Source organism: Balaenoptera physalus (assembly GCF_965194825.1).
Source record: "Balaenoptera physalus genome assembly, chromosome: 7".
Lineage (NCBI taxonomy): Eukaryota > Metazoa > Chordata > Mammalia > Artiodactyla > Balaenopteridae > Balaenoptera > Balaenoptera physalus.
Window position 1 is genome coordinate 111,177,261 of NC_138886.1, and position 1,140,540 is coordinate 112,317,800.

Consider the following 1,140,540-nt stretch of genomic DNA (forward strand, 5'->3'; position numbering starts at 1 on the left):
TATTGTCCAGAGAAATTAAGTAACTTGCCCAAGAATATGTGGTAGGTAAGTTGCGAATTCAAATCCAGTTCAGACTCCATAGCCCAAGCTTCCTACAATAGAAAAAGTGCTTAGTTCGTTTACTGTCAAGTTTCTCCTTACCAGTAATGCAGAATTGTTTTTTCCTCCTTCCATTGCATGTCCTAAACCCATCCCAACCCTACATAACCTGAATAAATTATAGAAATATTCTACTTAAACTGTAGGTTGACTAAGGGCTAGGGGAACTCATGCCAAGAAGCTGGAATCTTGAGAATGGTAAATATAAGCTACTAGCTCTCAGTAGCCACAGCGACTCCCCGTAAGTACATCATTCTTAGAAATAGCGATATAGTGGCTAAAAAGCAAGCTGGTGGCCAGTAGGGAGAAGATGGGGGTAGAGAGGAAGATGAAGAGGAAGGGTTTTTCGGTGTGGCCCAAAGCTGAGACGGTGGTCATGACTTCCCTGGCGGTCCAGTGGTTAAGACTGCATGCTTCCACTGCAAGGGGCACGGGTTCAATCCCTGGTTGGGGAACTAAGATCACACAAGCTGCTCAGCACAGCCAAAAACAAAAAACAAAGCTGAGATGGTGGTCAGCAACGCATTCGTCCACTGCTGCATAACTCACAATTCAGCTAACCAAATGGAGCATCTAACACCATAAATACAATAGAAATTAAGAAAAGGGAGTTCAGTATAAGACAGGATAACCACAAATGCCTTCAGCTGACCAAGCATTATGGCAGATGTTTTGATTCTTCATCCTGTCTGGAGTGAAGTGCCTTGTTATGTAGCTTTGCAGGAACTCCCAGCAAGAGATAGAATCTGTTTCCCCACCTCTTGAATCTGGACTAGTGTCATGACCTGATTTGACCAAAAGAACAAAATGGGAGTGACTGTGTACCAGTTCTGAGCCAAGGCTTCAAGAGACTCTCTCTCTCACAGACATAGAAGACAAATTTATGCTTACCAAAGGGGAAAGGTAGGGTGGAGGGATAGATTAGGAGTTGGGGGTTAACATATACACACTACTATATATTAAATAGTTAATAAACAAGGACCTACTCTGTAACACAGGGAACTCTACTCAGTATTCTGTAATAACCTATATGGGAAAAGAATCTGAAAAAGAATAGATATATGCATATGTATAACTGAATCACTTTGCTGTACACCTGAAACTAACACATTGTAAATCAGCTATACTTCAGTATAAAATTAAAATTTAAAAAAAAGAGAGAGAGACAGAGAGAGACTGACTCTCTTGGAACCCTCTTGCTGCCATGTGAATAAGCCTGTGCTAGCCTGCTGGGTGAGGAAAAGCACATTGCCCAGTTGCCCACATCAGCCCAGCCAATGGCCAGAATACCCTGCTGCTGACCAATAACAGAGTCCAAGTGAGGACCCCTGGAGCCTGGAGTCCCAGGTTCATCTGGGCCCAGCATAAACTGCTGATAAGAAAATTGGGAAGTAAATAACTTGGTGATTATTTTAAGCCTCTAGCTTTCGATGTGGTTCTTATGTAGATCTGAGCACTTCCGAGCTCAGTTTGAATTTTTCCTCGTCTGTAAAATTGGAATCATAATTTTTTCCCACAAGCATGTGGAGCCACTAAGCAGATAGGATGTCTTCAATACCTGTTGCATCAGAATAAACATAAAAACCTAGGGACTGCCCTGGCAGTCCAGTGGTTAAGACTCCCTGCTTCCACTGCAGGGGGTGCTGGTTCCATCCCTGGTCAGGGGACCAGGATCCCGCGAGCCATGCGGCCCAGCCAAAAAACAAAACAAAACAAAAAAAACCTAAAAGATGGTAATCTTAAAATAAGTAAATAAATAAAAATTAAAACCCCAAAACAAAAAAGATTCATCTATTCGAGGGTATCCCTCATCATCTATGCCTCCCATCTAGAGAAATGCAGCCCTCCTGCTTTCACGCCTGGCATGGCCTCAGACATTCTGCTGGGGTTGTATGTGAACCAAATTCAGCAACCCCAATTACTCGATCTAATCAGTTCAGCAGCAGGCGGATTCTGCGGGATTGAACCATTCAGTGTGCAAGCCCAAGTGAGTTTTAAGAATGACAGATTGATTTTTGCTTCCTGAAAACAAATTTAAATTGATGAGACCTTAATGAATTATTTTTCCCTTTCCTGGGGGGGTTCCCATAATGCTTTAATCACACTGTGAATAAGAACAGTTTGCCAAGCTCTCTAATACTGAGAAGGCACTGGATTTCCCTTGCTGAAGAGTTGTGCGCTTGTTCACTGAGAGCAGTTTCAGGGTCTAATGGAAACTGCCTGTTTCCACTTTAATTGTCAAGGACTCTCTCTCCAGCTTCTCAGAAGTCAACCAACCAACAGGCATTTATTTAGTCTGAGTTATCTGTATCATCCTAGGTGCTTGGCGGGGAGTGAGAGTGTAGAATCCACCTTCTCTCATTCATTCATTCATTCAACAAATATGTATTGAGGGCTTCCCTGGTGGCGCAGTGGTTGAGAATCTGCCTGCCAATGCAGGGGACACGGGTTTGAGCCCTGGTCTGGGAAGATCCCACATGCCGCAGAGCAACTAAGCCCGTGAGCCACAACTACTGAGCCTGCGCATCTGGAGCCTGTGCTCCGCAACAAGAGAGGCTGCGATAATGAGAGGCCCGCGCACCGCGATGAAGAGTGGCCCCCGCTCGCCGCAACTGGAGAAAGCCCTCGCACAGAAACGAAGACCCAACACAGCCATAAATAAATAAATAAATAATTTAAAAACATATATATATATGTATTGAGCACCACCTCTGTTCAAAGCACCATTCAAAGGATTTGGGGTACATTATTAAACAAAAGTGAAAAAAATCCCTACCCTCCCAGGGGCATTCTATTCGGAAGAGACAGAAAAGACAATAAATCTAATGAATGAGTAAATTATATAAAATATATAAGAAAGTTTTAAGTGTTATGGAAAAACTAGAGTGGAGTAAGGGAGTTCAGAATGTGGCACGAACTATGAATATCAGTTTCAAATAGGGTACTTGGGCACCTTGTCAAGCTCAGTTGATAAAACCATGCCGCCCACATCGGGTCAGTGGTAGCAGCTGAGATGGAGCAACCAGTTATGGGTCCAAGAGGTGAGGGAGGCCAAGAAAATCTGAAGAGGCACAAAATGTATCTCTAATACACCATTGATATGCTGGAGCCAACTGGTACCAGCTCACTAGAGCCAGTTATGCACATTTCTTCCCAATTTGGTGTTGTCATGTTGGTAGCTTGCAATCGGTCATGATGAGAGTATTTACACCTGGAAGCTGGCAAACCCTACAAATCAGGGCTTTAAAAAAAAAAAAATTAGAACTGGTTGTGAAGCATTTTTTAGCATACCACCAAGTAGGCATGCACCTCCAACCACATCCTAGGAGGAGTGCAGATGTTTGCCCTTTAACAATAAGCATAGAGGGCAATTAAGTATAACACTTACAGGGAGGGATCACTATGGCTGATTTTCAGGGAAAAGCCTTTTGGAAGAAGGTCTCTTGAAGGCGGAGCTAGGTAGAATTTGCATAATGGAGAGGAAAGAGAGGACAGCGTGGTTAAAAGAGGAAGATTGCCTGGAGAATTGGGCTGACATGCTGGAGAATTGGGCTGACAAGCAGACACCAAACTGACACTGAATTCAGCTTCTAACAAGGTGGGATGGGATGCTGTCCAAAATTGAACTAAAATTATCTCGTCTTTCACGCTCCCACCAAAATCATTCCTAGCTCTCTGAAAGCTTTGCAAACCTTGATGAACAGGGTCCACATGTATCTTTAGGAATAGAATGTGGGCTCAGCATCTGTTTGACTGGCGCTCTCTGAATTTTTCTCCATGGAAACACGAGCCGGTACATAGAAACTAGAAAGCTGAATGTCTGGGTCCTTTTCCCATCTCTCTAACTTCCTTGCTTGGTAACATCAGGCAAGTTAGCTCACTGCTCAATTTCCCCACTTTAAATTGATCAATTCACATTCTTCCCTCATTGGTAGATAAAGATGTACAACACTATCTTTGGGAAATAGTCTAAGCTCTTTTAAGAAAAACATAAAGAGTGACATGCTTATGAGATGTGAAATCATTTTCTTTTTATTCCAAATATGAATAGAAACATCCTCGAAAAGCTCAAAAGGGAGAAAAATCCCTATTAAATGCTTCCGTTGCTAGGAAAGCGTTTTTCTCTCAAAGTACTCCTCCTCCAGACCATAAATTTACAAAAGGAATTCCCACACTAGGCTGTGGTTAAACTGGCCTCCAATGGCTTGTTCAGAATATCAGGCTATGCAGTAGTAGCAATAATATGGTGTGAAGGGGGTGTCCTGCTCAGGTGCCTTGGTTCAGCATGACATTCACTCTCTCTTAAATTCTCTCATCAACTCAGCACCATTCTTCTTCTGTGACACCCAACCCTAGATGAGTCCAGCAATTTGCTTTCTTTCAACTTACACTGGAGAAAAGATGGTGGGGAAAAGATCACACCACTTGGCAGATTGATTGCCCTTTAAATCCTTTTTCTTCCTTCCTTTCTTTTTCTCTTTCTTTCTTTCTTTCTTTCTTTCTTTCTTTCTTCCTTCCTTCCTTCCTTCCTTCCTTTCTTTCTTTCATTTTTGGCTGCATTGGGTCTTCGTTGCTGCACGTGGGCTTTTCTCTAGTTGCGGCGAGCGGGGGCTACTCTTTGTTGTGGTGCGCAGGCTTCTCATTGTGGTGGCTTCTCTTGTTGCGGAGCACGGGCTCTAAATGCGCGGGCATCAGTAGTTGTGGCTCACAGGCTCTAGAGCACAGGCTCAGTAGTTGTGGCTCACAGGCTTAGTTGCTCCGTGGCATGTGGGATCTTCCCGGACCAGGGCTCGAACCCATGTCCCCTGCATTGGCAGGTGGATTCTTAACCACTGCGCGACTAGGGAAGCCCGTGCCCTTTAAATTCTTGATCAGCAACATGAAACGGGCATTCAAGACCCACTCGACCAGGTTACTATGTTTTTCTAATGTGATTTTGATCCTCCTCACCACAAAAACTACGTCTTCTCCACATCTCCCTTCACCCTCAGCTAATAACTGTCTTAGTCAATTTGGGCTGCTACAACAAAAATACCATAGACTGGGTGGCTTAAATAGCAAATACCTATTTCTCACAGTTCTGGAGGCTGAGAAGTCCACGATCAAGGTGTTGGCAGATTCCATGTCTGGTGAGGATCCTCTTCCTGGTTTGTAGATGGCTGGCTTCTGGCTGTGTCCTAACACAGAGGAAAGAGAGAGGAAGCAAGCTCTCTGCTGTCTCATCTTATAAGGGCACAAATCCTATCATGTGGGCTCCATCCTCATGACTTAATCACCTCCTCAAAGCCCCATTACCTAATACCATCACACTGGGGCTTAAACTTCAACCTATGAATTTGGAGGGGACACAAACATTCAGTAAATAGCACTAACCTTGCCTTACTCCTAAGTTATAACATAGAAGTCACCAGAGAAAACTTACCTCACTTTCCCACTGCTAAATCCCCAGACCTACCTGCCACTACATCCGTTTCTTTTCACTTTTCTTGCAAATAAGAGTCCGTTCTCCTAGAACCCAATTCCTCCAGGTAAGTCTATTCCATCTCCTCAAACCACTGGACTCCAGACCATTGTTTATCATCTCTTTCCTTAATCTTCAATCTCTTCTCTTGACTTAATTATTCCTGTGAAGATTCTAGGATGCACTAGTAACTGCTATGCTTCATTTTTTTAACTTTTTATTTTGAAAATAATGTGTGTGAGTGAACATGTATGCATGTGTGTGTATGGAGGGAGAAACAGAGGAGTAGAGAGAGAGAGAGAAAGCACGTGTGCAAAATGTTAAAAGTTGTTACATCTGTCAAGCAAAATGATCAAGTCATTTATAGGGGAGAGAAATCAGGCTGGTCTCAGAGTTCTCTACAGCAATATTCAGTGCCAGAAGATTGTGGTACAATACTTAAAGATCTCCAAGGGAAAAAAAGTGTTACCCAAGTATTTTATATCCAGCCAAATTATCTTACAACTATAAAGATTACAGATAGTCTTGAACATGAAAGAATTCAGGGAATATCCATTATATGAACCTTTCCTTGAGGAAACTACCAGAGGATAAATGTCAGCAAACCAAGAGATAATTGGGAAAATTATGAAAAAAAAAAAAAAATTGGCAGCAAGCTTTGAATACATTTACTGTAGACTAAAACTAATTCTACACATTAGAGTGATTTAAAAGGATGTAACAGTTATGTGTCCTGACAATATATAAATAAAGTAATTAACAACTACTGGAAAAGGAAGAGAGAAAGTAGAATATGAGAGGTAGAATATGTTTATTGATTGCTACATCTGTAATAACTGGAAGACAAAAAACATTCCTCCAAGTGGACAAACCAAGTAATAACTTAAGCATTTTTAAGATTTTTTTTTTTTAATTTTGAATCCAGGTAAAGCGTATATTGGAGTTCTGTGCCATTCTTACAACTTTTCTCAAAGTCTGAGATTATTTCAAATGCCACTTTCTCAGAGAGGGCTTCCAAACTACCAAATCTCGTGTAGTTACCTAATATTAATTTCTCTCCTAGTAACCTGTCCTTATAGAATTTACTATATCTTGGAATTCTGTATGTACAACAGCCATCTCAGCTGTGTTTAATCCATGACTCAGACATGATTAAATGTTTCTGAAGACTGATGGGAGTGGACCCAGGGCCAGAGCTAAGATGAGACAAGGGAGACACTCTCCTTGGGCACAGAATTTACAGGGGCACCAAAACCTCAGAAATCAAGATAAATAATGTTTTCATATAATATATTAAGAAGACAAAAAACAATGCAAAAAAAAGTGATGAACAAAAATCACAATTTTTTTTTCTTTGGCTGCACCACAAGGCATGTGAGATCTTAGTTCCCCCACCAGGAATCGAGCCTGTGCCCCCTGCAGTGGAAGTGTGGCGTCTTAACCACTGGACCACCAGGGAAGTCCCACAATTTTAAATAAAGATCCAAACCTTTACTTTCATGACACTGCCTCACTCACCTTACCCTAATCCTGATGTTTCCAATAAAACTTTATTTATAAAACCAGGCAGCTGACTTATGGGCCATAATTTGCTGTTATAGTTTTTTTTAATATGAATCTCAATTTCTGAAGACTTTGATGACCCCTTAAAATTTGCCTCACCCTAGTCCCAGCCCCGGGGGCACCCCTCTACCACGATCGTGAAGGTCTGCTAGGGAGCCTCCAGGATATGAGTGAGGGTGCACATTTGTTTGAAGGTGATGAGCTAGCCTTGGAGAGGAGGCTCAGTTCTGAGCTCAGCAGAGAGTCTGTCACTCGGATTGTTGCTTCACCTGGTTGATTGCACCCTTCCTTTGTGGTTCCTCAGCACCGAGGTACAATTTGCAAGCTGCATATGCATGTATTACATTTCAGTGAAACTATTTATAGGCTGTGCACTCCTTGAAGGCCAGACTGCCTCATGATCCTAAAGTCTAGTGCCTGAGGTATTGTCGATGCCTGGGGTGCCTGGGGATTCAGAACCTCACATTTTTATTCGTGTGATATGTGGTCAACCAGTGGGCTGAATGGACTCAGTTCCACTGACTACCCCTCAGTCTGCAGAGCTGTTTGGTGGTTGTTCTGGTTTGGAGGGGGGTAAGAGGAGATGAAATGAATGAATCTGCAAAGTGTTCAAAGGCCCTTCTGGAGCACTGGAGCAAGCAAATGGATTCAGACACCAATTCTTTTCTTTTCTTTTCAATTATTTATTTATTTATTTAACATTTTGGCTGTGCTGGGTCTTAGTTGCGGCACTTGGGATCTTTAGTTGCAGCATGCAGGCTTCTTAGTTGCAGCATGCATGCAGGGTCTAGTTCCCCGACCAGGGATCGAACCCAGGCCCCCTGCACGGGGAGCGCAGCGTCTTACCCACTGGACCACCAGGGAAGTCCCCCAATTCTTTTCTTTTTGAAGTTCAACATAATTTTTTGTTTATAAATTTATTTATTTATTTATTTTGGGCTGCACTGGGTCTTCGTTGCTGCACGTGGGCTTTCTCTAGTTGCGGCGAGCGGAGGCTACTCTTTGTTGTGGTTCGCGGGCTTCTCACTGCGGTGGCTTCTCTTGTTGTGGGGCATGGGCTCTAGGCATGCGGGCTTCAGTAGTTGTGGCTCGCAGGCTCTAGAGCGCAGGCTCAGTAGTTGTGGTGCACAGCCTTAGTTGCTCCGTGGCATGTGGGATCTTCCCGGAGCAGGGCTCAAACCCGTGCCCCCTGCATTGGCAGGCGGATTCTTAACCACTGTGCCACCAGGGAAGTCCTGAAGTTCAACATTATTAGAAACTCTCTGATGAAGTGGATGCTGGCAGGAAAATCCCCAGAGGTACACTGCCATAGGGAGAAGAATCTCAGCTAGTGGCCTGGACCTATGTTCCTGGGGAGAGCTGGTTCCTAGAAGGGTGGCGATGCTCTGAAATGCTTCCAGAACCAACCTCCTTGGCATCAGGGTTATAATGCCTGACCATGTAAGTGTGAGTTAAGAGAGCGCTAAACTTAGAGTCCAAAGTTGAAGCACCACTACCACTCATGAGGGGGTCTCAACAAGCAACACGTCATCAACATAATGGGCGAGCATCCATAGTTGTGAATGGGGCCAATTTTTAGAGCAATAGGGAGATTGTGGAAGAAGCAACATTAGCCATCTGCTGATTCAACTACTGTTCTCTGCCTGGCAGAACAAGGGCTAGCCTAGCATTTGGGGCTGAATGGGTGTCTGAGGCTCTTAGACAAATCAGAGATGCCTCAAGAGGGAGAAGCTGTATTTCCTGCTAAGTTGGGCATGTGGGATCTTGAATGATTAATCAGAAAAGTAGAAAAGATGTGATCACATTTGCACACCCAAGTTGCTGACCCAGGTCATAATAGCTTTAGTAGATATTCCATGAAAGTTTGACGAATGAATGCATGTTGTAGTCTCTTCTGCCCCATTGTCTGTGTCCACCTTTTACCCTAGAGGATACCAGTTATTCGAGGAGAAGGGGCTGGGTAAGGAGGAGGAGGAAGGAGAAGTTCTCTTGGAACCATGATGACTCAATCCACCAGCTACTAACATCCATTCGATGAAAAAATTTCCTCTTTTTCAGTAGGGCCTATGTATTTACATACCATCTTTCCTCAAATCAGCAAATATTTATTGTGCACTTATGCAAAGTGCACCTTTGCTCCAAAAAAAATTGCCTATTAAAGAGTTTGGAATTCATTCTCAGTCAAGCTTATTACTATGCAGGATGAATCATAGATCTGCATCTCTCTGTGGTATCAAGTAAAGAGGTTACAGTAGAATACAGCCCACACATTTGAATATCCAGATTTTCTTCTTTGTTTAGACACACAAAGCTTCTTTCACACCAATAATATTCCTGGGACCAAAAAGATGTAAGGATCTAAGAGGGGTAGATCCAGGTTTTATGGAGTCTCAAGCTTATACAATTTAGGGGATTCAGAACCTCACATTTTAATACATGTGATAGAGAAAAAGTATAGAAATAAAATTAGATATGAAAATAAATATTTAATCCAAATAAAATAAATCACAGCAAATAGCAGTTTTTTAAAACTGATACACCTAGGAAAGTGAACCAAAAAATCCACAAAAAGTAATACAATATTTTTATCAATTTGCTGCCTACTAGCCCTCTATAACACATTTTTCCTACATTTTTTACTGCATTATCTTTGATCACATCTTTACCTGACAATGATCTTGTAATATAGTTTACAGAGAAAATAGAAAGATAAATTCCTCTTTTTTCTTAGCATGGTTCTTTGAATGTTTTTATTATTGATAATTCTAATTTCTAGAGCTCTTATTAAATTTTAAAAGTCCTTTATGAAAAAAGTAAAAAAATAAAAATAAAATAAAAGTCCTTTATGAAATTTCTTTCATATAAGCAATAGAATTTGGAATAATTTTCCAGACTTAAATTTGACTCTGCCCTTCAAGGCTTGTTTCTCCTCCACCCTCCTTATGCTTTGGGCCTGGGTGTGGTGGGACGCACTTATATCATAAGCCCTCTGGCCCCAGACCTGCACGTCACCACACCTGGATGACCAGCAGTAACTTAAGTAGACATGAAAGTGGTTGTGAGCCAGAGAAATATATCCCACTCAACCCAGATTTAATCCCATTAAATCTGAACATCAATTTCCCTTTAACTGGATCCCAAAAATACCCATGGCCATTCCAACATCAACAACGTGAGGAAACATTGACAGAGGGCAAGACCAAAGGAATGGACAGCAGTCATAATCAACTATGGTGAAGATGTCTCAATTTTGAAAATTTTACTAAAGCATACGACCACATGAATGCATTGGGAGGGCGCACCACCCTGTCTTGGAAGGGAGCCGTGCAAGTAAGAGGCCCTGAAGCTTAAGCTCCTTTAGTTTGACCGTCAATCCTCCTCTGTGGTTCTGTACCATCAGCTCCTACTCTATCCCCAGGTCTAGGTGCTCTTTTGTGTTTTCATGACCTTAGAGACTCTTTTGCTGCCAAGTGGACCCATAGTCCATTTCCCCACCAACCTCATCTTTCCTATGTCCCTGGTCCACTTTCTGCAAAACTCCTGCTTTATCTCTGCTGTCTGCCTTACTCTTTTTTTTTTTAAATTAATTTATTAATTTATTAATTTACTTTTTGGCTGCTTTGCGTATTCGTTGCTGCGTGCGGGCTTTCTCTAGTTGTGGCGAGCAGGGGCTACTCTTCGTTGCAGTGCTCAGGGCTTCTAATTGCAGTGGCTTCTCTTGTTGCAGAGCAAGGGCTCTAGGCACATGGGCTTCAGTAGTTGTGGCACGCAGGCTCGGTAGTTGTGGCTCGCGGGCTCTAGAGTGCAGGTTCAGTAGTTGTGGCTCAAGGGCTTAGTCACTCCGAGGCATGTGGGATCTTCCTGGACCAAGGATGGAACCTGTGTCCCCTGCATTGACAGGTGGATGCTTAACCACTGCGCCACCAGGGAAGTCCCATCTGCCTTACTCTTGACAGTTCTTTCTTCCCTGTTCTCACCATTAACCCTAGAATTGTGGTAGATCCACTTTCTTACAAAAAGGTCTGTCTATCCAGGATGATCACAGCCCAACCACTGGACTCTGAAGACCAGTGCCCCCCCCCCCACTCTCCCCTCAGTTGTACTTAACGTGCTGGATTATGACCCAGTTGCCTCCTCTTAGAAATGCTTTGAACTATTGTTTATAGACCCATTATCTCAAAGGTTTCCTAATCACAACACTCAACATATTAATTAATGACACTCAACTCATATCTTCTCAAATTTTCTGCAATACACAAACTATTGACCATCCCTTCTTAAAACTCTTCCTTTGGTTTCCATACTGCCTGCATCCTCACCTACCTCCATATTTCCTTTCCCTAGTAATTCCTTAAATGTAGGCCTTCTTGGTCCTCTTCTTCCAAACAACCTCCCTTAGCTTTAACCACAACTCCTAAATCTACATTTGTGGCTCGGATATTTCTCCCAATCTCCTGACTGTACTTTCCAGCTGGTTTATAGGCATCTCACATGCATGTCTCACCTGGTTTCGAACTCCACATACCAAAGCTGAACTCCTGATCTTCACCCATCAAATGCTCTTCCTTGTGTGTGCCCCCCTGTTTCCATTGAGGGCCTAACCACTCACCCTGGTCTAGACAGCTCTAATTTTCCCCCTCCATCCTTTAGCAAATCTGTTAGATCCAATCATGTCAAGTCCAACAACATCTCTCAAACCTGTCCCTGTCCATCCAGTTTCCAAGGCCATCACCTCAGTCCAAGCCATCAGTTCCTTGCATGCAGACTTTCACAGTGGTCCCCTAATTGATTTCCTTTGCTCCCAGGGTTCCTCAGTCTAATTTTTCCTGCATACTGTTGATGTTCATTATTCTACAATATAGATTAGTTCATGTCATTTTTCTGTGCAAAAAAAACTTTTATACTTAACAAAGAAAGTATACTTAAAATCTCCATAATATGCCCCAACTTAACCTCCTGCCTTATGTCCCACGTAAACCCCCATGCACGTGAATATCCAGCCACCTGGGCTTCCCTGGTAATGCAGTGGTTAAGAATCCACCTGCCAATGCAGGGGACACGGGTTCGAGCCCTGGTCCGGGAAGATCCCACATGCCGTGGAGCAACTAAGCCCGTGCGCCACAACTACTGAGCCTGCACTCTAGAGCCCACGAGCCACAACTACTGACCCCACGTGCCACAACTACTGAAGCCTGTGCACCTAGAGCCTGTGCTCCACAACAAGAGAAGCCACCGCAATGAGAAGCCCGCGCACTGCAACGAAGAGTAGACCCTGCTCACCTCAACTAGAGAAAGCCCGCGCACAGCAATGAAGACCCAACACAGCCAAAAATAAAAATAAATAAAATTTAAAAAAAAAAGAAAAGATCCAGCCACCTAACCACGCTGGCCCTCCCCATGCCTTGCCCACCGTGTCCCATCAGCTCCAGGCTCCCCCTCCCCTCCCGAACTACCTTTTCATCCTTCAAACCAACCAATCTTCTTTTTTTCCTTCCAGTTTTACTGAGATATACTCGGCACATAACACTGTATAAGTTTAAAGAGTACGGCATAATGATTTGACTTACATACATCATGAAGTGATGACCACAATAAGATTAATGAAAATCTATCAACTCATACAGACCCAAAATAAAAGAAAAAATATATTTTTCTGTTGTGATGAGAACTCTGAGGGTCTACTCTCTTAACAACTTTTGTATATAACAGAGAGCAGTGTTAATGATATTCATCATGTTGTACGTTACATCACTAGTACTTCTTTATCTTATAACTGGAAGTTTGCACCTTTTGACCACCTTTTTCCAATTACCCCTCCCTCTATTGCCCTCAAACCAACCAATCTTCTTAACTCCAGAAATCCTCCTCTCCTCAAGGCTACAGCATTTTTCTGGAATAACGTGAATTTGGGTGACTGTCCTATGCATCATATACATTTAGATGGAGACCTCTCTTCCCCATGAAGCAGTGAGTTTTCCAAGACCAAGTCGTGGGTCCTCCTCCTACTTGTTTTTCTCCATCCCTGGCACTGCGCCTCTGCTCAGTAATCTCATGGTCATTGTGGAGGCTGCGGTTTAGAATCCCTGGGGACAGTGTGACCCACTGTGCCTTCGACAAACTGCTCAGGAGAAAGGGCCCTGAGTTTGCCATCAAAGAGACTCACATTCAAAACCAAACTACACCATTCTTTAATGGTACGACTTGGGGGCAAATTCCTTAACGTACTTCTGACCTCAGTTTCCTTATCAGCAAAATCAGAATAAGTGTAACTTTGCAAAGCTTAAATGACATGACAGGCACAGGAGTGTTTGGACCTGGAAGCTTCTCAAATATTGATTGGACTTCATCACGCTGTCACTGCCAGGCCCACCTCGACTTTTGTGTTTTCAGCTTTTTTAACCTGGGAAACGTATCACAGTCCAAAAAACTACTTCGGAATGAAAAAACACGTAAAAAGTCTTAAAAAATCACAGTGAGGGATTAAAACTAGTAGCTAACACAGTAAGGTAATAATAAGCGTTGTAAAACCCTTATTATAGTGCTTGCCACGTAACATCATAACAATTTATTGTCTGTCTCTCCCATGAGGTTCTCAAGGGAAAGGACTGAGACCTTTTGTCCCTAGCACCCAGCACAGTGCTTGGCATGGAGAAAGCTTTCAGTATATGTTTATTGTCTATCTGAAGAACAATTTCACAATCTTTTACAAATTAAATTACACATATCTTTGACCTGAATATTTCACTTCTAGGAATTTATCTTACAAATAGGCTTGCACAAGTACAAACAGAGAAGTCCAAGAAAATGTGGTTTGTGGTATTGTTCGTAGTAGCAAACCAAAAAAACAAACAAAAGATACCTCAAACATCCAAAATTAGAGGTCCAGTTAAATAAATAAATACATGCACACCAAGAAACACTATGTAACATTAAAAACTGTGAAGTAGACCTCTAGATACTGGTGTGAAAAGGTGTCTAATATACATTGTTAAATGAAAACAGTGATATACACACACACATATACATACACACGTAGGCCTGTATATGCAAGAACAACTTCTTGAAGGATATACAGGAAACTGTTTATAGTGGTAACCTCTGCAGAGTGGGACCAAAGAATCAGGAGGAAGAGGAAAAATTTCCATGCTCACCGTTTACCCTCCAATACAATTTGAACTTTTACCATGAGCAGGAACTAAGTTTAGATTTTTTTTTTTTTTTGGCCACACTGCACAGCTTGAGAGATCTTAGTTCCTGACCAGGGATTGAACCCGGGCCCCAGCAGTGAAAGTGCTGAGTCCTAACCACTGGACTGCCAGGAAATTCCGGAAATTTTTAAATAATAAAGTAAACAAATAAATATTTGTTGAACGATTCTGTGAGGTTGTCTGGGTAAAATTTGTCTGATCATTAATTTCCATCAGCCGGATAAAGAAAGTGATATGTGGAAGCTCCTTTCTTTTCCCTTGATGTGAGTTCAAAGACCATGGGAACAATTTCTGGAACATTCAGCTGCACAGCAGGCATCTCCAGTGGTTTATCAATGTCACTGAGAGCTCCAGATGCATTTATAATCCCACCCGTAAGAGTCAATTGTGGCTTGTTCTCCATGATCAATTACCAGCCCCATCTTCCTCCCTGTTAGCAAGAAAGCACATCCTCCCCAGGACAAAAGGGAAAATGGAGAAAAGCAGCTTTGCCAATTGCCTCTGCAGACTTCTTGCTCTTTCCCTGGAAGCCATGTGGCTGCCTTAACAGTTGTCCCAAAGCTGGCACTGCCTAAAGGAGAGGGATCTATAGCAGCAAGTGGTGGTGATTAATTTTAAGCTGTCATGGAAAATGTTTTTGCACTTTAATGTCAGAGAACTGTATTATTATTATAGGTCTGATGCTCCCTTGCCAAGGTGGCATGTTTGCTCTCAGGCTACAAAATGAACACAGAAAGCTTTCTGGTTGGCTCCCAGAAGCATCTTTTGGAGAAAGGACAAATGGGAAGCTGCCAAGCCAGTCAGGTCCCCCTGGAACCCTCCCCCACCTGCCTGCCTCCCTGCCCCAGCTGGAGCAGCCCTAGCTGCTCCCCTCTGCCCTTACGGTTATCCACAAGGGTCTCAGTTTGTCCTCTTGGGCCATTAGGAAATCCCAAATAGTGGTGGACACCCCAGATAAGAAAAGGATACAGGAGGTCAAGATTCACTCTAAAGAAACGAAGGTGCTGACAGTGTAGAAGCAGGTGGAGGAGAGCATGGGGGCCAAAATCAACCAGTACACAAACATCTAAAGGTCCCCCCGACCTGGGTCTGAGTCAGAGACAAAAACTGTTTCTCGGGACTTCCTTGGTGGCGCAGGGGTTAAGAATCCGCCTGCCAGTTCAGGGGACACGGGTTCTATCCCTGGTCCGGGAAGATCCCACATGCCGCAGAGCAACTAAGCCCGGTGCGCCACAACTACTGAGCCTGCGCTCTAGAGCCCACGAGCCACAACTACTGAGTCCATGCACCGCAACTACTGAAGCCCACGTGCCTAGAGCCCGTGCTCCGCAACAAGAGAAGCCACCGCAATGAGACGTCCGTGCACCGCAACGAAGAGTAGCCCCCGCTTGCTGCAACGAGGAAAAGCCCACACACAGCAACAAAGATCCAACGCCGCTAAAAATTAATGAATTAATTAATTTAAAAGAAAACCTGTTTCTCTCCCTTACCTATCTCCATGCCCACTATCACTCCTCACTCCCCAAATGCCCAGGGGAAAGGCGGGGGGAGAAGGGGGGCACAAAAGCTGACTAGCTTTTGCATTTCAATAAAATATTTATTTCTTGCATAATCTGCCAGCAAATTAGATCAAAGAGCTGTCAGTTTATAAAATCATGCCATTTATGAAGGGAACAAACTTAAAATATATTCAGTTTAAAATAACAGTCACCAAGAGGCAAGATTGATTTTGGTAGCTAGAACAGATCTAGGAACTAGAAGAGAGTACAAAAGACAGAGACTCAGAACATTTCCTTTATAGCACTGTATCAAACACCTTTTTCAAAACTTAAGTAAGAAAATCATAGTAAACTTCTATTTATTGAGATCGTACCCTGTGCCAGGCCAGACACTTTACAAAGTTTTTATTTATAATCCTACTGCATGGGAAATATAGTTATTCTCATTTTTCAGATGAGAAATCTGAGAATCAGGGAACTTGCTAAGAATACACTACAAGGAAGCAGTGAGGACCACCCGGTTCACCAGCCCGGACTACTTCCTCGGATGTGCTACCAAGAGAGATACACGCCACGGCTAAACAGCCTACCTTCTAAGTGAGTCTTGGATTCAAATGTTTCTTTTAATTGCACACTTATTCAAGGCATGGCAGAACCTAATTTGAGCTTAAAAAAAAATATGGTCCTCCACTGTATAGCACAGGGAACTCTGCTCAATATTATGTAACAACCTAATGGGAAAAGAATTTGAAAAAGAATGATACATGTATAACTGGATCACTTTGCTGTACACCTGAAACTAACACAACATTGTTAATCAACTATACTCCAATATAAAATAAAAAGTTTAAAAAAAAAAAAAGTTTTAAAAAATAAAAATAAATTAAAAAAAATATGTTCCTTGAAGCTATTCAAATACTGGCTACAATAAACCAACAGGAGAAGCTGAACTTGTGCCCTGAGTCAAAAGCATCGCTATGTTTCATGTTAGAGTTTGATGGAAAGGGACTGAGAGCCAACCTTGCATATATTACCTGCTACAGTATCCATAGCTCTTTTCTTGTCCAGGGGCTTAAGCTCCCTCACAAGGTGGTAAGAGAATAAGAAGATGCTTTGTGCACCACCTCTGGACCAGCTCTCTCCTCTGGGCTCCAGATCATCACCAATGCCATTTGGATGCCCCAATTCATCTTGTCCAGAACTGAACTCATCCTTTCCCCCCAAACTACCTCCTGGTTTCCTATCTGCATGAATAGCCTTTCCAGCCTCCCAAGGGTCCGAGACAGTAACTGGGGTGAGATCCCTGACTTCCCATCCCCCACTTCTGACACTCCCCAAGTCATGTCAGTTTTGTTCCTTAAAGTCTCAGACCTGTCCATTCCATTCTGTCTACTCTATGTCTCTCCCACTACTGCAACCGCCCGCTAACCAGACTCACACTTTTCACCTTGCCCTGTCCTAACCATCCACTGCATCTATTCCAGAGCAAAAGTTCTAGAGTAAATCTAGGGAGTTCCCTGGCGGTCCAGTGGTTCGGACTTGGTGCTTTCACTGCTGGGGCCCGGGTTCAACCCCTGGTCAGGGACCTAAGATCCTCAAAGCTGCATGGTGTGGCCTAAAAAAAAAAAAAGTAAATCTAATCGTGACACTTTTCTTCTTAAAACCAAATGACCTCCCTATTGCCCCTCTCCCAGATATTTTTTAACAGCTTCATTGAGATATAATTCGCATATCATACCCATGTAAAGCACACAGTTCCATGGTTTTACTACACTAGCGGAGTTGTACAGCCATCACCAGGATCCATTTTAGAACATTTTCATCACACAAAAAGAACCTCCAGACCCATTAGCAGTCAGTTCCCATTTTTCCTCAACCCCTGGCAATTAATAATCCACTTTCTGCCTCGTTGAATTTGTCTATTATTCTGACATTTTACATAAATGAAATCATACAAGATGTGGTCCTTTATGACTGCCTTCTTTCACTCAGCATAATGTTTTCAAGGTTCATCCATGTTGTAGCAGGTATCAGAACTTCTTTCCTCTTTTATGGCTGAATAATATTCCATCCTATGGATAGACCACGTTTTGTTTACCTGTTCATCAGCTGATAGGCATTTGGGTAGCTTCCACTTTGGGCTATTGTGAATAATGCTGCTATGAACATTCACATGCAGGTCTTTGTATGGATGTATGTTTTTGTTTCTCTTGGCTAGACATGAGTGGAACTGCTGGGTCATATGGTAAGTTTATGTTTAACTTCTTAAGAAACTGCCAAACCATTTTCCTGTTTTCTAAAGCAGCTGCACCACCCCCAGATACTGTAAAGCCAAGTTGTTTAACGCGGTTTATAAAGCCCTTCCTAACCTGGTTGCAGCCTACCTTTTCCCCTTCATCTCCATTGACACCCCAACTCAAACTGTACACTGTATACAGTTCAAACTGTATGCTCGACTTAGCCGTCCCTAAAAAATATATATCTTCTCTCTCCTTTGGTCTTCTGTAAGCACTGTTTCCCACGCTTGGACTACTCTCCAGGCCAATGCCCACGGGTCCTCGGGCCTCAGTTTCTGTGACCCTTCCTTCTAGGACCCGCAACAAGACTAGTGTTACTCCCTTGTGTGTGTGACTTGAATTGACTGCTCTGGCAGCACTTGTCACACTGCATTATCATTGCCTTTGCCATGAGCATTGCCATGCTGGTCTCGATCCTCTTTTTTTTTTTTTTTTTTTAGATTTCATATATATGTGTTAGCATACGGTATTTGTTTTTCTCTTTCTGATTTACTTCACTCTGTATGACAGACTCTAGGTCCATCCACCTCACAACAAATAATTCAATTTCATTTCTTTTTTATGGCTGAGTAATATTCCATTGTATATATGTGCCACATCTTAAAAATACGGAATGCTTCACGAATTTGCGTGTCATCCTTGTGCAGGGGCCATGCTAATCTTCTCTGTATCGTTCCAATTTTAGTATATGTGCTACTGAAGCGAGCACTCGATCCTCTTTTTTTGTTTTTTGTTTTTTTGGCCACGTGGCATGTGGGATCTTGGTTGCCCCACCAGGGATCGAACCAGTGCCCCCTGCATTGGCAGCACCGAGTCCTAATCATGGGACCGCCAGGGAAGTCCCACTGGTCTAGATCATTTACTAACAAGTAAGCTCACTGAGGGTAAGGATTATACTTTTCTTCCCCAGCCTGGAATTGGTGTCTTGGAGGTCAATAAATATTTGATAAACGTATAAAGTCCCTGGTCATCACTCTTCTTCCCTGGGAGATTAAAGCTGTGGTGCCAGGATCCAGAACTCCTTTCTCCCAAAGGAAATCATTCGCAAACCATCTTGGAAATGCACAATCTGAGTTTCAAAATAAAACATTTGTAGTTCCTTCCTAATTCTGTTTTGCTCAGGCTAATAATAAAATGAGTTGGCATTTCTTGGGTATATATCAACTGACAGTAGAGGGAGCCCAGCCAAGAATGTGTTAGGTGACGGGTAGGAGTCTGTATGCGATTAAAAATAGACCGTGTGTAATAATGAAGAATTGAAAATTACTCAAATGACCAACAATTAGGAAATAGTTAAATAAATTCTGAGATTAGACAGATAGATAATTAGATGAATAATACTGACATTAAAATTGTAAATAGGGAATGGTCTGTTCGAAACAATCCTAAAAATAAAACCAGAACCCCAACTAGAACCAACACATTGATTACAACTATGCAATATTGTGTAGGTACAATGACAATGACAAGAAATGTCACGTCATAGAACCAAATGAATAGTAGGTGTTTTATAATGAAACTCAGAATTTTGTTTTTTCGATGTTTTTTAGCTTTTGCTGCAAAAATCTATGACAAATAATTGTGATGCATTGTATCCTAAGTGTGTATCATAAATTGAAACTATTGAGCTTTTCTAAGGTACCTAAGGCACGGTTTATCATTTGTTGGATATGTATGGTGCATTGCATCCCCTAAGTAAAAAATATATGTGTGCACATGTATGTATGTGTATGTACAGATACCTATATTTGGCTTTCATATGCTCTCAGAGAAGGTAAAATGTTTTCACTTTGTCATTGCCCTTCGCCTCCATACTTCTGGGAGTCAGATACACAAGCACTACGGTATTATCTCCTCTTTATCAGGTTAACTTTAAACACAATATGAAACTGAGATTTATGAGGCCATTTGCTCAAAGTGACAAGCTAGCAAGGATCAGAAGCAAGACCAGAAGCCAGGTGCCTTGGCACAAACACAAATTCTTAACTCCGCACAAAAACCTGAGCCAGGATGACCAGGATGAGAGCAGCACGGGCTCACTTCACTTACTCAGGGTCTTCAGTGTTCTTCCCTGAAGGACCTTGCACAGCATCCTACACAAGGAGATGCTCAGATAGCAGTTGTTCAAGGGACTGATGTATCAGTGGATCCATCAATGGGCAGGAATTTAACAGGTAGACACTGATCAGCAAAAATTCTTCGGTACACTTGGTGGTATCAGTCTTCACCAGATCTTCATTACTATTTAATATCTTTCCTCTACACATATTCTATCCATTCATTTATTCGTTCAGCAATTGATTATTAGGCAACTACTATGTGTAGGAAACTGTGTCACTAGCTTACAGAATTATAGAAATAAGGTATTAGTCTTACCTTCAGTATACTTATCATCTACTAGGAGAATGAGATTTGCATTTTAAAAATCACTATAATTCTTGGCAGAATATGAGATGAAGGGAGGATAGACAGTGTTCAGAGAGTCCAGAGGAGAGAGAAAAGGTATTTAGCTGAAAGAATAAAGGCAAGGGCTTCCCTGGTGGCGCAGTGGTTGAGAATCCGCCTGCCAATGCAGGGGACACGGGTTCGAGCCCTGGTCTGGGAAGATCCCACATGCCACGGAGCAACTAGGCCCGTGAGCCACAACTACTGAGCCTGCGCGTCTGGAGCCTGTGCTCCGCAAGAAGAGAGGCCACGACAGTGAGAGGCCCGCGCACCGCGATGAAGAGTGGCCCCCGCTTGCCGCAACTAGAGAAAGCCCTCGCACAGAAACGAAGACCCAACACAGCCATAAATAATAAATAAATAAATTAAAAAAAAAAAAAAAAAAGAATAAAGGCAAGCTTCACGGAAATGAGGCATTTCGGCAGGGCCTTGAATGACAGGAACAATTTCACAAGAAGAGCGGGGGGAGGACATTTCAGGAGAAGCAAAGCATTTTAACAAAGGCACAAGGTGAAAATTTTCACAAAGGTGAGGATCTAAGAAACACTCAGTTTCCTTAGAGAAACACATTTTAGCTAAAACGTGTTCTTTTTTTTCTCCCACAGTCGCTTTTTCCAGTCTCTTTGCCTAAAGGGAGCTGGACGGTGCTTTAGCCAAAACTCTCCTCTGACTTGGGCAGGTGCTAGAACTCGGGCCCCAGTTCTGTAGAAATGTGCTGTGAGGGCTGGTTTGTGAATGTCCTCTCTTTTATGAACAAGGTAGAAGGTATTATTAGCCTTGTTTTAGAGCGAGTGTGAAACAAAGGTGCAGAGAGACTGGGAACTTTCTCAAGGTCACAGGATGAGTCAGCTGGAAAGAAACCCTAGAACAAGGGCTGCCCCTCTCCAAAGGAGCCCGCAGAGGCACGTCTGCACCAGGGGACAACGTGTTCCCACCCAGAACCCCCGGCATCTGCAGTGCCTTTCCTAGGAGTTCAGCACGCACGGCAGACATGATTTCGTTCTCTCAGCACCCACTGAAGTCGGGTGAAGGCGTCTTTATGTTCTTTTCTCAAGTAGACAAACTAAAAGTCCCCAGGGTATCCTAAGTAGTTCATCTGCGAGCAAGTAATATGTCAAAGTCACATTGATGATTGGCTCAAGAGCAGTGCGCTTTTTGACTCTTGTCTTGGGACCAAAGGCCAGCTAGAGAGGTGGTGGTTTGAAGGTTGAAACGTGGCATTTTAAGACCTGAGTTCTGATCCCAGCTCTGTCCCTCACCTGCTGTTTGATTTTGGGCAATCACTCAACCTCACTGAACCTCAGTTTCCTCATCCATAAAATGGAAACAATATATCTTTGCAGGGGCTTCCCTGGTGGTGCAGTGTTTAAGAATCTGCCTGCCAATGCAGGGGACACGGGTTCGAGCCCTGGTAAGGGAGGATCCCACATGCCGTAGAGCAACTAAGCCCGTGCGCCACAACTACTGAGCCCACATGCCACAACTACTGAAGCCCGTACCCCTAGAGCCCGTGTTTGGCAACAAGAGAAGCGACTGCAATGAGAAGCCCGCGCACCGCAACGAAGAGTAGCCCCCGCTCACCACAACTAGAGAAAGCCCGTGTGCAGCAGCGAAGACCCAATGCAGTCAAAAATAAATAAATAAATTTATTTTAAAAAAAAAAATATATATATATATATATATATCTTTGTTCTCAGCATGTATTTTTTTCTTTCATCTGATGGGGTTTGCATTCTAATGCCTCCACATGTATTTTTAAATGCTAAGAAAAACAGCTGAGAGAAAACCCACAAATCCATTAAAAATGGTTACTTTGCCGGGAGGAGAATGGAACTGATCAGCTTTTATTTGTATACCCAATGTACTTCTATTTCATTTGGAATTGCTTAAAATGACCCAGGCAAACAAATAAAGGATAAAAATAACAGCAACCTTATAAATTACTGTTTAAAAAGTACCTAGCACAGTGATTGCCAAAGACCTCCTTCTCGACAAAAGTTAGTTTTACATTTAAAAATTAATCATTATGTCATGTGGCAAAAAGGAGGCGGAATCAAGGCAGGAAATCAAGGAACAAAAAGAAAATAACACAAAGTTTCTAGTAAGAGCTAAATTCCTTGGAAGACAATGAATGGAGAAGACAGAGCACAGGCCCTGGCTTTGAAAAAGAGACCTGGTTTTGAATCCAGTCATGGCCACACATGCATTCTGAGCCATGGGAGAAGTCCCAGCCTCTCTGGGCCTCAGTTTTCTTATCTGTAAATGGAAATAAAAATTCTCACCTCATAGATTTACGGTGAGGATTACATGAGACAAACACGTGAGGTGCTTTAGAAGGCACAGAATGTTACATGCAGTGTGGGCCACTGAAATGAAAACACCGTACATACCCACAAACCTCCTGTTTTACCTGCTTCTGGCAGGTGGAGTATTCCTGTGGGTTATTATAGGACCATATCATGAGGGAACGTCTAAACTGTTTAAGCCGCAAATTATCCTTTTAAAAATATTTTGTGCTGTATCCTTGAAAGTTGCTGTAAGGGTAAAGATTTAATGTTCTCATCATAACAGCAACAAAATGGCAATCGTGTGAGGTAAAGGGTGTGTGAACTAGCCTGACTGTGGTAACCATTTCGCAATATATATGTGTATCAATATATGTGTATATTATACACCTTAAACTTACGCAATAGTATGTGTCAATTATATCTCAGTAAAGCTGGGGAAAAAAGTTTTAACAGAACTAAATTAAAGCCAAGAAAGCACCTTGAAAACCAGCCAAAGTGGTTTCCATCTTTCTGATCTAGACGGGCTTTTCAAGACCACATACTTGGCGGTCAAATGCTGACCTCGGTGATCCCCTGGTGCTTCCTGGACATACTGTGTTTAAGCTCCTGCAGCCTTTGGTAGCAGATGTGTTTAAAGAGCCGTAAACTCAGCAACGATAGACAGAAACATACTTGCTTTCCTCCTGGCTTCTGGCTCGGAGTCAAAGAATTTTTCCTGTGTAGGAATCTGCCCTGCGTGCCCTGTTCTGTGTATCTGAGGGCTGTTTCTAGAGGAAACTCAAAATCGGGATGATTTTTGTTCCCTTCGAATCAAAGCATTTGGCTTTCTGTTTCTTCGCCTGTGAAATGAAGCAGCCTCCTTGTCACAATGGCATAAAATCGTGGCTTGTTGTGAGAGGTCAATGAGACACTCTACATGACAGTGCTTTGCAAACTGGAAACACTAAACCATTCAGAAGAAAACACACGAGACAAGCTGAGGTCCCAAACACTACAAGCGCGGGATCAATTTTCTGGTCGAAGGAGAGACTTAAAGAAAACTTTCCTATAACTCCAAGGAAAAGAAGTATTTTTGCTTTTGAACTTTATGAATTTGTTTTGCCCCAAATCTCCCATTCCTTTTGTCCTTAATCTCAATTTTCGGCTTTCAGTTTTGGTTCAGTGCTTCCGCCTGTGTTTCTGTGGTTTAATTGTCTCTCCCACCTTCCTCCTCTTCTCTTTGCTTCCATGGGCATTTCCAGGCAGCACATGAGGTGGGAGAGCTGAATTTCTCAGAGAAAGCAGTAGTTGGTCCATCCAGCTCTCTTGTTAATTCCATCTCTTAATGATGCCACAAAGGACGACAACAATTTCCTAAGAACTCTTGTCTTCTCTGCTTCTTCTTCTTCTTTTTTAAAAATATTTATTTATTTATTTACTTATTTGTTTGCGCTGGGTCTTGGTTGTGGCGGGCGGGCTCCTTAGTTGTGGCACGCGAACTCTTAGTTGCGGCATGCCTGTGGGATCTAGTTCCCTGACCAGGGATCGAACCCGGGCTGCCTGCATTGGGAGCGCGGAGTCTTATCCACTGTGGCACCAGGGAGGTGCCTTGTCTTCTCTTCTTTACTGAGTGCTTCCGTGTGCCAGACATTGTGCCCAGTGCTGTAACCCCACCCCAGTCTCCCTTACAATCCTCACAACAGTCCACTAGAGAAGACTTTTACTTATTTCACAGATAAGGAAAGTAAGGGTCTAAGTAAGAAATTAAGTGACTTGTTCAAAGTCACACAGCTGATGAATGACAGAGGTAGGATTCAACTTCAGCTACATCTGACATCAAAGCCTTTCGCCACTGGACCACACCGCCTCCTAGCCTGCTAAAACTTTTGTATGACCTGGAGCACATCCGACCCCACCACTGCCCACCCCACATCCCCACAGTCAGCAGGGCTGTCGTCCATCAAGCCTGGGACATCCATGTGTCTCTTGAGAAGACCCTGGCTGACTCTTGCCTGCCCTTCAAGACTTACAGGAGATGCCTGTGCTGAGACAACCTCGCCAGCACCCCCAGGATGATTTTGAGACCCCCCGCTAGGTTCCCAGAGCCCTAACACTATGAATTTCTTTCTTTCTTTCTTTCTGGTCCCACTGCGGGGTACGTAGGATCTTAGTTCTCCGACCAGGGATGGAACCCATGCTCCCTGTGGTGGAAGTGTGGAGTCCTAACCTCTGGACCGCCAGGGAAGTCCCCAATGAATTTTTATATTTCAATTGTGGGTTTACTTGTGCTTCGCCCTCACAACTTGACCAGCAACCAGAGGGCAGCGTCTGAAACTTTTTGTGCATTCCCAGTGCTTAACCAGTGCCCAGCACTGGAATGTAGTTGGCCCTCTGTACTTGTCTGTTGAATAAATAAATGGATTAATATATAATGAATACATGAACAGCAACAAAAGCTACAACAAAGAACAAGCCAAAGCTGCTCCTTACTTCTTGTACCCTCATCCATATCGACGCGACCAACCAAGTAGCATGAAATCAATTCAACAGAGATTTATTGAGCCGTAGGGCGGTGTAGCTGAGTGCTGGCACTTTACATCAGAATATCTTAGAAGCGAGGACGCTGGGCATAGATTTCTTGTCTGTAAAAGAAGTATAATAATCATACTTTTATCACCAGATTGCCATGGGGCCAAATCGCAGAATGGATACGAAAGCACTTTGGAAACTGAGGCGTGATATGCAAATGTGGGTGGTCGTAATTTAATTGTTATTATTATGTACAAAGCACTGTGTCAGGTCCTGAAGGAGGACTTAAAGAAGAGGAAACTACTGCCCACAGGACACCCACACATAATGAAGCACTCAAGGGACTGTGAAACTAGGCAGAAAATAATGAAAGAAGTTCAAAGACCTAGAGGGGCTCAAAGGAGGGAGAAATCAGGAGTCAGGGGTCAGGGGTCCAGACAGGCCATCATCTAAGGCTGTGGGAGCTAAGGGAGGCTTAATGACAAGGTCCCCACTCTCAAGCCATTTATGGTCATACGCATTGTCTGGTGGGACTGAAATGCGTGGTGTTTGAACGCAGAGAGCTTTTCCACTGTGTGGTCAGTGGAGGACATGAGAGACCTGGATCTTGCAGAGCGGGTGGGATTCAAGTTAGACGAGAGGGGGGAAACGAGTTCCATACAGGGAGGAGGCTGGAAACAAAGCAGGACTGAGCTTGGAGGGTCTAGGAGAGCAGAGCAGAGACCTCTGTGCTCCATCGCGTCCTCATTCCCTGACCCCGGACACAGCATCAAAATCGTCTGAAGTGCCACACTGGGTTGGATCAATAGTCCATTCAGCACTCTGTATTGGGACCGTAGCTCGAGGGGATATCTTGGGAGAGCCTCTGGTTGTCCTAGTTGGGTAATCACTAATCTTTAGCGATTAGGAAGATAAATTATATGATAACCCATTATGGAATAATCATTCATGAATTTTTATTCACCCTGTCTGCAACTATAGGCAAAAATCCCCCCAAAAGGACCATCTCAAAGGAATGTTCTAGAATATAAAGCTGTTTCCACGGGCTCTCAGATGGCTGAAAGAAAAAAAAATTTTTTTTTTTTTTTTAATATAAGATGCAACCCTACAAAAAAAAATCCCCAAAACTTTAGAGACAGAAAGCAGATCAGTGGTTGCCTAGAGCTGGGGGTGGGAATGGGGAGTGTCTGCAAATTGGCACAAGGCGACCTTTTGGAGGATGGAAGTGTTTGAAATTTACATTACAATTTGTGGATTTCATGATATATATATATTACGTCTCATAAAATTTTTTTAAAAACCTATATAAGTGCTTCCTCCCGTCCATTCCCATAAAATATTATTCTTTATAAAGGAAGATATGGCAAGAACAGATATGAGAATAGGAGGAAACTCAAAATTGTGTCACAAGAAAAGCATTTCAAGGACTTGGGGATGTTCGGCCTGGGAAGGTGAGGGGAAAAGAGAAAATCTAGGGGCACCTGGTGGTACATGAGAGAGAATGAGAGGTGCTTCATGGAATCCCAAGGAGACTGAACCAGCTGAAACGGATGAAGGTTGCAGCTTGCTCTGAGAAGTAGGGACCACCCAATACTGGAAGGATTCAAGCCTAGGTCGAATGCCCCGTTGTTGGATGTTGCAGGTTTTTAAACAACGGATGAGGTCATGGAGTATCAGGGCTTTAAGGCCCTTTCTCACCCTCAGAGTCTCTGATTCTATAAACTGGGTGAAATGTGGGTTTTCCCCATTCATTAGGAGAACTGAATGAACATACCAGGCTTTTGCTCCTTTCCTTCCCAAAGAGCCTGACTACAAAATTGTGCAAAAAGATCCAGTAACTAAACTGGGGATCTAGACATCGGCAGCTAATATTACCTTCCTCTCCCGCAGTTTTTTATTTCTTTACAGTACCTAGAGCTTGAGGGTCAGTTCTGTTGTATCTTTGGGTCTTAAAGGCCTTGACGGGACACCCAGAAGCTTCTATCCATAGAATTCTGAGCTCCCTTTCCAGCCTTCCTTCAATGTTCCCCACAGCAAACCACCTGTTCCAGGCAAACCCACCAACACACAGCCCCCCAAACACCTTTCACATGTTCCATTCTGCATCTTTCTTCAGATCATCCCCCCTGCATACAAGCCCTCCTCTGATCCCCACATTCGCCTAAGTCCCAAGCTGCCCACAAGGCCTGGGTCCGGTTGCTTCCTGCCCCTGCCCCTGCCCCTGCCCCACAGGCGAGATGGTCGTGGAGGTGCGTCCTGGGAGGGCCTCACTGCCAGCCATCCACCAGCAAAGGCCGAAGCTGGTTATTGGAGGCTGAGGCTACGAGAGGCCTGGGATGAACTTGGAAGTGGAGACCAGGAATCCAAAATAGGTCAAAGCCAAGGGGATGATGTCTTTGGCACAGGATTAGGGGATCCAAACAGAACACTGATTCCGTTTTTTTATCTCCTTTCAAAGTTTTAATTTATATATACTTTATATGTAATATTAAGAAGTCAATCTTGAAACAGAATAAATTATATTATCACCATTTAAATAGTTTACTTACATAATTGTCATTTTTATTTAAGTTCTACGGTGAATTCTGCTTTCACTCTTAATTAAAATGATGCCCTTGGGACTTCTCTGGCAGTCCAGTGGTTAAGACTGCATGCTTCCACTGCAGGGGGCACGGGTTCAATCCTTGGTCGGGGAACTAAGATCCCACATGCCGTGTGGTGGCACGGCCAAAAAAAAAAAAAAATTAACTAATTAATAAAATAAAATAAAATGATGCCCTTGTTGAAAATGTAATGGTCATTGAAACATCATTTAGTGATTTTAGACAAACCAGAGAGGGGTAACTATAATTTCTCAGTCCAAGGATTTTAGAAACCAACTTATTGAGCATTCTCCAAAAGGTATCCTCTTGGCCTTCGAGGGTTTCTATGCTCAAACTTAACAAGAAAAATTGAAAATGAAGAACCTATTTGCTGGAGATTTTCAAAATTAGAAAATATTATAAAAATTCAGTTTATATTTTTCATAATCATTAATCTATGGTCTATATAAAATTTTTTCTTCTTACCTTAAGATACCACTAAATAAAGGCATATCAGGCACAAAGCCCACATGCAATAAATATATAATAAGTGAAGTAAATTGATAAATGCCATTAGTTACACCATTCCTAACAACCAAAACCACCATTGCTTCCCAGCCTTTGGTGACACAGATATATAGCTTGTCAGATTCAAGTTCATTACATCCTTCGAAGAAATAAATGAGTCTTTGGGAGTAGAAGACTGCATCAATTTTAGGTTCAATTCCTGGAAATTTCTCAGTAATCAATATGGGATAAACAAGATCCATAATGACCTTCTCTCATTTCCCCTCCAACATTGTTTATCCACAAAGAGGCTGGTCTTGTAGATGAGTGGATTAAACCAGCAACATCAATCTCGTCACAGAGTCAGGGAAACCCAGATAATGTGTGCTCTTGGTATAGTTGGGTTGTGGTTTTTAAATCACTGATTAACCAGTACTTGCAATCTTTAAAAAGAAAAACTTGACTCCTAGTTCCAGTTTCATATGAGGCTTAATAGCTCAGGAAGCTTCCATCAAAAGAACTCATCTTTAAAGAAACAAATTTTTCTTCCAATTGTAATGATAGTATCAACAGTCAAACTGGAGCCACAGGTGGCTGGTTCCATGATCTAAGGTTGTGACACTGCCTTTATGAGTCTCCATTGAGAGACCAAATGTCACAAATGACCTCAGCAGAGAGGCGAAATCTGTTGAGGTCAACATAATGCAGAGGGGGAACGTAGTAGCCTTTGGATGTTTGGAATGGCCAAACTCATGACCAGCAACAAGAAACAAATGTATGGTTTTGGTGTGTTTAAATCCAGATTTCAGCCCTATCAAAATGCAAGCCTCCTCCAATACCAGCTCCAGGCCCATAAGCACAGGTGATGGTTCCATCTCTGCCATCAAAAGAATTAGAGTCTCTATGAGCTCCTTGTGGGAAATATATGATAATATCAGCCTCATCAGGGCTCTTCTGTTTGAATTGCAGGGGGTCACATCTCTCCGTACTTGAGAAGCCTGTGGATGGCATGATCAACATCCTTCCACACCATGGAGGGTAATTCTTGATTCCGTAGGTGACATGATGTTTTGTCCATACTGGTTTCCCCATCACTGTGCCAAACTGGTGAACACTGGGCCTCCCACATCCTGGTGTGGACATCACTGTCAGAGGGGAGGCATCCAACTGCCCAGTCACATTTGGCCCCAAGAACAACTGCCACATTTCCTGGATTTTGCCCACCACGAAGTTGCTAACGATTCTCATTTGAGCATGGGAGTTCTTTCCACCAGGAGGCCATAAGAGGTGCCCAGGGACCTTTCTGCAAACAGCACATCATTTTCTTCTGGACTTGTACTATTAGACAGAGGGACAACTCCAGAAGCAGCAGCTCGAAGAACGAGAATTAAGAAAACCCGCGCGCAGCAACGAAGACCCAACGCAGCCAAAAATAAAAATATAAATAAATAAATAAATAAATTTATAAAAAAAAAAAAAGAAGAGAAACTTCATCCCAAACTTCTCTTGAATAGTTTAACCCGACGCACTTTGTTCCTTTTTAGTCTTCAGCTGGCTTTTGTTCCTGCCTCATACATATGCAGGTATTTCCACCCCCAGCATTCCTGAATGTCTCTGACACCAGATCTCAGCACTCCCTCCTCTAAATTCCTTATTATCTGTGCCTCCTATTTAATGATATCTTATATTATTACTCAACTTTTCATAAAAGTGGTCTGATTTACCAACTGTATTGTCAGACCCTTGAGGGAACACAAGCCAACCTGAGTGTCCAGATTTATTATTGTTGTTGTTGTTGTTTATTTGTTATTTTTTTCATTTTATAGGCTGACATCTCCCTTCCACTCTCTCCTTTTACCCTGAATCTTCAACTTTAGACCAAAAGTTTTCACAGGTGCATTCAGATGAAAATGAGGTGAGGAACAGAGAGCTACTGTTTTGCCAGAAGGAAGGAAGCCCCAGAACTTGGGACCAGTGTCCACAAATATGGCATCACAAGTATCTCAGATCAAACTTGAGTTCTAAAACTAGGACTCTATTTACAAAAGCATATTTAGAACTTCTAGGCTTTTCTGAGCTTTTTGTTGTTAAAGCAAAGAAATGCTATGATGAGGTGTCCAGCCTACGTGTAAAAGGTTCCTTCAGAATAAAAAGACTTAATTGAAAATATTTTACTGGAAGTAATTCCACACTCTGAGTAGTATAGCTGTTACTGGTCTTACCCGTTAAATGGGCAGCAGCCAAACTTTTCTCCTGCCCCTTTTGTTAATAGGAGGACCACAGACATGTTTAGAAACAGCCCCAGTACAAGTGGAGGTGACTAGGACCACCTAACACACACCGCCTGCCATGAAGTCCTAGAGAAGAGATTGCTTTATCTTTTATTCCGATTATTTGCTCTTGCTTGGGCATAGAATTGTGTTTAAAAGCTTATTGGGCTTGGGCTTCCCTGGTGGCGCAGTGGTTAAGAATCCGCCTACCAATGCAAGAGACACGGGTTCGAGCCCTGGTCCGGGAAGATCTCACATGCCGCGGAGCAGCTAAGCCCGTGCGCCACAACTACTGAGCCTGCGCTCTAGAGCCCGCGAGCCACAACTACTGAAGCCCACGCACCTAGAGCCCATGCTCCACAACAAGAGAAGCCACTGCAATGAGAAGCCCACGCACCGCAACGAAGAGTAGCCCCCGCTCGCCGCAACCAGAGAAAGCCCGCGCGCAGCAACGAAGACCCAATGCAGCCAAAACTAAACAAATAAAATAAATAAACTTAAAAAAAAAAAGTTATTGCGCTCAAACTCCCAATGAATTCTGGGATTCTCGTTTACATCTGGCCTCTGTCTGACCACTCGCAGTGTTGGCAGATGACTACCGGGTGAGGCCCTTCTGCCCGGTAACGCACAGCAGGGGTGGTCAGGAAACATCCCATGGGTGAGATAGATCTTCCCAATATTTGTCTGAAATTTCTGTCCCCCACACCAGTCTGCTTTCTTCATCGAGTGTAATGTCTTGAACTGCCAAGGCAGGTCCAACTCTACAAGGCACAGGACCCACGTGTGTGTTATATGACTGGATAACAAAACCCAGCAGAGACAGTGTTGGAATTTACGCTGTAGCGTATCCTCTTTTTATTTCCTTCTTCCATTATTCCAGATAAGTTAAACTTACAGAGTTATACAATTGGTAAACTTACAAGGGACTTCCATCTACATCATGAATTCTCAACACGGGCCAAAAAAATCTTACTCATTTTATATGTAAAGCACAAATGTACATACAGTTCATAAACAGATATACAGTATATCTGGTGGTATGAAAAGTTTATGGGAAAGGACAGTTAGCAAAAATATATCTTTAAAAGGGTTCCTTAGGGGTGAGATAGTGAAAAAAACGTTGAGAGACGCTGACAGACCAGTGTTTTCAGATCAAGTAAATCAGAATCTAGGCATGGGATCCAAACAACACTGTTTTTTTTTTTTTTCCTTTTGGCCGTGCTGCGTGGCTTGTGGGATCTTAGCCCGCCAACCAGGGATTGAACCTGGGGCTCCGGCAGTGAAAGTGCCAAGTACTAACCACTGGACCGCCAGGGAATCCCCAACACTATTTTTTAAACTATTTTTAAAATTTTAATGAATTAATTAATTTATTGAAGTATGGTTGATTTACAATGTTGTGTTAGTTTCACGTATACAGCAAATTGATTCAGTTATACATATACATATCTATTCCTTTCCAGATTCTTTTCCCTTATAGGTTATTAAAAAAATATTGAATGTAGTTCCCTGTGCTATCCAGTAGGACCTTGTTGTTTATCTGTTTTATATACAGTAGTGTGTATATGTTAATCCCAAACTCCTAATTTATCCCTCCCTCCTAAACTATTTTTCTAATTCGGTAGAAAAATCCACAGCCAGGATTGTGAACCACTGACCCAGATCAACCCCCTCTTATTCCCTGGGGCAACTGAGAACCAAAAAAGAGAAATAACCAAACCAGACAGCTGTAAGTCCCTCTTGACAGCTATGCCAACGTTGTTTTCAACATGCTATGGTGTCTTTTTCAACTTTGATTCTACAGTTTGATTATGCTTTATTACATATTAGCCTGTTGACAGTTTGGTCCATGTTTTTTACACCAAACTTTATCCTGGCAGTCTGAGTAGTGATTTATGGTTTTTTGTAAAAACTGAAAATATACTCCATGCATATGGTTTCAAAAAATTCAAATACAAAACGTACCTTATGAAACCTGAGTGTCTCTCTCTCAACCCCTACTTCAGTCTCCCAGTCAACGACTCCCTTCCCCAGACGCATGCTCCGTGCCAGGTCTCTTGAGTGTCTGTCCGACAGATTCCTGTGCCTCCTTCTATCCCCTTTAAGTAATGCCAGCGCTTGATAATTATACAGGAAAGAATAACGCTCAAATCAGAGCATCCAAGCATCTTTACTTCTAGCTCCATTGTATCTTTCTCAGGGTTTGATAATGACAAGTACACATCCTTCTCCAGGAGTGAAAATAACATCATTTTGAACAGCAGTACGATTATACTTTCATTTTATACCAAATTTGCCTACACCAGAAATGTCCCAGCTATAAAATAGGACCACAACAGGCTGTCTCATGGTCCTGCTATAAGGCAGCAGTCGTGGTAAGTTACCCAGCATTTCACAGAACAATCGACGTATCAAGAGAAAACAAACAAACAAACAAAAAACTTTGCCTATCACAGATTTCCTTTCCTTTCCTTTCTTTTTTGTTTTTTGTTCTAAAAGCAAATTGCTTTAAGCACAGACTAATCAAATCCTGTATAACAAATATATACAGTAAACTGTGAAAGGCATGGTGGTCTTTCAAATGCATACAAGCACATAGTATCCTTTCTGGATAATTTGGATTGTTTGACTATTGATTCCTTACTTTCGTAAAGAGATTTTTTTTTTTTTTAATAGAGCATTTTGTGTCTTCCTTACCAGGACATTCCTGTTGTCCCAAAAGTGACCCGAGGCAGTGACAGGCAATCATCTCTAGACTCATTCTAGGCTGATGACTAATCTCCAAAATTCTGCTTCTTTTCTCCACCCAACCTCCAACTCTGAAGTGTTACCCCAATGAGAAAAGCCATTTTATTTCTCTGGGAAGATAAATTTTAAAAACAGTTCTCTTGAAATTTATCCCTACCCAGAACATGCTGACATAGAAGTGATAACAGTTAAATTTAGATAGCTCTTTCTCAAATCAAAGAATACTCAAGTTGAGAGGAAAAACAGAGCTCATGCTAGCCCGTTATTTCATTTCACAGAGAAGGCAGTTGAAGATGAAGGAGGTTAGCTGGTTTGTCCAAGGTTATGTGGGAAAACTCACTTCTTTTTCTTAGTAAATAGTTACTAGATGCCTACCATGTGTCCAGCATGGCCCAAGCTCTGGGGCGCAGCAACGGGTGGGTTCCATCAGGGACATGTGAATGGCAGTGCCAAGGCTAGAATTCGGGTTCTGTCCTCCTCCTGCCTCCATCGCAGTCCCCTTGGCGGGGCCCTCTGGCCTTGCCTCCTCAGAGGATCAGCATTCAGCGTGATAAAAATAAGACAATTTCCAGGAAGATGGAGCCTCATTTTTCTCAGTCCCTTCTGGCAGGAATCGAAGGACATTTGGGAGGAAGCCAGGGACATGAATGTGTCCTTGTTTGTAGTGATAATGCCGTGTCCCAGAGGCCATAGGACACAGGCCTTGGGTGATTTTAGAGACAGCCCTCCCATGGTCACGCACCCCCTTTGTGAATCAAGAGGGGGGCAGGGCTAGAAGTGGCTATGTTGCCCACGGAACACACCAGGCTGACCTACTCAGGGATTGCAACCAAGACGCTGTCTCCCCTAGAGCAGCGCTGGAGACAATTCAGTCACAAACAGAACTGCCCTGCAATCTGACTTTCAACCAACGACTCACTTGTTTCTGAAATGTCTATTTATTTTAGCTTCATGACTTAACAGGAATAGTGTGAGGAAAGATGACATGAATCACTTAGAGCCTTTCAGATGGTGAAGTACCAGCCTTGACAAGAAAAATAAAACAAATCCTACAGACAGGCACAAGGCATGCATGTGAGTGCATGCATGCTCACACGTGCACGCACATAGGCACACATGCATACAGACGCACACACGCTCACCTAAAGTTCATCCTTACAAAAATTAAACCTGACAAGAGGAAACTTCACAGGGCACTGACTCTGGAATACCTCTGTGCATGAGTATTCATTTTGTTAAAAACATTTCAAATAAAGGAATAAACCTTAAGAACATTATGCTAAGAGAAATAAGCCAGTTACAAAAAGACAACTACTGTATGATTCATGTATATGAAGCAACTAGATTATTCAAATTCGTAGAAACAGAAAGTAGAACGGTGGTTGCCAGGGGCTGGGGGGACAGGGAAATGCGGAGCTGTTTGTTTTTTTGTTTTTGTTTTTGTTTTTATTATTTTGGCTGCATTGGGTCTTCGTTGCTGCGCACGGGCTTTCTCTAGCTGTGGTGAGCAGGGGCTATTCTTCCTTGCGGTGCGAGGGCTTCTCATTGCGTTGCGGAGCACGGGCTCTAGGCACGCGGGGGAGCTGCTTTTTTTTAATAGGTATAGAGTATCAGTTTTGCAAGGTGAAAAAGTCCTGGGGGTGTATCATACAACAATGTGAATACAGTAAGTCCCCTACATGAAGACCTTCAAGTTGCAAACTTTCAAAGATGCAAATGTGTGCTCGCATGTCCAATAACGTAAGTTAGTTCACGTGTCTGGTGTACATTGACACGTGCGTGCATCCTCTACAAGTGGTTGTGCTTTTGTGTACTTTACTGTACAGTACTGTATAGAGTATAGTAGTATAATAACTTTATTTCAAGCCCAGGATGTCCAGAAGCAAGCGTAAAAGCAGCGGTGGTGTAACTGGTACTACTGTACTTTTCAAGGTCCTGTACTGTACGATTAAAAATGTTTTCTTTATTTTTTGTGTTTGTTTTTTTTATGTATTATTTGTGTGGGAAGTATTATAAACCTATTACAGTACAGTACTATACAGCCAACTGTGTTCATTGGGTACCTAGGCTAACTTTGTTGGACCTATGAACACACTCTCAGAACAGAACTCGTTCGTATATCAGGGACTTAATAATACTGAACTGTACTCAGAAATGGTTACAGTGGTAATTTTTATGTTATGTGTATTGCACCACAATTAAAAAAATTTTTTTTCAAATGGAAAAGAAGTAATACTTCCTCTCCATGAAGAGTTTTCTACCAAATATGAGGTACTCTTAATAGGTGTCAGGGAGGTAAGTTAAGTTCTTGAGGGCCTGTGAATTAAATTGACAAAAGCCAGAATTTCAAGAGAAAAGACAATGTTTATTCACATAGGTACTCAGGAGCGCATACAGAAAGTAGCTCAGCTCAATACCTTAAGTTAGGGGTTTATTTAAATAATTTAATAGGGAAAAGGGAGGAGGGAGAAAAGGACTCTTTTGGAAAGAACAAATGAGTTTCTTTAGGAAAAACAAATAAGCTTTTAGGAGAACAAAATGGGAGATAAGATAGTTTGTAATAATGTTTGTTTATGCAACTATGAATGGTCCTCTTCATCTTCTTTGGGGGCATGAAACTCCCTCGGAGAAGGAATTTATGGGAGTTTCATTCTAGGTCTCCTTCCTGGAGAAGAGGGGAATCATGACAGCCTCACTCCCAGAATTTTCTTTTAGTCGGACAAGGTGATGGGAGAGGGGGAGGTTGGGGGGTGGTCAGACAAAGCCTCTTGTTGCATCTGTTCATCCTCCAATGTCTTCAGCTCAAAATAATTTTTGTGCCACTGTGGATTACTTCACAGATGTTCTTCCAAGCGTTAAAGGCAGTGCTCTCTGTAATAGTTCCCCGAACTTTAATCAATATATGTGCCAAATGAACCTCTTCCCTCCTGACAAGAAGTCCCCAATTTCATATTTATTTATAACATATATATATAATATATAAATTTGTCAGAACCTTATCTGTTTGTTCGACTTTAGCCCACCAAAAGCTGAAGCTAAAAGCTCAAAAGATCTTTTGAGGTCAGTTGTCATTTGAGAGGAGCAGTGAAGTGAAAAAATTAGGAGCTGTATGTTGGTAGAAGATGTGATTTTGCACCTGGGGGGCACCCGTTGGGTGGCACAGAGGATTTCATTTTTGCTGTAGAGTCTAGAGCCCAGAAGAAATGAAGTTATAAGAACCTGCCCTCCCTGAGTGGATGCTCACTGGTTCTCAGGACCAGAGCGCGTCTGAGGTGACTTTGCACGGGATGTTCATCTATTTCAGGGCGTTTTTCAGTATTGTTTTGATTCTTAGAATTCTATGGGCTTCACTACTTTACTGCAAGTATTTGGAATAAGCCTCCCTGCTCTAAGGAGTTCTCCAGGCAGAGTAAGAAATGTTCAAAGCCTTGCCATTCAGAGTGTGGTCCTGGACCAGCATCATGCGGGAGCTGGTTGGAAATGCAGACTCTCAGACCCCACCCCTGACCTACTGCGTCAGAATCTGCATTGCAACAAGGGGATTCCTGTGTCCCTGAAAGGCTGGTGAGAAATGTGCAGTTCTGGGTTCCACCTCAATGAATCTCTCCTAAAGTCTGAGAGCCCCCTGGCCTAGAAGTTTCAGGTTACTTTAAAAATTTCATGTGAAAATAAGAAATTTCATATCCATGGAATGACTATTATAACGGTGATTGCTTTCGGAGGAAAGTACTGGCAGAAACTTCCACATTATATCTTTGTTCGGCTTGAATTTTTTTTAGTATGTGCTCAGATTACCTTTACCATGTAAACATGGGTCTTTCCTAACTAATACATGCCTTAGACCACTGTAATTTACCAAGTACTTTCCTATACATGATTTCACAAATACTCTGAATAGCCTTACTAAGAAGGAATACATTGAGATATTCCTATATTAGATGAAGATGTTGAAGTATAGAAATAAAAGTCATGAAGAAGCACTGAAAATTAGAGCCAAAAGGTAGGATCCAAGTGTTTAAAATATTTTTATTATGAAAAATTTCAAACATTGCAAAATAAACAGAATATTATAATACAACCTCATGTACCCATCACTCCCCACCCCCTACTCCATTAGTATGTACGTAATTTTTTAAGGTAAAATGTACATACATTGAAATGCACAAATCTTATCAGGATCCTTTTTTTTCCCCTTAATTCCAGTCTCGTTTGCCAAAAAATCTGGCTCTATTGCCTCCCAGATGTAAATGCTATTGACGGATTTCCTGCTGTTTCCTACACTGTGTTGAATCATCCTTCCCTCGATTTAGGTTCGCTTGGAGAAGAGGAATGCCTTTGTTTTCAGTCGGAAAGCATATGGGGTACCAAGTCTGGCTGCTGCATTGTTACCCATTCACAAATGAAACCCAGGCATGCCTTCTTTAAATTGTCCTCTTGGCCAAGAGTCAAAAGCCTCCCTCCAAAATGGAAGCTCAAAGCCCCTTTGTGATGTTCCACCCCCAGCCAGCCTTGCACCCCTCCCTGAGCACTCACCACTCTCAGGGGGCTCTTGGGGCCACCATGAATCCATTCAACAACGCTCATTTATTCAGCCCTACTATGTGCCGGGTGCTGCCTATACTGGACCTCATCTCCAAGAGCCCCAAACTTGTAAGACTCCCATTGCCCTTTAACAGCTGGAAAAGAAAATATAAACGTGTCTTCCATCTCGTTGCAGGAGATGAGTCAGCAGAACAGGAAATTCTCCTTGCACAAGCCCTTCTGATCCCGTGGGCTGGGTGTGTGTGGTATCGAGCGAGGGCTGGGAAGGGAACCGGCTTCTCTCCTGGAAGCACTTTGAAAGGTGAACAATGCAAGCTGGCCGGTGAGTTTACATGTGTTGACACACACCTCGCCAATTAGAATGGTCCCAACATGTTTGGGGGAAAGCTCAGCGGCTTCCAAATAAGGAACAGGGCAAATAAGGAAGCTGGTTGTTGCCAAAGTCTAGGTGGCTTCAGAATGAAAGGTTGAAGGAGTTACCTCCTGTGAAACTCAAAAGGCACCTGAGCGGCAAGCCCAGCTTTCAGGATGTTTGAGGAGACAGCCATCTAAGGCGGGGTTCAAGGAAGGCCCTTTAATGCCACAAAAGCTCTAGTGGTGCAATTATGCACACGTAGAGAATTACAGAAGGAAGAAGAGCTGTGGGCATTGGAAATGCCCGCCTGTCGAAGCCCCCTCTGGCCTGATCTCTAACAACAGAGCAAAGTCCACCGTGGGGACCCAGGCTGCAGCCTGGCTTCCACCGCTCACCAGCTGTGAGCCTGGGAATAAGTCATTTAATCTCCGCGGGCCCCAGTTTTCTCCTCTGCAGAAAGAAAGTTAAACACGATAAGCTCTTCCATTTCCAAATTACTGGAGCTCCTCTGCAAACGCAAATTGATTTAGCATTAACCCTACTTTTTCCTTTCCTTTCACTACTTTTCCAATGAGATCACGAGCGAGAAATAGCTGAGTGGAGCTGTTAGCGAAACCAGGACTCTTTAAAATAGCTGTTCTGTGGGAACCAGGCACTGGGTGCCGTGTGTGTGTGTGTGTGTGTGTGTGTGTGTGTGTGTGTACACATTTCTATTGGGTGGGGCTGTGGAGAAGGGGGGATGCATTCAGCCAGCTCTAAATGTTTCGGCTTTGCAGAAAAATAAATGTAGCCAAGATTGAGGAGTGAGATTTGCATATGAGAAGGAGATGGGGGAGGAGTAAATGTGCTGAGATTCCAGCACTGAACTGAAAAAAGGATGAGGACGCAGTTAGAAGGGTAGGCTGCCGAGGGAGCCAAGAAGTAAAAATATGCCGGGGCTTTTAAATAGGGTGTAGCCAGAGCCGGTTAAGCCCTACTCTTCCACTCCGACTGGCCTTCCCCCTCACCCTACCCGGCCCCATTCTAAATTCTTTCAAGGCTTGGCTCCTTCCCCCTCCTCCCCCGCAGAGAAATGATATAGGAGCCAGGAGGAAGTGACACATTTTCCTGCTTGAATGGAGCAGGGCCCTGCAGCAGCCTCTCGGCAATCGTCAGCAGCCTTATCTCACCCCGGCCATCGCCGGCGCCTGGTTCCTCAAACAATGCTTTCCTCTGGCTGAACCCTGGGTGATGTCTCCAGTGCCTAGGAAAGCTGCATGCTTAGAGGTTCAGGGCACCCCGTGCATGGTTCACGTTCCTTTCCAATGCAACTTCCAAGTCAATAATCCAGCACAGAGGGTTGTGCCTAGGGCTTTGTTAGACCAGTGACGGGAACCTCGGGGAAATGCAGGACCCTTGGGAGGTGGAATGGGAGAGTCCCAAGGCTGGGAGTCCTGGAAAACCTGAATTTGCATGCCAGCTCTCTCGCTTAGGAGCTGTGTGACTTTGGGCAAGTTTCTCAGCCTCTCTGAACCTCTGTATCTTCCTCTGTCAGAGGAGGGACGATTGGTAATAATAACTGCCTTGAAGGTTCCATCCAATGAGGCTTTCATAAGGTAGCAGGTGTGATGTGCCCTGGGAGTATAATAGATACATAAAGAAGTCCATTGCCCTTCCCCTCGCATCTTGGATTCCCTCCACCTACCAGGCCCACTCACACTACTATCTGTCAACCCCTCCATGGCACTTTTTATTAGTACCTTACCAGCTTAGCGATTAATTTCACGCAGTTGTACTGCAGTTTAATCATACAGGCCTCAGTGACACCGAAAACTTAAATCAGCATTCCAGTCTTACATCTCATTAGTAGCTCCCAAATGACTAACTAAACGCCCTACTAACAGAATAATAAAACTGCATAAAAACAGAGAGTGACGTTAAAAATCATCATGGGCGTGAATGGTCTCTATTCCTCCCTGTTTCCACTTGTTTTTTGTCCTGCCTCATGTGTATCTCTACTATATAGAATTTATCTTATTGTGTTGTAATGATCTGTTTCCATACTTGTCTCTCACTAGACTAAAAGCTCCTCGAAGGCAGGGACAATGCCTCTTTTATCTTCGTATTTCCAGAACTTAGCTTAAAAAAATACATGATGGGTAGGTGATAATTTAATGAATTACTTTGAACAAACAATTGAGCTAGTAGATTTGTTCCTATTCTGTCTGCTGATGTAGCCTCTGCGCGTGGAACAGTTCCTGGCACAAAGCAAACCCTCCATAGGCACGTGCTGAATAAAGGCCTGGGACCTTCCCGAGCTGCACATTCGTCATCTGTATAGGGTTGGTTCATCGGGGTCCGTGGACTGAATTGGTGGTTCTCAAATCCTGGCTCTCCAATGGGTCCTAGAAGAAACGCAAAAAGATAGAGATTCCTAGACTCCGTTTCTGAATGATTCAGGAGGTCTCAGCTAGGACCCATAAATCTGTAGGTTAAAAAAAAAAGGAAAGCTTTCCACATGATTCTGGTACAGAACAAAATGTAGGCCTCACTATACCAGGTATTTCTAACATTTCTCAGGTAGTATGATTTGATATATCATTTTGACTGTTTTCAAAAGACTACAGATCATCAGAGTGGTTTACCAGGCTGATATAATGTGAATCTATAGAACTTGATGTAAACTAGTCGGCCTCAGGCAGACCAGTGATTATGCACCCTTTAAACCAATGTATTTTTTTTAATATCATCTATTTAGCAGGATTAAAGAGGAACTCATTTTCTTTTAAAGAAATAATACATAGTGCACACCTCTTTATGTTCAAAATAATAGATTTATGAGATTTTTTTTCCCTGAATTTCTGAACCAGGCAGCTCCTTAGAAGGCAGAGAACATAGTTTCCAATTTAAATAAAAATAAGTTGTTCCAGGTAAACAACACAGTGTCATCCATTATTCAGACCACTGTCAGCTGGCTGCCTTCAAGGCTGGGGATGGACCTGAATAAAGTTGTACCTGGACCTTACATGCGTGTGCCACAAAATGCTAAAGGTACAAGGGGGAAGGGCTTTGTTTTTCTTCCAGGGCACGCTCTTCTTTGGTGGTAGCAGGGCTGATTTATATTCCACCACTTAGGTGAAATAACTGGGTGCTCTAACTGGGTGGGATTGTTCAACTCTACTCCAATGATGGTTGAATACACCTTTTTTTTTTTTTTTTTTTGGCTGCACCATAAGGCATGCGGGATCTTAGTTCCCCGACCAGGGATCAAACCCATGCCCTCGGCAATGGAAGCACAGATTTTTAACCACTGGACCACCAGGGAAGTCCCCTGAATATACCTTTTAGATTGATGTCCTAGGTAGACATCTGGCTGGCGGGTCCATTAGTCCCCATCACATGTGCGACAGCCTCACCATATAACAAAAAGGTCCCTTCTACATCCCCACAAATATTTTTTCTCTCTCTCCCAGGTCAGTATTTTGGACTTCATCCATTATGTAATTGCAGGTAGGGGATGAGGAGTTCGGGGGCAGAGGAAGGAAGCAGGCTTATTTTGAACTGGATCAAATTCCCTCCCACTCTGTAGTCAGGGCATCCTCTAAGAAGCCAAGTAACTGGGGGAAAGAATCCAAGGAGACCTTCTGGAGATTCGGCATCTCTCAGCAGGTGGTCAAGAGGGAGAGTCAGAAACACGTGCACGTAGAAATGCAAAGCCTGGGGAATTCCCTGGTGGTCCAGTGGTTAGGACTCAGTGCTTTCACTGCTGGGGCTGGGTTTGATTTCTGGTGGGGGAACTAAGATCCCACAAGCCACGTGGTGCAGCCAAAAAAAAAAAAAAAATGCAAAGCCTGTAAGCAGATATATAAACAAACATGGCGGTGACATCCAAGTGGGGATGGGACAACACAGGTACTGTGATCATCTGTTGACTTATACCAGTGCGTTTATAGTTACTCTTCATTTTTCTTTTCCATTTGGATGAAAAATCTTGCAGTTTTTACATTGTCACTGAACAACAAAAAACCTGTGACATTTCACAACACATAAGCTATTCAGTCAACTTTTGACAGTTCTATTATGTTTCTGACACTTGCAGAAACATGTTCAACTCCTCTGGGAGGGTGAGGATGTCACATGTCTGCCTTTCCATTTCCCTGTGCTTTGTTTGTGTCACTATGTGACTTCTGGGGACAACACAGGCAGACAAGATCAGTAACATGGCTGCACAGTTTCCCCAGGATGTTCTGTTTGGTGACAGAGGAGAGCAAGTCCTCGGGGATACTGGCCTCCTAGAGGTCGTTGGTAAAGCAAGTGCATGCCATTGAGTTGCAGAAGAAGGTTCAGGATTTCACAGTGAAATTCCCAATTGCAGAGCTTTGGCTGACCAAAGAAAAGAACGCGACATGGATGAATATCATAGCATTTTCTATCAACGTTTAGGAGCTAGAGTGACATGATGGAGGTCACGGATAGTTTGCATTTGGCCCCAGAGTCGATTTCTCTGGAAGGACCTGAAGATCACCCTGAAGGACGTCCAAGTTCTTTCTCCTTCCAGGTCCAAAACTGTGAAGCACGTCTCCCAGCACGACCTGGAGGCGGTAGCTCCTTGGGTAATCAGGAGGACCTGTATTTAGCGTGGAATCATTTATGGAGCACCAGCGGATGGTGGTGGTATAAAATCACACGCTTATCATGGCTGTGCTCTCAGACTTTCTGCAGAGGAATTCAGTCTAGCGACAAAGAAGAGTGGGGATGACTGCCACGTCAAACCAAAGCAGCCTGTGTGTCATCTTCAAGGTTTGGAGTAATCGGTCTGCCTTTCTTCAAAGGCATGTCTCTCATGAGCTCTTAGGAGGAAGGTCATGTTCTCAGCAGCAACTGTTGAGTAGAAATTCTTGGTAAACAAATAGAAAAAGAGCGTATTTCACTGCCTTCATTTCCCTCAACTACGGTGTTGTCATGCTAGTTGTATGATTGTCACCCTAAATCTCTAGCCTGGTAATAATGGCGATGAGGATAAAGTGCATGACTTGCTTTGCAGTAGTGAAAGCTTTTCAAAACATTTGTTACTAGTTGTCCAATCGGTCATTTCATTTCTGCGACACTTAGTTAAAGGCGGACCCTGGAGTCAGACAGCCTACGTTTGAGTCTCAATTCTGACACTTATTTGCTGAGAAATCTTGTTCAGTTACTTACACTCTTTGCTTCCATTTTCTTACCTGTAAAAGGAGGATGGTGGGTCTTACCTCCTAGGGCTGTTGTGCAGCACAAATGAGTTAATGTATGTCAAGGGCTTAGATGGGTGTCTGGCACTGCTAGTAAGTGCAAGGTAAATATTTGCTGCTTCTGTTGCCATTGTTATTCCCTCCTGAAAGCAATTCATCCACTTAGCACCAACAGCAAAACTGGCCATGCTGCTGTGTCACGTGACACACCTGTGGGACAGAACAGGTGGCATTAACCCCATTTCATCAGAGTAGAGGACCTAGTAAAAATACACCACAGGATATTGAATATGGTTCCCTGTGCTCTACATTAGGACCTTTTTGTTTATGCATTCTATATGTAATAGTTTGCATCTACCAACCCCAAACTCCCATTCCGTCCCTCTCCCTCCCCACCTCCCCCATTCAATATCCTGTGATAAACCATATGGAAAAGAATATAAAGAAAGAATGTCTATATGTGTATAACTGAGTCACTTTGCTGTACAGCAGAAATTAATACAACATTGTAAATCAACTATACTTCAATAAAATTAAAAAAATTTTTAAATACATTACTTTATTGTGAGTGACACTTCTTTTAACCAGGACCACTGACCCCCCAGCGACGATCCTTAAAGGACCAGTATTCAACCAATATAAGGATATTTGCTATCCCAAAGTAATCATCTCATATAATCTTTTTCTTTCCAATAAATCAGAGGTTTTTAATATTTCAGGTCATGGTCTTCTTTAAAAATCTGATGAAAACTATGGGTCTTGTGCTCGGAACAATGCACATTCACATATGCAGAGAATATTTTGCATTCAGTATCATGGTGTTCACTGACCTCAAGTTAGGATTCTCCTATAGACATGGGAGGATTAGATAACGAAAGTTCTGGAATGGATCTTCTTTCCAAAATTCTTTGAGGCCCGTCTCTATGGTGACTGTTTCAAATGCCGAATTCCAAGGCCACACCTTTATAAGACGAATCTCTGGATCCAATTGTTTTTAGCATAATTTTCAACTTCTCTTCTTGCAATGGTTCTCAGTCTTGACTATATGTTAGAATCCCAAGGGGAGTTTTAAAAATCCCAAGGTGTGTCCAAATCCACGCCCCAGATCAATTAAATCAGAATTTCTGGAGGGTGGGAGCAAGGCATCAACAGTATTTAAAGCTCCCGGGTGATTTGGATGTTAAACCAAGGTTGAGAAATACTATTCTACCGCCTCCCCATAATTAAGAGCATAATTCAGTTAATCTGGGCATTCCAGCCCCTTACAAACCCCTGTGTCTTCTGTGTCTTCCTGTGTGACTTTGTGTCTTTTCTGTGTGGGGTATAACAACTTCCTCTTTAAGCTAATAATCGCCTTTCCCCTCATGTTACTTAGTATGTCACTAAAAAATGTATTCTTCAGCCACCACTTAAGAAAGACTTCATCTGACTCAGAGCTTATAATGGGGAGAAAAAGAAGCAAAAGAAAACCAAAGCTGCCCTGGACTATTAAACTCCATCCGATCTCATGAACATGCTTTACCGAAAGAGCAGAAGACAAAGAGGTGGCGGGGACCAAAAAAAAAGTTTTTTAAGCTGATTTTGAAGAGGTAGATGACTCAGTTAAATCTGCGCGAGTGAAGACGTCCAGAGACAAGGCAGAAACATCTAAGGAGCGATGTTCCTTTCATCGTAGGAGGTGAAGAGTAAGGTGAAGACTGAGTAGGTGGGGTTGAGTAGGCAAAAAACAAAAGGTTTTTTCCTATAGTCATAATTTTAGAACTCAAAGAGACCACTGAGAGACTCAAGTGCCATTTCTTTCATTTTATAGATGAGAAAGCAATCCAAGTGGGTGATGTCCTTGCCTGAGGTCTCAGCTGTTAGTGGCAGGGTCAGGCACAGGACCCAGGTCTTCTGAATTCAGTGTTTTCTCATCTTCCATGATGCCAGGCTGACTGGGGCTCCTATGGCTGAGAGAGACCAGGTGAGTAGAGAAAGCTAATGTAACTCATTAATGAGGTGGCCATACACCTTGTCAGCCAAACCTAGACACTTTTGAAAGAAAAAACAGCAACAAAAATAACAACCACAGGCAAATCTGGACTTACTTCCCTCTAAAACCCATTTACCATTATCTGTCATTTAACATTATCTGTCACCATACTGGTAATTCTACCATCAATTATGCTGTGTGGAGAGTGGCTATTAGTAGTTTTTCAATGCCCTTCAACTCATCTACCAGCTCTTCCCACTGAGAACACCAAATTGTCAATCAAAAGAAAAGTTGGCTGGTTCTAACTCTGGTTACTGCTCTTTTTCCATCTTTCATCTAGATCCTAGCATTCCAGTGGGGTGACACATGGACTCTTGAGAGAACGGTTTCACGAACACACTTTCAGTGGTAGTAAGGTCTCAGATGTGTGTCCTGTATCTTGTACTCCACTTCCTTCCTCGTGGAGTTTCCGGTTATGAAACTTTCACTCTGTAGGAAGCCTCTCTGGGTTGACTTCTCTCCTTCCCAGAGATGCAGTGTTGCTTCCCAGTTGAGCACACTGGTTCTCTTACCCACCATAGGTTTCCTTTTGGGGAAGACGAAGCTTTGATTTCTGCTGCTTTTTTTGCTTGTTAAAAGACAGACCTGGGACTTCCCTAGTAGCGCAGTGGTTAAGAATCCGCCTGCCAATGCAGGGGACACGGGTTTGAGCCCTGGTCCGGGAAGATCCCACATGTCGTGGAGCAACTAAGCCCGTGTGCCACAACTACTGAACCTGCGCTCTAGAGGCCACAAGCCACAACTACTGAACCCGTATGCCACAACTACTGAAGCCCACGTGCCTAGAACCCATTCTCTGCAACAAGAGAAGCCACCGCAATGAGAAGCCCGCGCACTGCAACGAAGAGTAGCCCCCGCTCACCGCAGCTAGAGAAAGCCCGCGTGCAGCAACGAAGACCCAACGCAGCCAAAAATAAATAAATAAAATAAATAAATTCATTTAAAAAAAAAAGACGGACCCGCCCTCTTTCCAAATTAGGCTCTGTGTGCTTAGGGCTGGATTTTTTTTTTTTGAATTTTATTTTATTTATTTTTTTATACAGCAGGTTCTTATTAGTTATCTATTTAATACATATTAGTGTATATATGTCAATCCCAATCTCCCAATTCATCCCACCACCCCCCTTTCCCCCCCACCAAGGGCTGGATTTTAATATCTGCCAAATCTTGGTCGGTGATATCAGTGGGACCTCCAGTCAGTTTTCCATAGGTGCGGCTCTTATGAGTTACCCTGTTACACTTTTACACTTTGGGGACCTTCCAGGAACAGAGCGCCGTCTCCTTATCTGAGAGGGATGCTGTTTCCAAATGGGCTAATTTATATCTCTCCTGCGCCACCTGGGTTTTTCCCCAAGGGGTTGAATGTAGTTACCAGACTCTGAGATGTTTGGTAAGCCCTTTATGATCTCCCTGCATTGACATGGAGTGAACTCCTAGTATAAAACTCTTGAGTTGCCTTTTGGGTGTCCATTTCTCATCAAGATTGGGACCAATTGGGAACAGGACTCAGTCAAGGCTACACAATCCCTTTAAAATATTTAGATCTCAGTTATCAATACTTCAACTTCCACCCAACTGTTGCTGCCTCGTCTTCAGATTTCCTAACATCGCATCTGGTTAATTCAATGATCTTAAATGAGTGGCTTACCAAGCACTGGGGCTCTTCAGTTAGTTTGCTGTTACTGTAGATCTTGCTAAATGGAAATAGCTTAAGCCCATTTATTCTTTAGCTGTGGCACTGTCTTCCAACTTTGTTGGAGCTATTCCTACCTTATCATGTTGTCTTGATTTTGATTAGCCTCCCTCTCCTGACACAAAGCAGCATTTCCCCCTGGATGAGTTGCTTGGGGCCATGAAACCTATAGTGATAAAAGAGGCTAAATTGTGGAGGCGGGTACTTGTGTTGGAGGTAAATCTTCTTAGGTTGGAAAGGACTCTGGCAGGAGACATAGGTGGGGCACTCGACAGCCTCCTCATGTGACCTTCCAAAGAACCACATACTTTTCCTTCTGCAACGTGGTGGGGATTGCGAACTTTGCAGTGGTGGAGGAGGTTAGGTTCTGGAGGCGGGTGCTTCAAATAGCATTTGCAGAGTGGTACCTCACCTAATTTCCCTTGCTGAAAGCAATTTTGAAGTTCATCTTTTGTCATAGCTTTATTGCCTTCCAAATTAAGAAGTTATTAAATTAACATTTTTATTGCAAAAAGCTACCAACACACCATGTCAGAGAGGTTTTTGCAGGTCTATTAAGTGTAAGCTGGATTTGATTCATTAAGCTTTCAATTTTCTCTAAAGCCATCTTCAAGTGTTGGTGGAAGCATTCATAAGCTTTTTGGAGGTGAGAGGAGAGTCTGCTCTAAAGATGAGGGGTACACTCATACCAGACTACTATTTTGGACCCTCATAAGTGAGTTTACATGTTTTCCCCCCCAGGGAATTTTTACTCAGCCAGTTCTAGTTAGATTGTTTTTAAAATGTGTGTGTTTGAGGATGTATCTTCTGTAAGTGCTCTGGGCCAAAGTATGGTACTGAGGAAAACACTAGAGAAACAAGCAGCTGGGTGGGATAACAGAATAAACATTAAATTGAGTGGACTGAGCCAAAAACTGGCTTCCAGCTCCCAGCCTCTCCACTAACCAGCTGGGTGACCTCAAGCAAGCTACCAGCATTTAATAACAAATGCCTTAATCTCTTAGAACCCTGATGTGTCCTCATTTATCTTATGAACATCTTTGAGATAATATACATGACAAAGCGAATGTACTATCCAGTTGCAGGATATTATTGTTGATTTTGTTGTCATGAATAATAATATGAGATTTGAAACCTGAATTGTGGTAAAAACTGAAATGAGCAGGGCTTTGGCTCACTCAAAAATGCACAAGGCGAACACAGGAAGACCTGCAAAGGCATCTCTTTCCCTGTACCCTTCGGGGGCTTTCAGCGCTTGAAGCAGACTCAGTGTTGGACCAGCGTTTGAATTCAGGAGTGCTATTGTTGAGGTAGGACATTGGGAAGTATGTATCAATATCAAAGGCTATTTTCTGGATGGTTAAGTGACAAACTACTTGTTGCTGAAGGGCCTAGAAGCAACTTGGACTGAACTTGGTTATGGTTGAATAGGATCCAGTAATCAATATTAGAGGACCCCCAGGTTCTTGAATGTATCAGACCCAATAGCTTATCTAAATAGTTAGTGTGAAACTGATGAATAGAAGGTCTATTCATCCTATATCAAAGATCTAGGATTGGGGGTTGAATGTTCCATGACTAAGAATGTGTGTAAGTAAGGAAATGTGTGTAAGTAAGAACTCAGAGAAGTGCTGTTTCATCAGTGTTGTCAATGAGTCCAGTGGAATAATGAAGGACAGTGCCAAATCTCCCACCAGGGGCTTAGAAGAACTATTAGCACTAGAGAATTTCTTGTGACTCAACTACAGAATGCACTGAGCTAGATATGAGTAGGGAGGGGATAATGGCAAGATACAATAAACCTAGTAAAATGGATGTCCAAACTGAGGTTGAAGCACAGAAACAATAACTTAAATAAGTCCTAAAGTACGTTATCAAACATTGGGGCAGAGTTGTGGACTGACTTCTGGGGGGAAATTATGGAAGCAATATTAACTGGCAGTAGGGTTAGAAATGAATAAGTAACAGCTTCTAGCATGTCCAAATCGATCTTTACTGCAACTCAAAACCAACATTTATGTGTAAGCATTGATTTCTTTTGATGTTGTTCAGTCAATCTTCATTCGTGACCACACGTGTTCCAACATCACTATTTTGCCATCTCAGTAGAAAAAAGGTTCACATCCAATGTACAAGCATGTTTTAGTAAACATCCTAAAATTGAATTTTTTTTCGGCTGCACCAAGTGGCTTGTGGGATCTTAGTTCCCCGACCAGGGATCGAACCTGGGGCCCAGCAGTGAGAGCACAGAGTCCTAACCACTGGACTGCCAGGAAACTCCCTTAAAACTGAAATTTTAAAATAAAAAGTTCAGACTTATCATGGAGATGAGGGTCATCATAACTGGAACATGTCAATGGGAGGAAACACTTTAGGGTAAAAATATGCTGATTAGGAAGGAAAGCAGAGTACAGCTGTAGGACAGAGATTTACTTATGGGGGAAAGTCACTACCCAATGCATGGGCAATGATGTGCTGGTAAATGTTTAACAACTTTTTCCAGCTTTCTGATGTGGGATGGGAGGGGCCCTGATTTCTAGCATTTGCTTATTTCTGAGGTACAAATATTCCCATCATGACCATTTCCCACCACACAGTTACAATAGATGTAAATAACCCCAAGAACCTAGTAAATAGTAAAATGTAGTAAAATAATTAAGTGATGAGATTTGAGTATTTATTACCTTTGTTTATAACATACACGATTTAATTGTATGTTTACATAATTTAATTTCTAATAATGTCTGCCTTTTGACAACCAGCTCACAAAATTCCTAAAAAATTTAACAATCAGCTCTTAAGAGCCAGTACAAGCTTGTTCCAGCAACCACAGTCTATGAGTGAAAGAACATCTTTAGGGAAAAAAAAAAAGAGCATCTTTAGGGAAAGATAAAAAAAAATAATAAAAAAAATAAAAAGGAAAGAAAAAAGAAAGAATAAATGGAATTGCAGTGAAATTTTTTTTATTTATAAGAAAATATGGAGAAATGTGGGTTTAGATTCTTCTTCATTTAAATTAATACTTCACTATCGAATGATTATACTCAAATAACGCTAGCTAATGGATCAGTCTCTTGTCCTCTACGTTTGGGGGAGTGCTTCATGTTAGATCTCATCTGCTGCAGATTCACAATGTACAGGTGACCCCTGAAAAACACAGGTTTGAACTGTGCAGCTCCACTTATAAGCAGGGTTTTTTCAATAGTAAATACTACAGTACAACACAATCTGTGATTTGTCGAATCTGTGACTGGGAATCTCGGATTGGAGGAGTTGCAAACGCGGAGGGCCAACTGCAAGTTACAAGCAGATTTTCAACTGTTCAGAGGGTGGGTGCCCCTAACCCCAGTGTTGTGCTAGGGTCAACTGTATATTTAAAAAATCACACAGTAAAGAACCCATTTACACCTCGTGTTCCCCAATATTTTTGACCATAGAATCCTTGGTGGGTGTGCTGTAAGTAGCCTGCCCCTTAACATTTCCTATTAATAATTTCCATCAGACACCTTATAGCATGTTGATCAAATGTATAGATATACTACGTCAGTGATTCTCAAATTTGACTGCACATCAGATTCATCTAGAAGATTGATTTATAAAAACTATGTATATATTTAAGGTGTACAACATGGCATTTTATACACATGGAGTGAAATGATTACTACAATCAAGCTAATTAAGGTATCCATCTCCTCACAGTTACTGGTGTGTGTGTGTGTGTGATGAGAGCATCTGAAATCTACTGTCTTAGCAAATTTTTTTTTTGACTGCACAACGCAGCATGTGGGATCTTAGTTCCCTGACCAGGAGTTGCACCCCTGCCCTCGGCAGTAGAAGCTCAGAGTCCTAACCACTGGACAGCCAGGGAAGCCTCAGCAAATTTTCAGTATATGATAAATGTGGTATTATTAATTATAGTCATCATGCTGTACATTAGATCTCCAGAAGTCATTCATCCTACATAACTACAACTTTGTACACTTTTGATTAACATCTCCCCATTCCTCCCTCCCTCCCAGCCCCTGGCAACCACCACTCTACTCTCTGCTTCTATGAGTTTGACTTTTTTAGATTTACATAAGTGAAATCATGAAGTATTTTCTTTCTGTGTCTTGCTTATTTCACTTAGTATAATGTCCTCCAGGTTCATCTATATTGCTTCAGATGGCAGGATCTCCCTTTTTAAGGCGGAATAATATCCCTACATATACGTCACATTTTTCAAATTCATTCTTCTGTTGACAGACTCTAAGATTTGTTTCATATCTTGGCTATTGTGAATAATGTTGCAACGAACATGAGAGCACAGATAATTCTTTGAGGTCTTACTTTCATTTCCTTTGGATATATACCCAGAAATGGGATTGGTGGATCATATGGTTGGAAGATTCTTAAGGGACATAGTAAATTAGTATCTTTGGAGTTGGAGCCTGAAAGCTCTCTCTTTATTTTTATTTATTTATTTATTTTTGGCCACGTGGCTTGTGGGATCTCAGTTCCACAACCAGGGATCAAACACGGGCCACGGCAGTGAAAGCCCAGAATCCTAACCACTAGGCCACCAGGAAACTCCCTGAAAACTCTCTCTCTCTCTCTCTTTTTTTTTTAAAGATTTCTTTTTTAATTTATTTTATTTTATTTTTGGCTGCTTTGGGTCTTCATTGCTGTGCGGGTTTTCTCTAGTTGCGGCAAGCGGCGGGGTGGGGCGCTACTCTTCCTTGCGGTGCGTGGGCGTCTCATCACGGTGGCTTCTCCTGTTGCAGAACATGGGCTCTAGGCACGTGGGCTTCAGTAGTTGTGGCTCACGGGCTCTAGAGCGCAGGCTCAGTAGTTGGGGTGCACGGGCTTAGTTGCTCCGCGGCATGTGGGATCTTCCCTGACCAGGGCTCGAACCCATGTCCCCTGCGTTGGCAGGCGGATTCTTAACCACTGAGCCACCAGGGAAGCCCAGATTTTTTTTTTTTTTTTTTTTTTTTTTTTGATGTGGACCATTTTTAGTCTTTATTGAATTTGTTACAATATTGCTTCTGTTTTATGTTTTGGATTTTTGGCCACGAGGCATGTGGGATCTTAGCTCCCCGACCAGGGATTGAACCCACACCCCCTGCATTGGAAGGGGAAGTCTTAACTACTGGATCACCAGGGAAGTCCTGAAAGCTCTCTTTTTAAGAGGCATCCCCTGGGAATTCCCTAGCGATCCAGTGGTTAGGACTCAGCACTTCCACTGCCGGGGGCCAGGGTTCAATCCCTGGTTGGGGAACTGAGATCCCACAAGCCATGTGGTGTAGCCAAAAAAGAGAGAGAGAAAAAAAAAGAGGCACCCCTGTCAAACATATGAGCTAGCAGTAATATCTCTGGGTGTGGTGGTCCACTTTTTCCTAATAATTTGTTAATGTGTAATTTATAAATTTTTGAGCATGTAGTATGACTGATAATCATGAAATCAGGGGGCTCCAGATGTAAGAATTTATCAATGCCTTAAGATAATATATTTGAAATCCTCGTTTAAAAAGCATTTTGCAGGCTTCCCTAGTGGCGCACTGGTTAAGAATCCGCCTGCCAATGCAGGGGACACGGGTTCGAGCCCTGGTCCAGGAAGATCCCACATGCCGCGGAGCAACGAAGCCCGTGCGCCACAACTACTGAAGCCCGCATGCCTAGAGCCTGTGCTCCACAACAAGAGAAGCCACTGCACTGAGAAGCCCGCACACCCCAACGAAGAGTAGCCCCGGCTGGCAGCAACTAGAGAAAGCCCACGCACAGCAACGAAGACCTAACGCAGCCAAAAATAAATAAGATGAAATAAATAAATTTAAAATATAATAAAAATAAAAAATATTTTGCTACCAAATTTTAAGCTGAAAAGTATTTGGAATAATTCTGTAGAAAGAATTACAACTACATGGCTTTTTAGGTTTTCTTACAAATTATTCATAATTTCTATGAACTGATCATCAAATTACTACCAATAAAATTTCAATTATGAAGGAAACAATTAATAGAGAATAAGATAAAACCTTCTATTTGTTTATCCAAATATTTATCAAGTTCCTACTATGTTCCAGAGATTATGTATCAATCCAAAAAATGAACCATTGGGAAAAAAGACTAAGGAGCTGTGTATGCGTTAACAGCTATGCATGGAAAAGGGCCCAGATCACAGTATGTGATTGTCAAATCCAATGGACTCTTGGCTAATGGAAATATGGTTTGCAGAAGAGGGCAGGTAACAGTTTCACTCAGATGGGTAATTGTCAGGCCTGCATCGTTATATTTAGTTCTGGGCATCATTATATGATGGTTTGGAACAGTTAGACTATATGCAGAGGATATTGACTGAGATAATACACTGATACATAGATCAAAGCTGGATCAAGGAAGGAAGCTTTGAAGAAGCTAAGTTAATTACTGTGGAGAAGAGAAAATTTGGAAGACATGATTATATTCCAATATCTAAACCACTTTTGTGTTCATGTTGAAGAGGTCCCAGATGGGAGAACCAGACTCTGCAGAATACAGCTGCAGTGAGGTACATTTCTGTACAATACAGGGAAGAATGACTTAGTGATTATAGCCATCTAAGAATAGAATAGATTTTAGTCCTTGGTTAGTTGGAAGTTTTTAAGCAAAGGCTGAATGAACACTGGAGGGCATCTTGAATAGGAAATTCAAGTATCCATTGTGAGAACTGGGCTAGTTAGTGTGAATTTCCTTTCACCTTTGAGCCTATACATTTCTGTTATTTAAGCGTAAAACATGTACTGGTGCCATAGCTAAACTCAAATGCCACCTTGAAGATCTACAGCATGGAAATAGACATACTTCAAACAAATAGGCCTTTTGAATAATACTTTATGTTACAGAGCATTTATGATCATTTAATAAGCAACACTGAAAGTAGATTTCAGAGATAATGTTTAATTTCATAAAGTTTGCATTTCACACCAAGGAGATTTCAGGTTGTATATTTATAGACCGTACCTCCCATGAAAGCATAAGACAAGATTTTTGGTTGCAATTTATAAACAGAAGGTAATGGGATGAATTTACTAATCTTTCCTTCATCTTTAAATATACATAATGTTAAAAGACCAAAACAGAAATGTCTCGGTTTTAGGGTAAAGCCATGGATTAAATCACATCTGTGTATACAGTTATAATGCACTACAACCTTTACTTTAATGTGGGAAATCTGGAACATAGACTTTATCATCATGCTCTACTACCAGCATTAGAATGGATCTTAAAATTAAGTTTATTCTTTTCCCTAATATATACAGATTATAGAATATTTGGAGAAATGCAAGTGTCAAAGGAGAAAAAATTACTCATTGTGCCACTGCCCAGAGACATTTCTGTGAGCACCTTGTGCATTTCCTTTGTATTTTCCACTCTACATATCTGGTGTATGTTTGTTGTACTACTTTGATCATATTGTATCAGTATTTTGTATCCTTTTCCTAAAGCACAAGCAATTTCCTCTGTTTTCCCAAACGTTTGACGACATAATAATCCTCCTGGTGGGTTCACTATTGTTTTTCTTGAACACCTGCTAGTGTAGGATATTTTTTTTTTTTTTTTTTTTTAATTTTTACGCTTTATTTATTTATTTTTGGCTGTGTTGGGTCTTCGTTTCTGTGCGTGGGCTTTCTCTGGTTGTGGCGAGTGGGGGCCGCTCTTCATCGCCGTGCGCGGGCCTTTCACCGTCGCGGCCTCTCTTGTTGCGGAGCACAGGCTCCAAACGCGCAGGCTCAGTACTTGTGGCTCACAGGCCTAGTTGCTCCGCGGCATGTGGGATCCTCCCAGACCAGGGCTCGAACCCGTGTCCCCTGCATTGGCAGGCAGATTCTCAACCACTGCGCCACCAGGGAAGCCCTAGTGTAGGATATTTTGGTGATTTCATAGTGAGTTCTACACCATGAACATTGTGGGGTGAATTGTCATGATAGTCTAGACTCTGCGGAGTCTTGGGAAACTGTCTTCCAGGCCGAATTTATAGATATTAAGAAATTATGTAAAAAGCTGACATCTGCTTATAATATTCCCTGTAAAGCCCTTGAAACTGTTCCATATCAGAAAGCATGGCTCTGATGGGTTTGCCAGAGTTTTAAACCATATCATTTTCTCTTTTTAAAATTTATTTTACTCAAATATAGTTGATTTATAATGTGCTAATTTCTGTTATACAGCAAAGTGATTCAGCTATGCATATATATGTATTCTTTTTCATATTCTTTTCCATTATGGTTTATCACAGGATATTGAATATAGTTCCTAAACGATATCATTTTCTAATCGGGGACCTCTCTCTTTTATTTTTATTTTTATTTTATTTATTTATTTTTTGGCCTCGCCACATGGCATGCAGGATATTAGTTCCCCGACCAGGGATTGAACCTGTGCCCACTGCAGAGGAAGTGCAGAGTCTTGGCCACTGGACCACCAGGGAAGTCCCAGGGACCTCGCCTTTTACGTTTGAGCTGATGGTTTTTCCTAGACACCCCAAGTTCTAACTGCCTAGAGGAGAGGAGCATCTAAGTGCCACTTCTACTTACTGTGGAGAAGGTTTGTGTTCATCTTAACTCCAAGGAAAAGAACAACTTTCAAGTGATTCTCCTCGCATCATATAACATTACTTAAAAAGCCTTCTTGCAAAAACCCACGGGTGAGTCCCGTTAGCTCCGTTCTGCTGGTGAGATTGTGGGTGTCCTTTAGTGCCTTTCAGCTCAGATTGGAAACAAAACACCTCCAGGCCTTACAGACTCTGAAGGATGTCATCAGGAAAACCCAGAGGGAGTTTTCCTCTTGGTGTGCCTAAGCTGAACCCAGCTCTGCTAGGAACTATTACTTTGTGCATCTGACATGTGGCCAGTTGTTGAAGTTCTGGCTCAGGCTCACATGGAAAAATGCTTGCATAATAGCATGTGGTTCATGTTGGTGAGGGAATGGTGTCCAATGGGATTCTCTTAGATAATATGTATTCGGGGACAGAGGACCAGTTGGAAGTAGTGGGGATGACTCTGCCTATAAGCAACTTAAATCTTTCACCAACTATTGCCTAACAAATGTACATCAGCATGACCAAGATAATTTGTAAAATGTCGCCTTCTTCCAGGATTAAGAAGGGTGAGGGAAAACACTTATGATACAGTAAATGATAAGGAGCCAACATGTCAGTGGTTTTCTTTCCAAGCCAGAGAGATTTGTTCACTCATCCATCAATCCAACAAATTATGTGGCTTATGATATGGAGGTGAATATGACATACTTCCTACCCTCACAGAACTCAGTCTAGTAACAGACACATATTTAGATAATTCTAACATGATCTAGTAAGAGTGAAGTGCCTTAGATTTTTTAAAATAAATTTATTATTTTTTAATTTATTTGGTTATTTTTGGCTGTATTGGGTCTTTGCTGCCGCACGCCGGCTTTCTCTAGTTGCGGCCAGCAGGGGCTACTCATCGTTGCGGAGCATGGGCTCTAGGTATGCGGGCTTCAGTAGTTGTGGCCCGCGGGCTCTAGAGCACAGGCTCAGTAGCTGTGGTGCAGGGGCTTAGTTGCTCCGCAGCATGTGGGATCTTCCCGGACCAGGGCTCGAACCCGTGTCCCCTGCACTGGCAGGCGGATTCCTAACCACTGCGCCACCAGGGAAGCCCCAGTGCATTAGATTTTATGAGAACATTTTGGAAGGGCATCTAACACAACTTAAGGTGGGTAGGAAATGGGGAAAATATCAGGGAAGCCTTCCTGGAGGTAGTTACATCTACATTTTTTTGTTTGTTTTTAATATTTATTTATTTATTTTGGCTGCACTGGGTCTTAGTTGCGGCACATGGGCTCTTTCATTGCGGCGTGCAGGCTTCTCTCTAGTTGCGGTCCACAGGCTTCTCTCTAGTTGTGGTACTCGGGCTCTCTAGTTGTGGCATGCAGGCTCAGTTGCCCCACGGCATGTGGGACCTTGTTCCCCGACCAGGGATCAAACCCACGTCCCCTGCATTGGAAGGTGGATTCTTAACCACTGGACCACCAGGGAAGTCCCTACACAGGATCATTTAGTTGCGGGCGTGTGGGATCTTTTTAGTTGTGGCGTGTGGCCTCTTAGTTGTGGCATGCGGGATCTAGTTCCCTGACCAGGGATTGAACCCAGGCCCCCAGCAGTGGGAGCGCAGAGTCTTAACCGCTGGACCACGAGGGAAGTCTCTACATTGGTTTTTAAATAACCTGAAAGCGTTTTGTTGGCTGAGGAAGGAAAGGGGGATGGGCATGTGGGTGGGGGTGGAGTGAGTGGATGGTGATGTTCCAGGAAAGAGACAGTGTCTGCCAAGGTATTGAGGGGACACGGAATTAAGACTTATATTCTGGCAGTGCTTGTTTGAAATTTTTTTTTAAAATAAATTAATTTATTTATTTATTCTGGCTGCGTTGGGTCTTTGTTGCTGTGCGCGGGCTTTCTCTAGTTGCAGCGAGCGGGGGCTACTCTTTGGTGCGGTGCACGGGCTTTTCATTGCGGTGGCTTCTCTTTGCTGCTGAGTACGGGCTCTAGGTGCGCGGGCTTCAGTAGTTGTGGCTCATGGTCTCTAGAGCACAGGCTCAGTTGTGGCACAGGGGCTTAGTTGCTCTGCAGCACATGGGATCCTCCCGGACCAGGGCTTGAACCCTAATCCCCTCCATTGGCAGGCAGATTCTCAACCACTGCGCCACCAGGGAGGCCCTTTAGTGCATCTTTGAAAGAAGTACACATCCCCTCTTGACTGATGACTGGTGTTTCCACTTTTTTTCTTTATACCCTTTAACTCCACTGAAGATGCTTTCAATACAAATCTAATAATAACTGCAGCTAACGTTTATCATGTACTCAAATTAAGTCATTTAATCTTTGAAACAATTCTATAAGGTAGGATTGTTACCCTCATCTCGTGCGTGGAGTCAGCATTTGGCATCCTGGCTTCAGAGCCCAGCTCTCAACTACTATTTCTACACTTTTGGCCGGACAGACCTGGGCCACCCTTTCGGGCATATTCTGCTGCTAGCAAACTGAGTTTTCTTTTTTGAAACTACTCTTAACTGCCTTCCTTTGCCAAGGGCTCTCGCCTCAGTTCCAGGGCCCATGAGAAGGTAATTTAATTCACCCAGATGGCACCAGCCCAGCTACGTCCTCCTCAGATCCGCGAACTTTCACCTTGGCTGAGCAACGAGTCAGCGCTACCGTCCCTGTATTTCACTGACCGCGGGGCTGCCCCGCAGTGTCATTATTTTAAGTAGCAATACAGTACGGGTATTCTCTGCAAAGACACAGGACCCCACCAATCTCTACGAGCGACCACGTTAACTGGACCACTGAGCCGACCCCAGAGTCCAGGCACTGGCGCGATGGTGTGGGCACCGATGCGCAGCAGGACCTCGGACTGGGACTGGCAGGGCGGGCAGAGGGGGGAACCGCCTGAGACAGGGAGCGCGCGGGCCAGGCCGGAGGGGACGCAGCAGGCGGGGCGAGGCGGGAAGGGGCGGGGCCAGGAGCCCGCCGGGCCGCTCCCCCGCCCCTCCCCCTCCGCTCCCCGCTCCAGCCCTCGCCCCGCCCCGCCCCTCCGGCCCAGGCCTGCGGCTCCGCCCTCCTGGTGACGTCACTGGCCAGGCCAGCCGGCGCCATTTTGAAAGTGGAGTCGCCTGCCCTGCCGCTGCCGCCGCCGCCGTCGCTGTCGTAGCCGCCGCCGCCGCCGCCGCTGGAGAAAGAGCAAGAGTGGGGAAGACCAAGAGTGAAATCCACCATCCCGCCGGCTGGTTTGCCAGCCCCTCCTTCCTTCTCCCCCGACCCCCGCCCCCTCCCCCCACAGGTGCCATCCGCCTCCATCCGCCCTCTCTACCCCCCCATCCCCAGGTGAGGGGGGTGAGTTCAGGAAGCGGAGACCCCGAGGAACCCAGCAGGGTCACCATTTGCAGCGCAACATGGCAGGTAAAGGAGAAATCACCCTCTCCACTGACAAGGCACCGCTTCCTTCCTCCTCCCTCCATCACCCCCTAGCGACTGCTTGCGCCTCTCGGAGAGCCACGGGGCACCCCTGGGATTTCAGGGAATTGGTGAAGTGGGCTGGGGTGGGGGTGGGGTGGGTTCTGGGGAGGCGAGTGGTCGCCGTGGTATCGAAATGGCTTTGAACAGGAGGGCTGGAGCCTGGGCATGGGTGGGGGTGGGGTGTGTGCCGGCGAGCCGAGGGGTAAGGCGTGGGTGGGGCGGGGTAGGGGCGAGTGCCGATTCGTCCCTGCGCTTGGGAGCCCGCTGGAACCTCCGCCCCCGCCCCCCTCTGGGGGCTTTTTTGCGGCTCTTCCTGCCTTTAATTCCTGTGTTTCTCCCTGCTGCAAGCCTTCTTGGGTGTTCCTACAAATAAACATATTTTGCACTGAGAAGGAAGAGTGCTTTATAAGTTAAAATACAATGGGGACATAACGTGTATTTCTTTCCACTGTGGGTACGTATATTTTTGAGACTGTAAGCCTGAATTTTTTTTTTTTTTTTGTCTGGAACCATCTCCCTTTCGTTTTTTTTTTACCCTTTAGGTCCAAAGAGTGCAAGGCCTCTAATACAGCGAGTTGCGTGAAAAATGTAATTTAAACTTTCCGTTTTGCATGTTAGCTTTTGTGCAGATGTCCTTTTCCCAAAAGGGTTTCATGGAGTTAGTTAAAATAGTTGTGGAGCTCAGAGATATAAATAGCCAAGAGAAGAGAGATTTAGGTAAAAGCTTGGGGCGGAGGGGGGGAGATGCAGAGAGAAAACCAGGTTGGAATATTTAGCAAGGAATGGAGGTGAAGGAAGAGAAAGGTAGTTGCTTCGAGGATTATTTTTGTACATTTTGGTGTTGCTGAATATCTTCCTTCATCTCGTAGAATCAGTCCTAGATCTAGATTCAGTTTCTTTCTCCATAGATCCAGGACATTTCCCCCTCCCTGCTTGGCAGTGAAATGGAAACATTCAGGGACTAAACCAGTTTTCCGTGCTTTTATCAATATTTAGATAGATAATTAAACCTGTAAAAAAGTTAACATATTGGATTGACTTAGGGTTTGCTATGCGTAAGTTGCTTTTTGGCCTTGTTGAATGATTAAGTGAAATTAAAATTGTTCTGCACAAGATGATGACAAATGAGCGAAATTAATTCTTTGCCAGGTCCTTTGGATTCTGAGGGATTAGGTGAAGGGAGGCAAACCAAGCTTCTTTTTGGCAATCTCTTCACCAGCATTCAATTCAGTTTCTTTTCCTCTCTGGAGCCCGTGATTTGCTGGTAATGAACTGCAAAGAAATGGGTGGTGAGGTTGTGTTTGCTGTATGTGCGCTGTGGTGATAGGGTTCATGTGAATCATCGCTCCTCACCCAGGCAGTAATGTTCCTGAAGTTTTCTCTTCGTTCCGTGTTTTATGGTAGCTTAACCTTATTAACTCTCCTGCAGCCTTTTGTAGCCTTAAAGGAAAACTCTTTAACTTTAGGTATTTACTTTTTTCTGGTAGGTCTTGCTTGAAGTAAGGCTTTTACTATGTTTGAGGGGAAGGGAAAATGGAAGGGAACTTTTGAACTGATGTACAATGGTAACGATAGTACATGGCCTTTAAATATTTCAGACCTGGAATCTCTCTCTCTTTTTTAATGCAATACCAACTACTGGGGACTAACCTTTTTCCAAATTAGTGCTGTGGGGTGGTGGTTGTATGTGTGGGCAGTACCAGGCTGTTAGTATCATGCCAACTATGGATGCCATCTCTGTGTTTATGAGAGTAAACATGAGTAGGACTCAGTTTTAATTGGTATGTTTTCTTTTTCCAGGAGCTGGAGGAGGGAATGATATTCAGTGGTGTTTTTCTCAGGTGAAAGGAGCAGTAGATGATGATGTAGCAGAAGGTAAGAAAGCATTTAATAATGCAGAATTTGGATATAGAATCTTTTCAAAATCTCTGTTGCTGAAGGATTTCCTTTCAGCTGAGTCTGTTCTAGTTTAAGACCGTTCTATGTTTGTTGTCCAAGCAGGGAAAGAACAGTTTTAAAAGTCAGCTTTCTGGAAGATAGTCTTAAATCTTTTATTACTGATGCCGTGTTTTTTTGTTATTTTTCCCTGAATAAAATAAGGAGCACTAGATGATGATATATATAAAACCGTCACAAGAAAAATCTGATGTCCATGCGGTAAAGGTGTCCTTGCTGTGTAAATTTCACGTACAAATAAATGGTGATGCATTTTCGTGGTTGTACACTGTTTTTAGAAAATTTAGTTGAAATAGGTGCCATCAGTATTTAGCTCAGAAATATTCTTGATAGCATCTTCCATTTTTAGGGGAGATTTTTAGTTTTTTTTGCACTTGCCTACTATGAGAGTGTGGTGTTGATGGGCATATTCTGTGAAGAAATGCTGGCTCAAATGATGCATTTAATTGTCTTGTAAAGATTAACTTAGGTGGCTAAGAAAATAACGGTGTTATAGATATATAGCATGTCTTCTGGAGAGCTTATTGTTGTGTATTTTGAAGCTCGATTTGATCAGTGGAAGGGCTTTAGTTTTCCACCAGATTTGTTTATTAGTGTATTTCAAAATTCTAAAGTTTTGAAACTTTAGGATTTTGCATTCATTTGAGATGGTCTTAGATGGAGGAAGTCTTGAGATGGAGGAGACATTATTTTCTATAAAGGAGTTTTATTATTTCATTGTTCAGAAATATTAAAGTTTGAATTTTAATAGTATTGTGTTTGAATTACAGTAGGAATTTTCTAATACTCAGATAAATTAAAATATGTACTTTTAATTTTCAAAAATTCGTCTAGTGAAAATTTATAAATTATCTGTCTCTACATTGTGTTGTCCTCATAATAAGATCCTATTTCTGACCTACTGTCAGTGTACTGTTTGTTTTGAGGGTTTTTCCAGGTGACGGTAGGATGATGGCCTTGTGTTGAGCCAGTTGAATGCTTGGATTTGCTTGTGTCAATGTTATTCGTTTTTGTTTTTTTTTTTTAATTTTTAAATTTATTTATATTTTTAAATTTTTGTCTGCGTTGGGTCTTCATTGCTGCGCACGGGTTTTCTCTAGTTGTGGCGAGTAGGGGCTACTCTTTGTTGCGGTGCGCGGGCTTCCCATTGCGGTGGCTTCTCTTGTTGCAGAGCATAGGCTCTAGGCACGTGGGCTCAGTAGTTGTGGCTCGCGGGCTCTAGAGCGCAGGCTCAGTAGTTGTGGCGCACGGGCTTAGTTGCACCGCAGCATGTGGGGTCTTGCCGGACCAGGGTTCGAGGACCAGGGCTCGAACCCGTGTCTCCTGCATTGGCAGGCGGATTCTTCACCACTGCGCCACCAGGGAAGTCCTCAATGTCATTCTTAATTAAGTACCTGATCAGTTTGCTGAGTTGCGTGGGGAGCCAACTAGCATACATTGTACTTCTGATACAGAGCACTCTGGCATTTCTTTCTATTGAATCCTCATCTGTTTTTCAGATGAGAAACTGGAAGCTTAAAGAAGTTGAGACTCACTGATGGTCATACAAATAATGTAAATCAGGGTCTTCTGATGAAGCCTGTGGTGTTTGGCTTGTTCAGAGAAATAAATCCTAAGTTCAAGGGAGGAGTCATGTGTTACTCATTTTGTAATTCCATTACCTATCGAACAGTAGGCACTCAGATATTGGATCATTAGTTCTGTGCTGTTGTGTAATACTCGCCAAGTTATGAAAGTGCTGTATACTTGAAAAACATTCCTTTGTTGATGTCCATTTATTCCCTTTATCAAAGATTTTCTAGGGGCCTCCTAAATGCTGAGCACTAGGGCTCCAAGGTGTCTAGAATACAAACCCTGCGCGTAGTTCACTGTTAAACGGGCAAAGACCACATGCATTTTATTTAATCAGAAGAAATTGATGATTCCAAACTTAACTAACTGAACCAAATGATAGTTTGTGACATGTATGATGGATCAGTGGTAGTTTTCTTCTGCTAATACTTAGTAACTGCATTTTGCTACTGATTCATTAAATAATTTTCATCTGTGGTTGTTAAATATTACTTATACAGTACATTCCTAGTATCTTATGCTGAAGCTTGGTATGTATATTTTAATAAAAACATGATTTATTCTAGTACCTATGTCTATACAAATGCAATAAGTATAAAAAGCACCCAATTTTCAAATTATGCAGCTTTAATTTGGGTTTTTTGCATACTGTAGTTTGCACATCATAGTCTATTATGTTTATTTTACTAAGAGAAGGTTTACTTTTCTGAAATAAAGTAAGATTAATACATTTCCCCCTTGGTTTATAGTCTCTAAATGGGTTACATCTGGCTCAACCTTTAGTTTAGCTTGCCTGTTTTCTGTTAACAGTACATCCTAAGTTCTTTTCCATCAAAGGCTCCAAATTGTCTTTCCCCTCCTACATGTATTCAGCTGTCATGGCATACTCTTTTTACTTCTGTAATGCTTTAATCTTCTTTCCATATCCACTTTTACCTTGGTTAAGGTTCTCAGTATCTCTCATCAGGATTGCCCTAACTTCCTAAATGATTCCCTGCTTCTTGTCATGTTTTGCTTCTAAGTTAATCTTAAGTGCCGTCCCAGTTTTATTTTCCTCAGAAATCTTTAGTGGTCACTGTATCCACAGGCTTATGAATTACGTTCAGATATTTTAGCCTAGAATGTGAGACTTCTCACTGGTATGGCCCCTACTTCTCTAAGTTTATTTGCTAGTGTGGTTTACGATCCAGCTAAATGGATACTGTTCTTCAAACAAGTGCTGTACACTCTTACTTTGGGGACTTCGTGGGGTTTTTTTTGTGTTTTTTTTTTGCTGTTCCTACCTTGGAATGCCTGATACTCCTGCCACAGTTCTCTTATCACAATCATATTTATCCTTCAGGTCACGCCTGTAACCCTTTTACTCATCTCCCTTTTTCGGAAGTATTTTAAGAATCTTCCTTTGTAGCACTTTGTATTTATAATATTAGTACCCCAAACCTCTGCTGTTGTACTGTGAGCTGTATGTGGGACATTGTATATATAAACTGCTATGCTTAGAAGAAAGCCTGGAACACAGTAGGTGTCCAGTATTTATTGAATGGAGGAAGAAAATTTACTATAATGAGGTTATGAAGGGGGACAAGTATGGGTGAAAGGTAGCATGACTGAGACACACTTGGCAATCATGAATTTATTTACCTAGCAGCTTTGTAAGTGGACTGATGGTATATAGCCGTGTAGTAGAAAGAAGCGAGGAGACCTTGGGTTTCTATCCTAGTGACAGACTAGTATATGTCACTTTGGGTAAGTACTCCTCTGAGTTCCAATATACTTAGCCTTAAGAAAACAGAACTGGATTAGGTGATTTCGGTTGTTCTTGTACTCTTAATCTTGTTAACTCTCAAAGATGTCTTAGAAAAGAGACAGCCCCACATTATTACCACTGGTAAGTTAAATTGTTTGAGATGTTAGACTCTCTGGGGGCCTTAATTTAAAAATAAGACAGTGGACTTAGTTACTCAAGGCTCAGAATTTTTCCTTAAATAACATTACAGAACTAAGACAGAATTTTGACATTTGATCAGATACTCTCATTGTTTTTTGGCCCAGGTAAGCCCTTCAGGACAGTTACAGCCTGTGTTGGGGTACTTATTCTACGCACAGGGCTCTTCAGGCACTTTAAGTAGTTTACCTTTGATGTAGCTAATTGTTTGGGAGAAGGATGAGGCACTAAAATCATTCTCATGTAGTTTTTATTTTAACCTTCATAGTAACAGTAATAACATTTTATCATATCCTGAACTTTTAGTTTTTCCTTTATTGATAGCTATTCTCCCATGAGAAGGTAGGTCAGAGCACAAAGTCCATGATTTGAATCCTGCCCAGTCACCTACTAGCTGTGTGATCTTGGGCAAGTTAACTCAACCTCTTTGTGCCTGTTTTCCACCTCTGTAAAATGAGGATGACAGTAAAACTTGTCTTAGGATGTTGTTTTGATGATTAAATGAGTTAATATTCCTAAAACAGAAACCCAGCACATAATTAGGGTTTAGCTATTGTTATTACTTGAATATTTATGATGAGTAAGGGAGAGTAGGAGAATGAGGAAACTGGGCAATTGTCTTTAAAGGCTACTAAAAACTTCTCATCAGCCAAAGTGAGGAAAATGGTATGTGTATGTTTTATACATATTCTTTGATTCCACAGATATAAAGTTCAAAAACATTTAGAATTAAACCACAGATTTAGAGACACATATGAAGCTGGTAAAACTCTATAAAGAATAGCTACAAAGTAATTAACTGTAAAAGCCAGGATAGTGGTTATCTTTAAGCAGTGATAGGCAGTTGTGATTGCCAGGGGTTCTGGGAAGGCTCATGGGATGGCAAATTGACCTGGATGGTGGTTGTACAGATGTTTGTAATAACTGGTTAACCTGAAGATTGTTGTTTTGATTTTGATTTTCTATATTTGTTAGACTTCACAATGAAAAAGGTTTTTAAAAAATCCCATACTGTACTAAAGGGTTTAGAATGAAAAATGGCAATCCCTTCCACACTCACTCCCTAATCCTCCGTAGCCCTTCTCCTAAAGGCAATTATATTGACCCCTTCTTCTAGCTGTATTTCCTTGGGCTTAATTACATTTTTTGTGAATAAAATGATATTTCTATTTCTTTCAATTTTAGACATTTTCAATTGACTTCCTTCCATGGTAGATGAAGATTAAGCTGTTGACGTTTTTGTCCCTTTGCCCCAGCGTTACATCATATGTTGTGGTTAAATTAGAAGTCAGTGCTTACATTGTTACGGGGATGCAGATGTTCCCTACTGAGCGGGTGCCGCACTGTAGCGTTGCTCATTTCTTGTGCATCCCTTCATTTTCCCTGAAGCTAATAATTGCCTGTTTTTTAATTTGCCTAGTTCTTTTGGAATTTTTTTTTAAAACTTCATTATGGAGATTTTGAACATTACAGGAAGAAGATGAAATAGTATAATGAATTCCCATCACCCAACATCAACATGTGGCCAGTGCTGTCCCATTTATAACTTGCATGACTTGACTCCTTCCCAGTTCTTTGTTATTTACTAATAGAGATATTATTGGTTTTGTTTTTAAAATCTAGATTCAACAAACTAGAAAACCAAGTTCATCATTTTAATGTGAAACAGTAAGGAATATTTCCTCATGATTTTTTGCAGTAGCAATTCTGATAATTTGTTAATTTGTTCAAATTTTACTTGTGAAAATAAAATTATTAAAAATTCAAATACACGTGGATAATCTGAAGTGTGTAATTTTGGGTGAAAGATAAGGAAAAATTAACCAATATGGTTATTTTAATTATTTTAATGCAAATTTTCACTATTTAATATTAAGTATTAAATAATAAATTTTTATTATTTTCATTAATAAATGTAAGTATAATTTTCTTCATCTCCATATTTGACATTCTTAAACTTTCTTTCATAGGATATTATTTTAGGGTATGATTTTATTACATGAAGTCAGTGAAACTTGGATCCAAATGTATTGCATCTTTTCAACACTGCTTCCTGTTTATTTTTGGACTTAGACTTGTGGACTGCTTCTTGGAAAAAAAAACTTTCATTGGGAGAGTCTAAATACTCCCCACATAAGGACATAAATAAAATTTGAGAGGCAAATAATCTTGGGGTATCACACAAAATTTGAGGGTTTTAAATCCATTCAGTATGTTTTATGCTACAATATAAATAGATTTTAAGATCATTTGTGTTCTGTGTTTCTTAGAGTAGTATGCATGTTAGATTTAGGCACTAGGGTCAATTAGTAGAAGAAAATAGTAGAACCCCATTTTTTGCAAATTTCAGAATATTGGCACATCAGCTGTATTCCAAAACGTAATGACTCATAGCAAAGGTCTTAGTTAACATTCTTACCTTGTTTCACATGTCACACTTCTTTCTCTCAGCACTAGCATTACTGCTGACAGAAGTCTGGTACTAATGCAGTACCATCACTTAAAGTAGTGTAACTTCACCCATTAAATAACATGAATGATCATATTTATCTAGTATTAGGCAGTATCCTTGTTTTCTTTTAAGATGCTAAAATTTTTTTCTTACCCCTTTATTGGTAAAAAAAAAAAAAAAAAAAAATTACAAGAGATAATGGCATTTTGTCTCAGGTTACTAAAATAAACCAAAAATTACACTTAGGTAGTTTTTAGTACTCTCTTTTAGTGAACTATATTTTAAAATTTTTGAAAATTGTGGAATAAGCAGAATGATGAGAGACTGAAGCAAAGAATTAATTTTATTAAATCAGTAAAAAGATTACCATATATTACATATTTATACATCTATATTTGCCTAGTTGAGTTGCAGGAAGAAAGGTAAATTTTATTTTAAGCTTCTTATGCTGTTAAATAGGAAAATTAAAGGGTTGGAGATAGATGTTTTAGCTAATATTCTCAATTACAATCTCTTTTCCCGTAGGTGATAGTGGAAATTAAAATTGAGTAATCAAAGGTCTGCAAGTTGCTTCCTTAGTAGAAGGAAAGAGAAGTAAAGTCTGGTAATATATAAATTAGATTTCTCAATTATGTGCCAGGTACTGTTTTAGGTGCTTTATCGATATTAATTTATTAATCTTTGAAATAAATAGATGCTGTTGTTTTTCCATAGAGACAGGAAACTCGGCTAGGAAGGCTAGTTTACTAACTGTATCCTTGAGCAGGTGGTAGAGCTGGGATTCTTAACTCAAACCTTTACATTTCCCTAATGTAATTTTATTTATTTAAAAACTTGAGCTACTTCTTTTAGTTTAGGTGAAGGTGTTTGAGGTTGTTGGAATGTGACTTGTTTAGAGTTTATTTGTAATGCCGAGTAGATTATTGTTTTGAAGTAATTAAATCCAACTTGGAAATTTACTGAATCTTCTGCTAATGGAATTCTTAAGCTAGGACATTCGATAAGGGATTTTTGAACCTTCTGAAGTTGTATGTAAAGTTGTAATGTGTGTGCTTGTACATAGGTGCATTTTTCTGGTCACAGGGGGTCTGTAACCACTGTCAAAACAGCGATCATTTATTCCATTTTGTCATGTGGTCTGGCAACCCCTCAACTGTATCAGAAGGTCTCTGAAGTTGAAACTGTTTTCATAATAATACTAAGATAATATTTGCCTTTTTCACTGTGTTGACATTTGCACCAATGGTACAAAAGCAAGGGTTGGTAAATCTGCTGGCATCTTAGCGTGTATCAAGGCCTTGGCACCAAATGGTACCAATAGTCATGGTAATCTTCATTGCCATGTACCAGCAGTTTTAAAATGCCAGTTTTATGTAGTGTCTTTGATGAAACAGTAAAAATTAATTTTGTCAAGTCTCTGCTATTGAAAGTCTTGACTCTTGAGTACATGTGTGTTGAACATTCTGTGTGACAGAATGGAAAGTACACTTAAAGCACTTATGTTATGGACTAGACAGAGTACAGTGGTTGAAGGAAAAGCATGGGTGCAATTACTTGTTTCAAGCTGAAGTAGTTGCTCTTTTCATGGAACATTATTTTTACTAGAAAGAGTTTCTGACAAACTACTCAGACTTGTATATTTGGCAGACATTTTCTCAAGTGAACGGTGAATCTGTTACCTCAGTGGACAGTATTTGTTGCCCATGATAAAATCTGAGCTTTCAAGCAAAACTCAAAGTTTTGGAAAACGTGTACCTCCTGAGCTTGATAACTTCTGAATACTTACAGATATTTTAGATGAGATCAGTAGTAATATTAATGATTGTGATTTTTAATACTGTGTAATGAAATGTATCAACATTTGGAAAATCTGCATAACTGAATGGCCAATGCTTGTGATGTTAAAAAGTTATGCATAAGTAAAAGTGCAAGATAGAGCATTGGATTCTAATATAACAGACAACTGATATGGTTTCAGACTCCACAAACCTTTAAGAAACTATCACGTGTTGAGTTTTGCTGTAGTATCAAAGAGATATCCGTAACTACCTGAAAAGCCTATTAAACTATTCCTCCCAGGACTTCCCTGGTGGTCCAGTGGTAAAGAATCTGCCTTATAATGCAGGGGACACAGGTTGATCCCTGGTCAGGGAACTAAGATCCCACATGCCTCAGGGCAACTAAGCCCTTGCGCCGGAACTACTGAGCTAGCGAGCCTCAACTAGAGCCTGTGTGCTACAAACTACAGAGCCCACGCACCCTGGTGCCTGTGCGCCACAACTAGAGAAGAGAAAACCCGCACGCCACAACTAGAGAGAAGGCCGTGTGCTGCAACGGAAGATCCCTCATGCTGCAACTAAGCCCCAACACAGCCAAAAATAAATAAAATTAAATAAGTAATAAATAAAGCTTAAAAAAAATAAAAGGCAACATCTATTTAAAACAAAAAAAAGGAAACTATTCCTCCCTTCCCAACTACATACCTGAGTAAGACTGGATTTCTTCATATATTTAACCTACACAACATAGTGTAGTATGTTGAATGCAGAAGCGATGAAGAGGATCTCAGCATTTTCTGTTAAGTCAGACATTAAAAAGATTTGCAGCAATGTAAAACAATGCCATTCTTCTCACTAATTCTTTTTGGGGGGGCAATAGTCTCTTTTTTTTCTTTTTATAACTTTTTTGTTAATGTGTAGGGCTGCTTATTACATTCTTGTTTTTTGGCTGCATTGGGTCTTCGTTGCTGCACGTGGGCTTTTCTCTAGTTGCGGCGAGCGGGGGCTACTCTTCGTTGTGGTGCATGGGCTTCTCACTGCAGTGGCTTCTCTTGTTGCGGAGCACGGGCTCTAGGCATGCAGGCTTCAGTAGTTGGCGGCACGCGGGCTCTAGGGCGCCCAGGCTTCAGTAGTTGTGGCGCACGGGCTTAGTTGCTCTGGGGCATGTGGGATCCTCCCGAACCAGGAATCGAACCCTTGTCCCCTGCATTGGCAGGCGGCTTCTCAACCACTGTGCCACCAGGGAAGTCCCCGCTTATTACATTTTTAAATAAGTAAGTATTTGAAAATTTAAAATATCTTTGGGGTCTTCAGATTTTAATAGTATAAGGAAATCCTGCCATCCAGAAATACCTCACAACTGTGGGCTTAGTCTGTTAATTTCATTGTTCTATTGCTTTAAAAGAATCTCATGAGCTATAAGTGATCAGAAAGAATCATAAAGTGCTGCTTTTGTGCATGTGTATTTAAAGCTTTCCTATGACTTCAGATTGTTTCAGCCTACTTACTCCCTTGCTGTTCTTTAGGTACCAAATTAAATCTGCCTTCAGTTTTTTAGGGTTTTTCTCACTGTCTCTGCTGAGGTCCAGCTATCATTAATACTTAATGTAGGATTACTAAATTCCTTAAAGCCTAGTCTAGTGCCATTTCTGGGTTGGCTGCGTTGTCATTAGAAATGAGTTGGTGCCCTTGACATTGGGTTTTATTTTGAACCCGACATGTAGTGGTTTGATGTGTTATTTTTTTCTTGTAAGAAAGGCACAGAATTGGCATGGTAACTATTTTCAACTCTTAACCACTAAAGGGAGGAAAGGAGAAGGAACAATGTTTTTCTTTAAATTCTACTTTAAAATGCAGCATAATTCTATATTTAAATAGTTGCTGAGTTTCCCATTCGAAGAATGCAGTATCAACTATTTATTGCTTAGTATTTTCAGTTTTTTTTTTGTGGCTACTTTTCTACCCTTTTAAAAAAATTGTCAAAGTATGTAGGACTTTTAAAACTAGCTTTACCAATTTTCCATTCATGTTTAAACATTTAAACATTAAAATAAACATTGAGTTTATTTTAAAAACAGCTAATTTTTTATTAATATGGACATTTTTAGTTAATGTTAGCTGTAGCTGATTAAAATGTCATCTAGATCTTTGCCTGTGGCATATGTGGAATTCCTGGCAATTCATTATTGAATGCTTCTGTGTGCCACTATACCAAGGGTCAGGCTCTTGTAATTTTAGTTTCTATAGGTTGACTTTCTCTCTGAATGTTCAGATATCAAGTGGAATTTTCTTTTCTGAAGTCCTTGAATGATCTCTTTTATCCAGTTCAAGGGGGTTCATGGACAGTGACCCTGTTTAAGAACCTCTGCTTTAATCTAAAAATTTGTCTATGATTATATGCCTATATGCTTAAGTTGGAGGAATCAAGGATATTTTATATGGTAACGATAGTTTTTAGGCTATTAAAAGGGTATTCTTTCTTAGGAATCTTCTTAGTACTTACTGTTACTGATATAATATTAGAGGGATGAATCTTCTAAGATACTGGACCTGACAGCTTTAGTGTATTCCCATCTTGATTTTTTTTTTTTTTTTAATTAAAAAACTGCTGTCTCTTTAACCATGGGTAAAAATATTACAGGAGTATATTGGATTTTTATCTAAGTGCTTGTTTATACTTCATTCAGAAGGAATCTAAATTCTTCTTCAGTGGTCTGTATTAAGAGAGAAACCGAAGTAGGTAAAAGGGATTGGTGGGAACATTTTTTAAATTATTTGAAAATCTGGAACAATGTTACTTTTTAGAAGTTGCCATTGTAGTTTCAGGTTTGCTGCCTATGAAAGTGGAAACAACCTTTTTGGTGTTTCCCCATGTCTTTTTTTTTTTTTCTTTCCCAGTTTACCACAAGGTGAGAGTCTTCTGGGCCTGGAGTAGATATGTTTTTAAGATAGCATAAGAGGAATTTTTAATATTTTCTGTTGGCTAATAGATTGGGAAGGCTGTATTTCAAGAAAACAAGCTGTTGTAGGCAATCAGTAACTCTTGTCAGATTCCTTATGTAGGGATGCAACATTAAAAATGGTTATAAGAATTGGTAGTGGGGAAAGGATTGCTCCTAGTCTTCTTATTTTTTTTCTAGCAGCAGAACCACATCTTTAAGTGAAGTACTTTTTAGCTCCCTAATGTTTTTATGTATTTTTCATTGTAAAAAAACACAAAAACATAAAGTTTACCATCTTGACCATTTTTAAGTGTACAGTTCAGTATTGCTAACTGTATTCACATTATTGTGAAACAGGTCTCCAGAAGAACTTCATCTTGCAAAACTGATACTGGACCCATTAAACAACAACTCCCCATTCTCTCCTCTGCCCTGATATCCACCACTGTGCTTTCTGTTTCTGTGAATTTGACTACTTCAAATACCTCATACACGTGGAATCATACAGTATTTGTCTTTTTGTGACTGGCTTATTTCATATCCTCAGGGTTCATCCATGTTGTAGCATGTGACAGGATTTCCTTCCTTTTTAAGGTTGATTTCATTTTATGTATATACCACATTTTGTTTTTCCATTCGTCTTTTGACAGACACTTAGTTTGTTTCCACCTCTTAGCTCTTGTGTACTTCCAGCCTTTTTATATATAGCTGGGGTTCTGTGGGGAGGAGCATCCTATAAGTACTTTCTGTCAGTGATTGGAGGTGGACAGGAGAGCCCTAAGCAGAACAGGAAAGTATCAGGTTAGAGGATCTTAAAGAATACAGATCGGTACTGCTGTGATACAGATCTGTTAGCCCAGATTAACAGTTGGAGGACAAGAACTGGGTTACTTTATTTTGTAGGCTATTTCAGGATAAGATTAGGCAAAATCTAAATTTTTGACCAAAGTTTCACCTCATTTGCAGTTTCTGGTTAAAAATAGAAAATCCCATAGATTTTGTAAGTCACGTTTCATTACTGTAAAACTAACAGTAAAGACAGTACGTTGTTTTGTGTGTACTTTAATTAGGCAAAGTCTTCACCATAATAGGAAAATTTGATAACTGCATTGCATTTCTTTATAATGAAATTGTAGATAAGGAATGACCAAGGTTGCGTTTCTTAACAATAGCCTTTGAGGTAGACATTATTGTCATTTTGTACACAAGGGCACTGAAGCTCCAAGAAGTTGAGCAATGTTAATCTAAGATTATGAGTTAGTAAAACTGTTCTGTCTACTTTTTAGGCTCCCACGTTGCTTCTATGTAGTTCAGCTTTAAAAAAATACTATTTGATTAAATCTAAATCTCGGGTTCTCATAGGGAATGGTGCTAAGGTGAGACCTTAGGTATTCATCTACAAGTCAACAAGTACTTGTTGAGTGCCCAGTATTTTGGAGAATGTGAGAGAAATAGAAGACATGAGTCCATCACTTTAGGTATATTAAGGAAGGTCAGTTTTATTACAATAAGCATTCTCCGTAACACGTTGTAGCCTTTGGTATTAACCAGTTCATGTCACCGGGAGATCCTTGACTAATCGTATGTAAAACTTTTATAGGTAATGCTGGGATATGAGTAGTAAATCATTTCCCCTTTTCCAAGTTGACTTGACTTTGCTTGATATTGAGATGGTGTTGTAGTACACATACTTGGTTGTTCAAAGAATCACATATATTTCAAGTCTTTTTTTTTTATGAGATGTCTATATTTATGCTTTAGAGAAACTAGTAGTATATAACATTAAGTAGTAGTGTTAATTCTGAGGTCTCATAACATGAGCATTTTCCACATTTTTGAAAGAGTTAACTGCAAATAAGCTGTTATCAGTTGGAGGGCCTTTATTCTGTGAAAGTAGATGACAGTTGTCATGGGTGTAGGTTGAAGGCATATGGAGATGTTTGTATATGTTATTTATAGCTATGATGGTAAGAATATCCAATACCAACTAGAAAGAAAACCCCACTATAACTTTGAAGTGTTGTATTTTATTTATGTAACTGATGCCTGAGGCCTCATGGAAATAAAGTGAGAGCTAATTGAAGTTATTTGGAAGTTCCTTTACTGTTAGAATTATAGTCCTTTAAGTCGGGAATGCTCAGTTCTACTCTGGGAGCATTCTGTTATTAACACATACTTGTTAAGCATGTCTCAAGTCTTTTTAAGACATAAATATGTCTTTCAGTGGTTTCAGATGGTCATGAGTTGAATTTACTAATGAATGTAACTGGAGATTTCTCCAGGCAAATGTTTGTGGTAGCTTACAAGCCCTTTTGTCCCTTTCCTTTGTATCCTGTGTTTCAAAACCTTCATTTGAAATTTGGCAGTTCCTTAAAAAGTTAAACACCGATTTGCCCTGTAACCCAGCAGTTCTACTCCTAGGTATATATCTAAGAGAATTGAAAACCTGTGTCCACAAAAACTTGAACATGAATGTTTATAGCAACATTATTCGTAATAGCCCAAAAGTAGAAACAAACCAAATGTCTGTCAACTGGTGATGCATAAAGAAAAGGTGATGTAGCCATACGGTAGAATATTCCACAGCCACAGAAAGTAATGAAGTACTGATACATGCTGCAACGTGGGTGAACTTTGAAAACATGCTAAGTGACACCAGTCACAGAATCCACATACTACATGATTCCATATATATGAAATGTCCAGAATAGGCAAATATATTGAGACAGGAAGTAAATTAGTGGTTGCTAGGACTCGTGAAGGGTGGGAGTAAGGGGAGTGGCTGCCAACAGGTACAGCGTTTCTCTAGGGGTTGATGAGAATCTTCTGGAACTAGATAGGGGTGATGGTCGCAAAATTCTGTGAATACAGTAAAAACTGCTGACTTGTACACTGAATTTGAAAAAATAATAATAGTAAATAAACTAAAAAGTAAACAGGAGAGACAAGGTAGGATTCTGTTTCTTAAAAAAATTTCTAGAGCCAATTAAAAACTCCCATTTACAAAAGAAAAAACTTTTCATTTTGTAGTACTTCTCATATACAGACCACATCTACATCTGACTTTCTCCACTGTAGTAAGCAAATCTAGTTTGCATATCTTTTTTACAAACCAAACGTAAGGCAATTATTTTTGTATTTTACTAACCAGAATTTAATATAAACACACACACACAGACATATACAATGGTAAAGCCAAACAGTACAAGAGGTATACATAGAAAGCATGTCTCCCTTTTACCCCATTCTCCCAGGTTCTGTGTCCCCGGAGATACTGTCACAAATTTCTTATATGTTATTCCAGAAATATTTCATATTTGCATATTTTTAACTTAATGGAGCCTGTTCATCATTTTAGATTTAAAAGTAGGAAAATACATTCCAGAAATCCATGATAGGAAAGGTCTGTAGGCCCCCTTAGCTACCAATTTCTTTTAACTGGTCTGTGATTTCTATATCTTCAGCCTGAAGAGTTGCTGAGAAGGTTGTATATGTTTGGGATGTGCATCTAGGTGTGCAATTAGTGTGCAATAAAGCTAAGTAAAATTTATAATTATTAATGTCTAAGATATCAAAGTCTTTAAAAATAACAGTTTGTGTTCATTGATACCTGGAGTCTGTGCCTTACCCCTTATTAAAGTAGATCTTGAGCTTTCTGGAATTGAATCTTACTGTTCCTGGTAGAGTCTGAAGTGACCTGGTCTTTTTGGTGATTATTTAATTAAGATTATAGTAATTATAGAGTAGGCTAGATCCCAAGGACCTAATTTTTTTTTCTACTGTGTCTTTCTGACTGTTCAGTAAATACATAGGTCCTTTTGTTCACATATCCACCATCTCTAATTCTCAGATGAATTTCTTGGGAATTTGGTTAACATTGTTTAAAATGCTAAAATGTCCTGATTTGTATACTGCTCAGTTGATGAGAATACAGCTTTATCAAATTCTTGCTATGTGGTAATTTGCTAATGTTATAAATTTTTATTTTTTAAGGAAAAATAACTTTCTGAATATAAACATAAAATGTTGATATATTTTAAAAAATAAGAGCTCACAAAACTTAGCTGATTGCCTATTAGTGTAAGCACTTTGTATGCATTATCTCATTTAATCTCTGAGGATAGGTCTTATCACTTTCATTTCATAGATGAGAAAATCAAGGATTAGATAAAGTAACTTGACCAAGGTCACACAGTTGGTAAGTGGGGGAGCCAGGGGATGAACCTTGGTTTCTTCTGACTTCAAAACCATCATAAGTAAGTGAAAAAAATAAAACCACATATAATCTCACCATTTTTAAATAACGTCTATTAACATTTTGGCATAGATCTTTCCAGTGTACAGTCCTTTTTCTGCTGTGAATGTATATTTTCAAAGCTGGCATTACACGTATAGTTTTGTATTATGCCTTCTTCCCAGTTAACATTTAAGAAGATAAATGGCTGTATGTTATTTAATTGGATGTCTGGTATATTTAATTTGGACATTTCATTTGTTTATGACTTTTGCTATTATAAATTATGATGAACATCCTTGTGAGAATTTTATCATTACTTTAGGGTATATTTCTAGCGGTAGAACGTAATAGTCAAAAGGTGTGATCTTTTTTTTTAAGGCTAATGGTATGTATTACCAAATTGCCGTAGAAAGGTGGTGTTGGGTTTCCCTTCCTCCACCAGTGAATGGGAGTGCCCATTTCCTGACCTGATGACAATGTCTGGCACAATACTACCATTCAGAAATATCTTTTCCACTTATTTGTTTGCGCGTGTTTAAGTGTGTAGATTCTGTCCCTGTCCTTTGTCTGTTGTTCTTTGGGGGTGCTTGTCTTTCTTATTCATATGTATTAGCACCAGCTCCCCCAGCCCCCACCCCACATCATATTATACCTGAGGGAGGTTGTATGGACGCACAAAGAAAAAATAGTTTGGGTCTAGAGTAGATGGGGAAAACTTTCTAAAAGAAGTGATTTTTGTGTGTTTTTGACAGGCAAAGGAAGGCCAAAGGGTAAGGAAACAAACGTTTGAGAACTACTATGTGTTTTCTTATCTGTAAATGGGGGTAATTAATAGACTTGCCTTGTTATTCAGAGGATTAAATGTATGTGCGTGCTTAGTTTTGACACATAATAAGTGCTCAGAAAATTTAGTAGGTGCAGTCATTTAGTTACGTAATGCTAGCAGATTAACAATTAACAGAAGAATAAAAGCCTATATGAGCCCGTAAATTTAAAAAAATCTAGTTGGTTTTGAGATTTGGGGCAGGTTACAGGCACTTTGAATAAGTGTATGTTGCATTAATGAATACAACTGTAGTTTGGTTGGGTTAGGAATTTGGGAAATCCAAAGACAGAAGTGGGAAGATTAATTTCATCAGGATTGGGGTCAGGCTGGGTTCTGGCACTTTGCCTATTCACTTGACTAATTTAAAATTAATGTGTGGCAAAATAAACTCAAAATGGATTAAAGACCTAAATGTAAGATCAGACACTATAAAACTCTTAGAGGAAAGCATAGGCAGAACACTCTATGACATACATCACAGCAAGATCCTTTTTGACCCACCTCCTAGAGAAGTGGAAATAAAAACAAAAATAAACAAATGGGACCTAATGAAACTTAAAAGCTTTTGCACAGCAAAGGAAACCATAAACAAGACAAAAAGACAACCCTCAGAATGGGAGAAAATATTTGCAAATGAAGCAACTGACAAAGGATTAATCTCCAAAATATACAAGCAGCTCATGGCAGCTCAATATCAAAAAAACAAACAACCCAATCCAAAAATGGGCAGAAGACCTAAATAGACATTTCTCCAAAGAAGATATACAGATGGCCAACAAACACATGAAAGGATGCTCAGCATCACTAATCATTAGAGAAATGCAAATCAAAACTACAATGAGGTATCACCTCACACCGGTCAGAATGGCCATCATCAAAAAATCTACAAACAATAAATGCCGGAGAGGGTGTGGAGAAAAGGGAACCCTCTTGCACTGTTGGTGGGAATGTAAATTGATACAGCCACTATGGAGAACAGTATGGAGGTTCCTCAAAAAACTAAAAATAGAACTACCATATGACCCAGCAATCCCACTACTGGGCATATACCCTGAGAAAACCATAATTCAAAAAGAGTCATGTACCACAATGTTCATTGCAGCACTATTTCCAATAGCGAGGACACAGAAGCAACCTAAGTGTCCATCGACAGATGAATGGATAAAGATGTGGCCCATATATACAATGGAATATTACTCAGCCATAAAAAGAAGTGAAATTGAGTTAGTTGTAGTGAGGTGGATGGACCTAGAGTCTGTCATACAGAGTGAAGTAAGTCAGAAAGAGAAAAACAAATACCATATGCTAAGACATATATATGGAATCTAAAAAAAAAAAAATTGTTCTGAAGAACCTAGGGGCAGGGCAGGAATAAAGACGCAGACGTAGAGAATGGACTTGAGGACACGGGGAGGGGGAAGGGTAAGCTGGGACGAAGTGAGAGAGTGGCATGGACATATATACTCTACCAAATGTAAAATAGATAGCTAGTGGGGAGCAGCTGCATAGCACAGGGAGATCAGCTGGGTGCTTTGTGACCACCTAGAGGGGTGGGATAGGGAGGGTGGGAGGGAGATGCAAGAGGGAGGGGATATAGGGATATATGTATACATATAGCTAATTCACTTTGTTATACAGCAGAAACTAACAATGTAAAGCAATTATACTCCAATAAAGATGTTTAAAAAAATATGTGGGTCAACAAAATTTCAAGCTTTTTTTTTTTTTTTTTAAATTTTTTGCCTCATCTTCCCATTTTTCTCAAGTTCCTCCAGTGTTGTGTTCTTCCCTGTGATTGTATACTCTGCATCTTCTCTCAAGAGTAATATAATTCGGGAGTGAGGGGGAACTTGGAACAGGCAGTAGAGCCCAAAGCATCCTTCACCATTAGTTTCATTTTCCCTGAGCAGGTAAGAGTGGAGCTTGGGACACCTGAAGATGTGCTATCAGGAAAATCCCATTACAGGTATTGACCCCTAATTGCTGAGGCTCTAAAAAAGCCCTATCGCGTACCCCCCGCCCCAATCTAAGGCAACATTATAAGTACATTATTCTTTTATATTATAAATATTTTCCCACTCTTCTTTCCTCCACTCCTCAGCTGTTTGTATGATGATCTGAATGCTTTACCAGACCTTGAGCAGGCTGACGAATATATGGCTAGCTCGTAAAAAATCCTGCAGGCGTCTGAAGAGAAGGCAGGTTTTATTGTAGCAGTGAGCACCTTGTTTGTCTCCCCGTTCCGTACTCAGAGGTGTGCTGCTTTGTTGTCAGAGGGACGGTGTTAGCCCACACAGGTACTTCTCGAGCTTTATGTGCTTACGAATTCCCTGGGGCTCTTGTTACAATGGAGATGATGATTCTGCATGTAGGTCTCGGGTGGAGCCTACGATTTTGCACTTCTAACCAGCTCCAGCGACCGCCATGTTGCTGCTGCTGCTCTGGTGGTCTGCGGTCCGCACTTTGAGCGACAAGGCAGTTGATAGCCTTCTTTAGGGGAAGGGGAACAGGTAGGGTAGTCTCTTAATTCTTTTACTCAGCATTTCTGACAGACTGAATAGATCCATTGTGCTCTTCTCACATCAGCTAACATTTGTTCAATAAATGAATAAACACCTCCTGGGAAGCTTTGTACTAGCTGTTAAAAGAACAGCTTGCATCATAGTACTACACTTTAGCCATCCCTAATTGTTAGGTTAAATCCATGTTTGCAAGTTCAGTTTAGCGCAGGCCAAGATCTTACTATACTTATAGGCTTGCTTTTGCTAATTTGCTTTTATAAGTAGATGGTCCCCCAGTGCTGTGAAAAGGATGAGTTTAAGAAGTGAAATCTTAACTCCTTAATCGGTTGTTTCATAATCTCTAACACAGGTTTCAATAAGTATAAATGACTAACCTTTTAATTTTTATGTTTGTGATTCTTCTGTTTGCTTCATTAGCCTTGAGTGACCTTTTCAGTCTACAATAAGGATTTCTCCCTCCCCGGCCACCTAATCTTAGTTTTGTTTTAGGCTGATTTTCATTTTATCCATGTAGCTCATGTACATAATTTAACAAGTCATTAGTTTCAAAATGCTTTTGAGGAAGATTAATAGTTTTCTGTCCCTCCTCACCTATCCTGACCTTGACTCCCCTTCTTCAAACTCTTCTAGCAGTTTCTTCTGGTATTTGTTTTCCTGTTTCTAAGGAGTATGCTCATAGAGCTTTTTATCAAGTTTAGACATCCTCAGGTGTAAATAGTAGCTATGAGTTGAGCTCTGTTCTGTCCCTCTTACTGCTCCTGCTCTGTTTCCTCAGGATTGTTGTGCCATTATTATTGTTTAAACCAATGTTAGAGTGAGTTTAGACAGGCTGAATAACGCCTCCCTCCCCCTCCCAAAAGAGGATACCGAATTTGTAACCCTGGGAATGAGTGAATATTATATGACAAAGGGATTTGAGATGTGATTAAATTAAGGATTTTTTTGAGACAGGGAGGTTATTTGGGCTTATCCTCCTGGGCCCTAAATGTAATCACAAGGGTACTTTGTAAGGAAAAGAGGAGGAGATAAGAAGATCTAAGGAGGAAGTAGTAGGTGTGACACCAGAAGCAAGAGGTTGAAGTGAAGCAAGGAAAGGATTACAAGCCAAGGAATGCAGGTGGCCTCCAGAAGCTTAAAAAAGGCAAGAAACCATATTCTTTCTTAGAGTCTCTAGAAGGAGCTAGCCTAGCCAATACCTTTAGTCCAGTGAAACTGATTTTGGTCTGCTGGCTTCCAGAACTGTAAGCAAATAAATTTGTGTTGTATTAAGCCACCAAATTTATGGTAATTTGTTACAGTGGTCATAGGAAACAAATACAAAAGTAAACATTATTATGTCCATATAAATACTGTTCACGCTGCCAGGTAATGAATTATGATTATATCCTTTCTGCTATAACATTGTTTTTTCTAGGGGTAATAATTACCGTGTTTTTCCATTTGTTTTTTTTTTTTAAATTTATTTATTTATTTTATTTATGGCTGTGTTGGGTCTTCGGTTCTCTGCGAGGGCTTTCCCTAGTTGTGGCAAGCGGGGGCGAGTCTTCATCGCGGTGCGCGGGCCTCTCACTGTCGCGGCCTCTCTTGTTGCGGATCACAAGCTCCAGACACGCAGGCTCAGTAATTGTGGCTCACGGGCCCAGTTGGTCCGTGGCATGTGGGATCTTCCCAGACCAGGGCTCGAACCCGTGTCCCCTGCATTGGCAGGCAGATTCTCAACCACTGCGCCACCAGGGAAGCCCTGTTTTTGTTTTTTTTTTGTTTTAATCTACCATCACTGTTTTCTTTCTACACCTTTCAGTAGCCTTTCAATATTGTTTTCTACATGGTCAAAAGAATCAGGTAATCAATTATTTTCTCTCCCCTCGACCCCTGGAGTTCTCCATCATGCTGTTTCAGGCTGAAGTGATTTGCTTCATTTTCTGTGAATCTATCACTGAATCACCCTCAAATCCTCTGACAGGGAGACTAGCTTTCCTGACAGTGTTTTGAAGCACATTGGATGTTCTACCAGTTTCACTTTTGCCTTGAGCTCTGTCCCTCTGATACTCTGGGCATTTTCTAAGTTTATTGCTTAGCCTTGGGATTTTCCTTTGTTCTTATCATTTTCACATCACCATCGTGGGAATTCCTTTTGCCTTTCCTGTGTTGGATCTCCTTGTTCCTGGATGCCATGTTTTTTTCTTTCTTGGTTTACTCCCTCATTTTAGTGGTGTACAGCATCTAGTATGTCATGAGAAAGATTTCGTGGGTGGTAGTTTTTGAGATCTTACCTGCTTGGAAAAGATGTCTTTATTCTGCCTTCACACTTTTGGGTTTGGCTGGTTATTGGAAATCATTTTTCCTTAGAATTTGGAAGGCATTTCGTCTGTCTGCTACTGTCCAGTGTTGCATTTGAGAAGCCTGTTGCTATTCTGTAGCACACTATTCTTTTTTCCTCTCTGGACGATGTGCTATGGTGTGAGTCTTTTTCATTGGTTGGGCTAATACTCGTTGGCCCCTTTAAACTTGCAGATTCATTTCCTTTAGTTTTTTTCTTCTGTGTTTGTTTCTGCAACCCCTAATATGTGAATCTTAGACTTTCTGCATTGATCCTCTAGTTTTTGTGGGGGGGTTTTCCCTTCTGTTTTCCATCATCTTTACATTTTGTTCTTTCTGGGAGAGTTCCTCAATTTTGTTTCCAACTCTTTCACTGATTTTTACAATTTCAGTTATTATATTTTTAAAAGCTTTTTGTGGAGTATTCCTTTTTCAGCAACCTCTGTTTTGTAGACGGGGTGTCTTTGAGACGATCCATCTAATCCTGGCATTCCACTTCCTTTGAGTTCCTTTGACGGAGCAAATCAGCTGGTGGGCGCAGTGACGGCCATGAGCCTGGGGTTCTCAGCGTCTCAACAGCAGGAACACTTTCAGGGGCAGGTGTGTGGGGGGTGTCATAGCTTAAGCCTGGCTGCTGACATCCTGAGAGCCAGGAAGGTCAGCTCATTGCTGAGTATGCATCCTTTCACTTGATCTCGTTTTCAGTTTGGTACTTCGCCTTCAGCTCCAACCGATATCTTCTCTGGCTCAGTTTCTTCAGAAACTAAATAGTTCTCTCCTTGAGAGTAGGACTTCTCTGCATCTTATGTAGATGTTTCAACCAGTAGCCTTGTTTTGAGCCCCATGTCTCACTGTTGTCCTGTGCTGGCCCCTTGCATGGTCTGCGGTCTGCGGGGTGAATCTGCTCGTCTCTCCTTGGCAGCCCCCTCCACGTGCTTTTAGTTTTCAGTTTCCTTTATTTTGCTAAGTTACCTGCTTTCCATTTTCCAGCACATTTGTTATTGTCCTCTGCTGTTTCCCTACATGTTCCTTTGTTCTTATTGTCTTAAACTGTTTTTATTCATTTATTGTCATTTTAGTGGGATCTAAAGGGGAGAGTTAAATGAAGTGTTTGGAATCTCCATGTTTAACAGGTAGATCAGTAAATATAGTTCTGTTTCCTTCATGTGGCAGGACACTTGGTAATCACTTTCTCTGCCATGGAACAGGAGAATTCACAGAATTCGTATTTCTAATTCTTTTAATGTAAAGGTAGACTTAATTGTTTTCTCATATTTAAATTCTAACGTTGTGTACTATTAGTCTCCATATACTATAAGCCTTGGAAAATTATGGAATCTTTCCCTCAATTAGGGCAAAAAATGAGAGAAATTAAAGTAAAAGACACTATTTTCAAACCAAATTTTAGACGTTAAGGAAACAGCCAAAAGGAGTGAGTTTTTTAAAAATTTACTATTATAATTTTTAAACTTTGAAGTGTATTTTGATACATTGAACTCTACAAGGACCAGGTCTTTATTTACTGCGATACCTTCAGCACCTGCAGCAGTGTCTGCATACGAATAGTAGACGCTCTTGAGATATTTGTTGACTGAATGCGTATGTGAAATTTGTTCACATCTTTAAAATGTCAAGAGAAAGCTTGAGCTTTATTAGATATTAATGACTTTTAAGGTTTTTTTTCTACTCCTAAAATCACTTGTAATTAGTTGGAATGTTTGTCCCAAAGTGAATAAAATAAGATTATAGTCAGTTACTGATTGCAGGGCAACTAAGTTCATAATTTTCTACTGGGAACATCACTTATTCCTGAAACCAAGACAGAATTAAGGGAGTAATAATTTTTCTCTCTTTTTATCAGGAGCTCTCATCCCCTGATGTTAGTACTATACCATTTGTATACTTAGTAACCAGGCTGCCTCTGCCTGCCTCTGAGGTCTTTTCTGTCATCTCCTCCATGTGTTCCATGAACATACACATACGTAGTCTTGTTCTTGTTGAAGGCTTTCAACTTGCCTTTTTAACCTGGAATGTACATTACCCAAATTTTTGCATGGCCTTAACTACCAGTGTAAGTTAACTCGAGTCCCCTCCCAACCCCAAAGTACACTCAGTGTTATCTGCTTTTTTTCCTCTTTTTCACCCGCATTATTATTTGAAATAATCTTATTTATTGTTTGCTTGCTTATTATAGGCCTTCTCTCAAGTTTAAAGTTTTCACGCATGAGGCAATGAACTCTATTTCTTTATTTCTACCACTTTATTCTTAGCATCTTGAATAATCTCAGGCACGTAACAGTATTTGGCGCACTCAGTGAGCATTTTGTAATTATTTGTTGAAAGGGTGTATAAATTGTGCAGCGTGTTTTCACATGTCATCCCATTTCTTTAAACATATATAAAACTTCAGTGTTTTATTTTACTAAATGTGTATACTAGTTTTTTAAAAACAAAATACAACCAGCTAAAGAAGTTAATAGCATTCATATCATTCTTCTCAGTTTTGTGAACCAGTAAAATGAGGCCCAGAAAAGTACCCTGAGTCACACAAGCTATTATAGACCAAGCTGCTGTAAAAGATCCAAATACCCAGTGGTTCCCCAAATTGGAAGCTTTTTTCTCTCATGTGAGCCACCAGTGGTAGAGAGGAGTCGGAAATGGATAAGCTGCTTTTTTCCAGGGATCATCCAGCACCCCAGATTTCTTAGGTCTTCGTCTTTACTCTTCCGTAGTGTATTGCTCTTATCTGCATGGCCAGATCTGGTTCACATCTGTGTTCAGCCCTTGGGAGGGAGACAGAGGAGGACAAGGAGCTTCTTTTTAAGGATGTGCCATGGAAATTTTACACTCATATCCCATTGTTCAGAACTTGGTCACATGGCCTTAGAAGAGCCCAAGAAATGTAACCTCTACTTTCCTGTTCAAACTTTGTGCGTGGTTTTGCTGGGGGTGCGGGTGGAGGGCCCCCGGTGGGGAGAATCAGGGTGTTTTGTTACTAAAAGGAGAAAGGCGGAAATGGCCACTTTGCAGGGTCTCTTAGGACTTTTTACTCAGGCCTGATGATTCCTTAGTTCAGTGTTCTTTCCTTCCTACCTCATCTGCACCTAACTAACATTAGATATCTTCTTCAAGAAATTAAAAAATTAAAAAATGCTACTGTAACTTTCATTGTCAGATAAAATGTTGGTTACTGCAGAATGGAATAGGTTCTAGAGTAGTAACAGTTAAAATCTTCAACTTTGATTGTGTCTCGTTTGAAGTGGGGTGGAGTAGGCCTGCATCTCCTTTTTAAGAGGCATGAATCCCTCTCCCCCAGTCATGGGTGCCCTATATAGATAGCTTGGTTAGAATAGGGGAGATTTTCTGGTTTAGTGATGATTTGGGAGAAACATGCCAGCTTAGATCTTGGTTTTCACACTGGTTAGATAGGAAAAGGCCAGTCTGGCTTTTTTTTTTTTTTTTTTCCATTATAGGTGGCTTCATAGTTTTAGGACTAAGCTAAATGTGAAATGAGGTCAGACAGATAATATTAGATCTATACAATGAAATATGAAGAGGTCTCTGCTGGGGGCAGGAACCAGAGGGGTGGTTCCCTGAAAGGCTTTGCAGCCCATTGAAAAGAAACCCAGAGAGGAGAGAGCTTCCTTTTTTGCTACCATTGTACGAGAATGTGTCTGGAGTTGCTATATTCCCTCTATCCCTTCCTTTTCCAACTTTTATTTTGAAAAACTTTAAGCCCATAAAGAAATTGAAAAATAAATATGATAACCATTCTTTATTTTACTTATATTCACCAGTTGTAAACATTTTGCCACATTTGCTTTATCTATACCTGCACTCCGGCCCCTAAATTTTTTGAAAGTAAATTGGAAACGGCATGATGCTTTACCCCTAAATAACTCAGCTTTTATCTCTTAAGAACAAGAATATTCTCTTACACAACCACAATACCATTATGCTATCCAAGTAATTTAGCATTAATTCAGAAATGTTCTCTATTACACAGTCCATTTTTAAACTTCCCCAACTGACACAAAAACTGTCCTTTAAAAAAAAAAATTTTATTTTTTTCAATTCAGGATCCAATCAAAGCATTCTGTTAATTTTGAAGAGTCAAAGCTTGTTATAAAATATCTCACTTTCTGGATTTCACCAATTGTTTCCTCATAATTAAATCCATGTTAAACATTTTTGACAAGACATATTACATAAGAGTACATAGAGTGTGCTTCCTGGTACATCAAATCATGTAATAAATTTGTCCTGTTATTGATGATTGATCTCTTGGTCATATAGTATATACTAGATCTCTCAAAAAAGGCCCTTTTCCCTCCTTTGTAATTAATAAGTGAATCACTGATGGTCCTTGCCTGAGGCAGTTATTACATTGGTGGATGCAGAATGGTGATCTTCTAATTTCCCAACTCTTTTCCTTTTTAGTATCAATGTGGACTTGTAGGTTCTTTTTTGTTCCATGTATTAACAATCTGTTAATGCCACCCAATCTGTTAATGCCACCATTTCTTTTGATGCTCAAATTGTCCTAAATTTGGCCAGTGAGAGACCCATCAAGTCTCTTCCCTTTACATGTCCCAGTCAGTCTTTTAATATTCCCTATTCTTTTGACACGAGATGTTTCCAGTTGTACTTTTTCCCCTGCCATACTGGGAATTATTTTTCTAAGAAATTTTGTGTTCTTTTAGTAGAGAATGGTATTTGGAAACCATCATATGTACTAAGTGTATTCTTTACTGCTGGAATGTCTTTATTCCTAGGCCCTGTCATTTTTTTGTAGGCAGAACTAGGAAATTAAAAGGCGTATTTGTTTTTGTTGTGGCCACACTGTGAGGCATGCGGGATCTTAGTTCCCCAACCAGGGATCGAACCCGTGCCCCCTGCGTTGGGAGTGCGGAGTCTTAACCACTGGACCTCCAGGGAAGTCCTGGGTTTTGTTTTTAAATCGTGAGTTCATATAGGATGAACTACAGTACATTGTTTTATAAAGAGATAAACTGCAAGAAAAAAAATAGAGGGGGAACCTATAGATTAAAAAAACTTAAAGGATGTATCAATCCATTGTAGTTTGAAAACCGCATTAGATCGTAATTCAGATAGTTAAACTTTTTTTTTTGACGCAAGACAATTGGAAATTTGAACATATACTGGATATTTGATATTTGTAATACTGATTTTTTTCAGGTGTGATAAAGTACGATTGATTTTTTTCAGGTACGATGTTTGACTATATTAAAAGTGGTGGTCTTATCTTTTAGAGATAACTTCTGAAATATTTAAGGGTGAAATAATTTGATATCTGGGATGTGCAAAAAATAATATGGGATGACTTTATGGATGAAACAAGATTGGCCATGAGTTTGTGATTGCTGAAGCTGGGTACGTGGGAATTTGTTATACTATGCTCCTCTACCTACTTTCGTATATGACTGAAATACTCTGTCATAAGATTTTTAAAATACCAGTTTATACTGATCGACCAATTTCAATTGACTACCACAGAGTTCTTGCTTACCTCTCCCATTCTGTATTTATATCTTTTTTCTCCCACACTAAGAACTCTGGATCCCAACCCTGTAGCTATCTTTTGTCAGAATATAAAGATGACAAGAACCTGGATCTTTAATTAAATAATCTGGTGAATTAACTAACATTGGATTTAATTGCCCTACCTTGGAATTTCTTATGGGAGATAACTAATTTTTTTATTGTGATAAAATATACGTAAGTTTACTGTTTTAACCATTTTTCTGTGTACAGTTCAGTGGCATTAAGTACATGACACATTATGGTGCAACCTTCGCCACCATCCATCTCCAGAACTTTTTTTCATCTTACCAGACTGAAACTCCATACCTATTAAATGGTAACTCCCCAGTTCTCTCCTTTCCCAGCCCCTGGTAACTCCCATTCTACTTTCTGTCTCTATGAATCTGACTACTCTAGGTACCTAATAAGAGTGGAATTATACAGTGTTTGTTCTTTTGTGACTGGCTTATTTAACTTAACATGCCCCTTGTCTTTGTCTATTCAGGCTGCCGTAACAAACTACCAGAGACTGGGTGGCTTAAATAACAATTTATTTCTCACAGTTCTTAGAAGTCCAAGATGAAGGCACCAGCAGATTCTGTGTCTGGTTCACAGATTGCTGTCTTCTCACTGTGTCCTCACATGGCACAAGGGGACAGAGAGCTCTTTGGGGCCTCTTTTATAAGGGCACACTAATCCCACTCATGAAGGCCCTACCCTTATGACCTAATCACCTCCCAGAGGTCCCACCTCCTAATGATCATCACACTGAGGGTTAGGATTTCAGCATATGAATTTTGGGGGCCGGGGGGACAGAAACGTTCCATCTATAACAGTCCTCAAAGTTGTGTGTTGTATGTAGCATGTGTCAGAATTTCTTCCTTTTTAAGGCTGAATAGTCCATTGTATGTATATACCATTTTGTTTATCCTATTCATCTGTCATGCACGTTTGGGTTGTTTCTACGTTTTGGCTATTGTAAATAACGCTCCTTTGAACACTGGTGTTCAAATAAATATCTGTTCAGGTCTGTGCTTTGAATTCATTCGAGTATATACCCAGAATTGCAATTGCTGGATCGTAAGATAATTCTGTGTTTAACTTTTGAGGAATTACCGTACTGTTTTCCATAGTGGCTGCACTATTTTAATTCCCACCAGCAATGTTGTACAGGGCTTCAATTTCTCCATATCCTTACCTACACTAGTTATTTTCTGTTTTTGTTTTTGATAATAGCCATCCTCATGGATGTCAAGTGGATTTGATTTACACTGTGGTTTTGATTTACATGTCCATGATGATTAGTTATACCGAGCAAATCTTCATGTGTTTATTGGCCACTTGTATATCTTTAGAGAAATGTCTTTTCAGGTCCTTTGCCTGTCTTAAAATTGGGGATTTTTTTGTTGTTTATCTGTAGGAATTCTTAATATATGCTGGATGTTAATCCCTTATATGATTATGATTTGCACGTTTTTCTCTCATTCCATGTGTTACCTTTTCACTCTGTTACTTGTGTCCTTTGCACCAAAGGTTTTAATTTTGGTGAAGTTCAGTTTATTTTTTCTTTTTTTGCCTGTTTTTCAGTGTCGTATTCAAGAAATCATTGCCAAATCCAGTGCCATGATGCTTTTCCCCTGTGTTTCTTCTAAGAGTTTTATAGTTTTAGGTCTTTTAAAAAAATATATTTATTTTATTTTATTTTATTTATGTATGTATGTATGGCTGCGTTGGGTATTCCTTGCTGCGCGCAGGCTTTTTCTAGTTGTGGCGAGGGGGGGCTACTCTTTGTGGCGGTGCGTGGGCTTCTCACTGTGGTGGCTTCTCTTGTTGCAGAGCACAGGCTCTAGGCCCGCAGGCTTCAGTAGTTGTGGCACGTGGGCTCAGTAGTTGTGCTTCACGGGCTCTAGAGCGCAGGCTCAGTAGTTGTGGTGCACGGGCTTCGTTGCTCCACGGCATGTGGGATTTTCCCGGACCAGGGCTCGAACCCTTGTCCCCTGCATTGGCAGGCGGATTCTTAACCACTGCGCCACCAGGGGAGTCCTAGTTTTAGGTCTTATGTTGAGGTCTTTGATCCATTTTAAGTCAGTTTTTGTAAATGGTATAAGGTACGAGTCCAACTTCATTCTTTTACACATGGATATCCAGTTTTTCCAACACCATGTGTTGAAAAGACCTTGTCAGAAAGCATTTGACCATGTGTGGAAGGGTCATGTGTGACCAGATTTGGAGTAGAATAGTGTTTATTTCTGGGCTTTCTATTCCATTGGGCTATATATGTCTGCATTTATGCCAGTCCCATACTGTTGATTTCTTAGCTTCATAGTAAGTTTTGAAATCAGGAAGTGTAAGACTTCCAACTTTGTTCTTTTTCAAGATTAGTCTGGCTTTTCAGGTCCCTTGAGATTCCACATGAATTTTAGGATGGATTTTTCTATTTCTGAAAAAAACATCATCAGGATATTGATAGGGATTACATCAAGTCTGTAGAACGCTTTGGGTAATATTGAACAATATTAACAATATTAAATCTCCCAATCCATGAACATGGGATGTCTTTCCATTTATGTTTTTAATTTCTTTCAGTAACGTTTTGTAGTTTTCCTTGTGTAAGTCTTTCACCTCATTTATTAAGTTTATTCTTAAATATTTTATTCTTTTTGACACTATTGTAAAAGGAATTTCCTTTTTGTATTGCTCATTTTTAATATATAGAAATGCCACCGATTTTTGTGCATTGATTTTGTATCCTACAACTTTGCTAAGATAACAAGTAATTTTATTCCTTAAGTGAAGTGCTAAAATGTTTGAAAATCCCGTTTGACTCAGAACATATCACCTAGAAATCTGATGAGATCAGATACAGGGTTAAGCCTCAGGCACTGTGCCTTTTGTGTCTGTACCAGACGGCTGCTTGTGTAGGTTAGATCCTGTGCAGCAGTATGTGGTGGCCTTGTGTCTACTTAAGGTATTTCTTAATTCTGTTTTCCACATATTCATCAGCAGAAGACAAAGAACCTGAATTCCGATTATCCAGTACCAGAGCATCACATCAGGAAATTTGTTGATATCTGATTTTTTGTTGATTCTCTTCCTACCCACTTTCCTAGTATGCTAAGGAAATAGGGTGAATAAATTATCTTCCTGGGAATGAGGGTGGGGTATAGGAATAATGTGGTATAGGAAAATATTTTTTTACTGTTAAACCAAAAATGGATATTTTCGTTTGTGAGTGAGAATGCTGTTGGTGTTTTTTACTTCAGATTTGTCTTTAAAGTGTTATGTCCATCCCATAGTGCTAGGTGCCCCCTGCTGGACACATAGTGGTAGATGCTTCTTTACAACGCTCTCTGATTAGTTCATCCTGCTGAGCAGCTGTGTGTGTGATTCCTCTAAAGATAATGTTAAAGCGTTTCTGTGCTAAGTTTTCTAATTAGTCACATCTTAAACTGAACTAAGTTTGGTGACACTACATTTTTTAGAAATCAGCAAAATTTAGTTATTTAAATTACCATAGAAGAATATATCTTGGGAACTGGTGTAGATTGAAACGTCTTTGTTTTATCCAACAACAGGATTGAATTATATGACTAAGAAAACCAACAAGTATTTCCTGTCATATTTATCAAAAAAGAGTCTTTGAAGGAATGTGTAAAGTGCTTTACTTAAACAAATAGCTGTGTTGACTTCCAGTGGAGGGTGGTGATCTAAGCCCATGTGTTAAAAAAGACAAACACACTGAAATGACCAAGAAGCATAATGGGGAGAGTTCAGTTTCCTTGGAAACCCTGGAAGAGTGCTGTAACAAAACTGAAAAGAATTTTGGCAAGAGACAGTACAGATGAGAAACATAGTGAGGGAAGTCCTCATTAGCTGACTTGGGTTCATTTATGTGGTTGAGAATCCCTCCTGGGGTGTGACTAAAGGAGCCTACCTTGAGCAGCCAGAGCTAGAATTGAAGGTGGTTCATGGGGCAGTTGGTTGGTGAGGTATTTTGTACTTTGAAGCAGGGTTAAACACTGAATGAATCAGCATGGTTCTTACCAAGGGGAATGTGACCAGTTGAGAGGGGCTGGCTACCCATGGTTGTAGGAGAGAGACTAACCATGAAGCACAATGTTAAAACTCCCTGCTCTAAAGCTTCCTTCTCTGGCCTTGTAATCCTGCTTTCTGACCACATATTGCTGAATTGATTAGCTGACTAAGGGTAATGTGTGGCAGACAGTCTCTAAGATGGCCCCCAGTGACCCCTGCCCCCCACTCATGTCCTTGTGTACTTATGTCCCTCCCCTTGAGTATGGTTGGACCTAGTGACTTGCTTCCACAAGTGTGGCAAAAGTGATGGGATGTCACTTTCAAGGTTAGGTTACAACAAAGCTTTGGCTTCCACCAAAGCCTTTTGGGCGGCCCTGTCATTTGCTCTGAGGGAAGCCATCTCCCACTTAGTGAGCTTCCCTGTGGAGCTCATGCGGCCAGCAGCCCTTGAAGACCCGAGGCCTGCCAGCAGCCGTGTGCACGAGCTTGGTTTGCAAGCAGACCCTCCCCCACTGGCCCTCATCAAGTTTGGAGGTGGCAGGTGCCCTGTCTGACACATTGCTGCCTTTTGAGAGATCCTGAGTGAGATGCACCCAGCTAAGCCACACTCAGATCCCTGATCCACGGGAACTGTGACATAATACTTGTTCACTGTCTTAAGCTGCTGAATTTGGGCTAATTTGTTAGGCAGCAGTTGAGAACTAATGCAGGAAGTAACAATGTAAACATCTCCCCATCCCCAAAGATTTGAACTTGGTTGTAAGTGTTTTTTGATTGAACCCAACACAGTTCCCAATATTGCATAAACATAGACCTCTCTCTTTAAAGTTGAATACACAAAAAGACACAGATGCAGTCTAAGAGAAGGTGACAGACTTACTGCAAGAAACAAGAGAGGACATTGAAATTTAAAGAAGAACTAATTAATATTCTCAAGACTCTTGAGCATTTGAAGAAAAAGTATCAGAGAGCAGAAAAAGGAATTCTTAAGTGAAATATGTGATTCTTAACTATTGACTCTTTGGAGGCAGGAAGCAGCAGGGCTGTAGAAATACTCCTGCAAGTCAGAGGAAAAAAATAAGATGAATATTACAGACAAAAATACAAGAAATACAAATAATAGATTCCATGTAGAATATAAGTTCAGAGTGAGAGGTCAGAGAGAACAGATCAGAAGGGCTCAGGGAATATATTTAACATTTATTGAGCACTTACTATGTGCCACGTGTTTGGCAAGTTGAAACTGATTTAAAAATCTCTACACAACTTCCATGTGGAAGGGTCTGTTAATACTATATTCTTTTACAGATAACTGAAGTGCATACCAAGCAAAATAAATGGGATCCACACCTAGAAATAGCCTAGTGGATTTCTAAATTTTAAGATGTGGAAATAAATAGTACAAGTATTGAGACAAGAAACAGGTTACTGGCAAAGGAAGGTATATCAAGTAGACATTGTGTTTGTCTTCTGTATGCTAGAGCTGTCCAGTTAGTGGTAGCCACTAGCCATGTGTAGCCATTAAACTTAATCAAAATAAATTTGTTCTCTCACCGCTGGCAGTTCAAGTGCTCAGTAAATAGCTACATGTGGCTAGTGGCTACCATGTTGAACAGTGCAGAATAGAACATTTCTGTGATCACAGAAGGTTTTGTTGAACCCTGCTGCGCTAAAAGACAGTGAGTGGAGTGCCATGTAGAAAACTTTGAGGAAAAAACTGTGTAAACTGAGAATCTTAAATTGGTGAAACTATCCTTCACATAGGGCAATAGAATAGCATTTTCCAGGCTTGGAACGACCCAGTGTATCACTCAAGTGCTTTTCTTGAAAAAATACTACACTCAGTATACCCAGCCCCCTGAGAAGTCAGCAGCTCTGGAGCATGATGAGTCAGCTTCAGTGTTTGCTTAACCCCCTGTTTCCCAGAATAATCCAAGACATATAAAAGTAAGGGAAAATCTTCATCAGTGTCAGACGTGAAGAGGATGCCCTTGATAAGCCAGATTTCAAACTGTCAGAGCAGTGATTTCAGCCTAGACAGCTCAGTGCCAGAGCTGCTTCTCGCCACAGACAATAACTTTTATTTCAAGGACACCAGCCCCCTGAAACCACTTTTGTCAAAATCACCCCCAAATTCTGCATGTCACCAAATCCAAGTTTACTTCTCAGCATTCCCTTGATTTCTATGCACTTTCGGACACAGTTCATCACTGCCTCCTTTTACTTATTCATTTATTTACTTATTTTATTTTTTTCTGGATGCGCCGCATGGCATGCGGGATCTTAGTTCCCCGACCAGGGATCGAACCCCTGCCCCCTGCAGTGGCAGCGCGGAGTCCTAACCACTGGACCACCAGGGAATTCCCCATCACTGCCTCTTTTCAGAAAGACTGTCTTTGCCTGGCTTCCAGAAAAGCTCTTCTTACCTCACCAGTAGTACTGGTGCATTCTCCTTTCCTAGCTGCTTTCTCCTTTTCAGCTAGTGGTGGGAGAGCCTGAAGGCTCAGTCCTCAGACCAGACCTTGTTTTCTTATCTGTACTTGCTCTCTAGGAAATCACACTTAGTCCTTAAATGCCTCTACTAATTGATGATACTCTAATTTATATCTCCTCTTCCTCCCATAAACTGTCAAATCTGTCTAGCTGCCTGGATGACGTTTCTACATGTGTGTCTGGTCGAAATCAACACCAAAGATGTGAAAATGGAATTTTTGGCTCCTTTCTTACCCCAAACCTGCTCGCTCTTGGTGTGTCTCTCCTCAGTAAATGGCACTGACTTTCCTCCATTGGACATGGTTCTAAAACCTTGGAATCATCCTGTGACACCTCTTTTGAAACCTCAGCAAGTTCTGCAGTACTGTCTTCATATTGTATTCTGAATTCATCCATTTCTCTGGCTGCCACCTGAGTTCAGACCATCATCATCTCTTACTCAGGCTACTGCAATAACTTATGAACCAGATGAGCACTTTAAAACATAAATTAAAAACTCTCCAATGGCTTCTTATCACTTACGACAAATCCACAGTACTACCATGGCTTACAAGGCTGAATATGGTTTGGTCTCTGTTAAATGCTCCATCTTTTCTACCACGTTATTCTGCATTCGTCTTATCAAGTTTGGCAAACTCATTTCTGCTTAGGTCCTCTGCTTGGAATGCTTTACTTTACAAGCTTGGATGACTAATTCCCTGTTCATTTTGGTTTCTGCCTAAGTCGTCTCCTCAGGGAGGCTTTCTTTGACTACCCTACTGTATTTGTATGGTACTTATTAGCACTACCCGGTACATTCTATATTTATCATTCATTTGTTTATCATATGCCCCCATCACTAGAATGTATGATCCATGAGGGCAGGGATTTTTTGGTCTGTCTTATGAACTCCCATATCCCTAGCACCTAGAAACGCTGGCATAACCTGGAGTGTCTTAACATGTATTAGATGCTCAGTAAAATATTTGTTAAAGGAATGACTCTCTTAAGAATTTGTTGAAGGAATGAGCAAAACAACAAAAATGTGCAGGATTTATAAAAAATAAGATCAGTTGTCAGAGGAGTGAACTTTTAGTTCAAGTAAGTGGAGAAAAACTTTAATTCTCTTTGAGTAAGATTCATGAAAGAAATTGCATCTTTGAAAATGGAATCGTGAAATTAATTTCAAATTATTTGAAAAATACGATTATAATTGTTTAAAAAGTATAGCGGAAACAATGAGTTGCAGTGTAAATACAATTGAAACAAGGTCAGAGAACTATCACCAAGAGCAAACTAACCTAGCAGAACTGAGAAGAAAAGGATAAAAAAGGGAAAGATGAGGAAAAAGAATGTTCTGAACGAAATTACTTTTTTGGTAGTAATGTATGATGTATTCCTTTTGGTTAAGAGTTTTGGTGAAATCATTCATGACATACTCTTTTGAACTTAGCCAATGGTGCTTAGCTTTTTTCTTTTACCTGAAGTTGGACCTGCCATTTAGATGCTATTAAAGAATACCTAAAGTAAGGTAAAATATCTGTCCATTGATGGTAATAAGTACATTCAGCCAGCATGAGAACCTGGACATTATTCTTGCTTTCATCTTCAGCTCTCCACAGCTTACTAATTATCAAGGCTTGCTTTATATACTTCATAAATGAATTTTAAAGTCTGTACACTTCTGTCCCCTCTTTTGCCTCCATGCTTTAGTTTCTTCATCTGTTAAATGGGTATATTAGTACCACCAGCTTCATAGATTTGTTATGAAGATTAAATACCTAACATACTGTAAGTGAATTTTAAATGTTGGCTACTTATAATATTGTTACTATACTAATACTGATTCCCTCAGGTCACCTTCATTGCTTACCAGGATTTCTGGAGTAACTCTCGATTTGTCTCCAGACTTCCCTCAACTTGCCCTTCTCCCAATTCCCAGTCCACTTCAGCCTGAGTTATCTAAGGTGCATGTCTAATTGGATTACTCATATTTAAAACTCCCCAGTGGGCTTCCTTTTGTCATCAGAATAAAGTCGATAACATTATTTGTATTGTATCTTAAAGTTCTCTAACCTCTTTTTCTAAATATTCTGCCTCTTTGTACCCAGTTTGTAGGTGAGCTGAAGGAATTCTATCAGAAAACAAATTTGCTCTGGGTGGTCAGTGAAGTGCTTTCAGGTTCTTATAGCGTGGCCATAATAATCCTAGTTTGTAAAGATTTTAGGCAGATATTAATAACCAGATACCCATCTGGTTATAAAAATATCTTAATAAGGCATGCGTAGATGCAGGAGCTTTGTGCAGTACTGCTTGTTTGTATAATCTCCACGAGAAACGATTTGCATTTTATTTTGATAATGCAACCTAATGAGATGATTTGTTTAGTGGACTTAATTATGAATCTGTTAAAAGTTGGTAAACATCTAATGAAGATGGTAACTAGGCTTAGAATGGTCAATTTAGAGCTCTTCTTTCTAACATTATATATAACATTAATACACCAAGCCTTGTTTGTTAAATCACCCCTGTAGACTAAATGTATTAGCAACTGTTTATCTTTCTGTTCTTTGTTGCAGGAGGGTATTGTTCCATTCCATTTTATCCAAACATGATATCAGATTATCCAGGAACAAGTAAAAAAGAAGGGAGGCTGGTTCCAGAACACATCTCTGGAAATCGCCTTACGGACCCTGACTCTCATGGCAGCATTACAATGTAGGTTCCGTATGAGCATCAGTAGCCAGCGGTCTTCGTTGAGCTTATCTCATAACGCGTTCCCGGTCACTGAGTCAGGGGTTGAGAAACGGTTATTATGAAGGCTGTTAGCACTCACTTTGTTCTTGGCAATCATGGTAAAATCGAGGTGATATTTTGACCAAGAGACAGAAGTACAGGATCGTATCCTCAACCAGTTGTGCTTCAACCTGAGGCCTCTTGAGTGTATCTACAAAGAAGCAGCAAGCCCGGCAGCTGCAATACTTTGTTCCTAGTTTGGGCTTTAGCCTCAGGCTCCTGGGAGCTCAGCTGGACCATTTGGGGAACTTTTTTTACCTAGGCTAGATTGATTGACTGGAATAGTCTAGAAACAAGGGAAACTGCTTGTTTCTGCTTTGTGCAACAGAGCCCAAACCCCAGCCCACATCTGCTTTTTACCAGTTTGCCTACTGTGTGCCTTATTCAGGGATCATTTCTTTGCATTTATGGCTTGTTTAGTCCTAAAAGCAACTCTGAGGTAGGTATTTACAGATGAGGAAATTAAGCGTTCAAGGGGCTGAGTTACTTCCTTAGGGTCATACAGACAGAAGAAATGGCAGTTTGACAGTGGGGAAATGACCAGTCTGACTTCTGGTCATTTCCTGCACAAGTTCCCTGCAGATGTGGCCCCAAGAATGTGGTAGAGGTGCGCTAAGGTAATGATCCCTCAGTCCTCGGAGCGGACGCGAGCAGCCTCCCCTCACCTCCACGCCAGCGTGCCCTGGCGGGAGGGAGGTGGAGGTGCACCGGCTGCTACCGGCAGCAGGAGTGCCGCCCTCCCTGCAGCCTTTCAGGCTACAGTGATCTGCCCTAGCCCATGCAAAGTAGGAGAGAGGAGTCGGGACGGGAGAGAGGCAGAAGTGGTTGGGGCCTGCTCACTGCAGGAGCCAGGTGAGCAGGGCACGTCTTACTCACTTCTGCGGGGCAAGACATTGCTAAAGGGATGGCATACACTTAACCTTCTTTTTTGGGGTGCCGAAATAAAATGTTCTTAAATTTTGACCACAGCAAACTTGTGGGAGGAGTGTCCTGACCTTTGGGAAAAAGTAACGAGAACTTTGAGCTCCCTCTAGAGGTCAACAGTGACAAAGGAACATCATAGCGGTCTGTAGGGAAATAACTATACCTTCAGCTTGCCTACCCTTTATCAAAAAACTAGCATTTTATAGCTGCATTATCCAGCAAAGTATTTTCTATGCTAGGGAGTAATTAGTTACCTTTGAGAAGAAATTTGGGTGAATCATATTCTGCTTAGCTGTGTGGGGCAATCCTGAAGTGCAGTGTTCTCCGCATAGGGTATATACTAAATGAAGAGAGGAGAAAAGACCGTGAAAATGATCGTGTGTCTGAACAAGGATAACATGCTTTTTTTTTTTTTTTTACATTTATTTTATTTTATTTTTTTAACATCTTTATTAGACGTTATTTGCTTTACAAGATAACAGGCTTCTTAATGAGAACTCTTATGTGTTGAAACAAACTGGATCAAAATGAGAATTAATTTCTGTGCCTTTATGTGCCAGGATGGTTTGACAGCAGGCCCTTGACTATAATGGAGAGTAGTTTGCCTGCTGTGTTCTCACCCCACTTCCCCAACATCTGAAAAGAAAAAAAAGCAGTGAGTACCGGAAGATTAGGATTATGAAATCCAAGTTGTAGGCATGTGCTAAAACTTCTAAGAAGGCTAACACACACCGTTTCTTAACTTTTAGAAAGAACCTCAGCTGACCAAATGAGAATCTATTCCAGGATAGAAATCTCAGTCATGGTCAGATAATCCAAGGATGAGAGTTAGTTACGGTGCTCTAGTTATTCCTTTTGTTCTCAGTATATTTATACTTCTCTTCAGAACTGAGAGAATTCAGTTCTTAAAACTTAGTATGTAACTATAGAATGAGTTAGAAGTCATCTTTAATTTGTGGTAATATTAAGAATATCTGAAAGTTACACATTAAAAAAAATATTCCAGAAGTGCTTAAAAAAACCAGAAGGATGGGAATATGTCAGAGGGACCCAGGAGCCAGTCTGAAAGAGTTCTCAGTGGCCAAATCAGGAACAGTTTGAGCAACACAATAATTACATATTATTAGATTATAACCCAAAGTATGACATTAATGCCTGTGAGTTCCTACTGATAAATGATTGATTGGATAAACAAATGAGGGAGAAGAGACAAATTTCCTATACAGAAGAATTCCAAATAATTTAACTAGCTACTCCCCCTCAAAGGGCTGGAGCTTAACACACACACACTCCCTCTCCCTCCCTCTCCCTCTCTCTCTCTGTCCCTTTAGTGGTTTCTTCAGGAGTACATTCTAGGGGCTTGGAGTGACTGGAGGAACTTGGCAGACAGTACCTTGGCCAGGTCATCCGGGTTGTCACCAATAAGTCATACTGGTAGGATGTACCCTTGATGTGATGTGATAAGAATGGCACCTCCTCTCTGTGATCTTCCTGCCAGTAACCCATAATTGTAGTCTGGCTGTGAGGAAAACACAGTCCCAAATGGAGAGACATGCTGCAAAGTACCTGACCAGTACTCTTCAAAGCTGTCAAAGTCATCAAAAACAAGAAAAGCCTGAGAAATCGTCACAGACCATAGGAAGCTAATGTGGTATCCTGGAACTGAAAAAGAACAGTAGGGAAAAACTAATGAAATCTGAACAAAACTGTGGAGTTTAGTTAGTAATCATATTCAAGTGTTAATCCCTTAGTTGTGACAAATGTACCATAGTAATGTAAGATGTAAACAGTAGGAGAAACTAGGTGAGTGTAGATGGGAACGCTCTGTACTGTCTTTGTAACTCTTCTGTAAGTCCAAAATTATGATAAAATAAACTTATAGAAGACGAAAAGATCCAGCTCAGTTAACTCTTGTGTTATGTAGATTTTGTTCCATGACGCTTGAAAAATGGGGAACTTTTCTGTTATGTGTACATGTATTAAGTAGTTTCTGACTTGTGTATGAAAGCAAGGAAGATACCATCTTGTGAAGGTGTGTGAGTTAACGACAGATGACACGAGGCTCTCTGGTGCTTTACTGCTGCAGCAGTGGCTGAAGTTGAGCAGAGCAACTTCATTGTCTGGGTTCCATTCCTATTTCATCATTGATTAGCTTAAAACTAACTGGAAGTAGCTTTCATTAAATCACTATTGTTGATGAGTTCCATGTTAAGAAATAAATCTGGGATCCATTTTTGTCAGAGTGAGATCTCTAGCAGAGATCCGTGGTCACGGGTAGAGTTACGCAACTGTTGCAGATGTGTTGTTCTTTTAGGTCTTCAATTTTTTGCATATTAGAAGTTTATGCATCCTAGTAAAAGCATGTTAATTTTCTCCAGCCAGTATTCTGTTTTCTTCCTCCCTTAGATGTGTTGAGTTTAAGTGTCTGAGTACATGTTGTGTACATGCTCTGTGAAAGACAAATCCTCTGAAGAGATCATCTATCAATGTTTCCTTGCAAATGAGGAATTTGAAGTTCATGAAGATTAATCGACTTACTCACTGTCAAATTATTACTTAATAGCAGAGCTGAGACTGTTTCCCCAGGGTTCTTGTTGCTCTTCCCTAATGGTTAATGAAGAGCCAGGGCTTGTAGGGAAAGGGTGAAAACAGAGGAGGATTTCAGGGAAAATTAGAGCAAAATGTGAAAGGATATTGGCAGAATAAGCACATTTGATGTTTTCTTATATTCTCTAACATTTTAGATACTTTAAAGACATTAGTATCTTTATACATCAAAAATTTTTTTGGATTATTTCAGTAGGATGACTTAGTGACATGAAGTTCCAAGGGAATGAATGCTTTGTGGCTTCTGATATAAATTATGAAGTAGTTTTCTACAGTAATAATATATACTTCTATCTACAGTGTAGGCAGATACCAGCCTTATGAACAATTAGTATTTTCCCTCTAGTTTAGGAGATGGAAAATGGTGTCTTGTTTAAAAATTTATTTAATTTGCTTTGACTGGCTCTTTCCTTATGTTTTACTAGTATTTCCCCTTCTGTGAATTGTTCTCCTATGTCATATGAACTGTTTCTAGAAATAGAAGTATTTTTCCTAGTCCACTTGTCTTCTATTTAGTTATTGTGTAAAAATCACATTTTTCTTTTATTACATCTATAGATTTTAATCTTCTGGTGTAGTTTTACCTCTCCAGAAATCTAATATGAATTAATTCTGTTTGTTTTTTTTCCCCTGATGGAGCACATACAGAAGGGCTGAAGGAAGGGGGAGAGGAAAGAAGGTATTTCAGGCAAGGTAGACAATATATCCAAGCTAAAGAAGGAGTAGTGAGGGTGGGCAAAAGTATGTATGTGGGAGGTGTAAAAACATCAGCTTCACTAGAGAATTTGGTGAGTGCTATGGTACTAGGAAGTAGGATGGTATACCTAAGGGAGGTCTTCATACTGTGGAGGAGATTGAATGCCAGGCAGTACTTCAAAAATCTTCTGGTAATCCTTAGAGGACCTTGAAGGTTTTAGAGCAGGAAAGCATCTCGTAACCAGTAAGTAAAACGTAAGAGACAGATTTTGGCATGTCTGAGATGAGATTCCAGTAGTTGGATTTTGTTCTTGTTTTCTTATGGTATAATTTACATACAGTGAAATTTCTCCTTTTATGTATAGTTCTTCAAGCTTTGATAAAAACCATACAGTCACTACCATAGCCAACATAAAAAGCAGGTCCGTCACTCCAAAAAGTTTCGTGTTCCCTAGTAGTCAACCTCTACCCCACACCTATCCCTGTAGTTATACCTTTTCCAGAATGTCAGATAAATGGAATCATATAGTGTGTAGCCTTTTGAATCTGGCTTCTATCGCTTAGCGTAATGCATTTTGGATTTTATCCATGTTACTGCTTCCATTGGTAGTTTGTTCCTTTTTTTTTTTTTGCTGAGTGGTGCTTCACTGCATGGATATATACCTCATTTTGTTTATTCATTCACCAGTTGAGGATCATTTGGTTTGTGTCCAGTTTTTGGTGATTACAAATAAAGCTGCTATAAACATTTGCATTCAGATTTTTGTGTGAATATAAGTTTTCATTTGACTTGGGTAAACATCTAGTAATGTGGTTGTTGGGTTGCATGGTGTTTGTTTTTAGCTTTATGAGAAACTGCCAAATTTTTCCCCCAAAGTGGGTTGCATTCCTACCAACTATATGTGAGGGCTCCAGTTGCTCAGTACCAGCACCAGCCATTGTCAATTTTTAAATAAAAGTTTAGTCATTTGAATGGTGTGTAGTGCAACCTCATTACTTTTTTTTAGTTTGTAGAGATTCGTCTGTCATTCGTGTATCTGTTACCTGGTCTCCCCGTCTAAGCTCTGGTCACCAATTCCATAATGCTCTGATCGTTTTGTTTATGTTATACCAGTAGGATCAAATATGATTTGTAACTTTTTTTTAACTCAGCGATATAATGTAGATAACATTCGTTCTCAGTACAGTAGATTTTTTTTTGTACTGAGCATGGAAAGTACATGTGGACAAACTATGGAAGGATATACTATACTGAAATTCTCTCAGAAGAGGGGTTAAGAGTAGATGACTATAGTTTTTTACAAAGTAGTTATTTGTGTGATCAAAAAAAAAGAGTAAACTTAGTTTTAATTATAATTCCATTACTGAAATTGGTCTTACAGAAGTCATAACATATATAAATTTCAATACATCTGATACATATTTTGCAATTTGCATGAGTTTGCTTAAAAGATTGTTCATTCATTACTTATGGTTATCCCTTGTGGTGGGATTTCAGGTTTTTTATTCTTTCAGTTTTTATAAGTTGGTTAGTTTTATAGTGATCATTGTATCTCTTTTTTTAAGAAAGAACAATACTATCTTAAATATTTATATACTTATGTTCCTGTAAATCTTTTAAAATATTTTTATTGCAGTACTGATTTTTATCTTTGCCCTTAGAGTTTTAAGGTTACTCAGTGGTTGATTAGAACCAGTGGTTATTAATCTTTAGCTAATTTTATTGTGATTGAGAATGTGGTCTTTATAAGTAGAATATTTTAAGGGGCTCTGTCGCTGCACCTGAGTTTTTTAAATTGCAAAGCTCTTTGGAAGAAATACGTATTTTTATATTGGTATAAAGTTCTGTGTGTGTGTGTGTGTGTGTGTGTGTGTATCAATTATATTTTTCAAGTGTCTGTCCTTTCTCCCTTCCCTGCCTCCCTACCTATTTTTAATCTGTCAGGCGTGGAAAAGGATTTGTCCAGCTTCTATAATTATTGTCAACTCTTCTATTCCTAATAACTCTGAAGTATATGAAGTATAAAGTAAAAATCTTTGAGTATAAAGATTTATGACCATTACATCTTCACCATACCTTTTATCAAATATATACATATTAATAAACTCTAGTCCTATTGAATTCTTTTTTTACCTAATTTTACCAATGATTAAAGGCATTATTGGCACTTACTAGGCATGGGCCGAGTATGCTAGCTATTCTGCAGTTTGCAGGACAGTCTTGAACAGGAAGAAGTTGTCCCATGGTCTGCATGATTTAGAATATTCTGCCAAATGTTCGTGGTGTTGAAAAAGACTTTATTTTCTAAGCCTAAAACCCAACTCTATTTGGTACTTTTAGTATGTGTTTAATGTGTATACTGAAGTTTACTTTGTAAGTAAGGGGACGATTATGCTTTGAAATGCTGGAATTCTTCATGATTTTGCAGTCACATCACTAACAAAAAACTAATGAAGTTTATTGAGTTGCCACTACTGTATACCTTTGTAAGTCTGCATTTATCCCTTGGTTTGATTATTCTACATATACTGTCATCATGCTTGAGCACTTACATACTGGTCTTTTTTCCAAATATTCCCCACCTTTTTTCCTGGGACTGCAGTGATACGTATGTTAGAACACTTGATATTATCCTACAAGTCAATTCTCTCCTTTTTTCACCCCCTCTGTATCATTTTGATTCTGTTACTAGGCCTTCAAGTTCTTGACCTTTTCTACTGCAGCATCTAATCTGTTACTCCCATCCGGTGTATCTTGCATTTCAAATTGTGTACTTTTCATTTTCAGATGTTCCTTCTTTGTCTTGAGCATATGGAGCATATTTACAACAGCTATTTTAAGGCCCTTCTAAAAATGATTCTTCCATCACTTTTGTCATTTCTGGTTCTGTTTCTATTGGTTTGTTTTTCTTCTGGTTATGGGTCATATTTTCCTGCTTCCTTACATTCCTGGTGATTTTAGTTGCCAGACGTGAATTTACGTTGTTGTCGGATTCCGTCCTTGCACGTAGTTAAGTTACTTGAGATCAGTTTTTCAATGTTTGCTTTTAAGCTTTGTCAAGACAAATTCAATATGGTGCTGATTTAGTCTCACCTAAGGTGATACCCTTCTGAGGACTCTACCTGATGCCTTATTAATTATGAGGTTTCTTTACTCTGACTGAGTGGGAGACCTCTTTATTCTGAGCCCTTGTAAGCTTTCTGATGATTCTTTTCTAGGCCTTGTGGAGCAGCACACCACATGTCTTCAGATCAGTATTAAACCAAAGATTTCAAGTGATCTCTGTAGATCCCTTGAACTTTCTCTCTGTACTCTATCCACAAAATCTAGCTGCTTTGGCTTTCCCTAACCCCCAGTTTCTGACTCCACAACCCGGTGAGATTGCTGGTCTGTGTTTGGATTTTTTCTGACTCACTGCACTGTCCAGGCGGTAAGTTACGGCAAATACAGGGCTCACTTACTCTTCTCTAAGAGTTCACAGTCCTAAACTCCATGTTGTCTGTTGTCTGAAAACAGTTTCATATATTTTGTTCCGTTTTCTAGTCATTCATAGCTAGAGGCTGAATCTAGATTGTCTTACTCCCCCATGGTCAGAAGCGGAAGACCAATTACAGATTTTTAATTTTGGCTTTTGTCTTTCACTTCAGCCTTTTGAAAGAGGAAGTGCTAAGTTACTTCACATTTTTATTGGTACTTTTTTGGGACGCCTTCGTTTATGCAGTTAGCTGTAGTGTTCTTTGTTAGCCTTTGTTTTTACTGAAATGTAACAAAAAGGAAAGGAGACTGATTACCTAGTAGAGTTTTGTGGGAAATTAAATATTATTTGCAAAAAGTCAAGATTCAGCATAGCCAACTTGCTAATAAGCTCATTTTCTTCCAGGCGTGAAAGTTTCATTTGATACCTAGAAGTCCACGCTGGCAGCTGCTCTTGCAGCAAGTCTTCACAGATACTTGCTTTTTTCGCCAGAGCGGTCCCTTTTGAGATAATATTAAAAATGTAGAATTATAAGAAATAGTGATTATTCATAGAATTTTTGTGAACCTCTTGTCATGAGATTTATGCTATCTTGTGATGCATAAAGTAGATAGGCCTGAATTTTTTAGGATTATTTGCTGCAGCAATGTTTATAGTATTTTATGAATTTTAACCTTTTAAATTTTCTTCTGTGTTAGTTAGCTTTAAAGACTAATCATATTGAGGGGTACTTAGCACAGTACCCAGCACTGTGTAAGTATGAGCTGCTCTTATGGGGGGGCTCTTAATACTGATGTCTCAGTGATAGCACAGTAAGTGCTCAGTAATGTTTTTGTGAGCAAGTGAATTTGCGACACGGGTTAAAGTATATGCATTGTTTTCTGGGTGGAATAAGAATAACAGGTTGGACCAGGTTAAGTTAAACTTAGGATTAAGTAAAAATGTTTGTGATCTGACATAATTTTATTGAAAAAATACTGCACATTCTTGTTTCATTAAAAAGTGTATCTATATTTAACATATATTTTATTTAATAAAAATTCTCTTAGGTCAGTAAAAAATAATTTTAAAAATAAAGACTAATCATATTGAGAAAAATAACAGAATCAGGTTTGTCAGCATTCAGTGGATGCTATGTTAACTGTTTCAAGTGAAACTTTTGGGAATCTATAATCCAGATGGGTAAAAATATGTAAGCAGCTTATTCTAGTTGATTCCTCCCCCTTTATTTTTAAAACGAAGGGAGCATCTTTATATATTTACTCAGTCTTTATGTCTTAGAATTCATTTTATAATTGTTTATTTTGCCTTACAATATTCCTTCTTTGGTTCTCTTAAACATTTACTAAATCTTTTCTTGGTTAACTGTTTATCTGTTGTGATTACATTCTGCTTATAAGCCCCTTTAGAGGGTAGAATTTAGACTGTGGATCACCCAGCCCCTTGAATATAGCAGGTGCTGAAAAAAATGCTCAGTTTTATGGTAGGGCTACAAGTAACTGTAATGTGGTCATTAGTAAATAGTATAAAGGTGATGTAGTTTGACTCTAAATGTTTTATTGAACACAGACATTTTGGCAATGAAAAAGCAGCAGTAAACTGAACAGATATATTATTTCTTTATTCATCATGCAGTGATTTATAGGATTCTGTGCTGCTACCTTACCCATATGATTGTTCACACCTGCTAAATTTGAATCTTGGCTCTGACACTTGACAGAGGTGTGATAGGCAAGTTACTTAATCTCTCCGTGCTTTCGTACACTCCTGTTAATTGAAAATGATGTCTATATCATAGTGGTATTATAAGGATTAAATGAGGATATATGTAAATGCTCACTTAGTATAGTGCTTGGCACATTATAGTTGTACCTGTCTGTAGACAGTGTGTGCTTTGACATTAGTTTGTTGTGTCTCTGTACCCACATAAGTCATATTTGTTCATTTAATGTTAATATCCAATTATATTAATATTCTAGAGCAGGGGTTGAGGAGCATTTTTTGTAAAGGGCCAGATAGTAAATATTTTCAGTCTGTCTCAACTGTTCAACCCTGCTGTTGTCAAGTGACAGCAGCCAAAGACAATATATAAACAAATGGGCATGGCTGGGTTCCAATAAAACGTTATTTACAAAAACAGCTGGTGGGCCATAATTTTCCAACCTGTGTACTAGAGGTTACTTTTATATTTCCTCATTATCGGATGTGTGAAATACGTTCAGCTTATTTCATAACAGGCACATCTCAGATATTGAGGGTTTGGCTCCAGATGACTGCAGTAAATAGAGTCACATGAATTTTTTTGGTTTCCCAACGCATATAAAAGTTGTTTGCACTATACCGTAGTCTGTTAAGTGTGCGATAGCATTTATGTCTAAAAAAACAATGTACATGCCTTAATGAAAAAACACTTTATTTTTTTAAAAATGCTAACTATTGTAATCTTTTTGCAATAGTAATATCAAAGATCACTGACCACAGATCACCGTTAAAAATAAAATAATAATAATAATGAAAAAGTTTGGCATATTGAGAGAATAACCAAAATGTGACACAGAGAAATGAAGTGAGCAAATGCTGTTGGAAAAATAGTGCTGATAGACTTCGTCCTCGCAGGGCTGCCACAAACCTCCAATTTGTAAAAAAACGCAGTACCTGTGAAGAATGGTAAAGGGAAGTGCAATAAAATGAAGTATGCCTGTATGTAAATAATTCACCTATAACCATGTTGGTACTAATTTTAATTGGTTTCTTTCAAATTATTTATTTGGACTGTAGTCCTGAAATGGAATTATAAAATCAATGAGTAACCCTATAAAGTGTCTTTCAGTGCAGGAGTTGAAGTATTTAGAGGATGTCAGAGCTAATAATAATTTGGTCACTTAATATTTAGTCATTACTGTTAATTACTACCATTTATAGATACTATCTATTAAATTTCCCTCATCTGATTTTTATGCTGAGCATGTTATACTTTTGAACCTTCGGTTGTCTGATTGTGTCCTATTCTGCTTATTAGAGTACATAAGAAATAGAGAAGGTAGGTAACAAGGGGACGGTGTGGTGTGCCTGATGAAGTGAAAACAGACCAGTAACACAGCTGTTGTCATTCCCACCACCACCAATTGCTGTTCCACCCCCAAAAGAAAGTGATTATTTCACCTTCTTAGGGTGAAACCTGGGCGCTGCCAGTCTAGAACGAAGAGGTTGGAAGAAATTAGAGTTCCATTTTGTATAACACATTATAAATTCCTTGGTTTTTATTAATAGTATATAGAATTTCATAACAAAGGTCAAAAACATTATGTTTTCTTACCAAAAATCAGATTGTGCCTTTTAAATCTTGCCTTTAGTGTGTGCCTAAAATGGCTGTGTGTTGACTTAAGGCACAGTAGGACCGTTGACTGATGTTCTGATAGAGTCCTTCCTTTTTATTAATTGTATTAGAATGTTCTTTAGATGATTAACGCAGGTGTTTTTTTCCATTGTGAAATAACATTTTTATTGTTCGTAGGAAAGATTCTTATTTTTCTCTTTAGAAGAGGAAGTTTTTTGTTCTTTGAAGTTTTTTGTTGCTTTATGAGAACAGACCTAGTTGATGTGTTATACCGGACCCTGCCTTGAGTCCAGTAATATGACTCTAACAGTGAGGTTAATGTCTTTGTCTTTTTAAAGTATATGATAGTGACTTTAATCTCAAGAGTAAAGTGTTCTCAAGTTTTTGAGGCTTTCATTAACAGTTTGTTTTAAAGATAGTATCCAGGAATCTAAATTTTCCTGGAATGCATTTATATTTTCAGACTGCTCCTTGAGGTAATAATCTGGGTGTGTGTGTGCACGGTAGTTTTATTTTACCCATAGTGCACTGTTTAAACGTTCAAAATTCTCCTAGTTCCAGCATTCTTGGCTTTGCAGTAGAAGTCAGTGTCTACTCTCTAATGTTTTAGACCTAGGCTGTCCAGTATGATAGCCCCTAGACACATGGCTAAAGTTAAAAATTCAGGAGCCACATGTGGCTAGTGATTACTGTATTGAACAGCGCAGCCATAGGACACCTCCATGGTAACAAGAGAGTTCTGTTGAACAGTGCTCTTGTAGACTTCCTGCAGTCATCTACTCTGTAATATTTTTCAGTGGCATAGCAATCAGAACATTAGAAGAATATTTTCTAGGAGCAGAGTTACTGTTACTTTCAAAAACATAGATAGCAGTATTTGACCAACCTCATTTGGGTATCGGTGCACGTGATGTGGGAGCACTGTTTTTAGAGCCATGCTTCCTCATCTTTTACACATCCTGGCACACTTGAAAACAGAAATGTTTGTATGGCATACTGAGGGAAAGAGCGTGCTCAAAACTGGAGGTTACAGGTTTGGGTGTTGCAGTATCCAGGCAAACCCATATCCCCTTCTTGGCACACCAGGGTGTAGAAGCACATACATACAGCTGAAAGCTCAGTTTCGTAGCATACTCCATAATGGATTCCTGGATATTTTTCTTGGTCTACAAAGCAGAATTTGATCTTATTCTCCCTTTTATTCATCATTTTTATATGTCATATTCCCAGTGAGACCTTGTGAGATCTAGGCATTTTACAGCTCAGAAAAACTCTAAAAGCAGTCATACACTTGGAGATTTAATAGGTGCTTGTGTATATGGTGGCTCTCTCACACATGTGCGATGGCCAAGCATCCAGAAATCGTGGTGTTTCTTTTCTCCCCTTGCTTTTATTGTGGGGAAGGAGGAGGGAACACCATGGCATGGTACCTATTTACTTTCATCATACAAGCCAGGAAAATAATTTACCTATCTGAAATATGGCTATATTAAATATATGCAGTATAAAAATCACAGCAAGGAGGCCATGAGTCTGCCTGCCCACCCCTCCCCCAAATAAAATTGCTCTACACTACTCACTAAGCATCAGTGGCTTGGTTAGCTATTTCTAAAATTTTCTGTTTGTTCATTGGCTTTTGGCAAGATAGTCACAAACAGTAGTGTCTTAAAAATATCTAAAATGAGAAAATTGTATGCCTTTCGCTCAATATTTCTCTCCCTAAAGGATTTAAAGTGCGTTGACGTTTATGGTGTAGATCTTTGTTTCTTGTCGTTTCCTGACGTTCAGCCTCTCACTGTGTAGGCCATTTGTTTCTAGGGTTCCTCAGCCTGTCTCAAGTGTACCTGTAAGAGTTTTGTACCCTTGCTGCAAAGCTGGTTTGGTACTAAACACGTATCATTTCACTTTACTCTGCAGCTCTTGTTGTAAAATAACCATTCTTAGGATAAGAAGTGACACATTGTAAGAGCAGATGTCTTACTATTCCTGTTGCGTCCTGCACTAAATTATTGGTCTTTTCCTCCTCTCCTTCCTCCCCTCCACACCCCATGCATGTGCTCCCACCATGCATGTGCACACACGTCTCCTTCCCTTCCCCATCCGATGTTCAGTGACCTCATCATAACCAGCTATGTGAGTCAGTAATGTCTTCAGTACTTGGGGGTATTGTGCCTGCTGTTTTATTCCTTGATTCTTGTTCTGTCTCTAAGAATAATACAGGTGTGGAATCCCTACTGCCACCACCCCCATCCCAGATCTCCTCAATCCTCTTATTATAATGATCTCCTTACTGACTTAATCACCTCTAGATTTCCCCCTGTCCAGTTCACCTAAGGAAGCTCGACATTTCTCCCCATTAGAAATGGAGCCCATCCTGCAGCATTCTGTCCTCCCTGCTTTTTACTACTGCCCAACAGAGAGTCCAGCCAGGCTGGTCATACCGCGATCACTGACATATGCCCTGTTAAGTCTTATCTGTAATAGTTCATCTACCTAACAAGGAATTAATTTAGGTGGCTGCAACAATTTGGACCTGGGGAAAGAGGAAATAATTTAAATACTGAGCCTACTCTTCCTGTTATTCCATTGAGTGAAAAGGAGAATGAATCTGGAGTTGGTATCAGGTGTGAGCATTTCACCAAGCCAAGAGCATACACTAGAGTCGAGAGATAAGGTGTTTTTGGTGAAGCATGACTTTATATTCAAATTAACTAGTTCATTTGATGAGTTAGCCAAAGAAATCACAAACTATCAATGCTGTAGGGAAAATTGGCTGAGTTGGACTTAAAAGAACAAGAGAAAGAGTTTGCATCTCCAAAGTGGTGCCTGTCTGAGGGATTTGAATTTAAAGATGATTTTTACTATGTATGGCTTTTACCTTATTCCCTGATTTTAGAATCTAACCTTCAAATAAGGTGTAACTATTTGTTCTGATATTGTTAGCTCCTACTTACTTTCTCTCTGTAACTATACTATAATGTGCTTTAAGTGCAGGGACTATGTATGTTTTTAATCCTTTATTATATTCACTACAGAAGTAAATACAGTACAGAGCACCTAATAGAATGGCTTTTAAGTATTTATTGATGTTGGGCTTTACAGAATAGTACAGTATATTCAGTTTTACACCGTGGTGTTACATATGCATGTATTGTAAACACTAGATTTATTCTTTCCTCCTGATACCACCGGCCACGGTGAGTTGTCTGGGCTAAAGGTTTTAACCTGGAGGTGGGATGGTGTCCAAACCTTTTGAAATTATATGCAAATTTTTGTGTGTACTTAAATATGTACAGTTTCTTGGGAGAGCATGTGAACTTTCAGTAGGTTCTCAGAGAGTTCCAAAAAGGTAAGGTGCCTTGGACCTAGACAATGGAGGAAGCAAAGAAAGCTTTCTAAAATCAAGCTGAACTTGGAAAAATCACTAAAATGAAAATGGTAAAATGCTGTGCTGGACAGGATATTGATATGATACAATACATTGGTCAGTAAGTTTTAAAATTTAAAGTATACAGTGTTCTTTACTATATAAAGTCACATTTTAAAATTCTTACAGTTAGCTAATGTAGGCAAGAAGATGACCCTTCTCCTGTAGTAAAAGTTTGATTGTTTATGTAACATGCGTATGATGGGGTCTTTCCTAATTTGGCATAATGCTTGTGAAAATGGTGAATTGTATAGTGTAATTGCTTTATCTTAATGCCCAATTCTGTAACTTAGATTTTTTTCTTTAGGAAAATGGCTCTGGTGTCAAAAAGCAAGGAAAAAACCCTGATAATTTTATTTGAACTTGACTGTGAAGTTAGCACCGACTTTGGGTGTAACATGACTGATTCTAGTAGCCCCTGCTGTGTTTGGGAGCCACAAGAAGAGCTGTGCATATTGAAGGTGCATAGCACAAAGCATTGCTGGTATAAGTGTGTTCTATTTGCAAACATTTGTTTAAGAGACCGTAATTTGAATTTATATATTTATGATTGTTAAATTTCCACCTGCAATTATTTTTACATTTTGAAAATTTCCCCATTTTATTTATATCTGTCTTAATTTTATAGACCATCTTTGGGTTTGCATAAAGAAGCTTATCAAAAGGATATCAGAAAGAAAATTAGCACAATAATTATCGATATTAATGTTTAATGGTGCTGTCATAGAATGTTTCACAAATTGTTGATTTCTTTACATTCATGAATTTAGTGAAATATTAATAAAGCACTAGTGTTTATTATTTGTTGTGTTCCTGTTTGTTAAAATAGTGTCACTGGTTTACTCTGGGGATTTTTTTTTTCTTCTGGGTGAACCAAAATATCCATGAAAGAACTTTAGATTTACTTTATTTCTGATGGCAGGTTGATATATAGACTTGGAATATATTAGGAGAAACATGCTAAGTTCTCATTAAGAAACTGTAGTGAGTTGGGAAAGAAGAACTAATGTCTTTTTTTTCATTTTTGTTTCAATTATACAGCAGATATAATTTCTACAGTAGAATTTAATCATTCTGGAGAATTACTAGCAACCGGAGATAAAGGTGGTAGAGTCGTCATCTTTCAACAGGAGCAGGAGGTAAGTATTTAAGGTTTAATATCTAAATTTCAGTTTGCTCTTGGGACTGGAGCTTATGCTGGAGAATCTCATCAGAGGATGTTGGCAGATTTTTAAAGAAGTGTGTTTATCGAGCAGAGTATCCAATGTATAGATGGCTCTGGTTTTCTTAGCTCTGTGTGTGTGTATGTGTACGTGTGTGTGTTGTTTTAATTGTGAGAAGATTTGGTTAGAGAAAGGGGTGGGAAGTGTGGAATAAAAGATTTTAACTGGTTTTAAAGCCTTGGCCCTCTTTTTTTTTCTTAAAATTCCATAAACTAAAATTGCTTTGACCTCTTTTCAGTGCATAGTTTGCTTTGTGTAATTGCGGGTGGGAGCGTAGTTTAAAGAAAAAGCTGCTCAATTATTTTGACATCAGTTTATACTAATACTGTTACTGGGATTTAAGTATAAAGGTTTTAAATGACAGTTGCATGTATACGCATGTAACGTAATTTATAAGCTCAGTACCCCTCTTAAAGTGGAGTCGATTTGAAAATTGTTTCCTTTTCTCTTTGAAGAAAGGAATTTCTCATTGCAGAATCTGTGATTAAAGTAGGGTTTGGTTTTGTTTTGGGTACAACTTAGGCACACTTCTAAATCTGATTGACAAGATTTCTCACTAAAATTTTATGCTGAACAGAATTTGTCACAATGGATTTTCCCTTAGTCTCTCCCTCCATTTGTAGATCAAAGTTAAACCTTTATCATTTGTTTCCAAACATTCTGCCCCTGTCTATCTATAAGATATTCAAGAAGAGTTAAAAGTAATGTGGATAAAATGCAGGGTTTTACAAATAGATGTCTAAATCATAACACAGAGTTAGCTTTTAAAGGATTGTGAAATTCCTTAAATAAGCAAGAATCTAGTAATAATACTACTACTTTGCACTTCTATAGCGCCTTTGACCTGAGGATCTCAAAGTGCTATACAAACACTAATGAATTAATCCTCACAACACCCAGTGAGGTAGGTAATTTAATTTTAAAAGATTAACAGTGTCTGATTCGAAGATGCACAAACACTAAATATGTCTCCTTTTATATATTATTATTTTTTTGGTTGGAAGAAAATATGAAAATAAGACTCAGGCTTTTCTTGACAGAGAATGATCTTGTGGGAAGGGGGGCAAAATCAGTTTTTGTTCCTGTTTTCAAGCAGCTAAAAATGTGACCATAAGAATTTTGAAATACTTAAGAGTCGAAATGGAACCTTACAGGTCATTACCGTTTCCCTTTATTTACAAGTGAGAAAGCCAGGCTATTAAGAGATCACTTGATTTCTTCATGGCAGAGCTAACAACCAGAACCCAGAACTTCCAACATGTTATCTCTCAGTGCGCTCTGATGTCTTTCCTGTTAGGTAACCAAAATGTGAGTGTTAATTTTGTTATTCAGAAATTAGAGCTGGCTTTCCCGTAGGCATTTTCTGCCCTTACGTGTATTTTTTTTTTTAACTGAAAATTAATGGCAGTCTACACTTTTGTTTTAAAGAAGGGTGTTTGGAGAAAAGCATTTAAAATTAAGTTTGCTTCCTAAGCACTTCCATCTTGAAGGGCTTTACATTGAAGGTTTCTGAGAGAGCCTACATTTCAAATGGGGGCTTTGTGTTATTTAAAAGTGTAAGTTGTCTGTCATTCTTAACTGCATTTAAGAGTTAAAGACAAAAATTAATTATCTAGAAACTCAGATTAGTAGCGTGTCTTTTGAAAATTACTTAGTGTAAATATCAGTGTATTTTTTAAGGGATAGATTAAATAACAAAGATGGTAAATTATCGGCTTTCCCTCTTGAAACTTGATCTTGTTAATATTAATCTGATGCATTTTACCTAATATATTTTCCACATTTTTAAGCCCTGTCTTATACTGGAGCTTCTAATATAATGCTGTCTTCAGGACATTAGTGTCTATGTCGTTGATTATAAATGTATGTACCTTACATTTATATCAATACCTAACATACTTAGGTTAGATTTTATGAGTTCACAGCTATACGTCTGTAAAATAGTGTTACAGTTTAAAAACTGGAAGAGAACTTAGAGATAGTCTTTTCCTAATGTTTAGGTAAATCCTAACAAAAGTTTACATAACAAAGTTATATTGCTTAGTTTAATAGCAAAGCTCTGGGATTAGAACTTGGATCTCTAAATTTTAATCCAGCTTTTTCTAACAACCACAGCTATTATACATACATTCCAAGGTACACTGGCGCTTAACAAGTGAGCATTTCTTAGACCCTGATGATGATGCTAGCTCTCTCTGCAAAACACAGTGATGTTTGAACTACAGTGTCTACAGTGTCAGGGTTCCTTGCTAAAACTCACTTGACTGGAGATTTACATATTTCCACTCACTTTTTTTATTGCCCTTAATTAAGAAGAAAAGATCATACTGTAGCAGCAGTGAACCTTGCACATCAAACTTTGACATCTTTAACCCACCTTTCTGTCTCACTTTTACCCTTCAGGTGTGGCAGGTCCCCTTCCTGTCATCCTGTCGGGCACACTTTGCAGCCTGTCCCTCTGTTTCCCAGGCAGAGAAACTGGGTGGTCAATAAACAGGGTCTTCATTCAGTTTATTTCAGCCTGAGTATATTCAGAGTATTTATTCAGAGTATTTATTCAGAGTATTTATTCAGAGTATATTTCAGCCTGGTGTTCCTGTAACATTTTCTGCTGTTATTTAATAGTATTTTTATAACTAACACGTTTGAATAGTTTTCTATTTGACAGAATCTCTGTGATGGAAGCAGGGCGTGTAGGGAAATTGAGGCACAAGGGCAAATCGATTTCCATGAGGCATCATATGCATCACATGGTCAGAGTCCAAAATTTTGAGTCTAATCCAGTGTTCTTTATAGCATGTCCTGAAATAACTGACCCATCTTACTAATTTTCACAGCTTGTATGTAATGGCTTTTGACAACAGAGTGGATGGTGGGCTACATTCCTTGTGATAATGATAATTTGGAGGGAGCGTCCATGCAGCTGTTACATTGTGGTGTTGCGTAGTTTTTAAGGGGTCTTTGTTTCTGTGGGTGCTCATGTTAAATGATCAGCAGTTGTTGAAGTAGTTGGTTTCCTGTTGGCTTTCGATTGCTCAGAACTTCTTCAGGTTTCTCTGAGGCTTTTTGATATACATGATAAGCTAAAGTGTTGGGGGAGGGTTGATATTTTTAACGGACAGTTAAGGAGAAAAGTGAGCAGAGAGGTGGTTCCTTTCTGGTTTCTTTCTAGATTGTTATGCAGCATTTGTTTTCTGTTTTCTATGACTGCTGGTTACTTTCTAGGATTTCTTTCTCATTTTTTCTTAATGTGGTATTCCCAAAACTCCTTAACAGAGTATAGAAGAAAGCGAAAGACTGGAATGGGACTCAAAATCAAGATGTGGTTTAACAGAATTCAATATCGTTTATACAAAGGGCTTGGTTTAGTCTGTTGTTTAAGTGAAGGGACAGATCCTACTGTTTTAGAGTGATGTGGCACCGTTCACTTAACATAGTACTTCCTGTGTGCCGAGCAGAATAGCAGATTTAGAAACATTGGAGAGGAATGGTTGAAGGGACTCAGGCTGTAAAGCCAGGAGAAGAAGAGACTACGAAGAGTCTTGTAACTTAGGGATTCATGTGGAGGAAGAGGTTAGTTTATTTTGTGTATGGAAATAAGTACACGAGAATTGGATGCCCATCTGTCAGGAATATTGTGGAAAGAATATGAGAAGTTCAAGAAAATACTACCACTGTGGTTTCTTCCAAATCAAAATATCTATAAAATAAGCTTCCTTTTCTAAGCTACCAGGCTTTAACTGTCTTCATTTTTCATTCAATTTTTAAATCTAAGGTTGTGCTTTCAGAGTACAAAATGTTAGAATCACCTAAAAATGCACCTAACCACCTAAAAATTTTAACCAGAATGTTAAAATGCAGATTCCTAGATTGCACTTCAAAACCACCAAATCAGAATTTCTGGAAGCCAGAGACACCATCACTTTTCATTCATTCATTCATTCATTTATTTATTTATTAATTATAAACTCCTTTGGGGACTTAACCTGATAGAAAATTAAAATTAAAATTGACTGCATTCCAATACCAGGATAATGATAAAAGCTCCAAAATACAGCTTCAAGTTTATCTTATCTAAAAATATGTTTAAACCGTTTTTCCAAGATAGATCATGCATATAGAAAAATGCATAGAATTATATGTGTACAGTTCTATGAATTTTCACAACAAATACATTTGTGTAACTATCATCTGGGTCAAGAAATGGGATATTACTGGCACTCCAGAAGCCTCTCTATCCTGTCACTACTACCCCCCTATCCCGAACTAACTGTGAACTTGTTTTGCCTGTTTTGAACTTTATATGTATATGGTGTGTTCATAGAAATTAAGAGCTAAAATTTATAGGGTTTGCAGGGCTTCTTAACCCTTTCTGTGATGTAGCTTCCTTCAGTAGCCTGGTAAAGTCTGTGGACTTTTCAAGAATGTTTTAATTGCATAAAATACATAGGATTGTGAAGGAAACTATTGAAATATATTTTTCAATTTATTAAAAACACTTATTTTTGAGCAGTATGTGTTTTTTTGTGACTAACAGCTGAAATGTGATTTTAAAACATGTCATTTCTATAGTGACAAAGTCATGGTATTGCTAATACTGTGGCCTGCTGCTACATCCATAATTGAAAGAAATGCTGAATTTCAGCTAGAGATTAGTAAAAATAACATGTAAATTTCTACCACATCCAAGTTTATAAAATCCCATGGACCCTTGGGAGTTGAGTAGTCTGTGGGCCCCAAATTTGTAACCTCTGGTAATGCAATCCCTTTTTACCAATAAAGAAACTGGGGGGCTCAGACAGCAGGTTTACTCGTGGAAAGTCATACAGTTAACAAAGAAGTGAACCCTTGCTCTAGAACCCTTATATCCCGATTCCCTGTCCATTGCTTTTCCCATTCTGACATGGGTATAGCAACAACAGTTTATATTGCAGACCCTCTGCCAAGCTCCCTAAATCTTATTAATCTTCACAGTAAAATAACGAAGATGTTATGCACACTTACTATGTCTCAATTTATTACAGATTTGTAAATGAATTGAGATTTAGCGAAGACAAATGTCTTCTCTAAGATCACACAGCTAGTCAAGTGGGTAAAAAAAAAAGCTAATCCTGTATAAATTGGGATGAATATCCACAATGAAAAAAAATCTTACTCCTCTAAGTAATGAGCTTAAGTGGTATAAATCACACAGGAAAGTCAGTTTCATTAACTTTATAGTAATGAGAAAAGTACTTGATCATCAGACTTTTTAATAGTAGCCATTAAGGTATGATGTTTTTCTCTGTAGAGGCTTAGAGAGGGAAAAGTTACCCCTCTTGTTCAGCCATCTATTATCCAGATTTCTAGTTTCAGTTTACCTCTTAATATTCCCAGTAATTAAAATTATTTGCTCTATACCCCGCTCTTATTCTGTGTCATGGTTTAGAAATAAATTATTCTGGGTAGTTAGATAATCTGAATAATAGCACATTAACTATTTTAGATTTTATAACATTTTAAAGCGTTACAGTTAACCCTTGAACTACATGGGGTTAATCCCTATATAATTTATGGTCAGCCCTCCACATCTGCTGATTTGTGGTACTGTCATATTTACTATTGAAAAATATCCATGTAAGAGTGGTCCTGCACAGTTCAAACCCGCGTTGTTCAAGGATCAACTGTATATTAATTGTAACTTAACACATTTTCTTTAAATTTTATTTGAATATCATAGGTAAAGAATAATACCACTTGATTTGATTTTCTAATTGATTCAACCAGGTATCCTTTTTATCTCTCCCACTATGTTGTAGTTTTGTAAACAGGAAATTATGACTGATATTCTTCTAGATTACATATTGATTAGCATAGTACATAATAAGAACTCAGTGAATGAGCATTAGCTTATTACTATTGGATATAATTTAATAGGATCCTGTAAAATCTTCAAGTATTTCAACTACCATCACTGTGATCAGCTTGGAAAAAGTTAGAAATTTTTTTGTTTGTTTTATGTTTACCCCATCTTGTATTTTGCTTTATTCTAGAAAATTCCCCTAGGTTGCTGAATGCATTGATAATGGTTTGTTATCTGATATGAATTGATTTTGTTTTGTACCATTTCTGTCACTGTCCCTGAATTGCTGTTTCACAAAAGTCAAAAACTCTTTAAACTAACTGTAGGTGACCCTCGAATAACACAGGTTCGAACTGTGTGGGCCCACTTACACATGGATTATTTTCAATAGTAAATACTGCAGTACTACAGGATTCATGGTTGGTTGAATCCACAGCTGTGGAGCCACAATACAGAGGGCCAAGTCCGAGCTATATGTGGACTTACCACTGCGCAGAGAGACTTGGCACCCATAACCCCCATGTTGTTCAAGGGTCAACTATATTTTGAAATATAAAACAAATGGTTGTCTCTAACAAGTAATAGGATTAAAGGAGCATTAAAAAACAGTAACTAAGTTTTCGTAGTGTTCTATTTGGAAACTTAAAAAATGTCCATTTTTTTTTCTCTCATTTTTATGTGATCAAAGGAAAATACAATTAATGTTTTCTAAAATTTTTTATGTTTTGGTCTAGGAGCAAAGTAAATATTTTCTGTGTTTTCACAGTTTCATTTAAGGCAGAGGAAGTTAGTAAAAACACAAGGCAGTTTTTTATATATTTAGAATTAATTAGCTGTTATAGAACATCAAGTGATGTTACTTCAAAGAAGTCATTTTTAACTCTTGATTATTCTTAATATGATTATCGTGGAAAATATGAAAACTGTGTATCATTTCCACAAAGAATAAGATAAAAATCCAAAAAAAAAAAATCCAAAATCATCCCATCACATGAATAAAGATCAATTTATGTATCTGTGTTTATTCTGGGGCTCTGTTTTGTTTTGTAGAAAAAGTATCATGTTGTATGTATCATTCTGTAACTTTTTTTTTTTTAATTTTACTTATTTATTTATTTATTTATTTATTTTTGGCTGTATTGGGTCTTTGTTTCTGTGCAAGGGCTTTTCTCTAGTTGTGGCAAGCGGGGGCCACTCTTCACCGCGGTGCGCGGGCCTCTCACTATCGCGGCCTCTCTTGTTGCGGAGCACAGGCTCCAGATGCGCAGGCTCAGTAATTGTGGCTCACGGGCCTAGTTGCTCCGCGGCATGTGGGATCTTCCCAGACCAGGGCTCAAACCCCTGTCCCCCGCATCAGCGGGCAGATTCTCAACCACTGCGCCACCAGGGAAGCCCCTGTAACTTCTGATGTTTTCTCCGATTAATCTCAGTCTCAGTCAGGGAAGTGAAGAGACTATTGCAAACCCTGAGTGGAAAGAAATGCATGTGTCATTTGGAAGAACATAGTCTGTCTTTATAACTTAAATGACACAGTTTAACAAACGTGTACCTTGTGGGATCTGCAGAATGTATTAGCAAGGAAGCATTGCACATAAATTAACATGGTTGAGAAACATTGATCTCCATATGAATTTAATTGGCTCTATAGCATTTCATAATTTACTTGACTTAGGCTGTTTATGCATTAAGTTGTTCATACATCTTTGCATACATTGTTTTTCATTAGGTTATACTTTGAAGTGGAATTGTTGAGTACCTTTTTAAGGCTTTCAATAAGTATGGACAAATTATCCTCCAGAAAAGCTGTGTAAATTTATACTTCTCCCAGTAGTGTATGACTTTATCCATATTCTCATCATTAAAACTGTGGTCATTATCATGTTTTTTTTATTCTTCATCAGTTTAAAGGCAAAACATTATTCCTTAATTTTGAATACTAATGATGATGAGTAGTTATACATATATTTGCTGATCATTTTTTAGGTAAATGACCTTTTCATCTTTCAGAGGAGGGTGTTAATATTTTTCCTAATTATTTTTAAGGACCTTTTACACATGAAAGATAGTAACTGCTGTCTTAAGATGCACTTTTCTCCCCAGTATACTGTTTTTTAACCTTTAAATATTCCTACCTAGTCAGACAGACGTCCACCTTTCTCTGCTCTTTGCTTTCATTTTTATACTTAGCTCTTTTTCACTTCAGAATTATATAGAAATTTGCCATTGTACTTTCTTTTGGCTGCCTTTATTTACTTTTAAATATTTAATTATTCCCTCTGGAATTTATTTTTGTGTAAGAAATGAAGTTCTAATTCTCTTTCCAAATGTTTGTTTGGCTCAAACATCATTGGATTTTACTGCTGTTTTATATTCTGTTTTGGTTTGTTTGAACCTCAGGGGCATACTTGAGTTCATGACACTACTATTATAGATCATGGCGAGGCCCTTTCTTTAAGTAAACAAACACGTGCACGCACGTGTGTAGTCACACGTACATTAACTTTTATTTGCATAATGTGCTGCCATTCTCCCATGCACCTCTCCCTTCATAGATAACCATTTGAATGTGTTCTTATAATTTGTATTTTGTTATTGTGTGCTGTTATTTAATTGTGGCAAAATATCATGTAACATTCAACCTCCCAACAATTTCCATGTGTACAATACAGTTTTAACCACATATACATTGTTATGCAACAGAACCCCCCAGTTCTGCATAACTGAAACTCTACCTACCGAACAGCAACTTCCTTCTTCCTCCCTCCACTCCCCGGCAGTCACCATTCTCCTTTCTGTTTCTATGAGGTTGACTACTTTAGATACCCCGTATAAGTGGAATTATGCAGTACTTGTCATTTTTGACTGGCTTATTTCACTTGGCATAATGTCCTTAAGGTTCATCCATGTTGTAGCCTATGACAGGAGTTCCTTTTTTTTAAAGGCTGAATAATATTCCATTAAATGTGTATTATACACACCCCCCCCCCCACATTTTCTTTATTCATTTAACAGTCGATGGACATTTAGGTTGTTTCCACTTCTTAGCTATTGTGAATAATCTCATTTGATATTCTGTTTTCAATTATTTTGGATATATACCAGATTGCTGGATCATATGGTAGTTCTTCCCCCCCCCACCCCCATCTGTGCCTCGTGGTATGCAGGATCTTAGTTCCCTGACAGGGGATCAAACCTGTGCCCCCTGCAGTGGAAGCATGGAGTCTTAACCACTGGAACGCTAGGGAAGTCCCCCTTTTTTTTTTAAATTAATTAATTTATTTTTGGCTGCATTGGGTCTTTGTTGCTGCGTGCGGGCTTTCTCTACTTACGGCGAGCGGGGGCTACTCTTTGTTGCGCTGCGCAGGCGTCTCATCGCAGTGGCTTCTCTTGTTGCGGAGCACGGGCTCTAGGCGCGCGGGCTTCAGTAGTTGTGGCACAAGGGCTCAGTAGTTGTGGCACATAGGCTCAGTAGTTGTGGTGCACGGGCTTTAGTTGCTCCGCAGCATGTGGGATCTTCCCGGACCAGCGCTCGAACCCATGTCCCCTGCATTGGCAGGCAGATTCTTAACCACTGCGTCACCAGAGAAACCCTATTTTTTATTTTTTTGAGGAACGCCCATACAGTTTTCAAAGTGGCTGCACAGTTTGTATGCTGCATTTTTTTAAAAGCTCTATTGAAAGATACACAGAAAAGTGCACAGAACACTAGTGGATTATCACACACAGAACTTCCCATCCTTCCTTTAACCCTTCTCATTCCCCTTCCCAGTCATTCCTTTCTCTTTCCTCCCCTTGTAAGCCTGTCTTCTAACACTTAGTTTGGCTTGTAGTTATAGAACTTTTTATAAATGGAATCTACAGTAAGTATTTTATGTCTGGCCTTTTTGCTCAGTTTATGTTTGTGTAATAATTTTCTCACTTTCATTGCTATATAATGTTCTTTTGTAAAACTGTACCACAATTTGTCCATTCTGTTATAAATAGATGCAGACATTTTGGTTGTTTCAGTTCATGGATTAATAATGCTGCTGTGAACATCTTGATCACATTTTCTGGTGCACATTGTCATGCTTGAAATTATCATGTCATGGGGGTAGGCATTTAGTTTTAGTAGTCAACACAGTAAAAAGTGGTTCTGCCAATCTTATTCTCATGAACAATATATGAAAATTCTGGCTGTTCCACATCTTTGCCAATGTTTTGTATTGTCAGTAATTTTAAAATTTAAATATTTGTAGGTTATGAGGGTATCTTATGGTGGTTTTTTTTTTTTTTTTAATGAGCAAGTGTTTTTCAGGTCATCTTTTTTTATTTTATTTTATTTATTTATTTATTTTTGGCTGTGTTGGGTCTTCGTTTCCCATGTCCCCTGCATTGCCAGGCAGATTCTCAACCACTGCGCCACGAGGGAAGCCCTTATGGTGGTTTTAATTTGTACTTTCTTGATTAACGCCAAGGTTCAGCATCTTTTTATGTGTTTATTGGCCATTGGATATCATCTTTTGTGAAGTGCCTACTAAAATCTCTTGCACTTGTTTTCTGCTGGGTTGTCTGTCATTTTTCTTATTGATTTGTGGGCTTTTTGCACTTTTTGAATATATGAACCCTTTGTCAGTTGTATTTGTTGGAAGTATCTATCTTCCATTCTGTGACTTACCATTTAGAAAAAATGAAAAGGTATCTTTTGACAAATAGAGGTTATTAATATTAATATAATTCAGTTTATCAATGTTTTCTCTAGACTTAACTGCTTTTTCTGTCCTGTATAAGAAATACTTCTCTACCCCAAGGTCCAGGAAGATACACATTTCTGTTATCTTTTAGATCTGTGCTCTCTAGTATGGTAGTTAGTAGATCCCTGTGGCTATTTAAATTTTAATTAATTAAAATTAAGTAAAATTTAAAGTTCACTTCCTTAGTCACAGTAGCTACATTTCAGGTGCTCAGTAACCACATGTGGCTGGTGGCTACCATATTGGACAGCACAGATACAGACTATTTGCAGAAAGCTCTCTTGGACAGTGTTGTACTAGACATATTCACATTTATATTTCAGATTCACCTGAAATCAGTTTACATGAGTGGCTTGAGGTGTAGTAGGGGTCAGGGTTTGTTTTATTATATATGAATAGCCAATTAACCAAAAACTATTTAGTGAGAAGACCATCCTGGCTCAGCAGTGCCACTTTTGTCCAAATTCAGGCCTGTTTCTGGGCCATCTGTTCTCTTCCATTGGTATATTTGTCAGTTCTCGTGTGAGTACCACACTGCCACACTGTCTTCATTGTGGCTTTAAAACTTGGTCATGATACAGCATCCTTTATGTATTTGTGGCTTCTGTTTGTGTCCATGTTGAAGTGTGTGATTTTGTTTTTGTGGACTGTGTTTTTTAATGTATGTGAAGAATACTATGTCTTGCACCTCATTCTGTGCCCTACTTTATCACTAAGAGCTGTGTTTTCCAGAACCTTCTGTCTTGCTGTGTGTGCATCTAACCCATTCTTCCTAATTTCTGCACCATACTCCATTTGCCAGGTTAATTCCAGCTTCCCTTTACCATACTAGTGCCACCTTTTATTCATTCTTTTTGCTTTTATTTTTGTTCATTTAGAAAATTTTTATTGAATGCCTGTTACATGCCAGATACTATTACAGGTGTTGGGATGAAGCGTTTCTAAATTCATTAAGAAGATTTCACATAAATAGATTGTGTGGTTAAGAAAATAGATTCTGGAAAGCTGTACAAGAAAAACCCAAATATGAGGCATTCTGGAATGTATCATGATTCTCTCTGATTGTAGGAGAGTTTTTAAAACAAAAATAAAATAGCCTTCTTTGACTTTGATGCGTTCTTGTTCGAGTGGCACAGTGTTGAGGACATGGGATTCTGTTCCTTTTTTTTGTTTGCTCAGTGTACTTAGTGCATGCAGAGAACAGTGCTGTCGTGACCATTATAATGTAAACATCCCTCCCCACGTTTTAGGGAAAATCCCACTGTCTGCTAGGGTTCGGCTCTCTGTGGTTCGTTAAGTCGGTCATTGTTTTATGGCTTCTGTTTTATGACATCTTTCATTTGTTACTGCTGCTGTCATCTCTGCTGTTATTTTTTTGTTCTTATCCATTGTCTTTAAAAATTTGCTGTAATTTTAGCAGTTTCAGGAGAGAGTGCACATGCCTCATGTATCTTTAACTTGTCAGCTGTAACTTTCTCCTTGTGTGGTGTGTGTGTGTGTGTGTGTGTGTGTGTGTGTACATATATATATATGTGTATATATATATATATATATTTTTTTTTTTTTTCCCCTGTCGGAAAGAAACAGTGCTTCTTGCAATCCATTGAGACGGCCAAACACCTCCAATGATTTTGTTTCTGAATCATGTAATAGATCATGTTTAGACCCATGTAGTTATTCTTGAGTCTTAAGGATGATGTTATTTTTCTGTTGTAGAAAATATTTTTATATGGTTGTGCTTTTCTTTTCCTTATCATCAAATACAGCGTGACCCTGATAGACCTAGTTTCTGCATATACCTTGGCCCTGCTTACCTTGGCTCTTTGTTTTGCTTATCTGAATTATATGGACCTTAATTTCTACTTTTGACTAAAGTTTCACACACACAAGTTACCGGAAGGCAGAGATTCTGTGTTATTAAATTTCTCTATACCTCTGGGACCTAGTGTACATAGTATTGTAGTCTCTTGCTTAAGTTAAAACACTTATTGTAGCTTTTTTTGGAGAGTAACATGACAAACGTTTAGAAACTGAGTAACTTTCAATGGAAGACTTACGGAATTTCTTCTGGTGAGATATTAGCGTGTACACATTACATGGGTTAGGTTATCAGATTTGGTGTAAGAGTATGGTAACGAGACCAAGGTTCTGAGTTTGACTTTTACCCTTTCCATATCCCCAGTGTGGATTATGTTCTATGGTATGCTTTGCATTCTCAGTATTGGCAAAGCCACTCAGTAATAATTGATACTACTGTCAGAGGACCCACACACAACTGTAACCATGAATGATCAATCCGGGTAATCAAGCTACTGGAAAAAAACAACCCAAAACATACACTTACAAGATGATTCAATAAAGTTTTCTTTTTATAAGGAGAAATAATAATAATGACTAACGGGTCATTCTTATTATCAAGTAATCTTAAACATTTCATTTGCTAATTCACTTTTACTTAAAACAGTTGATTATAAATAATACCTTTCTTTTAAACTATTTTTCCATTGGTTTTTTGAACTAGACATTTAATGTCTTTAGTGGAAAGGTTTTTGATTATGTGATGATGGATTAAAAGGTAAAATCCTGAACATGGTTGTAATTCTCATTTTTGCTAAGGTCGTGTTAACTAAAGAAGTTCACAGGTAGTCTCTTTATCCAATAGCTTAAATTATATTCACTCACACTGATACTAAGTGAAATAAATCGTTGGTGCGTGCTAGGCTCATAATATAAGAAAGACAATTCAAGGAGGGTACGCAGTTGTTGATGGGGTGAGGCCTGCTGGATATTGCTGAATGTGGGCTCGGTGGGTAATAGAGCCCTGTAACTGTGGTCTTGGGTGGGGGAGGTCGGGGTCAGATGTGCTGTTGCATTTATGAGAGCTCTTCTCTTAAAGAGTTTTTCAGCAGTGAAATGACCTAAAGGCAGGCATGAGAAAGGGAAAGGAAGAGGACAGTACATCATGTTCAGTAACGGATAGAGAACTGATCCTTAAGACAGTGGGCAGAGAACGAAGGTGTGCCTCAGCCAGCTGTTCCTGATGAGCTTTTCTTATTTAATCTTTACTTTTTGTTACGTATGCTTAGTAGTCCTCTGTACTATGTCATATATAATGGTAAAGTAATCAGCAGAATGATCCGTATTTTAATAACACTTTTCCTCATGAATTGGGCCTAATTATTAGGCTTTATTTAGCTTTTCCTTTTTTTTCTTTTAAGCATTTGTATTTATTCCTTGAAAGCCTTTAAATATAAAAAACAATAATAATTGTATATAAGATTCAGGATCTGTTGGAATTGACTATATGTTTGATTAATTTGAAATATTTCTCAACTGGTCCAAATATTTTTGTTTCCATTTTAGAACAAAATCCAGTCTCATAGCAGAGGAGAATATAATGTTTACAGCACCTTTCAGAGCCATGAACCAGAGTTTGACTACTTGAAAAGTTTAGAAATAGAAGAAAAGATCAACAAAATTAGGTGGTTACCCCAGAAAAATGCTGCTCAGTTTTTATTGTCTACCAATGGTAAGTGTAAATTTTTTCTTTTCATGTGCCCACTATGTACACATATCCTGTAGGATGCTTTCCCCTTTTCAAAGAGGAGTAGTTGTTAAGAGATCTCCGCAAATAGACATTTGGAAATATTTTTTCCCCATATAGAATGTAAACTCTTTTATTTTGTCTTCCCTTTTTTATTGTCTTTTAGTTTTTAAATTCTATGAAAGAGATCCTCAGGTGTCCACTTCTTTTAGTCCACACGGTTTGTAGTGAAAAGAATGAGCTTTACCACTGGGTTTGGGTCAGATCCTGTTTCTGCCACTTCTTGGCTTAGTCACCTTGGGCAGCTTACTAACACTGAATCAAGTTTCCCTCATCTGCAAACTGGAGATGGTAATATCTGTGTTACAGTACGGTTGTGAGGAGTAAATGTGATGACTCCTAGTGTACATAGTGAGTGCTCAGTAAATACTGATTTCCTTTCCTCTTCCTTTTTAAGTGTGCCTAACTCTCCAAAGAGTATTTCAAACTGTAAATACAAAACACTCTGTCAAAGGATGGCCCCCATTCCAGGATACTCTCTAGGAGAGCGCTCTTCCTACTTGATCCTCATCCAAGAAGGACACAAACCGGAGTTGACTCATTGCCTTCTTCCCAGCGAGCCTTATGGCTGTAAGAAGATGCTTCTTATACTGTTTTGTTTGTTCAGGAAACGTTATTAAGTGAGGTTTAGAATTGTATAATCACTCTACCAGAATTTAAAGTCCTTTATGACAGGTTAAGAAGTGGGTCATTTCCTTTGTTCTTCTAAATTTTTTTCACATGAGTTGTTGTGACCTGGTTTATCCCTGTGGATTTGAGTCTAAAGAGAAGCATTAGAGTGATTTAGGGGTACATCCAGGTGTTCTGGGTAGCCATAGTCTGTAAAAATTTAGATTAAAAGTTTTTTGAGGCTGGCACAAGGATTGGGGAAAACCTCTCATTTTCTCATCCCCTCGGTGTTAATAAAATCAGATTTTAGCACCTAGACCTCACCATTCTTTAGCACTTGCAGAATGTAAACTCAAGTGACTTCGGGGGTGACCCAGTAGACAGTATTAAGTGCTGCCCTCATCCACCTTAGGCCTTATCACCCATTGTATCCAGTTATTGGAAATGCATTCCCCAGAATGATGCCACTAGCTGACAACATAAATGTTTGCTTCCTCTTAGATGCCGATTTTTCTGATTGTCAAAGCTCTCCCTAACAAGTCCATTGAAATGTGTACCATCTACCCCCTCTCTTTTTACATAAACTGCATTCCCCTCTCTTCTTACTGAAAGAAAAATAAATAGAAATAATGATTTAAAGCTTGTAACTTAGAGCATCCTAGATGAAGGGTATATGTTTACTCATGTCACATGTTGGCTTCTAATCTTGGTTCAGTTTTAATTTACATAGGTAACTAAGTTATTTCAAATAGCACTTCAGATACTGCTCTTTGACACAAATAATATGTAATTATACCATTTACGTAGTTTCTACTTTGGAAGTAAATGTCCCAGGAAGTGTGTTTGCTCTTAGTAATTTTGGCGGTTCACTTTTTTAAATAATTAATTAATTCATTTATTTTTGGCTGCATTGGGTCTTCGTTGCTGTACATGGGCTTTCTCTAGTTGCGGCGAGCAGGGGCTACTCTTCATTGCAGTGTGCGGGCTTCTCATTGCGGTGGCTTCTCTTGTTGCAGAGCATGGGCTCTAGACACGCAGGCTCAGTAGTTGTGGCTCACGGACTCAGTAGTTGTGGCGCACGGGCTTAGTTGCTCCGTGGCATGTGGGATCTTCCTGGACCAGGGCTCGAACCCGTGTCCCCTGCACTGGCAGGCGGATTCTTCTTAACCTCTGCGCCACCAGGGAAGTCCCAGTTCACTTCTTATAGGCTAAATCATTTTACTTTTTATAGAGGGGAATTTTTAAAGTACAAGCTGAAGCAGAATAATGAAGCCCCATATACCCAACACCCAGCTTCAACAGTTCTCAGTTCATCACTAGTTGTGTTTCTCAGGTACTTCTCCTCCCCCTCCTTCTCAGTATTATTTGGAAGCAAATCCCATTTCAGTTCACTTATGGATTAAATCTTAAATCTCTTTCAGTTCTTATTTATATCCACACGTGTCTTCCATGCAGGTTTCCATGTGCTCCTCTGTGATTTGAGATAAGGCATCATTTAACCAGACGAGCCTTTCTAGACACTAAACTCTACAGAAGTTCAGTGGAAGGAGAAACCACTGGAAATTGCAGTGGTTGGGTCAGGGGTTATGTGAATCTATGTAATATTTTTCTGTGTACAGAATCAACAGTGTTTCCCAAATAGGATTACTGTGTAAATTTGAAAAATCATTGATTAATAATACAAATTATTTTAAAGGACACTGCACAATGCATTGTAGGTTTTTGTCTTTTTGTTGTTAATGAATACTAAGTAAAATACAGATTTTGGGGTGGGGGCTGTATTTTTTGTGCTAAAAATAGAGTCCATTGTGGAAGGCTAGAACAAGTATGGACATTTTACAAACTGCTCTACCTGGGTATGGTGAGATAGGAAAAAGGATGAGAGGAATAGGACTTAAAAATCTGTATCTGAAAAGCTTTATTCTTTCAAAAGAGAGAAAGCAAATATGGAAAAATGTCAACTTCTGTTAAATCTGAGCAGTATCTTTCTGTTATTTTGTATAGTTTTCTCTCTGAGATAGAGCATAATAGTACCTTTTCCCCCCCACACATAATGGGTCTTTATACTCACAAAAAGATTAGAAACTACTGGGGAGAGCGGTGGAAAAGAGGACCAAACGTTCCAGCTTTGAATAACCAAAATTAATCTTACTTTCATCTTTGTATTGGCTTTCCACGATCATCACAAACTGTTCAGTGTTTCCCAGATTGTTTATACTTAAATAACTTCATAGTCACCTTCTTATAACTTTATTCACTTAATGTTTCTTCAAGTGGTTTCATTCTCTTTCTCTTTAACCTTCTTTTGCCCTTCTCTGAATTCTCCTCAGTTTCTCTACATTGCAAAAACATCCGACTCTAATCTGCTGACCCTGGGTCTTTGAATATATGAATAATACAAAGTTCACTTGTAAACAGGTTGTGTTTTAACAGCTTATTACTAAGAAGCTTTTTGGATTTTATATAAAAGCTACATACCCACAAAGGAGAGTTGGTAGCATGGATTTCCCTGTTCTGACCCTCTGTGGTGAGGGGAGCACCGGGATTTGGACTTGGGGAACGCTTGTTTAGTTATCAGTGCTCACAGTGGAGGGAAACACTGGAGAGCAGTGGTTCTTAACTTTTTGGAAGCAACAGTTCTCTTTGAGGAATCTAATAATCCCCTTCACAGAAAACGAGTATATTCACATAATCTTGCATGCAGTTTTATGGAATTTGATTATTCTCATGTACCTCCAACTGTGGACCAAAAACTCCAGATAAAAAGGTCACTACTGTAGAGCATAAGAATTTTGATTTTTTAAAAATTCCTGACCTGCCTTGTTCCCAGGCACCACACTAAAATTGTGTAGTACTTCTGGATCCTTTGTTTATGCCATTAAAAGTTTTAAAAAGTCTCTTAAGTTACAAATTTTATCACTTTAAAATTTTTGTTTTGAAGTTTAATTTGTTTTAAAAATCTGTTTACCCAAGTTTTTTTCTTTCTTTTTTCTTTTTTTTTTTTTAGAATTTTATTCCTATAACACTACTAGGAACCACAAACACTGATTATGTCTTATTTGAAATGTTTGATAAGTATATCATGATTTCTTTATTTGGATCTTTAGTAAGGATGAAACATTTGAACAGGCCATAAGATAATCATGGGGGGGTGTGTATGTGCGGGGGGGGTGTTCATCCTTATCATATTTAGATGATAATTTCTCCCGAAATGTAGAATTCAGGCCTTGGCTCATTTATATTACAGATTTGGGGACAGGTTAAATATTCTAAAATATATCACTCTTTACCTAAATTATATAAATATATATAAACTAAATAGCACATAGAAAACACATATAACTTAACTGCAATATAACTGAAAAACAAGATTACAGAGGGTTCAGGTGAAATACTAGGTTACAAGTTAGTAAAGTGAGCAGTTTTTCTCTGTGTACACTTCATCTCTGCAAAGGGCACCCACAGGGGCAGCTTAGCATGCTCTTCTGCACCAGGCAGAGAGGGGTGGCCAGGCTGGAGGAGTCCCTGCTACCTCTCTATGACAGAGTTCTACAGTACCTTTATGCACTGCTTTTTCCAATTGTGTTATACCCATTTGCTTAGAAGGGCCATTAAGAATGTGATACTTTTATAAGTGTAGTTTCAGGATTGTAACACAAAGTATAATATTAAATAAATGTGCTTGAGTCCATAGTGATACAAATGGTTGACTGAATAAATAAAAAGTGGGGAGAAGGAACGCTTGTTACAAATAATATGTGGACGGATATTCCTCTGTGCAGGGACTGTAACTGCGTTGTCCTTTTTTTTTTTTTTAATTAATTAATTAATTTATTTATTTTTGGCTGTGTTGGGTCTTCGTTTCTGTGCGAGGGCTTTCTCTAGTTGTGGCAAGCGGGGGCCACTCTTCATCACGATGCGCGGGCCTCTCACTATCGCGGCCTCTCGTTGCGGAGCACAGGCTCCAGACGCGCAGGCTCAGTAGTTGTGGCTCACGGGCCCAGTTGCTCCGCGGCATGTGGGATCCTCCCAGACCAGGGCTCGAACCCGTGTCCCCTGCATTGGCAGGCAGATTCTCAACCACTGCACCACCAGGGAAGCCCCTGCGTTGTCCTTTTAAGTGTAGACTGGACTTAGTGACTCACTTCCAAAGAACAGAGTATGGCGGGGGGGGGAAGGAGAGAAACCTGGCAGTTACTGCCTTAACCAAGTGATCACATCTAACATCACCAGCGGAAAAGTCACGTTGGTACTATGTATACACTCGCTTCGTCTCTGGGCTCTTCCTAAAAACCCATGATCCCAGTCTGATCATGAGGAAAGAGCAGACATACCCAGTTCAGGGACATTCTACACAATACCTCGCCACTGCTTCTCAGAACTGTCAGGATGAAGAAAACTAAGGAAAGTCTGAGAAATTGGTAAAGTCAGAGAGACTAAGGAAGCTTGACAACTAATACGGTGTTATTTGGATCCTGGAACAGGAAAAAGGCATTAGTGGAAAACCTGGTGAAATCAGAGTCAAGTCTGGAGTTTAGTTAATGGTAATGTAGAATGTTAATTTCTTAGTTTTAACAAATGTACTGAGGTTGCATAAGATGCTGACATTAGAAAAAACTGGGTGAAGGGTATATGGAAACACTCTTTGCAACTTCTCTGTAACTCTAAACTTACTTCAAAATTAAAGCTTGTTTTTAAAAACACTATATATTCTCTTTTTTCTTTTAACATTCATTCATTCATTCATTCATTTACAGCTGCGTTGGGTCTTTGTTGCTGCACGTGGGCTTTTTCTCTAGTTGCGGTGCGAGGTCTTCTAATTGCAGCGGCTTCTCTTGTTGTGGAGCACGGGCTCTAGGTGCGCGGGCTTCAGTATTTGTGGCACACAGGCATAGTTGCTCCATAGCATGTGGGATCTTCCCAGACCAGGGATCGAAGGACTTGGGGACGTATGCTTTTAATTGGTAAATTATTTTCAGGCCCTGTTACTTACTTGAATTGAATCCCTAATGCAACAGAGGAAAAGAAAGATTTTAAAAACAGATCCTTCCAAACCCATGAAGAAATTTATGGAGTGTTTGATAGCATCTGCTAGGAAGTGTGGGACCAAGGGAGATAGATATTCTTTATGATATTTTTATTCTAAATAGTAGGCTATTTTAACGACTCTGTGTAAAAATTAAATATTAAGCATTATATATGTATATGTTTGTATATATGTATAGACATATATGTGTTTATATGTACATAAATATACAATTTTTCCCCTCTAGCTTTAATTACTTTTGAAGGATAAGGACCTGGCTCTGACTTGATTTTAATATCAAATGGAATTTTACGAGTGCCATTAACATAAATGTGCGATTTCTGTACTGTTTTTCTATGTATGGGTGTTTTTATTCATCTGGTGGTAGGAAATTTGTTTTCTATTAAGTCAGATCAGGGATTTTATTCTTGGGATACGAAATGGTGTGTTTAAATATATCTTAAAATGTTCTTCTTCTATCAGTTTTAATCTTTTTTTTGAGGACTTTCTTTATTTTCTCCCCAGATAAAACAATAAAATTATGGAAAATCAGTGAAAGGGACAAAAGACCAGAAGGGTATAACTTGAAAGAGGAAGATGGAAGGTATAGAGATCCTACTACAGTCACTACACTACGTGTAAGTACATTAAAAAAAAAAAAAAAAAGGTTCTAATTCTGATGAATAGTGTTTTGTATTCCTGTTATATATTATAGATACTCAGCAGAACATGAATAGGAATAATTACAGTCTGCTTCTTCCCAAGATTCGGTAACCAGATAGAACATTAATAACTCAAATTTTAAACAGACCCTGATCTACAGAGAGGTTTCACTGTGGTCAGGGGCTGAACCAGGACTCAGCACAAGCCTGTGTTTTATACTGTGCCGCCATACTCTCTTTTGCTCTCATGGTTTGTCAGCTGTTAGAAGGTTAAGTTTCAAGGTTAACTTTCTTTGGAGATCAAAAAAGTAGAAATGGACTAAATCTTCTAGTTGCAATTAAAAAAATACCAAGAATTAGATGCTTTGGGCTAATTTCCTTTTTAGCCACTTTAAATTATAAACATTTATTAGCTTTGCAAGTCTTTCAAGCAAAAGATTGAAACTGGGAAAAACTGCAAATTCTCATAGTACTGCTATCTGTAAAAGAAGGTAAATTTTCCAGATTTTTTATTTTTCTTCCCATTTTAACACTTTAAATAAGCAGTCAACATCAGTTGCTTTATAAAACTAAATCTGTGTAATATTATACTGTTTTATGTTCCCTCAAAAACTGGAGTAATGAAGTGTTCTGGACCTTCAGTGCTCTTGTAAACAATAAACATTTTGTAATCACGGTTTTTCATGTGTCTTATTGACAGGTGCCGGTCTTTAGGCCCATGGATCTAATGGTTGAGGCCAGTCCACGACGAATATTTGCCAACGCTCATACATATCACATCAACTCAATTTCTATTAATAGTGATTATGAAACGTATTTATCTGCAGATGATTTGCGGATTAATCTTTGGCACCTGGAAATTACAGACAGGAGTTTTAGTATCCATTTGGTTTCTTTTTTTCGGTGTTTGGTAAAGAATGCATGTTGTGCCCATACTGGATTTATTTTCATCTCTCCTTAGTGTGTTTTGATTCTTTTTATAGTAGCTTCTTACTTTATACCATTTTTTCTTTGTGTTTAAGTGATTAAACACTGGCTGAAGTTATTTGATAAAAAGCATAATGTATCAATTTAAAAATTGGATTCTTAGAATTTTAAGGAATTCATCTGTTTGTACCTATGAAAATAGAAAATTTTTTAAATAGCTGTTTCTTGTAACAGAAACAAATATGTGGAGTATTATCCTTAAAAAATGTTTTTAATTATAAAAATAAGATTGGAAAAAGAAATTCATACAAGTCATGGTGCATGACAGTATAAATACTTTCCTAATCCTCATTTTCATTGTTTGTTATCCTCCTGAAATTTTTCTGTGCATAATCAAGTGTGTGATATATGAGATATATACACACACATATACTATGTACATATAAATACAGAAATGTATATATGTTTGTTTTTAAGTATTTAAGTTCTTAATAAATGTTAGTTATTATAACTAGTATTAATGTATGTCTTTCCAAATAGGTATCATTTGAAAAATTAACACTCTACTATTATTCATACTCTACCAATACATGCATCCCTGTAGTGGTGGTTGCTGAAGGGTGGAGGAGCTGTGGCAACTTCTTTGAAATAAGACAACAGCGAAGTTTGCCACGTCAGTTTTGACTCTTCCTTTCATGAATGATTTCTCTGTAGTCTGCAGTGCTGTTTGACAGCATTTCACCCACAGTAGAACTTCCCTTCAGAACTGGAGTCAGTACCCTCAAACCTTGCTGCTGCTTTATCAACTAAGTTTATGTAATGTTCTAAGCCCTTGGTTGTCCTTTCAACAGTTGACTAAATTCACCATCTTGTGGGCACAGTTCATGGCAGCCCAAAACAATTACAGTAGTGACATCAAAGATCACTGATCACAGATCACCATAACGAATGTAATAATAATGTAAAAGTTTGAAGTATTGTGATAATAACCAAAATGTGACAGAGACACAAAGTGAACAAATGCTGTTGGAAGAATGGCGCTGATAGACTTGCTAGATGCAGGGTTGCTACAAAACTTCAATTTATAAAAAAATGCAGTATCTGTGACACTCAATAAAAGCGAAGCACAGTGAAACGAGGTATGCTTATAGTGTATAAAAGAGCCTGTTTTCCTATACCTTTAGCAGTCTAGTTAGTGAAAACTTCTCTTGTTGTTTTGATTCGCTTCTTTCATCCTGAGTAGATTTGAGCATGTTTTCATATTTTTCAACCATTTATATTTCTTTTTGTTCTTTCCCATATTTTTCGTTGGATTTACATATATTCTTATTGGAATTTCTTTGTTTTTAAAGCACCTTTTTGACATCAAGTAAATCAGCTCCATTGTTTGTGTGCAAACAGTTTCCCTTTTTTGCCACCTTTCAGATTTTTCCTTTTGTTTTGTTTGGAGTGTACACTAATATTTAGGAATATCTTCTTAATATTTAGGAAGATGGTGTATCAGTCTTTTTTTTATGGCTTCTGAGGTTTGTATCATACTCAGAAAAAAAAGACCTCTACATTCTAAGGTGATTTAAAATTCGCCCGTGTTTTTGTCTCAGACTTTTTTTTCAAGCATTAAGAGTTTTGATCCCTCTGGGATTTATACTCATGTAAGTAGTAATATGCAGTTTAGAATTAATAGTTGTGCTTAAGTCTATGAATTAATTTTAGATTTGAAAAATATAAAATTATGCTTGACCTTTTTTCTAAGTGGAAATTCCTTAATAAAATGCTGTCCAGATATTGTGGATATCAAGCCTGCCAATATGGAGGAGCTGACAGAGGTGATTACAGCAGCAGAATTCCATCCAAACAGTTGTAACACATTTGTATACAGCAGCAGTAAAGGAACTATTCGGTTATGTGACATGAGGGCATCCGCCCTCTGTGATAGGCATTCTAAACGTAAGTTAATTGCATTTTGTTTTCAAATGATAACATTTTCTGTTTGTCTTCAGACATGGTAACTACATTTACATAGGTTTGCAAGTCTTAAACCTCCTGTTCCCTTTGGTAAGCTGCCTGACTCAACATGAGGGATTATAGGTTATTCTACTGGAAGAGCACAGAAGGCTCTCTTGGGGGCATGTCTGTTGAGTCCCAGTGGATGTATTTTTAATGCAATGCTATTCTTTGGGAACTTGGGTTGGGTTCTCCAGTCCTGTATTCAAGTAGAGCAGTTCCTTTCTTCCCTGCCTCCCTTCTCTCTTTTGCTCCCTCCCGTCCTTTCTTCCTTTCTGTTTTGAGCTTCCTAGGCAGATTTCTTCTGAGATGAGGTTTCTTTGGCTTAAACAAGTTTGAAAAGTACCAGGTTAAAAAAGTTAAAGGATTGCAATTGCATTATTCTTATCTTCAAGTTGTTGAAGATTTTAAAAACTCATGAAGATAGGTACATGCTGCTTATCAAAATAATTTTACCAGGCCACTAAAAAAATAAAATGCGGGTATGAGTTGGAATGGTGAGGATGGTGTGTTTCTCATGGTGACAGTACAGGCAAAGTCAGTGAGGTATATGCAGGACCTCAGATTGGTGCACTGAAGTCAGACATCTTGAGTGAGTCTGGTTCTGCTGAATTAGCTAAATGACTCTGGAAGGTGCTGTGCTGCATACGTCCTTTTGCATCTTCAACTTCAGTACTAAGTCGCTCTGATTCTCTTAAACTCTCAGGGAGGGTATGTTCTTATAGCTAGAGAGATGTTTTTCGGTTCTTTATCACCCTGCCATTTTTAGCTCACTCTGAGGAAGTTGATGAATGGTGTTTTGAGTAAATGCTTTGTCCAAGCCAGAATATTTACAAATTGCCCTCAGCCCTCCTATTTTGCTTGTTTTTAGTGTTTGAAGAACCTGAAGATCCGAGTAACAGGTCCTTTTTTTCTGAAATCATCTCTTCAATTTCTGATGTAAAATTCAGCCATAGTGGTCGATATATGATGACTAGAGACTATTTGTCAGTCAAAATTTGGGACTTAAATATGGAAAACAGGCCTGTGGAAACATACCAGGTATTTGCAATTTTTTCTTTCAGTGAGTATATAACCTGTTTACTTACTTTTAAGTGTTTATAGAGAAGGATTTTGTACTATGTGTTAATCCCAGTACAGTGCAGTGTATGTTCACCATTAGGTTTTTTTCCTTCAGAGATCCATGAGTACACTGCCTTTCCTTATGTTAAATTTATATATACTTTTATAGGTTGTGTTGTCTATTCAGTTTTAAAGTGTAAAGCTACCAATTTGGTTCGGTAATAACTTTTTTTCCCTGTTATCTACATTTAAAGTGAGGATGGAATGACGGTCTCTATCAAGGTCTGGGGGAAGAGGACTGGGGAGAACGGTCAGTCCTAGTCGAGGTGTCCCGGATGGAGTCTGGGTCGTGCTAGTTGAACTAGAGCTTAGCTTTGGTGTGCCCAGTCAGGTGAACTGGCATTCTCCTTCTGGCTAGTAACTTGTCTTAACCTAAAGGAGAAGGGCTTGTGAGAACCCAGCAGACAGCTTTAGGAGCTGCCTTTCTGTTGTAGGATGTCAGCTCTGGATTCTCTTCTTGTCAGCCAAGCCGCTACCGTGGATCCCTTTCTTCTGGAGAAGAGAATGAAGATGTGCACAGCTGGGAGCAGGGTCGGGGGGCCAGTAGAAACCTGTGTTATGCCCTAAGCTGCAGTGTAGAAAACATTTAACACTGCTTTAGGAACACAGAATTTATAAATGGTACCTTCTTTACATTGTATGTTCTCAGTAAAATTAGAAGGATGCTTCTCAAACTTTTTAATCCTCTTTGACAAACATGAACCACTTAAGAGTCTCCTTAATGGTATTTGAAATTTCAAAATAAATGCTACATTGAAACAACAACAAAGGGATACAATATTGCTTTGTTTTTAAATTACATTTGTGTAACTGCCGAGATTCTGATCTATCTCCTAGTGATCCTCACCACCCTCACTATCACACCACCACCCCATTCCCATTGAGAATAATTGATCAGAACCTTACCTTCATTCTCTTACATTGTTTGGTGAGAAACCCTGTATGTGCACTCTAAAACTTGGCTGAATTATCATGATTTACCTAATTTTACCTGATTTGCAGTTTTTCTACCTATGCTGAACTAGATTAGTGATTGGGAGTAGAGTCACATCATTCTCAAATGTAGCATATGCAGATTCAGCTATTATTGAATATGTATAATTGAAATGGGCACTTAAAATGACTTTAGGTTGTTTCATAGAGAATTCTAAGCATTGAGAAGGTACCTACTCTTTTTATTTATTTATTTATTTATTTTTGGCTGCATTGGGTCTTCGTTGCTGCACGTGGGCTTTCTCCAGTTGAGGCGAGCGGGGGCTCCTCTTTGTTGCGGTGCGTGGGCTTCTCATTGCGGTGGCTTCTCTTGTTGCAGAGCATAGGCTCTAGGCATGCAGGCTTCAGTAGTTGTGGCACGTGGGCTCTAGAGTGCAGGCTCAGTAGTTGTGGCGCACGGGCTTAGTTGCTCCGCGGCATGTGGGATCTTCCCGGACCAGGGCTTGAACCCATGTCCCCTGCATTGGCAGGCGGATTCTTAACCACTGTGCCACCAGGGAAGTCCCAAGGTACCTACTCTTTTCTATCATTACTTCTTTCTAAGGTTCTCTTTAAGTAAAGAAGAATAGTGAGATACAAACTTGTTTTTTTCCCCTTATGATCACAACAAATACTTTGGAACTGTCCTTTGTAATTTAGTAATATTAATATAGAATTGTATCATTTCTCAGAATACTTTTTATGTAACTAATTTATTTTCTAGTTGATCCCTTTGTGAAATACTAGTGAGTAAACATAGAATTATACTTCAAAAAACAGAGCTACATTTTCATTAGCTTTGGATATTGTATAGGTAATAACAAGTATATCAAATATTTCCATAATACATACCTAGAATAACCATATAATTTATCACCAAACTAGGGCAGGGTCATGCAATGCATAACATATGCACTTAATAAGATACTGTAGGCTTCAGTTATTTATGCCCCAAAAATGGTAGTTAAAAAGGAAGTAAAGCCACAGTATTGCATGTTTTTTATCAACAATTAATGGGCTGAAAATCAAGTGTTAGCAAATTCAAATATTGCTATAATATTCTTTAATTAGTCTCTTATCTGTGCCAGTTTTAAATGTTTTCTGGCCTAAATATTTCAGTCGAGCTTGTAAAGAGTACATATGTGCTGTGCCCAGAAGGGTATTTTCTCTATTGTACGAGAGGAAAATGTGTGTTCATGGAAGGGGGACCAGATGTCCGTGAAAGGATAAAATACCTTTACTGTTTCTCAGAGAATTGAGTTTTTTGTTTTGAGAATTGAGTTTTAGTGAGATTAAAAGGTATGTATACGTGTTTGTATATGCCTTAAAAAAAATATAGACTTGTTAAACCATTTTCTAATTTCAAGAGCAGCAGATCTTAAGGTGTAAGCTAAGTATACATATATATTTGTTTTTTTCCCCAGGTGCATGAATACCTCAGAAGTAAACTTTGTTCACTATATGAAAATGACTGCATATTTGACAAATTTGAATGTTGTTGGAATGGATCTGACAGGTAAATTGATTTTAATTTGAACTGAACCTCTTATTCAAATTGAATTTCATTAGAGGAGAGAAATTTACTATTTCACTCCTAGTATGGTTGCTACATTTACTAACGGCCAGCATGTTTTTAAACTGACATAAATTACATTTCCCAACTTCATTTTCCCTAGGGTCTCCTTGAAATAAATTTAGTAATCTTACAGCAGTATTGGCGGATAAAAATTAAACATTATGTTTCACTAGTAAATGTGAAAGTATACCAAAAAATTGTAGATATAATAAATTATGATATAAATTTTAAACTTTTCCCTTTTATGAACCAGATCAATCACATTTTTGACATGCCAGTGGTTAATTTAAAATGGTGAAATTTCAGTTTGGTTGTTACTTTGCTATTAAATTGTTTTTAGAAATATTTAGGCAGTAGATACTTCATTTGCAGCGTTACACACTGGTTTTTCCAGGTACTACATTAATACCTCATAGAAGAGAAGAGGTAATTACCATGTATTATTTTAACCATATTACCATGAGTAATTAAGCTTTTTATAATCCACAACTTTGCCACAGTATGATTGCTTTTTACTATGTCATCAAAATGTGTACCATTATTTCGAAGGATAAATAAGTCTTAATCATTCCATTTTTAAATGTCAGTATTTATTTATCATTTATTATGTTCCAATAGAACAGACAATAGTAAAAGAAAACATAATTCTGAAATTATTAAACTTGCTTTCAAGGTACTCACTCATTAGAGTATTTTATTCAACAATAGTTTTATCGCTGAAGCTTGATATGAGTCAGGTTTCATGGTGCTGTTGAAGATAGCAGAACTTCGATAATTTATCTTTTGTGTGATTTTTAAAATTGTTTTTATCTGATTATAATATGAGGCCCTATAGGCTGGCCAGAGCACACCTGGAGTAGGAGCAAGCAGGCTTCGTCTTTGAACGCCACTGCTCACCCTGAGGCATCAAGGAGACAGGAAAGGGAAGGCGACACTGATGGAGTAGGATATGGCGCAGTGCTACGGCCAGCTCGTCCTCGTAGTGTTTAAGCGTCGTGTTCCATTGTCAGGAAAAATTATTTCCCTTAACATAAAAAATTTTTTTTGAAAGACTCTCTCCTATATAATGACAGTACTGGCATCTAAAGCAGAAAAATTCGCATTGATGCAGTACTGCCATCTAATCCACAGATCCCCAAAAATAACACAAGTTCTCTCAATGATGTCCTCTCTAGCAGAGAAAAACAATCTGGTATCCAATCCAAAAGTGTATGTTTCATTTGTCACATCTCATTAGTCTCCTTTAATCTGGAAAAATTCTTCATTCTTCCCTTGTCTTTCATGACCTTGGCTTTTTTGAAAACCACAGGCAATTTATTTTGTAGAATTTTCCTTAATTTGAGTGTTGTCTAATATTCTCTTGTGATTAGATTCCAGTTATACATTTTTGGCAAGAATACCACAGAAATGCTGCCTAACAACACCTTTTAAAATAGCATAGATTAGGTGCCCTAATCCATTAAAAACCTCACAAATTCAGCTAACATGGGGATGCCAGTCTAAACTACACAAATTATTTTAAAAGAAATACAGTTTTATTACTTTCAGGTATATGCACCGACCTGAGTTTGGTTAAAATGTTGTGAAGTGTCCTTTGGGAGAATTGACATTAATGAATAGGTCATAATCATTTGTATTTAATATGTGACCCTGTATAATGTATAATATTTGTAACTATTCAGAGATGTTTTCAAGCATTACTTTAAACAGTTCCTGGTGTCCTATATAATCTTATTTACAATAATTTAAACCATGTGGGAAGGATGTAAGTACTTTATTAATGGTTTCAAACATGTGAAGTTTTGCTCATTCGGCTGCTTAGCAGATGTTGAGCCGTGATGGATGGCGAGTAGGACTGACAGAGAAATTGTCGTAGGCAGGGCAAGAATGTGGTGCCCCTGCAAACTGATACTATTAAAAGTATTTGTCAAAAAATACTTGCTTAAAATATATTTAGTGTTATATAGGTTAAACGATTTTCTGTTAATAAAAGTTGTATATGCTACTTTCTTTCTATACTCTGAAGCAGATTTCTTGTAAGCATACGTAAGACGTTACTGTCTGAACCAGACAGTGTCCTGGGAACATAAATAGCTTATAACGTAAATCATAAAATAAAGCATTGGTTTCTTACAGAAAGCTGTATACCATAGTTTTGTTTTGTTTTTTGTTGTTGGTTGGTTGGTAGAAGCTGGCTGGTCTGGTTGGTTGCAGAGACTGAAGTTGCAAAAATATTCAACTAAGATAATTCAGTACTACTTATAAGCTTTACCTGAGGATGCCTTCAACTTTGGTGACAGTTCTGGTAGTCATGAAAAGGAGCCATTAACAGAAAATCAAGTTTACTAATACTATAGTCCTAGTTTATTCCAGTGATTGTTCCCTGGGTTGGTGTCAGCCGCCCCTCCCTAAATCCACATCTGCTTGAAGCAGCTCTTTCTTTGGAGTACTAGGCAAGGTTTCACCAATGAAAACTAATGTTCATTATTTGACTGAGTGCTCTGTCTACTTTTACAGTGTTGTCATGACTGGATCTTACAATAATTTCTTCAGAATGTTTGACCGGAACACAAAGCGAGACATAACCCTAGAAGCATCACGGGAAAACAATAAACCTCGCACAGTTCTGAAGCCACGCAAAGTGTGTGCAAGTGGCAAGCGAAAGAAAGATGAAATAAGCGTTGACAGCCTAGACTTCAACAAGAAAATACTTCATACAGCCTGGCACCCCAAGGAAAATATCATTGCTGTAGCTACTACAAACAATCTGTATATATTTCAAGACAAAGTGAATTAGGGTTGGCATTCCTAGCAGAAGAGCCCACTTCCTGCTTAGTTGAGATAGTTGAATCTAGCATTCATACTTAAAAAAGAGAGAGGTCCATTGTGGCGCCCCTTTTCCAGTGTTTGACAACGTGCCATTCGACAACACATCTTTAATAGCTACATGGAGAAAGCTCTGTGGATTCCTCACTGTGGTGTTCTCCATGTCTGCTAGCCATTTAGGTAAGGGTAGGGCACTTTTAATTTAAATGACTTCTTGCACCATCTTGCCTAATGGACTAGATTGGACTGTATCAACATTGATTTACTCCACTTTTTATGCCTTCCATTGTGATGACGTCAAACACAGTGAAAGCCTTCAGTCATGCTTATGGGATTTAATTGTGTATCCTCATTACTGTATCATTTGTGGGGTACACCCCTCCCCCCTTTTTTAAATTAAATACAGCTCATTCTTACTGTGGCTTGTAGCATTCCTCCTCTTCTGGCCTCCTGGACTTTTCCCCTTCATCTCTCTTACCCTTGCCCCTCCACCCAGTCTTGGTGGTGGTATAAAAAAGGAAAGAACGAAAGCACACAAAACGAGTCAGTTTGGGGTCAGTGGTAAAGGGGGTATATGTTGCGAACAAATGTTTTAATAACAGTTGGCTGTAATCACTCCTTGCCGTGTCTGGCACTGAAAATAAGGAAAAAAAAACTACTACTGAATAAAAGTGACAAAGAATGGAGAATCTGGTTTTCTTTTTCTTTTTAATCTACCTCTTTAAGAAAATACTTTGTGTCATAGCTTTGGGTGCAGTGAAATGAAATGAGGTTCCATTGTTTTATGGGTATTTTTGTTAATTATTTTTAATAAGTGTTCTTTTACATGGAGGAGGTGAGGTATTGGTTTTGTATGAACATGTTTTGACTATATATTGATATTACTAAGGATATCATGATCTATACATGCTACTAGAGATTTTTTTTTTTACAGTAGTTATAAGGGTATTGGATACATTGTATCTACACTTAGTTCATTATCTGTTAATGAAACTGTTGTAAATGGGAACCAAATTTGTAGAACTTCATTTTTAAAGACTTTACAGTGCTTAATTTCATTTTTGCATTACTAAATACTAAGTCAAAGTCTTAAACTTTTTAAACAAGTTAAAACTTTTTTTATCAGTCATAAACCGTTAACATAAAACTATCCTCAAGTGATTTACATAGATAAAATTGACACTGCACTAAATTTTTTTTTTTGTATTTTACTGCTATCAAATCTGAATGAAATGTACTTTGTCATAGATGTTTTTCTTTTATTTTTGGTTTTCCAAAGCTATTAATGTTAAAGACAAACTTTAAAGGCACAGTGTTCCAAAAGTGCTTAATGGATTCCAACAGCTGCCTCAAATAAAAATTTAGTAATATGTATATGACTACATTTTCCCTAAATGGTGATACCTTATCCAAAGATGAAGAGTACCCCTATTTTTAATAGGTAGAATGAACCTTTGTGTCAATCTTGCAGAAGCTTTAATGGAGAAAGAATGACCTTTATTTTTAAAAGATAAATGAGTAGGCATTTATATTAGAAAATGGTAGTATGTTTTGGTTGAGCAGTCATATACAGCCTTGAGTTTTAGAGGACTCTGAGTGCTTCTTATTTGTCCACTACCTTATTGTTCTCTTCTCACCAATGAAAAATGATTAAAGAATTCCACCGTTATTCCCTCTACACTTATACAGATATTATGTCTTGTAAGTTAACATTTTTAGCACACAGGAGAAATTATATGTAATAAAATTACTGTATCTTTTGGACTTAACAAATTTGAATTTGTATTTAAACACCTTGATTATATGTCTGATAATTCTTAAAATAATGGCACTTTTACTAATTTATTTGGGGATCTTGGGTACATTCATAATTTGTGTTTTTCTTCATGCTTGACTTGGAAGTGGGCTACTCCCCTGCCATGAGCAGACACTGATACTCTCTTTCTCTCTGATCAGGCAGTTTTCCAGAAGATCTTTTTGGGAGATTGTTTCCCTAAAGTTTGGGTGTAGGTATTGAAATAACACCATCGAACAGCTCTTGGAAATTGTTCTTTCATTTAGCAGTAGCTCTGATGATTCTCATCCATGACACTAAGGGTTAGTTTTATATATTTAAGAGAGAAGCATTGCTTCTATATAGGAATATAAAGGAATGCTATTATAAATTATTGTAACAATATTCTCAAGTATCAATTTTTAATTTCTTTGGTGTAGCAAACTATAAGTCCAGCCACTCATGGTCGTGGTTAATCTTTTATAGAATAAACTTAGTCTTGTCAAGTTGCTTGTGTTCTCCTATTCTCTTGACACCTACAAATATATACGTATTCTGTCCCTCTGTCTTAACCTGTTTGTTTGAAAAATTATGGTAGGAAAAAGAACTTTCATTCTGTTAATCTCTTGATCTTTATTTAGTGGCTGGGAAATAGTTATATAAATCTGTATCTGTATAAACTCATGTTTATATAACTTAACTCTTGGATATTAAGCTTTCTTCTGTGAAGCCCTGAGACTTTTTGGAAGAGAAAAGTACATTCACACAGTCTTTTTCCTTTCAAATTGAGGATTAAAAAAAAAAAAAAAAAAACCTTCAATGTGAGAATTATTCTGTTCACAGACATTCCTAAGGAAAACTAAAAATAATAAAACTGAGGTTCTTTTAGTTTGTAACAGTATTTATACAAGTAACGTGTTTATTCTTGGAAAATTATTTGTGAAAGCTAAACAGTTACTGATAAAAGTATTTTAGTGAAATTTAAACCATTACCTTGTTGGGGAACACTGCTTCAGCATCTTCTCTCTGCCACATAAAAATTCAAGGGGAGATAGTAATGTGCACTTCTGGAAGAACAAAGCCAAGCCCAACCACTACCCCCCAAAAAAGAAAGAAAAGACAGGTATATGCTAGGTAATCAAGAATCAAGTCAATTTTACTGTAGTATTTGAGAGCACTACTATTTTAGATATTTATCTGTTGAGATGGTTGATAATTAAAGCTTTGTGTGTGTGTGAGAGAGACCATGGTTAAAAGAGGTTTTCTATACACCCCTCCTCTCCAGAAAGCCTTGGAAACTCGTTCCGCTTCATCTTGTAACTGCGCATATAAGGTCAAGACATTATGTCTCATTCTTTGGTATTAATCAAAAGCTTAGAGAATTTGCAAAGTCTTGAGGTTCTCAGATGCTGGTTTTAAGTGTAATGGTAAATTGAGTTTTGTCTCCTTGACATGTTATTGCATAATGATATTGAACTTTGTGACCTACTGTGTAAGAAAGGAACGCCCACCTTGCAGGCTTAAAGTTAATACGTATGAAACGGCCCACCTTAGCACGTACCTATAAAAAGGAAGGCACTACAAAATTTAGTTTCCTGCAAAAGGAGGAATTTGGCAAACATAATTAAACTGGCCTAAAGGGAGAAAGCTAGTATTTATTTACCTTTTTAAAATGTTCTACACTTACATGAACAGCAGCCAGTTATTTGAGGACTTTCCCACTAGGGGACACCAGTTAAGCCTTGACCAACACAATTTTTGTATTTTTGAGAATGAATGCATAAATGAGATTCTGTTTCTATATTGAAAGAGCTTCATTATTAGAAACCAAATTGGGAACCAGATAAAGGGGAAGTCCGAAGTGTATTTATGCCCAAATAAAACCGCTATTCATGATCCTGGAGTGAGTGACGGAGGGGGAACCCAAATATCAACTATGCTGTCGTGGTCATACCTTATGGGAGAAGTAGCAAAAATGAAACTGGAAGAGAATTATGAACTGCCCTTTCAGTCATAGATTACTCAGTCTGCCCCCTTCCCCTTGCAAAATCAGATCCTTATGTACCATGTTAGCTTTCTCCTTTACAAGGAGACCAGGAATTTCATGTTGCACGTTTATGCTGATTAAACTCTTGGAATGTCTAAATTCCTTTTAAAAAAAGGTAACTTCTGCCTTCTGAATACATGTTCTTCAGATAGACCAAAAAAAGAAAAAATACCCCAGCAGTTAATCATGCAGAGAAAACTCCCATTCACATTTGTATGAATTTCTTTTGTTCTCTCTCTTCTGGGCATACTTTAAGCCAGATTTCCCCTCTGCATAGCCTCATAATCTGTGGCTGATCCTTTATTTATTTAACTAGTGCCTGTTATCAAGATTGGTTTTTATTTTCATTTTTGCAAGTGGAAGTATTGGAATAGCGACCACACATACCAGCCTTGGTGTGTAAGATTTTTAGGATACATTCCTAGAACTGTAATTACTGTATTTAAAGGATATGGGTGTATTTAAGATTTGGTACATATTGTCAAGTTTCTGTTCCAAAAATGGAAGTTCCATCACAAATACACCCCTATCTTCACACTCTGAATAATGAACAAAAACCTCGTGTTTTATCTTGGTCAATCAGAAAAAGTCAAAAATGGTAACCCAATTTGTGTTTACATATTTCTAGTCAGATATTATTTTCTATAATCTGGATACCAGACTTTATCACATGTGCTTTATAAATATTTTCTCCAGTATGAGGCTTGTCTTTTCACAGCTTTTTGAAGAGCAGAAATTCTTAATTTTCACAGAAGTCCACTTTTTCAACTTTTTCTTTAATGGGTTATGCTTTTGGTGTCATATCTAAGAAATCTGCCTAACTTAATGTGACAAAAATTTTTAATATTTTTAGAAGCTTAATAGTTTTCAGTTTTTATATTTACGTCTGATTTGAGTTGGTTTTTGTATTTGTTTACATATAAAAATTATATATGTACCATATATAGATTGAGGTTCATTTTTCTTTGCACCTTTGTTGAAAATCAGTTGACACAGCATTAGTCTATTTCTGAACTATTCCATTAGTTTATACGTCTGAGCTTTCACCCATACTACATTGCGTGATCACTGTAGCTTTGCATAAGTAATGCAACTATGTTCTTTTTGAAAACTGTTTTGCTAATTTTAGTTCCTTTGCCTTGCTATGTACATTTTAGGATCAGCCTGTTGATAAGAACAAAACCACCTGCTTGGATTTTGATAATGATTGCATTGAATCCATAGACCAGTTCAGGGAGAGTGGACGTCTTAATATTTGTCCTCCAATCCATGAATGCAGCATGTTGCTCCATTTATATAGGTCTTTATTTCTTTTATCAGTGTTTTTAGATTTTAGCATACAGATCTTGCACATATATTGTTAGTACTTTATGGGTTTTTTTGTGTGTGCTTTTGTAAATGGTACTTTAAAAATTTTCAATTTCCAAAATGTTCATTGCTAATATCTAGAAATACGATTGATTTTTGTATTTTGACCTTGTATCCTGACACCTTGCCAGATTCACTTATGTAGATTTTTTAAAAGTTTTCTACGTAGTCATGTCTGCAGATTATTATTATTTATAATAAATGTTTTATTTTTTTCCAGTCTTTCCAGTTTTCCTTTCCAACGCCTTTTATTTCTTTTTCTTGTCTTGCTGCACTGGTTAGACTTTCCAGTATGATGGTGAAAGGAGTGGTGATATCAGACACATCCTTGCCTTGTCACCAATATTAGGGGGCAAGCATGCAGTCTTTTACCATTAAGTGTATCAGTTGTAGATTTTTGTAGATGGTCTTTATCAGGTTGAGGAAATTCCCTTTTACTCCTAGTTTTCTGAGAGTTCTTAATCATGAATGTATGTTGGATTTTGTCAGATGTTTTTTCTGCATCTATTAAAATGATCATTCTTCATAATGTTGACATGGTGAATTACACTGATTTTTAATTGTGGAACCAGTATTTTTGCTTCAGGGTTCATGAGAGATATTGATCTATAGTTTCCTTACTTTTTAATGTCATTGGTCAGTGTGATACTGACCTCATAAAATGTTTCTCTCCTCACCTATATTATTGAAGATTGTAGGTAGAATTCATATAATTTCTTCCTTAAATGTTGGGTAGAATTCACCAGTGATGCCACTTGGGCCTCCTTATTGAAAGGTTGTTATCTGAATTCAATTGTTTTGAAGACATAAAATTACACAAATTATCTATCACTTCTTAAATGAGTTTTGGCAGTTTGCCCTTCAAGGAAACTGTCCATTTCACCTAAGCTGTCACATTTATGAGCACAGTTATTCATAACATTCTCTTATCCTTTGTCTTAGTCTGCTCAGACTACTTTAACAAAATACCATAAACTGGGTTTTCATTTATGATTTCATAGTCAAACCAAAGAGTTATTTATGGTTAGAAAGTCCTTGTCCAACTTAAAATGAGAAAAAGTTATTTTATGTTCATTATTATGTTTGATGGTTTTATTATGAATCATTTTATTCCTTCATTGTATTTTCATTTCTATTAGTGATGTTCTAATTCTGAACTCCATTAAGGTTATAAGAGGTAAACATTGTTATAGGTGAAGTATTCACTCCAAAATACCAAATAATGTGCCCCATTAGCATTAATTAATCTTGATCTATATACATCAATAAAGAATTACTTTATTGCTTAAAGGGACCTCAAATGTCATTAAACCAAACTCCTCATTTGAAAGATGACACAATATAAAATTGTTCTGTCAAGGGTCACATTAGCTGTGAGTCACTCTACAAAGAGAACTGTAATATATGTCCCTTTTGAGAATTGAAATGTATTATTATTTTATTATTCTCTGAATCTCTCAGCAGAGTCCGCGGAATGAAGCACCATAATTTGAAGTTTTGCAAGTGACATTTTGCTTCCTCACAGTATCTTTGAAAATGTTAATTTATTAGCCCCAAACTAGATCAAACTCTTGCTGCACACAGTTTACTTAGTAACGCCTGAAAGGATCCCCTGATCAGGTTATGTAGTTGTTACCTTAAGTGGCAAAGAACAAGGGGGTTAGGATGTGGGGTAACGCCACACCTGGAACCCTGCCAGTCTAAGAAAATACTATAAAGTTCTTTCCTCCTCTTAGCCTCCCTTCACTCTCAACTGGCAGCAAATGATGACCGATCCTGCAGAAAAGTTGATTTGCTCACTGGATGAGAAGGCCTCTCAACAGCTCATTCTTCAATTTATTCTACCATGTTTACTGACTTCTCTTCCTTCTGAAACCACTAAGTTTACACCTCTTCTGCTTTAGAATTAGGGCCAAAACAAGGCAAAATTATTTGTAATTGGGTATGACATGGAACTCGTACTCAATATAATTAATAATTACAAAATAGTTTGCAGAGTACATCATGGTTTATGTAGCGCTCTTAGAAACATCCCATTTGATCCCTACTACATCCCTGAGATAGTGAGAGAGGATTACTGTCCCTATTCGACCCTTGATCAGGCTCAGAGAGGACGTGACTCGCCCAGCATCTCACCACTGGTAAGCCTGGACACGGGACCCAGTTTTTCTTACTCCAGGTCCCATGGTTTTTTGTGCTACATTACACACAATGCCTCTCTGAGGTTAAAGACATCTGTATTTTTACTTAATTTCCACTTTATAATGGTAATGATGATGATGATAATTGCACTGTACTAAGGATTTTACATAATTTTCTCAGAGTAACCTGCCTAGAGCTACACAGCTAGTAAATACTACCCAGTTGGTCATCTCCAGAGCCCACAGTCTTACCACTACTTTAGACTGCCAGTAAAGAAAAAAAAAAGTCCATCCACAGTTCTACCTCTCAGAGATCATTTGTTTTGCTTTCATATATACAAAACATAGAGTGCTATTCATACTGTTCTGTAAACTATTTTCACATTATGGCCCACACTTTCCCATCACTGATAAACATTTTCATTTTTAATGACTGCATTACAAGGATATACCATTGTGTATTAAACTGACTTTATTGGCCACATCTAGATTTTTTTTCTAAATTTTTTGTTGCTAATAATGCTGCAATGACTATCCACGTACAGACTCTTTGATTATTTTGTTAGGCCAATTTCCTGAAAGTGAAAGTTCTAGATCAATAGACCACATTTAAAATTTGGATACACAGTACCCACCAGAAAGGGTGTAGACAAAGCTTTGTTAGTGTGATAAGCTTAAGATCCTAATTTATTTTTGTTTGTTTCTTTTGGCCCTGCACCGCGTGGCTTGTGGGATCTTAGTTCCCCCACCAGGGATTGAACCCAGGCCCTTAGCAGTGAAAGCTCGGATTCTTAACCACTGGACCTCCAGGGAATTCCCTTAAGATCCTAATTTAGATATCAATATTACAGGTGCCAAAGCAGTTCCCAAAATTGGGGATCAGTACGTCCATTTCCTGACTGATTTATATCATTTGGTCCTTATTTTCCCAAAAGCAATAACACTGCAGAGTTCTCGAACTCGATGAAACTTCAGGGATCAAGGCAAAATATTTTCTGCAGATACAACTGTGGCTCTTTCTCCTGACAGGAAAGTAAAACTATAATTTGAGAGAAATCATTTCCTGGATTAATGCACAGGCAGCCAGCATTTTTTTTTTTTTTTTGAGCATTTGAAAGGAAACCAATCCTTTCCTACAACTCAAATGCTAAATAATTACACCTCATAGACTAAACTTCGTATAGCCCCGTAACTAATAGGTAGGAACTCTGATTAGTAAAAAGTTCTGAAGGAAGGGTGCCTGGCAGTGCAGCTGGTGTGTCCAGGTGGGATCTCTGTAAATCCGGGTAAAGAAGAATCTGGCCCAACCAGAGCCATTTTTCTAGACAGGGCCTTGGAGGTCAAGAAACTAGATTACAATCGGAATACACTGGCCACTTCATTCACATGTGTGTGAAAATGAAAAGGGAGCATAGTAGCGGTGAGTCTGTACTTTGCAGTCAAGTGGTTCTGGGTTCGAGTACTAGCTCTATCACTGTCATCTTGTGTATGGTACTTTGCAAGTGTCTCAGTTTTCTTATTTGTAAAATAGTAATAATACCTAACTTGTAAGATTATTGAGAGAACTAAACAGGAAATGATCTATATGAGGTACCTATAAAGCCTGGCTCACATTAAGTACACAGTAACTTTCGCTGCTGTTGTAAATGTCTGACACCACCTTCTAGCTGATGTATTAGCTAACTGGGTGTGGATGAAGGCAACGTGTATACATCCACTACGTACAGTGTAGTATCTACAAACTCTTAGGCATCTGGACCCAGCGTGACTCCTACGTAATACACAAGTGTCCCCTCGTGGTAAATAACATGTCTGATGGTACAGACTCACCTTCAGGCCTCCCCCCAAAGTGGGGCCGGCTAGACCACATGTCCTGCCCCCCTAACTAGGAACTCACTTGCATGTGGCTTTTCTCACCATGATACATATGGGAGAGGGACATTTACCAGGGCAGTTGGGAGTAACTCAGGTTTTACTCAGTAATGCACTTTGCCGTAACTGAAACCTGCTTCCCTACATCAAGGAAACCCTAATGCAGTTTACGCAGTCCTGGAGAGCCGGCCGTTGTCTCTCGTGCCCTTCTCCTCCTCAAGTGCTCTTGTCTGTGCTCTCTGCTCCCGTTCTCAGGCCTCCTTCCTGTGCTCTGAGCGCGCCAAGTTTCTGATCATCACAAGGCTGCCCCGTTATGTCTCAGTTCAAATGTCTACTCCTCAGAGAGTTTTCTGCGGACTAAATCTAGTCCACATGCTTCAGTCAGTCTTCATCACCAACCCCTGACCTTCTATTTTCTTCTTGGTGCTTGTTACTATCTGAAGTTATTTCAATCACACACGTGATAATTACCTGTCTCACTACTGAGATAGGAAGCTACAATAAAGAGGCTTTCTTTCTTTTTTTTTTTTTTTAATATTTATTTATTTACTTATTTGGCCGGTCAGGGTCTTAGTTGAGGCCTGCAGGCATGTGGGATCTAGTTCCCTGATCAAGGATCGAACCCGGGCCCCCTGCACTGGGAGCACAGAGTCTAAACCACTGGACCACCAGGGAAGTCCCAAGAAGCTTTCTTAACTGCAGTGATCTGGATGCCAAAACATGCCTGGCACCTGATAGGTGCTCAAAGAATATTTTATTGAATGATTGAGTGAATACATCCTGGCTTTTTGATTAGTCCTCTATAACCTTGCTGAAGCTACTCAATGTATCTAAGCTTTAGATTCCTCACTGGTAAAATGATACTGATAATGATACTTAAACTCACAGGGTGTGATGAGGATCAACTGAAGTAATTTACGTGGCACACTTTCTGGCATTAAACAGTAGCTATTATGATGTTGGCATATTTAATGATGATGTGATATCTTGTAATGTATTTATTAAAGGAAATTTTCATTGGATATAGATTCTTGGTAGACTTTGTGCTTTCAGCACTTTTAAGAAATTCCAATACTTTCTGCCTTCCATAGTTCCCAATGAGGAGTTTGCTGTTTTCTTATCTTTGTCTGTCTGTAAGTCATGTGTCGTTTTTTAGCTATTGCTTTTAAGATTTTCTCTTTATCACTTTTTTTTTTGGCCACACAATTATGATGTGCCTTGGTATGATTTCCTTCATCATTTTCCCGTTTAGGGAAACTACAAAAGAACTGTAGGACAACTACAAAAGGTGTAACATACACAGCTTATAACAGAAGGAGAAAAAAGCAGAAAAAGGAAAAAAAGAAATATTTGAAAAAAATAATGACTAAGAGTTTTCCCCTAAATTAACATCAAATACCAAATCACTAATACAAAAAACGCAGAACACCAAGCAGGATAAAAGCAAAACAAAACAGGGACTTCCCTGGTAGTCTAGTGATAAGAATCCACCTTCCAATGCAGGGGCCGGGGGTTCAATCCCTGGTCAGGGAACTAAGATCCCACATGCCACGATGCAACTAAGCCCGCGTGCTGCAACTACAAACCCCACGCACTCTGGAACCTGCGTGCCACAACTAGAGAGAAGCTCGCAGGCCACAACAAAAGATCCCGCATGCCACAACAAAGACCCAATGCAGCCAAAAATAAATAAACTTGAATAAAATTTAAAAAGCAAAACAAAATAAAATGACACCAAAGCATATTGTTTTCAAAGTACAGAAAATCAAAGATAAAGAAAAAAATTCTTAAGAAGCTAAAGAAAAAAACACCTTATCTACAGAGGAACAAAGATAAGAATTACAAGTGACGTCTCCTCTGAAATCATGAAAGCAAGAAGAGAGTAAATTATTTAAAATGTTGAGAGAAAAAAAATCTAGAATTCTGTATACTGTGAAATTATTCTTCAAAAATGAAAGAAAAATAAAGATTTTCTCAAACAAAAATTGAGGAAATTTGTTCCAGTAGACCTGCCTTGCAAGAAATGTTTTTCTTGAGAAAGAAAATGATATAGGTCAGAAACTCGGATCTACAGAAAAACAGGAAAAGCATTGGAGAAGGAATAACTGAAGGTGAAATAAAAAGGTATTTTTCTTATTCTTAACTGACTTAACAGATAACAGTTTGTTCAAAATAATAATAATAGCAACGATGTATATATGCTCACATGTAAGTGAAATAAATGACAACAATAATACTAGAGAAGGGACTTCCCTGGTCGCACAGTGGTTAAGAATCCGCCTGCCGGGGCTTCCCTGGTGGCGCAGTGGTTGAGAGTCTGCCTGCCAATGCAGGGGACACGGGTTCGAGCCCTGGCCCAGGAAGATCCCACATGTCATGGAGCGACTGGGCCCGTGTGCCACAATTACTGAGACTGCGCGTCTGGAGCCTGTGCTCTGCAACAAGAGAGGCCACGATAGTGAGAGGCCCACGCACTGCGATGAAGAGTGGCCCCCGCTTGCCACAACTAGAGTAAGCCCTAGCACAGAAACGAAGACCCAACACAGCCATAAATAAATAAAAATAAATTAATTAAAAAAAAAAAAAAGAATCCGCCTGCCAATGCAGGGGACATGGGTTCGAGCCCTGGTCCGGGTAGATCTCACGTGCCATGGAGCAACTAAGCCCGTGTGCTACATCTACTGAGCCTGCGCTCTAGAGCCCGTGCTCTGCAACAAGAGAAGCCACCGCAATGAGAAGCTCATGCACTGCAACAAAGAGCAGCCCCTGCTCGCTGTAACTAGAGAAAGCCCATGTGCAGCAACGAAGACCCGACACAGCCCTAAATAAATAAATAAATAAATAAATAAATAAATACTAGAGAAGGGATGGAGGAATTAGGATTATTTTGTTATTATAAGTTGCTCACACTACCTGGGAAGCAGTACAGTGTTATTTGAAAGTAGATCTGAATTCGTTGTAAATGTATATTGTAAACTCTAGGGCAACCAGTGAAAAAAGAGGGAAAAAAGTATAAATGATATGCTAAGAAAGGAGAGAAAATGGAATCATATAAAATGTCCAATAAAATTACATAAGACAGGAAAAGAGTGGAAGACAAAAATAGGAAGAACCTGGGCAAAAAACAAAAAACAGTAACAAGCAACAGCAATAATAAAGAATGAAATCATGCCATTTGCCACAACATGGATGTATCTTGAAGGCATTATGCTAACTGAAATAAGTCAGACAGAGAAAGACAATTACCATATGATCTTTTATGTAGAATCAAATAAATAAATAAATAAATAAAACCAAGCTCATAGATACAGGGAAGAGATTGGTGGTCACCAGAGGCACAATACAGGGGTAGAAGAAATGGGTAAACTGTTTTTATTTAGTTAGTGTAAATAAACTGAATAAAAAGAAAAGAAAAAAAAAGAAAATGGTGATAAATGTGGTAAATATTAATCCAACTATGTCAATAATCACTTTGAACATAAACGGCCTAAATGTGCCAATTAAAAGACAGAGATTGTCAGAGTGAATCAAAAAACACCACCCACCTACATGTTACCTACAAAAAAGTTTATTTTAAACAGAAAAACAAACATAGATTAAAAGTAAAGGAATGAGGACTTCCCTGGTGGCGCAGAGGTTAAGAATCTGCCTGCCAACGCAGGGGACGTGTGTTCGAGCCCTGGTCCAGGAAGATCCCACATGCTGTGCAGCAACTAAGCCCGTGCGCCACAACTACTGAGCCTGTGCTCTAGAGCCCGTGAGCCACAACTACTGAGCCCACTCTCCTAGAGCCCGTGCTCCGCAACAAGAAAAGCCACCGCAATGAGAAACCCCTGCACTGCAATGAAGAGTAGCCCCCGCTTGTTGCAACTAAAGAAAGCCTGTGTGCAGCAACAAAGACCCAACACAGCCAAAAATAATTAATTAATTAATTTTAAAAAAAGCTTTTTATTTTACAGCTAGAACTGCAAGGAGAAATAGATGAATCCATTATTATGGTCAGAGACTTCAACACACCTCTGTAAGAAATGGACAGATTAGACTAGCAGAAAACCATTAAAGACATAGTGGGAATCAACAGCACCATTGTTCAACTGGATATAACGGACATCTATAAACTACTTCATGCAAAACCACAGAATACACATTTTTCTCAAATTCACATGAAACATTCACCAAGCTAAATTACATTCTGGCCCTAAAACATACCTTTACAAATTTAAAAGAATAGAAGTCATATAATAACTGCTCTCAGTCCACAGTGGAATTAAACTAGCATTCAATAACAGAAAGAAGCTGGAAAATCACAAAAGACTCAGAGATTAAACAACACACTTCTAAATAACACACAGGTCAACAAATAAATCTCAAGAGAAATATAAAAATATTTGACCTAAATGAAAATTAAAGCATAAGTAATCACAATCTGTGGAAGGCAGTGAAAGCAATGCTTTAGAGACATTTATACTATTGAATGCATGTATTAAAATAAGAAGAAAGATCTAAAATAAATAATCTAAGGTCCCATCTTAGGAAACTAGAAAAAGAAGAACAAATTAAGTCAAAACAACACAGAAGAAAATAAGTATTAAAAACTAAAAGAAAAATCAATGAAATAGAAAACAGAAAATTGATAGAAAAAAATAAAAGAAACAAAGAGCTGGTTCTTTTCAAAGATCAATAAAATCAATCAACCATTCAGTAGGCTAATTAAGAATAAAAGAGAATGGACACAAATTATTAATATAAGAAATGAACAGGGGGGCTTCCCTGGTGGCGCAGTGGTTGAGAGTCTGCCTGCCAATGCAGGGGACATGGGTTCGAGCCCTGGTCTGGGAGGATCCCACATGCCGCAGAGCAACTAGGCCCGTGAGCCACAACTACTGAGCCTGCGCGTCTGGAGCCTGTGCTCGGCAACAAGAGAGGCCGCGATAGTGAGAGGCCCGCGCACCGCAATGAAGAGTGGCCCCCGCACCGCGATGAAGAGTGGCCCCCGCTTGCCACAACTAGAGAAAGCCCTCGCACAGAAACGAAGACCCAACACAGCCAAAAATAAATAAATTTTTTTAAAAAATTAAAAAAAAAAAAAAAGAATGTAAGCTTTCCCCACTTGGATTCTTGAGGACAGAAATTTAAAAGAAAAAAAAAATGAACAGGAGAACATCAATACAGATCCCATGAACATTAAAAGGAAAATAAAGGAATGCTATGAATAACTTTCTACTTACAAATTTGACAATCTACACGAAATGGATGAATTTCTTGAAAGATAAGATGTGCAAAAACTCACACCAGAATCGACAGGCCATTTAAATAGGCCTATATCTATTAATGAAATTGAATTAATAATCAAAAATCTTCCAAAACATAAAGCACTAGGCCACGATGGGTTCACTGGTGAATTATAACAACCATTTAATGAAGAAATCATATTAATTCTCTAGAATCTGTTTCAGAGGATAGAAGCAGAGAGGATTCTTCTTAATGCACTCCATGAGACCAGCATACCCTAATACCAAATACCAAACTTGGGGTACCAAATACCAAAGTCAGACTAAGACATTATAAGAAAACTGTAAACCAATATCTCCCATGAACATAAACTTAAAAATCCTCAAAAGATATTAGCAAATCAAATCCAACAATGTATTAAAAAAAGTATATACCACAACTAAGTGGGACTTATCCCAGGTATGCAAGGCCGGTTCACATTAGAAAATCAATTAATGTAAACCATCACATCAATAGGCTAAAGAAGAAAAATGAATCTAGACACAGACTTTACATCCTTCACAAAAATTAGCTCAAAATAGATCACAGATCTAAATGTAAAACATAAAACTATAAAACTGGAAGATGACATAGGAAAAAAATCTAGAAGACCTTGCTTTTGGCAATGACTTTTTCATTGCAACACCAAGGGCACAATCTGTGAAAGAAATAATTGATAAGGTAAACTTCATTAAAATAAAAAACTTCAGCTCTTTGAAAGACACTGGCAAGAGAAAGAAAAGACAATTTACAGACTGGGAGAAGATATTTGTAAAAGACATATCTCATAAAGGACTGTTCTGCAAAATATACAAAGAAGAAAACAAATGATCTGATTTTTTTTAAATGGGCCAAAGACCTTAACAGACACCTTCCCAAAGAAAATACAGAAAGAAGTAAACTGTCACTATTTGCAGATGACAGACACTGCATGGAGAAAAACCTAAAATCTCCACCAAAAAGCTATTGGAGAACTAATAAATGAATTCACAAAGTTGCAGGATACAAGCTTAATATACAGAAATCTGTTGCTTTTCTGTACACTAATAACTATTAGAAAGAGAAAGCAAGAAAATAATCCTATTTAAATCTCATAAAAAATAAAATAAAATAACTAGGAATAAACTTAACTACTGAGGTGAAACAGCTATACTCTGAAAACCATAAAATACTGATGAAGGAAACTGAAGATGGTACAAAGATGGAAAGATATCCTGTGTTCTTGGATTAAAATAATTAATATTTTTTTAAATGTCCATACTACCCAAAGCAATCTGCAGATTTAATGCAATCCCTATCAAAATACCCATGACATTTTTCACAGACCTAGAACAACTAATCCTAAAATCTATATGGAACCACAAAAGACCCTAAATTGCCAAAACAGTCTTAAGAAAAAAAGAACAAAGCTGGAGGTATCATGCTCTCTGACTTCAGACTATACTACAAACCTACAGTAATCAAAACAGCATGGTACTGGCATAAAAACAGACAAATAGATAAAAGGAACAGAACAGAGAGCCCAGAAATAAACCCACATACTTATGCTCAATTAATCTATGACAAAGGAGGCAAGAATATAAAATTGAGAAAAGACAGTCTCTTCAATAAGTGGTGCCAGGAAAACAGGACAGCTACATGTAAAAGAATGAAATTAGCGCATTTCCTCACATCGTATATAAAAAACAAAAAAAATGGAGAGGATTGGTTCAAGATGGTGGAGTAGAAGGATGTGCTCTCATTCCCTCTTGCAAGAAGACCAGAATCACAACTAACTGCTGAACAATCATCGACAGGAAGAAACTGGAACTCATCAAAAAAGATACCCCACACCCAAAGACAAAGGAGAAGCCACAATGAGATGGTAGGAGGGGCGCAAACACAATAAAATCAAATCCCATAACTGCTGGGTGGGTGACACACAAACTGGAGAACACTTATACCACAGAAGTCCACCCACTGGAGTGAAGGTTCTGAGCCCCACATCAGGCTTCCCAATCTGGGTGTCCGGCAACGGGAGGACGAATTCCTAGAGAATCAGATTCTGAAGGCTAGCGGGATTTGATTGCAGGACTTTGACAGAACTGGGGGAAACAGAGACTCCACTCTTGCAGGGCACACACAAAGTAGTGTGCGCACTGGGACCCAGGGGAAGGAGCAGTGACACCATAGGAGACTGAACCAGACCTACCTGCTAGTGCTGGAGGGTCTCCTGCAGAGGCAGGGGGTGGCTGTGTCTCACTGTGAGGACAAGGACACTGGCAGCAGAAGTTCTGGGAAGTACTCCTTGGCGTGAGCCCTCTCAGAGACTGCCATGAGCCCCACCAAAGAGCCCAGGTAGGCTCCAATATTGGGTCGCCTCAGGTCAAACAATCAACAAGGAGGGAACCAAGCCCCACCCATCAGCAGACAAGTGGATTAAGGTTTTACTGAGCTCTGCCCACCAAAGCAACAGCAAGCTCTACCCACCACCAGTGCCTCCCATCAGGAAACTTGCAAAAGCCTCTTAGATAGCCTCATCCACCAGAGGGCAGAGAGCAGAAGCAGGAAGAACTACAATCCTGCAGCCTGTGGAACAAAAACCACATTCACAGAAAGATAGACAACATGAAAAGGCAAAGGGCTATGCACCAGATGAAGGAACACGATAAAACCCCAGAAAAACAACTAAATGAAGTGGAGATAGGAAACCTTCCAGAAAAAGAATTCAGAAGAATGATAGTGAAGATGATCCAGGACCTCAGAAACAGAATGGAGGCAAAGATCGAGAAGACGCAAGGAATGTTTAACGAAGATCTAGAAGAATTAAAGAACAAACAGAGATGAACAACACAATAACTGAAATGAAAAATACACTAGAAGGAATCAATAGCAGAATAACTGAGGCAGAAGAACGGATAAGTGACCTGGAAGACGGAATGGTGGAATTCACTGCTGCGGAACAGAATAAAGAAAAAAAGAATGAAAAGAAATGAAGACAGCCTAAGAGACCTCTGGGACAACATTAAACGCAACAACATTTGCATTACAGGGGTCCCAGAAGGAGAAGAGAGAGAGGAAGGACCCAAGAAAATATTTGAAGAGATTATAGTCGAAAACTTCCCTAACATGGGAAAGGAAAGAGTCACCCAAGTCCAGGAAGTGCAGAGAGTCCCATACAGGATAAACCCAAGGAAAAACACACCTAGACACATAGTAATCAAACTGGCAAAAATTAAAGACAAAGAAAAATTATTGAAAGCAGCAAGGGAAAAATGACAAATAACATACAAGGGAACTCCCATAAGGTTAACAGCTGATTTCTCAGCAGAAACTCTACAAGCCAGAGGGAGTGGCATGATATAATTAAAGTGATGAAAGGGAAGAACCTACAACCAAGATTACTCTACCCCACAAGGATCTCATTCAGATTCCATGGAGAAATCAAAAGCTTTACAGACAAGCAAAAGCTAAGAGAATTCAGCACCATCAAACCAGCTCTACAACAAATGCTAAAGGAACTCCTCTAAGTGGGAAACACAAGAGAAGAAAAGGACCTACAAAAACAAACCCAAAACAGTTAAAAAAATGGTAATAGGAACATACATATCGATAATTACCTTAAACATGAATGGATTAAATGCTCCAACCAAAAGACTCAGGCTCGCTGAATGGATACAAAAACAAAACCCATATATATGCTGTCTACAAGAGACCCACTTCAGACCTAGGGACACATTCAGACTGAAAGTGAGGGGATGGAAGAAGATATTCTATGCAAATGGAAATCAAAAGAAAGCTGGAGTAGTAATACTCATATCAGATAAAATAGACTTTAAAATAAAGAATGTTACAAGAGACAAAGAAGGACACTACATAATGATCAAGGGATCAATCCAAGAAGAAGATAGAGCAATTATAAATATATATGCACCCAACATAGAAGCACCTCAATACATAAGGCAACTGCTAACAGCTATAAAAGAGGAAATCGACAGTAACACAATAATAGTGGGGGACTTTAACACCTCACTTACACCAATGGACAGATCATCCAAACAGAAAATTAATAAGGAAACACAAGATTTAAATGACACAATAGACTAGATAGATTTAATTGATATTTATAGGACATTCCATCCAAAAAGAGCAGATTACACTTTCTTCTCAAGTGCACATGGAACATTCTCCAGAATAGATCATATCGTGGGTCACAAATCAAGCCTCAGTAAATTTAAGAAAATTGAAATCATATCAAGCATCTTCTCTGACCACAATGCTATGAGATTAGAAATGAATTACAGGGAAAAAAACGTAAAAAACACAAACACATGGAGGCTAAACAATACGTTACTAAATAACCAAGAGATCACTGAAGAAATCAAAGAGGAAATCAAAAAATACCTAGAGACAAATAATAATGAAAACACGACGATCCAAAACCTATGGGATGCAGAAAAAGCAGTTCTAAGAGGGAAGTTTATAGCTATACAAGCCTACCTCAAGAAACAAGAAAAATCTCAAATAAACAATCTAACCTTACACCTAAAGGAACTAGAGAAAGAAGAACAAACAAAACCCAAAGTTAGCAGAAGGAAAGAAATCATAAAGATCAGAGCAGAAATAAATGAAATAGAAACAAAGAAAACAATAGCAAAGATCAATAAAACTAAAAGCTGGTTCTTTGAGAAGATAAACAAAATTGATAAACCATTAGCCAGACTCATCAAGAAAAAGAAGAAGACTCAAATCAATAAAATTAGAAATGAAAAAGAAGTTACAACAGACACCACAGAAATACAAAGCATCCTAAGAGACTACTACAAGCAACTCTGTGCCAATAAAGTGGACAACCTGGAAGAAATGGACAAATTCGTAGAAGGTATAACCTTCCAAGACTGAACCAGGAAGAAATAGAAAATATGAACAGACCAATCACAAGTAATGAAATTGAAACTGTGATTAAAAATCTTCCCACAAACAAAAGTCCAGGACCAGATGGCTTCACAGGTGAATTCCATCAAACATTTAGAGAAGAGCTAACACCCATTCTTCTCAAACTCTTCCAAAAAATTGCACAGGAAGGAACACTCCCAAACTCATTCTATGAGGCCACCATCAACCTGATACCAAAACCAGACATAGATACTACAAAAAAAGAAAATTACAGACCAATATCACTGATGAATATAGATGCAAAAATCCTCAACAAAATACTAGCAAACAGAATCCAACAACACATTAAAAGGATCATACACCATGATCAAGTGGGATTTATCCCAGGGATGAAAGGATTCTTCAATATATGCAAATCAATCAATGTGATACACCATATTAACAAATTGAAGACTAAAAATCATATGATCATCTCAGTAGATGCAGAAAAAGCTTTTGACAAAATTCAACACCCATTTATGATAAAAACTCTCCAGAAAGCGGGCATAGAGGGAAACTACCTCAACATAATAAAGGCCATATATGACAAACCCACAGCCAACATCATTCTCAATGGTGAAAAACTGAAAGCATTTCCTCTAAGATCAGGAACAAGAGAAGGATGTCCACTCTTGCCACTATTATTCAACATAGTTTTGGAAGTCCTAGCCATGGCAGAGAAGAAAAATAAATAAAAGGAATAAAAATTGGAAAAGAAGAAGTAAAACTGTCACTGTTTGCAGATGACATGATACTATGCATAGAGAATCCTAAAGATGCCACCAGAAAAGTACTAGAACTAATCAATGAATTTGGTAAAGTTGCAGGACACAAAATTAACGCACAGAAATTTGTTGCATGCCTATACACTAATGATGAAAAATCTGAAAGAGAAATTAAGGAAACACTCCCATTTACTACTGCAACAAAAAGAATAAAATACCTAGGAATAAACCTACCTAAGCAGACAAAAGACCTGTATGCAGAAAATTATAAGACCTACCTATGCAGACAAAAGACCTGTATGCAGAAGACTATAAGACACTGTTGAAAGAAATTAAAGATGATATCAACAGATGTAGAGATATCCCATGTTCTTGGATTGGAAGAATCAATATTGTGAAAATGGCTGTACTACCCAAAGCAATCTACAGATTCAATGCAATCCCTATCAAATTACCAATGGCATTTTTTACAGAACTAAAACAAAAATCTTAAAATTTGTATGGAGACACAAAAGACCCCGAATAGCCAAAGCAGTCTTGAGGGAAAAAAAAGGAGCTGGAGGAATCAGATTCCCTAACTTCAGACTATACTACAAAGCTACAGTAATCAAGACAGTATGGTACTGGCACAAAAACAGAAATATAGATCAATGGAACAGGATAGAAAGCCCACAGATAAACCCACGCACCTATGGTCAACTAATCTATGACAAAGGAGGCAAGGATATACAATGCAGAAAAGACAGTCTCTTCAATAAGTGGTGCTGAGAAAACCGGACAGCTACATGTAAAAGAATGAAATTAGAATGCTCCCTAACACCATACACAAAAATAAACTCAAAATGGATTAAACACCTAAATGTAAGACCAGACACTATAAAACTCTTAAATGTAAGACCGGACACTATAAAACATAGGAAGAACACTCTTTGACATAAATCACAGCAAGATCTTTTTTGATCCACCTCCTAGAGTAATGGAAATAAAAACAAAAATAAACAAATGGGACCTAATGAAACTTAAAAGCTTTTGCAAAGCAAAGGAAACTACAAACAAGACGAAAAGACAACCCTCAGAATGGGAAAAAATATTCGCAAATGAATCAACGGACAAAGGATTAATCTCCAAAATATATAAACAGCTCATGCAGCTCAATATTAAAAAAACAAACACCCCAATCCAAAAATGGGCAGAAGACCTAAATAGACATTTCTCCAAAGAGGACATACAGATGGCAAAGAAGCACATGAAAAGCTGCTCAATGTCACTATTAGAGAAATGCAAATCAAAACTACAATGAGGTATCACCTCACACCAGTTAGAATGGGCATCATCAGAAAATCTACAAACAACAAATGCTGGAAAGGGTGTGGAGAAAAGGGAACCCTCCTGCACTGTTGGTAGGAATGTAAATTAATACAGCCACTATGGAGAACAGTATGGAGGTTCCTTAAAAAACTAAAAATAGAATTACCATATGACCCAGCAATCCCACTACTGGGCATATACCCAGAGAAAACCGTAATTCAAAAAGACACATGCACCCCAATGTTCATTGCAGCACTATTTACAATAGCCAAGTCATGGAAGCAACCTAAATGCCCATCGACAGACGAATGAATAAAGAAGAATTGGTACATATATACAATGGAATATTACTCAGTCATAAAAAGGAACGAAATTGGGTCATTTGTAGAAACGTGGATGAGTCTAGAGACTGTCATACAGAGTGAAGTAAGTCAGAAAGAGAAAACAAATATCGCATATTAACGCATATATGTGGAACCTAGAAAAATGGTACAGATGAACCGGTTTGCAGGGCAGAAATTGAGACACAGATGTAGAGAACAAATGTATGGACACCAAGGGGGGAAAGTGGCAGGGGGATGGGGGTCGTGTGATGAATTGGGAGATTGGGATTGACATGTATACACTGATGTGTATAAAACGGATGACTAATAAGAACCTGCTGTATAAAAAAATAAAAGAAAATTCAAAAAAAAACCCAAAAAATGGATTAAAGACCTAGATGTAAGACTAGAAATCATACAACTCCTAGAAGAAAACATAGGCAGAACACTATTTGACATAAATGGTAGCAATATTTTTTTGGACCTGTCTCCTAAGGCAAAAGAAACAAAGCAAATTAAACAAATGGTACCTAATTAAGCTTAAAAGTTTTTTCACAGCAAAGGAAATCATAGACAAAACAAAAAGACAACCTCCTGAATGGGAGAAAATATTTGCAAATGACATGACCAATAAGGGGTTAATATCCAAAATACATAAACAGCTCATACAACTTAGCATCAAAAAACAAACAAAAAACCAAACAACCTAATTAAAAAATGGGCAGAAGACCTGAATAGACATTTTTTCCAAAGAAGATATACAGATGGCCAACAGGCACGTGAAAAAGTGCTCAACATTGCTAATCATCAGAGAAGTGCAAATCAAAACCACAGTGAGATATCACCTCACACCTATCAAAATGGCTGTCATCAAAAAGTCTACAAAGAACAAATGTTGGCAAGGATGTAGAGAAAAGGGAACCCTAGTACACTGTCAGTGGGATTGTAAATTGGTGCAGCCACTACTGAAAACAATATGAAGTTTCCTCAAAAAACAGAAAATAGAACTACTGTATGATCCAGTAATTCTACTCCTGGGTATGTATCTGAAGAAAACGAAAACACTAATTTGCAAAGATACATGACCCCAATGTTCACAGTAGAATTACTTACAATAGCCAAGATATGGAAGCAGCCTAAGTGTTCATCAATAGATGAATGGATAAAGAATATGTAATATACACACATATATTACTCAGCCATAAAAAAGAATGAAATTCTGCCATTCGCAACAGTGTGGATGGACCTAGAGAGTATTTATGCTTAGTGAAATAAGTCAGACAGAGAAAGACAAATACTGTATGTTATATTACTGTATGTTATCACTTATATGTGGAATCTAAAAGATAAAACAAACGAATTTCTGAAGAGATGATTTCTCATCAGAAACTACAGAGGTGGGCTTCCCTGGTGGCGCAGTGGTTGAGAGTGTGCCTGCCGGTGCGGGGGACGCGGGTTCGAGCCCTGGTCTGGGAGGATCCCACGTGCCATGGAGCGGCTGGGCCTGTGGGCCACAATTGCTGAGCCTGCGCGTCTGGAGCCTGTGCTCCGCAACAAGAGAGGCCGTGATAGTGGGAGGCTCGCTCACCGCGATGAAGAGTGACCCCCGCTTGCCGCAACTAGAGAAAGCCCTCGCACAGAAACGAAGACCCAGCACAGCCAAAAATAAATAAATAAATAAATAAAATTAAAACAAGTTACTTTAGAATTTTTTTAAAAAAAAAAGATTGCTTTGGCTATTCAGGGTCTTTTGTGTTTCCATTTAGAAAAAAGAAAAAAAAAAAAAAGAAACTACAGAGGTAAGAAGATAGTAGGAAAATACATTTAAAGTGCTGAAAGAAAGAACTACCAACCAAGAATTCTATATCTGGCAAAACTATCCTTCAAAAATGAAGATGGAATCAAGACATTCCCAACTAAGGAATGAGGGAGTTCATCACTAGTAGACTTTCAGTACATGAAATGCTTAAAAAAAAAAAATCCTCAGGCTGAAACGAAAGGATACTAGACTGTAACTCAAAGACTTAAGAACCCCGGTAAAGGTAAGTACATAGGTAAACATAAAACCATTGTTACCGTGGTTTTGGTCTGTTAACTCCTCTTTTTGTTTCCTATATGATTTAAAAGAATAATGCATAAAATAATAATTATAAGTCTAGGTTAAAGGGCATACAACGTATCAAGACATAATTTGCAGCAATAACATCATAAAAGGGAGCGAAGCTATACAGGAACAGAGTTTTTCTATGTCAGTGAAGCTATGTCGGTATCAATTCCAACTTCACTTGACCCTTCAACAACATGGGGGTTATGGGCACGGTTGAAAATCCACGTATAACTTTACAATGGGCCCCCTGTATCTGAGGTTCCACCCCTGTGGATTCAACCAACCACGGATCATGTATTATTATAGTCGTGCTTATTGAAAAAAAAAAAAAAACACATACAAATAGACCCGTGTAGTTCAATCCCATGTTGTTCAAGGGTCAACTGTACATTGCTATAAACTTAGGATGCTAAATGTAACTTAACCTTCAGGGTAACCATTGAGAAATTATAATTTGTTGCCATATAATTCTTCACATTATTCTCTTACTCATAGTTCTGTCAAGTCGGTAGTAAGGTCCCCACTTTCACTTTTGATTCTAGCTATTTGCTTCTTCTCTTTTTCTTGTTAGTCTAGCTAAAGGCTGGTCAATTCTGTTGATATTTTCAAAAAGCCAACTTTTGGTTTTGTTGATTCTCTCTGTCATTTTACTATTTGCCTATTATGTTTATCTCTGCTATAATATTTATTATTTATTTCCTTCTGCTAGCCTTTGGTTTAGTTTGGTCTTTTTTCAGCTCCTTAACTCATAAAGTTAGGCTATGGACATGCAGGTAAATATTAAGACAGAACATGATCTTCTAAAAACGTGGGTAGGAGAGGGAAAGGAGGAAGAAGGGGCATTATACTAATTTCACTATTGTTCCTTTCTGAGCATTAAATGAAACCATCTAAAGAAATGGCCGAATTATATAAATATACAGTTATAAAGGTTACTAATTGAACAAAAATTAAAATTTCTAGGTTATACAATGAAATACATTGGAAAAAAAATAGGGCCATAGTGAAAGATATTTTAAGATATTAATTGGAAAGCACGATGTAAAATAACAATATTAAATCCAAATACATGTAAACTATCAATAAATGTAAATGTGTTAAACTGCCCTATTAAAAGAAAAAGAAATTCTGATTACATCCTAATGCAAAGACTACTTTTCTGCAGTTATCAGGTGATACACCTAATAGAAAGTGATTCAGAAAAGTAGGAAATTAAAAGAGTGGGTAGAAGTACATCAAAATGTTGCAACTGAACAAAAACAACAATAATAACAATAATAAAAACCAGAATCATGATTTCAATAACAGACAAGGTTGGCCTGAGGACAAAATTATGACCAATTCATAATGATAAAGACACAGTTATGAGCATCTATGCATCAAATAATGAAGCCTCAACGACAAAAGAGATAGAAGAAATAGAAACATATCAGGAGTGGGAAATGTTAATTGACCTCTTGAAATCCATAAGACATAGAGGGGGGGAAATATAAAAAGCTTAAATGACATTATTATTAAGGTAGTACAACAGATACATCAAACCTGCTGCCCTGAACACAGAAACCATACCTTCTTTTCAAATACTCATCGAACATTCCCCAAAAGGAACGATGTATTACACTTCAAAGAAAACCTAAGAAAAATCTCCAAACTAGAAATAGTACAGAAACATACTCTGACCAGGGAAAAATTCTTAAATACCCAAATAAAGAAAGAATGAATGAAATAAGCATCAAATGTAAGAAGTTAGGAAAAATGAGACATAACTAATGAGCATAGGGTTTCTTTTGGGGGTGACAAAAGTCCAAAATTAGACTGTGGTGATGGCTGCACAACTCTGTGAATATAACAAAAATAGTGAACTGTGAACTTTAAATGGATTAATTGTATAGTATGTGAATTATATCTCAATTAAGCTGATAAAAAAGGATTTAAGAATCATACAATTAGGAAGAAGGAACTGGGTTTAAAAGAGCCAATAAAATAGATTAACCGTTAGGTAATATAATCATAAGAAAATAAAGTCCAAATAACACAACATAAGAAATAAAGGTAACATCCTACAGAAACAGAGCTACCCGCTCCCGCAAAAAAAAAAAACCCCACTAGGTCTGGATGTTTCCTTAAGGGAAACAGAAAAGTAATTTCAATTTTACCTACTTAAGAACATAGAAAAGGAAACTTTCTATGTTTTTTTAAAAAATGAGTATAAGATTATACTAAAACTCAAAAAAAGTTTATGAAATGTTTAAGATCTTTTTAAAGAACACCTTTTAAAATTTTTAATAAAAATAGAATAAGGAGGGATATGTCTGAATGGAAGACAATTTTGTATGTCAGTTATCCCCCCAAAATTCATCTGAAGAGTAATTAAACAGTCAAAGAAAAATTTTAAACAAACTTTCTCTAATAGTTATCTAATAGAGCTACTGTAGAGAAACCTGAAATGAACTCCCATTTTTGTGGGAATTTAGAATGTGCTAAGGGTGCAATTTCAAATCAGGGTGGAAAGGACGACTTAAAAATTAATAAATACTGTTGGGTCAATTGGGAAGAATTGAAGTTAAGCAATTTACGCATACAAGAATAAGTTTCAGATGGATTAGGGGTATAAATATAAAAATTAAACCTATAAGAAAATTAGAAAAAAATTTTAGGGAGTAGATTCAAAATCAAGGTGTGAGGGTATTCCCAAGTCATATAAAAGTAATAGATCTCATTGCCTGAAAATTTTAACTTCAGCAAAGTGAAACAAGGTTAAAAGACAAATGAGAAAAATAGATGTCACACATAAATGAAACCAAGGAAACGACAAAAACATGGAGAGAGGAAGTAGGTGGAGCGTTTAGGAACATAGTTTACTGTCACCCACGTAAACGAAACATGGCTTGCCATGTCAAGTCCCAGAAATGGGTTAAGTGATGGGATGTGGGTGATTATTTTCTTCTCTATGTTTTCCTGAAATTTTCCTTTTTTTAAAGTAATGATTGCGTGTTGTTTGTAATTAATTTTTTTAAAAAATTGTTTAACAACGAAAAAGTCTGGCCTGCCTTACATTGTTCACTGGCGTGTCAGTGTTCCACCAGCTTTATTTTAGATTTATGACGGGGAGGCACGGGGACTTTTGCTTACTTTGTGTTACCACGATACCTATTACAGACTGAGTCCTTACAGATATTAAAAAAGAAATGCTCACGGATTGGATAAAATAACGTTGGTCCTGTAGGTGTGGGAGACCTGCGTGCCAGCACCTGAGGGCCTTGCACTTCCTCATTACACACGTCTCCCCATCCTCTACCCCACTTACAGCCGCATACCTCACTCCATCCGGCCGGTACAAATGACACGCAGGAATTCATTCCTGGCGCGCGCGTCAGCGTGACTCCCGCGTCTCCACGTCTGTCGCTCGCCTGGGAACGCCCCCGCCCCGCCCCGTCGCTTGTTGTGTTGTCATCACGTGTCCGGGGCGGGTCCTGACGTCATTGCCAGGGGAGGGACTGCGCAGGCGCAGAAAAGGGGGCGGGGGACTCGGCTTGTTGTGTTGCTGCCCAAGAACCAGAGACGGTCTTGCTGCGGTCGCAGCTCTTCCAGCCGCCCGACGATGTCGTCTCACTTAGTAGAGCAGCCGCCGCCCCCGCACAACAACAACAACAACAGTGAGGAAGGTGAACAGTCTCTGCCCCCACCAGCCGGCCTCAACAGTGAGTGCTGGGCCGGCGGGCTCGGTAAAGGGGATGGGGGAGGAGGAGCTGCTCGGGCCGCTGCCGCCAGCTCCGCGCGGGGAGCGGGAGGAGAAGGCAGCCCATTGGTCAAGGCCGAGGATGTGCGGATGACTGACAGCTCCCGTCACCTGTCAGGAGGAGTTGCTCCTGTCTTCCTCCAGACCTGGCTCAGCTCCCTCCTGGGGTCTTGGGTGGGGGGCTGCTTGGGTTCGCCGTTGGGAAGGGTAGTTGGGTGGGAAGACGAGGGGGTCGAGCGGATCCCACCTGTGGTGGGCCCCTGAGCGGAGCCAATCGGGGCGTGGAGGGGCGGGCCTTGAGGCGCGGGGAGGGAGGGTGGGCGGAGCGGGCCGCCAAGTGGACGTGGGCAGGGATGGGGACGTGCGGCGGGGACGCCAGGGGATGGACGCGGGCGGCGGACCGAGAGGAGGGGGCGGGCGAGGGACGGGCGGGAGGTCAAGTGTGCGGCAGGCCTTGGGCCAAGCCCGGCTGACCCCACCTCACTGGGTCGGCCTTCCCCCAGGGCTCAAAATGTGAGCCCTCTTGTTGCGTTCCTTTGTTAGCACAAGCTGGCCAGAATTATTTGGTAATTTAGTGGTTACTTGTATCACGTGACGGGGGGGGCGGTGAGGAGGCTATACTACTTTTTTTTAAAGATGTTTCAGAGTTGCTCAAGTAATTTTTTTTTTTTTTTTTTTAAACATTGGGGTTGTGTGTCCTGTAAACCTGCTTACGAACAGCTTCTTGAACCATCCAAGATTGCACAGATCACGGAGTCTGGGGCAATGAATTTTCAGAAACGGGATTAAAAATACATTGGTACATTGGGGCGGTTGAAAGTTAATGGCAGTATCGAATTACGACCAACTACGGTTGCTTTTGCTAACATTCTGGTGTTTAGACATCTTGTTCTAAGGTGATTCCCTGTTGCCTTTAAAGCTCGCTGGAAGTCTTGGAAAGGTTCTTGCCTTAACCTTCCTGTAATTTACCTTTTGAAAGAGGTGGTTGGGACAGTTAGCGTATGGCCAGATGAAGTCGTTTAAAAATCAGTTGGATGCTTAAATGACATTTAAAGGCACTGCAAGGTCTTTCATCAGAGGGAGGTGTTCCAGCGTGGCCTAACAATTATTTTAGGGAAGAGAGTTCCTGTCCTCAGAAGATGTTTTCATTGCTTATTTTTCTTGCTCCATCTTTTGATTAGGTGATTCTTTAAATGTTGACTTATTAAAACTTTTAAGTGTCTTAATGTTGTAGAATGTAAGATTTAGGTATTATTTCCCACAGTAAATTAAGATTAATGTCTGTGTGTTTTAATGTTCTTTGCTTCACATATTAATGTGCATTTTTAAATTAATTACCTATTTTTAGAACCATGTGATTTTAGAACGGGAAGAAACTTTAGCGATAACTGTCCACTTTTATTTACTGGTAGAGAAACAGGTCTATTTAGAATGGATAAAATACAAGGTCCTACTGTATATAGTACAGGGAACTATATCCAATCTCCTGGGATAAACCATAATGGAAAAGATACAGAAAAAAAGAATGGGTATATGTGTATAACTGAGTCACTTTGCTCTATAGCAGGAATTAGCACAACACTGTAAATTAACTCTACTTCAATAGAAAAAAGAAAAAACAAACAGGTATAGAGTAAAGTGTGTTGTCCAAGTTCACGGCAGGCTAGGTCCTAGAGCTGAGGTTTTACTTTCACCCGATCTAGTGTTGCTTTCAGGACACTTCTTTTCCTTGGCCCACAATCCCCTGATTATGTGTGTTTCTTATTCTCTCAGTGTTATGCCACCTAATGTATAGAGGTGACCTGCCTTTTGATCTCTTTTTAATGTACTGTTTCTTAATTGTACTCCAGTTTTCCTGTGATACTTAACAAGTTAGCTGTTTGGTTAGTACGTGTACCCGACTTCACAGAAAGCAAAGGAATTTTTCTTTTCCTTTGACCATGTAACAGAAAAATGGGGTTGAGCTCTGTGTGATGGTTTTCCTCTGTGTCCTGACAGACCTCTGAGGTCTTTGATGTCCTTGGCAATCAGGTACTGCTACGTTTGTATTAGCTCTTACAGAAGTGCAAGAATGCTCAGCCTGTGTGTGATATCAAAATGTTGCTTTGGGAAATCTGCTAGATAGAAAGTATTTTATTTGAGCTAGGGTGAGCTGCTTTTAAATGTTACTGAAAAGCTTTCAGGTAAGTGCCATGTTTCATTACGCTCCTCTCGCCTTTTGCTCTTTTTTAGCTCATTATACAGCACTGGACTGAACAAAACAAGAAGCCTTATTGATTCCTTCAAGTGATTTTTGGGCACTGAGCAAAACAACTTATTCAGGCATCTAATACTATCCAAATTGCTGATAAGTTGAAGTTGTTTGTTGCGTAAAGTTGCACAACTCTGAAAAACAGGAGATGAACTCATTGTACAGATTATCTCTGGCTTGGGATTTTATCTTTAGTTCAGGGGTCAAAGTTTTAATAGAAAATTATTGAAATATTTGGAATAATGAAACCTTTCTTTGATTTTTTTTTTTTTTAAGTTTATCCTTGTATGGGAACTGTTCGCTTTCATTACAAATTAGTGGACAAATATCTGAACTACCTACAAAGTTAAAAGGATATTTTCCAGTTGATAGTTTTATTCTAGAGAAAACTATCAAGTTACTTAAGAATATTGGACATTTATGTCTTAAAATTCAGTAGGTAATATGAGGAAAATTATGGTAGTAATAAAATTCTTGTTATTGTTTCACGTAGGAAGTGCAGCCTTTTTTTTTCTTTTTTTTTTTTTTTTTAGTACAGCCTTTTTTATCTTTTTAAATATCTACAGCTATGATGTACTTTCTTCCTCAGTATGGCAAGAAGACTTTTAAGGCTGACACGTGAAACTCCAATGCCTTATAATACTGGTTTTTTTAGAAAAATGTTAGTGAATGTTCTTAGTCTGGATTCCAGCATCAGGTACTTGAAATAAAGTACATGTTTTGAGGAAAGAAAATAAGACATAATGAAATGTGTTAGCCCCGGTTAGGATGAGTTACACATGGAATTGAAAAGTTGGGAAAAGAATGAGAAATACTCTTTTTCCTTTTCTCCCTTCCCCCATTCCCTCACTGTCCTTGCAAGAGGATTGAACTGGTGATTATAAAATTATAGAGAGTAAACACAGCATACAGTCATGAATGCAATCAATTATTGGACCAACCTTCACGAAGAACTGTATTACAGGATGTAGAAGCGTGCATCTCTGAATCCTCTTAGCAGTTCTCAGACTTAAACTAGAAAATAGCTCCTGTAGTGTGTATATGTACCACCTGGCGTAAGAGAACCATTGTTAGTTTGTAAGTAGTCTTTTAATATAGTAGAGCCTCCAGTTTTTAATTTTAAAGCTTAATTATTAGGAAGGGAATTCACTCTGAGATTTGTTTTCTTCATTGTATTGCTTGGACAGCACAGTCCTCACGTCTTGTTTCCTTTCTAAGTAAAAAGGGACTTTGTGAGGATTGGTAGTGTTAGAACGTCAAGAAATTCTGAGGCTATAAATCAGGAATGAACTAGGAGATGAGAAAAAGGTATGTGTAGTTCAACTATTGAGAAAGATAAGTTTGATTTTTTCCACTTTACGCAAAAGATAAAGCTAGTATGTAAACATTTTTTTTTCAGATCTAAAGTTTTTTTTAAAATTCTTTATTAGAGTATAATTGCTTTAAGTATGTAAACATTTAATGGATATCTATGTCCTGACTTTCTCTGCAGAACTGATTATTTCCATAGATGATATTACTGGAACAGAATTAAGAGTCAAAGGAAATCTACCATTTTAAGGCTTTTAATGGGTATTGCCAGATTACCCAGCAGAATGTTCATGGAAGTCCTGGTTGTAATAACAGAATATTAGAAACAGTCATTTGGGTGATGATTAACCATTGCCATTTGGATAATAGTTAAAGCATGGTATATCTTTATGATGGGATGCAGTGCAGTTCCAAAGAATAAAGTAAGGCAATATATATTGACATTGAAAGACATCAACAAGTTGTTAGGTAAGAAACACTATTTACAGAAAAATATATATAGTACAATTGCATTGTTTTTATTTGTAATAACAAAAGCAAAACACAAAAAACAAAAGTATTCTCTGGAAGTCTACATATGAAACTGTTAAAAGTAGTTTTCTTTAAGAGTAGGAATGAGAGGTTGGGAGGAGAGGTATCAATTTTTTTCCTTCATGTACTGATGTTTACATTTTCAAGGAATGCATTAATTTTGTAGTAAGAAATGTTTTTAAAAGATACTGAGTATAATTATAATAGTAACTAACACAGCACTTGTTACGTACTCGGAACTTTTCGTTGTGTTTTATTCCTGTCGTCCTCCCAACAACCCTATGAGGTAGATGTGGTGTTTGTTTCCTTTTTTTCCACTATGTGCAGGCAACCATTCGGTGTGTGTTTTTTTTTAATTGAGGTGTAAGTGACATATAACATTATATTAGTTTCAGGTGTACAAAATAATGATTTTATTTATTTATTCATTCATTTTGAAATGACCACCGGAGTAAGTCTAGTTAACATTCATCACCACACAGTTACGAAAAATTTTTTTTCTTATGATGAGAACTTTTAAGATCTACTCTCTTTTCTTTCAAATACACAATACAGTTATTAACTATAGTCACCATGTTGTACATTACATCCCCAGGACTTATTTCTCTCCTGACTGGAAGTTTGTACCTTTTGATCACCTTCAGGTAGACTCAGTTATTATCCCTATTTTACAGATGAGAAAACTGGAACAGAGAGGTTACTGGAACCCAGAGAGGTTAAATGACCTGTCTAGGCTGTGACGGTTTGATGTGATAGAAGGGGAGTCTGGGACAACTGGACGTGATAGAAGGTAGAAGGAGAGTCTGGCTTCAGTCTGTGCTCTGAGCCACTATGCTAATACATGCCCGATAGGTATTGTCTGCCTTGAGTAGAGATGCCTGCAGTTACGTTACAGGGTGTTAAGGCAATTACAGGTCCTTTTCACTAAGCTTTTCTGGGTGAGTCTCCTCAAGTTCCTACATTATGATTACTTACATATATTTAATGTAGAAGGTAGAATTTAGATATGGGTTTGGAAGTCCTTCAAAAAAGCAAGGTTTTGAAAACCTGATATTGTTAACAGCCGTTTTTCTCTCTGATCAGCTGCTTCAAGTGAACGTTAGTTGTATTTTAGAGAAGACTGGCTTCCACGGAGACCCATCTAGAACTCCTGGTTCCTTAGTCCTGCTTCTGCCAGAGCACCTCCAGCCTTTTATTTTTTTCACATTGGGCTTCTGTACAAGAACTGGTCCCACTGGTGTAGAATAAATTAGACAGTCCTAGAAAGAGTGGGAGTAGGAAAAAACCAGTTTGTTCATCATATACCTCTCTCTCTGTCGCTCTTTTCAGTTAAAGTATTTTGTAGAGCTCTAAATTTAGGGATGCTCGTGGTATATTTCTTATGCATTCCAGAGGCACTCCACAAGTATTTAGGTAAATGACCTTCAGTGTTAGATCTATCTTACTAGCTTTGCTAGTTGAATTTCTTCCTCCATTTTGAGTACTGCCTAGTCTGTGTCCATTTTTGTGTGTGGACAGAATGAGACCATGGAGATGTCATGGAGTTGTGTTGTTTGGCAGTGCAGTCCCAGAGAATCGGGGGTGATGATGGGACTCTGACAGCCACTGGGGCCGCCTTGGAGGGGAAGGAGGGAAAGGATGACTTCACTTCCATGGAGCAAACGCTGTTCTGAGTACATTACAAATATCAGCTCTTGTAACTAGTGTATTGATGAGCATCTCCTGTTTACTAGGCACTTTACCTGTGTTGCTCTATTTAATCCTCACAGCAACCCTGGGGGGAAGGTACTGTGTAATCATCTCTGTTTTACAAATGAGGAAACTGAAGCTCGGAAAGTCATAGTAAGTGGGAGAGTCAGATTTCCAACCAGGGCTACCTTTGAGCTTTTCTTGTAGACGGGTGATGTTGAGTTCACTTCTGGGTCTAGATTAGCGGTCATCTCATTTAGAGTGCATTTTAGGCTTTGAGCCTGTTATTCTGATTTACGGATGGAAGACTGTTCTGCCACAGAGCTCTCTCTAACACTTCTGCTTGGAGTTTAGAGAAATGGCTCCAACAACCTGCTTGGTTATGTTTTCTAAAACAAAATTTGTTGTAAGGAATGGAAATCAGAAAAAAAAATACACCATTCTCTTTGTTATGAAGTTGGTTTATTGGCTCCTGTTGTCAATGCTTATTAGAATTAAAGGACCTTCATGTAGTCAGCAAACTCATGGAGCCAGTATTTTCAAGACCAGTCCAAATTACCAGGGCCCCATCCTTTCCTGTGGCTCCACCCTCTTTGACTGTTTGCCTGAGGCAACGTCAGTGTTGCCCGTAGCAGATGCCTGGTTTTCTGCCCCAAACCAACAAGGCTTCATGAAAACCCTAGAAAGTGGGAACTTGTGGGAGAGAAGAGAGAAAAGACAAGCTTGCAAGGTATGTTTAGTGCATAGAGAAAGGAGAAGTAGAAAGAGTGAGGCATAAAGGAAGGGAAGAAGCTAATGTGTGGGAGAGGGATAAAGCTTTTTTTAAGGGTTTTTAAGCATTCTCGCCTGATTTAGTTAAGAGCCAGCTGCATTCATTTTATGCTCCAGACTTGCACACATATTGAAATGTTGATGATTGGATTTAAGTTCCCTCTCCAGGAACATCTCAATTGTTTGTGCTAATTAAGGCACAGTTGTTAACATACTTAGATGACCTTTATGAAGTTTCTAAATACAGGTGGAGAGGATACAATTAAACAGCTGAGGTAGATGGAGAGGCTACAACTAAATAGCTGAGGTAGACTGTGGAAAAAATATATATGTAATTAAAATATTAAACGTAAGTACCCTGTCTGGTAATAAAGTAGCTGTTTATTTTTTGAAAAGCAACCTAAAATTTTTCAGTAAAGTATTTATTGTATGCAAATTAAGTTTTAACCAGAGAGAAAACTGGCTGAAAGACACATCTTCTGAGATACTCATTTTAGAGGTCCAGCTTCTTCTAAATCAGTTGATTGCACGAGCTCTTTCAGGAACAGAACTATATAGATTTTCAGACTTTTATTGCTCCTTGTTTATTTTCTTCAGAACACTTTGGCATTTGGTTTGAGGCGAGCCAGAATTCTTATCTGAATTCACCATATTCACATGCTGTGTGCACACGAGGGACTCCTGTTCTGCGGTGGTTAACTGCAGTTATCTGACTTGTCCAACAGGTTCCTGGGTGGAGCTCCCCATGAATAGCAGCAATGGCAATGATAATGGCAATGGGAAAAATGGGGGGCTAGAACACGTACCCTCCTCATCCTCTATCCACAATGGAGACATGGAGAAGATTCTTCTGGATGCACAGCATGAATCCGGACAGAGCAGTTCAAGAGGCAGTTCTCACTGTGACAGGTACGTGAGATCCACGTTTTGGTGGAATTCTGGAAATGGATGGGTTGCGAGGTTACTTCCCACTAGAAAAAATAAATTGCTTACATCTTCATTTGACAAAATTTACAACTCCCGATTTCTTACAGCATGTGTATTTAAATCAGATAGCCAATTGACAAGGACATGAGTGCCCACTTTTTCCTCAGATTAAATCAGTTTCCTTAGTCAGATTGTGTCGTTTTCAGATGTTTACTAGTTTAAAAGTCAGCGGTATAGATGTTTACTTACAGAATTAATCTTTCTCCCATTTTCCTTTGTCCTTTCACAGCTCTTTTTCTGCCTCAAATACAGTTACCTCTGTAATCTCTGTCCTCCCTTCTAGATTGTGAGGCTTTAAAAGGCAGGGATCCTGTTTCATCTCCTCTGTACCCTTGACAGTCATGATGCTGGTATATAGTAGACATTCAGGAAATGTTTGAGTCGCAGGAACTACAAGTTGATTCAGCTTGTTGTATAGCCGTATTTGCACAGTGGAAGCACCAACCAAGATCTGTAAAGATAGTTAATTTTGAAGGTGGCCATTGTGTTTCCTTAGAGCTCAGAGGAAGTTTTGTTTCAGACCTCGTTTTTCTATATTTGGCTTGGGGAGACATTCTTCAATTAAGGACTGCATATGGTGAAAGAGTTAAGAATACAGACACGTATGAGGAGAGTGAAACTGAGTTGTTAGTTTATTTTTCAGTACAAGCTTCTCTTTTTTCCAGAGGGACTAGGTATTAAATGACATAGTGGTATATTGAACATTCTTAGACCAGCGACAGCCATAGTATTAGCATTCTGGGGTACTGGATGATCTTCTGGCTAATTAAGAGTTCACTGTTATTGGCCATGTAGAAAATGCAGATACACAGGAAAATAGATTAAGGGGACATCTAAAAATGTAAAACAGTGATTATCTCTAGGGGATGGAATGATGGCCATTTGTCTTCTTCCAAATTTTTATACTTGGTAAAAATAGTGTGTGTGGTACATATTATTTCTTATCAGAAAAAGTAGAAAAGGAGAATCAAGAGTTAAATCATGTTCGAAGCGCCTGCATGACTTACGATCCACTGATGTTACCAAGGCCGCAGAGGACTGGTCTGACGGCTCTCTGGCACACCCACCTCCCTGTCACATCACTCACGTGTCCCTGTGCTTCTGAAGAGCCGGGATGGCTCTTGTCATGAGCAGAAGCAGAGCAGATGCTCTTCTCTGAGCAGCTTGCCACCAATTCTGGGAGCTGCGACATTAGTCTGTTTTTGAGAAGCACGTTTATATTATGTTGCATTTATGTTGTGAGACTCACGGATGGGTTTCTGAAGTTTTCTGCTGCTTATGGGCTTGTTGATAAGCCTTTTATTATCTGTTCAAGTACTGGTGAGTCCCTTACCTGCTGTTCACTTGGTGCTGTCATTGAGCGGAGATAAGATCACCTGCCCGCCCTTCTGGTCATCTTATGTCATGTGTGGTTGCAGTTATACTTGTGATCGAACACGAATTCATCTTCCCGTGATCATGTTTCAGTTAGGTTTCTGAACATGTGAATCAAGATGTGGCAGATGCACTTGGACACTTTCCTGTTCTCTGCTTACACATCTTCAGGCTCTGGGTTGCTGGTCACGTCTCAGGGGAGGCCTAGAACTCTAGCTCAGTAATGCTCTCCTGGGATATCTAACACTTGAACATTTAAGAATGTCTTCACAGTTCATGTCATCTGAATCGCCAACATCTCTGGATTTGAGGTTGTTAAGCAGTGCTTGTTGTAGGCGGAAGTGTTTTAGGATTGTTGGCTATTCGTCCCCAAGCAAATTTATGTATATTTTCATACATATTTAAAAATTTAAAAATTATTCTGTCAGTATATTTTTGTCACTGTGGTGGTTGTTAGAAGAGACCCCCTATGTGTTTTGCTTTGTGCTCCAGCCTATTGTAGGAGTTTCCAACCTACACACTATATTCCCCCAGGGAGCTTTTAAAAATACCAGTGCACAGACCCCGTCCCTAGAGAATCTCGTTCTGTTGTCGAGACATGAGAAAATTTTAAAAGCTCCCCAGCTGATCCTAACATGAGCCAGGATAATAATGCATCCCAAATGGATCAGTCTACCAGTGAAATGTTGAGTATTTGTCTAAGTGGGCTTGGTGCCAGTGGTAAGAAGAGTGTAAAGTAGAGCTGTGCTTCTCTTGGATTTTTGACTTGGTCATTCTGCTGCCTTGACCTGGTCATGGCTCTGTAAGGCTGGTCCTTAACTTGATCTCTGGCTGTGAATCCAACAGTGTTATGAGCATAATAACAGTACACTGAGGACAACAAGAGTCCCTCGTTCTACTTGGTTCCTGTGCTATAGCCTGAGATTTCTCATTCAAGACAAAAATTTTCTAAATACAGTAATATGGTGGTTTGGTATGGAACCAGGTTTTCACTTTTCCTTCCCCCATTTAAGAATCTCCTACGTCAGTTATAATAGTCAAAGACTGGTGATCTTACTTACTTTCCAGTCAATCTCACCAGCATCTCTATATATTACCATTGTACACATGCTTTTGACAGCGTTGATAGTTAGTATCTATTCCTTTGAGCAAGTTAAGCCTGGAGCATCCTTCATGCCCACTTGAGTTTACATTTGGAGACGTGGGGTGTGTAGTGAAAGATCTGGTGACTCGCTGTGGTTACACAAGGAATCATTGATAAAGCTAAGAATAGCACTTAGCACATTGTATTCATCTCTTGTATCAAGTACAGCTTGTGACCATGTATCTTTGTCTAAAAATTTATCTGTAAATTTTTATAGTTCTGGGAAAATATCTTGTACTTGTTAAAGGTTATCACTTGCTGTAAGTTTATATAATTCACTCTGAAATATCTCAAAGTCAGTATTTCAAAAATAAGTAAAATAGTGGTTCTCAAACTGTTTGGTCTCAGTACTCCTTTACACTCGTAATAACTATTGGGGACCCCAAAGATCTTTTGTTTTTGTGGGTTATATATTTTGATATTTACTGTATGAGAAATTAAAACTGAGAACATTAAAAAAATATGTATTCATTCAACAATAAGCCTATTACATGTTAACATAAGTAACTTTTTTAAACAAAGATTACCTGTTTTCCATAACCAAAAAAATCAGTAAGAATAGTGGCATTGTCTTACATTTATGCAAATCTCTTTAATATCTGGCTTAATAGAAAACAGCTGGATTCTCACCTGCTTTTACATTCTTTCTGTTGTGCTATTACACATAATTTAGCCTTTGGAAATTTTCACTCTACACGCATGGCAAAATGAGAATGAAAAAGGCAAATAAATCCTGATAGTATTATGAAAACAATTTTAACCTCAAAGACCCTTCGAAAGAGTCGTTAAGAGCTGCTTTCACACTTTGAGAATAGCTGCTGAATTGTTTAACAATGAAAGAACTTTGAGAAAAAGAACCCCAAACTAGAGTTTCTGAATTTGAAGATCATTTTACATTTATTGGAAAAAGAGTAAAAATAAGAAAATGTGACAGTCTTGTATCTTTAGGTAGTATTTCCGTTGCAGATTTATCATTGCAAAGGAATTTATCACCACTGAAAAATTCTAGAACATTTGGGAGTAAGGGTGCTCAATTTCATTCTTTCTTGCATGGGGTTATGGTATACTTTCTGATTTGCTGCTTTTTCAAAGCCATGCCACTATAACTTTTAATTTTCTAATTTCCAGTAGAGGCTAATTTATTTGACAAAATGAGAATTAAAACTAATGGCTATAAATGTGTCTTTCTCTTCTAGCCCTTCCCCACAAGAAGATGGGCAGATCATGTTTGATGTGGAAATGCACACCAGCAGGGACCATAGCTCTCAGGTGTGTGTGTATGTTTATTTTTCTGATTTGCATTAGATAATTAGGAAAACTGCAAATCTCTAAGTCTGTTTTGCTGAAATATAGTAAAGAATATGAAGACTTTAAAAAATAGTTTGAACAGTGGAATATTCCTCAGCCATAAAAAAGAACGAAATAATGTCATTTGTAGCAACGTAGATGGACCTAGACATTGTCATACTGAGTGAGGTAAGTCAGAGAAGGACAAATATCATATGATATTGTTTATTTGTGGAATCTAAAAAAATGGTATAAATGAACTTATTTACAAAACAGAAATAGAGTCACAGATGTAGAAAACAAACTTATGGTTACCAGGGGGGGAAGGGAGGGAGGGATAAATTGGGAGATTGGGATTGACATATACACACGACTATATATAAAATAGATAACTAATAAGGACCTACTGTAGAGCACAGGGAACTCTACTCAGTACTCTACAATGACCTATATGGGAAAAGAATCTAAAAAAGAGTGGATACATGTTTATGTATAACTGATTCATTTTGCTGTACACCTGAAACTAACACAACATTCACAACATTTTAAATCAACTATACTCCAATAAAAATTTTAGAAAAATACTTTGAAGCCATTTTAAGTTATTCAGTTTCTGATGTTGGAATTTTTGCTGCTGTGGTCGTCATGCTCCTTTACAACTAAGAATTTGGGGTCCTAAAAGAATTGGGAAATTCTTGTCTATAATGTGTCATTCCAATATTCCAGGCTAGTTTCTTGAGTTTATAAATAGAAAACTGAGGCACATGTCTTATTTAAGCTCACAGAATAAATGAAACGGAAGGTTGTTGTAGAACCAGGTGTGAAAACTTTTTTGCGTCTGAAATCAAATCAAGCTAGAGACAAAATTCACCTAAATTATGCAGGATTCCTTAAGGTAAAGAAGTTAAATATAATTTCGCTAGGAGTTGACATTGTTGGAAATATAGATGGATATAGTATTGAAAGCTTACAAAGGTTTTTATTGTAAAACTTGGGATAAATAAATAATTGTCGTTAATGATTTAGAATGTTCATAGCCAGCCCTTGACTTTATTGATGTGTCAGATCACCTGCAAGTGTCAGAGTGCGAAATTTTTTTTTTTTAATAAATTTATTTTATTTATTTATTTTTGGCTGTGTTAGGTCTTTGTTGCTGCGCCCGGGCTTTCTCTAGTTGTGGCGAGCGGGGGCTACTCTTCGTTGCGGTGCGCGGGCTTCTCATTGCAGTGGCTTCTCTTGTTGTGGATCACGGGCTCTAGGCGTGTGGGCTTCAGTAGTTGTGGCACGTGGGCTCAGTAGTTGTGGCTCGCGGCCTCTAGAGCGCAGGCTCAGTAGTTGTGGCGCATGGGTTGCTCCACGGTGTGTGGGATCTTCCCGGACCAGGGCTCGAACCCGTGTCCTCTGCACTCGCAGGCAGATTCTTAACCACTGAGCCAACAGGAAAGCCCAAGAGTGCAAATTCTTGAGAACAGGAGGCATTGTTTTTTTCTCCCATGTTAAGGTACTTGAAGAATATATGTTGAGTGAATGTTTGGGTGAATGCTAACAGAAGCTTTGTTTTGTGGAGTTCTCACTGTGCAGTGTCCTGGCTCCTTTTGCACTGGAAATATTTTGCATGTTACGTTGGTTCCACCCAGTATTATTTCTGTTTAGGAAGCTGCACACTTTCTCCCTGTGTTGACTGTGCTTTATTTGTGCTGTTTTCTGAAACCTAGAAACTCTGTGGGACGGAATACTAATTTATTTTATGATGAACTTTATACTGTAGAGAAACTTGTAGTAGCAAGGCTGTCACGTAGGAAGTTGGCTGACTGGAATTGTGGAATTGCTCACTTATGTCTGTCAGTTTTGTCATGTGCAGTAAGCTGTAGCTAATAAAGAGGAGAATATAATATAAAGTTTCCATGGGAATAAAGTGTACTAAGGAATCCCAAGATGGAGAAATGAAATTAATTCTTTGCTGCAGTCTTTCGTGAGGAAGATGTCTGCATTGTATTGCCTTTTGTACAGACAAGTTGAAAATCCGGAGTAGCATTTCCCAAAATGTGTTTTGAGGAACATTTGCTGAATGGGAAGGTCCATAAAATAGTTCCGAAGTCAAATAAGCAGGAAAGACTGCAGCCTCTCGGCTCGCTCACCCTCCCACTCCAGTAGTCACAGTGCCTAGCAGCATATTAAAGGCTCTTGACAATTCCCGACGTAAAGAAATCTGTTGATTTAAACCAAGTACAGTCATTCCTCGGTATCCTCAGGCGATTGGTTCCAAGACCCGCCCCCCGCAATACCACAATCCGAGGCTGCTCAAGTCCATTATATAGACTGGAGTAGTGCAGTCAGCCCTCCATATTCACGATGTGTGACCCACAGATGCTGAGGGCCAGCTGTGCTTCCCAAGCCTGTTTGACCTTAGACCTCCCTATCCCTCCACACATGCCTTTCTCCCCTAATAATCTACCTAATAACTAATAACCACAGAGGAGAGCTGTCCTGGCTTATGGGATGGCACGTGTACAATTAGGCTCACCTGAGAATTGAATTTTAAGTGGAATTGTAGAGCGGACTGTATCCATCCTAGAATTCCCAAGGAATTTGTGAAATTCGGGAGAGAAAATGGAAGATTTTGCCCTCTGTGTCAGATCACGATAGGATTGCTAGTGTGATCCCTATTCAGAAATAAGTACCTAGGAGAGCACTGGCTATCATCAAGCCTTGGGTAAATGATACTAACAGTCAGATCAGTTTATTTATTTTTGGCTGCATGGGTCTTCATTGCTGCGAGCGGGCTTTCTCTAGTTGCGGCGAGCAGGGGCTACTCCTCGTTGTGGTGCACGGGCTTCTCATTGCGGTGGCTTCTCTTGTTGTGGAGCACGGGCTCTAGCCACGCGGGCTTCAGTAGTTGTGGCACGCGGGCTTCAGTAGTTGTGGTACACAGGCTTCAGTAGTTGTGGCTCGCGGGCTCTAGAACGCAGGCTCAGTAGTTGTGGCGCACGGGCTTAGTTGCTCCGCGTCATGTGGGATCTTCCCGGGCCAGGGCTCGAACCCGTGTCCCCTGCATTGGCAGGAAGATTCTTAACCACTGCACCACCAGGGAAGTCCAGATCAGTCAATTTAAACCAGGTTACGTTTTTGAAAAAGTAATCTAACTCCTATAAGAAAAACATTATATCCTTTAGAGTAAGACTTTTAGTAAGAGAGAAATCAATAGGAATAATATACTTGAACTTTCAAAAAGCCTTTTACATTGCTTGTTTTTAATTGAAGAAATGATAATTTAAAAATTAATTACTTTAGGGTTTGGGAAGGTGGATTTTTTTTTCATGAATTAGAAAGAAGCTTAGGGTTAGGAAACAGTTAAAAACAGTTAATAAAGGACTTAATGGTACTTGCTCTTACTGAATTTTTTAGATTGTTTACATGAGGAATATATGACATTTTTAGCTTTTTTAGGAGGAGGAAGGAAAGGAGCTAATATTTACTAGATATATTCCAGGTGCTAATTTTTTTTTTTTTAAATTTTTTCCCACTTTAATGTTCTCAGTCCAGTGAAAGAGGTGACATAATGCCCATGAATGAATTGGAAAAAATGAAGCTTTGTCTTAATTAAGTTACTTATCTAAGATCAAAAGCAAGTAAGTGATAGAGTCAGGACTGAAACCAGGGCTGTCTGGGCCTGTGGCCCCTGTTCTACTAAAATAAGTCGATGAATGGGATTGATTTCAGAAGAGCTCACAAGGTCGTGAGAATGAACTAAAACATGTCTGGTGAGTCATGGTACATTACACCTTAGGCTTAAGGTGTAATGCATTTAGGAAAAAGTTGTTCAAACTGGACTTTTAGGATGATGGTCCTCAAGAGTCAGTTTTGTAGCAGAAAATAGACGGTAGATTGTCTCTCAGAGGCGTTTTTCAGTGTGTTTCTGGGACCAAATAGGCCAGCACAGGGTCGGGTGTCATTGAAAGATGATACAAACTGAAAATGTCTTCCTTTTCCCTCCTGTAAAACTGTGGTTTATCTGTTCTGTGCTATGTAGTTTAATATCCACATTTAGAGACCTAAGAGAGCTTGAGGTGGGCCAGAGAAGGAAAATGTAAGTGATTAGAAGGTAAGGGACTGCCCATGATAATAGGCTGAAATGATCAGAATCTTCTATCGGAATAGATGTAGGTGTGGAGCGAGGGTTATTGATTTGGATAAAGGCATGAATATTACTTCATTAGACTAAGTGCATTTTTACCATATTCTGAAATTCCAAGAATCAGAAGGCAATTTAAAGCCTAAAGCTGGCAAATTTAAGATTAATAAAAGGAAGCACAGGGCAGTAGTGAATGAGGAGAGCTTACAATCCTTATTCTTAAGGTAAGCATTCTAAACTGATCTGGGAAGTTGTTTTTTTTTTTTTCTTTTAATAATAGCCCAAAGGTCATCATCTTTAAAAATTAGAATAAAATCTTATTATATTTTCATTCTTTTGGAAAGTGTGAAATACTAGCTTGTTCACACATTTAAACCTAAATCTTTGAGCTGTTTTAGAAGCGATATTTAAGACCAATGTTGGAAACTGAACAGAAGTGACCTGCAGTGTGTTGAATGAGGTATTGTGTGGCACAGGCTGATCTATAAGGAAATTGTAACAATTTATCATTTTTGATTTAGGGTGTTTTCAGATTTACTCCAGAGAGCCAACTCGTGATTCTGAGTAGTCTCAATACTCAGTGGAACAAGCTTAATCCTAAAGGCTACATTGTCATTCAGTGGTATTTGTCAAGTCCAGCAGAACTAAATAAGAATGATAGTACCAGAGTAGCAAAAATCCACAGGGATTTTACTTTCTGTTTGATAGCAAAAGGGACCGTCTATATCTGGAGGTTCTCTGAAGCTACCTTCCTGGAGCAGCTGTTTCATAGAGAATTTTCATAACTACCTACAAAGAAGAATGAAAGTTTCAATTCTATCCAAACAAAATAACAAATCAAAATAATTCTTAGCTTTGAGACCCTTTGGTTTGAGGTCATAGCATTATATTCCTTAAAACTGAATAAATAATGCTGTGTCATTTTTTAGGAATTTCTCATTCCTGTGGGGTCTGTGGAAAGAGAAGCTATTGGAAATTTTGATTGTTCTTAGCCTGAAACTTTAGGTTATTATCATTAGCAAGGAAAAGAACTTTTTTTATTTATTTGATGTAAAAGATGTCCAGTTCTTACTCTGTATTAAATAAATAACTCTTAAAACTTTTGGCTTAAGTAGTTTTGAAAAAACCTTGGAAAATGTTTGGATAGCAATTTGTCTAAAAATCTCCTTCTAGGGAGTAAAACCTAATGCCTAAGAGTGGGGGCTATAGAGACCATTTGCCTGGGTTTGAATACTGGCCCTGCTACTTACCGCTTATAGAAACTTGGGCACTTAATTTATGTCTCGGATTCCTCATCTGTGGAATGGAATAGTAATAGTTCCTTTTTTTACAGGATTGTTGTAAGGTAAAGGTTAATGCATGTAAAGTGCTTAGACTAATGCTTGTCTCTTGATAAATGCTTAATAAATACTAGTTTTTTAAAGTTATTATAAATTGTTTACTTCCTCAGCCCAACTCCCAGTGATTTATTTTCTCATTACTTTATATTTGTTAGCACATACTTTTTGATGTTCCCCTTTGTTTTTAATTATGAAAAATTTTGAATGCATACAAAAGTAAAGAGGATATTACAATGGCCCTTCATACACGTATCACCCAGATTCAACGATTATCAATGTTTTCCACACTTTAGTTACACTGTATCCCCAAATATACTTTTTTCAGATTCATATTCTTTTTTTTTAATTGAGGAATAATTCAAATCTCAGGTTCATATTCTATGTTTAGACATAACAGTGAAACTCAAGTTTTTTTTAAGATATTAAATACTCTGATCTTAGATGATTTTGTCAGCCTTTTTGGAAAAATGACATCTTTCTTACATAAAAATTATTGATGCACAAGCTTACGATTTTTGTATATTTTCTGTCTAGATTTGTCTTCTGTAGTAGGAAGGATCAGTCTTCCTTTTCTCCTTTTTTAAAATGTGAATTCTCCTTTACAGTCAGAAGAAGAAGTTGCAGAAGGAGAGAAAGAAGTGGATGCTTTGAAGAAAAGTGTAGACTGGGTGTCCGACTGGTCCAGTAGACCTGAGAACATTCCACCTAAGTAAGTCAGTACATGGTTCTTTCCAGTGGACACAGTGCATGTAGTGTGGACCTGCTAATTGCCGAGGTATTTTCAGCAAATGCATTTCTGACACCTGCCTCTGCATTTCTTCCCCCAGGGAGTTCCACTTCAGGCACCCTAAACGTTCCGTTTCCTTAAGCATGAGAAAAAGTGGAGCCATGAAGAAAGGGGGGATTTTCTCTGCAGAATTTCTTAAGGTGTTCATTCCATCTCTCTTCCTTTCCCATGTTTTGGCTTTGGGGCTAGGGTAAGTACTGGTCAGTGCCTGAAGTTTCTTCCATTCATTTTATTCACAGATTTTATTTCCAGCTGTAAGATATACATGAAAGCAGTTTGTGTTGTTGTCCTTTTAATGTTTCAGCGCAAGTGGGGTGAACTTAGAAGAATTATTGAAGTCGATTCATTATTGGTATATAGGGTTCCCCCGCTCTCTGAAAGTAGAGCATGTCTATGAAACCTTCCGTAAGCTGAAATGGTGTAAAGCGAAGAAGCAATTACCTTAGGACACATCTTGCCAACTGATGCACAACATACATCGCGATAAAGCACAGATGCTCACAGATGCAGTTCAAAGCTACGGCAGCTGGATGCTGAGTGTGGTTCCTGGGAGGGAGGCGCTCTCACTGCTCGGAGCGCGCTTCCTCTGTAACAGCTCGCTGCAAAACCAGCGCTGAACACTGTTCACTTTGCGCCTTTTTTTATACAAGTGAAAATCCTCTTCGAATTTCTTTCAGTTATCGAAAACAGGTACTAACATAGGTCTAACCTACCTAGCGAAGTAATGAAAAGCAAACTTTCGAAAAGCGGGGGATACCTATCCAATAAGCATTTTTAAGAGTAGAGTTTTTTCTTATTTGAAAATAAGTTGTTCATATGATTTACTACCCTAAATGTTCATTTTAAAGTGAGAGCTCTTGTATATTTGATTTTTCTTTTTGGGTTTTGTTGTTGTTGTTTATAAATTACTCAAGATAAGCTGAGTTTTAAAGTAAATTAATCTTTAGTGTATAAAGTTGGCATTGATGTGAGCATTTCTTTTTCCCAAATGGGAAAATACACCATTTTATCAAGTAGTCCTTGAGTGCAACTGGAAAGCTGGCTGGGGTCACTACTGTTTTCTCTTTGTATTGACAGCATTTTTCTTTCCTTCTAAAATTGACCCCACATTTACCTGCAATTCGTTAATTTTTCAGGGATGTCTTTTATTTTTTTAAATAGATCTTTATTGGAGTATAATTGCTTCACAATACTGTGTTCGTTTCTGTTGCACAAGAAAGCGCATCAGCCACGTGCATACACGTGTCCCCATATCCCCTCCCTCGTGAGCCTCCCTCCCACCCTCCCTATCCCACCCCTCTAGGTGGTCACAAAGCACCGATCCCGTCTCCCTGTACTGTGCTGCTGCTTCCCACCAGCCAGCTATTTTACATTCGGCAGTGTATATATGTCAACACTACTCTCACTTTGCCCCAGCTTCGCCCTCCCACCCCATGTCCTCAATTCCATTTTCTATGTCTACCTCCTTATTCCTGCCCTGTAACTAGGTTCATCAGTACCATTTTCTTTTTTTTTTAGATTCCATATATATGCGTTATAGCATACGGTATTTGTTTTTCTCTTTCTGATGTACTTCACTCTGTATGACAGACTCACAGGTCCATCCACCTCACTACAAATAACTCAATTTCGTTTCTTTCTATGGCTGAGTAATATTCCATTGTATATATGTGCTACATCTTCTTTATCCATTCATCTGTTGATGGACATTTACGTTGGTTCCATATCCTGGCTATTGTAAATAGAGCTGCAATGAACATTGTGGTACATGACTCTTTTTGAATTATGGTTTTCTCAGGGTATATGCCCAGGAGCGGTATTGCTGGGTCATATGGTAGTTCTATTTGTAGTTTTTTAAGGAACCTCCATACTGTTCTCCATAGTGGTTGTATCAGTTTACATTCCCACCAACAGTGCAGGAGGGTTCCCTTTTTACCACACCTTTTCCAGCATTTATTGTTTGTAAATTTTTTGATGATGGCCATTCTGACTGGCGTGAGGTGATACCTCATTGTAGTTTTGATTTGCATTTCTCTAATAATTAGTGATGTTGAGCATCTTTTCATGTGCCTCTTGGCTATCTGTATGTCTTCCTTGGTGAAATGTCTATTTAGGTCTTCCGCCCATTTTTTAACTGGATTGTTTGTTTTTTTGATATTGAGCTCCATGAGCTGTTTGTATATTTTGGAGATTAATCCTTTGTCTGTTGTTTCATTTGCAAATATTTTCTCCCATTTTGAGGGTTGTCTTTTTGTCTTGTTTATGGTTTCCTTTGCTGTGCAAAAGCTTTTAAGTTTAAGTAAGTCCCATTTGTTTATTTTTGTTTTTATTTCCGTTACTCTAGGAGGTGGGTCAAAAAAAATCTTGCTGTGGTTTATGTCAAAGAGTGTTTTTCCTATGTTTTCATCTAAGAGTTTTATATAGTGTCTGGTCTTACATTTAGGTCTTTAATCCATTTGGAGTTTATTTTTGTGTATGGTGTTAGGTAGTGTTCTAATTTCATTCTTTTGCACGTAGCTGTCCAGTTTTCCCAGCACTGAAGACGCTGTCTTTTCTCCATTGTATGTTCTTGCCTCCTTTGTTGTAAATTAGGTGCCCATACGTGCGTGGGTTCATCTCTGGGCATTTTATCCTGTACCATTGATCTATATTTCTGTTTTTGTGCCAGTACCATACTGTCTTGATTACTGTAGCTTTGTGGTATAGTTTGAAGTTGGGGAGCCTCATTCCTCCAACTCCATTTTTCTTTCTCAAGATTGCTTTGGCTATTTGGGGTCTTCTGTGTTTCCATACGAATAGTGAGATTTTTTTGTTCTAATTCTGTGAAGAATGCCATTGGTAGTTTGATAGGGATTGCATTGAATCTGTAGATTGCTTTGGGTAGTATAGTCATTTTCACAATATTGATTCTTCCAATCCAAAACATGGTATATTTCTCCGTCTGTTTATGTCATCTTTGATTTCTTTCATCAGTGTTTTATAGTTTTCTGAGTACAAGTCTTTCACCTCCTTAGGCAGGTTTATTCCTAGGTATTTTATTCTTTTTGTTGCAGTGGTAAATGGGAGTGTTTCCTTAATTTCTCTTTCTGATTTTTTGTTGTTGGTGTATAGGAAAGCCAGAGACTTCTGTGCATTAATTTTGTATTCTGCAACCTTACCAAATTCATTGATTAGTTCTAGTAGTTTTCTGGTGGCATCTTTAGGATCTTCTATGTATAGTATCATGTCATCAGCAAACAGTGACAGTTTTACTTCTTCTTTTCCAATTTTTATTCCTTTTATTTCTTTTTCTTCTTTGATTGCTGTGGCTAGGACTTCCAAAACTATGTTGAATAAGAGTGGCGAGAGGGATATCCTTCTCTTGTTCCTGATCTTAGTGGAAATGCTTTCAGTTTTTCACTACTGAGTATGATGATTGCTGTGGGTTTGTCATATATGGCCTTTATTATGTTGAGGTAGGTTCCCTCTATGCCCATTTTCTGGAGAGCTTTTATCATAAATGGGTGTTGAATTTTGTCAAAAGCTTTTTCTGCACCTATTGAGATGATCATATGGTTTTTGTTTTTTTTTTAAATATAAAGCAGTGGACTTATATTTGCATATTCATAGAATCTTGAGAGAGAAAGAATCTTTTTTTTTTTTTTAATTTTTATTTATTTATTTATTTTTGGCTGTGTTGGGTCTTCATTTCTGTGCGAGGGCTTTCTCTAGTTGCGGCAAGCAGGGGCCACTCTTCATCGCGGTGCGCGGGCCTCTCATTACCGTGGCCTCTCTTGTTGCGGAGCACAGGCTCCAGACGCGCAAGCTCAGCAATTGTGGCTCACGGGCCTAGTTGCTCCGCGGCATGTGGGATCTTCCCAGACCAGGGCTCAAACCCGTGTCCCCTGCATCGGCAGGCAGACTCTCAACCACTGCGCCACCAGGGAAGCCCAGATCATATGGTTTTTATTCCTTAATTTGTTAATGTGATATATCACATTGATTGATTTGCATATACTGAAGAATCCTTGCATTCCTGGGGTAAATCCCGCTTGATCATGGTGTATGATCCTTTTAATGTGCTGTTGGATTCTGTTTGCTAGTATTTTGTTGAGGATTTTTGCATCTGTGTTCATCAGTGATATTGGTCTATAATTTTCTTTTTTTATGATATCTTTTTATGGTTTTGGTATCAGGGTGATGGTGGCTTCGTAGAATGAATATGGGAGTGTTTCTCCCTCTGCAATGTTTTGGAAGAGTTTGAGAAGGATTGGTGTTAGCTCTTCTCTAAATGTTTGATAGAATTCGCCTGTGAAGCCATCTGGTCCTGGACTTTTGTTTGTTGGAAGATTTTTAATTATGGTTTCAATTTCATGACTTGTGATAGGTCTGTTTATATTTTCTAATTCTTCCTGGTTCAGTCTTGGAAAATTGTACCTTTCCAAGAATTTGTCCATTTCTTTATGGTTGTCCATTTTATTGGCATAGAGTTGTTTGTAGTAGTCTCTTATAATCCTTTGTATTTTTGCACTGTCAGTTGTGATTTCTCCTTTTTCATTTCTAATTTTATTGATTTGCGTCCTCTCCCTTTTTTTCTTGATGAGTCTGGCTAAGGGTTTATCAATTTTGTTCATCTTCTCAAAGAACCAGCTTTTAGTTTTATTGATCTTTGCTATTGTTTTCTTCATTTCTATTTCATTTATTTCTGCTCTGATCTTTATGATTTCTTTCCTTCTACAGACTTCAGGTTTTCTTTGTTCTTCTTTCTCTAGTTGTTGTATAGTGTTAGGTTGTTTATTTGAGATTTTTCTTGTTTCTTGAGGTGAGATTGTATTGCTATAAACTTCCCTCTTAGAACTGCTTTTGCTGCTTCCCATAGGTTTTGGGTCATTGTGTTTTCATTGTCATTTGTTTCTATGTATTTTTTTATTTCCTCTTTGATTTTTTCAGTGATTTCTTGGTTATTTACTAGCACACTGTTTAGCCTCCATGTATTTGTATTTTTTACAGTTTTTTTCCTGTAATTGATTTCCAGTCTCATAGTGTTGTGGTCAGAAAAGATGCTTGATATGATTTCAGTTTTCTTAAATTTTCTGAGGTTTGATTAGTGACCCAAGATGTGATCTATCCTGGAGAATGTTTCACGTGCACTTGAGAAGAAAGTGTATTCTGCCACTTTGGGGTGGAATGTTCTATAAATATCAATTAGATCTGTCTGGTTTATTGTGTCATTTAAAGCTTGTGTTTCCGTATTTATTTTCTGCTTGGATGATCTGTCCACTGGTACAAGTGGGGTGTTAAAGTCCCCTACTATTATTGTGTTACTGTCGATTTCTCCTTTCATGGTTGTTAGCATTTGCCTTATGTATTGAGGTGCTCCTATGTTGGGTGCATAAACATTTATAATTGTTATATCTTCTTCTTGGATTGATCCTTTGATCATTATGTAGTGTCCCTCCATATCTCTTGTAACAGTTTTTATTTTAAAGTCTTATTTTATCTGATACGAGTATTGCTACCCCAGCTTTCTTTTGATTTCCATTTGCATGGAATATCTTTTTCCATCCCTTCACTTTCAGTCTGTATGTGTCCCTAGGTGTGAAGTGGGTCTCTTGTAGACAGCATATATATGCATCTTGTTTTTGTATCCATTCAGCCAGTCTGTGTCTTTTGGTTGGGCCGTTTAATCCATTTACATTCAAGGTTATTATCGATATGTATGTTCCTATTACCATTTTCTTAATTGCTTTGGGTTTGTTTTTGTGGGTCTTTTTCTTTTTTTGTGTGTCCCACTTAGAGAAGTTTCTTTAGCATGTGTTGTAAAGCTGGTTTGGTGGTGCTGAATCATCTTAGCTTTTGCTTATCTGAAAAGCTTTTGACTTCTCCATCGAATCTGAATGAGATCCTTGCTGGGTAGAGTAATCTTGGTTGTAGGTTTTTCTCTTTCATCACTTTAAGTATATCCTGCCACTACCTTCTTGCTTGCAGAGTTTCTGCTGAAAAATAAGCTGATAACATTATGGAGATTCCTTTGTATGTTATTTTTTGTTTCTCCCTTGCTGCTTTTAATATTTTTTCTTTGGATTTAATTTTTGTTAATTTGATTACTATGTGTCTTGGTGTGTTTTTCCTAGGGTTTATCCTGTATGGGACTCTCTGTGCTTCCTGGACTTGGGTGACTATTTCCTTTCCCATGTTAGGGAAGTTTTCAACTATAATCTCTTCAAATATTTTTGCAGACCCTCTCTTTTTCTTTTCTTCTTCTGGGACCCCTATAATTCGAATGTTGGTGTGTTTAGGGTTGTCCCTGAGGTCTCTGAGATTGTTTTCAATTCTTTTCATTCTTTTTTCTTTATTCTGCTCCTCGACAGTTATTTCTACCATTTTGTCTTCTAGCTCACTTATTCGTTCTTCTGCCTCAGTTATTCTGTTATTGATTCCTTCTAGTGTATTTTTCTTTTCAGTTATTGTGTTGTTCATCTCTTTTTGTTTGTTCTTTTAGTTCTCCTAGATCTTTGTTAAACATTTCTTGAATTTTCTCAATCCCTGCCTCCATTCTATTTCTGAGATTCTGGATGATCTTTCCTATCATTACTCAGAATTCTTTTTCAGGTAGATTGCCTATTTCCTCTTCATTTATTTGGTCTTGTAGGTTTTTACCTTGCTCCTTCATCTGTGACATATTTTTTTCCATCTCATTTTTTTTTTTTTTTTTTTTAATGAGTAGGATTGTGTTCCTGTCTTACTGGTTGTTTGGCCTGAGGCTTCCAACACTGGAGTTTGTAGGCTATTGGGTAGAGCTGGTTCTTGGTGCTGAGATGAGGAGCTCCATGAGACCTCACTCTGATCAATATTCCCTGGGGTCCGAGGTTCTCTGTTAGTCCAGTGGTTCGGACTCGGCTCTCCCACCCCAGGAGCTTCGGCCTGACCCCAGGCTCGTGAACCAAGACCCCGCAAGCTGCTGGTTCACTTTGGGGTTCTCCCGCCTCCTTGGGCATCAGAGTCCCCCACCAGCAGCCGGCAGGCGCCCTAGTTGTGGGGAGACTCCAACTCCGTGTCTTCCCACACCGACATCTTGACTTCTCCAGGGATGTCTTTTAAATTCTTCTTTTTTTCTTGATTTGAACAATTGAGGAAATATAGTTTTGAAATATTTTAGGAGTTAAACACTTGTGGTTAAATATTTTTAAGACATATCTGCTATTCTCTTTGAGCATGCCCAGTGGGTCCTTTTCTGTATATAATGTGCAGAAGAAGTACAGCATCTCTTACCTTCCCTTTAAGGAGCTCAGCATATGGGAGAGATGTTCACAGTAATGAACTTGGAAACATATGTGACCTTCCCACACACACCTCCTGTCTTTCTGGGTGCCTGATCTGCTTTTGTGAGGGTGAGGACAGTGATGGCACACAGCGAAACAGGGAGTATGTGAGAATGCTGTATGGGGTAGGAGTTCACATTCCCCTGCAGCACTGACTGCACAGTAGCTCATTTGCCCCCAGGAGGTTGGTCGGCTTTTGTACCTTGGAGGATCTCTTCCTTTTATGAATTTTCAGACTGTTTCTATTGCTGGTGTAAGTGTAACTGTTGTTATAGATGAATGTAGGAAAAAAAAGGATTCTAAAAAGTAAAGTTGGTTTCATTACGTTGGGGTGTGGGGCTGGTTCCATCTTTTCCTTAACTTCCCTTCTGCTTCTGTTATATAAGGGTCAAACACTTGCTTGGCATGGGAAGGTAATATAAGACCCTAATCCTTAAGAGTTAAACTGTTAGTAAGGGCATTTTAAAGCACTGGCAGCTTTGTAATTTGGTATATTACTGTATTTTGTATCTGAAATATCAGTAGAATTTTTTGTCTACCACAGCGGACCGTCTCAAAGGAGGTTGGCTCTGCTCTACTCTTTGGAGGGATCTGTTCTCTCTGGCTTGGCTTTGTCTAATCACTGGCCCAGTGATGTCCAGTCCTGCCCAGTGAGTAAACATATAAAACCAGTTTAGCTGGCTGATGACTAGCTTTAAGTAAGTCAGTGATGATTTCAGGGTGTTAGGGAACTGTACACATGGACCTTTAGAGCCTTATACAATGGCTGAAAATTTTCATTTGTACGTACAGTTCAGCCTGTGGACAAGTTGGTAGAGAACTGTTGAAACAGATGAAACATGGTATACTGTGTTTCCTTTCAGCATCTACATTGGAAAACGACTCAGCACGCCTTCTGCCAGCACCTACTGAGGGAAAAGAAGAGCCCTTGGGAAAGCGTGTGACTTGTGAAGTGGTGTATTGTCACAGTAGTTTATTTGAACTTGAGACCATTGTAAGCATGACCCAACCTACACCCTATTTTTACATATCCAAGTTCCAGTAACTCTCAAATCCAGTATTTTATTCAAACTCTGTTGAGGCATTTTACTAACCTCATTCCCTTTTTGGCCTGTAAAACACTTCAGAATTTCCTAACAGAGTTTACTGTTGTTTAGAAATTTGCAAGGGCTTCTTTTCTGCAAATGCCACCAGCAGATTATAATTTTGTCAACAATGCTGTTGTCTCCTTTTAGTACCACCACACTTAGACCTGCATCATTCATGGTATAAATTTTACTCTTGCAAGATAACTCCCATCTTTCTCTTAAAGCAAGACCAGGTTAGCAAATGATATAAAAGCTTTGATGTTTTTTTTTTTCCAAGACAAAGGCAAGCTTCCCTAAGCTTGAATTTATAGTTATTAAAAAAAGAAAACAAAAACAAACAAAATAGGACACAAGAAAAAAAAATATCCTGGGCAATAAAAAATTATTTTAAACCAGCTTTGGAGCCACTTTTTGTCTAAGCCTCTTAATGGCGCCTTTTTATTTGTAGGAGGCAAGCTATATAAATGATAGGTATAAAATAGAAGAACTAGAATACATCAGCAGATTTTAATACTAGTATGTTATAATGGTGTCTTTTCTATGGTGTAGAATCTTTATTTCTGGTAAGGAATGTCTCAGGCCTAGAAATCTATGAAATTGCTTTGGGGACCTCTGTGTGTGTGTTTGGTATTTTTATGTTTATTAGCTGCATGTGAATTTTTCATGACTGAATTTTTTTCTTTCTTTTTTTATTTTTTTCCTAAGAGGCTTTGGAATGAGTTCCAGTTTGTGGTATAAATACAGGCTTCTTGTTTTAGGAAGCATCACTTACACTCTGAAGCCTTTAAACTCTGAAGATAATTGTTTCAGAGTTATTTCAAGCACTCGGGCAACTTTGAAAACCAGACTTGGGTTGTGGGAACAGTTGACAGAGTTCTGAAGAGATGCCATTGGTTTTCTTCTGCTCTCTCCCTTTCTCATGTTTACTGTACAACCTGCCCAAGGCGATTTCTGTGATTGTGCAGGCGCTAGCCATTTCCTTCTCCTGTAGCCATCTTTTCAGTTATGTTCAACTCCTGAAGTTCCAGAACACTCAACAACTTCCTCTTATGATATACTTTTTGGTTCATTTCTCAAATGTGAAGCTTTAGGACCAAATTGTTAGAAAGCAACAGACTTACCAGTCATTTCAAGTAGGTTTATTGGCTTTCCGAACACACAGCATGATTCTGAAGGATACTATTATATGTTTTATATATAAATAATTACTGTTTATGGTATAAGCATTGAATATTTAGAGAACCATTGTTAATTTGAAGGCTAGCAATCTATTCAGTAAATAAGGAGTATCAGGTTGACTTGAATAAAAGCACTCTGACCACCAGGTTTGCTAGTTTGCAGAAACTCTCTGAGTCTTTTCTCTCTCACATGAAGTTTTGTAAAGTTGATGTGTTATAGTGGAAAATAACATACATATTAAACAAAAAAATTAATTTCTGACTCTCTTTTTTCAAGAATGTAGCTGGCTGTCTTTAAGAAAGATGATATATCCAAATAGTCTTCTGAATTCTTTGACTATGTTTTTCTTTCTAGATTTTGGTGTCTAAATAATTTTGGACATTTTTTTATTATTCCTTGTTTCTATCTTATTCACAAATCTGACAACACTTGATTTGCCTTCTGTAACCTATTTATTTCAAGTCTTCATATTTCTTTGGGAAGAAAGTCAATCTGCTGGCCCGCTGACTTTGAAAAGCCTGAATAAAGTTGGAAAAGCCGGTAAAGTTAGGAGAACTAAAGAGCTAAACTGTTTTAATATACAATTTGTATTACAGTTGGTATCATGGGAGGGAAAAGTAAAATTATACTTAAAGAAAAGCAGCTTTTTACAGGCAACACATTACTCTCTTTTGAAATTCAGTAGTAATCCTGTCAGGTGTGTGGCTGAATTTGGGTATATTTGTGGTTTCTTTCCAACATTGAAAATAAATTTAGTCCTGCCCTTTTTCTTAAAATAGCTGTGAAATTTTGGACTATTCCTTAAAACATGAATACATGATGACAGTAGAACTTAATCATAGGATGAAATCATGCAGTATTTATTGATAACCCTAACATCTGGGATAAATGTTTATGTTCCTACCCAGATTTGTGTTGAATGGAAACAGATTGTGTGATTGGAAAGGAGAATTCGACAGTTAACAGTTGACATTTTTAAGATTAATGTTTAGAAAGCTTTACACCTGTTTACAATTTGAGGACGAAAAGGCAGTCTTCATTTTTCTTACGTTTGATGAAAACTGGCTTAAGATATTTGTAAATATAATCAAGAGCAAAACTGCACAAACTTGCACATGGAAAAGTGCAGCAAGTTACTTTGATTGCAGTAAAAACATCTACTATTCTAAAAAATGAAAACTGAAGACTTAGATGAATTTTCAAGTGAACCAGTTGTTGAAATTATCAGAATTAACTGAGCCAAAGTGATTATGCATTCTTCATCTATTTAGTTAGCACTTTGTATCATTATATACAGTTTACAATCCATGTATAACTTGTAGCTACCAACATTTTGTGCCATTAAAGCTCTCACAAAGCTCTTTCTGTCAGTACGTTATTTTACATCCCGTGTGTTGCCTGGGAGTTCAGGGGAAAGGAGGCCTTACCTGTCTACATACACGTTTTCCATAGTTGAGTTCCTCAAATCCTAGAGGACCTGCCAGTGTGCCAGTCACATAGGCGTGGACGATATTCCTGCCCTCCTGAGGCTGCCACACTCGGGGGACATCCACCACGCGATGTAATTATTTATCGTGTATGAGGTACAATGGGGCCATAACCATCAGAGCATTTGTTCTGCCAGAGGGCATCAGGGCTCACAGAGGAGGGGGTCTATTGAAGGATGAGTAAGTGTTCAACAAATGCAAAAAGGAATTACAAGCATGCCTGCAGCTGACACATGTGAAAATACATTCTGGAAATAACGAAGCTCACCGTGGCTGGAAAACAACGGTGGGTAGAGAGGACACTGAAAATGTAGTGAAGTGTTGAACCAAACTGAAGTTTACATGCCCTCGGGGGTTGAACTTATTTGGCTAGTCATTGGGTTACTTTTGAGGGGTTTATTTAAAGCAGGGAAATGCTTTAAGACTTAAGTTGTAGATGGTTATGAAAGAGTGAAGCAAAGAGAACCGGAGGCCAGGAGACCTGTGAGTTCTCTGAGGAAGGAATAGGAGCCTGCCCTCAGCCGTAACCCTAGGGATGGGAAAGGTGGGCCGGGGTAGATTTGGGAGACAAAGCCGAGTCAATGGTAAGGAGATGGTTGAGAAAGGAAGAAGGCATGTGACATTAATGTGACGATGCCATTAACTGAGAAAGTGAGAACCAGAGGAGGAATGGAGTGGTAGGGGGAGAGAAAGATGATTTCAACTTTGAATACATTTGACCTGGTTTGAACATAACCAGCAGACACTTCTTAAATAGAACTAGAACTCAGGAGAAAAGTCTGGAGTGGAAATGGAAACACTGAGACACGCATGTGTATTATATTTGAAGATTTGGCCATGAGGACAGATGAGAGAAGTCGGCAAAGTAGTGGGGAAGGGCAGCATTTGAAGACTGAGCAGAAGAGAAGCTGGAAAAGGTGAGTGATGTAAATAGTGTGGTAGGAGAACCACTCCTCCCCAAAAAGAGGTGGTAACCAATCCTGTCCAATTTAGTGGTTAAAGAGGGTGAATTGAAGGGTAGCTTTTGAAATGGGCAGTTGAATCACTGCTGATCTTTGCAAGAGCGTTTCTGTCGGAGCAAAAGAGGGGTCCCAGGTTAAACTGAATTGGGTCAATGAATGAATAGCAACTAAGAAGTGTTGACTTTTCTTGGTCAATTTGGAGATGAAGAAAGTGAAGGGGAAGATTTCCCAGAGGAGACCGGTTGGTAGGATTGTTTGCTTAGGTTGGGATATAGAGAGAGGAGGAATGAGTTTGTAGGCTAAGGAGGAAGTGCAAAGGGAAATATTGAAGATGCGGGGGAGCCGATAACAAAGTCCTGGAGGGAGTAGGCAGGATATATTAAGGACTCAGAGGGGAGATTTACCTTGGAAAGGGGGAGAGGGACTTTTGGAATCACTCAAAATTCACAAAACCCAAATACTTACAATAGGAAATAAAGAGGTAGGTGAGAAGAGGTGAAGAGAGATCTGTGAGGGGGTGAAGGAGCAGTAAATTGAGGAAATCCACATCTGACGGGCTCCGTTTTCTCCATGAACACTAGGTCTTTGAAGATGAGGATGGTGGTGGAGGCTGAAGGAGGTTGGAACTGTTTTCCATCAATATCTCCTGATCTAAAAGGAGCCAGAACTAAAGCTGAGACTCTTGGAGCCTTTTAATTGCTCTTGGCATCTTTCCCCAGTGTACCTTGATGTTGAGCAGCTTTGAAGCCCAGACCGGGCTCTGCCACCTTTCAGCCTCGTCAGTGCTTTTGCGATTTCAGCTGTCTTGGATTAAACTAAATGATCTCTTGGGACTTTTTAATCCTATAGTTGCTGTCAGTAAATTACAGTTCAGTCTAAAAAGCAGGATTGAGAATGGCTGAATGATGAACATCTTATAAGTATTACTTTATATTTGTTAGTGGAACAAGAAAGCGTGTTTTTCTGAGCGTCTCCTTTTTTTTTTTTTTAATTAATTTATTATTTATTTATGGCTGTGTTGGGTCTTCGTTTCTGTGTGAGGGCTTTCTTTAGTTGTGGCAAGCGGGGACCACTCTTCATCGCGGTGCGCGGGCCTCTCACTATCGTGGCCTCTCTTGTTGCGGAGCACAGGCTCCAGACGCGCAGGCTCAGTAATTGTGGCTCACGGGCCCAGTTGCTCCGCGGCATGTGGGATCTTCCCAGAGCAGGGCTCGAACCCGTGTCCTCTGCACTGGCAGGCAGATTTTCAACCACTGCGCCACCAGGGAAGCCCCTGAGCGTCTCCTTTATGTCTCTTGGTAAATGGACAAGATAACAAACCAGAATGCAGAGGAAAAGCTATAAATTTTGGGTGCTGATGAGCGAGGATTCCAAATCACAAATGATTTAAATTTTTAATCAGTTTGTAAGCCCCATTCCTGACATTTAAACTTTTACATGTTTTAGCCCTGGGATGATTTATTGTACCTCTGCTCTACGAGGGGTATGAAGTTCAAAGTCATAATCACTTTTCTAGATTAATTATAAAATTTAATGAAATCTTTGGAGTTGGGAGAAAAATTTGTAAAGATTACCATGTCATCTACTTCATTTATTATTATTTCTCACTTAGAAACACAAATATAAAGGTCATGAAATTAGCCAGTTTATAAATTCAAATCAAGGGAAAAATAGTTTCCGACAAAGGCCTCATTTCTCCAGCTAAGACAGAAAGCCCTCGGTCAGAAGTCAATGGACAGGGCTTCCCTGGTGGTGCAGTGATTAAGAATCCGCCTGCCAATGCAGGGGACACGGGTTCGAGCCCTGGTCCAGGAAGATCCGACATGCTGCGGAGCAACTAAGCCCGTACGCCACAACTACTGAGCCTGTGCTCTAGAGCCCGCGTGCCACAACTACTGAAGCCCGCACGCCTAGAGCCCGTGCTCCACGACAAGAGAAGCCACCTCAATGAGAAGCCCGTGCGCCGCAACAAAGAGTAGCCCCCGCTCGCCGCAACCAGAGAAAGCCTGCACACAGCAACGAAGATCCAACACAGCAAAAAAAAAATAAATTCAAGTCCTATAAATAACTGGAAAGAGCTTTTGAGCTGTTTCCAAGGGTTTTGAATAAGAGCTAATGGATGGTGAAGCTGCTGATCAATTCTTAGACTTCGAAATGCAAATTTGAAGTTTGCCTAAGTGAAGTGAGGCTGGAAACTTGGGGTGAGGGGAGAAGGGTTACAAATCACATCAGAAATCATTTGCTTACCACTTAGTAAAAGATACACCCCCTGCAGTTCGTAGCATTTTTTGAAATGCTCAACAAACAAAAACGTCTTTACTTCCTCAACCTCGATGAATTTGACTTCCACTTAATGTCCTGTCCTCTACTTTCACTACTAGCATGAATATGGAAAAACTGTGGATATATTGAATAAGGAAAGAAACCACAGATTTTTTTTAAAAGGAGCTCCAAAAGCGATTCTGCTGCATAGCCAAGATGTGGACTCACTGACCCACAGGTACATAGGAAGGATGCCCACAGCTACAATCAAGGCAGATCTCTACTGGACTTCGGGCCTATGTATCCAGCTACCACGGGCATTTTAAACTTCTTATGTCCTTAACTCATCTTGCCCATCTTTCCTGCTGTGTACCCATCTTCTTATGTTGTCTGGGAATTACACAAGTATCCCTTCAGTTGCCCAAACCAGAAACTTGCCAATTACTTCAGCCTCACGTCTCCCGTGGCTGTTTCTGCCAGGCCCTTCTTCATCAGGCTCTGCCCATCTCAGCCTCACGTCTCCCGTGGCTGTTCTCCACTCCCTCCCCCAACACAGGTCAGACGGAACAGATCTTCATGCTCTTCTAACTCCTGGCCTTTGTGAATACGGTTTCCTCTGCCAGGATAGCCCTTTCCCCACCCCTCCCTCTCACTCTTCATTTTTCAGGGCAGCTCAGCGTTCATTTCCTCTGAGAAATCTTCTTTGACGGCTGTCACACACACTCCACACACGAGTGGACTGAGTGCCTCTCCTGTAACCTCCCGGAACAGTTGGCATTTACCTCCATTGTGGCACAGTTCACCCTGAAATATGATGGTCTTTTTCCATGTCTTCCGCCCTCATAGACCTTGAGACGCTCTAAGTTAAGTCCTGTATCTGCTTTGTTTTCCACCATGTCCCAGAACTGACGGTGCTTGTCACCACATGCATGCTAAACATAGTGAAAATTACTGAATTTTGTTTTCAACACACACACACACACAGCTAGTTTCAGCCTAGTTTTATTGAATTTACCTGAAGTGGAATAGCAGGTATTTGGAGATAACTTAAGAATTCGGAAGGACTGAACTCTAGGGAAGTTGCATAGAATGGCAGCAGATTTTTGAAAAACTTCATTTTGGAGAGAGAAGAGGAAAATGTTTAAAAAACACTTAAGGGAAAGAACAGAGCTTGTGGAAACTTGAAATCTGAAGCAACATGGGTCAAACTGATTATTTAAACATCTGGTTAAACCTAGAATCTTCTCTTGTATCCTAGCTAGTGTGCCTTGTGAGTTCTGTGTTAGAACTGTCACATGCAAAAGCAGCTCTGTGTCATCACTGATTTTAAAAATGGGATTAGAGCTACCACAGGGGTTGGCTTGCATAATGTTAAACGTGGGACTGATTACTTTTCAACTTGTAACATTGTTTACGGCTTGGGATTGCATTAGATGGCTTGAATGAGATGGCTGGCCATTGGAGGTGTTCGGACTAAAATTCAGCCTACAGAAAACGGTGTGGCAAGTCTGAGACTTTCTTTTGTAAAGGTTGTACTCCATTTATAGTTATTATAAAATATTGTCTATATTCCCCGTGTTGTACAATATATCCTTGTAGCTTATTTTGTGCATAATAGTTTGTACCTCTTCCTCTCCTACCCCTATATTGCCCCTCCCCTGCCACTGGTACCCACTAGTTTGTTCTCTCTCTCTGTGAGTCTCTTTTCTGTTATATTCACTAGTTTGTTGTATTGTTTACATTCCACATATAAGTGATATCGTACAGTATTTACCTCTCTCTGTCTGACTTATTTCACTTAGCATAATGCCCTCCAAGTCCATCCATGTTGCTGCAGATGGCAAAATTTCGCAAGACTTTTAAAAATCAGTGTTTCAACAAGTTGTCTCCACTGCGTGTTGAGGAAAACTGCATCTGGTGAGGATATTCTTTGTGCTGAGCCTTGTGGTTGCTGTTACTTGATAGAGTCCTGTAACAGGTAATTTTATAGATGAAGGAACCAGGGCTCAGAGGTCTTAAATAATTCGCCCATATCACACCATTAATAAATTACAACGTTGAGATGCCAATTTAAAGCAAAATCACTTTCCAGGGCTCTTTTTATTTTTTTTATTTTTTATTTATTTATTTTTAAAATTTTATTTATTTATTTTTGTTGGCATCGGGTCTTAGTTGTGGCATGCGGGATCTTTCGTTGTGGCATGTGTGCTTCTCTCTAGTTGCGGCGCGTGGCCCTGCGGCATGTGGGATCTTAGTTCCCCGACCAGGGATCAAACCAGTGTCCCCCGCACTGGAAGGCAGATTCTTAGCCACTGGACCACCAGAGAAGTCCCTCCAGGGCTCTTTTTAAATCAAGCATCTGGGGTTTCTTAGTTTTTCTGAAATAATTCTGAAGTGTCCATTTATATCCTGAAAATCACAGCTTCTGACCAAAACATTAGACTTCTGCAATAATTAAATTTTCTTGAAAATACTTGTCAACTGTTCTAATGGTAGATCTAAGAAATAACAGAATCAGATCAAACCCTAGGCAGTATTGTCCGAGTGAGTGGCATATTTTGTTATATTTGGCAGCACTAACAATCCTTGTGCAAAGATAAATTTTAAGCTTCAAGCCATCCATTTGGGCATCACCAAGTTCTGCTTCATGAATAAATCTGAAAAAGGAAACCCATACCCATTTCAATCATTTCTGAAAGTTAATTTTCATATCATCTGTGCCTTTATCCATGTGATAATGTTCCTGCCAAAGAATCTATATTTTGGGTGGGTTGTGATTCAGGCTGAGAACAGTGTGAAGAAAGATGGGTGGGATGGGGGAGATGGGAGGGAGGTCCAAGAGGGAAGGGATATATGTACACATATAGCCGATTCACTTCGTTGTATAGCAGAAACTAACACAACATTGTAAAGCAGCTATACTCCAAAAAAAAAGAAAGAAAGAAACTGTCAGTATCACTGGCTTCTGAAACATTGCCGTGTTAGCTATGTGATTTCATACACAAATCACTGTTTGGGGTGAGGAGTAAGGGGCAAGGGAAGGATAGGAGGTTGGAAGGAAATATGAAAACTTTGGGGGAGCACTTAGCATGGGCCAGAAATGGAATCTTGAGCTCTTACATTCTTTAATCCTCACAACAGCTCATGTTGTTGCTCTTGTGATTTTACAGAAGAGAAAATCTAGGTTCAATAAATGACCCAGATCTCACCTATGTTTTTGCTCATAGAACAACTTCTGAATCCCTTTGGGTTTTAGTCTCTAGCTTGGTGACCCTTAGCTCCAGGTGAACTGTCCTTCCCGTAATGCACACTCCCCGGTTGCTGAGTCAACTTTTTATTCTTTGGTGGATGTGATTTTTTTTTTTTTTCTAGTGGGAAAATCAGCTATTAATGCAGTGAGCACAGTCTTAAAGGAATTTCCAATATCAACAAATGCAGTGTTTTCCAAACTTTGGTTTAACCTTGGTGATTTTTGCCATTTAAATGTAAGGTGAATGTGAATTTTAAAAATCATTCTCTGTAAGAATAAGGGCTCTTCAGTCCACAAAGGCACCTATGACCCTTTTGTTTCATGCATTCTTTTTAACCAGAGAATATTCATGGTGTACGTGCTCCGTGCCAGGGACTGTTCTGGGACGCCAGATTAATAGCTGCTGCATTCATTAGTCACCTCTGACTAGTGGATGCTGGTATAGTCTGATGCACATGGTGTCTATTAAAAAGTTCATTACAAGTGACAGAATCATTGAGAGTGCTGGAGAGCCACTCCTCTGAACTAATGAAACTGCTGAACCCCAGGCACTACATTTTTCTTCTTTTTTTCTTTTTAACTGATGGTCATTTATTTTATTTTTTTAAGATTTTTATTGGAGTATAGTTGATTTACAATGTTGTATTAGTTTCTGTTGTACAGCAGACACATTTTTTTCTTTTTTTTTTCCAGCCACGCCCCCATGGTAGGCAGGATCCTAGTTCCCCAGCCAGGGATTCAACCTGCACCCCGCGTAGTGGAAGCGCGGAGTCTTAAACACTGGACTGCCGGGGAAGTCCCAGCAGAGACAGTTTTCAGTCCTACTCCCAGGACCTCACTCGGCAGCCCCTGCCGCTGCCAGCACCAAAGCTTCTTCTGTCCCAGGCGCTCGCCCTTGGAGCCACCACCATTATCTCTGCCTGAAGGAGAGAAGTGACTCTCCCAACCCTTTCCTCTTGTGTGATCAGTTCTTGACTCTAAATCCTCTGTCGATGTGCCTGATGGGAGATGCTCATGTCCTATGTACAGGAGAGCCTGGTAAAGTGAGTGGAGCTGGGGATGGTCTTTCGCCTTCCTGCCCCTCTCACCAGGATTCACTAAATCGTTGATTCTTCCAACACAGAAAGTTGAGGTGCCGAGTCACTAAAAGGAAAGGCAAATGTCATCTATGACTCAACGAAACAGACGTGGAACTTTCCTTCTAGCAGGGAAATAAATAAATACAGTAAGTCTCCTACATACGAATCAGTTCCTCTCAGAGAGCACGTTCGTAAGTCCAATTTGTTCGTTAAGTCCAACAAAGTTAGCCCAGGTACCCAACTAACACAATGGGCTGTATAGTACTGTACTGTATAGGTATATGATACTTTTCACACAAAAATAAAGTACACGAAAGCACAGCCACTTGTAGAGGACGCACGCACGTGACAATGTACGCCAGACACATGAACTAACTTACGTGATTGGACATGCGAATGCACGTTCACATCTTTGAAAGTTTGCAACCTGAAGGTTCGTATGTAGGGGACTTACTGTAATTGTACAAGTCATTGCCGTAAGTGTTAAGAAGAAGAAAAGGAAACTTTGAGAGCCTATCATATGGAGATTTAAACAAATGTGAAGGAGCAGAGGAGGTGGCCTTAAACCTCGCCCTGGAAACTGAGAAGCAGCTGCAGGAAGAAAAGGGTGAAGGAGGCCATTCTAGACACAGGGAGCAGCACAAGCTCTGAAAGTCAAAGAAAACGTGCGAACAACTGAAAGAAGGTCGCAGTGATGTGATTTAGAGCACTGGGGAGAAACTGGAGAGGCAGACAACAAACAGAGTATGCAGAGTCTGGGAGGCCAGGATACTGACTGTGGACGTCATTCCAAGAGTTCGGGGATGTCATTGAAGGATTTTAAACAGAAAACCAACAGGCATAGATTTGCGTAATTAAAAGACCACGCTTTTAAACTTAGAGAATGAACTTGAGAAAGACATGAATGGATGTGGGATGAAGAGATTACAGTGGCTTTGTTTTTTTTTTTGGCCATGCCACACAGCATGTGGGATCTTAATTACCTGACGAGGGATCGAACCTGCCCACAGCCCCTCCTCACTGGAAGCGTGAAGTCCTAACCACTGGACCGCCAGGGAAGTCCCTATAGTGGCTTAAAACAAAATCTGTGGTTGTGGAGATGGGGGAAAAATGGATTTGAGGAATATCCAGGAAGTGAAATCAGTGGGATGGAATGAATGATGGGCTATGTCACCCAAAGATGAAAAGGGTTACTCTTAGGTTGCTACCAGGTGATGGTTCCATTTCCTTAGGGACAGCAAGTCTAGTGGTTCGGAATGAGATTGAGGGCTTGTCAGATAACCCAGCAGACGTGTGCACCAGGTCACTGGATAGATGAGTCTGGAACTCAGAGGAAAGAGCTGGGCTGCGGACACCGAGTTTGGTCTTAAACAGCAAAAGGATGGTAGATGAAGCCGTGGAGGAGGTGCTACGGTGTAGAGGGATAGAGTGAAAGGGAAGAAGGAAGGTCTAGAAAGAGCCCCAGAAAATGGCAACACTGAAAGATTTGGACAGAGGAGACGCTAAAAAAGAGGTTGAAAAGGAAGAGCCAGGCAGGAGGAGGAAAGCCAGGAGTGGGAACCGGGAGAGGAGCGTACTTACAGAGCCGCGATGCCAAACGCTGTTTCAAGATCAGTTTACAGGGCTTCCCTGGTGGCGCAGTGGTTGAGAATCCGCCTGCCAATGCAGGGGACACGGGTTCGAGCCCTGGTCCGGGAAGATCCCACATGCCGCGGAGCAACTAGGCCCGTGAACCACAACTACTGAGCCTGCACGTGTGGAGCCTGTGCTCCGCAACAAGAGAGGCCGCGATGGTGAGAGGCCCGCGCACCGCGATGAAGAGTGGCCCCACTTGCCGCAACTAGAGAAAGCCCTCGCACAGAAACGAAGACCCAACACAGCCATAAATAAATAAATAAATAAATAATAAAAATAAAGGAATTCCTTTAAAAAAAAAAAAGCATATGTCACTTTATTAAAAAAAAAAGATCAGTTTACATGAGGGACTGCAGAGCATTTGCTGGTTTCATCAACATGGAAACACTGATAGGATCCACAGCCCCACTGGAAGGTGGCTGGCACTGGGAGCTGGACTAAAGGACTTTGTGGAGGCAGAGGCGGAGGAATGGGGACAGCCCTTTCGGGAGCATGTGGCCACGGAGGAGAAGAAAGAGACAGGGTGATGACTGCAGGATAGGGACTTGAGGGAGGATTTTTTTTTTTAAGCTGAACAGGTTTGAGCATATTTAAATGGTAAGAGAAGGATGGAGTAGAAAAAGAAGTTGAAGGTGAAGGAGAGATACAGGTGGGCAGGGTTTTGCTCTAGTCTCTTTTTGCTCCATTAAGATCAATGGCCCTGAGAAGGAGGAAGCTGCCTCAGAAGGTCTCCCTGAGACCCTCTCCTCCAAGCCCCTATCGCATAAGGCCAACGTATTCCCCGCCTTGGAGGGTGGGGCACTTTTCCTGAGCGCAGTGATGCGCTTACCTTCAACACCATTAAACCAATAAATATTACTTGTAAAGCGATTTTGGGGGGGGAGGCCGCACCTCGCAGCACGTGGGCGTGGAGCCCTAACCACTGGACCGCCAGGGAAGTCCCTAAAGCGATTTTTTAAAGGCATGTGTGAAACTACATCCAACCTTGCAGTCACACCTGGTATGTAAGTTTGAGAGCACAAGTTAGAAAACTAAACTGGTCTTCATAATCCAGGCAGAGGAATTTGGGGTGAGTGTAGAGGTCAGATCCCTAGGGGATGGAGGAAAAGGAAAGAGGCCACAGATATTCTCTAGCTGAGAGGGACTTTGGAATGTAAATCTCTTTTTCCCAAACAAAATCTCCAGTGAAGTCTGCCCTGCTTGTTCCAGAGACTAAGTGGATTATTTGGGGGGCACTCAAAGAGATGTTGTATTTCACAACTGGGTCAAAATTGTAATTCAGAGAAAGCTGTACTTACCGGATAACTTGTTTTTCTCCATTGAAAAAATTAGGCTTCATTTACATAAAGTAAAACTTTTTAGTATACAGTTCTTCGAGTTTTGACAAATGCATAGAGTTATATAACTCCCAACATAACCAAGATACCCAGCAGTTCCATCACCCATCCCCCAAATTCCCACATCCTCATATTAAGAACAAATCCTGATTGGAAAACTGGAAACACCCTCAGTCAATGGTAGTTTTGATTGCTTATTCCAAAAATGATGGGAACAGGCAAAGAAAGTTAACATGGATTTAAAAGTTATACCGGGGTAATTGCAAGTGTTGAATGGAGTTGCAAACATGCCTTTAAAAATCATTTTACAAGCAATATTTATTGGCTTAAATGATGTTATAAGGAGCTCTTTCCAACCTGTTCTAAGCAAATCAAATAGATAATTTTTTTTTTTTTAAAGAAGGGAAAGCTATATCCACTCTCAAAACAGGATAACATATAGAGACCCATGCAGAGGTGGAAACTGCTGGGCCTTCTGGGCTCTATTTCAAAAGCAGGCAGTGGAGCTGGAGATGGGGAGTCGCAGCCCTCACAGGGGATGCGTGCAGGGCCAAGGTCAGCCAGCTCTGGAAAGCTGGTGTCTGCGGGGCAGAGGACGGCTCCTGCAGGCACTGCATCATAAACCCCCGCTGGTAGGAAGCTGAGGCCGAGGGAGGAGGAGCCAGCCTCACAGCCGAGCTGCAGCCGAGGGGCACCGCCAAGGTCACAGTGGAGGAGACTCCGCAAACTACACAGGCGCAGAGGCCCCTGTGCTGCGTGCCCAGCAAAGACCTCCGGCCTTGCGGGAGCCTCCAGACCGTGGATCACACACTTTCATCTCTCGGCTTCCAGGATCTTGCCTTCTTGTGTTTTTCCCTCCTACATCCCGGGAGCTGCTCCTCAGGCTTCCTTGCTGGACGCCCCTCCTCTCTTGCCTCCTAATTCCAGCACACCCCAGAGTGCTCCCTGGACGTGAGCGCCCAGCATCTCATGGCATCTAGTTACGGAAGACTCCCAAGTTATGTCTGTAGCTGCGATCTGGCCCCTGGACTCCAGGTTCATACAACCATCTGCTTCCCACCTCCACTTGGACAGCTATCAGGCATCTCAAATTTATTGTGTCCAAAATACATTCCCCCTCCACACACAGACACAGACCACTCATTTTTCCTGCATTTTCCTCCATCTGATTAAATGGCAACATGGTCCATTCAGTGGCTTAGGTCACCTCTTCCTCCCTCTCCGCCCGTGTCTCTGTAACACTCCAATATTCAACCTATCAGCAAATCTTAGCCTCTATGTTCAAAATACATCCCAAATCTAACTTCCACCACTACCACCTCAGTCCAAGGCTCAAACCAGCCATTGCTCTGCTCACTGCCCCCCCTCCCCCCAGCAGTGACTTCTTATTTCCTTCTAGATAATATTTAGAAGTCTTGACCATGACCTAGCAGGTCCTACCTTGCTACCTTGATGCAATGCTGACCTCCTTAATATGCGTCCTGCAAGCTGGCTCCCACCTCCAGACCGTCTCATCAGGGGTTCCTGGGACTGTGTTGGGAGTAAAATGACTCTTTTCACTGTTGCCTCTTCTTTCTCCACTGGACCACACATTCCTCACCATCTTGGGCAGGTTCCATAACTTCACACTTGCTTTGGCGATTAAAAGGCCAATCTGATCCACTTGAAAAACACCCATCTCGGGGAATTCCCTGGCAGTCCAGTGGTTTGGACTCCGCGCTTTCACTGCCAAGTGAAAACTGTGTTTTTATTGTTGTTGTTGTTTGACAGTAGCCGTCCTAAATGGGTGTAAGGTGATCATGACTTAAATTTTCAATTTTTATCTGGAAATGATTTACGTTAAGTTAGATAGACAACATAGTTAACAGTCACTTGTATGTGTGTGTGAGAGAGAGAGAGAGACTGCATAGGTATAAACTGCCTATGTTTGCTAATTAGCACTGAGAATACAATTGGAATTATTTGAGAAGGAAGGATTCAGGGTTATGTGGTAGCCAAAGCCCAGACAGTGGAGAGAGGAATTCTTATCTTTTTGCCATTGACTTGGGTTTCGTGAGTGATCATGTAAATTCTCTGGGTCTCAGTCTCTTCATAGTGAGGATTAAAAGAAATATACATGTAAAAGAACAGGGGCTGACATGTATCAAACAATAACAAGGCCATCTAGAATAAATAAAGGGAAACAACCAAAGGGAACTGGGCTAGATAACAGCCAAGTTCAGCCCATAGCTGAGTTCTTCACATTATAGATATTGCTGGAAATGGATGGTTTTCTCTATTTTGAAATACAGATAAAATTCACTTTATACATGGGACTTCCCTGGTGGTCCAGTGGTTAAGACTCTGTGCTCCCACTGCAGGGGGCAGGGGTTTGATCTCTGTTTGAGGAACTAAGTATCTTGCATGCCGCACGGCCAAAAAAAAAAAAACCCAATACTTCACTTTACACAGCAAACATGTTGAAGAGATACTGTGCCTATCGGGAATTGTTGTTTAATAAAGCAAATGAAAATGTAAATATTTTCAGAGAACTCTACATGAAGGAATCCCATGGTGAAGTTAAATGTAATTTGGTAATGTAAATAATTAGTGCCATTGCTAAGTACATGTTCTGGGAGAAATGTCTCTCTCTGTCTTCCATTTCTTTCTCTTCTTCATTCTTTTCTTTCCCACCTCCTTTCAAAAAGGACTCGATATACCATATCAAAGATAAGTATAAGATTAAAAGATGGGACTTCCCTGGTGCCGCAGTGATTAAGAATCCGCCTGCCAATGCAGGGGACACAGGTTCGAGCCCTGGTCCGGGAAGATCCCACATGCTGCGGAGCATCTAAGCCCGTGCGCCACAACTACTGAGCCCGTGTGCCACAACTACTGAAGCCTGCGCACCTAGAGCCTGTGCTCCGCAACAAGAGAAGCCACCGCAATGAGACGCCCACTCACTGCAACTAGAAAGCCCGCATGCAGCAACAAAGACCCAATGCAGCCAAAAATAAATAAATAAATAAATAAATTTTTTAAAATTAAAAGATAAATTGGAAGGAAGAGAAAGAAAAGAAAGGAGAAAAATTTAAAGTCAGAGCAAATATTAATTCCCCAAACACATGCTTTGTGAAGATATACTTTTTATTAAAGGAAGTGTGAAAAAAAAATTGGATCTGAGCATCCTAGCACCCAGTGTAAAGGGGGAAACATAATCCAATACAGCATGCACAGTCCAAAAAATTAAAACAAGCCCATTGTGTAATTCTGATCATGCCTGAAAGACCTTTCCCCCCTGAGAAATATTAAAAAAGGGCACGGTGTACTATCAATACCTGCATACTCAACAGTTATCTCCAGAATAAATACAATACTGAATTTTTAAAAAATCAATGAACCAGCAAACCATAGCCTGGCTTGTGTCGAAGAGCCCTTTCCTTAGATGTTGCTGATCTTGTCTTTGTGAGCTCTTAGTCTTTTTATAATCTTCAGAACTGACTCATAAAAAACAAAGGAAAAAGCCTCTGTCGAACCTTTGGAGCCCCAGTCTTAACCTCAAAAATCCTAAGGAAAATATTTGATGACTTAAAGTTGATTATTGAAAACTTGTGTAAACTTGTGTATTAAAAATACCATAAACAAAGTCAGCAGATAAATGATAAACCTGGAAAATGCTGTTCAACAAATATGACAATGAGAAAAATTGCCTCTTCTTCTAAGGCAGCCCCCCTCCCCTGTTCCCATTTACATGTAAGCGGATACAGTGCGGAGAAGGGAGGAACCAGGATTCGGGAAGGGCCATTAAGGAAGATGCTGTATGATAAAGTTTGTAGTTCATAAAATCTTTGTGAAACCCTTCTCTCAGAATCAGCCTTCTGCGGGGACAGCGCTCAACTTCCATGGTGTTTCTCCATCATACAACCTGTAACATCCCCCAGGTTCGGGCAGCCCCCTGACCCTGCCTGGCTTTCTTGCTTGAGGACCCTAGAGGTTGGGGATGGGTGGACAGGTCCTGGGTAGTCTTTTTTTTTAAATATTTATTTATTTATTTAGGCTGCGCTGGGTCTTAGTTGCAGCACGCGGGATCTTTGTTGCGGCATACGGGATCTTTTAGTTGTGGCATTCGGACTCTTAGTTGCGGCATGCACGCAAGATCTAGTTCGCTGACCAGGGATCGAACCCGGGCCCCCTGCATTGGCAGGCAGATTCTCAACCACTGCGCCACCAGGGAAGCCCCATACCACATCTTCTTTATCCATTCATCTGATGGACACTTATGTTGCTTCCGTATCTTGGCAATTGTACACAATGATACCATGAACATTGGGGTGGAGAAGTTGTTTTTGGACTGTTTGGAATTTGAAATGCCCATTGGACATCCAGTGGAGAAGTCAACAAGCGGTTAAAAACACAGGTCTGGAGATGTAAACCTGGGAGTCATCTATGATAGATGGTATGTACAGCTGTTGCTCTGGATGAGGTGCCCTCCCTAGAGAGCGTGGATTAAGAAGAGAAGGGGGCCCGGGTTTGGACCCTCAGATGTTCCAAAACTTAGCCAACAGCCAAAGAGATGGACCACTGTCATCAACACGCATCTATCCTGTTTGAGGGACTGCCCCGTAACGCTCATAATCACACAAGAACCAGTCAAAGCAAATAGTTTAACTTACACTCAGATACGGGTAGAGAAGAACCTGGAACGTCCAACCTCTGGAGGAGATTTTGTCATGTCAGTCTGGGATTCTGGAAGCCTATGGTAGGAGGGGTGTGGAGTCAGAGAATATGGGGGGCATGGGAGGCCCCAGGCATCCTTCCTCTGGTCAGTATAGCCAGGCTTTGTAACCTTCTAGGTGTGGTTGTATCAGAATGTAAGAGAGATGGGTGAGAGGCAGTGCAGTGTGGTGGCCAAGAGCTTGGATACCGGAGTCAGGCTGCTTGGGGAGAATCCTTGTTCTGACACTTAGCTGCTTAGATGTAGGCAAGGTAAGTAATCTTTCTGCACCCGATTTATTCTTCTTTAAAAGGGAATGATATCAATTGATTCCACTTTTGGTTATATGTCCTAAAGAATCGCAAGAAGGGACTCAAAGAATCGCAAGAAGGGACTCAAGAAGGGACCCGATTTATTCTTCTTTAAAAGGGAATAATATCAATTGATTCCACTTCTGGTTATATGTCCTAAAGAATCGCAAGAAGGGACTCAAAGAGATATTTGTACTTTCATGTTCACAGCAGCATTATTCCCTATAGCCAAAAAGCAGAAGCAACCCAAGCATTCATCAAAAGATGAATGAATTAAAAAATGTGATATATACATATAACAAAATATCGTTCAGGCTTGAAAAGAAAGGAAATTCTGACATGGGGTACAACATGGATGAACCTTGTAGACATTATGTTAAGTGGGATAAACCAGCCACGAAAGGACAAATACCGTATGATTCCACTGATATGAGGTCCTAGAGTAGTCAAACTCGTGGAGACAGAAAGTAGATGGTGGTTGCCAGGGGCTGCGGGCAGGAGAAAAGGGAATTTGTTGTTTAATGGGAACAGAATGTGTATACAATGTGAACGTCATGCCACATGGGTACACTCAAAAATGCTTATGTGTACACTTTAAAATGTACATTTAAAAATGGTTAAAATGGTAAAATTTGTTATGTCTATTTTACTGCAATGGAAAAACAAGGAAGGGGGATAATAATATGTGCCTGGTAGGTTTACTGGGAGGCCTAGCTGAGCTGACACACGTAAAGACCATGGAGCAGGGCCCAGTGAATGGCAGTTACTGTTACTTTGTGAATTCATTCACCTTAAAAAGATGCTCATTTTATGGACCGCTGTTCTCAAGAGTCCACCCTCTGGGCACGTCCCCTGCATGACCCGTATGTGGCCCTCCAATTGCCACCGTAAATACTGCTGAAGTGTCTCTCATTTTTCTCGGGAAAACGGACAGAATTGTTTAACTAGATCTCAGCAGTTTTTAACCTTAGTTATAAATCCATCCGTTTTGTTGACAAAACTTGAGCCAGGACACAGCTGACAATACTTAGAAGTGCCCCGGCCACTTGTTTATTGTATGGTCCAGGGAAGCTGGGTCGTCCAGGTCTCCCTGGATGTCAGGGGACACGTCCCAGCCGGCCTGGAGAGGGCGGGGCCTGGGAGGAACACTCCAGCTTCCAGGCCTGCTGGGTCTTTGTGGTACCCCCCTTCCTGGCTCTCAGACCCTCTTGTAAGGATCCCAGTGGTATTGTTTATCAGATCATCACAGACACACTCAGAGTCACGTTTAACCAAATATCCGGGCACCCCGTGGCCCGATCAAGTTGACGCACAAAATCATCCATCACGAATCTCACATGAATCAGCGAGAAGAATGTCCTGGTTACAAATACCGTTCAGGACCTGGAAAGGGAACCAGGCTGAGCTCAATTTTAGGTCCGGAAAGGACTTCAGAGGGCATCCTATAGAGCCTAGTGTTTAAGAGCTTGAAGTGCTTAAGTGTTTTGCTCAGATATGTAGAGCTACTTAGTGGTGGAGACCCAGGTGCCCTCAAATGAATGAGCCATTGCTTATTATGATAATAACAAGTTAACACATATTGAACCTCACGGTGGGCTGAACACCGTTTTCTGTTCATCTCCTGTATTAATGCATTTAATAACACATGAGCCCCGAATTTGACCAATGGAGATGCTAAGGTCAGGCCACCAAGGGGCAGAGCCAGGAATCAAACACATGCATTCTGGTTCCAGACCTTGTGCCCTTAGCCACCGTGCTAGAGGATCTGACTGATTTGCCTGAGAGCAGTGCATGGGTCCAGGAGAACTTTTTATTAGGCATGCTCTCAGTTGGAACTTGAGTGGCCACTGTGGGCTGTGTGAGTTTGGCCGGTTTTGGCCTCTCTGAACTTTTTGAATTGGATTCAACAGATCAGTCTGTTCTCTAAAAGGAAAAGTACGGCATTTGCTATTGGAGTTTCATTAAAAGGAGTTTCTGGCCCTTTTACTATACCTTCAAAAGAGGATATACTGGACTTCCCTGGTGGCGCAGTGGTTGAGAATCTGCCTGCCAATGCAGGGCACACGGGTTCAAGCCCTGGTCTGGGAAGATCCCACATGCCGCGGAGCAACTAGGCCCATGAGCCACAACTACTGAGCCTGCGCGTCTGGAGCCTGTGCTCCCAATAAGAGAGGCCGCGATGGTGAGAGGCCCGCGCACCGCGATGAAGAGTGGCCCCCGCTTGCCGCAACTAGAGAAAACCGTCGCACAGAAACGAAGACCCAACACAGCCAAAAAAAAAAAAGGGGACATACTTTCTTGCATGAGTCAACACTGCTGCTTTTCAAGAACATGGGACCGATCTTTATTTTGGAAGCTGTCAGCTGCCCTGTAGGAAATGAACCAGGCGAAATAGGGTTTCAATACCAGGGAAACTACTCAGTTTACTGCCCTCCAGGGACAAACAGGAAGCTCTGCTTCCTTCCCCTACAAACGGACTCACGTAACCTTTTCTTTTTCCCTTTTTAAAATTAATCTGGAGTTTCCTTCCCACATTCCCATATATGTTTTGCCCCCATTCATGTTTTACCCATCAATGGTATTTTACTTTTATTTATTAAAAGCACACTGTTTTAGATCAAGTCCCCAGAAGCAGGACCTGAGAGAGATATTCTTGTGAAAGTGATTTATTAAGAGAGCGCTCTCCAAAAAATATCCTAAGGGAGAGAGGGAAGCGGGATGGAGAGGGGGAAAGACTGGGGCCCAGCCAGGATGCAGCCTCAAGTCAAGTGTAGGTTTGGCTTAATCCACAGGGCGAAGGTTCTAGAACATAAACTGCACTGCAGAGCTGACCCACCTCGAGGCAAGGGGTCAGCTGTGTCCATAGTACCAATCAGTTCGTGGCCTTGGGAGACCCCCCTCCGTGTCAGCAAAGGGTCATTCTCCAGACCCGGGGGCCTCTGGCCGGCGGTGGTTCTGGCTCGGGCATCACAGCTTCTGCTTCACACATGTGGTTTGATTGCTCCGCATCCAACACCATTTCCCCGTAACTTCCCTCCTTCTCCTCTCCCTCCTGTGCATCACACAGCAGCTACCAAATCAGCACGGGTGGAAGCAGCGACGTGGAGGGGTTGGCAAGACAGGGGAGGCGGCGGCTGCTAGGGAACCAACTCCCCGTGGCCATTTGCTCTGTTCCTAACTCACCGTGCACCTGGCCTGGCGTTCAGTCCGCAGATGTGAAAAATCAGAGTGGGGGAGCAGGAAGGGAAGTTGGAAAACATCTGGTCTGCAGGTGGACAGACCTTGTGGGTGCCATGCTTGTGGTGTGCGTCGAATTCGTGACGAAATCAGGGCTGGGACTCAGGTCTCCTGACTTGAGGATGGGGCTCTTTTCCCAACAGCCTGCTGCCTGTGCTGCCTTCTCAGGCCAGCTCCTCATGCTGTCTGCCCCGCCCACCACCCCCCCCCCACCCCCCGGAGATACTATTTGCTGAGTGACAACCCTGGAGAGAGTACCTTAGTGCACACTTAGTGTCATCAAAGTATGGGGCACAGGGACTTCCCTGGCGGTCCAGTGGTTAAGACTCTGTGTTTCCAATGCAGGGGGTATGGGTTCGATCCCTGGTCGGGGAACTAAGATCCCACCTAACGAATGGTGTGGCCAAAAAACAAACAAACAGACAAAAAAAAAAAGAAAAAAAACACAAACAAATACATGCAGGTCATTTCATTAAAAAAACAAAGGGATGGGGCACATGGCAAGGGAATGAGAATAGACAGGACAGAGATAAGTTGAGATAAGATTCTTCAGATTCTCTGATCACATGTTACGGAGCTTTCTGTAGGGCCTGGGTAACCAATGGAGATTTTTAACAAGAGGAATGATGGAATCGGTTGGTTTGGGGGGAAAGTGGCAGTATGGAGGATGAACCAAGAGAGAAAAAATGGCAGACGATTTTTAGCAAGTTAGGCAAGATATGGTGAGGGCCTACACTAAGATGTCTTATAGCATAGGTGCTGGGGGGAGAGTTGAGCAGGAGAGCCAAAAAGCCAGGGATCTGATGCAAGCAACTCCCCAAAGTGCATCTTTAGGTAAAATAGGGGGTACCACCATGAGTGCTTCCTAAAAGTCTCTTGCATGTGTCTCTCAGAAGGAAGGGGTAGGTGATTCCATGGCCAACACCATCAGCGAAGGGTTGTATTAGGTTCCTAGGGCTGCTGTAACAAAGCACCACCAACCGGATGGCTCGAAACAACAGAAATTTATTCCCCCCGGGGTTCTGGAAACTAGAAGGTCAAAATTCAGGTGTCAGCGGGGTTGGCTTCTTCTGGAGTTTCTGAGAGAGAATCTGAGGGAATTTCCACGCCTCTCTCCGAGCTTCTGGTGGCTCCTGGCATGCCTTGGCTTGTAGGTGCGTCGCTCCAATCTCTACCTCCATCACTACACGGTGTTACCTCCTGTGTGTGTCTGTGTCCTCAGCCTCATCTAATGGGGCCTCATCTTAGCCTGATCACATCTGCAAAGACCCTAATTCCAAATAAGGTCACACTCACAGGTACCAGAGGTTGGGACTTGGACACGTCTTTTTGGGAGACACACTTCAATCCACACAGGTGTGTTAACGCCTACTCCAGTTGAAAGTTTCAGACAACCTCTGGCTTAAGGGGAAGAAAGGGACTTGACCTACTTGCGTAATTTGAAGCACGAGGGCACGGCTCTGCCGTCCTCAGTGTTGCTTCACTGCCCAGAAGGATCTCTCCTGTGGGTGGCTAAGATTACCCTCCACCCACCCTGATCACATCCAGATTTACAAAGGTAATCTCGGAAAAAAGATCTCCCCCCCAAATCCGTGGCCACCTTTCCACAGGAGTGATGGGTCACACGCCCATCCTTGGAGGCAACTTGCCCAAATCATAACAACATTCCATTATCATGGAATGTGTGTGTGTGAGGGGGAATTCCCCAAAGTGCTGCTGGGCAATGTTCTTTCTCTGCCTCTGCCCGAGTGAGGGCAAGGGGAGAGCCCCAGCTGTAAATACCAGCTGCTTCCTGGCCATCTTGATTTTGTGGGCAACCTACATGATGGGTAGACATTGCATCTGTTGACTTCTGTTCATGTGGTTCTGATGGACGCACCTCTGTCCAGCCTTTACTTTATTCTGATCAGGAATCTGGCATTTGTCCCCGTTTCCTCACCTGCCTACCAGAGATAAGAGCCAGCGGGAGAGGTTGCCTAATGAATGAGCTGAGCTCAGTACCTAGAGGCTGTCTGCTGTCAGTGCCTCTAGGGCCGTGACACTGGAGGTAGCTGGCCCCTGGGCGCTTTTCCTTGCATCACGTCCTTTGGGACTGCCCACCACCCATCAGCTTCTCCCTTCACAGGCCTCCCGGGGGTGCGGGGAACCTAGTCTGCTCCCACCTGGCCTGCTCCTACCTCTCTCAGCACAGGCAAGCAAGAAGCTAAAAACATCTTGAGGTCCATACCTGGGTCATGCCTCCATAAACATCCTGCTACCACCACCGCCATCGCACTCAGCATCTGAGCTGGAAAACTGCCCTACTTCCCTCCGGCTGGCTTTTCTTCTATGTTGCTCAGCCTAAGAGTTCCCTGACCATAGGCCAACAGAACCAGGAAAAGCCCCAGGGACAACTAATCCAGGTCCCTTCCGGTATGGACCGTGGTGAGATGTTCATTTTCACCCTCGTTCGCCTGTGGGGCGATGGAGGAAGGGAAGCCTTGTTGTGCCTTGACCAGCATGGGCCTCCTGGATCGGGATGACCCGCGGCCCCCCTGGATGCCTGTCTTCCCTTTGTCCCATGTGAACAGCCCTCCTCCCCACGCCCCCCAACTTGGCACTCGCTTTTCCACCGTGAAGATAAATAAAGGAGACCTCCTTTAAAATGGAATTGGGCAGCTCTGAAAGGGGAGCTCTCACACACTCAGCCTAGGTCACCAGCAGGGAGAACAAAAGATGAGAATTATTCTGACAAGGGAGGGCATTTTCCACCCGGGGATTTTATCTCCTGTTTTTAAGAAAAAGAAGGAAGATCCCTCCCTGCTCCAGCAACAGCGCTCCAGCTACCACTGGCAGCTGATGAGAAACTGCCACGACCTTGAACTCTCCTTCTCCTCCTCTGATAAACTTTTGCTTAAAACAACCCTCCCAGTTTCCTCCTATAACCTTAATAAAAGCTGACCTTCCCTTTGCCTTTTTTGACTTGCCCGTGGGTCACCATAGCTTCCTTGTCCTGGATGGCAATTCCCCTGTTCTTCTCGAATGAACTTCATTTTGCTTTTTCTAATTTGTCAATTTTTTTTTTTTTTTTTTTAAGGTTGATGCCACTCACGTTCTCCTCTTTAGGACCTCCCATAGGGTGAAACAAAATATGAATATTCTCATGAACAATATCATCATTAACAAAATAATAATAATATGCATCCCCATGTGCGAAGCCCTGTATTTAGTCCTGTAATATATCTCTACTATGCAGATGAACACACTGAAGTTCAGTGTGAGAGATTGGGTAATAGGTCCACGTGCACAAACCTAGGGTGTGAAAGGACTGTCAGACCTGAACTCTGAGGGGGCGGCCTCAGGCCACGCAGGCAGTGGGAAAGAGGTGAATATGACTATGGCTCCTTTTCTGTCTTCTCCTTGGCCTCACTTGCATTCGTCCCCTGTTCCTGGCCATCTCCTATAGGCATTTTTCTTAATTAGAAAAAAAAACACCTTTATTTTCTAATTTGTTCACTGCTTTTTAATTTTTGAAACATTAATTTTTCCCTTCTCGTCCTTAATTTCTTCCTTTTGATTCCCTTAAGTTTCTTTTTCAAATGTAAATGTTCTCAGTGTTATTTTCTAAAGAATCTATCATTGCAGCTTGAGGTTCTCTTTGACCCAAGAGTTAAAGAAAGGGCTCCTAAGATTTCCAAATGGTTAACCTTTCCTGACTAATGACTAGTTTTCTTTGTTTGTGTGTTTTGATGGTGGGATGGGGGTGGGCCGGAAGGCTATTTGTGTAAGTGTCTTTGTGTGTGTTTAGGAGAAACTTATTTGACCTGCATTAATTGACATCAGCTGTGTGAGGGCATCTGTTGAACTCCACAGGAAACACAGAGGCAGGTAAGGCAACTCTTATAATCAAGTCTCGATTACTTGCATCAGCTTCCAAGGCTTTTTGTTTTCTTTTTTTTAATTGAGATATAATTGACATATAACATCGTATTAGTTTTAGGTGTATAACGTGATTTGATATATGTATATATTGTGAAATGATCACTGCAGTACCTTTAGCTAACATTCTTCACCTCACATAGTTACAAATCATTTCTTGTGATGAGAACTTCTAAGATCTAGTCTCTGAGCAACTTTCAAATATACAATTACTAGTGTATTAACTACTAGTTTTTTTGTTTTTTTGTGTTTTTTTTTGGCTGTGCTGGGTCTTCGTTTCTGTGCGAGGGCTTTCTCTAGTTGCGGCGAGCAGGGGCCACTCTTCATCGCGGTGCGCGGGCCTCTCACTATCGCGGCCTCTCTTGTTGTGGAGCACAGGCTCCAGACACGCAGGCTCATAACTACTAGTTTTTATTGCATTGCTGTTAGATATTGTGACCTGTACAATTTCTACTTTTGGAATGCATAAAGCTTTTTAAAAAGAATATATATTCTCTGTAAAAGTAAATAGAAAGCTCTTAAAACTATTAAACTCGACATAGAAACAAACTATGGTACCAAAGGGGAAGGGGGGAGGGATAAATTTGGAATTTGGGATTAACAGACACACACTACTAAATATAAAATAGATAAACAACAAGGACCTACTGTACAGGACAGGGAACCGTATTCAATATGTTGTAATAACCTATAATGGAAAAGAATCTGAAAAGGAATAAATATATATGTATCTATAATTGAATCACTTTTCTATACACCTGAAACAGTGTAAATCAACTATACTTCAATAAAAATGTGGGTACAAAAAAATTTTAGATTAGAGCCTAAAAGTAATGAACTATAAAACTCTTGAGAAGAAAACATAGGGAAAAAGCTTCATGACATGGGATTTGCCAATGATTTCTTGGGTATGACACCAAAAGCACAGATAACAGAAGGAAAATTAGATAAATCGTACTTCATCAACATTACACACTTTTGTGCCTCAAAGGACAGTATCAACAAAATGAAAAGGCAACCTACAAAATGGGAGAAAATATTTGCAAATCATATATCTGATAAGGAATTAATATCTAGAACATGTAACAGACTCCTACAACTCAAAAACAAAAACACAAACAATACAATTCAAAAATGGGCAAAGGACTTGAATAGACATTTCTCCACAGAAGATATACAAATGGCCAATAAGCATGTGAAAAAATGCTCAGCATCACTAATCATTAGGAAAATGCAAATCAAAACCACAATGAGACACCACTTTACACCCAACAGTATGGCTATTATAAAAAAAAAAAAGAAAAGAAAGAAAGGAAATAACAAGTTTAGACAAGGATATAGACAAATTGGAATCCTTGTGCATTGCATGTGGGAAATGATACAGCTGCTGCGGGAAACAGTATGGTGGTTCCTCAAAAAATTAAACAAGGAATGGTCCATATGACTCAGCAATTCCACTTCTGGGTATACACCTAGAAGAACTGAAAGCAGGGACTTGAACAGATATTTGTACACCCGCGTTCATAGCATCATTATCATAGTAGCCAAAAGGTGGAAACAACCCAAGTGTCCATCCACAAATGAATAGATAAACAAATGTGTTATATACATAAAATGGAATATTATTCAGTTTTAACTAGGAAGGACATTCTGACACGTGCTACAACATGGATGAGCCTTGAGAACATTATGCTAAGTGAAATAAGCCAGACACAGAAGGACAAATATTGTAGATTCCACTTAAGTGAGGTAGGTAGAATAGTCAGATTCAGAGGCAGAAATTAAGTTATGGGTTGCTTGGGGCTGGGGGGAAGGGGGAAATGGGAGTTATAGTTTAGTGGGTACAGAGTTGCAGTTGGAGAAGATGAAAAATTTCTGTGGCTGGATCGTGGTGATGGTTGCACAGCAATGTGAACATACTTAATGTCATCGAACCATACATATAAAAATGGCTAAAATGCTAAATTTTATGTTATGTATATATATATATTTTTTTAATGAAAGCTTATTTATTTATTTATTTTTGGCTGTGTTGGGTCTTCGTTTCTGTGCAAGGGCTTTCTCCAGTTGCGGCGAGCGGGGGCCACTCTTCATCGTGGTGCGTGGGCCTCTCACTGTCGCGGCCTCTCCCGTTGCAGAGCACAGGCTCCAGACGCGCAGGCTCCAGACGCGCAGGCTCAGTAGCTGTGGCTCATGGGCCTAGCCGCTCCGCGGCATGTGGGATCTTCCCGGACCGGGGCACGAACCCGTGTCCCCTGCATTGGCAGGCGGATTCCTAACTACTGCGCCACCAGGGGAGCCCCTTTTTCAGTTCTTCTATGTCACCATTTTCCTATGAGATGTGACCAAGATAGAAGGAGTTAAAGTTTCTAAACTCAACGTGATATTTGCGATTTTCCTTGTTCTTTGGATGGTTTTTACTTTAAATAAGTATATCATACTACTCAAGACCTAAGGGTCTGTGACTGTTATTTCCTCCCATTTTTAAAATAAATACAAAAAATGTATTTTTCCCCCATTTCCTTTGTTCCGTTTACAGCTTTCACCTTGAATTCCACTTTGCGTGACATTGGATTTATCATCTTTGCTTTCTCTTTTGGCTTATATTTCATTCACTCCTTCCTTCCTTCCTTCAATAAATAACCATGTTCCGCCACTGTGTGTCAGGTTCTAGGTGTTGAGGTAGAGTAGGCAACAAAATAAGCCAAATCTTCACCCTCCTGGAACTTACATTCTAGTGCAGGGAGAAAAAGTAAAGCGAGATAAATATGAAAACTATGGTCTAGTGTTTTAGGTCCTTCCTATTTAAAGGGTCGCCCACAGATCCAGAGGCACAAGGTGGGAACGGGTTAGAAACGTGGGAACCCACGTTGGACCAACTGAATGTGCATCTGTGTTGTAACAAGTTTCCCAGGTGGACCCACCGGCACATTCCGGATGGAGAAGCACTGCTTACGCCCTGATAAATGCGAGGGAGAAAAAGTAGACAGTGAAAGGGGTCGCGAGGCCTCGCTGGGAGGGGGCCCTTGGAGTAGAGGACGTGAGCTCCGCAGATACCCGGAGGAAGAAGCTGCAGCAAACTGTAAGGCAGAGCGAGCAGGTGCAGGAGGCTTCCGAAGAAGCCGACTCATCCTCACTCGGCCTTGATCCCAGGCCTTTTGTTTTGGGTGTGCCCTGGCGGCGCAGTTTCTGAGCGCGGCGATTTGGGCGGCGCTGCAAGATCTCCCGGCGCTGGGATGCTAGGAGCGCCGGGCGCTGTGCTAACTCGGGGGCACTGGCGAGTAAAGCTTGCTTGCCTAGGGTTTCTGTCGCTCCGTCAGAGCTCCAAGACTTTCTCTTTAAAATACACCCCCGCCCCGCCCCTCCCCTTACGCTAGCCAGGCTAGTAACGGGAGAAATACCAAGGCAACCGTTCGAGTTTACCCTTTTCTCTCGGCTTCCTCCACCTAAACGTCCCGCCCTAATTTCCTCCTCTCATCCCTGCTATCTTCCCCTGTTTTTCCACGCCTGTACCATCGAAACTCTTAGAAGAGTCGTCCAGGCAAGTGGATCTCAGACGGGGCAGACCGAGAGCATCACCTGTGCCTCCAGTGGCCCTCAGTTTCTGAGCAGGAGGACGTGGAGTCCGGCCTGGATCCACGTGTGACCGAGCCGGGCTCCGCCGCCCAGCCTGGGACCTTGGCGCGGTTACTCGGTCTCGGCCCCCGTCCTTTCCTCCGCTGTGAGAAGGAGATAACCTCCGCCTCACCGGCCTGTTTTGAGGACCGAGAGAGAGCATTTGTAGGAAAGCATTTTGTAAGTGACAGAGTGCTAAACATACTGGACTAACTTAAGCTCGCGGATTGCGGCTAAATGATTGATGTCTGGACTCCCCCTCCCCCCCGCCGTCTTCCTGTTTCTTCTGCACTTGGAATTGCCCTCTCGCCAGGTTATTGCACACGACGTACTCGATTCTGCATCTCCGGCCACAGGTTTCCCCGGGGAGGGCAGGCCTGGTGCGGAGGAGAGGACTGATTGGCTGGGCGGGAGGTGGGACGAGCGGTGACGCGCGGAGCCCGGGAGGCTGCGCCGCGGGTGCGCGGGACGCCGGGGCCGCGGAGAGGGCGGGGCGGAAAGGGAGCGGACTGGTCGCGGGGCGGGGTGGGGGGAAGAGGGGGACAGGGCAGGATAGAGAGGAGGGGGAGAGGGGCGAGAGGAAGAGGGGAGAGGGTGGGGTGGGGCAGGGTGGAGGGGAGGAGGAGAGGAGGGGAGAGAGTGACGGGGTGGGAGGGAAGGAGGGGAGGGGCGGGGCGGGAAGAGGGCGGAGGGCCTGGATGGGGAGGGGAGTATGGGGGAGGGGAGTATGGGGGAGGGGGTGGAGACCTGGTCCCGGCCGGGTCGCCGCGTCCCGCTGAGGACAGTGTCCCTGGTGAATCATCACTGGTCCAGTAGGGAAAGAGACAGAGCCTGAGCTGCGGGAGGAGGGGGCGCGGGAGAGGGAAGGGCCCGCGGGGGCGCCAGGCCGGGATCGGCTTTGCAGCCGCCCGCAGAGCTTTGGCTCCTCGCGTCGCTGCGCCGGGAGGTTTCCGGTCACACCACGTCTCCGGGCATTTGGGTTCTTCCCGGGCCGGCTGTTCTCACAGCCGCCGCCCTTCCCTCCCTTGGCTGCTGCCCCGCGCGGGAGGCGAGGGACGTCGGGGTCGTGTCCCCGGCGCTGGTTGGCGGGGCGGAGAGGTGGGGTCTCTCAGTGACCCGCAGCGGGGCCTCCCGTGTGCGTGGTGCGGGTTCGTAGGCTGTGGAACTGGAGTACAAGGTCACCATGAGGACCCCGGGAGAGGGGCCGCTGCAGGGGCCCCTTGAAGGGGGTCTGACCTCGGGGTTTGCGAGGGTCAGGCGGAGAAGGCGTGAGCCTTGAAAGATGGGGGCGATCTGGCCAGTGGAGAGGTGGGTGCTCCAGGCCGAGGGAGAGCGATGATGGGGGCACGGGCCTGCTGGGGTCGAGGGCTGGAGGAGTGGGAGGCGAGCCGGAAAGGTCCCGGCCCGTCCAGTGCCTGCAGAGTGACCCGCTGAGGTGGCCCTTCCCTTCTGGGCCTTCAAGTCCTCATCTGTACGTGGGACAGTAGCTCACTGTTGGGAAGATTTATAATGTATGTGAAACTAGAGCAGTTCCCAGCATGGCTCTGCTTAATAAACTTAGTCCTTTTCCCTCCTGGAAGGAGAAGAAAGTGAACTTGTGAGGCTTCGCTGGACGTTTTACAAACACAGCTAAGAGCCAAATACAGTTCAACAGAATAGATGTCTTAAGAGTCAAAAGGAATAGGCGCCTGGCCTGACCCACCATCTGCTTCTGAGATGCACACCCCTTAGGACTATGGTCTCAACTTGTTTAGACTTCCTTGGGGATCCTTACCTAGCACAACAGAGGGAGTTTACTGGTACTGATTGCATTAGAATGGACAGGCACACACAGCTGGTGACTTTCTCTCTCTCATAGGGATATAGAACCATCCAGATTATCTTCAGCCAGAATTCCTTGATTTGCAAGTCTATGCTGGGTTCAGGATTCAACATAATAGGTCTGAGAGGCGGGTTCCCAGAGCTGTCACTGATGAGCCCTGGGCAAAACTTCTGGCACCAGCCAGGCCCCATGTCCAAGATAAAGCACAGGGCAGGGTGACTGGCCTGAAGTCACACAGCCTGTGCATTGGGCTTTGTGGAATTTTGACCTCGCTGAGTCACGGAGGAGTTGAGAAGGCCTTGGCAAGGAGTTTCCATGACTCAGTTTCTCCACCTGTATCCCGGGAGTGAGAATACCGGCTGTTTAGCTTCCTTTAGGTTAGGTGCAGTCTTAAATAGCTCCTCCCACGACAAGGCAGTGGTGGGTGGGACGGTCATTTTTGTGGCGTGGGAGTGGGTGCAGCCTCCCAGTGAGATCCGGCTGAAGCAACATGGAAGAGCCTGGTGGGAGGGTGGGAGAGCCCAAAGGGAGGGGAGGAGGAAGGTGCAGAGGTGTGGCGGACTTGGCAGGGAGAGATGTCATGACACTCCCATGACAGGGGCAGGGCGGGCTGTGTGAATGCCCTGGACAATGGCCAGGACAGGTGAAGCTTCCCCTTGTGGGACCGTGATTTAGGAAGTAGCTTGAGTAATGGGACAGTCAGGGCTGAGACACAGAATGTGGCCATAAATGCAAATAAGTGTGTACCTTCTTTCCTCTCTCCTACGAGCAGTAGTCAACCCAACCCTCCTGAACCTGGCTCCCGCCTTCGTTTCCTTCTCCAGGTGGGCTCTGCTTTGATGACAGGCTCACTCTTGGAGGTAAGGTCTTTCCGCAGAGATTTACATAATAGGACGCTGAGCAGGCCGCTCTTGATGTCATTGAAATACCCAGTGAGACCTAGCGGCAGCTCTGAGTGAGTGTAGTGGCTTGTGAGGCCCCTCTTCACTGTGGCCAGGCCATTGTCTCCTGCCCATCGTCCTTCTTAGCATTACCTCTGCCCCTCTCTTCAGCAAGCTCATTTATATCTTTATACCTGCTCTCAGGATACCCCCCTCCCCATGCACACACCTAGAATATTCTCTCCCACTGCAGTCAATCCTTCTCATCCTCAGGGTTTAGTGCAGCCCCACCTCCATCTCCAGTCCTTCCCTGACAAGTCCAGCCTTGTTCTGTGAACTCAAATAGCATTCAGAGTCATTTCACATGTTTATATATGATCATGAGTGCCTGCCACTGTTTTATGTTTCTGAATCTTAACTCCTTATCTGAAATGTGAGTTTCCTGGTGGCAGAGATGCTATCTGTATTTATGTCCTTTTGAAATGTTCCCATCAACCTTTAAGCATTTCCTTACTTAGTATAAGAATATTCTAGGCACATTTTGTACTCTGAGCCATTTGTCCTAGCAGCACCAGTTCTTTTTAGCAGAGAATGATTTAGAAACCAAGATTAGGGTGGTAGGTGTGCTTGTTACAGTTGGAGTGTTGCAACTCCCGTGCCTTCTCAGCGGACAGAGCTAGGGATATACACGAGGATACATTTGTATATTTGCATCTGTACATATGTATTTATTTCTATATTGAAATGTACTGGTGAAAAGAATGAGCTCACACCAATACTTACTGATCACCCCCTTTTTATGTAACTGGTTCCCACTGCCCCAGGTACCCCTTCCCTCTATGGATGCCACCCTCACCCCCTTGAACTCCAGCACCTCACTCACACACAGTTGCCTTCCTCACCCTTTTCAGGATCTGATACTCTGTGCCACACCTGCTCCTTCCTGCTTGGGCTCTGTCCTCCATATGCTTGGGTTTTGACATCCCACACTGGGGCACTCCTCAATACCCCCGTGGGTTCTCCTCACCCTGCTCAGTGTCTGAGAACTCACACTGTCACCACCTGAACCTGAAGCCGAATCCGGCCTCTGTACCCCAACACCAAATTGAATCTCGGAGTTTTGGGTGAAGTAGAAAAGAATAGCTTTATTGCTTTGTCAGGCAAAGGTGACCACAGTGGGCTAATGCCCTCAAAACCATGTGTCCTGACCTGGAGGGGGTAGTGAGGAGATTTACATAATGGTTCAAAGAGAGCGTGATCAGCTCATGGACATTCTTCTGATTGGCTGGTGGGGAGGTAAGTGGGAGTCGGCATCATCAACCTTCTGGTTCCAGCTGGTCTGGGGTCTACATGCTTGTGGGCAGCATACCATTGTCAACCGTTAACTTCTCCCACTTATTTGGGGTTTCAGTATCTGCAAAACAGCTCAAAGATATTGTTGTGTGTATCCCTTGATGGGGAACCAGGACCCTGCCCCGAGGCTGCAATATTGTTTCTCTTGACTGTTCCTTCCTTGTCTCCCAACCCCTCCCTTCCCTGATTAACAACTGTTTGAACCTGCCGATTGGAACTCAGGGAAGGTCATGGAGGCTGAGTGAAGCCTATTTCCTGTAATCAAAGAAATGGGGAACAAGAAAGGCTTTTGTGCCCAGGAGCGCCACAGGGTCTTGCTCGGTATCAAACTTAGCTGCCCTTCTACCCTCATGCAGACGTCCTTTCCACCTGCTTGGGGTGAAGTGGGGGCCCAACACCCCAGTCTAAACCCCTCCAACCTCCATGTGGACACCTGTTTTTCTAGGCTTCACCCAATGGCTTTAGGACCAAGTTATTCAGGAATGAAAAGGTAAGAGGAAGAGGCACATGCTAAATTTTTAGTCTCAGATTCCTCATCAGTAAAATGAGCTTAATAATGGTGCCCACCTAATACAGTTCTGTTACGGTGAGAACTACATGAGATAACGTACGGAAGTGCTTCCTCAGCACAGGGCTTGCCAGCACTCAGCGTCAAAGGCCGTCACTATTACTATAAATTAATGTTCCCATTTTTTTGCATCATTTGGCAGGAATACAATGGAGACCTACAGAAGAGAATTAAGCGGGAGGAATGGGTGCCAATGGCAGATGTATCAAGACGGGGGGACTGTTGCCTCTTTCTTAAGAGAATGAAGACACTCATTATATCAGCGAAGTTCAAGTATGTAAGTAAGGAGAAGAAACGGGGAGGAAACATCCAGTATGTTGAGTGGTTATCTTTTTGGTGGGATTATTTGACTTGACATTTTTTAATGTGTTTTCCAAAATGTATTCAATAAATATTATTCAGACTTTTAGACAAAAACATTTTAGAAGGACTCTGCTTAACTTCAACATAACTAAATGAAAACTGCTCTCAGCCTGAGTGGTTGGTTGTGCCTTTTTCTTCTGCCTGGTAGGTTCTGGAGTCAAGAGTGCCTGGATTCAAACTCTGGCTCTGCCATTTACTAGCTGGGTGACCATGGGCAAGTTAATGAACTTCTCTGTGCTTTTGCTTTTTGTTTTGTGAAGTGAGGAGTCTTGCAGTGCCTAATTCAGGGTTATTTAACAATTAAATGAGATAATGCTTCTAAAGCACCGACCCAGGGTAAGCACACAAAAATGTTAGCTTTTAATGTTATTATTCCATGGGACAGAATGTAGTGAGTGGTTCCTCAGATGTCTCAGAGGAAAGAATAGCCTCAGCTATGCCTCCCCCCGAGTGAGTATCTTGTGACTAACCCAGAGACCTCAGGCAGCTGGGCCTCCCGTCGGACATCAAGCAGAGGCAAGGGTGACAAATTAAAGCAGGGGAAGTGTTTTCCTCACTTCTTGGATGGGATCCAAAGAGATCAGTTTCTTAACTGACTCAGCATCCTGACATTAGGACACTGTGACTGACACCCACAGGACAAATGATACAGCTCTGTCTGAGTTGATGTCCAATTTGGGATTCACTCACGCATTCGCTCATCTAGCTGTCAATTTCATATGTATTTATTAAGTGCTTGCTATGTGTCAGGCACTGTTGTAGGCAATGTAGTATACAACCATTAAAATGCAATTAATTAAAATTATATTTAAAAATTAAAAATGCAATTAATAAGGGACTCAGATATCTGTATACCCCTGTTCATAGCAGCATTATTCACAATAGCCAAAAAGTGGAAGCAACCCAAGTGGTCACTGATGGGTGAATGGATAAACAAAATGTGGTATATACATACAAAAGAATATTATTCAGCCTTAAAACGGGGGAAATGCTGTCACATCTACAACATGGATGAACTTGAAGACATTATGCTAAGTGAAGTAAGTCAGTCACAAAAAGACAAGTGTTGTATGATTCATCTGAGGTGCCCAGGGTAGTCAAGTTCATAGAGACAGAAAGCAGAATGTTGGTTGCCAGGGGCTGGGAGGAGTGGGGAGAAACGAGGAGTTAGTTTTTAATGGGTAGGGAGTTTCAATTTGGGATGATGAAAAAAAGTTCTCGAGATGGATGGTGGTGATGGTTGCACAACAGTGTGAATGTATTTAATGCCACCGAACTATACACTTAAAAACAGTTAAAGTGGTAAATTTTATGTTGTGTATTTTTTACCACAATTTTTAAATGTGAAAAATTATAGATATTCCACTTTAGATAGTGGAGTAAAGAATAGAAAGTAAGTTCATGAAAAGATTTCCCTAACAGGTTTAGTTTTTACAATTTATTTTCTTTTAAAATTTCTTGGAGACTTCACCAAACAAGATGTGTGGATGGCAAATAAGCACGTGAAAAGATGCTCAGCATCATTAATCATTAGGAAAATGCAACTTAAAACCTCAATAAGATACCATCATACACCTATTACAGTGGCTAGAATTAAAAAGATTGACCATACCAAGTATTGACAAGAATGTAGAGCAATTGGAACTCTCATACTTTACTGGTGAGAATGTAAAATGGTACAACCCCTTTTGGAAAACAGTTTGACAGTTTGTTAAAAAAGTTGAACATATGCTGCCATATAATACAGCCATTGCACTTCTACATATTTACCCAGGAGAAATGAAAGCATACGCTCATACAGACAGGAAACAACACAAATGTCCATCAACAGATAAATGGATAAACAGACTGTATTATATGCATACAGTAGAATACTACTCAACAATAAAAAAAGGATGTACTACTGCTATTACATGGATGAATCTCAAAATAATTACACTGGGTAAAAAAAGCCAGGCAAAAGAGAGCATATACTGTATGATTACATTTATATAAAATTCTAGAAAATGCTAACTAATATATGGTGACAGAGCCAATCGGTGGTTGCCTGAAAATGAGAGAAGGGTTGGAGAGGGCTGGAGGAAGAGATTATCAGAGGACAACAAAGAAATTTGAGGGGCTGATAGATAAATTTATTATCATTTTTAAAAAGATTTATTTATTTATTTTTTGGCTGCATTGGGTCTTAGTTGCGGCACACGGGCTCTTCATTGAGGCATGCGGGCTCTTCATTGCTTCTCTCTAGCTGTGGCGTGCGAGTTTTCTCTTCTCTAGTTGTGGCGCACAGGCTCCAGGGCACGTAGGCTCTGTAGTTCGTGGCATGCAGACTCTCTAGTTGAGGCACGCGAGCTCAGTAGTTGTGGCGTGCAAGCTTAGTTGCCCCGTGGCATGTGGGATCTTAGTTCCCTGACCAGGGATTGAAACTGCGTCCCCTGCACTGTAAGGCGGATTCTTTACCACTGTACCACCAGGGAAGTCCCTAAATTTATTATCTTGAGTGTAGTGATTCTTTCATGGGTGTGTACATGTCAGAGCTAATCAAATTATATACTTAAGTGTGTGCAGTTTATGGTATGTCAATTATACATTAATAAAACTGGTAAAGCCAGTTTAAAAAAAATTGCAATGCACACAAAAAATGCAATAACGGGCAGGAAGATGAAAATCATAGAGTTCTATGGGGCTGTGCATGCAAGTGGTAGAGGTCAGGTGGGGCTTCACAGAAGTGACCTGAGGACAAGTAAGTGTTGTCAGGCAAAGCGTGGGATTGTGGATGGTGTTTCACATTGAGGAAGAAATGGGTGCGATGACCCACAGGCAGGAGAGAGCCTGAGCTGAAACTCCGTGTGGCTAGAACTCAGGCCGTAGTGGGCAGTGGAGAGACATGAGGCCAGAGAGCACAGCAGGGGACCAACTATGAGTGTAGAATTTACCCTGGAGTCAATGCAGAACGACTACAGGCAAGCAGAGGGTTATCACTTGTGCAGTTTAGAAAGGTGCTCTGGCTGCCGTCTGGGAGTTGAGCTGGGGAGGAGGCAGAGTGCAGGCAGGAATCAGGTATTAGGTAAGGAGGGCTGAGGACGTTTGACTGGCGGGGAATGACCCAAGACTAGAGCTGTTGGGATATGCCACTTCCCTTCAACTTTTCAACACCCCGGAGAGTTAGGAAATTTTATCTCAGCTTTACAGAAGAGGAAACAGACTTGAAGCAGTTAAGTAACTTGGTTACGGTCACACAACTCCTGAGAAGGAGATCTGGGGTTTCCGGTCTGGTGGGTTCTGAGTCCAAAGTCCATAATGCTCACAGGCTTCTCTCTAATTTTAATAAAAGGCGTCTGGGATGACTCTCCCTTCGCCTACTGCCTGCTTTTCTCATCCTCACTGGGGTTTGTTCCGTGAATGTCTTCCCCCGGGAGGAGGCAGGGTGCCACGGGAACATGTAGCAGAGGATGTAAGGTCATCCGGGCAGTCAGGACAGGAAGGCTTCCTGGAGGAAGGGGCATGGCAGCTGAGCCCTGAAGAATTGGAAGGAGAGGGAAGAGCTAGTAAAGGAACATGCTGGGGGAGCGGGGCATGAGAAGGACAAGGTGTTCTAGAATGGAGAGAAGAGCATGTGGGAGTAAACTCCAGCATGGCATGCTGGAATAACTGAGCTTCAGAGCACCTGAGTGATGGCCTGAGAGGCAGAGAGAGGCACATCGGACAGATTTTTAGCTCTCTGTGTAACAACTTAGAGAATGGAGCGGATGGGAGGGAGACCAGTAAGGTGAACCCTGTTGCTTTGATGGTGAAATCCTGCTCGCCAGGCATTTGCTTGTTGTGGTTACCATAGAAACATTAGACCGCAGACCCAGAAGCCTCTAGTCAGCCTTGCTTATTAAAGATGATGAGACTAAGTCCCTCAAGATGGAGAAGAGGTTTGTTTGCTGGCTTTCCTACTGGCAGCATGGAAACCTTTTTTTTATTTTTTATTTTATTTTTTAAAAATTTATTTTACTTATTTATTTTTGGCTGCGATGGGTCTACGTTGCTGAGCTCAGGCTTTCTCTGGTTGCAGCTAGTGGGGTCTACCCTTCGTTGCGGTGCATGGGCTTCTCATCATGGTGGTTTCTCTTGTTGTGGAACACGGGCTCTAGGCGCATGGGCTTCAGTAGTTGTGACACGCGGGCTTAGTTGCTCCGTGGCATGTGGGATCTTCCCGGACCAGGGCTCGAACCAGTGTCCCCTGCATTGGCAGGCGGATTCTTAACCACTGTGCCACCAGGGAAGCCTGAAACCTTTTTTAAAAAGTATGTATGTATAGTGATAAAATATACGTAACATAAAATGTATCATTTTAGTCATTTTAAGTATATAGTTCAGTGTAGTACATACGTTCACAGTATCCATCCCCACCATTTATCTCCAGAAATTTTCATCTTCCCCAACTGAAACTCTGTACCCATTCTTTTAACTCTCATTTTCCCTTCCCCCAGCTCCTGGTAACTAGTATTCTACTTTCTGTCTCTCTGAATGTGGCTCCTCTAAGTACCTCATGTAAGTGGAATCATGCAGTATTTGTCTTTTTGTGACAGGCTTATTTCACTTAGCATAATGTCTTCAAGGTTTATCCACATTGTAGCATGTGTCAGTACTTCCTTCCTTTTTAAGGCTCAGTAGCATTCCAATGTGCGTATATATCACATTTCGTTTATCCATTCACGTTGATGGATATTTGGATTGCTCCATCTTTTGACTATTGTCGATAATGCTGCTATGAACGTGGGTATGCTGGAAACCTCCTCTATAGACATGGATTATTGGTACTGAGTGAAGAAGACAGACTTTTGCTGATGAGTTTTGAGTAAAAGAAAAAGAGACTAGAGAGAAAAGAATAATGTTTTCCCTGAAAGTCAACCAGAAGTACCTTTTGTGCCTAAATATTTTAAGAGCTCATTCTAGGCAATGCCCTCCTTTGCTGTTGTCCTGAATATGGTCCGTTAAGTCTGCACGTGGTCCACCTTGAGTTAACATGACAGACTCGGCAGAGCAGCTTCCATTTTGGAGGCACAGATTTGCCTTGGAACACTTCTCCTGAGGAATTCTTTGGGCTTCTAGGAAAATTGTCAGAAGGCCAACACGTTTACTCTGTCATCTACAAGAATATAGGCTTCATGATGGGAGGATCATGTCTATTTGATTTTAATAACTAGTAAATCTCCAACACCTAGAACACTGCCAGTCACTTAAAGAACATTTGTCAAATGAATGAATGTGTCTTCCACTGATTGAGCCCTCCATGCTCCTGGACAAGTCTTATCTCAGGAAAAGCGGCCACGGGACCCGGACCAGACTCAGGCGCTTACCCAGGCTCTGGTTCTGTCTGATATGCCATGTGGTCTTGGCTTGTCGTTTATACTTTCTCATTTCTCATCGCTCAGCTGGTGGAAATGACACCTGCTTGGGCTCACCTCACCAAGTGTCATGAGCACGGAGGGGATCATATAAATAAAAGTGCCGTAGGAACGACATCGTGATCGTGTCTAGCCTTGAGCTGTCTTCAGGGCACCAGCCCTGCCTTGACCACTAACTTTGCACCTGCGGGCACCTGTCCGATCTCAGAACCTCCCCACAAGCAGCCCTCCATCCCAGCTTCCTATTTTTCTCATTGTACCACTATTTTCTCGGTCTTTTGTGCTTGAAACTTGAGTCCCATCTAGCTCTTCCCTCTCTCTTGCCTCCCCTTTCCTGCCCTAAGTCTAGCTGCTTCTTTCCTTTACCACCAGCCCTGGTCAGGAGTCCCTCCCTACACTCTGACCATTGCCAAAGCCTTGACCATCTCCTGCCTCTTGACTTTGCTGCTGCCAGAGACAACCTCCAACATGTAGCTCTGATTCCATCATGCCCCTACTCAAAAATGACTGAAGGATGCTCGCACACACTGGGATGGCGACTATCGAAAAACAAAAAATAACAAGTGTTGCCGAGGATGTAGATAAATTGGAACCCTTGTGCCCAGTTGGCAGGAATGTAAAATGGTGAAACCACTATGGAAAACAGTATGGCGCTTGCTCAAAAAATTAAAAATAGAACTACCATATCATCCAGCAATCCCACTTCTTGGTATATATCCAAAAGGATTGAAAGCAAAGACTCAAAGAGATATTTGTACACCCATATTCGTAGCAGCATTATTCTCAAGAGCCAAAAGGTGGAAGCAACCTGCCTTTATCCATTGACAGATGAGTGGATAAACAAATGTGGTATATACACACAATGGAATATTATTCAGCCTTGAGAAAGAAGAAAATCCTGTCACAGGTTATAACATGGATGAACCTTGAAGATACTGCTAAGTGAAATAAGCCTGTCACAAAAAGACAAATACTGTATAATTCCTCTTGTATAAGGTACCTAGAATAGTCAAATTCATAGAGGCAGAAAGTAGAATGGGAGTTACCTGCGATGGGAGTAGGGGAGAATAGGGGAGTTGTTTAATGGGTGCAGAGTTTCAGATTTGCAGGCTGAAAAAATTCTGGCGACCCATGTCATAACAATGTGAATATACTTAACGCTACTGAACTGTACCCTTAAAAATGGTTAAGATGATAAATTTTATGTGCTTTTCACCACAATTTTTAAAAAAATGACTGATGGATCAGTTGACTGAATCTATCCTCCGCACTCTGGTTTTCAAGGCCCTCCCATAGCTGCTCTTTCTGCTGAGCTCAGCTGGATGTACCCTGAACATCCTTGCCTCTTTGCCTCGGCATCCACTGCCCCCTCTGGCAAGAACACTGATGGTCTCTCTCCTCCCTGCGCTGTTGAAATCCTGCCTGTGTTTTAAAAACCCAGCTCAAGGGCTCCCCTGTGCTATTTCTGCGCACCGTATGTGCTGTAGGTACGGTACCTACCGCGTTGGCGGGGAAGTGTTTGGGTGCATGCCTTCCTTTGCTCCCCTGACTAGGCCGGATTCCTGAGGGTGGTGGTTTGTTCCAGCACAGTGTGGTCCAACCAGCTGGAGGTGGTTGCTGGTTTGGGGGTGGGTCTCCTTGCTCCCCCATGAGGTCTTTTCTGACTCTCTTTCTCTGTCTGTCCCAGCCTCAGGTGCTGACCTTATCTCCTTTCTGGTCCATGAGTTCTTGAAGGGCAGAGCCTGGAGTTTATTCTTTTTTTAAAAATTTTGGCCGTGCTACGTGGCTTGTGGGATCATAGTTCCCCGACCAGAGATTGAACCCGGGACGTTGGCAGTGAGGGTGTGGAGTCCCAACCACTGAACCTCCAGGGAATTCCCTGGATGTTTTGAAATACCTATGCATTGTGAAATAATCACCACAATCAAGCTAATTAACATATCCTGCACAGCATAAGAGATCTTAGTTCCCTGAGCAGAGGTCGAACCTGTGTCCCTTGCAGTGGCAGCGTGGAGTCTTAACCACTGGACCACCAGGGAAGCCCCTGGAGTTTATTCTTTGCATGGCCCACAGTGCCTTGCCCGGTGCCTGGCTCGGAGGGGCTGTACAAATGTTTGACGGTTATAAAAATAGGTGAGAATCCCTAGCCATGGGCTTTGTGGCCTCTCTCCCTGATGGGAAGCTGAGAAGGAATTGACCGAGCCCTGCTTTCTCCTGCCCTTTATGAATCGTAAACCCTGGGTCCTAGCTGTCCTGCTGCTTCAGCATTTCTTTGTTCTGGAACAAGTGCAGCAGCCAAGACTGCAGAAGAAGGGAATGAGGGAGTTTCTCAGCCATCGCAGATGATTGTACTTGTTGCATCTAGTGCCACCAGCCAAAGGCCTTTTCATTAGACCAGACGCGTTGGCTCTAGGCTGGCCGGGTTTCCTGTCACCGATGGACTCTGTGTAATGTCTCAGCTGGATTTGGCAGACTTGGCGATCCCAGGGGACGTAGCTGGTCCACTTCGGTGGATTTGCACATTGGTATCCTGTCTGTGTGCCCGTCTGCAGGCCTGGCAGCTTCCCGTCACTCCTGCCTTCTTCTCGCAAGCTCAGCAGCAGGGCAGGTGGCTCCATCCACTACCTAATGGAAACCGGACTGCCGTGCACACAGAGGAACAAGATGAGTTAGGTCTGGGTTTTTCTGGAGTAGTTGAGATTATCGTCATTTTATTCATTGGAATGGCGATGAAGTGCTAAATGTAACAGTTAAATGTAATGTAGATGTTTTATCCTTGTGAAGATTTTTTCCTGTAAATTCACTAATTAAGAAAAATCTTTTGGACAGTGACCTGCCCTTATTTTTGTGTGAGCCATGGGGAAACAGATGTAAGATATTCCAGCTGGGACACATTTTTCTGCTTCTGAACGTGAGGAATTGCCTTTAAAACATTAGACATCAGAGAGAAGGCTGGAGTTAGCCTATTAGCGGGCAACCTTTTGAAAGCATCCCTAAGGTCCTCTTTAGAGAACAGTGGGTCCCAGGCAACCATTTCTTATCTTCCAATTTGTCAGCACCTTGATCTTGTTGGTGATCCCTGATCCTCAATTCCCACTTTGAGCTGCGACTTTTGTATAAATCATGCCTTTTAATTTTTTGTATTGATATTTCCTGATGCATTGACATCTAGGGCTTGCTGATCCTGGAGAGACTGTCCCTTCCAGTCTGGGCAATTTCTAGAGCTAGTAAAGACATGCCTGCAAGTGCACCTTTCATAAGCAATCCAACCAATCCAGACCCCACACCTCCAGCCACCTCCTTTATCTACTCTCACCCTCTGAGCCAATGTCCGCCTGCCCTAATCATCCCAGGGCCAGGTGCTAGACAACTAGGGACAATGCCTGTGACCCAGAGCCTGCTGGAGTTATTCAAATTAGCCAATCCTAAGCCTGCTTCCCCTGCCTTGCCTTTCCTGCAAAAACCACAGTAAAGGCTCTTTCTTTCTCATTCCCTCTGCCCCCTGACTGACCCTGGTTTTTCCCCACGTGGCCCTGCATGGCATGTCATATAGCTTATTTTTAGGGGTGTCTGAGTATAAAGACTTCTTTCTTCATGACGGTCATTTTCATGCCTGCATGTTTACTATACCTGATTAAAATAATCAATACACAGCCTTTCTTTGGCTCCAATCTTGGTAATTCCTGGTGACTCTCAAAATGGGACTTGGCCCCTTGCCTCTGGCCTTGATTCTTTAGCCTGAGAGTAAGCCTGTCATCCAACTCTTCAGGCTCTGTGCTTTCATTTCCTTCTGGCCAATGTCAAACTAGACACAACGAGCAATGCTGAACTTATGCTTGGAAGAGAAGTTTAGCTTCACAGGGTAATTTGAGTTGTCCTAGAAAAGCTCCAAGCCCCCTAAACTGCACCCTGATGCCTACAATTTTCCCATCACTAACCCATCCCTTCTCCTTGAGCATTATCCTCTGCTTTCTTCTCAACTTTTTGTTTTGATATAATTTTCTCAGTTGCTTTTCCCCTTAAAATAAAAAGAAGAAAGATTGGATCAAAATGGCATATGGAGTGCATGCATCTACTTCTTCTCCTATCCCAAATCCCACGAAATGACAGTAAATATATCCTTAATAAGGGGGGCCTCCAAGCTTAGTCATTAGTTCCCCTCTACCCATACTGAGAGCATTTAGGGGAATGATGTACATTCTCATTAGCACTAGATTTTGATAGGAAAAAAATGAGTTTCAAGTTAAAGGATATCCATAGAAAAATAGAATAATAATGTAGAAATCATTAGAAGAAAAATGCAATCCAATAAAAGTCAGAAAAGAAATAGAGGACAAGAAAACATGGTAAGTATAAAACATAAAATCAGGAACAAATTTAAGTACATCAATAATTACAATAAATAAAAATGGGTTTAAATATTGTATTAAAAGTCAGATTGGGTTAAGAAAAAAAAATCAAGGAATATACAGTTTATAGGAGACTTTTCTAAAACAAAATGTCTTAGTGTTAAAAACAAAGCATGAAAAAAGATATTTTAAGTAAATGTTAGTAAAAAGAAAGTATCAGAGAAAAATAAAACTCAAAGTGAAAATTATAAGAGAAGGGTTTTGTTTTTTATTATAAAAGCTATAATTCACAAAAAGAGCTATAATAGTTATAAATCTTTATGCACCTAATAACACAGCTTTAAAACATACTAAGCATAAACTGATAGAAGTATAAAGAGAAATGAATGAATCCGTAATCATAGTGGGAGATTTAAAAATTCACCTCTTTCAGATATTGACAAACAAAGGAAACAAAAATTAAGTGAGGACACGGAGAATTTGAATAAATGAATACATTTTACAAATAACTATATGTAGAATTTTATACCCAACGAAGAGAAACTACATTATTTTTACACACTTATGGTACATTAATAAAAATTAGCTACCAAGTCTCACACACAAAAAAAATCTCTATTTGAAAAATGCAAATGGCTACAATAAAAAAATGATTGCAAAAGAAAATATACACAATGAAATCATTCATATGGTACTTAAGAAAGAATCAAAAGCTGTTGGTAGTGATTACCTCTGGGGAAGAGTTGGAGGTTGATCTGGGCATTTTTACATATAGCCTCATGTATGAAGTATTTGCTCGAATTTATTATTATTGTGTGTAATTTTGAAGTATCTAAAGTAACAAGTATATAAAATAACAAATGAATAAGATATATAATGAGCAAAATCTCCCTTCTTACAATAAAAAAACTGAAAAAATAAGTTATTTAGAAATATATATATTTCTAAATATACATAAAAAGATCATCATATATAAAATCCCATGGATGAATACAAAGCAGTAGCCAGATAAATGTATAGCCTCAAATGCACATGTTAGAAAATAATAAACAGAACGTAAGTGAACCAATTGTTTAACTAAAAAAGGCTTTTGTAAAGCCTTCCAAAACCCAAAGAAAGGCTAATCCAAATAAAAATTTCAAATATTGAAGAGACAAGACTATTATTGGCAGTTACTATAAACATCCTAGAAAATCAGCTGAAACCCCATAATCCAATAAATAAGAATAAAACAATGATACTTTTGCTCCTTATTTGGATAATATTTAGAATTTCCAGTGTTCGTAGGGGTGTGGGAAATAGACACTCTTATACAGTGCTGGTGGGGATGTAAGTCGGCCCATTTCGAGGGCAATTCAGCAGAATCCATCAGTTTTAAAAGCACTAATCCTTTGACAAACAATTGCACTTGTAACTATCCTAGAATAATATTTTTGCATGTGCTCAAAGAAACTCGTACAAGGAGTTCGCTGCAGCATTGTTTGAAATTGGGAAATTTAGGAGCAATCTAAGTGTTTATCAATGTGAAACAAAAAATGTCATCGATTTATACTATGCAATATAATACAGAATTTTTTAAAAACGGTGTAAAATTACTGACAGAATTTCTAAGACATACAATATTGTTAATTGAAAAACATATACAAATTTAAAAAGTAGCAGTTCCGTCAGACACAGCTGTTGATAGATCCAAAAGCAGCTGTCAAACTGCCTCCTTGGTGCCATCTCCTTGGATGGCTGGAACAGTTAAACATTTGCCTTTCTGCCTCCACTGCATCTAGAGGTGGCCATGGGACACATTTGGCAAGTGAAACATATGGAAGCCTATTGGTAGGTTTCTGGAAATCTTTGCTTTCCTGATAAAAAGATCAGATACAGCAGTTCTCGCCTCTTCTTCCCACCTAGAACACAGAGATGTAGCAGGTGGACCACTGGAAGGGTACAGGCATCTTGTAGCCACGAGGTCGCAAACAGGAGTAAAAGCTCCTGAGAATCATCAAGACAGTGGTGTCACCTAATGTCACTGAGCTTCTGGGCTAATTCTAGGACCAACTCATGTCCAGAATTCTTGGACTGTGAGTCAAATCAAACCCCCCTTTAAGTCACTTTAAAGAAAGTTTCTAGATGAACACATTTCCAAGTAAAACAACTGTGCATTGGTATATGTATATCCAGAGAAGATGCACAGAGACTACCCAGAAGGCGTCTCCCCAAATTATCTGTGGTTACCATTCCAGAATGGAATGGGATTGACTCTAAATCCTTCTGTAGTGTTTCACACATTTTCAAGAAGGAAGTATTTATGTATCAATCATGTAATTAACAATTTTAAAAATAAATAATGAAACCTTATGTTGAAATTATGGGATTACAGTCAAATGCAAAAGAAAATGATGTCACTTTTATCACACAGAAATAAACATTGTCCATTTGCTCTCTTTTTTTCAACTAATATGTTTTATGTTTTAGAAGTTTTAGATTTACAGAAAAATTGAGCAGCTAGTACAGAAAGTTCCCATATACTACCCCTCTCCCCTACAGTTGCTTCTGTTATTAACATCTTGCATTAGTATGGTGCATTTGTTACAATTAATGAAACAAAGCTGATACACTATGATTAACGAAAGTCCATAGTTTATATCATGTTTCACTCTTCGTGGTGTACAAAGAATTCTCTGGGTTTGGACAAATGTATAATGACATGTATCCACCTTCGAAGTATCATACAAATTAGTTTCACTGCCCTAAAAATTTCCTGTGCTTCACCTATTCATCACTCTTTTCTCTCCTCCCACCTCCCTCCATCCCCCACTGCCATCGGCCCAATCTCTGGCAAGCATTGACTTTTTATTGTCTTAATTTTGCCTTTTCTAGAATGTCATATAGTTGGAATCATATGGTATGAAGTGTTTTAGATTGGCTTCTTTCACTTAGTAATATGCATTAGAGTTTCCTCCAAGTCTTTGCATGGCTTGATAGCTCATGTCTTTTTAGCACCAAATAATATTCCATTGTCTGGATGTGCTACAGTTTATCCACTCACTCACTGCAGGACATCTAGGTTGTTCCCAAGATTTGGCAGTTCTGAATAAAGCTGCTATAAATATCCACATGCAGGTTTTTGTGTAGACATATGTTTTAAACTCATTTGGGTGTAAATACCAAGGAGCACAATTGCTGGATGGTATGGTAAGATTTTGTTTAGTTCTGTAAGAAACTCCCAAACTGTCTTCCAAAGTGGCTGTACCATTTTGCATTCCCATCAGCAATGAATGAGAGTTCCTGTTGCTCTGTCAACGTTTGGTATTGTTGGATTTTGGGATGTTAGCCATTCTAATAGGTGTGTTGTGGTTTGTCATTGTGGTTTTAACTTGCAATTGCCTAATGACATATGATGTTTGCATCTGCTCACATGCTGCTTTATTTTCTATCTGTTGCTCTCTTTTCATAAAATGTGTAACCCAGGTGACAGCTGGGGTCTGCTGATGCCTCGAAGTCAGATAAGATTTGTGTTTTTTTAATTAATTAATTAATTAATTTAATATTTGGCTGTGTTGGGTCTTCGTTGCTGCGCGTGGGCTTTTCTCTAGTTGCGGCGAGTGGGGGCTTCTCTTCGTTGCGGTGCGCGGGCTTTTCACTGCGGTGGCTTCTCTTGCTGCGGAGCACGGGCTCTAGGTGCATGGGTTTCAGTAGTTGCAGCATGCAGGCTCAGTAGTTGTGGCTCGTGGGCTCTAGAGCGCAGGCTCAGTAGTTGTGGAGCACGGGCTTAGTTGCTCCGTGGCATATGGGATCTTCCCAGACCAGGGATCGAACCCGTGTCCTCTGCATTGGCAGGTGGATTCTTAAGCACTGTGCCACCAGGGAAGTCCCCCAGATAAGATTTATTAACCTATTTATTCCAAGCTCTGTGAAAGTGCTGATCCCTCTTTGAGGTAAATCTAGACTAGATTAGACAAAGAAAGGCATATAGAAGTGGAGGAATCTATAATGCTTAACACCCAATCCTGGTCCTCTTCCAGCAGCCCCCATCTCTGTCTCATCCACTTGGGCAAGCCAGAGCCCTCAGGGTCACCCTCCATCACTCCACTGCCTCATGCCCTTATCCAGGCAGGTCCTGGCAATGGCAGCTCCAAAATATTTCTCAAATCCATTCACTTGTCTCCACTGCCACCACCAAATACAATAAGAACCTAGTTCAGGCTACCTTTTTTCTCGCCTAAAGGACTGCAAATGGGACGAGAGCTAGAGAGACCTCTTCAACAGGCATATCTCTTCATGTTACCCTCCTGCTTGCAGAATAGGTAAAACCCTGACAGGGTCCCTCTACCGCAACCCTCACTCCCCACTCCGCTCATCGGCACATGCACTTTTGTCCAGCCGCAGTCCTTTTCCTCGCCTCGATTCCTGGGAACACCTACTCAGTATTCACCACTCAGCTCCAGCATCACTCGGCAAAGAAGCCAGCTTCCTGAGCGGGACAGACCTCCTTCTTACAACACAGGTTCTCTCTCCCGCGGAACACCTGTCACAGGTGTGATTTGATTGTGCGGTTTTCACAGTGCCCGTTTCACCATTAGACTGTGAACTCCGTGCCATTGAGGATTTTGCCTGCTGTTGCCCACCATTTTATCCAGTGCTTAATACACTGTCACCCTCCTGACAGGCACTCGATAAGTATTTGTCAAATGAATGAGTGACTAAATGAATCACTTCCCTAGGGGATTCTCAGTACAGGACTAATTGATCCTCCTGGCTACCTTCTTCTGAGGCTGGCATAATAACACAGATAAAAAAATCGCCCCAAAACGTGAGCAACTCTAACCCAGGTGACAGATGAATCTTATTAAACTCAGCAAGGGAGAATGGCTTTTGACTTTCTGGGAAAAGATCCAGTATAATAAAATAATGTTTCTTTCTCCCAACATGCAACTAGGCTGGAAATATTTTACATCAACTTGTGTTTTACATCATCACCATTCATTAGAGCTCCAGGGAAGCTCTCAGTATTCCAGAGGCTAAAATCTGGACACATCTGTGAGATCTGAATTTCCACACCCTACATTAGGCTAGCAGGAAGGAGGTTCCTGAGTTCGGCTTTGTCTGACTCCTTTCACATATGGATGATGTGACCACGTGATGGGGGCACATGGGGCCCCTCTGTTTCTCCCAGGAGCTCGTAGCCTTTCTTATGCAGGACAGGGTATATATTAGGAGAAAGTCTGGACCACAGCCTCCTGCTGAGTCATCTGCCCAGAGATTTTGGGAGAATTCCACCGAGGAGGACTTTGAGGAACCAGAGGATACTTTGGGTGCCTGTTCGGTCTGTGCTCCCTTCTCTGAGATGCCTCACTGCGGAAGGGAGAGAGGTGACCCTAGGCTTTGTCTGGTCATACCTGATGGACCATAGGGGGGAACCCTGACTGAGCGTGGGTGAATGAGACAATTTTCCTGGAACCGGGGGCTGGCACAGAGACTCTTCTAGCTCATATTGAGCTTATGAGTCGGAAGGCTACGTGGAGTCGGGGCTGGCATGACCATTTCTTCCCTGCACACAGAGAGGCGGGGCGAGCTGATCAGCAAATAGAGGTGGAGAGACTAAAGCGCAAGAGACAAGAGACCGTTTAGTCCCAGTTCCTGGTTCCAGGCCCTTAAGGGGCCTGGGTCTATTCCCCTCCCGATGTCCTACAAGATATTCGTGCATGCTGCCAATAGATTCTAATTTATGCTCGAGCATGTGCCGTATAAACAGTTATAGAGATATGGTGAGGACCTCCCATCTATCACCTCCTTTGCAAGAATCTTACGCATCCGATCTCATTACCCTCATTTGACAGATAAGGGAGCAGAGGCTTAGAGAGGTCAGGCAGTGTCCCAAGGTCACACACCTAGCAGGTGGCATGGAAGCAGATAAGGAGCTGGCATTAGGAGCGAAGGTGGCAACTCCAGTGGCTCCTGCCTTAACGACTAACCGGTGGACCAGGAGTGGGGCGATGGCTGGGATGGACATCGTCTCCCTGTCCAGGGAAGCAGCAGCGTTTCCCTCTTGTCCTGGTTATACCTGATCACCATCAGACCACGTGGCAGAATGCATCGAATTCACTGCTCTGTGCAAAATTCCTTCTCTGCCCCTCAGCCCCGTCTCATTTCCTCCGCTGACATGACAGGGTGCAATTTACATTGTTGCCTTCCCTGGCAGATGCCTGTTTGTCCCATCACTCAGGCCAGGGGAGGTCTGTGCTTCATGTCATTAAGGGGCTGGCACATTTCCCATCGGGGTGCCTGGGAAAGTGGGGGTGAGAGGAGGGAAGAGGAAGATGTATGTTCTGGTTGTAGAGCAGCAATCTTTTTGCTTTTCCCTTCTCACAACGTGTCTGCTGGTTCCTACCTCAGGCACTACATTCTCTCAGGAGCCAGGGCTGATTGTGTTAGAAGTTGCCCTTGTGCAAGAATAGCCCAAGCATGGTTTCCATGGGAACATCTCAGAAGGAGGATGCTAGGATTCCAGGCTTTTTGTGGCCTTGGATAAGCAATGAACTGATTGCTTCTGAGAAGCCCAGAACTTTCCCTCGACCTTCTCTAACACTGTGTTCAGTGCCCATCCTCCCCCCCGCCACATACAAAAAGCAAGTGAAATGAAAAATTAAGTCAATTCAGCCTTAAATTTGTAGGAAAAAAATAAACCTTGTGTTTATTTAATAATCCAAGTGTGTGTGGGTTTAAAAAACTGAGTGGTCAAACCCACTCAGAAGTACAAAGAATCCTAGTAGAGAATTCTAACCAGGGATCGCTGAAGTTCCTGCGGCGGACTGGGGGACTCTAGCTTCCCCTTGATACCTTGTCTGCTCAGTCACTGCCTGATTAAGTAGTCTCTGCCATGCTGCCCCTCAGTTAAGGACGCATTCATCCATTCATTCATTCACACATCCCACTGTCATTTATGGAGCGCCTACCCCTGGTGGAGCCAGGTGCTGCACCACCAGCTGTGGACACAAAGGACACTTAAGGAACTCACAGCTTAGTAAGAAAGACAAATAGTGGGCAGGTTATAAATCATAGCTGAGTCCAGACCTGAGGCAGGAGGAATTCAAGCAGCTCCAGCCCCACGTTATAACTCAAACATTGAGATATTATTGTTAATGGTCAGCCCTTAGCTTTCTGCCCTGGTGACTCTTGAGTAGTTGGGTCCTGTAGTTAGAGGGGAATGGCCTTTCTCTTTCTAGACTGCCTTCTAAGGGTTGGTACCTGCCATGGAGCCCCTGTGGTACCCAGGACCCGCTTTAGCTGACTTCTCAGATGCTTTATTTTGTTTTGTTTTTTTAATAGTTTTTAAAAATTCTTTTTCAAATTCTTTTCTCATTTAGGTTATTAGAGTGTATTGAGCAGAGTTCCCTGTGCTATACAGTAGGTCCTTGCAGTTATGTGTTTTAAATACAACAGTGGATACGTGTCAATCCCAAACTCCCAATCTATCCCTCCCCCTCATATGCTTTAGTATTGTAGGGAAAGACCATGGGCTTTGAGGCCAGGATCTGGAATCAGATTCCATCCCTGTCATTTACCCACTGGGTGACTGCTGAATCTTGGTTTCCTCATTTTTATTTTTTAAAATGTTTAAAAATTTATTTTATTGAAGTATAGTTGATTTACAACGTTCTGTCAATTTCTGCTGTACAGCAAAGTGACTCAGTTATACATACATATATATATACATTCTTTTTCATATTCTTTTCCATTATGGTTTATTATAGGATATTGAATATAGCTCCCTGTGCTATACAGTAGGACCTTGCTGTTTATCCATCCTATATGTAATAGTTTGCGTCTGCTAATCCCAAACTCCTGATCCATCCCTCCCCCACCCCCTCTCCCCCTTGGCAACCACAAGTCTCTTCTCTATGTTTGTGAGTCTGTTTCTGTTTTGTAGATAAGTTCATTTGTATCATATTTTAGATTCCACATATAAGCAATATCATATGGTATTTGTCTTTCTCTTTCTGACTTACTTCACTTAGTATGATCATCTCTAGGTCCATCCGTGTTGCTGCAAATGGCATTATTTCATTCTTTTTTATGGCTATGTAATATTCCATTGTGTATATGTACCAACCACATCTTCTTTATCCATTCCTCTGTTGATGGATATTTAGGTTGCTTCCATGTCTTGGCTATTGTAAATAGTGCTGCAATGAACACTGAAGTGCATGTATCTTTTGGAATTATAGTTTTGTCTGGATATATGCCCAGGAGTGGGATTGCTGGATCATATGGCAACTCTATTTTTAGTTTTTTGAGGTTTCCTCATTTTTCAAATGGACTATCTGAGGGAATTCCCTGGTGGTCCAGTGGTTAAGTCTTCGCCTTCCAATGCAGAGGATGTGGGTTCAATTCCTGGCTGGGGAGCTAAGATCCCACGTGCCTCATGGCCAAAAAACCAAAACATAAAAGAGAAGCGATATTGTAACAAATTCAATAAAGACTTTAAAAATGGTCCACATCACAAAAAAAAAAATCTTAAAAAAAATGTACTATCTGGTAGAGATTGTCAAGAGGTTAAATGAAATAATATCTGCAAAGTGCCTGGCATAGCGTTTGGCATATGGAAAGAGTTAAATAAGTATCGGTCCCTTCCTTTCTACTTTTTAGAATTCCACCCCCTCCCACCCTGCTCCGCTTATTGCCACCTGTTTGCCTGGCCTGCCACTGGAAACAGCTGCCATTTGGGACCCAGCATGACTTGCCAAACTGTACTTTCCTTTTACTGGACCCCATAGCAGAGTGGTTTCGGCGAGTCCCCTGGCCGGCCCCATAGATAGACTGCTTTCTGCAGCTTAGAACTCACGCCCTTCCCCTCCGCCTCTGCCCCATTCCCCTCTTCTCTATTTCATTGTAAGAGGATAGGCAATGCATGGGGTTCCTGTGAAGGAACCTGAAGAAATGAAGAACGTAGGGAAAAGTATATTGAGAAGACAGGTCCTCCCAGCAGAAGTAAGTCGAAGTTCTCCTCTCTTGCAAGTTTCATTGCATTGGTCATTTATGTTCTTTCAATTCCCTGAAGACCTCCACTGCCCCACTTCTCTTTGTATTGAGTCTCATCTATTACAAGGCTTTCAACTCAACATTTACAAAGTCAGTATCTTGAGCGATAGCACAGGCTGCGTTGAGCGTCGCTCCCGGTCTCTGAAAGGGCGTGGTGATGGATGGGGCTGGCTGTCTGAGGAGGCTGAGCAGGCAGCCTCCTGGGAGGTGTGATTTGAGTTACGTCTTCTCCCCCCAAATATCTCCCCTCACCAGCTGTCGGAGCGCCTGAAGTTCCAAAATTAGACGATAGCTTTTTTTACTCCCCTTATTAAAATGTCCCAGTTCCTGGCAAATGCAAGTAGATGAAGTAGTCGTGGGATGGCCAGTGGGGCCAGCCTGGGGTTGCTGGGGACATGCGGGAGCCGGGACAGATTTGCGGACTTGACCTTTTCTTTGGTACCGTTCTACTAGCCCGAGACAGCCAGCCGAGAGCGTGGGCCTGAGGAGCCAGCAGACTCGGCAGGAGAGGAGGAGGAGGATGCGGATGCAGGACAGGATCGGTTCTGATGTGGAAACCGTTTAAAGAGATTGTGTTCATACTTGACCATTCAGGGGCAGAGGCCAGGGGAGGGGGCCCGAGCTCCACAGAGGTGGCTTATGAGTGTCTTGAGACCGGGAAGTCCAGTGTGAGAAAAAACAAAGTTAGTGTGAGAGCACCGAGCCAGGACGGAGGCGACAAACTCACGCGCTACACTGAGGGTCCCAAAGCCTAGGGGAGACTGCAGGTGGGAAGGCTGAGCAAAGCTGCAGGTTGGATGGGGACCAGCAGAGACCAGATTAGATTTGGGGGTTCCAGCAACACTCCACCTTGGGATTTGGGTTGTTGTGACCACTGCTGGGTGGGGTGGGCTTTAGGATGACTCCCACTGGGTACTGGGAGCACAGCTCAGGGGCTGCACTGTGGGACCCTGGGCTGGCTTGCCTTCATGGGTCCCTATGGGGTACTAAATAAAAAACAGCAAGAACAAACAGACAGAAAACCGTGGTCTTTGTCCCCAGTTCCTGGCACAGATCTTCAAACACACTTGGACTTTCCAGGAAACTCCCTGGCGGTCCAATGGTTAGGACTCGGTGCTTTCACTGCTGAGGGTGAGGGCCCGGGTTCAATCCCTGGTCAGGGAACTAAGATCCCACAAGCCTCGCTGTGCGGCCAGAAAAAAAAAAAGAAAAAAAAAACCCTTGGACTTTCCAGGTGATGGAAGCATCTTTTGTTATTTATAATGAGTGCCCCCCCCCTTTTTTTTGGCCGTACAGCCTGTGGGACCTTCGTTCCCCACCAGGGATTGAACCCGTGCCCCCTGCAGTGGAAGCTCGGAGTCCTAACCACTGGACCACCAAGGAAGTCCCTGTAATGAGCCCTTTTTAAACCTACCTGAGTTTATGTGGACGAGGTGACTCATGGTGGGGCCCCTAAATAGCTTCAGGATGGAGACTGGTACCAGAAAATCCCACCGCATGATCGGAGGGGTGGAACTGTCACCCAACCCCACCCCACCATGCACCTCCAGGGAAGGAAGAGGGGCTGGAGACTGAGTTTGATCACGTGGCCAATGGCTTCCTCAACCAGGCCCAAGTATTGAAATCTTGACAGAAGCTGAACAACAAAGCTCAGGGAGCTTCCTGGTTAGTGAACTTATCAATATACCAATATATCCCCCCAGTGGGACAGAAGTGCCTGCACCTCTACCTCCCTAGACCTTGCCCTAAGTGTTGCTTCTAGTTGGCTGTTCCTGAGTTGTCTCCATTATAATAAAATGGTAATCGTGTGTATAGTGCTTTCCTGGGTTCTGTGAGTTGTTCTAGTGAATTACCAAGTGGGGGAGGTGTTGTGGGAACCCCCGAATTTGCAGCTGGCTAGGCGGAAACATGGGTAGCTTGGGGATACCTGAGACCGTGGCTGGTGTTTGAAGTGAAGGTGGTCTTGTAGGACTGAGCCCTTAACTTGTGAGGTCTGTGCTAACATCAGTTAGTGTCAGAACTGAGCGGAATTGCAGAAAACCCAGTTGGTGTCAGGACATAGCCCCTTCCTCTGATGAAAGATGAAATTATGTATTACAGCTGTATTGGTATAAATGTGAATGTAATCCAAGCTGGATTCACTATTATAAATCCATTATTATGGCAGTCAGTTTTTCCCATCTGACTCTAAAAAAAATTAACATGAAAACCTTCCCATCAGCCCCAGGCGCTGAGCCTAGTGTGCTCAGGGCATGTCTCGGAGAAGCTGGGCTTCTGGAGCAGCTTGAGGATGGAGCATAACCAGGTGCCCAAAGGGACAGAGAAGGAGGTAGGGAGGAAAGACATCATCATTTTGTACTAGGGTGATTCCTTATCTCCCATATTCCTGTTACAACAACCTGGACCCATGCCCTAATCGTGGCAGCCTTTTTAGTCTTTGGGGACAACTTTTAGACACTCTTTGGTGCTGTCTTTGCTGGCACTCTGGCAAATGTCTAATCTACCAGGGGAGTGAAGCATTATCCTGGTTTAAGTCTAAGAAAGAGGTGTTCACAAAGATTTAAGACGTTTCCACCTCCCTCTTACAAATTCTACCTTCTTCCAAATACAACCATGTGGCTACGCACTAAATATAGAAGGGAAGTTGGAGCGAATGTCATCAGGATATGAATTAACTTGAAACCTGGAGTTTCCAATCCCAACTTGTCTGGCGGTCTAATTGATATTTCACATAGGTCATCACCAGGCGCTGGGCAATCCCTGCCCCAAACCAAAACTCTAAGTTACCTAAATGGGGGCATGCATTCTTCCCCCCTCCCACTGAATTTGTTTGCTTGGGCTACCATAATAAGGTACCGCAAACCGAGTGGCTTAAACAACAGACATCCATTGTCTTCTAGCTCTGCAGGCCAGAAGTCTGAGATCAGGGTGTCAGCAAGGATGGTTCCTTCTGAGGGATGTGAGGGAGAATCTGTCCCATGCCTCTCCTCCAGCTTCTGGTGTTTGACATTTTGGATTATAGATGCAGCACCCTGACCTCTGCATTCATCTTCACGTGACGATCTCCCTGTGTGCGCGTCTGTGTCCAAATTTCCCCTTTATATAAGGACACCAGTCATATTGAATGAGGGACCCACCCTACTCCAGTACGACCTCATCTTAACTAATTACATCTCCAGTGACCCTATTTCTAAATAAAGTCACTGCTTGAGGTCCAGGGGCGTTAAGACTTCAACATATGAATCTTGCCAGCGGGGGGCACAATTTAACCTGTGACACCTACCTTTACTCTTCCTTGTTCGCTGGAGGCTCTAACTGAAGCAGGAAGGTACCCAGCAGCCAGAAGGCAAGGTGGGTGAGGGCTTAGTGAGCTGGGGATGATGGGGCAGAGAACCGTATGCACATCTCTGGTCATCCACATGCATCTTTCCTCAAAGAAGCTCAGCAGGGATTGGCTTCAAACGTCTGAATTATTAGACTTCCTTATGAATAATGTTGCACTTTAGCCGTTGTCTTTGGGACCTGCCTCATCTCCAGCGACTTTTCAGATTCAATGTTTCCTCCGCTCTCATGAGGAAAGTCACTTCCTGTAATCCAATGTCCCCTCGCTCCTGAATTAGAGCAGGTTCTTAGTGATGAGCAGATGAAATTGTCTCTGGGTAATTTAAGAAGAAAAGTAATTGAGGAAAGGATGTTGGGCAGGTCATTGGCTCTCTAGAAAGGATGGCAAACCAGGCCAAGGCTGTGCTTCCGGAAACAAATCACACCACAGTCAGAAGGACCCAGCTTGCGCTCTGCCACTGGGCTCAGGCACCCAGGAGGCATGTCCATCCTGGATGCTAGCTGCCTCCACTGCTCCTGGAAACTCTATCTAGAGGCTTTTTTTCCAGATTCGGAGGCATCCCTTAGCCCCAAAGGATAGGCACATCTGCGCTAAAGCTTTCTAAGGCCACCTTTATGACCAACATTCTCTGATTAACTGTAGATTCCAGTAGTCACCTCCTGACCGGTGAAAATTTGTCTCTGCTGGGGTCCTGAGAGAAACAGACACTGAGATGAGTTAAGTGAAAAAATTTAACAGATGGCCAACAAACACATGAAAAGATGCTCAACATCACTAATCATTAGAGAAATGCAAATCAAAACGACAATGAGGTATCAACTCACACCGGTCAGAATGGCCATCATAAAATAATCTACAAACAATAAATGCTGGAGAGGGTGTGGAGAAAAGGGAACCCTCTTGCACTGTTGGTGGGAGTGTAAATTGATACAGCCACTGTGGAGAACAGTATGGAGGTTCCTTAAAAAACTAAAAATAGAGCTACCATATGATCGTGCAATCCCACTACTGGGCATACACCCTGAGAAAACCATAATTCAAAAAGACACCTGCACCCCAATGTTCATTGCAGCACTATTTACAATAGCCAGGACATGGAAGCAACCTAAATGTCCATTGACAGAGGAATGGATAAAGAAGATGTGGTACATATATACAATGGAATATTACTCAGCCATAAAAAAAATGAAACTGGGTCATTTGCAGAGACATGGATGGACCTAGAGACTGTCATATAGAGTGAAGTAAGTCAGAAAGAGAAAAACATATATCATACGTTAACGCATGTATGTGGAATCTAGAAAAATGCTATAGATGATCTTATTTGCAAAGCAGAAATAGAGACACAGATGTAGAGAACAAACGTGTGGATACCAATGGGGAAGAGGGATGAATTGGGAGATTGGGATTGACATATATTTGCCCCTGGGTATGAAATAGATATCTAGTGAGAACCTACTGTATAGGGAACTCTACTCAGTGCTCTGTGGTGACCTAAATGGAAGGAAATCCAAAAAAGAGGGGATATATGTATACGTATAACTGATTCACTTTGCTGTACAGTAGAAACTAACACAACATTGTAAAGCAACTATACCCCCCCCCCAAAAAAAAGAGTGAAAAAGTTTATCAGGAGTAACACCTGTGAGAGGAAAAAGCAGGAAGCGGGATGGGGCAGGGGTGGGTTCAGTCAGACCACGATACAGAACTGTCCCCTGCAGCCTGATGGGAGCTCTGAGCAAACGCCTGCAGAGGAGTGATGGGTGGGAACGGCTGGGGACTCGTGCCGCGTCATGCTCGGTCACTGTCCAAGCCACCCCAGGAAGAGGGTGGCTTTGACGCCGAAGCGGAGGTGGACTTAAAGGTGTCTGTCAGTTAACCACTTGTCTAGCGGCTGGGCCGGAGCTTTGGTCCCAAGCAAAGGGAAACAGCCATTCAAGGATGTGGGTCGTGCATAGCCATGCAACTCTCAGAGTCTGCATCCGCTCCAGGCAGAACTGCACGTGTAGATGGGGCATCTTTACAGAGGAAACACATGTCAATATCATACATTGGCTTCTGTCATTTCTCTTCTTCTGTGGGTCTTTGTTCCACTTCCCCAGTGAGATTGTGACTCTCCAAAACTACAGACTAATCTGACTTCCTCAGCATCCCCGACAGAACCTAGCCTGAGGCTGAACACAGAGTAAATGCTCTAGGAACATTTTCTTTGTTTTTCCTTTTTTTAATTTTTTGGTCGCGCTACGCGGCATGTGGTATATTAGACCAGGGATGGAACCGGTGCCCCCTGCATTGGAAGTGCAGAGTCTTAACCACTGGACCGCCAGGGAAGTCCCTCTAGGAACATTTTCTCATCCATCTAAGGTGGCTTTCTCACTGCTTCCTCATCCCGTCTCCACCACGGCCCCCACCCCGTCCCTAAGCACTGCAATTTGAAGGCTCCGTTAGAACAGGCCATACCTAAAGCCCCTGGCTCACTGTCTGGATGAATTTCTGACAGACAAGTGCTTTCCTGCCCATCGCCCTCTCCAATCATTCATTGTTCTTGTCACAAATTAAAAAGAAAAGCAGGCAGTGCTTAAGAAAATCTGTGGCCCTGCTCGACACCTCCCGCGCAGAAAAGCATTTGACGACCGGTTCCCATGGCAACTGGCTTTCTTTGAAATAATTTCTTGTTCGGTGCGCCAGACCCCCGCCTTTCTCTTCTTGGGAGTAATGGCCAGCGTTGAAAATGAGATCAGAGAAGGAGAGAACATCCAGATGAACGGAGCCCACAGGCTGGCAAGAGGGCTCTCGCAGCCCAGGAGGGAAGAACTCAACGCCTCTGTCCTCAGGGCCACGCTGGTGCTCACCAAAGGGTTAAAAGATGCCAAGGATGAGGTCTGAAAAGAGCTGACAGCAGCATCAACAGGCACTATTTAGAGCCACACAATTGAGCAGAGTTCTCTAATTTTGGAAAAGGGCCATGTTCGCACATTCTGTGCAACTGTGCCTGCCCCGGAAGCTGCTTGCTTCCTTTTTTTTTGGTTCTTTGGTGCCGTGGCGCATGGGCAGTGCTTTCGCCTCAGAGGAGAGCTGCCCCTGCCCTTGCCCCTCATCCCTATCCCCACTGTGCTAAGCAGTGAGACCCGGACCTGACTTCTGTTGTAAGTTGACTTGTGGTCCCCCCAAATTCCTATGTTGAAGTCCTAGCCTCCAGGACTTCAGAATGTGACTGTATACTTTGGAGATAGGGCCTTTAGAGAGTCGTGATTAAGTTAAAATGAGACCGCTGGTGTGGGCCCTAATCCAAGCTGACTGGTGCCTTTATAGGAAGAGGAGATTTGGACACAGCAGAGACACCAGAGACGCACCAGCACTGAGGAAAGGCCATGTGAGGACTTAGTGAGAAGGCAGCCGTCTGTGAGCCAAGGAGAGAGGGCTCGGGAGAAACCAACCCTGCCTGCGCAGTGATCTTGGACTTCCAGCCTCCAGTCTGCGTGTTTTGTTGTGGCAGCCCGAGCACTCAAATACGACTTGCCCCTGGGCTGCAGAGGCTCCATTTGTCAGACTGGGACTCAGGAAAGTCAGTCTAAAATTATCTGCTTTACATTCCCTTCAGAGGGGGATGGGCTCCACCAAGAGCTCCAGCAAGCTCACTGCCCTCACCACGCGACCTGTGATACACTTGTGTCTTGACGTGTCTGAAGGTCTCTTCTCTCACTGGATACCATACTCTGTGAAGTGACTGACGGAAGCCCAGTGTCCACCCTTAACAGCAAAGGAAGCCAGACGGGTCTAAGTGATTCAGTGTGGGAGGCTGGGCGACCTAAGTAGTTGTCTCCTTGCTTCTCCATCCATGCACATTTATAGTATTTTAATGTATATGAGATCCCGGAATGGGATGCTTTGAGGTTGGGATGCTATCTTCTTCCATTTGTATCCTGGCCACTGTGCTTAGCATGAAAGCACTTAATAAAGATCCCTGAATAAGTTAATGAATCTTATCCTGCCCAAGAGAAGGAAGCTTTAGGATTTAAATCAAAAGAGAAATCTCTGGTCTTTTGTTCCTTTTCTTTCTTTCTTTCTTCTTTTTTCTTTTAGACGAGGAGACAAAGGCTTAGAAAGTGAAGTGACACAGAAGGAGAACCAGGACCAAAACCAAGGTCTTCTGAATCCAAGTTCTGGGGTTTTCCACTCTGCCATTCGCTGAACTTAATACACAGCCAACTGTGTGTGCGCCCATGTCAGGAAAACAAAGACAATACCTATATTTTCAGGTAAGCACAGTCTCTCTTTTTTTTAAAAACATCTTTATTAGAGTATAATTGCTTTACAATGGAGCGTCAGTTTCTGCTTTATTACAAAGTGAATCAGTTATACATATACATATGTCCCCATATCTCTTCCCTCTTGAGTCTCCCTCCCTCCCACCCTCCCTATCCCACCCCTCTAGGTGGTCACAAAGCATGGAGCTGATCTCCCTGTGCTATGCGGTTGCTTCCCACTAGCTATCTATTTTACGTTTGGTAGTAAGCACAAGTCTCTTAGGCTCAGCATTCAAGTGTGAATTTACTTATTATGTTTCAAAGGACCTGGTATTAGTCCATGTACATCCTGGTATTTGCCTCTTTCATCTTTTCACTCCCTTCATTAAAATTCTCAATGGCTCTCAACTGAGTCCCAAGCAAAGAGACTGCACATAGTAAGCATTTGATACATTAAAAAAAAATAAATTAATGAATAAATGAAAGCAGAGATAATTCTTAATTCCTCCCCCTGGCGTTCAAAGCTCTCCATAATCTGGTACCCTAACTTTCAGCCTTCATAGACAAAATTCTTTGCTCTAGCTGGCTCAGTTTCCTCTCTGCTCCCAGAAGAATGCATCATTTGTAACTCTACTTTGGTTGTTCGCCCAGACTCCGATCATCCTTCTCTCCCTTATTTGTCCATCCTGAAGTAGCTCACATCTTCAAGCCTAACTGAAGTCACCCCTCCTTCTGGCTTGGTGCACAAATAAGAGCAATAAGGATTTGGAGTCTGGAAGATGTGGGTGGAGGAAAAGGAATCTACAAAGCATTCTGAAATAGAGCTGCAAGTTAGGAAGAAAACCTGGAAGAGACAGAAATAGAGGGGCTGCATTTGCTTTTGCCACTCAGAGAAACTATAACCTTGAGCAAGTCACAATCCCGGTAGCTGAAGTTTCTTCATTTGTACAATGGAGCTTTAGACTAGACAGTCCTTAAGACAATTCCAGCCTTAACACTCTGACTGCACATCAACCCAAACAGCTGCTGTCTCTCTTTGTAGGGTCCCCAACTCTCTTCTCTCCTCTTCCCCAAGGCCATGTATGCACAAAGCCCTGCTCTCCAGAGACCTTGACCATCAGTCACCCCCTCTTTTCTATCTTCAACGTCTTCCTCTCTAATGGTTCTTTCCTACCAGCATTGAATGCGCTGAAAGTGTTTTCCATCTTCCAGACAAGGAGGTGGGTTTCCACTTTTGTCCATGATGGAATATCTAGTACCAGACTTACCTTCCTGCCGTAAACACCAATTCATTAGACAAACTATATTAAAAAAATGTTTTCAGACATTAGGGAATGGGCAGTGCAGAATTGTGATTCCCAATAGAAAGGCAACAAATGAGATGAGCCCTAAGATTGCTTTGGCTTTCTGCCTGGAGACACTTTCCTGATGATGGCACAAGAGGTACCCAAGCAGAGCCAGTGGTCTCAGTGAGTTGAGGGGAGGCCAAAGTAGCTGGAATTTGCCAGACAGAGTATCAGAGAGGAGGGAGCCATGTAGAGAAAGCCCTCCAGAAGTCAGCACTGGGGTCCCCTTGAATCTTTGGCTGAGTACTTAGTTATGACCACATAGGAAAAAACTCCACATCACCAGGCAAAGAAAACTATAATTCCCCAAATGGAACAATTCCCAGAGCTCATGTAGGGCTTGGAGATGTTTGAGTTATGACTAGCCAAAGGAGAGAAACCCCTTTGAACACCTGGATCATTTAGTAAAGACTCCAGAAGGGTCATACATTAGTAGTAGGGCTAAATCAGCCCTATTTGACTTCCCCTAGCAAAGCTTAAAAACAAGCCAAATGATGCAATCAGAGGATGCAAGCTGTTTCAGAAATAACTGTCTGCTAGAGCTAACTTCTATACCCTTTAAAGGAAGAGAACAAAATCCAGACACTCAACAACCTAATATTCACGATGACCAGTGTAAGGGTTAAGTAGTCAGGGTTCAATCAGAGAAGCAGGATGAGTAGGGGTCATATATATAGGACATGAATTTATTAGAGGAACTGGCTTACACAATTGTAGGAATTGGCTAAGCAAGCCTGAAGTCCATAGGGCAGGCAGACAGCCAGGGAAGAACACAGTAGGCTGGAAGCACGGTGGGGAGAAGAAAGAAGAGAATTTCAGATCTAGTCATTGTTTGGAATCTCTGAGCTCAGCGGAGGCCCGAGGCCTCATTTTTTTTTTTTTTTTTTTTTTTGCAAGGTGATTCTCAAATTTATATGGAAATTCATAGATAGAATAACCAAGACACTGCTGAAGAAGATAGATGTGATAGAACTCACTCTCACTCTACTATAAGACTTTTAGACTGTATGGTATTGACATAAACATAGACAAATTGACTGATAGAATGGAAGTGGAGGGCTAAGAACAGGTGCATTTATATAATTTATGACAAAGGTGGCACTGTAGAGCAATAATAAAATAGTATTTTTGAGTTGACCCCTGCCTCACAGCATAATTAAAGCTATATATATATATATATATATATATATATATATATATATATATATATAATATAATAATTCCAAGGGGACTTTATATCTAAATGTACAGAGCCCTCTCTTAAAGGCTTCCAAATTATTAAGTTAGGCCCACTTAGAATACTCTCCATTTTATTAACTTACAGACAACTGATTATGGACTTGAATTACATCTGCAAAATTCCTTCAAAACGGCACCTGGATTTGTGTTTGATTGAAACTCTGGGAAAGGGTGTGTGTGTGTATTACAAAATAGCTGCAGTTTCCCTTCCATGCTCCAACTCCTATGAGAGAATATCCCTTGTACCCTACCATAACTGGAAACATACTAGAAAGGGAATTCTGGGGACTGTAGTTCAGCCTAGCCAAGGTGACATATCACAAAACCATCACATTCAGCATCCATTAAAAGTTAGACCTTCATTGAAGCATAACCAGGAGATGCCCGTAACCAGGAGAAAAATATAAACAGACACAGACATGACAGAGATGATGGAATTAATAGAAAAGAACTTTAAAAGAGCCATCAAAAACATGCTCAAAAATTTAAGGGAAAACCTGAAGACAATAAGGAGAGAAATTGAAGGTATTAAAAGAAATCAAACAGAACATCTAGGGCTGAAAAAATAAAATGTCTACAGTGAAAAATACACCAAATGGGCTTAGCTGTATATTAGACAACAAAGAAGAGAAAAATTAATGAACTTGGAGATGTAGTAATAGAAATTCTCTAAGCTGAAGCACAGAGAGAAAAAGATCTGAAGGAAAATGAAAAGGAAGAGAGCCTCAGTGACAGTATCATGTAGTCTAACATATGTGTCTCCCCAAAAGAGACAGGGATCAGAAAATAATTTGGAAAAATAGGAAAAAATTTTCCAAATTTGATGAAAAATATAAATCTCAATATTCAACAAGTTCAGTGAATACCAAGCAGAATAAATAGATAGCACATCAAAGCACATAACAATCTAACTGATGAAAACCAGTGAGAAAGAGGAAAATCTTAAAGAAACTAGAGAAAAAAAGACACATCATATTCAAGAGAACAAAAATGAGATTTACTACAGAATTTCTGTCAGAAGCAGTGTAAGCCAGAAGTTAAAGGAATGATACCCAATGTGCTGAAATTAAAAAAACAAACAAACTGCTAACCTAGAATTCTGTATGTAGTGAAAAGATTTTTTAAAAGTAGAGTAAAATAAAGACATTTTTGATAAAATAAGCTGAGATAATTCATTGCCAATAGACTAGCACTGCAAAAAATTGTAAAAGGAGTTTCCTCAGGCTGAAGGAAAATGACATGAAATAGAAACTCAAATGTACATAAAAAAATGAAGAGTACTAGAAATATTAAATGAGTGAGTAAATATAAAAGACTTTTTTTCCCCCTCATTTAAAAATCTTATAAAAGAACATTGAACACAGAAATCAGAATGCGCTGGACTTCTCCCTCTGCACAGGATCTCACATTTTGGTGTTGCCTGGGCTCTCACCTGGAGGCGTGGGGAAGAATCTATTTTTTAGCTCATTCAAGTTGCTGGCAGAACCTGGTTCTAGGTTGTAGGTTGAAGGTCTAAGGTCTATGTTTCCTTGCTGGCTGGTACCCAGGCTCTGCCCTCATCTCCCTGAGGCCCACATTTCTTCTCACATGGCCCCCTTCATATTCAAAGCAACAATGATGTGTCAAGTTCTTACACTTTGAATCTGCCTGACTTCCCTTTTTATTAATCAGAGAAAGGCCTCTAATTTTTTTTTTAGATTTTTTTTAGAGCGATTTTTTTTTTTCCACAGCACAACTGAGAGGAAGGTACAGAGATTTCCCATATTCCTCCTATCCCACCATGCATAGCCCCGCCCATTATCAACGTTCCTTACCAGAGTATCCCCTCTCAACAACTCCTACCATTATCAACATCCCCTATATTTGTTACAATTGATAAATCTACTTTGACACATCATCAACGTCCAAAGTCCATTGTTTACCTTACATTCATTCTTGGTATTGTACATTCTGTGGGTTTAGGCAAACGTATAATGAAAGGGATCTATTATTATAGTATCATACAGAGTCGTTTCGTATCCTAATAATCCTCTGTGCTCTGCCTATTCATCCCACCCCTCACCTCAACCCCTGGCAACTGCTGATCTTTTCACTGTCTCCATAGTTTTGCCTTCTCAAGGATGTCATATAGTTGGAATCATACAGTTAACTAGTCTTTTCAGATTGGTTTCTTTCACTTAGTTATATGCATATAAGGTTCCTCCTTGTCTTTTCACAGTTTGATAGCTCATTTCTTGTTAGTGCTGAATAACATTCCACTGTCTGGATGTACTACGATTACTTATCCACTCACCTATTGCAGGACAACTTGGTAGTTTCCAAGTTTTGTCAACTATGAATAAAGCTACTATAAACACCACATGCAGGTTTTGCTGTGGGCATAAGTTTTCAACTCCTTTGGGTAAATACCAAGGAACATGACTGCTGGATGGTAGGGTAAGAGTATATTTAGTTTTTTTTTTTTTTTTTGGCCGAGCTACTCAGCTTGTGGGATCCTAGTTCCTCAACCAGGGATTGAACCTGGGCCCTGGTTAGGACTCGGCAGTGAGAGCACTGAGTCCTAACCACTGGACTGCCCGGGAATTTCCAAGAGTATGTTTAGTTTTGCGAGAAACTGCCAAACTGTCTTCCAAAGTGGCTGCACCATTTTTATTCCCACCAGCAATGAATGACACTTCCTGTTGCTCCACATCCTTGTGAGATTTGGTTTGCTAGTGTTCTGGATTTTGGCCATTCCAATAAGTGTGTAGTGGTATCTTATTTTTGTTTTAATTTGCATTTCCCTGATTGACATATAATGTGGAGCATCTTTTCATATGCTTATTTGTTGGCTGTATATCTTCTTTGGTGAGGTGTCTGTTAAGGTCTTTGGCCCATAAAATTCTCTAATTTTAAGGGCTTATGTGATTAGATAAGGCCCACGCAGATAATTTCCCTCTTAATGTCAACTGTACCGTATAACATAACATAATCACAGGAGCGAGATCTCATCATGCTCGCAGATTCCAGGGCATGGGAATAAATGAAGATCACTGATATAAGAACAAAGGCAAGACACCATCACTTGCATTTAGCAGAGACTCAAAATCAGGCTGGGGAGTGGGAAAAGGGGAAGGCTTACCATATGCTCTTACTGAAGGCTTTTGGCATATGGAAGGTGGAGGTGGGCTATTTGTAAGCAGAACATCCCATGTGATTGTTAAGGGTAGCATATTTGGCCTTCTCTTTTTTTAAATTATTATTATTATTATTATTTATTTATTTATTTATTTATTTATGACTGTGTTGGGTCTCTTAGTTTTCGTGTGAGGGCTTTCTCTAGTTGCGGCAAGTGGGGGCCACTCTTCATCGCGGTGCGGGGGCCGCTCTTCATCGCGGTGCGCGGGCCTTTCACTATCGCGGCCCCTCCCGTTGCGGGGCACAGGCTCCAGACGCGCAGGCTCAGTAGTTGTGGCTCACGGGCCCAGTTGCTCCGCGGCATGTGGGATCTTCCCAGATCAGGGCTCGAACCCGTGTCCCCTGCATTAGCAGGCAGATTCTCAACCACTGCGCCACCAGGGAAGCCCTTAAATTATTTTTTAAAATTTATTTATTTGTTTTATTATTTTTTTATTTCTGGCTGTGTTGGGTCTTTGTTGCTGCGCACGGGCTTTTCTCTGGTTGCAGTGAGCAGGGACTACTCTTTGTTGTGGTGCGTGGGCTTCTCATTGCAGTGACTTCTCTTTTTGCGGAGCACGGGCTCTAGGCGAGCGGGCTTCAGTAGTTGTGGCACACGGGCTCGATAGTTGTGGCTCGCGGGCTTAGTTGCTCCATGGTATGTGGGATTTTCCCGGACCAGGGCTCGAACCCGTGTCCCCTGCATTGGCAGGCAGATTCTTAACCAGTGCGCCACTAGGGAAGCCCTGGCTTTCTCTTTTTGTTCCTAAGTTGGAAGTGGAGGCAAAAATTAGGGAAGCTAGCAGTTACTGACCAAGTGCTGACTCTTTGGGGCTGGTTGCTGCAGAAGTTGTGAGTCAGAGATCTAGGTTTTTTTATATGGTTTGCCCATTGTCATTTTGTATATTCAGTCTTTCAAGGAATTAGTGGGAAGATTTTGGGGGAGCATTTTAGAAATTCTACCTATTGCAGATATCTACAAAAAACGTATTTACAGCTAACACCAAACTTAATGGTAAGAGATTGAATGCTTTCCCTTTAAGATCAGGAACAAGACAATGATGTTTGTTCTCACCACTTCTATTCAATATGGTACTGTGGGTTCCATAAGTCAAGAAAAAAATAAATGGTTATCTAGATTGGAAAGAGAGAAGTAAAACTGTTTTAATCTCGGATGACATAATCATTTATGCAAAAAAATCCATGACATAAAAAAAAAGTTACTAGAACTGATAAGTGAGTTTAGCAAGGTTGCAGGACACATATCAATATATAAAAATTAATTGTAGCTCTATATGCTAGCAACAAACAAATTAAAAGACAAAATGACTTACAATAGCATTAAATATTAAATACTTAGGAATATAATTGACAAAAAGTGTGTAAGATCCCAATACTCAAAACTACAAAATTTTGCTATAAAAATTAAACATGACCTAATAAAATGGAGAGATATACCATGTTCATGGATCAGAAAATTGACTATTGTTAAAATTTTAGTTATCCCCAAATTGATCCATAGATTAAAGGCAATTCCAACAAAATTCCAGAAGGCTTTTTTGGTAGAGATTCAGAAGTTTGTTCTAAAATTCACATTGAAATGCAAAGGATCACAAACAGAATAACTCTGAGAAAGAAGAACAAAGTTGGAGGACTTACACTACCTGATGTCAAGACTTATTATAGTGTTAGAGTAAATAAGATGGTCAGTATTGGTGCCAAGATAGACAAATAGATCAACGGGGCAGAATAGAGTCCAGAAGCAGATGCCCACATATATGGTCAATTAATTCTTGACAAAGATTCAAAACCCATTCAGTAGAGAAATGATAGTGTTTTCAACAAATGGTGCTGGAACAGTTGGATATCCATATGCAAAAAAGAAGCAAAACTTGGAAGAACCAAAAGAGAGAAGCAGACAAATCCACAATTATGGTTGCATATTGTAACAGCCCTGTCTCAGTAATTCACAAAAGAAGTAGGCAGAAAATGAGCAAGGAAATAAAAAAAGTGTACAACTTTTTCAACCAACTTGACTTAATTAAAACTTTCAACCTACAACAGTAGAGTCCACATTATCCTCATGTGCACATTGACCATTCACCAAGATAGACCATATGTTAGAGCACAAGCCTTTGAAACCACGGGGTGTATTCTCTTACCACAAAAGAATTAAATTAGAAGTTAGTAACAAAAAGATGATTGAAAACCCACATATTGGAAACTGGACAACATAGTACTAAATAATTCAAGAATCAGAAAAGAGATTGTAAGAGAAATTAGGAAATGTTTTGAAATGGCTAACAATTAAAAAAAAATCAAAATTTGTGGTATGCAGGTAAAGGAGTTCACAAAGGAAATTTATAGCTTTCAAGGCTTATAGGTTGTTACCTATATTCCTGAACAACTGGCTATAAATCAGAAGTTCCCACATCCCCCTTTGGGTTCTATTAATTTGCTAGAGTGAATCACAGAATTCAGGAAACCTGTTTACTCACCAGATTACCAGTTTATTACAAAGGAAATTAAAGGATGTGAATCAGCAGCCAGATGAAGAGATGCATGGGGCAAGGTTCTGAATAAAGGAGCTTCTGTGGAGCCCTGGGGTCCAGCATGGTGGCACATGGAAGCATTCTGGTTCACCCACCTGGAGCTTTCTAGTACCCCTCCTTTTTGGTTGTCTTATGGAGGCCTCATTACAAAGGCATGATTGATTAAATTATTGACCATTGGTGATTGAGTCAACCTCTAGCCCTTCTTCCCTCCCCAGAAATCAGGGGGTGGGGCTGAAAGTTCCAACCCTCTGTTCATGATTGGTCCCCCTGGCAACCAGTGCCCCATCTTTAGGGGACTTCCAAAAGTCACCTCATTAACACAAACCCAGTTCTGGTGAAAATGGGCTTGTGAATAACAAGACACCTATTTCACCTTTATGGCTCTGAAGCCATTTCAGGAACTGAGAACAAAGGAACAAACATTATAACAAAAGATGCTCCCCTTGCTCTTATTTCTCAGGAAATTGCAAGAGTTTTGAGAGCTGTGAGCTAGGAACTATGGCTGGAAGACTGAAATACATATTTATTGTAAATCACAACATCTTTAACTACTTTGTACCCCTCAAAAAACTAATTCATGGTTTATGAAAAAAAAAAATGAAAATATTTAAAGTATTATATAACAAAATTATGGGATGTAATTAAAATGATACTTGGTTATAAATTTCTATGCTTAAATACATTTTTTTAAAAAAATCATGAAACAGAAAAGAAGAAACAATCCTCAAGTAGCTGGAAATGAAATGGTATATTAATTCTAAACATCATGAAAGAAATAATAAAAAAAAGAACAAAAATTACTAAAATAATGATGGAGAGGATGAACAAGTCCAAAAGCTGATTCTTTGAAAAACATAGATGGAATAGCTACACTTCTAGGAATATTAACCCAGAGATAAAGAGCAAAAACACAAACAATAGAATAAGGAGCCATAACTGTAGAAGCATTAATAATTAAAAACATCTGAATAGAACACCGACAAATTTATGCCAATACATTTTTTTAAAAACTAGATAAAATGGAAAAAAATCAGAAATCTGAGCTACTAAAATTGACTTCAGAAGACCGAAAACCCAAATAGTTCAATAACCTGCCAACCACTTCCAAATATTTCTAGGTTCAGATGATTTTAAAGACAAATTTGTACTAAATCTTGGCTGAACAAGGTTTATTTATCCAGTGGTTTAAATATGTTATTGCCCTTTTGGCCTTCATATTTTCTTAAGAGAAGTCAGCAGTACAGTTAGCCCTCCACATCCGCCTGTTCTGCATCCGTGGATTCAGCCAAAGGCGGATTGGAAATATTCAAAAAAAAAAAAAAATCCAGGTAGTTCCAAAAAGCAAAACTATTTACACAGCATTTATATTATATTAGGTTTTATAGGTAATTCAGAGAAGATTTAAAGTAGACGGGAGGATGTGTGTAGGTTATATGCAATTACTGTGCATATAAGGGACTTGAGCATCGTGGATTGGTCCTGGAACTAATGCCCCTAGGATACTGAGGAAAGACTGTAATTCCCATGATTACTTTTCTCTATGAAATATGCCATTTTCCTTTGGCCACTTTCAAGATTTTCTTGGTTTACAGCAGTTTATCTTTTGTTACAGCAGCTTGACTACGATGTGCCTATATGTGTTTTTCTTCATACTTGTCTGGGGTTGTCTGTTCCCTTACTTACATTTTGTTTCACTCCTTGTCTGTTTCTAGGTTTTAATTTCCATTGCTCTGTCGTTTGTTTCTGGTGTATGTAGGTTGGAAGTGTCAGGAGTTGGGGTCGGGGGAGGAGGCACGAATAGCCCTCTCGGCCTCTCTTCTTATCTCTCAATATGTATCAGGGCCCATCCCTGTGCCCTGAGGACTTTGTCTACTTCATAAACAGATTGCTCAGTTCAGGTTAACCTGCCCACTCCTGGCAAACACCACAGCCCACCTGGTAACAGAGGTGGCACGTGGGCCCAAACCCTATCCCTTGTAGTACAACTTTGATGGATTCCTAAGCCAAAACCATTCTCGTCACAGGTGGAATACATTTCAGGTCCATGCCACCGAGGGCTCTGAAGCATCAAAGAACCACCAGCCAGGCTCTGGTCAAGGAGGACTAGCTCCCCCCTAGTTCAGCTGCTGATAAAATCTAGGGTCCCGGGGAGGAATATGACCTAGGAATTCTATGGTCCTGCCAGGCTGCCCTCTTAGTCATCAACTAAAAGCCCATCCAAGGCCCTGAATATGGCCTGGGGAACCTCTGCAGGCTGGGTCCTCACCCCACATTGCCAACTGTAGCCATAAACCCAGGCCAGTGGCAGGGCTTGGGAGTCCAAAGGATTACTATCTTAGTTTTAGACCCATAAATCACCTTGAAATTGGAAACAGCCCTGGAAATTCTGGATTGGTTGATAGATGTCTTTCCCAAGATGGCAACACGCCCAGCCCTAGACATTTACAGTTGCCTCAGGCCTATATAACAGCTTTCTACTTAGAAACTTTAAAATGTTCATTAAAAAAAAAAAAAAAAAAAATGTTCATTAGCCACTAGTTGGGTAATTTTTTTTTAATTGAAGTATAGTTGATTTACAATGTTGTGTTAATTACTGCTATACAGCAAAGTGACTCAGTTATACACATATATATGTCCTTTTTCATATTCTTTTCCAGTATGGTTTACCAAAGGATATTGAATATAGTTCCCTGTGCTATACAGTAGGACCTTGTTGTTTATCCATTCTATATTTACCAGTTTGCATCTCACTAGCCACTATTTGGAATAGCAGGTCCCCAAGCTCAGGAAATGTCATTAAAGGCTAACACCCTTGTATGGGATATTACCAGGGAATGCATTATTTTGGCCAGTCAGCAGAACTCAGTGTCCCTTCTTTTTTTTTTTTTTTTTTTGGTGCTGTTGTTAATGTGTTTTTTATTTAAAACAGTTTTAGATTTACAGAATTATTGGATAGATAGTACACAGAGTTCCTGTATATCCCACACCCACTTTCCTCTATTATGAACAATATGTACAAATGAACCAGTATTGATACATTATTGTTAACTAAAGTCTACACAGCATTCAGATTTCCTCAGTTATTCTCTAAATTTTGTTTTCTGTCCCAGGATCCCATCCAGTATACCACATTACATTTAGTCATCATGTTTTCTTAATCAGTGTCCCTTTTTTATCAACCTAGTTTCCAATGTCTTACATATGTTCATTTACAATACAAAGTTTACTCTTGTAGAAGGAAATCCTGCCATTTGTGGCAACATAGATGCACCTTGAGGACATTATCCTAAATGAAATAAGCCAGACACAGAAAGACAAATACTGTATGATTTCACTTACATGTAGAATCTAAAAAAGTCAAACTCACAGAAGCAGAGAGTAGAATGGTGGTGACCAGGGGCTGGGAGGTGGGGGAAATGGGAACATGTTGGTCGAAGGGCACAAACTTTCACTTATGCAGATTGAATAAATTCTGGAGAGCTAATGTATAGCATGGTGACTATAGTTAGTAATACTGCAGTATGCACTTGAAATTTACTAAGAGAGTATATCTTAAGTGTTCTTACAACGCACACAATGGTAACTATGCAAGGTGATGGATGTGTGAATTAGCTTGATTGTGGAGATCATTTCACAATGTATACTTACATCAAAACATCACACTATACTTCTTAAATATATACAACTTTTGTCAATTATACCTCAGTGAAGCTGGAAAAACAAAGTTTCCTTTTGCGACAATTGCTTGTTATTTCAAGAAAGCTTCATTTTTAGTAATTGAGTTTGTTGGCAAAGCTGTTGAGCCAAGAAGCCAGGAGAGGCCCTCAGTGGGGCTGCCTTTAGGCCTGCAGAGCAGGGGCAGGTCTGAGACAGGATGGGATGGGGGTGAGCTTCCCAGCCCTTCCCTGGGGACATCCTGCAGTGGCTCCCAGCCTGAGCACCACGGTGCAGTCTGGGTAACTCCTCCCTCTGGGAACTTTTCCCTTCAAGGGGGCAGGGGCAGGGTGTGGGCAGATGGGGAAGTCTCAGCTGCCGCTTAAAGCAGCCCAGACAATTAATGGGCAGCTCCAGCTGGTGGCCTGAAAGAGACACTGAAATCCTACACTGGTTTTTTTTCTCTTATGATAGAATTGACTTTGGCATACACTTCTGGAGTTACTCTGGTTTTTAAGAAAATGTCCATTTGGGATGTCAAGGACCACTTTGGCACTGCAGAGAGTTGGGTAACGGAGGTCTGGACCAGGGACAACTCCAGGGCCTGCTAGAGTGAGAAGGCTAGCTTCGGAGAAGCCCATTGTTGGACACCATCTTCCACCCCAAGAGAGCTTCTGGATGAGTGTTAAGTCTTCCCTGGGCAAACTCAAGGAGATCCTGGTCCACCCAGACAGGTGGGGGATGGGAGAGATGTCTGCCCTGATCCTGGGCCTTTAGACCGTCCAAAGATTATGCTGGTCAGACAACTACGACAAAACACACCCCGAGTGAGTTTGACAATACTTGTCTCAGACCCTCTTACTGCACTTGTATGTTTCGTCTCCGGTTCCACTCCTTCAAAACTCTACCTTCCAACGCTCTAGCTTAAAAACTCTACCTTCCAACGCTCTAGCTTAAAAACTCTACCTTCCAACGCTCTAGCTTAAAAACTCTACCTTCCAACGCTCTAGCTTAAAAACTCTGCTTTTCCAGTCTTACTTGTAGGTCTCCCTTGGACACGGTTTGTATTCATTAGCTTTTTCTTCCTATTGCTTGTGATAACACCCAGCCAGATTCCATCCTAAATGCCGCATCCCCCCACCCCGAGAACATTAGCTTCTTTGCCAATGCTCTGTCCAGGCTTGTCAGGATCGAGCCCCAGTGGGTGGTGCAGCAGAGTGAGTGAGGACACGCCAGGAGGGAGCAAAGGTGTTTGCAAGTGGGGAAGTGATGGCGGTGAATGAAAGCGAGGCTGTCACCGCTCTCCAATCTCTCCTGAGGTGAGGGACACTGAGCAGCTTCCGCTCAAGGGACTTGAGGGCAACAGACCACCAGGAGGACCAGAGTTCAATTAAGGAATATGGTGACAGGGTATTCTGCAAGGACTTTGATGATATAGGCTAGTTTGTTTAGGACCTCGTGGAATATCCAGTAGGCATGTCGGAGGGTCTTAAAGATCAACAGTTGGGAGGAGGCATTAGTGTAGTATGGACATGAGAGTAAAGATGGGAACAGATGACCAGAGAGTCTTGGGTTTAGGATGAACAGCAGAAGGCAACGGAAGGAGAGGCTTGGCAGGGCTGCCTGGCACACGTGGAGATGTCAGGTGACACCTACGGCCTGAAGAGGTGGGTGGCCCCTGGTGAAAAGTTAACTTCAGCCATGGGTTATGTAATCTTGGAAGCCTCGGTCTCCAGGGTCAGGACCGGAGACAGATTAAGTACAAGGTGAGACTGATCTCCCGGAAGGTTTTGCTCAAGTGATTGGGAGAGACTGTTGGGTATTCCTGCAGACACCCGTCTTACAATGGGTCAATCTGCACTGTGTACAGCCTTTGAGGAATGCTCCCTCATCGCGCTGTAGAAAAGAGGAAGAGAAATTTCGAGGGCCAGAGGCAAGAGAAATTTTATCCCCTCTCTACATCTATATAGTGAAAAATGATTTCATCCAAGAAATGCAATATTTCACCTTTAGGTCATTTCACCCTTAGCAGAATAGGGGCTGGTGAACGTATCTGTACGGTTACTTGCCTAAGCAAATGAGTTGGAGGTCTCCAAGGGAACTGGCCTCCATCTGTCGTTTCTTGTATTTTAAAGGGGAAATCAATGACGGGTGGACTGAGCTCTCTCTCATCCTTGGAGACAAAGCCCAAGTATTCCCATTCCAGCATTTTGCTCTCAGGTTTTCTTTTCTAGAAGAGTTCAAGAGCTTTTGGTTTTAGCTTGATATTTTAATCTTACCTCTCAATTTTTTTTTTTTTTTTTTAGTAATGAAATCCCTTCTACAAGCATAGTTTATACAGAACCACAACACATGAAGCAGAAAAAACTCAGAATTTTGCCAGCATGTATTTATTTTATAACTTCACATTTATAACACTTTACTTTGCATACTGTGACTACATGAGAACAACAAGGCCATTTTCATGACTACAAAAAACACATGAAATCAGGGTGTATAGAATGACAGTTGTATCACTTTGGTTGAACAGTACTGAAAAATGTAACTTAGATAAATGATCACAAATGGTACCTCTTAAAAAAAATGTTTTTCTTACAATCTCAGGATATTCTTCAGTTAAAATTATTCACGATCGGAAAGAAGAAGTTATTTCTTATAATCACTAACAATAGTCAACAATGGCTGGAAAATTTATCACAAAGATAACAGACAACAAGCACTCAAACTTACCACAAGAGCCAAAATGGTGTCTAATGCAATGTTGTCACAACCTCACAGGCAGATTACATATTTACTTGTTACTGCAGGACTGTTAGAAAAGGAAGAGAGCATGCATTGACCGGACAATAAGCATTGTGAAAATAATAAAAAGAGTCTCAATGTATTGAGGGCTTTCTATGTTCCAGACATCACACTAAGTGCTTAAAAGGCATTATGTCATTTGATCTTAGCAACAACCCTATTCTATTGTCCTTCCATTTTTCTGATGAGGAAACTGATATTTCAAGAAGTTAAGCCACTTGTTTATTGTACATACAAAGCTACCATGATGCTATACATCAGTTGTGTTGGAGCCTTGCCTAGCATTTAACTGAATGATGCTCATTTATGCTTGAAGCACACTTGACGTCACAGGACATGCACGGGCCTGATTTAAACACCTCTGACGTGCTATGGCTTCCTTAATCTATGAAGAATTAAAATAAGCTTGCATGTGTGCTCACATATCTCAAGGGAACCTTTCTTCCAAGGTCTGTACAAAATGAGTCAATCTGAAAACAAAAGCGAGCCTGTTGGTAAATGCCAGTGTGTTAAAATTCGGATATCAACACGCTTGTGTCTATCTGTTATTTATTAGAGATTTAAAGAGTTTAACATACATTTTCAAGATGGAACTGCCGAAAAATCCCTGCAGAACTACAAAGCACAATCTGAAAACCACGATCACGGTGGAGAGAGGATTAGCCAGTGTCAGAGAGGTCTGGACTTCCGTCCGGGCTCTGCCACCTGTTAGCATTTTGATGTTGAGCAGACCATGTAACCCACCTGAGTTTTTTTTCCCTTCTCTTTTAAAATGAGCATAATTATACCACATTGGGGGTGCTGTACACATAAAATGACACACATATAAAGTGCCCGGAACAGAGCAGGTCCTCAGTAACTGTGAGCTCTCTTCCTCTCCTCTTTGCCCTTTGTTGCCACTAAAAATCCTTCTCTCTATCCAGGCTGGCCCGAATCCAACGTGGCCTGCACAGCCCCATGCTCCGTCAGGCCCTCCTGTGATGTCTACCCTTTCTTGAGGATGTCCCTCACACTGTGGACCTCTGTGTCCTCAGGGCCCAACACACTGCCTGGAACCATCTATCTGACACCCAGCAGAGAAGCGGGAAGTGCGTCCCAGGTAAGAAAAGAGAGAAACCTAAGATAGAGATGTCGTGCTCATTTGCCAACGACATTTCTCTTGGCTTCTATTGGAGTCATGAACTTGTTTACACGTAAGGTTATTTAGCTTTTCACACTCGGAGGCTATGTCCTCCCTGAGAGCAGGGCCAGGCCGGTGGGTTTATGACCGTTAGCTCTTTGAACACTGCCTCACATGGCTTGGTACTCAGAGATGTGTACTCGGTACTCTTGCTGATATGAGAAAGGAAAACACTTGATAATTCAAAGAGCTTGGATTTTTACATAGATGACAAAAGATTTTTTTTTTTTCTCACATCATTTCTTTCTTTTGGTCTATTGGGAGGTATTTAAAGGAAACCCGGTTCAGATTCCTTTAGGCGTACTATCTAGTATTTGGAATTTAATTTTTTGTTTATTAATAATCTATGTAGGGTCCAAAAAACTCTCAGATATTTTTTTTCTTAGAAAGAAGAATCAAGACCGGGCTTGAATGCCTTGATTTCAACTGTGTAAATTAGAGAAAAAAAAAAGACTGAAAAGGTCCTGGCCTGGTAAAACGGCTGTCTCTCCCCCTGCCGGCTGTGGGTCCCCCTGTGGGTTGGGTTTTAGTCATTGGCCTCGTTATCCCAGTGGCCATAGCCATCCCCATCTTCCGGCTCTTCAGTATTCTCATTTTCAAAAGAGGCCTCTTCCTCCTCTTCTTCGCGGATTACCTTCATTAAGTCCAGGAAGCTGGGAGGAGGCCCCTGGTCTCTCAGCTCCCTAAGCCTACACCAGAGGATCTCACTGAGGCTCGCCCCGGCCATGACCTGCTCCAAGCGGACCTGGTCCGCGATGTTCCTCGGGATGGCCCGCTTCTCCACAGCTCTCCGCAGCAGGGTTTCTAGCCGTAACACGTACGCCGAGACTTTCTCTCCTTCCTCCTGATAGGTCTTCAGGTATTTCACCTGGGAGGTCCTACGACTCTCCAGGCTTCTAAACACTTGCTTAAATGCTTCCAAACACTCTTCCACACTTATGGACGGATTGTCTGCCTGGAGTATGTGCATGAGGTCCAGGGCAGGGCCACGAAGGCTTTCCATCAACCATCTTTTCTTTTCTGCCTCTGCTACCGGCCACTCTTTGACTATCTCGGTGGCCTGTTCCAACCAGATTTCAAAGGGCTCTTCCTCTGGGGCGGGCACAGCGCTCCCTGAGAACACTCTCAGTTTCCGGTACCTCATGGGGAGCAAGGCTGAGGGGCGTGTGCTATTGCCTGTCCCAGCAGATGGGCCAGTAACTCTGGTGAGACACAGGGCACGGCCACTGGAGACACTCCCTCATGCCCAAGCGCTCGGAACATTCCCGAGACCGTCTGCCCCTCTTTCTCTAGAAAGAGGTTCAATCTTTCAAGAAATTCAGTGTCCTGGTTAGGGGTCTTAAAGATCACTTTCCAGATACCCCCCTTTCCCTGAACCTCGCTGGGGATCACGGAGATGTCGGCGTCCTCCAGAAGCTCTACCAACACAGCATTGGCATTCTCCTGCTTCCTGAATATTTTGCCAAGCACTCTATACCTGCCCAGAGACTTTAAAGTCTCCTGGAGGACCTCCTGAATCTCGGCTTCATTGCAGCCCACTGGTATCCCCATGACCATCAGTGATTTCTGATCATCCACACTCATGATCCTACACCACTCCTCCAACAGGGCCAGCGCCATTGCCCCAGATATTGACTCGCTTGAACTCTATGGCGACCGATTAGTTTGTGGGGTAGATGGGCGTTGCCTTAGGATTGAGAATATCCTGGATGAACTTCTAAACTTATAACCCACCAGTGAACGGGTCCTAGGTCCTAGTTTTCTGTACCAATAACCCTCACTGCTCAGTGGCAAGAGCTCGGCACTTTCCGTGAGGTCTCGGGACCTGACCCAAGGTGGGTGGTTAGTATCTCAGTTATGATAGGACCATGGCCCGTGGCTCTGCAGCCCAGCGGCTGCTGTTTCTCTCACGCAGCCACGTGGTGGGGCTGCCCCATCGGAAGCGTGTGCAAGAGCTGCTTTCACTGCCCTCGGGGTCTCTGCCGCCTCACCTCTCTCTAGCCAGTGGGGAGTCGCCTTCACTCCTGCGCCCAGAACTCCTGGAGGGAAGTCTCCCAGCAGAGTGGCTTGGGCTCCTAGGGAAACAAGGCTCAGTTTTAGCACACAGCCCTCTCCGTCCCGGGAAGCATCAGTACCTGGTTAGGGATGGAAGTGGGGGGTGGACCAGGGATTCTGCCTCACATGGTATTTGAGTCTTCTTTGCTTACAGTGACTTTTTCGTTCTCTTGGGGACCCTCCTGCAATCGGGCTTCCCCACCGTATGCTCATCAGGCGTGCCAATTAATGGAGCCCCAGTTGTGGACAGGACCACGATCTTTCCCGCGTGAAGAATGAAATCAGGAGACATGACTAGATACCTGTGTATGCATTCCAAAACGTTCCATGACAGCCACGGAGCTTATGTATTCTGCTTCTAGCACAGGAAGATGTCACCCAACGCTGCACAATGGCGTGTCTGGGTGTCTCTCAGCTCCAGCCAAGCCAAGCTGCCCTGTATAAATATAATAATAGTGTACTTTTAAGACTCGATAATATCCGATGTGAAGACTGTTAATGCACTTATTCAAAAACATGACAATCCTTTACAGTTTAATTAAATCTACTAAACAATATTGAGTTGATTCATTTCTTTGATTAAAAAATCCGATTAGGAAACACTCAAACTTTTAAAATCAATTTAATATAGGTTTAGCAATATAACTTATATAATATACTTTAATATAATAACATAGATACAACAATTTAATACAGGTTTAACAATTTAAAAAATCTCAGAGCCAAATAAACTTGGAGTTATGAATTAATTCTCTTTGGTTATGCCTGGCTATGCTTTGCAAATGCATAACTAGGGGTTTCTTTTGCTATAAATGTTAAGTTAGTAACATGATGCTTTCTTCATAGCATCTGAACTTGAATGGGTCATTTGAGGACAAAGAAAAAAAGAGGAGGCAAGTCTGTGTCGAGCCGGTGAAGACTGGGTAATGTAAAAAGGGAAGAGCGTCTATCTCCCGTTGCTGTCGTGGAGTGTGTGTTAAAGGGCTATGACCATTCTTCCCCTAAAAATCTCCATCAGTTCAAATGGGGTCCATATGCGACAGACACCAACCTGCAGCTACAGCGGTAGCTGCTGCAGGCACATTTCCCAAGTCCTTCTGGAAGGTTGAAAGGAGGGTGCGTGCCAGAGGGCGGGGAGGGCAAAATGCTGGATCGCGTCCTCGCCCAGCAGCTCCAGGGATCTGAGTCCAGTGACACCTCCCTCCATGCCTCACCGTCCTCTTCTAAGTTATGGGAGTGACCTTCCTCTCCGTTATAATATTTAGGGGAAACGTGAGATGTCATAAGGCATCAGATACCCAGGAAGAAACATCTCCAAGGTCTACATAACTGTCACGCTGAAGTTAGGCTACCTTTGGGTGGCTTCTTCCTCCAGGCAATCTCTACCTGCAATGCAACCTTCAAATAAAAAGACGGCAAGCGAAACGTCCCTGATACACAATAAGGCCAGGATTGGAAATATTTGGATATGGGGAAAAAAACGAGAAAATCTTGTCTTTTCTCACATAAAGATAGGATAAGTTGGAAAAGGAACCAGACTTTCAGGTGGAAGACCCCACTGGAATTGTTGGATCATTTAACTAGATAGTTACCTTGGACAAAGCATCTAAATCTGTTTCCTACCCTGGAACCCTTGAAAGTGGTTATAAGGAAGCACTCATGCCAGGGGGATGCTGGGAGTAGGAAATGATATAATTCGTGTGGGAGCCCTTTATTCAAATGTAAAGCACATCTGGTGCTAAGTCCCAGTGCCTGCCTTTGGTTCCCTCATCCCCCTGCATGCGGACATTCCTCTCTCCTTCGTATCCGTAGACTCCTGCCCACTTATCATGGTGGGCTTATCTTCAAGCTGGGATTGGTTGTCCTCCAAATTTAACTCCATTCGCCCAACTATCCCTCACAATTGTGGAGGAGGGCAGGGTATCCGCATTTAATCCTGCCAGGGGCAAGGGCGGACAATGGGACAGAATATTTGGTTGCTCTGCCCGGCGCGACGCTCCTGCGGTCAACAGTTTCCCAGCCCAAACCCGCCCTGGTTACTGAGCATGCCCAGAGCTCCTATTCGAGCCAGCCAAGGGATGCGCATCATTTCTGCAGGGTTTTGCCACTGTGGAGAGAGGGGCGGGGCTGTAATCCACCCAGGATAGGGACTGAGACGTGGACAAAACACGGGGATAAGAGTAAGCAATGGACCCTCAGCAATGGACCTTCAGAGGCCGTGTTACTGTCATACATCAAGATGCCTTCTGATGCCACCAACCCGGTGGCTGTGGCCGATCTACTCGCGCAGACACACCAAGTCCCCATACATCGTTCCCCTGCTCGGCCTCTCACAATTCAAGGCAATCATCACCCCATCTCCTTACCCAGCCCTGGACGCACGCGCACTAACGCCCCAGGCGCTTGGCTTATGGCAACGTAGGAAACCCCGCGGCTCTGGCGCAGTCCTCCACAACGGCGGTGGAACGAGGTGGGGCGCCCCGGGCGTCGAGAAGGGCTGGAGATTTGGGGAGTGGGCTTCAGTGTGTATCTTTCCCCCTTCTTTGGCGGGGGAGCGGGTCGGAAGATACCAAAGGAAGACATTCTGCTGGGCCCTGCTTGGCGCACTGGCACAATTACGGTACACAGCGCCCTCGGGCAATATAGCGGGCCTGCGTCCTACCTCACTATACACCTAAGGGGCCGTGCTGGGCTGGAATTTGCAGACTGCACGCTTTGCTACACTCGCACAGACCGCAGACCTAGGTGTCTCTCTCCATACCCACCCCTTCCGTATTTGCTACGTCCCTGTGTCTCTCCCCACCATGCTGCGCGCCCCCCTACTACAGTGGGTGCAGTTAAGTGAGGATCTTGTTTCAATCTCTGCTCCCAGCAGCCCACCAAGGCCCGTGGTTAGACTGAAGCTTTGGTGTCCGCGCCTCGTATGGTCCCCAGGTTTCCGCGCGGCCTGCGCCATCCCTTCCCCACCTTCAGCACCGCTCCTTCCTCTGCCCCCCACGCCGGTGTCCTGGCGCCTGCCACTGCGTGCCCCTTTCCCCATCCATCAGCTCACACCCCGGGTAAGAGGGAGGGAGCGCTCCCCACGGTGAGCCCTCATCGCTGGCCCACCTCCGCAGTGCGGTGGGGGAGAGGCGCCTGGGCCAGGCTGGTCTGGGAGCGGGGCGCGGGGGCCAGGCACTGCGCCCCACGATCTTCGCCCCCGCGTGCCCTGCCCCATACTCACCCTGGCGCCGAGAGCGGTCAGCGGGCCCTCAGTTCCGCATCCATTAGCCGGTGGTCTGGCAGCTTCACTTCCGGAGCGCGGGGCTCTGGGCTGCGCGGCCCTCCCCGCCTCCCCGCCTCTGCGCTCCCCTCCCCGGAGCCCCGCCCCGCCCCCGCGCCGCCCGCGCCTCCCTCCTCCCGCAGCTGCCGGGAGCTGGCAGCCTCTCCAGTCTCGCTGCCGCAGCGGCCACCCTCCCAGACCCAACTTTGCTGCTCGCCAGAGCTCGCGCGGCGGCGGCGGGGGGCGTGGGCAGGGAGGGGAGAAAGCGGGGTCAGGAGGAGGGACCGGGAGGGGTGGGTCGCTCGCTCGCCAGCCCTCCTTCCTTTCTGTACACCTTGCGGGAGGCAGAGAGCGGCAGCCGCGGCAGCAGCCGGGGGCTTGGTGCATAGAGACAGGCAGACTTAGGGACCGGCAGACGGACTGACGGACGGAGAGGACCCTCCCCAAGCCTCCCCACGCCATGGCCGAGAGGAAGCAATCCGGGAAGGCGGCAGAGGACGAAGAGGTCCCTGCCTTTTTTAAAAACCTGGGCTCAGGCAGCCCCAAGCCTCGGCAGAAATTCTGTGGCATGTTCTGCCCGGTGGAAGGGTCCTCGGAGAACAAGACCATCGACTTCGACTCGCTGTCGGTGGGCCGGGGCTCGGGGCAGGTGGTGGCTCAGCAGCGGGACGTCGCCCACTTGGGCCCGGACCCGCAGCCGCCGTACTCCCGGCAGGGCCGGCGCGCCGGCGGGGAGCCATCTGTTGAATCGGGCCGGAAGGTGGAGATCCGGCGGGCCTCGGGCAAGGAAGCCCTGCAGAACATCAATGACCAGGTTGGTACGGGTGGGAGGCGGTGTTTGAGACAGAGGATGGGGCGTGGGGATGGCCCCTCCCTCGCCCCCTTCCAGTTCGGTGGAGAACCGAGGATCCCAGCGTGCCCACCGTCCTGCCCCGCCTCGAGTATTGCTTCCCTGCATGTGCATACGCACCCCACCCTACCCGGCCCTGCGTGCAGGATGCCGAGGGGCTCGGGCTCGCTGGTGGGCGGCTGTGTGCCCACAAAGGCTGCCCGCGCCTCCCTGGGCCTGGGAAGGAGGGGGTGGGGGTAAAGGATGGGCCTATCTCCGGCTGGGGGTGGGGGGCGGTGGTGTCTCATGGTTGGGGGGGGAGGGGATGGGCCGCGGTTCCATTCTTCTTAAATCCTCCCGGGCGGCTTCCAATTGCAGCTGCGGCTGGCTGCCCCACCCTTTTTCGATGCAGCTCTGAGCGTGCAGTGGAGGGTTCGCGTACAGGCCGGCGGGCTCCCCGGGGGTCGGGAGGGGCGGGGGCCTCGACGGCTGCTCCCCGCCGCGCCCTGCGAGCTTTCTCGGCGCTTCTCCTCCTGCGCCCTCCGCGCTCGCGGCCCAAGCTCGTAGGCAAGGACCATGGTCAGCGCCTCCCCGGACCGCAAGGGAGAATCTATCTCAGCACCCTGACTCCTGTTCGCACGGCGAGAAGAACCCGAGAGGCAGTGGAATCACGCGAGGAAACCGCGACGCTCCTAAATAGCCCATGTGGAGAACAAAGTTCCGCTAAGTATCTCGGCAAGGGTTTCCCAGAGCGGTCCCCCCGGCCACTATTTGGGAGGGGCTTTGGGGATGGGGACTGCGTGGATTATATTCAAAGGGTAAAAAGAAAAGAAAAGGGAAAAACCCTCACATTTTGAATAGACTGTCACAGATGGATTAGACCCCCCCTAGACTGTGTTAATGAGGAAACAAAGAAGACCAATTTGGTAAACCTAATTTCAGAAGATGTTTATCTCTGGCAAATAGTACAGTGTGCATTTTAAGTCTTCTCATACCACGTGTTTTTTTCTTTATCAGGGTGACCTTCATACTTGTGCAATTTTTTTCCCCTCAGCCTTAATTTCTCAAGTGATAAATTACAGTGTGAAAGGTTTCAGCACTTGTTTGCTGTTTATCTCCCATGCCCGTTGGTGAAGACAAGAAATCAATGATTGATTATTTATTGAATACCTATTGTGTGCCTTGCTTTTCTGGGCAAGGTGAAGGTTAGCTATTAAAAGTTCAAGGTGATTTCTTCTTAAGGGTCTTCCAGAGTAGTTGGGAGTGGTCTATACCTATCCACCGAGTGATAATAAGTGCATTTAGGTTGTAGGCTTACAGTGAACTCATCAGAGAACAACTAAGGGTTTATGACAGTGGTCTGAACACATTACTGTTTCCTGATGTGGCACAGAGTTTTGCAGCTTTTGACTTTTATAGGATCAATTCTAGGAGAGACAAACCATTTGCTGTCACTTTCAAATGACAGCTAATTACTTGATTCCTCCTCCCCCAGCTCTGTCCTCTGATTTATGCACATGGGAAGGAGGTACCTGCTACCCATATTTCACTATGAGTCAACTGGAAGAACTTAATCCAAGAAGTCACTTTGTTCCAAGTGATCAGACAATCAAAGTAAAAGTTCCTAATAATGTGACTTACACTGAAAGCTGAGTGATATGAAATACACTGGGTGAGGGCCACGCCCAATGAGTGATTGTATAGCATCCTGGTTGTGTAATACCCTCATCTTCAACTAGTTGTGATGGTAATTCTAATGTCCTAAAGGAAGCAGAAAAATGCCTTGAGATAAGGAAGAAATCATCTAAAAAAAGGCAGATCAGAGGGCAGATGTTGAAAGTGACCGCCTTTATAATGATGACAGTGAATTAAAACTCAAGTTTGAAAGGCAAAGCTTCACTGGGTTGAATAACACATCTCTTGTCCTGCCCATTTAGAAGCTTGGATGTTTGATCATCAGAGCTGCTTGTTTGAACACTCTCTGAATTTAATAGAAATTCTAAATTGTAAACCTAGGGCACGTGGAGGGGGAGATTTGAAGACGAAATACTCAACCAATACCCCAGGCAGTTTTAGCCTCTGCAAACCCACATTTGCTTTAGGTATCCAATTACTAGTAACAGAGTGATTCTGGCTTGGTCTTTCGGCAGCCTTCCCTGAAATTTCATTTTCAATGTTGCCTTATCACATAACAGCTGTTCCTGTGGGATTTTTTTCATTCATGACTAAAAGCTTTTACCAGGATTGGTACATTTACCAGGATCAGTGTTTGAAGATTTCATGTCTATACAAGACAGAAAAGGAATTTGGGGTTGTGTATCTATCTATATCTATATCTATATCTATGTATATAGTAATGCTTATTTCCAAAAGCATGATTGAACCCACCACTTTGACTGAATTGAGTAGCCATTACTTAGTTTTCAGCTAACGAGCAGGGTAACTGCCAGCATTCCAGGGCCTGCCTATCTGAAGTCCTGGAACAGAGAGAGGTGGAGGAGAGCTAGAGTGAGTGGATCCTGGGTTCCCTGACTCATGTCTCCCTCCTCCCCTGATTCTGTACTTACATGTGTCGTTATTGTATGGTCAGAAGTGGCTTTGTCCACCCAGAGGACCTGTCGCTCTAGAGGTCCTGCTGTTCTTCTAGCAAGGCTTTGGGAAGGGAGGGTACAGGCTTCCTTAGCTCAGATGCCACATGGTTTGCGGGAGGTGAGGGGAGGTTGACCACCTGCATTTGCATTTGCAGGTGTGAGCAGGTTGGCACCAGAAAGCAATGGGTGTGGCTTGGGCTGGGTTGGTAGATTGTGGTGAAAGGAAAGAGCCGGTGTAGTGAATGTGAATGAGGACAGCTATCTCATTACTCTCTTTTTCCTTTGTGTCCTTGGGGATGTTCACCTTGGGCTGCAGTGAGATTAAGTTGATCACCACCCGTGAAGGACTCTGAGCCTCTTAGAATAGAGAGCAGCGTGGTTGGCCTAATTCTCCTTGCTAGTGCCCAGGGGTCCCTCAGCCTCCCCGCTGCTTCCTAGGAATTCCCTCCATTCCACCTCGGACACAGTTTAGCCAGAACCAGCTGTTCAGCCAGGGATACTGGATCATGAGCATCCCTTCCAAAGGGGCTCCCAGGCTCTTTTCCCAGCAGCAAACAACCTGCATAGACTAGAGTGTCAGGGGAGTGATTCTCTACTTTCCTAGGGCAGGTGCCAGTGAGTGAACTATACAAGAGGGCTGCGGAACGTGACAAAATCCCCAAGTCTGTGAAATGTTTTCTGATGGTCCCTTCCATTCCGTGCCCCCATCCCTTCTCCCCATGTTGATTATCTTCCCAGCCCTAGATGCCCAGTGACTCTGCTGCCCTCTTACTGTTCAATGCCACTCCTACACCATCCTAATGGTGATGCTTTTTCTAGATCTTTCTTTCTCCAAAACCAACGGGTTCTGAAATCACTCTTCTCCTTTCCTGCCCCCCCCCCCTTCTCCCATTCAAAAATCTCTTCTCGGGACTTCCCTGGTGGTCCAGTGGTTAAGACTTTGCTTTCCAATGCAGGGGGTGCGGGTTCGATCCCTGGGCAGGGAGCTAAGATCCCACATGCCTCGCGACCAAAATACCAAAACATAAAACAGAAGCAATATTGTAACAAATTCAATAAAGACTTTAAAAATGGTCCACATCAAAAAAAAAAAAAAACTCTTCCTCATATTAATCTTAGCTAGAGAGAAATCCCAGTGGTTGAAGGCATCCATCTCTTATGTGAGTAACTGATACACAAGTTGTCCCCAGAGATACTTGTTTGATAATAGACTAGCCTGTTCAACAAAATTGATGTCTAGTTAGCGGGATGTGTGGTAGAGATTTGGCTGGGAGCCTAGAACAAGGGCATTAATTTGATATCTTAGAGGCCACGTCGTCTCAAAAGGGGAGACACAAATATGAACATTCGTGTGTCCAGGATTCCAAAATACCTAGGACCCATCTGGGTTCGAAGGAGGAGGGGTGCTTGGGGAGGAGAAGGAGATCTTGTTGATCCATAATTATTGGTTACTCTTGATTTCCCAAATGATCATATAATTAGCTAAAATTTAAGAAGTAATTGTGGTGAAATACACATAGCATAAAATTTACCTTCTCAACCATTTTAAAGGGTACAGTTCAGTCATGTTAAATATATTCATACTGTCGTGCAACCAATCTCCAGAACTTTTGAATCTTGCAAAACTGAAACTCCGTGCCCATTAAACCATTAACTCCCTATTCCCATCCCCCCAGCCCCTGGCAACCAGCCTTCTACTTTCTGTCTCTATGAATTTGACTCTTCCAGGTACTTCACGTAAGTGGAATCATAGAGTTTGTCTTTTTGCGATTGGCTTATTTCACTTAGCATCATGTCCTCAGGGTTCACCCTGAGTAGTAGCCTGTAGTTCACCCGTAGTAGCCTGTGACAAGATTTCTTTCTTTCTCATGGCTGAATAATATTCCTAAAATCAGTTAAATTTTAACAAGTTCTTGATGACTGGAACATTTGTAACTCAATTAATTGATCAGCAATGATCTCATTGTGAGAGGAAGTGAGAAGAATTACAGTTGGGATGAGATAGACTCACCCAGCCTGGGGCCCAAGGCCTGAGTAGAAGAAAACTCCTACCAGCTAAACAGCCTCTTCCATTTTCCTTCCCTTGTAGCTTGAGGGTGGAGAGGAGAGTTGCTGTTATTGAACCTCCAGTGACAACATCTGGCCATGACCTCTTAAACATTGCATGGTTCACAAACTTGTGGACCATGGAAATCAGGCACGGGCGGGGCATTTTCCCAGCCTTGGTAAAGACAAGCTAAGTATTCTTATGGGTCCTTTGGTGACAGTGTTCCTCTCTACTTCTTTGAGAAAGAAGGGAGAGTCAAAATTGGTCATGGATTCACATGTGTACTACCATTGAATGTCTGGGCTTGAAAGAGACCTAATGATCACCTCACTTTAGAGGTGGAGAAATCGATGCCCAGAAAGACAGTGCTTCACCCTGTGGAACTCAGGTGACAGTCCCACAACTAGGACTGTCCCTCTCACTGCCCAGTCCCACTGCAGTCCTACACCAGTAAAACCTTGTTATTTATGTAGCACTGTATAACCCTAGAATGTATTTGTGGGAAGAGGTGAGCTTCACGTCCTACTACTCCACCATCTTGATTGCTCCCTAGAATGTACATTTACGTTCTAGATCCTGTATTTTAGAATGTGTAGAATATATTATTTTAAGACTTGTCCCCAAACCTTCTGATATAGGCATTATTCCCTTTCTGTAAATAAGGACACTGGGAGGTAGTGACATTGCCTGACCTATTCCAAGGTCTTGCTATTTAGTAAGTGCTGGAACTAGGATTTGAACCAAGGTTTCCTGACTCAGTCCCTTACTTCTTCTTGCAAGACACCATTCTATGACTCAGTTCCACTGCAGAAATAGTTAGTGAACTTAAAAGTACAATTTAGTTTTGTAGGCAAAATATTTCATATCCCATTAAACTTTATATATTCTATGGGGTATGCCCTGTGTTAAATGCTTTATATGCATTATCTTTTAAAGAAAATTTTTATTGCAGTATAGTTGATTTACAATGTTGTGTTAGTTTCAGGTGTACAGCAAAGTGAATCATTTATACATATACATATATCCTCTCTTTTTAAAAAAAATTTGTATTGGAGTGTAGGTGCTTTACAATGTTGTGTTAGTTTCTACTGTACAGCAAAGTGAATCAGCTATATGTATACATATATCCCCTCTTTTTTGGATTTCCTTCCCATTTAGGTCACCACAGAACATTGAGTAGAGTTACCTGTGCTATACAGTAGGTTCTCATTAGTTATCTATTTTATACATAGTATCAATAGTGTATATATGTCAATCCCAATCTCTCAATTCATCCCACCACCCCGCCTTTTCCCCCTTGGTATCTTATCTTATTTATGCTAAGACAACTCTATTAAGCAGGTACTACTGTTATCCATATTTTGTAAAAGGAATATCTGAAGGTAAAAGAAACTTGCAAAGCAACTTGCTAACTAAAAGCCAGAGGCAGAATCTGAACCCAGGTCTATGTGACTAAAGAGCATCGTAATCATTGTGATGTACTGAATTGCTTTCTGCATTAATTATTCTTTTCTCATTTTATCTCCGAAGAATTAACTATTGTAAAAATAGTTCTGAGTAGTTCTGAGAATCTACTTTTTTTGTTTCCATTTTGCAATGTATTCTTTGAAGCCATTTATGAAAGAGACCTTTGATCTGTCTTTATGGATGTGCCCTACACTGCTGATATTCTGTCCATCATTTTTTTAAACACAAGACATGGCTTCAAATATCGCTGGGACAGAGGCCAACCCTGACAGTATGAATGACATGCTTTCCTAAGATTAGAGCAATGTGATGACAATGTGATTTTCCCACTTGATGTAAATCATGAACTACAAGCAAATAATGAGGGAGTCAGTAAAAACATTGGCAGGTGTTTTGAGGGACACTTGAGTTGGGTTGGTTGCAGCCCATGGCCAAGGCTAGTAACTTAGGCCAAGAGCTGCAAACAAATAGTGCCTTGAAGGGAAAACACCTGGTCTTGAAGGTGGCTTGGGGTTTGCTTTTGAGACATACAGACAGCTTGCCTGGGCTCTGATTCCAAGGCAGCTCCCTTGTGGAAATAATTCTGGGCTAGGAGTCAGGAAGCCCAGCTTATAGTCCTGGCTTTGTCTTCACAAGCTGTGCTACCTGCACAGTCACCTACCTGGGGCTGTCACTGGGCCAGGCCTTAATCTCCTTCTCCCATTTCCACTAAAGGCTCTGAAAGAAAGCTGTGCTATCCCTGGTTGTTCTTTGTTTTTTGTTTTTTTTTATATAGAGGTAAAATTCATGTAATAAAATTCTCATTTTCACCATTTTAAAGTCTACAATTCAATAGCTTTTAGTACATTCACAATCTTATGCAATCATCATTACTAATTCCAGAACATTTTCATCACTCCAAAAAGAAATCCTGTATCTCTTAAGCTTTCACTTCCCAATCCTCCATCATCCCAGCCTGTGGCAACCAACCATCTACTTTCTGTCTCCATGGATTTACCTGTTCTGGACACTTCACATAAATGGAATCATACAATATGGCCTTTTGTGTCTGGCTTCTTGCACTTAGTGTAGTGTTTTCAAGGTTCATCCACATTGTAGCATGTATCAGCACTTCATTCTGAACAATATTCCATTGTTTGTATAGACCACATTTTATTTATCCATTCACAAGTTGATTGATACTTGGGTTGTTTCCACTTTTTGGCTATTATGAATAATACTGTTATTAATATTCTTTTAAGTTTGTGTTTGAACATATGTTGTTGGTTCTCTTGGGTGTATACCTAGGAGTGGGATAGTTAAGTCATATGCTAATTCTGTGTCTAACTTTTTGAGGAACTGCCAAACGGTTTTCCACAATGGCTGCGCCATTTTACATTCCCACCAAAAGCATGCAAGGGCTTCAATTTCTGCATGTCCTGCACAACACTTGTTATTTACTGATTATAGCCATCCTAGTGGGTATAAAATGGTGTGCCATTGTGGTTTTGATTTGCATTTCCCTAATGAATAATGACTTTGAACATCTTTTCATGTGCTTATTGGTTATTTGTATAGCTTTGGAGAAATGTCTATTCAAATCCTTTGCCCATTTTTAAACTGAGTTGTTTGTCTTTTTGTTATTGAGTTTTAGGAGTACTTTATATACTCTAGATACTAGCCTCTTATCAGATAAAAGGTTTGCAAATATTTTCTCTCATTCTGTGGGTGTCTATTCATTTTTGATAGTGTCCTTTGATGCACAGAAGCTTTTAATTTTAAGTCCAATTTATCTGTCTTTTCTTTTGTTGCTTGTGCTTTTGATGTTATATTATCCCTGGCTGTTCTCAAAACTGCTGGATCAAATGAAATCTGGCAAAGAAGTTCCAGGGCCTTGTTTCCTAGAATCGTATTCATGTAACTAAATTATGTTGTTTTATGGGAGCTTTGAAATTCATTTAGAATCGCACTTGCAACAGCACAGTATTCTTGAGTGCTTTGTGTACTGCCTAAGTCTGATCTTTCTGTCTAACAATCCTGTTCATGTAAAGAAAATGCTTTCGCGTGTGTGTATTCTCACATATGTGTGTTTATATGTATAAATATATTTATATTTTTTTTAGTGAAGTAGAAAATTTGTTTTCTAAACCAGTGATTTGGGAGTGGTAGGGATGGTATTAGGAGGGCAGTGACTAACAAGCTGAATTTAGGAAAAATAACTTTGAGAAACTAATTGAATTCAATTTTTATTTTGTTCTATTTTTTAGAAATAACATGACAAAGTACTATGTTTATTGTAGATTACTCTGATACGCAATTTAAAAGAAAAAGAAATCAGTGATAATCTTATTAGCTAGAAATAACCACTGATAGCATTTTGTGTATTATACAGCCTTTTATACTCCTACCAAAAGTGAACGAGAAATACTGTTTTTCTGCATCCCTGACATCACTGGGTATTATAGTTCCTATAGATATTTCTCAAATTTATAGGTGACAAGTGTTATCCTGCTTTTTGCAGATTTTCCTATTAATGTATTCATATTTTAAACACTGATATGTAAAAAATCATATATTAAAATGGATACATTTTAAAATCACTTGTTACACGTTTTTTCTTAGTTTGCACCTAATTTTTTTTACCTTTATTTTTTGACATCCAAATTTAAATTTTACGTAGTTCAGTCAGTTCGTCTTTTCTGACATTTTTTTTTAACTTTCAAGATTTATTTACTTGTATTTTCTTTTAAAACCTTTTTGGGTTTAGTGTTTATTTACATTTAAATCTGGCAATTAATTTTTGTCTATAACTTGAAGTAAGGTATAACTTAATTCTCCAAATAGTTAGCCAGTTTTCCTAATGGCATTTATTGAATAATTAATATTTCTTCACTAATTTTTTATATACTCAACTTTTTATATATGTCTGCATGGTTTTTGTCTTCCTGCTCTGTTTCATTGGTTTGCCTTACTAATTTCGTAGTGATTCAATACCACTTTAGTTACCGTAACTTTTTTTATAAAGTATTTTTTTTTTTTTTTTAAATATTTATTTATTTATTTATTTATTTTTGGCTGTGTTGGGTCTTCGTTTCTGTGCTAGGGCTTTCTCTAGTTGTGGCAAGCGGGGGCCACTCTTCATCGCAGTGCGCGGGCCTCTCACTATCGCGGCCTCTCTTGTTGCGGAGCACAGGCTCCAGACGCGCAGGCTCAGTAGTTGTGGCTCACGGGCCTAGTTGCTCCGTGGCATGTGGGATCTTCCCAGACCAGGGCTCGAACCCGTGTCCCCTGCATTGGCAGGCAGATTCTCAACCACTGCGCCACCAGGGAAGCCCAGTTACCGTAACTTTTTTTAAATTGAGGTGTAGTTGATTTACAATATTATATTAGTTTCAGGTGTACAACACAGTGATTAAAAATTTTTATAGATTATACTCCATTTATGATTATTATAAAATATTGGCTTTTTTCCCTGTGCTGTACTGTAACTTTTTAATATCTTAATTTTCTTCATTTTTTTCCACCATTCAACTGCATTTTCCATGAAAGATATTTTCAGTTGCAGAAACCTGATATGATTTTTACCACAATTATATTAAATTTATATATTGAATTATAAGAAATATTTATTTTTAAGATGGTAAGTCTTTCTACCTCAGTTAATAGTATGTCTTGCCATTTTTTCCTGATATTTTGCTTTATTCCTCTGAAATTTTTTGTTACATTTATTCCGAGAAGTTTTGTAGTTTACATTCTGGATGACTCTTGAGTTTTAAATTAATTTATAATAGATTGCTTTATTGAACTCAGTTTGCGTTCTAATAGTTTTCAATTAATGCTTTTGGGACAGTTTAATTATCTAATATTAATTTTATATCTTTTTTCTAGTGCCTTTGTTTATTATTTCTCTTCCTGGTCTGATTACATTGCTTGAACTCCTAGAACTATGTTGAATAATGGTGGTTTTTTTAGGGTTCCCTGTTTGATTTCTGACTTTAATGAGAATTGAATGAGTTGGGTTTATTACTTGCTGCAGTGAGAGAGACCACACACCATAGGGAACCAGGGGGCATCTGTAGGAGGGCATTAGAGAGAGATTTGGGCTTTGGTGTGGTGATTTTGGTGAGGACCCAAGGAAGCGAGCATTCCCTCTGGGCTGGGTGCTGTCATAAAGGGGTGACACTTCTGTGATTAGGTATCTCAATAACTCATCTCTAAGGGCAGATTAGACTGAAGCTAAAGCTGTGGTTGGTAAATAAGCAGTGGTTACTCATATTAATTCGGATGGGGGATTTTGTTTGGTATTTTGTGACTTGGACAACGTTCATATTTTATCAGATGTGATTTTCTGGAAGGGTCTCGTCTTTATTTTGATCCGTCATGGTCACCGAGTGGCCTTCTCTGATACTGATGCTCTGTGAAATTTACATTTGACAAGAGATCGCTCAGGCCTTGCTGTGAGTGCCAGGCCAGCTCTTGGCAAGTATTTTCTGTTTCTTAACATGCTGTTAACATCAGGGCTTGGTTTGATACAGTCTATTCTGTAGTGTTTTATGTCTGTTTATATTTGAGAGATATTTTCCTGTCCTCCACTGAAGATGCCAAATAGTTTCCTGAACTCTCCTTCCCTCCCCCCTGGAGGTAGTATCTCTTATTCTTTGTTCTGTAATAATTTTTCATAAGCTTGATATTTTTTCCTTTGTATTTATCTTCAATTCAGGTGAGGTCCCTTCAGAATTCATGATTTTAGCAGATGAGTGTGTGAACAGTCTTTGGCCTCATTCCCTGACTGTGTGTACCAGTTGAATCTTTATTAGGCTTAGAGTTTGAAGATTGATTCAAACACCAACTTCTTATCCAATTCCCGTTTTCTGGTGCCGAAGTTGCAGACTTTGGCTTTCACTCTTCAGTTAAATTTCAAAAACAATTTTGGGGAACAACTTAAGGGCTGCCAAATTTTTATGTTGCCAAAATAGGGACACCAAAAAAAAAAGAAGCCCAACATAACTCTGTAGTATCATCTTACAAAATGAAGAACATTTTTGCACTAAAACTAATAAAGAGAAAAATAACTCTAGAATTTAAACATATGTATAAATTGAGCTTTATGAAAAATTATATGTATTGTCCTTATTTTTCTCATTTTGACTTAGATTTGTGAACACCTTGCCCCAGGCAGCCTGGCATTGGATGCCAGGCCAGCATTTGTTGAGGTGGCATATCTCTTTTTAAAAATATATATTTATTTTATATTGGAATAGAGTTGATTAACAACATTGTGTTAGTTTCAGGTGTACAGCAAAGTGATTTAGTTATACATATACATGTATCTATTGTTTTCCAAATTCTTTTCTCATGTAGGTTATTATAGTATATTGAGCAGATCCCTGTGCTATACAGTAGGACCTTGTTGGTTATCTGTCTTAAATATAGCCGTGTGTACGTGTCACTCCCAAACTGTCAATCTATCCCTCCCTCCAACCCTCCCCCCCTTGGTAAGGTGGCACCCCTCTTACCTGTCTGGCCTTTCCTGCACAGTCTCTTTCCAGAAGTTTTCACCTCTGTGGGTTAAAAGAGACATGACCTCCCCCAGGCCAGCATCGGCAGTTGCTTTAAAATGCACCTGGGATTTGTTTCAATAACGTATGGGAAGACATGCGGACGTGCAAATGACTGCCATGAAGGAAGAAGTCTTTATTCTCACAGATTCTTAGAAGCAGGAGACAGAGCATGCATGCAGGGCTACATGGAGAAGCACCAGAGTCAGTCAGGAGGCAGTGGGAGTGAGGGGAGGACAGGGGTAAGAGCCATTATTCTGATTTCTGGGAAGGAACAGGCAAGGCAGGGTAAACAGGATTGGCTAGTTTGGATAATTTTAGTGGGCCCTGGGACGTAGGGGCTGTCTCTAGTTGTCTGATACCTGATTAGGAAAGGTGAAGTGGCCCTGAGATTAAGAGCTTCAAAAAGGTGGCAGGTGGGGTTATGCATTCTGGATTGATTGGTTTGCATATGAAAGGTGCACTCCCAGAAAAGTCTAGGAATCTAGGAACTGGCTAGCCCTGGGAGGGGCAGTCTCTCCAGGGTCAACTAGGCCCCAGATGTCCAAGGACTAGAAATACAGAACGTAAAAAGGCATGATTAATATACTAATACTAGCTGGCAATAGTAGACCTAAGATTATTACAAGATTCTGGCCTTAGGTATGTGTCTGTTGGTCTTAGATTTATAGGATTATTGGGTGCTTCTGTATTTGTATGATCTTCATTACTATTTTAGTGGGAATGTTCTATCCGGGGTTTCTGACCTAATGCCTTTTTTTTTTTTTTTTTCTTTTTTTGGCCTGCGTTGGGTCTTTGTTGCTGCGTGCAGCCTTCTCATTGCGGTGGTGTCTCTTGTTGCGGAGCACGGGCTCTAGGCGTGTGGGTTTCAGTAGTTGTGGCTCACGGACTCAGTAGTTGTGGCTCGTGGGCTCTAGAGTGCAGGCTCAGTAGTTGTGGCACACGGGCTTAGTTGCTCCTCGGCATGTGGGATCTTCCCAGACCAGGGATTGAACCCGTGTCACCTGCACTGGCAGGCAGATTCTCAACCACTGCACCACCAGGGAAGTCTCCTAATGCCTTTTTAAGTCTAGAAATCCATAATCTGACTTTTAGTTCTTTAAAAAAAATTTTTTTTATTGAAGTATAGTTGATTTACAATGTTGTGTTAGTTTCTCATGTACAGCAAAGTGATTCAATTATATGTGTATATATATACATTCTTTTTCATATTCCATAATCTGACTTTTAAAAACCTCATGCATGTTCAGAGTTCTAGACACCGTCACTAAAAGCAAAGGAGCCAAAACCTGTCCATCACATTGCTGGGCTTTTAATTTATTTATGTAAATGAACTACATTTCTTACAGGGCATATGATTATGCCAAAATTGGTAGTGAAGATGACTAGAAAAAAAATGAACTGCAAAAAGCTATTATCTACAGTTCTGTTCACTAAATACCCTCCAACTGCAGTGACAGAATTAGCAAAAACAGGATTTCTGGGAAGGATCAGCTTTACCTCCTGACCATAAATCATTCAGTGAGCATGCTAATCACTGCCCTGTGGTCCTTAACTTAACGATAATACACCAGCAGAAGTATATCTTTAAAATGTTAGGGAATTCCCAGGCTGTCCAGTGGTTCGGACTCCACGCGTCACTGCTGAGGGCCTGGGTTCGAGGAATTAAGATCCCGAAAGCCACGTGGCATGGCCAAAAAAAAAAGTTATTCTTGATATAACCTTTTACTGATCTGTGCCCTTTTTGGTCATATCCTAATTAGGTGAGGACTCTGAAATTATCACGTAGGATTCAGGAATTAAGTCCTGCATGGAATTATCTAAGTTTGGAGCCAGATAAAGCAATGCAGAGACATTTTACGAACTTCTTGGGCCCAGGAGGACTCTAGATTGCTTTTAGAACACTTAAGTATTTGACATTATCACCAGCTGGTTCTGTTTCTTTCCTTTTGGCCATTTCGTTAGGTAAGAAGATGTACTTCTGTGAGAAAACCAGTCTGGTGTTGTGTTTCACACTCAGTTCTTAAGGTTTCCTTGAATGTCACTGGAGAATGTAGTATGCAGAAGGTTAGGAGAGTTTTCCATGTTATGGAGAGTTTTTGATTATACCGGATGATGGCTTTGAGCAAATCACCTATTCCTTTAGACCTGCTTCCTCATTTGAAAAGTGGACATCAAAATAGTGACCCTATGGGTTTACTGGGATGACTGAGCGGAATATTGTATGTAAAATGCTTGGCCTGTGTAGGGGCTCTGCAATCTTACGTGTTATTGTAAAATGAGTCTGAGATGGATGTGTGTATAAATAATTAGAGCACCATTTGATGAGGTCCATAGCAAAAGTATGGAGGCATTACTTGGAGCACCAAGGTGGGAAGAGTTTATTTTCATTTAACTGATGGCCACAAACTGCAGATGGACATTCAACCCTTTTGAGTACAAAGACAAATGCTCTACATCTTCTTCTCTCCACTCCAACCTTACACACTCTTTCCTTCTGCCTTCTCTCAGTGGATGACTCCACTTTATTTACTGGGAGGTAGTGGGAGGAGCAGATCTTCAGGGAGGAACGCACTTATTTTCTCACCTTCCATCACTGGGACTGACTTCCCTTCCCCTCAGCTCACAGCAGAAGGAAGGTCCCTACTCTGCCCATGGCCACCTGCTCACGTACGCCCTGAATACCATCGCTTGCCCCCTCTGGAAACTGTCTACCCCTATTGCTGTCTACTGGATCATTTCCATCAGCACGCAAACATCCTTTAACACCTCCATTATAAAACAACAGAAATAAAACTCATGAAATCCTCTCTTGACCCCATAATCCTCTCCAGATCCTGCGATTTTTCTACTCTTTTCTTAGCAAACTTTTCTGAAGTCTAATTTATATTTGCTGTTTCTGTTTCTTCCTCTCCCATTCACTGTTTTTAAAAAATGAACTTTATATATACCAACAGGAATATATTATTAAGCATGGAGATAAGGCTAAAACCCACTTTGACCATTCTCCCCATCCTGGTCCCCTCCCCTGACCAGAAGTAACCAAGGTTTATCCATTCCTTTGTATCTTTCCAGCCCCTTTCCTACATATTTACATGTGCATGTATCCTTGGAGAAAATGTGTAGTATTATTTGTGTGCATGCGTGTGTGTGTTTGTTTTACATAAAAGATATCACTCTATATTGGCAGCCTGTTCCTTTTTTCTCTCTGTGTTTCAGAGGTCTTTGTTAATGTATGTAAATTACGTTATTTCCTAGAAACTCACGTTCTTTTAACTGCTGACGCCAATAATGATTGCTAATATGCATTGTGTGCTGACCATGTCCTAAGCACTATTCTAATTGTTTTACATGCGGTTACCTACTTAGGGCTTTCAATGACGCTGGGGGGTAGGTATTATTGTCTCCATTTTAATGAGGAAATTGAGGCAGAAAAACAACTAAGTAATTTGCTTAAGGTTATGCTTGCTCAGTAAGTGATGAAGTCAGGATATAAAATCAGGCATTTGGCTCCAGAGTCTGTGCTCCTAATCATGACATTGTTCTAGTGTATGCATATACCATGGCATATTTAGCCATTTTTCTGTTGTTTCCAGTTTTTATTGATAATAAGCAATGCTTCAGGGGGCATCCTGCACGTGCTTGTTTGTTTGTGGGGGATTGTGAGTGTTTCCCTGTGGTAAACCCTGGATAGTGAAACTTCTGGGTCCCAGGTAAGCACATCTAACATTATTATAGATACTGTCAAATCACCCTTGAAAGGGACTGTCCTTTTCACACTCCCATCTGCCATATAAGAGCATACCTGTTTCCCCATGATCTCACCGACCCCTGATACCAAATTTTAAAGATTTGCCAGTCACATAGGCTAAAAATGGTATCTCATAATTTTCACATGCCTTTGTCTGAGTGCTAGTGGATGGAGCACATTTTCATATAGTTACTGGTCATGTATAGAGTTTCTTTTGGGAACTGCCTTGTTTATAATCTTTACCCATTTTTCTGTGGGAATATGTGTCTTTTTCTTTTTGGTTTCTAAGAGTTGTTCATGTATTTGGGATACCACAACTCACTCTTCAACCCACTCCCATAGGACTTCTACACCTACTGAAACTCGTCGAGAGCATAACATTTTCCATGGAGTGGATTCAATGGACCCTTTCCTGTCATCATCTTACCCTATAACCCAGTGGTTTATGAGGGTGCCCAGTGTAGTGGGTTTGAGGACAATTCGGGCAGGTAAAGGGAAAAACGTGACCCGTAGATGGCAGTAGCACACAATGAGCTTTTTTGGGCGGAGCTTTGACAAGTTGCTAGAGAGGGGAAGTCCCTCCCAGCAGGAGACCTTCCCGGGACAGAGGTGTGGGCTGCCCCCAGAAGGGAAAAAGGGCAAGGGAACTCGTAGGGTGAGAGGGGCGTCATACACGGTGGGGGCAGGAGCTTATGATTCTAGGTAGTGTTGCTCAGTAGCACAGTGTGTGTCTGCATCAAAGCCTCAGAAGGGCAGCACCACTTTGGAGTCTTTTATAGACAAAAGGTTTTCAAAATCTATGGCTAGCAGATGTTGGGTGCAGATTTTCAGGATATGCAAAGCAGGCAGGCTTCAAATGGCTAAAAATAAGCTTACTGGGGCTATATTTAAAGCAATTGGATGTATAAGAATTTGAGTTTGGTGCTGGCGGGCTTTGAGCCAACCGTCCCAGTGTACTGTGTAGAAGTAAATAATATAGGGGCCAAGATATAGGGGCCACCTTGAACCCATTTATTTAATACTCTCTTTTTTGAAGCACTCTTCTGATTTCTGTGATGCTACACTCCCCTGGTTTTCCTCCTAATCACCAGCCTCCCTCTCAGTCCTCTTTGCTGACTCACAGTCTTCTATCTGTCCTCTAAGTCAGCCCTTCTCAAGCACTGATGCTTTCACATTCTTAAAAGGTGCGTTTAACATTCTTAAAAATTATTATTATTATTATTATTATTTTGGCTGTGTTGGGTCTTCATTGCTGTGTGTGGGCTTTCTCTAGTTGCGACGAGCAGGGGCTACTCTTCATTGGGTGTGTGGGCTTCTCATTGCGGTGGCTTCTCCTGTTGCAGAGCACGGGCTTCAGTAGTTGCAGCACGTGGGCTCAGTAGTTGTGGCGCACAGGCTTAGTTGCTCCATGGCATGTGGGATCTTCCCGGACCAGGGCTCGAACCCATGTCCCCTGCATTGGCAGGCGGATTGTTAACCACTGCACCACCAGAGAAGTCCCTCTCATGATGTTTTGTACCTATATGGTGTCAGTTGTAATGTTTCCTCGTTTATTCATGATTTTATTTGTTTGAATTCTCTCTCTTTTTCACTGAGTTTCCTGAGATAAGGGTTTGTCAGTTTTGTTTATCTTTTCAAAAAACCAGGTCTTAGTTTTGTTGATTTTTCTATTGGTTTTCTGGTCTCTATTTCATTTATTTCTGCACTGATATTTGTATTTCCTTCCTTCTGCTAACTTTGGGCTTAGTCTGTTCTTCTATTTTTACTTCCTGAAGGTATAAAGTTAGGTTGTTTATGATTTTTTTTTTAATGTAGGTGTTTATCACTATAAACTTCCCTTTAGAACTGCTTTTCTACATCCTGTAAGTTTTGGTATGCTGTGTTGCCATTTTCATTTGTTTCAAGATATTTTAAAATTTCCCTTTTAATTTCTTCTTGGAGCCATTGGTTGTTCAAGGAGTGTGTTGTTTAATTTCACATATTTATGAAGTTTACAGTTTTCCTCGGGTTATTGATTTCTAGTTTCATACCATTGTGGTTGGAGAAGATACTTGGCATGATTTCAGTCTTCTTAATTTGTTAAGACTTTTTTGTTACCTATCATATGAACTATCTTGGCGAATGTTCCAGATCTGCTTGAGAAAAATATGTATTCTTCTGCCATTGGATGGAATGTTCTATATGTGTCTGTTAGGTCTATTTGGTCTAAAGTGTAGTTCTAATCCAACATTTTCTTGTTGCTTTTGAGTGGATGATCTATCCACTGTTGAAAGTGAGATATTGAAGTCCCCTAATATTATTGTATTCTTGTCTATTTCTCCCTTCAGATTTGTTAGTATTGTATTTGCTTAATATATTTAGGTGCTCCAGTGTTGGCTGCACATATATTTACAGTTATATCATTTTGATGAATTGATCCCCTTATCATTATCTAATGACCTAGCAGGAGGGTGAAGAATTTATTAGAGGTGGGATAAGTCTGGTGGCAAAATGACTAAAAGAGATTAAGGAGCCGCAACCAGAGGAATAGGATGAATTGCAAGCAAGAGTGGTAGCATGGTAGATGGAGCACTGCTAGAGCCATCTAGAGCTGGAGGTGAGTCAATTATTTTATTCTGGGCCTCAGTATAATGAATCTGCTAGCTCTGGAGCCAATAAGAAAAATAGAGACAACCCTTATTCCATAGCACCACTCGGATTAACCAAGAGGATTGTAGACATACAGCGCCTGGTATTAGCAGGTGCTTAATCGATGGCCTATGATGTTAATTAATATCAAAAAAGTTAAGATAGAGAAGGGAGGGAAGGAAATTTCAGAAGGGGCAGGATGGTCAATAGTGTCTAATGCAGAATAAAATAAAGTAGGATGAAGCCTGAAAGGGCCCACTGGTTGTCTGTTAGGCTCTGGGTCTTTGTGGGAGCAGTCTTGATGGAGGGTGGGTGGCAGCTGCTGTGTGCTGTGAGGTTGGGGAGAGTGGGAGTGAGGTGGTGGAGGTAAGTGAGGGGATCACATTTGGGTATCCTTAAGAAAGACAGGAAATTTGCTAGGGAGGCAGGCACAGGGAGGATCCTTGTGTGTTTGTAAGTTCATCTGCTTTTTGTAAGATGGGGAATCCTGATTGTATGTATTTGCATAGTGAGAGGAAGGCCCCAGTAGGAGGGCAGGACTGTTAGAGAGTGGGGAGTGGTTCCCTGATAAGGAGGGAGGGATTGGCTTCAAGCAGAGGTAAATGTGGGGATGATCACATTGCTTGGGGATGATCAGCACTTTCTCTTGCAGCTGGGAAGAGACTATGTGAACCCAGGGATAAGGCTGAAGGTGAAGAGAGGCACTTGAGGGCATTTGTCCCTGGTGGGCTCAATTTTTAGGTAAAAGGGGAGGGGAAGATGTCTTCCAAGGGCAAATGGGGTCAGAGTGAACCTCAGGAGAGGAGTGAGTTTTGGAAAAAGCATTTTTTATTGAGATATAATTCACTTACCACAAAATTTTTACCCCTTTAAAGAATGCAATTCAGTGGTTTAAGTTTATTCACAAATTGTGCAACCATCTACCTTCAAAACATTTTTATCATGCCCCAGGGACACCCATTAAGTAGTTGCTCTCTATTTCTTCCACCCCCAGCCCCTGGAAACCATGAATTTGCTTTCTGTCTCTATTGACTTGCCTATTCTGGACCTTTCATATAAATGGACTCATACAATGTATGGCCCTTTGTGACTGGCTTCCTTCCCTTAGTTTTATGGGCTGCATGTTTGTGTCCACTCAAAGTTCATATGTTGAATTCCTAATCCCTACTGGATTGGTATTAGGAGGTGGAGCCTTTGAGAGGTAATTAGGTTATGAGGGTGGCGCTCCCATGATGGGATTAGTGCCCTTCTAAAAAGAGAAGGAGAGCTAGTCCTCTCTCTCTCTCTCTCTCTCTCTCTTTGCCATGTGAGGGTACAATGAGTAGATTGCTATCTGTAAACCAGGAAGAGAACTCTCACCGAAACCCGACCATGCTGACGTCCTGATCTTGGATTCCAGAACTGTGAGAAATGAATGTTGCTTAAGCCACCCAGTCTATGGCATTTTGGTATAGCAGCCGGAACTTGCATAATATTTTCAAAGTTCATCCACATGTAATATGTATTAGTACTTCACTCCCTTTTTTGGGGGCTGAATGATAGTTCATTATATGGATATACTATTTTTTCATCAGTTGACAGGAATTTGGATTGTTTTCATTTTTTGGCTGTTAGGAAAAATGCTGCTATGAATATTCATGTATAAGTTTTTGTATGGACATATGTTTTCAGTTCTCTTAAATATATATCTAGCAGTTGAATTCCTGGTTCATATGGTAACTCTATGTTTAACTTTTTAAGGACCTGCCAAACTGTTTTCCACAGTGGCTGCACCATTTTACAATCCCACCAGCAGTATATGAGGGGTTCCAATTTTTACATATCCTCGATAACACTTTTTTTTAGTGTTTTTGATTATAGCTATCCTGCTGGGTGTGAAGTGGTATCTCATCGTGCTTTTGATTTGCATTTCCCTAATGACTAATGATGTTGAGCATCTTTCCATGTGCTTATTGGCCATTGGTATATCTTCTTTGGAGAAACATCTATTCAAGTCCTTTGTCCATTTTTTAGCCAGGTTGTTTGTCTTTTTGTTGTTGAGTTTAGGAGTTTTTTATATATTCTGGATACTAGCCATTTATCAGATACATGATTTGCAAATATTTTCTCCCATTCTGTGGGTTGTCTTTTCACTTTCTGGATGGTGTCCTTTGATGCATAAAAGTTTTAAATTTTGATGAAGTCTGATTTATCTATCTTTTCTTTTGTTGCTTGAGCTTTTGGTGTCATGTCTAAGAAACCAATTTCCTAATCTGAGGGCACAAAGATCTACCCCTATGTTTTCTTCTTAGAGTTTTATAGTTTTATCTCTTCCATTTAGGTTTTTGATCTGTTTTGAGTTCATTTTTGTACACGTAAATATGCATGTGGACCTCAGCGTGATCCACCTAAGTATAATTGACAGGAGTTTACAATCTGCTGATCGCACTTACTTCTCACCAGAAAGGAAAGAAGTTCCATTAATTATAGGATGAGTTTTCATGGGGCCTCCAGGTCCAAAGAGGAATTTGAATTTGAACTAGGGTCTCACAGAGGAGAGGAGAGAGCAGTTGTCCGTGGTAATTAACACACCTTATATAATCCCATAGCTGTCGCATCAGTTATTTCACTCTCTGCCCGCCCACCGTAACCTTCAAAGAAGCAAGGCGGGCAAATGAGAAGAGAAAGGTCCATCCAGGAGTTTGTCACTGAGCGTGTCTGAGGTGACATGCCCGTAGGCTGTCAGGGTGGGGATATTCTGTCAACCTCTTGGCAGCCTTAATCCACCACTACCGCTTTCCTGAAGGGCTTTCCTCCTTGGTGCCCATTTCACCACATCCTTCTGATTATCTCTGGGCACTCCTTTTTCGTTCTCACCGCAGATTTTTTTTTTTAATTGAATTAGAAATAGCAGAACTGGCCTCTCTTCTTCCCATCATCCTCACCTTCTCCCCAGGTGGTCTCATGGTGTCCTCTGGCTTTAATTACTGTCTTGGTCCATTCAGGCTGCTATGACAGGATACCATAGACTGGGTGGCTTATAAACAACCGAAACTTATTTCTCACAGTCCTGGAGGCTGGGAAGTCCACGATCAAGATGCAGCAGATTCCATGTGGTGTCTGGTGAGAATCTGCTTCCTGGTTCATAGACAGCCGTCTTCTTGCTGTGTCCTCACATGGTAGAAGGGCGAGGGATCTCTCTGAGGCCTCTTTTATAAGGGCACTAATCCCATTCAGGAAGGCTCTCATGATGTAATAACCTCCCAAAGGCCTGACCTCCTAATATCATCACCTTAGGGATTAGGTTTCAATACATGAATTTTGAGAGGACAAAACATTCAAAATGTAGCAATTACCATCCATGACTAATGGCTCCTAAATTAAAATCCTAAGCCCTGACTTCTCACCTGAGAGCTTTATTTTCACTTGGATGTCTTAAACACATCTCAAATGACCATGCCTCAAATGGAAATCTTCCTCCCCCTCAAAAATAGAAATCTTGACCAGCTCCCACATTCTCACACTCACATGTCACCCTGATTCTCCCCTGGTCTTCCTGATATTAATCAATAGGACCACCATTCACCTAGAATCAGGCCTCAGATCTAGGGTTCACATTTGAGATATATATATATATATTTTTTTTTTTTTCCCCTTTTTTTGGCTGTGCAGCTTGTGGGATCTTATTTCCCTGACCAGGGATCAAACCTGGGCCCTCAGGAGTGAAAGCACAGAGTCTTAACCGCCGGACCACTAGGGAATTCCCACATGACATTTTCCTTGCCCTTAACTCCTATCCAATCTGTGCGTGATTCCTGCTGACAGTAGCAACAAGAGTGGGTAAGAGGAGGTAAGTGCTCAGACTCTGGCCAGACAACAGATGCTAGATTCCTGGCTCTGCCACTTACCAGTTTTGTGTCCTGGAGAAAGTTCCTTTATCTCTCTATGTTTCCACCCTACCTCACAGGGGTTTTGTGAGTATTAAATATAAGTATTATGAGGATTAACCTGAGCTAATACATGTAAAGTACTCAGAACAAAGCCTGGCTCAGTAATTACTGAAAAAGTGGTAACTGTTAATATTGCCTCCAAAGTCAATGACATATTTGTCCATTTCTCTCAATGCTACCTGCCCCACCCTCGTCTCAGCTAGATCAACTCTCCCCTTCTTATGGATTGCCTCCCAACAATCCTTTCATCTCTGAAGCTAGAATAATACAGAAAGTATGAATCAGATTTTGTTGCTCCCTAAGACCTTTCAATGGTTTCCTTATAAACATAGAATAAAATCCAAATTTATTTCTGTGGTCTAGAAAGTTCTCTATATGTGGCCCCTACCTATTGATTTAACATCAGTTGTACAAGGTAGATATTGCTGTGTAACAAACTACCCCAAAATGGAGTGGCAAAAACCAACAATAGCAATTGTTTTTGTTTTTGTTTTTTTGTTTTTTGTTTTTGTCTTCACTGCGCAGCTTGTGGGATCTTTGTACCCCGACCAGGGACTGAACTTGTGCCCTCGGCAGTGAAAGTGCAGAGTTCTAACCACTAGATTTCCAGGGAATTCCCCAACATTAGTTTTATTACGCTCATGGATTCTGTGGGTCAGAAATTTGGATACAATAGATCAGGAATATATTGTTTCTGCTCTACAATGTCTGGGGATTCGTTTGGGGAAACTTGAATGGCTTTGGGTGACTTGAACAAGGGGATAGCAGCATCTGGAGACTTCTAAATTCATGTGTCTGGCACCTTGGCAACGATGGCAGAAAAACCAGGCTCAGCAGGGACTGTCCATTGAAATTCCTGTGTTGGCCTCTCCATGGCTTGAGCTTCTTTACGTCATGGTGGCCGCAGGGTAGTGCGTTTCTTACTTGGTGGCTCAGAACCCAGGACATGGTATATGATGAGCTATATTTGGAAGGCAAATAGCATCTCTTCTCACATACTTGTTGGTCAAAGCAGTCACAATCCCACCCAGATTCAAGGGGAGGGCACACAGACACCACCCGTAAGAGGAGGATGTCGAAGAATTGTGGAAACGTTGGTTTTTATACTGCCACACTCATCTCTGTCTTTCTTGCTCACAGCTCTCCAGTCAAACCAGACTCCTTTCTGTTCTAAAAACATACTGCCTAATCCTAACCTCAGAGCTTTTCCAGCTTTTTGCTCTCTCTGATGTGAACTCTCTTCTTATCTTAGTCCAGAGATGGACTAAGTCTTCACTGTTGATTCACAGAATGAGTCTGAAGCTTTGCTGCCAGAGATGAAGCCCTCAATTCAGTTCCCAGGCACCACATTCTGACTTCTGCCTCTGGAGTCTGTTTTGACCTCTGCTGCCTGAGGCTAAGTCCAGAATTTTCCCTCCAGAGGCAAAGACCTGATTTTTGCTCTTGTGACTAAATCTCCACTCAGGTGTCAACTCCCCAGAAAGACCTTCCTAGACCACTGTATCTAAAGGGCCTCTCCATCTTTCTATCCTCTGTTTATTTCATTGATAGTGCTTACCACAATCTGTAGTTTTCTTGCGTATTTGTTTCTTTACCTGTTTATAGAATGTAACTTCCGTAAGTAGAGGAATAAGTTTTTTTCATTACTGTATCTTTCGGCACATAGGAGGCACTTAATATATCCTTGTTGAATGAATGAATGAAGGCTGGGAGGGGTCAGAAGTGAAGATTTGGAAGTCACAAACATTTAAGTGGTTACTGAAACCACGGCAGAGAAAGAGGCTCAGGAGATAACGTCAAGGATCATTGGTATTTAGGATGGCGTAAGAGGAACCCACAATGAACATTTAGAAAGAAAGGCCATAAAGAGAGCCAGAAGAAAGATGTCAAGGAAGGAAGGGAGGGGAATTTGAAGAAAAATGGTAGAGGCAATAATGTTAAGTACCACAGGGAGGCTAATTTAGATGAAGACTGCAAAATGTTCCTTAGGTTTGTCAAGGAGGGGGCTTGTTGCCAGAGCTCTTTCAATGGAATCAGGGGAAGAAGCCACATTATAGTGGCTGAGAAGCAAATGGGAGTTGAAGTTGAGGAAATGGTGACCATGCCACTTAACGGTGAGGGGAGATCAATGCCAAGGCAATAGCTGTTGAGGAACACAGAGCCAAGGGTGGGGGGGTGTCGCAAACGGATGAAAGATGTTTCCAAGCTGAAGGGAGTGAACAGTAGAGAGAAAGAGATTGAGATCCAGGAGGGAGGGACACAGCATGGATTCAGGAATAACCCTGGAACAGGCTGACCTCTTCCAGTGAGACCATGGGGAAGTGGAAGAGATGGGCGTGCACGATTCTCTCCTAGGAATACTCATTCCATTTGTAATTCTTTGTTCGGCATCTGCCTTGCCAGCTGGACTGTGAGTTCTACGAGGGCAGGTTTGAGTGTGGCCCGAGAAGATGGTAAAGGTCATGACAGCTGCTGAGACACGTGAGGGGGTGACCAAGGCAAGGACAAGTGCAAGTGAGAGGCTCTTCTGGGTTATCTGTCCCAATCTTTAAGGCAGTGGGAGTTTTCTCTGCCTTCCTTCCGCTGCATCGGTGCAGGAATAGTGACTTTTAGCATTGCTCCAGGACAGGAAATTTGCAGGGTAAGAGGAATAAAGGATGCTGCCGCCGAGAGCTGATCAGGTGATGGACCATGGAGTCCGGCTTGGAGGGAAGAAGGTGATTCAACTATTGATGTTGTGGTGGGGATGAGGGCTCATGTAGCCCTGAGAGGCAATGGCTGAAGATAAGGGCAAGCCAAGGTTGCTGGGATCAAGAAGGTGCATGAACTGAGAGGTGTGTGTGTGTGTGTGTGTGTGTGTGTGTGTGTGTGTTTCACACAGATTTTAAATCCAAATAGGATTATGATAGGAGTTGGGATAGAAAGAATATTGCTGCTATAACAAATAGACTCCAGTACGTATAATGGCTCAAGCACAAGAGGAGTTTATTTCTGCATCATGTAATAGTTCAAGGTGTGTGTTCTTGATCCGCAGGCCAGGATGGACACAGGGTTCCTGCTGCATGCAGTGAATTGGAGACTTGGGCTGCTGACGGCTCTACCACCTAGAACACATAGCTCCCAAGGTTGTGTGGGGGACCATCATCCCAGTCAGCTAGAAGGAGGAAAGAGCTAGCAGGAGCATAGAGGGAGTTCTCTGTATCTCAAGGTCCCCAAGAGACAACCATAGTTGTCACCCAACCACGTTCAGTTGGCTAGAAACTCTGTCATATCTAGTTGCTGAGGATGCTGGGAAATGTAGTCCAGGTGTGTGTCCTAGAACAGGGGTCCCCAACCCCCAGGCCATGGACCAGTACCGGGCCGTGGCCTGTTAGGAACCGGGCCGTACAGCAGGAGGTGAGCAGTGGGCGAGTGAGCGAAGCTTCATCTGTATTTACAGCCACTCCCCGTCGCTCGCATTACCGCCTGAGCTCCGCTTCCTAGCAGATCAGTGGCGGCATTAGATTCTCATAGGAGCGCGAACCCTACTGTGAACTGCGCATGCGAGGGATCTAGGTTGCACGCTCCTTATGAGACTTTAATGCCTGATGATCTGAGGTGGCGATGGGGCGGTGATGCTAGAGCTGGGGAGAGGCTGCAAATACAGATCATCATTAGCAGAGAGGTTTGCCTGCACAGAGACCTTAATAAATCAATTGCTTGCAGACTCATCTCAAAACCCTATCAGTGAGTGGCAAGTGAAAACAAGCTCAGGGCGCCCACTGATTCTGCATTATGGTGAGTTGTACAATGATTTTATTATATATTATAATGTAATAATAATAGAAATAAAGTGCACAATAAATGTAATGTGCTTGAATCATCCCGAAACCATCCCCCCCGCCACCCCTGTTCCGTGGAAAAATTGTCTTCCAGGAAACCGGTCCCTGGTGCCAAAAAGGTTGGGGACCACTGTCTTAGAAGGAGAAGGAACATGGATTTCCTCAACAGCTGGCAGCCTCTGACACATTGCAGTGCCACAGAGAGAAAGACCGATGCAGTGGCTTACATCCTGAATAAATGTGGAGAGAGGTCTGGAAACAGAGATGCACAGGACACTGGGTGCACTGGGGTGGGGCTTCTGCAACGTGATGGGGGAGTGATGGTCTGGAAATGACACTGTGGGGTGGGCAGATGGTGTTCAAAGGAGTCAGATTTATCTGCATTTGAATGCTGGGTATGTTACTTTCTAGCTGTCTGAACTTGACCCAGTTATTTAACATATATTTAACTTCTTCCAGCCTTGGTCTCTTCATCTGTAAAATGGGAGCAATAGCACTGATTTCACAGTGGTAAATGGATAACGTAGGTGACAATTTCTTGGTGGTGAATAGCTGTTTCATAAGTTATTTTTCTCCTTCTACTTAATTAAGGCTCATCAAAGTCACAGACAGAGGGAAAACTTTGTTCAAACAGTTGCCAGAGGTCTGTGGCTGGATAGAGCAAAACTTACCTGGATCCAGGTAGGTAGATGTGCAATGGTTATGAATGAGGAGGGTCTCGCGGTACATGAGGGACGGTAGCTGGAACTCAGCCTCAGTGTGAGGGAAGTGGAGGGGGTGTGGTGAATTGCACAGAACACAGGGCCCTCTCCAGGGCAGCCGCTACCCTGCTCCAGCCACCTGTGTCACCTGGGGACAGACACTAGAGTTGCCTAGAGCTTCTGAAGGTAGAAGTGTGGCTTTTTCATACAAAGTGTCCTAATTTTTAAATGTTGGCTACAAATTCAAAATCAATTAAAATCACTGCGTAGTCAAACAAGACGTGTCTCTGGGCTGATCTAGCCCTTGGGCCACCAATCTGCGACTTGTGGCGTATTCTGTGTCAATTAAGGCCAGTTATAAGCCCTGGTCTCCACATCTGTGCTGCCCAATGCAATAGCCATAAGCACAAGAGGCTATTTGAATTGAAATTAACTTAAATGAAGTAAAATTAAAAATTCAGTCTCTCAGTCGCACTAACCACGTTCCTACTGCTCCATTAGGCATGGGCGGCGGCTAGCGGTGACTGTGTTGGACAGAGCAGGTATAGAACATTCTCTCCTTACAGAAAGTTCTTTTACAAAGCACAGTGCTCTAGATGGAAGGGGCATGAAAGGCGATGTCGTGTCAGAAGTGGTTCCCTTTCTTAGACGTAGACATACGGCTATGTTTTATCTGCCCTGATTTGTTAGGTGTTGTCATATAACCAGGATGTGGGTCAGAGGAATGATTCGTGCAGTTTCGTATTGTCTCACGCTTCTCAGGGCTGTAACTTTGGTGAGTTATGGGGACTTGACAGTGTCAGATGGATGGAAAAATCCCACTTCTCCACCCCGTTTCTAGCCACTCCACCCTGAGTGTAAGAGATCCACCCCCTGCGTGAGGAGGAGTTTTATCTTAACACCCTTGAGGCAGAACTCTTGGTTCCTCCGGTGGGAAGGGGCTGTGGTCTGCACCAGGATGAATATGGAAGGTTGACTCTTTTTTTCTTTTTTAATTTATTTATTTATGGCTGTGTTGGGTCTTCGTTTCTCTGCGAGGGCTTTCTCTAGTTGTGGCAAGCGGGGGCCACTCTTCATCGCGGTGCGCGGGCCTCTCACTGTCGCGGCCTCTCTTGTTGCGGAGCACAGGCTCCAGACGCACAGGCTCAGTAGTTGTGGCTCACGGGCCTAGTTGCTCCGTGGCATGTGGGATCTTCCCAGACCAGGGCTCGAACCCGTGTCCCCTGCATTGGCAGGCAGATTCTCTACCACTGCGCCACCAGGGAAGTCCCGGAAGGTTGACTCTTAAACAGAGGTTGGCACTGGTGCTTAGTTGGGCAGGTACCATCCGTCAAACGATTAGGCTACCTGTAGTCACTTTTCAGGCAAAATGGGTGGCAGTGGTGGCATTTGTGGCGGGGCGGGGGGTGGATCTCTAGGATGCAAAGGCCAGTGGTTCACCAGTGAAGTAGAGCCCTGGGATGGGATCTGAGAGTAGGACTCTGAGGAATGCCAGCTGGTAGGTAGCGGGCAGCTATTCCAGGGGAGGCCCGCCGTTTTTCAGGAGATGCTCCCATCCGATCATCCCAGTGCCTGGACTTCACCAGGCTGGGGTGCAGCCTGTGATCACCTGGAGCCACTATATCTTCATGCTTTGATGTCGTGTTCCACATGGCAGCATCTCTCTCAGCCACGCATTCGCTGGTTGGACTCAGACTGGTGTGGGCAGACACAATTGCCACAGGAGAGCTACGTGACATTGCAGTTTAAACAGGCCTGGAGGAAGCTGTCAGAAGGACACTGCCATGGTCTGGGAAGGGAGAATCAGGCATTCAGTCAGGTGTTGCTGTCTGAGTTGTTGAAGGTCCGAAGGCGCAGAGAGGCTAAGTCACTTCCCTATTGTTCGTGGTGATGCAGAGGACGAGTGGGATCGTGGCCAGCTGTCCCGCTCTTCGCTGTCGTTCGGAGGACCAAATTAACCTGCACAAGTAAGCGCGGAACGCTTCCCGGGTTGTCCCAGTCGGAACCGCTGCTGAGCATTAACCTAGGTAGGCTGAAACAGAGATGTAAGCCAGCTGCACTTTGGCCAATCAGCTATGGATATGCGTAGGCGGAGAGGGTGGCTTAAGCTGGCAATGGCCACGTGTCCTGATACTGCGTGCTGTGTTTTTCATTATGACTTTGCAGCCTGACAACATATTTTGCTGCATCTTTGCTAGGAGAAATGACAATGGCCTTGATGTACTCTTCCCCACTGCTCTTCTCCATCGTTCTGCTTTTGAGGTCATCACATGAATGCCCAGCTCTGGCCTCCCCAGCAGAGGAGGACTCAGGGAATGGTCTGCACTGTGTCTCTCGGCTCTGGCTTTGACCCCAAAGGGGGGTGAAAGGGAAGGGCTCAAACCACTGGCTCCCCAGGGGTCATGAGTTCAGGATGCAGACCCCTGCAGTTCTGAGGATAACCTCGATCTCCCACCAGATCATGACCACTTGTGGTTCTGTAGGCAAAATGGCCAAATGACTTGATATAGAAAAAAAAAAAAAAAAAAAGAAAAAGAGGAAAGAAAAAAAAAGTGGGAGGAGGCAAGATAAAGAACATATATCCCAATACTGGAGTGAAGGAACATTTCACAAGGTGACCTTGATCGTCCTGCCTTTGCCTATCTGAACTTCCCACATGCCAACCAAGAAGGATATTTGTCACACTGGAGGATGCCAGTGCTATAAAGAAGTCCTTTGTTCAAGCTATTCTATCCCGTATCCATTAAGGAGAAGTGTCTGGAGATACATCCACAGATTCTAGACGTTTCTGCAACATGGAGAGTGTCTCCCAGAGAAGACCTAATCCATCTATGAATATAAGGTGGTACTGGTAGCAAGTTAGGGCACTCAGGCCTTAGTGACAGGTCCACAGGCTCTTCTACTAGGAGAGAACGGTTGTCCTGAGTGCCCGTCGGTCCTTCTGGGAGCTTTCACTAAATGGATGGGGCCTAGGACGGAGCCTAGTTGTGAATTTTGTGCCTTAGAAGGTCATTTTAGACTCAAGTTCCAGTGTAACTGTATTTTATAACTGGGACATTTGTTCAGGGAGCTTATTCATTTATTCATTTATCCACCCTTTACCCATCAGTCCATCCATCCATCATCCATCATCCATCCATCTACCCACCCATCCACTCTTTTGGAATTTGTTGTGTGCTTATTGTCTGCAAGGCACTACAGTGGGTGCTGCAAAAAAGAAAGTGTCATCTCTGCCCTCAAAAAGCTTATTGTCTAGGAGAGGGAGACAAGGTATAAAGAAATAGGTGCAGGAAACTGTTTCGGGTGCTTTGTGAGAAGTCTGCACAGGGCCCAGCAGTGCATAACAGAGAGAGTGGTCAGCTCTACTTGGGGGCTCAGGAATGGCTGCACAGAGGAGGTACAGGAGTCAGAGAGGGGATGGGGGTGTTGGGGGAGATAGAGATGTGGGTACAGACACAGAGGCTACAAATAGCCCAACACCTTCAGGGAAAGCAAAGAGTTTGGTGCGGTTAGAGCACGGGGTGTGAACTAGGGCAGCAGAGAGAGCTAAGGAAGGCAAGAGAAGTAGGCAGAGGTTGGATTATTCACAAAGCCTGGATACGATGCCAAGGATTTTGGACTTTAACACACAGGTATTGTGGAGCCATTCTAGCATTATAAGCAGAAGAGTAACATGGCCAGATGTGCGCCTTTGAAAAAGTACTCTGACTTCAGGACAGGATAAGACCCAGCAGCAGGGTCCTAGTTAATTAGGCCTATGAGAGATGGTGACACCTCAGACGAAGACAGTGGCCTGGGATGGAGAGGAGAGAGAAGGGGAGAGGAAGGGCACCGCCTCCCCCTTAGCCTCTTAGGCCTCCAGGATTACTTTCTTCCTCTTTCAGCCCAGTCACTTTAAAGTGGCCATTTTACTAATTTAACTCCATTTCTCAGTTCCCGAGGAACAGAGGGGAACTCCTGAGCCGGTGGCCCAGTGCAGGCACTCCAGCTCCTCCCACGGTTGGACTGCAGCGCCCACACGAAGTCAGTGTTGCCCGTGGGTGTAGAACCTGGTCTAAAGGCCCACGTCCTCAATGGAGAGTCTGCTCACGGCACAGCTTCCATTGGCTGTTCATCTTTCTCTGACTTCCTTATCTGCTTGTGTCTAGTGAGGTCTCGTTCTGTTTCTGGAGGGAGGCCGGCTGTGCTCAGTCTTTGGATGGGTGACACTCTGGGGGCACAGAGCCCGCAGCCCAGGCCTAGGGCAGAGGGGCACACTTTTCTGGAGCTGGTCAAGCACCCGTGCGTTGCCCGATGGCCTCGCCGTGCGCGGCACTTCGTCGTAATGCAAGGAGGGGCCGTGCGTAGGGAGCTGGTGAGCTCACCTCCCAATTTCCCTTCGGTCTTGGGCTGGTCCACAGTGGATAATAATCTCTGGCTAACTTGAAAACAAACATTGGGTGGGCTGGAGAGAAAGGAAGGAGGAGGGGGGGAAGGCAGACCAATCTGATTAAGGGGAAATTCCGCGTTTCTTGAAACCTTTACAATATCCAACTGGACTACTTCCAAGAATTCACAGACTAAGCTAATAAATCGCCCCAAAGAGGTCTCTAGGGAACCTGTTTAAAAAAATAGTCAAGAGGCATGGAGTGTTTTTGAATCAGTGAGTAGTTCTCAGTATTGGAACACGGCTGGATTCTTTTAAGAGACTTAAACTCCTGAAATATTATTTACATTCCCTGGGAACAGAGTTCATCCTTTTTCTCGGCCCGTTTTGGAACTGACACAGCTTCTGAATCAAGGAGGGCCCAGACTGATGACGAGGATCCGCTGTCTTTTCTGGGTGTGGGTGAGTCGGAGCCTGAGGTGTGGGCTTGGAAAAAGGAACCTGTCTGCAGTGCCCAAGGCTGGCCTGCAGGTGGCGCTGAGCGTTAGGATGCTTTTGGAGGAGAGATCCTAGTGGGAAGGGCATCTGCTCGTTCTGCCATGGATAACTGGAACCCAGCCCACAGGACTCAACCCAATGAGGCGAATTCTTGATATCTGGCATTTTAAAAACCTGGGGTTTACATCAGGGAGGCAGAGGTGCTCACCTAGGCTGCGGGCTGGCTCAGCGGGGCCGGGTGGCAGGAGGATGCCGGCATGGGGTCGTTAGGAAGGCCGTGCCATCGGTTTGCTCATTCACCTTGTGTTTATTGAGTGTTGTGAGGTCTGTCCTGGGTGGGGTGGAGGGCAAGGTCACTTAGGGAGTTTGCAGTTGAGAGGGAGAAGCGAAATTCCCCAAGTAAACGAATACACAAAAATACTTCCAACTTGTGATCATTGCTGCTGAGGTGCTGCTGAGACAGGGAAGAGTGGCGACTATGTGGGCTGACTTCAGACAGGCTGGGCGGGGAGGAGCACGCTGAAGAGGGTATTGAAGGGTGAGGAGGAGCCGGCCCTGCCACGAATAGGAGAAGAGGAAACAGAAGGAAACCAGGGGGCTGCAGAGTGGGGGAGGGTAGGGAGCCCAGGAAGAGTCTGGGGAGGAGAAGGTGGAAATGTGAGTTTGCATTTTATTTATGGAAGCAGCCAATCAAGCTCTTCCCCTGTCAGTCACATGTTAATCTATCATGTTTCCAATGAGAGGAAAGTTGGGCCACTGAGAGAAACTGAATCCCGTTGAATGATGAGGAAAGAAAGAGATGGAGAATTAATTTGGGGACCGGGGGAGTGTCTAAGTAATGCACACGGGTCCTGATTGACTGATGGAAGTTCTCGGCGCCTCGAGTGGCAGCAAACGGGGTGAAGAAAGAGACCACAGGGACTTCCCTGGTGGTCCAGTGGTAAAGAATCCGCCTTCCAATGCAGGGGACGCGAGTTCAAGCCCTGGTCGGGGAATTAGGACCCCATGTGCCACAGGGCAACTAAGCCCACGCGCCACAATTACTGAGCCTGTGTCCCTCAACTAGAGAGCCCGCGTGCCGCAAACTACAGAGCCCACGTGCCCTGGAGCCTGCACACCACTGGAGAGAGAAAACCCGCATGCCACAACTAGAGAGAAGCCCTGGCGCCACAACTAGAGAGAAGCCCGTGTGCCACAACGAAGAGCCTGTGCCTCAAAGGAAGATCCCGCAATGCCTCAATGAAGATCCTGTAACTAAGACCTGATGCATCCAAAAAAAAGAGAAAGAAAATAAATAAATAAAATTAATTAATAATAATAAAAAAAAAGAATGACACTGCAGACCACCTACACCCACCTCTTTCATGGCGGGTCCTGGTTTCTGCTAAACAAGTATTTTAATCATTCAAAGAACTAGCGCCTTGGGCTTGGGGTCACCACACAAACCTGGATTAGAATCCCGCTCTTGCACTTGAAAGAGAGGTTTCTTTGAGCTTCACTCTCCTGCCTAGAAAATAAGGATATGGAGACTTATACCTAGTAAGATTTTGGGGAGGATTGAATAAGATGTATTTAAAGCACCCAGTGCTGTACCTAGACTATGGTAGGTGCTCAGTGAATGTCAATTCCCTCCTTGCTGACTACGTAACAGTGAGGACAGATAAGTAGAAAGATAGGGATGATGATATTAATCACTCTTTCATAAGATGCTCGCACTGGGGAAAGAGCAGGACCGTCGATGTACTTTGAGGAGGGGGAAGTCCCGGGCAGGGAGTGAGACCTGCATTTTAGTTCATATTCTCCCAGCTTCCTCTTCTGTAAAAGGAGGGTAGGGGTGGTCTACAGGCCAGAGTTAGACTAGTTTAAAAACATTCTTGGGCCTTATCTCTGGAGATTCTAATCAGCAGGTCTGAGCTGGGGTCCTGGATGATTCTGACACAGAGGCAAAATCACTCCAGGTGATGATTAAGACCCAGGAACACTGGAAAAAGTGTCTCCAAGACCCTTTCCTAGTCCTGAGTCATCATCCATCACACCAGACAAGGACCAAGAGGACCAGAACCACTCTCCTCATTTGCCACCAGAGGGCGAGCTTGAGGCACGATGGCCAGAGCGAGATGCTATCTGTCTCGGCTCTGACTGAAAGAGCCCAGGGAAAGTCTGTAGTCCCACAGAGGGTGCTGTGCGAGACAGATAAGGCAGGGGTCATTTGGGAGGATTGTGTGCCAACTGGAGCTAAGAGGAGAAAGCCAACATCTACTAGATTCTGTGAAGTGTACGCTTTCTTCTGTGCCCTGATGTCGGACAAGATTTGGACGATGAAACTTGCTTCTTCGTGCAGTAAGGACTTCGTCAGGATGCTTCAGAGCCCCGACTTCCAGTTCCAGCAAAATCAGCATCTGGCTCAGAGGGCCAGTCACTCCCGACCCTCATCTGCCCCCACTCTGTCCCCCCCGGTAAAGGATGCACCCACTGGAAAAGGCAGTGGGCAGGCTTGAATCTGTTGGTCCTTGGCTGTTCTTCTGCAGACTCTGCCCCTTCAGAGTTACATGCACAAAACAAAGGACCGTCATGGCCTGATTCCAGCTGCAGAGAAGCAAGCATCACTTCCCGTTCGGTGTCCTAGTCGATGCCCTTAGTTTTTGGCAAGGCAGAATTCCAGTCCTTTCTCTTTACCACCTCATTAATTTTGCCTTCTGCGGCAGGCTGCATTTGAGGCCACAGCCCTTGGCGTCTGTACTGCAGCAAAGTGGGGACTTGAAATCTTCTCTTCTTTGCCAGCAATTTATATTTGGACTTTCCCTGCTCGGTGACATCCTCTAGGTTCCACTTCCACAGAGGCCCAGGGGGCCACAGAAGCAGAAATGGTTACCCCTGCTCCCCAAAGGGGGAAGAAGAAACCGAGGGCAGTGGCAGGGCTGGTCCAGGACTGCTGCTGAGGGTGCCGAGGAACCGAAAGCAGCCCAGCCACCCCGGAGTGCCTGAGTGACAGTACCTCACCTCCCGCCCGCAGTTCCTGAAAGGTTGTAGCATGGGAACACCTCAAAAATCCTGATTGGACGTCATCACTCCATGCACCCCATCCTTCTTGAGCCCCTGCGCTGTCGGGCCCCATATTAGCGTAAGAGATGAGTAAGACTTTTGAGAGTTCCTGGACTCCATGAACTCAAACTTTACATGGAAGGAAAACCGTGCTCACCTGGTTATAGGTGAGGGTAGTAGTGTGTTGATGGAGTAATACGATAAATGGCATAACATGGGCACATGCAAGGAATAATGGGAGGGTGGAGAAAAGAACGATTGAAGAAATTGATGCTGAGAAAAAATGACTAGAGACGCCTCATCTGATGCTGGAGTTGTTTTAGGATTCGATGCTCTCTCCCCGTGTTTTCTCAGTCTTGGTGGTATGTGGCAGTTTTTTTTTAGGGGAGGCGTAGCTTAAGATTCAGGCAGCTACACCTGTGCGAGGAATAATAAGCTGCATTCTAACAAGGTCCTCATGCAGTTTCAGAGGACAGGAGTGGGCTGGCCAGGAAGGAAGCCCCAGCAAGGTGGCAGGGCTAAAAGAAAGGCCTGAGCTGGGGATGTTGCTGACAACCAAACTCACCTCCGTAGGGATGTGAGTCTTTTTTCTTGTAATAGCAATGACAGCATTTGTTTATGTGCCAAACGTTGAGGGTCCCGCCACGGATCAGGCAGTGTGCTGGTCACTGGAAAAAGAGGAATACAAGGCTCTTAGCTTCTGGGAGCCATGCTCTGATAGAAGAAATGGACAAGTAATTACGATGCAACAGGATGTGTGTTACAGCAGAGGTGAATAGAGGAGGCTGTGCTCAATGCTTTGGGGGGTGGATGGGTGCAGATGCACCCGGTGAGGAGGTGACATTTAAGCTTACTCTTTTTTTTTGTTTGTTTGTTTCTTTTTAAATTTATTTATTTTTGGCTGTGTTGGGTCTTCGTTTCTGTGCAAGGGCTTTCTCCAGTTGCGGCAAGCGGGGGCCACTCTTCATCATGGTGCGCGGGCCTCTCACTATCGTGGCCTCTCTTGTTGTGGCGCACAGGCTCCAGACGCGCAGGCTCAGTAGTTGTGGCTCACGGGCCTAGTTGCTCCACGGCATGTGGGATCTTCCCAGACCAGGGCTCGAACCCGTGTCCCCTGCATTAACAGGCAGATTCTCAACCACTGCGCCACCAGGGAAGCCTAAGCTCAGTCTTATCTATTTTATTTATTGTTTTGGCGGCGCCGTGCAGCCTGTGGGATCTTAGTTCCCCGACCAGGAATTGAACCCGTGCCTCCTGCAACGGAAGCACAGAGTCTTAACCACCGGACCAACAGGGAAGTCCCTCAGCTCGCACTTAGAGGAAGTGTTGAGGGAGCAGGAAAAGGGACCAGCATCCGCAGGCCTGGATTTGAGAAGGCACGTGGCCCGGAGGGCAGTGCGTGTGTTGGTGTGTGTCTGCATGCGCCCCCCCTGAGCCTGGGTGTGGGGTCGTGGGTGCTGAGAGATGGGAGATGAGGCTCCAGAGAGACTGTGGTCGGTCTGGTACAGCACCGGAGTAGAACTCACTCCTGCCGCTCATGGATCACGAGGCAAGTTCGCCCTTCCTCCAGATCACCAGGATGCCCGGGATAGAACCATCTCATTAACCCACTGTTCATCACTTCTTGCTCTTTCTGGATGCTGGGGGAGGAGTATGGGAAGTGGGGAGGCAGGGGCTCTGGGAAGGGGTCATGAATGTGGACTAGGCCAGCTTATAATGCTTTAATGTTTTAAAAATTCAGAAAAATCAATGCCTGAGAATCGGTTCATATATATGGTTCAGGGACAATGATTTTTAACTTTACAGGCAATTGTCATTGAGTGTCTAAAGACAGTGTAAAAATACTGTATATTAACAAGTCAATCAATGCAGAGTGGGTGGAAAAGTCTCCCCCACGTCCTTTACTTTTCTGCATTGCATTGAGTGGTAAGTATGCTAAAAAATGCAGATTACTGACAGTTCTTTTCCTTGGTCAGCTAAAACTATTTGGAATCTTCTATGTGCCAAATACTCTTAGGCTCTACTCAGAACAGACAAATCAACTTACACCTTACATCTTTAGATATTTATGAGTGGTAATATCAGTTATCACGGACTAGGAACCTCATATGAATGGGTATAGAAATAAGACTGATACAAATAAGACGGACATAAAAGCTCCTGGGAGCAAAATATTCAAGGGCAAACTGATCAATAACAAGGTATAGTTAAAGCTGTTATGATCAAGCAATTCAGGAGCAGGAAGATAGAACAAGAATATAAACAAATAATGTAATTAGAGGTTATTTTGTTTTAAATTAATTTGACTCATTGTTTGCCAAGTAGTATTTTCCTTATGATTTAATAGGACACTCGTCCCCCTGCTGCCCTCTCCCCCCCCCTACCCCCACTGCTAGTTGGAGCCTACAGTGGGTTTTCTCGGGTAGGAGGGTACATTCTATGCTTTCTCAGACTTGTGACTTTGACCCTTTTAGGGTGACACCAATACTTGCTGACTTCAACTCACTTGGCTCTTAGCACATCACGTAGTTGGAGGGGGAAATGCTCCCTTTTAATTTTTAAGATGCACAGCTAATTGGAACTGGAATGAAATAACCAGCTGGGAAGCTTGCTGCATGCCTCACAGCCCCTTTCTGGGACTTCAGAATTTACAGCAATAGGAATGAAAGGGTGCATTTTACACCTTCTGGACAGACAAATAACCATCCAAAGTGGCCAGAGGCAGAAAGACTTTGAAACATGGGCCCATAGTAGCCTCAGGATTATTTTGCATTTATCTGGCTAATCTTTGCTGATCAGGTGTGAGCCAATTAGATTCTTTTTTTTTTTTTTTTTCATGGTTGCCTGAAGGCCTCGATTATGTAGGGATTCTATCTATTGTTTGATCTCAAGCAGAGAAGCCCAAAGCTGTGGGCCAGCCCAGATGTTTTAGTCATTGTACCTGGCTGGGCAGCTTTCCAAAGAGATGACCTTTGGTAGATTGCTTGGGATCAACTGGTCCAGCTTTTTCCTTCTACAGGGATTCTGAAGTAAGAGCATCAGAGCAGGACTTGGACAGAGCCAAGGGGTCCCAGCCTGCTCAGCTGCTAGCCCAAGAAGAGAGGCCTTAAAAGCTGCTGTAAGTGTGATAGGATCTCTGGCTGGGGAGTCAAGTCTCCTCCCGTGTTTTAAACTCAGATTCTGGGAGGTTCTCTCCATGACTCAGGATCCCTTGCTTTTTAGGATATAAGCTCGCCTTTTTTTCATTCCTCCTGCTTCTCCAGTTCATCTCCCGGCTTCTGGCCTCATTATGTTAAGTAGGGGCCCGCCTACAGCAATGCAAATCCTTTGGGCTCCTAGGGCGCTGCAATCCCAACAGTTTCTCTTCAACAAAATTGCAGGCAGCAGCGAAATGCACTCTCTCCACCATACCCCCAAATGGGTGCAGGTGAGCGTGACTGTTAAAGAGGAGACCCGGGCCCTAGATTGGGCCTTTTTTGGCCTCAACAGGCGGCTGCTGCTTCCCCCCCTGCCCCCAAGTTCCCTGCGACCCCAAGGCACAAAAGGACGTTTCAGGGCGGGGTTTCCATCCCCAGCAGCGGGCTACAGTCTTCCCCGGCTGCCTTCCTTCCCTACTCAGAGCAGTGAGGGCTTCGGACTTTCCTTTCCAGCTAGCTGCCAGGCCACTGATGCCCGAAGCCCGGTCTCCGGCTCCACTTCCTGTTTGCTGCCTCACCTCGGGCCCGCGCTCCTCCACCCCGGGGGAGCCCAGCCCGGCGCCGGCCGCCCGCAGGCCCGCGGCCAGCTACCCTTCTCCGGGGCTGGGCGTGGCCGGCGCGGCGCCGCGCGGAGACTTCCCGCCCCGCTCCCCTTCCCTCCGCTCGCGGCCATCTGAATTCCCCCTTCGACTCCTGGGCGGAGGCCGAGCGAGCCTTCGCGAAAGGCGACGGCGGCGGGAGGAGTACTTGGGCGCCCCTCCCGGGCGGCGCGGCGCCGGCCGGCCGTGCAGTCGCGCGCTCGCCGCCAGCAAAGCTATTGGCTCGGCACAGTCACCCCACGCGGGCTGCAGCGGCGGCCTCCGCGGATTGGCGCGCGGGCGAGCATCCACCGGGGCGCGCGCGAGCGGGTGCGTGCCGCCTGGGCCGCACCGAAGCCCACCGTCGCGGGGCGCGGTTCTCCCTGCTCGTAATGACCACCCCTCCGCTGTCCCTGCGTTGCTGATGCTGCATTTGGGGCCGCTGCCAGCCCGGGTGGCCGATGCACCAATGCAAAGAAAGGGCGCGAAAGGCGCGCTCCCCGCTCGGGCGCACGCACCGACCGCCGCCCTCGGCCGCACACTGCAGCAATTCGCGCTCTCGCGCCGCACCCCTCCCCGCCTGCACTCATTTGCATATCCCACGATTGTGGCCAATCAGGACTCGTCTATCTCGAAGCGGACGGCTTTGGCCTGAGAGGAAAGGGAGTGGCTGGCGGCGCATGCGCCGCGGTGGCCGACTTGAACCGAGGCTTTTATTGCTGTAGTTTATTTCCACCCCCTTCCCTACTGCTCTGTCTCTCTCTCTCTTTCTGTCTCTCTGTCTCTCTCTCTCTCTCTCTTTCTTTTTTTCCACCCTAGCTGAGGCAGTGTTGGAGGAGAGGAAGAAAGGGAGACAGAGGATTGCATATATCTCTTAACATTCCTGAAAATTTCTATCAGCAAGACCAGCTAAGCGGCTGCACATTTTTCAATCCTGCAAAAAATACCAAGTCTCTTTCCGGGCAATTTTTGTTTTAAAGCTGCCCTCTTGAAATTAATTTTTTCCCAGGAGAGAGATGTCTTATCAGGGGAAGAAAAATATTCCACGCATCACGGTGAGTTTGGTACTTGTGAAATCTGCAATCGGCCAGCAACCTTTTGTGGCTCAGAACATATAAGGATTTTTTTTAAAGGAGGGGGAGGAAGAGAGACCCAACTTTTTTTTTTTTCCTTTTTTTCCCTTGTTGCTAAAGAAGGCGATCGTGATGGGAGACGCAATCCTATAGAATTGTAAGCCATATAGTTTCTAAGGCATTAAAATAGGAGCGTGAGTGCATTAAGGTCGTTTTAGGTAGCGCGCCAGATCCGCTGTATCCTTTTATTGTCAGAGCGAGATGCTGTAGTGCTGGCCTGCGGGGTGTAAGCAAATGGATGCCAGATTGAATATGCATGGTTGAAGCTCGGATATTGTTCTCCCGGCTGCGTGCTGCGATGCTGGACTCCAGGAGCTGGACTCCAGGAGCTGGATGGGGAGATGGGGAAATGGATTCTCCCTGTATCTCCCGCCCCCCACCATAAAGGGCTTTCTGGAGGCTTCCTCCGGTTCCTCAGAAAAAGGAGCGGGTTTTAGCCCGGAGGCGTAATGACAGCAGAGGGATGCTGAAAAGGGCTGGGTGGACCGGGATCCTGTGGAAACGGGAAGGAAAAATAGGGACGCGGTGATGAGCAGAGGAGGGGGGGAGGTAGGCTTGGGCTTTTTGTTGACCGGGACCGGTTTTTGGTGGCCCTCTCGGCTTCCTCGCCCAGTGGTTTGGGGCTGGGACCCTGGCGGCTCTGGGCTCGCTTTCTTGTGTCTTTCTGCCCCTTCTGCAGCCGGGGAGGCGTCCGTGTTGGCGCATACAAAGCGGGCTGGGAGGGTGGGCGTTGGGGACAGCGCCGAGCCGGGCTCCGGGAGGTAATGGCGCTGCGCGACGCGCGGAGCAGATGGCTCGGCCTCGGCCAGACAATGATCGCAGAGGCCGGAGACGCCGGCGCAGCTCTGGGGCCTGGGGTTGTTAGTTTGTAAATCGCGAGAAGCTCCAAGCGATGACTTTGCGATGCTTCGGCGATGAACACAGGTTCTTGTTCCCGCTGCTCCCCCGCCCCCATCTTCTCCCCATCTTTTCCCGGAAAAGTCTCGCCAGTCCTATTTCTCTACATCCCCGAGTGAAATTCCGGGGAGGGAGGAACGCGAGGGAAATTCATTGTTATGTAATGATGTGCAATTGCAATGGGCCGGCTGATTGCTGGGTAGAAACCAGGGCTGAGGCGGTGACCGAAAGAATCTTTGAAAAGTCCAGATGTGTTTAGGGCTGGGTTTGAGGGCGTGATTTCGCTCTGGTTTCCTCCTTAGCCACGGGTACCCCGACTTCCACTGGATGTACAAGGGCACACCCATCCGCAGGAGAGAGATGTGGGAGCACATGCACAGGGGAAGGGGCGTGTGCTCGGGAGAATTTACAGGATGAGGGGTTCTACAGCGGGGGGTGGGTACTAGGTTTTTCTTGAGGGCCAAGGACCCAAGATCCCAAAGGGCAGAGGGCCGGGGAACCCAGCGTTATGTGTTCCTTGCACTGCAGGAAGGAATCTGGGGAGTGGGGTGGAGAGCAGATTTGCTGCAAGCCTCAAGTACTCTGCTGTCTTCGTGAATGAAAAAGGCAGTTTCGTTTTGACAGTGTGGGGAGAAAAAAATTTAAAAAGCAAACAATCAACAAGACTGATTTTTAGAAGAGCGCCCCCTCTGCCCTTTAACAAAATCTGGTGGCATTATCATAGGACCTATAGCATGGTTTCCCTTCCTCCGTCAGCACGGCCAGCCTGTTATGTAAGATGCCACTCGAGTGAGCGGGGCTGTGATGTTTCATTTTTTTTCTCAACATGATATTGGCTCGGGGATTCGCATGATGGCTGGAACAGGTACTGCAGTGACTAAGGGGAACAGGTGGTGAAGGGCAGGGCTTCTCTTTGCCTCCCAGGCGATGTTTATCCCATCAGAGCTGGATTCTGGGGAAGAGGGGGAGATCACTGTAGACAGATAAGTGCACTGGATCAGGTGACCTTGGGCCAGTGGCTTAACCTCTCTGAGCCTCAGTTTCTTTATGTGTCCTTGGGACAAGAATCTAGCTCCCATCACCTCACAGATTTGATTTGAGGCTTGGGTGACGTGGTTTACAGGACAGGATTTTGTAAAGGTCTTAACCTTTACCTTATATAAATGCAGGAATCGTTTCTGACTGTTTATTCCCATTTGACTTTCCAAAGTCTACAGCAGGATGAAGGCCCCTACAGTGTAACAATTAAAATAATCTTAGTGTTTCTCATGATGTTAGAAAAACAATAAATACTTTCTAAACCCAGGTGTGTGTGCATTTCTGTGTAAAAGTATCTTTTTTCCTAGGTCTCTAGTAGCTTATATATATTTTTAAAAAGTTGCTGTAATTTCTTCTTGGTAGGTGCTAAATATAAAGCACTTGCTGAGAATATTATTCTTAACTGAATTTTGAGTTAACCGTTGTCAAAATGAACGCCGTTCTTTGAAGTGCTCTGTATATTAAAAAAGCAGTCATTTAAACCCAGCAGGGACTAATACAGGTGCGTGTCCATTGAACACAGAATTTTAGCATAACATTCCATCAACAGCATTTGGGATAGAGATGAATCATAAGATAACATTTCTGTTACATTCTTGGCCCTTATATGCTGCTTGTCATATATTTTTTGTACCAATTAAAGTATCAGTATGTTTACAGTCAATAATGGTGTTAGATTTTAGAACTTGCCATCTCACCTACTTTATTCTAAAACTACCTTTTTCTTAACAGCTTCATAGTTAAAATGGTGCATGTTTGAAGTGTTTTTTCCCCCTCTTTGCTACAATTGCTGTGATTTACCTCGAAGATAAATGCAAATATAAAGAACATACTGAATTGAAACCTTGCTATGGATGAACCAAGTGTGTTTGTGTATAGTATCCCATGACAACAGACTTTTGGTTAAATTTTCCCGGCACAAATCTCACCAAGAATCTACTTCCGCTACATGTGGGTGTATTTTTTTTTTTTTTAAATGAAGTTTAGCCTAAAGCCATTTAAAGCGATTGCCTTCTTTATCTGAAATCGTTTTACTGATCTTTAAAGGAAGATTGTTAGGCTTTTTTTTTCATTCTTTCTCTTTTGCGCTTGTAGGTCTAATGGAAATAGATAGTTGTTGTCTCTGTTGTGTTTTTTTTCTTTTTCTTTTTCTTTTTTTTCTCTAGGATAAGCTTTGAGCTTTGCCAGTATGTTCTGACTCATCAAGTGATGAGTAGATTGCCAAATACAGATTCACCTTTGTCACTGAGTCTTTCCAAAATTGGCTCATTTTGAGCAGTGAAAATGTGGTCTTAGCTCATTTATCTTACTACCAACTGCTTCTCATGGATCAGGTACGAATTGTGACCTTACTACTTCTTTGTTTCAGAGTGATCGGCTTCTGATCAAAGGAGGTAAAATCGTTAATGATGACCAGTCATTCTATGCAGACATATACATGGAAGATGGGTTGATCAAGTAAGTGTAACTCATTATTGCCACAAATTTGGGTACCTTGCAGTGTTCCTAAGCATTAGCTACAATTCATACCCGTAGTATCAAGCTGTAGTGATTTAGAGACTAACTCAGTATCTGTTTAAGCCTAGTTTGATTGGTGGTAATGAGTGAGTTTGAAAACTCAGATTTAGGGAATTCAAAGCCACAATTAAATGCACACCCATTTCCTTACGTGTTATGTAATTGACTATTTTTAACCGAGGTGACACAACATCTTCTTGTTGCCACATACTCAGGTTATGATCCATTGACTATATTAAAGGTTTTACTAGAATGTACTTGTGTGGGGTGGATAGGACAATCAAAGGACACAAACGTGAAGTACAGCCTTTTCTATCATAATAGCACATCTGCCTTCTTAATCAAGAATCTAAGTTGTTGGGGGCAGTGGACACCAAATTAATTACTTAAGTCACAGAGACAAATTACTGCCTCATTCCGAGGGAATTTTAGGTTTCATTTTTTAAGTGGCAACTAACACAAATAGGACTGCCCTTTTGTTTATTGTGTATTGTGTTTCAAAGGAGAAAACAACAAAGCAGTTACTGAATTAGGGTATTTTTGGGTCCTAGAGGGTTAAGTGAGCTGAGAACATCTCAATATCCTCGTGCCCTTCCGACTGGGACAGCTCAGAGGGCTCTGAAGAAATAGCACATCTGTTTAAAGACAAACACTGCCGCAAATGACATCTTTTAAATAAGCAGCATTTATCAAGGGCTAGCAGCAAACCAGTCCAGAGGAGTAGAAAATTGTAGTGGACGTGTCTGTTGCCTGGAAACTCACACCCTGATTTATGATCCTAAAAGAGGTTTTAACATTTCCACATTTAATGTTTTCTCCATGTGTGTTTGCTTGTGACAGTCTCAGCTCCAGGCTCTAAAATACCACGACTTTCATGTTCCATTTTCCCCCAAGTGGAAAGCAGCATGATCTGGTCTGTAACACTCTGGCCTAGAAGTGAACAAGCCTGTGTGCTATTTTTAGTCATCACTAATTTGTTTTAGAACTTTACCAACTCCCCCTTGATTACTTTTTCCTTTTCAAAAAACTGGCATAAAGATGTAGCAGAGATATTTTTTAAAAATTGGAGATGAACCCTTGTTACCCAACTTAATGAATATTAATTTTGCCGCCTTTGTTATCTGAGTTGCTGATCACACGCTTCCATATTTTTAAATAGTTGCAATCATAGTGTTTACTTATTATTATTATCTTTGCTTTGTTTTGTTCTGTTCCCTTCCCTTCTACTCCTCATTTCTCTTAGCTGGAAAGGATATGGTGAAAATAAATGTTTGTAAAGTGCAACCAGGTCTGGAGAAAATTGTTATAGGATAATTAACTCAACTGAGTGTGTTGTAAGGAAAGTATAGTGATATTTTATGTAAATATCTCAGGGCTTTGTTATCATTTGATCCTATGGGTTTTCTGGTAACTAAGCCTCTTTGATTGGCCTCTGATGCCTTATTTAGATTTTGTTTTCTAGTATGCTCTGCATTGCCTCTTGAGGGTAGGGAGTGAGGGGTGCACAGATTATGAATGATAACAATAATCTGAAGAGTCCTTAGAACATAGGGAGGGGTTGTTTATGGCTTGGTGAAAATGTCTGTCAGATCCCATTTGATTTAGGACATTTCTTTACAATCATTATCACCCACCCTGTTTATTTAGGCAAATAGGAGAAAACCTGATTGTGCCAGGAGGGGTGAAGACCATTGAAGCCCATTCCAGAATGGTCATCCCTGGAGGGATCGATGTCCATACCCGCTTCCAGATGCCCGATCAGGGGATGACCTCTGCTGATGACTTCTTTCAAGGCACCAAGGCGGCCCTGGCTGGGGGAACCACCATGATCAGTAAGACAGCTTACAAAGAATAATCTTAGGGCTTGGGAACCATTATCGTTTGAAAATGAGTCTGTGTTGTTTGAGTCTTTCCTTTTAAAGGTTGCGGAGCTAAGCAGTGGATGGATCTACCACGTAAGGGGGTGAGGGTGGGCCAGCCTTACTTAGTCTCATTTTCTGTCCAGCTCTGAGGTTCTCCAGTTGAACTTGAGAATACGCTTCTAGAGAATTTTGGTAGGATAAAAGAGTGGCTTCTTGCTTTCTCTGCTTGAGAACTTTTGTCTTCCTTAACCTGAAAATGTGATTTGATTGTGGTCACTTTGAAAACACAGCATTTGGAGTAATCGTCAAAGCTATTAGTTTTGAGCCTTTGCTCCTAACTATTTGATTTTGACTTTTAAAGAATTTCTGAGTGTGTATCTTCTTGGAATGAGGCTGGGGTACAGCAAATGAACTGTTGAACCAGGAACGTCAATTCCACTGATAGGAAAATCAAATGGAGGGATTACTTCCTGGCCTGGGTTTGACATAAATGGAATTGGGCAGTCCTGCTTGGAGAAGCACCCACAGATATCAGTTGTTTAGATATGAAAATTGCTGCTGTGAACAGCTGGGTGCCCTGTAAATATCGCTCAGTTGGATTTATGCTTTTCATTCAGCTAAATCTAAAGTATATTTCCCAACAAATGTGAAGAGTTTGCTTGTGAATGGTCAGTTTCCAGCATGCCTGTCGATTGTCCCTTTTTGGCAAATATCATTCTGAGTTTGAGGAGGTAGGCAAGTTGCACAGTGGCCCACCAGACACATTTTTTTTTAAAATTTTTATTTTTTTATTGAAGTGTAGTCGATTTACAATGTTGTGTTAGTTTCAGGTGTACAGCAAAGTGATTCAGTTATATATCTATATGTATCCATTCTTTTTCATATCCTTTTCCATTATGGTTTATTACAGGATATTGAATATAGTTCCCCGTGCTATACAGTAGGACCTTGTTGTTTATCTATTTTATATATAGTAGTGCATATCTGTTAATCCCAAACTGCTAATTTATCCCTTCTCCCCTTTCCCCTTTGGTAACCATAAGTTTGTTTCTATGTCTGTGAGTCTGTTTCTGTTTTGCAAATAAGTTTATTTGTATCATTTTTTTTTTTTTTGGTTCCACATATAAGTGACATCATATGATATTTACCTTTCTCTGTCCGACTTCACTTAGCACGATAATCTCTAGGTCCATCCATGTTGCTGCAATTGGCACTATTTCATTTTTTTTTGAAAGATTTTATCCAAGAGTGAAAGTCAATATACAGTCTGTCTTAAAAGCTTATGGTTCAGTTCAGAAGAGGGTCCAAGTGGAAAGAACTTAGCTCTTTCTGCTTTAGAAAAAAACCTGTCTTGCTGGTTACTTTTCAGAATGATGCTCTCTTTACGTGTAACTTCAGGGTGTGTTTCTGAGCTTCCTCTTGTCTGCCCTACCACCCAGAAGAACATTCCTATCCCGTTCTAGTTCGAGCTCTTCGACTTTTTAAATCACACACTCACCTCCTTGTGTCCTTTCTGGTCTTCGGGGTGTCATCACTGATCAGAAAGGGCATCCAAGTTTAAGCCTCACTGTTGCTGCCTCTTTCTTGCCGCACGTATTACCTTCTAACCTAGAGGGCGCTGTTCTTGGTGGGGGCGGTGTTGGCATCTGCACACCCCTTGGGACTCTGGTCTAGTGTTGACGCCTGCTGTTTTGTCGGTGGCATCTGTCAGGACTCCCTGGCGCCAGTGGGCATTTCCGCCCCTCCTCCAGGGCCAGCCGTGGAGCCACACTGGAGCTTGGAGAAGCACAGATGGCCTGCGTGTCAGCCTAGAAGACCAAGTCAAGGTTATAATCGGCCTCAGTTTGGAGTCCCTGTGGCGGCCCTGTAGGCCTGTGCCTTGGTCACAGTGTGTTAATAAGTCACAAATAATATTTCCTAAGGGAGCGATCAGTGACATCTATCATTGGGCTGAGGGGCAGCCCTCCGAGGTGGAAATACCCCCAACCAGGGCACTAACTTGCTGTGTGACCTTGGGCGAGTCACCTCGCTTTTTTGGGCTGCTCATCTGCACAGTGAAGGATTTGCACTAGATGACCCTGGATGCCCTTTCCAGCGCCCACGTTTGGCGATTCACTGCGCTCAGAGACAGGGTTTGCCTCTAATCAGATGCACTTCGCGCCACAATGCATCAAAGCCCTGCTTTCTCTCCGACTTACTTGAAAGGCCCCATCCTGCATTCTCGAATGTGCGTTTTCACTCCTCAACACTTGACCGGTTCTTTGGCCCCTCTCCTGCTTCTTGTCCCTTTCTGCCTTCCCTCCCCCTCCCGCCACCACCGTCACATGTGGGCGCATCCCTTCCTGCTGACACCCTGACATTCCCTTTGGCCTTCTTTCTCAGCGGTTGTGGGTATCTTTCCCTTCCTGCCAGGTGGGTTCCTTGTGTGCAGGGACCAGGGATGTCTCCACAAGTCCTGCACCTGTACCGAGGGCCCAGAATAGGCAGCGGATGACCTTATGGCAGCTCGGAACGAAGGAGGAGGGAGAAATCAGACTGCCTGCCCCTCTCAGTTGAGCAGAACGCAAGCGTATTTTAACGCAGGGGTGGTGATGCAGTCAAAGAGGAGGACGATTTAAGGAGCAGATCTCAAAGGACGAAAGTAATCAGAGGTAGTGGCGATGTGGTCACAGTTGTCACACCCCAAACTCCACTGCTTGTGTATCCTGAGAAAAATATTTACTCCTGCAAATGCTCACCTGTGGTTACTGACCTCTATAGAATTCCCACTGCCTGCCCTTCCCTCAGGAGATCACGTGGCAATAATACAGATGAGGAAATCAGGGTTCTTTTTTCTGCTTGCCAGTCATGCGTTCTGCATTGCTTTAAGTGAGTCCGCGGCTGGAGCCTGCTTTAATAGTGGGAGCCTTCCAAGGAGGCATAGCTAGCTTAGTGGGTCGGGACCTGCGACCTGCTGCTTCAGTGAGATTGTAGCTTCTTTAATGAGCATTGAGGCCAGAACTAAGTATTTCGGGCACTCCGAAGGGATTCAAGTGAAAACTTACAGAAACAAAAGCCATTGAAGGAAATTGGCACCATACCCCCGGCAGCCCCTCCCTCCCAGCTTTCTGAGTTGCTCCAAGCCATGTCACCTGATGTGTCTTCACCTGCCGCTTGCTGTGTGTTTCCCAGGTCACGGGACCTGGAGGCTCCATTTCGATCTGAAATGGCCCAGCCTGTGGTGGAAAATGCAGCTGAATATTCCCAGTTTGGAAACGGAGGTGACACGTCAGCAGCAGAAAATAATATTATTGCCATCACACAGAGCCTCCCATTGAGAAATGTACAATGAGATCTTTGTAAGGGGCCGTCCGTGTGGGGCAGAGGGAATGTCCTTTGCCCTTCCCATCCAGTGACGCGTGGGCAGAGGCTCTAGACATGCTCCGTGTAGGCGGCATCCAGACCAGCTGAGGGGTCACGGAAGCGGCAGGGGTGCCGCTTGGAGAAAGCACTGCTGGCGTCCCGGGGACTTTATGATCATCAGAGTTGTTGAGACCCCAGCGTCTCCAGGAAGCAGGCGGGAACAGTTACTTCCATTTCACAGAGGGGAAGCCAGAGGGCAGGGCACTCACCCCGCGCATCAGCGCAGGTGGCAGGTATGGAGCGCACACCTGCAACTGTGACTCCACCACCTGCCAGCAGTGTGACCTTTGCTTTAAGCCTCGGTCGCCTCACCTGCAAAACGGGGAAAGTTGTTACAGAGATCGACAGTGGAGGCATCAGAATAGTACCTGGCCCGCAGTTATCACTCAGCCGTGGTGGTTATTATCGTTCCATCTCACATCAGGTACCAGCAACCGCCCATCTCCATAGAGGCCCCCTCTGGATCTCAACTCTCTCAACAGAGGCAGAGAAAAGAGGCTCCAGCTGTAGGGTCTGACCGGAACATTTGCTGGGAGCAGGGGTCCTCCAAGCACGGTCAGCAGACTGGGTACCCTGGTGTTACTCGGGGTAACGCCTCCTAAAACATTCAGCTTCCTGGGCCCACCCAGCCCCTTGAAGTGGAGAGTCTGCTGATGGCACCTGTGAATCTGTACTTGAATCTGGTGATTGTCAGGTGCACCTGGGGAGCTGTTGGAAAGTCTGAATCTCGGGGGTCCTTGCCAGATCTACAGACTCTAGATCGCTAAGGATCGGAAGCCACTGCTCAGCGAAGAGAGCCTGAATGTTTCTGCTAACCTGAACTCAGGGCTTTCCCTAGGGGTGTGGAGCCCCCGGCACAGCACACCCAAGGGGGCTTCTTCCCCGCCCCGAAGCTGCTGTAGAGCAGAGACCAGGACGGGACTTGAGCACAGACAAGGCGAGGACAGCCAGCTGCCTCAGGGCTGGAAGGGGCTGTCTCTCCTGAACTCTGGACTTGTCACTTACCTGCTGGATGTGGCTCCCAGAGGTACCCCGATTCCCGCACCCAGCCACCCCCAGTCAGACTCACCCTCTTCTCTCCATCTCCTGCTGCTACCCCAGCACCCAGCCCTGGAGAGGGCTGCCCTCAGGGTTATGCTGGCTCAAACCCACGGTCACCTTGTGCCGAATCAAGTTAATTCTGTCTCTGTGTTATCTCTTGGCGTGTTATCTCTTCCTTTGCCGATCCAGACCTTTTTCGTCTCTACTGGATTTTGGCCCCAGCTTCTGAGAGTCTCACTGCCCTGATCCCTACCTCTGCAGCCCATACATCACCTCGCCGCCTGGGCTCTTCTTGTGGACCGATCATGCTACCTCCATCCTCTGAAGCCCTCAGCGACCCCCTCTGGCTCTGAGAATGCAGCCCAAGTGGCAGAACCCAATCCTGCTGCCCCAGCCGAGACTTACATTGTCAGTTACCCCAGCCAGGGATGCCCTTCCCTTCTTTCCTTTGCCTCTGGAAATCTTCGTTACCCTTCAAGGGCTAGCTTAGGTGTTACCTCCGTCCTGAAGCCCCCATGCAGCCCCCTCTGCCGTAATCTACCACTTATTCTGTGCGCCTCGGCCAACAGTGGGTTTTCATGGCCTGGCCCTCGGGACATTCATCCTGTGTTACAGTTTGATCAAGGCTCCTCTGCCTCTTTCTGTTAATGTTCCCCGCCCAGCAGTGTCTCACTCCTGAGACACTTCACTCCATCGATGCCTGCGGTTGAATGAATGAATGAATGAATGATTGGATGAGTTTATATGCTCATGGGACTTGGTTTCCTGCTTCATCTGAGTGTGATGCCAGAGGACCGAAAATCCTGGGGCGGGAGGAGGGTTTACACGTCTGGTGTTAATTGCGTTCATTTGCACTGAAACAGCTGTCTCTTCAGCAGTGCCCTGTTTCTGCCGCTCCAGCCCCCTGGTCCCTGCGGTCCAGTCAGCTGTGGCAACAGTTGGAGGGGGAGAGAGGCAGGAGGGGAAAGCCCAGAGCTCGAGCATCGGCCTGAGGTCACGAATGGGTATTTCTCTCTCTGTCTTTTCGGCAGGAGGTGGGGATGCTGGTCCTCCCATGAGAGAGCTCGCTCTCCGAGTGCACGGGGTGGTCCCTGAGTGCCACGGTGGACTCAGCAGTCATCCCCGAAACCCCTTGGGCTTGTCCAGCTCTTCCTAGAGAGCCATGCCTGCAGAGGCAGGAGGCCTAGATCGAGGCTAGGTGACTTCCCACAGCCCCGTTGGCCGGGCCTTCCTGGGGAGACGTGTCCGCGGAGTGTCCCTGGGGCACATCCACTGCTTGTCGTTTCTTCGTCCAAGTGGCATTTGGGTTTGTTCCCCCCCTCTGACGGGTCCACGTGTGAACACACACACACTGTAATATGAATGTGTCTGTAATCGATACTTTGATTATTCCCTTTGCATCATTCATTTGACTCGGGTTAGAAAGTGTTTACAAAAAAACCTGACCACATCAGACGAAAGTCTCGAAGTCCAGGACCCAAGCTGTCGCCACTAAATCTGCCTGTGGGCTGGCGATTAGAAAGCGACGTCATCCGATGGGCTGTGGGAGTGGGCTCTTTCTGCCTGCTTCTCCTCGCGTCTCCCCAGTCCCCACTTGGGTGAGATCACACATTTTGCCTGCGGACACGAGGGCCTTCTGCAAGCGGACGCCACAGGACGGGGCCTGCTCAGGTGTCGCCGTGCAAGTCTTGGCCACGAATGGCTGGACTGGATGAATCCGGACACTCCCTGGGATATTTTGGGCCGATCACCTAATAGCTGGTACCGAGCAGAACAGAGGAAGAGAGTGAAAAAGATGAAGCATCCTGGGAAGTAGCACTGCTCTTCCGGAAGGGCCAGCACCCTCTTTACTAGACGCTCTTCTCAGGAGGGAGGCCATTGGGTTGTGCTCCAGCCAGCCTCATGGTCCAGCTGGGTTTAGGGTCTGCCCGGCCCTTCCGGAAGCAGGGACATTTCTGTTTGGGTCCCTGGCCCTATTTCATGGGCATTGTGGCAGTTATCCTAATCTACTCAGGGTGTCTTGCCTGGCTTCTGGCCCTGAGAGCTGGTGGTTACAGCTTTGGAAATCACCCCAGCCCACAGAAGGGTGGGCTTTATCTCTTAAGACGGCATCTGGGGACTTCCCTGGCGGTCTAGCAGTTAAGACTCCACTGCAGGAGGCACGGGTTCGATTCCTGGTCGGGGAGCTAAGATCCCACATGCTGTGCAGCGTGGCCAAACAGTAAAAAATAAAAAGAGGCATCTGCATCCTCCGTGATCTAGTTCTGACGTGGCCCGTGGGTGCTGTGTACAGAGCGTGGAGTGTCTCAGTAGTGGATGTTCCCAGAGCCTGTTCTCTGACTTTCTGTGGAGCGGGATATTCTGACAGTTGGGAATGTCTTGTCAATCCTGTTGCCCAGAGTTGCTCTTCTTCCTGAGAAGAGCGTCTAGTAAAGAGGGTGCTGGCCCTTCCGGAAGAGCGCTGCTGCCTCCCAGGATGCTTCACCTTTTTCAGTCTCTTCCTCTGTTCTGCTCGGTACCAGGTATTAGGTGATCGGCCCAAAATATCCCAGGGAGTGCCCGGATTCTTCCAGCCCAGCCATTCGTGGACGGGGGGATGTGGATGTGATGGGCTCCAGCAAGGTCCTCCTGGCCTTTGATGTGAGGGACGGACTTTCAGCTGTCAGCGTCGCGCAGGCTCAGGGTTCCGCATGGCTAGATAAGAGCCTGCATGACACACACATGTCCAAGGATACCCTTGTCCCCTGTCCCGGCTGAGTGAGCTGGGCAAAGACTTAACAGACCGCACAGATCTTGTCCTATCCATTGTTATGAGACCCCCAGCAAACGTGGAAGCTGCCCATGCTGGCTGCCTGATAAGCAGCTGAATGAGTCTGGACCAAAACCTGGACCCCATTGCTCTTCCTCTTGGGATCTTTGGCATTGTTGTCCTGGGGTCACCCCCTTCTCACGTGATGAAAATCTTACATGGGACCCCGTACCTGGCAGGTAAGACTAAGGAAAGCAGGGCAGCTCTGGCTGGAATGGTGGGCCATGGGAGAGCCCAGGTCCTCTCCCCCTTCTCCCCGTCCTCCCCCTGTTGGCAGCCTCTCTGCCTCTGGGGAATCCTAGGGCTTGGGGAAGCACAGCTGGAAAGCCCCCATTCCATCACTGCTTCCCCCCATTGCTTACCTTCCCTCCAGAGCCTGGCAATGTGACTGGTCCCTGCACAGCTTCTGTGCTGAGTTGTAGGGGAAAAGTAAGACGTGTTCAGGAAGAAGGGACATACCCACTTACTTAGTCACTTAGGAGAACTCCTAACCACACTGTACGTTTTCAGTGGTTTTGTTGAAGGTGATTTCTGTTCAAGACAGGAACTAGAACGCAGCACCCCATTTCATTTCCCTGCCCAGCTTGGTGTCCGTCTGCTGTGCTTCTCGTAAGAGTGCCTTTTCGTAAGAGGTGGACGTTCTGTCCTTTAAACAGTCAGTGATGTGCAGTGTTTTAAAGGGATAGATGACTATCTTAGGAAGGGGTTGGTCTAGGGATCTGTCCGTAGCTCTGGTCCCCATCACTCCATGGGGGGCCCTTTCCCCTGCTTTCCCCCTTTTTCCTCTTTGAAAAGACCTCCCTGTTGGTTCTCTGGAAATGATTATTTATCTCCCTGGGCTTTGAGGGCTTTGCCTTCAACTGTCTGCCGTTGTTGGATGAAGCCATTTACCCAGATCCCTTGCTTTTAGTCTTCTTAACTGCCAGGGGAATGACCCAGGGGAATGACAGTGAGTAGAAATTAGAGTTCTTTCTGGTTAACCCATATGGGATCCGGCTCTCTTTGAATGTGACTAAATGTGCCCCTAATGATAGGGAGGAGGCAGCGGGGTAGGGTCTCTGTGGCCGAGGCTGACTATCCTGTGAAAGGAATTTTGCAATGAGCCAGTTACAAACCTCGCCTGCACGCTGGAATCCCCTGGGGAGTTTTCACTAAACACAGAGACCAGAACTTCTGACTTGACTGTTCTAGGTGGGCCTGGGTATTGGTAGGTTTTTGTATTTTTGTTTTTTAATACTTATTTTATTTTTTTTTTGCCACACTGCGTGGCATGCGAGATCTTAGTTCCTCGACCGAGGATTGAACCCGTGGCCCCTGCAGTGGAAGTGCGGAGCCCTAACCATTAGACCGCCAGGGAAGTCCCCTGGGCGTTGGTAGTTTTAAAGCTTCCGTGGGTGGCCAGGGTTAGGAGCCGTGGATCTAGGTGCCTAGTCCAACAGTTGGACTTCTGTTGAAACTGAATGAACGTCTGCCAAGGTTTCCTAAAAGCCAGAGCTGCCTTCTGACCCCAGTTCCCTGCTGTATCCTGTCCTCTTTGCAAAGGGACGGGGATTCCACTGGTATGACCTGGGGTGGGTGAGTTCTGTAGCCAGGTGCCCTCCAGAAGCTTAGAAAACAGGGTGGGGCTGAGCTCAGGTCCCTGAAAAGGGCCTCCTCCTTCGGTTGCTGTCCTTGGTGTCCTGGAAGGTTTTACTTAGCTGATTGCCTAACAGGGCACTGGTTAGGACTTAGAGTGGGTGGGTGAGAGGTGATGAACAGGACAGGGCCGGATAGTGGGATGACAGGGGGTGCTGAAGGCAGAGTGGAGCTGGGATGTGGGCCCAGCCCTGTGGGCCACCTGCTGTGCTGGTTTCCCTGAGAAAACCCTACTGTCTTTAGGTTGAATCAATAGTGTTTATGACCTAATCTCCCTCTAATGATAGGTCAGAACTGGAATCCTTCCTTGTGGGGAGACTGTGAGGGAAAAATCAAAAGGGCCTGGTAATAACATAGAATCATAGACTTTTAAGGCAACCATTCATATCTTCTGTCCCAGCCTCTCTTTCCTTCTCTCAGCTGGGTGAAATTTACTGGAGCATGTTTCAGAGGGTGAGATTGCAAGGAACAGGGCAGGACAAGGATGGGAGAGCTCCAGCAATCAGAAGGTCTAAGTTTAATTTCCCTTTCTGATACTTTCTGTTTGAGTGTGATCATCTAATATATTTCTAGAGGCAATTTCCATGTCTATAAAATGGAGACAATAGATTCCTATTTCTTAGGGTTATATGCAAAGTAAGTGAGACTGTTTGTGCTATACTATTTATTTTTTAAGTTTTTTTATTTTAAAAAAATTTTTATTTATTTATTTACTTTGGCTGTGCCAGGTCTTAGTTGCAGCATGCGGGATCTTCGTTGCAGCATGTTTAGTTGCGGCATGCGGGATGATCTTTAGTTGCAGCATGTAGACTTCTTAGTTGCAGCATTCAGACTCTTAGTTGCGACATGCATGTGGGATCTATTAATAGTTTGGCAACCAGGGATCGAACCCGGGCCCCCTCCACTGGGAGCATGGAGTCTTACCCACTGGACCACCAAGGAAGTCCCTGTGCTATTTTATTTAAAAATGATTATTGTGACACTTTTGGCACATGTGTGAATCAGTTGATCAGTTGATCTGTCTACCTATCTAATCTATGATCTAGCCATCTACTCTCTCTATATCAATATCTCAATTACCTATCTAAGCTATCATCATCTATCATCTATCTTATATATCTAGTCTGTATATCTTGCTGTTTGTTATCTATGTAAATCAATATGATTTCTTTAATCCATCTATCTAATCTGATAGCTATCTAACTATCATCTATCTGTCTGTCTATCTATCTATCTATCTATCTATCTATCTATCTATCTATCTATCTATCTATCTACCTATCTGTTGTTCATCACTCCTGATCCAAGGATGCAGTCACATGCTAGCTGATTCCAGAAGGATATCTCCCTTTACTGCCACTTGGGGGGATCAGGAAGAAATTCGAGCTTCTTTCATCTTCAAGCCCATAATGGAGTTCATGTTTCCAACGCAGCAGGAAAAACAGTCATCTATAAAAAGCCCTTTAAAATGTCTTCTTATGCAAAAAAAAATTTTTTTTTTTTTTTTTACTTTTCACTTTTCTTCCCCTTCCAAATAATCGCTAGAGAATTTGGGGCTTAAATTTCTTGACAACACACTTGATGCCACAGATGCAAAGCAGTGTCATCAGCAAGTGGCTGATCTAGTCAATAACTCTTGCTAGATTTGAATTTTTAGCCAAAAAAGGAATTTAAACGGGGCCAACTTTATCATGGGTTATCACTGTGCTGTTGAACGCCTGGGCCCCTCGTTTCTCGTGGTGGATGCATTACAGTGTCTGCATGGAGGTTTGCATTCTCTGCACAAACATCTCCCTTCCCACAGCCCTGCGGCCTGCTGCGCTCCCAGTGCACGGCCTGGGGTTACCCCTCTGGCAGTGTTGGTGACAGATTCTTCCCCAGGGGCTGTTTTGGCTAAAAAAGCTTTCAGCCATAGAGGGCCTCACACTCAGAGACATGTGGCATGAGAGTCCTGTGGGACTCAGCTCACTCCTCTCTGGGCAGACGCTGCCAGGGACCGGTTCCTCTTTTGTGGCATCAAATGAAGGGACTGTGTCAGACCCCTCAGAGTGACAGCGCTGGTCCTGACCATTGGTGGCCAGTTCTGGTAGAGACAGACAGCTGCTTTTTACAAAAATTTATTTTATTTTATTGAGGTATAGTTGATTTTCAATGTCCTGTTAGTTTCAGGTGTACAGCACAGTGTCTCAGCTATACATATATATTCCTTTCCCTTATGGGACACTACAAAATATTGATTTTAGTTCCTTGTGCTATACAGTAGGTCCCTGTTGGCTATCCATTTTATATATAGTAGTATGTATATGTTAATCCCAACCTCCTAGTTTATCCCTCCCCCCCGCTTCCCCTTTGATAACCATAAATTTACTTTCTACGTCTGTGGGTCTATTTCTGTTTTGTAAGTAGGTTCATTGGTATCTTTTCTTTTTTTTTTTAATTTTTTTAAGATTCCACATATAAGTGATATCATACAATCCTTGTCTTTGTCTGGCCTACTTCACTTAGTGTGTTAATCTCTAGGTCCATCCATGTTGTTGCAGATAGACAGCTGCTTTTGCTTCCACATTCACATCTCATACTTCTTTCATCCAGCTGGGAGTCTTTATTATTGTTATTTATTTATTTTTTGCCTTTGTTCATTAGCTCCACAAATCATGGGGGTAGAAAAAGCGGGCAGAACAGATCCATAGTTAAGGCAAGGAGAGAGTTTAGTTAGAAAACTATGTCCTGAGGGGTTGACAGATAATTTGGGGGCCCCTCTGAGCCCAGTGGAGGCGGGTGGACTTAGTATTTTGGAGGAAATGCAATCCTTGCTTCAGGGTTTTAAAAGCAAACCCAACGGAGTGTCCCAGCAACAGGCTCGGAATTGGTGGTGTGTTTTACATGTCATTGTACACAATTAGATGGGGGCTTCAGCCCTACGTGTACGATGGGCATGTAAGTTATTGTCCAAATTGGATGCACCTTTGAGAGTGAAAGGGCTGCTGCTAATTGTTACCCCAGGACAACAGCATAAACCGGGCTGCCCAGGTAAACCCAGGTATATGTCACTCTTCTTCCAAGGGGCTCGCATTGAGTTCTCTTGTTCTCTGATGAGCTCGGAAGGGGAATGACCCAGTGGCTGCTCTCCGGACCCCTCCACTGACCTGCGGGGAATCATAGTGGGGAGCTGCCTGATTCCGTCCTTTGCACAAGAAACAGTAGAAGAAAGTGAGATGATTTGGAGGCAGCAGATAATGGATACCATTGATTGGAGTCTGTGCCCCAGTACAAGCCCTGTACACACCATTTCTAATCCTTACGTCAACCCTGAAGACAGCTGGGCTTGTCCTCATGCCATAAATGAAGAATGGGAAGCCCAGAGATGCCAGCTGACTTGCCTAAAGCTACAGAGCTTGCCTGTGTTAGGGCTGATCCACGCTCTGGGCTCGTGGCACTCTCAGACCACAGAATGAGGAGCACTGTTGGCTTTTGAATAATCAGAGAGCGTGCTCATGGGAATTCCCTGGCGGTGTAGTGGTTAGGACTCTGTGCTTTCACTGCCGAGGGCGCGGGTTCGATCCCTGGTCGGGGAGCTAAGATCCCACAAGCCTCGTGGCACGGCCAAAAAACAAACAAACAAACAAACAAGAGCGTGCTCACAAACGCTGCTCGGTGCCCAGCATCCAGGTGCTTACAAATATCCCAGATGCGGTCGCCCACCTGCAGTTTGCGATGGGGCGTTGGGGTAGCCAATCTCCAAGAAACAGAAAGATTTTGGTGTTCAAGCTTTATCATGTCCTTCAACCCAACTTTTATTTAAAAGCAATGTTTCTGCAACGTGAAGGGAGAAAGTGATCAGATAGTGACTGTCTGTCACCGAGCAGGAGGCCGCGTCCAGCGGGGGTAGATGCTGACTGAGGTGCTGGAGTGCCGAGTATCTCTGCTCTCCCAACAGAAGCGCTGGATTGATGACCTTGATGTCCCCCTGCATCCCAGGTGGGGGGGATTTGGAGAGCAATCAAGAGGAGTAACTCATGCCGTGCATTCATAAACTGAACTTAATCCCTCTTCTGGGAGGCCCAGGAGCCCCTTTCCGTGCATGGCCAGATTGTGCTACGCAAGCTGCTTCAAAGGTCTCCTTGCCCGGGTCTGGTTTTCTCCCATTTCCCTGAATCGCTTTGGCACGGCCTGCTATGAGGTTCATTAGGTTCAGCTCTTTACAAGTCTGGCTGGGAAACACCTCGGGCAGATGGCACTTTTTGAGGAGGAACAGGGACAGGGCAGATCAAACAGTTGCTCAGAGTCGGGGTTTCTGCTCTGTGCATTGTTTTTTCCTTTATGGAGATCATCCAAGGAGAAGCATGAGGTATAATGGAAAGAATTTGAGGCCTCAACTTCTCGACAACACATCTTCACGGAGCCGGGAATCAGGAGACCTTAATTCTGACCTTGACCCTCCTGCTTATTAGCTCAGGCAAGTTGCCCCACATCTCGGTCTTGGTTTTGTCAATTGTCAGAAGGGCCTGGATCGGCCTTTCTTGCCTAATAGGGTTGCTGGAAGGATTTGGTGAGATGGCAGGTATGACGTGGCTTGGGCAGGTTATACAGGAGGAGAGGTAGGCCCTGCAGCCCAGTTTTGGCTCCTGGTGTTCAAAACTTTTTACCATGACACCTGGATCCTGAGATGTTTGAAGGGCTAACTTTGTTTTGTGGGGATTGGTTTCAGCAATCATTTCTCATTTCATTACACACCTCTCTTTCTTCTTTCACTGGGAATCAATTAAAATGGTCAGCATAGCTCTGAAATGGCATTTTCTTTGACATTACAGAGGTACATCCTCACCAACGCCCGGATTTCTTTTCTGACCGAAACCATTCATCTCTGTTTATTGGAGAGTTCCGCCACCCCCCTCCCCTCCGGACTCCCCTCCAAGGAAAACATATTTTCCATCTTCCTTTGGAAAAGGAGGGTTCGCTTTGCTGAATTTTATATCCTGCTCAGTGGGATGTTCAAAACATCTGATCATGTTCTCTCTTTACAGTGTAGAAAACGGTGCTTTTAATGAATGGTTGGCTCAAAGGACAGGTAAAGGTTCAACACGCAAACCTTTGTCACCGGGGGATGGATGGGAGGCCGACACCTGATCCCAAGCTCCGGGTGCGGGCTCTGTCTGGGACATAGAGGTGTTTTACTGCAGTCTCCTCATTTTGCAGTGGGGAAACTGAGGCCCAGAGGTTTCTCCACGTCTGTGCCCTTTCTCCCTAGTGCATGCTTGTGTCTGTGACTAGTGCTGCTTATGTGCATTTTAGTTCGCTACCAACAGCGAGTGCTGGTGATGGCGAGAGAAGCTTTCCCACTGCACAAAAACTCAACTCTAAGAAAGAGCTTACTTTCCAGAGGATAACTGAAGATGGTCTTATCATCCCTCTTTGAAATGTGAATTTTCATTACATGGCAGGGCCTCCTAATGAAACACAAACTGGAAAAGCTGATCAATAAAAAAGAAATAGGTTCTGCTATGTCGGGGGTTGGAAAGTTCTCACTCTGTATTTTCTGGATCCTTCCGCTTTTGCAGACGGGCTTTTAAACTTTTCCATCTTAGTTGTGAGAGAGTCGGGGATCCGGAAGCCACGTGCTGTGTGATGTTTCTGTCCCTCTGACATAAATCCTCTCTTTCCACTGTCTCCTTGCCAGTTAAAAGTGGCCTCTAGCGACTGATGGCTTTTCCATCCATGATTGTGCCAGAAAAATGTTATTTTCCTGATTACTTTCCCTCTTCGTGGATTGGCTTGGCCCTTTCTTCTTCTTTCTCTTTGTCCTTAAGGCAATTTGCGAAAAAACCGTCTATTGTTCTTGCTTGTTCTTAGGAATTGCATCAAGAAAAGATGCCGAATAACAGAGTCTTAGCAGTTTAGGCTTCATTCATTTATTCTTTCATTATTTATTTATGTATGAATACACGTGTTGGCTTACACAAACTATATTGACTCTTTAAAAATTAAAAAAATTATATATAATTTATTTACCATAAAATTCACTCCTTTAAAGTGTACAATCTTTTTTTTTTTTAAGATATTCACAGAATTGTGCAACCATCACTCCTATCTAATTTCAGAACATTTTTACTACTCCCCAAAGAAACTCCGTATCAGCAGCTGCTTGCCATTTCCCAGCCTATGGCAAACAGTAAAACAGAAAGTTCTCTACGGATTTGCTACTCTGGACATTTCATATAAATGGAATCATACACTATGTGGCCTTTGGTGACTGGCTTCTTTCACTTAGCATGATGTCTTCAAGGCTCATGCATGTTGTAGCATGTATCAGTACTTTTTTCCTTTTTATGGCCAAATAATATTATGCTGTAGGATATACTATATTTTGCTTATCCACTGATCAGTTGATGACATTAGGGTTTGTTTCCACTTTTTTGACTTCTGTGAGTGAATAATATTCACTTGTGGACAAGTCTTTGTGTGGACATATGTTTTCATTTCCCTTGGGTATATATCCAGGAGTGGAATTGCTGGGTCATAGGGTAATTCTATCTTTAACTTTTTGAGGAACTGCCAAACTGTTTCCCATCAGCAGTGTCAGAGGGCCCGAGTTTCTCCACATTTTTGCCAACGCTTGTTACTTTCTGCATTAGGATTATAGCCATCTCTAGGGGTGTGAGTGGTATCTCATTGTGGTTCTGACTCTAGGCTTTATTTTAAGGCCAGTCCACTTGTTCACTGACACTTAGTCACCCTTCTCTTGATCCATGATGTGAGAACATGTTTTTGAGTATGCTTTCCTAACGCTGCATGGAGACATCTGATGTGAAAAGTACAAGGATGTTCACAGAGATGAGAAAGATTAATTGAAATTAGGGATGCCCCAGAAAAACAGGGCTCTCTGCCCTCCCACAGAGGGTACTCTGGGATTCACTGTCTCTGGGGTTCCCTGTCCCTGGCTGGCTGAAATGGCCACCTCCTTTCCCTTCAGGCCCCCCTCTGCTCCTCCAGATGCACTGCTGTCTCACGATGGGCCCCAGAGTGAATCCTGTTTTGCTGTTGTTTATGACCACCCTTCATTCTGCTTTATGGTGGGTGGGCAGGTAAATGGTCTTGTGCCATGGAGGGAAGTTGCTGGTGGCCTTGTAGGCTCTTTGCTCCAATGTCCTTCTTCTGACACCTTCTATAGCCTGCCAGGCTGGGGCACTCTCAGCCAAGGACCGGGGATCTCCCAGGCCCGTCTGTTCCTGCCTTAGATGGGCATCCCCCCTCTCCATAGGCCAGGGTAATAAAACTAATCACATCCTGCATTTATAGCTTGCAGAGGCTTTACTCACAGCTGCTGTCTCCTGGCACCCTCCCTCTCCCTCTGTGAGATCGATAGGGTGGGGAATATCCCCCACTCCCCATGAGGAAATTGCAGAATAGAGAAGTTAAGTGACTTGCCCAAGGCCACCCAACTCCTACAAGGCTGAATGAGGACTCAGACCCTGGTCGCCTGGCTCCCTGGACAGCATGTGTCCTGCTTGGTGTGTTGCTGGGGGCATCAGGTGTGATGCATGGTTTCAGTATGTGCACTGGATCTCAGGCGACTCCATCCTTGCTTTCCGGATGCTTCTGACATCATAGTGATGGACACCTAATAAAACTGCGAACTGAGAATGGTGCTGGGTGCCTGGGGCTGCACTGATGTGGGTGGGGGGAGGGAGATAACAACGGAAGGATGAGGTCCTGCCCAGTGCCATCACAGTATTGCTCTGTGTAATCTCTGTGGTTTCCACCACTACGAAACCCTGTTCATTCATCCATACAGTCATTGACTCATTCTGCTGGTCTTTAGTAGGCCACGTGGTAGGTCCTGGTCTAGCCATTAGAACTGCAGATATGGGCTCTATTCTTTTTTTTTTTTTTTTTTTTAAAGATTTATTTATTGATTTAGACTGCACCGGGTCTTAGTTGCAGCACGCGGGATCTTCTTTGCGACATGTGGACTTCTTAGTTGTGGCATGTGGACTTCTTAGTTGTGGCATGTAGACTTCTTAGCTGCGGCATGTGGACTCAGTTGTGGCATGTGGGCTTCTTAGTTGCGGCGTGTGGGTTTCTTAGTTGCGGTATGCATGTGGGATCTAGTTCCCTGACCAGGGCTCGAACCAAGCCCCCCTGTATTGGGAGTGTGGAGTCTTACCCACTCGATCACCAAGGAAGTCGCTGGGCTCTATTCTTAAAGAAGTTGCCATCTACTGGGGAGACCCACAAAGAAAGGATTATAATAAAATGTGATCATTTCTAGATGAAGGCTCAGGGGCAATAGAGAAGAAGAAATCTTGACAATCTGCCAGAGACGGTCAGGGGGAGACTTCCCTGAACAGGTCTGAGACTTGAGGGCCTTAAAGGCCCGTCATGATTTTGCCCTGGAGTCTGATTGTGGGGTGGGCAGCAGGAGGGGTTGTCCAGGCAAAAGAGAGGCATGGGTGAGTGGACTGAGGCATGTGGAATTTGGTAAATAAAAGTCTGGTATGCTTTAGAATGTACGAATACATTAGTTTTGCTGGGTATAAAAAAAAAAAGAGTTTCGGAGGGCAGGGTGTAGGGGGGAGTCTGGAGGGAAGGTGAGTGGGAAGGGTGAGGGTGGTGGTGAGGGCCTGATACCCGTGTGTGTCATCCTGGGGGTGGGGTGGGAGTGGTGCTCCCTGTTCCCTGAGGTTGAAGGTGAGCCCTAGTTACCTATTTTTTTTCAGCTCCTCTCCAGTCTCTAGCCCCTTCTGTTTACTGTCAAAATTCAGGGAGAACTCTCACAAATGGCGCCAAGAGACTCTGACTGTGAGAGTATGTGGCCCAGCATGCAAGGGGGGATTTAGGGCGGAGGAATCTCCTTTGCTAGAGAGCCTGGAAGGCTGGAGGAGGGTGTGACAGAGCCTTTGCTGTGCAAGGGCAGCTCTTACGGAGTGTGAGTCTTGGGGGCAGGGAAGTTCTAGTGAGGTACGTGGAGGGAAGGGGTCTTGGACTCTGAATTTGGCCTATGGTGGGTTTTTTAAAAAATAATTTTTAAATTTATTTAAATTTATTTATTTTATTTTTTGGCTGCATTGGGTCTTTGTTGCTGCGCTCGGGCTTTCTCTAGTTGTGACGAGCGGGGGCTACTCCGTTGTGGTGCGCGGGCTTCTCATTGCGGCTTCTCATTGTGGCGAGCAGGGGCTACTTTTGCTGCGGAGCACGGGCTCTAGGTGTGCGGGCTTCAGTAGTCGTGGCACATGGGCTTAGTCAGTAGTTGTGGCTCGCAGGCTCTAGAGCGCAGGCTCAGTAGTTGTGGCGCACGGGCTTAGTTGCTCCGCGGCATGTGGGGTCTTCCCGGACCAGGGCTCGAGCCTGTGTCCCTTGCATTGGCAGCTAGATTCTCAACCACTGCGCCACCAGGGAAGCCCCCTGGCCTATGGTGTTTGAGTTCTACCTTCACTGCTGGACAGTAGTTTCCATTTTCAGAGGAGTCACAGGTTTTTTTTTTTCCTTTTCTTCCTTCCTTTTTAAAAAATTGTGGTAACATATACATAACATAAAGTTTGCCCTTTTAACCATTTTTAAGTGTGCAGCTTAATGGCATTAAGTACATTCACACTGTTGTGCAGCCATCATCCCCATCCATTTCCAGAGGTTTTTCATCTTCTCAAACTGAAACTCTGTACCCATTAAACACGAACTCCCCCTACCTCATATAAGTGGAATCATACAGTATTTGTCCTTTTGTGACTGGCTTATTTCCCTTAGCATAATATCGTCAAGGTCCATCCATGTTGTAGCATGTGTCAGAATTTCATTCCTTTTGAATAATATTCCATTGTATGTGTATACCTACATTTTAAAATCTACTCAGTGGACATTTGGATTGATTCCACCTTTTGGCTATTGTGAATAATGCTGCTATGAACATGGGTATATAAACATCTATTTGAGTCCTTGCTTTCTATTCTTCTGCGCACGTACCCAGAAGTGGAATTGTTGAATCATATGGTAATTCTGAGCCGCAGTTTTCTGATCTGTAATACGATGTTTCAAGGTTACTGAGGTGGCTTAAATTTGATAGAGGGTACAAAGTCCTGAGCATGTGCCTGGCTCATAATAAATGTTAAGTCCCTTCCTTCCTGAAAGGCCCCTTCCATCCTCTCCTGAAAAGTTTCCCCTTTAAAACAAAAGCCTTTGAAACTATTTTGATGAAAAATTTCTTTCCAAAGCTAGTGCACAGTTCCTTCTAAGTGGAGGAAACAGAACGTAATTTAACCTTCCTCGTGGCCCAGGGTTATGATTTTGAGTCCATGTCTTAGCACTGTGCTCACCTTCAAAGTGGTGGGCCTTTGACAACTCCCACAAATGGTCTCTAGCTGTTGGAAACATTTGTCTCTGTTTCATCATTCTCCGCCTCCTCCCTTCCTGTCCTCTCTCACTTACTGGTGCTGTTAGTGTACCTGACTATGGTAGTCACCCTCCCTCATTTAAGTTCACATTTCAAGCCTTCCTTCTGCTTGGGGACCAGATGATTGAGATCCTCATAATTGTGTGACAGTAGGAAGATACAGACCCTGAATGAGAATTGATAACCACTCCTCCCAAGGGCAATTTATTTTGATTGCATGGAGGTCCCTTATGGACATTTGGTGGAGTTTGAGTGAGGGGGTCGATGGCCAGATTTAGATAGTGAGGTGTCATTGCCTCTGGGAAAGTCATGCCGGGGAGGAGGTGAAAGCCAGGTGAGTACTCTGCCAGATCTGAAGGGCAGGTGGCCAGCTTCCATCTGGATAGTCTCAGAAGGCTTCCTGGAGGAGGATGAAGTGGACCTAGTTGGGGAAGGAGGAGGTGAAGAAATGTGTGAGAGAACCTGCCTCCCTCCTATTGAGAATCAAGGGAAGCACAGAGCTAGGAAATGGGCCACTGGCTGCCCCTCAGGCTCCAGGGCCACCAGGCTTTGAACACTTCTTCACTGTAGGAATGACCATCTGACATCTGACCATCTCCATCCTAATCCCCTCACTTGTCAAGTCTGGCATTTACCATAGGAAATATTAGCGTTGTCTTCATTTGGTCTCTTTTGGTATCCGATATCTTATGTGTTTCCCAAAGGCATTTTGTTCAGTTGTGGAAAATGTTGAAACTGCTCTCTCTTTGCCTTGAACCTGCATCTTGCGTCAGGTCTCTGGGCTGTGGAATTTGAGCAGGAGCACTTGGGCTGGCCCAGCAAATACTTCAAAGTCTCCCTTTCTGATGAGTAAGGAGCCAGAATGCCAGTTATTATCACTGTTATTTAACATTGTTCTGGAAGTCTTAGCCGATGTAATATGACAAGAAAAATAAGAAGAAGTAAAACTGTTGGAAAGGAAAAACAAAATGACTGGTATTTGTTAGATGGTTTACCTTAAATATTCACAGGAATTAACTGAAGAAGATATTGGCTCTAAGAAAAAAGTTTATTAAGATGACCCAGTATAAAAATATGTATTCAAAATTAATAGCCTTCCCATATACCAGAAATAACCAATTGGAAAATATAACTTAAAAATCCCATTCACAATAGCAACACAAAATATAAAGTAACTAGGAATTACAAGAATACATTTTTATGTTTTGGACCTAAGAGAAGACTTTAATAAATTTAAAAAGTGCTATGTTAATGAATAGAAAGACCTAATACTTTAAAGAAGCAGATTCTTTAGAGATTAATTTATAAATTCAGTGTGATTCCAACCAAAACTTCAAATTGTGTTTTGTTTTGTTTTTGTTTTTTTTGGACACCTGACTGAATGATTCTGGAGCTCTGGTGGGAGAATTCATATGTAATGAGAACTGAGAAAAATTTTTAAAAAGCATAATGAAGAAGGGGAGGAGACCACTACTGGCTTGATATTAAAAAATTATAAAAATAGAATAATTTAGATGGTATGGTACTAGCTCCAGAAGAGACATATACATCAACAGGAAAAAAAAAAGAAAATCTGTAAGTGCCAACTGTATTTAAGTATTTAGTGTATGAAAAAGATAACGTTTCAAACTCATGGTGAAACTATAATATAGTTGCAGTATTATGGTGGAATAGTTAACTATTTGAAAAACAAAGCAAAGTAAGCTCCTCAAATCATATGCCAGAATACCTTCTAGATTTTGGGTTAGAGTTAAATATAAGCAACAAAGTCAAAAGAGAACCAGAAAAAAATACAGCCAAAGAGTCATAGGAGATATTTCATCAAAGGCAGAAATCAGAAAGGATGGAGACACTTGACTACATAGAAATTAAAACCATTATCAGAGTAAAATAGTTAAAAGAAAAACAAGAAGTAGGAAATTTTATTTGCAATATATATATGACATAGGGTTGATACATTTAAAATATGAAATCTTAACATTTTAATAAAAAGATGAATGCTTTAATAGCAAAAGTAAAGGGTATGAATGAGGTACTCACAAAAGAAGACATAATTCTACCACTAAATTTATGCAAAAATATTCAACTGAAATATTAATAAAAGAAATACAAGTTAAAATAGCAATAAGCTAAGTTTTTGTCTACTGAATTTTCAGATGTTAAAAAGAGTTCTGACATCCAGTGTTGTGGTGAAATGGGCACTCATAGACTGCTGGCAGGTGTTTACATTGGTATGGCCTTTCTGGAGGGCAGTAAGGCACTATCTAACAGGAGCTTTAAAAACTTATGAGCAAAAAATATTCATACCCCTTGACCCAGAATAATCTATGTGCAAGCATTTAGTTCTTTGTTTGTTTGTTTCTTTTTTTTAAAATAAATTTTATTTATTTATTTATTTATTTATTTATGGCTATGTTGGGTCTTTGTTGCTGCGCACAGGCTTTCTCTAGTTGCGGTGAGCGGGGGCTGCTCTTTGTTGTGGTGTGCGGGCTTCTCATTGCGGTGGCTTCTCTTGTTGTAGAGCACGGGTTCTAGGCGCACGGGCTTCAGTAGTTGTGGCATGCGGGCTCAGTAGTTGCGGCTCGCGGGCTCTAGAGCGCAGACTCAGTAGTTGTGGCACATGGGCTTAGTTGCTCCGCGGCATGTGGGATCTTCCTGGACCAGGGATCAAACCTGTGACCCCTGCATTGGCAGGCGGATTCTTAACCGCTGCACCACCAGGGAAGCCCAAGCATTTAGTTCTAAGGATGTTCACTGCAACATTATTTATGAGAAAAAATTAGAAACAACCTAAGTGACCAAAATACGTGATTGGTTAAATTATGGTCGCTTCTAGGACAAAATATTATGGAGTCATTAAAAACCAGTGTAGGAAATATTTATTAATATGGATATGTTCACAATATATTGATGGAAAAAAGCAGGCCTTGATCACTATGTCCAATTTGATTCTACTTTTTTTTTTTAAAAGAGTTTAATGAAGTACAATTTATACTATAAAATTATGATACTATTTTCATAAAGAATATATATGTGTGTGTATAAGTGGGTAGGAATAAAGATTTCATAGGTGCACATCAACATATTAATAGTGATTTTGGGTGATGGAATAATAAAATTTTTTTTCCTCAATTTTTTCTGGTTTTCCAAGTTTTTGGCATTTAAGTGCTTTCACACTTAAAGGAGTTTTATAAAAAGAAAATTCCCTTGGAGCTGTCCTTTTCATCTGGGTTGCTGTCTCTTACCCCTGTCGTTCCTGGGAAGGAAGAGAACATAATGTGAGGAAGTGTTTGAATTTATGTACAGCCGTGCGGGTGGTCTTTGTGTAGGACCCGAAGTCTCCACCATCGACACAGTTGTAAAGTGTAATTAAGGCTCCCTGAACAACTGGGTCCCTTATCAAGCTTAAACCTTGCTGTCCAGATACACTGGCTGTTAGTCAGAGTCTTATTAATCGGGGGAAAAAAGACCCATTGAATAGCCAGCCCTCAGCCCAAAACGGGGAGCACATCATGGTACAAGGGCCATGGTTCAGACTCCAGAGATGTTATGTTATGTTTTTGAATTCAGTCCAGGTTCCTAGGAGGAAAACACCCATCAATTATGTTGGCTCTAGATAGATCCCAGTCAACATATGACATCACCAGCTCTTATTTCCGTGCCCGCCTTTATTTGGAGGGGAGGCAAGGAGAATTGTGCAACGTTGGAATAAACAGAATAGAGCCCAAATTCCTTGTGCTTTTGTTTCTGGGTTGAACTCCAGTCTGATAGCTGCTGTTTTCTTCACCATAAACAGTGAGGCTGTGTCATAGCAGCTCTGTACAAGGGAGGAATCGTTGTTCAGTTGCTAACTAGAACCCAGTGTTTACGACAGTTCTTGTTTGAACTAGGTGCTCTCGCCTTTATTATGTTATTTGGTGTGTGTCCACACGTGACATCCTGCATTAGAGTAGGTGTGAACCTCACACTACTTCAGTCCATATTTTCACGGAAAGATTACTGTCATCAGATCATAGGGTTTGTTTGTTTATCTACTTCAATAAGAGTGTAAACATGACCCTGTTTGATGAAGTTGCTCGTTGTTCTTTCCTGTTTTTGACAACGACCTTGGGCCTTGGGCTGGAGCATTTTGACATAGTTCTTCACATTACGTATGTCAGTACGTGTGTTTCTGTCGGTCTCTAATTAGGAAGCTGCAAGTCCTTGAGTTTCTCGTCGGGTTCCCTTCCCAACAAGGAACCAGCAGGAACGAAAACAGACAGACCCAATCTTTGCACGTGAAAGCCTTGTGGTGTGACTTTTATTTTTTCATTATGTTCCGAACAGCCCTGTAATCTCTTATTTTTGGCAGGCCAGTTCAGAATCTGTGGTCTGGTAGTCCCAGGCAACCAAAAGCTGAGACAAACAGAGGAAGTGTCATTACTCACATGTTTCCCCAGCCACCTCATCGTGGTCTGACACAGCCAGCTGCCACCCCTCTTCGAGGTGGAGCTGTTCAGAGCTGAGTCTGCCCTATAGCCCCGGACGGAGTCCCTTTTGGTTGTCCCCCCACCCCCTAGGGTCCCCCCTCCCTCATTACTTTCCTGCATGCTTTCCGTAATTTGTTTCTATTCTGGAATTTATTTATGGCAGACTTTGTGGTGAAAACTGGGAAGTCTCTTCCATTTTTTCAAAGCAGCCTGGAGTGGGACTTCCCTGGTGGTTCAGCCGTTAAGAACCCATGCTTCCACTGCAGGGGACGCAGGTTCGATCCCTGGTCGGGGAACTAAGATCCCACATGCACGTGCAAAGATTGGGTCTGTTTTTTTGGCTGCACGCTGTGGCCAAAAGTCCACAGGAAGTAGGATAGGGAGCTCACCTCCTACCCCTCTGCCCCTATCATACGCATGCAGGCACATATGCATGCATGCACACGCATGCACACGCATGCACACGCATGCACACACACACAGGCGTGCACTTACCCTCTGGTCATTACCCTGATACCCAGGGCCTTGTGATTGGAATTACATGGACTTTGTTAATGATGATTAGTTGGTGTTTTCTGCTCTGCTTGGCCGTTTTTCTTGCGTTTGGTTCATAATGCAAATGGATACATTTCTTCATGCCTAAGACATTCCATTTGATAGGAAGATTGTTTCCATCATGCTGTCCCGGGGTTGGGAGCCGGGTGGGGAGGGTGATTCCCTGGGAGGTGAAAAGTCTATATTTATGTCTCTTGACAGAGGGTCTCTGTGATTCTTCCTGCTCTAGCATTTACTGTCTTTTATTTTACGACCCATGCCTACTTGCTGTATAAACAGGACAGATTTGTTTTGCTTGTTTTAGTCTTATTTAGTTTTATGCAGAAGACTGTTCAGCTAGATGCACACTTCAAAGTTCCAGTCCTTTCTTGTGGCACCGGGAACCCTGGACCTCCTTCTCTCAACAAGGTCTTTATCTGCTCCCTTCCCGCACTCTGTTACCCCTCATGGGTCCGCCACCTGACCCTGACCCCCCCTCGCTCCCCCCTGCCCTGTCCCTGCACCCTGGCGCACCAGCAGCCCTGAAGGGTGCCCTCAGCCTCCTAGATTCCATGCCCCAGCGACGCCCGAGCCCTGACCCCCCACTCACATTCTACCTCAAAACACAATCGACCACGTGGAGAAGACTGACTTTGTGCCAGGACTTAGGCCAAGCAGCCTTATATGCTCAAGATGATCCTATTTTACTTTAAATTTATTTAATGAATGTTTGTATAAGACCTACTCTGCCAGGCACTGGTATAAGCCTTTTGGAAACACCATTTCATAACAACCGTGTGAGGAGGTCCTGTTATCTCCGTCTCATAGGTAAGGAAACTGAGGCCCAGAGAGGGTGAAGGATACTGAGTTGTACAGCTAGTGAGTGGCAGAGCCGGGGTGCCAACTTAGGCAGTCTGACCCCAGAGTTCATGCTTTTGACCCCTATGCTATGAGGTAGCCATGGTTGCTATACTTATTTTGCAGATGGGGAAACTGAGGTAGGGGGGTGGGTGGTTTAAGTAACTCGCCTAAGGCCCTAGAGCTAGTTAGTGGCACAGCCAAGATTCAACTCCAGACAGGAGAGCTTGGAGCCAGGGCTCTGTGCACGCTCTGTGGGGTTTCCGGCACATTCAGCGTGGACAGTTACAGCCCTGGGGACCATTCCCACACAAAACTTACTGGTTCTAAAAACTTACTGGTGCTCTAACGTTTTTTTCATAAACACGAGTGTATTTAGCCAGTGGAGTTGAGGCCCAGTTGTCCGACCAGGGCATTTGAGAGCCAGCCAGCTCGAGGGCCTGTGAAATCCCCGTCCATGAGAATCCCCAGGACTTCAGACGGCTTAGAGGAATTCCAGGATCCAAACACGTGCCTGAAGCAAACTCTGTGTTTCTCCCACCGGTACACGGGTGTGAGGTGCCATAAAGTTGGCTTGTCTCCAGGCTGAGACTCAGAATGCCTGTCTAATTACAGGAAACAGAACCCTCTCCCGCAGTTAGCCAACGATTTCAACATCTCTTGGAGAAATTCTACATGAGCCTGGAGTTGGAAGCTTTGATTTCTAACGAGTTTGGCTGGAATTTTCACCTTTGGCTTTTCTTGCCTTCTCCCTGGGCCACGATTTCACCATCCAGCTTCGGAGCTGGCACTTCCTATTAAGTGTCTGTCTGTCTGTCTGTCTGTGAGCATACATGTTGCTGAGAGAAAGCACAGCTTCGGTCTGTGCACTTGGGGCCCAGGGGCCTGGGCGGCTGCCCTGCCTCGGTCTTGAAGGCCTAACAAGGCGCCCTTAGGGGACATCATTTTAGGGCTCAGATTGACAAAGCTAAGAGCAGAGATGAGGGGACAGGAGAACTAAGATGGTGGCCGTAGCCATTTCATCATATGCTGCTTAAATTGTCAGTAACCTCTTTGTACAGCTGGTTGATCTGCTCTCTTATGTATTACTTAGTCCCTTACTTGGGTCTTGGAAGGTGGCCATTTATCTGAAACAGAGACGGCCTAGAATAGTGAAAAGAGCTTTGTTTTTTACTCCCTTAAATAGCAAGCACATAAAAGGAAAATACCAGCACTGCCTGGGGTGACATTCTGATGCGTGGCTAGAGGCGGTATGAAGTGATGATACTTTGGAATGTGGTCACCTGTATTATTACTGTAGTAACTCTGACTCCAGGACCCTCTCCAGAGAAAACCATTTAACGTAAGGCGAAAGTTATTTGCGTGAATATGTCCGTAGAAACATTATGTATAATAGAGGAAAATTGGAAGCACTCTGTAAGTTCAGCATAGGAGAATGGTGAAGAAAGTTGTAATAGATTCTCCTTAGAATAGTTCTCATAAAAAAATGGAATTACAAAGACTCTGAGACAGCACGGTATTAAGAAAAAAGCCACAATTAAGAGTGAGTGGGCCTTTTGATTACACCCACATAAAACATATGTACATGACAGTTGTGGAAGATGATATAGAAAAGGATGAACAGTTATGATTAGGATGGTGGGATTATCGGTAATATTTTATCCTGTTATAAAAAAAGTAAAGGCAACAGTACAGATATTGGATTCAGACCTGGGATTAATTCTGGTACTGGTACATCACTTTATGTGTCTTTAGTGAGTCTTGAAACTTCCCTGGGACTCAGATTCCTCATCAGTAAAAAGATAGAACCATTTCTAAGGGTCTCTGGATCTGAACCTTATTGTAGCCATTAACAAACAGTCTCTTTAAGTGGAGTCTGCCGGACTTGCTTATATCAATAAGCAATTAGTAAAAAAACTTGTGGGCAATTAGTGCCATCATTGTGCACAAACCATGGAGTCCTTTAACCACTCCTGGTGGTCAAGCAGTGCTGCAGATTTGTTGTCACCTTTCGCAGCTTGATGATGCCTTGCCTGCAGGCGCTACTCCGCACATCCATTTCAAGTGAGCGGAGAGCAAACTATCAAGTCCACCGAGGCTGGTTTTGAAGTAAAGCCCTGTCTGGCAAAGTGACTCCACTCCCTTCCCTCCCCATGCCCACCGGTCGACTCTGGTGGGCCCCTTCCTGGAAGGTTGACCCACACGTTGCCTACAGATGGGCTCTCAGACTCTCCACGTCTGCTTTTGATGAGTCAAGGAGAGGATTTCTGCGTATCATTGGGTTCGTAAATCCTCTTAAAGGATTTACACATTATAAATGACCCTTCATTGCCACACGTAGATTTCATTAGCTCAGCCTTTGATCGTACATGCAAGGAGGCCGTGTGCAAGCTATACCAAGCCTCAAAGAAAAAGGTTTTACAAGGTGCTGACATTTTGACAAGCTCTTACCTGGCGCCCCAAATTGAATTTCAATGACCCACATTGGCTGTATCCCCTCTGCCCACCGGGTTCAGTTCATTAGCTGCCCACTTAAGTGAACCTGCATATGTTTTCGATGATAGAAAAGGGTTTAGGTTTGGAAAGTTGAGGTGCGTGCTATTCGTAGATATGCCAAGAAGGTGATGGTTAGTAAAGGCTGTCAGACAAGGCGGGTTGGGATTCGAGCTCTGCAGTCACATCCCATGGCCCCCATTTCCTCATCTGTGGTGCGAGCATTGTGAACCCACCCTGCCTGCCTAGTTTGAGCATCACACAAGACAAGGCACGTGAGAGCACTTTGTGAACCACTACAGAGCTGTACCAAGGTGCGGTTGATATTGTGGCTCTCAAATAAATACAAACAGTGGTATGAAATAATTAGAAAATGATTCAGCTGTCCCTTTCCTATTTAAAACAAATTTCTGGAGGCGTGGATATGTTCCCCTAAAGTGGGAAGCTTTGGTTATGCCCTGTGCTAAATTGTGAAAATGGAATGAAAAGCCAAGAGGCCTTTCCAAGATCATCGTTAGAATCAGAACTAACACTGGGTTTGGAATCTGGGTCTTCTCTCTGCCCTGCTCCCCACCTTTCCTTTCTCACCCTCTGTCTCCAGCTCTGATCCCTGGGCTCCCAGGGTTACCTTCCAGCAGCCTGGAAGCAAGGGACAACCTCATTCCACCAGACCCAGGCCACGGGAAGGGAAATCTGGTGGGCAGGGGGCATGGGCTGCAGGTGTGGGAAGCTCCAGGTACCCACTTGCAGCTTCTGGATGGGCAGCTCTCTTTGGGCAGCAGGAGCCACCCTTACAGGTGCTGCAGCATGGGGGTCCCACCTGCTTCTCCAGCTACTCATCACGGGGATTTGCCTGAGACCAAAGAGGGCCCGGGTCCCCAAATCCATCCACCAGTGAGTGCTGAGCCCAAGACACAGGAAGAGTCAAGACACAGGAAACTTGCAGCGTGCTGTCTGGAAGCAGGGTCCGTGGTGCTGTGGGTAGTCACGCCGAAGTGGTAGGGACGGGGTTGGGATGAATCTGGAGCGTGTTCAGGCAGGGGATAGATAGTGGTACAGTGGGTGTGAAGGGGAGGCTGGGACGTGGGGCGTTGACAGCGGTTCAGCCCTTTCCAGAGCTTGGTGGGAAGGACAGGGCAGGAAGAGAGCAGTAGCCCAAGGATGGAGCAGAGTCATCCTATATGTACCTTTTATTTTATTTTTTAATTTTTATTTAAAAAATTTAAAAAAAATTTTTTTAATTGACTTTCTTTTTATTTTTTATTTATCTATTTTTGGCCGCACTGCGTGGCATGTGGGATCTCAGTTCCCTGACCAGGGATCGGACCCATGCCCCCTCCAGTGGAAGCACGGAGTCTTAACCACTGGACCGCCAGGGAAGTCCCCCTATGTGTACCTTTTAATGTATTTTTTTCCCACATAGATTTTAAGTATTTCAGGAGCATGGTTTATTTCCTCCAAAGCTGGCTGATCATAGGATCACTTAAGAGGTTGTTTGTTTGTTTTATAAATACATTCTACTGGCTCCTGCCTCGGCCCTTATTCCCCCCAGATCTGGCTTAATGATTCTAGCAGCGATCACTGGATGCTGAACAGTTTCTTTTTTTTTTTTTTTTTTAAATTTAGGACCACATTTTCCTTTCCCCAAGGATTTTTATATATATATTTATTTATTTATTTTTGGCTGTGTTGGGTCTTCGTTACTGTGCGAGGGCTTTCTCTAGTTGCGGCAAGCGGGGGCCACTCTTCATCGCGGTGCGCGGGCCTCTCACTATCGCGGCCTCTCTTGTTGCGGAGCACAGGCTCCAGACGCGCAGGCTCAGTAGTTGTGGCTCACGGGCCCAGCTGCTCTGCGGCATGTGGGATCTTCCCAGACCAGGGCTCGAACCCGTGTCCCCTGCATTGGCAGGCAGACTCTCAACCACTGCGCCACCAGGGAAGCCCTGAACAGTTTCTTATGGCTCGACTTACTTCATGTGAATATACTCGTTTAGTTTTAAAAGCAGGATTACATTAAAGGAAGTTCGGGAAAGAGAGAAATAAGGGGATGACCCCAGTGCCTCAAGGTTCGAGCAGTTAGTATGCCTGCGATCGTTAGGCTAACGACACAGTTCTCTTCTCTGTTTATTGAATTATTGAACTACTTGCTGTCGTTATGAGAAGTAAAGGGATAAGGCGGCGCTTTACTTCTCAGTGAGCCCCCCTCCCGGCTCGCTTTTGCGCAGGGGTGGCTGAATAGGGGCTCTGGAGCCTCCCATCTGGGGCCACAGTTCACCTCTGCCAGCTAAGGCTACGTTATGGCCCACCTTCCAGAGTTCTGCCCAGGGCCTGGCAGGGCTGCAGCCCAGGTGCTGTGACGTTGCTCACCTCCTGCAGGCCAGGCCCTCCGCCCCGTGCGCCCTAAGTGACGTGAGCAGCTTACTCAACCTCACTGTCCTGTCCCTCAGCTCCTTTAACTGAAAACTCAGGCCACCACGGCTCCTACTGCAGGGGTCTGGTGTGAGGACTGAGCGGGATAATCCAAGGAAGATGCATAGATTAGTCCTGGACACGTAGGAAGTACCTGATGAATATTCATTATTTTTGCCATTCCTCCCATCGTCAGAGTCTGTGAATTACACTTGAGTTTGTTGTTCCTTTCTTTGGCCAGGGCTAGCCAAAGGCTGGGGGCCCCTTGCCGGCATTCATTCAGGAGGGCTGGGATGTACCAGTCGCCGTGGTGAGTCTATATGGGGGATGGATGGGATTGCTGTGTGTGACATGCTTAATTAATGCTTTGGGGGGCACAGAGAAGAGAATACGAATGGTAATTGGTCATATGTGACCAGCACCTGGTAGACTACATCGTATTGAACGCTCACAAAAATGCGGTGAGGTGCATTATTATCGCCGGTTTGTAGATGAGAAAACCAGGCACAAATGTTCTAGGGGCTTCCCTGGTGGCGCAGTGGTTAGGAGTCTGCCTGCCAATGCAGGAGACACAGGTTCGAGCCCTGGTCCGGGAAGATCCCACATGCCGCGGAGCAGCTAAGCCCGTGCACCACAACTGCTGAGCCCATGTGCTGCAACTACTGAAGCCCACGTGCCTAGAGCCTGTGCTCCACAACGAGAGAAGCCATGAGTAGCCCCCGCTTACCGCAACTAGATAAAGCCCGCGCGCAACAACGAAGGCCCAACGCAGCCAAAAGTAAATAATAAATAAATAAATTTATATAAGAAAAAATGTTCTAGATAGTTCCAGCTCTTAGGAAAATGCTTCCTTGCTTTGTGGGAGAAGCAGTATATTTGTGCAAGGCGAGTAGTTAGCCCTGGAAGCATGTGCTTTACAGGCATCTTAATACTTCACAAAGGGATTTATGTGGGAGTTTTCCTTATGAAGGAATGTAACTTTGTCTACCTGCTGGTCTTTTTCAGCGTGTTCGTGTAGCAGGCACTCTTCGGAGTAGGTCCCATATTGACTCATTTACACCTCACTAGAACTCTGTGGCTTAAGTACTAGTATTAACCCCATTTTACAGATGAGGAATCTCAAGTCCACGGAGGCTGAATACCTTGCCCACAGTCACACATGATGAGGAGGTGGCAGAACTGGTCAGGAGCTCAAGCACTACCTCTCCTATGTGTCCCTCTCATATTCCTAGGTGCTTTCTCTTCCCTTTCTGCCTTTTTTCAGAACAAAGCCATGTTATCCTGACTGTCAGGCTGGGCTCCCCAAAGGCTCTTATCTCTCTACCAACAAAAGCCATTCCCTGCTGACTAGGTCACCTGGCATTTCGCTGAGTAGACGCCAGCCCCGAAACTCCATAGATAAGCCAGTGGTGGTTTGTGTTGTTATCTCCCTGATGGTTTGCTTTTAATTCAAGTCCATTAATTTATCTAAGATGGAAATGGGCGAGGCCAACGCACACACAGTTAAGTGCAGGGCCTGGAGAATGAGGCAGTGCTGATTCTGGAAGGGGAGGCTGGTGATGGGCAGTTCTGATAGTTTCAAGGCCCCAGGGAGCGCCGGTGGTGTGTGTACCGACTGCAGGAGGTTCTAGACCTGCCCCTGCAGGGGTCTGTGTGTGAGGCTTCAGAGAGGCAGGGGGAGGGCCCAAGGGGGAACCCGGCAGGGCTGACCACCCCCCATCTTTCTCCTGCTTTACGGGCTTCTCCCCCCAGCAGACGTGGAACTTTGTTCTTGCTTAGCCACCTCATTTCCAGAACAGGGACTGCGGGGGTGATTTTCTAGCATCTCTATGTGTTCTAAATACGAAGGGCCCCATGCAAATTGATCAGAAACACTAACCGCTGGCTTTTTAAAAATCTGGGGTCTTGGATTATGTCAGGGCTGACTTCCTAAGTGTAATGTTGTACTCAGGTTAGCAAGACATCACCCCTGGCTGGGGGGCGCGGTTGGCAGGGGGTGTTACTGGGTGGAGGGTCTGAGCATCTGTCTGTATCGTTTTTTCTTTTTTTTTTTTTAACATCTTTATTGGAGTGTAATTGCTTTACAATGGTATGTTAGTTTCTGCTTTATAACAAAGTGAATCAGTTATACGTATACATATGTCCCCATATCTCTTCCCTCTTGCGTCTCCCTCCCTCCCACCCTCCTTATCCCACCCCTCTAGGTGGTCACAATGTATCGTTTCTTACAACTGCATGTGAATCTACAGTTACTATAAGAAGTTTAAAAAATAGGGTCTTTTGAATACTACAAACTCCAAAGAGGTCCTAGATTTGAATTTTCCAGGAGCAGCATATTTACGTGGTGTTAACGCTTTGCCGATATCCAATAAACATAACAACAGGGTACCAAAACCACTCAAGGCAATAAAAAGGAATGAAGGGCTGATACGTGCTACAGTGGATGAACCTTGAAAACACTATGCTAAGTGAAAGAAGCCAGACACAAAAGACCCCCTATTGTATGATTCTTTTTATATGAAATATCCAGAGTAGGCAAATCCGTAGAGACGGATAGCAAATTAGCGGTTGCTTCGGGCTGGGAGTAGCAGAGATGGGAGGGCGTGGGGAGGGGCAGTTGATGGCCGTGGGGTTTCTCTTTTGGGTGATGTTCTACAGTTAGATTGTGGTGATGGCTGCGTAACTCTGTGACGAGACTAAAAATTGAACAGTTTAAATGAGTGAACTGGCTGGTATGTGAATTATATCTCAATAAAGCTGTTAAAAAAAAGTAGGGTCCTTTGACAGTTTTAAGAGAAGTAATAACAGTCCTTTGGAAAGAGCTGGTGTCTTCTACATACAAGCGCTTCCGGACGCTGGTTGGAACTCCTCAGTTCAGGCCGCCGTCCTGGGGCATCTTCTTGGCTCTCTCATAAACCAGGTTCACAGGCCTCCTACTGAAACCACAGTGATGTTTCCGCTGGCTCATCCCGAGGGAATGAAGACTCAGCGTGTGCCAGATGTTTTGCCAGGTGCTTTCACACGCTTTCTTGAACTTCTTACAGCCCTGCACTCAACGGTAGTCGTTTCATGCCCGCGTTTTATATGTGAAGGGGGGGGGGGTCCCAAGGAATATACACAGCAGGGAGGGAGGCAGCAGGAGTCAGAATCAGAACTTGGGGTTCACCAACCCCAAAGGCCATCCTTTCCCGGTCCGATGCCAGGCTGGGTTGATGATCTGTCCCTCACGTCTTACAAGAGTGGAGAGAAGTCAACGGTCAGGCAGAAGCCAGGCTCTCGTAGGGACAGATGGCTTAGGAAAGTCACCAGGGAAAAGGCCTGTGAGTTCCATGCAAGTCATTTCCAGGCTCTGTCCTCAGAGGAGGATCTCTGCTCCCTCCGGAAATGAGTGTGACACTCTGCCCTGTTCCCTGGAGGAGCTCTTCCCGGGAGAGCTTCTATTTAAAGAGAACTGTGGGAAAACATGTGGAGGCTTTTCGTGGACACGTTTCTGAGTGTCCTTAGCTCTTGGAGGAAATGTGTTTATTTCCCTGAAGCCCTCAACTTTGCCTGTGTCCTGAGTTTTCGAGGGTTCATAACTCTAGGAGCTGCTTTTGGATATGGAGGGAACCAGGTATTTTTGGTCAGTGATAATGCTGTTGTGTAGTAAACAGGACCCTGGTGGTAAAGCGGGCATGAGTGAATGGCGGTTTCGCAGAAGAAATCAGTGGGAAAAGGCTTGCCCTCAGTTAGTGATGCTCAGAGTGGAGCTCCCAGGGAGCTTATTAAAAGCTCAGGTTCTCGGCTTCCCTGGTGGCGCAGTGGTTGAGAATCCGCCTGCCAAGGCAGGGGACACGGGTTCGAGCCCTGGTCTGGGAAGATCCCACGTGACACGGGTTCGAGCCCTGGTCTGGGAAGATCCCACGTGCTGCAGAGCAGCTGGGCCCGTGAGCCACAATTACTGAGCCTGCGCATCTGGAGCCTGTGCTCCGCAACAAGAGAGGCCGCGACAGTGAGAGGCCCGTGCACCGCGATGAAGAGTGGCCCCCACTTGCCTCAACTAGAGAAAGCCCTCGCACAGAAACGAAGACCTAACACAGCCAAAAAAAAAAAAAAAAATTTCAGATTCTCAGGTCCCACCCCAGACCTACAGAATCCGAAAGTCTGGGGGTGATGTCCAGGAACCTGGGTTTTAATAAGCTCTCAAGATAATTTTTATACACCCTGAACTTTGAGGAACATAGCACCCGATGATCTTACCTATGCTTGGAGTTGAGCAGGAAAATCTGATTGTGTTCCCAGGAGGGCATGTCCTGATCTTGCAGGGCGGCGTGGGAGCTGGAAGGGAGCATTCATTCATTTGTTGAAAATAGGTATTGAGCACTTCTTATGTCTAGGCACCTACCCCCTGCTCTGAGGGAGTTTACATCCCGGCGACAGGGCGTGGGAGGGGGAGAGTCAGAGAGTAAAGTACGGAAACGATGCAGAAACTACTGCACATGGGGGCGCGACCCTGGGATGGTGACATTTAACCCAATCAGAAGGAAGAGGGATGTGACCCTGGGATGGTGATATTTAACCGAATCAGAGGAGGAGGGATGAGACCCTGGATGGTGACATTTAACCCAATCAGAAGGAGAAAAACAAGATGCCCAAGGAAAGAGCAAGGTGAATGGATTTCCAAAGAAAGAGCACTGCTTGTGCAAAGACCTGGAGGTCGGGGAGTTGGGCAGGTCAAAGAGTGAAGCAAGGCCGGGGTGGCCTGAAGGTGGTGAGCAGGGGGTAGGTGGCAGAGATTATGTTGGAGAGATGAGCAGGGACTGGTCTTCAGGACCAAGAAAAGGAGTTAGAATTTCACTCTAGAGATGGTGGACAGCTACCGAAGGCTTTTTGGAGGAGGGCAGGTGATGAAGCCAGGGGCGTGACTAGGGAGATACTGCCCAAACTGTGATTGCTACAAAGTCAGGTTTTCGTCCTTTTTTTCTTTTTCTTTTTCTTTTTGCCAGGGGCAGGGGGACACAATTTAAGAAGAAAACTTGAAATCACTTTGTCAGAGTTTCTATGTTAGTATTTTACAGATGGAACAGACTTGTATTAGAAGTGTATATCCTCATTGCTTTTGTTAGGTAACATTATATGTTATATGTATTACAATACCAGCTATGTATTTACCCATTTAATTACATATACTACTACTTATAAAAAGTAAATTTTGTCAAAAGAAAATTTAGCTCAAATGTCCGTATTTTCAAGCATATGAAGCCAAGCTCAGTTGATTACAATTGAGCAGCGTCTGCAAGATTTGATCCACTTCAGAAATCTGAGCTCACTAGCATTGCCTGGGCTGGCATTTTCTTAGCTGAGAACTGCTTACCTGGGTATAGAAAATCTAATATTTAGAGGAATGATTCATTGCTTTAGGCGTCAAGAGTCCTGGGTTTTGTCTTCTTGGTTGTGTAAGTTTGATTCAACCTTGGACACGTCATTTCAGTTTGTATTTCAGTGTCTCTGTGCAGAAGATGAGTAATAATAATCATGGTAACTGGGCGAGAGCTCTTCAGGACCTAGGAGAGACAACATGTGCAAAGGCCCTGTGGCAGAAGGGAGGAGGCTGAAAGATGGCCTGTGTGTTTGGAGATAAGAGTGCAAGGGGTAGATGGTCCAGGGTGATTTGTAGAGGTAGGCAGGGGCCAAGCCAAGATCTTGAAGACCTTGTTGGGAACTTTAATTTTTATCTGAAGAGTCAGGGGAAGCCGTTGGAGGATTTAAATTGGGGAGTGACATAAGGTTGACATGCCGTCTCATTGAGTCCTCATAACAAATGTATGGGGTACGTAATATCCCTATTTTAAACCAGCACAGAAACTCAGGGTAGTGGAGATTAAGTAGCTCACCTTGCTGGTGGGGGTTGGAGCCAAGAAACAGAGTCAGGTGAGCCTGACTCCAGAGGCCTCTGTCCTCCGTATCAGCCTACCTCAATAATAATATAACAATAACCGCAGTTTTCAAATGCTTTGAACTCGTAGGATGAAAGATCTCCCTTAAATTACAAAGTGGTATTATGCCGCAGAAATCCGAGTGGTGATGAGAGAGTGGATATGCCGGGGAACTTCTAAAAGGCCCCGTCTGCATGGCTGTGGTCCAGCATCCTCAAGTTCCTTGCCGTCTGGTAGGGGGCGTCTCGCAAGCCAGCTATCAGCACAAGGAAGGGCTTGCCGGCTCTGGCCCGCCATTTGACACTGCCATTGTCCGTAAGGACTCATTGTCCTTGAAATGTGCCCGAGCTCTGTGCTTTCAGCGGTTTTGAGCTGGGGAATCAGATCAGGGCAGGTCGTGCGTGGTTTCACTGGAGGAGTCGTGCCAAGTTTCTGCTTTCTCCTTCTTGGGTAGTCGGCTGGCTTAAGTGAATTCTTAGAATCTGGTGGTAGAGATCACCATCTCAATTTTGAACCCAAGAAGCCCTTGTTCAGGGTCAAAATGGGGGAACAGCTGCTGGCCCGCAACCCTTGAAGCTCCTGTTGGTGACGACGCGTGTCTGTTCCTTTCTAGTTGACCATGTGGTTCCCGAGCCTGGGACCAGCCTGCTGGCTGCCTTCGACCAGTGGAGGGAATGGGCCGACAGCAAGTCCTGCTGCGACTACTCTCTGCACGTGGATATCACCGAGTGGCACAAGGGCATCCAAGAGGAGATGGAGGCCCTGGTGAAGGACCACGGTAGGTAGTGCTGCCCCAGCACCTTCTGGGGATATTTCCTTCTCAGCCCACGAGCTGGCTGAGCTCTGAAGGAGAGCTCTGAAGGAAAGAGTGCTGATTGGTGCCTTCTGCACCCCCGTGCCTGCCAGGAGGGAGGGCTTAGGCTGCAGCTTGTGCTGATTGCAGGGGGCCAGACAGCTAGTCACAGCTTACTGGTGTGAGCGAACTGTGTGCGCCAGCCAGGCTGGAGAGTTGAGGCTGTGAGAGTGATGTGCCCTCAAAGGATAGCATGGATATCCCAGGGAGGATTCTGGGCGGTCTTAAGAGAGAGCCCGGGACCCTGCGTACAGGACTTGAGCAGTCTCCTCCTGCAAACCCAGAAGAATCAGGGTAGGTCTGAGGGTGATGAGGCTTTGGGACCACCTGCGGGGTCTGTCTTTGTCCATAGGACTATTTTGGGGAACAAGATTCTAAGGATTGGGTTCTGAAAGATTCCCAGGGAGGCTGGGGGAAATCTTAACTACCTCAAGGTGCCTCTGGGACCCTCTTGTCCCCAGGAACCTTGGGGGTTTGGGTGGTGTTACCAGACCACATCATCTTTGGGCGTCTCCTTGACCTTGGCTATAGACTAGAGGTCACTTGGGGTCACATGTTGACCTCTTTGGATCCTAATCGTCGAGGAAGCATCTATGCTTTAGGGTTCTGGGACTGCTAGGCTCAGAAATGCCATGAGCTATGAGTAAAATCTAGGCATGGATCTAGTAGCTATCCATAGATTTGGTAGAAAAAGCCTAGAATAAAAATCTGGAGTCTTGGGTTTGTCTCTCTGCTCTTCCAGAAGCTAGCTGTATGACCTTGGGCAAATCACTTAAATTTTATGAGTCTCAGTTAGGAAAAAAAATCTCACATGAGGGTATTGGGTTAGCTACCTTAAGATTCATTGCAGCCTGAAGGTCCCATGTGAATGAAACTAGGTAATAACCCTTGACCTTTCTCACTTTTGAGAGTACCGAGACTCAAATGGATTCAATACTTATAATAAATTTACTCCACATCAGCCTGGAGGGTTCCCATAGCAACTGTTGCCTAGCAGGGGACAAGGGCAGGGATGTCCTGAGGCATTGAGCCCAGGCAGCTTCCAGCACCCCCGGCAACTTGAATTAAGCTCCAAGGCTAGCAGGTTGTCAGTACAGTTGTTTACCATTGGGATGAATGTTGAGCAGGGCTGTTTGGTCTGGTGCCTCTGGAAGCAAGAACTCTAAAATGCCGGGGTGGGAACTGTGACATCTGCTTGTCACACTCACGGCCCTTTTCTTGTTAAAAACGTTTCTTAAAAATCAGCCTGGAAGGCAATCGGTTTACCAGAGAAACGACATTTATTATAGATCTTCATCTGCAGGGTCTTCTAATTCATCTTCTTGTTAAAGTCACAACAGTTAGGAGCAACTTTTATGTTTAACTTTTCACTTTTAATTGTGGTAAAATACAATATAGTGTACACTTTACCATCTTAATCATCTTTAAGTGCGCAGCTCAGTGGCATTAAGGACATTCACATTGTTGTGCAGCCGTCACCACCATCCATCTGCAGACCTTTTTTCATCTTTCCAAAATGCAACTCTGTACCCATTAAACAATAACTTCCCCTTCTCCCTCCTCCCAGCCCCTGGCAACCCCCATTCTTACTTTCTGTGTCTATGAATTTGGCCTATAGGTGGAATCCTACAGGATTTGTCCTTTTGTGACTGGCGTATTCCCCTTAGCAGAATGTCCTCGAGGCTCATCCATATTGTAGCCTGTGTCAGAATTCCCTTCCTTTTTAAGGCTGGATAATATCCCATTGTATGGATGGACCCCATTTTGTTTATCCATTCATCCCCAGACACATTTTGCTTCCACCTTTTGGCTACTGTGAGTAATGCTGCTGTGAACGTGGGTGTACAAATACGGGCAATTTAAAATTTTGATATAGTTTTAACTTTAGAGAAAATTGTAAAAATACTAAAAAGAATCCTTATGCACCCTGTTGCCAGATTCGCCAGTTTATATTTTACCACATTCGCTTTATCATTCTCTGTCTCCATCTCTGTCTCTGTCTCTCCCTCTTTCTCTCTCTGACTTTCTGTCTCTCTGCATACATATGCATAATATTATTACTTCCTTATTCCCTTCCAGATTATTGGTTTATGTATTTGTCACATCTCCACCTCTCTGTTTTGTCTGTCCACTAGGGGTAAATTCCTTCCTCGTGTACATGGCTTTCAAAGATCGCTTCCAGCTAACGGATTCCCAGGTAAGAAAAGCCTGCTCGCTGGCATTCGGTATGTTCGGACCACTGCTGTTGTCTTGAAAGCTGCCTCCAGTGAATGCTCACAGGAAATGGCTGGTGGATGAAGCCCCTGATGTAACTCCCTTTAGGGAGGGTATGAACCCAGTGCCCTGGTCCCCCAGGACAGGTGTTCCACCAGACTCTGGAATCAGCCACCTGCGGTGGACCAGTGTGACCGAGAGGTGTTCCCCGACCCTCTTCAGCAAACCTGGTGCAGAGAAGGTGTCACCCAAGAGCTTCTCCTAATTCAACCTCTTTTAGGTTACGCTGCCTCTGTTAATTATCTATTACCGAGAGGTCCTGCTCTGCCACTTGTGGCCAGAAACACTGCCCTCGGGCGTGTCAGAAAAGCCGGCCTTAATAGAAGCAGCGAGGGGTCCCGGTGCTGGTCCCTGTGGCTGTCAGGGCGGTGGTTGTACTTGTGACCAGGAAGGCAGAGGTCCCTGTCTCCGATCCCACCCCCTCCCTCTCTCAGATCTATGAAGTCCTGAGCGTGATCCGGGACATTGGAGCGATTGCCCAAGTCCACGCGGAAAACGGCGACATCATCGCAGAGGTATGTGCTTTCTCTTCATCACCTCGACGTGACCCACAGGGTGAGAGGCAGGCTCGAGAGTGGAGCGGCTTCCATAGCTCAGCTCCAGTGGGGAACAGCGGAGTGACCCAGTGGGACCGTGCAAACAGCCTCGCTGACAGCCTCGCGAATGCTGGTGATGCACGTGCCCCTCGGCATCTTCTGGAGGACGTGTAGCCTTTCCACAGAGAAGTCCTTCCCCTCGGCGCTGTGACGCGGCTGCCTGTGGAAGTCCACGTATAGATATTTTACTCTGTAGCCCAGGGCTGGGGACACAGTGGCTTTCGGCATCCCAGGGGACAGCTGTACATACTTGTGAGGCTGTAACCGATCTGTCGTAGCTCGGGCAGCACTGAGAGCCGGGTACCGTGCCCTCTCTTCATGGGGTCTTGGGATGAGGGCTCAGTGGTCAGCGTGCCATTTTGCTGTCTTGCCCGAGTAATTTTTACCCACGTCTCAGCAGTCGGAGCCATCTGGGATCCAGCTCCCCCGAAAGCCTGCTTTTCTTTAAACATTGCAGGAACAACAGAGGATCCTGGATCTGGGCATCACGGGCCCCGAGGGACATGTGCTGAGCCGGCCCGAGGAGGTGAGCGCCTGTTGAACAGAATGCATGAATCCGTGTTCCGGGGCGGGCGCCACCAGAGCCACAGAGAGCCCACTTCCTGCCTGTTGAGAATGGGCCTTCTCGGGTGCTGATTTTGGTCCCTCTGAGAAAGTCACATCACCCACTGAGAAGTGTCTACACCGGCAAAGTGACGGGTTAGACTGTGCTGTGGGGTAAAGCAGTATGGCTTGTTTAGTCTAAAGACTCCCTCTTTCTGTCTCTAATTCTTCAAGCCCTTTCTTGGGTAGACAGACACAAACAGCTTTTTATTAGCGTCTAGCAGTTGGGGTTTTGTGGTTCATAAGCCAGGGCCTCCAAAATCTTACCATAAAAGCTCTTCTAAGTGTCTAGAAAGCAGAAGGGGGACTGTAAGGTTTTCCGTGATAAGTCTGCACAGGGTATAACATAATCAGCAGGGTGTGGGAGACAGAATCTTTCCAAATCGAGGAGGGAAGATTCAGAGCAGGCTTCTTGCTGGCCCCGACGTTGAAAGTCACGGTCCTGGGTGGCGAGGCTTGTGAGTGAGAAGGGGTTGCTCACATCTTATGTGGCAGAGAAGCTGTTTTTCTAAATTAGAATCTGTGGCCTCTGAATACTTTTCAGGAGTTGGCTCTTTAATGAAAGGCTCAAGGTCAGGCGTTGGAGGACTTGGCAGCTCTGAGCAGAGGATGCTGGGGGTCTCATGGAAATGAATAGATTTTGTCCTTCCCGGAAAAGAGACAGGCAGAGAGGGCAGATAAAATCATCACGGGAGTGGATGGTGACTTAAAATTAGGATTTTTCCTCCTGGAAACAGGTGGAGGGAGATGCTGGGTGAGAGGGGTACGGATGGGACCCGGCCCCCCAAATCGCAGAACTTTAGGGCCAGGACGTCCCCTCTGAGTCTGGGAAGGGGTCACGTTAGGCCCCGTGGGCTCTGCTCCCCCCAGAAGAAAATGGATTCTGAAGGTGTGGCATTGAAGGAGCCATCAATGGGCTGCCTGGGTCGGGTGAGGTGGCTCGTCTCCCCAGCCTTTTCCCTAGGCTTTGGGGGAGGGAGGGATGCGGCTGGAAGAGGAGAAAGAATGTAGGAAAGAGGCAGAAAAAAGCAAAGGTAGAAGCCACTTAGAATGTCTTGCACACACTGAGGGCTTACAGTTCTTTGTTCTGCCCTTTTACTGCGTGTGAGCACATAGACACACACACAGATACATACACAGAGTCACAGACACAGACATATGCACAGATACACACACAGATACACAGAGTCACAGACACACAGAGACACACACACAGAGACATGCATGTTACAGATACACACAGACGTACACACAGAGGCACACAGATACATACACAGAGCCACAGACACACAGTCACACACATGCACATGCACACCAGGGCACCTTCATTACCATCTGAGGCCCTGGGGTCATTTGTCTCAGATGAAAGGATGGAAGCTGTTACATTTTCACTGTTGTGTGGTCCCTCTCCAGGCCCTGGGATGCAGGTCCTTTCACAATCACCAGCCTTCCCGCGCGTGCGGAAGAGCTGAACTGGAGCTGGCGCGAGGGTGCAGGAGGCTGAAGTGACCCCTTTAGGCCCCTGTGTTGTTGGCTGCGGGGAGCCCCAGGCTGTGACCATGGCTGATGGGCAGTGATTTGGGGATGCAGGTCGCGGGAGAGGCACACAGTCCCAGTAGCCGACGCTAAAAATACCTGAGGCTGGTTTTATACACAAGGGTGCACACGCACAAGTGCACACATGTACACACACGTGCACACTCACGCACACGTGTACACACAAACACACAATGTGTGTGCACATTCACACACATGCACATACATGTACACGCACACGTGCAGACACCATCTCACTTGCACAGATACTCCGAAGATTCCTTTCTGTGCCTTTGTTTCCCCTTCAAGGCTGGCCTCGGTGATCATTTTAACCGCATCTCCCTGGATAAAGCTGTGGGAGTGGGAAGGGTGACGCAGGCATGACGGTCCCCAGACCCATCCTCCTTGGAGGTGGTTGGCCCTGCGTTCAGTCTTGAAACAGTTTTGGGATCAGGCCTTGGAGCTGCCAGGTCTCCAGGAGGGGCCGAGGGATGCCTCTCTCTTCCTTTCCTTGTAAGCCCCACCGGGAGCTAGCATTTCCTGAGTACCCAGAGGTGCCAGACACTGTGCGTAACAGCCCACATTTCAGCTTTAGAGCGTCCTGTGAGGGCAACGCAACACAGCCTCCTTCGCACAACTCCAGGGGGCGCCATTCAGTCCATTGCACGGCTGGATCCAGGGGACCCATTCCATTCTGCTGCCTGTGTGTGGTGCCGCCCAGAGGTGTCCTGCGGTGAAGTGTGTCTCTCGTGGAAAGAAATCACTGGGGTGTGAAGTTCAGCATCAGAGAGCTAGAAAGTGCAAGCAGTATCCTGCCTGCCCTCCCGACCCCCTCAGTGTGTACACACACACACACACACACACACACACACACACACACACACACACACACACACACACACACACACACACACACACACACACACACACACACACACACACACACACACCCCGGAGCCCAAGCTCAGTGGGAAGCCAGCGGGCCTGTGTAACCAGGTGGCGACACCTGGGGCTGGCCTGCATTGGAAAGTGGACTCTCGCCTCATCCGGGGGCTGGGCCGGATCAGCTGAGAAGAGGAAGAGGATATTGTCCTCTGAGAAAAGCAAACGCCCCTCTTCCTGATACCCGGGGCTCCTCGTGAGAGCCGCGCGCTTGTTTCCATTTCAGAGCCTTCCCGGGGGCTTGCTTCCGTCTCTCCCACCGTCTGCTTTGCATCCCCAGGTCCGTGCAAACCCCAAATAGAAAGCAAGCCCGCCCTGGGTTTACTGAACAGGCCAAAGCTATCAGAGGAGAGGGGTCCTGGTTGCTATTTTGACCACAAACATCATACCTGTTTTTCCACATTGAGGCCTGGGAGACTTCTCTTGTAGCCGCTGTTGCACTGCGAACCTCAGAATCCCCAGCTGTAGATTGGGAAGGCTCCTTTAGGGCTGGCAGAGCGGCAACGCTCCAACACGGGGAGCTTCTGGCTCCTTGGGAGGGTCCTGTGGTCTCACGAGAGGCTGCTTTGGGGACTGTCTCTTCTGTCTGCTTTCCATGGTCACCTGCCTCTCAGCTGATTCAGAGGCACTGACTCTAGGCCGGGCACAGCATGCGGTGCTTCCCCTGAGCAGGTGCACTTCTAGGTCAGCCCTGTGAGCGGCCAGGCACCAGCTGCCCCCTTCTCCCTTGGCTGCTGGGGGTGGTTTTTTAGTTCATCGCCAGGGATCTGTTAACAGTGTGTTAAACCCTCTGTAAGAGATAAAGAGGATAAAACATGGATGCATTCTGAGGGAACTGAGCTTTCGAGTCCGGTAAGGAGATATTGCCAATGCACAAGAAACAGTTAAGAACATCCAAAAATGTAATTCCTTCCTGGTTTTATGATCCATAGCGCCAGCATCATGACGGTTAACTTGTGCTTGAACCACACAAAACCCGTTCTTCTTTCTGCTGCCCTTTCCAACCCAACCGTGTGAGATTGCCAGTCGGATTTCCCCCAGTTTTCAGCTGAGAAGACTGAAAGGGAGACGATAGGGGATGTGGAAATCTAGAAACCTCCTGTCCGTCAGTGGTGCCCAAGCACGTGTTATGATGGAAGCCTGTGGGGGGCATCGAGGTGGATGAGAAAGTGAGCCCTTCTGAGAGGGATTCCAGACAAGCTGGGGAGGAAGGGGGAGATGCAAAGTTAAGTAGGGGCGTGGCATATGATGGGGTTCGGAGCCAGTTACAGCTGTAAGACAGGTGTCTGGGGAGTTCCCTGGTGGCCCAGTGGTTAGGATTCCTGGCTTTCACTGCTGTGGCCTGGGTTCGGTCCCTGGTCGGGGAACTGAGATCCCACAAGCCATGTGGTGTGGCACAAAACAAACAAACAGAACACACACACACACACACACACACACACACACACACACACACACACACACACACACACACACACACACACACGACTGGTGTCTGGGAGGAGAGTGGGCACCGGAGGTAAGGGTGACAGAATTCTCGATGGGGGAGGGAACCTCCTAGCTGGGCCTTGAGGTATGGGATGACTGGGGTGTGCAGACAGCTGGGGGCCTGGGCCGCAAGGGGAGTGTTGTGTACTGACACTTCTGTGCGTGCCTGTACAGGTTGCTTTGCTCCCCGGACCTTGGGGTGGCTCATCTTTAAAATCAGAAACCAGGGCTTAGGTGACCCCCTAAATCCCTGACAGCTCTGTAAGGAGACAATTACAAAATTTTATTTTTAAACTGTAATACTGTTGTCATAATATTGAAGCCAGAGTTCACTGTGTGTTTATTTTTTATTTTTTATTTTTTTTAATTTAATTTGTTTATTTTTGGCTGCACTGGGTCTTCGTTGCTGCGCGCAGGCTTTCTCTAGTTGCGGAGAGCGGGGGCTACTCTTCATTGTGGTGCGTGGGCTTCTCATTGCGGTGGCTTCTCTTGTTGCAGAGCACGGGCTCTAGGCGCACGGGCTTCAGTAGTTGCGGCACGCAGGCTCAGTAGTTGTGGTGCACAGGCTTAGTTGCTCCGCGGCATGTGGGATTTTCCCGGACCAGGGCTCGAACCCATGTCCCCTGCGTTGGCAGGCGGATTCTTAACCACTGTGCCACCAGGGAAGCCCTGTGTGTTTATGTTTAACATAAGACGGTTTATGTTTAATATCAGAGGCATACACGTACATGTACACCAGAATGGTACACGTGGATCCTTCCATGGTTCTGGGTGAAAGGTGGAGACGTGGGGATTACATGACCTTCTCTCTCCGCGAGGTGACCTTAGAGCCTCTGCCCTCACTGCAGGCCTGTTGTCCGACTAGGGGGTGGGGAGGGCTCAGAGCTCACCGTCCAGCGGATGAGCCAATCCAGACAGGGCCCTGGGACCCAGATTCTCCCACCAAACCAGTCTTCACAGAAGCCAGTGCCCCAGGGTAGGGCCCCCTAGAACGGGCACTTCTGCTCCATTTACTGCCTAATCAGCATGACTGTGCATTCTGGTTCACCCGGGGCAGTCCTGGTCCAAACCCGTCGCCCCGTGAAGTTATGAATAGCGCCTCTGTTCGCTTTCAGAAGAGTCTGGGTTGGGACAGTGAATTTGGGCAGTCGCCTGAACCCCTGGAACCCATGCAGCTTCTAGTGGCGTCCTGTTTGCATTTCACCCTGTGGACTTTTATGGTGACCGCGGAGATGCAAGACGTCCCTCCTCTGTGCTGCCTGGGCTAGAGGCCCTTGTGTTGCAACTGGAGCCCAGGAGAGGGGAGGCTGATTGTTCAGCTATGCCAGGAATTAAAAACACTTGGATGTTTAATGAGCTTTTTCAAGAGCTGTTTGGTTTGCCTTTGGGTCTCGAGACATCTCTCTTCACATAGCTGAAGCCCAAGAGACCAAATGTGAAACATGTCCTCGTATATTAAATTAGATCACCCCTTAGCGCAGTTGCAGAACTTCAGCTCTTGGCCGAGCTGCCGTAGAGACTGGTTAGCTAAGATGATTCAGTCCAGAGCTTTGGTCATTTTTTATGAAAAGTAGCAGCTCTTTATGGAACAGCCTAGCTTTAACCATTAACCCAAAATGAAGTCACTTATTTGCTCAGTAAACATTTTTGAGCACCTGCTGGGTACCAGGTGCTACCCCGGGAGAACTGCCTGGAGGATGCAAAAAACCAAGGAAGACCCAGTCCCTTGCCTGGAAGAGCTGAAGCCAGCCTTTTTGCCAGGATTCGGGAGGGAGCAAAAGGCTTTCTGAGGTCCTCTGTTACATCGTCTCACTTGCTCCTTCAGCTTCTCATGCTAAGCACACACTGCTGATTCCCCTGTGCGATATAACGGTCTAAGAACTAGTCTCACCTGATCAGGTATTTAGCAGTAATCCCTTGGGGTCTTTGGGACATCATTCACTGAAGCATCAGGTTTAAAGAATCAGGTTACTGGTTAGAGCAGCCCTCCCATCTTGTGCTGAAGGGTGTACCAGTCTGTGGCTGGTGATGATCGGTTTGCCTATACAGAGGGACCTTTGGTTTAAACAAATCTGCCTGCTCTGTTCCCAGAGCCCTGTGAGGTCGCATTGTTTCTTGGGTGATGCTGGCTTCATTTGTGGGCGTGGGACAGAAGCCCAGCTCAGAAATTCCATCGCTGAGTGTTTTGACTGGAGACCATGCCCCTGGAGTGAATGCACCAAACTGGGAGCCATTAGTTTCCAAGCATGGCGGTTCTCAAACATTAGCAAGTGTAAATATCACCTGGGGTCCATAAGAGCCACATTTCTGGGTCCCACCCCCAGAGTTACTGATCCTGTGGGTCTGGGGAAGGGCCCGAGGCACCTGAGAATCTGCATGTCTTACGGACCCCCGGCTGATGCTGACCACGCTTAGAACCATCCACAAGGGCCGGGAAGGAATTGCCCCGTCCTTTCAGCCAATCAGTATTGAGTGACACTGGGCAAGTCACGTCCCCCGCCTGCAGTGCCCCTCAGGGTAGAGCCCTGAGGACACAGTGGTCTCTGGTTCACCGTGGCCTCTCCCGGTGCGGGGAGGGTAGAGACGGGCTCAGGGAACAGACTGAGTGTGGGTACAGTTCTCACGCTTGGGTGCCCTACTGCAGGTTGAAGCTGAAGCCGTGAACCGCTCCATCACCATAGCCAACCAGACCAACTGCCCCCTGTATGTCACCAAGGTGATGAGCAAGAGCGCCGCGGAAGTCATCGCCCAGGCCCGGAAAAAGGGTAAGTGCCGCCTGCGGTCTGACTGCGTGCAGGTTCCAGAGGGGAGGGGGACGGGGCGAGGGGGGAGGGGGAGGGCTGCTTTTCCAACCCCTCCTGCCAAGTGGGTCGCCCTGCTGTCCTCACGTTCCAGCATTAACCTAATTACAGCTGGGCACGGCGGGGAGCTCCAGTTTCTTGCTTGTGTTCCGGGGCCGCGGCCGTGTTGGTATCTATTTAAAGCCGCGCACAGCACAGGGTGGGTGGACGGGCACACTTGCCTCCTGTCCCCACTTCTGTAGAGAAGTTGGAGTTAATTTGATGCAGTCTAGATGGACCAGACACATACACAGATGACGTCAGTCCATGTGCCACAGAATCCTGGGGAACGTTCTATTGCTAAATACCGTTCCCCTCCGTGACTGGTAGTGATTTCCGCTGGGGTGTGTGAGAGAGTCTCATGGGGGCGTAGGATGGGGATTTTGCCCTGGCCGCCCTCGTGTCCTGTTCTCCTTGTGCTGGAGTGGCTCTCTGTAGTTTATAGCGATATATTCTGGGCTGAGGCTGGTCCTCTGTTCCAGCGGGAAGCTTCTTGGAAACTAATTTACTAAGTGCTGCTTCCAGAAGATGTGCTGTGAGCCCCTTATCCATTATGAATGCAGCACAGCCCTACTGAACCTGCCTTTGACTGTGAGTACGGGTAATCACACCACGTGGTCTGTGCTTGGGCGTGTAGCTCCACTTACAGAAAGAAAGCCTGATCCTGTTTAGTGGACTTGGGGTGGATCTTGGCTGGATCAGAACATGAGTATCATAGAAGAGTACTCCCTCCCTCCCTCCCTCCTTTCTTCCTTCCTCCCTCTCTCCCCATTTTATTTCCCAACCCGATTGCCTCTTTGCATTTCTCCAGCTCGGTGTCTCCATTTCTCTCTTGACTTTCTTCTAGCTTTCTCCTGGTCTCTGTACCACTTTCTTGGTGTCTCTCTCCCTCCCCACGACCCCTCATTCTTTTTCGATTCCTTTATCTCTCTCCATGTGTCTTTCTTTCTCTGTCAGCAAGGGAGCAGTCTGACCTCTCTGGTTTGTTTCTGGTTCTCTGTGGGATGTGATCCACATGGATCCGGATTTTTTCACTGGTGGGTGAGCTGGTGCAAGACTTAAAACAAATTGCTCAATGACCACTGAGTCAGCCTCTCCCAGGAGCTGATAGCCTCTAGATGGACCCAACAATGAATTCCTAGCCCCTGTACTTTGCAGCTCCCCTGGGGTCTTTGTCCTTAGGCTGTTCGTGAAATGGTTGCTGCGTTACCAGTTTTTTGGAAACCTGCCCTCTCCTGGCATCTAGAAGGAACTGCCTTTCTGAAATGGAACGTTCACTTAGAATCAGCTCTGAGTTGTTTCTAGGAGACACGTGATGATTACTGCTGGTGACCCTCCCTCACCTGGGCCCTTTATCACCCAGACACACATTTGCAATACGGGAATCAGCCTCAGCACCCAGCGCTAATCACAGAATCGCTGCTTCCCTGTAGCGGGGTGGAGTGGACAGCTGGCTCGACGTGTGCAAAGGGGAAGTTGGGGGCAGCTTATTTTAGTAACCGTACCATACCCAGATGAAAATAAGAGACAGAAAGTTAAGCGAACATTTTAATATAGTTTTAATATAATTCAACATTCAATTTAGCAGAATTTAAACACCGAGGCCATGTTTTCCAATTCGGATTCTCACTTGTCTGAATTTCAAGATGGAGGTGTCTCGGTTCTGGGGCAGGTGGCACTGGCCCTGCTCGGGGGCTGCAGAGGGAGCTCTGGGCTCCAGGCCTCCCTGCCGGCGGTGCTGCGGCTCCTTCTCCTTTCTGTGTCTCAGTTTTCCCACCTGAAGATGCGGAGCTGGAGTCCAGGCCCTCTCAGATACCTGCGACTCAGCGCCCCAGGATGTCCCTCTGTTGTCTTTATGACTTAGACCCTGTGTGTGTACTGGGGGCTGAGCACCAAGAAGGGACCACTTCAGTCTATTCATTTAGAACCTTCAGGGTGTGAGTCCAACTGTGCCTGCTTTGTGGTTCCCAGGGCGGCTCTTGCATTCAGACAGTGGCCCTGTAGCCCTTGAAAGCCTTTGCTTTAGATGAACTTGAGCTGCCAGAAAGGAATTTCCAGTGCATCTGGGTGCTAATGAGCAAGAAGGAGAAATCCTCACCTGCTTGTAGGCGCTTAGGTTCTTTCCATCTTGTCTTGAACTTCATAACAACTTTGGGAGGTGGCCGGGGCAGGAATTTCTGCACTTTGTTTTACTTTGCAACTGAGTAAACTGAAGCTCAGTGCTGGTGAATGGTGGAATTGGGCTTTGATCGTCGGCATCTGACCTCGGGCCATGAAGGTCTGCATTAATGTTTGACTCACCTTCATGCTTTGAGATTATTTTAATATGGGAAATGCTGTGACCATCTCCTTCTCGGTATCTGCTGGGGTTTAGTTCCTCAACAAACTGGGTAGAAACTGGAGTCTGACACTCAACAGAGTCATGGATAATATTGAAGCAAGGATTTCCCCAGTGACCAAGAAGAAAAACAACATAAAGCTGTATTGAGCGTTAGGGCTCTGGGATCAGTATCCTGTCCTGGATCAAATCCCAGCTCCGCGAGGCACTAGCAAGTGATGGTGGGCAGGTGACTTACCACCTCTAGGTCTCATTTTCCATCTGCAGGGGAGGATAGTAGTGGTGACAAAGGCAAAAGGATGATGCTTAAATGAGATAATGCACGTAAGGGCTATGTAATAAAGGTACCTACTACTATGATGATTAAAGAGTGAAGGGCTGGTTTAACTTTGGGCTTGTTAGAAGAGCAGAGCAAGGGGCAAGGATTTTCTGCTGAGGATTGTTTTTCAGCTTCAGGTGGCTTCTTCTGGACCCTGGAGGCAGATATGGCAGGACACTGCCAACATGCTGTGGCTCCTTTTCTTCCTCTGTAAAATAGAGAGTTCCCTTATTTATTCCACGAACTTTTACTGTGTGATACTTAAGGCATTTGAGCTGGAGGTGAGAAATGGTCCCAGCCCTGTTAGCTCCTTTACTAGCAGTGGGAGGGTGCAGGAGCAGACGGTCACATGGGAAATAGTTCATCAAAGAGGCGCGAGCCAAGTATGGTTAGAGCACAGGGGAAGGCGCCACTGTTCACAGACACGCACTGCAGCCCCCTACGCGGTCTTAGAGGGGTCAGGCTGCGTAAAGCGACTCAACATCTCTCTGTGAATGTGAGCTGTTGAGAAACCAGAACCCCATCAATGGCTGGCGCAGTAGCATCTCCCCTCACTGGTCTCCGTGTGCCCCCCACCCAGAGACTTGCAGGTCCTAAATCCAAGACAGGAGGTGTTTAGGTAAGTGAAGGTGTGAGACAGAGCGTCAGTGAGGACTGTTCCCACGGGGCTGCCTTGCCCGTGCTGCTTCCTTCATTCTGTGTCCTTCCACAGGACAGCGTGTCACCAACCCCACTCTGCAGATAAGGAAATGAAGACACAGCCAGCACCACGATACCTTGGGCAGTTTTCACTCTTCAAAAGAACTTAGACACAGGTCGATGTAATCATAGGCTCATGTCACGGAAAGGAAACTGCAATGCGGAAATTGACTATCTTGCCCCAGGTCAACCAGCCCGTGGGAAATAGAACCCTTAGTTCCAGGCTCCGGGCCGGCTCTCTCTCCACTGAGGATCCAGTGTCGGGATTTCTCGCGAACAGGCACCCTCCGACTGCATTTTGTCCACGTGAGGGGTCGAGCATGGCGCTGATGCCTTCCGCCTGTGAGTGGTGGCGCGTAGGCAGTGCCCGATGACCTCATCCGGTGCACACCCCTCCCCCTCCTCCCCCCTCCCCACCCCCGGAACCCAGATGCAGAAACATTCACAACCCAAACATGAGACGAGACTTCCTATGCCCTGCGGGTCAGTAGGAATGGTGGCGGTGTAATGAGAAGCACGTGGTCACGGGCCCCGTGAGGACTGACCCAACCTGGGGACGATTCCTTTGTGTTAAGTTAATGCACAACCTAGTAATCTTGAACCCAGAGAGTGGCCCATGGGTTGGGCTGTGAATGTTATAAAATCTCACCAAGATCTGTGTTGGTCAGGGCTCTGGAGAAACACAACCAATCTCTCTCTCCCTCTCTCCCCCCCCCCACCTCGCTCTCACACACACACACACATTTTAAGGAACTGGCTCATGCGATATGGGCACTGGCACGTCTGGAGTCTGCAGGGTGGGCTGGCAGGCTGGAGACTCGGAAGCGTTGGCATTGCAGCGGAATGCCCTCACCTTAATGGCAGATGCTTGCAAGTTGGGAATTCAATTCAGCCACTTGCAGGGTGAGACTCTGGGTTCAGTTTTCAGCTGGTTTAGCTCTGAGGCTACTGGAGATGACGATCTCTTTTGGGGCAGATGTAGAAACTTTTGGGTCATTTATGGGACCTTTGAGCTGGGAATTTGAATCCCTGAGTCATCCTCGTCTTTTCTCACTTTGTCAGTGCAATTAGGAACAACCAGCTAATCTTGTTATACTCGGTTTGACAAAAATGTTCTAAGGTGTCAAATACACAGTTACCCAGAACTTTGCCTGTTTTAAGTACCTGATGTGGTGTTTTGTGCATTTCTTTTGCCCCATCACGCCATGTACTCTCAGTGCTCTCTTAACTACTGGGAGTGGAGTCGTTAGTGCTTTAAGTCGCATCAGATTAGAGAGCCAATTTCAGAAACCCCAGAGCCAATTCAGAAAACTTTAAGAGTCTGTTCCTTTAGAACCACTCTTGATACCAAAATCTGACAGGGTTCTCCATGGACAGGTGCCGGGGTGTTGAGTTCTGGCCTGGGGTCTCTGAGAGGAGAGGGAGAGTGGTGTGTGTGTGTGTGTATTTGTGTAGTTTTTTTTTTTTCCGGCTGTGCCAAGGGGCACGCGGGATCTTAGTTCCCTGACCAGGGATTGAACCCAGCGCCCCCTGCAGTGGAAGCGCAGAGTCTTAACCACTGGACCCGCCAGGGAAGTCCCAGTGTTTGTGTAGTTTTTCACTGTGCTTTTGTGGCTGTGTTTTGAAATACATACACGCGCGCGTGCGCACACACACACACACACACACACACACACACACGATTTTCCGTTGTTTCTGCTCTGGATTTGTCCTCTTGCTTCTCGTTCATGGGAAATGAGTAACCGTCCGGATGGAAGCTGTCAAACATATCTAACCCCCAGCCTTCCTTTATTCTTCATGAATGCACTCAGTCCCGTTGTAAATAAACACCACCCCCAGCCCTGCTGTTCCCAGCCATCCTAGGGAGCCTGCCAAAGGCTGGCCTGGGATCACAGCCTTCAGTTTAGACTTTCCCCGCAGAAGGAGAGCATGAAGGTCTAACTGCCACCAAGAAAACATCAGCATTGTGTTTGGAGGAGGGCAGAAAGGCCAGTGAAGCCTGTTTGGTGGTTTATTATTATTAGTGGTAATTATTTCCGGCATGCAGTGCAGTGGTGTCTGCGGCCTGACTGAGGTCCAGAAGCCCATTCATGGCTGTCTCAGGTACAGTGTTTATAAAACGGGCGGAGGTGGAGGCCTCCTCAGGACGATGTAACTCCTGCCCTGCCTTTGGGGGTTGAAGAGAAGAAAACCCAAAAGACAGCAAGGACCTCTGAATCCCTGAACAGGGCAAAGCAGGAATGAGCTGCAAAGATGGCTTTCTCCCTGACTTACTTCACTCTGTATGACAGACTCTAGTAAGTCAGAAAGAGAAAAACAAATATCGTATATTAACGCATATATGTGGAATCTAGAAAAATGGTACAGATGAACCTATTTGCAGGGCAGGAATAGAGACGCAGACGTAGAGAATGGACATGTGGACACAAGGGGGAAGGGGAGGGTGGGAAGAATTGGGAGATTGGGATTGACATATATACACTACCATGTGTAAAACAGATAGCTAGTGGGAACCTGCTGTATAGCACAGGGAGCTCAGCTCGGTGCTCTGTGATGACCTAGATGGGTGGGATGAGGCGAGGAGTGACAGGGAGGTCCAGGAGGGAGGGGATATAGGTATACATATAGCTGAGTCACTTCGTTGTACAGCAGAGAATAACAACGTTGTGAAGCAGCTATACTCCAATTTTTAAAAAAAGAAAGATGCCTTTCTCCTTCTCTAAGTGCCCACATCTTTGCTTGACCCTGGCCCAGGAGTCCTGGCTCAGCCTTGGTCTAAGAAGGCAGGTCTGGTCAGCAATGGCCTTGAATTCTGACCCATTTCTGGGTTTTGCATAGGCTGAAGGCCGAGTTCATTCCCTTGTGGCGAGGTGTGTGGGCCGGTGCACGGAGGGGATGGGCCCTGTCTCCTCTACCAGCTCCTCCACCCCAATCTGAGTTGTATTTTGCAGAGTGAGATGCAGGCCGAGGTCAAGGGCACTCACACTTGTAGGATTCAGGACACATTCCAGGAACCAGCCCCTCCTTGTACTCAAGTTTCCAAAGGCAGGACTGAAGTGCAGATCCAGGGAGAGGATGCGGAATATTGAGTTACCGGGAAGATCAGGAAACTTCTGATGCTCGTCCAAGGATTTCCAAAGACTGGCAGCCACTCTTTTTCTCCAGGCAGTTCTGTCTCTTGATTGGTTTCATGTCGACAAAGCCAGGAAACCTTTAGGGTTGCGGGTCCTTTGTTTTCCTAGTGACTCGCCCAGACCTCACCTTCATGCTCAGTCAATAGCCAGTGGGACCTCCAGACCTGGCTGGGTTGGAAGAGTTACCCTCAGTTCAGCCAATTCTGGCCGATGCTCCAGTCGAAAACTGTGGCCCTTGGGGGAGCTGGGGCCTGCTCAGCCATTTGCATTTCATAGACATGTACCTGACAGCAGCCAAGGCCTTCTTGTTGCAGGGTTTTACTACTTTGAGATGAGCTAGAGCGGGTTTTGCAGCTGCCCAGCAGCTCCTCGACCCAATCCTGCCTGGGAGGCTTTGAGTAGGTCAGGAACGCTGGGGACCTTCCAGGTGATTCTGAGCATTGCCCTTCTCTTCCTGGGGCTTCCTTCAGAGGGAGGCTTCCCCTGGGTTCTGGAGCCCTCCCTCCTGCTCGGGGGTTGTCACTGATTTCCTCAAGTGAGCTGCCTGCCGGGCCTCTAACACTCCCTGGCGGAACAGAGCATCCTTTGTGAGATTCCTGAGGCTGGGCTCAGGGTAGGGGGCCAGCTCCCGGAGCCAGCTCTCGGGGCAGTGGCTGTCCCAGAGTGGGTGTAGTGCTGTGTTACCAAGAGATAAAGTCTTGGAAAAGGCCGCGGAGAGGAAAGGAGACACATTCCAGACTGAGGAGTGTTTGGCCTCAGAGCCCACTTGGCAGGACCACAGTTGGGGGGTAGGGGAGCCCTTGGTGGGAGCAGGTAGAAGAGGTGAATTCCCGGTGGTGGTGAGGCTGGCCTGGGGTCAAACTCCAGCTCTGATGCCTTTACTTAATAAAACATCTCACCCTTCAATCAGTTCAACACACATTTATTGAGTCACTTTCCTAAGGGTATCTCCATCAAGTGGAAAAATCAAAAATTGATTATTATTTTTGTAAAAATTGTATTGGCATGTAGTTGATTTACAGTGTTGCGTTAGTTTCAGGTATGCAGCAAAGTGATTCAGTTATGCATATACATATATTCATTCTTTTTCAGATTCTTTCCCCATAAAGGTTCCTACAGAATACTGAGTAGAGTTCCCTGTGCTGTACAGTAGGTCCTTGTTGCCTATCTATTTTATATATAGTAGTGTGTATATGTTAATCCCAAACTCCTAATTTGTCCCTCCCCTCCACATTTCCCCTTTGGTAACCATAAGTTTGTTTTTGAAATCTGTGAGTCTGTTTCTGTTTTGTAAATAAGTTCATTTGTATCATTTTTTTAAAATTAGATTCCACCTATGAGTGATACCATATGATATTTGTCTTTCTCTGTCTGAAAAATCAAAAAATTTAAAACGGAATGATTATTGGGTTATTGGAGTGGAGGACAGGGTGGAGTTTTTGGATGATGGTAGAGAAGAGACCAGTTTTGATGTGAGGCCGGCTAATGAAAGGCATGAGATGCTTCAGTGAGAAGTTTGTTTCTATCCTTGAAGTCAGAAGGTCTCCTTGGGAGGATTTTATGCAAGAGAGTGACACGGGAAGATTATGTTTTAGGAAGATCACTCTGGAAGTGCCATGGAGAATGGATGAAGAGGTGGGGAAGGAGGTGAGCTGGGGAGAAATGATGAAGTCCTGATTTTAAGGGAAGGTATGCAGAGGGGAAAGGAAAGGATATATTTAAGGCATTCGATGGATATAAATGATTCCCAATTTTCTGGCTTGGACATGAGTGGATAGAGAAGAGGATGTGATTTAAGCATCAGGAAATCAACATTCTTTCTTGACAATATACTGTATTAGGCTAGGCTTCTGCAAACTCTGAAATCTCAGTAACGTAACTGTGCAAAGTTCTTTACTTTGCACTCTTACAAAGTCTGCTGTGAATCTGGGGACCCTCAGGGATCCAGGCTGTCTCTTGGGCAGATGTGGAGGGTTGTGTACTTGCTCTCAAATGCTTCATCCCACTGATGTCACATGTTGTTTCCTGTCTCGGCTCATTAACAAGAGCTGGACACTGGGAGAAGGACTGGGAGACATTGGGAGAGCAGGGGGCGTGTTTTGGTGAGCAGTGAGGTTAAGTGTGAGGTGCCCTGGATCACCCAAAATAAGAGTCTAGATGGCTCTCGAGATTGGGTGCTTGAATGCAGTCTGAGCTGGAGATTGTGAATAGATTTGCGAATCAACAGAATAGGAGGTGGAACTGTTTGGGATCCCCTAGGGGGAGAGGGTTGAGTTAGAAGAGCAGGGGTAAGGGGGAGGGATTATTAGGAGGTTGGGATTACCATACACACACTACTGTATAGAAAATAGATACTCAACAAGGACCTACTGTACAGCTCAGGGAACTCTACTCAATACTCTTTAATAACCTGCATGGGAAAAGAATCTGGAAAAGAATCGATATATGTATAACTGAATCACTTTGCTGTACACCTGAAGCTAACACAACATTGTTAATCAACTCTACTCCCATATAAAATAAAAATTGAAGAAAAAGAAGAGCAAGGGTCACAGATGAAGTCTTAGGGAGTACTCGTTGGATCGGTGACTGGCTGGCTGGGGTATTTGACTTCGCCGAACATGAGTTTCCTCAGCTGGGAGAGCAGGTGGTCCCCTTCTTTGAAGGGGTGCTGAGAGCTCTGGGCATGCTGCCAGGCAGGCAGTGGGTCCCAGCAGTGGTGGTTTCCTCCCCCCACCTTTGCACAGCGCTCAGCTCTGCCCTCTGTTTGTCAGGGACCGTGGTGTATGGCGAGCCCATCACCGCCAGCTTGGGGACTGACGGCTCCCAGTACTGGAGCAAGAACTGGGCCAAGGCTGCTGCTTTCGTCACCTCCCCGCCCCTGAGCCCCGACCCGACCACTCCGGACTTTCTGAACTCCTTGCTGTCCTGGTGAGTGTTGGCGACTTGTTCCCACCTTCCGTTCTTGGTCTTTCCTCGGACCAAGCTGACCGGTGGGTTCCCACGTGGTGGGCAGAAGCAAACTTGCAAATAAGAGACCTCGTTCTCCAAACTCGGATTGCCGGACGGCAGCAGGGCATTGTCACCCTGACGCTATTGGGGGCAATTCTGGGTAAAAACCAGGGCCATCTTGAAAGTCAACCAAAGGGGATGAATGAGATAGCAGACGGGTTCTACTGTGGTGCAGTGTCACTCGTAAGATACCTCACAAACTAGACGTAGATACACAGCATTAGAATGAAGCTTCCGCGTCAGGCCATAGCTTCCCAAGTTTCTTGTCTCCTGAGGGGGGATGACAGTTAAGTCAAAAACTTTTCAGTGGCCTGGCCCATTAAAAAGTACGTTCAAGGATGATCTGAGGTCAAAGGTTAGAGAAAAGCCAGTGGTATGTTTTCCTTCCAGTGGAGATCTCCAGGTCACTGGCAGTGCCCACTGTACTTTCAACACTGCCCAGAAGGCCGTAGGAAAGGACAACTTCACCCTGATCCCCGAAGGCACCAATGGCACGGAGGAGCGGTTGTCCGTCATCTGGGATAAGGCTGTGGTAAGGAGCGGTGGTCTCACGCAGGGGGAGGGCTCAGCTTTCTCCTGCCTCCTCATCCGAGGTCCCTGGGTCTCATGCGGGCCTGGAAATGGCAGTTGAGAGAATTCTAGAAACTGGAACTTGTGTGATAATATTTCTTAGGTTTGGAAGTCTAAGACCACTCCTCAGAGGTCATTTCCTCCTAAGTATCCCATATGTGTTTGTCACCATTATCATCTGTGGACCAGTAGAGACTGGAAAAAACCAGTCTTTACAATATGACTCTTTTGATCAGTCCAGAAAAAGCTTCCTTAGCAACCTGGTGACTTAGTTAATCCAGTCGTGGAAATGGACTCAGTTTCTTTAAAATGATCTTTTGGACTCTGTGGGCTCAGCCCGCTTTGAACATATACTGACCTTTAAGGGATCTTTGGGTTTTTTTATTTTTAATATTTTAAAACGTAATAACAATAGGTTTTCAGTTTCTTAATGAATTTTTTCAATTATGTAAACTGTGTATCGTTATTCCAAAAAGAAAATAAAAATCACTTATGACACCCTATTTCAGATACAACTGCAATGAACGTTTTAGCAAATGTCTTTCATTTTTTGCCAGTGAGAGAGTGCACGTGTGTGTGTGTGTGTGTGTGTGTGTGTGTGTGTGTGTGTGTGAGTGTGTGACTGGCATACTATTTTGTAGCCTATCTTTTAAAAAACCTATAGCATGAAAAAGTCTCTACATCCTTAAACATACTTGAACAACTTGGTTTTTAAGAGCAGACCATTCCTATCTTAATGCTGAACTGTAATTCATTTGTAATTCTTTGGTTGGTCCCTTATGTTGTTTCTGATTTTCTTACTGGGATGAACACCCTTATAGCTACATCCTTGGACACATCTTTAATGATGCTTGTAGGAGAAATTTCTAGAAGTGGTAGTGCTGGGTCAAGGGGTGTGCATATTTTTAAGGCTTTTGATATATATTGTCAAAATTCCTTCCAAAAAGATTGCACCAATTTGTATGCTGCCAGCAGTATGTGGCATTACCCAGTTAACTTCTACCAGGTCTGAACTGGTGTTACCAGCAAAAAACCCAAAGTATCACCGATTTGATTGGTGAATTTTGTGTCTCATTGTTTTTCAATCTCTTCAATGACTGACTAAAATGTATATTTCTTTTGTATGCTTTTGGCCATTTGTATTTTTCTCTCCCTCTTACTACCTGCTCATTTCCTTTGCCCATTTTTCTGTTGCATTTAGAGCAGTTTTCCTAACTCGGAGAAATGCATTCATCTCCTCAAATTCTGCATTTAAAGGGACATGAGGCACAAGTGGTAGAGATGAGAAGGTGGGGGGAAGGACGTGGGGAGTGTGCTTGGCGCCCAGGGTTTGCTGCCGGGACGGGCGGCTGAGACTCCCTTGTTGGCTGGACTTAGAGCCAAGGTCTGTGCCTGTATCTTTGAAGAGGACATAAGCCAAATGATGTTTCCTGAAGAGGCCCTGCAGCCCCTTCAAATTTCTTTTAAAACTTTTTACTTTGAAATGATTATAGATCCAGAGGAACTTGCAGAGATAGGACAGAGAGGTCCTGTGTACCCTTCACCCAGTTTCCCCCATGGTTACATCTTACATAATTAGAGTGTGATATCCAAACCCGGAGATCGACAGTGGTGTGATGTGTGTGTATAGTTCTGTGCCATTTTGTCATATGTAGATCCATGTAACCATCACCACAATCAAGATAGAGATGTCCTCCGTCACCACAGAGACCCCTCTCCTACTGCCCCTTTATAGTCACACCCACCCCTAACCCTTGGAAGAATCTCCGTCTCACCCCTGGTCTGTCCATCTCTATAACTTGGTTATTTTGCCCATGTTATATAAATGAAATCACACAGTACGTGACCTTTGGAGGTTGTTTTTTTCACTCAGCATAATGCCTTTAGTATCCAAGTTGTTGTGTGTATCAAAAGTGTGTTCCTTTTTAATGGCTAAGTAGTATTCCACCCTTCAACTTTTTAGTCTGCTTTTGTTGTGTGTGTGCGTGTTGTGCATGTGTGTGTTGTCCTCCTCAGGTCACTGGGAAGATGGATGAGAACCAGTTTGTGGCCGTGACCAGCACCAATGCAGCCAAAGTGTTCAACCTTTACCCCCGGAAAGGCCGCATTGCTGTGGGATCCGATGCTGACCTGGTCATCTGGGACCCTGACAGCGTGAAAACCATCTCTGCCAAGACCCACAACAGTGTAAGGCCGCGTGGACCCAGTCCAAACGAACTACAGTCACAGAAAGGGGCAGAGGCAGGGAGAGTCCTCAGGATTTATGAAAAGAACTCGCTGTGATAGGAAAGAACCTCTTCCCCAGGATATGTTATAACTTGCAATTTGCTGAGAAAAAATAGCTCTTTCCTTTTCGTTAGTGAGGTCAATAAGACTGTTAATCTTATCACTTTGGAGTACGATGGCCTCTCTCTGGATAGAAGTCTCTATCTATGGACCTTCAGAGCCTCCGGCGTCCTGCCTGGACATCAGAAGCTTCTAGAAGTCAGGCAGCATTCCATTTTAATAGTTTGGTTCAGCACCTCTCATGGCGTCCCTTGGTGCAAGGGATCCAAATAAAACATTCAAATGTCCACTCCCGAGATGCCCACTGGGCACTTTTATTCTTTGAAGCAACGGTTTTCTCATGTCAGTGTTGTCGTCCGAAAGCCTAAAGGGCAGATGCTCTTATGTCCTAAAGGAATGAATTGACTTTGAAGAAACAGAAGAAATACCTTGGCAGCCATTCTGATTAGGACTTTAGGATCTGCAGTTCTGGGGTGTCTCTTGCCTTTCCGTCTAGACTGCAGAGCTTGGGGATGCCCTGTCTTGTTAATGGGACCCTGGGCAGGTGACTTCATGTCATGTCTCAGGCTCATCAGCTGAGAATGAGCCGTTTAGACGAGGCCCCTGAGTGTCCTGCGATTCTGTGAGGTCAGTGGGCATTAGGTAGAGGTGTAGATACCATTGGTTCTTCATAGGAAAAATTGTGTGTGTGTGTTTCATATTGAGAGGCCAAGGACAAAGGGAGAGCTTTGGAAGAGAAATGGGCATAGGACAGAGTGTTTTATGTCAGCACCCCATATGACTCTTGAAGTGAATTCTTAGTGAATGAAGAGGCTCTTCAAGATCAAGGTCTAAACTGAAAGCTGGCTCAATGCGGAATCTGATTCTAGATTGCCCACCACAGGTGGCCTGGGCCAGCAAGTACCAACGCCCCCTCCAAGGGCCAGCTCAGGGGTGGGCTTCTGGCATTTCTCCAGGACAGCGCTGGACTCTTGGTCAAATCCCAGTCGTCTTTCTCCTTTGGGCAGAGGGGCTTGAGCTGCCCTGGCACCCGTGGGTGCCAGGATGGTGGGTGCCTTTAGGGAAGGCTGCTCAGCTCTCAGCATTAATAGTTGACTTTTCCCTTCTTCCCCACTGGCTGGCTTAACTATGCAGCAGAGCCTTACAGCCGTACCAACTTGTGACTTAGATCATAACCTCCCGGGGCTCCAGAATTGGCTTCTTTTTTTTTTTTTTTTTTTTTTTTTTTTTTTTTTTTTTTTTAACATCTTTATTGAAGTATAATTGCCTTACAATGGTGTGTTAGCTTCTGCTTTATAACAAAGTGAATCAGTTATACATATACAATATGTTCCCATTTCTCTTCCCTCTTGCCTCTCCCTCCCTCCCACCCTCCCCATCCCATCCCTCTAGATGGTCACAAAGCACCGAGCTGATCTCCCTGTGCTATGCGGCTGCTTCCCACTAGTTATCTATTTTACATTTGGTAGTGTATATATGTCCATGACACTCTCTTACCCTGTCACATCTCACCCCACCCCCTCCCCATATCCTCAAGTCCATTCTCTAGTAGGTCTGTGTCTTTATTCCCGTCTTGCCACTAGGTTCTTCATGGCCTTTTTTTTTTTTTTTTTTTTTTTTTTTCCCCTTAGATTCCATATATATGTGTTAGCATACTGTATTTGTTTTTCTCTTTCTGACTTACTTCACTCTGTATGACAGACTCTAACTCCATCCACCTCATTACAAATACCTCCATTTCATTTCTTTTTATGGCTGAGTAATATTCCATTGTATATATGTGCCACATCTTCTTTATCCATTCATCTGTCGATGGACATTTAGATTGCTTCCATGTCCTGGCTATTGTAAATAGAGCTGCAATGAACATTTTGGTACATGACTCTTTTTGACCTATGGTTTTCTCAGGGTATATGCCCAGTAGTGGGATTGCTGGGTCGTATGGTAGTTCTATTTGTAGTTTTTTAAGGAACCTCCATACTGTTCTCCATAGTGGCTGTATCAATTTACATTCCCACCAACAGTGCAAGAGTGTTCCCTTTCCTCCACACCCTCTCCAACATTTATTGTTTCTAGATTTTTTGATGATGGCCATTCTGACCGGTGTGAGATGATATCTCATTGTAGTTTTGATTTGCATTTCTCTAATGATTAATGATGTTGAGCATTCTTTCATGTGTCTGTAGGCCATCTGTATATCTTCTTTGGAGAAATGTCTATTTAGGTCTTCGGCCCATTTTTGGATTGGGTTGTTCGTTTTTTTGTTATTGAGCTGCATGAGCTGCTCAGAATTGGCTTCTTTATGGTCAGGGGTCCTAGGGTCCTGCCTGGTGAACCTATCTCTTCATATGCATTTAGCATCACAGCTCCATTTACCCTTTCATTTGGCCTTCTCAATAAAGGGATGGTATTATTATCCCAATCGGGAAGATAAATAAACCGAGACTTAGAGAGCTTAAGTGACCAGTCTAACATTACATAGCTATTTTGCGGTGGAGCCAGAATTAGAACCCAAAATTGTCCAGGGCTCTTCCCTGCCAGACTGTGTGTGCGGCCTCTTGGTCAGGGTTAGAGGGAGAACATGCTTCTCCTCCCTTCCAGGGTCCCCTCCCCAGAGGTGAGGGAAAGGGCAGACTGGACTCATCATGTAAACTGCAGATGACCTAGCTAGGGAGCCTGCGTTTGGAGTTCTTAACCCAGCGCAAGACAGGATGTAAAGGAGTGATGATTTGAGAAGACAGATTCTGCCCTCCGGGCATTCAGTAGCACTGCCCTGGCTTTACCTCCAGGCAACCCCGTATAGGAAATCATGACTTCCAGAAGTGCCTCTTGCCCGTCCTCACCTGTTTGAAAGAGCCCACACTAAGCATGCTTGTGCAGCTTTAATTATCTGGGAGAACGCGGGCAAGAGGCTTTCCCCGTGTAATACGGTGTTTCCTACCATGGGGCTAATTAACTTGAATTTGGAGTATTTTCGCTAACTCTTGTTGACAGCCCTGTTGCTAAGTCTCTGCTTGGATTTGCCAAGCATCCAGCCAGATGAGTCATTTTAGGAAACCTATGTGGATAGAGGTTAAAAATGTCTAGACCTGGTAAGCGACGAAGTCTCAGTGCCTCACAGTTTGACAGAGTAGGCTCTGAATGCCCCGAGCTGTGATCTGACCATCGAACTTGTTAATTTTAAGTCACTTAGAGTCATGGGACTGGTTCCTCCATCTTTGAAAATTGGGAGGTGGCCCAAAGCTCTTCTGGGCGCTGTGATCGGTCATCTATAGGCAACTAAACTCAATAGATGCGTCTTAGGATGTCTTCGACACTAAAGGGCTTGCAATCTTGTTGGGAAAGTGCGATAAAAAACCAGACAGTCCATCAGGGATTTTCTAAATGCCTACTTAGTGCTGAGTAGTGGGCTAGATGCTTTTGTTCCTTTTATCTCTTGTGATCCTAGCATCATTCCTGTAAGTTGGGCCATGTCCCTTATAGATGAGGATGCTGGATCTCAGATCAGTGCAAGGGATTTGTCCAAAGTCACTCAGCTGACAAATAGCAGACCTGGGATGTGGACCCCAGGCCGATGGCACCATGGCCAAAGTTGTCTCCATGACTCCAGGAGGTCACAAGAGGAGCTTGTATAGACAGCCGTGCAGGAACATGGAAGAGATGGGGCTCGATGCAGCCCTTAAAGGATGACCCTTTCAAAGGTCATTTCGGAGCGGACAGAATTCTCTGCTGGTAATCTACACCCATAGGATGCTTCTTGTGTTGTCATTTTCACATAAGCCTTGCGCGGGAGGCAAGTGAAAAAACTGAAGGTCTGAGGCAGGATTAAATTGATCTGCCTGGAGTCACACAGCTCCTGAATTTCACCAGATCTAAGATGCCACCGATTTTAAGATATTCCATTAGTTTAGGCACTGCTGTGAAAGAAAACATACCCAGGAGGAGGAGTCTAATGCAAGACTCCTTTAAAAATACGCTGTGCTGCCGAGGGCCAGCTCGTGCTGAGTTTGGGATAATGAGATGTGGATCTGCCAGATAGAAAGGGTGGCAAAGAATATTGCCTTCCTCGACCTTGGCATTGGGTGCAGAAAGGGCAAAAACGGCTCCTCTGAGAATCTGAACTGAGTCAGGCAAGTTGGTGGTCTGAGTCTTGCATCCAGCAATGGTCCAGAAAAACCAGAGGCTGAGACTTTCTCATAAAACGGCCTCGGTGTGGTCATTCCCCAGGCCGGTGGGAAAAGCTGACCCCGATTCCCTGGAAGGACTCGGTTCAGCCTAGGCTGACACTGACTGTGCAGCTCCATGTGCTGTGAGACACATTCTCATTTCAGGTGTGAGCGTCTTAGAACCGATGAAAGGCTTTGGGGGGGACACACTTTGGTCCCGGGAATCCACATGTAGAGTCCCCTTCCCTCCCCCAGGTGCCTCTTTCCCTCATTCCTTCAGTAGCTTCCACGTTACTCCTTTGAGTCTCAGCGTAGGGCTGCCAGCCCCTTGTTGCCCTTTTCTATCAACACCACTGGTCGAATGTGAGCTGTAGAGCCAACCTGGGGCTTCTCCACATTCACCAGCCTCTGCACTAGGCGGGGGTTGTTACCCTGAATGGCACGGCAACAGACGGACTCTTTAGTGCTGATAGCCTGGTCTGAATCTCCCCAGAAGCCCAGCTGCTTTCTGTGGATGGAGCTGCCTATTAATTCTCCAGGTCCGGCCATGTGTACCTGGGAGCAGGGCGGGCGTCTGGAATCTGGGGAAGGAGCAGTGGAGGAGCTGAGGTTATACCGTCGACGGTAGTGCCCCTATTTCCTGTTGTCACAGCAACAAACTCACTCAGAGACCCCACATTGTTTCCAAGAGGGCACGTGGATACGTCCCCCTTTCACCGTGAAAAGCTTGAAACTAAAAGGATGGCCGCCTTGTTGGGAAATTAAACCTCAAAGATTTTATCAAAGGCCTGTCTCTGGAGTTACCACAGTCCTTTCATTTAGGAACTTCAGCTTGACCACATCTCTAAGAGATTGGAAATCCAGGCAAACCAGTGGGAAAACCTCCTCGTGGATGGCTCATTTCAAGATTAAATTTAGAACTTGGTCAGAGAAGGCTTCTTGGGATTTTAACCTGATTGGAGCTTGAGTTAGTGAGAACAAAGTCACCGCTAATACGAGGAATCATTTTCTTACATTCATGTGGCATTTACAAACCCTCATGCTTTTCCATACGATTTTTCTGTTCAATTACTTTTACCCCCCCAAGTTTTTTTTTTGGTGCTGAAACCCAGGAATGAACAAACCCAAATTTTTGAGAGGTAGGAAAGATTATTCCATGTTCTAGACAGAATTAAGACATAGAGATTAAGTCCTGTTGGGTGGCCAGTCAGGAGAGGGACTTCATCTCTGGGCTTTTCTTTCGTCCGAGTGATGTTGGGCCGTGGGTGCTGCCAGATTGATGAGATCTCGCCAGGATGGAGGGTGGATTCTGAAGTTTACTGTGTTCCCTTCCTCTAGTCTCTTGAATACAACATCTTCGAAGGCATGGAGTGCCGTGGCTCTCCACTGGTGGTCATCAGCCAGGGGAAGATTGTTCTGGAAGACGGCACCCTTCATGTCACCGAAGGCTCTGGGCGCTACATCCCCCGGAAGCCTTTCCCTGACTTTGTTTATAAGCGTATCAAGGCAAGGAGCAGGGTGAGTACCTCTGATCTTATGAGTGGTTTCTATCGTGGATTAAGTTCAATTCCAAAATCACTAAGCACCTTGAGTCAGACTATCGAGGTATGTATATTCATGGATATACATGAAGATTCATGGATAAGGGAAACATAGTCTTTTTATTCTTGGAGTTCAGAACGCCAGCGGAGGAGTCAGGCATGTCGGCAACCAGCCAGACTGAAGTGAGACTGCTGTGATGAGGGGTGTGTGATGAGGCTCAGGGGAGGGACCCGCTGCTGCGGAGTCTTCAGGGAAAGTGTCATGGGGAGAGGGCATTTTGAGTTGGATCTTGAAGGTTAAGTAGAAGTTGGATAAGTCAAAGAAGGGAGACAAGGGAATTCAGTAGAGAGAATGTTACAAGCATGGAAAATGTAGAGAGTATTCAGGACGTGGTGAACAATCTCCAGCACTGGTGCTTGGGGACTGAGGCAGGGAATGGGTAGGGATGTAAAGGAATTAAAGGGACAGTAAGGTTGGAAAGTATGGGGCCAGATCTTGAACGTGAGACCAGATCCTCTTCACAGCATGTTTGGGAATTCCTGCAGGGTTTAAGGTGAAGTGTCTTGGGAGAAAATAGGAAGACCTGTTTATCAGTTTTTATGTGACCCATGTTGGGGTAGCTTTGCCCTGGAGCCAGGGGCCCTGCCTCATGCTGACATCCGTCCCTGCTGTACCCGACCATAGAAAGCCCTCCATCCCCAAATGTCACAGGCCCATCCTGGCACCTGTTCCTTCCCCATCAGGAGGGTTGCCAAGGAGGCGTCCTCTGTGAATGTGGCCTGAGTCGAGGGGCTCTTGTGTTTTTGCAGCTGGCAGAGCTGAGAGGGGTTCCTCGTGGCCTGTATGATGGACCTGTGTGTGAGGTGTCTGTGACACCCAAGACAGTCACTCCAGCCTCCTCGGCTAAGACGTCTCCGGCCAAGCAGCAGGCCCCACCTGTCCGGAACCTGCATCAGTCTGGATTCAGCTTGTCTGGTATGGTTATGGTTTGGTCAGGGCCCAGTTCTGCAGGGCTGTGCTCCGCGTTGCTGGTGGGTCTGGCATCACTTTTGAGAAGGAGAAGAAGTGGAGGTGAATGATAGACCTATTCTTCCCAAAGATGTAACTCACTAGAGATGTAATTCATAGCAGATGATGGGTTGGATTTCAGAATCTTGACACGAGTCTATATCACATATAATGTCATGATGTGTACACTATGTGTCACACCCAGGATATTAGAGGACATTTTTTCAGTGCATCATGTCCATTGTGAAAAAGGATATTGTGGTGTTTTAGGACTCTCTTCTCCCCCACGTATGCAATATACTATAGTGGTTCAGCTTGTGGAATCTAGAGTTTCAACAGCTTAACTTCGTAGCCCAGATTCGAACTGTGCCTCCGTCTCCTCATCTATAGGATGGGTATAATGGTAGTAGTTACCTCATGGGGTTGTTCTGAGGATTAAATGACTTAATATACATGTAAAATGCTTAGAATCAAGCCATTTGATAATTGTTAGCTATTTGCCTGGATAAACTATGTGATGTCAGGGGAGGTGAGAGGAAAGAGTCCAGATTTTAGAGCTTCCCTACTTGAACTTCAGTACTTCATTTTGCCTATGATTAGAAACCTACTTTTCTAGTTCCTTGAGTCACAGATATGTATCTAAATTTTTATGGAGGGTTAAAGAAACAGTAAAGCAGATACATATTTTTTTTCTTGTCAGATATACTGGTTTTTAGAAAGTTGCCATATACAGATTACCCATTTTCAAAAAGTTTAAAAATAATGAAAATTAGTTTTTCCGTAAAGTAACATGGGCGTGATACAGTCTGTGCTGTCTTTCACCAGGCCATTGAAATATAAAGACCATCATGACGCCTGTCTTTTTTTAAAAAATTTTATTGAAGTATAGTTGATTTACAATGTTCAGCTTAATTTCTGCTGTACAGCAAAGTGACTCAGTTATACATATATATTCTTTTTCATATTCTTTTCCATTATGGTTTATCACAGGATGTTGAATATAGTTCCCTGTGCAGTATCTACAAAACAAAAACAGACTCACAGACATAGAGAACAGACTTGTGGTTGCCAAGGCGGGCGGTGAGGGAGGGAAGGGTTGGGAGTTTGGGGTTAGCAGGTGCAAACTATCATATATAGGATGGATAAACAACAAGGTCCTACTGTAGAGTACAAGGAACTATGTTCTATATTCAATATCATGACTCCTATCTTTGATTACACAGAGGATGGATAGTGTTAGCGGAACAGAATGCACCTCTGGAAAAGCCACACTCGATTTGATCACTGAGAATAGGGACAGGATGTAGTCTGAGTTGCTCAAAAGCCTGAAATATAGTGTCCTTTTACATATAGTTTTACTTTTTAGGTATGGGATCCAACTAGCTTCTACAAGGATGGCTTTATTCAGTGTGTGATTCCTAGGCCACCTGAGACCCATCCTTTTTCTGTAGCTTATACTTTTGGTGAGGTTTTAGAAGGACAAAGAATGGGCCTGACACTTTTTCTCCCAAGCTATGTTATTTCGTTACAAAACAGAAATAGAGTCACAGATGTAGAAACCAAACTTATGGTTACCAAGGGGGAAAGGGAGGGGTGAGGGATAAATTGGGAGATGGGGATGGACATATACACACGACTATATGTAAAATAGATAATCCACAAGGACCTACTGTATAGGTCAATACTGTGTAATGACCTATACAGTAGGTCCTTGTGGATTATCTATTTTACATATAGTCGTGTGTATAGGTCAATACTCTGTAATGACCTAGATGGAAATAGAATCTAAAAAAGAGTGGATGTATGTATATGGATAACTGACTCACTATGCTGTACAGCAGACACTAACACACCAGTGTAAATCAACTAGACTCCAATAAAAATTAATTTAAAAAACCCAAGCTATGTTATTTCGGTTTAGAGCAGGGATCCGTGTAGCTGTCTCTGACCCTCATCCTCTCTCGTCTCCAGGCGCCCAGATTGATGACAACATTCCCCGCCGCACCACCCAGCGCATCGTGGCTCCCCCTGGTGGCCGTGCTAACATCACCAGCCTGGGCTAGAGTTCAGGGCCGCCGTCGGCTTAGGGATGGGGGATGGAACACCTGAGGACATTCGGAGACTTCCTTCCTTCCTTCCTTCCTTCTTTTTTTTTTTTAAAGAGCCTGTGATAGTTACTGTGGGGCAGCCAGTTCCTGGGGCTCCCTCTCGGGCCCCCCGCACTCCGTCCCTCACCCGGAGTCACCAGTTTTGCTCACCCACCTCCCTACATACACATCTACGAATATCACACCTGCGTCTCTCCACCAGGCCCGTACACAGAACTGCGTCCAACACTCAGACATGCGAAACAAAGCAAACCCCAGTGAGGGCGTCGCTCATGTCCAACCTCTGTTGTGCTTGCATCATCTTCCTTTTCATCGGGGGGAGGGGAAGATAAAGTGAATTGCCCAGAGCTGCCTTTTTCTTTTAAAATTTTTAGAAAAGTTTTCTTTGTGGGGCTGCAGGTGGGGTGGGCAGGGGAAGGGCGGGGAGAGGTTTGTTTTTTTTTTTTTAAATACTAAATTGGAAAGCCTAATGCAATATTAATACAAGGGGTTTGAACTGGACATCCTAATGATGCAATCGTGTCACCTTCAAGCTGATTCAGGGTGGCGGGCAGACTCGTCATGTCCCTCCTGAGAGGCTGTACAGCGTCCACACCGCCATTCCATCGTCAGGTTTTCTTTCTGGCCTAGATTTTGCTGCAGATGAAATCTTTTGAGGAGTCTCTTCTCCTCTCTTCACCTCTTTTCTGCTCGCACTCTCTCCCTCTTGCTTTTTCATTCATGGATATTTTCACGTGTCTGGCTCTTTCTTTGTGTTTCTTCCGGCCGTTGTCTCTGACGTGCTGTTTTTGCCTTCTTTCCCCCATGGTCTTTTCCAGTGACCAGGTCTGCCATTTTACTGTGGCCCTAAGCACCTGCCTGGAAAGATATGAGCTTTGTCATCACAACCGTCGTAATGTGCTATCCTAGCCCATATAAGACCAGTGCTACCCACCCACGTCGCCAGGATGTGCGTTTGAGTTTGAGATGCTTCCCAGGTGCAGAAAAGGGCCAACTTATCCCCACTGTCACATGCGGGCCCAGAATAGACCTCAAACAGTGCCGAGCTGTTGAAGAAGTCTGAGGCTCTAGGACCTGAGAGTTTTTCCTCTGTGCAATGCTAAGTGGCTAAAGACACAAACAAATCTGTAAATCAAGCCCAAGACCCAAGGGAGCCAATCAGCCTCAAGCCAACCACCAGCTCAGAGGTGCTAAGCTGATGGTGGTCTGGCCCTGAGGGCCTGCTGTTTACCAACTAGGTATTTTTTGGGGATGCCAGAGCACACTAGGCTTCTCACTTTGGAGGAAAAGAAATCTGTTTTCTTGTCCAATTATTTAGAAAGACATCACGCGACACAGGGAAGCCCGCTAAACTCGGAAAACCCATGGGAGATTTGACTTAAAGACCATTTTAGTTTGCAAGAGGAAAAATCTGTTTTGTGAGTCAGAGCTCTTGTGGGGAGAAAACCTTGTAAATTTGACGAGTGGCCCCTTAGAGACCGCAGGCGACCTTGTGTCCACACACCGCCCGCTCCTGGTCTCAGAGACCCTTTCCACTCGCTGCCTGTGCTCGTCCCTGTCTTTGCTGAGCTTTGTTGCATCTCCTTCCAAGCGTGTTTACAGGTCCTCCCAAGCCACGTTATGTCTGCAGGCTTTTATAAAACCAAATCTGCTTTTGTAAAGCGTAACATCAAGAAGTAGCGCATCCCATCATGACACTCCTCTCTCCACGTGTTTTGCCTTTGGGGTTATGGCTGGGGTTTCTTTTTTTGTTGTTGTTGTTGTTTGTTATTTTAAAAGTAAATTGCACTTTTAAAGAATAATTGGTTAACTTAATATATTTGCTTTTTTTTTTTCTCATCTGCACTTCGAGGGAATTTGAACCAGTCGGAAAAAAAATTTTGTTTCAATTCTGAGAAACACTCGCAGCTCTCTTCTATTCACTTGAGTCTTCCTGTTTTTCCATGATGGTCATTTTGGTTGTTTCAATTGTTTCCTTCAAACAACTTAAAACCTGAAGATTTCCGCAGGCTGTGTAAGCATGTTTACCTGTTGGCTTGCTTTGTGTGTCTGTTTAATGAATGTCATGTGTAAATGCTAAAATAAATTGACAGTGTCTCAGAACTGAATAACTGCAGTGACCTGATGCTCTAAACCAGTGTAGGATTTAATCATAGATGGTTTTTAATCCTTGGAATTGTGATTGTGACCCACGAGTGGAGGAACGTTCAGTGCTAAAGCTGATTATGTGTGTAGCCAGAAGAGTACCTTTTTTTTTTTGTTTTGTTACCACTGTCTTAATGGCAAAATAATTATGGTAAAAAAAACAAGTCTCGTGTTTATTATTCCTTAAGAACTCTGTGTTATATTACCATGGAACGCCTAATAAAGCAAAATGTGGTTGTTTCAGGGTGTGTCTGTGTTGAGATGTTCAAGGAGGTGGCTGCTTGGCCCGGGCCTCCATCAGAACTTCCCTTTCTGGAAAATTCTGGATGCCTTTGGCCTCGTTTTGACGACTGTGTCCGTTCAGGTGTTTTCACTGAGTGTTGTGGGTGGTTTTGTCCAGGCCACTAAGGTCTAATTCTAGGCAGAGCCCCGAGTCTCAGAAATTCATAGACTCAACCCCAAGACAGGCCAAGGGAGGCCCCCGAATCGAGCTGCAAACGTAAGTCGGGAAGTAGAAATCCGGTGGGACCACGTGGGTTAGTGTGGTGACCCCCGGGATCTGTGCGTCCTTAGAGCTTGTGCACTCTGGAAAATCCTCAAGCCACATGGGGGGCACGGAAGATAAGAGACTGGGATATATGAGCCTGCATCCAGAGTTCCGTTAAGGAGCTTGCAGGAGGGAATTCCCTGGTGGTCCAGTGGTTAAGACTCCGTGCTCTCACTGCTGGGGGCCTGGTTCAATCCCTGTCGCGGCCAAAGGAAAAAAAAAAAAAAAAGGAGCTTGCAGGAAACCAGGACGTAAAGCACACATTCCTCTACCCTCCAGGCAAGTGCCAAGGGTGCACGTCGCGGTGGGAGGGTGAGCCATGCCCACCCCTGCCTACCGGAGGCTTGGTTCCCATAGTTACCTTGTTAACTGGCATCGGTATTATTGGTTCACAAAACACTGCATGAAGAGGGTGTGTGCTTGGGGGCTCCCCTGGCCCATCATATGGTTGATGAAGTCTTTTTTCTCTTGTTTTCTATCCAGCCCTGTGCAAACAGGATAGGAGGTGATTTACAAAAATACACAACACTCTACCAAGCTTTGATGAGCAGGGTGTTTGAGTTAAGGGAAAATAAGAGCAGGAAAAATAAGATAAGGTCTGCGTTTGGTTGGGACAACACACTGCCATGAGGTGGTAAATTTCTGAGGGAACGCTGAGTGTTCTAGCAACAAATAGAAAAAAAGAGAAACATAGCCAGAAGACCGTATAACATCTATAGTGACTCGAAGAGGAATTAGTCCTTCCAAAAAATACAGAGATTCCTGGTCCTCAGCCCTGAGGACAGGTCCTGGTTCCCCCCAAGAATGACAGTATTTCGTGTCTAGGGCTGGAACTTGTCCTGCCTTCACTGTAGGCTGATGGTAGAGCACCGAGATCTAGGAAAATAGAGCCCGTCCAGGTGAGAAGGGCAAAGAGGCTCCCCCTGACATGGGACCCCTGATAAGAGTTGAGGTGGAAACCCCAGGCCCAGAGCCCAACCTCCCCCTAGTCCCCGCCTGGCTTCACCCCACTCCAAGACAGTCCCCGCGCTCAGGCCTGTGGACGCTCCGCCCATGTGTCCAAGTCTGGCCCAACCTCCAGCAAGCAGCCAGTCCAAGGGCCGTCCACACCTGCTGTGAGGCCCGCCCTCTGACGGAGAGGCCCGTGAAGATGCTGGGAAGAGGCTTGTGTCCATCTGAGGAGGGAATTGAAGGCAGGTGGCCAGCGGGCAGGTACTCTAAAGAGGGGAGTCCCATGGGTGCCAGATGGCTGAACAATGGGGCCAGGTATATAACTCTGGTGGTATAATTTAATCCAAAGACAGATGTTAGAGCATCTAGAATAAGTAAGTGGAGCGCATATCCTTCAGGAAGTGTTTTTGTGTTGAATTGATGGGAGTTGAAGGTTATACTGTCTGGCAAGTTTCTGCAGTACACGTCCTGTAAGAAAAGGCAGATCTAAAAAGAAAATGATCAAATTCAGTATTGAACAAACAAAAACAAAAAAAAAAAAGAAAGAAGGAAAGAAAAGGCAGATCTCCTTTCCCATGAACTGAGATGGGGTTAAGTTTTGATGGTGCTACTGATTAGGTATGTATGTTTGGGAAAGCTGTTTCACATCTATGGCCTGATTTCCCCTCTCTGTGAGACAGAGGTGATGTTATCTACCCAACCTAACTCCCATAATGGGCAAGCCATAAATCAGATACGGTGCAGAGTAGAGGAACAGGAAGCTGTTGGGAACGGTGTCCTAAGTGTCTCTCCTGAAAGAGAAATAGATTAGCTGATGAAGACTGATGACTGCAGAGGTCTTTAGTTGACTGCAGAGATCGCAGAACGATGAGACATCAGAGCTGGTGTCAGTCGTTAAATAAAAAAATCTGTTGGTTGAAGTCACGCTGATAATAGCAGAGGTTATTATGTGCCAGGCCCTGCTCTAAAGGGCGTTTCACACATTAACTCAGTCTTTGCAGCAACCCAGAAGAAGGTACTATGACTTATGCCATCACACAGATGAGGGTACGGAAGCACAGAGCGTTCGTGACTTGCTCAGAACCAGGCTTTGGCCCCCGTTCCGTCTGGGGCCAGTGGCCAGGTTTATACTCATGGTGATTCCACTCTCTCTTACGAGAAATCTCCTGCTTAGAAGGGGGTGGGAAAAGAGAGATGGAAAGTGCCAGAGAATATGACTGTGCAGGTAGTGAGGGAGACTCATGGAGGAGAATTGTGGACAAACAAGAGGCAGAAAAGAATGATGATCTCACGAAGCCCAACACAGATTTGGAGCTATGTGGCCTTTAGATAAGAAGAAATGAGAGGCCTAGAAAATACACAGAAAGCCAGGGAAGAAAGAGTTTAGAGAAGGGCAAAAAGGGTAAGGGAAAACAATAATTTGAGGCCATTATGTTTTATATACCAGATGTGGGGAAGTTGTGTTGATTTGGTGAAAAATTACAAATGTGTGTATATGCAGAGATGAACATATGTGTATAATTTGTATAAGGATCTCAAAAGAATGAATAAAATAGTGTCTATTGAAAATACTTTGGGGGCTTCCCTGGTGGTCCAGTGGGTGGGACTTGTGCTCCCAACGCAGGGGGCCTGGGTTCGATCCCCGGTTGGGGAACTAGATCCCACCTGCATGCCGCAACTAAAGATCCCATGTGCCTCAACTAAGACCCGACGTAGCCAAAATAAAAACAAATAAATAAATAAATCTTTTAAAAAAAAAAGAAAAAACAAATACTTGAAGAGGAGCAAAGGGACCTAGACGTGGGAGTGCATTGTCGTTTTCTGAAGATTGATGTCAGGAGAGGCATGTTGCAGTCGGATGGGGTAGGCAGGTACCACCCCCTCCCTTAGCAGCAAGGAGCGTAACCTCTGCTCAGGGCTTTGGGCCTTGCGGGGCTGGACATGACATGAGGGGCCCTTGGAAGGAACACTGGGAGGGTCGAAGGTCAAACAGTATGCCAGATAAAGTTGTATGGTTCAAATAATTTATTACACTGAGATTATTTATGGGATTCGTTTTGGCAGCTAAGCCTTGTCCGTGCTGCAGTTACACAAACGGTCCACATCCTAATAAACTTCATCCCGCAGCCCAGAACCTGGTGTGTGTGATGGGAACGGGGCTGGGGGGAGGGGGGGTGTCAGAGAGAAGTGTCCTGACCTCCTCCAGTGATGACCTTCAGCTTCACCTTGGGATCTGGGGACACCAGGAACCCTGGATAGCGCCCGAGGGTGGTCCCCTCAGGGGAGAAGGGGGCAGGAGGGGACAACTTCCTGTCTGACTGTTCACAGGTCTTCAGGGTCCATCCCGCCTCAGGAAAGACCGGATGTGCAGTGGACTTCACACTGAGCTTACACGTCTGATGGTTATTCCCCTTGCGTGTTCCTGTCACTCCAAAGACTTGCTGTTTCCATCCCTCAGCAATTCAGGGGGCCCCTGGGGACCTCCCGAATAAACCTAGTAGAAGAGATCAGCTTACTGTGGTGTTGCTTTCCCCCAGCTGGAGACACACATCTTTTGTCTTTTCCTACAGGTTTAAGTGTTAGGTGAGAAAGCACAGAATGTAGTCAGGGACCGCTTTGTCTCGCAAGGGAGCAAGGAGGAGACGGGCCGGCCACCTGCTGGGATACTCTGGGGGGCCAGCAGGGAAGTGGGCTCCCAGCTTGAACTTCCACTCTCTTTTTGACCACCCACTTTTTGATGTCATACACCTTCAGTCTTGTGACTTGGCTGTCCTCCAGCTGTTAGCCTACCCCTAGCACCTCACCAGTGCCCCGTGGTGGGTGTTTTCACTCTCCTCCTAGTTCCCGTGACGTCCTCCCACTGTTCCTGTTGAACAAACCCTGGCTCTGGATCCCCAACCATAGCAGCCCTGCCGGCCAGCAGCCCCTGCACTGCTATCTTGATCCAGAGCACCAACTCCAAAGGGCAGACACAGCCCCACCAAGATGAAGGGCTCCCTGCCTATTGCTTAATTCCTCCCTGGCAATGCACACCACGTGCCAGATCGTGAGGAATGTGAATTCGTGACCGATCCCCAACTGCCGGGCCTCCTTCCAGGCCACGGCTGAGTTCTGGGAGGCCCAAGTGCTACTGTGCAACACGGGACTGTTGACCTGAAACAGACTGCCAGATATTTCTCCAGCAAAGATGGGTTTATTCGGGATCTGCAGAGAATTGCCATTAACCGTCTGTGACCACGGTGAGCCACGTGCAAGTTCCCGTGGGGCAAGGGAAGGAGAACACTTCTTTTTAAATTTAAATAGGGGGAAATGAAGTTGGGAGGCTCTAGTAAAGAGTCCGTGGCTTTCACTGGCTGAACTCTTGCCAGGGAAGAAGAGTCTTTCTTCTTCCTGTTGGGCCCTGGGATCATCTCAGGATGTGAGAGCTCCCCCTTCTGGTGGCCCAGCTCTATTTAATTGAGATTTCCATTTGTTAATTTTTTACAGGTCTAGGGAAAGCCAGTTCATCGCACCTCATCTTCCTTTCTTTTCTCTGTTTTCACCTACATATTGTCCTTCTGGGCATCTGTTCTCTTCTGTGTGTCTTCCCCTTGACCAAGCCTCCCACTCCCAAACCCTCTCTCTCTATACGCTTCATGATCAACAAACTTACTGACATGATTCCATAAACACCCATCTTCACGGAACATTCTTCCCTATATCTTTGTCTTAAAAGAAGACAAGTCCCCCTTTCTGAGGACAAAGTTTTGTCCTTAGTCTTCTCAGGTGGAGCTTCCTCTGCGTCTAACTCCCCATATTCTTCAGGTGGTGGGGGGTTGACGACCTTGCTGCTCAAGCCTCAATACTTCTTCCACGCTCGGCCATCTGGCTGCTCTGCCCCCTCCCGTGCTTCCTGCTGTTGTCTCCCGATTTGGAGACATTTGGTGTCAAACCATGGCACAGTTTTGCTCCCACCAAACAGGAGGAGTTACTTCAACGTCCATGTAGATGACCCATCCGGTGTCCTAGACTTTCAATTTTGTGATCCATTCCCCGCTCTGCCTTAGCTACTATCTACTCCTCAGGCTGTTGCATTTTCCCGAATGCTCTACTTGCTGCAATTGCATCCCTTCTCTGACCAGTCCTCTGGTCCTTTTGGTTGACTTGTTCAAATACCACCACTGCTCCCGTTCTCTGGCGGCACCAGGCGCTCCCGTCCATCATTCCATCTGTCTTCTCCCTCCACCGGCTTCCTCCTGCCTTCCCTCCCTATCCTACTTAGATACATCGTTTCATTCATTCTCTGGCCAACAACCAAATCCCGTGACCTTTGTCCTCTCATTGCTTCTTCTTTGTCAAAATTCAAACCTAAATGAACCCAACCATTCTCCTCTCTAGCTTGGGCACGAACCCCAGAGTTACATTCGAGGAAATTGCACAACTAGGCAGGTTGTTATCCTGAGAACATCGTGGCACTAACCCCAGCTGTACACTGAGCACTGACTACTTCCCAGTAATCCTACCATCCTGCTGCCCTACATTCTGTATCTCAAATCTCTGTCCCTCTTTTCCCCATGTCCTCCCCAGGAGGTGTTCTTGCCTCTGACTTCACAAGGAAGGTGTAAACCAGCAAGCAGAAACTTCTTCGACATCTCTCTACCAGATGAATAAAGCTATCTGCAGCTACACCCACCCGCCCTATCCTGCTCCCTAATCCCACAGTTTATCCAAGTCAGTCCCTCTACCTTTGCCAGATGCTCCCACCATCTCAGAAAACTTTCTCACCTGTACCTTCAATCTCTCTCTCTCTCTACTGGCTAATATTGTCAACATCGAAACACGTTCAAATATCTTTTTAAAAAAAATCACTCCCCTAACTCTATATTTCCATTCAGATACCATTCGATTTTATCCCCTCTTCAGAGCCAGTTTTCTTGGATGAGGTATGTAGATTTGTTGCAGGAATGGGGATCCCTTCCAGGGCCCGAGAGTGGGCTCTTGTCTAACATTTGGAAATGAATTGTCCGAGGAGACACACGTGCTGACAAATTGACAAAGCAAAAGACTTTATTGGGAAAGGGTTTCCCGGGCGGAGAGCAGCAGGGTAAGGAAACCCAGGAGAACTGCTCTGCCACATGGCTCAGTCTCAGGTTTTACGGTAATGGGGTTAGTTTCCGGGTTGTCTCTGGCCAATCGTATTGCTTGGTCCACATTTGGTCTGACTTAGGGTCCTTCCTGGTGGTGCTCACATCTCTCAGCCAAGATGGATTGCAGCGAGAAGGACTCTGGGAGGTTGGTAGGACATATGCACTGGCATCTCCTCCCTCCTTTCGGCCTCTCCCGAATTCTCCTGGTTAGTTTTCGGCGGCAGTGCTGTGTTCCTTATGGGAACCTCTTGTTGTGAGACAGCTCATGCAAGTGATTATCATTGTGCTAATGGTTCCCTAACAGATTCACCAGGTCCATTTTTCAATGGATTTGAATATATTCAAATCCCGAATAGACCATAAATGACCTCCCTGTTACTAAATCCAAGGAAGATGTTTCCATGTTTATCTTTCCTGACCTCTTAGGGGCACTTAGTGTGGTTGACTTCTCCCCTTCTTCCTTTAATGCTCATGTCACTTGTTTTAGTTTCTTCCTATCTCTCTGGCCGTTGCTCAGTGTTCTCTGCCAGCCCTTTCTTCTCTAGCTGACTTGGTATTTAGAATCCTCCCAGGCTCTGTCATACCAGCCTTTTAATCTCAATTCACTCTGCATTCTCTCCTGGGGCAATCTTCTCTACTCTTTTTTTTTTTTTCTAAATATTTATTTACTTACTTGTCTGTGCCGGGTCTTAGTCGCAGCATGCAGGATCTTCGTTGCGGCATGTGGGATCTTTAGTTGCGGTGTGCGGGATATTTAGTTGCGGCATGTGGGATCTAGTTCCCTGACGAGGGATTGAACCCAGGCCCCCTGCACTGGGATCACGGAATCTTAACCGTTGGACCACCAGGGAAGTCCTTCCTCTACTCTTATAGTTCACTTTCTTTTTTTTTTCTTTTAAAGTTTTGTTTTTTAAATTTTTTAAAATTTATTTTATTTTTGGCTGTGTTGGGTCTTCATTGCTGCATGCGGGCTTTCTCTAGTTGCGGTGAGCAGGGGCTACTCTTTGTTGCGGTGCGCAGGCTTCTCATTGCAGTGGCTTCTCTTGTTGCAGAACATGGGCTCTAGACGTGCAGGCTTCAGTAGTTGTGGCTCGCGGGCTCTAGAGCGCATGGGCTCAGTAGTTGCGGCATGCAGGCTCTAGGGTGTGTGGGCTTCAGTAGTTGTGGCTCGTGGGCTCCAGATGCGCAGGCTCAGTAGTTGTGGCTCACGGGCCTAGTTGCTCCGCGGCATGTGGGATCTTCCGGGACCAGGGCTCGAACCCGTGTCTCCTGCATTGGCAGGCAGATTCTTAACCACTGGGCCACCAGGGAAGCCCCCTTATAGTTCACTTTCAATCTATGTGATAATGATTCCCAAGAGGTGATAGTAACTTGTCTTCCAGGTCAAACCCATATATCCAGCTATGACCCAAACCTTACTTGCATAGTTTATGGGCACTTCATACACATGTGAAATAGGTAACTCTCTGCTTCTTTCCCCCACAAATCTATTTTAACTTCAGTGTGTCATAAAAGTGAAACCAAAAACTATTTAGCTGTTTCAAACCAATAATCTAGTGATCATGTTCAATTTCTAGTTATCCTTCACCCGTTCTACATAAAGTATCTCCAAGGTCTGTTAATTCTACCTCTGTAGTAGCTCTCAAATCTACAGTTTCACCTCTGTTCCTACTATTATCCTCCCCTCTGCTCCTTTGCCTGTATCTCAACTACCATTATTACTCTCCTAGATAACTGAAGAATTTCTTTCTTTCTTTTTTTGGCTGCACCATGCGGCTTGCGGGGTCTCAGTTCCCTGATCAGGGATTGAACCCAGGCCACAGCAGTGAAAGTGCTGAGTCTAAACACGGGATCACCAGGGAATTCCTGATAACTGAAGAATTTCTTAAGTGGTTTTACTGCATCCGTTTTTTGTTTGTTTTGCTTAACTTTTCTTGATTGAGGTATAGAGACAAAAAATGGTGCAGGTTTTAAGTGTACAATTCCCTGAATTGTCTTGATGTGTACACCCAGGTAACCAGTGCCCCAGTTAACATACAGAACATTTCCATCACTCAGGAAATTCCCTTGTATGCCTCTGCTGTCAGTACCTGCCACAATAACCCCCGTCCCAGCCTGGGGCCATCAGTCTTCTGACTTCTAGCACCATAGTTTAATTTTGCCTGTTCTAGAATTTCATCTACACTGAATTATAAAGTATGTAATCTTTTACATCCAGCTTCTTTTGTTCAGTATAATGTTCATGAAATTCAGGAAATCTTTCTTATGTATTGGTGAAAAGCATTCCACTGAATGAATATATTGCCATTTGTCTGTCCATTAACCAGTGGATGGACGTTTAGGCTGTTTCCAATTTCTGGCTATTGTGAATAAAGCTGCTGTGCATTTTTGTACAGCCTTTGTGGATATATGTCTTCATGTATTTTTTACTATTGACTGTTACAAAAAGCAGAAAACATTTATTAAGGATTCACAAATTTGAACAATGCAATGATCAAGCTTGACCTAGTGGACATATATGGAACCTAGATTTGGTATCACATTTTAATAAATAAATTAATTAATTAATTTATTGAAGTGTAGCTGATTTACAATATTATATTCACTTCAGGTCTACAACAGAGTGATTCAATATTTTTATACTCTGTTTAAAGTTTTTACAAAACAATGGTTATATTTCCTTGTGCTGTACAATATTTCCTTATTGCTTATTTACTTTATACATAGTAGTTTGCATCTCTTGGCCCCCTACCCCTATCTTGCCCCTCCCCTCTTCCCTCTCTCTCGGTAACAACTAATTTGTTCTCTGTATCTGTGAGTCTGTTTCTGTTTTGTTATATCATTCATTTGTTTTATCTTTTAGGTTCCACATATAAGTGACAACATAGAGTATTTGTCTTTCTCTCTCTGACTTGCCCATCTATGTTGTTGCAAATGACAGAATTTCATTCTTTTTTATGGCTGTGTAGTATTCCATTGTGTGTGTGTGTGTGTGTGTGTGTGTGTGTGTGTATGTACACACACACACCACATCTTCTGTATCCATTCATCTGTGGTGAAAAATTAGGTTGTTTCCATGTCTTGACTGTTGTAAATAATGCTGCTATGAAATTGGGATGCATTATCTTTTTCAATTAATGTTTTCATTTTCTTTGGATATATACCCAGGAGTGGAATTGATGGATCCTATGGTAGTTCTATTTTTAGTTTTTTGAGGACCATCCATACTGGTTTCCATAATGAGTGTACCAATTTACAATCTCACCAACAGTATACTACAGTTCCCTTTTCTCCACATCCTTGCCAACATTTGTTATTTGTAGACTTTTCGATGATAGCCATTCTGACAAGTGTGAGGTGATACCTCCTTTTGGTTTTGATTTGCATTTCTCTGAAGATCAGCAATGTTGAGCATTTTTTCATGTTCCTCTGGCCATCTGTATATCTTTTTGGAAAAATGTCTGTTCAGGTCTTCTGCCCATTTTGTAGTCAGGTTTTTTTTTTGTTTGTTTGTTTTGATACTGAGTTGTATGAGGTGTTTATCTACATTGGATATTAACCCCTTATCAGTCGTATCATTTGCAAATATTTTCTCCAGTTCAGTAGGTTGTCTTTTTGTTTTGTTGATAGTTACATTTTAAGTTTATAATAGGTTCCATTTGTTTAATTTTGCTTTTGTTCTTTTTGCCTTAGGAGATAGAGCCAAAAAAATATTGGCATGATTTATGTCAAAGAGTGTTCTGCCTATGTTCTCTTCTGGGAGTTTTATGGTTTCAGGTCTTAAATACATTTTGAATTTATTTTTATATATGGTGTTAGAGAATGTTCTAATCTCATTGTTTTACATTTAGCTGTCCAGTTTTCTCAGCACTGCTTATTGAAGAGGCTGTCTTTTCTCCACTGTATCTTCTTGCCTCCCTTGTCATAGATTAATCGACTATAAATGTGTGGATTTATTTCTGGGCTCTCTATTCTTTTCTGTTGATCTATATGTTTGTTTTCATGCCAGTACCATGCCTTTTTGATTACTGTAACTTTGTAATATAGTCTGAGGTCAGGGGGGTGATATCGCCAACTTTGTTCCTTTTTCTCAAGATTTTTTGGCAATTTGGGGTCTTTTGTGGTTCTCTATAAATTTTAGGATTATTTGTCCTAGTTCTGTGAAAAATGTCATGGGTATTTTGATGGGGATGGCATTAAATTTGTAGATTGCTTTGGGTAGTATGGACATTTTAATAATATTAATTCTTCCAGTCCATGAACAAGGGATATATTCTTTGTATCATCTTCAATTTCCTTCATCAATATTTTATAGTTTTGAGGGTATAGGTATTTCACCTCCTTGGCTAAGCTTATTCCTAGGTATTTTATACTTTTTGATGCCATTTTAAATGGGATTGTATTCTTGCTTTCTCTTTCTGATAGTTCTTTATTAGTGTATACAAAAACAACAGATTTCTATGTATTAATCTTGTATCCTGCAACTTCACTGAATTCATTTATTAGTTCTAATAGTTTTTTTGGTCCATTTCCTCTAGGTTGTCCCATTTGTTTGAATATAACTGTTTGTACTATTCTCTTATAGTTTTTTTTGTATCTCTGTGGTACTTGTCATTATTTCTCCTCTTTCTTATTTTGCTTAGTTGAGTCTTTCTTTTTTTATTGAAGTGTAGTTGATTTACAATATTGTGTTAGTTTCAGGTATACAGCAAAGTGATTCAGTTATATGTGTGTATATATATACATATATATATGTATTTCAGATTATTTTCCATTATAGGTTATTACAAGATATTGAATATGATTCCCTGTGCTATACAATATATCCTCATTGATTATCTATTTTATGTATAGTAGTTTGTATCTGTTAATTCCATACTCTCAATTTCTCCTTCCCCGCCCCATCCCTTTCCCCTTTGGTAACCATAGCTGACTGTTTGTAGAGAGGTGGATCTCCACCAAACCCAGGTGTCTGTGGGCTCTTCCAATACAATAGAAAGTGGATCTAGTTAGGTCTCAGTCTAGAGGGGAAGGCAAATGTATAAGCAAATAATTGTGATTAGTGATGTGACAGAACTATAAACCACAGTATACACAAGTTGGGGGATGTAGCTAATGGGACAGAAGGGTTGGGAAAGATTTCGCATAGAATTAATAAGTCAAAAAATGAAAGTAGAATAATTTTTTAAAAACCTGGAGAAGTCTGCTACTGCAGAGCTGTGACCCATAGGCTCATTCTCTGTATATCTCAGGCCTAGTTCATCTCCAAAATTGCTAACCTGATCCTTGGATTTGAGCTTTTTATGTAAACTGTTTTAGTTTAGGACCAAGGTGACCAGAAGTCCTATTTCTCTGGTCCTGTTTTTTATTCCTCAAGAATTTTCTATCCGTTCTCAGTGACTCATTTGCAAATCTGATATTGGGCCACTTATTGAAATGCTGTAATGTTCATAAAGGGTTACTTCATTGGTATTATTATTGCTCTTTCTCTTTCTCATTCCCAGTTCTCCAGCTTCTCCTCCACACCCCACTTGGCCACTCAGCTTCTACCCATTCGAGTGGGCATCCTCTTCTTCAGGTTCTTACTTAGAATGGTCCTTCACCTGATGGCCTTTAAATGCTTAATTCCACTTTAATAAGGGTCCTGTCTGCTCTTGCTGTGTCCTTTCCCTCCTGGATGGCAGGCCTATGACAAGATGATAGGCTCGGTTGACAAAACGTTTGTTGAGAAATTTGGAAAGAAGCCTATTAAAAACTTAGCTCTGGGGCTTCTCTGGTGGCACAGTGGTTAAGAATCCATCTGCCAATGCAGGGGACATGGGTTCGAGCCCTGCTCTGGGAAGATCCCACATGCCGCAGAGCAACTAAGCCTGTGTGCCACAACTACTGAGCCTGCGCTCTAGAGCCTGCGAGCCACAGCTACTGAACCTGCTCGCCTAGAGCCCATGCTCTGCAACTAGAGAAGACACTGCAATGAGAAGCCTGTGCACCACAATGAAGAGCAGCCCCTGGTCGCCACAACTAGATAAAGCCTGCGCACAGCAACAAAGACCCAACGCAGCCAAAAATAAACAAATTTATAAAACAAATTAAAAAACTTAGCCCTGGCAGGTTGCGCAGGTTTTCCAGTAGATGGCAGCAGTGCACGAGCTGTGCAAACACCAGTTCCCCAACCCTTGAAACAGAGCATGAACAGAGAAAGTGAATGACCCATTCCTAAACAAGCACCCAGCGAGCTCCCTAATGCATGGGCTACGTTCTGTCCATGAAGAGACCAAGGGATGGCTCCGAGTTTGGAGAGTTTTATGTATTAATGCAAAGTGGGTGTGTAGATTTTACGAATCACTAAAACAGTTGACTACTAGGGGTCAAAGTCTCAAATTCCCTCATTAATAAGATGGTCTTCCTGTTAGAGGCGGCCTGTTTTCTAATAGTTTACAGCCGAGTTGTCAACTAACTAACCAGATACACTAGGATTGGGCTCTTCATTTCTTCTTGTAGGCTGTTTTGGTGTTTCATGTTGATGTCCTGTAGTCAGAGTCAGTTTCTCTCTTTCTCTATCTCTCTCTCCATACTTCATCTTATTCCTTCCCATCCCGGTTCCCACTCCCCATGCCCATGTTTGGCTGTCCTACTGCTTGATGTACTGGGGTATGAGGGTACACATTGCCATTTAGGATATCTTGGGAGACATGGGCTTTCCATTATAGAGTCATGTGTTGGAGAGGTGTTCTCTTTACATTTGTATTTTAAGTGAGTCAAGGTGTTAGGAAAACTGGAATAGGTAATATATTAGCTGCTTATATACCACTGATGCAAATTCATTTATCTGTACTAATTAAGGCTTAGCACCCTAAGTGAATGGAACATGACAAGTAAGCTTTTAAAAAACAATATAGTAATACATGTTAAATGTAAAAAAAGAACAAAAAGGAGGAAGTACATTTTGGTATGTATATTCATATATTCCCCCCCCCCCCCCCACTGTCAAACTGATATCATTCTGTGTATACTGTACAGACATAGTTTTTAGTAATATCATTTTAAATGACTGGCTAATTCTTGATTCTAAGGAAGTATAATATGTTTAATCCCCTATTCTTGGGTAGTTATGTTGGTTTTCATTTTTTCTATTATAATTAATTCTTTAATGAACATACTTGCAGATAAATATTTGTATTCATTCATGATTATAGCCTTAGTACAAATTGCTAGAAGCTGAATTCTTTAGTCAAAAGGTATGACCATTTTGAGACATTGATAAGCATCATCAAAGTGAACTTGAGAAAGTGTATATGAGCCCTCATGTCCTAACACTGAATATAATAACTTTTAAAATAGTATTGCCAATTTGATAGTTGAGAGTATTCTATTTTTTGTGTTATTTATGTTTCTTTGTTACTGTTTCTTATCCTTATTAACCATTTGTACTTATTCTTTGTGAACTGTATATTCATGTCATTTGTCCATTTAAAATTTATAGTGATTTTTTTCTCATTGATTTGTATAAACTCTTTGTATGTGAATTATATTTACCCTTTTCCTGTAATATATTTACAAATATTTTCTCCAGTTTGTACTTGCTTTTTTTTTTTTTTTCTGTTTTGGCGGCACCAAGTGGCACGTGGGATCCTAGTTCTCCAACCAGGGATCGAACCGGTGCCCCCTGCAGTGGAAGCGCGGAGTCTTAACCACTGGACCACCAGGGAGGTCCTGTCACTTGCTTTTTAAAAGTTAAAATAAGTGTTAATTTTTTAAAAATTTATTTATTTTATTTTTGGCTGCATTGGGTCTTCACTGCTGCGCACGGGCTTCCTCTAGTTGCGGTGAGCGGGGGCTACTCTTTGTTGCGGTGCGTGGGCTTCTCATTGTGGTGGCTTCTCTTGTTGCAGAGCATGGGCTCTAGGCACATGGGCTTCAGTAGTTGTGGTGAGCAGGCTTCAGTATTTGTGGCACATAGGCTCTAGAGCTCAGTCTCAGTAGTTGTGGCTCACGGGCTTAGTTGCTCCACAGCGGGTGGGATCTTCCCGGACCAGGGCTCGAACCCGTGTCGCCTGCATTGGCAGGCGGATTCTTAACCACTGTGCCACCAGGGAAGCCCAAAATAAGTGTTAATTTTAAAATAGCTTTATTGAAGTATAATTGACATATACTGATAAAGGTAATGACCAAAAAGATAATGAACATTTCAATTACCCTGAAAGTTTCACTGAACCCATGTAATTCCTCTCTCTCTCCCCTTCCTGCCTCCTATCCCTATCCCCAGGCAACCGTTAATCTGCTTTCTGTCACTATCAATTAATTTGGATTTTCTAGAATTTTTATGTAAATGGAATCATGTGGTATGGATGATTCATTTTACCTGGCTTCTTTCTTTGTCTGGCTTCATTCTCTCAGTATAATTCCCTTTATTTTCATCCATGTTGTTGCGTATCTCAAGAGTTCATTTCTTTTTCATCACTGGGTAGTATTACATCACAGAGACAGGTTGTTTATTCATTCGCTTGTTAATAGACATTTGGATTATTTCCAGTTCATGGCTATAACATAAAAACTGTTATGGACTTTCTTGTACAGTTGGACATATGTGTTCATAATTAGATACCTAGGCACGGAATGGCTAGGTCACATGGCACGTTTGACTTTTTAAAGGAAATTGCCCAGCTACTTCCAAGTGGTTGCACCACTTTACGTTTCCACCAGCAGATGAGATTTCCAGTTGCTTCCTCCCCTAACTAATACACAGTATGGTCTGTCTTTTTAATATTTAAATTGCGTTTCCTCAGTGATGCATATGCTTATTTGCTGTCTGTCTATCTTCTCTGGCACTTAATATTATTGATATTTAAGCATTTAAAAATATTCTGGATTCAAGTTCTTAGGTATTCTCTCCCAATTTATGGATTGCCTTTTCATTCTCCACTGAATTGCCTTTGTACTTATATTAAAAAACAGATGTCCATCTCTGTGTGGACCTATTTCTGAACTTTATAGTCTGTGGTGTTGACCTATTTTTCTGTCTTGACACCAGTGTCCCACTGTCTTGATAATCAGTCTTGAAATCAGTTAGTTTTAGTTCTCAAACTTAGTTCTCCTTTTTCAAAGTTGCTTGGGCTATTCCGGAACTTCTGTATGAATTTTAGAATCAGTTTGTCAGTTTTTACAGAAAAAGCCTGATTGGAATTGTGTTGACTGGATAGATCAATTTGGGGGAGAATTAACATCTTAACAATATTGAGTTTTCTGACCTGTAAACATGGTACATCTCTCCATTTATTAAGGTCTTTATAGAATTTCTATCAGCATATACATTTTTATTTTAATTATATATATATTTTCTTTATAATAGTTTTGGAGTTACAGAAAAATTGTGAAGGTAGTACAGAGATTTCCCATGTACTCCACACCCAGTTTCCCCTATTATTAACATCTTATGTAAGCGTGGCACATTTGTCAAATTTAGTGAACCAATATTGATATGCTATTAATAACTAAAGTCCATACTTTGCTCATGTATCCTTAGTTTCTACCTGATGTCCTCTTTCTGGTCCTGGATCCCGCCCAGGACACCACATTATTAGCCGTCATGTCTCCTTAGGCTCCTCTTGGCTGTGCAGTTTCTCAGATTTCCCTTGTGTTTGATGATCTTGATAGTTTTGAGGAGTACTGGTCAGGCGTTTTGAAGAATGTCCCTCAATAGGGATTCGTCTGATGTTTTTCTCATGATTAGACTGGGGTTATTGGTTTTTGGAGGATGACCACAAAGGTAAAGTGTCATATTGTCTCTCATCACATCATATCAAGGGTATATACTATCGACATAACTTATTACTATTGATGTAAATCTTGGTCTCCTGATTGAGGCAGTGTTTTTCACGTTTCTCTTCTGTGAAGTTACCCTTTTTTCCTTCATTACTTACTGTCCCCTTTGGAAGGCAGTCATTACAGTAAGTTCCCTACATACGAACCTTCAAGTTGCGAACTTTCAAAGATGCAAAACTGGATCATTTGAAAAAACTGGATTGTTTTTTCAAGAGGGTAGATAGAATTAAACCCAACAAGGAACCAGAACCTGTTCCATCAACATCAGGCGTGAGTGACATTGCAGCTTGCCCTCTGTCTCCTATTTTTGACGATCCTTCAGCTCCACCATCTCCCACCTGCTCTCGCTCCTCCAGTCAGTAACTCTTCTCTCCTGTTCATTCCATGCCAGGCCCTGTATGCCAGCTGTTGTACTGTACTACTGTACTTTCCAAGGTACTGCACTGTAAGATTAAAAATGTTTTCTTTATTTTTTCATTTCTTTTTATGTATTATTTGTGTGAAAAGTATTATAAAGCTATCACAGTACAGTACTATATAGCTGATGGTGTTAGTTGGGTACCTGTGCTAACTTTGTTGGACTTACGAACAAATTAGACTTACAAACACGCTCCTGGAACAGAACTCGTTAATATGGAAAGGACTTATTGGATGCACGTTTTGCACTTAAGGAGTGGAGAGTTATGCTTCACTTCTTTAAGGGCAGAGCGTGTAGATTTTTAGTGTACAGATCTTTCATGTTTGTCAGATTTATCCCTAAGTACTTTGTATTTTTGATGTTATTTTATATGGGATTGTTTCATAGATTCTAAGTTCCAATTTTTCGTTGTTAGTGTTTAGAAATACAATCATCTTTGTATATCAATCTTGCAATCTTGATAATCTTGCTTATATGTCCCAGTAGCTTTTTGTAGGTCCTATTTGATTTTCTACCTAGACAATCAGGTAGTCTGCAAATAAAAACAATTTTACTTCTTTCTTTCTAATCTTGGTGCCTTTATTTTTCGTGCCTTTTTTTTTTTTTATTTTTAAAAATTAATTAATTAATTTTAAATTAATTAATTTTGGGCTGTGCTGGGTCTTCGTTGCTGTGCGTGGGCTTTCTCTAGTTGTGGTGAGCGGGGGCTACTCTTCATTGCCGTGCACAGGCTTCTCATTGCGGTGGCTTCTCTTGTTGTGGAGCACAGGCTCTAGGCACTCGGGCTTCAGTAGTTGTGGCTCATGGGCTTAGTTGCTCTGCGCATGTGGGATCTTCCCGGACCAGGGGTCGAACCCATGTTCCCTGCATTGGCAGGCGGATTCTTAACCACTGCACCATGAGGGAAGTCCCATATAATTTCCTTTCTTTTATTTGCTTTGGGTTTAATTTGCCCTTCTTTTTCTAGTTTCCCACAGTGAATCTGAACTATTTCTTCTTTTCTAATATAGGCATTTAGTGCCATAAATCTTACCCTAGTTACTGTTTTACTTTCTTCTTTTATCTATGAGTTATTGTGAAGTATGTTAGTTTCTAAATATTTGGAGATTATCTAGAGATCTTTCTGTTATTTATTTCTATGTTAATTTAATTGTAGTTAAAGAACATATTTTATATGACTTAAATAACTTTAAATTTATTGAGAATTGTTTTATGGCCCTAAATGTGGTCCATCTTGGAAAATGTTCCAAGCACACTTGAGACGAATGGATTTTCTGCTGTTGGGGGATGAAGTGTTCTGTAAATGTCAGTAGGTCAAGTTGGCTGATAGAATCACTCAAATCTCCTAATGTCCACAGTGATTATCTGTCTACTTCTTACATTAACTCATCCCAGTATGTTAGCTGAGAACAATTTGATCTGAAACTGTAGAACAACATTAAAGTGGAGCCAGTAACATTCTTATTTTGTTTTCCACATTATTGAGAGATCATCACTACAACATTTTCCAAAGTGACTTCCTATAAATACTAATCTGATGAGATGCTCTGTGCAAACAATGTCCTATAGGGTCAAAGGAGTATGGAACATTTGGACAGTTAGAATACACATAAGCACATAAAAGCCTGTTTACTTTGGTTAGTCATTTCTCAAGTTTATTTGACCACAGCACGATGTCTACACTTACTGATAAAATCCCTCAGAACTAAAATTATTTAGAACACATTTTAAGAAATACCAAATACGGCTATTGTGTTCACATAGTTATTCTTTATCATGTTAGGAAAGTATTTTTTAAATCCTATTTTAGAAAGAATTCTCTTTTTTTTAAAGAACAGATGCCAAACTGTAACAAATACTATTGGGATGATTATGTGATTTTTCCTTTTTGATCTATTAAAGTGACAAATCAAATTAACTCAGGCATATTATTTTTTATCAGAAAACTGATATCGATTTGTTAGAATTTTATTTAGACTTTTTGGGTACATTTTTGTGATTGAGATTGGTCTATTTTTTATGTATATGCTAATTTGGTCAGATTTTGGCTTTAGGGCTGTGATATCTTCTTCAACTAATTGGGATTGTTTCCTTTTGTTTCTGTGCTACAGAATAGTTTACATAGCATAAGAATTATCTGTTTTTTGAAAGTTCAAAAAGACTTGCCCATAAAACTGTCTCAGAGCCATAACTAGGTTATAAATGTATGCAATTAAGGGAATGTGATTTGCTTTGTACGTAAAGACTGGGTGATTATTAAATGCTTGATGTATTGAAGAGGCCTCCTTAAAGTAATAGAGCGTCTTGACATCCATTCCAAGAAAAGATGGGCTCCCTCTGTGTTATTTGACTTAGGGTTTCCCTTTTTCAGGAAGCTAAGGCTTTACGTAAGAGGTGTAACCTGTATGTTGACTAGAACAGAGGCCCTTGGCTATATCTTTACCAGCAACAGAAGAAACGATGGTGTTAAACTCTTCTCAGTCAGGACTGGATCACTTGACACTGGCCCAAAGTGAGTGAACCTGAGAGAGGTTGATGGGAACACAGCATTCCACTAAGCAAGGGTCTCACTGTCTCAGAGACAGCAGGTACAGCACAGGACCAGGTGCCGATAGTTCCCAGTTATCAATGTCAAGGCAGTACCGTGTCATCACCCAACGTCAAAACGCTCTTCTTCGTGGGCAAATCAATTCCTGTTGCCTCTTTCTTAGGGTCCGCTCTGTGTGTTTGGTAATTGAACCATGAACCTGGAGGGAGGAGAAATTCACTAGCCCCGCACCCCAGGCCAGCAGCTACACTAGTCCTGGGAATCCCTCTCTCTAAGGAAGCCGAGTTTAAAGCTCTTATTCTCATGGAACTTTGAGGCGAGGAACTGAGCTCCCGCTGGGCTTCATGTGAACTTGGCCACCCTCCTGCTCTCAGCGATCACGCGTCTCTGTGTCTGCTGCTTTCGGCCCATGGAGACCAGTCTCCTCGCTGACTTCCCTGTACACTTTGCTTTGCAGGTGGCTTTGGCTTGACCCAGACCTAACCTTCATGATCTGACAGTTTGACTCCCTGCAGATCAAGGATCTGACTCTACGTGTCCTGGATTCCAAACACTGAAGTCAGGGCTTTCACTGGCCTAGCATGGTAAAGGTGCTCCAGGGCCCACCCTGGTCCTGTCCCCCATGATCAGCGATCATGTAGTGCATCGTATAGTACAGAGTGGCCACCTACAGAAAGAATAACACAGATCCCTGTAGAATGTTCTTTACATGGCCCCCACGTTGAGGGTGGGCAGAGGGCTTCCAATATCAAAACTTGAACAAGGAGAGAGAAGGAAAATGTGAAGGCCATCATGGTAGCAGAAGTACAGGGCAATTCCTCTTCCTTCCGCCTGCTTCGCCTGCTTGCTTAGCATCGTGCAGAGTCCGGGATGGAGGGAGCCCAGCACAGGAGGAAGGCAGACTGAGACCAGGGAGTCTGGATCGAGAGGCCTAGTTCAGGTTGAAGATGTTCCACGTGGAGGACCTCAGATGGGCAGACCCTCATCCCTCCAGCCCCCAGAGTGATCCAGTTGTATTTAGACAATTGGAATATGGAGGAAACTTGGTTTCCCTCTAAAATCTGTCAACTTAGTATAGGATCTTTTGTTTGCTATAAATTAAGCCTCTTCTTTATTCTGAAAGTACATGCATGTGGGGAGCGTTCAGATGTCCTGTACATTTGCCCAAATGCACTAAGAAAAAGAAATGCTTTCGCTAGACACAGGACGCTAGCTGTGTGCAGTCAGGCCAGCGTTTGCATGAGTCCAGACCAGCCTGCCTTGCTTCATACCTTTAAGTCACTTTGCAGAGTAACAGGCAGGCCTGTGCCTGGTGACCAGTTTCGCCTCTCCTGATGCTGTGCAGGTTTTTAGGCTGTTTTTTGCCTCTGATGACAGCTCCACTCGCCTCGTTGATCGCTCTGGTCTTTGAACCTCTGTAAGCTGAATTTCATACCTGCACTTCACCAGACTTGTGGTGTGAAAGTGGTCACTTTAAAACGGACACCAGACTTTTCTAACTTCATATCTCCCACGTGCTGGTCTGAGTGAAACTTAAGCTTCCTTAAATTCTCCCCCAGTTATTTCGGGGAGTCCCCTGTGTTTCCCCACATCCTCTCTGTCTCTGGTAGAGGTCCCATGCCTTTGTTTCTGGCACTGCCACACGAATGCAGTGTCACTGGCTGCCACTCTGAGTGCCACCTGGTGTCAAAGATGCCTGGTAGGGGGGACATGGTGCGGGTACAGGTGGAGGAATTGTCTTTTCCCCAATTCCATCACACTTTGGGTAGTGGGAATTCAACAACAGAAGAGGTTCTCCATCTTGGCTGGACCTTGGAATCGCCTGGGAAGCTACACAAATTCGGATGCCTGGGCCCTGGAAATCAGCATTCTGAGTTAATTGGTTTGAGGGTATAGCCTGGACCTTGGAAGTTTTAAAAGCTCCCCAGATTCTGACATGGTCAAGGTTGAGAATCACTACGTTGCCACCTAAAGTATGGTTTGCAGACCAGGAATCTGGGTAGGCCTTAGGAGTGTGCGGAAATGCAGACTCTCAGGCTACATTCCCCCATCCCCCAAACCTACTGAGTCAGAATCTGCATGTAAACGAGCTCCCAGGAGACTTGTGTGCATATGAACGTTTAAGAAACACTGGCTTGGACCCTGATTGTAGTTGTCCAATATTAGAAATTAGCTGACGGTGGGTCAGAAGCACCGTCACCTGTTGAAGAAGCAAATGTGTCCTTTAACTTTAATGTGCTTATATATGTCTTCTTATGTTGAGAAGTTGCACCAGGCCTGATAGGGAAGAGTGGTTGCTCAGAGCTGGAGAGATTACTGAGAAATCTTTGGCTCCTGATTCTGCAAACTTCTGGAATTGTTATAGGATGAAATGTGTATCTCCTACCCCCCATTCATAAGTTGAAGTTCTAACCCCCAGGACCTCTGATGTGACTGTATATTTGGAGAGGAGGTCTTCAAAGAGGTAATTAAGTTAAACGAGGTCATTAGGATGGACCTTACAACCCAGTAGGACTGCTGTTCTTATAAGAAGAGGAGATTAGGACACAGACACACACAGAGGGAAGACCATGTGAGGATGCAGGGAGAAGACAACCATCTACAAGCCAAGGAGAGAGGCCTCAGGGAAAACTAAGCCTGCCAACACCTTGATCTTGGGCTTCCAGCCTCCAGAGCTATGAGACAATATAGGTCTGTTGTTTAAGCTGCCCAGCCCGCGGTGCTTTGTTGTGGGAGCCCAGTCAGCTAGCACCGGGCTCTGCAGAGCTTCACAAACTCCCTCTGCCTGCAAAGTAGTGTTCCATCTTCCTTCCCACCCTCTTTGTACCTGAATCCTTACAGCTGAACAAGCTGTGTGCATGCTCGTCTCATGTTCCTAGGAATTTCAACACTTGTGTGCAATCCAGCAAACCCGATCCCTGCAGATTTGTCATGCTCTGTCCCTCGGACCCTCCCGCTTTCTTTCAAAAAAACAGCTCCTGAAGCTGCTGATGTCTCTGACTTTGCTCCAGGATGGGTCATAATTAGTCCAAGGGACTACGTGAAACAGACTTCGTGCCATCTCCTCTTGTCCACATTTCTCCCCAAGGCGGCGGTTCATAAAAATGTCTTCCCCATTCCTTGTAGCCAAATTGGAAAAAGAAAAGTGCTACATGCATATCAGATGCTGTTAGTACTCAGCTCCACAGCTGCCCCCAAACCGCCTTCCCCAGTCCCTGTTGCTAGCTGCTTCTCAGGTAAGGGCTGTCAGTGGAAGCCCTAGCGGGAAACTGGAAAACAAGAGCTTCCTGTTTCTGGCTCAGGAAGCAGCAAGTGCAGCTGCAGCTCTGGGAACAGCTTCCTGATCTCTGGGTAACCCCCAACCCCTCCTATTTTACGTCTCCAGTGATGCCAACACACTTGTAAGCAATACATTGCATTAAATTCCATTCTACTCTAACTATGCAGGGCGATTTCTGTTTCTCTGTCTGGGTGTTGACTGACACAACAGGCAAATGAGCTGATGCAAACACACCCTGATCAGGCGTGTGTCTGGGTGGGGTCCGGGGGGAAGGGGTCGCTGGCTTCTCAAGCCAATTTCTTCTCTGCTCTACTCAACCCCGAGCGCCTCAGCCACTGTGGCTTTTGTAGCACAGGTATGACGCTTGTCTGCCATCAACTATCATGGCTCTTACTAACGTGTTTTGCATGTGACTGACACTGGCTCCGTGCCTCAGCTCCTTCCTTCACCCATCAAAAGTGTGGTTGCGGCCTCTCTGGTACCTCAGTCACCTCTTGTTTCGGGCTTTTCCTGCCCCGCACATGCAGCGTGCAACATTGCTGCTCTAACTCTTCCAAGCCAGCCTCCAAGAGTCTGCCCCATTCCCATCCCTGGAAGGAGATAAAATTCATCTAAAAATCCCAAGTGTATTATTCTGGCTTCAATCAGAGAAGCAGAACCCTTAGGAAAAGGGATCTAAATATGCAACAGGATAAAGGGTCAAGGGATTGTTATAGAGACGGCCTCCACAATCGTGGGAGCTGGTTAGGCAGTCTCTCTGAGGCTGTGATCTCCACGCTTGATGCTGGAGCTTTAAGTTCACAAGACAGGGAGTCGGGAAGGGAAGATGAATGTCAGGGGCAGCCTGGAAGGTGCAAGCATGGCTGGAACCCCTGAGGATGGACTGAAACCGTGTCAGTTCTTGCTGCCTCTGCCCTTGTGGTATGAGTGTCCTGCAGAAGATGGAGACTTTGTTAATGCAGCTAAACACACACGCCTGGCCCAGGAGTCGGAGGGGTGGAGGGAGGCCCTCGGGGAAGGAAGAGCTGGTCCAGGTCCAGCAGCTGCTTCACGCCAGTGAGATGAGTCAGCAGATCCTCAGCAAAGTGTGCGAGCTGCACCATTGCTGTTTCCCCTCTGCCCTGGGACCACTCTAACCGGAAACACAAAAGAAAGGCAGTTCTGGGAAATGTGACTCAGCCCAGCCAAGGTGACACATGACCAAGACACCACCCCCAGATGAAATGGTCTTTGATTTCCTCTTCCTTTGGCAGCTTCAAGACGTCTTCTAGCCAACCTCCTCCTTGAGATTTTAAAACCATCAGAGCTTCTTGAGCTAATAGGCACAATGCCAAAGGGCTACCCATTTTTCCTGCAGAGTTAGAATAATTTGCAAAGGATAGAAAGTCAGTGTTACAAGAAAGCAGATCCTAATGCTCATGACTTAGATGTTTACTGTCTATCAGCGTGACTCTTAGTTGCACGTTTAGAGCACTCTTTGAAGGGGATTATAAACAACGTTATCTGTAAAAAATGCTGGGTGAGCTGCCTGAGACGAAGTATGACTATCTTTGTAAAAATAAAAAAACTACTTGTTTGACCCAGCTGAATCAATAGCTAAACCAATTATATTCAAAATTTAATTTTAATTCAAATAAAAGCAATTGAATTGAAAAAAAAATAAAAATAAAAATAAAACCATCAGAGCTCTTTCTCTGGGATTATTTAAAATAACCTCCCCCCAGAGCTATGAGACAGAACACACTGCCTGGCTCTGGTCCTTGCTTCTCAGGGTCCTTGTGTAGAGCGTGGTCCTCACAGGTCTTTGCTGGTCTAGTGGCATATTTGTGAGCGAGGAGAAGAGCAAGGTGCTATATCAGCTGATTTTGATTAACTAGCAAAATATATTATCCTCTTCACCAACAAGAAATACACTCTCACCTTTCTCAGACTCAGCCTTGGGACGTCCCTGGTGGTGCAGTAGTTCAGAATCCGTCTGCAATGCAGGGGACACGGGTTCGAGCCCTGGTGGGGGAAGATTCCACAGGCCACAGGGCAACAAAGCCCGCGAGTCACAACTACTGAGCCCACGAACCACAACTATTGAAGCCCGTGCGCCTAGAGCCCGTGTTCTGCAACAAGAGAAGCCACTGCAATGAGAAGCCCGTGTACAGCAATGAAGACCCAATGCAGCCAAAAACAAAAACAACAACAAAAAACTCAGCCTTGCATTCCGTGCCGGGAGGAGAGTCCTATGCAGCTCAGGCCTCTAGATTCCTATGCCTTTTAAAAAAATTTTAGTTTTTTCAGCTTTTATTGGTGTCAAGTTATGCATGCTGTTGTTTTGGACTTTAAAAGGTACCACATTCTACCAGGTTTGTTAGAAAAAGTAGCAGTAGCCCCTTGGTCCCTCTCCCAGAAGCAATTCTTTTTATTCCTTTTAGCTGATAATTTTGGGATTTATCTCAATAACTCTAAAGAACATGGCTTTATTGCTTTTTGCGTTTTCTTTTTAGTTTTAAGTTCCATGGAATATGAGGATAAAACTATGTTTTCCCAATGTAATGATGGTTTAAGCGGTATTATTTTTTTTTTCATGAGCTTACCACACATATAACCCCTAAGCCACAATTGTCTAAATCTTCTCTCATGATATTCAGACTTATCAGGTATTCTATCAATCTCATCTTCCTGAGGAATAGTCACCCTGACATTTCTGATCGTCTCCAGTTCGGAGTGATTTTCCTCTGTACCTGAGGCACAGCTATTATCCTGAGGTGTCCTTAAATCATATTTGGGGGGGGGGATTTCCTTATGTTTAACTTTTTGAGGAACTCCCAAACTCTTGGACCTCAGAATCACTCTATGCATCTCAAAGAAATGTTATGAAACAGAGACTCCGTTACCCAAGTGAGGAAAGAGCTGAGCAGATACACAGGATAGGGAAGCAACCTAGAGGCTAGTGACGGCAGACCCACGATTTGTTGGGAAAGAGAGTCTCATGCATTTGGTCTTTCAACCTCCACTCAGCTGTGGAAGGATGGGTGTTGGGCCTGGAACACTTCCTACCAAGAGGAAGCCCACATAGTCTGTGCAGGGCTTATGCCTTGTGTGGGAATGTCTTCTCCTGTTTCATGCTCAATGAATATTCCTTTGTTCTGCTTAAGTGTGTGCACCAATGGCCTTCAGGTAAGCCCCCAGCTTTCAGTCTTTCAAACTCCCTGGGGGAAGGGCTGTGGCATGAGAGGGGTGCACATAAGCTATCTGCCCTTTGTTGGCTGCTGGGGGGACCCACTAGTCATGAGGGACCATTGCTCATGATTGAAGCTGAACTTGCTCTGACTGTTCTCCATGTAAGTAAAGCATTGTTCCATTCAGTGCTTGAGTATGTTGTGTTTTTTGATACCAAGATGCAGTGGGAAGCAGTGTTTGGAGCCCTCCCCTTGGGGATGGATAACCAGTGCATGGTGTTCTGGTCAATGGCATTGACTTGTCCCCGGTGCTACTCCCATGGTCCCTTACTCCAGCCTCTGTGATGGTCTTCCTTTTCCATGATCTTCCTTGGTCACATAGGAAATGAGCTTTGGAGAATGTGCCCTTTTTGAGGGCTGACCAGCGTTTTTGGTCTTGTAGATAGGTGGGGCCCCTGTCTCAGCCTACGGGTCCCTAGCTGGTTACAACTTCACAAGAAAATGCGGGAGGTTGCTTGATCACATCAAAACTACTGTGTCTCAGAATCGTCCATCATGTGGAGGAAGAATGGGCGATTGTCTGCTGACCCTTCCAATCTTCTGTCCCTCACTAACCAGTGCCCACCTCTTGGGGCACTAACTCCCTCATGTTTCTGGGTTGTGTTATCTGATCCTACTGAGTGGCCACTGGGGAAGCCAGAGTTTCCCTGGCTCCAGCTGGCTGAACTGGGCGCTGGAGTTTTTGAATACTGCTGTGATAAAAACAACAAAGCTGTGATGAACCCCGGTCCTCACACCTGGGAAAGACTGTGATAATCAGTAGGGTTAGAAGACAAAGCAGAGGTGAGAATAGAATAAAATATTTGCAAATCATCTGTGATAAAAGACTAGTATCTAGAATATACAAAGAAATATTAAAATTCAATAATGAAAAGAAAACCCAGTTTAAAAATGGGCAACAGATTTGTTTTTTTCTTAATTTCTTTAAAAATATTTAAATTTTATACTGGAGTATAGTTGATTAAGAACGTTGTGTTAGTTTCAGGTGTACAGCAAAGTGGTGCATATACATATGTTATATGTATACATGTATCTATTCTTTTTCTAATTCTTTTCCCATTTAGATTGTTACAGTATATTGAGCAGAGTTCCCTGTGCTGTACAGTAGGTCCTTTTTGGTTATCTATTTTAAATACAGTAGTGTGTATATGTCAGTCCCAAACTCCCAATTTATCCCTCCCCCTATGTTTCCCCTTTGGTAACCGTAAGTTTGTTTTCTAAGTCTGTGAGTCTGTTTCTGTTTGTAAATAAATTCATCTGTATCATTTTTTTAAAGATTCTGCATATAAGCAATATCATATGATATTTGTCTTTCTCTCTCTGACTTACTTCACTTAGAATGATGATCTCCAGGTCCATCCATGTTGCTGCAAATGGCATTATTTCATTCTTTTTAGTGGCTGTGTAATATTCCCTTGTATATATGTACCACATCTTCTCTATCCATTCATCTGTTATGGACATTTAGGTTGTTTTCATGTCTTGGCTATTATAAACAGCACTGCAATGAACATTGGGGTGCATGTATCCTTTTGAACCATAGCTTCTCCAGATATGTATAAAAATGGGCAAAGGATTTGAATGGACATTTCTCCAAAAAATATTCACAAATGGTCAATAAACACATGACAAGAGGCTTGTTATCATTTGCCATTAGAAAAAGGCAAATGAAAAACACGAGATACCACTTCACGCCTGCTAGGATGACTATAAACAAAAAGTGTTGGTGAGGATGTAGAAAAACTGGACCCCTCATACGCTGCTGGTGGAAAGGTAAAATGTTGTAGCTGCCATGGAAAACAGCATGGGCATTCCTCAAAAAGTCAAACATAAAGCCACCATATGGCCCAGCAATTCTACTCCTAGGTGTTCTCCAAGGGAACCGAAAGCATAGGTCCACACAAAAATTCATATATGAATGAACATTATTCATTCATAATAGCCACAAAGTTGAAATAACCCAAATGCCCATCAATTGATGAATGGATAAGAAAATGTAGTATAGCCATACAATGGAATATTATTCAGACATAGAAAGAATAAAGTACTGAAACATGTTACAACATGGATGAACAATAAAAACATTACAGTAAGTGAAAGAAACCAGACAAAAGGGCCAGCTATTATGTTGTTTCATCTATATGACATGTCCAGGATAGGCAAACTCCTAGAGACAGAAAGTAGATTAGTACCATCGGGGACTTGGGGGTGGGGAGGAGGGGTGGGGAGTGACTCCTCCTGGGTTCAAGGTTTCTTTCTGGGGTGATGAAAATGTACTAGAATTAGTGGTGACAGTTGCCCAAGTTTTTGAATATACTAAAGACCACCGAGTGGTACACTTTAAATGGGTGAATTTTGTGGTATGTGAATTATATCCCAATAAATATTGTATGAGAAAAGAAGATGAAGTAATGGGGCAGCAGCCAGATTGTATGAGCAGAGGAGTGTTGTGAACCTTTGCTGGGGTCGCTCTGTGTAGGGAGAAAGGCAAGTGGCTGAGGCCCAGGGGGCAGTTGTCTGCGGAGGTGCATAGACTGGGTCTCAAATAGGGCCTGAAGTTATTGCAGTCCCTTTTAGTCTATACTGGTTGTTCATTTGGATGTATAACCCCTTGAAAAACTTAGTGGGCCTCTGATCTGTCTGATTCAAGAACGCCATTATGGGGCTTCCCTGGTGGCTCAGTGGTTAAGAATCTGCCTGCTAACGCAGGTGACACAGGTTCGAGTCCTGGTCCGGGAAGATCCCACGTGCTGCAGAGCAACTAAGTCCCTGCGCCACAACTACTGAGCCTGCGCTCTAGAGCCCGTGCTCCACAACAAGAGAAGCCACAGCAATGAGAAGCCCACGCACCGCAACGAAGAGTAGCCCCCGCTCGCCGCAACTAGAGAAAGCCTGCGTACAGCAACGAAGGCCCAACGCAGCCAAAAATAAATAAATAAATGAATAAATCTTAAAAAAAAAAAAAGAATGCCGTTCTGTGTCAATAGCCTTACCCATAATCCTTCTGTGGGCTCATTTTTTATTTTTATTATTTATTTATTTTTTCCATTGAGATAGGTTTCTATTTAAAAAAGACCTGATTATCTAGAAACAAACGTAAAATTTAGGAAAAATGAACACAGTATAATGCAAACAATATTTGATACTAATAGAGCGACATCGGTATCTCCATAGATGAAGTACTCAGAAAAACAGATAAGCAGAACACAAGACCCTACAGATAAATGAACAAAGGACATGCCCAGACATTTATTTAAAAAAAATTTCCCCAGGTTTATTGAGATGTAATTGACATGTAACATTGTGTAAGTTTAAGGTGTACATTTGATACATTTCTCTATTGCAAAATGATTACCATTTTGGTGCTACCATTAGCTCACACCTCCATCATGTCACATGATGACCATTTCTCTTTTGGGGTGAGAACATTTAAGATTTACTCTCTTAGCCCCTTGCAAGTATATAATAAAGTATTATTAGCTATAATCACCATGCGTACACAGGATCCCCAGAGCTTGTTAACCTTATAACTGAAAGTTTATACCCTTTGACCAACATGTCCCCATTTCCCCCACCCCTCCTGCTCCTGGGACCCGCCAATCTACTCTGTTTCTTTGCGTTTGGCTTTTTTAGATTCCACATATAAGTGACATCATACTGTATTTGTCACAATCATGGGATAGTGGTGTGACCCAGCTAGACTAGTCCCGATCAGAACAGGGGCTACAAGGCTGCAGTGAGGGCAGGAAACACCTGCTGAAGGGTAGATACAAAGATTGTGTCAGTTTCAGAGGTAGGAATCTTGATTATGGCACTGATCAAAGCAGGGCCCTTGGTTAATAAAAGATTTCTGTAGAAAAGGTAACTTTGAATTAGACACCTGATTTCTCAGCATCTTGTAAGACTAAAAATTAGCATTTATTTAGTGCTAGGCACTGTTCTAAGCACTTTGCACGTATTTACCCATTTAATTATTACAACACAGTGTGAGATATTTTGTGGAGTAGGAAATTGAAGCGTAAAGAGTTAAAATAATTTGCCAAAGTTTATACAGGTACAAAATAGCTTTGCTGGGAGTCAAACCCAAGCTGGCTTTTTTTAAAAAAAATTTTTATTAATTAATTTATTTTGGCTGCATTGGGTCTTCGTTGCTGTGCGCGGGCTTTCTCTAGTTGCAGCGAGGGGGGGCTACCCTTCGTTGCGGTGTGCGGGCTTCTTATTGCGGTGGCTTCTCCTGTTGCGGAGCATGGGCTCTAGACGTGTGGGCTTCAGTAGTTGTGGCACGTGGGCGCAGTAGTTGTGGCTCGCGGGCTGTAGAGTGCCGGCTCAGTAGTTACGGCACACGGGCTTAGTTGCTCCGCGGCATGTGGGATCTTCCCGGACCAGGGATCGAACCCGCGTCCCCTGCACTGGCAGGTGGATTCTTAACCACTGCACCACCAGGGAAGTCCCCCAAGCTGGCTATCTTTAAATCCTACACTCCTAGCCACTGTGCTACTTCAATAACATTAAATAAACTTACCAATTAATTTTGGAAAACAGGAAAATATGCTTGACTTTATTAAGTTTATCAGATGGATTTTACACAGTTTAATACAATTTTTTAGTAGTTTTGCGGAGACCAAGAGGCAGCATTCTCTTTGTCCACCAGAGGGCGCTGCCAGCACAATCCCCGAATTCACGATTCTCAGCCTCTTTCGTGGTTTTAACACATTGGGTCTGTGCCGTCATCTACTGATGACAGTAGCCAGCCTCACCCAGTTGTCCATCTTCGACAAAACTCAAAGGTGTTCAAAGCACAGACAAAGGAATTGTTACTTCCAAATACTAAAACAGATCGAGTTCTGCTCATTGTCGTGTCCTCTTTGTGGCTTTTCTCAAGGAGAGGAAACCAGTGGAGAAGGGCAGAGTTGTCCGAGTCATCGTGATGATTCTGGGGTCCTGTGAGGGGGATCCCAGGACCAGAGCCCAAGTTGGACGCCTCACAGGCACACACCAGGCCGGTGTGATGTGACGCTGGCAGACCAGGGAGTGGTCTCTCTTCAGGAGGAAAATGTTGGGACACATTTGGAGCCCAGAGTGGGTCCTTTGACTAAGACCCCTGAGTTGCCAATTAATAAAATCAGCTCTTAATGCCCATGCAGTGACTCAGGTGGGGAAGAAGTTTCCTTGATAAGCCAAACAGGGAGGGATTTGTTAGGGCTGCCCTGCCGTGTTGCACATAGTTGAAGAAGCCACAGATGAACTGTTCTGTTGGCTTTTTCCTCTCTGCGTGTGTGTACATGACTATATTGTCACCCGGCAGGTGGTCTGTGAAAAAGCTGCTACACTGATGTTCGAGAAGCATGAAAGCAGGAATTTTCAATACTACAAGCACACACACATATACACATGGCACATACCATGTACACACGCGCACACACGAAAGATGACAGATCAACAGGGGCACTTCTTCTGGTTATTTTTTATGGCATTTACCATCACTTTATAGGTTTGAGAATATATTACCCAGAGAAAGTGAATACTTAGGCAGCTTGCAGGGACTTTAAAATCCTAGTGCAAACTTTCCAAAACTCTTGGGATTGGAAAGGAGCTGAAAAGACACGTTCTCCAACCACTTTTTGATGCTTGAATTATCTCTGTGACAGCACTCCCCAAAGGGTCTCTGGCCTATGCCTGAGTTTCTTCATGGTGCCTGTCATACCTGCCAAGGCGTCCCCTTCCATGTTGGCTGCTCACCTTTCGTTTCTATCCACTGGTCTCAGATTTCTAATGATCACTGCCAGTATTTATTGAACACTGGGAGCTGGTTAGGTGTTCTTTTCTTTTATCCCCTAAAGCATCTCTACGGGTGTATTAGATAACTCGGCTGCCATAACAAAGTGTCATAGCCTGGGTGACTTAAAAACAGAAATTTATCTTCTCGCAGTTCAGGAGGCTATAAGTCCAAGGTCAAGATCTGCCTAGTTCGGTTTCTGGTGAGACTTCCCTTCCCGGCTTTTAGATGGCTGCCTTCTTGCTATGTCTTCACATGGCCCTTTCTCAGCGTGTGTGCACAGGGAGAGAGAGTGTTCTCCGGTGTCTCCTCTTACAAGGATGCTAATTCAGTGGATCGGGGCCCCACCTTAATTACTTCTTTAGTGGCCCCATCTCCAAATACAGCCACACTGGAAGTTATGGCTTCAACATATGAATTTGGAGTACACAAACATTCAGTCCATAACAATGGGGTAAAAATCTTTATCCTTATTCTACAGAGAAGGCATCTGTAAGGAATTGATTTGCTTTTTCATGCATGCAATGAGTGTCGTGATTGGGATTGAAACCAGATCTACCTGACTCTAGAGCTGGGGCCCTTCCCACTATGCCGCATGGCCTGATGTTCCTTATTCTTGGATAGAAGGCTGGTACACCTTGGCCTTGAGACAGTGATGAGCCCTTGCCATTCACTGTTCAGCCCAATTCACCAGTGAAGGAGACCTGATAAGGGTTTGGGACCACAGCCCTATCTAGAAACAAAATATGCATTTTTCTGGAGTGGGATCAAAGCAGAGGCACTGTGGCCAAGATAATCAAGGACTCAGTATACTCGTTTGAGGGCTGCCATAATAAAGCACACAGGTCGGTGACTTACACAACAGATGTTTATTTTCTCACAGTTCTGGAGACAGGAAATCCAAGGTCAAGGTGTCAAGGCTTCTCCCGATGACTCTCTCCTTGGCTTGTAGAGCCCTGTCTTCTCCCTGTGTCCTCACATGGTCTTCCCTCTGTATGTGTCTGTGTCCTAATCTCTTCTTATAAGGACGACGGTCAGGTTGGATGAGGGCCCACCCTAACAACCTCATTTAACCTTAATTACCTCTTTAAAGGCCCCATCTACACATAAAATCATATTCTGAGGTACTGGGGTTAGGACTTCAGCATGTGAATTTTGAGAGGGGCACAATTCGGTCCCTAACATGCGGGGTGCTGTCCACTCATCCCCAGAGACCCGTCCCTCAGAGGGTGCTAATGCTTGCAGTCTGGCTCGCAGGATAGGGCCGGCCAGATGGTCAGCCTCCCTTGAAGAATGCTTCCAGAAACACAGCTTGTTTCTCCTGGGAGTACCCCAGTTCACTTGTTACCTCATTTCCTTCCAAATGGCGGGGAAAGAAAAAGAGAGACAACTTTTAATGTAATAAAACAAAGTTCTCTTTTTGAACTCTGGGGTTGTTTTCCTGTTCCCAGAAAACATTTTTTCTCTGTTAGGTAGCATCTCTGTCAGTATTCTATTTGCTTTTTCTCCGAGCACTTGCCCTCTGTCCCCTCCCATCTGGCGATTACCAGTGAGTTACATAAATTGGTTTCCTTACCTATCATTACGCATAGGAGTAGCTTGCCGTGGTACATAGGATACAGGCTGTCCTCTGGAAAGGGCACAGTTACGAAACCAAATCACACCAGGAATTTAGAAATATTTGGAGAAAGATACAGAAGCACCCATGAGCTCAGCACATTGAAACAACTCTTTTCACCTTGCCTGTGGCTTGTGGTTTCTTAGCCTCATGCTTATGTATTTTGTTCAATATCTGTGAGGATCCAGGCAGGAAAGTAGGAACTAAATTGTTTTCACAGAGAAAATTTAATATAGAGAATTGGCTAAACAGGAGTTGGAGAATTGACAAAGCAAAAAGGGGAAACTGAGGCAACACAGAGCCAGTAGTTGTAGGGAACAGCTACCACTCCTTGGGGGAGTGGGGCGGGGAAGGGAAGGGGGTGAGATGATCAGAAAACAGGGTCATCTTGGAGGGGGGAGGTCTCTGGGGAGCTGGGACTCAGGTCCCCGAGGCTCTGAGGTGGCACAGGAGGCTGGTTCTAGAAACTCAGAGAGAGGCTGGAAACAAAGCATCTGCTGCTTCCACTGCTGGCGCTGGAAGGAACAGACAGCACACAGGAGGGAGTATGGCCCTTTTCCTCCTACAGCCTTCTCATCTCCCACTACTGCCCCCTGGTGGCAGAACCTAACAGGAAGTCTGCTGAGGCTAGAATTCAGTCCTAGCCTCACAGAGCAGAGCACAGAAGTATGAATTTGGAGCTGAGAGATCAGAGCATAATATTAGAGTTCACCTCTTTGGTACTCAGCTTTCATATACACAGCTTTCTACACACATCCCAACTGCTAAAGGACAGTAGTAACAATTTTATGCTTCCACCCAATCAGGTGCGACTATATTTCACATAAATGAAATATATGAGGCTCAGACTCTCCCCTCGAAAAGGAGACATAAAGCCTCAAAAGTAGCTCTCTCTAGGAGTCAGTCATGGCATTCATCTCTGGGTGATGTTTATTACTCCCCAAGTTCAGTTAAAGGCCCCCTGGAATATTCAGTCACCTTAGTGACAAACCAACAGTTAACCACTACCAACAATCCTTATATGAAATATAAAGGAGAAAGTAAGAGAGAAAGAAAAATCAGTCAATATATACCACACACACAAAGCACAAGAAAGGGAAAATGTGCATAAGCTCCTAGAATATTTGTGTTTTCATTTGTTTATAAAGCTGTAGTTAATGTTTATATCTTCTTTTTTTCCAAAGCTACAGACAAGCAAAGGGATAAAAGGCTAGAATAAATTCTGTTGTACTGGATTAGAATTGGAGACAGCAGTAAGAACTCAGGTTCACTAAATATTTGTAAACAGACATACGGATACTAAAACGATTATGATGTGTGTATACACATGGGTTAGTATACATACACATCACTAGGGTTTGTCCACTGAGAGTGCCTAGAAGCAGTGAAACCCCAGTAGCAAGTAGCACCCCAGTGCCCAGATCTTGATTTCTACATACTATTCTCCAATAAAGAGAACCAGAATTCTTTGAAAGAATGGCTGATTTTAGATCTAAGTCAGGGAAAATATAAGATAAGCCTGGAGCATCTTGTAGTGCCAGAAAGTAAGGAAGTGATCAAAACCCCAGAAGATGAGGGTATGTCAAAGGGACATAGGAGCCAATCTGAAAGGGTTCCCTACGGCCAGAATGGAGCAATTGGAGCTACAAAATATAAGGTAGTATTGAATTATAACCCAAAGTGTAAATGAGTCCATTTACACGGAAGGATCTGAATCCTCAGTGGTCTTGTCTTGGTTTAGTTGCCATAGTTTTCCATTAACTATTATTGTTGGGCAGGGAAATATGAAGAGAATCTTAGAGAATCCACTGGAACCACTGGGTTCCAGAAATGTCCTCTTTTCTCTGCTGTGTAGAAGTGACCCACTTACTTGGAAGCAACCCTAGCTGGTTTAGGAGTGCCCTTTTTACTGTTGGTTCAGAGGCAGGAGGACCCCAACATAGTCATAATGGGACCATTGTATTTGTCTCTGGGGGAAGTATGCCTTTCCTGAGAACCCATGCCTTCAACCCAGCAAAGCTTACAGTGGCAAGGATGGAAAACAGAAATTCTGCAAGGGTACTGTTGAGTGTAAGTAAAGAGAGTTACTCTCATTTTCACCCATAGATTCTGGGACTCAGGTATTCTGATTATGAGGGAAAAAAGCATCAGTATATGAGTTGCAGATTCAACATACATACTATTTCTTCTAAGGTAGAAGCCCAGTTTTTCAGGATGTTGTCTTTTAACTGACATCCAACGAGCCTTCAGGAGACCATTCCACTGGGCCACCACATTCTGCCAGGCCTGTCCATTCTAGGGATGTGGTACTTGTTAAGATAAGTAAATATCATGACCGTGAGCCCATTGTTTTACTCATTTTGCTGTAAAATAAGTTCCTTGGTCCGAGGCAATACTGTGTAAAATGAAGGTGAATATGGTGTTTTGTGAATCCACAGATAATTGTACCAGCAGAAGCATTTTTGTGCAGGAAGGCAAATGCATGTCCATTCAATGAGAATGAGTTTGTGCTTCCCCCTTGTGGGAGTGGTCAAGTATCTTCAACCACTACCAGCCAGCTGCTTCGCCTTCCCAGGGCAAGGATGCCATAATGCGGGCCCAGTGTTCGTCTTCATAATTGACAGATGAGGTGGTGGCAATACCTAGACTGGCCTTGGTGGAGAGAAGCCCATGTTAGTGGGTTCAGGCATAGTCCATATTATGGACTGAATGTTTGTGTTCTCCCCCAAATTCATATGTTTAAAATCTAATCCCCTCTCGGACTTCCCTGGCGGTCCAGTGGTTAAGACTCTGTGCTTCCAATGCAGGGGGCGAAGGTTCGATCCCTGGTCAGGGAACTAAGATCCCACATGCTGCGCAGCGCGGCCAAAAGATTAAAACAAACAAACAAAAATCTAATTCCCAATGTGACTGAATTGGGAGTTGAGGTCTTTGGGAGATAATCAGGTCATGAGGGTGGAGGCCTACTGAATGAGATTAGTGCATTTCTAAGAAGAGGCCACAGAGATAAGTCTCTCTGCCATGTGAGGTCACAGCAAGAAGGTGACCATCTGCAACTTGCAAGAGGTACCTCACCAGACACCAAATCTGCCAGCACCTTGATCTTGGAGTTTCCAGCCTCCAGAACTGTGAAAAATAAATGTCTGTTGTTTAAGCCACCCCGTGTATGGCATTTTCTTATAGCAGCCTGCACTAAGAAAGCTCCCAGTCTGAGCACCAGAAACCCTTGCACAGGTACATACAGAGAGAGAGCTGGGTCACTGGGAAAGAGGCTGGCTCACTCTCACCTAGTTATTAAGAGCCTCCACTGCAGTGACACCCTAGGCTTAGCATTCATACCAGGCACATAAATCTCCATACCCCATGCTTATTCTCAGAGATCCATCCATATACCTCTTTAGCACCAGACCACTCTAATCACCAGTTTTCCAATCCTGTTCTCTCTACGTCCCTGACCACCTGCCAAACCATCAGCCCCTCCCCAGGAATCAGTGTAGACCTGTGCCTCTGGTTCCCTCTCCAAAGAGAACAACAGAGTTCTTACTGGAGTTCTTCCTGCTGCCTTTCAGGGGCACTCCTGATTGGGTTGGTTAGCAGCAGGCCATTTCCGCTTCATGTCTCCTGCAGGACCATCTGAGACAAGGGTGGGGGCTTTTCTCTCCTCAGTCAGGGAGTCCTAAGCGACTCCCCACGAGACTGTACACGTGGACTGAGCGAGAAGAAACGTCAGGGAATCTGAGACACCTGCTTGTGCAGTTTACCTGTGCCTTCTGAACCTGCTTGAGCCTGATTGTACCATTTCTACCTGGAAATGTGCATCTACGATCTCGAGCATCCCTAATACTATGATGCAGGGTATCAGGTAACGCCGGTTTGTAATGGGACACTCAGGTCCCATGACCCTGTGATATCCCATAGCTAAGTATTCAGTGCCTATCAGGCCCAGTAGAAAGCCAGGAGTCATTTCTCAAAAGGAGAATAATTGTCTGTGGATGAGGGCAAGGCTTTGCTCCTAAACCTTAAGGTTCTGCTCTATGATTCCCCTACTGAAGCTTCTCATACCGCATTGTTCGTTTCCATAGAAACCTCATGCATCACGGATATTCTGGGTCATGAGGCCCAAATGACAGAGCAGCTACCTCTGGAGACTGGGCCTGCTACAGATACCCTTTTGGCCTCTGGGCCCCACTCAAAACCCGAAGCCTGATGCATCAGAGTAGCATATATAATGCAATATGTTCCCTCTAAAATAAAAAAAGACACACCAAGCATTATCACGTCTTTTTCCGTGGTAAGAGGTGAGAGGAGCCAGCATCTTGTTTTCACTTTGGAAGGGACATCCCAGCTCTGCTGAGACCACAGGGCTCATCTCTCAGCCTCTGGCTTGCGTCTGTTTTCTTACTAAGGCATCTTAGTTGCTATTTCTTGTGCATCAGGGCTGATCTGCATAATGTCAACATCGTAGACCAGTATGCTATTTGTGGGGCGTCAGGACCATCAATATTTCTACCCTCTGGCAACATCTGAAGGTGTGCTGTTGGCTCTGCCAATGAAAGCAGATTGCTTCCTATGGTCCGTGGTGTAGAGAAAACCAAACATCTGCCATGTAAGCTATGAATTGTTCGATTTGCTCCAGATTAAGTTTCTGCATCTAGAGCAGCAGCTGTGATAGAAGCCAGCACCTGCTTAAATTTACAATAATCAACATCCTCCAAGATCTCCTTCTCCCGACAGACCAAGCAGTTCTGTTAAACAAGAATGAGCATCACCCCTCCTCCTTCTTTCGAGTCTGATCGTGGCCTTGTTTCTGCACGTGCCTCTCAGGATGGAGTATAGCTTTAGATTTTGCATCCTAACAGAGAGGGGAGATTTCAGGGGCTCTTCTGACCACAGTAGCTCTCATCCCAGGGGTCAGGAGCCAAGATGGGGATTCTTGCAGTTGCTGAGTGAGCTGTTCTAATTATACATTCAAGAAATGGAGAAACAACTCTTAGGATGGTCCTTGGACCTACTGGGCCCACTGTGATGTAGATTGGAGCTAAGACTTCCCCTGTCTACTGACTTTTAATAAATAACCTCCCCGCACTTTGATTAGTGGATCCCAGAGAGGTTTTAGGTCCTTAGAAATAAGCACCTGTTCTGAACTCACGTCTTATAATCCCCGAAGTCCAGGGATCCTCCTTTCCCAGGGCACAGTCACCATTTATTAGGGTCACATGTCCTTTGGGAGGAGGCTTGGAGGAGTATATAACTGTGACCGTGTTGCAGGGTACTTCCTTAAGGTGCCCTAGTCTCCTCTTCAATCAAGGGTCTGTGAAGTTGTTTGAGTGTAGAAACTAAAGTAAAGGTTGTCCATTGCAGTGAATCAAGTCAGGTTTCTGATCACGGGATCTGGAGTTTTTCCTTTTATATGGACCAAGATCTCTGTTAGTAGGTTGCCCATTGATTCTGTCCCTAGGAACACTAATCAGTGAGACACATTGGATCAAAGACCTGTACAGATCAAAAGCTTCTGACTTGCCATGTCGCTTCTGCTGCCTGTCACTCTAATTGCGCCCACCTTGTCCCTGGCAGGTAAGTACTGCCATTGGCCTCTGCTGTTCTCAGATCGCGTGATTCGCCTGCAATCCGGGAGCCCATCTCTGCAGAGGCATCGTCCCCTGTCACTCTGGCATCCAGGAGACAGTCACCAGAGAGGCTTGTGAGGGCCCCGGTGCTTGCTCACTGCTGTAATTCTCAATGCCTTAGCGAGGAAGGGTCTCCTGAGCCCTCTTGGGGAGTGTTGAAGGGGTGCAGATGGGTGTGCAGGTTATGTATGATGTCCCACTGTAACATTTCTACCTCCACAACCCTTTAAATTCCTTCCTCTAAATCATGCCAGGAAAGTTCTAGAATCCCAATCGCGGTAGATTTAGGCTACTGCTGAGTCCAAGTTTCAGCCAAGCAGACTGTTAGAACCATTTCCAGTTGTAGTAGCGGACGTGTGAACCCCTGCATCTCTGGTGGTTTGACCCATATTAATACATTTCTCCCAGTCCTGTGCTATGCTCTGTCCTCTTGGTCTGACATCCTTACAATCCACTCCTACACACATTACCAGGTTTCTGCAGCTATAGATTAGCCCAATCTTGAACGTCGTTTGGAGCATAAGCTATTTCCTCCAAGGTGAGATTTTGTGTTTGAGCCTCTAGAATGTCCTGAGGAGAATTTAGCATTTTACTTTTTTTACTTAACAGTTTATCATCAGCTTTTCCTTTGTTGTCTGCTTAAAGGTTGCTTTTTTTTTTTTTAATGATTGAAATTTTTTTTTTTTAAACTTTGGGTTTATTTATTTATTTATTTATTTATTTATGGCTGTGTTGGGTCTTCGTTTCTGTGCGAGGGCTTTCTCTAGTTGCGGCAAGTGGGGGCCACTCTTCATCGTGGTGCGTGGGCCTCTCATTATCGCGGCCTCTCTTGTTGCGGAGCACAGGCTCCAGACGCGCAGGCTCAGTAATTGTGGCTCACGGGCCTAGTCGCTCCGTGGCATGTGGGATCTTCCCAGACCAGGGCTCGAACCCATGTCCGCTGCACTGGCAGGCAGATTCTCAACCACTGCGCCACCAGGGAAGCCCTATTTTTAGTTTTGTTGAGGAACCTCCATACTGTTTTGCATAACGGCTGCACCAATTTACGTTCCCACCAACAGTGTACCAGTGTTCCCCTTTCTTCACAACCTTGATAAAATTGTTATTTGTAGACTTTTGGCTGATAGTCATTTTAACCAATATGAGAGTGCTATCTCATTGGAGTTTTGATTTGCATTTCTCTGATTATTAGCACTGTTGAGCATTTTTTCATGTGCCTGTGGGCCATCTGTATATCTTTGGAAAAATGTCTACTTAGGTCTTCTGCCCATTTTTAATTGGGTTGTTTACTTTTCTGATACTGAGTTGTGTGAGGTGTTTATATAGTTTGGATATTCACCCCTTATCAGTCATATTATTTGCAAATATTTTCTCCCATTCAGTAGGTTGTCTTTTCGTTTTGTCAATGATTTCTTTTGCTGTGCAAAAACTTTTAAGTTTAATTAGATCCCACTTGTTTATTTTTGCTTTTATTTCTTTTGCCTTAGGAGACCAATCCGAAAAAATATCACTGATTTATGTCAAAGAGTGTTCTGCCTGGGTTCTCTTCTAGGAGTTCTGGGATGCGTTGGGGGCCGCTGCCTGGGATGTGAATTTTATCACGGGAGTGTGGTGGCTTAATCCTCCCTGAAACGTGAAGGAATACACACCAGCATCTCATGTCTATTTCCTGTGATTAAAATGGTAGCAGCATGTGAGCCTTAAAGCAAGGAAATGAAGGTTTGTCAGACAACAGCTCCTTTTCCAGTGAGAGCAAGCATCAACAAAGGTACATCCAAACCACTTTTGTTTCCTCCTGGGGAGTTCTGAATAATCGCATTTCGTTTTTTTCCAAACTTTGGAGCACGAGCAGCCACTAGCAACTGAACGTGAGTCCAGTTCTTGCAAACATTTTGCAAGTACCACCCTGACTCCATAGTGGATGAAATGAAGTGTTAAAGTATGTAGCACACTAACATGCTCTCCAGTTGTGCTAGTCACAGGTGTTAGTAGAAACCCCTAATTGGCTGACATTTTTTATCACCAGGCTCCACATACAGAAACTGTCAGTCTTGACCTCCTGTGTATCTTTAGAGAAGCAACACTGGCTGCTCATTTGGAATTTGCCAGCAAACTGTAGCTGTACTCCTAGTTCATAGCAGGTGAAGTAAAAGGAATCTAGTCACACAAAATCTTGCAATTAGTACGTTCATCTTGGTCTCTTTTTCGTGTTGTAGGTTTCCTTAAATGTCCAGTAACCACTGATTGCTTGCTTATGTCTAAACATGAGGCAATAAAATGATTGATTTGGAGGTGACCTGCTCACCAGGTGGAAGGGTAAGAGGTCAGTCGTTACATAAGTGCCCTTCAAATGGTGTCATTATCCTTAGTCGGCGGACAGCCAGGCAGATTGTTCATTTTAATTTAAAAAAAAAATTTTTTGGCCACGCCGAGACGCGGTGTGCAGGATGTTAGTTCCCCAACCAGGGATCGAAGCGCACCCCCTGCAGTGAAAGCGTGGAGTCTTAACGACTGGACCACCAGGGAAGTCCCTCATTTTTAAAAAGAGCATCCCTAGTTTATGTTTTGTTTTTTCTTCTGTCTTTTCTGGTAGTATGTTGGGAAGGAGCCTGTGGCCACCCACTTTCTCTGCTTGCTTTATGGTAGCTGTCAGAGCGGGTGGGTGGAGTACTTTCACGTACACAAATCTTCCATAAAGGCTCTGTTTCCAGTCACATCCTCCTTGTCTGCAGGGCAAGTCTGAGGCTTCCAGGGCTGAGTTCCAAGACATCCACGCTCAGCTCTGCTTCGCTGGCGACCCACTTCCATTTACTTCCCATCTTTCAAAGATGTATTGCAATCTCTCATCTACTGTTGAACTTCCATTCTCTTCATAAAACTTTAAGGATTTGGCAGTAAGCCTATTAGTAGCAGGATGGTGAGTTTCAAAGTAAGTAAATGGAAGATTTATCATTCTACTGCATTCTGAGTGATGGTTTTCAGACTTCAAGGAATCCAGGCCAGCTATTGACAGCAAACAAATCAATTAGCACAACCTCAGCATGGTACAGGGGATGAAAACGTCAGCATGTAGCAGTAGCCTTCCTGCTTTGGGGCATTTGCTTTGTTCTATTGTCTTCCTGTATATTGATTCTTTTCTACTAGATGTGCTGTATAACAAAATCTTATTTAAAAAATTTCCAGCTGGTGTCAAAAAGCTTTTTTGAAAAAAATTCCAATAGTAATTTTATTTGTTGATAGCTACAAATGCCTATACTTTCATTAGTCAACTGGTATTACTTTTGAGTTTATAGCCCAAACCTGCACCGTCAAACAGAAGTGTAATGTGAACCACAAATGTAGTTAAAATTTTTCTGGTAACCATGTTAAAATAGTAAAGAAATGGGAAATTAACCACTTCTAGTTAGTGGCCATATATATATATATATATATATACACACACACACATACACACACTAGATAGCACAGGTTTAAACCCATAGCTGGCGTTCTGAAGAGAAAATTCATTAAAATTATATAAAACATATTGCAATGTATTAAAATGTTCATGGGCATCACATAATAGAACAAACTGATTATTGCTCCTAGTCATTCCCACATTAGACAGACAAGTTTTACAGGTGCTATGCTTTTTTATCAGTAGATAGCTACTAACAGTATTGGAAATTATAAATCTAAAGTTTTTTTTAAAGAAAATTAATGACTATCACCTGTTTTTTTCTACTTAAAAACATTCTTTGAATTAATTGACATTATTAAATACGTAGGCCTATAGATTGAGAGATTTAGTTTTTTTTTTAATAAAACTGGGTCCCTGGCCAGCATTTCCTTTAATATGTTGACTGAAAGTACCTTTCTGTAAAATCATAAGGACTTCTAAATGGCCAAAAACGTATTAAAATATATTTACGCTCATTAGTAGTAAAATGCAAATTAAATGAATAATAATCAGGTATATTTTCCTCATTTACATTAATTGATTTTACATAACGATAATATGCAATCTGGCAAGAGAACAGACCAGTGGAAGTGAAAACTGTGACATTTTTGGAGAGAAATTTGGCAATCAATATTAAAAGCCTTAACTCTGTGTATGACTTTGTCAAACAATTTTGCTTTTAGGAGCTTATCCTAACCAAAGAATCACTCATGTTTGAAAGAACGTAACTGGAAGAATGTAATCACAGTGTTATTGTTTTACCAACAGCTGGGACCAATCTAAATATCTAAAATAGGAAATTGGTTAATCACTTTTTGTATATATAAACAAAAATCAATATAGCCAAAATAATGTTGTAGAATATTTAGCAGCTTGGAAAAATGCTCATAATAAACAGTTACAAAAAAGATAAAGTTTACAAAAGTACTGATAACATGAATCTTTGTTGTTCATTTAATTTTTTATTTATGCAAAAAAAAAAAAAAAAAAGACCCCTTTGGAAGGGTGTGCAGGCTCAGTTCATTGTCAGAAAGAAAACAAACTTAAAGATAATTTAATAGACAATTTTTAATTTTATTTAAAAAAATTTACTTACTTTTTTTTGCTGCGCTGCGTGGCTTGCAGGATCTTAATTCCCTCACCAGGGATTGAACCCAGGCCACAGCAGTGAAAGCGCCGAGTCTTAACCACTGGAGCTCCAGGGAATTCCCTAGACTACTTTTTAGAGTATTTTTAATTTGTAGAAAAATGGACAGAAAGCACAGAGAGGTCCCATAGGCCCACTCATCCCCATGCCCCAGTTTCCCCTATTAGTAACATTTTCCATTAGTGTGGTACATTTGTTACAACTGATTAGCCAATATTAATACTCTATTATTAAATAAAATCCCTAGTTTACATCAGGGTTCACTCTTCGAGCTTAGATTCTATGAGTTTTGACGAACGTATAATGTCACGCGTCCACCATTACGGCACTGCACAGAGTAGTTTCACTGTCCTCAAATCTCCTGTGCCCCACTTATTCCTCCCTCTCTCCTTCTCCCTGATCCCCTAGCGATTACTCATCTTTTTACTGTCTCAATAGTTTTGCCTTTTCCAGAATGCCATATACTTGGAATCATACAGTATGTAGCTGTTCAGACTGGTCCCTTTCACTTAGCAGTATGCATTTAAGGTTCCTCCATGTCTTTTTGTGGCTTGATAGCTCATTTCTTCTAATTGCTGAATAATAATCCATTGACTGGATGTATCACAGTTTGTTTATTCATTCATCTACTGGAGGGCATCTTGGTTGATTCCAAGTTTCGGCAGTTATGAACAAAACTGCTATAAACATCCATGTGCAGGTTTTTGTGTAGACGTATTTTCAGCTCATTTGGGTAAATACCAAGGAGTGTGATTACGAGATAGTATGGTAAAAGTATGTTTAGTTTTGCAAGAAGCCACCAAGCTGTCTTCCAAAGTGCTTGAACCATTTTGATTCCCACCAACAATGAATGAGATTTCCTACTGCTCCACATCTTTGCCAGCATTCGGTGTTTTAGTGTTTTGGATTTTGGCCACTCTAATAGCTATGTTAGTGGTATCTTACTGATCTACTTAATTTGCAATTCATTAATGACATATGATATTGCTTCATATGCTTATTTACCATCTGTATATTTTCTTTTTTTCTTTGGTGAGGTGTCTGTTGCCCATTTCTTAATTTGGTGCTTGGTTGTTTTTTTTTTTTTTTCTTTTTTAAGATTTCTTTGTATATTTTGGATACCATCCCTTATCAAATATGTGTTTTGCAAATATTTTCTCCCAGCCTGTGACTTATTTCATTCTCTGAACAATGTCTTTTGTGGAGCCAAAGTTTTAAATTTTAATGAAGTCAAATTATCAATTTTTTCTTTCCTGGGTTGCGCTCTTCATATTGTATCTAAAAAGTCATCACTGGGAATTTCCTGGTGGTCCAGTGTTTAGGACTCTGCACTGCCACTGTAGGGGGCACGGGTTTGATCCCTGGTTGGGGAACAAGGATCCCACATGCCGCGCTGCACAGCCAAAAAAAAAAAGAAAGTCATCATCAAACCCAAGATCCCCTAGACCTTGTCCTATGTTATTTTCTGGGAGTTTTACAGCTTTGTGTTTTACATTTAGCACTATGATCCATTTGAGCGAATTTTTGTGAAAGATGTGTCTGTCTAGATGTTGTTGTTTTTTCTTTTCTTCGCATCTGCAAGTCCAGTAGTTTCATCACCATTTGTTGAAAAGACCATCTTTTCTTCATTGAATTATCTTTGCTCTTTTGTCAAAGATCAGTTGACTATAATTATGTGGGTCTATTTCTGGGCTCTCTATTTTGTTCCACTGATCTGTTTGTTTATTCTTTCACCAGTACCACACAGTCTTGATTACAGTAGCTTTTAGTAAATCTTAAAGTCAAGTAGTGTCAGCCCTCTGACTTTGTTCTTCTTCTTCAATATTGTGTTGGCTATTTTGTGTCTGTTGCCTCTCCATATAAAATTGAGAATCAGTTCATCAATAGCCACAAAATAGTTTTCTGGGATTTTGATTGTGATTGCATTGAATCTATAGATAAAGTTGGAAAGAACTGACCTCTTGACAATAGTGAATCTTTCTATTCACCAACATGCAATATCTCTCCAATTACTTAGTTCCTCTTAGATTTCTTTCATCAGAGCTTTGTAGTTTCTTCCTATAGGTCTTGTATATATATATATTTTTAGAATTATACCTAAGATCTTGTATATATATTTTAGACTTATACCTAGGTATTGTACTTTTTTGGTGCTAATATAAATACTATTGTATTTTTAATTTCAAATTCCAATTATTCTTTGCTGTTAAACTTATTTCTAACAGATCACAAATGTACAAGAGGATGAGACCAGACACCTTATCTCTTACCTATCAAGTTGTTATCAAGTAAACATATTTTCTGGCAGCTTATTTAAGAACATGTGTCAGGGTTTTATTTTAATCTTGCTGCAAAGGAAAAGGCTAATTAATATATTCTAAGAGTTCATTTTGGGGGAGACATATTTAAAGGAAAAGAGAATGGTTAGTTAATCATTGTTAAACTATACACAAAAAGTTACACTATATAAAAAGAAAGGAATACTTGTCCAAAGTGTTTATTGTCCCAGCTGGCACAGTTTGAGAGAGCACAGGCACACGATTATTGATGACACTGAGATGAACCTGGGACTTTACCATGCACCCAGGGATGCAGGACCTCTACATTCTTGACTGACAGCACAAAGCATGGTTTCCCAGAACAAGTCTTAATTCCTTTAAAGTTTTTCAGAAAATTGCTCAAGCATTTGATCAGAAATTTCTTTTCAGAATGAGTTTGAATTATATCATACAAAAAAGTTCTGTTCCAGGCTGGGCTTAGGGCAACTTTTCTTTTACGTGGCTTTTTAGTCCTTACGGAGTCAGGTGGTTGCCTTGGAGTACCTTTCTCTCCCTGGTATCTCTTCTTCTTTTCTCTTCTGCCCATATTCTCCTCTAGCTCTCTGACCTCCTCCTCAAGTTTCAGCTTCATGCTCGTGGAACTCCATCCAGTAACTCCATTGTAGTAATAGGAATAATAGCTGTGAATTCTTACAGAGTGGTTACCATATAACAGACGTTCTAAGTACAATATATGTATTGACTAATTTAATCCTTACAAGAGCCCTTTGAAGTAGGTACAGTACACATCCTATTTTAGTTGAGGAAACTGAGGCACAGAGAGTTTAAGTAGCTTGTCTGGTATCGCAGAGCTAGTAAATGGTAGATTTGAACGCAAACAGACTAGAGACTTTGCTTTTAACCACTTTGCTATAGAGAAGAGTATCTATTAGACAAACCTTTCTCTTTTTATAGAGCATTTCACACCTGGGCAAAGTCAAAAAAGAAAGCTAGGAGTGAGAGGGATGGAAAACCTATGGCCCACATTACAAAATATATGCCTGTTTTAGTCTGCTCAGGAAGCCATAACAAAATACCATAGACTGGGTGGTTTAAACAACAGAAATTTATTTCTTACAGTTCTGGTGGCTGAAAGTCCAAGATCAAGGTGCTGGCTGATTAGGTTCTTGGTGAAACCTGGTTCCTGGCTTGTAGACAGCTGCCTTCTGGCTGCGTCCTTCCATAACCTCTTCTGTGTGCACACGGGGAGAGAGAGAAAGAGAGCTGTAGTCTCTCCCTCTTCTTGTGAGGACACTAATCCCATTATGGGGGCTCAGTCCTCATGACCTCATCTAACCCTAATCACCTCCCAAAGGCCCCACCTCCTGACACCCTCACATTGGGGATTAAGACTTCAACATATAAATTTTGGGGGAACACACATTCAGTGCATAACACCCTCACCTACAATGCATTGGAATAACACACGTGCACAAATTAACAGTGGTTATCTCCGTGTGGTAAGATAAGAGGGGGTGTGTTTTTACATAGTTATAATTTTTTTCATAAGATATTTAGCTTTTACATAAGGGGACACATGCTATTACAACACCCTAGCGTTGAATAATGACCTCCAAATGTGTTTCTCCCTTGGTTTTGCATTGAAGTATGAAACATTTTCTGTGAATTCCAGGACAAAGAATTTACAACAAACATCGTCCTTGAAAATAGGTGAAGTGACACGATGGCATTCAAATGCACACCGAGCATGGGCTCTGGGGTTTATGGGAATTACAAACCAAGTGAGCTAAGCTTTCAGGCCAGGCAAGAGACGTTTCCTTTGCACACACAGAGCATCGTTGTTGAATGCTCGTACCATCCATCATTTCAAGTTCACTCTGGGTCAAAGCATAGATCATTCCCTCTCTTATTAAAGAACAAGCAGAAGAAGCTCCTGGGAATTGGCAATTAAGAGCAGCATAAATCAAGCTGGAAAATTGCCCACAATTTCAACCATTTGTTCAGACGCTTTCCTTATTTCCCATCTTCTCTACTTTTTCTTAATTCCATTTTTTTGTTGTTAACACAGGACTCAATTATGGAGGGCTGCTTTATCTTTCTGTTCTGAATGTAATAAACTAAAAGAAAAAAGCTATAGAGTTAAGAAAGCTGCATTAGGAGTCCATGGATATCTAAAGAAAAAGAAAAGCAATGAAGAAGTTTTCAGAGAGAACAATGGCACAGAGATGACTGAAATTATGGGCCAACGTATTCCTCAAATGTTGGCATCTCTCTGTGGTGTTACCGACATTAGCATAAAGGTTATTAATTTTTCTAGACACTGAATGCATTAACTCAGGAGCACAGAAAGTGAAAACCTAAATTGTTAGTTGTTAAGTCTACTTGATGTCCAAATAACCATTTAAACAACTGAAAAATATTACTCAGCTCTGTGGACAAAACTCAATCTAACCAATTTTGAGGTCTTAACATTTGTGTCTTGTGTCCAATAATTTAATGTAAGAGCCTGGGTCCCAACCTTACATGACAAAAACTAAAAGCCATAATTCTAAGACAATCATTTCTCTGTTTTAAAGTACTCCATTAATGCCTTAGTAACAATTATATTTCTCCTTGGCTGAACCCTTCCCCTCCAAAAAGAGCAAATCTAAGTGTTTGAGGAGCTTTCATCAGTAGCTTTGGAACTGCATTAACATAGGATTTAGATCTTTTAGTAATGAAGAATCTCACCGCATGGAGAACTGGAGTTTGCAGGTTCCCCTTTCTGAAAGTAGGGGCTTCATGTAAAGTAAAAAGAATAAGAAAATAACAACTGGTTCTTGTTTCCTAGAGAATCAGGTCTCCCTGCCTGGCTTTGTGTGTTTGACCAGCTTTGTTCTACCTCTCAGTTCATATGTTCTGCCCCATTCCTGTAGGTATTCCCACTGTTCGGCAAGTATCCTGTGCTCAAAAGTGGATGCGAAAATGAAAGCGATATAAATCTTTTTCTTAAAGAGCTTACAGTCTAACGAGGAGACAGGAAAAGGTAGAAAGAGGTATAGATAAGGTATGGTGGGGATTCAAAAGAAGGACACTTGAGTTTTTAGAGAATGAGATGAGTCAAAGATAAATCCCTGGAAGAAAATATGACATGGAGATGTCTGGATATTTTATCATGACTCCCCAGCCATCCAGCTACAAAGCATGTCCTTTGATGCCAGACGCAGTATCTTGCATTTCTTTGTGAACCTCTCAATGCTAGCTAGGAAAGCAAGACTCTTAAAAATCCTTTTTTAAAATTGTAAAATATAATACATATACAGAATAGTACATAAAACATAAACGTACAGCTAAATGCATTATTGAGGAGGGAACATCTATGTAATTACCACCTAGGACAAGTCACAGAATATTCCTAACGATCCAAAGTCCCATTCTAGACAGTTGTATTAGAGTTCTCCAAAGAAACAGAATCAATAGGACACACACATACATCCATGTTTAGAGAGTGAGAGTGAGAGAGAAAGAAAGACTGAGAGAGATTTAAGATGCAGTCATGGGGACTGGCAAGTCCCAAAACGGCATGGCAGGACCGCAGGCTGAGATGCAGGGGAGAGCTGAGGTTGCAGCTTGAGTCTAGAGGCAGACTTCCTTCTTCCTTTGGGGACCTCAGTCTTTTCCCCTTAAGGTCTTCAATGGATTGGATGAAGCCCACCCACATTATGAAGAGCAGTCTGCTTTAGTCAAAGTCTACTGATTTAAATGTTAATCGCATCTAAGAAATGCCTTCACAGCAACGTCTAGACTGGTGTTTGATTAAATATCTGGGTACCGTATCCTAACCAGGTTGACACATAGGATTAACCAGCACATGGATCATGTTTTGCTTTATGATTTACCACCTATGTATACATCCCTAGGATTAATTTGGTTTTTCCTGATTTTGAACTGTGTAAATGGAATTGTACAGAATGAATATTTTTGTTTGTTTTGTTCAACATTATGTTTTTGAGATGCATCCATCCATGTCATCTTTGCTGTGTGTAGCTGTAGTTCCTTCCTTTTCATTGCTGTATAGTATTCCATTGGATTAACACGCCACAATTTAGCTATTCTTTTGTGGGCATTTCGTTTCCAGTTTGGGGCTATCACTAACTATGATGCTATTATGACCATATTCTGGAGCACATAAACATGAATTTTCATAATTACTTAGGAGTGGAATTTTGGGGTCATAGGGTGTATGTATCTTAAACTTATTAGATAATGACAAACTATCTTCCAAAGAGATTAAATCAGCTTCCTCTTTCACCAGCAGGATGTGAGAATTCTTTCCTCTCCTCTTCCTTCTCCTCTCCTCTCCCTTCTCCTGTTTGCTGTCCCATCTACCGTGAGTCAGGTGCTATACTCCCTTCCTTATGTGCATACTTCAGCTAGTTGAATAGTGATATTTTTATAATAAATAATCAGTCAGTACATCGCAAAACTGATTGAAAGACTGAATTAGTGACTGAAATAGTTTCCATATCCATTGGGGACTATCTTTAAAAATTTTTTATTATTTAGTTATTTATTTTTAAGATTTTTTTTTTTGATGTGGACCATTTTTTAAAAGTCTTCATTGAATTTGTTACAATATTTCTTCTATTTTATGTTTTGGTTTTTTGGCCGTGAGGCACGTGGGATCTTAGCTCCCCAACCAGGGTTTGAACCCACACCCACTGCACTGGAAAGCAAAGTCTTAACCACTGGACCGCCAGGAAAGTCCCCAATGGGGACTATCTTGAAGACATAAAATATCATTGTGCATTTTTCTAGTCTTGGGGAACATGAACTTTTGCAGACAGATTTTATTCTGCTTGGGGGTCGTCTAAGAGAGTTGCACTGTGTGTGACTGTGTGTGTGTGTGTGTGTGTGTGTGTGTGTGTGTGTGTTTCTGGGAGAGAGAGACAGTGTGCCAGTGGTCCACGTGCTGTGCCTGGGCCACCCCCATCCCATTTACAGAATGATAACCGAGGCCATTCTGTCTGCAGTGCCTTTTGGTCCACTTCCTTCCCTCTGCTGCAGGGGCTCACTCCTTCCTATTTCACAGTCCTCTTCTGCAGTAAAACCAGGCTTCTCACTTTTCCTCACAAGTGCTTGAATGTTTCCATTTTCTGAATCCCCCTTGGTTCCACCTGTATTCACTTACTCATCTTTCGTTCATCCTGTATCCTTCTCTTTCTGGGCCTGGACCTGCACCAATTGATCTGACAGGCTGTTTGAGTTGCTGTAGTTAATATACTTTGTTTGAATCTATTTAAAAAATTTTTTATTTATTTATTTTTGGCTGTATTGGGTTTTCGTTGCTGCAAGCGGTCTTTCTCTAGTTGTGGCGAGCGGGGGCTACTCTGTTGCCGTGCGTGGGCTTCTCATTGTGTTGGCTTCTCTTGTTGCGGGGCACGGGCTCTAGGCATATGGGTTTCAGTAGCTGTGGCACACGGGCTCAGTAGTTGTGGCTCACGGGCTTAGTTGCTCCGCAGCATGTGGGATCTTCCCAGACCAGGGCTCGAACCCGTGTCCCCTGCATTGGCAGGCGGATTCTTAACCACTGCGCCACCAGGGAAGTCCCTAAATATTCAACTTTAGAAGATCATGACAAACTGTTTCAATATATTTGCACAAATTTTTGTATCTATGAGTAATCTGTAAGAAATGTAATGGTTTCCTGTGCTTTCTAACATTTGGTATTGGCAGACTTTTACATTTTTTTCTTACCAAATTGGGGCAAAATGGCTTCTCACTGTAATCTTGATTTACATTTCCCTGAACAAGATGATGCTGAACATCTCCACATGTTTTTTGGCTATGTGTATTTCCTCTTATATGAAATGTCTCTTTATTCCCATTTTACAGATGAGAAAACTTAGGCTCAGAGACATTAGGTATCTTGCCTATGGTTACATAAGTACCTATCATGGGACAGACTTGGGCTCCAAGCTCAGGTGTGTCTGAACAGACGTTTGTTTTCCCCACCACTTGACACTATTTCTTTAAGCAATGGGACTGGTTTTTAATAAACATATCAGAGATCATTCATTCAAATAAGTGCTTTCTCTCAAAGGACTCACTTTAGAAGTCCACCTCTTTATTCCAACAGTGAGACCACGGTTTGAACAATTTGGAGATTTCTTTTCACAATTGCTACCATTTGAAACTGTCAGTTTATAAGCCTTGTAGGCAAAATAGTTTTATTAAATTAAAATTTTCTCACTTTTTTTTGAAATCGAAATGATATTCCCCAGGCTTTTCATTCACTTTAGGAATTAGGTCCATTCTGAGTGGCCATTGAGTGTTTAAAAATAAAAAATAACACTAAAATATTGAAAATGTGCCTCATGACTCATTTTAGTGGTTTTCCAGCTGTGTCCCTTGAAGCTCTAGGGTCTGTGGACATACCCTGGGGTCCCAGGAGGGGTCAAAAGGAAGCTGAGCGCTCCATTTTAACTAGATATTTTGTGTTTTCTATATTGGGATTCTTTTTTTAACCTCTTTATTGGAGTATAATTGCTTTACAATGGTGTGCTAGTTTCTGCTTCATAACAAAGTGAATCAGCTATACATATACATATATCCCCATATCTCCTCTCTCTTGCGTCTCCCTCCCGCCCTCCCTATCCCACCCCTCTAGGTGGTCACAAAGCACCGAGCTGATCGCCCTGTGCTATGCGGCTGCTTCCCACTAGCTATCTATTTTACGTTTGGTAGTGTATATATGTCAATGCCACTCTCTCACTTCGTCCCAGCTTACCCTTCCCCCTCCCCATGTCCTCAAGTCCATTCTCTACGTCTGCGTCTTTATTCCTGTCCTGCCCCTATATTGGGATTCTATATAATATTCATTCTGGAGGAAAAAGGGCCGACAACAATCAAGTTATGAAATGTCTCCCCTAAATCCTTACGTCCTTCATCATCTTCTACCCCCTCACCCTGCTAGTGCTCTTCATAGCACTTACTCACCTGATCAGTTTCTTGGGCTGGTCATCCACTCTGTACCCACTAGAATGTAATTTCCTTGAGGGAGAACCTTTGTTTTGCTATTGCATCCTCACCATCCGCAAGAGTGCCAGACCCAGAGTGGATGTTTATTATCTAGTCAAAGAAAGAAAAAATGAAAACTGTTATACTGAGTGGCTACTGTTTTCAGAGGCACCCTCATCCTAGCTTGACCTGTTTTTTTTTTTTACCTCCGCTAACCTTGTGCAAAGAAGAGGGAGGGAGATGGCAAGGTTGCATGGCATCGTGAGAAGTTTAAACTCCCTCTCTTGCTCCCCATAATTAAACACTCTATGTGGGCGTCAGAGACTAAGAGAACTTGATAGTAGTACAAGGGGATTGTAGTTTTATAAGCGTTTCATCTATTCACAGCATCAGAGAGTCAGGTACTGGAAGTAAAATTTGATAACATTTTAGCTTAACAACATTGTATCAGATAAAAGCTCCCTGGACATGAAAATTGATCCAGAAGCTGAATATATCAACTGTTCTCCAGCCATATATTTGAGAATAAAATTGTCATCACCCTAGTGGAGAGATTTCAGGGCAAGGACAGTCCACACACCTTGAATTTTGGTAAATATTGAGTCCAGATAGATATCTTGTCTTTATTGGTTAAGTCAACAGAAAACGTTTCATCATAGGGCTTATGAAATCCTCCCTCAAAAGAAAGGAGAGGGAACATCTTTTTTGAATATTCAGTGGGAGAGTAAAGTCTGAAACGACCTTTTGCAGAAGTAGAAGCACATTTTAGTGTATCATTTGCATAACAAGATGCAGGAAGACATGGCTTCAATGATGAAGGGATAGAAATTTATAAAAGAAGGTGCTGCCATGAAAATATAAGAGGATCAAACAAGAAGGCAGTTGGGTAAATTAAGGGACAATTGCAAGGCAATTAAAAATGCAACAGCTGAATTGCTATCCACATTGAAGCAGTAAACCGCAGGGTGGAGAGAAAACAATGGAAGCACTGAAGTGAGAAGAAATGTCATAATCTCTTCCAGAATGCAGAGGAAAAGTACAAGGACTTTTAACCAAGATGATGTGGGAGTGGATAATAGCAATTGAAGATAGAAAAGGGAGTGCCAGCTTCAGAATTTCAGATATTCCCAAGGAGGAAACAAAACAATGGAAATAGAAGCAATATTCAAAGATCTGAGTGAACTAACCTTCCTGAGTTTGTTCCAGGGAGGGTATGTTCACCATGTTCTAGGAAGAAGCTGTGAAAAGCCTTCCTTCCTCTCCTTGGTGGTCTCCTTTCCGGAGCAGTGGTCTGTAAGGCAGTACAAGGAATTGAGGTCCACATTCTGGGGATTGAAGGTGGAGCCTTGAAACAGAAGTGCATAATAGACAGGGAATATAAGTTTTCTGTAGTTTTCCTGGAAAGGTCCAGGTCAGTGGCTTCTTGTTACCATTAAACTGGTGCAGCTTAGGCCTGTCTGGCCAGTGGCTGTGAATTTTAAGAAATCTGTATGAGTCAGGGTTCTCCAGAGAAGCAGAACCAATAGAATAGGATATATACATATGTGCACATAGACATACGTACACATATACACATACACACATACTTATAGATAGACACACATATGCCTATGTTCATTTACATAAACACATATACATACATAGACATAATTGGCTCGTGCAATTATGGAGGCTGACAAGTCCCAAGATCTGCAGGGTGAGTCAACAGGTAGAGACCCAGGAGAGACAAGGGTATAATTCCAGTCCAAGTCTGAAGACCTGACAACCAGTAGAGCTATTGGTGTAGTGCTAGAATGGCAGGCCAGTAGGCTGAGAGGCTTGAGATCCAGGAAGAGCTGATGCTTCGTTTTGAGTGTGAAGGCAGGAAAAAGCCAATGTCCTACTTTGAAGACAGACAGGCAGGAGGAATTCTTACTCATGAGAGGATTGGCTTTTGTGTTCTAGTGAGACCTTCAACTGATCAGACTCACGTTACGGAGGGCAACCTGCTGTACTCAGGCTACTGATTTAAATGTTAATCTCATCCAAAGACACCCTGGCAGAGACACCCAGAGTAATATTTGGGCACCTTGTGGCCCAGTCAAGTTGACACATAAAATGCACCATCATGGAACCCTTGCCTCTTTCGGATCACTTATGCCAAATTTTTAATGTCTTTTATGTTCCGTGGTTGGGGGAGGGGCCAGAGTGAATTTGCAATAGTCCAGAAACCCTGGACCTCAGTCCCTTCTATGTCTCGTGGGACCACTTCTGGGCATTGGGATGGGTCCCCAGAGACAGAGATGCGCACTATCCACGAGGAAAAGCATCTCTTTGAGAATCAAATCATACAAACCTACCTCCCACCCAAACCTGAGGCAGGAGGGTCCTGACGGATGGAGTTTGCCTCTGGGAAGTGGGGAATCAGCTACTGACAAAGCAGCAACTTGCCGTGTCGATCAAACATGACTCACGTAGACTAGTGCTTCTCAACCTTGACTACACACAGGAAACCACGGAAGAGCTTTAAAAGATTTGGATGCCTGGATCCCACCCAGTAATTCTGAATTAATTAGTCTGGATATAGCCTGGGCATTGCGATTTAAGATAAAATATATACAGTGGTATTCACTTTTTTGGGAGGATGTACCTTTCTCCTTTCGAGTTTAAACACATGCCTAGACTCTTGTTACACCACCACAATCAGGATACAGAACAACTCTAACAACCCCCAAATTTCCCTAGTTCATTTTTTGAGGTCAGACCCTCAGCTCCACCCTCAACCCCAGACCCTGGCAACCACTGATCTGTCCCTGTAGCCTCCCCAGCCCCCTTTTAAGAATATCATTTAAATGTAATTACATGCATGTCATCTTTGGAGCTTTGGGAGTTTAAAAAGCTTTCCAGGCGATTCTAATGGGCTGCAAAGGTTGAGAACCACCGACATTCTTTGTAGCTTGTTCCTTCAGTAAGGATGAGGGCTGCTTCCTTCTTCTTCTTCTTTTTTTAAAAAATTTATTTATTTAGTTTTGGCTGCCTTGGGTCCTCGTTGCTGCGTGCAGGCTTTCTCTAGTTGCGGCGAGCGGGGGCTACTCTTTGTTGCGGTGCGCGGGTTTCTAGGCACGTGGGCTTCAGTAGTTGTGTCACGTGGGCTTCAGTAGCTGTGTCACGCAGGCTCAGTAGTTGTGGCACACGGGCTTAGTTGCTTCGCGGCATATGGGATCTTCTTGGACCAGGGCTTGAACCCGTGTCCCCTGCACTGACAGGCGGATTCTTAACCCCTGCACCACCAGGGAAGTCCAGGTTGCTTCCTTCTTAAGAACGAGCAGTAACATTTGATAGAGACCCAAGAACATTCCACCAGGAGATCCAGCAAGGTGACCAATGTGGAAAGAAGATAAATCATTTTTAAAGGAAAACAGGTGATGCAAATTACTGAAAATCTAGTCCAGATAAAAATATCCTAAAATGGGATTGTTCTTAGAGCTTAAAAATAGGGAACAAGACTTTCTTGGCATAGAGCAGCATCGGATGACATGCGAGAACTCAGCCTCCTCTAATGGCCATACTTGAGGATCTGCACATAGGGGAGGAAATAAGACACCATTCATTCAGTCCAAATGAGTAAGTTATGATTGCTGCCAGATGTCCCTAGGCAAAAACAAAATTTCAAGCAAACGATAAAGTCTGTCTCTTTTTGTGACACTTTGTCAGATCATCACTGAACCAGGACTATTACAACAGCTAGATTCTAATTAAGGCGCCATCTAACCATGGCACCAATTCACCGTGGGGGAAGTCTCAGAAAGCTTTGAGGATAAAACTTATGGGTCTTTACTGCATTCCTGTGGGTCAGGGGCTTAGGCACGAGTTCCCCTGGAAAAATGACAGCCTCCATCTCCTTCTTTTATGAGCTGGTTGTGAGGACAGGATTGTCTTCCTTCCTTGGCCCATGTTCCCTCCCTTCCGTCCCCTCTGTGGCTATTCCCCTCTTGCTATCAAGCCCCATCCTCAGGCAGCACAAGGAAGAGCACTGGAATAGAGACAAGAGTGGAGGGTAATTTTGAGGAAGCCCCTGGGACCCATCAGTGGCTACAGAGCCACATGCAAATGCATTTTGGGGCGAGATTTACAGTTGAGTATTCTCTAATGGAAGTAGAAGCCTCTCTGGGTAATGCTAGGAGGCCAGGAATAAGAAAACTAAGCTTCATAATTTAATTTAACTGCCTCTTTGGTTTTGTGGAATGCATCAGGGGAGTCAGTGATATTGCAGTGGTGCACCTAAAAATAGCCAGACTGCAGACTTGAGACTGTGAAAGGTATCCTTCTGGCAAGAGACACACTAGTCTATCGAGAATAGAATAAGTCGAGCACACAGTTTTATTAAAACTAGTCCTGGTTTTCACCAAGAGGTTTCAGGGTTGGGAGCCTATTCATTCAGTGCAGGTCCTGACTTCCTGTCCTGAGACTCTACATTTAAGGTCAAAGGATTGCTATTGTCTTATGGCTGCTCCATTAGGAAATAAAATTAGTTCTTTTCTGTGTGTGAGTCTCCCATTGGACTGAAGCTCAGGCTGAATGATTTTTAATTCATTTACTTTTAAATTATTATAACGGGCAAGCACTGGGTAATGAATTAACACTTGAAATGGTTGCATCAATTGGATTGCTTCAGCAAAACCAATCACATGCTGTAGGGATGCCAGCAGTCTTCTTGGCGGTGTAGCCATTCGCGCAGTCAATGGCAGGTCTGGGCAGATACGGATTTAGGTCAGCAAACTGGATCTTTAGTGGCTTTCCTGTCCTCTGAGATCTGGACACTTGCGTATCAAGGAGCAGGTGATGTTGCAGCCCTATATGTCCATGACTGATTATGGTAAAGGACCGATACCAAACGCCAGAGCAGGAAGAAATGGATCCGATGTTCTTAAACAGGATTTGGAGTTTGACAGCACAGGTCCTTTTGCAGTTTTGTGTAGAAATCTCTCGTTGGATTGCAAGATGCTATCATACCTACCCACGAAGAGCCAGTAGAAACCCCTCCCTCAAACCTGACAAGCCAAACAAACAATGATCCAACCAATCAACAAAGCAACCAGATGAATCCTGCTCTCACACATGTCCAAATGCCTCGATTGAGAAGTCTGAATAGCAGAGAATATTTCTGGGAAGAAAGATTTATAGGGAATGACTCAAAGTGATCGAAGGCTTTTATACCTTATCTTCTTTTAAAGAGGTTTTATTTATTATTAAAATTATGCACTCATTACAAAAATTTAAGCAATACAGGTATACTTAAAATAAAAAGAAAATACCCCTGATAAACACATTTTTAACAGTAGACAGTTAAAGACAGATCTATATTCGGACTCAGCAGTATCACTTCAAGGAATCTATTTTTTTAGAAATAATATCACTATTATGTAAAAGACATATGTACATAAGACAGTTTGTTGCAGCCTAGTTTATAATAGCAAAACAGTGGAAACCACCTAGTTGCCCATTTATGGAGGAGTTATTGAATAAATTATAGTGTGTGCCATTAAAAGTGGCCAAAGTACTACATGGGAAAAGAATCTAAAAATGAGTGGATATATGTTTTTGTATAACAGATTCAATTTGTACACCTGAAACTTACACAACATTGTTAATCAATTATACCCCAATAACAATTTTTTTAAAAAGTGGCCAAAGTAGATCTAGATATCCTGATTCATCTCAGATATATTATTCATTCCAGATATATTATTAAATAATATAAAAGTAAGATGCAATCATTTTGAATAGCAGGAGTCCTTTTTCTTTTTAAAAATGTGTGTAGCTATGTATATATATGTGTATCTGTATACACTTTGGAGTCAGGAAAGAGATGTAGTGAATGGAAATTTTGGGGGTTGAGATTGGTTGCGAGGAGGAAACACGGGGGAAAAAGGTGACGTCTGCCTTGACATTTTATGTATATATTAAATCGAGAGAGGGAAAGAGAGACAGACAGAGACAGGCAGAGACAGATAGAGAGAGAGAGAGAGAGAGAAAGATTTAATATGAAGAGTTGCCTCATGTGATTATGGAGGCTGAGAGGTTCCACAATCTGCTGTCTGTAAGCTGGAGGCCCAGGAGAGCTGGTGGTGTACTGCAGTCTGATTCTGATGGCCTGAGAACCAAGGGAGCCATTGGTGTAAGTCCCAGCCAGAGCACAGGAAGAGAGGGAGGTCCAGCTCAAGCAGTCCGGCTGTGAGAGTGAATTCCCCCTTCCTCTGCCTTTTTGTTCTATTCGGGCCCTCAATGGGTTGGATAAGGCCCACCCACACTGGGGAGGGCCATCTGCTTTACTCAGTCTACTGACTCACATGCCAATCTTTTCTGGAAACACCCTAACCCAAGCCCCCCCCCCGCTTCTGCCCACTGTCTCTCCGAGCCCTGCCTCCATGGGCTGTCAGTGTCTAAGGTGTTTCTCTTCAGTTAGGATGGCTTGTCCGAACTTCCCTCTCCGACTCACTGAACTGGAGTCCTTGCCCAAGTTTCTGTTCTGCAATCCATCTGACTTCGGTGTCCCTGGATCCTTCAAGGAGAGACCCATGCAATTAAGCATGGTGGTTAGGGGCATGGAGTTTGGTGGTAGACATGGCCGAGTTTGAGCCCTAGCTGTTTCCTCTGGCAGTTATGGGACCTTGGGACCTTGTGCAAGTTATCTGTCGTCTTTAAGCTTCCGTTTCCTCAGCTGCAAAATGAGAAGAGCTCTACTGGGTGTAGCACTGCCGTAAGGACCAGATGGGAGAGAGCAAATTAAATGCTCGGTACAGGGCCTCGCACTCACACCTGCCCAGTCTCAAAATCCTGAGCCTGCAGAATGGGATGATGTATATATATGGAATCTAAAAAAAAAAAATTGTTCTGAAGAACCTAGGGGCAGGACGGGAATAAAGACTCAGATGTAGAGAATGGACTTGAGGACAGAGGGAGTGGGAAGGGTAAGCTGGGACGAAGTGAGAGAGTGGCATGGACATATATACTCTACCAAATGCAAAATAGATAGCTAGTGGGAAGCAGCCGCATAGCACAGGGAGATCAGCTCGGTGCTTTGTGACCACCTAGAGGGGTGGGATAGGGAGGGTGGGAGGGAGACGCAAGAGAGAGGAGATATGGGGATATATGTATATGTATAGCTGATTCACTTTGTTATAAAGCAGAAACTAGCACACCATTGTAAAGCAATTATACTCCAATAAAGATGTTCAAAAATAAATAAATAAAAGTCAAAAAAGAAGTTAAAAAAAAATGGGATGATAGAAACTTTTCCTACACTGACTTACTTTCTGGAAACATTATCCCCTGAACATGTCAAGTCCCTCCTTCCTGAGCTACAATATTTCTGAGGGTTCCCCAGGGCGCCGACGGGGAAGGGTCTGGAATCAGGGCCTCAGCCCCCCTGGCTCCTCATCCTGCCTCCACACACCTGCCTTTTAGGCTCACCTTTTGCTGGGAAGCCCTGTCTCAGACTGTCACGGACACCCCACACTCTGGTTTTTGACAGCAGAAGTGCCTTTCCTATTTCCTTGCAGCACCACTGCAGCCAAGCTGTGACTTCACGGATGGCCTGATTCGGGGCTAATGCAATGGCTGAGAATAACCTACAGTAGTGAACAGAGACAGCTGCTGCTGGACACAACGGGCCCAACTGCCCTGCCTGATCCTGGAGGGCCTCCATCTGAGTCACCTCCCCCGGCCCAGAGCCCCCATAACTGCCCCAGGACAACTGGAGAGTGGAGACCCAGTCCCGCAGGAGGACACCTTGACCTCACCCTACTCTCAAGGCCATCATAATAGAGCTTTCTCAAAGTGTGGTGTATTTTCTTCTAAGTAATCACTTGTGCACGATACCCCCAGTCCAGTTCGGTGTGCTTTGCACCAACTTCCATGCAGGTCTTTTCATAATCTTTCCTCCTGGAGAGACCAAATCTACATTTTCCTCCTGCCATGTTCCAGGCTCTGGACCTTATTGTTGGTGAGCAAATGCTTAGACAAAAGGACACAACTAATTCACTCAAGTTTTCAATTTGTTTGAAGCATTGGGGTGGCCAAAAATTTCGTTTGGGATCTTCCGGAAAACCCAAATGAACTTTTTGGCCTACCCAATAGTTTCCTTCTAGAGTAGACAGCATGACTGGGAAGGTACAGACATATGCTGCACATGTGAGCCTTTGTACACATTCCCCTACAAGGGAACTGGGCCGTTGCCTCCCCACAGCATTGACTATAGGACTCTCAGCACAGTCAACCATGCTCAGTCAGCCGCTGGGCTCCCATGACCAAGAGTGGCACTAATAGTCACAACATCTATCAAGCAATCAGCACATGTAGATAGTTGTCATTGCTATGGCTGCTCATTGTGAAAAGAAGGACTGAGTATACAAAGGCAGGGCTTGAGATGAAAATGTAAAATCCTTTAAAAAATACCTTTTTAAAAAGTAAGCTTTTTGCCTTGCATTAGAAGTTTTTTTCTTAAAGATAAAGCTCTTCAAGAAACAAAACAAAACAAAAAGTTTTAAGGGTTTCTCTGTTCTTAATCGATATTGCATTTGCTCTAAAAACAAATATAATATAAAAAGAAAAACTCAAAGATGAGGAGAGCTACTGCATTTAGATTCATGAATTATAACTTTTAGGAGTGTTATGGTATGGGCATCTCCTCAGCGAAAATATACCTTTTACTCAGTAAAGTACGTGCTTAAATTCCTTAAGGCTAACAGCCTTTACAAATATTTTTGTCATTTTTGCTATTCATTATTTTGGGGGGTTTTAAATACAGACTTTTGATTGAATGTGATGTTATAATGTGTCACAAATAATCATTATATTTAGCTATAAAATAAAAATGTAGCCAAGAAATCCAGCTATCAAAAATAAAAATTTCATTACACAGTAAAAAAAAAAAAAAAGAGAGAGAGAGAATTGGGCCATTGGGAATGGGAGGGTGTTGATTACTTAGCTTCAGAAATTTATACTGCATCTTTGAATATGAAGCTCAGACTTGGAGAGCTGGAAGGCCCTAGGGTTACAGGCTCCCCTAGGTCAGGTCTGGGATTGGATTTTTACCCTCCTTCCAAGCTAAGAAGTTAGTCTGTTACTGTTTCATGGAATCTGGCAGAAGATACTAGTCTCCTGAGTCAGAGAAAAAGGACTTGATTACTCCGGCCACATACTGTTTTTATTTGTTGTTTATCTGACATGAAAGTTGAACTGGGCATCCAGTATTTTTATTTGTTAAATCTGGCAAGTCCAGACACGACACATTGCGTGGACGTCGCCATATTTGTTTTGGTCGGTGCTCATAGCCTTCCCTCCTTGGCATACCCAGCAAGGCACACAGGAACATGAGGGACCCCTGGGCACAGTGGCAGCAGCGCTGGCACGTGGCTAAGGGACTACAGGCATCTGGGGGTTCCCACGCAGAGGTGTTTTCAGCAGTCTCAGTGGGACCCTGACCTAAGTCATCAGCATTTTCCCCCAGCGGCAGTGAGCATGCCTCAAGTAGCCCAGCACCTAGTGTGGGCTTGGGATTTCCAGGCCAGCTCTCTGATATCTGGGTGACATTCTCTTTTTTCTCTTGTTCTCCTAGCCTCCCTTTCATACCCTTATTCCTTTCGCCCTTCCAGCCTTTAAAACACATTTAAAACCGATTCCCTGCATTATATTCCTTGTTGGATTATTTAGAGTGGTACTTATTCTCCTGGCGGGACGGTGACAGCTGAACAGATATGGCTACGGTGGCATATTCTTGATTAATAAGCCTCTGAGTGCAGCCCAGGGCTCAGCATGTAATGGATGAATAAGAAATGCTGACTTAAAATGAAATAGATTATTTCTGGAGGTTCATAGGTACAGACACAGGATACCATTATCCTAACATAGATGGAAATCAAAGGCACTAGGGGAGGGAATGAATAGGTGGAGCACACGGAATCTTTAGGGCAGTGAAACTACTCTGTATGATATTGTAATGGTAGATACGTGTCATTATACATTTTTCCAAACTCAGAGAATGTACAACACCGAGAGTGAACGCTTATGTAAATTATGGACTTTGCTTGATAGTGATGTGTCAATGAAGGTTCATCACCTGGAACAAGGATACCACTTTGGTGCTGGATGTTGATGGTGGGGAAGGTTATGTGTGGGGAGTTGAGGGGGTATGTGGGAATTCTACTGTCTTCTCAATTTTGCTGTGCATCTAAAACTACTCTAAAAAAATGTAGTCTATTAAGTATTAAAACATGCTTCTATATCACACACACAAAAAAGGCACTAGGGGCTGTCACAAGAAAACTTTTTCAAGCTAAGTATTAAAAAGTTAGTGTTAGATAAGGCATTATATACTACAGCTCAAAAGTGGAGGCGGTGGAAGACAGATTTTGAACAGAGTTTATTTTATTTTCAGTACATTTTCATTCACAGTATTAATCACAGTATCACACTGTAATTCTCTTCTATAAATCTCCCCAAATGATGAAATGACATACAATATCACATTCATAGGAGGAAAATATTTTAGCAGTGTGAGCATAAATGTAAAAATGAATATTCCGCAGTCATTGATTCAACAATATTTATTATCTGTTATGTGCAAAGTAGAGCTAAAGTGACCTTTCAGATATAGTACATCAGCGTAAATGTAATGATTCGCAAGGGAATCTTAAACCATTCCTCGTGGACCCCATGAACTTGATTTCTGTCTCTCTCAAGCATACATCGTCAGAACTGATGGCATGTGGGATATGGGTTGGGAAGATAGGAAGCCAACTGATATTTACATTGTTATTTGGTTTGCTAATAAACCTTGCTCTATTTCATTAATCCTGTTTCAGGAGCCACTAAAGGAAGAGCAACTGCCTCTAATTAAAAAGAGGAGGTTCTAGAAAAACATCTCACTCAACCTGGAATGAACCTGCGGTAAAATTTAGTGGTTCCAATTTGCTGAGTCTGATTCTAGAAATCAGTGGTGCATTATTCACTAGCAGAGCTGGGGCCAACTGCTACTCCTTTGTATCTCTCTGTGATGGTTAATTTTATGTGTCAGCCTGACTGGGCCATGGAATGCCCAGGTATTTGGCCAAACATTACTCTGGGTGTGTCTGTGAGAACGTTTCTGGATGAGATTAACATTTAAATCAGTAGACTGTGTAAAGCAAATTGCTCTCTTCAATGTGGGCCTCATCTAATCAGTTGAAGACCTGAATAGAAAGAACAAAAAGTCTGAGTAAGAAGAAACTCCTGCCTGAGGGCGTGAGCTGGGACATTGGTCTTTTCTGGCCTTTGGACTCAGACTGAAACGTTAGCTCTCCCGGGTCTTTGGCTTTCCTGATTCAGATCTTGGGACTTAGCCTGTATAATCATGTGAGCTAACTCCTTATAATAAATTATTTCTCTCTCTCTCTCTCTGTATATATATGTATGCACGTCCTACTGGTTCTGTTTCTCTGGAGAACTCTAAATCAAAGTAACAAAGGTTCCTTGTGAGGGAGGGATGCAAGGAATTTAAGGACAGGTTATCCTATCTCACAGAACCTAAAATATGGGAAGACAAAGCAGAAACATATGAGAAGCTAAATAAAAATATAATTTAAATAACTGCTCAAATACTAACAAAAAGATGTCAAAAGACAGTGCAAGAGTCCCTCAAATGGAAAGTGCAAGCAATAAATACTTATCTTTCATGAAGATATCATCAGAGGAGCCTTTCTGGAGAAGTTGAGGTTAAAAATGCATCACAAAGGATGAAGAAAACAAGAGAAGACTTAGTGTGGATGAGGGAGAGGAAAGTGTAGATTGGCAATGAGTAGAAAATTCTGGGAGAAGTGTTAACTTCACGTATGGAAAGAAGGAAAGATAAGGTTGAAACACAGGCTGAGGTAAGGTTGTGGAAGGCACCAAAGACCAGGCTAAATGATCTGCAATTAATTTTATAGCTCTATATAGCTACTGAACATTTGCCTTCCATATGATACTTGAGAAAATTTAGTTCGGTGGGTATAGTGGGTTCAATGGTATCCCCTGCAAAGGATAGATCCATCCAGAACTTCAGAATGTGACCACCTTATTTGGAATAAGGGTCTTTGCAGATGTTATTAAGGATCTCGAGATAAGATCATCCTGGATTAGGTTGGGCCCTAAATTCAATGCCAAGTGACCTTATAAGAGACAGGAAAGGAGAAGACACACAGAGATACTGGGAAGAAGGCCATGTGAAGATGAAGGCAGAGATTGGAGTGATGCAGCTATAAGCCAAGGACTACCAAGATTTTCCAGCAACTACTAGAATCTAGGAAAGAGGCATGAAACAATTTCTCTCTCAAAACCTCCACATGGGGGCTTCCCTGGTGGCACAGTGGTTGAGAATCCACCTGCCAATGCAGGGGAAACGGGTTCGAGCCCTGGTCTGGGAAGATCCCACATGCCGCGGAGCGACTGGGCCCGTGAGCCACAACTACTGAGCCTGCGCGTCTGGAGCCTGTGCTCTGCAACAAGAGAGGCCGCGATAGTGAGAGGCCCGCGCACCGCGATGAAGAGTGGCCCCCACTTGCCACAACTAGAGAAAGCCTTCACACAGAAGCGAAGACCCAACACAGCCAAAAATAAATAAATAAATAAATAAATAAATAAATAAATAAATGTACTTAAAAAAAAATTAAAAAAAAAAAAAAAACCTCCACACGGAACCAACCCTGCCCACACCTTAATTTCAGACTTTTGGCCTCCAGAACTATGAGAGAACAATTCCTATAGTTTTAAGTCACCAAGTTTATGGTAATTTGTTACAGCAGCCCTAGCATATTAATCCTGTGGGGATGTGTAGGTGAATTACAAAGGGCAGTGAGCCTAGAGATGGAGTAGCTAGCTAGTAGGAGGAGGTTTTGACAACCCAAGTCATTTCTATGTGTTCTACTTTATTAAGGACCATGCAGTGTCTCTGTGTTGATTTCTCATAAATTCTGTCTACATGATACAAAAACAATTGGTTGCAAAAAAATACTTGTCAGAAGTTTAGGTATCATAAAATCCAAATCCCAACAGAAAATTTAAAAAGTATAACCCTAAATTGGTAATTGTTGTTGTGATGGTTAATGTTATGTGTCAACTTGAGTGGGCCATGGGATACCCAGGTATCTGGTTAAACATGGTTTCTGGATGTGTCTGTGAGGGTGTTTCTTTAAGAGATTAGCATTTGAGTTGAATTGAGTAACTCAGGTGGTCCTCACCAAGGCAGGTAGGCATCCTCCAATCTGTTGACGGACTAAATAGAACAAAAAAACAGAGGAAGTTTGAGTTCATTCTCTTTGCTTAATTGCTTGAGCTGGGACGCAGGTCCTCTCATGCCCTCTGCTCTCCTAATTCTCAGGTCTTCAGACCTGCACTGGAATCTACACCATCTCTGGCTCTCAGGCCTTTGAACTTCATCACTGGTCTTCCTGGGTCTCTAGCTTGCAGACAGCTAATTGTGGGAATTCTCAGCCTGCACCACGGTGTGAACCAACACCTTATAATAAATCTCTTTATAACAAATATAATAAATCTTTATACATGTACGTCCTAATGTTCTGTTTCTCCGGAGAACCCTAATACAGTTGTGTTTTACTAAATTTAGTGAAATTTACTAAATATGTTGGTCGCATAATTACAAATGACTTATGTATATATATAATATAGTAAGTGCCACCAAGAAGTATGGGATGCTACAAGAATGTATATGAAGAGGATCTGAGCTAGTCTTGGGGGTCAGGGTAGGGGCTAGTGCTGCTCAGGCTGAGCTCTGAAGGGTGGGTAGGAAGAGGCTGAGTGGAGAGGGGTGGGCATTTCCTCATAGAGGCTGGAGGGAGTAGGCAAGTTCAAGGAGCTGCAAGGCAGAGTGTTGGAGAGCAGAGAGGAATGGAGAAGGAGGCCTGTGCAGCCAGGAACTTGTTAAGGATTTTGGATTTTATCCTAAGAGGAATGAGAAGTCCTCGGAGGATTTTAAGCAGGGAGTGAGTTGGTTGATTTGGCAGGAGACCAGACAGGGATTTGGGCCAAATCCGTATTAGTTATGATTAGCTGCCACTTGCCTGGCTTTGCCCTTTTTTACCTAAATGGCTTGGAAACCTGGCAGGAATAGCTGTAAATACAATAGGATGCAAGTTTTCTGGATTCTGACCGCTCTCTCATCAGACTCATAACCTCAACCCACACTGCTGGGTGACTGGAACATCTGCCCAGGGACCTGTGACGTGTTCAGTACTGTTTTCCAGGTCCTGCCGGGGTGGGACCAGACGCTCCTCTCTTTGGTGAGTTCCCATCCGTAGAGAACAGGCATTTGTGGTAGGGGAAGTTCTCAAAGGAGGAATGGGTGTTACTGGAGACAAGCAATCAATTCTAGGTCCGGAGAAGAGTCAGTCTGGACCATCACTTCCTACAGGACATTTCCCCAGTGAAGCAGGTGAGATCTCGCCCCAGGGAAATTAGAGATTAATTCAAAGGCCACAGCGGTAGACTCAGCTCAAATGATCTCGAGGGTGTAGGCTTTTCAGGTTGGAGTTGGCTCGGCGTTTATCATCCTCTTTTTTTTTTTCTTTTTTTCTTTTTAGAATCTAGATAAAGTTTATTTAAAAAATATATTTACAAGTTTACTAGAACATTATATATGAAATGATTGTGGAGTGGGGATTAATACAAAATTCTCTTGAATATGGAAATATCAAATTGATCAGTTATAACTTCTTCTTGGTACCCTTATTTTATTTATTTATTTTTAAAAATTTTCATTGGAGTCTAGTTGTTTACAGTGTTGTGCTACTTTCTGCTGTACAGCAAAGTGAATCAGTTATACATATATTAACTCTTTTTTAGATTCTTTCCCATATAGGTCATTACAGAGCATTGAGTAGGGTTCCCTGTGCTATAAAGTAGGTCCTTATTAGTATTCTATTTTATATAGAGTAGTGTGTATACGTCAGTCCCAATCTGGCATTTATCATCTTTGTCTCTTTATTCCTTCTTATCCGGTCCTTTAAACTGGCTGACAGTTCCTTAACCTGGCACTCCAGAAGGAAGAGATTTAGGTGTGTATTATTGTAGTAAGGAAGTTTAAAGAAATAGATGTTTATGTTTCCAGTAAGCTAATGATGTCTATCCTAGGACTCCAACTCAGAGAGCAGCATGGCTAACTAGATGATAGAGCCCGAGGCACGGGCTTGGTAGCAGCTGGGACAGAAGCAGGGTATAGCTTAGACAACCTTAGGATTTGTTGTCTACTTAGGGACATAACTGGAATGACAGCCTACCCTCATGTAGTGCTTCTTATGTGTCAGGTCACCTATGTGTCTAAGCCCTTCACATATATTAGCTCCTTTAATCCGTTTAACAACCTACTGAATAGATGCACGCCTCTTTTACTGTTGAGGAAACTAAGGCACAGAGTGGATACCTCACTGCTAGTCAGTGGCAGGGCTGGGATTTGAAATTTAATTTAAAAAGGCAGGCACCACAGTGGAAAAAGAGACAAAGGATATAAAAAGAAATGAAGGTATACAGATTCTCAATAAACTTACAAAGTAAGGTTTCACCTTCCCAGGAATCAAATATACTTACAAAGCAAGATGTCAGTTTGGTCTATCAGACTGAAAAAGAATACAATAGGATGATAATAGTAGAATGAGTGGTGTGAGAGTATGGGGGACATCTGTGCTTTTGAACACTGTTGGCAGAAAAGTAAATGGACACACTTTGTTGGAGAGCAATCCAATTTAAAAATGGGCAGAGGACCTGAATAGACATTTTCCCAAAGAAGAGACACAGATGGCCAACAGACACATGAAAAGATGCTCAACATTACTAATCATCAGGGAAATGCAAATCAAAACCACAATGAGATATCACTCCACATCTTTTAGAATGATGGTTATCAAAAGGAAAATAAATAACAATTGTTGGCAAGGATGTGGAAAAAGGGGACGCTTATGCACTGTTATTGGGAATGTAAATTGGTACAGCCACTATGGAAAACACTATGGAGGTTCCTGAAAAAATTAAGAATAGAATTACCATATGATACAGCAATCCCTCTTCTTGGTATATATCTGGAGGAAATGAAATCACTCTCACAAATAGATATCTGCATCCCCATGTTTATTGCAGCATTATTCACAATAGCCAATATGTGGAAACAACCTAAGTGTCTGCTGATAAATGAATAGATACATAAAATGTGATATATATATATAGATAGATAGATACATATAAACCAATTTATATATATATATATATATTTATGATGGAATACTTTTCAGCAGTAAAAAGGGAAATCCTGCCCTTTGCGACAGCATGGATGAAACTTGAAGGCATTATGCTAAGTAAAATAAGTCAGACAAAGACAAATACTATATAATATCACTTATATATGAAATAAAAAAATTTCAGTCTCACAGAAACAGAGTAGAATGATGGTTGTCAGGCGCTGGGGAGTGGGGGAAATTGGGAGATGGTGTTCAAAGTGTATAAACTTTCAGTTATGAGATGAATAAGTTCTAGGGATCTAAGGTACGGTATGATGACTGTACTTAACAATACAATTTCTCCCCCTTTTGTCATGTATCTAGATAGATGCTAACTAAACTTATTGTGGTAATCATTTTCCAATATATGTAAGTCAAGTCATTATGCTGTAGACCTTAAACGTATACAGTGGTATATGCCAGTTATATCTCAATAAAACTAAAAGAAAAAAATGCTGAATTGTATACTTGAAATTTGACAAAAATGTTCTTACTACAGAAAATAATGGTCACTATGTGAGATGGTGGACATGTTAACTAACCTTATTTTGGCAATAATTTCACAATATGTATTACATCCAATCATCACATTGTACACTTGAAACTTACACAGTAGTATTTGTCAATTACATCTCAATAAAGCTGAAAAAAGAAAAAAATACAGCAGCATACATCCTTGGTTGTTTTGGGGGCTGGGGATCCTGTTAGTGTCTCTTTAACCTCTAACATCACTCGTTCCCTCTCTCACTCCATCCCCAGCAGAATCACTGATGTGGGTCCTGCACTGTGTGTCATTAGGCTTGGGATGGGAGTTCCCCTGGGAGGGGTGAAGGGACTATAAATACAGCTGAGCTGGGCTGAGAGCTCCCTGGCTCTGGGCCCTGTCTCAGGTGTGGCTTTCTTTCCTTCCGAGAGACTGGTGAGGTTAAGCATTTGGAAGGATGTCACACCCCACTGAAAGAGATGCATCCCTTCTTGCCCAGTCCTGGCTCCCACCCTCAGCCCAGGCTGGGCTTAGGTCCCCCTGCCCAGGAGGAAAGACCCATAGTAAAGATATGTATGCCCCAGATTAATTTATGAATGTAATACCATTTTAATAAAAATCCCGTGACTATTTTCTTAGAACGTGGCAAACTAATTCTATGTTACTAAAATTTATCTGATGGACTGACTAAATGGTTAAGTCTAAGTTTTTGAAGTTTCAGAAGTTTTTGAAAAAGGAAAAAAATAATGTGGAGAACTTGTCCTAGCAGGTCATGAAACATACTATGAATTTCCTGAAACGTCCTTGCTTGTAAAATGGGGAACAAAAATGCTTCCCAGCAGGGTTTTTTTTGTAAAGATAATAAGGCATAACTGGTAAAGTTCTTAGCAATTGATAAATGGCAGTTGTTATTATTTTATTCCTGGGATAGCTTTGATAAATTTGTAGGTTTGGGGGTACAGTCAAAGAAGCACCTACCTTCTAACCTTTGTTGTTGAAATAGGAAGTGAGGACTTCTGTGTAGGAAGGGGGAAAGGGTCTTGGGACCCAAAATACGTCCAAGATTGCAGCAGCAGCTGAAGAGAGTGAGGTTGATCAAGGACAAGTATGGCTGAGGGACTAGATAATATTGGACCTCATCAATCAATATGTATTGTTTCACAGTGCTGATTCTCTAGCTGCTTGACCCTGGGCAAATTACTTAGCCTCTTTAAACCTCTGTTTTCTAATAGGTAAAACGTGGATTAATAATAACCATCTATCGTATTGCTGTGACCAATAAATGATTGCACATGTAAAGCATTTATCATATTACCTGACGTGTGGGGAGGACTCCATAAGTGGTAGTAATGATTAGTTTTGTAGCAGATGGTTGGTTTTGCTGGGCTACGCAGGGAAGAATGACTGAGCCAGGGGACTGAGGGCTCCAGGCATGGTGAGGAAAGACGTAGGATGAGTGGAGGGTCAGAGCATGGAGCCATCAAGGGAGATGGGCATGATTCTCTTGATATTGCCAAGCACATCAACTTGCCTAAGTCAAGATCAGACTTGTCTATGTATTGGCTGCTGTCCACCAGCCAATACTTCAGCCCCGGCCCCAGGAGTCCACTCCGCCCTTTCACTGATGGAAGTTCTGAAACTCAAACCGTCTATCATGTCATTTTTCTTTCTTTTTTGTTTTTCAAATTATTTTATTTTATTTATTTTATTTTTTCCACGCTGCGTGGCTTGCAGGATCTTAGTTCCCCGACCAGGGACTGAACCTAGGCTCCAGCAGTGAAAGCACTGAGTCCTAACCACTGGGCTGCCAGGGAATTCCGTGTCATGTCATTTTCCTTTGTAGCCACACCTTTTTCAAGTTGCACGAATGGACTGATGGTTTTCCTCTGGCCAGGCACTAGTTAGAATACAGTTCTGGAAGGATCTATTTTTTTTTGTCTACAGGATTACCCATAACATTTCTAGACCAAGACAAGAGTGTCAGTGGAGACCCAAATGCCATCATCTTAAATCAAATACAGTCATCTTCATTATTCCCAGATTTCGGATTTGCAAATTTGTCTACTTGCTAAGATTTATTTGTAACTCCCAAATCAATACTCGTGGCATTTTCACCATCATTCCTGCGTCCCCATTTGAGGTCGAACAAAGCAACAGTGTGCCTTCTTGTTTCAACTCAAACTGTAATCGAGGGTCCTTTTTGTAGTTTATTTAGTGTCATGTTTTTTGCATTTTCTGCTTTTTGTTGGGGATTTCACTGTTTAAAATGACTCCAAGTCTAATTCCGAAGCGCTGTCTGGGGTTCTCAAGTGCAAGAGGGCTGGGATGTGCCTTATGAAGAAAACACCTGTGTTAGATAAGCTCCGTTCAGACATCTGACAGCGCTGTTGGCCATGAGTTCAATGTTAATGAACCAACAATATATATTAAATAAGGTCTCTTCAAATAGAAGCACCCATAAAACAAGGGTATGTTTTGATCAGTTGACAGAAGTTGTAACCAGAGGCTTCCAGGAACCTAACCCTGTATTTCCCCTAAGAGCAAGGGTTCCGTATCTGCTAGTCAGGTTTGCAGCCGTGCTATGGACCATGACAAGAATGACTGTATGTTCTTCCTCCGACGATGACAAGCACACATTCAGAATGACCTGGAAGGCAGGTTCCGATGCCCAGACCTGTGCTGGAGAGCTGGCCCCTGGCCTGCAGCTCACTTCCTTGCCACCTTCAGCTCTGTGTGTGCCTGTGTCTGAACTCCCTGGGCTGCAGGTCCAAGCTCTGCCCACAGCCCTGTAAACAGCCCTCCTTGGCCACGGCTTAAGTGGACAGACGGGGGAAGAAGCCGGGCAAGCTTTGGAAACAATCTCAGGGCCAATTGGGCAGGGCATTTTGGGCATGCCAGGGTACCTGGGATGTGGTCTAGAAGGTTGGAAGGGTCACCCTGGCCTCGTGGATTTCTTGCCATATCCAAAATGAGGCCTCTCAAGGTCAAGGCTGAGGACTCTCCTGCCTGCCTAGACAGCTTTTAACCCTAAGCAGGTGGGAAAGTGACGTTTGCTGATCAGTGAAAGTTTTCTTCATTTCTATTGATTATTTCTCAGGTGACTGCGATCCAAAGCAGTGCACAGGGATCCTGTACCAGAGACATGAGAATCTTGTCTTTCCTGTTTTGTTCTAGTATTTTCTCTTCTAGGTATTCTAGTATCTAGTATTTCTCCTCCAGCTGGAGGCATAACTTGAAGATGTCTCTTCCAAGTATGAATGTGAATTCTTCTCACACCTCAGTATTCCCAAATTTCTGCAGAGTACTGAGCCTGGAGAAAAGAGTCTCTTTGTTCCCTTCCTAAATACTTATCCTAATGTGACAGGACCCCTCTCGCCCTTGATGTGGGTAGCAGGCAGTGATTAAGTCAGCAACTCTCCAATTACCACCTAACTGGGGGCGAGGGTATTAACTCTGCTGCTGTCTTTGCAAGTAATTAAAAAGAGTGTTACTGAGATGAATTCTAGGAGGAAATTTTTCTGGAAGCAATATTTACTATCTGGAGGATTTCAAGATCTGAGTCCTTAGGGAGGCTTCCAGTTGCAAGGCCGAATGTGGCTGCAAAAGGAATAATAATTTTTGGTGCCTCGATGCCGGTGTCCACGTTTTATTGGTGCCGGGCCTCTCATTGGCTTTCTCATCAGAAAGTCAGGAAGTCAGATTGTATCAGCTCACTCATGGGACTATGAAATTAGTTCAGGGGCTACTTAATGCAGTTGTGTGTAGGAGAGTGTTAAACTGACGAAGCTTGCTTGGGGAACTGGGGATTAGTGTATTTAAGCAACCATATGTCTAGGGATGCCCCACCTCTAAATATCTTGTCTGAATTTGAAAACCGCATGTCCTAACGTTGGAATGAGAGAATATTGTCAGCAGTGGGCAGTGAATATACTTTTGTAGCGAAGCCATAGTCAACATTTTATTAAAAGCTTGACTATATGCAGTGGAGAATTTTAAAGGCAATGTACTAATTTAGGGTAGCGTTTGAATATTCTGCATTGCAGCAAATTTCTCTTCCTTCTTTTCCAAAACGTGAGGTTTATTAGAGGCAGAGAGGAAACGTGACTCTGGCATGCAGCAGCTGGGAAACTGTGAGCTGTGCTGGACCTCGCTATGCTTCGGTTTCCTCATCTGTAAAAGGAGCTTACTACGTGCTCTAAAAGCTGGCTGTGAAGAGTAGCTTGGGCAGTGTGTCTTAAGTGCCTGTCATATAAGGGTGTTTGAAGCCATATAATGACTGTCATAGTTGGTGACTTTTTGCCCAGCCCATGGCTCTACCTTTGCCACCATTTGCAGGAAATCAGCCCCTCGGCTTTGCTTTGTCACTGGGTCTTCGTACTGCCCTGAATTTTCTTCTTACGGGAATTGGGGGCCCATTGCTTGCCTGACGTTTCCTGATTGGACAATTTGGAAAAAGCAGATAGGGCAGCCCCTCACAAAGCTCAGTTGCCCATGGGTATAAGCTATCTCCTGCAACTTGAAGCTCTATTAGCAATAAAACTGAAAGCCTAGCTTCCGGAGGCATCATGGCATATTGGTTAAGAGATTGGTCTCCAGAGTCAAATTGGCTGGCTTCGAATTTTAGCTCTGCCACTTACTGGTATGTAAATTTTCCAACCCCCTAAGCCCTATTGGGCCTCAGTTTCACTTCTATAAAAGGGAGGAAATAATAGAACCTACTTGATAGGTTTATTGGGAACTTTGGATGAGTTAGTAGTGTATGGAAAACATTTAGAACAGTACCTGGTAAACAAGTGTTAACTAATTGCTAGTCCCTGGTCACGGTCAGCAGTTTATTCAGAACTTGCTCAGGGAAGGCAGATGGTGGACCCTGGGCCCTGCAGAGACTCCCATCCCCGTTTCTGCTCTTCCATGGCTCCCCTGCCCCCTTGCCACTGTTCCTGAGCCCCAGCATCTCGTGGCCACCCCACCTGCCCTGGCTGTAATTCCTGCGAATCCTGCTTCAATACCAGTGTGCTACTTTTCCAGTTTTTAAATAGATTATTCTCTCTGCTGGAAATTGAGTGTCTGTCTTCTCTGTCATCAGTTATCATTACACCATCCACCCAGGCCGTGGATTCAAAGAGAGTCAGCGCCCTTTCCTCTGCAGTCCTCATAAACTTGTGCTGGCTCTGGATTTCAACCTTCAGCAAATCGTTCTTGCAGATATGGGCCCCTGCTGGGCAATTATCTTTGGTTATCGGCCCTCTGTTGATCTTTAGCAGGCTTCTTTAAAAACTAAGTTCTTTAGGGAGACACTTTGCCCCCCAAAAGCCTTTTACTACCTGATTCCCTCCCTCACTTGGGAAACCTTTATTGGCTGATTGCTTTGTGCCAAGTCTACGAGAAGGTGAGCCACCCCCTGGCCCAGAAGAATGTGTAGTTCAGTGGTGCTTAAACGCTGCTCCTGGGGGTCCTAAGGGTCCCACGGGGGCTCCTCAGGGGCCACCAGGGAGACAGCGTGTGTGCAGTGGGCGTGTCTGAGTGGTTGCGGTGTTACCCTGCCTCCCACATCGTTCCAGAACGGCTCTGCTTTGCTTTGTTCTGCATGTCGGCCTTCTGTGTACGATTTTATCCACAGAGAGGACTGAACTGTTTGTAAAAAAATTTGAACACCATCGACCTAATGTTTTCCACTGAATTTATTCAGAATAACTTTTTATAGTGATTCAACCCTTCTTCCAGCTTGTGTCTGGCCAACAAGATGACAGAGCAATCTGGCGGAGACATTGGCACCAGTCACACACAGAGTCAAACAGAGGGCACCGCGGAAGTTCCAGAAAGACCTAGCGGGTCAAGGCTAGGATATGCACAGTCATAAGTATATAACCCGGGAAGGAGGAGGAAGAGGTACCACATAGAAATTGATTCCAAAGGTACTCTCAAAAGAGTTCCCCAAATATTTTAAGCAGTGACAACGCTGTTGAAATAAGTTTATGGCCCCTAGAAATGCTAGAAGCTCTAAAATAAGCTCTTGAAGTCGTTTTAGACTTCAAGAATTCAAAATATTCAAAATATCAAACAGGAACTTTGCAAAGGGCAGGAGACTAGACTTTGCTCTCTTAACTTTGCCAGGTGTTTGTTAAGGCAAAACTTTACAGATCTAAGATAATCAAGGATCGACCAATTGCTCAATCCCTGAACTATAAAAATGCATCTACTGTAACCAATCAGAATATCTGGCTCATTCTCCTTTTATAAACATTTTTAAAGGATCCATATATTTGCATATGTGTAGAGCATTTCTGGAAGAGGCTCTAGAATGGAAACTTCATAGGGCAAATCTTTCTTCCCCTGCTTTGTTTATTAATGTATCCCGTGATGATGGCTGGCATATAACAGATGTTCAACAGATTATGTGTTGAGTGGTAAAGGTGGTTGCCTCTGGGGAGTAAGGCTGGGAGTTGGTGGAACTATTACTTTTCAGCTTATACCCACAACGGGATTTATTTGTATGGGGATGGTGGGAAGATCGTCTGCTTCTCTCCTTGTACCTTTGCCTACAGAAGACGAAGACATTTAGATTGGACATTTAGATTCCATTGGACATTTTAGATTCAGGCAAGTCAGCGTAGGAAAACTTGCTTGGGAACAGCGTTCTCTTGGGGATTAATGAGAGTTGTACTTTGTTTCCCACTTGGCTCTTACGTTTCTGTGGACAGTTCCTGGAGAAGAGACTACAGGGTGGTGTGTGGTAGCCTTCAGGGACCCAAAACTCATCCCAATCCTATGACACTGTAGTGCTTTTATTTACTTAGTCTATCATGTGCATATATTATCTTTGAAAAGAGTGTATGATAAGAAGATAATAACAAAGTGAGAAGGGATAACAGGTTTTTTGGTCCACCTACACAACAGAATACTTATTTTTCATAAACACTGTTGAAGGCAATTTGTATTTATAAACAGAAGAGATCATAATAATTGGTTGGCAGAATGATTCGGTATGAAGAGGCTCTTTGAGAAAACTGGCTCATAGAATCATTAAATACTTTGGTTAGGATAAAAATGCAAAGGAGTAGAATTACCACTGAAAAACTTTGGTGTCTGAAACAGACACTAACACATTCAATGTGAATGGGGGGTGAGGAACAAGTTGCTATATAGTGTCTAAAATGGGATTGTAATATTGTCACATATATTTTGGAAGAGTTGCTCCTCTAGGAATTGAGTAAGGATGAACACTTTTGTTATTCTGAGATGGCTTCTGCCTTGTGTCTATGTGAAGCAGTATTGTATTAACAATGACGATAGCAATAATAACTAACATCCACTGATTTCTTACTGTGAAATAAGCACAGAAATTCTTTACATGTATTAAATCCAGTGAGGAAGGAACTGTCATTATCCCGCTTTACAGCTGAGGAAATGAACACACAGGTAGGCTTAGGTCACATGCTACTAAGGGGGCAAGGTTGGGATCCCAGGTGTGCTAAAGTTGGCTCCTATGGCTCTAGAGAGACGATTATGCACATTTCTCCCCAGCACCATGTTCAATGACCTCATGTTGGCAGCTTGATATGGGTCACTGTGGGAGAATTTACACCCCAAGAACTGGCAAATGCTGTAAATCGTGGGGGTTTTTTTGTTTATTTTTTTTCCCTGAGACGTGGTTGCTAAACATTTACTGACACTTCACTGGATAGGATTCTAACCCAGGCAGTTTGATTTCAGGGCATTTTGGCAAAGATGAATGTTTTCATGCCAAGTTATTGATAATAGTATTACACATTTCCTATTGCGTGAGCCACTTTTATTTGGGTATTCTGTTACTTCCAGACAAATGCACGGTAATTGATTCCTAGCACTTCCTTATAGAGTTGTTATGAGGATTAAATGAGATGATGCATTTGAATTAGTTAGAATAGGGCTTCCCATAGTAAATATTAGCCATAGAAGAATGCCCAGCAGAGATATGTCCCTAACGTCACTGTGGTCATCAATTTCAAACTATTTCTCTACCTTCATAGGAACTAATGAATGGCAAAACTGACCATATCTCCATTTTCTCTCTCTTCCAGAGTCTATATCCTGGGGCAAAAAATAAATGAGTTAAGAATAGAAGTCATCAGGATAATCCGTGCTGTTAGTTTACAAACCCGTTTTGCCAGTTCCATGCTCCATGAAAACAAAGCCTGAACAACTGACCTCCCACCCTGCCTCTGCCCTGCACTCCACACCCTCTGTGGGACCCCAGGGAGTGAAGCTGGATCGTGACCAGCAGAGCATCCGTAAGACATGACATCATTTGGCAAAACCCAAATCCGCATGTATAGGAGATGTGGTACTGTCATTTGACTGAGATGCTAAGGACTTTGGGTAAAAAACATAATGATCTCTTATCACCAGGAAGGCAATGCTCGTCTTTGTGGGCAGCCAAAAACAATGGCCACAAGAAAAACATCATGATCAATGGGAAAAGGAACAACCTATAATTGCTGAGTGCTAACTAGATGTCAGGCATTTTTCTAAGCATTGTATATGCATTGTTTTATTATATTATCCCAGCAACCCTCTGAGTGATGTACAGTAAGTGTCCCCATTTTTTAGAAGAGGAAACTAAGATTTAGAGATGTTGAATAACTGGTTTCAGATCATATAGGTGGCAAGAGGTTGAGGGAATTTGGAGCCCGTGACAATTTGACTCCAGAATTCTTGTCCCCAATGATGACATCATGTTGCCAAGGAGTCCCATTGAGGGAATGGAGCTAAAGTGTTGTCTTGGGGCTTCCAGGTTCTGAGACCATGGTCAGACAAGAATCTCCATCAAAGAACTCTCCTTGAACTGTGCTTCGCAAGACCTTCTCTGACCACTAGCCCCCTTAACCTATTGCCTTGGCTTTGGGTTACTTAGCACATCTATCCTTGAACACATTCAACATTTTTGTGTGTCTGGCTTCAGTATCAACTTCCCCTTCCTCTAAACCTGATGATGCAGTTATATTTCAGCTTTTGTCTGTGCCTTGAATACTGCCAACTCGCATATCTTATGTAAAATCTACCCTAGATAGCTGACTGAAGGCATCAACTCTCCTTCTTAAGAGTTACCCACTCCAGTTCTCAACAGACATATTAACAATGCCTTATGATTGAAGAACTAGGGCACTGTGTGTATAAAGAAAGAGGTTTAAAATATTTTATTAGAGAACATACATAGATATTGAACCACACTTAATTTAAACATTATGGCATCCATATTTAGAAGGATAGTATAAATGCTTATAATTTGAACAGTCACTTTATTAAACAAATAAAATAAATTCCTTTTGAAGAGTGGGCTACATGATTCATAAAGTCCATTTTTTCAATAATTTATTCATCTGCTTTATATATACTTTTGTTTTCTTAAAAAAAAAAGTAACCAACATGATTGTTCACCATATCACATCAGAAACAAATGGATCTGTAAAAATGGCACGTAGAAAATGCAGAAACACTTAAACAGCACATTCTAAGGATATTGAATCCATTTAAAAGGAATTAAAGGCTTTAGAAGCGATTGTAGTCAGCCTGGGAGTCATATACATGCATCCACACAAAATGGTGCAGCGAATTCAAGTATAACAAGTCACACACATGAGCATGTTTATCTGACATCAGAGAGAATCCTCCCTCCTGTAGCACAGAGCACAGACCGAACTCCCAGCATGATTCAGACGCACTTTGTTACGTGGCGGGAAAGGGTGGTGAGATCAACTCAACCAACCAAATAGCAAACCTGGAGAAGACGGATGTGTACGCAAGCAGTGCGTAGTGGAACTCACACCTCGTGGGGATCTTATTTGTCACAGCAATAGTAGGGGTTATAGGAAAACCATAGCAGCTGAACTCAGCCCGTCAGCTCACATTTGCTTCCCTGGCAATGTGGAAATGCCGTGTTTGTGTTTTGAACAGATCTAATGAGGCGACAAGCCATAAAGCTGCAGTAAGCCGGGAATGTCCTGGGGTTCATGCTTAAATGGCATCAGCTTTATTGACTAAAACACAGATTTATTTTCATAGACAGAAGGAACCTCCAAATTTGTCTTCCTTAGTCCCAGAAAGTCAAGTCCCTCCTCACTGCTGCTTGATTGTAAAAGTGCAGCTCCAAGGCCTTCATTTCTGTTTCAGTTTCTCCCAACATCTCTGCTGCACTGGGTGTGGAATAAAACCCTAGGCCCCCTTCAATAATAATGTGCCCTGATACAGCGTTAGATACCCACCCTTCACTGATGGATGGTGGGAAAGGCAGCCTCTGGGGGTACTGTAGTGATCCAATTATTTTCTGCATGTTTTTGGTAGGAAAAACTCTTTCTTTGAAAACGTATTGCACGGTCATTTTCTTGCTAAAAACAATTCCTCCATTTTTAAAAACATTAATTGCATCATCTAAGATTTGCTCGTTAAGACTAACAAAGCGTTTGGTTATTCTAACGGATTAGCTACTTCATGTCCAAGCAAATGTTTATTTGCACGACAAGAACTAGACTTGTTTTCTTCTGTTTAGCCATCCCCCTGTAACGCTGTGCTAAGCCTTGAGACCTAAGATAATCAGAAGACTGAGAAAATAAGGCCCTTCAGCCAAGCCAAACGCAGGAGCTCTGATATGAAAGGCCCTGGACTCATGATTTACTGGCTCGTCCTTGGTTCTTCCTTGGCTTAAAAGAAGAGTGAGAAGAACAGCCAGCGTGGTTTGCCTGCAGAGGACGTGAGGGCTGGGGAGTTGGCCGCCATGATGAGCAAGGCTGCCTTCCACTTGCCCTGGCCCACCGGAGGAAGAGGCTGCCCAGCACATGCCCGGGGATCACAGCCCCTCCGCTTCTGCACGGGTGCATCCCTTCCTTGCTTGGAACAACTCCCGCTGTTCCCAATTCCACTTTGTCCTCCAGGATCCCACCAAGAGGTCACTATTTTTGAGAAGCCTTCTACTAAACTCCCATGGTACCACGTGAATGCTCGTGCTCTAGCGCTTACCACTGTCTGCTCTCATTGACTTGTCTGGACTCTCCACAGACCACCGGATATTGCAGAACAGATAAATGAGGGCAGGAGCTGCGTGTGCAAAGGCAGCTTCCTTTGCAGGAAGGTGATTTTGTTTGGCAGTATGACTTCTACTTCTATCGATGTGCTAGAGTTTGAGGGACACAGAAGGAACTTCAGTGTTTACCTTTTCAGAACAGAACAGGGGGAGTTGTACTAAGCTGACTCTCAAAACGTAGAGCTATTGTTCCTCAAATCTGTTTTCTTCATTCTCTTCCCATTCAAAATCATCTCCTAAATCACTGTTGTCCCAGCGCTGACAACAGTAATCTGCAAGGTTTGTGCCTTAGTCAGATGAATGCTGGATAAAGAAGGAAATCCACACGGCAGGGAAGACTTACAGGCTCCTGAGGTGGATTCAAAAGACAGTGGCTAGCAGGAAAGGGGGTTGGGATGGAGACCCACCCTCCCCTTCAACGGGCGGTAAGGACCACATTCATGAACATGAAGCTGGCTTCATGTAATGGATGTATGTCCCCTCCAAAAACAAGGCAGATCAACCTTTAATGAATTATATTAATACTCAATATACTAAACGTTATGCATCAAATTGATCAAAATTTTATCCTCCTGTAGAGTAAGAATTCTTACTCCAAACCCATGTCTTCATTTGCACAAGTTCAGACTTTGGTGAGCTGGTTCTTTGTAAATCGAAGCCCACGCTTACTTCCCTGTTTGCAGCCCCGTCGCATTCTGCTCCCTATGAGGTGATGCTCTGTTTTCCATCTCCCAGCACTGAAAGGGTGGAAAACTCTTCTTTTCAATTTGGGCCAACATCAATCCATTCACCCCTGCCACAAGTCAGCAGCTGCTTCAAAACCCCAGAACACCGAAATAGACATAGACTGTGTTTGTACGAAGCAGAGTTGGGCCAAGGACCTCATCCCTGAAAGTGACTTTTCCCCTCTGTTTAAAACAAGTTTGAGATTCTGAGTCACGAGAGGCCGTTTGGCAGGGAGAGGATGGCAGCTCCTCGGCCAAACACCGCCTTTTGAGTCCAGCTGACTGCCCTGGGCAGGCTGAGTCGTGGTGAGCTGAGCTTGCAGTGTGGACTTTCCTATCCAGCCACTTGCCCAGAAGGGTCCTGGAGATCATTTAAAGGGGTCCACAGAAATGCCGAGGCTGTCACGAGCAGAACTTGAAATTAGAGCTAAGACTATGAGTTGGTGCTCCCGTGATGTGGGTTTTAATTCCGGCTGAAATCTAAACTGCCCGCGGGTCATGACTGGAATTTGCTATTTTGTCTTGTAAACACTTACTTCTGACAGTTCCCCAGCCCAGGTGGTGTCCAGCCCTATTTCCTGAGATGATTTTAGACCCAAGCTTTGCTTCAATTGCTCTGCTGTCTTCCACAGGTCAAAATTACTTCTCTTTCTTGTAACATTGGTTATGTAGACACATACACATCTTTTATGTAATGACTGCATCCTATAGACTTTCACAGAGCAATGATGATAACAAAATACTTCCTATTTGCCAAGTAAGTCGTCAGGGTGAGAAGGATTACAAACACCAGCACTGCGAACTCTTGTTCTGGGTCGTCTATAATTTGAAAGTTGGGTGGAAAGCCTCAAAGTAGCACAGTGAGTCTGACTTTTAAAATTTAAAACAAAATGTTCTGGTGGGGATATTTCTAACCAGAAGAAAATAGCATCGTGGAAGGTGTCAGGGGTCGGGGTGTGGAGAAATAACTGAAACTTGGATTTTGGTGGCCGGCACTCTAAATTTAGGAATGACGGCACCCAGGCAATGGTAAAACACCCATTCTGTGACTTCCTTTCTAGTGAAAGAGTCACTAGTGTCTTGAACTGGTGATGACTAACTTCTAGAAAGGATCAACCTGAACTAGGATGAAGAACAAAGGAAATGGACTTATTCCGTCTTTTCCTGCACGTGGAGTTTTCAGTGCTTTAAGATACCATAAAGGTGATCTAATTTATAATAATGTTTTATTTATATAGCACTTGTGAGGGGAAATGACAGGGAAAGAGGGCTAGCATTTATCGGGGGCCTACTGTGATTTCACACGTTTTATCAGCACATGAGGTGTTTTCACCTCCACCATTTCATTTGCTTACCCATTTCACAGATGAGGAAGACCAAGGGGCCAAGAGAAGTCACATGACTTGTCCAGGGTCACTCAGTTAGGTGCAGAGTTGCGGCTTGAAATTAAGCCCAGGCCTTGTGGCTCCCAGGCCCCTGCTTACAGAATCCACCAGTTCCCCTCCTATGATGGGCTCTGGGGTAAAGTCAGGCCAAGGGTTCAACAAACTGGGTGCCTGCCCGCACAGGTGAACCCCAGAAAAAGGTTCACAGAGAGCTCAACTTTTTCCAGTCTTTTTTTTCCTGAACTCCCTTACGACTTTACTGTTTTTATTCTTCTCACACCCATATCACTGCGTTGGTTCTCTGTGAAAATATTTCTTTGGTAACAAGACTGTAAAAATGTATATTTTACCATGTCAAAAATGTGCAGAGGGCTTGGCACATAGCAGATGCTGGAAAAATGCAGTTTTTACTCTTCGGAATTTATCTCTACATATTCCATCACCGTGCCTTGTGTGCAGCAGACTCGTTTCGTTGTCTGCAATACTGGGTTAAGGAGGTGCGGTAATACTGGAAAATGGATTGCTTATGGCTTATTACACCCCAGAGACAAAAGTAGCTGTTTTCCTCCCTCCGCATCTGATGAAGAAAGCATGTGTTTTGACTCAGGCTTTACAAGCTGAAGCGAAGTTTCTGTTGCAGGATGGCAGCTCTCGTGTGCTGAAGTTTAGGCATCAAGGTTGTATGCGATGTTTGGAATAAAGAGGCAGAGGGTCAGCGGAGCTCTTAGGAATGGAGACAAAAGCAAGAAGGGGACCCCACTGTTTTCTTCAATGACTCCCTGATAAATGTTTAACTCCGTTATGAAAGTATATAGAAAACTAGCAATAACTTGTTATGTAAATGTTTGTAATCCTTGCTTGTTTTGCTCTTAAAAATACTTCATCAGCCTGCTTTTTAACAGCCTTTCTACTTATCAGATTGAATTGGAGCATCCTTATGTTTTATTAAATCTGCTCATTTATCTACCCAGTCAGCAATGCTCCCTCTTTCCCAGGTCTTTACAACCACTGTCTCCTCTGCTATGACACGGGGCCTGGGTGGGGAGGATGCTGGGACTAAGATGCGTTCATACTGATGCTCAGCTTTTGATTAATATGCCCAGTGCCTTCCCACCCTTGAGACTTCAATTAGCCAAGCTGGCAGAGCTAAAATCTTTTCACTATTAAGGTAAGGCTGGGTTTAGCAAAAGGCATGGGGACCAGAGTGGGGAAGAAAAACAGTTCTTTCTTTTTACTGGATAAATCAATAAGCCATCGCGACACACATTCAAACCTATTTTTGGATGGTTTTGACTTAAATACACTTAATGCTTTTGTAGGACCTGCCTTTTCATGTGATTTTTCCTCCTGTAATTTCTAGATTGGATTGAAGCTGGCAAACCACATCACTCTAGATAAAACTGTGTTCCCTTGTGATAGATATTGTGGAACCAGGAACACTTCCAATATGAGAGTCTCTGGGGAGGAGACAGGGGGGACAGGAACCGAAGTGGCATTGTTCTTCGTCCAGAAAGCATGACAACAGACGCTACGCTGATTCTTCCAAATGAGGATAAATGCTCGTGCTTCTCAGCAAAATCCAGGCAGAAGAGAAGGCATCTCTCTACGGCTGTCAGGGAAGCACCATGTAGGTAATAAATTTGTCTACAATGAGGGGCTTGGGGGGGTGTTGATGAAACAGAAATGGGACCAGGCCAAGGTACTGTAATGCCACACAGAATGGGCAGCGGGACCCAAGATGCAGGAGCTACAGCAGCTGAGATTGTACCACTACAGTCACTAAGGGTGTGGGCAGTGAGATTGGGAGGTGGTCTTCAGAAGGTCTGAATGAAAAGGCCTCTGAGCAGGGAATGGCTGTCTACATCCTCATATCCAGTCAAGTCAGTGGACTTTCCTTTCCTCTTAGGCTGTGAGACAAAGCAGAGTAAAAGCTAACTGGAGGGGCTGGTTGGCACCCATCTTCCAAGTTAATCCTGATGCAGGGCAGGCGTCATTGAAGTAGCACTCACCCACTGCTGGGATTGGGGCCCCGTGGTGATCACAGCCTCCCATGTGACCCAACTCCCAGAACTGGGTTCTGCCTTTGGTTGTTTTTTTTTGGCCACAAGGCATGTGGGGTCTTAATTCCCTGACCAGGGATCGAACCTGCGCCCTCGGCAGTGAAAGCACAGAGTCCTAACCACTGGATCACCAGCAAATTCCCTGGCTTTGGTTCTTGATCCCATCTTGCTCTGTCTCACCTTCTCTCAGGGTCTAGAGTCTGTCCCATTCACTGATGGCTCCGGGGAGGGATTCCGTGCCTGTGGGACTGGAGACAGTCACTAGCCTGGGATTCCCCACTGCTGGGTTCTGAACCCTGATTAGAACCAGAAGCCTCTTGTCATCAGCTATTACCCGAGCCTTCCTGGTGGAGCATCTGGTGCTCCCAAGAACCTGCGGTCCTGGTCTCCCAGCCCCTACCTGTAACTAGTGCCTGAATTAGTGGTCCCTTGCTTTCTCCTTGCCTGCTTATGAGGGGTCCCAGTGCTCCGAGATGACCACCCAGGCGCTGAGGACTGCTGTGAGCATATGAAGTCATGTGACACTCCCTGTCCTCCAAGAGTTTTCATCTAGTTGAGAAGACGAAACCTATGTAGGTAGAGTGTAAAGTACGTTTTAAAGTGAAAAAATAGTTATAGGTTTTAAAAAGCAACAGAAAGATCACAATAAAGTATGCAAGTAGTTAAATATATTTTATAGACAATCGCTGTAGGAACTTGGAGAGGGTGATCAGGAAGGGCTGCATTTGAACTTCTGATTTGGGAAAAGAATTGTGGAAAAATTTTTATGGGCAGAAAGAAGACAGTGGGAAGGGAAGTGTTATGGGCTGAATTGTGTCCCCCCCTAAATTTTGTATGTTAAAATCCTACTCCTAGTACTCCAGAATGTGACTGTATTTGGAGACAGGGTCTTTAAAGAGGTAATTGCAGTTAAATGAGGTCATTGGCGTGGGCTCTGATCCGACAGGAGGACTGGTGTCTTTCTAAGAAGAGGAGATTAGGGCACAGACACACAGAGGGAAGGCCGTGTGCAGACACAGGGAGAAGATGGCTGTCTGTAAGTCAAGGAGAGGGGCCTCAGAAGAACCAACCCTGCCGACACTTTGATCTTTGACTTCCAGCCTGTAGACTGTGAGAGGAGAGACTTCTGCTGTTTAAGCCACTCAGTGTGTGGTACTTTGTTATGATGGTCTGAGCAGACGGAGGGATTACAAATGCTAGGAGCTGTGTCAGCAAAAGCAGGAGCACGTTTGGTAGGAGAGGACCCTTTGCTTGCAGTGGAAAGTCTCCTGGTGCAAGGATACGATGAAAGAATAGGAGTCCAGGAGCAAATGGGCTGGTGGGATAGAGACGGGGCACAGCAGCACCAGAAAAGAAGGAACACCTTGCACGCAGTTGAGTTTTGCCTACAGTATTTCTTCTGGGGGAATAATCATTGCTTCATGCTAACATGAAACCAAGTTTACAAGATTAATCAAGGCCTCAGAGGCCCTAAGGCACACATGAGAGGGAAGTGAAAGGAAAAATAACAACGACAACAAAGGCAAGAGACAAAAGTTGAAGAAGAGAAAGAGAAGGGGACTTTGCAGGGTATGTAAAGACTTCCGAACTGTCTGAGAGTGAGAGGTGGCAGCTGGTAAAAGGAGAAACGCACATCCTGGGGGAGGGAATAGATACCACTCCTGACTCTTCTGAGATGTGACTGCACATGGTGTTTGTAGCTTTCATTTGGCACTAATAGTATAAGAAGACAAAGACAGCAATCCGGGCAGAGGGTAAGGGTCCTTGGGGAGGCCTCGCTTGTGCTCTCAACCGGCGGGGGGGTGGTGGAGGGGTGTCTCTTGCCCTGGACTCACTGGAGGGCATGGACCTGCCGCGGGAGGGGACAGAGCAGCTAAGGGAAGCCCCAAGTTGTTGGCACTGTACCCCGTGGGAACTGGTCCCCTCTGGAGCAAGGGCACCTACCCCAGCATCACCACTGCTTGTAAACTTGGCAAGAGAGGGAGGGCGGAAGGATGGAGAGAGAGGAAGGGATGAGAAAGGAGACGGGAAGGAAGGGAAGGAAATGGTGAAGACAGACAGGGCCGGGAGGAGGGAAGGGAAGCTGCCACACAGCGCCTGCCCCAAAGCCTTCCCTTCTGTGCCCACCACGGGCAGTGGTCTTATTACTGACTGGTCTCGATGCTCCCAGGTCCTTCCCGTTCAGGTCTGCCCCTCCACCCGTCCCATGCCCCACCCCAGCCGAGTCTCATCTCTCAGCCCCGTGCACACCGGGTCCTGGGCCAAGGGAACTGGCACACATTGTTCCCAGCTGGGACAGCCTTCCTCGCTTGACTGCCCATCAGAGCTGGGAGGGGACGGGAAGGAAGCCCCGCCCACAAAGCGCCCAGCTCAGAGAAATATGGCTCCGTCATCCCAGGGGAGGTCTAAATATGTTCCCCATAGTAACGCCATTTCGAGGCTAGTTAGGTCATTTCAGACCTAAACAAAAAGGAAGAGAAGAACAAGAGAAGGAGGCAGAGGAGAGCGCTGCTGGTAACTAGCACTGGTCTTGCGGCTGCTGTCCTCCTGTCCGGCACCTCCTCTGGACCCCAGGTCCCCACGAGCTCCAGGGCAGACCCTCAGGTGCCCGGGTGCCTGCGCCGTGGTGAGGAGGCCTTCCCAAGGAGCCAAGTGTGGCCCCTAAAGCCTCGGGGGACCTCCCTTCAGCAGGCTCCAGGGCGCTGGGAGGGATTTCACATCGACCTTGTCAAATGGCTCTGATCGGCTGTTGCTTCTCTCAGAGTTGGCCAGATGGTGCTGGGGCATTTTGCCAGTGAGGGGAAGGGCTGAAAGACCCCCGTGGATGCCCCTGGGCTTCTGCTGACCTGCTTGCTCTGCAGAATACAGCAGTGGGAGGGGGGATTGAAAATCACAATGACATACTAAAGTTATCTTTTCGGTGGGCAGGTCATATGGGGCAGGAGACAGCCCTGAATATGAACTTGTCACTTTACCTAACAACTCATACAGTTTGGGAATGTTAATGCAGTCAAGTGTAGATGTGGCAATGGAATATTAAAAAAAAAAAAAAAAAAAAAAAAGAAGCTTGTATGTTGAACACCTAAATCCACTGCTTAGCATTATTTGTACTACACTGTAAACTAGTAATAGAAGAGATCAAGGATGGTAAATTGTGGCCCATGGGCTCAATCTGGCCCATGGCCTATTTTCTGGTATAGCCTGTGAACTAAGAATGGTTTCTACATTTTTAGAGGGTTGTCCAAAAAAATAAAAGAATTCAAACAAAGAAGAGTGTGTAATAGACCGTATGGCCCACAATGCCTAAAATATCTACTGTTTAGCCATTTGCAGAAAAAGTTTGCCAATCCCTGGTGTACATTAAATAGATTTTTATTTTTTGGTTCATCTGGGAACATCCTTCCCCGTCCCCGTTTAAAACAATGCCTCTTGGAAAAATGCAACAGATGAGCTTGGAACACACCCAGATCACAAGCTGGGGACTGTCTGTGCCTTTCTGTATTTTTTTGTGCCAAGTGCAGTGCCTGGTGCAAGAGAAGAAGTGAACAGCTTGCTGATGGTGATGATTAGGGTGTATACAGTTCTCACTGGAAAACAAACATTCCCGAAACTCTCTCTCTGGGACCTTTCCTGAAGCCCTTAAGGTGTCAATCACTGCTGGCTTTGCCTTACACGTCACCCCGTTGAGCAACCCAAGAGCCCCCCGCCTTGCTTATTTCCTTAGCTCTTGCTGCCTATGTAAGGAGAAAGAACGGAATTACATCTTCTTGTCTTTTAGCCAGTGAGAGAACCCTAGACAAATATACACTCAGCCCCTAGAATAATCTTGATCGGCCCAGCCGCTGGCAGAGATACAGCAGGAGAGAAGGTACAAATAGAGCTGAAAATACAGTTCAAGAGGTGAGTGAGTGAAATGTAAATGTCAGAGTCTCGAGAAATGCAGTGGACCTTGGGGATATTGAAAGCATCATGGAAAAAGAAGTCAGAGGCTGGATTTGAAGATATTCAAAGAAATCCTTAAACCTCACGTCACCTTTCCCCTTGTTTTTTCATATGCTAGGTAAAGATAATAATTCCTTCCTTCTCTTTCTGCCTCACAGGGATAACTCGAGATAGACAAAAGTACTTTGGACCCGTATGAAATATTATATAAATAGAAGAAAATACTAAACTCATGTTGGGATTTTCTGTAGCGTCTTTTCTATCACATTGGAATGAAACTACTATATTCAGGTTTTTTAATAGGTCAGTGCCTTCATTATTTTCTTCCCTGCCAAATATAGTATTAATTTGCTCTTAGATTTTATTTTTTACCTAATTAAGTATGTATTTCTTATAGTTTTGCAATAATCATTTCCAGCTCATAACGTGCAACGTTGACTGTGATATGGAGGGAAAGTACTGTAGTAACTCCTGAGCCACAAGTGTAAGAAAGACAACTATGTTGTCTTTGGAAATGAATAAGCATCAGCTTTAGGGAAGTTCCTTGTTTATCAGTTGCTGCAACGCATTACCGAACAGCTCTGAGCAATGTCCACAGTCTTCTTCCTCCTCAACAGCCCCCTTCCAACGTCATGACCTTCCTTTTAGGTGGGAGACTCAGTAGTCCGTGTTGCAGTAGCAAAGAAGTGACATTTTCCTATACAGAACAGACAAGGTCCATCCTCAGCCCCCATGACATTTGGGTCTGGGGAAGTATGAAAGAGGTAATGCTGATGGGATCACTGGCAAGGGCTGGTGTCCTCTGCTCAAATCCCAGCTGGCTTTCACCAGCCCAAACCCACAACAGTCATCTTCACTCACTCATCTTGCAGGGACTTTGGAGGACCAGAGGCCATTGCTGCCATTGCCTTTTGAAGATGGCGGACCCCACAGCAGCCTGGGCTCAGCCCTGCTCCTCAGCACAGTTTGTAGACAAGGAGCATGGGGCCAACAGTGTTCCAACCGGGCTCGACCGGAGCTGTGTGCAGGTAGTTTCATGGTTAAAAGTCCTAGTAGTGTAAAAAGAAATCAGAGTGACAAGTGAGCATACCTCGGATGTCTCCATATTTACCACCGCTGTCTTCTTTTTAGTCTCCCTGGTTTTGCTTGAAGAATTTACTTTCCATGTGCTTGGGCTCCCTTCTCCCTTTGCTGACAAGCAGAGCTCTTAATTAAGTCAACAAGTTCTCAGACACAGAGGCAGTGTCTCTTTTGGCAAGAGGATCTGAGCAGAAACAGCCCCAGAAGCAAGTGAGAATGTTTGTCAAGCTGTGATTAAGCAGCTGTGATTAAAGAGAGAATAATCCCCTGCCCAAGCAAATAGTTCCTAACAAGTTATCACTCCCAGGCCATAACCGTGAAACCTATTGGGCCAGAAGGTCTGTGTGATGGTTCACTTTGAGGGATGGGAGTAGCTGAGACACTCAGGACTTAAAGCTTTCATTTGTGAAATCCAGGAACAAGAGGATGTCATCTGAGAAGCAGCCATAGCTGCCAACTGATTCTTCATTTTCAAAGATTGCCAAGGTCTCTGGCTACTTGAAGACCAGCATTCTGAACCATTTCCTCATGGTGACAGATAATGAAATTCACATATTTGACACACTCTCTGGGCTTTGTGTAATTCCTGGTGAAATATCTATAATTCCTTCTCTCTCTCCAACTCAAAAAAACCCACTTTTTTTGGAGTACAGGTGAATGTAAGTGATACTGTATTTGCTTTTTATTTATTTTAAATAGGGATATACTTCCTGAAAGTGTGCTGATGACCTGTGGCTGCTCGGCAGTAACTTCAACACACTGCACAATGCGTTTTGCATCCACAACTGTGTTTGCTGTTCTAAGCCAAGCCAGCCTCTTCTGCATTCTCTTATATGTCCGTCTTCACCCAGTTTGATATAATTTGTCCTTCATGCAAAGCCTGAAGAACATTCCAGGCCATTCTCCCCTCCAAAAGTGGTGCCATCTGATAGTTAGAATTACAGGCGCCGAACCCTTCCCATTACGACCTGCTCTTGGGTTTGGCTGGGATGGAGATTTGGCAGCATGTTTACTGAGATTGACTGGAAGCAAATCCCAAAGAAACAAAACATTAAAAAGTGTGGGTATGGTTTCGTATCCTCAGCATATCCAATCCCAACTGGGGGAGCTTTGCAATCCAAGTAGGTGGCAAGAGCGTTAGAAGCCTTAATATCTTGGGGAGCGTTAGCAGATCCCAAGTGATTACAGGCAGAAGCGGTCTTTAAATGAGACACAAGGGAGGTAAAAGGAAGAAAACTTGACACGTAAAATGCTTTTCTGAAATCCTTGCCAAAGGTCTGGGGAAATTCTTGAGTAAAGAGATTCAAGTTCTCTCTTAAGGCGTGCAATTTGAATTGCAGGAGAAACTCAAATTTCACCTATCCCATAATGTCAAGTTGATTTTTGGTGATGTTTAGACAATCCCAAAGCAACTGCTTTTTGTAACACATTAGAGAAGATATTTTGACCACTGTTACTCTGGGTATGTTCTTCAAACTCCAAATAGAAGCAGTAAACATGTGAGTATAAATATGACGATCATTTATTTAACTGTGACAATTTTAGAGAGCTTTTGGCATGCTCAAAGGTACAGAGATTTTTGTGGATGAGTAAAAAAATAACTCGTACATTGTTTATCCCGCTTTGGACTACGTCTTGGGTGACAGTATCAATTTCTTGTAAAATTGGCATGTTTATACCTAATATCATGTCATGGGAAAGGAAAAAAATGTTAAAGTTTGCCTCCCTGGAGGGAGTGGGGATGGAAAAGGGTGTATCAGACAATTATTTATGGATAGTTTTACATGAATACAATTGTCATGGCTTTTATCTGATGACCGAAAGATTGTTTATTTTGATTAGAAGTGGCATTAAGGCTAGCTTTCCGGTGATCTTAAGCTTTCTAGTATCTAAAATTTAAATTTGTCTGTAGAGGTGTTTAAAGAACATCTCAAACATGGAGCCATGTTCTGCTGAAGAAAAGCTATTACCCTTCTTTTCATGGGGACACACTTCCTGTAAGGGGGAGCCTGGTAAGATTTAAAAATTCAGATCCTAAAAGAAGTTCTTCTCAACAATGAAACTGAAGTGAGGTTTGCACAGTCAAGTCCTTCCCTGATGCCTACAGGCATAATATAGGACACCTACATCTGGAAGAGCTGTCAGGAGACATACAAACAGACCAGAAGAGTCTAAAAATCCAGCCAACATCTACTGCCAGAATCCAAGTTACAAGCACAAGGCACAGTGTCTATCTGGTCAACAAGGAGACACTTTCCAGAAAGGGCTGAGAAAGCAGTAACATTCTAGGTCAAAACACAACCAACAACCAAACTCAAATCCACACGCAAGCATACCTTCCAGCGCAGTATGCGAAGAAATTAGCCTTTTAGAAAGATTTCAGGAAATTATCATTTTGCTGCAAGAAAAGAAGGAAAGGATGCTGGGCACGCTACCTTTGCTGTGAAGGTTAAATAATGGCTACAATCTGCCTTGAAATTCTTAGAGGGAATTACCCCAAATAGGGGGAAGGAGGCCACAGAAATGGTCAGGAGTTTAAGAACAGTGATTCTAGTCAAGAATTATTTCCAAAACATAAATCTTCTTTTAAATTCTTACTGTGGAATGCGAAAATATTTTAATTTTTACATATAGTCACCATCTGTATCTTTGTAATATACGGAATTATTAAGGTTGACCAAAATTTGGTATACAGAAAGCAAAAAATAGTGTGTTCCCCAAGTTCTTGTAAAAAGTGGGGATAGATTAAATAAACGGACTATTGGATCTTTTATCAGCGTAAACAGGCTTCTGTCAAAAACCGTTTGCAAACTCCTGTTTCTGATGGGTTTTTGGTGACCAGAAAGCATCCTCCCAAGCTAAGCGTGCGTATCTTTCAAAGTTCTGGATCATCTCAACATGTCCCATTTGCCCCGGGGACTGTGGACTTCACTCATTATGCAATAGTGAAGCAGCTGACAAAAAATGGGAGTCGTGCTGTGCCTTTCAAAATATTATAAGCTCTGGTTTTTTCATAATGGAATTCTGGAAAAGGTAAGTGATTTGCCAAGAAAAGCCTTTCTAGGCCATGTTGAAAAGCCTGTGGAGTAATTTTGCCACCTCTATCTTAGCATGAAATTAGCATCCACCCCAACCCAACCTCTTGATCTTTAAATATGTTACACAAGAAGCCTTCTTCCAACTGATTTTTGAGCCACTTAATGGAATTCTGTCCGTAGAAGTTAAGTTGAAAAACTGACCCTCATCTTTACTGTCTTCCATTAGGAAAAGCCATCTTTCCCCGACTGGTTCTTTCAACTCTTTCTAGACCCAAGTGCAGATGATGTGCCTCCATTATATCAGAGACATAATGAGTGTCCCTCCCTCTCATCCTTAGGGAATCAGAAGCAGTCACATTATAGCCAAAGGTAAATCTCACTGTCAAGTTTCCCCCAAGCCGAGAAACTGGATGTGTCAGAAATGGTGGAGTTTAAAACTTGCTCTAAAAATAACGTGTCTGGATACCGGCCACCATCTTAAGGCTCTTCCCCTCCAGGCCTTCTCCCCGTAAAAATCCAAAGTGGTTCTCAGTAAGTTTAGCCTGGAAATAAAATCCCCTCACTCCATCAAGAAATAGCTCCAAACTTAGAGTGCATGCTCAAAATATTCATGATGAAATCATAATCCTATATTTATAGTCTTTTGGATTGTGTATGAAATTCTGTTTCCCATGGTGTTTCTCGTTGAAAGGGCCAGACACGGAAAGCGGGCTCAGAGGATGACCCAGAGAGCATCAGCCTCAAGGAAATGCTGTCTATCGTCATTGTGAACGGGACGGTTGTGTGACATCCTCCCTCTTCCCTAAGCCCTACCCACTGCCCAAGAGTCGGGTCTCCTCCCCAGCCCGTTCCCAGATGGTCCCTGGTTTAATGGTCCTGTCTCATCATGCACAAAATGTGAACTGGCCTTCCCAGTAGGAAGTGGAGTGGGTGCCTAAGATCATGCCCCTGCCCTTCTGACCTTCCCTGTCCTCTAGACTTCCTCCCCATTCTCACTGAGGGAGATGGTATGGATCTTAATGGTTGGAATTTGATGATTCTCTCCATGGCTGGGTGTCGACGGCCCCGTGCAGCAGCAGACCTGCAAAAAGCTTTTACTTCTCACCCGGGCAGTGGTGCAGGCCGATTGGTCTCTGGGCACTGTAATCCTGGCAGATCCACGGGGCAGGGAAGAGAAAAATTTCCATTCACAGACCCCATCCGTCTTGGAGATCTTATAGAAGGTCTCTCCGGATCCCACCGGAATGCGCACCAGGTCCTTGTGCTGTCCCTCCAGGGCATGGCTGGGTGGGTGCAGAGTATAGCCCAGGGCATGTTTGGAAGAGTGCTTTCGGCTCAGACACTGGATTCTCAAGACATTCTGAAAGGCCTTTTTAAACTCTTGACTGGAGCATGGGTATATAATGGGGTTGATGCAGCTGTTTAGGTATCCGAGCCAAAATGCTATTTTAAAAACTGTTTCTGAGGGCCTGAAATCAGGAAAGAAAGACCCTGGAAGAAAACACACAGATTCATACATGTTATTTGCAAGCCAACGGGCCAACTGGTTAGGAAAATAAAGCAAACCAACCAACAAACACCTTATTATATCTTTAAAAAGTTTCAAATGATTCCCAATGCATTTGAGTTTTCACATTTGACCGATTGTCCCCTAGGAACGTAACCCCTTGGTAATATCCTCAAAGGCCATTCTCACTTGGTCCACATATGCAATATTATTTAAGGGAAAAGACCCAAAGGGTAGGGCTGTGCTGGTTCTCAGTGATAAAACATTACTTGGTGTCCGCTATAAAGCTTTAAAAGATGAAAACATGAAATTTAGGCTGAGTCTGCATATGCAAATTGTTTTCCTGAATTTAAAAATAAGTTGCAATCCATTCAAAAATTCATAATAAAATAGGGTTACCTGAATGTTCCCTTTGTTCTTTGATGCAGGGTTATACAGGCACAGCCTAAATAATTATGAATTCTTTCTCTCCTGAATATTGGAGTTGTATATTTTAATGAGAATCCCAAATTTATAAAATATTGACTTGGCCAACTTTGGCCAGTGATTTTTGATTATTTTCCTTTGATGATGCCTTTTGACATTACAGTATACTTGTCTGCTCAAAATACTCCAGTAGCAACCACATGCTTGTCAATAGCTTGACATGCAGGGATCTCCACTAAACCTAAATGTAGTGCTAAACCTACTCTAGATTTCTAACATCAATACTTCCACTCTAACCAGACTCACTACAAACTTTTCTCCAGATCATTGCTCACTCTTTTTTGTTCTCTTAAGTTGGGTCCAGAGGTCTAAAACTCTCTTTCCTGTCCTCTTCACCTATTTAAGACATCCGCTAATTTACACGGCAGGGATCAAGTTTTGGGCGTCTTATGTGGTCACTATCTCATAGCTCTTGGAAGCAGAATGGCAAAAGCATGGAACCCTAAAGCAGGAACTGTCTTAGAGGTTATTTTCTTCAGTTATTCAATTTCCAAATTTAAAAAATGATATTAAAGTGGCTGTCACAATCTTAATAGCTACAGTAGTAACATAGTGATGGATAAAGAGATATAGAACTCCAAGCCCAGTTTTCTTTATTCTCCGCACAACTTTTTTCTTTTGCCTCAGCCGAATAAAGGTCTTGATTTTATGTCTTTCTTTTTGTCTCTGCTCTAGAGACCCATCAGAGTCATGACAAACTGATGGGTAGGCTTAAAAATCTACTCTGGCAAGCAACGCCCTGAAATTTTGCAGAGAATCTCATAAATATAAACAAAGAGTAAAGTTAAATATTGCAGAGCCAGAGAAGGCAAAATGGTACAGTGATTAATGAGAGCATTTTTTTTTCTCTCTGAAACACACTCCCTGATAAATTCAGTGTGTCTCAAAGAAATTAAAACACACACAAACACACACACACACACACAAAACCACGCACGCAGATGATGACGATGTTAAGTGAGAAAGTATTATTCTTTAGCTCCAAAGCTTTTAACATTTTCCTATAATTTTAAGTTACTCATATGGGATGTCTGGTTTGGAACAGACTGTGTGCTAAATACTTTACATACAATTTAATCATCATTAGTAACATCAAGAGTTACATGATTCCTACTGTAGAGCACAGGGAACTCTACTCAATACTCTGTAATGACCTATATGGGAAAAGAATCTAAAAAAAAGAGTGGATATATGTGTATGTATAACTGATGCACTTTGCTGTACAGCAGAAACTAACACAACATTGTAAATCAACTAGACTCCAATAAAAATGTTTAAAAAGTTATATGATTCGCATCAACATCCCCATTTTACAAATGAAGAAACTGGTTTAATGAGATTGAATAATTCAACTAAAGTCACTCAGCAGATGGTTACTGGTAGAGCTGGGATGTGAAATTGGGAAGTCTGACTTTGGGGCCTATGTTCCTTTATTGAGTCTCAAAATATATTAGAATAATACATCTCTAGGGAATGAGGATGGTGGGTGGAGAATGATGAGGTGCACAGTTGGGGGCGTTAAATTGGAAAGATGGTTTTTCAAACTTAAGCAGAGAGGTGAAGAAAGCAGCCAATAGCAACATGAATGGTGGTTCTGTGTGAATGTAGTCAGTTCCAGAAAAAATTCATCTTAATTATGATGCCTGTATGTTGTCCAATATTTCTTCCTGATAGTAACAGTGACAGGATTAAGGGAACTTACTTCACAAGGCAGGCCTTGGCTCAGGCTTAATAAGAATATATGAGCAGGGCATGCCCCGAATTACCTTGTCTTGGAATTTCACTATTCTGTAAATCAGCTAGAGAGGGAAGTGTATTTCCCTTATTTGAAGAGCTTAAATTAAAAGAAAAAGAAAAAAAAACCACATGAATTCTGAATGTGAATGCTAGCGAGGTGATTTGGGATCCTTGGAATTTCCCATAATTCCTTCAGGGACACTCTCTGTGCTCACAGACCCCCGTTCTGCATTCAGACATCTCAACAGTTCCTTTTAGTCCCTTTCCTCCCATTCCTCTTCTCTCTTTCGAGGCCCCCTTAATGCCAGGTCTGGCCGACCCGGCGCCAAGTCACTCTGGCCTTCCTGTTGTGTCCACTGCTTCAGAGGTAAATACCGGTCCTTTCCCTCATGTGCCCTGCTCAAAACACCCATTTCCTCACTGCAGCTGAGGTATAGGGTGAGGAAGGAGATGGTTAAAATGAATTTACACTAAGATTTGAAAATCAGAGAGTCCAGCTTTAACCCTGCAGGATTACTGTGTTGCTAATTCAAGCAAGTCTCTAGATTTTTGGCTTTTCAGACAGTGAATGGGAGAGTCTTCCGGCCAGAGGCTTTCCCATAAAGGAAACCACTTGGTTTATCCCATCAGGTGTGTGACAGCACCTAGGTGTGTCTAAACCTAGCATGATCTGTCCACTCCCAATCTGATGATCCCACAGGGGCGGATCATGGGACCCATTTCTCCTGCCCGCTGTGTCCATCCTCCCTTGGGGGTGATTCTCTCTCGTCAGCTCCCGGCTGGGGTTAAGAGAGAGATTCATAAACTGTGCTTCCTTCAGATGCTTTCCAAAAGTTAACAAAAGACAGCACAAGGCTGTTTCCATCCTTATTGATATTATTCACATCTTTAGATATCTTCCTTCCCTTCATTTTTCCTCTCCTAGGAAGAGAAGGTTGAGCTGGGATCAGGCTTGGAAAAGAGTTGTTGCTTCCTGGGATCGACCAGGCTGTGTTCCTCTCGGTACCCACTTCCCTGCCCAAATCTTTCCGCTCAGGCGCCATCTTCTCTGAACTCCCCACGATTTCTATTCCCAACCTCACTTTCTTCCCAGATCCCTCTCTTCCTGATGACGATGGTGTTTTTTAGACTAGGAAGGCAGCTGGACCATGCTTCTCTCTGTCGTCCCCCCATCATGGCGTGGAGCACCAGGGTTGAACCTGCCTGGCTTAGGGATGGGCACCTCAGACCCAGTCACTAGGTTGTAAACTCCCTCTGAGCCGGTACCATGTCAGTTTTGCTTGCTCATGGAGCTCCAGAACCCAGCACACTGCTGGCATGTCAAAGGCATCCTTCTAATTTTTGCTGAATGAAGAGCCGATTCCTTGAATAACCGACCGAATGAATGAATGATCCTCTCCATGACTCTGCTTCACAGCGCGGCCTGGTTTCTGCTCTGCCTGGGTCATAGCTCTTATTTCTCTTCCTGCCCCTGCCTTCCTTCTGTTGTCTCTCTCTTTTTTCTTCGGCCCAGTTTCTGCTCAAACCTCTGCTTTTCTCTGGGCTGTTATTACACTATTTTATTTTTCCATGCTGCATCACCTGGTGCCTAACACTCTAGTTTTTCTCACCATGCTTCATAGGAAGAGCCAGACTTTTGAGTTATCCACAGAAGCATAAGGTCTCCTATTTTTCTTGTCACCGTAGGTATGTTGTGCTCTTCAACAACTTCTGTCCAGACTCTGCTTCAAGAGGAGCAAATAGCTTCTGGCTTAATTCCCGGGAACCCCTCGCCCTGCGGGTCATCCTTTGCATATGAATTTGCCTCATTTAATTCTTGAGCTTTGGAAAATCCCCAAGGCCCTGGGGACTCTTCCCTTCACTGAGTTTTCCTCCACGATTTGATCCTGCTGCAGAATTTCTGACTCTTCTTTTCAGGACCCTCCAAACTCCCTGATCGACTAAAAGTTGGCCAGACTGAGATGGGCAGCGCATGAATTTATCCATGAACACCATCAACATCTTCACCCTTGGAGAGTCAAAATCTTGGTTTCCATTGTCAAGGTCCCTAGATTCCAATGAGAAAGTGAAACTGATGTGTTCGAAGGATGCCATTTAAGTCTCATCACTTGATGTCCCCTCCATTGGAAGCATTTGACTTTTTGTTTCTGATCTGGGGCTTATCTGTAGGCTTATGATGGTGGACACTGGGGACCATCTTAGTGAAGGCTGTGCCACTAAGTTACAGCAAAATTTGCTCTCAATGCCCCCAATACAAAGAAAACCATTTTCCGGCCAATGTTGGTCTCCTAAGTGAGTTTTCTCCACCAGTGTTCCAGTTCACTCTAAAACACAGTGAGGATAAAAATGGAGTCCTCAAATTCCAACCCAGCACTGGTAATAGAAGGTTCCTCTTCAGTTCAGCTCTTGCAGAATCGGTATACAAGCAGAAAACCATGAGTCAGTCTTCTGGGTTCTAACCTCCTAACTTCTAAGCTTCGTTTCACCTACCTGAAAACTTGACATCTTAATGACAACCTTGAGAGACATTGGGTTATGACAAACCCTAATTAGTTGGAGTCACAGAATGCTAGGGTGTGAAGAGTGGCAGAAACCTAGCAGGCACTGTCAACCTGTCCTATGCAGATGAAGATAGTATGGATGAGAAGGGAAAGTGGTTTCCACAAAATCATCTGCTCATCTGTGGTCCAGTCAGAACGAGACCCAGACTCTGCTCTGCTTCCCCCATTTCTGCTCCTGATCTTGTGCACCATGTGGCAACCCCAGAATGGCTGGGAAGTGTTAATGGCACTATGTCCAGCTGTTGTCATAGGATGACAACAGGTTCTGCAGAGATAATGAGAAAGAAGGGGGAGAAGAGTAGTGTCATCAATAACTACATCATTTTAAAAAGTTGTACTGTTCAAACACTGGAAAAAAAAACAGGGGGTGATGATCTTGGAAGGGCTTATCTGAAGGGTATCACATTCTGAAGACTGAAGTTTAAATGACTCCAATTAAAAAAAAAATATGGACTCCAAAGCAGAAGCTAATGCTATGTGACCATAGGAGACAATAAACCTTAATCGTTTCTCTTTGTCCAACCAGTAGTCTCTCCATATGTCTGGTACCAGTCCAATGTGGCTGGTATACATCTAATGAACAGGGGAAAGACACAAGCTGTTACACAAATAGGTGGCCAGTTCCCCAGAACAAGGAGCTCCAGTGCCAAGCAATATTCAGGCCAGATCAGTTGGCATCTTCTGGCCAGGAAAAAAGTTCTGTCCCATTGATGTAATCCCAGAGAAAAGCTGTTGGAATCAGAGTGTGAGCACAGACAGACCCAAGTTTATTGTCATCCTGGAGTCTACCAGACGCCTCCATGTTTGGCTGCTGGCTTCCCTGTGTCACAGTGACTTGCCTGAGCCCTCCTGAGGTTTATCCAGGGGCCACCCATGGGCAATTCTCAGCCAGACAAGAATATTTAGGTTAGCTACCTGGAATGGTGGTCAGAAATCTCTAAGAATGCTGACCGGATTAACTGCAGACTAGAACCCTAGGCTCTCAACGCAAGATTCATGGATAGACTTCCCATGAAATGAAATACAGTCTGTGTATGAACAGAGATTTTCCTGAGAACAGGAATTCAGCTTTTGTCAGCTGTGCACAGTGGTCTTGGAGACGCAAAAGATGGCTGAGCCTGCCGCCCAGCTACTGAGCAAAAGCTGAACCTCTGGCTGGTGCACGTCACTTAGCCCATATGTCCTGATAAGAGCATCCAGCTTACAAACATGGCAAGAGGATGCCAGTTTACACCTCTTTAGAAGGACCTGCTCTTTTCTTCTCCTAGTTAACTGGCACTTGAAATAGCACAGCTCTCATCTTGTGCCTCTGAGGGCAGGCATCTGATTGCTCCCTGGAGAGAGTTAATATGTTGGGTCTTTTCTGAACTTTCTGGAGGGAAACTTGAATAGTAGTCAAGGTGAGGAAGGATGGGTGGGAGGGTGTAGTGAGCAGGGAGAGGAGAGGCACATTGTTTGCTGGGTGTGTAGCGGTGAACAGAACAAATCTGGAGCACTGTGGGGACCCAGTGGAGGATGGAGGCGCTGCCCCTTTTCTCTTTTTCTGGGGACTGAGGTATATCAGCCTATGGTTACTGTTGTCAAAAATCACTGCTTCTTCCAACCATGGTGGGGAAAAACGTCGGTTGGGGAGACATTTTCTCATACCTCATACTTCTGCAAGTGGGAGACATTCTTCATGGGATCTTTCTGGCTGGTCAAGTGTAATTCTGCAGAATCAAGGATTTTATCCTGGAGGAGTCCAAGCTCCTCGAAGTAAAGCTCTTCAAAGAGTTCCTCTCTCCAGTTACCGAAGCCCCAAACAGTATTTCTCCTTTTAGCAAAGAGGACTGTGTCTCCCAGAACGTGCATGTGAGGCCCCCAAACCCACGATGACTCGGGAGAGAACGACTCTGACCCAGGTGCACTCGACTCACCATGTACATTTCCCTAGAAGAGCTCCTTGCATTGCCTGTTTCCTTTTGAAATAAATACATAATTCAAACGATTTCAACAGATTGCAAGATTTTTTTTCTCCTTTACTTAACAAAATATATTTTGATTCAGGAAAACGATAGTAACTAAGTCACGTGTTCTTTTGTAGGTTGTTTCCTCAAAAGCAATCTCGTTTCATAAACCAACTTATTTTCCAAACTTTGCCTTTTTTCATTAAGGTCACCATTGTTTCATGAGTCTCACATTAGAAGCATCTTCTTTTTTTAAAAAATTTATTTATTTATTTACTTATGGTTGTGTTGGGTCTTCGTTTCTGTGCGAGGGCTTCCTCTAGTTGCAGCAAGCGGGGGCTACTCTTCATCGCGGTGCGCGGGCCTCTCACCATCGCGGCCTCTCACGTTGAGGAGCACAGGCTCCAGACGCGCAGGCTCAGTACCTGTGGCTCACGGGCCCAGCTGCTCCGCGGCATGTGGGATCTTCCCAGACCAGGGCTCGAACCCGTGTCCCCTGCATTAGCAGACAGATTCGCAACCACTGCGTCACCAGGGAAGCCCTAGAAGCATCTTATCATCTCTACAAAAGCTTTCTCCTACCACCCAGTGTAAAGCAGAGGCATCCTCGAGCGTACACCTGTGAGCGTGGTTTCTTTCTTTCATGGCGTGTACGATTTCTTTTTTTTTTTCTTTCAAAAAAATTTTCTTTTTCCTTTTTCTTGTGATGAGGATGTTTAAGATCTACCCTCTTAGCAAATTGCAAATATGCTACTGTATTATTAACTATAGTTACCATGCTGTACGTTATATTCCCAGGACTTATCTGTTTTATAACTGGAAGTTTGTATCTTTTGATCCATTCACCCATTTCGTACCCTGTAAGTCGTCTTGTTTACTTGTTTTCTTTGACAGTCTCATTCTCCAGAGTGTCTAATAAGCACTACAGTGGTTTTCTTTTGGAAAACCAAAACTGTCAAAAATGATATCCATCTGTGCCAGGAGGGATGATTAAAGAAACTTGTGGGGAGATGGCCAGAAGGGAAGAGGGCATATTGAAAGGGGGGAACTCGAGGTCCTAGGTTAGGTTTTAGGGAAAACATCCTGATATCCATCCTAGAGATCTGTGTCTTCTGGAGGGAAAGAAGGACTGGGAGGAGAAATCCAAGGGCTGTTGTCATGAGACACACCTGTGTAGAGGCATGTGTGACACTCTGAGGCCCAATGACAGTGAGTCACACGGAGTGGGAATGGCATTTGCTCTTCTGTGGTCCAGGCTGCTGGCGGCTCCAGGGCACCCGTGCTCCTTGGCAACGTGGGGGCTTCACACATGCACATCTAGGGCCTAAGGTGCTATGGCAGACGTCATCTGGTCACATCCAAGGGGATGGGACAGAAAGCGGTGGAAGCCATGAGGGAAAATTCCCAGAAACAACCAAAGGAAGGGGAGGTTTTTCAAGGGGATAAGGGAACCTCATAATAGTGAGACCGGCCAAGATATGTGTTGTACATGATCTTTTTGTTGCTGATAAGATCAAGTTCAAGCTCATCACCTTGTCATTCAAGGCCCTTCATCATTTGGTTTCACCAGCCTTACATGACTTTCTCTCCCATTATTCATTCACTTAGCAAGTAATTTGCTTAGTGCTTTCTACGAGACAGACATTGTTGTAGACATTGGAGATAGAATGATCAGGAAAATGCACAAGGTTCCTGCCCTTGGAGTTTACATTTTATAAGTATTTCCAATAAATGCCTGTTGAATTGAATTGTGAATTTCCAACAGCAAGGCTATCTTCTTGCCATGGTTGACTTTTCACTGTAACTCTGTTAATCCACCAAGGTGACTATGGCCTCAGCTCACACGGTTGTCACCTTCATTCTCCTGCTCCTCTCTCAGTGACCTGCCCCTCTCCCCTAGTCAAACTTGGATTCATTCAAAATCTCTCTGTCTTCAAAATTGTGTTCAAAATCCAGCTCATCCATGAACCCTTCCTTCTTGATAGCGTAACTTGTTTTCTCACCTCCCCTAAGCATTCAACCTTAATTCCTTTTCTCTATATAGCACTCATCACCATCTTCTATGCTTATTTCTTCTTTGTCCCTTTCCTTGAATATGAACTCCTTGAAGGCAGAGGTTTTTGTCTTTTCATTTCACTGCTTCGTCCGCAATGCCAACAACAGTTTATAACATATAGTAGGCTCACAGCAAATACTGTTGGACGAATAACACAATCCTTATTTTTAATGTCTCTCTAAAGACACATACTACTCCTTATCCTTCATTTAAATTTCCTTCAGTGATGAACAAAATTCTCAATAAATGTGTATCAAATCAATGGACGACATTTGCTGATGGAAGAAAATGACATTTTGTATAAAACTCCCGCTTCAACTACTTAAAGCGGGAAATACACTCTTAAATGGAGAAAGAGAGCCTGTCTTAACTCCCATTCCAACACTTTATCTTCCCGATCCTCAAGACACTCATATTTACACAAAAATAAAACCATTCTACAAATAATTTTATATAGCTAAGTTGTAGGCACTTCATAAAATGATTACTTCCAGTACTTATAAAGACATTTTATAGGGTCCTGTAGGAAAGGTCAGAGCCCGTAATTAAGATGCGATAGTCATCAGCAGCCTTTCATATTTGTGGGATGTGAAGCCAAGGCCAAACACCACAAATCCGAAGCAGTGACAGAAACAACCAAAATCGGTCACCCAGGGAGGAAGCGTGGGAGGTCTTCACGATGCTGTGCCTTCATGTTCAGCTTAAAGGCTACTGCAGGCTCTGTTCCAGAGTCCGGCCACCAAGGACATGGGTGAGTTGGCTGGTGCTTATGTAGTAAGAGGTGAACGGGGGAGCCAGCAGGGGCTGTTGACTCTGGACTGATGGTAAAGATACGGAATCTGAGTTCTCTGGACAAGTCCCTACTTGGAAATGACAACCCAGGTCCTCTCACTGGCCACTGGGTCACCCAGAGGCATGTGCCCTGATGCTGTAGCCATCCTCCAGGAATATCGTCTAGTTCAGTTCAAGGTAGAATACGAAAAACACTTTGCTCTCCACTGGGAGCTCCTGCACATCCCCTTCCCCTGCCTGGGTTACGCCAGGGATGGAGGTTGTCTTTGGCCCCTGCTACTTCTCCCCAGCCCTAGACTCAAGCTGGACCAGACCAGCAGAATGCCTGACCTCCATCAAATCAGATGGTATTCAAACTGACATACACGCATAGGCATTTTACTAGCTTATTTTTCAAAATAAAAGGTGCTTTTGGGGAAGCTGTACTCTGACTTCTAAATATAGCTGGGCAAACTAATTTTAAAATGCAGAAAAGGGTTGGGAAAATTTACTTTTTAATTTTAAAAGGCAATAGAGTATGGCCCTGTTTTGATTATAGACACCTTTGGAAAAAAAGAAATGACTATGCCTCCATCTTTCATAATAAATGCAATGCCGAGACATCTCAGTTTCGCTTGCAGGAGACATTCTCATTCTTTTCAAACTTAACTAAGCCTTTTGCAGTCTCAACTGAGAACCGTCTGACACTCTAAGGGGGAAGATAGAGGTCAGGGAAGCTCATCCATTTCCATGGTTTCGATTTCTTTCTTTGCTTTGATGAATTCTCCGATCTCCATCCTGAGACCATATCTGGCTCCTAAGCTCCAGTTCTGTATACACAACTATTACCAGACATCTTTCCTGATGTTCCCAAACCATCTCATCCTTAACATAACCAAACTGAGTTCACTGTCTCTCACAAAACCTACTCTTTCTTCTCTGGTCCATCCTCAGTAGATGGCACCCCTTCCCCTAAGCTGTCCCAGCCAGAAGCCCACTGTCATCCTCAGCCCTTCCCTCTCCCAACTCTTCCACTCTCTCCAGCCACCCAGTGCAGACCACAGAACCTTCATTCTTCTTGTCGCCATCCATCCTAGCTCAGGCCACCATCACTTCTAGCTAGGATCCCGCATCAGCTTACTAACTAAGCTTCCTGATTCTCATCTCACTGCCTTCCAACCTACTTTCACATTGTAGCCAGGGAGAGTCTGAGAAAACAAAGCTGATTTTATCTTCCTTGATTAAATCATTTCAGTGACTCCTCGCTGAATTCAAGATCTAGCACAAATTCTGTACTAGGACTTATTAGGTTCACGGGTCTGGGAGAGTGAAAATCCACTTTGCTAGATAACTAGTTAGTAGACTATGGTGATCCCAGTGCCCCTTCAAAGACTCTAGTTAGTATTATAGAAGAGTAGAAAATTATAACCAACAGGAATAACGGTGTGTAACTGTTCCCTCAAGTGAGCGATAGAGCATTTTTGTTCGCTAGGATATGGTTTAGGGTTTCAGTGGTTGATGTATCATTAAGGAGTCCTTAATCCTAAGGAAACAAATATTTGGCTTCCAGACAGAATCATGCCCACTAAAAAGTCTTCTCAAGGTCAAGGAATAGAAACCACTTATGAATTTCCAGCCGTTCCAGTGGTAGTGATGACAATGGTTCAGAGAGTTTTGCAACATCTGGAAGGTCTGAGTTGGGAATAAAGACGCCTGGAGGATAAACATGGAAAATGGTGAAGAAAAAGCAAAGACACAGACAAATGCCTTCGAGGCTTCCCGAAAAGAACGAATCCCTGGTGCATGGTGTGATTTTCTGTCACCAAAAACAGTCATGTTTCTAAGGAAAGATTGTTCCCCACTGTGGTGGTTCCCCTCTGAAATGCCCACCCGATATCTGCTCATCAGGTGATTAATTCAGAACACACTAGATAATCACAAACAATATTTTTTGGATGCACTGTTAGGAAAAGTAGTTTCCCTCAGCAACTCCAGCCCAGCTGGGTTCAGTCCCCAGGCAAGCGTGGAAGCAGCAGAACTTTTACCTGCATTAGTTGTCAATTTGTCTCTCTCATTCACAGAAAAATTTCCATGGGAAGAGAAGAAAGCTACAGTTTGTCAACATGAAAATAATGATACTCATTGTTGTCTCTTATTCCAAGTTGATTCTGGTGAGTTAGAAGTTAGCTCCACTTTACGTCTCGAGATGGATATCAGTGTTAGCAAGCGGCTGGCTTAGGAACATGCTAGAACCTGGGGCTCTGGCAGGTTTCCATTTTCCTATTTTTTTGTTTTTTTTTTCAGAAAGCTTACATATCTAAGAATAACTAAAGAGGGGTGCTATTAGCAGCAGGGAGACCAGCTAGGAGACTAGTACATTCATCTGTCTTAGATTTCTGACCAATGGCTAAAAGCTGTAGGAAACCAGATTTGGGCTGCCCTGAAAATAAGTCTTAGCATCAGTGAAAGTATCCTAAGATAGGACGGATAACCACTCACTGAAGCATCATACTGGGGACCCAGGCATCATGAAGCATCCTATTAAAATACTCTTAAGGGAGCCTTCTAACCCTGAAGTTTAAGAACTCCCTAGGAAAGCAAACAGTACTGGGGGACAAAACACTGGTGGTTGTGAATGTCTTGCTTCCTTTTTAATATTGCAATAAAGAAATTGTGCATTGGAAGGATTTTAAGAGGCACATACATATAAGAATACGGACATGTTATTGGATCTGACAATTTATTCAGCTGATTTAACTTTTTCTGGGAGTGGGACTAGTCTGCATGTATTTCAATAGTGTGTAAATTTTCTTCGTAGTCTATTTGGGATCCAGCATACATATTTTGATCTAAATTGTTGTTGAAATTATTTATAACCACTTCCTATAAACTCTTGAGGCACCAAGAGCCAAGCAGACATCTGGGCTACAAATAGATAAGGATGTGAACATGCAGAAAGGGTAAGGCACGTGCTCAGGGTTACACAGCTGGTGAGAAGAAGGGCTAGATTAAAAATTCTTGTCTTCAGACTCCCGGTTCATAAACCTTTCTATTAATTAATACACTGAATTTTTCAATTGCAAGAGTGGAAATATCTCTGATTATTTGGGACTGCTCAGAGAATCTGCTCTAAGAAATATGGATGCCATCAAGATTATTATCTGTAGCTAGCATTTAGATATTAAGTATAGAGCTTGAGGCCTTGCTTATTTTTTGAGCTCATGACCTATACATGCATCTCCACTTAGATGTCTCACAGGAACCTCAATATTAATCTGTCCAAAATGACACCCTAATCTGTTTGCCTTCCAGTATTCCCCATCTCTATAAATCATATTTAACATTCACTCATTTGTTTGTGACAAAAACATGGCAGTCAATCCTGATACCTTCTTGATATCTCCAGTAGACTATACCTCCTAACATTGCCCAAGTCTTTGCACATCCCTCTGTCTCACTGTCATGGCCTAATCCAAGCCACCACCATCTATCATCTGCAAGAGAGTCTTCTCATTGGTCTCCTGCATGCATGCATCATTCTCCTTTTTCTCTAGGATGATCTTTATGAAATGCAACTAACTCCAATTCCGTGACATCTCTGCCTATATGTCTCAAGCGCTTTCCAGTGCTCTTAGATGAAATCCACAATCACTAACACGGCTCATCAGGCCATACGATCTGGTCTTGCCTCTCTCTCCGAATCTGCCTTGCATACCTTCCATGACTCCTCCAATCATCCTCACCTTCTCTCGGTTCTCTGCCCCAGGACCTTCACACCTGCTGTTCCCTTTACATGTAATGTTCTCTCCATCTCCATCCCCTTTGTGGTGCTTACTCTTCCTCATCCTTCAGGTCTAAGATTAAACTCCAGCTCTTCAGGAAAACTATCTCTGATCTCTCTCTACCCACCTACACACTCCGGATTCCACCTAGGAATTCTCTTGTTAAATGCAACCAAAACATCCTATACTCTTCATTCCTAACACTTGTCACAATTGTTCTTATATGATTACGTGTATGATGATTTGCTTAATGTCTTTCCCTATATAAATTTCACCAAGATGGGAATTGTGCCTGGCACAGCATAGGCATTTAGTAAATATTCATGAAAAATACTCACATTCACTGAGCACTCATATGCCAGACATCATGCAAGACATTTTGCAAACATTATCCCATTTAACTCCTCCCTACAGCCCTATGTGGACATATTCTCACCCCCATTTTACAGATGAAGAAACTGAGGCTTAAAGAGTTTAATTCACAACTAAAGAAATAGCTGAGCTCAGATTCAAACCTAGTCCTGTTTGACACCAAAGCTTATGCTTTTAACCTCCAGATTATGCTAAGAGTAGGTCTCTGCTTTGGGGGCTTTTTAATGAAAATAGTGTTCACTGTTACAATGCTCAAAGTTCAAAACAAAAACAATCATCCGAATGGCCAAGAAAATTCATCACACATCTTATGTACTATTTTTCAGAAAGCAGAGAAATGTATAATTCAAATCATTAAAACAATAAATTCCTCCAGGTTGATAATTTTGTTTGTTCAGGTTAGACATGATTGGCCACGTGAAAAACTGTGAACATTATATTCTGCCAAAAAACCTTTGACAAAACTCTATTAATAAAGAAGGCTTAGAAAACAATCAGGTTAGACTAGGTCAGAAGGTATTATTTGTCATTTATTTTAAAAAATTACAGTTCAGGCCTTAAAGGAGAACTGAAATCTGTAGTTCTTGAACATGGAGAGTGGGAAAAAGTGAAGGAGAGCAAAATGAAAATAGTTACCATCTATTGTGGTGCATAAAAATACCAATTCCTGCTACAGACTCTTTAGAGCTGCTCCTTGTTCCTGGGAAGGAAATCCTGAATGCTCACTTACTGGTCTACTGTTAAGGGCAGGTTTCCTACCTTCTCTGTGCCTCAGTTTCCTCCTACAGGTAAGCACAGTGCCTGGCTGTAAGCACTCATTACATTTGAGCGATTTCTTCTTGCTTATATGTCAGTTCTGCATCTAGTTTCAGGGTATCTCCCTCATTCATTAGTGCTGATCTTGTCTATTTTTAACCTTCAGGGATACTTTCCAAGGTCAGAAACCAGACCTTCTGGTTATCCATGAGTATATCTTCCTATCGAGATGCATCCGGGATTCTTGTTCTGACTTTAGGGCTCTGGTCTCCTGTGAGCCCTCCCTGACAACATTTCTACTTGATTATCTCCTTAAACAATGATCAGCCAGGTACCTCACCTGTCATTTTCTCAAAGCAGCTGCTCTGAGAATTCCCAGGTACTTCGAGAGAACTTTGACTCTTATTCACTGTATTGGGGGGAACCCACACTGACGTGGGTTCCCATTTCTTGAATAGCCTCCTGCCTGATAATACCTAATTTTGGCAACAAAAAGGAAAGGTATAATTTTGTCCATTTGAGAATTTTCTTGGACTGGGTTGAGTCTAATTACATAAATAGTAGGTGCTTTTCCAAGTTGTGCTGTGTCCAGACTAGGGCTAGAGCCACACGCTCATTCCATTGCATTTCTCTCTTGAATCCCCTCCTCACGAAGGGCCACCTGGCCTTTCTACCACCTGGCACTTTGTTTCTTATTTTTGTCTGTTTTAAATGAAAAGACTCTTAGGAATGAGGCATAGTTTTCTTGGTTTTGTCTTCCAAGTTTTTAAAGTTTCACGATCCCATAAAACCTGCAAGAATTCTTCAGAGACCATGGGAGTGACAATGGCGGTTCTCATAATAATAACACTAAAAATAGATGTTAATTATTGAGCACTTTCAAGTGTCCAGTATTGTGTTAAGTGCTTTTCATGAATCACCTCATTAACTCATCACAACCCTATAAGGTTATACTGTTTATCCCCATTTTGCAGATGAGGAAAATGGGACTTGGGGAGTTTAATAACTTGCCAAAGAACAATCAGCTAGTAAGAGTGAAGCTGTGATCAAATCCACCTCTGTTTGACTCCAGATCCTGCACTGCACCCCCTAATACTGAACTTGCCAAACAAACCAATCAAAAAATGAGAAAACCTAAATAGACATTTCTCCAAAGACGACATACAAATGGCCAACAGGCATATGAAAATATGCTCAACGTCGCTAATTATTAGAGAAATGCAAATCAAAACTACAATGAGGTATCACCTCACGCCGGTCAGAATGGCCAACATCAAAAAGTCTACAAATAATAAATGCTAGAGGGGATGTGGAGAAAAGGGAACCCTCTTGCACTGTTGGTGGGAATGTAAACTAGTAGAGCCACTATGGAGAACAGTATGGAGATTCCTTAAGAAACTAAAAATAGAGTTATAATATGATCCAGCAATCTCGTTCTTGGGCATAGGTCCCCAAGAGATAAAAACTGTAATTTGAAAAGATACATGCACCCCAATATTCACAGCAGCACTATTTACAAGGGCCAAGACATGGAAACAACCAATGTGCCCATCAACAGATGATTTATTTAAGACGATGTGGTATATTACACACACACAATGAAATATTACTCAGCCATTAAAAAACGAATGAAATATTGCCATTTGCAGCAACATGGATGGACCTAGAGAGTATCATACTAAGTCAAGTAAGTCAGACAGAGAAAGACATATAATATATGGAATCTAAAGTATGGAATTAACAGATGCAAACTACTTTACATAAAGTAGATAAGCAACAAGGATTTACTGCACAGCACAGGGAACTATATTCAATATCTTGAATAACTATATTCAATATCTTGTTATATATATATGTGTGTGTGTGTATATATATATAACTGAATCACTTTGCTGTACACTTGAAACTAACACAATGTTGTAAATCAACTATATTTCAATAATAAAACAAAAACAATGACTACGCACCTATTAGAATGGCCAAAATCTAAAACACTGACAACACCAAATGCTAGTGAGGAGGTGGAGCAACAGGAATTCTCATTCGTTACTGGTGGGAATGTGAAAATAGTACACCACTTTGGAAAAGAATTTGGTGGTTATTTTTTTTACAAAACTAAACATTCTCTTACCATGCAATCCAGTAACTTATGCTTCTTGATATTTACCCAAAGGAGTTGAAAACTTATCTCCACAGAAAAACCTGCACATGGATGTTTAGAGCAGCTTGATTCATAATTGCCAAAACTTGGAAACAACCAAGGTGTCCTTCAGTAGGTGAATGGATAAATAAACTGTGATACATCCAGACAATGGAATGTTATTCAGTGATAAAAAAGAAATGAGCTATCAAGTTGTGAAACGACATGGAGGAACCTGAAATGCATATTACTAAGTGAAAGAAGCCAATCTGAAAAGGTAAATACTGTATGATTCCAACTATATATGATATTCTGGAAAAGACAAAACTATGCAGACAGTAAGAAGATCCATGGTTGCCAGAGGTTAGAGGGGAGGGAGGGAGGGATGAATAAGTGGAGCACGGAGAATTTTTAGGGCAGTGAAACATTTATATGTTACTATAATGGTGGATACATGTCATTGTACATTTGTTCAAACCCATGGAATGTACAACGCTAAGAGTAAACCCTAATGTAAACTATGGACTTTGGGTGATTATGACATGTCAATCAATGTAGGTTCATCAATTGTAATGAATGTAGGACGCTGGTCGGGGATGTGGATAATGAGGGAGGCTGTGTGTGTGGGGGGAGTATATGGGGAATCTCTGTACTTTCCTCTCAATTTTGCTGTAAATCAAAAACTGTTTAAAACTTTTATATAAAAAAGACAGAGCCTTTCAGAGTTAAAAAAATTAAATATGTACTGTTTGTGAAAGAACCAAGATAAAAAACAAAATATCATTATATGGCTAAAGGAAAAACGTAGTTTGGAATTACACACACACACACGCACACACACACACGCACACACACACACACACACACACACACAAACCAACATGGGGTAGCAATATTAGTATCAAACAAAACAGAATTCAAAGAGCAAGGCATTTCATGGGATAAAGATGCTTATTTTATGTTGATAAAAGGCATACTTCCCAATAGAGTTATATTTGTTAAATTTTATGTACAAATGATATCAAATATACATGTATGTGTGTATATGTATAGATATTAAAGTGCTCTTAGAAAAAAATTGATAAAGCTGTACTCACAGTAGCATGACTAAAATATAAACTCAGCAAAATATCTATTGATAATTTTTCAGTTGAAGAGTAAATCAAAACTGCAATGACAGACAACTTAGAAAATACTGAAATCTGAATTTCATATAATTTTTATGTGTTATAAAATATATTCTTCTTTTGATTTTTTTCAATCATTTAAAAAATGTAAAAATCATTCTTAATTCACAGGCCTTCAAAAAAAGGAAGCAGCTTGTATTTGGCCCATGGGCCATAGCTTGCTAATACCTAAAGAAGGATTTATCCCTCACCTTAAGGGGAATTTATTTGAGATCAGAAATATTTGTTCTGTTCTTTCCTTGATTATTCAAAATGTTTTTTATGAACAAAGGTGTCTAAAATTATAATTAATGAACAATGTTCTAGAAGGCACAGTCAATGCAATGGCAGAAGAAAAGAAACAGGGGATATAATGGAAAAGACAACTTATTATTATTTGTATACTGCATACTAATGATTTGTTGCCTGGAAAACAAATGGTGTATTTTATCCTAAAAAATCATATTTCCTAGCTTTGACTACTAAAAAGACCTAGAAACAATGAACAATGCAGTGTAATAAGTCTCCTACTAGACTGTGGCCTCAAATACTGTTTCCCACTAAAAAGAACCAAGGATTCTTGGAGAAATCAGGTCTGGGCAGGAAACAGACAAAAACAGACACGAATATGGTAGTCATGAGAAACCATGGGATCATGTCAAAAGGACTCAAGAACTAACCTGAAGAAGTTGCCACTGGCCAAAGTTGGCACAGTTTGAGGCTTGATAAGGATTTTAAAAAAGTATTAATCATCACAGTAAGGATTAATAATGTGTTTCAATCTGTAAGTTTGAATCAAGCATTTATCCTGCCTCTCTTGTAAAATCTATACCTCAACTACTCAAATAGTTGATGAGTGGAAGTTGCTCCTTTTAGATGTTTTCCAGCTCATAATAAATGAAGATAGAATGACAGAGAATAGAATAGAATGTAACCATTTTGTGATCCTAATAAATAAAGCAAATTGATGAATCGAGGCAGAGGTCATCATTATTGATAGAGAGAACCAATAAACATTATGTACCTCCTGATGGAAGTACACCATCTAAGCATTAATTTTAAAATGAAATCAAACATCTGATAAAGGCTTTTGGTTCTAATGACCAATTTCCAGGAAATACAAGGAGAAAAGGAACATGACAACACAGGGATGAAGTCAGAGGAATCTAGACTATGGAAAACTGTGCATTCAAATAAAATAAAAATAAAATTTTTAAGGAAAAGGAAAATAAAGAGATGAAGGGGGAACTTGTAGGGTGAAAAAGACTTAAGACACATAAAACCAACCGTAATATATGAACCTTATTTGGATCTCAATTCAAACAAAAAGATTATAAAAGTACTATAAAAAAAATTGGAGAAATGTAAACACTGACTGGATATCTCATAATAAGTAATTATTGTTGACTTTCCTCTTAGAAATGATAATGATATTATGGTTATGCTTTTCAAAAATGAGTATTATATAGAGGTACATAGTGAAAAATTTGCAGATGAATCAATGTGCTGTCTAGAACTTGCTTTGAAAGCATCTGCATGGAGTAGGGAATTTGAATAAAACAAACGGTTTACATCTCTATTTATAATTGTTAAAATTGGGTGATAGATAGGGCAGCCTCATTACCCTATTCTCTCTACTTTTGTATTTGTATTTGATAATTTGATAATAAAAATTTTAAAAATTAAAAAAGAATGAAAGCATATAACTATCAAAACAGTTCACTTATTACCTGATTAGCTTCTAATATGGTAACATCAACAGATGTAATCCACATAAACAAAAGCTCTTTGAGGGTCTCAATAATTTTTACAATTGTAAAGGAGGCTTGAGACCAAAAAGTCTGAGAACTGCTGTACTTAAGTGTTTATTAAGGATACAGAGAAAAAAAAGGAAAAATGTCAAGGTAAAAGTGGTCAAGACGTAGTAATTACTTCAGTAAACAATCATTAAACACTCACTATGTCCAAAGTACTGAAATGAAGCTGGAGGGATAAAAGTTATCCTCAGGCTGTCAAGCTGGCTGTCTGTTTGATTCAAAGTCAGACACAAATTGTTATCTGCATTGACAAGTAAGTTAGCTTTCAATAATTCCTAGTGATGATCCAAATTATCTGCTCTTTTAGCTGAGTGGATGGGCAAAGCTTTGAACATCTCTCACTAAGAAAAGCATAGCTTTACTAACCCATGGAGAAAGAACGTGTTCTAAAAAGGACTCCTAATATATTCAGCAGATCCAAATACACTTATCCCTTTGCTTATACAAGTCATCAACACTAACAGTTCTCACCTACCTCCTGCTTATTCTCATTTACTTTTGTTCCAAGGACATTTTTCAGAGATAACAGTTCATTTTTCTTGACATATCATTTAATGCATGGGTAGGGAAAGCCAACTTCTTTGACTATCTGGAGTCTAATGAAAAATAGAGCTAGAAAGGTATATGCCTGCAAAAAAGACACAAAGCTGTAAAATATTCTAAACTTTACAAGAAGAGTATATTTTAGGAATTATGTAGGTTACCATTCTTCAAAACCCAAATGGAGGGTTACTTCTTTAAGAAACTTTTCCAAAACACTTCTCACCCACCACCAACCCCATGTCAAAATTAAGTACTCCCTTGTGTTCCTATGAGCACTTTTGATTTTCATCTTATGTCCTTTATTAATTTCTTGTATATGACAATTTATTACACTACTTTCTCCTTTGCTTCCCTGCCTAGGGAGGTCTTTTAGAGCAGGTACTTTACCTTATTCATATTTGATTCTCAACAATGTGGTACATGGTGCCAATTTTCAGTAATGGATGTTAAATTTAATTAGCTAAAAAATCCTAAGAGTTACCTATGTTGCATTTGTTTATTTAATGTGTGTAGTTCTGAACGTTACCAACCGCCTTGATCTATTGTCATTTATATAAAACATTACTTTCAAGGAGCGTGGGGTACATATTCTTTTTCAATTCATAGTGCACTCACCAAGATAGACCATAAGCTGCTTCATGAAACAAGTCTCATTTCATTTAAAAGTACTGAAATTATACAAAATCTGACCACATAAGAAATTAATAATGATAACATATGTAAGAAAACCCACACTATCTTATAATTATGCAACATATTTCTAAATAATTCATGAATTAAAGATGAAAACAGGAGGGATATTAGAAAATATCTTGAACCAATAGGTAATGAAAATAAAACACACCAAAATGAATGGGATGCAGCTAAGGCCCGCAAAGACACAGCTAAAGCTTAGAGGGAAACTTAGAGCTTTAAATGATTACATTAGAAAAGAAGAAAGATCTAAAATCGGTGACCTAAGCTTACACCGTTAGAAACTAAGGAAAAATAAAACCAGAATAGTAAATTAAAAATAAGTAGAAGGAAAAAATAATAAAAAGGAGAAATCAATGGAATAGAAAACTGACATATGGTGGAGAAAATTAACAAAGTCAAAAGCAGGTTCTTTGAAAAGATCAATAAAGTGGACAAATCTCTAGCTAGACTGATTCCCCTCCTCCCCTGCCAAAAAAAAAAAAAAAAAGAGAGAGAGAAAATAGGAGTCACCAATACCATGAATAAGAATGATGCTACCACTACATGTTATATAGACATTAAATGGATAATAAGAGAATATTAAGAGCCACTCTGTGTCAACGAATTTGACAACTTAGATGAATTGGGCAAATTTCCAACAATATATGAAAAGGATATGACCTTTCATGTTATGACCTATTATGACCAATTATAGATTATTCCAGTAATACAAGCCTGGTTTAACCTTCAAAAAATCAAATGATAAAATTCACCATATTAACAGAATGAAAGAGAAAAACTAAATGATCATTTCAATAGATACAGAAAAATCATCTGACGAAAGTAAATCATCATGATAAAAACTCTCAGTAAACTAGGAATAGTAATTGATAAATGACACCTATGAAAAACCTACAGCTAATGCTGAAATATTGAATTGTTTTCCCCTGATACCTGCTCAGGACATTAGGAACTAAAAGGCATAGAAGTGGAAAAGGTGAAGGAAAACTATCCTTATTTGCAGATGATAAGATTATGTATATAGAAAATCTCAAAGGCTGAGTCTACAAAATAACTACAGAAACTAGGAAATGCATTTAGCAAACTAATAGAATACATGGTTAATATGTAAAAATCAACTGTATTCTTATATGCTAGCGGGAAACGTTTGTAAAATATAAAGGTAATCCCATTTATAGTAGCACCTAAAACATAAAATACTTAGGAATACATGTAAAAATTTGTCAAAGACTTCTATACAGTTTTGTGTGTGATAACTGTACTTGAAATCACTCTCTTAGCAAATTTCCAGTGTTTAACACAGTATTAAGTGTAGTAATCATGTCTATACATTAGATCTCTAGACTTATTCATCCTACATAATTGCAGCTTTGTATCCTTTAACCAGCATCTCCTCACCCTCTCCTGCCCCATCCTTGCCCAGCCCCTGGTGACTACTCTTTTACCCTCTGCTTCTATGAGTTGGATTTTTTTTTTTTTTTTGTAGATTCCACATATAAGTGAGATCACGCTGTATTTATCTTTCTCTGTCTGGCTTGTTTTACTTAGCATAATGTTCTCCAGGTTCATCCATGGAGTCACAAAAGGCAGAATTTCCTTCTTTCTCAAGAAAGAATAATATTCCATGGTGTATATATACCACATCTTTATCCACTCATCTGTTAATGGACTTGGGTTTGTTTCTGTAACTTGGCTACTGTGAATCATGCTGCGATGAACATGGGAGTGTAGTTATCTCTTCATGACCTTGCTCTTATTTCCTTTGGTTAGATACCAAATGAGATTACTGGGTCATACAGTAGTTCTATTTTTAATTTTTTGAGGAATCTCCATACTGTTTTCCATAGTAGCTGTATCAATTTGCATTCCAACCCATAGTGCACAAGGGTTCCCTTTTCTCCACATCTTTGCCAACACTTATCTTTTTTCTTTTTGATAATAGCCCATTCTAACACGTGATATCTTATTGTGGTTTTGATTGGTATTCCCTCATGATTAATGATATTGAGCACCTTTCCATATATCTGTTGGCCATTTGTATGTCTTCTTTTGAGAAATGACTATTCACATCCTTTACCCATTTTTAAATCAGGTTATTTGTTTTCTTGCTATTGAGTTGAGTTTCTTACATATTTTGGATATTACCTGCTTATCATGAATGGTTTGCAAATATTTTCTCCCATTCTGTAGGTTATCACTTCACTCTCTTGATTGTTTCCTTTGCCATGCAGAAACTTCTTAGCTTGATACAATCCCATTTGTCTATTTTTGCTTTTGTTGCCTGTGCTTTTGGGGTCATATCCAAAAAATCATTGCCTAGATCAATGTCAAGACACTTTTCCTCTGTTTTCTTCTAATAGTTTTAGGGTTTCAGGTCTTACATTTAAGTCTTTAATCTATTCTGAGTTGATTTTTCTATATGGAGTGAGATAAGGGACAAGATTCATTCTTCTGTATGAGGAAAACCAGTTTTACCAACACCACTTTCTTTCTTTCTTTCTCTCTCTCTCTCTCTCTTTCTTTCTTTCTTTCTTTCTTTTCTTCCTCTCTTCTTCCTTCCTTCATTTCTTCCTTCCTTCCTTTCTTTTCTGTCCTTCTTCTTTTTTTTTCTTCCTAATTGTTCTGGCTTGGACTTTCAGTACTATATTGAATAGAAGTGGTGAGAATGGGCATCCTTGTTTTGCTCCTGTTCTTAGAATAAAAGCTTTCAGCTTTTCACCATTGATTATGATGCTAGCTGTGCGCTTGTCATAAATAGCCTTTATTATGTTGAGGTACATTCCTTCCATATCTAATTTGTAAAGAGATTTTATCATGAAAGGGTGCTGAATTTTGTCAGATGCTTTCCTACATCTATTGAAGTGATCATATGATTTTTATCCTTCACTCTATTAACGTGGAGCATCACAATTACTGATTTACATATGCTGAATGATTATTGTATCCAAGGATAAATCTCACTTGATCATGGTGTAGGATCCTTTTAACGTGCTTTTGAATTCAGTTTTCTAGTATTCTGTTGAGGATTTTTGCATTTATGTTCACCAAGGATATTGGTCCCTAATTTTTTTTCTTGTAGTATACTTGTGACTATGAGAATAATTTGTTATGAGAATAATTTTGGCCTTGAGATGAATGGATAAGTTCCTAGAAACATGCAACCTACCAAGAGTGAATCATGAAGAAACAGAAAATCTGAACAGACCAATAATGAGTAAGGAGATTGAATCAGGAATTAAAAATCTCCCAACAAATGGAAGCCAGGACCTGATGGCTTCACTGGTGAATTCTACCAAACATTTAAAGGAGTATAAATACCAATCTTTCTTAATTTTTTCAAAATATTTCAGAAGAAGAAACATTTCCAAACTCATGTCAACAGGCTTTTTTGTTTGTTGAAATTAACAAGTGAACCTGTAAAATTTATATGGAAATACAAAACATCTAGAGTAAACAGAGCAATTTTTAAAAGAATGAAGTTTGAAAACTCATATTACCTGATTTCAAGACCGTAGAAAGCTAGAGAACTAAGGCAGTTTGGTATTTGCAAGACATTAGGTATGTAGATCAACTACACATTATAGTCCAAACAAGAGCCTACATAAATATTGTCATTTGATTTTTGACAAGGATGCCAAGGTAACATGTAGTAGGCAGAATAACAGCCCTCTAAAGATTTCCATGTCCTACTCCCAGGAATTTGTGGAATATATTACTTTACATGGCAAAAGAAACTTTCCAGACATGATTAAGTTAAGGATGTTGAGATGGGAAGATTATCCTGAATTATCTAGGTGGACGCAATGTAATCATGAAGATCCTTATAAGTAAAAGTGGAGGCAGGAGGGCTGGGGTTAGAGTGGAAGTAGAGGTCAGCGTGATGTGAGTGCTGACTTTGTAGATGGAGAGGGCCATGATGCAAGGCACACAAACAGTCTATCGAATGCTCCAAAAGGCAAGGAACAATTTCACCTTTAGAACCTTAAGGAACACAGTCTTGCTGATTTTGATTTGATTTTCCTGCTGTAAGATCTATTTCTGACCTCAAGAACTGTAAGACCACAAATTTGTATTGTTTCAAGCCACTAAGTTCGCAGTAATTTGTTATAGCAGCAATAGTAAACTAATACATATCCAATGGTAAAAAAAAAGTGTTTTTCAACAATGTTTCTGAACCATCTAGCTATCCATATGGAAAAAAAATGAACATTAACCCTTATTTCATACCATACATAAAAATCAATTCAAAATGGATCATAGGCCTAAGTGTAAAATCTAAACCTATGAAATTTCTAGAAGAAAACATAGGAGGACAGCTTTGTGACCTTGGAGTAGGCAAAAGTTATTCAGATAGACGACCAGAAGTATGAAATATAATGAAAAATATTGATAAATCAGACTTTATCAAATTTTTGTTTTTGGAAGACACTATTAAAAAAACAAAAAGACAGGAAGAAACTAATCTGCAACATACATATCAGATAAAGGATATGTGTCCAGAATATACAAAGAACTCTTACAACTCAATAATAAGACAATATATGTCACATAATAACAAAAAATGTGTAAAAGATTTGAAGATATCCTTCACCAAAAAAGAAACAAATGGCCAGTAATCACATGAAAAGATAATACACGTTGTTAGTCATCAGGAAAATACAAAGTAAAATCACCATGAGATACCATTGTACACCCATTACAACAGACAAAAAACCTGACAATAGCACATGCTGGTGAAAAGCAATTGGAAACCTCATACACTGTTGGTGGGAAATGTAAAATAGTCGAATTGTTTTGCAAAATATTTTGGGAGTTAAAAAGTTAAAACACACACTGAGCACATGACCCAGTCATTTCTCTTCCATTTACCCAGGAGAAATGAAAACATATATCCACACAAAGGCTTAGATAGAAATGTTCAAAGCAGCTTTGTTTGTAATAGCCCCAAACTTCAAAGTTCAGATAGTTGAAAGTATAAACATGTTATAATATACATATTACTTAGCAACAAAAAGGAACTAACTTGATACACACAACACAGACACACCTCAAAATCATGGTGAATTAAAGAGGCAAAAAAAGAGTACATACTACATGATTCCATTCACACAAGAGTCTAGAAATTCCAAGCTAATATATAGTGACAGAAAACAGATTAGTGTTTGCCTGGGGGCACAAGTCCATGACTCCAGAGTTGTGTTCTGAATTACTCAAACATATGTCACTGTTTGTTTAATGAACAAATGCTCATATAAAGTGGAGAATATCTAAACTAAAAGTTTGGGGACTAATTCCAGAATGACCACTGACAAGTCAGGTAACCTCTGTGCAACCCATCAGAAGAATATCTAATGCCTTAGAGGTTGGTTGTATTAGAGATCAGATGAGATGACTTATGAAAAATAATAGCAATTATAAGGTCTGATAGAAATTTAATTTATTCTTATTGATTTGTTATTAACAGCTAGAGAGAAGCCATGAAATTGGGATTTCATAGCTCATCAATGAGCATCAACCATGGGTGTACATTAAAATCAACTTTGGAGTCATAGACACACACACACACACCCACCACTTTGATTCCACAGATGTTGATTCTGGAGATTTCTCTAAAGTGTCACGGGCTGGACAGCAGATTAACATGAATTGATATTTGCTGGTTAGGATCGATAAGGTGGGTATATCATTTCCACCTTAAAGATGAGGCAAATGATTTGCTGTAATGAAGGGAGCCCAAGACCAGGGCAACCGAGACCCAACATTTATTGCATGTTCACTATGTGCCCAGAACTTTATAAATGTGTTCCATATATTATCTCACTTAATTTTCCAAAAATGCTATGAAGTAAAGTATTATTACAGACAAGGAAACAGGCATGAGAGGCCAAGGAACCTGCCTGACACCACTCAAGAAGGAAATGGAGGAAGAGGATTTGAACTCACGCAACCCAGTGGTCTGGAACCTATGCTCTCAGCCTGTACCCCTTGGCCTTACCACATGCAGCCGCATCCTTTTCGTTTGAAGAACGAGCTGGCATGTTGATCTAACAGTTTTCTTCCTCGGAAGGAAGAAAGAAAACCTCTATCTATCAGGCCACCACTTCTGCCCCACCTCTGCTCTCCCCCCAACCCCAGCATGACCCACTGTGGGGAATTATTACTGTTCTATTTTTAACTGGCTGCAACTCATTCAGCCTCCTAACTGTGTTTGTATCAAAATAATTTCCACCACAGCTTTCCTTTGGATATGGTGAAACCAGCCCCAGAAGCTGAGTGTTTAGGCATAAGAGTTTATTTTTTAAATTGAAACCAGGCTTCTGTTTTGCTCGTCCTTTGTAGTATAATAGCGAAGAGGGTGTAAAAAGCTCTTTATCAGTTAATACAGTGGCCCTAGGTGGAAAAAAAAGCACTATTCAAGTTTTCTGTGGCTTCTGACTCAGTTTTAACGGAATGTAAGTACAATGCCAGAGCCTGATAAAAATAGAAATTCTCTGGTGTCCAGGCTCTTCTCCAGATGGTGCATGGGAATCCAGATAGTAACTCATCACTGAGAGGGTCACTATTAATTAGTGGGAAGATGTCAAGCTTTACACAGGGCAGTAAGTGAAAATGGCTTAGAGTTTAGAGTAGAGCTGTTGCTATTGCCAGAGAATCGGGGTTGCTCCCTAAGTGTCTTTGGGAGCAAGTCTCTGGATTAATTGAGAGCTCAGTCACTATATAAAGCAGCCACATGCCTTGAAGGATGAAACAGGAAGAGACGGCGTGGTTGGCCCTGGTTAGATATGGCCTGAGGGAAAGTCCTGGAGAAGGAGAAAGAACCCACCAAATATCCACAGAAAGGAAAGTGACATTCTAGACCCCACTTAAAAGAAGTAAAAGGACAACAGGGCAGAGCCCTCCACCTCAGGTCACCAGAGTGGGTGGGAGTGGGGGCAGCAGACCTTGTGAGCACAGAGAGAGGATGGATGAGTGGGAGGAGGGCCGGGGCTCGGATACGAATGGACCATCTCCTTCTCTACTGAGGGCCTGCAGAGCTTGACTTTGGCCTTGTTCATATGTAAAACTTATGTAGGGGAAACACTACAAAAGAAAATGTGTTCAATGAATGAGCTTAAAATTCCCAAAACCCGTGGCTCAACAAGGTCCTATAACCAGGTGCAATCAATATAAGAAGAGAGAGCCTTATAATAGTTTTCACAACAATAATTATTTTCCTTCTTAAAGACTACAAGCTTACCTGCCTCCCATTAAACATAGCCTCCTAAGAGGCATTAGCTTCCAGCCTTGGGCAAGCCACTTACCTCTCCAAGTCTTCCTTCTTTATCTGTCTAATGAGGATGATCATAGCTATTTTCACAGGATTTCTTTTAGCCATGAAATAACAGTGTACGTGCAAGAATCAGGGAGGGTGATTAAGCACATAGGTGATTAAAATATTAATTTAAGTAATGAAAGAAATACAAATGATTGGTACCATTAAGTTAGAATCAGAGCGAAACGACTCTTTCTTTCTGATTTGACTGCAGGGTATCTCTCCCCTAGTCAATTCTTACTAATTTTCACTATTAAGAGTCAGTGTCATTTACAAGCAGCTCATGCAGCTCAATATCAAAGAAACAAACAACCCAATCCAAAAATGGGCAGAAGACCTAAATAGACATTTCTCCAAAGAAGATATACAGATTGCCAACAAACACGTGAAAGAATGCTCAACGTCACTAATCATTAGAGAAATGCAAATCAAAACTACAATGAGGTATCACCTCACACCAGTCAGAATGGCCATCATCAAAAAATCTACAAACAATAAATGCTGGAGAGGGTGTGGAGAAAAGGGAACCCTCTTGCACCGTTGGTGGGAATGTAAATTGATACAGCCACTATGGAGAACAGTATGGAAGTTCCTTAAAAAACTAAAAATAGAACTACCATATGACCCAGCAATCCCACTACTGGGCATATACCCTGAGAAAACCATAATTCAAAAAGAGTCATGTACCACAATGTTCACTGCAGCGCTATTTACAATAGCCAGGACATGGAAGCAACCTAAGTGTCCATCAATAGATGAATGGATAAAGAAGATGTGGCACATATATACAATGGAATATTACTCAGCCATAAAAAGAAACGAAATTGAGTTATTTGTAGTGAGGTGGATGGACCTAGAGTCTGTCATACAGAGTGAAGTAAGTCAGAAAGAGAAAAACAAATACCATATGCTAACACATATATATGGAATCTAAAAAAGAAAAAAAAAAGTGCTTCTAAAGAACCTAGGGGCAGGACAGGAATAAAGACCAGAAGTAGAGAATGGACTTGAGGACACGGGGAGGGGGAAGGGTAAGCTGGGATGAAGTGAGAGAGTGGCATGGACATATATACTCTACCAAACGTAAAATCGATAGCTAGTGGGAAGCAGCCACATAGCACAGGGAGATCAGCTCGGTGCTTTGTGACCACCTAGAGGGGTGGGATAGGGAGGGTGGGAGGGAGGGAGACGCAAGAGGGAAGAGATATGGGGATATATGTATATGTATAGCTGATTCACTTTGTTATAAAGCAGAAACTAACACACCATTGTAAAGCAATTATACTCCAATAAAGATGTTAGAAAAAAGAAAGAGTCAGTGTCACCTATCTGAGAAGCTGTTCTGGAATGCTATGCTACATCATTAATCTCAGTGTCTGTTCTTAATAGGCAGTGAATCCCTTCAAGAGAGGGGCTGTGCCTCATTCAGGTGTGTGGTCTGCCAGCATGTCTAGTGAATGGAGGTGCTTGGATATTCATTGAATAAAGGAATGAATGAAAATTTGTGTTGGTGGGAAACATTGGGAAGAGTACCCCCTTTGGTGGGAATGTGGCATGAACAAAAGAAGAAGCATACTTATAATATTGAGGAAGAGGCAGGGGAGGGTGGCCTGGCTGGAGAACAGGGGGTGGGGAGTACTGAGAAATAGATCTGCCATAGAGGCCAGGACCCACCTGCTTTTGCTCCTCACCTGTAAATTCTGTTCCCTTCTTCCTTTTCACTGCCTCACAAGATGGCTAATTCTCTCCATCATCACCTCCTTTTCCTCTCTGGACACAGACCCAGTTCCCAAGCACCTTATGCTACGTCCTCTGCAATTCCTTATTTTTTTAAGTTCACACTTGAATGGCTAATACATTTACTTGGTTCAAAAATTAGAACAATATAACAAGGTATGCACAGAGATGTCATACCCCTAGGCAATTCTGATCAGCCCGGTTTGGAAACCATTGCTGGAGAACTTGATAAAGTTGCAGAGATCCAGTCCTTTCGTATGGAAATGATCCTGGCTTTTGGAGGCTCCGCTAGCTCTCCAGCTGATCCTGACACACACCAGACTTTGAAAACCACTGTTCTAAGAGAGATGTGAGGCCAAATATCAGAGCCTTCCGTGGTTGGTTTGTTTTTAATGCCAATTGTTAAAATTTTGCACAATCTTTTGAGACCTTAAAGTTCTCTTCTGTATTAGCCTTTTCAGGTAGAGTTCTTATTACAATGATTCTGAAAATAATAGTAGAGTAACAAGTTCTCTGTAAAAATTGGTTTTTATTCATTGGTTTGAACCCCTGTAAAATCACAAATCCCACAAAAATGGGAAATAAGTTGTAAAAAAAAGAAAAGACTCCATCTACGCTATTCCCCCTCAGCCCTACAGGAAACCGTTTTTATTACTTTCTTGTTTACTCTTCCAAAGTTTTATTTTCTGCAAATGTAAGAAAGTGTGTCTATATAGTCTTATTTGCTTACATTTCCTCCACAAAATGTAGCATACTATATATACTTTTACTCCTTTCTTTTTCTCACTTAATGCATCTTGGTACTCACTTCTTTATCAATGTGTAAAGATCTTTTCATCTTTTGTCCTAGCTGAATAGTATTCCACTGTGTGTATTTAGCACAGCTTATTAAACTAGTCCCCTATTGTTGAATTCTTGGCTTGATCCCTCCCTATTTTTCTCACTATACACACTGTGGAAATGGATGACCTAGTAATTTTGAAGAGTTTTTGAATTTGGTCTTTTACTTGTTATTGCCTTTGTCCCTTGGTGATCTCAGCCATTCTTAGAACTCCACAGATGACTTCCACACTGGTGACAAAGCCCTTCTGCGCATGTGTGCCCTCTCTCCTGTTCAAGCTGCTTGCAGAATATTACAATGTTGTTATCTCAGAAATATCTCAACTGTAACTCTAAAACTGACCTCATTTCTCCTCCACCCTCCTCTGCTTAGTAGGTTTTCCTACTAAAAAGGTATAAACACTGAGATGTCATGCTCGCTCTCCTACTCACTAAGATTTAAAACTTCTGTTGCCTGTGACTTCTTCCCTCCCTTTACCTCTACATCCAGTGGGGCAAAAAAACTCATTTTTTTTTCTCCTTGTACAACATTTTGGACATACGTCCTTTCTTTTGGCTCTGATTGCTGCTAACTCGTTCAGGTTCCTGATAACTCATACCTGGAGACATTTTAAAAACCAATATATAATTAGTTTTTCCACTATAACCATACAGAAAGCTTTGTGGGGGGCAGATCACCACAATTTTGATGGGATTACTTCCTGTCATCACGCATATCCCACTGCTGGTGAAGAAAGTTTATATCTCTGCTTGTAATCACACTTAGATGTGAGCTCTGTAAGAGTAGGAACCTGTCTGCCTGCTTACCATCCTACCCCTCTCATCTCTCACGAGGCAGGGCATATGGAATATGCTAAGTATACAACTGTTGAATTTGTCTCTACAAAGTAATTTCAGTGGGAGTTTCCAATCTTACCTCCCACTAATCCTCTGACTGAACTTTAAACCAAAGCCACCTTGAACACTGTGAAAGATGCCTTTTGGGCTTCCACATCTTGGGTTATGCCATTCTCTCTGCCTGGAATAGTCTTCGCTCTTCCTCATACGCCACTCTGGCCACATACTGAAAACCCATTATTCCCCAAGGAAGGTCCAGCCTCTCTGAGAAGTACTTTCTGATTACCCTAAAAATATTGAGGCTCCAAAGGAAGCAAGCTACTTAATAGAGAAAAACGAACCATAATTCTGGTGTCTCAGCTTCCATGAGCCAAGAAACAGTAAGAGACTCTGCTGGTGGAAACTACTCATTTCTATTTGAGTGTCATCTGGTCCTAGACCGATAGTTGCCTTACAATTTTTATTGAAAAATAGGGAGAATCCCATGAAATAATAGATAGTAACCATTTGTAAAAACACAAAATCGTATCTACTTGAGTGATGCACAATGGACACTTAAACTCAAATAAATAAACAAACATGTATTCAGCTTTTACCTCTACTATATGCTGGGCACTGTGCTATACATGGAATGCAGGGATGGTCTGTTCCCTCCAAGAGCTGAGGGACAGTCATGGCCACTGACTTAGCCTCATAAAATGCAAAGTGATGTCATCTATTCAAAGGAAGATGAAAGAGTGACAATCCTGAACATGGCTTATCTCTGTAAAAGGCTTGCTGTATAATTTTGGCAAAGTCTCTCCAGCAATTTGGTCCTCAGATTTCCTAGATGGTTAATAGAATTTCTTCCTTAGATTATTAAACTCTTTCCTGTGTCTCAGCTTGCAAATTTTATAACAGCAGTCGAACTCTCTAAGAAGGAGATCTTCCCCTGTAAACTGGCTGCCCTTCTCTTAACTATGCTCCATCGGCTTGTACACGTCTTTTTTTGTTAACCATTAATGCTTTAAACTCAGAGGTCAAGTCAATAAAAGCCAACATCTTGTAATGTGGCTATCTCAAGTACTAAAGTAACTTTTTTTTTAAAAAACAAAAGAGTAGTCATGTAGTTCTAGCAATTTAGGTAATTTCCGCTGTGGGTTAATTTCACATTGAATTTCTGAATTCCCTCTGCAGTTTCTACTGAATGTAATTGTGATTGCAGATTTTTCTACTTGCTCCATCCTAGGAGTTGGTGACAGGCAACAAGCTTAAAACAGCTGCTCCATTTCAACAGGGAGAGAGGCTGCACATGTACTCTGAATGAAACCATATGTTAGAATCTTCTAGCAGTGTGTTAAGGAAGGAAATGGTGGAGAATATTTCAAGAAGCTCAGTTAAAGGTAACTGAGTGTTTATGGTATGATCTGAAGCATCTTAAATAAGAAGGCAAGCCCTTATTAACATCTCACTCCTAAGTCACACTGGCAAGGCAGACCTGGCATATTCCAGCCTAAAGTACGCACAGTGATTTTTCCTTGCAGAAAACCAACTAGTTCATTAGAGAGATGGCATGGAGACTTTAGCAGAGACCAGAACTTATATTTCATTTCTACCTTCAAATCCCATATACCCACTCCTGTGAATCATGTATGGACAACACATCTTTGTTCCTTGGATGGCAGGTTTTGCAATTGTTTTTAATATGTGTGCTTCCTACTTGACTGACCCCAAAGAGTTTGAAAGTAAAAAAAAAAAAAAAAAAAGAGAGTTGCCTTAATTTAAACTCTGATTAACCAATTATTTGAAAAGTTGCGTGAAAATAAAAAAAATCAAGATTCACCTGGCATGGCATTTTATTCTTTCACGATTTCCTCCAAATGTGCTTCTGTGCTCAGTTAGGTTTTGGAGTTAACGTGAGTTAACGTGAGCTAACTCCAGCGCATATAAGAGTATATAAGTGGGGCTCTACTTCAAATTTCTTGCATTAGAAAAAAATTGAGATTTAACTTAAAATTTGTAAAGTACCCAGATCTTCAGTATCCAGCTCAATGGTCTTATATGGATGTGAACACACAGGAAATTGCTAACCAGATCCAAATACAGAACATCTCCATCACCTCAGAAGGCTCCCTCATGCCTGCTCCCAGTCAACACTCCCCATAAAGGTAGTGGCTCTTCAAACCTCTAACACTATAGCTTATTTTACCTGTTTCTGAACTTCATATAAACAGAGTCATGCAGTTTGTTCTCTTTTATGTCTGACTTTGTTCACTCAACGTTGTCTGTGTGATTCATTCATACTGTTATATATATATCAGTAGTTTGGGTTTTCTATTGCTGTATAGTATTCCACTATATGAGTACAACACAATGCATTTTCCTATTTAACAGGTGATGGGTATTTGTGTTGTTTCTTGTTGTTGGGCTACTCCAAATAAAACAGCTATGAACATACTTATAAATGTATTTGGGAGACAAAAGCCCTTTTAAAAAAAAGTCTGATTTGATAAATTAGATATATTTAATGTACTTTCTCTTGGAAGAAAAAGGCAACATGACCTGCTGCAGTAGGAAGCTGAGAAAACACGACTCTGATTAGATGAATCCAGAGGTAACCTCTGCAAAATTGTGTCTTTTCTGCCTTTGATATGCCTACTCCTGCCTCTTCCTCCCCTTCTGCGTCCACTCCTAAGGATGGCAGCTCTTACTCACCCATTCTTGTCCTGGGGCATACCTTCTCCACATGCCTTCAACTTACATCTACTCAGAAGAAAATATAATCAAGTGACTAATACTAAGGCTTAAATAATAATGACCCCACTCTCCTGATGATACATGCATATTAACAGGAAACAAAGGAAACATAGTGTAACTACGATTTTTAAGCATTAATTACAACCATATACTTCTAGAAATTGTAAGCCGAAGGACAGGTAATGAAAGATTATACTCGCGAATATCTTTGGTGATTACTATCTGATATAGTGAAGAAACACTCCCAGGAATGGAATGATTCCTTTAATTTGGCTTTAATGTATTTTCTTTCTGCCAAATAAATTAAATTTAATACCTTAAAATTAAAAAAGCATATGTCACCATTTTATGTTTCTTTCCATCCATCCATTCATCCATCCATCCAACAATTTTTCCATTTTTAGACTGTGTTGGCCAAGTGATAATGGCTGTTATTTATGGATGGTAGAATTTTAGATGGCCTTTAACTTTCTTTTTGTATTTTTCTGAGTTGCTGTCATTTTTAGTATTCAACACATATTTTTACATAACAATAGTCATTGTCACTTAACAAATTTCTTTAATATTCAAATATATTTCTTTTCTTTTATCTCTTGAACTGAACTTTTAATGGATATGATTAGTGAAATCTAAATTAATAATAAACATCATTTTTCAGATTATAAGAAAAACTTAAAAACCAGAGTTTCTCTATTGGATAGCTTTTGCCTCTAATACCAACCCTTACTATTTAACTCATTTTAATAATTTAGAAAAACATGTATTTTATTCCTTTTATTGGTCAATATCATTTAGACATATGGGCCAAAATGTCAAAAATTTTCACTACCAAATTCTCATCAAGACATACTGGATTAACTTCTATGATAAAAGATGGTAAAGTAATACTCTTAAAGAGACTTAAAGATCACATGTAGGCTTCCATTTCTGCAAATAGGACAGACGAGATATATTGAAAACTTCCTATAACAGAACACCTAGACATAATGGGTAAAATTTAATAAGACCCCTTGTACGTACATAGCTAAGTTTTAAGATAGCAAAAAGTTCTCCAAGGCCCAACAACAAGAGGTAGCTGAAAACAGAGTATCAAAATAACACTGACCTAATGTTGCCTTAGGGGCACTTACTGTTCTTGATTATCAAGAGATGTGAGTTTCAGGAACCACATGGGGACAGAACATGAAGGTTTGGGTCTGCATAAGAGTGGGGGGAATATAAACTAAGATCCTTGCATGAAACCTGGAATCCTCAAAGGGCTAGGCCTTTAATGAAAAGGTGGATGACTAGGAACCTTATCAGTCTCAGCCTGGATCCTGATTGTGGGAGAGAAAAGTCTTTGTTGAGAACTGAGCCATAACAAAGATTAAATATATCCAAACTTGGAGGTCGCAGCCAAAGCAGTACTTAGAGGTATATTTACAGCCTTAAATACTTCTATAAAGAAGAACGCTGAAAATTAATGAGCAAAGTATCTGTCTCTGTTCTCTATAAAACAGAGGTTGATGCAAGGAGTTAAGTGCTAATGCTTTATTTGGAAGGTCCACCTCCAGGGCAGAAAGAATGAGGAAAAAGGGAAGTGAGGCAGGAAAGGTGGGAAGCAAAGAAAAGTGATGTGTTAGTACACTGGCCATTGATATATCAGAAGCCATGATGGGACTCAGCTGATTCCTTGACAGGTGTATCAGTTTGGCCACCCTTTTGTGTTTGTGGATACAGGTAATACAGAGAAATAGTGCCTCAAAACAGAATCTTGAGAAAGTGTACCTTTTGGTGTAGGCCTGGGAGAGGGTAATAGCAGCCCTTGCAGGAAAGGCATAAAATACTACCTGGATCCTTCTCTTTTATATTTTCAATGGAAACAAAAACCTTAAGCTGATGTGGGAAGGACATAAAACCCTCTCACCTTTAAAGCATTGGAGAAAATCAAGCAGGGTAAACACAGTAAAACATAACAAAAATTGCTGATAACCAAAGACAAAGAGAGAAATTTTAACACAGATAAAGGGGAAAAAATGTACATTACATACAGGAGAATACAAATAAGAATTACAGAGCTCTTATCAGAAACAATGCAAGCCAGAAGACAAAGATGTGACATCTTTAAACTGCTGACCCAAAAAAATCATTCCAGAGTTCTATACCTAGAGAAAATGTCTTTCAAAAGTGAAGGAGGGCTTCCCTGGTGGCGCAGTGGTTGAGAATCCGCCTGCCAATGCAGGGGACATGGGTTCGAGCCCTGGTCCAGGAAGATCCCACATGCCACGGAGCAACTAAGCCCGTGTGCCTGCGCTCTAGAGCCTGCAAGCCACAATTACTGAAGCCCGCGTGCCTAGAGAGCCTGTGCTCCACAATAAGAGAAGCCACCACAATGAGAAGCCTGCGCACCGCAACAAAAGATTAGCCCCCACTCGCCGCAACTAGAGAAAGCTTGTGCACAGCAACAAAAATCCAATGCAGCCAAAAATAAATAAATTTATTTTTTAAAAAAGTGAAGGAGAAATGAAGACTTTCTCAGACAAATAAAAATTAAGAGAATTTGTTACCAACAATCTGGCACTATAGGAAATAGGAAAGGAAATTATTCAGATAGAAAACTGAATCTACACAAAGAAAATGAAGAACACTGGAAATAGAATAAATCAAAGTCATATAAATCATTTCCCCTTATTTTTAATTGTTAACAGGCACCTCCAGAAGTAATGTTTTACCAGCTGTTTCTTTTATTCTGTAAAGTTGCTTAAATTCCTTTTAAAAAATTCTTTAAATCTCCCCTTGAGGAGTAATTTCTTGATTAAATGACCTTGATCTCCTTCACCTACAGCTTCATATCCATTCAGCTGGACAGTACAAACATTCCTTTCTCTGTGAGACTTTTCACCACCTTACTAAGGCATGTACCAAGCATTCTCTGCTTCTCTCCTACCACCTGCTACCTAACCAAGCCATGCATTTGTGGTTTCATATGCATACATATGCTCACATGTGTCAATATATAAATACTGTTACAAAAGAGAACTGGCTTCATTACACTGAGACTCTGGAATGATATAGTGTCCATAAGTAATGGGTGTATAAAAATTAAAATTTCTTTTGAGATAATTGTGGATTCACATATAGTTGTAAGAATATACAGAGAGGTCTCTTATTACCAGGTTTTCTCCAATGGTAACATCTTGTAAAACTATACTACCATATCACAACCAGGATATTGACATTGATACAGCCAAGATACAGACCATTTCCATCACCAGCATACCACCCTGACTTTGTTCCCAACCCCACGTCCTCCTTAACCTCTGGCTACCATTAATCTGTTCTCCATTTCTATAATTTTTTCATTTCAATAATGTTTATAAATGGAGTCATACAGTATGTAATAATTTTGGAATTGGCTTTTTTCACTCAGTATAATTCTCTGGAAATTGATCCAAAGAATGTTGCATTTATCAATAGTTCTTTCCTTTTTATTGCTGAGTAGGAATGGATCAGTTTGTTTAACCATTCATTCACTAAAGAACATCCAGTTGTGTCTGGTTTGGGGCTACTACAAATAAAGCTGCTATAAATATTCCTGTACATGTTTTTGTGTGAGCACAAATTTTCACTTCTCTGGGATAAATGCCCAGGAATGTAATTACTGGGTTGCATGATAGTTTCATGTTTAGAATTTTAAGAAATTGTCAAACTTTTCCAGTGTCTGTATCATTTTACATTGCCACCGGCAATTTAAGAGTGATCCAATTTATCTGCATCATTGCCAGCATCTGATGTTGGCACTATTTTTTACTTTAGCCATCCTGATAGTTGTGTAATGATATCTAACTATTGTTTTCATTTGCATTTCCCTAATGGCTAATGATGCTTTTCATTATCATTCAAAAGTACATCTTTTCGTGTATTTATTGAGATGTCTGTTCATGTCTTTTGCCCATGTTCTACTTGGATTGGTTTTATTACTGTTGTTTTGAGAGTTCCTCAGATATTCTAGATAGCAGTCTTAGGATTGCTGAATATAGGATTTGAAAATATTTCCTCCCAGTATGTAACTCATCTTTTCATCTGCTCAACAGGGTCTTTTGCAGAGCGAAATTTTAAAATTTTTATAAAGTCCAGTGTATTAATTTTTCCTTTTATGAATAATGCTTTTAGTGTCAAGTCTTGTCTAAACCTAGATGTCAACGATTTTCTCCTTTGTTTTTCTAAAAGTTTTATAGCTTTGTGTTTTTTACACTTACATCCATGATACATTTTGAGTTAATTTTTGTTTAGTGTGTAAGGTTTAGATTGAGGTTCAATTTTTGCCTCTGGGTGTCCGGTTGCTCTAGCGTTATCTGTTGAACAAGCTATCTTTCCTCCATTGAATTGTTTTTGCATCTTTGTCAGAAATCAATTGGGCATATTTGTGTGGGTCTATGTTTGAGTTTTCCATTTTGTTCCATTGATCTGTGTGTCTGTCCCTCTGCTTGGTTACTGTCACTATATAATCAATTTTGAAATCTGATAGAGTGATTCCTCTCACTTTAAATTTGTTTCCAAGTGGTTTTAGCTATTCTAGTTCCTTTGCCTTTCACATAAATTTTAGAAGAGTCTTATGTACAACTACTGATACAAAAAAAATCTTGCTAGAATTTTGATAGTGATTGTGTTAAACCTCTATATTAATTTGGGGAGAATTGATATCTTTGCTATATTGAGTCCATGAACACAATATGTCTCTCCATTTATTTATGTCTTCTTTGATTTCTTTCATCAGCATTTTATTGTTTTCAGCATACAGATACTGTATAATGCACTATTAGATTTAAACTTAAGTCTTTGTATAGTATTGATATATTTAATTTTGATGTCCATGTGCTTATTACTGGTACATAAATATATATATTTTTTGTTTTGTTTAACTTGTATTCTGAGACCTTGCTGAACTCTCTTACTAGTTCTAGAAGGTTTTTTAAAAAATAGATTCCCTTGACTTTTCAATGCATATATCATATCATCTACAAATAATGACAGTTTCATGTCTTTTCCTTCCTTTTCTTGCCTTACTGCATAGACTAGAACTTTCAGAATATGCTGAATAAGAGTAGTGACAGGGAAGATCACTGCCTTGTTCCTGATTTAAGGGGGAAAGCAGTTACTCTTTTACGATTATGTTGAATGTAATCTGTAGGTTTGTTGTAGATAATCTTTATCAAGGTGAGAAAGTTTCACCATCTACTCCTAGTTTTCTGAGGGTTTTCATAATATCTGCTTTTGTCAATTAGCTTTTGTCAAATGCTTTTTCTATATCAATTGATATGATCATGTGACTTTAGTGTGTTAATATGATAAATTACACTGATTGATTTTCAAATATTAAATTAGCTTTGCATCCTTGGAATAAATTCCACTTGGTAATGATATACAATTATTTTTATATACTGCTAAATTCTATTTGTTATTATTTTGTTAAGAATTTCTGCATATATTCATGAAAGATACTAGACTGTAGTTTTCTCTTTCTCCTTTTCCCCTTCCTTCCTCCCTCCCTCCCTCCCTCTCTCTCTCTCCCTTTCTTTTTCTTTCTTTTTTTTCCCTTCCTTCCTTCCTTCTTTCTTTCTTTCCCTCCCTCCCTCCCTCTTTTCCTTCCTTTCCTCCTTTCTTTCTTCCTTTCTGGTACTAGCTCCAAAATGAGTTGGTAAATATTCCATCCCCTTCTATTTTCTTTGGATATTATTCTTCATGGAAACCATCTGGGTCTGGAGATTTCTTTTCTGACAGTTTTAAGGTAACAAATTCAATTTCCTTAATAGTTTTAGGGCTATTTAAATTATCTATTTATATTGTATGAGTTGTGATAGTTTGCACTTTTCATGAAATTAGTCCATTTCATCTAAGTTGTCATATTGATGTGTGTAGAGTTGTTTGTAGTACTACCTCATCCTTTTTTATTTTTTTTTTAAGATTTTTAGAAATTTCATGTAATGTCTGAAACATTTATATTAACATATTTCCATACAAATAACCCAATGAAAGTTTAGTATTAGTTGTTTTGTTTGTTTTTTTATACTGCAGGTTCTTATTAGGCATCATTTTTATACACATCAGTGTATACATGTCAATCCCAATCGCCCAATTCAGCACACCACCATCCCCACCTCACCGCAGTTTTCCCCCCTTGGTGTCCATATGTCCATTCTCTACATCTGTGTCTCAACTTCTGCCCTGCAAACTGGCTCATCTGTACCATTTTTCTAGGTTCCGCATACATGCATTAATATACAATATTTGTTTTTCTCTTTCTGACTTACTTCACTCTGTACCTCATCCTTTTGATGTCTGCAGGATCTGCAGTGATATCCTGCTTCACTCCTGATATTGGCAATTTATGTCTTCTCTCTTTTTTTCCTGGTCAGTCTTACTAAATGTCTGTCAATTTAATTGATTTTTTTCAAAGAACTAGCTCTTTGTGTTATTGATTTTCTCTCTTGTTCTTCTGTTTTCAATTTCATTGATTTTTACTCTTATCTTTTTATTTCCTTTCTTCTTCTTGCTTTGGGTTTATTCTGTTTTCCTTTTTCTAGTTTCTTGAAATAGAAGTTTAGATTATTTGAGACTTTTCATTATGATATAAGTATTTCCATCTAGCACTACATTAGCTATGTCCCACACATTTTGATATGTTTGCTTTTCATTTTCACTGAGTTCAATGTATTTCTGCTGAGACTTCCTCTTTGGCCCATGGATTATTTAGAAGTATGTTTTTTAGTTTCCAAGTGTCTGGGGTTTTCCCTGTTGTCTTTCTGTTATTGACTCCGTGTTTGATTCCACTGTGGTCAGAGACCACCTGTACACGTATGCTTTTAATTTTACATTTGTTGATGTGAGTTTTATGGTTTAGAAAATGATATATAGTCTAGGAGTCCTTGAAAAGTGTGTTTTCTGCTGTTGTTGGGTGACATCTTCTATAAGTGTCAATTAGACACTCTTGATTGATAGTGCATTGAGTTCTAAATGCTTGCTGATTTTCTGTCTGGTTGTTTTATCAATTGTTGAGAGAGGGGTGTTGAAATCTCCAAGTATACTGTGGATTTCTCTGTTTCTCTTTTCAGTTCTATCAGTTGCTCCACATCTTTTGCAGCTATGTTGTCTGGTGCATACACATTTAGGATTGCTAAATGTCCTTTTGGTGGACTGACCTATTTATCAGTAATTTGCATGCTCTGAAGACTACTCTATCTGATATTAATATAGTTCTTGCTTTCTTTTGGTTAATGTTGCATAGTCTGTTTTTTCCATTGTTTCACTTTCAAACTTATATATCACTATATTTGAAGTGAGTTCCTTGTAGACAGCATATAGATGGGTCATGTTTTTAAAATCTACTCTGGCAAGTCTGTGATTTATGAGGCAAAAAAGGACAACACAGGAAACTTATCACTGTGTTGTTCCTCAGGTCTGAAGGTCTCTAGCTGGTCTACCTTTTCTCCATCTTTCAGAATCTTCTGATGTTTACTTTATACATAATGTCCAGGATTTTTAGTTAAAATTAGTGGAAGGGATAGGCAAAAGTACATATACTCCATCTTTCTGGAAGAAGTCACTAGTCACATTTTGTAAGAATTTTTTGTTGCTATTTATCCATCAGAAGTAAAATACACTATGGTGGTTTAGAGAGGAGATTTTGGAGTCAGACTAGCCAATATCCACCATGCTTCCACCATATATGACCTTGGCAAGTGAACAAATATCTCCAAGACCTACATTCTTCATCTGTAAGATTGTACTTACCTCATAAATTGTTTTAAGGGCTAAAGGAGATTACACATACAAGTTATTAGCATGTGGCTACTGAGAACTTGAAATATGGCTAGTATGACTGAGGAAGTGAAGCTTTTAACTTTAAGTCATTTAAATAGCCACATGTGGCTAGTAGCTACAATATTAGACAACACAGACTTAACTGTTATAAATGAGGATAACAACAATCCTCACAGGATTAAGGTAGAGTAAACAGAAATACAGAAAATAAAACTGCTTTGAAGACATTCTAGTATGTAACCTAAAATGATATTTGTAGTCAATATAATAAATCAAGGACTTTTTGGGTACAGACTGAGAAAGGTTTTTTCTGCCTTCCAACTGAGAACTGACTTGTTTTATTATAGGCATGAATAGAAAAATAAATACTTGGACCTAGAGATTATCATACTAAGCAAAGTAAGTCAGAAAGAGAAAGACAAATACCGTATGATATCACTTATATGTGGAATCTAAAATACGACACAAATGAACATATATACGAAACAGAAACAGACTCATAGACATAGAGAACAGACTTGTGGTTGCCAAGGGGTGGGGAGGGATAGATTGGGATTTGGGATTAGCAGATGCAAACTAGTATTTATAGGATGGATAAACAACAAGACCCTACTGTATAGCACAGGGAACTGTATTCAGTATCCTATGATAAACCATAATGGAAGAGAATATGAAAAATAATATATGTATGTATGTATAACTGTCATTTTGCTGTACAGTAGAAATTAACACAACACTGTAAATCAACTATACTTCCATAAAATTTAAAAAAAGAAAAATAAATACCAGCAAGAAATGGACAAAGTGAAGGAGGATGGCAACAGGAAGCAAAGTGTGTGGCTAGTCTTTCTCCAAAGTGTGCCCCTCTCTGTGACACACTCAGACACCCGCACAGCATGGCATCTTCCTTCCACAGTGTCACCTGATGAGCTCCACCCTACACGGTGGCTCTCTGCTGGGGGCTGGGCACGGGTAGCAATTTTCTTCTGCTTCCTCACAAAGCATCATCTCACAGAATTCATTATGGAGATAGGTCACCCAAAGGGATGTGCTCTGGCATGAAAAACTTGTCCCTGATTAGCCCCATCTCTGATTCCCCCCTCTCAAAAATTTGTACAAGGAAAGTAGATGAGGTTCATTGACAGATAGTTCATTATTTCCCCAGGACAGGTATACATTCCTGAAGAAAAAGAACTTTTCTTCCATCTTGGACATGAGGGCAAGTGGGCTGGCTCCAGAAGCACTGGGAATGCTATGAGGCTGCCCGGGTTCTCGACATATTTGTGCCACCAACTATGTATGTGGCATCAGGAAATTCAGCTCCTTTTCTTCCTGTGTAAACTGGAGGATCAGAACTCAATGGCTTGAGACCCCCACCAGGACCACAATTCCATTATTTACATCTGACGGGTACATTTTTGTGACTACAAGGAAAAGGAAACATCACTCCCTGATGTATATCACAAATACAGCTGTATAGATGAGGAACCAGAGGTACAATAAGACCACGATTTGGTCAAAGCCTCACAATAAGAAGGCAGCAAAACTGGAAACGAAAACCTCAAACTCCAAGCCCTCGGGTCTTTGCCATATACCATGGTGCTCTGAGCTCATTTACTAGTTTTTTTTTTTTTTTGGCCTCACTGTGCTGCACGTGTGATCTTAGGTCCCCGACCAGGGATCGAACCTGTGCCCCCTGCAGTGGAAGTGCAGAGTCTTAACCACTGGACCGCCAGGGAAGTCCTCTGAGCTCAGTTAGAAGACAGTACTGTTCAGGGCTGGAAAACGGAATGCCTAGTGAATATACCTGCTTCTCTCTCCTTCCCCTACCTTCGTTGCTCAACCCCTACTTCTGTTAACACCAGCCCTGGTTCAGATATGTAGAAAGGAGGATAAAAGCAGAACAAAAGAAATAGGGAGCCAAAAAAAGTACAAAAGATGCTTAATAGTTTCCATTGGTTCAGAAAGAAAGGCACTTAGAGTTTCCATGAGAGCCAGCATCTTCACAGAATCATGAACAGTTAAAGAAAGGGAAGACAGGAAGGTGGAGTGACTTGTTTCAGGTGACAGAGGTTTATTTAGTAAGTGGACACTAATAATGGACAGCAGAGCCTGGGAATTAAGGCCAATTCGAGTTCCAATCTCTGCCACACTCCAGCTGGGAAACCTTGGTCAGGGCAGCTTCTCTGCAATTTTATTTTTCTCATCTGTAAAGGGGGTTGTGATACTGCTTCATAAGTTTATTGTGATGATTGAACAAGATAATGTATATAACACAGCTGTCCAAGATAAGAACATAATAGAAGAGAAGATTTATTAGTTTGGACTAGAACCCAGATATTGTTTCAATCAAGTGATCTTCCTGTTACAATATGCTGCCCCTCCTCTTCCCTCCCTCCTACCCCAATGCCAGCTCATTCCCTTAAGCCGTCTAATTAGCTAAATAAAGAGTGCAGACAGGGTCTATGTAAAAATGCTCTCGGAGCCAAGTGAAATCCCCAGGGAGGCGAAGAAACCTACATGGCCAATTACCATAGCATCATTTCATTTCCTGGGAGTGACTAATACCCAGAGATGGTCACTTAAACACTAATTGCAGGAGAACAGGTAGAAATCACGTTAAATGAGCCCAACACTATTTCTGGGGGAAAAAACAGCAAGCCTCTCTGATCCACGAGTATGCTTGCTTCTTAATCTACAGAAAGACGGCGGCTTCCATTTCCAACTGGACATAAGATTTCGATTGCATTGGTAATTGTTCTTACCAACAGATTTACAGCATGCAACTGATTTATCATCACAAAAACGTGCCAGCTCCATTCTGTGAGCATTTGCTTTTTCTGAATTCAAGCAGTGCATGAAACAACGATGCTTCAGAGAAGCCATCCGCACCCACACCTCTCACCTGGAGCTTGCCAGACCTTCCAGGGCCTCGGTGCCCACTTCTGTGCTGAGAGAGGGGGAGGTACTTCCAACAGTACCTTTGTTTCCTTTCTTCTCTCTTCCTGCTTTTAACCATCCATCCATCTAACACCAAAGACAGAGAGTTGGGCTGCATTACAAAAGGTGTAAGGCAAGCAAGGAGGAGGATGGATTTCCTTCATTTCCTAAGTCAGCCCCACTTCCTTACCTGCAAGGAGATCAAAAGCCCTTCTCACCGGTCAGCCTTGGGTCTCTCATCCCCCAAAGGCTGTGTTTACCCCACCTGCAAGCTGTCAACCATTCTTGTCAAAATGTCCTAATCCCTCCTACTTAAGTCTTATTTATTCTCTAAGTCCAGGTCAAGTACCACCTCCTTAAAAAGTCTTCCTTAGCTGCTTCAGCCCTCATACAACTCCTGTTGCTTCTTTAGAAAAACACAAAGCGTACTTCATAATCATATACAAATTGTACTGTTGTGTAACGTAGACTCCTTGTCCTGATTTAATGATCCTGAAGGAAGGAGAGCAAATCTCCCATCACTCTTGTATCCTCCATGGGTGTCTTGGTTCAATGCTAGGCACAGACCTGGTTGCCTATTTGATACCTGCTTCAAACAGAAAACCCACTTCCAACTTCCACACGCTGGTGTTTGCATGAGGGCACGAACTTGGTGAGCCACAGAGACGGCTTTCCATGGTGCTAGGGTTCAATTCAACACAGAACATATGTTTTTGAATTCCCCCAGTGTTCCAGGTACTGAGCTGGCCACTGGTCGTATCAGAAACACACCCTGTGCAATGCAGTCTTCACCTCTTCTTTCTCAGGAGATGGCCAACCCTATAAACTGACCTTACTCTCATCACGAAGATAATGAAAACAAGGTGCCTTACAGCTGAGCCAATACTTCATGTCTGCCAAGGCTCAGCTCAAGCTGGACTTCCTTCTGTGACTTTCCTCAGACCGCATAACCGTAAGTACCTTCACTTTCCCCAAGGAAGTGAAATGAGGAATGTTAGAATAATTGACTAAGACGATTGTCTCACGAGATGATCTTTTGAATCTATTTCCAGTTGGTGGCTGGGTGTTCTGAGTGGCAGGCAAGCTCTTCAGTAGACTCCTTCCATCTGTGCTCTGCCACCCCGAAGGCCTTGGTGTCACCTGCCATCAGGAGGAGGCAGTAGGGCCACATTACGACTTTCATAGCTCTTCTTCCATACAAAATATTAAAAATTATATTTTATGACTGTTGGTATAAAGATGAATATATTATGTATGAATACATTTTCTTTGACCTAAAAGCTTATTTTTTGATTCTGATTTTAAAGAAATTAAAACCTCCCATGAGGCCTTCAGAGCATCCTGGTTCCCAGGTACTGTTCTTATCCAGTCTGTGGTCATCTCTCCCTGGTCTGAACCTCCACGGCGCTGGTCCGCCCATGCCCTCGGCAACCGGCTCGTGGGGACTTGCTCTGCCCACATGATATGTGCACATCAGACAGACAGTAGGGTCTTAGGCCTCTTGCTAGCTCTCCAGCACATTGCACAGTGCTTGGTCCAGAGCTAGGGCTCTGTGTGTTATTGATGACGCAGCTGTGCACGATTGGACAATTTCCTTGACTCAGTAAACTTCTGTTTCCTCATCTGGAAAATGGAGCTCAAGATTTGAATCTTTCTCATGGTATTGCTGTGAGGATGAAATGAGATGATTCGTGCTTAACACCGAATCTGGCACATGGTAAGCACTGCATAAATGTTAACTTCGTTATCATTATGATTTAATATGACGATAACTCGTAGTTATAGAATGCTAGGGTTTTCAAAGAACTGCCACAGGATGATACTGTGTGGCCACAGTTTTCATGTCTCCCTGCAGCCAAAGCTGGTTTATGGAAAATGTTGAGATTTAACCAAAAGGTTTTAGAATAAGACAGATGTGGATTTGAATTCCACTCTGCCACTCACCAGCTGGGTGACATGTGACACATATTTAATCTCTCTGAGACTTCGTTTTCTCATCTATAAAATCAAATCATAATACCAGTTGCTTTACAAGTACTAAAAAACCATCCCAGAGTTTGGGATTGACGTGTACACACTGCTGTATTTAAAATGGACAACCAACAAGGACCTAATGTATAGCACAGGGAACTCTGCTCAATATTATGTAACAATCTAAATGGGAAAAGAATTTGAAAAAGAATGATACATGTATATGTATAACTGAATCACTTTGCTGTACACCTGAAACATTGTTAATCAACACCATTGTTAATTAACAATTGTTAATTAACAACATTGTTAATCAACTATACTCCAGTATAAAATAAAAATTAAAGAAATAAACCCACTTAGTTCATTTTGCTGTTCAGTTTAAAAAACAAAAACAAAAACAAAAACAAAACAAAACCATCCAGGGTCTCCCTGCCACCAGGTTGCCTTACTTTTTTGTTGAGGAAGAAGATTAGTCTAACGAAATCCCTCCTACTTGCGTGTGGTTACGAAAGCCTCCAAGACCTCATGGGAGACCAGGAGATTTGGTACAAAGCTCAAGAATGCTAGGTCCTCTTCCCTGTCCCATCCCTGTTAAAATAAAAACACTGTACTCCTGGAAGGGGTGAACGCCCAAGTCCTTCATCACTCGTTAACACCTTAACATAAACGTGCTTCTCGTCTCCAGAGAGCAGCCCCAGCTGCTGGTGAAGGGAGGGAGGATTTCAGAACGCAGGGCTGGGGGCTAAAGCCTGAGATGCTGAGGACTGACTGTGTTTCTTTCTTTAGGCATCTTTTGTTTCTGTGATACTGGCATGACCACAGTACGATGAAATCCTCTTGGTTTTAGAGTGACTACGCTCCCTGTAGACCTCTTCTCTAATAAATGAAGTTGTGGGGTGTACATTTCAATTCTTTCAAGTCTTTGTGGTCAGTGGCCAAGAGTCAGTTGACCTAAACAATGAAAACGCCTGTAGCCTAGTGAGCATTGATATTTGTTAGGGACACGTCATAACCACACGCAGGGCATCCTTGGTTAGAACCCAGGGCCTGATGTCAGTCCTGCCTTTGCCACATACAAGCCACATCACTTAATCATGGGATTCCTCCATTTCTGTTTCTTCCTTTAAATTTGAATCATAACAGTACCTACAGGGCTGTACGCATGAGGTAGTTCAGGTCAAGCTTACGGTGTCTGGCACATAATTTTGCCAGAAGCGTTGTATCTCAGTACAGCAGAGCCACAGTACACAAACAATTGCTGGAAGCCGGGAAACACAGCAGGAACCATGGTGCCTTCCAGCTTCCACCTGAGCCGGGGATCAAACCATCACCCACCCCGACCTGTAGAGCCACAGGTAACCTGCCTGCCTCACTTGCTGGCAAAGCCAGGGTCTGGATGAACCCTGCTGGATTCAAGACCAGGTGACAAGAGGGGAAATATAGGGCTGACAAGAAAATGACCACAAAACAAGGCAAATTCTAATGGCTACCAGTAGTATCCATTAAAAGGAAGCTACAGGAAGACAAGACAGTTCCAGAACATTCCAAGAAAATGAGAAAATGAAGAGATATGCATGTCTCTTAAAGCAAAGAGCAATATTGCAAAGATTCCAATTCATCCCATATTTTTAATAAATTTACTTTTAATGGAATTTTCATCGGCACTTAAAATTATGTTATAAATTTCACCCATAAGAAAAAATGGCAAGGAAAAGACGACAATTCAATAAATGAAGAAAGAAAACAACAACAAAGGAACACTAGGCAAAAGGATAAAAGGCTCAATCACATAGCAAAGAAATGCAGCTACGTAATCTTTGATCCCACTTCTGAGCATACAGAGCCTGCATCTGGAGTTTATTGTGAACGTGGGCAAACAGCTAGTGTCGGGGCTCAGAAGACTACCTTACAGAACATGGAAACCTAGAAAAAGATAAGCAATTCCGTAACACGTACTCCTGGTAATGGTCTTCAGAGGAAATACTGAAAACCCTCATCTAAGATGCAGGCAAGCTGAGCTGAGGCAGATTCATTAGGGAAATAGTGGCTCTGCGTTCCTCAATGCAGACGAAGGCGGACTGGGTATTGCAGGGAGAAGAAATGGCAAAAGCTTGAAGAGAACAAGGTGTGTGGGAACAAACGTCTAATAGACTCAATTCAACTGTTTGTGTCAGAACCGCGAGGACCCAGCCCAGCCCTCATGAGGCAGACTATCTGGGAGTGGGGCTGCGAATCTGCACATTTAAAAAGCTTTCTAGGGCTTCCCTGGTGGCGCAGTGGTTGAGAATCTGCCTGCCAATGCAGGGGACACGGGTTCGAGCCCTGGTCTGGGAAGATCCCACATGCCGCGGAGCAACTGGGCCCGTGAGCCACAACTACTGAGCCTGCGCGCCTGGAGCCTGTGCTCCGCAACAAGAGAGGCCGCGACAGTGAGAGGCCCGCGCACTGCGATTAAGAGTGGCCCCCGCTCGCCGCAACTAGAGAAAGCCCTCACACAGAAATGAAGACCCAACACAGCCAAAAATAAATTAATTAATTAAAAAAAAAAAAAAAAAAAAAGCTTTCTAGGTCATGCTTATCCTCACCAAAGCTTAAGAACCACCACTTTAGCACCTGCCACCCAGACACCAGCGGCTGCTTTTGGGCAGGGCCCAGTGGTCCCATGGGGTGGGGAGCTGAAGGCTGGGTCAAAGCCCAAGTCCACTGTTAGCAGAAGATGCTTCATGGCCTATTGCATCTGCACCTGCACTTGATCCTTGGAGGCAGCCATGGATACCCTGCTTTTTTTTTTTTTTTTAATTAATTAATTAATTAATTAATTAATTAATGACATTTATTTTTGGCTGCGTTGGGTCTTCGTTTCTGTGCAAGGGCTTTCTCTAGTTGCGGCAACCGGGGGCCATTCCTCATCGCGATGCGCGGGCCTCTCACTATCGCGGCCTCTCTTGTTGCGGAGCACAGGCTCCAGACGCGCAGGCTCAGTAGTAGTTGTGGCTCACGGGCCCAGTTGCTCCGCGGCATGTGGGATCTTCCCAGACCAGGGCTCGAACCCGTGTGCCCTGCATTGGCAGGCAGATTCTCAACCACTGCGCCACCAGGGAAGCCCGGATACCCTTCTTTTAAAGGAAGGGGAGGACCTGGAGGAACATGGCTGTGAAATGAGGATGCGCCTTACGGTCTCACTCCTGTCGACCCGGTTCCAAGCCCTGCTTTCTTTTGCTGTCTCCAGAACCTCCAACTTAGTCATCGGGACCCACATCTGGACCACAGGGAAGTGGCCATGAAAGGATGAGGCTCTGGACAGTATTCTTTCAACTCAAAAAGGGGAAAAGTTAACAGCAGGTAAAAACCAAAGATGGTTTGGCTGGAGGGACAGCGGAGTCGGACCTTCCTGAGCGTGCCTAACAGCAAGAGTTGGCAGAGACGGCGCTTTACTTAAGGAATTAACTGAGAAATAGCTGTTCTGCCCGCAGTCATCTCAGCTGCCAAAACCTCAATTATTTTCCTACCCTGAAGTGATCTTAGGAAAAGAATCGCTCAAGCTCTGCCACGGTGTCAGCTACTGCCTCTGGACTTTGTGTTAACCCTTTCAGAAGATTAAAATAGGATTCTGCATAATGAGACTAAAAGGACCTCGATCGCATGGGAAAAACTCACAAATGTCTAAAATACCATGTCTTGTGTGATTCCATTTAGATGAAGGCCAAAGGCTGGCAAAACGAATCTATAGGTTAGAAGTTGAGAGAGCAGTCACTTGGGCTGAGAGGAAGGGGGCCACTGGGGCCTCGGGGTTCTGGTGATGTTGATTCTTAAGCTGGGTGCTGGATACCCAGGTGTGCTCACTTTGTAAAGATTTATCAAGCTGGACACCTAGGTGCACTTTTCTATGGGTATACTATGCTTCTATAAAAAGTTTTTTAAGTTAAATATATATATATATATACACACACACACATATGTATATATATATATATTTGATTCTGCAGCTTGGAAGCTGGTTGCTGCATAGCCTTCCAGATGGAGTTTGTTGGGGTCTTTCCCTCTCTCCCACGCTCTCTCTCTCTCACACACAAACACACACACACATTTTTTCCTCTTATTTTCACAGGATTAAATTATTTGAATGAAGCCCAAGACATTGGTCTTCATAAGGTCTTTGTTCTCACTGACGCATCATTACCTCCCGGACTTCGGGAGACGGAGGTCTTTTATAAAGAAATATGCTGGGAAAATGAATCGTCCGCCAGGAGGCGGGCGGGCAGCGAGGCTCCGGAGCCGGAGCCGGGGTCGCTGGAGCTGTAACCTAATCATGAATCCTTGGCAGCTAAGGCAAGATCCCCTGCTGACTTGTCAAACTCTCACATGGACGTTAAGAAGATTAAGATAACAGCATGCCTAACATAGCTAATAAAAGAGACTTAAAACAATTGGCAAAAATAGATTGAGTTATGAAATGCTTATTAGGGGTAATGATCCCGTGTCACAATAATAGCATATAGGGTCAGCTCAGTTTCCTACACCAGAAAGACAGGAGGCGCCAATGAAGACCAGCCAGGGGATACGCTTTATGCCCAGTGCCCGACCAGGCAGAGACACACCCGCCTGGCAACAAGCCCCCCACCATACCCCACCACTGATCATGGCCACTTTGGAAACAGTGTAGAGGTCATGGAGGTGCCAGGTCACATCCAACATCTTAGACATGGGAGGAGGTGCCTCTGCGCCCAAGTATCCTAAATAGATTTTTCCCAGTTTAAGAATACTCACCTCGGTCTTCCCCCTGTCCAGCCTGGGTACACCAGCGACATGCCAGTTTTCTTCCTGCTTGTTTTTAGGGACCAGAAGAGCACAATTCCACTCACAGGGGACTAACTAAGGACCCTTTTGGGCCTGCTGTGTCTTCCATCCATTTAGAGGAAGGAGTCACCTGGAGGCCTCGGGACTCTCTCAAGCCCGTCAGCCTTGTCTTTCCCTCACCAAACTCTCCTTCTTTCCAACAGGGAAGAGACAAGGTTGGGTCTGCAGTGGGAAATGACAAAGGCCTGAAGCAAGTCCTGAGGGAACATGAGCCCTTTGATCTTCAGGGGGGAAGCATACGCAGCTGGGAAGTGGCCTCCGTTGCTGGTGAAACGACGTCCCCGAGTCTTAAGAAGGTTATCCAGCAACGTCTTTCAAAATTTAAAGCACACGTACCCTTTAACCCAGCAATCCTCCCCTTAGGGATCTATCTCCTAGAAGCCAAAGCACCTGTGTACATAAGCACCCGTGCACATAAGGGAGGAGTTGGCAAAAAAAAAAATCAAAAGAACGACACTAAAAATTCAAGCAGATTGTACAGGTCAGGGAAATGGATTGAGGTACAGACTCTGGGCGGTAGACTCCACTCCTTGGGAAGTTGACTCTGAGATGGAGGTTTGCGTGCAGGGGGTTTATGGGATGTGCCCTCGGGGTCACACCTGTAGGGCAGTGAAGCCAATCCCAAGGGAGCTGGGAGAGCTCTGGACAGTTGCCCTGAATTAGGACGAAGACTGTCATTGGACGTGGGCTGCTCCCAGAGAGGGGGCAGCTCTCCCACCAGCAGAGGTGAGACGGAACTGTGAACTGTGGGCCATCAGCACTTCCAGCTCCGAGAGGATGACTGCTTCGGTCCCGGAGGCAAGGGACCCGATGGTCCAGCACAGCATCCACTGCACGGGATATGACCACATGTATGTGTATTTGAGAAACCACAGATATAGTGTCTGTGCAGATATATAAAGGAAAAGCGTAAGCAGAAGAAAAGAGCAGCCTCTTTGATTTTCACATTTACCTTGTACTTCGAACGCTGACAATTCTGAAGCCTAACCAGACTCCATATCGAGGGGAAACAGAGGAGATGCCCAGCCTGGGCAGTTCTGGTGATTTCCCCTGACCTTGTCAGAGTGGAAACCAGGCGCCCAGTCTCCCAGCTGAGCCAACTTCCACTCCTGAGAACTCTGCCTGCCTTCTATTTTTGAATGGGTTGGAAATAGAACCAAGGGATAAATTTTATCTTCCTTTTGCTTGTCAGGGGTGGGTACCTTGAATACGGGTTTGAACTAAAGTCAAGTACGAAATGCAAAGTAAAGACCTCAGAAGGACCCCCACTGTCTCCCTGAAAGGCAGAGCTATATAGGGTGCTGTAAAATTGGAGCAATTGCCCTGACCCAGCCCGCACTAGGGAGCCCCGCAGTGACTCAGGTAAGCACTCTCTTGAGACTAATTAAGATGCTATAAAACGTAGGAACCTCATAATTAAACTAGAATCAGTCCTTCAATCCCACCTTCTCCTTCTTGCCCCATATTATTAAGTCAAAGCCAAGAGAAAGCACTCAACTTGCATATTTCTCCAAAGATTGCCTTTCACAGTCATCTGAATGAGATTTTACTCCTATCAGCAAGTGTTTGAGAAACAAGGGAGAGGAAGAGGAGGCTGACACAGAGCTTTAAAGTTCCATGTTTCTGCTGGTAAGAAAGAAAGCCTATCGTCCCAACAGGATATCTTCATTTATTTAACATTGTTCTAGAAATAATAGCTAATGCAATTAGCCAAGAAAAGGGTGAATTATATATATTGGAAAAGAGGACCACAGTAAGTGCAGATGATTTTCGTATACCTGGGTAACCCCAAAGAATTAGCTAAAAAATTACTAGAACCGTAATAAGAGAGCAGGAAGGTGACTGGTTAAACCTAAAGTATATTAAAATCTATAGCTTTCTTATCTACCAGCATCATTAGAATTAGAATGTAATGGGGTCAAGATTCCATTCACAGTAACAAAAAAAATCTAAAATACCTAGGGGTATACTTATATACAGGAAATATATAGAATAAACAAAGGGAAAGCTACAAAAATTAAACTGACTTGAATGAAATGATACATGCTTGGATGGGGAGTCTTTATATTGTGAAAATATCACTTTCATTCATTTTAATATACAAGTTAACAGAATTCCAAATTAGAGTTTATTTAGAACTCGGCAATTCTAAATTTCATCTGGAAGAATAAATACGGAGGAAAAGCCAAAATCAGATGAGGATTGTCCTATTCGATATTAAAATATATTTCAAAGTTACAGTTGACTGTCAAACAACATGGAGGTTAGGGGTGTCAGTGCCCACGCAGCGGAAAAATCCGTGAATAACTTTGCAGTTGGCTCTCTGCACGCGGTTGGCATCTGCAGATTTAATCAGCTTCTGATCGTGTAGTATGTAGGAGGTACTTATTTTTAAAAATCTGCATATAAGTGGACCTGTGCAGTTCAGAGCCCTGTTGGTCAAGGGTCAACTGTGCATCAATTTATAAATATCAATACCAAAATGGAAAGTAGGCTGTCTGCTGATCATTTAGCCACTTCTGATGGTCCGGACATGGAAATTAGCATTCTCTCCTTCCTCAGCTGACCGTGGCCTCCTGTGGATGGGATTTCTTCTCCTGGCTACCTCCACCCACGACCCATTGGCCCTGTGGTCCTCGACACCACCTTAGGAAAAGCGCTTGCGGCCCTACACTTTGGGCCTTTATTCCTTTTGACGATACCGGGTCAGACTCCGAGGTTGGGACATTAGACCATGTCCCCTGGTTGTGTTTACAAGACACCAGACATCTTCGAGAGAAGTGACCCATCCAGCTGGAACAAACTCTTACATTTTCCACTTCCTGTCAGCCTCTTAAGGGATAGGTAAAACATGCAACCCTCATTGTAATTTTTCACTTGTCTTCTGGATTTCTGATGCCCCACATACTACGGTTTCTCAAATCTGTGTGAAGGGCCGGTTTTTTCCAAATATAACATGTACCAGTCCTTTTTTTAAATGTAAGAAAAATAAATTACAAAAAAGGAGAAAAATACCTTAAAGACCGAGCAAATACAAGCTCCTATTTTTATTATTATACTCAACAGACATAAAATTTCTGTCATCTTGCTATAAATGTCTTCTAAATACTCTCTTCATAGACCAGTGACAACCATACCTGGCCAGGCACCCGGTCCACAGACTGCACATTCTAAACCTCGTCACCACCAAACTGGCTACCACTTTAGACAAGGATTTTTCACGCCCTGCGGTCTGTGTAACAAGACAATCTTATATTTGTATAACACAACTTTTTATAGCACTCAAATCTTCTCCCTCAGATGACTCTCCAGAAACATTATTCTGAGGTAATTGAGGCAGCTTTTAAACAAACCCCATTTGTCAGGCAAGAAATTCAGATCCTGGCAGAGATATTTAGTGACGCGGCCAAAGCGGTTAGTGAGGAAGCTATATTCACTCACCTGAAATGCTCTGATTCATGATCCCGAGATCTGCCCACGCCTTAAAGGAGCCACACACGTGGCAGTGACCTGGTTACTGGTCTACGCAACGAGTCTAATCTCACGGCCCTGGGCCACAGAGCATGTTTAGTACTCACACTACAGAAGTCCCTCTCCACCTTTCTTGACCCCATATCCTCGAAGAGAAAGCCCACCAAATCGTCCAGAGCCCTAGGGCTAATGATACTGTTCTCATACTGCAACACTGTGCTAGGAAACACATTTCAAATGAGCCATGGTTCTCAAACACAATAGCAAAATCAAACTGCAGCAATGGCACTAAAAACTAAAAACTCTCATTAAACTCTTCGAGAAGCACAGCAAATTATTTGGGCTCCGTGGCCAGAGCTAAAGAGGCTATGCTCACTTCCTAGCTGTTTTTCCTACCTGCAGGTACTTTATGTAACAGCAAGTAAGTAGCCTCTTGTATGCCAAATTTGCAAATTAAACTACAAAGGAATCTCGGAAATTGCAAACAAAATCTCTGCTCATTATTCAAAAGGGGATGCTTTTCTCTGTCTTCTGCAGGAGGTGCCAGCAATGGTGTTTGGCGTGGGGGATAGCAAAGGTGAACGCTCAGGTCACCTCAGGCTTCGTGTGGTTAAATGCAGCCCAAAAGAGCTGCAGGGAAGCAAATGACCAGCTCTGGAAGGCAGGGCAGTGCAGGGGCAAGGCCTTGGTTCCAGAGTCAGAGGGTCCTGGTTTGAAACCCAACCCTGCCACTCCTTAATGGGTAATGGGCCTAATAGAACAACAATTATCAAACAAAGGTATATGGAAATGGCTTAGCACGTAAGTGCTGGAAAATACTTGTCTTTGTAAATAGAAAGAAAAAAGCAGGTAGAGTTCACTTCCTCTACCAGGCATCTGCCTGCCATCTTTTCCAAAAGACCTTTCTGAAAGATTTTTGATTTATTTTGGTCTCACACAGATTCTATAGTATTAAAATAGCTTCAGGTGGAGTGTGGAATCTACAGGAAACTACACAGTCAAAAGGAGAAGCAGTAAGAGTTGCATCGAAGTCTGCACTAGCCATTGGTGCTCAAATGGATAGCTGGAAGGCTGATCCAAGTCAACAGCGGGGATGCTTTATTTGCAGTGGCTCTTCTGACACCCACCCCAATGATCTAACACACAAGGAGAAGGTGCATCATCTATGGCTTAGTGTTTCCACCTTTTCTGGCTTTGATTCCTGTCCTAACACCTTATTCTCTCACAAGGCAACTCAGGACAGGGAAATAGAATTGTCTTTAAGTTACTGGAAGCACTACAACATACAATTAGGACAATTCAGATTTTTTTCTTCTTTTTATTTTTTTTTGCTTGAGTTGTTCCAGTTGGCTGTAGACACTGATCACAAGACTCCTGTTTCTCAGGGCTATGTAGTTAAGCCAAGTAACCAAGCACAAACCAGAACAGGCTTTCGATCATACAGATGTTTCACACTGTGTTTACTTTTCTGGCACCAAAAGAAAACTTAGAGACCTTTTTAGTTTACAAGATCACATATAAGCGTTTTGGATAATTGAATTTTTTTTCTTTTAAATTTAAATATTTAACAACACGAGGCTCGGGCCAGTCTTTGCCTGAATCTACATCTGAAGATTCAAGTTGGACCAACTTAAAGAGCCAAGTCACCACCAAGTCTCTGTGACAGGGAGAAAACCCAGACTCTTGGTTCTGCTATTTATATACAATATGGCACAGGATCTCTGAACTCTACATTAAGACTTGTTTTATCATCTCATGTAGAACTGACTTTGAGTCTCTTTTTAACTCAACAAATATTTATTCAGTACTTACTACTGTGCATTGGACATGAGGATTCAAAGCTGATTAAGAAAGATTTAGGTGAGACCTGTAGAATATAATACAGAGCTTAAGAGACATCACCTAAACCAGGCCCATCATTCTTCTGGTGAAGAATTCAGGTCTACAGACATAGAAAACAAACTTATGGTTACCAAAGGGGAAAGGTGGGGGGAGGGATAAATTAGGAGTTTGGGATTAACAGATACACACTACCATATATAAAATAGATAACCAACAAGGACCTACTGTATAGCACAGGGAAATATACTCAGTATTTTGTAATAACCTATAAGGGAAAAGAATCTGAAAAAAAAAGATATATATGTATGTATAACTGAATCACTTTGCTGTACATCTGAAACTAACGCAACATTGTCAATCAACTATACTCCAATAAAAATAAACTAATTAATTAAAAAAAAAGATGGACTTCCCTGGTCGTCCAGTGGTTAAGACTCTGTGCTCCCAATGCAGGGGGTACGGGTTCGATCCCTGGTTGGGGAGCTAAGATCTCGCAGGCCACACAGTGCGGCTAAAACATAAAAACAATAAATAAGTATATTAAAAAAAAAAAGAATTGAGGCCAGGGGAGAAGGAACCTTCCCAGAGCCACATAGTAGCAAGTGTGAACCTTTAAAAGTCATGCTTCTGAACCAAGGTAATTCAAAAGTTCAAAATCATGGTTAAAATGCAGGTGCCATTACTTTTAAAGAAATGGTAGAAAATAAAAAGAAGTGGTAGAAAATAAGAGTAGTGTATGCATGTCCCGTTTTCTGTAGATCTGGGGCTTAGCTGTCAATCCATTTCCCAGCTGGACACTACACACGCAGCTGTCTAGCCGGCCACCCCTTCACATAAACTGCCTGCAGATTCTCCAATCTGTCCCCTCAGTTCTGAAGGCAGAGTCAAGGCCACAATGACTCTCACTATGTCCTCAGCTCTATTCTAGGTATGTCAGTTCTTTAACCCACAGTAATAAAAACCAGGTTTTCATGCTGAAGATTTTTGTAATCTAAGGAGATACCGAGACAGACTTGCATGCAGATGTGTGTATTTAAAATCTACATTTTAATGATGAAATGTGCATGCTAATTACATTGAAAAGATCATACTCATCAAGTCACTTCTCTTATGAAGCCTTTTTGACACGCTGCCCCCAAACTGGAAAAGGAACCTCTTCCAACGGTACCTGTGTAATAATCACAGCCCTTTACTGGGCTCAGTTACTTAGGTCTCCACCTTGAAGTCAGGGTCTGCTTGCATCTGCCACCCAGTAGGCTCTCAATATGTTTCTTGCATAAAGTAAATAAAAAGATATTTTGAGATTCTAGTCCACTCTGGGGTGGCTTCCCAGAAGAGGAAAGCTGGGATTTATTTTAAGCAATGGAAATGATTTGGTGGAAGGAGGCACATTTCTTCCTTGGTTCCTTCGCTCTGCCTAGAAAATAGGAGCAGGGCGTGGGATGAGGGTGGTGAGAAGGGCATGGGGAAGAGGAGAGGCATTCGCTGTTCCTATGATTCTCCCATGACTGGAGGGAAGTTCTCAGAGGCAGGCTCTTCTGCCAGGTTCAAGGGTGGGAACAGGAAAGACATTCCTGACCCTCGGTACAATTTCTTTTGCACTGTCATGCCATATGTTCTCCATACAAGACATCTTTGTACCGAGCTTTGTAGTGACCTTGGGAAATCACTTTTCTCTGGAAGCTGGGGTGAATCACAGGAGGGCAGGATGCAATTTCTCCTGTTTGCAATTGGCCTGGACTATCGAATCCACGTTCTAACCATTATGAAACACGATTGCCCAAGAGTACTGACAGATGCAACATTGGTAAATCAAAGCGTGTGGCTCTAACTCCCATCCAATGAACACAGTTAGATAGAGAGAGAAGTCACAGTTGGACGCAGCTGATCGTTTGTCTTTGAGAGGACGGCTGACCCTGGGGAGCTCTGGGCACTTGGTCAGCACAGCAGCAAGGTACAAGGGTGTGGGGAGGCAGTGGTTGGGTGGAGAGGGTGTGCATGCAATATTCTTCTCTCTGGTGTTTGTCCCAGGAGACCTGTCTGATATTGACACCTGAAATTTGTGACAGCTCCGTTCTGCTCCACTGACATCTATACAGAAAACATGATGCAAACCAGCTGGGGTAAAAGCAGTTCCCATGGAAACCCCCAACTTTACTTTGGAAAGTAAAAGTGATATTTAGGATGACCACAGCTATGGTTTGTATCAGCGCACTTCCTGGGAAGTTTCTTTTTATCCTGAACTTGAGCATTCCTTTTTTTCCCCTTGCCCTGCGGACTTTGGCAACAGAAAAATTTTAAATCATATTGAAAATATTACCTTCCCAGTTAAATGGCTAAAACAGGAGGTCTTGATTTATTCAAACCATACTTGTTAAAACAAATTTAACTCTAAATGGAGAAACTGTGTAAAGGTCAAGTTTTGTCTTGGATACTTTGAAAAGAGTTGCTAAGCATTTTGTCCCCCATGGAGGCTGTGTTGACACCAGGAGGTGTTATTTGTGTTATTTCCCCATAGCCATTTTTCCACCTCTCAGTAACAAGAGGAGAATTACGGCTCTAGAGAGCAGAGACACATCCTTATGTGGGCATGATCACAGTTGTGGTCAACATGGTCATGATAGCAGGAATAGACTGGTCGCTTAAGCACACTAGCCTGAGAACACAGAGGACATTAGGGCACGAGGTTGGGCGCCAGAGAGAATCATGTTCCAATACCTACTCTGCCGCTTGTACTTGTTGCATGAACCTGGGAAAGTTACTTAACCAGTCTCTGCCACAACTTCCTCATCTCTGAAATGAGAACCAGAGTACCTATTACTCCAAACGTTTGCAAGGATTCAATGAAATAATGCACATAAAGCATTCACTATCAGTCCACAATAAACTAAAATCCAAAATTAAATCAGTCTCTAACAACTGTTTACCCTAATGGCAACGAGGACAAATGATCTTTGTCTGGCCAATGGAGTTGCCAACACATATGCACGCACGCATGCACACGTATTCAACTGTATACATCTATTTTTAAAAGCAGCTCTTCAAACACGAGTGTAACTACTGATTTTTATAATTAAATAGTATTGAATTAATTGCCCCTATGTTCATAGTAGTGTGATGAGCCCTGTGCAGCTCAAGTTAAACTGAGCCCGTTCTTGTCCTTACAATCTAAAACAGATGACACGGGCTTCCCTGGTGGCACAGTGGTTAAGAATCCGCCTGCCAATGCAGGGGACACAGGTTCGAACCCTGATCTAGGAAGATCCCACATGCCGCGAAGCAACTAAGCCCGTGCGCCACAACTACTGAGCCTGTGCTCTAGAGCCCACAAGCCACAACTACTGAGCCCGCGTCTAGAGCCCGTGCTCCGCAACAAGAGAAGCAACCACAATGAGAAGCCCGCGCACCGCAACGAAGAGTAGCCCCTGCTCACCACAGCTAGAGAAAGCCTGCGTGCAGCAACAAAGACCCAACTCTGCCAAAAATAAATAAATAAATACATACATAAAGTTTATAAAACAGATGACACTGACATGGACAAATAATAAGTGTACATGTAGAGTTGCAACAGTTTTAGAGAAATCTAGAAAGCTAGGGAGTAATACTATGCATAAATGTTAAGGTCTAATGCATTAGAAAAAAAAGTCAGAATTAAATCGATCTGAAGGAAGAATCCAGTGGAAGGGAAGTGGGGAAGACAGGAGAGCGAGACCAAACTGAGCAATTCCCCGGCTTCATGCAACTCTTCTGATCTCAGAGAACAACGGCCATAAGCCCACCCACAGCTCCCCTGCTCCCCCATCCCCTGGGCCCCCCAAAGTCTAACCCCTCTCCTCATGCCCCCTTTCTCATTCCATCCCAGCAGTAAAGGTGTCTGGTTTTCACAGGTACCTTCTTCTTCTAATCCTCTGAACCAATCCCTGAAGAGTCTCTCTTTTGTATCCATCTTCCTTTTCTTGGGGAAAGAAAGAATACTTGACTGTGACGCCCTTGGTGGTGACAGTTCCATCTTCTTCCTTCCTTTCCCTTCTCCCAGCTGCTGGCTCTGCTCCCCACCTTTATTTTCTTCCTCCACATCCTCCTTACCAAGTCCTGGTCCCACCACTCTCGTGAAACTGTTCCTAGTCCCCGAAATCCTACCCCGGTCTCAGAGACAGCGGGTGACATTCCTATTTAATCACACCTCTCGCTCCCTCCGTCATCGAGTTTGATAGGTCACCAATGACCTCAGATTACTAAACACGATTTCTTTCCTGGTTCTCTCTCTCCGTGATGTCTCTGCAGCATTTGACATTGGCACCACGCCCTCCTGACATTTTCTCCTTGTTTTGTTGCCAGGATGTTATGCTATGCTGAGTCTCCCACTTTTCTAAAACCTAGGGCAATTTTTGTTTGTTCTTCTTATGCCTCATTCTCTCAACTGCATGTATGTCCTAAGATTCATCCCTAGGCCCTCCTCCTTGAGAGATGACCCACTGAATTATCATCACCATTTTCCCATTCCCATCCCAGGAGCTACCCCATCACAAAATGCTGATATTTGCTACTGATGTCTAGATCAGTCCAGTGCAACTGAACATCCTGAGATGATAGAAATTGGTCTATACGTGCAACTGTCCAATATGGTAGCCGTTAGCCATATGTCACTAATGAGTCCTTGAAATGTGTGAGCCTGAATGAGGAACTAAGTTTTTATTTTTATTTTATTTTTATGGAACTGTGTTTGCAGCTGACATGGCATTTATATCTGGTATGGGGTATTTCCAAAGCACTGAGAAATTTAGGGGAGAGGGGATGTATGAAATGGGATTTAGAGTGGAACCACATGGGAAAGATGTTACATGTGTTTTTACAAGAACTAAGTTTTTAATGTTATCTGAAGTCAATGAATTTTAATTTAACTTCAATGCACCACATGTGGCTAGAGTTTACTGTATTGAACAGCACAGCTCTTGATAGTTTCACTTAAACACCATGATTTCAGGCTGAACGTGGTCAAAACTGAAGGCCTTGCAGAAGATATTCATCCTCCCAGCGTCACTGTCCTTGGCACTACAACCCCACTCTGCACTCAAAGCACAAATGCTACGTTTTGTTTATCCCACTCTGATTCTTCACATGCAGCCTCTGATTCCCATAGATTCTACCTGGAAATATCCCTATTCTCTGTGCCTCATGGCCTCACCCCTGTTCAGGTTCTCATTCAAACACAGACAGTCAGCCTGGGTCTTGCCCCCACTGCTGATCTCATCTCATTCTAACACTTGTCCACCATGTCACCTCCCTGCTCTCTACCCACAGTGGCTCCCCAGTTTTTCTTAGTTCAAGGCCAAAATCCTTGTCTGGTTTTCAGTAAGACACGCAGGAGAATGGCGTCCACCAAACCTGGTCAATGTTGTCTTCGATGGCTGTCCCTTGCATGTGCGTGCTTACATACACACACACACACACATGCTCAGCCACCCTCCCCAGGGGGATGAGCTCACTAGCGCACAAACATGCCATGTTCACTTCTGCCTTGGAGCTTGCCTTTTCAAATCTTACCTTTCAACACCCAATTGAAGACTCTTTCCCTCCACAGAGATTTTCCATGACTGTCTAATCCCTGCCTGACCTATCTTGCCTCTGAATCCTAGAGCTTGTCCTGATAACTATTGTTTCTTGGGTGTCATCCTTTTCTTCCCAGTTAGACTTGAAGGCAGTGGGTCACCTTCTCCAGTACCCTCCATCAGACTTAGAACTGAGCACATAGCAGACGCTGGGCGCTCTGTAAACACTTCTGATTAATCAGCAAGTTCAGGAGAAGACCTGGACACGAAAACATCTGAGAACTCAGCGAACATTAGACTCACATGGTTAATAATTTACTCCCTGCTCCCTCTCATTTTCTGCTTATCCCTCTCCTTGTCCTGGCTTCTTCCAGCTTCAATTCCTTTCATATAACTACTTTTCCCCTTCATCCAGGAAATTATACGCGCTAATCATGACAGGGTCAGGGTAGATAGTGCAGGGTTTTCTGTTTTCTCCCGGAGATGATGGCCAAGGCTAATGCCTTGTTTGCCATATGATCGACATGGTTCTATTGAGGAAGTTAACACACCATAGAGGAAAAATCATGACGGACCTTCTGTTACTGGCTTGGTGGCACTGGTTAAACTCTTTAACACCAATGAGTCTCATTTCTTGGGCAGGTAAGACAAGGATAAAAACACCTCCTCACAACTTTATAGGGCAACTGTGGAGTTAAGGAAAATAATACTTGAATAATGGGCTAAGGATATAGGATTGGATGTACCAGAGGAAGAATGAATGCACCTCATGGATGGCCAAGGCATTTTTCATTTTAAAGGATGTTCCAGAAGGGCAATGTTTAAACCAAAAAAACCTCATAAAAGTGGAAAATTCCAGACTCTGTAAACTAGTCAAAAGGAGGAGAATAATCTAGAAATCACAAATAGCCCATGATGAGGTGAGGGGGTATCTGGGCAGGTCTGCTGCCTCTCAGGAGTGATGATACAGAGGAGAACTATAAAAGGGAAAGGAGCAGTCCCCACACAGGAGCCAGACCAGACATCAGGAGAAAACTTCCTTTGGTTTGCCACCCACGGGAGCTAAGCAGGACCTTGAATTCATGGCAGAGCTTTCCTTTTCAGTTTCTTTTGCTGTATAAAAAGAGGCTCAGAAAAACGACTCCAAACTTTTTTGACTACCAAGGATCACTTTCTTATTTTTCCCAACAGAACCTGTGTTTTGAAAAATTTTAAATGAGATAGAGTAGGTAAACACTGACTAACACAGATCATAGTGCCATAGATGTTAGTTACAGAAAACACATTGTGATTGTTTCTCCTCCTGTTTTTCTGCTCAAGGATAGAAAATCGTCAGAGTTTTGAGCATCATGAGATAACCAGTATTGCCCTAATAGAATGACACAGGTCCACCATTCCTTTTCTTTTGGATCCAGATATGTTTTGGAACCCAGGATGTTTCAGATTTTATAAAAGTAATACGGATCACATACTATACATTGAATAAGACCATCAGAGAGGCAGGGGTACCCCACAATCAAACACATGCATCTTTTTGCAACTTGATGTGTGAATTAAAAAATCTAGAGGGGCTTCCCTAGTGGCGCAGTGGTTAAGAATCCACCTGCCAATGCAGGGGACACGGGTTCAAGCCCTGGGCTGGGAGGATCCCACATGCCGCGGAGCAACTGAGCCCGTGTGCCACAACTACTGAGGCCCTCGCGCCTAGAGCCTGTGCTCCACAACAAGAGAAGCCACTGCAATGAGAAGCCTGCGCACTGCAATGAAGATCCAATACAGCCAAAAATAAAAACAAATAAATAAATAAATTTATTTTAAAAAAAAAGAGTATTGGTGAATGTGGATCCAGATATAATTCAAAAAAAATCTAGATAAAATATAAATATTATATAAAATTTATTTAAAATATAGATTTTATATTCTATAATCTCTATATTCTGAAATCTATATTCTCATAGATCTCATAGAATCTACAGATTCATGTGAGTTCAGGTTAGGTTCACTGCCAAATGAGTTCTCATTAGCTCCAAATTAGTAATCTAGAACTTTTTAGACCCAAATTAGTAAGCTAGAACTTTCCATCTTTGGAAATTTTGAATTTAGGAATTCCAAAGGAATCATGCACTATTTTATGTAGTATTAATATTTTTTTAAAAAGAGGTAATATTTTTTAAAGCTTCCATCAAGCTTTAGGAAATGTAAAAAATACTGGGTAGCAATCTCAAAACTACTACAAAGCTACAGTAATCAAAACAGTGTGGTACTGGCATAAGATTAATAGACGTATGGAATATGGAAAAGAAAGTCCAGAAATGACCCATATATCTATAGTCAATTGAATTTCTACAAGGATGCCAAGATCACTCAGTGAAGGAAAAGATAGTCTCTTCAACATGTAGTGCTTGAACAACTGGATTTCCACATGCAAAAGAATGAAGTTGGAACCTTACCTCACACCACACATAAAAATTAATTCAAAATGGATCAAAGGCTAATGGTTAGAGCTAAAACTAAAAACTCTTGGAAGGAAGGATAGGGATAAGTCTTTGTGACCTGGATCAGGCAATGATTTCTTAGATATAGCACCAAAAACACAAGCAACAAAAGGAAAATTAGGTAAATTGGACTTCATAAAAATTAGACATTTGTGCATCAAAGGACATTATCAAGAAAGTGAAAGGACAATCCACAGAATGAGAGAAAAGTATTTTCAAGTCATATATCTCATAAGGTTCTAGTATTCTAAATATATAAAGAACCCCTACAACTCAACAACAAAGACAAACAACCTAATTTAAAAATGGGCAAAGGACTTGAATAGACATTATGCCAAAGAAGGTACGCAAATGGCCAACAACCACATGAAAAGATGTTCAACTTCTGTAGTCATCACTGAAACGCAATTCAAAACCACAACAGATACTACTTTATGTCCAGTAGGATGGTTATAATTAAAAGACAAAAAGGAAAATAAGTATTGGTGAGGATGTGGAGAAATTGGAACCCTCATACATTGCTGGTAGGTATGTGAACTGGGGTAGCTGCTGTGAAAAACAGTTTGTTAGTTCCTCAATAAGTTAAACATAGTAGGACAATATGACCCAACAATTCCACTCCTAGGTATAAGCTGAAAGAAACTAAAAACGGGTATTCAAACAAAAACTTTTACCTGAATATTTGTAGCAGTGCTATTCACAATAGCTAAAAGGTAGAAACACCTCAAATGTCCATCAACTGATGAAAGGATAAATAAAACATGGTATATCCATATAATGATATTCAGTTATGGAAAAGAATACAGTACTGATACATGCCACACAGGGATGAGGCTTGAAAACATTATGCTAAGTGAAAGAAGCCAGACACAAAAGGCCACACGGTGTATGATTCCATTTATATGTACTATCAGGAACAGGCAAATCTATACAGACAAAAGCAGATCGATGGTTGCCAGGGGCCTGGGATGGGGGAAACGGAGAGTGACTTTTAAAGGGAACAGAGTTTCATTTTGGGGTAAAGAAAATGTTTTGGAAGTAGATAGTGGTGATGATTGCACAACATTGTTAATGTACTAAGTGCTACTGAATTGTATGCTATAAAATGGTTAAAATGGTAAATTTTACCAAAATAAAAAAAATAGTGAGTAGACAACTATTACTTTTTAAGGGACCTTAAGGCATCTGGAGACTGTTTTTGTTTGCTTTTTTTTTTTTTTTTTTTGGAATCACTAGCCAAGATATTGGAAACACAGTTAAAAAAAAACAGTCTGAATCATAATCAGAATTGGTTTTCTTTTGCTTTAAACGTGGTGTTTCTAAAGATTTTGACTGATTTTAGGAATTCCTTTAATATAAACTATGGTTTATCAGTCTTGGCAATGTTGTCGTTTGGGGCTGGATAATTCTTTCTGTGGGGCCATCCTGCACATTGAAGCATGTTTAGCAGTATCCCTGGCCTCTATCCAGTAGATGCCAATAGCACCTCTCACCCCAACTGTGACATCGTGACAACCAAAAATGTCTCCACACATTGCCAAATGTCCCCTGGGAGTCAAAATCACCCCTGGTTGAGAACTCCTGCTGTGAATTCTTTAGGAACGGTTTGTTTTCCTGGGAGTTCACCCTCTCCTAGAGTTTCCTTTAAAAAAAATAGCCATTTCTGAGATTGTCCTTTAGTTATCTCTTGATGACAGCAAAATCATTTTACAAAGCAAATGATTGCAGATGGCAGGTAACCTTCAAAAACATTTCTCATCATATGGGATCAAACTACATGACCAATTTGTAAACAGCAAGTTTCTCACTGGCAACTAAATGCCCCAGCGATAAGCTAAATGCGGAGAGTACACAAAAAAATAAAGAAAGTTAGTGTGCAATGTTCCCTTTTCAAACCCTTTTTGGGCAAAGACTACGGCTCTGCCAGCATTCCAGAACAATGACAGCCGATGTGCCCTTTGTCAACTTTCCCTCCTTCTCCTTTGAAAATGCAAACCGAACTCCTTCCAGAACTTCTTCTGATACCCTTTACTGAGTCTGGAATCAGATACTATTACAGAGAGCAACCTGTGCTCCAGACCCCCCCAGCGGCCACTGCCAGTGGGAAGGCGAGGACTCAGTGTCCAGGACTCCGGGTTCCCTGGCCGCTTCCGTGGGCGCAGCACCACTTTCTGAGCCATTTCATGGCTTCTGAGTAGGATATCATTGGAACAAGGAATTGTGAAGCTGAGAAGCTGGAAATCTACTGGCCCCACGCAAGCCCCTTTTTCTACAGATGAGGAGCTGGAACCCAGGGCTTTTAACTCACGGCCAGAGCACTTTCCTCTGTTCCAGGGAGGGCAACCAGGTAGAGCTCCATCAAGATGTCATTTCCTCCTTGCTGTGCCTTGGTTTCCACTTCTCTACATGAGCCTGGCGACTTCTATCTTACAGGCTTTTTCTAGGAATTAAATTAGATGCAAAAAGTGGCCTGCAAGCACCACTGCTATGGACTGAATGCTTGTGTCTCCCCGCCCCAAATTCATCTGTTGGAGCCTTACCCCTCACTGTGATGGTATTTGGAGGCAGGGCCTCCAATTTGGGAGTTAATTAGGTTTGGACGAGGTCACAAGGGTGGAGTTCCCATGATGGGATCCGTGTTCTTATAAGGAGATAAAGGGACCGGAGCTGGTTCGCCCTCTGCAGTGTGAGGACAGAGCGAGAAACTGGCCGTCTGTAAACCAGGAAGAGGGTCCTCACGAGAACCTGACCACGCTGCACCCGGACCTCGAAACTGCCCAGCTCCGAAACTGTAAGAAATAAATATCCGTTGTTTAAGACAGCCTGTCTGTGGTGTTCTGTTACAACAGCTTGAACTGACTAGGGCGACCACGCCTCACATCCCATACGTAAACTCCTTCATTTCTTTATCCTAGGAGAAGACTTGGTAAGCTCTTCCCATGATTTCATCTCATCCACTTGTGATCGAGAGAAAGTTCAGCCTTCTTTACCTACACGGACTCTGCCCCATCTGACTCCATAGGTATCTCCCTCCGATTGCTTTGTCTTGAACCACAAGCTTCCATGAAACCAAAGGAAATGATCACATGTCAGGCTATTCTCATTTCTGCTTCACATTTTGATATCAACCTGAAAAGATGCCAGGGCTGAGGCAGTGGATGTGTGGCTCAAGCTGCACTTCCTCATCCCTTTTCTAAATTCTTAATAAATCTAAAAGAATACACATATAGGTGAAATTTTACATCACTACTAAAAAACACTAGGGAAGGGCCATATCCATAAGCTAGAACCTCTGAGAGATTTCTGGAAACTATAATTCCATCACCACCGGCCTGAATGAAGGACTAATGGGTCCTCAGTTTACCTCAAGAAAAGGGGTGAAGGGAAGATGGCTCCCAGTTGCTGCCAGGTGACACCCCCAGGGGCTTGGAATAGCAGATGCTAGAGATACAGACAGACTCAGGGGTAGCTTTTCAAAGACAAATCGTAACTGCACTCCAGTGTCTGAGGAGAGTACTGATACTGAGGTCCACACAGGGTGGGAAATCCCTCGGTTTTCCCATTAAGACCAGCAAACAAGTAAAGGGAGGTTCTTCGGGACGTGGATCCCAGGGGGCCGGTCATGCCACCTGGAGGAGAGATCACTGCACCCACTGTGTCAACCAAACAGAACAAGGACTCTTCTGCTGTGCAACAGTGAACCTTTGTCCTTCTACCTCCTCTCTGCTCGCTCTGGATGAACAGATCGGTATACTCTGGCAAATATAAACTACAACAAAGACAATTCTTTCCTTCTCCCCTTAATCTGGGCCTGAAAGATTTGGACCAGGACCCAACCAGTTCCAAACAGCACCCATTTCAAATTTTATCCCTAGGTCACCCTCAGTGAGGTTGAACAAAAAGAGAAGAATTACTGTTCCCGTGAAAACATTCAGCTGTTCAGGAGATGAGATCGATCTGAGGAATCTGAGATCCTCAGATATAAAACTCCACTTTTGGGACTTCCCTGGTGGCACAGTGGATAAGACTCCATGCTCCCAATGCAGGAGGCCCGGGTTCAATCCCTGGTTAGGGAACTGGATCCCACATGCATGCCGCAACTAAGAGTTTGCATGCCACAACTGAAGAGCTGGTGAGCTGCAACTAAGACCCGGTGCAACTAAATAAATAAATAAATACTTTAAATAAATAAATAAAAAATAAAACTCCACTTTTAAAACAGTGATATGGAAGAAAATATGTTGTATTGAAATGCGATTTAAAGAGCTATTGGGTTTACAAATGCAGCGTAGGAGATAATGAAGATGGAACAATATGCCAATAAAATGGAGTGGACTGGAGCAAAGGTGGTGGAGGTAGCTACTAAGGTTAACTAGGTAAAATAGAGCACACACTGGAGAAACGTGAGAAACTTGGAAGTCAGAGGAAAATAGCGAGAAGATGACTAATGTGGGTAAAAGAGCAAGAGGAAAAGGGGACAGGTACAGGAGATCCAAAATAGAGCTAATATGAATTCCAAGAGAAAGAGTGAAGTAGACAAAGTGATCACCAAAGGATGCTATCTTTAGCTTCAGGACAAAAAAAAAAAAAATGTGCACACGGTTCCAGGCAATCACAATGAAAAAGTTACCCCACAACCAGAAATGTCCAGGAGACATTTTTTAATTTGATTGGGAAAAAATTCTATAAACATCTTGGTTAGAAAATAAACACATAAATAAAGAGAATACATGAGAAAAGGAAAACAATAATCAAGTTGGCCTCAAGTCATTTATAAAGCACTAAATACCAAGAGACAGAGGAGTAACAACAACAATATTTTGAAATTAAAAAAATATATAACTCGGGTTCTATACTCAGAGAAGTTGTCTTTCACGTATTTAGGCTCAGGCATATACGGGCTTAAAAAATGCGTTTGGCTTATGTTGTTATTGGTCAAATTTTATTTGGCATTATACTCTAATATAATAGCAAATATTTTAAACCTTGTGGGCCATTCAGTCTCTGCAGCAACTACTCAACTCGGCCACTGTAGCATGGAAGCAGCCATGGATGATTTGTAAGCAAATGTATATGGCTGTGTTCCAATAAAACTTTACTTACAAAAACAGGCCATAGTGTGCTGGTCCTTATTTCACATGGTAGATAAAGCAAAATCCGGAGCTCATGAATGAGTAAATCATAGTATATAATAAGAAGGCTATTTGTATTACTAAATTACAGAAAGATACAAAAGACAGGATAGGAAATATAAACATTTAATAGCAATAACCGACATTTAAAACACAGAATTTTATTAACCAAAAGATGTAGGTTTCTGGAGGAAGGGAAAATAAGAGTGTGATAAACTTCCTCCCTTATGTGGGCAAAGGTGGGTAATAGGGATGGTTGTTTAAGAGAGAAACGAAGGTTTAAAAAATGCTTTTGAAAAGCTCAAAGATAATCTCTAGTAGAATTAAAAATAGGAGACCACCTTTCCAAAATACTGCAGAATTTAAAAAGCAAAGAATAAAATGGTCCAGTTTGCAAGAGACAGAAAACAAAGAAAAGGAAGGAAACATAAAACCAGGAGACAAAAATCAACCCAAATACATCTGTTACAATCAGTGGAAATTAGTTAAATGTTTACTAAGAGACAACTACCCAGATAAGACAGGTAGACACTGAAAAATCCATTTGATGCAAGTTACACAAGCTGATGTATAAAAAGACAGGGAGGGGCTTCCCTGGTGGTGCAGTGGTTGAGAATCCGTCTGCCAATGCAGGGGACACGGGTTCAAGCCTTGGTCTGGGAAGATCCCACATGCCGCAGAGCAGCTAAGCCCATGTGCCACAACTACTGAGCCTGCGCTCTAGAGCCCACATGCTGCAACTACTGAAGCCCGCGTGCCTAGAGCCTGTGCTCCACAACAAGAGAAGCCACCACAATGAGAAGCCCGCACACCACAACGAAGAGTAGCCCCCGCCCACCACAATTAGGGAAAGCCCATGCGCAGCAACGAAGACCCAACACAGCCAAAAATAAATAAATTAAATAAATAAATTAAAAAAAAAAAAAAAGACGGGCAAAGGTATGTTGGCAAATGCAAACAAAAATATATTAGAGATTGCAATATTAATTTTCAAAAATGTACATATCAAGGAAAAATAAATAGGACAAAAACTCTATTAATTAAATAAATAAATCTAAATTATACCTTTAAACGAAGGTGTTATTGACTTAATCTCTTAAGTATCATGCATCCGCATCAACATATATAAAGCAAAACCTGTTAAAAATATAAGAAATAATTGGAAGAATTATTCCCAGCAGGAAGGTTTACCATACCTCTCTCAATATGTAACAAATAAAGTAGATCATGGATAAAGGTAAAGATAATGAATACTGGATAAAGATGATCTTAATAACACCTCGTTAACGTTTAATTAATATATATCTTTCAAACATTAAATCTATTAAATGTGCTAATTATTGATCATATATCGTCATTAAAAAAGCCTCAATTCATTTCATAAGCTAGAAATTATTGGATGCACATTCTCTGACCACTATAAAGTAAATTCAAAATTAATTTTTAAAAATGGGGGATAAAAACACAAATTATTTTTTAAATTAATGAACAACAATAATACAATGAATCCTCTTCTGTCCACATAGGACTAAGGAGCTACTAAAAGAGGAAAAACAGAAAAACTGGATGAGAGTACTGCCTAGCAAAACATAAAGTAAGGAATTCAAGTCTGCTTGGAGGAAAATGTACAACTTTGGTTGTTTTTAATCTTAGACAGGAATAAATTAAAGTATGTGAACCAAACATTTTCCTCAAGTTAATATAAAAGAACAAAATATAACCAGAAAAATAAATTTCTAGAGATTAAATTAGTGCACTGGAAAACAGAGCAAAGTGATTAATAAATCTAGGACATGGGTTCTTTGAAAAAACTAATGAAATAGACAATCTTTCAAGATATCTCAGTGAAGACAAAAAGCAACAAAACACAAGTATATGATGTGGGAAATGAGAAAGATAGAAAAGAAATGAAAAATAACAGAATTTCATGTAGAATTCTGTGCTAAAATGTTAAACCTCAATGAGAAGGAAAATAGAAAATAAGAAAACAAAGATTATCAAATCTGACAATCAGAATAGACCACTATCCATGGAAGAAATAGAAACCAGTCTCTGAGAGCTGCATCCATAAAAGGAGCTGCGTCCAAATGTTTTATGGGCACGTTCTTTCAAACCTTCAAGGAACACATAATTCTTATGCTATTTAAATTGTTACAGATGGTAGAAAAAAAAAATGGAGAGTGTCACAATTCGTTTTATAAAGTTAACATAAACTCGAAACCAACATGCAACAAAAACAGCACTGTAAAATAAAACGATATACTCATTTCACACAGAAATACAGATGCAAACCAGAAATAAAATACTTAGTGTAATGCAGTAACATAAAAAAGAATAATGTCACTGATCAGATAGAATTGAATCCAAGAATATATGGATAGGTTAATATTAGGTAATAAAATATATCAAATCAATATCAATGAAAAATATTATATTGATGCATATTTAAAAAGCAGCATTTGATAAAATTAAAAATTCATTTTTGATAAAATTGTTCTATAAACTATAGAAAGATACGTCCTTGACATGATGAAGGATACTGATCTAAAAACCAACGTGCTGTATCTAATGTTGAAATACCAAAGCAGCATTTCCTGACTTCATTGTAACAGTCATTTTTCTAAGACATGTTAGTAAGTGTGATTAAAAGTAAAGTTTAAACAATAGTCCAAAAGTAGTTTGGGAAGTAAATGGAGAAACATGTCATATATTTTTATTGAAGTAGAGTTGATTTACATATGTCATATTTCTTAACAGGAGGTCTCAATGTGATAAAGATGTCTCCTTTCAAATTAATCTATACATACTAAAAATTATAATTAACATGTGACAGTATTTGTGTGTGTGTGTGAGTGTGTGCGTGTGTGTGTGTGTGTGTGTTGGTGCTGGTGGGGGTAAGAGATGTAACTTGACAAAATGAGTCCAGACTTTTCCCGGAAGAACAGGCAAAGACGGACAAAATCATTTTGAAAAAGAATATTCATCCAGAGCTTCCCCGGTGGCGCAGTGGTTAAGAATCCGCCTGCCAATGCAGGGGACACGGGTTTGAGCCCTGGTCCGGGAGGATAGCAGATGCCGCAGAGCAACTAAGCCTGTGCGCCACAACTACTGAGCCTGTGCTCTACAGCCCGCGAGCCACAACTACTGAAGCCCGCGCACCTAGAGCCTGTGCTCTGCAACAGGAGAAGACACCGCAGTGAGAAGCCCGTGCACCACAATGAAGAGTGGCCCCTGCTCGCCGCAACTAGAGAAAGCCCGCGAGCAGCAACAAAGACCTAACGCAGCCAAAAATAAATAAATAAAATAAATAAATTTATTAAAAAAAAGAATATTCATCCAGGGGCCTTAACCTAGAAAATATTAAAATGTATTACAAAACAACAGTAGTTAAAATAATGTAGCACCAATATTAGAGAGACAGATAAATGTAACAGAAGTGGGAGTTCCAAAATAGATTCAGGATTCTAATACAACAAAGGTAGTTTTCCAAAGAAGATGGGAAGGGATACATCATTCAATAAATCTTTTAAGAATATCTGGTTAACCGTTTCTACATAAATACAGTTAGACATCACCTACCAAAATACAAAAGTAAATTCCAGGTAGATGACAAATGATGGTTTAAAAGAACGAGGAGAAAATAGAGGTTATCTGACTTACGTGGGGGAAGATCTCTCCAAGCATCCCTGAGAAGGCACAATCCATGAAGAAACAGATTAAAATATGTGACTACATAAACATTTTAAATGTCTATGTATTTGTAAAAGCCACAAAAAGGATAAAATGCAAAAAAAACCAATGGGAAAAATAGTTGCTGAATATGTATAAAGATTATAACATTGTTAAATACTCCTGGTCTTTATTCCCTTTTCAGTGAACCTATCTCGCTCTCTCCGCCTGCATCCATTTGCCATTGCTGTTCCATAGAAGATAGATACCCCCCCCACAGGGAAGGAAGGGGACATGGTGTTGAGGAGGGTCCCATTTAGCCAGAAAAAGGAAGGGAAAGCCTGCCACATCTGTCCTCCACCGGTGGACTGCGGGGAAAAGTGGGGAAGGAGGCAGTGAAAAGAGGCATCCTGGTGTTTGTTCCGAGCTCCCCTCTCAACAAGAACCACAGAGGCATTTAAGAAGATAAAGGTGGTAGTGAAGGCGCTTTTCCCCACTCTCCATTCTGGGCATCTGGGAGAGGACACAGGAGGGCTCTAGCACCCATTAAAGTGACAGCCGGTGTGGGTGGGCAGAGAGTAAGTCTGGGTTGGCACACCTGTTTGGTGTGGTGTGCTTGGGTGTGGAAGGAACCCACAGGGCTCTCCATACCTTGAGACAGGGATGAAACATTGCTGCGGGTTTAGCTCAGAAGCTTGTGAAAGGTGATCACGGGGGCTGTTATGGATAAAGTGACTCCTTGGCTTATGGCCACAGAGCAATTGTCACCCCAGCCAGGAACCAAATGGAGACACACATAAACTTTGAGTGTCTGTAGTCGCAGTAAGGACTGAGTGGGGCTGAGTCATCAGGTGGGTCAATGGTCCATGGGTGAGCACCATCAGACTTATCGGGAGACGGCTGCGTGATGGCTGGAGACTAGCGCCTGGGGACCGGTCACTAGACTAAGCCAACATCCCCAGCGCAGGAAACTAAAAATCACCATGGAAGGTCAACCGAGGGCCCGACAATCTCCTCTCTCCCCGACCCCAATAACCACGAGGTGATGTGTGCCCCTGATGAACAATTTAGCAGGCAAACCTGAAAGGCTGAGTTATCCAAGGGAGGCTGAGTATATAAAGACGCTGCTTAAGTGACTGGATTTGACTGAATCAACTAAAAGTGTATGTGTGTGTGTGTGTGTGTGTGTGTGTCTCTGCTGGAGTTCATGAAAAAGACCATATCAGTTTTTGAGAAATAAAGAAGGTACATTTTCTCAGCATGTCTGAATATAGCATGAGAAAGCAGGCAACCCAGGATATGCAGTAATAAGTGATTAATGTTCAATGTATACAATAATCTTACAAAAAGAAAATAAATGAAAATCAATGACTTAATAAAATGTGGCCAAAGAGCACAGATGAGCAATTTCACATCACAAAATCGAAATATAAACGACTGATAAAAATATGGGGGGAAATTTTCAAATAGTAAAGAAACATGCAGTTTCAAAATGAGAAGCCACTATGTAAGTGTCCAGTTGGAAAACCAAGTGAAAGGGCTAAAAGACAGTGAATCTACCAAACAAAGAAAACGCCTCAGGAAAACATCCTAGCGTCTGAACCTGAAACTATGAGGTAACAAAACACAGCAATGCCTAAGTCACTACGTATCGTCTCCTTCAAAGTAATGACTTGCCAGTGTGCAGCTGGTTTGAAAGAGGCGGCAATTGTTCAAAGCTTTGTTAGAACTTATAGTAGACGTTTTCTGAGGCTGCAGCACATTCTTTTGAATATGACGGTAAATCTCTGTTGACACATTCGTCTTGCAGAAAGAGCCACAATTAACTTAAAGCCAAGTCTGGTTAGACTACTTGTGATCAGGGAAAGCATTTCTCGTAAATCTGCTCTGGAGGCAATGACAGAAGAGGCATTCAAAAACTATGTGGCAGCTCACAGAAATAACTATTTTCAATCACGAGTGAGAAGGATCCTACTTGGCAGGATATCTCTCAACTGTCCTGTGTAAATGTCTCCCAACTGGTCTATCCACAGTCTTCTTTTCATTAAGCCTTTGATAGTTTAAAATATAGACTTGATCATGTCATCTCTGCTCCTGGTCCTCTCCAGATAAAAACACAAACTCATAATATGACTTTAAAGGCTTATTTGGTCAGATCTCTTTCTGTCCAGCTTCATTTGATACTAGTTTTCTATCAGCCTTTCATCTCTGGCCACATTGGCTTTCTGGAAAACCCTCATAAGCATCAAGCCAGTCCTATCGGAGTTTTTACCCATCCCATTCCTTCCCTCCTCCTTTTAGCCAATGAGGAGCTCCTCATTCTACAGATCTCAGCTCAAAGGTCAAGCTCTCCTTCCTAGCAAGACTTTTCTGCCCTCCTGCCCAGGGTCACCCTTATCCACAGCATAGGTTTCCAAGGTACCACCCCATCCTCTTCATTGGACTTTTTATGTGGTTATCTGATTAACGTCTGTTTCCCTGTGGAGATTAGAAGTCTGCAGGAAGCCAAGCACCCAGACTGGTGTTTACATGGCGCACTGCGGAAAGCCCAGCATACGGGGAGTTCTCCAAAAATAACTGGAAGATGAACGAGAAATGCTATTTGATGTGCTTGTGAGGAAGAGGTGCTGCAGGATGGCCACAAAAATCCCCTCATCCCTTTATGGATCTGCTCCCCCATCAGGAGGTGAGTCTATTTCTCTCCCCCCCTTGAACCTATACTGGCCACATGACTTGCTTTTCCTGCAGAATGAGGCAGCAGTGACACTGGGCCGGGTCTGGGCCTCTCTCTTCAGAAGCCTGGCAGCTCCTGCCCTCTTGGAGAGAACTGCCACACTGCGGGAGGGCACGTCTCAACCCCTGGAGGAAGAGCGGCCACCGATTCTGACACCCAGACAGTCCAGTGGACTGGACCTGGACTCATCCCCGCCCCCCAGGGTCACAAGCTGCTGCTTTAAGTTACTATGTTTTGAGATGACTGGTGGTACAGCAAGAGTAACTGAAAAACTGGTCTCATGTTAAAATCACAGTGGCTCTTAGATTCTCTCCACACCGTTATCTCTCAGAAGTCAACCTTTTCCATAAATATCAGGGGCCTGATCTTTTGTACCTGCAGCAAAGCAACATAGTCTCGAGTTGTCTTGGGCATGCACAAGAGTCAGAGTCATTATGTCATTACATGTACTCGCCCCTTTTCCTGGCTGTTTTTCACGTCACCACCTGAGACTTTGCTATGTATTTAATTGTGCAGATTTTCAGCTCCACTAGGGCAGGGATTTTTTTTTTTTTTAATGTTTACAGTAATCATATTGCTGGTTGTGCTGTTATTTTTATTCTAAGAGTGTTGTATGTATGCTGTGGGATAAAGCAGATGAGTATTTATTTATTTATTTGGTCACGCCGAGGAGCGGCATGCGAGATCCTAGTTCCCTGACCAGGGATCGAGCCAGTGTCCCCTGCATTGGGAGCGCAGCGTCTTAACCACTGAACCGCCAGGGAAGTCCCGGCAGGGATTTGTTTGTCTTTATCTCCAGGGATTCTCTAGCTGCCTGGCACATACTAGACGCTCAGTGAAATTTTGCAGATTAAGTGAGGGAATCATTCTCTGCCTCACTGCTTCCACCTGATAATCTCCTTGCCAGTATTGCCTTTCCCTGAACACTCCATCTTAAAACTTATTCCCCCTCCTTACCATGTGCTGTCCGCCTTTTTTATTTTAAACTAATTCTCAAATAGTCGACGTCCACCTGAACCACAGCTCAGCCCAACGCTATCTCCTTTCATTCAGAGATAATAGCAATGGCTCAGTCTGACAATAATGCCTATTTTGTATTTAAATCAGATAATGTGCCCAGAGTTCCGACACATAACCATATGTTCAGTAGATGTTGCCCCCCTTCATCCCTTTCTTTCTGATGCTTTCTTTTTCTCAGACCTCCAAGGGCATCCACTCCTCATGGCAACATCCTGCATCAACATATGTCAGTGGGGACTTCCCTGGTGGCGCGGTGGTTAAGAATCTGCCTGCCAACGCAGGCAACACAGGTTAGAGCCCTGATCCAGGAACATCCCACAGGCCACGGAGCAACTAAGCCCGTGCGCCACAAGTACTGAGTCTGCGCTCTAAAGCCTGCGAGCCACAACTACTGAGCCCGCGCCTAGAGCCTCTGCTCCGCAGCAAGAGAAGCCACCGCAACGAGAAGCCCACGCACCGCAATGAAGAGTAGCCCCCGCTCGCCGCAACTAGAGAAAGCCTGCGGGCAGTAACGAAGACCCAACACAGCCAAAAATAAATAAATAAACTTATAAAAAAAAATATGTCAGTGATGGTCTGTGAATCATATGAATTCAGATAAGATTAACATTTATTGCCATTTGCTCTGTGTTAGGCGCTATGCTAGGCATATTTTATGAAAAAGAAAGCCTGGGTTGAAATCTCAGGTCAACACTTTTTCCACCCAGCACACTGCCTTTGGTACTGCTGGGCTCTAGACAAAAGGATGAAGTAAGCAAAGATGGTGCCCAGGCTTCCTTGAGGCACAATTATACCCCTCCTTGTTTCCTATGTTGAAGGCTAACACCTTCAAATTCTCTTTATTTAGCTTCATGATCAAAACTTGTTTTTTAAAAACATTCACTCTAAGGTATAAATGACTGATAACGACGTGAAGTATGATCCTCCCCCTCCCCCGAAGGGGTTCTCAATTTCAACCAAACATTTAGGATGCGGAAAGAAAACAAGACTAGCAAGACTTAGACTTGAAAGCAAACAAGTCAGATTCCTACCTGCAATCACACTATTCAGTCCAGCAGCCCACCCAGCCCTGGTTGGGAGGAGCTGGGGAGAGAGTGAAGTGTAGAGTCCAGGAGGGGACAGAACCTTCTCATAAGTCCAGATGGACCTTCAGCAATGAAATGGAAAGCCCTCACTCACCTGACTGTCCTGGTCTGGTTCTTACACAGGTGGGGGCTTCACCTCTCAGCTTTGTACACTACACTCACTCACCCCTGCTCTGGTTTTAGTTTCCAGTCCCACTGTTCTCTGGCAGCCTAGCGCAAGCTGATAAGCTATTCTCCCCAAGAGACTACTTGTTATACTTAAGAGCTCGTGTCCTTTGTGTATAATAACATAATGACATGTTTATTCTTCTATTCACATTTTGCATGAACTATGTACTTCAGATACTTACTAAAAACAAATAACATCTCACTGATGGCCCAGCAGACGTAGTGCTGTCTTCAAGTCCCTGCTTAGTCAAACTGCAATACTTCTAGAAGCTTCTGTAGTGATCTCCAGACACAGTTAATTGTCATATTTCTCAGCACTTGTAATACCACTTTGGGGACCAATCTCACAGATTCGTGATAATCTTTTTCAATTTGTCTCCTTAACTAGATTGTGAGGCCCTTGAGGGCAGGGAATGTGCTTTAGTCATCTTTCTGTTCTGTCTAACACAGTGCCTGGAACTTATTATACAGCCACAGCTCCTGGAAGAAATAGTGTCTTACTAGTTTAGTGTCAAGAAGAAACCGTGGACCACAGATGTGGTAGGTTCGGTGATCTTGTGCCCATCTTCACTTCAACATTACCAGGTCTCCAAGACAGCAGATCCGAGAGGGAGGCTATGATTAGACCAGAGTCTCCTTCCCCTGGAGGACCTCAAGACCCAGTCTATCATGCTCATCTCCTTGGATAGCTAAGCCACCACCAGCAGTCCCAAACTCCCAATCACCTATCCTTACCTGAACTTTTTCCACCATCTAACTCTGTATGACCAGTAATCTGATCTAGCCTATGTCCCTTCACACACTCCTTTTCTTTTTTTTTAACATTTTTATTGGAGTATAATTTCTTTACAATGTTGTGTTAGTTTCTGCTGTATAACACAGTGAATCAGCTCTAACACACTCCCCTTCTTTACCAGGGTCCCTAGATACAGTCAGTCATCAGCAACATTCCCTATCATCCTCAGCCTCTTAGCTGTGAGAAAGCAGCATCCAGCCTTCTTGATTGGCCTTCCTTTAAATTTGTGACCCTACGTCTCAAACACATCCTCAGGACCTCCTAAATTTCCATCATCTATTTACTCCCTCACCTCAAAGATTAATCTTTCACATGTTCTTTTGCTCCTCAAACCTCCATCATTTCCTATTTCTTCCTTACTCTTAGGTGATGATCTTGATTCTTACTTTTTTCTTTTCAACTCAACTCAATTTATTGAAGACAGCGAATACAGATACCACAGGATAGTTTCATATACATTTAGATATTTGGTTCATTTCTTTTTAAGAATGAGCAGACTGATATAGAAGGGAACCTGAAAAAAGAGGAATTAAGCTGATGTCTAGTTTTATCTGTCTGACTACAATTTGTTCCTGATGTGCAAAGCAACGCGCAAGCAATTACCATTACCCACATCTAAAATTTAACTCTCACAACAATACTTTTGGCTTGGTAGTGAGGAACACCTGCTTTTTAAAAACTTGCATGTTTTCTATTCTTTTAGTCATTATGAAATTAAAAAATAACAGTTTTAAAAATACATAAAATTCATCAAATTTTGAGATGATCTTGATTCTTATTTCATTGAGGATATACATATATTTGGAAAAGATCTTTACCTTTCTCCCTCCATACCTACTGCCTCTGTGCTCATACACCCTGGTTTCCCTGTCACCTCTAAACCCTCTGGTCTCCTTCCTTGCCTACACCATCAGGATCTCTCTATTCCATCATTTCCATCAGAATATAAATATGATATCCTGTCTCCCACCTTTGAAAATTCTCTCTAGATCCTTCTAGCTACACTGCATTTCCCTGCTCCACTGTCTAGCAAAACCTTTCCAAAGAGTTGCCTGTTTTCACTGTCCCCACTTCATCTTTCATTCTCTCAAGAAAGCACACCATCAGGCTTTTGTCTCCATCACTCCACGGAAACTACTATCCTCAAAGCACCTCCTCATATCACCAAGGACCTCCACATGGCCAAAGTCCAATGTTGATTCTCCGTCCTCCTCTGACTTGGCCTAGCAGCTGCATGTGACACAGCTGATGACTCTTGCCTTGGTGAAACATTTCCATTCAGCTTCGGGGACATCAGGCTCTCCTACCTCCCTGGCCACTCCTTCCCAATTTCTTTTGCTGGTTGGTTCTCCTTTTCCCAACCTTTAAATATCAGGATGCCCCAAGCCTCGGTTCTTATCTCTCTTTTCTCTCCAGACTTTCTCTCTTGCAGATCCTTCCATTTCTGTGGCTTTAAATATGGTGAGGTGTCCCAAGTTTATATCATAGCCCAGCTTCCCCTCTTAGCTCCAAATTCATGTATCTAACTGCCTACTTGACATCTCTATTTAGACATCTAATAGACACTTCTCAACATGGCTGTACAAATAAGCACTTGTACTTTACACTCCCACCAGCCCCTTACGACCTTTAGTTTTCCCAATCTCAGTAAAACGCACTACTATTTACACGGTTGTTAGGTCCCCAAACCCGGGACTTATCTCTATTCCTCTCCTTTTCTCATATCCCATGTCCAAACTTGTCAGCTCTACCTTTGAAATAAGTGCCGAATGTGATCACTTCACATCACCCCCACCTGTCTCACCTGAGTGCAGGGCACCCTCACCTTTCTCTCCTTGACGTCTCCAACAGCCTCCTAACTGGTCTCCCTGTTTCCACTCTCACCCCAAAATAGCCCTCACTCCTCCCAGAAGCCAGAATGATCCTTTAAAAATATAAGACCAGCCACTCACCTGCTAAAGCCCCTTTGATTGGATGGCTTCCCATCACAATTAGAATAATATGCAAATTCTACTTTGGCTTAAAAGATAGGTCAGGTTCCTTCCCATCTCTGCACATGCTGTTCCCTCTGCCCAGAAAGCTCTTCCTCCCAGACTTTGCAAGGCTGGCTCCTCAATTCAGTCAGGTCTCTGCTCAAATATCACCTCTTCAGAGAGGACTTTTCTGACCACTCGCCACATGGATAGATAGAGCACCACTCTATCCTCTTATTCTGTTCATTTTTAAAATAGTGCTTATTAATCCTTGACTTCTTAAGATATATTTATTTGTTTTTGTCTATTTCCCCCCAAAGATTGCAAACATATTACTGCAAGGATTCTTCTGCCTTGTTCATCCTAAATGTCTAGAGCAAGTGCTTAATAAATACTCAACAAGTGAACAGATAGATGCATGAATAAATGTGCAAACTTCAGGAGGAAGGGATGGGATGCAGACAGGCAGGTAAGCAGCCAGTGGCTCAAGTAAAGAGTTTTACTATTTATTTAAATTTATTTAAATAAATTCAAAACTCTAATATAATTCTAGGAGCAGAGAAAGCAATAATGATGAAAGGCCAGGGAGTGGACTTGGAAGGGCATCTCAAGCAGCCATGTTGGGTAGAAATTTCTGCAGTGATAGAAATGTTCTATATCTCTGCTCTTCAAAACAGTAGCCACTGGCCACATGTGGCTCTTGAACACTTGAAATGTGGCTGGTGGGACTGAATATTAATTTTCTTTAATTTTAACTTACATTAAACAGCCACGTGGGGCTGGTGGCTATGGTGTTAGACAGCAAAGCCCTAGCACCCGAAGAATCCCTTCCCCCGACTTGTGATTACAGGATAATAATGCATGCCTCACTGAGTTACTGAGAGGACTAATGATATAAAATTGTCAATATCTGAAACATAGTTAGCCCTCAAAAAATAATAGCTGCTATTACTACACAGTGTTGCAAATTACTTTCAGTACATGCCATGTAAATTGGCTCTAAAGTACAGAAACAGACTTTTATTAATTTTTCAATTGTAATTTTTTGTTTGCCAGAGTTAGTGGATAACCAATGTGTGGGTCTATATTTGAGCTCACAAGCTAAAAATAGCAAACAACCATTTTGGGATCTCAGGAAGGCCTTCCAGAGACAGACGATTCCAAGTCGATCAGCTTGCTGATATTTATAATGAACTAATTAGTTTGACAACAGCTGATTTAGCATTTGCGAAAATTGGATTTGTAACATTACTGTATTATTTTCAAACAGTGTCATCTGAAGCTTCCTGAATGATTTTGGTTAAGACTAGTGTTTGCTTTAATACTTGGTATTAAAATAAAGCGGAATGTATTTACTTATTGGAAACATTATGTTGAATTCTTTAAAGGTTAAATTGGTTTGGACATAATATCATTTTTTTTTTCTTGTCAGTGGCTCACCATACTTTCTTCCACACTGAATCCAGAAAACGAAATGAACACAGATACAGAACATAAGCAGACCGTTATAACTAACCCTTAATAATCTAATCTAATAATAAAATTACACGTTTGTTCAGAATAAGCATGGTGCTTACTTTTAGGACACAAGAATCTGCAGTCCACAGCAGCAGAGGTGAAAGTGGCATTCCATGGTCCCTGCCTAAGGGCCTGCTGGAGACTGAGACTTGAAATCCGAGGATGGATGTATTTAAATTAAACACATGCTTTAAAGCATTAAGAAAAGTTGACGTTCTTATTAAGGAGACCAATTAATCTGCTTCGGTAGGATGCCACTTTGCAGTAGTTGAAAAAGTGCCCTAGAACGTTATATAAATGAAACCAGAAGCAGAAAGGGAATGAAAATGTACTTTTCTACATAGGAGCCTTTCCTTAACTGCCCTCCCTAGCTTTGCTGTTTGAAATGCAGATCCTTTCTCTTCCACCCCTGACTGTGAGTCTGGGGTAGCATAATGGGAAGAGGGTGAAGACTCCTAAATGCTAAAATGAGGTGCTGTAAAGACTTACCAATGGGCATCACTAAGAAAAAAGGCAGCCAGCAGAGGACGAAGCAGCCGACCACGATACCCAGTGTTTTGGCCGCTTTCTTCTCCCGGGAAAACTTGAGGAGTCTCACGGAGAAGTGTGTCTTGCTCTTGGCGCTGGGCACCCCGCTGCCTCCTACCGGGGCATTTTTGCGATGGATGCGGAGCGTCACCTGCTCCGAGTCCGACTTGTGGGTCTTGAGGCCGGACTTGAGGCCCCGGCTCTCCCTCTTGGCCACCACGTAGACCCGGCAGTACATGACGAGGATGATGGTCAGCGGCAAGTAGAAGGAGCCGAGCGCGGAGAAGAGCACGTAGCCCGGCTCCTCATTGATCTGGCAGATGGTCTCGTCCTCGGGGGCCGGCTGCCTCCAGCCGAACAGAGGCCCGATGGAGATGACCAGGGAGAGCGCCCAGACGCAGAGCAGAGCCATGAGACCCCTCTTCTGCGTGACGATGGTGGGGTAGCGCAGCGGGTAGCTCACGCCAATGTAGCGGTCGATGGAGATGATGCAGAGTCCCATGATGGACGCAGTGCAGCACAGGACGTCCACCGCCGCCCAGATATTGCAAAAGACCCTGCCAAAGGCCCAGTAGCCCAAGATCTCGAAGATTGCGGAGAAGGGCAGCACCGTGGAAGTGAGTAGAAGGTCGGCCACCGCCAGGTTGACGATGTAGTAGTGAGTGACCGAGTGCAGATGCCGGTGGCAGGCCACGGAAAGGATCACAAGGATGTTCCCCAGTACCCCGAAAAGGATGAGCCCCCCCAAGATGACCCCTAGCAGAATGGCCTTGGAAATGTGCACCGGTGGCGGCGGGTGGGTGCAGTTGGAGCTGTCCGAGGCATTTCCAGGGAGAAACACCATGGTCCCAGCCGGAGCCGGGCGAGTTCCGGCTCTTGAGGGCCACGCTGGGCCTGGGCGGAGGTGGGAGCGAGGGAGCGGGGAGTCAAAAGGTCTCCGCTCCGGGGAGCCTTGCCTGCTGGGGTTGTCTGGGGGTAAGAGAGAGCGTACGGGTGGGAAGCAACCCGGGCCAGCCCTGGAAACCCTCAGAAGGCCACGCAAAGGGGCAGGGCATTAAAGGCAACATGGTCAGGGGCGCGCGGGGCTGCCCGCCGACCCTCTCCACCAGCAACGCTGGCCCGGGGCCCCCACTCCCTCCCTACGCGAGACTCAGCACAGAGCTCGAGGAGACGCGATGCAAAATGCAGTCCCAGAATTACGCGAGTCCCCTTTCCTGCACTGTCGGATCCGTCCGGGTGTGAAGATTAAACATTCTGCACATAATTTGGAATTCAAAAATCCGGCGCCTGTCTCTCCCACAAACCACAAGCACGGACGGGTCTGCCGTCGACTCTCAAAGGCGGGGACCGTTGGCATCTGGGCACTTCTCCCCACCCGCAGTTACCCTCAGTGTGGCTGGACTCATGGTAGATCCAGCTTCTAGGCGCGCAGGCCGGGGGACGTGGATGTGAAATGTTTGCCAAGACCGAGGCGGCTGCGGAGCGTCGTTTGCCAGCGTCCTCCTGAAAGAGCGCAAAGAGAAATGCGGAGTGTAAGCCAGGCGCCCTGGGGAATGAGACTGTGCCCTGCCTCGACTGGCGGTCGGACCCGGCGGGGAGTCCTGCCGACTCTGCGATCCCGAAGCGGTTCGCCCGGCAGCAGGCGAGCGCGCGGGAGGGGACCGCGAGCCGTGCCCCGCCGCTGGGAATCTGCCCTGGCGCGCGCCGCCGCGCAGCCTCTCGCGGGGTTCAAGAACCGAAGCACACACCCGCCAAGCTGCAGCGCCCGGAGGCCGGACTGCTAGCAGCCGTGCAGTGAAATTAAAATCCCAGAGCCCGAGAAGCGCGATTGCGGCTGACGGGCATGCAGCGCCGAGCCAAGCCGGTGGAAACCCGGAGGATCTACCCGGTTGCCACTAGAACAGGTTGCTTCGCAGTCACCTGGAGGAGGCGGCCTGGGAGAGGGAGCCGCTGCGACCCGGGGACCGCAGGGCCAGTGCCACGCGCACGCTCACGCCCGAGGAATTCACACTTGAGTGTGCGGAGAGCGTCGGTCTGTCGACCAGCCAAGCCGGCCTGAGAGCCGCGTCCAGAGCAAAGCCCTCGCGACCCAACGAGGGCTGAACGCGACCTAGATCGGTCCAGGATTCCTTTCCTAGCCAGAGGATCAGCGGTCCCGGAGGACTCGAGCCTCAAGCCACACCCAGGCGGGCTCCGGGGGTCCAAGAGGAAGAGTGGGAGCGGGGAGCGTCACTCTGTCTAAAGGGCTGTGCAGGCGGCAGTCACTGCGGATTTTGTACAGTAGGCGTAAAAATCAAGTCCGCGCGCCCGCGGACAGGGGACGCCTCGTATTTTCCGAGCTGGGGACCACGGTCTGCGTAAGAGAGCTAGGTTTCCACAGCTGTGGGCCGACCGCAGGGACTGAGGCAGGAATGCGGGGAGTGGGGACACACCTTGCCTTGTAAGGACTCTGCGGCTGGGCCTTGAGGCGGGATTCCCGGGCAAAGGCTGCTGTGAACATGACAAGTTCTAGAGCTCACAGGCGGTACAAAAAGCAAGCAACTGCAGAAACCCGTTTCCCCCTACCTCGGAGCGGTAAATACGGAGTTAAAAAACACACTTGTTAACGAGGAAATAACTTCCCAGAATATATAAGGGAAACGAAGTGGGGTAAGGGTAAGGGTGAAAGAAGCGGGAGGAGCTTGGGGAAAGCGGGAGTTGGGTCTCACCCTGAGGCCCAGGGAGGTTTTCTCTCATCCACTCGGCCCTGCTGGACGCCGGCGCCCGGCGCTGCAGCGCACTCACCTGGAGCGCGGATGCAGAAGCACTCTCGCGCGCGTGGCGGGGACTGGACGGGCTTTCGGTCCCAGGAGCAGCCCTGCCGCCTCCTCCCTCGGGGGAGAGGGGACCTTTTCCGACGAACCAACTCCTAGTCCTTTTGCACCCGCTGACTCACCCCTTCCTCTACCACAGACGTCTTTAAGCTCCTGTCTCACAGACGTTTTACCTGGAGATTTTAAAAATAAAGAGAGAAAATAGAAAAAAAAAAAAACCAAATACAGCCAGGCAATAACTCCACCTTCACCCTTTTAATATTCAGCTCCCCGACATCAGCAAAGAATGGCAAGGAACTTTGCAGCTCTCGCTGACGTAACACAGTCAGTAGCCCCAGCTAGTACCGTAATCTCCTGCTGTTACCGTATTACTCTGAGGTAACAGGAAGAGTGCGCGCAGCAGTATTTTTTTTTCTCTTGCCTTGGGTGAACTGGGTTCTCGCTTCACTTTAAGAAAGTGTGTGTGTGTGGCGTGGGGGTGGGGGGAGCGGGTAGAAGGGATTTTTTATTTGTAGTAAATAACTCTTTTAAATGATCTGATTTTAAAAGTAAAGAAAAATAGACACTTGCCAGACACATATTACTGTGTGTATGATGTGTTCAAAGAAATGCCCAGTAAAGTTACTTTTGAACAGCTTGATTCAATGAACACTTAGGTTCTGTTAAAATCAAAAAGAAGCATATTGTTATGCCATATATGCAGGTAAATTATATTATTTGCAGATGCTTTAAGATGAATGTAAAATCAGATAAAATTCAATAAATCTGACTGTAATAAAATTATAATTCTAGGAAAATAAAGTAAGCATATCTAAACCTTCTGAAATACGATCCATCTCTCATTTCTTCAGACAAATGGACTTAGAAAGTATGATGCTCGCGCTGCAGTTTCTTACGTGGCTTAGTGTTATTAAAGTGCTATTAATTATTTTCCAGTTTCCGTAAGAAAATGTACCCTTTAAAAGAGTGTTATTTCTCTTTAATGCATGAATAGTTGGAGTATGAAAAGTTGACATCACCAGTCTTATTTACTTTTTTTTTTTCTGGTAAATTCCATGTTCTGTTTAGCTTAAAATTGAAGAAAACCACCTGTGTTTTAGAATATTGGGAAAATACCAGAATTTTCTCCATTCTGATTCCCACCTCCTAAGTCCCCTTCTTTCATCTTTATTGATTCAGACAAAACACACTGTTTATAAAGTAGTTAGTAGGTTCTCTTAAACCTAGTAATAAAGAGATAACTTTCAGTACAGGAAAGTATGTATTTGAATTCCCTCACCCGAACAAAAGTTTATTAACATTGTTACCTTTTCCAAGGGAGATGTTTGGGACACTTTTTTATAGCAGTATACCTCCAAATGCCTCAGAGGAATGCCCTCAGGAGGATCAGGGAGCCCTGCTTCATCAAAGACCTAAAATTCAGATGACCTCTTTCCTGTAAACAATGCCGTCCCACCCGCCACATCTATAGGGGGGGTGAATTTTATGTTGTAGGAAAAGCATATGGGATGAGGAGACAGGAAATCTGGGTTCCCTCTAATTACTAAGTCACTTGCTCTCTGAGATGCCGTCCCCTCCGTGGAACAGGCTTTACTACAGTTCCCTGAGACCCCTACATCTTATCATCAAATATGTATACAAGGTCTGTTCTTCAGAAATCCCATCCACCAGAGGACGATATTATTGTTTAGTTTCGTATTCATTAACCTGACACCGTGAATGCAAGCTTTCTAGTAAGATCTGTTCGGTGGCAAATAAGGGAAGTAGTGTTATCAAGAAGAGCGACTGAAAATTGCTCAACTCTGCAGGGTCAAAATGTACAAAGGCTTTTGGAACCCCCAGGACCCCACCTCCAACAGACAAGCATACTCACAATCCCACCCCCTCAACCGATTAGCTAGTGCCCAGACGGAGAAGAGCAGCGCTTTATTTCCACCTTGGCCTCTGTATGCTACCAGGTAGGTCTTTCAAATCCACTTCCAAGCCGGTGAACATCAATCTTGGCTAAACTAGCTCTCAGAACCAATTTTTCCATGGCTAATCACAGACCTGCAAACAGGAAACTATTCATCTTCATAAAGAATGGTTGATGTGGGTGTCCCAGAAGATGTTGAGATAGACCCATGGGAAGGTGGAGTGAAGAAAGAGTAGGCTGTGGAGTGGTAAAGATCTGTTCCTGCCCTCCTATGAAACAAGGGTGGAACTCAGCTTTTCTGAGCCTTGGTTTCCTAATTTTTAAAGGGAGACAATAACCCCCAACCCCAGGGTTATTTGGACTGAGTGAGATTATATCTCATGAAGCTTATCAACTCTCTTGTTATTAATCTTATTAACCCTTTCCCTTTCTGCTTATTTTGTGTGCTACTTTAAAGTGAAACATACTTCTAACCCAGAGTGGTCCAAATTCCACATTTAACAAGAGCACAAAGTATTCAGCTGCAGAGGTGTTTGAAATGCCCTGTGAACTATGCCCCGGTCCACTGATGTAACCAGAGTGACCCTACACGGCAGAGTGGGAGAGCTGGCTATGACTCCTGTCTACTCCTTTTCTTCCTTCTTGTCCCACATCTTGAAGGGCCATGCAGATATGTGTGAACACTTCAGCCTGTACACCCAAACAGCTGCCTCTTGGCCTTGGGCCTCAGGGTGCACACACCTGTGATATGGTCTTCCCTTGAGAGGGTAGACCCAGAAAAAAGGCCTAAAGTCCTTGAAAGTGGTTGTGTGACCATTTGGGGAAGGAGATGCTAGATCCCAGAGCATGATCTAGAAGGGAGCTGGGATATTACCTTACTCCTGTGGACTTTTTGCTCCATGGAAAGGGCTACAGCCAGAGGGAGTCCGAGCTGGGCTTTCTAAAGCACGAAACCCAAGGCACGGGTCCTATTACCTGGACCTAAGAGTGCTACTCTGTAGACTTCAGATGTGCTGGAACTTGAGAAATCTCCTGCAGGGGAGGTTCTGGGAAGCCTCATGGGATGATGTTGCTTGACTTAGTGCTTGCAGGATAAGCAGGATTCGGATTGGTAGACAAAAGTAAGGTAAGCAGATGAACAGCAGCTGTACAGTAGAGTGGGGTGTGTGTGTGTTCACAGACACAGGGGGAACCAACCTCATTGGAGAAGAAGGGCTTGCAATCGACATACACGGACGCCTTAGACCGGCAGGACTCTGTTAGTGACTAGTGAGAAAGTCAGCTAGTGTGGGAAGCTTTGAAGAAAAAAAAGAATCTGTCAATCATTGTCTTACAAGACAATACACAATGAAATTAGGAACTGATTTCTGGAATTTATAATTCCACTGACAGGGTAGAGGGCTTAATGTTAGTATCCACCAAAAAGACCTGGCTTTTCAACGAATTCTCCTAAGGCTTAAAAAAAAGTGTGAGGGAAATGAAAATCTTTGCTCAGAATGATACTGATGCGGTATCCAAGTCATGATTCTCCAAACAAACATTGTGTTCTAACCCTTGAATGAACCGAGAAGACTCCCAGTGCACAGACACTGCTGAAGGAAGCCTAGCATGAGATAACGATTCTGTCTTTGGCATCATTCATCCCGATTGTTCTCGTCACCCTGAGAAAATAACTTGCTTCAAGTTATGGGATTCACAGCGTCCCATCCGTACAGTGTATGTTATGGTGGGAATGTGGAGTCAAGCCAGCCAGTAGCCAATTATACTTTTAAAAGAATAAAACTCTGCTCTTTACATAGCAAGTATTAGTTGAGGCACATCAATCGAATTCTTTCAATACCTTTGTCCAATAACAACAGAAAGGGAATTGAAACACCTAAATCAATATCTGTAACAAATTTAGAAATTCTTTATCTCATTTCTCCATCTGCTGACCTGCTCTTACAGGCACATTAAAATCCTTATTGACCTGAATTTCCTTATAAAATATATGCTCATAGTAGCACATTTTAAAAAGTTAGAAATATATAAAAATAAAACTAATCTGTAATTCTGTCATTGGAGAAATAGACACTGTTAAATATTTGGAATATTTTCCCTTTTTCTAAACCCACGTGTATAAATGACATACATAGATATATATATATGAAATATATTATATACATGTATTTACAATATTATGTGTGTAAATATACATTATATACAATACTGCGATCATACTGTACCTACAGTTATATATCTTGTTTTTTCATTTAATATTATTAACCCCATATTATTAAATTTCTGCCCAAACATGACTTATAATGGCTGCATAGCAATTTCATTGTGTGTATATGTCATGATAAATTTAAATATTTGGATAATTAATACTTGGATATTTATGTTTTTAACAGATGTCTGATTTATAACTTGTACTGTGATAAATATCCATATATAACATTGTACTCTAACTTTTTCTTAAGAATAACTTCTATAAGTGAAATTAAAGAATCGAAAGTTATGAACACTTAAAAGGTTATAATACATGTTGCCTCCTAAGAAGGTTTTACAAATGCAAATGGAAAGTGTAAACTCCTAAGAGTAGTGTATGGCAGAACCTCCTTTTTTTTCCTCTTGTTAACCTTGAGTATTTATAATAAAATCGGTAAGTACATAAATAAATATAAATGAAATAAACCTTAGCCAATTTAACAAGTAAAAATATCTCATTAAAATTTTTATTCTGTAATTATAAGTGTATTTTTATACACTGATTTGACATTTTCATTTATACTTTTCTGATTTGCTTGTCCATGTTTCTATCAGTCAGGATTTAGTCAGAAACTGCTGTAGGTGTTTCAAGCAGGGAGTGATTTAATACAAGGAATTAGAGGCTCATAAGACAGTTAAGAAAGATTGGAAAACAGATCAGGGAGAGCTGCTATTTGCTTTCAGGAAATCTGTAAGTACAGGAATATCAGGAAATCACAATGGTGAGTTCAGGTGCCTGAAGCATCAATAACGTGCAGGACACCCAGAAAGAATCTTCTGGCAAATCCTCACATGTGCTGTGGGCTGAAGCCTTCATTCCTACACGACAGTGTTACATGATGCACAATGGCTTCTGCTTCTCTTTTACAGGAATTCCTCTTATTGGTACATTGTAACCCAAAATCTGGTTGACAGAGATTCTTCCAGCCGTTGCAATGCAGAGAGGAGCATAGAAGGGGGAAAATGGTTCTAAGTGGCTGATGGGTAATTTGGTATAATGTCCACTGGCCATTTTTATATTGGTGTTTCCCCCTTTTGTCTTGTTGGCTTGTAAATACTCTTTATATATTGTGGCAGCCATGAAAATGTGCCATCAGATCTCCTGCTGCATAATTGACTGACAGTGCCACATTTTGTCCTTCTGGATCCATCCCTGTGTTCACGCCACACTTCCTATAGGCTGCTCCCTACTGATGGCTAAGCAGGCAGAGGTTCTAAAGCAGGCCTATTACTACAAGACCTGGGATTTCTTTTTTCTTTTCTTTTTTTAAATTAATTTATTTTATTTTATTTATCTTATTCTTTTTTGGTTGCATTGGGTCTTAGTTGCTGGGCGCAGGCTTTTCTCTAGTTGCGGTGAGCAGGGGCTACTCTTTCGTTATGGTGGGCGGGTTTCTCATTGTGGTGACTTCTCTTGTTGCGGAGCACAAGCTCTAGGCATGCGGGCTTCAGTAGTTGTGGCACACAGGCTCAGTAGTTGTGGCACATGGGCTTAGTTGCTCCGCGGCATGTGGGATCTTCCCAGACCAGGGCTTGAACCCGTGTCCCCTGCATTGGTAGGTGGATTCTTAACCACTGCGACACGAGGGAAGCCCAAGACCTGGGACTTCTTGAATGGGGGATTTTGTCTCAAGTGCTCCCCATCAGCTGGCCAAAACGTTTTTCCAACTGTGCAACTGTCTGACACTTTTCTTTCCCAGTATTCCTTTCTTCCTCTCTGCTTCATAGGATTCTGACTTGGATCATGGTCTGAAGGCTCTCCTTCTCCAGCTCTGCCTTTTGCCTTCACAGGAATTTCCCCCTTATATCTTTTGTATGATTAATTATGTCTTGGTGCCTGCTTACTGGAGGAAAAAATTAACACATGCATTAAGGATGTCAGCCCTTTGTGATATATGTTGTCATTTCTTCCATTCACAGGTATTTAAAGGAAAACATCTCATGAATTTTTAAATAAAACATAAAGAATAGAATTTTTTAGAAAAACTGACAAATTTACATCAATATTCAATACTTTTCAGTATGATAAAAGGGACAAAAGGGCAAGGCTAAATTGTAACTTTAATTGGAAGCAAGTATTATAAAATGTATAACACACCAAAATTATTTTCCAGAGTATGTTATGTTCTACTGTCTAACCTTCATTGTTTCTGAGAAGTCAGACAAATTTATGTCATTCTGTCACTGTAGATAATATACAGTTTTTTCTAGCTGATTCACATTGATCAGCTGGTGAAGATGTGACCAGAGACTTGCAGGAACCTAACCTTGTATTTCCCATAGGAGCAATGGTTCCATATTCACTAATTCAGTGTTTGCAGTGACTGTATGTAATATAACTACCACCGGTGTGAATAAACTGTGTGTGTCTGTCTGGCTATGTCTGTATCACACACACAGACATGTACACAGTGTGCATATGCACACACATACATATAGATAATCCAGGATTTATAATTGTTATGTGCGGGATAACTATGACAAAAATACTCCACCATTTCCAGAAGGTAGAAATGTCATTTGAATTTTAATGAGTTCATTGGTTTTCAACAAAAATCTTATTGGAATTTTAATTGTAATTGCAAGAGTTAGACTGTGGAGAATGAACATATTTATGATAGTCCCATCAGCTACATTGGTATATTTCTCCTTTTACTCAAAATATATTCTTTAATAATTTTTAAACAAGTTTTCATAAGCATCTGGCCTGACTTTGGTTAGTAATTTTTAGATATCTTATGTTTATTGTTCCTATTATAAACAGTGTCTTTTCCCTATTAGATTTTGCTGACATATGGGAATGGCATTAATTTTTGTATACTGATCTTATTTGCTGAATTTCTTCTATTTCTTTTTCTTTTCAAAAAATTAATATTGATTTTTAAAATTTCTGGATCATCTTGGATTTCCTACAAAGACAATTATCTATATTTAGTAACAATTTTATGTCTTTCTTTCAAATGTTTATACCTATTCTTAGTCCTTTTATATTTAATTATAGCCCCAGTATAATGTTGAATTTTAGGGATAATTATAGACATTCTTGCCTTAATCCTTACTTTAATGGGAATGCTTCTAGACTGCAATGTTTAGTATGATGTGTATATATCTTTTGCTAATAATTTGTTAAATTGGTTCCCATATATTTCTAATTTGTTAAGAGGCTTTTTAAAATTCTTCTCGCTCTTAAGATGATCATATGATTTTTCACTTATAATTTATTAGTATGGTAAATTATATGGATTGATTTTTTTTATATTGAATATTTTTTTTCTGCTCTTGATATAAACACTACTTGGTCTTAATATAGTATTTTCTTTTATATACTTTTTGTTTCATTTTCTGTAATTTATTTATAACTTTTTCTAGTGATATTTACCAGTAAGATTGGACTATGATTTCCTTTTCTTATGTTTTCTTTGTTCTGCTTTGAAATTATAATTGTACTCACCCAGAAAATGATACCTGGTTCTCCCTCTTTTTCTGTTCTCTGAGACAGTATAAATAAATTAGAACTTCTGTTATTTGAAGGTTGTGCTAATTCAGGTACAAAACACTTGACTTAATATCTTTTTAGAGGGGAAAGTTTTGTCTATTTCTATTTCTTTACTAGTTTATAGTTTACTCTGGTTTTAACTTTTTTAAGTTATATTTTAATTTAACTTTTTATGAAAATATGCATTTTCATGATATTGTCATACAACTTTTAAAATATTTATTCTATTTTATGTCTATTTATGTCTTTTTATTCCTAATATTGTTTAAATACTATTTCTGTCCTACTTCATAATCAGTGTTTCAGGAGAGCTTTTTTTTTTTTTACATCTTTATTGGAGTATAATTGCTTTACAATGGTGTGTTAGTTTGTGCTTTATAACAAAGTGAATCAGCTATACATATACATATATCCCCATATCTCCTCCCTCATGAGTCTCCCTCCCACCCTCCCTATCCCACCCCTCTAGGTGGACACAAAGCACCAAGCTGATCTCCCTGTGCTATGCGGCTGCTTCCTACTAGCTATCTATTTTACATTTGGTAGTGTATATATGTCCATGCCACTCTCTCACTTCATCCCAGCTTACCCTTCCCCCTCCCCGTGTCCTCAAGTCCACTCTCTATGTCTGTGTCTTTATTCCTGTCCTGCCCCTAGGTTCTTCAGAACCATTTTTTTTTTTTTTTTAGATTCCATATATATGTGTTAGCATATGGTATTTGTTTTTCTCTTTCTGACTTACTTCACTCTGTAGGACAGACTCTAGGTCCATCCACCTCACTACAAATAACTCAATTTTGTTCCTTTTTATGGCGAGTAATATTCCATTGTATACATGTGCCACATCTTCTTTATCCATTCATCTGTCGATGGATACTTAGGTTGCTTCCATGTCCTGGCTATTGTATATAGAGCTGCAATGAACATTGTGGTACATGACTTTTTTTGAATTATGGTTTTCTCAGGGTATTTGCCCAGTAGTGGGATTGCTACGTTGTATGGTAGTTCTATTTTTAGTGTTTTTTAGTTTTTTTTTTTTTCTGAAACACCAGTTTTGATTTTGTTGGTCATCTCTTTTGTTGTTTTGCTTATTTGTAGTCTATTAATTTCTGCCATTATCTTCATTCTTTCCTTCCTTCTTTCTACCACCTTTTGTTTTACACTGCAATTAATATCTTAGTTTTTGGTGTTGAATAACTAATTTCAATCTTTATATTTTAACATGTATTTAAGAATATAAATTTATTTCTAAATGTCACTTTCACTTTAGCTATATTCTAGAGGTTTGATGTCCTTACTTTTTTATTAAGTTCTAGATATACTTTAATATCATCAGGGTTTTTCTTTAATTAGTTTTTTCAGTTAAACTTTTTACTTTTAGGTAGTTGTAAATCACATGCCATTGTAGGAAATAATACAGAGAGATCTCATGTAGTCTTTACCCAGTTTCCACGTTGATAAAGTCTTGCAAAGTCATAGCACAGTATTACAATCAGGATGTTGACCCTGACAGAGTCAAGATACAGAATAGCCTCACCCCACAAAGATCCCTCATGTTGCCCTTTTATAGCTGCTCAGATTCCCTTTCCCACCTCACCTGTCCCATTCCCCTGACAATAACTAATCTCTAAAATATGTCATTTCAAAATATTATCAAAGGAATCATACAGTATGTGACCTTTTTGGGTTGATTATTATGTCTCAGCATAATACCCTAAATATTCATCTAAGTGGTTGCATGTAAAAATAGTTTATTCCTCTTTATTGCTGAACAGTATTTCAAGGTACAGATGTACCACAATTAGGTGAATTAACTATTTACCTTTTGAAGGACACATGCGTTGTTTTCAGTTTTGGGCTATTACAAATAAAGGTGCTATCAACATTTGTGTACAGGTTTTTATGTGAACATGAGTTTGCACGTTTCCGAGATAAATGTCAAAGAGTGCAATTGCTGGATTGTATGGTAAGTATATGTTTAGTTTTATAAAAAACCACCAAGCTATTTTTCCAGAGTGGCAGTACCATTTTACATTACCAACAGCAATGTATGAGTGATCCAGTTTTTCTACCTCCATACTAGTATTGTCACTCTCTTTTTTATTTTAGCCATCCTGGTAGGTGTGTTAGTGATATATCACTGTGGTTTTAATTTGCATTTCCCTGGTAATTAGTGATGTTGAGCATCTTTTCATGCACCTATTGTCCATTTGGATGTTTTCTTTGGAAAAAAAATGCCTGTTTAGTTCTTCTGCCGATTTTACAATCAGATTTTTGTTGTTGTTGTTGAGTTGTATGGATTCTTTATAAATTTTGATTATTAACCCTTTATTCAATACATGATTTGCAATTTTTTTCTCCCATTTCATAGGATGCCTTTTAATTTTGTTGACTGTTTCTTTTGCAGTACAGAAGCATTTAAATTTGGTGTAATCCCACTTTTTGATTTTTGTGGTTTGTGCTTTTGGTGTCATATCCAAAATATCATTGCCAAGACCAATGTCCAGGAACTTCTTCCTTATGTTTTCTTCTAGGAGTTTTATGGTTTCAGGTCTTATGTCTTTGATCCATTTCGAATTTCCTCAGTCTTTAGCTTTACTTTTTAACAAAAGCAAAAATTCTTCTTAATGATAAAATCCGATATGTCAATTTTCACTTTCATAGCTTGTGTTTTTGTCATCAAGTCTGAGAACTCTGCCTAGCCCAGAGATGCTTTCCTATGGTTTGTTTTCTAAAAGTTTCATAGTTTTAACTCAGTTTTTAAACATCACGCTTGTAGTTTCCATTAGTATTGGTTTTGTCTCTTTAAAGAAACTTATCTTTATATTGTTGATTTCAAATTTAATTGCTTTGGGATCATAACACATCTTACTGTGCTGACTGTTTCGATAATTTCTGCTCTTTCCTTTCCTTTTTCTTTTTCTACTTCATTTGGTTTTATTCTGATGTTATTTTTTCTGTCACATTGGACATACACAAATTGGACATTTTATTAGTTTCTTTTCAAACCAAACACCGTTACAGCAAGAAATTTACCTCTCAATTCCACTTAACAATCCCACAAGGTTTGACTTGTTATGTAGTGATTTCATAGTCATCTAGTTTGAAACATTTCACAGGTTCCAATACGTTTTTTTTTTCTTATCTGTGAATTAATTAGGAGTGTGATTTTTCTTTGCATCAAAATTTTAAGCTATTGTTTTGATGTTGATACATAATTTGATTACATGATGCCTAGGAAAATAAATCTATATGATACTGAATCTTTGAAATTCCTCAGACTTACTTTGTAACTTAGCATATGATCAGTTTTGAAAGGTTTCATATGTGCTTGAAAAGCATGTATATTCTCTATTTCCTGGGCACAGGAATCCCAAACACACTAATTTTGTTATGAAATTTCTACTTACCCTTACTAATTTTAGGTCTACTTGGTCTAAAAGTTTCTGATGTAAGTGACTTAATGTCTTCCACTATGATTATGGATATAACATTGTCTCCTTATAATTCTGACAGTTGTTACACTGTGTATGTTGATATTGTAGCCAGGTTCATCCAATTCATGATTATTCATTCCATAATATTCATAGTATTGAGGGGTAGAGCAAGAAAAATTCCCTGCCACATCATAATGTAATATCCCTTTATTTTTCCTATTAAGGATCTTTACCTGAAATTTTATTTGGTCTGATATTAATATTATAACACCAGGTTTGTTTTAGGCAGCTTATTTCTGGTTTATGTTTTTCAAGACCTTTATTTTCAGCTTTTTGAGTCATTTTGTTATTGGACTATTCTGTACAGGTACTTCTGTGTAGATGCTATAATTCTTTACTTTTTTTCTAAATATAATTTGACAGTTCTGTATTTTAATAGGTAAGTTTCATCTGTTCACATGCATTATGATTATAGATTGTTTGGATTATTGTATCTGTTTTCAAAATTGGATTTATTTCCATCATATCATTTTGCTTTCTGACTATCATCACTTCTCTCTGTTTCCTCCCCGGTTTTCCCTCTTTCTACTGCGTTAATAAAGTTATTCTTTACTCTTTCCTTCATTTAATTTTTTTTGAATTTTTTTGGTATATTTTTTCCTATTCTGTTAGTAGTTACTATCAAATTTTTGTTATTTGTAATTAAATATATGTTTTTCAAGCAAAAGATAGAGTTATGCTGTGTTTCTCTTCCTCTCCTAAAACTAACCATTTTCTATGCTTTAATTACCCATTGAACTACACTTCCCAATTCTGCATTCTTGCCAATTAGAATTTAATTCCACTTTTTACAAATAAAAATTAACAATATTATAATTGAACTTACCAGCATATTTCCTAATTTTTCCTCACTTTGTTCATCGTTATCTATTTTTTTTCCTGTTCACTTTTCTTCCTCATTCAGTAAATATTTATTGAGAATTTCCTCTGTACCATGCATCTTTTTAGGCAGCTGAAAAATATCAGTGATCAAAGGAGACAAAAATCTCTTCTATAGATTTTTTAAAATTTTATTTACTTTATTTGTTTATTTTTGGCCGCATTGTGGTCTTTGTTGTGGTGCGCGGGCTTCTCGTTGTGGTGGCTTCTCTTGTTGCAGAACATTGCCTCTAGGCATGCGGGCTTCAGTAGTTGTGGCTCACAGGCTTAGTTGCTCTGCAGCATGTGAGATCTTCCCAGACCTGGGCTTGAACCCGTGTCCCCTGCATTGGCAGACAGATTCTGAACCACTGTGCCACCAGGGAAGTCCCTCCTCTATAGATTTTTAAATTCTTGTTAAAATATAATCTCTAATAGTTCTTTCACAGAAGTTTTGTAATGATATAAAACTTTCTTCATGTGTGTATATCTATGTATATAAAACTATATATTTTTATTTCATATTTACTCTTGAAAGATAGTTTCATTGGTGATAAAATTCTAAGTCAACATTTATTTTCTCTTTAGTATTTAGAAGATTAATCCTTTTTATGCTTTTATTCATTTTTGCTGCTGATAATTTTGCTATCAGTCTAATTGGCATTTGTATGTAATCTTTTATCTCTCTAGTAGTTTTTATTTTTACCTTTTATATTCTGCAGTTTCATAAAAATGTGAGTTTGTTTCTATTCTGTTGGGTACTATTGTGTCTTTTCAAAGTGAAGATTCATGTAATCATTTCTGGACAATTCTTATCTATTATTCTTTGTTTAAACTTTAAAATTGAAATAAAACACATATGCAGAAAAATTCACCAATTGTAAATGTGCAACTTGATGGATTATCACAGTGACCCAGGTTTTAAACAAAAACAGTGCCAATTCCCTACAAGCCTCTTTCATGGGCAATTATCTTCTTCCCTAAAGGTAACCACTATCTTGATGTCTAACTTTATACTTATGTCTATTTTTGAATTTTATGTAGATCATACAGTACATATTCAATCATATCTAGCTTCTTTAGTTCAAGATTACGTTTGTGGGATTCAATCATGCTTTTCGTATAAATCATGTAGATCATTTATTGATTCTGTTTTATAGTATGCCAGTATATAAATAAGCCAATATTTATTTATCCTTTCTTTGTCCACTGTTTAGCTATTATGGATGATGTTGTTTTGAACTTTGTGTAAAGATTCTTGGTGCACATGGGCCAGAATTTCCATTGGGTGTATTTCCTAGAAATGGAATCACGGGATCATAGGGCAAAGTGTAAATTCTAGAAGTTCTACTTTAGTAGATATTGACACATACTTTTCCATAGTACTTGTACCAGTTACACTCCTAACAGAAGTACAAGAGTCTCTGTTGTCAGTCTTCTTAATTTTAACCATTTTGGTGTGTATGTAGAAATAGCTTATTGTGGCTTTAGTTTGCATTTTCCTGATTACTAATGAATTTGAGAAACTTTTCATATGTTTATTGGTTGACTGACTATCTTTTTTGTGCAGTGTTTGTTCAGGTCTCTTTCTGAAATTTCTATTGAGTTATCTGATTTTCTTTTCTTATGAGGTTTTATTTTTTAAATAAAATTTTTATTGAGGGATAACATGTGAAAAAAACCCAGTAGAATCGTTAGTGTACAGCTAGCTAGATATTCACAAAGTAAACATCCTGATTAAGAAATACATTCTTACTAGAATCCCAGTAGGACCTTTCATGCTCACTGCCAAATAGTATTATCTCCATCCTTCCCAAAGTTAACAACTATACTAACTTCTAAGACCAGAGGTTACTTTCCCTATTTTTTTTATATTTATATGATTGGCGTCCCAAGCATATATATATAATATATGGATATATTATATATATTTTGCTCTCCAATAAACCTCTGTAATGATAGAAACTTTTTTGTATTCTGTGCTGTCCAATTTGGTAGCCACTAGCCACACATGGCTACTGAACACTTGAAATGTGGTTAGTGTGACTGAGTAGTCGAATTTTAAAATTTTATTTAATTTTAAATAATTAAATTTAAATAGCCACATGTGGCTAGTGGCTACCATATCTAGCACATCTCTAGAATAATCCCTTGTATGAATATGCTACAAATTATTTATCAGTTCTACTGTTTATAGATGTAAGGATTACTGTAACGAAAAAGTTACTGTCAACATTTTTTCATAAGTCTCTTGGCACACCTATGTACACATTTTGTTGAGTATATACCTAGGAGTGAAATTGCTGAATCTTAGCATACATGTATATTAAGCTTTAGTGGATAAATGCCAAATGATTTTCAAAAGTAGCTCATACTAATTTATTCTCATAGGTCAGAATATGAGAATTCTAGTTCCTTCACCTCCTCAAATATCTTTATCATTTTAGTCGTTCTAGTGGATGTGTATTGTCTCTCACAGCAAGTTTAATTTGCATTTAATTAGTGCATAATGAGGTTGAACATCTTTAAAAATGCTTTTTAATTATTTGGAATATCCTAATTTTGGAAGTCTCATCCATTTTTCTAATGGGTTGTATTTTCCTTATTGATTTGTGGGAGTTCTGTATATATTCTGAATACCTGTGTTTCAGCAGTTATATGTATTGCAGATCGCTTCTCCTGAGGTATGGCTTGTCTTTTTACTTTCTTAATGGTGTCATTTGATGGACAGAGGTTTCTTTTTTAATGTAACAGATGTATCCATCTTTTCCTTTATGTTTCATACATTTTATACCCCAAGGCTGTGGAAATATTATCTCATCTTATCTTTTGAAGCTATATTATCTGCCTTTCAAATTTGGATCTTTAATCCACCTGGAATAGGTTTTGTGTTTGGTGATCAAGGTGAATTATTTTTCATGTGACCCAAATTATTTTTTTAATTTTCAATGTCCCAGAATCATTCATTGAAAAGATCATCCTTTCTCTACTACTCTGTAGTGTCATTTTGGTCTTAAATAAATTGAGTATGTAAGGCTAGCATCTGGTCTTATTCTGTTTTACTGGTCTATTTGTTTATCATTGCACTATATCAAACTGGTTAATTCCTGCATCTTTCCAGTAACTTTGATAGTGAAAGTTCTCTAATCTTGTCTTTCATTATTGTGTTAACTACATTTGGCCCCTTCACACTTCCATATAGACTTTGGAATCCCTTGCTAATTTCTGAAAAAAACCCCATAAAAAACAAACACACACAAACAACAAAACAAAACAAAAAAATCTCAAGTGGTAAACTTGGCTCTGGTGCATTTTGTTCCTTATTCTTTAGAGTAATAAAAGCTTTGCTTTTCTCTGTCTCTAAAATCTGGGTTCAACAAACCTGTTTAAAGCTTACTTACTACTTTGACCATATCTGTTTTTTAGATCCATAAAGATATCTCTCTTAGAGTATGGCTTTATATTTTTAGCCTTTTAAAATGTTTAATGTTTTGTATATTGTTGCTGTTTATACGAGTGGGGAAGAGGAAGGGCAAATAAAAGCTGAAACTCACAGTGCCAGTTTGACTAGAAATCTACAATATGTTTTCCCTGCCCTAATTCTCACTCTCGCCCTTTTCTCACCAGCTGTGTTGAAATACTTGCCAATCACAAAGTTTTGTTCTCAGTGTTCATTCAGCCTTATTTGCTGCCATATCTACATGTGCAAATCAGCTCTGTATTTCAAAACTCAAAAGTTACATCTTCTATGACCCTTGCCCTAATAAACCCAGCCAAAATTAATCTTGCTCTTAAACTTCCAGAATTTTGGTAGTTATCACTTTGGACTTAATTTCAGAGTTACTTGTGTTTATCTCCTGTAATAAGGCTTATATTCTGTGAGGCGGGAACTATTTGTATTGTATACACCTTTGTATTATGTATGATTTCTAGTATAGTTCTTCGTCTATAGCTAAGGGGATCACACACTTCATTTTCTCAGGACAGCCCATGTTTATGCTGTCATCCTGACGGTCCAACTAGTTAGCACTCCTTTCTACTCTCAACATTGTCCTAGTGTATATGTGGCACTATTTGGTCTCCCTACCCATATTAGAAGCTCCCCCCCTTCAAAAGACGGAATTGACAATAACTTGGAAATTAAACTGCTGTTTGATAAAAGGAAATACCTCTAAGTGACTGAGAAAATAGCTGGTGACATTTATGAAGGAAGTCAGGAGGAGAAGATTTATGAGGTGGCTGATAAGTGTGATAAGTGTGGCTTGAATATGATGAGTTTGAGGTTGCTAGTGAGCTATGTGGCAGAATACAGTTCTACAGAGAATGCTGGGTAACAGTGGTGATTAAAACACTGGGTGTTGTTACTGTGAGCCACCTTCCTTTTTTCTTACATGGGGATTTAGCAGGAAGGAAAACAAAGTTCCTGTTCTCATGGAGCTTAAAATCTAACGGGAATAGGTGCATTAGACAACTATTTATAAGTATGAGTGATTTTGTTTTCTGGAGGATGGAGCTGAGGAGGCAATTGGGTCAATCATAAAATGTTGGCAAATACTCACGTTTTCAGGGTGCAGTAAGGAAGAGGAGCCAGGGGAAAATAAAGAGCTGGGAGAATAAAATATCAAAAATTTCAGGCTTTTTAAAAAAAGCATCATCTGATGTCAAATGCTAAGGGTTAAAAGGAAAGACTGAGGCATTAGAGATAATTTATTATACACATTTTGGAAATGGACACACTATTTGCTATCAACATTTACCACAATTTGTTGATGTTCTTCAATAACTTTTGAGGAGGGAGAAATACCTTAAGAGGCTCACGGGTGGAATATAATTTCATTTTTTGTTTTGTTTGTTGCCAAGTTTGGTGACATTTAAAAGCTCTTCAATTCCTGAATGTATTAGACAAGGTAGCATTGTGGTCACAATCAGCCAACAGCATTTACTTGAATGTGCTTTTTCTCCTTACCAAATGTATTATATTAACTTGCAGCAAAATTTTGAATTTCTCTTTTTCTAAAGAAATGAGTCTTCATTCATTTTAACTTCAGGAGGATAGAAGCTTTGGCATTTGAAAACAAATCTCTACAAATAGTTTTTGGAAAAATATATTTTTTTTCTTTTGTGGTTTTTCTACTTTGAGTGTGGAAGGTTAAAAAACCACAATTTCTTTTCCATGCAAGTAATTTCCCACATAAACCAAATAACAGCTTCTAAGAAAAGTTCGAAGCTTTCGAATAATTTATGATTCAAACCAAATATTTCTTTGGGATTTTTCCCACACTCTATCATTGGAACTATATATATACAAACTAAACCATAATGTCATCAGAGTGATTCTATTTCCTAAGAGTTCAATAACATTAAGAGTAATAATAGCTAAAATTTAAATAAAGTTTATAGTTTACAAAGAACTTTGACGTACGGTTTGTCACTGGGGTATTTGAACGGCCCTATAAGATACTCATTTATTACTCATATTTTTAAGATGAGGTAACTGAAGCTTAAGAAGTCATATGAGCTGGCCCAATCACACAGTGTCTTAGAGATAGAAACCTAGGTTTTCAGAACCTAAATCCTTAATACATTTAAATAAGAAAAGGTCCAAAATAAAATGAACTTGTTGCTGGTTTGGAGGTATCAACAAAGTGAAAGAATAATGCTAACATCCAGCACATCCATTTGGCGTTTTGCAGGGTTGGTGAACTGTGACCCATGAGCCACATCTGGCTCCTTAATTTATTTTTTGTAGATGTCCTCCAGCTAAGAATGTTTTTATATTTTTAAGGTTTGTGAAAACAAGCATACAGAGAAGAATATGCAACTGATATGTATGTGACCTGCAAAGCCTAAAATACTTAAAATTTGATCGTTTGCAGAGAAATTTTGCTGATCCCTGTTTTATGGCATGGTTGGTATTAGGCCTGCCTGAAGCCACCTGCTTCTCTGGCAGATGCTCCTCTAGCCTGAAGAGTTTGGGAGGAGGATAGTCTTAGGAGTTTTCAGGGCACCTCTGGCCTGTACTTCCCAGAAAGTCTCTAGGAACTGACCTGTGTGACTTCTGAAGATAAGGAACTGGTCCCCAGTGGAAAAGGGCCTGGATTTTCCCTAGGAAAAGGGGAGGCTGGCTGTCCACCTTTGGTGAGGATAGGAGCAATTTTAGAGTCATTCTATATTTCAAACTATCCAATGATATTTTGGAATGTCTGGCTTAGAACCCTACATGAAGGTGGTAGCCTAAGGATTATTTTCTAATAATGAGCACAAAAACAGGGTAGTTTTCCCATTCTCATACTGGGAATAAAGAGGTTGAAAAGGTTTCCTTCTATTTGAATTTTTTTTTATTTTAAAATTTTGATTGGAGTATAGTTGATTTACAATGTTGTTTTAGTGTCTGCTGTACAGCAAAGTGAATCAGTTATACATATACATATATCCTCTCTTTTTTAGATACTTTTCCCATATAGGTCATTACAGAGTGTTGACTAGAGTTCCCTGTGCTATACAGTACATCCTTATTTGTTATCTATCTTATATGTATAGTAGTGTGTATATGTCAATCCCAATCTCCCAATTTATCCCTCCCCCTTTTATATATCATTTAAAATATTTGACATGGGACTCATAATTGAGAGGTGTAGTTTCTAAAGATGGCTTTTCCACAGACTTTTATTGAATACCTAGTATGGAAAGGCACTGTGCCCGAAGCTAGGAGTGTGAAGATGAATAACAGCTATACCTGACCTCGGGGCTTCACGGACAGGAGAAGGAGGTAGACATGTAAATAACTGCATTAACACATTATAATAAGTATTAAAGAGAAATTCAGTGAAACAGATAAATGCATTTTTAATATCAAATATGCCTGGATCTTGACAACACCCATAGCTTTTTACTGCTAAAATGAATTTTAGAGATAGCCTTATATCAATGACTAGGAAGTGGAGGTCCAGGAAATTCTGCAAACATTTACTAGGAACATACTGTATACCAGGAAGGCTTTTTGTCCTTCCACCTAAGAAAGTTCTGCAAATAAAATGACAAGTAGCACCAACACCAAAAACCACTTAAGCCTCCAGTTAAGTATTGAACCAGGAATCCCACCACTGCCGAATGGCAACTCAGATGGGCGCTGGCAGCAACCAAATCTGTTTGCTGTGTCAACCTGAGAAAGTTATAAGGAAACCAGTGGTAATTCACATCTAGCAATCAAAGCGAGTTTGGGAAAGTGAGAGGGTTTGGCAGAGGGGATGGCTGAGGCATTGACTCATGGATACATTTGTTACATGACAGCTACTTGGGCAGGCTCTGTTCTTAGTGTTTTGGATCACATGCAAATATAAGCTTTATCTGCTGCCATTGCAGACGGGCTCTGCTTTTTCACTTCCCAGTTTTGCTTACTCCCTTTCAGATGTCACAGCTTCTACTTTACACTGGAGCAAAAGAATCACCAAAACGAAACCTACCCATGGCAATTTTTTTCCCCTCTGTACTCAGAGATTCCAAAAGGAACATTTGCTTCAATCTAAACTGGCCTCAAGTCCCTGGATGTTGCTGACCGGTGCTCACAGAATTACTCTCTCACGCTCTGGAGTTTCTTTGGCTATCAAGGCATTCTGAGTTGTCCCAGGCTTCCAGATGAATTATGAGAAATTGGCAGAGGGAGCAGTGGTATCAAAACCAGAGAAGCCGAAAGTGTTGATGCCAGGCCAAGTTCAAATGGAAATAGTCATTCTCCTTTTAGGCCAATGAAAACTTAGGTTTATGTGAAGCATTTAGAGGAGGGTTTCCTTCACTGTATCACCCAACAAATATTTACTGGGTGCAAATCCTGGGTGCAGCATGTACCCACTAAGAATCTCCTCCACTACATGGAACTAAGTGAGCTGGAAAAGTAAGTGGACTCTATTTCAAAGGTACAAGCAAAACTAATCAAAGACATTTTGGAATTTTCGTATTTGTAGGAAGAAACGCAAATAGGTTCCAATCCCAGTTTGTGAGAAAGCTTATCCCCATGCTGTGCTGCACACAGCTTGTACTTGTGGGGAGACACAGTGATGGCTGCTGACAGATGAACCATGACTTCAGGTGTGGGGTTATTGAAGAGGAAAAAATTCAGAGGTACAAGTGAAAAAATCCCCTTTGCTTTTTTCTTATGTCCAACTCAAGTCAATTTATCCCAACTCATTTTTATGGCAGGCTGTCAATGTAAGGCGAGGCTTGTCTATTACATACTTTCAGGATGAATATGGGAAAGGGATGAATCAAAAGCCACTGAGGAAAGTGGGCTGTCTTCTGAGGACTTTCTTTGAGCTAATCTTTGTGGAGTTCAGTCAGAACCATAGATGCCTTTCCTGGGATTTTCAACCTCTCTGCTCCCTGAAACATACCACGGTTACCCAATAGCAGAGGGATTTGCAGCTCAATCCAAAGAAGGTGAACACCCCAGAGTCAGCTTGCAAACTAGAGCAAGTCACTTCATAACTCTTTGCCTTTACAGGAACAGATGTAGTCATATTTCTTTATTTTTCAGGTTAACACTTGCTCAAAACCCCACCTGCCATATTGGAAAGAAATCAGATAAATCTGTCTACATTCCCCACTACAAATTTTCCAAAACCCTAAGGACTTACACAGTCTTAAGGGAGGAAGGACACTGGGGTCCACTCAGTGTGCTCATACCGATGTCCACTCAGTGGAATGAATGGATGAAATCATGGACTCTGTGACCAAACTTCCTGGGTTTGAATGCCAACTCTGCCATTTACTAGCTTTGTGATCTTGGACAAGTTGTTTAGCCTCTCTGTACCTCTTTTTCCTCCATGGTGCAATGTATAGTAATAACACATGGTGCAATGTATAGTAATAACACATTTTCACTGAGTCATTGTGAGGATTAAATGAGTTAATCTATGCATCTCAGTGTGATTGGGCTTCTATAACAAAATACCCTGGACCGTGTGGCTTAAACAGACATTTATTTCTCACAGTTCTGGAGGCTGGGAAGTCCAAGATCAAGGTGCCAGCAGATTCAGTATCTGGGAAGACCCCTCTTCTGGGTTTGCACACAGCCTCCTAGTTCCTATGTCATCATGTGGTGGAGAGATGGAGAGCTCTGGTCCCTCTTCCTCCTCTTAAAAGGACACTAATCCCATCATGGGGCCTCTGCCCTCATGACCTCATCTAAATCTAATTACCTCTCAAACGCCCTACCTCCTAATTCCATCAGAGATACCAAGAGATAATAAATGTTTGTTGTTTTCAGACACTAATTTTGGGAGTAATTTGTTAACCAGCAACAAGTAATTAATACATGGGTTGTTAAAGTTCTCTGAGGGCAGATGAGTGCCAGGTTCATACCAGGATGTTCCTATTTGGGCTTTTGTCTAGTTGATGCTCAGCTATTTTTCCAAGGTTAGAAGCACTATGACAGCGTGTTTGCTTTGGAGGAGCTCCCAGGATCAGCCCCACTGAAGAAACTAATCCTTTCATATGGAACCTTCCGTTCTTATCCTGAATTCTCCTCTTGAGCTTGCACTCCACTTTTCTCAATGAAATTGTATTTCAGGGACCTCACTGTCCTTCTCTGTAACTTGGACTTGGTTGAGGTCACGTTGGTTTAACACATTAGAACTCCTTAAGTTCAAGTGTTGAGAAACCTGGGTGGTTTTTGTTCTTTCTCTTCCATAATCGCAGGTGATGACAACCAGAAATGAGTCATAAAAACTTATACTGATATCCCAGTGTTTAAACGATGCACTCAGGTTGGTAATCCGTCAAAAGATCTTAGTGTGTACTTTCCATTTGCCCTACTGGTTGTATGTTTCTTTTTCTTGATTTTTGGCTTCTTTTGGATTTACTATATTATTCCATTTATTTCTTCTCTTAGTTTGGAATTTATGCACTTTTTAACTCTTATTTTAGTACTTACCCTAGAAATTCAGTATGTACACTTGAACTATCAAAGTCTAATTTTAATCGATCATTTTACCCTTCTCTGAGACAATAAAGGACCTAAGAACACTTGGCTTTCTTTTAATCCTCTCTTGACTTTTATGGTATTGTTCCCATTTAATTCAATCATAGATATAATATCCAAACAAGACGTTATCACTGTTGTGATAACATTGATGCTCATTTTGGTTTACCTTTATATTTATCAGTTTTGTTGTTCTTCCTTGTTTTCTGCATCTTGAGCCTTCCATGTGGGATTACTTTTTTTCTGTCTTAAGACCTTTAGGATATCTTTTACTATAATCTTTTGGGGACAAATTACCTCATTTTTGTTTACCTGAAAATATCTTTAGTTTAACTTGGTCCTTGGAGGAATTGAATTCTAGGTTGGCAGTTATTTTCTTTCGGTATTTTGAAGGTTTTTTTGTTCTACTGTGTTCTGATTCCTGTGAGGTAGACTATATCCTGTCATTCTTTTGAAGGTAGTCTGTTGTTTTAACTCTGACTGCTTTTAAGATTTTCTCTTTATCTTTAGTTTTCTGCAATTTTACTATGATGCATCTAAGTTTCAGTTTCTTTTTTATTTATTCCACTTGGAACTTATTGGGCTTCTTTTTTTTTTTAATTTATTTATTTTCTTTATTTATTTTTGGCTGCATTGGGTCTTTGTTGCTGTGCACGGGCTTTCTCTAGTTGCGGTGAGCAGGGGCTACTCTTCGTTGCGGTGCACAGGCTTCTTATTGCAGTTGCTTCTCTTGTGGTGGAGCACGGGCTCTAGGCGGGCGAGCTTCAGTAGTTGTGGCATGGGGGCTCAGTAGTTGTGGTGCACGGGCTTAGTTACTCCGCGTCATGTGGGATCTTCCTGGACCAGGGCTCGAACCCGTGTCCCCTGCATTGGCAGGCGGATTCTTAACCACCAGGGAAGCCCCTTATTGGGCTTCTTAAATCTGTAGATTGATCTCTATCATTGGTCTGGAAAAATTCTTAGTCATTATTCTTTCAATTTTTCTTTTTCTCCTTCTGGGACTTTAATCAACTATATATTAGAATTTGTTACTGAATTTCCCACATCACTTATCTGCTCTTTTTTAAATTTCATCATTTTATCACTCTATGCTTTTTTCTTGATATAATTTTTGACCTATATGTTACTTACTAATTCTCTTTTTTCAATTGTGTGTAACTTGTTGTAAAACATATTTAGTTAAATTAGTAAATTTCTAGAGTAACTACTAAAATAATAGCAAAACGGTGCTTAAGTTCCAAAATAATTAAATTCTTACTTTTGATTATTATACTTTTCAGTTCTAGAATTTTGGGGGTTTGTTTTCAATCACAAGATATTACTGTTATGTTCTAGTACAAGAAGCAATAGGACAGAGTTGTTCAGGAGGGTTTAGGACCAGGAAAACTTCAGGAGAGATGGGAGGAAGTTTGGATGCTTGTGCAAGTTCTGACATTTGAGGAGGGAAGTCCTAAGAGGCCAGTTAAAGCAGGAAAGAGCAGGAAGATGAGGTTCAGAACCACTGTCTGAGAGAGCCATCTAAAGTAGGACTACTGAGCATTGTCAATGGATTCTGAGCCTAGGAGTGATTTACTCTTTCCTATATTATATGCTGCCTGTTGGGTGTCACAGGCCTGTGGACAGGCACTAAATGAGCTAGAAAGTAGGAAAAATCCCATTGCTGCAACTAATCCCTAATTGAGATAAGGAAACTAAACTTCCTTACCAAAAGACTACATAGGCTGATGAAAGTTTTGTGGTAAAGAAAAGTCATAATAAAAGTAACGTTTTAGTATTTCTCTTTCTCTCTGAGTGCAGTATTTTGCATTTTTCAACAATTCCACCTTCGGTAACTTTCATTATAAAAATGAATGCATTAAAAAAGGAAGGAAGGAAGGACGGATATTCATACTGTGAATCTAGAATGAGAAATGAGAATTGAATTTACAACTTTCAACTCTATAAATATGAACTGTGTAACCAATTTTGTTTTATAAGTTTAGGCATTTTGTAATTTTATAACCTGCCTAAATGCTTGCAGGGCCTTCCTGCTAAAATAAAGAACACACATCTAATTCATGTCATTTCTTCTATTCATTGTTAACATACCTCAGACATTTATAAATTAAAAGAAAAAGCAGAATTACTACATTAGAGAAATGCCAGTATAGCTCAATTAATGTATCTCTTGGGAGTAAAGCATTTTTGGAGGAAATCTGCTTTGTTAAAAATGACAATGAAGGGCTTCCCTGGTGGCGCAGTGGTTAAGAATCCGCCTGCCAATGCAGGGGACATGGGTTCGAGCCCTGGTCAGGGAAGATCCCACATGCCACAGAGCAGCTGAGCCTGTGCGCCACAACCACTGAGCCTGCTCTCTAGAGCCCACGAGCCACAACTCCTTGAAGCCCAGGCACCTAGAGCCCATGCTCTGCAACAAGAGAAGCCACCGCAGTGAGAAGCCCGTGCACCGCAAGGAAGAGTAGCCCCGGCTCACTGCAACTAGAGGAAGCCCGCGTGCAGCAATGGAGACCCAACACAACCAAAAATAAATAAATAAAATTAAAAAAAAAATGACAATGAAACTTCACTTCACTCTGGTAGAATCTAAGCAATGAGAAGTAGAAGAAATTTGAGTGCCATTAGGAAGAAGGGGCTGTGCTAATGTCTCATTGCTGAATGGTTGGTGGGGGCAGCATCTGAGCTGGGATGGGGCATAGGGATGGTGTTACTTACTGAAACTACTGTGATTCTATAGCAGCAGCAGGGACAACTGTGGTGATTGTGCCTGAGGCCACAGCAGATACCCCAGAAGAAGTGGAGTTGGTGGCTCTGGAGTGGCAGCTATGTTGGCTTAGTAACATGTCGTGTGTGGGCAGGACAGAACCTAGGAATCAGGATGTACTTGTAGAATGGTACTTGGGAGTGAGAAACCAAAGGTTTCTTCTTTGGCTTCATCACCAACCAATTATATAGCCTTGGGTAACTTGCCAACTATTTGAGGCAGCAATTTCTATATCTCTTAGTGAGGGTGTTGGAATAAATGTTCTCTAATATCTTTCATGGTTCTAAAATTCTCTGATATTATCTATGTATTCTCAAGCCTTATATTGTTCCTACTGCTGCAAAGCTTAAACTTCTTATAGTAAAAAAAAATTAAGTATAATGAGAAGTAGAAAAAAATGCTATCCTCTAAAAATTCCTCACTTACATTCAATAATTATTAACATTTTTGCTTTATCTATTTTTGCTTACTTTTTTAAAATTTGGATACCTTGACATTCACCCCTAAACAATAAAGACATTTGCTTACATAGTCACAATACCATCATCACAACTAATAAAATTAATAACAATTCTTTTACATTGCTTGATACTCAGCCTTTAGTCAAATTTCCCCAAATGTGCCCAAAATACTTTCTACCTTTGGTTTGTTTGAACCAATTAGGGTCCACACATTTCATTGGGTTGTTATGCTTTAAAATTCTCTTTTAATACCAAGCAATCTCCTCCACCTTTTTTTTGTGACATTAACTTGTTGAAGAAAACAAAATGTTTAAAGGCAAATAAGCTATTAGCCTGCATCTTCTCCAATAGTAGAGGTGCAATATTATGCTGCCTTGGGTTGGATTGTAAGCACCATTTAACTCAAAGTCCCCTCTCCGATAACCCCGTTCTCAGTAAGAAACAAAACAGAACAAAACTGACATCTTTGGCTCAGACAGCTGTGACTCAAAGTAACCAGCTCCTGTCCCCAGGCCCTGGGGTCACAATTCATCAGGGAGTCAGAATGGGGTGCAAGGTCAGTGGCTGATAACTGCAAAAGGAGACAGAAAGAAAATGTTTTCCTTGCTGAATGGGGAGAAATTTAATGGAGGACATTAAATCTGCAATATCATTTAAATTAGTGTCTACTTTATTAGATACAAGCTTAGAGTTTCTTTAGTCCTAGCGGAATTTTAACAACAGTCAGTTACCTTTTTCCATTACAAAAGCCATAATTTTTAATATGCTTCTTACGGATATTTTAACCAAGGACTATAATGTTTTTGATTTTATTGAACACGAGGAAGACGAGATTTTGGGAAGACTTTAAACTTTGATCAAACAATTTGGACTGAGGTTGTTCATTAGACAAGAGTCTCATTAGTAGCCTCTTATGACAGTGCCACTCAGTTCTCTGGAGATGTTAATTTTGTCATATGTAGAATAAACAGAAGAGTTTTTCTTTCTTCTTTATTTTTTTCATCAATTCAAAATGAACATTTAAATCTTTACTGCTAGCTATACATGTCTGCTTACCTTTTTCTTTGTTTTTCTGCCTACAATTTGTATATCCTTTCTTTTTCTCACTAGTTGTACCCTGGTTATGATTTCCTCATCCAAACAGCTGACCTCCCAGAGCTGTGGTTAACAGAAACGGAGGGAAGAGCAATTTAAAATTCAATTATGTCTTAAAAAACTTGATGAAAATAGCTAAGCATAAACAGTAATTAATGTTAGTTGTGGTCATTTATCTTCATTTAAAAAGTAACATAGACACATTATATAAAATTAATAACAAGTATAGAAGCAAAAAAGGACCATCAATAATCTGATCATCTAAAATCTTTGCTGTTAAAATGGTAACATATTTTGTTCCATTTTGAGTTTATTTTGGTATATGATGTGAGAAAGTAATCCAGTTTTATTCTTTTACATGTAGCTGTCCAATTTTCCCAACACTATTGACGAAGTTGTCTTTTCCTCATATATTTTTGCCCCTTTTGCCAAGATTAATAAGTGTGGGTTCATTTCTGTGTTCTCTATTGTGTTCCGTTGATCTGTGCATCTGGTTTTGTGCCAGTAACATACTGTTTGGTGACTGAAGATTTGTATTATAGTTTGAAATCAGGAGCATGATACCTCCAGCTTTGTTCTTCTTTCTCAAGATTGTTTTGGCTATTTGGGGTCATTTGTGGTTCCACGCAAATTTTAGAATTACTTGTTGTAGTTTTGTGAAAAATGCCATTGGTGTTTTGATAGGAATTGCATTGAATCTGTAGATTGCCTTGGGGATTATGGTTATTTTAACAATATTAATTCTTCCAACTTATGAGCATGGTATATATTCACATTTATTTGTGTCATCTTCAATTTCTTTCATCAATGTCTTACAGTTTTTAGAGTACAGTCTTTCATCTCTTTGGTTAAATTAATTCCTACATATTTTATTCTTTTTGATTCAGTTGTAAATGAGATTGTTTTCTTCATTTCTGTTCTGATAGTTTGTTACTAGTGTATAGAAATGCAACAAATTTCTCCTTTTTTTTTTCTTCAAATTCACCACAGGCTAAGACTTTAGAACTTTAAAAACTTCACCTGTATCTTCATCTTTAGCTCCTTGACCAGTGAAATAAAAACTTGGATCGCTATTACTCAGTTGGTAAGCATCTGTGACCCTATCAGATGAGGAATAATGTTCCACGTTTCTTAAGAAACTACGGTTACACAAGGTTTACATTCACAGTAAAACTAGACACTGTTTTCAAACATGTTTAAGCGAATTATACAAGCAACTAACTAGATCTCATGGCTGACTAATTCAGCTTCTGTACAATGAAGAAATTTAAGTAGAAGGGAGCTACTTTGGAGAGGAGCCCTCGGTGCTCTGAAGGAAGGCTCTATCTACCCTTCTGTGCAGATCAGGGTCTTCAACTCCCGCCTCTTCTATTCTTTATTAACTACTCAACATTCCTGAAACCTGCCCCCTGTGTCTGAGCTCATCTTGGATGCTAACCTGTAAGGGTCTTATTTCATTTTCTCCCATTATCCCTATGGTGTCTTTCTTGTACTTATCCATTTAAAAAAAAAATAAGAGATTTAACTTTTTTAGAGCAGCTTTATGTTTACAGAAAAATGGAGCAGAGAGTCCCCGTACACCCCCTCCTCATCCACTACCCAGTCTCCCCTATTATTAACGTTCTGCATTAGTCTATTTGTTACAACTAAGGACCAACTTGGGTGTAGTTTACATTAGGGTTCACTCCTGGTGTTGTGCATCCTATGGGCTTTGAGAAGTGTATAACAACGTGTATCTATTCTGTTACAGTATAATACAGAATAGTTTCACTGCCCTAAGAATTCCCTGTGTTTCATGTATTCATACTTCCCTCCCCCCGCAACCCCTGGCAACTACTGATCTTTTTCCTGTCTCCATAGTTTTGCCTTTTCTATGTAGGGAGAATCCTACAGCATGCAGACTTACACATCCATCATTTGTTACTAGTCTCACCCTTACTGCCTACTCACTCCCAGCCAACTCCACCCATTCTCTCTTCTTACTGGGCTAGCCCCTTGCCAATTCTGGTCTTTTATGTTCTTCAGATGTATTGCATGCCCATCAGAAATGTGGTCCACCTTGACATAGCCCTCAACTGACTCTGCACAGGGAATAGATGTACAATTATTAATGTTTATCTGTCACTGATTGCAGATTGCCTAGGGAGTATTGGCTTAAAGATGACCTTGAAGGTGATCCAATTGTTTGGTGATTCCAGTGAATTTAAGTATCTGACTTGGTTTGTTATTTCAGTGATCTATTCTGTTACTGGGTTTTAGACATCATGCCAGCTGAAAGGGGCGGTGTTGATCTTCAACTAACTCAGATTAGTTTGAAGTCTCATATGCTTCATTGCTCATCTCCAACAATAATATTTAATTGCTTTTCATAATGAAAATAATCAGCTGTTAAGGTGGGAATCAATTCTATTTGCAATCATTGTTGAAAAGGAGTCTTATGGCATCTACTCCTTTGAAATAGGATAAGCACACCAGTAGGTGCATATTTGTGATGATCTATTTTGAGGAAATGTTTTGGTTAAAGGTTTCTATTGTTTTGATGTGAACAAAAAGAGTTACTACTACTACTATGGGCTGAGCCACTATGGAATGGTTCCTGGGAAATCAGTGAAAGATGAACGCATGGATTACCGAGAGAGGGCAAACATGCAAGAGGAATCAGCTCTGATGGTGGTGGAGGGCATTAAGTGCTAAAGTTGGACACACAGGACAAACATGAAATATAAGAAACTGAGAACAAAGATTACACAGTTTCTTTTAAATGCCCCTGTTTCTGATAATAACTGTGGATTTCAGAAGATGACATTTGTTCCTTTTGTTATGAAATATTTGATGACTTCAATATCTTTCTGTTTATTGTCCCTTTAGGAAGAAGGTCCATGTTTGCTCAAGATTAGCTTGTATAGTTAGGATTTCATGATTTTGTGTGTGTGCTTTGTCTAAGACTGGAGGACTCTACCTCTTCCTCAATCTTTCAGTCTAGTGGAAGGGAGACAGGAGCGCTCAGCTTTTCTCTGGTTTACTTCAGAGCAGTTCCCTTCTGGCATACCTCCATCCCCTCTTCAACGTCAGTCACTGTACAGCCTGACCCAGGCCAGGAAGGCATCTCAGCAGGGACCTTCCCTGTGTTGAATCCCTAGAGGATCAGTCCCCCTGATGCTTGCCCTGATGTGTACCTTCTACGTGGCTCCAGCTCACAAGAATGTCCACATATGCTGGAAGAATGGAAATGTTTCACCCAGCTCTTCAATATTACACTGGATATTGAATATTGGAAGTAATACATCACCATCTCCCTCCACATTACCCCACGGCCTGTCAGTACTAATCCTCACTGCTTTGCATCCTAGGATTTTAATGCAGTTTTGCTAGATTCTCTTCCCTTACTTTCTGGGCAGACAGCATGGTAGTAGATGATTCTTTCTTTTAATCCAATCCTATCTCACTATATCTAAATGACTTCTTCAATGTTTCTGACATCTATGTATCTGTCTATCTATCATCTACATGTATGTATGTATATACAATCTTTCCTTGAACTGCAACACTGGAAGTCCTTCCATAATCTTTATCATCATTTCAGTAGGAATGGGGGAGAAGCAATTTGATGTTTGTACACATGTCATTATCTTGCCTGGTCTCCACATTGCTTCTGAATGCTTTCTGTTGAGTCTTGAATGTGTCTCTAACTAGACCGCAGAGCAAGCCTTAGGTTTTCTTGCATTTTCAACACCATAACCAGAGCTTTGCATATCATTTACATTTTATAACTGTGGGTGAATTGGATTGAATTCTAACGCAATCTCGCCCACTTTCTTACCTCCAACTCAGGATTTAAATATCAATATTTTTGCTGGCAGGGAGTGTTCTAAAATAAGACTTGAGTCTCTGGTTTTCTTTTTTCAGTTTTAGGAATAAGAAGGTAATTCAGACACCAGATAAGAGAAATTTTCTGTAAGTAATTTAATAAAATAATTGGGTTAATATGCCTGAGTCTATATCATTATAAGTGAAATCCATGCTTCATTGCTTTCACACGGGGTGAATTACCCAGGGAAGCTGAGAGACTGAATTGGAAAACAGCAGCTTGTCTTTCCCTGACTGTTCCTGCCTCCACCTTCATATTCAGCTTGTGCTCAAAGAACAAGACAACAGGAGAAGATGGTTGGAATCTCTTCTGAAATGTTCACATAGATATGGTTCTGATGGCTGTTATAAACGTCAGGTTTAAGCCACTGAATTAGTCGAATGAATCACCTGTGAAGGCTATGTCTGAGAATGTGAGCCGACTAAAGATATTAATTATAACCCACTTCCCAGTTTATTCCTTATTCCTCTCTAAGTGACTGACACAACCACCTGGTGACGTAGATTAGCAGCTTGACTCCCGGTTTACAAGAGGCAGTAACTGAGGAGGAAGGGCAGTGTCTTAGTCAGCTCACCGCTTTAATAAAATACTCTAGACCGGACAGCTTGAATGACGGAGGCTGGGAAGTTTATGATCAAGGTGCTGGCAGGGTTTGGTTCTTGGTGCGGGCTCTCTTCCTGGCTTACAGATGGTCACCTTCTCACTGTGTCCACACAAGGCCTTTCCCCAGTGTGTACGGGGAAGAGAGCAAGAGAGTAAGCTCTCTGCTGTTTCTTCTTATAAGGGCACTAATTCTGTCAGAGCAGCCTAGGACCTCATTTAACCTGAGTTACTTCTTTATGGGTCCTATCTCCAATTAAAGTCACATTGGGGGTTAGGGCTTCAGCATATGAATTTGGGGGGACACAATTTAGTCCATAGCAGGTAGGCTGGGGGATATGGGTATATGTGGAGAGATTTGGACCAGGGATCACAAAGCACATTGTCTTAGTTTCAGTTGTACAACAAAGTGATTCAGTTATACATATACATGTATCTATTCTTTTTCAGATTCTTTTCCCAGTTAGGTCGTTACTCCATTATAAAATAAAAAGTTTTTTTAAAAAAAAGGATTAAATAAAGACTTAAAAGAAAAAGAAAAAAGCTACCGTGAATTAAAAAAAAGAAAAAGCCCATTATCTCCCCTGTTGCTATGAGAATTCAGCAAGTCATTTCACATTTCAAATCTTAATTATCTCATCTGAGGGAATTGCATCAGAAAAATCACAAGGCTTCTGTGGACTTGACCCTCCAAGGTTTTATGGGTCACACTAACATCAGACATGTCCTAGCCTGTCCAGTCGAGTCAGTGCACCAGCCATTGTTCCTTTGTCCACGGACATCATTATGTGCAGAAGGACTTTCTGTTATGAGACTGTCAAATGAGATCCCTCCAGCCCTTCGGAATATCTCAGATTCATCCATCCATTCAATTACTCTATACTGTGTTTTGTTTTGTTTACTGTTTTGTTCCAGGCACCGTTTTAGGTGCTGGAGTTGTCCCTCCTCTGATGAAGCTTACATTCTACTGGATGTGCTTGGGTAAAAAGGACAATACACAAACAAGCAAATATATGGTGTGTCAGATGGCGACAGGTGTTATGAGAAAGAATAAGGCAGGGCAAGGGGGTGGGCTGTCCTGGCAGGGTGGAGGACCGGAAGGTTGTTATTTTCTATCAGAGGGTCCGGAAAGGGCTTTGTGCAGCTGTGCAGAGAACGTGAGCCAGCCAGGCACGTGTGCGGGAAGAGGGCTCCAGGTGGGCAGCACAATAAGTGCCTGGAAAAGAAGGCGCAAGGGGGAGAGAGGAAAGGAAAAAATATCAGGAAAGTGGTGGGGACCAGCTTACACAGGGCCCTGAATCTCCCCCTTTTGTGACGTTTCCACAAACCTCAAGTAGTTGCTTTTTCTTGTTTCACAGAGTTTACACTATTATATGTGGGAGATTGGTTTGTCAGGAGCTCATTCCTCTATACCGAAAAGAGAACTCTCCGGATTTATATTTCTTAAATGTAAATCGAATCATGATAGTTGGCTAAAACACTTAAAAAATTTTTTTCCATTTTATTATTTTCAAAAAACGAAACTTCTCACCATAGCCCTTTCTTACCATCCTAACCTCATTTTGGCTACTTCCCTCCCCCATGCCTTCCCAAGCTCCAGTCACACTGGCCTCCTTTCAATTCCATGAATCTTTCAGGTTATCTTCCTTCAGGGTTATTGATATAAAATGTTTCCCCAGCAGGTCCTCCCTTTTTACCCTGCAAGTCTCAGCTCAAATGTCCTCTTCTCAAGTAGACTGAAAGTAACACTTTCATATACTCATAACAATTTGTAATTATTTAATTGATTGCTTTTTTCCCTTAGTTTTGTTTTGTTTTGTTTTTTTTCTTTTATACTCTAAACTTCATGAGGGCAGAGACCACTTGCTAGCATTGTATTTAAGGGTCTGGAACGTGATAGGTACTCAAAATATTTGCCGAATGAGTAACTGAGGACTATATGAGTTCAGTATTTGATAGCATTGCCTAAAGAAAACTCTGATTTTCTGTGGGTTTGGGGAAAAACTGGATGAGTGAAGGCGTTCTCAGTCCTCATCTTTCCTTACTTATCAGCAGCATGTGACTCAATTGATCTTGCCTCTTCTAGATTTAAAAAAATCCAATTAAAATATAATTTTAATTTTAATAATAGTCCTATTATAGACAAAATCTGCCTTTTCTCATTATCAATGATCTGTACTATTTGACTTTATATTAACTATGTAAAAAGCATAATTTATTGCAAGTATAATTTGTTGACAAATTAGGAGTGACTAACTTGTTTTGGTGTGGGAATGAAATGTGTATTAATATGCATATTAAAATGTAAATATTAATCACTTCATTAAAAGTGGGCAAAAAGCTGTCTTCTTGATCATGAATTAAAGAAACAACTTTTTAATTTCTATGTTTCTACATGATGAGACAAGAGAAGATTTTAGGCTGCTGTGTCCAATCTATTTCTTTCCTTCCTTCCTCCCTCCCTCCCTCTCTCCCTCCATCCCTCCCTCCCTCCCTCCCTTCCTTCCTTCCTCTTCCATTTTTAAATTAAAATATAGTTGACGCAGGGTATTATGTTACTTTCGGGTGTACTGCATAGTGATTTGACATTTGCATAGATTAGGAAATGATCGTGAGGATAAATCTAGTAACCATCTGTTCCCATACAAAGTTATTACAATATATCAACCACATTCTTTATGCTGCATGCTACATCCCTGTGACTTATTTATTATATAACCAGAGGTTTGTACCTCTTAATCCCCTTCCTAGTTCACCCACCTCAACCCTTTCCCTTCTGGAAACACCTGTTTGTACTCTGTCTCTATGAATCTGTTTTCCTTTTGTGTTGTTTTCTTGTATGTCTTGTTTTTTAGATTCCACATAGTGAGATCATGCAGTATTTGTCTTTCTCTGTCTGACTTATTTCACTTAGCATATATCCTCTAGATCTATCAATGTTGCCACAAATGGAAAGATTTCATTTTTTTAAGGCTGAGTAATATTCCTTTGTTTATACACCACATCTTCTTCATCACTTCACTTTTTGATGGACACATGTTGCCCCCGTAGCTTGGCTATTGTAAATGAACTTTGGAGTGCACATATCTTTCAAACTGGTGTTTTCGCTTTCTTCAGATAACACCTAGGAGTGAAATTGCTGGGTCATATGGCAGTTTTATTGCTAATTTTTTGAGGAACATCCATACTCTTTTCATAGTGGCGGCACCAATTTACATTCACACTAACAGTGCACAAGGGTTCCCTTTTCTCTACAATCTCTTGCTCCTTGGGGAGAACCTCTGCGATTGTAATTATCCTCCCATTTGTGGGTTGCCTATGCAGGGGTGTGGGTCTTCACCATATCACTTCTCCACCCCCTGTTTCCCATCTCATTGTGGTTCCTTCTGTATATCTTCAGTTGTGGAAAAATGTTTTCTGCTAGTCTTCAGGTTGTTTTCATAGATAGTTGCTCTGTAAATAGTTGTAATTTTGGTGTACCTGTGAGAGTAGGGGAGTTCAGTGTGTTCCTACTCCACTATACTATCTTGGTCACCTTTCCAATCTATCTTCTTAAACAACATAGAGTTTTATTCTTTATATCCAATAAATGGTCAACTTAAATATATTCATTACTATATTTCCTCTTTTTCCTTTTTTTAAAGTAGTAAATATATTGGTTTCTGCATAAGATCTATATATATATATATATATATATATATATATATATATATATATATATATATATAAATCTGCTGCAAAGATAACTTGTTATTTATACAAGTTACAGATCTGGTGAAGATCAGTTTGAGATAAGATTGCAGAATTGTTATCTTTATTCTCCTAACTTGAATTTTGACATTATATTCTTTATGCTTTTTTTAAAAAACAAATGGTCCATTATGGGTATAAAAGAAAAACTAAGACTACAGCTAAAAGCAATTCAAAACCATCATGGCTAGTGGGATACAATCGAGTAACAAACTGCGTGAGACATGAGCTTGTTCACTTTGAAATTCACTGACCACAGCAGTCCCTGTTCATTAGGTATGAAGTGAGAAGTTAGCAAAGTGTTCCTTTGTTAAGAGAGAGATGCTTAAAATCATTGATTTATTTATTGATTAGTTTTGACAATTTTTTTCCTATGCTATTAACTCATTGGTAAAACTAAAAAGGAACAGGTGCCATTATTGTGAATGACATAGACCTTCTGGAACTCTTCCATTAAATCCCCAAGGCTTCTGTGACCACCAGCTGGGCAGAGCCACTAGCATTGGTGAGAGGCCAATAAAGGGATTTAAGCAGTGGACACAACTGATTAGATTTTCCTTTTAGAAAATTCACTTTGGATTGGATTACGAAGCCACTGAAGGCAGGGAAAATAATTAGGAGGCTATTGCAATAGTCCCCCAGGTAAAGGTTAGTAAGCAGGGATTCGAAGGGATGAAATCAAGAGATTTTTAGGAGGTAATTAACTTGGAGGAAAGCAGGAGGAGAGGTCAGAAGCCTAAGGTGATGAAATGCACGGTGGAAGGTGTCTTAGACAAGAAATGCAGATGGGGAGCATGTTGGAAAGAGGGAAAATGAGTTTTCCTGGGAAACATGGAGTTTCAGTTGCCCGTGGGATTTACACATGGACTGATTCACAGCACAGGCAGTTAGAAATTTGGGTGAGGGCTTTAGGGCACAGAGTTGTCCTGGCTGAAAACATGTATTTGGGGATTTGGGAATCAGTGTTTTAAAAGCATAATTTGAAACTAAATGGGGGCATTTGGGGTTTTCAAAATGACTACATTTAAATTCAAGAGGAGGAAGAAGGTTGCTGAACTATCCTATAAAGAAAAAGATGAGGAATTGACCTACTAAATATCAGTTAGCACCCTCTTAACAAACAGTGGATGCAGTGGTGGAAATCATAAGCCTGTGTAGAGGGTATAGAATTTTAGCTATTATCTACCTGTCTATCTATCTATCATCTGTCTATCATCTATCTATCTATCTATCTATCATCTATGGATCCTCTACTTATCACCTATCTATTGATGTTTTAAGCAAGGGAAACTGCCATTCAAAATTGTGCAACTGCACCTAAATCTAGAAGTAACAACAGCAGGTCATCTGGGGCATATTCTTTAGTGTAGCAAATGTCAATAGATTTGTCTTTGTAGGTTTATAAATACAAAGGAAGGGTGTTTTACTCTCTGAGGAAAGGTGTTAGAAGACCCTCTACTTTTACCTTCCTCTCTCTGACTTGGTAAATTTTGTTCCTCCCAAAACTACTTGAGATGCAGAAGTCTGCGTGATGGTGAGGGTATCATCAAAGATTTTGCATAAGGAACTGAAAGGGAGAAAAGGGAATGAGACTCTCAATCTCTTCTTCTCAAGTTCAAAGTTAGATCAGTCTGCTTAGGAATACCTGGGTGACCCTGCTCAAAGCTCTGCAGCAGCAAAGGGCAATAAAACTCCCAAATAAAATTACTTTGGGTCTGGAAATAGTTGTTATCAGTAAATTGGTCCTTGCTCTAAAGGCAAAAGAGGACAGTTCTAGGACTCTAAGGTGGTAGATATCTTAACGCAGTACTTCTATGCCTGGCACACTAAAAAAAATATGAGTGGAGGTAGCCAGCAGATTAAGTAAATCTGCATCTCTAAAAGTACTTCCAGGCATTAACGTTATTACAAAACTTTCCAACCCACAAAATGGGAGAAAATATTTGCAAATCATATATCTGATAAGGGACTCATATCTAGAATATACAAAGACATTTTAAATGATTTTTGAAATTTTATAATTTTTATAATTCAGTAATAAAAAGGCAAATAACTCAATTGAAAATGGGCAAAGAACCTGAATAGACATTTATCCAAATAAGATAAACAAATTACCCATAAGCACAGGAGAAGTAGCTCCTCATCATTAGCCAAAAGGTTGCAAATAAAAATCAAAATGAGAAACTTCACATCTACAAGCACAGCCAGAATTAAAAAGTCAAATAATAACAAGTGTTGGTGAGAATATGGAGAAAATTAGAAGTCATACTGCTGGTAGGAATATAAAAATGTGCAGCCATTTTGGAAAACAGTCTGGAAGTGTTTCAAATGTTAAAATAGAGTTATCCTTTGAATACAGCAGTTGTACTCTTAGATACATATGCAAGAAAATTGAAAATTATGTCCACATAAAAACTTGTACACGAATGTTCATAGCAACATTATTCAGGATGGATAAAAGATCATAATGGCTAAAAAGTAGAAACAACCCAAATGTCCATCAACTGATGGATGAATAAACAAAATGTGACATATCTATACAATGGAATATTATTTGGCCATAACAATTTACTAATTAGTACTATATGAAGTACTAATATATGCTGCAACATGGATGAAGTTTGAAAACGTTATGCTAAGTGAAAGAAGCCAGTCACAGAAGACTACATATTATATGATCTCAATTTTATGAAATATCCAGGTTAGGTGAATCTGTAGAGACAAAGTAGACTACTGGTTGCTTAGGGCTGAGAGTATGGGGGTGGGAGTTAGAGCAGAGATAGCTAAAAAGTAGGGAGTTTCTTTCTGAGATTATGAACATGTTCTAAGTTAACTGTTACTCTACTTTGTGAATATACTAAAAGCCATTGAATTCACACACCTTTAAATGTGTGAATTATATACTATATGAATCATATCTCAATAAAGCTGCTACCACACCCTCCCCCCCCCAAAAAAAACCTCCCAAAGTGATTCTAATGTTCAGCTAGAATTGAGAACCTCTGTCCTAACCTATTCTAACCCATCCCTGGAGGACAGAGAGTAAGACGAGGTGGACCAGAGGCATTTGTGAGTGGTAATTTTGAGAAACCAGATCAGTTTGGGCGTGGGATATTCTTGATTGAATTTCACAGGAGGTAGAAGCTGTAGTCCTCCCTCCCTTAAAAAATCATGGTAGCCTTGGCGGGTTGCTATACCAGCAGGTGCAAAGCTCAGTCTGCTCAGTGGCTCCTCAGACTTGGGGAGAAAACAGGGCAAAGCAGTACTGGTTCCTCACACACTGCTGAATCACATAAGGGGTATGGATTGAGGTAGGAATAGTCTGGATTACTTGCTAATAGTCTATAGTAGGGCATAATTCACACCTCAGCTGAAATGGTGACATGCCATTTATATGTGGTCAATATCACTCAGGAAGTACATGATAAGAAGAAAGGAGACTATAACCAACTTGTTTGTTTAATTAAATTTAATGATGCCAACATGGTGCTAAATCAATGAGCAAAAGTCCATCTGTTGAATACAAAGAAAATCAGTTGCAGAATTTTGAAAATGGATTATTCCCCAAGGAGCAGTAAACCTAACATATTTTCTGATGAGTAAGCAGGGGCACCAAAAAGTCAACTGATCTTGGCAGCACAACACAAACATTCAAAAAAATCTGCTTACGGGACCCCTTCCATCTCGAGACAGTAACTGTAGCATTGTCTGGTCAAGAGCTACATTGCCCTTTGGTTCCCATGGACCCTGCCCTTACACAGGAAGTACAATGTCAGTGGGGTGTACTACAGGATCTGGCATCTCAACTTTGGACATCGGTATGCATTCCTCTTGGTACCTGAGAACAAGGACCCTGTGCTAGAAATGTCTTAATGCAGGTGGACCAGGAGAATCTGCTGCCGGTGTTTCATGGAGGCTTAGAAAGATGGCAAGATCAGTGTGGTCCGGAGCAGCTGGAAGGGGTCTCACAGGAGTGATGTGAATTGAGTGATGCCTTGGAGAAAGACTGTTTTCCTGAGTGGAGAGGAGAGAGAAGGCAATCCAGCTGAGAAAGCAGCAGGAACACAGCCACGGGTCTGGGCATTAGCATGAGGAAGTGGGAGGGGTGACAGAAAACAGTCTGACTGGGACAGAGTGCATGCTGGGAAACAGGAAGAAACAAGATGGATAGAGATGGCACCTTAGAAATTAGATGAAAGTATTTAGGTTTCATTTAATAGTAACAGGAATCCATGTTCTTGAGCTGGGCATGCATCTGATGAAAATGGCATTCAAGAAAGTGTTGTCTGCCATTTCAGTATAATACTTAGAGATAAATAAATGGACAGAGCATGAGTCTCCAACAGCTCCCTTATAATGAGTCACCTAAGCAATCATAATTAAGTGTATTTCACTTAAAATGTAGTAATGGAAACTAATTCAGTAACAACAACCAAAAAAATGATTTCATTCTGCTCTTTATGTGCTGAGAAAATTAAAAAAGGAAACTCTCCAGGCTCTGTGTGAATTTAAAAACGATATCCCCATTTTTACATATAGCAAACTGAAGCAAAGATTTCAGAATATAATGTAACAATGCAACCTTATATTCTTAAGACTTGATCATCATTTTAAAGATATAAGGATCATCATTTTTAATTCAATTTTTATACTCTTCTTTCAATAATATTTCTATCAGTCTTGGAATATACTTGCCCTCTGGGAATATTTATTTTTTATTTGCTCTTCATTCGTAGCCCAACTTTGCAAGAAAAATGCTCTCTTAATAACTGAAAAACTGCAGTGTGCTGCTGGTTTACATTTTACCAACATCGCCTCTCCCCAGTGCATGCTTAGGAGAAGAGCCATTTCATCATCACAGCAGAATAACTCCCATTTTCCAGTTCAGCCTCAGAGCTTAGTGGAGAAATGTAAAAATTATTTTACAACCAACAGTTCTCAGACCTTACATATGTTGGGATGTGTTAAGATACTTAGGCTCTTTCTCAAATCATTCTAATGTTATCCTCAGCTATTAAAAAGAGACAGGTAAACCATATTATCAGAGCCACATTTGTAATTCCTTTAGAAAGAATAAGAAGATGGTGATACTTATAAGATATTTAACTGTACATTTGAATATGAATATCCATATGATGTGTGAAAACCTATGAGATAGGTCCGAATGTTTTGATACTTTCCCACAGATCACACTGTATACATTTTGACTTCCTTTATCTTCCAATCAATACAGATGCAGAAACATCCATTAGCGTGGGAGAAAATTATATATCTAAAGGGGCTTATGGTGTTTTTTTAATTCCTTTTTTTCCCTTATAAATGGCTGATATCTGTGTTGCAAGAAACTTGGTCCCAAGAGGGTCATCTTCTCCTTTAAACTGCAGTGAAAATCCCTTTGAAGGTAAGAGCGGAAGGAGTTGAATTGGAGAGACAGCACTCCTCCAGAAAGGACAGGTAATCTACTGGTTCTCAAACTTAGCTGCACACTAAAATTACCTGGAGAGTTTTCAAAAATACTAACGCCTTGAGTCATATACACTCTGGGAGCCTCATTCTTCCTGTTTGTGAAAATTAGATAAATACCAGTATCTTACAGGGTGGTTGTAAGGATGAAATAAAATAATGGACATGAAATTTCCTTGAAAACTATAAAGGGCTATACAAATGTACACTATTAGAATATATTTAGACCCTCTTGCTCCAAAGAAATAATTTAACAGTCTAATTTGCACAAAAAGTCATGCTTCAATCACCTCTGCAGGAAACAAAAGTCCTGCCAATTTTTAAAGATAATTATTCATTATTCTGGTAGATTTCAGAACCCAATGACCATTTTGTTTGATACATAGAATTTATACTACAGAGGGATGTTTTAATGCTATTGCTAAAACAGATATATGCATAATTTAGCAGTGCTCCAAGATTTAAAAAAATCAATCCCCCCAAGTGGAAAACTGAGGTAGGTAGATTGGCCATAGGATTTTATTTCTGCATAAATTGGATATAGCAAAACAAAACAAAGCAAAACAAAAAAACGAAGTCACTGATACAATAAAGAAAATAAAATGTGCAGAAGTCTGCAAAGAACAGGGAAATTGTTCAAATAAATTTAAGGAAGCTAAGGATACAGAGATAATCAATGAAATTGACAACACGAAAGTGTTTGAGACGTGAACACGGATAGAAGCCATAGAGTAATGGGAAATGAAATCCAAGGAAAATGAGTTGTAAAATGAAAAAGAGTTGCTGAAAAAGGGAGTGGAGAAAAAGACGCCAAATAGATGAGGGCTTTCAGGCCAAGGAAGAGCTTATTCATAATGTATTGGAGCTGCTAGGACATGCTTGGATACTAGCAGGATTGATACATGGAAGTAGGAATGACCCATGGAGGGAGAGCTGCTGATAGAAAGAAGAGCTCATTGCAGGGGTGAGGTCCTTCAGAAGGGGTTATGAGAAGCTATCCAAAAGGAGTAGTGTGTGATAGGAAAAAATTATAACAAGAGGAAAGACAAAGGTAGACAGAGATTATGGATATCATGCCAACTGATTACAGATTTGAGAAGGGAAATACCGTTTCAATTTTGTCAATACATTGAGAAGCACGATTATTGGCTAAGAGTGTTGGGGGATGAACTCTTGATGATAGAGGGGAAAGTATGAAATAGCTGTTCTGGGAGATGGGAAGTACACTTATTGGGAAAACAAGGTAGGATTGCTGATCAGTGTTTAATGTCCATTTGTTGGTGGTGGTCATGAATTTAATACGAGGCAGGTGAGTACTTTGGTCAATACTTGGGAATAAGAGTGGGAAGGTAGATGTTGGGTTTAAGCAGGATGGTAATATTGACTGGGGAGGATAATGAAGGGATTTATATTAGTTATATTGGTAGATGTAGTTTCACGAAACTAGGTTTATTGAACACTCACCAGTGGAGTTCTGGTGGAGGAATGTACAGAATGCCGTTGTAAGACTTCTTTCAAATGTCTGTTTCTTAAATCAGTGCACAACTTCTGCCCTCCCCTCCCTAGCCAAGAGCCAGATTTGAGATAGGGCCAGCTGGGAAGCTTCAAAAGGCAGTGGGGGAATTCTCTGGTGGACCAGTGGTTAGGACTCTGTGCTTTCACTGCTGAGGGCCCGGGTTCAATCCCTGGTCGGGGAACTAAGATCCCATAAGCCGTGTGACACAGTGAAAAAAAATTTAAAAATTAAAAAAAAAAGGGAATGTGTTCTCTAAGGGGCTTGAAATCATTAAAATACATCAGAAATATAGGACCAGCTAACTCAGGTTCTGACACCCTCTTCTTACATACCTGGCATAGTGGGTTGAATGGTGGCCCATCAAAAGATATGTCCACCTGTTAGTGTGACCTTATTTGGAAAAAGGGTTTCTGCAGATGTAATTAAGGATCTCAAGATGAGATCATCCTGGGTAAAGGTGGGCCCTAAATCCAATGACAAAAGACTTGATAGAACAATAGGAAGGTAGAACACACAGAGGAGAAGGCCATGTGAAAGCAGAGGCAGAGGCTGGAATTACGGGGACATAAACCAAGGAAGCCTGGAGCTACTAAGAGTTGGAAGAGACAAGAAAGGATTCTTCCCTAGAGATTTCGGAGTGAGCATGGCCCTATGGACACCTTGATTTTGAACTTCTGGCCTCCAGAACTGTGAGAGAATACATGTTGGCTGTTTTTTTTTTTAATTTGTGTCATGCTTTATTTATTTATTTTATTTCTTTATTTATGGCTGTGTTGGGTCTTCGTTTCTGTGCGAGGGCTTTCTCTAGCTGTGGCAAGCGGGGGCCACTCTTCATCGCGGTGCGCAGGCCTCTCGCTGTCGTGGCCTCTCTTGTCGCGGAGCACAGGCTCCAGACGCGCAGGCTCAGTAGTTGTGGCTCACGGGCCCAGCTGCTCCGTGGCATGTGGGATCTTCCCAGACCAGGGCTCGAACCCGTGTCCCCTGCTTTGGCAGGCAGATTCTCAACCACTGCGCCACCAGGGAAGCCCATGTTGGCTGTTTTAAGCCACCAAGTTTGTGCTAATTTATTATGGCAGCCCTAGGAAACTAATAGAACTGGCAAAATATAATCTTAGAACTGGTAAAATTTATCATGAGGATTCTGCCCGGTGCCCTGGATCGAGCAAACTCTGATCATATTATGCCATGAGAGCACGAGCCCCGGTTAATCATGACTTTCTCCCTCTGGCTTCCAATATGTAGAGAAGAGACACAAGATGGCAAAAGGAGGTGGGATTAGGGGAGGCTTCAAAGCACCAGTTTTGCTGTTGCCAACCCTGGACTGGAGATTCTGGCTTGAACCTGAGAGCAAATGGGGGTTTGACTCCTGCCTCTGAATTTAACTGGCCCCCACTGAAGAACTGACTTGAATTATGCACCCAGAGGCCAGAAGCAAAGGGTCAGAGACCTGGCTGGGCAGTCCCAGCAGTGAGAGCTGGGTCTACACACCCCGGGAGGTGGCTGGGCCTGGAGGGTTAATCACTGAGCATGAATTAACCAGAGAAGGGGAGCCCGGGTTGCTTTTTTTAACCGAGTTGTAGAGGATACTCCAACGACTCACACCTGCTCCCTGCTCCACCTCCAACCCTACTCGCTGAACCGGTGATGGAGGAGGGGGTAGATATATGTGGGAAAAAAATCATTTTATTCTGAAGTTTCCAATAACTGCTGCTTCTCTGATTCAATACATTATAGAAAAACTGCTAACGGGAATTCTGTTTATAAACTTTACTATAGTATATATATAATATATATAATACAATATAAAATTATATTTTATAATTTTTATAAAATTACTAAACCACTGTATTTATAATCATTGATGTCAAATGAGCACCTGAATTCTCTGTGGGAACTTGCCAGTTGAAAATCTTTCTAATATGAAAGTGAACACATCAGAAAATAAAAACACTTTTTTTTTCCAGCATGAAAGCAAAAACAAATAAAACAAAAACTTCCAAAACAAAACCAATAAAACAGATTTGTTTTATCCTTAGTTGAGTGACTGATGTTATATGGTTATGTGACAAACTGTGAAATGATAAGCTATTCCAAATGAGCTACAGTGTTAAATTCTGTGCAAGTAATAAATCCCTTATTTTGAACTCAATGAAAGAGACACATAATTCCATTCATCATTGAAATCGCTTTCTGGACACCACATGTCTTGGCCTGGCCATGACTGTTCTGATGTGAGGCTAGGCCATATCAGGGTCTGCAACCTAAGGAAATATTCAGAAAGGAAAGGAGAGGTGAAAATCGTGGTTTCGTGTTTATTATTGTGATACTGTGCAGTTAAAACATGCCACCTCTCTGGTTACTCCTGCATTTGGGGGATCAAAATGGTAATGAAAAATTCATTATGTTGGGCATATGAGGTAACTCTTCTCCCCGACTCACTGGCTCACTTACACTATGTGACACATTTATCAGTTCTTTTCGAAAAATATTCATATCCAGTGATATTATTAAAATCTGTCCATGTCAAAGGACTTGGTTTTTATAAACTTCAACTTAATAATTTACTGAATTTAATAAACTTACTCCCTTAAACTGGAAAATATTAAAGGTTATTCTGCTTGTGTTAAAAATATACCACAGCTTATATGTGGAATCTAAAAAAATGGTACAAATTAAGCTATTTACAAAACAGAAATAGAGTCAAAGATGTAGAAAACAAACTTATGGTTACCAAGGGGGAAAGGGGTGGGGGAGGGATAAATTGGGAGATTAGGTTTGACATATACACACGACTAAATATAAAATAGATAACTAATAAGACATGTACATGTATAACTGATTCACTTTTGCTATACAACCGAAACTAACACAACATTGTAAATCAACTATATTCCAATAAAAATTAATTAAAATAATAAAAATATACCACAGACAACAGATTTGCAAGAAGAAAATGAAATTAGACCTGGGAGAGAGTTGCTTTTGGTTGTATAGCCGCTACGCTGATGTTTCGACTTCATTTCTTTACTGTTCCTATTAGCTCCTTATGGAGTACACCCTGACAGCGTACCTTCCTAGTTTCTTCAAGAGAGTATGAAAAAGACGTCTTCTCTGTTATCCTCACTGAAATAATGGCATCCCTCTTGTATAAGGACCATTGCTTATTACTTATCGCTGCCAAGATCCAGACTCCGGTCTAAGTGCTTTATATTCATTGATTTGTGTAGCCCTCACAGTAAACCATATAAAGAAGGTTTCAGTTGTTGTCCTGTTTGACAGATGGTAAAGTAAGGAGCGTAGTGATTGACACCCAGACAGTCTGACTCAAACCTGCTCTTAACCATTAGTCTATCCTTCCCTTCCCTTTCCCCTTCATTGGCCATCTTGCTCATGAGGATTTCTGAAAAGTCCCTTCCCTTGAGTCCTCCTCTCATGAAGCTTTCTGATCTCTCAAAGAGATCAAATGAGTTGCTAAAATTTGCAGAGGGAGCCGAACTTAAATCCAGGACTTCTGATTCCAAATCCTATTATCTTTAATGACATCACACTACTGGTTATAGCTGAAAATTTCAATTTAGGAAAAGTTGGCTCTAAATAAAATAGCTGGCACTATTTCATTTCTTTCAGAAATAAATTCCAGATGGATTTAAGAATTAAACCTTGCAAATGAAACCATAAAAGTACTGGAAGAAAATTTTGGTGAATATTTATGTAATCTTGGGGTAGCAAAGGCCATTTGAAAAACGGTCTTAAAGTAAGAAAGATGGACCCGTTAGATTTCATAAAAATAAGAAAGTCAGTATGTGAAAACACTATAAATAATGAGGAAAGGCAAACAACTCAGTGTGGGAAAGCAATTTTCTCTTTTTTTTGATTCATTCATTTATTCATTCCAAAAATATTGGCCCTGGAGTAAAACGGAGATTAAAAACAGATGGGGCCCCTGCCTTCATGAAGTTTACAATCCAAAGAAGTCAGACACTGACTGATGGACATGTAACTACATGAAGCAAAGGGAGCATGGTTCTATGAGAGCAGATATCAGATGAGTCCCATGTATATTGAGATATCAGGAAAAACTTCCTGCAGAGCAATGCTGAGTGGAGATCTGAAAGATGAGTCCAAGTTTAGAAGAGAACAGCAAGGGGAGCATTCAAGACAGAGAGAACAACATGCCTTTTGGGGACAAGATCATGGTCCATATGAAGAGCAAAGAGAAGGCCAATATGATCCAAAGCCAGAGAATAAGGTGAAGTATGGTATGAGATGAAGTGGAGGGGCGGTGCCATTCCAATATAGGAATCCCGGAAGATAAACAGGTTTGGACTGGATGGAAGGTCAAGAATTTGATCTTGGACTTGTTAAGTCTGAGATATCCTTGAGAAGTCCACGTGGAGATTTCAAGTAGATAGTTGTACATAAGGATCCAATGTATAAAAGGTAGAACTGGTCAAAAGATAGACATTGAGAATCATTGGTGTATATATATGAGCACAGTCAAATGAAGCCATGAGCAAGGGTGAGAACATGCAGGGAGGGGGACAGAGAGAGAAGAGAAGAATGCCTAGGGCTGAGCCTTGAGCATTGCGAGACTGGAACTGGCCAAGTAGGGGATGAGCCTACAAAGGCCATGAGAAGGTCGAACCAGTAGGAAAGCCCAGGAGAGTAAGTTGTCATGGAAGCAAGGAAAGTGGGTGTTTCAAAAAGGAGAGAAAAGCAGTGTCAAACGCTGCTTAAAGGTTAAATAAGATGAGAGCTGAAAAATGTCCAGTGCATTTTGAAGCCTACAAGTCACTCAGGACTTTAGTAAATGCTTTTCTTATAGAAAAACCGGGACAAAGGCCATATTGGAGCTAGTGGAGGGGTGAGTGAATGGGGAGGAAGGAAACAGATAGTGAGTGTAGAACGTGACTAGGAAATCTGTCTGTGAACAGGAGAAGCAGATGAATGGAAGCAGAGAGAGATGTGGGATTAAGGGGAGGCTTAAAAATTTATTTATTAATTTATTTTAAATAGGAGAGACATATATATATATATATATATATATATATCCCCTTCATGTATGCATGTAATTAAATTTGATTTTTTTCCCGTTAATCTGTCTCATGTCAATATCATTCTTAGACCAGCCAGAAATGCCTAGAAGTGTACAGGAAAGTTTTTTCCTCCTCCACAGTATTTAGACCTTATTTCCTTCCCTGCCGGAAAGTGCCCTCAAGGCCAAAGGGAAGGAAACAAGGAGCGGTAGGTAGACACCAGTTACCAGCAGGGAGAGGGTTTCTTTGCAATAACCTTGCCCAGGACTTTGATAAGGAAGAGCCAATTCTGACTGATGCTGGATCTGTTTCTTTTACTTTAACCTTTGCTTTTTGTTGCTTTTGTTATTACAATCATACATAATGGCCTGCCTGAGGGAACCCTGCTCCTCTGCCTGAGGGTTAAACTAAAGTGCCTTTGTTCAGCTCGCAGGGAGACAATCTGACCCTGCCCACCTGTGAATGGCTGCAGAAAAGATGAAATTAACACATTCCCTTTCTCTCTGCGGGCCAAGCAGGAGATATTTTGCAAGATAAATGGCCTTTTTACTTGACTTCCTCACCTCCTCCCCCTCTCTGTTCTATAAAAGAAACTGGCATTCAGACCCTGATAAGATGTTTTTTTGAGACACTAGTCTGCCATCTTAGTCTCCTGGCTTTCTCAATAAAGTCGCTATTCCTTGCCTCAGCACCTGGTGTCCCGATTTATCGGCCTGTCGTGTGGCCAGCAGAGCGAGCTTGGACTCGGTTACAGGACAACTTGGCCATAAGAAACACTAAATTGTCAGGGCCTGAGCAGAAAGGGCCCTTGCCTGGGAAAAGCACGTGGCTGGTGAGCCTCTCCAAGTCATCTCTGCTAACTCCTCTAAGAGAACGGATTTTACAAAATTGGCAGAAGAAGGGCTTGGAATCTTATTTCATTCTTTTCCTGCTTCCGACATGCTTAGCATCAGGCAAGCTCTCTAACCTTTGATTAAAGTAAAACACAGCCTAAACAGTGGTCCTCGATGGAGAGTGGCTGTTCTCCACGTGGAACTTCCGGCAATGTCTGGAGACATTTTTGATTATCATGACTGTGTGGGGAGGGGTGCTACTGGCATCCAGTGGGTAGAGGCCAGGGATACTGCTAAACATCCCATGATGCACAGGACAGCCCGCCACAAGGAATCACCTGGTCCAAATGTCAACAGTGCCAAGGTAAGAAATTTTGATCTAGAGATGTAAATATTCCTTCAAACAATCTCTCAGAGCAAAACCAAACCAAAACAGAAAGGCATGGAGCTTTATTGGCCATTTTCCTGGTGAAATGTAGAGTAGAAAGGATTTCATTTTATTTCTTCTATATTTTACGTGCAATTTTTATATATTGTACAAATAAAAGGGGATTAATAGACATTACATGGTGTGGAGTCAAGCTTTCACCTTGACAGGTGAGCAGGTATACTTACTAGACTCTCTCTTTTTCATAATCCTTACTTCAAAACCAAATTCAAAATCTCTTTCAACATCCTTGAAAAAAGACGTATTCACAGTAGTACACTGTTTGGATACTTTCTCTCTTAACTCACAATACTATGTATTTTCCTACTGTTTTTTAACTTTATAGCTAATTTTAATGGGCAGTTTATATACATTTCTTCTTCTAAAGTTTTTGTGAGGCTTTGTCCAAAAATAAACATACCTTGACTTAATGTAATAGTATTTTTTACTATCATCTTTAAATTATTTCAACTTATGTGTTTATTTTCATGGTCAACTAATTTAACTTGTTTCTGAAAATAAGCTTATATGGCTTCATTTCAGAGAAATGCTTATAAAAATTCCTTTTCTTGCTGTAAAATTTGTTTTGAAATATGAGCACGTGTTTATAGATGGTCACAACTTCTTTCTTAAGAACACCCAGGGGGTTGGGAAATTACTCAAACTGGTATTCCAAAAAGAACAGTGGATAAATGTTTAACTTCTTTAGAACTGACTCCTCAAAGGCAATTCTTAGGACCTCTGATTTTTAATATGTTAAATGTGGTTTATCACTAGGAATTGCATTTGGTTGTAATGACAGAAATGAATACTGGCTTGAGCAGGAGAGAATTTTATGTTTCACTCTTAAAATAGGTCTGGAGCCGGGCAGTCTGGGACTGCTCTCATCCTGGACTGAAGTTCTTCACTTTGAGTTGCTTCATCCTCAATGCGTGGTTTCTGTCTCCAGTGTCCCCTAGAGCTCAAGGTGAGGGTTGGAACTCTAGGCATCACCTGCACATTCCAAGCCAGAGCAGAGGAAGCAAGGGAGAACCAAAGGGTGGCCCTACCTTTCAAGGAGTCTTCCCAGAAGTCTCAGGTAATAGTTCTGCTGACATCTCATTGGCTAGAACTTCATCTCTGTGACGGAGGGTGGGAAATGTAATCTTCTGAGCTGGGTACCTTGTCATCTCAAGTATGATTAGAATTTTGTTACTAGTGAGTACTAATGAGAAAAGACTTCTTTAAGCTAAGCAACATTTTTCTCTTCTTTCCCTCCCCCCCAAAAATCTTTGGTGGCCCACTTATTTTCCTCTGACACTCCTTGCCCCCCCTGGTCCCTCCCAAGGTCCTGGAGGACTTCCATAGAATCCTAAGGGTTCCATGGGTTTGAAAATCATTAGCTAAGATAATTTCTAAGGGTGTATAAAATATTAAAAATTCTGATTCTTTGATGTTGTTAATTTCTAAGTTGGTAATGTCTAAAAGGATCACATTTCTCAGTGATTTTAATGTGCTTTAAAAAATTATGGTTGCTAAAATATAGGTGTAAACAATCAATGTTCTAATTAACTTTCCTCTAACTGAGCATTCCATATTCATGGACCAATACCCTCTCTTTCCCTCCAAGCAGCACCAAGTTCTAAAAAATGGACAAGGATGAATTAGATTTGGGCTGAATGCATTTTTGAAGAAATCTAGTTTTATCCCTCTGTTTTCCTCTTAGCATGTATGAACAAAGTGTTGCTGGAGAAGTTCTGCTGAATTGGTTAGGTTGTGTTTGATTGACTCTTGTGTTTTGGGGGTTATTTGTAAGGCACATATTATTCCCCCTACAGCTCAAAAAGAATTCTACATTTTAGCACTAACATGAGAATTTGTAGGAAGAACAAGTGTGTTGGGAGCCACACTCATACTCAAATATTGTTTCTGTCGGTTAAGAGCTGTGAGATCATAAACAAATTAGTTTTCCTAAAAGTTTCTTTATTTATGAAATTAACAGTAGTATCGATCTTGATTTTTAGAGTTGGATGAAGTAATGCATTGTTGGTGCTCTATTAATGTTAGCTTCCTTTTAGAGAGTAGAAATTATTTACATCATAAGTAAGTTTTAGGCGCTTCTTTGAAAGTGAAAAACTGGAGGGGATGGGTGTATAGATGAAATCAGAACTATTAAGGTGGCTTCATCTGGGAGCTCATGTCAAAGAATCAAGGAGGCAGCTGTTGTAGGACACAGGTTAGTGTATTTAGTCTCACTCTTACATATACAGACACACACACACACAATGTGAATATGAAACACGAAGCATCAACAGAAATATGAGAGCAAAAGAGAATTTGTATTTTCTAGAATTATGCTCTGGTAGTGATTCTAAAATTTCTTGACTTCAAAAAGTGGCATTTGTCTGATTTAGGTTTATTCTTGGCTCACACATGAAAACAGCAGTCCTGGACAAAGGCTAAATTATGAATCTTTCAAGTTTGACTTTGACAAGTCTACTCCTTTCAGCACCTTCCTGAACTCCAGAACAGGGTGGGGGAAAAGAATGGGGAGGTAGTGACCAAAAAAAGAGGAGGTGGGGTATGGGCATCGTGATCTGCTTCAGGGATATGAAGAAATGGTATACGACACATCATCCAGGGGTACAGGGTTCCTACTTTGAGAAACCCCACCCTACGAGAAAGCAGCTAAACATGTTCACTTTCCTTATGAAACTACAGCTGATCAGTTTCTCACCCAGACCGAGCTCAGAGTGAGTTACAAAAATAGTAATGTTATGAACACATCTGCTGAAGAAATCGCAAGGTACACTCTCTGCAGTGGCTTTTTATCTCTCTACATATATCCCCTTCTTTTGTTTATCAACCTTTATTTATTCAACCCATTTCCAAGGTATTGTTTACATAATACCTGCAATCTCCAACGTTGCCAGCTATGGGCATTTAATCCTCAGAAAGGCTCAGCCAGCCCCAGGCTCTACCAATCTGAGACCAGAAGCAGTTTTGTTCCCTCATTCCTGGTATTCAGTGCCTCAGCTGACTTACTCTATATGCGTAGGCATCTGCCTTGACTTCTTGATCTGCAGCCCAGCTCCTCTTAAGTTTGGTTTTGAACTTAAGCAAGCTGCGCTGGAGCTTTGCTGCAGCTGACCGAGACCAGATCCTTTTCACCAGGGACAGTCTCATGCTTTCCCCACTCCAGGCTTTCTAGCTGAAGTTTATCACAAATGCTTCCTCTCACTAGAGGCTTGTGAACTTATATTGTCTGAGTTATCAGTTGCACCAAGTTCTCTTCCCTATTACAGTTACTCTAACCAGAAACAGGTTTGCGCAGCCTCTTTGGGCAGTGATGTGGATAGTTGGTCACCACCTTTGGGGACCAATTATACAAAGGAGTTAGGCATTCATACATCAGCCAAGCCAGTCTGTGTGGCCAAGGGCCAGCATATCCCATGAACAAACCCCTGAAGAACAGTGCTTTTTAGAGCAATGACTTCATTTGAACAAGATATGATGGAAGATTGGCATGGGAGAATAGACCCTGAAAGAATATCAGAAGAGGATGATTTCAAATGCCACCTTCATATTAAGTTAAATTCTGATATATTTTTAGATGAGTTTCTGTACTCTTTGTTTTATTCTATTGAGCTTTTAGTCTATTCATATATCTTTACTACACAATTATAATTATTATAATTTAAAAAATATGTTTAGTGTGCCATAGAAAAACTTCTTACTATTATTTCTTTCAAAATTTTCTTTGTTATGGGGATTTACTTGAGCTTAATTATTTTGGGTAATGCTTTCTTTTCTGATCATTTTCATGTTTTTGGCATTTTCCTCAGCAAACTGAGAAAAATTTTCAAGTTTTTATCATTTATTCTATTTGATACAGTGTTGATTCTGTTATTCGCTGCATCTAAAGTATTTAAAAAGTTATTCAGGAGATCCAAGATGGAATGATGAATGTGACAAGATAATCTAGTTGTACTACAAACATATAACCAACCTCAATGAAGGGATGTGGGGAAAAGGCAGTAACCTAACTACCTGTGGAAATAATTGGGGTCTATAAGACTACAAGCAAAAGGAACTGCACATAAGCAGTGATAAATTTGTTTCCCTTGAGGTACTGGTTAACAATTCCCATACCACTATACATGTATACTGGAGCTGAACAATTAAGTAAATGAATGGTATATGGTGGGAGCCAGATTTCTCACTGATGGAGCAGGAGGTTATAGATAAACAAAGGAAGGATGCTAGAACGATCCATTTGGTAATGGATTAGAATTACAGGTATCAGTATGAACTCATACTTAGCTTAATACAGATACAGATGTGGAAATATTTACAGAAATGTGTATATACCCGGGTCAGTATACATGCATATATTTTCTTGCTCTGTCAACTGAGAGGGCCTAGAAGAAATGACTTCCCAGTGGCAATGAGCATACCTAATGCCCAGATCTTGGTTTCTAATACCTTTCTCCAATAAAAGAAACCAGGGCTCCTTGAAGAAGTAGTTGATTCATGGACAGGGGTAGGAAATATACAAGATGTGTCTGGAGAAACTTGTAGTGCCAGAAAGTAAGTGCTAGAATCTGCAATGATGGGGGTATTGCAAAGGGACAGAGGAGCCAACTTAAAGAGGTTCCAATGACCAAAGCCAGAACATTTGAGCAATAAAATAAAAAATAAAGCAGTACTGGATTATAACCCAAGTATAAAATAAATATCTATGAGTTCACACTGATCTCACTAAATGACTTATAAAATAAGTAAATGTGGAAAAATAGACAAATCACCTATGCAGAAGAATTCCAAACAATTTGTCTAGATACTCTGCCCTCAAGAGGTGGACCATAAATCCCCATTCCCTGAGTGTGCATAGTGACTTCATTCCAAAGAGTGTAGTATGGTTGGGGGCAGGGGGGGGCCACAAAAAGAACTTTGCAGTGGAGAAGTCTGATGAGCAGTACCTCAGTCAGGTGAACAAAGTCAATATCAACAGTCAAAAATTGTGGTGATGGTATCTTTTCTTGATGTGATGAAAAAGGCACTTTATCTTTGTGGTCTTCCTCTCCAAAACACAAGCTGTCTCAGCCAAGAGGAGCTGAGTGAGACATGACAACTAAAATTATTGTGGGGTCCTGGAACATAAAATGGGCAATAGGTAAAACCTAAAGAAATCCAAATAAATTAGGAGCTTTAGTTAATACCAATGTATTGATATTGGTGCATTAATTGTGACAAATGTACTGTATAATGTTGGGTTAATAATAGGGAACACTGGGCATGGTATATATGGGAACTCCTTGTACCATCTTTGCAATCTTTCTGTAAACCTAACATTGTTCTTAAAAACAATGTTTATTTTTAAAAGTTATCATGGCTTTTTTTTTCTCTGAATTTTTTAACACTGTCAGCTCTTTTATCATCTCAATCTCATCTTCTATTTTTACATAGAATTTTGTTTTATTTAATTTCCTTGTGAAAGATGCCAGATGATATTTAAGATTTCATTCCATTTCCTGTAAGTTTTAAAAGTATGTTCTCCAGACTTCCACTTCTAACCAAAATGAAATAACAGGGACTAGATTTATTCTCTGCTTGAAACAACCAAAAGACAAAAACAGACTATATATGAAGCAATAGTTTTTAAGACACTGGACATCAACAATGAAAAATAGTGATTCCCAAGGGATGGGAAACAAATGAAATGAACCCTATAAATGCCCAAGCTTAGAGCCCTGAGAGAGCATCCACCACTTAAAATAAGGAGAGGCAATCAGGGGAAGCATAGTAGGCTCCTTGAATTGAGAACACAGAACTGAAAGTCCAGGTAACAGATAGAGCCCTGGAGAAGAGAAAATTGCTTAGAAATAGAACACTGGAGATCTCCAAAGAGTCCCTCTTGGGTGTTCAGCATAGTACAGAGCTACACATGAGAGAGAAAATATTTGACCTTGGAGAAAGAAAATTAAAGAATTAGAGAAAACAGTACCTCTTGCTCACACTGGGCCTGAAAAAGTGCCTGTTTCAAACAGCTAGACTAGAAAACTTTATAATTAATGGAGAATTAGATAGAGTACCCAGAAGGGTCTTGACTCAGTAGTGGGAAATAATTATAACTAAATGAGATGCTGCTCTGGTCCTGTCTAGAAATTTTTAACAGCAAGATCCAAAAGGATCAAACTGTTTCCCACATACTTAATTACATCTTAGAACAAAGTTCAAGAAACTATAAGAATACAAAAATATCTGGTATCCAACAAGGCAAAATTTGCAATACTTAGCATCCGGTGAGAGATTACTAAATATGCAAAGAAGCCAGGAAATATGAGAAGAAAATGGTCACTTGAAACCAACCAAAATTGACACAGATGTGGAAAAGCAGACAAGTACGTTGAAATAGTTATTATAATTGAAAGCTATATGTTCACAATGTTAAATAGAGACATGAAAATTATTTTAAAAATCTAAATTAAATCTCCAAAGATGAAAACTAAAATATGTAAGATGAAAAATACATGGATGTGTTTAATGGCAAATTAGATATTGCAGAACAAAAGATTATTAAAGTTGAATACAAGCAATAAAAACTATCAAAATTAAACACACAAAGAAAAAATTAAATGAAAAGAGCATCAGTAAACTGTGGGACATAATTAAACAGCCTATATGTGTAATTAAGTCTCTGAAGGAGAGGAAAGATAGGGAGAACAGAAAAAGTTATATGGCAAAATTAGGGCTGAATGTTTTCCAAATTTGATTGAAATTATAAACCCTTAGTTCCAAGAATATAAATAAACCCAAGCAAAAGAAAGATAAAGAAAACTACAGTAAGGCATGTCTTAATCAAATTACTCAAAACCAGCGATAAAGAGAAAGTTTAAAAGCAGGCAGAGAAAAACTATACGTTATGTATAGAAGAACAAAGATAAAGTTGAAAGATTTCTTATCAGAAACAACTTAAGCAAGACAGTGAAGCAATATCTTGAAAATACTGGGGGGAAAATAAGCTGTCAATCTAGAATTTTTTACCCAGAAAAAAACAACCTTTAAAAAATGAAGGCAAAATAAAACGTTTTTCAGATATAAAAAAGATAAAGTAATTCATTATTAGTAGGCACACAGCACAAAAAAATAAAGGAATTCCTTCAGGCAGAAGAAAAACTATACCAGATGAAAACCTGAGTCTACAGAAATAAAGGAAAAGGAATAGAAATACTAACTACATGGGTGATATATATCTATATCTGTATCTATCTACATATCTAATTTTATTATTATTTAAATATTGTTGAAAGATAATTGTTTAAACAAAAATAACATTGTATTATAAAATGTACAACATATCTATAAATAAAATATATTAATAAAACAGCATGAAGTCCAAGAGAGGAGAAATGAAAGCATACTATTTTAAGGTTATTTTTACTATATGTGATGTGGTATAATACTGCTTGAAAGTAGCCTGTAAGTTAAAAATGTATACTGTGAGCAGTGAAGCAAAGACTAAAATAATATTTCAAGTGCTGAAATAAAAAATGGTCAACCAAGAATTTTATATCCAGAAAAACTATCTCTCAGAAATAAAGGCATTCCCAGATTAAAAACTGAGAAGATTTTTTGCTAGCAGGCTGATCTTACAAGAAATAGTAAAGGAAGTTCTTCAGACTGAAGGCAAATGATTGCAGACACAAATTCAAATAAGGGCGATTGCATAACTCTAAAAGACAGCATAAATGTATATTTTCTCTCTTCTTAACTGACTTAAAAAGAAATTGTATGAAACAACATGTATATAAACAAATTATTGGAACTATAACACAGTCAGACCAATATCTCTTATGAATATGGTTATAAAAACCCTCAACAAAGTAGTAGCAAACCAAGCCTAGTCCATGTGTCTATGGTCCATTGATTTTTTCTTCTTTTTTTCATTGCAAATGCCTTTGTCAAAGATTGAACTCAACAAAAGACAGATTAAAGGTACACTGATTTTTTTTTAACTTTTTATTTTATATTGGAGTATAGTTGATTAATAATATTGTGTTAGTTTCAGGTATACAGCAAAGTGATTCAGTTATACATATACATGTATCTATTCTTTTTCAAACTGATTTTTTACAAGGGTGCCAAGACAATTCAATGGGGGAAAGAATAGTCCTTTTATCAAGTGGTGCTGAGACAACTGAATAAACAGTCAAATGAAAAAGAAAGAAGTTGGGCTCTTTCCTCAAGTCATGTACAAAAAATAATTCAAAATGAATCTAGGCTAAATGTAAGAGTTACAACTATAAAACTCTTAGAAGAAAATATAGGAGTTAATCCTCACAACCTCAGATTAGGCAATGGATTCTAAAATACGATGCCCAAAACACAAGCAACAAAAGAAAAAATAGATCAATTGGACTTTATGTAAATGAAAACCTTTTGTGCATCAAAGGAAACCATGAAGAAAGTGAAAAGACAACCCACAGACTGGAAAAAAAAAATATTTGCAAATCATATATCTGGTAAGTGCCTTGCATATAGAATACATAAAGTTGCCTTAAAACTCAACTAAAAACCCCCAAATAAAGCAATTTAAAAATAGGTAAAGGATCTTAATTGATATTTCTTCAAAGAAGATATGCAAATAGCCAACAAGCACATGAAAATATGCTCAATATCATTAGTCATCAGGGATATTGAAGTCGAATCCAGCCTCTGTAGCCTGACACCAAATTAAATCTCAGAGACAGAGTTTTGGGTGAAATAGAAAAGAATACTTTGTTGGTTTGCCAGGCAAAGGGGGCCACAGCAGGCTAATGCCCTCAAAATTGTGTGTCCCAACTTGGAGGGGGTAGTGAGAAGTTTTATGGTAATGGTTCAAAGAGGGTGTGATCAGCTGGTGTACAATTTTCTGATTGGTTGGTGGTGAGGTAAGTGGGAGTCGGCATCATCAATCTTCTGGTTTCAACCAGGTCTGGGGTCTACCTGCTTGTGGGCAGCATACCTGTTAATTTCTCCCACCTGGTGGGGGTTTCAGTATCTGCAAAACAGCTCAAAGATATTGTTATGTGTATCCCTTGAGGGGGAACCAGGACCCTGCCCAAAGCTACACTATTGTTTCTCTTGACTGTTCCTCCCTTGTCTCTGCACCCTCTCCCTTCCCTAATTAGCTAATGTTTGAACCTGCTCTTTGGAACTCAGGGAAGGTCTTGGAGGCTGAAGGAAGCCTATTTCCTGTAATCAAGAAATGGAGGACACAGAAAGGTTTTTGTGCCCTGGAGCCCCGCAGGGTGCTGCTTGGTAACAGTATGTTAATCAGAACCACAATGAGATACCACTTCACATCCACCAGTAAGGCTATAACAAAAAAGACAGACAGTACAAATGTTGGTAAGTATGTGGAAAAATCAGAATTCTTTCACCCTGGTGGTGGGAATGTAAAACGGTGCAGTCACATTGGGAGCATAGAGTTACCACATGACCCAGCAATTTTACTCCTAGAAATATCCCCAAGAGAAATGAAAACATTTTGTACAAAAAAACTTGTACATGAATATTCATATCAATGTTATTTATAATAGAATATGGAAACAATCCAAATGTTTATCAACTGATGGATAAATAAATGTGGTATATCCATACGATGGGATATTTTTCAGCCATAAAAAGAATGAAGTAATGATACCTGCTACACCATGGATGAAAACATCCATTCGCAAAAGACTACGTGTCTTGTGGGAAACAGTTAATTACCTCCAGGTTGCCAGGCATTTATGTGAGCACTTTGAATGTCAGTCATTTAATCCCTAAAACAACTCTGATACTGTTCTAGAGCAACGTGAGAAAAGGGACACAAGCAAACTCAAGCCATAGTGTGTTTATTCCAAATGCAACTTTTCCACCCCTCCCTACTTGGCTTTTATATTGAATAATCGTTTCAGCAAAATTAAAAGTGTTTTTTCCAGGCCTGAAAACTGACTGAACCTTTTTATAAAGCATGTTCAAATATTCACTAATGCATACACACACACATATACACATATACATGAGCAGTGTTGAGTATATACACACACATATATGTGTATATGTATATATATACAATATATGCATGAGCATTGTTGAGTATATATATATTTTTCTTAAATTAAACACACTTTGGCTAAAACCTTCACTTCTCTTCTTCTGGCCTCTATAGAGATGAAGAACTGTCAGATATATCCTTTCCATAATGAAAAAAACCCACCACCTCCCCCCGACCTACAAAAGACAAAATCCTTTGCATTCTGTGGTACACTTAAAATCCGTTTAGTTGGGAGAGTGTTGAACGTAGTGGAAGAAAACTTGCTGTGTCTTCTGGATGACTTTGGTGACTTTCCTGAACCTGAGATCCGTCCATTAAGTGACAATACTGGGTTGGACAACGGCTAAATTTTTTCTTGTCTCTAATATTCAATAATCCCAGTTACCTGTAGACCTCCTACAATATGCACAATCATCCAAATACAAATGACCCCCCACCCAGTGCTCAGCTTTATGAGTGACCGAACTTAGCTTATGGCTTTGATTCTACTTGATGGAATACTTGGAATGAAGATGGATCTAAACTTTCAGAAATTTGGATGGCTGAAGCTGCTGAAGGGACTTTCTTGAGGTTCTTTTAATATTAGTGAGTAATGACGACGTGAAGTAATTCATTGGCACAATTTGCTACCTAATGAGATGACAGGATTCTGATGCACTGAGCCTGTGAGACTTGCTAACCTCAGGGTTCTTATAATTTAGTTTTACTTCCTGCTGAGTCACATTTTTCTAATTGCATGAATCAGCTCTCATTTTAACTCCTCTGCATATTTTTTTTCTAATTTCCCTGCTGAAACCCTTTCTGCCTGTAACTTAAAGACAAAATATTAAGGACTTTAACTGGAGAACTGGAGAACTGCTAAATGAGTAGGCAATTAGTTGCTGAAGGATGTCCCAAGTGTCACTGGAAATATAATTTTCCCAAGATTTGCAAGGAGGGATTGGGTTATTCAGAGTATTTCTCCACAGTGGCGATTTGAGCTACCATATTTGCCATGTCTGTAACTAGGCACCTGAACTTCATATTCTTGGATCAAAACCTAAAGGTCTGCATTTTACTGTATTAAGCATGTCTTCAGATTTAGTTTCAAGCTTTATTGATTTACTGCTTGATTAGGAATATTGAAAAATGGCCATTCTTCTTTTACTATTCTGTAAAAATCATGTTAGTGATCTCTGTAGACAGATAAGTGTGCCCTAAATGTTATCACAATTTTATATTCAAAATCATTGATCATTATCCATCTATCCTCTTTTGGGGACAGAGATTGTCAAGAAAGAAGGCTAATGTTTTCTATCAAACTAAGTAATTTTAGAGATAAAAATGATCCTAGAGGTGGTAGCCATCTCATTTTACAGACGAGGAAACCATGATGCTGAGACTTTGAATGTCATGTTCAAAGTCACAGAGCTGGTTATTGAATAAAGCCACATCAAGTGTCTCTTCAGTTCTACTGCTCTTCTCCCCAAACCACATGGTTTGCTCAATCTGGGCCACTGCCCTGGTGGGCCTAAAAGGCAGGGATGCCACGAGGGTGGGCCTGGAGGACAGAGCACTGAGCCAAAATAGATTATCTTGAGCCTGAAAATCCCTGGAATTTTCAGGCTTGCTTGGACTCATGACTCCTTCCTTATTTCTTATTTCTTCCTTGTGGAATGGGAATATCTATCCCATGCCTGTCTCACCATTTTATTTTGGAAGCAGATAACTTGTCTTCTGGTTTCACAAATTCACAGCAGGAAAGGAATTTTGACTCAGGATAAATCATAACTCAAGTCTCATATCTGATTTGGATGATAGTTAGATAAGAGTTTTTTTACTTTGAATTGATACCAGAATAGGCTGAATAGGTGAATCTGTTTTGCATAGGAGAAGGATGTGAACTTGGGGAGACAAGGTTGAGTATTATGGGTTGCATTGTGTCCTCTCAAAATTCCCATGTTGCAGTCCTAACCGTCCAGTACCTCAGAATGTGACTGTGTTTGGAGAAAAGGCCTTTAAAGAGGTAATTAAGGTAATATAAGACCATCTAGGTGAGCCTTCATCCAGTATGACTGGTGTTCTTAGAAGAAGAGGAGATTAGCTCACAGATGGAAGACCAAGATGACATGGGTCTTGCCAGGAGAAGACAGCCATCTACAAGCCAAGGAGAGAGGCCTCAGAAGAGATCACCTGTGCTGACACCTTGATCTCAGACTTCTAGTCTCTAGAGCTGTGAGAAAACAAATTTCTGTTTGTTGAACCTACCTGGCCTGTGGTGCTTTGTTATGGCAGCCCTTGCAAACTAATGTACTACCCTTAATTATATAGTCGAAAGCACAATCAGTATTTCTGGATAATCACACCTTCCAGAACCAATTTCCTTACACTGGCTATTCCCAGAGTCCTTGTTACTCATCCCCTACACATTAAGGATGTGGCTGAAATAACAGAGCATGTGGATGGAGGATTGGAAATAGGATAACAGCTTTGAAACTCCACATTCCTGGATTATTTGTAAAAATGAAACCTTCCTTCTTATTAAAAAAAAAAATGTCCAAATGAGGGAATGACTAAAATTAAGAAGCTGTCGCTTCTATGACAGACAACTGGGTTGAGTTATCAGTATTCACTCATGAAAGAAATAGTGATTTCATGTTGAGGATGTGGCATACCCACATAGAACTAAAAGAACCAAGTCTTTCGCTTGGTTGTGTCTTGTTTTAAAGCCTGTACTAAAAGCCACAACTGCCTGTCTAGTTCCCCAGTGCTTGGGAGATTAGTTTGAATGTTTTAGATAAAAAGAACAATTTTGACTCCTTCCATTCTCTGCTCGCCTACTGCACTTCGTGTTTTATTAAGTCTAATTTGAAGCAGATCAAGGTGGTTTTTTTTCTCTACACTTCATCGACCCTCCCATCCCACCCTATAATTCTTTTCATTGATTAAGCCATGGCCCCCTGATTGGAAAAGGGAAGGATCAGAGACTCAGAATGGTTGCTTCAGCTGGAAAGTAACCGCAGGACAAATTTCCCTGCAGGGCCCTGGGACACAGCTATGCTCTCTCCAAGCTGTAAGTTAATTCCCATTCCGGCCAGTCTTTTGCATTCAGCAGTAAAGGTCCAGAAAATGATGTTCAGGAAGGAAAACCAAGAGTGGGTAGGAGCTTCCTAAGAAGGAGTCAGCAGCTTTGAGAACAGGTTCCAAAGTCAGTCTCTGGACTGGCCTCCTCGCCCTACTGCTGTCCCATCATTACTGCCTCGAGTTATTACAGGCAACAGGCAAAACATCTGGCAAAATTTTAAAAGAAGCATTTTTTTTCTTCTTCTCTATCAGATTCACTCTCACCCATTAAGAGCTCTCTTCACTGGTTTCTGGCTCTCTCCCAAGCAGCAGGGGGTTCTACCCAATGATGTTATACCTTACTCAGGCCTCCCTCATTCTGCACCATTGAAATTCAGGCATCTTTTGGAAGAAAGAAGCTAAACTTTCAACACCGGAGGGTGATGCTGGCTAAGGTGCTCTTTATTTCTCCAAGTGCTTCTGAGCCCGTGCTATGACCTTGCATATTCCACATCCTGGGAAGTTACCTCACTGTGCCAGGCACACTGGGATGCCTGATACCTGCACGGTCTTATTTAATCCCCACAACAATCAAAGAAATAGGTTCTATTATTAGCCCTATGTCCCATGGGGGCTGTAGCACAGAGAGGTTAAGACAGTGGCCCAGAGTCACAGAGTGGTGACCCCCCCAGAGTCAGGATTTATTTTTTCATCTATCCTACCCACATGCTTTTTTGGAATGGCAAAGAGTGGGTCATTTTAATGCAATCTAAGTGAAGACATGATATCATTTCACCTATTTCTGAACGTATCCCTAACAGATAAGAACGTAAAAGGAAAACACAACCAAAGTCCATTATCACCCTTAATAATATTAAGAGTAGTTTTCAATACCTAGTTCATAATTGTTTTTATGGCTATATAAATCCCATGGACAAATCATGATTACTTTAATGAATCCAAAATTGATAGATATTAAGTTTGTTTCTAATTTAGGGTGACTATAAACAATGTTGTTATTAACATCCGGGTAACTAAATCTTGACCTATTTCCTTAGCATTTTTCTCATGATAAGTTCTGAGAAGTAAAACTACTGTTATACTCATTTATAACCATAAATGGTTATACTTATTTTAAAGATTTGTATTAGTATATATAATTGCAAGACTCTTCCAGAAAGGCTCAATTTGCCAGGCCATCATCAGTATTTGAGTATCTCTCCCTCTGCATCTTCCAGACTGAGTATTAGACCTTACTGATTATCTTTTGGGCCATTATAATAAGTGAAGATGGAATTGCATCTAGCTTGCATTTTTATGCTAACGGGAGGTAGGGCATTTTAATATGTTTACCAGCCACCTTACCTGCATTTCTTCTTTAGTAAATGGCCTGCCTAAACATTTTGCTTATTTTGAAAGAGATGTTCATCTTTTTCTTGAATTTTAAAGTCTCTTTTACATTAAGATGTGAATCCTTTGTAGTACATGCTGCAAATACTTTCCTAGTTTGTTTCTAAAATTTTGGTTTTCTTTTTATTTTAAGACATTCACAACTACCAATCTTTTCCTTTCCTTAGGGCATGAGCCACCTCGTCTCCTTGCATGGCTTTGCAATAAACCTTTCTCTGCTCCAAATTCCAGCGTTTCAGTTTGTTTGGCCTCACTGTGCGTCGGGCACACGAACTTCCGGGTCTGAGTCTGGACCTCCTTCAAGGGAAGGGGAGGCTGGCTTCTGGGGAGGAGGGGGGAGTGGGCGACCCTGGTTCTCTGCCAGTGCTCTACCCACCCCTTTCACCAGCAGGCTCTCCTCTTCCTTAAAGAGACTTTGAGATAAAAGAGTACATGAATCAATGAAGAAGTATAATGCAAGAATTGAAAAAAAAAAGCTTTTCATCTGCATCTCAAATTAACAAACTAATATATAATCTAATATAAATGAATCAGCTATGTATTAATGTGCAAAAAAACAACTCTCTGCCCATTGATGAAAATAACCCAAGACCCTATTCTGCAGTAATAGCGCACTCCTGGTCTTTAGCCTTGGCCACAGGCTCCCAGAAGGGTTTTGGCAAAGCACTTTTAAAAGCCAGGGTGAGGGGAGGGGGGCGGTCACAGGGTATGTGATCAGCTTGTGCACAGTTCTCTGATTGGCTGATGGTGAGGTAGTGGGTGGTGTCACGGGGCATTTGTTGGAGGGGGGCAGTGGTTTACATCTGCAAAACAACTCAGGAAATGTGCATGAAATACTATTACCTAGGTACTTCAGAGAGGAGCTAAAGCAGAGGATATGGGGGAAGGTCTGTTCTCCCTCCCCTCCCCGCCCCGCCCCCCCTGGGAAGGCCCCACGGGGTCCTGCTTGGTTACACTGGGACAGTCCTTTACAGTGCCTCTCCCTCCAAGGGCAACAGAGACTTGGCAAGCTGAGGAGCTCCCCGCTGTTTCCATGCGAGGGCAGTAGCCTAAGTCTGGGTTGTGGAGGAAGGAGTGGCTGAGCCTCTAGGATTCTCAGTCATCCTCGTTGTCTTCCTCTCCAAGCAGCTGCTATGAGGCAGACAGAGGTATTTTGGAGACACTAGTTCGCCATCTTCTTGGTCTGCTGGCTTTCTGAATAAAGGCGTATTCCTTGCCTCAGCACCTCATCTCCCAATTTATTGGCCTGTTGTGCGGCAAGCAGAGTGACCCTGGACTCGATAACAGCAATAATCTCCCCAGAACCTCACCTCTTCTGAGCTGGGTTATTGTCTTGCTTTTCAGTTTTCCCAGAAAGCAAAATTCTGGACAGATCCATCACTAACCCAACACATTCTGCAGTTCGTGCCCAGGCTTCTCCGTTCTCCGTGATCCAGAAAGGAAGAGCCCTTTCCCTCAGACTCTACAGAGCTGGCCGTGCTGAGAGTTTATGCTACCTTGTACTCATCCTTGAGTTCCCACGGTGCTTGTACATTTTAGATTACAGAAGATTTTGAACGAATGAGGGACTTAATAATATATTCTTCTTCTTTTATGAAAAAACTGCAGAATAATTGAAATTGCTATTAGAATCAGAAACAGGAGATCCAAATATTACTCAGCCATAAAAAAGAACAAAACTGGGTCAAGTGTAGAGATGTGGGTGGACCTAGAGACTGTCATACAGAGTGAAGTAAGTCAGAAAGAGAAAAATATCGTATATTAACGCATATATGTTGAATCTAGAAAAATGGTATAGATGATCTTATTTGCAAAGCAGAAATAGAGACACGGAAGTAGAGAAACAGGAGATCCAGTCCAGTCCTGCCTTGCCACTAACTAGTTCTAAGTTCTTTAAAAATCCATTAACCTAAGCTCTGTGCTTAAGATTCTTTAACTGTTCAATATAATACAATCCATTCACCAGACATATAATTTTGTTGAAAAAGTTATGAATACTGTATATACAGAAAATAATTTTGTTGGCATTATGCTTGCTCCCTCTATATTCCTTTGGGTTTTGTGTGAACTGGAAACTACCACAGTGTGAAAAGCTAAGGCTGGGGAGAAGATGCTTTGTCACCATGTTGATGCTACAAATATAACCACCTCCAGGCAAAGCTGTGAAGTAAGAAAACTTGGTCACTTTTCTACATTAATTCTCCTCATTGATTGCATTCTTTTCAAGGAAGTTAGTGCTTTTATACTACCCTCTCTTGGAAGAAAGCAATCTGAAAAATTTATTTGGAGGAAGTTTCTAGGGACTCAGTGGATTATGTTTACTTTATGAAGAAGTCAAAAGTTAACCTGAAAAATGAATCTTTAGTTGTGAAATTTCAGCTATTAACAAGAAGAACTGGGGATATCTTATTATTTTCCTAGATATCTCTTTTATTATATGCAAACACTATGAGATAAGGAAAAGGACCCGTTGAAGTTGACCTGCCACAGAGTGTATGTGAAATTTGACATCTGTCTGACTCAAAACCTATTTTCTTCCCCTACATACCATGGTAACAGTGGGTGTTCAGGCCATGTTTGGCTCCTGAAAATTGCTGTTTGATACAATTAAAAACAGAAGTTCTAATAAAGACTATTGGAAGATACGGTGATATTTGAGCTGTCTCTTACTATCAACACTTCTGACACCAAGCATATGGGTTTTCTTTTCTTACACCCAACCAATTCTCCAACTTTCCAGATTCCAACTGAGCGGCTTACAATTCAGCTCAATTCTGACACGAACTACCTGGAGTTGATTCAGACCCCACAGGTTAAGGGCTCAGTCCCACAAGACGGCTCTCATTTCAGATGCCAACTGCAAGTCTGGGCCACCCGTACTTCTAACTGACCAACTATAAATTGGGGGCTCCCATGACCCCCTCCTCCGGTTCAATACTTTGCTAGAACTGCTCACAAAACTCAGGAAACTGCTCTACTTACTATTATCAGTGTATTATATAGGATATAACTCAGCAACAGCCAAATGGAAGAGATGCCCAGGGCAAGGTATAGGGATGAGATGCAGAGCTTCCATGACCACCCTGGATGCACCATCCCTTACCAGGTCCTCCCCAACCCAGAGGAGTTTTACAGTAATGGTTCAAAGAGGGCGTGATCAGCTCATGGGCAATCTTCTGATTGGCTGGTGGGGAGGTACGTGGGAGTCGGCATCATCAACCTTCTGGTTCCAACCGGGTCTGGGGTCTACATGCTTGTGGGCAGCATACCATTGTCAACCGTTAACTTCTCCCACTTAGTTGGGGTTTCAGTATCTGCCAAACAGCTCAAAGATATTGTTATGTGTATCCCTTGAGGGGGAACCAGGACCCTGCCCCCAAGGTTGCACTATTTTTTTTTTTTAAACTGTTCCTCCCTTGTCTCCGCATCCCCTCCCTTCCCTGATGAACAACAGTTTCAACCTGCTGGTTGGAACTCAGAAAAGGTCTTGGAGGCTGAATGAAGCCTATTTCCTGTAATCAAGAAATGGGGGACACAGAAAGGCTTTTGTGCCCAGGAGCCCCACAGGGTCCTACTCAGTTTCAAGATCAACTAGTTTAAGGAGGTTGTTGCATAAATATGGACAAGAAATAGTGTTGCATAGATTGAAGGCGTTAAAGCACACAAAAAAATTAGAAAGTTAGGAGGTGAGATGAACAGGATTTGGTAGGAAGGCAGGAGGTGAGGGAGAAGTAAGGGTCAAGGATGATTCCAGGTTCTGGGTGAGATTACAGGTTGTGCCACTTCCTAAGAAAATGGACTTGAAAGGGAAAAAAAAGGGGGGTTGGGAGGGAAGATGATGAGTTTTGAGTACACGGGGCTTCAACTGTGGAATTATCATGAAACCAAGAATCAGGTAGGATGGAAAGTCGTAGGCCCAGCAGCTCCCCAGTGCTCAGATGGGACAGAGAATTTCAGATGGAATGAAAGCCCAGTGGATATTTTAATCCAATTATATTTGGCAAAACGTGATTTTGTGCTTCTAAGGAGAAAGTATCTGGTAGAATCTGCAGTGAGATTCTGGAATCCAGTGTCTTTTATAAGTAAGAGTGTTTGGTTTTATTTTAGTCCATCCAGAGTTATGCTGTGAAAAGTTTTGATAAGTGTAAATGAATCTGAAACTGATGTAAATGTTTACATAGCCACTTAAAAACAAGAAGAAAAAGTGTTTAGGACAAAGTACACTCTGAATTTCTCTGAACCCAAAACATTTTTACAAAGGGTATGAAATGTGCAAAGAGAGCCAAACTGAGGTCCATCCATCTTTAATTATAACAGAGTCACATTAATAGAAGCCAAAAGACATAACCCAACGTGCTTCCTTGAATGGCAATAAAAATCCAATGAAAAATCCCATTTTTCTGCTTTCCACCTACATCAAACTCTAAATGGATGAAAAATACAGCAATTTCATTTCTTTTTAAAAGCGTTATTGTTTTTGGAATTTTATTTCTAATTGGAATAAATTTGTAGAATAAATTAGTAGACTCTTATTCCATTTAGCTTCAGTTTTCAGCTAAGCTTAGCAAATAAGGGAGTAAAGTGTAGCATTGCTATAATTATAGCCTCTAAATGTGTATGGTTCCAGATACACTATATCATTATACAGTATGTGCAAAGCTGAAATAAACAATGGGCTTTCTGAACACAATGCCTACAAAACAACTAATTGCAATTTACCTTTGTTCTACTTGTGGGGCTTGTCTTAGTATATGCCAACTGACTGCTTATGTTGCATAAAAATTTTTTAAAAAAAGATTTACTTTTGTCATATCTGAAAAAAATACAGTCGTCGAATAAAGATATATTGCAGCTAACTGCATTTGTTTTTGTGAGAGCATGACATGAAAGTGGAGATTTAAATTTTTAAAAAATAATCACTGTCTGCCAAACTGATAGGGACCAGAGATTTACAAATATTGACATTTTAAAAAATTCTGTCCTTGGAACTTGTTCTTATTTGAGGATTTTAAGTGAAAAAAAAAAAATCTATTCTCAACTTGACTTTAAATCATTTGCAGGGAAAAGAAGCCATGAACTGCAAATTTCAAAAGTCTTTGGAAGGACAGAATAAGACAGGAGAACCGGCAGCAAAGCGTGAGCAGAGGTGGGCTCCAAGAGCTACACGTGCGCACAAAGAAGCAGAGACTGGACACGGCCATAGGCAAGGTGGACACAAGGAGGGCTGTGCAGTGAGAACCTTCCCATATTTGAATGGTAGGAAGTCCAGTTATCCATCAACTGTTTAGAGGTCCAGCCTAGGAATGAGAAAGTGTTCATCTTTGTTTTGTCATTCATGTCTAATGGAGAGAGTTCAAGCAAGTGTCAGCTGTGTGTGTGTGTGTGTGTGTGTGTGTGTGTGTGTGTAGCCAGGGATGCTGTGGGTTGGGTTATAAGACATGACTAAATTCAAAAGCACAGGATATGCAGTAGAAACAGTGTATGAACAGCAGTAAGGCATTCTCTAGAATGTGACCAGTTGTACCGTGGCTGAAGACCATGTAGTCTACAGTGATTAAGAACTTGGGGTCTGTAGTCACTTCTTGGAGCAAAATTTGCCTCTCACTTTTGTGACCTTGGGCAAGTCACCTTACCTTTCAAAACCTCAGTCTCCTCACCTGTAAAATGGGAATAATCATAGCACCTATCCCATAATACTGAGAATTCAATGACCATCTGGGTAGAACATTTACCACAGGGCTTGGTATGTAGAAAATGCTTTATAATTTTTAGCTCCCAGAATGACATTTTTGGTTACTGTTATTATTATTTTTTTTCTGCTTTTGTCATTATCAGTTTCTTCATCTTGCTTTCTTAGGTTGACTTTGTTGCTTTTTCTAGTTCATTGTGCCACTCGCTTTATTTTATTCTTTAAAATTTTCCTTGATGAAAAATAAAAGCACTTAAAGCTTTACATTTTTATGCAAGAACTATATTGTGTCTATATACCTAAGATTTAATGTCATGATTGCCTTATCTTCAAATAGTCTGTAACTACAGTTTTTATTTCCTTTTTCATGTTTTTTTATTAAGGAGAATTTTATTTTTATTTATTTTGTGCATGTTTCTGTGTTCCAGAGGATGAGGCTTATACAAGTTCTGCTTTTGGGAATTTATTGGGGTTGTGACTTAGTATATAATAATGATAGTAAATATTTATGAAAAACTTACACTTCCAAGACATTTTAAGAAGTTCTTTATATACAGGTTTTGTTTAATTCTGACAATACACCTACAATGTAGATGTGATTATTATCCTAATTATACAGATGAAGGCACTGATGTTCAGGAGGTTGAATAACTTGATTATGTAGCTTTAAGAGCCCATTGCTAAGCCTGAGTTAAAAGCAAATGAAGGATCAGGCAAATAGGCAATGATCTATGTACCACGCCAGAAAGGGTAATGTATTAGCTTGCTGTAGCCAAGTACCAGACACTGGGAGGCTTAAACAACAGAAATGTATTGTCTCACAGTTCTGGAGGCTGGAAGGCTAAGATCAAGTCTTTTCAGGGTTGGTTTCTTCTGAGAGATGTGAGAGAAGGATCTGTTCCACGTTTCTCTCCTAGTTTCTGGTGGTTTGTGGTCAATCTTTGGCATTCCTTGGCTTGTTGACACATCGCCCTGGTCTTTGTCTTCATTTTCACATGGGGTTCTCCCTGTGTGCATGTCTCTTTTCATAAGGGCATCTGTCATATTGGATCAGGGCCCACCTTAATGACCTCATCTTAACTAATTACACTTTCAAGGACACTATTTCCAAATAAGGTTACATCCTGAGATAACAGGGGTTAGGACTTTAACATAAGCATTTTTAAAAAAAAATTTTATTTATTTATTTATTTATTTATTTATTTATTTATTTATGGCTGTGTTGGGTCTTCGTTTCTGTGCGAGGGCTTTCTCTAGTTGCGGCAAGTGGGGGCCACTCTTCATCGCGGTGCGTGGGCCTCTCACTATCGCGGCCTCTCTTGTTGCGGAGCACAGGCTCCAGACGCGCAGGCTCAGTAGTTGTGGCTCACGGGCCTAGTTGCTCCCTGGCATGTGAGATCTTCCCAGACCGGGGCATGAACCCGTGTCCCCTGCATTGGCAGGCAGATTCTCAACCACTGCGCCACCAGGGAAGCCCTAACATAAGCATTTTGAGGGGATACAATTTAACCCACAATGGGTGATAAATCCCCAGAGAAATCAATCAAAAATAGCTTTCCAGGTAATTCAGGTTTCCAAGCAGAGCTTCTGAAGTAGCTGCTGAGTTGTAAACCAGTACTGCTTTGACAGACTAGAGAGAGCATTGGGAGGACATTAAACAGCAAACAACAGACGACACTCCTCTCCAGTGCTGAGCGGTCTCTTCTATTTTTTTTTCTTTGTGACAAGCAAAGGCAAGTTACTGGATGTGACTATAGGCACTGCCACCATCTCTGAGATTAGCAAGGGGTGTTGCCCCTGATGCTGGCAGCAGCAGCAGCTACAATTTTGAAACTGAATGTGGCACAGTGCTATTTATTAATAACAGATGCTTTATTCTATAAAAGAAATTTATGCATTTCAGTAGTCCTCCTGAGAAACTATCTGGTCATGTTTAAAGATGAAGACAATAGATGCCCAAAGAAATGCACATCTGTGTTCCCTAAAAAGCACGTACTAAAGAGTTGATCATAAAACCATTCTGAACTGGAAGCCACACATGCTATCAACAGAATAATAGATAAATAGAACAGTGACTGTTTTAAGCATAATGATGAGCAAAACAACCCAGACACAAAACAGCATATACCGGGGGCTTCCGTGGTGGCGCAGTGGTTGAGAATCTGCCTGCCAATGCAGGGGACACGGGTTCGAGTCCTGGTCTGGGAAGATCCCACATGCCGCGGAGCGACTAGGCCCGTGAGCCACAATTACTGAGCCTGCGCGTCTGCAGCCTGTGCTCCGCAACAAGAGAGGCCGCGATAGTGAGAGGCCCGCGCACCGCGATGAAGAGTGGCCCCCACTTGCCGCAACTAGAGAAAGCCCTCGCACAGAAACGAAGACCCAACACAGCCATAAATAAATAAATAAATAAATAAACCCAAAGTTTAAAAAAAAAAACAAAACAGCATATACCATGTGAGCCCACCCATCAAGCATCAAAACAGGGACAATTTGTTGTTGGATGAGAGCTTATCCTTAGGGGAGAGTTGTGACTGGAAGGGATGTGAGGGGGCAGTTCTGGGTACTGCTTTTTTATCTGGTTGCTGCCAAAATGGTATGTACCCTTTGCGAAAATTTATTGATCTGCACCCTTGTGACACGGACATTTTTCTTTAAGTGTGTGCTTCATTATGAGAATATTAATTAATTAATTAGAGAAAAATTACTTAATGACAATATGATATCTCTACATCTTTGTTTTCATAAAAATACGGAATCACATTTTTTTTCTTGAACATCAAAACTTTTTGAGTTAGAAAATCATTTCTCTCTACCCGCACAATTTCATAGCTGAACAAATATTTAGAGGGGAAGAAGCAAATGTTTATCCTGGCTTCTCTGTACAAAATGTACCACTGGGTTACAGATGAACCGGTTTGCAGGGCAGAAATAGAGACACAGATGTAGAGAACAAACGTATGGACACTGAGGGGGGAAAGTGGCAGGGGGTGGTGGTGGTGGTGGGATGAATTGGGAGATTGGGATTGACATATGTACACTAATATTTATAAAATGAGTAACTAATAAGAACCTGCTGCACAAAAAAATAAATAAAATTCTAAAATTCAAAAAAAAAATGTACAACTGGGTAACCAAATAGTAGAAGAGGGAAAGCATCTCTTTATAAAAGCATTTTATCTAATAAATGAAAAAGAAATGATGGATTTGCAACTGCCAATGAGTGAATGGATCTAGGCATTGAGGGTCAACAGCAGCTAAGATCACAAAAAGAGAGACAATCAGACAAATGCCTCCTGGTGAAAGTGTAGAACATCACATAGTTTTGCCAAAGGATCTGAACCTGAGCCTGATCAAGTCTCTGGATTCAGCTGCCAATTTGCAGGAAATACAGAGGGTAGAGGAACTGTGCTATGAGTATACAATACATAGAGTCAAGAGTGTGGAATATTCTATAGGGCAAATGCCCCAGCTTCCTCAACAGATAAATTATAAGAACAATAGAGAGATGGAGGGGAAATGTATAGGTTAAAACTGACATAAAATATGAACTTAAAAAGGAAACGAGTAAGGTTAAACTCTAGTCTCTAGGAATGGACATTTATATGAGCTCTATAAAAGTCAGTAGAGTAGTTACTTTGGGGGAAGGAAAAGAAGGGGGGATTGTGATTTAATTGGGGCATATGTCTTCACCTGGGTGGTAGCTACAAAAATGCTTAACTCATCAGGCTATACGTTTGTTTGGAAAGGCATTCTGTATTTATGATTTGTTTTTACAATAAAATAGTTTTAAAAGTCAATGAAATTATATATTAAATTATTTACATTTCTTTATTGTTCTTTGAAAGTAAGATCTCTTGACTATTTGCCTACATTTGCCCTTTTTTGGTAAGTTGCTTACATAGATAGGATGTACTTCTACTGTTCTCAAAAGAAATTTTTGAATTATACTCTGGTTTATGAGAAAGCTTCATGAACAGCATGCTGATTTTGTTGTTTAGTAAGTTGTAATTGACCTAAAATATTTTCCGGGTTTTAAATGCTACTTAATTCAGCAGTATTTGGAATCTTTTTGTGTATTAATGTTTATCATAAATCGTACTTAAAACTTGCAATTATGAAGTTTTCTTGCTGTAAAGGAAGGAGACACTAATTAACAAAACAAAACAAAAAAGGACTTTGAGCAGTTACTTTTATGACTGTGCTTTATGCTCTGGAGCAGCTGATGGCATTCCATATCCCCTACCATTACATTTCTAGAGAATTCTCTGAAGATGTTATGATTTGTCATAAGTGCTGATTTAAGAAATCTAATTACACATTGTTCATTCTGGATCCATCCTATACTTTTAAAGAATTTAAAAATTTTTTATTGATATATAATTTATATACTACAAAATTCACCTTTTTAAAGTGTACAATTAATTCTGTTAATACATTCACAAAGTTGTGAAACCATCATTGTTATCTAGTTCCAAAATATTTTCATCACCCCAAAGAGAAACCCTGTACACATTGAGTCACTCCCCATTTCTCCTTTCCCTCAGCTTTTGGCAAACACTAATCTACATTCTGTCTCTACGGATTTGCTTATTCTGAACATTTATCCATTCATCCACTGGTGGACATTCAGGTTGTTTCTAACTTTTGGCTATTGTGAATAATGACGCTGTAAACATTCATGTAGATCTTTTTGTGTAGACATCTGTTTTCAATTCTCTTGGATATATACCTAAGAATAGAATGCTGAGTCATATAGTAACTCTACATTTGGCTTTTTGTGGAACTGCCAGACTGTTTCCACAGCAGCGGCACAGATTTATGTTCCCACCAGCAGTGTATGAGGATTCCAATTTCTCCACATATTTGTCAACACTTATTATTGTCCATCTTTTTGACTACAGTCATCATAATAGGTGTGAAGTGGTATCTCATGGTAGGTACTTTTAGAAATACATTTTGAAATCAATAAAGAAACATTGGACTTAAACATTAGACTAGTTGGATCTAACATTTACAGAACATTCCATCCAACAGCAGCTGAATATATATTCTTCTCAAACTCACATAGAACATTCTCCAGGATAGATCATATGTTAGGCCACACAACAAGTCTTAATAAATTTAAGAAGACTGAAGTCATATCAAGTATCTTTTCCAACCAAAATGGTATGAAAATAGAAATCAATTACAAGAAGAAAACTGGAAAAATCACAAATACATGGAGTTTAAACAACAAGCTATTGAACAACAAATGGGACAAGAAGAAATCAAAAGAGAAATTTAAAAAATATCTTGAGAAAAATGAAAGTGGAAATACAACATACCCAAACTTATGGGATGCAGTGAAAGCAATTCTAAGAGTAGAGTTTATAGAGATAAAAACCTACATTAAGAAAAAGAAAGATATCCAATAGGCAATCTAAGTTTACACCTCAAAAAACTAGAAAAAAAAGGAAAGACATAAGCCCAAAGTTAGCAAAAGGAAGAAAATAACAAAGATCAGAGTGGAATTAAATGAAATAGAGACTAAAAAGATAACAGAAAAGATCAATGAAACTAACAGCTGGTTTTTTGAAAAGATAAGCTAAGTAGAAAAACATTTAGCTAGACTTACGAACAAAATAAGAGAGAGGACTTAAATAAATACATTTAGGAATAAAGGAGGAGACATTGCAGCTGATAGCAAACAAATACAAAGGATCATAAGAGACTACAATGAACAGTAATAGGCCAAAAAATTGGACAACCTGGAATAAATGGATAAATTCCTAGAGATATTAAACCTACCAAGACTGTATCATGAAGAAATGAAAAATCTGAACAGATCAATTACTGGTAAGGAGATTGAATCAGTAATCAAAAGCCTCTCCCAACAAAGAAAAGTCCAAGACCAGATGGCTTCACTGGTGAATTCTACCAAATATTTAAAGAAGAATTTATACCATACTTCTCAAAATCTTCCAAAAAAATAGAAGAGGGGGAAATATTTCCAACCTCATTTTATGAGGCCAGTATTACCCTGATGCCAAGCCAGACAAGGACACCACAAGAAAAGAAAAGCACAGGCCAATATTCCTGATATTTAACAGAGATGTAAAAATTCTCAACAAAATATTAGCAAACTGAATTCAAGAGTACATTAAAGGGATCATACACCATGATCAAATGAGATTTATTCCAGGGATGCAAGAATGGTTCAAATTCCACAAACCAGTCAATGTTATATACCATATTAATAGAATGAAGGATAAAAATCATACAGTCATCTCAATAGATACAGAAAAAGCATTTGACAAAATTCAACATGTTTTCATAATAAAAATTCTCAACACACTGCATACAGAGGGAACATACCACAACATAATACAGGCATACATGACAAGTCCACAATTAATATCATACTCATTGGTAAAAAGCTAAAAGCTTATCCTCTAAGATCAGGAGCAAGACAAGGAGGCCCACTCTCACCATTTTTATTCAACATAGTACTGGAAGTCCTAACCAGAACACTTAAGCAAGAAAAAGAAATAAAAGGCATACAAATCAGAAAGGAAGAAGTAAAACTTATGTAAAACTGTTAGCAGATGACATAATATTTCATATATAAAAAAACCCTAAAGACTCCACCAAAAAACTATTAGAACTAATCAATGAATTCAGTAAAGTTTCAGATACAAAAGCAACAAAATTCAGTCGAATTTCTACACGCTAGTAATGAACTATCAGAAAAAGAAATTAAGAAAAATACCATTTACAAGTGCAGCAAAAAGAATAAAATACTAAGGAATAAATTTAACCAAGGAAATAAAAGATCTATTCACTGACAACTACAAGACTTTGATAAAAATAAATTGGAGACACAAATGTAAGGCTATTCTGTACTTGTTGATTGGAAGATTAATATTATTAAAATGTCCATACCACCCAAAACAAGCTACTGATTGAATGCAGACTTGATCAATATTGCAATAACTTTTTTACAGAAATAGAACAAACAATCTTAAATTTTGTATGGAACCACAAAAGACCCCAAATAGCCAAAGCAACTTGAGAAAGAACAAAGCTGGAGGTACCACACTTCCTGATTTCAAATTACATTACAAAGCTATCATAATCAAAACAGCATAGTATTAGCATATAAACAGACACGTAAATCAACAGAGTGGAATAGAGAGCCCAGAAATAAACCTATGCATATATAGTCAATTGATTTATAACAAAGGAGCCAAGAATATGCAGTGGGGAAAAGATAGTTTCTTCAATAAATGGTAATGGAATCACTGGACAGCCACATGCAAAGGAATAAAACTGGACCCCTATCTTACAAGATACACAAAAATCAATGCAAAATGAATTAAAGATTGAACAGGAGATGTGAAACCATAAAAATCCTAGAAGAAAACATAGGGGAAACTCTCCTTGACGTTGGTCTTGGCAAAGATTAAATTAAAAATAGAACTACCATATGATCTGGCAATCCCACTTCTGGGTATACATCCAAAGGAAATGAAAACAGAATCTGGAAAAGATATCTTCACTTCCAAATTCTTTGCAGTATTATTCACAATAGCCAAGATATAAAACAGCCTTAGTGTGTGTCAGTTGATGAATGCATAAAGGAAATAAATGCATAAGGATGTCATATGTATATAATGGAATATTTTCATCCATGAGAAAGAATGTCATCCTGCTATTTGCGGTAACATGGTTTGACCTTGAGGGTATTATGCTAGAGGTATTGTGCTGGTTCTGTACTCTTGCCTCTTGTGGCTCCCCCCCCGACCTTTTTTTTTTTTTTTTAATGATCTTAACACTATAAGAGAGGAATTCTGGGCCCCTTCTGGTTTCTCTGGGACTCAGAGGCTGTGATACCCACAGATTTCTCCCACACTAGCCCTCTTTAGAGCCTTAAGTGGACAATCTTTGTGTTTAGGTCTGCCTTTTAATTTTCTATTTCTTAATAGTCTTTTTCAATGTTGTATGCTCGGAGTGTGTTTACAATAGAAGTGTCCCTAATAAAAGATTTTTAACTCTGTGGATGCTAAGAGAGGTAATATCTACCATTCCTATGAATTCAAATACTTCAACTGAAGGTGAGTTCAACAGACTGAAACATATTCCATCGACCAGAAAATCTCAAAATGTTTTCCTTCATTATGTAACGGTTATGCATTTCAGTTCTAAGAACAATTATCCTACTAGATCAAAGAGTTTTCAGGGCTAGAAAAGTGTGCTTTGAATTTATCAATACTGAGGCTCTTCTTAGGAAATCTTTGTTCATCATATAATTATTATGTGATAAGTGGTGCTCCATAAAAACAAGAGTAGCTCTAAAACAAAGATAATGAACTGCGCTGTTTAGCAATGCCTGGGAAAATTGGGTCCTTTTTCTGACACCCAGTTACTGCATCATTTTCACATTAGTCTTCTTTTAAACATTGAACAAAAAAGATACTCTGGGAACAGCATTAAAAATATTAGAGAAAAAATACACAAATACAGCTTCTTCCCATTTTGTTAGTTGTAGTCATCATGTCTGTTGGTCAATTAGAGTAGGAAGTTGTCTCACTAATGGACAGGACTTCCTTACACAGAAATCCTATTGCAGATCAATTTCTTTTCAATATCATCATCACTTTTCAGAACTACTTGCATTATTAGTGCTTTGGTCACAGGTGAGCAAAACTCTCCATTATAAAAAATATATATTGGGAGAAGTTGGTATAATTTTCAAATTACCACAAATGTTAAAATTCCAAGAGTTTGAATAATTTCTAATTTTGCCCAAGTTTTGAAACTGCATTTTTTTATTTGAGACTGTAGTAGCTAAAAAAAAAAGAGCAAAACAAAAAAAACCCAGCAATGCCTTAAAAGAATTAAGGAAATTTTTAAATAAAAAGAAAACCTATTAATAGTTAACTGGGGGAAAATGTCAAACAAAAATTTCTCCTTTACCTGCAGCATTGTGGGAGAAAACCCCATAATTTTGCTGAGGAAAATAAGGAAAGGAAAATTCTATCTTTAGAAATTGATGATGGAGATGGTGTTTAAAGCTTGCAGATTGAACTCAAACCTTTATTTCTGCTCCCTTCCAAAACAGAAAATATCAGAAAAGGAATTATATTTGTGACAAAAGGAATAAACCTGCACAATGTTTGGAGACCATTAGGACAAAATTTTGGAAACTGAAAAGCAGAGGAGAAATGGTGAATTACTAACTAGACATAACAAAGTTGAATGCCAAGTTGGCAGGAGGAACAGTGGAGAACTAATCCAATGTCCATCACAGAATTCCCAAATCTCAGGATTTAGAGGCACCAGGTTCCATTGAAGGGTGAGTGCTCTCCCAAAACCAGAGGAATGTTTCAAAGACTGTTTAAGAAGCGTTCAGGACCTTCCACACCCCAGGAAAAAAATTGAGATTTGTTCTCTGGATATTGGGGGAGGGGCAGTAGACACGGAGGAAGGAGGGGGTACCAACTGGACCAGAGTTTAAGCAGAAACTACTGCTCCATGTTGATATTTCCAAGTTTCTTTCCTATCTTGGTTCTCGGAACACTGGCAGTTACGTTTATATCCCTCAGGTAAGATGTTGGAAGATTTTTCTCTGGGAAATCTGACTAAGCCAAAGAAAACAAAAACTAAAAACTAAACAACAACAACAACAAAATAAAAACTAAACAGAATGATATCCAGAGTTCCACAGTGAAAATCTCAGCTAGGTCACTTCACAGTGACGCACACAAGCCCTATGCATGCAATAAAACTTTGTAACAGCTTTTTAAAGACACACGCTTAAAAATAGAAAGAGAAAGCCAGATATCAGCAGATTTCTGGTGAAAGATTCTGATAAGAATATTAGAGACAAAAACAAATAAGCAGAAAAAAGCCACTTGGAAGAAATACAGATTATCTAAGCAGATGATAACTTTAAAACAATTACCAATATCTTCCAAGGGATTTTAAAAGACATTGCATTCGTGAAACAAGCACAGGATGATTTTATATATACATCCTGTGTGTATGTATGTGTGTGTATAGATAGAAAGATAAATAATGTAAAATTTAAAACATTCTTGGAAATCATAAAAAAGAAACATGAGAACAGAGAAGGAAAACTGCAGTAGAGGATTTGGGAAATAGATTTGAGGAAATATACCAGAAAGTAGAAGAAAAACGCAAAAAAGGAAAACAGAAAAGATGAAAATACAAGACAATTAGAGGAGGTCCCAACATCTGAACAGTAGAAGTTTCAGAAAGAGAGAATAGATAAAACAGAATGGAAGAAGTGATCCAAGAAATAATTCAAGAAAATGTCCTAGAAGGGAAGTATAAGAGTTTCCAGATTGAAAGAGCCCACTGAGTATTAAGAACAATGGTTAAAAATAGACCCACATTAAGGCACATCATTGTGAAACATCAGAACAATGGGGACAAAAAGCAAAATCCAAAAACAGGGGGAGGGAAAGAATTTCAAGCTATACACAAAATAAGAAGAAACACAATGGCATCAGACTTCCTAAATGGCAATACTTGGAGCAAAAAGGGAATGGAGGTGGTGATTTCCAAATTCTGAGGGAAAATAGATTCCTACCCAAAAAGTCCATACCCATAATTGATGAATTATGATATTTGATAATAAAGACATTTTCAAATATGTCTCAAAAAATTTATCTCCTATATTTCCTTTCTCAGTAAGTTACTGGAGGCGGTACTTTTTATTAAAACAATGTAATAAATGAAAAGCTAGAAATATGGGTGAACCAAGAAAAGGGAGATACAATAGAATAGAGAGGGAGAGAGAATCCCCAGCGTGATAATGAAAACAGATCCTGCAGTGACAGCTGTAGAGGAGCCGTAAGATGCCATTGGTCTTGATATCAGGAAGTCATCGTAAAGTAGGGAAAACTGATAGACAGTTTAGGTAGTAGTAATTGGGGATGCATTTATAAGTATAGAGGAAACTGTGACAACAACAAAACAAAGGAATCATTATCTCCAAAAAGAACTAATTTGTGCAAGAAAGGGAAAGAGATTTTAATACATAGCATGACATATGATTAACAATGTACATAGTCATACATATTAATCTAACCAAAGTTATGATATAAATCTACTGGGAGGGTGAGGATATGAAAAGTGTAAATATGTATGGATTGAGTATGTAAATGAAAGCTAAATTATCATGTTCCATCGTGGACATACATTAGATAATGGGTAAGATGGAAAAACCAAGAAGTAGCAATAAAACCATGTTATTTAGAAATATCAAGATAGAAACCAAGGGAAATAGCTAAAAAAAGTTGAGAGTGGTTGCTTCTTGCAAATATGAGTTGGCATTTATGTGGGTAGAGGAGAGGGAGAAGCGTTTTTGTTTGGTTTTTGAAGTTTTTTTTTTTTTTTTCTTTTTGGCTGCGGCACCTGGAATACAGGATCTTAGTTCTCCAACCAGGGATTGAACCTGTGCCCCCTGCAATGGAAGCACCGAGTCTTAACCACTGGACAGCCGGGGAAGTCCTTTGGAGTAAGTTTCGTAAAGCTATATGACAATTTTAGCTGTGGGCACACATAATTGATTCAAAAATAAAGAAAGGTGTTTGGAAAACAACGTCTGAAGGTATTTGTGATGGTTAATTTTATGTATTATCTTGACTGGTTCATGGAGCACGCAGATATTTGACTAAACACTGTTTCTGGGTATGTCTGTGAAAGTCTTGCTAGATGAGAATAGCATTTGAATCAGTAGACTGAGTAAAGCCAATGGCTCTCCTCAGTGTTGGTGGGCATATTCCAATCCATTGAGGGCCTGAATACAACAAAAATGTGGAGAAAAAGAATTTGCTCATCTCTCTGTCTCTCTCTGTCTCTCTGTATCTCTCTCTCTTTCTCTCCCTGATGGAGCTGGGACATCAATCTTCTGCCTTCAAACTGAAACTTACATCATTAGTGCTCCTGGCTCAGGTCATCAGACTGGGACCAGAAGTTACACCATCACTTCTGCTGGTTCTCAGGCCTTCAGATTTGCACTGGAACTATACTACCAGTTTTCCTAGGTCTTAAGCTTGTAGACAACAGATCAGGGCATGTAGCCTCCATAAGAACCCTAATACAGTATTATAGCAAGATAATGATGTATCTTTTGCCTATGGTAAGAGTTTTATTGGTTTAATTTAGTTAGACTTTATAGGTATAATTAAGAACTTTCTATAATTTTTTCGGCTGAGAGAAAGCAGGATTATGCTTAAGCTATTCGATAATATTTTTAAAACATTCCTCAGAAAAGATCATCTCAAAACAGATACCTTATTTAGGAACAAGGTCACTCCAGTAATTTCACAAATGATGTCAGTCTTCAAAGTTTTCTATGTTCTCACAAGCTCAAAAAAATCTTCTTTCTTTTGTAAAAAAAGTATTTTCTAAGCTTAAAGCCAACTTAATTATATGAATCAGGGAAAACAGACTCCTCCAAGTTATTGACTTCACCTATAGGCAGGTAAATAAAGTTCCTAGTCTGAAGATTCTTCAAATCCTCTTCAGACTCATCAATCAGGTCATCTGACTTTGACCGGATCCCATCAAAGACAGATTGTTTTTTGCCTCTGCAAAACTAGATCCAGGTTATAATTTTCAGAAGTAAAGGGGACTTACTTATGGAAAACTGGGTGCAAAATGCACTGGAAATCAGACAACTCTGCGTTCTGATATCCAGAGTTGGTTTCATTCTTGCTTCCATAGCAGAGATCCACCTGACGTGGCCATCACAAGAAGCAATGTCTACCTATGCCAGTGTGCTTGATCCTCTGGTTGGTCCTGCTTCAGAATGCAGCCCATGAACCCTTAGCCCTACATCTCTAGCTGATACCTTATCCTTTACCCCATATGAACTCCTCGCTCCTGAGGGACAATAGCAACGGTAGCTGGGATAGCTCCCAAAAGTCCACTGTGTGTCAAGGAGGAGCGGAGGAAGCTATCGTGGCGATGGGAGCTACCAGGGCTCAGGACCCTCAATGCCCATTCCTCCCAACCTCTCATCTAACCCTCCCATCACACTCATCACATTCCCTTCCCTAATATCTCTCCTCCCAACCCATTTGCCCATTATCTGTTCTTCAATAACATAATCATTAGAGGTCCTTCATTTTGCAATCCAATTTTCCATGATTAATTCTTGGATCATAATTTTTTTCTTTCTCAAAGCTCTGAGGACTTTACTTCACTGTCCTGGAATAAAGCTTTGTTGACAAGTTATCCAACCATGATTTGAGTATACATGAGTCCACAAAAAATTTTTAATTACTTTATTGATTGAAGTGGAAATTTGTCTTTGTTGATTGTTTTCACAGCCAATTACCCTCACTACGATCTTACCCAAAAGAAGTTTGTCTTTCTTTTCCCTCAAGCACATGATTTCACTAGCCTGAAAAGAAGAAATAAAGATGTTGCACTTAAAAATAAAACATATGCTTATATTCACTGTGATAGGTTGATGGCATAACTTAAATCAATTATTACTCCTGTTAGTGGGTATAGTTAAAAGGATTGATGGGTGACAAATAATTCTTTTGGAATTTGTCACAAAAATGCACACAAACACATACACTTACACACATATCTAGCTGCAGTCATTCTTAATAGAGCTATGCAGGATGGCAAGGTATATATGAATCTACAATGTTAGGCTGCTATCTGAAAAGTGAACTTTACAATATGATATCATTGTAAAAGGTTGAGAGGAAAGAGCTCAGGCTTATTTGTTCCACTATGTTCACCACTGGCCAATTATATATTTTAGAAAATTATACCTTTCCTCCCACTAGGAAAACTGAAGGGGGGCAGGTATTCTTCTCTTCACCTCTTGTCAGCTTGAGTGTAGCCACATGACCTAAAGGTGACAAACAGATATTCCTCAAGGAGCAACACCAAAGCAGAGGGTCAGTATGGATTATTTCTGATGACTGCAGCTGAGTCAAGATCCTAGTGGCATTGGCACCACCATTGGCCTCTTCTCTGACAAGAATTTGGCTGGTTCCCCTCCCTTAAGCCTGCCCAAGTCTGGTTCTCTAGCCTTATTATGGTCAATCCCTTCATATCAATTCCCCTTTTAACAAAGTTTCAGATTAGGTTTCAGTTGTTTTGTAAGCAAGCAATCATCATCAGTTCTGATGAAGTTCATAGCTTTATGACTGTCAACCTAACTTCTTTCAGGGCTATTGGAAGAGTCTTAGCATGTCCGTGCATGACAAAGATGTGGAGAGCTTCCTTTTTCCCTAAAGTAGCATAAACCAGATATCTTACCAAGCATTAGAGGGGCTCCGTCTGTGCAGTGTATGAAGCTATTACTTTTGGTGAAAGTGGGTTGGCAAAAAAACTTACCGTTTCCCCAACATTGACAATCTTCGTAACTTCAAAAGGGACTCACAAAATAATATTTTTTTTCTTTGATGGCATTAGCATGTAAATAGTGAATATAAAAAAGGAGGTGATTACACAGAATGATGGCTGTGGTTTCACCCAGTTGCATATTGAAAGGGAATAAGGACTCTGTCAATTGCTTGATGACTTGCTTCAAGATGTTAAAAGCAATATTGACTACTCCAGAATATATCATTAGACAAGAAAACCACTTCCAGATTTTCCTATGTTCTATTTTACAGACATTCTCCACTATTTACAACACATGGCTTTACTTAAGCCTCTGCAGTAGAGTGGAGCTTCTTGTGTTTGGCAACTTCATAAGATGCCTTAAGAAAAGGTTTTTCTGAAAAAATAATTTTAAGGTTTAGGAAGGTCCCAGCATTTTTGAGCCAAGCTTTCTTCATTCTTACACCCTCACCCAAAATATCTTGTTTAGATCCGTTTTTGGCATGAACAGATGTGAAGTGCTTTATTAGGTTGCTGGATACATACTTTAATGGATAAGACTTTTTGTCCCAGAAAACACTGGCTTTTGTGTTCCATCATCACATCACATCAACAAGGCAAGTAAAAGCATGTTTACAGAAATGATCATCCTTCCTTTTCTTTGACATTTCAATTTAAATTGAGTCTATAAAAATAAATATATAAATCTGAAATAATATTATTGACTCAACTGATATTTTGAAACTTGACTTTTTGTATTTTAAATTGTTTAATCTGTATAGAAACAGGTAATTTTATGTCAACTAAGTAGAGTATAGGATATACAAAAAAATTATATAACAAATAAAAAAGATATAGCACATTTTATAGTTTATCCAAAATTTTAATTCGTTTAAAACACTAGTTCAGAATCTGTGTCCTTCCCGAAATTCAGCTACTGTCAGGTAGAATTGCTAGTTTTTGTTTCTATTGTTTTTTGCTTTCATAAAATAATGAGGTTTATTTCTGATAGTTTTTACAGTTTTCGTGTGAAGATTATTTTTAATGTATGGTATTTTCAAGGGATAATAATATATGAATATCTTTGTGTCATACATTGCATGTAGAAGCCATTACTTCATAACCCAGAAAGTAAGCTAAAAAGGAAAGCAAAGAGAAAGCAAATTTTTAAAATTTTACATGTTTTTATGTTACTAATTAGCATCCTTTCTTTTCAGCTTGAGGAATTCCTTTCAGCCTTTCTCATGAAGCAGGTCTAGCGGTGATGAACTCCTTCTGCTTTTGTTTGTTAGGGAAAGTCTTTATCACACGTTCATTGCTGAAGAATAACTTTGCTGGAGAAAGCATTCTTGGTTGGCAGTTGCCCTGGTGGGGGGGGGGGGTTCCTTGTATGAGAGAATTTTTTTCTCTTGCTGCTTTTAGAATACTCTTTCCCTTTGATTTTAGACAGTTTTTTAAAAATAATTTTCCTTAGAGAATATCATTTTAGATAGAAAATTTGGGGTAATCAATTAGCTTCATGAAGCTGGATGTCCAAATCTCTCCATAGATTTGGGAAGTTCTTATCTATTATTTCTTTTAAATGTGCTTGCTATCCCTTTCTCCCTCTCTTTTCCTACTGGGATTCCAATGATGTTTACACTGTTTCTCTTAATGGTGTCCCATAAGTCCCCGAGGCTTTCTTCATTCTTTGTCATTATTTCCTTTTTGTGTCTCTGATTGGATCATTTCAATTGATCTGTCTTCAAGCTCATTGATTCTTTCTTCTGATTGGTCAAGCCTGCTATTGAAGCTCTCTGTTGTATTCTTCAGTTCCAAAATTTCTGTTTGGTTCTTTTTTATGTTTTCTATCTCTTTGTTGAACTCATTTTATTCTTGTATGGCTTTCCTGATGTTGTTAAATTGTTTATCTGCAATCTCTTGTAGCTCTCTGAACATTTTTAGAACAATTATTTTGAATTTGTTGAAAATTCCTGGGTCTCTATTTCTTTGGGACCAGTTACTGGAGATTTACTGCATGTCTTTGGTGGAGTTATGTTTCCCTGATTCTTTGTGATTCCTGTAGCATTACATAGGTGTCTGCACATTTGAAGAAGCAGTCACCTCTTCTAGACTTTATGAACTGACGTCAGTAAGGGAAGATTTTCACTAGTGGGTGGGGACACACTGAAGTGTTCTTTGACCCTGGTCCTAGTGGTGCAGGATGCCAAGTGTAGGGGCGTGTGATGGCACCAGGTCCAGGGGTGTGATGTCTTTTTAGCTCAGGCCACTGGGGTCCATAGCACTGACAAATGTGTCATCCTGGGTGAGTGATACAGGGAGTCTGCAATAGCTAGAAGGGCTGTTAGGGTCCTCAGCAGTGCCGTCAAGTCCAGTGGCTGGAGACCAGAGCAGGCAGTGATAGTAACCAGAGCAGGGGTGTGCACACACTCAGCTGTGGGGGCCGGCTCCAGTGCCTGTGTAGTGACACTCACATGACCACAGAGGATGGGGCTGGCTGCTTGGTGGAGTCAGAGGGGGTGGAGTGAAGAGAAGAGAGCAGTGAAAGGCTGGGGAAGCTGGTTGTTTACCCTAGTCTTCCTTTCCCAGTGAGGGGAACTCTTTCTAGCTGGGGAGTTCCCTCTTGGTGCTGATCAACGTCAGCTTGAGGAATAGAAAGATGAAGGCAAAATGAAGCTGTGCTTCCTTCATTTTTATTCAGTTATTCTCAGTTGTTTTTGTTCCACTGAGTTGTTGATATTTTTTTAAGTGGACTCCAGAGCTCTCCCAGAACAATTTTTATTCATGGATAGCTGCTCAATTTTTTTAACTTTTTGAGGAGACAGAGGCTGGGTTTTCCTGCGCTACTAGTTTGGTGATGTCACTTTCTCCCTCTGAATTTTGGCAACCTTCAAGCTCAAACCTTGACTTTGATTTTCGATTACTTTGGTCTGCAACAAAGATAAATGTTTGTTTTTGTTTTTTTTTCAGTATAGCCTTAAAAATCAAAGAACTTACCTGGCTTTCTTATTATGCCTGAGGCTGGGAAATGAAGACTTTGAACTTGTTTTCCTTCTATACACTCTTCAGCTGAGAGGCAACCCGACTACCCCATAGTCCTCGTGTTGCATTTACTTGAAGGCTGTTGACGGCAGACATTCCTAGAATCAATTACTGCATCAGTTGGGATTCTAAGTCACAAAGAACAGAACTCACTGTGGCTAGTTCAAGCAGGAAAGTAATTTTTTAAATCATGTTAGAAGTCCCCAGATTCTGACGATGAACCAGGGGAGCAGCTTGAACAGCCATGAGCAGCTGCTCCAGTGAAGATCTGACTGGGGCCACCATGAAGCCCGGTGTCACAGCCCACACCATGATGCTGATGACGGGTGATCCCACGAGGACCACTTACCTGTTGTCTCCCAAGCAAGCTCCGCTACTCTGCCGGAGATGCTTTAAAGCCATCGCCTCTCTTCAAATCACTCTTTTCTGTGTGAAACTCCAGTGAGTGTGTTTGGTGTCAGTCTCAGCCTATCGATGGTGATGGTATTGGCTAGAAATGCCTGGGGGCACTCACTGGGGCCTGATCTACTCATGAGGAGCCCCCACAGACATTTCCCAGACCAGAGCCAATGTTGTGTCTGGACCAGCTCTTGTGGTTCTCACTATGATTGCAAGACACCCTCTGCAACAACCATGAGGGAAATTTGGAAGAACAAGGTATATTACTCGCAAGTCCTGGAGGGTACACAGCATGCCTGGGACTACACAGTGAGGTCACGGGCAGAGAGAGAAAGAGAGAGTATGGGCCTAGGGTTCTACTTATACTGGGGTCAACGGTAGGGTGCCTAGGGTTTTGAGGCTTCGATCTTCATTGCTGAACCTAAAGCATAAGAGCAGGAATTAAAGTGTGGAAAGGGAAAAGGAAGCAGTCAAATGGTCCATAACCTAGGTCAACCAGAGCTTTCTAAAATGGGAACCTTCATAGGTGGAACAGTCTGACTCTATAGTTGTGTAGCTGGCAATGTGTTTATTTGAGATAGATGTCTTTGAAGTGGATGCCTCAGCAATCAAAAGCTTAGTGTCAGGAGCTTACAATATAATAAAAAAGCTAATTGTCAGATGTTTACACTGCAGGGTGCATGTGATTGGAGGAGCTTATGCCACAGGCATGCACCCTGGTCACAGGGACACTGGGAAAACAAGATTTTGCTTTTACCTTGGGCAAGTGGGATAAGGTGAGAAATTCTGCAAACATTAGGCAGACATTGAAAAGGTATTAGACAGCCACAGACTTGAACCAATATCCACAGCCAAGACCCAGCTCAAATGTCTCCTCCTCAAAAGACTGTCTTCTACCACCCAATCTAACCTGGGCCCCCCTCCAGGTTACTCTCCATGACATATTCACTTCTTTTAAGGCATATATCACATTCTCTGACTATCTTGTTGTGTATTTATTTGCTCTTTTCTTGTCTGCCACCTAATTAAAATAATAAAGCTCTATGAGAGCTTAGCATAGTGCATAGCAGATGGGCAATGTTCTGTAAATATTTGTTAAATTAATGTAGCTGTAAAACAAGCTATAACTAATAAATGATTATAACATGGTTTTCATTCTTCCCAAGGTTATATGCTGCAGGGGTCACCAATGTGGTGAAGCTGGTGGTCCAGTCTAGGGCTGGGTTCTGTGTTTCCTGCCCCTACCCCTGCTTCAACCAAAGCAACTTTGGATTGTGGGGTTCTTGCATAAAATCTCATTTAAAAATAAATTTAAATTCCAAAATAATATGTGAAAATGACAGCTCTAGCTCAAGTTTCCATCAACTCTAAATTGCATTACCCTGTAAGAATGGCCCTGACTGCTGTTTCCTCTCCAAACAAATAGACTCTCTCTGCAAAATATATCTCAAACTGTCTACTGTCCATCTGCCTCCCCAACTTCATCCCTGCCCCTCTTCAATTCATCTTCCATACAGCAGTGAGAATAATATTTGTGTAATGTAAATGAAATCATAACATTCCCCTGTTAAAAACATTTTAGTGGCTTCCCACTGTGCATGAAAGATCCAGAATTCTTGGTGTGACCACAGGCTCCCTGCCTGGCCTGACCAACCCCTCCAGCCTCACCCACCTGCCGCTACTCCTTATAGCCGCATTGGCCTCCTTCTGCCCCTCCAGGACGTCAAAGTCTTTCCGAGCTCAGAACCATCCCTACAGGCTCACACCTGTTCTTGGAATCCTCCTCACCCCTGTTTGCAAGGTTGATTCATCATCTCTCAGGTCTCGGCTACAAGGTCTCCTTCCCAGAAAGCCCATTCTGGGTTGTCAGATCCATAGTTAGTACTCCCCTCAGAGTGTTTCTTCTAGCACCTGTGCCTTCTTTATTGACTTCACCACAATTTTAGTAATATGCATTTATTTTTATATAGCTATATATGTACATATATATGTACATTTTGTTTCCTTGTTCAATGTCTAGTCTCTCTGCTAATTTATAAGCTCTAAGATAGGAACTCTGTCTATGTTGCTCAACAGAGCCCAAGAGAGTGCTGGCTGGGTATATTAGGCAGTCAGTACATATTTGTTGAATGAATGCAAGAAGTAACGAGTTCAAATTACAGAAAGTAGAATTACTTTTAAAGTGGGACAGTTTATCAAAGGAGTGTCTGAAATACCCATCAGTGAAAAACTGAACTTTGGAAAAGGGGTCATATGAATCCAAAATCCAAATATTCGATTTTTAAATCCCTGGATTAAATACATTCAGGAAAATAGTGTTTCATCACCTCTACTTATAAACCGCTTTGACTCAGCGTATCACTGAAATCGTCATGGTTTTCATGGAGCATTTTTTTTCTTTATCACAGGTAATTGTGTATTTAGTGCCCATGAGCCCTCTGTAGATATGATAGCTACACAGAATGGTTAGGATTCATATTTGGATTTCTTCATTGTCAGTGGAGCAGTAAATAATAGAATCTTTAAAATAACGTGTTTATTTAGCAATGGTTTATTGACACTACAAATCATAAACTATGTCCTCCGTGGGTTAAATCATTTACATGAGAGTGTTTTGTGGCAGGAAGGGGAGATAGATGGCTCTAATGTATTCAAAAGTATTCCTTAAGCCTTCTCCTCAAACTAGGAATGGTTTTTCCTCCAATCAGAATTCTGCAAAATTTCTCCATCTGCTGGAATACCGACTTCTCACCTGGTCCTTACAGCCTCTCAGAACTCGGAGTTCTCTGTCTTTCCAAATTTGTTATCTTTCGGCTCTCCTACGTTTATCTGGCATTTCAATCCATGTACAATAAAAACACTCATAGATTTTAGAACAGAAAGGGACTTAATAGCAATCCTGTCAAACCTCTTGTTTAACAGAGGAAAACAACTGAGTCCCAGTGAGGTTAACTGATAAACATAGAGTAGACACTTAGCCTTTTGTTAACTGAGTAAAATTTCCTAAGATTATATCCCTACATAGTGGAATAGCTGAAATTAGAAAGAATCTTCTGAGCATTTATCCAGCATTCAAACTTCTACCGTAGTCATGATAATAAAAAACATTTTTTGAGTACTTACTATATGTCAGACACATGGAGGAACAAATTTAATACTCTCAATGGCCTTATGGAGAAGGATACTATTCTAATCACTTATTACAGTCAGGGAAACTGGGGCACAGAAGAGTTTAAGTAATTTGACCGTAGCTGCACAATGAGTAAATAGCAGCACAGGAATTCGATCCCCAGAGCCTGTACATATAATTACTATGTCATGCTGACTATAAATGTTTAGTGCTATTCTGCATCTCCCAAGGCCTCAGCACCTTCTTTCGTATCATTCCCTCCAACTGGAATGTTCTTTGTCTGATTTTTATTTTATTTATTTATTTATTTATTTATTTAATTTATTTATTTTTGGCTGCATTGCGTCTTCTTTGCTATGTGCGGGCTTTCTCTAGTTGTGGTGAGCGGGGGCTACTCTTCGTTTTGGTGCGCGGGCTTCTCATTGCGGTGGCTTCTTCTGTTGCAGAGCACAGGCTCTAGGTGCATGGGCTTCAGTAGCTGTGGCTTGCAGGCTCTAGAGCACAGGCTCAGTAGTTGTGGCACACGGGCTTAGCTGCTCTGTGGCATGTGGGATCTTCCTGGACCAGGGCTCGAACCTGCGTTCCCTGCTGGCAGGCGGATTCTTAACCACTGTGCCACCAGAGAAGCCCCTTTGTCTGATTTTTAGTTTCCTTTTTCCACCTAGCATCATTCTTCATGGACCACATTAATTATTATCTCCTCCATGGAGCTCTTTTTAATTAACCCCTAAAATATGTTATTACTCTACTGTTAGCCTTCATAACACTTTGTCTCTATATTATGGGCTTAGTACATTCCGCCTTGATTTATAATTAATTTTTGCATTTGCCCTGTCCTCACTTACTTGATAATGAGTACCCAAAGATGACAACTGAGACATTCATTTGTGTTTGGTTCAAGTTGTGTATTATAAAGCCCCTGCTATGCTATGTTAGGAGGTCAGAAAACAGGCTGATAAGACATGGTCTCTACCCTTGAGGCACTTACAGCTTATTAAATGTAACGTTATGTTCCTGGCAGTACTTATACATTTATTAGTATCCAATATGGCTTGATTGAATTTAATTGAAAATTGGCTTACTGAAAAGAAGAAAAATTAAAGAAGACGCAAATGAGAACAGATTGTTTTACAAAAGAGCTAGTGCTCTTTTTTAAAAATTTTATTTATTTATTATTTGTTTATTATTTTTTATTGTCGATGAATTATAATGTTGTGTTAATTACTGCTGTACAGCAAAGTGACTCAGTTATACGTATATATGCATTCGTTTTCATATTCTTTTCCATTATGGCTTATCATAGGATATTGAGTATAATTCCCTGTGCTATACAGTAGGACCCTGTTGTTTATCCATTCTATATATACCAGTTTGCATCTGTTAATCCCAAACTCCCAATCCAACTCTCTCCCACGCCCCTCATCCTGGCAATCACCAGTCTCTTCTCTATTCCCTGATTCTGTTTGTTTCATAGATAGGTTCATTTGTGTCATATTTTAGATTCCACATATAAGTGATATCATATGGTATGTCTTTCTCTTTCTGACCTACTTCACTTAGTATGATAATCTCTAGTTGCATCCATGTTGCTGCAAATGGCACTATTTCATTCTTTTTATATGGCTGAGTAGTACTCCATTTCATAAATGTACCACATCTTTATCCATTCATCTGTCGATGGACATTGAGGTTGTTTCCATGTCTTGGCTATTGTGAATAGTGTTGCTATGAACATAGGGGTGCATGTATCTTTTTGAAGTATAGCTTTGTCTGGATACACGCCCAGGAGTGGCATTGCTGGATCATATGGTAATTCTATTTTTAGTTTTCTGAGGAGCCTCTATACTGTTTTCCACAGTGGCTGCACCAACTTACATTCCCACCAACAGTGTAGGAGGGTTCTGATGGTGTATTTTAATTCTGCCAACTTTTGCTCTGTATATTTGTTTTTATTGGAGTCTAGTTGCTTTACACCTGCTGTGATAGTTTCTGCTGTACAGCAAAATGAATCAGCCATATTCACACTTTGTATAAAATAGACAAACAATGAGAACATACTGTATAGCACAGGGAACTCCGCTCACTTGGGTCACCACAGTGCTAGCGCTCTTCTGAAGTGAGGCAGGAGACATTTATTCTTGGTAGGGCAGGCTGGGTGTGGCAATGCAAGAGAGGGGAGCACCGCTAGCCCAGGTTACTCTTTGGCAAGTGCATCGGTAGCCTGCACACCAATGCCTGGGGCATCACTGTCAGACAAACATAAAAACCCAGAGGTCTCCTGTGAAATGAATGTGCAACAGGGGCTTTTCATAAACAAACCTGAGTCAGAGGATTTATGCAATGAACATCTGTGGACTGAAGACTCATATATCAGTGCATGAAACCCCACAGTAAAGCAGGTAGCAGAGAATGATGAATGTATCTGATCATCTCACACTCTGTGACACTCGACCTTGCTCTTCACTGTTGCCTCAGTGTGCATGATTATGGGAGACAGACTTTAGAAATAATGATGAAAGACCAGTTATATCCTATCTACTCTGAAGTCACTAATCTTTGGTACCCAGGTGTGGGGTGCAGTGGGGAGGTCGGGAGCTGGAAAGGGCTTCTCTGTGTTTCGTATCTGACCTTGATTTTTGACCTTGCTTTGTGTTTTGTTTTAAAAGCCTGGACATCACGAGTTCATAATAGACTCTATCCCACAAAAGTTAGGGAGAATATTGTATACCCAATTATTTGATGAGAGCTATGACATTTGCTTAATGACTCTGACCTAGCCTAGGATTATTCCAAAACAGGTTAGGAGCGCTCTTGAAATTGCCAAAAACCAAAAGTGTAAGGTAGGCAATGGCCAACTCAAACAAATATTCTGCATGTTTGGACCTTGAAGTGAGAGTATGGAAAGGAGAGAGGGAAGTGGGGGAGGAAGGGATGGGGAAGAAGGAAGAGGAGGTAGAGGGGAGGAGTCTGATGATTCCTTTGGTGATCCATTCCCTCCTTGAAGATTCTCCCATGTCTTCTCAGAAACCTTACGCTAAGGACTGTACCTTCTTTCTCTCGCATGTGCGATCTCTCCTTCTTAACTGGATCCCTCCAATTGTCCTTTCCACACGCTCCTTCCCTAACATCCATTTCATGGGGTCCCTACTCCATTTCCAGATCCATGTTGGCCAGCTGATGAAAAACTTTGGGATAAACTCCAGAGAGGGAGGAAGGCTGACTGACTGCTGTGGAGGAAGAGAGGGGGTGGACATGCCGTGGAGGGGACATATACTTCGTTCTGACAAGATTATTCATGTAATCACACCCTGCAGAGATCACAGAATTTGGGTGATATATTTTTAAAGCACGGTAACCAGCACACACATGGGGGAATGAGAGAGATTCCCCCAGCAATCTCTAGATGAGCTAATCCAGTTGTGGCCTCAGTCATCACACTTGAAACTCTTTTTTTTTTTGAAGCCAGCAATAAGTAGGGACCCTCGATGAAAGAATAATTTACTTTGAGAAGAAGTGAAATAATGTTGAACCCTTCATTTTTAAGGTTTATTGATGGTATTTTTGCAAAGAAGTTGATAAAAGTGGTACTGTTTACTCAATCCTAAATCAGTTTCTCTCTTGTCACCTTTGGGTATTGGCCTGTGACCTCAGTCCAATACCATCAGGGTCTTCACAGATCTTTGAGCTCATTCATTTTTCGCTCTCATTCAAAAGTCCATAGCTGATCCCCTGGAAGTACGTAGTGTCTGCCAGAGCTTCTCAAGACACCTAAGACAACCTGGCTTCTCTTTTTCATTAGCAGCAGGCCCTCCGTTCACATCGCACCTTCCGTGATTGATTTCATAACCTCCATCCCACATGTGTTCTGTCTTTTCCTCAGAGATCTGGAATCTTACAAAACATTCACTTCTCTAGATAGGCTATTCCATCACTGAATTTACTGTGAGCATGTACCTCTGGTTACCTACACACTGCAGTCATTTCTGTAGATTTATTACATGTCAAAGAGCAGGAAAAGACCTGAGAACTGATCCAGCCCTGTGATAATCCATGTCTTAGTACAGATTGCTGTAAGGAAATACCATAGACTGGGTGGCTTAAACAGCAAACACTGTTTCTCACAGTTCTGGCGGCTGGACATCCAAGATCAAGGGGCTGGCAGATTCAGTATCTCATGAGCTCCGTCTCTGTGGTTTGCAGATGGCTGTGTCCTCACATGGTGGAGAGAGAGGAGGAGAGCAATCTTGTGTGCCTTCTTATAAGAGCACTGATCGCTTCATGAGGGCTCCACCCTCACAACCTAATACTTCTCAGATATCATCGCATTGGGGGTTAAGGCTTCAGCCTAACAACAACAACAACAAAAATCTGAATTTTTTGGGGGGCGATGGACACAAACATTCAGTCTGTGGCCCTCAAAAAAGACAAAACTGCCCACCCCTGGGAAGTGTGTTGGAAATTTGTAGAAGTCTTTTGGATTGTCACAAAGGTTGGGATTTAGTGGGGATGTTAGACACGCTGCAGTGCAGAACCCGATGAAAGCTTTCCCCGCATGCTATGCAACTTTTTCTTCTTTTTTTTTGACAGGAAAGTAGGATTTATTGGGGAGCATGAGTAAGGAGGGGACAGCGCCGAGGCTCTCATGAGTGCAGGGCCCACCATTTGTCCCGAGGGCCACGATTAGGGATGTATTTGATCCCATAGCCATCTGGGATGGGCCGCTTTTCTGCCACCATGTTTTCAAATTCATTCGCATTAAACTTAGTATATCCCCACTTCTTGGAGATGTGGATCTTCTGGCGGCCAGGGAACTTGAACTTGGCCCTGTGGAGGGCCTCCATCACATGCTCCTTGTTCTGCAGCTTGGTGCGGATGGACATTATGACTTGGCCAATGTGGACCCTGGACACTGTGCCCTGGGGCTTCCCAAAGGCACCACGCATACCTGTCTGGAGCCTATCAGCTCCAGCGCGGGACACTACCTTGTTGACGCGGATGACGTGGAAGGGCTGGAGCTGCTCTCGGATGTGAAAACCATCTTCGCCACAGTTTTTCACCAGGCGCTTGTTGGCACAAATATGAGCAGCCTCCAGGGCTTCGGAGGAGAGCTGCTCAAACTCATCTGACACCATGTGGCCACAGAGTGGGAACTCATCCACTTTTGCCTTCTTCCGCCCCAGGTTAAGAAGATACGGCTCGTAGCATCAGGTACCCCTCTGCAGAAGCAGGACTTTGGGTACGGCTTGTTCTTACAATACCGTTAACACCGGCAGGGAGGTAGCCCATGGCAACACCAGGATCTTCAGTGGCACGCCAAAGGGAAAGAGCTATGCAACTTTTTCAAATGCATCACTGGACATTCATAGGTTTATAATTATATATTCATAGGATTGATTCTAGTTTACCTAGAAACAGAAAATGTATTTTACACTGAAATTGCCAGATTATGGAAACTGAGAATATACTTTGCTTTCTTCACAGATTTCTTCAATGCAACTTGACCTGTTGGTCTGCATTTGTAGCTGTTGCATTTACAATGGTTCTACGGATAAGTATCCCTGACAGTGTTGTTATATTATCTAGAGTAGTTGCCTCTGAAATAAATATTTTGTAATTAATTATAAATTATATAGTTTTCATATTAGAATTAAGACACTTGATCAGTTTTTTAACTGTGTCTGGAGATCAATTTTATTATTAACAGTTTCACTGCAAGAGGGCATTGCAAAACATTTGTTAATAAAGTGTATACTAGTTCTACATCCATTCATGAATGTTCCACCATTTACTTAATAAGTCTCTTACTGATTTAGATTATTTCTAACATTTTACTTTTACAAATAATGTTGCTATGAAAAAGTCTGTATCCATCATTTCATATCTTTACAGGGTTTAAAATTTTTATTAATTACTAATTTTAAAAATCTAGAAAACTTTCATGTAAAGATCTAGGTTTCTGTCTTATTATAAAAACATAACATATAGTCATCCTGGGCTCTTTCCTACCTGGTGATAATAATCTGTAACTAAGAAGTAGCTGCCTACTTTTGACAAGGTATGTTAGTCTGATGGAGCTGTCATAACAAACTGGGTGGCTTAGATAACAGAAATTTATTTCTCCCAGTTCTGGAGACTAGGAAGTCCAAGATCAAGGTGCCAGCAAGGTAGGTTTCATTCTTAGGCCTCTTCTATGGCTGTAGGCCATCTCACTGTGTGCTCACACGACCTTTTCTTTGTGTAATTGGGACGAGGAGAGAGAGAGCGCTCCCTCTGGTGTCTCTTCTAAGGATGATAATCCTATTGGATAAGGACCCCACCCTTATGACCTCATTTAAACTTAATTACCTCCTAAAGATCTTACTTCCAAATACAGTCACATTGGGTGTTAGGGCTTCAAAATACAAATCTGGGGGCAGGGGGACACAATTCAGTACAGAGCACAAGGCATGTACTCTCCAGCTGGCCACCGTCCCCACTATTCTTTATGGTTTCCCTAACGCTGAGGAGTATCAGTTTCCATTCGTCATCACACATGGGCTGGTGTATTTCTTCTACCAAATATAAGAGGAAATGAAATAGTCATTATGTATAGGTCTCTTTCCAAAGTGAGAAAATGCAAGAGAGATTGAGACAGGCAAGAGTTTCAAGCAAATGGGAGATAACATATTTTGGTGGAAGTATTCTTACATGTTTATAGGCAAACTGAATGCAACTTTGTCAAAGAATAAAACTTAAGTACCCATTAGGAAACAAACCACTGGAACTGCTCAGACCCAGGCTGCTTTACATAGGCAGGTCATCTGCTTGGTCCCGTGGCAATAAAATCCTGAGCATGCATTTTTTTTTTTTTTTTCTGCTCCTAGAAATTGCCTCAGGTCTGAGGAATCACTACTCCTTGGGAAATGGACTGCCACACTCTCTTTCTTTATGCATTGCCGATATCACTGCATCTGTTTTCCAGTCTCGTATACACTCTGCAGTGTAAGTGATGGAGGCCGAGTTCTTATGCAGCTGAGACTGAGCTGGCTGTCCTGTCCTGTCCAACTGTGCAGCTCAGAAGGAAGCCAGGATATTTGTTGTTTGTTCATTTCCTTTCCTAAACACGAGCTTGTTGCTTGCTGCAGTGCAACAGGCTATGAATTCAAAATAGAACAGTTCCTTCCGTGGGTTACCTTTCAGATGAATGTTCACTTTTGACCAGTGACCCTGGAAGATCTAAAGCCGCAAAATGGGGGAAGGGAGCGCCTAGGAGAAAACAAGTTCCTTTAGAACTTCCAGAATTTCCAGTCAGAAATCCTGAGAATACTCATCTTTCTAGAGGCAAATCAACCCTCTTTTCAAAGTAAATAAAAAGGATGTTTATTAGAGTATATGCAAATGCAGAAAGCAACAGTTTTAAAGTGAAAAGAATGTGAACATGTTTTTTTATTTTCCAAGTCCAAGATTTCTTTTTTACTCTTGGCATGCCACACAGAATGAATAACGTTTCTTTGGATTGATTTGTAGCAAAGGTGCAATTCCAACTTTAGGGAGGCTTGTCTTTTGTTCTGGGAGAAATGTTTTCCCTTTGCTGGTGTCATTTAGCTATTGCAACAGTCTCAGGGCTACGCCCACTCAAGTGTGAGAAGATTTGCCACAAGTCTAAGGAAAAAAGCACCAGCCAGGAAGAAATTTTTGTATCTTGGCTGACATTACGGTGTAGTAACTACTTATTCTTGCAGTGCTTATGAAGCCTGGGACACCATCTCAAAGCAATTACTGAACACATATATAGTTCACCAAGTGCTTTATACATTTTATCTCACTTAATTCTCCAACAATCCAATGAAGATGGAAGCTATAAGAGATTACTATTATCCCAAGATCCAGAGCTATAAGTGGCAAACCTGAGAGTCTATGTCAGACCTCTTTGTTCATTCCTTTTCTTTTTATTTTTTAATTGTGGAAAGAACACTTAACATGAGATCTGCCCTCTTAACACATTTTAAGTGTACAATACTTTATTGTTGATTATAGGTGCAATATACAATATAATAGATCTCTAGAACTTATTCACCTTGCTTGCCATTCCTTTCATCACATTCAGTAAAGATGAGTTGATGATGTTTGTCTAACCCCAAAGCCTATGCTTCTCACCCAGAGATACTCTGCCTTTTAAATATTACTTTAGAAAGTCAAACCGAGACAGGCTAGGACCTGGGACCCTTTGTTGCAGTGCTTGCCCCTGGATTCACCTCTCCTCCAGCAACAAAATACAAAGAAACTTTATGGGACTAAAAATAACTGCGTGCATGCGCAGTTGGGACAAATTCTGGACAAAAGATACAAAGAGACCAAAAAAACCCAACTGCCACTTTTGAACAGCCTGGAGCAAAAACAGGGTGTCGGGAGCAAAAGTAGGGGGCTGTGCATGCCCCCTGCACGCAACACCACCTAAGGGGTGGGCAAAACTCCTAAGCCACCCCTCCGGCCAGACCCCTGCACACACCCGTACCCTCACCACAGGTAAGGAACAAGCTTGCCCGCCCCCCCCCCCCCCCGCTCAGGGAGAGAGCGAGCCAGGGAACCTGTTGTTTGTTCTCACTCCCCCCACCTGCTGCAGCCGGGGCCCCAGTAAAGCCTTGCCTGAATTTCTTGTCTGGCCTCTAGTCAATTTCTATTGCTTGGGGAAGGCCAAGAACCCTGGTCAGTAACAAAACTACATCAAAATGTTACTTTAGCTCCTCACAACCTAGTATTGTACAAGTGAGAGCTAGTGGAGTCATTGGTGCCAAAAGTCATTCACGGTGAAGCAATCTTAACAGGTCAAGCTAGGAAAATTCCCTTTAAGTCCATTTCTTGGGAATGGAGATCATTCATATAAATACAGATCCCTCTTACACCCACCACCGGGCAAGCATGTTTGTCCCGTGGCATCATTTGGTCCATTTGCGAATTATGAGAGCGAAGGAAAGGCAAGGTAAGCCAAAAGAAACAATATGTTTCTGGATTCTGTGCAAGGTGCTAGTGGATTTTGTTTGGATCTAGTTTGATTTTCTCTAGGCTGTCTTCCTGGTTTAGGAAGCCAAAAAAGAGCAGAGAAATTCAACATAAAATTAAAAATGGGTGAAAACTTGTGACTCTTAAGTTAATAAGACCAAAAATACATTTTTTTAAAAAGAATTAATTTACTTATTTATTTATTTATGGCTGTGTTGGGTCTTCGTTTCCGTGCGAGGGCTTCCTCTAGTTGCGGCGAGCGCCGGCCACTCTTCAACGCGGTGCGCGGGCCTCTCACTATCGCGGCCTCTCTTGTTGTGGAGCACAGGCTCCAGACGCGCAGGCTCAGTAGTTGTGGCTCACGGGCTTTGTTGCTCTGCGGCATGTGGGATCTTTCCAGACCAGGGCTCGAACCCGTGTCCCCCGCATTGGCAGGCAGACTCTCAACCACTGCGCCACCAGGGAAGCCCCAAAAATACATTTTTAAACGAAAAAGATTGAGCTTACATTGGGCTCAAGCCCACTCACTTTCTTTAGCAACAAGAAAATTGAGAGGCTTGGGTTACAATACATTCTTCCGTTATTCTTAGGTTGCAATCTTAGTACTATATACATATAAGTTTTTTTTTGTATTTTGGGGTAACTTTTACGATTCCCTCTAAGAATGTTAAATTAAAATTTAAGCCTTTGTAGGTAAGTGAAAGCAGATCACCTTACAGAAGAAAATCTATCCAATGAAATAACAGTGAATTGACACATACACGTTAATGTAACAATGACTGTAATGGCAAACTCTTTTCCTCCTTAAGCATGGAAACAATGGTGTGCAAAAAGTATCTGGATCTTTCTTACATGATAGGAGTAGTGGGAAAACAGGTAAAAGAATAATCATTCTTCTGTTAGGACACAGTAACATGTTTGGATTCTGAACATTGTACATGTGTGTGCCACGAAGAAAGAAGAGGGGGCTTCTGAGAGATTTCCTTTCTGATTTTCTGGAAAGTCTTAAATTCGGATATTAAGTTCCATAGCAATACTATTTCAGATGACATAAAAATTGGCATGACCAATTTTTGGATTAAAAAAAAGTCCACAGTTATCACTGACTTTGCTGTGCTTGAAGCATGTGATAAAAGTGGAACAGAATCTCCTTGCTGGCAAGGAAAGCAGTTTCCATTACTTCATACTTGCATTCTCCACCTTTCCCTTGTAAGAGGAAAGGATGCTGAGGATGAAACAGCAAGGAGTCTAGAATAGAAAACCAGCACTTAAAGAAATATATGCTCATTATGAAAAGTTTTGAAAATGGAGAAAAATACAAAGAAAAACATTGCCAAAAATTCACCTTCCAAAGATAACTGCGATTTTCATGTTAGTTCCTTCCTACCAGTCATTTTACAATGTTCTTCACATTTTTGATAGATTTTATAAAATCACTATTATCTTTGTGTTTGTTTCAAAACTAACACGTGAATCAAAGAATTTATAGAAAACAAAGAAACAGAATGGAAACAAACCATTGTCCAACAGTTAACATTTGAGGGTATATCAATTTTTCCATACTATATATTGAGTACTTAATGTGCTTCAGGCCAGTCTTCTAAGCGCTACTCATGCACTGTCACATTTAAAGTGTACAGGTTTGCAGTAAGGTATGTATGGTTATTTCTGAGGTTTGAAAATATCAGGCTCAGGAATGAGCAAGGTCAGTGAGACTGAAAAGCCTTTGTTCTTATCTGGCAGTCCATGCTACACTGGAGCAGCTTTCAACTCCTTTTTTTAATCACCTAAATACATGTTATTTATTGAAATGGAATTATTTCCATTACTATTTGTAAATTCTCTGTTTAATTGAAAAAATCCATTCAATATTCTTTTACAGATTCACTTTTAATGACTATAGTGTTTCCGTTTATTGAAATACCATGATTTATTTAGTGATTCCATATCGTTAGATATTTTGGTCAGTTCTAATTGCGCTAACAAACGATGCTAGAAAGGAATCTGTAATTCAACAATAATAATTTCACATCTATAACTTATAGAGTTATAATTCATAGATGTGATATGCCAGCATGAAAGGACATAACAAAGTTTGTAGAATTTTGACAAAGTGTTGCCAAATCACTTTCCAAAGAGATTGCACCAATTTAAACCTGAATCGGTGATGTGTGAGTATGCCTGCCTCTCCACCAAAATGGAGCATTGGTGTTAATGTTTCCCAATGTACTTTTTGCATTTATTTATATAGGGTTGTAAATTTTTATTATGTATTCATGTCCTCTGCCAATACTTCCACTGGAGCTGCTGTGGTCCTAAGAGCTCATTTAATCCTCCAACAATGAAGAAGTGGAATGAAGGTGGAAGTTATTAAGTAACTGTCCCAAGATCCCAGAGCTATAAGTAGCAGAACTGAGACTCTAATGCAGACCTCTTCATTCATTCATTCGTTCATTCTTCATTCTATTTATTCATTTCACTGCATTCAACAAATATTAAGTTGATGCTTTCAGATCATCAACTCAGTTTTCATAACATTTACTATTAAATAGTTCACCTTTTCCCCACCTATTTGCATTTCCAGAAAAACCCTGTAATAAATCCTTATATACACATGTATCTGTTTCTAGATATTCTAATTGGGCCATGCAGCTGCCTATCTGTTTATTTCTATGCCAGTATATAGGAGACACTTATTATTTGCCAACATCACTTTCATTGGGGCATCACCCCTCCCACCACATGTGGTCAATCTTGTCCTCTGTCCTCACCTGACACGAGAGGGACAGGAGTCCTGCATGGGCCAATCAGAACTCCCTACACCTCTGGTCTTAGCAATTAGTCTCTGGGCTTCAAAAACTGGCATGTGGCTCAAGCTGGGCTGTGGGGTTTTCAGCTGGAGGAAATGAAGAAGACTGCCCCTGGCATTTGTAATCTGGGGGCTGCGCTATAGCCCATATGAGGGCTTTTGGCACTTACGTTCCCAGTCTCGTGGAGGAAGCCTGTCTGCAGAGGCAGGGAAGGAGGACAGTACACAGGGGGAGGCTGAGGCAAGGGAAGAAGCAAGAAGCCTATCCGCGTTCAGTCACGCTGGGTTCCTAGCCATGGAAATCCATGAATTCCGTTCTTTTTGGATTAAACTGGTTTGAGTTTCTGCTTTAGCAAGTCATGTCTGTCTTAAGTGTTTCATAAATGATACGGGGGCTATAAAAATTTAAGGCAGTGGTAACATCTGGGAAAATGCATCCTCTCTTCTAATATTAGTCCCCTCAAAACTCTTAGTCCAAATTTCCGTATCTACAAAGTGGAAATCATAATACTCAGCTTACCTGTTTTATAGGAAGAGTATTTATAGGTAAGTGGATAAATATATATGAAATCTAAAAACACTATAAGATGTATTCTTTTAATCAATGGCATATTTATTTTTCTTAACTTTGTAGGTCTTATTTGAGAGAAATTACTTTCATGTCTCTATCTATGCTACAGCCACCTAATAGGTTCATTATGGTTCATAAATGTATTTTATAATTAGATTTCTACAAGGACAACCCTAGTCATAAATATTAGGAAAGGAACCAACTTGTATTATGTCTTTCTATACATGTAAAAATCACCACAAGAAGAAAAACAATTGTTTCAGTATTTTTTTTTCACCATCAGCTGCCCAGTCCAAGAAGTGTTAATGGAGAAAAGTCTCAGTTGAATGGTAATGTCAACTGTCGCATCAAACCAGATAATAACAAAGTGTCAGTGTAACTCCAAGGTGTCTAAATGTTCAATGTGTTAAAAGACTGCCTTCATTCACAATATAGCTCTTTACAGTAAAGTCCATGGCCCCATAGTTCTTAAAGAACAGAACAAATAGTTGAAAATGATGGTTACATTTTAAGTTTCTCACATCTTGGAATAATTAATGTGTATGTGAAGAATTTCTCTAAACTGATTGAAACATAGGCAGAAAAATGTCTGTTTTTTTTTTTTAATCAATCATTTCATTTTACTGCCACCAGATATACTGGTTCTGCTTTATTCTCATGAGAAAGATTTTTGCTTGAGTCATAGCAACTTTGCTGAAGAACATCATGATATTTTAACATAACAAGAATGTCTACTTTTAAATCTCTAAAATTAATTCCATCCTCCCTGAGGAAAGACAAATGGAATGGCCAGGTTCCACACTCTGAAGTACACAGAAAAGACTGACAAAAGCGTTCCCAGTCTGAAGCCTTGTTGCTAGCTTTGTAGGTTTAATTGCTTGCTCGTTTGTTTTAAATCTGAGATTATATATTCTTATATATGATACCTTTTAAACCTTGAAGTCATATTCCAGGGGATGAATAAGGTTTATATTGTCATGTTTGATGGAAAAAGAACAGTTTCTGCTCACTTTCATCTCTGTGGTTGGTCATTAAAGAGTGTAATTAGTCAATATCTGTGACTGGCCTGCTATATTCAGATTGAATAAAACTTTTCTTTTTTTGGAACAGCTATTGTGTGTCTAGCACCACGTTCTCAATTATTTTATCTCAATCTTGACAATCACTTTATGAGCGGAGTATTTTCACAGTCGTTTTAAATGCAGGAAGCTGAAGTTTAGAGAGATTTGTCCAAACAGCCAGCACTGAGATTAGTCATTTGTGCAGAGTCACAGAATTAAAAAGAGTCAGGATTTCAACTCAGGTCTTTCAAATTTATGATTTTGCCCTTTTGACTCTCTTCCCTCTGATCCCTAAAATTGTGAATAATTGAAACTTATCACAGAGGACATGTGTAATAATGTGGATGGATCTCAAAGACACAATGCTAAGCAAAAGAATCCAGAAACAAAAAAGTACATACAGTATGAATCGTGGGTATGAAATCCAAGTTCAGGTTTACTCATCTTTACTTCCTGAATAGATCTCTTTACACCTTCTGAATGTGATATCTCTTTTGCTGGAATACTTCCTCTAAGAGTGATATCAAAGAGTCTTTGTGCTAATCCTTCTGAGACAATTGTATGCTTGAGAATATCTTTGTTGCACTTAAACAAAAACAGCTGGATGAAAACATTCTGGGTTCAAATTACTTTTTCCTTCAGCACGTTGGAAATATTAGTCTCGTCTCATCTAATACCATTGCTAAAACATCTAATATCAATTTGGTTTTTGCTCCTTTGTCTCAAGCATCTTCTTTTTTCCACTATGATGGTCTTACATTTTACTATAGTATAACCAAGAGTTGGGTTTTCTTATCTATTCTCTTGATGTTTTCTAAACTCTTTCAATCTGTGGTCTTCCTTCTTTCTTTAATTACAGGAAATTCTCAATCATTATTTCTTCAAATATTTTCTCCTCTTCATTTACTGTATTCTCGTCTTCTGAAGTTCGTTCTATCCTCTTTCTCTTAACTTTTTTTTTTTTTTTTTGGTCCTGCAGCATGCGGGATCTTAGTTCCCCGATCAGGGATCAAACCCGTGCTCCCTGCAGTGGAAGCACAGAGTCTTAACCACTGGACCGCCAGGGAAGTCCCAACATTTCTTTTATATTTTGCTCTTTTTGTACATACTGGATGTCTTTTAGGAGGATTCCTTTACATTTTTCTAGTTTGCTAGCTCATTCTTTGGTTATATCCATTCTAATATTCAATCCATCTACAGTTTCTTATTGTAATGCTAACTTGCAATTGCCTCTTTCTTATAACCGTTTGTTCCTACTTCAAATTACCAATATCCTCCTGAAAAATCGTTCTTTTGTTTACATTAAATTGATTGATTGTGCTTTGCCTTGTGTTGGGTCTCCAGCTAAATTTTGGACAGTCATTATATTTCTCTATGAGCTCATGTTAAGGGAGGGCTATCACCTCCCTCAGGTGGTAACCAGGACCTATTGCAATCTTGTCTCTCACACCTGCTAGGCTCTGGCTCCAGGACTCGACTGTAATTCCGATTTTCTTCCTCCAGCTCTCTCTCTGCTTCTCCCTTGCCGTGGCTCACGGTCCTCCTGCATTCTGGCCTGTGATTCTTCACACACTCACCCACTTCAGATGTCGCCAGAGGTTTCCGACAGCATTTAAGTTAATTAGTCAGGTCCATCAATTTCACTTTCACCCTGGAGCATTTCCAGATTGCGTTCTGGGGCCGAGCCACTAACTAACTAATTTCCTTGCAATCCAGCAAACCTCACTTTTTGTGCAGCATTAGGATGCTACAAATTTTAAAGCGAAATCAAAACCACCAGCTCATTCCCTTCTTTCCTTCTTTTCCAGGAGGTTTCTGCTATCGTAAAGTTGCTGTGTCATTCTCATATGTATTTGTATACCTTTACTTCATATTGTAAAATAAAATTCAAATTTTATGGCAAGACAAGAAAAACTTAAACAGAAAAATTCTTCTCTGCCCTTTGGCCTCCTTTCTGCCCCCACTGTGCCTTGTGTATCCACATTATGCTGGACCAAACCTCTCCCATTGGCAGGAATACCTGCTCAACCATAAAGAGCAGCGTTCTCCTAGCATCAAAAGACAACTCCTTAAAAGATAACACTCCTTCTTGATCCTGTAAGGGGTCACATGATCCACCGCAAAGGGCGTATGTATCTGGATTGTATAAGCTGTCAATATTACGTCATTTGATGTACAGCCCGCTGCTTCAAAAAACATATAAACTGTGTCGACTTTTTTTTTTTAACATCTTTATTGGAGTCTGCTGTATAATCAAGTGAATCAGCTATACATATACATATATCCCCATATCCCTTCCCTCTTGCATCTCCCTCCCACCCTCCCTATCCCACCCCTTTAGGTGTTCACAAAGCACCGAGCTGATCTCCCTGTGCTATGCGGTTGCTTCCCACTAGGTATCTATTTTACATTTGGTAGTGTATATATGTCAATGCTACTCTCTCACTTCATCCCAGCTTACCGTTCCCCCTCCCCATGTCCTCAAGTCCATTCTCTATGTCTGCACCTTTATTCCTGTCCTGCCCCTAGATTCTTCACAACCAATTTTTTTTTTTTTAGATTCCATATATATGTGTTAGCAAATGGTATTTGTTTTTCTCTTTCTGACTTACTTCACTCTGTGTGACAGACTCTAGGTCCATCCACCTCACTGCAAATAACTCAATTTCATTTCTTTTTATGGCTGAGTAATATTCCATTGTATATATGTACCACATCTTCTTTATCCATTCATCTGTCGATGGACACTTAGGTTGCTTCCATGCCCTGGCTATTGTAAATTGTGCTGCAATGAACATTGTGGTACATGACTCTTTTTGAATTATGGTTTTCTCCGGGTATATGCCCAGTAGTGGGATTGCTGGGTTGTATGGTACTTCTATTTTTACTTTTTTAAGGAACCTGCATACTGTTCTCCATAGTGGCTGTATCAATTTACATTACCACCAACAGTGCAAGAGGGTCCCCTTTTCTCCACACCCTCTCCAGCATTTATTGTTTGTAGATTTTTTGATGATGGCCATTCTGACTGGTGCGAGGTGATACCTCATTGTAGTTTCGATTTACATTTCTCTAATGATTTAGTGATGTTGAGCATTCTTTCATGTGTTTGTTGGCAATCTGTATATCTTCTTTGGAGAAATGTTTATTTAAGTTTTCTGCCCATTTTTGGATTGGGTTGTTCATTTTTTTCATATTGATCTGCATGAGCTGCTTGTATATTTTGGAGATTAATCCTTTGTCAGTTGCTTATTTTGAAAATATTTTCTCCCATTCTGAGGGTTGTCTTTTCATCTTGTTTATGGTTTCCTTTGCTGTGCAAAAGCTTTTAAGTTTCATTAGGTCCCATTTGTTTCTTTTTGTTTTTATTTCCATTTCTCTAGGAGGTGGGTCAAAAAGGATCTTGCTGTGATGTATGTCATAGAGTGTTCTGCCTATGTTTTCCTCTAAGAGTGTTATAGTGTCTGCCCTTACATTTAGGTCTTTAATCCATTTTGAGTTTATTTTTGTGTACGGTGTTAGAGAGTGTTCTAATTTCATTCTTTTACATGTAGCTGTCCAGTTTTCCCAGCACCACTTATTGAAGAGGCTGTCTTTTCTCCACTGTATATTCTTGCCTCCTTTATCAAAGATAAGGTGACCATATGTGTGTAGATTTACCTCTGGGCTTTCTATCCTTTTACATTGATCTATATTTCTGTTTTTGTGCCAGTACCATACTGTCTTGATTACTGTAGCTTTGTAGTATAGTCCAAAGACAGGGAGCCTGATTCCTCCAGCTGTATTTTTCTTTCTCAAGATTGCCCTAGGTATTTGGGGTCTTTTGTGTTTCTATAGAAATTGTGAAATTTTTTGTTGTAGTTCTGTGAAAAATGCCATTGGTAGTTTGATAGGGATTGCATTGAATCTGTAGATTGCTTTGGGTAGTAGAGTCATTTTCACAATGTTGATTCTTCCAATCCAAGAACATGGTATATCTCTCTGTTTGTATCATCTTTAATTTGTTTTATCAGTGTCTTATAGTTTTCTGCATAGAGGTCTTTTATCTCCTTAGGTAGGTTTTACCCCTAGGTATTTTATTCTTTTTGTTGCAGTGGTAAATGGGACTGTTTCCTTAATTTCTCTTTCAGATTTTTCATCATTAGTGTATAGGAATGCAAGAGATTTCTGTGCACTAATTTTGTATCCTGCTACTTTACCAAATTCATTGATTAGCTCTAGTAGTTTTCTGGTAGCATCTCTGGGATTCTCTATGTATAGTAACATGTCATCTGCAAAAAGTGCCAGTTTTACTTCTTTTCAGCTTTGGATTCGTTTATTTCTTTTTGTCTCTGATTGTTGTGGCTAAAACTTCGAAAACTATGTTGAATAATAGTGGTGAGAGTGAGCAACCTTGTCTTATTCCTGATCTTAGTGGAAATGGTTTCAGTTTTTCACCATTGAGAACAATGTTGGCTGTGGGTTTGTCATATATGGCCTTTATTATGTTGAGGTAAGTTCCCTCTATGCCTACTTTCTGGAGAGTTTTGATCATAAATGGGTGTTGAATTTTGTCGAAAGCTTTTTCTGCATCTATTCAGATGGTCACATGGTTTTTATCCTTCAGTTTGTTAATACGATGTATCACATTGAGTGATTTGCATATATTGAAGAATCCTTGCATTCCTGGGATAAACCCACTTGATCATGGTGTATGATCCTTCTAATGTACTGCTGGATTCTGTTTTCTAGTATTTGGTTGAGGATTTTTGCATCTCTGTTCATCAGTGATATTGGCCTGCAGTTTTCTTTCTTTGTGACATCTTTGTCTGGTTTTGGTATCAGGGTAATGGTGGCCTCATAGAATGAGTTTGGGAGTGTTCCTTCCTCTGCTATATTTTGGAAAATTTTGAGAAGGATAGGTGTTAGCTCTTCTCTAAATGTTTGATAGAATTTGCCTGTGAAGCCATCTGGTCCTGGGCTTTTGTCTGTTGGAAGACTTTTTTTTTTTTTGAAGTCTTTTATTTATTTTATTTTTTATTTTTTAAAATATTTATTTATTTATTTATGGCTGTGTTGGGTCTTCATTTCTGTGCGAGGGCTTTCTCTAGTTGTGGCAAGTGGGGACCACTCTTCATCGCAGTGCACAGGCCTCTCAGTATCGCGGCCTCTCTTGTTGCGGAGCACGGGCTCCAGACGTGCAGGCTCAGTAATTGTGGCTCACGGGCCCACCTGCTCCGTGGCATGTGGGATCTTCCCAGACCAGGGCTCGAACCCGTGTCCCCTGCATTGGCAGGCAGATTTTCAACCACTGTGCCACCAGGGAAGCCCTGTTGGAAGATTTTTAATCACAGTTTCAATTTCAGTGCTTGTGATTGGTCTGTTTATATTTTCTATTTCTTCCCGGTTCAGTCTCGGGAGGTTGTGCTTTTCTATGAATTTGTCCATTTCTTCCAGGTTGTCCATTTTATTGGCATATAGTTGCTTGTAGTAATCTCTCATGATCCTTTGTATTTCTGCACTGTCAGTTGTTACTTCTCCTTTTTCATTTCTATTTCTGTTGATTTGAGTCTTCTCCCTTTTTTTCTTGAAGAGTCTGGCTGATGGTTTATCAATTTTATTTATCTTCTCAAGGAACCAGCTTTTAGTTTTATTGATCTTTGCTATCGTTTCCATCATTTCTTTTTCATTTATTTCTGATCTGATCTTTTTGATTTCTTTCCTTCTGCTAACTTGGGTTTTTTTGGTTCCTTCTCTAATTGCTTTAGGTGTAAGTTTAAGTTGTCTATTTGAGATGTTTCTTGTTTCTTGAGGTAGGATTGTATTGCTATAAACTTCCCTCTTAGAACTGCTTTTGCTGCATCCCATAGGTTTTGGGCCATCGTGTTTTCATTGTCATTTGTCTCTAGGTATTTTTTGATTTCCTCTTTGATTTCTTCAGTGATCTCTTGGTTATTTAATAGCCTATTGCTTAGCCTCCATGTGTTTGTATTTTTTACAGTTTTTTCCTTTAATTGATATCTAGTCAGAAAAGATACTTGATATGATTTCAATTTTCTTAAATTTACCAAGGCTTGATTTGTGACCCAAGATATGGTCTATCCCGGGGAGTGTTCCATGAGCACTTGAGAAGAAAGTGTATTCTGTTGTTTTTGGATGAAATGTCCTATAAATATCAATTAAGTCCATCTTGTTTAATGTGTAATTTAAAGCTTTTGTTTCCTTATTTATTTTCATTTTGGTTGATCTGTCCATTGGCGAAAATGGGATGTTAAAGTCCCCTACTATGATTGTGATACTGTCAATTTCCCCTTTTATGGCTGTTAGCATTTGTCTTATGTATTGAGGTGCTCCTATGTTGGGTGCATAAATATTTACAATTGTTATATCTTCTTCTTGGATTGATCCCTTGATCATTATGTAGTGTCCTTCTTTGTCTCTTGTAATAGTCTTTATTTTAAAGTCCGTTTTGTCTGATATGAGAATTGCTACTCCAGCTTTCTCCTGATTCCCATTTGCATGGAATATCTTTTTCCATCCCCTCACTTTCAGTCTGTGCGTGTCCTTAGGTCTGAAGTGGGTCTTGATTGTAGACAGCATATATACGGGTCTTGTTTTTGTATCCATTCAGCCAGTCTATATCTTTTGGTTGGAGCATTTAATCCATTTACTTTTAAGGTAATTATCGATATGTATGTTCCTATTACCATTTTCTTGTTTTGAGTTTGTTATTGTAGGTCTTTTCCTTCTCTTGTGTTTCCTGTCTAGAGAAGTTCCTTCAGCATTTGTTGTAAAGCTGTTTTGGTGGTGCTGAATTCTCTTAGCTTTTGCTTGTCTGTAAAGATTTTAATTTCTCCATCGAATCTGAATGAGATCCTTGCTGGGTAGAGTAGTCTTGGTTGTAGGTTTTTCCCTTTCATCACTTTAAATATGTCCTGCCACTCCGTTCTGGCTTGCAGAGTTTCTGATGAAAGATCAGCTGTTAAGCTTATGGGGATTCCCTTGTATGTTATTTGTTGCTTTTCCCTTGCTGCTTTTAATATCTTTTCTTTGTATTTAATTGTTGATAGTTTGATTATGTGTCTTGGCATGTTTCTCATTGGATTTATCCTGTATGGGACTCTCTGTGCTTCCTGGACTTGACTATTTCCTTTCCCATATTAGGGAAGTTTTCGATTATAATCTCTTCAAATATTTTCTCAGTCCCTTTCTTTTTCTCTTCTTCTTCTGGGACCCCTATAATTCGAATGTTGGTGTGTTTAGTGTTGTCCCAGACGTCTCTGACACTGTCCTCAATTCTTTTCATTATTTTTCCTTTATTCTGCTCTGCAGTAGTTATTTCCACCATTTTATCTTCCAGGTCACTTATCCGTTCTTCTGCCTCAGTTATTCTGCTATTGATTCCTTCTAGAGAATTTTTACTTTCATTTATTGTGTTGTTCATCATTGTTTGTTTGTTATTTAGTTCTTCCAGGTCCTTGGTAAACGTTTCTTGTATTTTCTCCATTCTCTTTCCAAGATTTTGGATCATCTTTACTATCATTATTCTGAATTCTTTTTCAGGTAGACTGCCTATTTCCTCTTCACTTGTTTGGTCTTGTGGGTTTTTACCTTGCTCCTTCATCTGCTGCACATTTCTCTGTCTTCTCCTTTTGCTTCACTTACTGTGTTTGGGGTCTCCTTTTCACAGGCTGCAGGTTTGTAGTTCCCATTGTTTTTGGTGTCTGCCCCCAGTGTGTAGGGTTGGTTCAGTGGGTTGTGTAGGCTTCCTGGTGGAGGGGACTGGTGCCTGTGTTCTGGTGGATGAAGCTGGATCTTGTCTTTCTGGTGGGCAGGACCACGTCTGGTGGTGTGTTTTGGTGTGTCTGTGGACTTATTATGATTTTAGGCAGCCTCTCTGCTAATGGGTGGGGCTGTGTTCCTGTCTTGCCTGTTGTTTGGCATGGGGTGTCCAGCACTGGAGCTTGCTGGTCGTTGAGTGGAGCTGGGTCTTCGCACTGAGACGGAGATCTCTGGGAGAGCTCTCGCCGATTGATATTATGTGGGGCCAGGAGGTCTCTCGTGGTCCAATGTTCTGAACTTGACTCTCCCACCTCAGCAGCACAGCCCTGACAGCCGGCCGGAGCAGCAACACCCTGTCAGCCACATGTCCAGGTATCTGGGGAGTTTCTTGCCTTTTGGGAAGTCTGAGGTCCTCTGCCAGTGTTCAGTATGTGTTCTGTAGGAGCAGTTCCACGTGTAGATGTATTTCTGATGTATTTGTGGGGAGGAAGGTGATCTCCACATCTTACTCCTCTGCCATCTTGAAGGTCCTCTATCCCGTGTCAACTTCTAACAGGCAGAATAGTTCTCAGAGCTTTCTGAGGTGCTCCTCCCAGGTTATAATCCTCAAATTTGGCTCACATAAAATTTTTCCATTCTTTCTTAGATCGACTGATTTTTTGTCGATAATATGAATATTTCCATAAACATTACATAGTATTATTTTGTGTTTTTAAAATTTTCATAAAAAGTATCATACTGTACAGCTATAAAAAAGAATTGTTTATACATTGAGCTGTGTTAAATTCAATTCTTTTTCAAAAAAACCAAAAACCAAAAAACTTGAGGCATTTTAAAATTAAAGATACCACACTTAATAAAAGAAAAAGTACAAGATCAGAACCAAGGGAAAAGGGAAATGTCAGCATGCTAAGGTAAGGGTTAGAATAGTTGCAATGTTTGAGAATGAAGCAGTGCTCTGAGTAAAAGGGCATTAAGTCTTTTTAGTTTTGGAAAAAGATCAGACTCTTTGGGGGAATCACATGCTGATTCACAGAAGGTCACTTGGTGTGTAATACACTTAAATGCAAGTAAATCAGTTGCCCTTCCATTGATTCCAGCAGCCATAAGTAGAAACCAAGCTGTGTGGACCAGAGCCTTTTTATGCTTGAAATAGGAGCCAGAAGCAAAACAAAGCAGAAAACATCCAGAAGTGGATCTAACCGGCTTTGTTTTGAGAATCAGTTTAAGGCAACCTGTGTCTTTATAAGTAGTATATCTGCAGCATAACTTGGCTGTCCACACACTGTGAAATGATTTTAAAATTTGTAGCCATGATTTTAAGTAGGAACAGGCATTACTTTCCTGTTTACTGAGCAAAGAAACTGGCTGGGCTGACTAGAATGTTTAAGTGACTGATGCAACAACTGCTATTGTTTCAGGCTTCTGTTAGATACTTGGAACATTATCATTGGTTTTAAAAAGGAACATGGTTTGGAGCACTGTATAAATAATATTATTCTACAATGAGACATTGCTTTCTAAATCTATAGCTATTTTTTAAAATCACATGGAGAATTGTGTTCATAATGTGGGGAAGCTATACTTTTTCAGGCTTCTTTATTTTGCTGTATAGTGAAATGAGCTCAAAGAAAATTCAACTTCAGATATAGTTAAGGAAATTTTAAATTAATAAAATTATTTTTCAATTTTTGAGACGAGCTTGACGATCTCTAAATTTATGTTAGGGGTAAAATTAGAGTGAGCAGCTTTGTTCCTTAATCATGAAATGGAGCAGGACCCTGTGGGGCTCCTGGGCACGGAGCTAATCAGGGAAGGGAGGGAGTGCAGAGACAAGGGAAGAGCAGCCAAGAAACAGTAGTGCAGCCTTGGGGCAGGGTTCTGGTTCTGCCTCAAGGGACACACATAACAATATCTTTGAGCTCTTCAGCAGAACTAAAACCCCCAACAAATGCAAGATGCTAACCCCTTGATGAAGCATTCTTCGGAGAAGATCAGGAGACCACCCGGGGCCAGATGAAAGGCCCTGACCCTTATCAGCAACCCCGCCCTTGAACCATTGCTGTAAAAACTCCTACCAAATCCTCCTGAGTTGGGACACACAGTTTCAAGAGCAAGAACCCGCTGTGCCCCCCTTTGCTTGGCAAAGCAATAAAGCTATTCTTTTCTACTTCACCCAAAACTCTGTCTCCGAGAGTGGATTCAGCACCGGTGCACAGAGGCTGAGTTTTCGAACTCAATCACACTTATTTCGACACAAACAGATTCTCAGCCACTTAATTCACTTTACAAATATGTATTGACTTATTGACTACCTACTATGTGCCAGGCATTGTGTTATGTGTGACAAGGACTCTGCCCTTGACCCAGCTCTAGTCAAGGTCCACTAAACCCTCAAGGCCCTGCGCTTGGATTCTGTCCTTTATTGGTAAGAATCTTGCTGGGGTAGTTTAGAGAAAATCCCCCACCCATGATATTGGATCAAATTCTCCATCCCCCCCATCCTCTGGCGGTATCTTATCACCCTGGCCTGCCTTCAGCAAGATCCCTGTTGAGTTGGTCTAGCAATAATGCCCTAGCCTTGATGTTTTCCTCTCACTAATTTTCCATCCGCTGACCCCCACCTTGCTCCTTGGTGGTAAATCTCCACTTGTCCTTGTTGTATTTGGAACTTAGCCCTATCTCTCCTCTACTACATAACCCTCTTGCAGTAGGCCCCCTGGATAATGCCTGCCTTATCATCTTTAACAAGTGTCATGTATAAATTTTTTTCTTTACAGAAGCAGAGTAAATCCTTGCACTCATGTGGTTTAGAGTCTAGACAATAAGCAACCACATAATGAATCAATGACCATTTTGCTAAGTACCATAAAGTAAAAGTTTCCAGTGCTAAATAGCCATATAGGAGGAATATTAACTTAGTCAAGTATGAGGAAGCATGGTCCTGAGGAAAAGCCACGCTTGTTAAGACACACTGGTAAGTAGGAGTGACCGAGGAAAGGAGGGCACAAGGAAGCGTGTTTCAGGTAGAGGACATGGCAAGTGCAGACTCGCAGGTGGGATGCCACCTGGCCTGTCTGAGAGCTGAGAAGGGCAGCATGGCTGGAGCTTCAGAAACAAGGGACACAGGTGAGTCATATCAAGCTAGAGAAGCATTGGCCATAGGAAGAATTTTGGATTTCATTCTGCGTGATCCAGAGGGGGTGATATGATCAGATTTGCCCTTTGAGAAAGACTATCTTATTACTCTGAAGAAAATGGATTGGGCAGGACTGCGGGAGGCAAGGTGAACCATTTGGCCAGGACGGCCATAGCCGGAAGGACAAGGCCCACAGCAGGGGAGAAGGAGAGGCGTGGATGGATTCAAATTGTAATTAGGAGGAGGGGTCAACAGGCCCTTGTGACCACCCAAGGTCTAGACCAAGTAACTGTCACAGGGGATGACAGTATTCAGCCAGCAATGAAGGATTACAAGGATGTGAGGGAGGCAAGTGGATTTGGAGGAAGGTGTGCAGTGGGCCTCATTGGAATTCTACCACAGCTTGCAGATGAATCCTAGAAGTTGTGACCAGGGCCGATACCCCATTTGCCTGTGGCCACCAGATACGGGCAGCAGCAGTGGGTACAATGATGACCAGTGATAGCAGAAAGTGAACGTAAACCGACAAACCCTCCTCAGGATGCCAGAGACAGGAGCCTGGTGTGCGCTGTGTGTGGACCCACTGACCACCTTGGTCCCAGGGCCTCTCCCGCTGTGATGTGGCAAAGGGCCAAAAGCTGGTACTTTTCTCTCCCAGCATGTGCCTTGTGGGTTTAGTTTGTTGACCTACAGGTGCCTCTGGGTCTCCCGTGAGTTTCCAGTTTGAAGGTTGAAATCTTAAGCCACGTAACAAGAGTGTGGACAGCTAGAGAACTAAAGAAGGTCTGAGGAAAACAAGAACTGGAAGAAACATAAGAGATTATGAGAAAAGCACCACAGAACCTACCTTTTTCATGTTTAAATTCTTCGGGAAAAAAAATGCAGTTATTTGTTTAACAGCTCAGAAAACGATTGATCGGATAATGCATCAGAATCAGTTTCCACTCCTGGGTGCCAAACTATGGCCCACTGCCGCCCCTCTGACCTCTGGTCACCCTGCTTCAGCCACACTGGCCTCTAAGCACATTCCTGCCTCAGGACCTTTGCATTTGCAGGTCCTTCTGCCTAGATGTCTAGATGGACACTCTCTATTCCTTTGGGTCTTTGCTCAACTGCCCCTTCTCAGTGAGGCCTTCTCTCTCTGAACTGGCCCTCACACACCATCCCTCCCCCACTTCTGGTGGCCCATCCCTCTTTTCTGCTTTTTTTTCCCATAGCAGTTATTATCATCTCATACAATTATTTTTATTTATTTGTTTGCTTATCTCCTTCCATTAAAATGCAAGCTCTGTAAAAGGCAGTGATTTAGTTTTCTGTGTCTCCAGCTCTTAGAACAGGGATTCTCCCAAAGTAAACCCTCAATAAATACTTACAGAATAAATGAATAATCCTTTAAAGCACAGGATACTGATATAGCAGTTTTAAAACCACGCTAATGCCTATGGTTTAATAATTATTTTGGTATCGAAGAGATTACTGCTTTGAAAAGAGAACACAATTATTTTGAAGCAAACAGGTTAGAACCAGTTAGAGCCCCCTGTGCACTCAGCTAATGCTAGTTGAGGATGCTGTGGGCAGATAGATGGGTGGCAGCTGGGAGCAAAGAATTCCCAGCGGGCATTCATCCTCTTGCAAGCCCTCCTTGAAAATCAGGTGATGTTAGTCATAAAAACAAGGCTGAGTTCTCTTGATTTTTTGCCATTGTTGTGACAAGGAGATCGAGCCATCACATCATTTTAATCATTGAAGGGCTCCAGGAGAAACGGTTGGTCTCAGTGACTGCTCTGCATGACAGGGTAATGACCAATGCCTCCTCAGCGGTTGGCTGTGTTTCATATTGACTAGGTAATAATCTGCTGCATGCAGCTGGCTGGAATAGATTAGAATGGTGAGCACAAGACACAGACTAATCAACGAGAGAGATACGCGCCACCCTATCGGAGCGTCCTTTGGGACCGTCCACAGTCACAACTGTCATTCTGAAATCCTGTGGAGTCCAGAGAACGCTTTATTTGCAGGCTGGTTCATGCTTTCAAAGGTGGTGTTTGACACAGTTAGGGAGACCTTATCCCACAGCTACAACCTGAATTTCTTGATAAGGCACCTAACTCATTTAGGTGTTCTAGAAATTGGGAATTTGTGTTCTGTTCATCCATTTTGTCTGGGAGAGGGATGTAAGTGTATGTCCTGGTTCCTCCTGCCTGGAGTTTATCTGGCCTGAGTAGGGCATACTCAAGGGAGGAACTTATACAGAGGAGTCAGTTCATGTTTTACAATGAGATTTCTAACAATATTCAGGGATGCCGTGTCAACGAAGGCCAGAACCTAAACTGACGGGTGAGCTAGTCCGATATCAAAAAAGATTATGAAGGGATAAACATTTGGAAAGTAGGGTACAAATAATAACTCTTAGAAATGTAAATCCAATAAACTAGAGAGATGGAGCTTAGATAAATAGAACACCATGTGAAAAGATCCCAAAATTCTCTAGGGGTCAGAGAGATGCAAATTAAAAGAATAGGAAGGTATCATTTTATACCCTTCAGGATGGAAACAAGAAGGTCAAAAAGAGCTAGAATATTTGTCACTGGCGGAGATCTGGACAACAGAGTGTTGTTCCCCAATGCCATTGGAAATGTAGTGTTACAACCTTTTTAGGAAAGCAAACTGGCCACTTCCTATTATAAGTATAATTACACATATCTTTGATCCAGCAACCCTGCATAAAGTCATGCATTATCCTAGGTCCTTTCTGTGATAAGCTGACTAACCCAACACACAAGACTATTACATAGCTTGCAAAGCTCTGTAGTAATAGAAACATAAAATTCTGCTTATTGGCATTCTTAGGTGCTCTAATTTTCAGGGACCAGATCTGTTTGGCTTTTTAAAATTAACTTACATCTTCATTGATTCAGGGATGCTGAAAATGTTGTCAGTCTTCCAAATGCCAAGTGAGACTATTTGAATTTAGGGGGAAAAAAACCCCAGAAAAAAATGCCAGGTCAGAGGCATGAAACCCAGCACACCCAAAGGACTGCTGCTCATCATTGTGTGACAGTTTTGAGAATCAAAATGAAGAATGGTCAGAAATTGACTTGGGACAGCATTCTTCATTGGTACTATCAAAATGCAAAGTCAGAGTGCCAGAAAAATCAGAATTGAACTGTTGAATTTATTTGGGTGTCTAGTTTATATTAGGTTTAACATTGTATTGGGATACAAACTTTGTTTAACTTATGTTTCAGGGAAATGCCACTGACAGGTAAATGTGCCTGTTCCCTACCCTTACACAGTCCAGAAGACAACACTTAGCTGATGCAGTCACCGGAGGGTAGCAAGACCTGAGCCACAGATAAACTGGCCCACTGCCAAGGTGAGAACAGTTTTTCTTTTTGCACCTAATAATGAAATACTTTATTCTGCATCAAGGTATCTGGAAAATGAAGCTGCATTTGGCGCACATTACAGATGAGGAATGAGCCATATACGGTGAGTACAAAACTCAATTACAGAATTATTTCCTCGTGTTACCAGATACTCCATTACCAATGCTTAATTGAAAGTAAAACATGATTTGCCACACTAGAAGGCTAGAAGTGAAATATGACAGAATTTAAACAGGCAGATATAAATGTAACACCTATCTGTATTTTTTTTAAAAAGTTGAAAAAAATCAGCTACATGGAAGAGCTCTGGCCTTAAACACATTTTACCCAAAATCCAACCAGAAAGCCAGTCCATTACTTTTTCTTCTTTTTTTTTTTTTTTTTAGCAATTCATTGTATGACTCATTAATTCAACTACTTAAGGAACATTTATCAAGCACTTAATATGGGCCAGACATTGACTTGGATGCTGATACTACTAAAGGGAACGTAAGGATGTTGTTTCTGAAGGGTGATACCCACTGGATATTGAGGCAAAGTCTTCAATGTATGAGGGAGAGTGACCATGAGGTTCATAGAAGTAATAAGTAGAGTGGTCTGGGTGGGTAGAGAGAAATGGCATGGCCTTCAAGGGAGCAGGAGTTCAGAAGAGATCCTGGGAAGAAGGAGGGTGCTGATTCCACCTCTCAGCTCTGAGGTCTCCATGTTCACACCACTCCAGGTGCTTCTGGTACAGGTGGTCTGAAGATTACCTTTTGTGAACAAGAAGAGCTCCAAATTTGAGAGGCTCCCAAAGGCCGATTTGGTTAGGCCATGGAGGGAAAGAAATAGTCCATTCCAAGACATTTGAACCTCTATAGCAGGCTAACAATTCTTCTAGCCTTCAGCACTCCAGTGAAGAACAACTCTCTGACCTCATGGGGCTGATATTTTAGTGTGCTGAATAGAGAATAAATACGTAAACAAATAACTAATAGAATTTCATTTAGTTATCATTATTATTTAAAAAAATAATAAAAACCTGGGAAGGGATAGAGAATAATGGGATATAAAGGAAAATCAGAGTGGTTAGAGAAGACCATACTGAGAAGATGATATTTGAGCAGAGAAAGGAATGAAGAACAGGAGAAAGGCGTGCAGATAACTGGAGATATAACATCCTAGGTGTAGGAAATAGAATTTACAAAGACCCGGAATTTGGAAAGTGGCATGGAGGCCAGGGTAGCTGAAGCAGAGGGAAGAGTGGTGAGTGGTGTGCTGGAACCAGACTGTACTGGCTCAAAAGAGCCAATTGTTGACTTTTCAGGACTTCTGCAAACCAGTGTTAAATTATATAAACTTACAGTTAAATACATCATATTAAAAACAAGGCAATAAATACTCAAAACTCATCACTTCCTAATTATCTTGTTATGTTTTACTATTATCTATGTTCTTGAGTTTATTTATGTCTAAGTATCTATAAATATACTATAATAGTGTGCTACTGCATGTCTCTCCCCAACTCTGCATTTAGGGATGTCGAGTTGTTAGCTTGAAATCACCCACGGTGGGAGAATATACCGTAGAATTTAGCAAGTGCTACAAATCAGAGCTTGATCTACCTTTTGTTGATTGTCTAGACTTAAGAAAGATATGGAGAAAATGTTAAAATGCAGATGAACTCAAAAGTGTTTCATGCTGCATTTGAATAGCACCAAAAAAATGAGAAAATATTCTTTTAGTGTTTGAAAACTATTTTCCAGTTCAGCAAAGAAGTCACTCAAGTCATTGACACATGGCACATGGGTGAAGTTCTAACACCCATCTTTGTTGTTGTACTCTATCTTACTCGTTAACACAAATGAAAATGTTAACCAACATTCATGTCAGAACTGTACTTGGAGAGATAGTTATTAACCACTAATTTGAACACAGATGTGGTAAGAAAGAACCAAATTATACAGTCTTATAGGCCAAGGTAAGGATTTTTATATTAATTCTGAATTAATTGGAGGGTCTGAATTGGAGGGCCTAGGACAGAAGAATAAGATGATCTGAATGCTGTTCTAAATGGATCATTTTGGTAGCTGGGGATTAAACAGAGCATAGGTGGACAAAAGTAGAAGCAATGAGCTGAGTTAGGAGACCATACAATGGCTTATACCAGGTAGTCATGGTGGAAGTGTTGAGAAGTGGTCAGATTCAAGCTATATTCAAGACAACATCAACAGGACTTGCTGATGATTTAGTTGTGGGCTAGAAGAGACACAAAAGAAATCATGCATAACTGCAAGGTTTTGGTTTGAGCAACTGGAAGACTAGTACTACTATTTAACACTGGGAAGTAAAATGAAGCAGAAATAGGTTGAGGAGGGGGTTGGAGCAGAATCAAGAACTCTGTTTTGGACATTTTTAATTTGGATGCTTATTACATATCCAAGTGGAAATGTTGAGAGTGAAAATTTAGGGATTGTGTTTTCCACAGAATAAAGATTCTAGGGGACTTATAGTAAAAGGCAATATGGGAAGGATCTATCAAGGAGACGATGAGAAAGGAAAAATCCCAACTGACTAATGTGGCTTATATCTTGCATTGTGTGTAAAGATGATAAGAGTTGAGGCATTGTGGGTAAAGCTGACCATATACGTATATGTGTGTATATATATATATATATATATATATATATTTGTTTGTTTAAGTCCCAGCAATACCTGGTGAAAGAAAGAATTTAGTCACCCGAGGAAAAAGTCAGCCACAGCTTGGATTGATTGTTCTGCTGAAGAAAGCCTAGTCTAGGTAGACAGTGTAGCAAAGGGATGTCTATTACCTCAACCTCTCACTATATGTAGAAAATACAATCCAATATCCCTTTTGGACCCCAATATCCTTCCTAGATTTAGAATGTGTATGTGCTGTACTCTTTCCCATTCCCTCCATGCTCCCCTCATCTTGCTCCCAGGCTTAATTTAAGTGCTAGCAAACGCAGCCATGCTGACCTCACAGCCCAGTTAATTGAATGGAATTTAGAGCCCAAGGCTGACAACATCTCGTGAGGTTGGGTAAGGACATGGCAGAGATGACTGGTGATGTTTGTAAAGAAAGAAGGTGTGAGATGCCCAAGGTGGTGGAGTGATGGAGTGCTGCGAAGAGGACTAAAGAGAAGGAAAGTAGAATACTATGCCTGGAATGAGCACATCTCATCCGCCCCACTCCCACCCTAAAACAATCATCAGTATTCCTACCCCATGGCTGGGGTGGCTCATCAGACAGAGACTCTAACACTTTCGGATTCCGCAGCATCAGCCGCCTGCCTGACTCAGTTGTGCTTGCTTTTCTCTCTTTACTCCTAGACTCCTGCCTTAATACTCCCATCTCAGTGGCTTCCTTTGAAATCATTCAACTTGGCCGTTGTCTGGATTTCCTATTGGAATTTTGGACCATGACACAACTGTCTAGATTTTGGCTTTGCTTATTCCTTCAGTTTCAGCATCTGCTCTCTCCTCTAATTAGTCCTTTCCTCTCCCACCAGCATTACCAAAGGGGGGACTTTCTGCCAGAGCCCCAGACTCTGCAGAATTCATGCCTCCCCTTCTCATCCACCCGCTCCCATGAGATAAAGAACCCCTTGCCATAATGTGGAGTACCTGTTATGTTTAGAAGATTAAGACTAAACAGGCAGTTAGTTTAGGGCACAGTTTCTATAGATGATCAGAATTATTTTTAAGCTAATCAAACAAGCATTATGATGCTGCCATGAATACTCAATTTCCAACTCCTTCTTTCTCCAAAACTGTCATTCAAGATAAAGAGGAGCCAGGTAAATGATGAAAATATGAGTATCAGAGCTCATGCCTGTTATTTTTGGAGAATGAGGGAAGGCTGCTCCAGTCAGTGTTTTCCCTGTATTTATTCAATTTTCTTATTTTTTATTTTTATTTTTCCACATTCATTTCTATTTTTTTAATTAAAAAATTTTTTAAATTACTCTCTTTTGAAAAAAATATTTATTTATTTATTTGGTTGTGTCAGGTCTTTGTTGCAGCACGTGGGATCTTTTAGTTTCGGCATTCGAACACTTAGTTGTGGCATGCGAACCTTAGTTGCGGCATGCAGGATCTAGTTCCCTGACCAGGGATCGAACCCAGGTCCCCTGAATTGGGAGCAGGGAGTCTTAGCCACTGGACCACCAGGAAAGTCCCCATATTCATTTTATTTGTTTCAAGTATGGTTTACTTTGTACAACATTTGTAAGAGGGGTGGAAGATGGGCAGAAAGAGACGGTAACAAGCAGCTTAAAAATGTAACAACGAAGGGTAATATAGTAAAGTTTGGCTTTGAATTGTCTATGGTATACTTACCACAAAAAAAAAAAAAAAAAAAAAGCCAGGGCAGAAGGAAACATTTAGAGTGATGAATATGTTTATTAGTTGATTTCGGTAATGGTTTCATAGGTGTATGCATACGTCCAAACTCATCATATTGTACATTAAATATGTGCAGTTTTTGGTATATCAGTTATACCTCAATAAAGCTGTTTTTAAAAAAGAATTGTATAACTGAATCGCCGTGCTGTACAGCTGAAAATCACACGATATTGTAAATCAACTATATTTCAATTAAAAAAATTTTTTAAGAATTATGGGAGTTGGAAATGAGCTCAGATTTGAAACTGTTTTTATTCTTTTATTGAACAAACATTTATTAAGGGCTCACCGTGCCAGCATTGTGTTGGATGCTGGTGCGACAACGAAAGCAAGGCAGACCCTCTCCCTGACCCATACGTCTATCAGAGAATACAGAAGACACAATAAGCAACAACAATGATGTGCTATGATGGGGAAGTCGGCACCATGGAAACGTGTAGCAGGGCAATCCCGGTCTGGGACGGGGTAAGGATTGAAATTCACGAATTAGAGACTGACTCATACAGCTATCAGTGACAATCAGGGCAACCTCCACAGACTTCAGCTGGAAGGGGGAAAAATCCATTTTCTTTTATATCATCATTTTATTCACACATCAGCATCCCCTCATTCCTATCCACTTATTCCTGAAAGCAGTCCCTTTTTAGAGACTCCAAACATGGTGATTAAACAAAGGGGATTCTGGAAGGGCAAACAAAGCATTAGAGACGGTTTCATTTTATATAAATGCCAAATTTTCTGCCTCAGTAAGGTTGCAGCTGTGACAAGAATTAGGCTGCTTTCTAAGTCATATATTTTCTAAAGCACCATGCAAAGAAAATATTAATACATCAGGGGAAATGAAACAAATGGACTCAATTACTTTAAAACCTTGTGAGCAGGCAATTTTTATGATAAAAAGAATAATGCAATGTACTGAATAAACAAAGACAATTATATTGTTCATGTAAAGTGGAGATGCATTCTCTGGTTAAATCCATGAGCATACAAAGAGCTGAGTCCTAAATTTAGTTTCCTGTTCTACACAGAATCCTGAATGGAAGTTAGATTAATTGGCATCTAATGAGTCTAACATCATTTTCAATATAATGATATTGTATGCATTTTTGGAAATTTATAAATTTTAATTCTATGAATCACATTTTAAAAATAACTACAAATAGTCTCTGTGTATGGGCTATATGGGGTAAGAGACTGCTCACAGAGGTACAGCTAAAGAATGAATTTTACCCACTGATGAAATTATCTGATTCATATCAGAATTAATCAACATAGGCGGAGTAATGTTTAGTCATAGACAAGACACAGATCAGTAAATTAACACCGGGTTGGTAATTAGCAATGATTCCTGGTTATGGTTGACACCTCTAGATGCAGCTCAGAATAACTCCTTTTGTATTCTGCTCCATGTTTTCTTTCATTCTGTGTTTAGACTTTAGTCACAGAGGGATTGATGTTTACTGCAAAGAGCTTGGAGTCAGAAGATCTGTATTCTGGTCTCAGGGCTGCTAGAAGATAACGATTTGACTTTACAAAAAAATAAGTTCAACACCGCTCTTCAAGTTGCACATCTGCAAAATGAAGACACTTTATAAAGCAGCGTCTTTTTAAAGACCAGGAATGTAAAAGTGCTGAAAAAAATGGTAATAGACACAAATCTAAAATACCTAAACAGTCTACGCATAAATACAATTGTATATCGTAATAATAGCTAATGTAAACTAAACGATCCCTTTAGAGATATCAAAAATAGCCTGTCGATAGAATTCTCATTTCTAAACCAAACAAAAAGCCAGTTAGATTGTATATGCGTATTTGTGCATGTATGAATTAAAGGGTGAGCACTTGCTAGTATTATCAATTATTCAAATATAACAGAATGATACAGGCCATATATGCACACAGTTTTTTGAGATTCAGAACCATGCAAAGAAGGTGATGATCAGCAATTTATTTGGATGTCTAGTACATGTTGCATCACTTCTACAAATAAGAAGTCAATAAAGAAGGCTGATAAATGGGGTCCTTATGTGAGAGCTGAAGACAGAGACAGAAGGAGATGTTTTGTTTCTGAAACCTCTAGCCTGGAATAAATTACACAGTCATGAGTTGAAGTTATCTGCAATTAATTCCCGTTGTAAACTTCAGTTGAGAGGGATCAGGGGAGCCTGATACAGCATCACATCATTGGTTTGCGTATTTTTAGTAAGTGGATGTGATTTTAACAATGAAATTCTTTAGTCTAAAACCTTATAGTAATTATGCAAGTTCTTTTAAACATATTGCTTTTAGAGGACAGCCATATGCTTATATTATTATTTAGCATAATTTTTCTTGTGTTCATCAGGAAGGAAACCTCATATGCCATAGCTATAGAGCAAAATGCTTTTCTTCTATCTAATTCTCAGGTTTGCTTCTCAAACCAGTACTAGTCATAGGTGCACCTAAACCTATGGAGAATTGATCACATTAAATTGATACATATCTCTACACGATATTCATTTCTCAGATTATTTAGGGGTTATTTGGCATGGCAATGCACAGAAACTGACTCATTGCATTTGTAAAATCTCTTCAGAAATCAATTTCTAAGTTTTTAGCAAAACAGGACTTCCAGTCCTGACAAGATGGCATGCACCTGTTTTTCCCGCTCTTCCTGCCAAGCACAACTTAAAACCTGAAAATAATGTGACAACCAAGGTGAACTCTGAATGGTAGTAAGAAGAAGGTAAACTGGTTTGGAACCCCACAACTGGAAGAACAACAGAGCGGAAGGGTGTCTTGAGTCTCCCTCGCCCCAGACCCATCCAGCAGAGGAAGGTCATTAAGACCCAGCCTTTTTTGACCCTAAGGTGGCAACCAAATGTAGCCCAGGTAGGCTCATTTCTTCCCTGGATTGAAGGAGACCCTTTGACAACATCAGTGAACACAACACCACCAGCAAGGCAAACCAATCATGAGCCCCACCAGCAAAAAGAGGCAAAGGGAAATGAACACAGAGGTAGAGAAAAAACGTATGGACACCAATGGGGAAAAGCGGGGAATGGGATGAATTGGGAGATTGGGATTGATATATATACACTACTGATACTATGTATAAAATAGATAACTAATGAGAACCTACTGTATAGCTCAGGGAACTCAATGCTCTGTGGTGACCTAAATGGGAAGGAAATCCAGAAAATGAGGGATATATGTATACGTAGAGCTGGTTCACTTTGCTATACAGTAGAAATGAACACAACATTGTAAAGCAATTATACTCCAATAAAAAGTAATTAAAAAAAAAAAGAAAAAGAGTCAAGGGGACGTGCTCTCCCCCAGCAGTCCAGGAGATTCTCAAATGTGATTAAAATGGTAAGGGCTCTAATGAATAAAGCATACGACATTCAAGAACAGATGAACAATGTAAACAGAGATATGGAAATTCTCTGAAATGAAATGCTAGAGATCAAAAACACTGTACTGGAAATGAAGAATGCCTTTAGTGGGCAGTGAGTAGATTAGAGGTGGCTGAAGAAAGAATCTGTGAGCTTGAGGGTATCTCAAGAGAAAACTCCAAAACTGATAAGCAAACAGAAAAAAAAGAATGCTGGAAAAAAGCAGAACAGGTATAACATACATGTAATGGGAAAAATTATGTTTACCCAAATATTCCATACACAAATATTCATAGCAGCTTATTCATAATGGCGCCAAACTGGAATCAGCCCAGATGTCCTTCCACAGGTCAATTTTTAAACAAACCATGGTACACCAATACCATGAAATACTACCCAGCAATAAAAAGAATGAACTGTTGATATACACAGCATCTGAGAAAATCTCCAGGGAATTATGCTGAGGGAAAAACAATATTAGTCCAAAAAGGTTACATACTGTATGATTCCATTTAGATAACATTTTTGAAATGTAAAACAGAGTAGTGGTTTTCAGGGGGCATCTGAGGGGTGGCAGGAGGGAGGGAGGTCTTGTCATAAACGAGTCACATGAGGGATCTTCATGGTGAAGTTTCAGTATTTTGACTGTGGTCGTGGATATACAAACCTAAATATATGATAAAATTGTACAAGTCACCTACCTTTATATTTCCAAAATGAGATCATACAATAAATACAGCTATAACCTGCCTTTTTATTTATCAGTATATTATGGCAATCCTTTCTTTCCATAAATATTGTCTGTAATGTCATTTGTAATAGCTATCTAATTAGATAATTTACTTTACCATAGTTAATTCAGCCAGTCCCCCTTTGTTTAGCATTCAGGTTGTTTATGATTTTCAGGTGCACTAAGCATCTTTGTAGCTGAATCTTTGGCACACTGGTAGTTATTTGTTTTAGGATATATCCATTTTTAAGGCTTTTTACACTTATTTCAGTTTTTGCCAAAAGATGATGAGAGAGCCAACTTCCCCACCACTCTGTCAAATTTGAAGATTATAACTAAAGGAAAAAAATTGCTAATTTATAAGCAGAAAAGGTTTTTTTACTGTGGCTTTAATTTGCACATCTTTGTTTCTAGATGAAAGTGATTTTTTTAAATGCGTTTTAGGCCAACACACCTTTTCCTTTTTGAGGTGTCTGATCGGACACTCTGCCTATCCTTCCATGTTTTCGTAAAACTTTACAGAAGCTGATTTTATACTAAGAATATTAAACTTCCTTGCAGACATTTTCTCCCAGTTGGCCCTCTTAACCTTGTTCATTATGGGTTTTGACATTTAGGCATTTAAACAAATTTTGTTGTCAAAACTAAATAACAGATGTTATATCGGGTGAAACTATGAGTGATTTGTTTTTTACTTTTCTCATTTTTCTGCAAAGAATACACTTCCTTTGTGTGCTTTGAAAAAGAAATTGATACCAATGAGAATACTATATGTGAAAAATTAAGTGCAAGGGATGAGCTGTATTAGAAGAAACTTAATAGCTTTTGGTACTTTTCTTATTGAACATTAATGAATGTCAGTAAACTAGGCATTTAACTTAAGATATCAAAATAAATGAAACAAGGACCTAGTTAAGCAGGAAGAAAGACTCGTGATAATGAATATAAAAGGAAAAGATAAAATTGATTTCAAATAAAACAAGTTCAAAACCTGGTTCTTGAGAAATCTAATCAAGAAAAGAGAACGATAACATATAGAAAGAGTAAAGATATATAAAAACAGATCATAGGAGATTTTCTAAGCTGTGACATAATCTATATACACCTCCGTATTAAAATATTTGAAAATAACATTGAAATGGGTAATCGTCTCAGAAAATACAAATGCCCAAAGTTGAATACCAACCCATGTTTTAAAATCCTGAATGGACATTCATCAGAGAATAAATTGGAAGAGTTTTATCAAAGAATGACTCCCTACAAAAGCATCAAGCCCAGACAGTTTTATAGACAACGTTTTTCAAACCGTCAAAAAACAGATAATTAATATGCTATTTAAACTGCTGGAGAGTATAGAGAAGAGCAAAGATTATTTAAAAAAATAAAATTATATCAATTTCACTTATGAATATAAGTGCAAAAATATTAAATAAAACATTAACAAGTTAAATCTGAGTATAATAAAATAAAGAATTCCCCAGATAAATTCAAGAAAGGCTTAAACTAGGAATTCAAGGGGAATTCAAGATTGAGAAATAAGTTGATATATATGATTATATTAACATGACAACATAAATAAATCAGTCATTTCGAAGGATACAAAAACACTCCATAAAAGGAAACATCAATTAGATGAGATAAAGAAAAAGCAAGCAAAGTCTTACTGACAAAATAGGATAAAAGTCTGTCTAAAACTAAAAGCAATGTCAAACTCACAGGTAAAATAATAAATACATTATTATCAAATAGAGAAACAAGGTAAAGATACCTACAAATGCAATTGGTATTTAATATTGTTTTGGGAGAACTAGCCAATACAAAGAAACTGAAAAAAAAAAAAAGAGCTGTAGAAAGGAAAAAGGAAAACCTAAGAGAATTAACTGGAAAACTATTAGATCTAACTAGATTGGTTGGTTAAGAATGTAATGAGAGATGTGTTGATAAAAGTGTACTTCAATCCCAACAAGTTATTTTGTGGATGTTGACAAACTGATTGTGAAGTTTATATGGAGGGACAAGAGACCCAGAAGAACCAACAAAATACTAAAGAACAAAGTCACAGCACTGACATTACTGGACTTCAAGACTCACTATAAAGCTATAATAACCAAGGCAGTGTGGTATTAGTGAAAGAACAGACAAATGGATCAATGGAACAGAAGAGAGAGCCCAGAAAAAAACCCCACGCACTCATAGTCAACTGATCTTTGACAAAGACGTGAACAGAATTCAATGGAGAAAGGGTAGTCTTTTCAACAAATAGTGCTGGAACAACTGGACATCTACATACAAAAAAATTAGTCTACACACAGAGCCTACTTACAACTTTTACAAAAGTTAACTCAAAATAGATCATGTACCTAAATGTACAATGCAAACTTACAAACTTCCAGAAGATAATGTAGCAGACAATCTAGGTGACTCTGGCTTTGGCAATGAGTTTTGGCATAAACACTGTGGTAAATTTCAAGATTTGGGGTTGATCAAGGAAGAGACATGGACATGAGAAGCAGTGACACACAGCAAACTTATTGAACAGGGTTGCAGGAAAGGGGAAGTCTTTCCCAAGAAGGGACCTTCCAGAGACAGTGGAACAAGCCTATCACCCAGAAGGGTAGTAGGGCAGGGGATCGCCTGGGGAAGAGGGGGATATCCGAGAAAGGGGGGGCTACGAGTCTGGGTGATGTTGGTCAGCAGCAAGGTAAAGAGTCTTTGAGTCAGAGAGCTCTGAAGGGCAGCAGCAGTGTCTGGTCTTTTATGGCTACAGGGTTTGTCTTATTTATGGTTAGCAGATGTTAAATGCAGTTTCACAGGGTATGCAAAGTGAGTAAGCTCTAAATGGCTAAGAATGTTTATTTGGATCATAGGTAAAGCAATTGGACTTGCAAGGATCTGAGTTTGGTACCAGTGGGCTTTGGGCTAATGGTCCTAACCTGATGTGAAAAAGTAACAACATGGGCTATTTTATACCAAAAGCAAGAGCTATCTTTGACCCTCTTATATAACACCATCAGGACAATCTAGGAAAGAAAAAATTGATTAATATGAACTGCATTAAAATTAAAAACTCCTGCTCTGCAGCGGGCACGTTTAAGAGAATGAAAAGACAAGCCACAGACTGGAGAAAATATTTGCAAAACATTTATCTGATAAATGGTTTGTATCCAAAATATATTAAAAACTCTTAAAATTCAAAATAAGAAAACAAACAACCAGTTAAAAATGCCCCAAAAATCTGAAGAGACACATCACCAATGAATATATATAGATGGCAAATAAGCATTTGAAAAGATGCTCAATGTCATATGTCATTAGGGAATTGCAAATTCAAACACTGATAAGATAGCACTGCACACATATTAGAATGGCTGAGATCCAAAACATTGACAACACTAAATGCTGCAGTGAATATGAAAACGCAGGAGCTCTCATTTGTTGGTGGTAGGGATGAAAAATGGTACAGTCCCTTGGGAAGACAGCTTGACAGTTTCTTACAAAACTAAACATACTCTTACCACACAATCCAGCAATTGCACTCCTTCGTATGTACTCAAATGAGTTGAAAACTTATGTCCACACAAAAACCTGCGCACGAATGTTTAGAGCAACTTTATTCATAATTGCCAAAACTTGGAGGCAACCAAGATGTCCTTCAATAGGTGAATGGATAAACAAACTGTGGTACATCCAGGTAATGGAATGTTATTCAGTGCTAGGAAAGAAAGAAGCTATAAAGCCAGGAGAAGACGTGGAGGACCCTCAAATGTATATTTCTTAGTGAAAGAAGCCAGTGTGAAAGGGCTACATACTGTATGATTCCAACTATATGAAATTCTAGAAAACCAAAACTGTAGTAAAAAGATCAGTGATTGCCAGAAGTTAATAACCTTTGTAATCCAAGGGTTTGCCGGTTAAAACTACTAGACACCAAGTCTCCCTTCAACACTAGCAAAATTTGAAACATTTGATAGCTTGCAGAGTAACTGAGAGTGTTTTTCTTAGTTTAGACACAGTTGTTCTACATCCAATTAGAAATCCACCCCCCAAAAATGTGGTGTGTTTCCAACACTAGTACTTAAATCACCATTCACACATAAATTCAGCCTACTGTTTGTAATTTACCTGCTATTTCCCTTGTGAAGCTCAGAGCAGCCATGTGTATAAACCACTAGCCTGCATGTAGCACGGGTTTCTGATCCTTACAAACCTTATTCTTTGCTCAGTACTATAGACCAAGATACATTGTTGCTCCAAGGCACTCATCCCTTTCTGGGCTTTTGTTTGCAATGCTTCTCATTCATCTCGCAGTTCACCAATATACAAGAGGAACTTCCCCACTTTTCCCCCACCTATCACACGCATATTCTTGGCCACAAAAATTTAGATTATGCCAACTCACTAAAATCTTCTTATTCAGCCTGTTTTCCACTGTGAAGGATCTTTTTCCAAGAGTCTAATATCTGACACAATGTATGACTTCAATGTGACACCTTGATTTTTACATTACATCAATGGTCTGCTTTCTCGCAGATCAGAATTTAACATTAAGTCCCTTCTCGTGTTCAGATCCAAGCCTGCTATTTCCAAAGGGGAAAAAATATTAGAGGATTTCATATGCTGATGGACTATAGAGAAAACTGTTGTTAGATATTCAGACCATATTTTCTTGATGAGTGAGATTTTTCTTTCTGGAGTATCCTGTCAAGATGAGAAAGCTTATGGAAGAGAAGCTTAGGAGAAAAGAAATTTATCTTCACTGTTCAAAAATGATTGAATCGATTGCATTAGCATTTTTTTGGTGAAAAGGGAAAGTGAAAAAGATCTGGTGCGGAGACATTGCCAAGAGCATGGCCTTGGCCTCCATGTGTATTCCAGTGTAAGCTCTACTCTTTGTAAGGAGTATTCACACGAACTTCACAGCTTTAGTCTTCTCTTTTAAACAGAGCTTTTAACATTCCTTCAAAGGATTAAGTTCTCAATAGAATCACCTCCTGGATTAAGTACTGCTGCTGTTCTTACAGTACAGCATGGATTTCTTTCATTTAATGCATTGCATTTTATTTTAGTTCATTTATTTATTTATACAGCTGGTTCTTATTAGTTGTCTATTTTATACATATTAGTGTATATATGTCAGTCCCAATCTCCCAGTTCATCCCACCACCACCACCCGCCCAGCACTGCATTTTATTGATCTGTTTATGTGTATACCTCCAACGCCTGGTGTGAAGTCCAGCAGATCATAGGTACTTAGTACATGTTAGGAGACTTGAACTGATACGTGAAAATCCACTGTTAACTGCAAGCTTCATGAGAAAAAGAACTGCATTATTTTCCTCCTTTTCCTGAAATTACACAGCGTTGCATTCCAAATGTAGCAACCTTGCGATTTACATTGCAGATGACTTATCTTCCAGGACATGAATTTTTTTTTATCTCTTAATGGAAATTACAACCCACATTTCAGAGCATTTCACATTCTGCTTTTCAGTCCTGGGAGAGATCTGTATGTGTAAGATCAGTTTAACGATATACAATAAAATGAATTTAGGGGAATATATAAATCAGCATTTCAAAGGATAAATATTCCAAGAGAACTTTGATCAAACTGAATTCAGAAGAAGGTACAAACCACCATCATATAGTGCTAAAGCCACCTTTATTTCCAGGGGGTTAAGTCTAACTATTGATAAAGCTGGGAATGATTACTATAGAAATCCAGTTGCTAGGTACCAATAACCAGAAACCTCTTTCATCTTGAGCTAGTTCTCTAGTAAGCATTCAGTTCATTCCATGTTTAGTAAATGATGTCAAGGGCCAAAATGTGGAACATATTACAGTGGTTTTCGAAAGTTTGGAGCCTGTGGGCACCAGAAGCCCTCTTCCCTGTAGATTTCAGGTGGCGCCCAGGACTGAGTCCCCGGCACACAACTGATAAAACTGCTCAGTCTCAGAGTTCTTTCAAAGACCCCTCCGGGTTACCATAGGAACTAAGGGTTTCTGGGGGCAGGTTGGAGAGTCCATGGCCAGGCACTGATTCAGCTCTCAGCCCAGCCAGGACCCAGGCAGTTAATTGGCTGCTGTCCCTGTGGGCATTTTTGCCTAACGGGGATTTTGGCTTTCTAGGGGCTCTTTGAGCAACTTCCTCATTGGCTCAGGTTCTCTGGGGAGGTTAATAGCACAAGTCACAAATCTGAGCCACTGCCGCCCGAGCACTGGTTCCTTCCCATGTCCTGTTGTTGACTTGATGACAAGTATTTGGCAGGATCTGGGCACAGTGGAGACAAGCGGACTCCGTGTCGGCTTTTTGGCTGTTGCTATTTTAGGGCTTTGCACAGACCTTTGCCCTACTGTTGACTAAACAGACCAAAGGGGAGAGACGCAGATTGAGATAGGACAAACCGTAAGTCTAGCATTTTGGAAGGGAGAATTTCACAGAGACCTACTGCTAATGTTTTTGGATCATTATGGATTCATAGGACTGCACAGGAAAGGACCTTAGCGATTTCATGCCCACTAGATTTTAGGGATCAGAGATTCTGACTGGCCTGTTCTGGATCACACAGCCAGGTAGCAGCAGCGGCGAGCGGGGGGGTTTTGGACTCCTGGCTCCTTTTTGCTCTCTCTGCTCCATAAAAAGCTAAAATGCAGCTCTCCATCTGATCAAAGTTAGACAGCATTCTAGAAATGCACATCTTTTTAAAATCTACATGACAGATATGAAAACCTGGTGCTGTTGATAGTTTCACTATTCCTCCTGTTAAGACGAGGCTGCTATTGAGACGGACTCACAGATTTAGAGAACGAACTTATGGTGACCAGGAGGGAAGGATGGGGACGTGGGATAGTTAGGGAGTTTGGGATTGACATGTACACACTGCTATATTTAAAATGGATAACCAACAAGGACCTACTGGATAGCACAGGGAACTCTGCTCAATATTTTATAACAAGTTCATTGGGAAAAGAATTTGAAAAAGAATAGATACATGTATATGTGTAACTGAATTACTTTGTTGTACGCCTGAAAATAACACAACATTGTTAATCAACTTTGTTCCAATACAAAATAAAAAGTTAAAAAAAAAATGAGGCTGTTATTGCAAGGGGAAAGAAAAAAGAAAAAATTCAATACCGTCCTCAAGGTGGCCCTTGTACCGTAACTCTAAATCTTCCTAATTGCCAAGGATACTGACTCACAGTGAGCCTGGGAAAAAACTGTGAGGCAAATTGCCCCTATTGAATTTCCCTTACTGACCATTTCTCTAAATGGAGTGATACATAGCTCTCCTTAGAATGGATAATGTGCTCTCGCTTCTCCTCCACCTGTACCACATTTCCTCCTTTTAAACTACGGATGTAGGATCAGCAAATGCGCTATGGTCCCAATATTAGGAAAAGATGACCTCTGTTTCTATTGCCCAATTTTATTTAAAATGTGTGCTTTCTTTTTTTCAGAAACTTTTAGAATATGGTAGGTTTGGAACTTTGATAATAGGGCCAAAGGCTGGAGGGTTTCCATAGAATTTCACTTTTTCCTATTCTTAAGGATACTGAGAAAAATCAAAAGAGGTAGATTTGCCAGATTTAGCAAATAAAAACAAAGGATGCCTAGTTAAATTGAATTTCAGATAAATGATAAATAATTTTTAGTATGTCTCATGCAATATTTGGCTTATACCGAAAATTTATTTGTCATCTGACATTAAAATGTAATTGACTGCCCTGTGTTTTTTCTGGCATTCCTATGGAGAAGGGGAAAGGGGGAGGTGAGGAGGAGGAGGAGGAGAAGGGAGAGGAGGAGGGAGAGCAAAGTTCAATGATTGTAATGTATTCTCCGGAGAGAAAAAAACAGTATCGGATTGCAAGGCCATTTCCTTGCACTGTGACTTGTCCATTGACAAGGAGACCCAGAAGAGAAATTTTTTTTTTTACCCAAGTGGTACTCAGGTAGCCCATGATAAATAAAACTGATCATACTTGATACTTTGTTTCATTCTGATTCATGAATTCATTCAAAACCATTTTTTTATTTGCTGGGATGGTGCGGGGGGTGGGGGGGGGTTAAGGCACAGGAAGTGGTAGTCAGAGATGATTACTCTGTGGTCTTCAAGACCTCACCAATCCTAAATACCATAAGAAAAATAAAAGCGACTTGCTACAGGGCTGTGGAAGAGAAGTCTTTCATTTCTAGCTGCGGCGAAGAGGAATGTTTACACAGAAGAGGACACACTTGAAATCTACCTTGAAAGAGTGATCTGCATCTGAGCCATTGCCCTGCAAGGTCATTTCTGATTGTTCTTAAAAGTTGGCTTCATAGCGGGTCTGCTTTGGAGCAGGGTTCATGGCATCACCAGCAGGTGACAAAGGGTAGGAGCAGCTTTCCAGAGGCAGAAGCAGTTACCAGGACAGCAAGTTATAAGATGGTGGCAGGTGGGGGGAAGAAGAGGAGAGAGAGAGAGAGGTCAATTGGCGATAAAGTGGTATCTGGGGAGGATGCTGAACGTTGGTTATGCTTGTATCCATTTGTTCGGCTCTGGAAACACTATTTCTACAATGCATCTCTTCCACAAATCATATCGTTTGCTTAGATTTAGTCCATCACTCAGTCACTTTCACATGGGTACTCATATCAACTGTCCAGGAATTGAAAAGCAAATGGGAAATCACTAATGCAGAGTATCCACCTAGTGGTTTTTAGGAAGGAAACCTCATATATATATATATATATATATATATATAAAATATTATATGTATTATGTATAGTACATAACTTACATTTATTCTATATATAGTAAATAATATTATAAAATATTATAAAAATAACATAAATTATATTTCATATATCATAATATAATATGTATAGTGAATGAAATGGAGGGTTTCCTTCCTGAAATAATATATAATATGCACATATTATATATTATATTCTATAAGTGTATATATGTGTATATATATATATACATATATATATACATATATATATATATATATATATATATATATATACTTGTCAGTAAAACTCATGCAAACAGTGCTAACTTCTATAAGTAATGTAGCATTATTTTCCAAGTTCATCAGCCCAGTTTTGTTTTCTTTTTGGCCACACCTCAAGGCTTGCGTGATCTTAGTTCCCCCACCAGGGATTGAACCTGGGCCCACGTCAGGGAAAGTGCCGAGTCCTAACCACTGCACCGCCAGGGAATTCCCCCCAGTTGTCTTAAACAGAGCTTGTTCTTTACAAGAATACTGTATCTGATAAATTTCAAATATAGAATAAAACAGAAGTCTCATGTAAAAGTGTATATGAATAATTTCTGTTTCTTTTCGCTTTTTTTTTTTTTTTAAAGAAAACCAGATCTTTATTATTACTCACAAAGGCAGTCATTCCCAGTTCTTAAATGATTTAATGGAATCAGGAATTTGACATCTTGTTCTTGTAAAGATTCAGAAATACAAAAGGAGTCTTGATAATTGCCAGAAGTTAAAAAGATAAAAAAATGAATCCTACTCAAGAAATATACAGTAACATAGCAATTTTAGGTCAGAAACAGAAAACACGTGCTAAAAAGGAAGGAACACACAAATCAATTTTTAATAATATCCTAAGAGGAAAAAAATAATTATCAGATATACACACTCCAAATTAAAAAAAAATGAAGAGTCCAGGAGACCAGTTTACAGCTTAATTCTCTGTAGTTCTTAGACCTATAGGGAAGGAATTGCAGTTCTTCTAAAAACAGCCACAGTCAATAGAAAAAACTGAAGAACTCTCATTTTTGGTGAGTGACCCAAATGCCCTGGACATCACCAGTCTTTGAGTACAAGTGAGGACACAGTAGCATGAACATCAAATGACTTTGGCTCTGAGCCTGGGACAGCAGAACTGGGATTCTGGACATCAACAGTCTGCTTTCAGAGTCAGAGTTCTTAACCTCCCGTTGAATTACTTCTTTCAAAAAAGTCCAAGAGGTCAGGTGGAGGAGTCCAACCCCCTCTTCTCTATCCTCTCTCTGCTTCAAGTATCTTCCACCAGAAACCATACCATATGAAAACAAACCCAAATAATAATAATAACAAGAATAAGGAGGAGGAGGAGGAGGAGGAGAAGGGGAAGAAGGAGAGGAGGGGGAAGGACTCCCTATCTTCCCTCTTTTCTTCCTTCCTTCCTTCCTTCCAAGTTTTATGTAGCAACCACTCACACCATGTCAGGCCCATACCAGAACCACAAAGCTGACTAAAAACCAGGACCCTCCACAGAATCACAGTCTAGTGGGAAGAGCAGAGGGTCCAACAGCATTAACAATTTAACCTAAATAAAAAAAGACTAAATAGAAGCATCTGGTAAACCTCAATGCAGATAATGCTGGCAGGAAGAAGTAAGAGGCCAGCAGGAAACGAACTGAGCTCACGAACAAATTAGAAAAAGATATGTCTGAGCCTAAGTCAAGACTGACTCCTGACTCCTGAGGCTGCCACAGAAAAGTGTGGTCTAAAAGCAGCTCACAGGTAGGGAATGAATAGCTGCCAGATGTTCCTAAGGAATAAATAAAATGAAGACCACGAAACTGCTAGGTTTCAAGTAAATTCATTAGGCTTTACAGAGAGGACCAGAACAGAGAAGAATGGATCACATAAGCAAATAAGTAAAGCGGAGAAAATTTAGCATTACACTAAGTAGTGTAATTTATCATTCTTCTAGAGAAATTTTTTAAGGGCAAAATTAAAGATTCTATCTTGGTCTGGTACTTCTTTAGTGGCATTTGTTTTGTGCATGGCTTATGCAATGCACATGCAATTCATATGAGACCGTACAATCCATATGAGTCCATTAGAGGAATGGAGAAAGCTGGAAATACACTAGCCCAGCCAGAGGTCAAACGCAGCCTGGGAAACACCAGTTGGAGGGAAAGTGGAAGGCCCCACTTTTAAGAGCTACTTTTCATTAAGGAGAGAAGGACAGTGTCATGAAGCAAGGTCTTTGAAATCACAAAGGCTGTTAGGACTGCCTCTATGATTTACCAGCTGTGTGATCTTGGGTCAGTTATTTAACCTTCGAAATCTTAAATTTTCTTCATCTGTAAAATGGAAGTGATAACAGCATCTCCATTGTAGGTTTTTCTATAATATGAAATGAGATCTTGCCTGTAAATAGACTTCCCAGTGCTGGATTCATGATGATGCCAGCTATCCCCGCTCATGGTGGTTATGGTGGTGGTGAAGTTGGGACGTACATGGAAGGAGGGGGTGCTTCTTTATTATTTATTTCCGCTGCAGTTGTCTTCATCTCTCTATTTAAATAAGGATAATAATTCACTCTAACTAAAAAAGTAATTAATAATCTGGGAACCTTTAGACATTTGTGCATTCTCAAATGCCCCTGTATGTCAAAATGCCAACCCATATATCTGTCTTTGGCAAGATTTGTGGGAGTTGCTTCCCATAATGTTGATTTAAAAGCTTTGGAGATATGGTCCAAATATCTCCAATCTCTTCTTTATAAGGTTAGGCACTATATTTAAACCCTCTCTGAATCCATTGATATTTTCTGCTTGTCAGGGTAAGGCGTTCTTAATGTTTTCTGCCTGGAAGCATATATGAGACGTTGGTTTTCAGCTCTGGGACTATGAACTTGAAGCTCTCTCTCTTGGTGACTGGATGAGCTACAATCGAAAGTCTCTCAAGGAATGCCAAGGCAGAGAGAGAGAATCCTTACTGCTGGGTGCTTTTGTGAGGACTTGTGCCACATGGGGTCTACCAAGCAGCAGGTTGGGTTTCCTCATACCTACCAGGGACGCTGGTGGCCTTGCTCTCACCCACCTCTCCCCACTACAAGGCACTGCTAGAAAGGGTTGCAGTGGCCACCCCCTCGTGGTCTCAAATACCAGTCAGAAAGGCTGTGCCAGCTTGGCAACTGCAGCATCTAATTCTGACTGTGTCAATCTCCCAGAAATCGCTTGACCCAATACCCATACGAACAGAAAAGAGAAATCCAGGAAAAAACAGATTTGAGCAGGAAACCAGAAAGGGGAAGAGGGTCAGCGTTTTGGGGAATTCAATATCATGGCTTCCTGCACAAGGAAGCTGCAGATTTCTTAGCGAGCAAAGGCTATTAACATTCTGTTTAAATTTGACGCTTAAACTCAACACGACGCAGGGCGTTTGACCTGGGCTGCACTTCCTGTCACAATTTATTTTGGAGTTAGATAATGTTTCTGACTCAAAAAACTGAAAGCCTATTTCTCTGCTGTCATAAATCGAATCATCCCACCGATCTCAGTAGAACTTGGGTCCTATTCAAGTTCTGCATGCAAAACAGAGAGCATTGAATAGCTTTTGAAAAGGGAAGATTCTGTGTAACAGGAACCAACGAAGGAACAGATTTTTCCAAAGGATTTGGCATAAGTCCCCAGAGGCTAGGGATGGCCTTTGAGTTATCCGACAGACTCTCTCTTCCCATGTCAACCTCCTTTTCGGGTTTGGTCAGAATGTTGGCATGCTAACAGGGTAAAGTAGAGCAATCCAATTGTTTCCATAAATGCCAAAGACCTTCTTGTGGGTTATTGAGGTTTAAACCCCATGAAAGCAGAAAGCAAGACTTTACTCTTCTTTGGGGTGGCTTCACAGACCTAGCATGATGGTCAGCTGAGAGCTTCCTGAGTCACAGCACCTAGAAAAGTTCCGGAAACCAAGGAGATCCTCAGTAAACGCTTCATGATTGACAAATGTGTCACATCTGCTGTTGTTAAATTTGACTTCTGCGTGCTTCTTATGTATCCATAAGAAGCCTTCATTACTTCAGGCATATATTTGAAGACCATTAAATTTTCCTCCACTTCATTATTTCATAGCCAAATTTTTCATGAAGCCGCAAGTACCACCCCCCGTGCTTTTATAGCAGTCGTACTTACACCATTTATTACACTATGCTGTGTTAACCCGTTGCTTATCTGTACTACCCTTAGATAGGGGAGAGGACTAATTCTTGTTTATCCTTGTCACCCCAGTGCCTAGCATGGTAGACAGCATTTCAGAAGCATTCAATAAATACATACTACACAAAGCTCTGCACTCAATGTGAAGGCTTTGTGTTTCTGAAGTATTTAAACTGACATCTATCAATTTTAAGACTCCTGAAAAAAGATTTTTTTCATCATGAATCAGAACTGAATTGTGCAATTTTCATGAGATGAACAACATTTTAATGCCTACCTTTACTTTCTATTATGCACCGTTCTCCTTTGTGCTAATTTTGCTGTCAGAGGTCCAGGAGGAGAGTGAAACACTTTATGTCTCCTTTGCAAAAAGTTTAAAACACAAACCAGAATTTTTAAGCATATTCTTTTCTTTAGCAGTTTTTTTTTCTGGAATGGCTGCCATTTCCTCTTTAAAAGTTAAGTCTAGAGTGCTTTGGACTTACGGTACAAGAACACATGTTTACTTCAACATTTTGCAAATATTTGTTGAGTTCCTATTATTACAAGACACTTCTGGAGGTAATAAGAGAGATGGAAAGATGGACAAAATTGTAGCTCTCATTGAGCTTAAGTTCTAGTGAAGGGGAGACAAGCAATAAGAAAACGAACAATAAAATGTCAGGACATGGTCAATGTTCTCAAGATAAGGGAGTGATAGGGTGTATTGAGCATCTCTAGAATGAGCTGTTAGGGAAGGGCAGACTAAGGAGGTGACATTTAATCTGAAATCTGAATGAGCCACAGGAGTCAACCTCTGGACTCGGGGAAACAGCCGTCCAGGCAGAAGAGCCCAAGGTGGGAACAAACGTGGCTTGTCCATGGAACAGAAGACCATCTTCTTCCTCTACAGGGAGTCTGTTGGCCTGCAGGCTCCCACTAGGTAACTGCCATAGACTGAATGTGTCCTCCCAAAATTTGTACGTTGACATCCTAATCCCCAATGTGATGGTATTAGGAGGTGAGTCCTTTGGGAGGTGATTAGGTCATGAGGATGGTGCCCTCTTGAATGGGATTCATGCCTTTATAAAAGAGACCCCAAAGAACTTCCTCACCCCTTCCATCATGTGAGGACACAGCAAGATTACAGCATCTATGAAAAAGGAAGCAGGCTTTCACCAGACACTGAATCTGCTGGCACCTTGATCTTGGACTTCCCAGCCTACAGAACTATGAGAAAGAAATATCTCTTGTTTATAAGCCACCCAGCCCAGGGTACTTTGTTGTAGCAGCCCAAACAGACTGAGACAGTAACCCTTACGGAATTGACTCTCATTTAATCCTTGCAGCAACCCTGTGAGGAAGGTATTGTCCTTATAGAAGAGGAAATTGAAGCCCAGGGAAGGTCTGCAAAACACTTCTGGTCACACAGCTGATTACTTCCTGTTTGAGCTGGGAGCTGACTTGAGATCTCACATTCACATCCACTTCTTTTTGCTTCAGCACCCTGCGCAACCTTCCTGAGGGCCTTGTCTGGGCTCACGTGTGTGCTCTGCTTCCCTCCCCACAAAGGCTCAGCACAGTTTGATTCTTGCTTTTATTGGTGGAATTTTGCTTGAAATTGCTGTAATTTGATGCCAAAGAACTCCCTTGACTCTTTGAAAACACAGATGGGTGGGGAGAGAGTGAGAGATAGTGGGGGTGGCGGTGGGGAGGGACAAGGAAGGGGAAGGAAGAAGAAAAGGAAAGCTCACATTTATGGAGCTCCTACTACATCCTGGATATGGTGCCAGGATCTTTACACGATGGACTCTCCATAAAATTCTCCACCCCTGAGCTTTAACCTCTGGTGTCACACTGATTACCCAGCCATCTAAGGCCTACTGGTCCATGGAAAGTCTCAGATACTAACTTGAACAGCCACTTGTTGACTGAAAAAAAATGCACAACCTAAAAGTTGAGGGTTATGTTTTATTCAGTGGACTTTCTGAGGATCTCAAGCCTGGGAGACACCCTCTCAGATAGCTCTAAGGGACTGCCCTAAAGAGATAAGGGAGGAGCCAGGATATATAGGAGTTTTGTAACAAAAACCAGATCGGTGGAACATCAAAAGATTACTGTTAATTAAAGGAAAACAGACATCTCAAGTTAATGAATTTAGTGCTTTTCTATGTATGGGAAGATGCAAAAGTCTGGGCTCATTGAAATCATTCCTTTGGTATATACCTCAGCTATCTGGGGCCAGTATCCTGTGTTTTCTCATCCCTGAGTCTCCTCAGGGTGCACCATTGAGGGTGGCTGCACTGGCTGATGGCTTGATGGTGGGCATCCTGTTTTTATCCTGAGTTCCCTCAGGGCTCACTGTCATGGGGTGGTTGTAATGTGATGGCTCGATGGCTGCAACACCCTTTGTTTACTGATCTGGCAGGCAACATTCTTCATTTACACACTCAATGGTTTTTTTTTTTTTTTGAATGTCAGAGATTAGAACTTTCTGGGAAAGCAGCCTTGAGGCTCTCGGGCACCTCTCTGTGGCCACCAACTAAAGCATTCCAAGGACCATTAAAATGCATTAAAACACGTTGTTGAGCTGCTCTAAGAGTGGTCAACTCTTGGTTTTCTTCTTGTCTGTCTTTTCTGCTTCCTGTCACGTTAAGAATGTAAATGGATAATGGAAATGTGCTTCTTAAATATTAGTGATTGTCCTCTGAGTGCTTCTAACAGAAACATACGGTGAGAGACTTTGGCATCAGAGGGGTCAGAATGAAAGCACTGCTCACTCCGCCACTCGGCTGCTGTTGGATGAGTTAATCTGTCTGCATCTCAGTTTCTTCATCTGTAACTGGGACCAACAGCCCCTGCTGCCTGAGATGCTCTGGAGATTAGATGGACGATACGTGTGAAGGCAGCCAGCTCACCGCAGTGAGTAATAAGGTTTAGCTCTTTTCCGTCCCCTCTCCTTTGCTCTAAACACAGAATTATTTCCACAGACAAGTCTGACATTAAACACTCTCAGATCAAAATAAATGTTGCTTCATTTCCAAGCCCTCCCCAAGTCTAAGGGAATAGCACGTTCCCAGGAAAACCAAAAACAGGTAAAGAAATCTGTGAGAGTGGGTTAGGTTCTGGGCTCTTTCAGAGAGAGAGATGACCCCAAATGTGAAAGGAAGTGTTTATGGTATGCTCTTCATCAAGGGCCCCTGCCTAGGGCATTCTGGGCTGGCTGCCACCTGTTCTTCCCTTTCCACCTGTGAGTGAGCCATTCTCTGCTGGGTGCAGCCGTACTTGAGGGTGTTTCCTTGCACTCCCCCATGCAGGACAGGCAGGAAAAGGCCAAACACAAATGACAAGCCCACTATTCTCTGTTTGTATTTATTTTGTTGACTGCTGCAGCAAAACTCTACCGGTGGCTTACCTTTCACAACAGATGTCTTTTCTGCCTTCAGTTGCAGGAATTGTTCCAAAACAGATGCCAACCGAATGCTGGTGCCAAAAGCATATATAGGCAAAGCTGCAAAAGAACTAGAAGAAAACACCAGACTCCTGGGAAACCACCCAGGGAGGGAGAATCAGGACTCAATTTGCTCTGCAGTCTTGTAGGGCGGGATGGGCAAGTCCTCAGGGCATTAGTACCCTCCGTGTGTCCCTAACTCCTCTGCCTTCACCTTTGCCTTTTGAAAAAGAGCATGGCACAAGGAGGCATGGGTTTGAATTCTGCCTTGTTATTTAGGGGCTGTGATACCCTGGAGAAGCCACTGACCTTTGCTGGGCTTCAGTTTCCTTGTCTGTGAAACAGAGCCCATGATTTTGTGGGAAGAAAGTATGATAATGGATGTGAAAACCTCATAGAGTTAATAAAACATAAAAGGTGCTCAACTGGTTATTCTTTTAATTAATGGGAAAGATGATATTAAATGATAGCTTCCTAGAAAATGTGTCCGCTTATGGTATATTCATATAAAACATGTTAAAATAATGAATAAAAAGTATATATGCATTTAAAATATATTGAAGGATGAACCCAAAAATGTCGATTACTTCTGGTTCATAAAATTTAAAGGTGATTTTTATTGCTTCATTTATAGTTACCTATATTCTTTCATTTTTCAATGATGAACATGTATTGCTAATATAATAAGAAAGTAAAGAGAACTGAGGCTGTAGAAGAATATTAATAGTCCAGAAAATGTTCAAAATATATTGTTGTGAACAAAGGCTTGGATATATGAAACACCACACTATAGTATGTGCAGATAACACATAGAAGCTACAGGGAAGAGGTAGCATAAAACCCTTACAGGGGTCGTCTCTGTGTGGAGAAATTATAGGTGGTTTTAATTTCCTTCTTTTCGATGTCACATTTTCCTCATTTTTATATTAGTTCTACAGGTCCTGAAAAGGGAAAAAATACAAGTAAATTATTTTAAAAGCATGCAAAAGGTGAACAGACATTGCTGATAGGAAACGAACATTATGCACATAAATAAAATGTTAATGGACTTCGCTGGTGGTCCTGTGGTTAAGACTCCATGCTCCCAATGCAGGGGGCACAGGTTCGATTCCTGGTCAGGGAACTAAGATCCCATATGTGGTGGGGTGCGGCCAAAAAAATAAATAAATAAAATTAAAATAAAAGAATAAAATGTTAATGTAAATAGATATAGGGGTCACCAAACCTGTAGCAACGATGTTGAATAAATAGCATATTCCATATCCTGTAATGTCCCTAAACCGCCTTGTGTCCTGCCTCAGTGCCTTTGCTTACACTGCTCCTTCTGCCCAGAATTCTTTCTCTTCTGCCTTCTGCCCTGACCCTCTCTTATCACATGCCAAGCAGGAGAGCATCTACTATTATCCAGGATTCAATCTAATTTTTCCTCATCTGCGAAGCGTTTCCATGCATTTCCTGGCAGACCTCTGCCCATTCCCTCAGGATCATGTAGATTAGTCTGTGGGAAAAGCTACAGCACTTGACTGCACTGATTTATTCACACACCACCTTCCCCTCATGCACCTCTTTATCTTAATACCTAGCAAAGTGACTGACACATAATATGTGCTCAATAAATGTCGATTAAGTAAATTAATCGCTTCATCTGAATCTTCTTTCATATCTTCTTTAGGGTAATTGGTTTCAATGCCTGCCCATCATAAAGTCTAGTTATTGGGCAATTTTAGGCCAAAATTATAATCATCAATGGGCTTTGTAGGGTTAACCAAAGTAGAAACAACAAACTCAATTAGTAATATTGGGGATAACCTGACAGTAATTTCTAAATTAAAAAGCAAGATAGTAGCAACTAAAAACCATGATCTATCAAAACAATATGCTCATTTGCAAGGCATCTTTGTCCTAAATTGAAAGAATTCCAACTATATTTGTGCACATGTGCACTGGAAGAACTTCTTGATGTTAAGTGTTGCTTGCCACTGGACTTCTTGGTTCGAGCATTCTCAATTATGGCTACTCGTTAGAATTGCTAGGAATGTTTTTAAAATTATGACCCCAGCCCAATCAAAACGGAATCTCTGGCAATTCAGAGTTGGAATTAAGAGCTCTTTGCCTTTAAAAATGGAGAAGAGAAGTGGTATTTTAAAACAATTTGAGTCCTTTAAGGGAACTCTCCACCAACATGCCATCAATAGGATGACCCTAAAATGTCATATAAACTAGGGTTCTCCAGAACAAAGCAGGACATGTACTCATCCTAGCCATGAACCGTATTTGAGGTTCAGCCTTCAAAAGGATATGATCAAGAATAAACCAAGGACAATTAGTTGTTGCCTGTCTCTGATGATACAGAGCCAATGAACAATTTTAAGCTCCCTGAAAGAGTTCTTGGAAGTTCTATACCAAATAAATTTCCTGTCCCAGTAGTTTTGAAATAACAGAGATGGGAGTTTGGAAATGAGTAGAAAACGAACAGCTATTTTGAGAACTTATTACCCAGATACTGGAGTAATATACTTGTATATTTTCTTTGTCTCTCCAAAGAAGTGGCTACCCAAACACCTGGTATCAAAGGCAAAGAGTGAGGAAGGGTAGAGTGACTTGAGGTCCCCCTATCTTCAATTTTTATTCCGTATTTGTGATACTCCTTTTTAAGAAAACTTCTCAGTATTACCATTCTTCCTAGCCTCCTAATTTCTCTATGCCTTTTTCTTTTGAAAACCTAAGCCAGAATAAAATCGTCCCACATTAATGATGACAAGAATAGAAAATATGAGGAATAGGAGAATCAAAGAACTGCAGCTGTGGATACTAGAGAGAGCGCTGAGTCAACCAATCTTGATTTAAATCACATAACCCAAACTGTCTAAGACACAGCACTCTAATCTAATACCCTGTTTTGTGGAGAACTGTAAGAAACAAAGAAAATAAAGGATTGGGAAGATCCTTAAAGAAGTACTTGGTCCATGGTTAACTTGCTAACTTGTGGTACTGTGCATGTTATCTGAGATGGAATTATTAGACGTCAATGATTTCATGATCATGCAGTGGTCCAACAATGCAGATGAAAGCTAAGCACTGAAGTATTATCAAAAGCAATATTTCTAAAAGAGGATATGCATAGTGTTACTTTCTCTATATTTAGATTTATTTCTAACATCTTATTTTGGCTTTCTATTAAGTGTTATTTTTGTAAGCTGTATCTTTTCTCATTTTCTTCCTTCTAGTTGATTAATCCACTTTTTCCCCCCACCAGGTTTGGAAGTTAGACATTCTATTTCTATTCTTTTACTGGTTATTTAATTTTTTCCCTTTCTACCTCATTTTAATCAATATCTTTACCTTTCTGAAGAGCATGCGGATTTTAGAATACTTTAGTTTCAATTCTCCACCCCACCCCATCCCATCATTCTACAGAGCACTGTGAAATATTTTATTAATATGGTTTTATAGCTCCACATTATTCACGGTCATCATTATGCTAATTATCACTATTATTGTCCTAGAGTCTATGCTTTTTTCAGTTTATGCATAGGTTTACTATTTCTTTGTTCTGCATTCCTGAATCTTCTTTCATTTAGTTTCACTACTATGGTTAAGTGATCATATAATTGTTCAGATGGAAATTCGATAGAATTATAATTCTTAGGATAGTATTTATAAATATAGTTTATTTTATGTAAATTTCATAAGTAAATTGTTTCCTTTTCTTCAATTTCTGGATAGTATAAGGCTAGTATTTCACTTGTTGCCATTAAAAAACAGCCATAGCATGAACTTGAATAAAGAGTTTTACCTAAGTTTCACAATTGGAGATTCTTGGAACACAATATTTATTTCTGTATACCAAGGGTTGAATTTACACTGTGTACAAGATTAATATGTTAACTAAATAACTCTTGGTTTAAAAAATACTAGACTCACTGCACATGCAGACCCTTGGGGTTGAGGGGAAGGCAATGTGACCTACGTGGTCAATTCGCAGGGCTAGTCTCTATCCAAGAGAAAGAATAAAGATTGTAAAACTGGCTACCAACCAGAGAGAGAAAGTTCAGAATGCAGGTCAGGAAACAGGTCTGGAATAATTCCTATACAGAACAGAGGGGATTCTTCAGAAATATTTTCTGGGGACCAGAAAAGGCTAAGAAGGATGGGACAGAGGGTCAGCCCTTCATGGCTACTCCCTAACACAGGTAAGCCACTTAGGGCTGGGCCAGCCCTTTCTCATTGCTAAAGACATCCATGGAATGCAGTGTCAAGTGCTAACTGGCATTTGAGAAAATTGCCCCAGACCCTCCACTCTCTATATCTCTTGTGTTCCTTTGCTTGGTATTGTATCTCAGTTTCTGAATTCTTGACTCTGTGACTCTAATCTTAATCCTTACCTTTGATGCCACTGAACTTGGTACTTCTCCTGACTCTCCTACATCTTCTTTTGCCCTCCTTCATGTTAAGCTAAGCATACCTTTTTGACTTCAACAAGAAGATTGTTGCTGGTTCTTCTTGAGGAAGCCTGCTTTCTTCCAGCTGCTCAGTTCCCTACAAAATACCCTTAATTGAGACCAAACACTCATTATACCCTTTATTCTTTGCAAGGGTAGGTTGGCTCCTTGTAAAATAGAAGATCTTGTAATGGCTACTGCTTGCATCATTTTTATCTTATTGGTTAATTATTAGGTTTTCTTGATGGTAGGATACCACTGATTGTTGGACTACCATAATTTGATACCTTCTTTTTTTCATGGTGGAGGGACCACTACACTTTGATTAATGGAAATATTTCAGTCTCAGACACCCAACCAACTGGATGAAAATTAGAATGACTAAACACAAATTAGTCATCTAACTTAAGAGTTCTAAAAAGAATAATAAGATAAACCTAAGGAAACATAATGAAGAAAAAATTTTAAGTAGAAATTAATGCACATTTAAAAATGGAAAAATTCTAAAATCCAACAAATAAACCCAAGATCTGGTTGTCTAGGAAATAAAGAAGAACAACATATAAATCATTAGCACACCTAATAAAGAAACAATGTGGAAAAAAACCCCAAATACACAAAATAAGAGAGTGTGGCAACCATACAGATTGGATTGGAGAAATTTTAGAAAATCATCAGACAACTTCTGTCACCTCCAGGCAAATACATTTGAGAAATGGAATGAAACTGATGACTTTTGGGGGAAGTAATGTAAATTAATGAGATATATATATATATATCTCTAAGCATACCAATTAAAGAGAAAAATAGAGGTTTTTTTTTAATTTTAATTTTTTAAATTTATTTATTTTTGGTTGCGTTGGGTCTTTGTTGCTGTGCGTGGGCTTTCTCTAGTTGCGGCAAGCGGCGGCTACTCTTCGTTGCGGTGCGCAGGCTTCTCACTGCGGTGGCTTCTCTTGTTCCGGAGCACAGGCTCTAGGTGCACGGGCTTCAGTAGTTGTGGCACGCGGGCTCAGTAGTTGTGGTTTGCGGGCTCTAGAGCGCAGGCTCAGTAGTTGTGGCGCACGGGCTTAGTTGCTCCGCAGCATGTGGGATTTTCCCGGACCAGGGCTCGAACGCGTGTCCCCTGCCTTGGCAGGCGGATTCTTAACCACTGCGCCACCAGGGAAGCCCTAGAAAGAGGTTTTAAAAAGCTACTGCCCAGAAGAGCCCTAGTTCTAAACAACTTTTCAAAGCACTTCTTACAAACATTTAAAGAACAATTGAATACAATTAAATTGTTCCCAAACATAAAAAAAAAAAGACTGTCCTCTTCTCTTAAGAATTCAGCTTGGGCTTCCCTGGTGGCACAGTGGTTGAGAATCTGCCTGCCAATGCAGGGGACACGGGTTCGAGCCCTGGTCTGGGAAGATACCACATGCCGCAGAGCAACTAGGCCCGTGAGCCACAACTACTGAGCCTGCGCGTCTGGAGCCTGTGCTCCGCAACAAGAGAGGCCGCGATAGTGAGAAGCCCGCGCACCGCGATGAAGAGTGGCCCCCGCTCGCCGCAACTAGAGAAAGCCCTCGCACAGAAACGAAGACCCAACACAGCAAAAATAAAAATAAATAAATAAGAATTCAGCTTACCATTGATTTTAAACCCCAACAAGAATAATTCATAAAATAACACTAAGACTAAACAATAACTCTAAATGAAATATAAACCTACTGAACCCAACACTGTAGCACAGAGATTGGGGTCATGCATCTACAAACCAAGGAACACGAAGGATTGTTGGCAACCATGAGAACCCAGGAAGAGGCGAGAAAGGATTCTTTCCTAACACCTTCAGAGTGAGCATAGCCCTGCTGATGCCATTTTGGGACTTCCAGCCTCCAGAACTGTGAGAGAATAGATTTCTGTTGTTTTAAGTCACCCAGTTTGGAACTTTGTTGTGGCAGCCCTAGGAAAGTAATACAGGGAATTAATTCCCCTGCTCTTCCAGATTATACCCCCGGCCCTCCTTTTTTTGTTTTAAACTGGTGTATAATTGACTTACACTATTAGACTAGTTTCAGGTGTACAACATAGTGATTCAATACTTTTATACATTATAAAATAATCTCCACAATGAGTCTAGTTACCATTGGTCACCACACAAAGTTATTATAATATTATTGACTATATATATTCCCTATGCTATACATACATCCTCAGATTTATACCTCTTCTTGTTCATCTCATCCTTGCACTTTTTGCCTCATCCCACTGCCTTTTTTTTTTTTTTTTTTGCTGTTACATATAGAAATTTATTTTATTTAACAAACTTTTATAGAATCCTTGCTAAGTACCAGGCATTGTACTGAACTCCCTTCATTTTTACAGCACTGTTAAGTTCACAGCAAAATTAATCAGAAAGTACAGAGTTCCCATATACCCCCCTACCCCACACCTGCAGAGCCTCCTTAACTATCAACATTCACACAAAATGGTACATTTGTTAAAATCGAGGAACCTACAGTGGCACGTCTTTATCACACAGGATTTATAGTTTACATTTTAGGCTTCATTCTTGCGGCACATTCTATGCATTTTGACAAATGTCTAATGATGTGTATCCACCATTATTGTTTCATACAAAGTAGTTTCACTGCCTTAAATATCCTCTGTGCTCTAGTGATTCATCCCTCCCCCCAACCCCTGATCTTTTTCCTGTCTCCAATAGTTTTGCCTTTTCCAGAGTGTCATATAGTTGGAATCATACAGTGTATAATCTTTTCAGACTGGCTTCTTTCACTTAGTTATATGCATTTAATGTTCTTCCACATCTTTTCACGGATCATTTCTTTTTTACCTCTGAATAATCTTCCATTGTCTGGATGTACCACAGTTTCATTTCCCTGTTGCCTTTTTAAAGACATCCTATATCTTTTCATCACAGCTCGTGTCTTTTCCTATGACTCTACCCCTGCACCTTGTACATGGACCAGGTCGTGTAATGATTAGGAGCCCAGGTTGTCAATCTGAACTCTCTGCTCAGATCTGGGCTCCTCTGTCAGTTTCTTTGGCTAGCCATTTAACGTCTCTGTGCTTTAATACCCCAATCTCTAAAGTGGACAATAGCATTATCACTTTCCTCATAAGGATGGAGGAATTAAATGGAATACTACATGTAAAGTGCTTAGCACGACACATGTCAGATGTATCCCTGATGGCCTGTTTTTAAGAAGCCAAAAATTGTTTGGTTGATTTTCTTCTGCATCCCAAATGATGTGATTTGAGAAGTACGCTCTTCTAAGATTTCTGGAAGTTGTTTCATGTGTCTGCCATGTTACTCCATATAAACAGAGAATTTATGAAAATATGTACTGTCACCTAGCAACATTGCAATAATAGAGAACAGAACCAAGAACCTGTTTTGTTATTCAAAGTGTTAAATTCTATGTGAGTTCAGATAAAAATTCCATGTCTGGGCAATGCTAATAATAAAAATTAATTCACTGAGAAGGAACGAGTTAATGAACCTAAATACATGCAACAATTTGCCAGACTTATATGGCACTTCGGAAACCAATTATGACCTATTTCTACATCTTGTAGACATGGGCCAGATATTCACATCAAATCAATAATGAGAAAATGTCATTTAGGCCCATCGACACCTCCCCTTGGAGCTCTGATAGCACCAACTTCAAGGAGACCAGCAATGTCCAATTTTTGCAGCTGAAATGTCTCCTCAAAACATGTCTGAGTGAGTGCATTTAATGACAGCTCTAGCAAATAAAGAGCTAAAAAATGTCTGTGAATGGCACGCCACTTCCAGACTGTGGATCAACCCAATTAAAACATCAGCTGTAAAACATTTGCCATGCACCTTGACAGGAAATGCAGAACTGAATAATAATTGTCTAATTTGTTGGATACGGTTATGAAAACAACTCTCTGGGGCTTCAGGATTCTGAAGAGCTCGTGAATAAAACTGTCTGGCCTCTGGGAGTTCAGCAACATATTATAGAGGTCTGGCAAGATTTAAGTATTAAAAAGCTCTTTCTGACGCTTTGGTGGCCAACTTGATCCTTTCTTGGAGAGCTTTGTTATTTAAACTGTATGTGAAGAAATAGAAAGAACACATCTAGATTTTTGAAAGGTAATTATCTCTTCACACAGAAAAAGAAATTCATCTGTGAATTTTGAGAAGCTTGCTGAGAGTTGTGTAGATGTTCGAAATGTTGAGAGGGTAGAATCGAGTCAAAAACAATAAACTAATAAACTAATAGGACGTAGAGTGGCTAGGACAGAGATATACATAAATAGTGTATTTAAACTGAAAATGAATTTGCTAATTAGCAAGGAAATTGCTGTTTGGCAGGTTTAGTCTTATTTAAAGAACAGACCATGAGAGCATTGTTGGAGAAAAGTGTTAGTACATCTAGGGAACTGAGTCTTTGAATGTGCAGAGTTTAGTTTGTCGAACTTCAGTTATGAAAGAAAGAAGTGATGGTTCCCCGGTAGTGGGACCCAAGCCACTTCAGAGGTAACTGTTGAAACCAAAGGAAAATTGCAGTTTTAATTTGAAATGCATTTTGAGTCTTTATGTACAAGCCAAACATACATTGAGACGGAATGGTGATCATCTTCATGGTATAATTTTAAGCAACACAGAAAAGACCTTTATTCCAAACATTCTCAAACATGGGGTACTGCCTGACATCCTTACTCCATCTTCACTGATTTTTCTACCAACTAGACATTCACTGAGGTTCCCACATGGTCTCCTTTCAAACGTCATACTCTAGTTGAGAGCATGGATCAATTGTCTACTGGTCCTTCATGCATTATGGGGAACTAGTTCGTTTATATTAATACCTCCTAGTACCAAGCTGAGGTAACCTGAGGGAGCGAGGGATTTTGTGAGAGCAAAATGGGGCAGAGGAGATAATTTTGGAGCTTGAAAAACATTAAAACAGGGCTAGTCTGGGCATACTTCCATAATGGGAACATTAGTCCACCCGATTAAAACATAAGGTGATGAGACACGTTGCAGGGATGGGTGGAGAAAAACCTAAGAGAATTAGGAAGATGAATATGGCACTGAGACTGATGGATGGGCTTCAAAAATAAATGGCAACTATTTGCAGCAACATGGACCTAGTTATTGTCATACTGAGTGAAGGAAGTCAGAGAAAGAGAAATATGCGGAATCTAAAAAGGAATGATACAAATGGACTTCTTTACAAAACAGAAACAGAACGTATGGTTACCAGGGTGAAAGAGTGCAGGGAAAGGATAAATTGGGAGTTTGGGATTGACATGTACACACCACTATATTTAAAACGGATAACCAACAAGGACCTACTGGATAGCACAGGGAACTCTGCTCAGTAGTATCTAACCACCTAAATGGGAAAAGAATTTGAAAAAGAAGAAATACATGTATTTGTATAACTGAATCACTTTGCTGTACACCCAAAACTATCACAACATTGTTAATCAACTATACTCTAATATAAAATAAAAAGTTTAAAAAAAGTTAAAGGGAAACAGGTAAAATTATATGTCTTATTTAACACACTAGATCCAAAATGTTATAATTTCAAACTGTAATCAATATTAAAATTGTTAATGAGACTTTTTATATCATACCAAGTCTTTGAAATGCAGTATGTGTTCATGTTTTTATGTTTTATTTAGTATAGCTGGCAAACAATAAACTGTAGTTGTGTAAAGTAAAAAAAAAAAAAAAAAATGGCAACTACTAACAACTTTCTTTATGATCAGTTCTATAAATTTAGAGTATGAGATTTTAAAACCAGGCAGGAAAGGATGGTACAAATCTCTTAGGCAATGTCTTCCCCTAGTTCTAACCTTAATATTACAACATAGTGTTGTTTACTTAGGTGTCTGACATGAAATGCCATGATTAATGACTAATAGAGTTGAAATGGGGTGCAGGTATCTTGCTTTCTGAGGCTCTCTCCCTAACACGACACAGTCCATAAAAGTGAATAAGGTCCCTCCTCTAACCCTCTCTAGCATTTTACATGACCCAGTTCTCTAATTATCATTCTTGCAGGCATGACTCTTTGCCAAACCGCTGTGGTCATTTGGGAAAATAACATCAAAATTTTAAAGCCTGTATCTATAGAACCTGCAGGGATGAAAATTCTGCTAAGTTCTCAAGCTTTCCCACTCACTGACTGGGGACATTTTTAGTTTTCTTTGCTCTACAGCTTGCCAAGTATCCACGGCACCTAACCACAAACGAAAAAAGACAGTCCACTCTAATCAGATGCTCAACCCAACAAATTTTCCCAGGCAGCCTTGGAGCCATCACAAAGCCCTTCAAGTTCAGGATCATGCCTTTTGGAAAACAACATGTAGGACTCAAAACCCTCACATTCTCTCAGTGTACATCATGCTCAAAGCCTTCAGAAAGGATCATAGCAAAGCCAGGCAACAAAAGAACTGTGTTTCCTTTTAATCAGAGAGAAATCATTTATTCCTTCAAACCACACTAACCACTATTCATTTGATGAGAGAGTTCCTATTTATTTGAGAAAATACCCCATCTAGCTAGAAATCCCTTACAGCTTGTACTCCTCTTATTTCCTTCTTCATGTTCTACTCTTTCAGCATTAATTCCACAAAGATTTATTCCGAACCCATCATGTGCTAGACCCTGGAATATGGGTGGCAGTTCAAGATAAATAGAATATTTTCTGCCTTGTGGGAGTTCATCATCAATAACGGAAAGTATGGAATGCAAATAGAAAATTAAAATACAACGCTATAAATGCTGGGGCAGTAAAGGAGTTCAAGGTGGGAACAGGTATTAGCTGCCCTGAGGGAGTCGGACACTGCAACAAACTGGTGATGTTGGAGGGAAGTGGTTCTCCTGGAAATGCTGATTTTATCTGCTCCCTCGCGTCTCTCTCCCACATTCATAGCGGATACCATTTAGGGTGTGCTCCAGCTCTTGCTTGCATCTTAGAGACCCCACCTCATCCATGTTCCTGGAGTACAGCAGACCCCACCCCCATTCCAGTTATAGGTGCCTGAGCCACTGGGCCAAATAGGCAGGAGACAACGAGACCGAGAGGAGGAGGGAGCTAGGTGGAGGGTCCTTCTCCTGGGTGGGAACAGCCTTGAAAAGAAGATAACAACTAAATCTCTAAGTGGATAGAATGCATCGGTGCACAGAGAGGAGGAGACATGCAAAGCCAGGAGGTGCCCGAATGAGAGCTGGGAGAAGAATCGTCACCAGAGCCCTCTGTCCTTCCATCAGCTGAGTTCTGGATGCTGACCTGTAAGAGGGTCTTGTTTCACCTGGGCTTCTAGGAATGGGTTTCTGTTCTTTGCAACTGAACATTTTTATTTACTTTCAAATCCTTAAACCCCTGACTTCAACCCTGTACATTGAACCTTTACATTATAATATAAACCTCCATACTTTAAACAAAAAAACATAAAAGCCAACAACCGACGATGACGATGTGAGACAGACAGGAGGATAAAAGGGGGCATATCTCAAAGCACCATCAGGATAAAGTTGGGGAAAGCAGATTGGAGAGGAGGATGGTGCTGAATGAGGGAAAGATACTGTAAGAAAACCGTCATGTTTTTGCATGCTTCAATGGCCTTTTGAAGTGTGCAGTAACAGCAGAAAAAGTCAGGCTTTTCTCTGGATCCTGGAGCTATGGGTGGTTTTAGTTTTCTCCTTTAACTATTTCTGTTGTCCAAATTATTCTACAATGCACATGCATTTTGTACTAAAAAATCCATTATTTTTAAAAAAACCTTCTGACACCTTTAAAAAAATAATGCTTTGGAGAATGCTAAAATATTTTCACGAGCTAAACTAAGAGAACACAAAATAATTTATCCCCCAAAAGATCGTACCTGATTGGACACAGACAGCAGAGTAAGGCATACGCTTGGGAATGAGAGCTGGAGCTTGCGGGTGAAGGAAGCCGCCCCGCGTGGAGAGGAGGGTGCGGGTAGCCAGGACCCCCCTCTCGCTGTGCCCGTCACCTGGGCTCTGGGAAGGAGGCTGCGGCTCTCTTCACTGGAGCTCACGTGGACCTTGCTCCCCTTTCCACAGACACACCAAGCTGTGTCATCATTCTCCAGGCCGAAACCCTGCAACCAGCAAGCCCGGGCCACAGCTATTTCTCTGGCACCTCTTGTCCTCCCAGGGCCCCTTTCTCCTTTGGGGTAGTGTTGGGGAGACAGAAAAATGCTTCAGAAAATGACCCAAGTGCAGAGCACAAGTTTTCCCTCCAAATGACTAACAGTTTCAAAGCGGAAACACTCCATCTCCATGATGTCATTTAATTCTCACTACAACTGGTGGAGTGGTTATTGCCCTTATTTGGGGGTTCTATTCTTATTCTGCATATGATGAAAGAGAGCCTGTTGACTTGCCAAAGGCCAGTACCCAGAAAGGGGCAGGGCTGAGATTCAAGCCCAGGTCTTTAACTCAGAAGTCATGCTGTGACTCATCACTGGCATGCCCTTTCCAAAACACCCAGCTTGGCAACCCCAGTTTCCCAAGGATGATGCCCACTGGCATGGAAAGAAAGAATCACAAATTGTCTCGAGTGGAAAATACCTCGAAGGGTGCCTTGTCTGGTGCTGGGTCACTGGTCTGAGCTCTGCAATCACAGCTGAGGGATTTACGGTACATGAGTAAAGAGAGACAGAGATCCCGGAGTATGATCGTATCTGTGCATTTTGGAATGAAATAATCACATCACAGTGCTACCACAGGGGCATCGGGTAACTGGGGATGATCAAGCAGGAGAGGCTAGCTTTGCATTTTATTTTCCAAGTCACCTCTGATTGAATTGTCCACATCAGTAAAAAAGACTGCAAGTTTTTTTTTAAGTTAATTCTAACTAAAATCTTTTTAATTGGAAAAATAGGAGCTTATTCTTTTCTAAAAGCCCAGAATGCATCTAATGAGTTTTCAAGATCTCAGGCATCACTATGTAGTCTTATCATTAGAGACCAAAGGGAAGAACAATGAAACAAAAAGGGTTGCATTTTTTAAAACACATCTTTATTGGAGTATAATTGCTTTACAATGGTGTGTTAGTTTCTGCTGTATAACAAAGTGAATCAGCTATATGTATACATATATCCCCATATCCCCTCCCTCTTGTGTCTCCCTCCCACCCCCCCACCCATTCCATCCCTCTAGGTGATCACAAAGCACTGAGCTGATCTCCCTGTGCTATGCTGCTGCTTCCCACTAGCTATCTAATTTACATGCGTTTAAGACCAAGAAAAGAATAAAAGGAAAACCATCACACCATTCTCCCCATCCAAGCTGGGGTCCCCAGGATTAAGGACAAGCGAGGTAATGGAGGAAAGTTTGCTTTGTGTTGAAAGCACAGGGAAGGGGGATCAATGACAGCAGCACCCCTGAGCTCCCCACACTGCCTCTCTGTGCCAGGGCTCAGACAGCAGCCCTGTGCACACTCAGCAGGACTTCTTAACTCTCTGCCCTCCCACGACACCCCTTGTGTGGTTGTGGATTCTCAGAGATGCCTTTTGCATGTAGGCATTGTTACCATCTCTGTTATCTGCTGCCAGATAAATACTGAAAATGGTGGTGCATCTGGAAGGCATAGATTGCATGTGTGTTGTGATCTTTCATACCTGCTCCAACCTCTATTGGTCTAATCATTGAGGTGGTACCTCTGAGCTTTACCATCAGTGTATTAGTCAGCGTGCTCTAGAGAAACAGAACCAATAGAAGATATGGATGATATAAATATAGATATAGATACAGATATAGATAGGTATGTAAAAATTTTATATCTGTCATAAAATAAGTGTAAGTTCCATGGTGTAAGTTCCCCGGTTCAAGTCTGGAGGTCTGAGAACCAGGAGAGCCCATGGTGTAAGTTCTGGTCCAAGGGTAGAGGAGACTGATGTCCCAGCTCAGTCAGGCAGAGAGTGACTCCCTCCATCACCTCCAACTTTTGTTCTATTCAGACCCTCAATAGATTGGACAGTGCCTGCCCACCCTGTGGAGGGCCATCTGCTTTACTCAGCCTGTCATTTCTAATGCTCATCTCTTATAAAAACACCCTCACAGGCACACCCATAAATAATGTTTAACCAAATATCTGCACATCCCATGGCCCAGTCAAGTTGACACACAAACTTAAGGATCACAAACAACTTCAATCACTACTGGAATTAACAGTGAACAGTTCTAGTTCCCGAGTGTAGATCTGAGATTCAGATCACATATATCTTCCCAAGAAAGAAAGGTCAGAAAGCCCAGAGGTAATGATAACAAACACCAATAATAATAAAAACAACAACAAGAGTAGTTAACCTGTATTAAGTACTTACTAAAAGCCAGAGACTGGGCTCTGAGTTTTACGTCTTCTTGTTTCTGGTCACATCAGTCTTAGAAGCAGGTTTATGACCTATTTTATACATGAGGACCTTGATGCTGAGTATTTAGTAAGTGACAGAGGTGGGAGTCAAACTCATGGCACCAACATCCTTTCCTTCTGAAGAAAGTGGCCATCAACTCTTCGAGGTGGAAAAGTGAGAAAGAAATCTGATGTCTCAACAAATTCAACATTTGCTACATTTTTAAAAAATTTATTTACTTTTATTTTTTAAATTTATTTTTGGCTGTGTTGGATCTTTGTTGCTGAGTGTGGGCTTTCTCTAGTTGCGGCGAGCGGGGTCTAGTCTTCGTTGCAGTGCGTGGGCTTCTCATTGCGGTGGCCTCTCTTGTTGTGGAGCACAGGCTCTAGGCATGCGGGCTTCAGTAGTTGTGGCATGTGGACTCAGTAGTTGTGGCTCGCGGGTTCTAGGGCGCAGGCTCAGTAGCTGTGGCACACGGGCTTAGTTGCTCCGCAGCATGTGGGATCTTCCCAGACCAGGGCTCGAACCCGTGTCCCCTGCGTTGGCAGGCGGATTCTTAACCACTGAGCCACCAGGGAAGCCCACATTTGCTACATTTTAACTGAACTGACTTAAACTAGGAGGAAAGTAGTAGGCGATGTCCCCTCTGGAAAAGAAGCTCTTGTCCGGATTCTTGACCCAAGAGGGCAAGTGGCCTTAGGATTCTAAACCTGTCATGAGGCAGGCTGTCCTCTCCCCACTGTCCTTCCTGGCAGTACATCGTGTTAGCCAAACACTTCCAAACTGCTCAACATTCTAGGGCCATCAAAATCCAAGCTCTATCTGGCTGGGAACTCCACAGCTGACCTTGAAAGCAATGTGTTTCTGTGAGGAAATTTGCTCCATATGGTTCTAGCTCCTAGCAGGTGTCTCACCAATTGAAGCTCAAAGAGCAAAGGGAGAGGCAAGCCTTGAGCTGATGGCTGAGGAATTGCCTTAAATTTGTCCTCTCACCAATAGGGAGCCTAGGATGACCAGGGGAAAAACAACCACTTAGAGATTCCAGTTCACTTAGAACCAACTCAAGGAAAAATGTTGCATCTCTCTTGGACATTTCTTTCTGTGGTTTTATTTATTCTAGCAGGCACAGGAGAGCTTTGGTTTTCCTCTTTCCTTTTTCTTTTTACATTTGAAAGATCTCCCACTTATTGAGTGTCAACTATGTGCCAAGCACATATTTAAAAATAACTTGATTTTGTGGTACTAGAAGACAACACAGAGTAAAAAAACAAAACAAAACAAAAACCCCTGAAAAATGTAGAAAAGAGAAGAGAAACAAACCCTACCACCCAGAGATAAACAAACCCTACCACCCATCAGGTATCTGCTTTCAAAAATGCACTCTTCATACCACTAGTTTTTTTTAGAGACACTAGTTATATCTCCATATTTTCCAAATACCAACTTTGCGTTTGGGACAGATTATTCATTCCTTCAAAACAACTGTGTGGTGTGAAAGAGTTTCACTATCACAGTTCATGTCATTAAAAGCATTCTATTTAATATTTTTATATATGTACATATTAAAGAAATGACATTGAAGAATGGCTGTAGCCCTTTGTGCACTTATGGCATAACTTCTTTGCCACAAAAGCTGGCCTATTAACAACACAGTGAATTAATTTACAAGGGAGATGCCATCTCTGTAAACTTCCTCTGGAATTATTTCTTTACCATGTTCCCAGTAGTCACTCCATCAATGGTGTAACACTTGCATAATTTCCCCCATAAAACATTATATTTGTTAAAAAGTTTTTTATTCCTGAAAATACATAGACTTTAGAATATTCTTCTTCAATGACCCACAAGAAATATTTCTTCATGTATTTTATTACTAAGACAGAATCTAAATAATGCCATAATTTATGACACTGTAACAGCAAACTTCTTAAAATGTGATTTATTTTAATGCTTGTTTCTTCAAATCTTTGGCAATACTCCTTCATGTGTTTCACACCAGTGTCTTCGGTCAAATAAATGTATTTTAGTTTGTCACTTATTTTTTAATCAATGTTTTAGCTATTTTTACTAGTTCAGGAAAAACAATGGCATGTTACCATTTGTCTTTATCTATTAACTTCAAAAAAACCTCAGAAGAGGATACTAAATATTTAGAAGCATGCTTAGTAAAGTTCCGTGATGTCCCAGATAGAATATTACATGACTTTAAACATCACTGAGAAAGTTGTAAAGGTTTGTCTTCATATCGTGATTAACAAAAAGTTTTTAAGTGTCTTGATAATGATGATAGCTTCATATTAATTAGCTAATATTAAAGGCATAATAAACAAATAGGACAAAATTCATCATTAAAAATGGTGTAGGTGATAATGAACAAAGTTTATCTTTGATAGTATTTCAAATAGTCTTCTCGAGAGTCACTGTTTTTAGTAATGTGACAAAAAAAGATCCCAACCAGGCATAAGACCAGAGTCAGTTCCGCCATTTTGTTATTCACTTGTGCAAACATTACTACTATTATATATAATACATATTTTCTTTGTGGGAATATTTCAAACCCATTTATCATCTTGGGAAGATTGGCTTTCATAAAACCTAATGTCGTAATCCACATATCCACTTAATTAAGCATGTATAAACCACAATATGTTGTCAAATGCTAGAAATGAATGACCTAGTGAAAGTACCTCTGTCAACCCTCCATGCTATAGAACTCCCACTTTTCCCTTATTTACAGGAGGTGACAAGGACCATCTAACATATAGAACAAATTAGGGCACAAGTCTTATTGTACATTAAATATTAATAAATCTTAATTTCTTTATTTTCAAGTATTTTAATAGATTTTATCTTTATGACAGTTTTGGATTCAGAGAAAAATTAAGATAAAACAGAATTCCTATATCCTCCACACCTGATTTCCTCTGTTATTAACATTGTACATTAGCATGGTACATTTGTTACAATTAATGGCCTAATAATAATATTATTATTGACTAGCTTAATTTCTTTTTAAATTTTTAAACAAAAGAAATAGAAATAAATTTTCAACATTTTCTGCCTGTGTCCCAAAGGATTTTCTTGCTTACTGCTGATGTAATACACAGAAACTACAACTCCCAGAATTCACTGCTACTAAGCCCCCTCTCCTTCCTGACTTGTGGTTGGTGCATCATCCCCAGTCTCTCTTGCCTCCCTTAGTCTTTCCTCCTATTCTCCCCCATTCATCTCCAATGGTTTCTGGGATTATCCATCTTTGCCTGAATGTAGAAAGATGGTGGGTTGGGGACAGGTGGAGATGAGAAACAAAACTCCTTGAGAAGCACACATGGAACAACGAACACTTCCTCTGTTTTTTGGTTGACCTGAGCCTGGGTCTGTGAGCCAGGGTTACAGGCCATCTTCATCTCTGTGTATCAGATGTTGTCTAATTTGTGAGCCAATCCAGGGTGTGCCATGAGCTAAAGCATGGTGGGGTATTCAGCCCTGCTCCATATGCTTTATAATTAATGTCACTTCTTCCAAGATTCTGGAATTGAGTTGCCAGTCTCAGTTTGTATCTGGCTCTTCTATGACTTTGTGGGCTGTCAATGAGGAGTTGGAAAAGGCTGCATGGAGGCTGTTAGCCAGGGGCTGTTTAGAACCAGAAGTCTCTTTGGCTTACTATGGAAACTCTCCAAATAGCTTTATTGGGGATTGTGAGAGCCTAAGGAGATAGAGGGTCTGGATGACTGACAATAGCAGTCTGCCAAATTAAATGTGTTATAAGAAACAAAGCAGACTCTTAGCAGACAAAAGGGCACTGCACAACATGCACACTTTACCCATTGGGAGAAAGTTACCGTTGTTCAGCTTGTTGCAGCAAGAGAAAATATACTGCGGAGGAACTGTAGGACATCTCAGTAAAAGGCAGCAAGTGGGAGCTTCTGGTAGATTTGGGTCTACTCTGGGTGATCTTCAAGAGGGTTGAAGGTAGTGAGGGGTCAGTTCTGAAATGGAATTTATCTACAAGTGCGGAAAATTTGGTGATGGGATGTCTTAATAGTGGTTATCTTGGAGGCAGGTGGGTTAGAACCAGCTGTCACTGACACAGTAGTAGGAACACACATTCCATGGTGCTTTAGGAAGCCCTGAGTCAAGGCAAGAATAAGTATTTTTGAGCACATTTTCAGCTCAGACAGCAAGGAAGATTTTTACTTTAAGAAACAAACAGAGAAGCAGTAGTCACTGCACAAGTTTGAAGAGGGGGATGTTCAGTCATTTTGTGGTTGCAGAATGACCTCGTCTCAGCTTGTTTCAACCATGGTCCTCAGGTGGCTTTGTCCGAGCATTGCTTATCTTCTGTGAGCAAGTTTATGTTCCGCTGGGAACATCACAGCCTGGCCGCCAGCTGCCAGCACCATTTTTCACTCTCTCACATATGATCTCTTTACTCCATTCAACAAGTCTATGATGTAGGTACTATTTATATCACTGCATATTACAGTTGTGAAAACTTGAAGTAAAAGAGAGGTTAAGCAATTTTCCCAATACTATACCACTTGCTCATGCCATTAACCATCGCTCTTCCAGAGTCTGGGATGGGGGGAGAATTACCCTGTTTGCTTTTCCGGGTGTATCAGACATAGATAGCTTTTGCACAAGTGCAGCTACTGATGTGTTCTCAACTGATAATAGGTTCGCCTGTTGATTCATCATAGAACTGTCTGAAGAGGTCAGAGAAAGACAAATACCTTATGATATCGCTTATATTTGGAATCTAAAATATGATACTAATGAACTTATTTACAAAACGGAAACAGACTCACAGACATAGTAAACAAACTTACGGGGACTTCCCTGGTGGTCCAGTGGTAGAGAATCTGCCTTACAATGCAGGGGATGCGGGTTCGATCCCTGGTCAGGGAAAGAAGATCCCACATGCCGCGGGGCAACTGAGGCCGCGAGCCACAACTACTGAGCTTGTGCGCCTCAACTAGAGAGGCTGAGTGCCACAAACTACAGAGCCCATGAGCCCTGGAGCCCACGCACCACAACTGGAGAAGAGAAAAACCCACATGCCACAACTAGAGAGAAGCCCACATGTTGCAACGAAGAGCCCACGCACCGCAGTGAAAGATCCTGCATGCCACAACTAAGACGGGACGCAGCCAAAAATAAAATAAATAAATAAATAAATAATAAAATAATCTTAAAAAAACAAAAAAGAAAACAAACTTATGGTTACCGGGGGGAAAGCGGGGAAAGGATAAATTAGGAGATTGGGATTGACATATTCACACTACTATATATAAAATAGATAACTAATAAGGACCTACTGTATAGCACTCTACTCAATACTCTGTAATGACCTATATGGGAAAAGAATCTAAAAAAGAGTGGATATATGTATATGTATAACTGATTCACTTTGCTGTACACCTGAAACTAACACAGCATTGTAAATCAACTATACTCCAATAAAAATTAAGAAAAAAAAAGAAGTGTCTGAAGTGGTAAGAGCAGAAAAACTAGGTCACAAAAAGAAAATTTTACATATCATATGAGGCTTGAATGGCTGTCAATCATCACTACGCTGCCTACCAGCTCTGAGTAAGCTGTGCCTTCGATTGAAGCTTAAACTTAAGAGTCCTAAAAGATCTGGTAACAGGTGCCAAGCAAAGGAGTTGTATTTTAATAATAAAGATTCTCCTCCTGTTTGAGATGACAGATAAGGTACTCACCCCAGTAGATCATTTCCTGAGCTACAAGGGGAGACCATTTTGTGACCTAAGGGTATTTGACAGGGACAAGGTAAGAGACTATCAGGAAGAAAGCTAAACATACTTGAGGTCAGTTATCTTGAAGGTAGTTATCTCGAGCTCAGAAATACGTATGTGGGCAACATCACTACATGCCTGCTGTGTTTCTACATTTCCAACTCCAAAAGTCTTCCTGTTGTATTTGCAAGTAGGGGCTGACACTTTTCTGCTTACAGACTTGGCCCTGCATCTCCAAATGAAGGCAGAGAACTCACCTTTGTTCTTTCACTGTGTTTTATCATGGATCCTGTATATGTGAGATTTTGGGTGGGAAAGAAATGTACCGGTTCAAATTTCTCAATTTGCGAAGATGAAGTGAAGCACTGGGAGAACTACTATGTTAATCAGAAAAGATCAAAATGCTTATTTTAAAAATGCCTATAAGTGTTTTATATTTTGATTATGGTGGTGGTTACATGACTGCTTGAGTTTTTCAAAACTCCTAGAATTCTACACTAAAATGGGAAAATTTGGCTGTAGGTAAATTGTACCTCAATAAACCTATCTTTTAAAAACAGCATGTTAGAGGGTAGAACGGGGCAGTCATTCTAATGGCCAAGAAATGCTGGGCAATGGCCCTGCCCTTTATTTCATCTCACTTCTCTAGGTATGGGATGAAGTGGGATGCCTTAGCACAGGAGTACCTTGCGGGGAGGGGGTTCTCTGCAGATCCAGGGTGGAGTTGACTGTGATGCTGCAACTTACAAGTGGAGTGCACCTTGGTTGGGCTGTCCCTGAGAAAAGCACTTGAAATCTCCTTAATGAGACAGGCTCTTTTAATAAAGGGAGGGGATGAACCCTACAAAACACAGAGAGGAACAACTGTTCTTTGGTCGAAAGAATTAGAGGCTGGGCCAGTTGTTCCACCTGCAGGACACAATGGAGAGGTGGGAGATGGCAACTCAAGACACTAGATAAAATACTGCCTTAGAAACATCCCAACTAAAACAAACCACTAAAACCATTAAGCAGGGCTTCCCTGGTGGTGCAGTGGTTAAGAATCCGCCTGTCAGTGCAGGGGACACGCGTTCGAGCCCTGGTCCAGGAAGATCCCACAGGCGGTGGAGCAACTAAGCCAGTGCACCACAACTACTGAGCCTGCGTGCCACAACTACTGAAGCCCACACGGCTAGAGCCCATGCTCCGCAACAAGAGAAGCCACCGCAATGAGAAGCCCACACACCGCAACGAAGAGTAGCCCCTGCTCGCCACAACTAGAGAAGGCCCACACTCAGCAACGAAGATCCAATGCAGCCATAAATAAATAAATAAATAAATAAATAAATAAATAAATAAATAAATAAATTTATTATTAAAAAAAAAAACCATTAAGCAACAAGAGCATTACAGCCTCCGTTATTTACCATTGTTCTGTAAATTCTATACTTTACAGTGAGGAGATGACTATATAAGAGGAAAAGCTCTTCAATAGAAGACGACTATCGTTAGCTATAAAGGACAATGCTGTTAAGTCCCAGAACTTCCAAAAAAATCTACTGGAAAGCTATAAAAAGAAAATGAAATCTGAATAGTTTGCAATTACAAAATATACTCACAAAAAAGTTTTCCAGTAATACTTACCCATTGGAAAATACAAAGAAGTCATTCACAATGGCAGTAACAAGTACGGAGTAAGCAAGAGTAAATTGAACAAGGAATATGCTGCATCAGTATGAAGAAAATGAGAGAGAGGGGCAGAAAGAGAGAAGGATCATCTCCCGCACTGGAGGATTCAGCATTTAAAATATAAGAGTTCTTTCTAAATTAGTTCATAAATTTAATGCAATCCTAATTAAGTTCTCAAAGGAATTTTAAAGTTAATTTAGAAATAGAAATGAGTAAGAATAGCCTAGAAAACATCAGGGAGAAAAAAGAATAATGAAAGAAAACTTGCACTAGGAGATGTGTAAACATATTTTAAATCAATGGTAATTAAATAATGGGTTTCTGGCATCAAAATAGACACATCAAAGGAACAGAAAAGAAAACCTGGAAACAGAGCTAAACATATAGAAGAATTTAGCGCATGATAAAGATGGACTTCAGATCAGTAGCATGAGAATGAACTGCTAAATAAACACACCTTTATTATTAGTTACCTCTTTTTAAAATATGTATCTTTATTTTACAACAATTCACCACAATGAGTTCCAAGGAACTGAAGAGTCAATTATGTAAAATCAAATAAGCATAAAAGAACTATTTAAAACATTTAGGTGAATATTTTCAGAATCTTGAGGGGAGAAAGCCAATCAAAGGCAAAAATTGTAAAGAAAAATAAATCAAAAGATTTAAATGCATAAAATTGAAAACTTCACTTTAGCAAAAGTTCAGTAAAAAAATTGAGGCAAAGGAAGAATTGGAAAACATTCATATTTTGTAGGGAAAAGAGAGGTAATATGTAAAGAGCTCTTACAAATCCAAAAGGAAAAGATGCATGCCACAGGAGAAAAACAAGCAAATGACATAAACCAGCATTTCAAATAGGTTGGATACAATCTTTTGATCAACAAGGATGAGAAAATGTTCACTTTCACTTGTAACCAAAGAAATAGAGACTAAAACAGTGACGAGATACTGTTTTCCCTTGGCAGGTTTGGAAAGTAGAAACTGTAAGTAGGCACTGCTCTTCCTAATTTTCATAAAAGGTTTTGCTGTGATCTAAGAGAAGAAAGTCTGAAAATGGTACCAGTTAGGGCTGTTCAGTCCTTTTTGGAAGTCATTGGCCCCGTGTAGCTATTGTGCACTTGGAAGGTGACTAGTCCAAATTGTAAGTAAAGTAGAATACACTTGAGATTTTCAAGACTTACTAAAAAAAAAAAAGAAAAGAATATAAAATTCCCCATTAATATAGGTCATGATTACACGTTGTAAGATAATATTTTGGATATATTAGGTTAAATAAAATAATTTTACCTGTTTATTTTTCCTTTTTTAAAATATGCTACCAGAAAAGTTTTGGTTACGCTGATGGCTCACTTTATTTTCTGTTGGACAGTGCTGCTTTAGGGCAAGGAGAGAGAATGGAGAGATTCATCTGAACTGAGAAGGGGTTAAGTGTCTGTGAATGTTGCTGGCAGCAAGGACCCAGGACTGACCCTGTGACAACACTTAGTGAAGGTGGGAATGGTCAAGTGGCTATGCGTGGCATAGAAGCATTAGTGGAAACTAATCAGATCAATAGACTTTCCTCCATTTTCTAGGCACGAAGTAGTGACCCTGGGATAACCTAATATGAAAAAAAAAAACTAACTTTATTACTAGGCTCAATGGGGAATTACAATTAGATTTAATTTGTCATGAAAAAATAAGTACTTTCAAACCGTAGACCTTAGAGTGTATTTCATATCCACTCCACATGTATGTATATAGGTTTTAATTGCAGCATTGTTTATTACAGCTGAAAATTAGTAACAAGTTAAAAGTCCAATTATGGATAAGTCATTAAATAAATTATAGTGTATCCATCTAATGAGTATCAAATAGTTATTTAAAACTGTTATAGAAGGATATCTAGTGGCATGCAAAGGTGATCATATTCTTTTCTAAGACTTTTATGGAGGTATAATTGACATACAGTGAACCGTACATATTTGAAGTATAAAATCTGATAAGTATTAACATATGTGTATACTTGTGAAACCATCACCATAATCAAAATAATGAATGCATCAATCACCCCCAAAAGTTACCTTTTGCTCCTCCCACCCAGCCTTCCCCACCTCCCAGCAACGACTGGTATGCTTTCTATCACTAATGATAGAATCACCGTAGAATTTTATATGTATGGGATCACACCCCATGCACTCTTTTTTGGTCTGGCTTCTTTCACTCAGTATAATTATTGTGAGATTTATAATGTTGTTGCGTGTATTAATATTTATTTCTCTTGATTGCTGAGTAAGTATTCCACTGTATGGATACACCACACATCTGTGGATGCAGAATTGGGTTATTTCCAGGTTTAGGCTATTACAAATAAGGCAGTTATGAATATTTCATGTACATGTCTTTGGTTAATAAATGGACCCCAAAGAAGAGTCAATTATGAAAAATTAAATAAACATAAAAGAACTATTTAAAACATTTTGGTGAATATTTTCAGAATCTTGAGCTGAGAAAGCCAATCAAAGGCAAAAATTGTGAAGAAAAAAAATCAAAGAATTTAAAACTTCACTTTAGCAAAAGTTCAATAAAAATATTGAGGCAAAGGAAGAATTATCAAATTTTTTTTAGTTCTCTTTTTCTCTCTGGTGTTCACGTTGTTTAATTTTTATTGTTCCATCTTTGTTCACTATTTCTTTCCTCTGTCATTCCATGGTGCCACTTTGCTATTCAGCCTACCCACTTAATTTTTTTTTTCAGTTACTGTATTTTTCAGTTATAAGATTTTCATTTGGGACCTCTTCGTATCTTCTATTTATTTGCTGAGATTTTCTACATTTTTGGCTGAGGCTTTCTGTTTTCTATTTGTTTCAGGTATGTTTATAGTTGGTTGTGTGAGCATTTTTATGATGACTGTTTTAGAATCCTTGTCAGATCATTCCAACATCTGTGTGATCTCATTGTTGATATCTGTTGATTCTTTTCTCACTCAATTTGAGATTTCCCTGGCTCTTTATAGGATGAGTGATTGTCAATTGTATCCTGGGCATTTGGGGTATTAAATCATGAGGTTCTGGATTTTATTTAGATAATCTCTTTTGGAGTGTCTTCTCTGACATCAAGCTGGTAAGGAAAGGGGAGAAACACTTCATTACTACCACATGGGGGTGAAAGCCCTGTTAGTCTCCTTTGATGCCCCAGGGAGCGGAATTGCCTTGCTATTGCTGAGCAGAGGTGAGATTTTCTACTACCCACTAGGCCTCCACCACTAGGCCTCCACTGGTACCACCCCAATGGGAGGGGAGGGGAAGTGGGGAGCGGGAGTTTCATTACAGCCAAGCAAAGGGTGAAAGTCTGTTCTCTGCACCTGGCCTTTGCTGACAGACTGGGGAGTGGGGTAGGGGGTGCAGTTTTTCCCACTGTGTTTGACTTGGGTGGGCTAGTTTTTTTTTTTTAATTTTTATTGGAGTATAGTTGATTTACAATGTTGTATTAGTTTCAGGTGTACAGCAAGCAAAGTGAATCAGTTATACATTATACATATATCCACTCTTTTTTTTTTTAAGATTCTTTTCCCATACAGGCCATTACAGAGTATTGAGTAGAGTTCCCTGTGCTATATAGCAGGTCCTTATTAGTTATCTGTTTTATATATAGTAGTGTGTATATGTCAGTCCCAATTTGCAAATTTATCCCTCCAGCCCTTATCCCCTGGTAACCATAAGTTTGTTTTCTACATCTGTGATTCTACTTCTGTTTTGTAAATAAGTTCATTTGTACCCTTTTTTTAAGATTCCACGTATAAGTGAAATCATATGATATTTGTCTTCCTGTGTCTGACTTACTTCACTCAGTACAACAATCTCTAGGTCCATCCATGTTGCTGCAAATGGCATTATTTTGTTCTTTTTTTATGGCTGAGTAATATTCCATTGTATATATGGACCACATCTTTATTCACTCCTCTGTTGATGGACATTTAGGTTGCTTCCATGTCCTGGCTATTGTAAATAGTGCTGCAATGAACATTGCGGTGCATGTATCTTTTTGAGTTATGGTTTTCTCTGCGTATATGTCCAGGAGTGGGATTGCTAGGTCATATGGTAGTTCTCCTAGTTATTGTCTAAAAGGTTTCCAACCTCCTGCTCCTTTCCTGCCTTTTGCCTCGCAAGAGCAGACTTTTCTTGGGGTCTTTTTTTGTTGTTGTGTCCATTGGAGTTTCCAGGTTGCCTGCTTTAGTCTGGAATATATGAGATTAAAAAGAAAACCCAGCAAACTCACTGTCACATTGATCTTTGGGTCTCCAGGTCCCTGGCCAGTCTGCCTTCTCTTCATCTTACGGAGTCCAGTAAAGACTCTGTTTTATACACAGTGTGCAGAGTTTTCAGCTGTACTTAGCAGGAAGTATAGAGAGAAGTGTGGTTGCTCCATCTTGGTCACATAATATTCTTTTAATTAGAAAAAACAGCATATAATAAATTAATATGTACATATGTTTGCATTTTGTAAGAAAAACAAATCTATACATGTAATGGAACACAGAGTGAGACTCTTGTTGCCCAGAATTATTGCTGAGGGCAATGCTAAAGACAAAGGGATGCTCAGTCCCCAGTATTTTAGAAAAAGCCCCTGCAAGTAGAGCCAGACACATTCTACAGTGCTTGCCCCAGGTAGGCAGGTTCAGTCTAGATTCAACTAGGATCAACTAGGATCAGCCCAGACTACAAAATGGGAGGTGTGGAAGGGGAAAGGGTATCATGTCCCTCCAGAGACATGAGTCTGACCTGTAGTGAGAGGCAGGAAGTGTTCTCAATTAAATTTGAAGTTAACATCTCGTCCCAGACAGGACTTTGAATAGTCAGTTTTCACAAGAAAGATGGAATCTGCCAAAGATGGTGGTAAGGGACAAGAAAGAGTTTAGACAGAACTACTGAACTGCTTCCTGTTTATTCAGCCACTGGGATGAAATGTCTCCCTCTAAACGCTGGTTAAATATATACAGAGAGGAAAGGTGGAAGGATGAAAACTAAAACAGTCATCTCTGGAGGTGCAATAACATGATTTTTAGTCTGTTTTTCAAGACCCTCCAATTTTTAAATTTTTGATTACTTAGCATGTATTACTTGCACATTTTTTAAAAATCGATTTTAAGTGTCAGGAAAAGCAGTGCTTATTTGATTTGGGACTCATTGATGATAGATCTAAATCCTCAGAGCTGGGTGGTGAAAAAGATGAAAGCCACCAGGCTCATACTGAAACTGCTGAGCCTGTATGGATGCATACAGTACAGAGCTGCGGTCTCCAACACGGCAGATGCTTCTCCAGGTGAGAGTAATTTAAACATCCTCTAAACAGTATATTCCAAATTATACCCTTGAAGTCCTTCAGGACACTTCTCACAAGCACTATTGTGATGTTATTTATTTTTTTATTTTTTAATTTTTTTAATTGAAGTATAGTTGATTTACAATGTTAATTTCTGCTGTACAGCAAAGTAACTCAGTTATACACATGTATACATTCTTTTTTATATTCTTTTCCATGATGGTTTATTTGTGACTTTGAATTGAGAAAGATCAAGCCAATTCTGTTGCCATCGTCATCCTTTTGGACAAGTCCTTTATCAATTGATTCCAACACACACACCCACACATGTGCATATTTCCCTCTCCCTTCTCAAAACCCCATAGTCAAATATCTTAGTTTATAGCAAGGGTCCTGAGAGCATTGACCCTCTCCTGAGGCTCAGTCACTCTCATCTGCCTGTCTGGAGTGGTAACACATCCATTAAACCTAGAATGTCTAATGATCAAATTGACTAATGGTCACTTTGCCTAAAATTTTGTATTCAAATTTAGTAATTTTAAGCCATTTTTGAAAGCACATCTGGACTGATTTGGCACTTCTAATAATTGTTATATAATTTCTTGAAAGATGGGATTGCTATTGTCCTTTGGGGTATCCCCTTCTCTATCATGTGGTTTTTATGGACTTTTTTGCCTCTCTAAAGGCTCTTTCTCCCAAATGTTAGGTTCCTGGCAGTAAATTCCTAGCAAAACTGAGGAATTTCACACACTATTTATCAAATTAATCCTTTTTATTCCTCTTGCCCTATTCTTGCAGACCTATTTTTGTTTCCACTGTGTGCACCTGTGTATTCAGGTATTTATTAACCACATTAGCATATACTCATAATTTATTCTATTTATGAATACTGACATTTTGATGAGAAGATTGAAGATGTGAGAGCTGGATGAATCATAACTGTTCTGAACAGCATTACGTATTTTTCAAGACCTACGGTTGATAAAAATAATAGTAGATTCTGAAATACAAAATGTCATTACTAAATGCATGTATTTCCAGAAAAATCTAGAATGTCCTTCCTCTTTTCCTGTCATTTTATACGCATTAAATCCTTTATAAATCTCCAAGATGTCCCACTTTCCCTTAATAAGTCATCTTTGGCACAGATTCTCACTTCTTTGCACTTCCTTTGACATCTAGATATAGTTTCTAAAATTTTCCACATATGCTCTGGTTGTTTTGTGCATGTTTTCCTTATATATTTTTCTAGGTCTTAAACTGTTTGTGTGCTGTGACCTTTTCTTCTAATTCTATTGTGTTTGTTACAGCACTGAGCAGTATTGTTTCTACCAGGGCCTGGTTAATTCTTGTTGAGTGCAAGTGTTTTTCTTCAAGAAAGATTCCCAAGTTTACTTCCTTTTAAAATGAAAACTTGAATGTTCCAGATGAATTTATAGTGTATTTTATTTTTCAAAACATAAAATGCTTCTTATATTAAGAAAATAAGACAGGTATATTCTTTTGCTATCTAAATTTTCTTGTGAAATGTCAAATTTTCTTCTGCGCATCAGTGTCAGGTGATTATTTTTAAAAGTCACAAACCATAACAATTGTTGAAGGTTGGAAAGCAGTGCCAATGTGTAAATGTGCTGATTTCTGTCACCAGTACAACTTTAGTCCTGTAACCGCACAATGCCACAGCCTTGACAGACACCCAAAATCCAATTAGATGTCATTTAAATACAAGTGCTATGGTCCTGCAAGAGAGGGAGAATCGGTAGAGAACTCAGAATGGAGCAGTATACAGATTGGTTGAATGAAATCTAGTGGTGAAGTAGTTGGGCTGACAGTTCAGAATTTCACCAGCTCTGATCTAGAGACAAAGGTTAGTTAGGCAAGAGCTTATCTTGAATTTTGAGGACACCAGTTGTGAAATCAATCCTATTTACAGGGCATGGACTTGGCATCCCCAAATGCCCCAACACTAATGAAAGGAGTTCAGACTAGACACCTGGGCTGTGGGGAAAATGTTCTCAGGGTTTATAACTTCATATCTCATGAATGGATCAAAATCTCTGGTCCTTACCACCTCATCCAGCTGAGCAGGTTACTCCAAATTTACTTGGGAAGATGGTCTAGAGTAGCTCTGAATGGCAAAGACCGTTAGTGCTTAGTACACAAGCATCCAGGAAGATTTAGAAGTAACTACTGAGATAATGAAATAAGTAAAATTCATAGAATTCATATGTTTGATTTTAAAGTAATGTTAAAAAAAATTATTTATTTAGTTTTGGCTGAGCTGGGTCTTCGTTGCTGCTTGCGGGCTTTCCCTAGTTGCGGTGAGTCAGGGCTACTCTTCATTGCAGTGCGCAGGCTTCTCATTGTGGTGGCTTCTCTTGTTGTGGAGCATGGGCTCCAGTAGTTGTGGCACGCGGGCTCAGTAGTTGTGGCTTGTGCGGGCTTGTGGGATCTTCCCAGCATGTGGGATCTTCCCGGACCAGAGCTCAAACCCGTGTCCCCTGCATTGGCAGGCAGATTCTTAACCACTGTGCCACCAGGGAAGTCCTAAAGTAACTTATAATATAATATAGATGCGAAATTTCGCATAATTTTAACCTTTGGATTTAATTTTTAAAATGTTTGGAGTGTGTAAGCTTTCTACTGCTGTCTCAACAAATTACAATAAATTTAGGGGCTTAAAAGAACACAAATCTATTATCTCACAGTTCATGTAGATCAGAAGACCCACACTGGTCTCACCCTGCTGAAATCAAGGTGTCAGCAGTGGAGACGTTGAGGAACAATTGGCTTCAGGTTCATTCAGGTTGTTGCCAGAATTCAGCTACATGCTGTGGTGGGCTAAGTTCACCTGCCAAGAGCATACAGGATAATACTAAGCCAAGAAAGAAATAACACACTCCAAACCAATGACTGATTAATCATACTGTTGTTCCAGGCAAGGGGAGATGAAAGGAAAAAAGTCCACATTTCGTTGAGGTGTACTCTAGTGCAAACTGCTACTCAGGAGAGGTGGCTTAGCCACCTGGCAGTCCAGCTGCCAGTACAGAAGTAAAATTCCCTTGTTGCTAGGGCATGTTGCTAAGAAACGACAGTGCTGGGTTGACAGGCAAGATGTTCCTGTTCTCCAGCCACCTCACGGTTTTCACCACTGCCGTGGCAGGAGCTAATGCCCAAGGTCTCCGGAGAGCTATTTAGATCAGCAAAGGGCAGCCTTGCCTGGACGCAACGCTGTCGGACCGTCCTCACAAACTTCGGGTGTTTATAGTCTTAAGCTTCTCCTCGCCATCGTTGCTTCTTCATATGATCTTATTGATAAGTTCCCAGTGGGGACCCTCAGCAGCTGGCCTACTGAGTGCAATTTCACTTTTATATCAAAACAATAACTCCATTCTTGAAAACATTCTTCATTCTTAACAAAGCGACTTTGTTTTTGTCGTAAACAAGTGGGTTTGAAATCGTATCAAACCACTATGTAACACCTCTGCTGCATTGCTCCTCTTCCAGCTGGAGATTTCTCTATCTTCAAGGGTTCCAGTGATTAGATTGGGTCCACCCAGATAATCCAAGATAACTTTCCCATTTTAAGGCCCATAACCTTAATCACATCTGCAAAGTCTCTTTGCCGTGTCAAATCAGATGTTCACAGGTTCCAGGGATTAAGATGTGGAGCATCTTTGGGAGGCCATTATTCAGCCTACCACACTGAATAGTTAGTTTAACTGGAAGGTATAAGAGTAATTTATTAAGCCTATAAACAGCGTTGGAATATTTAAGAGGAATTAATTGTTCTCATAAATTGAACTTGCTAGATTTACAAGTGATATTTAAATAAATGCTTGCCAACTTTTTAAGGTCATAGAACACAAAGAAAATGATAATAGTTGCACAGTAACCTGTGATACTGTGATTTATAATAAATACATATATTTTGGTCTTCAGCCATGGTTCTTGACTCACAGCTCCCAAAACCCTTGGAATTGCCTAGGCAGTAAGAGCAATGGGAGCATCTTTTGTTACAATATTTTTTTTTTCTTTTTTTGCCCTAAAATCGCTTCAGGGACTTAAAGATGAAATGAGTGTCTTATTATTCAAGTCCCTTTCAATCACAGCTGAGTTTATGTTAATGAGATGGGTTTTGGAAATCCCCTCAAGTTGGAGGGATGGTTGCCAGGGGAATCAACCATGTGGTTAGAGGACTGGAACTTCCAGTTCCACCCCTAACTTCCACCGGACAGTGAATCGATCACCAGTGGTCAATGATTTAATCAATTGTGCCTACATAATGGAGCTTCCATAAAAATTCCAAAGGACAGGGTTCAGAGAGTTTTCAGGTTGGCGAACTGGAATGCATTCACATGTCAGACCCCAAACTCCATGGAGACAGAAGCTCTTGCATTCAGAATCTCACCCCGTGTACCTCTTCATTTGGCTGTTCATTCGTATCCTTTAATATTCTTTGTAATAAACCAGCAATCTAGTGAGTAAACTGGTTCCCTGAGTTCGGTAAGCCTCTCTAGCAAGTTAATCAAACCCAAGATGGGGTCTTGGGAGCCTCTCATTTATAGCTGCTGGGTAAGAAACAAGGTAACAACCTGGACTTATGATTGTTGTCTGAAGTGGGGCAGTCTTGTGGGATTGAGCCCTTAACCTGTGGGATCTAATGCTAACTCCAGATTAGTGGCAGAATTGAGTTAAATCTGTGGGACACCTTGTAAAGGTCCATGCAGAACTGAGTGAATTGCTTGGTGGTGTGGGAAAAAACACACATTGGAAAACCTCAACCCAAGCAAATCCCCTTTGGCGTGTGGCTATGGTTGTTCCCATTTTAGCTCTTGCAGTAAAATGATTCTGTTCACTTTTCTTATATTCAGTCTGTAAGTCCTTCCAGTGTCAAAACCAACACCTACCTTCTATGACCCCCCTTTGCTTTCATTTTATTCAAGATTGAGATGATTTCTCTTCATTCCAAATAATCCAATTCTTAGCTGGCAAGCAGCTGACAACTTCCCATAATAATTAAAAGTCAATCCCACCCAAGCAAATTTTCCATGGGCCCCTCTCTCTCCAAATATCAGGGCTCCATGGTCACTGGATGGCCAAGACCACCATGACAAACACACAAGTCATTCCCAGGGAGATTTAGTCATCCCTGGCTTTTAAAGGAAAAACTACTTCTGTACTCTACTACCCTACCACACTCACAATATTCTGACACCAAAGGTGGGGGTTTTCTACACCCAGCAATTCAGTGACACCAGCTGGGTGTGCTACAGTTCAACTCAATTCTGACACTATATACATCACATTCCACAGGTTAAGGGCTCAGTCCCACAAGACTGCCCCACCCCCCCTTCAAATGCCAATCATGAGTCCAGGTTGTCGCCTGTGCTTCTGAGCAACCAGCTATAAATGAAAGGTTCCCACAACCCTCTCCTCAGGTTCAATAATTTGCTAGAATGACTTATAGAACTCAGGAAAAGAGTTTGCTTATGACATTCCTTGTTTATTATAAAAAGATACAACTCAGGAACAGCCAGATGGAAGAGATACAAGAAATGGGGGGGCAGAGCTTCCATGACTTCTTCAAGTGTACCACCCTCCCAGCATCTCCCCATGTTCACCAACCTGGAAGGTCTCTGAACCTCCTGCTTCAGGAATTTTTTATGGAGGCTTCGTTCCATAGGAGTGATTAATTGAATCATTGGACATCATTGATTAAACTCAATCTACTGCCTCTTTCCCCTCCCCAGAGGCTAAAAGTTCCAACTCTCTAATCATGTTTGGCTCCCCTCTGACAACCAGCTTCCTCTCCTACTCGGGTGGTTATCTAGGGCCTTTCCAAAAATCATCTCATAAACAAACTCTGGTGTGGTTGAAAGGGGCTTATTACGAATAACAAAAGATGGTCCTTTAGCCTTTGCTGCTCAATCTCATCACTTAAGAAATTAAAAGCACTCTAAGAGCTGTGTTCCAGAAGCAAAGGGAGGAAGACTAAATATATATTTCTTAATATATTATAATATCACAGGTGGAAATCCCAGTATGGTGAGTTCATAGCAAGCAAGGATAATAGAAGAAAAAGTACAGGGGAGATTTAGCTATTATTATACTTATTTTAGAGATGAGAAAACAAACTTAGAAACTTGCTCAAGATTATATATCCAAGATTACATCAGTAAGTGATGAAGGAACAATTCAGTTCTGGAGCTTAAGCCCTTCATACAACTGTACCTCTGGAGGGTGGAATGATATTGTAGAATTGTAAGACTAAAAACATAGGTTGAGACCATATCTGAAGGGCCTTGTGAAATGTGAAATAAAATGGAGTCACCTATGTCAAGTGGTTTTAAAGTGGACCTTACACACGTCCTTTGAACTGGACCAAACCACAAATATTCCAAGGACTCTGCAAGAACACCTGCAACTTGTCACAGCAACAGACTTTTTTTATCTCCCTCTAGTGGTAGCCTCAGCAATTGATCATATTTAGCCCAGACTAGCTTCTGCCTCCAACTCCAATTAAAATTCTTCATAATACAAACCTCCCTTCTTTTTCTTTTTTTAAATTTATTTATTTTATTTATTTTATTTTTGGCTGCTTTGGGTCTTCGTTGCTGTGCGCAGGCTTTCTCCAGTTGCGGCGAGGGGGCTTCTTATTGCAGTGGCTTCTCGTTGCAGAGCATGGGCTCTAGGCGTGCGGGCTTCAGTAGTTGTGGCACGTGGGCTCAGTAGTTGTGGCTTGCGGGCTCTAGAGTGCAGGCTCAGTAGTTGTGGCGCACGGGCTTAGTTGCTCCGCGGCATGTGGGATCTTCCCAGACCAGGGCTGGAACCCATGTTCCCTGCATTGGCAGGCGGATTCTTAACCACTGCACCACCAGGGAAGCCCCAAACCTCCCTTCTTTGCCTTTGAAATCCCCTGACTTTTACTCCCTAGCAGGACATTGTTTGAGTTGGTACCCAAATCTGTGTGCCCTGAATTGCAATTCTTTGATGCCCAAGAAATGTTTTCTGCTTGATTATTGCCTCCTAGGTTTAGTTAAGTTGACAGTCTTGACTGTCATGCTAAGGATTTGAGCCTTAATTCTCTAGTCTTGGGAATAAAGAGCTGTTAAAAAATCTTTAAGGAAAGTAATGATATGACACCTGTGTTTTCAACTGTTCTTAGATTTTAAAAAATACCTTAAAAACCTTCAATATTTGGTTAGGAAGATCTTGTCTTAATTTCTGTGATCTTTTAGGAAGAGAAGAGATGGAGAAAATGAAATTCCTGAGAAGGAGGTGGATCCCATTTCAAAAATGACAGAAAGGACCATTCCAGCGTCTGGTCTTGTCAAAACTCAGATTTCTTGACTGGCTTGTTGGAGATCTCAAGCCTACACTTGTCACATTGTGAGAAGTACAGTCAACCCTGGTATTCAGAATGCCTGGAGCAGCTTGGTGTATTGATTGGTCCTCGACCTGTATTTGTTGTATTGAGTTGAGAAACTGCCAGCTTCTCAGTGATCAAAGACTTGATTCAGTCTCAGTCACTGTGAGGTTTAAAGGAAAAGTTCTCTTCATAATCCTTAGTTAGTTAGAAAATTCAATTTGCCCATTTCCCGAGTGAATTCACTAGGCAACTTGGGCTTTATTACAGGAGGAGGAAAAAACTTCCCCAGATCACACAGCATTCTGAAGATTGCCTTATGTCTGTGGCTCTCACTTTTCAGCTTGATATTAGATAAATATCAGGAAAATGTGTATGTATAGAAATGTGTTTGAGTATTGATAAATGCTAGTTCTGGTTTTGCCACACACTAATGGTGTGGCCTTTGGCAACTTACTTATCCTCTCTTACCATTAATTTATCTTGTGTAAAATCATGGGACTAATACTTCGTAGGCTTTGTGAGATTACTGATATTATGTGGGTAAAATTTTTAGCATAACGCCTGGGAAATATTTGATTGATAAATATTAGTTTCTATTATTATCAACCATACTCTACCAGAGTTCATTGTGATTTTCAAACAGTGCTATTTTAGCAATTCTAATAAAATGAAATGTGACAAGCATTTCCAACAATAATAGAATCTTAAAGCTTTTGAAATTGCTCTGTGGCTAAAAATAAAGCCTTCAGCATTCATTTTCTTTGGATGTACAACTAAATTGTACTATAGAGAAAATGCAGTGGACTCTATTGATTTTTTAAGTATGGTTGACTTACAATATTATATTAGTTTCAGGTGTACAATATAGTGATTTGATATTTTTATAGATTATACTCCATATAAAGTTATTATAAAATATTGGCTATATTCACTGTGCTTTACATTACATCCTTGTATCTTATTTTCTACCTAGTAGTTTGTACCTCTTAATCCTCTTCCCCTATCTTGCCCCTCCCCCAACTCCTCTCCCCACTGGTAACCACTAGTTCATTCTCTGTATCTGTGAGTCTGTTTCTGTTTTGTTAAATTCGTTTGTCTGTTTTATTTTTTAGGTTCCACATATAAGTAGTAACATACAGTATTTGTCTTTGATTTATTTCAGGAAGCATAATACCCTCCAGGTCCATCCATGTTGTTGCAAGTGTCAAACTTTCACTTTTTATGGCTAAGTAGTATTCCACTGTGTGTATGTGTGTGTGTGTGTATATATATATATCACATCTTCTTTGTCCATTCATCTGTTGATATTGCTTAAGTTGCTTCCACATCTTGACTGTTGTAAATAACACTGCTATGAATGTTGGGGTGCATATATCTTTTTGAATTAGTGTTTTCATTTCCTTTGGATATATACTCAGGAGCGGAATTGCTGGATCATATGGTAGTTCTATTTTTAATTTTTTTGAAGAAATAGAACCAAATTTCAACAATGAAGGTCACGGTATTCAAGAAACAGATCTGGTTATCCTAAGTAGAAAAATTAACTCTGCAAAGGATATTTTATCCTTTCTCTTGCTACTTCCCTTGTCTAAATGCTCTTGAACTTTTCTCCCTTAATTCCATCCTGTTTCCAGGCCTGATTTAAATATCCCTCTTTAGTCTCCAGAATAACGCTATTGACATCAGTTCCTCCTCTCTTAAAAGTGACTGGCATTGAGCATCTGTGTCAGAGGCTGAGCAGGGATTATCTCCAGTAGAAAACATTATGATCCTACATTGTTGTATCTACAATAATTTCATGACTGTTGGTTTTGTGTATGTATGTTATAACTTCTCCATTTCACTGGAAGCTTCTTAAGAGCAATAGGGAAACAACAGATAAGTTATTGTATTGCACAACTGCTGGCCCGTAAAAGATATTCCAAAGATGTTGTTAAATTTAATGAATGTTAAATGGAGAAATATCTACAGGTTGTCTTTTTGGTGCCCTGAGGTGTTTCTCATTCATATTATGTCTATTATGAATATTTTAAAATCATCAAATGTTTTTTGATCCCAGAGGGTCACTGAATAGACAGGAATAAAAACTATCAGCTTTGGGAGGTCAGGGGTGAAGTGGGGTGAGAGGAGGAGGAGAATGAACTCTCAACTGAGTTGAATCTAAAGGTTTAAGCATGTTTGAGAACATTGTTTTCCCTGACTTTCTATACTGTTTTCAACTGCAAGTTTTCCCATCTTAGCCCAGCGATTTAACTAGGCATCCCTCAGACTATTTGTCCCATGATCAAATGAGGGCACAGTTCATTGAGAAGAGAAGATTTCAAGGGTATTTATTTCCTGGATGGATAAATTGTTTTCCACAAGCATCTAGCAAAGTGGTTGTGAAACGACCTCCTGCTTTGCTAAGCATCTGCTAACAGACTCAAAGCCAAAAGCACAGTGCTCGATTATATTATTTTGTTTATGTCATTTGAATGATCAGGCCATAGCAATTTAGAATAGGGACTAGCTCCCCCATCCTACCTTGGGATTCCTAGATTCCTAAGCAACTTTCAAAGGTAGTAGTAGACGTCTTTGAACCATTTTTAATGTTTTATAAAAACATAATGGATGAGACCCTTGAAAAGCGACATTCTAGAAATATTAATTCCATTGTTATTACAAGTGAAGCTACCCCTGTCCCCTTCTTTGTGCCAAAACTGGTCTTTGGAGCCTCAGGAACTATGATTAAGCATGCAAGAAGAGATATGACAAGGTGCCTATATGTAGATGACACTTTTTAACAAACTGATTAAAAGTTTCGAATTATTTGAATTTTTTTTAAACCTCAATGGAAACAACACATCTATTGGCAACGATTCTAAAAGCTAACTCTAACAGTAAGGTTTTGTTGTTTTGGCTGGAATCACTGTCTCCAGCTAATTAGAAGCTGTGATTCTCTGTTCTAAATGTCTTCTTTTAAATATTTTATGTTAATAAAACCTATATTTTTAAATAGAAAAAAGTTACTTAATATACAACAGACAGTCCATTTCGCAGATCAAAACTTTCAAAATAATAGGACCAAAAGGAGAAAATATCATAGGGAGTAATCTTATGTGGTGAAAAGTCTGGAAACTAATGTAGAGTTTGTGTCTGGCATACAGTCAAGATTCAATTCATCTTTGTTGAATGAGAGAACTAAGAGACCAAACTCCTCATTAGGAGATTAAAAGAATGAAGTCCTAAATGTTAACCTACTTACAATCATACAACCAGCAGGAGGCAGGGCAAGTCTCAAAACCAGGTCTTCTATCTCCAGCAAAACAGAGTGGATCATTTTTCAAGGAAACCATTAGGTGAGAGAAAGAAGGGACTTAGATAAATTTAGTTCAGCTTAACATAGAAGTACAAACTCGTCAGCCTACTTTCTCCTTCAATAACAGGATGACAAATACAATCAGTTTTTCTTCTCTTTTCTTTTTTTTTACTTTAGGGGATATCTTTGATAGGAAGTGTGACTCTTTACCAAAGCCAAAGCTATTTGAGGGCCATTCCGCTAGACGGATTCCAAATAATAAGAGTAGATCTCTTAGTCCATTTGGGCTGTAACAAAAGTACCATAGACTGGGTGGCTTAAATAACAGAAATTTATTTCTCACAGGTCCGGAGTCAAGTTCTGAGAAGTCTGAGATCAAAACTGGAAGATTCGGTGTCTAATGAGGGCCCTCTTCCCGGTGTACAGACAGCTGTCTTTCTGCTGTGTTCTCCCATTGTGGAAGGGGCAATGGAGCTCTCTGGGGTCTCTTTTATAAGAGCACTAATCCCATTCATCAGGGCTCCACCTTCATGGTGTAATCACCTCCCAAAGACCCCTCTTCCAAATACTATCACACTGAGGATTAGATTTCAACATATGAATTTGGGGGGAACATAAACATTCAGTCTATACCAGTTGGTTAATAAGCAGGGCTAAAAAGAGTCATTCTTCTTATGCTTGTCACTTGGCCTTCGTACCCTGACTATCAGCCATCAGTATCTGCCATGCTGAGGATGAATGGACTGAAAAATGCCATGAGGATATTATCTCCATGAGAGAAACATCATTTTACTGTTCCACTATGCATATATATAATTTGATTCATCCATGACAAACGTGACACCAATGGCACCCAGTTCAAATGAGCCTTGATGAAAATCCAATGACTTATGCAGTGGAATCCTCTGCCAATAACCTAAGATGCTGATAACTTCCTGTTGTTCATCAATTCCTCGTCTCCATCTCTGATTACTAATTAATGTGAAGATTGTCGTTCTCCCTGCTGAGAACACAGGATGCACATTTGCTAGAGGCTTCAGAACTATTCTAATAAGTTTCTGCTAATAGACAATAGCTATCTTAACATATTTAATTATATTTGCTATAAAAGCATGAGATGTGCAGAACTTAATGTGCACTATTTTAGCTTTTGCAAGCTTTCCCACGAAAAGCAACCAAAATTAAATGCCTATCACATCAATTAGTAATCACTTGTCAGATCCACCAAAAATGGTCTTTTTCTATAATGGTAGCCTGCTTCAGAACTCCTGCAGAGAGTTCCTATAAGACTATCTCCTTTCCCATCCTTTATTTCCTTCTGCAGAAAAAAGGGTTGTGGGGTTTTTTTAATATATTTTTTTACAGCAAATTAGCTTGCTTTCTCAATAACTGAATGCTCATAACTGAGTTCCATAATAAAACAATTCTTGCTGTATGAAAGAACAAAGTCAAGGAAAAGAAAGAAAGAAACAAATGTGAGCAGAAATTAAAAGGAAGAGAGGTTGGATAAAGATCTGAACATTACAAAAGACAGTCCTGTGGATTATGCAATTCCATGTCTCAAATAGAACAGGCTGGAGAAAACCTAGTTAAAAGTAGCACTTTTCATAGGAAGGAGATCAAGATGGCGGAGTAGGAGGTCGCTGAGCTCACTTCCCCCCATGAACACATCAAAAAATACATCTACATATGGAGCAATCTTGCTGAAAACTAACTGGAGACTGGCAGAAAGGCTCTTCTACAACCAAGGCTGTAAAGAAAGATACACAGGGAGTCCAGTAGGAAGGGAGGAGAAGCAATCAGGTCAGGACTCATAGCCCTAGCACGCAGAAGAGGAGGGGGATATCACCGGCTCAGGGATCCTCCCTGGAGAGTGAGGGATTCATGCCCCATATTGGGTACCCCAGCCCTGGGGTCTAACATCTGGAAGATGAGTCACCATAGCTGGTTTGAAAACCAGTGGGACTTACAGGAGGGCTGTAAGAAACCAAGACTCTGCTTGTGAAGAGTACATACACACACACACACACACACACACACACACACTTGCTTACTCCCAGGAATGAGGCTGAGGAAGCAGATTGAAAACTGCCTGAGGCTCTGGCCACTTTCTTGTGACAGCCCCAGCACACACCCCAGCCTGCACTGGGTGCCTGCTCCAGCCCTCTGGCTCCAGAGCAACTATCCCCTAGGGTGAAGGCTGCCATTGCCAAGGAAAGTGTGCACATTTAAAGAGAACGGAGCAAGCTTGGACACAACCCTGCCTCTGAACAGGGTGAAGGCAGCCATTGCCACAGCACACAGAGCAGTGGATTGGGAGCTGCCTGGGGCTCTGACTGGCTTGCCAGAATCATCCCAGCACACATCTCAGCCTGCACGGGGCACCCACTCCAGCCCCTCTTGCTCTGGCACAGCACTCCACTAGGGCGGAGGTGCCACTGCAGGGAAGAATGTACACACTTAGAGCAGAACCAGCTTGGACCCAACCCTCAGGCCTTCTGCTCCAGCACCTTGGGACCCAACCCCACCCCTGACAGGGCAGTGATGCCACTGAGAGCAGAAGAAACTCCAGCTCACACCTGGCTCTGGCTCTAGTCCCTCCATCTCCAGCTATCCCACCCACCAAGGTGGTAGCTGCCAGCACACCCAAGGGGAAGACATAAACCTTGCTCACTTCAGATCCAGCTCTCCCACCAAAGCCACTGGGCACACATAGACTGCATAGAGGTGCTCCCACACAATGATGCCCCTTCAAGACCAGGACAGGTAACCGATTCACCTAATTTCATAGAGACAGAAATATTTATTTATAGGAAAGGAAAAATCCCACTAGTAAAGGCAAATATATAGTGAAGACTGTGATCAACCACTTAAATAAGCTAGTATGAAGATAAAAGACAATAATTAGGGACTTCCTTGGTGGTGCAGTGGTTAAGAATCCACCTGCCAATGCAGGGGACACGGGTTCGATCCCTAGTCCAGGAAGATCCCACATGCTGTGGAGCAACTAAGCCCACGAGCCACAACTACTGAGCCTGCGTGCCACAACTACTGAAGCCCACATACCTAGAGCCCATGATCCACAACAAGAGAAGCCACCACAATGAGAAGCCCGCACACCACAACGAAGAGTAGATCCCACTCACTGCAACTAGAGAAAGCCCACGCACAGCAACAAAGACCCAACGCGGCCAAAAAGAAACAAAATAAATAAATTTATTTTAAAAAGACAATACTTATAAAATCAATTATAACTACAATAAATAATTAAAGGATAAACATGAAGATGTAAAGTATGACACAAAACACAAAATGTGGGGGATGGGAGTAAAACATGTAGATCTTTTAGAATGTGTTTGAACTTAAGCAACTACCAGTTTAAAACAAGTAGATATAGTTATAGGTCAACATATACGAACTCCATGGTAACCCCAAATAAAAGACCTGTAACAGATACACAAAAACCAGAGACAAATGAACACAAGCACACCGCTAAAGAAAATCATCAAACCAAAAGACAAGTTGAGCAGAAATAAAGTAAATAAGGCACATATATTGCCTTTCATGAACACAGTGAAATCAAATTAAATATATTGTTAACATAGAAATATTAATCCAAAATCAGGGAAATTGCTCTTTTCAGGTCATAAGTTTTATCTCAATATGCAGCAGGCAGTATGTAAAGCATTTAATATGCATTATCTGATTTAATGCTTACAATATCTTCCAATTAAATAAGGAAAGGTGCCCAAGGAGTCCCAGTGTGTAAGAAATGGAAGCAGGATTTGAACTCTGTACTATCTGATTTCCAAGGTTTTAACTTCTATGGTACATGAGCTACACTGATAAGCTTGTTCCCAAAGAAGGAATGAGTTTCCTAAAAGTAACTGACCTCTAAGAGGATGTGACATGATATGTTTACTTAGAAAACTTGGAAAGTATATTGGGTAAAATTAAAGAAAACTTTTAAAACTCTAGAGTAATCATCATTCAGAGATAAATGTTAACATTTTGTTAATATTCTTCCAGTTTTCTATTTTAATGTCTATTGAATTAAAAGAATGGAACCACTGTCTGCTTTTAGACGAGAGCTTGCAAAAAAGAATGGTGCTTTGTCTCAGAGACTAATCAGCTACTTACAAGTGGCAATTTCTAAGCTTTAGCCGAGTTTTTGGATTTGCAAAGGGAAGTTTGGAAATGAGCTTAAGGTAAAAGACTGGAGAGAGTTGAGTTCTTCTGTACAAGAAAAAGAGGGAATTTATTTTGGTTGTTTTTGTTCCTGAGAAAAAGGAGGCAGAAAAGAAAAAAATGAGCAAAAGAGAGGAAAGAGGAACCAACTAATGGTGGAGTAGCCGAAAGACTTTTAAGAGCAGGAATGCTTAATTTTCCATTTTAACTCACTTGTGTTTTGTGATGCAGCTCTCTCCGTCTCCCCAAATCTGATACATAAGGGCTTCTTTGAGTGATTTTGTGTGAACTGCAAGGAAAGGGGCTAAATACCATGTGGGGTCAATGGTAAGGCCAATAAGAAATTGCACCAAAACATGGAGCGAGAATAAGTATTTAGAAGAGGCAACCACAAGCTCAAGGTGACCATGGAGCATAGGTTACCTAGAAATACACAGAAATGTTGTGAAAGGCATCATATTTCAAGAGGATATGAAACAGAATGGAGATTCAAGCTAATCTTATTTAGATTTTAAAATGCAGAATAACTGCTGAGTGTTATTCTTTGGAAAGAATAAACAGTTTTTTATATATCTGATGCCATTTTAATCATTGACATTGTCTCTATATTTCACTACTATAAATAAGACTAAAACTACAGTGAGATATCACAACACACTTACCAGAATGGATAAAATGAAAAAGATGAACAATACTGAGTACTCTTTGAGGCTGTAGAAAAATGGAATTCCCAATAAGGGAATTGGTAATGGGTAAATTCCCACGGTAATGGGAATCTAAAATAATTCAAACACTTTGAAAATTGTGATTCTAAATCTCCCCCTGTAACAGCCATTCCACTTCTGAGTACATACCCAAGAAAAAATAGTGCATTTAAACATTAAAAGACTAGCACATCTATGCAGGAATTACTTCCCAGTATTTCTTGGGAAATGGCTTTTCCAATTCCAAGAAAATCAGTTGAGAGGAGTGACAACATCAAGATGGCAATATCAGAGTTTTCTCTCATCTTCTAACCAAAAAACACCTACTTTGACAATTACCCACAGATGAGTGAGTCTTTGTGGAAATCCAAGAGCCCAACAGAGAAGTTCCAGCACACTGTCAGAGAGGACAAAAGAATCCAAGACTGGACGCACTGAAGAGAGTAAGAGGAACAGTTTTATGTTACCTACATAACCCTTTCCACAAAGTGGCACACTTCAGTCCTAGAGAGATTTATTGGCCAGTGATTATTTCCACAGGGGAAAATGAGGGTGTGCGAATGAACACCCAGTTGTGCAGGACGCTTCCAAGGAAGCCCATCTCTTTATCATCCTACTCAGAATACTGAGTCATGAACTGCTCAACTGAGGGGTGGTCAGTGGCTAGAAACAGAGCAGGGCTTGGAACAGAGTGTGTCAAGGGGATGCAGATTCTATCAGGAAGCCCATCCATGAGTTGTGGGGGAACTTCACCTGCAGGTCCTCCCACCTGGCCCGCAGGCACCCCCAATGCTCCGCGTGGCTACCATACACACACATACATTGCCGTGGCCAGTTCCCTGTGTGCTCCTCCACAGTGGTGAGAGCGTAAGCCTTTGTAGAGAGCTAGCGATCACAGCAGAAAGCCAGCCTGACTCTGCAAGACTGGGAGGAAGTGCACAAACCTGAGAACTCAGAACTTCACTACTGAAAACAGACATAAGGCTGTCAGCACTCAGCCTGGCTTTGCACGCATACAACGTTAAGAATTCCCCCTCAAGAGGGAACAAGAAGTGTGGGACAGGTGTATCCATGGAAAAGTTCTGAGAAGGTATCTGAATCCCTAACAGGGATAACAGACGGTATGTCTCTCCTGAAGCAAATCAATAAAGACTGGAGGAGGTGAGTGTTTCTTCAAATGCAAAGACAGCAATGTGAGACTGCTAAGGAACATGAAAAAATCAAAGAAACATGACACCAACAAAGCAACATAATAATTTTTCAATAACTGACCCCAAAGGAATGGAGATCTGGAATCTACCTGATGAGGAGTTCAAAATAGTTGTTTGAAGGAAGCTGTGAGCTGCAAGAAAACACAGAAAGATAATTCAAAGAAATCAGGAAAACTATAGGCAAATAAAATGAGGAGCATAACAGAGAGATAAAAATCATTAAAAGGAACCAAACAGAAATTCTAGAGCTGAAGAATACAATAACTGAAATGAAAAATGTAACATTAAACGCACCAACATTCGAATTATAGGGGTCCCAGAAGAAGAAGAGAAAAAGAAAGGGACTGAGAAAATATTTGAAGAGATTATAGGTAAAAACTTCCCTAATATGGGAAAGGAAATAGTCAGTCAAGTCCAGGAAGCTCATAGAGTCCCATACAGGATCAATCCAAGGAGAAACACGCCAAGACACATATTAATCAAACTATCAAAAAGGATCTCATTCAGATACGATGGAGAAATTATAACCTTTACAGGCAAGCAAAAGCTAAGAGAATTCAGCACCACCAAACCAGCTTTACAACAGATGCTAAAAGGAACTTCTCTAGGCAGGAAACACAAGAGAAGGAAAAGACCTACAATAATAAACCCAAAACAATTAAGAAAATGGTAATAGGAATATACATATTGATAACTACCTTAAATGTAAATGGATTAAATGCTGGCTGAATTGATACAAAAATGTAATACAGGACTTCCCTGGTGGCACAGTGGTTTAGAATCTGCCTGCCAATGCAGGGGACACGGGTTCGAGCCCTGGTCCGGGAAGATCCCACATGCCGCAGAGCAACAAAGCCCATGAGCCACAAAATTACTGAAGCCCGTGGGCCTAGAGCCTGTGCTCTGCACCAAGAGAAGTCACCGCAGTGAGAAGCCCATGCACCACAATGAAGAGTAGCCCCCGCTCACCTCAACTAGAGAAAGCCCGCGTGCAACAATGAAGACCCAACACAGCCAAAAGTAAAATTAATTAATTAATTTAAAAAAATGTAATACAGGAACATCAACAACAGACTGAATCAAGCAGAAAAAAAAAAATATGTGAAGCTGAAGACAGATCATTTGAAATTACCCAGTTAGAGGAGAACAAAGGAAAAGTCAATAAAAACGAGTGAAGTAAGCCTATGTGACTTACAGGACACCATTAGAGAAACAATCTACAGAATTATTGGAGAACCAGATGGGAAAGAGAGGGAGAAAAGGATAGAAAGCTTATTTAAAGAAATAATGAATAAGAACTTCAAAAAGCAGGGGAGAGATTTGGATATCCAAGTTCATGAAGCTCATAAGTCCCTCCAAATTTCACAATATTATATGTTAATCACATCATAATAAAGCTTGAAAAAAATTAGTCAAGAAAAATAGGGCAATATATTATAATTCTGCAAAAATTAAAGCTTCACAATAAACATAAACACATTGCTGACTGGAAGGGATTCACTGAATCAGATCTACAACAAGAACAGAAACAGGCAAGAACAGGAGTCAAAAGTTAAGGGCATCATTTCCTGGAACTACTACAGTAGTATGTAGCAGGAAATCTGTCATAATTCAATCAATCAGTCAGGCTTGTAGTTATTGCCATGTTAAAGTGTGTGTTCGTGACCCTGCCTGCATCCTTGTAAATTAAATAAACATAAGTAACTGTATATTCATAGAATACTTTACAAATCCTATTAGTGGTGTTCCAAGAAACAAAAAATTTTGGAAGCAAAATAAGTGCTGATATTGGCAATATTGACATGGAATTCTGTGTAGTGCTGTTAATCTTGCCAGGCCATCTGAATGTTAAACATTTCATATCGGACTTAGCAAAGTGAGGTCAGTGGTGACATTGACAAGAACATTGTTGGTGGGCTAGCAGAGGGGGAAACCTCAAATGGAGGCAGCCTTACTGAGGAATTGTAGCTGTGATTATGGGCAACTTTTTTTTAGAGTTTGCTGGAAGGAGAGTCTAGAAAATGTATGGTAGCTGGAAAGGTATGTGGGGAGAAGAAAATACACAGAATTTGCCTTCATCTCTTTCCTCCTTTCTAACACAATTCTGGTTTTGCTGAGGACTGTACTCCTTGCCCATCTCCAAAGATGGCCCTCATTAAGCTGACTCTGTCATGATAACCCCATCATTCCTCTTGCCAGTGACTGGTTTAGGGACAAGAAGTCCTAAGCCATTGGAGGCTCATGAGAGTTGAGAAGAGGTATCCTGGCAGCTTCTGGGACAAAAGCTTCCTTACTCTTATTAAAGATCCACAGACAAGTCTCACACTAAAAAAAGACAAATGTCACAAACGTAGCAAAGTATTTATATCCAGAATTAACTAGGAACTTCTATACGTCAGGCAAAAAAAAAAAGGCAAACAACCCAAAATGTGGACAATCGATAAAAGAGATGAAAGAGAGAGGTAATTCATAGAACAGGAAACACAAATAGTAAGTACGTGAAAATATTCTCAACATCAGGGAATGCACATTAAGATGAAAAAAGACAACTTTCCCACCCTTCAGCCCGGCAAAAACTTTAAGTCTGACAATATCACGTATCACTGAGCAACAGTTACTTATGTTCTCATGTGAGGCTATAAGTAGGTACCATTAGTTCGTAGAAAAATTGGGCATTATCTTGTAAAGTTGAATTTGCATAACATATTACCCAAAATTCCATCCCTATGTAAATACTGAGACACTCTTGCACACATACAAAGGGAGATATATGCAAGAATGATCATAGCATTGTTCTTAGTTGCAATAAAACAAACAAAACAACCCAATGTCTATGAATAGAGAATAGATATACATTCTTGCATAATCACAACACAGAATTTATATATGAGGGTAAGTGAAGGAGATACAGCTGTGTACTTTTATCTCAGATTAATGTTAAATGAAAACAACAAGTTTCTGAGGACAACGTACAGTATAATATCATTTTTATAACACTCAAAAACTAACAAATCTGAGTTACATCTTATTTAGCATATGAATATATGAATATGTAATAAAAAACAAAAATAAATAAATAGCCAGGAAATGATAAAACAAATATCGATGCAGTATATTCCTCAGAAGGAAGAGGAAGACAGGGGCATTGGGGAGAAGCATACTGATAACTTCAAGATTTCAAAACATTAGTAAATTTGCAGTTCTTATCATGGGCAATGGCATCATGGTTGTTTCTTTTTAATTATCCTGCGTGACCTGCATATACATTATACATATTATTTTTATATCCAAAATGTTACGTAATTTCAAAATGTATTGAGAGAGATGGAAGAGCTGTATAAACATGAATGAAACATGTGCCTATGATTGTAATCTGCAGCCTTCCTGAACACCTGGAAACCAGCCTTACATGGGAACTGACATGCTGATAGAATAAAAAGTGAAGGAAAAAATCTGAATGCTCCATCTTTGAGTCTTAGATCAACCAACTCTAAAGCTCATCCTCCCTCTGGACTTGCATTTGTGTGAGTCAGTCAATTTACCTTACAGTTTAAGCCATTTTGAATTTAAGCCAAGTTTACATTTTTACAGCTGAAAGCTTCCTGGTACACTGTTCTTTGCCCTTTTTTTTACATTGAGTGTTTGTCTTTTCCTTATAAATAAAAGCATTCTTTTGTGTATCATTGACAGTAACCCTTCATCACAGGCTGTGAATAGGTTTTGGCTTTCACTTTGCTCTTAGTTTTTTGTGACATACTGGAACTTCCCATTTCTTTGCAGCCAAATCTATCAATCCTTACCCTGTGGTTTCTGCCTTTGCTTTTATGCTGAATAAGCTCCTCCCTCATAATCAAGAACCGAAATGTGGTTCTGACGTCAGTTCCTTCTGATTTCATATTTTTATGTTGACTGCTGAATTATTTACTCTATCTGGAATATGTCCTGCTGTATATGAGACAATGGGTGGTCTCATTTTGTGTTTAAAATTGTAAGCCAATGTTCTCAACACCATTTTTAAATAATCCACCACCTTCTCACTGATTAGCTCCTCGTTATGATTTGCAGAACTCTCTCACAAGTGGCTCTGTTTGGGGACTGTATGCTCCTTCCACTGATCTGCCTAATTACTGTACACTAACAACACACCAGTTTAATTATTGCAGATTTGCAGCATCTGTCCCCTGTTCAAATGGTTGTCATCAAATCCTCAAGTTTCTTGCCTCAAAATATATTCCATATTTGGCAACACTTTCCCACACTGCACTGCCATCATTCTAACCCCATTCTGACCTGGAATTCTCCAATCATCTTCTTTTTTTAAAAAATAAATTTATTTATCTTATTTATTCATTATTTTTGGCTGCATTGTGTCTTCGTTGCTGCATGTGGGCTTTTCTCGAGTTGGGGTGAACGGGTCTACTCTTCATCGTGGTGCACGGGCTTCTCATTGTGGTGGCTTCTCTTGTTGCGGAGCACGGGCTCTAGGCGCGCGGGCTTCAGTAGTTGTGGCACATGGGCTCAGTAGTTGTGGCTCACAGGCTCTAGAGGGCAAGCTCAGTAGTTGTGGTGCACGGGCTTAGTTGCTCCACGGCATGTGGGATCTTCCTGTACCAGGGCTTGAACCCGTGTCCCCTCCTGCACTGGCAGGCGGATTCCTAGCCACGGCGTCACCAGGGAAGCCCTCCAATCATCTTCTGATTTATCTTTCTTTGTCCATTCTTGCCTTACTTTAGCCTCTCCAGCATGCTTTTTCAAAACTTTAATCAGATGTCTCCCCCCTATTCAAAACTCTCCAATTGCTTCCCAATGGCTTTCACACTTATGACAAAATCTCAAATCCTCCCTGTGAGTCAGTCAACTACCTTACAGTTTAGTTAGAACCACAAAACGCTAACTAACCTGTCCCCTGCAGCCTCTTCAGCTTCCTTTCCTACCATCCTGCCTCTCTCTCTTCTGCATATTGGCCTTGGTGCTGCCACTGTGACCTCTATTTTACTCCCTCCTTCAGGCTCGCTGATTCCTCCATCCACAGGGCCTTTCCCCCGATCTCTGCACAGCTCATTCCCTCACTTTATTCATGTCTTTGCTTGGACATACACCTTCACAGGTACTTGCCTTCTGGAGGAGTGAATAAAAGGGGCTCTGTGCTTTAATCCCATACCAGCACAATGTAAATCATGGTCTCACCTGCCTCAGCCATGGGTGAACATGCCCATGGGACTGTGCATGAGGTCACAGAGTGTGAGTCTTCGTCTCTCTCACAGCAGACACCTTTGGCAGTGCCTGCTCAGCTTCCCCTTCTCTGCGCACGACTTACCCCAAGACTCAGGACAGCTCTGTTTGTACTGCATGACACGGATCCCTGCGTCTAGTCAACTGGGCAAGTGCTGGCCTTATCTGCGAAAACCCAGCTGTTCTTCTAAGACCTAAGAGCCATCGTGAACCTTAGTGGGTCATTTGAATTGAGGACATGGAATCCTGCGAATCAAATGGAACCATCTGCCACCAGAGGAGCAGAGAAAGCCAATCATGCACAGTGCGGGGAGGTAGAGGAGGAGACTGCAAAAGGCAGCAGCTGTGAGAGACCCATTCAGACCTAGAGAAGCCAAGAAAGAGGCTTCCTTGCTTCTCGCTGACCTTTTTCCAGTCCCGTATGCAATAGACTCTGCCGACTTTCTTGTTCCTGGGCTCCAGAAGATACCCCAGAGCCTTTTAATGCAGCATCCCATGACTTTCTTTTTTGGCTTTTACACACTTGAGTGAGTTTCTAGGGTTTCTATTACATAAAGCCAAATGGACCTGGGTGACAAGTATATCTGTCCAGCTCCCTGGAGGAAAAGACAGCAATATCCAAATTGGGTAATTTGAGAAGGATTTCATCAAGGGACTATTTACAAATGCATGTTCAGGCTGTAGGGCAACCACTGGCAATAGTGCAGTACCTGGGGAGTGTATCCACTTCACGATCTCTAGGTCTGGAATAGTGACAGAAAGGAGAAATGGCCCCATGACAGGGGCTGTGACCTTTGATTTAGAGACAGAGCCAACCCTGGAGACGACGTCACAGAGACGGAGCCAGAGGATCTGTACGCTGGCCTTCTTCCTCTCCCTCTCTCCCTTTCTCTCTCTCACCTCCTGCAGTTGCTCCCCATTGGCCAGACCCATCCAAAAGCCAAGAGCAAGAGAGCACTTCAGTGCAGGTCAGAGCAGGGTGGGGTGCAGAAGGGTTGGGGTAGGTGGAGGGGCAGAGGGAAATACCCAGTGTAGGGTATACCCAGGCCAGAGCTCTTTCTATTGCACCATGTGCCTCTCACAATGATGATTGCCATGTTCACAGAAGTCATCTTTCATTAACTCAACAAATATTTTTTAGTTGCTTCTACTTGCCCGATATTACACTGGGTGCCAAGAATACATTGACCTCAGTGTATTCAGACCCGGTTCCTACTATAGGGTCCACTCTTACTCTTATATAGAACAACCGTTTAAAACACAGAGTTTTGCTGCATTTCTGTGTGCTTGTATAAATGTCCTTAGGTCCTTTAGGTCTTACCTATATGTTTAGACACCATCTAAGGGCAATGGGTAGGTTGATACTATTTCTTTTTTTTTTTCAGCTTATTAAAGTATATCTGACAAATCAAACTGTAAAATATTTAAAGCATACATCGTGATGATTTAATATACGTATACATTTTGACAGGATTCTTCCCATCCAGTTAATTAACATACCCAGCACCTCATGTATATATATATATGTATATGTGTGTATATATATATATATATATATATCAGTATATGTATATCAATAGATTTAAGATATACATTTAAGTTCTACTCTCCTAGCAAATTTCAGGTATACAGTACAGTGTTATCAGCTCTAGCTACCATGTTGTACATTAGATCCTCAGAGCTTATTCATTTTATAGCTGAAAAACTGTCCTGTTTTACAAAACTCTCCCTATTTCCCCTGCCCTCCAGTGCCTGGCAACCACTTCTCTACCCTGCTTCTATGACTTTGACATTGTTTTTTAGTGTCCCCATACAAGAGATGTCATGCAGTATTTGTCTTTGTCTGGCTTATTTCACTTACCATGCCCTTAAGTTCTGTTCATGTCCCAAATAGCAGTATTTCCTTCTTACTTGTGGCTGAATAATATTTCATTATAGATGTATCTCACATCTTCTTTATCCATTCATCCACTGACAGACACTTAGGTTGTTTCCATATCTTAGCTATTAGGAACAATGCTGTAATGACCATGAGAATACAGATATCTTTTCAATATCCTGTCTTCATTTCCTTTGAATATATACTCAGAAGTGACATTACTGGGTCATATGGTAGTTCTATTTTTAATTTTTTGAGGAATCTCCATACTGTTTTCCACAGTGGTTCCACCAATTTACATTCCCACCAACAGTGCACAAAGATTCCCTTTTCTCCACATCTTCGCCATCGCTTGTTATCTCTTGTATTTTTGATGACAACTGTTCTAACAGGTGTGAGATGATATCCCATTGTGGTTTTGATTTGCGTTTCTCTCATGATTAGCGATGTTGAGCACCTTTCCATGTACATGTTAGCCATTTGTCGATCTTTGGAAAAATGTCTATTCAGTTCCTCTGCTCATTTTTAAATCTGATTGTTTAGGGGTTTTTGTTTTTTTCTGTTTCTGAAATTTTATTATTTTTAATATACATTTTACAAACAGAAACCTTCTCACACCACACACAATTCCATAACCAAGTGTCTGAATTTTATCAAGCTTCTTTAACTATTTACACTGTCTTACCTCAACAAAAGTGCACCTCAAGAAATCTTGACAAGAAATTTTTACTTACAAGAATATATTTTTGAGCCGGCTTTAAAGATGACCATACATTATATTTTTGAGTTGTATATGTTCTTCATATATTTTGGATGTTAACCCTTTATCATATATATGATTTGCAAATGTTTTCTCCCTTTCTGTAGGTTGACTTTTCATTTTGTTAATGGTTTCCTTTGCTGTGCAAAAGATTTTTAGTTTGATATATGTTGACTATATTTCTAAGTCCAGAAAATATAACATGTGGCTAGCTTTTTTAATTAAAGTTTTAATTTCCAGGTGGAAGAGGTAAATAAAAAATTGTACTTTAAATACACACAAAAAGTTAAAATTCAAAAACATTTGTTCGTATACAGGTACACAAAAATTTACATTGAGATTGTCCAAGAAAAACTAATACTTACTGTGGCAAAGATGTTTTTACTAGGTTGTCTGCAAGTTGTCTTTTACTTGTTTTTGTTTCTTAAAACTCCTGAATACTTTCCTTGTATGTTAGGAATTTTCCTGGGTCTTGCATTTTTGCAGGCCATCCATCCAGGCTTGTTTATGTCAAGGGACCTGGGTTTGCAATAAGAAATCTACCTTCTAACCCCACAAATGAGCTGTGTGACTTTATCCATCTACTTTTCATTCTTTAATTCATCTAACATTAGCTGTTTAACTAATATATTCCAGAAACTGAAAGAAGATCTGGAATTAAAAAAAAAAAATGAGACATTTCTACCCTCTAGAAGCTTCAATAGGGGAAATGGACATGTTAACCAAAGATAAGAATATAATATTATAGGAATCAAAAAGAGCTGTGTCGTCAAGCCATGAAAAGACAAGGAGGAACCTTATATGCATATAACTAAGTGAAAGAAGCCAATCTGAAAAGGCTGCATACTGTATGATTCCAACTCTATGACATTCTGGAGAAGGCAAAACTATGGAGACAGTATAAAGATCACTGGTTGTCAGGGGCTGGGGGGAGGGATGAATCACTGGAGCGCAGAGGATTTTTAGGGCAGCGAATCTCTTCTATTTGATGCTATAATGGTAGATATATGTCATTACATGTTTGTCAAAACCCATAGAATACACAGCACCAAGAGTGAACCCTGATGTAAACTAGGGACTTCGGGTGATAACGACGTGTCAGTGTACTGATTGTAATAAAGGAACCACTCTGGTCGGGGGTGTTGATAAAGGGGGAGGCTGTTTTGGGTGGGAACAGGAAGTACACGCAAACTCTCTGTACCTTCCACTCAATTTTTCTGTGAAGCTAAAACTGCCCTACAAAAAAAAGGTTTTTTTTAAAAGAGCTATGTACACAGTGTTGGAGGAACCACGTGAGGGAAAATAATTTATTCTGCCTTAGAAAAATTGGGCAGCAATTCATAGAAATGGTAAATGTTAGCCAAACTGCTAAAGTCTCTGTTTCTCAGTTTCTTTAGTCTCCAAATAGTATAATTATTTACTCATCACTTACTGGAAAGAGCATGAACTTCAGAGTCAGACAATCCTTATTCTAAGCCCTGGTCCTAAGCCCATGTGACTTTAACAAATTATGTAATTATTTGTGCCACAGTTTCCTCATTTGTAAAGGCTAAAATAAATAACTTGAGGGAAAGTATCTATCTCATAGAAGTGTTTTGAGTATGAAATACTCTATTCTTTAATTAAAACTTCTAGCGTAGTACCTACAGAGCAGGCACTAATACAGAGAAGACACAATATTCTCTTTCCCATTTCCAAACTAGCCCTCTCTTTGTATTTTAATGGTACTATTTTGAGAATGAAGTTATTATAAAATTTAGGTTATTTCTTTAAATGTTTTGAAAAGTTAAATCTCTACACAACATTAAAGCATTTTCAATATTTCTCTTGTGGAACTTAACCAAATTGGCCTTATCTTCAGGGTGTGTTTGCTTCCTCGTTAAAACGGTGAGCTCTCTGAGAGAGGGACCAAGGACTATCCGTCTGTTTCTGTCAGAATGCCCAGTGCACTGTATCTCAAGGGGCAGATGAACAGAATGTGTCTGTGAATGTGACGTATTATGATTATAAGTTTCCAAAGTACGGTTACTGAACCTAATCTGCAGAGGATCTAAGCATTCTCTGAAATGGTGCGCAAAGTTTGTATCTATGAGTGTAAGCTATAAAGGAGGTCCATAGCTTTCATCAAATTTCCAAAACGGCCCATCTCTAAAAATGTTAAGGATTGTAGTCTTGGTTAGTTGAGTATTTACTTAACAAACTGGGAAAATTCTCAGTGCAATGCATGGCATGTGAGCCTTCAAGATGCCTCTGCAGAATAGCCATAATTGCTCTTATGTCAGAGGGATGCTCTGTTTTAGTGTGTGGGGATGTCTTTGTTTCCACCTCACGCAGACTCTATGAAATTAGAAAAAGAACAACCATAAATATTTTATTTAAGAGATAATCCCATTCTAGATTCACTTACAGGCAAAAAATTAGGTTTTATGATTGTACTCGATTTTATCACCCAGTTTTACTGTATGTCCTGCTGCTGAGCCCCCAGGGGGAAAGCCTTATGATCATTCAATGTTACAAGAGACATCAGGGGCATAGCAAGGAAGAGAGACTATTAATCATGTCATATTATAGAAAGAGATGGCTTGTTCCCCACCAAGAAGGCACACTGAGCAACAAACGAGCAGCACAGGGATAAAGTACAGGCCTGACGAATATAAACCTCCCACCCCTGTGAACACAGTTGAGCCACAAATTTTCCTTTTCATTGACCTTTTTGGCCGAGACAAGAAGCAGATTAATTGGTGATCTGCTCCAGTTCATCAACCCATCACCACAAGGGTCATCATCACCCTCAGCATCCTGCTGAATGACAAATAGACAGATGACCTACCTGTCAAGTGCATACGATGTAGTGTCCTTTAGTAATGTTACCTCTTATAAATCAGAACTCTAGGTTTCAAGTGACGTGAGATTAATTATAGTAGTGAGAACTCCAAAAGGTCCTCATGAGGGACTTCTTTCAAACCCTTGCACTAAAAGACTTGATCAAACTTCCCATGGCTTTCAGTAGCCTAGGACCATGTCCCTGGGATGACCTAGCCTCCTCCCCCTTGAGCCAGGTCAGGAAAAGCTCAAGACGGCCAAAAGAATGTACTGACCTCCTGCCTTTCTTATTTATTTTAAAAGCTTACAACTGTAAACCCTTCCACCGTCCCTTCGAGATGTGTAGGCATCTCCTATGACACAGGAAAGTCTGCCTCAAGGACCTGAAAGCCATTCCTTTGAAATGTAGTCTTTAGAAAGGAAGGGGCCTCTGCCTCCCAGTCTCTACGGGAAGGTAGAAGCCTAACTTCCATAAATGTCAGTTAGCAGAAACACACACACTACCTAATCACACCCACGGTGGGTGTCAGTTAGCAGAAATACACACACTACCTAATCACACCCACGGTGGCCAGCCCTCTTACTCATTTTTTGTAACTTTTCACTTTCTTGACTACTCAAGCCTCCTCCCCCTGTCACTTCTCCTCCCTTCTCCCTCATTCTCCCTTTAAAATGCCCAGTCACCTCCTGCAAATCAGGGTGGAGCTCAGCTCTTCCCCTACTGCAGCAGTTACAGAATGAAATCATTTTTGATCGCCTCTCTAACTAACATCTGGTTTTATTCATCTTTGACGGTGGCTTGTGCAAAATGGGAGCACATTGGATTACTGAATCCGAAGAGGGTGCTACTAGCCCTACCCCAGGAAGGATGAGGGTGCAAGACCTCATCTTCAATGGGAACTGGAGTCCTCACATTCTGCCTCTTGTCTCTGCTTTGTCCAGCACGGGGTTTCAACACTTTCTCACAGCTCACAGTGCCACGGTACCACTGTCCTTCATTTATTTAGCAGACCACGCTGAAAACCTATTTTGTCAAGCACTATGCATCAGGAATAGAAGATTCACTGAACAAGATAGAAAAGGCTCTGCCTTCAAGATCATACACCCTAAACCCTCATACACTATTGGTGGGAATATAAGTTGGTGCAGCTACTATGGAAAACAGTATGGAGGTTCCTCAGAAAACTAAAAATAGAAGTACTATACGAGGAAACTCCATACTGTTTTCCATAGTAAACAGTTATATTCCCACCACTATTTACAAAGCAGAAATAGAGACACAAACGTAGGGAACAAACGTATGGATACCAAGGGGGAAAGAGGGGATGGGATGAATTGGGAGATTGGGATTGACATATATACCCTATTGATACTATGTATAAAATAGGTAACTAATGAGAACCTACTGTATAGCACATGGAACTCTACTCAGTGCTCTGTGGTGACCTAAATGGGAGGGAAATCCAAAAAAGAGGGGATATATGTACATGTATAGCTGATTCACTTTGCTGTACAGTAGAAACTAACACAACATTGTAAAGCAACTATACTCCAACAAAAATAAAAAATAAATAAATATTACATAAACCAATGATAAAAAAAAATTACTATATGATTCAGCAATCTCACTCCTGGGCATATATCCAGACACAACTCTAATCCAAAAAGATACATGCACCCCTATGTTCCTAGCAGTACTATTCACAATAGCCAAGCATGGAAACCACCTAAATGTCCATCGACAGATGAATGGATAAAGAACATGTAGTACCTATATACAATGGAGTATTACTCAGCTATAAAAAAAAAAATGAAACAACTCCATTTGCAGTAACATGGATGCAACTAGAGATTATCATACTAAGTGAAGTAAGTCAGAAAGAGAAAGACAAATATCATATGATATCACTTACATGTGGAATCTGAAAGATGACACGAATGAACCTATCTACAAAATAGGAACAAACTCACGGGCATAGAGAACAGACTGGCAGTTGCCAAGGGGGAGGGGCTTGGGGGAGGGATGGAGTGAGAGGTTGGGGTGAGTAGATGTAAGCTATTATATGTAGAATGGATAAACAACAAGGTCCTCCTGTATAGCACAAAGAACTATATTCAGTATCCTATGATAAACCTTAATGGAAAAGAATATTTAAATATATATACCTGAGTCACTTTGCTGTACAGCAGAAATTAACACATTATAAATCAACTATACTTCAATTAAAAAATAATTGTTAAAGAGGAAAAAAATCATACACCCTAGAAGAGGAAACAAATTTTAAATAAGAAAACAGATAACTATAGGATGTGGTAATTGTCATGAAAGAAATAAGTAGAATCAGATGACAGAGAGAAACTGAGTGAAACGGTGCCTATTACAGCTAGGTCAGGGAAGGTGTCTCTCTTTTTTTTTATTCTTCTTTTTTTTTAATTAAAAAATTTTTTGTTGAAGTATAGTTGATTTAAAATGTTTCAGGTGTACAGAAAGCGATTCAGTTTTAGAGGAAGGTGTCTTTTTTTGGGTCCCATGTAGACTGAAGCTTGAAGGAGAGATGCCCAGTAAGATGTGAACAAGGGGAAAAGCCCTAAGACAAAAACATAGGGACAGCAAGATCTCTGGAGTTCCTGGAACATGTGAGCAACAGAGATGTATTAGGTGAGCTTGGAGAATAGGCAGGAGCCCCGCTATGGATTCCCAGGAATTTGTTTTTTTATTCTGAATGTAATGAGGAGCCATTGAAGCTTTTTTTCCCACACTAAGTTTTTCAATTGGGGTGAAATTCACACAACAAAATTCATCATTTTAAAATCCACAATTCAGTAACATTTAATACATTCACAAGGCAACCACCACCTCTTGCTAGTTTCAAAACATTTTTATAACCTCAAAAGAAAACTCTGTACCCATTGAGCAGTCACTCCAAATTCTCTCCTATCCCCAGCCCCTGGCAACCACCAGTTTTACTTCCCATGTCTATGGATTTACCTATTCTGGATATTTCATAAAAATGGAATCATCCAATACAAGCCATTTGTGTCTGGCTTCTTTTACTTAGCATAAATCTTTCAAAGTTCATCTAGGCTACAGTACGTATCAGTACTTCATTCCTTTCTAAGGCTGAATAATATTGCATTGTGTGGACATAATGTATTTGGTTTATCCATTCATCCATTGATGACATTTGGGTTGTTTCTACTTACTGGGTATTGTGCATAGTGCTGCTATGAACCTTCATGTCTATGTAGGGAGTTGCCATCCCTCAAAGTTCCTGCTTAACTAACTCCAGGAAATGTCTATCCTGCCACAGTGTTTAATTCCAATAAGAGATTATCTCATGGGGGATAAAAAGTGTTGAAACTGTATGTTGTTCCTAGTTGAACCCAAGCAGCCTCTGAGAATTTTTAGTTATTTATGGAAATTTGGAAGTACTTGGGCTTTTATAGCAAAACCAGCTTTATAGCTTTCTAGTATTTATTTGATATTTTTTTAGAGAGCTTTACTAAAAAGAGCTTTTTTGAATGTTCTCTGTGAAATGCTGTTCACAGGTTTGGGGGGGGAGGAAATTTCATTCTCTCAGTGACAGATTGTGGACACAATGGAGCTTTCTTTATTTCCCTATAAAGTTCTTACTTAAGAAACTTGTCTTCTAATTATGCTCATTATTGTTTCTCAAATCAGTTCTTCTATAAACTCTTTTATAAAAGAATATTTAAATATTTTATAGAAGTCATTTAAAAATTAAAAGATAAAATGGAAAAGATGAAGCCATAAAAATCGTGGGTTAAATATAAGCTAGTCACTTTATTTCTTTAGGTTCTAGAGAGATTGCTCTAGTTTTCTAAAATAAGGGGCTGGATTTCCTATGAGCAAAGGATTGCTGCCTAAATGTTATGGCTTTTCTTAATCTATAACTGGCTTTTCTGGGCAGACGGGATCAAAATGTAGATGTTCTACCTGCTCCTCACTGGAACCAACCTTGTGGAATTAGGACCTCGCTCCTAGCTAAGACCAATCTAGCACCATCCCTTTGGGCTTCTCAAGGATCTTTCCAGCAGTTATTCCTTCTTTCTTTGCCATCATATTCCCCTCTATGTGGAATCCTTGAGTCTACTCTAAACTTCTATTTGTTCTATCTGAAAAACCACCCTAACTTTCACTTCCCTTCACCCTTTGGGTACCACCCTATTTATCACCTTCTCTTAGCGCTTAACACCTTGAAAGTGACTGCTATCTCCAATTTTTCTCTTTCCATTCTCTCTTGAAACTATTCTCATCAGATTTTTGCACTCCACTCAACTCTATCAAAATTGCTGTTATCAAGTCCACGGATGACCTTCATGCTGCTACATTCAGTAATCAATTCTCAATCTGCACCTTATTTGACAGAATTCATCACTTCCAACCCTTTGAAACACTTTCTTCACTTGGCTTCCAAGACAATATACACTCCTGGTTTCCTTCTACTTCAATAGTCATGAATTCTTAGCTTTTTTTTTTTTTTTGGTTCCTTTTCATCTCCCTGACCTTTCAGTGTTGGAGAATTCTAGGAACCAGTTCTTGGTCTTCATCTCTGTATACTCCCTATTTTGATGTTTGCATCTACTCTCATGACCTATATGCTGACAACTCCAAAATTTGTATCCTCAGCCTAGACCTCTTCCCAAAACTGTTTTGTATGTCCAACTGCTTCCTCAAACTTACTATAAAATTATCGAATAGGCATCTCAACACATACAAAATTGATGTCTAATCTTTCTTCTCTAAACTACCAGCAGCTCTCCCCATCTCATAAATTATAACTGCATCCTTCTAATGGCTCTGGCCAAAAAGAACTTGGAGTTATCCTTCCTTCCTCTCTTTTGCTCACATCCCACATTCAGCCCTCCAGCAAATCTTTGGGCTTACCTTCAAATTATATCCAAAAGCTGGCCTCCTCTTATCACCACCACAGCTTCCACCTTGATCTAAGCCACCTTCGTCCTTGCCTGGATTGTTGTAAAAACTTCCTAACTCATTTCCCACATCCAACCTTGTCCTCCTATAGTCTGCTCTTGACACAATAGCCAGAGTGAGTTTGTTAAACTATGTGAGACCTGTTTTTTTTTTAGCCTTCTCAAAAATGCTCCAATTTCTTCCTGTCTTACATTAAGTAAAAGCCTAGGGTGTCACATTGGCAGCAAATTCTCTACATGGTTGAGTCACCCAATTAACCTTCCAGATCTCATCTCCGACTATGCTTCACACATGCACGCTGGGCTCCGGCAGTACGAATCCCCGTGAACTTAGAAATTGCTCTTAGAAATGCTGATGTGGGTGATAAAATAGGGCCACAAATTCTTTGAGACTGTTCTGAAATGGCCCCTGAAAGATGTCCACATATTAGTCTACAAATGAATATTATCGTCCACAGCAAAATGGATTTTTCAGATGTAATTACGATCTTGAGATGGAGAGAATATTCAGGATTATCCCAATGGGTCCAATGTAATCACAGGAGTCCTTATAAGACGGATGCAAGTCAGAGTGAGAGAAGAAAATGTGACAACCCTCATACACCGCTAGTGGGAAGGAAAATGGTCCAGCCAATTTGGAAAAGTGTTTGGACCTTTCTTAAAGTTAAATCCACACCTACCATATGACCCAGACATTCCACTTCATGTTACTCACCCAAGAGAAAATAAATATTATTTTCATAAAAATGTTTATTTAAAAATGTTCATAGCACATGTATTCATTCACAATAGCTAAAAACTTGAATCTAACCAAATATTCCTCAATAGGCAAAAGGATAAATAACTATTGATATATACAAAGCCATGAATGAATCTCAAAATCATTTTTTAAAAATGTAATCTGACATATAGTGACCAAAAAGCATATTAGTGGATACCTGGGGCCAGGTGTGGAGAAAGGACATATGGCAGAGGGACCTAGGGGGACTTTTGAGGGTAACAGGTATATTCTGTCTTGATCGTGGCAGTGGTTTTCTGAGTGTGTGCATCTGTCAGAGCTCACTGAATTACATTTTAAATTGATGAAGTTGATTGTACATAAATCATAGCTCAATAAAGTTGATTTTTGAAATATTCATAGGAAGGAAGGAATGCAGAATGTGACAAAACAATCTAACTACATTACAAATGTATGAAACAACCTCACTGAAAGGAATGGGGGGAAAAGTGCTGATTTAAGTAACTTTGAAAATGAGTGTACTTCATAAGACTAAAGGTAAAAGAAACTGCACATAAGCACTGCAGTCTAGTTGGTAAAGTTATTTCTCACAAGGGTATGGGTTAATATTTCTACTACTGCTATACATGTATACCAGAATTGAACAATTAAATAAATGAATGACAGTTGGTCGGAGCTGGCTTTCTCACTGTTGGAATAGAAGGTTACAGGTAAGCTAGGATAAAAGACTAGAATGATCTACGTGATAATGGATTAAAGTTGGTGACATCAGTAGGAATTCATGTTTAGCTTAATGTAATTACAGATGGTTACACATAGAAATACTCATAGATATGTGTATGTATACAGCTAGTGTACACACATATATTTTCTTGCTCTATCAGCTGAGAGGAACTAGAAGGAATGACGCTCGGTATAGTGTCCAGATTTTGGTTTCTAATATTCTCCAATAAAAGGAACCAGGATTCTTTGAAATGACTAATCCTATGGCTATAGCAGAAGATATCCATGATAAGCCTGGAGCATCTTGTAATGGCAGAAAGTGAGGAAGTGCTAAAACAAACAAACAAACAAAAGCCTACATTGAAGGGGGTACGTCAAAGGGACACAAGAGCCAACTGAAAGGGCTCCCAATCACCAAAGGGGGAACATTTTGAGCAACATAGAGTTACTTTTTTTTCTTTTGGCCATGTCACCTGGCATGTGGGTTCTTAGTTCCCTGACCAGGGATCAAACCCACACCCCCTGCATTGGAAGCGCAGAGTCTTAACTACTAGACAGCCAGGGAAGTCCCTAGAGTTACACTTTAATCCAATGTATAAAATAATGAGTCCATACGGACATAAATACATCAAATAATTGAATAAATAAATAAATGGGGATGAATAGACAAACTTCCTGTGCAGAAGAATTTCAAATAATTTATGTAGATACTTTGCCCTCAAGGGGATGCAGCATAACTCTCCTTAAGTGTGGGCTGCACATAGTGACTTCCTCCCAGAGAGTCCAGTATCAAAAGAGGAGAAAAAGAGTAACTTTAAAAAGAAAGAGTAACTTTAAAAAGAAAACTGACAACACTACCTCAGCCAGGTGATCAAGCTTAACATCAATGTGGTTAAGTCACACTCATAGTATGAAGCCTTGATATGATGAGAATGGCACTTTACCTCTGTGATTTTCCTCCCCCAAACCCATAGCCCCAGTCTAATCATGAGAAAAACATCAGACATTCCAGTTGAGGGATCTTCTATAAAACACCTGACCAGTGCTCCCCAAAATTGTCAAGGTCATTGGGACTTCCCTGGTGGTCCAGTAGTTAAGAATCCGCCTTCCAATGCAGGGAACACGAGTTCAATCCCTGGTCTGGGAACTAAGATCCCACATGCCACAGGGCAACTAAGCCCGCATGCTCTGGAGCCCACGTGCCACAACTAGAGAGAAGCCCGCGCACTACAAGGAAGAGCCCGTGTGCCACAATGAAAAATCCCACGTGCTGCAACTAAGACCCGATGCAGCCAAATAAATAAATTTTTAAAAAAAATTGTCAAGGTCATCAAAACAAGGAACATCTGAGAAACTGCCACAGCCAAGAGGAGCCTTGGGGGATATGGTGACTAAATGTGATGTGGTGTCCTGAAGGGGATCCTGGACCAGAAAAAGGACATTCAGTGAAAACTAGGGAAGTCTGAATTAAGTATGGAACTTTAGTTAAATTTATTAATATCAGTTCATTAGTCATAACAAATGTACCATAAAAATGTAAGATGTTATTAGTAGAGACATCTACTAGGTGTAGGGGATATGTATGAGAATTCTGTACTATCTTCCCCATTTTTTCATAAATCTAAAACTGTTGAAAAACAAAAAGTGTATTTTTAAAAAATTCCCAGAAAAATATTAAAAGTGATAAGAGGGACACTACATAATAATAAGAGAACACGCCATCAAAAAGATAATCATAACGTTTTGTGATCATGTACATAACCTTGAAACACACATAGCAAAATCCCACCCAGTTGCAAGGAAATATTGACATGATCCAAATCCAAATGGGTGATTACAGTGCATCTCAAGCAGAAACAGAGAGAGTGGGCAGATGGAGTGACCTGAATGCTCGTGCAGAACTGTCTGGAAATGAGCTAGCTGAAGCCAGATGGGGTCTGCGCCTGAACTCAATTTCCTTGGGAACTAATGGCTTTCTCATGGCCTGCCATGAGTTGGGGTCAGTGACAAGCTCTCCAGGTGCCTGGCAGCTGACACTGCTGATGGCACTGCCCCAAATCCAGACAGCCTGGCATCCAGCATCCTGTTTGTTTCCCCACCGAAAAGCTGCTTTCCCTCCTTCACCTGATAACCGGGGAGGCCATGGCCGGAGGAGGTCCGTCCACTGGAGAGGAAGACGCTCGCTGCAGGCCAGGAGCAGCTCACCCACAGGCCTCTCTCTGGTTCATGGAGGGGAACCCCTGCCTTTTCTCCTGTTGATTCACCTCGACCTCTATAAGTTTCCTCAGTGAAGCCTATTCCTGAATCCGCGTCTTCTAGCGGTGCTGTGGAATTCATCCCACACCCCGGTGATGACAGGTGGAAACCCAGATAGGGACCCACTTGGTCTGACAGTATGGAATCTACAGCGGATTCACCTTGCAGGACATTCACCAAAACCAAAAGTCAGTACTTAGAGAACAAACTAATAAAATAGATAAGACTAGTCAGGAAAAACAGAGAAAAGACACAAAAATATATCAAGAATGAAAAAGAGATCATAGTTAGAGATATTAACAATAAATTTATACTGTGAAATTTTAAATTTAGATGGAATGGATTTTTTCTGAAATATAAAAAAATTTAAATTGACTCAGTGATGGAGAGGAAACATGAGTAAATCAACAACCATTTAAAAAATTCAATCATTGCTCAAGTCTACCCCACACTCATCCACCCACCAGACATCAGGCCCAGATGGGCTTATAAATTATTTTATCCAAACCCTTCAAGGAACAGATAAATAATCCATCTCTTATTAAACTGCTTCAGACACAAGAAAAAGATAAACATCTACCCAACTAATTTTAAGCGCTAATTGATAAGGTAGTTCTATGCCCAAACTGCATGATTATAGAAAAGTAAATTTTACAGAAATCTCAGTTATATTCATAGATGCAAAATCTTAAATAAGATACTTACCTTTTTATCCCTTTCTGTATCTTACCCTATTATCCCAAGAGTCTTCCCTAGAAAGGCTCCTACTAGCTGGGTGGCAGGATCGGTAACATCTGGTCCCAAGGTCAGGTGCTGGGAATAAGAAAAGCACGAGAAGATCTTTGATCTTTAGTTTGTTCCTAAATTTCCTTGTTGTGCTAGTAACTCATTCACCTTCTTCCTGGACCTGTTCTTATAGCAAGAGACCCCCGTATTAACATTAAATGAACCTTTCTGAGCCATATAGACAAATGACTCCACCAGTGTGTGCTTTTGCTTTCTCTATGAATTTTCCCTCTGAAAGCAGGGGATTTCAGTTCATCATGCCGAATTCAAAGTATTAGCCTTGTACTTCATAAAGAGACGGTAAGTGGTCTATAAACCTATAAAGGTAGGTTTTAGGGACTTGGTCAAGCACCATTTAAAGTGTATTGCTTTGCCATGTGACTCCTCAAGAGATAGTATTTATTTTACGAAGATAATTCCCTCCCATAAGAGGGCAGCTGAGAAGTGTACGGAAGGGAAAGCTGGCTGAGCTGGGTGACGTATTCACCGGCAACTTTATAAAGTTTGTGTATGTGCAGAAACTCACCTAGAAGATAAGCTCACGGCTTGAGACTCTGAAAGTCAGCCACCCAAATATAAATTTGTTGAATATGCTATATATGTATTCTAGTCTGATAAACGTGTTTACCTAAGTCCTATTAGGCTTATTAGGACTACTGTTGCCTAGAAGGTCGAATTTTTGGGTGGCTAAGGATACCTGGAAATAAGAGGACAGAGTACCTGGAAGAGGAGTTTCTGGCCCTGAAGAACCAAGAGAGAATGAAGAACTTTGCTAAAACCTCCGTGCAGCCTCACTATGTTTTCTGAACTAAGTAAACTAAAACCAGAAACCACGAACTGTGTCCTACACTGTGAAACTGCAACCCTCCTGGGAGCTTATCATCATCTTGCAACCCATTGATCAAGACCCCGACATCCCTATTTGAGGACACGGGGTAGACGTGTCTGCACTAGAGTTCTAACCACTGACCTAATCCACTCAGCCCCAGCCCAGCTTTAGACATATAATTTCCGATAATGCCTCTCTTTCTACGTGTGTTGCGTTTTACTTATTTACTTTGGCAAGGCAGGCTGAGATCTCAGCAACTCTGGACTAACAGAGAGACGAAAAAATCTGAACCAAATGGAGCAATAGTGGTGGAATATGGTCTAGCTTCGAGGTTGGCTTGGAAAAGTCACTTAGTCCAGGCACATTTTCCCAAAACCAAAGGATATAAACTCCATGATAGCAGCACTTTTTATCTCCTCTTTCCTTCACTGCGGCATCCTCAGAGTCTAGAACTGTTCCTGACACACAGTAGTCATTTGTTAATGTTTGTTACATGAATTAAAGTTCTAATTCTGGAAGCAAACAAGACTGGGGTGTCCAATGAGATGTGTGAGAACAACACTGATGAAAGAGTGCTGTAGGCTAATGATTAGGAGTCAGACCAATTTGCAGGTTTTCATCAGGGGTCTTCTTCATCAGTGGTGGGAACCAACCACTGAATCTCTCCTGTGCCAAGGAAAACCTTGAATCTGCCAGGTTAAAAAACTACATTTAGACTTAGCCTTATGAAATTCTGTTACATTTCAAGTATAAACTTTCTAAAATCTCACAAATTCTATCAACACCTCTACAATTTTTTTTAAAAAGCCAGATTGACCTCAGACATCTCCTCATTGTTAATTGTCATTAAGGCAGTGACAGCAATGAGGCAATGTCTAGAGCAGGGTTTCTCGACTTCAGCACTGTGGGCATTTGGGGCCAATGGGGAGGGGGTATTCTGTACATCCTGGGATGTTTAGCAGCGCACCTGGCCTCTACCCTCTAGATGTCAGGAACATTGCCCCCCCAAATTATAACAACCAAAACTGTCTCCAAACATTGTCAAGTGTCCCCAGGGGTAGGGGAAGGGTACTCGTCCCCTGTAGGGAACCACTGGTCTATAGATTTGAGAACAAAAAGGATACCATCAACCAAGTTGCCACTTACCTGTGAAGGCAACTGCCATTTTCAGACTTCAAGTCGTATAAAGGATACCACTCTTGAAAGAAAAAGAAAATGACTTAAGGATATATTACAGGCAACTGAGTCATGAACCAAAATTGAATATCAAGCATAGAAAAAAGAAAAGGGAGGCTGTGAGTCATAAAACTAATAAAAATGACCTTCATTTTCACTATAATGAGTCTAAGTGTGGATTTATTTTTATTTGTTTTGTGTAGGATTCAGAATTCCAAACATTTTCAATTTGAATATTCATGTCTTTCATTAATTCTGGAGAATTCTCAGCTAATATCTCTTCAAGTATCGCTTCTTCACCACCACTTCTTTCTCCTGGACACACAGACTACATCTCTCAGCCTTGCTTGCCATTAGGTGCTGATATATGACTGGGCTCAGGCCAAAGGAACAAAATCTCCTACAGGCAATCCTCTCTGCTCTGCCTGCAGGCTGGAAGCAAAATACGTAAAGACCCTAAAGGACAGCAAAATCACGAGACGAAGGGAGTCTGTGTACTCTTTTTTTTTTTTTTAATTTACCATCTCTTTTTTTTTTTTTTACATAAAAGACTTCATTTATTTATTCTGGCCACACCACACAGCATGTGGGATCTTAGTTCCCCAACCAGGGATCAAACCCATGCCCCCTGCATTGGAAGCACAGAATCTTAACCCCTGGACCACCAGGGAAGTCCTCAAAATAAACTTCTATTACTTTAAGCCAACAACTTTTGAGGTATGTTTGTTATAGCAGCAAGCATCATCTTAACTGATAAAACAAGGAATAAAGAAAATAAGGGATCCAATGCAGGGGATGGGGCAATGGGAATTTCTAGGGGAACTGCAAAGAGTGTTCCCAGAATTACAGCTGGGCAGTGGCTGAGAGTGCAAACCTGGTCCAGATAAGAAACAGGCACAGAGGGCTCCAGGAGGGATGGTGGGGGATTAGTTTGATTGTGTGGAAAATTGATTGGTGGGTATTTTGATGTGCAAACAACAAGAAATTCTAAGGGAGCCCCAGAAAAGAAACATCTGAGGAAATGTACTTTGGGAAATTAGAGGTTGACACAGAAATGCAAACATAATAAACTACCTGGCTCATCAGGGAACAGTATTTATTTGCATACAGCCAATACTGCACACACTTGGTAGGAACATAACCAAAAAAAGAGAATTCTGTGATGATACATGTGTGAAACAAAGTAAGAATGCTAAATTCTTGGCTTCCATAGTGAGAAGTCACCAGGTAATACTGATAAGATACAAAACCAAAAAGTCAAGAAATAGTAATTTAAGTATCTATGTAGAATAATCAAAGTAAATAACAAGAGGAAAGAATGTACAGTGGTTACCTCTAGGAAGTAAAACTCTGGGATGGAAAAGGGTAGCTATTTGTCATTATAAATATTATACCACATTTGACTGAAAGTATGTACATATATCTATCACTTTGATAAACATGAATATATATATATTTTAAAAATCTGCTTACATCAGGCATTTCTAACCTTCAGTCTGGCTGCACCACACTTTTTAAATGGCTTAGAATCAGGACAGAGATAAATTTACCTTCATGGCAGGGGATAAAAATCAACGTGTCCTCACATTGCCTTTCGCATAGTCAAATGATTCTTTGAGGACTTTTTATTCTTTCCTTAAACAGAAAATACTGCTAATATAATAAAAAGGGTTTATTGGCTAAATGTTGGCTAAAATCATTTAAGATGGGATTTAGCGTCTAACAGCATGCATTCTTGTCAGGGAAATAATGCTTCAGAGTTATAATATAGAGCAACTAGATGGGTCTGTGATGCGACAATGTGATGCTTATTTCAGCCTATATTTTGAGGTGTGAAAAACCTCTTTCTATAGTGACCTCTTCAGTGGGCACATTTTAGCTGATGCCAAATCCACATCTATAGTGAAAACCATAAATAGTCTACACACACCTCATCCCGCATTATGAAGAGAGTAGAGAACAGGAGAGCATGAACAGGAGAGTCAGAAGCATGGCAAGAATATACCCCCTATTTCCAAAAGATGCCCAAACAAAACATTCTCTTCCACTGTCAGACTATGGATTTGACTTTGTGGCCAAATTGTCAGCTCAGAAAACATGACAATGAAGAGCCTATCGCAGAGAAAGGAGAGAATAGAAAAATCAGAATTAGTAGGGCTTTGATGGTATCTTCAGCTGGTCCTGCCTTGACTGAATGCTCCCCTATACCGTTCTTTCCTTCCTCCTTGGCTGTCCATCCTCTTCGCCCTCTTACAGCCTCCTCCCAGCTCCAATCCTCCGGCAAGGGAGCTCTGAGAAGGCTAAAGGTCATTCTGGACTCCTTCCTCCTCCCTCCTTCCTCTACCTATAGAGCTCCTGGAAGAAAATTTTGTGAATCTTATGTGAAGGTGAATACCCTCATTGCTTTCAACAAACGGTTGACCCCAGGCAATGCTTGGCAAATGCTCAATGCTGATTTTGAAACTGCACTGTGCTGGCACCCAAGCTAAGCAAAGTCAGTGGGGAGAGAGAGAGAGAGAGCTTTCACCAGCCTTTCATGAGGTGCTGACTGTGCTTTGCATGGGTTACCTCACGGTCAAGAAGAAAATAGCAGCATTCCATCCCAGCCTGGGCCAGCACACCCTGGGAGAGAGATGTCGTCACCTGCCAGACAGGTGCTTGCCCATCAGAAATTTGTCCCCGCTGAAACCTGAGAAGCTGCATTAATCCAGAGACACTGACCTTCTGCTTGGGCTGTTTGTGTTTTTGTTGGCATTGCTGTTGCCGATTTTCTCCTTTTAATCTATAACAGTGAGTTAGTAAGAGGAATGTGAGGGCAACAGTGTTCCTAGAACCACAGAGGGAGAGTCTGTGAAATCTTGGGGGGCGGGGGTAGAAGAAATGATTGAAAGGAAGAGTGGAAATAGCTGACCCTGAGGGAAGAGGACAAATCCCAGACAGGAAAGAGCCTTCATATAGGATCTATTCAATTTGCCTGCCCAGACACCTCTCCCCTCCTTTGGGGGAAGCATGGCCGAATGGAGAAGAGCACGGGTTCTGGAGCCAGGCAGGCTGAGTTGGGATTTGGGCCCCCTACTTACTAGCTGTGTGACTTTAGGCAAGTTATTAAATCTTGGGGCCTCCGGTGCTTCATCTGTAAAATGGAGTAATAGTACCTGTGTAGTTGAAAGGATTTAATGAGCTAATACCTGTAAATGCTTAGAACACTGCCTGGTAGTGTAATAGTAGGTAATCAAATATTGGCTTTTTTTTTTTCAAGTCTACATATTAATTTTATTACACAGAAAAATAAATACAAGATTCAAAAACTGAAATCCATTTCACCTGGTAATTAAAATATTCTAAAAGGAAGGCAGTTTCCTAGGATTGAAAGTCACCAAGTAAAATGAAGTCGTCTAATAAAATTCATCATTCTCAGATTCCTACTGAGGGAAAGAAGAAATTCTTTTCTCTGTGATAAGTTACTTTCCTAAGTGACTTCTTTTAATTTAGAAAAAAAGGGGGGGGGAAGGGGGCAATTTTCCATGAGTTTTGATTATACAAATGCCACAAACAGCTTCTGAGGCTGAAGCTATGACAATGAACTTCCATGTCACAAAGAGGAAGAGGAGAAAGTGGAAGGGAACAGTGCAGAGGAAACACAGTGACATTGCATTACAGTAGGTGTTTACATCTGCTATCCTCATCCAATGTAAGGTCAACAACTTCTGCAGGTGACGCCCAAGTCTGCTGGGAAGTCACGGCAGTCCATGACTGTGTTTGCCGGGTGCTAACATACTGCGTGCCAGAGCCATGCTTCCATGAAGAAACACTCTGAGTCACACCTCCTTGAGGATGAACCCACCTTGCATGTTCCTGAACTCCCACGATCTCCACTTCACTATCTGAAGAGGCAATATTAATTTCTTCATTGAGTGGTGCCTTGCCAGCAGATGTTTTGTCACTTGCTAGGAATCCTGGATCCAAATGACCTGGTATCTCTGCAGTGATTGTCTCGCTGCTCCCTGAAACCTCTTCAGCATCATCTGATGAGCTCGTGCTTGAGTCACAAGTCAGGTCACTATCACTGGTACTACTGCCCTGCAACAGGTTATATTTCTTTCATGCAGCAGCCGCCCGTTTCTGCCTCAGTAGCCTGATTCTCTCCTTGTGCTTTTGGGTCCGATGACCTTTAACCTTGGCAAATGGGCCATTCTGTTTATCACTGGATTGCCGGGTTTTCTTGGCAGCCATGGTGGATGTTTCTCTTTCAGATCAGGACTGGTGAGACTCGTGCCCAACTGTGGCACCAGACACTCCGGAAGGATCTCCTTCTACTGCGGTTTCTGCCTGGGAGGGTTCATTCTCCTCTGCAGAAGACAGTGTATGTGAATCGGCCAGGTGACCAGTAGAGGAAGGGGAAAGCATGCAGGGGTTAGAGGAGTCTCTCTCATAAACTCGGCCAGGTGTCGGCTTGTCACCCTCCGTGGATGCTGACACTCCAAAGAGTCCCTTCTCAGTTCCATCAACAAGCAGGGCTTTGAAGAAAGAACTGTACAATCCACCACACCATCTTTCAGAAATTGAGATTCCAGTTCCACAGATCCATCTTCCTCCTTAGCTGACTCTTGTTCAGATGTTTTTGGTGGGACTTCAGACTCAATGAGTTCTTCAACTTTTCCCACTGCTTCCTCCAGCTTCATTTCAGACTTTCAAGTTAAATCATGGAGCAGAGTCTAGGAAACTACGTCAAAGATGCAACGGGAAGGCAACCCCTCTTGAAGCCTTCCCGAATGAAGCTCGTGGTGTTTGAATCCTTGAGTCACTCCAGGAGGGAGTCCGCTCCCTTCTCTCCCCACCTTTTCGCAGGTGCCAACAGCTCGGCTCAGGGAGGTTTGGCTGTGCTCCTCTCATGCAGTGGTATCAACATCCCATTCAAGTTTCTGGATGAACCTTGCACGCCTCGCAGACAGAGCACCACCTCCAAATATTGGCTTTTTTTAATGGCTTCCTGATACCCCTTAGGGAGCTACTCTTAGGCTCTGTGTCTGGGATGGAGCTGAACTTGCCTCTTCCAGCAGCACATAAATAACCCAGGACTGACCAATTAAAGCACTACCCACTTGAGCATAATAATTACTTCCTAGAATGTGGAGAGCCTCTTAAGAAATATTACTCATGGGAACATAAAATTGTGCAGCAACTCTGTACAGTTTTGACAGTTTCTTTAAACACTGAACATGCCATGACCATATGACCCAGAAATTGCACTCTTGGACATTTTCTCAGAGAAATGAAAAGTTATGTTCACATAAAAACCTGTACATGAATGTTTATAACAGCCTCAAACTGGAAACAACCAAACTGGAATAAATTCATAAATAGCCCCAAACTGGAAACAACCCGTAAGTTCTTCAGTGGGTCAATAAACTGTGGTACCTCCATATCAACTATTACTTAGCGATAAAAGGGGACAAACTACTGATATATGCGACAAATCAGATGATTCTCCAGGGAATTATGCTGAGTGAAAAAGCCAATCACAAAACTGTACTATTCTGTTTATAGAGCATTATTGAAATGACAGAATTATAGAAATGGAAATTAATGGTCAAGGAGGCAGCAAGGAAATGAGTGTGACTATAAAAGGGCAACTTGAGGGGTTTCTGAGGTGATAAAAATGCCCTGTATTTTAACTGCATCAGTGGTGATAACCTAGTTGTCATATTGTACTACAGTTTTGCAAGATGTTACCACTGGGGGGAACTGGGTGAAGGGTACACAGGATCTGTCTGTATTATTCCAAACAATTGTATGTGAATCTACAATTATCTCAAAATACAATGTTTAATTTAAAAAAACCTCCCCCAGGTGATTTTAAATGTAGCCAAGTTTGCAAACAACTTTCCTGGGTCTTCAGCTTGCAGATGGCAGATCATGGGACTTCTCAGCCTCCATAAACACATAAGCCAATTCCTTAAAATAGATGTCTTATAATGTGTGTATATACATACACATATATAATGTCTCATATATATATATATATATATATATATATATATATATATATATACACACACACAGACACACATCTTATTGGTATTGGTTCTGCTTCTCTGGATAAGTCTGGCTAATATACTCTGTTTACTACCATCTCAACTTTTTGTGCTATCAATGTCATGTTTTTATCTTACATATATTTCAATCTCACAAGGAATTATTTTCATTATCTTATAAGCAAATATTCATTTATATACACTTACATGTATACTCACATATTTTATTGCTATTTATTTCTTCCTTAATTTCCATGCTTCCTGGAAAGCATTAAGACAACTTTTAGTTTTTCTTTCAGTGCAATCCTGCTAGTGACAAATTCTTCTAGTCTTTGCTCATTTGAAATGTCTTATTTTTCCTTCATTTTTGAAGGGTATTTTTCCTGCATATGTAATTCCATGTAGGTCACTGATTTCTTTCAGCACTTTAAGATGTTATTTCATTGTCTTTTGACTTGAATTCTTTGTATTGAAAAATCACCTGCTCCTTTGAAGTATACTTATCATTTTTCTGTCTCTTTTAAAGATTTCATCGGTCTTTGGACTTCAACAGTTTCACTGTTTGAGACCCAGGTGTGGATTTCTTTTATTCACAACTCTTTGGATTTGTTGCACTCATCAAATCTGTGATTTGAGTCTTTTATCAATTTTGGGGACATCTCTGCTAATACATCTTCAAATACTGCTTCTGCCATACTCTCTCTCCTCTCCATCTGGTTATCAAATTACATGTTAACCTTTTCTCCATGTTCCATATGTTTCTTACACCTTTTTTTCCTATTTTCTATCCTTTTGCTTCTGTCAAGGTTTTGGTCTATATATTTTCTATTGATTTACCTTCCATTTCTGTAGATCTCTTTTTAGATATATCTAATCTGCTTTTAAACTCACTGCTGACTTTCTACTGGTTATAGTATTTTTAAATTCTAGGTTCTTTTATAAGTTCCAGTTCTCTGGTGAAATTTTTGATCTTGTTATTTTTTTTGAATATATTAATCATGATCATTATAATGATCAATATATGATCATTCCAATATTTGGGTTATCTGTGGGCTTGTATCTACTGTCTTTGTTCTCCTAGTTTTCAAATACATCATCCTGTGTCCCGTGTCTTTGTGTGCCTAGTAATTTTTTTATTGCATGCTGGGCATTGTGTGTGAAAAACCGTAGAGACTGTGAATGATATTATCTTACTTCAGTGAAGACTTACTTTTCTTCTGGCAGGCGGGTAGGGTAAGGGGGTGGAGGTGTCATCTTAATCCAATCAGGGATTGAGAGAATTCAAGCCTGTTTTCAGTTTTTGTGAGGGCTGATCTGTTTCCACTTTGCCCCTACTTCCAGGGCATAACCCATCCCAGGCATGTCCTGAATGTTCAGTGTCTTTGTCTTTTGGAGGAGATCCCTGGCTCCATGCCACTCCCACAGAAGTTCAGACCCTTCAGGGTGTGGCCCTTCACCTGGGCCTGTCCTCTCTGACCATTTTGTTTTCTGGACTTCAATGTCCTTGTCAGAACTATTTGTTCCAGCCCATCCTTCATGAGAAGCTCTCTCTTGGGTAGTTAAGTTAGTTTACTTTGAAAAACTAATATTTCAGTGGCTGAATGTAGTTTACTTTTAAAATATCCATATTTTACTAGAGATCTTTGAACTTCCAACCAAAAAAGACCTATCTTCTGCCTCTACTTTGCTGTGGGATGCTGGGCAAATCACTGTACTATGGGATTGAAAAAAGGGCTAGGTTTCCTCTAGCTCAGGCATTTTATAGCTCCCTGACCCTAATGGTACACACCAAAGGACAGTTTTGTTGTGATAACTAAGATTGGACAGAGCATAAAAGGGTTAGCATCAGCAAACAGATTCATATTTTTTCAAAGGATTTTTAAAAATTCTATAAATGTTTATTATCTGATAGTTATGAGCAAAACTGAAAGTAGAGAGTGAGAGGAGCTTGCCCCAATCATACCTGCTATAGAGGATTAGGTTCTGAAGTCTAAGGCAAAAATATGACTTGTAGGTTGGTAAGTTGTAAAAAAAAAAAAAAAGAAGAAAAGGAAAAAAATCCTTGTAAAACTCTTAAGTAGCCCACAAAGTAGAATAAACTTATTCATATCTCAAGCCACACAGAGGACTGACATTCCAACTCTCCATAGGTCCAAAAAAAGTCAGTTTTCCCTTCAACACTAAAAGTATTTCTTCAGTTGACAACCAAAGTATTTGGTTTCTATTTAGAGATCATATCATATTTTTTAATGTTTATTTAAACACTAAAATCACATTGATGCTGCAAGAAGCAAATGGGAACTGAGATCTGCTAGGAAAGAGTAGATCACATCTTCCAGTGTATATTTTTGGGGCGAGTGGGCATCAGGTCATAAAGGAGGCATGACTGTGACAATTACCAACAGCGCTCCCTCCCACCCCACCTGTGTACAATTACGTTCCCATGAGTTAAACATTCATGTTATGTGATTTTATTATAACAGATTATGGGAGAAGTTAGGAAAATATTTGAGGTTAAGTTAAGGGACAAATAATGGTCCACAAATTAAGTTAGCCAGGGCACAGAAGTTACTAGCTATGCCACTATTTGCTCAAGAGATGGGGGGAAATCTTAGAGTCACAGAATAATGCTATGAAGAGTTGAAAAAGAAGTAACATATTTTGTGCACCTGTTAGTAGGACATATCTTTAATATGCAATCACACTTACATTCTTTTAACAATTAAAAGGTTTTTACTAATGAGGAAATAGAGAATCTAAGAGGGAACCCTGCTCATCTATGTGGACCTATTCTCTTAACCTAAGACTACCCAGCTCCAAAGCACACATCTCCCATATGCTGAAAAGCTGTTAAATGTCTTAAATTTAGGGATCCCGATGATTATGACCTCTCCATGGAGCTTTGCCCTTCACTTGGGCTTAAAGGAACAAATTAATTAATGAAATATGCAGTAATAATGGAAGCATTACTTGCTGGCTGTGAAGATTTATGTATACATAAAACCATGATCCAGACATGATTTTTGTGAAAAGTTCTTTACTTAAGGAAATGAGAGCGTAACCCATCACCTCTACTACACTTCAGGCAAGGGCAGGTGTAATTAAATTGGAAATATGCTCTTGAGTGATTTCTAAGCAGCTCTGTCAAATGGAGCTGTGATTCTGAACACTGATCAACAGTCATGCAATCAATAGAGCGATGAAGCAGGGACATGAGCCACCAGGAAGAGACCATCCTGCAAGGGATGATAACCGCTTCTCACTGAATCAGTGGAGGGGAATTTAGACACGTAATTATTGACAAGATCATATCTGAAGGCGACTGTGCTGTTTACACAGTGAATGCTTAAATGGAAGTAATTACACTTCATTGGAAGGCATCCAGACTGTCACTTCACTAGCCTTCACCCTGGCCCATCTGGACAGATGTGTTTACGCCTTGCTTGGCTTCATCTAAATTAGACTCCATTGTAGGAAACAAGATTTGAAAGCAGCAACGAGAAACAGAAGCAGTTACATTTTTGTATTGACGGGAAATATTAGTACAAGTAACAAAATATAAAAATGTATATCCAGTGACTAATCTCTTGTGGGAACATTTCCATGGATAAACTTCCCACATTCTTTCTTTTAAACAGAGACTTCAGCATCTTTCCCAGGAATCTTTTCCTGGGGGATTATGGTTGCTGAATCTATTTCCATATCATCATTTCGCAATAAGAAGGGTCTAAAGAAAGACTTTGAAGGATAACTACAAACCCACCAGGAGTGTCAGGTGGCCTGTATTAGTAGCACTTAATATTGTCGAATGATCATTAAATTAATGAACTTAAAGCACAAGACAGAGGTAGAGGTGTTAAGGAGAAGCACATTCCTCTCATTACTTCCTCTTTAATTTTTCATTTATTCATTCTGTTGACCAAAGGTTGGCATGGTTACACTCAATCATACCATGATTGCATTGCACACACAAAAAATGTGAATGATACTCTACCACACCCATCTTTTTGGCTCCTACCTTCCCTTTAAACATATATAATAGACTTTTTACTTCAATTAAATTCCAATTTATAAAAGTTCGCTCTAACACCTCCCACTTGAAGTGCAGACATAACTGGGGAAGAAAAATTCACACTAGGATGTGGTCAGTTTGGCTCACTCACAGGCCAGCTTCACCTCACTCAGGATTTAGATCCCCACCTCTGCATGATGACAAGTCATGCTACGCACCACGCACTGCAGTAACTGTTATATGTAGAATGCCTCAGATCTACTGTACCTGTGTGCTGGATTAGGATTGAAGACAAAAATAAAAGCCACATGATGTGCCTTCTGATACCCCTTGAAGGGAAAAGACAAAGGTCTCCTCTTTGTGCTGTGCTGGAGGTAAGTGCAGAGACAGAGGTACACGGTGTGCTGTGGATCCTTCCCCAGCGGTGGGAAGGGAGGGGGTGAGCAGAGACTGAAGGAGAGCCAACCTTGCCTGAGAGCATTTTCTCTCTTTTTTCTTTCTCTGTTTCTCCCAAGTCAACCAATCCTTCTTTCTCCCACTTTCTTTTTTCTTTTCTTCTCCATCTTCATCCACCTCTTCTTTTACTTTCTTTGGTCTTTTCTTATCATCTTTCCTTTCCTCCCTTGCTTAGACCTCGGTTTTACTACCTGCCTCCACTACTCAAATAGACAATGCTGAATGAGGTTGCATTTCTTGTTATTCCTACAAAATACCATGCCTTGTCATGTCTATGGGCTCCTGCACAGATGTCGCCAAGCACACCACATGTTCTGAAAATGCTAAAATATGATCACACTGGGATGCTCACCAACTAAACATCAATCCAATCAATCCCCAGTCTGAGGTTTAGTAAGAAATGAAATATGAGGAAGAGAAAAGAAGTTCACTTAAATCTGAGCTATTCACTGCTGAGGAATATAAGCAAAGTCTTATATAGGACATTAAGGGAGAGGAAAGGACAAAATAGGCTTTTATGGATTTAAAGATTTTTAGTAAGCATCAAGACTCTTGGTTTGAGACCAATATAAACCAACTGCCTTTTAGCCTGACCTTTGGCAGTGCTCATGTTATTGGCATGCTGGTGGAATAGTTTATCGTGCAAAGACGGTTTTCACATCATCAAAATTAAACACATTTGTGCTTTAAAGGACATCATCTGGAAAGTGACAAAACAACCCACAGAATGGGAGAAACAACTTGGTAAGCCATATGATAAGCCATATATGGTAAGCCATATAATTAATAAGGGACTTGTATCTAGAATATATAAAATTGTATATAAAATATATACAATTCAACAATAAAAAGACAAAGAAGCCAATTTTAAAAATGAGCAAAGGACCTTAACAGACATTTCTCCAAAGAATACATACAAATGGCCAATACGCACATGAAAAGATGTTTAATATCACTAGCCAACAGGGAAATGCAAATCAAAACCCACAGTGAGGTATTACTTTACACACACTAGTATAGCAATAGTCAAATAGGCAGATAATAACAAGTGTTGGCTAGAAGGTGGAGAAATTGGAACCCTCATGCACTGCTGGAGGGCATGTAAAGTGGTGGACCCGCTTTAAAAAACAGTCTAGTAGTTCCTCAAAATATCAAACATAAAATTACAAAACGACCTAGCGATTGTACTCCTAAGTATATGCCCAAGAGAAGTAAAACCATGCGTCCACACAAAAACTTGTACACTAATGTTCATAGCAGACATAATCTTTATGATAGCTAAAAAGTAGAAACTACCCAAAAGTTCATTACCCAAAGGATGGATTTAAAAATGTGGTATATACATATGATAAAATATTATTCTGCAATAAAAAGAAATGAACATGCTTCAACATGGAAGAACTTTGAAAACATTATGCTAAGGGAAAGAAGCCAGTCACAAAGGACCACAAAGTGTATGACTCCATTTATATGAAATGTACACATAAGGCAAATTTATAGACACAGAAAGTAGATTTGTGGTGGCCTAGAGCTGGGGCATGGGGGTGGTTGGGAAGTGACTGATAATGAGTACAGGGAATCTTTTCTTCGTAATAAAAATGTTCTAAAATTGATTGTGGTGGTGGTCTCACAACTCTGTGAATTTGTATACTTTAAACAGGTGATGTAAAGTATGTGGATTATGTCTCAATGCAGTTTTAAAAAACATAAAAGACTTCCTGGGCATTACAGAACTGGCTCCACAACCAACCACCCCAGCTCTAAATGCTACTCGTACACCTTCTGTCATGGTGACAAACCACAAAATCCCCACAGAAATGTCTAAATTCCCCCTGATGGGGGAAATGTAACATCCCAACCTATTGAGAACCATTGGGAAAGAATAATGCTGGAGGACGCAATTGAGCATTCACTCTGGAGATTTCCAATGCTCTTGACAACAGGTACTCATGCAATCTAAATCTCCTCAAACAACCCAAGTATTCTCTGTCCTTTTGCTAACCTACATCAGATTCAAAAATCAGGAAAAATAAGAGCAACTTTCTTTTATGCTGTTCCTTTCAAAATGCATTGGCACTGTGCCATTGAAAACAATCTCCAACACAATTTTGCTGAAGTTACTTTCGTTTACAAAATAGCCAACCATTTTAATCTCTGAAATGGGCTATTTTCAAACACGTGGTCTAGATAGGAAACGATTTTTGATGGTCTATGAGAGTGTCAGTGACATGGTACTTTGATGGTTCTTCAATAAAGAATTGTCTAACTGAGAGGAGATGGAGGAGAGAGTGAGCATGTAAGATGAGAAGGAATGATTTCATCTTAACATCATCAATGTTTTTGTAATAAAAAAAATCGTGTTAAATAAGAAAAGTTAAAACAGTGAATTATTTGATGAGATGGTGAAAGCCAGAAGCTACTTAATGTGAATGTATTAATTTACTGGCCTCTTGGAATGACAGTTAATTCCTTTGTTAGGCTTTGGAGTTAGATTTTTTCTATCACACACCCCTCCCCCCCAAAAAAATAAAAATAAAAAACTCTATGTCTTAAAGAGATAGCCTCCCTCCATCCAAAATTGAATGCTGCAGTTGAGGGGGGGTAAAGTGAGAGCTATCCCTACAGCAAGGCCAATGGCTAATTCTCCATCCCAAATGACAACATTTCTGTGTCATAGATGATGTGTGCATTACACGTGAGGACAGAACGACACAAGTCACTCACGGGCTGTGATGTGGGCAGGGCAGAGAGAGAATCTCGGGAAGACATTCAAACAGGACACTCATGTGCAAGGGCTAGGCATAGAAGGAGATTCTGAATATGACGTGAAAGCAACGGTGACTTGGGAAGATAGATGAGAAACCAGAGATTGGGAGGGTGGTGGTGAAGTGTCTAGACTCAGAAGCTAGATTGCTTTGCTTTGCATCCTAGTTCTGCTTCCCAGTTGTTGTGTAATCTTGGACAAGTTCCTTAACGGCTCTGTGCCACATTTTTCCCATCTGTAAAATAGGGGTGACAGATAGTATCTACCTCAAAGTCTTGATGTGAAACTTAAATGAATTAGTCACTTAAAGTACTTAGAAGAGTTCTGGAAGTCCTCAACAAACATACTGTTATTCTACCCAGGCAAATCTGCTGCTGACCAATCTCTACGTGTATTCCAACACTTTGTCCCCTTAGATTCCCATGTCGGGGACTGCGGGAGTACCTCTTTTCCTTCTTCGTAGGAAAATACACCAGGACAAGGGTTGTTGAGGAAGGCATGACAGTGATTGCTTGTGCTTCTTTGTTCTCTAGAGGACCATTCCTGGCTGCAGCTGGGAGACAGTCTCATGAATGCCTAAGCCAGAAGGGACGTTAGTGATCTGAGCCCAAGTCACTCATTTGCAGAGGAGGACAATGTACTCAGAGAGGTTCAATGAGTTGGCCAAAAACACACAGCTATTAGGGCAGAAATGGGGGAAGAACCTAGCTACTACTTTAATACTCTATCATCATGATCTAGGGCTAGATCTGGATGATTCGACCTTCGACACAGAGGCCTTGTGGCACAAAGCTGGAGGGCAGGATGTGCAGTCTGAGGGAGTACAGGATTGTTCTACAGCCTGGTCAATTCGCCCCCTATATGCCCATTCATCAGCTCGAGATCTCCAGGAATGGCCCATCCATCACTGGGTACCTGAACGACTCAAGAAGACTCTGTAGCCTGCTTCTGCCCAAGATGTGAGTTTGGGGACACCCGTGCATCTCTGGGTTCAGGGTAAGCCCAATGAACCCCATCACCCATGTTTTCAGGAAAGCTCCAGCAACTCCAAGAATAGCACCAATGCACGTGAGAAAGGGAAACTACCCAGCAACAAAGAGATTTATACTCAAAGCAGCACTGCCTGCAGTGAGCCCCCAAGAGCTTCGTGGTCAAGTCCCCCTCTCTTTGCTATTTCCCAGAAAGGATTCCACCCTTGTAGTTCCATCTGTCACCTTGGCTACCACTGCATAGCAGGGCAAGCATGACTGCTTTTTTTCCAGCCCTCAGGAGATACATTACACTTCTCTTTGGGGACTATCAAGTGACAGGACAATCTGAAAATACTTCTTTGCCAACTTCACAAGTGAGAGTCTACAGAAAGGCATGTCAGTAAGTGCCTGGGGATATTGTACATTGGAAGTTTTTTAGGTGCCCTCTGGACTTAGAGTGAGTGGATTTCACAAACATTTGACAGATTGTCAAGCCAAGATAGAGGGTCAAGTTTAAATTCAGAGCTTGCCATCTGATTTTTTAAAGGCACTTTCATAGCAACAAAAGTTTTCCTTTTGTTAAAACAATTAGATACAGGAATTAAATGTTTCAATCCAATTCATATATCAAATTTAGCCCTAATTCCAGCTCTTCATCAGAAGGAACCATCTTCAGCCTGTAAATACATTTTATTTCAGGTCCTTTGGTTCAGGCACCCACGAGGGTATTGACACTAACCCTGAATATAAAAAGAGCAAGTGATTGAGTACCAGTTAAATTCCCACACAGTTGTGGCAGACTGTGATTTACCTGGTGACCAACAAATGCTTCTGAATTTAAGACCTATGTCTCTTAAATAGAGGCTTGAAAGGTCATGAAATATTTTGGTGCCTCCAAATTGGCATTTATTGACACTTCTTACACACAGAGGAGACATTATAAATGAAGAAATATTTTATTACTAGTTAGAGCTTTGGACCCAAACTGGACCCACACAATTTATGTGGCCTAGACCAATGGTTCTCTAACTTTTTGGTCTCTAGACTTCTTTATATTTTTTAAAATGACTCATGGCTCCAAAAAGCTTTTGTTTATGTGAGCTACTTTCCAGGATATTTACCAAACTAGAAACTGAGACTGAGAAAATTCTAAAATACTTACTAATTCATTTTTGAAAGAATAACAATAAACCTATCACATATAAACATATATAACATATTTTTATGAAATATGACTATAGTTTCTAAAACAAAGACAACTAGTGGCATTATTTTACATTCTTGCAAATTTCTTTAATATCTGTCTAGAAGACAGCTGGATTCTCATATCTACTTCTGCATTCAATTGCAACTTCTCTTGCAATACGTTGTTTTAGTTAAACTGTATGAAAAATATTCTCACCTCAAACAGATGTTTACTTGGAAATGGAAGGAGTATTTTAATGGTCTTTTCAGATAATTGTGGATATTCTTCTTAATACTACACAAAAATTCAACAAATCGTAGTTTCCTAAAGCAAAGTAAGATCTTGAAATTTTGTTAATACACTTTTTCTTCATTGATATGATTTAAAATCCATGGATTTCTCTTACATTGCCAATGGATCTTTTACTCGTGCATGATTTTGTAACATCATGAAACGGTCATTTGGAAAAAACTGGTTCACTATTGTCTGCATATCTTCCAAATGTTGACATGTTTCAATATTACAGTAACAAAAAATCACATTTATCAATATCACCACTTATCTCATTATAAATGCCTTTAAGGTTGAAGACTGTCCAGCTAACAAGTTGAATGCAAGTTTTTCAAAATTCTAATTTCCTAATGTCTAATATTTTTTAAGGGTTTGAAGTTTAATCATAGGCCAAAAATCCACTCAGTTGTTTTCCTTGAAGTGACCTGAGTGACTCATTTTCAAGAAAATGCCTGTAAATACCCAAATCTGGGTAATCATAGTTTGTCTATTAGTCAATCTTTCAAGTATAAATGATGTCCCATGAAATAAAGCAGTCAGTTCATTATGCAAAGATCTGCACAAGTGCCTTTCCTCAATACAATCATCATACTTCAGTATTCAGCAGAAGTGCTTTATACGTATTTCCCATTTCACCACACAGAATATTAAAAAGACGTATATTCAAGAGTCAATTTTTAATAAAATTCGTAATATTTGCTGCTTCATCAAGGACATTCTTAATTAAAACTGGCTTTTCTTTTTCCTAGAGTATATGTAGTAAAGAATCCATATCTGTGAGTACAGTTTGGTGCCACTGTTTCAATTTGTGTTAAAGCCCCAGAATTTTACCCCCCACTATTTTTGTAACATCTGTGCAAATGTCAACACAGTGGAAAAGATAAAAAATATCTTGGTATTAAAATGAAAATAGTTTTGATCAGACAGCCTCCCCTGAAATGATTTGGGGATGACCAGTGTTCAGTGGACCACACTTTGAAAACCACTGACATTTTAAAGGCAGATCTAAGGGCTTCCCAATGACCCTCCTAACTTTTGTCCCACCTTGGTTCCCAAGTGGTTTAAATGGAGAAAGTGAAATGCTTCCTCCATGACAAAAAATGTCCCAGACTGTCCTATTACTTAACCATATGAAACAAATTTCAATAAAAGAAATAGCAATCCAAATGGGCAAAGAAATTCTAAAAGCCAAGAAAAAAAGTCATATGGAAGAAAGAACATTTAACCTCTTGGCTTCTCTCATGGAATACCCACCCAGGAGCATGGTGTCCCCAGATTCCTGACTGGTACAACCAAATCCTCCTGGGAGTGGAGTGAATTAGAGAGCCCCCAAGGTCAACCAATGGTGCTACCTTTACCGTTCAGTGAGTAATCAGCAAAGTTTCAGAAAATCTCTGCACATAAATGAGGCTATTTTCAATGTTTTTCCTTTGTCCTAAGACCAATATCTCAAGATAGTTTTCAAATGTCTCTTCAATGCTTTCCCCAGAAGTTGTTTTAATATTTTATTTTCCAAAGTAATCTTTTGGTTTTAAAATTATATTATGTATTTTTAAAACATACTTAGAAGTTTAGAAAACAATGTAAAGAATGTTCATATAACTTTTACTTGGATCAACAATTATTAAGATTTTTGCCACACTTGGTTCATCTATTACTTTTTCTTTCTTTCTTTTTTTTGCCACACCGCGCAGGTTTCGGGATCTTAGTTCCCCAACGAGGGGTCAAACCCAGGCCCTCAGCAGTAAAAGCAGAGAGTCTTAACCACTGGACCATCAGGGAAGTCTCTTTGCTGAAGTATTTTAAAGCAAACTCCTCACGTGATGTCATTTTGCCATACATAATTCAAAAGGTATCTCTAAAAATACAACAATTACGCAACCATGATGCTATTATCACACCTAATAAATTTAACAATCATTTTTTTTGTTTCATATAATACCCTTTCATAAAAAAATATTCCAATTGTCTCCAAAAAGTTGTTTTTACATTTGGTTGGTTCAAAGCAGAATCTAAATAAGATCCATTCATTATCTTTGGTCGTTATGTCTTAAATCTCTTTTAACTGAGAATTTTCCTTCCCTGCTTTTTCCTCCCCAGGCATTTACATGTTGCAGAAACCAAGTCGGCCACCTATAAAAAGTCCTACATTCTGAATTTGCCTCCTTGGGGTCTTAACTTGTTTCTTTCTATTTTCCTGTAAATGGGAGTTAAATCTGTAAGTTTGATTAGAATTAGTTTCACCTTTTTTTTTTTTTTTTTCTTTTGCCAGAATGCTTTGTCAGTGGTCTTGTGAGCGAGCATCTGGATGTCCCATGTTTGGTGATGTGTGATTGATGAATGGCTTCAGAAGGTGGCAGTCTGATCCTTCCCTGCTCCCCATTATGAAGGTCCCATCAAACTGTCACCTAGTACTTCATCTATTGGGCATCCTTAACAGTTGCAAGATAGAGTTTACAATTCCATCATTTCTTCCACACTTTTAACTGGAATTCTTCTATAATAAAAAGAAAAAAAAATATTTTTCAGATTGTCTAAGGCTTTCTGATAACCCTGAAATACAGCTCATAAGGAAAGACAGACTGAATGTCTAATTCTTTCCTTTTAATTTCCAGTTTTTGCTGTAAGTTGTTTTTGCTCCAGTTACTTCCAGTGGTGTCCAATGATTTTTTTCTAAATTAAGTATCATTTTGAACTCCACGGTTTTTATATAGTCAGCGTTTTCAACCAATAACATTCATTATTATTTTTAACATTCCAAGACTCCCATCTTTGATCTATGAGAACCCCTTTTTTATTGGCCCCTGTGTCTTTTGAACATGTATTATTATTAGTCTTTTATAATGAAACATTCTTACTAGCTAGCATAATGAAACATTCTAGCATACTTTCTAGCATAATGAAACATTCCAGGGTCAGGAATGTAGTTACTTCCTCATATCTGGGGATATGTTGCAGAAGCCAAGTCAGCCACCTATAAGAAGTCCAGAATCCCTCTTTCTTTTTAGCAGGAATGATATTTTGAGATCTGAATCTCAATCAATGGGGTACACCCATTGATTACAGGCTGTCAATTCTCTTAAGCATTTGTGAGGACAAATCTAGGAAATGTATAATTTTGAAATAAAAAATTCAAAAGTTCATACTAATATTTCCTATTCAGATATTAATAAAATTTTTCTTACATTCTTTGATTTTTTATACTTGTGCCTCCTGTATCTTACACTGAAAATGTTGCTTTCAATATTCTTAACATAATTATTTATTTCCATTACCTTATCATTTGCATAAGAGATTCAAAATAATAATTCCAATTATACCACTAACAAAACACGGAATGGAGTTTAACAGATTTTTGCTTCTTTATGTCTCCTTACTATATATCCACTAAAAATGTATAGTCAAAATACATATGGTTTCCTTTGCTGTGCAAAACCTTTTAACTTTCATTAGGTCCCATTTGCTTATTTTTGTTTTTATTTCCATTACTCTAGGAGGTGGGTCAAAAAAGATCTTGCTGTGATTTATGTCAAAGAGTGTTCTTTCTATGTTTTCCTTTAAGAGTTTTATAGTGTCCAGTCTTACATTTAGGTCTTTAATGCATTTTGAGTTTATTTGTGTGTGTGGCATTAGGGGGTGTTCTAATTTCATTCTTTTACATGTAGCTGTCCAGTTTTCCCAGCACCACTTATTGAAGAGACTGTCTTTTCTCCATAGTATCTCCTTGCCTCCTTTGTTATAGATTAGTTGACCATAGGTGCGTGGGTTTATCTCTGAGCTTTCTATCCCGTTCCACTGATTTATATTTCTGCTTTTGTGCCAGTACCATATTGTCTTGATTACTGTAGCTTTGTAGTATAGTTGGAAGTCAGGGAGTCTGATTCCTCCAGCTCCATGGGTTTTGGTTTTTGTTTTTTGTTTTTTTCTCAAGATTGCTTTGGCTATTTGGAGTCTTTTGTGTCTCCATACAAATTTTAAAGTGTTATTGTTCTAGTTTTGAATGGATAAAGAAGATGTGGTACATATATACAATGGACTATTACTCAGCCATAAAAAGGAATGAAATTGGGTCATTTGTAGAGATGTGGATGGACCTAGAGACTGTCATACAGAGTGAAGTAAGTCAGAAAGAAAAAAACAAATATTGTATATAAACGCCTGTATGTGGAATCTAGAAAAATGGTACAGATGAACCAGTTTGCAAGGCAGAAATAGAAACACAGATGTAGGGAACAAATGTATGGACACCAGGGGGGAAGGGGGGGATGAATTGGGAGATTGGGATTGACATATATACACTAATTTGTATAAATTAGATAACTAATGAATACCTGCTGTATAGCACAGGGAACTCCACTTCACCATACAGTAGAAACTAACAAAACATTGTAAAACAATTATACCCCAATTTTTTAAAAAGTCATTAAAAAAAATAAAGATATACTCACCTTATTAAAAAAATACTAAGTTTTAAAATAACTTGAAATAATTCTTTTTTCTCTATGGTTTATTTAAATAACTACTTGTTAGATATTCACTTTAGTTTTTTAAATTTTCTTCCTTTTAATTTTTAAATTATGTAATACATTTATGTTTCAAAGTGAAAACTATATAATAAAGGATATGTGCATTGATGTTTCACCTCCAATTCTATTGCACACGTTTTTCTCCTTCACCTATAGGTTTCTTACTTAGTATTTGGTTTATCTTTTCAGTGTTTCTTTATCTTTTCATAAACAAATGAATCTATATTTTTATCTCCCTTCTTTTCTCACTTGAAAGATATATTATATATATATAATAATATAATATATTATATTATATTCTGCATCTTACTTAATGTACTTGTCTATAAATCCTGGAGATCACTTTATATTCTTGTATGGAAGTCATCTTTTGCATAGTATTTCATTTTTTTGGATGTGCCATTCTCTTTTTCTTAGCTTTATTGAGATACAAGTAACATACAACAATGTATAAATTTGAGGTATACAATGTGATGATTTGATGCACATATATATTGTGAAATGATTAATGTAATAAAGTTAGTGAGTACCTTCATCACCTTACATAATTACCATTGTGTGTGTGTGTGTGTGTGTGTGTGGTGAGAGCACATAAGAGCTACTGTTTTAGCAGGGGGTCAACCATGAGGTGGTGAGGTGGGTTGGGGGGTAATGTGGGTGAGGAGTGTGGGGTGCTGAGATGTTCACGGGCCAGTTGGGGGGGTTCACAGGTGAGGAATCACCAGCAGTTCATGCATGGCCCTCCAGATGGAGTCTGTGACACAGTTGGTAGGAGGCTCATTCCTCATCTGGGCTCCTGCTGCTGTTTTCCCAGTCACTTCCTGTCCCCTGTCATGGAGCTCAGAGCTCAGCACTCTGGATGGAGAAGGAGAGAAATCTTGGGCAGCATCTTACCCAGCTAGGGAAGCTGGAAACTCGCTCACGCTCTCACTTTCCCACAGGAGAAATCATGGACTGAGAATAGTTCTCTTGGCACTGAGCTGTGCTGTCTTACGGGAATGCTGATGCAGGTAATGTCAAACCATCCTCTTTACCCTCTCCAATGCATACAGTACCGGATTTTTTCGCTCCAGTGGTGTGCTGGAACTTCTCTGCCGGACTTCCGGTCTTCCACAAAGGTTCTCTGGTCCATGGGTGACCATCACCTGCTTTATTATTGTTTTAAACTTCATTTGATAGTTTCATTGTTTCTAACTTTTAAAATATTTTATATCTATTTTCCCAACTAGATTATAAGCAATATGAGGTGGCATTTTATATACACCATTGTTCAGTTCCATCCATTACGGTTTTTTTTTTTTTACTTTTTTATTGAAGTATAGTTGATTTACAATGTTGTGTTAGTTTCAGGTGTACAGCAAAGTGATCCAGTTTTATATATGTATGCATATGTATATATATATATTTTTCAGATTCTTTTCCATTGTAGGTTATTACAAGATACTGAAAATAGTTCTCTGTACTATAGAGTAGGTCCTTGTTGTCTATCTATTTTATATATGGTAGTGCGTATCTGCTAATCTCAACCATTAAGTTTAAACTCTCCATAAAGTATAGACATATATTTCTCTGTAGATGGATATTGATATTCTGTTTCTTCTATTAAGCCTGTATATTTATATATATGTGTGTGTGTCTGCATAACTAAGGAATGGTGCATGCATAGAATAGTGAGTAAGCCAGATATATTCAAAATATTTAGAACTATAGCCGAAAGAACTATACAGAAAGGCTAGCTGATCAGCATTCATCCAGTATGGGGAGTGAGTTTCAAAACGTTAGATTAGGCAAATATCCCAAGACTGGAGTTGACAGTTCAAACTAGATCACACAACTCAGATCAGATGAAGCCTCTGGAAACCCTACTGATTTTGAGAATACATAAAAGGGATATGATAAACTAAGGTAAGACACCCTGTGATCCCAATATGCAATATTAGGGTGTATGGGGGAGGGGTATCATTGAGGGAGTGCATCAGAAGAGTGAAAAGGGAGAGAAGAACAAGAGTATATTGTATGTGTCATTGGGTCTAGGCCAAACTAGGAATAGTTACAGGCACCACTGACATGCAAGTGTCCAGAATGAGGTAAAAGTGAAAGTAATTTCTGCTCTAACAAAAATCATAATCATGAGACAGATAGATATAGATATATACAATATCTTCAAAATGTACAACTCCAATTTATATGCTTATTTATATTATTGGAGGAAAGGGGGCGTTTAACTGACCTTAACTCCTTGCCTTTGAAAGGGTGGAGTGCTCAAAGATACCATGTTACTCAACTCTGACAAATAACAAAAGATTTGGGGAAATTAAAAGTAGACAGTTAAATTCTATCAGAAATAAAATGCAACTGTAATGTTGTTTAAGGGGCACATTTGAAACATAATGGTACAAAAAGTTTAAAAGTTAAGGGCCTTGTAACAGTCATATGGCACAAGATAAGGTAGAAGAAAACAAACTTGCATTTTTTAAAAATTCTTTTTATTTTTATTGAAGTATAGTTGATTTACAATGTTGTGTTAATTACTGCTGTACAGCAAAGTGATTCAGTTATACAATATATGCATTCTTTTTTTTTAATATTCTTTTCCATTATGGTTTATCATGGGATATTGAATACAGTTCTCTGTGCTATACAGCAGGACCTTGTTGTTTATCCATTCTATATATAAAAAATTACATCTGCTCACCCTCACCTCCCACTCCTCCTTGGCAAACACCAGTCTGTTCTCTATGTCCATGATTCTGTTTCTGTTTCATAGATATGTTCATTTGTGTCATATTTTAGATTCCACATATAAGTGATATCATATGGTATTTGTCTTTCTCTTTCTGACTTACTTCACTTAGTATGACAATCTCTAGTTGCATCCATGTTGCTGCAAATGGCATTATTTCATTCTTTTTTATGGCTGAGAAATATTCCATTGTATATATGTACCACGTCTTCTTTATCCATTTCTCTGTCGATGGACATTTAGGTTGCGTCTGTGTCTTGGCTATTGTGAATAGCGCTGCTATGAACATTGGGGTGCATGTATCTTTTGAATTATAGTTTTGTCTGGATGTATGCCCAGGAGTGGGATTGCTGGATCATATGTTAATTCTATTTTTAGTTTTCTGAGGAACATTCATATTGTTTTCCACGGTGGCTACACCAACTTACATTCCCACCAACAGTGTAGGAGAGTTCCCTTTTCTCCATAAAGTTGCATTGTTAATATCAAAGTGAAATTTGATGTAAACAATACTGAATGAACTAAGAAGACCACTTTAAATTGGAAAAAGGTATAATTCACAATGAACACATGACATTACTCTCTCCCTAGCTTCATCCACCCCAAGCACATTGGCTTACTTCTTTTGAATACAACAGGCATGCTTCTGTCTCAGGGGCTTTGAAGATGCTATTCCTTCTGCCTGGAATGCATTTCCCTCACCTCTTCAGATCTTTGCTCAGCTATCTCCTGATAGTGAGCTCTTCCCTGGCCACCCAACCCCAAATTGCAACTCCCTCCCCTGGACCACAGTTTGTTCTCCTTCCCTGCTTTATTTTTCCTGAAAATACTTATCCCCATACTATTTGTTTAACTTATTTACCTTATTTATTGTCTATCTCTGTCTACTAGAATACAAGTCCCAAGACAGCAGAGATTCTTACCTATTTTTTTACTAGACTAGTAGAGTTCCTTGCATCACGTAGGGACTCAATAAAATGTCTTGAATGAATGAATGATGAGTGAGTAAATCACATCACATTGCAAATGCAAAGAGAAATCTAAAGAAAACAGTAATAAGGGGAAATTTAACATAGCAAAAAAGGAAACTGAAAAAGATTACAGAAACTAAGTAATATAATTGATTATGTTGATTCAGTAGCTATACTGTATGGTGAACTTTAAATCATCCAGTAGAAACTGTCTCATTTTCAGGCAACCTTGAAACATTTATATTAACTGGCCATATATTAGGCCACAAAATAATTTTAATAAATTCAAAAATGGAAAGTTTGAATAGGATGTATTAGTAAAAATATCACAATAAAAATAGAAATTAATAACCAACATATAAATAAAAATATCCTCTGAAAATAATTACTAGATCAAAGAGTACATCAAAACTACAATTACCAATTATTTACAAAATGCAGCAAAGAGATTATGACACATCAAAACTAATACATTTCCACCAAAGACATACTCCTTAGGAAAACTGAATGCTTTAAACAGTGTCATTACTAAACAAGAAAGAATAGAAATAAAAGAACTGAAAACTCAACTCAAGAAGTTAGAAAGTGGAATACACAACAAACCTCAATAAGGCAAGATGAAGTTGACAAATATAAAAATGAAAATTATTAAATTAATGAGTTAGAATCTATAAATATATAAATAAATCCAAGGACTGATTCTGTGAAAAAGAGAACAATATAGACAAATTTCTAGCATGCCTACTCAGGGGAAAAAGTAAAAACAAAAAACAAAAAAATCCACGAATGTATAACTAAGGAAGGGGAAAGTGGATATATCCATAGAGGAGAGTTAAACATTGTGATAAAATATAATACTTAGTGCTTTTGTATGCTAACATTTACTGAAGGCTTTCTATCGCCAGACATTTTCCTTCCTTATCTCGCTTAATTCTCTCCGCGGCCCAATGGTGTTGCAGATGGGATTGGAGATACAAGAGATTTGTTGGGAGAAAACACTTGTAGAGGCAAATGGGGAGGGAATTGTAGGAGGCTAGGAAAGTCACCAGGACAGGAGGCAGGGCTGACCCCACGGAAGAGAGAGAAGGAAAGAAGGAAGTTTGGGAAGAATGAGTCTTAGATTTCAGTGAATTCTAAGATAGTCTGGGCAAGGGAAGGAAGGGAATCCATTAGAGGAGCTCCGTGCATCTCAGTATCCCAGCTGCCTCAGTCACTGGCTGGGAGCATCTGGTGGGAAGCATGGCCTCAGCTGAACACTAGTAGGTTCAGAACATACCAACTGTTCCATCAGTCAATTACCTTCCCGTTCCACCTCCTAAGCAGGAGATCTGAGAAACACAATTGTATGGCTGCCACAGATTTTTATAGACATTTGATAATATTGAGCATCTATTCTTGATTCTGTTAAATTTTCAGTGACCTGGAATGTGGATATTTTCTTAAATATGATAAGTATACCTATACATTTCTTAATCATATGACCAATATTGCACTTAATGTTGAAAAACTGGAGGCAGTCCTATTGCAGTCTGGTTCAAGGCTAGGATGCCCACTGTAGTTGCTCTTGGTAAGTATTTTTCTGAAGGTTCTGGCTAGTGCAATGTACAGGAAAAAGGAATATGATGTAAAAACGTTGGAGCAGGGAACAACTTATCATTACAGCCATCCCTCGGTACCCGTGGGGGATTGCTTCCAGTACCCCCGTGGGTACCAAAATCCATGGATGCTCAAGTCCCTTACATAAAATGGCATAATACTGTTGCTGGCCTTCCGTATCTAGGGGTTCCACATGGCAATTGGTTGCCATGGTCGATTCACGGTTGGTTGAATCCACAGATATGGAACCTGGAATACTAAGGGTCCACTGTGTTTGCAAACAATATGATTGTCTAACTGGATACACCCGCCTCCCTAACCAAATTAACTACACATATTTAAGAATTAGTGAGAGTTTATATTCAATTACAAAACAAATGTACAAAGATTTTTTTCAAAGCACTATTAATAAGCTAGAAAAATAATAGTTACATAAAATATAAACTTCTTTTATTTGAAGAAGACTATAAAACTTTGTCAAGGGACATAAGAGAGACTTGAATAATTGGAGGAAAAAAATCCATTCTATTTCCAGACAAAAATACTTAATGAGTCAAGAATTCAGTTCTCCCAAATTTGGACTATAAATTTTATCAAATTCCAATAAAATCTCCAATACAATTTTTTGGAACCTGGAAAATTGTTTCTAAAGCTTTTTTATTTTTTTTCTGGAAGAAAAACTTCATGGATTGGCCATAATAAATTTGAACCCAAAGAAAAATTATTTTAGTAGGCTTATTCTATTTTATTTTAAAGCATAAAAGTAACACCTATTAAAATAGTACTGGAGACTTCCCTGTGGTCCAGCAGTTAAGCCTCTCGCTCCCAGTGCAGAGGACCCGGGTTTGATCCCTGATCAGGGAACTAGATCCCACATTCCACAACTAAAAGATCCCACGTGCTGCAACTAAGAGCTGGCACAGCCGAATAAATAAATAAAATAAATAAAATAGTACTGGAACATGGATAAAAATATAGATTGATGAAACAGAAAAGGAAATCCCAGAAGAACAGTATATGAACAAGAACGCATCATATGTTAAAGACATTTCAGAACATTCAAGATGGAAGGAATGGATTACTCAAAAATAGTATTAAAAAAACAAATGGTTGGAAATAATTTAAAATTAGAACCTTACCTCAATCCATACATCCAAATGAATGGAGTAGTTAAATGGAGGGCATAGAATAAAATACAAAAGAATCAGAAGAAAGAACAGATACATATTTTTATAACTTTGTGGTAGGGGAAAATTTTCTCAACATTTAAGCCAGAGGTAGAGACCCTGAAGAAAAACATACTAGATTTAACTAAGTAAAAATTTTAAATATTTGTGCATTAGAAAACAACAAAACAAAAATAAAGTAATACAAGTTCGAAGAAATATTTCCAAATGATTTCAAAGAAAAAATAGCCTCACAATATTAAGAGCAAGTGTAAATTAATTAGGAAAGGATCAAAATTCCAGTAAACAAATAAGTAAGGGACATTAACAGGCAATTCACAAAATAAGAACTGTTATGCAAAAAAAAAAACCACAACATTTTTAATGTGCTCAACTTTGCTAATAATGAAATACAAATTAAACCAGTGAAATTCAATTATTGGAATCCATGTTTGAGAAGATGATACCATCCCAGGAAGGTAAGGATAGAGAAAAGGGCACACATATTGCACTAGTGTGAGTGTAAAGTGGATTAACCTTTATGAAAGGTAGTTTGGCAATATATTTCAAAAGTTTAAAAGCTTTACATTTGCTTTGAGCGAACAATTCTTTTTCCAGGAATTCATCCTAAGGGATTAATCATGAGCATATGCGAAAACACTGTATTTTAAGTAAACATACCATCATTGTTTTTGTATAAGATGTAAATTAATAAATCCGTACATACATTTTTTTCATTATTTAACAAGATTTATTAAAAGCCTAGTAAGTAATAGACCCTGTGCTAGGTATTGGGGTACAATTTTAAATGTACATACGTTTTTAAAAGAATGAAACAACCAAAATATTAATTAAAAAGTAATCAAAGTAATTATGATGGATGCTTAATGTTGAATATTAATGCATCCATTAAAATTTTTGTTGTAGGGCTTCCCTGGTGGCGCAGTGGTTAAGAACCCACCTGCCAATGCAGGGGACATGGGTTTGAGCTCTGGTCCGGGAAGATCCCACATGCCGTGGAGCAACTAAGCCCGTGCGCCACAACTACCGAGCCTGCATGCCACAACTACTGAAGCCCGTGCGCCTAGAGCCCTTGTTCCACAACAAGAGAAGCCACCGCAATGAGAAGCCCACACACCGCAACGAAGAATAGCCCCCACTCGCCCCAACTAGAGAAAGCCCACGCGCTGCAGCAAACACCCAACGCAGCCAAAAATAAAAATAAGTAAATAAGTTTATTAAAAAAAAATTTTTGTTGTAGAAGAAAATTTAATGTTAATGATACACTTTCAAATGGAAAAAGCAGATTAAACAATAGTAGAAATATATATGCAAAAATAAGTGTACACATAGAACAAAGATTGGAAAGACATGCAATCAAATGTTAATTTTAATCTGAGTGGCAAGATTATTTTTAGTTACTTTTTTTTTTTGGTTATCTTTACTTGTCAGATTTCATATAATAAATATGTGTTACTTTTCTTAAAAGTCTGGAAAAGGCACTTTTAACTTTTTAATTCAATTGAAAAATCTCTTTCCCAAAGATATTTTCTGTGGCAAGAATAGTCTCATAGCAGGAGGAAAGAGGGGTAAAGTCCTCCACTTGTCCAAACTGATTTCTCTTAGAATAAGGAATTTACAACATTTGTGTTTCCTGGGAAACCTCAGACATTTTCAAAAAAAAACCAAAACAATGGTATCTCCAGCCTCCAGTTCTTTTTTTGTGCAACCCATACTCCCACTTCTATATTTTCAACTCTTGATTTTCCTTCAGATTTATCCTGGGGTCCCTGTGTTCCAAGCATAAATTGAATATGAGTCTTGTCTGCAGTTCTGTCTTGCTGGTCTGACATACATGCCTGTAAAAATGTAACTTTCCAAGGGAATTGTTGACCATGCATTCCTACCCCACTCTCAAGCCCCAAAGATCATCGCCTGCAGTTCTCCACCCCGAGGCTCTCTCATCCTGTAAGGCTACTGTTGATGCCTCTGAAGCTCCTAAGAAGTGTTTCCTCTCAACTGCCCTCCCTGTAACTGTCCTGCATCCTCCAGAGTTTGAAAGCCTTCCCTCCTTACTGCAGTACAAACATCCTTTTAGGATCCCTTTTATCCAGCCACAGTTGTACATACCTGGATTTCCCCTAGAGTATCATGTCAGTCCCTTAAACCTACATGATAATTTGGAGAAAGGACCAACGTCATCAAATCAAAACACTTCAGATCAAATTCGGTTCATTTAGGGGTGACCCCACCATAGACTTAGAAAAGAATCAGCCAGTACTGGCTCATACATTCACTTTCTAGGATGGTCTACTCCAGACCCACCGTTATGCTTGCACCTTGAAGTTTTGGAGTGAGCCTGCTCTGGTCTCATTTTCACTTATTCATTCAACAAATTCTTATTGAGCACTTCTTTGGCTATGTACTATGCTAGGCACTGGGTATACACTACTAGAAAAACAAAACAGTTGCAAACCATTATATATAGAATGGGTAAACAACAAGGTCCTACTGTACAACACAGGGAACTATATTCAATATCCTGTGATAAGCCATAATAGAAAATAATTTTAAAAAGAATGTATATATATATGTATAACTGAATCACATTTCTGTACAGCAGAAATTAACACAACACTGGAAATCAACTATACTTCAATAAGAAAAAAAAGTAAAGGAATTCCCTGGCTGCCCAGTGGTTAGGACTCGGCACTTTCCCTGCCAAGGGCGTGGGTTCAATCCCTGGTTGGGGAACTAAGATCCTGCAAGCTGCGCCCGCAGCCAAAAAAAGAAAAAAAAGAAAAAACAGCAGTAGTAAAAAGCAGATGAGGTCTTTGTTTTGCAGAATGCATAACCTATTGAAAGAGATACAATAACCAAACAGGCAAACAAATAAATTCTTAAAATTACTTTAAGTTTATAACATCTATAAATGCTAGTATAGCTAATAGAATGATAAAACACAGTAGAGAAAGGAATATATCTAGACAGAAAAATAGGGGATGCCTCTCTGAGGAGATAGCTTTTGAGCTGAGACTTGAAAGATGGGGAAGAATATTACCTGTGATGAGAAGGGGTAGAGGGTCCAAGCTGGGCTGGCGTTGGCAAGGGCACAGCCCACAAGGTCATTTCCATTCACAGCCAGACGCCCGTTCTGATTCATGAGAGTCCATGACAGGTGGGAGGACCTCTGTCATCTTAGAGGTAACCATGTTTGCCTATCATTTCTGAACACAAATAAACAGAACAGCATAAGCAAAATTCTACAGCAAAAAACTGATCAACGTGTTTGTGAAGTTGAAATCCAGCTGTTATGACTGATAGATAAATAGTGAATGAGAGGGAGGGATAAAGCTGAGGTTAGAGAAGTTTGCAGGGATGAGACCACGGTAAAGGATACAGTCTTCCATGTTCTATGGGAAGCTGCTAAAAAGTTTAAACTCAAAAGGATGGCACAATATGACTTAAGGTTGTTACAAAGTTCTATGGCTACTGTATGAAGAATGAATTGGAGGCAGGTCAGAAAAACTGGTTGCAGTGGTCTAACTGGAAAGTGATAGTTTAGCTGGGATACATGGGAGACAGAAGGTTGGCAGTGGAAATGAAGAAAATTGAAGGAATTAAAGATGTACATCTCAGGGATACAAACTAGAGAACTTGCTGATGTAGGTGCTGAGGGCATGAGAGGAATCAGAGGTTCACTCAGCTCTCTGACTTGAACCTCTAGTCGAGGATGTTTCTTTTTACTCACTGAGATGAGGGAGATTGAGAAAACTGGGATTTTAGGACGATGGAGAGGGACTTGAACATTTGATTTCGTAATAGGTTAAGTTTGAGGTGCATGTTTGAGATGTGCAACAGGAGATAAAAACCCAATGTGACCTGCGACCCCCCTGGAGTCTCTCTGAAATGCTCTGTGAATTCAGTGGGGTCTGTTCACTCTATCTCAAGGGAATGTGAATGATTCCCGGCTCTGTATGAGCTCAGGAAAGTATTCTCCTTACAGCTCTCTGGCACCAGAGCTGCAGCTGAGGCTGCCAAGGAGCATGGCATACCGAATTTAGGGAGCAGAGCCTGAGGGCCAGGAAACGTAGCCCCCTCCTTCAAAATTGTTCAGCTCCGCGGGCCCTTGCACTCTGGCCTGTGACAGTAAGGGCAGCCCCTCCCTGACCCATGGTCTCCGAAATGACCCGGGGTTATTCTTCCGATGCCGCAGACAACAGGCTTCCATCAAGATGGCTGACTATCTTCAGCAAACAGTGGTTTGGCCTCACCCTTCTCTCTGGGAAACATTTTACTTCTTTCAGTATGGCTGGGCTAACACTTTTCCAAACTTTTAAGTTCTGCTTCCTTTTCGATTCACAATTGCACCTTTATTTTTTTATTTTGTAAAATAAATTTATTTATTTATTTTTGGCTGCATTGGGTCTTCATTGCTGCGCGTGGGCTTTCTCTGGTTGTGGCAAGCAGGGGCTACTCTTCGTTGCAGTGCACAGGCTTCTCATGGCGGTGGCTTCTCTTGTTGCGGTGCATGTGCTCTAGGCACGCTGGCTTCAGTAGTTGTGGCACGTGGGCTCAGTAGTTGTGGCTCGCGGGCTCTAGAGTGCAGGCTCAGCAGTTGTGGCGCACTGGCTTAGTTGCTCCGCGGCATGTGGGATCTTCCCGGACCAGGGCTCGAGCCCGTGTCCCCTGCATTGGCAGGTGGATTCTTAACCACTGTGCCACCAGGGAAACCCCACAATTGCACCTTTAAATCATTTCTCTCATCTGGCCTTTTACCATAAGTATTCAAGGGAAAACAGACCTCTCCTTTAACACTTGTGCTTAGAAATTTCCTCAGCCAAATCCTGTGTCATTGCTCACAGGTTCTCCCACAAAATACTCAGATGGGAACACAATTCAGACAAGTTCCTTGCCACTTTGTACCAAGGATCGCCTTTCTCTAGTTTCCAGTAATACGTTCCTCATTTCCATCCGAGCCCTCATCAGAACGACATTTACTATCCATATTTCTACCAACATTCTGTTCACTACCGCTCAGTCATACTCCGAGAAGACTGAGGCTTTCTCTGAAGCTGCGTCCTCTCCTTCCAAACACTCAAGAGACTCACCCTTTACAGTTAATTCATGGCAACGGAGGCTTTTCCCAACATGCGCCCCTGAACTCTTCTAGCCTCTCCCCATCACCCAGTTCCAAAGCCACTTCCACATTTTTAGGTACTTATTGCAGCAACATCCCACTCTTGGCACCAATTTTTTTTCTCTTAGTCCATTCAGACTGCTATAATAAAATACCACAGGCTGAGTGGCAAAAACAGAAATTTATTTCTCACAGTTCTGGAGGCTGGAAGTCCACGACCAGGGTGCCAGCCAGCATGGTCAGATTCTGGTGAGAGTCTGCTTCCGAGCTGCAGACTGCTGACTAGACTTCTCGCCGTGTCCTCACATGGTGGAAGGGATGAGCTAGCCTTCTGGGGCCTCATTTATAAGAGTACTAATCCCATTTATGAGATCTCTGCCCCCATGACCTAATCGCCTGGGAAGGTCTCACCCCCTAATACTGTCACCTTGGCATTAGATTTTCAACATATAAATTTTGGGGAGGAACACAAACATTCAGAGCATTGTTGTATCTTCTGCCATTACTCTATCTCCACCCCGTATCCTCAGATTCCATCATTTTTTATTGCCAGTGCTAAGAAATGGAAAAAGTAAGAAGGCAATGCGAGAAGTGACATTTACTGAGTGCCTGCCTATATGAGACACTTTGCTGCTTCATTACATACATTATCACATTTGATTCTCAAAGTAACCCATTTGGTGGGGCTTGTTACCCACATTTCAGAGATAAGAAAACGAAGCCTCCAAGGTACCCCTCTCCCCACTCTGGCACAGCTTGTAAGAATAGAAAAAGTTTATTGAGCCTGGATATATTTAAATCCAGAGTCAAGAAGAGGCTACACTATTTGCAAAAGAACCCCTTTCAATGGATGCAGCATAGAATTACTCAAAGGAAAGGAGTCAGGGAGTCTTCTGTTTGGAGTCCTGATACAGGTTTCGCCGAAGAGCATCCCCCCTTGTGTGCCCAGGGCTATTGTTCTTTTTATGCTAGTGGGAGTTCAGACATGCACAACACTTCCAAAAAAGGCAAGAGACACAGGGACATGCACACAATAAAATGTTAGGGAGGACGACTCCCTGGGGACACAAAGGACGTATGAGGAAATGTTCAGTGTTTTTGCATTTTTGTGGGGTTTTTTTATGGGTTATGTTTTATGATCAATCACAAATGATTATTCACAGGGTAAAGGGTGTCTCTCTGAAAAATTGCTAGCAACGTATTGATCTTAAAACGATGAGAAAAATGCAATAAGATGAAAAACAAAACAAAAGCAAAAGTGCTTCAGTCCTTTGTCCTTTCACGAGGACATGGTAATGATTTGGTACTAAGTTACAAATGACTTATCATTAATGGTGTTGGCTATGTCTTGATGTTGGAATCCCACTGAAACTTATGGATAAATCTAAAAAAAACTGATACAAATGAATTTATTTACAAAACAGACACAGACTCAAAGACTTCAAAAACAAATTTATGGTTACCAAAGGGAAGGGGGGGAGGGATAAATTAGGAGTTTGGAATTAATATATACACACTACTATATATAAAATAGATAATTAACAAGGACCTACTGTGTAGCACAGGAAACTCTACTCATATTCTGTAATGACCTAGATGGGAAAAGAATCTGAAAAAGAATGGATATATGTATATGTATAACTGAATCACTTTGCCGTACACCTGAAACTAATACACCATTGTAAGTCAACTATACTCCAATATAAAATAAAAATTAAATTAAAAATTAAGGGACTTCCCTGGTGGCACAGTGGTTAAGAATCTACCTGCCAATACAGGGGACATGGGTTCGAGCCCTGCTCCGGGAATATCCCACATGCCGCGAAGCAACTAAGCCCGTCCGCCACAACTACTGAGCCTGTGCTCTAGAGCCCACGAGCCACAACTACTGAAGCCCACGTGCCTAGAGCCCATACTCTGCAACAAGAGAAGCCACCGCAATGAGAAGCCTGTGCACTGCAATGGAAAGTAGCCCCTGCTCGCCGCAACGAGAGAAAGAGAGAAAGCCCGCGCAATGAAGACCCAATGCAGCCCAAAATAAATAAATAAATAAATTTATTTAAAAATGTAAAAAAGATCGTTTATAAAGACTAATTGCAACCAATAGTATTCATGGATAGATAATTCAATTCAAAAATATTTTTTAGGAGCCTGTAAACACCAATGTACATTTATTGAGCATCCACTAGACACTAAACCTGGGGAGACCCATATAAACATAATAAATTACTACAATCAAACCCATTTTTAACGGAATATTTATTAACATCTTAGGGACAAAATGAGGGAAGAATCCCTAAGTGTTAATGAATATTCCACTAAGATGGGTTCAATTGTCACGTGACCTTTTGGAAATGGAACAGGACTTCACATTGATTTTAATATGCTGGTAGGTATTGTGACCGCCAAGAGCAATTAATGTACAGTCTTTCCAGAACCTGTTTCTTCATGGAGTGTTTTTATGAAAAGAAGAATTGAGAAATGTTAGTGATGTGGAAAAAAAAACTATGGAAAATGTAAAAATCCAAAGTGGAATAAGATAAACATATTAAAACAAGTACATTCTGTCACTCTTGACACCCCAAGTTATAGCCCACAAATCACAGAAGAACATAGAAAGAATAGCGACCATTGCCATGTGCACAATCTTAAAGGATTTTCATGACCTTGCTATGACAGCCATTATCATCAAAGGAAGCAATCTGATTGCTTATAGGCATTGGCTCATACAAAGCCATAAACATCCCAAGATGACCCCACCATCACCATAGCAACCCTATCCCTAATTACCAATTGTGGCAGCTCTGGTGTAGCAACCTCTTTTGTTCAAGTCTATGTTTTTGCAGAACTACTGCTCAAGCTCACAGAATGAAAGCAGTGAGAACCGAGAGCACCCCCTGGTGGCTACCACTCTCTCCTGCACGCTCCAGCCGGTTTTGAGGTGCAATGCCAGGCAATCAGAACGACCAAGTCAGCTCAACTGCATGAATCCTCCTGATTTCCAGAAAGAAATGCATCGTGATCACACAGAATTTGCACAGTAATAAACTTCCACTCTTCGGACCTCCCTGGTGGCGCAGTGGTTAAGAATCTGCCTGCCAATGCAGGGGACACAGGTTCGAGCCCTGCTCCGGGAAGATCCCACATGCCGCGGAGCAACTAAGCCCGTGCGCCACGACTACTGAGCCTGCGCTATAGCGCCCGCGAGCCACAACTACTGAGCCCATGTGCCACAACTACGGAAGCCCACACGTCTAGAGCCCATGCTCCACAACAAGAGAAGCCACCGCAATGAGAAGCCTGCCCACCACAACGAAGAGTAGCCCCTGATCACCGCAATGAGAGAAAGACTGTGTGAAGCAATGAAGACCCAATGCCGCCATAAATAAATAAATAAATAAATTTATTTTAAAAACTTCCATCCTTATGTCAATGAAGTAAGAAGTCCCAAACCCAGGGCAAACTCTCAAAACATAATAGGAAAGTAGGAACTAGAATGTGGAAATAGAATCACGTTTGGTCTTTAAGTTAATTTATAGAAAATAAGCCTTCCCCTAGACTCTTTTCTGAGATCTACTGTAACAGCATTCACTATTGTCAGTAAATAATGCATAAATAAGTAAATAAATATTCCCATTTAAATGAATAGTTAGCCCAATGCCATAAAGGAAAAAAAAAAAGGGTGAAAGTGACTCTAGAACATTTTAGGATAGACAGTTACGGAACAGCAGCCTAGAGACACTCTTGAAGCCAAAAACCCTCTGAGACCTCCTGGTTACGTGAGCCCGCAAATTCCCTTTGATGCCGAAATTTGTCTGAGATGAATTTCTATTATCTGTACCAAAAGAATGCATATTAATACAGTGTACCTTCTATTCATTTGTTGTTCACTTTAAATTTTTTATTTCTCTTGTTCCCTCTGTATTCTGGGAGAAATCTTTAAGCTTGTATTACACTTGGCTTAAATAATCTGTTTGTGATGAGTGATTTATTTATTTTCCTATTCTAATACGTCTTAATTCTGGCACGCACCTTTATTTTCCTTCAATACCTCCCAATATTGTATGCATCCGCATATTGCTTTCTCTTTCTTCTCAGTCCATTTCATATGAATGTGTTTCCTTATCATCTTTTAGCTTTGATTTGACCTGTAGCTTCTTGAATTTTATTGAAAGACAAAGCAGGTGCTATTTAAAATTTCTTTCTCTGTTCCATGATAGTAAATATTTCTCAAAACAATACCAAGTATTCTTATACAACCTGAGCGCTATGAAAGCCTTATTTTGCACTTTCATCTCTTTTCACAGTCTCAGATTGGTTTTTCCCTGTTTACATATCCTTGAGCAAGGGCAGTTCTAACTGGCCGAATCAGTAGATTGTATTTGTGCCCCTTCCATGTCCCTCTAATTTATGTAGAGTCCTTATCACAGATCATAAACTAAAAGACAGGTTGGCAATAATCTACATTACCACTCAGGGGTATAGTAGCCTAAGATGACAGAAGAGAAAAATCCATGGGGGACCCCAGGAGGCAAAATTATCCCTGTGCAGTTTCTTCTGCTTGCTATGGTGAAGCTGCAGCATTAAGAAGCAGCTTTCTCCAGGAAATTTTATCTTTGGTTTGACAGCACCCCAAGGTTCCCAGTTGGCTGCTCCTGGCTTTTTTCCTGGAGCACTTGTCCCCTGGGTCAGTCCTAGGGCCCCTCTGGCTTTCTGCCTAGTAGAACAGTGCAGGGACACTGGCCTCCCAGTTCCTCCCACTGTTCTCTATTGTTTTTCATAGCAACAGCAATCCCAAGATTCATCTATCCCTTGACCCTTTAAATTAGTGTGGGCGGTAGGCAGAATTCTAAAGATGGACCCTGTTATTCCCATGCCCTGGGAATGGGGTTCTTCAAAGACTGTGTAGGTGCTGCTGCAAAGGCACTTTGCAGATATTTTTAAAGTCCCAGATCCATTGACCTTAAGATATGGAGATGATCCAGCTAGGTCTGACCTAATGATCTGAGCCTTTTAAAGAAAAAAAAAAAAAAAAAAGAAGTCAGAGGGACTTGAGGCATAAGAAGGATTTGCTGTGCTCTTATCAGCTTGAAGATAGAGGGGCCATGTGAGCAGGAATGTGGGTAGCCTCTAGGAGCACAGAGCAGACCCCAGATGCAGGCAGCAAGGAAGTGGGGACCTCAGATCTACAGCAAGGAGCAACTGGATTTTGACAACCTGAATAAGCTCAGAAGTGGATTTTTCCCCATAACCTCCAGATCAGAGTCCAGCCTAGCCAACACCTTGATTTCAGTACTGTGAGACCCTGAACAGAGAACCCAGCAGAGCCCAGGCTGTACTTCTGACCCACAGAACTATGAACTAGTAAGTGGGCACTGTTTGAAGCTGCTAAATCCTACAGCAATAGAAAATGAACACAGGGTATATTAGCGAGTTTCTTCTAGAATTTCCTCTGCTCTCTTCTTGAGATTCTGCCACTTTCCTGGGAAAAGAGCTTCAAGTCAGCCCTCAGCATCTATCTTCAAACTGGATGTAGCCCTAGATGTAGCAAGAATTCTCGAGATAATGTTTCTACTTTACATATGAGTAAAGCTCAGAAATATTAATTTGCATGATATTATACAGTTATTCATTATAGAGCTAAGATTTGAAAACAAGTCCAAAGGTCATCATTTTTTAATAATACCAAGTTTCAGTGATATGTTTTGCCTAAACAAGGAATGTCAAATATATGGCAAGCGTTTCACTACTTCCTTCTCCTCCACCCATGTCAGACATCTCCAATCAATCACAGAACTCTGTTGCTGTCAGTCTAGATAGAGCTTCAGAATCCTTCTTAAAATAGGATGCCAGAGCCTGAGGTTAGTTCCACTGATTGAAGTTAGTAGAAGAAATGAACACATTGTGTTCATGAATTGGAAGAACTCATGTTGTTAAAATGTCCATACTATGCAAAGTGATCTATAGAGTTAATGCAATCCCTATCAAAATTCCAATGGCATTCTTTACAAAAATGGAAAAAGCAATCCTTTCGTATGGAATCACAAAAGACCTCAAATAGCCAAAGACATCTTGAGCAAGAAGAACAAAGCTAGAGGCATCACAATTCCTGATTTCAAAATATATTACAGTGCTCCAGTAATTAAAACAGCCTGGTACTGGCATAAAAACAGACATACAGATCAATGAAACAGAAAAGAAAGCCTAGAAATAAAACCCCACATGTACAATCAACTGACCTTCCCCAAGAATGCCAAGAACACGAAATGAGGAAAGGATAGCCTCTTCAATATATGGTATTGGAAAAGCTGGATATCTACATGTAGAAGAATTAAATTGGACCCTTATCTCACACCATATACAGAAATCATCTCAAAATGGATTACAGACTTAACATAAGACCAGAAATTGTAAACTAATGAAACCATAAAACTACTAAAAGGAAACAGAGGAGAAAAACTTTCTGATATTGGTCTGGGCGATGATTTTTTGGATATAATATCAGATACATAGTCAACAAAAGCAGAACTAGAAAAGTGGAATTACATCAAACTAAAAAGCTCTGCACAGCAAAGGAAACAATCAACAGAGTGGAAAGACAACCTACAGAATGGGAGACAATATTTGCAAATCATATATCTGATAAAAGGTTAATATCCAGAGTACATAAAGAACTCATACAACTCAACAAAAATTAAAAATAAATAACCTGATTAAAAAATGGGTAAAGGACTTGAATAGACATTTCTCCAAAGATGATATCCAAGTGGCCAACAAGCTTATGAAAAGATGCTTAACATCATTAATCGTTATAAAAATGCAAGTCAAACCACAAAAGATATCACTTCACACGCATTAGGATAGCTTAGATCAAAATAATAATAATAATAGTAAGTATTGACAAAGATGTGGAAAAATTGGAATCCTTGTACACTGTTGGTAGGATAATAAAATGGTGCAACCACTTTGGAAAACAATGTGGCAGTTTAAAAAAAGGTAAAATGTAACTACCATATGATCTAGCAATCCCATTCTGGGTGTATATCCAAAAGAACCAGATAAAAGTCTTAAAGATGTATTTTTATATTCATGGTAATAGCATTATTCACAGTTGCCAAGAGGTAAAATCCTACCAAAGGCTCATTGACAGATGAATGGATAAACAAAATAGAATATACATCTATACAAGGAAACAGTATTCAATCTTAAAAAGGAAGGAAATTCTTTCACATGCTACAACATAGATGAACCTTGGGAACATTATGCTGAGTGAAATAAGCTACTCAAAGAAGGACAAATATTGTCCAGTTCCACTTATACAAGGTATCTAAAGTAGTCAAAGTCATAGAAATAGAAAGTAGAATGGTGGTCTTAGCAAGGGCTGGGAGGAGGAGGAGATCGGGAGTTGATGTTCAATGGGTATAGCGGTTCCATTTTGCCAAATGACAAAGTTCTGGAGACCTGTTACTCAACAATGTCACTATACTGAACACTACTGGGCTATGCACTTAAAAATGGTTATGATGATAAATTCTATGTTATGCATTTTTACCACAATTAAAAATTAAAAAAGCAGTTATAGAAGAAAATTCATACTGCATAGAGTGAAGGTGCTATGTAAAAATATAAAGTCATGTAAACACCCCAATTAAAAGGTAGAGATAATCAGATTGAGTAGAAAACTAAGATTCAGTTATATGCTGCTTAAAAGAAACCAGTCCAGCTTTGTTTGGATTAGTATTAGGATGATATATCTGTTTTCATGACATTAAACATTTTTATGTCTTTATATTTAAAGTGTGTTTCCTGTAGGTAGCATACAGGATGAAAATATAATAACCGAAAGTTTTCCAAAAATAATGGAAACTATCAAACCACAGAGCCAAGAAGTTCAGAGAACCTGAAGCAGATAAATAAAGAAAAAATCTTGAAGGCAACCAGAGAAGAAAGACACATATAGAGAAAGAAAGTTAAGAATTATGGCAGACTTCTCATCAGAAAATATGAAGGGAGAAGACAATGGCTAGGGATTTTTCAAGAAGTAAAATTATTTCCTTAGATCCAGACATGATCTGTGAGGTGTAGAACAAGTAATCCCAGATGTGAGAAAGAATAGGAATATAGAGGAAGCTAATAATAAGGTTTAATATTTTATTAAGTGTTCATTATATTTCTTGTACTATAATAAAGCTTCAGCATTATCAGCAATTTCCCATGACTCTATGAAGTATTATTATCTCCATTTTACAGATGAGATACAGACATCATAATAATTGTCAGTCCTTCAGAGAACCAGAGAAGCTGCACGTGTAGGTATTTTAGAAACCAGATCCAGGGCACATTTGATCTGCAGGGAAGGAAACAGTAGAAATCCAGTGTTGAGAGTCATCCAGAACTGAAAAATCAGCACCAGGAGGAAGACGATGGTTAGCAATGTTTGAGCGAACAGAAGACTGTCAGGCAGCAGGTAGAAGAAACCAGAAATAAGAAGGTGAAAAAAGAGCAGGGCATAGGCGAGTCAGTGAAAGAGAAGTACGTTCCAAGTAGGAGAGAAGGCATAGAGTAGGAATACATAGCACATGATGAACATGACACCGGTAGGCAAGAGTTTTGCTAAAAGGAGTATTAGAAGTTCAGATTGGAGGATAAATGCCAGAATGTGTGAACTCTTGAACTCTGGACTATAGGGCAATACAAGATAACCCATTTTCTTTTCTTTCTTTTTTTTTGGCTGCACCACACGCATGCGGGATCTTCCCGACCAGGGATGGAACCTGTGCTCCCCACACTGGAAGGTCAGAGTCTTAACCACTGGACCGCCAGGGAAGTCCAAGATACCCTATTTTCCAACCACTTCCTATCTCTGCTTCAGGGTCCCATCATCTGACAACAGAGCTTCATACTCATAATACTCTATTTCTACTTCTAAGTGAATGACAATTCCATGAAATAACAATGGAGAGAAAGAAGTAAGAAAACTAAACGCACATTACCATGACTGTGCAAATACTTTTATTGAATTTTAGAAGGTAAAGAAAGAAGATTAATATCCTGTTTGAGATATTCAAGACTTCTGAAACAAAATGCCTGAAATAGCCCAGTAATAAGATATTCCCATGTTCTTAAAGCTTCCCATATGGATACTCCTGACCTTTCATGGAATCATATGGTTTATATATAAAGAGATTCAGTGACCTGAAGTGTCTCAGAATTTCTGTTACTCCTCTTGTCTCGCTGAGGTCAGAGCATTTCAAGTGGCTCCAGAAGACTCTTTTCTGCATAGATTTAAGGGCTCCAAATAAAATTGCTAACAAGAGAAAAATGTATGAGTGCTATATTTGCTTCCCATGAGAAATTTAGCCCAGAGTAACGTGTATGCCTCATTTCAAGGTTCCCAGAAGCATCTCCTTTGGGAATTCAAACCATAATTTAGTTCATTTCAATAAAACCATACAAGTTGCCCAGGTTCTCTTAGCCTAGGAAAGAGAGCCAGAATGTTCTCAGTGTTTTAGAAAGAACATGGGTTCTGTTGTCAAGCTGAGTAGAATTTAAATCCTGGTTCTTCCATTTAGAAACAATCTGGACAGTAGCCTCAATCTCCAAGATGCTCAGCTCCTTCTGGAAAATAGGTGTACTAATGCCTATCTGGTAGGGTTATAGTGATGATTAAAGTAAATGAGGTAATGCAGGCGAAGTGCCCATGAGATAAAAGGCACATTGTAGGGACTACATGTCTGTTTTCTTCTCCTGTCCCCAGTACGAAATATAGTTTTAAGGGTTTAACATTTCCCTTTGGTACTTATAAAGAATAAATCTGAAATTAAACAAATACCACATATAGTACTTCTAGAAACTCCATCAAAAAAGACATTTAGCATCTATTACCATTAGCCTGCAGAAAAGCCACAAAAATAGACCAAGGAAGAAAGTGTGAAGATCTCATGACAAATAAATTTAGAGACAGTTTTCTCCTTCCCTAAGGCAGATATGTTCCATGGTTTTAATTAAACTTTTCAAAATTCATCTCAATTCTTCCTTCCATTCCTTTGAAATCTTTTCGGATACAAGTCTTCAGGCTTTCTTCTCTCCCCTATCTCCCCTATCTGGAGCCTCTATTAAACATGGGCACATACACATCTCTATTAAACATGCACCCATATACATGCACACATGCTTTCTCACTCGAACTGTCTTTCCCTCTCTGTCTCCATCTCTCACAGTCTGTATTTGTGTGTGTGTGTGTCTCTCCCTCACTTCCTCCTTTCCTTCTTCCAACTCCCACCTCTTGCCCAAAAAGTTATTTCAATCCCTTGGAAGAAAACTGTAATTATATTGTATTTCCACAGGGAGTTCCTTCACTATTTAGTTGGCAACAGGCTGATGTTCTGAATATAGAACCGTGCGATTATTGTCATGGCAGGCTGTAAATAGACTTCTTTTCTTTGCAGATCATTTGATGACTCTTAATTACCTGTAGACTAAGTTCAAATTCCTTCACTTGACATTCAGGGCCCTTCTCAATGTCCCAATCATGCCAGGTTTAACTTCTGCCAACCCCACTGCATATGGGGTTCTGATCACTCTGGATAACTTACTGTTCCTTAAACACGCCAGCCTTCCAGAGAACACTACCTAGAAGTTGTACATGCCCATTGCCTTTCCTCATGATGTATGATCCCTAAAATGCCCTCTCTCCACACCCCTTCCATACCTGGTGATAGCCTCCTTACACTAAGGATTCAGCTCAAAGTCGCTCTTACTCGGCTTGGGCTAAGGAGTCCTTCTTCTGTGTGCCCAGCAAACAACAATGGAAGCTATCACCTGCTGGTGGTGTATGATTCTTCCCCAATAGAATACTACAAGTTTTGGGGCCCTTTTATTCATATCTATCATTCCAGTGCTTTCAATGCATTAGTACAATCCCAGGATGTGGTTAGGACAAAAATTTTATATAAATTTTACTAATGAAACCAGAAAATAAATCCAATATGATTAGATCCAATTATGACTGACAGAAAAAAAAATTCCAAAAAAGGGTTTAGTTCTCTTTTATACATCTGAAGGAAGTTTGGTGCCCATGGTGTTAGGGATCCAGGCTTCTGTGAGCCTGTTATACCCCCAAGCATACCTCAGGATCCAAAGTGGTTGCTCCTGTTCCAGTTATCACACTCACATTCAATCCAGCAGGGGAGAGGAAAGGGAAGAAAAAGGACATACTCCCCCAATTAAAAACACTTCCTGTACAAATGAACTTATTTACAAAACAGAAGTAGACTCACAGACATAGAAAGCAAACTTATGGTTACCAAAGGGGAGGGAGGCGAGGGCTAAATTAGGAGTTTGGGGTTAAAATATACACACTAATATATATAAAATAGATAACCAACAAGGACCTACTGTAAAGCCCAGGGAACTATACTCAGTAACTTGTAATAAACTATAATGGAAGAGAATGTAAAAAAATATATGTATTTATATATACGTATAACTGAATCACTTTACTGTACACCTGAAACTAACACAATATTGTAAATCAACTTTATGTCAGTAAAAAATTTTTTTAATAAAATAAAAACACTTCCTGGAAATTGTATGTACTATTTTCATTTCCTTGTCAGAAATTAATAAACCAACAACACCTAGAATAGGGGAGGTTGAGAAGTGTAAAGTCTTTAAAGTTTTACTATGCAAATTAAACATGTACTCATGAAACAGATTCCCTGCAACTGCAATGACTTATGATAATGTGCAGTTATGCTCAAGACAAGTTAATGTGCAATATATTTAGCATTAATTAGTTACTCTATATTCAAGCATAAATTTTCATATGTATTTATAGCTGTAGCTTAACTTTATCTCAATCATGTGTTAGGATATTATTGCAGTCACTTCTTCTGAGATTGCCTGGGTCAACGCTTAGCAAGATTACTCTCCCCAGCTTTGGTCATTAAACACAGAGACTCATTACTCCCTAACGGTGTTAATGAAAAACAGCTCATAAGCAAGTTATATAACTTAATTGTAATCAAGAAATCAGCTTAGTTATATTATTTAAAGAAATCACGGGGCTTCCCTGGTGGCGCGGTGGTTAAGAATCTGCCTGCCAATACAGGAGACACGGGTTCGAGCCCTGGTCCGGGAAGATCCCACGTGCTGTGGAACAACTAAGCCCATGCGCCCCATCTAATGAGCCCGTGAGCCACAACTACTGAGCCTGCGCGCCTAGAGCCTGTGCTCCCAACAAGAGAAGCCACCACAATGAGAAGCCTGCACACCACAACAAAGAGTAACCCCTGCTTGCCGTAACCGGAAAAAAGCCCGCGTGCAGCAACGAAGACCCAACGCAGCCAAAAATAAAATAAATGTATAAAAAAAAAAAAGAAATCACATCTTGAATTCACCATCCCCCAAACTGAATCCTTCCCTATGGAACCTTCCCCATCCTCAGATATTCATATTCTCATTTTAATGGTAGCACCACAATCTGCCCACCTGCTCAAGCCGGAAACCTGGAATTCTCTCTATTAAGTCACTAAATTCCATTGATTCTTCCTGTTTCAATCCTTCCCTCCAACACCTCACCATCACACTCTTCGTTCAGGCTCTCACCCTGCCTGACCTCCTCCTCCTCCTAAACTTTCCCCGCCAGACTCCAGAGCTGCTTCGGGTGAGAGCCCCTTCCCTTCTGCTGTCAGAATGACATTCCGAATTACAAGTGCATTGCTCTCCTACTTTAAATCCTCTGGAACACTCAACAGGAAAGAGTCCACACTCCCAAACTCCTACCCCTTCCAGCTACATGAAGAATCTGGATCCTGCCAATCCCTGTAGCTCTCGCTCCTGGCACTTCCCTTATTATTATCAATCCTTGCTTTAGGGAAATACTTGTCACTTCCAGAATGCCATGTAGCATTCCTACCTTTGCATGGGCTGTTCTCTCAGTCTGGAAGGCCCTCTGTTCTCTTCCCCTACCCTCTACTTCCCATCTTCTGCCTGCCTGACCGTCTCCTGGTTTTCCTCCAAAACTCAGCTCAGATATCTCTCCTCTGTGTAAACATCTCTGTCCCCTCACCCTCCTCCCAGTCCACTGAAGAGTGAGGCTTTCCCATAAAACATACTTTTATTATATGACTTTTCTCAATACTTCGAAACTTTATCTCATCTAGATGACAGGACATTTCAGAGAAAGAAGTTTTTTGTTAACATCTTTATTGGAGTATAATTGCTTTACAATGGTGTGTTAGTTTCTGCTTTATAACAAAGTGAATCACTTACACATATACATACATCCCCATATCTCCTCCCTCTTGCGTCTCCCTCCCACCCTCCCTATCCCACCCCTCTAGGTGGTCACAAAGCACCCAGCTGATCTCCCTGTGCTATGCAGCTGCTCCCCACTAGCTATCTATTTTACATTTGGTAGAGTATATATGTCAGTGCTACTCTCTCACTTCGTCCCAGCTTCCCCTTCCCTCTCCTGGTGTCCTCAAGTCCATTCTCTACGTCTGCATCTTTATTCCTGTCCTGCCCCTAGGTTCTTCATAACCTTTTTTTTAGATTCCATATATATGTGTTAGCATGCGGTATTTGTTTTTCTCTTTCTGACTTACTTCACTCTGTATGACAGACTCTAGGTCCATCCACCTCACTACAAATAACTCAATTTCGTTTCTTTTTATGGCTGAGTAATATTCCATTGTATATATGTACCACATCTTCTTTATTCATTCATCTGTTGATGGACACTTAGGTTGCTTCCATGTCCTGGCTATTGTAAATAGAGCTGCAATGAACATTGTGGTACATGACTCTTTTTGAATTATGGTTTTCTTAGGATGTATGCCCAGTAGTGGGATTGCTGGGTCATATGGTAGTTCTATTTTCAGTTTTTTAAGGAACCTCCATACTGTTCTCCATAGTGGCTGTATCAATTTACATTCCCACCAGCAGTGCAAGAGGGTTCCCTTTTCTCCACACCCTCTCCAGCATTTATTGTTTGTAGACTTTTTAATGATGGCCATTCTGACTGGTGTGAGGTATGAGGTGATACTTCATTGTAGTTTTAATTTGCATTTCTCTAATGATTAGTGATGCTGAGCATTCTTTCATGTGTTTGTTGGCAATCTGTTTATCTTCTTTGGAGAAAAGTCTATTAAGTTTTCTGCCCATTTTTGGATTGGGTTGTTTGCTTTTTTCATATTGAGCTGCATGAGCTGCTTATATATTTTGGAGATTAATCCTTTGTCAGTTGCTTATTTTGAAAATATTTTCTCCCATTCTGAGGGTTGTCTTTTCATCTTGTTTATGGTTTCCTTTGCTGTGCAACAGCTTTTAAGTTTCATTAGGTCCCATTTGTTTCTTTTTGTTTTTATTTCCATTTCTCTAGGACGTGGGTCAAAAAGGATCTTGTTGTGATTTATGTCATAGAGTGTTCTGCCTATGTTTTCCTCTAAGAGTGTTATACTGTCTGCCCTTACATTTAGGTCTTTAATCCGTTTTGAGTTTATTCTTGTGTATGGTGTTAGGGAGTGTTCTAATTTCATACTTTTACATGTAGCTGTCCAGTTTTCCTAGCACCACTTATTGAAGAGGCTGTCTTTTCTCCATTGTATATTCTTGCCTCCTTTATCAAAAATAAGGTGACAATATGTGCTTGGGTTTATCCCTGGGCTTTCTATCCTGTTCCATTGATCTATATTTCTGTTTTTGTGTCAGTACCATATTGTCTTGATTACTGTAGCTTTGTAGTAGCTTGATTCCTCCAGCTGTTTTTCTTTCTCAAGATTGCTTTGGCTATTTGGGGTCTTTTGGGTTTCCATACAAATTGTGAAATTTTTTGTTCTAGTTCTGTGAAAAATGCCATTGGTAGTTTGATAGGGATTGCATTGAATCTATGGATTGCTTTGGGTAGTAGAGTCATTTTCACAATGTGGATTCTTCCAATCCAAGACCATGGTATATCTCTCCATCTGTTGGTATCATCTTTAATTTCTTTCATCAATGTCTTATAGTTTTCTGCATACAGGCCTTTTGTCTCCTTAGGTAGGTTTATTCCTAGGTAGTTTATTCTTTTTGTTGCAATGGTAAATGGGAGTGTTTCCTTAATTTCTCTTTCAGATTTTTCATCATTAGTGTATAGGAATGCAAGAGATTTCTGTGCATTAATTTTGTATCCTGCTACTTTACCAAATTCATTGATTAGCTCTAGTAGTTTTCTGGTAACATCTTTGAGATTCTCTATGTATAGTATCATGTCATCTGCAAATAGTGACAGCTTTACTTCTTCTTTTCCAGTTTGGATTCCTTTTATTTCTTTTTCTTCTCTGATTGCTGTGGCTAAAACTTCCAAAACTATGTTGAATAATAGTGGTGAGAGTGGACAACCTTGTCTTGTTCCTGATCTTAGTGGAAATGGTTTCAGTTTTTCACGATTGAGAACAATGTTGGCTGTGGGTTTGTCATATATGGCCTTTATTATGTTGAGGTAAGTTCCCTGTATGCCTACTTTCTGGAGGGTTTTTATCATAAATGGTGTTGAATTTTGTTGAAAGCTTCTTCTGCATCTATTGAGATTATCATATGGTTTTTATCCTTCAATTTGTTAATATGGTTTATCACATAGATTGATTTGTGCATATTGAAGAATCCTTGCATTCCTGGGATAAACCCCACTTGATCATGGTGTATGATCCTTTTAGTGTGCTGCTGGATTCTGTTTGCTAGTATTTCGTTGAGGATATTTGCATCTATGTTTATCAGTGATATTGGCCTGTAGTTTTCTTTCTTTGTGACATCTTTGTCTGGTTTTGGTATCAGGGTGATGGTGGCCTCATAGAATGAGTTTGGGAATGCTCGTCCCTCTGCTATATTTTGGAAGAGTTTGAGAAGGATGGGTGTTAGCTCTTCTGTAAATATTTGATAGAATTCACCTGTGAAGCCATTTGTCCTGGGCTTTTGTTTGTTGGAAGATTTTTAATCACAGTCTCAATTTCAGTGCTTGTGATTGGTCTGTTTATATTTTCTGTTTCTTCCTGGTTCAGTCTTGGAAGGTTGTGCTTTTCAAAGAATTTGTCCATTTCTTCCAGGTTGTCCATTTTATTGGCATAGAGTTGCTTGTAGTAATCTCCCATGATCCTTTGTATTTCTGCAGTGTCAGTTGTTACTTCTCCTTTTTCATTTCTAATTTTATTGATTTGAGTCCTCTCCCTTTTTTTCTTGATGAGTCTGGCTAATGGTTTATCAATTTTGTTTATCTTCTCAAAGAACCAGCTTTTAGTTTTATTGATCTTTGCTATCGTTTCCTTCATTTCTTTTTCATTTATTTCTGATCTGATCTTTATGATTTCTTTTCTTCTGCTAAATTAGGGGGTTTTTTGTTCTTCTTTCTCTAATTGCTTTAGGTGTAAGGTTAGGTTGTTTATTTGAGATGTTTCTTGTTTCTTGAGGTAGGATTGTATTGCTATAAACTTCCCTCTTAGAACTGCTTTTGCTGCATCCCGTAGGTTTGGGGTTGTCGTGATTTCATTGTCATTTGTGTCTAGGTATTTTTTGATTTCCTCTTTGATTTCTTCAGTGATCTCTTGGTTATTAAGTAGTGTATTGTTTAGCCTCCATGTCTTTGTATTTTTTACAGATTTTTTCCTGTAATTGATATGTAGTCTCATATCAATTACATCCATCTTGTTTAATGTATCATTTAAAGCTTGTGTTTCCTTATTTATTTTCATTTTGGATGATCTGTCCATTGGTGAAAGTGGGGTGTTAAAGTACCCTACTATGATTGTGTTACTGTCAATTTCCCCTTTTATGACTGTTAGCATTTGCCTTATGTATTGAGGTGCTCCTATGTTGGGTGCATAAATATTTACAATTGTTATATCTTCTTCTTGGATTGATCGCTTGATCATTATGTAGTGTCCTTCTTTGTCTCTTGTAATAGTCTTTATTTTAAAGACTTGTTTTTGTATCCATTCAGCCAGTATATGTCTTTGTTTGGAGCATTTAATCCATTTACATTTAAGGTAGTTATCGACATGTATGTTCCTATTACCATTTTCTTAATTGTTTTGGGTTTGTTATTGTAGGTCTTTTCCTTCTCTTGTGTTTCCTGCCTAGAGAAGTTCCTTTAGCATTTGTTGTAAAGCTGGTTTGGTGGTGCTGAATTCTCTTAGCTTTTGCTTGTCTGTAAAGGTTTTAATTTCTCTGTCAAATCTGAATGAGATCCTTTCTGGGTAGAGTAATCTTGGTTGTAGGTTTTTCCTATTCATCACTTTAAATATGTCCTGCCACTCCCTTCTGGCCTGCAGAGTTTCTGCTGAAAGATCAGCTGTTAAGCTTATGGGGATTCCCTTGTATGTTATTTGTTGTTTTTCCCTTGTTGCTTTTAATATTTTTTCTTTGTACTTAATTTTTGATAGTTTGATTAATATGTGTCTTGGCATGTTTCTCCTTGGATTTATCCTGTATGGGACTCTCTGTGCTTCCTGGACTTGATTAACTATTTCCTTTCCCATATTAGGAAAGTTTTCAACTATAATCTCTTCAAATATTTTCTCAGTCCCTTTCTTTTTCTCTTCTTCTTCTGGGACCCCTATAATTCGAAAGTTTGTGTGTTTAATGTTGTCCCAGAGCTCTCTGAGACTGTCCTCAATTCTTTTCATTCTTTTTTCTTTATTCTGCTCTGCAGTAGTTATTTCCACTATTTTATCTTCCAGGTCACTTATCTGTTCTTCTGCCTCAGTTATTCTGCTATTTATTCCTCCTAGAGAATTTTTAATTTCATTTATTGTGTTGTTCATCGTTGTTGTTTGCTCTTTAGTTCTTCTAGGTCCTTGTTAAACGTTTCTTGTATTTTCTCCATTCTATTTCCAAGATTTTGGATCATCTTTACTATCATTACTCTGAATTCTTTTTCAGGTAGACTGCCTATTTCCTCTTCATTTGTTTGTTCTGGTGGGTTTTTACCTTGCTCCTTCATCTGCTGTGTGTTTCTCTGTCTTCTCATTTTGCTTAACTTACTGTGTTTGGGGTCTCCTTTTTGCAGGCTGTAGGTTCGTAGTTCCCGTTGTTTTTGGTGTCTGCCCCCAGTGGCTATGGTTGGTTCAGTGGGTTGTGTACGCTTCCTGGTGGAGGGGCCTGGTGCCTGTGTTCTGGTGGATGAGGCTGGATCTTGTCTTTCTGGTGGGCAGGACCACATCTGGTGGTGTGTTTTGGGGTGTCTGTGACCTTATTATGATTTTAGGCAGCCTCTCTGCTAATGGGTGGGGTTGTGTTCCTGTCTTGCTAGTTGTTTGGCATAGGATGTCCAGCACTGTAGCTTGCTGGTCGTTGAGTGGAGCTGGGTCTTAACATTGAGGTGGAGATCTCTGGGAGAGCTCTCGCCATTTGATATTACATGGAGCCGGGAGGTCTCTGGTGGACCAATGTCCTGAACTCGGCTCTCCCACCTCAGAGGCCCTGGCCTGACACCTGGCCGGAGTACCAAGACCCTGTCAGCCACATGGCCCAGAAGAAAAGTGAGAAAAAAAGAAAGAAAGAAGGAAAGAAAGAAAGAAAGAAAGAGAAAGTTATTAAAATTTAAAATTATTAAACATAAAAATAAAAAGTAATAAAAAAAAAAGAAAGAAAGAAGAGAGCAACCAAACGAAAAAACAAATCCACCAAAGATAACAAGTGCTAAAAACTATATATAAAAAAAATGGACAGACAGAACCCTAGGACAAATGGTGAAAGAAAAGCTATACAGACAAAATCACACAAAGAAGCATACACATACACACTCACAAAAAGAGAAAAAGGAAAAATATGTATATATCGTTGCTCCTAAAGTCCACCACCTCAATTTTGGGATGATTCGTTGTCTATTCAGGTATTCCACAGATGCAGGTACATCAATTTGATTGTGGAGATTTAATCGCTGCTCCTGAGGCTGCATGGAGAGATTTCCCTTTCTCTTCCTTGTTCGCACAGCTCCCGGGGTTCCGCTTTGGATTTGGACCCGCCTCTGCGTGTAGGTCGCCTGAGGGCGTCTGTTCCCCGCCCAGGCAGAACAGGGTTAAAGGAGCAGCTGCTTCGGGGGCTCTGGCTCACTCAGCCCGCGGGGAGGGAGGGGTACGGATGCAGGGCGAGCCTGCGGCGGCAGAGGCCGGCGTGACATTGCAGCAGCCTGAGGCGCTCCGTGCGTTCTCCCGGGGAAGTTGTCCCCGGATCAGGGTACCCTGGCCGTGGCGGGCTGCACAGGCTCCCGGGAGGGGCGGTGTGGAGAGTGACCTGTGCTCACACACAGGCTTCTTGGTGGCGGCAGCCGCAGCCTTAGCGTCTCCTGCCCGTCTCTGGGGTCCGCGCTGATAGCCACGGCTCGCGCCCATCTGTGGAGCTCGTTTAGGCGGCGCTCTTAATCCCCTCTCCTCGCGCACCAGGAAACAAAGAGGCAAGAAAAAGTCTTGCCTCTTCGGCAGCTCCAGACTTTTTCCCGGACTCCCTCCCGGCTAGCTGTGGCGCACTAGCCCCCTCAGGCTGTGTTCACGCCGCCAACCCCAGGCCTCTCCCTGCGATCCGACCGAAGCCCGAGCCTCAGCTCCCAGCCCCGCCCGCCCTGGCGGCTGAGCAGACAAGCCTCTCGGGCTGGTGAGTGCCGGTCGGCGCCGAGCCTCTGTGCGGGAGTCTCTCCGCTTTTCCCTCCGCACCCCTGTGGCTGCGCTCTCCTCCGTGGCTCCGAAGCTTCCCCCCTCCGCCACCCGCAGTCTCCGCCCGCGAAGGGGCTTCCTAGTGTGTGGAAACCTTTCCTCCTTCACGGCTCCCTCCTGCTGGGGTAGGTCCCGTCCCTGTTCTTTTGTCTCTGTTTTTTCTTTTTTCTTTTGCCCTACCCAGGTACGTGGGGAGTTTCTTACCTTTTGGGAGGTCTGAGGTCTTCTGCCAGCGTTCAGTAGGTGCTCTGTAGGAGCAGTTCCACATGTAAATGTATTTCTGACGTATTTGTGGGGAGGAAGGTGATCTCCGCGTCTTACTCTTCCGCCATCTTGAAGGTCTCTACAGAGAAAGAATTTTTATTGTATCTATTTGTATCCTCAGAAACTTGCACAATAACTAAATCATAATAGGATTTCAGCAGAATGAAAAGCTATACACATAAATTAGCATTCTGGTGTGTTTATGCCTGTATAATTTTATATGGTTAAGAATTACTAAATTATATATAATTTGATGTCATGCTTTTTCCACTTAAAGTTATATAATTTTTTTTTCACATGGTCTGCTGAATCAAGCTCCCTATAACATTTGAAATTTTCCCAAACATTCAGTGTATAACTGTCCCATACTTTTAAAATTATTTCCCTATTGACAGACAGTAACATTAGTTGCATTTTAATATTTTATTTAATATCCTGATGAGCATTATTGTCCATAAACTTTGTATCTCAGAATATTTCTTTAGAATAGTTTCCTAGAAAGAAAGTAAATCAATGGTTATGGACATTTTTTAAGGGTCATGTTATATATCACCAAATGGTTTGCTAAAATGGCCAGACCCATTTGGATTCACAAAAGTAGTACATGACAGGGAGTATCACATTTTAAGAGAGATATAGGCTACTAGAAAGCCTCTAGAGAAAATAAACATTATATGCAAGTAATCATTGGAGATACATGGAAAGTTTACCTGAGGAGAAGGGTGGACATGTTAGATATTTTAAAATATCTATCATGAGGAAGATATTATGATAACAATATCATGAGGAAGAGGAAGTAAACTTTGATGTCATTTCAGAGACCAATGATGGAATATCACTAGTTACTCTTCACTGAACATTAGCTGTGTGCCAGGAGCTGTGCTAAGCATTTTAGCTATAGTAGTTATTGAATCTTTATTTTAGAGATAGACAACTAAAACTTCAAAAGGTTTAGTCACTTACCAAGAGTCACAGAGGTAATTAACAGCAGATCCAGTATTCATAAACTCAGGTTGCAATGATTCTAATGGTTATTTTCAACCACTACACCAAGACTTCCCAAACTTTTCCACCAAAATGACCCTAATTGTAGAGAAGAGAGCAAGCCGATCCTTGGGGTATGTGGAGTATAGTGAATCCCTAGAATCCTTTGTTTTTTCCTCACACTTTTGCAACGGCTATGGAAAACAGTGTGATAGTTCTTCCAAAAATTAAAAACAGAATTACCATGTGATCCAGCAACCCCATTTCTGGATGTATATCCAAAAGAATTGAAGGAAGAGTCTTGAAGAGATATCTGTACACCCATAGTCATATCAGCATTATTCCCATTAGCCAAGTGGTGGAAGTGACCCAAGTATCCATCAATGGATGAATGGATAAACAAAATATGTACAATGGAATATTATTCAGCTTTAAAACGGAAGGAAATCCTGTTATGTGCTACAACATGGATGAACCTTGAGGACATCATGCTAAGTGAAATAAGCCAGTCACAAAAAGACAAATACTGTCTGATTCCACTTACATGAGGTATCTAATGTAGTCAAACGCGTAGAAATAGAAAGTAGAATGTGGTTACCAGGGGCTGGAGGGTTGGGGGAAAGGGAAGTTGCTGTTTAATGGGTGCCTTGCGAGATTAAAAAGTTCTGGAAATCTGTTTCACAACAATGTGAATATAATGAACATTACTGAACTGTACACTTAAAAATGGTTAGGATGGTAAATTTTACATTATGTGTTTTTAATACAATAAAAATATCTAGGTGCATTTTTGTTTTGTATTTGATTTTTATATTTTATCCTAACAATATTTTCCCCCAACTTTCCAATAAAAACAATCTTCTAGGAAGATATGCAATTTTTGTCTTGTAGCTTTGTATATCCCTGAATATCGTGTGCCAGTTTGAGAAACATTATCCTGCATCACACTTCCAAGGAATCCAAACTCAACATTATCCATGAGGTATTGTAGTTTTCATATTTTCACCCAGAGAAACAAGTAGCTATTGTCTTTCTGTTTTGTTTTGGGGTTTTTTTGGGGGGGGGAGAGTTGTTTGTTTGTTTTTGGAGTGTTAAGAGGGAAGAGAGTATTGTATATGATAGTATTTTCTATTGAAGTATAGTTAATTTACAGTGTTGTGTTACTTTCAAATATGCAGCAAAGTGATTCAGTTATACATATATATACATATATTCTTTTTCAGAGTCTTTTCCATTATAGGTTATTACAAGACACTGAGTATAGACCCCTGTGCTATACAGTAGGTCCTTGTTGTTTACATATTTTATGTATAGTAGTGTGTATATATCAATCCCAAACTTCTAATTTGTCTTCCTGCACCCCATGCTCTCTCCTCTGGTAACCATAACTTTGTTTTCTATGTCTGTGAGTCTATTTCTGTTTTGTAAATCAGTTCATTTGTATTGTTTTTTTAGATTCCACATATAAGTGATATCATATGAAGTTTGTCTTTCTCTGTCTGACTAACTTCACTTAATATGATAATCTGCAGGTCCATCCACTTTGCTGCAAATGGCATTATTACGTTCTTTTCTTTGTCTGAGTAATATTCCATTGTGTATGTATACCACATCTTCTTTGTCCATTCCTCTGTCGATGGACATTTAGGTTGCTTCCATGTCTTGGCTATTGCAAATAGCACTGCTATGATATTGGGGTGCATGTATCCTTTTGAATTACAGTTTTGTCCAGATATATGCCCAGGAGTGGGATTGCAGGATCATATGATAACTCTATTTTTAGCTTTTTAAGGAATCTCCGTACTGTTCTCCACAGTGGCTGCACCAATTTACATTCCCACCAACAGTGTAAGAGGGTTTCCTTTTCTCGGCACCCTCTCCAGCATTTATTGTTTGTAGACTTTTTAATGATGGCCATTCTGACTGGTGTGAGGTATGAGGTGATACTTCATTGTAGTTTTTATTTGCATTTCTCTAATAATTAGCAATATTGAGCATTTTTCATGTGCCTGTTGGCCATCTGTGTCTTTCTGTTTCTAATTTTATTGATTTCTGCTCTTATCTTTTTGCTTTCCTTCTGGCTACTTTGGGTTTATTTTGTTCTTGCTTTTCTAAAGTCTTAAGGTAAAAACTTAGATTATTGATTTGAGATCTTCCCTCTTTTCTAATATAAGCATTTAAAGTTATAAATTTCTCTTTAAACATTTCTTTAGCTGCATCTCATAATTTATGATATATTGTGCATTTTTCATTTAGTTCAAAATATTTCTAATTTTCCTTGTGATTTATGCTTTCCCTCATGGGTTATTTAGAGTGTGTAGTTTAATTCCCAAATATTTTAGTTTTCCAAAGATCTTTCTGTTACTAATTTTCTGCTTTAATTCCCTAGAGTCAGAAAATTTATTTTGTATGATTTCCATCCTATTGAACTTTTTGAAACTTGTTTTATGGACCAGAATTTAGTCCATCTTGATGAATTCCATGTGCACTTAAAAAAGAATGTATACTCTGCTGTTGTTGGATATAGTGTTCTAGTTGGTCAACTATTTCTCCTTTCAGTCTTATTAAGTTTTGCCCCATGTATTCTGAAACTCTGTTATTAGATGCACATATATTTAGAATTGTTTTCTCTTGATAAATTGCCTCCTTTATCATTATATATTGTCCCTTTTTATGCCTGGTAGTAATTCTTATTTTGAAATCTTACTTAGTCTGATAAGAATACGGTCACTCCAGCTTTCTTTTGATTAGTGCTTGCGTGATATATCTTTATCCTTTTACTTGTAACCTATCTTTGTATTTATATTGAAACTGGGTTACTTGTGTCTAGCACTCTATGCTTTGTAATTGGAGTGTTTAGACCATTTAAGTTTAATGTAATTATCCACATGGTATATTTGAAAGTTGTTAAGAGAGCAAATCTTACGAGTTCTCATCACTAGGGGAAAAAAAACAATTTTGTGTGTGTTTCTATACAAGATGATAAATATTAACTAAACTTATCATGGTAATCATTTCACAATATATGTAAGTCAAATCATTAGGCTGTACACCTTAAACTTACACAGTGCTATAGGTTGATTATATCTCAATAAAACTGTAAAAAAAAAGTAAAGAAAAAATATCTATATGGTTAGATATAAATATACCATTTGCTATTTGTTTTACAATTGTCCCAGAGTTTTGTTCCTTTTTTCCTATCTTGTTTTGGATTGGATTGGACTTTTTAAATATTACATCTTATCTCCAGTCTTGGCTCGTTAGCTATATCTCTTTGTTTTTGTGGTTGTCATCTTCCTTGTTGTCATCATCACTGTTTTAGTTGTAGCTCTTGGGCTAGTTTCTACTGTACAGCGAAGTGAAGTAGCGTTCCCTGTGCTATACAGCAGGTTCTCATTAGTTATCTATTTTATACATATTAGTCATATTAGTGTATATATGTCAATCCCAATTTCCCAATTCATCCCACCCCCCCCTTTCCCCCCTTGGTGTCCATATGTTTGTTCTCTACATCTGTGTCTCTATTTCTGCCTTGCAAACTGGTTCATCTGTACCATTTTTCTAGATTCCACATATATGTGTTAATATACAATATTTGTTTTTCTCTTTCTCACTTACTTCACTCTGTATGACAGTCTCTAGGTCCATCCACGTCTCTACAAATGACCCAATTTCATTCCTTTTTATGGCTGAGTAATATTCCATTGTATATATGTACCACATCTTCTTTATCCATTTGTCTGTTGATGGACATTTAGGTTGCTTCCATGACTTGGCTATTGTAAATAGTGCTGCAATGAACTTTGGGGTGCATGTGTCTTTTTGAATTATGGTTTTCTCTGGGTGTATGCCCAGCAGTGGGATTGCTGGGTCATATGGTAATCTTGATTTTAGTTTTTTAAGGGACCTCCATACTGTTCTCCATAGTGACTGTATCAATTTACATTCCCACCAACAGTGCAAGAGGGTTCCTTTTCTAGTGGCTGTTTTTAAATCTTTGTCTACTAATTCCATCATAGCTGTCATTTCTATATTTGCTTCCATAGATTTTTCTCCTGATTATATGCAATATTATCATGCTTCTTTGTATGCCTGTCTGTAGATTTTTATTAGATGCCAGATATTTTTAATTTTACGTTGTTGGACCCGGTTTGGACTTTGTTCTGGCATGCCTATAATTTACTTGAAAGCAGTATGATTCTTTCAAGGCTTGCTTTTAAGTTTTGTCAGAGTGGGTCCAAATTAGCCTTTTGTCTGTAAGAAGGTGCTGGTCAGGAGAAAAGAATCAAGTCCAAAGACAAAGTGAATGGAGAGGAATAGGACTCAGGAGCCAAGGATAGAGCACAGAAGAATGGATAGATCATGGAGCAAAGACCTAAGACTGGCACAGCAGAGGAGTCACATTCCTGCAAAAGTCACTGGGGTGGAGTGGGAGGGAGTTTGTGTATATATGTAACACTGAGTTAGGTTCTGGGCTTAGATAATCATAAGCAAGTTTCTCACTTACATTCAGAGGCTGAGTGTGATGTGGACATTCTCTTGGTGAACGTCTAGCATACTTCGTCTTCACCCACTCAAAGGAAGCGCTGAGTCGGCTCCACGTATTAACCAAAATTCTTGCCACACAATTACAAAATGACCTCTAGGGGGCACTGCAGACCCCGTTGAAAACCACTGGTTTGGGATCTCAGGATTTAAAATATGCCCTTATTCTGCCCTTTATTGGCACCAGTTTCTCAGCTTGCCACATCATGAGAGGCCTCCCAAAAGCCCTTTCCTTCAGATACTCTTCCTGGATGAGGAATTCATTTACTTCTGTGGCTGCAGCTATTGCCCAAGGTTCATGGCTCCCACACCTACCTCCCAAGCCTTGTCCTCCTGTGCCTACCTCTTCCTGTCTGCTCACTCTTTAAACCTCAGCTTAAGTGCTACCTATGCCATGAAGTCTTCTCCAATGCCTCCAGCTGTCAGTAACCTGTCCCTCCTCTTGCCCTCAGAGATGCCGCCAATGGTTTAGTTCTTAATTGTGCAGAACTCCTCAAGCTGTAGTCATGATTCTCTCCCTAAAAACCTGGAGAATGGCTTGTTAAAACGGAAGTGCCAAGGCAACATCCTCAAAAGATAACAATTTCAATAAGCCTGGTCAATTATTTCCATTTACAAACACCCACATCAAAGAAATGTATATTTCAACAAACTCTCCGGGATTTTGATACAAATTGAAATTTGAAGAAAAATTGCCTTGGGCGTTTCATGTATGTCCCACATGGTTGTCCCCATGGAAAGGTTTTGTAAACCTTTTCAATGTGAGAATTGTTTTTTAATGCTTGGACGTGAGCTCCATGCTGGACATATAATTGGAATTTTTAGTTTTCAGCAACAGGAATTGGAGATTAGTGGGACCCAGGGGGGTCTTGGTGATGGGTTTTAGTCTCCTGCATAATCTGGATCAACCACCTTTTTTCCTTGATATGTGCAATTGATAGTGTTTTCTGAGTCCTACATACAGTGCTTCAGTAAAATTCAATACAAAGGAAGCTTCAAGACAAGTACCCTGGCCTTTCTTTCAACCAGATTACTGCCTCTAATCCCATCCTATACAGACATGCTGGAGCAACCATTGCCTGGGACCCAAAGATTAATAAAACTAGTTTTCAAGGAATAAAACTAGTTTTCTGTTTTCAAGGAATTTCAAGTCTAACATCTGAGAAAGATAGGTAAATATAATCATACAGTAATCAAAACATCTAAGAGGTACAGAAGTATTGGCAGAGTCAGGGAACTTAATATCTAAACTGAGCTTAAAAGAATGCATAGGAAATAATTCAACCAGGCAGGGAAGAGCAACTTAAGCAAGGGAACCTAAATGTGTAAACAATGGAGGTGTGGATCAACACGGTTTATCAGGGAATGAATGGGAAGTGCAGGAGTTTGGTGAAAGAGGGTGGTGGGAATGGACCTTCCTCTTGACCTCGGGTATTCCAATGAAAAGATGAAGAAGCTGGTGGGATAAATTTGTGGCAATAGACCCTTGAGGTCACTCTTGTCTCCTTTTACTCAGAAGCAGACAGTTCTTTTTTTTAAATTTTTTTTATTAATTAGTTTATTTATTTATTTTTGGCTGCATTGGGTCTTCGTTGCTGCACGTGGGCTTTCTCTAGTTGCGGCGAGCAGGGGCTACTCTTTGTTGCGGTGTGCAGGTTTCTCATTGCGGTGGCGTCTCTTGCTGCAGAGCACAGGCTCTAAGCACACGGGCTTCAGTAGTTGTGGCACATGGGCTCAGTAGTTGTGGCTTGCAGCTGTAGAGTGCAGGCTCAGTAGTTGTGGCGCACGGGCTTAGTTGCTCTGCGGCATGTGGGATCTTCCCGCAGCAGGGCTCAAACCTGTGTCCCCTGCATTGGCAGGTGGATTCTTAACCACTGCGCCACCAGGGAAGTCCCCAGAAGCAGACAGTTCTTGATGGTATGGTCACAGCCTCTCATTTTCTCAAGCACAGCAGGTTTCCGAAGCCCCTGGGGTTACAGCTTTGGGCTCCTTGTTCATTCTAGGTCAGTGACTTTCCAAAGGTTTGCCTGCAACCTCTAGTAAGAAATACATCTTCTTTTCCCATTTAGGTTGTTACATAATGTTGAGCAAAGAATTTGAAAAAGAATAGATACATGTATATGTATAACTGAATCACTTTGCTGTACACCTGAAACTAACATGACATTGTTAATCAACTGTACTCCAATATAAAATAAAAAGTTAAAAATAAATACATCTTATGCTATGACCTGGAACTTACATACAAATATAAAATTGAAATACAATTTCCATAAAACAATATCTCCGTTACTGCCTGGAATCACTTTGATATGTTATTTTCTATTTCCATTTCCATTTAAATTCTCTTCTATTCCTATTTTTAAAAAATTAAATTTGGGTGGCACACACTAAGTTGATTTCACAATCCAATGAGTTACAACTCGCAGTCTGAGGAACACTGTCCTAAGACTTATATCCTAGTTCGAGAGTGTTGAGAAGCAGCACAGTGCCGGAGCTAAGAACTTGGACTCTGGAAGCAAAACACCAGAATTGACGTCTTTGTTCTCTCACTTACAACCTGTGTGGCCTTGAGCAAGTTACTTAACCTTTCTAAGCCTCAGTTGTCTTGTCTGCGAAATGGGATAATAGAGTTGTTGTGAGGAGTGAGTATATATATATATATTGACTCAGAAAATTGTCAGGCATCTAGTAAATGTTGCCTATGTGTTAGCTGCCACCACCACCACCATCATCATCATCATCATCATCTCTGATCCCTCCTGTTATCCTATTCTAAAATGAAGCTAAATTGCAGTACCACTAGTGGGGGCGGGGGAAATAGCAATACCAAACGATTTATTTACAAAGCTGTGCAAAACTACAGTGTGAGGGGCAGGGTGGGGAGGTGCCCTGGGATCCTGTTCACACAGGCTGCCCCCACCCCACTCCTGTTTGCAGGGATAGGAGGAGGGAGACTCCTTTCCCAGCCGTGGTTTGGCGTTCTGGATAAAGGGATGACTGCTGGATCTGAAATGATCCCCTCTGCTTTCCACTAACAAACGTTTTATTTCCTCACTAGCTCGCTATTTGTGACCACCTAGCATCCCACACCCCTAAGGTGAGAACTTCCTTCTTACTCTGCATCTTGGGGACCACGTTAGAATGTCAATCCATGCAAGGGAAAATTGGATTTGTTTTCTTACCAATTCAGTGCACTCAGTCCAACACGGGGCAGCCCACAAGTGGGGGACGGGGGGCGGGGGGCGGGGTGGTAAAAAGAAGGCTGGCGTGTTTCAACCCTCCTCACCCAGCACCTCAGATACTCTGATGGTCCAACTAAGGAATAAAAGGGGCATCTGGCACCTGATGGGCAGAAACCAAATTCAAGAACGTTCTATCAATCACACAAAGGACAAATTCAAGAAATAAAAAACCGGAGACTTGGAGTAAATGTTTCATTATTGGTCATGATGATCAAAAGATGATGGTTAAAACACACACACGCACACGCACGGACACACGCACGCGCACACACCCACACACTCAGACCTCATCCCGCAGCCGCAGGGCCCCCCCACACCCCCTGCTGGCGTCTCCGGCCACGCCCTGCAGCCCTCGCTCCACCCAGGACTCCGCCCTTCACTCGGAATTCTACCGCCCGATTTTAACTTCCCTCAAGGCGGTGCCCGGATGCTCACTGTGAAGAAAAGCCGAGGACTTGCGCTGGGCTGGGTAGCAAATGCCCACGAGTCCTCCATCTCCCTTTCCAAACCTCGGCTCCTTTTCTCCCCTCTCCCACCCCATCATTGTTCCCCTGAAACAAATAGGATGGCTTCACAGGTCAATTCTTAACATGTACAAACACCAAAAGCAGAGGAAACGCCCCTGGCCACCCCCCTCCCCCCAAACCCCAGTGCTGGGAGAGCAGCCAGCGGCGGGCGAGGCTGCCTCGGGAACTGCGGAGCCGCTGGAGCTGTCCGGCCGTTCTGGAAACTTCTTTGCCTCTGGGCTTTACCGGGAGGCCTCCTCCTTCAGCTCCTTGTTTTTCCGCACCTCCTCCGCGTGCTTGTCCTGGGAAGGAAGGGAGGGAAAAGGACAGGTCACACGGGCTTCCCCAGGATAAAGGGCGGCCGAGGGGCAGGAGAGCCAAAGCAAAGAGTGTGGCCACCACCGGCCACCACAGGAAGTGACGAGCAGGGTCTGCAAAGGCGTCCTGAGAAGGGGCAGAAGGTGGCAGGTGAGGCTGGCAGGAGGCAGGTGAGCGAGCCTGCTGGTGGGGCCCCTGGATGCTCGTTGACTAGACACAGCCTCCCCGGGGGAACCCACCTGGCAGGGACCACCAGCCTCCGCCGCCCTTACCTGGCCGTCTGGGGACTGCACTGATTACACGGCTTGACTTAATGTAAGGAGTAGCTCCATGTAGCTTGTGCCAGAAGAGCAGGTAGAACTCACTGCAGGTGGCCCCTGCACACAGGCAACTGGACTGCCCTTGTGTTTCCTGCTCATCTCCTTAGCGAGGGTTGTCTTAAGCCCCCTGACGAAGGTGAGGGCTTGTAAAGTATAAATTGACTAAAGAACTTCTGGAAATGTCCAACTCCACAAAGTGGCTTTTTTTGTAAGTGTGGTAAAAGAATCCTCTTTTGTGTCCCAGCATCATCAAACCAAACGATAGGATCTGACTTCAAACGCCCATCAGCTCTGTGACTTTGACCAGCTCACTTCACCCGTTAGGCTCCGTTCTCTGGTATTGAAAGGGAGGGGCATGGATGGGAAGCTCTTTTACCTCTAGAATTCTGTGATTTTAGTGTTCACTTCTAGGGCTTATCTCGGTCTACCTTACATCCCTGCTCATGGTGAAGACATCTGGGTCCTCCTTGTGGGCAGGGAGCACGTCTTTTCCTCTTTGTATCTCCCAGTTCCTCATATGGCACTTTGTGCATGCTAAGTGCTCAGTAAATCCCGTCTCTGCCAGAGCCTGGCATCCACCCAGATATCATCACATCCAGGTATGGGTCAGCCTGGGGGAGACCCACTGAGGCAGCCCAGGGTCCCAGGATGTACCTTAAACTACAGATCTGTCCCTGGAGAGGCCCGAGAACTTTCCACGTCCCTGGGGAAAGTGTGGGGAGTGGTACGTCTAGGGCAGTGGTTCTCAACCTTGCTGTGCATCAGCATGACCTGAGAAGCTTGTTAAACTGAGGTCCTCAGGCACCATCCCTAGAGAGCTGGGATTGGTAGGTCTGGAGTAGGGTCCAGGTATCTGTAGTTTTAAACTTTACACCAAGTGAGTCTGGTGCGGATGGCCAGTGATTCACACAAGTACTGACAAAGAGACATCGATATAGGTGTCCCTGGCCTGGGGCAGAGCACACACCTGTCTCTCATCCCACCTCCTGCCTTCATCGTTGGGCAAAGGTGAAGAGTGGTCAAGATTCCAGAGGAGTGAAGCTCACCCAACTGTCTGCTCTGACATCTTGTTTCTTTGAGGCTTATCTCACTTCCAAAGCTCTTCCTCCAGACTGTGGACCTTCCCAATCTCTCCAGCTCAGAATCTACCTCTATTCCCAAGTGAGCTCACTGAACAGAACCCTAGGTTTCTGGACTCCCTTTCCTTGGCCTCCAGTGGCTCCCTGTCAGACAAAAGGCCGGCAGGATGATTGTGGGCGGGTCTCCCTGAAACAAGCATTGAAAGAGCCACCTGGGACTTCCCTGGCGGTCCAGTGGTTAAGATTCCGTGCTTCCAATGCAGGGGCCGCGGGTTTGATCCCTGACTGGGGAACTGAGATCCCACATGCCGCATGGCACGGCCAAATTTTTAAAAAAAGAAAGAAAGAAAGAAAAAAAGAGCCACCTGGCCTCATATCCAGAGAACTGGGCTCTAGTCCCAGCTCCACTGCTTAGTGGCTGTGTGACCCTGGACAAGTCATTTGACCTCCTCTAACATGGTTTCCTCATCAGTAAAATAAGGATAACACCCATCCTGCTTACCTCATTGTGAGGATAGGGGTATGATGAAATAAAAGTGTTTTGCAGTTTTTCAAATCCCATATCATGGCTCTAGCCTCAATATTTCCCTTGGGTTTAGCCTAAGAACCCATGCCCCATCCTATCCCAATCCCTACTTTTTTTTTTCCTGCAAGAGTTTGCTCCTACCCATCCCTCAATAACTGGGGAAGCCTGAAATCAGACCCGGAACACTTCCCTCCCATGTGATACTTGATGGAGGCCTTGCTGCCCCTAGAAGGATGGAGAAAGAGAGTGGAGGACCTGCCCCATGCTGGCCAGCTGCAGGGCCTACACCACATCCAGATCCCCTGTGAAGAAACCAGATCTTTGTAGCAGCTTTGCCAAGGGCCTGAGACTCTAGGTGGTTGGGCAGAAAGGAGCGGGGACCACGCAGCTCACCATGGGACGAGGCCACCGATCGGGTCCCGGGAGTCACCGCGCAGCAGGCGGCGCCTGGAAATAAAACACAGAGCTGGAGCTCCCCCAGGAGCCGCAGGGGAAACGGGGGCAGCCGTGGGACTCAGGAAACGAGGCCAGTGTGTTCTCAGCAGAACGGGCTGTTATTCCACTGACACGTGGGACCAACCCCAGTCTCTCACGTTTCTCATATTCAGGTGACACCATTTGGTTTATTGACAAAAGGCAGAATATTGGAAAGACCAGTGACTCACTCAGTCCATATCAAGAGATTTGGAGAGGATTGTGTTTCCTGCTCGACGGGCAACTCAGCTCATCATGCCCTTGGCTTAGAGCCAAGAGCTCAAGTCAGCATCTTTCATTAAGTCAAATCGGTCCATTCAAGGATGAAGCCAGGAATGTATAACTGCCTGTTCATCCCTACTCCCCTGCATTAGGCAGGCTTTCTCTAGAAGATAAGAGGTCTGATCTCCCTCAGACAATGAGAAATTTCGATTGTGTAGCTGGGCAGCATGTCACCCAAGGAATTCCAAAGCTCGGTTCATGTTTCTTGCCTCTGACTTCCCAAATCATCCCTTGGAACTCTCTAAGGATCTAGCCTAACAGAATTCTTGCCTGAGGCTGCTTGCTCCCTGAAATGATCTGTGTGTCCATTATACTTGCCGTGGAAGGAAGAACAGGTCCCAAGAGTCTCCTCTCTGATCCAAGGCCACTTACCTTCTCTTGCAGCCGTTCCAACATGGCGGCAAGGTGGGCCTCCCGGTTCTCCTTATTGGATTCCATCTTCTGAGCCAGTTTTTCCTTTGCCATCTTGATGAAGTTGTTGTTTTCCTCAATGGCTTTTTGGATCACCTCCCGCTCATGTTCTCGCTTCTCTGCCAGGTGCTTCAGGAGCTCAGCTTCCTGGTACTAGTGGAGCATGAAGGGAGAAAGAGGCCCTTGAGGGTGAGCATGCCGGGGTGTGTTCTTAGCATCATGACTTAAGAACTCCACACTCAGAACACACGTCTCCCTGAGCCTGGTTGCCTGGCCCGTGGGCAGGAAGCAAGGACACTTCCTGGATTCTCCCACTGGACCCTCGGTCCTCTTTGCCATAATTCATTCATTCATTCATTCACAAATATGGAGTGGCCAGATACTAAGTACCAGGCACTATTCCAGCAACTTGGGAAAGAAAAAAGTCTACTAGAGACAAGACATGTATAAATAACTCTAACCCAGGCTAGCATGCGACATATGCCTTGAGAGATAGAAAAGAAGTGCTCTAGGAATTCAAGGGTGATAATTTTCAGCTTCAAAGATGAAGGAAAGCTTACGCAGAAATGGCATAAGAGTTGGGCCATACGAATCCATAGAAAGCAAGGAAGGCACACCAAGGGGTGAAGGTATACCATGCCATGACCTTCTTCCCCCTCCCCCAATTAAGGACCCCTTTCCTTAATTGTCTAGCCTTTCCCTAAATCCACAGTGTTGGTCAATGTCTTACCTTGTCATGATAAGGTCACCTCTGGGAGTTACATAATTCAGTGACTTATCCCCCTAACCGAACTCCTAGAGACCTGGGACTTTTAGTTCCTTGTTACCCTCAATGGTGTCTCATTCTCTGTCCGGTACCTGGAAGAGCTGCCTAAATATCTGTCGGTTGGTGGTGACCTGACCCCCCAGCTCAGAGCCACCGCCTGTCTTCCTCAACATCCTCCCCCTCACGCTCAGACAGAGGGGAAAACAGGACAGCACTGACCTTCCTTCTCTCCTCAGCCGCTTCCAGCTTCTTCTGGATTTCTTCCAGCGATGGGTCTCGCCTCCTGGGGAGGGAGGCATTGAACTCGGGCACCCCATCAAAGGAGGGTGGCTTCAGGATGACTTCAAAGGACTGGCCAGAGGTGCATTTGTTCAGCTCGATGACTTCCATGTCGGAAATTACACACCAGTTCAGGTCCACCGTGTCTGCTGCAGAGAGCAGAAAAGGGGCTGCTCACCCCCTGAAGACCATATGGGGCCCCCCCTAAAGCATGCACACATGCACACATACATGGGAGGTCTGGGGTCCCCAAGGCAGACCAATGACCAGGGTTCTGGGTCTGTCCTAAACATGGCACCAAACGTCGCTGGGCTCTGATGGGGCTGAAGGAGTCAGTAGCTACAGGAAGGTCTCAGACTCTGAGAGCAGGGGCCCCAGGATAAGGGATTTCTAATAATGGCTGTAGCAACTGGCTTTGCTTCTGCTTCTGACAAGCTTTCTCCAGTAGCTGAGCTCTTGCTCATATTGGCACACACTGAGGCGTTTACTTACCACCCACCTCCCGTCCACTCCTCGCCCCACTACCGATCCGATGGCTCAGCCTTCGGACACCTCTCCCCCTGCCCCCTCCTACCCTGCTCTCTTCTTTCTCTCCAGTCAGTACTGTCTCTCCGCTGGCTTTCATCTTTTCTCCTACACTCTCTCCCACACCAGCCTAAACAGAAAAAACAATCTCAGGTGACCCAAGCACTCCCACCTGTCATTTCCAGACCAAACCCATCCTTTCCTTTGAAGCCCCAGGAAACTAAGAGGTGACCTATTCCCTGACCACCACCTCCAATCAGGACGTGGCCATTCAGTGCTCCCTGCCAGTGTCCTGGGACCTGTCACAGGGATCAGATGGCATAGCGATCCCTGAGCCTCCTTGGGTGGCTGAAGAGCAGAAGTCCCTTGCCACATCTGGATCTGCTCAGAGCATTCTCGATCCTTCACTGAGGAGACCTGTGGGCGGCTCGTTTACACCATGACTGTCCCCCTTCTAGGCTAGGTGTCCCCGAGGGCAGACCCCCTTTCTACTCGGCCTCTGCATCCTCCACGGCACCCATCTGTTACACGCATGAACAAAAGCTGAGATCGGGGGCACTCTGCAGAGGGTCTGACTCAGACCCCCAGCTGCTGTCCGGTACCCCAGGCTGCAGCCCCACGCCCACCTTCGCGTGGAACTTAGACCCTCAGAATCAGCTGTGGTGATTTTACTGGCTCTGGGAAAGAGAATGCGATGTAGGGAGGAGATTTTCAGGAAACTGCGGTGGAGGTGCTGGCCTCCTGGATGCAAGCTACAGGAAGCTTCCGTCCTTCCTCTCCCGACTGTGACCCTCACGTACCTTCATATTTATAGGATGACTTATTCAGGGGGTCTGCCAGGAAACAGGAGCAGAACAAGGACACCAGCGGGAGCTCCTTCATCTTCTCTTTGTAGGCTGTGGAAACACCCGACAGGTGAAGAGGGCGACCCCTTCCTAGACTCAGAAACCAGCACCCATGCAAGTGTGGGTGCCTGAGCAGTGGGGGGTCGCCGAGCTCCACAGAGGCACCCATACCACCCAAATCCACCCCTTGGCTGGAGATCCAGCCCCTTTTGCCCTGAGCAGCCCCGTTCAGGATCCCTGTGTGTGATTTGGACCCACTTCCGTCCACCTGCGCCTTCCAGGGCACCCAGAGGACCCCATCTTCTCTCCAGCACATCATCTCCCTTTGTGGTACTGAACGCAAAATGCCTGCAGGTATGGACCCCAAGCGCCAGTGCCCTCGCCCCCGCCGGCACCCTGGACCTCACTTTCTATGTCCCCGTACGTGCCCAGGACATTCTGTTCCTTTTGCTCCAGGACGGAGGAAACCCACACTCCATTCTCAGAGTACTTGGCAGTGCTTCCCTGAAGGTAAAGAAGGCCACTGCCATCCCTGCGGTCCTGCCTCTCCCTGGGTGACAAGGTCAGGCTGTGAGCTTTCCCTGACCATCCCAGGGCAGTGGTCAAAGCCAGTGGGGCTGGTGTCCATGAGGGCTGGAGGGGTCCCCCCACCCCCATTTGGTCTCTCAGTGTTTGGGGAGGATTTGGAAACTGGGAGGTCACGAGTTAGAGCTGATATCTGTTGGGGTTTTTTTTTTTTTTTTTTTTTTTTTGCCACGTCGCACAGCTTGCGGGATCTTAGTTTCCCGGCTAGGGATCGAACCCAGGCCCTCGGCAGTGCAAGCGCTGAGTTCCAGCCACTGGACCACCAGGGAATTCTCTAGAGTTGATTTGTTGGGTCCAGTCCAACCCACCTCCTCTGGGCCCTGGTGTGTGCTCCTGTCAGCCCCTCCCCCATCCCTACTGCCCTGAGCTCTCCCCTCATTTCCTTTTACAAATTGAAAACAGGATTAACTGCAAAAATGATACATGGGCATTGTAAAGACTTTTTTAAAAACAAGTGCAGATGAGTAAAGGGAAGAAGAGCTCAGCTGTGATCCCACCCCTCATCCAAAGATAACCTCTTGTAACCCTTAGGTGTATTTCCTGTCAGCCTTTTATCTTTTCTATGCACATGTAAGTACATCTATGCAGGTATAGAAATACCCTATGCTGCAGTGCCCCATTACATAAACAGTTTTTGTACCTACCTGCGAGGGTCATGTTTTCTGGAATGTGAGAGGTGAGTCCTAGTGAAAGTCAGGGCAGGTCTGCCACCAGCTCAGGACACTGTCACAAATCCGAAAAGCAGATCGTTTTAGCTGACAGGTTATTCGCTTAAGGAAGGTCTTTACACAACTGGGGAGGAAATCCCAGGAGGTACCTCATCTGCCCCCACCTCCAGACTGACTCTCCCTTCCCCAAACACCGACCCCCCCCCTCTTCCACGTCACTCAGTCAAGTTCAGTTTCCAAGCACTGAACGTGGAAAATTTCATAATTGAGAAGTTTATAATTTCATAATTGGTTTCCCAATCACAAGACCCCCTGAGTCTCAAACATGGGTTTCCCCAAACTGAATGTATCAGTGGATGTTCATCTGTCTCCCTGTGCAGCTCAGTGGCCTGGTCCAAAGGACAGGTTAAGGTGAGAAACAAACCCTAAGCCAGAATCGCCTGGGAGGTATTTGCAAAATAACTCTGTGTCCTGAATTCCTCCCTACACCCAGCCCGGACCTTCCTGCCCAGAGCATTCTGACATTGGACAGAGGATGTCAAAATACCTCTTCAGTTGCCCCCTCACTCTCTTCCCCCTTGCCTGCCCCGAACCAGTGTTCTAAGCACTGCTTGACCCCCTTTAAGACAACCCTGGACTATGAGAAGAAACAAATACTAAGGAATAATGTAATCATTATGTGATTCGCGCAGAGATGGAAATCAGCATTCGGGATTACTATGGGAGCTCAGAGACAGGGCTCCAGACTCAGCACGAGGCCTGGGGAGCTAGGAAGGGGGCCCCCTGGTGTTAGCAGCACTGGAACTGCTGAATGATGAGTCGAAATTAAGCAGGAGACGGCAGGGACGGCGTTCTGCCAGGGGAACAGCACATGCAAGAGTCGGGGTGAGAAAGCCCGGTGTCTATGGGGTCTCAAGCTGGTTGATGCTGGACCAGAAAGTGTGAAGGAGGCGAAACAGGAGAGGCAGGGAGGGAGCAGATTGGGGAGTGTCTGGGGGACAGGAGGTGACAGGTATCTACTGAAAGCTACTATCTGATGGAGTGAGGAATAGCCAGCAGTGAGTGGCCGTCATGGGGACCACTTGATCCTTGGCCGCTGTGATGGTTAATTTTTGTGTCGACTCGACTGGGCTGAGCGATGCCCAGATAGCTGGTCAACATCATCCTTGGGTGTGTCTGTGAGGTTGTCTCTGGAAGAGATGAGCGTTTGCGTGACGGACTGAGTAAAGAAGATGACCCTCCCCAGTGAGGGTGGGCATCACCCAATCCATTGAGGGCGTAGAACAAAAAGGCGGAGAAAGGGAGAATTTTCCCTGCCTGCTTGAGCTGGGACATCTGTCTTCTCCTGACCTCAGGCATGGGAGCTCCTGGTCCTCTGGCCTTCTGATTACACCACTGGCCCTCCTGGGCCTCCAGCTTGCAGCCAGCTCTCATCGTGAGACTTCTCAGCCTCCATAATTGCATGAGCCACTCCTTCGTAACAAATCTCTTTCTATGTGTATCCTATTGGTCTGTTTCTCTGGAGAACCCGGACAAACACAGCCACTCTCAGGGGTCGCTGTGCCGGCAGAGGGTGGCATGAGCCCACAGCTTCACTGCCTGCCGCTGCATGAGCCAGAGCGACTCTGAGAGCAGCTGAGAACCCCTTTCCCCGCTTACTGAAGTGTTTTCCCTCTGGGGACCAGGGTCTGTGCTGGCTGGGGATGGGCAGGGGAGCGGATGGGAGCAGCTCTGGCTTTGGGGCTGGGCTGGTGTGGAGTCAGACACAGACTTCATCTCTCGCGTAGCTGTTACTGGTTACTTCACATGTCTAACCTTGCTTGCCCCATCTTAATTCTGCACGGAATTGTACAAATTAAACGAGAAAAGCGTCCAGGAAAAGGGAACGTTTAATAAATATTAGTTCCTTTTCCCCTGCTTTTTACAACAAGGTCGCTACCGGGTACCACACACACCTGCTTCCGAGCCTCACCAGCCCTGCAGGTAAGGACTGTGGTCCCCATGGGCAGGTGAGGAAACGGAGGCTCAGAGGGTTTGTGTGGCTTGCTCAGGGTCACGCAGCTAACAAGTGAAAGTGCAGAGATGTGCAACCAGGTCAACTGGCCTTGAAGGGCTCTGTTCCCTGCAGAAGCTCTGTGTGCTTCTCCTTGTGCTTCGGAGCCACAGGCCCCTGTCGTGCCCCTCCCGGTGCAGCACAATGGGCCTCTCTCCTCGGAGTCAAGTTGATCCTGGTAGTACCAGCGAGTCCCCAAACAGCGATGCGGGCTAAGTGCCTGGGTACGACAGCCCTGGTCATGAGCTCTGTTCCACACCATCTCCCATTCACGTCCAGGCTGATTGACGGGGTGACTAGCAGAGGGAGTGAGCCGTTGCCAGGAGAGGGTACAGCCTCAGACCTTAACCTGGGTAATGAATCAGAAGTGGGGGTCCAAAAAGGAAAGAGGAGGCAGAGAAGGCACCCTGAGAAAGAAGGGGACTGAGCTGGGCTTTTTCTGTAGGCGTGGGTACCTGGAGTCAGGGACCTCGCCCTTCGGCTTGAGCTGGAAATGATAATTAAGACCCTACACTCATGGAGCACTTTACTGATTACAGTTCTGGTCGCCTACATTATCCCAGTTGATCTTTGCAGGAGGCTGGGCTGGGCTGATAAGACAGGCATCATCAGCTTTGCTTTTCATAAAGGACCTGGGGCTCAGAGACGTTAAGACTCTTAGCTAAGGTCACACAGCTAGTTGGTGTAGAGCTGGCTCTAGGATCCAGGTCTTCTGACTTATAAGCTCTTCTCTTGTGGCCAGTGGAAGGACTGGATGCTAAGTGCTGTCTCCTCCATGGTCCTGGGGACTCGGGGAAAGACAGTCTAGCCTCAGGATATGATTTAATGAAAAATATGTATTAAGTGCTCTCTACATGTCAATGGAAGATGTTATGCTAGGAGTTTTAGGTGCAGGAGGAATCAAGTAGAGAACACAGGTCAGAGAGACAGAGAAGGAAGACGGGCCAGGGAAGAGGAGACATCTTAAAGATGGGCAGGACCACTTCCCTGGCGGTCCAGTGGTTAAGACTCCGTGCTTCCAATTCAGGGGGCATTGATTTGATCCCTGGTTGGCGAACTAAGATCTCACAAGCTGCGCAGTGTGACCAAAAAATAAGGTAAAATAAATTAAAACAAAAAAAAGACGATTAAAAAAAAAAAAGATGAGCAGAGATATGCATGGCCAAGGGATTTGCAGCTGAGATCTCTCAGCTTCACAGGGGTGGAATCTGCATCATTAAGCATGTGTATTTATAGAGCATCTACTATGTGACAAATGATTTCACTTTTTCATCGTGACCTTGTGATGTAGGGATTACTATCCCTGTTTTATACAGGTGCGAATTGTGGCCCAGAGAGGCTAAGTGGCATTTCCAGGGTCACTCAGTGTAATGGGTTGAATGGTGTCCCCCAGTAAGGTGTGTCCACGTCCTAATCCCTGCAATTTGGGAATGTGACTTTCTTTGGAAAGGGTCTTTGCAGATTTAAGTAAGTTAAGGATCTCAAGACGAGATCATTCTGTATTATCCGGGTGGCACCTAAACCCAATGACATGCAGGGGAGAGATACACAGAGAGAAGAAGACCATGTAAAGATGGAGACAGAGGTTGGTGTGAAGCTGCCACAAGCCAAGGAATGCCTGGAGCACCGGAAGCTGGCAGAAGCAGGAAGGACCCTCCCCCAGAGTTTTTGGGGGAGTGAGGCCCTGCTGACACCTTCATTTTTGGACTTCTGGACACCAGAACTTCGAGAGAAGGATTTGTTGTTGATTTAAGCCTTTAAGTTTGTGATAATTTGTTACAGCGGCCGCAGGAAACTAATACACTCCATAAATGACAGAGCCAGGGTTCAAATCATTGCATCTCAGCTCCCAGTGTTTACATGTGGTCTGATTTGTTCCTCAAAATAATCTGTGTATGTGTACCTGTGGGTACAGGTGCCCTGATAATTCCTCATGCCAATAGTCACATCATTTCTATCACACTCAAGACCCACAAGAACATCCTGAGAAAGGCTCTAAGGGGATAGGAGGAGGGCAAGACTCTTCTGGAAGGCCCAGCCATGCAAAGGGGTCCTGAGCCCCTGGGTGGTGGCAGCCACAGCAGAGACCCTGACTTTATCTGTAATTAACCTGTGGCGTCAACATTGGGTGGGACCAGTCACACCTCCCTCCCCAACACTCAGCCTGACTGCCTGAGGACTCCGGGGGGACTGCCAGAGAAGGGCAATAAGAGGTGTTATTGCCAAGGTCAGAGAGGACAGAATGCCAGGAATTCAGGGCGGCAGGTGAAGATTGATAGACAGTAAAAGCTAGAGTAGGTGGGAGGCCATGGGGCCAGACCCAACAGTGGGAGATTCTAGCCAACACGTCAGCTATCAGAGCATCATCAGGTAAAACCCCTGCTGAGCCAAACCTCAGGCCCTCCCAGAGGCTCCGTGCGCGTTTTCTATTAAGGCAGAGGCCAATCCCAGGCCTTGCGCTGCCCCTAAGGAAGACCAGGAAACTGACTGAATCCAGCGATAGCAGAGATCAAAGGGGCCCCCAACTGAAGGTGGAGGCATCTCAGTCACTCAGCCGAGAACCACAGAGCCGGAGCCTGAGCTCAGGACGGTGGCTTCCCGACCCCTGCCCAGGGCTCACTCCCACGCATTTCTGATGGGCGCAGACTTGTTGGTTGAGAAGCGGGGCCTCTCTGGGCAGCTCAGCCCCTGTGCTGTCAGTTATTGATCCAGCCTAGTCAGTGGTGAGAGGACTCAAGCTTCAGGTGGCAAAGGTAGGAATGTGATGGGGTTATGATGCAATTTATAACTCTAACTTTGCAATGGCTCTGGAACTTGACTATGTGCTGGGCATGTGAACTAGGTTTATTGGGGAACAGAGAGGGCCCGCTGGGCTGCATGCAGGATGCATTGGGACCAGTTGCTAGAATAGGAATAGGAAGAGACCTCCAGACCAGGGAAAGGGTTTGCACTTTAACTTCTATTCAGTAGGAAGCCACTGACATCTTTTGAATAAAAAGGAGGAGGGGAAATGGTGATGCCGAGGATCATAGCAATAATAACAGCTATCACTTCCTGTGGCCAGTGGCTGGCAGAGAAGAGCCTCCAGCTCTCAGATGCCACATGGCCTTTTACTGTGTGCAAGCCTGATCTCCGGAGGCACCTCTGACCGCCCACACGACCCAAGTGAGCAAGCGTTTTATTTGTCACTGCAAACACTGCCCAGATAATGCCATCAGGATGTGTCACATTTCATGTGGACTGTTTTTGAGAGAAGATAAGCTAATGCACAACTAAATGGTTTGAATGGAGTGGACCTTGGCAAGAGTGTTCAGAGACAGTAAAAGAACTCTGGTACAGAATCAGGCCGTGGAAGCGCTGAGTTCTGACCCACGTGCTTTAGCCACAAGCAGCACAGGAAGCTGGCTCTTTAGGTTCATGCCAATTATCAGCCTTTTTAAAAGCCCTGTTGAAATTATAATATTTACCGGAAATAAGCTGCACGAGCTACTTAAATGTCAGAGAATCATATCCATACATATCATGTCCATATAGTAACCCGGTTATTTCGCGCTGATAGGCAGCCGTACGTCTTCTTTGGGTTTTTAAAAAGAAAAGGAGATAAATTATTTTTTCATGATTGTGGTTTTCATTCCTTCCACAATATTTATTGAATATTTAATTCTGTGCCAAGCCCTCAGCTAGTTCCTAAAATAACCACAGGGGTTTTCAATAATGAAAGAATGAAATGGGTCCCCTGGGTGGGAATTTGGAGCCTCTGGAAGTTTCTCCTAGCCTTTGGCACTTCTCTGGCAGTAACAAGGACCATGTTATACAGGGAGAAAGAGTAGATTTTAGAGCGCAGGCCAAGAAGGGACTATTGAGATTGACAGATGGACACTGGGCAAAGCAGAATATAGTCATCCCTCCGGATCCACGGGGGATCTGTTCCAGGACCCCCGTGGATACCAAAATCCATGGATGCTCAAGTCCCTGGCGTGGTACAGTCGGCCCTCCATGTCCGTGGATGTGGAACCTTCAGATACTGAGGGGTGACCGTCATTTGGCATTAACTGACTTTGGGGAACTGGTGCTGGTCTGATCACCGCCCCGCTCTGCCCCATTAGGTTTGCTTCTGAGGCTTCAAAGGGAAGAAATGGTGGGAGCCACAGACAGTCCTTAACACGCTGAGAAATGCAGCTTCGTTTCCTAGAAATGGTGTTTCCAGGAAATAAGGAGGTGCCACCTGCTGGCAAATGCAGAGCTCTGGTGGCCTAAGTCTGAGGAGCCCCTCCTAACTGTAGGCAAGCCAGAGGAAGAAAATTAAGTCTGCAAAGTGGACAACCCCAAATAATCCACAGTGATGGCACTTTCTGGGCTAATTTTATTTTCCATTCAACAGATGCAGAAGAATCAATGTATTAGAAGTAAAAGTCAGGGGCATGGGCTTCCGTGCAGGGTTGCTGGATGGAGTGCAAGGGATTGGAACCCAGCTCTGTGTGAGGTCCTGGGGTCAAAGCACTTGGAAGCATCAACATATAGAACATGTCCCTGTAATCTTACTCTGAGTCACAACAGGAATATTTTGCAGTGCTTTACACTTTACCAGGCACTTTCAACTGCATATATATATGCATCTATTCCTTTTATCTATAATGTTTTAATTACAAACATATTAATGTCATATTTCAGAACATCTATGTGACAGAGAAAAGGAAACAAATCCCTGTCATCTTACTACTTTTTGCTATTGGCATTTCCTTCTAGCTTTCTTTTTATGTCTATTATTTTTACATAGTTGTAATCTGGGCATATATATTTTATCATTTCATTCTCTCCAAATCCTATCAAACAGATACTAATATACCCATTTTACAGATGATCAATTCAGGTAGGTGACTTGATTTGCTTAAAGTTGTATAAGTAGAAAATGATAAAGATGGGATTTCAACCAGAGTCTTCTTATATCAAAGTTCCATGGTACTTCCTCAGACACAAGGCCAAGTGTAAATGTAAGCAAGATGAATGATTGCCTGAGGCATGTGGCTGAAGGGCACACAAAGGCTTGCCTGTGCCAGATCGGCCTCCCAACCATGGGTGGCCCAGTCTCACCATTAAGCTCTCTTTTGTGTCAGCCATTGCCTCAGAAAGTCCCTGTTAAAATGCACACACATGACCTACCAAGTGTAGTAAATTAAATCATTTTCACATCAGCAGAGAACAAGCAATAGATTTGTGAACATTTCCAGGGGTCAAGCTCTCTGCCCATAAGTGGGAGGAGCCATGGAGATCTTTAGCGTTTCCGGTTCACACCCTTTTTCAGAGGGCCCAAGAGGTCCAGTGTCATTCCCAAGATTAAGTAGAAGGAACAAAGCCTTGTTTCTGGCCCTATATTTAGCTACCTTAAAGTGAGACCCTTCTCTTTCGCAATATTACTCATTTCTTTGTTCTTTCATTCTTCTCCAATGCTTTGTAAGTTTTACATCTTGCTTTTATCTTTAAGTTAAAATCATTTATGTCTACAGGCAGACCTTGGAGACATGGCAGGTTCAGTTCCAGACCACCACAGCGAAGCAAATGTCGCAATAAAGCAAGTCACATGAATTTTTTGGTTTCCCGGTGCGTATAAAAGTTATGTCCTGTAGTCTATTAAATGTGCAATAGCATTATGTCTAAAAAATACTTCTTTGTTAAATAATAATTATCCATCATCTGACAACACAGGGTTGCCACATACCTTCAGTGTGTAAAAGAAAAGCAATATCTCTGAAGTGCAATAAAATGAGGTATGCATGTAAATTTCAATACATGAAGAATAAAACAGTATCTAATAATTTTCTTTATGAGATAAGAGTTTTAGCATACTTTTGCTTCCTTTCCCTACAAACATGATTTTGTCACAATGACTTGGATTTTCAGTTCTGGAGTATCATTATTGATTTCTTTCTTGCATTCTTCATTCCACAAATATTTATGAAGAACCTACTATATGCACTAGGCGAGGTACTGAGGAGAAATACAATGATGAATTTAATAGATCTATTCCCCAGCCTCAAGATATTTGACATTTGCATTCAGCTTTATGAACGTGTTGATTATAATTAGACAATGACTCTAAATTCTAGTGTTTTCTTTCTTGGTGATCATTATCAATAGCCTGTCTTTTTGTGCTTGAGTTCTTTAATTTGATAAAACATTTTGATTAGCTAGACTACTTCTGGAGTAGTTTTTTTTTCCAGGAGGGACTCATGGAATCTTTGTTGAGTCCATACATATCTGGTTTGGTGGCAGGTTTAGGAAGCAGACAGACCTGTCCTGGGATCTATAGCCCAGTTGTGTTTGTGCCGTCAGCAGACCGCGTCTATCCACCTATTTCCACATACTCAGTCTGAACCCTGCTCCCTACCTGTTCTGGATTTCTGGGCACTGACACCCAAGTGATCCACTGGGACTCTGCACTCTGCCCATCCCCCTCCCCGCCAGGTCTTTTACCCCAGAGTCTGCGCTCAGCTCTTTTCTCTGTACTCACATTCACTGGTTTGTTCTCTGAACTCTCAGGTTGCCTGTGCCCTGTCATAAATCAGGCCACCCCAGCAGATGCCTGACCCTTCTGATCTGTTCTGTCCTCTTGCCTCTCACCACCCGCCGTGGACAGCAGGACCCTAAGAGAGTAGACACACACTGATCAGTGTGGATTGATGGAAAAGACCAGCGAGCTTTGCTGGGGAAGCAAGATAGGTGTGTGTGAGAAAGCAGGGGTGGTGTACCTTTATCTGTGTGTCTCCCTGTCTTCCTTGTGGGACCAAAAATGTAAAACGCTGAAAAATGCTTTTTTAAAATGTCAGGGGAGATTTTTTTTTTCTTTGGTCCTTACTCTTTCCCAAAGAAAAGCAGAAAAAGTAAACTTTTCCAAGACTATCACATCTCTAAATATAGCAAATTCTAATTTAATAAGCAAATTAGATTATACATGATGTATGTTTATTTCCCAAGCCAAAATAAAAGGGGAGGGGGGCAGGATGGGGAAGGAGAGAGTTTGGTTCCCTACATGGCATTATAAAAATTACATATTGCATGTTTTAGAATTTTCCTCCAAATTTCTATCCTCCTTCCCACCCCACCCCCCAAAATGTCTACCTACTCATGATTTCAAAATCTCTGGGAATTCTGCATCTCCAAATGATAGTCTCTGGGTAAGTAGGAAATAATACGAAGATATCAAGGGGGTCTGGAGAGAGGATCTTTGGGGTTCAGGAAAAATGAAGCCTTTCTTTGGTTATACTCTTGATTTTTTAGATATCCAATTGTTTAAAATCAAGAACACAAAAGATCTGAATTTTCCCATTCTATATGGTTGGTTTCATGTAGGCACTCTCGCTTTAGCTCTCTCTTACCCTCCTTCTTTGCCGTGTCCTTGTTTCCTGTTCCACGACCTCGCTCTCTGGATCTCAGTTTATGGCTTGATTGCTCTATTTTAAATCTTGCCAGTCAGCCTGCTTCTGTCCCACAGGGCAAATGTGGTTAAAGCGGCCTCGTTGTAAGAGAGAAGGCAGCTAATCTCCCTTCGCCCTAGGATTTCTATGATTGAGCCACAATGAGATATATATAAGGAAGCAAGAAATGCAAGACACTCCCGCTACCGCACCAGCAATAGCATGTCTGTCCAACAATCTGCTCAAGAGGGACAATATTAGACCAGACTTCTCTGACTTTGACGGGTCCTTTAGAACAAAGTCTCTCCTTAAAGAGACACAGTTTTCCATTTAAAACAACACTTGGACTCTGGGCACTTATTTTGTACATGGGACACTTATGAACAAAACAGTTCTCCTTGTAAGAAGTTCACAGTCTATGACATGGGTGAATCTTGAGGACATTCAGCTAAGTGAAATGAGCCAGTCACAAAAAGACAAACACTATGATTCCACTTATATGAGGGACCTAGAATAGTCAGATTCATAGACAGAAAGTAGAATGGGGTAGCCAGGGACTGCAGGGGTGAGAAGAATGGTGAGTTATTATTTAGTGGGTTTCAGTTTGGGAAAGTGAAAAAGTTCTGGAGGTGAATGGTGGTGATGGTTGCACAACCACGTGAAGCACTTGATATCACTGAACTATACACTTAAAAATGGCTAAAATGGTAAATTTCACATTATGTGTATTTTACCACAATCAAAAATCTTTTTAAATTTTAAATGAACTTCACAGTCTAATAAGAGTTATCCATAGGCTTACAGTCTTATAGTTAGAAAAAGTAATTAGAGCTTACTTAGCCCAATGTTTCTCAATCCTTTTTCTTACTGAAATCCGCAATAAAGAACTACCTTTTATATCATGATCCAATAGGTATATGTCATGATACTGACATATATATGTATATGTGTATATATATGTATATACATATATATACATACACATACATACACATATATATAACCGAAATATAAACATAAATATATTCATATTTATTTATAAATATAACACTATTATTAAATATATTTATAAACATGATATATTTCTATTTAACATAACTGAAAATATACAACTAAAAATGGTATAGGAAACATTACTATATGGGATGTATTTTGACTTTTTTTCTACTCTAATTCATCCCATTTTAACTAAAAAAAATATCAGTCACAACCCACAAAATTGATTTCACAATCCACTAACAGGTCTCAACCTGCACTTTGAAAAACACTAATCTAGTCCAGTCTCCAACACAACACAGAAATCTCCTCTACAGATACCCTGCTGGGTGGTCATCCAACTTCTGCTTGGATGCCTTCAGTGATGGGGAACTCACTCCCCGAAGTGCTCTGTGGCGGATCCATCCAGCTGTTGAGGATCCTTGCCCACTTCAAACCTGTTCCCCAAGCAGCCTAGGTGAAGCTGGGGATCCCAGAAGGGCCGGGACCTGCTGACAGGTGCTCTGGCTCTGGCAGTGGTAAGTGGGCTTCAAGGAGGGGCGGAAGCACAGTTCCCAGTGGCAAGGTGAGGGTGTGGCACGAGCTGAGGAGAGGGGGTCTGGCTGACCCTAGAGGGTGGGGCAGGGTCTCCGGGCAACTCCAGCTCTGTTCTGTGGAGCTGTGGATCAGACCTTTCCCCTCTGCCCCCTCACGGCTCGCTCTAGCGCTACGATTATCTCCTTATCTGAAGGATGATCTCATCCCCCCACCCCCCCCACCCCCGCACCCTGACTCCCCGCCTGTGGGAGAGGCTTCCTCCCCCTAGAGGGAGCCTGAACCTCAGTGGAGACGGATTCCCCCGCAGCCCCTCGCAACCTCCCACCCACCCCGCAGGACTCCCGCAGGCCACCGCTGGCTGTCCCTCCCCCCCTCCCCACCCCCCACTATTCTCTTGGTCTTGAGACACGGGGGTCCCTGCACAAGGTATTTTGACACGTGCTGCCTGAATATTTCTGAGCCACCCAAGAGGGTCCTGGAGACCTGCCCTTTTCAGGACAATGAGACTCCTTCACACCTGACCGTGCCTTCCAAGAGGAATAAAACAAAGGCAGCACCACCACGTGGGGACAGAGCTGGCCACTGGCTGTCAAATCCCTGGTTCCTGAGGATGAGGTGGGGACAATGCCTAAACTCCTGGCCAGGGTGGGTGGCAGGCTGAGCGCCAGGGGTGGGCGGCTGGGTCACAGGCAGGGACCAGGGTGTGGCAGGTGTGGGTTCCAGCAGTTTGCAGCTTTACAGCCAGCCATCCCTGCCCAGGTAGGACTAGGTTGACCTCAGGGTGGGGCGGGGCGAGAAGAGATGGTGATTTCATTGTACCCTTAGAACCAAGAGAAAAAAAGTAACCCAGTGCAGACAGAGGAGAAAGCAAAGGATGATGCGAATGCGAAAAGGAGACAGAACAGCAGTGGCTGAGAAAGGCAACGTAAACCACGGGGCAGCTTCCAGCTTGAAAGCGCTCTGGTGGGCCAGAGCCGCTCCAGGGAAAGCCAGACTCTGAACAAAACCTTTCTGCCTCAGCAACAAAACGTTTGTATGCAGAAAGAACTCACAGTGGACATCCGATCTGAAAGAAACTCTGGCGATTCCCACCCATCCTCTGTCCCCTGAGCTCCAGAATAGAAGAAACACCTGGAGCCCACCCTCGCCCCTCTGCCAGGCACCATCCTTTTCACCTCGCCCCATTTCCACCAGGATTTGACAAAGTTTAACTGATTGAGTGAAACCGAAAGGCAACACAATAGGTGCCAGACTCCTTGCTTCTCCTCTCTTCAGCTGTTGGGTTGTTTTTGTCTTTGTTTTCTTTTGTCTGAAAAGCCTCAAATAATTTGCATTCTATTTCTACTTACCTGCAGTCCAGTTAGAAGTGAGCTGCTCCCTTCTTCACTCCCTCAATTAGTGGTACCCTGGGCTTCTCTCCACATCAGCACCACTGCTCAGCTCTTGCCATGACATCACCTCCAAGCTCCGTGATTGGCCAACAGTGGGTTGCTTGGCAATTGGACAGTCTCCTCTGGCGGAGCAGGGATTGCCTGAGTGAGTAACTCTTAGCAGGCCGGGGAGTAGAAGATGATGTCAGACAAATAACTTGCTTTCTGTGCTGCCTCTGGAGCTGGTGAACCAGAGGGTGAGGGTGGGGATGAAGAAAGAAAGAGGGAGTGGTACGGGAAGGTGAGGGTGAGGGCCCAGCTTGCAAACCGAGCTGCCCAGTGAAGAAAGAGCACCTAGACAGAGGGAATGATGCATGATTTCCAGATTCTTTAGCTTTTTCGGATCTGGGGGTGGGAGAATATGGAATCTAGAGGAGAAATCAGAAAGAACAGATGAACCCTAAAAATAGCTCCCTGGAGGGCTTGGTGTCTGCTTCCAGCTCTGTCAGAAGGGCTGGTGGGTTTGAACAGTGAATCAGAAGACAAGGAGGGTCTGCAGGCACCCCGGGCCCTGGAGCTGGTGTGGGCATGGCACGGGGGTCCCAGGAGAACAAGGCTTCCTTCTCGTCACCTGGCTGGCACATGGGCCACACATTTGCTGTGGCCACTTGGCCAGCACTGGTGGGTCCTCACAGCCCACCTCGCCCACCTGCACCTTCCAGAGGAAGGGAGACCATGACTGAAGCTGAGGGTCATCACCACCCTGGTGATTCCTAAATGAGATGGAACCCTACAGGGAGGTGACGGGTCACCCGTGGTGGCTTCAGCAAACGGGGGCAGGGAGCCCGGGACACAGACCTCTCAGCCTGCCCACGCTCAGCCAGTTGGCTGCAGGTGGCAGAGTGAGGCAGTTAGGGGCGCAGAGGTCTATGGAGCCCTGCAGAACGCTGCTCTCCATCAAAGCCTTCTTGAGGAAGCCCTGCGTCCCCACACCTCCACGGCAGGGACAGCCAGCCACCTGGCCACCAACCAGCATCGCCCCCCCCCTTTTTTGCGAGGAGTGATTTCTGTTATTGTGGTAAAATACACATAACATAAAATTTACCATTTCGACCATTTTTTAAAATAAATTTATTTATGGCTGCGTTGGGTCTTCACTGCTGCGCGCGGGTTTTCTCTAGTTGCGGCGAGCGAGGGCTACTCTTTGTTGCGGTGCGCCGGCTTCTCATTGCGGTGGCTTCTCTTGTTGCGGAGCACGGGCTCTAGGCACGCGGGCTTCAGTAGTTGTGGCTCACTGGCTCTAGAGCGCAGGCTCAGTAGTTGTGGCACACGGGCTTAGTTGCTCCGCGGCATGTGGGATTTTCCTGGACCAGGGCTCGAACCTGTTTCCCCTGCATTGGCAGGCGGACTCTCAACCGCTGCGCCACCAGGGAAGTCCTGTTTCACATTTTTAAGTGTGCCATTCAGTGGCATTAAGTACATTCACAATGTTGTGCTACCATCACCCTGTCCCCCATCTTAGGAATTTTTTCATCTTCCCGAACTGAAACTCCGTCTCCATTAAACACTAACTCCCCTTTCCCTCTCCTCACAACCTCCAGTAAGCTCTAATCTATTTTTTGTCTCAATGAATCTGCCTATTCCAGCAAACTCATTACCTCATGTATTAACTCATGTAGGTGGAATCATACGGTAGTTGTCCTTCTGTGTCTGGCTTACTTCACTCAGCAGAATGTCCTCAAGGTTCATCCACTTTGTAGCCTGGGTCCGAATTCCATGCCCTTACCCTTTTAAAGGAGGGTTTGTTCAACCACCATCAATTTCATGGACCCTTACCTTCTACCACCACAGCCCTGCTGACTGAGAATGCACATCATGACAAAAAGTTACCTCGAATTCAGCCCATGCTTTGAAATTATTTTTTCTAACTATAAGAACTCCAATGAGCATTTATCTGCATGTCGCAGGTCCTGCATGTATAAGACGTGGGTGTGTTGATTCTGCAGGTGAGCTGGGGAAAAGTAGGTTCTCAAGATCTGGCGCTGACCCCCCAGGCTGCACCCCACAGCTGGGACTCACTGGTTGGCATCTCGTGCCCACTGCCCCTGTGTTGTCCTCCAGGAGGTCCCATGTGGACATGTATCTCCAAACCCCCCACTTCACTTCAGGAGGGAAGACCTTTCATTAGGCTGCTTTGCTCTGGCCAACCACACTGGGAGGGGCCAGAATGACGAACGGCCCCCCGACAGCCTTTGGCATTTGCAAAGCTCATCGCCACTGTTTCTATCATGTAATCATAGATAGAACCAGCAGTGCTGCAAGAACAGCAGAAGAGACCGATCTTCTGTTTGAACATCACGCTTACCTACCGTGCATGCCACACGCCACTAGTCCATCACCCTCGGGCCCCACGCTGGCCCATCTCAGAGGGAATCAGGAGTGCCTAGGGATACCTAAAAGGTTTCCTCAACAGGCGGAGACAACAGAGGCCACACTGCATACCCGGCTGGGATCGGGGATCCAAGCCAACCTGAACCCTGTGGCTGCCTCTGCAGTCAAGGGAGCTTCTCTCCCCTCCCCCAGTCTCTTTCTTCTTCCCTCCCAGCCCTGAGAAGTCTGGAACTCCACAAATCTGTCGGCTCTGGAAAGTGAGGGGAGGGGGGAGGAGGCAGTGAGTTGCCATGGTGATGGCAGCCAGTGAGCGGTCCTCCGTTGCTGGGGAAGCTCTGTAAGTCCCCCTGACTGACTGATAAGAGGGTGGGGCTGGGACAAGGGGTGGGGGACAGGTCATCACGACCTGCGAGCAGAGACCAAGATGGGGGAGGGGAAGGGGGAGGGCTGCCCATTTCTAGAATTATCTAATTACGATCTGAGTACTAAGATGTGATGGGATATATAAATATATTTACAATGATGTGCTGCCATCCATCTCCAGAACGTTTCATCTTCCCAAACTGACAATTTGTGCCCATTAAACAAGAATTCCCCTTTCCCTCTCCTCACAACCCCTGGTGTAACATAATCCATAAAGCTCACAACAGCCTTGTGAGAAAGGGACTCACAAAAAAGGACCCCATTTATAAAAGAAACAGAGTCAGATAGGAAAGGTAACTTGCAAACAGCCTAGCTGGTAAGTGGTGAGGCCTGGAGTTGAACTGGGGGGAGGGGGAGAGAAAAGAACATTGGGAAGAGGGAGAGTAGGTAGAACCACCACCCCTGGAACCTTACTGGAAGGGAGAGTCCCAGGGCTGCTTCCCTGTGTTGGCATAAGGCAACACGGCGACGGAACAAAGAAAGAAACACTGTTTGTAAGAAAATGGACCAAGCATCAAGTCCAAAGGATAAAGGGTGCAGAGAGAAAAGAGCAAGGTCAAAGCTGGGAGGCTCAGAGGGCTGGGGGTGGGGGGTGCCCAGGCAACAGATGGAGGCGAGGGTGGGTGGGCTGCGTGCTCCTCACACCTCAGTGTCCAAAGCTGCCGTGAACTTCGCTGAGAAAGACGGGCAGGGCAGAGGATGTTCCTGGACCTGCTGGGTCTGCTGGGGGTCGGGACAGCTGATTGTGATCAATCCATCGAAACGCAGCAGCTGGATATTGGTCAAAGTGACTTGGGTCCACGATGTGCAGATCTGCAGCTTCACTCTGCTGACACCACCCTCCACTGTGGCAATGGCGCTGGGACCAGGATGGGCATGTGTGGCCACTCCCTGAATCCCATGTGCTGCCCGGCTGCAGCATGGGGACCCCATTCATTTGCCTCTTCCAAGGCTGGAAACGTGACTGTCTAACATGTGGGAATGGGCTCTGCATCCTCCTGTTGATTGGAAGTGTGGAAAGAAGCAGCAGCACAGATGATTGATCAGCCAGAAGCCAGGTGCCCAAGGGCAGTCCTGCTCAATGACTCACCAGTAACTCCCACTGACAGCCCCGGGGCACAGAGGAGTGCGTCCAGTCCCCAAAGGGGCCCTGCCCGTTACGGGCTGGTTCTACTGTAAGGCCAACTGTGCAGTCACCTTGCGGACCTTGAACAAACTCCCACCTCCTTCCAAACCTCAGGAAATATGGTCCCAACCTCATCCAGGAACTCAGAATATCTGATCACTGCATGTGTATCTGCTTCACTCACACCAATGCGGGTTTTTAAAAACTATGTAATGGGGGAGAGTAGGAGGGAGTCTCAAGAGGGAGGGGATATAGGTATACATATAGCTGATTCACTTTGTGGTACAGTAGAAGCTAACACAACACTGTAAAGCAATTATAATTCAATAAAGATGTTAAAAAATAAAAATAAAACATTTTAAAAAACCTATGTAATGTAAATGGGCATTTATTTTCTGCCCTTGTTTTAGGAGGAGACTAAAGTTTGGGGGATTTTTTTTTTGTTGTTGAATGTGTTGAACTGGACATGGTCAGATATTTACTTAAAACAAATACAAAGGTGTGTACCACATGATATGTTTTAACTGTGAACACTGTTATTTCACTTGAAGAGCAGCTATCCTGACTTGTGTATCAGTGGCTTAGAATTTTTTCAATCAACTGGAACACAAATAAACTCAGCCAATTTGAATTTAGGCAATGCCAGAGCTGTTTGTTTATGCTGACAGTTATTTGTAAACTAAATTGTAACAGCGAGTAATGTTTAGAACAACAATATATGATGTTTGTAAACAACGAATATCCAGTGAGCTAAAACCTGGGAGTCACTTAGGACAGTGCCTGACACAGTGTGTGCTCAATAAACATTAGATGTTATTACGATTGTCACTAAATACAAAGTAGACTACCTATAAGTTTGCAAGTAACAACAGCCCATTTCAAACTTGTTAACAAAACAAGATAATTTCTATCAAAACTTGATAGTACTGGGATTGACATATATACACTAATATGTGTAAAATAGATAACTAGTAAGAACATGCTATATAGCACAGGGAACTCCACTTCACTGTACAGTAGAAACTAACACAACATTGTAAAACAACTATACCCCAATAATAAAATAAACAAATAAATAAATTCAATTATAAAATACTAAAAAAAAAAAAAGATGTTGGAGGAGATGCATCCTCATCCAAAACAAACAAACAAACAAACTTGATAGTAAACACACACACACATCAGTTAGAAATGGGCAGGGCTTCCCTGGTGGCACAGTGGTTAAGAATCCGTCTGCCAATGGGGGGTCATGGGTTCAATCCCTGGTCCGGAAAGACCCCACATGCCGCGGAGCAACTAAGCCTGTGAGCCACAACTACTGAGCCTGCACTCTAGAGCCCATGAGCCACAACTACTGAGCCCATGTGCCACATCTACTGAAGCCCGCACACCTAGAGCCTGTGCTCCTCAACAAGAGAAGCCACCACAATGAGAAGCCCATGCACCGCAACAAAGAGTAGCCCCTGCTCGCCACAACTAGAGAAAGCCCACGCACAACAACGAAGACCCAATGCAGCCAAAAGTAAATAAATAAAATAAATAAATTTTAAAAAACAAAAATGGGCAAAAGATATGAAGAGACATTTCATCAATTAGGGCATGCAGACAACAAACATACCTGTGAAAAAATGTTCAACATTACTAGCAATAAAGGAAATGAAATTTAAGACCACCAGGAGATATCACTCTACACCTATTAGAGTAGGTAAAATAAAAAATGACAATACCAAATGCTGGCAAGGATGCAGAGAAATTGGAACTCACGTGCATAGCTGGTGTGAACATAAAATGGTAAGTCACTCCAGAAAATAGTTTCTTAAAAAAAACAAAACGTACGCTCACCATAATTGCACTCCTGGCATTATTCCCAGAGAAATGAATACAAGTTCACTCGAAAACTTGTACACAAATGCTCACAGAAGCTCTATTTATAATAGCCCCAAACTGGAGACAACCAAAATGTCCCTCCCTGGGTGAATGGTTAAAAAAAACCCTGGTCCATCCGTGCCATGGGCTACTAGTCATCGTGCCATGGGCTACTAGTAACGTGAGCGGACTAGTGATACACACCCTAACTTGGACTTATCTCAAGGGAATTATGCTGAGGAAAAGAAGCCAGTCTCAGAAAGTCACAAACTGTGATTCCACTCGTAGAATATTCTCAAAATAATGAAATTATAGAGACAAAAAACAGATTGGTAGTTGCTGGGGATTAGGAATGGTGGGAGGAGGGGTGACTATATCGAGGTAGCAGTAAGATCTTTATGGGATGCATAGTTCTGTATCTTGACTGCAGTGGTGGTTACACAAATCCACACATGTGATAAAATAGCACACATTATACTGATGTCAATTTCCTGCTTTGATATTATATTACAGTTATGTAAATTGTAACCGTGGGCGAAACACTGATGGACACATGGGACCTCCCTGTCCTGTCTTGCAACTTCCTCTGGATCTATAATTATTTCACAACTAAAAGTTTGTTTTTAAGGCGGAGGGAGTATCAGGGATGGAGCCCAAAGCAGGGTGCAACACCTCCCCCCAGAAAACAAACAGCAGGAAAGCAATCATGAATCAGTCTGTCTCCCTGCCTCTCTCTTTCTGTATCTCTCTATCTTTGTCTCTGTCTCTGTCTCTCTCCCCTCTTTGCAAAGTTGCTTCCTTCTATCTTCGTAGACTACCGTCTCTGCTGCTCTGTGCATGTGTCTGCTTCATGGCCATGAGGGACCCCGTTGCCTTCTGGCCTTGCTGGTATACTTCGTGGTTGGGCCACACAGAGAAATCCATTAGCTCTCTTTGATTCAATTCAAAATTTTCAGGAAAACAAAATGAACCAGGCCTGTCTGGGCCTGGAGTCCTGCCTCGCCCCATGGCAGGGGGTCACACAGCATGGATGTACCTGCCAATGTCAACACCTTCACCTCTCCTGTTGAGGCCCTATTCCCAGACCACGCCTCCTTCTCCAAGTCAGTCCCAAGCCTGTTCAGTCTGTAGAGGACATGACAAAAACCTGCCATCTATACCCCATCTGATACAGAATGCAGGGAGGGAGACCAGACAATAAGCACAAAGCCTCCACTTAAAAATGAAGACGGAGGGGGCCTCCACGACAGCAGCCCCAAGTCGGTCGCTGGTTATCTGATGAAGTGCGTGGCCATCACCTGTAGAATCCTGCAGGAGGAGCTCCTTGGCTCTCCAGTAGAGCCACTCCAGGTTCCTTCCCCGAGGACCTGGCCCTTGTCCTGGGTCCTCCAGGGCCGCCCCTGGAAGGAGACTGGGAAGGAGTTAGCTGTGGGGCGTGTGACACCTTCCGAATGGAGCCGGCAGCCGCTGAGCTTGAGCCTGGGTTTGCCTGAGGGATCAAAAAGCCCTGTGGCGTGGATTTGTGTCCCTCCAAAGACCCTGTTCTCCAGGCTTGAGGTTTCCTGGCAGTGTAACGCCTGTAAGACCTTAACTGGCAGCCCGTTAAGTTAGAGAGATTCAACTTGCAGGATGCCTTTTCTAGACATCTTGTTCAGCTGGGCAGTCAGAGGTGGGCCATGCATGGCGGGCTTCAGTTTCTTAGAAGGGCTGTGCCCAGTTCTCTGCTTAATGGGTTTCACCTTAGGGTGCAAGAGGGCAGCGGAGAGCCTGTTTCACCTCTTTAGCTCAATAGAGCATCCAAAACCTGTCCTAAGGAGTGCTTCACAGTGGCAGGTGTCAGCACCTCTGTCCTGCAAGAGGGTGCAGCAGACAGACTTGGAAGAAGTGTTGAAAGATCAGGACTCCCCAACACCCCTGGCACATCCCAGATGTCCTCTTTCCAAGCGCTAGCACATCACTGTTTCATAACTGATTCACCACGTTTAGCTCTCAATGTAGGTTGCCCCACAGAGTGGAAGTGTTGCAGCTCAGTAAGTCCTACGATGAATTTTGAAAATGGACCAAAAGTGGTCTCAGCTCCTATACTATAAGCAGAAAGGACTTCCAGGAGCAGAGTTGCATAACTGACCTGTTTTCCCCCATCCATTTTAAGCCAGGCAGCCTCAGATTGGTGCATGTCTCCCGTGCACCATACTGAAGTCCCAAGGAGTCGCCAGCACAGTCAGACATCCTTCAAGGTGGCCTTTGGAGCCTCCTAAAGTCTCAGCCTCAAAAGGGAAATTATTGAAGTCCCTGGAACAACTGACACTAATTCCACTGGCTGCTTTAGTCTCTGTTCCACTAACATTCCTCCGTGTCCCTGGATGGAGGAATCCTTACCGTTCCCAAGCCCTGAAATGGGCCAGTTCTGTGGTTATGTGCAGCTTCATTTCCTGATACCAGGTTGCATCTTATTCAGAGTCTTTTGGCTTCAAATTAACAGGAAACTACTCCAAATTACTGTAGGCAAAAACAGGAAGTACATTCAAGTTTACCGGGCTATCATATAGAAGCTAACACAAAAGAACAGCTGGGCTGGAACTAGGAACTAGGAACTAGGAAACCAGCAGAATCTGAGCAGCGGATTTCTCTCTCCCTGTTTCCCTCTCTCCCAGCCTCTCTCGTTCTTTCTGGATGTGGATGTGCTTCCCTCCCACATCATCACGTGGTCACTCATGTCCACATCTGCATCCATCTAAAGGCTATTTCCTTCCACTTCCTCCCCCCTCCGGCCTGAGGGCGTCTGGGGCTGGGGTCAGCTCCTTCCCCACCCCTCTGCCTTGCTTTCTCCCCCTCTTGCCAGAATGGGGATGAAGGGGTGGTGGAGTAGGAGAGTGGGGGAAAGAAGGGTCTTCTGAGGTTGCCCCGGTCACGATGGTGAACTGGGTACTCTCTGGGCCTCGCAGGTGTTCAGAGCTGACTTTTTGCCATGGAGCACATTGCAAGGTTCTTCCAGGTGCCTCTCAGCCCCTATTTCTGGCTTTCTGATTTGCAGTTCCCTTATGGTGGGTGGGTGCCTGTCTAGCTGATTGCTCGGGGCTCTAGCAGCCCCTGGGCAGTGGAGGTACCCGGCAGCTTCTTTATGTCGGGATCTCTCTCTCCTCTTGGTTGGCCCCCTGGGGCAGAATCTAAGACAACTCCAGGCAGTTCCTTACACAGACCACCTCAGGTCCCGAAGATTCACACAGACTTTGTTCTGACAAACCTTGTGAGGCCAGGCTGTCGCTGATGCAGCCGCCTCTCTCTCCTCTGCCATCAGCCAAGTGCGGACCCTCCCAAACCTGATGCTTCAAGCATCGGTCAGACGCCAGCGCACTGTGACCTCTGAGCTCCAGAGGTCACGTAGGAAGTACTCCAGGTGGTCCCAGTGAAATCCCTGTTCTCAGTCTTGGGGGAAGAAAAAAGCGTGTCTTTCATCCCCCATGGTTGTGGAAGTACAGGTGAGGGCTAAAGGGATCGGGAGGAAAGATGGGACCCACAGAACTCCAACAATACTCCTCAGACAAATCCTCCCTCTAATCCCAGCCCTGCCCTTTGGTTTCCCAACTTCTCTTATCGGTTGAAGAGGGTGGTGAGCTGAGGTTTGCAACACCGGCTGTCAGTTCCCTTGACACACCCTGCATTGGGGTCCCTCCCCTCATTTTAGAATGTGAGGGGTGGAATGGATGGCCCTATTTTCTTGGAATCTCAGCCTGAAACGATACCAGCAACAGCTGCTACATGCCGATTCCTACATGGGTCAGCTACTCTGCTAGGTTCTTTTTTTTTTTTAATTACTATTATTATTATTTGATTTATTTATTTATTTTGGCTGCATTGGGTCTTTGTTGCTGCACGCGAGCTTTCTCTAGTTGTGACGAGCGGGGGCTACTCTTCGTTGCAGTGCGCAGACTTCTCATTGCGGTGGCTTCTCTTGTTGTGGAGCACGGGCTCTAGGCAAGCGGGCTCAGTAGTTGTGGCATGCGGGCTCAGTAGTTGTGGCTCGCGGGCTCTAGAGCGCAGGCTCAGTAGCTGTGTCATGTGGGATCTTCCCGGACCAGGGCTCGAACCCGTGTCCCCTGCCTGGGCAGGCGGATTCTTAACCACTGTGCCACCAGGGAAGTCCCTCTGCTAGGTTCTTGACATAGATTATCTCACTGGATTTTCATAATGAACCTATACGTTGGGAATGACTATTACCATTTTACAGATGAGGAAACTGAGTCTCAGGGAAGTTAACTGACTTGGCTAAGGTCACGTTTCTATGTAATGGAGCCAGATGTTGAACCCAGGTTTTCTGCCTCCAATACTCTATGCTGCACTGGTCCTAGGAGTAAATAACTCTATGTAGGTTGATATTAGGGAAACAAAATCCATGTATCCCAAAGCCTTCAAGGAACATACAATCCAAACAGTGCAGGGGTGACCCCAATCTCCCTCCAGGTCCCACCCTCTCCTGCTCATCCTTCCTTCCTCCTTGTAGGAAACCCCCTGCCTTCTGCATCCCACCCCAACTCCTCTCTGGCCTCCAGCAGAATGTTGACACTAAGCATGCACAATATATTTTATTTACCTGTATCTCCCTTAGACTGTGAGCTTCTTGAGGGCAAGGACTTATCTGCCTGTTATCCTCGGCATGGATCTCAGTACCTGGCAGAGTCTCAAAAACTGTTGAATTAAGGAAGCATGAAAAAGCCATGATCAAACAAATGACAGGGAATGAACTGGCCTTGGAAATCTCAATCTTTGAACAAGAATTTGGTCACAGAACTTGATGCAAGTGGGTCCTAGGTGTTCTTTGGGATGGAAAAGGGAAGTGGAGATTCAAGCTCCCAGCCTGTTAAGATGAGAGGGTTGAGCTGGGTCATATCTAAGGCACCTTCCCAGGGCTATCACTGCAGCTTTTAAGGAGTCCAGAGAGAAACAAAAAAATATATTAGAGACCTAAATGTAAGGCTGGACACTGGACACTATAAAACTCTTAGAGGAAAACATAGGAAGAACACTCTTTGACATCAATCACAGCAAGATCTTTTTTGATCCACCTCCTAGAGTGATGGAAATAAAAACAAAAATAAACAAATGGGACCTAATGAAACTTCATAGCTTTTGCACAGCAAAGGAAACCATAAACAAGACGAAAAGACAACCCTCAGAATGGGAGAAAATATTTACAAATGAATCAACGGACAAAGGATTAATCTCCAAAATATATAAACAGCTCATGCAGCTCAATATTGAAAAAAACAAACAACCCAATCCAAAAATGGGCAGAAGACCTAAATAGACATTTCTCCAAAGAAGACATACAGATGGCGAAGATGCACATGAAAAGCTGCTCAACATCACTAATTATTAGAGAAATGCAAATCAAAACTACAATAAGGTATCACCTCACACTAGTTAGAATGGGCATCATCAGAGAATCTACAAACAACAAATGCTGGAGAGGGTGTGGAGAAAAGGGAACCCACTTGCACTGTTGGTGGGAATGTAAATTGATACAGCCACTATGGAGAACAGTATGGAGGTTCCTTACAAAACTAAAAATAGAATTACCATATGATCCAGCAATCCCACTACTGGACATATACCCAGAGAAAACCATAATTCAAAAAGATACTTGCACCCCAATGTTCATTGCAGCACTATTACAATAGCCAGGTCATGGAAGCAACCTAAATGCCCATCAACAGATGAATGGATAAAGAAGATGTGGTACATATATACAATGGAATATTACTCAGTCATAAAAAGGAACGAAGTTGAGTCATTTGTTGAGACGTGGATGGATCTAGAGACTGTCATACAGAGTGAAGTAAGTCAGAAAGAGAAAAACAAATATTGTATATTAACGCATGTATGTGGAACCTAGAAAAATGGTACAGATGAACAGTTTGCAGGGCAGAAGTTGAGACACAGATGTAGAGAACCAACTTATGGACACCAAGGGGGGAAAGCCACGGGGGGTTGGGGATGGTGGTGTGCTGAATTGGGCGATTGGGATTGACATGTATACACTGATGTGTATATAATTGATGACTAATAAGAACCTGCTGTATTAAAAAAGAAATTCAGAATGTAAAAACAGAATTCATAATATTAATTTGATGACAGGATTAAGTTAAGCTTATCTGTCACACTAATTATTACAAATGAGCTAATCTTGCTTAACAAAAGGAAAATACTCACAGATTTGATAGTTATGGGTAAGGACAGTCATTGTAGCATTATTTGTAATAGCAAATATTAGTGATAACCTTAATTTCTCTCAAAACTGAGGGGCTAAGTAAATTATAAGTTTCATACAATGAGACTACACAGCTTTTAAAAAGAATGGAGTACCTCTATGTGTACATATAAGATATAATCTTCAAAGTATATTATGTTTTTAAAAAGCAAGGTAAAGATATTTACAGTCTGTGACTATTCTGTGGTTAAAAAAAATAAAGCAATGTACTTATTTTTAGTATATCTATGGAAAGATCCATAATAAACCAGTAATAATGGTTGCTTATGGGAAGAGGAAGTAGATGGTTGGGGGCAGAGAAGATAGAGAAATTTAACTTGTAATGTCTTCCTTTTGAAGTTGCATTTGTTCCCAAGTGAATATTATTAATTAAAAACAATTTTTTTTAATTTTTGAATTTTATTTTATTTATTTTTTATACAGCATAATTTTAAAATTAATAAAGATATTGTAATAAAGTTTTAATTGAAGCTTTAACTTTTTGAACTAAAAATAATTAAAAATTTTAATACTTAGTAAAGCATAGATTAATTGAATTGAATTGACTAATAATTATGTAAAATATTTTAAAAGTGGTCAAAGAATTACCTCCAATAATGACTCTGGTTCTTTAAACTTTCCAGGAACATACCACATAAACTATTCCATGGCACAGAAAAAAAATAGAAAAGCTGCCCAATTACACTACAAAAGTAACTGAACACTGAAACAAAAGCTCGACAAAAAATAGCATATTAAAAGAAAACCATACACCCACTTATGTATCTATTAAAAAAGAGTCAAGGGGCTTCCCTCGCAGTCCAGGGGTTAAAATTCCATACTTCCACTGCAGAGGATGCAGGTTTAATGCCTGGTCAAGTAACTAAGATCCTGCATGCCATGTGGCTCAGCCAATAAGTAAATAAATAAATAGGAGTCAAGAAAACAGTGTCAAGTTGGATTAAAGGTCTTGCAAATAGATTAGAAAAAAACCAAACATCCTGATATAAAAATGGGCAAAGAAGACACAGAACTCAGAAAAGAAATATGAGGCCATTGAATACATGGAAACATGGTCAACATCACCAGTAATGAGAAAATGAATTTTGAAAAAGATTCATGAGCTACCTATCATTCTGTACTGGATTATCAGTGATGTAAAAGATTGAAAACACCCATGTTTGTTTAGGATGTTGAGAATTGAACACTCTCATGGACTGTTGGCACCTTGTCTGGAGAGCAGTTTGGGAACATGTATTTTAATCTTTGACACAGGAATTTCACTTCCAGGAATTTATCCTAAGGAATTAATTGCACAATGTATATATCAAAATATACAATGTATATATAACGGTGTTCGTTGCAGTATTATTTTCAATCGTGATCAGGGCACTTTAAAAATAAATTATGATATATCCATACAATACAATTCCTTGCAGGCAGTAAAAATGATAGCATTGATTTACATACTGGAAAATGGGGCACTTACGGAATGCCCATTTAGCTGAAAAGTTTTGCAGCCATTAAGTACTACCGCATTTGAAGACTATTAATTATTCGCAGTAAATGGATAAAAAATGCTACAAAAATTATAGTGTGTATTAATTTCAGTAAAAATGTCTCTCTTTTGAGTTTAAAAACGTAGGAAGAAACTGCATTGAAATGTTTAATATTATTAACTCTAGGTGGTGGAATACAAGTGATTCTTTTTACAGTTTTCTGAATGAACATACATTACTTTTATACGTTAAAAAATCATAGCTGTACCTATATCTGCAAATCCTGGCACTATCTGGTCTTCCGTTTATTTCCAACCCCACCTGCTCACTCTCCTGGCAAAGAGAAGCCAAAAAAGATGACGTGCACTGTTTTTGCCTGCCCCTATGGTTTAGGAAGAGTTAATTAATTCCTAATTAACTCCTTCTCCTGGGAGGAGCTGCTGACTTCAGATTGGCTGATGGTGACATCATGCCAGGAGCAGGAACCAACAGCAGCGTCCCTGCTTAGGAAGTGTCCTTAAGACCCGGATGCTTTAAAGACGCGTCTGGACCCACTTGGTGGCTGGCCGTTTCCACCCTAGACGTGGCCCGCTGAGCACTGTGGACCCCACCTGCGGATCTGGAACACCCCGCCCCCCGTCCCCCCCACCTAGTGCCCGGACCGGGCTTGTTCTGCAGGCACACGCCAGCCTAGGGTCTCCTCTGAGTCCGCGGTGCTGGCCCTTGCACGGCAGCTCTGTGAAGGGCTCTGGCTTCCTCTCCCAGCCCCTCTGTCCAGAGCTTCACTACTTTTTTTCCGGACACCTCAGCTGCTTGCTTTTTCAGCAGACGGCTGAAAACAATAGAAGATTCACGAGTCAATGCGACTGCTTCAGTTTGTCCGCATATTGTCATTCATCTTCTCTGTGAGGACCCAGTTCAGCCTTGATGCCCCCTCTCCCTTGTTTGTTCAGGCGTCCCCCTCCTAGCCTCATAGTTCTGGAAATAGAACCCGGCGTCACTGGCACCAGTAACCACCTAATAGCCGCATCTAACAGACTCTCATTTTCTTAAAGTTACTTTTTTCTGATTTTTCAGTGTAATGCTTTCTCTTTTTAGAAAACAAAGGAGGAAGAAGAATGAGGGAGGAGGAGGAGGAAGAAACCAAGTCATGTGTAAGCATCATCCAAAGATATCCGTGGTTAACAATATCAGATGTTCACTTCAAAAATATGATACGTTTGCAAATTTGGAAATGCACTGATTATAGTTTGTTCATGCCCCCCTCCCCTTTGGCTTTTCGCATGTGAGCATTTCCTCATGTCTTTAAATATTCTTAGTGGTTTTGTTTTGCTTTGTTTTTTTAGTGGCTTCATAGTTTTGCAGCATACGGAATAATGTTACTATACCCCTATTCTTATATATTTAGATGATTTCCAACTATTCCCTATTTTAAATCTGTGATGAACAGGAGCCTTTGTACATAATTTCTAGTCCCAATATCTGAAGATTCCAGATGCAATCTTAGTGATAGGATTATCTTAAAGACTTTTTACCCCCAAATATTTTGATTAATCTTCCTTTCTTGTTATCCCAAATTAAATTTAAATCACTTTGTCTAATTTGAGAATCAAACCTTAGTTATTTTGATCTATGGCTGCCTAGTCTAGTGAATTTTTTTTTAAATTTCGGTAAAATTTTCTAGTTCAGTTTCAGAATTTAATTCAAGGTAGTTTTATATTTTAATTTATTTTGTGAATGGAGTCTTATTTCTATCATATTTTCTAGCTGGATATTGCTGACATAAAAATGTTGATTTTTATAAACTAATGTCATTTGGATTCACTTTACCAAATCTCTTATTAGTTCTGTTTTCAGTTGATTTTCTTGGGTTTGTAGGCAAATACTACAGCAGCCACCTTGCAGAGTATGTCCAACAACTTGCCTTATAATTTTTGATGCTTTTGTCAGTATGAAATATCCCTTTAAATTCCACTTTGTGCTTTCTACCTCATTAGAGCCCAAAGGACCAACAGCAGAACCTCTCTAGCATCTGGTCCACACAATACAGATAGAGGAGAGATGGGGGAAGACAAAGTAGCTTTTGATGTCTCCTGGGTGGGCATTTCAAGAGGCAAAGTCTGAGTGGGTGCTAAAACTGCAGCTCCCCTGGGGGGGCGTTCCTCCTACTGTCTGCCAACAGGTTGGTCACCCATCACTTCTTGTGGATGATGTGCGTTTTCATCTTTTCTTTTGTCTTCACTAGTATTGGGAGAAGCTGTGCCAGGGCCCATGAGTAAACTAGAGTCAGTGGATTATTTTCCGTCTTCATTTTACCTGACTTTCTGGGCCTTTTGATGCCGTTGCTCCCTCCCTTCTACCTTTAACATGTTGTATTTGCTTCTGCCACACTACCTTGCCCTGGTTCTGCTTCTGCTTCTCTATTCCCTCGTGTCTCGAACCTGGAATCCTCGGCCCACCTCTAACGTGTGTCAGTGCCCCCAGGACTCTGTCCCTGCCTCCTTTTATTCCAGGCACTCTCGACGCGAGAGCTCAGACTCCAATAGCTCCAATGAGACAACTCTGCCGACGACTCCTGACTGTATTTCCCATCCCATCCAGATCCTGGGCTACAGAGCTGTAGCAGCAGCCTTCTCTATACTTCCACCCAGTGCCCCACACACAACACTGAAGCCACCTGCTCGCCTGTGGTTCGCAGCTCAGTGACCAGCACATCACTCGAGCCAGGAACCCGGCAGCCGTAAGACTCCTGATTTTCCTCACCTGGGACATTCCTCCAGGACACTTCCTGACCATCTTACCTCCTCCGGTGTAACTAATGCCCCTTTCTCTTTATTCTCACTCCCCATCCCTTAGTTCAGGCCTCCCAAACTGAACTGCCTCAGTTATGCCACATTTGATGCTGGGAACCCCAGGACATGTTTTGGGATTTGGGGATGGTAACTCCAGGGGACCTGGGATTGAGGTCTGGCTCTGCTACAGATTAGTCACATGACCATTGGACAAGTCTCCTGACTTGGTGAATCTATCTCACAGGGTGGGCAAATGAGAGTGGGGATTAAAATGAGAGGGCACAATATAATTTTCTGAAAGGACATAGAAGAATATAACTGCGATTAACACTGAGGTTAAGATAAGGAAGAAAACACAACAATGTGAATACACTTAACACTATCGAACCATACACTTAAAATTAAGTGAGATGGTAATTTTTTTTTTACATCTTTATTGGAGTATAATTGCTTTACAATGGTGTGTTAGTTTGTGCTTTATAACAAAGTGAATCAGCTATACATATACACATATCCCCGTATCTCCTCCCTCTTGCGTCTCCCTCCCACCCTCCCTATCCCACCCATCTAGGTGGTCACAGAGCACCGAGCTGATCTCCCTTTGCTATGCGGCTGCTTCCCACGAGCTATCTATTTTACATTTGGTAGTGTATATATGTCCATGCTACTCTCTCACTTCGTCCCAGCTTACCCTTCCCACTCCCCGTGTCCTCAAGTCCATTCTCTACGTCTGTGTCTTTATTCCTGTCCTGCCCCTAGTTTCTTCAGAACCTTTTTTTTTTTTTTTTAGGTTCCATATATATGTGTTAGCATGCGGTATTTGTTTTTCTCTTTCTGACTTACTTCACTCTGTATGACAGACTCTAGGTCCATCCACCTCACTACAAATAACTCAATTTCGTTTCTTTTTATGGCTGAGTAGTATTCCATTGTATATATGTGCCACATCTTCTTTATCCATTCATCTGTCGATGGACACTTAGGTTGCTTCCATGTCCTGGCTATTGTAAATAGAGCTGTAATGAACATTGTGGTACAATACTCTTTTTGAATTATGGTTTTCTCATGGTATATGCCCAGTAGTGGGATTGCTGGGTCATGTGGTAGCTCTGTTTTTAGTTTTTCAAGGAACCTCCATACTGTTCTCCATTGTGGCTGTATCAATTTACATTCCCACCAACAGTGCAAGAGGGTTCCCTTTTCTCCACACCCTCTCCAGCATTTGTTATTTGTAGATTTTTTGATGATAGCCATTCGGACTAGTGTGAGGTGATACCTCATTGTAGTTTTGACTTGCATTTCTCTAATGATTAGTGATGTTGAGCATCCTTTCATGTGTTTGTTGGCAATCTGTATATCTTCTTTGGAGAAATGTCTATTTAGGTCTTCTGCACATTTTTGCATTGGTTTGTTTGTTTTTTTTGATATTGAGCTGCATGAGCTGCTTATAAATTTTGGAGATTAATCCTGTGTCAGTTGCTTCATTTGCAAATATTTTCTCCCATTCGAAGGGTTGTCTTTTCATCTTGTTTATGTTTTCCTTTGCTGTGCAAAAGCTTTTAGGTTTCATTAGGTCCCATTTGTTTGTTTTTGTTTTTATTTCCATTTGCCTAGGATGTGGGTCAAAAAGGATCTTGTTGTGATTTATGTCACAGAGTGTTCTGCCTATATTTTCCTCCAAGAGTTTTATAGTGTCTGATCTTATATTTAGGTCTTTAATCCATTTTGAGTTTATTTTTGTGTATAGTGTTAGGGAGTGTTCTAATTTCATTCTTTTACATGTAGCTGTCCAGTTTTCCCAGCACCACTTATTGAAGAGGCTGTCTTTTCTCCATTGTATATTATTGCCTCCTTTATCAAAAATAAGGTGACCATATGTGCGTGGGTTTATCTCTGGGCTTTCTATCTTGGTGCATTGATCTATATTTCTGTTTTGTGCTAGTACCATATTGCCTTGATTACTGTAGCTTTGTAGTATAGTCTGAAGTCCGGAAGCCTGATTCCTCCAGCTCCGTTTTTCTTTCTCAAGATTGCTTTGGCTATTCGGGGTCTTTTGTGTTTCCATACAAATTGTGAAATTTTTTGTTCTAGTTCTGTGGAAAATGCCATTGGTAGTTTGATAGGGATTGCATTGAATCTGTAGATTGCTTTGGGTAGTATAGGCGTTTTCACAATATTGATTCTTCCAATCCAAGAACATGGTATATCTCTCCATCTGTTGGTATCATCTTTAATTTCTTTCATCAGTGTCTTATAGTTTTCTGCATACAGGTCTTTTGTCTCCTTAGGTAGGTTTATTCCTAGGTATTTTATTCTTTTTGTTGCAGTGGTAAATGGGAGTGTTTCCTTAATTTCTCTTTCAGACTTTTCATCATTAGTGTATAGGAATGCAAGAGATTTCTGTTCATTAATTTTGTATCCTGCTACTTTACCAAATTCATTGATTAGCTCTAGTAGTTTTCTGGTAGCATCTTTAGGATTCTCTATGTGTAGTGTCATGTCATCTGCAAACAGTGACAGCTTTACTTCTTCTTTTCCGATTTGGATTCCTTTTATTTCTTTTTCTTCTCTGATTGCTGTGGCTAAAACTTCCCAAACTATGTTGAATAATAGTGGTGAGAGTGGACAACCTTGTCTTGTTCCTGATCTTAGAGGAAATGCTTTCAGTTTTTCACCATTGAGAACAGTGTTGGCTGTGGGTTTCTCATATATGGCCTTTATTATGTTGAGGTAAGTTCCCTGTATGCCTACTTTCTGGAGGGTTTTTATCATAAATGGTGTTGAATTTTGTTGAAAGCTTCTTCTGCATCTATTGAGATTATCATATGGTTTTTATCCTGCAATTTGTTAATATGGTTTATCACATAGATTGATTTGCGTATATTTAAGAATGCTTGCATTCCTAGGATGAACCCCACTTGATCATGGTGTATGATCCTTTTAATGTGCTGTAAGATTCTGTTTGCTAGTTGTTGAGGATTTTTGCATCTATGTTTATCAGTGATATTGGCCTGTAGTTTTCTTTCTTTGTGACATCTTTGTCTGGTTTTGGTATCAGGGTGATGGTGGCCTCATAGAATGAGTTTGGGAGTGTTCCTCCCTCTGCTATATTTTGGAAGAGTTTGATAAGGATAGGTGTTAGCTCTTCTCTAAATGTTTGATAGAATTCACCTGTGAAGCCATCTGGTCCTGGGCTTGTGTATGTTGGAAGATTTTAAACCACAGTTTCAATTTCAGTGCTTGTGATTGGTCGTTTATATTTTCTATTTCTTCCAGGTTCAGTCCCGGAAGACTGTGCTTTTCTAAGAATTTGTCCATTTCTTCCAGGTTGTCCATTTTATTGGCATAGAGTTGCTTGTACTAATCTCTCATGATCCTTTGTATTTCTGCAGTGTCAGTTGTTACTTCTCCTTTTTCATTTCTAATTCTATTGATTTGAGTCTTCTCCCTTTTTTTCTTGATGAGTCTGGCTAATGGTTTATCAATTTTGTTTATCTTCTCAAAGAACCAGCTTTTAGTTTTATTGATCTTTGCTATCGTTTCCTTCATTTCTTTTTCATTTATTTCTGATCTGATCTTTATGATTTCTTCTGCTAACTTTGGGGTTTTTTTGTTCTTCTTTCTCTAATTGCTTTAGGTATAAGGTTAGGTTGTTTATTTGAGATGTTTCTTGTTTCTTGAGGTAGGATTGTATTGCTGTAAACTTCCCTCTTAGAACTGCTTTTGCTGCATCCCATAGGTTTTGGGTCATCGTGTTTTCATTGTCATTTGTTTCTAGGTATTTTTTGATTTCTACAGTGATCTCTTCGTTATTTAGTAATGTATTATTTAGCCTCCATGTGTTTGTATTTTTAACAGATTTTTTCCTGTAATTGATATCTAGTCTCATAGTGTTGTGGTCGGAAAATATACTTGATACAATTTCAATTTTCTTAAATTTACCAAGGCTTAATTTGTGACCCAGGATGTGATCTATCCTGGAGAATGTTCCGTGAGCACTTGAGAAGAAAGTGTATTCTTTTGTTTTTGGATGGAATGTCCTATAAATATCAATTAAGTCTATCTTGTTTAATGTATCATTTAAAGCTTGTGTTTCCTTATTTATTTTCATTTTGGATGATCTATCCATTGGTGAAAGTGGGGTGTTAAAAGTCCCCTACTATGATTGTGTTACTGTCAATTTCCCCTTTTATGGCTGTTAGCATTTGCCTTATATATTGAGGTGCTCCTATGTTGGGTGCATAAATATTTACAATTGTTATATCTTTCTTGGATTGATCCCTTGATCATTAGTAGTGTCCTTCTTTGTCTCTTGTAATAGTCTTTATTTTAAAGTCTATCTTGTCTGATATGAGAATTGCTACTCCAGCTTTCTTTTGATTTCCGTTTGCATGGAATATCTTTTTCCATCCCCTTACTTTCAGTCTGTGTGTGTCCCTAGGTCTGAAGTGGGTCTCTTGTAGACAGCATATATATGGGCCTTGTTTTTGTATCCATTCAGCCAGTCTGTGTCTTTTGGTTGGAGTATTTAATCCATTTACATTTAAGGTAGTTATCGATATGTATGTTCCTATTACCATTTTCTTAATTGTTTTGGGTTTGTTATTGTAGGTCTTTTCCTTCTCTTGTGTTTCCTGCCTAGAGAAGTTCCTTTAGCATTTGTTGTAAAGCTGGTTTGGTGGTGCTGAATTCTCTTAGCTTTTGCTTGTCTGTAAAGGTTTTAATTTCTCCTTCAAATCTGAATGAGATCCCTGCTGGGTAGAGTAATCTTGGTTGTAGGTTTTTCTCTTTCATCACTTTAAATATGTCCTGCCACTCTCTTCTCGCTTGCAGAGTTTCTCTGAAAGATCAGCTGTTAAGCTTATGGGGATTCCCTTGTATGTTATTTGTTGTTTTTCCTTTGCTGCTTTTAATATTTTTTCTTTGTATTTAATTTTTGATAGTTTGATTAATATGTGTCTTGGCGTTTTTTTCCATGGATTTATCCTGTATGGGACTCTCTGTGCTTCCTGGACTTGATTGACTATTTCCTTTCCCATATTAGGGAAGTTTTCAACTATAATCTCTTCAAATATTTCCTAGTCCCTTTCTTTTTCCCTTCTTCTTCTGGGACCCCTATAATTCGAATGTTGTTGCGTTTAATGTTGTCCCAGGCGATGGTAATTTTTATGTTATGTGTATTTTTACCACAATAAAAATAAAAAATACGAATACGGAGAAGGGAAAAACGAGGGGCATGGTGGAATGCTTTGAAAATAAACAAGGGAGGATTCACATGCTAAACCTATTTATTGATGGATCCCCTTTAGTCAATAGGTGAGATAAAAGGGGCAGCAAAAGAGCGGGAATATTTGTTGAGCCCCCAGTACATGCCACGACCTGTAGGGGGCGCCGTTCACGCACCACATCCTTGGATCCTTGGGGCTCCAAGTTGCCACCTTTCCAGAAGGTAGGGGAGGATCCTAGACCCGCATCTCCAGAGGAGGGCTGAAATGGAGCCTGACTACCCAGACCCTCCAACTCGTTTCCATGTGCCTCTACGTTCCTCCTGGGCCCACAGTGTCCCCAGCCTATCTGTCTCTGAAATACACTATGCAAATCCCAGCTAGCCCAGTATCCATAGAAACCAAAATCTCCCATCTTCCTCGGCCTGTTCCGCAGTGAAAGAAACCCACCCAAGAGACACCCACAAACGAGGACAGACAGCGCCCAGAGGAGGACTTCCCCTGCGCTGAGGAATCAGGCTTTCACAGCCAGTGATCCATCTCGCTCAGTCCACCAGTCATGGCTGGGGAAGGAATGGGTGACACAGGCACGTGTGAGAAGATGCATTTTCTTTTTGAAAATTGAAGTGACCTGCTACAGTCCCCACCATGAACAATCAACAATCAGTCATCTTCTACCCAATCCCAATCTTCTGCCCATCTTCTGCCCAATCTCTGTGCTCTGCCGCCACACAGATCATATTCACGGTGCATGCGAGTCAGTATTTGACATCATCTTATTTTATTACTTTTGGCTGCACAGCATGTGGGATCTTAGTTCCCCAACCAGGGATCCAACCTGTGCCCCCTGCATTGGAAGCGTGGAGTCTTAACCACTGGACCGCCAGGGAAGTCCACTGACATCATCTTTAACCTCCCACAAACAAGCACATGAGCCATCTGTGGAACATGACAGTACAATTTTATTGTGCGTGATTGATTACTAATCTTAGGAACAAAGTTTCAAGACCTGCTGCTCTCTGGAATAACTTTTCTATCCTTCACACATTACGACTCATTCGTTTTCTTTTTCTCCAGACTCAAACATGAGGCAAGCCTTCTGGTACCACATGCAGGGTCTTGGATACTGGTCGACAGCAGCACCCTAAATCAGCAGCCCCTACTGCGTGCAGGATACCAGCCTTCACTAGGGACACAAATTATGAATCACAGGACATTAGAACTGGAAAAGACCTTGAAAAAATCATGCCCACGTCTTCGTTTCCCCGTTTACAGAAGAGAAGTCGAATGGCTTTATCTGAAGTCACAGAGCTATGGAGTAGCAGAGCCAGGGGAAACAATAGTAAACTCTCAACGGCAAAGTATATGCCAGACCCTGTCCTAAGTGCTTTACACATTTGCTCACTTAATCTCATAACCACCTTATGAAGTAGGTTATTATCTCCATTAATCTTAAGATATTATCTCCATTCTTTCACATGATGAAACTAAGGCACTGAGAAGTTAAATAACTCTCCCAAGGTGACACAGTGTCTGAGGCAGAGTTTGAATCCAGGTTGTCCATCCCATATCCCAGCCTCTTAACCACTAGCTATGTAGGTCACTAGACACCTTGGTGAGGATTGAGATTTTTAAAACATATGTTGAGGTCTCAAGTGTAAGGTTTGTCTTCCAATGTCAGGAGCAACTAAATTCCACTTTGTTTTTTCCCTGTTTTAAAACCCCAGGGTGAAATAAACAATGAAAAGCTGAATCCGCCAGTGAACTGACTGCATGAAAACATCCATGACAAACCTCCCCCTGGAGGGGAGGAAATTATTTGAATAACATCCTTTATTTTGAGTTTTCTCCTCTTGTTGGGTTGCTTAGAGATACAGATCTAGAGTATCTGCTTTTAAATTACAGTGTATTGGGGGAACCAGAATATACCCATAAAACAAGAGTATTGCTGTACATAAGATCTCTCTGGATTTTTTAATGGTAATGATTGCCCACAAGGAAGGGAGCTGAGTGGGCAGAAGTGGGAGACTGTTCTAGAACCTTTTGTACCTTTGGAATTTACAGGCACATAAATGGATGATCTAATCAAACAACACACACAAAGTAGAGACATATTGTCTTTCTGTGTGTGTTGCATGTCTATACATACAAATCCTAGTCTTCTCGGTCATCACAACATAACCATTTTCCCCTGTTACTGAAATTTGTCATAAACATAAGTTTTGTGTATACATTCTTGTTAAAAGTCGCAAGAAATCTGAGTGCTCCCAATATTGGATAACTTACATTTCTCAGGTTCCTTTGGGATTTTTCATTAACATGATTCGTAAGGTCAACATTCAAAACCTCCCACTTTCCGAAGAATTAGCCAACAGGTATTACATCTATACTATGTTTAGGATATACCACATGGCATTTGTACACCAAAATCCCCGCAACAGCCTGAGGTAGGTATCTTAATCCTCATTTAGATGAGGGAGCAGAGGCTCAAAAGGCTCAGGTAGCTCATGAATCATTAAGTCAACCTCCAGCCTGGATGTCACATTGAGCAGGAGAGTGAAATGGGGGCTAGTGAGAGAGGGAGGCGGTGGTAAGAGGGCTCAAGGGGAGAAGGAACGGGCTCTTGGACTAGGGCTCCTTGTCAGCAGGACAAATGCCCAAGCCAGAGCCAAAATCCAGAATTTGGAATCTCTGAGCTTAAGGGCAGTGTCAAAGGTAAGAGATCTAGGATACACAAGCAACGAAAGGAAACATAAACTGGACATCATCAAAATTAAAACTTTTGTGTTTCAAAGGACATCTTCCAGCAAGTGAAAAGACAACCCACAGAGTGGCAGAAAATTTTTGCAAATCATGTATGTGATAAGGGACTTGTATCTCGAATGTATATAAAGAAGTCTTGCAACTCAATAGTAAAGAGACAAAAAACTCAGTTAAAAATGGGCAAAGGATCTGAAGTCAGTTCTCCTAAGAAGATAAACAAATGGAGAATAAGCACATGAAAAGAGGCTTGATACCATTAAGCATCAGGGAAATCCAAGTCAAAACTACAATGAGATACCACTTCACACCCACTAGGATGGCTAAGTTAAAATACAGACAATAACAAGTGTTGACGAGGATATGGAGCAATTGGAACCCCCATACCCTGCTGGTAAGACTATAAAATGGTGCAGCCACACTGGAAGTCCCTGGCAGTCCCTCAGAAGGTTAAACAGAGTTACCACATGATCCAGCAAGTCTACACCTAGATACATACCCAAGAGAACGAAAAACGTATGTCCACACAAAATCTTGTACTCAAGTGTTTACAGCAGCATTATTCCTAACGGCAAAAAGTGGAAACAATCGAAATGTTTCCACCAACTGAAGAATAAATAAAATGTAGAATGTCCATACAATAGATTACCCAATAATAAAAACAAAAAAAGTGGCATACATGCTACAAGGTGAATGAACTTTTGTTTACAACAACACTGAAAGGAAAATGTCAAAAGACGAAGTGGGCTTTAGCTCAAATATCGTTTTTCATTTTGGTAAAAAGGGGCCTAGGCTATGCAAATTATCCTCTAAGAAAACCTCTTCCAGCACCTAAGGTGGAAAGGAAAAACATTTTTTAGAAGTTTATTACAACTAACAAAATAATTTCAGGTCAAGATTATTATGTAGAAATTATATTTGATGGGCTAGATAAATACTTCATGGTAGAAAGTGCACACGGGACTCAGATGTGTTGGCTGCAAAGTGCCTTGAGCGTTGCTGAGTCTGAGAGCCTTTAGCGGGGCCCTGCTCAGCTCACACCTGTTTGCCAACATCCTTACCCCCTCGCCCACGCCTGCTCTCCTTCACTCAGTGGCATATCCTACCACGTCGCTCCCCATGGCTGCCAATGATGTACACATCCTATTTATAGCCAATTTTTAGTTTTGAATCATCATTTCTGCTTAAAATGTCCATTTCTGTGAACCAGGGGACACAAGCAGGAGAAAGTTTGTGAGTCCTCGGTCAGGAAAGCGCCCCCATTAGAACACTGCTCCAGTGGGAAAACATTTCCTTTTACAGTACTGTCCCAGGACACGGTGAGTTGACAATTAAAAACTCTCTGCAGGCAGGTATGAGGAAGAAAAGGTGGAGGTAGGAGTCTGTAGGCATGGCAGAGGGAGAAGCAGTCAGGATGAGAACGCAAAAGCCAGGAGAACAAGAACGAGCAAGCTGAGGTCAGCAAAGACAGGAGCCCTGGAGCTCCTCCCTCCTTGTACTTCCCCTGGACCGCGTCCCCTTCCTTCCTTCCTAACTGAAAGGGCCCCTCTTTCCCTCCCTTCTGTACCTTTGTGAGAAGAATCAGAGGAAAACGCTCCACACAATTACAGAAGGGCACCGCCTTGCAGGCCTACAGTCTCACTGCAGATGAGGAAAGTGAGGCCCCCAGAGGGGACAAGTCTAAACCAGGGTTTTTAAACTGTGTGTTTTGAAGTGCTCTGGAACCTCTGTTCACAGGAAGTCATCCAAGAAGTGTAAATCAATAAATCAGAGCCGAGCCAATGGGCAGCCTTGCCCCCAACCCCACCCTGAAGGGCCCCAGGGAGGCCCTTGGAGCAGTTTTAAGTACTGGTATAAAGTGACAGACAAGCCTGGCCATGGGTCCTCCCCAAAGCCATGGCAATGGTCCTGTATTAACTGTATTTTCTTCTTTTCTGTGATCTTGACACTTTGGCATCTGGGGCTTCTCTGGCTAGCAAATTCCTGGATACAGCAAACAACTCCCCTATGAGCACGCCTTTCAAATGCAGCCAACCTTCTACACGCAGAGCTATACCCCCCAACCACCTCCTGTATCAGGCTCTCACAGGGCTCCTCCACTCCAGGCCAATATCCCCCTGTCCTAATCATCCCAGGGCCAGGTATCAGACAACTAGGGGCAATCCCTGTACCCTAGAGCCGGTCAAAAGCATTCCAACTTGCCAATCATAAACCCACTTACCCTGCCTGGCCTGTTCCTTCCCTTGAAAAGTACAATAAGTCTCCCACCCACGCTTTCCCCTCACGCCCCCTGCCTCCTAAGGACCCTGGTGCTGCCCAAACCCCACCCCCCACCCCCCCATGGCAGGGCCCCTCCTCCTGGGGACAGTGAGTAACAAACTCTTGTCAACAGCAGTCCTCTTCCAGTCTGCTGCCTCACCACTCTTGGAAAATGATGAAACTTACATTTTTAAACAGACCCATTCTAGAAGCAAACATTATCCCCTGCAATCTTAGAATGTGAATCAGAAAATTCACATCCAGAGGATGCCACAACTTTGGAAAAAGCCTAATCAGGGAGGTGTCTCCTGGATGACTTTCAAAGGTGGGTAGAGAAGGGACCAAAAATGAGGGAGGAGGCACGTGGCCTGGAGCCACATTAAAGGACAAGGATGGCCCATAGGAAGATCGTGGCAAGAAGGTGGGAGGCAGAGAGGTACCAAGGCGAGTGTGCCTTTGGGAAGAGACAGAAAGAAAATGAGACCGGGGCGCAAGACCCGGTGGCATCCGGCAAGGCGGGCTTCAGCCATCCAGCTCCTCCTTGACAGTGATGCGCAGGGGGCAGATGCGCAGCGGCTCGGGGGGCCCGTCCCCCCGCGAGCCGCCCAGGTAGAAGTAGGGCCGCACCTCCCCGAAGCGGGCGTGGAAGGTGTACAGGTGGCAGTGGCGCTCCGCGTCATAGAAGGACAGCTCACCCTCCTCGCACTCCAACTCCACGCGCAGGCGGCGCGGGATGGCCGGGACCAGGGGCGATGTGGCGGGGTCCGAGGTCACGCAGTGGTCGCCGTCCACGCCCTGCGTGCGGCACACGTACCAGAAGCCCGAGCGCGTGTCGTGGTAGCAGCTGTGCGAGTGGCCCTCGGCGCCCGCGTCCTGGCGCGTCCGCACCACGCCCACGCGCCAGCTCGGCAGTGCACCCAGGTCCACCTCCCAGGCATGCGAGCCCTGAGACAAGACGCAGGAGCCCAGCAGGCAGGGTGCCGACGAGAAGCGCTCCGGATTCTCTACCTGGACCCGGTAGCCGTGGTTGGTGACACTGGTGAGGTCATCTGACACAGAGAGCCAGCCAGCCGCAGTGTTGGGATCAAAGCTGAAAGGCACTGGGTGGGCAGTGGGAAGAGCGTGGGTGAAATCAGCAAACCTGAGAGCCCGCCCTGCTGTCAGGCCAGCCTGATGCCTCCGGTCCCCCTAAACTGACAGACTGTGTCCCACCGGGCCCAGTGCATGGAGGGGGCTGCCCTGGGCTGAGGGGTGGTGTTATGGGTTGAAATGTGCCCTGCAAAAAAAGCTATGTTCAAGTCTTAACCCCCAGTATCTCAGGAGGTGACCTTATTTGAGAATGGGGTTGTTGCAGATATAAGTATTTAAGGTGAGATCAGACTGGAGTAGAGGGGGCCCTTAATCCAATATGACTGTTGTCCTTATAAAAGAGGAGAAGAGACATAGACACATAACGGGGAAAAGCCCTGTGATACTGGAGGCACAGGTCAAAATGCTGCAGCCACCAGCCAAAGTCTGACAGCAAATACCACAAGGTAGGAAGAGGCAGAGAAGGATCCTCCCCTACAGGTTTCAGAGGGACCACAGCCCTGCTGACACCTTGGTTTTGGACTTCTAGCCTCCAGAAGAATAAATTTCTGCCATTTTAAAGCATCCAGTCTTTGTCCCTTGTTCGCACAGCCACAGGAAGCCAATGCAGGCAGGGAGCCTGACCCTGACACAATGCCTGTGACATCTAACAAAAGCATGTAACATGCCCCTGGGTCACTGACATTTCTCCCTGTAAAATCATGTTCGGACTGCTACTCCAAAAGTGTCAAGAGACTGGGTGGCTTAAACCACAGAACTGTATTTCTCACAGTTCCGGAGGCTGGAATTGAGAGACCAGGGTACCAGCATGCTCAGCTGCTGGTGAGGGCCCTCTTTGGTTTATAGATGGCTACCTTCTTGCTGTGTCCTCACACGGGGGAGGGAGAGAGAGAGGAAGCCAGCTCTCCTGTGTCTCTTCTTAAAAGAGCACGAATCCCATCACAGGGCCCCATCCTCATGACCTCTTCTAACCCTAATCACCTCCCAAAGGCCCTGCTTGCAAGTTCCATCACATGGAGGTTAGGGCTTCAACATATGAATTTGGAGGGCGGGGGGACATATAAACGTTCAGTCCACAGCACATGATATAGTGACTCATGTGGGCTGGAATCACCTTGGAGAGGCGCCCCTGAACTGAGGAACTCTTTCATTATATTATATATACAATATGTTTCGGAATAGAAAGGGAAGTCAGTTGCTCTTTCTGAAGAGGTGGCCAAGAGTCAGGACCCAAAAAGGAAGGGTTCGGCCAGGAGGGGTTTGAGCAGTGGGGCAAGAAGGGGAGCAGGGCACGGGGGCTTGAATGAAAGAGGCTGGAGAAGGGACCAGTCGGGGGAGGAGGAGGAGGGGTGGGAAGCTGGAAGGAGTGAGTTCAGCTGGCTCTCTGCCTTGCATGACCTCCCCCCTCCTACACCTGCCTGGGCCCCTCTCACCAGATTCGACACACACGAGCATCTTCCTCCAGACTCGGTACTGCAGGGAGTCCAGGTACTTGCAAACGTCGATGAGCATACCAGGCTGGACAGGCTCCGGCTCCATCGTGCAGAAGAGGCTGGGAAAGGAGAATTGGGCCTGGTGCGCTGGGCCAGGGCCATGCATCCTGGGGCCTAGCTGGGTCAGCTGGAAACAGGATCCCTTGCCTCAGGCCTAGACTCCCTGGCCATCTTACTCAAGACAACAGGACCCAACTGGGCAGCTCACGCCCCTTCAGGACTCAGTACTTGAGCCCATCCTGCCCCAACTGGGATAAATATAAATAGGAGGTTCTCAGACATGCATGTGGGCAGAAATCACATGTACACATCAGTTCACAGGGTATATGAGTTGGAAGGCACCTTAAGGGTCCCCTAGTCCCACATTCTGAAGGTGTCACTGGCCTTTGCTTCAACACTTCCAGTGACAGGGAACTCACTACTGTCCAAAGCACTTTCTTCCATCTTTGTACAGCTCTGACGGGGACACAGTTCTTCTGTATTCATCCCTGTGAACTCTACAACCATCAACACAAACCAGCATGTCCTGAGGCTCTCAGAGGCAGGGGGCTGGCCCCCAGAGAACTACAAGCCCTGTGCACAATGGCACTCTCTCCCCACACAGGGAGTGGTCACGTTCCACACTCAGGAAAACAACACTGCACCAGTGCAAATCGGAAGTGGGTGCCTTGAAAGAGGGCTCTCCACCTGGTCAGTCCCCCTGCTCGCTCTGTATTGCACCCAGACAGCTTCATTACATGCCTGGCCCTGGAGCCATGGGAGTTTGCACCCCTGGTATTTCTGCCGACTCCTCCCCTCCCCTCTACCAGCCTTGGCAACTTACCGGCGTTTTCGGCTCTTGTGTTTCTGAAAAAGAAAAAACCAGAGACAGAAACAGAGACACAGAGAAAACATGAGTTTCTGACCTCAAAAGGAGCCATACATCCCATGTTCACGGACCAGAAGACTTAATATTGTTAAGATGGCAATACCCCCCCCAAACTGATCTACAGATTCAATGCAATTCCTAGCAAAATAACAGCTGGCTTCTTTGCAGAAACTGATAAGCTGATACTAAAATCGATATGAAATTCAAGGGACTCAGAATAGCCAAAACAATCTTGGAAAAGAAGGACAAAGTTGGTGGCTCACACTTTCTGGTTTCAAAACTTATTAAAAGTTACTACTCGGCCATAAAAAAAGAATAAAATTTTGGCATTTGCAACAACTATATTATGCTAAGTGAAATAAGTCAGGGAAAGACAAATACTGTATGTTACCACTTATATGTGGAATCTAAAAAAATAAATTAAACAAACAAATGAATATAATAAAACAGAAACAGACTCACAGATATAGAGAACAAGCTAGTGGTTATCAGTAGGGAAGGGGAAGAGGGGAGGGGCAAGATAAGGAGAGGGGATGAAGAGACACAAACTACTATGTACAAAATAAACAGGCTACAAGGATATATTTACAGCACAGGGAATATAGCCAATATTTTATAATAACTTTAAATGGAATATAAATCTATAAAAATTTTGAATCACTATGCTGAACACCTGAAACTAATATAATATTCTAAATCAACTATACCTCAATTTAAAAATAAACCTCATTAAAAGCAACACTAAACAAGACAGTGTGGTACTAACATAAGGACATACAGATCAATGGACACTGAAAGTCTAGAAATAAACCCTCATATTTACTGTCAACTGGTTATCAACAAGGGTGCCAAGACCATTCAATGGGAAAAGAAAGGTCTTTAACAAATGGTGCTGGGACAATTGGGTATCCACATGCAAAAGGCTGGATTCCCACCTTGTACCATATACAAAAATTAACTCAAAATGGATCAAAGACTTAAATGTAGAGATAAGACTATAAAACTCATGACCTTGGATCAGGCTATGGTTTCTTAGATATGACACCAAAAGCGCAAACAGCAAAAGAAAACAGATAAATAGGACTTCAGCAAAATGGAAAACTTTTGTGCTTCAAAGGATGTCATGAAGAAAGTGAAAAGATAACCTACAGAATGGCAACTTTCCATAAATCTAGAAGAAGCCCCACGTAAAAAATTATTTAAGAAGTACTCCACTGTATCAAGAAGGAGTCAAGAGAGAAGAAACAAAAAAAGAGAGAGAAAGAATAAGTGCAAGAGAGGAAGGGAGAGGGAGGAGGAGGGAAGGAGAGAGGCAGAGAGGAGTGGAGAGGCCCTCAAGGTCTTGATTAAAAGCTCCTCCGCCTCCTGACACAAGCCAAGCACCGCATCTGTAAGCTCCTCCAACCCGGGGTCCGGAAGCTACGGGAAGGCTGGGTCGGCCAGGGACGCTGGCCTCAGGCTCCCCGCTGGCCCCTGAACGTCTGGCCCGTCACTGACTCTGGACGTTGAGCTCCTCACCATGAGAAAGGAGACGTCATCCTCCTTCATCTCCATCTGCAGCCGCTCAATCTCATGGGCCAGGGCCTCCGTGTCTTCCGCCAGACGCTTCATCTTCTCCTCGGCCAGAAGCTGCTTCTGCCTGGCCTCCTCGGCCATGGCATCCAGGATGGCCTGCTCCTCCACTCTCAAGAACTCTCGAAGCTTGTCAAACTCCTGCCGGATTCGCCCTTCCAGCCAGGCAGCCTCCACCTGCAGCAGAGGGTGGGAGGGGGCCTCAGCCATCACCGAGCCCGGTGGCTCCCAGATGTTTAGCAAAGGAACTCCATTTTTCAGGAGAAATCACATGCAAAACCTCGAAAGACAAAATATACATGCAGCTTTCTTAGCACGAATTTATAAGTTTAAAATAAGTCAAACAGCCTAATGAGGTTGTTTTGATACATGAAAAATAAAATCAAATCACTGCTTATAGATGACAACTGTAGTCCTATAAATTCCTCAGCAATACTCTGTACCTGTATAGGTTGTGCAATAGTGAGGGAAGCCCTGAATCACAGAAGTGAACTGTGGCAAACAGCAAAGATTTTAAAAAATTATTTGCCTTCCAGAGAGTTCCCTGGATGTCCAGTGGTTAAGACTCCGCACTTCCACTGCAGGGGGCAGGGGTTCAATCCCTGGTCACGGAACTAAGATCCTGCCTGCAGCGTCACATGGCCAAAATAAGTAAATAAATAAATAAATAGAATGAAATCCAATGTCTAATCGTTTAAAACAAATTATTTGCCTTCCAATATCAGGACTTCAAATTTGATAGAGAGGCTTACCAAAAAAATAGTAGGAAGTATTTATTTTAAAACTGAATCATTAGTAATATGCACACTCCTAATCATAATTACGAAAAGCATTTAAAATATCAGTTAAAACAAAACCATAAATACACTCAAAGAAAAAGCAGAGACCTATTTCTCATCTTGGAATGAGAAAGACTTTTCTTATCATGATATAAAATTGAGAAGCCTCAAGGAAAGAATGAGATAATTGGATACATGTAAAAATAAGAAGTTTTATATGGCAAGAGACTACTAATAAGTTTAAATACATAACTACAATTCTATGACAACTTTTGGAAAAACAACTCGAATTGTGCGCTCTAGCAATGGCAGGTTAGTAACCCACATCTTTGAACTGAAAATTCAATATATGTTTATGGCTCTGATAATACGATGACAAAATGATTCACTGAAAAAAGGAAAATGACCAAAAAAGGGGGGAAATGATTTTTTGAAAAAGGACGAACTAGGAAAAATACTTCCAACCTATATGGTAGATTATTATTATTCTTCATAATAGTGTTCTTATGAATGTGCAAGGAGAAAAGACAAACATTCCAAGAAAAAGAATGTGAACTTCACAGAAGAAATGCAAATGGCTGTTATACTTGTGAAAGGATGTACACACTTATTAATAAACAAAGAAATGCATATGAGGAGAGATGGCGCTGTTGAAATATCAGGTAAAAAGATTGATAACGTACGTATAGAGGGAGAGAGTGAGATCTGGGGTTATTCTTATCACACCAGAAGATAAAAAACAGAGTAGACAGGAAAAACCAGCCAGTGTAAATTCAGCTCCAGCCACTCTCATGCTGGCAATGGCAGCCCCTCAATAAAGAGGTAAACACAAAACTTTCACTTTTCATCCACCTGGATTGACTGGCTTTAGAGGAAAAGCATTAATGAAGCCAGAATCCTGGAATCTTCACACCTGACCACCTGAGAATTCCACAGTGCCTGGGATGGACAGACAGCGGCTGTCACTTGGACACATGGACACTCCCTAGGTGCCCCCACCGCATCCTGCACCGGGCCGGCCAGGCAGACGGCACGGGCCAAGCTCGGGAGGAGATGAAGCTGAGGGGCACACGGAGGCTGGATGAGGGCCTTGGATGGTGAGGAGTCTGGACCGTGCCGTGGGTGCCATGGAAACCACTGGACAGTTTTAAGCAGAGGAGTGACACAATCGATCTATTTTTCTAAAAGATCAGCCCACTCCAAGGAGCGTGGACTGCAGGACAAGAGTGGAAGTACGGGGCCCAGGTAGGAGGCCAGGGAAAAAACGATGGGGACCTGGACCAGGATGGTGGCAGTGGAGCGGGAGTGTCAACAGACAGGATGCATTCTGGAGACCACGGACGTGGGGAGTGAGAATGAGGGTGTCGCTGGCTTCAGCGGCCGGGCAAGTGGTGCAGCGTGGCACGTGCTGTCAGCCTGAAACCACAGGGCAGGTGGCGCAGGGGGCTGTTGAAGCTGCTCCGTGGCTGCTGGCATGGTGTTTAAAGAGGCCACGCAGCCGCAACCGGCGTCCAAGGGCAAGGCTGTGCGAGGCCATCAGGGCTGGCGAAGGCCGACCCTGTGGGCAGCAGCATGGCCAGGGCCAGCCCACCTGCACCTCTCCGCCCAGCAACCCCAGGTGTCCCCATCGCCCCGTTCAGCCCCAGCGTCACTCACCTGATTGTGCTTGGCGATGGCCTCGTAGGAGCGCCGCATGGCCCAGAAGGCCTTGGCTTTCTCCCGCAGCGCGTGTTCCATGTTCCTGCACTTGGCCTGCCGTGAGGGGCGAGAAGGAGGCAAGGAGGCAGGTTAGGGCGGAGGCCGGGCAGGGATGCGGCACGCCACATCACGGCGGGAGTTGCACTTCACCGTGGGTACCACTCAACCACATTTACTGAACTCGGTCCGGCCACGTGCTGTGGGACACAGCTGGAAAAGCACAGCCCTGACCTTGAACTGGATGGGGTACAGCATAAAGGGCCTCAGATACCCTCTAACCCGGCCCCTTCGTTTATACCTGATACAGACGGAGAGACAGGGTGAGGAGGTAAAGGGACCTGTTCCCTCCCACGCTGGTCATGGGACAGCACAGAAGGCACCCCGCTTGGCCTAAAGCTGGTGCACGCTGGGCCACGAGCCCGAGCTGTGGGCCCGACGTTAAAACAATGTGCTCACAGGCTCCCCTGGTGACTTTCTGAACTGGACTGGTCTGCAGTCACGAAAGAATAGGCCTGATAGTGGCGTTGACCCAGTTCTTCCCACAGGGCCTTATCTAAACTGCAGTCTTCCCTTGGTATCCATAGGGGATTGGTTCCAGGATCCTCATGGATACTGAAATCCAAGGATGTTCAAGTCCCTATATAAAAATGGTGTCGTATTTGTATAAAATGCTATGTAAGTAGTTGTAAGTACAATGTAAATGCTATGTAAATAGTTGCCAGAGTGGCAAATTCAAGTTGTGTTTTTTGGAACTTTCTGGATTTTCCCCCCCGAATATCTTTGATCTCCCATTGGTTGAATCCACAGATGTGGAACCTGTAACTACAGAGGGGCTACTGTACACGTCTCCCCGCATCCCTGCCTTATCCTGATATTCTAATAGTGCTTGGATCGTGTGAAAGACTTTAATCAGCAGATTCAAATACTTCTTGCTTAGTTTTTGTTTTATAAATTTAACCTCTGCTCTGATCTCCCTGGGCTCCTAGAGGAACCACTGCTGGTTTTAGGTTGGATTCTGACCTTTTGTATCCTAGGCCTAGCATTTTCTCTCCATCTTTATCCTTTTCCCTCTACATTCTGAAAAAGCCTCGCAAGTTTTCTCTTTGGAAAAATAACAATTCTAACAACATTAATTATAAATGACTACCATTTACTGAGCATTTACTATGTGCCAGGGACTTTGCTAATTACTTTACACGTTACGTCACTTAATCATCACATTATTCCTATTAGCAATTTTATCAGCCCCCTTTTACAGATGAAAAAACTGAAGCACAGAAGGGGGAAGTGACTAGCCCAAGGGCACACAGCTAGTTCATGGCAGAGCAAGGATGAGAACCTAAACAGTGGTGGCAGGCAGCCTCTGAGATGGTTCCCAGTGATCCCTCCCTCCTGTGAGATAAGAAAGTTTGTTGTCTTAAGCTGCCAAATTTGGGGGTAATTTGTTATGAGTGATAAATACAGATTTGTCCTCAAAAGCCTCATCCCTACCTGTGCCTGATTTGGATGGCGAGATTCTGGACTTCGAGCTGAGGCTGTAATGGGACAAGATGCTCGGGAATCTTGGGAGGGGGTGAACATACTCTGCATGTGGGGGGGACATCCATCATTGGGGCCAGAGCGCAGATTGAAGGAGACAGCCTCTAAAATGGCCCCAATGATCCCACCTCCCGGTACTCATGCCCTGGTGGAATCCCCTCCCTGTGGGCTGGATCTAGTGACTTGCTTCTAACCAACAGAATATGGCAAAAGTGATGGGACATGAGCTGAGGTGACAAAAAGCCTGCACACACCCTTTCTTGCCCTCCCGTGCTTGCTCCCTTGGATGGAAGTGATCCACCCTCTGGAGCAGCCCATGGGGCTAGGAACTGAGGGTATCCAACCAACAGCCCCAAGGACCCAAATCCTGCCACCAACCACACAGGTGAGCCTGAGTGGGGATCCTGGCTTACTTGGGCCTTCAGATGAGACTGTAGCCCCAACCAACACTGCAGCATCATGAGACCCTGAGGCAGAAACACCCAGCCAGGTCATGCCAGATTCCTGACCTACAGAAACCATGACATAATAGACATTTTTGTTTTAAGCCACTATGATTGGGGTAATTTGTTACACAGCACTAGATAACTAGCCCATCTGTCCTGTTCCACAGTCCATTCTTTTAACCACTCTTCTACAGAAAATAAACAATGATTTCTTTCTCTGCAGCTTTTGTTTTCTATTCATTCTAGTCACGTTTATGTTCTTCTTGACAATATTTAACAGATTTTAAAAAAGTACTGTTCTCTGTAGTATTATCATCTCTAAGGTGTGTCTCCTCAACTGCAAAATAACATTAGCATGAGCGTCCCACAAAACCACTGAAATATCATCCCAATGTGTTATTTTGTGGGACGAGATGTTTTGTTGCAAAGTTATGTAATAGGGTCCCCAAAGACAATTCCACGATTTGCCAAATAAGTGTGAATGACAGGAGTGAAGCAAGTCGCATTACCCAGGGGCATGCTGGTCCCAAACAACACAGCCCAACCCTCTGCCCTTCAACCTTCAGTCCGGGATTTACGGGGTAATGAAGATGGAAAGGGGGTGACAGTCCCTTGTCCTTCCCAAACTTTTCAATCACTTGGAGAGTTCTGCTTTAATTCAGCAAATCCCAACCCTAAATAAAATGTGCCCTTCTCTGAGATGCTAGCTGGTGAGACCCACCAATGATTATATTACCACCAGCAAGCAGTTATTATTAAGCACGTACTATGCACAAGGCACTAAATTAGGTACTTTACAAACATCATTCTATCGAATTCTTACATTTCTGCAAGGTAGGCGCTATATTGCTAATATATAGAAGAGAAAAGAAGGCCCAGAAGAGTTAAGTAACTTGCCAAAATTATAGTTAGCAGCAGAACCATGATCTGTCTGCAGAACTGTCCAAGAATAAAGGCCACAGTCTTAACCACAAGACTACCCACCCAATTTCATTAAGGAAGCTACTACTATGTTGTCTAGTTGTCTTTTGTGTTTCTAAATGTGTCATCTTATTTCCAAATTTGTTGACATCAAACATGTCAATTTCTTTACTTCTGGAGAATAAAAGCTTATAGTTCTGGCCATACTTTGCCCAATTCCTTAAACAACCTAGCATGTGAATGAAATTTTCCTCCCATAAATGTCAAATTAAACAACGCATCTTAAAAACTTATGGAAAATCAAAAACTGGAAATGACCCAAATGTCCATCAGCAAGAGATGGGTGAGTAAATTATGGTATATTCATACAATGGAAAGCTACTTAGCAGTAAAAAAAGGAGCAAACTACTGATACATATAACAGGTGAATCAAAAAGTATATGTACATACAACTCTGGAGGAGAGTACATACAGTATCATTCCATTTATGTGAAGTCCAAGATCAGGCAACACTAAGCCAAGGTGATAAATCAGAAAGTGGTTGCTCTTGGTGGAAGACTGACTGGGAAGAAGGAGGGACCCCTCCAGGGTGATGGAGATGTTCTCTACTTCATTTGGAGGGGCAGGTATAGGGTGTGTGTAATAGAACTCATCCAACTGAACATTTAATATCTATGCATCTAACTGTATATAAGTTATACCTCAAATTTTTAAAAGCCTATAAAATGAAAACTTTACAAGTTTTAACCTTTTCTTGTAACTTACCAAGAGCTTTCCTCCCTTAATGAGAGGAAATTCTTTCCTTTTCACTCCAGTTTTTTTTTTTTTTTTTGGCCCTGCTGCGCAGCTTGCGGGATCTTAGTTCCCCTACCAGGGATGGAACCCTGACCCACGGCAGTGAAAGCGCCGAGTCCTAACCCCTGGACCGCCAGGGAATTAATTCCCTTTTCTCTCCAATCTAATGAGTTACTTTGTACCCTTCAATCTCCTTTGTTGTTGTCACCAATTTATTTTCTTTGCATAAGACATAAACGTGCCATCTCTTAAATAATTATAAACCGAACATCCCTGTAACCACCACCCAGGACATGTCCCTTCGGAATCTTAATCCCTTTTTTCTGTCAGAGGAAACTCCTAATTTCTATGGCACTTCCTTGCTTTTCTTTATAGTTATATCTGCTGTGTATGATCCCTAACCTAAATAATACACTTTAGTTTTGCCTGGTTTTGAGCTTTATATTAAAGGAATAAAACTACATCTATTCTTTTGTGTCTTGCTTCCTCTATGTAACATAAAGTTTGTAGGATTCAAATACATAATTGTATGTAAGTTTACCCGTTCATCGTTGCATTGTAATCTATCTTATGAATACACCACAATCAGGTATCCATTCCGTTATCAATGGATAGCTGGGTCATTTACAACTTCGAGTAATACAAATAGGATGAACATTCTTGTATAGGTCTCCTAGTGCACAGGTACACTGGTTCTTCTACAAAATATTCCTGGGGGTAGAACTGCTGGGCCACAGGTACATGTATCTTCAACTTTGGTAGATAAATGCCAAACGTTTTTCCAAAGCAGGTGTACCAACTTATACCACATGAGCAATGTTAATGAAAAATGTTTATTAACCATTTGGATCTTTATTTTTAAATACCTGTTATTAAAATCTTTGACCCTTTTTCTATTGAGTTGCCTGCCATTTTCCTACTGGTATGTAAGAATTTATTATAAATACACAATGTATGTCTTTTATGGGTTAAATGCATAACGAGTATCTTCTATTGTATCACTTATATTTCTTAATTTCAGTGTGGTCCAATGTTATCAGTGTTTTCCTCTGGAATTAGTGCTTGTTGGTTTTAAGAAATACCTCCCTACTCTGAGGTCATAAAGATAATCTCCTATATTATTTAAAGTTATAGCTTTCCTTTCACATTTGGGTCTAATGTGGATACCTGAAGTTTATTTTGTGAATGGTGTGACCCAGTAGCTTGTTTGCTCCAAAAGCATTATTTAAGAACAAACTGGAAACTAATACAACATTGTAAATCAACTATATTTCAATGAAATTTTTAAGAAAAAATTTAAAATGAATACTACCATTCCCCTACTGGTCTGAAGGCCACCTTTGTTATACATCACACACAGATCTGTTTCTAGGTTCCCCAGTCTGTTTCCGTGGCCATCTGTTTATCCTTGTGCCAGTATCACAGTCTTTACTTCTACAGCTACAACATAAACTGACATCTAATAAATATTTCCTAAGAATGCTTTGGCAATTCTTGGCCCTTTGAGCTTGCATGTAAATTTTAAATTCAGCTTGTCAAATTCCACAAAATAATCATGTTGGGATTTTGATTGGGATAGAATTGACTCTACAGGTCAGTTTGAGGATAACTGACATCTTTAAAATACTGTCTTCTAATCTATGAATATGGTATATCTTCCCACTTAGCCTTCTTTGATGTCCCTCAACAAAGTTTTCTATTTTTCCCTGCCTGCACACTTCTCGTTACATTTATTCCCAGATATCTGATTTTTTAAATACTATTGTAAATGGTTTTTTAAATTTTCTATTTGCTACTGATATAAATACAACTTTTAATCTTTATTTTGCAAACCAGCATTCTGTCTAAACTATGCAGATGCAATCATATTATCTGCATATAATGCCATTGTTGTTTCCCTCTTTCCAAACCTTATGCCTTTATTCCTGACTGACTTTATTTGCTAGGCTCTCCAATACAAACTTGAATAAAATTGGTCATAACAGGCATTCCTGCCTTTTTCTTGCTCTCAGTAAGAAAACTGTAAGTGTTTCACAATTAAATATGATATTTGCTATAAGTTTTTTGGTATTCTTAAGCAGTTTAATGAAGTTCCTTCTATTCCTAGTTTGCTAATTTTTTTTCAATCACAAAAGGATACTGAATTTAAGCAAATGCAATTTTTTCATTTAATGACTTCATCAAATTTAAGTGGCTCAGAATTGGATTTTGTTTTCTTATCCAGTCAGACAGCTTTTGTCATTTAACTGGAGTACTTAACATAGTTACCAATATAATTGCATTTAAGTCCACCTTCCCGTTCTGTGCTATCTGTCCTGCTTGCTCAATACGTCTTTTTCTTCTCTTCCTTGTCTTTTTTTAGATTGTAGAATTTTTATTCCACTTTTTTCCCCTATATACATTTAGTGGTTAACCTACAAAATACTACAGGTAGAAAGCGCGATTTCAAATGAATCTAAACAATACACTTTTCGTGTTTGCTTCTGATATTCTGATTTTAACACTAAACACCCTTGGATCACAATTGGACCCACCATTCAGGGACCTGCATGTAGTCCAAGGAGTGCCTGAAATGACAGAGACTAGTGGGGGCTCCGGTGCAAAGGCTGGTCAGGACCAATAAGGGTCATCACTGCCCTGGGTGGAGCTTAGTGGCCCATGACACATCTGGAACATCACCCAGGGCCCAAGCCCAGCAAGAGCGCTGATTTTGGCTTCAATTATAACATTCAACATGACTTAAATTATAAATGCACACAAAATAGGAAGTTTTTATTTACACTAAAGAATTCAGAATGTGATTATATAGTCTACAAAGTGTTTTTAAAAATTACAATTTGATACCTTAAGCAGCAAATTTCAATAGCATATTTAATACCCTAAGGATTTTACAATATTGTTTTACCCAAAATATCCATTAACACAGGTGCTATGTGATATAGTAGAAAAGGGGAAGGGTGCCAGTAAGAGAACACTATTTCCTGTCACAGCACCCTCTCAAGTACTTATCAAAGTGCTAGGGGCTTCCCTGGTGGCGCAGTGGTTGAGAATCTGCCTGCTAATGCAGGGGACACGGGTTCGAGCCCTGGTCTGGGAAGATCCCACATGCCACGGAGCAACTGGGCCCGTGAGCCACAACTGCTGAGCCTGCGCGTCTGGAGCCTGTGCCCCGCAACGGGAGGGGCCGCGATAGTGAAAGGCCCGCGCACCGCGATGAAGAGCGGTCCCCGCACCGCGATGAAGAGTGGCCCCCGCTTGCCGCAACTAGAGAAAGCCCTCGCACGAACCGAAGACCCAACACAGCCAAAAATAAAATAAATAAATAAATAAATAAAATAGCTATTAAAAAAAAAAAAAAAAAGGATTTAAAAAAAAAAAAAAAACAAAGTGCTAGAGCTATGTGTGCAGCCAGGGTTGTCCAGCACAAGCCAGGTTCTCTGGCCTCTGAGGCCCTACATATACTGCTGCTTCTGACCGATTCCCGCCTGCTTCACCCAACTATCCCAAAGTGGCCCTGAAAACTAAGCTCAGGCCCTCTTCATTTCCTCCAGAAAGCCGCCTCGGCCTCCCCAGTAGAGTTTAGTTGCCTCTCTGCGGACACCTCTGCCACTGAACTTCGTACCCAGCATCACCGCCTCACTTTCCTGGAAAGGCTGCAGGCTTCCTGGGGGCAGGTGCTCCTGCCTGGGCCTCTCACCGAGCACAGTGGTGCTCCATAAACTGCAGACGGAATGAAGGCTTGCTCTGACAAGGTAGAGACCGTTTCAACCACTGCACATCTCCAGGTCTCAGCACAAACTAGATGCTCAACTAACCACTTGCCCAGTTGACAAATACACTGGGTGTTGACGTTCTCTCCACTACACCTCATGGCCTCCTGGATCGAGAGCTCGGAGGCCTGATCTGTACCTTGTCCTTTTCACTGACCACTGGTGAGAACTTTGGCAAAAGCTCTTTCTTGGGTAGTCAGGCTCCAACCCTGAAAGATAAAGGCAAGAAAGTGCCCATGGTCTCTCAAATGCCACCGTAAAAATGAAGAATGCCGTTTTCTCTGTACATGCTCACCTAGCCCATCACCAGGATTTCCTGGCCTCTGTCTCCAGGTAGTGTCATTTTTCCTACGTATTTCAAACATTTGTTTTTTCAGGCAGACTGAAATAGCAGCTAAGAGCTCTGGCACTTGGCCACCCAGGTTCAAATCCCAGCTCCTCCACTTAGTAGCGGGTGATCTTGAGCATGTTCCTTAACTTCTCGGCCCCTCAGTTTCCTCATCTGGATAAGAGGGGTGAGAACACTACCTAGCTCAGAGGATGGCTGTGAGGATCCACGTTCAGTGCTTGTAAGAGTGCACCAGGGGCTTCCCCGGTGGCGCAGTGGTTGAGAATCCGCCTGCCAATGCAGGGGACACGGGTTCGAGCCCTGGTCTGGGAAGATCCCACATGCCGCGGAGCAGCTGGACCCGTGAGCCACAACTACTGAGCCTGCGCGTCCGGAGCCTGTGCTCCGCAACGAGAGAGGCCGCGATAGTGAGAGGCCCGCGCACCGCGATGAAGAGTGGCCCCCGCTTGCCGCAACTAGAGAAAGCCCTCGCACAGAAACGAAGACCCAACACAGCCATAAATAAATAAATAAATAAATTAATTAATTAAAAAAAAAAAAAAAAGAGTGCACCAGGCGTGTGTTAGCTCGTTACCATTGAGTGTCACTTGGTCCCAGGTAACTTAACTCTCCTCCTGGTTTATTTTCCAGGTTTCTTATAAATGGACCGCAGAGATGCATCTGGGACTTGATCTCATTCAGATGCCCTTCTTCTCCAACTCCAATCCAGGCTCCCATTCTTCCTTTCCCCTTGGTGGTCAGTCCTCCTTAAGAAGCAGGTGTCTACCATGGCAACTAGTGCTAGGCCCCCTAACTCAGGAGCCTCAGTGGGCGGTGCTCAGTAAGACCCCATCCTGCCCCTGGTCACAGGCCTTGCCAGGAGGCAATTAAACATCCTCCAGTACAACTTGGATCTGGGAAGGCCTGGCCCATAAGGAGAGATCCAGGATGAGGCTGAGCAGTTGGGAAAAAGGGAAAGAATTGGAAGGGGGAAGACTTAAGAGGTGCCTGGAATAAACCTCGATTAGGCTTGGCTAGACTGATTCTAAGAAGGTAACCCCAGAAGGGGAAGAGGCTGGGTCTGGGGCAGGAAGAAGCTGGAGGGCAGAGAATGGCCGTCATATCAGTCCCGTGAGATGGAGAAGCAAGGGGCTAGACAAGGCAGTGCTGAGGCCTGGGACCTGGTGGAGGTTCAGGGCTGGTTTGCTCTGAAGATGCAAGCCGGGCCAAACGTCAGACTGGGAGTCAGGAGACCCGCGTTCTAATCCTAGATGTACCGCTTTCACTCCCCGTGACTGACCATTGGCATGATTAGTATTCGATCACGCCTACCTGACTCCAAGAAGGCAGGGGCTTGGACCACCCTGCCCTTTCCTGCACACACTGTGCCTGGCACGGAGCAGGCACTCAGTCCACACCTGTCGGCCCACCGACGATGGTCCTCATCCACACAAGCCTCTAAGAACCCACACACAGAGGCAGCTGCCCTCACGGCTCCGGAACAGAGGGCCAGCAGGGACGGTCTTACCCTGGGACCAGAGAATCTTCTATCAAAGTCCATGACCAGAGTAAGAGCGGAGCAAGGCCCCAGGTGAACTCTACAGTAACTGCTCTAACTCTGGACAAGTTGCTTAACCTCTGTGAGACTCAGTGTCATTGCCTGTAAAATGGGGAGAACAGTACCCACCTATAGCAAGCTGAATAACAGCCCCTCCAAAGATGTCCACGTCCTAATCCCTAGAACCTGGGAATGTGTTACCTTACATGGCAAAAGGGATTTCGTAGATGTGATTAAAATATGGATTTTAAGATGGGGAGATTATCCTGGATTGTCTGCAGGGGCCCCCTGTAATCACAAGGGTCCTTACGATTGGGTGGCGGGGGGGTTAGAGAAGACAATGGGACAACAGAAGCAGAAGTTGGAATGATGCACTTCAGAGATGAAGGAAGGGGTCTCCGAAAGGTGGACAAGGCAATGAAATAAATCCTCTCCTAGCCTCCAAAAGGCATGGAGCCAACCCTTGATGTTGAGACTTCTGACCTCCAGAACTGTAAGCTAATAAATCTGTGCTGTGTTAAACCACAAAGTTTGTGGCAATTTCTTACAACAGCAAGAGGAAACTAATACACAACCTCACAGGGTTTTTGTGAGGATTAAGTGTGTTGACAAGTAAACACTTAAGAGCACATGGTACCTAGTTAAGTGGTCAAAAAGTGTTGGCTGGTATGATTATTTTTGCTGGAGTTCTTCATATGGTTGCCACAGTAATCTTTCGAATGTACACATCTCACCGCAAAGCCCCTATGGAAGAGCTTTCAGGGCTCCCCATCAGCCCCTTCTCACCTGTCCAGCCTTCCCACACTGTCCCCACCACCACCACCTATCCACCCATCCAGAACGACAACTTGTCTATCTGCTGGCTGACGTCCCCACACTACAGCGCGAGCTCCGTGGGGCAGGGGCTCTGGCTTACTGACCTCTGCAGCCTCAGCACCCAGGATAGGTCCTGGCGCACGGCTGTCTAACACACGAGTGAGGCCACCCAGCACCAGGCTGAGCACACGCCTTAGATCTTTCGGGACTGGACTCCCCACCCCCTCAGACATCGCCCTGAGTGCCCACTGGTCTGTCAGCATCATTCCTCTGTTTAAAACCCTCCAACTGCTCCCTACAGCCTTTAGGACAAAGGCCAAGACTGGGGCCTCCTGGCTCCTTCTGCATCTCCATCCTCAGTCTCTCAATGCCTGGAAAGTCACTGCTTCTGGACCCTTACACATGCTGCTGCCTCTGCCTGAAATACCCTCCCTGACCCTCCTTCACCTGGCTAACACTTCCTAACCCCTCAGTCTCTGCTTGAAGCTCCTTGAAGGTATGAATTACTGTTTAGCTCGTGTCCTGCAGTATCCCCAGGGCCTAGCAGTACAAGGCATCTGCTGAATAAACAGAAAGATGTCATTAGACCATATGCACTTCGGGGCACCTAGCTCACTGATCTTTTTTTTTTTTTTTTTAATTTATTTATTTTTGGCTGTGTTGGGTCTTCGTTTCCGTGCAAGGGCTTTCTTTAGTTGCGGCGAGCAGGGGCCACTCTTCATCGCGGTGCGCGGGCCTCTCACTCTCGTGGCCTCTCCTGTTGCGGAGCACAAGCTCCAGACGCGCAGGCTCAGCAGTTGTGGCTCACGGGCCTAGTTGTTCCGCGGCATGTGGGATCTTCCCAGACCAGGGCTCGAACCCGTGTCCCCTGCATTGGCAGGCAGATTCTCAACCACTGCGCCACCAGGGAAGCCCCTGGCTCACTGATCTTCAATCCTGGTTTAGCTCAGACCTGGGTTCTGCCTTAGTGCTCTTGGCCTTGACCCCTGCCCATCTTCCTGATCTATACACTTCTGGCAGTCCCATGGTGATTCGTCATGACTTGATCCATGGTGGCCCCCTACGTCAACCCCAGCCCCCAGAATGCCCAGCACCTACTTCAGCTGTCCCAAATCAGGACCTGGCACTTCTACCAAGGGAAATGAATGAGAAAAAGCACTGCTGTGGACCACTGTGACAGCAGTTACAGGCTTATCCCGTTGCCGAGCTAGTGTAGGGTTCAAACAAGCATATTGATGACATTCCCCTTCACTTGAACTTTGTCAAAATGTGTATGGAACTGTCAACTTTTGATATTTCTTAAAAAGCATTAAAGTAAACAAACTAAAACAGTGTCTGGAGACAGGCATTCTTATAGTGCCTCCTTTTCAATACACTCAGCTTCAGACCAGCAAAGCTGGGTTCTCCAAACTCTGGGTCTGACCTATGTATTAGTAGATTTTAGTAGGTGATGAAATAAATTAATGTTTTACACCCTGTGCAGTTTTTAAAATAAAACGACAGAAAATACCTGAGTACAACAGACATTTTCACAGAACTTTTGCTTCAGCTGATACAGACACCATACATGCATGTGGCAGGTCTGGGTCACAATGGAAAAAACATGTCTTACCACGTGCTAGCTGAGGTCAAAAAATCTGAAAACCCCTGAGATGGCTAATCCTTATTTCCTGATCATTCTTCCTTCCTCTGCCAAAAACTTCTCCATATTAGTTTGCCCTAAAATTGCTCCTTACCTTATTTATAGCCACTGGAACTCTAGGGGCATGCTGAGAGAGTGATCCAGTAGAGACCAGCTGGCCAGGGCCAGGGCCAGAGGCCTCCCCACAGCTACACAATACAGGGCTCCAGCCCGGGAAGGAGGGGAGAGATGTGGGGAGATCTAAAAGGCTCCACATCTTTGGTCAGGTCTTGGGGTCCTGCACCTCCACCCCGAGTGTGCCAAGTTCCAGGGCTGCGGGCTTACCCACACCTGTGCTTCTAAAAGGGGCATGGGCCACACACCTGTGGTAGAAAGGGTGCACGGCCTCAGCCCTTCAGAGGTGGGGCGGGGTGGGGAGGTGTCTTGAGAACATCCTGTAACCCCAGTTCTCACACTTCCTGTTGACATTCTCTCTCCTCCCATCTCAGGCCCCTGGGCCGGCCTTGATGAAGAAGGCAGCCTCTGTATGCTACCAGCGGCAGGGAGTGGGGGTCCCAAGGAGGCACCAGCAAGCTGGCAGGGGGAAGAGGGGCGGGACCGGGCACAGCCAGCTCTGGCAGGCTGGAGTGCAGGAGCAGCGGGGTCAGGGTGCTGGGTTCCAGCCCACGTGCGCGCTCGGCCACCTCCGGCTCGCGGCCGCGCTTACCCGAAAGTCGTGGGCAGTGTCCTTCACCGGCTGCACGCGGTGCCCCTGGTGCCGGGGGTCGGCCTGGCACGAGCAGCACAGCAGCTCTTTGTCGTCGAGACAGAAGAGGTTGAACTGGCCGCGGTGCAGGCGGCAGAGGCGCGGAGAGCGGTGGCCGGTCCAGCGCGCGCCCTCGGCCTCCTCGCGCAGCAGCTTCTCCACGAGGTTATTGAGGGTGTGGTTGGTGCGCAGGTCGGCGGGGGCCGCGCGGTCCTTGCACACCGGGCAGGTGGGTGCCACCTGCACCTCCCAGCAGCGGGTCACGCACCCGCGGCAGAAGTTGTGGCCGCAGCGCAGAGTCACGGCGTCACGGAAGGGGTCGTAGCAGACGGCGCAGAGCAGCTCCTCCTTGAAGGAGCGGGAAGGCCCGGGTGACAAGGCGGGGCCCGGCTCCATTGCCCCGGATCCCGGATCCCGCGCCCGCAACTTTCGCTCCGGCCCCTCCCATCCGCCGCGCGGCTCCCGCGACCCTGCGGAGGCCGGCGGTCAGCCCCTTCCACTTGGAACACTGAGCGACTGCGGTGCCGACCAATCGCGCTGGGCGCGCTCGGGAGGCTCCGCCCCAGTTCCGGTCGGCTCGGGAAACCCCGGAAGAGCGGGGTGGGCCCGGTATGCTCCGCAGTCCCGGTCAGTCCTAGGCGAGCCAGGTTAGCCGGGAAGAAGCTCTCAAGCAGTGTTCTAAGGGCCTCCGTGTCGCTGCAACCTACTTCCGATTTCAAATGGGAAATGAAGGCTAGGAGCCCCTTCCTTAAGCGGTTCCCGGAAATTTCAGGCCCGTGAGGTGGGAGAAGCCAGAGCTCCTTACTTCGTGGTTCTGAAGTGAAGTCTGATCTTAACGGCGTCGTTAGCTTTTTCACCGCTTAAAAGAGTTTGCAGTGCCCTTTCAAAGATCTGTGTCCGCTCTTGCATTAGTTGCTTACTTATTTTGGACAGTCTTGTGCCTGCCCCCTGGGGTAAGGCGGGAACAAATGAGAGAAGGGGGCAGTGGAAGACCTCTGAGAAGATCCGATTCTTGTCCCGTGGTTGAATAGGCAGGCAAGTCACCATCTTTCCAAAATCTATTTCCTCGTGAGTGAAACAGAGATCAAGGACGTCTGCAAAGTGAGCTATGGGAACTGGAATCCAGGCTAAATTCCTGCCAGGTACAGCAGGCCTGAGTCTCTCCAACCTGTGTCACGTTGATCACTTTACAACGTTCAGATGTGGGATTCCTTTCCCCTGGAACACTTTCATTTCCGGTTTCCGTTGGAAGACAGGTCTCCACAGGTCTCATGTTTCTGTATGCCACCCAGAGACACTGCCTTTTTTGGACTGTCTTTTCAAGGACGTTTCTATGATGAACAGCCTCGGAAGGCAGAGATAATGTCTCCCTCCAGGCAAAGATCTGGCCATCTTACTCTTCATTATAAAAGATTTGGGTTCCCTAAGCTTCCTCCTGTGGCCCACATCATGTAGGCTTTTGGGAATTAAGGCTCAGGAAACTGGCCCAAATGACTATAATCTGACTATTGCCACTGCTGTAATAAACTGTCCTTTGACTCAAGAGTTTCATCTACCAGCATTCCGGAAACTGTGGCATGCTAACTTGTGTTGACTAGAAAGAAAAAAAAAAAAGCACAACTTAAAAGCTGAGAATTACGTCTTATTTGGCGGACAAAACAGAGGACTTAAGCTCTGAGGGACTGCTTGCTCCAAAGAGGTAGGCAAGGATCCAGGATATATAGTTTTTGCAACAAAGACCAGGTAGTCGGAACTTGAAAAGATTACTGTTAATTAAAGAAAACCAGATATCTCAAGTTAGGGAATTTAGCACTTTTCTATGTATGGGAAGATGCAAGAGTCTGGGCTCACTAAAATCATTCCTTTGATATGCACCTCAGCTATCTGAGGCCAGTATCCTGTGCTTTCTCATCCTGAGTCTCTTCGGGGTGTATCATTGGGGGGAGGGGGGCGGTGGCTGCAGCAGTTGACTGCTAGGTCGGGGTAGCGTTAATGTGATGGCTTGATGGCTGCAACATCCTTTGTTTACTGATATGGCAGGCAGCATTTTTTCCATTGATACTTGTTAGCTTGCAAGTAGGCTAAAATCTAGACAATTTCCTTTCAGACTTTTACTCAGAATAGGCCTTTCCCCACAATGCCAAGCCGATGGATGCCACTAAGTGTTATTGCTTTCTGGAGTGTTTCCTATACATGATCAGTGGTCCTCCTGCAGTTACCTGGGGAGCTTTCTAAATAAAAGCACAGATTCTTGAGTCCAGATTCTTTGATCTACTTGCCTCTTTGGGGGGAAAGGCCCAGGAATCTGCGTTTTTCACACGCTCTCCAGGTGATTCTCAGGTACACTAAAGTTTGAGGCCCATTGTGCTAGATCTACTCACCCAGCAAGTAGGTCTCCAGTTAGGCTTGCTGGTTCAAAAATTAACCTTCGAGACAATATCCGAAAAGGCCACAAGATGGGGCTAATAACCCTACATGCCAGGCACCTCCCTGGAAAATCTTGTCTCTTCTAGTCTCACTTTCTTTTTTTTTTTTTAATTTTATTTATTTATTTATTTTTATTTTTGGCTGTGTTGGGTCTTCGTTTCTGTGCAAGGGCTTTCTCTAGTTGCGGCGAGCGGGGGCCACTCTTCATCGCGGTGCGCGGGCCTTTCACTGTCGTGGCCTCTCGTTGCAGGGCACAGGCTCCAGATGCGCAGGCTCAGTAGTTGTGGCTCATGAGCTTAGTTGCTCCACAGCATGTGGGATCTTCCCAGACCAGGGCTTGAACTCGTGTCCCCTGCATTGGCAGGCAGATTCTCAACCACTGCGCCACCAGGGAAGCTCTTCTAGTCTCACTTTCTTTCACTGTTTTATCTACGTGTCCCTGTTGCTCTGCGAATCTGTTTTGCTGTATGTGTGTTTCATTCTGTTCTTATGATGTCCCTTGTTTGTTTTGTTGTTGGTTTTTTCCTCAAGTCTCTGAGTAGGGCCGCAAATCAAAACAAGGGTAAAGAGTAGAAATTAACAAATGGATCTTTTTTTTCCTTTAAGGAGAATACAAAGGTTAACATTAAAGCAATAAGGTCCTCCAGTCTTTCTGGAGATCTGTGAAGGACTTGGTCCTATTCCAAGCACCACCATTAGCCAGGGGCAAGACCTGAGGCATAATATTTCACTTTCCTTACTACCTTTTTTTCAACTGTAAAAGGAAAGATTGGACTAATTGCTCCAAATTCTTACCAGCTCAGACACTCTGAACTTTTTTTATTCTTTACATAATTTCAGGAAAGAGGGTGATTAAGATACAGAGACTAGGAAAGAGAAGTCTTGGTGATTGTAACTAATGTGTCACCAGCTCCTGTTTCTTCTTCCAGTAGAAAGGACCTTCTTCAGAGGCCCTGAAGTTCAGGTCCTCTGTATACTAGCTAAACTATTGCAAAACTCAACTGGCAGTTCTCACTACTATAACTTGCCCCATCCCATCCCATCCCCAGGCATCTTTGCCAGGCAGTGCCACATTTCCAACCCCCCTGCTATCACCATGTACGTTTATGTAAGGAATGACAACTCTTTCTTAAATGTCGTGTTAGGAAAAAAAATATTCCTAGGTGCAGAAAGAAGAATGGCTTTTTTTTTTTCCTTTTTAAAGCAGATGACTAGAAAGTGACTACTGCAAATAAAAAGCAGAGATTGTTAGATTAGATAAAAAAGCAAGACCCAACTATATGCTACCTAAAAGGAACCCACTTAAATATAAGCCTACAAGTAAGTTAAAAGTAAAAGGATAGAAAAAGATATACCATGCTAACACGAATCAAAGAAAGTTGGTGTGGCCCTATTAATATCAGACAAAGCAGATTCAATATCAAAGAATATTATAGGGATAAGGAGGATGACTGCTGTATTTGACAGTTACAGGGCTGGCAGTAGCAAGAACCATTTTCAGAAACGGGCAACCAGAGATGCAGATGTACTTGAACTTGTTCAGCAACGTTACCAAGGACATCTTAGAGGAAATCACTGTAGTCTGATGCTTGATGTTGGACATAGTGATGGCTTAGGCCTTCTCTGAGGTCTCTGCCATGGAGAAAAGGAGGGTAGGGTCTCTGAGTTTGACATGCAGGGGGAACTCCCATAAGAAGTAGTGCTTAATGCAAGTGATTAGGGAAACACCTGGGGTAGTAAATCGCCTGCCTCTGGATCAGATTAAGTTGCAGACTTCTTTTATTTGATCCATATGCTTTTTTTCCTGTGTATCACTTATGATCTTCTAAGCTGCAACTATAAATTGCAACTCACAATGATTAAACAATAAGGGCATGGAAGATCTCACATAACAGAAAGTCTGGAGGCAAGAAGGCTGTGTCCAGCCCTGTGACACTGAGACCCCAGATTCTTTCCATCTTTCTGGTCTGCCTGGGGCTGCCTTTGGGTTAGAAAATTACTGCAGCTGCTCCAGATATCTTATGCTGTTATAAATCAATGTCCAGAAATGGAATAGGACCATTTCTCCCTAGTATGTTTCATTTTCAGAGCCACGAAACCTTTCCTACAAACCTCCAGATTTCCCCTCACACCTTATCGGTCAGAACTGGGTCACATGCCCACCTCTAAATCCATCACCAGCAAGGAGGATGAGACTGCTATGATTCACTTAAACCAGTTAGGCTTTACCTGAGTCATGCGCTGGAGGGCTGGTCACTGAGATACCTTTGGGGCTCAGCTAGTTGTTATGAAAGATGGGGAAATCGCCATAAGATAGGCAACTACAGGATCAAAACAGTTGCCAACATATGCAAATGGGGAGATTTCCCATAAAAAAAATTTTTTTTACCTCTGCTTTTTTGTTTAAAAAAAAAAATCAACTGTGCTAAAAGAAGCATAAAACTGACCATCCTAGGCATTTTTAAGTGTACAGTTCAGTAATATTGAGCATATTCCCATTATTGTGCAACAAATACGCAGAACTTTTCATCTTGTAGAACTGAAACTCTGAACCTTTAAACAAATGCCCTCTTCCTCCTTTCCCCAGCCCCTGGCAGCCACCCGTCTACTTTATGTCTCTAAGAATTTGACTATGCTAGGTACCACAAATAAGTGGAATCACTTGTTTGTGACTGGCTTATTTCACTAAGCATAATGTCCTCAAAGTTCATCCATGTTGTAGCATATTTTAGAGTTTCCTTCCTTTTTTTAAAGCTGAGTAGTATTCCATTGTATGTGTATACCACATTTTTGTTTACCCATTCATCCACTGATGGACATTTGGATTGCTCCCACCCCATGGCTATTGTGATTGATGCTGCTGTGAACATGAGTGTACAGATATCTCTTCGGGACCCTGCTTTCAATTCTTTCGAGTATTGAATATATGCCTAAAAGTGGAATCTCTTGATTTATTTTTACTTTTTTGAGGAACTGGCATACTGTTTTCTACAACAGATTCACCATCTTACATTCCCACCAACAGTGCACAAGGATTCCAATTTCTTCACATCCTGACCAACATTTGTTATTTTCTTTCTTTTCTTTAATAGTAGGCATCCTAATGGATATGAGGTGATATCTCCATGTGGTTTTGATCTGCATTTCCCTAATGATTAGTGATGTTGAATATCTTCTCATGCTTTTTGGCCATCTGGATATCATCTTTAGAGAAATGTCTATTTAAGTCCTTTGCCCCTTTTTTAATCGGGTTATTTGTTGTTGTTGTTGAGTTGTATGAGTTCTTTATATATTCTGGATATTAGCCCCTTACCAGATATATAATTTGCAAATATTTTCTCCCACTCTGTAAGTTGCATTTTCATTTTGCTGCACAAAATTTTTTTTTATTTTAATGTAGTCCTTCTCTCTTTTTACTTTTGTTGCCTGTGTTTTGATGTCATATCCAAGAAATTATTGCCAGTGTCATGGTTTTAGGTCATATATGTGGGTCTTCAATCTATTTTGAATTAATTTTTATATATGGTGTAATGGAAGGATCCAACTTCATCCTTTTGCATGTGGATATCCAGTTTTCCCACCACCGTTTGTTGAAGAGACTGTCCTTTCCCCATTGAGTGGTCTTGGCACCCTTGTTGAAGATCAAATGACAAGAGTTCATTTCTGGATGCTCTATTGCGTTGCTCTATGTGTCTGTCTTTATGCCAGTACCACACTGTTTTGATTACTGCAGCTTTGTAATAAGTTTTGAAATCTGGAAGTGTGAGACCTTCAACTCTGTTTTTCTTTTGAAAGATGATTTTGACCGTTGGGATTTGTTGAGATTCCATATGAATTTTAGGATGGATTTTTTTTCTATTTCTGCATTAAATGGTGTTTGGATTTTCATAGGGATTGCATTAAATCTGTAGATGGCTCGGATTTTCATAGGGATTGCATTAAATCTGCAGATTTAATGGGGTAGTACTGCCATCTTAACAATACTGTCTTCCAATCCATGAATGCAGGATAGCTTTCCATTTATTTGTGTCCTATGATCTCTTTCAGCAATGTTTTACAGTTTTCAGTGTACAAGTCTTTCGCCTCCATTTTATTCTTTTTGATACTATTGTAAATGGAAATATTTTCTTAATTTCCTGTTCGGATAGTCACTGTCCACCTTTGCTTTTTTTTTTTTTTTAAGATTTTTTTTTCTTTTGATGTGGACAATTTTTAAAGTCTTTATTGAAATTGTTACAACATTGCTTCTCTTTTATGTTTTGGTTTTTTGGCCCCGAGGCATGTGGGATCTTAGCTCCCTGACCAGGGATCAAACCCGCACCCTCTGCATTGGAAGGCGAAGTCCCAACCACTGGACTGCCATAGAAGTCGCTGTCTGCCTTTGCTTCTAAAGAAAGAAAGATCTGCCTACATTGCTACATTAAGCTCCCTCTCCTGCATGGCAAGAGACTTGAGCTGAATAGCAGCTGCTTCCTGTAGGGGGGACATTTGTTCCTGTTTGCCACGGTCCCTATCCAGCCAGCTTCCCTCACACTCCCTACCCTGTCTCTGTCAGCATTTGGGGGTTTGACCCCTTGTTTGGAGGTCCCCAGTGAAGCCTGCACACTGCTGCTACTCATTGTGAAGGATTGAGGGCGGTAAAATACTCTGGTACAGACTGGCAACTTGACCACTTGACAAAATGAAATCTAAACTGATGTTCCATGTTCCTGAAATTTATCTTTAAGCCCCCAATTATTTTATGGCAAACATTTTTAACAGAAAAATTTCTGAAATACATCATGTGCTTTTTTCTCTCTAAAATAGAGGATGCAGAACAGAATTTAAGCTTTTCTTCATGACTTACCAAAATAGACAATAATTACTGGGCTGGGCTGGGCTGGGTAATAACGGGGTGCCCTCAGGAGTTAATGAAGTGTGTGGGGTTCTTTGTCCCTTAAATGGCCACAGATGCCTGTGATTTGTGGGTTCTTGCATTGGCTAGGCATTTGTTCTTTCTTGCTTAGAGGTTCTTCTTGCTACTAACAATGAATCTGCCTGCAGCAACCTGCTCTCCCTTCCTAGTTGATGCTTCTAGCATAGTGTGGGCTGGGACCTGATAGCCACTTGTGTTAGAATCGCTGGCATCAACAATGGCAAGAGTCATGCAGTCACTCTGTTGCTTCAGAGGTTTTCCATAGGCAGTGGGGGACCTGGTGAGCTCACTCACAGGTGGGGTAAAGGACTGGAAACCAAGAAGGTCAAAGTCACAGGAGTCATGGAGCTGACCCGGAGTGGGCGGGGCGGGCTCCATCCGCTTCCATGCAGGCACTTTCCAAGAGCATCCCACAGCCCACTGTCCTGTGGCCACCTTGGGGAGCTACAGAAGGGCTGGCAGCAGTGCCCTGGGCTGTGGAAACTGCTGAAAATAAAAATACTCTTCGGCCTGATCCGTCTGCCCTCCCTCTTGGGTACCCAAATTAATTTCTCACTGCATTTAATATGGTTTCATTTTTCCCAAGGAGACACTTTGGATTATGTCCAGGAATTCCTTGTTTTTCTCTGTGGAATGATCTTATTTATTTTAACTTTTTCACTATGAATATTTTTAAACACAGTATTAGAGAGAACAGTGTAATTAACCCGCATGTACCCATTTTTCATCTTACATCAGTTCTCAATTTTGCTGTTTTTGTTCCTCCTCTCCCCTACACTATTGGGGGGTGGCGTGTGTGGAGTATTTTAAAGCAACCATGATTTTTATTTCAGGAATGCATCTTTTAAAGTTACAACAGGTTATAATATTGTTGTATTATATTATTGTCCACTGTGAACCACAGCACTAGCAAGAAAACTTACATGTATTATCTCTAGTCTTCCCCAAACCCTGTCAATTATTCCCATTTTATAGATGGGGATGTTGAGGTTCTGCCTTAATTTGTATATAAAAGAAAATGGGCTAAATGATGGTATATTAGTTAGAATTCAGTTTAGGCTTTGGTTTTCAACAGAAAAGCCTCAAGTTCAGTAACGTGAACAATTGAAGTGTTTCTTTCTCTCTTGCATAAAAGTTCTCCCAGGTCCAGACCATGTCTGGGGCTAGCATGGTGGCTTGATGGTGTTCGTTAGGGACCCAGGCTTCATCTCTCACGTTACTCTGCTATTCTCAACGCCACAGACCAAGATGACTGTTCCAGGTCCCATCATCAGGTGGAAGTGGAAAAGGGACTAGCGGAGGGCATACCCATTCCCTTGAAGGACTTGGTCCTGAAGCTGCACACATAACGTCTACTCAGCAGCCACTGCCCAGAATTTAATCACACAGTCACACCTGCAAGGGAGACTGGGAAAGGTAGTCTTTATTTTGGGCAGCCTCTGGCCAACTAAAATTCAGGGATTCTCTATAAGTGAAGAAAGGGGGACAACCAGGAATGCTTTCATGGATGGAATAAAGGGTTCTTTAGAAGTCAAGGGTGTGGCTTTGAGTCCTCCATTTTGGCCTCAACTGTGGTCCATTTAGTACACCTAGTGGTGCCTGGTTAAATTAGAGATAGATGTCCTTTGGTCGTGAGCAACTTCGATTATTTAGTCCTTGTGCCCATGAGTTTTTTCTTTGTTAATCTTTTTTTTTATTCTGAACACTTATAACCACACTATCCTTTTAAAATGAGATTTATTGAAATAGTAAATTTATATTATGTGATTTAATTCCATTGTCCATAATGGAGAGACTCTAATTACATACCATCACAGCCCTGCTATTAATGAGTTTGGATTCAGCTTCGCTCTTTACCACCTGGGTGGTGGACAAATTTTTTATTTACCTTCTCCAAGCCTCCTTTTCCTTTCTACAAAATAAGAATATTATTATCAACCTCAACTGTTGTGAAGATTAGATGATGGATGAAAGTTCTGGTCACAGTGAACACTTGACAAACTACCTATCTAACAGATACATATGTACTATCTCCCCACTAATCCTATCCTATTTAATTCCTATCACTTCTAAAAATAATAACTATAGCATTTTATAGCATCTTCATACTTATTAATTTGGGCATCACAAAACCTTGTGAAATAGGCAGAGCGCGTAGTCCTTAGTCTTCTATTCTAGATTAGGAGATATGAGCTCAGAGAGATGGATTCACCTGCCCAAGGTCACGTATTCCCTCTAGACTGGATCCTTCCCATGTGCATTTAAACCTGCATCTTAAACAAATGATTAAACAGCCCTCTTTCAACCCACAGCCCCCTCAATCACCCGCCTCTCTCAAGTCCTCCTCAGCCAAGACATGCTGCCTCCATGACTTCACTTCCAATTCACTCATCAGCCCACCCCATCCAACTTTTGCCTCTTCATTAAGTTTGCTCCTGGCAAGAGCCTGACCTTAAGGTCTCTGCTCCCTCTTACTCCGCCCCAGACCATCTCATCCATTCCTGCGGTTTCAGATGCCAACCAGAAGCTCATCACCAGCTCAGACCACTTTACCGAGCGTCAGTCCCAACTCCTTTTGGGATGGGAGGGGGGACAGGTTAGGAGAACCCTTTTCACAAGTCTGGGCATAAGACAAACAGACCATGAACCATGGTAGGGGCAATAGGACTGGAAAGAAAATGATGAATAGGGAAAATGCTTGGAAGAGTTCCCAGGACCTAGAGATAGAATGGCTATGGGGTAATAAAGGAGAGTCAAAGGTGATTCGGGACTTAACACTTGGTTCCTGGGATAATGTTACTGACACTCATGGGGAAGACTGGAAAGGACTGTGTTGCCGGAGCCAAGTGATGGAGGGTTGAAGACTCGAACCTGGGATGAGGGTGGAACATTTAAATGGAAAATTCAAAGTGTTTTTTTCTTATAGTTTCCTTCTCCTGCTGAACCAGCCCCACATTCCTCCCCCCACCTCCAACCAGGGCTTCCCACAATAGCACTGTCTCGGCTTGAGACAGACAGAAGTAGACAGAAGGGAAATTTTTTTCATCTTCACTGGCATAGGTCACTATCCCAACCCACAAAGAGCCATGGGTAGAATTTTTAAGAGCCTTTATATAGAGTTCTAGGCTCCTGAAAGTGTTTCTGATAGGTATTTTTTAGAGGCAAGTAACAGGCAGAGATGTTTGACCCTGTCACCTTAGCGTTTCACGGGCAACACTGGACAGAGCATAAGACCTGAAGACGGAGTCATCCACTGCAGGGAGTTTCTCAGGGTCTCTTTCATAAATAAAACCTATGATGCTACGATTCTAGGAGCTAGATATTGGAGCTTCAAAAAGATTGCTGAAGACTTCAACAACCTCAAAATTTTGAATATCTGAAAACTTTTCTTTCCCTGAATTAGGACCCAGTGAGAATGTAGTTCATGGATTTGGCCACAGGAAGGCAGCATACACAAACTCACCTTTTCTTAAACCAGTCTGCAGTCGCCTTGCTCTTGAGTTCCCACTGTCATCACCTGGCATCAGACTCTCCACGATTCACGCAGGTCCCCAACCTTCACACTGCTGGACCTTCATCACCTCATACCCGTGCACAGGAAGACGGATGGGCCACCTGCTTACTGACACCCTCTGACAATCTTCCTCACAGAGTGGTCGGTTAGTGCCTCGTCTTCCCCCATATGTCCCCTGCTAACTCCAGTTTACCCCATCTGACTTGCCTTGTCGCCCAAGCCCTAGCCAAGGTCTCCCTCGATACCTACTTGTGTGACTTTCGCTGCTTTGCAGACCCTGGCATTACCTGGTGCTGAGAACATGGCTGATCGGTGGACGGGATGAACAAGGCAGAGCTCCAGCAGTCGTGTGCGTGAGCTCCGGCAGGTGGGCTGTAAGTTACCCTGAGTGAGGGAGTGGGCCCCAGGCACAGAGATTCTGATTTTCAGTAGACCTGCAGTGGCATCCAAGTATCTGCTTTTTTTTTTTTTTTTTTTTGGCCGCGTTGCATGTGGGATTTAAGTTCCCTGACCAGGGATCGAACCTGTGTCCTCTGCATTGGAAGCTCAGAGTCTTAACCACTGGACTGCCAGGGAAGTCCCAGGTATCTGCATTTTAAAAGCTACAGGCAGTCCACTGATCATACTTGGAGGAACACTGATTTTCTGATTTTGTGGCCTTGGACATGTTAATCTTTTAATCTCAGTTTTCTTTTCAGAAAATGAGAAGAATTAAAGGAAACGTAAACATAGATGAAATGTAAACTGAGTGCTTCCTTAGCACAGTGGTTGGCATTTAGACATGCTCACCAAATGCTGGCTTTTCTCCTGGGGTGACCCGTCTGCTGAGTTTGGGGTGGGGGGTGAGAGAGTCTGGGGGTGAGTATAGTGTATGCAGGGCTGTCACATGTGGCTGCACAACGCCAGGGGGCACCATCCTCAGAGACGTCTTTGTGAATAGCATCCTCTAGAACTGTGGGAGATCCCAACCCTTCACAGGATACAGAATGAAGAAGTTTGGGGTGAGGGATCTGGAGAGGAGCTCTGAGGGTGTGGGGCAACACTGTGACACACTAGCTTTTTGACCTTATGCTAAGACCTGTTCACCTCCTCCTACTCAGGAGAAAGTCTGGAATCTTTCTAGTGATAGGGAAAGGGGTTGCTAAGTGCCTTGACTCTCACTGCCCTGCTGGCCTGAGTGAAGACGTAAACCAGCCTCTTGGTTTAGGCAGCAAACCAAGTGGGCTGATGTAGAGATGGGGTGAGAAAGGCTGCCCAGTTTCTATGACTATTCTTGTGCCTCTGGTCCTGGCTGTTACAGCGCAGGGACCTGGTCCATGGCGTTCAGGCCCCTCGACCAGTTCTGCCAAAGCTCCTGGCGATATTCACCTGATTTCTGGTGCCCCCAAAAGGGCCTGGGCACTTTAGGACTTGAAGAGACCGGGAGGGACACTGATGCTGAGAGCCTGGTAGGCAGGTGAGTCTCCAGCTCTGAAACATACCTGGGGGCTAAGAGGAAACACCAACCTCTAAGTGTGGCCTCCCAAAGTTTCCAAGTAGACAGGAAGAAAAAGGAAGGGGTGGTAGGAATCGGGGGCTCAACTGCTCATGGGGGGGCGGACAGAACAGCAGAAGACCCCACCTAGGGTCGGGGCGTGGCAGAGATGGCCCCCCATCTCTGGGCACGTGCAGCTCCGGAAACCGGCGGCGGCGTCTATTTCAGAGTTTATGGTAAGAGGCTGGAGCAGCACATGCTCGGCACCGCAGACAACACACCCCACCCCTTAAGGAAGTGGGGAGGAGAGCAGCAGGGGTGTGGTTAAGTCGGAGGAGGAGAGGGGAAAACACAAACCTGTCAGCGCTGTTTCTCAGCGGAGGCCCCCGGAGCCGCCGCGCACCCCTTAAGAAGAACCTCTCACCTGCCGCCGCCCCGCCGCCCCTGGCCGAGCCGAGGAGCCGCCGCCGGGGTCGGCGCTTCGCTCCGTGTGAGTCCCCTCCCGCGATCGCAATCGGGGCTGAGCGCCCAGCCAGAAGGTGGAGGCTGGACGAGGCGGGAGGGTCGGGGTGACTCCGGGGTTGCGGGGACCCAGACGGGACCGGGAGCCGCGGGCCCAAAAGTGGGCGCTGCTTCGTGGGGCGCTCCCGGGGCCGGCGAGCCCTCCGCGGAGGGAGAGGGATTCTATTTTTGGAGTTTATTTGAGACGAAAGGGTGTTTTTCCCTCTTAGTTCTCTTATCAGACAGGGGAGGATGGGGGGGTGATGGGAGGGCACAGAAAGGCCGCCTGCCTCTAAAGGTCAGGCCAGAGAGCTTTCAGAATCCAACTTCTTCAACTCCTGCCTTAGAGCCTCTGCCGCTTCCTGCTGTGCCCCCTGCCGTGCCCTTCAGCTCGCCCACCCTGCTCACATTCCCACGCACAACCCACTGCGCTCCCCGCCCCCCAGAGGGCATCTTCTGAATCTAGCGCCGACTGGAAGCAAGCAGGGCTCTGCAGGGGGGTAGAAGCAGAACTCTGTGCGTGCGTGTGTGCGCGTGCGTGTGTGCGCGCGCGTGTGTGTGTGTGTGTGTGTGCGTGTGTATGTGTGTGTGCCTGTGTGTTGTGGGGACTAAAGTTAACGCTCGCTGCCACCCCGGGTCTTTGTGACATTACTTCGGAATGCCCCTAAAGGGTTAAGTTCTGTGCCGCCTTCTCCTCCTGTCAGGCTGTGCGTGGGCAAAGCCTTGGGTGGGTGAACAGGCAACATATGGATGCTGTTCTGAGCCCACCGAGCCCCACCACCTGCCCTAAACCTCAGCCGTCTGACACTGGCGTCTCCCCACACGCCAGCTTGGAGCTCAGTCCAATTACGCTCCTCCAAGGGGTCGGGGCGGGGGAGAAGAAGAGCCGAATTTTGGACACACAGGGGGCATTCGCCAGGGGCGCTCAGAAACCAGAAGAGGAAGAGCTTTCCCCGACCCACAGCTGGACGTGAGCCCTCGGGGAAGTTGGTTCGAAAAGATCAGGGAAGGGGCACAAGGAGGCCCCTCCCTTGAGGGCAAGGAATGCAGGTGTGGACCTAACCCCAGCCTTTCACAACTCCTCTGGGGGAGGGCGAAGAGGAAGCAGAGACAAAAAAGTGCGTGAAGATGGAAGGAGGGAGGGAAGTAGTCACATGGAGAGACCAGCTCTGGCACGACACTCTGCCCTCATTCCTTCATTCAATAAGCATTGGCTGACTTCCTACCTGAGGCCAGGTGCTGGCGCTGGGCATGGGAGACCAGGGTGCGTGGGACCCAGCCCTGCGCCCCGAGCAGTGCCGTGGGCAGGGAAGGAACAGGTGCTGACCAGCCCAGTGCTGGGGGCTGTGGGTGGAGCCGGTCAGCGTGTCCCGGAAGGCTTCCTGGCAGAAGTGACTCTAAGTGGAGACCTGAAGGATTGGTAGAATTAGCCTGGGAGGGATAAAGGGGGATGAACGGCATAGCGCACAGCAAGTACTGAGACCTGAGGCCAGAAGCAGCGGGACGCACCCCGGAAACTGAAAGTAGCTCGGGGTGTTCAGCACGTGGAGAGTGCAGGGGCGAGTTGAAGCTGGAGAGGTGGGAGAGACAGCTCCAGAAGGGCCTGCTCTGGCTGCCATGGCAACTCCTGTCACTTGGGCCCTAGAATCAGCAGCCTCCGACTTGACTCAAGGGTGCGGGGCTGCCAGATTTAGCAAATGAAAATACAGGACACTCATTTGAATTTCAGATAAGCAATGAATATCTGTCAAGTATAACTATGTCCCATGCAATCTTTGGGGCATACTTATACTAAGACATTATTCACTGTTTATCTGAAATTCAAAGTTAACTGGACATCTGGTATTTTATCTGGCACCTGTCCTCTGGGGGAAAGCTGAGGATGCTACAGTGCTGGGAAGTGAAGGGTAGCATAGTGCCCAGGCACCACGGGAACAGTCTCAGGACGTATTATCTTTTTTTTCTCTTTTTTTCTTATTTTTTAAAATTTATTAATTTTTAATTAATTTTTATTGGAGTATAGCTGCTTTACAATGTTGTGTTAGTTTCTGCTGTACAGCAAAGTGAATCAGCTATACATATACTTATATCCCCTCTTTTTTGGATTTCCTCCCCATTTACGTTACCGCAGAGCACTGAGTAGAGTTCCCTGTGCTATACAGTAGGGTCTCATTAGTTATCTATTTTATACATAGTATCAATAGTGTATATATGTGAATCCCAATCTCCCACTTCATCCCACCCCCACTGCCCAGGACATATTATCTTGTAACCAATCCTCCTAGATTCCACTTTGGGGCTCCTTCACTGATTGAGCCTGTTATTTCTTAAAAACAAAAGAAAGACAATTCCTTGGTCTTTGGAGCCCAATGAACCTGAATTCAAATGCCAACTTGGCCACTTGCCTGCTATGAGGCCTTATGTAAACCACTTAACTCCTTGTAACCCCAGAATCTCTTTTCAGAAATGAGGATAAGAGTATCTGTTCGTTCAGGTTGTGGAGTGGATCCGTGGTAATGTATGTAAATTGCCCAGGGGAGTGCTGAAGAAAAAGTGGTAGATACTAATCTTCATAGCACTTTCACAGGGGTAACCAAAGTAGCATCCCTGAAGTGCTTGGGGCTTGTTTATTTCTGTTTATATTTATTGAGCACTCAGAGGCCGCAGGGGAAGTACATGGTGGAGGTCCTTCTCCTAGTGAGAGAATGGGTTAGCTCCTGAGCAGAAAGGGAGAGCTTGGGTCAGTTTTTCAGCTTTGTCATTGACTTGCTTCCCAGATGCCCTGGAAGACCCTGGGGAGGGGGGGTGGGCGGTAACTCAAAGTTGAATTAACTGAAAGGAAATGTGAATGAATTAGAAGGGAGAATCCAGGTAACACACCAAGCACAACTGACACAGACAAATGTGCCATAAAACTTAGCTGTCAATATTCCCATTTTTAAAAGGAGTACCTTATTAGAGAAATAGAGCTCAGGGGTAGAAGAAGTAAGGATGCCTTGTTTTGACTTTAATGGGGGCATTTATAAGAGCGAATTAGGGGGCCTCCTAGAAGGGAACCTGGAGGGAGTTAAGAATTTGTTAAGAGAAAGAGGAAATGGAAAGTGTGTTTCCCTTGTGGGAACCACTGGGTTACAAATGGTCTCTCTTTCCAGTGGCTAAATCTCCCCATCCCCCTGCCCAATGGTAAGCATCTTGTCCCCAGTTCTTTAGAGCAGCATTTGCCAAACAGTGTTCAGAGAAACTCTCTGCCATGAGATAGTTACAGGTGTTGCACTGGTGAAACGTTCCAGTGAGCCCACTCTCGGAGATTTGTCCTGCATATTTATATGATCAAGGCTATGGTCAGTTCCTCAGAAAAGACGCCTGTATCGCTGGACTTACTAGCATCCCCTAAATTTGACTATAGACCCCTTGTAGTGGGTTTGGGGGACACCTACTACCATCTCAGTGGAAATAGCACTCCACTCCTACTGACTGTTGATGTAGGTGCAGTTCTGGAACCAAGCAGATCTTTCTGCAGACATTATTCATCCCATAACTCTAGCCTGGACTTAGTAGTGTCCAATTTACAGAAGATCTTCAGGGACCGAAGCCCCTGTCCCAGCATCACTCATCCCTCACAGACACAAACCCCCACTTGTGTCAGCCTAAATCTTCCTACCACAGTTCACACCCATTGCCCATTGTTCGGAGGACCCTGGAAAAGTATGTCTCTCAGCATGTAGCCCTCCAGGGTATGGCAGTCGTTCCATATGTTCTTAATGTTGTTAAGGAAAGTACAATTGAGGCAGGGGAGGGGAGGAAGCGTCCCCTGGGTGAACCCCGAGCGGTAGGTGTCCTATTCCTACTTTTCTCCCTGCCCAGAAGGCTCATAGGCTCGGGACTCTGTGGCCCTGGCCTCCCAGATGAATGGATCTCTGAGGTGGCTGGAATAAAGATGGACAGTTGCTGAGGTCCTTGGGCAGAAAGGGTGGTAATTAACGGAAGTTCTTGCTGGCTCCCCGATCAAGAATTTCTCTTAGACTCTGGGCCAGTTCTAGGGTAAAGGGGGAGGAGCAGGGAGAGTGGTGAGAGTCCTCCAAACATTAGCGTGCTTGGTGGTCCAGTGGTCCAGCGCCCGGACTTGGTCAGTCAGCCTGGGTTCCAGCTCTGGCTCTGGGACTCATTGTGTGACCTTCGCTAAGTCGTGTAGCCCTCTCTTCCTCGTCTCTGAGATAATGACAGGGCTTTTTGTGAGGGTATACCGGGAGTAATATGCCAAATATCAACAGCCACTAAGGCGTGGGCAGGGATCTAACAGAACTGAGCCTGCTGTGCCAGTGGTCACAGGGAACCTGGGAGGTGGACGAGGCAGGCAGTCAGGGCCCTGGGGTGGACATTTACAAGCTTGGATGGACTAGTCCAGTATTTTAATGTCCCAGATGGCCTTATGCACCAGCTTAATAACCTTGGCTGTACATAAGACATTCAGTCCTTTTTCAGGCACACAATGAATGTAGCTCTCCTTGTCATTCTATTTCATACTTTGAGTTGATCTGAGCTGATGGGGAAGGGCCATTTCCTGCACCCCCCCCCCCACCAGGGAAAAAGGCCATGTTCTGAGGGGCAGAAGTGGGCTTCTCCTGTGCATCATGTACAAGACAGAATTTGCTTCTTGCCCCCAACCTGCATCCGCACACCCCACCCCCAGTGCACTGTGTCTGTGACAGCCTGGCCTGATTAGCTCTGTAGCCAGCAAAGAGACTTTCTACTGCTGCCCACCAGACACTGGAGTCCGCACGGCCACTGAAGGCGCTCCGAGGGCTGACCGGCAGGGGAAAATGGTGGCTTCGGCTTCCGGGGTTCTAGGCACCCAGCACGAAGCTCTGAGCCATGCGAGGGGGCGGCGGTGGGGCAGGGCGCAGCTCTTTTGAGTCACTCTGCCGTTTCCCAAGGTATAATTATTACTCACGATGACGGTTTGATTAAGAGAGCAGGCTGGAGACTGTGTATTCTGATGCACTTTTTACCTAGACACGAGGGGTGGGTTGATAGGAGTGCAGGATTTTGTCTCCAAGTGACCCTCTAGGTGGGCTGCGGATGGGCTGCAGACCCCACCCAGCTCTTACCTTGCCTAGCACTAAAGGCAGCTGGTCAACGTGATTAGAACTAAGATCAACCACCACCAAGGCCGTGGAAGGGGAGCCTTCCCCTTTTCTACCCTGGTGACAGCTCACTAACATTTTCCTCCTCTCCCATCACCTTCTTCCCTTTTATGTCCTGAAATCCACCCACGCAGAACCTGGCACCATCGCTCACTAGACAGGAGCTCAAAGGAATGTACTTGCCCAGAGTTTAGAGCTTGCTGCTGGGGTTAGTTCTTGACTCGTGGACTAGTCTCCCTTTCAATAGGCCAATTCTCCCAACAACTTTGAGGGCCCCAGGACCGCAGTCCCCGTGTTTCATGCCCTTTCCTTCTCTAAGGGTCTTCCAGCTGCCTCTCAGACTCCCCGGTTGTTGCAGTCCCACTGGGACACCTGTGGGCCCATTGGGAATTCTGCCCTGAGTTCGGGTTTTGCTCTTCTGGGGGAGGGGTACCACTTCCCACCGGTGAGGGAACCGTCCTTCCTCGGGTCCCTGCCACTTGGAGCATCACGTGTTTTTCTGGTTTCTAAATAAATGTCAACTGTCTCGTCCTCCCCCGCACCTAGCCTCAAGCACTCTCTTTGTTCTTCGGGAGCTTTGAGGGTGAGAACCCAGCGCCTCTCCCTGGCTCAGGTGTACGTTCTCCCCACCCCCAGTTCCAGCTCCAGGCAGGTTACTAGAGATCTGATACTCCAGCACCTTCGAAGATGCTCTTACCGGCATCGGTTTACCTTTGGTCTGCTATATACACAGATGCTGGGCACGGAAACATGGCCATGTCCATTTAGGCAGTTCTGAGGGGCTGTCCCAAGCTGAAGTTCTCAAGCCCCCAACTCAATGCTGGCAGATTGTCAGCCTGGGTGAGTGGACAGACGGTCAGGGGTCAGGAGACACGGCTTTGGTCTAGATTCTTCCAGTTGCTAGCTGTGTGACTTTGGGTTAGTCACTTCACTTTTCTCATTTGAAAATGAAGAAAGAGTACCACATCCCTGATAGGGTCATTGAGAGAAACACTTGGCTTATGTGAAAATGCCTCATAAAACACCGCAGGGCAGGATCCCTGGAAAGATGAAGAGTTTGGGTCAGAAAGACGTGGATTGAGTCTTGATCTGTCACTTTCTCCTTGGTTGACATTGCCTAGTTATGTAACCCCTCGGAGCCTGAGTTTTCTCACCTGGGACTCATTCTTGGCATTTGTTCAATATTTCTCCCCTCCTTCAGCCCCCTCGTCACTCAGAGTATATAATCTTTCCCTGCGTCTGAGGGACTGTATCTGTCCTCAACGAGTTTACAGTCTGCTTGGGGTTGTAATACATAAAGATAAATAACTGTAAGACAAGATGGGGACTTTTGGTGCCATAAAAGAGGCACCAATAAAGTGCTATATGAGGTCAGAGAACGGAGAGAATTCTTCTGTCTGGGTTGTCTGGGAATGCTTCTTGGAGGAAGGGGCATTTGGAAAAGCTCTCAAAGGATGTCTAGTGTATGGCCACGGAAACTTGGAACAGTTGTTGTGGTCAAAGAGTGTAAATAAAAGGGAGGTGGCGAGGCGTGATTTGAATGACTCATTTTGGCTGGAGCCAAGAGTATCAAAGGGCAATTAAGTTAAGGGTGGAAACTTACATAAGGCTCAAACATGGTGGCTGAAGGGTTTGGACATCATTTGAAGGCTGTAGGGAGCCACTGGACTTTATTCTAAAGGCTGCAGAGAGCTCTTGAGATATGAACTTGGGTGAAGGGGGCATGATCAGATTTGGGCAGCAGTGTATAAAGTGCATCAGAGAGTAAAGAGCTTGACCTCAAAGGCGGGGCATGTGGGAGTCTCAAGAGTCTGGATAAATTCTGTAATCTGGGATGATCTGTGGGTCCTGGAGAATATCTGCTGGTCGATCAGAGGCTTCTATGTTCTCTGAGTTGAAGTTGGTCCTTACATGGATTTAAAAGATGTAAGGTTTATGGGAGCATCAAATTGTTTAGGTTATGTAAGTAATTTGTCATTCCCCTTAATCTTCTCCTTCCTCTGTGTTCTCAGTTCATGTGTAAGCCCTTTCCCATGGACCTCATCTTTGGTAGCGATGCACTAAGTGTCAGCCTGTCTAGAGGTCTAATGGCAGCCTCTGTATGGCAGCCTCCTGGAGAGTCATGCACTTCAGTCTGCCGCCCCCTTATCCACCGTCATCAGTTCAGACAACTCCTGGTCTCCCCCTCCTGTCTGACCCTCCTCCCTTGCTTCAGCTCTCGACTTCGGAGAATCTGTAAGAATAACTCTAAGAATTTCCACCTGAGTAACTCACCTTCAGTGTTACAAGTTGAAAACTAAACTCATCGTTTTCTTACACCAAACTGTCTCCTTCTGGCATCCCTCCTGTTCATGAAGTTGTAGTTCTCCTAGACACTCAGGTCAAAAACCTTGGAATTATCTTCCCTTTCTGCTCTGCTCTTATCTTACCCATCACTAATCCTGCAAATTCTTTCTTAATGCCTCTCATTCCTTCCCTCCCTTTTCCATGCCCCTACCCTAGTCTGACCCATATTACCCAATATCACCTGATGTTACCTAAGAGCCTCTCCTTATTTCTGGTTCCCTCAGAAGCTCCTGTGCCTCTAGGCAAATCCAGATCCCTTGCATTTACTGTTTAACGCCCTCTGTAATCTGACCTTCATTTACCTTCTCTTCTTACTTCCCCATACTTTCCAAACTAAGCCCTTCATCCCAGCTAGCCTGGTCTGCCCACTGGTCTTCATCAAACCTCTGCCCAAGTCCTCTGTCCTGCCTGGACCACCTAGCCCCTTCCACCTTCTTCAATCAGACTCCTCCCCCAGGCTCAGATCAAGCCCCTCCCATTCTTTTGTTCTTCTTCCAAACTCCCTCAAATTCCAAGGATTGGGGATTCCATGTGCCTCCTTCTTTACATACTCGTGCCTGGCTCCCCAGGGCCAGATGCGATCTTCCTCATTCCCTGTGCTGGGCTTCACAGCAGCCAGTTGCAACAGAGCAGGAGCGCATTCTCCCCCACGGTCAGGATGCTATCCTGGCCTCTCGGGGCATGTGGAGGTTTCTTAGAGCCCAGAGAGAGGGAGTGGGTGATTTAGAGCAGGAGCTTGATAATCCCTTTGCTGAGCTACTCCAGTGTCTAACCCATTGGATCCTTGCCTTCTTTTCCCCCCTCATCCTCCTGCTTATGGAACCCGTTCTGGCCAGGCTGAATGACAGGAGAAAAACAGGGAGTAGGAAAAAAGGCAGGGAGCCTTGGTAGAGGGTGAAGTCGCTTTGGGGATACAGGAGAGAGATTTGCAAGGCAGAGGTTGGCAGTTTTTAGTGACCTGGACTTCCACCCACCTGTGCACAGTCCTGGGGCTTGCCGTGGTGGCTGCACTCTGAGCTGTCCAGAGGGTGGCCCTCCGTTGTCCCCAGAGTGGCCTCTGAACCTTCTCCCTCTTTCTTTACCTGATTCTCTGTCTAGTAAAACCCTTCCTGTACCTGTTTGCTAAATGCTTAGCTGCAAACCTGTGTTCACTCCCAGGGAGAGGTGTGGTGACAGAGAGAGCGCTACCTAGAGAGCAGACCAGGAAGTCACTGCTCTGTCACCTCCCTGCCATGTAACCTTGGGTGAGTCACCTGGGTGGGCCAGTTCAAGCCTCAGTGTTTCCATTTGTACTTACAGTAATGGGGTTTGGGACTTCTTAACTAGAGGAGAACTTTCTTCAACATGGATCTTAGGTTAAAGCCCAGTGTGTAAACCAGGGTAAAGTAGATCTTGCCAGGGTTGAAGCGAGGAGGGCAGGTGCCTGCCAGGCCCTCTGCCCTTTCCACAGTGACCCCTGGGCCCTCCTGCCTCGCGGGGAGACCAGATCATCTGGGATCCTCTCCAGGCCTCCAATTCTTGAAGTCCTTATTGTTTATGTGTCTAAACACACATACACTGGAGAATGGGTCTAGATGCAAGTGGATTCAGTGAAGAATAATCTCAAAGTAAGGAATACAACCTGGGGCATGACGTGTATATGTGCAAGGGGTGAGGGGGGATTGCATACATGAGCGCCCTGGGAGAAGATGCATAATTTTCACCTCTGAGCAAATGCACATGTTTACGGGAAGAAAGTCCAAAGCTTTCATCTGAGCTCCAAGGAACTTACGACTCCACCAAATATTAAGAATGACCCACAGGTTTCGTAATCAATTTTACAAACTTTTCATAGAAATGACCTCAAACTTAAGCTCCGTTTTAACTCGGTTGAACTAGGCTGTAAGCTCTGTTGAGGTCAGAACCGTGTCTATACTGAGAGTCAGAGGGACAGATGGTGCCTGACAGTCGACATCTGATATATACATACACGTGTGCCTCCTGATAAGGAGGATTGTGTAAAAAACAGCTAATGTAAATTTGTAAACATTTCAAAATATTTAATATGATTTTAGCGACGCACGTTTTAAATCACATGCTATATAAAATAATACATTACATTTCAAATATGGCTTCTCCCCAACTCTCCCTGTTTATGAAACAGCCGACACCTGACTCACGTCTGGACATCAGCGTCCTTCTCATCGCTAGCACCCCTTTTTGAATCATCTGTGTTCTGGCTTATATCATCGTCCCTACAGTCTAGAGAGAGTTTGCTCTTTCTTATTAACCCAGCAAGTGTTGATTTATATTTTTTAATAACAGCTTTTTGATAGAATTCACATACCATAAAATTCATCCTTTTAAAATGTGCAGTCCTGTGAATTTTGGTATCTTCACAGAGTTGTGCAACCATCACCACTATCTAATTGCAGGATTTTTTTTTTAATCACTCCGTAAGAACCCTCGGCCCATTAGCCGTCACTCCTCATTCTCCCCTCCCCCCAGTCCCTGGCAACCACTAATCTACCTTCTGGTTTTTGGATTTGTTTATTCTGGACATTTCATATAAATGGAATCACGCAACATTGTGGGTCTTTTTGTGACTGACTTCTTTTTTTTTTTTTTTAAATGAACCTTTGTTTTTTTTGTTTGTTTGTTTGTTTTTAAATTTTATTTATTTATTTATTTATGGCTGTGTTGGGTCTTCGTTTCTGTGCGAGGGCTTCCTCTAGTTGCGGCAAGTGGGGGCCACTCTTCATCGCGATGCGCGGGCCTCTCACTGTCGCGGCCTCTCTTGTTGCGGAGCACAGGCTCCAGACATGCAGGCTCAGTAGTTGTGGCTCACGGGCCTAGTCGCTCCGCGGCATGTGGGATCTTCCCAGACCAGGGCTCGAACCTGTGTCCCCTGCATTGGCAGGCAGATTCTCAACCACTGCGCCACCAGGGAAGCCCTGTGACTGACTTCTTAACGCAATGTTTTTAAAGTTTATCCATGTTGTAGCATGTATTGGTTGGTCCTTCATTCCTTTATTGCCAATTAATGTTCCATTGTATGTATATTCCACATTTTGTTTAACCATTCGTTAGTTGATAACACTTGAGTTGTTTCTACTTTTTGACCATTATGAGTAATGCTGCTAGGAACATTCATGTACAAGTTTTTGCACAGGCATATGTTTTCATTTCTCTTAGTTACATACCTAGCAGTAGAATTGCTGGCTCATGTGATAACTATGTTTACCTTTTGAGTAATGGCCAAACTGCTTTCCATTGCAGCTGCACCATTTTACACTCCCGTCAGCGATGTGTGATCGTTCGCATTCTCGTTAACACGTTATTGTCTGTAATTTTGATTTTAGCCATCCTACTGGCCATGAAGTGGTACCTTGTCGTGGTTTTCACTTGTATTTCCCTAATGGCTGATGATATTGAGCATCTTTTCATGTACTTATTGGCCATTCATATGTCACTTTGGAAAAATGTTTAATCAAATCCTTTAGAAGGTATTTCCTTTAAATGTCTACAGTATAACTACTTAGTGCATTGCTTTTTGAAAAATGATCTTTTACAAAATTCAGCACTTGTAATTGTGAGGCTATGCCCCCAAGCAAAGTTACTGAATCTTTATTATAGTACCGTGCTTCCTTTCTTAAAAAAGCAATTCTATCAGGTGACCTTTGTAAGCAGCCCAAACTAGCATTTATTGTAGTGATGTCGGGCAAATATTTTTTCCCAGGCCATATATTTTTGTTCAAAATAGGGTGATCGTGAGAGCAGCCCATAAACTGAAAGATTCTAAAAGGGCTAGAATATAAACTTCCTGTTTTGTGACAGATAATTTGGGGAGGGGAAGAGCACATATGATATTGAAAATGGATGGATGGACGAATAACTTTAGGAATAAATGAATGAATGAATGAACAAAGGAAGGAGTGCAAGCTGGTGAGACAGTCAATCAAGCAGCCACGCCGATCTGTCCCTTTTTATTTCCTCTTTATTCCCATGGAGAAAACCAGCACTGGTCTTTCATTTAGACTCTGTAGAACCATATGTAAATTATTTAAAAAACAGACTTGTAGTTACAAGTTGGAAACAAGATACTATATTTTCTGTTGTCTGGACAGTCTTTATTATCTTCTTTAAAATGGGAGAACCAGAGTCTGCCCAGTTTCTGGAAGTGGTTGAGAAACCCAAAGACCACGTAACATGACTGCACGGTTGAGGGTTATAAATTGCTGGAGCAGGACCCTTAGGGATATGGCGTGGTACAAGGCTTTTCTTGGGTTTGCCCCATTCAGGCCTCGAGTCCACTGCTACCCTTCCCACTAGCGTGAGGACTTGGGGTATCTGGCGCTGGAGGCCTTTCCCCCTCCCTTCTCGGGAGTGGGACAGTCTGACCATCGCAGAAACCACACTCCCTAGTGATTCACCAGTAAATTCCTCCGAGAGAGACTGCCCCTTCCATACTTCCCCTCCAGTCTTCTCTTAAGAAGACACATGTGAGCTGGAGAACAACACTCCTGAGTTTGGGCTAAGAGTGAGGAAAGGGAAGATGAAGATTGGCGGGCAAGAGGACCAGAGTGGAAGCTGTGGCCAGACGTGTGAGGAAGTGACAGACGTGGACAAAAGCTCGAGAGGCGGCTTTTAGAGGCCCAGACCCTGGAGGGGGAATAAGTGACGGATGAGACTCCTCTTTAGAAAGACCTTCACCGCAGTCACAGAGCGGGGAGCCACACGGTGGCCTGTTTGGGAAGCTGTGAACAGCTCAGGGGGGCCGGACCCAGCACGATCATCACGGTTCCGCCGGAGCGTGTATGTTTGGAGTTGGGGGTCGGGGAGCGAGGGACGGTGGAGGGAAGCCTTGGTGGGGGCTGGACCCCTTCCTTCATGGGTGGTGGTCCGTGAGGGAAGTAAGGGGACACGTCTGGTATATCAGGCAAAGTCTGAGTCCCTTCCCACCACTTGACTGTGTTCCTAGACGGGGTCCCAGCATTCTCCAGTGACGGTAACAGCTAGCCCTTCCTCCTGTGCCATGACGGCACTGAGTCTAAGCTGTCCCCACCACCACTCATGCGAATGTTTCTCTTGGTATTAAACCTCTGCAAGGAAGGAGAGTCTGTCTTCTTCTTCCTTGAAGTGCTGTTTCCTTCTTTAAGGATGTGGGAGCAGTGGCTGTGACGTGGTGAATCTGAAGTCCAGCTCTGCATCACTTAGCACCTCCCAGGTGCTGGGCGAGGTGCTGGGGATACTAAGGTGAATAAGAGACCATCCTCAAGATGAAAGAGCCACAGTAACACCAGATGGGCTGTGAGAGGATGGCCAAACACCGTACAGGCACAAAGCCCAGAGCTACCAACGTTACCAGGGGGAGGCTGACAAGGCTTTACTGACGAGGTGATGCTGGGAAGGGTTTTGAAGAATGGATAGGAGTGTGCTATGCAGAGAAAGGGCAGGGAGGTGCCCTACCAGGCACAGAGCACAGCATATTTAAAGATAAGGCATCAAAGAGTGTGGCCTGTTTGGGAAGCTGTGACCAGCTCAGGGAGGCTGGATCTGGCAGCACGGTTGTGGGAATAAAGCTGGAAGGATGCAGAGAGACCCTTTATCATGGTCGCTTGGTCCTGGACTTTGTTCTCTAGCAACAGGAAGTGACAGGATAGATAAGAGAGCATATCTATAGGATGTGTAGCTATAGGAGTATTTAAGCAAGGAAGAGACTCAGATTTTTGTTTTGGAAAAGAGAACTCCGGCCCCGGGTCAGAGCAGCTTTTGTGCCAAACACAGAGAAGGGTTTGGCTCGGAGACCTGTAGACAGGCGTTTCTGGGGTGTGGCCAAGGGCTGCCAGCAGTGTCATGCCAAAGGCCCGGAGTTCCTGTCGTCAGCTTGGGTGTCGCAGCTACCCACACTGCTGGCTGGCCAGAGAGGGGTGTGGCGAGGGCTGGCCCCGAGGAACAGCCTACTTCCTGTTTCCTTCCCCTGGACATCCACGTGCAGTGAGGAGGGGGCAGAGAGGACAGAGAGGGGCTTGGCCAGGGCAACGAGAACCGACCTGCCTTCAGTGGGGAAGTACGGTGGGGGAGACAGCGTTCAAACTACAGGAACAACGGAGAATCTAGGGAGAGGACGCCTGCTGCAAAGCAGGGGGCCAGCCAGGCATCCTTTCTTGCCCCACCAGTTGGAATAGGGTATCCCACAGATATTACGGGATGTACAGGACATTCAGGACCAGAAGACTCTGGTGGAGGGAAAGGGACTTGGTACAGGACAGCAGCTCACACCCCGCCTTCCCCGAGCCCCCCTCCTCCCAGAGCTCTTGGCTGTACCATCCACTTATGCCAGGCACATGTTATCCTGAGATAAATTTATTTTTCACAAGTACATGCCTTGCTCAATGGAATGGGGTAAGGCGGGGACCTTGTTTCATGCCCCTATGTCTCCCGATCCTATTCCAGCAAATGTCAGAATATGAAACTTGTGCTCAGGAGACATTTGTTTGGATGGAGGAGGTTTTGGGGAAAAGAGCTGAGGAAAAAGTGCTAATTTAGAGATGGTCTCCAATGCCTGTGAAAATGAGGGGCACCGGAAGGATTCAGATAAAACGAGATATAAAAATCTCATCAACTGCTGAAAGAGACGAGTGGGCAGAGGACTTCCTGACCCCAGGACGCACGCACTTTGGAGAACTTTCAGGGCAGAAGCAATCTAGATCCTCCGGCATAGCTGACAGTGGTGCTTCTCCACTGTCAGTGCCTTCAGAATCAGCTGGAGAGCTTTCAAAAGCACAGATTACTGGGCTCCAACTTCCTTTGCATTTCTGACAGGTTTACAGATGATGGTAATGCTGGCGGTCCAAGGACCACACTTTGTGTAGCACGGATTCCATTACTTGGAGTGTGTATTAGAGACCCTGGGAGCTCCTGTGTCTGTCTGCAGTCAGACCCAGGCAGGCATCTCTTCCTTTTCTGGCTTTGCTCTGTTTTGTCCTTAATGCTCCCAGAACGGTTCTGATGCCCACCCTGGTTGAAATACCCACCGTGTCTCCATGGACTTCGACATGGAGCCCTTCTCCTCCACTCCCTCAGGCTGGCTTCATCTCACCATCCTCTCTGTCCCCAAAGCCGTCTTCCTGACCCTGATAGCACTTTCCTCCTGCCTTATTTTGTCCTTTATTATGTGTGTGCCCTCTGTCTGAGTCAGCACAGGCTGCCATAACAAAGTTGACCGGTGGCTTAAACAGCAGTCATTTATTTTCTCACAGGTCTGGAGGCTGGGAGTCTGAAGTCAGGTCAGTTTCTGGTGAGGGCTCTCTTCCTGGTTTGAAGATGGTCACCTTCTTGCCGTGTCCTCTCACGCCTTTTCTTTGGTGGGTGTGTGTGTGTACGAGAGAGAGAGAGAGAGAAGGGGGGGTGGGGAGAGGGAGAGAGGGAGCACGCTCTGGTTTCTCTTCCTCTTCTTATAAGGACGTTAACTCTATCCAATCAGGGCCCACACTTATGACCTCATTTAACCTTAATTACTTCCTTAAACGCCTTATTTCCACGTACAGTCCCATTAGTGATTAAGGCTTCCACATATGGATGGGGGGGGCACAAAAACATTGAGACCATAACATCATCTTTCCCAATTAGACTATAAACCTTGGCGGTCACAGGCATGGTGCCCGTGTCCCCTTCAATGGGTCTGTGGAGGACCAGTTCAATCCATGTCTGCTGAATCACAATGAGTGTCTGAAAGAAACCAAAACAAACCAAGACCTGTTTACTTTGGCCCTCGCTGGCCCCCGATTCTTGAAATGTATCCACAAAGGCTGAGACGATGGAGAAGAGAAGGCGTTTGCTGAACCCCGTCCGTGAGATGATGGGGCCGAGTGCCAGCATTGTCGATGGGCTTATCAGCCTCAAAAATAATTTGATTACTAATCTGTGTCACTCAGGGAACTACCATCCCCAGAGCTGTATTAAGAATGTTTTCCTCGGGCAAAAAATGTGCCGTCTTTGGCATCCAAGTCAGCCTCAGGAATTTCATTTTATCATTGATCCTTCTTCTTCTTCTTCTCTCTCTCTTTTTTTTTTTTTTTTTTGGCTCTTTCCTATACTTCCTCCACTTGACATATAGCCAACCCTCACTCTGCCCTCTCAACACTCAAAAAACTTCCAAACATAGTTGCTTTCCCCCAACACTGTCTTGCAGTTCTTGCTAAGAGAACTCATTCCTCTCAAATGAGGCCACTGAGGTTCCCCAGGCTGATGGTCTCCCTGACCTGAGGACCCCACGAGAATCACCGAAGCCCCAGGTGACCCAGATACATCTCTGATGACCACTGCCCTTCGCTGTTTATTTACAACTGTCTGATGACAAGGTGAGCAGGAGGAGACCACAGTTTGCAGGAGGCGCTCTCGGTAACCCCTTCCCAAGCCCAATTTTCATTAACCTCGTCCCCTGCCTTCTGGCCTCCTCTCCTCTTTTTTTGTTTTTTGTTCCTCTGAGTGCCGTGACTAAGGGAAAATGGCCTAAGGTTGGAGAATGGGCTCCTGGACTCTGTTCTCAACAGTCTTTCACTTCTCAGGAAAATGGCAAGCACATCAGCTGCCTTGTTTGTGTGCCATCCCGCCCCCCGCCCCCCAATTCCACATCCTCCCCTCCCCCCAGCCCTCCCCTCCCCAGTTCAAGCTTGGGCCTGACATTATTGCTCCTTAAATATGGAGCAATCGAGTCTCCCAGAGGAGGCAGCGGTACAGCCAGCTCTCACACAATGACAGTCCATCAGCCGGCAGCAAGGTCAACGGGGAGAAGCAGTGCTTAGGATCCTGCGCCCAAGGTGTGGCACCTTATTCCCCAGCCACGTGACCTCAAGCACTTTCTCAACCCTGTAATCCTCAGCTTTCCTACCAGCCAGACAGTGATAATGGTAGTGCTTTCCTTAAAGAGATACTGCAGAGATTAAAGAGAATGTCTATGTATGTAAAGCACTTAGCGTGGGTGCAGTGCACAAAATAAGTACTCGATTCATTCAGCAGTTACTCTTATCAATGGCATCTATTATTAGAAGACAGAAGTATGTGTAACTGAAGTGTCGCCCGGGGCCCCTGCCCCTCATCTGTGTGGTCACGCTTGGCAGAAATCCCAGCTCCACAGCTTACAGCAGCCAGAGGCTCTGCCCTGTGATCTCTGCCAGTTCTAGACTCACTTCCTTGTGCTTCTGGTCACATCTGTGCTGTCAGATCTCGTTCTGTCACATCACCCCAAGGCACAGAACTCAGCCCCTTCCCCAATTCCCTGCACACAGATCCTACAACATTCTGTTCATTCTCTGGTCTACCCCCACCCCCACCCCTTGCTTTCCTTTTCCCCCTCCTTTCCCAGGACAATGAACAAATTGTACCTGCCCAGTTTCCTTGAGCCTCATCTCCTAGCTGCTGTGATTTAGTGGAGTGTTACATTCGTCCATTTGGGCTGCTATAACAAAATACCATAGATTGGCTTATCAACAGCAGAAATTTATTTCTCACAGTTCTGTTGGCTGGAAGTCCAAGATCAAGGCACCAGCAGATTCTGTGTCTCGTGAGGACCTGCTTTCTGGTTCATAAACAAACTTCTCCCTGTGTCCTCACATGGTGGAAGGGGCAAGGGATCTCTCTGGGTTTTTTTTATGAGGGCACTAACCCCATTCATGAAGGCCCCACCTTCATAAGCTAATCACCTCCCACCTCCTCCTAAAACCATCATCTTGGGTGTTAGGATTTCAACATATGAATTTGGGAGGACACAAACATTCAGACCATAGCAGGCATCTTTCTAAATAACCACAGTTTTATTCCTGGAGGAATTCTGTTACCCTCTCCTAAGGAAGTAGAGATCTCATCATTCTGTACACGTGTTTAAACAAAGATGCTGCTACATCCTGGGGGCAGGACCGCCCAAGTTGACATCTGGGGAGCCCGAATGGTGAACAAGGCCAAGCGGGGGCAGCTGCCCACGACTGGGAGCAAAGCGGCTGGAGAACAGAGGTTGTGGGAACAGTTTGCCCCTGTGAAGGCAAGCTGAGCCAGGTTGGGGTTTTTACTGCTCGTGAATGGAAGCAGCTGCTTTCCTCAGACTGCAGACCCGATGTTCTGGTGATGGGACTTGTTAACCACCACAATGACTTCCTGATCAAACAAGCTGACGAGAGATAAACTCTATTACATATGGTTGAGTCAGACATGAAAAACAAACAAAACCTAAGACAGGGTTGATGCATCCATGGGCAGGTGAGTCAAATGAAAGCATACAAACAGCTATCATGGAGGGTCCAGGAGCTCATGACGCTGGAGACCTCAGCAAGGGCTCTGGGCTGTGGTGCGGAAGTTTGAGAAGCAGAAGAAGCTCAGACCACTGGCTCCCGAAGGACTGAGCCTGTCCCCCTCACCCTGCCAGGGGGGCTCCAAACTCCTAGTCCCCCAAAGTGCTATTCGCTTCTCACACCTTTGCCAGAAGCACTGTTTCATCTACCCAGAAGCTCCTCACCCCCTCTTGCCTCATCACCCTTCTTCTTCTTCTTCTTTTTTAATGGCATATTTATTTTATTTATTTATTTTTTAGGTTTTAAAAAAATATTTATTTATTTAATTTATTTTATTGGCTGCGTTGGGTCTTAGTTGCGGCACGCAGGATCTTTTCGTTGCGGCGTGGGCTTTTTGTCGTGGCGCTTGGGCTTCTCTCTAGTTGTGGCGCGTGGGCTCCAGGGCATGTGGGCTCTGTAGTTTGCAGCAAGCGGGCTCTCTAGTTGAGGCTCCTGCAGGCTCAGTTGCCCTGCGGCATGTGGATCTCAGTTCCCTGACCAGGGATCAAACCCGTGTCCCCTGCATTGTAAGGCAGATTCTTTACCACTGGACCACCAGGGAAGTCCTGCCTCATCACTCTTCTTATTTGCCCTTTAAAATCCTCCTCAGCTTTCTACACCACCAACCCCGAGGGGCCTTCCTGATTTCCTCTTACCTGTAGTCAGAGTGAGCGCCCCTGTTCTCGCTGGCCTCCCAGCTCACGCCCTTGGGTGACAATGGTCAACCCCTTCCTTCCGACTTTCAGCGAGCCCTGTAAAGCAGTCTCACCTGTTTTCAAATCCACTCTCTGCCCTCTCTAGTGGCTTCAAGTGTCTGGAACACAGTAAGTTCTCCACATATCTTTTAGAAATCCATTCAGTGCGATTCTGAAATTCAGGAGGACCTGCTGCAGCTGCAAGTCTGGTCACTCAAGACCACAGTTTGTATCACAGGTAGTTTGCCCTCTTGGAGTTTCCATTTCCCATTCATGGATGGGGAAGAAAGAGCTCAAGAAGGAGGTTCTGTGGATCCTTACTTTTACTCTACTCTTATAGAACTGCTTGCTTTCCGATCACCATGTTGCTATGAGTAATGGGGAAAGTGACAGAAAAGTGGAGCATCTGAAGGGCCAGAGATGGCCCCACTGAACAGAGCATTATTTCGGGAAGGAGCGAGTAGACTGCTGAAGTCTTGTCAGCCAAACTCGTGGAGAAAGCTCTTCTCTCTTGAGCACCTGTGGGAAATGCCTCACCCAGAGAACTCATCATTGTTGGAAAACTCTTATTGCTAGAAGGTTCTTCCTTTCATTGAGCTGAACTCTCTTTGAAACTCACCCCCACCAGTGCTAGAACTGCTCTCTGCAACAGCCGCAAATAATGGCTGTTTTTCCATATGACAGCCCTGAAAGATAGGGGCCACCCATCCCATGATTCTCTGATCTAGGCTTCACATAAAGAACTGTTTCCCCTCTTCCTCTCGTCCCCTGCCTTTCTGGCTCTCCACTTCTGCATAACTGATTTTGTTGCCATCCTGAAATGTCGAGGCCAGCAGTAGACCCTAACACTCCACAAGAAACAAGACCTTTTAGCTGATTCCAGCCTCTTCATCACAGTGGGCTGCTGTCCTTCCCCTCTCCAAATGGGCCTTCTGTTTTGAAGTATCCTAATTAAAGTTATTAAGTAAAACCTATCTACAATCCCATTAAGTTTGAATTTCTCGGCCTGGCTTTCCCAGAACTCCTCTCAGTTTGCCTCTGGTCCACTCTCACAGCCTTGCTTCTCATCATCCTTGTATTAGTCAGCTCAGCTGCTGTAACAAATACCACTGACTGGGTACTCTCTCACAGTTCTGGAGGCTGAAAGTCTAAGATCAAGTGTTGGCAAGATTGGTTTCTTCTGAGGCCTCTCTCCTTGACTTACAGATGACCACCTTCTCCTGTATCCTCACATGGTCCTCCCTCTGTTCATGTCCTTGTCCTAATTTTCTCTTCTTATAGGGACACCAGTAATATTGATGAGGGCCCACCCTGATGACCTCATTTTACCTTAATTACCTCTTTAAAGGTCCTAGCTCCAAATACAGTCACATTCTGAAGTACTGGTGGTTAGGACAGTAACATGTGAATTTGTGGGGGTGGGGGGGGACACAATTCAGCCCATAACATTCCACCTTACTGTTTTCTAGTTAAGCTGGTTTGACCCAGTCTTCTCAGAACACATCCTTTATTTTCATCTCTCCTGCCTTTGTTCCTACTGCCTCTTGCCCTGCCTCCCCTGCTTCTCTTTCAAGGCCACTTTACCAAGATGCTCTCATGCCAAGTGGTTGTTCAGTCTGTGTAGACACTCCCAGAGATGGAGAATTCCCTTTCTTCTCTGAGCCAGCCCATTCTGCTTGCTTCAACAGCTTTCCACACTAGCAACGTGGACCTAGAAAGGCCTCAAGCCTTCACAAATGGAAGGTGCTTTTCCTTCCAATTCAGATAAAATGATCTCCAAATGAATAAATTGTCTCTAGATACAATGAGAACTGAGTAGCATATGGGGAAAAAGTCTGAAATATTTCAGGAGTTGGAATCTATTGAGACTAGATGCCTGAGAGCTGTCTACTCTGAGATACTGTCCTTGAGGTAAGACTTAAACAGAATTCATTCCTCTTCCTATATGGTGAGTACTCAAGTCTCTTAATTCGTTCCCCACAATTCAGATCTTGCAGCCTCTCCCATGTTCCCTCTGCAAGACAGGGCTCTCCCAAACTTCACCTGCCAAGACGCCTCAGTCAAAGCAAAACCCACAGAGCCTGCTCCTCTTTCCACTCCACTCGGCAGCTCTTCCCCAGCATGTACACCCTCCAACACACACCTCCTAGAGCTTCAGCCTTGCACATCGTCTTAATGCTGTTGCTTAGCAACCAGTAGGGGAAGTGTGATCACACCTCCCAGCACTGTCCACGGAGCACTGCAGACAATACAAACAGTTCCCTGGTTTCTCTCTGCAACTAGAGGAAGGTAACTGTCAGGGGTGGCCAGCATCATGCTCCAGAGATATTGGCTCATCCCCCGGGGGCCCAAATTGGTTGCTGCTTCGCTCTTACTTGGCATTGGGTAATGTCTCTGTGGGGGCGGCTGGGTAGGTGGTTCTTGCAGGGCCGGATCTCTCTGCTTGCACTTGTTCTCAGGATGCCTGTGATGCAGTTAGGGCAGCTTGCAGAATCCTCTCTGTTCCCACGCAACCCTGCCCTGCACCAAGCCCGCGTCCTCCCGCCCCCAGCCTCTGCGTTCCCCTCAGTCTCTTCCATTTGGAGGTTGTTCTTCAATGTTCTGGCACTGCCCTGTCCCCACCCCACCCCCCTGCAGCCCTCTTGTTCTTCTAGCCTCTGGTCCCTCTGCCTCTCGGATGCTCCTCCTTGTGGCTGCACAGCCCCCAGGTCCTCAGGTCAGCCATGCCCCTCCCCTTCCTGATGTTCTTTACATCCCAGCCTCAGGCCACTGGGCCAGACACCACACAGTGGACTGAGGTCCACCTCCTGCCCTCTACTGGTGTCCTGATCAGAAACCGGATCGTTGTGACTTGGAATTCCCAGGTGTCGTGTAGCATGAAAGAGTAGAGAAGGCAAGAGAGTCTGGAGTCTGAAGACGTATATTCCAATTCCAGATTCCTTTTTTCCCCCTTGATTCTACGATTTAGGTCAAGTTTCTTTAACCACTCTAAGCCTTTGTTTTCTAAGGGGATTGGAATCTTTGCCTCACTGGGCTATGATGACAGTCGTGAGAAGTAACATAGAAAGAGCGCAGCAAGATACATCGCATACAGTTGGAGAACTCTGACTATTCCCTTCCTCTCCTTCCATCGCTACCTCTTTATTCATCTTTCGGAAGCTGCTCTTCCTCAAGTGAAAACCAGTTTTCTGGTTGGATTCTCAAGAGGTGGTGCTATGCAACGACAAGGACACGGGACTGGGAGGGAAAGGACCAACTCCAGGTCTCCCAGGCAGTTCCTCTGATCTTGGCTCTCGCACTAGACAGCCCTGAGGTTCCTTCTGTTCACTTGCAAAATGGAGCTGGGAACATCTATGTTGTCGAACGCACAGAGCTGCTGTAAAGCTCAAGGAAATAATATGTGTCAATATCCTCCACACATTTCAAAGTCTTTTACAAATTTTAGAGATAAGAATTATCTTGGACAACCTTGGTCCCATTTCCCACCCTGTAGAATGAAAGAGTTAGATTCAAAAATGTCTAAAGCCCCCTTAAGTGCGAAAATTGTGGCAAACTGAGAGATGACAGTCACTTGCTCTCCAAAGGCCTCTGTGGAGAGAACCGAATCCTTCTTCAGAGAGTGTGTTTGTCTTGTGGCCCAAAGAATAGATTCCACTCCCTCATCCCTGGGCCCCATGACCAAGATGGCTGGTTATTATCTAGTACTAGAGGCTTTTTCTAGTTCTGCTTTGGAAGTGTATAGAGCTCTGTCCTTTCAATCAGGAAAACAAATGAGTCAGAGCATTGCCTGATCACTGGGGAAGTGATCACTGGTGGAGGTGTTTGGACGGATGTCATGGAGACTTCTGTGGTGGTTCTGTGTTTAATAGTGGACTGAAAAATTGGGATTTGCAAATGGAGTATACCTGAAGCCAGAGATATTAAAGTAGTTTAATATCAGTAGTTTACAGTAAGTTAAATAAATAAAAGTGTGACCAACCGATAGAATTTGGATGTTATTGAAATCTTGACGCTTGCCTAGGATGAACGAACATTCCAGAACATTTGTATTCTCTTCCGTGAGACTTCCCCCAGGCAGGTGCAGGGACTCCATATAAGGAGGATCCCAACAGGAAATTTGGACACTGTGGGCAGCTCTCAAAGCTCTGGCTTTGCTTGGAAGATCTATTTCCAAGCCCTTCACTCAGGGCCTTTACTGCTACCCATCCTCCAATCCCATGGCTTCAGGGGAGAGATGAATCAATACATTAAAAAGTTGGGAACTCCTGCTTCATAATAAAGTTGCAAGGGGTCGGATACAGTACAAGTGTCAATGGTTAACCACATTACCACTAACTTTTCAAAAACATAGGTATTTGGTGGGGGAGTTTCAGGGGGACATTTAATCTGTGTTATGACTGGACGCATGGAATAATTAGTCATAGAATCAGAGAATGTTAAGCTGGAAGGGACCTTGGCCATCACCCAGTGCAACCCTTTTGTTAATAAATGAGACAAGAGTCTCCAACGTGTAAACAGTGCTTAATTTGGAAATGTGGAAATGTGGGTGACTGCCATATTCTAGTTTTTTACTTTTCAAATAAAAATATTAAAATGAGAAAACAAGAAAGTGACTTGCCTAAGGCCCCGTAGCAGTGTAGGGACAGAAGCTGTTGACTTTTGTTCCTCTGCTTGTCCCTGGGGGATTCCATCTGGGTCTAGACCTGGGTTTGCAAAAAAGATCTTTTACAGTAAGAGTGGAATCGTGCTGCCAATGAGTCTTCACAGTTTAAAACTTAACTTTAAATTACCAGCATTTTCCAATTTCCAGGTCAATCTCATAAACATTTTCTTTTGAATACAACGGGGCCTTACTGTAGGGGGAATGTTAAAAGTAACATGTCAGTTTCAAGCAAATCTCTCAAAACACACCTGGTTTTCTTTTTGTTTTTATTAGAGTATAGTTGCTTTACAATGTTGTGTCCGTTTCTGCTGTACAGCAAAGTGAATCAGCTATACATATACATAGATCCCCTCTTTTTTGGATTTCCCTCCCATTTAGGTCCCCACAGAGCACTGAGTAGAGTTCCCTGTGCTATACAGTAGGTTCTCATTAGTTATCTATTTTATCCATAGTATCAATAGTGTATATATGTCAGTCCCAATCTCCCAATTCCCCCCACCATCCCCCCTCTTTCCCTCTCCGTGTCCAGATGTTTGTTCTCTAGGTCTGCGTCTCTATTCCTGCCCTGGATATAGGATCACCTGTACCGTCTTTCTAGATTCCACATACACGCGTTAATGTACGACATTTGCTTTTCTCTTTCTGACTTACTTCACAAACACACCTGGCTCTACAGGGTTAAACCTGCCCGCTGAAGGGTGATGTGCAAAATGGAACCTGTGTTTGATGTTCTTAACGCACATCCCACGTCGCCCATGCACTTGAGGAAAGAGAACCGCTGCGAATGGGTGGTGAAAGCAGTGTGAATGCTGGCCCCCACACAGCCTCCTGACTACAGCTTTTGTTCCCATGGTCTCTTCAATAAGTATGACTCAGTCTGCTGTTCGGGCCCCACTTCCCCTGGGCAGGGAGCTGACTGCAGCGCGTGCTGTGCTGGGCCCGTCGTGCGTAACTCAGGGGGCACGCTCCCTCCCAGCCCCGACCCTGGCCTCCCCTCACCCCTGCTGACCAAGCTCCCTTCTGCTCATCTGAGCACCGAGATCCCCACCCTCCCCAGCTTCCAAAGCGCTCACCAATGAATACAAATGGTGTCGCCCCGCCACCCCATTTAAAAAAAAAAAAAAAGCGCTGTGCACGTACCTTGACAAACTGCCAAGGTGCTTTTTCTCACCCACCTACTCATCCACAGAATTTGTATTCTCCAGCATATGCCTGATACCCAGAAGGCCAAGTAAAGGTCAAAATGGGTTCCTGTGAACAACGAAAACAAAAGACAGGAAAAGCCTCCTCACCAGCTCACCTCTTGTAAACGCTTGTTAGAGCAAAAGAACATTCTATCCTCACTGTGTAGAGGGGACATGTCATCTGGGCCAGCCCACACTTGTGAACTTGTTTTGACTACATGAGTCCAAAGAGGAACTTTAATTAATTGGGAGGCACGTGATTTTGAACCCAAGGGGATGGTACCGTGTCCCAGCATTTTCTATCCCAAGAACAGCAAAAAGCATGGAATGAGAAGCATGTCTCCTTCCCCTAAGCCAGCTGAGGCCACAGCCCCCTCAAGGATACAGAGAGGCAGAGAACTACATGCTCATGGGACTGCCTGTCTAGTCTCAGGATTGAAGGGGATTCATTCCAAACATATTGAGTTAGCACCCACTCCAAAAGAGGCCCAGAAAGTTTAGAGCACAAATTTGCAGTGAGCTACACATGGATGGAGCTGGTAATGTTGGAGGCTTGTTCTGTCAGATGCTCAAGGTAAAGGCAGTGGGGTAGATAGAGAGCCACCAGGCCGAGCCAGTGGGTCACCCTTAGTCTGGGGGATGGCCTGCCTGTCCAAGAAAGTGCTGTTGTTTGCCCAGACAACTCTGAGGCAGTGCCTGTTGCTTGCTAATCTGCTGTTGAGATTTTCTCCCTCCTTATTCTCTCTTCTCGTGGGATAGGAAGGGCCCAGCCTGGCCTACTTGTACATGTTGACCTATGAGTATGAGTAAGCAAAGTCCCTAATGCATTCATTCACACATTAACACACACTCTCTCACTCTCTCTCTCTCTCTCTCTCACACACACACACACAGACACACAGACACACAGACACACACACACACACACACACACACACACAGAGTCATGCTTTGGTTTCCACAACACAATCCCCATATGTACCCTGTAATGGCAGTGCAGACCAAGACCAATGCTTAAATAAACGAGGCACTTTGGCGATAGGATTATTCTAAGGCAATGCTGCTTTGGGGATGTGATCTCCCACTGTTCATCTGCTTGAGGATGAATAGTCTGGGAGTGCCAACTCATTAAACCTTATCAGTCACTTAGACCTCACCAAGGGTGGCTTTGGAATAAGTTTCCCAAGAGTAGGAAAAATAAACTCATCCATAGCAAAGAACCTACTATTGAGGATAAAGCAAGAAAAGGAAGGCATCACACACCTGTCATTGTCACAGTCAATAGCCTGTAGATGCAGATGACACAAACCCCCAAGATGGGATTCGCTGCATACCCAAACTAAGGGAAGATTCGGGAAGCAGCTGAACTCAGGGATGACTAGAACCAGGCGCTTAGACACAGCCAGGGGCCCCGGGGTCTGCCCTTCTGCCTCTCTGGCTCTCATTGCATGTTGGCTTCATTCTTTCAGAACAATTTCTGCAAAAGGCAGGGGGTATCATTGCTAATTGAGTCCATGCTCTCATCTATAGCCTTCTCACCCACAGTGGAAAACCTCTTTCCCTAAGCCAAAGTTTGAAAAATGCCAAAGAAGAACTCTGGTTTGCTTAAGATCATGTGTCCGTTTCTGGACCAGATCCCCTGGCCGGGAAGGTGGGTGCCACGTTTGCCCCAGCTTGGGTAATGCATCCCATCCTGTGGTCCAGACAGGGGGAGGAGATAGAAGAGATGGTCTCCCATGACAGGAAGCCTCCACTAGAACTACCTGATTGCCATGGAAGGAGGACTAGCTCCCCACAAAGAAAGTGAGAGAAGTTCTCTGAAGAAGGGGAAGGAGGCATGGCAGGCAGACAAAATCAAGGTCCCCTGCAGTAAATTTGCAAGCTTTGGTCCTGTAGCAAATTCACATCTGCTGGCAGGTATGTCTGTTGGGAGGACCATTCAACTTGAGAAATGGAAGGAAATGGTGACATTGAAAGTGCTTGGGAATTGGCAATGTAGAATTATGTTATAGCTAAGAACTAAATACAACTTTGCAGAAAGGATGGATGGCAGGGTCATAAATTATACGTCAGTAAATCATTTACATACTGCTGAACTGTTTGACAACAGTTGTTACATGAAAGAAATAACTGTGTTTGACTTCCTGGTCATGTCGCCCTACTTGTAGGATTTAACAGACCAAGTCACGTGCTCACTGGCTGGTCTTTCTTTCCTGGGCTTGAACGCGATGTCAATATTAGTGACGGTCCTCCCACATAATCATCCCTGATTTTCAAGAATGATGTTTTTATTGTACTGCCTATGACTGAAATTGAAAAACCAGCGTGCCCTTCAGTCTCGAGTGAAAGGCATTCTTAGAGTAAATGACTATTTTTGATTCTGCCTCTTCCGTCTCCAGATTATACTTCACTCTTGTTCAAAAGGAGTCTTAATGTTTTAATATTCTGCAACTGAGGTATAATCAGGACCTCCCAAAGATGGCCAGGTCCTAATCTGAAAACCTGTGAATAAGTTAATGTACACAGCAAAGGAGACACCACAGATGTGATTAGGTTAAGGACCTTGTGATGGGGGGATTATCCTGGGTTACCTGGGTACACATCACAAGGGGCCTTTTAAGAGGGGGATAGGAGGATCCGAGTCAGAGAAGGTGACGTGACGACAGAAAGAAATGTGACAACAGAAGCACAAGTCACAGGGAGAGAGAGTTGAAGATGCTGTTCTGCTGGCTTTGAAGATGAAGGAAGGCACCAGTGAGCCAGCAAATGCAAACAGTTTCTAGAAGCTGGAAAAGACAAGGAGAAGACTTCTCCCTAGAGCTTCCAGAGAGAATGCAGCCCTGCTGGCACCTTAATTTTAGGACTTCTGACTTCCTGAACCATATGATAAATTTGTGTTGCTTTAAGCCACAAAGTGTGTGGTGATTTGTTACAGTAGAAAACTAATACAACTACCTCTCTGGAAAGCAGCTTGGCAACAAGTTCTAAGAGATACGAAAGAGTGTAGGCCTTCTGACTCAGTCATTCTACCTCTAGGACTCTCTCCTAATGAAACAGTCAGATATGCAGAAATGTACTTCTTATATACTAAGATGTTCATTATGGTATTATGTATAATAACAAAACCTTCTGAGGGCCCTGATGGTTGTCTTTATTACAGTTACAACTTGACAAGTAAGAAAACATGACCCATGGGGTGATGGCCATCCTTCTCTATGATGTTGCTTCATGAACATGTCGTGATCACGGGTGGGGATGGCCTTGTGGTAGCATTGCTGTCAGTCTTGTGATTCAACAAATGCTCGTTGAGCATGTGGGGTCCTGCGCCAGAGCCAGGGGTACAGAGGCAGAGGACACATAGATTCTGGGGAGCTGCAGGAGCCCAGCCAGGGAGATGGTCATTAACACAAAGACTTCTCGGAAAAGGTGATGTGCCACTTAAAACCTGAGGGATCACTAGGAATGAGCCTCAGCTGAAAAGCCAGTTCATGGCATGCATTCCTGTCCCCATTCCGTGGGTGCATAGTAACTGAAAGTGGAGAGAGATCCTGGCTGCTCATCAGGAATTCCGAAGGCTCTGCAGCCTGAGGCAGCCCTGGCCACCCTTCGGTCAAAGAGATGCAATCAATAGCCCCAAACTGGACATGACCCAGATGTCCTTCTGTGGGTGACTGGTATATCCACACAATAAAATACTACTCAGCAATAAAAAGGAATGGACTATCGATACACACAACAACCTGGATGGATCTCAAGGGCATTATACATAGTAGAAAAAAAAAGTCAGTGCCAAAAGGTTTCATGTATGATCCCAATAGGTAACATTCTTAGAAAGACAAAACTATAGAGCCGGAGAACAAAGTAGTAGTTGCAGAGTTGGAGGGTAACAGAAGGAAGTTCTTTCTTGATGATGGAACATGATATTATACGACAAGATGTCAGCATTAGGGGAAGATGGATCAAGGGTACACGGAACTCTGTACTACTTGTGCAACTTCCTATGAGTCTATAATTATTTCAAAATAAAACGTTTAAAAACAGCTACAGACTAAAATTCATCTGTCTGATGATAATATTTCTTCTGTCCCCAAGAACTTTCTCACCACTTAAATAGTTCCAGATCCATTTTAACTGGTGTTTAAACACCTCACGTTTCTCCCATCACTTCTGGACGTCCGCTCAGGGCCAAATAGGGTGGGGAGATGATGTTAGCAACTGACAGCAGAGGAGAATGGAAAACTCACTTCCTCCCAAACTTCCAGTGCACTGGACCACCCCGTGCCTGCCCTGTCTGTCAACAACCATCAGGAGCATCGTTTCCCAACCACCAGCCTGTAAGGAGATTGGCTGTGTTTGTGAGACACCCTGGGCATATGAGAGCCTGGCTTTCTTCTCTTTCCTTTGCCAAGTCTGGATGAGGGAGGGGAAATGGCCAGTAAACAGACTGGAGAGAGGAGAAGCCTTTGTTGGGGGGAAGATATGGGGTGAAGTGAAGAGACAGAAAACTAAGATTAAAAGAGATACAATAGGTGCTCTGGCTCAATAGAAAAAGCACGGGTTTGGAGTATTATCTGAATTCATTCATTTATTCAGCAGGCGTCCTTGTCTGTTCAGGCTGCTGTAACAAAAGTACCATACACTGGGTGGCTTAAACAACAAACATTTATTTCTCACAGCTGTGGAGGTTGGGAAGTCTTGAGATCAAGGCGTTGGCAGATTCGGTGTCTGGTTAGAGCCTGCTACGTGGTTCACAGCTGTCTTCTCGCTGTGTCCGCACATGGTGAAGGAGCAAGGAATTCCTCGAAGGTCTCTTTTATAAGGTCACTAATCCCATTACTGGGGGCTCCACCTTCATGACCTAATCACCTCCCAGAGGACTCAGCTTCTAATAGCATCACCTTGGGAGTTAGGATTTAACATATGCATTTGGGGGGCATACAGACATTTAGTCTAGAGCAACAGGTATTTATCAAGTGCCTAATCTGTGTTAGGCATAGTTTTCTGCCCTGGGGATACAGGGTAAAAACGGTCCCTGGCCTCATAGAGATTATATTGAATAGTCTGAACTCAAGCTGTATTGCTCACTAGTCTTGTGACTTCTGGAAAGTTACTTAATATCCTTGAATTTCAGTTTCTTCACTGTAAATTGAGGTTACTAATCCAACCTCACTAGATTTCCGTGAGGTTGCATCAGGTGGTACATAAGTGCTTAGCACAATCTCTTAAATGTAGTAGGTGTTCCGCTTTTTCCCTTAGTTCTCATTGTCCTCTCTCTTGGCTCCCCTTCTGTAGAGATTGCTTATAATCATCTGAGTTCCATCGGGGGAGCACAGGGCTGTAGGCAGAGCTCAGTATTGGAGGTTCTGTTGGATTGAATGCAGGGCATCTGCACAGTTCTGTAGAGCTCAGGCCAAGTGAAGTTCAGAAGGAGAAATTTCTTTATGTATTTCTGTTACTTTTTGCTTTATACTTTTAATTCTTTGTGTTTGGATGTGTTCATTATTGTATCTTCTTGGTAAATTTTTTCTTTCCAAAATCACTCTTCCTCATAATCATATTTTTAATTTTTTCTTCAAATCGAGCTAGTTTATTTTATATATCTGTATCAACTTTCTTTCATTAAGTAATGGTCTGATTTATAGTTTTCCCCTTATTTTGAACTTTTCTAATGTCTTAATGTTTTAGGTTTCTTTCTTGTAAACTGCATACAGCTGGATTTTTTTTTTTAAAGAACTTTATTTTATTTATTTATTTATTTATTTATTTTTGGCTGCATTGGGTCTTCATTGCTGTGCGTGGGCTTTCTCTAGCTGTGGCGAGCAGAGGCTACTACTCGTTGGGGTGCGCGGGCTTCTCGTTGCGGTGGCTTCTCTTGTTGCAGAGCACAGGCTCTAGGGGCACAGGCTTCAGTAGTTGTGGCACGTGGGCTCAGTAGTTGTGGCTCGTGGGCTCTAGAGCACAGGCTTAGTAGTTGTGGTGCACAGGCTTAGTTGTTCCGCGGCATGTGGGATCTTCCCGGACCAGGGCTTGAACCCGTGTCCCCTGCATTGGCAGGTGGATTCTTATCCACTGCGCTACCAGGGAAGTCCCTACAGCTGGACTTTTAAAAGATTGAATCTAAAGGTCTTTGTCTTTTAACAGGGAATTAAGCTTTTAAAAAAATTTATTAAGATTTCTACCATATTCAGTACGTTTCTACTATCAATATATTATTTTATACTTGCAAATGCAGCTTTCCCTTTGCCTTTCTCCTGCTTATTGCCTTTTATTGGATTGATTATGTTTCTTTAATTTCTTCCTTTTTCACCCTCCTGGTTTAGAAGTTATATATTACAATTCTCATATTTTAATGGCTTTGCTCATCTTTAACACATTACTTGACTTGAAAGTCTAACATTAGTCAATATCATCCTCCTCCCCAAAGTGGAAGGATACAGCACTTCAACTCCAATCTTTGGCCTCCCATCTTCCAAGCTATTACAGACAAGCATTTTAATGTTACCTTGTTTTTAAAATTCTCCCTCCCAAATTTAGCCATTAGGATTATCATCTTGGATTTCTCATGCCTTTCTTTCCCCCTCTATCTAAATATTTCAGAAGACTCTTTATGGTCCTGGAATTATTCTATTAACTCCAGGTCTTGATTTTCTAATCAATGATTTTTGTCTGCTGAGCCTTCTTCACGGTGGGTTGTTAGTCAGCATGGTTTGTAATTTTGAATTGTGTGTTTGTATATGTGAGGGCTGGGGATTCCCATTTCATTTCCGATTGTGGAACTGGCCCCCCAAGTTTTGCTTTTTCCTCTGCCTGAATCAGTTGTCACCATTTCTGGATATTGATTTATTAATTGATTGATTGCTGCGCCACAGTGGCATGTGAGATCTTAATTCCCCTGACCAGTGATCGAACCCGCCCCCCTGCAGGGAAAGCGCGGAGTCCTAACCACTGGACTGCCAGGGAAGTCCCTGGATTTGTTTTTATTTTAATTACTTGGATTAGGATTCAGGTGCACATGTGTAGAATTGCACAGGCTTTGGTTTCTAAATTCTTTCTTCCTTCCTTCCTTCCTTCCTTCCTCTCTCCCTCTCTTTCTTCCTTTCTTTTTCTTTCTTTCTTTCTTTCTTTTTTCCTTTTTTCTTTCTTTCTTTCTCTCTCTCTCTCCCCTCCCTCCCTTCCTCCCTCCCTCCCTTCTTCCTTCCTTCCTTCCTCTCTCTCTCTCTTTCTTTCTTTCTTTCCTTCTTCCTTCCTCCCTCCCTCCTTCCCTCCCTTCTTCCTCCCTCCCTCCCTCCCTTCTTCCTTCCTTCCTTCCTCTCTCTCTCTCTTTCTTTCTTTCTTTCCCCCAGACAGAGGTCAAGCTTCCTCACCTCTGTGGGCTGGTGAGCAGTGTTTATTCTCTGTGCTCCGTCCCCGCCTCGCAAGGATCTGAACCCCAATGATACCCCGCTGCGTGAACATTAGCCCCCAGCCCCTGGGGTCTCCACAGCGTCAGCCCCCACCCACTGCTCTGCTGTGAGTCCCTCTGTTTTTGATACCTGAGAATTTTCTCTTTCCAGCTTGGCTGTGATAAGATTTTTCTGTTGTTATGTTTTGTCCAGCATTTCTACATATTTGAAGGGGGCGGGCCTCTTCTACACTAGGTCAGTCTCTCAGGATGATTGTAAATCATCCGACCTCATCTTCTTACATTGGTGGAAGCTCACTTTCATTTTTTTCAGTGAGCTAACGTCACTGAGTCAACTAGATCTAAGGGCTACAGTGCGGAGTGAAGAGACTCCACCTGCCCTGCCCTCCCAGAAGGTGACACCCAAAGAGGGAGACAGCCTTGAATCAGGTAGCCTGAGGAATAAATGTAAACTTGCAGCCCTAGCTAAGGAAAGGCACATTACTCGGAGGCCGTGGACGTTCCAAGTGGGGCCTTACTCAGCCAGCGGTCAGGAAAGAAGCAGCCCAGATGTCACAAAGGCCAGAGGACAGCCTAAGGCGGCGGAGTTGTCCCCGGGGCCCTCCGTCATGCCCTCCCTCCCCCTTCACTGTGTGAGCTCGGCTGCCCTGGGAGCTAACTTTCTCCCCACCAGGTAGCAGGCTCCCTGGGTGATGAAACCCTACAGATGTGAGGGTGGGTGGCAGGGGCAGGATTTCCTGTGGCACGATGCCCTAAAATGCTGTGAAATACCCCCAAATATGAGGCCATGCATGCTGTGAACGAGAAAAAAAAGGGATGTGAAAGACTTGTCTGTGGAACATTGCACCTGGTATATTTTGACTAGCAGGATGGAGAAAGAAAAGCCAGAACTGTATTTCTTTTGTCCTCTGGGTCTAGAGTTGGGGATCTCTTCTCCTTCCAGATGATGACCAGAAAAAAAAGGGTCCTTGGTTATCCTCTAAGTAAAACTTTTTGGTCATTCAAGTAGCCCGTGGAGTGATGAAGGAAGGATGGGGGGGATCTGGCTTTTTAAAGAAAGGGCCCTGGGAGAACCACAGCCCAACTCTGCCTCTGATTTCCTGGTGGGACCGCCGGTCAGGGGCACCTGCAGCCAGGCCCCTTCCCTGTAAGGTGAGGAGGCTGCCCTGGGGCTGGAAGGACCCTTCTACCTTGGCTATTCAAGATGCCTCCCCAGGGGGGGTGCTGGTGAGGCCCAGCTGCCCCGCATCCCCACGGTCCCCAGTGAGCTGTGGCCCCTGGGGCCTCTGTACCCATATTCACGGGGCCGTGAAGCAGCCTCCCTGCTCACCTCCACGGCCCCCCACTTCCTGTCACCGATAGCCCCGTGATCCAGTACCCTCCCTCAGGAATTTTTCTGTCCTCAAATCCATCTTGGCGGCCAGCTCCGCCACGTTGTGCCATGGAAATGCAATCTCTGTCGCAAGAGTGTGAGTGTGCGTCTCCTCTGTGTTTATTAACCTGCCTGGGTCAGGTGGTGGGAAGCGAGAGCCGGGCCTCCCTTCGGAAGCTTCCTTTTATGGACACAGCTTGCTGACCAATCCCTCGCAGGCCTGTGCTAATCCAGGGCTGGCCCCGAGCCTCCTTTCTGTTGCTGACCCAGTTTATAACCTGGAGGCAGGGTCGAGCTGAAAAGTTAGAGCCTGAGGCAGGGCAGGAGCCCGAGCTTCCCTGGGCCTCATTCCCCTCCCCTTTCCCCCACTCTGCGCTCCTCTGGACCAACGTTTTCTCCCCGTTCCACTTCCTGGGCGTGATTCACCCAGTGGCTCCCTCTCAGCATGGCAGCTATGTGTCATTTCCTTACGCTGGTGAGACCCAGGCTTTGAGTGTGTCCCCCCTTCCCCGCCCCGTGACTCCTCCAATCTGATTGAATAGGACTGAAAGGGTTGGACCCTCAAGCCCAGGGCAGCATCCTGGTAGGGATTTATCGTTGGAGTGAATTTACCTATCACCTGTGGGAGGCTGTATTTTTCACTGGGAGGTGTTTGGGAGATGCAGGGGCTTGGGACAGCTTCATCCTGTTCTCTGCCAGCCGCCCCTCCATCCCCAGCCAGGCCCCGGAACTGTTCTGCTTTCCCCTCACCTTCCCCCCAGCAATGCGTCCTTTGGGCTTGCTCGCAACCCCCTGTACAGCAGCCTGCTGTTCACTGGGGAGGCCAGTGGGGTGGCGCTGAGCCCTGTGATTGGGAAGGAGGGGCCCAGCCTCACAAGTCCATCCCCGGCCATCCCCGGTTAGCGCTCCTCTATCGGACCAGGGAGAGAGAGACCAGCGAGCAGGCAAAGAGCCATTCCTGTGTGAAACCTAGAACCGCTAGGTGGAAATGAGGTTCAGGAACGCGGGCACGTCGCTGCTCTGTAGGCACTGTCCCACTGCTTTGTGACAAGGGACACAGACATGTGTGATGCCCACACGGCTAGAGTCAGCTGGGAATCCTTGTGATATGGGCTCCCGAGTCAGGTCTTCCAAGGAGAGCAGCCATCCTGCCGCTCACGGTGGGACATGGGGAAAAGCGCATGGTTCCCACTGACCCCGGGCAAGTCTCCCTGTTGGCGGAGGGACCAGGACAGGGCCAGCTCGGTCTAGAAGGCCATGGTACTTCTGTGGTCTTGGACCCAGTTCTGAGGGCCCCCTCTTGAGCTAGCGGTAAAGAGCTTGCTGGAAGGATCTAGGGAGACGAAGGATCGGAAGGTCTTGTCTCGCGAGAACTATTTGAAGGCCCGGAGGCAATCTGGAGGAGCAGGTGAGCTGTTTCGTGCTGTTGAGAGGCTGTTTGGGGAAAGTGAGATGTGCTTTGTTACGTGCAGGTCCGGGACACGGGCTCTGAAGGTTACAGAAAAGCGTGTCCAGGCTGCATAGACATGGCGGCTTGCCTCTAATGAGAGCTCTGAACAATGGAACAGGCCGCTAGCATTTTGAGATAGTGAGTTTCTTATCACTAGAAGAATTCCAGCAGAAGTTGGCCAAGGTGGAACTCCTGCACAGGCGTGAAGCTCGGGCTGGCCTGTGCCTGTGCCTGGGGTGGGCCGTGTGATGGCTCTTGGCCGAGGCCCCAGAAAAGTCTGCCGTGTGCTGAGCTGGTCCGGTCACCGAACGTTTCTGTGACGCGTTTCTGTGAATTCTTACTGCTCATCTTACCCGCCCCCAGTCCTGTAGGTCAAGATTACTCTCCCTCGGGAGGCAGATGAGGAAGTAAGGAAATACCCAGGCCACTGCAGGGCTAAGATTAGGCCCGGAGCCTGCCCTGCTGTTCCTGACGCCGTTCGGGGAGTGGCTGTGTGCCCCATGCACATCCTACACACAGCCTTAAGGCAACGCTGAAACAGCTGTGTTATCATCCCATTGTACAGAGGAGGAAACCAAGGCTCAGAATAGTTGGGACTGTGTCTGGGACACAACTAGGAAGGGACAGAGCTGTGCTACTGGCACCTCCACCAGGAGCTGTGAGGGGCATCCCATGGACGTGCAGGAGGGAGCTCCGTGCAGCTGCCTGCATGTACCCCAGGGGATTGGGCCAGAGCCGTTCAATTCCATACTCCGGGGGGATATGACCTACTCCATATCCTGTGCTAAATACAATGGGGGGAAAGTGTACAAGGTCCTATTCCCAACTTATGAGAAACCTGTGGTCCCAAAGAGTGAACATAGCGTGTTCACAATAAGCCAGGTATCCCGCATCGGGCACAAGCGGTCAACTCATTGAAGAACAGGAGGGAAAGCTTCGTAACAGAGATGGAGCTTGAAATGGCCTTTGCGAACAGGAGCCTTAGGTAACCGAATTGGGCCCGTGAAGTCTTGAGCTGTTGTCAAGCAAGCGTAACTGACCCTCCCATTTTCTCTACCCACCCGTGGGTGGCCCCAGCCCCCAAGAGAACTGTCCAACCCAAGCTTCTCATCCTCTGACGTGATGAAGAGCCTCACCAGGCTCCCAGCAACTAGAGAAGCTTGTGGGCGACATCACCTCCTCCTCCAATCCACTCCCAATTCCTGTGGCTTCTACCGTGGACATCTCCCTCTATCTATCCCTTACTGCTACCTCCCATCCTGGGTCAGACTCTCATGCTTCTTGCCTAAATCAATGCATCAGGCACCAAGTTGCTGCCCCCAGGGTCTTTCCTTATGCATAGCTGTGAGTAGAGTCAGCTTTATAAACCTTGGCACTTGGACCGAATCCTCAGCAAGCCTTCCCTTTCCTGCCATCTCGCCCACATTCATTCTAACCTTTGCTGATGGCCTTCCCCACCCACCTCCTTTGTTTACAAACCTGTCCTTCTTTGAAGTCCCCTCTCACCCCCCCCCCGCCTCCCCCCCCCCCCACCCCACATGCTACCGTGCCCCATCAGGTGAAGTTAACGCCTTCTCTTTCCTTGCTCCCGGATATGATTTGATTTATGCCTCTCTGGTAGCACATACCACACTTTGCCACGTGAAGTTAATTTGTGGACACATCCGTCTGCCCAACTTGGCTGTACGTTCCCACATCACGCTTTGCTTGCCTTTGTCGTCCCTGTCCTGTCCGCTGCTCAGTGATGTTTATGGAGTTGATTGTAATCACAGCGCCTGCGGTCCGGCCCCAGGCTGAGGGGGTGCAGACGGAGACCCTGGGAAAGCGGCTGCACACAGGACTTAACCTTGACCCAGCGCATCGCAGGCTTTCTGTGGAAAAAGAAACAATTTAGCAAGAACAGGGACCTGCCAAAGCCCTGGTTGTTTTCCTCCACAATGTGAACAAAGTCCTAGATGTTTCCTTAAGAGACATGTGATGTACTGGTGAAGGAAATAGGAGCCTGATCTGCCATTTCCAAGCTCCGTGACTCTGGGAAAGTTCATTTGACCTCTCTATACCTCACGTGTAACATGGCAGGAGAATAACAGTACCAACATCTTTGCTTTGTTTTTGAGAATTAAGTTAATATTTGTAACTGGCAAAATATACATTACAAATACCCAATATACGTCATTATTTTAAGGTTATTATACTAACTTTATAATCATAGTTATACTGTAACCAAAATCATATAATAATAATATGTTGCTAATAACCTGGCCTCCTCCTAGCAGGCAAGACGAGCACATCTGAAAACTAGGGAGCTGTGAGGGGCCCCAAGTGATGGGGACTGCTGGGGGTGGTTGTTGGAAGTGTACCTTCCTGCCAAAGGCCACAAAACAGACCCTCGGAGGGTTCAGACGTGCAATGAGGTGATGAGGGACTGCAGACTGAGCAGTCCTGAGAGACGGATTCCGAACAACTCCACTCAGACCTTACGTTTTCACAGTGTTCCCTGTTGACGCTACCCCAGAAATGAGAGACCTCTGGCTGTCAGCCCCAGCAACACCCTATCGTCTCTTCTTTGCTCAGCTTCTTTTTCAAATAGGACAATAACCTACCTGATATTCCACTTCCTGTGCTCAACAGGAAATCTGAAACCCAAACAGGCCAATCATGGCTAGGAACTTAAGTATCAGGGTGACCAAGCACATTCTAGAAAATCTCAGGGGGTGCTATCCCATCCCCGACCCCAGAATCAATTCAACCTCCCTGAGGACAGGTGCCCCCTTAGCACTCCCACCTCCTCAATCTCTCCATCTGCTGGGATCTGAAGGTGTGTCCCTCCCACCCACCCCCGCCACCCATACAAATTCATGTGTTGAAATCTACCCCCACCCCAGGTGATGGTATCAGGAACTGGGGCCTTATGGGAGGTGATTAGGTCTTGAGGGTGGAGCCCTCATGAATGGGATTAGTGCCCTTATAAATGAGACCCCTCAGAGTTCCCTAGCCTCTTCCACCATATGCGGACACAATGAGAAATCTGTAACCCCAACCAGAAGAGGACAGTGGCACCCTGATCTCAGATTCCCAGCCTCCAGAACTGTGAGAAATAAATGTCTGTCATGTATAAGTCACCCAGCCTGTGGTATCCTGTGATAGCAGCCGTAACAGGCAAAGATAGCACCTCAGGGGTTGTGCTAGTACACAGTCACCCTCCCCCGACCCAGGAGGCTGTGGGCTTATTTCAGGGCTTCGGACTAACTCTGAAGTTAGTCCCCTCCCCCCTTCCCATGCCATAGGTTTTCCAGTAACCCAGTTTGTTTCCTATTTAAATGGCACAGTCTGTCCAAGCAAAACCAGCTTCTAGATGAGGGTGCCCAGGGTCTCGTGGAGGTGGGCAGCCTCCGTTCAGGAGGTCTTTCAGCTGCCCGGTCAGCATCTGCCCAAAATCCTGCAGAGACTGCCCCAGGCCAAGATCAGAGTGGCATCTGGGGATGGCAGAGACCTCTGGCCTCCTCCTTGTCCCCCTCACTTCCTAAGCTCCCCCTCCAGGGCGGGAGGCAGTGCCCCTAGCAGGGTTCCTGTGTTGGTCGGACTGCACAATATGCAAATTGCTTGTGAAGGAGCCTGTATCTCCGAGGGGAGCAGGAAGCCCCGTTAGAAACTTCTGAGCCTGTAGAGCAGAAGCTGGGAGAGGACAGCTCAGGGGCTCCAGCTCAAGTTTGTCAGGGGTGTTTGTGTTTGTGGGTCTGTGTGTGGGGGGAGGAGAGGGTGCTGCAGGGCGGGGGTGGGGTGGGCGCTGGGCAGAGGGGAGTGGGGCGCAGCAGCCTAGGAAACAGCAGCAGGTGGAGTAGGGGTGAGGAGGGGAGGAGAGGGGGAAGGGAGAGAGCCGGAGGCTGTACTCTGTCTTACCTAGTATTTGAATCTGCGATTTGAAGAAGTAGAAGCTCCCTGAAATTGGGGTCTCTCAGGTTCTAGAGAGATCTGAACCTCTTCCATTTTTGGAAACTCTCTGTATTAAAAAAGAAGAAGAAATATCAAAAGAGGACAACAAATATCACGATGTATTTTAAATGTTTACTTTCACCAACCAGTAGTTTTAAACACACGCACACACAGATACATGGTGACTTTACGAAGGGACTCACTTAGCAATAATGTCAGAGGCCCTTTGTCCTGTGAAGCCTGAGCCAGCGGCCCTCTTAGGCTTTGGGGAAGCCCAGCCCTTCCTGAGAGACCCTCTTGGGAGCTTCGGGAGGAAGATGGAGGTCTTGGCATTCTGGGCGGTTAAATGAAAAGTCCAGAACGTGTGTCCTGGAAGAGACCTGGTTGCACCTGGTCCTGCTGGAGGTGGTGAGGGGCTGAACATGCCAGGCATGCAAGTGTCTGGACCTGTCCATTCTCAGCCAAGTGTCCAGCTAGGCAGGGAAGCAGACCGTGGACTGCTTGGGGGGAACCAAGAAATTCTCCTCTCCCCCTCATATCCATCCTCTGCGAGGGTAGTAGGCGTCAATGGGAAACTCCTGTCAGGCCCCTTTGACGCCTCATCCAGAGCCGGGGGACAAAGAGGGCTCCATGGATCAGAACGTGGTGGGGTCAGGCCTAGACTGGGCCTGCTCTTTCAGGGAGGATGGTCTTTCTGTGGGTCCAAACCTACACCGCCTGTGTGACCAATTCCAGGTAGCCGAGGGCCATCCTTTCACTCTGCCATGGGGTGAGTGGGTGACCGTCTGGTGGCCCTTATCAGAGCTGATGCTCATATTGGGTTGTTTCTGAGGAAGCCATTGCTTTCCAAGAGGGGAGGCAATGGGTCTCCCCTCAAACTACTCATCTCTCTGCTTCCCTTCTGCTGGCAAGGACCCTCTTCTTGACCAAACTTTAGTCAGGAGCCCTCTTCTCAACTAGGCCCCATCCTGGGCCTGACAAGCTCAGTTCATCAGGAATACCGCCACCCTTGATACCTAATCAAGTTCCTCTTAGTACTTTTCCATCCTCTGATTCCTTCGACTGCCTGTTTGCTGTAAACCCCCAGCTGCCCCTGTTGTATCTGGAGATGAGCTCAGTCTCTCTCCCCTGTTGCAATGGTCTCAAATAAAGTCCTCCTTGCCTGTTGAACTCCCTCTGGTGCAGTTTTCCTTTGTGCCTGTATGTGTATCCACACAAACTCTTAACAAACTCTCTGGTTCTGTTGCATTGTCTCATTATCTGTCCTGAGCTCCAAAAAGCTGCTGGGAAAGGATATTCAGGTCTGGGGAGAGGAAAGCCATCTGTCACACCTGGCCATGGGACCCCTGTCAGGGAAGAGTTGATCACTGTCACCAGGGCCTGCAAGCAGAGGCAGAGCCATGCTCAGCTCCATGCCCTGGAGATTCTGGAAAGAACCACTACTGCCTTGGACCAGAGGGAGGAGGAGGGAGCCGTCAGGGCACCCAGGAGTGTCCCCTTCTAGGCTCTTCTGCTTGAAAAGAGCTGTTCTAACCTTGCTTCCCTCAGAAGCATTCTGTCATTAGAGGCGTTTCTCGGCATATCTATTTTGGAACTGCAGCTGGTTGCTTCTTAGAATAAATAGAGCTGTGATATTGGGATAAAAGAAGAAAGGAATATCATCTCCTCTTTATGCCCTCTCTCCTCCCAATGTTTTCCAAACTCCACTTTCCTCTTTTTAAAGGCCTTCCCCTAAACCCCTTCCACCTCCCTCCCTGCCCTGTAGCTCTCCTTCAACCATCTGATAATCACAGAATCCCCTCCCAGACACGTATGGGCCCCTGCTACATAGCCAGCCTGTGCTAGGCTTGGAGGCTCCAGGGCCTGCAAAGAACTCAGTCAAGTGACACAAGAGTTCATATAATAAGGACTGAAGCCAAAGAATGTTAGAGCTGGCCCAGCCTCTCCTGCTTAGATGAAGCAACCAAGGTCCCGCTGGGGATGTGCTATGCGCAGGGCCTCAGTGCTCCCGGGAGTTAAGGTAGGAGCTGTAACACCCTGACCTGCAATTGTCCTCAGACCTTCCTGTGTCGTTATCAGAATGGCCGTGTTGTACTGAAATCATTGAAATAGAACACGATGCTTCCGGGACAAAAAGAGAAATCAGACCATTGTTTGTTCTAGACAAAACAGATGTGGGGTACCCAGTGTATTTGTGGACTGAAATGGCTTTCCTGAGGGATCAAGGCAATCAGGGATGCTTTCCAGATACAAGGGTGTGGAGGGGCTGGTCATTAAGGAGCAAATGAAGAGACCTCTGTATGTGGCCACATTCGAGATCAAGTTATTAATCACCCTTTGCTGTGCCTTCTACTCCAAGTGGGTCCGACAGCGTACCCATGATTGTGCAGACTTCCCACCTCCTTGTGGTCCATCTGGAGCCCCTCCTTCACTTCCCTCTCCTGCCTCTTTCCTGTGCTTGCTGTGTTTTCCCTTTCATGAGCTTTACCTAACTCCACTCATCATCTGCTCTTTAGCTGCTGGCCTGCTGTGTGGCTTGACCCACATGGGGTCACAGAGGCAGAAAGTAAGGAGGTGGTAGTTTCTAGAAATTGTGCACAATTTCCTCAAAACCTTCTTCCTACCCAGGGCCAAGAGTGGCCAGCCTCTCCTCAGTAGCTCTATGGTCTGGCCTCTCAGCCTGGGCGTCTGCCTGCTCCATCTCCTCTGTTCCCTGAGGCAGCTCTGAGAAAAGGGGGTGAGCCCTTTTCTCACCCAAGACCTCTGTGGCGAGTTTTCTCTCTTGCTTTCGTCTTATTTTTAAAGATGAAACTGTGGTTAGACTCTCAAATTAGTCTTTAGAAACCTCAGTGGACGGCTTGGTAACAAAACTATCTATTTGGGGGTAGGTGAGGGGTGCTGAGCTGTGAAGGCGCTCACTCTGGGCATCCCCATTAGCTGGGAGGGTTGTAGGCATGAGTGTCAAGGTCTGGCACTGGAGAGGGGCCTGACTCTTCCATGTGCACCGGGAGGGGGCAGAGGCTCAGGAATGTGGGATCCTAACTCAAGTGAACTCGGGGTTGTGTCTCAGCTCCACCATTCCTTAGTCTTGTGACCTTAGCTATTTAGTGTCCCTGAGATTCCATTTCCTCATCTGTAATATGGGGATATTAATCCTATCTATTTTAAAAAACATTTAAATCAACGCATAATTTATTGAGCACCTCCTCCTTGCCAGGTGCTTGCCAGGCATGAGCATCAGTGGTGGGAAGGACTGATACGGCTCCTGTCCTCATGATACTCAGGTGTTCCGATAAGGGGAACAGGTGGTGTTCAGATTAAATAATAAGGTATATGTATATGTACGTATGCATACATATGTGTGTGTATGTTACCTAACACCATTCCTGATGCACAAAAAGTGCTTGATAAGTGGTGGTTGTTACCGTTATTATATATATATATATATTTTTTAAATTAATTTATTTTTGGCTGCGTTGGGTCTTCGTTGCTGAGCATGGTGTTTCTCTAGTTGCGGCGAGTGGGGGCTACTCTTTGTTGCGGTGCACGGGCTTCTCACTGCGGTGGCTTCTCTTTGTTGCAGAGGATGGGCTTTAGGTGCGTGGGCTTCAGTAGTTGTGGCACGTGGGCTCAGTAGTTGTGGCTTGTGGGTTCTAGAGCACAGGCTCAGTAGTTGTGGTGCACGGGCTTAGTTGTTCCACAGCATGTGGGATCTTGCCGGACCAGGGCTCGAACCCATGTCCCCTGCATTGTCAGGAGGATTCTTAACCACTGTGCCACCAGGGAAGTCCCACTGTTATACTTAACACTAAAAATATGGTAAAAATGGTCAGGCAGAGAACCAGAAAGGGTGTTTTCATTCCATAAAATGTTTAGCTTTTTCAGATTTATAGATCTCTTTGGTTAAGGAGAGAGTGTATTAGTCAGAGTTTCCCAGAGAAACAGAACCAATAGGAGATGGATATATATATCTCTCATATATATGATGCATATGTATGTGTGTGCGTGTATATGTATATGTAAATGTATAAAGAGCTTTGTTGTAAGGAATTGGCTTATGTGATTATGGAGGTTGACAAGTCTCAAGATCTGCAGTAGGCAGCCTGGAAACCCAGAAGAGACAATGGTGTAGTTGCAGCCAGCAGCCTCAAGACTCAGGAAGAGCCAGTGTTTCAATTCAAGTTCAAAAGACAGGAAAAATCTGATGTCAAAGATTCAAAGGCCATCAGGCAGGACGAATTCTGTCCTATTCAGGGAAAATTCAGCCTTTTTTTTTTTAAATTAATTAATTAATTTATGGCTGTGTTGGGTCTTCGTTTCTGTGCGAGGGCTTTCTCTAGTTGTGGCAAGCGGGGGCCACTCTTCATCGCGGTGCGTGGGCCTCTCACTATCGCGGCCTCTCTTGTTGCGGAGCACAGCCTCCAGACGCGCAGGCTCAGTAATCGTGGCTCACGGGCCCAGTTGCTCCGCGGCATGTGGGATCTTCCCAGACCAGGGCTCGAACCCGTGTCCCCTGAATTGGCAGGCAGACTCTCAACCACTGCGCCACCAGGGAAGCCCTTTTTTTTTTAAACATTAGGACTTCACCTGATTGGATGAGGCCCACCCACATTAGGGAGGGCAATCTGCTTTACTCAGTTTACCAATTCAAATTAACCTCAATCTAAAACACCCTTACAGAAATACCCAGAATAATCTTTGAAGAAATATCTAGGCACCCTGTGGCCCAGTCAAGTTGGCACATAAAATCAGCCAGCAAAGGGACCCATGGCTGGAGGATGTTGTAGCTGAGAAAGCCCTTGGGGAATCACTGAGCAACCACCCAGCCCTGAAGGGGAAGGTAACACTGGCTGAGATCAGGACAGGATGCAAACTAGTTTTCCTGGGGCTCTGTGAAGATGTGTTGTTGATAGTTTACACTGCGTTTTGTAAGTTTTTGCCAATATTTTAAAGAGTTCACATTAAAAGTCTGAATTTCTGGCTTCTCATGAAAAAATAGAAGTGGTCATGTAGAGGTTAGGCAACTGAGCCAGGGCTGCCCACCAGCCTGGGTAACCCCAGCCTGCTGGCTTAGCCTCCACCACCCACATCTGACCCACTGCACTCATATCTGTTACTACCACTCCTGCTGTAGGAGAAAAGACACCCGACCTGAACATCAGGGCTCCCCCGCTGCCCCCAGCAGAGAGCCCATGCCGACAGCATGCTATGTCATCTCCTTGTGAGAGCAGAGGGGGAGGCAAAGTACACACCCGAGATCTTGCCCCGGTTCCCTCACAAGCTTCTCTCCAAAGTGTCGTTGTGACCACAGACCTTCCATAGCTGTTTGACTGACAGGGGCCTTAGGTGGCAGTGGGAAAACTTAAGATCCCCTCCAACCAGGGAGTAGCCAAGCCATCCAGAGGGAATTGTCCTTGAGCGAGTGGCTGGGAGAGGACCAGCAGCTCCATGCTGCTGCCATGTTTTATAAGTTTGTATCAACATTTAAAAATTAGACTTCACATTCAAAATCTTGTGAAAAACTAGAAGAAGTGGTCACATGGAAGTCGGGCATCTTTAAGGTCAGGGTGTCTTTTCTTCTCCTTCAAGCTTGATGCTCAGAGATGGGCCCTAGGATGGAATCTTCTAGAGTCAAAGAATCATGAAAAACATGACTTTCCACTGATGAGGCACAATGAAGGAACCGGGGGTATTTAGCTGGAAGAAGAAATGCCTCTAGGGGAACCAAGAGCTGCTTTTAAGAAGCTGAAGAGATGTCATCGGAAGCAGGATTGCACCAACTCTGTACATCCCGAGGGCAGGAATCCAACCAGGGACCAACAGCCATGAGAAGGCAGGTTTGTGGTGAGCATAATGCAGACTTTTCTAGCAAGGAGGGCTCCTTAGAAGTAGAAAGGCCTAGTGCATACGGCAGTAAGGCCCCATGGCTGAGGGGGCAGTGGAGGCTACAGAGGGGATTTGATGGTTAGACTGCAAGTTGACTGGATCAGTGGTCCCAAACCTCCTTCGTGGGTGGTACATGTAGACGGTGAAAATATTTGTATGACACGTGGGAGGTTAACTAGTGGGGATTTTAACCCCAAAAGGGGTTGCATACAGGCCTAGAGTTCCAGGCCATGGCAGTTTTGAGGAGACCAGGGATTAATTTTAGGCAGGTCTGGAAAGACATGCAGACACGGAGATGACTGTCCTGCAGGAAGAAGTTGACACTCACGGGTCCCTAAAATAAGAGGCAGAGAATGCCACGTTGGGGGTTCACATGGGGAAGCACCAGGGAGCGTCAGGAGGCAGAGGGAGTGAGGGAAAAACGTGGGCAAAAGCCTTCCATGTGATGGACTTCCCTGGTGGTCCAGTGGTTAAGACTTCGCCTTCCAATGCAGGGGGTGCCGGTTCAATCCCTGGTATGGGAGCTAAGATTCCACATGCTTTGCGACCAAAAAAACAAAACATAAAACAGAAGCATTATTGTGACAAATTCAATAAAGACTTTAAATATGGTCCACATCAAAAAAAGTCTTAAAAAAATCCTTCCATGTGATTTCCTTGGAAGGGAACAAGTAAAACCGGGTAAGCAAGTTTAGGATTAGCTATTTTGAATAATTTCAGCAGGCCCTGGGACATGGGGAGTGTCCCTGGTTGTCTGGTACCTGGCGCTGGGGTGATTAGGGCAGGGGGTTAGTGACCAGAGCGTGAGAGCCCAGTAAATGAGGTGATTCCGGGGTGATTAGGGGCTCTGGATTCGTTGGTTTGTACAGGAAAGGCACCTACTCAAGAATGTGCTAACAGAGCGAGGAGCAGTCCCTCCAGAGTCAGCAAGGCCCCAGGGCTCAGAGCACCAAATACAGAAACCTGGAAACACGGTTATTAACAAGGCTCTGCCCATGGGCCCGAGGGCTGAGGAGATGGGTTCCTCCAGGTGCACCAGGAGGGGAGTGCCAGACGAGGTGTTGCCTGTTTCCTTCCAGCCCAGAGGTGCTGTCTATCAGACAGCACCTCCGAGCGAGAAGTGACCCAAGGGTCCAGCCTTAGTCTCTCTTTGTTCAGAGGGGGACCCTGGACCCAAAGAGGTGAATGGACTTAGTCAAAGTCTCAGGTTCACTGCAGAGCAGGGCCCGGAACCCGGTGCTCTTCGGGCCGCTCTCTGCGGTTGGAAGGGGCTGGAGGGAGAAGGCAGAGAATTCTCATCCATGAGAGTCCACGATAGGAGAACATGGACTAGGAAACGCCTGTAGCCTGCGGCACCCAGGGTCCCCAGGGCAGGTCAGAAGTGCAGCTCCTGCCAGCACAGCAAAGCTCCTGACTCCCCCTCCTCTGCCCTGGATGCACAAGGAAGACCTAGGACCGGGATCTTAGAGCAGATGCAGCCTGGGACGGGGAGCCCCTACGCAGGTCCCAGCTTTGTTGGCCCTGCTCTGAGGGTCTGACTTGGGCAGCTTTTCTCCCTCCCTGGTATCAGGCTTATCAACTGTGATCCAGTCATTCCGAACCTGCTGTATGTCATCCTTCCTGTTAAAATAGACGTTCCTCTTCCTCTGCCCCACCCGCTCATTCTACCTGATAGATCTAGAGTGAGCCGCCTGTATTCGTGACAGTCTGCCCCTGAGGAGCATCCAGACTGGGGAATCTTAGAGACCGTCTCGGATGCTAAATTCCACAGTGTTCTGGTCTGTCCAGGCTGGTCCACGTGGGGAGGGAAGGGGTGAGAATCAGAACCCACATCTCCTGCCTGTGTTAGTCTGCTCGAGCTGCCAGAAATAGATACCACAGACTGGGGGGCTTACATTTATTCCTCAGAGCTCTGGAGGCTGGAAGTCCAAGATTCAAGGTATCAGCAGTGTTGGTTTCTTCTGAGGCCTCTTTTTTGGCTTGCAGACGGCTGCCTTCTCTCACAGGCTTGTTTCTCTGCATGCAGCTGGTGTCTCTTTGCATGCCCAAATTTCCTCTTTTTATAAGGACACCAATCAGATTGGATTAGGGCCTACCTTAATGGCTTCATTTTACCTTAATTTCTTATTTAAAGGCCCTAAATACAAATGCAGTCATCTGAGGTCCTGGGTGTCAGCTAGGGTTTCAGCATTGGAAGCGCATGGCCCTGCCTCCTGGGGCTGAGTTCTTTCCTCTCCCCCACATGTCTCGCCCATAGTGAGCCTCTCCCCACCCCCTTCCCCACCCCCAGTTATGCACTTAGCCCTGCTCCCCACTTTTGGTGAGCCCAGAGTATGTAACAAGTGCACCGTGTCCATCCACGTCTGGTGCAGCATTCTGCCCTTACAACCTGTTTGCTCTCAGAAGGGCCGTGGGCTGCAGCAGCACGCAGGGCAGCCCATGTTCTGGGTCCTTTATTCCCCTCACCTGGCACACAGCCACGTGCAATTAGACACTTGACAGACAATGGGGATGGTGATGGCGATGTTGACAACCGAGAATAGAACCCGCAAGTGGGAGGTTGTTTGCTCAGCCAGTGCTGTGGGGATGAAGGGGGGTGTGGTTGTCACCTCAGCTCGAGGATGAGCAGGGACCAGTGTTCACAGTGGACTGAGTGTTCCCAGGAGCCCCATCAGTGACTGCAAGGCTGTGGGAGAAGGGCTGGGCGTGTATGGTCTTCAAAGCCCATATGCAGCTCTAAAATCCTAAGAACCTAAGTCTAGACCCAGACAGCTGGGAGCTGGGGCAGGCTCAAGCCAGGCACGTCTGGGCAGGCCCTGGGGGCCTTGACCGCTGGAGGTTGAGTGGCCTCTGCAGGCAGCCGGTTACCATCACTGGTGTTGGCATAGCTCATCCAAACGATTTCTAAGGGCTTCTTGAGGTTGGCATTAAAGTGTGTATGTGCAGCGGGTGGTCCTGGTGTAGAATGATCTGTGAGTCCCCCAAACCCGCATGTTTCTCTGCAGCCTTGTGTTTAGAACCAGGACTGGCTGTGCGAAGCAGGGGTGAGGGGGCAGGGCTCATGCCTGGCAGCTCCTGAGGCAGATCTAGCACCTACTGGTCGAAGCTGCAGAAAAACTCCTTTAACACAGCATAGGAAAGACCTCTCCAGTACTGAAAATGGCCCCCAAATGGGACAAATGAGTTTCTTTGACAGGAATGAGTCTCTGTCATGGAAACGTTTGCGTAAACACTTGAAGGAACCAGAGGATCACGGATGAGGTGTGATTATGACCGATGCTTGATGTTAAGGATTTGGAGTTTACCGAGTGTTTTTATAGTCATTGTTTTCATTCATCTTCACAACAGTTCAGGGAAGATAGTATTAACATACCCAGCTCCTGTGGGTGAGAACAGTGAGCTTCAGGGAGGTGGCAGGATTTGTCCCAGCTGAATTGCCTGGGCGGGGACAGACCTCCAAATACATGCTTCTTCCGTGCCCAGTATGATATGAAACTTTCCTCTCCCGGAAGGCCTCCTTTGGCTGCTGGTTGGGAGGCCTCAGTTCTGGCCCCGCTTCTGCCTCCTGCTGAGCGTGGGCCTTACCCTTTCTGAGCCAGCGTACCCTCCCTTGTAAAGGGGCCTGTACCACCTCCAGAGAGAGGAGAAAGGAGAAGGGCAGGTGGCCTGTGGACTGTCGCTTGCTACTCCATGTGTGAGGGGAGAGGACTTCTACCTTAGGCCGCCATTAAAATGTAGACTCCCTTTCTGGGCAGGAAGAAACCTCTCCCAAGAGGGCAGTCCACCATGGGCAGGGCGAGGTAAAGACCACCGAAGTGTTGGAACCAGATGCAGAAAGTTCTAGAAGGCAGAGGCCTCCTCTGTTTAACTCTGTGCCCGGCTGGCATCACCTGAGTAGTCAGTCGATATGGGGTCACCAGGACTCTAGCACCCACAGGGGATTTCGTTTGGGTGAGATGGACCTCCTGACAAAAACTCAGGTCCTCCAGTCCTGTTGTTGATGCATCAAAGGGTCCCTGCTCTGCTCCCCGCATCAAGATTTCAGCTCTGTGTCTTTGGGAGGGTCCCTTGACATCTCTGACCTCAGTTTCCTCACCCGTAAGACAAAGGAGGTAAAAATACATCATTTATGAGTCCCTTCAGCTCTGGTTCTCACCACCAATGAATTTATAATCGGAGTTGTTATGTTTTCTCCCTCATCAATATCCCAGATTGTTCCTTTTCTTTTTGTCCTAATGACTTACCCCTCCCTGCTCCTGTTTCAATGACCTGGGGTCTCTCCTTGGGGCTAATGATCTTAGCTCCAAGACTTTTATATCCAAGAGGGCATTTTGGGAAGCATCTAATCTGGTCCAGCGGCTTTAGCCTGGAATTCAGGGCCACTGAAAGGTGTTTTGGAGGGGTTTATAAACATGGAAGCATTTCAGCCAAACAATGAATTAAGCCACCCCAGGAGCCACTGGTAGAGTTTGAAACATTTGTGCTCAAGACTTTGTTGGAAAAAACATTCCTCTAACTCAATCCCCTCACTTTTCAGATGAGAAAATTGAGGTCCCAGGAGATGAGGTGACTTGACTGAGTTATCTAAGTATCTTTCTGGCATTTAGGTTAGCTGTGATTCAAAAGATTTTAAATGCTGTAGCTTTTGTGGGTGTACGTGAGGTAACCGGAAATTTCTCAGCGTCTGTGTCTCTACTTCTGCGTAGAGAACAAACGTACGGATATCAAGGGGGCAAGGGGGGTGGGGTGGGATGAATTGGGAGATCGGGATTGACATATACACACTACTATGTATAAAATAGAAAACTAATGAGAACCTACTGTATAGCACAGGGAACTCTACTCAGTACTCTATGGTGACCTAAATGGGAAGGAAATCCAAAAAAGAGGGGGTATACGAATACGTACGGCTGATTCACTTTGCTACACAGCAGAAGCTCACACAACATTGGGAAGCAACTATACTCCAATAAAAATTAATTAGAAAAAGAGAAAATTCTCAGTCAACAGGAGAGAAGTACTAGAACTGGTTTCCTCTGGGGACTCTGGAAGGCCCGGCTGTGAACATAACCCTCACCGCCCTCCCTCCCATCTCTGCCGGCTCCCACCCCTGCCCTGTGGTGTGAGGAGGGCCCACCGACGGCTCTGGGCTCCCCCAGCCCCTCCTATGACGCGGTGCCCTTTCTGGGTTCTGCTGTGCCCTGTCCCTCCAGGTCTGCGGTGAAGCTGTGGAGAAGTGGGTTGGCTGTTCTTTTTTCTGACTTCCTGTGTGCTTCGGAAACCTCAGTGAAAGAACAGCTAAAGGAAGAAAGGGCTGAGGACCGTTATGCCAAACATAGACTTACATCCGACCTGGGGGGGGGGGCTAGATTCATGATTCCTGTAGAAAGAGAGCCCAGGATTCTGACTGCCCCCCCCATTTCCTACCTGGCTTCTAGGGAGCACAAACGCTTGGGGCTGGAAGTAGGTAGGGGGGTCCTGGATATTTTCAGGTTTGGATCAACTGTACCTTGGGAGGTAGCCTAAGTGATTCTTGAGAAGCATTTATCACTGAAACCAAACCCATTAAAGTGGAACACTTAATTACCTCTCTACCACAACTGTTTTAATTTCTCTTTTCTGCATACACCTTGCTATAACCGTGGGCGTGTATTTGTGTAGCAAATATGCATAGAATCTTTGGAGTTTTTTATTTTACTTTAATTGTGTATGCCTAAGTAGTCTCTTTACAAGTACCTTTTAGAACACGACAGGAATTGATTTATGAGTGAAGCTCTGTACCTGGGTGAGAAAGACAGAACTGGGGAAATGCCAGGCTCGCTCTTTTTCTTTCTTCCTTCCTCCCGTCCTCCCTCCCTCCCTTCTTTCCTTCTTTCCTTCCTTCTCTTTTTTTTTTCTGATGGCACATTGTGAGCTACCTGCCCATAAACCCCCATTCTCAGGGCCTCCTACTCAAATTGTGACCCACAGTTGGGTCCCTAAGGGTCATTTCTTCCCCAGCCTAGCCTAGCCACCTGGCTCCAAGTTTGTATGCCTGCCTTTGGGTCCATGAGAGCTTTTTCTTCCATAGCTCTTGTAAAAGGATAACAGCAATTTTGCTACCATTCGGGCTCAGAAAATTTTGGCTTGGGACTTCCCTTTGTATTTTATTTTGTTTTTCTAACCAGGGGAGAAAAAATTCCTACCACACTTTGAGAAGTGGTTGAGAACATTGTGAGAGAAGAGCTACAAGCGAGGGGATTTCTTGCCACCGTACTCAGGGTTTCCCTCCCTTGGAACTACTGTGGCCAGAGTTCGAAAAGGCCAAAGTTCCCCCCAATTTTTTGATTTTTCTGAGCTCCGAATAACTGAAGCCACCTGTTTCTGCTCTTTCTGCCCATTTCTCAATAATAGGCTTGGGTAACAGTAAGAAACTAAAACAGAAACCACCACTGTGCTCTGGACTCCGTCTCAGAGACAGCCAGGAAGGTCCCACACTTAAGAATCGTAATTCACTGAGGTCTGTCACGGCACCAAGTGTTTGTCAGACCCCACCCTGCCAGTGGGAGCCTGCAGCCTGGGAATGGGGAGACCTGGGTTCCAGCCGAGAGGCCTTGCATTTTAGTCTCTCTGAAACTCCGTGCTCACCAGCAAGACAAGGGCCAAACCAGCTGTTCTGCACCCTCACTGGTATGTATCAGAATCACCTGGGTTGTGATTTAAAAATACAGATGGCTGGGCCTCAGCCCAGAGGTCTCCATTCATGGAGAGGAAGACAGGACTGAGACTTGGGATATATATATATATACATATACATATGTATATATTGTTAAAGCAAAATTATTCAGATACTTGCTAAAGAATAGTAAGGCAGACTTTATTCAGGGAAACTACTACAGTGGAGTTTTGCAGTAGGGGAAAGAAATTGAAATAAAACAAGGAAAAGTGGAAACGATCGCCAAGGACCAGGGTGGCGGTGCTGGTGGGGTGGCCAGTGGATGGACAGGGTGAGGGGGCAGGGTATTCCTTTTCTAAGTTGACCTAACAGGACTCTTGCTGAAGACAGGCTCCAGTGACCAGACGTTATCTGGGGGGTGGGGATGGGCAGCTATAGAAGGTGGGGAATTCTGGCTAAACCCACTTAGTGGGATTCTTGCTAAAGCCGGACTCTGCAAAGACAGAGATGGAAGCCGACATCCAGGCCTACTAGAGCAGAGGGCTCAGAGGAGCCTGACTGAAGTTTGGTCGTGGAGAAAATCTTTGTCTAGACGTGTATTAACACATGTGCCCACAGCCAGGTGAGGAGGGCCGGGTCCAAGTGCTGTTAGGGGTGATGTGTCAGGTCAAATAGTCCACTGTTCTCACCATTAGAATCCAGAGCCCTGGGGTTGTCTGTGGGCGGAGGCCTCCTTCTCCGGCAGTCCCGGACCCATTACTGCAGGGTGTGGCAGTAAAGAGCCCACACCCGGAGCCCTCAGGACAACATGGGAATCCCAGTCTGGTCTCTGCCTGCCCTGTGATCTTCAGGAAGTCATTTCCCTCAGCCTCAGCTGCCCCATCCTTGAGATGGGTGATTAACAGTACCTACCTTTTCAATTTCTTCTTAGGATCGAACGGGCTCTGGGTTAACCGCTGTCAGTTGTCAGAATTGAGCCTGCCGCAGGCGTGCAGGGGAGGAGAAAGGAAGGGGACACGGGCTCAGGGGCTCAGGGCTGGAGACGGAATCAAGGTCACAGTGTGGCAAAGACCCCCCAGGCCTTGGCAGGTGCTCTGGTCTCTTGGAGGACTGTCTAGAGTTAAGGATAACTTTCTGTAGTCCCAGGTTCTCTTGACAGATTTTATTGAGCTTTCTCTCTGCCTTATTTACCCCAATTCCTTTTTTTTTTTTTTTCCCTATTTGGCCAGGTGGCCTGCGGGATCTTAGTTCCCTGACCAGGGATCGAACCCGCGACCCCTGCAGCGGAAGCGTGGAGTCCTAACCACTGGACCGCCAGGGAAGTCCTGACATCTAGATTTGGGGCCTGTTTACTCTCGAGCCTAACTCTGGGGTAAGAGGATTGGCCACTCTGGGCTACGTGGAGAGTACAGAAAGTAAGAAAGTCAGGCTGTCAGAGGAGGAACTAGAGGCTGAAAGGAGAAAGAGGGCCAGCATCTGGCCTCGTGGAAGCCACTTAATGTTTATATATATTTAACCAACATAACAGCAAAACTTAAGGTCTATTAACTGTATGTAATTCTAAACGTACATGCATTTTTACGTAGTTATAGTTATAATCAGTATGTGAACTTCATTCCCTGTCACTTAACATTTTTAATATAAATATTTTCATGAATCACCACTGTTCATGTTTTTTAATGGAGTATATCATGATTGATATTGCTTAGAATTCCCCCCCTCAGCATTTCCCTGAACATTTTGTTCTGATTTCGCTTTCTCTCTATTATAAATAGTACGGCTATGAACATCTTTGTGCATGTGATCCTTGCTTCCTCTTTAGATACGTGGGGTGTGCGTTTCCCACAGTTGGGTGGCCAAGTCAATACATGTGAGCTGTTTGTGTTTTATTGAAGTGTAGTTGATTTACAATGTTGTATTTGTTTCTGGTGTACAGCAAAGTGATTCAGTTATACACATGTGTGTGTGTGTGAATTTATTTTCAGATTCTTTTCCATTATAAGTTATTACAGGATATTGAATATAGTTCCCTGTGCTATACAGTAAATCCTTGTTGTTTATCTGTTTTATATATAGCAGTGTGTATCTCTTAACCCCAAACTCCTAATTTATCCCTCCCTCCCCCCGCCTTTCCCCTTTGGTACCCATAAGTTTGTTTTCTATGTCTGTGAGTCTGTTTCTGTTTTGTAGATAAATTCGTTTGCACTGTTTTTTAGATTGCACATATAAGTGATATCATATGATATTTGCCTTTCTCTGTCTGACTTACTTCACTTAGTACAATAATCTCTAGGTCCTGCAGGTTGTTGCAGATGGCATTATTTCATTCTTTTTTATGGCTGAGTAGTATTCCATTGTGTGTGTGTGTGTGTGTGTATATATATATATATATATATATATATATATATATATATATATATATACACCACATCTTTATCCATTTATCTGTCGATGGACACTTAGGTTGCTTCCACGTCTTGGCTATTGTAAATAGTGTTGCTATGAACATTGGGGTGCATGTGTCTTTTCGAATTAGAGTTTTTGTCTTTTCTGGATATATGCCAGGGAGTGGGATGGCTGGATCATATGGTAACTCTATTTTTAGTTTTTTAAGGAACCTCCCTACTGTTCTCCATAGTGGCTGTACCAATTTACATTCCCACCAACAGTGTAGGAGGGTTCCCTTTTCTCCGCATCCTCTCCAGCAATTATTGTTTGTAGATTTTTTGATGATAGCCATTCTGACCAGTGTGAGGTGATACCTCATTGTAGTTTTGATTTACATTTCTCTATTAGTGATGTTGAGCATCTTTTCATGTGCCTGTTGGCCATCCGTATGTCTTCTTTGGAGAAATGTCTGTCTAGGTCTTCTGCCCCACGTGAGTCGTTTTCTATTCAACTAGCTTGCTCTTCAGGAAGCCGGTTCTGAATCAACAGGCAATTGTACCAGTTTCATTTCAAGCCCATAAACATAAGATTTTATTATTTTTCTCCAGGTATCTTGGCTGTTTAAAAGGTTTGTAGTGATACCTCAGAGTGGTTTTTATTAGCATTTTTAACTGCTGAGGATTTTCCCATCTATTTTTAATTTTCCCGAGTCTTTTCACACACAGGTGGCATCCTGTTTGCTGGACGGAGCATCTAAATTCCCACTAAAGTGAAAGCTGATCACTGCAGTGTACAGATTGGGGGCACCGTCCTATTTAATGGTTTGAATATCTGTTTACAGAAAACAAATTTGCAGTGTCTACTGGAGTTGCAAAGAGTAGCAGATTGGGGTTGGTAGGTGGAGAAGCTTGTTCAGGAAGATGTTTGGTTGTGTTTAAGGTGGTACTGGATGAGGCGACTATACCTCTACTGTCAGACCTGGCTTTGTACTTTCTGGTTGAAAAAAAAAAAGTACTTGAGTTTTCTTTTCACTCTCAATTTTTTTTCTGTTTATTAAATGTATCATCAAAGATAACAAAATTCTACGTCGCCATGATTATTAAACATATTAATATATAAAAGGCCAGTATTCCTTTTAGCGCTGCAGGGCTGGAAACTGATGTTGATGTGTAAGTTTTTGTGTGAGCAGAATTCTGGGGCCATATCAGAAAAGCAGTGTTCATCTGGAACCACCTTGCTGTGCGGAGACAAAGCCCCTAGTGGTGGGACTTGGGCTGTGGGCTGTGTTTGCTGGGCTAAAATGGGAAATCTGAGGGCTGGTCCTGCCGCTGCCACTTAAGAAAAGTGACCCCAGGCAAAGTGCTTGGTCACTTTTCCCCATCCTCCAAATGGGAGTGGCGTCTGCCTTGGGAGATAGGAGCAAGATAGCGAGGGTGCAAACACTCTAGAAAGGGGTGCACGGTGGGTGTTCTGCGCATGTAAAGACCACCGCTCTTTTTTTGTATCATTTTTTAAAACTTTTTATTTTATATTGGAGCATAGCCAATTAACAATGTTGTGATAGTTTCAGGCACACAACAAAGCGACTCAGTCATACATATACACGTATTCATTCACCCAGACTCCCCTCCCATCCAGGCTGCCGTATAACATTGAGCAGAGTTCCCCGTGCTATACAGTAGGTCCTTGTTGGTTATCCATTTTATTTATTTATTTATTTATTTATTTATTTATTTATTTATTTATTTTTATTTATTTTATTTATTGGCTGCGTTGGGTCTTTGTTGCTGCACGCGGGCTTTCTCTAGTTGCGGCGAGCGGGGGCTAGTCTTTGTTGCGGTGCATGGGCTTCTCATTGCGGTGGCTTCTCTTGTTGCGGAGCACGGGCTCTAGGCGCATGGACTTCAGTAGTTGTGGTGCACGGGCTCAGTAGTTGTGGCTCACAGACTCTAGAGTGCAGGCCCAGTAGTTGTGGTGCACGGGCTGAGTTGCTCTGCGACATGTGGGATCTTCCTGGGCAAGGGCTCGAACCCGTGTTCCCTGCATTGGCAGGCAGATTCTTAACCACTGCGCCACCAATGAAGTCCCTGGTTATCCATTTTAAATATAGCAGTGTGTACATGTTGATCCCAAACTCCCTGACCATCCCTTCCTTCCACCCTTCCCCCTGGTAACCATAAGTTCGTTCTCTAAGTCTGTGAGTCTGTTTCTGTTTTGTAAATAAGTTGATGTGTATCATTTCTTTTTAGATTCCACATATAAGGGATATCATACGATATTTCTCTTTCTCTGTCTGACGTACTTCACTCAGTATGACAATCTCTAGGTCCTTCCATGTTGCTGCAACTGACATTATTTCATTCTTTTTAATGTCTGAGTAATATTCCATTGTATATATGTACCACATCTTCTTTATCCATTCCTCTGTCAATGGACATTTAGGTTGCTTCCATGTCTTGGCTATTGTAACCAGTGCTGCAGTGAACATTAGGGTTCATGTATCCTTTCAAACCATAGCTTTCTCTGGATATATGCCCAGGAGTGGGATTGCAGGGTCATATGGTAGCTCTATTTTTAGTTTTTAAAGGAACTTCCATACTGTTCTCCATAGTGGTTGTACCAGTTTACATTCCCACCAACAGTGTAGGAGGGTTCCCTTCTCTCCACACCCTCGCCAGCATTTATTGTTTGCGGATTTTTCGATGATAGCCATTTTGACTGGTGTGAGGTGATATCTTATTGTAGTTTTGCAAAAAAGTCTGTTGCGCTTTTTAAAAAACCTTGATTTGGATGAAGGAGTGGGGTCCATCTCTTGCATGGCAGCCCTGCAGCCATTTGAAACCAGCAATCCCGTCCTCACTTCCCAGGACTCCCATCTCCCTTTAGCCTAAGGGTCTGCCTCCCAGGCTCCCCATGCTCTGAAAGTCCTGGGATGTTCACCATAGAACACACTCTCTCAAACCTCGGGGCTGTGGGCCACCAGTTCTGTAGATGCAGTTGTTTCCATGCCCCGGGGGAAATCACTGTCCTTATTTTAGGGATTTTCTAGTAACCCCAAAACCACGTTAACTTTTTTGGCAGCTATTTCATAGTGACTAACAGTGAGTTCACAGCTTAAACCCCATTTTTTAAATCCATGCTGTTGCTAAACCACGTCTTCCTCATCCCAGACTGGGGAAGATTTTTTTTTTTTTTTTTTTAAGTCTACGTGAAGAACTTCACATTTATCCCATTTCACTGGCTGCATTCTGTTCCCCTTGGCGTGTCTTGCCTGCCTGTGCAGATGTCAGGGGCCCTTTGTGGTCTTCAACCAGAGTCACAGTCTCCCCTAATCCTGTGCTCAACATGGTGCTTTTTGTCTGATAACCACAAACTCCTTAATGCCAAATTAAGAGGCGTGAACAAGGACCCATTCAAAATGTCATAGGTCCTCAGGTTAATACAGACACTTGACCAGCAGTTGTGGGGAAAAACCATTTGGCCAGTTACGAATTCACCTCCTTGTCACTTGGCCTCCTCATTTTCCTCTCAAGAAAATGGGGAAGAACTCAAAATACTCAACTGTAGCGCTGATCCATTATGGTACCAAATTTCCCAGCCCAACAACCAACTCTGTATCGCACGCAGAGAGGGAAATGGGATTTGCTGGAGCTGCAGGCTGGGAGAGAAGGAAGAGGCTGAGATTGGGACTCGAAGTGGAGAAGAATTTAGTTTGAGGTTAACGAGGACAGAGTGTGGCTTTGAAAATTACAACTTTTTAGGAAATTGGAAAGTAACAGGAGCTCCTCGGAGGAAGGAGCACATCTTAAAATTCTGTGCTGCCGTGCACCTTGTAGATTGCTATCTTGAAGTGTTGGGTGGCGATACCACTGCCGGGACCAGACAACATCAAGGGTCAGAGGCAGGCTTGAAGCAAGTGACTATAGAATCTGCCCCCATCCTACTCCTGGGTCACTCACTGTTCAGGCCGTGTGGTGCTGCAATCAGCTCTCATAACACCCGTTTCTCCCCAAGTCTGCCGTCAGTGAGATCATGTTGGTAGCTTGAAATCAGCAATGACGGAAGTATCTACACAAGAGAAATTGGCAAATGCTGCAGATCTGGCCATCTTTGCCCTGGATTACTGGTGAAACTCATGCCAAGGCCTTATGTGAGACACTCTTCTGCCTCCTAGCTCATGCCTGGCTTCATCCTATGGCCAAAATTACATTTTTTAAGTGAAAATCTGCTTCTCCATGGGGTCTTATATTGTCACCAACTCCTCTCACTTCCCAGCAACCCTTCAACACCCTCCTGACCAGCCCTATATCATAGCATGTGATTTCCTGAGCTTGCTGTGTCACCTTTTCCTGAGATCCAGGGGCCCCAGAGGCAAGTCCTCTCCTGTGATCATCTAATACCCAGCAGAGACCCCTATTAGATCCCATATCATATGGTGGCTGCTTTGCTCTAATCTTTGTCCTTTTTACGGTATTGTGAGTCTCTGCTGGACGGGGACCCTCTTCCCACTTTTGTTTATCTTCATACCTCCAGAGTCTGGTGTGTCTCCTGAAAGCAAGGCAGAGAGAGAGAGAGAGAGAGAGAGAGAGAAGTGGAGGGGTGGGGGAGGAGGGAAAGGGGAGAAGAGGAAAAAGAAGAAAGGCGGCGGGGGGTGGTGGGGGGGAGAAAAACGGTCCAGTCCGAATCACTCATGAGCTGGCCGGCTAGGAGCAAGGTGAATGGGATTTCTTGAAGGGTTGGGGAGCTAGCGGCACCCAGAAGTCACACAGGAGGTAAGAAAACTCTGCCCTGCTGCAGGGATCAAAGTCCTTGAACCAGTGGGAGAACAGAGGTTCTGTTAACAAGGAAGGACAGGTAATGCGTCTCTGTCGCCCCCCTCCCAGTGCCCTGAGAGCCAGCTACGAGTCAGGTGACCTCTGGGTCGCAAAGTGCTGGCGACAGAATGGTCTTGAGTGGGTCGTGTGTGCGGGGGTGGCGAGCTGAAAATGTGGGAGACTCTCAATAAAGGTTTTTTGAATTACATTGAATTATAGCTGGTGCTAATCACAACCTTCCTGGCTCCTTCCTTTGCAAGGTAATGGGGAGGGACGCTCGGAGAGGAGGGGAGGGGATTAACCAAGTGATGGATTGGGTGGCCCTGGAGTGGGCAGAATGCTGGCCCTCATGGGACCTGGGGTTTGAAAGGGCTCGGGGCTGGGGAGGGAGCGCTGCGTGGAGCAGTAGGGCCCAGCTTCCCAGACACACAGGCCTGGCTCCCCAAGACGGCAAGGTCATTGCCAATTGGTTAAGTGGCTGTTCTCAGCAGGCCTTTGCAGAGGAAAGGCATGTGTTCCCCATTTTGTTGATGGGGAAACGGCAAGAGGAAGTGACTCAGAGACAGAGTGGAAATAAAATGTGTGTCTCATGACATTCTGGCTTCTGCTAGATCCAAAGGGCTGGTGTTTCAACTGTGTCCTGTGTGGCCTCGGTCCACGCTTCTGTGGGTTCTCAGGACAGACGACGGCCCTCCATGTGAGCAGAGAGTAGGAGGTAGAGGTGTTCTTTTCAGGTGCCCCGGCAGGTGGAGAAGGTGGGTCTTGGAGGAAAGGCAGCCTCAGAGCCCTGGAGACAGGAGGGGCTGCCTCCACCCCCTGAGCCTCGACTTACTGGGCCAGTTTAATATTTTTAAGTGGGCGCTGGTATTGGGTTTCTGGTTCTTTCTTCTGCCAAGTCACAGGCGTTTTAAAAATACATGTGCCAGGGAGTTTACAGAAGTAATCTCTGATTTTCCAGAAAGTTCTGCAGGATAGGTAATGTTAGCCTCCTATTCCAAGAGAGGAAACTGAGGTCTAGAGAGGTGACCTTGTCCAGATCACACAACTGGTAAGTGGCAGACACTTAAGGCTACCACGTTGCCTAGCTCTGAAATCCTTCGTGAATAACGGCCTAGACTTCTGCAGCATGGCAGCCCCGAGGACATGAGTTTTAAACCCAGGTTCAAATCAGTCAGATGTGTGCACCTTCTCCCTGACATCGTGCCACCTTCCTGACAAATGGTGCCCTTTCTGTGCTCCCTGAAATCATGGGCAGAACTTTCAATCCTCAAGACATTGCCTTTTACCCTTGGAACTCCCAGCGTCACTCTCAAGTCTGGTTCCCGAAGAGGCCAAGCTTCAAGGCCAATTGGTAAAGGCTATCGTTGTCATCTCATAAATGAATTAACATTGAAAAACCAAAAAAAAAAAAAAAAGGGTGGAAAGACAAAGTTAGAATAAAGGACTGCCTCTCAAATGGAATACATTCAGCTTTATGATGGATTCTTTACAGTGTTTTTATTTTTCTCATTTTGCCATGGACACGGCAAAACATCACCAAAGGCCATCATCCAGCTGCCAACCGCTGTTTGGGAACTCTGTCCCATCCCAGCGTGACGTCTCAAGGCATCAGAGCCAGTTGGTGGCAGAGCCGGACACTAAGTCCTAAGCATGGTGGCAGGACGTGACACCAGCAGCCCTCTCGCCATTGGCAACATGGTGGCCTTAATTCTCTGCCGCTTACCAGTTGTATGCTCTGGACAGTCACCTCGCTAGACCTCCCTAACGTTACCTATCCTGCAGAATCCTCCTAGAGAATTAGAGGTTACTTACATAAACTCCCTAGCACACAGTATGTGTTCAATAAGACGTAACATTACCTTGCAGTGTCTTCAAGATCAAGAGTGTATTTTTCTGTGATGTTGACCCCTAGAACCCTGACATCTTCCCCACAGCAGGAGCACAGCCCTGGGGACAGTGACAACCCAGAGTATCTGAAGGGACTTCAGTGCTGCTTCAGTCTCCCCTCCCCCTTCAGGCAGGTGAATGTCTTGCCGTGCAGGAAGAGTGTCATTTATTTTCTTCCTGAAGACTTCAGGGACTCAGAGATTGTACAGCTTCCCTCAGTGCCCTTGGCAGGTCTTGGCCAAGACGTTCTTATAGCCAATCAAAACTTTTCCTGTTTTAATTTGAGCCCATTTCCTTGTGTTTGTTATTCTTTGGCTTTGCCTTGGGCAGATCTGGGGGTTGGGAGACAGCCGGAGCCCACGGTGGCTGTGAGCCAGGGTTTTCTCCAGTGCCGTGGGACGGACGGTCTCTCCTCGTGACAGTGCTCATAGGGTCTAGGGCAGGCCAGCATGCAGGGAGGAAGGATCGCCAGGCTGGGGTCCAGGTCCGACCTGCAGGAAAGAGCAGGGGTTTTGGCTCACACACTTAGAGTCAGAGGACTTTGTGATCAACAAAATCCAGAGACAAGCTACTGATGAGAAATTCAGGTTATCAGGCAAAGTCTGGAGGAACAGGCAAGTTCTATTGTCCAGAAACAGAAGCTAGAGTCAGCAGGTCATTCTCATGTCTTCCTAACTACGCCCAGTGCCGTATGTTGGTAGCTTGCAATCAGCCGTCGTGGGCCTGGAGAGAAGACCGTGCGTGACGTTGAGGGCTGTGTTCTCCAAGACCCCCAAGGCAGGTGACTGAGGCTTTCCTTATATAACACCTTTCAGTTACTCTGCTTCAGAGAGTTTTGGGGGACCCCTTGGCAGTTTACTGCAGATCTGTACTGACAGTTGGGAGTTTTGGATGCCCTTGAGGGAGTTGCCACGTGTCAGCAGAGATGTGGGCACCACCTTTCTGGGCTGAGGTCTTTTGGCCAAACACCTCCAAGACCTCTCATGGCCAAGCCCTAGCTTGGGTAGAGTGATGCTCTCTAAGCCAGGAGGACTCTGGATTCTTCACAGACTGGGGTGTTCCATGCTGGGTTGACACATTTCTTCTCGCATGGAGTTTGTGCCCACGTCTGTGGTATCAAGAGATACTACTTTCTTCAAAGGCACATGGGAAGGTGGGAAAAACTTTGAACTTGGATTCAAATCTGCTTTGGGATCCGAGTTTGCTACTCAACAAGCATGATCCTTGACCAGATGGCTTAAAATTTCTTGAGTATGTTTTCTCATTTGTAAAATGGTCATAATCATCTGTGAACATCTCCCAGGGTTGTTGTGCAAAACACATATGTTTCTTTTAAAGTTTTTTAATTGTAATTGTTTTTGGAATGGATAGCCCAAGGTTACCACTACAAAGGACTGAAGGCAGACCTGAGGGACCAGCATCGGTCTGAAGGCAAAGGTAGATCCCGGGTGACTGAAATGACTTTGCTAAAATATTTCAATGGGAGCCAGGTTGACTACTATGAATGATGGCTCCTGAATGAAAGGCCAGGAAAAAACTGATGACGATAAGAAACCAGTGTCATCCGAGTGTGTTGGTGATGGCCAACGTATCAGTCTAGGTTGGATGTAGAACATGAATACTTCTCTCTGATCAGGGTCTGGTGCGGGCTGGCTCCTGCGTGGGCCAGGCACCGCCCAGTCAGGCTGGGAAAGGGGAGTCAACTATCGGGCTGTGGTTTCTCATCATCACATTTTTTTCCCCCTTAATACACTTTATTTTTTCAGAGCAGTTTTAGGTTCACAGCAAAATTGAGCAGAAGGTCCAGAGATCTGCCACCTACCACTTGCACTCAAACAAGCACAACATTCCCCACCAGAGTGGTACATTTTTTACAATTTATGAACCTACAGTGATGCATTACTATCACCCAAAGTCCATAGTTTACATCAGGGTTCAGTGTCGGTGTTGTGCATTCCATGAGTTCCGACAAATGTATGATGACATGTATCCATCGCTATAATATCATGGAGAGTATTTTCACTGCCCTCAAAATCCTCCATGCTCCTCCGACTCATCTCTCCTTTCCCCCAACTCCTGGCAACCACTGATCTTTTTACTGTCGCTGTAGTTTTGCCTTTTCCAGAATGTCATATAGTTGAAACCATTCAGTCTGTAGCCTTTTCAGATTGGCTTCGTTCACTTAGTAATATGCATTTAAGGTTCCTCCATGCCTTTTCATGGCTTGATAGAGCATATCTTTTGGGCATCGAATCATGTTCCGTCGTCTGGGTGTACCATAGTAAGGTAAGATGTTAAGAATAGGGGAAACTGAGTGAGGGGTATATGAGCACTCTCTGTATTATCTTTGCAACTTTCCTGTAAATCTAAAACTAGTTTAAAATAAAAAGTTTATTAAACAAACAAAGAAATATTCCATTGTCTGGATGTACCACAGCTTATTTATCCGTTCACCTACTGAAGGACATCTTGATTGCTTCTAAGTTTTGGTAATTATGAACAAAGTTGCTATAAACATCCATGTGCAGGTTTTTGCGTGGACATAAGTTTTCAGCTCCTTTGGGTAAATACCAAGGAGCGTGACTGATAAATCATATAAGAGTCTCTTTAGTTTTGTAAGAAACCATACAACTGTCTTCCGAAGTTTGCACCAGTGATAAATGAGCATTCCTGTTGCTCCACATCCTCGTTACATGTTTACATCCTCCTGGCTCCTCAAGCTTAAAAGTACCGCATCTCATTGCACCACTGGCTGTAACTGCAAGGTTAAAAGCACTGTGGGGGTCTGGCCCCCTCCCCCTGCAGACTCTGCCCTGACCTCTGTCCTGGCGAAGCTTTCTGACTTGCTCTACCTCTGATACTGGGCTCTGCCTTTCAGAGAGGGCTTCTCTCCTTCACTCTTCTCTTCAGCCAATGACACACATCACATGTGAAAGTGGAGCTTCCAAGATCGTAACAGCCAGATCTCTTGAATTTTACTGACATATTATTCCTACCTAACTGTTCTCTTTCAAACTCTCCCCTAGTGTTTCGGGGAGTCCCCAGGGTGTCTCTGTGTGCTCGCCAGCACCAGTACCCTTTGGGTGGGAATGCTGCCTGGGCTGGGGGGGTATCTTCTGAATGGCACCCCATCCCCTTCACTGTGGATGTCCAGAAGCCACGTGGTGTGACCTGCAGTTGTGGGTATAACGACCTCCTTCCAGCTGTGAGTCCACGTTCCCACTGGCCAACATGATGACACTGCTTGCACCCCTATTTTCCAAATGGTCTTTGGGGTGTAGGCCCTTTGGCTTCCATTGACATGATCTAGTCCCTGGGGACAGACACCATATACTGCTCCATTTCCTTCCTACCCAGATGCCTGTTCCACAAAACTGTGTCATGAGACCCCTGCCTAGAAATTAGTTTATATAAACAGATGCCCTGGGGTCATGGGGCCCCTGGCTCAGTAGACACAGGAGATCCTGAATCTAGGACCAGATATGTGTGTGTTATTGATGGTTATATATATATATGCAGTTTGTCTGTATGACTAGAGTGTATGCTCTTCAGGGGCAAGACATCCTTCCCTCATCTTCACATCCTATAGCAGGTTTGTCATGTCTGATGTCCCCTTGGGCCTCGCCATTTCGGTATTCGGCTTACTTTTTCCTGCCAGCATCTGCGTCCTTTTGCCTGGGGACTTCCTCTGGCTCTGAGTCCGCTCTGTGCTTGTGCAGAACTGGCTGGAAACGCTGGGACAATGACGGTTAAGCAGTGGCGTGGCTCCCTCCCTCCCTGGCTGGAGTGGCTCTGCAGCTGGGTTCTGTCCTCGCTCCCAGGGCTCCCAGCAGGGTTCCTCTGCAGTTGTCCAAGCGATCGCTCCATTGATAACAGGCCACCTTCCTTTCCCTGTCCCACACGTCCCACTCCCTAGTAGGTTTCCTGGGGTTGCCTCTCAAGCTACTTCCTCGGTTTCCTTATTGAAGGTCTGGGGAAACCGAGACACACACCCAGTACGTAGCAGAGGATTGGCACACGGGACAGGTCCAGTAGACACTGAAAGAAGGCATGGGTGCTTCTAGAATACACATACTGGTCTCTAAAATAAAGCAGACTGGATAATCTTTTCTCCATCTGTCTTGTCCCAAATTCTGCCTGCCCAGGTGGGCTCAGGCTGGCGCTCTGCTCCTTGTCTGCCTGCCCCGGTGGAAGGGACACGTCCTGCTTCTTTCCTTGTCCTCATAGCATCTCTTTCATGTCTTCATAATACACGCTGGCTTTTTAAAGGAATGACTCCTTGCAGCTAGTGACTGTCTACGTTTCCCTTCTAGTGCCCAGCAGTGTGATTGAATGAACATAGACTTTGCTTCCACATCTAAAATATTTGACTCCACATTTGTACTTTTTTAATTAATTTTTATTGGAGTCTAGTTGATTTACAATGTTGTGTTAGTTTCTGCTGTACAGCAAAATGTATGTTATATATATACATATATATCCAGTCTTTTTTAGATTCTTTTCCCATATAGGTCATTACAGAGTATTGAGTAGAGTTCCCTGTGCTATACGGTAGGTCCTTAATAGTTATCTGTTTTATATATAGTAGTGTGTATGTGTCAATCCCAATCTCCCAATTTATCCCTCCCCCCCTCTTCCCTCTTGGTAACTGTAAGTTTGTTTTCTACATCTGTGACTCTACTTCTGTTTTGTAAATAAGTTCATTTGTCACATTTGTGTTTTAACTTTGCCAACTCCGTCCTTCAGCCCCCAACTCCTAGTCTGAGGAATGTTCCCCTAAAATCACAGTCTCCTGTTAGAAGGGAGAGATGCTTCTGTAAGAATGGGTTCCAAATGAGAGCTAAGCTTAGTCTAGAAGAGGTTCCCAACCCAGCCTGAATGTTAGAAACATCCTTAGAAATTTAAAAATACCAATGCCAGGCCTCCCATGGACCACCTCAGTGACAATCTCTGGGCACAGGGTCTGCATTTAGACTTTCTTGACAGCTTCCCAGGGGCTCCTAATGTGGAGCCAAGATCGACACCTCCAGTCTGGAGACAGAACTTCTATTGCTTCCTTTGGGTATTTCTGCTTTAGACCAGTGGGAATAAACCCTACAGAGCTGTTTGTTGTTGGATCAAGAGGCCAGGACCAATCTGGCTGAGATTTGGGGTGATCTAAAGACTCCTAGGGTTCTTACAGTCTATGTAGATGTCAACCAAACTGTCATCAGAACTGGGCTGGGTGTGGAGGCCCAGCCCCACCCCCTCGCCCCCCAACACAAAGACCTCGCACATTGGGCTGCCGGGGTGCTGTCCCTCTGCATGCGGTGCATGATGCTCTAGGAGATGACTTCCTGTGGGACTGAGGCTTCGAGCCCTGAAAGCCCAGGTTGGCGGCTGCAGGTGGGGGTGGGCGAAGCCCTCAGCTGCTAGGCTGGCCCCCCAGCCTGGGCCCTTGCCTGTCTTTCCCATTCCAGTGCCCTGCAGGCCACCTGTTCTCCACTTGGATTCCTTCTCAGCTTCTCTCCCCTTGTCCCTGTTTCTCTCCTGCTATTTTCTACTGTCTCGCTCTTCGCTTTTTCTGCTCAGCTGTGCCTTGGAACCAGGCTGGGGCTGCCTCCTCTCAGAGCTGCGTTGGCAGAGTGTGGGCCCCTTGCCTGGGAGCCAGCGTGGGAGGAGAAAAGCGATGGCGAGAGGGGGCTTCTAGCAGAGAGCTCACAGCCTGCGAGCTCCGGGTCCAGGTCGATACCTGGACGTTTACGCAAACTGCTCCCCTGTGCTTCCGCTTCCCCATCCGTGAAGCCGGATGCCTTTAAGGGGGGTTTTCGGGAGTGGGAGGATGTGTGCTTTGCAGAGGTCTCGGAGCTTGTTGGGTGCTGTCCCTGGGGGATGAGGCGTGTGGGCCCACACCACTCATTTCAGGGCTGTCCCTCTGCTGTCTCCGCAGGACTGCGATGTGCCGGTCCTAGCTGCCGTCTGAGAGGATGTCTGGGGTTTCTGAGGCCCTGAGCCGAGTGAAGGTGGGCACGTTACGTCGGCCTGAAGGTCCCCCAGAGCCCATGGTGGCAGTGCCAGTAGACGTGGAAAAGGAAGACGTGAGGATCCTCAAGGTCTGCTTCTATAGCAACAGCTTCAACCCCGGGAAGAACTTCAAACTAGTTAAATGCACCGTGCAGACCGAGATCCGGGTGAGTGTGGTGGGTGCTGCCTGCTCCGTCCGTTTGTCTGTCTCTCCCTCACCTTCCTGGGCAGCTGAGCATCCCTCCTTCAGCCTAGCAGGCTCTCCTGTATCCACCACCTGGGCTGGGGGCCCTGGAGGGATGTTCTCAGCCTGTGGCTCCAGGCCTCCTCTCCAGGGCTCTGCAGCCTGAGGCACAGATTGTGTAGCCTTTGTTTGAACCCCAGATCATTTGCTCAAGCTTTGATTTATCTCATTTCAACTCATTCAATATTTATGACATTTGAGGCTCTGCAAGGGATGTAAGCGCCACCCCCCCCCCCCACTTCAGAGGGTTTACACTCTCATGGAATTGGAATACACAGGCGATTGCATTGAAAATAGAACAAAAGTGGTTTAGGGCATGTGCTGGGTGCTTACAGAAGGGAGCTGTGAGATGTTTAGAGGATGCTAATGAACTAGAGATGCCCTCGACCAGGGGCATGGTTGCCAGGCCCTTTCTGAGGCAGTACTTCAGCTGGCTCACTTTCACCCAGGGCCTCGGAATCTGTTTTGCAAATCCAGGTACCCACAGTCATCAGGGCACCTAGACACCAGGAAGCCAGTTCTCTTTAGCCAAACGTGTAAGAACTTGTCGTCAGAAGCAGAGTCACAATACACTGATTGATTTTAAATGCCTACATTTATTGAATAATTACTATATACATGCCTGAATCAATCCCTTTACATTATCTCACTGAATCCTCCGCACAACGCCATGAGGTAGATACAATGAGGATATCCCTTTCCACTGCTCAGAATATTCCTTTCTGATGATGCAAAAGAAAGCCAAATCGATTCTCCAGAGGTGGCTTAGTGGGTCTGTAATTTGAACAAAGGAAGCAGGAGAACCTTGGGAAAACCACCCAGGTCTGAGAAAGCTGGATGAACCATCTCCAATCCTCTCATCACTAATCCTTCCCTGCCCTGGAAGTCAGCATCCCCCAAACTCAGTCAGCGTCTTTTCTGGTCGGTGCTGGCAGCAACCTCTCCACGTCTGTCCCTCTGGCTGCCTTCTGTCTGTAACAGCACACGCTGTACTTCAGTACACCCGAGCAGAATGTAATTGATTAGGTCACTGTCTTAGCCAGTTGTCACAACTGATTATGGTTTGGTTCTTCCCTCTGTTTCCTATAACTGATTTGATTAGGGCCTTGTTTGCATCTTATGGTTCTAGATCCGTAGGTACAATTGTGTCCTGAGAGCAAGCCCTGGGCACCTTCCTCCAGGAGGACGTTTTCATGTCTCCTTAACTATCTACTTCTTGAGTCTTCCTTTGGGTGTATCATCGTCGCAGATAGCTGATGCCATCCACTGTGGGGTTTACGAGTTGAATTTTCAGAAGGCAGCCTGATTCCCATGTTCGGAGCACCTCCCTGCCTTTTTGTGCTGAAACCCAAAGAGCATCTGCTTAGACCAGATTAGGACATGTTCTGTGGCATTATGGTGAAAAGGGACCCTAAAGGATTGGTAGATTTGAAGAGGCAGCGCTGAGGAGAGCAGGGGGCTTTCCAAAAGGAGGGGGCAGCAAGAACAAAGGCAGAGAGGCTGCTCATGGGAGCCTCCAGGGAGGCTGGAGCATGGGTTATATTTAGAAAAGTATCTAAAGTCAAGATCAGAAAGGAAATTTGATGGCCAATAAGGGAGGGCCTAGAATATCAAGCTAAGGAATTTGGATTTGGACAGGCATTAGAAACACACAGCTTTTAAGCAGGGGAGAAGCTTTCCTGGAGCTGTCTGATGTCTTGCTAGGTGTCTAAGGGGAAAAAATACAACAGCCTACAGGAAGGGCAGTGAGACCCAAGCTTAAGAAGAATGGCTAGCTCTTGAGGCATTACCTGGAGGGGTGTGAGAACAGAGGTGGAAAAAGAACAAAGAAAGAAGTGATAGCCTTCTAGGCGTTTACGTCCCAGCCTTCTGATTTTGCCTGTTTCCAATGTGTCCTATAGGCAACATGTCACCTGCTTATTGCAAACAGCCATGGCTTTCGAATCACCTAGACTTTGAGCCCAATGCTGCTCTACCCTTATTGGTTTTATGGCCTTAGACGCAACACTTAACTAACCTGGCTCAGTCCCTTCACTTGGGGATTATGCCCACCTGTAACCTTGTTGTAAGGATCAGAGATGATAGATGAGAAGCATCCAGCATATAGCAGGAGCTCAATCATTGGAAGCTATTGACTGTGTGGGTCATTACCCTGCTCAAGAATCTCCAAGGGTTTCTAATCACCCACAGAATAAAGTTCAAATCATCTTCTTTTAGTGTTTATCCACTTATCTGTCATATTTTCAAATAAAGTAAGATGATCAGATTTGTATTTTGAAACAGTATGTAGTGTCCTGCAAGATGTTAGGACGTGCATGCTGGAGAAGGGTTTTTATGGTCGAAGAAGTTTGGGAAATGCTTGGTTAAACAATTCTGAACCAATTCCTTTGTGACAGGACTTCTCAGAATCTTAAATATTCTGTCATGCATGGTGGGTCACCAAGAAAGAGCCACAGAGGTGATGTTTTCTTAAGTCAGCCATTTCTTATTTGCCTAAGAAACCCTTCTCTTAAAAGTTGGACAACCAGTTCTCTAGGAAATCATTTAGGGATCCGTTTTTCCTAAACTCTGACCAAAGTACAGAAAGGGTAAGAGAGAGGAAACGCTGGTGAAAGGGAGATGGATTAGGAAGCTGTGGCCATAGTGTGGGTGGGAAATGATGAACTAGGGGAGCGGCATTGGGAACAAAGACAAGTCAACAGATCTAAGTGCATCTAAATAAGCAGAGTCAACAGAACTTGATGATTAACTAGACGTAGGGAGGAAGAGAAAGGAAGGAGACAAGGATGACTCAAGCTTTTGCTTGGGCAGCTGAATGGGTGTTGATGCCATTCACTGAGATACCATCAGAGAAAGGAAGGGTGTTCTGAGATTTCAGCTTTACATGTGCTGTGTTTGAAGTGTTTGTGAAACACACTCGTAGAGGAACGTGGGCCTGGAGCTGAAGAGGGAGAAAGGACCTAGAGGTGAGGATTTGGGAGTCATTCTGCAGTGGATACCATGCGAATAGGTAGAATCACCCATGGAGAATGAGCAGAGCAAGAGAAGGAGTTCCAATTAGGAAACCTTGGGAAACCAACCTCTAAGTGGCTGATAAAGAGGGACAAATGAAGGGAAAAAGAAGAATCATCCGGAGAAAGGTGAAAAGAACCAAGAGAACAGGAAGGAGACAGAAGCAGAGGAAACTTTGAGGAAAGAGTGGTTAGCAGTGTCAGACACTCAGAAAGGTCAAATCAGATAAGGCTAAAAATTGGTTCATTGACTTCAGCAACAGGTGCTATGATGATCTTTTACTGGGCAGTTTCAGTGAAGAGATGGGGGCAGAAGCCATTGTGCAGTCAGTTGGAGAGTGGAGACAGTGAATGTTACCATTTCAGAGAGGTTTTGCTCATGAAGGCAAGGAAGGAGGAACAGTGTTACTGGCAGAGGAAATAGCATATGCTAAGATCCTGAAGTGACCAACACACATGTCAGGTTTGAGGCTAAAGGATGTCCAAGGTTGACTAGTTAGACCATGTTAATGATTTTGGATTTTACCCCATCTTCCATGGGAAGCCACTGATATAGTTTAAACATGTGAGTGATACGAGATTGCATTTTTAAAAGGTCACTTGGGTTACGTAGTGGAAAATAGACTGGAAAAGGCAAGAATGGATGTGAGGAGATGTTAGGTGGCTATTGGAGTGATCCAGATAAGAGATGTTGATAGCTTAGATTAGGATTGTAGCCACAGAGATGATGATGATGATCATGATGGTGATGATAATGTTGATGGTGGTGATGGTGATGATGATGGTGGTGGTGATGATGATGGTGTTATGGTGATGGTAGTGATGATGATAATGATGATGTTCATGGTGATGATGATGATGGTGATGATAATGTTGATGCTGTTGATGATGGTGGTGATGGTGGTGGTGTGGTATGGTGTTTATAGTGATGGTAGTGATGATGATGGTGATGGTGATGATGATGATGATGGTAGTGGTGATGGTAAGGATTGATGATGATAATGTTCATGGTGTTGGTGGTGGTGATGATGGTGATGGTAGCAATGATGATGATGGTGGAGATCGTGATGATGATGGTGATGATGATGGTGGTAGTGACGATGTTGATATTGGTGCTGCTTATGGTGGTGGTGGTGGTGATAATAGCAGCTACCCTTTTGAAAGCACATCATATGCATTATCTCATCGACTTCTCAGAAGAATCCTATGAAGCACATACTATTATTATCTCCATTTTATATATAAGGAAACAAGGTTCAGAAGAGTTAAGCAAATTGCTAGTAAGTGGTGGAGACTGTTTTCAAACCCAGGCAATCCACCTCCAGAGCCTGCACTCTTAACCACCATGGTCTATGGAGAGAAGTGACTGTAATCCAGAAAATTTAAGAGATGAAAATGAAAGGTTTTGCTGATGGACCAGAGATGCAGGAATAAAGAAGAGGGAGGTGTCAAGAACAACAGCCCTGGGAATTCCCTGGCAGTCCAGTGGTTAGGACTGCACGCTTTCACTGCCGAGGGCCCGGGTTTGATCCGTGGTCGGGGAACTAAGATACCGCAAGCCACACAGCATGGCCCCCAAAAAAACATAAAAAGGAAGAAAGAACAGCAGCCCTAGTTCAGGTGGAGAAAGTCCCACTCCCCAAGATGAAGAAGACTTAGGAGAAACTGGTTGGGGAGTGGGGAACTCACAGGTTCAGTTTTGGACCTGTCAAGTGCAGCTGGGATGCTGTAACATTTTCACGTTACATTAAATATGTGAAAATGTTGAGTAGGCTTTTTGATATGTGATTCTGGAGGAAAGAACTGGGCTGGAGAGAGACATTTGAACCTTATCAGCCTCTGGGTGGTGGTTAAAGCCATGGCTATGGGTAAGTTCATTAATGAAGGAATCCTGAATAATTTCATCATCCATTTCACAAGTATGTGTTGAAAGGGAGAAAGAACGCTCTGGAGAAAGAAAAAGGAAATCATCATGCTCATACTCAAGTGAAAGAAGAGCTAGAGAAAGGGAGAAAGAACGACAGAAGAAGGGATTGCCTCCAATTAGATCTAAAACATTAAGTGTATGTAGTACTACTCTGTGGGTAGACAAGACAGCAACGCAGCAAGATTTACCCACCTGTTTGAAGAGTTTGGACAGATTGAATCCATTAATATGATTCCTCCCAGAAGCTGTGCTTATGTCTGCATGGTTCATTGACAAGATGCATTTTGGGCTCCTCAGAAACTTAGTTCCGTGTCATATAAAATTGAGTCCAAGGTCATTAAGATGGCTTGGGCTTTAAACAAAGCTGTAAAAACAGAATACAAACAATTCTGGGATGTGGATCTTGGAGTTACATGTATACCATGGGAAAAAGTACCTGACACCAGGCTGGTTATGACCTGGAAGTATCATCAAATCCCAAAACCCAGAGGCACTCCCTGCTTTCAATGGGTTTTGAGGCCAAGGACTCACACTAATGAATGACATTGACCCCCACTAATGAATAAACCTTTACAAATGGAGGCAAGAGCTCTGACAAGAAGACAGAGATTCTGTGAGAGCACAGAAGACAAAAGAGCTTGGTCCAGACGTCAAGGAACTGCTTTGCTATTCTGGGCCTGTTTGTAGATGCTGTGTCCAGTCGTGTAGGTCCAGACCAGCTTCCCTGCCTGAGAATCTCCTGGACCGGCCCCTCCCACCCGCTGCTTCCACAGAGCATTTCTTGCAGTCTCCTTGCCTAGCTGGGCTGCATCCTCTAATGGATTTTTCTACTTCCAGCTCTCTATCTTCTTTCACCATCTTCTATGTGTCAAAGTACTACCAGCCCTTTCAAGCTTGCCAAGCACTTGTCCTTCCATAAGAACACTCCTAAAATTCTGACACCTCCGTACAGCTGTGTCTGATCAAATAGAAGCAATGCAGAATCGCCCTGGCACAGTCCATGTGGTAAAACATTTTCAAAACATGGTTACTCCATGCATACTTGCTGATTTCATGTTTTCCTTTTTATTCTCAGCTTCTTTCTATACAAATGTAATATCCTCAGATGCTTTCTCTGGGTTGTTAAAAGCTATGTAAATAAGCTCTGGCCCTTGTGCTTAGGACCCAACAGAAATTAGACAGGTGTTGGAGGGAAGGGAGCAACGTGCCGAATGAGAAATGGATTTTGTTCTTCTTGATTTTCCATTTCCCTTTTGATTGATATTCATAGGAAATTGTGTTTGTTTGGGAGCTCTGGAGCTCTGGAGCAAGTGGAGTCTTCTATCATTATGTATTTTTCTAACATGCTAATTTACTTGTCTGGGAAAGGGGTTAAGATAACACTTTGTAAACAACCAGCAGAGTGCCACCCAGACGTGCCCACCCAGAACATCTCTCTTTGACTCTTACAGCCTCTCCTTCATTTCTCTCTCTCTCTCTCCCTCTCCTTGCTCCTTTTCCCATCTCCATTCTTACTCTCTTCGGGGTAGGTTGACCATATGTCCCGGCCAATCAGACAGTCCTAGTTTACACACACTGTCCAAGGGTGACTATGAACAGTGCCCCTGCCAATCTCAAGAGCATCATGAATCGGAGGATAAATGGTCACCTACTGCTAACTGCCGTTCTCACTCCTCTCTGCCTGGCACACCGACTTGCTGACTCGTGGTGTTTTTCCCTCCCCTGCTGACCCCAGCTGACCCACTCCCTGCATGGGCCCATCTCTGTCCATCAGTGGACCATCTGTGTCTCACACAGGAGGGCCTTAAGCAGAAAATGAGGCAGTTGTGTGTGATATGGTGTGCTTCCAAGGATGCCAGCAGAGCACCGACATTCAAAAGCCCTCTCCCTCGGCCAGCCTCTATCGTGCTGAAAAGCCACGATCAAGACCCAGCCTTGTTTTGTCCCGAAGCGTCACCCCACTTAGCATCCACATTTACATCCCTGACGGGAGGGTTAGAGACGGAGCCATCCTGTACCCTTCCCGCTGGTCCAGTGGTGTCCCCTCCCCTCGACAGCAGGGATTCCAGGCTGCGGGGTGGCCAGCAGGTGCCGCTCGCCTGGCGTGTGAGGAGAGCACAGTCCAGTCCCAAAGGCAGCCTGCTGTACACATGCTTGGACTAACTGCCCTCCCTGTAGACTCAGCGGTCATACAATACATTCCAGGATATTCCCAGAGAAGCAGATTTCAGATACTGCGACCCACTGGCCCTGCACTAGACTCATCAGACATTCATCCCAGTTACTTTCAAGTTTAAACCTATCGCTTAACCAGACACAGGGTATTATGGATTGAATGTGTGTTCCCCCCGACACCCCCCCAAATCCATATGTTGAAGCCCTAACCCCCAATGCAATGGTATTAGGAGGTCGGCTTGAGGTCATGACAGTTGGGCTCCCACGATGGCTTAGTGTCCTGAGAAGAAGGTGAAGGGACCAGAGCTCTCTCCCCTGCCGTGTGAGGGCACAGCCAGAGGGTGGCTGTCTGCAAACCAGGAAGAGAGCAACCACCAAGAACCCAGTCTCCTGGCCCCTTGATCTTGGACTTCTCAGCCTCTAGAACACTGAGGAATAAATGTTGTCATGTAAGCCACCCAGTCTGTGGTCATCTGTTGTAGCAGCCCGAGCAGACACAGGGGCAGCAGCTCCGTGTGGTCAGAGGAGAGTCTCGAGGCCACAGTTCGTGGGCCCACGTCCTTTGTTTCCAGAACAATCCCCTCTGCCCTCTTCACACGTCTCCGCGGGCAAGACCATGAGGTTGAGGTGCAAGAGGAAGGGAATTCGTGACTCCTTGTCCCGGGAAGCTGCTGTCGCTAAAAGAAAGGTTACCCTAAAGAGAATAACGGAGCCACACAAGGCCAGCCCCCCATGCATGAGAACAGCCCTGGGAAACCTGAGACAAGGGGTTCATCCAGGAAACCACGGACCAACACCACAGAGACACTCACAGTGCTATAAAAAGAGGCACATTCACAAGGACCCCCTCCTTTCTGCACCCCGTCCCCAGTTCCTGTAAGTGCGCGGCAGGCCAGCCCACCCAGCCCTGACACCTGCAGAGGCAAGCTCGAGGCAGACGCGCAGCATTCTGGGCCCCTTTATTCACTGTGCGCCCAGATTCATGCCGTCCACAAATCAGCAGCCAGGTGCCTGCGCTTACGTTTCTATTTTTAAACAGCAGTCGCATTGCTGAATGTCCTTGTTAGGTACAGGCTTTTAGCACATCCAAATGAAAGCTTTCACAGTAAGTTATGTTAACTTTTATTATTTTGCTCTTCAATCATTTTTTTTTTGAATTTTTGAATTCTGTTTTATTTATTTTTTTATACAGCAGGCTCTTATTTGTTATCCATTGTATACGTATTAGTGTATATATAATTTTTAAAAAATTATCCCTTAGGTGTGTGAAGAACTCAGAACTCGTATTGCTGTTGTTATTTGTTTCCTAGGGCTGCTGTAACAAACTACCATGATCCTCATGGCCTAAAACAACAGAAGTGTGTTCTCTCGCAGTTCCAAAGGCCGGACTGTTTCAAGGGGTCGCAGCACTGGGCTCCCTCCGAGGCTCTAGGGTGGAATCCGTCCTTGCTTCCTTCAGCTTTTGGTGGCTCCAGGCTTCCTTGGCTTATGGCTGCACCACTCCAATCTCAGCCTTCATCTTCGCATTCCTTTCTCTTCCTTTCTCTTCCTTCTGTGCGTCTCTCCTCTGTGTGTCTTTTATAAGGACACTTTTCATTGGATTTAAGAGCCCCCTCCCCCCAGATAGTCCAGAATGATCTCATCTTGAGGTCCTGAACTTAATGACATCTGCAAAGACTCTTTTTCCAAATGAGGTCAATTCACAGGTTCCAGGGAATGGACTCATCTTCTGGGGGCCACCACTCAAGCCACGACAGCCATTAGTTGGGATCACAATGGCAGTTGCTGGCACCCCCATTCAGGGGCACACAGACACACGTACACAGCACACAGGGGAGTACGAGCATTTTGCACACGTATGCACACCCACAGTGACGCAAGGCTGAGTGTCGGAAAGTGACCACAGGCTGATGAAAGCCTGTCACTTTTCCTTGCCCTTTCCTGGGATTCTCAGTTGCCGGCCAGCTGTGGGTTGTCCCCTCCCTGGCCTGATTCCCGTGACACTGACAGCCTGTATGTCACCACAGGCTGGTCCCTTGTCACTCCTCAGGTGATCTCAGCCAGTCACATAGCTTGAAATTCTCATTTTACCCAGTGGTGCCCAAATCTGAAACGCTGGCTCCAGCCTCCTCCCATAACTCCAGGCCACATGTCCACCTGCCTGCCTGCCATCTCCGCTGGCCACCCAGCCTCCATGCGAAGAATCAGCTCAGAATCCTCTCCTGAAACTCTGCTTCTCTTCCAGTCTGTCCAGCTCCACTAACTGCAGCTAAGTTCTTTCAGTTATTGTGTCTCAGGCTTTCGACCTAGGAGTCTTCCTTGAATTCTTTCTTCCTCTCACACTCTGTACTTCATCCATCAGGAAATCCTGTCTGCTCTACCAGCAAAACATATCCGGATACTGACCATTTCCTTCTCGCCACTTCTGTTGCCTCTTCCCTGGTCCAGGCTGTCAGCATCTCGTACCTGGAATGACGCGTTCACCTCCGAACTGCCTCTGCCCTTATCCCCCTGTGATCCATTCCACAGGTAGCGGCCATGGTGAATTTTTAAAACACAGGTCAGTTGGAGGGATATATTTAAGGTATAGCTTCGAGCATATCACTGCTCTACTTTAAACTCTCTGATGACTACCTTCCTCGCTCAAAATAAGATCCAAAGTCCTTACCCTGGCCTGCAACAGGGGTCAGCAAGCAAGGCCTGCAGGCCAAATACGGCCCACCACCCATTTTTGTAAATAAAGCTTTATTGGGACAAAACCCCACTCAGTTGTTTACTATTGTTTATGGTGCTTTTGAGCTACAAGGGCAGAGTTGAGTAGTTGCAACAGAGACCGTCTGGCCCACAAAGCCTAAAATATTTACTACATGACCATTTGTAGAAAAAGTTTGCCGAGCCCTGGCCTGGCCCTTCTGACCTTTTCCCACATCACTTTCCTCTGTTCCCTCCCCACTGGCCTCTTCACAGTCACCCAGATGTGCCAAGCACACAGGGCCTCGTAGATGCCCACCTCGGGGTCTCTGTGCAATCTGGTCCCTTTGCCTGGAAGGGTCTTCCCCCACGAGGCCACCCCTCTCTCCCTGACTTCCTTCAGGGATCCATTCAAATGCCCCCGTATCAGAGAGGACTTTGCTGGCCACTCCATGTAAAATAGCAACCCCACCCAACCCCTCCCCCGGCGTCATTCTTGTGCCCTTACCTGCTTTGTTTGTCTTCCTAACACTTATCAGAACCTGAGATATTATTATGCTTATTTGTTTATTGTTAACCCCCAATAGAAAATAAGCTCCATGAGAGAGAGATGTTTTGTTTCCCCAGTTTGCTGAATTAATTAATGAGTAGTTATTTAATGATGGATGGATGGATGGATGGATGGATGGATGGATGGATGGATGGATTCCAGTTATAAAGCCCACAGAGACTGGTTAGAATTCCATGTCTCAACTCCAGATTCCAGTAAGGGAGAGGGAGCTTCAGGCTGACCTGGTGTGTACAGGGGGCGGTGTCTGGGGTCAGTGGCATTAAATGCCAAGAGGTGCTGTGAATGGGGTGTGGGCAGAGGGTTTCATATAACCACTGCTACAGTCTTCCCAGATGAGGCAAGCTATCTGAAGTCACCAGGGGCGTTGAAAAATATCAGTTGTGCAAGTCGCATCCAAATTCACTGAATCAGAAGCTCAGGGGTACTGGGACTGACCACTGCCCTGAAGTACCCACTTCTTCCTGCAGGATGCCTACCTGGCTCACATGCCCTGGGGAAGGGTTATCAACCATCCCCCAGGTGGGGCGGAGCCCCAGGGTAAGAAGTCATGGTAGAGGATCTGAGAACTCACAAGATACTCAGAGTCTTGGAGGGTCTGTGAAAGGATGACAGGAGCAGGCTTGATGGGGCAGAATTGAAGACAAGGTGTGTAGGTGGGCATCAGGTGCTTGGAGGTGGCACATTTTGCTCCCGTTTCCCTCATCCAAGCACTTGACAGGTTGTATCGTAATTGCCTCTTGTCAGTCTCTAAACAAAGGTGGCCTCCTGGAAAGCAGGGATTATATCTTGCTCATCATTATCTCCCCAGTGCCTACTTAGAGCCTAACACAAAGCAGGCACTCGGTAGATGTCTGTATAATGAATGAATGAACAAGTGAATGAGCTGAGCCTACAGAGCACAAATGAGACTAGGAATCTCCTACATCGCTTGATATAAAGACCAAATAGGAAGTTGACTGGAAGGAAGTTTGGCCTTCATAAATGATAAAGTGTAGGAAGGTTAATAGAATCTCAGCTGGTTTCAGATAGAATTTCCTGTATACTCCTGGGCAAGTCACTTGACCTCCCTGGGTCTCAGTGTCTTCATTTAAAATCAGAATCAAATTAAGTGATCTCTAAATTTACGTAAGGCTCTAAAATTCTGGTCTAAGTTTTATGAGCTTATTAAAGTCTGAATAGTTGAATATCTGTGGAGTTGTAGATTTTATTCTTATGGCCACATCAGTGAGGTTTGCTTTCACATATGAGCTTCTAGGATCTAGAAGGCAAAATAGCCGTTCAGCTTAACTTTCATCAAGACCTGAGTGAATTTTGGCCATTCTTTTTCTCTCTAGCCCTGTGACATTTACTGCTAGTCAGCATTTTAATTTTATTTACTTATTTATTTATTGGCCGCACCGTGCAGCACTCGGGATCTTAGTTCCCCAACCAGGGATCGAACCCTTGCCGCCTGCAGTGGAAGGGCGGCGTCCTAACCATTGGACTGCCAGGGAATTCCCAGCATTTTAATTTTAGAGTTTTATATTTTACAAGGAGTTTATTCATCTCTTAAAAGCTGAGCCTATAAGCAGGGGAGGAGGTCTCCACCGGGTAGCACGTGAACCAAGCTCGTGGGCATAAGCTATGGCATTTGTCTCAAGTTGGAAGCTGATGTCTTCTCCTGTCATTTAACTGTGGATTTTTTATGCCTAATCTGCTAAACCAAGCCCAATACAATAGCTAAACTTAGACATTTATTTTTGAAGAGATTTTTTTACAAGTATAAAATAAATACATGGAAGACAAACATGAGAGGAAAACTATAAATCATCTCTCATGAATGTATATGCAAAAATCCTCAACAAAATATTAGAAAATTGAATCCAACAATATGTAGAATGAATACATGTTCACTCAATAACAATAATAATAATAATAATAGCATTTTATTTAGCACTGTTATGGACAAGGCATTTTGCTGACCTCTTTACCTGTATCATTTCGTTAAACCCTCACAAGAACCCTATGAAACAGGAAAATTTTTACATTATACAAATGAGGAAACCAAAGCAGAGAAGTTAATTTGCCCAAAGTCACGAAGCAAATCAGAGACTCTGACTCTTGAGGCCATTCTCTGAACCACTACAATATATACAGAAGTTCAAACACAGGAAACCCAGAATAAAAACACATATGTGTATAATTGCACCCCTGCAAGACAACACTGTTAACATTGTGATATGTTTCATTCTGGATTTGTTTATTTCTACTTCTATCCCTATCATGCTTTGTATATGATTTTATATACTATAACTCCCACTGTCGTAACAGGGAGTTAACAAACTCTTTATGCAATTTTACAAACTAGCACATAAACCCTGTGTGGTCCTCCCATCATTTTCATGGTCCTTTTCAAACTATTTGGATTGGTTGCTTACTGTGGGGCTTTTGCTGTTTTTAAAATTGCTACAGTGAGTTTCTTTGTATACAGAATATTTCTGTATTTTAAATCGTTTCTTCAATTTATGCTTCGGCTGCCATAACAAAATGCCACGGGCCTGGGGGCTTAAACAAGAGGAATTTATTTCTCCCAGTTCTGGAGGCTGGCAGTCCAAGATCAGGGTGCCAGGACGGCTGGGTTCTGGTGAGAGCCCGCTTCCTGGCTTGCAGATGGCCATTTCTTGCTGTGTCCTCACGTGGCAGAGAGAGAGAGCTCATCACTCCTGTGTCTCTTCTTATAAGGGCACTAATCTTATTCATGAGGGCTCCACTCTTATGACCTAAGCACCTCTCAAAGGCTTCACTTCTAGACACCATCACATTGAGTATTAGGGCTTCAGCATATGAATTTGGGGGTGACACCAACATTCAGTCCACAGCATGCTTCCAGGCATAGAACTAAGGCCAAGATATAAACACATTTCAGGTTCTTGATACAAACATATACTCCTTTGGTATCTGTCCTTGCAGTAGGATGGGAGCTCTCCGGGGCTGGGACTTTGTCTCACTCTCTGCTGTATCCATAGCACCTAGAAGGGGGTCTGATACGGGGAAAGTGCCCAGTATGTAATTGTTGAATGCATAGGTAAGAATCATTGAGAGGTTTTCTTGTGTAATTCTTGGTATATGCAGAAGAAAATAGGTACCAAATAGACAAGTCGGCGGTTCTCCCTGGGGGCTGTTCCACATCTCCTGGAAAGTGGTGTTTGGAAACGTGTATGAGCCTTCTTTATTTTGCTTGTCACGTTGTCATCATTGTCAGGATGACCAGGACCAGGGGCAAGGCATTTGTGGGTGCTGAATGGCACCACACAACAAAGAATCATCTGGCCCCAAATGCCAACGGCGCCCGTTGGGACTCACTAATGTGAGTTATGGAGCATTATGGTGAAATGAACACCCCAAACCCATCACCCTGTGTGAGAATAAAACCTCACTAGTCATGCTGAAGTGACTCACTCTGAGGCAGACACTACACGCCACACAAACAAATCACAGTCATTACTTTAAGAGATATTTTGGTAGGAAGACTTCTTCAAAGAAGTTCATGAAGTTCTCCCGGTTCTGTCCTAATGGACCTATCACATTCTTCATCCCTTCTAAATCTCAGCTTGGCATCCAGAGCCTTTCCTTGTGGGTTATTAGTAAATCCAAACATTTGACATAATAGTGTTATTTTTAACAGAATATTTTTCAGAGCCACCTCTTACGTTCGGTTCAAGTCATTTAAAAAGAAGGTCTCTTGTTGCCTTTTCCACCTGTTTTTGCACTTTCTCAGACCCTCACTTCCTGTCTGCACGTGTAGCAGAAGGGGAAAGGAAGGAGCCTGCTATCGTGAGCTTCGCCCTAGGAACATAAAGCCCTTCGTGGCTTTCTTGCTCCAGGCAGAAGGAAGTCATTTTTCTCTGCATTTTTTCTTCTCCATGGCCACGACCTGACATCCTCCAAGGCTCATTCATCACGCGTCAGCCTCCTGCTGCTGCCACTACCAGCTTAAGCTTGGAAACGGTCTCAGATCCCTTTTCCAGAGATGGCTTTCCTCCCCCACCTGCACCTCTTCTGCGGACCTGAAGGGCTGTTGGAAGTTACCAGCAACCATGGCTCCCTCCTTGGCCACTGCTCAGCCAGTTACTCCACGGGAGTGGATCCCGTTCCCAGGGCACCAGCTCCCACTCAGGCTGGGAGAGTCTGAGGAGCCTCTCTGCCCAGGGACACTTAGACTCCATTTCGGGCTCTCAAATACATGTCTCGGTTATAGACTTCTTGAGCTAATTACTCCCCAGGATGGCTTGAGCTTGAGCCATGCTTATCCCTTCTTCTTTGTCCGCCCATCATGACCATGGCCAGCATTTATTTAGCACCTACTGTGTGCTACCATTAGGCTAAGCTCTTTACGTGTCTGGAACCCCATAAAGCTGGCCAGCTTGCTTTTCCCTCGAAGCCAGTCTCAGTAGTATCACATTCCAAAAAACTATTAGTCTGTCATGTAAAAATAATTGGAAATCAATTTAAATCTTTACTGAAATCTCTTTGGGGAAAAATATCATTGAGGGATCACTTTCAAGATAAATAGCAAAATTTCTGAAAATTTTTATCACCATTTCTTAATATCCAATAGGGTTGGCTCCTGTCCAAAAATATCTTTACTTGCATTTTTAAAAATTCCTGAAATCCAGTCCACGAAGGCTCTTATCTTTCTCCCCTCTATTGCTCATGGCAAAATCCATTCTTTTTTTTCCCTCAGTCACTTTTTGCTTCTTCCAGTGTGTAAGTCAAATTCAACTGGATTGGAACCTCTCTGCTTCACGCTCCCCCATTACCAAGTTCACGCGACGAAAGTTCAAGAGTTGAGTGGTACATGGAAACTTCCTTAGATGATGGGGGGGGGGCAGGCAGTGTCACATGTTTATAATTTTATATCTGCTCCTTTTATTCATATCACATGTTATCTTATCTAATCCCACCCAAAAATCTCATGATGGAAGAGATATGCTCCCCATTTTACAGATGAGGAAATGGAGATTAAGTGACACAGCCACGACCACACAGTCTTGGCCAGATCCAGTAGACACCAAAGCCTTGGTGATGTCATTAATCACCACACTCCTGACCTCTTGAACATTTTTGAATGTGGGTCACTGTGCCTCATAACCCCAACTTGTTATCCAGAGAGCTGACTCCTATTCATTTAATCATTCATTCATTCCTCAGGTATTTGAGGATCTACTTTGGGCCAAGCTCTGGGCTTGTAGAGGACAATACTGCATCTAAGGTTTGCCTTTTGACCTTGCATTTGAAAGGTTAAAAAGGCAAACATCAGTAATGATCTTAGTTCTAATTGGTAAATGTCTGTATTCATTTCTTAGGGCTGCTATAACAAAGTATCACAAATGGGATGACTCAGAACAACAAAAATGCATTGTATCACAGACCTGGAGGCTAGAAGTCCAAGATCAAGGTGTCGGCAGGGCCATGGTCCCTCTGAAACCTGTAGGAGAACAGTCTTTCCTTGCGTCTTCCTAGTGTCTGGTGGGTTGCTGGCAATCATTAGTGTTCCTGGGCTCATAGAGGTATAACTCAAATCCCCCATCTTTACATGGCATTCTCCCTGTGTACATGTCTCCCTCTGTGTCCAAATTTCCCTTTTTTATAAAGACATCAGTCACATTGGATTAGGGCCCACCTTACCTACCTCATTTTAACTTGATTAGTCTGTAAAGACCCTGTTTCCAAATAAGGTCACATTCTAAGGTACTGGCGGTTAGGATTTCAACCTACCTTTTGGGGGAGACAAAATTCAACCCGTAACAGCATCTTGTAAGATGTGTGTGCAAACTTCTTTGGGAACCCAGGGGCGGAAACAAACCCTGTCTAGGCAAGTCAGGGAGGGCTTGCCAGGGGACCTCACAGTGCTAATGGGCCTTAAAAAGGATAACTTGCAGCTCAGCGAGGGGGAGGACAGGAGGGGAGGGGGCCAGGTGTCCTCCAGGTGGGAAGAGCATGCTGGGCTTGGAGAAGAAAGACAGTAGTCCTGGGAGGCGGGCACTTAAGAGTGCATCATGGGTGAGCATGGGAGATGTGGCTGGAAAAAACGTACAGAGGAAAATTCCATAGGGCCTTTTATGCCTCAGGCTAAAGAGTCTGGATCTTATCACATAGAAAATGAGGACCCAGTGACAAAAGTCACCTGTTTAAATTTGCCTTCCATCTCAAAGGGATATCTTTTTAAAGAGAATTTAAGCAAGACTTTATCAAACTAAGGCTTCAAGTTATTAAAATTTTAAGTTCCATCATTTTTAAAACGAGGAGCATTTTGTCTTCATAAGCCAAAGAGTAGAGAGGGTGAGTCAAATCAAGCCTGGAAAACAAATGAAGGCCAGATCCTCAGATGGGTTCCCGGGAAGCAGACCCCGAGGTGCCCTTTGCAGGCAGGAAGCATCAGTAAGCCCCCGTGAACCTCACCTGCAGGGAATGAGAGAGCAGGAATGGGCAGAGAGAAAAGTTGGGCTGTGACGCGGCCACATCACAGGGAGCGCTGGAGCTGGGATGGCCCAGCAGAGCTGTTCCAAATTAGGATGAAAGGACAGGGCCTTTAAACCCCCAGTGTAACCAGTCAGTGGCTGCAGGCTGCCGCCAGTAAGGGGTGTGACCTCAGGCAAGGTGCAGGCACTTCTGGGGGAGGGAGTGGGGAATGCAGCTGTCAGGCTGCTTCTAAAAACCCAGCCACTAACATGAAATATGTTTCATAAGCTCAAGGGAGAAAAACCAAAAAGCTTTAGGTGTTTTATAAAAAGAAAATTAGGTGAACCTGAGAAAATCACGAGAATACAGGGATTACTACAGAAGTTATAAAATGTGACCGAGGTACAAGGACTATTAGATCAAAGCAACAGAGAAAGAGACAAGAAACAGCCCCACACATATAGGCCCTGAATGTTAGATGTCCTGGTGAAATCAAATTCATGTTCAGCCATACCTCACGCTATATACAAAAATCAATTTCAGGTTAAAAAAATGTGACTCAGCTCCAACAAATGAGTGAGAAAGTGGATTGAGTAATTAATCGCTTGGGTGACCTTTTTCTCTTTGGAAATAAATTGTTCTGGGCCTGGGGACAAGCATCTAGTCCTGTTCCTTCTTTGTTTCTGATGGGCAAGAGGAAGTACCAGAGAATAGGGAGAGAGGTGAAGGCAGTTTGGGGTCTTCACGCTATCTGATAAAGCCAATAAATCAACGTCAGCCAAGCAGGAAGAAAAGCCATAGAAATCCCACTGTTTGCAAGAAAGCCTCAGAAGCTGTGAGCCATGGGCTGTCCGGGGGCCTGCTTTTCAGTAGCCCTCAGCGTGGGTGGAAGGAAAGGTTTTTCCTGTAGCAAAATAGAATCCTGGGCTTAGCTAAATAACAATTGATAAAATGAAGACAGCTTTTTTTTTTTTCTTTTCTGTCATGTTACATATGGCAATTTTGTGAGTAGGTAAATATCTTATACTGTTGTTTTTAAAAGCGATTTATTCATAGAGAAAGAAATATGGAACTCATTAATGACGAATTGTGAGCCGTGGGTGGAGGGCTTGTTTTGCTGCTCCCACCATTTGCGTGAGAAGCTTTGTAAATATGAGAGAAGAGGCAATGAAGTGTGAGGGAAAGCCAGGGCTGATGCAGAAGCCTCCACGGGGAGATCATGTCAAACCTTAAAGTTTTTTCTTTTAAACTGATTTCCCAGCCCACTCTGGGGCCCCCGCCACTTAAGCTGCTTTCCTCCTCTCACCCCCTGAATAGAAGCTTCTTGAGGAGAGGGCTCTGCGTGAGCTCTGGGGCTCCTGCTACACTTTGCAGAATGCATACGTCATAGGTAGTTGCTGATGGTTGGAATGAAGGAACCGTCTGCAGCTTCACAGGACAAGGGCAGGGAACAGCAGGAAGGAGGCTGTGGCTCGGGGAGCTTGTCATCCTGCTAGAAGTACATGTCAGAACGGGGTTCGCAGCCTGGGCTTGGGTGACTCCAAAGTTAGTGCTCTTTGTATGTCACCTGTGGTTGTCAACTTTGCCTCTCCCCAGGTATGCCTGGAGGATGGACACACTTTGCAGTGAAGTTCTGACCCAGTGCAATTGGGGAGCCAGCGCAGACTTCACAGGTTGAGGACACAGTCCTCCACAAGACACCCTTCCTCGGAGTTCCCAGGCTACCCACACTTCTGACCAACTGGCTAAAAATTTAGGGGCCCCCACTACCTCGGTTTCAATAATTTGCTAGAATGACTCACAAAACTCAGGCCAATTAAAATTTTATTATAAAGGATACAAATAGGAACCAGCCAAATGAAGAGACACATAGGGTGAGTTCTAGGAGGGTCCTAAACATGAAGTTTCTGTGTTCTTAGAACATGTCACCCTCCAGCTAGCATTACCATCCAGGCAGCTCCCCCCAGCTTTAGTGTCTAGAGTTTTTATTGGGGTTTAATGATGTAGACATACTTGATTGATTGATTGACTGTTGGTTGATTGGGTCATTGGCCATGTAATCTGACTCAATATCCAGCCCTCCTCGTCTCCCTGGATGCCAGGCTGATATCATGTGACTCAAAGCTCCAGACCTCTAATCACATGGTTGATCTTTCCAACAAGGCCAGCCCTCATCATGAGACTTCCTAAGGGCCCACCATGAGTTACCTCATCACCATAAACCTTGGTGGTGAGGTTTGGTCCAAGGTACCCATCAGGAACAATAAAGACACTCATCACTTAGGAAATTCCAAGCATTCAGAGGCTCCCTTCCCAGAAGCAAGGACAAAGACCAGCCAAGTTCTTTCCTATACAACATCCTGTCATCAGTAACCAGCAGGGTGACGGCGATGGTGGGTGGAGTAGCCATTTGGTAAAGCTCCATCTCCCCAGGAACTTCAGGTTTTCTCCTCCAGGAAGAAGCTCCCCTGCAACCCAATAAAAAGTCCGTTCAGTACCAGGCAGCCTCCCAAGAATGCATTTCACGTTTAGAAAATCCCCAGATTCTTCCTTACCTGAAACTGAAATCAATCTTCCTTTGAAAAATCCGTTGGATGAAGAGTCTCTTAATGAATTTCCACCCCAAGGATCTAGAGTTAACCTTATCCCAACATCCCTACAACAGAAATTGGTTGCTTTTTAGCAGGAAACCTAGACAAAATTTTGCATAAATTATGCCCTGGAGAGTTTCACAAACCACAGAGCCAAGAGCTGGATTCAGTCAGGCCCCTCTCAGAGACTCTGAGTGGAAGAGAAGCTGAAAAGCCCCATCTAGCCTGGCAAAAATTTTATTTGTCCATTTGATATGGTGCCTTTACTTCTCATATGGCTGGGAGTCTCCCTCACCAGAGTGTCTCTTCATTTTGAAATTATTTCAAACTTATAAAAAAAAGTTGAAAAAACAGTCCAAAGAACTCCCATATCACCTTCACCCAGATTCCCCAATTGTTCAGATGTATCGTTTGCCATATGCAGTAGCTCTATCTCTTGATAAACACACATACAATATGCCCACTGTCATTATTCTCTTTCTGAATTATTTGCAAGCAAGTTGCAGCGATACTGCTCCATCACTGAAAAGACTCCAGTGTTTAATTCTCCACACAAGGACACTCTCCTACAGAGCTATACTGCGACCATCTAAATCAGGAAATCGCCATTGCTGCAAACAGCTCTACCCTCCGAAACACAGAGCCCATTCAGATTTTACCAACTGTACCTACAATGTCTCTTTTTCCTGTCTGGTCCAGGAACACACATTGCATTGCGTTGTCATATCTCTTTGGTCTCCTCCAATCTGGAAGAGTTTCTCAGTCTGAAAGAGTACAGGCCTTTTATTCTATCAATCTCTGAGGAGACCCCTCACCCAGGTCTCATGACTAGACTCATCATGAACTCTTAGCAGGGATAGCTCAGAAATGATGCTATACCCTTCTCAGTGTATCAAGGTGGGAGGCATGTCCTGTTTACCTTGTTCTAACGCTGGTGATGTTAACTTTGATGACCTGGTCATTTGTGTCTGCCAGGGTTTCCTTTGTATTTGATTAGTGTCTGAAAGGAGATACACTAAGACCGTGTCAATGTCCTATTCATCATCAGACCTCCACCCTCCAGCTTTATCATCCATTGATGAACCAACCGACACTGAGTTTGTTGCCAAATGGTGGTTTTCTATTTCCATCCTTCCTTCTACATTTACTAGTTAGCAATCTCCTGGAAAGAAGAGCATCCTCTTCTCCCCCATTTATTTATCTATCTGTCCTAGATTCTATTTTATTCAGTGGATGCAATCCATTCCTACCATTATAGACTTCAATGCTTAGGTTCTCCCAGACTTGGCCCGTGCCAGCCCCTTTAAACTGATACTGCTTCCTTGTTATATGTCCCCAACATTCTCTAAACACTTCCTTTTTTCTAGCACAAAAAGATATTCCAGGCTCATCTTGTACCTTCTTTGCCCCAGCCCTGGAATCAGCCATTTCTCCAAGGAACACTAGATCCATTTAGTGGAGAAGGATATTTGGAAAGTAAGACTGGGTGCTTGGTATGCACTTGACTATCAGGGTGTCATTGGTCCTAGGCTTTCTCAGTAAACAAACCTCTCTCTCTCTCTCTCTCTCACTCTCTCTCTCACCAATGCTTTTAATTCCAGTTCCTCGCCTAAGGTTCCTCTCTATTCTTCCTTTCTCTATATTTCAAATACTTTCTCCAACGGTAAGAAACCTATTTCCCATTATCCTCAATATATTGACTCCTTTGCTCAATCCACCTGTATGTAACCAATTTCCTAACCACTCCAGACCTCTCCACCCCTGGCCCCACCTCCTCCTTTGATCCGCTCCTGGCTCTGCAGCCACTGCCAACCCCTCAGCCTCACTACTTTGACCCCTGGGCAAACCACCACCTCCAAGGGAAAGAAGAAAGAAAAGGAGATAAAAAGGTAGCAGAAGAGGAAAGCAGAGTTTTGTTTTGTATTTCCAATCTTTCTTTGTTTTTACAAAAGCACCAGAATCTATAAGAGATTGCTGTGTTAAAATAATGCTAAGGTTTTTTGAGTGTTTACCTTGCGCCAAGTTCTGTCTTAAGGGGTTTTATCTAATTTAATCCGCGTAAGACCATTAAAAATAGATACTGCTATTTTCTCCATGTCACAGATGAGAACACTGAATGCAAAGAGCTTAAATATGTTGTCCAAGGAAAACTAGCTACGTGGTGGTGGGTGGATGGAGCACTTGTAGAAGTTTGACACCAGGGCTTGTACTTCTGGCTATTGCTGTGTTGCATGATGGCTGCCTGTGACTTGAAGAGAGCTCTCTGCTCCCCAGCCCTTTCCCATCTGCAGAGAAGACAGATTTGTTCATTAACATACTACATAGATTTCAAAAATGGTGTCGCTTGGCTGGACTAATCTTCCCACATAGAATAATGATAAAATCTGGACAAAATAAAAAATCAAATTCTCTTGAAGATTCTGGAGAGAGACCACAGCAAAGCAGAAGGAAAATCTGCTCTTGAGAGCTGAACTGCAAAGAACGAAATCTGCAAATTTGTGGCTTTTGCCTAATGGCACTTTCCAATCTGGGAGGGGCTAGAGGGGCAGAAAGCAGCAGCCTTACAGGTTTGAGGTGTCAGAGGATAGAACTTGGGGCTGGCAGCGTAGCCAGAAGATTGAGGAAAGTCCTGGAAAACAGGGAGCCACAGAGAGGGTGAATACCAAAATAGAAATTTTAATTTAATTTTTTTTTAATTTACAGAAGTATCAAATAAATTTAACAAAAGAATAAATTAGGAATAAATTTAACAAAAGACCTGTACAACGTATATACTAGGAACTACAAATCATTGCTGGCAAACATTAAAGACGAGCAAAATAAGTGGAAAGATATACCATGTGTGAGGATTGGAAGACTCAGTGCTGTTAAGATGCCAATTCTCCCTCGCTAAGCTATAGATGTAACACAGTCTCAATCATAATTCAGCAAACATTTTAAATAGAAAGTGACAAACTGATTCAAAAATGTATATGGAAATGCAGAGACCCAGAATAGCACAATAATCTTGGGGAGGAAATGGTGGAAGGCTTACGCTGTTTGACTTCAAGATCTCCTCGAAAGCTACAGTAATGCAGACAGCGTGGTGCTGGCATAGTGTAGACACAGATCAATAGAACAGAACTGAGAGTCCAGAAATAGACCTAAACTTATATGGCCAATTGATTTTGACAAAGACAGCAAAATAATTCAGTTGGGAAATGAAGGTCAACAACCAATTTTGAATAACCATAGATCTTTATGAGAGAAAAAAATGTATTTTGACCCCTACCTCACACCATACACAAAAGTTAATTCAATATCAATCACAGAGCTAAAGGTGAAAGTTAAAACTATGAAGCTTATAAAAGAAAAGAGAATATCTTCATGATTTGGAGGCAGGCAAAAATTTCTTAGACAGGATGCAAAAAGCACTAATCATAAAAGAACATTTTGATAAATGAGACTTTATCAAAAGATGCTGTTAAGGAAATAAATAACAGGCACAGTACAGACCTAGAGAAGATATTCATAAAACATATACAATGTACTTTTAGCTAGAATGTATAAGGATCTCCTACTTCAATAAACACACACACACACACTCACACCGAAACAAAGTGGGCAAAGAATTTAAACAAGTACTTCACAAAGGAAGACATATTAATGGTCAATAAGCAGATGAAAAAGTGCTCAATATTGTTAGTCACCAGGAAAATGCAAATTAAAAGCTCAATGAGATTCTATGCATACTCACTAAAATGACTAATATTAAAAATACTTATATAACACCAAATGTTGGTAAGGAGGTGGTGTAATGGAAATCTCATATATCACAGTGGAAATATAAAATAGAATAATCTTGGCAATTTCTTATAAAGTTAAACATTTATCTACCTTTGACCTAGTCATTCCTCTCCTAGGTATTTGTCCAAAGGAAATGACAGCATACATACACAAAAAGACTTGTACATTAATGTTCATAGTAATTTTATTTACAATAGCCAAAAATGAGAAATAGCCCAGGTGTTTAGCAACAGGGGAGTGAATAATATATGCTAAGTGATTCCATTTATATGAAGTTCTACAACAGGCGAAACTAAGTAAAAGTGGGAGGAAAAAAATCATTGCCTAGAATTGGAGGTGGGAATGTGCATGAAGTTTGACTGAAAAGGGATATGAGGGAACTTTCTGGGGATCTGGAAATCTCTTAATTGGTATGTGGGTTGCACAGGTGTATTCATGTGTCAAATTGTATAGCTAAAATTTGCGTGTTTAAATTAATATAAATTTCACTGTAAAAGAAGAACTGTAAAAATTGATAATAGTTGAGTGATGGTTAGGGAGTAGATGGTGTTGTAGAAGAAGCAAGAATGGCTGAATGTTAGTAATTGTTGAAGCTGGGCGATGTGTACATGGGGGTTTATTACACTATTCTACTGACTTCTGTTTTCTTCGTATATATTTGAAATTTTCAATAATCACAGGGGTCCCAGTTCTGGGGAAATCAGACTTGAGTTATATAAGTTTTAACTTGGGTAGGGAAGTCTCTAAGTTTAAAAACACCAGAGCCTGGGACTCCAGTTTGGGAGTCTGTATGGAACTGACATGGGGGCTCTGGATGGCCAAGTGGACAGAGAAGTACAGAGGGTGGGTGGCAAGAGAAATGGGTGGAAATAATGACAAAATGGTCAACTCCACAGTCTTGAACTCTTCCTCTTGTCTGTGTCCCTCTCACTGTAGGTACCATTGATCACAGCCTTCTTCCTCATTCCAGGACCGAAGTTCTGATTCCTGTGCTGATTTGTTACCGCAGTTAACATCTGCATTTCGTGCCTCAGTTTCCATCTCAGAGCAATACTTGACTGCTCTGATGGGCATTTGCTTTCCTAATGGGGAAGGGATTTTTCAAGCTTAGAGTCTTTTAGCTTCACAACTCCATGGAGTTAAAGTGGGCTGACAGGAGGCAGAACTGGACTAAGACATGTGGGTGCACAGGCTGAAGAAGAATTTGGTGTTCTTTCAAAACAGTATTTTTTAAATATTAGTTGGACATTTTATTAGTGAAAATAAGAAGAAACTGATTTTCTTCTAAGAAAAATGGTATACCTTTCTTTTTGTTCCAATTAAGGAATTGATTATATTTGATTTACTACATTAGACAACTTCTTGGGAGATGTAACAAAAACATAAAATTTAAATAATCCGGGGTCACTGTTCTTCCTGATCAGACAGCAACCCACCCTGCATTGTTCTGCCTTCGGGCTGGTTGTATATAGGCTAGGTGGCATGCGTTGCAAAGGTACTCAACAGAGATTAGACAGTGCTTGTGAGTTTTTTAATTTGCCTTTGAGGGTACTTTTTGCTCCATCAGGAGTGGGCTTGATTCACCAGTTATGCATGGAACCACATGAGAAACCTGAGTTAAAGTGAAACCAATGTGATTTCAGAACTAGACGGGACCTTATAGATGATGGGTTTCCAGGCAGCTGCCAGCGTATCCCCTCTTAATCCAGCTCTGGCTCTAGGCCAGGAAGCTATGGCATCAGGTTGTGGGGCAGGTTGGCTTCTGGTCAAGAAAGCAGGAATAAGGAGAGCACCTAATTTCTTGTCAACACTCTATTTCCAGTGGCCATGCTTCTTGTGTGGGAATTGTGCCATTTAATCTTTAATGCAAGTCCTGTCCTTCTATCTTGCCCAGCCCACCTTCCCATTAAGCAGCTTGGTCTAGTACAAGTCCTCAGAGTCCAGTGGCTCAGGGTTCAAGATCCCAGCTTAATTCCATGAGCTGTGTGACCTCCCTCAGTTTCCTCATCCGCCAAATGGGGATGTGACACCTGCTCCCCTGTGTTGCACAGATTCAATGAAACAATGCATGTACGGTGCCCAGAAGTGCCTACTGCAGACGCTCAGTAATGCTGGCTGAATTGGGAACCATTCAGAGGGTCCTTCTTACACAGCGGATGCTTGGTTTGATTGGTTTGGTTGGAATGAAATACAGAAGCACAAAATCCATGTTCTTTGCCTCACTGCATTTTCCCCTTGGCTTCTCCTGTCTCCTCTCAGTTCCTCCATCTCTGTGTCATTTTGCCAACTTGCCCATTCATCACGTAGAGCCTACTGTGTACCACGCCTTGCACTAAGTGCTAGCGAATCAGTGATGAATAAAACGTTAAGTCGGAATCCCACCCTAGAGAATCACACCTCCAGGGCCTGCATGAGGACTGTGGGGGCCTAGCAGGGGCACCCCTGAGTCATGCCCCCTCTCTTCTCCTCTGTAGGAGGTCATCACCTCCATCCTGCTGAGCGGGCGGATCGGGCCCAACATCCAGCTGGCAGACTGCTACGGGCTGAGGCTGAAGCACATGAAGTCGGATGAGATCCACTGGCTGCACCCGCAGATGACGGTGGGCGAGGTGCAGGACAAGTACGAGTGTCTACACATGGAAGCTGAGTGGAGGTAGGAGAGGAGCCCTGTGCTCCTAAATGGGGGGGGGGCGGTAAGTGAGGAGTGGGGAGACCCTGGGAGGTCCTTTCTTGGAGCACTTCCCAACCTCTGAGAATATTCTAGAACATTGCAGTGGCATGTTAGGTTGGTCCTTCTGCAGCGTCCAATGCATGTGTTTGTTAAGAGCTAGTATGGGCTCACAGCACATCCCAAGACAGACATCTAGGCACAGCCCTAAACAGGATGCCGTTGGCACTATGGAGAAGGAAGAACAGAAGTGCAGGGAAGAGGGAGAGCCAGGCCAAGGGCTGGTCTGTGAACCTAAGGTAAACAGCTGCCATCAGAGGGAGAAGATGGAGAGTCAGGACCAGCACTGACCACCATGCGCTGGCCAGCCACCCCTCTGTCCTTCATGGTCCTCCAACCAACCACAGAGAAAGGAAAGAGGAGCAAGTCCTGAATGGGAGGCCAGGAGCTCCACGGGCAGCCCCTGGTATGACCAGCTTCCCTGTGTCAACCAGAGAGTCTGAATTTCCTGTCCCAGGTATGACCTTCAAATCCGCTACCTGCCAGAGGACTTCATGGAGAGCCTGAAAGAAGACAGGACCACACTGCTGTATTTTTACCAACAGGTAAAAGTATTTTATCTTGTGGTCCCCATGGTCATATGACCATCCTCTCCTGGAGAGATGGAAAGACAAAGCTTAGATTTTGGAGGTCCCATTCCAGGAAACTTCTCTCGGGGACATTCCTTGGTCCCTGGTCAGCTGTCCAACCCTGCTTCCTTCACAGCTAAGGGTTGGCTAACCCCACCCCGTAGGCACAGCCTCTCTTGGGCTTTCCTAGTGGCTTTTCCTAGTGCCCAGGAGACCTGGCTGGGGAAGCAGGCAGAGCAGGTCCAAAGAGGAGGCAATAGTCTTAGCACACAGGCTCGGCCGTCTGACACACCTGGTATCTACCCAGCTGTACCGCTTCCTAACCCGGTATCCCTCGGGACTTAATTTACCTGCACGAGGCTGTTTCTTCTTCTGTAAAATTGGGATGATAGTAAGAATACCTACTTTACAGGGCTCATGTGAAGGCCTAATGATAGCATTAGCAGTGTGCTGGTAAACCAGCTCTCTGATTTGTAGCACTTGCCAATTTCCATGGTGTAAATACTCCCATCATGGTCTATTTCAAACTACCAATATTTCAACCAGCTTGCGAGATTTTGGAAAACGTAATAACTGGCTTCCATGAGCTCTTTAGAGCTGCTCACCACACCCCTGGCTATAATGCACATGACGTGCCCAGAACGGGACCCGGCAGGGAGTGAGTGCCGGGTACAGGGAGTTGCCCTCGTTGTTTTCTGCCTGGCCTTAGCCCCCTCCTACACCTCCCTCCTGGTTCACTAGAGACCAAGCCAGACTTTTCTTCTACAGTGGATGACATCTGTCACCACTTACCAACAAGGCTTTGGATAAATTACTGAGTCCTCCCCAAATCCCCAGCATCCTTATCTCCAAAATGAGGAGTGGGAGAGGGGAGCCTGAACTTCCTGCCTCGTGGATCCATGAAAGAATGTGCTGTGAAAGTGCTTCAGAAACTCGAGGGCCTCAGCCTGTGGGGGATCACCACTGCCCAGGGCTCTTCCTGAGTCTCCCCTTCCTGCTATTTATCTCCTGCTACGCATTTGTGCATAGCTGGGGGTGGGGGTGAGAGGTAGCTCAGGGTGGCAGGATGGTGTTCAAAGCACCCACCATCTCCTGGGGCCCTGCTCATCTCAGGGCAACAGGGAACAAGGGCGGGAGTCTGAACTTTGGCCTTTCTCCCTGCCAGCTCCGCAATGACTACATGCAACGCTATGCCAGCAAGGTCAGCGAGGGCATGGCCCTGCAGCTGGGCTGTCTGGAGCTCAGGTATGTGGCCTCAAGGCCTCTCCAGAGTGGGTGCCTGCACCTCCCCTCCTGTACTGGGCTCTTGGCCAGCTGGGACTTTCCTCCAGTGTGGGAAGCAAGAGTGGGTATGTGAGAGCTGGAAAGGGACGAGTTGTGGCCGACAGAGGGTAAGGCCCCGAGGTGCTCAGCGTCTGGTCGTTGGGAGAGAGGTGCCAGCTCCCTCTGTGGTTGGTGTCCCCTATCTTCCTTTGGCTGCCACTGCTCTTGCCTCCAGTTTGCCTGCTTCTTAAGTGTACCTGCCATCCAAGTGATCCAGTAAACGTTTCTTTGAGCACTAGGCAAGTTTCTGGGAGATATTCGAACGCTGGGATTCCATCTGTATCATTCACTGCTGTACCCCCAGCTCCAGTAGGTGCTAATAGATACGGACAAAGTTAGTAAATCATCCGGGGAGGCCCATAAACTTACAGTGTTTGGGAGGTGACAAGTGTGTCTACAATTGATCATAATACAGCAGAATGAAATAAGCACCAAATAGACATACATATAGGAGCCAGTAATCCTGCCCGAGGACATCAGGAAGAGGGGATGTGAACTGGTCCAGGAAGCAAGAGAACGATTTCCATCGGTAGATACTGGGGGGAACTGGGAGGTGGGGAAGGGTGCATTCTGGGCTCAGGGACCAGTGGCAGGAAAAGAGCATACTGGAGGACCGTGGGAGATGAGCTTAGGGAGGTGAGTTGGGGTCGATGGTGGAAGACTTTGAATGACAGTATAAGAAATAAACCTTATTCTTGGCTGTTGGGAGCACTGGGGGCAGAGGGGGAGGATGTTAAGACCGTGCTCTAGCACTTTCTCAACCAAAGCAACACCATTCACTTTCACCATCCACCAGTATCCATGACCCATTCTGCCCTCTCATCACCTTTTCTGTACTCCTTGTCTGTCCTAGAACAGTGGTTCTGAAATCTGGTTGCAGATCATAATCATCTGGGACCTCATTAAATTAGACATTCCCTAACCCCACCCTTGGAAACTCTGGTTTAGTAGATGTGCTTTTTTAAAAAAATTTATTTATTTATTCATTCATTCATTCATTTATTTATTTATTTGGCTGCGTTGGGTCTTCGTTGCTGTGCGCGGGCTTTTCATTGTGGTGGCTTCTCTTGTTGCGGAGCGCAGGCTCTAAGCATGCGGACTTCAGTAGTTGTGGCTCGCAGGCTCTAGAGCACAGGCTCAGTAGTTGTGGCGCACGGGCTTAGTTGCTCCGCAGCATGTGGGATCTTCCCGGACCAGGGCTCAAACCCGTGTCCCCTGCGTTGGCAGGCAGATTCTTAACCACTGCGCCACCAGGGAAGTCCCAGGACATGCGTTTTTGACAAGTCCTCCGGATGATTTAGAGACAGTTAGCCTCGTATGAGGTGACGGTTCCAGGGTGAGTCTTGCCCTATCTGTGACCTTAAAGGTATAGAGAATAGGACTCTGCTGCTGCTTCTGCTAAGTTGGGGGGCATCGAGGAATTCTGGCTCCCATCCTGGGTATCAGAGAGAGTGCTGAGGTGTCCCCCAGGGAGAGCCGTGGGAAGGGGGGCTTCTGAAACTGTTGGCATCTGTGACAGAATAGGTCAAGGACAGCCTCGGAGGGCTCCTTCTTGCTTTCCTACTTGGTGGCTGTCTCAGCAAGCCAGGGAGCACAAGGGTCCCCTGCACAGAGGAAGTCTGCACCCCTGATGCCAGTTGGAAGACAGACCACCTCGCCGCAGTTGGCAGTGGTCCTGGGAGTTGCGTGCTGCTGGTTCGGGGGCTCTCCGTGAAGTTTACCTTATTACGTGTGCCATTTATGCCTTCCAAGACCATCACAGCATTGCAACTTACACACGCCTATCTTCTCCTCTGAAATTAGACAACTCAGAAAAGCCCACCTTTACCTTTTTGTTTGTGGATCTCATACCCAGAACTCCAGTGTCACTTTGAGACTCTGATCACTGAAGTCACTATCAAAATATCATCACTTAGTAGTAAAATAGCAGTGTAGAGAAGACCCGTGAGCATTCTAGTTCATGTTCTTCTTTCCTCGAATCACTCCCAAACTATTATTGGTTGTAATAATAATGACTATTATTATTTAGCACCGGGCACTGGGCTAAATACACTGGAGGACAAAGCGCGCCAACTGACGTAGCTCCATTTATAGTCTTATAAGGAGTGGATAGTCTCTTGGTGTTGGCTATCTTATCAACTCAGGATTATTCCAAAACCCATGCTTGTTTTACGACAGAGATGTATTATTTCACATCTCCCCTAGCCTGATGAGCAGAGCCAGGTAAATGTTCCTATTCTTATGGGCTGACCTTTGAGATACAACTTATATATTCGGGAAAGGATATGGAAAACACCTATTTTGTAAACTTCATAGATTTTCAAGCCTCTAATTTTTAAAGTTGAATACAAAGCTATCCATTATCAAGGACTATTTTAAAGTCAAGTTATGACTATTTCTCACCAAGAGAGACAGATACACTTCTGAAAATCAGGCCATAATGCAGAATTTTCCAAGGCTGTGATTTTTTTTCCTGAAAAGGTTCCAGAGTGCAGTCTACCTACAGATCATGGGCAAAAGTCCTATTAACATTGTTGTGTCACCTGCCTACTGATAATATAGTGTCTCCAGAAAAAAAAAAAAGTGTATTCTTTCCTAGCTTAAACAAGAAGTATGGTATATGCACAAGATATGAGATTACCAAGATGAACCCTCAATGGACTCAATTCGTAGCAAGGAGCCATTGGGCATAATGTTGAAGAGCAAAGGGTCTGAAGCTGGGCTGCCTGAATTTGCATGCTGGGTCTTCCACTTGCTGGGCAAGTTACTTCATCTCTCTGAGCCTCAGTTCCTTCATCTGTAAAATGGGAAGGATGATAATGGTAGCAACCCTACAGGGTTGTTATGAGGAATAAATGAGTTAACATACTTAAAGTAGTTAGAACAGTGATAGAGACAGAAGTATTCACTAGCTATTCATCATTTGTACTAATTAATTTTTTCTCTTTACCTTTATTTTGTTGTTTATTTACTTTAGTTGACTTTATTTTTTGGAACAGTTTTAGGTTCACAGGAAAATTGAGTGGAGAGTACAGAGAGTTCCCATAAACCCCTGTCCCCATCAACATCCGCCACCAGCATGGTTCATTCGTTACAACTGATGAACCTACTTTTACACATGATGATTACTCGAAACCCATAGTTTACCCTAGGGTTCACTCTTGGTATTGTACATTCTGTGAGTTTTGACAAGTGTACAGTGACAATGTATCTACCATTACGGTATCTTAAAGAACAGTTTCACTGCCCTAAAAATCCCCTGTGCTCCCTATTCCTCCCTCCCTCCCCTCCCAACCCCTGAAAACCACTCATCTTTTACTGTCGTTATATTTGGCCTTTTCCAGAATGTCATGTAGTTGGAATCATACTTAATTAATTTTTTTTGTTGATTTACTGGAAGTGCTTTATAAATGCCAAATATTTTCTCTAAATATCCCCCTATGAATTAAAGTGTGAAATTCATGGCTCACATGCTAGAGTACCCTCCCAGTTTGAGGAACCAAATAGCCTCCCCCTCACCAGAGACATCCAGGACTATTGTCCCCTCCCAGCAGAGCCCCAGAACACTCTGACCTAAAAACTCAGAGTGAATGTGTAACCCAACAGTAGTTAGGTAGTAACGGATAATAAGTAAAGATTAGAGAAAGAACACTCAGCTTGTTTCAAAAGGCATTTTATCTCATAGTTGATTTATAAATGTTGGCGGTGAGTTAATATTTCTGTTGCTTTTCTTTACTCTCTGATGTCCTTACCTGAGTATCAGTCAGGGACCTGTGCCAGCCCGGAGGCCCTGCTGCCCACCTGGTGTTTGCCAGTCACAGTGGCGGCCCAGGCTGCGGAGAACCAGCCAGGCACTAGAGGGTACTCCTAGCAGGTGCAGCCTCATTCAAGGATGGCAGTCGGGGCGGGTTGGGGATCGCTGACAGCAGCTGAGACGGGGCTCAGCACAGAGGATTGGGAAGATCAGTCTCAGGCGAGAGGGTACATCTGATGAGGGGTGGTGACTGCTTCTCCCGGACATCCCAGTGATGTTCCAATGCTCCAAACATTAGGGACACAGATCACAGCACACTTGAGTGACTGGGCACCGTTGTCCAAAGTTACACAATAAATGCTCTTTAGTGCATGAGAGAAGGGCCATCAGTGATACAGGCAGTAAGCTGGGTTTCTAGAGATTGGGATGGTGTAGATGTGTTATCTTCCTTTTTCCTAATAAAAAAGTTTTCCACTCACCACTTCCTTAATCATTCTAAAATTGCTATTATTGTTCATGCTTTTTAATTCCTTGGTGTTCATTTCCAGATTTGTTCACCTTTCCATTTAGCCAACCCCATTTTTTTTTTTTTTTTACTAAGGCTTATTTAAATACCCCAGTCCTCAGGATTCTTTCATCCATCCCTAGTCTCAAAACTCATTCATTCATTCATTCGTTATTGTAAACCAGGAGTGATATTAACAGACCGCTGTCACCTGGGACTGGGAAGCAGATGTCACCCCCTCCGTGGGTAGTGCATCCCCTCTGTCTGGAATACTCGCCTGGTACCCCTTTTCAGCCTGATAAACTATTCCTTGTTCTGGCAGCTTTAGAAAATGCACTGAGCCAGGGTTGCCCGCTTGCCCTCTACATTCATAGAAAACCTCAGAGCACATCTGAGAAATGTTGGCAATAAGCAATGTGGCCCTGGGCTCTTCCTGCAGAGCCACCTCAAGGGTCTCTCCACCTCGAAACCTTCCCCTTGCCTATGCCCACCCCACCCGTCCTACCCTGCAGGGATCTGCCATACTTATGCGGCAGGCACCGAGTGGTTCACATCCGCTAGTCTGAAATCTATCAAACCCTGGAACTCAGGGTTGGTGCCGCCTTCACCTGGCACACGATGAGAGCACAGTATGTATTTGAATGAATGGATAACCCTGAAAGATCTCAATTCCTCTTCTCTGGTGGACACGTGCTAACATTTATTCTGTTAGAGTTACATAACTGCGTGCAGCAAGCCAATTCGTTCAGTTACCTGGGAGTACATTTTGCAGCTCACTCACCCCAGGAGGAAATGCGGGTGTCTGTGCTGCCTGTCGTGGAAGCCGCACAGGCGTGCTCTGAGCTTTCCTATGAATGCGGACAGCCGCAGGGAACACTGGCCCAGAAAACTTTCTAAAGCTGCCATGACTGACTGGAAATTTTGGATCTCAACTGCAAGTGCCTTCAGGTGGAAGTAGGAGGAAAATGATCTTCCATCCAGGGGAGAACCCTGGATAAGTTCCTCGTGCCCTATAACTGAATGTCATCCCTGCTCACCTGCTGTCTGATTTCCAGAGTGCAGATCTGCCCTTACTCAGCTAGAACACACCTCCAGCATCTACAGTCCCGCTCTGTCAGGCACCCGGTAGGAAGAAGCGGGGTTAGGGAAGAGCCACTCTTTCTAGTTTCCCAAGTTCTCCCCTTGGATCAGGCTCCCAGGGGTTCCCAGCCTCAGCAAGAAGGACATTTGGGGCTGGATAATTCCTTGTTGTAGGGGCCATCCTATGCATTGTAGTATATTTAGCTGCATCCCTGGCTTTTACACACTAGATGCTGGTAGGACCACCCCTCATCCCAACCAGCTGTGACTGAAAAAAGATCTCCAGACATTGACAAATGTTTCCAGGCTGGGGAGAGGGAGCAAAATTGCCTCTGGTTGAAAACCACTGAATTAGACCATTGGAAGGTCATACACTCAGACCACATTTAGTCAGGCCCTCCTACTCTCACATTTACTGAATTGTGCTTTAATGTTATATGACTGGTATTTACCAAAATTGCAGCAGGAGGAAAAAAACCATGAAATTGGCTTCACATTTTTTTGGTAAAATGAATGTTACGACTATTAGTTTTCTTTCAATCAGTGGTTTTTCGAACTTTTTAATTTACGAAATGCAGTCCTTGTTTTATGATTAATATTATCTCCTGATGAACTAAGCACTTGGTGGGGTTTTCTGTCCACTACCCTGGCTGCCAGGACAGCCACCCCAAGCCACAGATTGGCACATTTTTTTATCTCATTTACCTCATTGCCTGATTTCTTTCTAACTCTATTTTGTTTAAATATGTTTTAAAACTGTATCTTAGGGACTTCCCTGGTGGTCCAGTGGTTAGGACTCTGGGCTCCCAATGCAGGGGCACGGGTTCCATCCCTGGTCGGGGAACTGAGATGCTGCATGCCGCACAACACAGCCAAAAAAAACCCCAAAAAGAACAACAGCAACAAAAAACGAAAAAAAAAAAAACTGTATCCTTGCATCTTTTCTTAGAAGGAGATAGACTAGAAATACATTTCAATATTGTGAAATATAATTCAACAATATTTACTGAGCTGTCATTAAATATTATTACTCCTTGAAACTCATTTTAATGTACTCATCTTTGATTCTATAAGAGAAATTTTATATGAAACTTTTTATCTTTTGCTTTCCCTCCATTCCAACTGCTGGCATTTGAAATAACTGGCCCTGCCCCAACTGGAAAGAACCGCTTGTCTTCCTGTGCCCCTCTCACCACAGAGCCAATTTTTCTTTCTCATTCTTACTTTGCATCACTTTTTGTCATCTGAGTGAAGCGGTTGAAGTAATTGAGGACAATGCCCTGGTGTGTGTGTGTGTGTGCGCGCGCACGTGTGTGCATGTGTGTATGTGTGCGCGTGCGTGTGTGTGTGTTGGGGGCTATAAGAAGAGAGCGGACCATAATGAAGAGAGAAGTGATGATAAAAGAATTGCCTTCAAATATATGGCATCTAAGAAAGGATTAAAGTTAGTCTCCGTAGCTCCAGGGTCCTAATGAGAGGACGGGAAAGGAAAGAAGAACTTTCTACATAGGGGAAACGTGTAGAGGATGCCATCTCAGCAGGGAGTGAACCCAGAAAACTTGTGCATTACGATGGTTTGACTAATCTCACTGCCTTACATTTTTTTCAGGTAAAAAGGGTAATACCTGTTCAAGGTGGAGTATTTGGGACATGTAGAAAGGGGGAAAGAATGACTAAAATCATTTGAAATTTCATTAACCAGAGATAACCTCCATTAGCAGGGTAGATCCAGTCAGGTTTTTTCCAATGCATTTTTTTCTCTAAAATTGAGACCATAATTATTAAAAGATAACTACTTATCTTGATTGACAATATATTCAAAAATACCATTTATTAAAAATTGTTAAGGACATAGCACTACATGTTTTAAGTTTTTATTGGCGATCTCTTCTGTGATTTCATGCTTTAGATATTCTTCTCAATCCCATGATTTGGGAATATTTCCCTAGCTTTTCTTCTAGTTTTAAAATAGTTTCATTATTAACATTTCCCCCTTTAATCCATCTAGAATAAATATTTAGAATAAAGTACAAGGTGAGGATCTAACCTTACTCTTTTCTAAACACTGTGAATTATGTAAATTTATTGCTTTTGAATCATAAGTTGCTTGCCCCTCTCTGCTTATGGTATCTGTAGCTTAAAACTATTCCCAGATGTGCACAAGGACACCCGGGTTAAAGTAACACTGAGTTACTCTAATGTACAATCAAGAGTGGGACAATGTCTGCAACGGTTGAAGAAATTACTAGACACAGTGATCCAAGCAGGGAAGGGAGGATAACACAAATGGGGACATTGGCTATTTGATCTCCACTTAATTGTTATAAATACATAATACATAAAAAAATCTTCATCAAGACATACATTTTTAAGAGAAAATGGGACTTAAAGAATATGTATAACAAATTAATAGATGTCACCCCTGGTGGCAGGATTATGGATTATTTTTATTTTCATCTTCTGTTCCATAAATTCTAAAGTTTTCCTGTGTACTATTAATACATTTAACAATTATTTATATACACACATATACAGAGATAGCAAATGAGGGAAAAGGAAATCACAAAGGGAACCCAAAGCCTAAAGGTGGAGGTAGGTGTTCCTTAGCTGATAGGTCAAGTGTTGGCAGCCTTGGGTCATTTATTTTTAGAGGCCACTGGTGGAAGCACCATCTTCTTCCTCTGCCCAACAACTGTGTAGTCCCAGATCTGGGCCCCCCAGAGCACAGCTGGAGTCTTCTAGGAAGGAAATTTGTGGGTTTTCCTTTTCTTCATGGTTTTCTAAATATCGAATTTTTTGACTCTCCTAACTTTTCCCTCCCAGTGGTTCCCACATCGGGCAGGGGAGGGGGCTTCTAGGCCAACGTGTGGGCATTGGGTGACCCCGCTCCGATGGCCCCATTCCCCAGCCATCAGCCTCTCCCTGGCTTCTCTCTCTCCAGGCGGTTCTTCAAGGACATGCCCCACAACGCACTGGACAAAAAGTCCAACTTCGAGCTCCTGGAGTAAGTCCTGGGACCGGCCCCAGCCTCTCCTCCCTTCCTTTCCTCCTGCCCTGCTCTTCCTGCCACCCCATACGCCCCCTCATCCCCAGACCACAGCCAGGAAGGACCTGTCTCCCTGGTTCTCTCCTTTCCCTGATTGCCCAGAAGTCCTGGGTTGGGGATGAAGGGGAGTCAAATGCTGCTTTCCTCCCCCTTCTTTCAGGAAAGAAGTGGGGCTGGACCTGTTTTTCCCAAAGCAGATGCAGGAGAACTTAAAGGTGAGGAAACCAGTGGGTGAGGAGCTCAGAAAGGCTCCCTGTGTGCCTCCTTTGTGTCCCCCTAGGACTAGAGCTAAAGGGATGGGGCTGGAGGTAGTCGGGGAAGCCAGGGGTCTGCACTGCCTTGGACCATCCGGACATAGGACCGCTCCATGCATCCAGCGGGCCCTTTCCATGGCTGGGAATCAGGAAACCTGGCTCTAGTTCCACATCAGAGGCCAATTAGCTTCGTGGCCTGAGCACTGGGGATGCCATCTCCCCTGCCTCCCTCCCAGGGCCGGGCCATGGTGAGCTCCCTTGAGACAACAGATGTGCACTTTAGGTAAGACATTACCACTGCCCTCGTGGCAGAGGCCTGGGGACCATCCTACAGCAGCAGGCAGGCTTGTGATGAGATCGTAAGGGAAGGAATCAGGCCCCGCTCACCCCTGGCCCTCTCCCCCAGCCCAAGCAATTCCGAAAGATGATCCAGCAGACGTTCCAGCAGTATGCCTCGCTCCGGGAGGAGGAGTGTGTCATGAAGTTCTTCAACACCCTTGCAGGCTTTGCCAGCATCGACCAGGAGACCTATCGCTGTGAACTCATTGTAATGCCACGCTCTCTTTATTCTCTCCCTGACCTGAATTCCAGGCCTCTCAGGCAAGGGGGCCATGAGGGCAACTTGGTGGGGGGGTGGGGGGAGGGGGGAGGGGGGCACAGGACGTGCCGAGAAGAGGCTTTGCTTGCTTGTAAGTTCTGTAGCATCAGGGCCTCCCTAATGTATCCGAAAATGCAACTAACGCTAAGCCACTTGCCTGATGAAGGGAACTGAAATCTTGGCTCCAGCTCTGGGAGGTGGGCAGTGCTGGCAGGGTCCTGGGAGGCGGGTAATCTGTATGGCGGGGTGCGGTTAGGATGGAAGGAGCTGGAGGTCCCGGGAGACAATGGCGCATGTCTAGCTTAGTGAGCTGTTTTCAGATTTCTGAAATATGGGAGGGCAGAGCTGGGGCAACAGCCCGTCTCTCCTTTGATTCCAGCAAGGATGGAACATTACTGTGGACCTGGTCATCGGCCCTAAAGGCATTCGCCAGCTGACAAGTCAAGATGCAAAGGTAGAGACAGGTGGGGGGGCAGGCCCCACCCAGCCCCAGGCAGAGCCGTCTTCCCCTTTCTGCTACCTTGTACCCTGGCCTGCCCCATTGGTTCTTCCTCCCCCATTGCTGAGAGCACAGAGGCCCTTGGTTATCAGTAGCTGTGGAGAGGGTGTTTGGGATAACAGCATGGGGCAGATGGTTCTTTAAATCCCTGTGACTGTCCCCTGCACAGAGGAGGGGGGCAGGGGTGGTTTAGCGGGGAGGGGATGAGGGAAGGACACTACTATGGTTCTTCTGGCTCAGATGAAAGAGTTGCTCTTTCAATGGCAAAATGGGGTAATCATGCCCCCGGGAGTCAGAAGGCCTGGGTCCAGCCCTGGCTCTACCACCAACTTGGCGTATGACCTTGGGCAAGCCCTGGCTCTCTCCAGGCTAATTGTTTTCTTCTGCAAGGGGCTTGGGCTAGATGATCCTCCTTAATCATTGTTGAGTCCCTCTTCATCCCCCTGAGAGACTCCAGTTCTCAGTTCTTTCTTGGGCCCCATCCCCACACCATACTGACCAATCTGCATGGCCTGATCCCAGGAATGGGATGGTCTGAAGGACCCCTTCTTTTCCCACAGCCCACCTGCCTGGCCGAGTTCAAGCAGATCAAGTCCATCAGGTGCCTCCCGCTGGAGGAGGGCCAGGCGGTACTGCAGCTAGGCATTGAAGGCGCCCCCCAGGTGAGCATCTCTGGGCACCCAGAAGCTTGGAAACATTGGGAACAGCTGCAGGCTGGGAGCTCCTGCTCAGGCCAGCCTGGCCGGGGCTTCCCTGACTGCTGAGATCTTGTTAAGAAAATGGCACCTAGTTCTTAGACGAGTTCTTAGGATGATGATAAATTAAAGAAACTATCTCAGGAAGCAACGTTATTGTTAAAAATGTCAAGAAAGAAGTTGTAGGAGATTGGGGGGGCGGGAGCGGGGAGCGGGGGTAAAGTGATCAGAAATCAAGGTATGGGTCAGAGGTCTAACTTTGAACAAGTGACAATGACTCAGAATCAAGGCCTTGGGGCCCCAGGGCTTTTTGTGGGTGGGAGAATCAGAGAGACCTCAGGCTGTGAACAGTTTGTCTATCTCTCCTTTCATCCGTCTGTCCCCTGCCCCACTCCTTCCCTCTTCCCTTCTCTCAGTTTCTGCTCTTGCATACTGAGCGCCTCCTAGGTACAAGGCATGTGCTATGCCCTGAAAGACCAGAATAAGCCAACCTGGAACTGCCTTCCTAGAGTGTAGGGTGGTCAGTTGGGAGAGGTGATGAGAGCGCCCTCTGGCGGCGGTGGGGAATGCAAGCTGAGCCCCAGGAGAGGGGCTGATGGCGTCGCGGCCGGGGGTGGGCGACAGAGTCCTGCAGTTTCTTCTCCAGTCCCTTGGGGTGGACTCTAGCCAAGGCTCTGGGGTCTCATCCTTGGCTGGTCTCTTCCCTGCAGTCCTTGTCCATCAAAACCTCCTCTCTGGCAGAGGCCGAGAACATGGCTGACCTCGTAGACGGTTACTGCCGGCTGCAGGGGGAGCACAAAGGCTCTCTCATCATTCGAGCCAAGAAAGGTGTGTTTCCACTTGAAGGTAAATTGGACCAACGGGCAGATGGCGGCACAGCTGAGCCAAACCCCCCCAGAGGCAGAGCGGGAGAAGCTAAACCATTGACTGATATGTGAATGAAGAGGCTTTGGAGGTGTGGGGTTGGGGCTCACCCAGCCCTGTTGGTTGCTCCCCGTGGTCCCATCCTGGGTCCTTGGCTACAGCCCTGGCCCCGCTGGCCAAGGGCGGCATGGGGGCTGGCTTCTAGAGGAGAGGATCTGTAGCCCCGGGAAAATCAAAGCTATTGCCAGAACATGGCTGGTCCCTCCTCTTTGGGGATGGAGTCAGAAAGCAGGGGTCAGGCTGGAACACTCGACAGTGGCAGAGGAAGCCTGAGAGTTTCTTCTACTAAAAAGATTCCAATTCAGGCCAGACTTCTACCCAGCTTCCACTCCGACTTTCAGGGGCCACAGAAAGGCGGGAGGGGTGTCCCTTGTGTTGGCCCCTAGGAGCACTGCACCCAGGACCCTGTGTCCCTGACTCCAGCTCCCCCTCCTCTTCCCTTCTCCCCAGATGGTGAGAAGCGGAACAGCCTGCCCCAGATCCCCACACTGTGAGTACACCTGGAAGGCGGGGAACTGGCCCCTCACTCAGCCTGTGTCTTCCCAGGAAAGGCAGAACAAACAGGGAGCCTCCCCACCATGGTTTCTGGTTTCTGGGCCCCAGGAGAAAATGCTGGAACCCCAGCATTTCACAAGTGGTGATTTTTCACCAGTAAATTTCTCCCAGAAAATTCATGCAGGGATATCCCTGTGTCCTAATGCCACCTGGCATCATCTTTAGTGGGGGGAGGGGGTGGTATTGTTGCTGTTCCCTCCCTCCTGCCCCCTGGCTGCCTGGGCCGTGCTCCCAGGTTATTGCCATAAGGACAGGCTGCTTCTCCAGGCAGGGTGGGTGGGAGAGAGGGGGCTGAGGCTGCCCTGGGGGAGCATTGCCAGGCTCTGAGCTCACTTGGCCCCTGCCCTCCCATCTCCCCCTATAGAAACCTGGAGGCTCGGCGACCCCATCTCTCAGAAAGTTGCAGCATAGGTAAGCCTGCCCATCTGGCGTCCTCTGCCTGCGCCCAGAGCCTCTCTTCTGCCTGCTCCTGTGACATCATCAAGTATTCCCTCAAAGTTGCAGAAAAATGAACTTCCCCCATGACTGCTCAATGATGGCTTAAAATATCATTAATCATAACAGTTAACCTATGTTGGGCAGCTAGTACAGGGCACCGTGTTTGTCTTGGTCAGCTCAGTCTCCAAAACAAAAACCACTGGCCCAGGAGCTTAAACAACAGATACTGATTTCTCACAGCTCTGGAGGCTGGAAGTCTAAGGTCAAGGTGCCAGCATGGCTGGGTCCTGGTGAGGGCTCTCTTCCTGGCTTGCAGACAGCCGCCTTCTGTGTGTCCTCACATGGTGGAGAGATGGAGAGATCTGGTCTCTCTTCCTCTTCTTCTAAGGACACTAATGCCATCATGGGGGCTCCACCCTCATGACCTCATCTAAACCTAATCACCCCCCAAAGGCCCCAGCTCCAAATACCATCACACTGGGGATCAGAGCTTCAACATAAGCATTTGGGGGGGGGACACAACATTCAGTTCATGACAGCATTAAATACATAATAGGTATGATTTTATTTAATCTTTGCATTCCCCAGAAACATTCATTTCACAGAAAGGGAAACAGATTAAAGGAGACGAACCAACTTGCCCCAAATAACAGCCGCGAGCAGCAGTGAGCAAGGACTCAGGCCGAGGTCCCTGGGCCCTGTGGCCACTCTGAAATGCAGGACAGGAGCCCAGTTCTTGTCTGGCTCCTCCCCACGCCCCTCCCGGTGATGTCAGCTTGGTTCCACTGACCTGCACGGGGGAGCCCCACACCTGGTTCCTGGTGGTGCCCCCTGAAGCATCTTGCCCATGGGGTGTCCTCCTTCTGTCATTCCAGAATCAGACATCTATGCAGAGATTCCCGACGAGACCCTGCGAAGACCAGGAGGTAGATCCCTGACCACCCCACCCCACCCCTGCACGTCAACCACAGCCAGGGCCCTGGCAAGTGACATTTGGGGACACATGTGACACCAAAGGGGGACTTTCTTTCCTTCCTTTGTCCTCTCCCACGTGTGCCTCAGACAAGGCCAAAGCTGAGTGAGGCATCTTTGATTTTGAAAGCGGAGAATATTGTTTATATCCCCACACCATCGAACTTTTGTGTGCCCTGGGGAGGGGGGGCGGAAGGAGCCTAAGCCTGTGGATATGGGACCCAGCCTTCAGAGGGAACAACTCTTCCCCTGTCTGAGACAATGAAACCTTCTAGATCCCCTTTCCCAGCCCAGCCCCTGGATCCTGGCTGAGGGGTTGGCGGGGGCTGGGGTGGGGGTCTGGTAACGCCTGGGCAGGAGGGGGCGGAGCCTGGTGTTAGAGCCTGCAGATGCCCAGCTGCCCAGGGACGCAGGTGCTCAGGTTCCCGGGGATGCAGATACTCGGATTCCCAGGGGTGCCAGCCGGTTTCTGCACTCCAGGACTGTCTTGCTTTCTCCACCTGTGCAGGCCCACAGTATGGCATTGCCCGGGAAGATGTGGTCCTGAATCGTATTCTTGGTGAAGGCTTTTTTGGGGAGGTCTACGAAGGTGTCTACACGAGTCACGTGAGTTCCAGACTCTTCCCTGACGCTCCTCCTCTGCTCTTCTGTAGAATGAGAAAGGAGCTCGAATACTGTAGAGGTGGAGGAGGCTGCCGTGGTGTGTGGGTCTTCCCCAACTTGGTCTTTGCAGTATTTATGAAATACGCAGGGAGTGATGAAAGCAAGAGTCATTTCCAAGAAAGGCAGCAATAGCCGGGATCCAAAGAGAGGCAGCACCTGCCGGGGGGTGACTGACTCTTGGTGCGAGAGCACAATGGGGAGGCGCCACGTAGTGCAGTTGTGAGAAAAGGAAGGGTGGGATCTGAGGCCGCCGGTGGGGCGGGACAAGGTTTGCCTTTGTGGCTGTGCTTCTACCAGGCCTGGGGGGAAAGCCAGAGCAGAGGAAAGGGGCAGCAAAAATGTAAAAACCAATGATAAAGAGAAAGAGACCAGGACGCCATGTCTGACAATGACCTTGCACGTGCCCCAAACAAGCCCGCTGACTTTGGGCAGATCACGTGGCCCCTCAGGCTCCATGTCTTCATCTGGACAGCCCAGGGCGCGAGGGATCTGATCTCGAAAGTTCTTCCAGTCCTGATCAGGAAGAAGGGGGTGGGGAGGGGGGGAGGGGAAGAGACAGAGGAAGAGCAGGCTTTGTAGAGACCCAGACGCCCAGACATCACCTGTTTCCCTGTGGGAAGACCGTGGGAACGCCGGGGAGGGAAGTGCTGGCCGGGACTGAGGGGCCCTGGACACACGCTCGTTGCAGAAAGGGGAGAAAATCAACGTGGCTGTAAAGACCTGCAAGAAAGACTGCACTCAGGAGAGCAAGGAGAAGTTCGTGAGTGAGGCAGGTAGGCGTCCCCGAGGAGGCCCCCAGACCAGGAGCTGGAAAAGGCCCCGAGACTGTGCAGACCCGGAGACAGGGAGGGCCCGGAGCGTGGGCCGGGAGGCCATGGACGGCGCTGGCGCCCACAGGGGAGGAGGGTTGCGCCGGTGTCTCCAGGTTGGACCAGCCAAGCCCGATTCTCACCTTGGACCTCAGAAGGGCTCGGGCCCGTCTCTCTCGCCGCCACTTGCAGTGATCATGAGGAACCTGGAGCACCGCCACGTCGTGAAGCTCATCGGCATAATTGAAGAGGAGCCCACCTGGATCATCATGGAACTGTACCCCTACGGGGAGGTGAGCTGGGGGGGCCGAGGAGGACCCTTCCATGACAGCTGGGCTGCAGGGGAGCAGGGCCTCGGGGGGCGGGGGGCGCGCTCAGAGCCAGGGGGCCCTTAGCTCCCAGCTGAAAGAGCCCAGAGGCCGTTTGGAGAGGAAGTTGCTAGACAGTCCTGCCAGCCTGGGCGTGCCCTCCCCCTCCCCCCAGCTCCATGCCCCGGCCGCGCAGGATCTCAGGGCGTCTTCCCCTTCGCGCAGCTGGGCCACTACCTGGAGCGAAACAAGAACTGCCTGAAGGTGCTCACTCTTGTCCTGTACTCGCTGCAGATCTGCAAGGCCATGGCCTACCTGGAGAGCATCAACTGTGTCCACAGGTGGGGCTCGGCGGGGGAGCCTGGAGAGGTTGGGGTCAAGCAGGGCTTCGTAGCCGCACAGAACAGGGGTGCAGGCCTGGCTTTGGTCCTGCCTGCGTGACACTGTGATCACCTTCTCGGAACCCATCTCCTCCTCTGAAGAGTAGAACAGCAATATGTTCCTCCCAGGATGGCTATTAAGAGGAAGTCTGAAGTCCGAGGTGCCTGCCTGTAACTCAGTGCTGTCTAGGCCGCCTCCCTGGGGGTCCAGGAAATCACTTCCCTGCTTGCTCCTCGCTTGCTCTCCTCCAGCAGTCCCATTTGGTGGCACCTGGCCAGGCAGGAGAGACTGGGTCCTGGCAGCGCTGGTATGATCTTGGGGTCGGGGCCCTGCCAGCCCAAGTGGCTGGCACTGCCCTGGTCCCCGGCACCTCCAGGCTGCCAAGACCAATCCTCCATCTGGCTGTGGAGCTTCTCCACCCGGCTTTGTCCCCATTCCCTGAAAGGAGGTCCCCACCATGGGGAACATGACCCCCTGGAGGAGACAGACGGGGTGCTCTCAGAGCCCTGGGGTGAGTGGGTGAATTCTTCATCCAAGCCCATCGACCTCAGATATGTGCCCGTAGGGGTGACACTACACAAAGCTATGTCGGGGGATATGAACATTCATTCATTCATTCACTCACTCATGCAACTAATATTATCGAGCTCCTACCGTGGGCCTCCAGCCACTGTCCTAGGCTCCGGGATGAAGTCATAATCAAAACAGACAAAAATCCCTTTCCTTGTGAAGCTCATCTTCTAGCATCTTCTAGAGTGAATAGTCATGGGGCAAAGGTGGTGAGATACTAGATTTGCAGCTTTGTGTGAAGCTGTCGTGCTTTGAAGTCATCTTTTCAATAATAAAGAAAAACGGTAGGGTGTGCAGCCTGCCCAGAGAAGCAGGAGACGAGCCAGTCTGGGGCTAGAAGTGATGCCGGGAGCGTGAGGTAACTGAGTCCGCGCGGGCCCCCGGGGGGTGAGAGCTCAGCCCTGGGCTGATGCTTTTCCCCACCGGCCAGCTGCTGGGCACGTTGCACCAGCTCTCTGCCCCGCTCTCCTCCTCTGTCCCGGGGTTCTGAGGGTCTCTGTGTCACGGCTCGGCTGTGTGTAGTCTTTGGAGGGTCCTGGCTAGCCCCGTGCTCCCTGGAAGTGAGCTGCGAGCGGCTGCTGGCATCACAGAACAAGAAGAGGTCAATTGTGACCAGGAGAGTGGTTGGGCTTCTTCCCTGAAGAGTCAGCAGGGTGACGGCATCTCTGGCGGAGGCGGAGGGGACAATACAGGCTGCAGGGCAGTGACTGGAGCAAGTCTGGGGAACCGAGACAGGCTTGGAGGCGGAGACGCGGGAGAAGGGGTGATGGAGACCGGGCTCAGCAACGAGATGGAGGGAGACGACCGGCATGTGTGTGGCAGGGGCGGTGGGCCAGCCGAGGCTCCCGCCTGAGCTGGGCTCCAGCCAGACGGCTCGTGGGTCCAGGAAGGACTGACTGACAGAAGCTGCCCGATTCTGCTCCGGAGGCCGGGGCCCTGAGGCTCTCTTCTCCTTTGCTTCTCTGTCCATCTGTCTGTCTGTCTGTCCCCCTGAAGCATTCTGAACCGACTCACCCGTGTCTTTGCCTCTTCCTTCCAGGGACATCGCTGTCCGGAACGTCCTGGTGGCCTCCCCTGAGTGTGTGAAGCTGGGGGACTTTGGCCTTTCCCGGTACATCGAGGATGAGGAGTATTACAAAGGTGAGGTGCAGGTGGTGTTACGGCCTTGTCCCCTGGAGGGGTCGCTGAAGCCAAAATCCCCCCAAAAGGTGACTGTTAGGCAAGCCCAGGCCAACAGTCTCTGGAGAATAGGCTGCATTTCTGGATAAATCTGGATCTCCTTCTCTAATAACTACTGTAAACCCTTTGTCCACCCAAAGCTTCTGTGACGCGTCTCCCCATCAAATGGATGTCCCCTGAGTCCATTAACTTCCGCCGCTTCACGACGGCCAGTGACGTCTGGATGTTTGGTGAGTGGACTTTCTGGAGGGCGTGGAAAAGCGTTCGATTCTCACCTCTGTGGCCAGGTTAAGAGGGGGCACAGGAAGCAGGGGTCTGGACCCGCAGGTCCTGTTTTGCTGCAGCCACTGAGAAGTCCCAGAAGTGGGGAGGCCAGTGGTGGGTCGGGGGTGACATGGGCTAAGGGCCAACCTGGGTTCATCTTCCCAGAAAAGGCTCTTGAGATGAGCATGTGCTCCACCAACCAGCCCCGGGACTAAGGTGGGCCACCCTGGAGGGGATCCTCAAAGGCAAAGCTGAGGTTTTCTCCGAGAACGAGGTGCAGGGTGAGGTGAAAGCCAAACCAGGTGACGGATGGACAGCCGCTTACAGAGCACACAGCCGTGTAGATTCTCCCTCTCAGGTCCCCAAAGCCAGCCCAGTAAAATCTCATTACTATTCTTCCCATTTTCCAGATGAGGAAACTGAGGCTCAGGCGAGTCAGGGGCTTGCCCGCGATCACATAGGCAGCAAGCATTGGTGCTAGGCTTTGAACACCAGCTTTCTTTCTTCTTTTTTTTTTTTAAATTAATTTCTACTGGAGTATAATTGCTTTACAATGTTGTGTTAGTTTCTGCTGTACAACAAAGTGAATCAGTTATACATCTACGTATATCCACTCTTTTTTAGTTTCCCTTCCCATCTAGGTCACCACAGAGCCCTGAGTAGTGTTCCCTGTGCTATACAGTAGGTTCTCATTAGCTATCTATTTTATACATAGTAGTGTATATATGTCCCAACTGACATATATACCAGCTTTCTGTTGGAGGTCCCACCCCCTCCTAAGAGGAGGCACTAGTGGTCCCAATGACGTGCCTTTGATGGTCCCCTCCTCATCCCACAGACCCTAACAGCTCCGTGTGGAAGGGGCCGGTGGGTGGGGGGATCAGTTCGCTCATGGATGCAGCTGATTGGTCCCTTGGTGGACCGCCATAGTGAGCAAGATCCCAGGGATGCTACAGGGGGCGCGGGGGAACGCAGGGCGGTTCCCGGCAGGCGCCGAGTGCGGACTGCCCGCTTGTTCCTGGGGAGGGTGGGCCGCCTCTCTAGGCAAGAGTCCCCCCAGCAGGGGCCCTGAGACCTCTCCTCCCGCCCTCAGCCGTGTGCATGTGGGAAATCCTGAGCTTTGGGAAGCAGCCCTTCTTCTGGCTGGAGAACAAGGATGTCATCGGGGTGCTCGAGAAGGGGGACCGGCTGCCCAAGCCTGACCTCTGCCCACCTGTTCTCTACACCCTCATGACCCGCTGCTGGGACTACGACCCCAGTGAGCGGCCCCGCTTCACTGAGCTCGTGTGCAGCCTCAGGTGAGCAAGGAGGCCGGAGGGGGGTGCAGGCCCAGGGCCCCTGAAGAGCAAGTCTCCTCTTCAGTAACGCTTACAGGTTTACAACATCCTTCCTTAAACAAGATGCAGCCGGCGTCCTGGTCCCCTCCGAGGGAGGAGGGAATTCAGGCTCAGCTGGTGACTCAGTGCCCAAGGCATGGTAGGTGGGGCTGGGACTTGCCCCGGGACCGCCCCCCCCCCATCCCGCCCCCTGGCCAGCGCAGCGCCTTGTGTTCCAGCGAAGTTAGCCCATCCTCCCAGCGGAGGAGGCCTTACAGAGGCTCAGTGCTGTGTGAAAGGCAGGAGGCTGAACCCGAGTTCACTGTCAGATATGAACTCAGAGACGCAGAGCTGGGGTCAGCCGCACCATCTCTGCATCTCTTAACCGTGAGCACAGGGCGTTGCTCCTAGCATGTGCCCAGAGAGTATATTTTAGGTTTGAACCCAAAGGCTGCATCAGACTTTCACTGCAGTGCCTGTGCTCTTTGCTGAGGTTTGGGGTGCATCTTACAGGCACCCAGCCTGGGCACGGGACCTGCTTCCCTGGCAGCACCGCTGTGCCTTTCCTCTGCCTCTGATTGTTCCCCCCAGACAGCAGGGAAAGGAGTGATTTTTGGCTGTGAAGCCAGTGACAAGGCGTCCCCTCTCCCTTCTGAATGAGGCACTGGTGGCCTGAGGGTCTGATCCTTCTCAGCTGCCCAAGAGCCATTACCCCCGGGTGCTGGGAGGTCCTTGGTGAAGGTTGCTGTTGGAGAGCCTTTTAGAGGGTACTCCTGTTTCCTTGGTGGCCCGCCTGCCACCAGTGCCCCCTTGGGTGGTCTGACTTCTTTTGGCATCCTTTAGGGCCAGGGTCAGCAAACTTTTTCTACGAAAGGTCAGACAATAAATATTTGTGGTTTTGCAGGCTATACAGTCTCTGTTGAAACTACTCAACTCTGCAGTAGCTCGGAAGCAGCCGAAGACGTTACATGAAATGAATGAGTGTAGCTGGGTTTCAGTGACACGTTATTTGTGGACACTGAAATTGGAATTTCATGTAATTTTGACATGTCCTAAAATATTTTTCTTCTTTTAATTTTTTTCAGTCGTTCAAACGTGTGAAAACCATACTTAGTTTAAAGCTACACAGAAATAGGCAGGGGACCGTATTTGGCCTTGTGGGCCTAGTTTGCTGGATCCTACATTAGGGAACCTAGTGTTTAATTAATGTTAAATACTGCAACTTTAAACACTGCTGTCAACATATGGGCATTTTTTTCGGAGAAAGAAAATAGCCCCCAGAAACTGCCTTGTGGGGAGGAGCCCCAGGGGGAGGCTGGGAACCCCAGGTCCAGGCAATGGGAAATATACTGCATTTGTTTGTGGGCAGGGCTCCAACACAGTCTGCAAGACCTCCAGCTTAGAAGGCCTCTCTGTTCCTGACTCTCCCCTCACTGATGCTCCTGATTAATTCTAGACTCATCTGTTGGTCCCTTATAAGGGAGATTTGAGAAGCCAAAGGGTTCCGGGAGAAAAGTGTTTGAAAGACGTAACTTGAGGGGGGGGCAGAAGCTCTGGGGTCACGGGGTCTTCATTCATTCTGGAGGCTTGAGACACATGGGGAGACTCTCTCATATGACCCTGATGACCCCAGGATACCTCCCTCAGGCCCAAGCCTGACGATCCTCCACTGGAGCTAAGAAAGGATTTCATGAGGTCTTCCAATCTTTGGGGGTAGGAAGAACCCTCTTAATGTTGAATTTTGAGAACTCTTCCATGTAACATACACTTTTAGAATCCACTGATTGACAGAACGCAGTAAGCCGTATAATGAATTTTTTATTGCACACAATATAATGCATATACATCTGAAAACACAATACCAAATATTATATATTTAGTAGTACTGTTAAAAATTATTAAAGAAGACAATTTAAGTGATACAGACAAACTTTATTTAACACTCCATGAAGTGGCAGTCTCCGTTCCCAAGGGCCAGAGTGCAAAATGGGGTGGAAGTCAGGACACTTTTATAGGATAAAGAATAAGGAACAAGGAAGAGAAAAATAGAGAATGAATAAAGAACAGGAAGTAAGTATAAAGCCCAGAGCTGGTTTGGCGTTGGGGTTGGCCAACTGGATGGTACTTTGTTTCTGGTCAAGCAGAGCATTTAGAGGGACACGAAAGTTATCTGCATTTTGGCTTGCTGATGTGACCCCCTTGGGCAGGAGCGGCTCCCTCTTGGGCTTAGACATTTATTTCAACAGTACATAATACTTGTCTACAGACAGTGCTTGGTACACATGTGAACATGTGGATTCATGGACCCCCTGTAATTATTCGAGTCCTCTGAGGTCTGTGATTCCCAGGTTGGGAACCACTGGATTGAGTTAAAAAGGCAAGAAGCATGCACTTAGCTAATCTGGGAGGGAATCCACAACCCTTTCCCATTAGCACACACCAGGAATGCATGGGTGGGAGGTTTAATGAAAAACAGGAGATGTAGAGCACGGGCCTCTGTCACGAGGTTCTCTGGGACATCAGAAATCTACACAGGTGATCAGTGCCAATAGGAGGGACGGGAGGGCAAGAGGCATGGCGACGTGGGCAGGAGACACACTCGCACTGTCCGGTGGGGCTAGGACTCGTTCTCCGAGGACTTTTCCCCACCCTGGACCCATTCCGTGATCCTCCCAGCCTCGGTGAGGGGGGCCGCAGCGTCCGTACTGCAGCCTGTCTCCGAGGGGTCTCCCCAGTGCATTCTGCAGAGGACATGGGAATGGGATCCGGACCGTGGTGGAGCACAGAGAGGAGCCCCCAGTAGCATTTTTGACCCTGTTTCTCTCTCCTTATCTGACCTGACTCCCCGGCAGTGACATTTATCAGATGGAGAAGGACGTCACCATAGAGCAGGAGAGGAACGCTCGCTACCGACCTCCCAAAATCTTGGAGCCCATGGCCTTCCAGGAACCCCCACCCAAGGTGAGCCAAGCCCTGGCCTCACTGGCCCCGTGAATCACAGCAGAGCTGGGCCCCTGTGCAGCCCCTCCCAGGCCTGGCTGCCTAACTCCCCTCACAGCGTAGGTAGGATCGCGCCCCTATGGTCCTCTCCGCCCTTCGACCCAACCATCCATCAGCACATCGGCAGATGGAATCTGAGACAGCAAGAGAGCAGGCACCTTGTGGGACGGCTGGAGCAGGGGCTCACCCTGGAAATATTTCCCTTGAGAGACTGGAGCACTTTTCCTTTTGGTGTTTTTACCCTTGAGAGTACATGATGGGGAGCATCCTTGGGCCCCTGAGGTCCGGCCTCCGATGTCCATGGCATCTCTGGGCACAGGAGCCAGTGCCCCGCTGCCCTGCTATTAGGTGGGTGGGTTGCGAGGGACCACGCCTGTAGTAGTCAGCTCGGGGTGCCATACAAAGCACCACAGACTGGGCGGCTTAAATAACAGACAGCGTGGAGGCTGGGAAGTCCAAGACCAAGGTGCTGGCAGGTTCCCGTCTGTTGAGAACTCTCTTCCTGGCTGGCAGATGGCCACCTTCTTGCACGTCCTCACACAGTGAGGAGAGCGAGCTCTGGTGTCATTATTATCATTATTGTTGTTGTTGTTATTATTAGGACACTAATCCCATCATAGGGGCCCTACCCTTGTTACCTCATCTGACCCTAATTACCTCCCAAAGGCCCCACCTCCAAATACCTTCACACTGGGGGTTAGGACTTCAACATATGAGGGGGGAGGGTGGGGGGGGGAGGGGCGACACTCAGTCCATAACAAATCCCTATGGGTGCAGGGCCTTTTTCACTGTCCCCTTGCCTGCTGTGCCCTGCACCTTCTCTCAGTCAGGCCCAGCTCAGTTTTCGTCCCCTCCGTGAAGCTTCTGTGGGTGCCTGAGCCTTCCATGACCCACCTCTGGATGTCTGTGGCGCTTGAGTGCTAATTTGGCAGGCACTCCCACATCCATAGAGGCTACACACAGAGATCAGTAACCCCTCCAATTAGCGGCAGCCCCCAGGAGGGCAGGGAGGCTGGCCGCTTTGTACCTTCCCATCACTCAGCAGGAACAGGTGCGCAGTTAGTGGACGCAGATGATTTTAGTGATAACTTTGTGCCCCATCTTCTTCATTCTGAACGAGCCCGACCTGTTTCCTACCTGATCTTCCCCTTGGTGAGCTGTGCTCACTCAAGGAGAGAGACAGGGACTGACTCATCTCTGTGTTCTGTCTCCAGCCCAGCCGGCCCAAGTACAGACCCCCTCCACAAACCAACCTTCTGGCACCCAAGCTGCAATTCCAGGTAAACATGTAACCAGAGGGCTGGGGAAGTTCAGGGCCATTCCTCATCTCAGTCCTTCCCGAAATTCCATCCTTGTGCCTTAGAGGAGCAGTAGTCACCTGCTCGGGCAATGGAGACGGGCTGCATTGGCTCTTCTTGGGTACCCAGAAAAGAATTAACATACCCTTTATGATGTTTAAACATACCGTTTTGTGATGTTTAAAATAGTGGGGTTTTTTTTAAGGTGTGTATTATATATACATATACATGTGGGTTAATCATATCTGTCAAATTTGTAACATGATGATGGAATGTAACTCTTTTCTGAAGAGTCCTGAAGGAGGAGACGTACTCAGTAGGTCAGTAACACACATGGACCCATGGTATGCACCACGTCACGGGGCGGGCTGTTGGATGGTAGAGAGACCACCGTGTCTGTGCTGACTTCTAGCCAAGAGCCGTGTATGTCGCTCCGCCGTGTCTCCCAAACGGGGCCAATGAAATGCCCACAACTTGTTCTTTATTAGCTCCTGGAGAGCAAGTCCTGTTTCTCCCATGGAGCTCTTGTATCGTTTCTTTGTGCTCGTGTTTGTAGCAGCTAATTGTCCACCTTCTTGCCTTGTCCCTGTGCCTGGTGCTTCTTTGCTTCTCCTGAATAGGTCCCTGAGGGTCTGTGTGCCAGCTCACCCACGCTCACCAGCCCTATGGAGTATCCATCTCCCGTAAACTCTCTGCACACCCCACCTCTCCACCGGCACAATGTCTTCAAGCGCCACAGCATGCGGGTAAGAGGGCTCTGCATGCTGGGTCCCAGCCAGGACCGAAGAGGCTGATAGAGGGAGGTACCTGGGATACCGGGAACCCCACGTCCTCGGGCTCAGGAGGTGCCGTCCATGTACCAGTCAGGCCACTGAGGGGCTCTGTGACTCCCTCTCCTCTGCAAGCACATCAGAGTTAAGGGGCCAGGCCAGGTGCTGCTCTTGAGGACACCAGCTGGACCCAGACCTGCCCCATCCCTACTCTGGTACTGTGGCGAAGGATGTAAAATCTCGCCCCTTCCTTCAGCCCTGGCGATTGTGTGAAAGCTCGCTCATGGGAAGAGGGCAATCAAGCCTGATGGTGCCAGAAAAGTAAAAGATCCTGGAGGTTCCGCCCCGCTCTGCCCTTCCTGTCTGATTGTTGTGGTTGCTCAATCTCTCCTCGGTCAAAGGAAAGGCTTCCTTATGGCTGCCACTCCTGCTGCTTTGTAAAAGTTGCTGCTGTACGAGAAGGAGCTTGGGGGCTAGTGTGGGGCTAAGCCACACCCTCCCCAGTCACCTCTTTATTTTCAGCTGCCAATGAGGCCCTGAGTATTTTGTGGACTAGCTTCTAATTGTCAAGTCTTGTTAAAAAAAAAAAAAAAAAAAAAAAAAAAGCACCTTTGCCTGTCCACTTCTAACTTGCCCTCACCCATCTTCTCCTTCAATACAAATGGTCCCTGTGGTCAGTTGCCATGAGCACTTGATATATTTTACCAAACGGAGTCTTGATATGTGACATAACAGACTAAAACCCTTCTTATTTTAGCTCTAACTCCATTACCATGCCTGATATTTCAGACTCAGTATATAAGACTCTAAAAATTGAGGGGAAGCTACATTTCTATTATAATACATTTACAAAATGTAGGAAAGTATGTTGAGATATCCTGTGCCATTACTCTTAATTTAGTAAAACTTTGAAATGATTAAGATAATTTCGAATTCTAGGCAGTGAGATCTTAGTGGAATCAATATTCCCCTGACCTAGCTCATTTTTCTCTTTTACATTAATGTAACCAATTTATATCTTAGCATATACTTAACGATAATAAAACTGCATTTTTAAGCATGTACTATCATTTAGGCAGTGTTCAATTCCTCCACTCTCCTGCCCTTGACTCTTTATTCATAATTAGTTGAGTTTTAGTGAGATTGGCTTTAAAATGTGTCCTTTCGGTAAGAAGGTATTTTGTACATTTGAGGGACGGTACTGCCTTTTTCTAATCCCTGATTCACCATAAGGACTTTGTTCAGTTCCGTAAAGACAGACTGTGTGGCAGGAAAAGAAGACCTTTTCTGTCAGGGGTTTAGAAGTACTTGCCATAAGGAAAGTCTGCCTAAAAGAACATAATGAGCATTTCTTAAAATAAGCCAAAAAAAAAAAAGTTAAAAACATAAACTCCATTTTATGGTATACATCAGAAACATCGAGAAAGCCTCTTCCAGGTAGAATGCTGAAAAGGTATAATAGGCTCCCTGCAAAGCGTTTGAAAGCATTTAACAAAAATCAGAGATTTTTGTTCCCACAAAAACAATTTTTCTATTGACTAAGTCTATTGCTTGACTCATCTGAGAATCTGTGGGATTCCATACCAGAGTCAGGATGGCAGCAATCTCCCTCTTGAAGACCTCACAATTGAGGTTTAAAATAATAATAGAATTCAATAAACAGCACCTTTTTTAAGGGACACTTTGCTGGGCTCTGTCCTAGGTTCTGAAGGGAGAACTGCCTTCAGTGAGCTTACCATCAGCCAGAAGGAACAGGGCAGACGCATACGTGCCTGAAATGCAAACCAGAAAGCTGTGAGTGGCACACAGAGGTACAGTGAAAGTGCAGTGAGAGTTCAGAGGGAAAAACAACCCTTTCCAGCTTCTTTTTTGCAGCTGGGCCTCAGTAGATGGGGAAGATTTGGAGGGGAAAATACTGGGATGCAGGGGATGAAGGAGGCAGAAGCATCAGTTGGAGCCAAGATTGAGTGATGGGAAACCATAGGATGAGTGCAGGAGCTGTTTGTCGAGAACAAGGAAGGTGCGTGTGGAGGCAGAAATAAGACTGGCAGCATGGGGGGTAGCCAACTTATAAAAGGTGTCAAAGCTTATCAGAGTCTTTTTAAAACACCACAAGGACCTGATTTCTCTTAAAAATGACCAGCAATGTAAGCATTCATTGCCAGATAAGAACACCTGAGGTATACTTCAGACAAGTAAGCCCTGAAGAGGTCCAATTTAAAAAAAAAAAAAAAAAAAAATCATTCGCTCTTTGAGTTTTATGAGACAATTGGAAGACATAAGAACACATCTACCAATACATGTTAAAATATTTGGTAAGGTGGTGATCAGGCCTGGCACATACTAGACATTTGAGCGGTAGGAATCTTCTTTTGGCAATTACAAAACTACATAGTGTTTTCTTGAGTCTGGCAACTCCTTCTGCCGGTATTTACTCTAGTCTTCCTCAGTCCGTACATTTTTCTTATACCTGGAGATTCCTAACTCTATCTTCAGAATGTCTGACACTTAGTTTCTATTTGTCACTATTTGTCAATAGCCTACGGTAGACATGCCATTGTGTTTGCAGGTGTTGGCATTTAACTGAGGATATTTACAGCCTTAAAATCCCCTCATTTGGGGGCATCAGCTGTTGTGAAGTAAATCTTATTTATTTTTATCAATTCTATGATTATGAAATACTCTTATGTTCTGAAATTTGCTTTACTAAAATAAGATCTAACTCAGTAGCTCTCAACTCCAAGGGGACATTTGGTGACATCTGGAGACATTTTTGTTAAACAACTGGGGAGGTGCTGTAGGCGTCTAGAGGGTGGCGTTGCTGTAAGCATCCTAGAGGGTACAGGAAATCTTCCCCCCAATAGTGAATTATCTGGCCCCAATGTTAATTGTGCTGAGGTTGAGAAACCCCAGTCTACTATTGGTTACTTGGACCCATGAGAACAGGGACACTGCATATTTAACCATCACTGCCCTCCCAGCACCCAGCTCCATCCCTGCCACATAGTAGCTGCTTAATAAACAGTTATTGAATAGAGTAACGAACAAAGAATATTTCAGCAAGAAAATAAACTTATGAGGAGAAGTATTGTTAGAAACTGAGAGCAGTAATTGTAGCTGAACAAGCCTAGGAGAAACATACCAATGTAACTATTTTCAAACTGTGTGTTATATTCAAGTGTGTTTTAGAGACTTTGGTGGGATAATCTTTTTTAGAGGCTTGGCAGAGACTATGCCTTGCTAAAGTAGACTGAGAGTAATTTTTAGCATTTTATGTAAGTGACTTGTATGTAAACTGGCCAGTTCAAAGGAAAGAATCTTAGTGGCTTGCCAACCTGAATGTCATGGAAAGGCCACATGCGCCTGGCAAAGGCTGCCCCAGGATTTATGCAATCAAAAGAATGCCAATAACACTCCTATGTCCAGGAGACCCAAGTAATCTTGTGCAGCAGAAAAAAAGCAAGCCAGTTTAAAGGGACTGAGCAGATATTTATATAAATGAACCCTGGGGAAGATTGAGGGAAGAGAATTAATAGGAAAACATGCAACACCTTCTGTTTAAGAAATAGTAGGTAGAACTATGAATAGATCCAAAGCCCCACACGAGTTAAAACAGGGTTAGATTCATAAAGCTGGGGAGAGGAAGCATTTATTGCGTATCTATAGATCCTTATTTCTTTAAATTTTGCTCTTCACTTTATCTCTTAGCTCATGCATCTGTTTTAACCTTTGGTTAAACAACCCAAGCTACTTTCTTAATCAAGAGTCTGTTCTAATAAAGAGGCATGATCGTGGGTGCGTGCTGTGCTTCCACCTCCTCTCAGCTGCCACCCGACTGTGGACAGCTCTGGGGAAATCACACCACTGCTCCTCAAAGCCTCCAGACCTGCCACCGCGGTCTTAGGTGGCGATAAGCGCCCAAGGCTTCCCAGAGGGCTGGCTTTGCATTTCCAACTGTACTAAGTGACAGCAGCCATGACAAATGCCAACTGAGAAAATACTATTAGGACAGCTATTTGAAAATAAAATGGTAGTGACAGATCATGTGATCGTTTGAAAACAATGCCTGTTAAACTATGTGCGCTTGGGTTCGGCATTTCACTGACACACAGGCGTGTGTTCGCGGCTGACGGACCCACAAATGACTGTCTGCGTAGATGGCTGCAGATTTAAGGACCACTTTACAAGAAAAAGGCAGCCGGTGAGGCCAAGGCGTGTGGCTCCCACAAGGCTGTTCGGAGGGTTGTCCCTCCTGGGTGTGGGGACTGGACTGACCGTGTCCTCTCCTGTCTCCCCGCTGTCCTCCCAGGAGGAGGACTTCGTCCGACCCAGCAGCCGAGAGGAGGCCCAGCAGCTGTGGGAGGCCGAGAGGGTGAAGATGCGGCAGCTCCTAGCCAAGCAGCAGAGGCAGATGGTGGAGGACTACCAGTGGCTGAGGCAGGAGGAGAGATCCCTGGTGAGCGGCCGCTGCGCCCGGGGGAAGGGGCACATTCCCCGCAGTGCCGCTGGACCGTTCTGATAACCGCGCTCCCCTGGGAGAGATGTGCAGGCCGCCGTGTCACTTTGTGTCCCCTGTCGCCTCCCCAGCTGGCTAGAGCGAGCGCTCTCCGTGCATCCTCGGGGGCTTTAGTTCTAGAATTCTAAGTCACCTGCTTTGGTTTCCTCCTCTGCAGGACCCCATGGTTTACATGAATGACACGTCCCCGTTGGTAAGTCACCGGAAGAGGTCCCTGCCTTAGGGGGAAGGCCTGGGAGGGCCTGGCAGTCAGCGGGACCCCGGCTCCAGGCCTGCCCATCTCTCCCTTTCTGCCTGTCACCTCGGGAGCGCGTCTTTCCCCTTCACTCTGGTCTCCACAGGCCCCTTCCCTGAGCTCGCACTTGAGCTGCACCCTTAGCGCCGCCTTCCTCGGCCACAGGGCCCCCAGGTCGCTTCCGGTCAGGAGCTCCCCAGGTCCTCCTGCAGCTATGATCTCTAAAGCTCTAAATGGACACCTGGGGGTGGGGAACAGGCCAAGGAGGGACGTGGGTGGTCCCAGAGCCGCATCAGTGACCTGTTCTCTTTCCTTCCTTCCAGACCCCAGAGAAGGAGGTCGGCTACAGTAAGTGTGAGCGCCCTTCCTCTTGGCGGGAATTTCCTCTTCACACCTTGGGAGCAGCCGCCATCCCTGCCCAGGGCAGAGAGCGGCAAAGGGAGCGTGTTTGCAGTTGGAAGAAACGTCTGCCCTGTTTGAGTTCAGAACGTGCAGGGAAGCGCAGTTTGGGAGTTGATATCCACCACCTCCCACCCTCCACCCCACCCCGGTCCCCCTCCGTATGCCGCCCCTGTTCCCACCTCTCTGGGTGGCTGCATTTATTTGGAGGAGTTGGTGATCCTTCCTTTCTCCCACACTCCGTTGGAGGCTCTAAAGTAGCTCCACCCGTCTCTCCCAGGCGATGCTCCTCCCCAGGCCCCAGGGACAGAAGAGAGAAAGAGGGCGGGGCCCACTGAGCTCGCAGGGTCTTTCCTGGAGCCTAAAGACCCTCTGCTGCAGGCTGGCCGGGTGGAGATGGCAGTGAGCCAGGCTCTTCATCACCATGGTTGGGGGGGGGGACTGATGACAATGGTGATGGTGATGGTGACGATGGCAGCGACCAATGACAATGACAAGCACTGGCCCAAGGTGCTGAAAAATGTCAACTTGTTTAATCCCACAGCAGTCCTTCCTATATGACAGGTACAATTTATTACGATGCCCATTTTACAAGGGACATGAAACAGGCACAGGAAGGTCAAGTGACTTACCCATAGTGATTAGCAGAGCTAACGATTAGTGATTAGCAGAGCTCAGATCTGCTCAGATTTGAGCTCAGGCAGTCTGGCTCCTGCAGGGTCCCTTCTGAGCGAACCCTCCCTTTTGACAGAAGACAGTTAAGGGCCTGGGACTGTCAGTAAGCTGCCCCAGGTCACCCAGCTCCCTGGTGGTAGAGGTGAGAGTGGACCCAAGTCTTCTGACGTCTACTTCAGGCAGCTCCACGGGGCTTGTGTGTGCCTTTGCTCATCAGAGTGGAGAGAAAATAGCATGCTGCTTCTACAAGTTCACTTCCTTGACCCCCCAAATGGTCAAAGCAGACAAGAGGGAAGCCTCACAAATCTACTGCACAGCGGCTGTTGCACCTGGGTGGGGCTTCACGGACTCCTGCTGCCTGCAGAGTGGGCTTCTCCCTCATGACTGTCAAGGTCAGGGTGTCAGGGCCCAGGGTGCAGCAGCCCCGAGGCTGGAACACCCCCTGCCGTCACTCCATCTCTGCGTGACTTTGGCTTTTTCTGTCTTTGAAATGGACAATAGTGCTTGTCCCTGACTACAGAGGACCAGGGAGGCCAGAGGTTATTTTCCCCGCCATCGTCCTGGGATTTGGGTTTCATTTCCCCGGGTCTCCTGGTAGTAGTGGAGAGGGGCTTTGCTGGGTTCTCAGCAGGTACTAAGGGAGGGGTCGGGGTGCTGAGAACACCCTGCGCTCACTGTGCCCCCTCCCCCCTTGCAGCGGAGTTCACGGGCCCCCCAGAGAAGCCACCGAGGCTGGGCGCGCAGGTACGTGCTGGGTCTGCTGAAGCTGGCCTTGTCTAAGGCCACACAGCTAATTCATAAAAAAGCAAAGGGAAGACCAGTGCCCTGTCTCCCGTGCCCCCTCCCTGACCTGGAGGAAAGCTCACTGGTCCAGCCCGAGGAGCAGGAGGTGTGGCCCGCCTCCCTTTCTCGAGCTGCGCTTTGGCTCCCGGCACCCACGTGGTTCTGGGGCCGATGCTGGTTGCTTCACTCTGGAACAGCAGTTCTCAGCCTTGGTTACCCATTAGAATCCTCTGACAAGCTTTGAAACCACGTGGCCCCCAGGCCCAGGTGATGGTTCAGTTGGTCTGGTGTGAGGCCGGCCACCAGTATTTTTTTAAGACTCCCAGGCAGACTCTAATGTGAGAACCACTGCCCTGGAAGCAGAAGGGAGGGAGGCACCCCCAGGACAGGGCGCTGCTATTTCGGAGAAGAGTCTTCACCAGTTGGGCTGGTGGCTGAGTTGGCACCGGTAGTGCCTGCCCAGGAAAGAATGTCTGTGTCCGCCTGACTCGCCACCCTCCCCTCGGGCCCTCTGCTTCTCTTCCCCCGACGGCACAGTCCATCCAGCCCACAGCCAACCTGGACCGGACCGACGACCTGGTGTACCTCAACGTCATGGAGCTGGTGCGGGCTGTGCTGGATCTCAAGAATGAGCTCTGCCAGCTGCCCCCCGAGGGCTACGTGGTGGTGGTGAAGGTGAGAGGCGGGGCGGAGCCATGGCCGGGGAGAGGCGGGCTGCTCAGCCCTGGAAGGGAGGGGGAGGGGCCGAGCATCCCAGGCTGCCGGGTAGGTGCCTCTCCCAGGAAGACCCCCATTAGAGCCAGGGGGTCAAAGGGAATCTAGTCCCAGGTAGCCTCGGAAGGCAGGCACCATCCCAGCAGGGCTCTTCCCAAGGGAGACGTGGCTTTCTCAAAAAAAGCAAAGCTGACGGTCGCCCCGCCCCTTTCTCTCCCAGAACGTGGGCCTGACGCTGCGGAAGCTCATCGGGAGTGTGGACGACCTCCTGCCCTCCTTGCCGTCGTCTTCGCGGACAGAGGTGAGTGTCCTCGTGCCAGTCGGTGCCATCAGCTGTCACTTGCCCCCTTCACCTGCGCCAGCTGTGTTTCGCACAGGAGACTCAGAAGGGCCGCCTGGGGCAGCCTCATCTGCGCTGGGAGCCGCCAGCGGATGGCTCTGCACGGCATATCTGGGAAGGCACCACAAGGGGGCGGAGTTGGCACCCGGGGACCCGGCCGGCTTCCTAGGGCGAATTTCCTAGTTTAGGTCTCAGATGGTTGTGGTGACTTCTTATTGCGTGAGGACATGCAAAGGATGACACACCCTCCTTTTTACCGCCCCCTGTGATTCTTTGCCTAGTACCCACCATACTAAGGTCAAGGTGAGTGCGTCATGGAAATAGCCGTTAAGGTTTCTTCAATTGATCATTTAATCGATTTTCTTTATTTAAGTGAGAAACAATCACTGAAAACCAAAATGGGAGTGTTGGTGCTCTAACTTGAGATGGTCCCAGTGGTAGGCAGAGTGATGCCCCCTAAGATGTCTACATCCTCAGAACCTGTGACTATGTGACCTTACATGACAAAAGGGACTTTGCAGATGGGATTAAGTGAAGGATCTTGAGATTATCCAAGTGGGTCCAATGTAGTCACAAGGGTCCTTGTAAGAGGGAGGTGGAAGCAGAGGTCTTATGAGTCAGAGAAGGAGATGTGATGATAGAAGCAGAGGTTGGAATGATGCCACTGCTGGAAAGATCTGCAAGCCAAGGAAGGCAGCAGCCTTTCAAAGCTGCAAAAGGCAGGGAACAGATTCTCCCCTCGAGCCTGCAGAAGGAACGCAGCCCAGCCGTCACCTTGACATTAGCCCCATGGGACCCATTCCAGACTTCTGACCTCCAGAACTGTAAGAGAATAAACGTGCGTTGTTTTAAGCCACGGCGTTTGTGGTAATTTGTTACTGCAGAACTGGAAACTGAGGCTGTGCCTCTGAACATGTGTTGGTTTTCTGTCTGGAAACCAGCCACAGGCTCCAGCAGAACACCACACCCCCTGCCAGGCTGTAGCTTGACCCACCATCTCCCAGTGGTCAGCAATGTGACACAGGTGACCACTGCATCCCACCACTGTCCCCACTGTGACCACGCATAGGGCAGGAGAGTCTGGGCATTTCCCGGGCTCCCTCTGGGTGGCACCAAGAACCCAGAGGAGCCCCTGCCCAGGCTGTCCTGTCCGGCTTGAGAGCGCCAGTCATTCATTTCACTTGATAACTATCTCTTGAGCGCCAAGTATATGTTCAGCAGTGCACTAGGCATGGGGATATGGCGGTAAATAAAACCCTACAGCCCAAACCGCTGTCCCTGATCTCTTGATTTGATGGCAGACAGTTAACAAATGAGTGAATGCACTTGACCCCTGACCATTCACTCCACGTCGGGCCAGCACGAGGGCATGATGGCACAAAGGGAGGGTCTCTGGGGCTGGATCGGAGGGGGCTGGCGTAGGCGGGCTGGGGCCTGGGGTGCCCGCAGTGTCTGTCCTTGCCGACCTGGCCCCCAGCCCGCACTGGCCTTGGATTCAGCCCAAGCCTGGATCAGACCCGCCCCCCAGAGAACGTCCGACTTCCTGGGCCAGCGCCAGGTGGACTCCCGTGTGGCTTCCCCATCCTCCCGGCCTGCACGTCGCAGCCCCTCATGGTCCCAGCCCCTCCCGTGTGCTCTTCTTACAGATCGAGGGGACCCAGAAACTGCTCAACAAGGACCTGGCGGAGCTCATCAATAAGATGCGACTGGCGCAGCAAAACGCCGTGACCTCCCTGAGTGAGGAGTGCAAACGGCAGATGCTCACCGCCTCCCACACGCTGGCTGTGGATGCCAAGAACCTGCTGGACGCCGTGGACCAGGCCAAGGTTCTGGCCAACCTGGCCCAGCCGCTGGCAGAGTGAAGAGGGCAACGCCCCCCGCCTGCGTCTCCGCCCCCGCCCGCCGTGTCCCTCCCTGCCCCGGCCCCTGCCTGACCTTCGGTCCTGTGGGTCCCCCCCGGGGGGGTGCAGGCGAGGAGAGTCCTTCTTCCCCTGCCATTTTGCACGTCCCCTCTCCCCACCCCGCCCTCAGACTGTGCTGCTCAGGCCGAAGCTGGACAGAGGTGACTCGGGGCCGCAGACGGCAGGGGGTGACAAAGAGGGCTCAGAGGGAGCGGGGCCGCTGTCCGCCAGCCGCTGCTGCCTGGCCTGAGGGGGTCACGCGGGGGCCCCTTGCGGCCACGCCGGCTTTACGCCTCGTGTAAAGGGCAGCGGGGAACCAAGCTCTTCCTTCTCCTTCCTCCCCCGCCCACGGAGCCCCGCCCCACGCCGTGCACAGAGGGAGGGGCCGGGAGGGGCCGGGAGGGGCTCTCGCTGGGGAGGCGGGCGGCTGGTGCCGTGAGGGATGGAGCTGGCTTTCTTGTACAGTGTATAGTGGAATTTATTTAATGTGCGTTTGGTCTGGACTGGCAGCCGTGTGTCCCCCTGAGGGGAGACCTGGGACAGTCCAGGGACAAGCTACTGGGAGTCGGGACACAGGCGACTGTGTTGTCCACGCGCCAAGAGGGGAGAAGGGGAGAGACGAGGCCAAACTGGACTGGGGCGCGACCCGCATTCCTCGCCCCCTTTCCCTTCTTCCCTCCCTGGCCCCTTCCTTCTCTTTTCTTACTTGTCTTCTCTCCCGCTTTCTCATCCACTCCCTCCCTCCCGTTCTTGTGTTTGTGCAGAACACTCTTTTACCTTCTTTCTATTTGACTTGTGGATGAATTAAAATTGTACCATTTGCTTTGTGGTTTGATTGTTTTGTTTGTTTGACCTTCGGGGCGGGTAACGATGACCTCCGGCCGCGGCCCTGGAAGGAATCGATTGTGCTTACTTTGGGCAAAGATCAAAGGCTGAAGCCAGGGCTCAGCCCCCCGGGGCACGCGGTGATGCCAGGGCGGCGGGGTCAGGCGCTTGCCCCAGGCCTTTGCCCCCCGCACCTGAGCCAAGGGCGACTTTCCAGTGGGGTCCCAGGCAGCCCCTCCAGGGCCACACAGGGATGCCAATGGCACTCTGCCAGCTGCCATCAAATAGCCAGGGCTCTGAGGGGCTGGGGTGGTCCCAGGGGTACTGGGGAGGGGTCCCACCGCTGACTGAGCAGGCCTTCATCTTTATTTGATCTCTTTACTCACTTGCCAGTTGGGTGGGAAACGGAATAACCAGAGGGAACATCGCTGCACCAGGAGGTCCAGTCTGGGAGCACCACTGCTCCAGGAGAGCCAGCGGGGAGGACAGCGGAGGTTGCAGCTGCGTCCGCAGAGCAGAAGACACCAGAAACCAGAATGGCCTCTGAGTGGGGGTCTCGCAGAGAACTGAGGCAGGAGGCCTGGGCCCGCTGTGGCAGGGTCCCCCGGGGTCTGTCAGGGAGAGCAAGTGGGGCTCAGAAGGAGGAGACTCCGAAGGTCAAAGAGAACTAGATGCTTGCCCTGCTCGGCTGCTCACCCAGGGTCCCCACCCTGTCCGGAGGACCCAGTGCCGCGTCTGTTAGGGCTGAGGTTCTGCCCTCAGGCTGGACGGCGCTGGGGTGAGGCCCGATCCCGCCGGCAGCTCCTCTCAGTTCAGGGCGAGGGACTGCGGGATTCCAAGGGGCAGGACAGGCTGCACAGAGCCAGTCAGAAGACATCACGGGGCTCCGGGTAAGAAGGGCGGGCAGGCTGGGAAGGGAAGGGTTCCTGCAACGTCTCGGGGTCCAAAGCCATCCAGCTCATTCCTCTCAGTTCCTCAGAGCAAAAGTCCTGGATGCCTGGGGGTCGACCACCACTCACCCTGTGCGGGAGGGAGGGAGCGCACCGCGGGCTTGAGTTGGGTCAGGAATGGCTGGAGGTGTCCTTCTGGTTTGTCCATGCGCATTGAAGGACAGATAGCGCCCCTGCAGGTGGGGAGTCTCAGTGGGGCCACACCTTTCGGAGGGCCGGCTGGTGCTGAGCCGGTCTGCAACGGGGAAGCGGGGGGTGCTAAAGGTAGGGGGAAGTCTGGGCTGTAACAAGAGCTTCCAGGTGGGTGGGACGGCCCAGCTACCTGCATCTGCCCCACTTGTGGCCCTCCTCCTCCTCTTCCCCTTCCAACCTCCTCCCTCTGTTCCCCAGCCTCAAGCCCACCTCAGCCTGGCTATACCCCCTGCCTTTTGGGGCTCGTTCCTGAATCCCAAATGTTGTTCACAGCCCTTCCACCCCCCCGAGGCACACTCTCCCTACACACCCCTCCTTTGAGGTCTGAGCCTCCTCACATGGCCCTTCCCCAACCCCTGGGTTCCCCCCACCCGCATCCCTCAGAGTCTGCATCCCAGGAGCAGCTTATATGTCTTCACGTTGTCATCACCACGTCGTAAACTTCTGCAGAGCAAGTTCCTTTTGGCCCAGCTCTTCAGCATCCGAACAGGGCTCCTTGCCCAGCAGATTCTCAGCACAAACTACAATAATGTCAAGTGAATCATTCCAAGAAGCCTTCCATGTCCGGACGCCATGGAAAGGCACCTGTAGTTGGATGGTGTTGACCCCAAAGGCATACTCCAGAGGCGGCAGCCGTTAAAGACGGTCAGCTATGCCACGTCTGGGCCAAAGCAGGCGATGTGGCATCAGATCATTCCAGCGAGGAACGGAGGGAGAAAGAGTCCGACGGTCCCCAGGAAGCAAACAAGGATAAACAACCAGAGGAATATCCTGTCGATGACCATGGCCACATACCTCCAGTCTTCCTTCACCTGCAGGGGAGATGGGTGCACAGTGACCGACCGAGGCCTTGGGAAAGGGGAGGTGTCCCGCGCATGCGCAGCCCCTGTAAGAATGGCACTGGGGATAGCGGTGACGCCACTGAGACCTTGGGAGCTAAGGAGGGGGGGGCGGTAAACAGGGATGTCTCAAGACTCAAATAACCCTCTCCTATCGATTCCCATCCTATACCACCCCTATGACAATAGCCCAGAGCCTTTCCATAGGCTCTCAAGTTCCAGGTAAGGGAGGCTGGAGGGACACAGAAGGTTCTAGAATCACCCAGGGGCACGGACCCTCCCAGGGGACCTGCAGTGATTTAAACGCAACACTCAGAAGTTACAAAATGGTGAAGACTTTGGGCCCCCATGTTGCCTCCCGACCCACTCACCCACTCGCTGGGGGGGTAGGTGAGGGTAGGTGTGGCCCAGGGAAGGGCGGGGTGGTGTCTGCAGGGGGGTAGGGGCTTTGTGGAATTGGGGCCTACAGCCCAGGCAAGTGGATCTGGACTCCTAGCTGCTCCCGGATTAGATAACAATTAATTTGTCTTATCTACTCAGCAAGGCCACCCAGTAATAACCTCCTGGCCTTTCATCCTTCCCTAAGTTGATAAGAAGGATTCTGTGACCCTGGGCAGTGGCTTGCTTACCTAATAATGCAGGACACAGCAGGGGGCGGGGGAGGGGAGCCCACCAGGCCCACCCAAGCTTCCTCAGTGTTTGTGAGTGAATAGTGAAGCTCACAAAATGCCCAGAGCCCAGAACAGGAAGGAAGAGGAGCCCTTCAGGACAAAGGGGGAGGCTGGATTGTTCGGGGTCCTCCTGATGAGTTCCCTCCCCCTCCCCCCACTCCTCCCCCCACCCCCCACCCCCGCCTACGGGCAATGGTGGGAAATGGCCTGCGTGAGGATGGCGTGGGGAGACCCCCTCCATCTCTGTCCTGTGTCTCCCAGTTAGGCCGAGCGGGGACATTCTCACTGCTATTCTGCCACCCACCCAATAAACGTTTTCAGAGCTGCCAGCTAGACATTCTCCATCACAATTCATTCCAGACTCCAAGGCCGTGACTAAGGGAGATGGGTCCTCATGGAGGAGCCTGGGTTGACCCAAGCTGACACCCTGGAGGGATGGCTCCCGACTAGGCTGGTGGAGTCACCCGGGGGACCGGCCCCTCACCCAGCCCCCACTCACTGAGGAGTCAGCATCCTCGGCCCGCAGGTGATCGGCAATATAGCGCACGCCCTCCAGTGCTTTCTGTATGCGGGGTGACAGCAGGAGCCCACCCTCCGGCAACTGGGCCTCCGCCTTGGGACCCGAGGCCCCTGGGTGCCGACCACCATGGCTGTAAGGGACACCTGTGAAGGGGGACGAATGACCCGCACACGCCCATCTGCCTTCCTCCTCCTCCTCCCTCTCCTCCGCATCCACGTTGGTCTCCAGCCAGCGGTAGGAGGGGCAGAGCTTCTGATCTGGGGGGTCGCGGAGCTCCAAGGGTGGCAGGGGCCGGCTTATCAGAAGCCACCGGGACACGCAGCCCAGAAAGACCACCCGCACCCAGTGGGGCATGTTGTGGGTGCTGGCGGAGCGGTGGTGCACGTTGAGGACGAAGACGGTGATGACGATGGAGAGGGTGACGAAGATCATGGTGAAGAGCAGGTACTCGCTGATGAGCGGGATGACCAGCGAGGTGGACGGGATGATCTCGGTGATGAGCAGCAGGAAGACGGTGAGCGAGAGCAGCACGGAGATGCAGAGCGTGATCTTCTCGCCGCAGTCGGAGGGCAGATAGAAGACGAGCACCGTGAGGCAGGAGATGAGCAGGCAGGGGATGATGAGGTTGATGGTGTAGAAGAGCGGCAGGCGACGGATGACGAAGTAGTAGGTGACGTCAGGGTAGATCTCGGCGCAGCAGTCGTACTTCTTGGTGTTGTAGGTGCCCGTGGCGTTGACGATGGCCCACTCGCCGCTCTCCCAGTAGTCCTTGAGGTCTACCGTCTGCTCCATCTGCACCAGGTCGATCTTGGCCTTGTCATACGACCAGGAGCCGAACTTCATCTTGCAGTTCTGCTGGTCGAAGGGGAAGAAGGTGACGTCAATGCTGCAGGAGCTCTTGTAGATGGCGGGCGGTACCCAGTGCACGGTGCCCGAGGAGAAGAGGTGGGCCTTGGTCATGTGGGTCACCACGAACTCCCCATCTGCACTGCGGAGAGGAGAGGCATTGGGGGGACCCTGCCCACCCCAGGCACCCAAGCCAGACTGCTCCAGATAACCCTCAGCAGGGGGACCCCAATAACACAGCCGGACCAGGCCAGGTTGTTGGGATTTGTGCAAGTAAGACTCCCCAGCACACAGACATCTAGAGCTACCTGAGTTGTCTTTCAAACACCGTCTTTTTAACTACAAAAGTAGGAATTTTTAAGAATATAGGAAAGTACCAAGAATTTTAAAAATAACCACTATTAACATTTTGATGTTATAGATCTATATCTATACATATATGAGATATATCTACATCTCATATATATTTGATTGTCATCTAGATAACACATACAGCATTTTTACGTTTTTGTGATCATGTGGTATATATGTAGTTTGATGGCCTGTCTGTATTCATTTAACATTTTAGAGTGATTGTTTATATGAGTATTTTTTCTCTCCTCCACCCCGCCACGCCTGCGGATGGTGAGTAAGCCCCTCTGCTGGGGGTCATGTCATTTATACCTGAGATTTTTACTTCCCTGCTCAGAAGACACCTGACATCTTTGCTGGTGAAGGAAGACGTCGTCCGTCTTCCTTCAACATGCATTTCTGAGCCAGCCGCACCCACTGGGGCCTCTGCAGGAGCTGTTGGTGGAGGGGAGACTCATGCCTGCCCTTAGGGAACCACGAGGAAATGAGAAGCAGGCCTGAACACCTACAACGCCAGGCAGGCGGTTTGGCAACAGCATTATAACTACTGGGGGGAACCCGCTTCCGGTGAGCAGGGTCACCGTGCACACTGCCATTTTAGCAAAGCGCTGATGGATGGTAGGATTTGGCAGAAAGCTGGGGGTGGAGAGCGGACCAGCAGAGCATCCGCAGAACAAGGAACACAGGAGGGAAAGGATAAAACTCACAGTGTGTGTTTGGACTGGAGGAGCTGCTGGGCCGAGTTGGGGGCGGGGCGTGAGTGAGGGCGGGGCCCGAGTGGGCGTCGTGAGGGCCTTTAAGGCATCTAAGGGCCCATGAGGACGCAGGGGACACTGGAACAGTGGTGACCAGTCGGGCCTGAGTCCGATTTCCCCCTGCGAGTTGGCGCAGTGAGCTCTTAGCCCCCGCCTTCCCTCCCTCTCCAGTTCCCACGGTCAATCCTAAAGACAGGGGAACCAGAAGAATACACAAGAAAAGGGACTTCCCTGGTGGTGCAGTGGTTAAGAATCCGCCTGCCAATGCAGGGGACACGGGTTCGAGCCCTGGTCCGGGAAGATCCCACATGCCAGGGAGCAGCTAAGCCTGTGAGCCACAACTACTGAGCCCACGTGCCACGACTACTGAAGCCTGCGTGCCTGGACCCTGTTCTCCTCCACCGCAATGAGAAGCCCCCGCTCTCTGCAAATAGAGAAGGCCCGCGTCAGCAACGAAGACCCAACGCAGCCAAAAATAAATAAAATTAAAAAAAAAAAAGAATACACAGGAAGAGAGACTTCTTTCCCTTGAAGTAGTTCCAGGATAGAGAGTTAGGCAGGTTGGAAACCGGAACTTTGAAAGGGAGTTACAAACAGATCAGGGCAAAAGTTCAAAAAAAAAATTTTTAAGGCATTTTTGTCATCATACAGAAGCACCACTAGATGGCAACATGTGCCCCCATTTTGAGGAAGGAAAGAAGCAATTCCCTGGGTCTTCTTAACCTGGAGTGGAGTGGGTGGAGGAGATACCCTTCTTTAAATGTCTGCAAGAATTTGGTTTAAACTTTTGTCCTATCAAAAGAATTTCCTGTTATAATCAAGTAACACTTGCCAAAGCCTTACTGGCAATCCTAAAACTCTGGGTCCTATCTGATGCTAGGACTTTGCTGCTGCCCTCTGCCAGGTGCACAGGAAACAGAAACTAGAGAGATTCTGGGTGCAGACATGGGGTGAGGGGTCCGTGAGTCCAGTGGCAATGTTAGACCTTGCAGGTAGTTCATGCTGAATGTGTGTTTACAGAGATGGCTCAGATGACAGGGCTTTGGGCCTGACCAGGACTGGGCAGTGTAAAGGGATCACTGTCACCCCCCTCTGACCTGTCTGGAGACACCTAACTTCAGAAGTGGATCTGTTTCCCTTTATTCTATTGTTTAAAAATAGCTTTTCTAAATGTGGGTCAAATGAATTGGGAAATGCTGGGCTAAAGGGGTTTCTTGTCTTTACAAGTTCTAACAACATTTAAAATGACATTTTCCAAAGGACTGGGGCTGGGGTGCAGAAAGGGTTTTAACGACATACAATGTTATCTAAAATTATTTGACCTCAGAACTATTTTTCATACCTATTCATATCTCCAGGAACTAGTGGTCCCTAGAGCCCCACTTCAGAAAATATTTTTAGACAAACATCATGCCAAACATCTAAGTTCTTCATTTCTAAATGAAGAATTACCTGGTGCCAAACATGAATGAAATTATAGCTCTTTATATCTTCTATTTAAAAAAAAACCGACTTGGTCCTCTGGGGCTCTCTTTAGACTCCCCTGCCTTTTACTAACTTTTAGTCATTATGTTCAAAGATTGGTCCTCTTTGGTTTTGAATACAGGGCAACTATAAATAATATTTTTTAAAATACCCATGCTTGATCCCTTCAAAGTTGTTATCCTGGGATGCTGCTTACCTGTTCCAACAATAATGCCATCCTGCAAAACTCCAACACTTAGGCATTGTTTTCACAGCCTGCACCAATCATATTTTTCAAATAATGCTCAGTGTTGGCACAGCTGTGTCCCAGTAGCACAGCGCAGGCACTGATATGCAGTAGGTGCTCAATAAATTTTGGGTGTATGAGTGAGAGAACAAGATGAAAGAAATAAGGGAATCAAGAGAAAAGGTGGTGCGGCGAGGATGAGCAAAGCAGGAGTTGAAAGGAAGGCCACGCATCTTGGACACAAGGGGGCGCACTTCCCAAGTCCAACCCAGCCAAGCCTCACGTTACCCGCCCCTCGCAGGGAACCCCCTGTCTCAGGGGTCCCAAGGGGCCTCCACAACCCCAGCCGTTTCCTACTTGTTGTAGAGGACGATGTCGGGGATCCAGATCATTTCCGAAGGGACCCGGAGGGATGTGATGTTGCCGAAATCGGCCGGGTTCCAGCGCAGCTTGTAGTCGTTCCACTCCTGTGCGTGGGGAGGGGAGTCAGGTCAGCAGCCCTGCCGGGGGAGGGAGCCTCGGGGCAAACCTAGGGCAGCCTGGGGACGCCCAGCAGCCGGATTCTGGAGCGCCCGGAGCGCCCGGAGCTCCTCACCTAGCCCCACAGAATAGAAAGGGCCGCGATGCCCGGAAAGGGCCCCGAGATGGGAACGGAGAGTCCCGTCTAAAATAATCTAGCCCTCGCTTTGCCCCCACTCTTGCACTCAAAGTCCCGGGCACATCTGGAGGACGGGTCACCCTAGTCCCGCCTCTGTTCTGTCACTCCTTAGCTGGACGACCCCGGCAAGCAGCCTCAGTCATTCGTAGTAACATTTTTTACTGTATCGCAGTTTACAAAGGTTTTTCACACCCTCTGTCCAGGAAGACCCTCAATGGGACAGCCGGGCAAAGAGTGCAGAGCAGGTGGAAGTATTTCCCCATCTAACAGATAAGGAAACTGAGGACAAGAGGGGTAAAACAACCCCTTTATCAGAGTTACACAGCTGAGAAAGGGGAGTCACCCGGTGGATTTCCAACTGTGCTCTAGAGCGCCCCCTAAGAGCCCTGTTTCCACCGGCTGGTCCAAGCGAATCTGTTTTCTCGAGTGAGGCTTAGAGGGTACTCTGTCAATAAGTGGCAGCACTGGGGCTTGAACCCAGCCTTCCCTGTCTCCAAACTTGCCCTAATTCTAGGGGCCATTTTGCTTTTGTGCATTTGCACTAAAATAGGGCAGTGATGTGCCCTTGAAAAGTCTCCATGCGTGGTGCCTTTTCCCCTCTAAGGATAGTCGTGTAACATTTACACAAACACATCAACTGGCTAGGGATCCAGGAAGAAGTAAGGGAAACAGGAGTGTTTGCAGGAAGCAGGCACATGAGAGGAAAAGCACTGATCCAGCCCAATGGTTCACAAACTTCAAACACTCAAGTCCCAGCTTCATAATTTTTGCCAATATATTTGCACTGCCTATATTAGCATTTACTTAGTATTTTCCTTTAAATTAGTTCATTATTTTTAAACCTACATACATTTTTGAATTTTACATCACTGAAATAACTGGAAAACCCACAGCGCTTGAAACCATCCACTAAAATAGAAATATATGACTATTTTAAAGAAAGGATTGCGACCCAACTAAAATCATCTCACAAAACTGCCGTTGGTACCGAAACCACACCTGGGAAGATGCTGGCCCAGCAGTGGTGCTGATTGATTTTCTGTAGGGGAAGGCTTAGGCAGAGAGAGGGGCCAGACTTGCAAAGTAGGAAAGATAAAAATGTTGCTAAAATTGTCAGGATTTCTCAGGACATTGAGGAATAATTTTGAAAGGGATTGGTCTTCATAAATGTACCCCCTTCCCCCAGTCCATTGTCTGTTAAGTTTTCAGGTTCAACCAACATTTGGGGGGCATCCACACCAAGTTGTGTTATATTAATCGGCAATAGATTATATTGTCCCCATTTTACAGATGAGCAAAGTGAGGCTCTGAGACTAACTTGCATGGTATCACAGGCTAATCAGAGGCGGTGCTGGCTGGCCTGACTCCTGCTCCAGTGCTCCTTCCTCTCCTCCCTACTCCAGTCCCTGAAGCCTAGGTAACTGGCCTATGGGGACAATTATGGCCACCCAGGTTCTAGGTCTGACCCTTGCACTGCTATGGCTTCCCAAGTCCCTTCATGGCTCTGCACCTCATCTGTAAAGAGGAGAGAATATATTCAAGCTGTTATAAAGCCTGTGCCCCCAAGTTCTGCCCCAAGAATGGCACATCAAAGAGGGCTACCCATCCATTGGCCAGGATTGGTGCTGAGCCAGTTTCTGGTTAAGAGACAACAACTTCATTTCCTATCTCTTTGGACCCTCGCTCTGGGGTCCCTGGGCCGTCAGGTGAGGAGTCCGAACTCTCCTACTGGAGAGAACAGGCAGAGAGACCCTGAAAGTGCCTGGAGGAGAAGAGCCCAGCTGGGCCTGGCTTCCAGAACCTTCCAGAGACTTCCAGACATCTCTGCTGAGGGATGAACCTGTGAGTGAAACCATCTTGGACCCTCCAGAGCAGACCAGCCACCAGCCAAATGCCACCAAGTAACCCCAGGAGTCCCCGTGCAAAGCAGAAGAAACCACTAAAACTCCTAGCCATAAAAACTAAAGATGTAATAAACTGTCAGTTGCTTTAAGCCAGTGAGTTTGGGGGTAGCTTGTTAGGCAGCGTAGACACAGAACACTCAGCGTTCTCCTGCAGAAGGAGCCTCGGGTTCTAAGTGGGGCACACCTGGGCCACCCTTGTCTAGACCAGCTGCCCTCTGCTTCTGTTTTCCTCAGCTGTAAAACGGGCAGAATTAAACCTCGCATGGTTTTCGGTGATGACTCGGCGAGCTGATCTGCAAACGGTAGCAGGGACATAGGCAATGCCCACTCCCAGAAAGGGGGCCACGTGGCTCTTGTAGGTGACATTCTCAGGTGCTGGACAGAGCCTGGCCGCACAAGAGCACAGCCCCTCACGAGAAGCAGTCTGCAGTTGGCTGGCCTTGGGAACATCCTGAGTGGCAACTCAGGCAAAAGGTAAATTCAGAATCATGCTTCTAGTGGAAGAGTCCTGGGAGGGGCTGGGGTCTGTCTGTGGGTTCCCACCCCGCTCCTGTCTTGCCCGGGGGAGGGGCCCTCACCTGCTTTAGCCAGACTTTGGTGGTCATCATTTGGTTCTTCTCATCCTGGCCGGTAGCGGGAAAGAAAGCAATTAGAGTGATGAACGAGCCCCAGAAAACAAGGTAGAGTAGGAGGGGCTTATTCAGGCCCCCCCCTCACCAGAGAACCTCTTAGGTGACACCGCAAGCCCAGCCAACCCACCACCCATCCTGACACTGCCACCCTAAGTCATATTATCTCCACTGGGTCCTCTGGGCTTATGTCAGGTGGAACAAGCAGGGCAGGGCATTTAGAAAACCCACTGCTGCCGGTCAACGCCCTCCCAGGAGGGGTTTCAGGGCTGAGAGCGGGAGGGAGATGGAGCATCCCCAGGCTCCGAGGGGTGTTGCTCTGACTGAGGTGGGCTGGGAGGGCTGGGGCTGGGGAGGGACGAGGAGCCCCAGAAAGGGGCCCATGCCTGGGGCTGATCCCAAGGGGGCAAAGGATGGTGGGACAGACGCACCACATCGATGAGCTGGGCGATGGACAGCCCGAAGTGCACGATCACCACGTCCGAGGTGTTGGGCACCGGCCTCGCCCAGCGGTTGTAGCCCCTAAAGAGGTGTTGGAAGAGGCGGTCCTCGGCTTGGGTGGGGGAGGCCTGTTGCACGGATGCTGTGGGACAGGAGGGGAGAGAGGGGTCTCCGGGAGTCCTTGGTGCTGGGCGCTTGGCTCCCTCTCCTGTCCAATCAGAGCCACTTAACCTCACTGAGCCTCAGTTTCCTCATCTGCAAAATGGGCACACTAATCCAGAACCTATTTCAAAACACTGTCGAGGAGGAAATATAATCATGTCTGTTAGAGCTTACAAAGCAACCAGCACATGGTTGGTGCTCAAGAAATGTCAGTTACTCTGTGACTGATGGATAAGGGGTGAAAACAAGTGCTGAGAGGGGTGCAGAGCAGTGGGAAGAAGTCAGACAGGGCATGAAATCCAGCCTGGAACTGGGGAGCCCCAAGGGACAGCAACATGGGGGAGACGCCCGATTGTGTGGGGTGAGCTGCAGGGGTAAGGGCTTCACGTGTCATCGTGAACCTGGCCCCAGGAACTTTCACTCCCATCCTCTTGTAATGAACCACTAATGCTAACCATGAAATTCTCTTCCATTTGGAGCATCTCGCCTGTTTATCCTCAAACCACAGGCATTTGCTCCTTCTCATCAGCTGGGCAGTGTCCCCAGTTGTCTGATGGAATCATCCGTGTCTGATTTCACCGTGTTCTGCAAACAGCTTCACCTCTTCAGGGTTCTCCTGCCTGAGCAGGTCGAGAACTACTGCTCTAAAATTCAGAACATCGATAAGAACAGCTGCCGTGTGCTACGGTATCCCGGGCGCTAGTCACAGGCTCTCATTCCAGGTCACCACACAATAGCCCTGGGAAGGTCACAGTGCAGTTGGCATTTTGCACATGGGGAGCACTGCGACTCGGGGTGGGGTTCAGGTGACGCAGCGATCGCCCCCCCCCCCACCTTCCCGTGGTGGAACAGCTACTTCCCCTGCGGCTCTGGCGGTTGCCACCAGCCCACCTGCAGGAGTTTCCTCCCTGAGGCATGTGTGAGCTCACAGGTGTGACAGGATGCCCTAGGGACCATCCCCACTCACCTGCCGGGATCAGAAAAAGCCACCACAGCCCGAGCTTTGTCGTGGACGGGAGTGCAGGGTGGGCGGGGCCCATGGCTTCAGAGGAGGGGTCTGGCTGCCGCTGGACATCAGAAGGAGGGCAGGCAGGGCCTTGGCTGTGGGTTGAACCTCGGACCGCTTCCCCAGCAGGGCCTGGGGAGCTGGCACAGCGGAGCTCCCTGGCGATTCCACGTGGCTCCCTCTGACTGCCAAGCCTGAGTGAGCCCAGGAAAGGGTTCTTAGGATGATGCATCTTTGACACAAGTGAACCTTCGTGCCTCACACCTTTGACCTCATTTGGGCCTCCCATCACCCCTAGGAAGGTATGGGGAAGGGTTATTATTACCTCTTTTATTTAAATTAAAAAAACGCTGATGTTCAGAAAAGTTGACTGATTTGCCCAAGCCACATAGTTAAAAAGCTATGAAGTCGAGATTCAAGCTCACATCTTCAGCTTCTAAACTATAACGTGTTCAAGTGCTACTCAGTGGTGCCAACTAGAAGGATAACTTTGTATGGGCAACTCAGCCAGTACTCGCCTGTGTTTTATAGATCTTAGCACCATGACTGTCATTGCTCAGCCATGATCACGACTGAGGTCTGTGGCAGACAGGTGGTGACAAGGTACAGGTGCCCTACCCCGAATCCAGGCTCACCTGGATCCAAGGTTCTAAGAGGTTCCTCTGTGTGCAGCTTTACTCACCTCTCCTTCCAACTGACATCACGTGCACAAATCCCAAGGCTATAATCTGTTTCACCTTTCACTCAAGGGCCCTAAATAAAAGCATGGGGTTTTTTTCCCCATTAGTGAGAACAGGGGGAAAAGAAATAGAAGTCCAGGCATGCTGAACTTGCATCGTATAAAGATCCAACCAGAGACATCCTGGACCCTCTGGAAGAATGTGCAAATGAGACTGAATTGACTCCAGCGGACAAATTCCTGCAAGATGCCTCAAATTTGCATCCCTTGTAATTAGCCCACTATGATAATTTCATTAATTTGTCACCGGAAACCAAAGGAGAAATTCTTCCAGGTATTTGACAGTGATTAAACTTCCTCCTCTTGTTAGAAGGCTATTGAAAGAGGAAGAGTCCTGGATCCTTTGATCCTCTAAGTGGTCGGATTGGCAGGTTCAGGGGGGTGGTGTCTGCGGGCTGATGTCCCTGTTTATAAAGTGGGTCTGGGTGAATGGAGTTCACAGGGAAACCCATACAAAAAATACTGCATATGTAAAGGGCTCAGACGCCAATATCCTCACTGTGCTTGTATCGCTGCAATGTACCAGTGTGTCCAGACCATCCTGCGCCCCATACCTCAACTCAAGTCAGCCTCTTTTGCCCACATCCTGAATCCTGGTTCCATTGAAGTCAAGGTGATGTGGGCTGACTTCTTTGCCCATCTTCCTACTGCAGCCGGTTTTCAACTTCTCACCCCCATTCTATTCTTTTCACAAGCCCCACCTTCTCCATAAAACCTGCTTCAATTTCACCCCACACTTCTCCGCCATCTGGCACAATCCCAAGCCTGGGAGTCATTACTCTCCCATAACTGTCAACACCCCAAAGAAAGTCTCTTAATTGAGGAAATGACAGTGTCTTTTCTTCCAAATCATTTCAAATCATTGAGGAAATGACAGTGTCTTTTCTTCCAAATCATTTCATCAGAGATGCTTAGGGGAGAGAGAGCCTATTTCTAGCTTTTATATTTGATCTGCTCAATACATCAATTAATCACAGAAGCTTGCCATCTCAAGGTTGGGTGGAATCTTAAAGGTCATTTGGATTACCACACCAGCTGATCATTTTCCCCCACACATTCCAGCCTCAGAAAAAACCCAGCAATGAAGAACTTGCTATCTTCCAAGTCAGTGAATAACACTGATGTCTGTTAGCCTTTGTTAAAGCATGTACAGTATTTACTGAGTGAATAAATAAATGACAAAAGAGGAAGAGTGGTAATAAAGACATAGAAGCAGAGTCAATAAAGTAAAGCCAATAACTCCTGAGATGGAGCCACCCTCACCAGTGGGAGGGGGTGACTGTCACTGGGATCGGAGCAGCCCCAGCGGGGACAACCAAAAGACTAACATTTTTCTAGACGCAGGCAACTCCCAGCATTCTGACATACCTCCCTCCTAAGTACCCAGAAGCTGCTAATCTGTTCATATCACTTCGAACCGCCCTCACAACGTCCCCAACACAAGCTCGGGGGCGCCTTTCTTACCTGTGACCACAGAAGACAAGCCATTCAAAGAACAGAGTACCAGCCTGGCTTGGAGGTCCTGGTCAGCTGACCAAAGTCGCCCCAGAATGGAAAGGCAGGTGCAGAGCCCAGCTGGGTGTCTTCATTTCCTGGTCAAACAGATGCTGGGACAGGACATGCCTTGGCGGATGAGGGACACCTGACCCTGAGAGTCAGGTTGGTTTCCTGGGGAGGGCTGGACAAGTTCTGAAGACAGGCTGCTGTGCCCAGGCTCCCAGCTCTGGTGACCGGAGAAGCTGCAGGCAGGTCCTGCTGAGGAGGACAGCACGGAGAGCCTGGAACAGATGCTTCTGCAGGTAAGAGGCAGGCGGGTCCACGGGAGGGACCGCCAGCTTGGCAGGCACACAGACGGACGCTCATATTCCCTCTCTCTCTCTCTCTCTCTCTCTCTCTCTCTCTCACACACACACACACACACACACACACACGCTGGAGGGAAGGAGAAGGAGCCTGTGACTATCTAGTCCTTGCCCAGCGGGGACCGACAGCAGACTGCCTGCCCTCTGTGTGGTTACGAAGCTGCTTCGTTCTTTGCTCTGAAGGACCCTGCGCTCCAGGATCGCTTCCTGGGTCCCCCAGCCTCACCCATAGGTGGGGAATCTCCTGGGTCTGTCTGTCGACAGAGCAGTACAGTTTTGAGTAAAATAGGACCAAGGACAGAGCCGCCAGTCCGCAGCCTGCAGTTCTCTTCTTCCCCTTCTCCCCTGGAGGAGCCCCTGCTCCCCGCTGCCAGCCTCCTGCAGGACCCCGGCTCCCTCGTGCTGCCGCCTGGTTTGGCTGCAGCTTGCCTGTTTCCTCCTCGACCTCCTTGCTGGGTGACCTTGCCTTCAATTTCCCAGATAAGGAAGCTCACCTTCCTTCAAACCATAAATTGACCCTTTGCCTCCTTGTCGCCCGCATCAAATCAGGAGTTCTCTTCCTCCTGCTGTGCGTGGCGAAGCGTGGCCCTGTGATCCTGACGGTGGCCCCATCTATCAAATGTCGCCCGGCTCTCTCGTATCTTCCTCTCCCTCTCGCTTGTTCCTTCCCCTCAGCCCATAAGGAAGCTCATCCTCCATCCTAAAAACACTCTGGGGTCTGCACCTTGCTATCTCATCTTCCACATATTGTTAATAGCCAAGGACGCAGGACATGACTGCCAGGGTTTAACTTCTGGCTCTGCTCCTTTAAAGTTGTGTGGTTTTGGACAGGTCTCTAGAGATTTCTGTGCCTCAGTTTCCTCATATGTAAAAGGAGGATATGAATACTGGCTCCACTTCATAAGCCTGTAATGAGGAGTAAATGAGTTAGTATAAATAAAGGGCTTAGAAAACTGAAATAATACATGATATATATGTGTACGTATGTAAATATTGGTTGGCCAAAAAGATCGTTCGGGTTTTTGTAAGATCTTTAGAAAACCCAAACGAACTTTTTGGCCAACCCGATATATATGTGTGATATATATAAATATGATATATATGTGCATATATTTACTCATGTGTATATGATTGCTAGTATTATCTTTTGAGAATATTAAAACACATAAAAGTAACCACCAACATTCCCACTATCCAGAATTAACAAACGTTAAACGTTAATATATCAATATGAAAGTACCATATGTACTTTCATATTGATATATATGTATATCTGTGTGTATATAAAGTTATGCAAGTATTAAATGCATACAGAGAGAAAGATAGGAGGAAGGAAGGAAGGAAAGAGGGAAGCAAAAGGGAAAATAATAGATTGTATCAGTCAGGATCTTTGGTTTGAGCAATAAAAATCTATTGATTAATTTAAGCAGAAAATGATTCTATTAAAGGGCAACGGGAAGTTCACAGGTGTACTTACAAAGCTGGAGAACCCCCTTGGAGCACAGGTGAGAGCAAGGGAAACACCAGCCGGACTAAAGCACAAGTCACAAGCCATTACCGGCATAGTGGGCCCTGCTGCTGCAGAAATGGATGCAGAACCTTGCACCGTCTGTCACTGGTACTGCTGTCACTGCTGTCCTTGGAAACCAGCCATTTCTGCTGCTGCCAGAATTAATTCTCTTCTATTCCTACCTCATTGTGTCACTAGCTCTCAATACAAAGGTCAGGATAAACGCATCTGATTAATCATGTGCTCGTGAACTAAATGCATGGAAGGCTGAGGAAGCAGGAATCTGGTGTTTTGAGCTTCTATGTGAAAGGTGGCTTCTGCCACATTCAAGGTGGGAACTTTCCCAGAATATTTGAAAGGAGTCTAAATGCTGGGAAACTCCCGCAAATCTTGCTCTTTGGCTCCTCCCACCAATGCAGACCCAACTTTCCATAATTACACTTTGAAACAAATGCTTACACCTACCCATTCTGTTCTAAAATGTGTACCCAGAATTTGTTTTAATCAGGTATGGTAAGACATGCAGACACGGGAATGATTGTCACAGAGGAAGAAGTTTATACTCACAGATCCCCAGAAGCAGGAATCATAGCATGTCACGTAGGGCCACATGGCGAAGCACATGGGCCAGACAGAGGGCAGGAAGGGCAAAGGAGAAAGCATGGCCCAGAGTATGTATTGGAGTTTCTGTAGGGAAGGTAAGGCAGGACAGGGTAAGCAGCCTAGGACTGGATAGTTTGAATAATTTTGGTGGGCTGTGGGTATAGGGGTGGTCTCTGGTGATGCAGTACCTGGTGCTGGGGGGATTCAGTGCAGGGGAAATACTGGCCCGGTGTGAGAGAGAGGTAAAGGAGATGGCTGGGGGTGTGGACTTGAGATTGGCTGGAGGGTTTGTAATACGATGTCTGTACTCCCATGAAGGCTGGATCACTGGGAAGATGTAAACAACTTTGGCCATTAGTTGCCTTGTTTGTAATGGATGCCAAACCGACCAATAGTGAATCTAAGAAAACATAGTTAGAGCCCTAACAACACAAGACAGCCATTCCTCACAGACACAAAAGAGCTCATCGCAACCCCAAAGGGATGAAGTCTTACGTCTCGTCAGTCACTCCAGTTAGCTCCAAGTCTTGCCTCTCTAGACAATGCACTTTCTTGCTCTAATCCTGACACAATGTCATCTTGAAATTCTGTTTCGTATGGAATAAACCATAAAGTCCATCAAAAGCATACTGCATATAAAGTAATGGAGTGGGCAGAAAATAAAATAGATTAACAAAGTAAGGAAGAAAAGAAGGCAGGCACAGCCTTCATCATTGTAAAAGGTTAGAGTTGGACCCTATTGCTGAAGTGCTCACACTGTGAGTGTCAACTATAACGCTGAAACTACTGCTGCCGAAAGCAGAGGTCACAGGGCCTGCGCCATCCCTGCCAGCTGGGGACACCGGCTGCTGCTGCTTCCCCGAAACTGCCAACCAAAACCTTTCTCCTCTTGCCCTGCTCACCTCACCAGCTCCTGCTGTAAAGTCTGGACTGGGTACATCTGATTTGCTGAGCTAAGCTCACAGGCCTTCACCTGAGAATGTGAGCACTTAGCATTTTTGGATTCTACGGTCATAGTGGCTCTTCCTTCTAAGATTCATAAGGTGGCTACGTCTTACAGGGTTCTTATTTGCAACCACAGACATTTCTCTCGGTCTTATAAGCAGAAAGGGTCTTATTATAGGATACTGATAACTCACAGAATCTCAGGGAGGACAAGAGAAGCAGGTGTGGAAACCACACAGCCAGGAACAATGCAGTGACAGCAAACCACACCAGGTACAATTTTAACAAAGCCATCACTGTGTCACCCCATTGGCACCATGCACACCCAGAGCTAGACTGGAGAAGCTCCGTCTCAGCCTCCCCAGAGAATCTGAGACAGGAGATAAATGGTCCCCTGGGCTGGACAGCTGGTGTTTGTCAAGGGCAGTAAAATTGAAGCTTTGTTCTCACCCAGATACTCCAAGGACAAAGCTAGTGGCAGAAGCTGAGCTCCGCTGAAATAAAGAGATAAGATGGCCACTCCTGAGGTCAGGAAAACTTCCCTGACTGCACATGCGCAGGAAGGCTCCTTGGGGGTCAAAAAGGGAGGGGGCGCCACTGCATATAGTAAGTGTGGACACGCGCCCACAGGCCTCTGCGGTGGGATCCACCTTAACGAAAAGTTGCGCATGCATGTTGGGGAGTGTCCTGGGACCAGTCAAGTGTGGAAAAAGAAACAAGATAATTGGCCAAGTGTAAACAAAGACCTGGAAGGACTGTCCTATATAAGTGATTTAAATCATCTCTTTCCTGCACTCCCCATTCTGGACTCCCGCACTGTTCTCTGGGTGTGTATTTCTGCCTTGCTTCTGTCTTAAATAAATGAACTGTTTCTCTGTGTGCTCTCCCACATGTTATGCTGTGTCTCTAACAATAAACTTTGTACCTGTTTTTACAGTTTTTGCCTCCTTGAAACATTTCTAGCTTTCAAACGGGGAAAAGAGTCAGGGCCACTTTGCCTATGACCTCTAGCCCCTGCTGTCTCTCTGAGATCAAAACTAGATGCTTCTGCTACTGCTGTGGCTGGAGGAAAGTTCTAGCTCACACAGCTGTTGCTTCACTTTGCTCATTCCCATACCCAACTCTCACGTGACTGGCAGAGCCCACGTCACGTGATCAGTGTTAAGGGAGCCCAGCTAACGTGGTGTTTGTGGAGGCTACCTTAAGAAGGTAAAACTCAAAATGTGAGATATTAAATCAGAGCGATGTTTGAAGGACATTGTGCATCTCTGAATGACAGATGTACACTACGGGGCAGAATTTTCCAAATGTAGCAAGAGGTTATAGGTGTTGGCAGCCAAAACAATGACAAAGAAGAAACACGACGAGTAGCCACCATCAATATTCCCTGTCTCATTTTTCTCATAGTCCCACGAACAACTGGCAACTCCTTGAATTCATCATTCCACTAAAATGGAAACTTCTTGGTCATCTCTATTTTTTTGTCTGTTTTATTTACCAATGAATCCCAATTGCCAAGAAAGCACGTGGCACATAGCAGGTGCTCCATACATATTTGTTGAATGAATAAAAGAAATTCATTTGCTGCACGAAAGAAAGACAAAGCTTCAGGTGGAATGTGGGTTTAGAAAACAGCTTGAGACAACTTTAAGCTTGATTCAAACACCTACAGCAGGAGAAGCAGCAGTGTGAACCTCTCTCTCAACCACTAGGAATTAAACGGAGTGTTAAAGTAGCGTTGGAAAATCAAGGTCTAGCAGGAGGTGGGAAAGGGGTAGCAGGGGCAGGAAATCCAACATGAAATCTAATGAGTTCAGTGTAATGAATTCAATACAAATTTAGTGACTGACAGCAGGTGTAACTTCTGAATTTTCACTACTACATTAGCCGTGTTTTATGAATCCGTGCTATCACCTAAAACAAATTTTATAAATATTCAGATTAGCAGACATAAGGGTTAGGATGTACATTTCAAAAAGATATCCCATTTCCATAGCCCAGCTGAGTGAGCTCTCATCTTCCTGTACCTTGGGTGGCAGAAAGCATAGCAGGACCATGACCGATGAGAAAGAGCAGAGCACAATAAAATGCCATCGAGACCGCTAATCCTTGCCTAAGCAATTCATCCAGGAAGTTCTGTAACTCACCAGGTGTTATAGTCTACAGCCCTGGAATAAACAAAGGTCCATAAGACAGCTCCATAACTTCCTCTTCACCAAAGATGATTTCCATCTAAAGTGGAGTCTCATATTCTAAGTTTCTTATTTTTTTTTAAGGGGGATTTATAAAATCCAGTTCGGTCAGTGTGACCTTTCTCTTCACTTTGCTACATTTTACAAACACATACATGTATTCCTAAACAGTACTGCATCAGTCAGGCAACAGAAATCACTCTAGTTAATTTAAATAGGGAGAGACTGAATACAGGAAATTAGGAACCTGCAAAATCTTTGAAAAGAATGGCAGAGTGAGCTCCAGACTGGGCCTTTAAGAAAGTCTCCCAGAAAAACACCACCACTGATGTGGAAGCTGTCACCTCTGCCCCAATCAGCTGGCCACTACTGGGAATGAGTTCAAGGACACAGGGCTTAGCTGGGAACCAGGGGTCTGGAAGCAGCTCCAAGTTCTTTGAATTGAGCAACTGAAAGAGAATGCCCTTTAGTAGGACCAGGAGCAGGCTTGGGAGGTGGGAATGCAGCCAGAGTTCTGTTTCAGTCATGAGAAACTGGAGATACCCTATGAGACATTCATGAGGAGGTGCTGAATAAGAAGCTGCACATGCAAGTGTGGAGGTAAATGGAAGTCTAAACTGGAGATTTCAATTTAAGTGGTTTCATACTACATAAGCATGCTGCCATTTGCTTTCTTTTTTTTAACTCAATTTTACTTTTGAGATCACCAACTTCTTGAGCAACTACTGTATGTACTCACTTTAACTCTGGTTCAGTCTTCAAACCTAGGGCAATCTAGCGTCTATCTCCAAAAACTCCACTGAAAGTGTTCTGAAACAGGTCACCCAGCGTCATCCAAGTGCAATATCGAATTTTTTTTTTTCAGTTATTTCTACATTTGGGGTTGTTAATTACTTCCTGCTTCTCAGGAGTGGATCTCAGAAAACACTGTCTCAGGCACAATCCCAGAAGAGGTTATGAAGCAAGAGAAGCAAGCGTGGTCCTGGTTCACTAGAACAAGATACCCCAAGGCAGACTCATTTCTCTTGTCGATCAGATTGATGGTTGGTAGATCAAGTATTTCTTGATTTCAGCAGGGTATCTATCTCTTACAACATTCTTCTAGCTAAAGGGGGAAAATATCTTGTGTAAATTCACAGATGACACTGTGAAGGAGGGAGGGAGGTCAAGAGGGAGGTCTTCGGCACCTATGTCCTGAGCCGTGCTCATGGCAAGTTGGAACATCAGGCCAGGAGTATGTTTTAATTCATGGAGCTGACTACAAAGGCACAGAGAGTCCAACAACCCGTTTGCAAGCACAGCTCGGACACTCCTAAGGCTTAGGTTTTCCAGAAACACAAATGAGCCAAGAGTGTGGTTTAAAACAAAGCTCAAACATTTTTAGGCAGCATTAGTATAAGAAGACTGTACAAAGGGGTAATCATAGTTCACATTTATTCCTTCTAAACTTCATTTCACAAAAGACTGGGATGGACGTATTCTGGGTTGGCATACAATACCTGGAGCATGATATTTTATTCTAGAAATACATTTTGCTTTGACAAAGAAGAGCGTGACTAGAGGCTCATGGTCAGGATAGTGACAGACCTGTAACTATATGTACAGAATCTAGAAAAGAAGGGCAACAAAGCTATTACTTTACTAGATATGACAACCAAAACAAATATAGAGGATCCAAATATTTAATGAAGAAACTTTTGGCATCTCTCTCTCTCTCTCAAGGGTCTGTGGCCTCTGGCTCTTTCTCAGGCCCCCCTTCTCTCCCGGCCTGCCCAGACTGTGGAAAGTCTGGCAAGTTCTCTTTTAGCGGTCAGCCTCTCCCAGGGCTGGGTCCATCTCTTCAAGCAGCCACTGCCGGGGCGCGGGGTTACTTAAGGCTAGGCGACGGAAGGTGATTCATCCAGAAGTGAGATTCTAGCCCCGGGTCCAGGCGCCGGGAGGCGGTGGAGATGGAGCCCCGGGCCGCCGTGGGTGCGGGTACATCAAGGGAGGCCCTGTGGGACGCAACGCCGGCTGGATCAGGACAAGGGGTTGGGGCGGAGGTGGGGCGTGGTCAAGTCCGGGACAGGGGGCGAGGCGGAGGCCAGGGCAAGGGCGGGGCGACCGGGGCCAGAGCAGGGGGCGGGGCGGGTGTGGGGCGTGGTCAAGTCCGGGACAGGGGGCGAGGCGGAGGCCAGGGCAAGGGGCGGGGGCCCGGGGCCAGGACAGGGGGCGACGTGGGTGTGGGGCGTGGTCAAGTCCGGGACAGGGGGCGAGGCGGAGGCCGGGGCAGGGGCGGAGCCGGGGCCAGGACAGGGGGCTGGGACGGGGCCGAGCTCGACTTGGGAGGCCCCGTCGGCTCGCCGCTCTGGTCCCGCGCCCCGGCCTTCGTCCTGGGTGGAAGGCTGAGGTGCAGGCAGTCATGGCGCTGCGTGCTGCCGTGTTCGACCTGGACGGGGTCCTGGCGCTGCCCTCGCTCGCCAGCTCCTGGGACCGTGCGGAGGAGGAGCTGGCGCTGCCCAGGTAAGGGGACCCGGGCCGCTGCCCGCACTCAGAAGCCTGAGCGGGTGGGTCCGGGCGGCAGGGGCGCGACCCCTTGGAGAAGTTGCCTTTCGGGACTCCCAGCCCTGGTTTCAGATTGCTGTTGGGCGAGAGCGCTAGGTGAAAGGTTAAAACAATTACTCGACCCTAAAGTACCAGTATATGTAACTAGATCCACTGTCTTTCTAAATGCTGGTTATTTAAATCTCTCTAAGGACTCCAAAATTGACCTTTATATTGAAAGCTTTTCTTAAAGTAAGAGAAATTGCTCCCCGAGCTGTCTGCTGCCCGCTTACTTCTCTGTAATGGAATGGATCTTAAAGACCTAAGCTGAGGTTTCTAGAGAAAAAAGTCCTGTGCCCTGCACATTATAACAGCAAGCCAGAAACGGTCCCAAAGCCTAAGCACTGGAAAATGGTAAACAAGGAAGCATCTCCAGTAAACGTGACGTTCAGGAAGAGATTTCAGTGACATCAGAAAATATCTGTCATAATAAGTGCAAAAAAACTAACCCACCAGAGCGTACAGCTATTTATACAACATGGAAACTATGGAAAAACTATTTTTCAGCTATGGAAAAAAGCTACATGTTGAATATGCCTGGAAGAAATATACCATAATATCCCTCTGGCTGCACCAATTTACATTCCAGTCGGCACTGCACAAAGGTTTCCCTTTCTCCACATACTTGCCAACACACATTATTGCTTGTCTTTTTGATAATAGCCATTCTAACAGATATGAAGTGATATCTCACTATGGTTTTGATTCCATTTCCTAGAAGCTCTTTTAACCATGGTGTTGCTTCACTTTTTTTTTTTTTTGGCCCATAAATTTTATTTTATTTTTTAAAAAGACATAAAAAGGGAGTAAGCTACAATATGAGCTATGTTTGTACCTGTGACCTCGTCTATGTGGGAGTGAACATGACTTGTGAATATACAAGTCACAAGTATACTTGTGAGTATACCAGTGAATATACTTGAGAGTATATTTGTGAGTACACAGGTCACAAGTGTACAAGTTTACAGATGTGGGGAATTTCAAAGAGCACTGGTCTCTGAGTCAGACCCAGGTTAAAATCTCAATCCTAACACTTAGCGTTGGGTGACCTTGCTTAACCTGACTTAGTCTTAGTCAACTTAACTGAGACCTTAGTCTTAGTCTTAAAATAAGAAAACACCTCCCCCAAAAATTTTTGTGCTAGTTAGATTAGATGACATGTGAGGTGGGTGGGTAGCTGTGTTCCTGATACATTTTTTTTATTTATTAAAATCTCATGCACATTCAGAGTGATTATTGGGCATATTTTGTTCATCTAGTGTGACACTGACTCACACATTCTCCCTGTGACCACGGTCACGATTGTTCCCAGAAGCCATAAACAGGTTATAGCAAACCTAGCTGACCCCAGGAGGTCAGAGTCCATGACTTTGACCTGATTAGCCTATGGAGTCTGTGAACTAACCATGAAGGTGTGAATTCAGACAGTGAGCCTCAAGGGCCTACCTTGCACTGGGCATTTCCAACTTGCTTGCTATCTGGTATAAAAACTCAGACATCCACAGATGCCATAGTTCAAAATGAAGGCAGTGCCATGAGAGGTACAGAGTTCTTAGTTGCTTCAAAGGTGGGAGAGATTAGGTCTGATCAGGGGGAATCAGGCAGACCCTGAGAAGGCTGATAGGCTGCTGATGAGGAGAGATGTGAAGGGAGGACTTTCCAGGTGAGGGAACAGCATGAGCAAAGGCTGGGAGGTGGAAAACAAGGAGAGTTCACAAAACACTGACTATTCCAGCCTAGCCAGACAGGAGGGAAGGCATGAGAGGGAAGTGGGGAAGTTGGCTGGGCCTGCACTGTAGTACCACGCGAAAGTCAGGCTGAGCATGTACCTAATTTGATAGCAGTTGACTCTGAGTTGAGTTGGGGTGGAGATGTAGTAAAATAATTGTTGCTCACCATCAGCTGCGGTGATGGATCAAGTACATTGGCAAGAGGAAAGAGGCCACCGCTCCCAGTTTAAGATTTGAGAGTTTGGCAGCTGGAGGGGGAGCAGTGTGGAGAGATGGTGAAGCCCGGTGGAGACTGGAACGGAAGCAAACGAGACCTTCCTGAGCTAGGAGTTTGCAGGGTCATTGGCATGGAAGACGAAGATGAAGATGAAGAATCCAGGCTCCAGGGCCCAGCAGAGGACAAAGGAAGCCTGTGAGGCTGGTGTTGAAGCTGAGAGTGCATTAGGGGGTGAGGGCCCAGACATCTGTAAATACCTGCCTGAGGACAAGGTGATGCGGGGGCCAGTGGCTGTGCTGAGCTCCAGGAGTGGAGAGATTGTTGAATACCTGGGGTGAAACAGAGAGATGCAGATTCCTCCAGCATCATACAGGGGAAGGAGGGAGAGGGAGCTCCAATCTCATCTGTGGTCCTCCAGACCAGAGGCCGCTGAGGGTGTGCTTGCTGGAGATGGTGGTACCTTGGCAACTGAGACTGACATGATCTGGAGGAGCCAGGATGGTTCCTTGAGATCCAGATCTGACATGTAGACAGTCATCGTGTGCTTCATTTAATACCTTCTCACCCAGCCTCGTGGAGGGTCTGCCTGGCACCACTGGACTGACTGAACCCTTGGAATGATTAAAGTGTCAATTTCTTTCAAAAATCTTTACCCTAGAACTAGAGGTGCTTGTCATATGCAATGCTCAGTGAACATTTTCTGAGCAAGAGAAACAAGTGACCAGCAAATACAGAATAAGTATTCGAGAACCAGGACTTCTACTCATATCCTGTGTGCTATTTCAGGAAATATTTATTGAATGTTTCCAGGAGCTTCTGGGGCAGTTCCCAGATTTGGGGTTGCTTTTTGCACCTCTGGGCTTTTCTGTACTCTCTGAAGCATCTTTCCTCATTTTTAATTTTACATATGGGTTTTAATTTGACAACTGATAACATAAATGCATTCTTATTATGAAAATATTCAAATGAACAGAATAATGTAGAACAGGAAATGTAAGTGCCTCTTCACCTTTCCTTGTTCCTCTCCCCATCCCAGATATCATCTTAGTTGATACATAGTTCATTTATCCAAAACCAAGGGTTTAGTTTGTTTGTTTTCATAATTTTTTGGCAGTAAAATCCGACCTGTCTTCACTTGGTAGCAAGTCCGATCTGAATAAGCATGAGGCTATTTATTACCATTATCTATCCTACTACTGTAAATAATCACACATCTCACTGTAAACATATTAATGAGTTTGATTATGAAGGCTGCTGCAGGCTGTCCTGGAGATGTTGCTTAATATGTGGTATATCCCCCATTTTACCTTTACAATCGGAAAAATTCTGACTTTTGAAACTCATCTAGTTCTGAGGTTTCAAATAAGGGATCGTCAGCCTGTCACTTATTTATATGAATTTGCAGACACATTTATGCATAGATTGGTAGGTAGGTAGATTGGTAGACAGGTAGGTTTAAAAAAACACAATAGAAACATAGAACATATATTGTTCTAGGTTTTAATATTTTTACGGAATTTTAACTATTTTATTTCATTTGACAGTTGGATATCTTCTGTGTCCGTTTACACAGATCTACCTTGCTCTTTTTAACCACTCCTTAGTATTCCACAATATGGAAGTGCCATAATTTATTTAACCATTTTTCCCTGTTGGTGGACATTTATTTATTTGTTAGTTGTCACTGTTACAAATAATGTCACTGTAATATTTCTGTAGGGTAGTTTTCTAAAAGTGGAGTTGCCAAGTAAAAGTGTATGTATTTACATTTAAAATATTGACAGATCCTGCCAAGCTGTTCAAAAAATGCTGTACCTGTCCCAACATTGCATGAGAAGGCCAGCCCAGATCCTCCCTGCAGAGGAGATGATCCTCTTAAACCTTTTTTTTTAAAATAAATTTATTTCTTTATTTATTTTTGGCTGTGTTGGGTCTTCATTGCTGCGCACAGGCTTTCTCTAGTTGCGGCGAGCGGGGGCTATTCTTCATTGCGGTGCACAGGCATACAAAATGTATGCAATATAATCTGATTTAAAATGATGGCTGGGAGGGAGAAAGAGGAGTATTGTTTAATGGGTACACAATTTTAGGTTGTAAAGATAGGAAGATGAAAAAGTTCTGGAGATGGATAGTGGTGATGGTTGCACAACAATGTACTTAATGGCACTGATCTGTACACTTAAAAGTGGTTAAAACAGTCAGTTTTAGGTCCATATTGTTTAATGTATCGGTTAAAGCTTGAGTTTCCTTATTTATTTTCATTTTGGATGATCTGTCCATTGGTGAAAGTGGGGTGTTAAAGTCCCCTACTATGATTGTGTTACTGTTGATTTCCCCTTTTATGGCTGTTAACATTTGCCTTATGTATTGAGGTGCTCCTATGTTGGGTGCATAAATATTTGCAATTGTTATATCTTCTTCTAGGATTGATCCCTTGATCATTATGTAGTGTCCTTCTTTGTCTCTTGTAATAGTCTTTATTTTAAAGTCTATTTTGTCTGATATGAGAATTGCTACTCCAGCTTTCTTTTGATTTCCATTTGCATAGAATATCTTTTTCCATCCCCTCACTTTCAGTCTATATGTGTCCCTAGGTCTAAAGTGGGTCTCTTGTAGACAGCACATATATGGGTCTTGATTTTGTGTCCATTCAGCCAGTCTGTGTCCTTTGGTTGGAACACTTAAACCATTTACATTTAAGGTAGTTATCAACATGTATGTTCCGATTACCATTTTCTTAATTGTTTTGGGTTTGTTATTGTAGGTGTTTTCCTTCTCTTGTGTTTCTTGCCTAGAGAAGTTCCTTTAGCATTTGTTGTAAAGCTGGTTTGGTGCTGCTGAATTCTCTTAGCTTTTGCTTGTCTGTAAAGCTTTAAATTTCTCTGTCTAATCTGAATGAGATCCTTGCTGGGTAGAGTAATTTTGGTTGTAGGTTTTTCCCTTTTATCACTTTAAATATGTCCTGCCACTCCCTTCTGGCTTGCAGAGTTTCTGCTGAAAGATCAGCTGTTAACCTTATGGGGATTCCCTTGTATGTTATTTGTTGCTTTTCCCTTGCTGCTTTTAATATTTTTTCTTTGTATTTAATTTTTGATAAATGTGTGTCTTGGCATGTTTCTCCTTGGATTTATCCTGTATGGGACTCTCTGCACTTCCTGGACTTGGTTGACTATTTCCTTTCCCATATTAGGGAAGTTTTCAACTATAATCTCTTCAAATATTTTCTCAGTCCCTTTTTTGTTTCTCCTCTTTTTCTGAGACCCCTATAATTCGAATGTTGTTGCGTTTAATGTTGTCCCAGAGGTCTCTGAGACTGTCCTCAATTCTTTTCATTCTTTTTTCTTTATTCTGCTCTGCAGTAGTTATTTCCATAATTTCATCCTCCAGGTCACTTATCCATTCTTCTGCCTCAGTTATTCTGCTATTGATCCCTTCTAGAGTATTTTTAATTTCATTTATTGTGTCGTTCATCATTGTTTGTTTGCTCTTTAGTTCTTCTAGGTCCTTGTTAAACGTTTCTTGTATTTTCTCCATTCTATTATCAAGATGTTGGATCATCTTTACTATCATTACTCTGAATTCTTTTTCAGGTAGACTGCCTATTTCCTCTTCATTTGTTTGGTCTTGTGGGTTTTTACCTTGCTCCTTCATCTGCTGTGTGTTTCTCTGTCTTCTCATTTTGCTTAACTTACTGTGTTTGGGGTCTCCTTTTCACAGGCTGCAGGTTTGTAGTTCCCGTTGTTTTTGGTGTCTGCCCGCATTGGGTGAGGTTGATTCAGTGGGTTGTGTAGGCTTCCTGGTGGAGGGGCCTGGTGCTTGTGTTCTGGTGGATGAGGCTGGATCTTGTCTTTCTGGTGAGCAGGACCATGTCCAGGTGTGTTTTGGGGTGTGTTTTGGGGTGTCTGTGGCCTTATTATGATTTTAGGCAGCCTCTCTGCTAATGAGTGGGGTTGTGTTCCTGTCTTGCTAGTTGTTTGGCATAGGGTGTCCAGCACTGGAGCTTGCTGGTCGTTGAGAGGAGCTGGGTCTTAGTGTTGAGATGGAGATCTCTGGGAGAGCTTTCACCGTTTGTTATTACATGGGCCAGGAGGTCTCTGGTGGAGCAATGTCCTGAACTAGGCTCTCCCACCTCAGAGGCTCAGGCCTGACACCCAGCTGGAGCACCAAGATCCTGTCATCCACATGGCTCAGAAGAAAAGGGAGGAAAAAAAAAAAAAAGAAAGAGAGACAGAAAGAAAAATAAAATAAAATAAATAAAGTTATTAAAATAAAAAATAAAAAAATTATTAAAAAGAAAAAAGTAGTAAAAAAAAAAAAAAGTAAGAAGAGAGCAACCAAACCAAAAAAACAAATCCACCAGTGATAACAAGTGCTAAAAACTATACAAAAAAAAAATGGACAGACAGAACCCTAGGACAAATGGTAAAAGCAAAGCTATACAGACAAAATCACACAAAGAAGCATACACATACACACTCACAGAAAGAGAAAAAGGAGGAAAATATATGTATTTATAAAATTTTAAAAAAAGAAGAGAGCAACCAAATCAATAAACAAATCTACCAGTGATGATAAGCTCTAAATACTAAACTAAGATAAGCATAAAACCAGAAACAAATTAGATGCAGAAAGCAAACCCCAAGTCTACAGTTGCTCCCAAAGTCCACCTCCTCAATTTTGGGATGATTTGTTGTCTATTCAGGTATTCCACAGATGCAGGTACATCAAGTTGATTGTGGAGAGTTAATCCACTGCTTCTGAGGCTGCTGGAGAAATTTCCCTTTCTCTTCTTTGTCCGCACAGCTCCCGGGGTTCAGCTTTGGATCTGGACCTGTCTCTGCATGTAGGTCGCCTGAGGGCGTCTGTTCCCGCCCAGGCAGAATGGGGTTAAAGGAGCAGCTGCTTCGGGGGCTCTGGCTCACTCAGCCCGCGGGGAGGGAGGGGTACGGAGGAGGCGGGGCGAGCCTGCGGCGGCAGAGGCCGGCGTGACATTGCAGCAGCCTGAGGCGCGCCGTGCATTCTCCCGGGGAAGTTGTCCCTGGATCACAGGACCCTGGCAGTGGCAGGCTGCACAGGCTCCCGGGAGGGGCGGTGTGGAGAGTGACCTGTGCTCGCACACAGGCTTCTTGGTGGCGGCAGCAGCAGCCTTAGCGTCTCATGCCCGTCTCTGGGGTCCGCGCTGATAGCCGTGGCTTGCGTCCATCTCTGGAGCTCGTTTAGGCGGCGCTCTGAATCCCCTCTCCTCGCGCACCAGGAAACAAAGAGGCAAGAAAAGTCTCTTGCTGCTTCGGCAGCTGCAGACCTTTTCCCGGCCTCCCTCCCGGCTAGCTGTGCTGCGCTAACCCCTTCAGGCTGTGTTCACGCCGCCAACCCCAGTCCTCTCCCTGCGATCTGACCGAAGCCCGAGCCTCAGCTCCCAGCCCCGCCCACCCCGGCGGGGGAGCAGACAAGCCTCTCGGGCTGGTGAGTGCTGCTCGGCGCCGATCCTCCGTGCGGGAATCTCTCCGCTTTGCCCTCCGCACCCCTGTGGCTGCGCTCTCCTCCGTGGCTCCGAAGCTTCCCCCCTCCGCCACCCGCAGTCTCCGCCCGCGAAGGGGCTCCTAGTGTGTGGAAACCTTTCCTCCTTCACAGCTGCCTCCCAGAGGTGCAGGTCCCGTCCCTATTCTTTTGTCTCTGTTTTTTCTTTTGTCTTTTGCCCTACTCAGGTACGTAGGGAGTTTCTTGCCTTTTGGGAGGTCTGACGTCTTCTGCCAGCGTTCAGTGGGTGTTCTGTACGAGCTGTTCCACATGTAGATGTATTTCTGATGTATTTGTGGGGAGGAAGGTGATCTCCACGTCTTACTCCTCCACCATCTTGAAGGTCCCCTGCTAATCTCTTTCAAGGGTTTTAATTTCTCTTAATTTTGTAGTTTTTAGTGTAGAGGTCTTAAACCTCTTTCATTAGATTTATTTTTGTGTTTTTTTTAATGCTAAGGTAAATGACATTTTTTAAAAATTTCATTTCCAATTGTTTGTTATCATTTCTTTTAAACCATCTCTTTCCTGTCCTCAAGATTTTTATTTTGCTCTGTCTTTAAGTTGACTAGATGTCTTTCTTGAATTCTTTTTCCAGGAAAGGCGTGATAGCAAACTGCTGTATTAGCTTTACCTGTCTGAAACTGGTTTGTGTGCTTCTCAGCTTATCAATAATCAATGCTGTGGTCGGACCAGTCCTTGTGGTTCTACTGTGACTGCAAGACGCCCTTCAGGAGTAGTCATCAGGGAAAAAAGTAAAGGTTTGTTACTTACAAGCCCTGGAAATTACACAGCACTCCTAGGGCCACACAGTGAGGACGTGAGGAGAAAGAGAGCGAGCACATGGGCCCGAATTCTGCTTTTACTGGGGATCATGGTGGGGGCCGCTGTGGTTTTGTGGGCTCACTCTTTATCGGTGAATTTAAAACAAGAGCAGGAATTTAAAGCATGGGAAGAGGAAAAACCAAATGACCCAACTGGTCAGTTATTGAAATCAACCAAGATCTCTAAAACAAAGGCGCCTCACTGGACATAAAGTAAGTTGTCTGCAGATAGATTTGGGGGGTATTGTTTCTAGTTATCTTTTTATCTCAATGTCTCCTGAGTATTACTCCACAATCTTCTCACATTTAAAGTTGCAGAATAGAGGGCTGTTATCAGTCTGAATTGTTTTTCTTTTGTGTATAATCTGTTTTTCTACACAGAAGGTTGTCTGTTATACTTTCTTCTCCCAGGAATTAAAACGTTTCCCTACCCTATGCCTGCTGTGGTTCTTTTTCATTAATTTTGCCTGGTGTTTGGCAAACACTTTTGATTTAAGAGCTCAGATTTTTCTTCAGCCCAGAGACATCTTCTTCCATTATTCCTTTGACTATTGCTTCTCTGATCTTTCCTTCTGTGATTTTTCTTCTTTATTGAAGGAATTTGGCCTCCATAGGTCTTATCTTTTTGCACATTAATTTTAATTGCTTCATCATTTTACTCTTTGTTCTTGGAAAATTTGTTGGGTCTTTTGATTGACTAATTTCATTTTCTGTAATAGCCATTTCACTGTTCACTGCTTTTATTAACCTTAAAATTTGAAAGTCATGCTTTCCAATGCCAACAACTTATCTCAAATTGCTTCTTTTTTAAAAAATACTGCCTGCTTTTGTCCTATAGAGTCATTGACATCTCCTTCCTCTATAGCTGTTTTCTTCCTTCAGTTCCTCTTCTTTTATCAGCCCCTAATCTTCGGGCAGAAAAAACAATTTTCCCTTTGCTTTTCCGTCTCACTCATCCACTGTGTAATAGTTATTTGTTTATATGTTGCCTCCCTTGTTCTCCTATGAGCTCCCTAAGAATAGATCCAAATTTTTCCGTTTTTATATCACGGCATCTGGCACAATGCCTTGATGCCTTCGGTCCTCAGTGCAAGATTGTTGAGTTGAACTGTATATTGCTCCTTGAAATTGGATGGCAGCTGGGGAAGGGCATGAGGGATCTTTTCGAGGTGGTGGAAATGCTCTAAAACTGCAACGTGGTGATATTTGCACACCTCTATAAAATTACTACGAGTCATTGAATCGTACACTGAAAACATGTGAATTGGGTGTTATGTAAGTATAATTTAACAATGCTGTTTTTTAAAAAAGACAACCGATGGCAAAGATGTGCCAGAGCCACTGCGGATGCTGGAAAATTGAGCAAGGCTACAAATAGTCGGGATATTTTTTTTTTATGTTTTGTCTAAAGTTGATTATTGTTACCTGCAAGAGGGTGAGTCAGGTAAAAGGTTGTTGACTGTTATCAGATATGAAACTCCCAGATATTTGTTCTCTTAACACGGGAATGGTAAATACTTTTAACTGGGTTGCCAATTCCAGTCCATTGTAAATATTTGCCTGGAACACTGTCCTAAGAGGGATCATAAATCAGTGTGTGGATGCAGTGGTATAGGATGTGGTGATGGGTTATTAAAATCGGCCAGGGATTCGAGGGAACAGAGTTGTGCGTGCATGCCAGGTACGTGCCATCCATTATCTGGCTGGTGTCACCCAGCCAGCCATGCTGGGGTAGCTCAGCCACTACTGGGTGTGGGAGATGATCAGGAAAGTGGAATGGGACCTTATGTTTTGTAATGTAGGGAAGTGAGAGGGTAATGAGCTGGTCTCTCTCTGTGTCTGCTACTCCTCAGGACCACATATAAGAGATGAATATGAATTGAGGTGTATTAATCACCTAGGGTTACCATAATGAAGGACCACAGACTGGGTGGCTTCAACAACAGCTCCAGAGGCTAGAAGTCCAAAATCAAGGCGTCTGTCCCCTACCTGCCATTGTGATGAAGTCATTTGAACGTTCCTGATGTTTCTTTGTGTCTTGCAGAGGCTTTCTGAATGGAGCTTTCATGAAAGGAGGCCCAGATGGTTCCAGTGCCCGCATGATGAAGGGAGAGATCACATTTTCCCAGGTGTGGCGACACCTCATAGACCCCCCTTGAGAAGGTGTTCTGTAACTACACACCCATCTCCCCCGCTGACCGTAAGCTCCGTGAGGGCAGGGCCATGTCCGCCTCACCCGTTTACCCCTTATAACACTTAACTCACAAGGCTGGGCTGGAGACATTTAAGATTGTTTATTGTCTCTTTGATCCAAGCAGAGGGCCACACCCCAGTGATTAGGAAATTTCCAAGCCCTTGAATTTCTATGCCAGGGAATTACAGCAGCCAGAGTAACTTTTTTTTTTAACCCCCTTAAGCTGTGGTTAAATACACATCACATAAAATTTACCACCTTGATCATTTTTAAGTATACAATTCGGTAGCGTTAAGTATATTCATGCTGGGTAACCAACACCACCGTCCATCTCCAGAACTCTTTTCATCTTGCAAAACTGAAACTCTATACCCATTAAACAACAACTCCCCATTCCTCCTTTCCCCAACCCCTGGCAACCACTATTGAACTTTCTGCCTCTATTTAGCTACTATACATATCTTATATAACTGGAATCATGCAATATTTGTCCTCTAGTGACTGGCTTATTTTGCTTAGCATGATGTCTTCAAGGTTCATCCATGTTGTAGCATGTGTCACAATTTCCTTCTTTTTTAAGGATGAATGATATTTCCATTGTATGGATAGACTACATTCTGTTTATCCATTCGTCTATCGATGGACATTTAGGTTACTTCCTCCTTTTGGTCATCATGTCTAATGCTGCTAGGAACATGGGTGTACAAATATCAGTTTGAAATCTTGCTTTCAGTTTTTCTGGATATACATCCAGAAGTGGGATTGCTGGATCATAGGGTAGTTTTCCATTTTTCGTTTTTTGAGGAAGCACCGTAGTGTTTTCCATAGTGGCTGCACCATTTTACATTTTCCTCCAAACAGTGCACAAGGTTTCCAGTGTTTCCACATCCTTGCCAACCTATTATTTTCTGTTTTCTTGATAGTAGTCATCCTTAGTTATTTTCAGACAAGGGCCACTGGGTCAGGGGAAGTTTTGTTAATTAATAACTATAAGATGGGTGGACTTTGGAATCTGATGTCGGGATTTGGATCATAGCTCCCACGTACAGACGTGTGAGCACAGCAAGTCACAGAACCTCTCAAAGTCTCAGTTTTGCCACCTGTAAAATGAGATCGATAACATGCTCCGTCTCCTAGGTTGTTATGAAGCTTGAAAAGTGCTTAGCACAATGCCTGGCACGTAATCAGTGCTCAGTGAATAGTAGTTATTGTTGTTACTACAACCTCGATTTTTTTAAATTGAAGTGTAGTTGTAGATTATTTTTAAATAAAGTAATCAGCATCTAAAACCACTTCAATTCTCAATTAGTGCCTCGGAGAAGAAAGGCTATTGAGAATCTACTCTATGAGCACACAGATGAAACAGTCTGGTTTTTTTTTTTTTTTTAATTTATGAATTACAGCCACCTATCAGTCTAACAGGGAACTTGGGGCCCATCCTAATAGAAAGCAAAGCCCACCTTTCCAGTGAAGACAAGTGTGGTCTTAGCGTGGGTAGTGTAGTGAATTGTAGTTACTTTAAAACTCTCTCTCTTTCACACACACACACACACACATACTCACACATGCAAACACACACACACACATATTTTGGCAACTCGTGAATGAAAACTGTAATGATACCATTGGGGATAAACATTACTGAAGCTTGAATCAAAAAAAAAGCTGCAGTAATATTGTTGGAAGGTAAGGAAAGGGAAAAATGGTATGAATTTCATTCATTTACACGTGACTATACGGTTTTCCCAACACCATTTATTGAAGATACTGTTCTTTCCTCATCGTGTATTCTTGGCTCCTTTGTCATAAATTAATTGACACGTGGGGTTTTTTCCTGGGCTGTCTATCATTCTGCTATTGATGGGTAGTTGGGTAATTTTTAGTTCGGGACTATTATATACGAGACAAGAGTGCTACTATGATAGTGTATAAATATACCACAATCCATTCTGCTATTAATGGGTGTATTCGTTTGCTAGGGCTACCATAACAAAATACCACAGACTGGGTGGCTTACACAACAAAATTTATTTTCTCATAGCTCTGGAGGCTAGAAGCCCAAGACCAAGGTGTTGGCAGGGTTGGTTTCTTCTGAGGCCTCTCTCCTTGGCTTGTAGGTGGCCGACTTCTCCCTGTGTCCTCACATTCTTTCTTCTGTGTGTGTCTGTGTCCTAATCGCCTGTTCTTATAAGGACACCAGTCAGATTGGATTAGGGCCCCCCCCCCCGACCTCACTTTTGTCGTGGTCCGAATGCAGGTTGGAAAAGAATTTCCAGACACAAGGCAGAATGTAAAGACGATAGAATTTATTAGAGGGAGGGGTGGCTGCCTGAACAGTGGGCCGGCTGACTTCCTAGTATTCTGGGAGAGTCGAGCCCGAACATGTGCTATTGATCAGTTTTTATAGCCAGAAAACAAAGGAATGGTCCGAGGTGAAAATTTCATTTACGGATTGGTCGAGGCACATATACCTTCCTTCTATAGGGTGGAGTGGGGCAGGCCAGATGCCTTTCCTTATTTGGGACAGGTCCCGTTGCCCAGGTGGGCATTGCCCAGGTGGGCTCAGGAATTTCATAACCATCGCAACACGGTGGGGAGAGCGAGTAAGAGTCCTGTAGGGGGTGTAACGCTGAAACTTTTACAGGCAGGGTCGTCCTTTGTCCTTGAAGCACCATTGCATTGTCCTTGGAGCACCACAATTTTACCTTAATGATCTCTCTAAAGACCCTCTCTCCAAAGGACAGTCACATTCTGAGGTCCTGGGGGTTAGGACTTCAACATGAATTTGTCGGGGACCCAGTGCAGCTCTAACAGGGGGATTTGAGTAGTTTCTAGTTTGCAGTTCTTAGGAAAAGTGCTGCTATGGACATTTTTGTACGTGTCTTTTGGTGAACATATGTAGACATTTCCACTGGGTATGTGTCCAGGAGTGGAATTACTGGATCACAGGGAATGCATGTGTTCAGATTTAGTAAATGCTGCCCAAAGCTTTTCCAAGTGCTTTCACCAATTGACAATCCCTCATCAATTCACTTTCACAGTGGATGCCATTCATGGAAGAAAACTGCAGGAAATGTTCTGAGGACTCTGGAATCTGCCTCCCTGAGAATTTCTCTATAAATCAGATCTTTGGCAAGGCGCTTGCAGCAAGAAAGGTCAACCACCCCATGCTTCAGGCAGCTCTCACTCTCAAAAAGAAGGGTAAGGATCTGATACTGGCCGTTCTCTGACCCAACCACACCAGAACCCTTGGGTGGGTCAGGTCAGAATACATCTAAATGTGCATTGAGATCACGAATCTTCTGGGCCTTGATGAAAAGCTCTTCTTCAAACATAGCCTCAAAGTAAGTTTCAGCGAATGGCCAAAATCAGCCCTGTCAGCTGGAAAAATGAACGAATTTTGTGTAATAAAGCGATTTATGCCTCATGAGCAAAATTCTCTCCCTACCAATGTACTACTAATGACCCGAATGACCCAACCTCTTGTCACATTTATTAGAAAACAAGGCCTTTTTTTTTTTTTTTTTTCCCCCTAAGCATGCGGAATCTTAGTTCCCCGACCAGGGATTGAACCCGTGCCCCCTGCAGTGGAAGCGCACAGTCTTAACCACTGGACCGCCAGGGAAGTCCCCAAAACAGAGCCTTTCAAGCAACCATGATTTTCTTAACCTCTGATGTCAGAGTAGCTGAGCTATGAGCTGGCTGACACGGATTCAGATAGTGTGAAATAGGCTAGGATACGAGGTCATGTTCAGTCAGTAGGAATTTATTTATTGCACAGAAAATTTAATTGTTAATTACAAAGATGATTTTAAAATATGGAAAAATGCTTTAGACGTGAGGTTAAATAATAAAAGCAGAATGCAAAACGGTCAGAACACTAAGATCACAGATATGTAAAAATGCAGTTGGATGTAGAGAAGGAAAAGGCAAGGTGTTGTATTGACAGGATGATAAGCAATTTCTTTTTTTTTTCTTTTGAAAATACCTTTTAATGTTCCTATGATATTCTTATCAGAAAAGTTATTTTAAATCAAAGCCAACCCCTTACGAAAAAGTTAGTCACTCCTTACCATGAAATCCATAAAATAAAACCTGCATGTGATAAATGCTGAAACATTTATTTTTCAGGTTCAAAAATAGTGTTGGAATCTGCCAAGGAGTCGGCTCACATTATTCAATGACGGGCGCATTTATACTCATATGTGTTAATAATTCCTTCGGTTGATTTTCCTCGAATAGGCATTTATTTAGTGGCAGAGCCCAGCTCTTCGTCACAGGCATATTTGAGGTCATCCTACCCACTTACCAGTAGCCTTACCTGGTTGTGGCTGAGACACATTTTTCCTGGTCCATATTTCCCACTGGTCCGTATTTCCCACTCATATTACATGGAAAGGGTCTGTGCATTGACTTATCCTTGTCTTGTTTCCAGCTTCTCCTGGTTCTTGTCCTGTCTGGTTAGGCAGGGGATAATGCTGTCTCTGTTTACATTTCTCTAGTTTTGAAATGGAAACACCATCTCTGCCAAGGCAGGTGTCTTGAAGCGTGGTCCAGCAGAGTTTGCAGTAATGTAGACTGGGAGGAGGGCTGGAGTGGCAGTCCAAAGGTGGGATTCTGGGCCCGCCTCAGCTCTGCCTGCAGTCTGCGGCTCTGGGCAGCTTATAATTTGTCTGAGCTTCCATTTTCCTGTTGGTAAGAGTGGGATGGTAAGATCTGCCCTGCCTGCCCCAAAGGTGTGAGGATTGAGTGGGCTGATGAATGTCAAAACACTGATCAAATGAGCTGACGAATATCACAACTTCTTGCTCTACGATTGCAAGAAATGAAGGGATGTAGTGTTTCCATCTGAAAGCCCTTGGTGCACACCGTTAGCTGGCTCTAGCGTCTGCGCCGGGAGGGGCTTATGGGTAACGATGGTGCTTTTCTAACTTGTCAGTTTAGAAGCCAGGCATCAGGAGATTGATGTAAGTGAGCAGAACCCCGCCTGGCCCCATCTTGGGGCCCCCTGTGGGATACTCGGAGCTTCTCAGAGCCAAGTTCTGTAGCTGGTCTATTCACTGGCACCTTCTCACTCAGGATTTACAACCTGCATCCTCACCAACATCTGGCTGGATGACAGCACCCAGAGAGGCAGCCTGGCCCAGATGATGTGTGAACTGAGGCCACACTTCGATTTCCTGATTGAGTCATGCAGGATCGGAATGGCCAAGCCTGACCCTCAGATCTACAAGTTCGTGCTGGACGTCTTGAAGGCCAGCCCCAATGAGGTACCTACACACTGCCTTTCAGTGGAAAAGAATGTTCTAGAGATATTGCAATCAAGAAAACTTGAGGAGGTGTGAACAGGTGGGAGACACCTGGGGCCTGGCAGGGTGGTCCTATGTCCAGTGACAGGTGCCACTTCTCACAGGCCAGGACTTCTAAAGGGCTTTTATCCACCCCTTCAACCTAGAAAGTTCTACCGGAGGTGGGCATGTGGCTCCTCTCCGTGGCTCTTACAGGACCTTGGTTAAAACAGGTATTGTCAAAAGCTGCCAGACCAGCTGCCTCAGTTTACCTAAAAGGAACGTAGACCCTGGGAGGCTTTCCCAAGACACAGGCTAGTCAGGGTCACCCCACCAAAGGCTGGGCGGGAATGGGCTCCAATACTGCAGGAGTCTCCTTGTAGGGTATCCCCGCACCCCTAAATTCTGTCTTCATGCCGTCTCTAGATTATCTAGTCTAAAATGCTGTTTTTGTTGTGTTTCCCTACTCTAATCTCCAAAAAGGCCTTTGGACCAAGATGAAATTCCTTTCTCTGGCATTTCTGACCCTTTCTTGTTAACCCTGCTTCACCCACACGCTGATCAGAGGGAAATCCTTACCTGTTCAATCCCAGAACTCTTCCCTCTCCTCTCAAACTTTGCTTCTGCTCTTCTCAGCCCCCAGATTAAGCATTATAACTGCGCTGTAAATTTTAGTATGCATATAAATCAAAGTCTTTTCATTGATGGCTTTTAGGTTGGAGGAGCTGCTTAGATATCCAGGCCTGCCCCAATCCAAGATTATTAATAACTGCCCCACGCTTTCTTCTACAACTTTAAGGATTTTCTTTTTTCTTTAAGGATCATTTCTTTTGACATTTAAATCTTTGATCTATTCAGAACTTATTTGGGGAATAAGTGAAGGAAGGACCCACTTTTTGCCCCAAACAGTTGAAATAATTAAATAATCTTTTAAATAATCTTTTTCCTCACCAATTGGGCATGACACTTTTATTAGAAACTAAATTTTCATTTGTATATGAGTCTATTCCTCAACTCTCTTCTATTTCATTAATATGTTTATTCCTTTTCTAGTACCAAACTGTTTCTTTTTATCTTTTGTAGCTTCATAGTTTTTCTTTTTTTTTCTTTTTTTTTTTTGGCTGCACTACGCAGCCTGCGGGATCTTCCCCGACCAGGGATCGAACCCTGGCCCCCTGCATTGGAAGCTCGGAGTCTTAACCACTGGACCACCAGGGAAGAACAAGTAGCTTCATAATTTGTTTTATTATCTGACTTTATTATAGTTCTTTTCCAGACATTTTTGGGGGGCTCTATTCATACATGTTGATTTTCCTAGACGAATTTTAATGTCATCCTGATATGTTTATATTCTTCTTTAATCTTTTTACAGTTTCAGAATTCAGGGAACATGTGTATCTATCTGTGTGTTTATGTTTATGCTTAGGTAATTAAATGTTTTTAATTTTAAGAGTAAACAGTTACATGGAGAGAAAAAATAATTCTTAATCTCTAATCAATCAATCTTATTATGGGATTATTGATTCTTAATCTCAACCACGGTTCTCACTTTAACGTGTTTCTGGCCGGTGGCCCTTGTGCATGAGTTTTGCTTTGGTCGAAGTGATGCTAGTGTCCATGCTCTGCATTCAGGTGGTTTTCTTGGATGACTCCGGGGTTAATCTGAAGCCGGCCCGTGACCTGGGGATGGTCACCATCCTCGTCCGTGACACTGACACTGCCCTGAGGGAGCTGGAGAAAGTAACCGGGGTGCAGGTAACTTGCTGTCTGCGCTGAGTCGGTTTTCCCGTCTCTCGTCTGTGTTTAGGTACGCAGGCGACAAAACAAGTGAGGGCATTCCCTGCTCCCGGTGTGGTTCCCAGTAGGGAGCTCCTAGGTGGGAGACCATGACCCTTTGTGCAATCAGCGTGATGTCCCTGAAGAACTTCCTCTTTCCTTCTCTGCAGTCAGTGAACGGGGAAAGGACACTCTGAGAGTAAGGATCTATACTGGTCAGACTCAGGGGACCAAGACTAGAGTGGGGCCTTCAAAGCCACACATTCAGAGTAAATACTGAGAATGCAGCTGCTGGGTTTGCCCCTGGGGTGTGGAGGGGCCCCCAGTCCTCCTCTGCTCTGCCTGGTCATGCTGCTCGCGCTCAGGTGTAGTGGCTTAGTTCCACCTGGGTCACGCCCTCTTGGCAGTCAGAGGGAAGGCTCCTAAGTCAACCTGTCCCGAGCCCGGGAGGCTGGGATGCCCGTAATAATGCCCCTGGGGGCTGATGGGATTAGCCTGCTCTGCCAGAGCTGAGGCACCTTTTGTTCTTGTAATTTTACCTAAGATCACTGATCCCACTGAGTCTGGGAGTGACAGTTTCATAGGCTTTTGCAGGCCATGCTTTGCTCGTGTCAGTGTGATGGGAAAGGAGGTGCGGGAGCCCATACACTTGATTGACGTAAAAGGCGTCACACTGTTTTTTCAAAGGGAACTGTATTAGCTCCCTACGGCTGCCAGAAAGTAGCACAGACTTGGTGGCTGAGACAGCAATCTCACTAGGAGTCTAGAAGTCCAAGAGCAAGTTGTGAAGGGTTGGTTTCTTCCGAAGCCTTCTCGCCCTGTCTTCACACGGTCTTCCCCTGTATGTGTCTCTTCTTGTAAACACACCAGTCAGATTGGATTCTGCCTCCAGGGGGCCCACTGCAGGGGCCTCATTTAAGGTTCATCACCTCTTTAAAGACCTTATCTCCAAATATTAGTCACATTCTGAGGTCCTGGGGGTTAGGACTTCAGCAGAGGCATTTGGAGGGCACACAGTTTTGCCCCCATAACAGGAACAGCTGACTTTTCGCCTTTAACAAATAAATGAAAACGTATATCTGATGACTCTACAACCTTAGAGCATCTCACCCAAGCTTGATGTGTCCTTCTGCAAGCCTGGAGGTCTCGTGCAGCGGAGACGAAATCATCCCGACTTGGAATCGGAGCATCCTCCTGCTGGTCCCACTTACCAGGTTCCTCCCCTCATTACACCTGAGCCACAGACACCTGTCCTGTAAAATTGGGAAAGTGAGCCATCGTCCCACCTATGTCTTCCTCAGGGGTATGGGGAAGGTATAAGGGAAAATGAGAATCATTTCTTTTTAAACAGAAGAGAAGCACCTCTTGTCTCTCAGGAAGGCTGTGGGAATCAGTCACGAATGGGCTTTGTAAACTGGACCAACACATGGCAGAATCATTACAGTAGGAAACCCGCACCCTCCCCACCCCTGGAACCAATGGGACATCCCCTGGTGTGTGACCTAGGAAGTCGGGGACACATCAGATAAAGGACCCCAGGGGACGCTGGCCCTGGTGGGTGTCTGGGCTCCTTCACTGCCGTCAGAGGCACCCAGCTGCCCATCCCCACGGGCCACACCCTGGGTCCTCTCCAGACGCCACAGAGGTGGGCGCCCACCTATCTCAACCTCTGAGGTTGCCCAGGCAGACTCTGCCGTGTTTCAAAGAAGGTGAATTCCATAGTCTACTCCCCCCCTATTTTAGAGGGCAGAAAACTGGGTGGTGGAGGAGAACGGCTTCTTCCTTAGGTCTCACCTTTAGGACTAAAGATGAGAAGTCAAACAGTGGGAGTCACTAACATGATGCTGTTCACAGAAGGTCCACTTACATGTGCTCAGCGTCCTGTCCTTTGTCATTTCTGTCTCAGGGAAACCGACACCAGTACATTACAGAAGCTTCTTAAGGATCCTTTGCTCAGGAATTTTCCTGTTTACCGAGATGGGCAAAGATGGGTAACCTGACCCCACTGGGGCTCCAGAGGACAGAACTGGGGCGGCAGGCAGAAGGATTTCATCAGCTGAATTGCGTCCCCCCCCCCAAGTTCATATGCTGAAGCCCTAACCCCCAGGACCTCACAATGTGACTGTATTTGGAGATTGGATCTTTAAAGAGGTATTTAAGGTAAAATGAGGTCGTAAGGATGGGCCCTAATCCATTAAGACTGGTGTCCCTATAAGAAGAGGAGATTAAGACACGCACACACACAGAGGGAAGGCCATGTGAGGATACAGGGAGAAGACGGCCGTCTACAAGTCAAGGAGAGAGGCCTCAGGAAGAACCAACCCTGCCAACACCTTCTTGGACTTCCGGCTTCCAGAACTGTGAGAAAATAAATGTCTGTTGTTTAAGCCCCCCAGTCTGCGGCACAGCGTTGTGGCCGCCCGAGCTGACCCGTACAAGGCCCGGAGAGTTCGATTTTGGCCGACTTGAAGAAGAAGCCCTTCAACAGAGTCATGTAATGATGGGATGACTGCTCTGTGAACTTGGCATTCCTAGCTGTGTCCAGCATGAGCCTGGCTGACCACTTGAGGAACTGCCCTAGAGAAGAATTACATTCATTAAAGTCCAAAATCTCAGTGTTTGGGAGCAAGTGGTGTTTATTCCTCGCAGATGCGAAATTCAGTGGGTGGTGACCAGGGGCTTGCCTCACAGCCATTCTAGGACCCAGGTTGATGGAGAACCCCCGTCTTCTACTGGTGGTTTCCTAGGTCACACTGAACACCAGATGTAAAGGGGGAAAAGAATATAGAGAATCACATAGGGCTTTTCACAGCTCTGGCGGTCAGGCCATGCTCTTCTTTTTTTATTTTATTTTAATGCATTTTTAATATTCTTTTCCATTATGGTTTATCACAGGGTATTGAATATCATTCCCTGTGCCATACAATAGGACTTTTTTGTTTATCCTTTCTAAATGTAATAGTTTGCATCCACTAACCCCAAATTCCCAATCCATTCCTCTCCCTCCCCCCCTCCCCCTTGGCAACCACAAGGTTGTTCTCTATGTCTGTGAGTCTGTTTCTGTTTTGTAGATAAGTTCATTTGTGTCATATTTTAGATTCCACATGTAAGTGATATCATATGGTATTTGTCTTTCTCTTTCTGACCTACTTCACTTAGTATGATCATCTCTAGTTGCATAGGCCGTGCTCTTTGTCTGCATCCTGTTGGCCAGAACTCAGTCACCGGACTCCACTGACCCTAGAGGAGAGGGGGCTGGGTTGGTCAGTCACCCACAGGACTCAGGAGGCCATGGCAAAGGTGACCCAGGGGCTGTCTTATGGAGTTTTGTGAACTCACTCTGAGGCCTTCTCGTGGAAGGAAGCAGAGCCGTCCCCCTCACTGTGTCTCTCTTACTTTCAGCTTCTCCAAACTGCAACCCCCCGACCAATCCCCTGCGATCCAAGCACCGTGAGCCATGGGTACGTGCCCATAAAGGTGAGTCAGCGCTCTCTCACCATCAGCTGAGTCTCTCTAACCAGCCCCCCTAAAACGACTTGTGAGACGTTTGTGAAACCTCAAGGGTAGCTACACATCCATCATGTATATGGAAATGGTATTTCCCACAAGTATGATTCCTCAAAAATCAATAGCAGACGTGGACCAATGTGGTCAGACTCCCACGGAACAACAGACCACGTGGGGCCTTGCTCTGTCCCCACAGCCTGCGCGTCTGGCACTTTATTTCATTATTTCCTCCAGTGGGTATTATCGGCCCTTCCTTTGTGTCAGGCACGGACCAGATAGGAGGGATGCGGGGAGGCACCAGACCTGCACCAGATACAGAGAGGGAAATGGGCAGTCATTAGCCCAGGGGTCAGGGCTGCAGCAAGACCAAGGCCACGTGCAGAGGGGCCCTGACTCCTGACCCAGCCGGGATACAGAGCAGGGCTTTAGAACATCTCAGGTTCACTTTGCGATCTTTCTTCATTTGTCACTGTGGCCATTTAACTAAGGACCTAAAGCTACAGGTTAGCTCACAAGCAAAACAAAACTCAACAGTTGCTTTGGAGCCAGATGGAACCAGTTTGAATCCTGGCTTTGGCACTTACTAAGTTGGCAAATGTGGGCACATTTCTTATCATTCTGGACCCCAGTGTACACAGCTTTATAATGAGATGGCGATAATACCTCCCCTCAGTGTTCTTGTAAGGATTAGTTGAAATACCCCATGTTGATCACGGGGTGTTAGTACCTTGTGCTCCATAAAGAAGAGAGCTGGTGTCCTGAGCTGTGCAGGTCTGGGACCTGGGGAGGACCTGCTGCCCTGGAGGAGAGCCCCATGGATGTTCGGTGAGCATTTGCTATTTGCAAGGCACAGAGAGAAATACCTAGATGAATGGAGGTCTTCTGTGACCTCAAGGATTGTATGGTCTGCATTCTGCCGAGGTAACATTCCCTGCAGTTACATCACAGGATGCGGCCCTAACAGCAGTGGCTCAAGCACTCAGAACGGGCTCTGTAGGGGGTGGAGAAAGTGACTGTAATTGCGGGGGATGAGATTCAGTGGTGAAGTGAGCATCAGAGGATGAGTGGGATTTGGATAGCGAGAAAGGGCTTTTCTGGTCAATGTGGCTGCTCTTATAACCCTGGGTACTTCTGGACCGGTTTCATAAGGTTTCATAAGCTCCCTTCAGACCTCGTCTCTAATATTGATGCCGAGTAAGGGGCTCTTTGCCTGGGGCTGGGGTCTGTCTGGGCTGTGACCCTGCATCTCCAACCCTACAGACAGGGTTACTCTCATAATCCTCCTGATGCTTGCGTATCCAGCCAGTTTCAGTAGATTCCCCATTTGACCTTGAAGGAGTGTGATCAGAGCTGCCTAACCACTTCCTCTTCCCTCACCCCAAAACTAAAGAGCTGGGGCAGTGGCCTCTGGGGAGCCCAGGCTCTGGGAGTGCTATTGCCTTGATGCTAATGCAACTCAAAGTGCGTTGATAATAGATCTTTTCCGTTTTCTGGCTTAAGGGCAATTTTGGAACACACTGTTCAAAGGATGGGAAAGTGCATGCATTTGCTGAGCTACTCAGCTGAATCAAATATGTAGCAGCAAGAGCGAGCCTTCTAGTTAAGATCCATTGAGGACAGAGGCGGATTAGGATCATTTGATTGGACATCAGAACTATAATATTTTTCAGTATAAAGGAGCATAGAATTTAAAGTTCAATTCCCTCCTTTTGCCAAGTACTAAAGGGAAGACTAGAGAACATATTCTGATAAAAAAAAAAGACTGTAGTCCAAGAAAGGGTTTGTAAAATGTCAGCCCGACGTTTTCTAGAGCAAAATAGCTTGTTGGGAATTGTGAATGAAACTTCCGGTTTGGAACGCCAGCTTGGAGTAGTGTGAGATGCAGCGAAATAGAGTTGTTCCAAGTGGATTTCTATAAAGTGAAGCTTATTTCTCTCATTTGTTTCCACTAGAAAGTTAGAGATAAGGTACTTTGGGGGAAAAATAGGGTACTTTGACTATATATTGCTTTAGTTCTTTTGCTTAGACCCCCCTGTAATAGTCAGAGCAGGCTCAGTGCTGTAACAAACAGCCCCACACTTTCAGTGGCTTGACTCCAAGTTTGTTTCTGGCTTGCAGCACAATCCCGTGTGGGTTGGGAGTGGGCTCTCTCCTCGCAGTCATTCAAGCACCCAGGCGCCTTCTTTCTGCAGGTTCTTCCTTCCTTAAGGCCCAGTCCATTCAGGTGCAGATAGGAAAAGAGAGGGAGAACCAGGTGCGCGGGAGGTTTACGGCCCAGATGGAGCACACATTTCTTCTGCTCATATTGCACTGGCCAGTCACACGGCCACACCCACTGCAGGAAGGTTGGGGGAGGCCTGGAAAATACCAGCAGGAGCCAAGAAGAAGGGAAGAAGGTGGATATTAGGCCCCAGCAGTCTTGGCCATACCCATGTAGCCCACAAAGGAGTGGAAGTATAGCAAAGCTGGAAAAAATTTTCATATTCAAGAGATAAACAGCTTTTAATGAAATAATCATGGTATTCTGCACCTTCATGTGAATACCATGCCCTGTACAAAATCAGCCCCCAGTTTAAAATACGGAAAACATGTCAAATGACAGCAGAAACTCTGACAGGATGAGGGCCTTTTAGGGAGGAAGGCCAAGGTGTTTTGTTTTCCAACATTATGATCTTCTTTTCAGGCTCTTCTTGTTCCAGTGAAACTGCCTGTTTTTATTGCACAGTTTGATCACTTGTCTCTTCTCAGACATTTTCTTCTAACATTGATGGGTTTTTAGTTGAGAAAGCTGGGTCAGGCGCGATCTGGCAATGTATTGAAATGGCCCGGGGCAATCTACGGAAGAGGTGCCTGGTTACCCCCGGCCTGCGCTGAGGTCACTCCCCGCTCACCTCTCTCTTCTACAGCCTGGGATGTGTCTGCATTTTGTGGAGCTGGGCTCCGGCCCTGCCGTGTGCCTCTGCCATGGATTTCCGGAGAGCTGGTTCTCTTGGAGGTACCAGGTAAGGGAAACTGGAGGAAGTGCGCCCCAGTCAGGGTGAGGGGAGAGAAGAGTCTAGATGGTGTGAGGCAGCCTGGAATATCATTAAGAAGCTGGCACCTTACCGTGGAACATCATCTCCCAAGTATGACCACGATATCTATGAAATGTTGGGGCCGGAGATTGCTCCAGAGCTCAGAGCTGTGCTAGCCTATAGGCCACCTTTGCAGATTAAAAACAAGCATACTTCCTCAAGATGCTTTATGCCACCTGCTGGGAAATCTCTGTAATGAACATAGAAATCTGCAAGGTCTTTGCTAGGAAAGGTGCTCTGTCAGGTGTGGCATTAGGTGCAGTGCACAAACCCTACCACCATCCATGGCAGCCGGGTGGGCTCATTCCAGCCCCATGATGAGGACACCAGGTCGTGCCGTGTGGCACTTTGAATTGAGCCATTTACAATAACAGGGAGATAGAAGGAAGCAAAGAGGTGGTGTCAGCAAAACACTGATGAGCCCACACTGGAGAGGGTCTGAATTGTTTCTTTTCTAGATCCCTGCTCTGGCCCAGGCGGGCTTCCGGGCACTAGCTGTGGACATGAAAGGCTATGGAGAGTCATCTGCTCCTCCTGGTGGGTGAGCTGTTCTACGGCTGTCGGTGTTGCTCATGCCTTCTGACTGTCTGAGCTCTCCAACTGCACTGTCTTCCCCTGGTCCCAGGTCAGAGCAGGCAGCCCTTCAAGGGGGTCTGACTTCCCCCTCCCTTCCCAGCTCCTGCAGTGTCCGTGTCTGTGCACTTTGGGCCCCAGATGTCTCTCCTCCTCATACTCTGAATGAATACAAGAAACCCAATGGCCTGTGCCCCAAGGGACTCTCCTGCTAGCCATTGAGGATATAGGATGTAGGAGGTACCGTCCAGCTCCAGAACTATTTTCATCTTGCAGAACTGAAACTCTGTACCCATTAAACAGTAACTCCCCATTCTCCCTCCCCTCAGCCCCCAGCAAGCGCACTTCTGCTCTCTCACTCTATAAATTTGACTAGTCTAGGTACCTCATCTAAGTGGATCATACAGTATTTATCCTTTTGTGACTGACTGACTTCACTTAGCATAATGTCTTCAAGGTTCATCCATGTTATAGCATATGTCACAAGTTCCTTCCTTTTTAAGGATGAATAATATTCCGTTGTATGTATAGACCACGGTTTGTTTATCCATTCATCCATCGATGGACACTTGGGTTGCTACTGTGAATACTGCTGCTATGAACATGGGTGTACAAATATCGCTTTGAGTCCCTCCTGTCAATTCTTTGGGGTATATACCCAGAAGTGGAACTGCTAGATCATATGGTAATTCATAGACCAGATTCTTAACCCAGCGTCTATGGATCCCAGTGGGAGTCTTTCCAAGGATGGGTGTCAGGGACCTGTGGACCCTTGAGAACATGTGTGGGTCTATGAGCATTTTCCTTGGGGAGGGGGGAGTCCATTGTTTTTATCAGTTTCAGAGGGATCCTCAGCCCCAAACCTTTAAGAACCCCGGGTGGAGGCAGGAATGGGAAGCAGCCAGGTGTGCAGCAGAGTCGCTGGTCCTTCCATGGTCAGTGATGCTCTTAGCAGCTTAGCAAGCCAAGCAGCAGCTCACCACCCCTTTTCTGAGCTGCTTTGGCTGCGTGCACGTCAGGCCTGTTGTGTTGAGTTTGAAGCCCGCTGACATGGGCTGGGGCTCTCAGTCACTCAGGAGGCCACCACCAGGCCACTCAGCCTGTCATGACAGAGATGTGCTTCCATGGTTGTTCCCTAAATGTCATGGTGTCGACTCAGCTTCTGCTTACTGCCTCTTGAACAATGCAGAAGCATTTTAGACAAAAGGAAGGACTTCAGTCCAAATATTCAGGAAAGACATCTTTTTTTTTTTTACTTCATTATTTAAATGTTTATTTTTATTTATCTATACTGCAATCTTCCCTGAATCCCGTGGGCATTACTTAGTAATATAATTTATCGTTCAAACTACAACACTATTAAAAGAGAAACTATTAATAATAACACATAAACTAAAACTGTCCTGGACAAACTGGGACTTATGGTCATACCCTAATTATGACTCTTTTTTTTTAAAGAAAAACATAATTTACATGTTAACTGTTGTCAAAGATCATACATAACATTAATTCTAAAGCCAAGTGCAATGATTCTAAAGCCAGGTGCATATATATACATTTCAGATCATTTGTGTATAAATTTCAGATCATTTGGCAATAGATTTTAAGTAACAAATTATTTTCCCTTAAAATTATGAAGGCTTTGTCCTAGTGTTTTCTAGCTTCCCTTGTTGCTATACAGCATTCCAGTGCCATGTTACCTTTTTTCCTTACCCTTGAGACTTTTAGGATCTTTATCTGTTGTGTTCTAAAATGTTATGGTATTGTGCTATGATATGGGTCTTTTTTCATCTACTTTGCTGGGTACACTTAACTTTCAGTTCTTGGAAATTTTCTTGAATTACTTCTTTGATAAATTTTTTCTTCTGTTTTCTCTGTTTTTCTTTCTTTTTCTTTTCTGGAATTGCTCTTATTGGTAAAATGTCCATACTGCCCAAAGCAATCTACAGAGTCAATGCAATCCCTATCAAAATCCCAATGACATTTTTTACAAAAATAGAAAAAACAATTCTACAATTCATATGGATCCAGAAAAGACTACAAGTAGTCAAATCAATCTTAAGAAAGAACAAAGCTGGAGGACTCATACTTCTTGATTTCAAAATATATTACAAGGCTACAGTAATACAGTATGGTATTGGTATAAAGACAGACATTTAGACCAATGGAATAGAGAGTCCAGAAATGAACCCTTGTGTATCTGGTCAGATGACCTTCAACAAGGGTGCCAAGGCCACTCAATGGGGAAAGGACAGTCTCTTCAACAAATAGTGTTGGAAAAACTGAATATCCATATGCAAAATAATGAAATTGGACCCTTATCTTACACCGTCTACAAAAACCAACTCAAAATGGATTAAAGGCTTAAACTGAAGACCTGACACTAAAATTCCTAAATGAAAACATAGTGGAAAAGCTTCATGATGTTGGTATTGGCAATGGTTTCATGGATATGACACCAAAAGCACAGGCAACAACAACAAAAATAAGCAAGCAGACTATATCAACCTAAGAATTTAATATGATATATATATTTTTTTTTGCCAAAGGGGCTCTTTTAGTTTGCAGGTAATTTTTAAACATGCAAATTAAGTGTATTTCTTTTATTTTTAATTGCAGAAATAGAAGAATATTCCATGGAAGTGTTATGCAACGTAAGAAGGATCTTTGGGTAACATCTGTAACTTATTCTCCATCCTTGGGTTTTCACTGATATAAGACAGAAGTGTGGGTGTTCATTTAAATCCTAGGAAAGCAGCATTTCACAACAGTTGGGTACAAATTCTTTCTGAAAGTCAAAGTATTTTGAAATAATAGCCAACGTTGACTGTATATCAAGTACTTTTCTAAGCATTTGATGGAAGAGGAAACTGAGTCATGGGGAGGTTAAGTAACTGCCTGAGGTCAACAGCTTGTAGAGCCAGGTTTAAACCCTGCTCCCATGCTCCTGCTTTTAGCTACTCCACCATATCACCTTTCCATTCTGAGAATTTAAAAAATCACTTTATTGTGGTAAACACATTGTTGGCCAGATCTAGGGAGTTAGTGTGTGGACTGGGGACTGCAGAGGCGTTCCTGTTCTAAGACAGGCATACGCACCATCGGGGAGAGGGACCCTCATCTTAGAGCTTGCAGGGGAAGGCCAAGGCTGAGGTGAGGAGAGACTGCCACCCAAACCTCCATCAGCCCTGGAGCAAAAGCAAAGGCTGGAGGGACCGAGAGGAAGAAACAGCCTCCTGCTTGGCCAGAAAACTGGCGATGCCAGTGATTGTGCTAAAATTACAGAAAGCCTTCATCTAGGAGGGTCACATCTCTGCCTGGAGCACCCCATCAGGCCCCACATGTAGGCTTGATGTCTCATAAGGGGAGCATGGGAAAAAACTTAGTTTCCAGTTAGGGTGTCCTTCCTTCCTCAGTTTCTGAATCTTTGCCTCTTTCACTCTGCCACTTCTTGCTCGGATCTACCCCCTGAACTTGCCAAGATCTCACCAGCCTCTATCATCTTTAAAATACAGGGTTATAGAAAACATAATGAAGATCCTTAATGGTGCTTACCCTTAAGTGCCCCTAAAATTTTTTTCTCAACTACCTTCCCCCTCAAAAGTATTGAAAACCCTTTCTTCTTAACTACAAATTTGTGTGCCAGTTCATCAAACAACTGTTATTTGTTTTAGAATGGGTACCTTTAAGGGACCATAAACCTATTCTCTGTACGTTTGTAGTCCTAGGATTCCCAATTAGGAATATTGGGATGCGACACAGCAATAACACTGTCTTCTAAAGTTCATTAACGGGACTTCCCTGGGGGTCCAGTGGTTAAGACTCTGCGCTTCTACTGCAGGAGGGGCAGGTTCGATCCCTGGTCGGGGAACTAAGATCCCACATGCTACGCAGCGCAGCCAAAATATATTAAAAAACAAACAAAAAACCCCACTATCTTCTTTTTTTTTTTTCACACACACACACACACACACACTGTATTTTATTTTTACAAGAGATAAATACACTGACACCAAGCATTGTAAATGGATGACCACAACAAAAGCAACAATGATTGCAATTACCAAACATGAAACACACTCATACTATGTCATGATATTGACATTCAGTCCAGTAATCCTCCACTGCAACAGCTCCTTTACTTTGCAGTGATAATTGATTTGTATATTTTTTGCCTCTGAGTCCTTGTGGGATTTTTTTTTTTATTCAAACAGAAAGTCACAAAAATTATAATCATCCTCATCAGTTCACTCAGTCCCATGTAATTAATTTTTTTTTCATCTTGATCTTTTGTTAGCACTTTTATGAATTCATCAGTTTTCCATTAGAGTTCTGAAAATGCTTATTTATTCAGTTCAGCAGTATAGTCAGTTACCAGAAACCTGTACTTGTCAGTCTTTTCCATGAATTCCTTGAAGATGAAACCCTTTTATAGGAACATTTTTGCAAAAGCATCAGAGTACACCCAGAACTGTCTGTAAATGACAAAAGACTTAAAAATGACCACGGTTAAAGATTTGATGAAAGTTCATAATAATGCAATTGACAAGGAAATTTAGTTATTTCTGAGATATATATTTTAAAGTAATAACTAGAATTATGACTTATAACATTACCCCACTATCTTCTAAAGTTCATTAATGTCGGGAGGTTTATCTCCACCCAGTTGTCCCTTTCATTGGGTGTGACCTTGGGTAAGTCATTTAACCTTTCCAGATCATGCTGTCAGGTGTAAAATACAGTGAATGCGTGGGCTTCATGCTCTCCAAGGCCCCTCGAGACCTGAGCGTGATTCTCAGTTTGTGGGCTGTGGAAATAATGCTGAACTAATCTCCAGCTTCTCTGTTAATTGGAAAGTGAAAAAATAGTGGCCTGCAGGCAGTCCAGCAGGGATGAGGGATGCTTCATCTATGGTGTGCAGACCCTCGGGAGTCCATGAACCCCTGGTAGTGTGTGCAGAGGTTGAGGCAAAGGTGCCCATGAGTATTTTCCTGGGAGAAGACCCACAGTTGCCATCAGATCCTTGAAGAGGTCTAAGGAGACAGAGGAACCATTGTAGTTGGGGGAAAGGGGTAGGGGGATCACGACATATTCTGTCTCTTTTTTTTTAACATCCTTATTGGAGTATAATTGCTTTACAATGGTGTGTTAGTTTCTGCTTTATAACAAAGTGAATCAGCTATGCATATACATACATCCCCATATCTCCTCCCTCTTGCGTCTCCCTCCCACCCTCCCTATCCCACCCCTCTAGGTGGTCACAGAGCACTGAGCTGATCTCCCTGTGCTATGCGGCTGCTTCCCACTAGCTATCTACTTTACATTTGGTAGTGTATATATGTCCATGCCACTCTCTCACTTTGTCCCAGCTTACCCTTCCCCCTCCCCGTGTCCACAAGTCCATTCTCTACGTCTGCGTCTTTATTCCTGTCCTGCCCCTAGGTTCTTCATAAACTTTTTTTTTTTTTTTTAGATTCCATATATATGTGTTAGCATATGGTATTTGTTTTTCTCTTTCTGACTCACTTCACTCTGTATGACAGTCTCTAGGTCCATCCACCTCACTACAAATAACTCAATTTCATTTCTTTTTATAGCCGAGTAATATTCCATTGTATATATGTGCCACATCTTCTTTATCCATTCATCTGTCGATTGTCCTCTCTGTTTTTAAATTAAAGTTCCCCTGACATCATGGGTTTGGTCTGTTTGGTTCATTGCTGCATCCCCAGCACTTAAGTAGTATCTGGCCCATAGCAGGTGCTGAGTGAGTTTTAACTGTGAGGATAGATGTTGTTAAGCGGGGAGCTTACTGGGTTGTGTGTTGGTGATGGAGGTTTGGGAGGGAAGGGATGGGATTGCAGGTGCTTCTTACCAGCAGGATGAGGGGACCCGGCATGTCCAGGTATAATCCTACCTGTCCGAATGGCAAAGTACACTAAGTGAGTTTTCCAATCGATAGTTACGAGAGTAGGCCCCTGAGGATGTGTGTGGGTCCAGGGCCTTCCTTCTGGAAGCAATTTCACCAGGACCAGGGATCCTTTAGGAAGCTGTGAGAATGAGGCAGTTTCTTGTTAGAAATGAAATGGTCCCGGGAATAGCACAAGATTCTGGCTGCCCTGGAATTAGTGACCTTGATTCCACTTTGGCCTGTGAACAGCCTCTGCAAGTTGCTGAAAAGCAAAGCCCACGCTCTGAGTTGCTTCCACAGCAGAGGCGTGGGCTCAGCAAACAGCAGCCCGTGCTCGGGCAAGTCTGAGGAGCCAGTCTGAGAACCCCAAAGTTAAAGGAATAGTAAAGAAAGCAGAAAGCAGAGAGATGCTATGAATAAAACTGTAGTGCTGAGGGAGTGGTTTGGACAACACCAGCTGGGGGTCCTAGAAGGAGAAGGTAAAGGCGTCCCTGCACCTATTTAATTGCCCCCATTCCTCCTTAATCGCTTCTCTCGCTGATGGGGGTCCCAGCTCACCTCAACCACTGTAGCTGGACCACAATTCTGCACCCTTCATCCCTTAGAGACCCTCTTACATCAGTCTGTTGGTTCCTCATCGGGAACCTCATGGGTGCTGCCACTTTGCATGTTATAGGATTTCTGGGAAACCCTCAGCTAAATTCCCCATTAGTGTGTACGTTAGTCGGCTTGGGCTGACATAACAAGCTGACGTAACACCACAGACCAGGTGGGTTTTTTGTTGCTGTTGTTGTTGTTGTTTTTAATTTATTTATAATATATCTTTCTTATTATTTTATTTTATTTTTTAAATTTTATTTATTTATTTATTTTTATTTATGGCTGTGTTGGGTCTTCGTTTCTGTGCAAGGGCTTTTCTCTAGTTGCGGCGAGCAGGGGCTACTCTTCATTGCGGTGCACGGGCTTCTTATTGTGGTGGCTTCTCTTGTTGCGGAGCACGGGCTCTAGGCGCGTGGGCTCAGTAGTTGTGGCTCGCGGGCTTAGTTGTTCCACGGCATGTGGGATCTTCCTGGACCAGGGCTCCAGTGTCCCCTGCATTGGCAGGTGGATTCTTAACCACTGCACCACCAGGGAAGCCCTGTTGTTGCTTTTTAATACTGCTTTCAGGGGCCAATGAGAGGCTTGCCCATTGTCTCCCCACCACGTGAAGCTGGCATCATGGCCCTGGGTTTACAGGGCAGGCTTGGGGGCAGGGGCCTCAAAAGGAATCAGACATCTGTTAACAGCTTTTCCCTTGGAAGCAGTCACTGGTGTAGACAGAACTCTGCATCGCATCTTCTCCTTCCCTAAAAGGGGGTGTCCATCTTGGAAGGTTCCCCAGCAGAGGACTAAGACCAGGGTGGGGAATATCTGAACACTCTCTGATGCTCTTGGGGCAGAGATACGAGGGCTGTGGGAAGAGATACCCACAGCTGTGGGCTGTGGGCTTTTGTCTTGTCTCTGTCTCCTGCTGTCCTGAAATTTCCATCTCCTTGCTTAATTTAGAAGAAAAAATAGACCCAGCCCAGAGGAGGAAGAAAAATCACCCTTTATTCTGGAAGCACCTAGAATAGTAGATGATGGAAATACAATTGCATCTATTTTCCAACTCTTCAAACTCTTGCCTGTGCAATCTCTATAGCTCCCAACGAGGACATTTATCTGGAGAATCAAAAAGACAAATTAAGATTACTTCCCAAATGGTAGAAAAAGGGGAGGATTCCGGGGCTGGAAAATATTTAAAATAAAGTCGTTGGTCTACGTAATAAAGAAGGATGCCTTTGAAAGTTTTGATTTTGAGGTTGTGAAATCAAATAGACCTGGGATCAGTCCCAGTCCTGCCACTACTAGCTGTGTGGTCTCGGCTGCATCATTTAACCCGTCTGAGCCTCGGTTTCCTCATCTGTAAAGTGAAGACACACCCACTCCCTGCAGCTCCGCTTGAGGGGAGAGGAAACGATGGTGCTGAGCAAGGGCTCCATAAACGCAGCTCTGTCGACTTATTGTAGCGAGCAGAGGCCCCTCGCATTGGCTCAGGTAAACGGGTGGCGCTGACAAGTTATCTGGGAGTTTTTCAGAGGAGCAGGGCTGGGAAACAGGAAGCCACAGTTGCTTTCTGCAGGGCTGGGCGGCCCATCTGGTCTCCGCTTCATTCCCTCCACACGTCTGCCCTGTCCTCCCTCCACTATGTCCCCAGCAGCGTTCCCCTACCTGCTCATTCACACGTGGCCCACACAACCGTGCCAGCCCTGATTCTAGGTGACCCTTCCTCCCATGCCCAGAATCTCAGAACATAACTGCGTGTGGAGACACTTCCTCAGCATCTCATACACCTTTTTCAGGCTCCGTGGTTGCCAGCCATGTGGCCAGGTGTCCACGTCTGTTGGGAGATGGGGAGCAGGAGCTGACCGTCCTGGGGCGAGGCAAGCAGCCAGACCTCTCCAGGGCAGTTTTCTTCCCCTTTCTCCTTCCAGGGAAGAAGCCATGATTTCTGTCTTCCATTGAAAATGGTCCATTTCAGTTAGGGATGTGTACTGAACTACCCTGAATAATTCACTGGGTCTGTTGGGAGTCTGTGTGGTTATGAGAGGATGCTGGAAGGGGAAGGGAGATAACTAAAAAGCTAGTGTGTAGTGATTGAACGTGGTGTTAGTTTGCTGGGGCTGCCATGGGAAAGCAGTATAGACTGAGTGGCTTAAACAACAGGAATTTACCTCTCACCATTCTGGAGGCTGGAAGTTCAAGATCAGGGTATCAGCAGGGTTTCATGTGAGGCTTGTATCAATAGATGACCATCTGCTGCTTTTGTCTTCACATGGTCTTTCCTCTGTATGTGTCTGTGTCCAAATCTTCTGTCTTATATTGGATCAGGACCCACCCTAATGACCCCATTTAACTTAATCACATCTTTACTTAAGACCCTATCTCCAAATAGAGTCACATTCTGAAGTACCAGGGGTTAGGGTTTGGGCTTCAGCATATGAATTTCACGGGGGGGGGAAGGTGGGGGACACAATTCAGACTGTAACCAAGGCAAACATAGTAATTCTAACCTCAAAGCCGCTGAGGTGATGGATACAGTTCTGATTTTTTGTGTGTGTTTTCTTTCTTAGGACATGGTCACCTTCCTGGATAATTTGGTAAGTAATTATTTTGAACTGATCTCTTTGGAGAATTCTGTTTGGAACTGGGCAATTAAAGAAAAGATGTAACCTTTGAAGGTGTCAGCTGTTAGAGCCCTCGAGGGAGCGGTATGGGAGCGGGAAGGTGGGGTGGTGGGTCGGAAGGGATTATAAAGACAGGTTTGGAGAATATAGAGGTGAGATTGTTTTGGTTCTTGTTTCATGAAAAGCATCTTCCAGGGAATGAAATGTCTCTGTTGGCTTTAAGCCAGATGAAGAGCCTTAGTGCCAGCTGAAGAAGTTTGGGAAACATCTGATAGGCTAATATTTCCCAACTTCTTAAAACTTCCATCCCTTTTGAAATATTTAAAATCGAATGTCTTCGTTTAACATGGTTTGGAATGTCAAACTCAATGAAAACGATCAACAGTGGTCATCTGAGAATACGCTGCTGCAGGGCACACACACTGTTCTGAGACTTAGGTACATACTCTGCCATCCTCAGTCAGGTCACGTGGCAGAAGGGAGACACCGCAGCATGGCTGAGGGGGCAGAGAGCCCAGCCAGGACAGTGGCAGTGCGGGGGGGCTAAGAGAGAACCTCAGAGAAGTGGGATCTTTCTCCTGTTCACTGGGTGTGCGTTGAAAGAAGCAACTGAGATGACGAAGGAGTTCCAGATCTACAGCAGGGCCTGGTGTAGGACGTGCGGTAACAATGTCACGTCCCATCCTCTGCAGATTCTCAGTCCTGTGGAACTGGCTTTTTGGAACTTTTGAGTGTGATGGGGATAGCTAAGGCCCAGTGTGGCCGCCCCACTCCTGACTTTTTCTAGAAGATTTCCACCTGGCTGGGAACGTCTCTTATTCTGATGGTTGAGAGGGAGTCTCTGTGGTTGCTGGCCAGCTGGGTCAGGTGTCCGTCCCTGGCCCAGTCATGACTAGGATATGTGGGAAGGAGACTGGGCCAACCTGGACGACCTGGGTGACCAGATGAGGTGGTCATTTGCCACCTGGAGGTGGTGCCTGAAGCCTTTGGACGAGGTGAGCTCCCCAATGACAGGCCTGAAGGCTGAGCCGTGGAATAGTCCCAGGTGAGAGGTAGAGAGGGAGTAGTAGACTTGGGGAAGTAAGAAGAGTCTGGAAAGCACAGTGTCACAGAAGCCCAGGGAAGAATGTTTCAAAGGAAATGCCTCATGCTGCTGTTGACTAAAAAAAAAAGCACAACCTAAAGGTTGAGAATTGTGTTTTATTTGGTGGACAAACTGAGGACTTAAGCCCGGATACAGCATCTCAGATAGCTAGCTCTGAGACCGCTTCCAGAGAGGTAAGAGAGGAGCCAGGATATATAGTAGTTTCTGCAACAAAGACTAGGTAGTCGGAACATCAAAAGATTACTGTTAATTAAAGAAAACCAGACATCTCAAGTTAAAGAATTTAACATTTTTCTCTGTATTGGAAGGTGCAAGAGTCTGGGCTCATAGAAATCATTCCTTCGACATGCACCTCTGCTAGCTGGGGCCAGTATCCTGCTTTTCTCCATCCTGAATCCCCTCCGGGTGCCCCACTGAGGGTGGCTGCAGTGACTGAGGGCTTGGCAGTGGGCAGCCTGTTTGTCTCCATTCTGAGTTCCTTCAGGGTTCACCATCGGGGTGACTGCAGTGACTTGATGGCTGCAACATCCTTTGTTTACTGATACGCCAGGCAGCATTTTTTTTCACTCACACTGCAGAAAAATCAGAAGAATGAGAACCAAGAGGGGGAAAAAAAATGATTAGTGATTAGTAGCCTTTAAGAGAGAAGTTTCAGTGGACTTGGGTGTGGCAGGGAAGAAGCCACTGGAGGGACTTAGGAAGGTCGTTAGGGAGGCACCTGATATAAACCACTGTGAGAAGCCGGAGAACACAGGAGACGGAGCGTGGCAGAGAGCTGAGGCAAGGAACCACCCTTCCAGCTGGTGTTGAGGCTGGGGAGGATGGAGGGCCCTAAAGCGGTCAGCGGGTGGCATAGAGGAGGGAGCCCGATTTTAGGTTAGGGGACCTGGGTCTGAATGGCGGTTCCACCATTTACCATTTACGTGCAGGCTGGGCAAGTCACCCGACCCCTGTGAGCCGTCTTTTCATTTGTAAAATGTGAGTTCGAAGGTTACTGGGAGGATTCCAGATAAAGGGCCTGTGACACAGAAGGTCCTCCATGAAGGGAGCTGTCGTTTGTGGTTACAGCAGCAGAGGAGAGGAAGGTGCAGGGAGAAATTGGGAGGTAAAGGATGCTTTTGAGGCTTGTAGAAAAGATCCGAAAGAATGGGGAACAGAATAATAACCACTCAATGAAAGATGAGCACGGAGGGGAGGGGAGGTGGCATTCTAACGTGAAGACAAAAGGGAGGAAAGAAGGTGAAACAAAATTTGATTTGTGGGAAGGTAGAGAGGGAATTCATGGTCAATGGCCTCAGTCTTCTGAGAAGATTTAAAAGGCCAACCATTTGTGTGCAGGGTCGGTGGGGCCTGTACATGGGACCAGAGGCTTCAAGGGGGCGGCTGTTGGGAGTCGCCGCTGCGGTTAGGCCTAAGGGGAGCCCCATCCCCTGTCCCAGAAACCTACTCACACTCAGCCCCCTTCTTTGTCCTCCTAGGGGATCTCTCAAGCCGTGTTCATTGGCCACGACTGGGGTGGCATGCTGGTGTGGAATATGGCTCTTTTCTACCCCAAGAGAGTGAGGTAATTAGGCCTCGGGCATCAAGAATTTGGGTCACACTGGACTTAAATTCCCTAGACTCCTTCCTCAGGTCTTGAATTCCAGAAAACTTCTTGAAAACGATAGGTTATTATCTGGGAAGGTGACACCATAGCTCCTTAGCTCATTGGTGTATAAGTAAGGAGGGTTTAATGAGCTAACGTCTTGGGCACAAGGCCTGTCCCAATCACCAGTAATGCAACGCATAATTCAGGGCCTGAGTAGCCAGTGGGAATGCAGGAGAATGAGGGTGGACTTTGAGGGGAGGGAGTGAGGCAGCAGGGGATGTCAGATTCATAGAACTGAGTGCCAGGAGACACTTTAGCCCTGGTCAGAGTCAGAAAATGTGGCTTTCACTTTTATCCTGAACTGGCTACGGGACAAATCACTTCACCCGTTAGGCCCTGGTATCTTCAACCACAAAGTGGTAATGGTCACTCCTACCCGACTACTCAACCTGCAAAATACAGTAAAACAGATGTCAGGTTGGAATGGTCTCCAACATATGGTCTCCACCTTGTTTCATGTCAGGTTGGAATGGTCTCCAACATATGGTCTCCACCTTGTTTCATGTCAGGTTGGAATGGTCTCCAGCATATGGTCTCCACCTTGTTTCATGATCACCATCACATCACTCATAATCATTCTCAGAATGACATTTCAGGACACTAGTGGGAGCTTTCAGATGGTGGGTTTTGAACCTGGAGAGTCAGGTGGCCTTTGTGGCCACACCCCATTTGAGCTGGTAACTGCAGTTAAAGCCTGTCTGACCTCCCATTTCAGCCTCGGATCTTAGCAAATTAATTAAAACAACATCCTTAGCAGCCATCTGTGTTTCCCTAGCTAATCCAGTTACTTTTTATTTGGCTGAGTTTATAGGAATGGAAACACTGGAGAAACTTGGTTCAGCTCAACCCCAGCTCAAATGGTTGGATGATCTCAAAGACCAGAAAGAATCAAACATTTCCTAAAGTATTTTTAAAGTTTTTGCACCCTGTTCTGATCTCTTTAGCTTCTCTCTCTGTCCTCTCTGTCATTCAAAAGTGAGATAAGAAAGCTCTTAAGAATCAAGTTCACCAAAAAGTTACCCTGCAGGCTGTGTTAGATGCTCCTTGAAGGGAACAAAAAAGAAATAGAGCAACAACATATGGTCTCCACCTTGTTGTTGTTTTATTAAGCTTAATCTAGTTCTCTCTCCTGTGAGAATTTTAAAAGATTTAATGTGAGCCAAGTGAGGTTTTGTGCAGAGTAACATCAGATCTGAGATGCAGGCGTGCTCTGGTTTCCCGTTCCTCTTCTCCTGTGCTGTTTCCACCGTGCCTGCTGTTGATTCTGGAGTAGTCGCATTCTACGTCTGCTCTCATCAAAGCAGCCCTCTTACCTCCTTCCTGGGAGGGCGGGAGGGAGCCGAGACCCTCTCGCAGGGCTGTCCAGGATGGGACCCCGCATCTCTGGGTCTGGAAGCATCTTTTATTTAAGAATATTGTTAACAGCACTAATCTCTGCCTTTCTAGCCAGACAATGAATGAAAGAGAAAAAAAAAAGCCCACGTTTAATGTGGAATATTTCTTTGAATCCTTGGTTTCGCCTTTCTACTGAAATAAGCTTTGGGAACCTATTTAAAATAAGGGTCTACTCACTTGTTTGTTTTATATCCTTTCTTTAACAATCACCTGGAGACACTGCTGCCAGATGGAGGCTGTGGTTCAGCTTTTTCTTAATCTTAATGCAGTTGGCAGCAACATTTATATATTATCATCTCGTTTAGTGATGATATTTTTATATATGGAATAAATGATCTGTCAAAGCGATTAAAAAGAAAACCCCATTCTGTTCAGAATATTTAGTAAAAGCTAGAATTTCTTGACTTGTGATTTAAATAATGCTTAAAATAGGTTCACTATGGTAGCATTAGGAACTTATAGGCATCAATATAACTTATTTTATACCCTAACCTGCACTGTCTAATCGTGGCTATTGAACTTTTGAAATGTGGCCAGTTTGAATTGAGATTCCTGTAAGTAGAAAATACCTTCCAGATTCCAAAGACTTAGTATGAAAAAAAGAATGTAAAATATCTTATTAATAATTCTTAATACTGATTACATGTTGAAATTATTAATACTTTAGATATATTGGATTAAATATTAAATTAACATTTAAGTTAACATTAAATTTAAAATTAATAAGTTAATTAATATTAAATAATATTTAAAATTAATCTCACATGTTCTTTTTTACTGGTTTTAATTTGGCTACTGGAAAAATTTTAATTATATATATGGCTTGCATTATATATATATATATATATATATATTTTTTTTTTTTTTTTTTTTTGCATTATATTTCTATTGGTTGGTGCTGGATAAGCCTCACCAGTCCTTCCACTGATTGTTTTATTTGCCCTAATTATCCCATATTTCCTATTTTATATATCTATTTCTTTTCTGGGAAAAAGTTTCCACAGGGTAAGCGTGGGATACAGAATTCTTTGCCGACCAGCCAGGCTGTGCGGTCTCTCAAATTCACCCTCTCTTGTATTCCTTTTGCTGCCATCCTCTTCCCCTCAGGATGACTAATGCAGTAGTCTGCTGGCTTCTCCCCATCTCTGCATCCATATGATGGATCGCTGCTTGATACATCACTTCCTGACTGCAGCTTCCATCCACTCTCACCTCTTCCCAGAAGCCCTCATGGCTTTCTTTGTTTTCTGCAGCTTCAAGTCCAGACTCAGGGCCCTTCATGTTCCGGGTCCCACGAGCCTTTCTGGCTTCATTTCCCAAGATGCCCCATTAACCACTTGGCCTCTGGCCCTGTAGACTCCTTGCTCCATCAAACTCAACCCCAAGCTTTGCTTCCTTCTAGAACCGGCTCAGGCGACCTCATGACGTTTCCCTTGCAGGTATCGGTTCCCCTCCCCACCTCTCCCCAACCTGTAAAAGTCAAGTTCAAATGCTGTCTCTTCCATAAGGTCTTCCATGATGCCCAAACCTAGAAATCCTTTATCTCCTTGAATTCCTGTGGTATTTTGTAGGAATTCCTATGGCTCATGTTGCAGTCTATCTCATAATATAGTCATGGGTGTATTTGACTAGCCTTCCTTATTAGACTATAATAAGCTCTTGGAGTATTGGTTTTATATTTTCTCTCCCCTAGTATGTGGCATGGAATTACACTCAACACAGAGGAAGCAGTGGGTGAAGGAAGGAAGAAATGACTGTGTTTTTACAAACTAGAGAAAGATTGTACTGTTCACATATTCTAATCAAGGTGGATATACTGCATGTAACGTGTGTGTGTGCATGCGCGTATGCGTGTGTGTCTTTGTCGAAGGCAAGTAGGTGAGAAATACTGCAGTTTAGTGGCAAAAAACAAAAAAACAAAAAAAAACCGCACTGGGCTGGAGAGTCGAGCAGTGTGGTTTCAGGTCCTGTTCTCCCTGCACTGCTGGTGTGAGAGCTTGTGTGTAGCACCCTCCCACTCTGAGCTTGGGTTTTGACACATAAGGTCCTTTCTGGTCCTTACAGACTGTCTTCTTATGGGGTCTGTGTCTTGACACCTCTTCTTTCCACAGGGCAGTGGCCAGCTTGAATACTCCCTTCATACCAGCAAATCCCAACGTGTCCCCAATGGAGATAATCAAAGCCAATCCTGTCTTTGATTACCAGCTCTACTTCCAGGAACCAGTAAGTTTGGGGCCCTGTGAGCAATGATCCCAGCAAGGTTTTTGTTCTTCTTTTGCCTTCCTCGCTCCTTCTTCCCGTTGATCTGATTTATCTCTGTCCCCTTGAATTTTCTGTGGCTTTAATGAGAAATGAGTTCACAGATGGGTTCAGGTGAAGCTGGCGCCAGAGCAGGGCTGGTCCTTCCCGGCTGATGGTGCATTTCTCTGTGTGTGTATTTGGGATGATGAGGGGGGCAGGAGGGTGGGGATGGTGCATGGGGTTCCCCTGCTTCTCTGAAATTGGGAAATGGAGGCTGAACTCTATTTTGGAGCCGCTTCTTCTTAATTCTCTGTCTGAGAGGCTGGTGAAACCCACCTCTTATTGGTGACAGCTCCTGGCCTCCTGCCAGGGATTTGATATCTCTGCTGAGGAGTGACATTTGTGATTACAGAGAGTGCCAGAGCCTAAAAGCCCTGCATCAGGCCCCAAGTGTCCTTTGAGAGATGGTGCAAGGTTTCTAGGTGTCACCCATGTGCCACAAGCTCAGGATGCCTTTCAAAGATGCCCACTGGGGTTTGGATGATGTGTGATGGGTGTGGCTGCCACCTTTCACTGGGTTCACTGAAAGCAGCATCGTCAGGCCTGGCTGCACCCCTCATAGCTGCCCTCATCTGTGGAGGGTACCTGCTCCTCTGTTTGTGGGCTCTGGACCCCGATGCCCAGCTATGTCTGGGTAATTCCAAGGAGGATAAAAGATGTTTCCTAACACTCCAAAGAGAGAAGAATAGATCGAATTAATTGATAAAGAGCACGAGAGCATCTCACCACATCTCTCATCCAGCCCTAGCCCGTCTGCTACTCATAGGAGGTACCATCGCCAGCAAGGGTCACAGCCATCCCAGTTTTGATTTGGCGAGTAACTCTTCTCTAAGAATGATTTTAATTAATAAGATGGTGCCTTGGAAGAGGAACTTCTTGATTCAAGCAATAATCTGACTGATTCAGTAAGACACCAGGAGCCTCCAGCAACGTCATGACAAGATGCTTGAGTATCACACCCTCCACTGAGGCCAGAGCCCCACTGCCACAGCCCAGAGTGTGGACAGCTAATGAGCTTCCTTTGGCTTGAATTGAATCACAGGGTCTTGAGTTAGTTTGATCTTGAGAGATAAAGATGATTTAGATGGTATATTAGTCAGCTAGGGCTGCCATAACAAAGTGCCACAGCCTGGGGGGCTTAAACAACAAAATTTATTATCTCACCGTTCTAGGGGCCAGACGTCCGAGATCAAGGTGTCCACACAGTTGGTTTCTTCTAAAGCTGTTCTCCTTGGTCTGTACATGGCCCTCTTCTTGCTGTGTCTTCACCATGGCATTTCCTCTGTATGTGTGTGTCCCTGTCCAGATTTCCTCTTCTTATAAGGACACCAGTCACATTGGATCAGGCCCACCCTAATTACCTCATTTTACTTTAATTACCTCTTTAAAGACCTTATCTCCAAATACAGTCACATTCTGAGGTACTAGGAGTTAGGACTTCGTAGGAATTTGGGGGAGACACAATTCAGCTTGTAACAGATGGGGGACCATGAGGGTGAAGGGTGGGGACCGTGAGAAACTGACTTATTTGGACTGAGACCCGGGCTCATGGGACAGGAAGGAGGGCGTGTCCTTGTGCAAGGCCTGGAAAGCAGCCCCAGGTTTGTAGTCGATGTCGGAATTAGTAGAGAGTTGTTGTATGTTTAACGCTTATCGTAGGTGGCCCCCATCTAATTCTTTCGGCTGAACTAGAAGTCAGCATCCCAGACCAAGGTGTGATGCACTGCCGGTCACCCTTTCCCAGGTGTTTGCATCACTCAAGTGCATCTCAGACTGGTGAGAAGCATCTGGTGGTGGGAGAGAAACGAAGTGCTGCTTCTAGGTTCTTGAGTGGCAGCTGCCTCAGCCTTTAGGGATTGGAAAGCAAACAGCCCCACATAAAACTGTGAAGCTGGTGTTTGGGTCCCTCTCACCTCTTATCTGACCCTTTCTCAATCTCTGGCTCTGCTCGGTCCCCACCCGCCAAAACCCAACCCCCTCCCACTGCCCTCTGTGTGCCCAGAGGACGCCACCCCGCCCGGCTCTGCCATCACCTCGAGTGCCCCGTGCGTCAGAGCTGCCCTCACCTGCCTGCCTCCTCCCCCGGCCCAGCCCCCAGGCCCCGTGGATAGGTTACCACGGGCTCTTGACACTCTGGCTCCCGCTGCTGTGGTGCCGCACATGGAGCAGCCAGAGGGAGAGGGAGGGCGTGGGGTTGTGTGCCCGCTTCTTTCTCTTCCATCTCTTTTTTCCATTTTCTTTCTTATCCTTTTGAATTGGACATTCGTAAGAAGACTCCTATCTGCTGCAAAACAGAGGTGGCCCGTAATTTGGGGGAGGGCTGGCGCCTGACAAATCTGTTGAAATGTCAGAAATGTTTTGACTAGTGTCAATTGTGAAGAACTGGTTCATCCAGCAAGTAGCTATGCACCATCTATTGTGTGCCAGTTTCAGGGGACATCTAGAGATGAGTGACGACCTTTGAGGGCTTAAACGATTCTTGGGGAGACAGGCACGTAACAGACACCGAGGGAATAAGGCAGCAGAAAGGACTGTAATGGAGGTCCAGCTTACTCTGGGAGCCCACAAGAAAACACAGTTAACTTTTAGCAAAGGAAGGAGCATTTGAACTGGACCCAGGGAGGTGAGTAGGATTTGGGTGGAGGGATCTGAGAGAGAAGGGGCTGCCAGCCTGAGGGGACAAGTGACTGAAGATGCTTATGAAACCCCTTAACTCAGGGATAAATGTCATGAGATGAGAAAGAGAGGGTAACAAAAGAGTCAGTGATCCTTTAGGTGAACTTCAGAAGGTCTGGAACATCTGGAAACTGCCCCCAGAGTTTAACAGGTGCACGCATTTTTCCAGGAAGAGTCCCTAACTTTCATCAGAACCTTAGCAGTTTGATAAAGGCTAAGAGGTGCTGAACTGGATGGCCCTGGGCTTTCAGGTGAGGTGCGGAGTCGGGGAGGGGGCGGCCAGCAGCATCAGTGTCACCTGGGAATTTGCTAGAAATGCAAACTCACCGGCCCCCTTTGTGATCTGCCCAATGAGAATATGCATTTTAACCAGGTCCCCCAGGTGACCCCCGTGCACATAACCTCCCAGCTCTGACAACTGTCTTCTGTGATTCTCAGTCAATTTCTGTGACTCTCTAGTCCGATGATCCTCAAATGTCAGTGTGCTTCAGAATCACCTGGAAGGCTAGTTATGACATAGATCCCTGGACACCACCTCCAGAGTTCAGATTCAGTAGGTTTTTGTTGGGGCCAAAGGATTCACATTTCTTTGGTGAGGTCCTGGAGCCACACCTTGAGAAACATGACCATAGCCCCAAGGAGGGGGTAATCCAGCCACTTCCCAGGTAGTGATGGGCGGGCAGCCGTCCTTCTCAGTGAACTGGAGACCTCTGGGCAGCTGGCTCCAGTCAAGAGTGGCTGGAGGGGATTGCACAGGGCATTGACTATCTCGCTAAGGTTCCCTTTATCACAGTGATTCTCTGATTTTCTGATCCCAGGCCCCCTCTGCACTCTTACAAATTATTAGAGACCTCAAAGAGCTTTTAGTTCATGTGGGTTATATCTACTGGTATTTACCATACTAGATATTGAAATTTAAAACTGTCAATTCGTTAAAAAAAGGATAATGTGCCCATGTTGATATAAATAACATCTTTTTATTTTTTTAAAAATCTTTATTTTCCTTAAAAATTTAGTGAGAATTGTAGCATTATTTTACATTTTTCGAACCTCTTTTATGTCTGGCTTAATAGAGACAGATGGATTCCCCTATCTGCTTCTGCATTCAGTCTGTTGGGATGTCACATGTTATTGGAGCCTCTGGAAAACTCCACTGTACACTTATGAGAATAAAGAGGATATATAACATGTTAGTATTGTTACGAAAGTTTTTTGTCATGGATTCCCTGAAAGGGCCTCAGGGCTCCCCAAAGGTCTCCAGACTATATACTTTGAGAATTACTGCTTTTTATTTTTTTTAGGCTGTATTAGTTATAGGAGATAGAAAAAGGGAAGTAGTAGTTTCACTATGTATTATCTTTGATCAAACTACATTTAGGGTATTTATCAACAGAATTCAGCTCATTAAAAATTATTTTTCTTTATTATTTTTTAAATTATGGTAAAATACACATAACACAAAATGTACCATCTTAACCTTTTTTTTTTTTTTTTTTAAAGAGAAGATATTCGCCATGTATTTCTTCTTTAGGTCTTTTTTTAAAATTAATTAATTAATTTATTTATTTATTTATGGCTGTGTTGGGTCTTCGTTTCTGCGCGAGGGCTTTCTCTAGTTGCAGCAAGCGGGGGCCACTCTTCATTGCGGTGCGCGGGCCTCTCACTGTCGCGGCCTCTCTTGTTGCGGAGCACAGGCTCCAGATGCGCAGGCTCAGTAGTTGTACCTCACAGGCCCAGTTGCTCCGCGGCATGTGGGATTCTCCTGGACCAGGGCTCGAACCCGTGTCCCCTGCATTGGCAGGCAGATTCTCAACCACTGCGCCACCAGGGAAGCCCCATCTTAACCATGTTTAAGTGTACAGCTCAGTGGCATTAAGTGCATTCACATTGCTGTACAGCCATCACCCCATCCATCTCTAGAACTCTTTTCATCCTGCAGAGCTGAAACTCTATTCATTAAACACTAACTCCCCATCCTCCCCTCCCTCAGCCCCTGGCAACCACCCACCTACTTTCTGTCTCTATGAATCTGACTACTCCAGGTACCTCATATAAGTGGAATCATATAGTATTTGTTCTTTTGTGTCTGGCTTATTTCACTTAGCAGGATGTCCTCAGATTCATCCATGTTGGAGCATGTATCAATTTCCTTTTTTTTTTTTTTTTTTTTAAGGCTGAATAATATCCCATTGTGTGAGTGTTTAGTTCATCCATTCTCCCCTTGATGGACACTTGGGTTGCAACTACTGCTTTTTGGGTGCCTGTTGGGCCAGGTGGTTCTGTTCGCAACAGTATGTGGCGTTCTTTCCCATCTTTCCAGCTGAGCAAGCCGAGGCCCTGGGGGCCTCACTCGCTAGCCTGAGATCAGGTACGTGACTGGGTCAGGATGTTGACCTCGCCTTGTTTGACTTCCAAGCCCACACACCTCCTCTTAAGCCACACTTTGGAGGGAGTTTGGACTTTCTTTGTGTGCTCTGTGCATCGAAGCAGAGAGGGGAGGAGCAAACCAAGATAAGCTCAAGGTCTTGATGGAAGGAGGGACCTCAGGGGAAAGATGCTTACTTAATTGCAGCCCTAGTAGAGCAAGGATTTTCATTTCAAAGGTTGTTACAGTCTTTGTGGAAAAATCAGTACCTTTATTGGTCTGTGGTAGCTGTTGGCGGATGGTTTTGTTCTTAGAACAAAGCCTCTTGGCAGGGAAATGTTCGATATTCAAATTAGTGATCTGGCCACTAAAAGGCTCCCAGGAAGCAGTTGGGTGAATCCAGCAACTGGGGCTGGTCCGGATGGGCACCAAGCTGGGTCTTAAGGAGAAACCATGGTGGGGGGCGGGGGGGGGGGCGGTCCCGCCAGCCTGTCTGCTCCCTGTTGGTGAGGAAACGGACTGGCCAAGTCCCTTCCTATCTATGGCCCTCAGTTTCCTCATCAGAAAAAGGATGGTCTAGTTGGATGGTTTTCACATGGATGATAGCTTTAAACGTAAGCTGAATTCAAGCCAATGAATAAAACATAGAGCAACTCTTTGATTCAGGTGTGGGCACTGGGAGCCCCTCCTTCCCGTCCCTCCTCCCACCCCACCCCATCATCCCCACTGCTCTCCAGCCTGGAGGCCGTGTCCAGAAGCAGCCCTCAGGGGTCCAGACTCCTGCCCCCAGCCCTTCCACCTCTTGCTCAAGTTTGCTGAGCGCCTCAAGGTGCGGCTTAGACAAACGCCAGGTTAAGATCCAGCTCCTTGAGCTCTTTGAACGCTTGGCCAACGTTTACTGTCCTGTCCTGTGAATTTGCCGAGTCTGGTGGAAACTCAGATCAAAAGCTGTGATTTTCTTCTCAGAGAAGGGATCATGGCCTTTGCATCTGTGTAGTAAGAAAGGGAAGAGGAGGCAGCTCTGGGCAACAAAGACAAATAGAATCAGCTGGATAATTTCAGCACCACCTGCTCCATTTTTTAAATCTTAGGATTCTTAACGTCCTTGCTTCGCCTGGGGACATCTCAGAGCCCCTTTGCCCCCCAAATCGGCGCATGTCTAGTGTATCCTATTAACCCTGCCCTCTCCCAACCCTGACACTGGTTCCTCTTTATTTTTCTGTAGCAGTGTATTTGTATTTTTATTTCTTTGGGAAAGATTGTATGGTGCACATGGGTGTGTGTGTGTGTGTGTGTGTGTGTAACCGTAACTATAGGCAGATTTCAAGCACCAAAACTCACTTTTAAGTATTTAATCAGCTGAGAAACGAGGGGATAGAGAGAAAACGAGGGGATAGAGAGAAAATGTGGGGAAAGGAAATTACAGATAGCAGTTAAGAGAGGTGGTTTTGAGGTGGGAGCTACCTCGACATCCACAAATCATTTTCTTTTCCCTCACGGTGTTGAGTCTTCCTTAATCCCTAGAACACAGTAACTCCTCCAGCTACAGAGACAGCTGGTGGTTTCTTAACATCATTTATTTTTTAGGTAATTCATGCTTGCTACTTAAAAAAAAACCACACTGAGTTGTGTAAAATAAAAAGTCAAATTCCCCCTTCACTCCTGTAGAACTAGCTACTAGGAGTAGTTTGATGAGTATTTTCCAGACGTTTTAAAAATATGCTTTTAAGTGTGTCTGTACCTGAGTGTGTGTGTGTGTGTGTGTGTGTGTGTGTGTATATATATATATTTTTTTTTTTAATACAAGTGGAATCGTATGCTTTTTCATTTACTAGATCTTGGACAGATTTTCCCGTCAGTACATACAGATTTACTTCATTCTTTTCAGTGGCTGCTTGGTGCCTCATAATACGGATGGACCATGATTTATTTACCCAATCCTCTGTTGAGGGACATCATTTTGATTGTTTTTCACAGCTGAATAATACATTTTAAAAGAAACTGTCACCACGTGCTACCTTATTCACCAGTCTTTAACTATCACGGTTTTAGTTTGTGTGCCTTCCGTGGAAGAAACTCTTGGCATTTTATTTTTGTTTTCTCAAGTGGGTAGTATTCTGTTATAGTGAAAAGAACCAGAGAGTGAGGGCTTTAAAGTCCGGAGCTCTCGTTTCCAGCTTGGCCGTTTCTACTCCCTCTGGCTTAGGAGCGAGGTCACGTGTCTACCTGAGACTCTTGGTCCATGAGATGACCTTCCAACTCAGAGCTGTTGTGAAGAACAAAAGAGTCCACACGGGGAAGGTGGCTTCACCCAGCCCCTCCGAGGCCCTGTCATCTGCCTGGCCAAACTGCAGAGTAGTAAACAGTTTTCTCTTTTTGCCCAGATCTTAGATGACTCCATCCACTGGCATCTTTCACCCTCGGGATAACCACCCCAGCCATGTTTTCTGGCCTATTTTGAGCGAACCCTGCCCCAGGGGATCAGAGGAATTCAAGTAAGCGTATCCAGGTAGACGGATTAGGAAGTGGAGCAGCTGCCCCCAGCCCACTCATTAAAAGGATGCTCTGCCTTCCCTCGGAGAAGCGTCTCGTGCTGTGAACCATCGAGGGCCGGATGCTGCCCGAGCTCATGCTAAGCTGTTATTTAAGTGGCTGTCCCCACTGTCTTTGCCATGAAACAATAGACCCAATGAAGCGCCCCTTCTGCAGCAGCACACCTGTTCTACATCTTGGCAAGAACAGAAGTGCCAGCTGCGGGCACCTCCCCGGCAGATGAGGTGACTAACTGAGAACGCCACCCCTGCCAGCGCTCTGGGTGAAAAGTCTGGGCAGAACTTAGTCTTCTTCCAAGTTCTTTCTGGGGCTCCTCTGACACTGAGCTGAGGATGGACATGGAGAGTAAACCGAGGTGGGGGGTGAAGAGAAGTTCGGGTGTTTTGGATCCTGGGAACCTCCGGATCCCCCACCTGTGTCAGCACACCTGTCACCCGGCTGCTAGGTGGGTGCCTGACCGCACTGAACCCGGAGGTTATGTAGAGCCTTGTCCCTTTCCCTCCTCACCCACCGCTCAAATCAAGAGACTTCTTGAGGGGGTGGGTTATTTTCCTAGGGCTGCTGTAACAGATGCAAACTCTTAAAACAACAGACATTTAAAAAAATCTGAAATCAGGGTGTGAGCCGGTTTGGTTCCTTCCAGGGGCTCAGAGGGAGGCACCCACCCCACTCCATGCATCTCTCCTAGCTTTGGTGGTTGCCAGAAACCCTTGACCCTCCTTGATTTGTAGGTTCATTCCTCATCTGGAGAGCCGAACTCAATTACATCACAAGGACCCTATTTTTCAAATAAGGTCACATTCACAGGTACTGGGCGTTCAGTCTTGGACATATCTTCTTGGGGGTCCACTGTTCAACCCACTCTGGTGGGGTGTGACTTTGGAGTCTGAATGAAAAAACATGGTTCATCAAACACTGCATTTCCTTTATTAATTTTTAAAGTGAATTTTAATAATCACATTGAGGAGTACGATAAGATATCCACATGGACATGTTTATCAGACACTTGGAAACATTGGAGTTGGAGTCAGGACGAAGCTATAGAGATTGATCTGGAAGCCTTGGAAACAAAGGAGAAGAGAATTAGAAGTTTCCTCCTAGCTATAAGTTTCTGTGATTTCAAGTTTAAAATAGAGAGTAGAGAAGAGGTGCTGGTTTTAGTAAACGAGGCCAAGAGATTCTGACGAATTCTCCAAGGTCGGTTTCTTTTTTATTTATTTATTTTTGGCTGCATTGGGTCTTCGTTGCAGTGCACAGGTTTCTCACTGTGGTGGCTTCTCTTGTTGCGGAGCACAGGTTCTAGGCACACAGGCTTCAGTAGTTGTGGTGCACGGGCTCAGTAGTTGTGGCGCACAGGCTTAGTTGCTCCGCGGCATGTGGGATCTTCCCAGACCAGGGCTCGAACCCGTGTCCCCTGCATTGGCAGGCGGATTCTTAACCACTGCACCACCAGTGAAGCCCCAAGGTTGGTTTCTTTTACTTCAAGTCCTTCATGAGCTCTATGTTGACTCTTAGGAAGTCTTTCTCGTTAAACAGCCCCAGAGTCTTCTGAGACAAAGCTCCAGGATTCATGGAATTCCAAAGGCTTTGTTCTAGGAGTTTTTCCTTAGAACCTAGAGCTGTCTTCAGTTGCCTGCCCAGGTGACAGCTTTGGGGTAATAGTAGAGCAGACTCATTAATTTTTTTTTAACTTTTTACTTTATATTGGCGTGTAGCCGATTAACAGTGTTGCGGTAGTTTCAGGTGCACAGCAAAGCGACTCCGCCACACATGTACGTGTACCCATTCTCCCCCAGACCCCCCGCCCATCCAGGCTGCCACATAACATTGAGCAGAGTTCTGTACGTTTACTGCTCCCCGCCACCTCAAGCTGGAGGTGAATTACCTCTGCGACGAAAAAATTAATCCATCGATCTAAGACAGAAACGGGAAATTTTGTTCAAGCTGAACTGAGGGCTATAACCCGGGGACAGCCGCTCAGAAAGTTCTGCCTGTTCGAGGTCAAGACGCAGTCACAGGAGCTTCCCTGGTGGCGCGGTGGTTGGGAATCCGCCTGCCGACGCAGGGGACACGGGTTCGTGCCCCGGTCCGGGAAGATCCCACATGCCGCGGAGCAGCTAAGCCCGTGCGCCACAACTACTGAGCCTGCGCGTCTGGAGCCTGTGCTCCGCAACAAGAGAGGCCGCGATAGTGAGAGGCCCGCGCACCGCGATGAAGAGTGGCCCCCGCTCGCCGCAACTAGAGAAAGCCCACGCACAGAAACGAAGACCCAACACAGCCAAAAATAAATAAATAAATAAATAAATAAATTTATAAAAATACTAGGTAACCCAAACATAATTAGAAAGGTACATTTAAAAAAAAAACAAAAAAACAAACCGCAGTTACATGTTTTGAGACAGAGGGCTGTGTGTTAAATGATGTATTATTGACAGTTTACACAATCTAGCAAGTAGTGGGTCATGGCCCATCGTGGCCCCTTACAACATCAGGAAGGAATGTTGTCTTTTATGGAGTTGTCTTGTTGATGCTGGGAGAATATTGCTCTTTATGGTTGAGCAGGTATTTCTACTGATGCGGGAGGCTTGGTTGGTGCATAATGTAGATACACAGTGCACAGGAGAGGGGAGAAAGGAGGCCAAAGGGCAGAAAAAAAATTTTTTATGTTTAAATTTTTCTTGTCCTGCCATAAAATATGGATTTTATTTCACACCCTCTTTGATGAATGTGAGCTTGCAATGGAGGGCAAGAAGATAAAAGCCACAATCCACGTGATCATTTAGAAGTCACCCCCACCACAGTCTTTATCTCACATTCTTTCCTTTTTTCCCTTCTCCTCTTCCCAACCTTCTAGACTGTGTTAGGTACCTGCTATTACCGTGCTATCACGGTGGGAATAAAAATATGAGTAAGATACAATGTGTGTCCCTAAGAAATTCACAGGCTTGTGAGGGGACCAGATCCAAAAATAGACAATTCTCATACAACTAGATAACTTTAACGTTGGAGATAATAATAACAACAACAGTCACCATTTATTGGCCTCCCTCCTATGTATCTACCAGGCATGGTCAGAAACAGGCATGATCGCCTATCATCCTTACAAAACTCCCATTTTATAGATGAGGAAACTGAGGCTCTGGAAGATTAAGTTGCCCCGTTAATAAGTAGTAGTATTGGGGCTTGGAACCTTGTTTGTTGGATTCCAAAGTTCATCCTTTAATTCCTGTGATCAGGAGCACAAAGGGAGGAGCCCTAGCCAGCTGGACGGGTGGGAGGCTTGTCATCGGTCTGTGGGACTTAAAAATAGGGTATCACCTTTTATGAATTACACAGCGTCCGATGGTATCAGCAGGGCACACAACCAGAGTACAAATGCTCTTATCTTCTCCCCTTTCTGGCCCTCACCTTTGTCCTCTTCATCCCTGTTGACCTGACACGCTTTCACGTGGGTGGAGAGACTTATTTACCTTTGGGCTCTCTTTGATTTTTTATTGACATTCATTTGCTCTTCTAAGTACTATTTGAACTCTGCAGCCAGTCCAGACCTCTGGACTCGTGGAGATTCCTCCACACACTGAGACACATCACAAGCTCATGAACAGCAGCTAGGGACTGCTCTCAGTAAATAAGAATGATGACCCGTGGCAACATGCAGGGCGTTTATTGAGCGCGTAAAATGTACTGCCTTCCGTGGCTGTTTCTCGCCTCGACATTCATCACGTAACTGAAGGCCACGATTGATTCTCCATCATAATGGAATCTTACACATGTGAGGGGATTGTAATTAACATGCCGGCATTGCTTTCTTCAGAAAATCTCGAACTGCAGATCCAGCACTGCTTGATGATAAATGTTTCCTTGCCTGCAGTGCTGCTGTCTCGTAGATCCAGAGCTCTCATGACGTGCAATATGCAGAACAAATGAGTGCAGGGTAGCAGGACCTCTTAAAGTGTGCAGGGTCTGAGGGCCGCTGGCCACCAGAACGCTTTGCTGACCTGGCTTACCGGACCCTTCTCTGCGGGAACATTACTTGGAGGAAAGGAACAAACATACATTCAGCCTCTGCTCCATCCAGGACCAGTCACAGATGCCCTGGGGAAGAAGATGAGTAGGAGCTTGCCTGCTCTCAGGGTGGACCATGGAGAGGACATGAAAGGCTCTGTGAGGGGTGCACCCATTCAGAAAACATCCTGCAACTCAGTTTAGCTGGTTCAGGTGAGCAGTTGGAAAGGAGGAGAAGAAAGTAGGCCGGCACTGTGCTCTAGACTGAGTGTTTGTGAGCCCCCCAAATTCGTGTGTTGAAATCCTAACCCTGATGTGATGGTATTAGGAGGTGGGCCCTCGAGGAGATGATTAGGTCTTGAGAGTGGAGCCCTCATGAATGGGATTAGTGCCCTTTAGAAGAAACTCCAGAGAGCTCTCTTGTGCTTTCCTCCATGTGAGGACACAGTGAGAAGATGACCATCTATGAACCAAGAAACAAACTGTCACTAGATCCTGAATCTGCTGATGCCTTGATCTTGGACTGCCCAGCCCACAGAACTGTGAGAAATAAACGTCTGAGTTTATAAGCCACCCGATCTATGGTATTGTGTTATAGCAGCCAGAATGGACCACCATACACCGCCATACTCTTACTATGATAGGCTCCCCAGCCTATAATATAAAGTGATTATTATAAGCAATACATTCCCACTGTAGGGATTTAGATAAACAGAAAAGAAAGCAGCAGCCATAAACCCACCTCCCCGGTGCGGGGCAGGGTGGAGGGGACCACTGTGAGCATCTCTTATTTTATTCAAGCCTTTTTTTAAAATAAAAAAAAACGTGTTTCAATATGAAAATTCAAATTCATGCATTTCTTTTTTTAAATTTTTCTTCTGCCTTTATTTTCTTATTTTTTTATTTTTAAATTTATTTATTTATGGCTGTGTTGGGTCTTCATTTCTGTGCGAGGGCTTTCTCCAGTTGTGGCATGTGGGGGCCACTCTTCATCGCGGTGCGTGGGCCTCTCATTATCGCGGCCTCTCTCATTGCGGAGCACAGGCTCCAGATGCGCAGGTTCAGTAGTTGTGGCTCACAGGCCTAGTCGCTCCGCGGCATGTGGGATCCTCCCAGACCAGGGCTCGAACCCGTGTCCCCTGCATTGGCAGGCAGATTCTCAACCACTGCGCCACCGGGGAAACCCAAATTCATGCATTTTCTAATGAGACTTGGTCTGGATGGGACAGAGGCTGGGGGCTTCTGGCTTTGGGTCAGATCAGTTTCCAAGATCTCTGCTGAGTCCTTCATTTTACTTTCTTGGTTGTTCTAGGGAGTGGCGGAGGTTGAACTGGAACAAAACCTGAATCGGACTTTCAGAAGCTTCTTCAGAGCAAGTGATGAGGTGAGGGGTGTTGGGGGCAGGGTGGGGGGTGAGCAGGAAGGGGGAGCTGCAGGGGTGCAGGTCCCCAGATGGCTTCCCTGGGAGGATGGGGGGATAGGGGATGTCAGGGTCTGGGAATAAGCAACTCGCCTTCTTTTCTTTGACTTCTGTAGTTAGGGCAGTTAGGGTCGTCACTCCACTGGTCGCTTCATTAATGGGGAAAGGTCCTGTCCTCACTGTCACACACCAGTAGGGCTTTGAAACCCAGATCAAAGAAGGATTATAATGGTGACAGTTTAGAAATTCTGCTGTTATTACCATTACCATTTTCATATGGATAATTGCTTATCAAAGTGCAGAATGAATTGATGCTTCTAACCCTTTTCTTGAACAACCACAGGAGCCTAGAATGCTTTAACGCGGTAACCCCTGTCTAACACCCTCCTGTCTTACGTGTTAGGAGTCACTGTTGCTGTTGCTTTATCTGGTCCGTGCCTACTTAGATGGCCTGATTTTTGCCAGTTTCTTTGCTGACCACTTCTGGCACCTCACTCTTTTATACTGAGTTCAAATTTCTTTCTTCCTGAAGTACCTTCTTTTGTAGTTTTCTCAGTAAGAGTCTGTTAGCAGTAAACTCATAATTTTTTGGCCTGAAAATATCTTTATTTTGCTTTCAATCCCAAAGAACAGTTTATCTGAGTATAGCATTCTAGGTTGACAATTATTTTCTTCTAGAAGCTTCTGTCATTGCTTGTAAGAAATTGGTCTCAGGTCTACCTTCTGGTGTATTATTTGTCTTTTAGTCATGTCTGATCTGCAGTTTAGCCCATCTTTATTTTTGAAAGTTGCATTTGGTTCTTTTTCAAAGCATTCTGATCTCTTTCAATAGAGTTTTGTTCTATTCTTGTTGTTCAGTTCCTTCTTTTGTCTTTAATCATTTTAAGCATACTCATTTTTCATTCTCACTCTGTGCAAGTTCTATGATTTGGTATTCTTGGAGAGTCTTGTTTTACTGTTTGCTATGTTTGCTGTCTCCTGCAATGGGGCTTTAGTGTATATGTGCAGGGGTTGGGGCAGGGTAGGGAGAGAGCTCTGTAATTTGGGTTTGTGAGCTCATCTTCAGCAGCACTTAACTCTCCTCCAACCTGCTTCAGCTGAGATGGAGGAAATGGCCCTCCTGGGTGGTTTAGCATTTACTTCTCCTGCCAGGCCTTCTGGTGGCATTACCAGCCCAAGCTCACTTTTGCTGTTGTTGTTTACTTCACTTAGCTGGGGTTTCCAGATCTCGTAGTGTGGATTCAAACCGAAACACGTGTGAAGGCAGGCTTATGGCTATGAATTCCTAGGGGAGCTTTTTTTGGTTTGCTCTTAGTACCAAACTGAATGGTCCAACTCCTTTGACATCTCTCTGTCATGGTGGGTGGGTTTTTTCTAGTTCACCCTTTAACTGAGGACCCCAGATTGACTGGATTCACCGTGGAGGGGTGGGGAGGATCTCATTTTTACCTTCGCATGTGACCTAAGGTCTCATCTCTTGCTCCCACTGGTTAATACACCCAAGTCCTTGCATTCCCAAGACCCGCAAGCACCCAGGAGCAGTCTTGGCCTTGGAGCTTGGTTGTGAGCTGCCTCTGCTCTGACCACTCAGGACCCGCCTAGCTCTCTTGGGCATTTAGCATGTTTGTATAGTCTGCTGGCACTTGTAGGGTTTTTAGATGCCCCGTTCCTACATATTTCCTTTGCTTGACCCATGACATCCTTTCTAACTTTTCTCCCTACAGACTTTTCTCACCACGAACAGAGTCTGTGAAATGGGTAAGAGACATTCTCAGGAGGGAATGGAGACAGGAGGGCCATGATGGGAACCAGCCAAACGTTAAATGAGCGTTTCTCCATCTGCCAGCCCTGAACTAGTTAAGCCCAGACTTGCTTAACATAGATCCCTGCTGGTGAATCGCACTCACCCTAACCCTGGGCTGACCACACAGCCTTGGCTTCCTCTCCCCCATGAAGTTTTGGATTCAAGATCTTAAACAGTAAGAGCTTGGAGGACTCTTAGAGCTCTTCAGGGCAGATCCACCCTCTACTGATTAAGACAGAGACCCAGGAGAGGAACTGACCTCTGCAGGGTCACCTGGTGCAGGCAGAGCAGAAATCAGGCCAGACCCCCAGTCAGGTCTCCTCTGTCTTAGTGCCCTGGCCTCCCCTCCGTCAGGCTCAGTTCCATCCCATGAGGACAGCCCCTGTTCTCCCTCCCAGTGTGGATATAAGTGAGGAGCCAGAGCCGGGAGCAGACTGGCGCTCATCCCCTTGACTCCTGGACCCAGCACTGTTCCCACAGAACCTTGTTTGACCCCAAGCCTGTGACTTTGCCATCATTCCCTTGTATTTTTATTAATAATGATGATTGCTGTCACTTGTTTGAGCACCTACTATGTGCATCAGACACTGAGCTAGCCCCCTTTAGTAATATTGTTTATATTTCTCATGACATCTGTAAAAACTCTCACTATTATCTCTATTCTACAGATGAGGAGAATGGGTCTCAGAAGGGTTACAAAATTTGTCCAGAGTGGCCAGGCTGGGGTTAAACTCCTCCAAGCCTAAAGACCATACTCCTCTCACTGGTCAGGAGCACCTCTCCCTTCCCTCCTTCCACCTCTTTACTTATTCATGTAATCAATCGTTCAGTCCTTCATTCCTCAAAAGTTTTGAGCGCACACTTGATGTGAGGCAGGGGCAGGTATCCAAACGCACGAGTCAGAGACATTGCCCTCCGGGAGCCCAAGTCTCTTGGGGAGACAGAGAGCAGTAATGAAAGAAGGAGAGGTGGTGAAGGGTCTCAGAGGTGTTGGAACTTGGACACCTGACCCAGAGGGTGGGAGAGGAAACAAGTGGCTTTTTGTAGGAGGACTCTTTGTGAATACCCCAGAGGAGCCCAGCCTCAGCAAGATGGTCACCGAGGAGGACATTCAGTTCTATGTTCAGCAGTTCAAGAAGTCTGGTTTCAGGTAAAGAGAACAGCACCCCGAACGCAGGAGAGAGAAGGTGGGCAGACAGGGGCTCTTCTGCTCTCGCAGTGCTGGGTGAGGCCCAGGGCCAGCTCAGTCCCAGTGGAAGCCTAGCCAGCCTCTGCTTGAATGCCCCCAGTGTCGGGAGGCTCATTATCTGACGACGCTCAGCCTGCTCGAGTTTGGAGAGTTCAGCTGGTTCTCCCTTATGCTTAGGGGCCCCTTCAGAGCAGATGTTTTTAACTTTTTTTTCATTGATGACCTCTGTGAGGAACAGATGACAGCGCTGAGTTCTTACTTCAGGAAAACACAGAACCCCACGTAACCTCAGAAACTGCGTACATGCTTGGCGGTGGGGGCGGTGGTTATAGGCTCAGCTTTACTGAGCTCTAACTCACACACCATAGAATTCACCCTCTGAGAGGGTACAGTTCAATGGTTTTTAGTCATTTCGTGGAGTTGCGCCGTCACGATACGTTTTATGGATCGCGCCACGATCCATTTTAGAGTGTTTTCATCTCCCCAAAAGCAGCTCTGTTCCCTTTCACGGTCACCCCCACTTCCCCTGGGCCCCCGGTTCTGGTCACTCCCCCGTCTGCTCTCCGTCCCCCTGGAGCTGCCTATTCCAGACGTTTCACGCAAACGGAGTCGTACGCTGTGTGGTCCTTCGTGTGTGGCTCCTTTCACTCTGGTTCGCCCATGTTGTAGTCTCTGCCAGACTTCGTTCCTTTTCCTCAGGTCTGTTTTTATGCTGCGGTTCAGGGCCCTGCCCTGAAATCACTGAGAATCCCTCCTAACAGCCCCTTCTCTGCTTGTCCCTTCAAGTATTTGCGTATTGCAAATCTTCGAAGCTCGTGAGTCCTTCAAGGGCGCTGCAGGTCACCGCGTTTCCATCCTCCTCCTCTCTCCTCACGCCCCCATCCTTCACTCAGACCCAGGGGCGCAGAAGGAGCCCAACAGCAGGACCACCTTCGTCAGCCCAGCCCACAAGTTCACAGTGTGGCGACCTTGGCCGTGAACACCCGTGGTGGCCTTTAGACCCCAGTGTCTCCAGTATCACAATTTCAACCCTTCCCTAAGCATCTCCTTTCTTTCCCCCACCCCCGCGAAGTGGGTGACAATTTAAGAGTCTCAGACTGGGAGACAGAGGTTCTCTGGAAGGGAACGTATAGGCAATCCGATCCGACCCCTCCTTGCACAGGAGGGAAAATTAGAAGTCCCCAAAGGGCACGTGGCTTGTCCAAGGTCTTTCCGGGCCCTCCCTTTCACCGGAAGCCTCAAGGGCCGGACAGCGCCAGCCCATTCCATACCTGAGGATTGGGAGAATGCTCCAGGTACAGCCCTGGAGCCACCCTACCTGTCCGGAGGAGACACCGCGGCATCGCTTCCCGATGTCACATTAGGAGGAAGCACCTCCCGGTGGCCCTTTTCTGTGGGCTCCCTGGGACAGGGGAGTGGCCCTGGCTGGTGAGGGCACTAAACCAAGCTCCCCGCCCTCTTCCAAGACAGTCCCGGGAGAAAATGGAGAGTCCTGTAGGGCTGACTTCTGAGTGTCCCCGGATGCCCACTTCAGAGAACACCAGCCCTCAGCCCCGCGCTGTGCCTGCACCAGGCCGTGCTCGATAAAGCCCAGCAGGCACGCAGGGCACCGGGGTGTGAATCCTGGGCTCTGTCCTCTTCCCCCTGCAGGAGCCTTTGCTCTTCCTGGGAAGACTGGCTCTATGCTGAGCGGGTTGCCGGTGGGGTCTGCAGCACAAGCATCTACTAAAAGCTTTCCTCTTTTTATTCCCTCGTCCGCCCCTCCCAGGGGGCCTCTAAACTGGTACCGAAACATGGAGAGGAACTGGCAGTGGGGCTGCAAAGGCTTGGGAAGGAAGGTGAGTTCGGCGCTGTTCTCCTCCCACATGAGTCACCCTTCGGGCATCCATGGACCCAACTGATAGGCCGCTGGGTCAGAGCCAGGGGTGGGCAGACTGGCCGGCTGCTTTTGGAGGTGCCTCCACTGCAGGGTTTCCTCTTACAACCTCTTTTGCTGCTGCTTCTCCTGGAAGGGCAGAGAGTGGGGAGAGGGTGGGGACAGGGGTCTGCCAGGTGACTGCAGCAGCGGTCTGGACGGCCTAGGTCCCCCGGCGGTGCCCCGGCTCAGGGCGCAGGTGGTCCAGTTAACTCCCAGAGGTAACAAGGATGAAACTCCTGGCTCACAGAGGAACATTACGTGCTCTCAGAGAGACGGGGCTTTAACCTCTGGCTGCGCCACCTCGACCGAGTCAGTCCGAGTCTCAGTTTCCTTGTTTGTCAAGCAGAAGCCACGTTTCCAACCCCTGGGTCTGCAAAGGGAGTAATGGGGTCCCTGGTTTACATTCAAAACATTAAAAACCTAAGGGAAATTGCATTTTCACGTTCCTTAGCTTACTCGGTAGCCCTGGCCATCTTCTTGATTCAGTCACAAATGAACGGCCCTCTATATGCCAGGAATGGTGCAAATAACACAGGTGGGGTCCTGACTTCACGGGGTTAGGTCTTGAGGCAGTAGAGCATAAAAGCAGTGGTTCAGAGCAGGCTGGGCAGAGAGTCAGCCTGGGAGGTAATCCCTGTGTGACCTTGGGCAAGGCACTTAAACACTCTGTTCTCCGTGGCCGCCAATATGGAATTGACAAGAATGGTGCCTACCTCAGGCAGGAGCTGTGTAAGGATCAAGTAGTTGACGCACATCAAATGCTGAGTTAGAACAGTGCCTAGTACGTAGTAGTGGTTTAATGAATGCTCTTTAGCCTATCATCACTCTCATCTGTGATGGACAAAAATGACAAAACTGCAGTTTGATTGGCAGACTCTCTCAAAGCATGAGGGACGAGGAGGAGGTCCTCGGGGAGGTGAACCCCGATGGCAGTAGGTTTGGGGACCCCCTCTTCTGCAGTTTCCTTCCAGATCTTCCTCCTCTCCCACCTCCTCCCATTGCCTCCGCCACCGCTTTACGTTCTCACCTGGAACATTCTAGAATGTCCATCCCACCCCCACAGCAGCCTCAGGATTCGTTTCAGCCACAAAACCACCCCTGAGTCTTCACCCCCGGATGAACGGGGCGCAGTGAGAAGCGCACAGTTCTGCGTTGTAGGTAAAAAACGGTGCGCATTCCTTACCCAGGGACAGTGAACGCCGTTTGGAAATTGTCATGGTAGCGTGAGAACACAGAGTAAAAGGAGGTTCTCTCGACCTTGCGGTGCCCCATGTATCAGTAGACAAAAAGTGAAGTCCCTTTGCTGCCTGTAATGTCACACTGGCCCCAGCGTGGCTGGCCCAGTCACACTCTGGCTGCCCTGGTGAAGCGTCCGTTCAATTCATAGAAAAGGAATATTGATGTCCGTCTAAGGGCATCTTTCCTCCTTCCCAGTGCCATCTGTTTGCTGTCAGGAATATCAGCCACACAGAGTGGACCACACGCATGTTCTTACTTATACACACGCACACAGAGCCTGTGTGGTCAGTACGTGGCTGAATCCATCCGTATGAGAAAAACCCAGTTTTTTCCTCCTGTGTGTCTCCTTTACTTTCACACAAATCACTTTCTTGCTGACACTTCTTATCACCAAATGTGTGGAGGTTTTTCCACACATCACCAAGCAGTTCTCTGCAACACCAGCTGGGTGGCCTACAATTTAACTCAGTTCTGGTGCTGTCTACCAGAGACGGCGTCAGAGCCTACAGGTTAAGGGCTCAGTCCCACAAGACTGCTCCCCACTTCAGATGCCAACCCCAAGTCCAGGTTGTTACCTGCGCTTCCAACTGATTGGCTGTAAATTGGAGGCTCCCAGGACCTCCTCCTTGGGTCTATTAATTTTCTAGAATGGCTCACAGAACTCTGGGAAACACTTACTTACGTTTACTAGTTTATTAAAGGATTTGATAAAGGACACAGATGAACCGCCAGACGAAGGAATCCACAGGGCGAGGTCTGGGCGGGTCCCAAGCCCAGGAACCTCTGTCCCTGTGGATCTGAAGTGTGTTATCCTTTTGGTGCGGATTTCACCAACCTAGAAGCTCTCCGAACTCCATGCTACTGGGATGGAGACTTCCTCACGTAGATGCGATCAATTATTAACTCCATTTGCAGCCCCTCATCCCTCTCTGCTTCCAGACATGGGGCAGGAGGATGTAGCTGAAAATCCCAAGTGTCTAATCATGGCTTTGTCTTCCTGGTGACCAGCCCCCATCCAGGAGCCCAGCCAGAGTCACCTCACTGGAACAAAAGACGCTCCAAGTGCTCTTATCTCTTAGGAACTTACAAGGGTCTCAGGGGCTCTGTGCCAGGAACCAGGGGCAGAGAGCAAGATACACGCTCTTATCACTCAGGAACTTACAAGGGTCTCAGGGGCTCTGTGCCGGGAACCTGGGGCAGAGAGCAAGATACACGCTCTTATCACTCAGGAACTTACAAGGGTCTCAGGGGCTCTGTGCCGGGAACCAGGGGCGGAGAGCAAGATACACGCTCTTATCACTCAGGAACTTACAAGGGTCTCAGGGGCTCTGTGCCGGGAACCAGGGGCGGAGAGCAAGATACACGCTCTTATCACTCAGGAACTTACAAGGGTCTCAGGGGCTCTGTGCCGGGAACCAGGGGCGGAGAGCGAGATGTACGTTTTCTAATCTCGCACACCATCATCTCAGATCTCTAGTAATACTGGTGCCTCGTTCACGCAAAGCACGCGGTGGAAACAGAGCCGGACCACGGTGGCGCTGTGAAGGGTTTTCCGCGGGGGAGTCGGTAGTGGAGGAGGCCCCGCGGTGTGAAAACACCGTCTCCTTGCCCGGGTGAGGGGCGCTGAGCATGCAGGCTGCTTCGCCTTCCCGTTATCCCCCCCCAGATCCTGATCCCGGCCCTGATGGTCACCGCGGAGAGGGACTTCGTGCTCGTTCCTGAGATGTCCAAGCATATGGAGGACTGGGTGAGGCAATGGTCCCGCTCGGGGCCGTCGGGGCTTCTTGGAGGAGGGCACGGGCGTCCCAGAGGCTGCAGAGCGGGATGTTCGGGGGAACCACGCGCTTGACAGCATCACTGTCGCCTTTTGGGAGCAGCGATTAAGACTGCTGCTTCCTGGACTTCCCTGGTGGTCCAGGGGTTAAGACTCCACGCTTCAGGGAACTAAGATCCCGCATGCCACGCGGTGTGGCCAAAAGAAAAAAGAAAAAAAAAAAAAAGACTGCTGCTTCCTTTCCCCTTCGCTGATGCAGTCTCTCATCACTCACTCATTCTTTCATTTCCCGGGCTTTTCCTGGGCGCTTAGATGAGTTGGGACAGTGCTAGGTACCAGGGAGGTAAAGATGAATGAGGTGCAGACCCCACCCCGCAGGAGGTCATGTCCAGCAGTTAACCCCACATGCAGGAGGCTTGTGTGGAAGAGGGCACAGCTGGGAGCGAGGGCTGCACAGAGGTGCTGACCACTGCCTCTGGCCTTGAGGAACTCCTAAGCCTTGCCCGGCAGAGAGAGAACGGGAGAGGAGACAGGGTGTTGAGAGGTGAGGATGGATGAGAGAGGTCAGAGGGTGGGGCTGGGAGGTTATCCTGAGCCCACTGGGCCAGGCTGAGCTGTGTGGACCTATGGGTGAGGGGACTGTTGAAGTGGAGAGATGGGTATCAAACCTGTGGTTTGGAAGCACACTCTGCTGACAGCGTGGAGGTTGGTAGGGATTGGGAGACCTGCAAGCGGGGTCACCGTGACTGCTCGTGTATCCTGGCTGGATGCGGAGAGCATTCGCCTGCACTTGGCCGTGGCTTTGTTAGCGTCATCCAGTGCGGTGGACAGAGTGTGTTTCAAGGGATGTTGCCAAGGACGCCCTTTGTGGGTGGTGGAGCCAGTCAAGGGAGGGCTGTGACCCACTTTGGAGATTCAGGTGCCAAAAGGGAGACTGAACAGCCCTGCGTGCAGACCACCAGGGAGGAGGGAGGCGACATGGGAAGGGGACGCAGTCATGGCTATAGGGCAAGAGCCAAGCTCGACCCGGCATTTTCCTGGCAGTGAACGGGCCAAGTCCTAATGGTTCTGGAGGGAGACAGTCTGTTGTGATGAGTATGGGTCAGCCTGAATTTGAATCTTAGCTCAGCCACTCTCTGTGTGGCCTTGGGCCAGTTACCTAACCTCTCTGAGCCTTCATATTACCCAAAGGATCATGGTCAAAGATAAATAAGGCAGGGCTTCCCTGGTGGCGCAGTGGTTAAGAATCCGCCTGCCAGTGCAGGGGACATGGGTTAGAGCCCTGGTCCGGGAAGATCCCACATGCCGCAGAGCAACGAAGACCATGCGCCACAACTACTGAGCCCGCGTGCCATAACTACTGAAGCCCGTGCACCTAGAGCCTGTGCTCCGCAACAAGAGAAGCCACCGCAATGAGAAGCCCGTGCACCACAACGAAGAGTAGCCCCCACTCTCCGCAACTGGAGAAAGCCCACGTGCAGCAATGAAGACCCAACACAGCCAAAAATAAATAAATAAAATAAATAAATTTACTTAAAAAAAAAGATAAATAAGGCAGTGCATGTGCAGCACCTAGCACATAGTAGGAGCTTGATCAGTGGGCATTCCTTTCCTAAATCATGCGGGGTTTTCAGGGGGGTGGCCCACAGGGAGCAGAGAACTTGCCTTCTGCCATTTACTTTTCCGGATGGGGTTTTCTTCCAGATCCCCCGCCTGAAAAGGGGTCACATTAAGGATTGTGGACACTGGACACAGATGGAGAAGTAAGGAGATGGGGGTCTCTGGGTGGAGGACGTCAGGGCTCCCTGTTCGCCTCCAATAAGCCGCTTACTTTACCACCTCTGCCTTCACCTGAGTGAGGGAGTGCGTCCAGACAGATGGGAATTGCCTTCTGTTCCCTTTCCAGGCCCGCAGAGTTGAATCAGATCCTCATTGAGTGGCTGAAGACTGACGCCAGCGACCCACCGGAGGTCTCGAAGCTTTAGGGTGTGACTTGTGTCAGCCTCCAGCAGGCACTCCAACCGCTTCATCTGCTGGGGGCACTTCTCTGGTACCCGGATGGGGCCTTACCCGCATCTCTCAAAACCAGCAGCGTTGTTCTGAAAGGGTTTGCAGCAAAGAGTGATTTTCTCTAAATGAAATGAGTCAGATTTGACATAATTTTAGATACAGGAAAAATCACGTGTGATTAATTCTCTGGGTATAAACGTATCCCTTTATGTCTAAGGATTCTGTGGGGGACAGAATGGGATGGCCGGGGGTGATTTCTCTTTGGCTAATCAAGTCAGCGTTTTGATGATGCAAAATCAGCAATTGAGAAGCTTTTCAGCAGAGATGGGAACTCCTTTATTCAATAAAATGAAGACAACTGCCATAGTGCTCCTTGTGTTCTTGGGAGGAAAGCAGAGTGATTGTTCTAAGAAAGTATCGCGTTTGGGTGAACACTGTCTCCTCTGCTCTGAGTCTCTCTACGAGTCTCTGCGTGATCTGGAACAGTGCTGTCTGGTGGAACTTTCTTTTTTTATTAATTTATTTTATTGAAGTATAGTTGATTTACAGTGTCGTGTTAATTCCTGCTGTAGAGCAAAGTGATTCAGGTACATATGTGTATCCATTCTTTTTCATATTCTTTTCCATTGTGGTTTATCACAGGATATTGAATATAGTTCTCTGTGCTATACAGTAGGACCTTGTCGTTTATTCATTCTATATGTAGTAGTTCGCATCTGCTAATCCCAAACTACTAATCCATCCCTCTCCGGCCCCCCCTCCTCCTTGGCAACCACAAGTCTGTTCTCTATGTCTGCGAGTCTGTTTCTGTTTTTTAAATAAGTTCATTTGTATCATATTTCAGATTCCACATGTAAGTGATATCATATGGTTTTTGTCTTTCTCTTTCTGACTCACTTCACTTAGTATGGCAACCTCTAGGTCCACCCATGTTGCTGCAAATGGCAGTATTTCATTCTTTTTTATGGCTAATATTCCAGTGTATATATGTACCACATCTTCTTTACCCATTCATCTGTTGATGGACACTTAGGTTGCTTCCATGTCTCGGCTATTGTAAATAGTGTTGGAACAAACATAGGGTGCATGTATCTTTTCAAACTATAGTTTTCTCCAGGTATATGCCCAGAAGTGGGATAACAGGCTCAGAGGGCAACTCTATTTTTAGCTTTTGGGAGAACCTCCGTACTGTTTTCATAGTGGCTGCACCAATTTATATTCCCGTGGAACCTTCTGACACGATTGAAATGGTCGGTTCTGTGCTACCGGATAGAGTGGCCACCAGCCACGCGTAGCCATGTGCCCTGTCTCCCTGCTCCGTTGGCATGGTGTGCTCACCAATCTATGTTCACCTCCCTCGCTGCTCCTTCTGCAGGGCAAGCTTGTGGACAAGGTGGTGTCTCCAGGCTGAATTCTGAATTAGGATGAATGTAAATTAACCAGGCGGAAAAGGGTATGTATGTCCAGGTGTGTGCAGAAAAGAAATGTTAACAGCGTTCATTCTTAAATACCCCTGTGTGCCTGGAGCCCTACACTGACCATCTCTTATCCTTCCCATTTAACAGATGGGAAAACTGAGGTTCAGATAATTTGCCCAAGGTCGCTTGGCTAGTGCGGGGCAGAGCCTAGATTCAGATGCATGCTCTCTGGTTCTGCAGGTTGAGCTCCTTCTACCAAAAGCTCTTTTCTTTTCTAAATCTGGGGTGAGACTACACAGATCAAATCCCTGCTCGGCCACTGACCACAGAGTGACCTTGAGAAAGAGGTCACTGTGCCTCAGTTTCCTCTATTAGAAAAGGACATTAATAGCACCAAACTCGTAAGTGATCGTGAGTATTAAATGAGGTAATACATACAGGGCCCTAGAACGGTGCCTGGCACAGAGGAAGTGCTACTGATGTGTTAGCCATAAAATTTCCGGTTTATCCCAGGATGAGGCTTCTGAGGGCTTTAAACTTCCAGCCAGCCCACCACCACCTCCTCCCTTTTGGATCAGAGAATTAAAGGACTCATTTAAAAAGCAAATGTGTGCTCTGGGGGAATGACTACAGAAGCCGGCTAACATTATTTCACTAACTGCGTGTGTCCAGGCTTATTTGTCCGGGATTGGTTGGAGGAAACAAGAATCTTAGAACATCTCTCATCTGAAGAAGCACAAGTAGGCAAACCTATTCGGCCTGTCTCCGTTTCCAGTATTCTCCCCAGTAATCTCTGTAAACCATTCAAAATGTCCAGAAATTCTACTCTTTCGGCAAATAAGGGCCAGACGAATCTAGTTCATAGCATTGCGACACAAGTATCACCAGTCATACAAGATTGAGGGTCATAAAAAAAACGCTCCATTGGAAAAGGTCTTTAGGTCATTCCCGAAAATACTTTTCAGATGCCTTGTTAAGTACAAGTTGTTTGAAGTATGTTCAAATTGATTTGATTTTAAAATGTTATTTTTATTTCAGACTACAAAGGGCGTAAATAACAAGTGTATTTACCTCTGCAGAGGGAATTAGCTTTTTAAAAGAGGCATGGAAGACCCCACCCACATATCGGTGAGATCATAGAACTCCCTCCAGGGAGCTGAGATCACTCACAGGTTCTGTCCTCACACTCGATGTCTGTCAACTAGCAGGGTCCAAGGTTTCCAGGAGAAATAGCTTCTAAAAATGCATCTATTTAGAACATGCGACAAAAAGCTATTCCTGTATCTCTTGGGGTATAATGAACCCATGGTTTTAGGCCTGGAAGTGACTCTAAGGCCCACTGTTCACACTGACATTACCATGAGCACAAATTAAAACTAAACAATGGTTAAAATATGTAGGTCAGAAGCTCAAAGGTTTTGGCAACAAGAATTGGGTGGGAAATATCATGCCTCGCAGTTCAAGGGAATCCATCTGGCAACAAATAAAATACTTTCTTGGCAGTTGCGGAAGTTTCTCCCCAGTGTTGGCTGCTGCACCCAATTGTTAATTGTTTCTTCTGCCAGACTATCAGGTTCTTGGGATTGGAGCCTGACTGTCTAGGTGATTTATCCTTGATCCTAGCCCAGCGCATGCCTGGTGTTTTGAATGGGTAAATGAGTTAGTTTCAAATGCTTGATTTTTGATGTCCTGCTTCATGAGATGGACGACCAATTGTCTGAGTATTTTTACTGTCCCAAGCCTTGGTAGATCTCTTACTGTTGGCATGTGTGCCGATAGCACTAAATTCAGGAGAAGACATCCAGATTCTAGACATCTACACATCTTCCCTAGGATCCACTGGATAAACCACGAGGGTATGTCACTGAGCTTCTGCTTCATGAAACAAATGTGATAATTATTTTAATAACACAGTTGAAGTATTTAAAGATACTGTAGGTTTTTACAGTTTTCATATTTATAAGGCATGAGTAGTCATTTTGGCAGTTTACCTAAATACATTTTGTCTTATTTCCATACATATTTCCTGGATTTTGAGGCCGGCACCTGCTTTAGAAAGAATACCAGTGATACCCCTATTCCTGTAAATTCACTTTTTTAAAATTGTGGTCAAACTTGCATAACATAAAATTTACCATTTTTCAGTGCACAGTTCAGTGGCATTAAGTACATGCACATTGCTGTGTAACCATCACCACCATCCATCTCCACAACCTTTTCATCTTCCCAAACAGCCCTGTCCCCATTAAACACTAACTCCCTTTTCTCCATCCCCCAGTTCCTGGAAACCCCCATTCTAGTTTCCATCTCTATAAATTTGGCTACTCTAGCTACTTCATATAAGTGGATTCATACCGTATTTGTCTTTTTGTAACTGGCTTATTTCACTTAGTATAAGATCCTGTCAGGGAGGAAGAAAACTTTCCTCTACCCTTCTGTGTTCTTCTGGCTGGTCTAAGAATTAAATTGACATGAGATAGATTAACAGGAAAGATCAAATTTAATTTTGCACATAACGGGAACCCTACATACATGAGAGGGTCAGAGAGAGAAAGGTAAAATGAGGTATATATGCCACCCTGAGCTCAGGAATGGGATAGGAGCCTGGGGCTTCCAAGTACAGGAGGGTCATTCACAGGATGATAAAAGGAAGAGCAGATGCTGGGTACTTAGGTATTTGCCCTGCCATATACATGGTGCCACTCAGACAAAATTTATCTCCGGTAATAACTCTTTTCTGGGAAAAATCCCCAATTTAAATTCTTGTAGGTAGTTGAGGGAGGAGCAGTAGTTTCTCTTGAACCCACAGGGGCTCTATTGCCTTTAACTCCTCGTGCAGAAGTAACACATTTTGGGGAGGCTCGTTCCGAGCCCCTAAAATCCTCAAGGCTCATCCATGTTGTGGCCTGTGTCAGAATTTCCTTCCTTTTTAAGACTGAGTAATATTCCGTTGTATGTATGTTCCACATTTTGTTTATCCAATCATACATCAGTTGACACTTGGGTGTACAAGTATCTCTTAAAGCCCCTGCTTTCAGTTCTTCTGTGTACGT

At 42.9% G+C, this 1,140,540-nt stretch overlaps 10 protein-coding genes, 4 long non-coding RNA genes and 2 pseudogenes across 41 annotated transcripts; 5 read left to right on the forward strand and 11 right to left on the reverse strand.

Moving 5' to 3' along the window:
* Positions 1-51,748: 51,748 nt before the first annotated feature.
* LOC309664125 lies at positions 51,749-816,131 on the reverse strand. The gene is made up of 2 exons (XR_014265637.1): positions 816,099-816,131; positions 51,749-52,968 (listed from the first exon to the last, which is right to left on the reverse strand). It is a non-coding gene; the product is annotated as an uncharacterized lncRNA (long non-coding RNA).
* Positions 58,936-142,719, forward strand: PPP2R2A (protein phosphatase 2 regulatory subunit Balpha). 2 transcript variants are annotated; one of them, XM_082468978.1, is made up of 10 exons: positions 58,936-59,257; positions 61,115-61,189; positions 112,219-112,316; positions 126,339-126,504; positions 132,740-132,852; positions 133,577-133,754; positions 135,586-135,750; positions 136,679-136,848; positions 139,326-139,417; positions 141,995-142,719. In XM_082468978.1, the coding sequence occupies exons 1-10, from the start codon at positions 59,251-59,253 to the stop codon at positions 142,272-142,274; spliced, it is 1,344 nt and encodes a 447-aa protein (XP_082325104.1). In that variant the 5' UTR covers positions 58,936-59,250; the 3' UTR covers positions 142,275-142,719. The 2 variants fall into 2 exon arrangements, with proteins under 2 accessions (XP_082325104.1, XP_082325105.1); XM_082468979.1 differs by lacking the exons at positions 58,936-59,257; positions 61,115-61,189 and adding an exon at positions 96,602-96,632.
* Positions 143,105-169,581, reverse strand: LOC309664111. Its single transcript, XR_014265624.1, has 2 exons — positions 169,471-169,581; positions 143,105-153,940 (listed from the first exon to the last, which is right to left on the reverse strand). It is a non-coding gene; the product is annotated as an uncharacterized lncRNA (long non-coding RNA).
* BNIP3L (BCL2 interacting protein 3 like) lies at positions 169,650-198,421 on the forward strand. 4 transcript variants are annotated; one of them, XR_014265561.1, is made up of 7 exons: positions 169,650-169,854; positions 177,171-177,354; positions 181,147-181,219; positions 187,315-187,418; positions 187,537-187,636; positions 187,736-188,186; positions 195,661-198,421. XR_014265561.1 is itself a non-coding variant. In XM_082469054.1 (6 exons), exons 1-6 carry the CDS (start codon positions 169,755-169,757, stop codon positions 195,739-195,741), a joined length of 642 nt encoding a protein of 213 aa, XP_082325180.1. In that variant the 5' UTR covers positions 169,650-169,754; the 3' UTR covers positions 195,742-198,421. The 4 variants fall into 4 exon arrangements, 3 of the variants coding, with proteins under 3 accessions (XP_082325180.1, XP_082325179.1, XP_082325181.1); XM_082469054.1 differs by lacking the exon at positions 187,736-188,186; XM_082469053.1 differs by lacking the exon at positions 187,736-188,186 and having other exon boundaries at positions 169,651-169,854; positions 187,537-187,686.
* Positions 191,052-316,977, reverse strand: LOC309664117. The gene is made up of 2 exons (XR_014265629.1): positions 316,834-316,977; positions 191,052-191,380 (listed from the first exon to the last, which is right to left on the reverse strand). It is a non-coding gene; the product is annotated as an uncharacterized lncRNA (long non-coding RNA).
* On the reverse strand, positions 270,524-277,549 carry PNMA2 (PNMA family member 2). Its single transcript, XM_082469060.1, has 3 exons — positions 277,416-277,549; positions 274,495-274,628; positions 270,524-274,212 (listed from the first exon to the last, which is right to left on the reverse strand). Exon 3 carries the CDS (start codon positions 273,279-273,281, stop codon positions 272,664-272,666), a length of 618 nt encoding a protein of 205 aa, XP_082325186.1. The 5' UTR covers positions 273,282-274,212; positions 274,495-274,628; positions 277,416-277,549; the 3' UTR covers positions 270,524-272,663.
* On the forward strand, positions 277,851-393,535 carry DPYSL2 (dihydropyrimidinase like 2). Of its 2 annotated transcripts, none has more exons than XM_082468894.1 (14): positions 277,851-278,268; positions 320,874-320,962; positions 322,670-322,854; positions 359,447-359,611; positions 361,822-361,883; positions 362,395-362,475; positions 363,014-363,082; positions 369,770-369,890; positions 379,230-379,386; positions 379,858-379,999; positions 382,054-382,224; positions 387,828-388,007; positions 388,841-389,006; positions 391,011-393,535. In XM_082468894.1, exons 1-14 carry the CDS (start codon positions 277,915-277,917, stop codon positions 391,100-391,102), a joined length of 2,034 nt encoding a protein of 677 aa, XP_082325020.1. In that variant the 5' UTR covers positions 277,851-277,914; the 3' UTR covers positions 391,103-393,535. The 2 variants fall into 2 exon arrangements, with proteins under 2 accessions (XP_082325020.1, XP_082325021.1); XM_082468895.1 differs by lacking the exon at positions 277,851-278,268 and adding an exon at positions 317,104-317,491.
* On the reverse strand, positions 443,630-464,380 carry LOC309664122. Its single transcript, XR_014265634.1, has 2 exons — positions 458,783-464,380; positions 443,630-458,434 (listed from the first exon to the last, which is right to left on the reverse strand). It is a non-coding gene; the product is annotated as an uncharacterized lncRNA (long non-coding RNA).
* On the reverse strand, positions 478,112-577,394 carry ADRA1A (adrenoceptor alpha 1A). Of its 7 annotated transcripts, none has more exons than XM_082468970.1 (3): positions 574,283-577,394; positions 571,460-573,001; positions 478,112-487,640 (listed from the first exon to the last, which is right to left on the reverse strand). In XM_082468970.1, exons 2-3 carry the CDS (start codon positions 572,340-572,342, stop codon positions 487,123-487,125), a joined length of 1,401 nt encoding a protein of 466 aa, XP_082325096.1. In that variant the 5' UTR covers positions 572,343-573,001; positions 574,283-577,394; the 3' UTR covers positions 478,112-487,122. The 7 variants fall into 7 exon arrangements, with proteins under 7 accessions (XP_082325096.1, XP_082325095.1, XP_082325094.1 ...); XM_082468969.1 differs by having other exon boundaries at positions 574,207-577,394; XM_082468968.1 differs by having other exon boundaries at positions 573,931-577,394.
* On the reverse strand, positions 665,233-675,097 carry LOC309664320 (large ribosomal subunit protein uL16 pseudogene; annotated as a pseudogene). Its single transcript has 2 exons — positions 675,003-675,097; positions 665,233-668,552 (listed from the first exon to the last, which is right to left on the reverse strand). The product of its transcript is annotated as a large ribosomal subunit protein uL16 pseudogene (transcript).
* On the reverse strand, positions 782,853-787,640 carry LOC309664048 (protein ARK2N pseudogene; annotated as a pseudogene). The gene has a single exon. The product of its transcript is annotated as a protein ARK2N pseudogene (transcript).
* A 26,958-nt stretch (positions 816,132-843,089) lies between the features above and the next one.
* Positions 843,090-862,960, reverse strand: STMN4 (stathmin 4). 3 transcript variants are annotated; one of them, XM_082469436.1, is made up of 7 exons: positions 862,837-862,960; positions 850,466-850,544; positions 849,192-849,287; positions 847,807-848,012; positions 846,783-846,974; positions 846,048-846,101; positions 843,090-843,713 (listed from the first exon to the last, which is right to left on the reverse strand). In XM_082469436.1, the coding sequence occupies exons 2-6, from the start codon at positions 850,476-850,478 to the stop codon at positions 846,081-846,083; spliced, it is 528 nt and encodes a 175-aa protein (XP_082325562.1). In that variant the 5' UTR covers positions 850,479-850,544; positions 862,837-862,960; the 3' UTR covers positions 843,090-843,713; positions 846,048-846,080. The 3 variants fall into 3 exon arrangements, with proteins under 3 accessions (XP_082325562.1, XP_082325563.1, XP_082325561.1); XM_082469437.1 differs by lacking the exon at positions 846,048-846,101 and adding an exon at positions 848,441-848,521 and having other exon boundaries at positions 847,807-848,015; positions 862,837-862,957; XM_082469435.1 differs by lacking the exon at positions 846,048-846,101 and having other exon boundaries at positions 862,837-862,946.
* Positions 862,961-885,370: 22,410 nt separating this feature from the next.
* Positions 885,371-909,901, reverse strand: TRIM35 (tripartite motif containing 35). Its single transcript, XM_082468930.1, has 6 exons — positions 909,466-909,901; positions 896,903-896,998; positions 894,414-894,644; positions 892,851-892,873; positions 891,968-892,086; positions 885,371-890,545 (listed from the first exon to the last, which is right to left on the reverse strand). The coding sequence occupies exons 1-6, from the start codon at positions 909,898-909,900 to the stop codon at positions 889,968-889,970; spliced, it is 1,482 nt and encodes a 493-aa protein (XP_082325056.1). The 5' UTR covers position 909,901; the 3' UTR covers positions 885,371-889,967.
* A 10,491-nt stretch (positions 909,902-920,392) lies between these two features.
* On the forward strand, positions 920,393-1,050,782 carry PTK2B (protein tyrosine kinase 2 beta). 7 transcript variants are annotated; one of them, XM_082468845.1, is made up of 32 exons: positions 920,393-920,505; positions 920,635-920,727; positions 988,388-988,628; positions 1,014,373-1,014,551; positions 1,015,084-1,015,171; positions 1,016,361-1,016,440; positions 1,024,799-1,024,861; positions 1,025,064-1,025,118; positions 1,025,564-1,025,704; positions 1,026,135-1,026,209; positions 1,026,815-1,026,916; positions 1,027,660-1,027,795; positions 1,028,324-1,028,363; positions 1,028,793-1,028,839; positions 1,029,742-1,029,792; positions 1,030,347-1,030,444; positions 1,031,190-1,031,274; positions 1,031,503-1,031,603; positions 1,031,844-1,031,959; positions 1,033,609-1,033,709; positions 1,033,889-1,033,978; positions 1,035,106-1,035,310; positions 1,038,181-1,038,289; positions 1,039,543-1,039,608; positions 1,040,247-1,040,372; positions 1,044,706-1,044,852; positions 1,045,070-1,045,105; positions 1,045,471-1,045,495; positions 1,046,919-1,046,965; positions 1,047,542-1,047,679; positions 1,047,939-1,048,019; positions 1,049,705-1,050,782. In XM_082468845.1, exons 3-32 carry the CDS (start codon positions 988,425-988,427, stop codon positions 1,049,918-1,049,920), a joined length of 3,048 nt encoding a protein of 1,015 aa, XP_082324971.1. In that variant the 5' UTR covers positions 920,393-920,505; positions 920,635-920,727; positions 988,388-988,424; the 3' UTR covers positions 1,049,921-1,050,782. The 7 variants fall into 7 exon arrangements, with proteins under 7 accessions (XP_082324971.1, XP_082324970.1, XP_082324974.1 ...); XM_082468844.1 differs by lacking the exons at positions 920,393-920,505; positions 920,635-920,727 and adding an exon at positions 921,676-921,816; XM_082468843.1 differs by lacking the exons at positions 920,393-920,505; positions 920,635-920,727 and adding an exon at positions 922,118-922,324.
* An 84-nt stretch (positions 1,050,783-1,050,866) lies between these two features.
* CHRNA2 (cholinergic receptor nicotinic alpha 2 subunit) lies at positions 1,050,867-1,062,492 on the reverse strand. Its single transcript, XM_082469092.1, has 6 exons — positions 1,062,381-1,062,492; positions 1,061,242-1,061,393; positions 1,060,760-1,060,804; positions 1,057,977-1,058,086; positions 1,053,936-1,054,944; positions 1,050,867-1,052,738 (listed from the first exon to the last, which is right to left on the reverse strand). Exons 1-6 carry the CDS (start codon positions 1,062,451-1,062,453, stop codon positions 1,052,613-1,052,615), a joined length of 1,515 nt encoding a protein of 504 aa, XP_082325218.1. The 5' UTR covers positions 1,062,454-1,062,492; the 3' UTR covers positions 1,050,867-1,052,612.
* Positions 1,062,493-1,072,497: 10,005 nt separating this feature from the next.
* Positions 1,072,498-1,136,435, forward strand: EPHX2 (epoxide hydrolase 2). Of its 7 annotated transcripts, XM_082468917.1 has the most exons (19): positions 1,072,502-1,072,772; positions 1,083,183-1,083,267; positions 1,086,374-1,086,533; positions 1,088,412-1,088,602; positions 1,090,253-1,090,375; positions 1,093,799-1,093,873; positions 1,096,810-1,096,905; positions 1,097,436-1,097,514; positions 1,100,170-1,100,204; positions 1,106,614-1,106,640; positions 1,109,251-1,109,336; positions 1,112,927-1,113,038; positions 1,126,028-1,126,099; positions 1,127,860-1,127,893; positions 1,128,987-1,129,089; positions 1,130,897-1,130,966; positions 1,133,952-1,134,032; positions 1,135,764-1,135,822; positions 1,135,966-1,136,435. In XM_082468917.1, the coding sequence occupies exons 1-19, from the start codon at positions 1,072,672-1,072,674 to the stop codon at positions 1,136,042-1,136,044; spliced, it is 1,668 nt and encodes a 555-aa protein (XP_082325043.1). In that variant the 5' UTR covers positions 1,072,502-1,072,671; the 3' UTR covers positions 1,136,045-1,136,435. The 7 variants fall into 7 exon arrangements, 4 of the variants coding, with proteins under 4 accessions (XP_082325045.1, XP_082325046.1, XP_082325044.1 ...); XM_082468918.1 differs by lacking the exon at positions 1,109,251-1,109,336 and having other exon boundaries at positions 1,072,501-1,072,772; positions 1,100,170-1,100,221; XR_014265548.1 differs by lacking the exons at positions 1,127,860-1,127,893; positions 1,133,952-1,134,032; positions 1,135,764-1,135,822; positions 1,135,966-1,136,435 and having other exon boundaries at positions 1,072,500-1,072,772.
* The last annotated feature ends 4,105 nt before the right edge of the window (positions 1,136,436-1,140,540 follow it).

What these genes read in the sequence shown, in the direction of transcription:
- PNMA2 (XM_082469060.1), bottom strand. Translation starts at nt 273,281, where the DNA reads ATGAGGTACCGGAAACTGAGAGTGTTCTCAGGGAGCGCTGTGCCCGCC.
- CHRNA2 (XM_082469092.1), bottom strand. Translation starts at nt 1,062,453, where the DNA reads ATGGGCCCCGCCCACCCTGCACTCCCGTCCACGACAAAGCTCGGGCTG. An exon ending in GCTTTTTCTGATCCCGGCAG is followed by an intron (nt 1,061,394 to 1,062,380) that starts GTGAGTGGGGAT and finishes CCTGTCCCACAG; the next exon opens with CATCCGTGCAACAGGCCTCC. An exon ending in CCGAGGATGCTGACTCCTCA is followed by an intron (nt 1,052,739 to 1,053,935) that starts GTGAGTGGGGGC and finishes TCTCCCCTGCAG; the next exon opens with GTGAAGGAAGACTGGAGGTA.
- EPHX2 (XM_082468917.1), top strand. Translation starts at nt 1,072,672, where the DNA reads ATGGCGCTGCGTGCTGCCGTGTTCGACCTGGACGGGGTCCTGGCGCTG. An exon ending in GAGAGATCACATTTTCCCAG is followed by an intron (nt 1,083,268 to 1,086,373) that starts GTGTGGCGACAC and finishes TCACTTTCACAG; the next exon opens with TGGATGCCATTCATGGAAGA. An exon ending in GGTTCTCTTGGAGGTACCAG is followed by an intron (nt 1,096,906 to 1,097,435) that starts GTAAGGGAAACT and finishes TTTCTTTTCTAG; the next exon opens with ATCCCTGCTCTGGCCCAGGC.
- PTK2B (XM_082468845.1), top strand. Translation starts at nt 988,425, where the DNA reads ATGTCTGGGGTTTCTGAGGCCCTGAGCCGAGTGAAGGTGGGCACGTTA. An exon ending in TGACAAGTCAAGATGCAAAG is followed by an intron (nt 1,026,210 to 1,026,814) that starts GTAGAGACAGGT and finishes CTTTTCCCACAG; the next exon opens with CCCACCTGCCTGGCCGAGTT. An exon ending in GCATTGAAGGCGCCCCCCAG is followed by an intron (nt 1,026,917 to 1,027,659) that starts GTGAGCATCTCT and finishes TCTTCCCTGCAG; the next exon opens with TCCTTGTCCATCAAAACCTC.
- DPYSL2 (XM_082468894.1), top strand. Translation starts at nt 277,915, where the DNA reads ATGGCCGAGAGGAAGCAATCCGGGAAGGCGGCAGAGGACGAAGAGGTC. An exon ending in TCCAGCTAACGGATTCCCAG is followed by an intron (nt 361,884 to 362,394) that starts GTAAGAAAAGCC and finishes TCCCTCTCTCAG; the next exon opens with ATCTATGAAGTCCTGAGCGT. An exon ending in ACGGCGACATCATCGCAGAG is followed by an intron (nt 362,476 to 363,013) that starts GTATGTGCTTTC and finishes TAAACATTGCAG; the next exon opens with GAACAACAGAGGATCCTGGA.
- TRIM35 (XM_082468930.1), bottom strand. Translation starts at nt 909,900, where the DNA reads ATGGAGCCGGGCCCCGCCTTGTCACCCGGGCCTTCCCGCTCCTTCAAG. An exon ending in ATGACGTCTCCTTTCTCATG is followed by an intron (nt 892,874 to 894,413) that starts GTGAGGAGCTCA and finishes TTTCTTTTTCAG; the next exon opens with AAACACAAGAGCCGAAAACG. An exon ending in CACAAGAGCCGAAAACGCCG is followed by an intron (nt 892,087 to 892,850) that starts GTAAGTTGCCAA and finishes CTCCTTTCCCAG; the next exon opens with CCTCTTCTGCACGATGGAGC.
- ADRA1A (XM_082468970.1), bottom strand. Translation starts at nt 572,342, where the DNA reads ATGGTGTTTCTCCCTGGAAATGCCTCGGACAGCTCCAACTGCACCCAC. An exon ending in TTTCTTAGTGATGCCCATTG is followed by an intron (nt 487,641 to 571,459) that starts GTAAGTCTTTAC and finishes GTTTTCTTCCAG; the next exon opens with GGTCTTTCTTTCCTGATTTC.
- BNIP3L (XM_082469053.1), top strand. Translation starts at nt 169,755, where the DNA reads ATGTCGTCTCACTTAGTAGAGCAGCCGCCGCCCCCGCACAACAACAAC. An exon ending in GGCAGTTCTCACTGTGACAG is followed by an intron (nt 177,355 to 181,146) that starts GTACGTGAGATC and finishes TTTCTCTTCTAG; the next exon opens with CCCTTCCCCACAAGAAGATG. An exon ending in CCTGAGAACATTCCACCTAA is followed by an intron (nt 187,419 to 187,536) that starts GTAAGTCAGTAC and finishes TTCTTCCCCCAG; the next exon opens with GGAGTTCCACTTCAGGCACC.
- PPP2R2A (XM_082468978.1), top strand. An exon ending in GTTTTTATTGTCTACCAATG is followed by an intron (nt 126,505 to 132,739) that starts GTAAGTGTAAAT and finishes TTTTCTCCCCAG; the next exon opens with ATAAAACAATAAAATTATGG. An exon ending in AATTACAGACAGGAGTTTTA is followed by an intron (nt 133,755 to 135,585) that starts GTATCCATTTGG and finishes AATGCTGTCCAG; the next exon opens with ATATTGTGGATATCAAGCCT.
- STMN4 (XM_082469437.1), bottom strand. An exon ending in GTCATCCTATAAATATGAAG is followed by an intron (nt 848,522 to 849,191) that starts GTACGTGAGGGT and finishes TTTTCTGTTTAG; the next exon opens with GCTGGTGTGGGAGAGAGTGT. An exon ending in CGGCTGAGGAGAGAAGGAAG is followed by an intron (nt 846,975 to 847,806) that starts GTCAGTGCTGTC and finishes ATGCTCCACTAG; the next exon opens with TACCAGGAAGCTGAGCTCCT.